The 972,094-nt window shown below is 42.4% G+C and overlaps 8 protein-coding genes and 2 pseudogenes across 13 annotated transcripts; 3 read left to right on the top strand and 7 right to left on the bottom strand.

Annotated features, from left to right (window-relative positions):
* Nucleotides 1–40,265: 40,265 nt before the first annotated feature.
* On the bottom strand, nt 40,266–64,827 carry NYX (nyctalopin). 2 transcript variants are annotated; one of them, XM_032842513.1, is made up of 4 exons: nt 64,427–64,827; nt 59,607–59,697; nt 59,175–59,252; nt 40,266–41,711 (listed from the first exon to the last, which is right to left on the bottom strand). In XM_032842513.1, exons 3-4 carry the CDS (start codon nt 59,209–59,211, stop codon nt 40,303–40,305), a joined length of 1,446 nt encoding a protein of 481 aa, XP_032698404.1. In that variant the 5' UTR covers nt 59,212–59,252; nt 59,607–59,697; nt 64,427–64,827; the 3' UTR covers nt 40,266–40,302. The 2 variants fall into 2 exon arrangements, with proteins under 2 accessions (XP_032698404.1, XP_032698403.1); XM_032842512.1 differs by lacking the exon at nt 64,427–64,827 and having other exon boundaries at nt 59,607–59,871.
* Nucleotides 64,828–123,502: 58,675 nt separating this feature from the next.
* Nucleotides 123,503–152,646, bottom strand: DDX3X (DEAD-box helicase 3 X-linked). 3 transcript variants are annotated; one of them, XR_004380845.1, is made up of 18 exons: nt 151,818–152,646; nt 148,352–148,409; nt 146,757–146,804; nt 144,833–144,965; nt 143,726–143,884; nt 143,546–143,645; nt 143,000–143,135; nt 141,830–141,915; nt 141,255–141,353; nt 140,990–141,150; nt 140,444–140,588; nt 140,215–140,359; nt 139,836–140,017; nt 139,630–139,747; nt 139,260–139,413; nt 138,799–138,938; nt 126,759–126,872; nt 123,503–123,698 (listed from the first exon to the last, which is right to left on the bottom strand). XR_004380845.1 is itself a non-coding variant. In XM_032842511.1 (17 exons), exons 1-17 carry the CDS (start codon nt 151,860–151,862, stop codon nt 138,514–138,516), a joined length of 1,986 nt encoding a protein of 661 aa, XP_032698402.1. In that variant the 5' UTR covers nt 151,863–152,646; the 3' UTR covers nt 135,954–138,513. The 3 variants fall into 3 exon arrangements, 2 of the variants coding, with proteins under 2 accessions (XP_032698402.1, XP_032698401.1); XM_032842511.1 differs by lacking the exons at nt 123,503–123,698; nt 126,759–126,872 and adding an exon at nt 135,954–138,593 and having other exon boundaries at nt 138,799–138,935; XM_032842510.1 differs by lacking the exons at nt 123,503–123,698; nt 126,759–126,872 and adding an exon at nt 135,954–138,593 and having other exon boundaries at nt 151,818–152,645.
* A 54,028-nt stretch (nt 152,647–206,674) lies between these two features.
* On the bottom strand, nt 206,675–207,568 carry LOC116857992 (annotated as a pseudogene).
* A 31,383-nt stretch (nt 207,569–238,951) lies between these two features.
* USP9X (ubiquitin specific peptidase 9 X-linked) lies at nt 238,952–336,589 on the bottom strand. Its single transcript, XM_032842502.1, has 44 exons — nt 336,470–336,589; nt 331,167–331,312; nt 329,014–329,093; nt 327,016–327,128; nt 325,574–325,792; nt 322,917–323,032; nt 322,456–322,707; nt 322,246–322,384; nt 320,004–320,156; nt 318,815–318,919; nt 314,364–314,570; nt 312,993–313,129; nt 311,356–311,489; nt 300,623–300,710; nt 297,530–297,872; nt 295,737–295,832; nt 294,724–294,935; nt 293,401–293,641; nt 292,683–292,832; nt 291,140–291,260; nt 284,199–284,329; nt 283,729–284,007; nt 282,452–282,577; nt 281,438–281,563; nt 279,631–279,797; nt 274,627–274,735; nt 274,258–274,404; nt 273,100–273,246; nt 271,701–271,923; nt 268,908–269,128; nt 265,799–265,989; nt 260,420–260,593; nt 257,879–258,020; nt 255,745–256,498; nt 255,045–255,168; nt 253,880–254,105; nt 253,218–253,347; nt 249,453–249,638; nt 248,551–248,771; nt 248,371–248,459; nt 243,386–243,542; nt 243,016–243,228; nt 242,585–242,680; nt 238,952–240,558 (listed from the first exon to the last, which is right to left on the bottom strand). Exons 1-44 carry the CDS (start codon nt 336,563–336,565, stop codon nt 240,421–240,423), a joined length of 7,665 nt encoding a protein of 2,554 aa, XP_032698393.1. The 5' UTR covers nt 336,566–336,589; the 3' UTR covers nt 238,952–240,420.
* Nucleotides 336,590–336,616: 27 nt separating this feature from the next.
* On the bottom strand, nt 336,617–689,364 carry MED14OS (MED14 opposite strand). The gene is given in 6 exon segments (XM_032842506.1): nt 336,617–336,723; nt 401,878–402,026; nt 584,162–584,247; nt 683,713–683,886; nt 688,663–689,036; nt 689,176–689,364. Coding segments are annotated over 2 exon segments (402 nt in total). The 3' UTR covers nt 336,617–336,723; nt 401,878–402,026; nt 584,162–584,247; nt 683,713–683,886; nt 688,663–688,823.
* LOC116857981 lies at nt 473,672–474,569 on the top strand (annotated as a pseudogene).
* Nucleotides 689,182–756,367, top strand: MED14 (mediator complex subunit 14). 2 transcript variants are annotated; one of them, XM_032842503.1, is made up of 31 exons: nt 689,401–689,615; nt 694,578–694,604; nt 696,899–697,004; nt 702,938–703,111; nt 703,773–703,902; nt 704,355–704,483; nt 704,813–704,920; nt 705,464–705,596; nt 706,674–706,824; nt 707,615–707,726; nt 713,562–713,687; nt 715,580–715,658; nt 719,950–720,109; nt 723,603–723,797; nt 724,180–724,314; nt 726,547–726,623; nt 732,367–732,527; nt 732,618–732,764; nt 733,406–733,497; nt 734,653–734,805; nt 735,126–735,395; nt 738,810–738,950; nt 740,513–740,624; nt 743,199–743,330; nt 745,126–745,308; nt 746,263–746,498; nt 748,453–748,632; nt 749,185–749,292; nt 750,954–751,079; nt 751,481–751,673; nt 754,225–756,367. In XM_032842503.1, the coding sequence occupies exons 1-31, from the start codon at nt 689,401–689,403 to the stop codon at nt 754,296–754,298; spliced, it is 4,365 nt and encodes a 1,454-aa protein (XP_032698394.1). In that variant the 3' UTR covers nt 754,299–756,367. The 2 variants fall into 2 exon arrangements, with proteins under 2 accessions (XP_032698395.1, XP_032698394.1); XM_032842504.1 differs by lacking the exon at nt 743,199–743,330 and having other exon boundaries at nt 689,182–689,615; nt 754,225–754,336.
* A 2,138-nt stretch (nt 756,368–758,505) lies between these two features.
* CUNHXorf38 (chromosome unknown CXorf38 homolog) lies at nt 758,506–775,164 on the top strand. 2 transcript variants are annotated; one of them, XM_032842474.1, is made up of 7 exons: nt 758,506–758,747; nt 758,899–759,033; nt 764,780–764,899; nt 766,893–767,042; nt 767,337–767,516; nt 772,681–772,863; nt 774,350–775,164. In XM_032842474.1, the coding sequence occupies exons 1-6, from the start codon at nt 758,532–758,534 to the stop codon at nt 772,840–772,842; spliced, it is 963 nt and encodes a 320-aa protein (XP_032698365.1). In that variant the 5' UTR covers nt 758,506–758,531; the 3' UTR covers nt 772,843–772,863; nt 774,350–775,164. The 2 variants fall into 2 exon arrangements, with proteins under 2 accessions (XP_032698365.1, XP_032698366.1); XM_032842475.1 differs by lacking the exon at nt 758,899–759,033.
* Nucleotides 775,165–778,904: 3,740 nt separating this feature from the next.
* Nucleotides 778,905–779,462, bottom strand: MPC1L (mitochondrial pyruvate carrier 1 like). The gene is given in 1 exon segment (XM_032842514.1): nt 778,905–779,462. A coding segment is annotated over 1 exon segment (558 nt).
* Nucleotides 779,463–799,500: 20,038 nt separating this feature from the next.
* Nucleotides 799,501–820,836, bottom strand: ATP6AP2 (ATPase H+ transporting accessory protein 2). The gene is made up of 9 exons (XM_032842471.1): nt 820,727–820,836; nt 813,883–814,013; nt 811,950–812,081; nt 806,322–806,417; nt 806,000–806,137; nt 805,083–805,136; nt 803,610–803,759; nt 802,752–802,871; nt 799,501–800,546 (listed from the first exon to the last, which is right to left on the bottom strand). Exons 1-9 carry the CDS (start codon nt 820,764–820,766, stop codon nt 800,352–800,354), a joined length of 1,056 nt encoding a protein of 351 aa, XP_032698362.1. The 5' UTR covers nt 820,767–820,836; the 3' UTR covers nt 799,501–800,351.
* Between the last annotated feature and the right edge of the window lie 151,258 nt (nt 820,837–972,094).

The following is a 972,094-nucleotide window of genomic DNA, read 5'->3' as shown; positions in this document are numbered from 1 at the left end:
GGAAAAAAAATTAAAAAAAAAAATTAGTCAAGGGATTCACAAACTAAAGGGCATAAATATGACATCATCTACACAAAACGTAGCAAGGGAGAGTAAAAATTTAGTGTTTTTATAACAGGTTCAAACTTAAATGATCGTCAACATAAACTGCTACAAGCATAGGATGTTATATACGAACCTAATGGTAATCACAAGTCAAAAATCTCTAATAGACCTGGAAAAAATAAAGAAGGAATCCAAGTATATTACCAAAGAAAGCCATTAAACCAGGGTGCCTGGGTGGCTCAGTTAGTTAAGGGTCTGCCTTCACCTCAGGTCATGATCCCAGGATCCTGGGATCAAGCCCTGTGTCAGGCTCCCTGCTCAGCCGGAAGCCTGCTCCTCCCTCTCCCTCTGTCTGCTGATCCCCCCGCTTGTGCGTACTTGCCCTCTCTGTCAAATAAATAAAATCTTAAAAAAAAAAAAAAGAAAGCTATCAAACCACAAGGGAAGAAAGGAACACAAGAACAGAGAAGAACTGCAAAAACAACCTCAAAACAAGTAAGAAAATGGCAGTAAGTACACACCCAACAATAATTACTCTGAATGTGAATGGACTAAATGCTCCAGTGAAAAGACATAGGGTATCAGAATGGAAAAAAGCTGGACCCGCATATATGCTGCATATAAGAGACTCACTTGAGACCTAAACACATGCAGATTGCAGTGAAGGAGTGAAAAAGCATTTATCCTGCAAATGGAAGAAAAAAGAAAGCTGGGGTAGCAATACTCACATCGGACAAAATAGACTGTAAAATGAAGATTGTAACAAGAGGCAAAGAAGGTCACTACGTAATCATAAAGGGAACAATCCAGCAAGAAGATGTACCAATTGTAAATATGTACGCACCCAACACGGGAGCACCCAAATACATAAAGAGACTACCAGCAGACATAAAGAAAGAACTCGATAATGAGACAAAAATAATAGTAGGGGGCTTTAACACCCCATTCACACCAATGCACAGATCATCCAGACAGAAAAATCAACAAGGAAAGGGTGGCATTGAATGACACATTGGACCAGATGTTCTAAGAGATATATTCAGAATATTCCATCCAAAAACAGCAAAGTACACATTCCTTTCAAGGGCACATGGAACGCGCTCCAGAGTAGATCACATATTAGGCCACAAAACAAGTCTCAAGAAATTCCAGAAGACTGAAGTTATATCATGCTGCTTTTCCAACCGTAACGCTATGAAACCAGAAATCAACCACAAGAAAAAAACCTGGAAAGAATAAAATACGCGAGGTTGAAGAACATGCGACTCAACAAGGCACGGGTGGACCAGGACATCAAAGAGGAAATTAAAAAAAAAAAAATACAAGGAGGCAAAAGAGAATGAAACACAATGGTCAAAAATCCTTGGAATGCAGCAAAAGCTGTTCTGAAAGGGAAGAATAGGGGCGCCTGAGGGCTTCAGTGGGTTAAGCGTCTGCCTTCGGCTCAGGTCGTGATCCCAGTGTCCTGGGATCGAGCCCCCTGTCAGGTTCCCTGCTCAACGGGGAGTCTGCTTTTCCCTCTCCCTCTGCAGCTCCTCCTGCTTGTGCTCTCTTTTGCACACACTCTCTCTCAACTAAATTCTTTTTTAAAAATTGAAAATAAGGGCACCTGGGTGGCTCAGCTGATTAAGCATCTGCCTTTGGCTCAGGTCATGATCTCAGGGTCCTGGGATCGAGCCCCACATCAGGGTCCTTGCTCGGTGGGGAGCCTGCTTCTCCCTCTTCTCCCTGCTCGTGCACTCTCTCTCTGTCATGTTCTCTCTAATAAATAAAATCTTTTCAAAAATAAAATAATAAAAATAAATAAAAGGGAAGATTATAGCAGTACAGGCCCACCTCAAGAAGCAAGAAATCTCAAACAACCTAAACTACACCTAAGGAGCTAGAAAAAAGAACAAACAAAACCCAAAGTCACTAGAAAGAAGGAAATAATGAAGACTGGAGCAGAAATAAATTAAACAGAGACTTAAAATATATATATAATAGAACAGATCAATGAACACAGGAGTGGGTTCTTTGAAAAGATCGATAAAATTGACAAACCTTTAGCCAGACTCATGACAAAGAGAGAGAGAGAGAAAGCACTAAACAAAATCAGAAATGGAGGAGAAATAACCAACACCACAAAAATATAAAAGATAATTAGAATATTATGAAAATTTATATGCCAACAAATGGGACAATCTAGGAGAAGTGGATAAATTCTGAGGAGCATATAACCTACCAAAACTGAATCAGGAACAAATATAAAATTTGAATAGACCAATTACCAGCAACGAAATGGAATCAGTAATAAAAAACTCCCAACAAACAAGTCCAGAATCACATGGCTTCACTGGAGAATTCTACCAAAATTTAAAGAAGAGTTAATACCTATTCTCAAGGTACAAAATCAATCAATAAATAAATGGAAAGCAAAATTCCAAATTCATCCTACAAGGCCAGCATTACCCTGATACCAAAACCAGATAAAGACACTACAGGCCAGTATCTCTGATGAACACAGATGCAAAAATACTCAACAAAATACTAGCAAACCAAATCAAACAATACATTTTAAAAAAATCATTCACCATAGGGCACTGGGTGGCTCAGTTTGTTGGGCGACTGCTTTCAGCTCAGGTCATGATCCCGGAGTCCCAGGATCGAGTCCCATATCAGGCTCCAAGCTCCACAGGGAGTCTGCTTCTCCCTCTGACCTTCTCCCCTCTCATGTTCTCTCTCTCTATCTCTCTCAATAAATAAAGCTTTTTAAAAAAGTCATTCACCATAATCAAATGGGATTCATTCCAGGCTGTGAGGGCGGTTCAATATTTGCAAAAATCAATGAGACACAACACATCAACAAGAGAAAGGATTAAAAAAAATGATCATTTCAACAGATGCAGAAAAAGCCCTTGTCAAAGTACAATATCCACTCATGATAAAAACTCTCAACAAAGTAGGTGTAGAGGGAACACACCTCAACATGATCAAGACCATCTATGAAAAACCCACAGCTAACATTATACTCAATAGTGAAACCCTGAGAGATTTTCCTAAAGGAATGAGACAAGGATGGCCACTCTCACCACTTTATCCAACAGTATTAGAAGCCCAAACCACAGCAGTTGGACAACATACAGAAATAAAAAGCATCCCAGTAAGGAAGGAAGGCGTAAAACTCTATGTGCAAATGACCTGGTACTCTATATAGAAAACCCTAAAGACTCCACCAAAAAGATTACTAGAACAGATCAACAAATTCAGTAAAGTCACAGGATACAAAATCAGTGTACAGAAATCTGTTACATTCCTATACACTAATAATGAAGCAGCAGAAAGTAAAACTAAGGAAACAGTTTCATGTACAATTAATTGTACCAAAAACAATAAGATGTCTAGGACTAAATTTAACCCAAGAGATGAAAGACATATACTCTGGAAATTATAAAACATGGATGAAAGAAATTAAAGGTGACACGAAGAAATGGAAGGATGTTCCACGCCCATGGGTTGGAAGAACATTGTTAAAATGTCTATACTACCCAAAGCAATCTACCTATTTCATGCAAACCCTACCAAAATACCTACAGCAATTTTCACAGAATTAGAATTAACAATCCTAGAATTTGTATGGATTCACCAAAGACCTCGAAGGGCAAAAGCAATCTTGAAAAAGAAAAGCAAGGGGCACCTGGCTGGCTGAGTCAGTAGAGCACATGCCTCTTAATCTTGGCATTGTAAATTCCAGCCCCACATTAGGTATAGAGATCACTTAAAAATAAAATCCTGGGGCACCTGGGTGGCTCCTTCAGTTGGGCATCCAACACTTGGTTTTTGTCTTGGGTCATGAGATCAAGCCCCACATCAGGCTCCACACTGAGGGTGAAGCCTGCCTGAGATTCTCTCTCCCTCTCCCTTTGCCCCTCCCCTGATCATGCATGCATAAAATAAAATCTTATTTTAAAAAAAGAAAAAGAAAAGCAAAAAGCCACTGGGACTCCATCAAGATGAAAAGCTTCAGCACAGCAAAGGAAACAATCAACAAAACTAAAAGGTCACCTACAGAATGGGAGAAGATATTTGCACATGACATACGTGATAAAAAGATAATATCCAAAATATAGAAAGAATTTATACAACTCAACACCCAAAACACAAATAATCCAGTAAAATAAATAATCCAGTAAAATAAAATAAATGGGCGGGGAGGGTGGGTGGCTCAGTGGGTCAAGCCTCTGCCTTCGGCTCAGGTCACGGTCTCGGGGGCCTGAGATCGAGCCCCATGTTGGGATCCCTGCTTGGTGGGGAGCCTGCTTCCCCCTTTCTCTGCCTGCTTTCTTGTGATCTCTCTCTGTCAAATAGATAAATAAAATCTTTAAAAATATTTTTTTTTTAAATGGGCAGGGGTGCCTGCATGGCTCAGTCAGTTAAGCGACTGACTCGATTTTGGCTTGGGTCACAATCTCAAGGTCATGAGATCAAGCCCCACACTGGGCTGCATGCATACTGGTGTGTCTGCTAGAGATTCTCTCTCTCTCTCTCTCTCTCTCTCTCCCCACCCAGCCCATCCCCTCTCACTCTCTTTCTCTAAGATAAATGAATCTTTTTTTTAAATGAGGCAAAAGACATGAACAGATATTTCTCCAAAGAAGACACAAAAATGGCCAACACATGAAAAAAAAAATGCTCCACATCACTCAGCATCAGGGAAATACAAATCAAAACCACAGTGAGATATCACCTCACACCAGTCAGAATGGCTAAAATTAAAAAGGCAGGAAACTACAGATGTTGGAGAGGATGCAAACAAGGGGGAACCCTCTTACACTGTTTGTGGGAATGCAAGCTTGTGCAGCCACTCCAGAAAACAACATGGAGGTTCCTCAAAAAGTTAAAAATAGAGCTACCCTATGGCCCAGCAATGGCACTACTGGGTATTCATCCAAAGGATACAAAAGTAGTGATATGAAGGGACACGTGCACCGCAGGGTTTGTAGCAGCAATGTCCACAATAGCCAACTATGGAAAGAGGACAGATGTCCATCGACAGATGAATGGATAAAGAAGATGTGGTATATATATACAATGGAATACTGGTTGGCCATCAAAAAGAATGAAATCTTGCCATTTGCAGTGCTGTGGATAGAGCTTGAGGGTGTTATGCTAAGTAAAATAAGTCAGTCAGAGAAAGACAAATACTGTATGATTTCACTCATATACGGAATTTAAGAAACGAAACGGATGAACATGAGGGACAGGAAGGAAAAATAAAATAAGATAAAAAACAGACAGGGAGGCAAACCATAAGAGACTCTTAACTATAGGGAACAAACTGAGGGTTGCTGGAGGGGAGGTGGGTGGGGGAAATGGGATTAATTGGGGGATGGGCATTAAGGAGGACACAGGATGGAATGAGCACTGGGTGTTTAATGCAACTGATGAATCACTCAACTCAACCTTTGAAACTAATAATACAGTGTATGCTACCTACATTGAATTTAAATTTAAAAATTTTTTTAAAACAGAGCAAAAAAATTTTTAAATAAAAATTAAAAGTCAGGGGTGCGCCTGGGTGGCTCAGTGGGTCAAGCCTCTGCCTTCGGCTCAGGTCATGATCTCGGGGTCCTGAGATCGAGCCCCGTGTTGGGCTCTCTGCTCAGCGAGGAGCCTGCTTCCCTCTCTCTCGCTCTCTGCCTGCCTCTCTGCCTACTTGTGATCTCTCTCTGTCAAATAAATAAATCTTTAAAAATTAAAAGTCAAGGAAAATACAGAACTACCCTATGATCCAGTAATCATACTGGTTATTTATCCCCAAAATACAAAAACACTAAATCAAGAGGATACATACACCTTCTGCTTCTTGCAGCATTATTTACAATAGCCAAACTACAGAAGTAGCCCAAGTATGCGTCAGCTGATGAACGGATAAAGAAGATGTGGCTTCTACAGACAAAGAAATACTACGCAGCCATCAAAAAGAATGAGATCTTGCCATTTGCACCCATGTGGATAGAGCTGGAGAGTATTATGCTAAGTGAAATAAGCCAGTCAGAGAAAGACAGATACCATAGGATTTCACTCATATGTGGAATTTAAGAAACAAAACAAGCAAAAGGGAAAAAGAGAGAGACAAACCAGAAACAAACTCTTAATTAGAGAGAACAAATCGATGGTTGCCAGGGAAGGGAGGTGGGTGGGGAGACGGGTGAAACAGGTGATGGGGACTGAGGTGTGCACTTGTGATGAGCATTGGGTGTCGAATGAAAGTGTTGAATCAGGGGCACCTGAGTGGCTCAGTCGTTGGGGTCTGCCTTTGGCTCAGGTTATGAGCCTGGGGTCCTAGGATCGAGCCCTGCATCGGGCTCCCTACTCAGCGGGAAGCCTGCTTCTCCCTCCCCCACTACCCCTGCTTGTGTTCCCTCTCTCACTTTGTCTGTCAAATGGATAAATAAAATCTTGGGAAGGAGAGAGGGAGGGAAGAGGGAGGAGGCGAGGAAAAAAAAGAAAAAAGAGTGTTGAATCACTATACAGTACACCTAAAACTAATGTAACACTGTTAACTAACCAGAATTAAAAGAAACAGAAAAATTAATAACTTCCAAGCTAATTGAAAATGGAATAAAAAAATATTAAATCAAGCCAAAAGAAGAGAAAGAATAATATAGAACAGGTAGGACAAACCATTGGCCCTTAGTAAGAAGGCAAATGTAAACCCAAATAAATTTTTTAAATTCCATTAAATGCAAATAGACTAAATGCTCCAATTAAAAGGATGATCAGAGGTGCACCTGGGTGGCTCAGTGGGTTAAAGCCTCTGCCTTCGGCTCAGGTCATGGTCCCAGGGTTCTGGGATTGAGCCCTGCATATGGCTCTCTGCTCAGCGGGGAGCCTGCTTCCTCCTCTCTCTCTGCCTGCCTCTCTGCCTACTTGTGATCTCTGTCTGTCAAATAAATAAATAAAATCTTTAAAAAAAAAAAAGGATTATCAGATACTTTTGAAAATTTTAGTCTCTAGACTTAAAAGACACATCTTAAGCATAGGATAGAGAAGTAAAATAAAAACATCAAAAAGACATGAGAACATTAACCAAAAGAAACCAGTGTAGTTATACTAATTTTAGAGAAAATAAACTAAGTTAAAAGCATTACTAAAGGGGTGCCTGGCCCGCCCAGTGGGTGGAGCACGCAACTCTTTATCTCAGGGTTGTAAGTTCAAGCCCCATGCTGGGTGTAGAGAGGACTTAAAAAATCTTAAAAAAAAAAAAAAAAAAAGCATTACTAGAGGTCATTGCATCATGATTAAAAGGCTCAATTCAGGGGCGCCCGGGGGCTCAGTTGAGCGTGCGACTCTTGGTTTTGGCTTAGGTCATGATCTCAGGGTTGTAAGATTGAGCCCCACTTCCGTGGAGAGTCTGCTTGAGATTGTCTCCGTATCCTGCTCCCCCCACTCTCACACATGCTCCCTCTTGCTCTCCCTCTCCTTCTCTAAAATAAATAAAACTTTAAAAAAAGTTCAAGTCACCAGGAAGATAGAGCAATTCTATATTGATAATCACCTAATAACCTAGCCTCAAAGAAAAAAATTCCTAATTTTGGGAAATTCCCAATTTGCCTAATAGGCAAATCAATATAATAGAGGTCTATTTGAACATACCTCTCTCAGTAATGATAGACAAGAAAACAAAAAGTCAGAAGAAGTATACAAGATTTGAACAACATCAAACACCTAGGAATAAGTCTGACAAAAACACGTGCAGGACTCCTATGTGATTTATAGTTTATAAGATTTTATTGAAAAACTTGAAAGAAGATCTAAATGAAAGGAGAAATATATGATAGCCATGAATGAGATGATACATTATTACAAAGATGTCAATTCTCCCCAAACTGGTCTACAGACTCAACGCAATCAAATTCAACATTCTAACAAGATTTTCTGAGTTTTTTGTAGAACTTTACGAATATATTTTAAAATTTACATGGAAATCCCAAGGGCCTAGAATAGTCAAGGCAATATTGAAAGAGATGAACAAGGTGTAAGAACTTCTTGATCAGCTTTGAAGACTTAGGAAAAGCTACAGTAGGTAAACTCGTGTGGATTGGCACAAAGACAGACACACAAACCAGTGGAATAAAACAGAAATCCCAGAAACAATCCCAGAAACAATCCCAGCGTGTCTGGACACTGGCAGAGCTGTGGGCAGTGGGGAAAAGGGCAGTCTTTTCAATAATATGAGAACAATTATGTAACCACGTAATAAATAAATAAATCTTGATTTCTACATAACCTCATACACACAAATCAACTCTGGTCAGAATATAGATATAAATGTGACAAGGCAAAATAAAAAGCTTCCACCAAACAGCCTCCTAGAATATCTTCATAAGGTAGAGTAGGAAAAGACATCTTAAACAGGACAAAAGGATTACAGACCATAAAGAGACTGATAAATTAGATGATTAAATTTAGGATCTTAAGGATGAATTAAGACTACCTATCAAAAGATAGGATTACAGCTGAAAAGGCAAACCACAGAATGGGAGAAAATATTACAAAATAGATGCGTTGAGGGGCAGTTTCCTATAAACCAGTAAGAGAGACGAGCCAATGGAAAAATGTGCAAGACTCGAACAAGGACTTCACGAAAGTGAGTATCAAACTAGCCAATAAACATAGGAAAATATTCTCAACCTCATTAGTCATCAGAGAAATGTACGTTAAATGTCAGGATACCAAGAGCCACTCAGCTACTGGTGTGAGACCATCGTCAATGCCCATAACGACATGGAAGATTGGGGGACTTCATACACCAACAAAGGGAATGTAGGTTGGCAAATAGCCCAGCATGATCAACTAAAGTTGAAGACATGAACACACCAGGACCCAGTGATTCCACTTCAAGGTGTAGATTCAACTGAAATGCAGGCACTTCCACACCGAGGCATGTACAAGACTATTAATAATAACATTATTCCTAAGACTCCCCAAAGTGGAAATAATCCCAAGGTCCATCAGCAGTAGAATAAATCAATTGTAGTATATTCCTACAATAAACTACCAGATAGCAAGTATGCTGGACAAGCTATAGCCACAGAGAACACAGGTAAAGCTCATAAAAAAAATGCGTCCTAAAAGAAGGCAGACACAAAGGAATGCACACGGTATGCTTCAGTGCCTATAGACTTACAACACAAGCAAGACCGGAGTATTCAAAGCTGCATGCTATGAAGAAAAGCTGGGAAGTAATTACCATAAGAGGCAGGATGGGGCTTACCTATGCAGGGTAGAGGAAGGGGAAGATGGAGAAAGCCCGGGGGAAGCCCTGGGGAGATGGAGGGTTTAGATGTGGGTGGTGGTTACATGAGTACCCACTTTGACATAGATCGTGGAGCTGCCGTCTTTTCTGTGCATTTTTTTCAACAGGAGGAGACCGCTCATCTTTGGGGACGAGGCCAGTTACTCAGTTACTGTCTCCAAACCCACCCTTGTGATCCAGGGCTGGGGGGTCAGCAAACATTTGTTTTGCCAGCGGGTCCTCGGTAAGCTCTGCCAATAGGGGGTGCTAGAGGCACCATTATAAGGAGGAGGACCATGCTCAGGCCTGTTTGTGTCCTGGCTCCTAAGAGCAACGTGCCAGCAACACTTCCTCCCGTGGACCCAGCGGCGGCCCCTCCTGAGAGGTCTAAGTTTCATCCTCGTGGGTCCCTCCTCCAAGTTTCTAAATTTTAATAATTCTGTCATCCTCCCTTTGCTCCTTTAGCAAGGGGGTGGTAGCTGCTTCCTGCAGTTGCTACCAGTTTGATGTCTTAGTATTCACTGCTTGGTTTTTTGTTTGTTTTTCTAAGACTTGTTTTACAGAGAAAGAGAAAACGCATGCATGCGCACACCAGCAGGGGAACAGGCAGAGGAAGAGGAATTGAGAAAATCTCAAGCCGACTCTCCAGTGCGCACAGAGTCAAAGGCCTTGATCCCAGGACCCTGAGATCTTGACCTGAACCCGAGTCAAGAGGCGCTCCTGCCCAACTGACTGAGCCACCCGAGTGCCCCCCGTTCACTTTCTTTTAATTAGAAATTCTACGGAGATGATAGATTCATACGCAGTTGTGAGAAACAACACGGAGATCCCTGGTACGCTTTACCCAGTTTCCCCCAGTGGCAACATCTTGCAAAACTGTGGTGTAATCTCACTTCCAGGATATTGATGTTGATACAATCCAATGATTTTACTCCTATTTCCCATTTACTTGTACTCATTCTTGTGTGTTTGTGTATATAGTTCTATACACCTTTATCACCGATGCAGGGATGTGTATGCACCGCAGTCAATACACAGAACAGCTCTATCCCTACAAGCACCCCTCCTGATGCCAGTCTAGAACCCCAGCAGCCTCTTCTCTCTCATCCCCACCCATACTCTTCTCTAACCCCAGGGCAATCGCTAGTCTCTCTGAATTTCTACAACTTTACCATCTCAAAATTCTAATATAAAATGGAATCATATGGTACATAAACTTGAGGGACTGACTTTTTTCATTTGACATGGCTCCCTAGAGATTTAGCCAAGTTGTTGTATCTCTAGATCATTCCTTTTTTGTTGCCATGTAGTATTCCTTAGTGTGGATGTAGTGGTCTGTTTAACCACTCAACCACTGAACGACAGCAAATGGATTCCAGGTTGGGGATCTTACAAATAAAGCTGCTACAAACATTTGTTCATAAAGGTTTTTGTATGAACATTAGTTTTCTTTTTTTTTTAATTTTTATTTTTGCTTCCAAGTCTAATGTTTTTTTTTTTAAGTAAACTCTATGCCCAGTATGGGGTTTGAACTCAAGAAGCGACCCCAAGATCAAAAGTCATGTGCTCTACGTCGGAGCCAGCCAGGTACCATCCCCCACCAAGTTTAATATTTATTTTCTAAGATTCAGAGTTCCCCATTTCTTTAAGTTTTCATTTCTGTGGGATGAATGGCCAAGAGTTCACTAGCTAGAGCATATGGTGGTTGTAGGACAACTTTAAGAAACCACTCAAGTGTTCTCCAGAGTGTACCATTTTACAGTTCCACCTGCTATGTAGGAGACCTCCAGTTTCCCTGCACCCCCACCGGCTTTTGGTCTTGTCACAATTTTTTTTTATTATTGCCAGTTCTGAGAGTTGGTTAGTACTATCTCATGGTTTTACTTAGCATTTTTCTAATGGCTAATAATGCTAGAAAGTGAAAACTTGTTCAACTTTTCAGGTACCCAGTGAACAACTTTATAACTAGTTTATAATGTCTTAAATGTTTTCTGTGCAAGTCCATACAAGTGAAAATAAATACATAAATAACTCAGTAGGGGAAAGGGAATACTCTTTCCTATGGTAGAATTTCAGTTAACAAAGAAATGGTAGAATTAGAAAAAGCACCATTTGGCAATCACTACAGTCGTAATTGTTGCAAGGAGAAAGCATCAATGATTCTAACTCTAGTGAGTGAAAGTATGATAAGAAATTTGCAGAGACTCAAAGATCTTTAGTACAAAGATACTGATCGATTACAAGGGGAAAATAATTAACTTTATAGTGGAGACACCTGGCATACACTGCCTTACCGTGATCAAAGTTAACACCACCAGTATAAGACATATCCACATCAACGTCACATGTCACATGTCTCCCTAGAAGAAGCAACGAGAAGGGAACAGCCACCACTTCTGATATTCTTGCCTAAAATGCATCATCTCAATATAACCATAAGAAAACATCAGACAAATTGAGAGACATTCTTTTTAAGATTTATTTGAGAGAGAGGGGGAATGTGTGCTCATACGTGCACATGCACACCAGGGGAAGGGGCAGAGGGAAAGGGAAAGAAGCAGGGGTGCCTGGGTGGCTCAGTGGGCTGAGCCTCTGCCTTCACCTCAGGTCATGATCCCGGGGTCCTGAGATCGAGCCCCACATCGGGCTCTCTGCTCAGCAGGGAACCTCCTTCCTCCTCTCTCTCTGCCTGCCTCTCTGCCTACTTGTGATCTCTCTCTGTCAAATAAATAAATAAAATCTTAAAAAAATAAAAGGGAAAGAAGCAGATTTCCCACTGAGTGTGGAGCCCACCTGCCAGGGTCAATCTCAAGACCCTGAGATCATGACACGAGCTGAAAGAAAGAGTCAGACGTTTAACTGACTGAGCTATGCAGATGCCCCAGTTGAAAGATATTCCTGCAAAGTAACAGGACAGTACTCTTCAAAAGTGCCAACGTCATGAAAAACAAAGGAAACTGAGGAAACATGAAAACTAAATGAAATGTGGGATCCTGGTTTGGAGCCTGGACCAGAAAAAGGACATTAGCGGGACAAACAGAGAAATTCCAACCAGTCTGTAGTGTGGTGAGTAGTATTTTATCAGTGTTCATTTCCTGGTTTAGATCATTGTATTGTGGTTATGGTTATGCAGGATGTTAATATTAGAGAAAGCCAGGAGAAGGGTATATGGGAATTCTCTGAATGAATTTTAAAACTTCCTGTAAGTTTAAAATTATTTCAGAATAAGATTAGAAAAAGTAAAATAAAACAAGTTCTCTCCAATGACTGGTGTTGTTTTCTGTCTCCTGACTGGCCCCTGACTGACCCAGGAATAGATAGTACAGCTGAGGTATCTGTGCTCTAAATGCCACATCATCCAAACAGAGCCTCAGGGCCACCCAAACCCAGAGAGTCAAACCCATCCACACATGCTATGCCTGTAGTTTCTTTAAAATAACCAGCTTAGGGGCTCCTGGATGGCTCAGTGGGTTAAAGCCTCTGCCTTTGGCTCACGTCATGATCCTCAGGTCCTGGAATCTAGCCCCATGTCGGGCTCTCTGTTCAGAGGGGAGCCTGCTTACCCCCCCCTCTCTCTCTGCCTGCCTCTCTGCCTACTTGTGATCTCTGTCAAATAAATAAATAAAATATTAAAAAATAAATAAAATAAAAATAAAATAACCAGCTTGAAATAATCCTCATGCCAAAGAGGCATATTTTGAGGTGGTATATTTTGTTCCCCTTCATACTAAACTGGTAATTCAGTAAATAAATGGTCTTCAGGGGGTGCCTGGGTGGCTCAGTTAGTTAAGCATCTGCCTTCAGCTTGGGTCGTGCTGTTGGGGTCCTAGGATCAAGCCCTGCATTGGCGGGGGTGGGGGTGTCCTCTACTCAACGGGGAACCTGCTTCTCCCTCTGCCCTCCCCTGCTCGGGCTTGCTCTCTTTCTTTCTCTCAAATAAATAAATAAAATCTTTTAAAAAACATAATAAGGGTACTAAACAAGGAAAATTATGCAGCCAAGAATACTTTATCCAACTAGGCTATCATTGAAATTGGAATGAGTGATAAAAAACTTCCAGGACAAACAGAAACTAAAAGAGTTTGTGATCACCAAACCGGCCCTACAAGAAATATAGAAAGGGGTCCTTGAAACAAAGAGAAAGGCCAAAAGGAGCAGAGACAACATACAGTAACAGTCACCTTACAGGCAATACAATGGCACTACATTCATATCTTTCAATAGTTACCGTGAATGCCAATGGGCTAAATGCCCCAGTCAAAGACACAGGGTATCAGATTGAATAAAAAAGGCAAGACCTATGGATATGCCGTCTGCAAGAAACTCATTTTAGACCCAAAGACACCTCCAGATTTAAAGTGAGGGGGTTGAAAACCATTTACCATGCTAAAGAACATCAAAGGAAAGCTGGGGTGGCAATCCTTTTATCAGACAAATTATATTTTAAGCCAAAGACTATAATAAGAGATGAGGAAGGACACTATATCATACCTAAAGGGTCTATCCAATGAAAAGATCTAACAATTGTGAATATTTATGCCCCTAACATGGAAGCAGCCAATTATATAAGCCAATTAAAAACAAAATCATAAAAAAGGAAACATATAGACAATAATACCATAATTGTAGGGGACTATAACACTCCCCTCACTGCGATGGACAGATCATCTAAGCAAAAGATCAATAAAGAAATAAGGGCTTTGAGTGACACACTGGACAAGATGGACTTCAGAGATATATTCAGAACATTCCATCCTAAAGCAACAGAATACACATTCTTCGCTAGTGCACATGCAACAGTCTCCAGAATAGGTCACATCCTGGGTTACAAATCAGGTCTCAACCAGTACTAAAGATTGGGATCATTCCCTGCATATTTTCAGACCACAATGCTTTGAAACTAGAACTCAACAATAAGAGGAAAGTTGGAAAGAACTCAAATACATGTAGGTTAAAGAGCATCCTACTAAAGAATGACTGGGTCAACCTGGAAATTAAAGAAGAATTAAAAATTCATGGAAACAAATGAAAATGAAAACACAACTCTTCAAAATCTTTGGGATTCAGCAAAGGCAGTCTTAAGAGAGAAGCATATAGCACTACAAGCCTTTCTCAAGAAACAAGAAAGGTCTCAAATACACAACCTAACCCTAAACCTAAAGGACCTGAAAAAGAACAGCAAATAAAGCCTCAACCTAGCAGGAAAAGACAAATAATAGAGATTAGAGCAGAAATCAATAAATAGAAACCAAAAGAACAGTAGGACAGATCAATGAAACTAGGAGCTGGTTCTTTGAAAGAATTAATAAGATTGATAAACCCCTGGCCAGACTTATCAAAGAGAAAGGACCCAAATAAATAAAATCATGAATGAGAGAGGAAAGATCACAACGAACACCAAAGAAATACAATTATAAGAACATATTATGAGCAACTATATGCCAGCAAATTAGACAATCTGGAAGAAATGAATGCATTCCTAGAGACATAAAAACTACCACAACTGAACAAGGAAGAAACAGAAACGCTGAACAGACCCATAACCAGTAAGGAGATTGAAGCAGTCCTCAAAAATCTCCCAACAAACAAGAGCCCAGGGCCAGACAGCTTCCCAGGGGAATTCTACCAAACATTAAAAGAATTAATACCTATTCTTCTGAAATTGTTCCAAAAAACAGAAAACAAAATGAAGGAAAACTTCCAAACTCATTTTATAAGGCCAGCATTACTTTGATCCCAAAACAGAAAAAGACCCAATCCAAAAGGAGAATTACAGACCAATATCCTTGATGAACACAGTTGTGAAAATTCTCACCAAAATACTAGCCAACAGGATCCAACAGCACATTAAAAGGATTATTCACCATCACCAAGTGGGATTTATTCCTGGGTTACAAGGTTGGTTCAACATCTGCAAATCAATCAATGTGATACACTACATTAATAAAAGAAGGGACAAGAACCATATGATCCTCTCAATTGATGCAAAAAAAATTTGATGAATACATCATCCTTTCTTGATTAAAACTCTTCACAGTATAGGGATAGAGGGTACATACCTTAATATCGTAAAAGCCATATATTAAAAAAAAAAATCCACAGCAACTATCATTCTCATTTGGGAAAAACTGAGAGCTTTTCCCCTAAGGTCAGGAACATGGCAGGATGTCCAGTAACACCAATGCTTTTCAACACAGTACTAGAAGTCCTAGGCTCAGCAATAAGACAACACAAAGAGATAAAACGCATCTGAATTGGCAAGGAAGAAGTCAAACTATCACTCTTTGCAGATGATGATACTTTATGTGGAAAACCCAAAAGAATCCACTCCAAAACTGCTAGAACTTGTACAGGAATTCAGTAAAGTATCAGGATATAAAATCAATGCACAGAAATCAGTTGCATTTCTATACACCAACATCAAGACAGAAGAAAGAGAAATTAAGGAGTCGATCCCATTTACAATTGCACCCAAAACCATTAGATACCTAGGAATAAACCTAACCAAAGAGGCAAAGAATCTGTACCCAGAAAACTATGAAATACTCATGAAAGAAATTGAGGAAGACACAAAGAAATGGAAAAACGTTCCATGCTCATGGATTGGAAGAACAAATAATCCAATCAAGAAATGGGCAGAGGGGTGGGGGGTAGGAGGTTGGGTGAGCCTGGTGGTGGGTATTATGGAGGGCACGTATTGCATGGAGTACTGGGTGTGGTGCACAAACAATGAATTCTGTTACACTGAAAAGAAATTAAAAATAAATAAATAAATAAATAAATTTTTAAAAATGGGCAGAGGACATGAACAGACATTCCTGCAAAGAAGATATCCAGGTGGCCAACAGACACATGAAAAAGTGCTCCACATCACACGGCATCAGGGAAATACAGATCAAAACCACAGTGAGATACCACCTCACACCAGTCAGAATGGCTAAAATTAACCTGTAGGAAATGACAAGTGATGGAGAGGATGTAGAGAAAGGGGAACTCTCCTACACTGTTGGTGGGAATGCAAGCTGGTTCAGCCACTCTGGAAAACAGTAGGGAGGTTCCTCAAGAAGTTGAAATAGAGCTACCCTAAGACCCAGCAATTGCACTACTGAGTATTTACCCCAAAGATATAAATGTAGTGATCTGAAGGGGCACCTGTACCCCAAGGTTTATAGCAGCAATGTCCACAATAGCCAAATTCTGGAAAGAGCCCAGATGTCCATCAACAGATGAATGGATAAAGAAGATGTGGTATATGTATGCAATGGATTACTTCACAGCCATCAAAAAAAGGAAATCTTGCCATTTGCAATGACATGGATGGAACTAGAAGCTATTATGCTAAGTGAAATAAGTCAATCAGAGAAAGATAAGTATCCCATGATCTCACTGGTATGTGGAATTTAAGAAACAAGGTAGAGAATCATAGGGGAAGAGAAGAAAATATGAAACAAGACGAAACCAGAGAGGGAGATAAACCATAAGAGACTCTTAATCTCACAAAACAATCTGAATGTTGCTGGAGGGGAGGAGGGGTGGGAGAGACAGGGTGGCTGGGTGGGTGATGGGCATTGGGGAGGGTATGTGCTATGGTGAGTGCTGGGTGTTGTGTAAGACTGATGAATCACAGACCTGTACCCCTGAAGCAAATATTATATGTTAATTTAAAAGTAAAAATAATAAAAAATTATTTTTTAAACTATCTTCTGGAGCTCTGGGAACTGCTCTAGCAAATTAATCGAACCCAAGGAGGGAGATGTGGGAACTGATCTACAGTCAGTCAGAAGCACAGGTGAGAGCCTAAACTTACACCTGCTGTCTGAAGGGGGTTAGAAGTCTTGTGGGACTGAGCCTTTACCCTTCGGGGTCTGATGTTTTCCCCAGGGAGACAGTGTTAGAATTCAGTTCAACTGTAGGACACCCAGCAGGCATCCGCTAATTGCGGGAAACTTAACCGCACATTTGGTGATCAGAAGTGACACATTAGGTAAAGACGCACACAGGAGTGTATCTTTCCTTGGGGCCAGACGGCGCTCTGGCACCCCTCTTAGATCAGAAGACTGCGATGAGACTAGAAACCTGACACCACGGACCAATAACATGGGGAGATTCTAGATCTTTCAGAGCTCAGTGGAGCAGAGATGCATCAGGGGTGCTCCAGCCTTTGAAAGGGAGCAGAAGCTACCAACCCAAAACAGGCCTCTGTACTGTAATGATTCCTTTGAGAAACAGGAGACACAGAAGCAGCTTTGAAAACAAGCTAACCCTTTTGTGATGACCGTTTTCACGTATAAGGGAACTCTCCATCCGTAAGGGTGTGGCCCGCGCACTACCAGAAGAGAAAGGTTGAGCCACAAGGAACTCTAACCAGTGGAGAAGGTACGGACTTAAATCTGCATAACCACCTGACCCCGGTTTGCCTGTGTTTTTCTGGGTCACCCCTCAGAACTACCCGCCATCCACATCCACACATAGTAACTTTCATTCTTTTGCCTTTAGCTGAAGATAGTATTTAAGCCAGTTAGGTCAGGGGCGCCTGCGTGGCTCAGTAGGTTAAACATGTGCATTTGGCTCAGGTCATGACTGGGGAGGGGCGGGGGGGGTCGGGGACTGGGGGGGTAGTGTCTCAGGATCTAGCCCCGAATCAGGCTCCACACTCAGCAGGGGAGTCTCCCTCTCCCCTTCCCGCCCCGCTTGTGTTATCTCTCTCACACTCTCACCCTCTCTCTCAAATAAAAAAATCTTAAAAAAAAAAAAAAAAAACTGGTTAGGCCACCTCGGAGAGTTGCTCAGTTTCCCTGAGTCTCTCCCACACATACAGGAGACCAACAGGTTAATAAACCACTGCTGGGGGGAGCAGGTTTTCTCCTTGTTAATCTTCTATTGCAGGGCTCTGGGCTCAGAACTCAGAAGGGGAAAAGGAAAATTATTTTTCCTCCCCTACAACTTCCCTTGGACTTAATCATGAGAGAAAAATAAACTTCTACCCTGTTTCAGCCGCTGGGATTGGGGGGCGGGGGAGGGCATGGTTTATGTTACAGCTGAGCCCAGTCCTACTTGAGAGTCCCGGGGTGACTCACATTTACTTGGCGTGTGCAGAGTGCTTCACAGCTAGTTCTATTTTTGTTCCTCACAATAGCTCTTTGAGGTAAAAAGCGTTTTCCTCATGAGCAAAGGGAAGCTTCAGAACCCAGTAATGAGATGAGACGAGGGATGCTGGTTGGTCTTCTCAGAAGGCCGTCCATGCAGTCACTGCATGAATCACGGTGAGTAAGCAGTGTGATGTCAGCCGTGTGCCAGGGAGAGCAGAAGGCACAAGGCGTTCTTGGTCGGCCACAGCCTGAAATTAGTGAGGTGCTGTGCTGGGGAGGCCAGCTCCTAACCAGAAGATGCTAGCCTACCAGGCCAAAAAAACACACCAGGGACCCATGCAATGCCACTTCTCAGCTTGAGAGATAAACATCTCAATCCCCCAGGGAGAGCCTTTGAGGGTATTGTGCATAATGGACAGTGTTCTGTTTTGCTGATGAACAGATGTTAAAACTAGAGAAAGCGAAAAAAAAAATGTCAGCAAAGAAAATTACCAGTGGGGAGGACAGGAAAGCCAAAAAAAAAAAAATCACAACCATGTTTCATCATGAAGGTTGTTTTCCTTCTCAGTAAAATTTGTTTCAAAGATGGAGGGGGGAGATAGGGACGCCAGGTGGCTCAGTGGGTTAAGGGGGGGCTGCCTTCCCCACAGATCATGATTCTGGGAGTCCTGGGATCAAGCCCAGCAATGGGATCCTTGCTCAGGGAGGAGCCTGCTTCTCCTTCTGCCTGCTGCCCCCCTCCCCTGCTTGTGCTGTCTGACAAATAAATAAAATATTAAACAAAAAAAGAAACAAAACAAAGATGAGAGGATCAGAGGACTAGTACCTAAACCATACTGTAGGCGTGGTAACGTTTTTCCTTTTTTCCTTCTAGGTTCTCTGACTAGTCTAATCAATTAATATAAAATGGGTTAACAGGTGCAAAACATAAGTTTAATAACAGGAGACCCAGGAAAACTGAGTAACCCCCCAAAATGGCTCGAGCCATCACCTTAAATACCATCTCCAGCTGTGCGGCCTCCTGTGGCCATTCCAAGGGACCTCAAGGAGAAACCAAACACAAGAACCAGAAAACCAGTAAAGGGGAGGCATGCTGGCAATATTTTTGAACAATAAGGACAGAAACACACTGTATTGAGAGGATCTATGGTCTTTCAGGAGTCCGTGTGAAAATCGACGAACTTAAATGTGTACAACCGAAGAAATTACACCTTGGGAGGCGCAGTTACACCTTGGCGAACCGCTGGCAAGCACGCACACCCTTTCCCCTTTTTTTGCATATAATCCCCTGTAAGCCAACAAGCTTCAGAGCAGATCTTTCCAAGCGATCTGAAATACTGTCTCCCAGGCTACAGTCCTCAGCGAGATAATGAAAAAAGCATTTACTAACCTATTTCGAGGTTGGCTTTTTTTTTTTTTTTTCCAAGTAACAATTTGGCGACCACGAAGGGATGACGACCGGAAGAGATGCCACCTTTCCGCCTGGACTCCACGAGGAACCGGAGCCTTGGTAGCAGAACAGGCCCCTTGCATCCAACCCGTGTCCTCGGAAGAAGGACGGACGCCTGGGTGAGTCTTTCCCCAGATCCGGACCTCCCGGTTTGGTGGGTAGAAAGTCCAGAGGCTTCTTCATGGTTGCTTCTGGTCTTTCTCCTGCCAAGTCAGGAAAGGGCCGTATCCTGGGTGTGACACAGGCTTCAGGTCTTTTCTGTTGTCTCTCTTTTCATTCGTAAGTCCGAAGAGTCGCCGCCATTCCCTAGAGCGCAGGTTACAGGTCTATCGGAGACGAATCCTCATCCCAGGAATTTAAAATCCTTTGCTGTTTTGCCAATTTGAACGCTCAATGCTACAATCATATAGACGAGATTCTGAATGAATCAGAAGACCAGGGACGCTAGCTCCACTCATTAGAGAGTGACAGAGGTTAACCTCACACCGTGCAGGCAGTCCCAGAGGGATTCCCATTCACAATACAAATCATTTAGTTGCTCTGCCGGGGAAGCATATAAGAGTTGGCCACTCAGCTCTCCGAGCACTTTCGATTTAGCTAGGCTAAACCAAGAGAAAACCGAGACACAAAATACGATCAATTGGCTCGGGGGGTAACACCTGCGACAGCGAGACCCCTCGAATCAGCGCACTGGTCTACAATAAAACCCCTTAGGTAGTGCCGAGCCTTCAAAACCACCAAGATGAGAGATCGGCCATCACAACTGGACAAACGGGATGGAGAACCACCTTCCAAGACTCTGGTGGGATTCATGTTTAAAGCACATGGATCCTATTCCTGCAAGTTCCTAAAGAAATCAGAAAATTATACTAAGGAGGATCGTAATGGCTCAGCTGACCTAAATGGGGGTCCTTTGGAATCCTAACTAGTTTATCTGCACACCCAACTCAAGAAAGCTGGCTTCGGAACTAAACCACCTGAGTAGGATACATATTTTAATTGCTATTTAGAAGCTTCTAAAAGAAACTGACCAGATACTATCCACGCAAGAGACTAATAAGAAACTTTCTGAAATTGTGACAACATTAAGTTCAAAATTATCAACTCCTGAAGAACTTCCAACTGCTCCACTTCCTTCTTACCCTTCAAATGAGCTGCCAGGCAACAAGGCATTAAAATCAAAGCCTCCTTCTCCTCACCATACTAACACAGTTATGGCTCTACAGTCAAGAGTTGGCCCGACTGTCACTGATACTCATAGCCTGCTAGGAATTTTTTAAGGCCCTCTCCCCTAAGCTAAAATTAGAACTATGTACCCAGAGGGGAAGAACTAAACCAGATGGACAGATCAACCTAGAATGTCATTTAAGTTGCAACCCAATTCCTTGAAGGATTAAAGGCAGCTGTCCTTACCTTGCAAAGCTTAGCAAAACTAGAAATATGGCCCCCGAAATAATTCAGAGTCTTTCAATCTGTCCTTTTTACCAATCCCCGGACCTCCAAAAGTCTTTTTTTTTTTTTAAGTAAGCTTCACAACCAGTGTAGAGCCCAACACAAGGCTTGAACTCATGACTCTGAGATCGAGTCACGTTTGACCCGCTGAGTCACTCAGATGCCCCAATGTCAAGTCTTATAAACTCTAGGAGAACTCTTATCTAGATAATTTCCTATTTCTAAAACTGAAAAGAAAAAGGAAAGAGAAACCTTTAAAAAAAAATTCAGGGCATCTGGGTGGCTCAGTAGTTAAGCATCTGCCTTTAGCTCGGGTCATGATAGCAGAGTCCTTGGATCAAGCCCCTCCTTGGACTCCCTGCTCAGCGGGAAGCCTGCTTACCCCTCTCCCACTCCCAGAGCCTGTGTTCCCTCTTTCACTGTGTCTCTCTCTGTTAAATAAAATCTTTTTTTTTTTAAATAAATTAAAGGGCACCTGGGTGGCTCAGTGGGTTAATCCTCTGCCTTCGGCTCAGGTCATGATCTCAGGGTCCTGGGATCGAGCCCCACATTGGGCTCTCTGCTCAGCGGGGAGCCTGCTTACCCCTCTCTCTCTGCCTGCCTCTCTGCCTACTTGTGATCTGTCAGATGAATAAATAAAATCTTTTTAAAAAATTAAAGATTAAAAGTTAAAAAAAATAGAAACGGCTCTAGAAACACTTGTCTGAAACCTAGCCCACAGCTTCCATAAGGTTACTTGTCAAGGATAAATACAAATTTTTTTTAAGATTTTATTTATTTATTTGACAGAGAGAGATCACAAGTAGACGGAGAGGCAGGCAGAGAGAGAGAGAGAGAGAAGCAGGCTCCCTGCTGAGCAGAGAGCCCGATGTGGGACTCAATCCCAGGACCCTGAGATCATGACCTAAGCCGAAGGCAATGGCTTAACCCACTGAGCCACCCAGGCGCCCGGATAAATACGAATCTTAAGTGTCCTCTCCACAAATGTTAACAGGAAAAAACCTTTGGCCGTCTGAGCAGGTGACCTTAATTTATTCCATCTGCCAGAAAACCAGTCTGGGTCCAATCGTTCTTTTGTAAACCAGCGAGTTCTGCATTATCATACCCGCCTCGTGGCTGAAATTCTTAAAACAATGATTATAAGGTTTTTGTTTGTGTCTGTATGTATTGTAGATATGTGGCATTTTCTACCTCCACGTGGTATCGCCAAAATTAATTTGTAAAAGGGCTCTATTTGATTGTCTTAAAGAAAATTAGGTGCTTATATAAAATAAATTCTCAGAACTAACCCAAAAAAGTTTTAAGTCCGCATGATCTGGAAAAATATTCAGTATTAAAGGCAGTTTAAGTTTGTTGGTCTAATTAAAATTGGCATGTCTTTGGGAGTTATCAATATTGAACACAATACAGATAATCAACTTTTTAGTCTAACTCAATTTGTTAAATTCGTGTTGTATCTGTTGTAGTTTGTCAGCAAAATGACTACAAATGATGGTTGACTTTGTTTCACGAAGTTTTCATGGGTAATTGTTCAAAACAAATAGGTTAAATAAAAAGTTTGTAGGTAAACTTAAATAGCTTCTAAAATCTTTGGTAACCTAAAATTTCTAACTTTTGCTAAGTTAAATGATATAGTAGATTGAATTCGTTGGGTACCTAAGTCTTTCACAAATAAAATCCTGAAACATTGCTTACTAAACACAGGTTTATCTACTTTTGCCTTATTACAGAGAAAATAAATTTGGGTCTGTTGGTAAACATGTTTTATGCTTTACTGAAAGATTGTACCTACCATTGGCAAAACACATGTTTATAGAAATTATGAGGTGTATTCATAAGTTTGCCAATCTAGAGAATTCTGATGTAACAGATGGTTCACAATTGCTTACTACTTAGTTTTCTCTAGAAAGTAATGTTTCTAAGCATTAAGAATTCTAATAAATGCAATTAAAACCACTGTAAATAATAAAGGAAACAACTCTGTATGCAAGGAAAGTAAGACGTGGGTTTTGGGTAAGAAAGGTATGAGGAATATGAGTACATTTTTTGTTGAGGAAAAAGAAAGTGCTTTTGTCCTAAAATGAGACTGGCTTTTGGGAGAAGGAAAACTTAGGACAAAGTCTAAATAAAAAAAGAAATTTGTATGAGGCTTATGCAAAAGGAATCTTTGGAAAAGAATTTTATGTGTGGTTGAGACTAAGATCAGAATGAATGAGTTTTAATATCTAAAGTACACTGGTACAGGATTGGAATTTGGTTTTTCTGTTAAAAATACCAAAAATTTCTTAGATTATTGGTTTACTCTTTTAATTCCAGTATAGTTAATATACAGTGTTATATTACTCTCAGCTATACAATATAGTGATTCAACCCTCTACCTTTGGTTCAGGTCATGATCTCAGGGTCCTGGGATAGAGCCCTGCATCGCGCTCTCTGCTCAGCAGGGATCCTGCTTCCCTCTCTCTCTCTGCCTGCCTCTCTGCCTACTTGTGATCTCTATCTGTGAAATAAATAAATAAAATCTTAAAAAAAAACAATATAGTGATTCAACAGTTCCATATATTACCCAGCGCTCATCAAGAGAAGGGTATACTGTTGGTCTGTTCTTAGTAGAAAATTGTAAACAAGGTTTTTATCTTTCATGTAATCTGCCTAGAAAAACAAGTTTCTATGTTTAGTCTTTATGAGGTCCTTGCTCACTTAGGAAAACTGAATCTTCTCAATATTAAAAGAACTAAGATTAGCTAACAGCTATGTAAACTTCTGTACTTGCCTTTAGAATTTCTTATTGTCTGTTGCCTTGGTTAAATAGATATTTAAGTATTGGGTTTTGTAATGATCTGTGATCCCATTTAAGCCTGTGCTTCAAAACCTTCTGATATTTTTAACAAACCTCCCAAATTTCAGATTCTAAAAGAAGACTTTTTTGAGTAATCAGGCTTATTTGGTATGTTAAGTTACATGGGAAGCATTCTCAGATAAATGATGATAAACCTTCCTAGGTCATATTATATGGGCTTGTGCTATACCTGTTCCAGAAATTATTTAAAATTCCTAAAGTTTTGATATGTCCTTGTATAATGTCATCACTTGTAATTCTATTATCGAAGTGTTGCTTGCCACAGGATATATATATAACCACATTTCCTTGTCAACTGTATTATAATGAACTCTCATCAGCTCTTTAACCATGGCCATTTTTTAGTCTTTTATTTATTATCTATCTATCTATCTATCAGAGAGAGCACAAGCAGGGGGACCAGGTTCCTTGCTGAGCAAGGAGCCAGATACAGGACCCGATCCCAGGACCCTGGGATCATGACCTGAGCCAAAGGCAGACGCTTCACCGACCGAGCCACTCAGGTGCCCCCATTTTTTAGTCTCGACATTTACAGTTATTGTTTTACTCCGCTGCTTTTACAATATGCTTCAGATTCAAAAAGATTCATGGAAAGGACTTTTGACAGACACAGTTTTCTGATACCCTTACGATCATAAAACAAAACAGAGTAAGAATTTCTGGAGTTAATGGAAAAACTGCATCCAACGGAGCAAGAATTAGTAACATGGGACTGAAAAGAATTAAGGAAACATTGCTGATTCTCTAACATTTGCTCTTCCAGATTTAAGGAAACAATTATCTTTTTCTCCCTACCTGATCCCTCTAGACTTCAGAAACACTCGAGTGTCACTTTCATGGCAATTATAGTTATTTGCATAAGTTTAATAATAATCTGTTCTCCTTGTAACAGGATACCACTGGAAACACTGGTTATACTACCAGGGCTTTGACTGGAATGTCGTACGTGGGAAAGACTTATAGAGACTCAAATACAACCAGACAGCTTTAAGGAACTCAAGGATGGCTTCATGGCAGACGCAGGCGCCCTGCAAAGCAGATTTTTAAAAGAACTTACATGGTCAACCACTATTCTTGCTGCACTTATGTAAAATAATTAGGCCAAGTTGTTGAAATTAGACTTATTTCATCAACAAATTAGTTTTGATTTGGTTACCTTTGGTGGAAATGAGGGTGATTTTAGAGAGAAAATTTATGTTTCAGGAACACATCTCTGTGAATGTTAGACTCTAGGTCTGATGATGTTTGACTGTTTGTTGTTTGCCCACAAAACTGAGCTGAGACTGAAATTCTTTTGATTTCCTTAAATATCTGGCTATGACTCTCCAAACTAAGGATTCCAATTTTCTCTCATTGTTTTGACTTGGAATCGTTGAGAAAGAAACTGCCTTTTTTCTTTTCTTTCTTTTTTTTTTGTCTGAAGCCCCGTGAACTGAAGCTAGACAACTTGAGGTCAACTTAGAGAAACTGCCACAGTGGCCCATGTGGACACAATGTTCAAGTTCATGCCTGTTGCTGTTGGGGCCCCTCAGGAAGATCACCAGAGACTTTCACACTGCAGAGCAGGAAAACCTGTCAGATTGCCATGGTCTGCCCTCATTCCCCCTGAAGATGCTGCGAGCCTGGTCTAGCAATCTTCTCACGAGCAGCACTCAGGACTCAGACACTGGGTTTCAAATTTGCTCCAACCATTAACCTGTATTTTTCTTTTCTTCCCATAAGAAATGCTTATTAATTCCCTGAACTTTGAGAGCCCACCTGCAGGACCAACTAACCTATTCTCAAGACTAAGCCCAGGGGCGCCTGGGTGGCTCAGTGGGTTAAAGCTTCTGCCTTTGGCTCAGGTCATGATCCCAGGGTCCTGAGATGGAGCCTCGCATCCGGCCCAGCCTGCTTCCCCTTCTCTCTCTTTGTCTGCCTCTCTGCCTACTTGTGATCTCCTTCTGTCAAATAAATAAATAAACTCTTAAAAAAAAAAAAAGACTAAGCCTGGTTCATGAGATATAGAGCAGACTTCTTCCCTAAGGTCTAGAACAGAACAGTTAAACTACAGCTACTGGAGAACAATGTTGATCTGTGGTATTTTACTAAAAAAAAAAAAAAGAAAAAAAATCTTGTCGAAAGGGTAGAGTGTTCATTTGTAACCATACCACATGGACTTTTCCATGAAAAGTTATTCCAGATATGGAACAGATTCATGTGAATGACTCCCAGTTCAAGCAGATTAAGTCATGGGGCTCCATTATGCTGGAAACAAGCTAATTACAACACATATCAGCCTTAAGTGACCCAAAACACAGTCTTGAGGAAATATTAGCTAAATGTTTGGCTCCGAAATTCTTGACTTAGATCATTCTTATGTTTCTAGCTCTGATATTACCCTTCTTACCATTAATATGTTCCCTATACAAATTGTTAGCCTCTTGTATGCAGTGATCTAGTCGGACTCACACAAAGCTAATGATGGCAAAACATCTCGATACTATAAATAACATGTACAGTTCTATATAAAGGTTGATGATTTCACTTAGACATGAGGAGAGACTTCAAGCTATAAAAATCCTAAACTTCAGCAAACTCAGAAGCTTAGAGAGGGTTCTCCTTTTGAGGACATGCTTGTCTCATCTATACCAGCACAACTCGGTTGAGCCTTCCTGTTACCGTGGAACAAAGTCATTCTTGTTCACCGTTGTTGCCTATAGTTCACAATTTGCCCCAGAGTGGGGACTGTTCACTAAAACTGCAGTAGGTGACCGATGTCAGCCTCTCGTGACTGTCCCAGGTGACCTCAAGGAGAAACCAAAAACAAGAACAAGAAAACCAGTTAAGTGGAGGCATGTAGTCGATACTTTTGAACAATCAGATGTAGTAGAAACATCATGGGGGTGCCTGGCTGGCACAAAACTCTTGATCTCAGGGTTATAAGTTCGAACCCCATGTCAGGTGTAGAAATTACTTAAAAATAAAATCTTTAAAAGAAAGAGAGAAAAACATAATGTATTAAGATGACCTAAGGGTTTTTCACGTGTCTATGTGGAAATCAAAAAACCTTAATTTTTACAACCACATTATACCTTGTAAGGCACAAATATACCTTGGAGAACCACTTGGAAGCACACATACCCCTTCCCCTGTTTGCATATAATCCCTGGAAACGAACAAGCTTCACAGCAGATCTTTCAGGACAATCTAAAATACTGTCTCCCAGGCTATAGTCCTCAATAAGACAATGATTTAAGCATTTACTAAACTATGTTGAGGTTGGCTTTCTTTTTTTTCAGTTGACAAGTGAAAGACAAATGAAGATGTTGGGGAGTGGGGAGCCGGTTAAGGGAGGTTACCAGGAAAAGCATGGTAAACAAGGGTAAGGTTATTATGCAGATGTAAGCCTTCACCTCCTCCATTGGTAAGAGTTCGTAGAGCCTGAGTCATCCAGTTCCTGGTACAGCAAGGGAGACACCCTGACAAATGGAAGATTTCCATTATACACCTAAATGTGTCTTACAAAAGGGTAATTTATACTTAGTTTTCAGAGCTTCTCCTGTGTTTGCAGTTTCTTGAAAATAATCTTATACCAAGGACACATATCTTGGGGTGGCAAATTCTTCTCCCCATGCCAGAAATGCAAAGAGGTCTTGAAACACCCTTCGCCTTAAAAATCAAGGATCCAGATTTTGACATATCCTTTTTTTTTTTAAGATTTTATTTATTTATTTCACAGAGAGAACACAAGTAGGCAGAGAGGCAGGCAGAGGGAGAGGGAGAAACAGGCTGTCCATTGAGCAGAGTGCCCGATGTGGGGCTCGATCCCGGGACCTTGGGATCGTGACCTGAGCTGAAGGCAGCCACTTAACAGACTGAACCAGCCAGGTGCCCCGGCATTTTTTTTTTTATTTTATTTGTTTATTTCAGAGAAAGAGTGAGCGAGAGAAAGAGAGAGCACGAGTGTGGGGAGAGGCAGAGGGACAATCAGAGACCCCACACAGCTGGGAACCCAATGTGGAACTCCATCCCAAGGCCCTGAGATCACAATCTGAGCCAAAGGCAGACCCTCAACCAACTGAGCCACCCAGATGTCCCAACATCTTTTTGTTTTCAATGGAAGTCTTTTACTGCGATCATTATAGATTCGAATGCAGTTGTAAGAAATAACACAGAGAGATCCCAGTGTGCTTTTCCTAACTACCCCCAGGGGTAACATTTTACAAAAGTACAGTGCAATATCACAGCTAGGATACTGACCTTGACATAGTCCACCCCACCAATCTTATTCAGATTTCTGCACTTTTATTTATATTCCTTTGTGTGTAGTGTGTTTAGTTCTACACAATTTTATCACCTGTGTAAGCTCACGTACACATTACCAGAGAAGATAGTGAACAATTCTATCACCAGGATCCCTATGTGCCCACACCCACATCTCCCCAATCCAGTCCCCAACCCCATGTAACCAGTGATCTGTTCTCCACTTCTTTTTTGGAGGGTGGGGGTCGGGGGCGAGGAGAGAGAGGATCTTAAAGCAGACTCCATGGTGAGGGCAGAGCCCAATGTGGGGCTCAATCTCACAACCCCAAGATCATGACCTGAGTTGAAATCAAGAGTCAGATGCTTAACCAAATGAGCTCCCCAGGTTCCCCATTTTCTCTACTTCTAAAATGTTGTCACTTCAAATATCTTATATAAACGGACTCTAACAGTATGTAAACTTTTGAGATTGGCTTTTTTCACTAAGCATAACTCTCTGGAGCCACATCCAAGTTGTTTTGTGTATCATTAGTTCATTCCTTTTCCCTGCTGAGTAGGATTCCTTGCTATGGATATACCAGTTTGTTTAACCACTCAACCACGGAAGGACATCTGAGCCACTTCCAGTTTTTAGCTGTTATGAATAAAACTACTATGAACATTCTTCTACAGGTTTTTTTTTTGTAAACATAATTTTCATTTGCTGGGGTGAATGACTAGGAGTACAACTGCTGAGTTGTTTGGTAGCAGGATGTTAATTTTGGAAGAAATTGTCTAACTCTTTCCACAATGCCTATACCCTTTTACCTTCCTACCAGCTATACATGAGTGACCCAATTTCTCCCCAACCTTGCCAGCAATTGGTGTTGTCACTATTTTTTATTTTAGTCATTCTCATAGGTGTATGGTGTTATCTCACTATGGTTTTAATTTGTATCTTTCTGATGGCTATTGATGTTAAACATTTTTTCATGTGCTTATTTGCCATCTGCATATCCTCTTCAGCAAAGATGTCTGTTCATGCCTTTTGTCCTCTTTTTTTTTTTTTTTTTGCTTTAAAAAAAAAAATCTCTAGGCCCAGCTTGGGGTTCAAACTCACAACACTGAGATCAAGCATCGTGTAAGCATCGTAAGTTGTACTGACTGAGCCAGCCAGGACACCCCTTTTTTTTAAGATTTTATTTATTTATTTGACAAAGAGAGAGAGAGCACAAGCAAAAGGAGCAGCAGAGGGAGAAGGAGAAGCAGTCCCCCCCACTTAGCAGGGAGCCCGATGCAGGACTCGATCCCAGGACCCTGGAATCACGACCTGAGCTGAAGGTAGACACTTAACCAGGCACTCCCCTGCCTTTTTTTTTAAATTGAGGTATAATTGTAATACATTAGTTTCAGGTGTACAACATAATTTGATATATTGCAAAATGATCACCAAAACATCGATCACCATTATACAGAATTTTTTTCTTGTGATGAGAACTTTTAAGATTTACTCTCTTAGCAATTTCCAAATGTGCAATACAGTATTAATTATAGTCACCATGCTGTGCATTACCTCCCCAGGACTTATTTACTTATTTTTTTAAAAGATTTTATTTATTTATTTGACAGACAGAGATCACAAGTAGGCAGAGAGAGAGGAGGAAGCAGGCTCCCTGCTGAGCAGAGAGCCCAATGCGGGGCTCGATCCCAGGACCCTGAGATCATGACCTGAGCCGAAGGCAGAGGCTTTAACCCACTGAGCCACCCAGGCGCCCCCGCAGGACTTATTTATAATTGGAAATTTGTACCTTTTGATTCTCTTCACCCCTTTTATCCACCCTCCCCCCAACCCCAAGCCTCTGGCAACTACCAGTCTGTTCTCCATATTTATGTGCCTATTTTTTGTTTTTAGAATCCACATAAGTGAGGTCACATGGTATTTGTCTTTATTTCACTTAGCATCATGTCTTCAAGGTCCATTCATATTGCCATGAATGGCAAGATTTCATCTTTTTTTAAAAGATTTTATTTATTTATTTGACAGAGAGAGAGATCACAAGTAGGCAGAGATCACAGAGGCAGGCGGAGAGAGAGGGGGAAGCAGGCTCCCTGCTGAGCAGAGAGCCTGATCTGGGGCTCCATCCCAGGAACCAGGGATCTTGACAGCAGAAGGCAGAGGCTTAACCCACTGAGCCACCTAGGTGCCCCAAGATTTCATCTTTTTTATGGCTGAATAACAACTCTTTGTGTGTGTGTGTATGTATGGACGTATATATATACATACATATATACATTTCTTTTATTCACCCATCAATGAACATTTGGGTTGTTTCCATGTCTTGACTATTGTAAATAATGCTGCAGTGAACATGGAAGTGCAGAGATTTTTTCAAGTTGGTGTTTTTATTTTCTTCAGATAATAAATACCTAGAAGTGGACTTGCTGGATCCTATGATGGCTCTACCTTTAATTTCTTGAGAAACCTCCATACTGTTTTCCATAGTGGCTGCACCAATTTATATTCCCAACAGTGCCCAAGTGTTCCTTTTTCTCCACATCCTCACCAATATTGTTATTTATCTTTTTTATTTCGGCCATCATGACAGGTGTGAGGTCATTGTGGTTTTGATTTGCATTTCCTTGATGATTAGTAACATTGAGCATCTTTTCTTTTAAGATTTTATTTATTTATTTGACAGACAGAGATCACAAGTAGGCAGAGAGGCAGGCAGAGAGAGAGGAAGGGAAGCAGCCTTGATCCCAGGACCCTGAGATCATGACCTGAGCCGAAGGCAGAGGCTTTAACCCACTGAGCCACCCAGATGCCCCAACGTTAGGCACATTTTCATGTGTCTGTTGGCCATCTATATGCCTTCTTTGGAAAAATATCTATTCAGATACTGTTAGCCTATTTTTTTAATCAAATTGGGGTTTTTGTTTTGTTTTGCTGAGTTGTATTACAGCTCTTTGTGTATTTTGGATACTAGCCCCTTATAAGATGATTTGCAAGTATTTTCTCCCATTTAGTAGGTTTCCTTCACATTTCATTGATGATTTTTTTTTGCTATGCAGAGCTTTTCAATTTGATGTAGCCCTACTTGTTTATTTTTGCTTTTGTTGCCTTTGTTTTGGTGTGAAATTCAAAAACTCATTACCAAGACTAATGTCAACGAGCTTACTACCTTCTTTCTTCCAGTTTTATGGTTTCAGGTCTTATGTTCAAGTCTTGAATCCACTTTGAGTTGATTTTAGTGTATGGTGTAAGACAGTGGAAGATGGGGATCCAGTCTCATTCTTTTGCATGTGGCTGTGCAGCTTTCCCAGCACCACTTAGTAAAGAAACTGTCCTTTCCTCGTTGTATATTCTTGCCTCCTTTGTCCTAAATTAATGGACCATATATGAGTGGATTTATTTCTGGGATCTCTATTCTGTTTTGCCATTTTCTAATTACACTGTTCCTATTTTTACCATTGAAATGTGAGATACCTTAATGGGATATGTGGTCTGCAAAGATTATCTCCCAGGCCATAGGTTATCTTTTTATCCTCTTCATATAGGCTTTTGCAGAACAAAACTTTTTAATTCTAATGAGATAGAATTTGTCCATTTTTCCTTCTATGGATTATCCTTTCGTGTCAATACTAAGAACTCTCTGCCTAGTCCTAGATTCCAAAGATTTTCTATTTTTCTCTCAGATTTTTATGATTTTATATTTTACATATAATTCCAAGATTCATTTTGAGTTAACTTTTTTAATAAAGTGTGAGGGTTAGGTCAAAGCTCATTTTTTTGCCTGTGGTTGTCCAATCACTCCAGAACCGCATGCTGAAAAGGTTACCCTTCCACCACTGAAACGCTTTTGCACTTTTATCAAATATCAGCTGAACTAATTTGTGTGGGTTGATTTCCAGGTTCCCTATCTGTTCATTGATCTATGTTTTGACGTTCCTATCTCTGACATTATCACACTGTCTTGATTACTGTAGCTATATAGAAGACTTATTATCACATGGATTCTTCCCACTTTATTCCTCTTTGTCAAGATGGGTTTGGCTATCCTATGGTCTCTTTCTCTCTGTATAAGTTCAAGAATATGCTAGTCTATAACTACAAATAACTGCTGAAATTGTAATAGAAATTACATTACCTCCACAGATCAACTGAGAGAACTGACATCTTTACTACATTGAGTCTTCCCATCCATAAACACAATATGTCTCTCCAATTTATTTAAATGTTCTTTCATCAGCATTTCTTAGAGACTCTGTACATATTTTGTTTTGTTTTGTTTTTGTCTATGCTCAGTGTGGAGCTCAATGCAGGGCTGAACCCATGACCTTGAGATCAAGACCTGAGCTGAGATCAAGAATTGGGTGTTTACTATGGAAAGAACCTAGATGTCCATCAACAGATGAATAGATAAAGAAGATGTGGTATATATATACAATGGAATACTATGCAGCCATCAAAAGAAATGAAATCTTGCCATTTGCAATGATGTGGATGGAACTAGAGGATATTATGTTGAGTGAAATAAGTCAATCAGAGAAAGACAATTATCATATGATCTCTCTGATATGAGGAATTTGAGAGGCAGGGTGGGGGGTTCTGGGGGGAAGGGAAGTAAAAAATGAAACAAGCTGGGGTCAGGAGGGAGACAAACCATAAGAAACTCTTAATCTCACAAAACAAACTAAGGATTGCTTGGGGGGTGAGGGGGTAGGTAGAGGGTGGTTGGGTTATGGACATTGGGGAAGGTATGTGCTATGGTGAGTGCTGTGAATTGTGTAAGACTGATGAACCACAGACCTGTACCCCTGGGGCAAATAATACATTATATGTTAATAAAAATAATTTTAAAATAAAATGGAAGATCTGGGGGGGTACATAAATAAATTGGGTGCTTAACCGACTCAGCCACCCAGATGCCCCCATATTTTATTAAATGTATATGTAAGCATTTCATTTTCTTTGGAGTGATTGTAAATGGTATTGTGTTTTTAATTTTGGTCTCCATGTGTTCATTGTTAGTATATAGAAATATAACTGATCTTTTTTAAAGATTTATTTATTTATCTGATGGGGTTGGGGGGAGAGGCAAAGAGAGGGATAGAGAGAATCTCAAGTAGACTCCCCGCTGAGGGCAGAGCCCAGCACAGGGCTCGATCTTACAACCTTGATATCATGACCTGACCTGAAGTCAAGAGTCAGACACGTAACCAACTGAGCCACTCAGGTGCCCCAAAATATAATTGATTTTTGCATATTAATCCTGGATCCTGTGATCTTGCTGAATATTACTAGTTCTAAGAATTTTTTGTATATTATTTGGAATTTCCTATATAGAAAATTATGTCATTTGCAAATAAGGACAATTTTATTTCTTCCTTTCAAATATGTACGTCTTCTTGACTTACTGCCCTGGCTAGAACTTCCAGTACTACCCTGAATAAAAGTGGTGAGAGTCAACATTCTCACCTCGTTCCTGATTTTAGGGGAAAGCATTTAGTTCTTTACCACTAAGTCTGATATTGCTAGCAGATTTCATATAAATGCTTCTTTATCAAGTTCAGGCCATTGTCCCCTGTTTCTAACTTGCTGAGCATTTTTAATTATGAATAGGTATTCTATTTTGCCAAATGTTTTTTTCTGAACTAATTGGCATGATTTTTTTCTTTAGTTTATTGATACAGTAGATTACATTGATTTTCAAATGTTCAAGCAGACTTGCATACCTGGAATAAATCCTGCTTGGTGGTGGTGATGGTATATAGTTCTTCTGGAATCTTCTTGTACTCATTTCTTCTGAACTTCAACTAATAGCTTCAGAAGAGAAAATTTCCCAGAGCTGAAAGGTATCAATCACTATCTAAAAACAGGGAAGTTTCCTCTGGGTCTAGAGCTTTGAAACCAGGATTCAAATCCCAGTTTTGGCATTTACTAGTCCCAGACCTTTGGCAAGTCACTTGATTCTCAAAACCTCAGTTTCCACATCTGTAAAATGGGGATAACAATGCCCAAGTGAGAGAATTAGGTAATGAGGCACTATCTGGCACCTAACAAGTAGTTAAAAATGGTACCATTTGAATTCCCAGGCAACAAGATTTTAAGAAGAATTAGAAACATTTCTGAAGGGCGGTTATATATAGTGTCATAGGGCACAGAGGTCACATAGCAAAGTTCATGCAAAATGATCATGTCTATAATCATTTACCCTTGGGTTTTCTTTTTTCGTGTTATTAGATGTTTTAGTAATAGATATCACCATGAGACACCAAGAGGATCATTCAAAGATGTCCTCATTATTAGTTATTAACTTATTAAATGCAACAGCCGTTACTGCTCTGCAGGCCTCTACAGAACCTCGCTGCGGGGGCCCCACAGGCATTAGCTGCCTGGTCTGCACACAACACTTCCCCCTGGCTCTTTGGGTGATCAAAGAGCACCTTGATTCTAATTGCTCAGGTGCTCCCCAAAACCGCCAATCTTACTTCTTTTGATCTAACTAGGTTTTTAAATAGGGTATAAATAAGGCAAGCCTACTTTTGGGGGGATGATGCAAGAAAAGAAATTGGCTGGGAGAAGAATAATCAACAAATGAAATGGAGTGCTGCACTTTACTTCCAACCCCACGCTCTTTGAAAACAAGTAAGGAGTCAAAGTGACCTATGACACTGGCTTACAGATATTCACGATTGTGATCCGCAGTGACAGGTACATTTTTGTGTGTGTTTATGTGTATTTTATTGTGTTCTGGTGCACGCCCGCACAAACATACATAACTCAAGTCAAAGTTTAATGAGATAACACTTTTGTTACTATCAGTGATACATGCGGAAGTTTCCCCATCTATATTGTCACTATTTTTTTTAAAGATTTTATTTATTTATTTGACAGAGAGATCACAAGTAGGCAGAGAGGCAGTCAGAGAGAGAGGAGGAAGCAGGCTCCCCGCTTAGCAGAGAGCCCGATGCGGGCCTCGATTCCAGGACCCTGGGACCATGACCTGAGCTGAAGGCAGAGGCTTTAACCCACTGAGCCACCCAGGCGCCCTATATTGTCACTATTATTTAATGCTGGTTGCTACTACCAATCCCATGACCTGCTGAATCGATCCTGAGTTAGCCACGAGTGGGCCTCAGCCGGGAGGTCATATATGCTCAAAAAGAACTCCTGCTGGGCTGCTGGGAACCAGAGAGATAAGCCCTACATAGGTCTCCCAGCAGGTTGGTATCCCAGTCTGGCTGAACAAAAACTCTCCTTTTCTCTTGTCAGGATCACAGATGTAACGGTCAGCAACATGTCAATGGAACTCTCTTGAAAATGGCAAATGTTTATCTAAGTGCTCCTAAATTTTCTATGCTTGGGACACGAACAGAAGGAATGTAAGTAACGTTCATGCAGCAGCTGAAGTTGGCCAGACACACGGTTGGAGGGGTCCATGTTTCACTGCAACCTTGCACCTCAGGCCACAGGGAGACCGATGCCAAAGTGTTCTTTGAGACCAGAGGCTGCTCATGACTCCTTCTCTGATCAATAAAAATACCACCAAACCCCTCGTATACTCCTACCCCCCTCAGCCTTTCCTGACCACACTGGCAGAGATGGAGCTTTCAGACTTCTGGGACCTAGAAAAATTTCATGCCACAAGCAGTTTCTGGGGACTGGAATGGAGGCTTGGGCGGGCCTCCGGGACAGACTGCCCCTCTGCTCTGTGAAGCCATCAGGCCCAGCGCAAACAGAAGGCAGGGTCCACCCCCTCACTCTTGGCGGCCAAACCTGAACAGAATCTCAGAGAGTGAAGTAAGAGTCGTATCCCAGACCAGAAAAAGAGACTATCTTTCAGGATAAACAAAAAAACAAAACACTGGTGTGTGTGTGTGTGTGTGTGTGTGTGTGTGTGTGTGTGTTTATATAACACTTAAAAAGGAGGGGACTTTTGTATCTTTTATCAGAGCTGTGTCTCCCAGTCTCCCAGATGTAGGGACTTTTTGGAGAGAAATGTTACTTTGCTCTGTGCAACTTTAGGTTAATGGCGTCCCCAGAACTGTTGTTTGTTCCTTTGGAGCTCTGAGCCACAGTTTCAAGCCACATGGCACTAGGGTGAAGAAAAAGGACTGGTGGCAGGTGGGGGGTTGGGCTGAAGGTCTGAACTTGACTAGTCCCTACAGCTCTGTTGGACCCCATTGCAGAACTGTGTGTGGTATCTTATGGCGAATGCTGCACAGGGCAAGGCTGGCCACTACCTGTAGAGTGGGGAGGTGGGCCTTACACTGAGGGACAAGGAAAAAAGGGTCCTCCCTGGGAAGGGGGGGCGATTAAGCCAACCCAGTCACATGGGCCCCAGAGGGGTCTGATGTCTGCAGATTACACCATATCCAAGACTGGTCAGAGGGGCTACTTACTTCCATTACACCCAGCCCTCTGGAAAAACCTCCTTCACTTTTGTGCTGTGAGAGATCTGGAGGAGAACCTAAGCTGTCCTTTGGCCAGAGTACTGAAGTGGAGAATAGGGTCCCCTTCCTCCGGGTCAGGGTGAAGCTGGCAGAGGGAGCCAATGGCCAAGGACAGCTGTGCCCAGCCGACAAGTGTCTTCTAGAGGGCAGCATTTGGGTGGCCTGACAGGTGGGTAGATGGGGGCTTTGATCATCCTGAAACCTCGACAGGGAGACGGCTTAGAAATAGCCAGGGAGCTTGGTGAGAGGGAATTTTCCAAAGTTCAAGCTTCCAAATATTTGAATACTGTAAGTTGAGTGTTTGTGTGGAAAACATTATTTAAAGGGGAAAGTATGACTCTTTTGCCTACATTTTCTCTCCCCGTTCTTCAAAGAACCAATGAGGCCACAGGCTTCCTACTGGCTAGAGCAACTATCGTATTCAAAGCCTAGCTGGTGTGCCTGGAGGAGGGAGAGGCGGAGGCTACTGGCTTGCCTGCCAGATCTCTCCCTCGAGTCTCTATTTCTTCTGACAGTTCGGAGAAGTCCAGGCTTGATTGTGTATCAGGTGAACCGCCTGGAGCAGCTCTGAAGCGTTGCTCGTGTTCCTCCACATTCCCAGTCCTCGTCTCTTCCTGGGCACAGAGAAGGACCACACTTCCTGGCTGTGGGGAACTTAAGGTGGATCGTTTGTTACCACAGCATAAAATGGCCCACCCAGACAGGTTCCCGTTGTTTTCCTGAGCAGAATCCGTAGCACCTTAGGATTTCTCAAGGTATGATTAGCCAATGAAGGGGTGGGAAACTTAATGAACTCAGAACTGGGAACTCCACTCCCTGTTCTCTCACGAAAGCTCATAATGGCCACAATTCACTGGAAACCTGTTCCAGGCGACTCTGGATCTGTTTGGCAGTTAAGTAACTCCCACGTTCCCAGAATTCTACTGGGCTGGGTAGTTCTATAAAAATCTGTCTCCCTGGAGGCTATTTCAGTGTTGATACTTGTTCAAAAACATTCAGTCAAACAAACGTTCATTAAAAAGCTGGCCATCTAACCACCAGGCAGAATTGGAGCAGCAGAATTGAGGCTGACTCTCGGGGACCGGCTCCAAATGAAAGGCAGGACATTCCTCCTGAGGCGGCATCTCGTTCCTCAGTAACACGGGCTACATGTCTGCCGTGGGCTTCCATGGCTATCCAAATGCACAGATCTGGTCTCCAGGATTCTCGTGATCCTTACCCAGTTACCATGGACACAACACACAGTTTGAACAAACAACATTTCTGACCTCATCTGGTTCTCACATTTTAAAAGACATTTGGAGAACGAATTCATTTTAAAATATTAAAGTCAACTGGCGGATTTGGAATTTTGAGTACTGTGATTAAACGAACACAGGAACCTTTTTTCCACTCAGAGGCAAAAGAATGACTGCTTCAAAAATCATTTTGACAACCGCTGAAATTTCAAGACAGTATATTTTAAGTAATAGTATTCTATCAATGATAATGTTCCTAATAGGAAATACATGCTGTGGTTTTTTTAGGGGTGAAGGGCTGTGATGTTTACAACTAACTCAGATTATATACGGCAAGTACAGTAAAATGTGAACAATCTGGAAACCAAGGTGAATGGCCAAAGTGTTCACTCTACTATCCTTGCAACTTTCCTGTAGGTTCGACACATTTCAAAATAAAGAGTTTGAGAAAATCATGTAGCCTCCAGATTAGTGACTTTCAAACTTTCTCAACAATAGCCCACAATAAAATATAAATTGTATGCAGTGATCCAGACACAACATACACACATACACATATCATCTGAACAAACGCATACAAATTCAATACAGTTTCACAAAACAATACCTGTTACATGTAAGACTCTGTGACTTTTCTGTTCTATCTTTCTTAAATGCTGGTTGTGACCGGTTGAGGTGAGGTAACTGACCACAAAAGATCACAACCCATTTGAACACTCCGACCCTCAGAGGAGCTTTCTGCAACATTTCTGATACTTAGTATGACCTAGAAACAAAGAAGTACTGTCATCAGGAAGACCTGACAGCTTGGCGCATTATGTGGAATTATGTAGACTTTGAAAAACCAGCTCTTCAAACATAGAGGAATTCAGGACATTAAAACTGGAGATTTCGAGGGCAACCCTGATGGGACTGCTCTCCCTCCTGAGAGCTTTTTCTGTATCCTCACTTAAAAAACCCCTATCACTTTACTCACACAACAACAACAAAGAACAAAAAAACAAAACAAAAAAAAAAACAAAAAAAAAATAAAACCTAGGGATTTCGTGCATGTTGACAAATGCAGTCATCGTTACTCGTGTGTGGACAAGTGCATGAGCAAGTATTTAGCAGCCATACAGAATTTGCTCTGACACTCAGGCCTAGGGGCTTACAGTTGGCCAGCTCCTACCCTGGGAAATCTCTGTGGCCCCCTTCCCAGCTACTGGCTGCCTCCGTGTCTCCTGGCCATTAGTCAGCCCCAAAGTGTGCCACCCATAATAATTTCCACACCTAATGGGATCATCCAAGCTGGAGAGTCCCTACCCCGCTAACAGCATCTCTGTCTTCTACACAACCTAAGAAAGAGGATTTTGTGGCCTCTCTGGAGATTTACAATGCATGTTTGCATATGAAAGACTAAAAAATCTTGCAATAAAGAAACTTGTTTGACTTTTTTTTTTAATCTTAGTATTTTACACACTTAGTTGTATACGGAAAACCCCATTCCCCCGCCTTTTCTCCCCCTCCCCTACCCTGAAGTTGTTTTGTGGCTAAGGCCACCCCTGGGAATAACTGTGAAGTAAGTGAAATGGATCTTTGTTTTCAATGCCTCCTGAGACATTCTAGACCCCAGGAACCAACGCCAACCCCTTGGGTCTAAGTTCCTCTCACATCCCCCTTCTCTCCTGTTCTGTCCATCTTCCTGGACTCTAGTGTCCTGTGCCCCTTGGTGAGGGGGAGGGCAACTGTGGTAGAAAACAAAGGGACTGGGCTTAATGGGCGGTCCCACCAGCAAAACTGGCACAGTTCTTGGTACTTAGCCACTGGATTGACGCTATTTCCGGCACTGGAGTCTCTGTTTCCTGGAAGATGGGGGCAAGTGATGGGGTAGAGCCCTGTAGCCCTAGGAGCTTCCAATTCCTAATCTTCTCACTGGAGGGTCCACGTTCACTCTTGATTCTCTTCTCCAACGGATGCCCATGACATGAACAGAAATCCATTCCTCTCTCCACCTCCACCCCATCCCTGGAGTGGCATTGCCGGGGGTTCTCCTCTTCCTAGAGCCATCTCTGAAAGTTAACTGTCCCTTCCGTCCTGGGCTGGAATTTTCACCACCTGCCCCCACCCTGTTCCCCTCTCCCCGCCACCACAAACAATCTCAAGGCCAGTTAACTACACTTCCCCCCACTGGCCAAGTCAATCTGGGCTACCCCACTGGGGCAAGGTCAGTCCACGTGTAGGACAAACACCGCGTGCTGGGCCACACTGAGCAGGAGACCGGAGCCGAGGAGAAACCGGGCGTTGTGGACCCAGACGACCACCCCGGCGGAGGGAAGGCTGTCGGACAGGGAGATGTTGAGCGGCCCCTCGGTGGTGTTGGCCACCTCCTCCACTGGGGCCCTCGGGGCCAGCAGCTTGGAAAGGAGGCTGCTGAACCTACTCACGGTGGTGGCCTCTGGCTCTGGGGACGGGCCTGAACTGGATGCGGTGAGGTTCAGCTCTTCGGGATCCACACAGAGGCCATCGGAAGAGCGCCCAAAGGCCACCTGGCTGAGGTCCAGGCCAGCCACAGAGCCCGGGGCGGCGCACGGCACGTCGGACACGCGCCCAGAGCTCTCCATCCAGTCCCGCAGCCACTCCAGGTGGCAGTCACAGCGCCACGGATTGCGGAAGAGAAAGAGGCGGCCCAGGAAGAAGCCAGGCTGGAAGGCGGCCCAGGCCAGCACAGTGAGGTGATTGCCATTGAGGTGCAGAGCGAGGAGGCCCGAGAGGTTCTGGAAGGCGCCCTCCTCCACAAAGGCGATGCTGTTGCGGTCCAGGTAGAGCAGCTCAAGCTCCGCCAGGTCCGCGAACCAGGCGCGCGCCACGAGGCCCAGCGCGTTGCCACCCAGGTTGAGCGTGCGCAGGCGGCGCAGGCCTACGAAGGCTTCCGCGGGCAACTCCCCCAGCCGGTTGTCGTTGAGCAGCAGGTGCTCCAGGGCGCCGCAGTCGCGAAAGGCGCCCGCATGCACCGCACGGACGCGGTTGGCCTGCAGGCTGAGCGAGCGCAGGCGCCTCATGCCCTGCAGTGAGCTGGAGGCCACCGCCTCGATGCGGCTGCGCTCCAGGTGCGCATGCGTCAGGTTGGCCAGGCCGCGCAGCGCGCCGGGCACGCGGCGGAAGAGGTTGTCGAAGGCGGCGAGCTCGCGCAGGGCGGGCAGCTCGGCCAGGAGGCGCTCGGGCACCGTGAAGAGGCGGCAGGAGGCCAGGTCGAGCCGGCGGAGGCGGCCGAGGGCGACGAAGGTACGCGCGTGCAGGTAGCGCAGCTCCCCGTTGTGCGCCAGGCGCAGCTCGGCCAACCGCGGCAGGCCCTTGAAGGCGCCGGGCGTGATGAAGGACAGGTTGTTGTGGCGCAGCGACAGGCGGCGCAGCGACGGCAGCGTGCCGAAGGCCCGCTCGCCCAGGAAGCGCAGGCCGTTCCGGTCCAGGTCGATGGAAGCCGCCTCGCACGGGAACTCGGCCGGCACCCGCAGGAGGCCGGCGCGGTCACAGCGCACGGAGCAGCCGCGCTCGGTGCTGCTGCAGGCGCAGGCGGTGGGGCAGGTGCGCGTGCAGGCCTCCTCCGCCCAGACGCTGGCCAGGCTGAGGACCACCGCTGGGAGGTGAGGAGCACGGAGAGAAGACAGAAAAGGAACAACTGTCAAAGGGTCGCGCCAGTGAAGTCCCACCTGTCCACTTAGCAGGATTCTGTCCTCTACCCACCAAGTTCTCACACCTCCTGCATAACTGCGCCCTCCGAATTCCTTCTTTCCAGGTCCCAGACCTTCCCGGCCACGCCACCCACCCCTTTGCTTTCCAGTTATCTTCACCGGCAAATCCCAAGTGGGATTCTGGCATCTGACCCAATTCGAAACACCCTCCCGCCTGTAACATCACTTGATGCTCTCCTAGAACTCGGCCTAGGGGGTTCATTGCATGCGTAGGGGGACCTGGAGGGCATCACCGAGGCCTGTGCGCTAGTCCTGCGCTGCCCAGTACCGTCGTCATCACTAGCCACATGTAGCTACTGAGCATTTGAAATATGCCTAGCCCGAATTGAGATGTGCTGGAAGTGTAAAATATACAGCAGGTCTCAAACACTTAGTACAAAAAAAAAAAAAAGAGTTATCTCATCAATAATTCTTATATTGATTATGTGTTGAAATGACATTTTAGAAATACTGGATTAACTAAAATATTAAAATTAATATCAACTGTTTCTTTTTACATTTTTAAAGGGGCTACTTAGAAAATTTAAACATTTGTGACTTGCATTATATTTTTATTGGTGCTGCTCTAGTCCCTCCCGCTATAAGAATTCAATAACTGAAAACTTACCCCCCCCCCAGGAAATTAAGCCTCATGAATAAGATTTAAGGAACAGGAGGTTGGAAAGAAAATTCTCTCTTTTTTTTTTTGTTTGTTTTTAACAATCACCACATTTAAGCCATAAGGACAGCATTCTAAATTTACAATGACCTGCTTATGCATCTCAAAAAAATAACTGTGGACACGGTGGAGTTAATTATCATTCACCAGCCCTTGCTCTCTAGAGACTTCTATAAATCATCACAGGAGAGAATGGTGTTTATAAGTTAATTTTGTTCTGAGCATATGAATGGAGAATCAGATAAAGGCTTCAAAAGCCCTCCAGGAGGCTTGCCACCTGCAGCAAAACAGAATGGTAGCCAGAGGTCCTAAGCCCCATCTTGAGTTCCAATGGAAAAGGCAGCATGGAAGAAACACAGGTTTTATCTAGCCAGGAGCAGCTCACAGGTGGACTGTGCTCGATCTGAAATTCCTGCAGAGGAACAAAGGTACCCAGAGATAAACCTGACCACTGACACTCATAATTTCTAGCCTCCCTCAGCAGTACTCCCAAATTCCTAGCAAACATCCCTGATTTGCCATTCAGTCCCTCCCACTGTGTACCCATTACCCTGCCTTGGAGCTCTTGTAGGAACCTGAAGGTGTGGCCACACAAGGAGTGTGCAGAATCTGCTTGCTGCTGCCTCTGTGGCTTTGTTCGGCTTCCAGTGCCTTCAGTACATTTGTTGTGGACACTCCATGTTTTTTCAGCTGCTAGGAAGGGGTTCAGCTTTTTCAGACTTGGCTGGAGAACACTCAGCCCTTTGAGCAACCCCTCTGTTGTAAACTGTAGCTAGTTAAGCATTCTGATATTACAGAGGCTTGACTTAGTTCTAACCTCTCCCTATGAACTAGACACCAAGCTTCCAGCAAAGTTCTTGGACCTTGTGCTGAGCTTGACTGTAAACAGGGCAGCAGCTGGGCTAGAGAGAAACCCTTTTAGAGAGACAGAGCCAAGAATATAACCTTAACTCCAGGCGTCAGCTGGGCAGGAATGGGACCTTTTTCTATCACAACTCTTCCAACTGGGTCAAGTAGAAGGCATCAGATTTCCTTACAAATAGTCCTTCATTCTACTCTCTTCTCCTTTTTAATTAAGAGAAGTGCACTCTCAACTGTATGACTCATGTTTCTACTCCACAATAGCTAACATTGTTCCCGACACACTAAATGTTTGCAGAATTAAATGGAATTGATGCCTTCCTCTGTAATGATTCCTCCTGGAGAATGTCATTTATTAAAAACAAAACATAAGGGGCACATGGGTGGCTCAGATGGTTAAGCATCTGCCTTCAGCTCAGCTCGATGTGGGATCGGGCCCCACATCGGGCTCCCTGCTCTGCAGGGAGTCTGCTTCTCCCTCTCCCTCTGCCTCTCCCCCTGCTTGTGCTGTCTCTGTATCTCTGTCAAATGAATAAATTTAAAAATCTATAAAAAAAAAAAAAAAACAGGGCACCTGGGTGGCTCAGTCAGTTATGTGTTTGCCTTCAGCTCAGGTCATGATCCCAGGGTCTTGGGATCAAGTCCGACATTGGGCTCCCCGCTCAGCAGGGAGTCTGCTTCTCCTTCTGATCCTCCCCCCTTCTCATGGTCTCTCTCTCTCTCTCTCTCTCTCTCATTCTCTCATTCTCTCTTTCTCAAATAAATAAATAAAATCTTTTTTTTTTAAGTTTGGTTTAAAAAAAAAACACAAAACCTCTTTGTCAAGGAATTCCTGGGATTATGACAGGGATTAGTTAATAAAATGGAGCTGCCAGTTTTTCTAAAACACATGCAACAGGGGTGGGAGTGAAGCTTTTTATTGTGTGTCCTTCTTTTTTTAAGATTTTATTTATTTATTTGACAGAGATCACAAGTAGGCAGAGAGGCAGGCAGAAGGGTAGGGGGAAGCAGGCCCCCTGCTGAGCAGAGAGCCCGAGATGAGATGCGGGGCTAGATTCCAGGACCCTAGGATCATGACCTGAGCTGAAGGCAGAGACTCAACCCACTGAGCCACCCAGGCACCTCTTATGTTTCGTTTTTATCTTAAATGTTGAACCATGTGGATGTATTCCCTATTTCAGAAAATAGGGAATGTCTATTTCAGACAACATCAAGATGTTGTCACTATTAGACATCTATTTTCAACCTCTGAAACTTTAAAAGCCATTAGGAATTATTAATTTACTGGATTACTTAGTGAAATTCAAATGAAATCAAGTAAATTCTCAGAACAGACAACCAAAATCCAGTATGGGTTTACCCAATATGAAGACTAAGTATACGTCTAATGATTCAGAAAAGCAGGGCACTAAAACAAAATTTAAAAAAATAATAATAACATATTTGGGTGAGTTCTGCTTGCAGTGATGGCACAAGAGCTTGTATCAGACTAAAATTCCTGCTGATAGCTAGTGTAAACTCTGAAAAAATACTTAAACAAAAAAATCTTTGAAGACACGAGAGAGCAACTTAAATAGGCAACCAGAGTAGCTACAACCCTTAAAAGAAGAGAAGCTGGGGCACGGTGGTTCAGGCGGTTAAACCTCCAACTCTTGATTTCTTGGTTTTGGCTCAGGTAATGATCTCAGGATCTTGAGATCAAACCCCCAGGTCAGGCTCCAAGCTGGGCATGGAGTCTGCTTCTCAATCTCCTTCTCTCTCTGCCCCCACCCTCCTTCCCTCTCTAAAAAAAAATTAATTAAAAAAAATGAGAGGCAAACTAGGTGAAGACACATTTATCTGACTTTTCCTCTTATACCTAAATAACACTGTATGTTAACTCTACTGGAATTTTAAAAAATAATAAATTATAAAAATTAAAATGAAAAGAAAACTGCCTTTTCCTCTTAGGGCATTTTCTTTTTTTTTTTTTTTTAGATTTTATTTATTCATTTTACAGACAGAGATCACAAGTAGGCAGAGAAGCAGACAGAGAGAGAGAAGGAAGCAGGCTCCCTGCTGAGCAGAGAGCCCGATGTGGGGCTCCATCCCAGGACCCTGGGATCATGACCTGAGCGGAAGGCAGAGGCTTTAACCCACTGAGCCACCCTGGCGCCCCCTCTTAGGGCATTTTCAAGTCCATGCTGCAGATAGGGAGTAGAGTTCAAGCAGAAAGCAAGAGTCTTATCAGGCTGATGCGTTAGAAGTCAGAGTATTACAGCTGCCACAGTGTCTGGAAATTGAAGAGGGAAAACATGGAAAAGGAGCCACAAAACCGGCATACAGACTCCCCTCAGATCCTTGTTTGAGTCCTAACGTGCCTATATGTGGAGTGACTCCAAGGAGCCAAAAAGTGAAGGCCAAAAGCACTAACCAAAGATTTCGACAATTTCCCAGTAAAGGGAGACAGATTAAAAGTTCAAGGTCTACCAAGTTAGAAGGGCTTATAAAATACCTCAGGCTTTCCATGGAAATCCCAGAGGGCCACACCTTAGCAGTAAAGACCATTTCCCAGGACAAAGGGCAAAACTGCAGTAGGCCTACCCTAACAAAGCCTAAAAGTAAGCCTCCCCAGTATCAAGGTGACCTGCCAGTCAGTACTTTAAGTGAATGCCATACAAAATTCAACACTCCTCAAAGGAAGATATAGAATCTAGAATTCCTTATAACTACTACTTGTATACAAATAATACTAGATATGTGAAGTAGCAAAACATGACACTTGTCAAAAGGAAAAAAAAAAGTAGTTAACAGAGGCAGACCCAAAGATTGCCCAGATGTCGGAATTACCAAACAAGGATTAATTATAAATATGTTAAGAAATTTCCAGGAGAAGATGGATATAATGGGTGAAGACACGGAAAATTTGAATCTTAGAAGAGATAGTGAAACTAAAAATGAGCCCAATGGAAATCTTAGTGCTGAAACAACAATATAATATTTGAAATTTTATTTTTTTTTAAGATTTATTTATTTCAGAGAGCATGGCTGGGGAAGGAGAAAGAGAAAACAGAAAGAATCCTCCAGCAGACTCCCTGCAGAGCATGGAGCCTGATGCGGGGCTCAATCCTAGGACACCGAGATCATGACCTAAGCCAAAGTCGCAAGTTGAACATCCAACCAACTGAGCCACCCAGGCACACCACAATATTTGAAATTTTTAAAAAATGATTGAATAAGAAAAACAGATTGGACACAGCAGAAAAAAAGTTTTCATGAACTTGAAGAGAGGTCAACAGAAATTACAGAAGCACAGAAGAAAAAAAAAAGACTGGAAAAATATGATTGGAACTTCAATGACCTGTGGAATAATATCAAGCAATTAGACTAACATGCATGTATTTGGAGTTTAAAAGTACAGAAGAAAGAGAATACAGCAGAAAAATAATTGACAGTTTCTAAAATTTGATTAAAACCAAGAAGACCAGCAAACCCCAAGTAACATCACATACACACACACACACACACACACACACACACACACACACATACTTCTAGACTCATCATAGTCAAACTGCTGAAAACCAAAGATAGAAAATTCTTTAAAGCATCCAAAGAAAAAAGAAATTACATAGAGTACACAACAATAAGAACTATGACTGACCCACAGAGGCTATAAGACAATAAAATATATCTTTAAAAAATTTTTAAGTAAACTCTATGCCCAATGTGGGGCTTGAACTCATAACCCCAAGATCAAGAGTCCCATGCTCTACCAAGTGAGCAGCCAGGTGCCCCCTGAAATTGCATCTTTTAAAGTGCTGGAAAAAGGGTGCCTGGCTGGCTCAGTCAGTGAAGGGTCCAACTCTTGATTTTGGCTCAGGTCATGATCTCAGGGTCCTGAGATCAAGCCCCGAGTAGGTCTCCATGCTCTGTGTGGAGTCTACTTGTCCCTCACCCTCTGCTCTTTCTTTCTCTCTCTCTTTCTCTCTCAAATAAATAAATAAGTAAATAAATAAAATAGTTTTAAAAAAATAAAGGGGCACCTGGGTGGCTCAGTGGGTTAAAGCCTCTGCCTTCGGCTCAGGTCATGATCCCAGGGTCCTGGCATCAAGCCCCGCATAGGGCTCTCTGCTCAGCGGGGAGCCTGCTTCCTCCTCTCTCTCTGCCTGCCTCTCTGCCTACTTGTGATCTCTGTCTGTCAAATAAATAAATAAAATCTTTTAAAAAAAATAAAATAAAAATAAAAAATAAGGTGCTGGAAAAGGGGCACCTGGCTGGCAAGTTTAAGCCCCACACTTAGGTGTGGCAATTACTTAAATAAAAATAAAAATAATTAAGTCCTGGGGGAAAAAAAAAAGCAAATCTGGCAACCTAGAATTCTATATCCAATAAAATTATCTTCAGAAATGAAGTAAACAATCTGTAAAAAAGTAAACAAAAAGTTTACTGTAAAAAAAAACAAAAAGTTTACTGTAAAAAAGTAAATAATCAACAAAAAATCTGTGAAAATTCATCCCTAGGGACGCCTGGGTGGCTCCGTGGGTTAAGCCTCGGCCTTCAGCTCAGGTCATGATCCCAGGGTCCTGGGATGGAGCCCCACATCAGGCTCTCTGCTCAGCAGGGAGCCTGCTTCCCCCTCTCTCTCTGCCAGCCTCTCTGCCTGCTTGTGATCTCTGTCAAATAAATAAATAAAATCTTAAAAAAAAAAAAAGAAAATTCATCCCTAACGGATCTTCCGCACAAGAAACAAAGATGTTCTTTAGCCTGAAGGGAAATATGGAATGAAGAGTAATGGAAATGGCCAATAATGTCACAAAAAGACTTTTTCCTCACCTTAATTGCTTAATAGGTAAGTGATTGTTTAAAGCCAAAAGAGCAATGAACTGTGGAGTTTATAACATATGTAAATGACAAATATGACTAGAGCATAAAGGATAAAAAGGGAAGTAAAACTGAATTATACTCTTGTAAGGATCTTACATTATAGATGAAGCAGTATAAGATTAATTCAAGGCAGACCACAATAAATTAAAGATGAATATTGCAATCCCTAGAAAATTAAAAAAAAAACCTTGGCCCCCATCTCACACTACACATAAAAACTTATTTTAGGTGGACCACAGACCTAAATGTAAAAGCTAAGACTATAAAGCTTCTTGAAGACAATATAAAAGAATATCTTTTATGACCTAATGGTAAGCTAGGTCTTCTTAGAACCAAAAAGAAAAAAAAACCATAAAAGAAGAAAATAATAACTTGGACTTTATCAAAATAAAAGAAGTCTGCTCTTTTAAAGACACTGTTAAGAGAATGAAAAGAGGGGTTTCTGGGTGATGCAGATGGTTAAGCATCTGACTCTTTATTTCAGCTCAGGTCAGGATCTCAGGGTCCTGGGATCAAGACCCGCGTTGAGCCCTGCATTGAGCCCTGCATTGGGCTCCACACTCAGAGAATCCTGCTTCAGGATTCTCCCTCCCCCTGCCCCTCACTAGGTCGAGCTTGCCCGTGCTCTCTCTCTAAAATCAATCATTTTTTTAAAAAGGAATGAAAAGACGGGCCACAGACTGGGAGAAAATAGCTATATATTTTCTCTGTATATATATCTCATAAGAGACTTGTATCCAAAATATATAAAGAACTCTCAAAACTCAGTGATAAGAAAACAGATAACCCAATTAATAAATGGGCAAAATATGTGAAGAAACACTTGACCAAAAAAAGATACACAAAAGGCAAACATGAAAATATGGTCAACATCCTTAGTTGTTAGGGAAATGCCAATTAGAATTGTATCCTATTAGAATGACTAAAATTATAAAGCTCAACATACCAAGTGTTAAAGAGCATAGCGAATAACTGGGACCCTCTTACAGGGTTGGCGGGAGTGTAAAGTGGTACCACCACATTGGAAACAATGTGGCACTTCCTTTAAAATTAAACATACACAAGGACACCTGGGTGGCAAAGTTGGTTAAGCAGCTGCCTTCGGCTCTGGTCAGGATCCCAGCGTCCTGGGATCGAGTCCCACATCGGGCTCCTTGCTCAGCCTGCTTATCCCTCTGCCTCTGCCTGTGCTCATTCTCTCTGACAAATAAATAAATAAAATATTTTTTAAAAAAATTAAACAGACACCTACCTTATGATTCATCCATTCTACTCCCAGGGAAATAAAAGCATATGTCCATACAAAAGACTTGGGCATGGGGCGCCTGGGTGGCTTAACCCTCTGCCTTCAGCTCAGGTCATGGTCTCAAGGTCCTGGGATCAAGCCCCGCATTGAGCTTTCTGCTTCCCACCCGCCACCGCCTACCTCTCTGCCTACTTGTGATCTCTCTCTCTCTCTCTCTCTCCCTCTCTCTGTCAAATTAATAAATAAATAACTTTAAAAAAAAGACTTGGGCATGACTGTTCACAGCTGCTTTATTCATAGTAATACAGAACTGGAAACAACATTAACACCCACCAAGTCTGAACAGGTAAACAAATTATCATGTAGCCATACAACTGAATGTTACTGGGTGATAAAAAGAAATGGATGAATCTCAAGATAATCCTGCTGAGTAAAAGAAGCCAAACAAAAAAAGGTACATAGTATCTGATTCCATGTACGTGAACATTACTCTGTAGTAACAGAAAGATCAGTGGTTGGCCCAGGATTAGTGGGGAGGCAGAGAGGGACATGGAAGGAGGAACCTTACAGGGGCATAAATCTTGGAGGTAATGGATATGTCATTTATCTTGATTGCACTGATGGTTTCACAAGGGGACACTTCAAATATGTTCAGTTTGTTAAACATCAATTATATTTCAAGAAGTTGGTTCTTTTTAAGATTATTTGAGAGAGAGCACAAGAGAGCATGAGCGAGTGCGTGGGGGAGGGCAGAGGGAGAGAGAAGTTTAAGCAGACTCCAAGCTGAGTGCTGAGTCTGTCACAGAGTCCCATGTGGAGCCCCACACAGAGCCCGACATGGGGCTCGATCTCATGACCCTGAGATCATGACCTGGGCTGAAACTAAGAGCCAGACATTTAATTAACTGCAGCACCCAGGTGCCCCAATAAAGCAGCTTTAAAAAAAAAGATATCAAGGAAAATAATACAGTGTATACATATATATACACATATGTATACCATATACATATATGACTTGTATACAGAATATAAAAACAACTACAAACAAATAATGAAAAGACAACTAAATAAAAATGAGTAAAAGACTTGAGACACTTCATGAAAGAATATATTAAGTAGTCATTAGGGAAGTGCCAATTAAAACAATGAGATTTCCTTATACACCCACTAGAATGGCAACAATTCAAAAGACTGACAACCCCAAATGCTGGCAAAGACGTAGACCAACTGGATTCTCACATGGTTGGCGGGAGTTGAAAATAGTTCGGGAACTCTGCAAAGCTTTGGCAGTGTCTATTAAAGCTAAACATATGCCTACCCTATGACTCAGCAATTCCACTCCTAAGTATTTACCCAAGAGAAATAAAAGAAAGGTCCACATGAATACTGTACAAGAATGCTCACAGTGGCTTATTCAGAACAGATAAAAATTGGAAACTACCCAACAGAAGAGAAAGAAAAAGGAACAAACCATTGATACGAACAACAAAAACATTATGCTGAGCCACAGAAACTTGACACAAAAGGGTACATACTATAAGATTATACTTCTATGCAGTCCCAGAACAGAGCCGTTGGCAGGGAGGCTCTGAGAGCTCAACAGAGTAAGGCCTACAGATGAACTCAGTCCCAAAAGACAGCAAATATCTATAAGACATAGTTTGGGAATGTTATCTGGGTGATAGGAGCATGTATCGTAGAGTTCAAATTAATCAGATTTTGTGGGTTTCTTTTTAATTAGTGTTTGCTCAAAGCTAAGCTTGCTACCTTTTTTTTTTTTCATTTCATATGACAATCTGCAAGGTAAGTATTATTCTCTTCTCATGAAAGAGGAAACTGAGGTTCAAAGTGGTTAAATGACATCAGCCTTTGGTTTTTGTCTTTCCATTATGCTGTACTCTCCCCCACCGGACACACCCAAAGAGCTTCTGTCTCTTTAACTATAAACTGAAGGGCCCGCGCTTCCTGCCCTTTAGGGGCCCTTCTGGCTCTCATTTTCCCGGTTGGTCAGCAGCTGTTGCCAACCGCCACCTCTAAGAAAAAGTACCAGAACCCCGTGGGTCTCTGCTGCCTCCTCCCAGGCACAGCTGTTTGGACTGGGGATAAACATTTGACCTAAGCAGAGCCAATCAGATTCACTCAACAGCCCCTGCCACCACCCCACCAACTGGCTGTGAACATGGAATGGGCAGTGAGATGGTGTGGGCATCAGCCAGTACAATACTCGGACTAGGTTTGTTACCAGAGCCACGTGCTGGTCAGAGTTACAAGGGAGCAGGAGTCCAGGGCAAGGTGAGGAAGCTGGTGTGCGGACAGAGGACAAAACCCAATGTGAGAATCACAGAGATGGAGATGAGGAAGAGCGGGAAGTTGCTAGCCAGCTCGCTAGTTCCCAGAAGGCCCGGCTATAGTTGTTTCTATGACGTTTCCTCGTTTCCATTTTATAAACCTACTCAAACCATCTGTGTGGACAAGTGGATTTCTGTTCCTTGCGACCAAACCATCTCTGATAGTAGAGGATGTTTGATACTTTTTCTGGCTACCCGGCACCTTTTAAGTACTCTTTCTACATTTAGGGAATTTTCTACATTACAAGTCCTTCCTCCTCAAGACAGAAGCCCGAAATTCTCTTTCCCAACGTCCCTTACAGTTAGGGCCCAGGCATGTGACCTAGTTTTGTCGATTGGACACCCAAAGGGACACTTGGATGCAGAAGTAAGTGCAAGGCAGAAACCATTTTCTGGCCAGGATGACGGCAGAGGTATCTGGATTTTGGGTCTCTTGAGATATTACTTCTGGGACCCAGTGCCCAGCATGACACCCATGAGGTGCCAGGTGGGTCCACCAGTGGTGGTGGCCTCAGGGCCTTTGCTGGAGCTGCCCGGCTCCCTGACTCAGGCATTGCCCTGGGCAGTGGGCCCCAACCAGCAAAACCGGGAACACCTCACAATCCTGAATAACCCTTTCTTGGCTTCAACGGTACCTTAAGTAGGTGCTGTGGTTTACATCAAGAATCCAAAACAGCATCAGAGGTAAAACAGGTCCCCTTAATATCTGCACCATCTCCTCCTTCTGGCCCCTTCCTCCCCCACAAAGAACCTCGTGAACATTTCACCTTAAAAGAAAAGCTACTCAAATTCAGGACCAGGCAGTGCCCCTCAACCAAAAGGAAGCTCCTTGCTATTCACTGGCACAATAAATAGAATATAGAATCGAAATTTGTTGAGGCCATCCCTGATTTGTCCAAATGCAAATGAAAAGGGGCCTCTCCTGTCATCAGCAGTGATGGTTCAAAAGCGAATCTCCTGGGCTGTCCAGGGCCAAGTTCCACTGGGATCCCTTGGCCAGAAAAGCATTTACCGAATTAAAATAAAGATCACAGTTTGTGAGAGGGGAAGGTCAAACTCCCTGGCAGTTGCTGAGCAATTTCTGTTCGCACACCAGTATTTTTGAGAAGGATCCGTGTGGAACTCTGAAAAGGTTTCAGTGCTTTTATTCCCAGTCTGAGGTTGGGAGAGGAAGATGGGAAATTCAGCCAACCTGGCCCGGTCTCAGGACTGGCCGCCACTCAGCCAGGCTCTGTCACAGCTCAAGGTTACGAATACAGGGCTTTCCAGAGCATTCAGTCTGGAAGCACTCATCCTGAGGGCACGGCCTCTCTCATTCTCTCATAAACTCTGATGACACTGCCTTTCATCCCTGCCTTCTCATACTGCTCTCTTGAGCGTTTTGTGTTACTTTAACCTCAGCCAAGGTTTCCGAATCTCAGTTCCCTCATCTGTAATAGGCAGACCATTATGAGGAACGGGTGAGTTGTAAAGCTCGAAACAGCTGTGGAAGCATGGGATAAAGCTAACAGCAGGCTCCACGAGGCACTGTTGCCACAGGATTAAATCTCACCAAGAGACTAGTACTTCAAGGACCACGTGGAGATCTGCCCCCAAAGTGGAAAGCAAGACACCAAGTATGAGACCAGTGAAGTTACAACAAGTAGACTGCAAGGAAGAGTCTAGAATGGTTCTCTGCCTGTGCTGCACATTAGAATCACCCAAGGAGCTTTCCAGACACAATGCTCAGGCGGGATACCACATCAAGAGAATCCTGATCTTCAAGGGTGGAACCAGGCACTGTGCTCCACAGATTATCCCAATATACAGCCCAAGTCAAAACCCAAGGGTCCAGGTGGACCAACTTTATTAAAATGGGATTTATCGGGCACCTGGGTGGCTCAGTGGGTTAAAGCCTCTGCCTTCGGCTCAAGTCATGATTCCAGGGTCTTGGGATCGAGCCCTGAGTCGGGCTCTCTGCTCAGGAGGGAGCCTGCTTCTCTGCCTACTTGTGATCTCTGTCAAATAAACAAATAAAAATCTTTAAAAAATAAAAAATTGGATTTATCCACGTGGTATAAAATGTTACAAGGTGTAACCTAGATTTACCATATGCCCCAGCAATTCCACTCCTTAGGTATATACCCAAAGGAATTGAAAGCAGGTGTTCTAATAAATACTTGGGCATGAAAGTTCATAGCAGCGTTATACACAATAGCCCAAAGAGGGAAACAAATGTCCATCAACAGATGAATGGATAAACAAAATGTGGTCTATCCACACCATGAAATATTATTCTGCCATAAAAAGGAATGAAGTAGCAATACACACTAAATGGGGATGAACCTCAGAAACGTTATGTTAGGGACACCTGGGTGGCACGGTCAGTTAAGCGTCCAACTCGGCTCAGGTTGTGATCTCAGGGTCATGAGATCAAGCCCCCCCGTTGCCCTCCGAGCTCAGCATGGAGTATGCTTGATATTCTCTCCCTCTCACTCTGCCCCTCCCCCTGTGCTTGCTCTCTCAAATAAATAAAAAAATCTAACAAACAAACATTAGGCTAGGGGAAAGCAGCTAGACACACAGGCCACATACTGTACGATTCCATTTACATGAAATGCCCAGAAGAGGCAAAGCCGTAGAGACAGAAAGTAGGTTAGTGGCTGCCAGAGGCTGGGAGTAGTAAGACTGCGGAGTGACTGCCTAATAGGTAGAGGGTTTCCTTTCGGGGTGATGCAAATGCCTTGGAAATAGAGGTGATGGTTGCACAACATTGTGAATGTGCTTGATGCTGCCAAACTGTACACTTTAAATGGTTCATGGTTTGGGGCAGCTGGGTGGCTCAGTCAGTTAAGCGTCCAACTCCTGATTTCTTGATTTTGGCTCAGGGTATGATCTGGGGGTCCTGAGATCGAGCCCGCACATTGGGTTCCATGCTGGGCATGGAGTCTGCGTAAGTCTCTCTCTCTCTTTCTGCCTCTCCTCTCCCCTCACCATGCATGCAGGTGCACTTTTTCTCTTTCTCTCTTATAAAGAAAATGGTTCATGGTTAATTTTATGTTGTGTGAATTTTACTTCAATAAAAAAATAATAATAATAGTGAATATTACAAGGTGTTTGGAATCTAGGCAAATACAGAAATGGGTCCCTGCTTTTGTGTTCGGGTCTGATGTGCTGACCACCTCCGCGCTGCAGGGAGGCAGGGAAGGCTGGGTTCAGATGCCCCATAGAATGAGGTCTTAATGTAGACCAGCTGAGGAATTTCTCCTTCAGAGGCCCTCCGCTTTTCGGACGCGTGCTTTTCCCCTTGAGGTCTGCTGAGGAGAACAGTTACTCATGGAGTTTCCAACCACAGACTGAGTTTTAAGTGTTTCTTCATCCTCCTTGTTTTCAAATAACTTGTGCCTCACGAAACCAAAATAGCAAGGGAAAATATGGTCATTTTCTGCTTTCAGCAAAATCTCTTCAGCCACTTTGGCTCTGGAAGTCGTTCTCCTCCCACTCCCTGCAAATGCTGTCCGGGTTGCTCCTCAGGCCAAGACCCAGTGCTGGATTTTCAAAACGAAATGGGTTGGGGGAAACGGAGAGGCAGTGGGGGAGACCATCCCATGGCCTCTGACCTCACGGTAATCCCGGAACTTCCTTCTCGTGCCACAAACATACCTTTTGTGACAGTAAAGACAGAGAGGATCCTGGATTCACCCCTCAGCTTTGCTGACTAATGTGCGTCATGGGGGATGGAGAAACTGGTGTGTCTCAGGATGGGTGTTCTGCTGATAGCCTCACAGGCCCTGCGAATCCTATGGTAGAGAGCTGTCCCATAGGAGGAGTAGAACACAAGGCCCCAGGAAGGCCTCCGAGCCTAAATATTGATAATCGCCCCAAACTGAAACAAGTGTTCTACTTGTTTCAATGGGGGGAATGAATGATGAACAAACTAGTAGCCCCCATACAAGGAGTACTACTCCACAATTAAAGCCAACGAGCTACTTATCCATGCAACGACACCAATGAATGGCGCACACATACTGCCCTTCACTCCACAGCACCTGAGTCTCATTAATAAAGGATGTGTTCTCTTTGGGGTGCAGGCGCTCTCTCCCTAAAGACTTCCTTTTCTCTTTTAAGTCAAGTTGATTGAGGTATAATTTACCTCAATGTAAATGTACCCATTTTAAGTGTATAACAAATGTAACACACCCATGTAAGCTCCACTCTACACAGGATTTAGAACATTCCTACCATTCAGAAAGTTTCCTCGGGTCCCATTGACAGCAGTCCCCTCCCCATCCGCAGCTCCAGAAAACCACTGATCCGCTTTCTGAACTGTAGATTCGTTTTGCCTATTCTAGAACTTCATATAAATGGAATCAAATGGTTTTTTTCAGTCAACATGATGTTTGTGAGATGCATCTGTGTTGTCTGAATGTCACTTGTTCCTTCATTTTTTTAAAGATTTATTTATTTATTTGAGAGAGACAGAGAGATCTCAGGGAGCGGCAGAGGGAGAGGGAAAGAGAAACCTTCACAGACTCCTTGCTGAACGTGCAGCCAGACGCGGGACTCGATCTCATGGCCCTGACATCATGACCTGAGCCCAAACCAAGAGTTGAACGCTCAACCAACTGAGCCACCCCGGGGCCCCGGAGGTTCATTTTTACTGCTGGACAATATTCCACTGTGCGGATGTACCCCATCCGCACAGGTGTTCAGTCACCTGTGGATGGGCATTTGGTTTGTTTTCCAGTTTTCACCTATTTCGACTAAGGCTGACGGAAGGATTTGTGGGTGAGTCTTGCCGCGGACACGTGTTTTCAGTCAGCGTTTACCTAGGAGAGGAATTGCTGGGTCAGATGGTAAGTATCTCAGTTGCTTCACATCCACACCAACACTTGCTATGTCTTTTTAACTCTAGCCATCCTAGTGGGTGTGAAGTGGTATCTCCTTGTGGGTTTCATTTGCATCTCCCTGATGACTAATAAGGTTGAGTATCTTTTCATGTACTTGCTAGTCATCTGTATATCTTCTTTGATGAAAGAGCTATTCAAAACATGCTGCCCATATTTTAAAGATGGGTTGTTTTAGGGGGCACCTGGCTGGCTCAGTTGGGAGAGCATGTGACTCTCGATCTTGGGGTCATGAATTCGAGCCCCACATTGGGCATAGAGGTTACTCACTTAAAAAAAAATTGTAATGGGTTGTCTTATTGAGTTTGAAGAGTTTCTGAACTAGATACAGATTTTTTTAGGTGCAAGGCCTCTATCAGGTACTGTAATGGTTCTCATCTGGGCGGCTTCACCCATTTAACAAATCTTTACAAGCACCTACAATGTCTTAGATTCTAGAGACAGCAAGGTGAATAAAACAGAAACCCGGGCCCTTGTTAGAGACTTGTGGTTTAGAGCAAGCCCTGGGTGAGGAACCCTGTAAAGCAAGAAATTGAGATATTACGCTGTGGACAGCAGGAAGACCCCAAAGGGGCTGCCATAGTGGAGAGGGGAGGGGCGGGAAGGGGAGGGGCGGAGAAGGGAAGGGAAGGGAGGGGAGGGGAGGGGAGGGGAGGTACTTCCAGTGAACCCTCCTGTCCAGAAAATTTCTGTTCCGGTTTTGTCCCAGATTTGCCCTGCCGTGAGCCACTTCTGATTCCCCCACGACCTTGTTTTGTCAGGCTCATTTAATCTTTTTTTTTTTTCTCTAGCTAAGGAGGTACAACCCTATCCCTGCCTGCTTCTCGGGAACATGTCGTTCATAATCCTGTGACTTGTAGTCAGAGTAATACTGTCTGTGCTGCTGAGTGTGTTTTAAATTAAAGCGCCAGGGGATGTGGAGACGGTCATTAATTTTAAGTGCATCTATTGTTAGCAAATGATGTCACTGCTAAGCTCTCCAACTTGTCACAAGAAGTCTGGATGTATTTCGGGTTTCTGCGGCAGCAAGAACAGCTCCCGTTTTGCCATGCGCAGGCTAGGAATACTGTCTGCATTCTGTCAGGGATGGGAGAGCTTTGGGTACACACTGAAAATCATGCTGGCTCAGAGAACCAAACATTCTGTCCCAATGAGTCAATCAAACTTCATGTCCTTTCTAGGTAGAAGATATGGCAAGGAGCTGGCTGTTCGTAATTATATGTCAACCTCTGTCCTTTGGAGGCTCCTCGGTGTAGAAAGTCATGTCCTGCTTATCACAGTGTTCCCTGCACCTTGTTCCAGTTCGGTTTCTCATTTATGTATTGGGTCTTCCATAAAGGAATGCAAGCTTCTCAAGGACAAAAGCTGTCCAATTATACCCCTCATAATATCCCTGGAGTGTACTGTTGACTCACTGAATAGACCAAGCTCTACTTTTTGAAAAAGTGGAATAAAGGGTAAGAAGATTCTATTACTACCATTTTGGAATTATCTGGCAAAATTTTCTCTGCCAGCACTGCACACAGACGTCTATCACTATGGGTACTTATCACCTCAAATAATTACGTTCACCCGAGGGCCAGAAAAACAGATTCTTTGTGTAGAATCCTTTACTGCAGAATTTGCCAAGGGATTTTTTCCCCCCTGGCGATCTCGGATTTGAGCAGGTGGGTCTGCAGAGGTGTGGCAAAAAAAATTCTGTGAGGAGTCTTCTTGTTATATTAAAACCCACGTAACAATAGGACCAAAAACCTTGGGGAAGAATGTTTCAACATCCATAATCACACAATTCCCACCTGATAGTTTCATTTTTTTTCTTCTTCCTTTAGGAAGATGGCTTAAGGGATTTTTTTTTAAACTAAATAAGCTTAAAGTAATATGACCACTGTAGTTTTTGGTGTTTACACCAATGAAGTCGTATCTGAAATTAGAATAAGAAAATGATGGGGCGCCTTGGGTAGCTCAGTCATTAGGCGTCTGCCTTGGGCTCAGGTCATGGTCCCAGGGTCCTGGGATTGAGCCCCGAGTGGGGCTCCCTGCTCAGCAGGAAGCCTGCTTCTCCCTCTCCCACTCATCCTGCTTGTGTTCCCTCTCTTGCTGTCTCTCCCTCTCTCAAACAAATAAAATCTTTTTTAAAATTAAAAAAAAAGAAAAAGAATTCATATCTGAAATTAGAATAAGAAAATTGCCAAAAGGTTATTTCATGTATTTGGCTCAGGAATTCTGTTTTTCAACAAACAAACAAGCAAACTAAACCCCCCACCTATTTTGTTTTATCTCATTCTCCATTCCCTCCCCCCGATCACAGTTCTGTACATGGTGTCCATGTACGGCTTTCATGGAAGCCACTTGAAGACCAAGCTCCTTGGGTAGAAGCCCTGCGGTTTCCATGCATCTTCTAGAATCTTCTATGGGCTCTCCAACCCCTGCCCCCACTGGCAGCTGTCTGCTGGGGGTCAGAAGGAATGGGCCTTGGAACTCACCATGCAGCAGCAGGACCAGCATCCCGTGGCCTTTCATGCACCCGGTGGCTTAGAACCACCCAGCTGTGGACTCCCTACCTGAAGGGAGACAGCACAGGTCACCGAGCGCCCAGGAGGGGTCCCTGGAGAACCGGGACACACAGGCCCCTCCCTCCACCTGCGCACTTCCTCCTGATTGCCCTGCCTTTGCCCTCTTGTTCACACTCACTTCTCCCCATCGATCTTGGTCTTAAGAGAAACCAGTAACAACAGCCCATCAGAAACTCCCCCCGCCCCCAATTGACAGCTTGGCTCTGTTTGGAAACCCTTCATCAGACTAGAACCCTGACAGCAACACAGATGGACTCACTGACAACCCAGCAAGCAAATGGACAGAGAGGAGACCTCTGCTGAGAAGCATTCATGAATAGTCAGTCCCCAAATGTCGCTTACTGTCCTGGGGGTCTGCCTGGTCCTGCTCCTCCTCCAAGGCTCCCTTCGGCTCCCCAAGCCCATCCATCTCCTAAGTCTGGCAGCCACAGACCTAAAAAATGGTCCAGCAGAGAAGTAAAGGGGAGTGGGGGTGGGGAGGGGGAGATGGCAAGCAGGAGTCGAGGAGAAATACTTGCTTGTGCAGGTTCGAGTGCTTATTTTTCTTTCTCCAGATTTAATGGCAGGAAAATCCTGTATCAGATGAGGATTAATAGAGATGAAAGAATTTGTCTGCCTTTCGAATCACCAAAGCCCAGGACAGATTTTGCTGACACACCAATCGGCTTTATCTCCAGGCCTTGGCCTCTCCATCTGCCTGGCCCCTTTCTCTCCTTAAACCAACCCCCACAGACCCCACCTCCCAACCTGACCCCAGCCCCAGCCTCAGCCCCCAAGCAATATGTAGCCAGAAACTGGCTTCCTGCTTCTGCCAAACAGCATTATCAGCATTTTCAACAAGGATGCTGTTATAGAACCTGGAGAGGTGGGAAGGGAGAGAGCTCTCCATTTTCACCTGATTCCCATGGGTGTGGGGGCTGGTTTAGGGGAGCGGAGGGGGCAGTTCGGGTGCCCCCCACATTCTTCTGGCCCCAGCAAGCTTGGATGTAGGATCCGGCCCTCTGCTCTGCTGGGACTGACCTGGCAGGTACCCAGGGCTTAGAACCACCCAAGGGGAGACAGCCACATCCTGGCTGGCCTGACCTTGGTATGCTGGTGCTGCTGGATGGAAGCCTGGAGTTCCCTTCCCACAACCGGGGCTCGGGGTGCAAATCTAGACGTCCGCCGCCGCCATGCCTGGAGAATTTTGGTTTTCTTGCGCTTGGGCCTTGTAAGCCAATATAAGGCTGAACTTGCTATAACCTCTGCTGGGAAGGAAAGCATCCTGGCGATGGGGTAGAAATGTGTGCATGGCCTTACAAACGAAACCTCTGCCCAGGCTGGAAGGCGGCTGGAACAGCCTGTCCACAACTACAGTCCTTGCCCGCGGCTTACTGGACCCACCTCGCCTTCAGTCCTCTCCAGGCTCTTGGGTCTGTCGCTCTGGGCCAAGGACCTCCCTGAGGAAGACCTTCTCTACTTAGGAAATCAGACATTTCTCCCAGATGCAAAGTCAGGAGCGGTCAGAGACCCTCAGCGGGGAAAGGAAAGGACCCAACCGCCAAGCCAGCTAGCACCACGGACTCCAGCTGGAGAACAAGCCACCTTGCGATCAAAAACTTTGATCCCAAGGGCCCTGAGGGGTTAAAAGCAAGAGGGTGGGGGTGGTCACAGGAAGTGAAACCGAGATGGACTGGCATACCCTCAGGGAGAAACTTCAAAGATCCAGGCAGTCTGGCCCCCAGCCTGCAATGCCGTTGGTAGCTGATAAGAAGGAAAAGGGAGGAGGAGTGTGTAAGTAACCCTGTGAAACAGAAGCGGCCCAGGAAGCAACACTCTGCCTTTGCAGGTGGCCTTCTAGAAAAGCTTCCTGTCGGCAGAGGAGGGGTGGGAAGCCCTGGTGTTTCTTTGTAATTCCTGCTGCCGGGGGTGGGGGTCGGGGGGGAAAAGTCAAAATTCCTCCTGTGGATTCGTGGGTCAGGCATTCAGCCACCTCCTGTGCACACTCTTGGAGAAGACTCTGATACGAAACCAGATTGTTTCTATTTCTCTGCCTCCGATCCCTCCTGCTTGCACACACAGACACACACACACCACGTGGAGATAAGACCATTGGGGGGAGGAGGGGGGACGGAGGGCACAGACATGTGAAGCTTGACTCCAAGTGAAACAAAGCAAAGGTGCCCTGTTTCCCTTTTTTTGTGTGTGTTTTAATTTCTGTAATCCCCACACCCAACATGGGGCTTGAACTCATGACTCTGAGATCAAGAGTCGCATGCTCTTCCCGCTGAGCCAGCCAGGTGCTCCGAGGTGCCCTGTTTCATGTCATATGAGGCAAATCAGACACACGCCCAGGAGAGCCCTGGAAGGAATTGGGAATCGCTTCATTCATGCAACACATGTCCTCATGTTTGGTTCGCGTTCCCCCAGAAACAGATCCTGAGACAAAGATATAAATATAAGTACAATCAACCAGCAAGCAACGTGAGTTGGAAACGCACAGGTCCACTTACGTGAGGATTTTTTCCCCAACAAACACACTACAGTACGGGAAATGTATTTTCCTTATGATTTTCTTTTTTTTTTTTTTTTTAAGATCTTATTTATTTATTTGAGAGAGAATGAGTGAGAGAGAGCATGAGAGAGGAGAAGGTCAGAGGGAGAAGCAGACTTCCCAAGGAGCTGGGAGCCCGATGCGGGACTCGATCCTGGAAATCCTGAATCATGACCTGAGCCGAAGGCAGTCGCTCAACCAACTGAGCCACCCAGGCGCCCTTCCTTATGATTTTCTTAACCACGTTTTCTTCTCTCTAGCTTATATGGCAAAAATACAGTACAGAATGCATAGCCTATACAAAATAAGTGTTCGTTGACTGTTTATGTTCTTGGGAAGGCTTCTGGTCAACAGCAGGCTCTTGGTAGTTAAGTTTTGGGGGAGCCAAAAGTTATACGTGGGTTTTCTGAGTGTCCCTAATCCCACCATGTTGTTTAAGGGTCACCCGGGCTTGATTCGGGAGGTGATTCCTGGGAGCACCAGTAGGAGAATGGAGAAGGTGGAAATCAACGGTGTTAACAGGCAAGTCAGCATTGTGGGCAAACAGAGACTAATCTACGAAGACAGTATAGAGCACATATCTCCGAATTATCCCAACTGCAGGGCAGGGAACCGGGCCATCTATCCACCAACACCCACCCTCTGTAGAGGGCTGCTCCAGGAGGAGATGAGGGGGTTCATATCCTCCAGCAATCTCTGGCTACCAGGCAAAATGATAGAGATGTACTGATTCCTAAAGAAAATTCTGAGCATGACTGGCTCAGTCAGCTAAATGTCTGCCTTCAGCTCAAATCATGATCTAGGGGTCCCAGTACGGAGCCCCACATCGGGCTCCCCACTCATCAGGGAGTCTGCTTCTCCCTCTCCCTTTACCCCTCCCCTCACTCATGCTCTGTCACTCTCTCATATAAATAAATAAAATCTAAAAACAAAAACCTCCTTTCCAGGGTCATCGCTTACGATAAATCAAGGGGCAGAATTCCTTATGGAAGGTGGGAGCAGCTAAGCTTCCCCAATTTGGCATTGGTAAAGAAATGCCGATTACCAAGGTGGCCTGGTGCAGGGAGACGTGTTGGGATTTTTGCACAATGCCAAGCTGCCCTGGGATGGGCTACAGGGTCTCCTCCTGTTCTGATGGGCGAGGGTGCCTCTCAGGGGCTCCACAGCCCGGGAGGCCCCCACGCTACATGGTACAGTGATACAGGAGGCTTCGCCTGTTACTCGAAGGGCGCAGACTTCACCTCCAGCCTTTCTGCACGGTGGTCACAATTCACAGACACTCTGACCCTGGATGGCCGGTCCCCCAGCCTTTGCGCCTTTCTCTCCTCACTTCTCCACGTGCTGAAATTCCAGCCTTCCTGGCAGGCTTAGCACAGCGCTACCTCCTCTAAGAAGTGAGCCCCTTCCTGGCGTACTCCCTGGATGCCCACAGGCCTTGCCCTTTGTAGCGTTTGGTCCAGGTTTGTGGCTGATCCAAATCGCCCTCCCACAACGCCAAGATCACCCTCAGACTGGGCAAGATGGAGGGAGACCCAGGGTGAGGAGTCATGGGGCCCCCGGGACCTCAGAACGCAGTGCCCAGACTCTGAACCTGCTTTTCTTAATCACCCCCCTAAGCGTAGACTGTGCCACTACTGTGTATGCTGGAGAAGTGGCCTCTTAAGGGTCAGCTGTTTGCACATGGAGGACATGTGGGGGGAAGGGCCCTCGTGGTCTGGGATGGACCCAGGCAGGTTAAGTGACCTGTTTCCCAGAGTGACAGGTAAACATGAAGCGAGTACCCCGTCCGCCTGCCTCCCAGTCCCTGGGCTTTTCCGGGACCCTAGTAAGACAAGGGAACAAAAGATGCCCCCCCATGGCCACTCCCGCTGCCTGCGTGAGGAGGGGGAGGTACCAGCCCACTTTTTGCTAGGCACGGAAGGCACCCCTAAACTACGTTAACTGAAGCTATTCCACGGCTAAAATACCTAACTCCTTTCTTATCTATTAGCAAATTCCCCTGTCCCCCAGCTCGGTGACCAGCTTGGGCCTCGCTGCTTTACTGGGGGGAGGGGAGAGGCAGAGAAAACCATGCCCTCATTCCGCTGAGCCCCCCCACCCCGGGTGGAGTGACGTCACCCCAACCGCAGACCAGGTGCAGACTCGCGCCCCCTTCCTTCTCCCGGGGCGCAGGGCGCGCCACCGCAGCAATGGAGGGGGCTGCAGGCATTGAGTCACAGGTCTGGACCTTTCGGCCCAGCCGCTCCCTTCCCCCCCTCCCCGGGCGTCGGAGAACTAGTTCAGCTCGCTAGCCCCGGCTGGCAACCACGCGTCACACCGTGGTTTTCACCCCTTAAGGTCACGTCCTTGCGAAACCTTTGCAGCTTCTGCCTGCGTCCTCCCGCCCAGCCCAACCCCAGGGTCAAAGAGGAGGGGCTGCCGGGCGCGGAGCCCCGCCCCCGCCGAGTCCCGCCCCTCCCCGTGTGACCGCCAGAGGGCGCCCTGGCTCCGGAGCCCCGCCGGGCGGCTCCCAGCCCCAGCCCCCACCTGCTCCCCGCCCCCGCAGCGCCATTCTCAGCAGCAAGGCCGGGGAGGCTGGGGCCCGGGAAAGTCCCAGAGCGCGTCGCTGCCGGAAACGTTAGTCACGCACCTGGAGCCGCAGAGTGTCCCGCTGGAAGGGATGCCAGGGCGAGGGCCTGACTTTCCAAAGGTCACACCCTGGGGATGGTCTCCCAGTGCCTTGCCCTTGTGACTCGGCCACGTAGCTCTGATGGTGGCTGATACCCTGTTAGCTCCTTTGTGCATGAAAAGCTGGCCCCAGGGACCCTTCCTGCCATTTCATTCAACAAACACTGCCCGCTGCCCAAAGATACACCTCCGTGGAGCCTCTTTTGAAATCATCACTCTTTACACTGCATCAAAAGTAGGTCTCTCTTCAAAGAAACCAGAGCTCCTCCAAGAAAAGGTTACTTCCATGGCCAGGGGCAGGCAAAGTACAACGCCATTCTGGAACGTCTTATTTTTTCAGAAGACAAGCCATCCAAGATACTTGGGTGGGTAGAAGAAAAGTCAAGTCGTTCCACTGGCCAAAGATGGGACAAGCATCGATAAGAATACTGACCTAAGTAAACTGAAATGCAACAAATAAACTAAACGTTCGTTAGATCCGTGAGTTTATAATGATACTTAAAAACATTCATCAGTAGACTTTGGAGGTTACTAAAGCATTATTTTGAAAGGTGGTAACTAGGGTGCCTGGGTGGCTCAGTGGGTTAAAGCCTCTTCCTTTGGCTCAGGTCATAATCCCAGGGTCCTGGGACCCAACCTTGCATCGGGCTCTCTGCTCAGCGGGGAGCCTGCTTCTTCCTCTTTCTCTGCCTGCCTCTCTGCCTACTTGTGATCTCTGTCTGCCAAATAAATAAATAAAATCTTTAAAACAAAACAAAAAAAAAGGTGGTAACTAAGGGGAAAGAATCAAGCGTTTATGTTGCCTTTCCATATTTATGGACTATAAGGTAACCAAATGCACTAGTTGATGAGGTAAAGTCTCTCTTTATAAAAGAATCACAGCTAGGGGTGCCTGGGTGTCTCAATCATTAAGTGTCTGCCTTTGGCTCAGGTCATGGTCCCAGGATCCTGGGATCAAGCCACACATCCAGCTCCCTCCTTGGCGGGAAGGCTGCTTCTCTGTCTCCCACTCCCCCTGCTTGTGTTCCCACTCTCGGTGTCTCTCTCTCTCTTTCTCTGTCAAATAAATAAATAAATCTTTTTTTAAAAATCACAGAATAAATAATAAATAATAAATCCAGAAGTGACAGAATGAGGAAATGACTATGCTGCAGTGAAATCATGAATCCTACTGATCACCCCTAACATGCCTCCAAAATGGCACAAGCAGACAGTAGGTGCCTCCTGACATGACCTAATAGAAAGTACACAGCACTATCATGGAGGTAATCACAGCCAAAAAAGAAAGAACCTGAAGCTAATCAAGCCTCCAGATCCAGCTACTATTTAAAGAAATATGAAGGATGGAGAAATATGTTAAAAGACACCAAAGATGCAATCAGCTAAATATAGATTGTGGAAAGTTCTACAGGGCAAGTGATCCAATTTTTCCAACAAATTAATGGAATGGGGAGGAGGGGAAAGAAGGGAGATCTGTTAAGTGAAACAAACTTACAAGACGTCAAATAAGGCAATCTTTGGATAATTGTGAAACAGTCAGCAGAAACAAAATACAGACTGATTATTAGGTAATATACAGAGTTAGTTTCCTCCTGGGTGTGATGGTGGTATTATACCCTATTTTTAAAGTTCTTATGCATTAGGAAAAAATATAGAAGTATTTATGGTGAAATTATATGTCTGGGATTTGCTTTAAAATCTTCCCACAAAACAAGTGGCAGGGAAGAATTGAAACAGAAATAGCATAGGGGCGTCTGGATGGCTCAGTCGGTTAAGCATCTGCCTTCGGCTCAGGTCATGCATGGTGCTGGGATTCTGGGATGGAGTCCCACATCAGGCTCTCCATTCAGTGGGGAGTCTGCTTCTCTCTCTCCCCCTACCCCTCCACCCTGCACGTGCTCTCTCTCATTCACTCTCTCAAATAAACAAATCTTTAAAAAAAAAAAAAAGTTGAGGCATCTGGGTGACTCAGTTGGTTAAACATCTGCCTTTGACTCAGGTCGTGGTCCCAGGGTCCTAGCATCAAGCCCCATGTGGGGCTCTCCACTTAGCAGGGAGTCTGGTTCTCTCTCTCCATCTCCCTCTGTCCCTCCCCCTGCTCGTGCTCTCCTTCTCTCAAATAAATAAATAAAATCTTTAAAAAAGAAAGAAAGAAAGAAAGAAAGAAAGAAAAGAAAAGAAAAGAAAAGAAAAGAAAAGAAAAGAAAAGAAAAGAAAAGAAGGGGCCCCTGAGTGGCTCAGTCGTTGAGCATCTGCCCTCAGCTCAGGTCATGATCCCAGGTCCTGGGATCAAGCCCCGCATCAGGCTTCCTGCTCCACAGGGAGCCTGCTTCTCCCGCTCCCATTCCCCCTGCTTGTGCTCCCTCTCTCGCTGTGTCTCTGTCGAGTGAATAAATAAAATCTTTAAAAAAAGAAAGAAAGAAAAAGAAATAGAAAGTTGAGGTGCCTGGGTGGCTCAGTCAGTTAGGTGTCCGACTCTTAATCTGAGCTCGGGTTGTAATCTCAGGGACCTGAGTTCAGGCTGCATTGTTGGGCTCCGCATGGGGAGCCTACTTAAAAAAAAAAAAAATAGCAGAAAGTTGATAACTGCAGAAACTGGTGATGAATACATGAGGTTCCTCTACTTTGGTGTGTGTTTGAAAACTGTTTAGAATAGCTTTAAAAAAGTATGCTCCTCATTTGACCTCTTTCAGATATATAGCTAAATATACTTGGTGGGAAGAAAATTTTCTATTTGTCTCTGAACGTCCTTCCATGCATTCCTCTCAAGTGTCATACATTTCCTTCATTTGAATGAATGAAAATGGGGTGCCTGGGTGGCTTAGCTGGTTAAGCACCTTTCCCTGCTCAGTTAGAGAGCCGCTTCTCCCGCTCCATCTGCCCTACCCCTCCCCCACCCCAACCCGGCCCCCCCACCGCGAGCTCGCTCTTCTCACTCTCGCTCTATCTCAAATAAATAAAATCTTTAAAAAGAAAATGAAAATAACCTATAAAAAGTAGAATAATTAGCAATCATCCCTTCCTTTTTCAATCTAGAACAGTTCCATATATAACCCAGAACTCAAAATGGTGAAGGAGGAAAGAGAATCAGAATCTCTGAATTTTACGGCCCATTCCATCTACTGTTTGGATTTTCTTCGTTGTTTGTTTGTGAGATGGCTTACAACAAGCAATAATTGCTTATGGACCCCACAACGTGCTGTTTTGGCTCAGGTGTCCAGCATGTGATCATGCTGTAAGGTATGATCAAATTTGTGCTCCTCATTCAAAGCCTGTGAATGTCAATTCCTGGTGGAAACAAAGGAGGCTGAGCCCATTGTTTAGCGGTAGGGAGGCAGCTTCATTCTACCAAAGTCCTTCCCCAAACAGGACCTTTCTCTTTGTATTTCACTTTCCTCTTTTGTAAAATAGGGCTGTTTTACTTCTTCCTAGTAGAGTGATAAGGGCTAATTTAAGCTTGCGGAAGCACTTTCAAAGAAGATCCTAAGATGTACCCTGCCAGGGAAGTGAAAACTATCATTAATATATTTTAATCATCAAGTTAAATACATAGATACACCCACCCCTTCTCCATTCAGGCAGATTTCTGCAAAGGGGTAATTAACTGCGATGATGTCATAACCACAGATCCCTGCTTTCATCCTGAAAGCTGCAGTTTCCAAACGCTTACTAAGTCCTCATTAGACTTTTAAAACATATTAACAAAGTACAGATTCTCCCCATCTGAGTGAAAGCACGCTGGAAAGAGAAACCTCTTGCTTTGTAAACAGAGTGAATGAACAGTAAAAGTAGCCATCTTTTCCGTAAGCCTGCCAAAAACCCAGCGGGCAGCAGTAATAAAACAAAACGCTGAGATTACAGGTTTGGAAAATCAACTCGATTGCTTCCAAAATGACCCCCCAGAAACCTGTACTTGCCTTTTAAGTCCTCACCAGGAGGCGAGGAGCTACAAGATTCCTGTCTCCTGACACCTAGCAAGGAATGACTGGCAACTTTTCAGCCATTCAGTGCCAAGCCCACTGCGAAATAGCTGACCAGGGCGTTGCTAATGCAGACACCGGCCGCAGTAATGCAGCTCTTTGAAATGCTAATACAATGGTGTCAAATTTCCTGGCAGTGGGAAACCCTGCGCCGGCTCCCAGGATCTGCGGGGAATCACCGGCTCCTGGGGTGGGGCAGGAGACCCGTGTGTTTCACCTAGTGACTTCCGGGTCTCATTTCCGGCTTGCTCCGAATTCTCTGCCACCCACTTTTTCTCTCCACTCCACGTCAACCCGAATATGAAATAAAGCCCCCTTTCCGCAACCTCCCCCAAACCCTACTCCCCAAGGCGGCTGTGAATGTGTGCAGACTTCTGCTCAGGATTTGGAGGCAGCAATGGCGTGCTACCTCACGGAAGAACAGAGGACAGTTTTTAAGACGGAATGGTTGATACCGCCCCCCACCCAGCCACACACCTTCCCCTCACCCCGCTCCGCCTTTCCTGCCCCGGACCCTTCCGCGTGGTTCCCCTCTCCAGCCACTCTGCGGGCCATCTCCTCCTCCTTTGTTCCTCTCCCCAGCAGACACCCCCAAATCCCCCCAAATTCTTCATTCTTTTGTTATGCTAAAGCAGTCTGGCTCTTTGTCTCTCATTCCCAGGTGGCCCCAGCCCTGATCTCTTTCTACAGTCACGGTGGCCCATCAATCAGTCTGCTTTTCTAAACAAAGACAGTTGAACCCCCAAAGAATTCTGCTCTGTATCACTTAGGACTGCTTTTCAGAAATTTACAATTTGTGCAACAACCAAAAAAAAAAAAAAATCAGTTTAATAATACTTCCTCTCCGCCACTAAGATCGATGACAGTGCAGAAAAGCGTTATAATTTTTCAGCCACTAAGATGAACATTAAATTGAACTCGAAAATCCTTCCTTGTATAGATTCTCCAAAGCCATCTCTAAGGTCATTTTATAAATATATCAGAAATGCGGGGCACCTGGGTGGCTCAGATGGTTAAGTGTCTGCCCTGGGCTCAGGTCCTGATCTCAGGGTCCTGGGACTGTCTCCAAGTTGCCCTCCCTGCTCACTGGGGAGTCTGCTTCTCCCTCTGACCCTCCCCCATCTCATGTTCTCCCTCTCTCTCTCGAATAAATAAAATCTTTAACATATATATATGTTCTGATATATCAGAAATGAGTTCTCCGTGGTTTCCTTGGATTTGAGACTTTTGTGGAAACAAGAGAACTCCATATGAAAGATTTTCATAAAGACTGAAGAGTATTAATTCACTTAAGAAGATTATCAAAGAAAACTATGGCCCCACAAAGTTCGAGCACAGTGGATGTCCCCAGGTGATATGTCACAAATCTGGAGATGCTTAGCCAATCTTTCAGAAAATAGCCATTGAGCATACCTGGAATAAGAACAAATAAGAATATTATAATTTGTTGTCACTGGAAACTTCTCTCATCCCAAAAGGGATTCTAGTAGCATACAACATCAAAAATAGTGACAATAATAATAATAAAATACAATACAATACACTGGGTATCTACAGTAAGAATTTTTCTAACCAAGTTTTTTCTAACCAAAGAAGTGGACAGAAAGGAACACACGGCAGGAAAAACAGGATGAAGCTAAAGTTACTACCTCAAATTCATGATGTAAGGTTACATGTCCAGCAGCCAATCAAAGAAAAAAATGCAATCAATTTCACCATTACTAAGGAAAAATTTCTCCTCCAGGCCTACAGACAGACATATTTAAAAACAACAGGGGCAGCTGGGTGGCTCAGTCAGCCAAGCATCTGCCTTCAGCTTGGGTCATGATCCCAGAGTTCTGGGATTGAGCCTCGCATAGGGCTCCCTGCTCAGGTGACAGTCTGCTTCTCCCTCTCTGCTTGCTGCATGAGCGTGGGTGCACGCGCTCTCTCTTTCTCTCTCAGTGTGTCAAATAAACAACAACAAAACAGCCTTCAAAACCAACTCTTGGTAATCTCTAATAAATACAGTAAAGAATTAAACAGGGGTACTTGTCATTACAGTCTTCAACAAGGATGGAGAGCAGAATGCCAAAGCAAATTTTCCTAAACACCAAGCTACAAATGCCCACCGGGAGGAAAAACAAGTACACAGCTCTTTGTGACTCAAACAGCAAGATGTGAACATGAGCTTAGTACATTCTAACATCAGCAAAGGACAAGTCTGACAAAAAAGGAAAAGTAAAATGAGTCAGTAAATATTTTAAGAAACAACTGGTACAGACTGAATTTTAACAAGAATATCTAGCAACGGGGTGCCTGGGTAGCTTAGTGGGTTAAACCTCTGCCTTCTGCTCAGGTCATGATCTCAGGATCCTGGGATCGAGCCCCACATCAGGCTCTCTGAACCTGCTTCCCCCTCTTTCTCTGCCTGCCTACTTGTGATCTCTCTCTCTCTCAATCTGTGTCAAATAAATAAATAAAACTTAAAAAAAAAAAAAGAATATCTAGCAACTAGGGTGCCTGGGTGGCTCAGTCAGTTAAGCACCTGCCTTCAGCTCAAGTCATGATCCCGGGGTCATGGGATCAAGCCCTGCATCAGGCTCCCTGCTCAGCGGAGACCCTGCCTTTCTCTCTTCCTCTGCTACTCCCACTGCTTGTGTTCTCTCTGTCAAATAAATAAATAAAATATTTTTTAAAAAAGACTATCTAACAACCATACATGATTGGGGGTGGGAGCACAGAGAACAGAGAATAAAGTTTCCAAAACTAGGCTTTTAATATTCCTGTGTGAGAATTCAAAGTATCCCAGGTTAATAATAGAGAAGTAAATGCTAGAACTAGGAAGTTATGTAAAAGCCTAATACATCGAAAACACTAGAATACAGATGAGTTATATCAGTTATCTTCTGATATAATTCAAAAGGGGCCTATGGCGCCCGGCTGGCTTAGTCAGTGGAGCCTGCAACACTTGACCTCGGGGTTTTTTGGTCTGGGCCCCACAATGGGTATAGAGATTACTTAAAAATAAAATATTTTTTTAAAAGGGAGGGGTACCTGGATGGCTCAGTCGATTAAGCATCTGCCTTTGGCTCAGGTCATGAGCTCAGGGTCCTGGGATCAAATCCTGCATCGGGCTCCCTGCTCAGCAGGGAACCTGCTTCTCTCTCACACTCTCCTTCTGTATTCTCTTTCTTTCTCGCTCTCTCTCAAATAAATAAAATCTTCTTTAAAAAATTAAAAAGATAAAGTACCCTACATAAAAGTCCATAAATTAAAAGGGAGAAAACAGATAAAAATTAAAATAAATTTAAAAGGGAAAAAAATAAAAGGAAATAGGATTTGGTAAAATTTCATCAATTAAAGTGTTAAATGTAAACAGGCTGAATTCTCCTGAAAAAGTAAGGCAACTCACTGACTATTAAAAGAACAAGATCTAACCATGTGTTCCTATGAGAGATATACACACCAAAAAAGAAAAATCAACAGAGTAGCAGTGTAAGAGGATAGTCCTATGAGAACAGAAGAAGAGCGGGGAAGCAGGTAAAGCAGATGTCAAGAACAAAAGCAGGACAATAAACAAATAAGGTCATGACCTAATGACTGAACGTACATTAAATCAAGAAATACTGAATGTGTATGTTACAAAGGCTACTGCAACAAAGTCCAGGAAAGACAGGTCAAAAAGGCAAGAAGAAATAAAAACAAATATTATTTTCATTGGAACACTTAACATTCCATTTTGGGAAATAACAAACAATAAACTGGAAAATACTATATGATTGAATAACTCATTTAATAAAAATTGGGAGGGGTGCTCACTAGATCCCAGGGTCTGTGCTAGAAGATTGCTCCTAAACAGTAATGAGGTTAGCAGACATGTGGAGAAACTTAAGGTGGGACAAGGTAATATAGTCCTTTCCAAGTGTAGAAAGATTATACCATCTGCAAACGTGCAAAAAACTATGATCCTATATTAGACCACAAAGACTCATTCTTTCATTAATTTAGCAACATTAAGAGTTTGTTCAACTTATTAGATTTGGAATTCACAGAAAGGCAGAAATACCATCCACCAGATGGTCAAACCACAAAGCATTAATGTTTTTTTAATAACAAAAACAAAATGCCGATCACACAGGAATGTTTTGAAACATTCAAATGTTCTCTTTGGTAGTGCTTGGGTTACATGGGAAATCCAGAATACATGCAGTAGACATCTGTTGTTTTTGCCAGAAGGGTAACAGTTAATCTCTTTCTTTGGAGAACTTCCCCTCCCCGACTCTGCAGGACTTTGGTGGAACTGTCAATCCCCTGGCTCTGTGATGAGGAGGTGACCCAGATGGCCAGAGTAACTCATCCTCCTAAAGAGGGTGAATTCTACTAGATTGGACATGTAATCCAAGCAGGCCAATCATAGCCCTTTTTGAGGAGTGACATGGACACTGGGGAGAGAGTCATGGTGAGTTCTCCAGGATTCTGAAGGTTAAGGACATAAATCTGTTGACTCTGGTGACCATCTTAATTGCCCTGTGGAGAGAGTCTCCTTGGGATTGAAATCCACACAAAGAAAAGAACTAAGATATGGGACTGAATGGGCCAGAATCCTAATACTATTGCTTGGACCCCTGGATCCAGCCATGCCTGAAGGGACAGATCCAATCCAATTGTTAGACCCAAGAAATCCTCCCCACTCTTTTATAAAATTATAGTAAAATACACAGAGCACAAAATTTACCATTTTAATTTGTTTTACAGTACAATTCAGTGGCATTAAGTATACCTACACTACTGTATAGCCATCACCACTATCCTTCTCCAGAATTGGTCCATCATTTCCAACTGAAACCCTGTACCCATTAAATAAGGACTCCCCTTTCTCTCCTCCCACAAAGAAATTCCCTTGAGGCTTAAACAGCTTCAGTTTGATTTCTGTAACTCTTAATCAAGAGAGTCAACTAATATAACTTTGTAAGAATATTTTTTAAACAATGAAAAATTACAAATATATACATTCATCATATATAACAAGAGGTATAAAACTATTCATACTCTTTGGCACAATAATTTCATTCTGAGGAATACAAGCCAAAAATACCACACATATATACACAAAAAAAACCTACTGAATAAAAGCATGCAGACCACTGATAATAGTGAAATATAAAAACAATATGATATATGACAATATGGGTGACAACTAAGCAAAAATTTTAATACACAGACCATCTAAAAACATGAAAATGGGGGCGCCTGGTTGGCTCAGTGGGTTAAAGCCTCTGCGTTTGGCTCAGGTCATGGTCTCCGGGGTCCTGGGATCGAGCCCCACATTGGGCTCTCTACTCAGCAGGGAGACTGCTTCCCTCTCTCTCTGTCCGTCTCTCTGCCTACTTGTGATCTCTGTCTGTCAAATAAATAAATAAATAATCTTTAAAAAAATAAAAATAAAAAATAAAAACATGAAAATGTTCATACAAAATAATATGAAGTAGAACAAGCAAGAGAGATAGTAGGCATGTGCTGGTAAGCATACAGGGATGAAATGTACCAATGCTGGTTCCTTCACTTTTTTTTTTTTTCAAAAGATTTTATTTATTTATTTGACAAAGAGAGAGAGAGAGTGTACAGCGGGGGGCTGAGGGGCAGAGAGAGAAGAAGACTCCGCCCTGAGCGGGGAGCCTGATGCAGGACTTGATCATGACCTGAGGCCCAAGGCAGATGCTTAACCAACTGAGCCACCCAGGTGCCCCTATAAAATCAAAAGCTTAAAAAAAAAAATACAACTATAGAGTGGGGCACCCAGCTGGCTCAAGTTGATAGAGTATACAACTCTTGATCTCGGGGATTTAAGTTCAAGCTCTGTGTTGGGTGTAAAGACTACTTAAAAAAATAAAATATTTGGGGCACCTGGGTGGTTCGGTTGGTGAAGCATCCAATTCTTGATTTCAGCTCAGGGTCAGGAAATAGAGCCCCGAGTCGGGTTCCACACTGAGTGCAGAGCCTGCTTAAGATTCTCTCTCTCCCTCTCTCTCTCCCCCTCCCCTGCTTCTGCTTCCACACCCTCTCTAAAAAATACATGCATACATACATACATACATGCATGCACACATACATATATACATATATATGTACATAAAATCTTAAAAAAAAACCTATAGAGCTAGCAGTGATTCACAAATGTTTTAGTCTCAGAACCCCTTACACTCTTAAAAATTGAGGACCCCAAAGAGCTCTAGTTTATGTGGGTTATAGCAATCAATATTTACTGATCAGAAATTAAAACCGGCGCCTAGGTGGCCCAGTCGGTTGGGCATCTGCTTTCGTTTGGGTCATGATCCCAGGGTCCTGGGATTGGGGCCCTGCATGGGGCTCCCTGCTAAGCAGGGAATTTGCTTCTCCCTCTACCCCTCCCCCCACCCCGGCTCATGTACTCACTCTCTCTCTCTTGCAAAAATAAATAGATAAAATCCTTTTTAAAAAAATAAAACTGAAAAGTTTTTTAAAATATGTATTCATGGAGTCCCTGGGTGGCTCAGTGAGTTAAAGCCTCTGCCTTTAGCTCAGGTCATGATCCCAGGGTCCTGGGATCGAGCCCGGCGTCAGGCTCCCTGCTCGGCAGGGAGCCTGCTTCTCCCTCTCCCACTTCCCTTGCTCGTGTTTCCTCTCTCACTGTCTCTCTCTCTCTGCAAAAAATAAATAAAATCTTTTTTACAAAATATATATTCATTAATTTATTTAAAATGAGACTAAGAAACCCATTACATATTAACCTAAATCACATACTTTTATGGGGAAAAAAACCCCTGCATTTTGCAAAACAAACAAAAGAGCCAGAAGATTGGCACTGTTTCACATTTTTGCAAATCTCTCATGTATGGCTTAATAAAAGACAGCTGGGTTCTCCAAGTGCTTCGCCCTTCCATCCTTGGTGTTAGCAAACGTACAGAGTCCTTGGAAAACCCCACTGTACGATTGAGAGAGAATGACAGGGGAAAAGGCAAACAATGTCTTAGTATTTTATGAAAGTCGTTTTGAACCTGGTGGGAACCCTGAACTGCACCACAGAGGGATGGATTAAACAAGATTGTTTTTCATTCAATTCGATGTTCAATAAAACTGCTTAAATTAGATCATTTTTTATATTAAAAACAAAATCTCCTGCAGGAAGCTAATTAAGCATCACTGCCAAGAGGCCAGCAGCTCCTGCTGGAGCTTGTGTTGCTGCATCTCTCCTGCAACAGAGCAAGACTCATGCCCTGGTTGCCAAGGATGCCCTGTCCCCACTGGAAAGTACTGGTCGCCAAGCCGGCTCCAGCAGATGTCCATGCGGTGTTTTTATTTATTTTATTTTATTTAAAAATTTTATGTATTTATTTGACAGACAGAGATCACAAGTAGGCAGAGAGGCAGGCAGAGAGAGAGGAGGAAGCAGGCTCCCAGGCAGAGAGAGAGGAGGAAGCAGGCTCCCTGCTGAGCTGAGAGCCCGACGCGGGGCTTGATTCCAGGACCCTGGGATCATGACCTGAACCGAAGGCAGAGGCTTTAACCCACTGAGCCATCCAGGTGCCCCCCATGCGGTGTTTTTAAATGCAAGTCTCAGCAGCTGGCGCTGAGGCCATGCAGGGGAAGGGAAGCTAGCCTGCTTGGATTTTATTTGGGGGCTCCCACTAGGACACTGAGTTCTTGGGGCTTTAGTGCACCCACGTGCCCAGGCCTGCCTTTGCGGATCTGCCGCCAACAGGGCACCATGGGCGGGGACAGCCTATCCCAGCACTGCCAAGCGCTGCCTTCTTGCTAGCTGTTTATTCTATTTTCCTTAAGATTTTATTAAGTCATCTCTATGCCCAACATGGGGCTCGAGCTCAGAACACCGAGATTAAGAGACACATGCTCTGGGACGCCTGGGTGGCTCAGTGGGTTAAGCGTCTGCCTTCGGCTCAGGTCATGATCCCAGAGTCCTGGGATCAAGTCCCGCATCTGGCTCCCGGAGCCTGTTTCTCCCCCTGCTTGTGCACTCTTTCTCTCTCTTTCTCTGACAAATAAATAGATAAAATATGAAGGAAAAAAAAAAAGTCGTATGCTCTGAGCCGGCCAGGTGCTCCTATTTGTTTCTTCTTTGTACCAACTAGATTTGGCTTTGACATATAGCCTGTACATGGAGAAGTGTACAAATGATAAGCGAGAGCTCCAAGAATTCCCATAAACTGAGCACATCCTCATAGTCCTTACCCCAGTTGCTCCCCGCATGTAGCCCACTTCTGGTCAAAACCCACTCACTTCCTTAGATGACCACTAACCCGACTACTAACACGATAAATTAGCTCTGCCAGTTTCTATACTTTACATAAACGGAATAAACTACACATTCTTTTGTGTGCGGCAGCTTTTATTCAGTGTCCTATCTGTATGAGTTTCCACGTGGGGAACACTCAGCGCGGTTCATTCATTCGCATTGCTGGACGGTAAGTATTCCATTGTATGAATATACCACAATTTGTTTATCCATCCTCCTATAGATGGACAACTGGGCTATTTCCAGTTTGGGGCTACTATGAATAAAGCTGCCATGAATGTTCTTGCAGAAATCTTTTTGTGGAAACATTGGCTGGTTTTAAATTTAAATTCACATGGTCATGGTGTTTTTTTTTTTAAACTCCAGCTATAATGTGAAATGTTATAATGTGAAAAGCAGAAACAGCCTTCCCCATCTCTGTCTCCTCTCAACACCTTTGTTGTAAACACTATTAAGTTTCTCAGAAATCCTTCCAGAAATTTCTTAAGCATATAAATACACACGCATACAAATGAGATCATTCTTTTTGCACTTAGGTTTTTTTCATGTAACAATTATCTTTGAGATCATATTAGTCAGGATAGGCTAGAATATGCTGAGGTAATGGAAGGCATTCACAATTCTCAGTGGTTTAAATGTTTATTTCCCACTACTACTAACTCAGATAGTTAAGAGAGCCATGCTCATCATAGTCACTCAGAGACCCAGGACCCATCTCAACATTTGTGTCCACAATCACAGGGGCAGGAAGAAGGGAATGTCATCTACCGGCACGTAAGGTGTTCACCCAGAAGGGACATATGTCACTTCTACCCAGATATCTTTGGCCACAAGCCATGTGGCCACACCTATCTTTAAAAAGGTTGGGAAAGGAGCCTGGGTGGTGCAGTTGGTTAAGCGTCCAACTCTTGTTTTTGGCTCACGTTGTGATCTCAGGATCATAAGATCAAGCCCTGCATCAGGCTCCGCACTCGGGAAGAGTCTGCTTCAGAAGCTCTTTCCATCACCCTCTGCCCCTCCCCCACACGCTCTCACACTCTTGCTCTCTCTCTCTCTCTCTCTCTCTTCTCTAAAATACATAAATAAATCTTAAAAAAAAAATAAAGAGGATGGGTCAGTACAACCCTACCCTGTATGGGGAGACAGAAGAGAGGCAGAGACTCTGGGAACATCTTCACTGATTACAACACAGACATCTTCACACATCAGCACCCATAGACCTACCTCATTCTACCCCAGTAAAGATGCATTGCAAAGTACTTAACCAATTTATATCACGGGACTGTACAAGCCATGAGACAATGAACATTCTCTTAGATTTATTTCTACCCACTTGTTTCAGTATATCTGTAGGCTAAATTCTTTGAAGTAGAATTGCTGAGTCAAAGAGCTTGTGCGTTTTTACACTGTGCTAAATGGTGCCAAATTGCTAGGTACTGCTAAATTGTCTCCATGAAGGGGTTGCCAATTTGCACATATACCAATGGAGAATGAGAATTTCTATTTCTACGACATCCTAGTTCTATCAAACTTTTAAATCTTTAACCATTAGGCAGGCTAATATGGTTGTTTTAATTTGCATTTATTTAATTAGAAATTACATTGAGCATCTTATCACATGCTTATTAGCCACTCATATTTCTTTTTTTGTGAACGCTACCTATTCCTGACCCCTGCCCATTTTCTGTTGGATTATTAGTCCTTTCCTCATTGATTAGTACAAGCTCTTTGTATGTTCAGAAAATTAGCATATAGTCTGTTATGTGTATTTCAAAGATTTGGGGGGGGAGTCTGTGTTTAGTTTTTGTCTTTACTTATGGTATTTTGATCCACATACACATTTTTTATATTATATTATCAAAACTACTAGTTTTTTGCTTTGTGGTTTCTGGGTTGTGGACCTGTTTTTAAAGGCTTTTTTCCAGGACATCTGGGTGGTTTAGTTGAGCGTCCAACTCTTGATTGCAACTCAAGTCATGATCTCAGGATCATGAGATCAAGCCCCACATCAGGCTCTGCGCCCAGTGCGGAGTCTGCTTGAGATTCTCTCTCTCCTTCTCCCTCTGCCCCTCACCCTGCTCACTCCCTCTCTAAAACAACAAATAAATAAAATATTTTTTAAAAAAATAATGAAATAAAAGGCTTTTTCCATCCCAAATATTTTTTTTTAATCACCGATGTTTCTCCCTAAAACTTCTATATCCCCTTATTCCTGGAGGAGTTCCCTCTCTTCACAGGACAGGGCTGGTATTACCAAAACTACGTTTCTTATGGAAAGAGGGGTGATACCAAACCAAACTCTTACATTATCTCGCATTTCAGTGCCAACCCCTCCCTCAGACACATGCATGTTGCACTTTAAAACTCTTTTTTTTAAACCACTCAATTCCTTCTCCAGGAAAATATCATTACTGGCCTAATTACAGATATTTCACTTGGAAAAAACTGGTCTAGGTCAGCAGGACCTGTTTCTGCCTCCTTTCCAAGTCTTGTTTCCTGCACACAGACACCATAATTATAGGTAGACTGGGTGGAGCTGATACAACAAGCCAAAGGATGCCACAAAACTGGCAAGATAAAAGGAAAAAATCAAGAAAACTGAGGATGACTACTCTGCACTCCCCTTCTCCTAGCACCAGGAGCTTCAGAAAACCACAAACTAAAAGCCTATGATATCTAAATTTAAGCAAAAAAGCAACAGAAGGTGGAAATATATAGGGTCACATGTATGTAAAAAGGACACTGCTTCAGGGGTACTTGGCTGGCTCAATTGGTAAAGCATGCAATTCTTGACCTTGGGGTCATGAGTTTGAACTCTACATTGGGCAAGGAGCTCACGTTAAAAAAAGAGTCTTTGTATGGGGCACCTGAGTGGCTCACTGGGTTAAGCCTCTGCCTTCGGCTCTGCCCTGCATTGGGCTCCCTGCTTGGTGGAGAGCCTGCTTCCACCCCTCTCTCGCTGCCTGCTTCTCTGCCTACTTGTGATCTCTGAAAATAAATAAATAAAATCCTTTTTAAAAGAACGTCTTTGTAGATGGTCATTCCTTTGCTGTCCTGCCCACTGCTCCCTTGTAATATATTCAATAAACTTCTATCTCCTTTAAAAAACAAAATGACAGTTTTCTGGTTTAAATTGAATTAGGCAAGATGAAATCCAGAATTCTTCAGTTTTATTTTCATTCATGTATTTCTTATTTTTTTAAAGATTTTATTTATTTGACAGAGAGAGAGAGAGATCACAAGTAGGCAGAGCGGCAGGCAGAGGGAGAGGGCAAAGCAGGCTCCCTGCTGAGCAGAGAGCCCGATGCGGGGCTCGATCCCAGGACCCTGGGGTCATGACCTGAGCCGAAGACAGACACTTAACCCACTGAGCCCCCCAGGCGCCCCCACTCATGTATTTCTTAAGCAGAGAATTCTAATATATACAACGAATCCAATTTAGATGTCTACTTAATTTCCATATTTAGGCAATCTAAACCCTCGTGTATTCCTAGCAAAATCCTTGTATATATGAGGATACACGTGGGCCAAGAATCATGCTAGCATTCTTTTTTCTTTTTTTTTAAAGATTCTATTTATTTATTTGTCAGAGAGAGAGAGAGAGCACAGGCAGGCAGAGTGGCAACAGAGGCAGAGAGAGAAGCAGGCTCCCCGCCGAGGAAGGAGCCCAATGTGGGACTCAATCCCAGGACGCCGGGATCACGACCCAAGCCAAAGGCAGCCACCCAACCAACTGAGCCACCCAGGCGTCCCTCATGCTAGCATTCTTTATGAGTACTCTGAACTGGGAACACTCAGTTGTCCCTAAACAGCAGGAAGAATAAATAAATTACATAATGTTCATACCATGGAATGCTATACAGTGGTAAGAGTGGATACACTGGAGCTACACGCCACAACACAGAGAGGTTGGCACCCCCCCCCCCAAATACATAGAGTATAACTGATTTCTCTAAAGTTCAAGCAAAGGCAAAGCTAAACCATAGTGGGATGTCCAGCTGGCTCAGTTGGTAGAGCAGGCAATTCTTGATCTGAAGGTCGTAAGTTCGAGCCCCATGTTGGGCGTAGTGATTACTTACACACACAAAAAAGTGAAACCATATTGTTTTAGCTCTTTTTTAAAAAAAGGTTTTATTTATTTATTCATTTATTTGGGGGGGGGCAGTACATGAGCAGGGGGCAGGAGCAGAGGGGGAGGGAGAGGGAAGGGAAAGAATTCCAAGCAGATTCCACATGCGCAGAGCCCACGGCAGGGTTCAATCTCACATCCTGGAGACCATGACCTGAGCTGATATCAAGAGTTGGACACTTAACTGACCAAGCCAGCCAGGTGTCCCTTATCTCTTTTTTTATTGACGTATAGCTGATATACACGGTTAGATTAGTTTCAGGTGTATAGTATGATTCAACAATTCTATACATTACACAACGTCCTCCATGATAAGTACAGTTACCATCTGTCACCACATAACATTATTCCAACATTACTAACTGCGTTCCCTGTCCTGTACATTTCATCCCCATGACTTATTTATTTTATAACTGGACGTCTCTACCTCGTCACCTTCACTTATTTTGCCCATCCTCCATCTCCTCCTCTCTGGCAACAACCAGTTTTTATTTTCTCTATATTTATGAGTCTGCCTCTTGTTTTGTCATTTGTTTGCTAAACCATACATGAGTAGTCGAAAGGTAAAAAAAAAAAAAGCAATGAAATGATTACTATAAAAGTCAGGAGAGGGATTATTTCTTAAGGACAGATGAAAACTATGATTGGAAGGGATACCTGGGGACCTCAAGAGTGGGAGTGATGTCCTATGTTTTTATCTGGGTGTTGCTGATGTGGGTGTTTGCTTTATAAACATTTGGTAAATCACACATGTAAGTTTCAGGCACTTTTTTGTCTTTTACTTCACAAGGAAAAACTTTTTTAAAAAACACTAGCAGGTCAGGGGCACCTGGGTGGCTCAGTCATTAAGCGTCTGCCTTCCACTCAGGTCATGATTCTAGGGTCCTGGGATCAAGCCCCACATCGGGCTCCCTGCTCAGCACAGAGCCTGCTTCTCCCTCTCCCACTCCCTCTCCTTGTGTTCCTGCTCTTGCTATCTCTCTCTGTCAAGTAAATAAATAAAATGTTAACAACAACAACAACAAACGCTAGCAGGTCAGATAAAGTTGAATTACAGTAAAAATTCACAGCAGGTTAGACTGGGTTGTAGGTAAGTCTCCTCCTTACATTTGAGGAATTCAGCTCAGGGTTGCCAGACAAAGTAGAGAATGACTGCCCATTGCATTTAAATTTCAGATAAACAGCACACAGTTTTTTTAGTATATTTCAAATATACTTCATGGGACAGGCTTATCTTAAAAAATTATTCATTGTTGGGGCGCCTGGGTGTCTCAGTGGGTTAAGACTCTGCCTTCGGCTCAAGTCATGGTCTCAGGGTCCTGGGATCACTCAGGGTCCTGGGATCGAGCCCCGAATCTGGCTCTCTGCTCAGTGGGGAGCCTGCTTCCCCCTCTCTCTATTCCTGCCTCTCTGCCTACTTGTGATCTCTCTCTCTGTCAAATAAATAAAATCTTTAGAAAAAAATTCATTGTTTATTTGAAATTCAAATCTAACTTTGCTTTTGTATTTTTACTTGCTAAATCTGGCAACCCCGAACTGTCCGGGACAAGAGTACAAAGGGAAGTCCCTATACCCTATGTCTAAAGACTAAGAAGTCATACACCAAACTAGCAAATTGTTGAATAAAGTATGTTCTATTCTCCTATCTTGACCAATACACCCACACAATGACAAAATTTTTTATATGACTGAAAGTCAGTAAAATATCAAAAACAACTGGGACACTTGGCTGGCTCAGTTGGTGGAGTGTGGGACTCTTGATCTCACGGCTGTGAGTTCAAGTCCCATTTTGGGTGGAGAGATGACTTAAAAATAAAAGTTTAGGGGTGCCTGGGTGGTTCAGTTGGCTGAGCATACGACTCTTGGTTTCAGCTCGGGTCATGATCTCAGGGTCTTGGGATGGAGTTCTGCATCTGGCTCTGTGCTCAGTGGGGAATCTACTTGAGATTCTCTTTTTCTCCCTCTCTCTCTGCCCCTCACTCGTGAACGCTCTCTTCCTCTTTCTCAAATAAATAAATAATCTAAAAAATTTTTAAAATAAAAATAAACTTTAAAAATCTTTAAAGAAAGGGGTGAGGGTGCCTGGGTGGCTCAGTCAGTGAAGCGTCTGCCTTCAGCTCAGGTCATGATCCTGGGGTCCTGGGATCAAGCCCCGAATCACGCTCCCTATTCAGCAAGGAGTCGGCTTCTCCCTCTCCCTCTGCCCACCCCGTAGCTTGCGCTCTCTCTTGCTCTCTCAAATAAAATCTTTTTTAAAAATCTTAATAAAATACATTAAAGACTACTGAAATCAGTTATGTTTATGCATGTCTGTGTATTATTTGAGTTTGGATGAGTAATACAATAAAGAGGTCTATTTTTATATATTAGCATTGCCTTTATTTTACAAAATCAGAAGTTATGCAGCTATAATAAAAAATATACATAATTCATGTTCTCTTGATAGCAATTATAAAAAGGATTTTTAAAAATATTTTATTTATTTACTTATTTGACAGAGAGAAAGATCACAAGTAGGCAGAGAGGCAGGCAGAGAGAGAGGAAGGGAAGCAGGCTCCCCGCTGAGCAGAGAGCCCGATGTGGGGCTTGATCCCAGGACCCCGAGATCATGACCTGAGCCAAAGGCAGAGGCTTTAACCCACTGAGCCACCCAGGTGCCCCTATCTAAAGGATTTTAACAGAAGATACGTGTTGGGAAAAACTCAGTCTCCTCCTGTATATCTCTTTTACTCTCACATGACTACCACACTCACACTTGTGACACCACATGTGTGGGGCTTTCCCTCACCAACAATCCTCTGTGACACCAGGTGGGTGTACCATAATTTTTTTTTAAAGATTTTATTTATTTATTTATCTGACGGACAGAGATCACAAGTAGGCAGAGAGGCAGGCAGAGAGAGAGGGGGAAGCAGGCTCCCTGTTGAGCAGAGAGCCCGATGCGGGGCTCGATCCCAGCACCCTGGGATCATGACCTGGGCTGAAGGCAGAGGCTTAACCCACTGAGCCAGCCAGGCGCCCCTGGGTGTACCATAATTTAATTAGTTAAATCTAACACTAGTGTCAGATCCCACAGGTCAAGAACTCAGCCCCACAAGACTGCCCCCCACCTCTCTTTCAGATGCCTGTCACAAGTCCAGATTTTCACCTGTTCTGGCCAGATTGGCTATAAATGAGAGGTTGCCATGACCCCCTCCTTCAGTTCAATTAACTTGTTAGAGTGGCTCACAGAACTCAGGAAAAGTTTACTTACTGTTTACCAGTTTACTGTAAAAGGGTATGACAAAGGATACAGATGAATGTCCAAATGAAAAGGTGCATAGGGGGTGCCCGGGTGGCTCAGCTGGTTGAGCATCTGACTCGGTTTTGGCTCAGGTCACAATCTCAGGGTTGTGGGATCGAGCCCCATGTGGGGCTCTACACTCAGCTGAGTTGGTTTGTTCCTCTCCTTCTGTTCCTCCCTGCCCCTGCCCGCTTGAACTCTCTCTCCCTCAAATACATAAATAAATAAAATCTTTTAAAAAGGGGGGGGGGGCACCTGGGTGGCTCAGTTGGTTAAGCGTCTGCCTTCGGCTCAGGTCATGATTCTGGGGTCCTGGGATGGAGTCCTACAATTGGGCTCTGTCTTTTCCGAGGGGAGCCTCCTTCAGGAGCCTGCTTCGCCTGCTCCCTCTGCCTGCTGCTCTCCCTACTTGTGCTCTTTCTCTCTCTCTATTAAATAAATAAAGTCTTTAAAAAAAAGAGAGAGAGAGGTACATAGGGCAAAGTGTGGGAAAGGGGGAGGAGTTTTCACACCCTCTCAGCCTGTGGCACTGCCTGGTACCGCCATGTGTTCACTAACCCGGAAACACAGAAGCTCTCTGAACCCTGTACTTTGGGGTTTTTATGGAGGCTTCCTCACCTGGGCATGATTGATCATTATCTCCATTTCTGGTCCTTCTCCTCCTTCTGGAGAATGGGGAATGAGGCTGAAAATTCCACCTTCTAATCATGGTTTGGTCTTTCCAGTAAGTAGCCCCCATCCAGGAGCCACCAGCAGCGGTTTCACTAAAACAAAAGACATCATGGGGCACCCGGGTGGCTTAGTCGGTTGAGCATCCAACTCTGGGTTTCAGCTCAGGTCACAATCTCATGGGTTCTGGGACTGAACCCTGCATCTCACTGGGCTCCTCGCTCTGCGGGGAGTCTGCTTGAAAGATTCTCTCCCTCTGCCCCCTACCCTGCTCATGCGAGCTTGCTCTCACGCTCTCTCTCTAAAAATAAATAAATAAATCTAAAAAAAAAAAAAAAAGACACTGCTGTCACCCCGGCAAAATATTTAGGAACTCTGCATCATGAACCTGAGTCTAAGGCCAAACAGTAAATTGAAAGATGCAAAAAAGATAAAATAAAAATAAAATAAAACAAAAGATGCTCTATGTGCTCTTATCACTTGGGCACTTACAAAGGATTTTGGGAGCTCTGTGCCAGAAACCAGGGAGAGAAACCAATGTGTGTATATAGATATATTTTTCTATTACCTCAGAAGAGGTAACTGCATTAAAATTATACACATTTCTAATATATTTATGTTAAATTTTAAAATTAAGGTAAAAATATTTAAAATATATTTATGTCAAATTTTTAAATAATGTTTTAAAAATATTTTCCTTCTAGGGGCGCCTGGGTGGCTCAGTGGGTTAAGCCTCTGCCTTCAGCTCAGGTCATGATCTCAGGGTCCTGGGATCGAGCCCCACATTGGGAATCTTTGTTCAGCAGGAAACCTGCTCCCCCCCCGCACCGCCTTCTTGTGATCTCTGTCTGTCAAATAAATAAATAAAATCTTTTTTAAAAAATATTTTCCTTCTAATTTAAAATGTTGGAGCACCTGGGTGGCTCAGTCAGTTAAGCGTCTGCCTTTGTCTTAGGTCATGGATCCCAGGGTCCTGGGATCCAGCCCTACATTAAGCTCCCTGCTCAATGGGGAGTGTGCTTCTCCCTCTCCCTCTGTGTACTCACTCTCTCTCTCTAATAGATAAATAAATAAACCTTCAAAGAACTTAAAAATATATATATATAAATGTCCTTAATACTGCTGAATTATACCCTTAAAAATGGTTAAGATGATATATTTTGTTATATGTATTCTACCACAGCAAAAACATTTTTAATTAAGTGGCAAATATAATCAATGTGTATCAAAATTTTTTTTAAGATTTTGTTTATTTATTTGACAGACAGAGATCACAAGTAGGCAGAGAAGCAGGCAGAGAAAGAGAGGAGGAAGCAGGCTCCCTGCCGAGGAGAGAGCCTGATGTGGGGCTCAATCCCAGGACTCTGGGATCATGACCTGAGCCAAAGGCAGAGGCTTTAACCCACTGAGTCACCCAGGCGCCCCCGTATATCAAATTTTTATCTAGGTTTGTTAAATAAGGTTGACATGTTAAATTTAAGGTTTTGAAAATTTAATTCTTAAGAACCATTTTGTAATGGCAAAACAATATAATAAAAAATGGTATCGGGACGCCTGGGTGGCTCAGTTGCTTCTCCCTCTGCCTGTGCTCATTCTCTCTGACAAATTAAAAAAAAAATGGTATCATGTTGCACACATTAGGTCCAAACTTGCATATATAACAAATTAAGAATAACACAGGGGTTGCCTGAGTGGCTCAGTCAGTTAAGCTTGGGCTCAGGTCATGACCTCTGGGTCCTGGGATCGAGCCCCACGTCAGGCTCCTTGCTGGGTGGGGAGTCTGCTTCTTCTTCTCCCTCTCTCTCTCTCAAATGCATAAATAATATCTTTAAAAAAGAGACTAATATGGGGCTCCTGGGTGGCTCAGTCGGTTAGGTGTCGGCCTTCAGCTCAGGTCGTGACCCCAGGGTCCTGGAATTGAGCCCCTCATCTGGCTCCCTGCTCAGCAGGGGAGCCTGCTTCTCCCTCTCCCTCTGATGCTCCCCCTGTTTGTGCTCTCTCTTTCTCTCTTTCTTTTAAATAAATAATTTTTTTTTAAGTTTTAAAAATAGGGGCGTCTGGGTGGCTCAGTGGGTTAAAGCCTCTGCCTTCAGCTCAGGTCATGGTCGCAGGGTCCTGGGATCGAGCCCCACATTGGGCTCTCTGCTCAGCAGGGAGCCTGCTTCCTCCTCTCTCTCTCTCTCTCTCTGCCTGCCTCTCCCCCTGCTTGAGATCTCTGTCTGTCAAATAAATAAATAAAATCTTTTAAAAAAAAGTTTTAAAAATAAAAAAATTAAAAAGGGACTAATATAAATTGCTTTTTATATTGTTAGCTGTTTTAAAATATTGTTTATATTTTTTTCAATACAGCTCAAAATTGCAAATGTTTCTCAGCTGCCATGCTGTGAAAACGACTTTCATTCATGAGAGCCTCCAGAACCATGAATTGTCCTGAGAGGAAAGAGTTGGTGAGTGTGATGATACTGCCTGTTCTCAAGCACTTGAGCCCATCAAACCCTCCGCTCACACTCCTAAAACCTGTCCACCTCTGGTGTCTGCAGCATAATTTACAGATCTCCATAGTGTGTGGCCATGGTCACCTTTTGTTTGAAGGACACAGGTCTACACCTGTAGACAAGTGTTTCCTGGGGCCTAGACACTGTCAGTAACAGGAGGGACATTTAAGATCTTGCACTGGGCAGGGCCAAGGCGGACTAGCAGATTCTAAGCCAAGAGGTGCCCCTGTGTTGGTTAATAAATGTGTTTTTGTGACCTGTGGGGCTCTCTGAAATGCAGGGTCTGAGGAGGGGGGTCCCTCTTGCCCAGATCTAAGGATGGTACTGGCTAGGGCGCCTGGGTGGCTCAGTGGGTTAAGGCCTCTGCCTTCACTTCAGGTCATGATCCCGGGTTCCTGGGATCCAGCCCCACATCCGGCTCTCTGCTCAGCGGGGAGCCTGCTTCCTTCCTCCTCTCTCTCTGCCTGCCTCTCTGCCTACTTGTGATCTCTGCCTGTCAAATAAATAAATAAATAAAATCTTAAAAAAAAAAAAAAAGGTTGGTACTGGCTATGAGAACCTGATCATACAAAAACCAATTCAAGAAGCAAGGAATCATCCAGAACTTCAGCAAGCGAAAGTTTGACAAGTTTTCCTTCATTCTGACAAACGTGAGGAAACAACAGTGCTAAACAGCTCAAGTCAAATGTCAACCAGGAAACAGCCAGTCCTAGATGGGCCACACCGAAACCCCGCCTCAAGTAAATAACAAGTCCCACTCACTGAGGACTTCCTTGTTTCCTTTGTCCCACCAGGTAGAGACAGAGCGGGCTGCTCTAGCTGCGGTCCGTGACCCCAGCCTGACGAGGGGGTGCATTTTCCACCCTCCCACAGAAGTGACCTTCTTTCTTCAATTTGGGGCCAATTTATAAAATATTAACATTTTAGATACTGAGGCAAGGGGCCTACAGCTGGCCAAGAAGGGGTGTGGGGCCTAGACTGAACTTTGTTCTTCTAGCTAGCTAAGCCATCTCCACCCTGCCTTCCCTTTTCAGCTGCCAGCCAAGTTCCCACCTTCCTCAGGGTGTGCCTCATCACATCCTTACCCTCCCCTGCTCCACCCCCCCAGCTGAGGGGTATTAAAGAACATTCTCGGCTATTTCCTCGAACAAGAAGCAGAAATCATTGATCAGGATAACATCTGCACAGTACTTCTTACCCAGGGAAGTGGCTGCTGCTCTTCTACTGGGCCATTCCATGAAAGAGGCTGATTTCAATTATTATGCATTCTCATTAAGGCCTTTCTAAATGTACTTTTTAAATTTATGTATTTATTTAGTAATCTCTACACCCAATGTGGGACTCAAATTTACAACCTCAAGATCAAGAGTTGTATGCTCTTCTGACTGACCCAGCCAGGCACCCTTTAAATGGATTTATAGACATAAGGGATTAATATGTTATAAAAACCCATCTAAAAATATTCCAGTGGTTCAATATTTGCAAATCAATTGATGTAATACATCACTTCAGGGACGCCTGGCTGGCCCAGCTGAAGGACATTTGACTCTTGATCTTGGGGTTTTGAGTTCAAGCCCCATGTTGACCGTAAAGGTTACTTAAAATAACATCTTTTTTTTTAAAAGATTTTATTTATTTATTTTTAGAGAGAAAGCGAGTGAGAGTGGGGAAGGAAGGGGCAGAAGGAGAGGGAGAGAGAGAATCTCAAGCAGACTTCCTGCTGAGCGTGGAGCCTGATGCAGGGCTCGATCTCACAACCTTGAGATCACACCCTGACCCAAAATCAAGAGTTGGTTGCTCAACCGACTGAGCCACCCAGGCACCCCTCATTAAATTTTTTTTTTTTAGATTTTATTTATTTATTTATTTGATGGGGCACCTGGGTGGCTCAGGTGTTAGGCGTCCACCTTCGACTGCCTGGGGTCGAGGCCTGCATCAGGCTCCCTGCTAGGAGGGAAGCCCGCTTCTCCCTCCCTCTCTCACTCCCCCTGCTTGTGTTCCCTCTCTTGCTGTCTCTCTGTCAAATAAGTAAAATATTTTTTTTTAAAAGATTTTATATATGTGAGAGAGAGAGAGCCAGAGACAGAGCAAGAGCAGAGTCGGAGGGAGAGGGGCAGAAGGAGAGGGAGAAGCAGACACCCTGCTGAGCAGGGAGCCTGACACGGGACTCGATCCCAGGACCCTGAGATCATGACCTGAGCCGAAGGCAGACGCTTCACTGACTGAGCCACCCAGGAGCCCCCCATACTTAAAATCTTAAGAAAAAATGTGATACAACATATCAATAAATAAAGAATAAGAACCATATGATTATTTCAATAGATATAGATAAAGCATTTTGCAAAGTGTAACATGCATTCATGATAAAAACTGAACAAAGTATATTTAGAAAGAACATAGCTCAACATAATAAAGGCGTATGTGAAAAACCCACAGCTGACATCATACTCAATGGTGAAAAACTGACAGCTCTTCCTCTAAGATCAAGAACAAGGGGCGCCTGTGTGGCTCAGTGAGTTAAGCCTCTGCCTTCAGCTCAGGACATGATCTCAGGGTCCTGGGATTGAGCCCCGCATCTGGCTCTCTGCTCAGCGAGGAGCCTGTTTTCCTCTCTCTCTGCCTGCTTCTCTGCCTACTTGTGATTTCTCTCTTTGTCAAATAAATAAATAAAATCTTTTAATAAAAATTAAAAAAAAAAGAACAAGACAAGGATGTCCACTTTCACCCCTTTTATTCAACATAGTACCTAAGTGTTAACCACATCCATCAGACAATAAAAAGAATTAAAAGGCATTCAGATTGCTAAGGAAGAAGTAAAACTCATTATTTGCAGGTGACATGATACTATACATAGAAAACCCTAAAGGTTCCACCAAAAAGAACTACTAGAACTATAATTTATTATTAAAGTCACAGGATACAAAATCAATATACAGAAATCTACTGCATTTCTATACACATAATGAAGGAGCAAAAAGAGAAATGAAAACAATCCCATTTACAAGTGTACCAAAAAGAGGAGCACCTGGCTGGTTCAGTCAGTAGAGCACGAAACTCTTGATCTCAGGGTTGCAACTTCAAGCCCAGTCTTGGCTATAGAGATTACTTAAAAATAAGATCTTTAGGGGCGCCTGGGTGGCTCAGTGGGTTAAAGCCTCTGCCTTTGGCGCAGGTCATGATCCCAAGGTCCTGGGATCGAGCCCCACATCAGGCTCTCTGCTCAACAGGGAGCCTGCTTCCTCCTCTCTCTCTCTCTCTTTGCCTGCCTCTCTGCCTACTTGTGATCTCTGTCTGTCAAATAAATAAGTAAAAATCTTTAGAAAAAAAAATAAGATCTTTAAAAACAAAAAAACGAGTACACCAAAAAGAGTAAAATACCTAGGAATAAACTTAACCAAGGAGGTAAAAGACCTGTGCTCTGAAAACCATAAAAAAATGATGAAAGAAATTGAAGATGACACAAACAAATGGAAAGATATTCCATGTTCATGGACTGGAAGAACTAGTATTGTTAAAATATCCACACTACCCAAAGCAATCTACAGATTTAATGCAATCACTATCAAAATACCAACAGCATTTTTCACAGGACTAGAAAAAATTATCCTAAAACTTTGATGGAACCACAAAGACCCAGAATAGCCAAAGCTGTCTTGAAAAAGAACAAAGTTAGAGGTGTCACAATCCCAGGTTTCAAGATATACTACAAAGCTATAGTAATGAAAACAGTATAGTACTGGCACAAAAATAGACATATGGGGCACCTGGGTGGCTCAGTTGGTTAGGCATCTGACTCTTGATTTCAACTTGAGTCATGATCTCAGGGGCGTGAGATCAAGCCCTATATTAGGCTCTGTGCTTGGCATGGAGTCAGTTTGGAAGTCTCTCTCTCCCTCTCCCCCTCCCCCCACTCTCACTCTCAAGATAGATAGATAGATAGATAAATAAAATCTTTTTTAAAAATAGACACATAGATGAATGAAACAATACCAAAAAAATTCTTTAAAAAAAAGAAACAGAATAGAGTCCAGAAATAAAGTCATGATTATATGGTCAATTAATCTATGACAAAACAGGCAAGAATACACAATGGGAACAAGACAGTCTCTTCAACAAATGGTACTGGAAAAACTGGACAGCTACATGCAAAAGAATGAAACTGGACCACATTCTTACACCATACACAAAATAAAATCAAAATGGATTAAAGACCTAAATATGAGACCTGAAATCATAAAAGTCTTAGAAGAAAACATGGGCAGTAATCTCTTTGGCATTAGCCATAGAATCATTTTTCTAGGTATGTCTCCTTTGGCAAAGGAAACAAAAGCAAAATTAAACTATTAGGACTCCATACAAATAAAAAACTTTCACACAGTGAAGAAAACCATCAACAAACAAAAAGACAACCCATTAAATGGGGAAGATATTTGTAAATGACATATCCAATAAGGAGTTAATATCCAAAATAGATAAAGAACTTATACAACACCAAAAAATAAATCCAATTTTAAAATGGGCAGAGGACAGGAATAGACATTTCTCCAAAGAAGACATACAGATGGCTAACAGCTACATAAAAAGATGCTCAACATCACTCATCATCAGGAAAATACAAATCTAAACCACAGTGAGCTACCATCTCACACCTGTCAGAATGGCTAAAATCAACAAGACAAGAAACAACTGGTGCTGGCAAGAATATGGAGAAAAAGGAACCCTTGTACACTGCTGGTGGGAATACAAGCTGGTAAAACCACTATGAAAAACGGTATGGTGTTTGTTTTTCTCAAAAAAAAATTTTTTTTTAATTAAATTACCATATGACCCAGTAATACCACTAATGGGTATTTACCCAAAGAAAACAAAACCCTAATTTGAAAGGATGTATGCCCTCCTATGTTTACTGCAGCATTATTTACAACAGCTAAGATAAAACAACCTGAGTGTCCATCAATAGATGAATGGATAAGAAAAGTGTGGTATACATATGTACAATGGAATATTACTCAGCCACAAAAAAAAGAGTACAATCTTGCAATCTGCAACAACATGGATGGATCCAGAGGGTATAATGCTAAGTGAAATCGGTCAGTCAGAGAAAGACAAATACTATATGATTCCATTCGTATATGGAATTTTTTTTTTAAGATTTCATTTATCTATTTGACAGACAGAGATCACAAGCAGGCAGAGAGACAGGAAGAAGCAGGCTCCCTGCTGAGCAGAGAGCCCGATGCAGGACCCTGAGATCATGACCCGAGCCAAAGGGAGAAGCCTAACCCACTGAGCCACACAGGTGCCCCTCGTATGTGGAATTTAAGAAACAAAACAATTGAACAAAGAAAAAAAAGAGACAAACCAAAACATAGACTCTTAAGTATAGAGAACCAACTGATGGTTACCAGAGGGAAGGTGGAGGGAGGGGTTTTATAAGTGAAGGGGATTACGAGTACACTTACCGTGGGGCACCAGAGCGGCTCAGTCAGTTAAGCATCCAACTCTTGATATCAGCTCAGGTCTTCATCTCAGGGTCATGAGGTCAAGCCCTGCACTGGGTTCCACACTGGGCATGGAGCTTATTTAAAAATTTAAAAAAATTTTTTTTTAATTTTTAACAAAAGAGTATACTTATAATGACGATCACTAAGTAATGTACAGAACTGTTGAATCACAATATTGTACACCTGAAAGCAACATAACACTGTATGTTAATTATACTGGAAGTTTTTTTTTTAAAGATTTTATTTTTATGGGGCGCCTGGGTGGCTCAGTGTGTTAAAGCCTCTGCCTTCAGCTCAGATCGTGATCCCAGGGTCCTGGGATCGAGCCCCGCATTGGACTCTCTGCTCAGCAGGGAGCCTGCTTCCCTTCCTCTCTCTCTGCCTGCCTCTGCCTATTTGTGATCTCTGTCTATCAAATAAATAAAATCTTTAAAAAAAATAAAATAAAATAAAAACAATAAATAAACATTCCATTTCATTGGAATAATTACTAATTATCCATTTAAAATAGGGTTTGTTGCATAAGCTTGCATACAGAATACCAACATCATTTCACAGGTAGGGAGATTTAGGGGTAGGACAAAATTAATCCTGAAATCAGTTAAGTGTACCTCCTGTTCCTGCCTCTCCTCATTCCCAACCCTCATCCATTTTGCTTCATCCATCCTCTAGTTTGCTGGGTTTTTTTCTTTTTTCATGAGGAACTTTATATGTTTTGTTTCACAGAATGAAAGATTTGCTGTTGTGTCCTCAGCTCCCAGAACGGTGCCCTGATCAACAGCCACTGTACGAATGAATCAAACATCTTAACATTTATTTGGGTTTATACAAGTCGGATTCCTGATCAAGAAGACTTAGACTCCACTCAAGGCCAGAAGTTTATCTTTTCTTTCCTTGTAATTCTTCTCAGGTTATAGAAGTAACTTGGAAAATTTGAAAATTTAGAAATGTAGACAGTTTCCAGGGGCGCCTGGGTGGCTCGGTTGGTTAAGCGGCTTGGCTCTTGATTTCAGCTCAGGTCATGATCTCAGGGTCGTGAAATCAAGCCCCAAACATAGGTCTCTGTGCTCAAAGTGGAGTCTGATTACCCCTCTCCCTCTACCTGCCCCTGGCTCGTAGGTGTACTCTCTCTCTCTCTCTCAAATAAATAAATAAAAATCTTTTAAAAAAGAAATAAAGAGAATTTGGAAACAACAGAATGGTATGAGAGAGGAATTCCTGGCAACTTACTACTCTAGGCTACCACAAACAGTCGCTGGTTTTTATAACCACAATTAATCAATTAGTCCGTGTCCATGATGGAAATATAAGAAACCAGCAAAAAGAAAAAAGGGAAGACATAGTGGCATTTTCAAAGCAGAATGGCTCAGAATTTCAGCTTTAAAGACAGAAGTCTGGGACGCCTGGGTGGCTCAGTTGGTTAAGCGGCTGCCTTCGGCTCGGGTCATGATCCCAAAGTCCTGGGATCGAGTCCCACATCGGGCTCCTTGCTCAGCGGGGAGCCTGCTTCTCGCTCTGCCTCTGCCTGCTGCTCTATCTGCCTGTGCTCACTCTCACGCTCTCTCTCTCTCTCTCTCTCTGACAATAAATAAATAAATAAATAAATAAAGACAGAAGTCTGCAATTAGCAAGGGCTGCTGGGAGGTTACTCTGAGAGGCCTGACAGCTTGAAGTTCAAGAGTATAAGATCTGGCCCAGCTCCCAGATTTGCAAGCTCAAGGGCAAGAGGACAGATGCAGGCCCCCATAGCACATGTATACTCAAAATGTATACATCAGAACTTGAAGTCAAAGTGATTTAAGTCATGCTGGAATTTTAATAATTTGAATTTTTATTTTTTAATTTTAATAAATTTTTTATTAGAATTTTTTATTTTTTAATTTTATCATTTATTTTTTTTAGTAATCTCTACACCTGCTCTGGGACTCAAATGCACGACCCCCAGATCAAGAGTCACATCCTCTTCCTACTGAGCCAGCCAGGCACCCCACTCATTTGAAACTTAATTAAATCTTGTTAAATGGTTTTATAAATATATAACTTTTTACATTATTAGTGTCCAACGTCCACCTAAGCTCCATCCTAGAGAACTAATACCATGTTTCCTGTATGTCAAGAGTCTGTGGGGTGCCTGGGTGGCTCAGTCGGTTAAGTATCTGACTCATGGTTTCAGCTCAGGTCATATCTCAGGGTCCTTGCATCGAGCCCCACATCCGGCTCCCTGCTCAGCATAGAGTCTGCTTCTCTCTCTCTCCCTCTACCCCTACCCCCTGCTTGTGTACGCCCTCACTCTCTTTCTCTCTGTCTCACATAAATAAATAAAATCTTTAAAAGTAAAAAATTTAAAATAATGTATGCTTATAGATATGGATATGTATAGACTTAAGAGTAATATTAATCATTTAATGTTTCGTGGTTTTCCTTAGCCACCACGTGGCACCTCTGTGGGACCACCATTTGAAACACAAAAAGAAACAAGAATAGGGACACGCAGCATTAGTGGGAAATGATAACTTGGTTACCCGTGGATCTCTTGCATTCACACTATCAGAAGGAAGGGTTTGATGCGTTAATTTGTCTTTTTTCCTGCTAAGCCTCTGCTGCTCAAATTCCGCCCTTACTCCAAAGCAATGGCCATCTCTAAGATCACAGAAGGCACAACCCACAAACCTTCATGGCATCCATAAATAGTCGCGTTTTGTTTTGAGGACACAGTGCAAGCGCTGTGCAGAAGTATTTCCTTCCCTAGGGCCTCCACAGTCATTAGTCATGCAAGTGGCTGTTCTAAGAAGGGCACAGTTCACGGCTCAGCACTAGGCCAGCACTGACCAGACCACTGGTTCCCAAGGCGGAGATGCCCATGCAATCTCTACCACGTGTTTGCTGTGTGTTCTTAAGGCAATAGGGACACCTCCAAAGCACGGAGCCCAGGCCAGGGCCCTCTCTGGCCCAGGTCCAAGGGCAATGTTGGATAAGGAGCTCCCTTTGCTGCCTGGAGTAGCCCAGCCTCCAGTGCAGGCCCATCCAGGAGAGTGCAGTAAAAGAATGTGGCCAAGAATGCTTCTGGATGATCCGATGTTTCAGTGGACGCGGGCTCACTTTGGAAGCAACGGGCCAGAGGCATTACCACGGGCAGAGGCAGCCTGACCTGCTACAAAGCTTGTGTGTGGGGAAAACAGGCTCCAGCCCAGGCAGGCTCCACAGGATCTTGCGTGGAGAGCCCTGGCTGCTTTCCTAACCTCACTGAAGCCAGGAAATTGTGACCATCCGCCAGATTCCCTGAACCTGGGATGGGGTTGGGAAGGACTGGGGGGCAGTTCCATGAAGGAAGCTGGGCTTGTGGGAACCCAAAGGACCAGGCTGAGGAAGCAGGTGCCCCCACAGGCATGGAGAGCTAAATAGGCACCAGCCTCATTCTCAAGATTTCTGGGAAAAGACCACAGATGAACGGGTGGTCCATGTTTGCCATTCCTCCTCCTCCTTTTCACAGCTCAAATCTCCTCAGATGGTGGGCAGAGGAAAATGGCAGACAGAGCTGCAAGCAGACATGGGCAAAGTTCAGACTATGGGAAACCGTCCGGGACAAAATGGCTCAGGCCCTCCAAAAGCTAGGTTGTAAGGAAAAGAAAGAAATGGAAGGGGGGTGGGGAATAGGTTAAAAGTGACTTAGAAGACATCTGAAGAGAAGTTTGCAAAAGGCAAACCAAAAAAAATTTCTTTAAAGGCAAGCTAAACTATAGTATAGGAATGTACAGCTGAGTGATAAAACTATTGTTTTCTGTGATCAGCAGAGAAGTCAGGATCATGGTTACATGCTGGTGGGGGGTTGGGTATGGTTTGGATGGGAAACAGGAAGGGGTTTCTTGGGTGCCTGGCAAAGCTCTATTTCTTGACCTGGTTGGTGGTGACGAGGATGTTTGGCTTAAAATAAGTCATCGAGTCATGTATTTATTTTGTTGTGTCTGTGTCTTATTTTACAGCAAAAAGGGTTTTGTTTTAAAAAAAAAAGAAAGAAAGGAAAAGAAAATCTCCCCTGGAAGGGCGCCTGGGTGGATCCATTGGTTAAGCATCCAACTCTTGATTTCGACTCAGGTCATGATCTCAGGGTTGTGAGATCGAGCCCCGTGTAAGTCTCTGTGCTTAATGTGAAGCCTGCTTGAGATTCTCTCTCTCACCCTCTCGCTCTGCCTCTCTCCTATCCCCCCGCTCATGCACTCTCTCTCTCTCCTTAAATAAATAAATAAATATTATTTTTAAATTAAATAAATAAAAAATCTCCCCTGGGATGTTAGTTTGCTATATAATCCATGAGGACTTCGTTTTGGTGTTCTTAGGACCCAGAAGTCCTCAGTATAGTTCTTAAAATTTCCACTTCCTTGATGTCTGTTGTCGTCACACCATTCATGCAGATGTTTTCCAGATGTCGATCATATGTTCTGGCTATTTTGGGTGAGCCCTGATTTTAAATAGTCTATCTGTCATTACAAATCATCATTTCCCCTGAAATTCTAGGATCCTGATGAATTATATCTAAATGAATGAAATCATAAAGCATTTTTTGAGATAGCAGGGTGCGGGGGGACCAGCACCTCACAATTATTCACAAAGTTGAGCTCACAGTGGCCCATATTCTGCTGAGGGAAGACTGTGTGTGCAGCCCATTCTGGTCAGAATGCCTGACTGAGGACAAGGAGCCAGACAGAACAAGAGAATAGTGGCGAATATTTCTAGACTCTTCTCCCTGAGCAACGCCCATCTCCTTGAGGTACAGTGTTAATATCCAAGGGACCAAAGATGGTACACAGATTTCTACTGAAGTAAGAAGAGTTGGAGGGTAGGCCTGGTTCAACAACCATTGGGGCCAAGGGTGGGAAAGTAAGGTCAGTGGGTAAGTCTCCAGGTTAGAAGCAGAGACAGAAACAAGGTCAAGGACAGGGGGGCAGGAGAAGGACAGGACAGGAGCGGGCTTGTGTGTGGAAGTGGTAGCTTTCCTTGCTGGCCATCCATCTTGTGGGAGATGGTAAGATGACCTGGTTTATGGGCAGCCCCCACCCTTCTGCCCTCTCCCACCTAGGCAGCTGGGCAGGGCAAGGCAGAATCAAGCCTGCTCCAAATTTGTCTGAGGAAAGAAATTTGTCTTTTCCTGAGAAGGAAGGCAGTTTCCTCAGGTGCTTCTGGTCCACCTCCTTTTCCCACAGGACATACAAACTAGAGCTGGCCAGGGTCTCTGCCACAACCCAGTACCTCCTCCCCTGTGTCCTCTAGTTCCCCATCTCTAGTGGCTGGGTTGTTGTTGTGGGAAGTATGGAAATCTCTAGAACCCATGAACACATGACCTTACACAGCTACAGGAACTTTGTGGATGCGATCATGGATCTCACGATGGGGAGATCAGCCTGGATTACCCAGCTGGGCCCAATGTGAGCCCAGGGGTCCTTCTAAGAGGGAGGCAAGAGGGTCAAAGCCAGAGAAGATGATGTGGGGATGGAAGCAGAGGTCGCAGACAGAAGGAGAGGGACTGGAAGTGCTCCACTGAGGCCATAAAGATGGAGGGAGAGGCCACAAGCCAAAGAATGTGGGTAGCCTGTAGCTGGAAAAAGCAAGGAAATGCATTCTCCCCTCTAGTCTCCTGAAGGAACACAGCCAACACCTCGATATCCAGACTTGAATTTTCCAAACTGTAAGATGATAAATGGGTGGTGTTTTAAGTCACTGAGATTGTGGAAATCTGTTAGAGCACTGATAGGAAACTAACACAGGAAGGAATGGGCCAGGCTCTCAGTGAGCCAGCAAAGGCAGAAAGCGGTAGAAGATACTGCTGGGTGCTTGGACAGGGTCACCAACAGCAGAATCCCACTGGGGCTGAGCAAACCTGTCAGCCGGCAGGGGGCAAGACGGTGCACTTCAACTTTTCAACAGGGGGAGCTGAAGCCAGGGGGAGGAAGGAGAGTCTTAGGCTGCTTTCTCTGATTGTCTCCCTTGGAGCCAATGCCTGTCAGCCCCATGCCATATATGCCTCTTTCCCACAGTATACAGTACCCCACTAAATCTAACAGGGGATCTGTCCTGCTGGGGCAAGGAGAAGTCCTGCTAGATATGAACAGGCAGCTAACATTATGGTGAGGCCCACAGGCAACAGGGATGAAAGCTCTAATGACCAAGGGATGGAATGTTCTGGGTCTATAGAGGGAGGCATATTTACAGGTTACCCGTTTACCTGGATGGTGAGTTAGCATGGGGCCATGTGAATCATTTAGTCTGTCTGCGGGGGATAAATTGGAAGGCTGGGTGACTGTGGCCCAGGGACAGAAACTCTGGAAGCTTCCATTCCCTCATCTGTGAAATGGGCTGAACACAGTGCCTACTTCATAGGGTTATAATTAGGCTGAAGGCAATAATCTGTGTGAAACCCTTAGTGCAGTGCCTGACGTACGGAAAGTATTCAGAGGCAAAAACTGCAGCCCAGATTGGAAATCAGAGAGAGGGAGGCCTGTGGAGGTGGAAAGGCTCTTTGATAAACAGGGCAAATGGAGGTCTGTCGAGTGCAGGTTCTGAGGTGTGTCTGATCAGGCTGTGATAGCTGGGATCAGGTGGGTCCATCAGGAAGCCCAGCAGGTGGCTCCCCACGGATGCTCAGCAGTCAGGAGTGACTGTCCAAGTCTGCTTTCAGCCAGGGCACATGTGTAGAGTGGGGGTAATGGTGCACACCCCCAAGGGGAGGCCTTGGGACCCAACAAGCCAATGCATCCTTGTTCCTATAACACACGGCATGTTTCTGCCCTGGTGAGAAGTGGCCAGGCAGTCCAGCACTGGGGGGCTCTGATCCTAGGCCCAGGCCAGAGCAGGACACCTAGAGGACACAGGTAGAACAGAGAGAGCTGGGAGCAAAGCCAAACACAGTGAGCCCCATGAGCGCCAGGCCTGAGGTAGCCAAGATCATTTGAGGAGACTGAAGGGTAAAAGCAGGACTGGACCCAAGAGAGAAAACCCAGCACCAGGAGCTGGAATGCAGACGGACAAAGCCCAGTGCAAAGCTGGGAAGGGTTGAGCAACTCAACCACCAGAGGCCAGGGCACCCACGGAATGTTCCATGGTTTTCCATGCTGGGGTGTGCCTGAATCAGATGGGCTAACTCTGTCAACAGTTCCAGGCTGTTTGAAGAGTGAGAGGGAACATTTAAATGCAATTTTTAATTTTGGTGTCAAAATGAGTGCAAAAGACGTGAGAAGAACATGTAATTTTACAAAGTTGACCTCCTATCATATACACTCAGTAGAAAGGTGGCATAAGGGCACCTGGGTGGCTCAGCTGGTTGGGCAACTGCCTTCGGCTCACGTCATGATCCTGGAATCCAGGGATTGAGTCCCACATCAGGCCCCCAGTTCCACGGGGAGTCTGCTTCTCTCTCTGACCTTCTCCCCTCTCATGCTCTCTCTCTCACTCTCTCTCAAATAGATTAATAAAATCCTTTTTTTAATAAGCAGCATAAATGTTCTTTACAGTGGGAAATCAGACTTTACGAACACCACCAAAGAATCATCAGTTCCCCACCTGTTCTACATGTTCTATTATGTTTATTGAGAACATTTTCATAAAATGTTTCCAGTAAAATGCAGAGTCTCTTTAGAGTGAGATAAAACAGTCCTCTTTTAAACGGATCACCCCCTTCCAAAACACGACCATGATTTCAGATCATAGTACGCAGCAATTTTCACAAAGTTAAAACCTACATTTGTCATCAGCACCAACAAAAAGTGGAACAATTGTGGAAAAGGTATGCTCACAACCTCCGAAGAATGAGCCAATGGCACTGGGTGAAACTTCATCTCATAGATTTCTCAGAATTCCAACAAAACTGTTGTCCTCCCCTTACTAAAATATCTCATGATACACTGCAGTTAATGTGAAAGCTCTTGAACTTTACATCCTACCGTGGGAGCTGACTGATTAAGTAAATGTTTTCATTGCTATGAGCCATAAAAAACATGCTACCAAGACTATTGGCATGTTTACTCAAAACCTAAATACTGACTTAGGAGAAGCAAAACTTAAAAAGTTGTAGCAGAGTTTAGAAGAGAGAAAAACTCCTGAAATTTGTAGCTTTTGCAGGAGACAAGTACTAATGATTAATATAGGCAAACCTTGAGAGCATCTATTGATTATTCTAATTTCTTTTTTTTTTACTTTTTTTTAAGTAATCTCTACACCAATGTGGGGCAGGAACTCAGGACCCCAAGATCAAGAGTTGCATACTCTCCCAATTAAGCCAGCGAGGCGCCCTGATTATTCTTATTTCAATGGGGAAGAAGGGAGGGTCCTGAATGGGATAATCTGAAAAAAGCATGGTATCTTTGAAAAATCCCTTCTCCTTCTATATCATAGTGTGGCCTCATCCTCCTACTATCTTTCAATGAAAACAATAGTCAAAAGGAACATTATCTTCAAATCAGGAATGACTGAATGTACCCAAAGGTGCTCATCATAAGAAAATAAAAATATTGATCCTTCCATGTCTAAGGAAGTAAGATTGTTTTTTTGATTATCCAGTCTAAGGAATCTGAAAAGTAACTGACAACTGAAACTATAAAGCCTCTCTTAAGAATTCAAATGAAGGGGCGCCTGGGTGGCTCAGTGGGTTAAGCCTCTGCCTTCGGCTCAGGTCATGTTCTCAGGGTCCTGGGATCAAGCCCCACATCAAGATCTCTGCTCAGCATGGAGCCTGCTTGCCCCTCTCTCTCTGCCTGCCTCTCTGCCTACTTGTGATCTCTCTCTCTCTCTCTCTGTCAAATAAATAAATAAAATCTTTTAAAAAACCACTAAATTTAAAAAAAAAAAAAGAATTCAAATGAATTACTCAGAGACAGGCCAAAAAATGTTTCAAATTTTAAAGAAGAATATAAATAATTGTTGAGCAAGATGCATTCTTCAAACAAGTACATGTAGACCCAAATGAAAATTTCAGGAGACCATTGCCAATGGCAGTTTAAGGAACTACCCATCAGCCAATGTTCCCAACTTGTATGATCTTGTTGTAAAGTCCATAATGCCAAAAACAAAGTTTTTCTTGTTTAAGAAAAATACCCAATACCTGGAATAGTGCCTAGAATTAGGTAGAGTCTCAATACATTTTTTTAAATAGGTGAATAAAAAATTAAGGCAATTATAAACTCCAGGGAAAAATGAAGGTGTGGCAGACATTATTTGCTGCCTCCCCAGCAGCCATCCCTCCTTCTTCTTTGCTAACAGAATTCTGATTTCAGTTAACTATATGTCAGTTTCATCTACTTCAAGAGTGCTGGGACTCCTGTCTTCCCCAGAGAGCAAATCCTGACTAGTCCGATCATGGTAATTTATTCCCTTTGATGATGGCTGTTAACTAATGAACAGGTGACATAATACTGGTCAATGAAACTGAGAATTCTGCTGTTAAGTTTCTAAGAAATGTCTCGCTCTTAAGAAAAGGATAGGAATGGATATAAAACTAATATACAGAAATCTATTGCATGTCTATATACTAATAATGAAGTAGCAGAAAGGGAAATAAAGAAAACAAACCCATTCACAACTGCACTAAAAAAATAAACACACGGCACACCTGGGTGGCTCAGTCCGTTAGGCATTTGCCTTCGTCTTGGGTCATGGCCCTGGAGTCCTGGAATCAAGCCCCGCATCAGGCTCCCTGCTCATCGGGGAGCCTGCTTCTCTCTCTGCCCCTCCCCATCCCTCATGCTCTCTCTCTCAAATAAATACAATCTTTTAAATAAATACATAAACACATAAAATATCTGGGAATAAACTTAATCAAGGAGGTAAAAGACCTGTACTCTGAAAACTATAAAACACTGATGAAAGAAATTGAAGAGAACATAAACAAGTAGAAAGATACCCCACGCTCATAGACTGAAGAACCAACATTGTTAAAATGTCCATACCACCCAAAGCAATCTGCAGATTTAATACAATCCCTACCAAAATACCAATACATTTTTCACAGAACTAGAACAAATCATCCTAAAATTTGCATGGAACCACAGAAGACCCCAAAAGGCCAAAGCAATCTTGCAAAAGAACAAAGCTAGAAGTATCACATTCCCAGGCTTCAAGATATACTACACAAAGCTGTAGTGATCAAAACACAGTAGGGGTAGTAGGGGTACCTGTGTGGCTCAGTCAGTTAAGCATCTAACTTTTGGTTTCAGCTTGGGTCATGATCTCAGGGTTGTGAGATTGAGCCCTGCATCAGGTTCCATGCTCAGTGGGGAATCTGCTTGAGGTTCTCTCTCTTGCTCCCCCTATCCCTCCCCAACTCATACCCTACCCCATTCTCTCTCTCAAATAAATAAATCTTTAAAACACACACACACAGTATGGTACTGGCACAAAAATGGACACAGATCAATGAAACAGAATAGAGCCCAAAAATAAACCCACAGTTATATGGTCAATTAATCTATGACCAAAAAAGCAAGAACAACACAATGGGGAAAAGACTGTCTCTTCAACAAAATGGTGTTGGAAAAACTGGACAGTTACATGCAAAAGAATGAAACTGAACCACTTTCTTACACCATACACAAAATAAACTGAAAATGGATTAAAGACCTAAATGTGAGACCTGAAATTACACAATTCTTTTTTTTTTAAAGATCTTATTATTTATTTGTCAGAGAGAAAGAGAGAGCAAGAGCAGGGGGAATGGCAGGCAGAGGGAGAAGCAGGCTCCCTGCTGAGCAAGGAGCCCAATGTGGGGCTTGATCCCAGGACCCTAGGATCATGACCTGAGACAAAGGCAGACGATTAACTGACTGAGCCACCCAGGTATTTCAAAATCATAAAATTCTTACTAGAAAACATGGGCAGTAATCTCTTTGACATTAGCCATAGAATCATTTTTCTAGATATAACTAAACATATCTAGAAACAAAAGCAAAATTAAACTATTAGGACTCCACACAAATAAAAAGCTTTCACACAGTGAAGGAAACCATCCAAAAAACAAAAAGACAACTCCTTAAATGGGAAAAGATATTGGGAAATGACATATCTGATAATGGGTTAATATCCAAAATATATAAAGAACTTACATGACTCCAACACCAGAAAAGCAAATAATCCAATTTTAAAATGAGCAGAGGACATAAATAGACATTTTTCCAAAGAAGACATACAGATAGCCAACCGACACATGAAAAGATGCTCAACATCACTCTCATCAGGAAAATGCAAACCAAAACCACAGTGAGCTATCGCCTCACACCTGTCAGAATGGCTAAAATTAAACACACACACACACACACACACACACACACACACACACAAGAAACAAGAGTCAGCAAGGGTGTAGAGAAAAAGGAACTGTTGTGTACTGTTGGTGGGAATGCAAACTGGTATGGCCACTGTGGAAAACAGTATGGAGTTTCCTCAAAAAACAAAAAATAGAATCACCATATGATCCAGTAATTGCACTACTTGGTATTTATCCAAAGAATACAAAACACTAGTTCAAAAAGACACACGCACCACTATGTGTACTGCAGCATTATTTACCATAGCCAAGATACAAAAGCAACCCAAGTGTCCATCAATAGATGAATGGATAAGGAAGATGTGCTGTATATATACACAATGGAATATGACTCAGTCATAAAAAGAATAAAATTTGGGGGCGCCTGGGTGCCTCAGTCAGTTGAGCATCTGCCTTCAGCTCAGGTCGTGATCCCAGGGTCCTGGGATCGAGCCCGGCATCAGACTCCCTGCTTCTCCCTCTGCCTCTGTCCCACCCCAGCTTGGTCTCTCTCTCTCTCAAATAAATAAAAAATAAAATCTTTTTTAAAAAAGAAAGAAAATAAAATCTTGTCATTTGCAACATCTAGAAGGCATAAGGCTAAGTGAGATAAGTCCGTCAGAGAAAGACTCTGATATTTCACTCTATAGAGTGAAAGACTCTATTTCACTCATATGTGGAATTTAAGAAACAAAACACATGAATAAAGAAAAAAAAGAGAGGAACAAACAAACCAAAAAAAACAGACTCTTGAATATGGAGAACAAATGTGGTTGTCAGAGCAGAAGGGGGGGGGGGGGGTGGGCGAAACAGGTGAAGGGGATGAAGAGGACACTTAGCTTGATGAGCACTGAATTATGCAGGGAATTGTTGACTCACTATATTGTGCACCTGAAACGAATATAACACTGTATGTCAACTATATTGGAATAAAAAAGAAAGAGAGGGAGAGGGGAAGACAGGACATTCTCTTTTTCTTTCTTTTTAATCATTTTATTTTATTTTTTTAAAGTAATCTTTATATCCAACATAGTGGTCAAACTTACAATCCCAAGACCAAGAGTCGCACACTCTACCAACTGAGCCAGCCAAGTGCCCTCCAAATGTTCTCTCTTTAATCCCATTGGTGCTCTGCGATCCTGGCCACTGCAGCCCTCTTATGACCACGAGGAGAAAGTCAGAGGACCAAAGCCCACAATTAAGGATAACACAGCAGAAAGGCAGGAAGGGCTTGGATCTTTGCTGGTATCATTGAGTTAGTCAATTACCCAACCTGGAATTCTGTAGCTTATATGAGATGACAAACCCCAGTATTGTTTAAGCCATTTTAAATCGAGGCTTCTGTCACTTGCAGAGAAAACACCCTCATGGGCCCATGGGTTGGCAACCCTTTCCCAAACTTCTTTTCCATTATAGAGGGTGAAAATGCCAGACACTTACTTTCCCAGTTTCCCTGACAGCTGGTAGCTCACATGACCTAGTTCTGGCCAGTGAGACACAAAAGGAAGTGCATCTCCAAGACCGCCCCCACGCCCACCACCACCCCAGGCCAAATAAAGAAAGAGCCACAGGAGGAGAATTCTCTCTTTCTTCCTGAATGACGTAGTATGAATATGCCACTCTTTGAGCCATGTCAACCATCTTGTTACTGTTCAGAGCAAAACTAAATATGAAGACCAGGACACAGATGGGCAGAGTGGAAGGAGGGAAGGAACTGGGTTCTGATGATGTTGCCAAACCTGTGAACTAACCCTTGGCCCTCCTATTTCATGCTCCTAGAGAAAGCAGGAAAAGAGGGGCCCCTGGCTGGCTCAGCAGACCATGCAACTCTTGATCCCGAGGAGGTGAGTTCAAGTCCTACGTTGGGCGTGTAGAAGAAAGAAAAGAGAACGAAAGAAAAGAAAAGTAAGAGCCTTATGGTTTAAGCCACTGTTGATAAGATGGATTTTCTGTTGCTTCCGGGTTCCTTACCAATAGACACGCATTTATAAAACTGCTGGTTAAGAAAGGAATTGTGGGGCTGTGGAGCAAGACCTAGCCCAGCAGTAAGCATTTGTGTGGTCATGATAATATAAATAGCGAACTGTTTTAAGCAAAAATTACAAAGCAGCCCTGGTGGGGGAGTAAAAGTGAGGAAAATGGGATCAGGGTATGAGAAAAGGTCCTGTCTTCATCACCATGACAGGAAGTCACCAAGGATATCTAAACTTAAAAAAATCAAACAGAGTGGTTTAAGTGTATTAATTAGGGGTGCCTGGCTGGCTTGGTCAGCAGAACATGAGATTCTTGATCTAGGGGTTTTAAGTTCAAGCCCCACGTTGGGTGTTGAGATTGCTTAAAAAAATTAAAAAAACTTTTTAAAGTGTATTAATTAGAAATATGGAGAAAAATATGAGAAAGAAAAAAGGCTGAAAATATCTCCTTTGGAAGAGAAGTAAAGGAGGTAGGGAAGGCCGGGGCAGGGTGATTCATCATGAAACTCTCAGTTCCACTTAACTCTCTTAAAAAATGAACACATTCGGGTGGCATCTGGGGGGCGCATTCGGTTAAGCGTCTGCCTTTGACTCAGGTCATGATCCCAGAGAGTCCTTCTCCCTCTCCCTCTGCCCCTCTCCCTGCTCATTCTCTCTCTCTCAAATAAATAAAATCTTTTAAAAAAAAAGGAAAGAAAGAAAAAAATGAACACATTCAGGCACCTGCGTGGCTCAGTCGGTTAAGCGTGTGACTCTTGATCTCAGCTCAGGTCTTGATCTCAAGAGTCATGAGTTCAAACTCCACGCTGGGCTCCATACTGCCTCCACACTGGGCATGGAGCCTACTTTAAAAAAAAAAAAAAGAAAGGAAGGAAGAAAGAAAGAAAATGAACACGTTCTTTGATAAACTCTTAAATTAATTTCAAATCAAATCAAATTAAAAAAATATTATGGATTTGGAGACGAATTTCACTAACTGTGCCATTCCAAAGAGAAACAAGCTAACAGAAAAAAATGAGACTACATGACAGATTACCCACTAACATTCTCTAGTATCATTTAATAATTATAAAAATGGGGGCACCGGGCTGGCTTGGTCAGAAGAGCATGCAACTCTTGACCTCAGGGTTGTGAGTCCAAACCCGATGCTGGGCACAGAGATTACATAAAAAAATTAAATAAACTTTAAAAAATTATAAAAAGATGGAAGTTACAAAGACAGGGTTATTTGAGGTATATGCTGACATGTATTTATAATGAACATAGGAAATGGGGAGAGGAAGCCTGAAATTTTTAACTTCCATTTCAAGGCATTTATCAGTTTACAGATACCAGTTTTGTGCAGACTACATGTTCAGTCTCACACTTGAAACTCCTTGGATCCCTGCAGTGAAAAAGCTCAACATCCCAGCTGGGGAGCCAAGATAAACCAACAAACATAAAGCATAGAATGGCACAAGAAAAGAGTCGAGAGGAGTTGCAGAGCATGTGTTAGTACGGCATTAGTAATGTGGGTTTGAATTCTGGGCCATAAAGAATGAATGATGTTTCAGAAGGCTGAAGGAGGGTGGGGTTCCAGGTAAAATAAATAGGACAAACAAAGTCATTAAGGTAGGAGGGAGTTGGTGAAAAAAAAAAAAAAGGTAGGAAATATCCTCAACATATAAAGAGCTCTTCTAAAAAACAAAAAGGGACGCCTGGGTGGCTCAGTTGGTTAAGTGTCTGCCTTCAGCTCAGATCATGATCCCAGGGTCCTGGGATCTAGTCCCACATTGGGCTCATTGCTCATTGGGGAGCCTGCTTCTCCCTCCACCTGCTGCTCTCCCTGCTTGTGCTCTCTCTCTCTGACAAATGAATAAATAAAATTTTAAAAAAGAAAGAAAGAAAAAGACCAAGAACCCAGTAGGAAAAGGGGAAAGAATATAAGCAGATAGCATTCACCAAAAAAAAAAATAGAAGTGAATCTTAAATATATGAAAATATTTGTGGGGCACCTGGGTGGCTCAGTCAAACATCAAATCTTGATTTCAGCTCAGGTCATGATCTCAGGGTCATGAGATCGAGCCCTCTCTGTCCCCTGGTCAGGCTCCATACTGAGCATGGAGCCTACTTAAGATTCTCTCTCTAGGAGATGTCTGGGTGTCTCAGTTAAGCATCTGTCTTCGGCTCAGGTCATGATCCCAGGGTCCTGGGACTGAGTGCCCTATCTGGCTCCTTGCTGGGCAGGGAGCCTGCTTCTCCCTCTGCCTGCCACACCCGCCTGCTTCGGCTTGCTCGATCTCTCTCTCTCTCTCTGAAAAATAAATAAATAAAATCTTAAAAAAAAAAAAAAAGATTCTCTCTCTCCCTCTTCCTCTGCCCTTCCCCCAACTTGCATGTGTGTTCGTGCACATGCGCTCTCTCCCTCTAAAAAAAAAAAAAAGCAAAAAATAACCCAAAACCATAAAAAAATATTCAGCAGCATAGTAAGAGAAATATCCAATAATTCCATTCTCATCACTCACATTGAAGAAGATCAAAAACGTTCATAACACTGTGCGTGGCAGGCAGAATTCTAAGATGATCCCCCAAATTCCCACCCCCTGGTGTACAGACAACTTCTCCGCATTCAATCCTCCAACTGTAAGGAACTGAAATTCACCGAAAACAAGCTTAGAAGCAGGTATCTCCCTAGAGTCTCCAGACAAGAAGTCAGTCAGGCCAACACCTTGACTTTAACCTTGTAATACCCTGAGCAGGGAGAATCCAGCCATGCTGGGCCAGACTTCTAATCTACAGAACTGTGCGCCAATAAATGAGTGTTGTGTTAACCCACTGAGTTTGAGGTAATTTGTTAGGCAGCCATAAAAAATTAATACACTGTGTTTAAAAGGGCTGCGTGCATGTATTTCTGCTTGTCATGTAAATTCGCATAACCTCTATGGAGGGCAAATTGGCAATATCTATGAAAATTAAAATTTGCTCATCCCTTTGACTCAGCAGCTCCTTTAAGAAGTCATCCTACAGAGACACTCACACCTGCGCAAGATGATCTGTAAACAAAGATATGCATTGCAGCGTTGTTTGTAACAGCAGCAGGCTGTCTGCAACCTACATATCTATCAATAGTAGGCGAGCCAAATACAGGATGGTACGGCCCCCCAAATGAGGCCCCTCCAGTTACCCTGGTACTGAAAGACCTCCAGGAATGATTTTCAAGGTAAAAATAGAAGGTTTAGATGGTGTAAAGAATACTACTATTTCTATGTAGCCAAAAAAAGACAGAACTATATATAAAACCATATGTCAACATATATGTTGATAAACGCATAGGGTATTTCTGGAAGGTACACAAGAAACTGGTCACAGGGGTTAGGTTTGGGGAGGTGATCCATTGACTAAAGGACAGAAGGAGGACGACGACTGTGTCCGTGTTACCTTGTTCTCTCTTTACAGAACAAAGGTGTATTACCAGTTCAGAAAAACAGACACAAACAAAAGAACAAGAATTAGCTCTGCCCTTGTGAGTTCTTGAAGAGAATAAAAATACACTGTTTTAAAGGAAGGAAGGAGAAGGAAAGAAGGGAGGGAGAAAACTAGAAAGAGCTAAGGCGAGCCATCCTGCTGCTCGTCTTCTGCTCAACCGATTCTATCTCATGGTATCAATGCTATGGTTCACTTTGAAGGCAAAGGTCCACTGGCAAGTGGGCACAGAGACGTGCTCCGTGACAAGGACGCCCTGCCATTTCCTTGTGTCGACTGGACACCCATCTGGCTCCCAGTAGGTGCCCCATAAACACTTATTTCGGGATTAAGGGAATGCCTGATTGCTGCTTTATCTATGTTCTTTCCTTGGAATGTCAGAGTGCCAATGTGGTTTTGTTCCTACGTTCGGCGACGATTTTTTTTTTTTAAGATTTTATTTATTTATTTGGCAGATGGAGATCACAGAGAAGCAAGCAGAGAGAGAGGAGGAAGCAGGCTCCCCGCTGAGCAGAGAGCACGATGCAGGGCTCGATCCCAGGATCCCAGGATCACGACCTGAGCCGAAGGCAGAGGCCTTAACCCACTGGGCCGCCAAGGCGCCCCTCTTTTTTTTTTTTAATTAAAGATTTTATTTTTAAGTCATCTTTACACCCAACGTGGGGCTCTAGCTCACAGTCCCGAGATCAAGAGCCACAGGGTCTACGGACTGAGGTGACCTGAAGCTCCCCCATCGAAGGCTTCTAAACTCTTGCTAAAATGTTGGCTTTTCAGTAGTAGATGTTGTCTTTTTTTTCTTTTTTCCAGGGGGCGCCAGCGAGGTTAGAAGGCTGGGTAGAGGGTTTGCTCACGGCCAACCCGTGAACCCATTCTGAGGTGGCATTGAGTCTACGGAACCGCAGGAAGCCCACCCCAAGCCCGGCTGCGCGGGAGATCCGGACCCGCCCACCTGGCAACTTGCAACTTGCGCCCCCTGCAGGCTGGAGGTTCTACTTGCAACTCTCCGTGATTTCTCACACCTACAACCCTTCCCACCTGTTGGCCCCTCCGCGTGGAGCCCAGGCCCTTCTCTGTCTTCTTCACCTAATCAACTCAGGCTTCTCATCTGACTCTGTTCAAGGCTTTTTGTCTGTAGAAATTTGTACGGTTTCTGGTTTGGGGGTCCCTCCTCTGGGCTCCCCCAATTCACATCCCTGTTGTCTTAGTTTGCCCTCCCCACAAAGCAAACCCTCAGAGGAGGATTTAGAGACAAGTAGCTTATTTGACAGGTGACCCCAGGAATCAAAACTTATTTCCATCCTTCAAAGAATTGGTTTTAGGGGCGCCTGGGTGGCTCGGTAGGTTAAGCATCCAACTCTTGATTTTGGCTCAGGTCATCTCAGAGTCTTGAGATCAAGCCCCGCCTCAGGGTTCATGCTCAAGGAGGAGTCAGCTTCTCCCCCTCTCTTTCTTCTTTATCCCCGCTCCCCCTCCCCCTCTCCCTGCTTGCTCTCTCCCGAGTGCTCTCTCTCTCTCCGTCTCTGAAATAAATAAATAGATCTTTTCTTAAAAAGAATTATGGTTTTATTCTTTTCAAGTAGGGAAAGTGAGACATAGAGGGAAGCCAATAAAGGTTGTATTTATGGGTTGATTAGCACCCTGGGCACCTGGGACTCAGGCCTGCTAGGGATCATCTGAGAAGTCGGGGACAGGCCTCCAAACTATCACACTGGAGGACCGGGAGGCTGGGACATTTCTCTTCCAACTTCCCATGCCCTTTTGCTAACCCCCACCCACAATTCCTGTTGTACCTACAGTTTCTCAAGCTGAGAGGCTGAGAAGCAGGACTCAAGGTAGAGTGCTCACCTGCCTACCACAGCTACAGGTGAGCTCAGGGGCCCAGGGGAGAAGGGGCAGGCCATCGCAGCACCCTGCAGTCTCAAGCCTAACACTTTCACATGGAATGGTAAACTGTTTTTTATTTTCTCTCTCTTGAACCCTGTAGATTGTATTTTTCATCTCTGCACCTCAAGCTTCAAGCAGCGCATAGCTATGCATTTCATGCTCAAAAACTGTTTCTTGAATGAATGAATGAATGAATACATGGATGGATGAATGAATAAATAAATGAGTGAATAAGCTTGAAGTTGATGTCAGTGAGTACTGAGGGAGAAGACTGATTTTCATCATGCTAGGATCAAAGTACGGCGGCTTTGAATGCCAGAATGTTGTCTACGTTAACAGTTTAAGGGAACAACTTTCACACACAAACTCTGGCAGAAAACATAGGAGGTTCAAATCATTCAAAATTTCAAAACAACTTTGGGCACCTGGGTGGCTCAGTCAGTTAAATGTCAGACTCTTGATTTCGGCTCAGGTCACGATCTCAGGGTTCTGGGATTGATTCCCAAGTCAGGGTCCACCTTCAGCGTAGAGTGTACTTGTCCCTCTCCCTTTGCCCCTCCCCCTGCTTACAAGCACACATGCACTCTCTTTCTCTCTAATAAATAAATCTTTTCAAAAAGTCTCAAAACACTTGGTAAATGAGACTGTGTCTATATCCACCTTTTGTCACAACGATGAATATATCCCATGAAAAAGTTTATCTTTTCCGTAATTTCCCGTAGTGACTGAGAATCTCAGGAAGTGATGTCCCCATTATTCCCTCCTCAACCAGGGCCTTAAAAATCCATCCCCAACATTAAGGAGGGCACATGATGTAATGAGCACTGGGTATTATATAAGACTGATGAATGACTGACCTCTACCTCTGAAACCAATAATACAGTATATGTTAATTAATTGAATTTAAATTTTAAAAATTTTTTAAAAATGTAAATGAATGAATAAATAAATAAATGCCTCTACTGAAAGGAAGGAAGGAAGGAAGGAAGGAAGGAAAGAGGAAAAAAGAAAATCCATCCCGAAACTTCTCTCTGGGTCCAAATGGAGGGGCTATTTTTTTCATCTCCTTTTTCAGACCAAGTGCTACAGAAAGAAAGTAAGAACTGGGGTGCCTGGGTGCCTCAGTCGGTTAAGCGTCCAACTCTTGATTTCAGCTCAGGTCATGATCTCAGGGTCATGAGATCGAGCCCCTCATGGAGCTCCCCGCTCAGTATGGAGTTGACTTGAGATTCTCTCTCCCTCCCTCCCCTGCCCCTCCCCACATCAAATAAATAAATAAATCTTTAAAAGAAAAAAAGAAAGTAACAACCAAGACAAAAACTAAAATTACCCCAGACAGGAAGAACAAGAAGAAGCAAGTCATGTGGAAATCAGGGGTTGTGTGCCCAGCCACGGTCGCCCTAGGTTAATTGCCTGACACACCCTCCTGGCCCAGTTCAGGGATCTGGACCGGGCAGGCCTGACCACGCAAGTGACCTGCCCACCCAAGTGACCTGCCCACCTGCCTTTGGGCACTCCCATGGCCTCTGCCACTCTAGCACTCAGAATTGGCCACCATGCCCAGGGTGCAACCATGGTAGTGGAAGGAAACTGAGTTGCTCCCTTGCCCTCTGGCCAACAGCCAGGACTGAGGCTCCCTGATGACAGGGAGTACTCCCCTGGGCTACTTAAGGCCCTGACTCACCTCTCCCCTGGCAATAGGTGTGGCACCAGCAGGAACTATACCAGTAAGGGCCTGGGTGGCCTCCCAAACGGGGACCTGTTCTCCTGTCAGCCTGGGATCCAACAGGAGTATAGTCCTCTCTGCAAAGAGCACATTCAAGGCCTAGAGAATTCGGCCTCCCCATCCTGAAATGTCAGGCGAGTAGAAAGTCTCAGAGGCACACGAGGGACCCAGCTCTTAACACTCGGATTAGCCCAACTTGGCCGCGCCTGGTCAGTGGGCCTGTACCAAGCACTTCCAGAGCTGAACATCTGTCATTGAAGCCGTGGCCTCCCCCCGATTCCTTGACACAGCACTTTGACAGGTTTCCCGCCACACTTCCGGTCAGGGACGGTCTTTGGAACTTCCCTTGGCTGGGGGTGTGTGCAAGCTTCTGACTGAGTCTTCCCTAATTTATGGGTCTCCTCACCCTGTTCGTAAGTGAGCTCACCAAGCTTGGATTCAAGGATCTTTTCTTGAGAGATCAAACTCTAGGTCACCTTGCGCCACTCTTTCTATATTCCCCAGGGCAGAACTTTCTAGGGGCTCAATTTACGTTGACTGCTACATTTCTGCATATAGCCTGACTCCCTCTTCTTGGCCTAAATCCAACCAGAACAGAAACTTCTTTCCAAGCCATGCAGCGCAGGAAGGAAATCCTGGGCAGCTACACACTCCTCCCGCTGTATCTCTATTTCATGCTGCATTGCCAAGACTGGCCCATGTGGCCCCCAGTGTGTGTTTGGCGGCAGGGGACAGTGCAGGACACGATCTCCTCTCAGGGTCCTAAATGTGACTATGACCAAAGGCCTTCTGCTTCTTCCCGTTCAACTTCTCCCAGCTTTTCACCCTTTCTCTGGCCATATGCCCAGAAAAGCAACCTTGGGACCCACTGCCACGCCTCTCCTGGCCCCGCCTCCACATTTCTTCCCACAATTCCCAGGAACCAGATGGGACCAATGTTGGGCTTTCACTTCCTCTAGGTCATATCTTCCTCCTCAAAAGAAACAGCCTGACCAATATTGATAGAAGGGGCATTGTCTCTCCATTACGGGGGAACTATTGTGATCTGAATTCTCCAGAATCGATTTTTTTGTATCAAGGTATAATTGACATACATTACATTAGTTTCAGGTGTGCAACATAACGATTTGGTATTTGTATATGTTATGAAATGATCACTACAGTAAGTCTCGTTAACATCCATCACCATACAGTTACAAAAAATTTTCTTGTGATAAGAACGTTTAAGATCTACTTTCTTGGCAACTTTCAAATATGCTAGACAGTATTATTAACTATAGTCATTATGCTGTATGTTACATCCCCATGACCTATTTATTTTATAACTGGAAAATTGTACCATTTCAGTCACCCACCCCCACTTCTGGCAAACACCCATCTATTCTCTGCATCTGTGAGCTTGGATTTTTTGTGTGTTTTTTGTTTTGTTTTTTAGATGCCACATATAAGTAAGATAATACGGTATTTGCCTTTCTCTGACTTATTTCACTTAGCATAATGCCCTTGATCCATCCATGTGGTGGTTGACAATGGCAAGATTTCACTCTTATTCCCTTGTATATATGAACATCACATTTTCTTTGTCCCTTCACCCATTGATGGACACTGAGTTGCTTCCACATCTTGGCTGTTATAAATAATGCTGCAATAAACACATAGGTTCATGTATCTTTTCCAATCGGGGTTTTGATTTTCTTCAGATAAATACCCAGAAGTGGAATTGATGGATCCTGTGGCAGCTCTGATTTTCATTTTCTGAGGACCCTCCACACCATTTTCCAGAGTAGCCACACCGATTTACATTCCTAACAAGGCACGAGAGTTCCTTTTTCTCCACACCCTCCCCAACACTTGTTATTTCTTGTCTTTTTTAAAAGATTTTATTTGTTTATTTGAGATAGAGCGAGAGTGAGCAAGAGAAAGAGAGAGCACGAGGTGGGGCAGGGGCAGAGGGAGAGGGGAAAGCAGGCTCCCCGCTGAGCAGGGATTCCCAAGGTGGGGCTCCATCCCAGGACCCTGGGATCATGACCTGAGCCAAAGGCAGATGCTTAACCGACTGAGCCACCCAGGCGCCCCTATTTCTTATCTCTTTGATAATAGTCATCCTATCAGGAGTGAGGTGATATCCCACTGTGGTTTTCATTTGCATTTCCCTGATGATTAATGACATTGAGCACCTTCTCATGTTCCTTTTGGCCATCTATATGCTTTCTTTGGAAAAATGTCTATTCAGATCCCCTGCCCATTTTTTAACTGGATTGCCTGAGGGGGTTGCTATTGAGTTGTATGAATTCTTTGTTTATTTTGGATACTAGCCCCTTATAAGATACATGATTTGCAAATATTTTCCCCATTCAGTAGGGCGCCTTTTCATTTGGTTGACAGTTTCCTTTGTGGTGCGGAAGCTTCTTAGTGCAATATAGTCCCCCTTGTTTATTTTTACAGAGGATTAATTTTTAATTCACTCAAGAAATGCAGAAAAATCCTTTCCTGCTGCCAACCAAATGGTCCTCAGACTGCCCAAGGAGAAGGTGACCTATACAGAAACGCAAGACGGAAAAGCCCACTTGAATTCTCCAAAATGTTCCTCTGTTTCATCTGGATTTTCTCAGTTACTCGTGAGGACAACCTCTGGGGTAGTTACAATGGTTCTTTGACTTTTCCCATTAGAAAAGTAAAACACAGAGAGATCACGTGACTTGCCCCCTGTCCCAGAGCCAATAGTGGGATAGCTGGGATTGAAACCACGTCTGACTGGGGAAGCAGCCATGGTTCCTCCTTTTGTGTGAATGAGCATGTAGGCTTCTCTCTGATTCTACTCTTTCCCTCATTCTCCATCTCATGCCAATTTCCTCTTTGACCCCCGAGTTTGATCTTTCATCTCTAACACCTTGTCAATCCCCTGGTGCAGACCCTCATGATTCTATTTCTTGATTCCTGCCCTAGCTTTTCAATCAGCCTTTGACAGCCAGTCCTTGGCTATAATATGTTTTTTTTAAAGATTTTATTTATTTATTTGACAGACAGAGATCACAGTAGGCAGAGAGGCAGGCAGAGAGAGAGGAGGAAGCAGGCTCCCCGCTGAGCAGGGAGCCCAATGCAGGGCTCGATCCCAGGACCCTGGGATCATGACCTGAGCCAAAGGCAGAAGCTTTAACCCACTGAGCCACCCAGGCGCCCTTCAATATGTTTTTACATAGATGGCAGATTATTCTTCCTAAAACTCTGCTTCTTTTTATCCTTAGATTCCTCTTTGGCTCCACATCTCCCACCCCAGTGCTTCCTGCCTGGCACTCAGGGAGGATCCCAGCCCACTCCTCCAAGGCTGTCTTCCCCAACACCCCCAAGTTCACCCTCAAGTTCAGTTCAAACAGACCCCAAACCACGTCATGCTCATTCCCACCCCGAGATCTGTGCCAGCAGATCCTGTCTGTGTAAATCTGTCCATCCTCCAAGGATCAATCCCCCCTCCCCACCCGCAATCCACCTTGACCCAAACTGCCCTCTATCTCCTGAACTTCTTATGCACTCTCCTCTAGGATCACACGGAATGACACTGAAATTGTCCCTTAAGAGGCTCCCATGTTTCCCCAGCATGATGATGAGCTAGCACTTTGGGGACAGGCGTGATGCCATACACTTTGCCAACCGCTCCCTCCGCAACATTTAGGGCACTTGATAAAAAGGCAGGTGCCCAGGTCCCATCTCAGACTGGCTAAGCCAGAATCTCTGCAGGTGGGCCCAGGCATCTGTATTATTTTTGGTAATAACTTAACCAAGGTGTAATTTACATACCATGAAATTCGCCTTTCTACACTGTACCAGCCAGTGGTTTGTGGCATATTCACAGAGTTTTGCGACCGTCACCACTATCTAATTTTAGAGCGTTTTCATCGCCCCAAAAGGAAATTCCAAACCCTTTAGCAGTCACTCCTCATTCTCCACCCCCCCCCACATTCCTCCAGCCTCTGGCAACCACTAATCTACTTTCTGTCTCTGTGCATTTGCCTGTTCTGGACATCTCTTGTCCATGGAATCGTACAACACGTGGCCTTGTGTGTCTGGCTGCTTTCACTCGGCCTCATGTTTTCAAGGTCCATCCGTGATGTAGCAGGTGTCAAGCCTTCCTTCCTTTCAACGGCCGAATCACATTTCCCTATGCAGGTCAACCCCATTTTGTTTATCCAAGCATCCATTCATGGACATTTGGGTCTTTTCCTCGTTGGAGCTGTTGTGTTTAATGCCGCTGTGAACGTCTGTGTGCAAGTTCTTGTGTGAACGTGCGTTCTCACTTCCCTTGGCGAGGTACGTAGAAGTGGAACTGCTGGGTCATAGGTTAGCTCTCTGCTTAATCCTTTGAGGCTCTGCCAAACTGTTTTCTACAGCAGCCGCACCATGTAACAATCCCGCCTGCAACGGAGGAGGGTTCCGGTTTCCCCATGTCCTTGGCCCGTGGGTCTCTATCACGTTGCACAGGTGCAACTAAGTTTGAGCACCCTGCTCTGAACTCCAGAAGTCCGACTTGTCTACCCCTCTGAGGTGTGGGGTGGCCCGGGGTTGGATCCCCTTGCACAGAGAGCCCCAGGGTTGGGGACAGCAGGGATGGCATGCTGACGAGGGGGAACGCTACTGAGGAAATGATGGCTCTTGGCAGCCCGGGCGCTGAAACTCGAGGCCCAAGAAACTGAGTGCTTAGAGCGATTTAGGAGCAAGTAGCTGGGGTAGAGGGAGGACAGAGACCGAGCTAGGTCCTGACTCAGCCTTTGAATTGCTGTTTGACTGTGATTGGGTCAGTCAGCCTCCCCCAGCCGGGCTGTGATCGGTCAAGAGAATGAGGATGGTGTCTGCTTCTCACCCCCACCCCCCAAAGGGTGCCATGAGGTTAAAATTAGCTCATTGAAAGCATCTGGAGCAAGTTCATGGTAACTCCTATGCATTATCATGGTATTATCTCGGTCTTGTCCTTGGCTGGGAACAGGAGGGAGTGGTTGATGGGACAAGCGACGCCACAGTTTTCCGGACTGATGCAGCAGCTCTGATTCTTTCCAAGCCCAACAGCCCTGGTTTAAATCCCTGCCCCCCTCCCCCCATGGCTCAGATGGACTAAAATAAACAGGAAGTTTCCATTTCACCCAGACCTCACTGAGGCTTGGGTGGCATGTGACTCCTGCTGCCCAGTTCCTTCTCTCTGTGGAAGGATCTTTCAGGCTGGGGTGTGGCTACATTTGTATGCACAACAAAGATATGTTCTTCTTCTTCTTCTTCTTCTTTTTTTTTTGCCTCTATAACTTCCTGTCCCGCACTGATTCTAGTACCTTCCCCCCCACCCCATACACACTTTTACAACATCAAGCGGGCATGTGCCGAAATAAAAGGGCTAGAATTCATATCAAAGTCCCACACCAAGGAGCTTGTTGCAAATCCAGATGAAGCTATCTGTGGGGGCAGAGGCTGACAGTTGTTACTCAGAAGCTCAGTCCCCAGGAACAGGAACAGGAAGAGGGTTGTGTTTGTGGGGTTTTTTTGTTTGTTTGTTTTGTTTGTTTGTTTTGTTTTTTTGAACCAAGTGAAACCTTAGTCCCTTGAGCAACATGAGGCTGTTTGTTTTCTTGCCTTGCCCCTCGCACTTGCTCCCTGTGTTGTAGGGGGGAGGAGAGACCCGGCTTTTCTTGGCCCCTGGGCAGAGGTGGGGGGTCTGTTTCCTTTCTGCCGCGCAAAGAACGGCAAATCCCCAAAATGGGCCTACATGGAAATAGTCACTGAGGATAAGCAGCTGTTCCCATCCGATGGTCCTCACATGACAGCCATGGCAGGCCAGCTTTCTCCTGCTTCCTGGAATTGTGTTCCTAAGCTGGGGGATAAGCAGATGTTATCAGTTCATTTGTGGGTTTGGAATGTTAAGGCGTGTGTGTGTGTGTGTGTGTGTGTGTGTGCGTGTGTTTTCATAGAAAAATAGAAGAGACAAAATTTTGTCAAGCCTTTGTATATTTCTCACGTCACCTTGTCGTCCAGACCTGCAGTCATCTGCCTTCAGACAACCGAGTTCCAACCCCTGGAGCCGGTGGAGGAGCTCTGTTTCTGACTGAAAGAGTCCAGAATATTCTCGTAAGAGGACTGAGAACTTCCCAGAACTCTGAGAAACCATGAGCAAGGGTATCCTCGCCCCTGTGGAGCCTACTGTGCTACCCTCGAAGAACAGAGGTCACGTAGATGTCTGGACTGTGTCCCCAGGGCTGTGACCTGGGGATAGGTTTGAGGGAGGACTTTGAACTGAAGGGCGAAATCCCCAGGAAAGATCACGGGGCACCTGCTCTTTGCTCTAGTGGCCTATGGTCAGCCCTCAAACCTCACCCAGCCCCAGGTGGGGATGGAGGAACAGTGAAAATTGGACTCCAAGAGCATCCAGAAGCTTCGGCCTGAGGCCCGTTCCAGGCCCCGCTCCTTTGAAGCACGAATGGGTTAGAGGTACCTGTCGTCACTAGGCACCCTGCCCACCCAGTTTGACGGGTTGGGGGCCACTCCCTCCCCAGCGGCAGTTTCTAGCCTGGCTCCAGCATCCCTGGCAACCCTCAGACTCCAGGGCATTGTCCAGAATGTTGATGGTTGGAAGATGACTCTGGAAAATAACCGGAGCTGAAAAATAACCAGCTGGTGCCTCCCACTTGGGCCACCCCAACTTCTCTGCCCAGCTGTGTGGAAAGGGGGATGGAGCTTTATTTTCCAGGGAGTCAGCTCATGGGCTAATGATACAAGCTCCAGAGAGGGAGTGCTGAGAAGGCTGCCCAGAGTTCTGTCAGTCATCCTCTGCTACAAAAGGCAGCAGGATCCTGACCCGGGGGAGGCAAGGCCCGGCGCCAGGAGTCCATCTCTGAGGCTGTTTCTCAGTGCTGAGGGGAGCAAATAACAGCTCTGCTATCCTGCGATTGTCATGAAGATAAAAGGAGATGATGTGGGAGAAGCCTCAGGAGTACTGGAATGTTCTGTAGCCTGATCTAGGTGTGGGTTACCCAGGTGTATATATGGGGCAAAATTCATTGAGCTGGTCACTTCAGATTTATGCATTTAGCTGTCTCTAAATAATATCAATAAAGTACCATAGGCAGGAAAAAGAGCGAAGAATGAGGTAACTGATGGGCTCTGGCACTTCATACCTGGTCAACCATTTGTCAGCGCGGATTTAAAAACTTTCAGTGAAGGGACGCCTGGCCGGCTCCATCGGTGGCGTATGCGACTCTTGATCTTGGGGTCATTAGTTAAAGCCCCACATTGGGCATAAAGATTACTTAATAAAAAAATAAATAATAAATAACCTTTAAAAAAATAAAATAAATTTTAAAAATAAATAAAAATAGGGGTGCCTGGGTGGCTCAGTCATTAAGCATTTGCCTCCAGCTCAGGTCGTGATCCCGGGGTCCTGGGATCGAGCCCCGCATTGGGCTCCCTGCTCGGCGGGAAGCCTGCTTCTCCCTCTCCTACTCCCCCTGCTTGTGTTCTCTGTCTCTCTGTCAAATAAATAAAATATTTTAAAAATATTATTAATAATAATAAATATTAAAGACTTTTAGTGGAACATAACCACTCCCCTGATTTCTAATATCATGGGTTCATTTTGCCTTGTTTTTGAACTTCCTATAAATGGAATCATACAGTACAGATGCGGGCTTGTTTGCTTTTTTTTGGTCAACATTAGGAGATGCATGCGCCTTGTCTCAAGAGCTCATTCATTCGCGTGGCTTATGGTATTCCACTGTCTGACGACATCATTTATTTCTCTGTTCCACGTCAGTGGCATTGGGGTAGTTTCCGGTTTAGGGTTATTAAGAGGAATGCTACCATGAACATTTTTGTCCGGTGGCAAATGTATATTTGCATTTCCCTCGGGGATCTACTCAGGAGTGGGAGTGCTGGGTCAGGGAAAGCATCTGTTCACTTTGGGTAGATACATACAAAACTCTAAAGGAGCTCATACATCTTCCCCCCTCCCCAAGATCCCTGAATATAGAGCCTTTACCATGGTTCTCCCGAAGCATACCCCTAGAACTGGGGCAGTGGGGACAGTTGTCACCTCAAGGGAGGCTCTCAGTCAGCAGGGGGCCGCCATTACAAAATACCATGGACCACGTGGCTTCAACACTAGAAATGTTCTCACAGTTCTGGAGGCTGGAAATTGGAGCTCGGGGTGCTGGCTTGGTCAGGTTCTGGTGAGAGTCCCCCTCCTGGCTTGCCACCTTCTCACAGTGTCCTCACATGATGGAGAGAGAGGGAGCTCTCTGCTGTCTCTTCTTCTTTTTTTTTTTTAACTAGAGTGCCTAGTTGTGTTTTTATTTTGTGTTTATCCTTTTTTAAGATTTTATTTATTTATTTAGAGAGCGAGCAAGCGAGCAAGCGAGCGGCAGAGGAAGACAGAGACACTTAAACAGACTCTGCTCTGAGCCCGGGAGCCCGATGCAGGGCTTGATCTCATGATCTTGAGATCATGACCTGAGCTGAAATCAAAAGTATCAGATAAAAATAATATCTTTTTTAAGTAAGCTTCTACACCTGGGTGGCTCCCTCAGTTAAGCATCTACCTTCGGCTCAGGTCATGATCTCAGGGTTCTGGGATGGAGTCCTGCATCAGGCTCCCTGCTCAGCGGGGAGCCTGCTCCCTCCTCCTGCCTGTTGCTCCCCATGCTTGTGCTCTCTTTTTCTGAGGAATAAATAAAATCTTAAAAAAAAAAGTGTCAGAGACTGGAAGACACCAGGTGACCTAATAGCCACATACAATGTGGAATCTTGGGTTGGATCCTGAAACAAATCAGAAACATTTGTGGAAACACTGGTGACACTGGGATTAGGTCCATAGTTTGGTGAATAGCGACATAACTAAATGCAGTTTAGGGGATCCCTGGGATCTCCAGGGATTGAGCTAGAACCCGTGTGTTTAGCAAAGGTGCCCCCAGAGATTCTATTGTTGCATTAAAAAGACTTGCATTGCAGTGCTGATAATAGTTGAAGCTTCTTGTGACTCCACAGGGGTTCATCCTATCACTCCTTCTCTACTTTTGTGTTCTTTCGAAAATGCTAGAACCCCAAAGCTCGCTCAGCAGTTGTTTTCAAGAGCCAAATACTAGAAAATGGCCCGAATGTCCAGCAATGACAGAATTCAGTACATTGTGCTATTCACGAATATTACAGAGCAAAGAAAGCTCAAAACCAGGCAAAACCAATATTTAAGGGGTGCCTGGGTGGTTCAGTTAATTAAGCATCTGCCTTCAGCTCAGGTCATGATCCTGGGGTCCTGGGATCAAGCCTGGTGTTGGGCTCCTTGCTCAGTGGGGAGTCTGCTTCCCCCTCTCCCTCTGCTTGTGTTCTCTGTCAAGTAAATAAATAAATAAAATGTTAGGGAAAAAAAAAAACCAACTCATAAATGAGCCCATCCTCTGACCCCTAACCCCAGTCCTGGGAATTTATCCTAATGGAATATATTTTTTTAAAGATTTTATTTATTTATTTGACAGACAGAGATCACAAGTAGGCAGAGAGGCAGAGTGGGGTGAGGGGAAGCAGGCTCCATCCTGAGCAGAGAGCCCAATGCAGGACTCGATTCCAGGTCCCTGGGATCATGACCTGAGCCAAAGGCAGAGGCTTTAACCCACTGAGCCACCCAGGCGCCCCCTCAGGGAATATTTTTTAAAAGACTTACCCACCATCCAACTTCACGACTGTCAACTGATTGGGTGATCTCGTTTTCTCTGTACCCTGCCCCACTTCTGCCCCTTGGATTATTCGGAAGCAGATGCCAGACATTGTTTCCTTTCACTGATAAACATGTATCTCTGAAAGGTCAGAAGCCCCCTCACAAAAAGTAATTGCACTACCATTATCACACCTCAGGAAAAAAACTCCCACAATTCCTCAACGTCCGGGTGCTTGTGAGAACCGTGAGACCAATGTCTGACTCACAGAGAAAACCTAAAATCAAGAGCAGTGGTGGTTACTGGTGAGTCACTAGTTATCGGTGTTTCTGTGCAACGGGCTCACCTCCATCGTAGTGACACTATAACAACACAGTGTCACTCCAGCCACATGCTCTCCATATTCCTGAGAGAGAGAGAGAGAGAGTGTGTGTGTGTGTGTGTGTGTGTTGTCTTTTTTAACAGTAAAAATAAAATATTCAGTTAAAGTCGTAAAACAAGAAATTTTGTGTTTGCCAAGGGGTCATGCAGATCTCTCATATGATGGAAAATATATGTAAAAATATGTATGTATCATGATTGATTGGAGCTGCCCTTTCCCTCTAGTTTTATAGGTTCATTTGCTTCCCAATATTTTATCTAGAAAAAAATTTAAACCTGCCAAAGAGTTATAAGAATAAACAGCCCAAAGGAAGGAAAGTGAGATGCACAGGGATTTATTTTTCTTATGGAAGGAGAGGCATCGGGGAAGACAGCTCAGGCTGGGGTACTGGCATCACAGGGTCATCCATGATGTAGGTTTGCTCAATCTTTCTACTCCACTATGGTCAGCATATGGTTTTAGTCTTTCTGGTCACAGAACACTTCCTGCACCCCTGGGTGTGAGGCTCCAAGTTCTAGGAGAGAAAAAAAATAGCAGATCTGAAAGGCTTTTTATGAGGTTTCCCTTGGAAATGGCCACCCGTCCATCCCAGAGACTTCTACCTACACCTCATTGACCAGAATTGAAAGACAAGGCTGCCCTAGAGGAAGGGGGATTAAGGAGCCAAGGACTCTTAGAGAAGCATGTCCATCCTGAACCCAAGTGGGGTTCTGTTAGGAACGGAGACGGGAAAGGAGTATCTGTCACAGACAGGGAGAGAATAAAGGCAGAGAGGCAACCACATCGGGGGTCCAGGCGGAAGGCAGCAGGAAGGGAAGGAAGAGCAGACAGGAGCCATGTTCAGAAACAACGAGCCAATCTCAGATCACGGTAGGAGAGATGTTACAATCCTGCCCTGGTGGACAAGTGGAAGGACTGGGAGGCAGGGGCAAGGCGTTATTTTTTGTGCCTGTCGTGACAGTTTACTATTGGTGATATGTCCAGTGAAACTATGGAATCATACAATGGCCCTTTAAATAGACAGCATCTTACTTTCAGGGAGTAAATGTGGTTTGGTGCTACAGATCCTTCCATGGCAGGAAGGCAGTAGGGGAGGACGGCCCTTGGTACAGGAGCATCAAGGGAACCACATCTAGTGGCCGGGAGAGAGGGGAAACCCAGCCCTCTGGAAGCTGACCCTCAGAAGCTGGAAAGGAGGGGGCCGAGGAAGAGTCATCAGCCTCAGCAGCTCCTGTTCTCCCTTTCATAGGCAAGAGACTGGCTCGGGGCCCTGTCAGAAGTGGCATGTCTTTCCCTGCGGGCTTCCCTGGTACTTTAATTAGAGCCCTTAGCTAAGAATGTCAGGGAGGGCCTCTCTGAAGAGGCGACATTTGGGTGAGACCTGAATGAGCAGGAGACTGCTGTGAGGAGAAAGGAAGTTGGAGCAGAAAGGAGGAACTTGGCACGGCTAAGGGAGGGAAAGGAGGTTGGTATGAGGGGGACACGTAGCTGCAGGGAGGAACCAAGTCAGGTGGTCTTATAAGGCATCATGGTGGCAGGAAGGTCAGGCGAGGAGATGGTTAGAGTAGTTCCAGAAAGAAAGGAAGTTAACTTGGACTTTAGCAGTGGGGGTGGTGAAGTGGCCAGGTTTGGAAGCAGAGCATCTGAGATTTGCAGATGAGGGGAAGGAGAAAAAGAGAAAAAAAAGAATGACTTCCAAGCCTTTGAACTGAATGAGTGCGTGAACGATCTAACCATTTAAGGAAGTGGGGAAAGGACCCAGAAGAGGTCAGGGAAAGGGAAGGAGAAGGTACAAGTATCTACTGTTATCCACCACCTTTCAGTTCTTAAGTTCAGATGGTGGCGAGTACCCCATTATTTGAATATTATAAAATCTCTTAAAATTTATGTATATTATAGTAATTTATATTTAAAATAAATTTAGATATATTAATAGAGCTAAGGAGATTAATAAATCTAGAGAGTATGCTTAAGTATATTAATATATTAAGTATATTAATGAATCTAGGGAGAAAAATACATGTAATCGTTTCTGCGGAGGCTGAAAAGGCATGTGACAAGCTCAACACCCATTCTCAATAAAAATTCAAAATTTGAACAGACTGATACCCTTAGCTAATATTATTCTAGCATCATGCTTAATGGCAAACACCCAAAGAATTCACAATTCTTATTTTAACATTCTAGTGGAGACACTAACTTGAGGCAACTGGACAAGAAAAATGGATTAGAGGTCAATAGTATAGTTTTAAGGAACAGATAAAATTACTTTATGTATTATTCGAGTGATTTCAGTATATCTTTAATAGGGGATATCTTTAATATAGTGTATCTTTTTTATAGTATATACTATAGTTTGTCTTTCATAAATAGTACCATTTCTGCAATGAAAAAAAGAAAAGAAAGAAACATCTGGGTAGTGCCACCCTCCCCCAATTTGAGGTCTAATAATTGGAAAGGAGAAAGTAAAACTATTATTATTTGTACATGTATACCTCGAAAAACCAGGAGACTCAACCAAGAAACTACTATAAAAAATGTGAGAATTCAGTAAGGTAGCAGAAAATAAAATATGCAAAAATCAACAGCTTTCCTATATATAATTACCAGCTAGAAAATCTAAAGAAAGAAGATACCTCATTTATAATAGCAACAAATAACATAAAACACATAGGAATAAATTTCACATGAAATGTGCAAAAATTATACAAAGAAAACTCTAAAAACATTACTGAAGTTACAAAAAGACAACCTGACCAGAGTCATCATATATGTCAATTATCCCTAAGTCGCTTTGTAAATCAACACCATTCCAAAAGAACCTGAAAAATTTTTAGAGCTAAACAGATGGACTGTAAATGTTGTTTTTAAGAAATAAAAAAGCCAAGGATGCCTCAGTCAGTGCAGCATATGATTCTTGATCTGAGAGTTGTGAGTTCAACCCCAACACTGGTCGTAGAGGCTACCTAATAAAAAACAATTTTTAAAAACCCTCTGTATTGGGGCACCTGGGTGGCTCAGTCATTAAGTGTCTGCCCTCAGCTCAGGTTATAATCCCAGGTCCCTGGGATCGAACCCTGCATCAGGCTTCCTGCTCAGCCTTCTCCCTCTCACAGTCCAGCTGCTTGTGTTCCCTCTCTCGCTGTCACTCTCTCTGTCAAATAAATTAATAAAAAAAATTTTTAAATCCTCCGTATTGTCAAAAACCAAAACACCATAAGCAACATGAAAACACAAATGGCCAAATGTAAAACAAACAAAAACAAAAACTATTTGGCTACTACTATAACAAAGATCTAATCTCCCTCATATAGAGCTTCTACAAATCAAACACAAGAAATAGACCAATAACGCAAAAGAAAAATCGCCCAAAGATCATTGGGAATGGACAGTTAACAGAAAAAGAAATACAAATAGTCTTTTAAATAATGGGAAGGTGTTTGAGCTCATTCAGAAGAGAACTATAAAACTATCCAGGTTTAAAAAAAAAAAACAGGATCAATTACATTAGCCAACATACAAGTTTGCCAACACACTCAAATATGAAACTATGGAAAAAGAAGCACTCTTGTACCTTGTTGATGGCAGTGCAAATTGATACAACTCCTGTGGGGAACTTGACCATATGTGCCCAAATTTCAAAGAATATACTTATGTGTATGAAGTTAATCATTCATTGCAGTTATTACTGGAAATAACAAATGACAGAAAACATCCGATCAATAGGATAGTTGCATAATTACGGTATAGCCACACAATAAGACCATTCTGAGTACACAACTGTAAAAAGGAATGGACTCTATGTAGTGACATGCAAAATTTTCCATTATATATTGTTGAGTAGAAAAAAGGTATGGAACCACATACTGTGCTATTTTTTCCTAAGCGAGCTCTATGCCCAGCATAGGGCTTGAACTCACAACCCTGAGATCAAGACTCACACGCTCTGCCAACTGAGCCAGCCAGGCGCCTTGTAGCACACTACCTTTTATGAAAAATTAGGAGAAAATATATTCGTACATGCTTCCCTTTGCATAAAGACCCTCTAAAAGGATAAACAAGTAAGTAATACGTGGTTACTGGTTGGGATGGGGGCAAGGTGGGAATAAGACTTCATTGCATAACTTCACATATCGTGTGATTCTAAAATAAGTCAATGTATTCTCTAGGTAAAATATTAATTAAAAGACATGGTACCAGGAAAAAAAAAAAAGACATGGTACCGAAAGCTATGAACACGGATGGAAGCGCAAGCTGGAGAAAGATGTGAGATCAAGCCAGGGCTTCGAGATCGGTGACATTAAGGGAATGATCCAGAAGAGAGGGAAATTCATAGGTGAGAGGCCACCACAGAACTAAGTGGTCGAGAAAAGTAGAGCTAGATGGTCTAAACAAGAGCACGCCATACTTCCTCCATGAGGAGGTAACAGAAGAAAGCATCGAAGGGAACACAAAGTATGAATCTGGCCAGGGGTGATGCCGGTTCCTCTCTTTACTTAGGGTTTTCAACAGAGCTGTTAGCAAATACATCCTGATCTTCTGGAACTAAATGCCTTTAAAAAACACCTTTCCTTTGGCTACTTGATCACTATAACATGTAAGGTATGGCTGTGACCACCTACTGAGACTACCATTCACAACAGAGTTGACTCTGTCCCAGTAGAGAACACAATTATAAGGGCCATCCAGTGTTTTTTAAGCTAGTTTTTGGAAAGCCACAGACGGGAATATAAACCCAACTTCCCTATAGAATTAGATAAAACCTGAGTTGTATCCCACCCAACTCCAAAGCTGGAAATCAATAGGATTACCCACGTTGCTGTGCTGTCAAAATTGAATCATGCCCCCTCTTTTTATTTTTTTAATTATCATGGTTAAAGCTGAATTCCCATCTCCAGATATTCCTTCCTGTGGTAACACACCAAAACAGACTTAAAAAAGAGTGTTAAGTTTCACTTTATGTGTTTATACCTTATCTCCAAAACATATAGGCAAGTTTCAGACGTCTGTGCAAGAAAATGAAAGAAGTCGAGAAAGAGAAATGAGTACGCTGAGATTCAACCAGGGGTGTCGTTAATCAATGCCCCAGACCTCATTCCTAGGAGTGGGCCCAAGTAAAAACACGTCCTTAGAACCAAAGCCTGTCTGTGACACTGATATCCAAAATAAATCTACCCCACAGGTCCTATCACAAGAAATACTGTTAACATTGTAGATCTCTTAGAAATCCATGGAATAAACAGACTCACAAACTGCACACGGCAGTTTCCGTGCCCCTTGTAGAAAAGACGGCTTTGCCTAAGTGTATGCCAATTAAAGAAGCTTCTACAGGAAGTCACCACAGGACAATCCAAGGACACAGTTCCCTGATGAAAACTGACATTAAAATTTTGTTATTAAAATTCTGGGACATTATGGTCATTAAGGTTCAGTGCCTGCTGAGAATTAATATGAAAGTAAGACTCCCAAGTACTCTCCCAATGATGAGTTTTAAGAAGATGAAACTGAAAAGATGTAAGTTTCTTTTCTTTTCTTTTTTTTAGATTTTATTTATGTATTTGACAGAGAGAGAGACAGTGAGACAGGGAACACAATCAGGCAGAGTGGGAGAGGCAGAATCAGGCTCCTCAGCAAAAAGCCTGATGCAGGGCTTGATCCCAGGACTCTGGGATCGTCACCTGAGCCAAAGGCAGACCCTTAACAACTGAGCCACCCAGGCGCCCCAGGGTGTAAGGTTTCTTACAAGTTTCAGATAAACTGAATATTGCACACTTTCTGCACAGGCAGTTCCTAACTTGACTTTCAGGAAGCCTCTCTGTTCCTAACAGGAACCCTTCCAGAAGGTGCTTACTGGATGAGAAGGGGAATGCCTGCATTAAATTTACATCCATTTTTATGGTTGCCTTCAGCAGGAGCGTTGCTCTTAAATGTCTAGACTGACACGAGAACCAGCTGGGCTCCTTCATCTATATACTCCTACGTAAACTTCCTTCACAAAATGTGGCATTTCATGGAGACTCCTGCTCCATGGACATGCTCCAAACCAAGAGCACGATCTTGTGCTCCAGGAGCATGAATAAATAGAAGTACTCCAGATAGGAAGTAGCAGATGATTTTTCCTGTTGGCTGGATATTCTGAGTTCACAGTTTAAAAAGGTGTTTTAGATTTAACATAATAAAGATGTCAATTCTCCTCCAAATTGATCTATAGGTTCAGCACAATTACCATCAAAATCCCAGCAAGATTTTTTTTGTAAGGAAAAGTTTACATTCTAGGGCTGCCCAGCTGGCTCAGTTAGTAGAGCGTACAATTGATCTCGGCATCATGAGTTCAAGCCCCACGTTGGGCATAGAGATTACTTTTAAAAAAAAAAAAAGGAAGGAAGGAAGGAAGGAAGGAAGGGAGGGAGGGAGGGAGAAAGGAAGGAAGGAAACTTTTTCTAAAATGTATGTGGGGGTGCCTGGGTGGTTCAGTGGGTTTAAGGACTCTGCCTTCGGCTCAGGTCATGATCCCAGGGTCCTGGGATCAAGTCCCGCATAGGGCTCTCTGCTCAGCAGGGAGCCTGCTTCCCTCTCCCTCTCTCTCTGCCTGCCTCTCTGCCTACTTGTGATCTCTGTCAAATAAATAAATAAACTTTTTAAAAAAATTTAAAAAAATAAAATAAAATAAAAAAAAATCCATAGATGAATATCCATAGATTAAACCTCACACCTTAAAAATGGGCTCAAAATGAATCATGTACTTAAATGTAAAATTATAAATTAGAAAAAATAGGAAATCTTTAGGACCTAGGGCTAGGTGAAGTGTTCTTAGATGTGATGCCAAAAGCACAATCTGCTAAAGGAAATACTGATAATTGGGCTGCATCAAAATTGGAAATGTTTTTAAAAGACTAAAAATGTTTGCTCTGCAAAAGACCCTGCTAAGAAGAAAAATAAGCAGCCTTCGTGTCCGTTGATGGATGAGAGATCCAAAGACAAATACCATATGATTTCATTCATATGTGGAATTTAAAAAAACAAAACAAACAAATGAAAAAGAGAGAGAGAGACACAAACCAAATAACTTTTTTTTAAGAAGGCCCCGCACCCAGCATGGAGCCCAACATAGGGTTTGAACTCACAACTCTGAGATCAAATCTGAGCTGAGATTAAGATTCAGCCACCCAACTGACTGAGCCACACAGGTGCCCCTCAAATAAGAGACTCTTAACTATGGAGAACAGAGGATTACCAGAGAGGAGGTGGTAGGGGGATGGGTGAAATAGGTGGTGGGGATTAAGAGTACACTTATCAAGGCGCCTGGGTGGCTCAGTGGGTTAAAGCCTCTGCCTTCGGCTCAGGTCATGATCTCAGGGTCCTGGGATCGAGCCCTGCATTGGGCTCTCTGCTCGACAGGGAACCTGCTTCCTCCTCTCTCTGCCTGCTTCTCTGCCTACTTGTGATCTCTGTCTGTCAAATAAATAAATAAATAATCTTAAAAAAAAAAAAAAAAAAGAGTACACTTATCTTGGGGCGCCTGGGTGGCCCAAGCAGTTAAGCATTTGCCTTTGGCCCAGGTCATGGTGGAATTGAGCTCTGCATCAGGCTCCCCACTCAGTGGGGAATCTGCTTCTCCCTCTGCCCTGGCCCTGCTTGTGTTCTCGCATTCTCACTCTGCGCTCTCTCTCAAATAAATAAATTAAAAAAAAAGAAAAAAGAATACACTTATCTTTTTTTTAAGTAATCTCTACATACAACATGGAACTCAAACTCAAAACCCTGAGATCAAGAGTCACAGGACCTTCTTACTGAACCAGCCAGGCTCCCTAAGAGTATACTTCTTACTGAGTACTGGAATTGTTGAATTGCCATATTATACACCTGAAACTAATAGAACACTGTATGTTAACTACACTGGAATTAAAATAATAATAAAAAGACAAGCTATAGACTAGGAAAGGTTATTTGTAAATCATATATCTAACAAAGGACTAGTACCTAGAATATATAAAGAAATCTCAAAACTCAAGAGTACAAAACCAATGAATAAACAGAAATAGACTCACTCATACATACAGAGGACAAACTGGTGGTTTCCAGAGGGGAGGGAGTTCGGTGGTGAGGGGGTGGCAATAGGTGATGGGGCTTAAGAGATACAAATTTACAGCTATGAAATAAATCATGGGGATGAAAAGTATAGCATAGGGAATATAGCCAATAATGTTTCAACAACTTTGTATGGTGACAGATGGTGGCTACACTTATCATGGTAAGCCCCATGTCATGTATAGAATTATCAAATCCCTGAAACTAATGTAACATCATCTGTTAACTATACTTCAATAATTTTTTTTAACCTCAGCATTGCAAAACTATCAACTATTTTAAAATGAGCAAAAGATGCACACATATATTTTACCAGAGACTACAGAGATGGCAACTAAGCACCTGAAAAGATGTTCAACATCACTAGCCATTAGGGAATGCAAATTAAGACCCCGACACCAAACGCTGTGAGGATGCAGAGAAACTGGATCTCTCGTGCATTGCTGATGGGCATCTGGAAAATGGTTTGGCAGGTTCTTAAACTAAACATACACTTACCATATGATCCAACAATTGCATTTCTGCCAGAAAAACAAAAATCCATGTCCACACAAAAGCTGTACACAAGCGTTTAATGTTTGTAGCAACCTTGATCTGTCATCGTCACAAACTGGCAACAAGCCAGATACCCTTCACAGGCTGGATAAACAAATCAGGGAACGTCCATACCACTCAGCAATAAAGAAACCAACTCTTTGCGACAACTTGAATGGCTCTTGAGGACATTGTGCGGAGTGACAGAAAAGCCAATCTCAAAAGGTCACACACTGCACAAATCCATTTATGTTAACAATTCTGAGATGATATTTTAGAGATGGAAAACAAACAAGTGGTTGCCAGGGGTGACAGGGTGGGGAAGCAGGAAGGGAGGCAGGTGTGGCTCTAAAGGGGTAGCACTAGGGAGATCTTGGTGGCAGTTCTGTGGAGGTGGTCATACGAATCAACATGTGATAAAACTGCATAGGACTACACACACGCGCGCGCACATTAAAATGGTGAGAAATGAAGGAGGTCTGTGGACTGTACCAACGTCAATTTCCTGGTTTTGATGTATTAGTTATGCCAGATGTTACCAACAGGGTAAACTGTGAAAAGTACAAATGACCCAAATGACCTCTTTGTACTACTTCACAAATTCCTGTGAATTTATCATTTCAGACTAAAAAACATAAACTTAAGTTTTATTGAAAATATAATTGTATAAAACCTGTTTAGTACAGGGAAAGTGTGAAGCAGCAGAAAATCTTTGTTTCAACCAGAAGCAGGAACTGCCTCTATTTTGGCAGATTTCCTTCTAGTTTTCTACATACTCTCCAAGGAGTTGAGCTCGTTATGCACACTCCAGTTGAAACCTACTTCTTCCTCAACCCTCCCTCAACCCAGAGCAATTATTTTCTCTACATCGCTAATAATTGTAAATAGCGGCTTAATATTCTTAGCACAATATATAAAATTAAACATTCAGCTCAAATTCCACTCAGAAGGAACAGGGTGAACAAAAACTGGCCGAGTACAGGATTGTCCACACAAGAGCATCATATTCAGCTACAATATAAGGCAGGGGGAACTTAAGAGCTACCAAGGGAGACTGGTGCCACACCATTGGACCAACTTAATAGAACACCATTAATTTGGTTGCAGTATCTACTGTAATTTCGAATATAGAGATCTTCTGCCATGAAGTACCTTGAAGTGCCTGAAACATGATCATGGTCATTGAAGTTTTGGAACACATGATAAAGAGTAGAGAACAGCAGACTCCATACCTAAGTTTGCTGCATCAGAATTGCCTGGGGAAATTAAAAGCAGAAGCAAAAAGCAAAAGAGATTATGGAGTGAATCCCCAGGGATAGATTTTATTAGGAGTTGCCATAGAATCATCTCCCAGATTCCCTTGTTGCAACATCAAGTTGGGGAACCACAAAAGAAAAACTAGGTTCTAAGGGGACAAGGACTCCATTTGAAATCAACACTACACATTCCCTAACACTCAAGCAGACCCCAAATCAGCTTTTGAATGAGCCATTTTTGGATTTGGCCATCCAAATGTTTACTAGATAACCCACTAGGATCCTACCAGGTGACTGGGTCAGGAGTGAAGGTTCAGAGACCATTCCGCATCCAACTAACCAACCGATGTCAGGTAAATGAGACAGGCTGTTGAAAATTTAGGTGAGTGTAGAATAGAGTTAAGAATAGAAAAGGGAGAATGAGGATTTCCACTTTCTTCCAAAGATGGGAGGCATTTTTACTTCACTTAGCTCAAAAGGAAAATGTCATGGTGCCACACTTGATCTCAAGATTAGGGTTAGGTAACCCTAACCCTAAGTTCAAGGCCCTACTTAAAAAAAAAGTAAAATGTCATCCTCAGTGTAACAAGGAAAACAGGAACCCTCAAATTATAAACCATGACTAGATCTGCTAACACAATAAAATCAGGACTGAAACCAGACATCCACAGAAAACCTTAAGTCAGAATACAGACATGTGTCACAGTACTAACAGGCCCTCTTAATGATCCTTTGAAGGGAAAGGAAATTAGGGATGTGGTCATGTCCCTAGAGGATAGAGATAGCATCAGTACTTCCTTCTTTTTAAGGCCAAACAGCATTCCATTCCATGTATACACATTTTGTTTGTCCATCCGCCAACTGATTGGCATTTGGGTGGCTTCCACTTTTTGATTATTTTGAATGCTATGAATGTTCGCATGCAAACATAAGCTGTAAGCTTGTTTTCGTTTCTCCTGGGTAGAATTCCCCTGGGAGTAAAATTGCTGAGTCATAATGTAATTCTATGCTTAACACCTGTTTTGAGACTGCCTCTCCTCTTACAGTAAATGTGTTCATCTGTTTTATGGTGTTTTCTCCCATAATAAGCATCTTTGCAGGTCATGAAATATTCTTCCACATTATAATTAAACCTAGTGCCTTGTGTCAAAATATTCCTATTTCAGAATTACCCCAAGACAACCCAGTCAGGTAGAGATAGGAAAAACCTGGGGGTGGGGGTGGGGTGAGGGATGGACAATGAAAATGAAAGTGGAGAAGAGTCATTATAGAGGAAACCATATTACAAACAGACTGGAAAGTGGATCAACTGAAATGAGGACGAGATCTGAAGCAAAGCAGGTTTAAACCTATCTGGAATCGTGTTCAATGAAAACAGAAGAGAAAAAAACCCCGAGATACTCCTAAAATGCAGTGAACGTTTGGAGCCTCTGCATTCCAGTGGGAAGGCACGGTAAGACCTGTGTCAACACCTAGACAGCTTAGTTACTGAGCTTCAAGAACAAGCCTGTGACCATTCAACCAGGTCACTTAGGAGCATTGGGACAAGGGAAACAGCTACCCAGAATAGGAAAAAAACATTTATATAATTTTAAGCAAAGACACTGGAAACATTTTCAAACATGGCCCCTGTAAGTCATTTTCGAAAAAAAGTATCTGGTTTTGAAATTCAGCCGAGATGGTTAGGAAAAAACTCAGGAAAACTGTTAACACTGGGGAGAGGGGGAGAATGACTAGTATTTTATATTTAAACGTTATTTAAATTATAAAAATTAAACTACAAGAATTAACATAGTATGCAAGTAAACCTGAGTTATTATAATCTTAGCCCTGCTAAGACTAGAAATAATTCTCAATTCAGAACTAGTCCCCCCAGATAGCTTGTGTTCACTCACAAAAGCGAACTTGAACCATTCTTAGAATCCAATTTCACTCTATTTGTCACCTTCAGCCACTGTCTTGTCAATGCAGCCATCCTAACATAACCTCTTTCCACACTTTAGACTAAACTCAGGCTCCCCTTCCTTTCCCACCCCTAAAACCAATATGGTATGCTTCAAAATTCTGCCCTAAAAACAGGTTTGCTGCTTTGAGATCATGACGAACTCTAACTATCCAGAGGTAAGTACTTTTTTACAATACTCATGAAAAATTATTCTCAATCATACTGCAAAGAACTCCAAGAGAAACAAGCTGAATTAAAAATTTTCCCTAGGTTTAATCGTTATCTGATTGCCAACACTTCACCACATTTGACCCCCCCAAACAGAATAGTCCTTTTGTACTTCTCAAAATGGGGCTTATCCAGACCATCCTTCCTTGGTAGTGGAGGGGCCTGCAGCTACGTGGAGTAATGGACGCCAGCAAAGAATGCAGAGGAAGGGTGCCCAAGCCATCTCTATCACCCTGACCCCATGGAGCCCACTTCTAAATGTATATTTAGAAGTGGGCTCCATGCCCAACATGGGGCTTGAACTCCTGAGACCGAAACACGTGATCTACTGACTGAACCACCCAGGAGTTCCCCTTGCTCCCCCACCCACCAAATACATTCTTGATCCCTAAGTGTTCACCATCACTTGGATTACTGGTACCTTTGCTTCTAACCCAACTTCTTCCACTGTTTGAATGACCTTCCCATTAAATGCTTCAAAGAACAGAGATTCCCACCCATATTAAGCTGCTCAAAGCACAAACCAATTTGCAATACATACTGTACATCACTAAGGACCTCTTAAGATTCCCATCTAGTCCAACAACTTTTGGGGGCCAACTTCATCATTTATGACAAATACTTGTATCAGAGTAATTCTGTCTCCAAAAGGCATCTCCACATTAGCACTGGACAGCAAACCAAAAAATATTAAAAAAAAAATTACACCTTACAATTCTTCAGGCAAGAGCACAACTTTATTTTCACCTATAATAAACCACAATTGACAACAACAAAGGAGACTGTGCAGTTCAACTTTTTATTTTAATAAAATCAGAATATGCACAGCACATGCAGTGCTAGCATCTAAACTAATACAGTAAGCAATTACTAAAGCTACAGTGACTTGAAGTTCAATCTTTACATTCAGCAAGTTTAAATCCATTCTTATGTGATTTTTGAAACCTTAACTGAAAATATTGCTTGCTGATAAAACTTGCTCAAACGCTACCGCTGAATGTACAAGTCACTGAATATGCCAATACAACAAAGATAACCACATGTTTGAGGATTGCAATGTGCCAGACATTCACTGAAAAAAAAAAAAATACACACAACTAAACAAAACTCACGCAACAAACATCTGAGAATCTGGACACTTCTTATCAGTGTTTTTGAAGTGTATCATTAATATCTTAAGACAAGTGTATCAAAACCTTGGCATGATTTAGTTTCAAGTCGCCAATTTTGTTTTTACTAACATCAGAAAGTTATGGCTACACTGCCAATGCCGGGTCTGCTTAATTTGACTTAAGAGTTTAATATGACTTAACATTAAAAGCTCACACTACCCCGAAATATATAATTTCACGCATACGGTGACATTCAACATTCAAGTGCCAGTGTTTTTGTACTGTCTTTTGGTCAAGTTTCTTTAAACTTTCAAAGAATCACTTTTAGGCTTACAAAAATAAATATTTGTCAAAATGTTCAATAAATATTACATAAAACTAGCAGCAAAAAGTATCTAGAAATCTGTCGTGTGCAAATAGTTTTCTTCCCGACTATTATTCCCGTGGTCCCAAATAAATTTTAGAATCTAGTCCCATCCCCTTCCTAGACAAGCTGCGTTCAACAATCTCCAAGAGACAAAATAAGATTGGAAGTTTAAGGACACGCACACAAGACATATATATAAAATTCTCTGAATGTGCAATAAAAGAAGTACTTTGTAAAAAGTTATGGGCAAAATGTACAAGGGCCTAAACCTAGACTAATTGAAATAGCACCATAACAAATGACCTCAATACTGTCAAGTGCACCTACTTAATAAAAGTTTTAGAACAAGGCACAATACACTTGAAAATCTATTGCACTTTAGGAAATTTTTGCCGTCTTCCTATGCCACTGTAAAAAGATTGAGCGTTTTGATCACCGCATTCTGGCCACAAAATTAGCACAGAATTCAAAGTGGCAGAGGCATTTTAGTGGTGGACAATGCTCATCTTTGGCCAGATTTAGCATAAACAGACTATAAATACAATGGAAACCTATGCAACTAAAACTGACTACAACTGCACTGTAGAGCAGAATCGACACCTTGTGCAGTTATGTACATATTTCCAACCTGTGTGATCTCAAAAGATTTCAGTTTGTTACTCTTCTGGAGCCATTTTTACAAAGTCTATATAGTAAGCCAGTTTAACATCTCAACGCAGCTTGAACAGAGTAATGTGAATCGGCATTTAAAATAAAGCCTGCTGCATTAATTCTTCCTGTTCATACCCTCTTGACCAAAAAACATCAACACTAGCATGCGTTATTAGACCAAAAATCACCCAGGGCCCCAAGGAGGGCTGGTCATTGCTGTGGTCAGCCATTCTACCATTTCAATTTCATTTATGGCAGGCATTTAAAAAGTCTAAGTAGATGAATTCTCCTAAAAACCTATTTCAAGTTATCAGACCTTTAAACTTTCCCTGTAATAATATGCCCACATTTGGCTAGCTCATAGTTAATGATCTGCCTAAACGTTGAAAGAGGAATTGCTGTATTTACTTGCATTAACTTTGAAAACAGTGCTTTGAGTGTACGCATGTATTCATACATCACCTCATCAGGACTGGAATGGCTTGTTTAAAGACTATCAGGTTCTAAATACCTATCCAGGATAGAGTGAGCAAATCAGAACTTTAACTTAATACAGTTTGCCACATTAGAAACTAATTCCATTATTATGCTTCAAGACATTTGTTGTTTTCCCCCAATCTGCAAGTATCAAAAAGCCCTAATGCAGGCTACCGCATAAGTTTTTTCCTTATAATATTTATGGATGAATCGATGATTCCTGTTAAGTTGTATCACACCTGTGTGCCAAGGTTTGATTTTAGCCCAAGTTCAGTAAATTTATTTTGTCAAAACAATTGATATCTTGAGCATTACTGAGCCAACAGGACATCAAAATAAAAAGTTGTCTAAAGTTAAAGGCACAGTACATTAACAAACAAATGATCCTCAGTCACAAAATTATAAATGCAGTTTGGGATGGGGGTTGGCGGGAGGGGAGTTAATCCAAACTACAGCAATGAAGTCTTCGAACCACCTTCTGAACAGGGCTGCTGATTGTTCCTTTCAATTCTTCATGTGACCTTGAGCTCCCTTAAAAAAAAAATTTCAGTGGAGAATCACAGCTGGTAATGTACTGCGAGTTCTTGAAGCTACACAAGGTATAGTCTGGCTAAGTTACATGTGGTTTCCATATTAGCTTGTTTGGCAGGGTGACCTACTGCAAAGCAGGTTCAGTTACCCCACCAGTCAACCCCCTGGGAGTTATAATTTCCTCCATATCCATCACTGTTGTAAAAGCCTCCATAGCCACCTAATGAGAGATTTAAAAAAAGAAAGAGACAAATTAATTAAGTCAGCCACCGTTAAATCTTTCCCTTCTTTAAATACTTTGATGTCACATTACTAAAAGCAATCTACAGGGCAGAACTTCCCCCAGTGTTTTTAATTATGCTCTGAAAAAGAGGACTATAAGGAAGAACCCCTTCCCAAAGACAGGTTAAAAAAGTCACGTTTACCTCCACCAAACCCTCTGCTGCTGCCGTGGCCACCGCCTCCGCTGCGGCTGCTGCTTGCGCGGCTGCTGCTGAAGCTGGAACTGCTGGCACCGCTGCTTTGTCGATAGTCTCGGGCACCAAATCCTCCACTGAATCTGCTACTGCAACGACAAGGTGTGTTGGTGGTTCTCGGGAAGATGCAATTCCACCAAATAATCCAGTTCTTGTTAACGCTTTCCCGTGGTCAATTTCTGACTTTGCAATACCAAAGTTTCCCTACCCAGCCCTCTTTTCCCTAATAGTGATCGTAAACGCTGTAGTGGCGAAGGACTGGCTTTAACTCAGTGTCATCTCTTCTAACACCCCTCACCCGAAGGATCCAGGCAACCTAAGAAACATGAAGCCCACTCAACTGAACACTGGAAGAGTGAACTGTGGACAAGGCACCATCCCTCTCTTTATGCACCACCCATACGCCTTACCTCTTCGATCGTCCGCGACTGCTTCCCTTGTAGTGGTGTTCATAAGCCATGTTTTCTAACCAAGATGGCACTTCTTGTTTAGCTTCAACAAGAAGATCCAACAAATCCTTGGTAATGTTTATATTCCTCTCATTAAAGAACGAGGTGGCAAGGCCTAAACCAGTTCCAAAAAGTACATAAATTAAGGTCATCCACTGAAGCATAGTATTCTTACTTTCCTATACAGCATCTTAAGTAGAATACCATGCAAAGACAGAACAAGTCATTTGTATTGCGGAGACAGATTTTAACCACATTTCCTAGAGAATTCTTGGCCGCACGTATCCCACTGAAAAACCACCAGCAGACCATCAAGTAACTGAACACTTACCAAGGTTCCCTACACGTCCTGTACGGCCAATGCGATGTACGTATTCCTCAATATCACTTGGCAAGTCAAAATTGATAACATGTTTCACATTTGAAATATCCAGTCCTCTTGCTGCTACCTGGAAAATAACTTTTGTTATATATGGCACACTTCAAGCCAAACACTGAACATGCTGAACTTGAAAATAAGAACGGTCTTATACATACTGCTGTAGCCACTAGAATTGGGCTTTTTCCTGAGCGGAACTGGTGAAGGGCCTCTTCTCTATCTCTCTGAGATCGGTCTCCATGGATACTGGTACAAGCATATCCTTCATGGTACAAGAAATCTTCCAGAGAATCTGCACCCTTTTTGGTCTCCACGAACACTAAGGTCAGTGAATCCTTGCCTGATTGTGAAAAATTACCAGGTTTTTGTCACTAACAGTGACTTAGTTCTCTTTACATTTAGTAAACATGCAAAGACAGGCAAATTAAAAACAGACTTTTAACCAATGTTCTGTATGGGGAGGAAAAGCAGTAAAGGCAATCCAAATGGACTCTCATCACCTAAGCCACCAACGTGATGCTAACACTGTCATTTTACCTGTTGCATTTAGGAGATCAAGCAAAAATGACCGTTTGTCGGACTCTTCCACCCAAACGACTTTCTGTGTAATATTCTCAGAGGTAGAGCCAACTCTTCCTACAGCTAAAAAGATATACTCATCCAAGAAATCACGGGCCAGCATCTGAAAGAAAAAAAATGTTTATTATCTACTGAGATTCCCAAGTAGTACAAATTCCCAAGTAGTAAAAGCGACAGCATCAAATACCTGTATTTCCTTAGGGAAAGTAGCACTAAACATCATAGTGTGGCGGACACCCTTTGGTGGCATAGTATCTTGTTCAACTATCCTACGTATCTGAGGTTCAAAACCCATATCCAACATCCTATCAGCTTCATCTAACACCAAGTATCTGCCAAAAAAAAAACATTCAGTTTAGAATTTGAAAAAAGACAGTTTTAGTATAGCTGCTATCAAAATAGAGTTTGATATAAATTCCTCACACTGCATGATCTGACACATGTACATGAGACCAAGCCCAGGATTTGTACCATCATTCACAAGCATACAGCAAAACTAGCTCTTACTACTTTTCACTCTCTCCCAATCTAGTTATTCTCAGCCTCTACTAAAAAAAAGTCCTTGATTTTTCAACATTAAAATTACAAACAGCCAACTTCTTGTAAAAGTTAGAGGACTAAAAACCATTTCTCAATCTTAAAATGTCAACAATTACTACTTATTACTTCTACAAAACAAGTGGCCCATAATTTAAAAAATTATTACATCTTATGCACTTAAAAATCAACATACTTGCAAAAGTCTAATCCAATCTTTCCTCTTTCCATCATATCCACTAGACGACCTGGAGTAGCTACTAACAAGTGGCATCCACGCTCTAAGTCTCGGATCTGTTGACCAATATCAGCACCACCATAAACCACGCAAGGTCGAACTCTGGATCGGTATGAAAACTATAAGCAAAGAAATTCTATCAACTTCAAGGCCAACACTTTTACATGGTCTTAAAACATTAGAATCAACAGGAAAGCCAATAATCCCTCAAATGCATACTTACTTTCCTGGCTTCCTCATATATCTGTACTGCCAATTCTCTAGTTGGTGCTAATACCAAGGAGATTGGGTATTGCTTGCGACGCCCATACCTTCCATTTTCCTAAGAAATAATTTAAGTTAAACTCTTAACATCCTTTCTGAAGACTCTTTACAACCTAATTCCCTTCAGTAATTTATAGATTACACTTGAAAATTCTTTTTCATTCAGTAATTTGGAGTAAATAGGAAGTTTTTTATAAAGAGCTCTCATACAGAAAATTCTCTCAATATCTGCCTATAAAAGTTCTAACAGTAATGTCCCATTGGGGCTGCCTTCTGCTCAGGTCATGATCCTGGGTCCTAGAATCGAGCCCTGTAGGGCTCAGTGGTGAGCCTGCTTCTCCTCCTCCCCAGCTTGTGCTCTCTAGTGGTCTCTCAAATAAATAAAATCTTAAAAAACAGTAACAATGTTGTCCCATTTAGGGGAACCTGGCTGGCTCGGTAGAGCACACAATTCTTGACCTCAGGGTGGTGAGTTTAAGCCCCACACTGGGCAGAGCTTACTTTAAAATAAAGTCCCATTTAATAAATATTTACCTTCATGGCCCTCAAAGCCTCTCCTGGACCATCTGCATAAATCTGACTCAAGATGGGTAAGAGAAATGCTGCAGTTTTTCCAGACCCTGTTTAAGGGAAAGCATATTCTGATTCAACCACAGAAAAACCTGATTATTTTTTAATATTGGTCCCTGAGTTTAACTGCCCTATTACTAGTTAATTAATAGTTTTACTTTATGCCCAAATGAATTTTCTAAAAATTAACACCTAAGTTAAAAATACCAAGAAGTGACTTCTTTGAGCCATCTGTAACAGGAGTCAGCAAAAGACCCAGCCTATCTTTGTAAATAAAGTTTTACTAGAACACAGCCACGCCAAATTTACATACCGTCTGTAAGTGCTTTCGCACTACATAGCAAAAATGAGTTGATTGGCAATGAAGACCATGTGGCCCATAAAACCAAGAATATTTATTCTGTTCCCTTACTGAGGAAGTACACCACAAACATAAATAACAAAGTAGTATTCACTTCTTTGCACTTGTGTGTGTAAAGAGAACAGCAATTTTCACTCAGAAGTGATGTCAATTTCAATTTCTAACACTTCCTTATAGGTACTATAGATATTGATGGTATATAAAGGAGAACATTCTCACTCTTCTATAGCAAAGAAAAAATACCAAATGATTAATATATTTTTAATGGGCGGGGGATTTGCCACCCTCTTTCATACTGGTCAAACTCACCAATATAACTAAGCTTGTACTCAATTCAGAGGCTCTACCCCCATTCCCAAAAGATGGGAGGTGCTCCTTTGCCATGAAGCTACCTTCCCCTTGGCCACATTCCTATGGATCACAGACTATTCTAATCTTATCCTCCTTATTCCACATATAATGTTACAGTGCTCATTTCCCACCAATGCATGGACAATAATCTATTCCTCTTGGAGGAGTACAGGGCTGAGGACTTTCTACAGGCCCTAAGGTGAACACTGGTGATAACAAAATCCAAAAATCTAAAACAAATACACCAGCCGGCTACTGCACACCTGTGTCAAAGTATACTGATGAGTCCCAGTATACATCTGGGACTCAAGCTTCCCCATGAAACTTCTATATCCCATTGTGGTTTTTTGGTACTAGTTTCCTAAGAGCAAACCCAGTTACAGTATTCTTGATAATTTTTTACTTTTATCAAGTAAACTTACCTGTTTGAGCACAAGCCATCAAGTCTCTTTTCTCTTTGATAATAGGAATAGCATGCTTTTGCACTGGAGTTGGGCGAGTATAACGAGTAAGCTCAATGTTTCCCATAATAATTTCTCCCATCTCAACATCACTGAACTGTCAAAGAAATTCAATAGGGTTAAATAGCTAGAAATGCTATCTGGAGCCATTTTTGCTTTACATTAAATCGGGGGTGGGGGGAACCCTAATAGCTAATTTGTACTACACAGCTGCTTTACATGAAAGAACATTACATTTTGAGAAAAATCAACTCCAGGTTTAATATACACTGGAGAAATCTGGGTTCTTCCTATATTTGACCCATTTTCTATTTCCAATTATTAGTAATGGAGACTCTGAACTCAATCTTTCCACAAACCAATGAGGCAGGTTTTTAATGTAACTAAAGACTTCCTGAAGTAGGTACAATAGGCATTTGCTTTTAGGAAGCCCACCTCATTTTGACGTGCTGTGAAAAAGTTTACACTTCCCTCTGTGTCTTAAAAGGTCAAACACAAAATACTTACACTTTCAATATGTGGAGGACAGTTGTTGCCTGTTGCCTCAACTGGAATGTCGTCATATTTCTCAAAGTTAATCCCAGTGTTTCCTCCAGAAAAGAGTTCCCTGAAATCAAAAGATTGGTTAAGTCTGTTATCTTAGCTAATGTGGCTTTATCACAATTAACACACATTTCAAAAACTTACTGTTCCAAGCGTTCACTTGGTGGGAGTGGTTTCGACCAATCATCTTCATCTGATTTGTCACACCAACGACTATTTCCACCCCGTTCAAACTTGCCAAAACCACTTCTGTCACCACGGCTGCCGATGCCATCATAGTCACTCCGTCCACGATCGTCAAACCTGAACAGCATAAGCAACTAATCAGAATCGTATCATTTAACCACTATCAAATTCCTAGAACTACTCTAGAATCATACCTAGAGAGAAACTGAACTCATTATGCTAACTTCAAGGATGCCAATTTTGTTTACTCTTAACTTGACAAATAAGGCCTTTAAACCAACCAGATTGTGTCATTTACATACATTAAGTATGTACCCTTCTTGAGTTCTGTAATATTATACAGCCTACACAGGCCTCATACATGCTGAAATTAAGAAGCGAGTCTTAAATATTTGGTATCAGCACATAACTTATACTTTTATTTAAACTTCTCATCCAAATATATTTTAGTGGTAGGAAAAAGAAAATAGCATACCAAACCTCAATTGTCCCAGTTATATTAGGATGTCACTTATAAGGACAATCAATTCACCTGTGTGACAGACTTTGGATAAAAGGTAGAAAATAATCCTTACCTGAATTAAGATGTTTTTAGTTTTAGGCCTGTTTGCGAAAAATCAGGACACACAGGACTAACCACAGCTATTAGGCGCATGAGGTCAGTTCACCACTTGTGTAATCAAAAATATAAGGTGTTTAAAAATTGTCATATAGAATATCCACAAAAAAATCTCAACCATATTAGGCCATTCACTAGACAAACTTTACTCCTTTACATATAAATAAAACTAAAGAAATATAAAAGTAATTGATTTCAGTATGTCCAGGGGCACATTCTTATTCTCATCCAGTTTCTATACAACAAGTTCAAATTTAGTTAAGACCTCTTACATTTAGAAAAATAAGATTACACAAACTTAATGCTTAACATCCAAATAGGTGATCTATTAGGGGAAAAAAAACATGCTTAATGATCAGAGTACAAGAATGAGTACTTATCAAATTAAAGACCAATTCTTGAATTACATACACGTAAGACAAGAACATCAGTAAAAAATCACTTACCTTCCCCTTGATCCACTTCCACGATCACTAAAGAAACTAGATTTCCCTCTGGAATCACTACGAGATCCAAAACTGCTGTATGCATCCTTATCTTTACTAGAACTCCACCCTGAACTGTCTTTGTCGTAGAATCCTTCAATACAAAAAAAAGAAGCAAACCCATTTTATTTTATTAAATAGAAATTTACAATACCTAGGTCTCTGAATTCAAAGCCCTCTAACTTTATCTCTGTGAACTGGAAGGACAATGGAAATATTCCTATCGTGGTACTAGAAGTGAACCAAGATTCAGAACTGGTTTATAATCGGCACACAAAATTTTTTAATATTTTTAATACTACACAACACTGTGCACTAAATCAAGCAGTTTGACAGTCTAAAAAGTGTTCTAAATGAATAAAATACCACCGCTAAAAAGGTCAATTGAATTGCCTATAAAACAATTGTTGTATGACCGGCACAGGCACAATTTAATTTCCATTTTATACGTGAGAACCCAGTTTACTAGAATTTGTTTCAATGTTTCCTAGAGGTGCTCTTTATTTAAGACGTTCCTAAAGGTGTCAGATTATTTAATACATTATTTCCCAAATTCAATAGTAAAAAGTAGAACAATGCTCTGTTCACATGAAATGCATACTATCGGACAAGAAACAAGAATACCTAGAAAAAAGGAAAATCCTCATCCCTGCACACTGTTGGTGTGGACAAATTCTTAGGTACAACTATAAACATTCAATAACAGGGAATGGGAGAGGTATAAATTAGCCCAACAGGCAGAGGCTTTAAAGACAAGCAGTAGAGGATTTAAACTAGTTTCAGCAGCACTTTATTAAATAGAGATCATTTACAAGTTACTTTCCTTCAGACCGGTGCCTCTACCATTAGAAAGCCAGGTGATCAACAGACTTAACTAGCAATAAAGAATTTTACATTTCTAATATCCCTTCCAGTTTTAAAACCTCTATACTACCTCCTGCCTTTGATCTCTGTCACTGGGATGAAGAGGGAAAAGCACTGAATATACACGAGGCCAATTCCAACCAGAACACTCTTAAGAATGAGAGAACCCACGACAATAAAGACAATGTACAGTAACTAGAACAATGATATGCTAATTAAGAGATTATAATATGGATTTTATATCCATGTATTGCAGGGACAGTGCAGCTAATAAAGACTGCACATGCATATGGAAGAATGACAGTAAACCACAGGTTTCTGTGGACTTCACCCTTCTGATTCCGCCTGCATCATCTTCCTTCTTCTTAACCTTTAGTTTTCCAAACCTTCACTCTTCCTCTGAATCTCAGATCACCTATTTTATGGAATATACAGACCCAGACAGCTGTCCCATAATGAAGTATCAGTCTATCACTGTATTAACAAACACAATCAGAAAAGACCAGGTGTTGTTGACACATCAGACAAAACCTTTCAAACGAAGCAGTTAAGGGCAAGGAGATGAATGAAACCAGAGGATCACTCCCAACTTACTGCAAGCATGCCCAGTGCTATGATCTGTTTATAATCTGTTACCTATTCTGCAATAACCCATCTATCTTTTTTGACAGCTCTGCAAAACAGAAATAACTGGTTTATCACTATGCAATTGGTTTTACATAGTAGGGTGCCTACTCACCCTTTTCAAATTGAAATCATGATGTGAATGATTACAAACACAAATCACAAAGTACAACACTAGTAAGGTTGTACAAAACCATGTCCTTGGCCACAGAAGAATAGGACATAGGAAATAAAGAATTTTCCACTGCATGACTTTAGATGAGTTTTCCCAAAGAGTGTTAAGTCCTAATATCTGAACCAAGCACCATGTTTACGGACTTCCCAAAGTGCCTCATTTTTCCCTAGGCTCTGACCTCTTAAAATCAAGAATTAGGTCTACCCAAGTTGCTCAACTTACCTTTAGTAGCTTCTCTGTTCCTTAAGTGAGGAGGAATATAGCGTCCCTCTAAAAGAAAGAATATAAATTTAAGTACCAAAACTTCAAGTTAAAGCTTTTTATGAAAATTTGTGCAACTAAAAAATGGTCCTGGAACAAATTTTTTTAGTATCCAGCCACCCAGTCTCTTATTTGGAAATTGAGAAGGGAGAAAATGAATCTGCTTTTACTTTAAATGCATACTGCTTTTTAAGAACTTTGCGGGGGGGGGGGGGGGAGTTTGGTAAATAAAAATCTGACTTGCAACCTAATCACTGAAATCCAAAAATAAACATAATTTGTCTCTAGTGGTTAACATAACACAACTTTTTTTAAGGGCCTGCTATTATTTCAGAGAAAGGTCATAAACAGACACAGTTAACAACATGTAAGTATTACAACCTCACAGACTACTATGTAATAAATCATGCAATTAGACCCTAAAATATTATTTCCATCCTGGTTAAATTCCAAAAAATGGACGATATACGTTAAGGAAAAACAGCAAAGGCAAAAAGGATTTCAAGAACTGGAGTTTTAACTTAGGGCTTGCTAAGCCTATAGTCAACTTGTTCTGTCGGCAGGCAAGAGTACAGCCTAGACAATAGATGAGAAGGAAAAGCAAATAATGTATACCTACCAGGTAAAGCAAAATCAACCTGCTTTATTTCTAAAGAACCTGCAACTTCCCTTTCTACTTTTGGGTTGAATTAAATATTAAGTATCTCTATTAGGTAGGATGATCAACTCTCTAAAGATCTTTACCTTGGCAAATAAAGTAGAATGTAAAAAATACCAAGTAACTTTGTCCTCAGCAAGGCCCTTCTTGCCTAAAAATGAGGCCACGTCCTTTACCACCTAACACAGTGCTTGAAAAAAAAAATAATAATGCTTTCACACCCTACAGCCTATACTCCTTTCCCCCCTCCTTTTTGGGGGCAGGGGAGTTAATAGGAAGAGACCTGACCAGAAGGAACCTGAAGCTGTCCGAGTGCCAAATAATAAACCAATAATAAGCCACCTACACCTTAATACTAACCTGTAACAAGTCTCAAAAAAGGAAAAACAAAAACTCTGAAAAAATGAAATAAAGCTTTTACATCTAATTTCTTTTCAAACAAATGATGCAATTTAGCATTTAAAATCCTAACCACCACTCAAGATTCTTGTAGCCTGTTAAGTCTCATGTTCTCCACAGGAAAGGGTTAACTGTAGCTGATGAATGTGAATGTTCCCTTTACTGAATTTAATTCTGGTAAATAGGGATGAACACATTCCCACCACCTCTAAGCTTGGCTCAAGATTCATAATGAACACAAACACTTCCAAGGATAGTGTGTGTTCTACCAAGTTCTTTTTCTAATGACTTTTTACTAAAGAAAATGAGTCCCTTTTATTACCAAAAGGCCACAATGTTATGATTATTAATTACACTACGTAATTCTACGAACACTGACTATATAATTCTTTCCACAGCAAAAAGTGGAGGGGAAATTCTTAAGCTTTAAATAAGTCCAAAGAAACATTAAGTTATTAATGCTCTAATATTCGAGAAATTCTTAAAACGGTTTACTTACTGCTTGCTGTACTTCCTCCACTCTGATTATCGGAAGAGTTCAGGTCTAGGCCAGCAAACTAGGAAAAGAGTGTTAAATGGTTAGCAGCCCATGTGTTAAACTATTACACGAAGAAAAAACTAGTCCTGCCTCCAGCACTAAGCAGCACTAGCTGCCCGCCTGCTTCGTGCGGCTGGTGGGAAGCTCTTAATGAGAATATGAACTAAGAATGTGCTTTGAAGACTGTAAAATTCTAAGCAAACCCAAAATAACACTGTTTATACTACAGAAAGCAGCGCACCAAGAGGCTGGTGTTATCTGGTACAAACTGGGTCCAAACTTAAAAGTTATTCAATTAAAAATGGATTTCTCCCTAACATCTTCCACAGTAAAAGCCCCCAGAAATTATTTTAAATTGCCAAATAGACAATGGATTCATCTTTACTCCAATCATATTTGACAAATGTTTCCAATGCCACCAACTTCCTACTTGAAATTATTTTAAGCCTACAGAGCACACCTGAAAAATAAAATTTTAACTATTTCTTAGTTCTTTTACCCTAAATATTGCACAATTGTTTTTAATTAGGGTAGCACTCCTGGGTGGCTCAGTGGTTCGTCGGGTGTCTGCCTTCTGATCGGGTCATGATTCCGTGGTTCTGCCACAGAGCTCCTCACTGGGCTCCCTGCTGGGCCAGAAGCCTGCTTCTCCCTTTCCCACCCCTCCAGCTTGTGTTCCCTCTCTCACTGTCCCTCTGCACCTCCCCCACCCCGCCCAAAAAATTCTTTAAAAAAAAAAAAAAAAAAAACTGAGGTAGGTTCTACCTATTTATTTTCCCATTTTCAAGATCTAGATTAAGTTCAGAAGACTCTGAACATAAATAGCACAAGTGACATTCAACACCTTTTTTTTTAAGAACACATTTCACTACATTTAATCTCCTCTTCTACTCATCCCCTTACACTGAACGCAAAACCTCAACATTCTACAAAAAGACCTGCTAGGTTTTCTCATTCTTTTACGACTCAACAGAAACTACATGCAAGCAAGGGGGGGGTGGGGACAGGACTACATGTGTCAAAAGGAACAGCTTAATTTAAGAAAGCCACAAAAGACCGAATCACACAATACTGATGCCACCTGTTTGCAAACGTGACGTTAGTGTTCTGTTAAAAGTTCCAGATTGAGGGGCGCCTGGGTGGCTCAGTGGGTTAAAGCCTCTGCCTTCGGCTCAGGTCATGATCCCAGGGTTCTGGAATCGAGCCCCGCATCGGGCTCTCTGCTCTGCAGGGACCTTGCTTCCTCCTCTCTCTCTGCCTGCCTCTCTGCCTACTTGTGATCTCTGTCAAATAAATAAATAAATAAAATCTTTAAAAAAAAAAAAAAAAAGTTCCAGATCGATACTGTCAAATTGCAAGCATTATCAATGGAGTCATTGAAAATTGGAAGCAGATTTTTTAAGATTTATTTGACAGATACAGAGAGATCACGAGTGGGGGGGCTCCCTGATGAGCACAGCGCAAGACCCTGAGATCACAACCTGAGCAAAGGCAGAGGCTTAACCCACTGAACCATCCCAGCAGATGCTGAATCTTAAAAAGAAACTAAGTATGGTAAGACTTTTAGGCACCTGGCTTTCATAGTTTGCATCAGCAAAAACGCTGACATGCTTTCTGTTAACAGATACTTGAAAGTCCAAAAGAAGAGAAAGTCTTTTTGCACTTGTGTTACAAGTTTTAATTTTACACTGAGCAACAGGAACAGAAAGTCCTTTTGCACCTGTGTTACAAGTTTTTGTTCATTTTACACTGGGCAACAGGAACGATAAAGATCACGTTAAAGACTACTACAAACTCTCAGGATTACACTGCTTCATTCCTGCCTCTAATCTTTTTAAAACGGCACCACCGATATAGAAAATGTTAAAATTGGGGATAGCCTGTGCTCTTGACAAGATATTCTATGTGCTTCACTCAACAAAGGACGTTGTCAGCAATTTGGAGAATGTAATTGATTCATTAAAGGGGGAAAAATGCTCCCAAAGAAACAGCATTAAATCTCTAAAAATATTACACAGGACTACATTAAAACCTACTATCAATTTGTATCACTAAACTTCGTTTCAGGATTTCTCTGGCTTCCGTAGGTAAACAGTTTACTTAAAGGATCCAAACATTCCACCTAAAAGCTTATCGGAAACACGGTGCTTCTGTTGCAGAGGGATGGAGACTTCCTGCCACCAAAGCCCATAACCCCTCCTCCTCGCTCAGATCACACGTCCTCCTCTAATCTATCCCCAAAGCCTTAGAAGAGGAGATTCCGGTTAAGATGACAGATCCGGAGATCTGACCTATTTCACAATTTCACTGCACAGGCAGCAACAAGTCAACAACAAAGTGTTTATTTCCCTCAAGATACATTCCGGGTATTTTTCCTCCGGCCGATTCCTGGATCAAACGTCACTAACACAGGAATGGTCATACAACCCGTGGTACCACCCAAAACAATGCCCGGCCCTTGCTAAATTGCCACGCACAGACTATCTGGAGCGAGTAAGAAAAAGGGGCCACTCCAGGTCCCTAACCTCCCTGAGGTCTCCCCGCCGTGTTCAATCTCTATCTAGAGCCCAGCGCCACCGCGCACGCAGGGACCCATTACTCCCTCCCCTTCCCCCCACTCCTCCCCGAATCTTCTGCGTCACAAAACTTTCCACTCCGGAAACGCGGCCTCGGCGGCCGCTGCACCCTCCGTCCGATGGCCCCTGCGGAAACCTGGCTGAAGCGAAAAAGCCTGAGGAAGGAAGCCCGGGAGGAACAAGATGTCCATTCCATCCTCCTTTCCAGGCCCCTCGCCTGCCCGCGGCCCGCTCTCCCGCTAGTGGGCCCCAGCACCGCCCAGCCCCACACAAAGAAGGCCGCCGCCATTACCCCGAGCGAAGGCCACCCCCCGCGCCGCCCCCTCCCACATTCCAGGGCTGCGTCCCTCCCGCTCTCACACTCACACACAAATGCCGCTGCGCGGGTGCGCGCGCACACACACCCCAACGCCGCCGGTCTCTGGGACAGGAATCCAGGCCGCGCGCGCAAAGAGTCAAAAGCCCTGGAGGCCAAAGGGGTCCCCAATCGCACACTGCCGCGCCGCGCACCACCCCCACCCACGGGTCACTAACCAGTCGGGGTTCGCGCGTGCGCGTCCCCGTGAAGGCGCTCGCACCCCCCCTCCCCCTCCTCCCGCCTGCGCACGCACACACACAAAAGCCGCCATTGTGCTCGGCCGGGGGACAATACCGCGGGCCAAGCCGGGGCGCCGGCCCGAGCGACGGCCATAACCAGCATTCCTGCCCGCTCCCCGTTCTTTCACAGCCCCGAAGCACTGACACTGGCCAGCTCGAGGCACCCAGGAAATAGGAACTAAGAGTGCCAGTTAGCGATGCGCCATAAGCCAAGTCAGGTCAGCAACCATCCCGGCAGACTCCTTGCAGCTCACCTGCTGGTCCAGCCCGAGCGCATTTTCCACCGCCACATGACTCATCCCTGAAGAGTACCGAGAACTCGGAGTCTTCCTCTGCTGAGCGACTGTGTTTGATTCACCGCGAAGGCCCTCTCACGGGAGAACTGCGGCTCTGGAGCTCACGGCGCGGCCACGGATCTAATATACTCACTCGAAAGGCTGTACGTCAGCACGTAAGACGTAGGCCCTCCCTCTCACACCCGCACTCCTCCTGCCGCTGTGACTTCTGCCTAGCTACTGCGAGCTCGTTTAGTCCAAACCTCGCGTGATTTTCTAATCAGTCCCGTCCCTCGCTTGGCGTCCTACCTTGGACCTCCGAGCGCCAAATGCTGTCCTAGTTCCCTTGAGCTTCAGTAGCCCTGTTCTCCGCTAATACCCTAGCTTGTCTTTGAGTTTTTGAAATCTCGCGATAACTCGTGTCCCGTTTTCCGCCTCCGAGGAGGTCTTTAAAATTTAACCTAGGCCTCTTCTTTTTCTCCCTATGCTCTCAGTTTTTTGCTATTCTTTTCAGCCGAGCACTCGTTCTTGTTTCTGTCAGTCCTCCGACTTGGGAATGTCGGTAGATTTCTTCGAACTAACCAGCCCTTGTTCTTCCGCGGGCAGCCTCTCCGAAAACGGAGTTAGGCAGAAAGAAGCCCGAAGCCGGGAGGACGGCGGGTCACGTGACCGCAGATGTTTATCGCGGTGGCCATTTTGTGGAGCTGGAAATCTTGGCCTTAATTGAGTGCTCGGAGGGCAGGGGGTTGGGGGAAGAGGGGACAGGAGAGGGAAGAGAGGCAGAGGAGGGAAGAAGGGGAAGAGGAGGAGGGGGGAAAGGAGGAGGAAGGAGGGAGGGATGGTGACCGGGGAGGGGTGGGTAGCGGAGGGGATCTGGGGACAAGTGCTGGTGGCCGGACACTTTAACTGTGCGGTTGCCTAGGCGGCGGGGGTGCAGCCTAGAAACGCAATAACCCCCTTCTGTTTCATCCCGCGACGCGAGCGCACAAATGCGCGCGCCCCCGCCCCCCGCGGTGAGGAAACAATGAGACCATCAGGCTCTGAAGCTGAGCCGGTGTTTGTGGATCCTCCCGGGACCCCGGCCCTCAGTGGAAGCAACCACTACATTAGGCCCTTAGTTTCCTCCCTCGGGGCGCTCAGCGACTCAGGGCTGGTGGCCTCCGGTGGCTCTGCTGCTTCTCTCAAAGCTAGGGAACCCTCGGGCTTGCGAACGGCTCTCCCAGAGAGTCGGCAGTGTTTGCGGCTGGGCGCAGTCCGGGCCTGCCGAAGAGAGTGCTACGGCGTTATCGGCTTGGGGTGGGGGTGACCCTCAGGCCACTGCAGTGGATGAGGAGTGGGAGGAAATGGGTTTCTGCCGTTGGAAGAACCCCTACTTGTGGCCCCCTCCGAAGCAGGCCACCCCTAGGTTCTTGCTTCAGAGCCACAGGCCCTTAAATAGAAGAAAATGTATTGACTGGTAGATGTCTGGTTTTAAGCGAGCAGCCGCGCAAACGTCGTTCTTATAAACGCTTCCCCCCGCCCGTCTAACCTTCAGAGTAACAGAATTAAATAACACACAGGGTTTTCCACCATCCCTCAAAAGGTCTTTTGCAGCCAGAATTCAAACAGCTAGTGTTCACATAAATTACCACGTTGCTTCTCTCCCTATCCGATTCTTAAAATTGAAACCGAAATTCTGACATGGGAGATAATATAACACTTGTGTCCAGGCAAGTTGCTTAACTGCTTTGGTTCTCCATTTCCTCATCTATAGAAGGAGTTGAGTGGACTACATAACCCTGTAAAAAGACTCAGTTCCTTTTTATGACAACCGTTTGCTAACGCCCCCTTTAACCGTGCTGAAATAACAAATCATAGCTAATATAACCTGAATACAACACACAATTTCCAAAAACGTGACTTAACTGTAGGCTAAAAACAAAACGATTATAATAAAACAATGTACTTTAATATGTGAATCCTCCTGCACAAGGACACTAAGTGGTGATAGACACCTGCCCAGTGTAGTCAACAAATGCAACTCAAGTAAGGGGTTCTAACAGCAGTGTGGCATCAGTGACCTTTTCTAAAATGATGAACTCTTGGTAATGTTTGAAACAAAGCACTATTATCTTCTCTCAGCTGTTGCGGTATTACCATTCGTGGAGAATTCAGTGTACATCGAAACTGGGCAAAAGGGGTGCCTGGGTGGCTGAGTCCTAAAGCTCAGATCATGATCCTGGGGTTCTGGGATCAAGCCCCGCATCGAGCCCCACATCAGGCTCCCTGCTCAGTGGGAACCCTGCTTCCCCCTCTTCTACTCCCCCTGCTTGTGTCCCCTCTCTCACTCTTTCCCTCTCTCTGTCAAATAAATAAAATCTTAAAAAAAAAAAAAAACAGGCAAAAATACTCTTGTTTATATGTAGTGTTCCAGGCTTTATACCATGATGAACTAATTTTCCACTTATATGAGTGTCCAGGGGATCAATTCCTAGCAGTATAGGACTGACCAACATTGTAAAACATCTAGCTTGACTGGCTCACTAAAATGCCAGTAGCCATGCTGGTCATTGTGACATCCAAAAATACAGATGACCACAATGCCCCCTTGAGAGCCATTAAGCTTAATGACCATTAAGGTCCCTTTCAGCCCTGAGATTCATGAATTCTCACAGAGCATTGGTGAGGTGTTTCTGCTTCATCTGGCTTCAGTTTCCTTTTATTTATTCTTATTATTTTTTAAGGTTTCGTTTATTTATTTTTGAGAGAGAGAGAGAGAGCGCCCGCAAGAGAGCGCATGAGCTGGGGGAGAGGCAGATGGAGAGGGAGAGGTAGACTCCCAGGACGCTGGGATCATGACCTAAGCCAAAGGCAGACGCTTAACTAATTGAGCCACCCAGGCGCCCCTCAGTTTCCTTTTAATATACAACAGGCTAAACATTCAAAAGTAATGGTTCTGAGAGTTCAAACTGCATGTAGCAACAATAGGATGTACTGATATCCCTGGCTCCGGGCTTTATTTTACTTTCCAGTAGCGCCAAGGTACAGGCTACTACCCTGGGAGTATCTAAAAGAATTAAAATATACAGCACTTTCCTACTTTCAATTAACCCCTGCTCATAGGCATACTCAGTTCAAACCACCAGGGGTTTTTGTTAATCAATATGTTATAATTGGAATATCAAATTGGAAAGGAAGCAGGGAAACATACAAAGCTTTGTCTTCAAACACATTCCCTCTGAAAAAGAATGACGCGCACACTTGGGGTAGCTAAAAGAACCAACTTTCGCAGCATTCCAAAGGACTTTTCCACTAAGCAGTCATTTGCATATCTTCTCCACAGGGGCAGTCATTTGCAAATTTTATCTGAAGTGACCTAAAAAGGGCTAGGAAAAGCTGAAACCAGGGAAACTTTTTGCATTTTCACTTCCTTACATTCCCAGACAATCTTAAACGGATGGCCCCTATTGAAGCAAATACACCTTTTGCACCACCCCATCCCCCAATCCCTGGAGGCAGCCGAGGAGACAAAACCCTAGAACTGCAGCTCCTGGAATCAACAGTTCAGACTGGGGGCAACGTACTTGACAGCTCAGGGCCTCAGTTTCCTTGTCTGTAAGGATAGAATGAAAATAGTTCATATCTCGCGGCACCTGGGTGGCTCAGTCGGGAGAGCGTGCGACTCTTGATCTTGGGCTCATGACTTTGAGCCCCATGTTGGGTGTAGTGATTACTAAATAAATAAATAAATTTAAAACAATAGTTTCTGTCTCAAAAGGTGGTTGGGGGCGCCTGGGTGGCTCAGTGGGTTAAAGCCTCTGCCTGCAGCTCAGGTCATGATCTCAGGGTCCTGGAATCGAGCCCCGCATCCAGCTCTCTGCGCAGCAGGGAGTCTGCTTCCTCCTCCCTCTCTGCCTGACTCTCTGCCTACTTGTGATCTAAATAAATAAATAAAATCTTAAAAAAAAAAAAAAGGTGGTTGGGATTCAAGGGCTGGTACGTGAAAATGCTTTGCAGGGAGGGAGAGATTAGTACATGGTGGATTCGTGTCCACATACACTTGGTTCGCTCCCCATTGTCTCAGCTCCTTGGAGAGTTCCTGTAGCACCTGGCTGCTTAAGCCAGTTACATTCACCACGGTTGCGTCTGAACCCACAGACAAGAGGGAACTCGTCACACCCTAGGACTGCTCCATAGATGTTTGATGATGAGTAATTAGTGCAAATGCCCGCCTTGGGCAAGTTGTAATGTGGGGCACGTTAAGGGGTCTAAATCCATTATTTTGCTTCCACAAATCGTTTTAAGTAAATTTCATCACCATTCTCAAAGACAGAGATAAACTGAAATCATATTTATTGTGGTGCAAAGAAACAATGTGGCCAAGTAACCTAAAACCTTGCAGAAAGATAATCAGACTATTTTGCAGCTTGAAGAAAAGCGGTAAGGAAAGGGGTGCTAAGAGCTAGAAACCTCAGAGCCTTTAGTGAACCTTATAATTCCCAGTAGTTTTTCTGCAAGGTCCAGAGGAAAGGTCTGCCGGGTCCAACTGACCCACACTTCCCTTTAGTGTGGACAGGGAATAAAGTTCGAAGAGGGCGGGACTCCCCTGTAATCAGGATAATTACCAGGTGTGGAGGTAAAAGCAGTGCCCACGGAGTCTCCTTTTATGTTTGAAAGTGTAATAGCCTTTTTGAGTTTCTGTTTGTTTCGGGCTCCCAATAAAGCAGGTTAGCTTCCCCTGCCAGCTAATTTACAGTACAGTTAACCCTTGAACAACAGGGGTTTGAATTGCACGGGCCATTTATTCTTGGGATTTTTACTGTACAGTACCGTAAACGTATTTTCTTTTCCTTATAATTTTTTTTTTAAGTAAGCTCTATGCCCAGCATGGGGCTGGACCTCACGACCCCGAGATCGAGTCACATGCTCTACTGACTGAGCCAGCCAGGCGTCCCTTTCTTGTGATTTTCTTAATAACATTTTCTTTTCTCTAGCTTGCTTTATTGTAAGAATACCATATGTAAAACATAAAACCTGTAACATGTGTTAAGTGTTTATGTTATCGGAAAGGAATCCAGTCAAAAGTAAGCTATTAGTAGTCGTTTTGGGGGAGTCGAAAGTTGCACGCAGATTTTCAGCTGGTCCCGAGTCGGCGTTGCTAATCCCCACATTGTTCCAGGGTCAACTGTGATTAGGAGGATGTTACTATGGAGGCTGATAAAAAGTTCTAGAAGGAAGAGGAGTCTTAGACTTTGGGAAATTGCTGTACACCCTTATTCTCCAAGGGTGAGAGCTGGTACATTCAAAACCAGGTATGTTTTAGGCAATTACTATATTCCCAAATAGCTAACCTGGCCTGGAATCCACTTTCCTCCCACAAAGATGGCAAGACGAAAAACCAAGTTACAGTGGAGGGTATCTTCGCTACCGCTAACATTGCTAAAAATATTTTCAAACAGAAAAACCCAGTGCACTCCTGCCTTCATTCATGCAAGGTGACTAGGCAGTACAAGGGGTAAATAATTGGGAAGCCTTGGGTAGAGGCTCTGAGCCAGAGGGAACGGGATGGGGGTGGGGGGCGGGGCGGGCAACAAGGTGGCCTTGCCTTGGGAGAGAAGAGGAGGACTCGGAAATAAACGAAAGGGGTCACATGCCTTCGAGATTCCACCCCACGACTTAGGTGGTGGCATCTTTAGCAGTCTTGCTCTCTCGGGTGATCCAGAACTTGGCCATACTCTTGCAGTCAGCAGTCCTGTGCTGGAAATACACACTAGGTGCATTGTAAAACACATTAATTCTTTCCCATACCCCTTACTACTTGGAGATTATTGCTGTCATCTTACAGACCTTGGTGGGTTCTGGGTTTAATCATTTTTAAAGTGTTTTAGACCTTTTCAACATTTGAATTTTGATTTCTTTTAAAGACCTCTTGCTAGGGTGATCTATGAGATTGTGATTTAGAATAAGAAATAAATACTTGGTCTGACCTCCATTCCAGGCTCTGAGCTCTTAAAACCCTAGGCATTTCCTGGGAAAGGAGTGTGTGATAAAGGTCTTTTGTTACGTTAATGAGGTGACTTTTAGAAAGTGCCTAAGGATGGGGGCTGGTTGGCGGATTGGACCTATCAGTCCCACCCCGGCGACCTGGGAGGGGGCGGGGAGCTGGAGGTTAAACTCAATCCCAGTGGCCAATGATTTAATCGTGCCTGTGTAACAAGCTTCCGTAAACACCCAGAAAGACTGGTTCAGAGAGCTTCCGGGTTGGTGAGCACGTGGTGATGCAGGGAGAGTGGTGGGGCCTGGAGGGGGTGTGGAAGCTCCCTGCCCTTTCTCCCCTACCTTGTCCTGTGCATCTCTTCCATCTGGCTATTCTGAGTTATGTCCTTTTATAATAAACCGGCGATCTGTTAAGTGAAATCCTTCTCTGACTTCTGTGAGCCGCTACCGCAAATTAATCGAACCAGAGGTGGGGGTTGTTGGAATCTCTGATCTGTAGCCGGTTGATAATCTGGATTTGTGGCATCTGAAGTGGGGGAAGGGGGCAATCTTGTAGGCCTGAGCCCTTACTCTATGGCATCTACCTGGAGACAGCATCAGAAAGGATTTGAATGTAGGGCTCCCAGCTGGTGTCAGAATTGCTTGGTGGTATAGAAGAAGATACACATTGTGAGTGGAATCAAAATCCTACTGTCCAACCCTTTGTACTCTGTGAACGCAGAATTGTGCACTTAGGCAGAACTCCGGACCCTCTTTTGCGGAGTCCTCCCTCATGTTGGCCATCCAAACGTTATGAACCAAAAGGCAGGAAAGCTTCGTCATGGAAATTCAGTTTAATTACAGACCGTTTGTGTGGCCACCCACACAGGGCAGATGAGCCCTCCTGGAATGCAGAGACCAGGGAAAGTGCTTTGGAACTCTTCTTTTACGTCTTCTGGGAAGATGGAGCTGCATTTTCCATGGTCTGGTTCTCTGTGTCTGTTCAGAAGCACTGTTCTAAATGCCTCACAGGCATTATTAGCTCATCTAATCCTCACAGCAGCCCTAGAAGGGAGGAACTGCCCCCACCCCCTGCACCCTACACACACACACACACACACACACACACACACACACACGCTCCAGGGCACAGACTGAAGGCACAAGGACTCGCTGTCATTGGCAGGCCTGGTAATCCATTGGTGGACACCACCAGAGGTCAAACCGCGCCCTTGAAGCCGGGGCCCATTAACCAGGCCCCCCACACACCTCAAACTCAGCAAGGCCTAAACACGATTCCCCGTCGCCTCTCAAACCATTGTGTCTCTGGCCTTTATCTCGCATACTAGCATCATCGTTTCCCACACCCAGACTTAAAACCTCAGCGATTTTTTTTGGACTCCATTTCCCTCCTAGCCTACCTGCCACCCATTAACAAACCCTCCCTCTTCCTTCCCACCTTATGCCTCTCCAACTGGTCTCCTTGTTCCACTGCCTTGTTCAGGCCTTTATTTACCTTCACATCAGTAGTGAGCAATCTCTCTCTCTTGCATGAGTGCCAATTTAAAAGCAATATGCATGTTTACAAGAATTCTACCCCATAGTTCAGGCTTTGCTCAAGCCTGCTGTTGATTATTCCAGAAACTTCCTCACTGCTTTTCCTGCCTCACTCCTTCCCCTCTACCCAACCCTGGACAGGTCTGTCCAAGGTTTTGTTTTTTGTTTTTTTTAAAGATTTTATTTATTTGACAGATCACAAGTAGGCAGAGAGGCAGACAGAGAGAGAGAGGAGGAAGCAGGCTCCCTGCTGAGCAGAGAGCCCAATGTGGGGCTTGATCCCAGGACCCTGGGATCATGACCTGAGCTGAAGGCAGAGGCTTTAACCCACTGAGCCACCCAGGCGCCCCTGTCCAAGGTTTTTAAAGGCTTCATTTCAAGCAGGGGAGCAGGGGCAGAAGCAGAGGGAGAAGCAGACCCCCCACTGAACAGGGAACCCGACACAGGTCTCCATCCGAGGACCCAGAGATCATGACCTGAGTACAAGGTGGCAGGCGCTTAACCAACTGAGCCACCCAGGTGCTTCGTGTCCAAGGTTTTCTTAAAACAGTCCTATGGTGCCACTTTCCTGCTCAAAACACTTCGATGCCTCCCACTGATTGCATCCAAGACCCAATCCCATTTTCTCCTGTCCCCCAACCCTCCTGTCTCTAGCCCCTCTTGGTCCACCTTGCCTCCCATCACACCCCCAGGGCCATCCTCTCACTTAGTCCTCCTCCACTGCACTGCTCGTTGTTCTCTGAATGTACTCAGCACCAACCCCGCCTCTGTTTCTTGGTTCACAACGTTCCCTCCACACAAAATGTTCTCCCCCCCTGTTCCCGCCTCTTAAATTCCTACCTGAACCTTGCACGCGCGCGCATCGCCCCCCACACACACACCCACCCACACATACACACACGCATGCACCCACGCCCTCTGTGAGGGTGAATTTTAATATGCCAGTTTGGCCAGACCATGGTACCCAAATATTTGGCCAAACTCACCCTAGGTGTTGCTGTGAAGGTTTTTTCAGATAAGAATAACATTCAAGTCAGTAGGGCGCCTGGGTGGCTCACTAGGTTAAAGCCTTTGCCTTCGGCTCAGGTCATGATCCCAGGGTCCTGGGATCGAGCCCCAAGTCGGGCTCTCTGCTTCCTCTCTCCCTGCCTGCCTCTCTACCTACCTGTGATCTCTCTGTCTGTCAAATAAATAAATAAAATCTTAAAAAAAATTTCAAGTCAATAGAGTTTGAATAAAGCAGATAGATGACCCACCCTAGTGTTAGGTGAGTCATATCCAAGCAGTTGAAGGCCTTAAGAGGAAAAAGACTGATGCTCCCCAGGGAAGAGGGAATTCTGTTAGCTGATAGACTTTGGACACAAGCTTCCACATCAACTCTTCCCCGGGGCTCTAGCCTATCAGCCTCGCCTGCAGATTTCAGACTTGCCAGCCCCACAGTCACGTGAGCCCATTTCTTAAAACCAGTCTCCGGATGCACTGATGGCTCGATCAGTCCCCTTGGTTCTATTTCTCTGGAGAACCCTGACTAACACAGTTTCTGCCTGCTTTGTGTTCCTACATCCTTTCTCCATTCCCATTGTTGCCTGTCTTATATAATACGCGATCGTACACAGGTCACTAGGACGTACGCGGCTCACGTCCACTGAGGGTTGAGACAGTTTCTTCTCATCTGTGCATCTCCGTGGAGCCTAGTGCCTTTGAAAGGTCCCACACAACCCAGAAAAGAGGTGCCCCGAAGCAGAAGCAGGAGAACTAGGGAAATGGATGTCTTGAACCAGGTCAGAAGAGAGAAAGCCAACCCACAGAGGAAACACACATGCCAGGGGGTGCGAACTCAGATATCTCGGGGCCAGACAGGTCATGGATTGAAGGAAGGTAGCCAGATAGCAGACACAGGGTGGGATGTGCTGAGCCGGAGGGTGACCCAACCCAATATTTCCCTACAGGAATGCAGGCCCCCAGACGCGCCAGGTTTTTCAAGAGATATCCGGGTGTTTACGTGAAATGTCCTGATTTTCTTAATGGTTGGCAGCTCATCCCTATTATTTCTAGGTACTGAGTGTGACTTGAATGCTTCAGGGCTGTTGGTACTGTTCTGGTTGTTAAGCTGGGTTGATGGGTACATGAGGGTTTGTTGCCTCATAGATAGGTGGTAAATATCCTTGTATACTAGTCCAAATCCCAACTGTAAACTTTTTATGTGAATTCCGGTTTGCAGCAGACCATCCGCTTGCATCCTCTACTGTATATCAGTTTTGTAAAACTTGCCGATGAAGGTTTGCAGCTAGCTATACACCTTCACTTGAATAATAATTAGATTAGTTAAGTGTTACTTTCCGCCGAAAATAGAAAAAGGCAGCAATGCTGTTTCTTCTACCAGAATTGTTCTATGAAAAGAAAAATGTTGCCGCTCACCAGCTGCCACCCACTCTTTCCTCTCTGGAATGTCTTGGAATCTATCATATGTTACCTTTCGTACAACTTGATCTTGAATGTAAGAACAGTCATTATTCTGAAAAAATATATATATTCATTATTCTGCACAAACCAAACTCTGACTTCAAGCATACACATGTTCCTCTTTGTGATTTTTGGTGAAGTCTCTGTGCGTGGAATAGGGCACAATTTATACTCAGCGTCTAAGAGAGAAAGCTGCATACGGGTACCATAGAAATAGAGCTGTCTTTGGTTCCAAAATTGTTCAACCTCTATTTTGAATGAAGCAACCATGACTCACTTGCAGTCTGGAGCAGTTAACTTCACCATTCTGTGTTTCAGTTTCCTCATTGATAAAATAAGGGTAATGAGAGCCATCCCCTAAGTACTGCGAATGGGTAATAGGACATTATTTTTCTCTGGGCAAAGCGAGAAAACTACAGAGGAGGAAAATAGCAAGTCAAATCATTATTTCAGTCATTCAGAAGATGTTCATCGAGGGGCACCTGAGTGGCTCAGTCGATTAAGTGTCTGACTCTTGACTTCGGCTCAGGTCATGGTCTCAGGGTTGTGAGATCGAGCACCACATCAGGCTCCATGCTCAACGGGTAGTCTGCTTCTCTCCCTCTCCCCCTTCCTCTGCCCTCCCCCAACTTACACGCACGCATGCTCTCTCTCTCTCTCTCTCAAAATAGATAAATCTTAAAAAAAAAAAAAGATGTTAGTGAACACCATGCTTAGGGCTGGGTATGGGGGGGTAGGAGACAAATAAGTTTAAAACATGGCTTCCACCATCACAGAACTGGGGAGATTAGACATACACACAAAAAGATCATTAATCCAACATGAGGTAATATGTAGTAAATTGGACTATGAGACTATGAGCTCCTCCACTATAGGGCCCACCTTCTGTCCCTCTTAGTAAATCTGGAGTAAATGAATGAGTGCTACCAAAAGTGCAGTAGCTCTTCTAAGGAGGAAGATATGGTGGACTAGAAAGTTCTGGAAGCCTTTACATTTGGAACTTGAGTCAAACCTGGAGACATGGATAGGAGTCCGATAATCAGAGAAGAGGGGGAAAGGCTGCTTTTGGCTGTGGGAATGAGGGAGAAGACACCTAGTATGTGGGTACATAGGGGCTAAGGGGTAGGAATGGCCAAGGAGCTTTTGGAAGCAGTGAATTTAGGAAACAATGGTTGGAGAGGATGGTTCATTTTTTCATTCAGGAAAGCCCACAACGCAGAGATACAATGGTGAATGAGCAAGACACCAGAACTTGATGTCATGGGACTGCCCATCTGTTGACCATGGTGTTTAAATGTGTGTTTAGAAAAGCAGTGGAGGGAGGTCTGGGTGGCTCAGTGGGTTGCGCCTCTGCCTTCAGCTCAGGTCATGATCTCAGGGTCCTGGGATCGAGCCCCGCATCGCATCGGGCTCTCTGCTCAGCAGGGAGCCTGCTTCCTCCTCTCTCTCTGCCTGCCTCTCTGCCTACTTGTGATCTCTCTCTTTGTCAAATAAATAAATAAAATCTTAAAAAAAAAAAAAAGAAAGAAAGAAAAAAGAAAAGTAGAATGGGGCACCTGGGTGGCTCAGTTGGTTAAGCATCTGCCTTCAGCTCAGCTCATGATCTCAGGGTCCTGGGGTCAAGCCCCACATCAGGCTCTCTGCTTAGCAGTAAATCTGCTTCTTCCTCTCCCTCTGTGATTTCTGTCGCTTTCACTCTCTCTCTCAAATAAATAGTCTTTAAAAAGTAAAAAAAAAAAAAAAAAAAGAAAGAAAGAAAGAAAAGTAGTGGACAATAAAAACGGTAGTGGAAAAGGTCTATCGGGACCGATCATGGAGAATGAAACATTTGGACTTTATTTTGTAAGCACTGAGGAGCAACTAAAGATTCCTTAGCAGGGAAGTGACAAGAGGAAAAGCTATATTTGGGATATAAATCTGTCCTTGCTGCTGTCTTAGCTCAGGCTACTATATCAGAATACCATGGACTGGAGAGCTTATAAAAAACAGGCATATATTTCTCACAGTATTGCGAGGCTGGAAATCTAAGATCAAGATGCTGGCCGATTTGGTGTCTGGTGAGAGCCCACTTCCTGGTTCCTAGACGATGGCCTCTTGCTGTGTATTCACATGCGGGAACGGGCTAGATTGTTATTTGGGCCTCTTTTATAAGGGCACTGGCCCAATTCATGAGAGCGCCACCCTTGGGACCTACTTACCTCCTCCAAATACCATCACTTTGGGGATTAGGGTTCAACATGTGAATGGGAGGGGGGCACAAACATTTAATCTATAACAGTTATGTTCCGTTATGCGTTGGGGCACAAAGAAACTGAGGCTGGACAGCTGAATGTCAACGGTCTCTGGGCCAAACTGTAGTAGGACTAGGAAGGAAGGAGAATGGAAGGAGGGGAGGGGCGCATCACCCAGGGAGAGCTGACAAGATGAATATTGGTTAGACATAAACACAAACAACACTCGAGTTTTGAGCCTCCATCATTTGTTATAATTTGTTCAGTTCTGTATAAGCAAGATCAGGCCTTATACTTTAAAAAGAATTCTTGGAGCAGAACCGTGGCCTAAACCAATGGTTCGATTCTCTCTTCTCATGGAAGGATCTCTAGGTTCCTCCTGAATGAGTCACAGGACATACTTTTCCATTTACCTGGGTAGAGAACATCATACTCTATTTGGAATATAGGCCACTGTGTAATAAATCTTGTCTTGCCTTCCTCAAAGAGTCAGTGCAAAATGAGGCAGCTTGTCATGTGAGTCAAGTCCTTTAAGCTTCTCAGATGAACGTTGCTATATTAGGACCAAGGACTGTTATGCAACAAGTCCCGGCTACACCTTTCCTTGATGCTTGTGCTTCATGGCGAAGACCACCCATTGAACTAACAGGTGTCATTTTATTTTTGTAAAATGAACACAGTCAGGGGTGAATTCTCAGCTAATCTCACAGGATCTCAGTTTTGGTATTAGTCATTCGGGGATGTGGAAAGAATGTTCTAGAAAATGAACCAGCAGTGATTTTGATGAAAAGAATGGATGGAAATGTTTTTCCATGATACACTATGACCTATATAGAGCTAGAAAAATGCTAGGATTTCAACTGGTTCCTAACTGACAGTCCCTCAGAAGCTGTGTGAAGGAGAAAAGCAAGGAGCAGCCTTCCCCACCTCCCCAGGCCAGAGCAAATGCTCTGTCCTGTGCTCCCACAGCCTACTTTACATCCCTTACCACACTCTGGTGGAACTCATGCCTTCCCATGAAAATATGAACCCTTGGAGGCAACCATATTTTATTCCTTTTCAGATCACTAGTACCTGAAACATAGTAGGTGCTCAATAGACATTGCCTGGATGGACAGATGGCTGGATGAACTATGTATTTGCCCTTATTTGGCATGGAATACAGGGCAGGCTAGATCAATCTTATTTTTTTTATATTTTATTTATTTATTTGAGAGGTAGAGAGCGACAATGAAAGAGAGAGAGCATGAGAGGAGAGAGGTCAGCGGGAGATGCAGACTTCCTGCTGAGCAGGGAGCCCAATGTGGGACTCGAATCCAGGACTCCAGGATCATGACCTGAGCCACAGGCAGTTGCTTAACCAACTGAGCCACCCAGGCGCCCCTTACTTTTTTTAACTTTAAAGTAAAACCACATCATGAGGCACCTGGGTGGCTCAGTGGGTTAAGCCTCTGCCTTTGGCTCAGGTCATGATCTCAGAGTCCTGAGATCGAGCCCCACATCGAGCTCTCTGCTCAGCGGGGAGCCTGCTTCCCCCTCTCTCTCTCTCTGCCTGACTCTCTGCCTACTTGTGATCTCTGTCTCTGTGTCAAATAAATAAAATCTTTAAAAAAAAAAAACACATCAAAGTTAAAAACTTTGCCCTGCCAAAGACCCTGCGAATGACTGAGAAAAAATATTTGCAAGTCGCACATCTAACAAAGGACTTATATCTAAAATACGTGAAGAACTTTCAAAACTCAATGGTAATGATCCAGTTAGAAAATGGGCAAAAGATATCAACAGATACTTCACTGAAGAAGATATACAGATGGCCAACAAGCACATGAAAGAATTTCAATGTCATCAGTCATTACAGAGATACAAACTGAAGCCACAATGAGAAAACACCACACACCTGTCACAATGGCCAAAGTAAAAAATACCAATAGTACCAAATGCTGGAGAGGATGTAGAGACACTAGATCTGTCATACATTGCTGATGGGAATGTAAAATTATATAGCCATTCTAGCAAACAGTTGGGCAGGTCCTTTTATTTTTATTTCTTATTTTTTTAAAAGATTTTATTTATTTATTTGAGAGAGAGAGAACAAGTGGAAGAGGGGGTACAGAGGAAGTAGCAAACTCCCCACTGAGAGGGGAACCCAACGCAGGGGCTCCATCCCAGGACCCTGAGATCATGACGTGAGCCAAAGGCAGATGCTTAACCGACTGAGCCACCCAGGTGTCCCTGGGCAAGTCCTTTTAAAACTAAAAATGGATTTACTGTATGACTCAGCACTTGCACTCAGGCCATTTATCCCAGAGAAATGAAAATTTATTTTCTCGTGTAAACTTCTACACAAACGTTCATAGCAGCTTTATTTGTAATAGCAAAGATTAAAAGCTATCCAAAATGTCCTTCGGTGGGTAACTGGTTAACCTATGGCACATCCTACCATGGAATAGGACTCAACAATAAAAAGGAATGAGAGGCACCTGGCTGGCTGAGTCAGCAGAGCATGTGACTCTTGATCTCAGAGTTGCTAGTTCAAGCCCCATATTGGGCATAGAGATTACTTAAAACCTTTCTTTTTTAATTAAAAAAGGAATGAACGGGGCGCCTGGGTGGCTCAGTGGGTTAAAGCCTCTGCCTTCAGCTCAGGTCATGATCCCAGGGTCTTGGGATCGAGCCCCGCATCAGGCTCTCTGCTCAGCGGGGAGCCTGCTTCCTCCTTTCTCTCTGCCTACTTCTCTGCCTACTTGTGATCTCCATCTGTCAAATAAATAGAAAAAATAAAATCTTTAAATAAATAAGTAAATTAAAATAAAAAAGGAATGAGCAATTTTTATGCACTGAACATTTGTGACCCCCCCCACCAAGTTCATATGTTGAAGCCTTAACCCCCAATGTGATGGTATTTGGAGATGGGGGGCCCTTGGGAGGTCATTGGGTTCAGAAGAGGTTATGAGGGTGGGCCCTGATAATGGCATTGGTGTCCTTAATAAGAAGAGACACCAGGGGTGCCTGACTGGCTCAGTCAGTATATCATGCAAGTCTTGAGTTCGAGTCCCATGCTCAGTGTAGCGATTACTAAAAAATAAATAAGTAAACTTGTTTTAAAAAGCCAATCTTGGGGGGCGCCTGAGTGGCTCAGTGGGTTAAGCCTCTGCCTTCAGCTCAGGTCATGATCTTAGGGTCCTGGGATCGAGTCCCACATTGGGCTCTCTGCTCAGCAGGGAGCCTGCCCCCCCACCCCCCGCCGGCCTCTCTGTCTACTTGTGATCGATCTCTCTCTCTCTCTGTCAAAGAAATAAATAAAATCTTAAAAAAAAAAAAAAAAAGCTAATCTTGGAGCGCCTGGGTGGCTCAGTTGGTTAAGGGTCCAACTCCTGATTTTGGCTCAGGTCATGATCTCAGGGTCATGAGATCGAGCCCCATGTCGGGCTCCACACTGAGCAGGGAGTCTGCTTGAGATTCTTCCCATCTCCCTCCCCTTCTTCCCCTCCCCACATACTCTTTCTCTCTCAACTAAATAAATAAAATCTTTTTTTAAAAAAACCCTTATTTTAAAAAAGCCGACCTCAACAGTTTATAACACTACATGGTCTCATTTGTATGACATTCACAAAATAACGTGATTCTGGAGGTGGAGAACAGTGTACTATTGCCAGGGGAAGGGGAAAGGAGTGGGTATGGCTATAAAGGGATAATCCAAAGGACCATCGTGGAGGTGGGAGAGCTCAGTGTCTCGGTGCTTACACAAAGCTACAGATGTGATAGCATTACGTGGAGCTACACACAGAGACACACAACTGAGTGCTTGCAACACTGGTAAAATCTGAGTGAGGTCTGTGCATTGCACACTTCCTCGCTTTCATTTTGTACTAGAGTTATGCAACCCCTGTGAATCTATAATATTTCAAAATTAGAAGTGTTTTTTTAAACAGAAACCAGTCAGCACTTCTGACTTGCAGCGTGGTGTTTTTCTATCTGGGAGCCCTCTCTTTGAAGTGCCTGCTTCTTGGGGCGCCTGGGTGGCTCAGTTGTTAGGCCTCTGGCTTCGGGCTCTGCTCAGGTCAGGATCCCAGGCTGTGGTGGGCTCCCTGCTCAGTGGGGGAGGAGGGGAGCCTGCTTCTCCCTCTCCCACTCCCCCTGCTTGTGTTCCCTCTCTTGTTGTGCGTCTCTCTCTCTCTGTCAAATAAATAAGTAAAATCTTTTTTTTTTTTGTTTAAAGACTTTATTTATTTATTTGACAGACAGAGATCACAAGTAGGCAGAGAGTCAGGCAGAGGGAGAGAGAACAAGGGAAGCAGGCTCCCCGCTGAGCAGAGAGCCTGATGCGGGCCTGGATCCCAGGACCCTGGGATCATGACCTGAGCCGAAAGCAGAGGCTTTAACCCACTGAGCCACCCAGGCGCCCAGTAAAATCTTTTTTAAAATAAATAAATAAATCTATACCGGCTTCTTACATCCTGATCTGTGAGAACTTGAGGCCATTAAACCATATCCCTGAGCCTTCAAAGGTGTCTTTAAAGTCACAGTTCTCTTGTTACTGTTTTGTGGTGCTAACAGCAAGGGCAGATTTCGCATAAAGGCCCAGTCTCACTTCCTTTCCTCTCTGTTAGGTCATCTTCTCTCCCTGTCATCGCCTTCTTCTTTGGTAAATTCTTCTGACAAATGTTGAATGAAGTACTTTCGGAGGATCCTGGAAGATTTAGTGTCCAGAAATGTAAACTAGTCAGCAGCGAACACGCTGAACTTTCCTTTTGTCCTTTCCCCCCAAAGGTTTATTGGATAATTATGCTTTTCAATTAACCTAACTTTAATAGCAGGCAGGGATCTTTCCTTGGCAGTTAATTAACCATCACAACCTCCTTGTATTATATCATGACCTCATCACAGGAACAACTGGAGAGCCGTCTTAGTCCATTCAGGCTGCCACAGATGGGTGGTTTATGAATAACATAAATGTATTTCTCATGGTGCTGGAGGCTGGCCGTGCAAGGTCAAGGCTCTGGCAGATTTGGTGTCTGGTGAGGTTCCACTTTCTGGTTCCTAGATGATCATCTTGGTGTGTCCTCACAGAGTGGAAGGGGGCTAGGGACCTCTCTGGAGTCACTTTTATAAGGTCACTAGTCCCGTCATGAGGTCCCAGGGCTCAGTGACCTAACCACCCTCATGACCTAACCACCTTCCAAAGGCCATGCCTCCCAGCGTCACCACACAGGAGCACAGGGTTTCAATATACAGTAAAAACATGTCTCCTACATCCGCCAGTTTGAGGGACCCCAACCCCAGTTGGCTGGGAAAGCAGAACGAAAATAAAGGCAAGTCCCTTTAGCAGAAATGTTTCTGAAGAAAGACCCGAGAGCTGGTAGCTCTGAAAATGGGATCAGGCCCCTTCTCGTTCTGCTCCTGCCTTCCCCATGGTCGCTGTCACCGTTATTGCTTCACCGTTATTGCTTCCGACCAACCATTGGTTCTCCAGTTGGGCACTGCAGGGGAAGGACTGGAGTGAGGCAAACCACTGTTGCCTTCTCCTGCCTTCTCTTACGTCTTCTCGATGCCCTTCCGGAGCCCAAGAGAAACCAGCTGCCACAGCCCAGCTCACAGACACCTTTGTCCCTTCTGACACCCCCTCCCCCGCACGACGCCCCTTGGCAGTGCTGACAACAGGGCTTGTGCCACACAGGGTTCCGACCAAAACCTTCCAAAACAAGAAAGTCTTGTTACATCCTCTGGGATTTAACTGGTAAAAGATCAGAAATGTTTGATGTTAACATACACGGTGTCCATGAAGTCTAGAAACCTAGGTACTCTTTTTTTTTTCCTGCCCCTGAAGATGTCCTTGATGACATTCTATAGTTTGGCCTGTTTCCAGCCTGGACAAAACCTTGTATAGTTAGCAAGGGTGTAACTCAATCACAGCATGAATGGGGCTGTTTTCAGTCTGGCTGTTTACAGCATCCCCTGTGGGCTACCTGACTCCAAGCTACTCCGTTTCAGGACTTCTAAGTCATAGATTCATTCATCGGGCAGACGTTTTCGAGTGCCATCTGTTTCAAAGCAGCATTCCAGGTAGGAGGAGGGAAGCAAGTCCTGTTGATTTTCTGCCTTAGAAGCGGAACTGAGCCCTCGGACCAATTCTCTATGTCGTATCAGCTCCTCCAACATGACCACATACTTTGTCCTTGCGAGGGGAAGGAACTGGTGAAACTGGGATCTCAAAGCCAGCTCGATGACTCTGTCATCCTGATTGCCTTAATCTGTGTAATTCTTCAACGAAGAGTGTACCAGCCTCATCATAAACAACCACCCAGGGAAAACTCACCAAAAAAGTGAGTGCTCTGTTAAAGTCATTTCAACAGCACGAGGAATCTCAAGCAGTGTGTGCAAATGGTCTTCCTTTACTCAATTCCCTAAGCCAGTCTCTGCAAAACACCCGAACTTTTCTGTCTCCAGAAGGACCCAGATCTTTGAGAGCATAGAGAAATCCGTAAGAGATTTAACATATAGCAGTGAAATTGTAGAGATGGGAAGCTGCTTTTCCAGTAAGCTGTGGGACACTGGCCCAGACATACTTCTGGGGTTCCACCAAGGCCGCCCACCAGAATGCTCCAGAGAGCTAATGTTACCTTTATTCATTCAAGAGGTTAATTTCTTTTCCTTAATTGTAGTCACTAGACTTCTAACCTAGCAAAGGGCCCAAGAGTGAGACTGAGGAAGAAATGAATTGAGGTCTAAAAGCTGAGCATGCTGGGAAATAATAATAATAATACCAATTATTATATCAAAGATTTTATTTATTTATTTGACAGAGAGAGAGACAGCAAGAGCAGGAACACAAGGAGGGGAAGTGGGAGAGGGAGAAGCAGGCTTCCCGCCGAGCAGGGAGCCTGATGTGGGGCTCGATCCCAGGACCCCGGGACCATGACCCAAGCCGAAAGCAGACACCTCATAACTGAGCCACCCAGGCGCCCCTCCCTCTGTCCTCCTCATGCTCAAGCTCGCTCTCTCTCTCTCTCTCTCTCTCTCTCTCTCAAAATAAATAAATAAATAAATAAAATTTTAAAGAAAAAAACAACCGTGCATTTATTATTCCTCAGAGTTCTGGGAGATAACCAACTCAGAGGTACAGTTCTTTCTTGAGGTTCTGAGTTTGGTTGCAGTCAGATGGTGGATAAGGCTGCACTTGGCTGAATCTTCCTCACTCACATGTCTGCACCTGGGCTGGAGTGGCTGGAAAGCAGCTGTGGGCCTCCTTAATACGCCCTAGCAGTGGGAGCATGTGGGCTTCTCGAAGCCGGCAGCGCGTCTGGCTTCCCCCAGAGCACATGTTCCGGGAGTCCCAGGTGGTAGCTACCAGACTTATTAGGATCTTGCCCTGGAAGTCACACAGGGTCATTCCACCGTTTTCTATTAGCCAAAAAGCAAGTCTCAGGGTCAGCCAGGATCCAAGGGCGTGAACAGCAGTGCCCTGGTGGGGGGGGGGCATCTTTGGCAACGAGCTCCAAGAGCCTGGCACTACAGAGCAGACCTGTGCTTCGTTTCAAACAGCAGGTATTAAAACAGGTCTCGTAAGTAAATGGCTGGACACACATGGTACCTTCCATCCGTATCCAATACTCCAGATACAGCTCCCAGGCTCTCCAGTGCTGACAGAACCACTCCGCAGGCCCAGGACACTGGTGAATCCAAGTTTTCTCTACCCTCACCATTCTCTTTTTTTTTTTTTTAAGATTTTATTTATTTATTTGACAGACAGAGATCACAAGTAGGCAGAGAGGCAGGCAGAGAGAGAGGAAGGGAAGCAGGCTTCCCACCGAGCAGGGAGCCTGATGTGGGGCTCAATCCCAGGACCCTGGGATCATGACCTGAGCTGAAGGCAGAGGCTTTAACCCACTGAGCCACCCAGGCGCCCCAACCCTCACCATTCTTTTCCCTCACTGCCATCTGTCACCTTGCCGGGCGAAGTTCGGTTCTGTCCTCTTTCACCTTGAACCTTATCTCCTCGAGCCTCTCTCTAGTACACAAGTCACTTCAGTAAAATCTTTCCCCCTTTTAATTCCACTTTCAATCCCAGACACCCTCTCCCCACCAGGCACAGCTGTTGTTAAACTGGAGTGGTTTTAGTGCTATGACTGTATTGAAAGAAAAGAAAAGAAAGAAAGAAAGAAAGAAAGAAAGAAAGAAAGAAAGAAAGAAAGAAAGAAAGAAGAAAGAAAGAGAAAGAAAAGAAAGAAAGAAAGAAAGAAAGAAAGAAAGAAAGAAAGAAAGAAAAGAAAAGCTTTCAGTTGTGAGGTAAAATTACAGATAAGAACTGCGACTTCAAGTCTGAAGCCCTTTGAGAGTTCCCAGAAGAACCTGTTGAAATCTTCTCCAAAGTGAACTGCTGTTTCCCTACTTTCTAGTAAGTCTGTTTTGTTTTGTTTTTTTAAAGGCTAGTGCTTCAGATGAACAAAACCTGTCTTATATTCTGTTTCTGAAATTGTTTTTCCTTCATGTTTTTATTTTTTACTTTTTAAAAAGATTTATTTATTTATTTATTCATTTATTTTAGAAAGAGAAAGAGAGGGCAGGGGGAGGGGCAGAGGGAGAGGGAGAAGCAGGCTCCCCACTGAGCAGGGGGCCCAAAGCAGGGTCGGTCCCAGGAGCCGGAGATAGTGACCTGAGAGGAAGGCAGTAGATGCTTAACCAACTGAGACACCTAGGTGCCCCTACTTTGTGTTGTTATTTATTTATTTATTTATTTATCCATTTACTTATTTTTTAAGATTTTATTTATTTTACAGAGAGGGACACAACAAGAGAGGAAGTACAAGCAGGGGGAGTGGGAGAGGGAGAAGCAGGCTTCCCGCTGAGCAGGGATCCCAATGCAGGGCTGGATCCCAGAACCCTGGGATCATGACCTGAGCCGAAGGCAGACACTTAACGACTGAGCCACACAGGCGCCCCCAATTTGTGTTTTTAAAATATTATTGCAAAATCACATTTTGTTTCCTACTAATTTTTAATGATAAGGAACGGGTATTTCAACCATAGTATGAATTATATAGAATTTTGAGGTCTAGCCTAGGATTCTAATGACCACTTTAAACACTGCTCTAGTTTTCACGGGGAAAAAGCATTCCAAGCTCCAGACCACAAAATACAAAATGGCATTTTGTGGACACGTCTCATTTGCATCTAACTCCTGCTCATTTGCTTCTTTCTTCCATGGAGTTATATCATGAACTTGGAGTTGGTTGCATTGCATTAAGGTATTGAAAAGCAAAGTTGAGGGGCGCCTGGGTGGCTCAGTGGGTTAAAGCCTCTGCCTTCGGCTCAGGTCATGATCTCGGGGTCCTGGGATCGAGCCCCACATCGGGCTCTCTGCTCTGCAGGGAGCCTGCTTCCCCCTCTCTCTCTGCCTGCCTCTCTGCCTACTTGTGATCTCTGTCTGTCAAATAAATAAAATAAATAAATAAATAAAATCTTTAAAAAAAAAAAAAAGGAAAAAAAGCAAAGTTGATGGGGGATTTAAGGAACATTCTGTGTTGGTTCAGGACCAAGTTGCTTGTGTCCATTCCATGCTATCTCTATCTGTCAAAACCTTTAGCCTTACTGTAAACCAGAGAAGGGCAGGAATTTCCCTGGAGGAACAATTTTCAATTTAAACAGAAACTGTTGGGGGCACGTGGGTGGCTCAGTCAGTTAAGCATCTGCCTTCGGCTCAGGTCATGATCCCAGGGTCCTGGGATCAATCCCCAGGGGCAGGCTCCCTGCTCAGCAGGAATTCTGCTTCTCCCTCTCTCTCTGCCGCTCCTCCGCTTGTGCTCTCTCTCACTTTCTCTCTCAAAATAAATAAATACAACCTTAAAAAAATTTTTTTTAAAGATTTTATTTATTTATTTGTCAGAGAGAGAGAGAGAGAGAGAGAGAGCACAAGCAGGCAGAGTGGCAGGCAGAGGCAGAGAGAGAAGCAGGCTCCCGGCTGAGCAAGGAGCCCGATGTGGGACTTGATCCCAGGACCCTGGGATCACGAACTGAGCTGAAGGCAGTTGCTTAACCAACTGAGCCACCCAGGCGTCCCAAACACTTAAAAAATTAAAAAAATAAGTAAAAACAGAAACTGCCAGTTAACATTAGTGGCCAGTTTGGGGACACTACTGTGGGGGTTGGTGATCTCTGGGGTCATTTTCCATATTTATCTGCTTTTCCTCAGCTGTGCCCTTCTAGCTGCTGGTATCCAAAGGCTGAGGAGATAGTGGGAACAGTTGTGACAGCAATGGGGCCCCCAGCAGGAAGGAGGGACAGTAGTAGACCCAGCCTGTCGGGGACTCTGCCACACTCCTCAGTAAAGCCCCGAGGGACAGGACTGAGACCCAAGACTAAAACCCATCCCTCCCACAGCTCTGAGTACAATGTTTGCACATTAGGCTCCCAGGAAGCCAACTAAGTGACTGTCAGTGCTCCAGCTGGACCAAAATGGAGATTTGCAACAGATGTTACTTCCTTTACAAACAGAATCACCTCGGGTTAATCCTAGAGAAATTAGAAATAGGGTTTCAGTTACTCACAACTTTCTGGAATCCCTAACATGTCTGTTACATAAAACCAGAAACACCTTTATGCCGATGTTTGTTAACTACGAATGGTTTTCATTCAGACATGCTCATTTTCTCCTCAAATTATCCAGAAAATTGGGGGATGCTGGGGTGGGGGCAGACTTTGTGATGAGCTACAATTCTTAAACATTCACAGGACATTGAAATTTTGACTTAAGCTGGGGACGAGATGGAATCTTTGGAAAGAGCCACCAAATATTTTATCCTGCTGTCATTCAGCTGCACGGACTCTCATCACTGCCTGGAAATTAAGCTGTCACCATGTGTCAGGCAAAGAGCAGAGTCATCTTCTGTCGAATAGCACCTGTCAGAGGGTTGCCAAAATCTGGAGAAAATTCTCAGGCAATGTTGACTGCAACCCGTAGCTAGAGCACAGACCAGCTTCCGCGTGAGACTCGGGAAAGCCTGAGATGCAGTATTCCATCTAGCAAATCGCAAATATCCCCCTCCTAGTCTCCCCAAAAGATAACACCCAATGAGTACTGATCACAAGAGGCTGCAAGGGAATAAGTGTTCTCACAAGCTGCTGTGGAAGAATAAATTGCGACCAACCTTTATGGAGAATAATGTGTCAATATTCAAAATCCTTATATACAAGTGTTTATGGGTGCCTGAGGTGCTCAGTGGGTTATGCCGCTGCCTTTGGCTCAGGTCATGATCTCAGGGTCCTGGGATCGAGCCCCGCATCGGGGCTCTCTGCTCAGCAGGGAGCCTGCTTCCCTCTTTCTCTCTCTCTGCCTGCCTCTCTGCCTACTTGTGATCTCTGTCTGTCAAATAAGTAATTAAATAAAATCTTTAACAAAATAAAAAATAAAAATTCCACTTCTAAGGGGTGCCTGGATGGCTCAGTCGAAAGAACCTGTGACTCTTGATCTTGGGTCATGAGTTCGAGCCCCACATTGGGTGTAGAGATTACTTAAATAAAAAATTCCACTTCTGCAAAGAAAGACAATTATCATATGATCTCACCCATATGTGGAATTTAAGAAACAAAACAGAAGATCATAGTGGAAGGGGGGAAAACAAAACAAGACAAAATCAGAGAGGGAGACAAGCCATAAGAGACTCTTAATCATAGGGAACAAACTGAGGGTTGGTGGAGGGGAGTTGGGGGGATGGGGAAACTGGGTGATGGATGTCAAGAAGAGCACGTGATGTAATGAGCACTGGGTATTATATAAGACTGATGAATCACTAACCTATACCACCAAAACTAAGAATATGCTATATGTTAATTAATTGAAGTTAAAATTTTTAAAAGATTTTATTTATTTATTTGATAGACAGAGATCACAAGTAGGTAGAGAGGCAGAGAGAGAGGGGGAAGCAGGCTCCCTGCTGAGCAGAGAGCCCGATTCGGGGCTCGATCCCAGGACCCTGAGATCATGACCTGAGCTGAAGGCAGAGGTTTTAACCCACTGAGCCATCCAGGCACCTTGAAGTTAAATTTTTTAAAAAATCAATAAAAGAGGAAAAAAAATTCCACTTCTAGAATTGTATTGAAAGAGAACCAAAAAAATTTTTAAATGTATGTAAGAGGATGCTTATACAACATTATTTATAGCAAAAACAAAAAACCCCGCAAAACCCAGAAAGCAATATAAAATAAACAAGGCACCCAAGTGATCGGATATTATAATGTCGTTTAAGTCCTTAAAGTTCTAGAAGGATTCAGTAAGTTGAGAAAACGTCCTCTTAAGTAGAACAAAGCAGTTTGCGAAGGAGCCTCTTGCCTAGATTTAGTGGGATGATATGCGCTTCTGTTTCCACAGAGAAAGGGCTGGAGGGATACACACCCAAATGCCTACATGGTTATCTCTGGATGCTAGAATCAAGGGTGATTTTAGAATCTTCTTTGTGGCCTTTTTTTTTTTTTTTAAGATTTTATGTATGTACTTGACAGAGAGACACACACAGCGAGAGAAGGAACACAAGCAGGGGGAGGAAGAGGGAGAGGGAGAAGCAGACTTCCTGCTGAGCAGGAAGCCCCATTTGGGGCTCAATCCCAGACCCTGGGATCATGACCTGAGCCGAAGGCGGATGTTTAACCAACTGAGCCGCCCAGGCGCCCCTCTTTCTTTTTTAAATTTTCCAATTTTATGATGAATATGGATTACTACTATAATCAGCAAGAACCATATTCTAACAAAATGCTAGTTCTGTAAGGCCCCCTTGTTCTCCTTTTCTGAACCGCAGTTGTGCCACAAATCCCTTTGGAAATCTGTTGACAATTGTGAACCTTCTTCCCAGAACTACAAATACCCATCATCAGATTTTACAAGAATTTCTGGGGATTCGCCACTTAGAGGTCCATAGGGTCCAGAATTAAGAGCTGTCCATCCATGGGGTGCCTGGCTGGCTCAGTCAGAAGAGTGTGCAACTCTTGATCTGGAGGTCATGAGTTCAAACCCCACACTGGGCACAGAGATTAATTTTTTTAAAGTGGGGGGGGATGGTCCATCCACAGTCTGGGTGACATCCACCTTGTGGACTTGGCCATTATGACTCCAGTGGCACCAAGGTCCCCTCGATCACCCCAGAATAGGCTAGGGCAGTCCATGGGCCTCTGCAGATCCACGGACCCACACAGGCACTTTGAAAAGGCCCCAAGGTTAGTGTCTCAGGATGACATCAACTGAGAAGTGTGGGTGGAGAAGATCGCAGTGTTCCAGAATCCTGCCCTCAACGCCAGGTACTGAGAGTGAAGCGTGGAGGCCACTGTGCAGCCTTGTAAAGGGCCATGGTCCCTTGATGCTCCCAGGGCATCGGGGAGCACGTACTCACATGACTGTAGCCAGCATGATCGTGAGACTTACATAGTCGTCATTGAGCAATCTGACTCACTATGAGAATAAAATGAGGAGAACAGAAAGTGTAACTAACTGGAAAGGACTGGAAAACCTCAGTCACCAGGTCACTGTCAGAGACTGGAATTCAGGGATTCGGTGGCAGAATTAAAGAGGGACCCAGAGGTTCAAACCACGGTCCCACTGGACCCAAGGCTTTGACCTGGGAGGAAAGCCTCAGGCATGGGCTTCATGTGTGGGCATGGACAGAGCCTGAGGAAGGTTATTAAGGCCAGTTTGTGAAGACCTGTACCTCTTGCTCATGAATCTAAAGCTACCGATCGAGGGGTGCCAGGCTGGTTCAGTTTGTGGAGCACATGACTCTTCACCTCAGGGTTATAAGTTTGAGCCCCACGTTGGGTATAGAGATTCGTTAAAAATTTAAAAAAAATTTTTTAAAGATTTTATTTATTTATTTGAGAGAGAGAGAATGAGTGAGGGGCAGGGGGAGAAGCAGACTCCCCGCCGAGCAGGAAGCCCGATGCGGGACTCAATCCCAGGACCCCAGGGATCATGACCCGAGCCAAAGGTAGATGCCTAACCGACTGAGCCATCCAGGTGCCCCGTAAAAATTTTAGTTTTACGGGGCGCCTGGGTAGCTCAGTCAGTTAAGCATCTGACTCTTTTTTTTTTAAGATTTTATTTATTTATTTGACAGAGAGAGAGAGAGATCACAAGTAGGCAGAGAGGCAGGCAGAGAGAGAGGGGGAAGCAGGCTCCCCACTGAGCAAAGAGCCCAACACGGGGCTCAATCCCAGGACCCTGAGATCATGACCTGAGCTGAAGGCAGAGGCTTAACCCACTGAGCCACCCAGGTGCCCCAGCATCTGACTCTTGATTTCGGTTCAGGTCAGGGTCATGAGATTGAGCCCCATATGATCTCTACACCCAGTGCAGAGCCTGCTTCAGACCCTGTCTCCCTCTGCCCTTCCCTGCTCATGCATGCACACAAGTATGCTCTCTATTAAAATAAAAAAAAAAGTCTTAAAAAAAAATGATGATCACATGGCCGCCAAAAAGTCCAGAAGAGTTTCTAACCCAGAAAAGGGATGAGATCTGACTTGACTTAAAGAAAACAAACTAGAGATGGGAGGGAGGTCAGAGAAGGCAGTAGGGCGGAGAGATGTTCAAGCCTTAGAACACAGAGGTTCTGCAGAGGGTCTGGAGACAGGCGGATGGGAAGGGCAGGAGAGGAGAACCCGAAGCCTTAGGAAAGTCTCTGAGGTGACTTGCCCAGGACACTGTTGGATGACTTCATGCCCAAGATCACAAATACGAAACAGCCAGTGGGAGGACATAACCAGCCGCTGCGGATTTGCTCATCTGAGGAGTTTGCAGGCATCCAAGTAGAAATTTCCAGAAGGCATTAAGAGATGGGAATGGGGAGTTACCGCCGAAGTAGCCAGAGGACATGGCTGCTAACACGAACACATCAGGGCTGCATTTATAGCTACATAGTGTGTAGGCCTCGTTGTTGTCACTAGCGGTGGGCAGGGAGTGGGCCTAGTTTCAGATCGATGTGAGTAAGCCAGTCAGAACAGGACCTTGCCTGGGGAGGGGGGGTGCCTAGGTGACTCAGTGTTAAGTGTCTGCCTTCGGCTCAGGTCATGATCTCAGGGTCCTGGGATCAAGCCCCGCATCGGGCTCCTTGCTTGGTAGGAAGCCTGCTTCTCCTTCTCCCACTCCCCCTGCTTGTGTTCGCTCTCTCACTGTGTCTCTCTCTGTCAAATAAATAAATAAAATCTTAAAAAAAAAAAAAAAGAAGAAGAAGAACAGGACCTGGGGATGGGGGAGTGGTGGTTTGCGACCAGGATGGTAGGAGAACTGGAAATCATGTTGCAGACCTGAAAGAAAAAACTAGATGCCATTATTTCCCAGAAAAGGAACGCTGGGCTGAATGTTTGGTGTGTAACAGAATATGAAAATGGAAACTTCTGCACAGCTACTAAGGGACGGGAGATATGAACTCTTGGGGTGAGAGGCCGAATTAGCATATACCTCTACAGATTTACAAAGGAAATGGTCCTCAGACCCGTCCAGCCACTCTGGGAGTCAAGGATAGGAAAGGTCTGAGAGAAGGAAGGGGAAAATAGTTGAAGAGATTTGAGGGAGAGGTAGGTAATACTTGCTGTATCTAAGATCCCATCTACCCCCCAAAATGACAGGTTATGTGAGGAAGGAGATATGTGGGGGAGGTGATGACTTTTAACCCAAAGCTGAATGAGGGGTCCGTCTGAGCCTGTCTCCTCACCTCAAAAGCAAAGCCTAAGAAAGGGGCTTCTTTATAATATATTTTGTGGAGAGGTCCCAGGGAATGGGAGTGACAGGGGTCGGGGGAGGGGGGCGGGCAGGGGTTTGGCAGGAAAGAGTGAACCAAGGAAGGTTCACCAGTGCTGTAGGTTAACTGGGCCCTGATATCACTGGGGACTTTTGGATGATCCACATAATGGGCACCTCAGAATCATCTGCCTAGGAGGGATGGAGAAAAACTGAGTTTATGCACGGACTCCAAGTTCCAAACCGGTCAAGGGTTGGCCCCAGGGCATTTGCACACATGTCAGAATGCCACCGTGAGTTCCCCCAGCACTCATTCCCCACCCAGCCACCAAGAAGCCTAGGGCCAGAGTGAGTAGTGTCAGCTCCACACTCAAGAACACTCTCGTAGGCTCTGGACCAGGGTTTGCTCCCACCCAAACTTATTTTCTTTTTGTTTTGTTTGTTTTTAAGATTTGTTTATTTTGAGAGAAAGAGCCGGAGCAGAGGGAGGAGCAGAGGGAGAGTCTGAGGTGGGGCTCGATCTCACAACCCTGAGATCACACCCTGAACCAAAATCAAGAGTTGGATGCTTGGCCGACTGAGCCACCTGGGTGTCTCTCGGGTACCCAAGACTTCTAAAGGGCAAATGACAGCAAGCTCACTGCCATGGTGGCCAAGAGAAGGAGCACTGTCACACTGCATCAGCCCACCCTTCCAGAGCCTGTTGAGAGAAAGGTTTTCTGGGTGTTTTCTCGGCCCCAAAGGAGACAGCCTCCTTGGGGTTGTCTTAGAGACAGCCCAAGAGGACTTCTGGGGTGGGGGGTGGTGATAGGAGGCGAGAACACAAAGAAGCTGGAGGGTAGTACCCAATGCCCAGGGCTGAGGGAGGCCCACCTCTGTATCCACAACCTTGACAGGAGTGAGAATCTTTGGAAAGCCCACGAAAACTCTCAGGGGAGAAAGAATCAGCCTTAGACACTGGCCAGACTCAGAGAAGAGTGACAAGTCTAGAGAGACACTACTCCTTGCTCCGGCTCAACCTCACCTCTGATAAGCTAGAGGTGGGGGGGAGGGGAAAGGAAGTGTAAGGTGGAGAAACAGTCAGGAAGCCAGGCACGCCTACTTACTGCTAGAAGATTCCAACCAGAAGCAGGCTTGAGCCAGGGGGGATGAGGAGGTATCTTGGACCGGATATTCTAATTATAGAAGAGAGGTCGTACTTGTGACTTGGAGGGACAAAAGTCTGTACATTGCCTCAGGCTGTGCTGAAACATCACAGCGCCCACAGGAGTATTTATCCAGTAATGCGGTTTATTTATTGAGTGTATTTGTCGGGGTTCTCCAGGGAAACAACCAATGGATTGTGTGTATATAAAGAGATTCATTACAAAGAATTGGCTCATGCAATTATAGAGGTTGATAAGTCCCAAGGTCTGCAGTCAACAAGCTGGAGACCCAGAAAGCTGATAGTGTGGTTTCAGTCTGAATGACAGCAGTCCTGAGACCCAGGAAGAGCTGATACTTTAGCTACACTTCCAAAGATTGGGAGAAAAACAATGTCCCAGTTTTAAGGCCGTCAGGCAGGAGGAGTTCCCTCTTTCAGCCTTTTTGTTCTGCTCAGGCTTTCGACTGATTGGATGAGGCCCACCCACACTGGGGTGGGCAATCTCCTTTTCTCAATCTACCAATGTAAGTGTTAATCTCATCCAAAACATTCACAGACATACCCAGAATAATGTTTGACCAGATATCTGGGTACCCTTAGTACTCATCACCCAATTTTAAAAAGTTATCTATTGGGGCACCTGAGTGGCTCAGTGAGTTAAGCCTCTGCCTTCAGCTCAGGTCATGGTCTCAGGGTCCTGGGATCGACCCCCACATTGGGCTCCCTGCTCAGCGGGGAGCCTGCTTCCCCCCTCCTTCTCTGCCTGCCTCTCTGCCTACTTGTGATTTCTCTCTCTGTCAAATAAATAAATAGAATCTTTTTTAAAAAAATAAATAAATAAAAATAAAAGTTATCTATTCGTGGCCAATCTTGTCTCCTCTATTCCTTTACTCCCTTCACCACCCCTAGAATGTTTTGAAACAAATCTCAGCATATCATTTCATGGCCAGATTTTTCAAAATGTATCTCTAAAAGTTAAAGACTTATTTTTTTTGAAAGATTTTATTTATTTATTTGACAGAGAGAGACACAACGAGAGAGGGAACACAAACAGAGGGAGTAGGAGAGGGAGAAGCCAACCTCCCACTGAGAAGGGAGCCCAATGCAGGGCTCGATCCCAGGACCCTACGCTCATGACTCGAGCCAAAGGCAGATGCTCAACAACTGAGCCACCCAGGCGCCCCTAAAAGACTTTTTTTAAAGACTTTATTTTTTTTTTTTTTAAGATTTTACTTATTTATTTGCAGACAGAGATCACAAGTAGGCAGAGAGGCAGGCAGAGAGAGAGGGGGAAGCGAGCTCCCCGCTGAGCAGAGAGCCTGATGCAGGGCTCAATCCCAGGATCCTGAGATCATGACCTGAGATGAAGGCAGAGGCTTAACCCACTGAGCCACCCAAGTGCCCCAAGACTTTGTTTTTTAGTTATCTCTACACCCAACATGGGGCTCAAACTCATAACCCCAAGATCAAGAGTCACATATTCCACCAACTGGGCTAGCCGGTGCCCCTAAGAGTTAAAGACTTTTTAAAAAAGATTTTATTTATTTATTTGTCAGAGACAGAGAGAACAAGCAGGGGGAGCATCAAGCAGAGCAGGCGGTGGGAGAAGCAGACTCCCTACTGAGCAGGAAGCCCCATGTGGAACTTGATCCTAGGACTCTAAGATCATGACCTGAGTCAAAGGCAGACACTCAACTGACTGAGCCACCCAGGTGTCCCAAGAGTTAAAGACTTTTATAAAATAACATAACTACAGGGGCACCTGGGTGGCTCAGTGGGTTAAAGCCTCTGCCTTCGGCTCAGGTCATGATCCCAGGGTCCTGGGATCGAGCCCCGCATCGGGCTCTCTGCTCAGCGGGGAGCCTGCTTCCTCCTGCCTATCTGCCTGCCTCTCTGCCTACTTGTGATCTCTATCTGTCAAATAAATAAATAAAATCTAAAAAAAAAAAAGAACATAACTACAATACCATTATCACCCCCCATAACAATAGTTAGTTCATACCATCAACCATTTACTCAGTGCTCATATTTCCCCAACTGGATTTATACAAAATCAAGAGTTTGTTTGAATCAAGATGTAAACAAGTCCGATTGATGGCATGTTTCTTAAGTCTGTTTGTCCCTACATTTACCCTCCATTTCATTTTTGTCTCATAACTTATTATTATTGTTGTTGTTGAAGAAATTGGATAATTTGCCTGTAAGAATTTTCCATAGTCTGTGGGGCACCTGGGTGGCTTAGTCGGTTAGGCGTCTGCCTTTGGCTTGGGTCATGATTCTGGAGTCCCAGGATCAAGCTCCACATTGGGCTCCCTGCTAGCGGGGAGTCTGCTTCTCCCTCTGCCCCTCCCCCCGCTCATACTCTCTCTTACTCTCTCTTTCTGTCTCTCTCTCAAATAAATAAATAAATAAATCTTTAAAAAAATTTCCCATCATCTGAAAGTTGCTTTAGTTCATCCTCATGGTGTGATTTGACATGTTCCTTTGTCCTCTGTATTCCCTATAGAGCTAAACCAGTGCTATCCAGTAGAACTTTCTATAATGAGAAATGTTTTATATCTATACTGTCCAATATGGCAGCCACTCACCACATGGGAGTACTGAGCACTTGAGATGTGGCTAGCTAGTTTTAAAACATAAAACTGAGGAATTATGGGGCGCCTGGGTGGCTCAGTGGGTTAAGCGTCTGCCTTTGGCTCAGGTCATGATCCCAGGGTCCTGGGATCAAGCCCCTGCTTCCTCCTCTCTCTCTCTCTGCCTGCCTCTCTGCCTACTTGTTATCTCTGTCTGTCAAATAAAAAATAAAATCTTTAAAAAAAAAACAACTGAGGAATTAGATTTTTAATTTTATTTAATTTTAATCCATTTAAATATGAATAGCCATATATGACTGACTACTGTATTTGGATAACACAGATCTAGAGGCTTGATCAGATTCAGGTTTTTGTTTTTGTTTTTTAAGATTTTACTTATTTATTTGACACAGAGTACCAGCAGGGGGAGCAGGCTCACACTGAGCAGAGAGCCCGATGAGGAGCTCGATTCCAGGACCCTGAGATCATGACCTGAGCCAAAGGCTGATGCTCAACAGACTGAGCCAGCCAGACGCCTCTGATTCAGTTTTGTTTTGTTTTGAAAACGAACTTTAGGGACATCTGGCTGGCTCAGTCGGAAGAGCATGTGACTCTTGATATCAGGGTCATGAGTTCGAGCCCCATGCTGGGTGTAGAGATTATTTAAGTAAACAAATAAACTTTAAAAAAAAACCCAACAATTAAAAGGAAAGAAAGAAAACTACTTCAGATGGTAGCACGTACTTCCATCATCCACCACTGTATTTAGTCCAAATTTGCTTCTTCTTGTCTGTAATCAGCTGGCCCCCGAGGTACCTATATCTTTTATGCATTTCCCAACAAGCCACAGGGTGGCACTGTGGGCCTGATCTCCTCCTAGGAGCCCACCAGCACCTTGGACTCAATTGCTCAACCAGTACCCAGCCATGCGGCAATTCTTCCCTTTCTGTTTTGTTGGACTCTATCATGTGCCTTTCATGAAGCTTATACAATGATAGACTATTTCTTCATTTCACAGGTGAATAAAGTGGCACAGGGAGATGAACAGGTGGCTTCTCAAAGCTGTGCTCCCCCTCTCAGTGAAGAGCCCCTCCTGAGAGGTCCATCGGAAGTGGGCCGGAGACAGGTAAAAGGTTGTACAGCCGGTTAGTGGCAGAACAGAGATGGAACTTAACTCTGTCTTTTGATGACCTCAATCTCTTCTTTCTTCTATCAGCAACGAATTCCATAATAGATTTCTGATGTTGAACCATCCTTGCATGCCTGCAATAACTCTGCTTGGCCATGATGTTTTAGTGCCCGGTACACTGCTGCTTTCAACTTGCTAATATTTTATTCAAAAGTTTGGAATTTGTGCTCATAAATGAGTTTAGTCCATTTCTGCCTTATCTTGTTATTGTATTTATCTGGTTTGGAGATTAAGATTCTTTTTTTTTTTAAGATTTTTATTTATTTATTTGACACAGAGAGAAGAGCGAGAGAGGGAACACAAGCAGGGGGAGTGGGAGAGGGAGAAGCAGGCTTCCCACAGAGCAAGGAGCTTGATGTAAGGCTTGATCCCAGGAACCTGGGATCATGACCTGAGCCAAAGGCAGACACTTAACGACTGAGCCACCCAGGTGCCCCGAAGATAAAGATTCTAATAGCCCCATAAAATGAGCTGGGCAGTTTCCCCTCTTATTTGATGTAACAGTTTATATGATTTCCTATTTTCTGAAAATGGTGTAAAACACATCCATGAAAAGTATCTGAAGCTGGTGGTCCCCTCCCTCCCTCCCTTTCTCCTTCTCTTTCTTTCTTTTGTGGAGGGTAGAGTGGGCCCTGGGAGAGAATTTTTACTTTCTCTTTCATCTTTTTAAGAGGCTATTGATTTATTCTGATGTTCCATTTCTTTTTGAATTGATTTTGTTACTTTACATCTACAAGACTGTCTCTTTCACTTAATTTTCCAAATTTATTGGCATGAAATTGTTCATAACAATCGCCAATGATTTTTAAATCTCTTCCAGCACCTCTCCCTCTGCCCTCCTGGCTCCCATCCAAGTCCTGTGCCGCAAGGCCCCTTGTAGAGACTTTTTAGTCCCAATTCTGAATACCAACCCCAGATGTGTGATAAGTGTATATTGTCTGTATATTGATGAGATGGGGGAGTGTTAACCAAATGTGGAAAGAAAATCACAGTTCTTATGGCTTACATCGAAGGACATTTACTTTAGTTTTCTCCCCACCCCCGCCGTGGGAAACACAGATTTGCATAAAATATGTCTTGGTTTTGTCACTGTCATGCTTACCGAAGCCCCTTTAACACTGAGTCTAACTTGTTTGCCAGGTTCTCAGGATCCTCCATAACTCAGTGTGCCCAGTACTGAACTTAGAGTAAGGAGAATGCAGAGACAATATAACCACATCTTCAAGGCGTGCCTACCATCAGTTGGGAAGTCATAATATACAAAAATCAAGTAAATTATGTAAATAAAACACTGTTGTGGAAAAACCAGCAGGAATCACTGGGCAAGGGGAGAGTTGGATTAGTTGGGGAAGGCCAAGAAGGGATTGGCGAAGCAGAGAAGCACAGAAAGAGTTTTAGGCAATAGAAACTGCTAGAAGAAAGGCAAAATGAGTGGGACGAAGGCACAGAGGCAAAAGCACTAAAGGGTTCAGAATATCAGAGGGGTTTGGCGTAGGAGGGCATCCGATTATAGATTATGGACATGCAGGGAGTCCTGGGTGGTTCAGTTGATTAAGTGTCTGCCTTTGGCTCAGGTCATGATCCCGGGGTCCTGGGATTGAGCCCCACATTGGGTTCCCAACTCAGTGGAGAGCCTGCTTCTCCCTATCCCTCTGCCCCTCCCCGTCGCTTATGCACTCGCAAGCGCACGTGCTCTCTCTCTCTCTCTCACATAAAATCTTTTCCAAAAAATTTGAGGGGCGCCTGGGTGACTCAGTGGGTTGAGCCTCTGCCTTAGGCTCAGGTCATGATCCCAGGGTCCTGGGATCAAGCCCTTCATTGGGTTCTCTGCTCGGCGGGAAGCCTGCCTCCTCCTCACTCTCTGCCTGCTTCTCTGCCTACTTGTGATCTCTGTCTGTCAAATAAACAAATAAAATCTTAAAAAAAAAATTTGAAATATGCCAAGTGAAATAAACCAGACATAAAAGGACAAATATGGGGAGCCCAGCTGGCTCAGTCAAAGGAGCTTGCAACTCTTGATCTCAGCATCTTGAGTTCAAGCCCCACACTGGGCAGAGAGATAACTTAAATAAATAAAAACTTTAAAAAAAAAAAAGGACACATATTGTATGATTCTACTTAGATGAACTCCCTGGAGTAGCCAAAGTTGCAGAGACACGAAGTCTCTGGGTGCTAGGGCCTGGGGGAGGGGAGAATGGGGAGTTAGTGTTTAATTGGGACAGAGTTTCAGTTCGGGAAGGTAAGAAAGTTCTGGAGATAGGTGGTGGTGACAGTTCCACAACAATGTGAATGTGCTTAATGCCACTGAACTGTATGCTTAAATATGGCCAAAATGGGGGGCACCTGGGTGGCTCAGTCAGTTAAGCGTCTACCTTGGGCTCAGGTCATGATTCTGGAGTCCTGGGATGGAGTCTCACCCACATCAGGCTCCTGCTCAACAGGGAGCCTGCTTCTCCCTCTCCCTCTGCTGCTCCCCTGCTTGTGCTCACTCTCTCGCTCTGTCAAATAAATAAATAAAATCTTTTTTAAAAAATGGCCAAAATTGGGGCACCTGGGTGGCTCAGTCAGTTAAGCTTCTAACTTCAGTTCGGGTCTTGATCTCAGGGTTCTGGGATCAAGCCCCACGTCCAGCTCCCTGTGCTTGCCCCTCTCCCTCTGCTCCTTCCCCTACTCAAGCTCTCTCTCAAATAAATAAATAAAATCTTGAAGTTCTTTTTAATTTAAAAAATGGTTTAAAGGGTAAATTTCAAATTTTAAATTGTATAAAATTTAAATGTTTACATTTTTACATTCTGAAAACGTCTGGTATTATGTATATTTCAGTACAATAAAAACTAAAATATAAAAAAGAAAATTAATGCATTCTCATAGGTAAGAATACATGCATCCATCCTGAGGAATATAAACCAGAGCGAGCACGGGTTATTTCTGGAAGGTGGAAGCACAGAGAATTATACATTTCCACCTTGTTTGTCTTCCAGAGAGCATGTAATTTTGTCATCACAAGATAATTAAAGATGAAAAAACTCCAGCAGAGCAGGATGTAAGGTAATGGATTACCAGGAAAAGGGCCTGTGCTCCGCTGAAAGTCACCTCCGGGGAGGGTTTCCCTTCTTGGGAGGAGGGAGGAGGTCCGCTCACCCGGAAATCCCTGGAGATGACTGAGAGGTGGGGAGCAGACAGAGACCTAGGTCTCCAGAGGCTCTTCTTCTCCTCCCTGAACAGAGAGGACTGGCAGAGGCAACGCACGCCCGCAGCCTGGGCCTTGGCTGGGGTGGGGGTGGGGGGGATGGGGAGAGAAGGGGACTGGGGGTGAGGGGAAGGGATGGGAGATGGGGAAATGGGGGATGGGGGGGCTGAGGTGGCCAAGTGCCCAGCAGCTGAGAGACACATGAGCAGAGGCCCCAAGAAACAACACCCGGCTGGGGTGGGTGTTGGGGGGTCGGCGGGGGACACAGGCCAGGCCTCAGGGGCTGAGCAGCGGCCCAGGAGGCTAGGAGGGCACTGGCATTTGAAATGCTTCTCCCCCGCATTGCCCCCAGGTTGCTAGGGTAAAATCCATAAACACACCGATGGGCCTCATTACTGATTAATGAGCTCCCGCGTTGTGTCTGACAAGCCTTGGACTAGAACCAGGTGGCTGGCTTCCTGCCTTTCCTAACAGCATGTTCAAAGCTGCCTGCTTCTCCCCTGGCCCCAGGCTCCCACAGCACAGTCCGGTGGAAGGATCACGAACCCTGGCCTCCTCCACCGAGGCCTGGTGAACTCTGCTCAACTCGCGTGTCTTCATCTGCCTATCCGGTGCTGATTCGGAGGCCGGGGGTGTGGGGGGAGGGGGGGTGGGGGTGGCAGTGCCCCTTCCTGAGCCTGATCTAGCACCTGTGCCCTTGAACCCATCCTCGTCAGCCATCTCTGAGGTATTTCATAATTTCCTTCCCTTTTTTTCAAAACTTTTTTTTAAACAATCTCTACACCCGCGGTGGGGTTTGAACTGACAACTACCTGAGATCAAGTGCCACCTGTTTTACCTACTAAGCCAGCCAGGTGCCCCTCTGCATTTTTTTTAAATTTTTCATATTTATTTATTTTAGTGAGCGAGAGAGCAGCCCACCCTTAGGCACCTGTAGGCAGGGGAGGGGCGGATGGAGAGGTTGAGAGAGAGAGAGAATCCCCAGCGACCCCCAGCTGAGTGGGGACCCCCTACATGGGGCTGCATCCCTCAATCCCTGAGGTTATGACCTAGCCAAAATCACTAGTCAGACACTAAACCACTAAACCGACTGAGCCACCCAGGTGCCCCTGTGTTCATTTTTAAAAACTAGTTTTATTAGGGTACCTGGGTGGCTCAGTCTGTTAATGGTCTGCCTTCAGCTCAGGTCATGATTCTGGGGTCCTGGGATCGAACCCCACATCGGGCTCCCTGCTCGGCAGAGAGCCTGCGTCTTTCTCTCCGTCTGCTGCTCCCCCTGCTTGTGCTTGCGCGCGCGCTCTCGCGCTCTCTCTCTGTCAAAGGAATAAATAAAATCTTTTAAAAAATAAAAAAATTTAAAAATTAAAAATAAACTAGTTTTATTAAAGTAGATGCTACATACAATCAAGTGAGCCAGTTTTAAGTGTACCATTTTGATGAGTTTTGACAAATGTATGCAGAAATGTAACCACTATCACAATCAAGGTATAGAAAATTTTATTACTCTAAAAAAGTTCAGTTGTGTCCCTTCCCAATGCCACCCCCATTTCCAGGCAACCACTTATCTGCCTGCTGTCACTGGAGAATAGATCTTTCTATAGTTCCCTATCAATGGAATCCTACAGTGTGGACCCTTTTGTGTCTTGGTTTTTGGTTCAGCATGTATTTTTTTTTAAGATTTTATTTGTTTATTTGACAGAGACAGCCAGAGAGGGAACACAAGCAGGGGGAGTGGGAGAGGGAGAAGCAGGCTTCCCACTGAGCAGGGAGCCTGATGTAGGGGCTCTATCTCAGGACCCTGGGATTATGACCTGAGAAAGACAGACACTTAACGGCTGAGCCACCCAGGTGCCCCGTTCAGTGTGTATTTTGAGATTATCAATGCTGTTGTGTGCCTGAATAGTTCATTTCTTTTTTTATTGATGACTAGTATTCCATTGTATGGATATACCATACCTCCCTTATCCATTCACCTATTAATGGGTATTTCTGCCATTTCCACTTTTTTTTTAAGCTATTAGGAATACAGCTGCGGTGAATGTTTGTGTACGTGTCTTTGTGCGGTCTCCTTTCTCATTTACCCATTGCTTTTGGGTAAATAAGAGCACAGTAGCTGAGCCGTATGGTAATTCTATGTTTACATGGCTAAGGAAGTGCCAGACCATTTTCCAGAGTTGCTAAAACATTTGACATCCCCACCAGTGACGTATGCAAGCGCCAATGGCTCCATATTCTTGCTGGCACATGGCATTGTTGGTCTTTTTCGTTTTGGCCATTCTCATTGGTGTGTAGTAGCATTCTGTTGTCCTTTAGCTTGTTCTCATGAGATATTTTCAGCACGTGAAATATTAAGATCCCGGGACTCCAGGACCATGACCTGAGCTGAAGGCAGACGCTTTACCGACTGAGCCACCCAGGTGCCCTAGACACTTCAAGTAATGTAATGTGACAATCCCGGAAGTCGGAGTCTTCCTCCATCCAGGGTTGGTTGTTGCTGCTCTTTAGCCTCGTTTCTTGTTTCTGAACTGATTCTACAGGGTATGTTCTTTGTCATGGGTGGCCACTGACGTCCCTGCTCACTAGCTTAGTGGTCAGCTTATGAATGGACAGAGATTTCCTCAAGTGTCTGGAAGCAGGAGGTCCCCCAGTCATTGCCAGTGGGTTCTGTGGGTATGTTAAGACACACTTTCAACACCCAACCCGGTAGCTGACAGTTCTGCCCTAGCCTTTGTTTCCTGCTTGCAGAGTCTCAAGGTCAGCCCGAGCTGCGAGATTAGGGCTCCTTCAGGCCTTTCCTGGGCAAGGGCACAGCTCTACGCATACAGATGGCCTTCTAGATTTCTAAGAATATGTCAGATCTTTTCCGACCCCCCATGGACATCTTCGGTAGCCCCTCCTCTTCTTGTTGTCCCTGTCTCTGCTGACAACACCTTCAGCTGAATTGGGACTTTTTAGGTGATAGGAAACAGTTACTCGTCAGCGAAGTCAACTATAGGTCCCACGGGGGGCAATCAGAGAGACAGGCCTTGGGGTCTTGCTGGGCCACGAGAGGCAGAAAGGAGCCCAGGCAGCAAGCTCCTGAGACCCCTCTCGTGGCTTCTCCCTTGCTCCTGGGCAATCTGCTGTCTTTCTTCTTTCCCTGATGACTACATTTCCCTGATGACTACATCTGCTTACTCATTTCATTCATCCTTTCTGTTCCCTCCTAACTTCTGCTTACTCATGGCCTACCCACGTCATGACCTTTTAGCTTCTGCTCCCGTGATTAACTGATGAATCCCCCAGCATGCCCTGGTTTCAATCACTAAGTGTGAGAAAATCTCCTTCTCTGGGGTCATCTACTCTGGGACGCTGCCATTCCACCTGTGGATTTATTTTTCTCAGCTCCGAGGCTGATCACTGCCCAATCAGTTATTGACAAGGGGGTAGGGTGCAGTCGGGTGTTTTCACTGCAAAACACCTTCCAGAAGCTGTGGGTCGGACAGTTTGGTGCAGAGGAACTGGCCAACCTCACGAGTGACACCTCTAGGACCATCACATAGCTGTGGCAGAGTGTAATAATGATTCAGAGCCCAGTGCCTGAAGGTAAACTGCCTCAGTCTGTATCTTTCACTTCCCAGCCATGCGTCCTGGAGCAAACTAACTTCTTGGGACATCATTTCCCTTATCTGTCAAATGGGAATGGTGAAACCAAGAGTCAGGGGGCTTAACTGACGGAGCCACCCAGGCACCCCTCACCCAAATCCTTTTAAAGATCTCGTCTGGACTGCCTGATTGTTTCTCTCTGAGAACCTGGCAGGCACTCCCAACTCGTGTCCTTGCTTTCACATCTCCCCACTCTGGTTCTGTCTCCCCACTGCCCCCAAAATCGTTTTCCTAAAATGCACAGCTGGTCATGTTGCTTCCTTCTGGAAAAAAGTTCCAGTAGCTTCGGATGCCTGCAGGATAAAGGCTAAGCTCCTTAGCATTCCTGGGTCGGCCCCCACATCTCACTTGAGGCAGGAGAATGTACTGGACTATAATTGTATAGCTCTCTCAGTATTTTCCTCTCAGCCCAGGACTCTGTAGGCCCTCGCCTCAGGGCCTTGGCAAGACTAGCAAAAGCTGGGTGGATTAAGTCCTGCTTCAGGTGTTTAAGGAAAGCCTGGGCTGACTGGAGAAGTCATGATGGGTGCCCCGGAGGGAGGGGCATCCTCTAGAGCGGATGGGAGGGGACAGGGACTCCCCAGGGCAGAGGCAGGGACAGAGGTCAGCCACTCTGCAAGCCATGGGGTTGCTCTGCTTCCTGGCAGTGCCCTGGGAAAAGTGGCCTGACCCAAGAGAGCTGGCAAGATAGTGCACCTGAAGGGCTGGGGGACTCCAAGCTCCGGGACTTCCAGCCTGAAAAAGATTCCTAGACCCCGGAATAGCCAAAGGCTCCCAGGCAGATACATTGGCTGGATTCCAGTATATGAACTTTAAGAAGTACAGGTTTGGGGGCTCCTGGGTGGCTCAGTGGGTTAAAGCCTCTGCCTTAGGCTCAGGTCATGATCCTAGGGTCCTGGGATGGAGCCCCGCATCGGGCTCTCTGCTCATCAGGGAGCCTGCTTCCCTCTCTGCCTGCCTCTCTGCCTACTTGTGATCTCTCTCTCTCTGTCAAATAAATTAAAAAAAAAAAAAGAAGAAGTACAGGTTTGTTTACACTGAACATAAATTTTCATGGTCCAGAAATACCCATTTTTCCCATTGAGAGCCATCCCCCCCACTCTGAATAAAGGAAACGAGGAGGCCAAATTATTTTCTGGGAAGTTTGCTTAGCAAAAGTGGTAGGCGTGAAAGAGGACTTCAGCTGCCTCCATTTTATTTTATTTATTTATTTATTTATTTATTTATTTTTATTTATTTACTTTTAAGATTTTATTTATTTATTTGACCGGCAGAGATCACAAGTAGGCAGAGAGGCAGGCAGAGAAAGAGAGGAAGCAGGCTCCCTGCCGAGGAGAGAGCCTGATGCGGGGCTCGATCCCAGGACCCTGGGATCATGACCTGAGCCGAAAGCAGGTGCCTAATGGACTGAGCCACCCAGACGCCCCATATTTATTTATTTTTAGAGAGAGAGAGAGCTCACAAATGCACACAAACACCCCGGGGCGGGTGGGGGGGCGTTGTGCAGAGGAAGAGTGAGAATCTCAAGCAGGCTCAACACTCAGTACAGAGTCTGACCTGTACTGAGATCATGACCTGAGCCAAAATCAAGAGTCAGAAGCTTTAACGGACCCAGCCAGCCAGGAGCCCCAGCTGCCACCATTTTGACCTCAGACTCTCTGGTTGGGTTCTTTCCAGCCTGTCTCTTGGCTTGGGTGGAAGACCCCAGGGCAAAGCATTCCCTGATGGGCAATGAAACTACCCCCTCAAGCAACAAGGACTGCCCTGAGCCAGCAAGATCCGCCCCTGGCTGACTCCAAGACAGTGGTCCGTTTGACCTTCACTGCCCGCAGGCCCATAACCACCCACCTTTGACCTGCATTTTTTTTTTTAAGTTTATTTTTTTAGTAATCTTTACACCCTATGTGGAGATCAAACCTACGACCCTGGAACGAAGAGTCATGAGCTCTTCTGACTGAAACAACCAGGCCCCGCCCCCCCCCCCACCGTTTCCTTAGATAAACCTGGAAGTATGTTTGGCACTTCAGAGACCGTCTTTGAGACACTAGTCTGCCCGGTGGTGGCCTCACTGAAATAAAGTCCTTTCTTGTTTCACCTTCATTCATTTCTCTGCCTTTGGGTTTTGTCAGCGGCCAAGTGGCCAAACCTGGTCTGTCTGGGCCCCCTGGAGCCTTGTGCTCTTGTGCCAGTGAGCCCCGGCTGCAAACATGCCTACCCACTCCCCTTTCTCCTCTTCCCCCTCGCCAACAGCACCCAGAGAAGCCAGATAGAAAATGACATTCCCAGACTCCCTTGCAGCTAGGGATGACCGTTGAGGTGGTTAGCAGGTGGGTGGGGTTTCTAGGAAAGCTCTTCAGTGGTCCTTTGCGGTTCCCCTACTTCCTACCTAGAATGTGGGTGTGGGACTCCCAGCAGCCTCATGACCTGAGGGAGGGAAGCCCTGCGGTGAGGATGACAGTGTAGAAAGAAAGAAAGAACCCGGCTCCCAGAGGCCTGTGGAGCCACCCAGGCGGCCTCGGTTTGCTTATCTCTGGACTGTTTTTAAATGAAAGAGAAACTTCTATCTTGTTTAAAGCACTCGGTGTTCTGTTTAACAGCCACACCTAATCCTAACTGATAAAGCGAGCACAAAATCAGAGTGCGGGAAGGAGGATCGCCCAGAGGAATCCTTCTTGCAGGCCGGCGTTTGTGTGCAGAGCCCTAGTGCACCCCTCAGAGGCCGCCTGTGGCAGGAGCCTCAAAGATGGCCCCAGATGTTGGCCTCGGCGTATCCCTTCTCTCGTATACAACCCTCCCTCAGTGAATAGGGCTGGCAGTGTAGCTAATAGGATGCTGCAGAAGTGACAGTGCGTGACTTCTGATGCATGACTTCTGACGTTAGGCCATAAGAGAAACTGTAGCTTCTACCCTGCTCTCTCTTGGGTCGTTTTTTTCTTTCCTTCCTTTCTTTTTTTTTTTTTCTTTTAAAAATTTTATTTATTTATTTATTTATTTGACAGGCAGAGATTACAAGTAGGCAGAGAGGCAGGCAGAGAGAGAGCGGGAAGCAGGCTCCCTGCAGAGCAGATAGCCCGATGCGGGGCTCGATCCCAGGACCCTGGGATCATGACCTGAGCCGAAGGCAGAGGCTGGCTCAACCTACTGAGCCACCCAGGTGCCCCATGGGTCATTTTTTTTCTGGGGAGAGCCAGCTGCCATGTTGTGAAGACACTCCCACAGCCCTAAAGAGAGGTCCATGTGATGAGGAACTGAAGTCTCCTGCCAACAGCCAGTGTTGACTTGCCAGTCATGTGAGTCAACCATCTTGGAAGTGGATGCTCCGGCCAGTGGAGTCCTCAGAGACAGCAGTTCGGTCTTAACTGCAACCTCATGGGAGACCCCGAGTCAGAACCACCCCGGGAGGCTCTCCCAGCCTCTGGACCCACAGACACTGGCAGATGGTAGAGTGTTCAGTGTTGTTTTAAGCAGCTGAGTTTTGTGACACAGCTGTAAGGAACCCATACCCCACCACGTGAGGACCCCTCGGTCAGCTTGGCTCTTGCCTCTGGCAGGTGGGACACTAGGAGCAGAGCTTCCTGGCGAGGGTGCCGTGGCTCCCTAGGTGCCGAGAATGCGTTGCAAAGTCCCCCCCAGGAACTGAGTTGTACACTTCCTTATTTTTTTTTTATTTTTTTTTTTAAAGATTTTATTTATTTGCAAGTGAGAGAGAAAGAATGGGCCAGGGGGAGGAGCAGAGGGAGAGCAGGCTACCTGCGGAGCAGAGAGCTCAATGTGGGGCTTGATCCCAGGACCCTGGGATCATGACCTGAGCTGAAGGCAGGCGCTTAACCGACTGAGCCACCCAGGCGCCCCACTTCCTTATAGTTTTATTTGCATTTTATACAAATTCTATGTTTTCTATCATCACCAAATCCTTTTTTATTACCACAATTATATATTGTAAAGGAAATGGAATCGTTTATCTTTTTTTTAACCAAGCCTTTTACTGACCCTCTGAAATGAATGATGCAAATGTTATCGTTTTCTGTGTGTGACGAGGTTAGGAAGCCCTGGTCTACACTCCCTGCTGACCATTCTCTTTCACAACATGTTCTGTGCTCGAGCGGGGTCATCACGCCCTGACCTTCTTGGACATGTACTCACATTTCCCTGAAAATACCACTCTGGCAGACTTGGCCATGGCCCACATTGCTCAGCCAAACGCTCAGACTACCACCTCTTGTTTTGGATGGAGGGTTGGTTGCGCTGGTTGCCGAGGTGGCCCGTTGATGTCTCCAAGACTACAGATCCTTGCTTCTCGAGTTTCTCGCATTGTCTATGCAATCAGCTCCACTTCTCAGGGTCACACCATCTGGTTAGAGCACAGTCCGGGCTGAGGTTTGTTTTGTAGCCTGGGGAAGCCCTGGGGGAGGAAAGCTTTGCTAATCAGAAACGGCTGGTAGCTGTTTCTTCCTCCTCTGTAGCATCTGTGGTTCTCAAAGTGAGGTTCCAGGACCACCAGCAACAGCAGCACTTGCGACCTTGTTAGAAATACAAATTCTGAGGCGCCTGGGTGACTCAGTTGTTGAACATCTACCTTCGGCGGGGAGGAGGTCCAGGAATTGAGCCCCGCATCAGGCTCCCTGCTTGGCGGGAAGCCTGCCTCTCCCTCTCCCACTCGCCCTGCTTGTGTTCACTCTCTCACTCTGTGTCTCTCTGTCAAATAAATAAATAAAAATCTTTAATTAAAAAAAAAACAGAAAAAGAAATACAAATTCTCCTGGCCTACCCCTTAGACCAATTGAATCAGAGCTCTAGGGGTGCGGCCCAGCACCTTGGCTTTTAATGAGCCCTCCAAGGGTATTTGGAGGCCGCTCCTGGAAGAACTTGCAAAGCTCTCTTAAGTCTTTCCGGGGATTTGATGAGAATGCATCTTTCCTCTTAACTGTAAAGTCACTCAGCAAGGGTAGCCTTGACCAGAGCAGCCTCTGCGGCCCTCTGGGATCTCAGCACGGCTAGGTAACCCCTAGAGCTCTTCCAGGTTGGAGACGATGTTGGGGTGGGGGGGGTCCCTAATCTCTTAGGAAACTGGGTAGACAAGAGATGGGCTCATAAACACTGCCAAGAAATCAAGTCCCTCTGAACAGTGAGCTCACAAGGCGAGCTTTTTAGGATCTTTTTTTTTTTTTTTTTAACCCCAGGTGCAGGAGGGTGAATTAACAATCTTCTTCTGTTTGTGTCAGATTAACAACACTGATCCCCATAAGGCCTGTTGTGTGCATGTGTGTGTGTGTGCGCGTGTGTATTCATCTTCTCTCTGGTCCTGCCCCCCTCCCTTTCCCCAGAGACAGTCGTTTTAATGTAGATCTTTTCCTTTGTATGGGATCATTTCCATAAACATGTTTTGTTTTGTTTTTTAACATTTTATTTATTTCAGAGAGAGAAAGACAGAGAGCTCTAGAGAGAGCAAGCACGAATGGGGGGGGCAGAGGGAGAGGGAGATGCAGGCTCTCCCTTGAGCTGGGAGCCCAGTGACGTGGGGCTCCATCCCAGGACCCCAGGATCATGACCTGAGCAAAAGACAAGATGCTTAACGGACTGAGCCACCCAGGCCTCCCATAGTGTTTTTTGTTTTAATGTGAATTGTATAGCCATGTAACACATGGAAAAATGCACAAATCCTAAGGGCCCGGCTGGCTCCATTTTCACAAAATGAGCATACCTTTATAACTGGTTCCCAGCTGCAGAGAGAGAGAATCTGACCAGTGCTCTGGGAACGCCTCGTACCCCTTTCTAGTCACTACCTCTCCGAAGGTAATTTGTATCCAAACTTCTAACTTCCCAGGTTACATTTCCTGTTTTTGAAATTTATATGAACTGTGCCTGTATGTATTTTGAATTTACATTAATGGTGTTGGCTTGTATATATCATCTTAGTTCTTACCTTTTTTTTTCCACTAAGGATTAAGTGTTTCAGATCCGTTCCTGTTACTACGTGTACGTGTAATCCATTGCTTCTGATCGCTGTGGGATATGCCAAGATACACCTCCACCCTCCTGAACCATGACCCCTGTCCCAGTGACAAACTCGCAGAGTGCCTGGGCATCCCCGCCCTCATAAATAGGACTGGGACAAACACCTCGTGCATCTCCCTCGTGACTCTCCCTCGTGGACCTGTCTGAGGCGTTCTGTGGGATTCATGTTGTGCAAAAAGGAGTTCACATGGCAGGGCTGACTGCTTCTCCCTAGAAAGGCCAGCTACCCAGGCTGGCCCTTGACTAGTGCCTGGGAATCAGGATTTGGAGAGGGTTCCCACCATTCCCTACCTGATGAGAATGGCTCACTGTGCTTAGACTCTACGTAAACAGTGGGGTTCGTGCTGAACTCTTGCTTTCTTTCTGGGAGGTAAGAATGTTGGTACATGCCAGGCAAAGTGTGCCTACCTGAGCAACCCCCCACCCCCAGCGTGGCCAGTTCATAACGGGATTCCCTGGTAGACACCCTTTTGCACGTCATCACTACACATTGCTGGGGGGAGTTAGGCACGTCCTGTGTGACCCCAAGAGAAAAGGAGTCTTGGAAGCTTATGCCTGGTCTCCCTTGGGCTTGGCCCCATGCACCTTTTCCTTGTGCTGATTGGGCTTCGTGTCCCTTCACTGTGATAAATCTGAGCCACGAAGACAACTATATCCTGTGATCGGTGAGCCTTCCAAGTGAACCAGCCTCTTCTCTCTTCCCGCATCAACTTGGTAAATCATTTGGATTGGGCTTTTCTGTGTCACGGAGTCTCTGACCTTATTCTGCTTTGAATGCCATTCTCTTCATTTGCCTTTCTGATCGCTATTTCAAAACTGGATTCACTGTTCACCTACGGAAATTTCCACCACCTGGAAGAAGTTTCTAGGGAGCCAGGGGGATGCCCGCTCCAAAGTGAAACACCAGTTGGAACCCCTCGTACCACTTAACCGTCAAGAAAAAGGCACGGTGTTTCGGTTGAAACAGTGGAATAAAGTTCCCTTCTTTCCTTCTAGGCTCTCGACTGAGACCCCCTTGTAGTACAGGACAGAGTAACAGGAGAAAAACAAACAGAAGTTTAATAACATGCATGCCTCCCGTATACATGAGACACCCAGGAAAACTGAGTAACTCCCCAAAATGGCAGAAGCCAGCCCCTTAAATACCACCTCCAATGACAGACAAAAGCTGCTGGGCGTGGGGAGTCAGTTACAGGAGCTGATCCGAAAAAGCACGGTCAACAGGGGTAAGGTTGTTACACAGATTAAAGTCACGGCCATCTCTATAGGTGAGCATCTAGGGATTCAGTCATCTCCCTCTTCCTGGTACAGCCAGAGAGACACACTTGCGAACGGAGATGTCTCTGACACCTGTAAACCTCTCTTACAAAAGGGTGGCGGCTCCTGAGTTCCCTGAGCGGCACTTGTTGGCAGTTCCTTGAAAATAATCCGCCTATCAGGATTCCTTATGCCAAAGAGACATATTTTAGGGTGGCAAATGATGCCGCCCAAAGTGTCATTTTGGATTCTAGAAGCAACACGCAGCCCATTCTAGGCGAGACAGCCACTCCGAGCGGACCCAGAACAAGAGACAGCTCAACCGGGGTTAAGGCTCTAGTACCAGCCTCTCCGCTCTGATGTTCTCAAAAGTCCCTCTGGATGGAGATGCTGTACAGAGCACCTGGCAAGCGCAGAGAAGAGACTCACACACAGACCCTCAGGGTTTGAAGCAAGCTTGTGCCCTGATCTGCGGCAGGACGCCTGATCACAGAACATCCTCAAAATTTTGGTTCACTGCTTACTTTTAGGAAACTTCCCATAGACAACCACACTCTGTGGCCTCGAGTTTCTTGCACTGAATCTGTGTTTTCTTCAGCTGGGTTTGGAGCCATTTGCCTTGCTCAGCGATCCACCAGTGTTGACTTTGTCTTCGAACTGGTTGTGTGATATTGAGCAAATGAACTCATCGGTTGAAAAGTGAGAGTAAGGGACGCCTGGGTGACTCAGTTGGTTAAGCGGCTGCCTTCGGCTCGGGTCATGATCCCAGTGTCCCACATCGGGCTCCTTGCTCAGCAGGGAGCCTGCTTCTCCCTCTGCCTCTGCCTCCCACTCTGTCTGCCTGTGCTCACTCTCTCTGACAAATAAATAAATAAAATCTTAAAAAAGAGAGAGAGAAAAAAAGAAAAGTGAGAGTAAAAATAAATAAAAGTTAAAAAAAACGAATAAAAGTAAGAAAAGAAAAGTGAGAGTAATAATACTTCCTCGCGGCACCGGTTTCAGATAATGTGTGTAAAGGATTCAGCACGGGGGCCCCCAAAACAATAGTGTGTATTAGCACGAGGTCGTTAAGAACATAACATAACATAATTGCTTGGTTCCTCAAGCAATTAGACATAAAAAAAAAAGAAGAAGCATAGGCTTACCATATGATCCAATAATTCCATTTCAGGATATGTCCCCAAAAGAATTGCAAGCTGGGACTCAAACAGATTTGCACGCCCATGTTAGTAGCAGCATTGATCACGATGGCCCAAAGGTGGAAACCACCTAAAGGTCCAGTGATGGGATGAATGGATACACAAAATATGGCATACGCATCCAATGGAATATTATTCAGCCTTAGAAAGGAAGGAAATTTAAAAATAAATAAATAAGTAAATAAATAAATAAAAAAGAAAGGAAGGAAATTCTGACACGTTCTACAATATGGATGAACGTTGAAGACTTTAGGCTAAAGTAAGCCAGACACAAAAGGACAAATATTGTAGGAATCCCCTTGTATCAGGAACCCGGAGCTTACCAGACTCATAGAAAGCAGAAAGTAGTTGCCAGGGGTGGGGTGGGAGTGACAAATGGGGAATTATTGTTTAATGGACACAGATTTTTCAATTTGGGATGGTGAGAAAGTTCTGGAGGTGGGTGGCAGTGATGGTCGCTCAACATCGTGAATGTACTTAATGCTACTAAATGGTACATTCGAAAAATGGTTCAAGTGGAAATTTTATGTGATGTATATTTTACCACAAAAGGTATGCAAATAAAATGTAATTAAGATTGCTCTAAATCTAGGTTGTGAACTTCCCAAGGCAGTGAGTGCATCTTTGACTATTTTAGTGTCAATTAAAAATATTCATGGAAGCCTGACAACCTTATGTTGCCTGAGATGGAGAGCCTGACCCCACAGAGCTCATGTTCTAGATGAGTCTACCTCTCTCCATAGTGCCTGGTGAAATGTGTCGGACACAGGGTGAGGGTGTGTTGAGTGGTGACAAACATTTGCACAGTATCACCTCTAAAGCAGGCTTTAGGATTTTCTGAGGGCAAGGTCCTTTTCCTGCTTAGCTGTGGTAGCCAGCCTCCAAGATGGCATCCAGTAATCTCTGCTTCCTGGTATTCGAGCCTTTGTGTAATCCTCTTGTTGGGTGTGGGTTGGGTTAATAAATAGAAGAAGGCAGAAGTGATGATGTGTGATTGGAAGACTAGGTCATATATGGTAGAGTGGCTCATCTATCAGTATCTGTCTCTTTCTCCCCCTCCGTACGTAACACTGGGGAAGCCTTGTCCAGAGCAGCCCTTTGGAGAAGCCAATGTGGCAAGGAACTCGGGCCCCCAGCCACCAGCCACACGAATGAGCTTAGAAGCAGATCCTCTATGTTCACTCAAGTCTTGGGAGGGTATAGTTTGAGAAGAGCCTTCCCCCCAAGACCCTCTGAGCCAGAACACCCAGATCCCTGACCCTCAGGAATTGCGTGCCATGATAACTGCCCAATTATTTTAAGCCACTGAGTTTTGGAGTCATTTATTTTACAGCAACATATAACTAATATCTTCCCCCATCACTGTGCGGTGGTTCACAGTTGAACCCTGCAACTAGACTTTCTGGACTCAAATCCTGGGTAGACCACTTCTAAGCTGTGTGACCTTGAGCATGTAACAATTTTCCTGTGACTCAGCTTCTTCGGTTATAAAATGGGGGATACGACCTCATTAGGTTGGGAGGATTAAATAAATGTGTATGAAGTACTTAGCAAGGCGCCTGGTATATAATTAGCACCCTGTAAATGGCCACTGCTATTGCTGCCATTATTATAGGTGATGGGAGAATGGTACAGAGTCTTGACCTTGCTCTTGACTTCCAGGGAAAGAGGGCAAGGAGTCTTTGCAAGTGCTCCTGAAACAGGCCCTCATGGTTTTGCCTCGAAGCAGAACATGATTGGCTTCTACTTACTGCAGATGGGACCATGCCACCCAGAGTGAGGAGAGGCAGCCCTTAGGGACGGTTCCATGGATGCCAGGTTCGTGGGCATGTCCAGTCCTTGGGTGAAGCAGGCACCATTCAGAACATGTGTTCCCCAGGCTTTAAACATCCCTGCTCTGGAAAATGAAGTCAGAGAACGCTTTAGACCAGTTGGACCATGACTACAACGAGAAATGCTGGGATTTCTAGGTTCCAGGATTTAGTCGCTGTCATTTTCCCTTTTCCCAAAGCAAAAACATTTGATTCCAATTTATTGAGAGGCCCCAAATAAACTTTTTCCCTCAGTTGGAAGGTATGATGTAGCGTGTCCACCAAAGGAGAGAAAGGTGGGAAAATATAAACAGGAAATGTCTACCATTGAAGCGGATTGAGGGAGGGGGGTTGGGGAGGATGGGGTCCCTGGGGGATGGGCATTATTGATGAAATGAGCACTGGCTGGTCTATACAACAGATGAATCACTAAATTCTACCTCTGAAACTAATAAAAAAAAATTGAATTACTAAGTGAAGGAAGCCAGTCTGAGAAGGCTACATTCGGCATGAGTCCAACTCTATGACATTCTGGAAAAGACGAAACTATGGAGACAGTGAAAGGATCGGTGGTTGCCAGAGCTTAGGGGGGAGGGAAAAATAGGCAGAGCGCAGAGGAGGTTTTGGGCACCGCAGTTAGTCCATGTGATACTATAATGTTGGGTACATGCCGTTTTGTCAGGGAGCCCTGTGGCTCAACTATAGACCCCAACAATTAAACCAGAAATAGACAAGCCGCTTAACTCAGGCTCTAGCTAAAACCCATTGTGCTTATTTCTTATCGCACTTTCTTGAGGCATTGACGAAGATGTTTTGCAATGACTGGAACATTCCAAACCACCAGACCAGAAAAGTCCTGATACCAACGGAATGCCTAGAAGGCCACACCCCACACATCCCCTTCCTGGCCCAGGATCATGGGCTGAGCACTGGCCCACCCCCACGCGGGATCACGTGCTCCCTGCCCGCTGTCTCTCGAACTTATCCCCCAGACCTCTCTTTATAAAACGGGGTTTCCATCTTGCAGGTGGGGAGGTCACTTGAGCCTGTCTCCAGCCCCCAGTTGCCAGCAACCGAAATAAATCTCTCCCTTTCTCTCTTCCAAACTACCTCATCTCTGGAGTTACTGACTTCTCTTGTGGCGAGTTTATCCGAGTTTGGCAGTGGTGCTGGCAAACTTAACCAGGAGCTGGGCTTTCGACTTGTCCAGCCCCCAATCTCCCCGGGATCGGATCCCCTGGATCCCCATGTCCGGGTCCCAGCTCAGTGGGGAGCCGGCTTCTCCCTCTCCCTCTGCCTGCTGCTCCTCCTTCTTGTGCTCTCTCTCTCCCTCTGTCAAATAAATAAATAAAATCTTAAAAAATATATATGTTTTTAAAGTAAAATGAGAAAGGAAGCTTTGATTGGAAGGCGTATTATTTAGAAGCCCACTGAGTCCAAGCAACAGAAATTTCGAGCTCACTGAATTTCAGAAGGTTATAATTCACAGGTGCCTGGTGAACCAGAAGACAGGGATTATTGTTACCAAAGACGGTGTGTGTTTGGGGGGTGGGGGGTTGTGCTGCTGCAGTGGGCCTCAGAAGGCAGCAGGGAGCATACGCAGAATTCCTGCAGCCTGCCTCTCTCAGTGCTGGCTGCATTTTATGCTCAGTCTCCACCTTCCTCCCTTGATCTCTCTCCCTCCTTCCCTTGGCCTTTTCTTCTCGAAGGCTGCTCCCTCCCACAGCTCCCCTGTTACACCCATGGCCTCTGGCTCTACATAGACACTTTCTCCCTCCCAATCTTAAACTCCTGGATGAGGGGACATCGGTAGGCTTGTATTCCTGCCCCCCAGCACCCTGGCCACGGTGGATGGGGGTGGGGGCCTGGGAGCCCTGGCACTGTCAGAAAGTGAATGGGGAGGCGGGGGTGGTACTAGGAGGTGGTGCGAAGGACTGGTCGCTTTCAGCTGGGCCTGATTCTGCGACATGTGACAATCGTCCCCTTAGGAGCAGGAGCATTAAGTGAGCTGCCGGCAGAACTCTGCCCCACTTTCCCTGCTTGCTGCTGGTGCCCGCTTTCCCCTTTAAGGCCTTGCAGGGGCTCTGATTTGGAGCGTGGCATTGGAGGAATTCTTTACTGCCAAATAGCCTTAATTCTTCCTTCTTACATAACCAAATGGCAACCAAGAGGATGTTTGGATTCTGCTTGCTTGCATTTTTTTTTCCCCCGGTGCAGGAATTTATTTATTAATTAGTGAGCAAAATAAATAAATAAATTAATTACTTAATTTTAAAAAAGGAAGTAATAAAATAGCCTTGTTTATGTTCTGGTCCGCGTGCTGTGGGCTCATTGGTCTGCAGCCTGGCGTGGGGAAGCGGAGCGCTGGGTCCCAGGGGAGGCTCCCCCCCGCCCCGCCCCACCCCGCCGCGATCATCCGCTGCGGATGCGACCGGCCAATGCAATTCCTCTCCCTCCTTCACCGCTGCCTACCTCCCCTCCACCCCGCACCCCGTTTCTCCCGCCTCCTTCCCTTCCTCCCTCCCCGCTCGCGCCGCGGGGTCTGGGCGCCCTTGCAAGGAAAGAGGACTTCCTGGGATCGTGGTTTCGAGGCCCGAGAGCCCGCATCTGTCAACGTCATTCGGAAGCGGGACGGGATCCAAAAGGCGGTGGAAAGTTGGGTTCCAGACGGCCTCGGGGGGCGCTCACGGCCGGGCCCCACCCGGGCCCTCCACCTCCCCGGCCGCCCCGCGCCTCGCTGGGGACAGCACTGGTCCCGCCCCCGGCCCTCGACGCCGCGCCCAGTCACCCCTTCACTTCGGGGCTGCGCGCGCGTGTACAGCCGTCGAGGGTCGCCCGGAGAGTGTGACTCAGAGATGCAGCGTTTCCCCGCTCCCCAAAGCCGGGGCGTCCCAGGGCGACTGGAAGCCCAGAGCGGCGTGCCCGCCACCCGTCCCCTCGGAAGGATTCGGGAGGGGATGGGAGGACTGCCGCATCGGTCTAAGAAAGGCTTTTGGCTCCTCCCCGGATGGTTTGGAGCGGTTCGTAATTCAGGGTGGCCCGCCTTTTCCGGCCCCTCCCAGCACCCTCACCCCCACCCCGAGGACGGGGCGCGCGCCAACGGGCAAGCGGGCCGGGCACAGTCACTACCCGAGCCAGACCCTGGGCAGGAGGGCGGGCTGGAGAGCTGAGCGGGCGGGCCGAGAGGCGGGCCTCTCATCGGCTCCTCCCACTCGGGGAAGGATGCGGTGGCGGGGGGGGGGGCAGGGGCGCCTGCCCTGTTGGAGCCCCGCCCTGCTGGAGCGCCTGCCTTGTTGGAGCCCTGTTGGGGACGCCAGCTGCCTTCCGCGAGGTTGTTGGATATGGGGTCAGACCAGGCTCCTCATCCTTGTTCACCTCATGAGACACCCAAAAAATCTATATTATATAATATCCCGATGACTTTCAGGGGTGAACTGGAGAGTATTTGGAGAGTCGAAATGGGGCCTGGTGGGGGAAAAAAATGATTTCATTGTGTGATTATGTAATCATGTAAAGAAAATGAAATGTAAACTGTTATAAATGGTGTTAAATGTCCAGTGTGCATATACAGTTTCCTAATACAGTCGTCACAGCCCTCCTCCTCCATTTTCTCCTTTATACTTTGGAAAATTTCACACATATATATAAAAAAAAAGATGAGTCTGTAATAAATCCTCAGCTTCAACAACAGTTATCAAGGTAGGGTCAATTTTGTTTCATTTCTCTCCCTACCCACTTACCCCTTCTGTTCTTATAATTTCTTTTTTTTTTTTTAAGATTTATTTATGTATTTAGGGGCCCCTGGGTGGCTCAGTGGGTTAAAGCCTTTGCTTTCGGCTCAGGTCATGATCCCAGAGTCCTGGGATCGAGCCCCACATTGGGCTCTCTGCTCAGCGGGGAGCCTGCTTCCCCCTCTCTTTCTGCCTGCCTCTCTGCCTACTTGTGATCTCTCTCTGTCAAATAAATAAATAAATAAAAATCTTAAAAAAAAAAAGAAAAGAAAAAGATTTATTTATGTATTTAGAGAGAGAGCAGGGGAAGGGGCCTAAGGAGAGGGAGAGAGGGGAATCCAAGCGGATTCCAGGCTGAATGCGGAGCCGGAGGTGGGGTTCAATTCCACCACCCTGAGATCATGGCCTGAGCCAAAATCAAGAGTCGGAGGTTTAATAGACTAAGCCACCCAGGCACTCCTATCCTTTCATTTTTTTTAACGATGAATTGAGCTTGTGTTTTAGTTAGCTTTTGCCGTGTAACAACGAGCCAACCCAAGTGTGCTGGTGATAGTCCATGCTTTGTCATGATTGTGCTGGTTTGGCCGGACACTTCCTCTGAGGGTCTCGACTGGACTCATTCAAGAGGGAGGGTCAGCTAGGCTAGAAGATCCAAGATGGCTGCGCTTGCATGTCTGGCTGTGGACTAGGACACCTCAGGTCTCCTCTCCTCCATGGCTTCTCATGTTCTAGTAGGCTAAATGGACTCTTACATGGCAACCCAAACCTTCCAAGGGAATCAAGGCAGAAGCCTCAAGCTTCCTGACTTAACTGCGGGCGTCCCGTCACTTCCACCTCTTTCTATTGGCCGAAGCAGGTTACAAGGCCAGCCCAGACTCTCGGGTGGGTGAAGAAACAGCAGGCCCCTGGATGGGAGGAAGATGTGGAGGACCTACTGAGCAGTGCAAAGGAGCATGGGAGGGGCTGGTGGCCTTTAATCAGTCTACTGCAGTTTGCTTTCATCAATGTAACTTTTTATATGAGGTTTAATGCTCGAAGCAGCCACACGTAATCACTGATCTAGACTTTTGGGTGATTAACACTTGAAAGCCTGATGGTCACCATCAAGGAGAAACTTTGTTAGCATAGGTAAGCAATTAACATTTTTTAAAAATCATCCATTCAAAATTGTGCAACAGTTGGAATTCTATTTAGAGAATCTGGCAGCTCTTCCTTTAGTGGACAGATGAAATGTTGACATTTCTTATTATGATGCAAATGGATTTTGAAATCAAATGTTCTTCCTATTAGGCACTTAAAGATGGTCTCATTGGCGGAAGGCACGTGCATAGAGAGCAGCCAACCTGTGGTTGGTGTGGGCACCATGACATGGTACACCAGCCACAGAAGGATGGAGCTATCCGGCACATGGAGAGATGGTGTTTCTGGGCACGCTGAGGGGAGCCCTCTACCAGCCTCATACCGCACTACCAGAATTGTGTCCGTACTCACCTCTGGTGGGGCAAGAAAGGCCATGACCATGAACTTCAAGTGAGAGTCTCCAATTAGTCTTCAAGCAAGCCAAAGGAAGAGCTTTTCAAAGTTTGTGGTTACTTTTAGCAGAAACATCACAGTACTGAAGATTCTTCTTTTGATGGAGGATGATGGATTTTGCTTTAACTTTCCTGTCCTTAACACCCACTTCGATGTTACCGGACGTGATGGGGACGTTTTCACACACTTGTACCAAATCTCTCTGCCAGTGAGGCACATCCTTGGAAGTAACGCTCGATGCTACATCAGACATCACGATGGCGCACAGAATTCATATATAACAGCCATCTCTTGGTCCACCAAATTTCTCCTGACCCCCTGTATTCCCTACATTGAACTTAACAGTCCTCTGCTGGTGTGGAACACAAGGCAATGGGCCTCAACCGCCAACAGTGTCCCATACGTCTCCAATTCACCAGTCAAATGACGTTTCACAAATGTCGTTTTTCCAGCATCATCGTCACCAACCAATACTAGTTTGAACTGAACTTGTGATTCTCCTTGGTCAGCTTCCAGAAGCATCCCAGTGCCCCATCTGACTGAGGGTGTTACGACCATTGTTTTTGTATCTAGTATTAACATGATAGTGTTCTCCATCTTGTAAAACTAGGCAACAGTCTACAAGACCATCCTCACTTCTCACACCAACTGCAGAGTTCAGGGGTCCCCAAGACCACCTTCAGGTTTGATTATTTGCTAGAAAGACTCACAGAACTCACTGAAAGTTGTTATGCTCACAGTTTTAGTATATTACAGCAAGAGGATACGGATTCAAATAAGTTAAGGGAAGAGATATGGGAACAGTCCAGAAAGGTCCAAGCACAGAGCTTCCAATTGTCATCTCCTGGTGACATTATGGACAGCATTAACTCCTCCCAGAAACTATGTATGACAATACATAGGAGTATCACAACCAGGGACGCTCACCTGAGCCTCGGTGTCCAGGGTTTCACATACACATGATTGATTCCCCACCCCCTCACCCCCGGGGACAGAGCTGAGACTGTGTGACCCAAAGCCCCCACCGTAAATCACATCATTACACTCTCTGGTGGGGTCCAAGGCCCCCTTGGAACCAAAGACACTCTTACCAGACAAGACATTCATTCCACAGGCTGAGATCACCTCCCAGGAGCTGAAGGCAAAGGCTACCCCTTTGTCTGAGCAAGGTTCATTCCTCACTCTACACCCATCGTTCTGCTTTTCCTCTCCCTCCCTTTCTCCACATCTCTTTTCCCTTCTACCTCACCTGTCCTATGCTGGGGGTTTTACCCTGTTACCATAGGGGGTTTGAAGGTCAATGAAAAGGAGAGGCGTCTTAGTAGCTCCCTCCCTGGGGATCTCCACCCCTTTGTGCCCAGGGTGCCGGGGCGGCGGAGGCCAGCCACATTGCTGCCCACTAGCTGAGCTCAGGGAGAAGGCACATGGATGTGGAAAGTGCAGGTGTCTGGGCCTCTAGAGGGGCTCTTGATTCCCCCACCACCCAGCCAGCTGGGGTCTGAGGAGTGTGAGGGAACTGACACAAAAGGGACAGACTGGGGAGGCACCTGGGTGGCTCAGTCGGTTAAGTGTCTGCCTTCAGCTCAGGTCATGATCCCAGGGTTCTGGGATCGAGACCCGCATGGGGCTCCCTGCTCAGCTAGGAAGCCTTCTTCTCCCTCTGCCTGCTGCTCCCACTGCTTGTGCTCACTCTCTCTCTCTCTGCCAAATAAATGAATAAAATCTTTTTAAAATGGGGGAGGACAGAGAAAGGGACCGGAGCAAATCTGTGCTAAGTTGCCTGGGGCACTGACCACCATTCCCAAGTCCAAGTTGAAACCTGAGCTTCAGGCAGAATAAGATCTTCCACCACCACAGCCTAGGAGACCAGGCATCTTGGAGATTACATGGACACGTGACTCTGGGAAAGATGGCCTCGCCTGCATGTGCCACGGAAGTAGATGATGGAGAATTTGGAACCTTGTCCATCTTCCCATTCTAAGAGTAGGTGAAAGATTGTTTTCCAAAATGGCCACAATAATAAAAAAAAAAAAAAAGCCACAATTCCAGTTGAAGGAAGTATCTAGAATAGTTGAACTCATAGAAACAGACAGTAGACTAGAGGTACCAGGGGCTGAGGAAGGGGAAAAGGAGCAGTCACTGAGCAGAGTTTGAGTTTGGGATGACTCAAACGACCCCTAAAGCTCGTGAGAATGTGGAGAATGTGGAGCAATAGAAATGCTCATTCATTGCTGGTGGGAATGCAAAATGGTACAGCTACTTTGGAAAGTAGTTTGACAGTTTCTTATGAAACTGAACATAGGCAGGGGGCCTGGCTGGCTCAATGGTGGAGTGTGCGACTCTCCATCCTGGGGTCGTGAGTTCGAGCTGCACATTGGGTATAGAGATTACTTTTAAACCAATGTTTTTCTTTAAGATTTTATTTATTTGACAGAGAGAGAGAGAGTACAAGTAGAGGGAGCAGCAGGCAAGGGAGAGGGAGAAACAGTCTCCCCGAGCAGCAGGGAGCCGGAAGCAGGGCTCGATTCCAAGACCTTAGAATCATGACCTGAGCTAAAGGCAGACACTTAACTGAATAAGCCACCCAGGTGCCCCTACTTTAAAAAAAAAAATGTTAAGAAAAAAAAAAACCCACAAAACATAGACTTACCATATAATCCAGCAAATGTGTTCCTCGGTATTTACCCAAAGGTGTTGAAAGCTTATGTCCACACAAAAACCTGCACACAGATGTTTTATGGCAGTTTGTTCATAATTGCCAAAACTTGGAGGCAAGCGAGATGTTTTCCGTAGGTGAGTGGTTAAACAGTGATACATCCACAACAGTAAAACGTGATTCAGCACTAAAAAGAAACGAGCTGTCAAGCCATGTAAAGACATGGAGGAAACTTAGATGCATGTTCCTGAGTGAAAGAAGCCAATCTGAAAAGGCTACGTACTGTATACTTCCAACTATATGACATTCTGGAAAAAGCAAAACTATGGAGACTGTGAAAAGATGGCGGTTGCAGGAGGCTGGGGGAGAGGGAGGGATTAACAGGCAGAACATAGGATTTTTTTGAGGCAGTGGAAGGAAATGGCCCTACACTAACTGTAAAAATGCTAAATGAATAACAGATAGCATTTTTTTAAAGTCTATTTTTTAAAAGTTCTGGAAATTGATGGTGGTGATGGTTTCACAATGTGAATGTATTTCATGCCACTGAACACATACCTAAAAATGGGTAAAAGGGCAATTTTTTAAAAAAATTGTATTTGTTTATTTGACAGGCAAAGATTGCAAGTAGGCAGAAAGAGAGGAAGGGAAGCAGGAAGCAGGCTCCCCACTGAGCAGAGAGCCCGATGTGGGGCTCGATCCCAGGACCCTGGGATCGTGACCTGAGCCAAAGGCAGAGGCTTTAACCCACTGAGCCACCCAGGCACCCTTGTAAAAGGGCAATTTTGATGTTATGTATATATTACCACAATACCAAAAAAAATTTTTTTAAGTAAGCGCCATGCCCAATGTGGGGCTTGAACTCACAATCCTGAGATGAAGAGTTGCATGCTCTACTGACTGAGCCAGCCAGGCGCCCCGCCATATAAAATATTTAAGGAAAACATATAGTCACAATTATTACCCTCCCTCTACCTGTCCCCTCCTCAATGCAGAGCAGCTGCTCCCATCAAGAAGTATAGTCCTGGAACTTGGTCTTGGGACTTGCTCTGACCAATCCAAATACCAAACATCATACACGGTCCAGATCTCTCCAGAAGCCTTGGGCGTTTTTGCTGTTTCTGTTTGCTCTCCCGCAACCCAGCCAGCTCCCTATGAACAGACCCAGGCTCTCCTGCTGGGGGATGCTGAGACCATGTGGGAGAAAGACGATCTGACCAGCCAAGGCCATCCCACACCAGTCTGCCCCAGCCACCCTGGGGTGGAGACTATTGATGTGGTCATGAACCACAGATATCTGTGAAGCTAAGCCCAGATTGCCAGTCCACAGACTCAAGAGCTAAATCGAGAGCTGGCTGGGGCTCCTGGGTGGCTCAGTCAGTGAGTTATCTGACTCTTGATTTTGGCTCAGGTCGTGATCTCAGAGTCCTGGGATCAAGCCCCCAGCGCCCGGCTCTGTGTTCAGTGAGGAGTCTGCTTAAGATTCTCGTGCTCTCTCTTTCTGCCCCTCCCCACTCACTTGTGCACTCTATCGCTCTCTCTCTTTAAAAAAAAAAAAAATTGTGTCTTAAGTCACTAAGCTTGGTGGTGGATTGTTTTGTAGCAAAAGCTAACTGTCTCAGTGTACAGTGTTGGAGGTAAATAAGGACTTTCCTGGTGAGGAGCCCAATCCTCTCGGATGTTGGTTTCCCTTCAGATGGAGTGTTTGAGGGACATGGCCTGCTAAGGGTTCTGGGAACATTTTTGGAAATAGCTGTTACCTTTGTTGATGCTGAAGAAGCCTAGAACTTCTTGTAGGTCAAGGTTTAAGTCTTGTGGGTTCTTGGATTTCAGAATCCAATATGAAAGAAAGTGGGTGAGTCAGAGAGGACCTAGCTGAGAACTTCCGGCAAGATGGCGGTGGGCGTGAGGATAGGAAGGGGTGGGGGCCCAAGCTGGCCCTCCCAGGAAACAGACCCACCTGCTCTCCTTTGAATCTCCAGCATACCAAGCGGGCAGCCTGGCAGCAAGGCCCCTAGGCAGGCTGGTGGGCCCACTCTGCTTCCCCTGGTGGGAGGCTCAGATGGGCCAAGATTAATGCTAAATGTGGAGATTCTTACTCAGAGCTGGGTTTCACACCTTCTGGCATTCAATACTAGCCTAGTTTTTAATAAAAACAACACTATTTTGGTGCCGTAAACCTATTTTTCACCATCTGGCATACCCTTATGCCTCTTATGTTTTTCCTTCTAGTACCGCCTGACAGGAAAAAACCATCATGGGACGAGAAGCTCCCTACCAAGGAGGATATCACTGGACATTCCAGTGGACGAGGTACTTCTCTGCAGGTTACAGCTACTTTACTCCAAGCAGCAGACTTTTAAGAAACCTCTTTCTACAAATGTCAATAGAACAAAAGAAGTTTGGCTCGTGAAATATTAGATAAAAAATAAGTTTGATTTTCTTTTCATAACAGATGATGACAATCTAAAAATATGCAAGAGGCTAACGAGGAAGGAAAAAAAACCCACTCCTTCTGTTTGAGGGGAATGGCGAAATAATGGCCCAAAGCTGTCCTTGGCAATTCCTTTGGGGGTGACATTAAAGGAATGGAAGGCACTGGTGAAACCAATGGGAACCTTAGCTTTCAAAAAAAAGGGTTTTATTTTTCAACAATCTCTACACCTAGCGTGGGGCTTGAACTCACAACCCCGAAATCAAGAGTTCCATGCTCTACCGACTGAAGCCAGCCAGGCACCCCAGGAAAATTAGCTTTGTTAGTAAATTTAGCTTAATGAGTAAAAATAGTTCTCATCAGCTCTAGCTTTTAACAAACCAATGGGCATTTTATGATTCTACGTATTTTTTGGAGCAGAAGTCTGATGTCAGACTTATGTTCACCAGCGCCCGAATAGTGATAAGAACTCTCCAAAGCACACGAATGTCTCCAGGGAAGGGGTCTTGTGCCTCTCTCTTTTTTTTTTAAGATTTTATTTATTTATTTGACAGACAGAGATCACAAGTAGGCAGAGAGGCAGGCAGAGAGAGAGGAGGAAGCAGGCTCCCCGCTGAGCGGAGAGCCCGATGCGGAGCTCGATCCCAGGACCCTGGGATCATGACCAGAGCCGAAGGCAGAGGCTTTAACCCACTGAGCCACCCAGGCACCCCAACAAATAGCATTTTAAAGCCTGAGAAACACCTCAAATTTCACATGAATCAGAAAACTGACATAAAGTTTTGTTAACTGCCTGACAACCCTCTACAAGCTTTTCTGCTATAATTTTTGGCTGCAGACTCTTTGAGCACCTTTTTGTATGACAATAATTTTGTAATAGCATTTTCTAGCAAGAAGATAGGAAAATAACTTACTCTGTTTTTCTTCTGGCGTAGTTGATGGAAATTTGGTTTTCATTACTGGTAGTTTAGAAAACTTTCGGCTTCTCAATTTGTTATTAGTAATGCTGTATACATTTGGGGGACTGCTGTCAAATATGAGGAAACCTCTATCATGTTTCTTTTATATAAAAGCTGTGCATTTTCAGGGCATATCAAGGATTCAAGTTCAGGGACCAATATTAAATACCCTGAATTGACAATACTCATCAGCCAACTTGACCTCAATGCCTTGTCGAGGTGTTACAAGATTTCTGTTATCTTTGTCAATGTCAGTATTTTGGTCAAATGAGCAAGAAATTTAAATATTTTCCCATTGTGTTCATATATTTCACTTCTTTTCATTAAGTAGATGATTAAACAAACCAAGAACCCGTACATTACCTCTATTCAAAATTTATCCCTTCCTCCTTGGTATGATTTGACATTTTGTTACAGTTTATTTTTCCATGTCAGAATCGTTTCGATTGGTTACATATGGACATACCTGAAAAATAATTTCATTTTCCAGGGAGTTTGGAATTATACTCACTGCATTATTTTTTAAATTTTTTATTTTCCTTTTCTTTCTTTTTTTTTTTAAGATTTTATTTATTTATTTGACCGAGAGAGATCACAAGTGGGGGGGGGGAGCAGGCTCCCTGCTGAGCAGAGAGCCCGATGTGGGCCTCCATTCCAGGACCCTGAGATCATGACCTGAGCCGAAGGCAGAGGCTTAACCCACTGAGCCACCATGGCACCCTATTCACTGCATTATTGATGATATTCTTGGGAGGACAAATTTCTGTTTTGCTCTGCTCACAACTTTAGGCGTTTGGTGATTGGAAGAATTTCCCATAGACCAGCTTCCGGCTCTGCACATTTCAAACCTCATTTCTCCTCCTCCCACGCCCCAGCTGCTGTAGTGCTCTGGTGTCATGATGCCAGGTGGGCAGTGGGATTATTCCCGGAAGTCATTCCTACCCCGGGAGGGCCAGTAATAACTGCATATGTAAACAGTTCTCATTAAAGGCACACTCAGTGTATTCCCAACTCCACTTCCCCTTAGCCAGCCCCCAAGGGCCCTCGGTCCCTCCAGGACCAGAGGGGAAGTTTGACAGAGCGAGAAGAGAGCTACCTTAACCAATCAAGATTCAAATTATTCACTTCTGCAAATTTACCAACACACAGGACCAGGTGAATACATTTCTGGGGCGCCGCCAAGGGTCTTCAACAAATCAGGTGCCCCCTCATTTCAGCTTCATTAGCTCCGGGCGAGTGTGAGTGTGCGAGGGCTTTTGTTTTCTTTCTTTTACGAGCGGCCGCGGAGTACCAAAGGGCCGACTGGGGAAGGCTCGGATCTGCCTCTCCTGTGACCTTGAACAAGCGGCTAGCCACTGCTTCCACCTAGGTCCCGAACCTGCCTGCCTCCGGCGCGCGCAGGAGCCCCCTAGCGTCGACCCGGTCCCCTGCCGTGCGGCCCCGTGCCCTCTAGAGGGCACCACACCCTCATCCCCGAGCACTGGCCGCGTGCGCTTCGTTGCCAAGGGGACCGCGGCGTCCCGCGGCTGGACCCGCTCCCGGGCACTTCCGGTGCTCTGCGCTCAAGTGCTCTGGACCGCGGGTCCACGCCGGCGGAACCCAGGTCAAGGCCTCAGGGCCTGGCGCTGACCCCGGTCGGCTTTGAACGACTGCTCGTGATGGGGCAGGGAGAGGGCCGGCTTCCTCACTGAAGTTCGGGGAACTCTTTCAGGTAAACCAAAGAGTTTTCCTTACCCGTGAGCTCCCTCCCGGGGGCAAAGGGCGGGACCCCTGCTGAGGTCTGCGGGGGGGGGGGGGGGGGGGGGGGAGTAGCTTCCCTAGCACTAGGCCTCCTTTGGGGACTTGGCCACCCGTCAGGCTCCTAAAGCGTACAGAACACCTCTGCTTTTGATTTGGGGTGTCTGGGACTTGGGTGGGGGAGCTTAGTAGGTGATCCCGGGGTGCTTGTGCCAGTGCAAGATCGCGAGCCAGGGTGGCCACACCAGCTAGAGAAGAAGGCCGGGCCTCTGGAGGGCCTGTGTTGGTGGCACCCAATGGGGTCCATACCACCCCTATTTGGAGGCCAGGCTATGCCCTGGGAGGAGGGCCCACCCCGCGGGGCAGCCCTCCACCCCCCCCCCCAACCCTGAGATTGGCTGGCTAGGATCTGGGAGCCTTGGCAGTAGCTCAGGTTTTCAGCAAAGTGTTGTCTTTGACCGCTGGGCCTCAGGGTCCCAGGGGTCCCCAGGAGTTGGCCTGAGCTCCCCTACCAGGTCTGAGTACAGGGTTGGGGTGAGGAGGCAGAAGCTAAGAATTCAGTTGAGAAGAATCACTGTGATGAATATGACGACCATCTGTCCCCACAGCTGACCCCTGGGCTAGCCCCAGTTCGGGTGTGGGTCGCTGTTGCCCCCGCCCCCTTGTGGACGCGGCACATTCACAATAGCTACTGACTGGGGCGTTGGGGGTCTGGGAGAGGTGGCGGGAAGGGTTGGCTAAAGGAGAAGGTACAGGGGGGTATCTGTGGAACCCGTAGGGGAGGGGTGCCAGACTTACTTGTTGACAGATAGGAAAGGCACAAGTGTGTGAGTGTGTTTGTAAATAAGCAAAACACAAAAGTCACTGTTTTAATCACCTTAAAGCGGACAGTTCACTCGGCTTCCTTACAGTCCCGGGGTCGTGCACCCATTCACTTCATCTAGTTCCTGAACATTTTGATCACCGCAAAAGGAAACCGCTACCGTTTGCAGTCACTCCCAAAGGAAACTGGTGCCGTTTGCAGTCAGCCCCACCCCTCTCCCAGCCCCAGGCAACCACTACTCTTTCTGTCGCTATGGATTCACTTATTCTGGATATTTCATACAACTGGAATCCTAGAATGTTTGGTCGTTGGCTTCTGTCCCGTAGCGTGATGTTTCCAAGGTTTATCCGTGTCCTAGTGCGAGCGGGTAACTCATCCCTTTTTGTGGCCGAAGAGTACTCCATCGTGTGGACATGGTGGTGCTTCGTGCGTTCTGTTTATCCGTCCCGCTGTGAATAGGCGCTCGATCCGTTTCCACATTTTGGCGATTTTGAATAGAGAAACATGTACCTTTCCTCTCTGTCTTGCCCCCATCTGGGGGTTCCTCTGTGTCCAGTGCTCCCTGCTGATGCTCGGATGGGAACAGATCTTCCAGCATGGCCCCCCACCCTTCCCTAGGGAACCTCCGGGCTCATCAGGGCTCAGGCCCTGATACAAAGCAAGAAGAGGGGAGACTGGCTGTCTGTGGGGCAGGGGAGGGTGTGGGGAGCCTGGAGAGACCCCGCCTGGAGGAGCAGACCAACGTGGTCCTTTGCCAAGGGAGAGGGGACATGGCAATGGCCAGTTCTAGGAAAGGTAGCCAATCTCCCCTTAATCCACCCAGAAATCTCTAGGTGGGGGGCTCTGTCTCCAAATCCACGTGCAGGGCATCTTCCCAGGGCCTGTGGATCCATGAACAAACCAGGTCAAGGTAAGATTTTACTGGCCCGGGGTCCTTTGACCTGTCAAGTCTTCTAGTTACAGAAAATTAAACCCACCTTCGTCCTCTCTGTTCCACCCTGCTTTTGACTATAAATCGCAACCCCATTCCAACTCAGGTCATTTTGAATCCGTCATTTCCTAACTGACTTAGCATGACGAGCTGCTCTCAGATTTCCGGGTTCCGTTTGAAAAAAAAAAATTAGTTTTATTTTTCAATTCTAGTAGAATTAACATACAGTGTTGTATTAGTTGTTGGTGCACAGGATAGTGATTGAACAATTGGATCCATTACTCAGTGCTCATTACAAGTGCCCTCCTTCATGCCCATCACTGATTTCATCCATCCTCCCCACCCACCTACCCTCTGGTGGCCATCTGTTTGTTCTCTAGAGTTAGGAGTCTGTTTTTTGGTTTGTCTCTCTTTGTTCTTTGTTCATTATTTCTTAAATTCCACATAAGTGAGATCCTATGGTATTTGTCTTTTTCTCACTGACTGATTTCACTTAGCATAATACCCTCTAGATTCATCCCTGTTGTTGCAAATGGCAAGATTTCCTTCTTTGTTATGGCTGAGTTGTAGTCTATCATGTGTACATACAGCGCAACTTTCCTATCCATTCGTCCGCTGATGGACACATAGGTTGCTTTTATATCTTGGCTATGGTAAATAATGCTGCAGTACACATAACGGTGCGTATATCCTGAGGTGCCTGGGTGGCTCAGTGGGTCAAGCGTCTGCCTTCGGCTCGGGTCATGATCTCAGGGTCCTGGGATCGAGCCCCACATCAGGCTCCCTGCTTCTCCCTCTCCCTCTAACCCTTGCCCCTCCACTTGTGCACCCTCTCTCAAATAAATAAATCTTTTTTAAAAATCTGTAAAAAAAAAAATGCATATATCCTTTCAAATTAGTGTTTTGGTTTTCCTTGGGTAAATACCCAGTAGTGGAATTAGTGGATCCTATGGTAATTATTATTTATATATATATATATATATTTTTTTTAAATTTATTTAAAAGATTTTTTTTTATTTATTTGAGAGAGAGATTGAGAGAACAAGTGGGAGGAGAGGCAGAGGGAGAAGCAGAACCCCTACAGGACGGACCCTGGGATCATGACCTGAGCTGAAGGCAGATGCTTAACCCCCTGAGCCATCCAGGTGCCCCGCCTTTTTTTTTTTTTTTAAAGATTTATTTATTTATTTATTTATTTATTTATTTATTTGACAGAGAGAGATCACAAGTAGGTAGAGAGGCAGGCAGAGAGAGAGGAGGAAGCAGGCTCCCCACTGAGCAGAGAGCCCGATGTGGGGCTCTATCCCAGGACCCCAGGATCATGACCTGAGCAGAAAGCAGAGGCTTTAACCCACTGAGCCCCCCAGGCGCCCCAACCTTTTTAAGGTTTAGAGGAGACTCGATGATACTCTTTTCCACAGTGGCTGCACCAGTTTGCATTCCCAGCAACAGTGTACAAATGTTCTTTCTCTCCACAGCCTCGCCAGCACCTGTTGTTTCTTGTGGTGTTGATTTTAGCCATTCTGACAGGTGTGAGGTGATGTAGCTCATTGTAGTTTTGATTCATGTTTCCCTGATGCCACAAGTGATCTTGAGGATCTTTTCATGTGTCTGTCGGCCATCTGGATGTCTTTCTTCGGAGAAATGTCTGTTCATGGCTTCTGGCCATTTTTAAATTGGATTATTTGGATTTCTCTTGATGCTGTATAATTCTGTTATTTTTAATAATTTTATCATCTCAGTGACAGTAATTTGTTTCTAAATCTTATTGTGTTAATGATATAGACATGTTGCAAAAGCTAAAGGTATGAAGGGTTTATACTGAAAAATGTGTTGCTTCTGTTCTTAGTTCATGTGCATACATTTTTTCCCCCTCAGAGGTCACCAATTCTACCAGTTTTTAAAAAAAAATTTTTTTAAAGATTTATTTATTTATTGGCAAAAGAGAGCATGAGCAGAGTTGGGGGAGAGGGAGAGAGAGCATCTCAAGCAGATTCCCCACGCTGTGGGCCCTACTTGGGACTCAATGCCGTGACCCTGAGATCGTGACCTGAGCTGAAACCAAGAGTCAGACATTTAACCAACTGGGCCACCCAGGCACCCCCAGTGTTTTAAAAATTTTTCCAAAGATGTTATAGGAATAAGAAACACATATGTGGGGCGCCTGGGTGGCTCAGTGGGTTAAAGCCTCTGCCTTTGGCTCAGGTCATGGTCTCAGGGTCCTGGGATTGAGCCCCGCATCGGGCTCTCTGCTCAGCGGGGAGCCTGCTTCCCTCTCACTCTCTGCCTGCCTCTCTGCCTGCCTGTGATCTCTGTCTGTCAAATAAATAAATAAAATCTTTTAAAAAAATAAATTATAAAAAAGAAATACATATGTATGTGTGTATGTGCATATGTGTGTATGTGAATGTATAGTTTTCTTACCAAAATGGTGGTTTAGTATAAATAATGGTCTTTTAAGTTGTGGAAGTTCTTTATATATTTTGGATACTAACCCTTTATCAGATATGTCATTTGCAAATATCTTCTCCCATTCAGTAGGTTGCCTTTTTGGTTTTTTGTTTTTGTTTGTTTTGTTTTTGTTTTTTGCCTTTTTGTTGACTGTTTCCTTCGCCCGTGAAGAAGCCTTTTATTTTGATGTAGTTCCAGTCGTTTGTTTTTGCTTTTGCTTTTGTTTCCTTTGCTTGAGGAGACACATGTAGACAAATGTTGCTATAGCCGATGTCAGAGAGACTCCTGCCTGTACTTTCTTCTAGGATTGTTATGGTTTCAGGTCTCACTGTTAAGTGTGTAGTCACTTATGAGTTTATTTTTGTCTGTAGTGTTAGAAACTGGTCCAATTTCATTCTTTTGCATGCTGCAGTCAAGTTTTCCCAACACCATTTGTTGAAGAGACCGTCTTTTTCCCATTGCATATTCTTGCCTCCTTTGTTGTAGATTAATTGACCATGTAATCTTGGGTTTATTTCTGGGCTCTCTGTTCTATTCCTTTGATCTATGTGTCTGTTTCTTTGCCAGTACTGCACTGTTTTGATCACTACATCTTTGTAGTGTATCTTGAAATCTGGGATTGTGATATCTTTAGTTTTGTTCTTTTTCAAGATTGGTTTGGCCCTTCTGGGTCTTTTGTGGTTCCATACAAATATTAGGATGATTAGTTCTCATTCTGTGAAAAATGCTCTTGGTGTTTTGGCAGGGATTGCATTAAGTATGTGGGTGGCTTTGGGTGGTATGGACATTTTAACAGTATTGGCTTTCCCAATCCATGAGCATGGAATTATCTGTTTGTCATGTCCTCTTCATGTCCCTCATGGGGCTCCCTGCTCAGCATGAACCCTGCTTCTCCCTCTCCCAATCCCCTTGCCTGTGTTCCCTCTCTCACTGTGTCTCTCTCTGTCAAATAAATAAAGTCCTTTAAAAAAAAAAGTTTATTTGTAGACATTTTATTCTTTTTGGTGCAATTGTAAATGAGGTTGTTTTCTTCATCTCTCTTTCTGCTTCATCATGAGTGTATAGAAATGCAATAGATTTTTGTATATTGATTTTATATTCTGTGGCTTAACTGAATTCATTGATTAGTTCTGGTAGATTTTTGGTGGAGTCTTTAAGGTTTTCTATATATTGTATCATGTCATCTGCAAATACTGAAAGCTTTATTTTTTCCTTAGCAATTTAGATGCCTTTTATTTCTTTTTGTTGTCTGACTGCTGAGGCTAGGACTTCAGGACTATGTTGAATGAAAGTGTTGAGAGTGGACATCCTTGTCTTGTTCCTGACATTAGCGGAAAAGCTCTCAGTTTTTCACCATTGAGGATGATGTTAGCTGTGGATTTTTCATAGATGGCCTTTATTATTAGGTGTGTTCCTACTACCCCTACTTTGTTGAGAATTTTTTATCATGAATGGCTGTAGTACTTTGTCAAACGTTTTTTCTGCACCTACTGAAATGATCATGTGGCTTTTATCGTTTCTCTTGTTGATGGGATGGATCACGTTGATTGATTTGTGAATATTGAACCACCCTTGTATAAGGAACCCTGGAATAAATCCACTTGATTGTGGAGAAGGATTTTTTAAAATGTACTGTTGGATTTAATTTGCTGATATTCTGTTGAGAATTTTTGCATTTGTGTTCCTCAGCAACATTGGCCTGTTCTCTCTCTCTCTCTCTTCTTTTTTTTTGTGGTGTCTTTTTTTTTCCCCCAAGATTTTATTTATTTGAAAGAGACAGAGCAAAAGAGGGAACACAAGCAGGGGGAGTGGGAGAGGGAGAAGCAGGCTTCCCGCTGAGCAGGGAGCCCCACGCAGGGCTCAATACCAGGACCCTGAGCCAAGGCAGACACTTAAGGACTAACACTTAACGACTTAACGACTAAGCCGTTAAGTTAAGACACTTAACGACTAAGCCACCCAGACACCCCTTTTGTGGTCTTTGTCTGGTTTTGGAGTCAGGGTAATGTTGGCCTCATAGAATGAATTTGGAAGCTCTCCTTCCTCATCTGTTTTTTGGCATTGTTTTTGAAGAATAGGTGTTAACTGTTCTCTACAAGTTTGGTAGAGGGGCGCCTGGGTATCTCAGTCATTAAGTGCCTGCCTTCGGCTCAGGTCATGATCCCAGGGTTCTGGGATTGAGCCCCACATCAGGCTCCCTGCTCAGTGGGGAGTCTGCTTTTCCCTCTTCCTCTGCTGCTCCCCCTGCCTGTGCTCTCCTACTCTCTCTCTCTCTCTCTCTCTCAAATAAGTCAATAAAAATAAAATAAAAATAAAATTTTGGTAGAATTCCCCTGTGAAGCCATCTGGTCCTGGACTTTTGTTTGATGGAAGTTTGTTGATCACTGATTCAGTTTCATGGCTGGTAACCGGTCTGTTCATATTTTCTGTTTCTTCCCGATTCAGTTTTGGGAGGTTATGTTTCTAGGACTTTATCCATTTCTTCTAGGTTGTCCAATTTGTTTGCATATAATTTTTCATAATATACTCTGATAATCCTTTGTATTTCTGTGATGTTGGTTGTCATTTCTCCTGTTCATTTCTGATTTTGAGTCCCCCCTTCTCTTTTTTCTTTTTTTAATCAGCGTGGCTAAAGGTTTGTCAACTTTGTCGATCTTCTCAAAGAACCACCTCCTGGTTTCATTGATCTGTTCCATTGTTTTTTAGTTTATATTTCATTTATTTCTGCTCTAATGTTTATTATTTCCTTTGTCCTACTTGTTTTGGCTTTTGTTCTTTTTTTTTTTTCCTGACTCTTTTTATTGTAAGGTTAGGTCGTTTTCGTGAAATTTTTCTAGCTTCTTGAGGTAGGATTGCTTCAAACAGCTTTTGCTGCATCCCAAGGATTGTGGACCACTGTGTTTCCATTTTTATCCATCTTTATATATTTTTTGATTTCCTCACTGATGTTTTTGTTGACCCATTCATTGTTTAGTAGCATGTTATTTAACCTCCACATATTTGTGTTCTGTCCAGGTTATTTCCCTGTGGTTTCTTTCTGGTTTCATAACATAGTCTTCGGAAAAGATGCATGATTTGATTTATGTCTTTTTTAATTTGTTGAGACTTGTTTTGTGGTTTAATGTGATCATTTCTGGAGAATATTTCATGTGCACTTGAATGTGTTTTCTGCTGTTTTAGGATGGAATGTTCTGAATATATCTGCTAGACCCATCTGGTACAATGTCTCATTCAAAGCCACTCTTTCCTTGTTGATTTTCTGTTTGGATGTTCTATCCATTGGTGTAACTGGGGTATTAAAGTCCCCTATTATTATTGTATTACGATTGGTTTCTTCCTTTATGTTTGTTAATTGCTGCTTTATGGAATTTGGGTGCTTCCATATCAGGTGCATAAATATTTATAATTGTTGTACCTTCTTATAGGTATGCTTATGCTTATGTAGTGTCCTTCTTTGTCTCATTACAGTCTTTATTTATTTTATTTTTTGTTAAGTGGGCTCCATTCTCAGCATGGAACCCAACGTGGAACTTGAACCTGAGATCAAGGACCCTGAGATCAAGACTGGAGCTGAGATAAGAGTCAGTTAACTGACTGAGCCACCCAGGTGCCCCTACAGTCTTTATTTTATTTTATTTTTTAGATTTTATTTATTTATTTGACAGACAGAGATCACAAGTAGGCAGAGAGGCAGGCAGAGAGAGGGGGAGGGGAAGCAGTCTCCCTGCTGAGCAGAGAGCCCGATGTGGGGCTCGATCCCAGGACCCTGGGATCATGACCTGAGCCAAAGGCAGAGGCTTTAACCTTCTGAGCCACCCAGGCACCCCTACATTCTTTATTTTAGAGTCTAGTTTGTCTGGGGCGCCTGGGTGGCTCTGTCCTGAAGCGTCTGCTTTTGGCTCAGGTCATGATCCCGGGGTCCTGGGATGGAGTCTCACGTCCAGCTCCCTGCTCAGTGGGGGAGCCTGCTTCTCCCTCTCCAGCTTCCCTGTGTTTGTGTTCCCTCTCTCACTATCTCTCTCTGTCATAAATAAGTAAAGTCAATTTTGTCTGATATGTAAGTATGGCTACCCCAGCTTTCATTTCACTTCCATTTGCATGATAAATGTTTTTCCATTCCTTCACTTTCAATCTGCTTGTGTGTTTAGATCTGAATCACTTTTTTTCTTTTTTTTTTTTTTAAAGGAGACCAACATTGGTTTGCCAACTTTGTGTTTTGGCAAGTTAGAGAATTAAAAAAAACCACAACAACCCACTAGTATCATCATCATAAAAGAATGGACATTTGAATTTTAAAAGGTCCAAAGATCCTATAATCTCATAGGACTGTCTTTTAAATGGAGCAATTTCAGTTTTATGAGCATCTTACTGTGGTGTTTTGATTTCTCTCATCTGCCTCATGTTGACCAGACAGATCCTCAGAATAGGAGGTTTGGAGAGCGGCCCAGTGTTTAGAAACCCACCCTCCCTGGATCCCTTCCTTAAGACCCCTGGGAGCTTCCCATCTGGTTATTTTGTTTCCTTCTTTACTTATTCTTACCAGTTTGCTTTTTTAAAACTTTATTGATTACTTAAAAAATTAAAAATTAAACATTGGGGAGGGTATGTGCTACGGGGAGTGCTGTGAATTTTGTAAGACTGATGAATCACAGACCTGTACCCTTGAAACAAACAGTACATTATATATCAATAGAAAAAAATGAAAAATTAAAAAAAAGAATCTTTGGGTACACCTGGCTGGCTCAGTTATCCCCTCAGTCGTTTTATTTACTTAAAAATAAATAAACTTTAAAATTTTATTGAGTTAATAAATGACCAATTATAATTGTATATAAAGTGCACAATATCATTTGATATATATATATATATTGTAGAATGATTGCCAAGATCAAAATAGTTGACACATCCATCGCCTCGCATAGTTAAAACATAGTTAAAACATAGTTAAAACATAGTTACATAGTTGGCTCTGTGTGTGTGTGTGTGTGTGTGTGTGTGTGATGAGTATGTTTAAGATCTATTCTCAACAACTTTCAAGTCTACAATAATATATTAATTATAGTTACCATGCCATACATTAGATCCTTCAACCTTCTTTTTTTTTAATTATTATTTTTTTAAGATTTTATTTATTTATTTGACAGAGATCACAAGTAGGCAGAGAGGCAGGCAGAGAGAGAGGGGGAAACAGGCTCCCTGCTGAGTAGAGAGCCCGATGCAGGGCTCCATCCCAGGACCCCGAGATCATGACCTGAGCCAAAGGCAGAGGCTTAACCCACTGAGCCACCCAGGTGCCCCCCACCTTTTTTTTAAATTTATTTTTAAGTAATCTCCACACACAACTAGGGGCTCGAGCTCACAACCCTGAGATCAAGAGTCACATGCTCTACCAACTGAGCCAGCCAGGCCCCCCTGACCTTACTCTTCTTAAAACTGAAGGTTTGTGCCCTTTGATGTACTTCAGCCCATGTAGGTTTTCTTAATCAGGCATTCATGGGGCCTTTGGCTAATCACTGGTCAAATCAGAACCTCTTGTAGCAGAAATCTCTTAGTGGTGAGCAACATTTATCTTCCCCCACAAGAGCCAGTATGGGGGTGAAAATGATGCTTGTGGGTTGCATTTATTTTCAATCCCAGTGAAAACAGCTTTGAGTCCCATGGGGAAAATGTATTTTCTTCCAGGGTAGAATGCAGGGGCAATCAAGGAGATTTATGCTAATGAGAGACGGGTGCTGCTTTCCAGTTACTAATATGGTAATATCTGGCATAGTTGAGAACTGGTTACCTAGAGGCAGCTTTCTAATTCCTTACCCTAAAATTCACTGACAGGGGTACCTGGGTGGCTCAGTCCTTAAGCCTCTGCCATGGGCTCAGGTCCTGTCCTGGGATGGAGCCCCGCATCGGGCTCCGTGCTCAGCGGGGAGTCTGCCTCTCCCTCCCGCTTGCCCTGCTTGTGTTCCCTCTCTCGCTGTGTCTCTGTCAAATGAATAAATAAAACTTAAAAAATAAATCAATAAAGTTCATTGACAGGCTGAGGGTACAGATAAAGAGAAGGGCACAAAACCATCTACTACCAGCAGGAGGCTTCATTGCTTCCCACTTGATCCATCTGACTTGTTTCGATCCCTTACAGGAGACCAGCCTGTGAAGACTTCTGCCTGTCCTTAGTACACTGTAAGCCGTATGCTTCAATCGGAACAGGGGTGCTTTCTAAGGTGGAGTTAACAGCCGCTGCTCGAAACAGCTGCTGTCCACGGGGTGCTCAGGTTTCCCAAGAAGTCCTTAAGGAAGCCTGGAGTGAACCTACTGCAATCACTGTTTCTGAAGACCTTAAAAAAACTACAAAAACAAGGGCTTCTGTGTTACCAGGCAGATTTTACAGCTAGATTGTAAGTCAAATTATTGTGCCGCTGAGACATCTATTTTTACTAAATCATTCCAGTCAGCCCTAGCTGACCACAACCACGACAAAGAATTTGATCGGAGGCATCTTGGTGGCTCTGTGCACATTCTCTCTCTCTCTCTCTTTCTCTCGTGCCCATTCCTACTCTCTCTCTAACAAATAAATGAAATCTTAAAAAAAAAAACTTTAAAGAGAATTTGATCCGATTGACGCTGAGGTGTGGCGTTTATGCCCTGGAGTCCAACTGTGTGGGTTCGATTCCCGGAGGGAGCACTGTGAACTCATGTCATTACCCCTGCGTTGCGGCTCCCGGCTAAGGGACTTCCCAGCAGGGCCAGTGGAGTGGGACGCGGTTAGCAAGACGTCAAAGCTGGGAACTGTTATTAATGAGCCAGCGGAGGAAGAACAGACAGGGTACAGAAAACTTGGAGACGGGCGCCTGGGTGGCTCAGTTTGTTAAGCTGCTGCCTTCGGCTCCCGTCATGATCTCAGGGTCCTGGGATCGAGCCCCGCATCGGGCTCTCTGCTCAGCGGGGCGCCTGCTTCCCTTCCCCCTTCCCAACCCCCGCCTGCCTCTCTGTCTCTACTTGTGGTCTCTCTCTGTCAAATAAATAAATAAAATCTTAAAAAACAAAAAGAAAAACTTGGAGAGATCACATGATCGAGGACATGCTTCCATATTCATTTCCTTCTGCCTGCCCTTTCAGGCAAGAGCGCGCTTTGACCCAGGAGGACTCAACAGAATTGTCTGCCAGGCCGCAATTCTCAAATGGGTTTTCATCGTTAAAAAGATGATTTTAAAAAACCCCAGAGTGGGGTGGGGTGCGCCTGGCTGACTCAGGTGGTAGAGCTTGTGACTGTTGCTCTCCGGGTGGTGAGTTCAAAACTCCACCTTGCGAATGGAGCCTACTTTAAAAAATAATAATAAAGTAAGTTAAAAAAAAAATTAAAACCCGAAAAACTCCTGGAAGTAGGCCCTTCCCTGGAAGCAGCAGCATTGCTGCCCTTGACATTTAGTAAAGGCCCGAAAGCTCCAGAAGCCGCACTTTTCTTATTTAGGGCAGTTTCATTCGATTTTGTGCTTTGGTAGTAAACTAAATGCAGAAGAAAAAAAGATCACCTATTGGGGGGAAAAAAAATCCCACACTTACCAAGAGTTTATTCTATGAATGAATGGCTTTCAAGCCCTTTTTTGTTGTTGTTGAACTCTGTCCCGCACCCCCCACCGTGCAAACGCAAAGCCCAGCCTTGGGTTTTCTCCGACAGAGAGGAACCCGTTTGTGAACAAAAAACATCTTTAATCTCCTTTCTGCCGCTCCCCTGGGGGCGCAGCAGTTGTCCTGGGGAAGGGAGGAGGGTAGGACCGTTTACAAAACAGTCCCCGCGCAGCTGTGACAGGCCGTCGATCTCTTCCGAGACAGAAGACCGTATAGGTTCCTCCCCGGGCGGCGCGGGGCCACCTCCCCCGGTTCCCCGCGGGCCGGTGACAGTGGACCCGCCGCCGGAAGAGCCCCCGCGCGCCGCCCAGTGCTTTTGAACTTCGGGCTCCCGTGGGCCTGACTCGTCTGACCCCCAGCGTAAGACAAAGAAAACAGATTTTGGGGTTCTCTCTCCCTGCCGATCCACCGCGGGAAAGCCTTTTCAAGCTCTCGGAGCAGAGCTTTCGCTCCAGCACGAGGACTTTCTACCTTCTTCGCAGGGTGATGAGGCTTGGAGCCCTCCTGCCCGCGGAGAACTGGATAATCCAGTCTTCGCGTCGTCCTATTCGACAGCAAAGACACCCGACGGACAATGCTATCTCGTGAGAGCGCTGAGCACGTCAACAGAGGAAGATCCGCGCTGGAATTTTCCAAAGCAAACAAAGCACCAGAGCAGACCGCCACGGGTCATCCAGGAAAGTCCCCTCTCAAGCACCACCGGGAACCACCGGGTGAACTAGTTAGGCACAGGTTCCCGAAGATTCTTCCTGCCCATTTCAGCAGCAAAGGCACACGGAGATGTAAGAACACGACCCCAAAGTTGTGACACCCGCACATTTTCTTGGCTCTTCTTCCCAAAGCAGAGGCCAGCAGTACAGAGCATACAGCATTCGTTGCTCTAAAGCAAATCACACGGCCCCAAAACATCCTGGATAAAAATAAATTAAGTCGTGTTTCTGAGTTGGAAATTGCTTCTGGCTGCTCAGCCAGCCATGCTTTTTTGCTAAACTCAGGGCTTTGTTTTTGCTTCTCACTGAAGCAGGTTTATAAACACCAGAGGCAAAACGCATCAACTCGAGCAGATGGCTCGAAGTGCTATTTCATTTGTCATTATTTGTTCGGGGAATATTGCAGAGTTGGGCCGCTGGGACTGCAGGCGGAAAAGCTGGAGGAATCAGAGCTCCCTAGTTGCAGAGCTGGGGCTCAGCGCTTCCTTTTTCAGAAAGGAAAATTCAATAGAAACCAACCTCCTCTTGCTCATGGGACTCGAATCACAGGGGAGACAAACCAGAGGACTAGGACTCTTGTTTTCACGAATGGTGGAGGGTAGTCCTGTCCTACCCCCACATCTGTGCAGGACACTGTTTCTAGGGGCGCCTGGGGGGCTCAGTCGTTAGGCGTCCGCCTTCAGCTCAAGGTCATGATCTCAGGGTCTTGGGATCCAGCCCCACTTGGGGCTCCTTGCTCAGCGGGAAGGGAAGCCTGCTTCTCCCTCTCCCAAACCCCCAGCTTGTGTTCCCTCTCTTGCTGTGTCTCTGTCAAATAAAATCTTAAAAAACAAAACAGACAAACAAAAAACACTGTTTCTAACTCAGACCCCCATCGTCACTCCCGGAGAAACACCACCCATTCCTTTGGCCCCAGACACCTTAGCCAGGAAATTCTACATTCTGGTCATTTTGCTCACACAATCAGTGTTCCCAAATTTACTTTTTGTTTTCTTTTTCCTTAGAATTCTTTAACATCCTCCTGGTCCTTTTCTGGAGAAGTATGGCTTCCAGTTGTCCCAGTGGAACCGCCAGCCTCAGGCTGCTGCCGCCTCAGCTGGCCACCCGTCGGCGCACCTGAGCTCCGCTCCAGGCTGTGTCCCAAGGATACACACTGAGCCGCGACCGGGACGTGGTTATCATACCTGATTGCTTTTGACAGACATGCCAGTTCCAGCTAAGAGGTTCGTGGGTGTCCTATTTGTTGACTCATCTGTAGTTTTAAAGTTTGGCAACCCCACCCTCCATTTTTTAAAGAACAACAGCGTCCTATGGAAATGGTTGTCAAACTCCACTGCATGTCCTAAAAAAAAAAGCTACAGATTCCTGGACACACTGCATCTATGCTCAGTTTCCAGAAGTGGGACCCAGAAATTGATTTTGTTTTGTTTGTAGATTTTTTTAAAAAGATTATTTATTTATTTGAGAGTGAGAGAGGGAGCAGGGCAAGAGAGAACACGAGTGGAGGTGGGCAGAGGGAGAGGGAGGAGCAGACTCCAGGGAGCCTACCGCGGGGCTGGACCCCAGGACCCCAGGACCCCAGGATCACGACCAGGGCTAAAGGCAGAGGCTTAACGGACTGAGCCACCCAGGCGCCCCTGAAAATTGGGTTTTTAAAAAAGTTCCCCAGATGTTCCTCATTCAGCCAGTCCAGCGCCAGCCCCTGGACCAGTTTAGAAGCGCCACCGCCAGGCAAAAGTTATGATTCACCCTATACAGCGCCCAAAACCATGTTAACTCGCTTAAAAAACAAAAAAACTAACAGCGTATCTGTCCATATGGGGATTCAACCCTTCCAGTCTAGCAGAAATCATTACTATAATAAGAACACCAAAAAAGGTCTTTTTTTAAAGTCTCTAGATGTGAAAAGTGGGTCAAAACTCATCTGACAACATATAGACTGTGATCCTCGTGCAGTTTTAAAGCCAAAGTTTGAAACTTTCCTAGTTTAGATTACCACACAGTCTGTGAACGGTTTTTCAATATAAATGCATTTCCTTCGCAGACAATCTGGAGCTCTGATTCTGCCAGCCCGGGGGCAATTCAACTTGACAATAGTATCTTTTTCACGGTAGCATTGGATTTTATAGGTTGTAGGCCAGAGTTTCTTCTGATTGTCCCCATGTTAGCTGGAATTTTCTTCTCTCACAGGCACCCAGAGTGATCCTTTCCGTGTTTTGAAGGGAACCAACTGAAGCCCGCCAGGAGTCCTTACATGTACCAGCACACAGTCACTCCTTGGGACTGCTGACCCAGTCTGCACACTTTGTCCCTTTGTGCTTGCTTCTTATTTAATATTATTGGGGTTTTTAAAAGATTTATTTATTGGGATGCCTGGGTGGCTCGGGGTTAAGCCTCTGCCTTCGGCTCAGGTCATGATCCCAGGGTCCTGGGATCAAGCCCAGCATCTGGGCTCTCTGCTCAGTGGGGAGCCTGCTTCCCCCTCTCTCTCTGTCTGCCTCTCTGTCTACATGTGATCTCTCTGTCAAATAAATAAAGAAAATCTTTTAAAAAAATAAAAGATTTGTTTATTTGAGAGAGAGCGAGAGCGCATGCGTGACTGCAGGCCAGCAGCTGGGACAAAGGAAGAGGGAGAAGTAGATCCCCCGCTAAGCAGGGAGCCAGGAGCCTGATGCTGGCCCGATCCCTGAGGCTACTAAACCACCCAGGATGGGGCACCCCGGTGGCTCAGTGTGTCAAAGCCTCTGCCTTTGGCTCAGGTCATGATCTCAGGGTTCTGGGATCGAGCCCCGCATCGGGCTCTCTGCTCAGCAGGGAGCCTGCTTCCTCCTCTCTCTCTGCCTGCCTCTCTCTGTCAAATAAATAAATAAAATCTTTAAAAAAAACAAAAAACCACCCAGGAGCCCCTCCGTTTTAATTCTAAGCAGAGAGATTTTATTAGTTGCCTTTCTTTAAATGCGAAATTGACACCGACTGTCAAGAAAGTTGGCTTTTTTATAAGAAAAGACATGAGCACATCTGAAAAAGCCCAGCGAAGACATGCCCGACACTAGTATTTCTCCAAACTGAATACAAATGACTTTACACAAGACGAATGGCTCTGCACTTGGCGACCAGCTTCCAGAGCTTTCCAGAGACCAGGTTGGGACCCAATGCCCCATATTCAAATTGAGAGGAACTGTAACAGATCACAGTTGAAGTCATTATCAGAAGAATGTGAGTTTGAGGGCTGCCTGGGTGGCTCAGTTGGTGAAGTGCCTGCCTTTGGCTCAGGACATGATCCTGGGGTCCTGGGATCAAGCCCCGCATCGGGCTCCCTGCTTGGTGCCAAGTCTGCTTCTTCCTCTGCCTCTGTCCCTCACCCTGCTCGTGCTCCCTTGCTCTTTCTCAAATAAATAAACCTTAAAAAAAAAAAAGTGAGAAGTGCACTTCACACATAGAATTTATGCTTTGGTTCTGATACCCACCCTCCCCTCTTTCTTTAGGGCCAGTTTCTTCAGCACCTATAACATGTCTCCCCATTAAGTATTATTCCCGAGTGAGTGTTACAGCAGAACCCATGTCTGATGGAAACTCATCTCTTGTGTGTGTTTTTTTAAAGATTTATTTATTTGACAGATCTCAAGTAGGCAGAGAGGCAGGCAGAGAGAGGGGAAGGGAACAGGCTCCCTGCTGAGCAGAGAGCCCGATGCGGGGCTCAATCCCAGGACCCTGAGATCATGACCTGAGCCGAAGGCAGAGCTTTAACCCACTGACCCACCCAGGCGCCCCTGATGGAAACTCATCTTAGCAGAGGGAAATGCACAGGAGAGTAATTCCTGCTCTGAGGCTAGTGGTGGGCGGTTTAAATTCAGACCCCTTCAGAAAGCTTCACAAGGAGGTGTGTCTTTAATCAGAATGGCCAGGATGGGCGTTAATAGGAATAAACAAGCTTTTTATTTTTTTAATAAGAGAAAACATTCCTAGTGGAGATCAAAGTTAAGAACCAAACACAAAGTAAGACTTAAGTGTTAGCATTGTTTTTCTTCTCATTGCAAGCAGTGTCTCCAAGAAAGCCTCATCTGAGCTACCAGTGTTTAACTTAGTAAGTGTACTCATTCTCAAACCAGAGCTAAGAAAATTTCAGTTTTCAAAATTGTTAATCCCGCATCAGATTCACGGCAAAAGCTGTTCCTTGATGGGAGCGCACATGAGACGCGGGGGGAAGACCTGCTGTAGGTCTTCATTTAAAGATCATTTAAGGGAGCATGGGTGGCTCAGTGGGTTAAGCCTCTGCCTTCAGCTCAGGTCATGATCTCAGGGTCCTGGGATCAAGGCCTGCATCGGGAGCCTGCTTTCTCCTCTCTCTCTATGCCTGCCTCTCTGCATACTTGTGATCTCTCTCTCTGTTTCAAATAAATAAATAAAATCTTTAAAAAAAAAGATCATTTAAAATATGAGACTATATTTAGTGTTTTAGACACCTGTATTTCCTCTTAATCTAGACACAAAATGTAACACTGCATGTCAGACTTAATATATGCGTTGGTGAACAAATTCAGAACACAAAAAACCCCAACCTTACTTGACTTTTTTCCCTGACTCACTAGTCAAATTTATTTATTTATTTATTTTTAAAGATTTTATTTATTTGAAAGAGAGAAAGGGAGCACAAGCAGGGAGAGCAGCAAGCAGAGGGAGGAGGCTTTCCCCTGAGCAGTGAGCCCAATCTGGGGCTCAATCCCAGGGTCCTGGGATCATGACCTGAGCGGAAGGCGGGTGCTTAACTGATGGAGCTACCCAGGTGTCCCTCGTTAGTCAAATTTAGAAGGCCAAGTTTTAACAACTGCATTTAAACTTCAGCATTTAGTTGGAGATACAGGCATGACATTATTTAGTTATATCTTCCTTTGGTCCTAGCTTTTTATTTCCAGTTCATTCCTGACTTAAAAAAAATTTTTTTCAATATAAACATTTTAGAGTTAAACCAGTTTCCCTAGGATATAAATTATTACTCTTCAGCCTCAGGTTGATTTTTGTAATGACTATTGCCTATCATACTTCATAGCAGAACAGCAGTTAAAAGCTTAAATGTAATTTGAATATTGATAAATTATTACTGCTCCAAAGCACTCGAAATTGTTACTCTTGGTTACCTGGCACTGTGCTTTTCTAGAGACAAAAACACAACGAGTAGGGGGACATCCTGTAGCCATTTCTAGTTCATCACGGGTGGTAAGGTGTTTGCAACCCTACATTCTTCTCCAGCCTGCACTTTCTGGAACAGTATATTGGATTCTTTTCCTTGTCCAAATGGAGTATCTGCTAACCTCAGCGTTAGAAGCCTGTTTCAAGAGGCACCTGGGTGGCTCAGTCGTTAAGTGTCTGCCTTTGGCTCAGGTCATGATCCCAGGGTTCTGAGATTGAGTCCCGCATCAGGCTCCTGGCTCAGCGGGAAGCCTTCTTCTCCCTCTCCCACTCCCCTTACTCGTGTTCCCTCTCTCGCTGTCTCTCCCTCTCTGTTAAATAAATAAATAAAATCTTAAACAAAAAAAGAAGCTGTTTCAAGTGTTTAATGCTGTGTCAATATGTGCTAAACAATAACTCAACGTCCAACTTATCCAGTACTTGCTTTTCTAGCAACAACTACTAAACCATGCTTTGGTGGCTATATTAGAAAGGCAAGTCTGTTCACATTTTATTGCAAATCTAAAGTTTTAGATTTTGCTTTTTAATTTTAAAAAGCCCAACCTTGGGGCAAAGGAGAAGGCTAACTGCAACCTAAGAAGTTAGTTGGTATGTATATTTTAAGTCAAAATCTGTCATGAGAGACGGTAAGACCTTGGTATTTAAAAACTGACTCAGGGGGGGACCTGGGTGGCTCAGTGGTTAAGCCTCTGCCTTCGGCTCAGGTCATGGCCTCGGGGTCCTGGGATTGAGCTCTGAATCGGGCTCTCTGCTCAGCAGGGAGCCTGCTTCCCCCTCTCTCTGCCTGCCTCTCTGCCTACTTGAGATCTGTCAAATAAATAAATAATAAATGAATGAATGAATGAATGAATGAATGAATAACTAATAAATAAAATCTTAAAAACAAAAACTGACTGAGGGATGCCCGGGTGGCTCAGTTGGTTAAGCGTCTGTCTTTGGCTGGGGCCGTGATCCCAGGGTCCTGGAATGGAGTCCCACATGAGGCTCCTTGCTCAGCAGGGAGCCTGCTTCTCCCTCTCCCTCTGCCCCTGCTCATGTGTGTGTGCATGCTCTCTCTCTGTCAAATAAATAAAATCTTAAAAACAAACAAACAAACTGACTCAGTGCCTTGGTGGCTCAGTTGGTTGAACGTCTGCCTTTGGCTCAGGTCGAGATCCCAGGGTGGGATCGAGTCCCACATCAGGCTCCCTGCTTAGGGGGGAGTCTGTTTCTCCCTACCAAACCTGACTTGGTAGCTTTAGCTTGCAAATCTTTAGCACATTCATGGTCTTAGTCTTTGACTAAGTCAGAAGTCCTAAGGAAGGTATGTTAGAACAACAGCCTTTTGGGAATCTGTGTAAGGCCTGTTTTGTGGTGAAAAAATTTATGCTAAATGCTTAAGACACTCTGAAAGTAGATGGCTGAAAGAAATAATTAATAGTCCTACTGATGGGACGCCTGGGTGGCTCAGTGGATTAAGCCTCTGCCTTCGGCTCAGGTCATGATCCCATCAGGTCATGATCCCAGGGTCCTGGGATCGAGCCCCTGCGTTGGGCTCTCTGCTCAGCTGGGAGCCTGCCCCCGGCACCTCCCCACCCGCCACCCCCCGCCTCTCTGCCTACTTGTGATCTGTCAAATAAATAAATAAAATCTTTAAAAAAAAGTCCTACTGATGAATATTTTCAGTAAGGAAAGATACTCATCAAATTTGAGCAGTCACCGTCTAGATTTCTGATTTTTTTTTTTTAAGATTTTATTTGACAAGAGATAGAGAGGGAATACAAGCAGGAGGAGAGGGAGAAGCCGGCTTCCTCCTGAGCAGGAAGCCTGACGTAGGACTCAATCCCAGGACCTTGGGATTGTGACCTGAGACGGAGGTAGAAGATTAATGACTGAGCCACTCAGGTGCCCCTAGGTTTCTGATTTTAAACACACAGCTTGAAAAAGCTCTTTTCCTATTCACCCAACAGAACACACTGCTTTACATAAAAAAACTAGGTCAGGGACATATCCTAAACATCTAGAGATCTTAGGAAAATGGATTATCCAAGGGCTTTTCCTCAACACACACTGAGTCCTGAGTGTCCACCTGTTTCCGTGGCGCCCCGCATAAACACTTTCTCCTCCCAATAGCCATGGTGCAAGCAGCAGTTAGGTCCAAAGGTGAGGGGATTCCGAACCTTCATGGTGCAATCCTTCCTTCACTCTGAGACACCAGATTTAAGACCCCCAAGTAATCTTTACTTCTGAATTCCAAAGGTGTACCCCATGTTTTAGTGAGTGGGGAATTACGAGAACTTGACAGATTGGCAGGTCTTGTACAGCCACACCCTCAAGAATACATTTCCAAATCCTTACGCAAGGGAATCCCTCCAAAGGACTCCTGGGAACTCTTCCCATCCAAAGCATCCATTTTGAATATTTTAACATTATACAGTTGAAAACAGAAAATGAATGTGATTCTTGCTATCTTGCAGGTGACCCCCACCAAACTACTTTTGGGGAGGAATAGTGAGCAAGGGTAAGGAAAGCAACGGTTATGCTTGTTCTCACACAGGAAATGCTTGGACAGACACAAAATGAGGCCAGGCAGATGGAGGCTACAGGAGGAGCCAGAAAGTCTGCTTGGCCTTTTAACTATAGTGTGCATGGCAAGAAAACTGGAGGCAAGGACATAGAACTGTGTCAAGAGAATCGCTTATACAGGGCACTCCGTGAATAGTTTGAAGACTCCTCAAAGGTTCAGTTCCATCAGACTTTTTCTTCATAAACTTCTAAGTTGGCCACCTTTATTATTAATTACACATAAAAAACGGGGTTTCTCTATTCTGCTTAGGTTAATGGAAAAATAAGCCACATGAGAAAAGCCCAACACAATTAAAAACTTACACTTTCAGATATTAAAACAAAGGTATTTGCCATGATTTACTACAAAATGGGATTCCCTGCATTTTGATATCCCTAAAATTTCAGTCTGTAGTTTTGCTTACTGGGGTACCATGCAGCAAGATGTCATCTTTGGTTGAAATGTGGTATATTCACTTTAATGTTGATAGAGCACAAGGAGATGACCTCCAGGGGGCAGTTAAAAGCATTCCCACTATACTCTGGAGTCGTGCACATTTAAATATGATTGCCTTTCAAATAAGTCATTTTTATATGGGTCTGACATTTTGTTTTATGGACAAAAGTTTAAGTGTGGTTGAAGAAGTTTCCTTTGAGACTTTGTATCCCTAAAGAAAATGAGCTATGAAAACCTTTTATGTAACTCCAGGCTTTAAAGTTTTCAATTTATAGATAGTAAAGATTTAACTTGTTTACTGACCTGTGAATTGTCAGATTTCAATTCAAACAGTTCAAAATATCGGTGGCTATGCACAGTTTCATTCCACTTGGTGTATTCATGTAGCTAAGAATACTTAAAAGTTCAAATGGTTTAATCTAAGTGGAGTTTTCCAAAATATACAATAGTTAACTATCAGTTTTGTTTTTCAGAAATGTTGAGAATCTGGGCTGCGCAGGTCTTTAGCAGTACCCCAACTCAAAGGACACACCAACAGGCTTTTGTGGAAATCCTATTTCTTTTGAACACTGCAACAAAGAATTGCTTTGCAGATACTAAAAAAGCAGAATAGATGAAATCTGCTGGAGGTAATTTTCACTTCTGTAACTCCCCTCAAAACACGTGACCTGCTGCACTTGATATTTAAATGAACTTTGAAACACCCCAGTGTTTGCCAAATCTCCATTTTAGACTGTTAAGTCAGCAATTAGATCACAACTCAATTTTTGCACTGCTTAGATGTGAATATACTTTGGAGATACAGAGGGCCAAATTCCTCTATTTGTAAACACTTTTTTAAGTTCCCATAAAATCTATTATTACACCTCTAATTTACCTCCATTTAGACATCTTATTTTAATAAATAAAAGGGAAAGCCGAAATTTAATTTATAAAGTTTTATTTTTGTATATGTGCTAAATCTTAGGAACTGTGGACAATCTTCAGTCAGTCTGTTGGCTTGTAAAAGGCTGAGAAGTGTGTGATCTGGGTGGTAAATTTCCTTTGGGGAATCTGGATTAAAAAAAAAAAATCACTCATTTCCAAGTTTAAAACATGGTGCACCTTTCCCCCCTTTTTTCTTACACCTATGAATCTGGAGGAAAAGCGCTACATTTCTGCAAATGTAAAATAACTGTTATAAATAAATACAGTCGGCAGCAAATTCTTAATACATTTAGCACTTTTTGTAGTGATGTATGACACCCAAAACCTTATTTTCAAACACTAAACACTCATGTAGGTGCAGGACCAATTTTGGTTGAGCACTACTATAAAACCAGTACTGAATGTTTTTGTCTTGTTTTTTTGTTTTCTTCAGTAACACAAAAACGGGGTGGGTGGGGCGGGAAGGAGGTTGTTTTCTTTTCTTTGCAGTATGTAGTACCTTCCAGCTAGAGACCAAAGTTGGGCACTTAATAAGGAAAAGGCAATTTTCTTATCCAGTTAGAATTCTAAATAAGGCAGGATATATCCACCAAATTAACCACAAAATTCAGCAAAGTAAGAGTTCATGGGAGAACAGAAGCTGGAAAAATACCAAGAAAAAGTGAAAGGAACCATTTTGTTGTAGTCATCTGAAAATTCACAGACTGTTGCTTTCATTTACAAATGTAATTTCAATAAAAAAGGCTCCTCATCTTTTTAACCACTACTAGGATTAAATACTTATCATTCACTAATAAAAGTTAATCATGAAAAAAATATAAAACATTTTAATAATTCTAAATTTGTATATATAACAGCTAAAAGACACAAGGTTGGGAAATTATCAGAGAGAAAAATCAAGGAAAGGCAAAATACCCCAAGTATGATTTATGTTATTTCTGCCTCTACAATGCTGAGCATGAAAATTTAGTTGGTGGAGGGCTTAAAAACAGCAGCAATATGTTTTTTACCAAGTTGTGCACGGAAATACTTAGATCCAACAGGGCAAAGCCCTTGTTCACAGAGTTAACAACAAAAATAGCTTTAGTCTTTATGTTAACAGTAGAATCTGTCTTCTATGAAGTATTCATGCCATTTAGAATCCTGGGGGTTCTTCTTTGAAAGGAAGACTAGTGATTCTGAAACAAAGGTTTGAAGTAGGAATTATATATATGGCTCAAGAAATCAGTTGAGGGAGAATTAAATTATCTTTAGGCACTTTGAAGACTTGGAAGTTTAAATGTGCCATTGATGTTCAGAAAAAGACCTCGACACCACCATGTTGCTCTTACAGTAACATGCGCCTTAAAATTTCCACTTATATGTTAATGCTTAAGAAGTTAAATAGAGAAAATAACTCACACAAACAAAAATAAATCTCCCTGTTCACTTTCCCTTGATCCTGAGCACAACATAGACAGCTCTTCCTCAAATGGAAGGGAAAAGGATTCGAAAGCTCTCACCTGGCACAAGGGGAATTGTCAATTCAAAGCAACCAAGATGGGATCTCCCTCCAAGGAGAAAAATTCACAGCCTTTTCAAATGTCAAGTTTTTTGTGTCTAGGAAGTCATTAAAAAGTTTTTAAATTAAGTACATCACATATTTTGTTAAGGAGCGGGAAATACAAAAATCACCAAGGATAGCAAATTGTCCAAATACAGTTAACCTATTTTGCTTATTGCTAAGGAAGCCTGGAATTGAGGAACTTTTAATTTAAAACTATCAACTGGAATTGCAAACAGTGTGTAGGATTTTGCTCCAACTTAAACTCAGATGTAACATACTTAAGGTAAAAACAGGATCTGTCTGGTGTCACAATTTCCTAGTATTACAGAAAACCTAGAAGCACAGATGGACTATAGAGTACTGCAAATAAGATACCCAAAGCTTTATCTTAAATACCTGCCCCTTTTAATCACAAAATAAAGCAATTCTCAATTTTGTTTCTGCTTTGTTCAGTTCCAACTATAGCCTTTTTGACAAAACATTTTCCTATTAACTAAATTGTAAAAAATACAACCAAGCTTGTGCTCATTAAATATACATGTATATAAAAAACATACAAAAAGTACAAGATTGATTATGTTAGGAAACTTTTACAGTGTCAACATCCTGTTTTCTCTAAATCTTTAGTCAAGGGCCAAAGGTCAAATCTTTCTGTGCACAAAAACTCGATGTGACTGAACTCCTGAATTCAGTGTCATGCCTAAGCATGCTATGCACAGAATTATGCAGTCCTTCAAAAAAAACCAAAACAAAACAAAAAAAAAAAAAAACAAAAAAAAACCAAAAAAAAAAAACCCCCAAAAAACAAAAAAGAAAAAAAAAAAAAACCCAAAAAAAAAAAAAAAAAAAAAAAGAGGGGGTGACGAACCAACCAAAAAATAGAAAACCAACCCAAAAACAAAAACACACCACAGGACAAAAAGTTCTTCATAAATCAAATTCTATTTGTGAATTCAGCAAAATAATTTCTATAAAATAAAACAGCAAAATACTTAAATAGAATAGGGTGGACTGTATCTGTTTGCAGGGGTATTTGGTTTTTAGACAGGTTCCAAAAATTACACACATTCAAGTTACCAATTCTCTTTTAAATACAGTATTAACTGATCAGTTCCTTATCTTTAATTAAATGTTTATGCTGAAATTATGATACCTCAATTAGATTAACTAACTAGTAGTTTCCTTTTTAATCAAGACCCTGCTTCGAACATTCAAAATTTTGGAATAATGGAAAAGGAGCTAGGACAATTCTTGCTTTCAAGTAAAACTGTGCCTGAGCAGAAACTCAGCCAGACAAACTTGGTGCAGTGGCGCTCCAAGTACTGTGGGATTCTGGTGACTTCCACTTCACTGGGGTCCAGCGGAAGGAAAGTTCTAGAAGATTCATCTAATAAGCTCTACCAAAGAAACAAAACAAGCACACCAAATACAGTCTTCTATTATGCTCCAAGCATCCTGGCATAGCAAATTTTTGCATATTTGTTTTAAATCTTTAAAAATTCCCATTACTGATATTTAAATTTCTTTATCCCACCCAGAGATTGAACTGTCAAACATTAGACATAAGCAACGTATGTGTAACTGAAAACCGCCTGTTTCTCACATTTCTCCCCTTGTTTTATACTTATATTCTAGGTGTAAGAAGGAAAAGCTCTGAGCAATACAGCTGTCACATTGGGACAACTGCTGTCATTAGGGTAATTTTTCCTCATTGGCTACACTAACCTGGTGTGAAGCCATGCTAAATGTTACAGCATAACTATAGCTTCAAAGTGATTAACCTAACATCAGAATTAAAAAGGCAATGAAAAAGATCTAGAAACAATATTACATCACCAATTTTCCACATCAACCAAATAATTTAAAGGTTACCAGCCTTATATCATTGCTCATAGTAAAACTGACTCCCGTGGCAAAGAATTAACATGAAACTATTGGTGTGGTTGACATGGATGGGCTGTTTTGTTGCTGTTGGTTTATTTTTTTGTTTCTGTAAAGGAGCAGATCCAACTGCCACGAGGCAGTCAACACTGGTTGCAGAGTGCAGTGGGAAGAACAAGAAAATTAACTTTTGTAGTTTTTGTAGATCTGAGTCTCCTCAAGAAAAGTTTCTTGCTTAAGAATTAACAGTCAAACATTAATATACTATATACACCTTTGCCATTTACACATCAGCATCAGGCCATTTATTACAAAACACTATACACTTTCCACTGCAGGCGGGTTATATATTGACAGCAAATTTCTGCAGATAAGACAGTGAATAAACTCTCCACTCCATGTTGATTAGGAATAGTTTTTCTAGTTTTAAATTATTAGCCAGACACAGAAAAAGGTTGGACTGTAAGGCCTGGGTGCACAGTCTTGATGGAACTAGTTAATTATGTGCATTTCACTGATCCTTCGTCTGAGGTGGGGATACTTCTTCACTGCCTTCGTAATTTTCTTGTGCTCGTTGGCCAGTTCTCTGAGGGTTGTTCATGTGATGTGCTGCTGGGCCTGTATACGGCTGTCCATGCACATGGTTATTCTGGGAAGGGACAAGAGATCAATGTTAAAAGTTTTCATATAGCATCATGGGCTGAAATGTGTGGACACGTAAACATTTCTTTTATTCCTGGGACATACAAAGAGTAAATATCCTTGGGCTAATGCTGAGAAAGAAAAGAAAAATAATTTCAAAGAGAAAAGCTCCAGATGCCTGGGAGGCTCAATGGGTTAAGTGTCTGCCTTTGGCTCAGGTCATGATCTCAGGGTCCTGGGACTGAGCCCTACATCAAGCTCCCTGCTCAGCAGAAAGCCTGCTATTTCCTCTTCCTCTACTGCGCCCCCTGATTATGCTCTGACAAATAAATAAAATCTAAAAGAAAAAAGCTAACCTAGCCCCAAACCCTAAACAAAACCAGTGTAGAGCTATATAAATCTTCAGCCAAAGTGATTTTTAGTGCCCCAAATTATTTATTTTTATTTTTTTATTTTTATTTATTTGACAGAGAGAGATCACAAGTGGAGTGCCCCAAATTATTTAGGTGTAAGTCCACCAAACAAGGGATTACAGTTTGTTATTGTCTATTGTCAAAAACACTCACAAAATGATCTGTGAACTAGAACCCATCTATTCTGACTCTTCCAAGCACCTGGAAGCTTCTATATGATAATGACAAATATGACTGACCAGTCATATGAGATCTGCATTAGCAACAACCTTGAACACAGAACAGTGTTAATGGAAATGACAACGTTAAAGAAACATGGATGAGCTAGGCATGATTGATACATGAGCTTTCTCAGGGCTGAGGAAAGTAACTTTCTTCCTTATGAATTTGATTTCCTAACCTTTTAAACCTGTGAACCCTCATTTTTCTGTACGTTCCCACCAGTCAAGAAGATTTTAGGCCTTTCTATTATTTGTATTATGAAAATAAATATGCTAAATGGGCATTTTCTAATTATTGAGTATGCTTCTATTTCCATCCCGCCCCTTTCTCACGAAGGCTCCATGCCCAATCTGGGGCCCAACTTGGGGCCTGCACTCACAATCCTGAGATCAAGACCTGTGCTGAGATCAAGAGTAGGACCATTTGGGGCGCCTGGGTGGCTCAGTAGGTTAAAGCCTCTGCCTTCACCTCAGGTCATGATCCCAAGGTCCTGGGATAGAGCCCCGCATTGGGCTCTCTGCTCAGCGGGGAGCCTGCTTCCTCCTCTCTCTCTGCCTACCTATGATCTCTGTCAAATAAATAAATAAAATCTTGTGGGGGGGGAGAAGAAAAGTAGGACCATTAACCAACTGAGCCAGCCAGGCGAGAATGCCTTAAATAATGGTTCTGAAAGTATGGCTTCCAGACTAGCAGCAGCATCAATCACCTGGGAACTTGTCAGAAATGCAGATTTTCTGGCCCCCCCCCCCCCCACCTAAAAGAATCGGAAACTTGGCCTGGGGCCCAGCAATCTGTGTTGGAACAAGCCCACTGGGGAATTCTGATGCTTGTTCAAATTTGAGCACCACTGCCTCAAAAGACCTGAATTGGTCACCTCTGGGTTTTAGAAAGAAAAGTTATTTTAGAAAGTTTCTTTATCTAAATTTTTAAAATTTATTGATCATACAGAACTTTTATGGAAATCTACCAAATCCTTGATATTTTTCAATAATTTTGATTGTTACTGAAGTCTTGGTTAGGTTATGTAACCAAGAACAATTTTCTTCATTGCCACATCTTTAAAATGTCTTTGGAATCCATCTGCAGACTCAGCCTAACAGGAAATGTCCTAATCCTTTGTACTAAATATTATCATTTAATGTTGACATCAATTGCCACATAGTTTTACTGAGTGAGTGTACAAAGACAGGCACCTATTTGACTAGGAAGACACCACAGGGGAAGTTCAAACACATCACACTGTGAAGCTGCCCCAGCTATTCCTCTTTTGTTCATGCTCTAAAGGTAGTCCAGATAATCCCTCTGTTACTTTGCAGTCCCAACAAAAAATTCAACCATTCTTTAAATAAAGCATAAGAATTGTCTAGAGGATAAAAACATAAACCAACCCGATTTTACCTGTTGATATTGAGATCCAGGTGAATGGGGGTATAATGGGGCATCTTCAGGTGGAGGTGACTCATGCTCATCTGGGGCATCTTGGTCATCTGGCTCCTAATTTTAAATAATCAAGGCAAATTCATATTGAAGTTTTTTGTATCTGAAAAACTTAAAAACCTACAAAACTGACTCAAGTTTCCTTTTACTGAGATAAACTGAAACAGATGAAAAAACCTGATTTGGGTCTCTTCAGAAAGATTACATGTCAGGCAATTTCAGAAATTTCTCTATAAAAGAAGGCTCCCTCATTAACTTAAGATTACATATAGTAAATACTAAAGCAAACAAAACCTAGACAAAATTCCTTGATACTATCATTAATAAACACTGGCCTATGAAGTAACAAAGTGCTTTCTTCCATTTTTCTTTTCTTTTTTTTTTTTTTTTACCTCCTCTGGACAGAGTTCACAAGCTTTTGCAAGTGTCATCCTAGCACTATGTGATCTCTCCAAGAAATAACCATTTGATGTTTCATTGCTCTGCACTGGAGGAGACCAGTTGTTGTAAGTGTACTGAGGGTTGCCAGTGTATGGTCGTCTTTCAAGTTCATCTCCAAGCCATTCTACTGCCCAGGTCCACTTTCTTTTAAGATCTCCATTGCCCTTCAAAAGAAAATAAAACCATGTATGGAAAAGGTTTTGGAATATTTCTTAAAGTTAACTTAAAATAACAACTCCAATATCTCATTATATTTGTCTTTAAAACGGAATCCCTAATTCTGATTCAGATTTTTACAAAATTGTAAGAAAAAACCCTCACCTGCAGAATCTGGTAAGCAACAGGACAATTGCTAAAAAGAGCTACCATACATTTTATACATTGGTATGCTCTCTTTTGATAGTGATTCTTAGAGCGCTGGATTGTGTCAAACAGCCCATCTCGGTCATCTGGGATTCCTTTAAGTGCATTATGAATTCTGAAAAAGAACCAAATATATAAAAAACTTGTAAAATCAAATAGAGGCCAACATTTATTGAGTGCCTACTATGTGCCACTCAATAAAAGATCTCTGATGTATCATGTAATCTAATGTTGGACAGCAGGTACTGTTACTGAGCCTCTGAACACATGAGAAGAGGGGTACAGACAGGTTAAACAGCTTGCCCACGGTCATACAGCCACCTAGCAGTCTGTGCTCTAACCAACTTGTTACCAGTCCAAAATGATTTTGCTATGTATGTAATTCAAAGACATTACCAGAAGTGATTTTAGGACAGCAAGAGTAATACAGACTTAAAGTTAAACAACAACTAGTTTCTGACTGCTGTACTTGGGAGTTTCCTTCAAGTCAGTTCCTTTTATAAAACTGCATTTCTGCAAGTAATCAGCGACTATGAAATGGTGATATAATTTGGAAGTACAAAACGAACTTGAATTCTAATAATGAGCCATACGGCAAAGCAATTTTCACCATTACTACAATTCAGTTGATTTGCCAATGATTGATTTCATTTCAGTTCTTGCCAAGCCTAACAATAATATATAATCAATGATTTTTTGTTCTCCCCCAAAAGCAATTTAAAAAAAGGAATGTAGGGACAGATTGCACCTGTTTCCTTTGTGTTAAAAGCATCACCTGCCAGTAGACAATATGTGGTATATACATACAGTGGAATATTATTCGGCCTTGAAAAGGAATGAAATTGAGACACATGCTACAACACGTATGCAGCAAGTGAGCATGGGAAGGCGGGGGCAAAGTGAGAGGGAGAGAACCTCCAGGGAACTCCCTGCTGTGCACAGGGCCCTACATGGGTCTGGATCTCATGACCCCGAGATATCACGACCTAAAACAGAAACTAAGAATTAGACACTTAACCAACTGAGACACCCAGGCACCTTTCCAACCTGTATGAGTCTTAGAAGGCATGAAAATTAGCCAGATGAAAGAGGACAAATACTGTATCATTCAACTTATATGAGTTACTTAAAATAGCAAAATAAAAAAAAAATAGTTACTAGGAGTAGGGGAGCAGAGGAATGGGGAGTTATGGTTTAATGGGTATAGTATTTCAGTTTGGGATAATGAAAAAAGCTCTGGAAATGGATGGTGGTGACAGTAACACAGTATTATGAATATGCTTAATGCTACTGAATTGTACACTTAAAATGGATATAATGGTAAATTATGAATAGTTTATAATTTGACTACAAAAAATAATAAATAAAAAATTTACCTGCCTGTAATTCTACTGAGGTGTATCCAAGAGAACAGAAAACAGATGTTTATTTATTTATTTTTTTAAAAGATTTTATTTGTTCATTTGACAGACAGAGATCACAAGTAGGCAGAGAGGCAGGCAGAGAGAGGAGGAAGCAGGCTCCCTGCTGAGCAGAGAGCCCGATGAGGTGCTCAATCCCAGGACCCTGGGATCATGACCTGAGCTGAAGGCAGAGGCTTAAACCTCTGAGCCACCCAGGCACCCCTCTATGTATACTTTAAATTGATTAAAATGGTGAATTTTGTAAGTGAGTTTTATCTCCACAAAGAAACATTACCTGGGTAGTGTGGAATTAGAAAACAAATTAAAAAACCTTATATACCGTAAATTTTACTTATTAGAATGTTCCAAATCAAAATCCAAGTTTGTTTTTTGGCATTATATACATTCATAAAATCTGTCTGGAAATCACAACTCCAGCAATTTTGCAAGGTTTACTAATTTCAGACTAATCAATCATATAGGCTTCTTGCTGTTTAATCGGAAACACTTTAGTGTATATTGTTTTTGCCTTCAGTTTTGTCAAGTGATAATGAAGTATTAAGCCATTCTTTCTGCCACACCACATTTTCTTCCCATTTGTTTTAACTGCTTTCAAATACCATTTTTATCTATATCATCATCTTTGCCTGCCTTGTTCCCCAATGCCTGGTAGTGCCAGGCACCATGGTAGATACCCCATAAATATTCAAACACTGCTTACCGAATGAAGCAAAAAGCTCACTATGAGAAAGTTTTTTCAAGCTTGGGCGAGTGACTCATAGTAACAATACTTTACTAATCCCTTTACACAAAAGTCAATTGTCCATATTTAATCTAGCACATGTGCCTTTACCATTACAGCTTGCTATGTAATGAATGAAGAGAACTACAATGTAACCAACTGTTTTAATGCTCTAAGTCCTTAAATATTTTTTAAGTGAAAAGAGTAGAAATTAGACTCCATTAAAAACAACTTTTCTTTTTTTGGGGAAGGGAAGGGCCAAGGGAGAGGGAGAGAACTAATCTTAAGCAGGCTCCATTCCTAGCACAGAGCCTGATGCAGGGCTCAATCTCACAACCCTGGGATCATGACCTGAGCCAAAATCAAGAATCAGATGTTTGGGGGCACCTAGATGGCTCAGTGGGTTAAGCCTCTGCCTTTGGCTCCGGTCACAATCTCAGGGTCCTGGGATCGAGCCCTGCATCGGGCTCTCAGCTTGGCGAGGAGCCTGCTTCCCCTCTCTCTCTGCCTGTCTGTCCACTTGTGATCTCTGTCAAATAAGTAAAATCTTAAAAAAAAAAAAAAAAAAAAAATCAGACATTTAACCAACTGATCCACCCAGGTGCCCCCTAAAAACAACTTTTTTTTTTTTCCTTTTGAGGATTTTGTTTATTTGACAGAGAGAGAGAGAGACAGAGAGAGAGACAGAGACAGCAAGAGAGGGAACACAAGCAGGGGGAGTGGAAAAGGGAGAAGCAGGATTCTTGTAAGCAGGGAGCCCAATGTGGGGCTCTATCCCAGGACTCTGAGATCATGACCTGAGCCGAAGGCAGAGGCTTAACCATCTGAGCCACCCAGGCGCCCCCCTAAAAACAATTCTCTTTTTTTTTAAAAAAGATTTTATTTATTTATTTGTCAGAGACAGAGGGAGAGAGAGCGAGCGAGCACAGGCAGACAGAGGCAGAGGGAGAAGCAGGCTCCCCGCTGAGCAAGGAGCCTGATGTGGGACTCGATCCCAGGACCCTGGGATCACGACCTGAGCCGAAGGCAGAGGCCCAACCAACTGAGCCAACCAGGCGTCCCCTAAAAACAGTTCTTAAGAAAAGTGTCAAATCCTATAAATCATACTGAGAAGGGTACTGGAAGGTGCTCAAAATACATGCTTACAGTTTTGGAACTACTACATTTTTTGTCTCATGAAAATTGATTTTTGGCTTGATGCTATTTTTGCAACATTATTGTTAAAATTAATGTTAAATCTATGATGATAACTTTGGAGATAATTTGGAAATATTCATGAATTCTGACATTTGCAATCAAAATTATGTTTTAAGCATTTTGTCACTACAGAACTTGTTCTCAGGTTGCTGTTTTAGTTATACTGACAGACATATATAAATTCTGAACTATTTCTGAAAATCAAGTATTGTACTACCATCCACATGGGGAGGGAAGTTATAAAATCTGGCAGAGTTGTCAATGAATTCTGTATTTCACCATCATCTATAATTCTTGGGATCAGAGATCATTTATTAAACTTTATGGCAAAGAACAAGATGGAGGAATTCTGGAGGAAGCTTGAGTAGGACAGTTATGCTGGATAACCTCAGCTAAAAAAAAAAAAAAAAACCATCGCACTCAAATTCTCATATAATGAAAAACTAAAGTTGATGTTCATTATTCAAAGATTCTGCATTTGTGATTTTGCATACTTACTAAACTTTATTTGTAATGGCAGAAAACCAGCATGCTGCTTTTGGAAAAATCTGGATCAACACGTATGTTCACAGCTGAAGTGGAACAAAATGACACTTTGCCTTTTTTCAGCTTACATTGTTAAGGAGTGTCCTTTTTGCTATTTAGTGAAACCCTTCCTACACGGTTTGTGCTTTTTGTTGACTTCATGGTTTAAAATGGCCCCCAAATGCGTAGTGAAGAGCTACCTAGTATTCTTCAGTGCCAAAAGGCTTTGCAGAGAAAATATTGCATTAAAGAAGCTTTATTCAGGGGCGCCTGGGTGGCTCAGTGGGTTAAGCCGCTGCCTTCGGCTCAGGTCCTGATCTCGGGGTCCTGGGATGGAGCTCCACACATAGGGCTCTCTGCTAAGTGGGAAGCCTGCTTCCCTCTTTCTCTCTCTGCCTGCCTGCCTACTTGTGATCTCTGTCAAATAAATAAATAAAATCTTTAAAAAAAAATAAAGAAGCTTTATTCAGACACAAGTTATTGTGAGTTCACTGTTAAAGAGTCGGCAATGTACATTAAGAAACACACATTTAGAAAAAGGTTATATATAGATTGGCTGACAAAGATGCAACCAGAGGCTTATAGGAACCTAACCCTGTTATTTCCCCAGGAGCAATGGCTTTACATTCCCTCATTCAGTGTTCACAGTGACTTTAGAGAATATAGCTAACATGAATAATGGGAACTGACTGTACTTAGTTACCTAAGGACGATTTTTAGATAACCAAACCAAATGTGACCTCATATGACTCACTCTTAAATGAATGCAATTTAATCCTAAAATAACCCTAGCACATCATTAATGAAATTAAGATATTTACCAAAAGCCTATGCTAGTTTTTCTTAATTAAAAAAAAAATTTGATACCTAGGAGTAAGTATGCAATGTGGGCAATGAAAAAATAAAAAAGTGAAATCAAATGAGGGAAGGGGGAACTTTCTACCAATTCTTAAGCTTTTAAGGTAAAACCTTTATTAGATCTCTGAGAGGTAAAAATGAAAAAAAGGGGGTGGGGGGAGCGCTGGCTGGCAGTATCAGTTAGTTTAAAAGTTGGGCAAGTAAAAAAGAGGATCTACCTGTGAGTCTGCCAGGAGTCCTCAATCAGTAAGATTTGCAAAAGCAGATCCAAATAGGGCCGGAGTTCGTAAGTGTAGGAATATGCAACCTAAAAACAGGAAAAGACACCATGAATAACTTATTTAAAGGAATAATGAATCAAATTAGAGAGACATATGAATGTTTATTGTCCTATTAACCTGCCAGAGAAGTTCACTGAGGACAGTAGATGAGAACTGAGGATTCTCCCAGCAGCAAAAACGAAGCAATTTGACAGTTTCCTCTGAGTTACTGCAGTCCTCAATGATTTTCTTCACATAACTTGTTCTCACAAATAAAATGTCTGCCACATTCTGCTGAATTGGCATTATAGGTTGTGATAAATTAGGATCACCAAAAGGATTGGGAAGAGGAGGATTACCTAGAATACAGATTTGTCATCAATGAAAAACTAATAGGCTTCTCCATAATAAAATAATATAGCTTTCACCATAGAAAACAGTGTATGAAGTTTGTATTTTAGAAAAATAACATTTTAAATCAATATTCCTAAGTACCATGAAGAAAGTAGTTTTAGGCATTACAATGATCAGATAGACTAAGATGATAAAATGCAAACTTTAAATGCCAACACTGGCATATAACCTATATGAAAAGTTAATCTTTTTTTTTTTTTGGTTTGTTTTGGGAATATCTAACCTTATTTATTTTTTATTAACATATAATGTATTATTTGTTTCAGAGGTACAGGTCTGTGAATCATCAGTCTTACACAATTCACAGCACTCAACATAGCACATACCCTCCCCAATGTCCATCACCCAGCCACTCCCTTCCTTCTACCCCTCCTTCCAGCAACCCTCAGTTTGGTGAAAAGTTAGTTTTTAAACTACTTCATAAAGTATCCAGTAAAGTACCCAGGAACAAGCAGACAGAAAAAAATCCCTTTTAAATATGTGAAAAGATGCAGAACCCAAAATATTATAGATTGTCAGACTCTGGGTCTTATATTTAAATATCTTCAGAATCACTTTTAACTGGGTATTATGTATGGCCAGCAATATTTTAAAACCAATATCAAGGATGGAGCATTTGACTTTACCATTGATTGAAGACTGCATTCTTGAAGAGACATTGCAACAGCGGATCAGCTGTGACACAACGGAGTACAATTTGCCTAATTCAGCATACTGATATTTGATTGGAGGACCTGGACCTTCATCTAAAGACACAAGCATAAAGGTGGCAGGTACATTCAATTTCAGAAGTTGTGTCTTCTCTGCCACACCTACAATGAAGAAGGAAGAAGAGGGAAAAGGGGGAGAAGAATTACAAAAGATAAAAGAATTAGGATGGTAAGGACTTCATAATAAAGCCGTTGTCTAAAATATTTTTCTGTAATTTTTATAACCAGAAGACCACTCTTATTTAACACTCAGAGAATGATTTAACCAGAACAAAAATCTCTGTGGTATAATTGGATTTAAGTTTTAAAACGGTCAAAGACTCGATGACATTCCAGTCAAACCAAGTATAAAGAAAATGAACGCTTTGTATGGCCTGAGAGTGTGGGGTACTGGCCTAGACTGCAATCCTCATCATAAGGGAGGATGATGAAAACTCAGTGAGAAATAAAAATTCTTTTATATATTGCCTCTCTACTTTCTTCCATAGCTGAGCTACTTGAAAAACATGCGTAAACTTGGTGTCATCTCTATTTTCTTATTTTCCCCACTCCTCAAGTCATGCCAGTTTGGTTTCTGCCCCCTTTCCCAGGGTAAAGCTAAGGAATAGTTCTAAACCGTAACTGCTTCCTCTCCATCTTGGATTCCTCTCTTTCCTTCCAGCCTCTTCTCCTTGGTCTCATTTCTAAGTCATCCTTTCTCTGTCTCTGAGAAATGGTTGCTTCAAAGTTCCCACACCAGGCCACTGTCTCGTGCTGTATGCTTGCTTTTCCTGCATGATCAAACTCACTCTAATGGCTTCAAGTTCTAGCTCTTTTTGTTCAGATGATACTAAGGTATTTCTAAGACAAGCACCTTAAGTGTTCTACCAGATACTAAACATCACTATTTGGGTATCTGACAGGCTCAAAACTCAGTTTGTCCAAACTTGACTCATCACTTTACTCCCCTATCGATGTTCTTCCTCCTGTGTTCTCCTCTCTCAGTACATGGCACTGCTATCTACTATCTACTAGGCATCACTTCATATCTCTTCTGGGTTTCCCTCCTCTTAATACACAATCACTAAATCCTACTGACTTTACCTCTAATAAAAAGCATCAGAATCTGTCCACTTGTATCCCCCTCATTGCCAGTTCCCCAGTACTGGCCGTAATGGTTTTCTGCTATAAATCATTTTAATAATATCTAGTCTTTTTTCCCTGCAATCCATTCTTCATTGTAGTCCGAGTGATCTTTCTAGAGGTATGTCTATTAAAAACTCTACAGTGGCTCATCGCTGACCTTAGGATAAAGTCTAGAATCCCTCATGAGGCTTGCCAGATAGCATGATCAGAGATCATTTCTAGTCTGAGTAACTTTCACTTCCTCCACACACTGAGTTTACTCCAAGTCTCTGCATCTGCTGTTCACTCTGGATAGCAACCCCAAACAACAAATTCCCACATCAACTTCCCCATTAAGTCCCCTGTATGCCCCAATTCTGGTCTGGTATCCCTACTACATACTACCATGTACCACTTTGTATTTTTCCCTATTATAGCCATTAACATACTTCATGGCAGTTATCTTTTTATTTGCTTCTCTACCTCATTAGACAACAGACTGTCCTTTTTAGTGTCATATTCCAAGAAGTATAATAAATATAGGCCCACAATCCCTTATCTGAAATCCTGAGATTCAAAAAGCTCTTATCATAAATATAAACAGGAATTCTTTTGTAAAGTTGGTATCAAAATGTGTTTGGTGGGAAAAGCTGGCCTGAACTGTTAAGAGGCTATTTATAGTCTTCGTTTATCACCTCTCTGGGTGACTGCTCATGCTTTACTGTAGAAATATTAATGTGTATGATTATAAGGTGTTGTCTTGGACTCTGTTATAGGGATGTTGCACAACACATGGTATATATACTGCCTTACCTTTCTTAAATCCACACAATCCTGAACCCCAAAGCATATGTGGTATTAAGAATTTCATACTAAAGTATATGGCTCTGGGGACACCTGGGTGCCTCAGTCACTGGGTGTCTACCTTCGGCTCAGGTCGTGATCCCAGGGTCCTGGAATCGAACCCCTCATCTGGCTCCCTGCTTGGCAGAGGGCCTGCTTCTCCCTCTCCCACTCCCCCTGCTTCTGTTCCCTCTCTGTGTCTGTCAAATGAATAAAATCTTAAAAAAAAAATTTATTTATAACAGAGACAGCGAGAGAAGGAACACAAGCACAGGGGAGCTGGAGAGGGAGAAGCAGGCTCCCCGTAGAGCAGGGAGCCTGGTATGTGGCTTGATCCCAGGATGCTGGGGATAATGACCTGAGCCAAAGGCAGATGCTTAACGACTGAGCCACCCAGGTGCCCAAGGTGCCCCTCTTTTAAACTTTTAAAGAAGTTATTCAAATCTGGCCAAATACTCATTAGCACTTAAGATTTTATTTTTTTTTATTTTTTTATTTTTTTAAAGATTTTATTTATTTATTTGACAGAGAGATCACAAGCAGGCAGAGAGGCAGGCAGAGAGAGAGGGGGAGGAAGCAGGCTCCCAGCTGAGCAGAGAGCCCGATGCGGGGCTCGATCCCAGGACTCCGAGATCATGACCTGAGCCGAAGGCAGCGGCTTAACCCACTGAGCCACCCAGGCGCCCCAGCACTTAAGATTTTAAATGGAATGCCTCAGTAAATTAATCATTTGGGAACAGTGCACTGATACCTGATTAGTAAGAAATTTTTATAATTTCTTACTAATGCTCAGTTGGAAGAGCATGCGACTTTATCTCAGGGTTATGGGTTCGTAGTCTTACATTGGACACAGAGATTACTTAAATAATACATAAAGAAAAAAAAACAGAAAAAGAAATTTAATAATTGTTATCATAGGAAATTTACCACCCCATACAAAGCCAATGAACAGACACCAAATGACAATGGAAGGATTTTTGATAATACCATCTTTTCATTCAACAAACATTTATTGAGTGTCACTGCAAAAAACGCTGATCTCTGCAATCTCATTGGGTAGCAACACAAAAATGTGAACACAATACAAAACAACAGAAGTAGAAGACAACGCATTTTTAAGTTAAGTATTCTGGGATCACTGATCAGATGATGTTAGAAAGGATAGAGAAGGAACATGTTAAACAGAGGTAATAACAAATAATAGGGTAACTGAATATGTGTATTATCTGTAATTTTAATTTAGTTGACTTCAATAAAAACTTAGTTCAAACCAAGTCCTTAACTCAAACTTGGGTGAGTATCACAACCACCCAGGGACTTTTTGAAAATGTGGATTCCTTGTGGTAGCTCTGAGAATTCTGATTCAGTTGGTGTGGGATGGGGCCTAAGAGTCAGTATTTTCAAATCCAGACAGATTTGGCATTACTGTTTTAGGAGATAAAAAAACATGATTAAGACACAGATTCTGGGGGTGACTGGGAGGCTCAGTCTGTTAAATGTCCAACTCTTTGATTGTGGCTCAGGTTGTGATCTCATGGGTTCTCTCTCTCCCTCTGCCCTTTCCCCTACTTCCTCTCTTCTAGAAGAGACAGATTCTGGCCTCTATGTACTGCAGAGATATGCATAAATAAAAGTACAAGGTGAAAAGTGCAGTAAAAAATGTTTCATCATTTGACTTAGAAGACTTTGCCACTTAATACATTAAAACAGAATTATAGCGATTTAAATTCTTACCTAAATTGGCATACATTACAAACAGATTGAAATACTGCTGCAAATGACGCCCATGCTCTGAAACTTCCCTTCTCAAGAGATTGAGAACTGCCCTTAGTAGGTGATCGCTTAGGCTTAAGTTGTCATATGCCTGTAAAGGATAAAACATTGGCTATTTTCCAGTGACAAGATATAGGTACAGTATAATACATAAAAAAGGCGCCACACACCCACACCCACCACGATAAATATAAGGCAGAAATTTTTAGAAGGACTAATCACACAATGAACAATTAAAAAGGGTTGCTTTTTAGAAAAGGGAATGAAGATCCGAGGTAGATTTCATTTAGAGACTTCATCATGATGTTTTAATTCTTAATAAATGGAAGTCCATTAAAAAAAAAAAAACTTTACAAATAATCTATATAATCATGTGTACAATTAAGCCACTGCTTGTAACTGAATGAACACAGAAAATTCTGTGGTTGTTAAAGAGCTAATAATTGCTATTCATTGCTGCGAAGTACTTTTACCGAACTCCTAGATAACAGATGGTGTTGGTGTGTGTGCACACACATTTGTTCGGTAAACGTATCAAAAAGATGTACATGTATTTGTGACTTCAACTTCCAGGGAAGAGATTTGTAAGCATTTAATCACTAAAAAGAAAACCAGGCAATTACCTGACTAGAAGGTCCGGGAGATGCAAAAGGTGAAGGACATGGCCCATCTTGCAAGGAAAAATGTGCAATAAAAACTATAAGTTTTGCAAATGCACCCCTTACTTCTGCACTGGGGCACTCCAGAAGGTATTCAGAAAAGCGATTTGAAACATTAAAAAGGACATTGTGAGCAAACCAAAAACGGACATTCTTGCTGTGACGAAGGAGAATACACAATGCGTCATACCTAAGACAAAACAAAAAAAATTTTTCAATGTCAATTTACTGTGTTTTGTATGTAATACAAATATGAGTCTCTATGAACCAAATAAAAATCAAAGACCCTCTTTTACTTCTGGAGGGAAAGAATCAGCAATGGTTGCTTCTAGTACCAACATTAAAAGGACAGATGACTACAGCTTGGGGCTCTTCTCAAAGACTGACAATACAGAGATGAAAGCTTGTCTAGTCCTCTACAAACTCATTACAGAACTCTTTCTAGATTCAATGACAAGACAGTCCCTCCCCTAATCTTCCTTGAACATCTAACCACTGGATGAGTACATAAAAATTGTTCAATCAAGGTATTATAATGGCCTCTATACTCTCACAATCTGAAACTTAGGACACTCATTTTATTTGTCACATTTTAAAATCTATGGCAAAATTTAATCTAGGGAAGTTAAAACTACTAATTTCTGGATTAAGTAGCTCAGACTTTTTAAGTATTATCCTATAATCTTTTGTACTGGGACATCAAAGATAGGATACAAGGTAAGAGAAACAGAAGCCAGCTTCAGAACAATGAAAGGTCATGTTTAGCCTAAGTTAATTATTTTAATATGATCTCTCTCACTACTACTATCAAGAGTTTTTGGGGATGCCTGGGTGGCTCAATTGGTTAAGTGACCACCTTCAGCTCAGGTCATGATCCTGGAGTCCCAGGATCAAGTACCACATAAGGATCCCTGCTCAGCAGGGAGTTTGCTTCTCCTGCTGACTTTTCTCTTCTCATGCGCTCTCTCTCTCTCTCTCTCTCTCTCATAAATAAATAAATAAAATCCTTAAAAAAAAAAAAGTTTCTGCTGAAATAAGATGGTCGTTGAGTTGGAAAAAAATAAAACAATATATTAAAGAATCAAATTAAATGCTAGGATACTAGGAATGAAAACCCAAAGTAATGTACCAATCACTGGCAGAGCCACGGACGATTTTCTTGGTGTGAAATCCTGTGGTAAAAAGGAATCTAGCAGCAAGCTGAATACTAATCATAGTGATTTCTTCTGCTTCAGGCAACAGGTGATCTTGCCCTATAAAAAATAGGCAGATACATTAAAAAAAAAATTTCTATGTCTAAGCTCCATTTTCAAACAAGTCTACATTTCCACTGATTTCTAGAAGTCCTACCTTTGCTAACTACCCCCCAACCAGCAACTTATGAAATAATTCTTAGTTCAGTAAAGCATGTTTCAAACTAATGCTTGAGTCGGAAACAAATTGTTGTAATAAACAAAAGCTCCTGTTTCCAAACAGCAAGACAATATATATTGCTCAACATTTTAACATAACAGTTACATGAAATATGGCTTTGAAACAGCCCAAAGTAGGGGCGACTGGGTGGCTCAGTGGGTTAAAGCCTCTGCCCCCAGCTCACATCATGGTCTGGATTGAGCCCCGCATCGGGTTCTCTGCTCGGTGGAAAACCCACTTCTCTCCCCTCCCCTCTCTGCCTACTTGTGATCTCTGTCAAGTAAATAAAATCTTTAAAAAAAAAAAAAAAAAAAAAAGCCCAGAGTAAAAATGCAAATATGTTGATGCTTCTAAGAAATCTCGCAAGTAAACTAAGAGTTACGCTTTTACTAAGAAGCTAAATTCTTGATACTTACCTGGTGGAGGATTTAAGTAAACACCGTTACACGTAAGCAGTTTTTTCATGAACTGAAAATATTCTAGACTGTACTGCATTCGGTTATGCATGAATTGCACATTCTGCTTCCGTACACTTCTCTCGATGGCTGATGGCATAATAATCTGATGGGGTCTTGTGGTGATAGCAAGCTCAGATATGTATCTTATCAACTCATCACCCTGGTCTATAGTATCCAATCGTTCATAAAAAAGTATGTAAGCATTCCACCACCTTTTCTGGCGCCTGTAGGACATGCGCTTCATCATGTGATCAAATACCTCCCCCATATACTCTCCGCCAAAACACTGGTTTTTCATTTCTTCGTCGTCATCCATTTTACACTCTGTTACATCTCCATCGTCAAATTTATACCAGCGATTTCTCTCACCATCTCCACCATTCCTCTGAATGATGTAAGAATAATAATGTCCACCACTTGCTTGGCCACTGTGTACCAGCACGCCCACGAGTCTGTATTTTGTGCTTCCTGCTGTCTCACTTTCAGACTGCTCATTCTGCTGTATCAACTGACTCTCTGGGTTTACATTATCTCCTTCCAGCTTTGCAACACCTGCGACTGTGTAAGGTTCCATGTCCAGCTCTCGAGGAAATTCAAAATAATCATTGAATTTGATTGCACATTCTCTTTCCCAGTCATAATCGAATCTTTTCAGTTGGATAGCAAGAACGGGAGGTAATTTTTTAATTAGCAAGCGCTTTACAGTATCAACCTAAAATAAACAGAGCAAGTTACTAGATGTTCTTCTATAATCCACTGCACAAAACAAACTATAAACCCATATTATTAAATTCTCATGAAGACTAATTGGAGGTCATAAGTGTAAACAAACACACCGCAATGAATATAATCAAGGTAATTCTGTCACAGTAGGCATTTCAAAAAATGCTAACTAAAACTAACAATATGGAAAAAGCGGATGCCATTTGTTACAAATTGCGAATATTAGTGACACTGACATTACTCACTGCCTGGATTCTGTATCGTCATTGCTATCTTACCACTGTTACTTGTTTGACATTTACTGTTAGGCTAATGAAAGTATGCTGTTTGGAGCAAGCTGAAGAAATACAATAGCAGCTAATATTTATTGGGCCATTAGGTGCCAAGTAATATGCTAAGTACTGCCTGAGTAGTAATGAGGAGGAGCAGGAGCAGCAGAGAGACTGAGTCACTTGCCTCAAGTCTCAGAGCTGGTGGTGGGGGAGTGGGGGTGGGGAGGCAGTCCAGCTTTACAGCTCACATCTCAGCCTCTAGACTTTAGTACCTCTTCAGGTGGTGTGTGAATGTCAAAACGATACAGGTGACTTGGAGGTGAGAGAATTTGGGAGCCCAGGAAGACAGACGTTATTTATTGTCTATGTAGACGGTCTCTCCCTAAGAGGTGTTAAGTGCCCAAAGATAAAACTTTATCAAGTGGGCCTAAAAACCTGATCCTGGGGTGCCTGGGTGGCTCAGTGGCTCAGGTCATGATCCCACAGTCCTGGGATCAAGCCCCACATCAGGCTCTCTGCTCAGCAGGGAGCCTGCTTCCCTTCCTCTCTCTCTCTGCCTCTCTTCCTACTTGTAATCTCTGTCAAATAAATAAATAAAATCTCCAAAAACAAAAAACAAAAAACAAAACAAGAAACCTGATCCCATTAGTTTAAAAACACGTTGGTAGAAGAAATCTTATGGCACCAAATCCAGTAATGCAGGTTTCAGTAAACTTCTTGGTCCTTATAAGGAACTGCACGTGACAGGAGAAAACGTTTTCTTGTCAGCGCTACAGCTTTGGGGTTCAACAGCAGTTTGGTTGGGCATGAATGGCAAGTGACTGTGGAGCTCAGACAACAGAAAGTGATAGTGAACTATTAGGACTTCTAAGATGTTTGCTCTTATTTACTGGTTTCCCTAGCCCTGCTGTCACTACTTTCTCTCAATCTTCTTGCCCTGAAAAACCTTTGTACCAAGTTACCTTAACTACCTTCTGCTACCACTGTAACAACGCAGGGTAGGGAATAAAAATAGATAAATACATAAACAAAAGCAATGAACTTTCAAACCCATTAAATGTAACTATAGTTACTTAAATAACCTGGATAATTCATACCTTTTTATTGCATTTTTCACAATGATATGCATTTGCACCTTCTAATAAATCTCCTTTGACATATTGTTCCAAAGAATCAAGAAGATTTTGGTGATTTCTAATGTCTACATTCAAAGTCGTAAAAGATTCTTCACACTCGTATCTAAAGATATTAAGAAATCATCAAAAAGGATTTCTTAGTTTTCTCAACATTTTTATAGACTTAATGAAAGCTATTATCTGCAATATTTATAATATGACATGAAACCTGTAAAGAAACGGAAGGTCACCAATAAATTCTGACACATTTATTTGGCCACTTACCTAGTGCTGGGCACTACATTAGGTTGTTTACGCCCATATATACACAGTTTTTCTGTCTTCATGACAAACCTGCTAGAAAACTACCACCACCTCCACTTCAGAGGATGAGGGAACTGGGACTTGGAAAGGTTAATATGGTCAAGATTACTAGGCAAAATTACATTTTGAAGCCAGGTCTGTCTTGCTTCATGGCTTAAGCTCTTTACCATCTACTGTGCTGCTTCCATTGTCATCTAGTTGGGCTAATTCATGCCAAGGCCAAAGCATGAATTCATCACAACTTCTGAAAACGGTATTTTAAACTATTAATAGGCTGCTTTTTTTAAATGGTCATTCTTTTCTGTAATGGAAACCTCAGTATAGCACAAGTTTGAACAACTGGTCAACAGGAGATAACCAATTTGAGTAGGAGCCAGAATCCCACCTTGTGGCAATTTTCTACCAAGGGAAATTTCAGATTTCTGATGAGACACATGCGTAAACTCAGAACATGGGATGTAGGGAATACACGCTCAACCATCAAATTTATTCATTCAACAAATACATTCGGAGGGACTTCCATGTGTGAAAGTACTCTGGGATAGTCAATGCTGAAGACAAGTTCCTCATATTTGGGGCTTTTCAGTTTAGTTATGGGGGAAAAAAGGTATACAAAGGTATTTGTAAGGGCATGAATGGAATATTAAGTAGGTATTAAGACTATTGCTACTATGATCTGGGAACAACCCATAAAAGAGAAAAAAGAAGTCAGAACTTATGACTCTGCTTAAAAAAAAAAAATAGGACATTCGAAGATAAGAGTAAGCCAGCAAAATTTTTTCTATAAAAAGCCAGGTAGTACCTATTGCAAGCTTTTTTGTGGGCCATGACGTCTCTATGACTCTGCTGTTATAGGGAAAGCAGCCAGAGTATGTTTCAGTAACACTTTTTTAAAAATAAAAACCGATGTGTGGCTGGATTTGACCTGTGGTGCATTGTTTGCGAACTCCTGATCTAGCAAATAATCCTGTAGGACAGACAGACTTGGGACTCTTTATGTAACCTTCTGGCATGTAATGTGTACAGGCCTCGTTTAGTTGTGGAGAAAGTGTTTGAACTTCTGGGATCTTAATTACAATCATGCTTTCCAGACATTGTCACTTATTAGCAAAGAAAAGCAGTAATTTCCAAATGACTTTGAAAATTGTCTAAATAAAACAAACCAAGAAGGACTGATTAGAATAAATGACCAAAAGTTGGCTTATTTTATCAGTAATTAAAATCAAAAGGTTAAAATGACAGTTTAGTTGTCCACCTAATGCAAAAGGTCTTTTAAAACAACCAAAAGTTACTGTACAGGCTACGTGAATAATTTCATGGTCTTGTTCTGAATGAATGGTTTAACCTCATGGTAATTTCTCATTTATATAGCATTACCTCTCTGTCAATCATTTCCCTTTGATCAAAAATGAAGCACTCCCACGAGCCACATACCTCATGACTATGTAATACCGTTTGGGCTTATAGAAAATAGCATCGTACTGTGATATTTTGGCGAAAAGTGATTTCAAACCAACAGTCATCAGTAACATGCAAGAGAAGTTCCAAAGTAAAACTTCCATGTACTAGGCATAAACATGTATCTACTAGTAGTGAAATTTAATAGTCACTTAACTATTTTCAATTAAGAGTTCTTAATTAAACAATTTCTCTTTTAAGTAAAAAACAGTTTGTTCAGTCAACTCTTGCTATGTTTTGTGTTGAAAACACACTTTAAGGATAATGAAAATTAATGCTATTTTAAAAATTAGTATTTCTCTCATATAAGGAAATTGTACTCCATGTCTATCATCTTCTAAGCTTAATGTATTTTTAATATTTTAATTACTTTAGCTCTAGGATAAAGGGCGAATTTATGAGTAACACCTATAAGCTATATATGCAAAATGCCATTTCATTTCCCCAGTAATAATCATACATAAAAGAAAGAGAAGGAGCCAAAGGTTATGGGACCAAATCAAACCCCCCCCCAAACCAGAAAACAAAAACCTCCATGAAAACACTACTAACCATCACCACCACCACCACGCACAAAACCCAAACCCACAACAGTAAGGTACACAGTGTATAATTCATCTAGTCTCAGGTATATAGTTAAATTGGTGGCATACTCCACTTTAGTACATAACTACTAATAAGTATTTTATTTTTTTTTTAGTAAATAAACAGTACAACTTTAAATATATAATCAACACTTACCTATGTGGGCAGCCCTGGCAAATTTTCTGATCAGCAAAGGAACCTCCTAAGACTTTACTTAGCATAGCTGGATGTCCCAAGGCTTTCAAAGCTTCATCTAAACTATCCACCAGTGAATTAAAAAATTCTAAAGCATCATGCTGTTCACGCAGATTAACAGGCTCACCCCAAAGCCTAAGAAATGAATGGGAAAAAATACAGTATTTTCTCAGGAAATAAAGCAATACAACCACAAATGACAATATATAAACTGAGTTTTTTTTTTTTAGTAGGAAAAAAGCAAAAATGCTCTTTATGTGTAGAGCACGGTGAGAGACACAGTGAGGCTCATAGTGCAAGTGGAGCTCCATGCCATGAGTCACTATGAAACTGCTGGTGTGGTTGATGGTTACTATGGCTCCAGCACCTGCGGCTGCTTTATACAGTGGATCTTACTCTTACGTAAATGTTATAATCACTTTTTGTTTCGTGTTGCTTAAATTTCAGGTTACAAATACAGTGCAATGATTTATTTACTCTTAATTAAATCGCTTTTTCCAAGTGAAAGGAAAAAGCTATGACTTGTTTTAGAGTTGATCTCTTTTGAGTAATCTGAGGACTTAAGTTAGATCTCTAGAAAATAAACTTTCGATTGTGTATACCACAAAAGTGAGGACTGACTACTAAAATCCTAGGCACTCCTGGAAACTATCAATGACATCTAATTTTGTATTTACAGTGACATACATCAAATTTTTTTAAACACTTTTTCTATGTAGGAAATAATCTCATTCCAATCATGTAATATCTTTTAACTTGTTTTTAAGTAGGCTCCATAAACAGCGGGGGGACCAATGTGGGGCTTCAACACATGACCCTGGGATCAAGACCTGAGCTGAGATCACAAGTCAGACACTTAACGGACTGAGCCATCCAGGTGCTCCTCTGATTATATTTTAAACTTAACTTGATATAGTGAGTTTAAAATAAAACACATGTCCTTGTTTGTTAAAACCAACTTGGTTCATTACTGGAAATGACACCAATCCATTCTATTAATTTTCAAATTATGGTTGATTCCCCATACTTTCAAACATGGAGTCAACCATTAATTACAAAAGAGAAAAGATGAACAGATCTGTAAGACACCAAGTTAATATCACCAATATCAGACAAACTGATACAGTGTATTTTCCCAACGCAGTGCAACGAAAAGCACGTAACACCACCTACTGTGGGCTTTCTTGCCGAAAACATTTAACCTGAATCTTATCATGAGGAAATAACCACACAAATCAAAATGAGAGACATTCTTCAAGACAACCAACCTAGACTCTTAAAAAATTTCAGTACCATATAAGTCATGACAAGTTAGGGAGATTATTTTAAAGAAAACTAAAGAGGTAAAACAACCCAATTATTTTGATTCCTTTCAGGATACCAGTCTGGGATTGGAAAAAAAAGTCACAGAGAGTATTTTTGGGAAATCAGAATATACACTGATGAGTATTAGACATCATTATTTAAAAAAAATATTCAAAGGTAGGTAATTTATTTTCCACTCCTTTTCTTTTTTAAGTAATCTCTACACCCAATGTGGGGGCTCAAACTCAGGACCCTGAAATCAAGAGTGGCATGCTCTACTGACTGAGGCAGCCAGATGCCCCCATATTAGGCATTATTAAATCACCATTAAATTTCATTGAGTGTGATAATGGTATTATATGTAAGCAGAAAGTGTCTTTATTCTTAGAGGATACATACTAAAGCACATGTAGGTGCGTGGGGGTAAAATACCATGTTTATTTTACAACTTACAATAAACTGGTTTAAAAGAATCAAAACCCAAGTACAGTTGACACTTAAACACAGGTTTGAACTATGTGGATCCACTTACACATGGATATTCCCGCCATACAGTACAGTACCGTAAATGTACTTTCTCTTATGACTTTTTTTCCCCAAGATCTTTATTTATTTGACAGAGATACACCAAGAGAGGGAACACAAGCAGGGGGAGTGGGAGAGGGAGAAGCAGGCTTCCTTCTGAGCAGGGAGCCCAATTCGGGGCTTGATCCCAGGACCCTGGGATCATGACCTGAGCTGAAGGCAAACGCTTAACGACTGAGCCACCCAGGTGCCCTTCTTAAGATTTTTAACATTTTCTTTTCTCCAGTTTACCCGATTTTAAGAACATATTCTTACATATAATATATGCATATAATACATATAACATACAAAATGTTAACTGTTATGTTATCGGTAAGGCTTCCAGTCAAGAGTAGCAGGCTCCTCAGTTTCGAGAGCACCAAAAGTTATACATGGATTTTCAACTGTGAGGGGAATCAATGCTCTTAACCTCCACACTGTTGAAGGGCCAACTGTACACATATAAGCAAGACTGGCACAATGTTAACTGTTGAAACTTTTTAGAGTATAACATAAAAGGTGATCACACTGTACTAATTTGTCACCTTTTCCGCTGGTTTCAAATTTTTCAAAATAAAAAATTGGGCATGCGGTAGGGAATGTGGTCAACTAACCCACACATATCAGGAGTATATTGTGTGTCTAAAGTGAGATTCATCCAGAAGTGCTAGTCTAGATAAACTAGAAGTTCCAGTAGCACAGGAAGTCATTTTGAAATAAAAAATCCAACTGTATCGTAAGAGAGAAACTATTTATAACTGAATGACAAATTTTAAGCTAGAAACACAAAAAGTACGAGAGTAATTTGGAAGACGAAGAACAGAAATGTTATAAAAGCCTTATGGCAGAGATGTGACAAACTGGGGAAAGAAAGAACTGCAACAGAGAAGAGAGTGAGGGGTGTGTCAGGTGATGGGATAGCAAGAGTAAAAGCAGAGCTGGGAAGGAAGGTGGTGCATGCAAGCCAGTAGTATGGATTAAGCAGGGGCCTAGTTAGGGGAATCAGAGGAATTTATATGGTGAGTCACAGGAATGCCATTATACTATAAAACAGTGGATTCAAAAGCAATCTAAATAGTTTCCTTATAGGGAAAAGGAAAGCTGCTCTGACAGAAGCAGGGAAGGTAGCCCCGGGTGGCAGTGTCAGGTGACCCTCTGCTTCCCCGACTCTCAGCTGACAGGATGAGGCCTTGAAATTCCCCGGAGTTTTATTTAAAAACCCACAGCTATGAAGGATTAGAGCCTTTTTCATACACAGTAAAAAGAGTTAAGTGGTTGAACTGTGGTATTTAGTGCATGACACGTAACAGGAAATGATTTAAAAAAGTAAAAGAGAGGCGCCTGGGTGGCTTCGTCATTAAGCATCTGCCTTCGGCTCAAGTCATGATCCTGGGGTCCTGAGATCGAGCCCTGCATCGAGCTCCCTGCTCAGCGGGAAGCCTGCTTCTCCCTCTCCCACTCCCCCTGCTTGTGTTCCCTCTTGCTGTGTCCCTCTCTGTCAAATAAATAAATCTGGAAAAAAAAAAAAAAAAAGTAAAATAAAAGAAAACCCAAGACCAAGATATAATTGAGAATTTTAATTAAAAAAAAAAAGTTATTTATCCCATCTTTCCTAGAAAATTATATATTAGGATAGCAAAGTTGTACGTAAAATCTATTCTGGCTAGTAAATGCAAGAATGATTTAAGGAAAAAAAATTGAGACTACCACCATTCTGTAATCCTGATGAAATACTCTAGCCAGTGATGACCAATGGCTGTGATCATGGGATACAGACATTACATACTTCTCCCCACTGATGTAAACATTACTGTCTATAAAGTAGCTTTGCCTATCATTTCAAAAAAAGAAAAAAGAAAAACACCTCGATCTCATCAAGTCTCTAGATCTCACTCCTTATTTATAGGAAATACAGCAGACTGAGGAAAACAGAAAATACAAAAATACCACAGGGATTCTATCAATAAAATCCAGATGGTTGGAAACTTTACATTGTAAACTACCTACTTTTCCCCAAAAACAGCAAGGATTTTTTTTTTTAAAAGATTTTATTTATTTATTTACTTGTCAGAGAGAGAGCGAGCGAGCGAGCACGCGAGCGAGCACGCGAGCGAGCGCAGGAGAACACAAGTAGGCAGAGCAGCAGGAAGAGGCAGAGAGAGAAGCAGGCTCCCCCTGAGCAAGGAGCCCTATTCGGGACTCGATCCCAGGACCCTGGGATCATGACCTGAGCCGAAGGAAGCGGCTTAACCAACTGAGCCACCCAGGCGTCCCAAGGATGTTGTTTTTAGTGGTAGGCCCCATCAAGAAAAATGATGAGACTACAAGGAGAGTCATAGCAACATTTGAGGTATATGGACTTCATTTGGATCCCAATTTCAAAAAAATACGTAGTAAAAATCAACTGTGAGAAAACTGAGTAAATACGAACACTAATAAGGATATTAAGGATTTTTAAAAGACACTGTAACAGTACCATGGTTAGGTTTAAAAAAAAAAAAAAAGGCACCGAAGATACACACTACAATATTTATAGATGACAATGTGTGAGATTTGATTCAAAACAACTGGAAAGTAGATGGGAATGTAGATTAAACAAGACTGGGCACGAGTCAACAACTGCTGAGGCTGGGGGATGAATATACATGGTTCTCCCTACTTCTTTCAATTTGAGAAATTTTCAAAATAAAAATTATTTTTTAAAAAGTTTTTTTAAAACTTATTTGACAGGCAGTGAGAGAGCACAAGCAGGGGGAATGGGAGTGGGAGAGGGAGAAGTAGACTCCCCTCGGAGCAGGGAGCCCAATGCAGGGCTGGATCCCAGGACCCCGGGATTGTGACCTGAGGTGAAGGCAGATGTTTAACTGACTGAGCCACCGAGGTGCCCCCAAAACAAAAAATTATTAACATCTTATGAAGAATGCTGCCTCTCCAAATTACGACACTTTCTACCTCTGACTCTGAAGACAATAAGAGTAAAACACTAAGAAGTAAAGTTTGATTATTACAGCAGACTCCTGAATAACGTGGGGTGCTGACCCCCATGCGGTAGAAAACCTGCCTATAACTTCTGACGCTCCAAAACTTAACTAGGAACCTACTGTTGGCTGCAGGTTTTACCTATAAAATAAACAAGCAATTAACACATATTTTGTATGTGTTATGTATTATATTCTATATCCTCACAATAAAGTAAGCTGGGGAAAAGGAAATGTTATTAAGAAACCACAGGGGTAAAAAATCCATTTAAAGTATTTTACTGTATTCATTGGGGGAAAAAGAAATTCCGTGTATAAGTGGACTCAAGCAATTCAAACCCATGTTCTTCAGGGTCAACTGTACTACTGTTTTTATATATATTTTTTGTACTACTGTTTAAATATTAAAATAAAGATGAAATTTAATATTAGTGTACAGAGATGTTCGCAAAGGTTTAAGCAGTATCCCTATTACCATCTATTCCCAAATTACCTGAACTGTTTCCAAAATCCTCTGGGCACATAGTACTGTAGACGAGAAGCAGCTAAATGACCAAAGATGACTTGAAGGTGTCTTAGGACACCGATATTATACTCCTTCCTATCTTCTGTTTTACTTAATGCTGGTTTGTCTTCAAATTGTTGAGGATATCCAAATACATCATCTCTGGGATCAACATTGCTCTAGATATGAAAAAGTATTAGTAAGTTAATCCAACTTTAAAGTACAAGAAAGTATTTTGAGACAAACGCCAGTTACTGAACAAATGATTTATCATTTGTACTTCTATTTCTTATTTCCAAAGCACTTAACTTCCAATTTATAAATTTTAATTTATAATATAAGTGTTTATCCCCACCATTTCACAGAAGAGTTGTCATAAAGGAATAACCCTGCCTGTATACTAGAAAGGTAGGTAATTAATGCAACATAGTAGAGTTGAGGTATTTAATACAGACTGAACTGGACCCCAGGGCAGGTGCTGCCACTGAGAAGCTGGCTAACCTTGAGCAGGTCACCTACTTTGTTTCTTTCACTTTCTTTCTTTCTTTCAAGATTTACTTATTTATTTCAATCAGAGAGAGAGTGAGCTAGAGAGAGAGCATGCACACGCACAAGCAGGGGGAGAAACAGACTCCCGGCTGAGCAGGGAGCCTGAAGCGGGACTAGATCCAGGACCTTGGGATCGTGATCTGAGCCAAAGGCAGATGCTTAACCTTTTTAAGGTTTCAGAAGCCCTGTAAGCATTAAACTACCTCAGAGCTGACTGAGCCACCCAGGCTTAACCTTCATGTTTCTAAGCTTCAGTGTTTCCTCATGGGGATGTGTGGCTGTGGGGAGGATTAGGAGGTGCTCAGGTGTGCGAATAGTCAATAAAATATGCATATTAAGAGTAGTACTCTTCAAAAAATGATGCTGGAGAAACTAGATATCCTCATGCAAAAGAATAAAGTTGGACTCCTCCCTAACACCATATACAAAAATTAACTCAATACTGATCAAAGACCTGACAGCAAGAGGTAAAATTATGACATTTTTAGAAGAGAACATAGGGTAAAAATATCACAACATTGAATTAGGTGGTAATTTGTTGGCTAGGACAGCAAAGGCACAGCTAACAAAAGAAAAATGAGACATACTGGACCTCATGAAAATGGAAACTGGAACCCCTGTACACTCTCGGTAAAAATGTGAAACAGTGCAATCATTGTGGATCAGTTCCTTAAAAATTAAAAACCGTATGATCCAGCAATTCCATTTCTGGATATATGCCCAGAGGAAATGAAAGAAAGGTCTTGAAGAGAGGTTTGTACACCCACCTTCATAGGAGTACTATTCACAATCGCCAAAATGTGGCAGCCACCCAAGTGCCCACTGATGATCAATAAACAAAACATGGTTTGTCCACACAGTGGAATATTACTCAGCCTTAAAAAGGAAAAAATTCGGACGTATGCTACAACATGGCTAAACCGCGGACATTATGTTGAGTGGAATAAGCCAGTCACAGAAAGGCAAATATGTGGGGGGGAAGGCAAATATGGGATGATTCCAGTTATATGAGGTACCTAGAAGAGTTAAATTCATAGAGATGGAAAGAGAACTGTGGTACCAGGCGCCTCTGATACAGAAACAGAGAATATCTAGTCCCTGTCCATGAGAAACTTTGTCCAGGGATGGAAACAAGAACACAGGCAAAAGCAAAGAACTAACAAAACCCCACAAGTGCAGTGGTGTGCCAAGACAACACAGAGCAGAAGGTACCATGAAAGCGAAGATGGGATACCTTATTTGAAATTACATCATATTTGATCTGCCTTGTTTACTTGCAGTACAATTAGCTATCTCTCCTTGTGCTTACCCTCAACATCCCAGAGATGGGATGGGCTATAGGACTAGAATTTCAATTTCCACTCTGAAGAGGGATTCTTTTTTTTTTTTTTTTTTAAAGATTTTATTTATTTATTTGAGAGAGAAAGAGAGAGCATGAGAGGAGAGAGGTCAGCAGGAGAAGCAGACTCCCTGCTAAGTGAGGAGCCCGATGTGGGACTCGATCCCAGGACTCCAGGATCATGACCTGAGCCGAAGACAGTCGCTTAACCAACTGAGCCACACAGGCGCCCCTGAAGAGGGATTCTTAACCGGGTATAGGCGCAAAGCATCCCCACTATGAAGCTTTTTATAAAAAGGTATACAATGCTCAGACCCTACCCCCTGCGATGATATGGTTCAGTGGATCTGGGGAAGAACTGGGACAGGTATGTTTCAGAAGCCCTTTAAGTATTAAACTACCTCAGAGCAAATCGCTGTGGTGACTGAAGAGAGGGAAGGAGGAAAGAACCACCAAAGACAATTTACAATTAGAACACATTCTGGCTTCTCTCTGCAGTTCTCACCAACACCATGAACAGGAAAAGATAAAATAAAAACAAAGAAATACAGGATGGATATAAACATGACCATGACTAAGTCTTGCAATATTCTCTTCTTGAAAGAGCTGTGCCATAGTTACGTCAAATCTGGTCCGCCACTACAACCAAACTTTTCCATAGCTTTACTGTGCAATGCATACTCAGTAAGGAGCCTAAATTTTGTCAAAAGACTGCATGACATCTGAGGTAGAGAGAGGTTTGTTGCTTAAGCAAGAAGAGCTATGATCTGAGGCAAATGTAAAAGTAACCTAAAAGCAAGCACAGATAATGAAACTGGCAAAGAGTACAACTTAGCATAAATTAATGGAGATATATTTAAAAATATCAGGTAGGATAGTGAAAATATAATTTAAATTGTTATAAAAATGAAGATCCTTATGATTATGCAAACTCCAAATTATATTAAACACTTAACACAAAAAAACTGAGTATGTGAACTGCTGCTTTAAAACATATGTACCACCATGAAAATGAACTGCAGTGTAAAATCTGGCAGCTAGTGAGCACCAGATTATGTCAAGACATAGCAGTCCATGCTGGGAGACTCCAGCTTTATTTTCAAATATGTATCAACAAGTCCAACAAAAGTATAAGACTCGGTAAGAGAGAATGATAGTATCTGGTAGCAGAATTTCAAACAGAAAACAGAAATGCTAAATAAAATTTACCTCATTGTCCTGCTTCTCATCCCCAGACATATCATCATCTACATCACTACCTGTGCCTTCAATTGCAAGAATACCGTTCCTGATGGACGGAATCATGTAGAGTTGCTGAATCACAGAATTCATGTAGCAAGTAGCACCAGCATTTTTCAGCCCCACAAATCCTTTAGGTGGGCGGGGTCCAACAGGTGGCAGATATTCCCACTCTGTAAGTGCTTCACAAGCTGAGAGAAGGGAAAAGGTTCTTGTAGTACAAACACAACCATTTTGTCCACTTTTAGCTCTAGTAAGCTGGTAAGTGAACATTCCCAACAATTCCACTACTTTCCCAGCCAGATGAAGCAGTACATTGAGTACAAGTTTCCCCCTCAACAAACTGAAGGGATGTAGCAACCTGTATCACTATAAGGTTTCTTACCCCACCATTTGAAACCCCGTGTCTTACCTAGCACTGCTTCTATGGAAATGTCAGAAACAATCTCCTTGCTAATTTCTATGCTAATAATGCTAATTTCTATGCGCTCGCTTTATTTTTTTAATTTTTACTCTTTAAAGATTTTATTAGAGAGCAAGCGAGCGAGCACAAGTCGGGGGGTGGGGGTGATGAGGAGTGAGAAGCAGGGAGGCTGATGGAGGACTCAATCCTGGGACTCTGGGATTCTGACCTGAGCTGAAGGCAGACACTTAACCCACTGAGCCACCCAGACGCCCCTCTATGTGTTCCTTTTACTTTTAGTTTTACTGTTCAGTCATTATGAACTTTAATTTTTTTCGAGTTTTGTAGGTTCTTTAAAGTGTCTTCATATTCATTCTGACATGTAATGTTAATATAAATACACCTATATACTATATAGCTTGCTCAGTTTTAAAGCATCCTAGGACCATGTGGGTTCATATCCAGGTTCTGTTGTTTACCAGCTCTTTTCACCTTAGGTAAGCTTCCGTTTCCTTTGTAATAAATGTAATAACAGTGACACCTGCTTTGCCTATAACTGCAATGTTATTTTGAGGAGCTGATGAAATAGTGAATTTGAGAAGTCTTTTAGAATTGTAAATCACTCTATGTCTCCCTCTACCTGGTAGTATAAACCAGGAAATAGTGTAAAATATTATCACTGTCTATGGGACTGGTTAAATAAATTATAGTATACTCAATTAAAAAGTATATAGCCAAAAAATGGAATTAGGCAGATATGTATGTGTCGATAGGGAACAACTGCAGATATATTAAGGGGAAAACAAAGTGAAGACATTGTGTATACCATATGTCAATCTGTGGTTAAAAACAAAAACTATACCAAAAAAAACTTTGCATGTGGATTTTCCATACAGTAATGCTCAAAGGACAGACACAAACTGACAATAATAGTTACAGCTATCAAAGGGGAGCCGCGGACTAAAATGGGCAGGAAATGTTTTTAGTATGTAGCTTCTTAGGTACTTCAAATTTTTACCATGTTCTACTCAAAAACAAGCAGCCTGTTTCTGCCATCTTCAAGCCTATAAAGGGATACTCAGAATAAGACTTCTGAAACAGCAAATATATCTAGAGGGCTGTGGTCCAAGGCCACTTTTTGCTGGCTAGTAGCAGGGCCCTCCAAAACCAGAGCGAACAACTCATCTTAAAATTGAAGGTGATGACTGCCCAAGATAAAACAATTCTATATAGGCAAGAGATGTGCTCCCATATACAAAGCAAAGGACAACACGGTGCCTCCCAGTGGCAGACTGAACAAAACTGGATGAATCTGGGGAGAGGTTACCCATGTCCATGGAAGCAGTGGCATGGTTCATGCCAAATTTCAAAGCAAGCTTCCTGCAAGGCCAAGGGACACAGAATCTGTGTGATACCATACCCCTTGAAGGTGGTTAAGCTTATTGAAAATTAAATGAATAAATGTGTGGATTTGTTAAAAAACAAAACAAAGAACTCTGAACAAACAAAAGACTCTTTTTAACCTCCACCTTATTATACATAGATTTGGTAGAATAAATAGCTAATGGTAAAACTTTTTTTTTTTAATGGTCTAAACTTTTAAGCAGTTTAATCAGAATCTCCTAAAATGTTATTAAAAATGTCCTTATCTTCTGAAATACAACATATCAAAAAATCTCATGCTTTTAAATGTTTACTGTAATCAATTATATCCTTAAGCTTTGAGGATAAACATGGTTTTCTTTTAAATTATTTCTTAGATTCCTTATTTCTGCTTTTCCAGTCATTTAATACTGTCCCCTCATCCTTTTGGAGCTTCAGTTCCAGATCTCTACGATCTGGAGTCTAATTAAGTCTATCTCAAGGGCTTTTGTGTGAGCATTACCTGAGGACTTAAACTGCATTAGAATGTTATCTTCTCTTATTCTCATCTTTTAAAACCAGATTTTCTTTGGGCTCATATGAAAATAATATTAAAGAGCTTCTAAGTAAGGGCCTGAAAGGTATTTCAAGGAATTTCAAGGAATGCAACTTGAGTTTTAAATTTGAACTCTACCATTTATTTTGACTACTTATTACTGTGGTTTGGGTTTTATTCTAGGTTTGATGGAGAAGAAATTTATTTTGCTAAATACTCAGACCCCTACAGAAGACATTTAAAAAACACATGAAAATTTTTCTGCATCAAAACTCTTTGCTTGTAATTGTGTGAAATTATGTATCTATCTCCTACAAATGTTAAGCTAGTTGCTGAAAGAAAAACACGAGCGGAAGATGTTTACCTAAAAAATAATTAGGAAAATAGAATTTGAACAAATTAGAGAATTATCTGTCAAAACACTGCATTTTAGTATACTTACTAGTTATTGCTGTGCCAATATAATACATTTCAGTCAAAGAATCTACTATCTGTTTGAGATTCCTCACGCAGCCAACAGCTAATGCTACAAGTAACTCAAAACCAGCGTTAATGGTAGCTGGGGAGCTACAGACTGGAATTGCCTGTTCAGCGGGCAGCTCTCCATTTCTCATATATTGCAGGTAAACATTGGATGCAGGGAAGATGAAATCATCAATTAATTCCTACAAAAGTTGAAAAAAAGGATTACGTATTAGCAATTACATATGTCTATGTTATATATAGTTCTATTTCTATAATGTTTATGACAAAGTTGTGTGTATACATTTATCTTTTTTAAGGAAGAAAGAAATGTCTCTTGGAAGGAAATAACGTTAAATTACTTGTCAGAATTAAAGCTATCATTACATCTGAGAAAACTTACTTGGATTCTCTAATAAAAAGATTCTACTTCAAAACACTATTTACTACAACTAACAAATATACCAAGTTTTTCTGATTAAGTAATTAAGAGCAAGTTGACTGTAGCACTTAACATTTTAAATAAGTTTACTCTTTTGTTTTCTTAAGAGATTTTATTTATTTGAGAGAGAGCAGAGCAAGAGAGAAAGTACAAGTGGGGAGGTGGGGCAGAGGGAGAAGGAGAAGCAAGCTCCTGGCTAAGCAGGGAGCCTGATGTGGTGCTTGGCTTGATCCTAGGACCCTGAGATCATGAGCTGAGCTGAAGGCAGATGCTCAGCTGACTAGGCCCCCAGGTGCCCCATGTTTACTCCTTTAATCATATGTGTGCCAACACTAATTTTAAATAAAAATAACATGTACTAAAATGATACTTTTTGTTTGAGTTACCACACATGTGAAGAAAGTCATTAAAGAAATAGGATAAACATGATGTAATCTCACAAATATGTGTTGTTTTAAAAAGACTGAAATGAAAAATTCAGATTTTCTTAAAAAAAAAAAATAAAATTCACGTGTGTATTTACTTTATTAAATACGTAGTTTTATTTACACACAAAATTCAGAAAAAGTGTATTTAAAAAAATCACTGCAACCTCTATAAAGATTTTTTTTTTTAAGGTTTTATTTATTTATTTGACAGAGAGAGAGAGTGATCACAAGTAGGCAGAGAGGCAGGCAGAGAGAGAGGGGGAAGCAGGCTCCCTGCCTAGCAGAGATCCCGATGCAGGGCTCGATGCCAGGACCCTGAGATCATGACCCGAGCTGAAGGCAGAGGCTTAACCCACTGAGCCACCCAGGTGCCCCTCTATAAAGATTCTTAAAAAGAAGGCAGAAAAGGTCAAGATAATACACCAAAGACATGATATTATAAATCAGCCAGACAGATTTGGTAACAAGCATCGAGGAGGTCAAGATATCTAGTTTTGGACAAAACTTACTTTAATGAGATTAGCACCTCCTTTTTCACAACCAATATGATACTTTTTCTCAGGGGTTTGAAAGGCCAGTAATTCTTTTGTTACCCCAAGGTGACCTTCTAAGATTGTCTCTTCAACACCTGTTTCACCTGTTCTTTTAACATCATCCTGCCAAAGAAAAAATAACAAATGTCTAATTTATGGAAGGGAGGTAAGGAGGGAGAGAGAAGTCACAATGAGAGAACTAGAAACACATGAAGTAATTCCCCCAAACCTTTCCATTCTTTAAAATTTATTTTTATTTTTAAAAATCAATCATCCAGTATAGTTAACATACAGTATAGTATTAGTTCCAGGTGTACAATATAGTGATTCACCACTTCCATACATCATGCAGTGCTCATCATGACAAGGGCCCTCTTTACTACCCCCATCACCTATTCCCCCCACTTCCCCTCTGGTAACCATCTGTTTGTTCTCTATCGTTAAGACTCTTTTTCTTGCCAAAGCTCTCCCTTCTAAGCAAGATGAAATTATCTTCAGAACTTTTAGGGATATAGAAGCTACATATCTCTTCAGAAATAAATTCTCATACAATTCTGAGTAAAGAGTATTCGGTGTTAACATCAAGACTTAAGTGCTAGTCTGTACACACTGATTTGTTGTTGTTGTTGTTTAAGATTTTACTTATTTATTTGACAGAGAGAGACCATAAGCAGGCAGAGGCAGGTGGGGCGGGGTGGGGGGAGGGAGGGGAAGCAGGCTCCTCACTGACCAGAGAGACAGATGCCGAACTTGGTCCTAGGACCCTGAGATCATGACCTGAGCCGAAGGCAAAGGCTCAACCCACTGAGCCACCCAGGCGACCCATACACACTGATTTTTGATGAGAACAATTCAAAGGTTTTACAAGATGAAAATTTACAAAAAGGCCCAAGATTCTAAAATGTAAGAGGCTGAAAAATCAGTATTTCAAGCTCCAAGTAAAACAAAGCATTTTGTTTTGCATTCATTCCGTGAATCATGAGTTACTAAGACCCACCATCACAGAGTATATTCTTTGGTCCTTTTTATTACTCTTTGGTGTTTTTCACTTAACCAAAATGCTCAAAACTACAAACTATCAATTAAAAAAACACTCTATTGATACAATAAACATAGTATTCAAAGGTAACTTACCCTAATTCTCTTAAGCCAATCAATTTCATTATTGAGAAGAACTTCAGCATTGGGTATGTTAATATTACTATTGTAAGCGTAATTAAGAAGGTGTCTTAAAAGGGTGAAGTAGTCGCCTGAATGCTTAGCTCTCTCTCTGGCTGTGCTCTGAAACAATAAAGTAAAATAATATGAATTCACATGTCCATGCAAAGAAGCCACTTTTTTAAAAACTAGAGATAACTAGAGCAGAGTAAAATAACATGGGAAGTTAAGAATATTTACTTAATACAGGCTGTTCTAACTTGAATATAAGCTAAAACCATAAATTCCTGAATGCCTTGTTTAAAGAATTAATCACACTGAGAAGCATATTAAAAAATGTCTCACCCCCAACACGGTGAAGAGCAGAGTAATGAAGAAAAGTAGAGGCCTGTGTCCCATGCAACATCTGGTGCACATCAAAAAGAACTGCTCTTGTGCGACCTGGCGAACAGTTCTGAAACAAAAGTGTTTCACATTTAACATATTATTTGCACGAAGTAAAACAAACAAACAAAAAACCCAAAAAGATTCTAACACTGGCCTGTCTTTGGAGGGAGGGATGGGGTGGAATAAAGGTGAATTAAAAGTTAAAAACACAAGGATACAAGGTAACGCCCCCTGAAGCCCACAACCTGGAACACATGTATCGGCTGTATGGCAGGAACCTCAAATTGTCCTAGAAGAGTTTGAGGGATACCCTGTAACATCCCTTTCTTAGAATAGGCTGGAAATGCTCTATTGAATACAAGATGGCTTACAGTGAGCCTTACACATCTTTTGGGCCGTCCACAGAATTTTTACTCATTGCGCTTTGGGGCACACAACTCTGTAGGAATTCTGTTGCAATTATAGGAAGGATGATGCTGCAATTTCCCTTTTATTATTCTGGTGGCTCCCAAAGCATGGTCCCCAGATCAGCAGCACTGGCATCATTTGGGAACTTGTTAAAAATGCAAATTATCAGGCCCCATTCCGGACCTGCTGAATTAGAAATACTGGGGGTGCTACCCACAACCCGTGTTTTAATGAATCCTTCAGGTGACTTGAATGTGCACTAAAGATCGAAAACCACTGTATTATACAATATTCTATGATGACCCATGGGCAGAACTTGTCTCTGGTCCAGTAGTGAGAACTTTACCTGATGACTATGAATCCTTTAAAATATATATATATATATTATATACATGTGACCAGAGCAAATGTCCAAGAGGGTAGAAAGATCACCCATTTACTGCTGTGCCTCAAGAACCTAGAATAGTGACCAACGTATAACAGGTGCTAACAATCAGTTCCATTACCACATGCACAGATGCTGTTTGTTCATAAACAGTGATCTACGACTCCATTAGAAAGTAAACTCTTTCAGGGCAGGGCCTTGGTGACACCAGGGTTTCTGACACCTGGAACAATGCCTGACATATGGGGAGATGCTTAACAAGTACCTGCTAAGCACCTGTGTATCTTACGGACATTGCAAACTACATTTCATGGGAAACTACCATGTTTGTCTGTGCTAGCTGACAGCTTAGAACCAAATTTATAGCTCAGTGTAAAGGACTTGACAGACGGCATTTTGTGTAGTTTTCTGGAAACCTGTACATGGTGTTTAGAAGCCGGTGGGTAAAATCTGATGGAATCCAAGTAAACCAAAGTCAGGAGTACCTAAGTTTTTTGGGGAGAAAATCTATAACTTTAGATTTTCACAGGTATATGTCATTCACATTGTCCTAGTTATTTTTTAAAACCTCAGGTATGCAGCTCAAAGTAGGGATCTATAAAGTAAGTATTTGTGATTTCCTGATGAAATCTCTCTCATACATGTAGATTTCCGTAGTGCTTTCAAAGAAACACATGCCTATCAACAACAAATCGTGTGGCCTCTATCTTTATGACATATTCAAAATCTCACTTCTTACCACTTCTAATACTACCATACTTCCAGCCACTGTCATCTTCTATTTGGATTAACAGTTTTTTCTGACACTCTAGAACTTATTCTCAACAAAACCACCAGAATAAACTCAAAATGTAACTCAGAGCACACCATTCCTCTGCTCAAAACCCTACAACGGAATGCCTATCTCCTGGTAAAAAAAACAATCCATGTTGTTAGAATGATCCATAAAATCCAAGCAGGCTGCCTGTTAACTTTCTGACCTCATCTCCTACAGCTGCCTATCCCTCACTCACTGCTCAAGCCACACTCGTCTCCTTGCTGTTAAGATACAGGCACGTTCATGCCTCAGGACATTTACATCTGTTGTTCCTTCTGCTGAAACATGCTTCCTCCATTATCTACAGGGATTACTACCCTCCTCTTTCAGAGGTTTGTTTAAAGGTCAAAACCAAACTCTACTGACTCCCCACTATTCCTTATCACCTTCATTTCTCTCTATAGCATTTATCACTAACATACTATATATTTTCCCACATGTTTGCTCCTTCATACTCCCATCTCCTTTAGTTTGTAGACTCCAAGAAGGCTGACATTCTGTTTTGATTACTGCTATATCCCTAGTAGCTGGGATAGTGCCTGCTGATACATAATAGGTACTCGCTAAATTATTTACTAAAACTGCCTACCATATTAAAATCGAGTACTTAGGTCTCAGCATCAAAGGCCTTCTGCAAACTGACTCCCACTAATCTCCTTTACAGTATTATCCTGTACTCCTCTTTCACACATCAAACCAGACTACTCAGCTTTTCTCTGAAAGCACTACGCCGGGGTGGCAAACTCAAATGTCTTCATCAATGTCAGGTAACATAAAGGAGTTGAATAAATAGGTAGAGTATAAGGCAAACGGTGCTAGAGGGGCTGGAAAAAAACCATAGCCACCTAACGGAATTTCGATCAAACTGTTAGTGATTATAGTAAGTGTAGTGATACGATATGGAAACAGACCTCACCAAAACAAAGGTCTGGGAGACTTTTCAGAAAACATTGTAGCATTGAAGTTGAAACTCAAGCAGCAGCAAGGGTCAAATTGTGGAGTGTTTATAAACCAAATTTGAATGTTTAGACTTAACTCAAAGGCACTGGGAAGGCATGGAAAGACTTGTTACCAGGAAAACAATGGGATCATGCTTGGCAAAGATCATGCTGTCTGCAGTGTGGTCACAGGATGAGAATAAAATACCTTAGCGGTGAAGCACTGGGGTGGGAAGATTAAGGATATTGCAGTTGTCTGGGCAATGGATGCTGGTTGTTTAGACGAGGGCAGAAGCAGTATGGAGGAGGAAGAACGGAGTCCAACAACACAGAAGTAAAAATACCATAATGGGGACTGAGGTTGAGGGGGTGCATCGCCAATGCCCACCTTCCATTTGTATGCACATATAAATCTTACCCAAACCTGAGCTCACGTTACATTCGGCAAAGTACCTTCACTTCTGCTCTTTCTGGGTAGAAAGTAACTTATTCCTCTTCTAATTCCTAGAGTACTTTGCCTATGACACGGATTTCTCTCCAAGCTCCTTGAGTGCAAGAACTATCTTATTTGACTTTGGACTTTGTCAAGCACATGGTAGACTCTCACATTAATTTGCTCATAGAGTATAATTACATAGAGTATAATCATGTGGCAGAAAGTCAGAACTCAAGAGGCAGGACACTGTCCTGTAACTTCAGCCTTAGTTCAGCCAGCAGCGGTCTAGTGAGCTGCTACAGAATTAAGGGAGAAAGCAAACACGGGATATGCACTGTACACAGGTATACTGGTTAGTAATATTATGCAAGTATAAACTCTACCTGAGGGGCAGCCTCATGTACGCAGGGTCACAATCCTGCACCTGAAACTATTGGGGCTGGATGTGTTTGGGGATTCAGATTTCAGAAAGGTAATGCCAACAAATTATGTTCAAGTCAGGTTTGCTGTCAAATTCTTACAAACGGGAAATAAGGGCCTTTGAACCTGCAGGGCAGGATGAGGGCCAGTCTGAGAGAAGAAAATCAGATACCTAAAGCTCAAAAAGATCTTGCTCTTAGAAGACCCTATCTGTTGTTGACTCTAAGAGAACAGAGGCATACTGAGATAAAGTACTGCCTACAGAACTTTACTTCCTTGTGTGAAGTTTCAGGGGAAGGAGGAGGGAACTGGGTCTAATTTCCTGTAAGGGGGGAATGTTCATAAAGGTCTTTAGAGGGCAGAAAACCCGTAAAACCAAGTGCAGCCAAGAAAGTGAAGAAAGTTCCTAATTTAAGATTTGAGAATCAATATAGAATAAAACATTTGCTACCTCTGGGTTTGACTTCACTAAAACTCTTCAGATAATCCTCTTTCCCCTCCTCCTTCCCCCTGACTTGTTATCAAATAGAACCAGACTCACTCAACCTGTTTTCTTCACATACTGGGTTATCTCATGATGATCACTTCTTTTCAAGGAGGTAACAAGCACAACCTTACTGGGAGCGGGGAATCCTGTCAAAGGACTTTCTGAATTTCAAGGAAATTACCAAGGAACTTCTAAAATAGTAGACATTCCCACTATGTCACTTTACAGCATCCTCTGGAATGAGCAAGTTATATCTATTCCATCAATGTACTTTTTTTAAAAAAAGGCTTTATCACTAGGTTTTATTTCAGCAAACTTTATTTTGACGTTACATTAATTTCATCAGTGATTTCTGTCATTGTTGAATGAATGGCATCTGAAAAAATAACCAAAGTGAACATCTTCTTTCTTTTCACATGATATATGGAAGACAGATTAATTACATGTAACAGTGACACTAATTAGAGCTCCAGTTTAAAGAGTTAGCCCATGAAGGTCAGGATTAGAATGACATGAGGATGGAAACCAACATTTTCTACAAATCTGATCGACTTGCACAAAAAGAAGTCCAAAACAAAGCTTATGCCATTGATTAAATGACCTTGAATTGAAAACAAGAGCTTTAATTATTTGCTCTTTGGTCTCATTATAAAATGCGAAAGTTCTTACCATAACCCTGACTTGTGAATTTCATACTGAATTAACAATTTCTCTTGAAGCAAACAAACCAAAAAACCTGGCATCTACATATCCAAGACAGGAGGCGAATGTCCTGTTTAAGTGAAATCTTACCAACCAAAATTTTAAAATGGGCTAAAATATTTATCTCTTGAGTGAAACTAAGTTCTGAAATTAGGGAAAAAATTAGTTTTACTTTGAGATTTGATGTTGCCATTTTGCAGAGACTAAAACCAAAGTTAGGTCTATGCAAAATGTGGTTAAAAATTTTTTCTTAAACACTATCATGCTATAGAGACAAAAAACACTTGATTTCTGGAACAAATTCTACCAGCATAAATTCATTTCTGTGTAACAAAAGATCAAGTTTCTTACAATTATAAAGATACTTACTTGCTGTGACAGTGCAGTAGTAAGTCAATAATGAATGTTTGCCAAGCCTTTTCTTTACTAAGAGCATCCAAGGCTGTTGGAATCAAGGCAAAACACAACGTCATCACTTCCAATGCTTCACAGCAAACCTGTTCATCTTCCAAGTCTGGCTCATTGCCTGCGTTGGTCTGTAAAATTATGGTCAGAGGCAAGTTACCTAGAGTTGCATTTAAGAAAAATCTCACACAACTTCAAGTTAGTGCTTAAAACTTACAGATTCACTTAAACCATTTGGCCTCAGCCTCTCTACCTGCAACTTGAGACCCATTTAAGAATAGTATGGAAATGATTATAGTACGGAGATAGTATGGAAATGAATAGTGATGTCTAATTCCAGTATTTTGCTATATCCCAAGGAATGATGAAGGAACTCACTGAGAATATCACTTGTTACTCTGTCCTTCAGGCTCCTAGGGATCTTCTTTCTGAAACTATCACTCCTTTCTTAAGGCACACTCTAGCACTGCAAGAGTTAGGCACTTAAGACTAGTTCCACAAGGTAGTGTACCTACAGTGCCACTGTATTCTAAAACAAATTTCTTAGACAATTGTTCAGGAAGGTTTTACAACCTAAAATATGCTAGGATAGGTAGCTAGTAAATTCTAATCCGATTTTATAAAAAAGTGATGATTACAATACATGCCTAAAAAAGAACAAGCATTCAAATACCAGCTGAATGGGGGCACCTGGGTGACTCAGTCAGTTAAGTGTCTGATTTCACCTCAGGTCAAGATTTTCAGCTCCTGGGATTAAGCCCCGTATCAGGCTCTGTGCTTGGTGGGGAGCCTGCTTTTCCCGCTCCCTCTATCCCTCCCCCAACTGATGCTCTCTAATAAATAAAATCTTAAAACAAACAAAAAAACTTAGTTGGATGCCCAGGAACTGTACCAGACAGATGCTACAGGATTCTAAAATATATCCAAGGAAAAACAGGGTTATATTGGCCATAAAATGGAAGGTCTACCAAGCCCTAAATTCCTAAAATTTAATTTCCTCTTCTAAATATTATAAATATTATGAGGGATAAGTATATATAATAAGAAATGAAGGAGTTAAACACAGCCTCACTTCTGTAAATAATTTGCTTCATCTAAGGGAAGGTCAGAGATGATACCTAACTGGCTGACATGGTTTCTACCTTTGACTGCTTTATTTTTTATTTTTTTTTAAGATTTTATTTATTTATTTGACAGACAAAGATCACAAGTAGGCAGAGAGGCGGGCAGAGAGAGAGAGAGAAAAAGAGAGAGAGAGAGGGAGAGAGAGAAGGAAGCAGGTTCTCTGCTGAGCAGAGTCTGAGGTGGGGCTCGACCCCAGGACCCCGAGATCATGACCTGAGCTGCAGGCAGAGGCTTTAACCCACTGAGCCACCCTGGCGCCCCTCCTTTGACTGCTTTCACAGACAAAAATGTTTAAAATGTCAGGACACCACAGCTGACAGTTAACTAAACTAAAATTTACATAGGACAGAAAGATAATGAAAGAAGAAAAATGGGGAGAATAGGAAAAAGCAAATTCAACAGGAGATCATATCTGAGTCTAGTGAGAAGTAGAAAAACATCGTCTCATATTTTAAAAAGCAGCTTTACGGCAGGATTCTGAAGTACTTTATTTCAAAAGTAAAATTTTACTGTATTCTCATCTTACCTATAGCTACCATTTAATTGTCAGCCATGAAGATGCAAATGACTGGTAAAGATAGCAGATGTAATGATTCAGCCTCACACACAATTATTAAAAGGAAAATATTTTTGAGGTAACACTTACCTTCTCATAAATTTTAGTGATTTCTTCATTTGGGCTAAATACTAGCTGTAATGCCCCACATCCTGATGCCCAGATGATTTTCTGAATAGCTCTAATTACACAGATATCAGGCATATATCTTGAAGCCTGCAAGACAATGCACAATAAAAATGGTATGATAGCGTATTAGAGTAAAATAATAACTGGAAAAGAAAAAATGTTTCTCCTTGTAAAACAACTGCTTTTGTCCCTTTTTTTTTCATTTAACAGCAATACCACAAAGCATGCTCTCCAAGTTATTATCTGGCCCTGTATTACTTTCAGAAGCATCTTAAAAAGACTACAAAGATGATCCCACCACCATTCTACTCATTTTTTTACCCATAAAAAATGAAAACCAAGTCCACACAAACACTTGTACAGAAGTCACAGAAGCTTCATTCACAGTCAGAAGAAGAAAACAATCCACATGTCCTTTGCCAAGTGTACGATGTGAAGTATTCACAACAGGATACTACTCGGTAGCAAAAAGGAATGGAATAATGGTTTACAAAACACAGATAATTCTCAACATCGTTATTCAGAGTGGGAGAAACTAGATATATAGGAACACACAAGGTAGAATTCCACCTGTATAAAATTCTAGAAAATGAAAACTATTCTACAGTGGCAAAAGATCACTGGTTACCTGGGGTAGAGGGAAGGGACTGCAAAGGGACATACAGAATGATGGAAATGTTCTGTGTCTTGATTATGATGGTGGTTTCACACATACCTGCATTTGTGAAGACTGAATTATATACTTTCAGAGGATGTTGTTTACTGTACATAGAGGATTCAAACCGGAAAGTACTAACGTTAGTATCAGACAAAATTCGTGTTAAGGGAACTCTAGACTGAGACAGTTATTAGAGTGAGTAGGCCTAGGAAAATTCAGCCTTGAGCTGTGATAAGGGTTATTTCTTAATTAAACGGAGGGTCAAACATAGAAATAGACATGGCAGGATTTGACAGCTTAGAAAGTTTAATACTAACCTCATCAGATATTTGCTGAGCAAGACGAATGGACACATTTCTAAGCATGCATTCAGATGATGGATTAGGAATGCTCTGAAGGGCACTTTGTAGCACCACGGCTTGATCATGAGTAACTTGGTTGACCTGAAAAAACAACCATTTTGCTTGAAGTCAGTAATTTGTACAGAACCAGACCCAACCAACCACATGCTCCCCACCATTGCCACTCCCTCCAAATGACCTCCCTTCCATATATACACATGGTAGAACTGCAGTGACTTAAACAAAAAGCAGTCCGTATTGCCAACAATGTGGGCCTCCACTTTTTCTTACGCAACCAGGTGCTACATGTCCCTCTGCAAATACCCATTCTAGATTAATTCAACTTGTGTCTCTACATGTGGGCACAGTGTAACTTGTGGACATAAGTGATAAACTGAAGTGATGACTCCAACCCCTACCTAAAGACTAATAAATTACTCCACACCTCTTACATGTGTGCTTCTGGGCAGACCCTGCTCCCATTTCCCCTGCTCATCATTTTCCTCTTTGAAAGGGAGAAACGTTAAGGAATTTCAGTCACAGCTACTGACATTTGCTATTATGACAATATATGTGGTATTATTCCATATCACATATTTAATATAACATCACATATCTAATCAACATTCCAATTTCCAGATTAAGACCTAAGCTATTTATAAAAAATAGAATTCCTAGAGCTCTTCTCTTCTATCCGTAAACTTAGTAAACAATCACTTGTGATGAATATAGAAGACCTCAAATTTTAGTCAGAATTAAGTGCATAGTTTGACCTCTCCTAAGTAGACACTGAATTATGGCATGTCTTGAGAACTTTTGGTGAGATGGATCAAGGATGCCACCAAGGCAAAGACAGAGTCCACAGTTGGAATAAGCTCAGAAGTGGAGGTTAAGCCTAGCAAGGTGGGAAGAGAGTGGCAACAGGCTAAGTCAATTACAACTTTCTTATTACCACCTGTATCTTCATATATCTGCCAGGTACAAGTTAGTAAGAGATGCAGAGTTTTTATCAGGTTTAAAGTAATTGAAAGCCAAACAGGGTTTAAAGGCGTAGGGAGGAACTGTCCTCTTAAATTAAGAGTATAGCCAGTAAAAAGCATTTTCACTTTTCATACAAATTTAAGAGACAGAAACCTCTAAAATAAGATACCACTGGAAAGGAACTCAAAACATTCTGAATAAACTCTGAACTCAAACTTTAAAAAATTACCATTTATTAGTATAAATAAGACATTTTTTAAAAAGCATATTACCGATGTCATGGGATTCACGCCTTCTACACCTGGCTGACAAGCTTCTGCCACAGCTCGAACGTGGCCATAGCCAATGGCAGTTAGCAACAGTTTGGCTATTTTAAGAGCATTGAGGTAAGCACCCCTTCGAGTTTCCATATCTGCATTTGGTAGGAAGTTATTTCTGGTTAGCATGCTCAGGACGAGGGGCAGGCCACCACTTTTCAAGAAGTGAAATTGAAAATCAGAGGAATCATCAGCCAGAGGTGCACCAGCAGGCATTAACAAGGCATAGACTACCTGGAAGAAGAAAAGGACTGTATTAAAAGGGTTTAAAAAGATAACTTCCATTTTCCCTATCATCATTGCTAAGAAATTCTTGACCATCTAAAAAGTATTTCATTATAAGTGTTATCCATCTTCTTCAGATTACCACATAAAAAGGTCAAGTTCAAAGAACATGAAATACATTCAAAAGGGAAAAAACCAACCTCTGTTAGGTATAGCACTTGTGAGGCTGAAGGACCAAAGAAAAGCGAGTCAAGAGATGGACTAAGGCTGCTTTCTCCAAGTTTGGCGTGATCTAAACAAATAGCTCTTAACTTTTCTATTGTTGTGCTATCTGTAAGAAAATAGGAGACACAGTCTAAAACACAACATAATCCATGCATTCACAGAATTTCACTTTTGGTATTTTGAAGATTATTTCAGTACGGCATAACTATCAATTCATTTGACTTATAGGCTCATACCTCACAAGAAATAGCTGGATCTAGATTTAAAAAAAAAAAAAAAAAAGAATAACTACGAACTAGGACTTTCTTATCAGTCAACCCAAACATGAAGGAGGCGGTCTTCACCCAGTCAGAGACCTCAAATCAACATGCCTCCACGACCACTGGAAATCTAAAAAATATAGTACACTTCAAAAGGAAGTCATCCTTATCGAGATAACAAAAGATAAAAAATTAGAAGCTCTTCCTTCCAACTTCTCTATTGTTCACCCTCATGACACTATGCATTAACTGCTCTATTTTATTGAAAGGAGCTTAGTGGTACCTTAGAAACTGAATTGTAAAAGGAAAGACACAGAAAGAAAAAAAAGAAGGAATATAGGCACCTCGCCTAACACCACTTCACTGTCATGAAAGACCTATAATAGCACCTGTTTTCCATTAGCCACAAGAAATCCAAAGAGGATTCTTGCTTTTATGAAAAGAGGCAAAAAGCAAAAATAGCATTCAGTGTTTATTTTGCAGAAAGTTGTTCAAGAGGCAGTGTGCACCCCCAAGCAGAGAAAGTGGCCCCGCAAAGCTCCTTCCCTGGGAGTGACATTCAGCATCAAGACACCAGAGTTTTGGGCTGCCTCTGTGAGCTTTTGTGCTTTTTCTTATTTTGTGCATCCATTAGAATAAGATGTGTCCTATGCCCGCACCGGGACGCTCCGTGGCGTGTCCGCGAGCCACCTAGGGTGGATCTTACGAGCTCTCCTCGCAAGAAGGAAACCCCGTCACCGCTGGCGGACGGCACGAGGCTGGCTGGGGTCGTCCTGCGGTGTAGACAAATCCCGGATCCGGGCACTGTGGGCCCGAAACCAGCGCAGTGTAGGGTGTCAGCTGCATCTGAACAATAACTTAAAACGCGGTTAAATCATCAACCCGAGATGTGTTCCCAAATCCCCCGTGTTTTCACAACTTTCAACTCCAGCCTCACTCCCTGGTTCACAGGCACGAGGGACGTGTCCACGGGGTGCCGCTGTACACCCCTTGCTCTCTGTGGGGGCTGGATGCCCCCTGGACTCCGCCACAGTCCTGAACCTGGGAAGGGCAGCGCGGTCAGGTCCAGGCCTCCCACTCTGTCGGATGCAAGGGGAACCGGGCACCTGCGTGTGTGGCCGCCATCTGTGTCCCGAGAATGTGCGGGGAGAAGGGAGCAGGCGCCGGGGTCTGCGGGCAGCATGCTGCCCCGTCCCCGGGGAGTCCTGCTCCCTCATGGGTCTCCAGAACCCAGGGAACTAATTTATGTGAATACAGTTGTGTAATAAAGTATTTAAATGACTATAAAAAAAAAAAAAAAAAAAGAATAAGATGTGTCCTAAGGTATCAGAAAAGCCCAAGAAGTTACTATCTGGGTGTGGGAACACTCTAAAAAAATTTCCATATAAACCAGTGGTAACTGCTTCTTTAAAGGTTTTACACCATTTTGGCTTACAAAAGTTTTCATAGAAACACTCTAGTTTTGAGTAGGAGAAACCTACAGTCATTAATGTTTACCTCAAAGTAAGCACAGGGTTTTCTTTTTATCCTCCGCCCCCCCCCACAGTATTAAAACACCAGTTTCTTTCTTTTTTTTTAAAAAAGATTTTTATTTATTTGACAGAGAGATCACAAGCAGGCAGAGAGGCAGGCAGAGAGAGCCGAGGAAGCAGGCTCCCTGCTGAGCAGAGAGCCCGATGTGGGGCTCGATCCCAGGACCCTGGGATCATGACCTGAGCTGAAGGCAGAGGCTTTATCCCACTGAGCCACCCAGGCGCCCCACCCAGTTTCTTTCTTTAAAGATTTTATTTATATGGAGAGGGGGAGGTAGAGGGAGAATCTCAAGAGGGAGAATCTCAAGCAGACACCATGCTGAATGTAGAGCCCCATGTGCAACTCAGGAACTCAATCTCATGACCAGAGCCAAAACCAAAAGCTGGATGCTTAACCAACTGAGTCACCCAGGCACCCCCACCTTCCTTTTAAATCACAGTGAAAATAAATACTTTGAAAACCACATGATACAATTCAGCGTTACCAAACATTCGAACTTAAGAATAGTCAATCAACTTTAGAAAGTACTTTATTACCATCAAATTATTTCCAAGGTAAATGCACTATGATTAAAATACCACTTGATCAATAAGATGGCTTTAAAAAAAATTAAAAGCTTTTTTTTTGAAGAATAAAGGTAACTGAAAATTACTGTAATTGCCATAATATGGCAAGCTAATTTTATAGGCCTGGAAATAGCCTAGAACTATCTTATCAAAAAATCTTCAGTTTGTGGGCTGTCTGGCTGACTCAGTGGAGCATGTGGCTCTTCACCTTAGGGTTATTAGTTCGAGGAGCAACGCTGAGTATAGAGATTACTTAAAAACAAAATGAAAAAAATCTTAAAAAAAAAAATCTTCAGTTTATATTAAAACTATTGGTTTTCCCTATTCTGAAGGGATAGTGACACCTAACTAAATAAAATATAAATTTCTTATAATCAAACATTTGTGAATAGCTTCTCAGGTCATTAAATATTCATCCCCTGTATTATTTTTGTGATTAAAATAACATTATGTCACTTTATGAGTTTAATCTCTATTATTGGGCATTTAGGTTTTTTCCCAGTTTTTGTTTTGTTTTGTTTTTTTAAACACTGAGGATTCTAGCAGCTAAATCTTCACAATTATTTATTTCATCAGGAAAAAAATCCCACAAGCAGAACCACTAAGGTCCAAGACTTCTAACATATAAACCAAATTAGTCTCTAAAAATAAACGTATTCATAGGCTGTATCTGAGAATGTCTTGCTGGATTTAAAAATATTCTAGGTAGGGACACCTGGGTGGCTTAGTCGGTTGGGCTTTTGACTCAGGTCATGATCCCAGAGTCCTGGGATTAAACCTTCCATGAGGGTCCCTGCTCAGCAGGGAGTCTGCTGCTCCCTCTCCCCTGGTTCTGCTCTTAAATAAATAAAATCTTAAACATATATATATATGTATTACTTCCTCAGTTTAATGAAAAGGCCTGGAAACAAGACACCCCAGTAGTACTAAGTTTCTGGTTTCTAAATACCCTCTCTCACAGAAAGGAGTAATGGCTGATTCCAGGGCTAGGATTAAAGTACTAGATGAGCTTTAAACATCTTGGGCTATATATATATAAAACACATCACAAATAAGGTTGCCAACCAGTAAATGTAGAAAGAATGATCAAGTTAAGTAAAATCACCATTTTGCAACCATTACAGGAAAAACTGATTCAAGCAATAATCACAAGGAATGGTTAAACCAGTAAGTAAAAGTCTGATGAGAAAAGAGTTACAGAGTCTCAAAACATCTCTCCAAAGAAGGAAAAGTAACTTTACAGAGGAGAAACCTGCAGACATCAATTAAGTGATCTGGGATAATGTCACCAATGAAGGACAAATGGACGTATGCCTCCTGGTATAATGCTGAGAAAGAGCATCATGTAAGTGGTATTCTGAGAGAAATGTACAATCTGTATGTAACATCAGGAACAGACAAAACCCAAGGAGACACATTCACACCACAACTCATCTGTGCTTTTCAAAACCATCAAACTCGTAACAGTGAAAGACTGAGGAACTCCAGATTAAAGACACCACATGAATCATGCAATATAAGAAGCTGAACTGGATTCTCAACCAGAAAACATTGTTTTAAGGTTTATTATGGGGAAAATTAGTTATTATGTCTAAGGTCTATAAATTAATCAATGCTATATTTTCCTTTTTAAAAAAATTTTATTTATTTGGGAGAGAGAGAGCATGAGAAGGGAGGTCAGAGGGAGAAGCAGACTGCCCACGGAGCTGGAAGCCCAATGTGGGACTCCATCCCAGGTCTCTGGGGATCATGACCTGAGCTGAAGGCAGTTGCTTAACCAACTGAGCCACCCAGGTGCCCAATGCTGTATTTTCTGATTTTGATTAATACTGTGGCAATTTGAAGAGAATGTCCTTGTTCCTATAAAGCAATAGGTATTTAGGGATAAAAAGGGTATCTACAACTTGTTCTCCAAAGGTCAGAAAAAAATCTTACCACAGAATGACGTAACAAATATAGCAAAATGTTAACAACTATTGAGTCTGGGGAAGGGTAAATGAGATTGTACTGCTCTAAGTTTCAAATTACTTAATAAGAAATTAACTTTTTATTTTATCTATTTTTTAAAAGAGTTTATTTATTTTGACAGAGAAAAAGTGAGAACACAAGCAGGGTAAGTGGGAGGCAGAGGGAGAGGCAGACTGCCCATGGAGCGGGAAGCCTGATGTGGAACTCGATTCCAGGACCCTGGGGATCATGACCCGAGCCAGAGGCAGTCACACAACACTCAGGTGAACTGAAAATAAGTTTTTGTTTTTTTTTTAAAGATTTTACTTATTTATTTGACAGGCAGAGATCACAAGTAGGCAGAGAGGCAGGCAGAGAGAGAAAGGTGGAAGCAGGCTTCCTGCCGAGCAGAGATCCCGATGCGGGACTCGATCCCAGGATCCTGAGATCATGACCTGAGCCGAAGGCAGAGGCTTTAACCCACTGAGCCACCCAGGTGCCCCCCGAAAATTAGTTTTTAACAGGAAAAAAGGTACTCTTCAAAAATAAGAGACAAGCAGGAAACAGAAGAAAATAAAGCACCTATCAGTATCAACCTTCAGGGAAGTAAGTCAAGTCTGTTACCTTGTTACACGTTTCTAAAACCCCAATTAGCTCATATTCAAGTGGCAAATAAGAGAGTGTCAGTATAATGCAGAAGGTGCCAGTACAGCAGCAGAAGTGCAACTTTCGAAAACCAAAACCAACCTAACGAAAACCCCTTGGCCTGGCAGCTGTACAGCAAGAGGCCCTTTTAACTTGTTAGGAAAATGAAAAGTGAGCACCTGCACACAGAGCTCATCCTGACAGGTGCACTCCCAGCCTTTTAGGACTCTTCACGGGTGTTTGTTCTGGGCACACTTTAATGGCAGCCCATCTGTCTCAGAGCTCCACTTCTCCCTGTGTTATCCCAGCACTACCAAGTCAGCACTTTCTATTGGTCTCATGCCTTTTCATTATCTGCTAAGGCAGCCTTCAGCCACAATCAACTACCTGGTGGGCTGTTCAAGCTCTTTCTGAAGAGTCAAATTATTTTTATTAGTGCTGTTTAAACTCTATGTGAAAGGGCTGCCTAGACTAGGGTATTACAGCTCAAGCAGGGTAAGGAGAACATCCTTGTGGGAGGAGGGGAGAAAAAATTTCAAGAAAGGCCCAAGACCTAAGAACCTGAGAACAGGGACTCTGCTATGGAAAAGGTGAACATAGAAGTCCTACAACAGTAGCTGTACAGCAGGAAAAGAACAAACAGATGAGAGGAGGAAGAAGAAAAGCTCCAGAAAACAGTGAAATCTGACAGATTATCTAATACAAATAATAATGGGAAATTATTTTGCGAAGTTATTAGAAGATACATGGGATGAATCTGTTAGGTGTACAGAAAACTAAGAGAACAAAAAGGAGACATTATTATATCCAGTTAAAAAAAAAAGTTGTCAGTAATCCAGGCGAACTACTTTTCACACACTCTTGAAATGTAAATTTACATTTTATTATCAATTTTAGGTAAGAATTTAAGCAAAAATGGGAAGAATTTGAGAATAAGACTTAAGTTTTCATCCCACGATAGGAACTCAGTAGGTATCTAAAATTGACAAAGACATAGTTGGACAAGGTTTATTTATAGATATAATGGTATAGACACATATGAGAAAAAAGCTGAACGTTGAAGTGGTTGTTTCTAAGGAATAAAAGAGGAACAGTGCCACAGATGACACATGGCCCATAATACAGTGCAGAGAGAGGTCAGACAGATTTAAGGCTTTGCGGGCCATAGGGTGTCGGCCACAACCACTGAGCTCTGCTATTTTAAAACAAAACTAGCCACAGTTAGTATGTAAATAAATGAGCAGGACTGCACACTAATAAAAGTTTAGGACACTGGGACGCCTGGGTGGCTCAGTTGGTTAAGCAGCTGCCTTCAGCTCAGGTCATGATCCCAGCGTCCTGGGATCGAGTCTCACATTGGGCTCCTTGCTTAGCAGGGAGCCTGCTTCTCCCTCTTCCTCTGCCTGCCACTCTGCCTGTGCTTGCTCTCGCTCCTCTCTCTCTCTGACAAATAAATAAATAAAATCTTAAAAAAAAAAAAAAAAAAAAAAAAAAAAAAAAAAGTTTAGGACACTAAAATAAAAATTTCAGGGGCACCTGGGTGGCTCAGCAGGTTAAAGCCTCTGCCTTCAGCTCAGGTCATGATCCCAGGGTCCTGGGATCGAGCCCCACATCAGGCTCTCTGCTCAGCAGGGAGCCTGCTTCCCTTCCTCTCTCTCTCTGCCTACTTGTGATCTGTCAAATAAATAAATAAAACCTTAAAAAAATATTCATGTAATTTTCATGAGGCACAAAATATTCTCTTGATTCGCCCCCTCTCCCCATTTAAGAATGTAAAAGCCATCCTTGGCTCTTAGGCTATACAAAATCAGGCAGTGGGCTGAATTTGGCTGGTGAGCTGTCGTTTGCCAACTCCTGATGTGGTCTACATAACAAAGCATATTCCATCTAGACAGAGAATTTGTTAATATACCCTGTTATGGTCCAGCGTGTATTTAATCAACATTACAGATATAAAAACCTTACCTGGTGGCATAAGCTTCATAAGTACTCTTGCTCCATCTCTAAGAGGAGGCATATTTAGGCTGCTGCCTAAGTCTGCAACTTGCCAAAGGAAAGAGATGTATCTGGGATGCAGTGACATTATCTAGAATACAAAATATACAACATACTTAACTGTAAATTACATGCCCCCCCCACCAAAACAGCTAAGTAAGTAATTTCTACACTTCTGCTTCTGTCATTGCTACTCTCTCTAAAATGGCCTCTCTTACCCATCATCCCACCTGTAGAAAGCCTTCAGGATACAGACTGAATATATTACCCAAGCTATCTCCAGTAATTTCTGTGAGGCAGCTCTTTTATTAATTATTTCTCTCATACATATAAGTTATACTCCATATATGCCAAAAGCTATCATGCCTGCTAACAGTTAAATTCCTAATCCAACTGTTTTAAGAAGCCCATTCTTCTGACACTGGAGTGGCTGGTTATTATCATAGCCATTAAAATTCTTTTGGGGAGGGGTGGAAGGAGAGGGTGAGGGAAGGGAGGAATCACGGTTTCCTTAGGTACAAGATATGTTAAGGACAACTTGAAAAAGACTGCACATCCTATAGAAACAGTTGTGAACAAAGGATTCACTTCTGTGGTATGAATCAAGATACAGTGCTATTTTTCTAAGTTTATATAGTGAAGTTTTTTTTAAGATTTTATTATTATTTATTTATTTGACAGAGAGAGAGAGAGAGAGAGAGAGATCACAAGTAGGCAGAGAGGCAGGCAGAGAGAGGAGGAAGCAGGCTCACCGCCGAGCAGAGAGCCCGATGCGTGGCTCGATCCCAGGACCCTGAGACCATGACCCGAGCCAAAGGCAGAGGCTTAACCCACTGAGCCACCCAGGTGCCCCAATAGTGAAGAGTTTTAATTCAGCTGCATAACAGATTCATTTTATATAAACCTAACCATACTGTATTTAGAGGGCAATGTTTTAAATTCCAACCAAAATACGATCACCTTTCAGATCTACTCTGAAGTTGATGGTTAACTATATAGTTATATATTTTGCCATATTAAATGTAAACTTCTCAAGGAAAAACAACAAAAAAACCTATTTTATATATAGCCAGCCCTTCAACAACATGAGTTTGAACTTCACAGATTCACTTACCACATTTTTCCCACAAATACAAGACAGTACTATAAATGTATTTTCTCTTATGATTTTAACATTTTCTGTTCTGTAGCTTTATTATAAAAATACAGTATAATATATATACTATATAATACAGTAAAAATATGAGTATACATATAACATACAAAATACGTGTTCATCAACTGGTTGTGTTATTAGTAAGGCTTCTGGTCAACCCTAAGCTATAAGTAGTTAAGTTTTGGGGGAGTTAAAATATATACATGAATTTTCTACTTCATCCGGGGGCTGGGTGGGAGGAATAAGGGGCAGGTGGTCAATATGAGGCCAAACTCGATTTCTTTATTCTTTATTCTCAAACTGTATCTCTTTAGTCTCTTAATGCCTTGCATATAGTAGCTCAAACCATCTACTTACCACCCCAGGTAAACAGCTTTCCACTTCTGGATTGGGACCATCACTGTAATGATTACCATGGTTTCCAGGAGACCCAGTTGAGGAATCAGAAGAACTATCAGGGCTTGAAGGCATATTGGAACTTATCTGTGTAAGTTTGGCTGTAATTAGCTGAAAATAATATACTAAGTTAGTATCAAAGACAAGAAAAAAATATTCAAAACAGAAGTTAGTAACATACCAAAAAACAAACTAGAGGCAATACTTCCAGAAATACCATTTGTAGGTGCTGCCTAACAACCAAATAGTTGTTTTCACAAAACTTCTACTATATTTTAAGTACCATAATGCCAGCCTTACTGTTACAATCCAAATACCTAATAAAGAGCCTCACAAATAACAAATGCTCAATTAACATTTACTGAATAAAATGTTAACTAGTGAAATGAAAAATAATCTCAGGTTTGACTTTTATTCCTCAAAAAAAAAAAAAACCCCAAAACCAAAACAAACAAACAAAAAACAAAAAAAACAACATTTTATTCATTTATTTGACAGAGATAGAGAGCATAAGCAGGTCAGCAGCAGGGAGAGGGAGGAGAAGCAGACCTTCCAGCAGGCTTCCCATTAAGCAGGGAGTTGATCATGACCTGAGCCAAAGACAGACAGCTTAGCACACTGAGCCACCCAGGTGCCAGCAGGTTTGACCTTGAAAAGTTTAGTAATTACAGATACTTACTGATTTATCTTTCAAGTTTAATTGTCCAATCAATTTTCTGTCGTCTGCAGGATCTATCAGTTCACCGCCCACAAAGAGCTCAATTTTTGTATGAGCTACATTGGCTTTAATACGATTGAGAATATATCGTCTTACTGAACCGATCGTATCATTTGTATGAGACCATACGTCCAAGTCATCAACTTGTCTGCCCTGGTTTGGAAATCGAACTATAAAAGAGAGGTGTTTACCACGGAAAGCTCTGGGGGAAAAAGAAAGAAAAAGGAAATTACATTTTAGTCAGCAGAATTTCTTATCTTCTATGAACTTAATATTGAGTATTTTCTTATTTAACAAGAGAAAAGTGAGCTAAGGATACTTGTTATTTTTAGGATCTTGAAAATACAACAATCATTTTCCACTGTTATTCTTGTACCTGTGCATAAAGAAAATGAGACTTATTTTAGATCACAACCTGAGCCAAAGACAGTCGCTTAACCGAATGAGCCACCCAGGTGTCCCACTATGACTATTTTTAAATGTGAAAAATAAACTAGCTTGAGAATATTAACAAAAATCCAAATATGTAAATTTTTTCTGAAAAATTAATATCAGAGTTCACATACTATATTGATAGTATATATATATTTTTTAAAAAATTATTTATTTGAGATTAGAGTGAGCAAGTGAGCGAGAGAGAGCAAGAGTGAGGGGGTGGGGAGAGGGCCAAAAGGAGAATCAGACTCCCAGTTGAGCAGGGAGCTCAAAATGGGGCTTTATCTCAGGACCCGGAGATCATGACCTGAGCCATAGGCAGATGTTTAAGTGACTGAGCCACCCAGGCGCCCCTGATAACATCTTCTCACAGGTTAAGATACAACAAATAAAAATATATTCAAGAAGCAACTTTATATAATTTCATGGTTAGCAATGAGAACTCTTTTAAAATACTGATTGCATTCATTCTACAAACATATCTAAATTATACTCTTTGAATTACTCAATGGTGAGACCTTAAAAGAAATGTTAGTAGACAATTTTGAAGTATTTCCTGTTCTATCAGCTACCTGTCAAAAGCAGTCCTTAAGAGTTTTTCCAATTATTCTCCAATCTTACTATGCAATTAACTGTATAAATGAATGGCATCAAAATACTTCAACTCCGTATTACCCTTAGCCAACACTTAATAGGTACTGAAGTCATGGCAAGAGCAACAACAAAAAATACAAAGAGGAAACTAGACTTAAATCCCTAACAAAACAACAACAAACAAAAACTAGATCCTGGAAAAAAAGGTCTAGGAAAATACCAAATAGTTAATTAGAAGAACAGTTATTCACAAACCTTGACATAGGTAGAATTGTTCTTTCCTCGTGATAATCACTGTCACATTCATTTATGTACTCCCTTAACACAGTTAATACACGAACCATTCGAACAGCCTCCTGCCTTGCACAATTAATACTGTCTTTGTCACCGTCCAAAACACATAGTGTGTCATAAGAGGCTTTCAAACGATCAAAGCAAGACTGAATGAAGTCTTCATGGATTACCACCTACAAATAATGGGCCAAATAAAGACAGTCAAAAGATACTTTAAAATAAAAACAACAAAAAAATACATGTAAAAACATTAATTCAATTAAAGATGGCAACAACTAATTATTTAAAGACAGCCAAGTTATTTAACCGAAGTCTATACTGATAATAAAACATACTATGTTTTGTCAAAGGAAGCTAGAGTTATGTATGGTAAGTAATATGAACTAGATATTTAAAAAATGGACTTTGGAGTAGGTGGCAGAACCAAGAGAAGAAATTCATGCCACTATTATACTCAAAATAATCACCTCACGTAATTATCAAGACAAGATTAATTTAGCATTTTGTATAATGGGGAGACTAAATATTTTCGACAGATATATATATATTTTTTTAAAGATTTTATTTATTTGACAGGCAGAGATCACAAGTAGGCAGAGAGGGAGGCAGAGAGAGAGAGAGAGAAGCAGGCTCCCTGCTGAGCAGAGAGCCCGATATGATATGGGGCTAGATTCCAGGACCCTGGGATCATGACCTGAGCCGAAGGTAGAGGCTTTAACCCACTGAGCCACCCAGGGGCCCCAACAGATATATTTTTAAAAGTCACAACCCTGAAGTCAAGATCTAACCTGAAATCAAGAGTCAGATGCTCAACTGACTGAGCCACCCAGGCATTCCTCTTTAGGTGTATTTTTAATAGGAGTTGAAACAGAACAATTTAGTTAATTCAGAACTGAAGGAAAAATTCTTATCAGTGAAGAGTTCTTTAATCAGAATTCTAACTTGTGGACGTTTTAGTGAATGTCAATCCTCACCTGATTGACCTGTAGCCTCGGACCAAGGTTTGTATATATTTCTTTAAGAAGATCTATAGCTCTGCTGGCAATATCGTCATTACTTTGAATCACAACCTAGGTTCAAAAGATTCAAATATAAGCAACTTTCATGAAATATTTTAGCTGGACACTTCTACTCAAACCACACCCTTGGTTATTTTCAATGCATTACTCGGTTATAATTTGAGGCTATATTTGATATTCAAGTAAATCAAGTAAAATCAAGTAAAAAATAACCACAGACCATAGAAAGTAGTAAAATATAAAACTCAAGTCTTTGAATAAAGCAATTTAAGAATGGAAGGCACATACTACTAAGAACAAAAATGCTTTGACCAGTATTAACCCTGCAAATCCACACCTTGGAACCAAGTTGTAAGACACTAAAGGAGGAATTCAAATTACTAAAAAGAAACAAAATATGCATGAAATACAGTTTAGGACAAAGAGCTACACTACACTCCCCTCCAGTTCTATAGATCTTTATCACTCATTTAATTATACTGGTGGTCTTCAAACTATGTGCAGAACTCTAGGGGGTTGAGGAAATGTTTTAAGGCTGAACCCTCTGTAGGCCTGGGAAGAGGGAAGGCTGTGAAGCATATGGGGAATGAGCAGAAAAAACAAAAACCCAAAGAAAAAAAACAACAGGCTCTCTCTCCTCCAACTACTTTTACATTTTAGAGTACTTAATGAAAAAGTCCGAATAACTGAATGACACAGTAAACGGTCCATGGTTGGCAGAAAAATATACTAAAAAAATATGAACTGCTGTGAACAGGTCAGACTTTTGAAGACAGAAACAATATACTGATACTATATTGCCACAACATGGACAGGCCCGGAGGGCACTATGCTAAGTGAAATAAATTTAGGGTAAGACAAATACTATACGATTTCATTTATTTGTATGTGGTATCTAAAAAACAAACAAATTAAAAAACTGATCTCATAGGTACAGAGAACAGACTGGTGGTTACCAGAGGCAGGGATGGACAAAATGGGTGAGGGTGATTAAAAGGCACAAGCTTCCATTTATAAAATAAGTACTGAGGATGTAAAGTACACCATGGTGACTATAGTTAATACTACATGCTTGGAAGCTGCCATCGGTTAATCTTCAAAGTTTTCATCACAACAAAAAAGAAATTTGTAATGGCATGTGGTGATGGATGGGGTGATCATTTCACAACAGGTACAAATAATCATTATGTTGTGCACCTGAAACTAATATAATGTGTCAATTTTATCTCAATTAAAAAACATATATATTGAAATTAAAAAGGTGAAAAAATAAACAGATGGTATTTCGCTTCCTCAGGTGTTTAAAAACATCCCAGGTTGAAACACTGCCAATGAAATATACATTTGTAGTTCATTCTAAATAGTCTTCTCCTCTGTTCTGTTTTAGCATTGCATGTGTAACATTAACACCGAAGGAGAATGGATCTACACTAAATGAATAAAGAGAAGAACAGTAACTTCCATGGAGAGGCATGAAAAATGTGTACGGTCAGTGTATTTCTAAACACACCCAGAAGGATATATTCTAAGCCAAGACAAAAGGATCATCAGTGACAGAGGGGGAAGGGAAGGGAGAGAAGAAAAACAAACCCAATGACGAATGACCCAATAAGATGAACTATCACTACCTTCTGGGACAAGCATCAGAGCAGCATACACACGTAATTTAGATGCAAAATTGTCACCCTTTCGCTATTTGAAAAATTTCATCGGAAAGAATGTTTATCAAGTTCCTACTTTTCACTTACCCTCCAAAGATAGTCTAATCCTATTAACTCCAAATCATCCATCATATATGCTCTCCTTTTGGCTACTAGTTTTCCTTCTCGACAATTCACAGCTTTGAAGAATCGCTCAAAACATTTCATTCCATTCTCAGTTAATAGGGATGGATCAAGCTGAAGCACATTACTTTCAAAGAAGTCTTTATTTATATCAGGATCCAAGTCTGGTTCATCCCCCATCAACTTGGAATACCACTTAAAGCAGGCTTCACGATCACAAAGGTAAACTGCATTCTCTGCTAAGCATTTCCATATTTGTTTTGCCTGAGGAGCACATAGCCACAGTTGGCCATCCTTCAATAAAAATCTTGGAAAAACATAAAAAATGAGCAATTAGATCTACCTAATTTTTATGGTGAAAGGTAATCTATCAATATATGTAATAAAAATCCATCTGTCACAATTGTATTTTAACTACAGTTAAAAAGATGTCAGTGCTTATTAATATCTTACCAAATTAATTTTTATGCTATAGTAAAAATTAAAAATAGTAATAATAAGAAAAAAATCAACTAGGTACTAATTCATTCATTTAACAAGCATATATTGGATGCCTACAATGTGACAGGAACTGGGCCTAAACTGAATAAAAGATTTGTTTACTGAACTTAAACAGTTTGGTCTTTGAAACCAGCCACTGCAAAACTAATGTGTAATGGGTTGAGTTTTACCATTCTGCTTCTACGGCATCATTGGAAAATGAGGTAGTTTCCAAGTGACTTTCACACATAAACATTTCATTTACTAATTTAAGTCAAAATTCCTTAAGTTTAATGCTTTCTGATGGTCAAATACGCATCACTCAGTACCTGGACACATTAAACAGAATAACTGCTGTATGACTTAAACTTTTTCTGTTCATATTTAGAAGGATGCTTATCAATTATTCAGTGATGCTCTTTTTGGTTTTGTGAATATTGGTTATTAAGACAATGAAGGTGAATTTCATTACAGCTATCTCTTCTGTTAACTTTGTATTTCTTTTAGCATTCCTCCACCTACCTATCTGTGAATGACAGGAAAAGAGAACACCTCACTTTATTCGGAATTAGCACAGAATTTCTAGCTAACATAATGATGGCTCCACGCCCAGTTACGGAGTAAGGTGCATGTATTTCATGTCAATGGGTTCCCTAATTACTTCCAAGCATTTTGGGATCTCAATCCTAGGGTTTTTGATACTTTAATAGAACTGTGGAGTTATGAGAGGCTTTCTAGCACCTAGTCCCATCTAACCCTGCTACCTCTCATTTACAGATACAATATGAAATGTCCTCTGTGGTGACATACATTTGTTTTTCAAAGTCTGTTGTTGTTTTAAACTTTCTTCAAGCAAAAATTCCATTTGGAAGTCCAATGTATAAAATACAAGTGGGGATGTCCCAGTTGTTGGGAGGAGGAGGAAAGAAAGAAGAAATGAGAAATCAAATCTTCACTGCTTGTTCAAAAATCTCAGAGCAAGTTCCTTAGAAGCCTTAAGGCTCCAAAACAGATTTGCAAAAATCACTGTCTACTATAAAAAGCATAGACCTTGAGTCAGATAGATCTAGTTGAGTGGTACAACTGGTGTCCATATTGGCTGCGAAATTTCAAAGAAACTGGTTTAAGCTATGCTGATCTCCACTTTTTCTTAAGAGTTTGTTTATTTATTTGACAGAGATCACAAGTAGGCAGAGAGGCAGGCAGAGAGTGAGAGGGAAGCAGGCTCCCTGCTGAGCAGAGAGCCCTGATGCGGGGCTCAATCCCAGGACCCTGAGATCATTACCTGAGCCGAAGGCAGAGGCTTTAACGCCGAGCCACCCAGGAGCTCCCTCCACTTACTTTTTAATCAAATGGGGAGAATACCTGCCTTCTGCATGGCTATGAGGATTAAATATAAACCATTTAATACAGGACAAGTAAAGCAGTAAGTCAGGTGTTTTCCCCTTGAGTGTGTTACATGTTGCTCATGTAAACAGGTGTAACAGACCATGGAGTAAAATAGCTCCTGCGACTCCAAACTTAAAGACAGTAGGAATCATAACCATTTTTCTGTTCTATGTAACCTAAGGGATACAACACATACCAATCAATAACAGTGGCTCACTATGGCAGTGATTTTATCTAGACAGGCAAGTCCTTCTACTTGGGTGGTTGAAAATTGAAACACACACACAAAAATAATTTCATTTTCAACAAATGCCAAATTTCTTAAAATCTGGTGGTCAGAGTTTTTCCTAAAGTTAAAATCATGTAACTATTTACATAATGTTTTCCAGTAGATAAACACATAGTTTAGTAATAAACAAGTCCATAATTAACACAGCTCAGGAGAAAAAAATCCCCCAACATGTCAAAATAATAAATGCAATAGATTTCCCAAAGCACTGACAATCTGAGCATTTCCCCTGGCACACTTAACGAACTGAATAAGCATTTCTGCAGTATGTGGTTTCTAAATTTACATGAAACCGCTCATCAAAAATTCTTAACAATTTCAAATCTGTAAGTGTATAAGCATTAAAGGCTAATTATCACTGAGGAAATTCAAATTTAGCCTTGGACTACATTTAGCTATGGCTCAAGGGGATAAACCTCTTTGCCTCATCACCAGCAGAAAATGTTATTGACACATTCAGACCACCTTTGTCAGCCACTGCAAGGATAAACAAGGCAACTCTTTAAGTGTAGAGCCAGCAGCCCCTTGTCTCCATTTCCTTATTAACTAGGATACCATTAAGGTGAGTATAGCTCTCCTGCTGGTTGTATCAAAATATGGGAATTTATTCTTCAAAAATACACTTATTTTTAGCGAAAACAAGTAAGAAAGAAGTCTATCCAAAATCTTAGAATGTGCTCTCTTCAAATACTGCAAAGAAGAAAAAACTCAGCCAATAATTTAAAAGTATTTAATCATAAACAGGGAAATGTCCTTTGAATTTTAGGTAATCATTTCCATGTGGGAATATAAAAGGTGGCAGGCAAAAAGGTCACCTAACATGATCTAACTATACAGCACATTAACTAAGCACTCTTTATCTGTCATAAAGAGAACAACACTGATGATTTAAAACAAACCTAAGGAAGTTAAGCCGTTCCTGGACTTCTTGAACATGACTGTATCTACTTCCCAGCCTCACAGTTTGGGGGTCATAGTCTTCATGATCTGCAAATTAAGAAAAATCATGCATTATACACATGTATATCTGCAACAATGCTGACTTAAACCAAAGGAAATTAAGTCAGTCAAAAAGTCATTAATTCTTTTTTACTAATTATTTATTCACTGTTTACTTAGTTTACTAATTAAAGTTTACTAATTATTTTACTAATTATTTATTTACTATTTGCTAATTTTTAATTTTACTAAGTTTACTAATTATTTATTCTCTACCTATTTCTTATTTTCTCTACGAAAACAGATTTTTCTTCTACTTAAACCAAAAGAAAACAATCTGTTAAATGTGCTGCCAAGAACAATTCTTCAGGGACACCTGGATGGCTCAGTCGGTTGAGTGTCTGCCTTCTGCTTACAGTGATCCCAGGGTCATGAGCCCGCAATGGGCTCCTTGCTCAATGGGGAGTCTGCTTCTCCCTCTGCCTGCCACTACCCCTGCTTGTGCTCTCTCCCTCCGTTTCTGTGTCAAATAAATAAAATCTTAAAAAAACCCCACAAAACTCAATTAGTACGAAAACTGAGATGAGAATAAATTAAATTCAAGTGTCTGTGGCTAAGGCTAACAAACTGGTTCCTGACATTATAGAATGCAAGTTGTTTAGAGTCTATTTTGTAACCCATTATGGGGAAAAAGTTCACATTTGAAAAAGCATCTATCTTGAGACAGGATTCAAATACCCTAAAATTCACACATTTAAAATGTACAATTCAATGGTTTTTAGTATAGGCTAGGCCATGTAAACATTTTTGTCAAATTTTTTTGGTCATCCTTAGGTGTGAAATAGGATCTCAATGTAGTTTTGATTTCCATTAACTTAATAACTAATGATATTGAGCGTCTTCTTGTGTGCCTTAGCCATTTGTTATCTCAGGAGAAATGTTTATACAGATCCTCTGTCCATTTCCTAACTGGGCTGTCTTTTGAGTTGAAAGAGTTCTTATATATTCTGGATTTAAGTCCTTTGTAACAGATATGATTTACAGTTATTTTGTCCTGTTTTTCTGTCATTTTACTTTCTTGGCTGTACCATTTGCGAGTAGTTAAGTCCCAAGATACTACTTTTTCACCTTCTTAGAATGTTATTTTCCCCTCAACCAAAACCACAAAAATTTATTTCTATGTTTTTCCTAACAGTTTCATACTTTTAGGTCTATGATATGTTTTAAGCTTTGTGGATGGTAAGAGGCAGGGAATCAAACTATTCTTTTAGATGTACTTACATAAATTTTTTAGCAACACTTACCAAAAAGACTTCTTTCCACTGAACGCTCCTGACACCCTTTTAAGAAATCAAGCATAAATTTAAGGGCGCCCAGGTGGCTCAGTGGGTTAAGCCTCTACCTTAGGCTCAGGTCATATCTCAGGGTCCTAGGGCCCCACACTGGGCTCTCTACTCAACAGGGAGCCTGTTTCCCCCTCCCCCTCTGCCTGCTTTTGATTTCTCTGTCAAATAAATAAAACCTTAAAAGAAATTTAGGGGCGCCTGTGTGGCTCAGTCGTTAAGCATCTGCCTTCAGCTCAGGTAATGATCCCAAGCATCCTGGGATGGAGTGCCATATCGGGCTCCCTTGCTTCGCCCTCTTCAGCTCCCCTGTGCTTGTTGTATTCCCTCTCTTGCTCTCTGTCATAAATAAAATCTTCAAAAAAAAAAAAAAAAGTCAAGCATAAATTTAACAATTTATTTCTAGATTATTAATTATAGTTCACTGATGCATACATCTATTCTTATGTCAGTACCACACTGTCTTGATTATGGTTATTTTGCATTAAGCTTTGAAATCAGGTCTGTTTTGGCTATTAGGGTCCTAGGGTCCCTTGCATTTCCGTAATTTTTAGGATCAGCTTGTCAATTTCTGTAAAGAGAGAGAAGTTTGGATTTTTATAGGGATTGTGTTTAATCTGTAGATCAACTTGCAGGGTACCTTAACAATATTAAGTGTTCCATTCAGTGGATATGGAATGTCTTTCCCTTTATTTAGATCTTTAACTTCTTTCAACAATATTGTCCTGTAGTTTAAAATGTACAAGTTTTGGCAGTGCCTGGCTGGCTTAGTCAGTGGGGCCTGAGACTCTTGATCTCAGGGTTTTGTGTTTGAGGTCCGCACTGGGTGTAGAGAGTACTCAAAAAAATAAGATCTTTAATAAAGCAAAAAGAAGGGAATGTTTGATATTCCTTTTGTTCAATTCATTCCTAAGTATTTCATTCCTTATAAAGCTACTGTAAATAAAATTATAAAATTTTTAAGGTTGCACACTGCTGAGCATACAGAAATATAACTGACATTGTAATCTTAATTCCTGCAATCTAGTTCAACTCATTTATTAGGTTTAATAGATTTTAGGGACTTCTATATACAGATGTTGTTTTCTGTGCTAAGAGTTTTGCTTCTTTTCCAGTGAGGATTTATTTTTCTTGCCTAGTTGCTCAGGCTAGCACCTACAACGGATTAAATTAGAAGTGACTAGGATGGACATCCTTGTCTTATACCTGTTCCAAAGGGGAAAGCAGCCACTTTCACCATTAAGTATGAGGTTATTAGTTGTGAGATCTTTGAGATGCCCTTTATCAGGCTGATAAAATTACATTCTATTCCTAGTTTGTTGAATGATTTTAAAATGAAAGGTGTTAGATTTTGTCAAATACCTTTCACCTACTGAGAAGATCACACAGTTTTGTTCCTTTACTGGATTAATACGGTGCATCACAATGGACTTTTAGGTGTCAAATCAACTGTGTTCCAGAGATACATTCCAATTAGTAACAATACATAATCCTTTTTTCTAAGGTTTTAAGTAATCTCCACGCCCAATGTGGGGGGTTGAACTCACAACCCCAAGATCAAGAGTTGCATGCTCTTTTAACTGAGCCAGCCAGGTACCCCATAATACTTTTTATGTTGCCCAATTTGATATTTTTGATGATTCTGAATCTATACTCATAAGGGATATTGGTCTACAGTTTTCTTCTGATGTCGTTGTATTATTTTGCTATCAGGGTAGTTAACAACTTCATAGAAGGAGTGTTCCTTAATTTTTTGGAAAGAATTTCTGAAAGACTGGTGATAATTCTTTAAATGTTCAGCAAAATTCACTAATGAAACCACTTGGTCCTGGAACTTCTTTGTGTTAAGTTTCTTGGTTACTAATTCAATCTTTTTACTTGATATAAGTTTATACAACTTTTTTATTGCTTCTTCAATTTCCGTAATTTGGTATTCTCATACGTTTTTGTAAGATCAGTAGTGATGCCCTCTTACTTCTGATTTTCATAATTGAGTCATTTTCTTAGCCTAAAGGTTTGTCAATTTTGCCGATCTTAAAAAAAAAAAAAACAAAGAAAACAAAAAAACCCCTTTTAGTTTCATTGATATTCTTTTTCCTCCCTTAACTTACTTGATTACACTTCCAACATTCATTATTTCCTTCCTCCCTACTTTGCATTTAGTCTGCTCTTTTCTAGTTTCTGAAGGTTACTGATCTGCTAACTTTCTTCTTTACAATAAACATTTGGAGGTATAAATTTCCCTCTGAGCACTGACTTAGCAACTCTCCGTAAGTTTTGGTATTTTGTTTTCACTCATCTCAGTTTACTCTCATTTCACAGTTGTCATTTCTTTGACCCATTGGTTAGCCAGGAGCATATACCTAACATATACTTGTGAAATCCCCAAATTTCCCTTTTGATTTATAATTTAATTCAATTATGGATAAAACCCCTACCTTATAGGATTGCAGTATTTTAGGTTAATGAGGTCTGCTGATGGCCTAGAATATGGTCTGTCCTGCAGAATATTCTATTTACACTTAAGAATGTACACTCTGCTGTTGCTGATTGGACTATTCCATAGAAACCTGTTAGGTAGGTATGCACTATGGGTTTATAGTGTTCAAAACTTCTATAGGGATGAGATATTGCAAGTTTGGGTCCAGGACCCCAAAACAAATCAAGTATTGCAATAAAGTGAGTCAAATGAAGTCTTTGGCTTTATAGTGCACATGAAAGATTTACACTGTATCATATTCTAAGCAGGAAATAGCATTATGTCTTAAAAAACAATGTAATACCTTAATTTAAAAATACTTTATTGCTAAAGAATGCTAATCAGGGCACCTGGGTGGCAGTTAAGCGTCTGCCTTCAGCTCAGGTCATGATCCTAAGGCCCTTGGACTGAATCCCTTATCAGGCTCCCCGCTCAGTGGGGAGTCTGCTTCTTCCTCTATCCCCCTCCCCCAAGCTTATGATCTCTTTCTCTCTCTCAAATAAATAAGATCTTTAAAAAAAAAAATGCCAATCATCTGAGCGTTTGTCAAGTCATAATCACCAATCATACATCACCTTAACAAGTACAACGGAAGAATTTGAAATACTGTGCGCATTACCAAGATGTGACAGAGATGTGAAGTGAGCAAATGTTACTGGAAAAATAGCACTGATAGAATTGTTTGATGCAGACTTGTCACAAACTTTCAATTTGTAAAATATGCAATTATCTTCAGAGAGCAATAAAACAAGGTATGCCTGTAGTTCTTTTATTCCTCCCCTGGAGTTTTGAATTACTACCTCATGTCACTTAATGTCAGCCTAATTATGTTCTTCAGTATGTCTTGCATGGCAAATCTGCTTGCAATAAATTCTCAGTATTTAACTGGGAAGGTCTTTATTTTGCCTTCATTTTTAAAAAATAGTTTTACTGAATATGAGATTCTTAGCTGTTAGGTCCCTCCACTGCCCCAGCACTTTGTGTACATTATCTTAATGCCCTCTGAAGTTCTAAGACACAACTGTTAATTTTACTCATGTTTCCTTGTGAACTTTTTTTTTTTTTTTAACATCCTTAAAAGTTTCTTACAACTATGATATGCCTGCATCTAGGTCTCTCTAACTTTAACTTACTTGGAGTTCTTTAAGCTTCTTGAATAGGTTAATGTCTCTCAATGAAATCTAGAAGTCTTCAGTGATTATGTCTTTTTCTGCTCCCTTCTCTCCCCCACATATCCTTCCAGTACTCCTATTACATGTAAGTTGGTAATCTTAATGGTGTCCTATATTTCCCTAAGATTCTCTCAGTTTTTCTTCATCCTTTCTTCACTGTTCTTCAGGTTACATAATTTCTACTGATCAATCTTCACAGACTGATTCTTCCACCAGCTAAAATCTACTATTCAGCCCCTGTGGCAAATTTTTCATTTTAGGTACTGCATTTTTTCAACTTGAGAATTTCCATTTGATTTTCTTTTTTAGAAAAAACTCTATCTTGTTATTGCCATTATCAACTAAAACTGTCAGGATACTACCCTTTAGTTCTTCAGACAAAATTTCCAACAGGTCCTTGAGCGTATTTGTAGTAACTGCTTTCAAGTTTTTGTCTACAAAGTCTACAATCTGGGCCCTTTCAGAGGCAGTTTCTGTGGTCTCTGTATGTATGGGTGAGACTTTTTTATATTTTTTTGGTTGAAATCTCGATATTTAAATGTATTGTAGCAACCTGAATATTGCTACCACCCACTCACTCCCTGGGTTGGTGTTGTTTGTTAGGTTGTTTAGGGACTAGGCTGAACTAAGTCAAGTCTATTTCACCCCAGTGTTTTTCTTCCTTGTTTTTACCTTTCAGCCTTGCTACCTGTAGATTGTTACTGGTTCAGCATTAGCCCCTTACTGGTCAAAGGCTGTTAATTAAGTCCCCTTGACTAGTTAGATTACCTGTTACCACTCGGTATGAGTGTGGCTTGAAGGCTACCATCACAGTTTAAGTAGTTTTTGTCCCACATTCAGTCAAGGAGTAGTAGTACTGGAGATATTTTTTTCTTCCTCATCACTCACAAGGGTAGTCTTAGCTATGAAACAGTCTTTTTGACTACAAGGGATATATTTTATTCCTTTTACTTTTAAATGGGATAAGAATTTTACTTTTAAGCCTGGCTTCTTAATAGTTGCCCTTGGGTCATGTTGCTTGTAATTCATCCAGTGTTTGGTCAGAAGTTAAATTTAAGTCCTTGAGCCAGTCAAGTTTACAACCTTTGTTGATGGATTGGTGTGTGGACTGAAGAATGTTTTCATCTTGTCCATGTCTTGCTCTGATTGCTTCTGAGTGGGAGCAATCTAATGCATGTACAGAACATTTGTGACCCCTAGGGTTGACTATGTTCCCAGGAGGGCTCACCTTGGCTCTCTTTATCTAGATATCTCTGTTTAACTTTTGGTTGCTCTGCTGTTTCGTGGGTTAATAGGAGTACAGAGAAACTACAAGCTTCCTTTTAATTGCTCTTCACCAAAATTTCCACTGCTTTTAATAATACTCTTAGGAATAGTATGCTCTGGTCCAAATAAGGTCAATCCCTTCAAGCCTAACTGCTGGGCTCTTTGTCCTTACAGCCTGTCTCTCCCTCTGGGCAGAACTTCTATGCCACTGCACAGGACCCAGTAACAACATAGCAAGCAGCTTCTCCCAGCATGATTACCTCTGCCTCTATGAGTGGTACTAGTGTGTGGGAAACAGTAATAGCCCCTGATTTTCTCAATTTGTCCCTCTAGGCACAGAATTTCCATCTTATGACATAGCTAGCTGCAAAGGAAGTAATTGGAGCTTCAGTATTCTCAGCCTACCACGCCTGAAGTAAAGCTTCAGCCCTATGAGCAGACACTTCAGGATAACGGAGTCTCTGTTTTACCATGACTGCCTTAGAAGAGAACTTCTGCAAAACTTAACTGGGCAAGATAAGAAATGCCATATAGTGTAACCACAGCCCTAGACTGGCAGCTGAGGGAAGGGAGTAAAAGTTGTGGCTCCACTGCTACAAACTCCTGCTGCTCTTCTCAAGAGATTTTCTTGAATAATTGTTTCCCTATTTCCTGTATCCTGTAGATTAACTCCCAGGTACTTTCAATGATTATTTAAAATTTCAGTGAAATGGTTTTGTTAAGGAAAAGGTCCAATGAGGGGCACCTGGGTGGCCCAGTCGGACAAGTGTCCAACTCGAATTCGGTTCAGGTCATGATCTTAAGGTTCTGAGATTGAGCCGCATGTTGGGCAGCACACCCAGAGGACAGTCTGCTTGAGATTCTTGCTCTCTCTCCCACCACCCCCTTGGACCCTCTCTCTAAAACAAATAATCTTAAAAAAAAAAAAAAAAAAAGTCTTAAAAAAAAACAAATAAGGTCAACTGAGCATCTTACTCCCACCATTCAAAAAATTAAACCCCTCATCCCATTTTTTTTTTTTATCATCATCACATGTTCTACATGTATTAGTTGGTACACTTCCCTTTCTTTCAGCATGGACTTAGGGGTCTGTATTTTATTCAATGGGTTGTTATTTTTATTTATTTTGACCTAATTTTGGCCAGTGAGAGCCAACTCCTGTTTAGTTTTGACAGGTCAACAAGATTCCTCTTTTTTTTTTTTTTTTTTTTTAAAAAAAACTGGGGGGGGGGAAAGCCCCCCTTTGGGGGGGGGGGGGGGGGGGGGGGTGGCAAAGATAGAGAATGGCAAGCAGACTCCCTGCTGAGTGCAGAGCCTGACTTGGGGCTTTATCTCCTGACCCTTGAGATCTGAGTCAAAATCAGGAGTCTGATACTCATCCGACTAAGCCATCCAGGCACCCTTTAACAAAATTCCTTAAGCCCTTTCTAACTTTCTAAAATAAGATACTGGAGTACCATCTTAAGTACTTTCCTTACACCAAGCCTTAGAAAATAACCGTTACTATAGAGAACTGTAAGCTATTTATAAAATGAATACTCAATTTTTTTTTAATCACAAAGAGCCCACACAGATTTAACTGTTTTTCATGACTGATATGTAGGAATGAGCCAAAGCTGAGAAAGTGTAGACCAGGATTTGCCCTAACACAGACCACACTGTTGGTTAATGATACTCAGGAAGAAATCTTTTATGTGAAAAAATGTTCCTAAAAATGTCCAGTATTGGATCTAAGAGATTGGGAAGAGGTCACTGGAAGTGGTAGTCCTTAGAAAACAGAATGCAAACATATGATATATAATGAAAATGAGTCCTACAACTCTATTCAGAAACCAGGAAAAATGGTAAATAAAACTATCAATAAGCGTTCAAGTCAATAATACAATGACTACCCTACCAATAAGGCAAACGTGAGTGAAAATTAAAAGTGGTCTTCTACTTTGTTATATGCACAAAGAAACTTTTAAAGGATCCCTGTATGCACTAGTATCTGAAAGCACTAGTATGAACACATGAATAAATATTAGAGAGAATTTTAATAAATTCATTACTTTATCTAAGTAATATTAAAAGAGGAGGTAAAATCAACTGACCACACTACTGTAAAAAGTTTTATTCCAAAACTAAAGATGCTGGTGGAGATGAAATATAGGCAGGACAAATATGTAATACTGATAGAATAGTTATCAGAAATTAAGAGTATCGTAAAATTATGGAAGCTTGATGTCATCCTGCAAATGTCTCATACCTAATGAGATCTATGAACTACTTCTATTATACAGAGACAAAAGCTGTAATTTACTTTAGAATTTCAAGTTCAGAAACTGGTGTCTGATGTTACCACAGAAATTACGTAATACTCCAGAAAGTTCATTATAACAGAAGGATTTTAATAGTTTTAAAAAGTACTCAAGCCCCTCTCTCCATATTTAAGGATCTGAGGACTAACCATTTGGTATTAATCTGAAGAGTATTGTATTAAAGGAGGGAAAGTTAGCAAAGTTGGGAGAAACAGAAGGTGTTGTCAACGAATTCAGGGAACCGTCAGTAACAAAAATCCAAGAGCTTACTACTATGTGCCGGGCATTGTCCCAGCATACTTTAACTTGACTTAGTATGTTTGAGGTCATTTTCAAATCTAGACAATCTCACTTGTATGAAGAGTCGTACCTCTCACTTTTTGGAGCTACAGAAAATTTAAGGAGTGAAAACTAGGGCTGCCTGGGTAGCTCAGATTTTTAAGGAGCGAAACCTGAAGACTTCTTTTGACAATAAAATTTAGAGGAAGGAATGACTCATGTAGAATCGGACTAAAACAAAGCTTCTGACCCTAGTGAGGCTGAACTGCACATGCACCATCGACTCCTGACTACCCCAACAGCATAGTACTCAACTTCTGGCAATGAAAAGAATTGAAACATCACATACAAATGAAGTAAATAAAAATCAGCAATGCAGCACATATGATTTATATGGCCCCATTTTGGGGGGAAGGCCTGCAATGGCATTTGTAAGGACTTTGTACCAGCAAGAGAGGAGACCGTAACAAAGAATCTGCATTATGTTAAACTGAGCCCAGATGCTGGAACGACTTGGGTGTATAACACAGAAACCTCCTATACTTCTCTTAAATTTTGGTTGCATTTGGTACAGAACATAAATTACATGATTATGTTCCTCTATTGCTCCATTTGTCTTGTCATGCTGCTCAGAAGGAACTCAGGCCTGAAACAGTACAAGACCACTGCCTGGTGCTTATCAGCCACCTGATGCTTAGACTGCTTACCTAGCTCTACATTCTGGAGGACTCAGCTGGCCCAGAGGTGGTAAATGGAAGAAACAAGGAGTCAATACAATTAGGAGGCATATCTGAAGAGCTGCTTAATTTTTCCATTATGTTTATGTAAATTTTAGATGGGAATATATATATAGAGAGAGATATATCTATATATATATATAGATAGATATTTATCCCTGTGTTAAACAAATCCTATGATTTATAAGCATCTCGGGATTTTATTCGAGAATGCCAAGGGTCTAATCTGCTCTTCAAATAATGAGTGTTAGAAATACTATTTTAAATATATAACTATTGGCTCCTCCAGATTCTTACCTACTATAAAATGTTAAAATCAGTAGTATATGTTCAGGAACCATTATGTTCAATTCTATTTCTAGCAGTGGTAGTAGAAAGTTTTCTCTCTATGGCTATGGCAACAAAGCTGGGCCTACAAAATGGAATCTGCACTGAAAACCCATCCTTACCCTAGGCACAGATAAACTCAACTGCCAGAGGGCAAAAATGAGTATTGAAATAGAGCTCTACATATGGTAGGAACGTAAAAACTTGCTGCTGAAACCTCAGGAAACTCTACCCTAACATGTTTAAACGAATTTACACTTTGAAAACCAACATAAACATATGGATTCTTGTAGTTTCACATCATTGTTCTTGTGAATTTTCTAATTCACAAAGTCTGAAAGACTTACGAAATAAGGATTTAGGATTATAAAGGGACTATAACATAAGCAAGAACAGACTTAGACAACACAAGTTTTCATGAAAAAATGAAGGTGATGGTAGTAAGGAAACAAAGGTTGAGAATAAATCAAGTACATTCCAAAGAAGGTAACAAGCAATGACACAGTACAGGCAGGCAGAACTCCTGGAGAAGAAAGAGAAATCAAATTAATAGGAGAGTGGGGAAGGCAAGCACTAAAGAAAGAGCTGTGAAATGCTGGCTCGGAATTTACGGTGGGTAAAAATTCAGAGTAAAAATGGAACAGAAACTAACAAAGGAACACAGTTAATAAAACCCATTATCGTCCATCTTTCAAATACTTGTGGTGTCCATTTGTGAAGTAACTGATGAAAAAAATGCTGGGAGGTTGGCTGTTATTTCCCTTATTTCATGTGAGCTTATAATACATACCTCTAGCATACAGCCTCATGCTTTCCATATAAGTTGCAAGGTTTTCTGCTACCAAAGTAACTAGGGCATGATTGTGCTGAAGTTGATTGATTAAGTCATGGCGGTAAAATACATGGGGACTTCGCTGAGTTTGACTGAAACGAGAAGAACTTAACAATATAATTAGGCAATTAAACTCCGTTGCATTCAAAAGAGCCTATACAATCTAAATTCTTAGCTACTAGTTAAAAATATTTAAATGGTTTTCCTCATGATAGAATTATACTCTTGGCTGTTACTTTAATAACAGTATCAAGTGATTTAAAAGAAAATAATGCCTCAAAAATCAGACATTTATTCCATTATTATTTACATGGAAACTATACGTTAATATTCCCCAATCTCAACATGGGCATCTACTTCAATGACTAATCTCTACTCCTATACCACAGAAATAGTAAAGCACTTGTGTATGTTAACACGATTATGTCCAGAATTATAAAACAGGAACTTAACTCTCTTACGGGACTAGCATCACAAACATTATGTCATAATAGTGAAGAATTTGATCAAAGAAAATGCTTTCTGTAAACTTTTATTTATTAGCCTTTCAAGGTACATTCTGGGACACTTGGTTTGTACATGTATTTGCCAACAGGTATCACCAGAAAGACATCTAGTTCCTTTCCAACCTGTTCTGCTACCTTCACTGAAAGCAATTAACCTCTCAGAGCCATTACTATTCTAGTGGAGATGAAGCCACTGTACCGTTAAAGAGTATGTAAACTACTCTTTCTACAACAGACAAATTAATTCATTTGAGAAAGGCAAAAAGGCATTATGTACAGTGGCCCAAAAATAAAAATATGTCTCTCAAATAAATGTTACTATTAGTAAGATACATGTCTGGATTTTCTCCACTGTTTATCCCTACAGCTTTTCAAATTTTGTATTTTTTCAAGCCTTTGGAAAAAACTGAGACAAAGTTCAACCACTGAAACCAAAATATATATGGCCTTTTCTGTCTTAGGCATAATCACAATAATCTAGAGCTGCAAAGATCTTTGTCAATCATCTAATTTTACACATAAGAAAAACATGTTTCTTTCAATTAGTAAATCTTTACAAGATACGACTGTTTAGACACAATGGTCATACCCAGGAATCCTGACTGCACTATAAATATGCTTGGTACTACACCTAGCACTCTCTCACTCTCTCTGAACATTATTTTTAACTTTCCACGTTAACTATTCCAACTCTTAGAAAATACCAGGATAAATTATTCTACTAACCAGAATTTGGCTGTTAAGATGATTATATTTAAAGACCACTATTTATAAATATATACATATATACATACATACATACCACTAACAGAAATTTAAAATCAATCAAATATTTTAAACCATATCTCATCATCTTTCATGAGTAATACAGAGTGTTGCTGATTCTGGTATTTATCACTTAATTGTGGCTTACTTTTTCATCAGTAAAATCAAGGATGTGGATATGTCTTTTGTTCTAAATTAACCTTTCTCTTAGCCTATAAACTTCCCACTTTCTTTTGAAAAATCTGCTTTTACCAAGTTACAGTGCTATTTTTTCCAGTAAAATGTAAAAACAGAAATATTCAAACTTTCTGTTAAAAGCCTTACCTCAAATTTTGAGGGGCTTCACCGAACAAACTACAAATTTCTCTAATTTGTTTCAGTGCAGGAATTACCCATTTGTCATTTGTACGAAGTTCTTCTATAAAGCGATCTATCCACTGGATCTTTTGTGTGTCACGGTCCTTAAACAAAAAAAAATTTTAGATAGGTCATACACAGGAAAACTCCATCTCCAATGATAAAATAGGGCTTCTTATAAGATTATCACAAGCATGTAATAATGGCAGAAAAGAGCTTAGCAGTCTTAAAAAGCAGTGAATACATTTTTATTTCACATTTACTATCAAAACGATAAAAAGTAAAACAGCACTATCCAATGTTTCAAAGAATTTTATCATATAATAAAATTTAGCAGTAACACAAAACCCCAACTGTTATTCTACATGGGACTGTTTTAGCATAGTGAGGGATACCAAAAATTTCTATTTAACCAAGAAAATAATGGTATGGCAACTAAGCTAAAAAGAGTTTCACCGAAAATAAAACTAAGGACATATGGACATATACACAAAAAGATGGACACATAAAAGTATTACAAACTCAAAATTACTTCAAATATGATCACTCCTCATACCTTATTTACTCCTTCCCCTAAATCAACAGTAATCAGAAATGCAGGTTTCTGCACTTAAGAAGTTTAAGTTTGGATTACTTTTTGTGTGTGTGTGTATGTCTCCGTTTAATGAAATAATTTAAACTGAAGGTTCTTATTAGTATTTGATATACTAAATATTTAATAAATTGTCACAAGCAAATGTAGTTAAAAAAAAAATCTGAATGGGATCTGAATCACATACACCTACTTGAGCTTATTAGCTCTCACCTAAATTTCAGTTCATCAGTGTAGCAAACAGTTTAAACAAGTGGAAAATTATTTAATCAACAATTTTCATTTTACCATAAGTTAATAGTTAACATGATACAAGTTAGAATGCAGGGAAGCTGTTGTGTGATTTGCTCACAGGCAAGGCTCAAAATGTTTTACCATTTAGAAAATTCTATTAATTTTTCTTAATTTCCCTGTGAGTAAAGAAAACTCAAATCTCTTACCTCTTAAGCCCCTCATCAGCTTTATTATCTTAAGATCTATTTGAAACTGGTAATTTTAGCACCACGCATTTGACAATATTATTACTATATAACCTGGTTTTCTTTTTTTAAATACTGTCTTTCTCCGAAGGAGACTAAAATGCTTTTCAGATGATACACAAAATTTTGACATAGAGACCTAACATGAGGAAGGCAGACTTACACAAAGGAAGTGAGTCAATTCTTGAAGATCATTTCTAAACTAACATCAAAAGATGTAGAACTATTCTAGATTTAAGCCATCCTGAGAATGAAGGTTCACCTTACCTGTGAGCAACTATAATCTAGTATTTTTATGTGGGCACTGAGAGCCAGGTCCATGATGTCTACAGGTACATCATCACTGTGGGCCAGATTCCACAGTAGGTTCAACACTTTGTGCGCCATCACACCATCTTTATCATCTTCTGCAAGGCGACGTATCAGCTCAAGTAGCTTTTCACGCTGCTTTTTACTTGCATTTGTCCAACTGGCCTAGAAAAAAAATTAAAATGACATGAAAACAACAAATTTACCCATCAGTGATTAAATCAGGCATCATGGAATTAACTATATTCATGGGAAAAACACACCTGAGCACAGAATTATTCTAGTGATAATTGAGATAAGATAGGGCAGAATTAAACATGAAGACCAAAAAAAAACCAAACAAAACAAAACCAAAACCACCCTCTGTATTTTATAGTTAAATACTTAACATCAGGGTTTTTCAACCTTGGTACTAACATTTTAAGCTGGAGAAATTTTTGTTGTTGGGGCTGTCCCATGCACAGTAGGATGTTTAGTGGCAGCCCTAGCCCCTACCCAGTAGAAGCTAGTAGCAACTCTTCCTCCCAGCTGTGACAACAGAAACTATGTCCATTTCCTGCCAAATTATCTCTGATAGTGGGGGTGAGAGGTGCGGAATTGACTCGCTGAAAACCACTGCCTGAGATTCAGTCTGTTATTTGTGACTTTAAAATTATACTGAGGGGTGCCTAGGTGGCTCAGTCAGTTAAGCATCTGACTTCTACTCATGATCTGACTTCAGGTCATGATCCCAGGGTCATGGCATTCAGCCCCAGTGTCCCTCTGCCCCTACCCCACCCTGCTCTTGTGATCTTGCTCAAATCAATAAAATCTTAAAAAAAAAAAAAAACAAAGAAAAATTGTATTAAAAGATGGCAATGACAACCTGATATATACAAAGATTTTCATAATAAATTTTAAAAGCTGATGATCTCTCATCAGCTGTGCACACTGTGCACTAATTATATGAAAACAAGATAGTCTAACAAAGTTTGTTCTTAACCAATAAAAACAATTTCTAATATGCAGAAATATGGTGCTATTACATTTCAATTTAGAAGATACAACACTCATTTAAAATCTCCACAATGGGGGGAAAAAACCTCTGAAAATGGTATTTTTACAAATGCCCAGTTTATACAATGCGCCTGGGGTGGGGTGTGTCTGATGGTGGCATGCAACGGGTAAAGGCCAGGGATGTTTTGCTAAACAATATGAGAAATGTAGGTATAAAGCTGCTAATGAGTGTTTATTAGAAAATAAAGTGAAATCAACCTAACAGCAAACAAAAGAAGGATGACTATGTTAATTACAGGAGATTCTTTCAATGGGATTATTACACATTTAAAATTTGATAAATAAGGGCTCTCTTTGAAGACAACTTTAGTACATACTTGTAATTCCTCATAGACCCCTCAAAATTACGAAAAATATAAAAACGTCTAAGGATACATGAAAAAAACTGAAATATTAGATATTACAATTAAGAAGATCTTAAGTGGGGCGCCTGGGTGGCTCAGTGGGTTAAAGGCTCTGCCTTCGGCTCAGGTCATGATCCCAGGGTCCTGAGATCAAGCCCCACATCAGGCGCTCTGCTCAGCGGGGAGCCTGCTTCCTCCTCTCTCTCTCTGCCTACTTGTGATCTTTGTCAGGTAAATAAATAAAATCTTAAAAAAAAAAGATCTTAAGAAAGGTAACTGAAAAGTAACTAGGCATTACATGCTTCCTGAATTAAGAGCACATGACCACCTACGATGTATTCTAGCAAAAGAGAAAAAAAAACCTCCACAAGCCTGTATTTTATACTATTGATATAAAACAACACAACAATCCTTAATTACAGCTTCTTCAACAAACAGATTGCAGGGAGAATGAAAAAGAAAAAGGGGGAAACTGTAGATTCAAAGAGAGTTAAATGACGGATACAACCAATCACAAAGTATGGATCCTGATTCAAACAAGTGTCAAAAATAATGATCTGAAAAAAACTGAAGTTTAACACTATTTGACCGTACTACAGAACTATTAGGTTTTTTTAGGTACGATAATGATAATACAATTTTTTTCTTCATGTACTCATCTCTGAGGGATGTATACTAAAATAATTACACACAAAATCAACTAAGGAAAAAATCAGTTAAGAACACCTATTCATCCAAAGCCACCATATGGAGAGTGAAAAAGGCCAACGACAGACTGGGAGAAATTCTTTGCAACACTTGAACTGATAAGGACTACCACTGAGAATGCCAAGAACTCCTACAAACCACTAAGAAAAAAATAAGCCAATAGGGAAAAATTAGGAACAAAACTTCAATAGGATTTTCACAAAAAAATAAAGAAAAGCAACATATAAAAAGGTGTTCAACCTCATTAGTAATCAAGGATCTAAGAACCAATACCACAATGAGACATTTCCCACCAAGCAGACTGTCACAAATCCAAAATTCTGACAAAAACAACTGCTGGCAAGGATATGAAAACCCTGACGGGACTGTACAATGGTATAACTGCTTTAAGAACAAAAACTTACTTCAAACTAGACTATGCAAATACCTATATAAAAACTAATCAACATGTCTGAAATCATTTGGTTCCAGTCCATAAAGAACTGCAAAGTGATCTGGACTTCATGCTTCCTCTGAATCATCTTTAGGAGAAAGTTTCAGTATTTCAGAAAACAGTGCTTGTTACCAAATAACAAGTGCTCAGTAAACACCAACTTAGCCAAGGGGAGGGAAAAAAAGAATGCAATCCATGTTTGTACTTAGACTGTTATTATATTTAAACTATCCTTAGAAGAGGAGGGTTCGGGGGCTGTAACAGCAATTGACCTCTTTCTTCTTTTCTATCATGGCCATCTTGATCATGTACGTGCCAATTCGGAAGTCATCTCAAGATTAAAACTGAATGGCAATTAATTTTAGAGTACCCATGATAACGGATTCTATTATTTCCTAAGCTGCCTTTGATAGATTTCAAACTGAATTTTTCCATAAGGCAATTATTTACAACTTTAATATACTTAAGATTCATCTGAGAATGTTGCTTAAAATACAGACTCCCAGGCCCCATACCAAGCAATGCAGATTTACCTGGTCTAAGGTATAAGCCAGTAATTCACATTTTTTTCTTCTATTGGGAAATACCCATCAAGAAAGGTATAAATATATACCATTACTACAGTACATAATGTAAACACCTATGTAACAATTACCCAGGTCAAAAAATAACATGGTAAGCAAGAAGCTAGCTGGGGTCTTAATCTGAAGTTTATGTTAATGCAATCAAGGTATATGAATTGTGTGATTTTATTCCTTTCTTCAACTTTATTAGACTCATCCATGTGGTTGAATTGCTCAAATCTGCTCCTTCTCACTGTTGTGAACTCTTTCACTGTAGGAACATTCCACAATTTATCCATTCTACATAGCCATTTTCTTGCTTGCTATTACAAATAATTCTGCTGCAAATGTTAAAGTGTTATCCGGGCACACATATGCATAAGTTTCTCTAGAGGATATATTGAGAAGTCAAACTGATGAGTCACGAAAATTCTATACTTTTCAAGAAATACCAATCTATTTCCAAGATGGTTGTGGCAACTTATGTTCCCGACAGCAGTCAGCATAACTGTTACTTTAAACAAGATACCTTTATCATCCAATGCCAGTTGTTAATACAACACCCCTCAACCCTTGTGAGCACTGCTATTGCCATAAAGTCTTATGTTCTTAATCCACATATTTACCAATCATACGGTTTTTACAAACCCAATACTAGCAACCATAAAGAGACCACAACACAATATGGCCTTAAAATGATACCAATGCAGGTATCGCTATAGGGGCACTCTTGGGCTACCTTATAAATTACACTTCCATTTGCCTGTGCACATCACCCTAGGATACCAAGATATGGGTAATCCCGATATTGACACTTTATTTTTTATTGCAACCAATCGTCCTTCCCTGAAGTCCTACAGAGCACCCGAACCTATTAATAAAAATTCAAACTGCTAGGGGAAAGGAATCCAAACTCACAACCTGAGTTTAAAAAAGATTCTGTATTTATGAGGGCTATTATTATAAAAATGAACATTAAGTTCTCATTGGAGGGAGCCTGGATGCTACGTCATTAGGTGGCTGCCTTTAGTTCGGGTCATGATCCCAGGGTTCTGTGAATGAGCCCCGTATGGAGCCTGCTTCTCTCTCTTTCACTGCCCCCTGCTTGTGTTCCCTCTCTCGCTGTATCTGTCAAATAAATAAAATCTTAAAAAAAAAAACAAAACAAAACCAATTCCTTCACACCAGGAATTGTTCAATAATTTCTACTGAAGTATTTATTGACTAAGAGCAACTCACAGATCTAATAAGGTAACTTTGGTAATTTTATTAAAATGAAGTGGCACTACTTTACTATGCTATTACCTTAAAGCAATCAAAAAGATGATCAAGTTGTTCAGGAGAAAAATCCCATGCTAACTTTGCCAGCAGATCATGCACATTCTTCACAATGGCTTCATGCTTCCCTGCCTATTGAAAAACCAAAGAAAACATAGCATATTAGAATTTGAACAGCAGATAAAGTTGTGTATATTGACTGCTGACAGCTATTAATTAAACTATTCCCACCAGCTTCATCTAAGGGTAGAACATAACAAAATTCATACACTTAAAAAATGCTTTAGAACTGGCCTTTAAAACCTAACAAATTAATTCCTTGATATACATGGTTAATGTGTACTTGGGAATTCATGTGAGCCTTTATCTGAATTTACTGAATTTAAACGGGCCAATTTTAACATTACAATAAGGCACACCAATGGTACTGTTCCAAAACTGGAACCTTAAGCACTCAAAAGGAAAACTGAATGTTTCCTTGCTTTGTAATCTAAAACTCAACAATACTTCCAAGTGATCCCAGTAGAAACCTGTCATTGAGGTAATCAAAGGAATCACCTAGTTTCTAGCTCTGAAACCAAAAACTTAACTTTTCTTTCAGAAAAGCTATAAATCCTTTGTATTATTACAAGTCCACATAAATAAATCTAGTGATTTAACCCTACTGACACCAAAGTTTTTTTTTGAATTAAGTTTATGAAGAAACTAATAGAACACTGTGTGAATAAAATACTTCGGTCAAAATTTTGTAATGAATACTAAAAAGCAAAAAAACAAACCACCTACAAATTGCTAACCTGTACCAAACATATGCAACTGATGAATATATTTAAAATATTATTAGCTGTTTCACGGTGCCTAGTTGGCAGTCAGTTAAGCATCCGACTCCTGGTTTCGGCTCAGGTTGTGAGGTTGAGCCCTGTGTCAGGCTCTGCACTCAGCATGGAGTCTGCTTAAGACTCTCTTTCCCTCTTGCTGTCCCTCCCCATGCTCTCTCTAAAATAACTACATAGATCTTTTTTCTTTCACAAATCTTTAAAAATATGTATTACTGGCTATTTTAAAAAGATTCTTGATAAGATTTCTATAAATCATGAGCCTTTAAATGTACCAGAAGTCAAACAATATAAGCGTTCATCCTGTTTCACAACTACTATATTTAGTTTTTAGTATCTTTCTTGTAAAAAGCAAAGAGTCACCATCTGAAACTTCTTACCTGTGCTGCCCAGATATTATCAAGATCTTGTAATGTCAGAGCTTTTTCTTTAATGACAAAACGAAGAATCTTCTCTAGCTTTTCTACATACTGTGGTTGATGCAGACTATCTCGCAATACTATGGATAAGATATTGTTCTGCTGTATCCATTCCTAAACATAATTCAAAAACTTCTTTTAAAGAAGAAACTGAAACACAGGAGCTTTTTAAAAAATATGTATGAAATATTATTCACACTTTAAACATTAGTAGGAATTAAAAAAAAACAAATAGACTAACGTAATAGGTTTATGTGCTGTTTTAATTCAAACTATGAAAAAAAAACAATAATTACTCAGAACTTAATTTTGCACATACAGAAATGTTTCCATGAATCAGAAATAGTGCAATTATTAAAAAGATTCTACTCCAGGGGTGCCTGGGTGGCTCAGTCATTAAGCATCTGCCTTTGGCTCAGGTTATGATCCCTGGGTCCTGGGACTGAGCCCCACAATGGGTTCCTCGCTCCATGAGAAGCCTGCTTCTCCCTCTCCCACTCTCCTTGAGTTCCTCTCTCTTTGTCAAATAAATAAAGTCTTTAAAAAAAAGATTCTACTCCAGCACTTACACAGAAAAGTGTTATTTAAGTACAGCAAGCACCACAGTTCAGGCAGAGAGGGCAACAAATCTTTGGTTTCCTTACACTGGTTGTGATTTTGGTGAAAACACGCCCTTTTAATTTTTTGCTTTATTTATTAACCAACTAAGCTACTACTGCTTATCCAGTAGCACTTTAATCTTCCAAACAATCCCAATGAGGGAAATATTACCCTATTATAGAAGAGTAAACAGGCTCAGAAGTGTTAGAAGTGGAACTGAAAATAAGGCTACATGCTTCCCAAGCCTGTATTTCTGCAACACTATGCTATGTTGCTGACTGGCATTTATTTTCTATACCAATAGAAGAAAACTGACTCATGATACAAAAAGGTAACAGCCCATATTGTATAATTTTACAGTATTCAACTTAATGAGAATAATAAAGTATTAAGCTCCCAAATGTGCTGGATAAGCACACTTCTCAGGTGGTAAAGGTCCATTTTTATTTCTAATCTGTTACAGGTACGTTTGTAAAACCCAGGAAGTATGGTGCAATGTCAAATTGCTACAGAAGTTTCTAAACACTTGATGCCATTTTCTGTACTCCTCTAGCACTGGCAATGGTTCAAGGACCAGAAGCCAACCATAGACCATACTCTGAGAAGCAGTGTTCAGCCTCCCAACAAACTAGACACACAAATCACATATACAAAATCAGATGTTTTACACCTAACTCCTAACACAGGGCCAATGTCTATGCATCTTCCACATACTCTTTATCACATCCTAATCATTGTTTCCCCTATTAAACTGAGGCTGCCATGAGAGCAATGTCCGTTCTGTTACAGATGTCTGTTCAGTACTGTCAGACACTATGCACTAAGTTATTCCTCCAATACTTTTTAAGTGGCATACTTATGTATTTTAAAACTACAAAACAGAGAAGTATCTATGGTAAGCGGTGCATGGGTGGCTCAGCTGGGTCTTGGCTCAGGTCATGATCTTATGGATTGTGGGACTGATCCCCACGCCAGGCTCTACACTTATTGGGGAGTCTGCTGGAGATATTCTCTCTCTCCCTCGCTCTTTCTCCTTCTGCCCCTACCGCCACTTGTGTAACTCTCTAAAATAAATGACAGCTTCCAAAAAAAAGGGCAGGATCTATGGTAAAGTTTCCTAAACATTCAACATTAGAATAGTATGAACAGAAGTGCTTAAGTGAGGTTCTTAAAATAATAAAATATTAATTCATGTACACCTTATTCCAGTAATTGTATTTCCTGTTTTAAGATCTGTAAGTGGCATCAGTGAAATGAACAATAGGCCACTTCATTCATCAGGTACCAGATACTATCCAATCTATCCCCAAGATCACCTTTATCTACTCCACTTCAACCAAACCCTCCCAACAAGCTTATAATTACTTTGGAATACCTACATTCAGCAATAAGTTTATCAAAGATGTGCGAAGCTACCTATATCACTACCAAATAAGCTATGTTATTACAAAAAGTTCTGAGAATTAAGAGTCATAAATCAGTCCCAACACCTCCCAAACTCAAGGTTTTCTTTAAAATGTTATTATTACTATGTTAAGTAAAGCCATTCTAATTTTTGCCTTAGGCAGATTTTTATTCATGAAAGAAGAACCAAAGGACTTACTGCCATTCGTTCAGCTGTGAGCCACTCTTCCTCCTCAGGGTTACCATGTCGATGAGTGTAGTAAGACACACTAGATATCACCTTATTAACCTCATTCAGTGCATTCATCTTTCCATTGAAAGACGAAATTTGCAGTAATCTAGAAGAGAAATTCAGTGTTAAATAGGATTCTAAATATTCACAGTTTATTTCAAGAGGAAAACATCTTACCTAAGTATCATTTTTAACCTAAATATTTCTAAATTTTTTACAGTTTCTTCTTGTCCTGGAACCCTTGAAGCCAAATTCTTCAAAGATTTAATAATCATTGAAAGGGCATCATTTTTGGCTTCATTCTTTGCTTCTTTTTTCAGCTCTTCATCAGTTAAGTTTTCTAAAAACTGTGGAACCATTTCTATTACTGGAAGAAAGTACTTTTTCACTGTATGAAGAGTGAGAAACTCGTAGCATTGCCCAAATGGTCTGAAAGAAGAAAGAAAAAAAAAAAACTCTTGTAATACTCACTTTCTTACAATCAACTAGGACTAAACTCAGACTTACTTACATTACTTTTAAAAAAATCCAAGTTATCAGTTAAAGAGGAAACCATACTTGTAAAAAGAAAATTTTTACCAAGGAATTAAGTAGCAATTCCTAGAACACACTGAAGATTCATTTGAAAACAAACTTACTTTATAAGGGCTGCAATTATTTGAACATTTAATGCTGATCCATTAATAAAACGATCATGCAAAATCTGGAACCCATTTAAAGTGCCGAACTTGTTGAGAAGATCCACCAGCCAACCCTGTAATAGAGTTAAAGAAAAAGACTGACTTCCTACTTTTAAGGGAAAAAACACCATCTGAAGTAATTTCTTGATTGAAACAAACTAGAAATAGGAAATTCAAAAACAGAAAATTATGTAAAATCATCTTTGAAATAAAATATTACATATTATTCACAGTAATCCTGTCTGTGAGAAAAAAGCATAAGCAGCAGTACAGATCAGATCAGTAGGGCACAGCTGGTTTTACCAAAAGAGCTGGTGAACAGGAATTAGAAGCCATGTTTCTATTTCAGAGATCCCATTATAGAATATCTTATTATCTGAAAGTTATTTTTTAAAGTTTAGGGGGATTAAAAAAAAAAACTCTTTGAAAAATAAGAAAAGGATATTTGGTAACCTAAGATAATGTTTGAATTCATTTTTTTAAAAAAAGATTTTATTTATTCATTTGATGGAGTGATAGAGAGTACAAGTAGGCAGAACAGCAGACAGAGGGAGAGGGAGAAGCAGGTTCTCTGCCAAGCAGGGAGCCCAATGCGGGGCTCCATACCAGGACCCTGGGATCATCACCTGAGCTGAAGGCACACGCTTAACCCACTGAGCCAGCCAGGAGCCCCTTGAATTCATTTTTTACTGTAGTTGTAAATAATTAAATGTTCCCTATTAATACAATAATCTGAAAGCTTGAGAGCACACAATTAAAAGCTAACCACTGGTATTTTATCTGTTGCTCTTAACTAGAACATACTGGTTGATGCTTTTGCTGGCTCACATGAGTGCCCCAGTTCTCAGCTTAGAGGTAAACACAATGCAGTTAAGTATGGATCGTTTTTCAAACTCTTCCCCAAGGGACAGCAGTAATTAATGGTACAATGCAGCTGAAACAGCCAATGGTGTGTGGCATTAAAGCATGCTTACATGTAAAAACTTAAAACAAATGAAGAGATTATATACAGATCTAGAATCAAATGTATCTAAAAATTTATGTACCCAAGACAACCTTTTATACCTTGGTTTCTTCTAAAAGACCCCATTTCAGAGTCCACTGAGGGAAAACCAAGGGGAGAAAAAAGGGTAATTTTGCTACTAAGTCCTTAAGCAAAAATAACTTTTACAGCTACTCAAGAACAAAAACAAAAAAAAAAAACATGTCTAGGACAAAGGGAAAATGGGAAGTATAAGGTAACTGCTTTCAAACAGACAATATGTAAGCTAAAGGTAGTTTTGATAGGATTTTATGTCGAAATCAATTAAATTCTCCACTAAATGAACAACACTTTTCTATGTAAGTTCATTATAGTATTTTCCTACATTTTTCTTTGGTCTTAAGAAGCTAATTCAAAACAATTAAAAATCTGAGCATTTTAATTCCCAGTCCCTTAGGGCATTCAGCAATTCTGTATTTCCATTTCTCAAGTAACCTGAATGAGACTAACAGCCCAATATACTCAATAGTTATGTATACATATATGTGCACAAAATTTTTAAAAAAAGTCTAAAGCTTATCGTCCTATGTTTTTCAGCTATAACGTATCGTTTAACACATTTTGAGGATTTCCACTTTTAACAGAATAAACCTAAAGTTTTATGTATAAATTCAAATTTTCCTGGCTGGGTTTTCCTTTTTATAAGGCCCACAATATTGAAAAGTCTCCCTAAAGGTGCATCTGGGTGGCTCAGTTGGTTAAGCGTATGCCTTCAGCTGAGGTCACAAACCTGGAGTCCCGGGATTGAGCCCTGGGTTGGGCTCTCTACTCAGTGCGGAGTCTGCTTCTCCCTCTTTCTGCTTGTGTGCTCTTGCTCACTCTTCCTCTCAAATAAATAAAAATCTTAAAAAACTGAAATAAAAATCTCCCTAAATTCTAAAAATTAAAAACTATATATTATCTAATATTTATTAAAAGATGAACAGTTTAGGGATAGCTTTTTTATTCTGAATACTATTTATGCCAATATAGATAATTTACATTCGAGAACTTTTACATTGGTGTGTAAAAATTCTAAATGAAAGCAAAATAGTAATGAAATATATACACACACACATATATATATTTCATTACTATTTTGCTTTCATTTAGAATTTTTACACACCAATGTACAAGTTCTCGAATACTATTTTGCTTTCATTTAGAATTTTTATAATTTTACTTTAATGCCACAGTATCAGGCATTTGTAGGATATATACTTGATCCTGAAGTCAAAACATTAGAATGTCAGTGATCATGGCCTTGGATCAAAGTCACCTCCTATTCTATTCTTATTAATGAGGAAAATTATGGCCTGCTTCATAGAACCTAATTTATGACTATTTCCCAAAGGGCTGAGCAGAAGACAATGGGAACTAACTACATGGAGAAAGCCAAAAGAAAAAAAGAAAAAAGAAACAAACAAAAAAACACAACTCAAAACAATTTTGACAGTTATGCTTCAGTAAAGCTGGGGAAGAAAACAGAATCCAAAACACAAAATAATGCAAAATCCCTTCTTCACGTCAGATCTTTTATTGCTCTGTGGCAGAGCAAAACTGTATTAATTATGAAAATAACAAACCAACACACTTTTGGTGAGCGAGGGTCTGGAGAACGCGCAAAGAGTTCATCTTCAGGCAATTGAACACTTGAGGAAACAGATTCACATGGACGTGTACCATTGTAGATATGGAATTTGCAATGAGGATTTAAGGCCATGGAGAGAAGTTCTAGAAGTGGAAACCAGTCTTGGGACAACTTGGCCACACATAGCTCCACCAGACGATGAGTATTGTTGATAATACACCTCTGTTATATGAGGAGGAAAGGGCATTTGTAAGATCAAAACACTGCAACTCCAAATAGAAATATCTTCCATCTTAACTGTATTTTAACTATGTTCTCTCCATATTCTTATACCGATCAAATGTTTAATACTGGGATCAAACTGATATACCAAAATGCCAAATTAACATTTACTATCTTTTATATAGTACTTACTTTAAAAAGCCATTTGCAATGGCTTATGAAATGAAGTAGGCACTGCCCTGTGTCTATAGACCAGATCCAAACTGCTATTTTTTTTTTTCCCTCTTTGGAATTTGTACACAAGAAGCAACAATTCTAAAATCTACACAATATATTAATTATCCAAGATGGAATAGATTTGTTATTGTCTGAGAGCATCTCCAAAGTTTCCATTTCTTCCCTTACAACGTTAGTAAGATGATGGGATTTTTGTGCTATGGTTGTATTTGAAAAATAGTCCACAGAGCACAAAAATATCTGCCTCACAACTTATGACCAGATTTCCAGAGTGGAATAGGGAACAGAGACTTGGAGTACCTACAGCATTTCGTCAATTTAAGATTCATGTTTTACTTTTTCTCTCAAATTTCATTTATCAATGGTAGTTTCTTCAACTGAAGGTGTTGTGTTGTAAAGAAAAACTGTCTGCTTCTGCCAATCACTTGGGCATACCATGAACTTTAGACCATTTAAGGATTTTTTTGTTTCCAAAGTATAATTTGATTTCAAATTACCAAAAACTCTTTGAATAGTGGCCTGTTGTTTAAATTCTCAGGAGACTTTTTATCCCTCTAAGATGCCATGGTTGAGACATACAGGTTTCTTTCGCATCTCTTTCTGTGTGGTTAAGTTTATTTCTCTACACTGACCCTTTGTGTCCCAGATACTAGATTGCCCATCTTGGGTGTTCTCCTTCCTTAGTGGTATATAAAATGAATCGGTGGTGCATCTCACAATTAATGAAACGCAGTAACTTGGCTAAGGTCACAAGGTATTTGAGAATCCGGGAGAGTTCTAACTCTAAACCTCACACTCCAAAAGATCATGCTTCCTTTGATAGAAATTATTATTTATAACAAGTATATTTAAAGTGCCTCAGTATTATACCCTTTAATTCAATTAATTTATCAAATATACAACCAAATATATATTTTACAGATATATGAGAAAACATTCACAGGCATCACTATGAAAATCTGATTAAAGTCAAATGCAAGACTCACATGAATTTCAAACTTCCAGCCACTCACTGCCTCATCTGTAAGGATTTTAGTGAATGATATTGTAAGCCCATCTCGGAAAAATCGCTGACAAGCTTCACTTTTAACATCAAGGCCTAAGAAAAGGGAAGAAAAATTAATGTAAAGAAAGCATTTTTCTGATTGTCTCAAAATGCCCAATTACATGATAAAAATAAACAAACTTTTCACTAATAGCTAAGAAGTTCAGACTAGCTTTGGAAAAAACTTATACCATTATCTATTGTTAAGAGGTCAAAAAGATAAATAGACAAGTATTATCAAAGTTCGTATGTGTCTAAAAGGTAACTGATTCAGAAACAAAATCTTAAATGAATTTTAAAACTACTTAATTGTATAAAAGTACATCAAACCAAATAAGGTGAATTGAAAACATTTCAAATTAGGACACTAGAACGTAAATGTAAAATGGTTACCAGTACCACTGAGAGGGAATCTAAATGCTTCACTGCATTTTACTCTCTGAAAATAAAAACTTAGAAAATGATGTTTCACAACTATTTTTAAAATCTTATTTTGGCTAGACACCAATACCCTTACACTACTCTACCTAAGTGTTTCATTGAGTAAGATAAATTGTTTTGTCTCAGTGTCTTTCAATGCCCCAACATCTATGCTTCTTTATAGCTTTGCTTCATTTCATCTGATTTCAGAAATGCAACTGAGCCACATGCCCTCCCTGGCCAAACACAGAGAAAACTTTTTTTGTAAGTATTATTTTTTGGTGTTAGATAAAGAGTGTGAGTGAGCACGGGGTTGTACAAGGAGTGCAGAGGGAGAAAGAGAATCTTAAGCAGATTCCACACTCAGTGCGGAGCCCAACTCATCAGGGCTTGAGCTCACCACCCTGAGATCATGATCTGAGCGAAAAATCAAAAGTCAGACGCTAAACCAACTGAGCCACCCCGGTGCCCCTTAAAAATCTTTAACGTTTGAGGACAAAGTGAAAAGTTATTCAATTTTATATAAAGTGCTCTGCGATTCTGAACTGTGCAGAAGAGAGGACTTTTAAACTCAGTATTGTATTTAAAAATCTGAACCTTGCCCAAAATAAACCACTGTCCCAGAAAAAAAAGATGGGGGTGGGCGGCTACATGTCCAGCGAATGTCAGTGAATATTAAATGAAATACCATTACGTGTTCTTACATATCATTATACAGTCAGGACCTAGAACATGCCTAGTACAAAAGTCTTCAAAAATTTGCTCAATTAATAAATGTGCAAACAAACAAAAGAAATTTGGTGGTAAGCAACTGCAATCTGGAAATGTATTTTTACAAGATTAAAAAGGTGTGGAGACTTTCTTTAAATGAAGGAAGGTAATTATTCTAAGACAAAGGAAATATCACCCTTGCCAGGGAGTGAGACAGATGTAAGCAGATTAATTTTTATAATAATCAACTTCAACTGTGATAATCCTAATGATAGTTAGAATACATCCATGGCTACCCTATTATAGCAACTGAAATGTTATTGCCATTTATCTTAATCTCCAATGCCTCAAAAACAAAGAGAATATTATAATAGTTGTCCTTTGCCAAGAGAATTCAACTATACCTAGAGCAGACAAAGTATGATCAATTCCAACATCAAGCTTTCACTTCTAGACAAGGTAAAACACTAGACCTCATCTTTCAAGTCTTTTTATCTTTTGGGAAAAAAAAAATCTTTTTTTAATTAAACAAATTAATCAACATGTAAACTAGACAGTTTAGTTTAAAAATGAAGATACACGAATTTTATGTGGAACTTCAGCAAGCTCACGAACATGCCCTGAAGGTTGTCCAAAGGTTCTGAACCCTTGCTCCAGGGATATATGAAAAGCCACAGCAAAACTTAGTGAGGTGGTCTAGTCCAGGAATATCCAGTAAGTGCTTATGACAGAACGAAGTCTTCAGGGATGAAGTGAAACTCTATTAGTACCACATATTATGAAAAGCGTTAAGAACATCTAAACTTACCTTTTTTACTAAGATCAATAGCAGCTTCTAAAAGCACTTCTAATTCCCCTTTCGGCAAAACTGGAACCACCCATCGAGGCCTAAGAGTTTTAATAATATAAAAAGCAGTTTATTGGTTGTACTCTAAAGCACTATAAATGAGTTACTAATTATAATTATCTCAGCATGAAAATATTAAATATTAGTATTAAAAAACATTAAGATATTAAAACAAGGTTGGCAGAATATCTGCTTTGTGAAACTAAGCTCCATCTGTCATCTCTACAATTTTCTTTTAAAGAACAGTCAAAAGATAGCGGGGGGGATTATTTTAATATCACAGAACATAAAACTACAATAATCAAGTCTCAATTAAATAGATACCTATTGTTCAAGTTCATAGAAAAGTGCTGTTTCAGGATTTGTTATAATGAACCTCTCAGCAGTCTTCCATTTCCTCGCAAAGGAGAAAATTTAGGTGGAAAATAACAGAATTCTGCCTCAATTCATAATTTGTCTATTTTTCCTGGAAGTTAAGTGAGATGCGGCTCTCCAGGTCGCTCTGCCTCCACAGGTACCCTTCTCCCTCCAACAAGGATGCAACATGTACCCAAGTGGTGCTTTCTCTGGCCCCAATGGCAGCCCAACCATCTCTGAGGCCGTCCTTCCCTGTATCCCTTCCTCCTCACTGCTCCCAAAACTCTGGTTTTGAGGAAAAAGTGCTCCATGACTATGTAATCTATTAAAAACAAATGCATACCACATTTGTCATTGTTTTTATTCACATTAAAATATAATTTGTATTTTTCTTCCCCTGAGAATTTGCTGATATGTAACTTTGTCCTCAAGTCTGCATAAGAAGTACCCTTTACTAACAACCTCCAGTCACCAGACAGAAAGAAAAAGCAACAGTAAAACCTTTTGCTAGGTCTCTGTATAGAAAAAGAATAGTCAGGGACATTAACTTTACAGGATTTCTGATTTTTTTACTACAATTCATTGTATACCATTATTACAGGTATCTACTGGAATCACAGTTAATATGTTCCTTCAAATATACTACTAAAAACAGTGAGTTAAAAATAACAGGAAAATTTTCACGATAAATGAAGTGAGGAAAGCTAGTTACAAAATGATGTAGTAAAAATCTATCTGTAGAAAAAATCAATACAAATGATAGTAAACATAATGTGAAGAGCATACTTCTTATTGTAGGTAATTTTTTGTTGGGATATGTGTAAAGAAGAAGGATGTTGCAGAAATTTATCAACATAATATTTCCATGTTTAATAGTACATAATTTTATTACTTATGTAATCCGAATTCTTTGGGGAAAAAAAATGTAAGGAGTTTCCCTTCTATTATATACATTAACAGCGTTAACATATTTTTAGAAAGTGAAAAAGAAAAAGAAAATTTAGTAAGACAAATGCTTATATGTGTATTTTCCTACTTTCCTTTTTAGGGTGGGGGAGGGGATTTGTCACACCTCCCTAGCACTCACTTGTTGAGCCCACAGCCTGGTGGAGACCAGAGCCATGTGGGGATTCCCCTACACCACTCTTTCCTTATCTTCTTTAAATCTTAATTTCCCCTGTACACAAGCTTAAACTTTCACTCTCTCTGAGTCTTCCACTGCAAGTACAAAAAATTACACTCTGAACTTGCCCCTGAGGTGAAGATCAAGAAAAACAAAGGGCTGAGATGGTTAAATGCCTTAGAAGATGGTTAAATGCCTTAGACTAGTCAAGGGTTCACAAGAGGCAGGCTCTGAGGAACTCAATGTTCTAATGACCTGGCTTACCTCAGGACCATGAAAAAATTAAGAAAATCATCCAACTACGGTAGCACCAACATACCAAAAAAGGAAAAAAAATCTTCATAAACTCTGAAAGAGGGAAATCACATATATGGTTCTACTTCAGAAACACACCAGCCAGCTTGGGTCATCATCATTAATCTGAAAACTTTTATTGACACTGTTACTTCCTGATTAAGAATCATGGGTTACAAAACACTTGGTAAGCACTAAGATGTTAAGGCTTTAAGGAGGCAATGTGGCTACTGTGGTATTTCTGCCCACTCTCTTTTCTTACTACTAATTAATATGCTGCAGAACTGTTGGATTTCCTGTGTATTACACACTTTAAGAAAACAAAACAAATCAAACTCACCTATTGATCATGTCATCCAACTTTGCCAGGTCAGTATGCGGAAATGCAGGTTCCTCATCTTCAAGCTGCGGTGGGGCATCACCTTGACCTTGTTCATCTGGGGGAGTTGCCGGGGAATTTTCATTGGAAGAATCAGGCGACGAAGTCTTAATTAAAAATTAGATATTACAGATTTAGGTTTCTATAACATATGTACAATATCTAATAATTCAAACACCAACACAGATTAGGGTAAAAGAATAAAATTTTAAAGATAAAATCATTGTAAACTTAAAATGTTTCAGGTATTCTCTGTGCTGTTTTAAAATAATTTTATTTAATCGTTAACACCCTAAGAAGTATTGAACAGCCATTTAAACAAATTCAGTCAGTCAGTAATTAGCCCAAGGTCACACAGTTCCAACTCTATGGTCAGGATTTGAATCCAGGTTTCCCATTATACGAGCCCTGCCACAATAGGAATTATTGTACAAATATGAAACAATGCATTTCACATTTCACAGATGGAAGGTTCTGAATTATAACTTTCATTTTTTAATTTGAAGGGGACAAACAGATTTTATTCTATTCGGCATTTCTCCTTGTCTCAAACTACTACCCAAACAATTATTAAAACTTCATGATTGTGGTTTCTAAGTAAGCCACGTCAATTTTTTTTTTTTTAAAGCTTTTATTTATTTGACAGAGAAAGAGGGAGAGATGAGGGCACAAGCATGGGGAGTGGCAGGAAGATGGAGAAGCAGGCTCTCCAGTGTGCAGGGAGCCCAATGGGGGGCTCAATCCCAGAACTCTGGGATCATGACCTAGCCAAAGGCAGATATTTAACTGACTGAGCTACAGAGGTACCCCTAAGCCACATTATTTTCAATAGGTCTAATTTTACTCACTTTCACTTCATTTTTAGAATATCCTTCTCTTTCCCCCTTTAGATGCACATATTTCTGCAACTAAGTAAATGAACTTTATGACTCTCACAATCTTCTTTCGAGAGCAGATGGTACTGTCTCTTTTAAATTGAAACTGACCTAAATTTTAACCTGATTTTTACTCATGTGTTCTTGAATTTTCTACCCATTGTAGGTTCATGGCCCTTATAGAAGACAAGGGATCCTCTCCTATCATTTCAGCATCAGTAAATGCTTGTACTCAAGACAGCTGGGTATATCACCATTAATATGTTCTACTCACAAATCTTTTTTTTTTTTTAAAGATTTTATTTATTTATTTGAGAGAGAGAGATCACATGTAGGCAGAGAGGCAGGCAGGAAAGAGATGGAGAAGCAGGCTCCCTGTGGAGCAAGAGCCCGATGTAGGGCCCTCACAAAATTTATACATGAACTCACAGAGCTAATTGGCAACCAAATGGTGAACTTTTATTTAAGATAGTGAACATCATCCGGAACAGAGCTAGTCTCAAGAAAAATAATGAGGGGCACCTGGGTGGCTCAGTAGGTTAAAGCCTCTGCCTTCGGCTCAGGTCATGATCCCAGGGTCCGGGGATCAAGCCCCACGTCAGGATCTCTGCTCAGCAGGGAGCCTGCTTCCACCTCTCTATCTGCCTGCCTCTCTCCCTATTTGTGATCTCTGTCTGTCAAATAAATAAATAAAATCTTTAAAAAAAAAAAAAAGAAAAGATAAAAAAAGAAAAATAATGAAATCTATAGCACAGAATTCAAGTGTTAGAAGCCCAACAGAAATATTAGCACTTAAAATATGTAACTCAGGGAGTGCCTGGGTGGCTCAGTGGGTTAAGCCTCTGCCTTCAGGGCAGGTCATGATCTCCGGGTCCTGAGATCGAGTCCCATGTGGGGCTCTCTGCTCAGCGGGGAGCTTGCTTCCTCCTCTATCTGCCTGCCTTTCTACCTGTGATCTATCAAATAAATAAATAAAATCTTTAAAAAAATATGTAAGGTTTTAACAAACCCTTTCCCCTGGTATATATTTAGAAATAATAAAGATACAATAATGAAAACATCTGTAATACCCACAACAACAGACAAGCACTGCTGACACTTTCAATTATTTCCTTGCAACCTTTGTTCTATGAGCCAAAAATTCCATCGAAATTTTAAAACTGGGATTATATCTGCTTAAGTCTATGCCCTTTTCCATTTAACATTTGAGTATTTTCCCACATCATTAAGAATCGTTTTTTAAAAATTGACTAATGGTTACATAGTATTAAATAAGTTAATTAAGAGATATTTAGTATTTTGCCACTTTTATCGCCAACATAAACAGAGCTCTGGGGCACCTGGGTGGCTCAGTGGGTTAAGCCTCTGCCTTTGGCTCAGGTCATGATCTCAGGGTCCTAGGACTGAGCCCTACATCAGGCTCCCTACTCAGCAGGAAGTCTGCTGTTCCCTCTTCCTCTACTGCTTGTGCTCTGACAATAAAATCTTAAAAAAACAAAACATAATAAAACAAAACAAACCCAGAGCTGTAAAGAGGGTTTTGTTTTTTTTTAAGGTTTTCTTTATTTATTTGAGAGAGTGAGAGAGAGCATGAGAGGGGAGAAGGTGGGAGGGAGAAACAGACTCCCCATGGAGTTTGGAGCCTGATGTGGGACTCGATCCTGGGACTCTGGGATCATGACCTGAGCCGAAAGCAGTCGCCCAACCAACTGGGCCACCCAGGCACCCCGAAAAAGGTTTTCCAAAATATATAAATCTTTGTGTTGAACTTCGGTTTTTCTGTAGGATAGGTTCCTGGAAATATAATTACAACAACAATATAAACTCTTTAAGGGGTACTGGCATATATATTGCCAAAATACATTCCAGAAAGTTTGTACCCTCCTAACAACCACACCCAAGAGTTTTCAGCCCACAGTACCTTTGCCAAGGTTGTTTCATTCAAGACCAAGTTCTATTACATACCAGAGGCAAAATTTTCCTCCTGTGGAAATTATATATCCTTTCTCCTTTAAAAATTATACAAGTGAAATTTTATATTGATCTTAGAAATTCCCTTTATGCCAATATGTAAAAAGTATATTCCAAAATGGATCCATAAATTGGATAATGATTAATGTTATGGTTATTACTCCTTGGTTCAAAGGGTCAAATCTTGTGAAGTAACTAAAATCCTAATTTTAAAAAGTAGAGAGTAAGCAGGCAAAAGTGAAGGATTCTACAGATAGCTAAGAATGTAGTTTGTTTTGTTTTAATCATGAGTGTTCTCAAAAAGAAAAAACAAACAAAAAAAACCCGCAACACTCAACCACTATTAGACGGATGAGAATGTAATGCAGATGCATTAACAGGTAGGTATCACAAACCTGAGAGCTCTAAAAATTATCAAGTGTACCTTAAAATAAAACTGAGATTAGAGCAAATGTTTAGTATTTGTTTAAAGCCATGCAAGCAGCAAAACACTGAAAAAGAACTCAGAACTCCATGCACAATACAGGTATAAAACAGAAAATACAATGGAGTATTATTCAGCCATAAAAAGAATGAAATCTTGCTATTTTCAACAACAGGATGTTTTGAGAGGGTGTAATGCTAAGTGAAATAAGTTAGAGAAAGACAAATACCATGATTTCACTATATGGAATTTGAGAAACAAACAAGGACAAATGGAGACAAACAAAAACCACTTTTTTTTTTTTTTATTTGCTAGAGAGAGAGAATATGAGCAGGGGCAGCGCAAGGCAGACAGAGAAGCAGGCTCTCTCCTGAGCAAGAAGCCCAATGTGGAACTCGATCCCAGGACCCTGGAATCATGACCCGAGCCAAAGGCAGATGCTTAACCAACTGAGCCACCCAGGCATCCCCCAAAAAACACTTTTAAAAAAAATTTTAATTTCAGTATAGTTAACATCCAGCAGACTCTCCAATATAGAGAACTGGTAGCTGCCAGAGAGAAGGTAGGTAGGGGATAGGTGAAACAGATGAGCACCAAGTAAGGTACAGAACTGTTTATACTGCACATGTGAAACTAACATAATACTGTATGTTAATTATACTTGAATCTTAAAAGTAAGTAAAATTTAAGACTGATGAATCACTGGCCTCTACCTCTGACACCAATTATTACATTGTATGTTAACTGAATTCAAATTAAAAATATTTAAAAAATAAAAATAAATAAAGAATGAAATATACTGAAACTCTTCTAGCTCCTGGCTTAAAAATAGATTCTCTGGCATCCAACACAAATCTCTCTGTTTAATGAAACCTGAATACTAGGTAACAAATTTATGACACTAAGACTTAATGATTCTGTGTGCTACTTGTGACTACTACTTCAGTATTTTATGGCTTAAACTTGGGAACTGGAGAGGAAAACGAATAAAGGTGACACATTTATTTGGAAAAACAGAATTAAAACCTGACTTGCTCACTTCTTTAAAATGGCAGAAGGAAAAGAGAGGGCAAAGAGGGAGAGAGCACACATGCACATCTCTTTTCTACCATTCCTATAATAGATTGTCTAATCTATAGTAACTGGACAAGAAGAACTTATCCCCAAGTGACAAACTTAAGTACCCTACAATAACAGTATTTTTGCTTAAAACTTATCCATACAGAGTTCCACATAAACATGCGCCAACTGTTAGCAGCATGTCTGTGATTCATGTGCCTGCCCCTCAGCTATAAATTCACCTGTAAATGTTGTTTGAGCTGCACATCACAAATTTAAGTGTGTATGTCTGATTTGGGTATTACCCAATACAAGTGTATATATTAGAAAAAGTAGCTAAGGGGCACCTGGGTGGCTTAGTCAATTGAACGTCTGCCTTTGGCTCGGGACATGATCTCAGGGTTTTAGGAACGAGACCATCTCCCTCTGCTTGTGTGCTCTCCTCCTCTATCTAATGAATAAATAAAATCTTTTTTTAAAAAGTAGGTGAAAGGGGCACCTGGGTGGCTCAGTGGGTTAAGCCTCTGCCTTTGGCTCAGGTCACTATCTCAGGGTTCTGGGATCGAGGCCCACAACGGGCTCTCTGCTCAGCAGGGAGCCTGCTTCCCCCTCCCCTTCTGCCTGCCTCTCTGCCAAATAAATAAATAAAATCTTTAAACAAGTAAGGATTTTATTTGTATGTCAGAGAGAGACAGCACAAGTAGGCAGAGTGGCAGGCAGAAAGAGAGGGAGAAGCAGGCTCCCCTCTGAGCAGGGAATTCAATGATGCAGGATCCCACGGACTCTGTGATCCCATGGACTCTGTGATCATAACCTGAGGCCAAGTAGACACCGAACTGACAGAGCCACCCAGGCACACCCCAGAACATGCTCCATTATTTGATATCATAGTAGACATACCAACGTAGCTTTAACTAGTATCTTAAACATCCTACCTGATTCTGTTGGAGGGGGGGCTGAGACTGTCCATCAGGAGCCTGGCCCTGGCTGTCATTCCCTCCTACCGGAGAGCCACGAGTCGTGGCTGTCATACTCGACACAGGGCAGATCTTTGCAATTTTGTCTGCTTATGTAGTTGTCTTGAGAAAAGAAATTATAGTCCACTTATAGAAGATGAAGTACCAGCATTTGTCAGTCTTAAAAAGCTCCAATTCAAGAATAAACCATCTTGCAGAGACCATTGCATAACCTACAAGAAAAAAAAAGTACATTTGTTTTAGATTTAAATTAAGAAACTGTTCAATCCTAGTAGTACCAGTGAATCTAGTCAAGAGAAGGTCGCTATATAATGAAAGCATAAAGTGAAAAGCTAAAGCCTCATTAATACCATATTCAACTTAAACTGGTAACTATAGATCAGCTTGTACCAAACCACAGCCTTATGTTTCAACTTTCTTTTGGGATTCCAAAGACATTATTATCAAGGTATTTATAGTAGTCATTCTGATTTAATCATGGATTGGAAAAAACTGTCTTGGATTTGCTAACACCTTCAATACACTGTAAAAATATTATATTCAAGACATAAGCCAGGTAACAAAATACTATTTTTTAAAACATTTCAGGAAAGACTGTACAACTAACGTGTATCACTATTGTACAAGGGCATTATAAATGGCTTTTTAACAAGCTTGTAACAGGTTTAAATGAAACTTTAAAACTTTGGGGGAATTTTTCATTGGAAAAAGTTCAAACTATATACTACTATTCTTAAAAGAACCTATTCTGTCAAGTGATCCTGACTCTTCACTTTTGCCAAGGTTTTGGTCACAGGCATTCCCAGAGGCATGACAGGGCTACAGACCACAACTGTTTAACAATGGAATTCTTTGTTACCTGACCAGCAAAGGTATATAGGGGAATGCCAGCAAGCCCTCAATTCTATATATTCATTTTACCAGTGGCTCTCATCCTTAGCTGCATACTAAAATCATCTGAGATGCTTGGAAAAACAGTGATGTGCACACCCCTCTCCAGATTGAACAAATTACTGCATCTGCGCGTGAAGCCTAGGTATCAGTACTTTCCATAAATTCTCCCCTGGTGATTGAGAATTGTGCCATGAGATTGAGAGCCATAGCTGATGAGTTACAGTATTTCATTATAAGGCGAGCATACTTTCCATTTAGTCCATAACAGTCCATGTTTACCTCCTATTTAAACATAATCACTTGGGGCACCTGGGTGGTTCAGTCAGTCAAATGTCTGACTCTTGACTTTGGCTCAGGTAATGATCTCAGGGTCGAGGGGCTCGATGCCACAATTCTAAGATCAGAACCTGAGCTGAAGTCAGACACGTTAACTGAGCCACCCAGGCACCCCTAAAATCAATACATCTTTAAAAATAAATAAACAAATAAAATCGCTTAACCCAGAGATATGTCCCTAACAAGATTTTGTTTCACTTGTTAGATTTGTGTAACAACAACGAAGCTTAAGACTGATAATATCAAGTACTAGTGAGGCTAAAAACACACACAGAAAAATGTTTAATACATAAAATGAAAATACAAAAGGGAACATGATTGAGCAGCCTTTCACTTTTTTTTCCCAGTTTCATACACCCTACATTACAAAAAAAATCCACATGAAGTAAACAATTTTAAAAACCTGGAGAAACTAGCTAATAATTTTCTTTAGTCATTCTGGGTCTGCTGGCAAATTATTTGAGTACCTTTCTTTCCCTGCCACTTAAATTTATCAGCTCATCAATTCAACCTGATTTTCTCCACTTCAAATTTTTTCCATTTCTTCCCTTTGCTTCCCAACCTGGGTTCATGATCCACTTGTATGCTTCCCTCAAAGGATGATCCTCTCGCTCTTTTCCTGGATGCCTTGTTATTTGTCTATAAAAATGCTTTAGTCTGGGACCCGTGGGTGGCTCAGTTGGTTAAGCGGCTGCCTTCGGCTCGGGTCATGATCCCAGCGTCCTGGGATCGAGTCCCGCATCGGGCTCCTTGCTCGGCGGGGAGCCTGCTTCTCCCTCTGCCTCTGCCTGCCTCTCTGTCTGCCTGTGCTTGCTCGCTCTCTCTCCCTCTGTCTCTAACAAATAAATAAATAAAATCTTAAAAAAAAAATGCTTTAGTCTCCCTTACTGAAAAAGCACCAATCTCTATCCTTCCCTTTTCCCAAAAATCTGAAATATCTCTGCCTCCCTTTTCACCTTTTCCATTTTCCCTCATCATCTGGCTGGGTCTAAGCTACCAAAACTGCTTTAAGCCAGTGGGTCTTAACTGAGGACTACGGATGGATTTCAAGAGTAACTCCCCTGAAACTACAGACAAAGCTTTGTGAATATGTACATTTGGCAGGGAGAATGTTTGCTTCATAGATCACTGATGCTCTACTATGGCAAATCGAGTAACTGCTTCTTGCTATTGTGTGCCCTCTTCTCAGCATGAGTTACAAGTGGCACCACTACTTGAACCTCTGAGCTTCCTTGGTTTATACAATCCTGGATGACACCAGGTTTCCTTTCCTTTCTACTTCTTTTCAAAGGGGATGGTGGCAGGTAGTAGTGATGTCAGTGAGGACTAGTTTTGAATACTGAAATAGGTGAAAACATCCACTGAATAGTTCACTCTCCAAGTGTGGAATTGAAGCAAAACTTAGGGATCTTGAACTTAGAGCCAGTTATTCACAAAGAAGACAACGGACATGTACTCAGTAGTATAACCTCAGAGCCTCCCACCCCCCCTTAAACACAACCTCCACCTGGCTACCACCTACTGAGAGGAAGTGAGTCACAATCTTACGGGGCAGTAGAAGTAGTAGCATAATATATTCTCAAGTATGGGGAAAATCTAGGAAAGAAGACAAAACCTGAAGCACACCAAAAAATTAAAGCCAGGGTTTTTTTTTTCTAAGTAAATTTTTACTGTTTACACAAAATGTGGTGTTTTTCTAAAATTAAAAACCCAGCATCTAAAAAGTAACCTGAGGGACACCTGGGTGGCTCGGTCAGTTACGCTGCTTTAAGCCCACATCAGTCTTCCTGGTCAGCAGGGAGCCTGCTTCTCTCTCTGCCTCTGCCTGCCACTCTGCCTGCTTGTGTGCACGCTCTCTCTCTCTGACAAATAAATAATCTAAAGAAAAAATAAAGTAAAAAGTAACGTGACCAAAGCACAAGCAGAAAGTTAACAATTACCTGGTCCACTACACCAATACTATCTCTTTAAAAAGTCTTTCCAGGAAGCAATCCAAGGACGAAAGAATGAATAAACAAAATGTGGTATGCACATACAATGAGATATTCTCTAGTGTTAAAAAGGAAGGAAATTCTAGCACATGCTACAACATGGATAAACCTTGAGGACACTGCGCTAAGTAAAATAAGCCAGTCACAAAAAACAAATATTCTATGATTACACTTAATATGAGGTGCCTATACTAATACAGAAAGTAGAAAGGTGGTTACAGAGGTTACAGGGAGGGAAGAATGGGTTAACAACGGGCACAGTTTCAGCCTGGGAAGATAAAAAAAAGTGCTGAAGATGAATGGTGATGGATGACGATGACGGTGATGGTTGCACAATATGAATGTACTTAACGGCCAATGAACTGTACACTTAAAAATGGCTAAAATGATTAAATTTAAGGTTGTATATATTTTCTCACAATAAAATTGTGTGTATATATACAAGCTCTCTTGCTTTACAGTCCTTTGACATTTGGAGACCATTTCAGTTAAAATATCTTAAAATTATATCCTCATGTTGTTTTATACTCAACATCCTTCTATCTGTATGTATCCCCCTAAACCCTCCATCTATAGGCAAATCAAAACTATCTGGCAAAAGTCTGGAAATAAATTATTCTAAATGAAAGTATTCTGCAGATTACTAAGAACTATCCCTTTAAACAAAGTAACTTTAGGGGCACCTGGGTGGCTCAGTTGGTTGGGCCTCTGCCTTTGGCTCAGGTCATGGTCTCAGGGTAGGGATCAAGCCCTGCATCAGGCTCTCTGCTCAGTGGGGAGCCTGCTTCCCCGCCCCTCTCTCTCTCTGCCTGCCTCTCTGCCTGCTTGTGATCTCTCTCTGCCAAATGAATAAACAAAATCTTTAAAAAAAAATAACTTTAAGGTAAATGGAAAAGCAACCTCTCTGCCAAACAATATACCTTTTACTCTGACCACAGAACTAAATCATCATCTGCTTCTTGCAGAATATCCCATTAACAAGGCCTCAAGCTGCCTGCCATCCCTATCTCCTCTTACTGTGATTCTCACCTTTCTGTCCCTTGGTTTCTAGTTTTCTTCTAACTCTGTCAAGTTCTCCACACTTCAAGATTTCCAGTACTGCTGAGCAGGTATGTCAGGTCTCAGCATAGTACAGTCTCTCTACTGTTTTTTTTTTTGTTTTTTTTTTTTAAGATTTTATTTATTTATTTGACAGACGGAGATCACAAGTAGGCAGAGAAGCAGGCAGAGAGAGAGGAGGAAGCAGGCTCTCCGCTGAGCAGAGAGCACAATGCAGGGCTGGATCCCAGCACTCTGAGATCATGACCTGAGCCGAAGGCAGAGGCTTTAACCCACTGAGCCACCCAGGCACCCCTCTATGTTGTTATTTTTAACAGCCGTCTCTCTCCCACCACATAAGAACGGATACCTTTTCCTTGGTATGCTAGGACTGAAAGATTAAGAGCAAGAAAAAGGTATGGAACAATTAAAAATACTTTCTGGATTTTTAAAACTTAACTTTTATTTCAAAATCCCACATCTGCCATTTAACAAGCTGCCTTTCTTAAAGGTCAGTTAATGGCCACTCTATTTTCACAGGTGTTTAAAACTGAGATAATGCCACCCACAAAAATCCCATGAGGATTATTTTAACAAAGGTGTTTTGCAAATACCAAACACAGTAATTCTCAGAATGTTTTCTTTTCCCTTTCTATAATGTACTATGTAGGGTTCTTGAGTATCTGAGGTCATAATTGGAAAAATAACGTTTTCAAATATAACTTGGAAAGCTTTGAATGGGAAAAAGTTTATCAAAGATATGCTACAACTAAGTTATCCAAGAATAACACTGCTACCTTTCTTAATAAATCCCATTCAAGTGGAGGAAACAGATGGGAATTACACTGTTTTACTTGATTTCAAGAAGCAGTCCCAAGACTCTACATAGCTTGTTTTCCAGGAGACATTTAGGCATACTCAGCAAGGCCAGAACAAGCTTTCTACCCAGTCAAAGCTGCAATATACTCAACTAAAAAATTATTCAAATCATTTAAAATTTAACAAATAACCATTTCCTAAAGGAATGCTCAAATTCAACAAATCCAGTGTGAAAATTTACTGTATGAAGTTTCAAGCTTTGCATAAAAAGCATCAAGTTTTATTTTGGGGGGGGGGGGGGAAGGTACTGCAGGTCACTGCTTCTCCCTTTCTCTCAGGTTTTACCAGAAATTATGTTGGATTTTCTGCAATACAACATATAATCACAATGGCAACATTAGATGGTTTTTTAGAGGACAGCATTTTTTGTACTCAAACTTAGAATCTCAGTATCTTCCAAGATGGGAGACGCATCACCTTTACCTGGTTAAAGGCTGGCATTGTGTTTTGTTTTGTTTAAATAACCTAGTATTCCATTAAGTGTCAACCATTTATATTCACTTTAAAGTCTGCAGAAGTGAATTTCTCCAAAAGTATTTTTTTTAATTAAAGATTTTAGAGTATGAAAATCATTCTTTTTTAGGCCAAGAGTATTTTAGACTTTTCTGAATTTTATTTTTAAAAAAGATTTTACTGGGCGCCTGGGTGGCTCAGTGGGTTAAGCCGCTGCCTTCAGCTCAGGTCATGATCTCAGGGTCCTGGGATCGAGCCCCGCATCGGGCTCTCTGCTCAGCGGAGAGCCTGCTTCCTCCTCTCTCTCTCTGCCTGCCTCTCTGCCTGCTTGTGATCTCTCTGTCAAATAAATAAATAAAATATTAAAAAAAAAAAAGACTTTATTTATTTGACAGAGATAGCACAGCAGGAGGAGTGGCAGGCAGAGGGAGAGGGAGAAGCAGGCTTCCTGCTGAGCAGGAACCTGGGACCACAAGACCCCGGGATCATGACCTGAGCCGAAGGCAGATGCCCAACCAACTGAGCCACACAGGCGCCCCCTGAATTTTATTTCAGTAAGATCTTTCCTTTTTTTTTTTTTTTTTTTTTAAAGATTTATTTGAGAGAGCATGCACGAGGTGGGAAGGGGAAAGAGGGAGACAGGATCCCAAGTGTGGAGCCTGACAAAGAGCTCAACTTCACATCCTTGAGATCATAACCCAAGCAGAGATCAAGAGTCTGGCACTTAACCCACTGAGCCACCCAGGCAACCTGACCTTTTTGAATTTTAAACTGGGATTTCTATCACGATGACAGATTCGATATGCTTAAAGGCAAAATTCTTATGCACTGTTATCTGGAAGAAAAAGTATCCTGTCCTACATAGAAGTTTTCCTACTACAGGAGAAAAGACACATACAGCTATTGCAGGTTTTAGACACTTCCAAGGACACACAGAAACTAGAAAACCCAAAAACTAAAAAAAAAAAAAAAAAAAAAAAAAAAGACACAAGAGAAAAACAAACAGTATGTGGAGTTCATTACCTGCACCAACAGTTGGACTTACAGGATTTTTTTTAATAACCCTTCTAAGAAACACTGAAATGTGAGTAAAAATAGTTACTGGGAATAATCCAGATTCTAATTTTTAGGTAACCTTACTTGTTATCGTTGCTATTTTATTTGCTTTAACTAATTATTTAACTATGTATGATTATTTGTCACACAACCTCAAACCAATTATATTCAGACACTAGACCTAGAACCACTCAAGTGGGTAAAGGCAAAATAGGTTTCAGTAGTCATAAGATCCAAGAAATATTTTCTTTTGTAGACTTGATTCCATTCCATTCAAAGTTTATTCTGTGACTCTACAATTCTACACCCAGTTACAACGTGCGTTTTTTCCCCTCACAAGCAATTCTCATACTCTAGCTGGGTGTCCTGACATTCTGAATTCTGACATTATCTACCTGGAGACACCACCAGATCCCACAGGTTAAGGGCTCAGCCAGTCCTACAAGATCGCCCTCTCCCCCACCTCAGTCACCAATCCAAGCAGTCACCTACGCTTCTCACTAACTGGCTATAGACTGGAGGCTCCAATGACCCCTATGCCTTGGGTTTGATTAATTTGCGAGAGTGGTTCACAGAATTCAGAAAATCATTTACTTATTACATTATGGTTTATTATTAAAGGATGTAACTCAGAAACGGCTAGATGGAGGAGATGCATGAGACAACATATGGGGAAAGGGCAAGAAGTTTCCATGTTCTTTCTGGGCTCACCATTGTCCCCAAATCTCCACGTGTTTACCAATCCAGAAGCCCTCAAAACCTCATCTTTTTGGAGTTTTATGGAGGCTTTATTACATAAGCATGACTGATTAAATTATTGGCTACTGAAGGTTAAAGTCAATCTCTAGTCTCTCCCCACACCCCAAGGAAGGGGGAAGGGAAGGGGCTGAAAATTCCAACACTCTAATCACGATTTCGGTTCCCCCTGGCAACCAGCCTCCATCCTTAGGGGCTTTCCAAAAGTCACCTCATTAACAAAATGTAAAATGTCCCTTTTGGCTCTTACCACTTAGTTAATTCCTAGGGTTTTTGAGCTCTGTGCCAGAAACTGGAAGAAAGACTAAATATGTATTTTAAATCACAATACCACAGGATCCCTTACAGTTCCATCCTAATTTCTACATTACTCTACCAAACTTATGCATCAGGCACAACAGTGGGTGTTTTATTTGTATAACCTCATGCCATCACCATGACACCTATTCCATATGACTATTAATCCAATTTAACAGACATGAACAGAAGCTAAAACATTAAGTAACTTGAGCTTGTCCAACATGGCAGTTACTAACATGTGTTAGACTCTAAAGCCATTGGCTCCTCCATAAAATCATGAAGGTTCTCCAAAGCTTTCAAGATGTTTTCTCTGAAGGGAGAGAATTAAGATTGGGGGAAAAAGGGTTGGGGGGACAAGGATAAGGGATTATGATCTTTCTCCTAAAATCATGGTTATTGTCAAGCCTCCAATTATGTTTTATCTTTTTGGCATTAGAAATGAACACTATGACTCTTATTAAAATGCCAACTACATATCATGGCCCTGCTTAAAAATCTTCAAAGACCAGGGACGCCTGGGTGGCTCAGTTGGTTAAGCGGCTGCCTTCGGCTCAGGTCATGATCCTGGCGTCCTGGGATCGAGTCCCACATCGGGCTCCTTGCTCATCAGGGAGCCTGCTTCTCCCTCTGCCTCTGCCTGCCATTCTGTCTGCCTGTGCTCTCTCTCTCTCTCTCTCTGGCAAATAAATAAATAAAATCTTAAAAAAAAAAAAAAAAATTAAAAAAAAAAATCTTCAAAGACCAGGATGAAGACCAAAATACTAACAAGGTCCATGAATACCCAACTCCAGTCTCATCTTGCAACTGCCCTCCCCACCCCACCCCGTTCTAACTCCAGTTCAATATACCTTCTTGTTCCTTCTAATGTACTCCTCCTCCATGTGGACTCAAGTCTCTGAAAGAGCATTCGGCTTAGTTTTCCCATACTGATTCACCAGCGCTCAACTCACCTGACTCAGAACTCATCAAATAACCCCGAGGCTCTGAGAGCCAGCTGCACTTTTCTTAAAGCATCTGTATGATGATCACTCTCCCTACAAAAACAAAAGTTCCCTAAGGGTAGAAGTTTTATGAACTCTGGTCATCCTTATATCCCAAGGATTCATTGGCACACAACAGGTAGGTACTCAAAACAAAACTGAGGTGGGGGGGGGGCAATAAAAATAACATCAAAGTCAAACCCTCTCCCTTCTTGTCTCCAACAATTCCTCTTTTCTAATGTGTCCCAAATTATCTTTTCCACTCCCACTGCACATTAAGAGACTCCAATTTTAACAGCATACTGCCTGATCTCCACGATACCAATCTGTTTAGTATATCAATGGTAAATTAATCCAACACTTTCATTCTCTGAAATTTTTAGTGGCTTCCTCCTCTCCACATTTTACATAAGCACTATTCAAGGTCATTCTCAATCAGCCCTAATTATTTTTCGTCTCTAATTTCCCAACTTCAACACTACCACAGCCCGGCTGACATACCTCAGATTTTAAATAAAAATTCTCTTATTAATAGCGATAATAATAGTTACCGTTTGAGTGTTTACTTTGTGTCAGGCACTATTCTAAGCAAGTTATACGTATAACTTATTTAATCCTCAGAACAAGCCTATTATTAGCCCCATTTCAGGAGTAAAGAAACTAGGACAGAGTGAATAAATAGGCAGTGAAAATGGGAGAGCCAGGATTCCACCCCAGGTAGCACAAGCTCCACGATTCTACGGTTTTAACCATGCCATGTATTAACATTAGAAAATAAGGAAAAAAATCTACTATTAATCTCACCATATCCCCAACTCCAAGATAAACTCCATCAAAATGTTTTTGATCCAAAAACATTTTATAAAACTGGGTTTTTCGCTTCATTTAAAAATTTCCCATGTCATTCTTCTACAACATTGTTAATAGCTATATACCACAGAATTTACTTCTAAAATGCTATCACTATATTCCTAAGAAATACAGCATAATAAAAAAAACCACATTATAAAGAACTACTGTTCAGTGTGACATGAGATTTCAGGTTTCAGGAGTTTAAAATGCAGTAAGTTATTTCAATAGCTGAGTCTATAGCTACAAACCTAAATATCCCTAGGCAATTTTAAAATGTAGTCCTTGCTCAAGAGCAAAGGACTTTTCTTTTCCTAGCTACACCAGCACTGCCATTATCATTGACACAGGGCTCACTCTTCTCACAATTATATTAGACACAAAACCAATCAAGGCAGCTACATTAAGCACAGGTTCCCCAGACCCCAAATGTGATGCTAGCTCTAGACAGCTTCACAGCCAATCACTAACTCAGGCTAATGCAAATGAAGATGTCTAATTAATCTTTGTTAAACCCAAAACATTACTTTAGCTAAATGCTCATATTCTATTACCAACCACTATTAAACACACACAGGCCTTAATTTTTGTCACTAAAACACCATATACTAATGTAACACTGTGGATCAACTATACTTCAATAAAAATACATTTTGAAAATTTTTAAAATAAAGTCACCATATACACTCGCTACTGCTTCCAATGGATAACTTCCTATTAGGTCATCACAACAGAACTGCATCCTGCATTCTAAGTTTTTTTATTGCAACAAAAATGTATTCATTTAGAAATGCTCCATAATTGGTTAAACATGCTTATTCAAAACTTCTTCATACTAAGTTGTCTGTCAAGTCCTATGTACACAATTAGGGTACTGGAAGCTTGTACACACACATTAAAGCTTCAATAAACTCCAGCATCTTTTCCAAGGCATTCTCAAACATGAGTTTTTAAGTGGCTGTAGGCAACTTAAGTTAAAAGGCAATTTTAAATTAAAAATGACTTCTGGAATGCTGGCATCAGAAGCTCTGTGGATACTCTCTCCAGTGAAACAACAGTAACAAGTGAAAATTACTTAAAAAAATTTTTTGAAGTACCCAGAAATTGTCCTAAGGGTATACAGTAAATCAAGAAACACTCATTGAAGAAAATCTACCAAAGAAAGAAAAAGGAAAAAGAAAATCTGTATCTCAGTAAACAGTCAGCCTGTGGCATTTTGGGCCAGCTCAGCAGGACAGAAGCTCCATTCTGGGTGGGTGCAGCCAAGGACACAGGGCTCTCTCCTCCAACCTCACAGTCAAGGTTATCTCCCCAGGAGAGGGAAAGCAGCTAGCATTTCTCATCATCCCCAACTTTGACTTGCAGGGCTCTCTCACAGGCCCAAGCAGTTGAGATGCCTGGGGCTCCTTTCTTCTATCCAAGCCCTACTTGTGGAGCAGAAGTTTGACCCCAGGTTCTGCAGGCTCCTAACAGCCCTCATTCCATGTCACACATAGGATGGAGGTTCCACACTGGGAGACACAAGGTGAGAGCACCAAAGGCCGCTGCTCCTATCTACATCCTACTCATGAAGGGAGGGCCTCACTGACAGAATTAAGCCATTGCTTCACCCTCCCACACCCACTCCAGCCCCATTCTGAAGCAATGTTGTAAAGATTTGCCCAGGGGGAGAGGCAGGCCATAAGAAAGTTTCAAATTTCTCTAAAAGGGAATTGACTTCATTTGGAAGAGAGTACAGGAAAGTTCAAATCTGAGCGTGCATTAAAAACAATGTAAACCAAGGCAGTAACCAATCAAGAGACTGGCTGCGCACCTGGGTGGCTCAGCTGGTTAAGCATCTGCCTTCAGCTCAGGTCATGATTCCAGAGTCCTGGGATAGAGCACACATCAGGCTCTCTCTGCCCCTCTCCCTGCTCATGCTTGCTCTCTCTCAAATAAATAAAAATAAAATCTTAAAAAAAAAAAAAAAAGAGGCTGGTTTATCTCTTGAGAGCAAGAAGATAAACTTGAAACCAGCTAGCAGTTTACCTAAGAAGAATGAGGTAAAGAGATAGCTAAGGGCCTCCCTTGAGGGAGGTTAAAACAGACCTCAAAGACTGAACTCCAGGATTATCCCCTACAAAGGAGAAAAACTGAATTGGATCAGTCTGTGTGGCAATTAAATCCCAGGGTATCACCTAAAACAATCAAGCCAGCAGCCAACAATTAGGGGAGACTAACATTTGCATGTGATACCAACAGAGGGAGACAGCTTAACAGTTATGCTAAGCCTCTACCCTCTGAAGAGTAAAATCACAGGCTGCACATTGCAAGGAAAATGATTCCATTATAGCCAGCTGCTCGACAGACAAGCAAGTAACAAGTCCCTAGGTATGGATGGTAGTGGGGAATCAGTATCCAAAACTGCTATGGTAGATTAAAGATCCAGTGATCCCCCCCCAAAATTTACAGGATGTGCAATGATGGGAGACTGTGGCCTATACACAGGGGAAGGGGCAGGCTAAAGAAACTGGCTTTGAGAGGGTCGACATGTCAGACTTAGCAAAGGCTTCAAAACAGCCATTACGAGTATGTTCAAAGAACTAAAGAAAAGCGGGCTTAAAAGTAGTAAATGAAGCAAATGGGTATCTGGGTGGCTTAGCTGGTTAAGCATCTGCCTTCAGATCGATTTCCAGGTCCTGGGATCAATCCCCATGTTGGGCTCCCCGCCTCTGCCCCTCTGCTCTATGTATGCACGCACTCTCTCCCGAATAAATAAATAAATAAAATCTTAGAACAAAACAAAACAAAAAAAGTAAAGGAAAAGATGACGTTTAAAAAGAGACTATAAAGAGATGAAAGATAAATTTTTAAAAAGAGAACCAAATGAAAATGAGTCAGAATTTTTAGTCAATAACTGAAATCAAAAAATTAAATGAAGTGGTTCAGCAGAAGATACAAGCTATCAGAAAAAAGAATCCGCAAACTAAAAGATCAATAGACTAATAAGCAAGCTGTAGAACAGAGAGAAAAAAATGAGTTTCAGAGACATGTGGAACATAATTAAGCATACCAACATATGCATAATGCAGGCCGGAAAGAGAAATGAAAAGATATTTGAAGAAATTATGGTCCAAACTCCCCCCAAACTCAGTGAAAAACGTTAATCTATACATCCAAGAATTTCAGCAAAATCCAAGTAGGATAAATTCAGAGAGACCAGATTGAGAAACATAATCAAAATGTCAAAAGCCAAATACAAAAAGAAATGAGAAAGCAGGAAGAAGCAAATCATCACATAGAAAGGTTCCTCAGTAACACTGTTGGCTGATTTCTCATCAGACAATATGGAGGCCAGAAAGCAGTGGGATGACATATCCACAGTAGTGAAAGAAAAAAAAACTTGTTAACCAAAATTGTTTCAAAACTGAAGTCAGAGATCAACTTCCAGCATAAGAGCATAAAGAGGTTGGCAGACCCAATCCCCAATGAAAGAGAACTGATAAATATAAAAACAGTATAAATGCATTTTTCTCCTTTCTGCTCAAGTGATTTTTTAAAAAAGTATTGTATGAAACCAAGTGTACGTAATGCATAATTGGGTCTATTGTATACAGAAATATTTCCCTATAACAGAATGAATTAACACAAAATGAAATGACCTAAACATAAAATCAACATCTTTAAAAACTCTTCAAAGAAACAGGGATAAATCTTCATGACCTAGCATTTTAGCAATGGATTCTTACAGGTATGACAGCAGAAGCAACAAACAGATAAAATGGACTTCACCAAAATTAAAAACTTTTGTGCTCCAAAAGGCATTTAATACAAGACAGTGAAAAGACAACCCAGAGAATGAGAGGGGAGAAAACACCCACTACAAATCATTAATCTAATAAGGGATCTATATTTAGCATACACCAAAAAAACCCCTACAACTCAGTAATAAGAAAGACAACCAATTTAAAAATGAGAAAAGCATCTGAATAGGCATTTCTCCAAAGAAGATGTATAAATAGCCAGTAAGTAAAAGACGCTCAGTACATCATAGCCACCAGGAAAATGCAAATCAAAGCCCCAGTAAGATAGATTCCTCCCATCGACTAGGATGATTATAATTAAAAAAATGGAAGATAGTTTTGGTGAGGATGTGGAGGGCAGAGAATCCTTGTGCACTGCTAGTGGTAGTGTAAAATGGTGCAGGGTCTGTGGAAAATAGTATGGCAGTTTCCCAAAAAACTAAACATAGAATTAGTATATTAGGCAGCAATTCCCCTTTTGCGTATATACCCGAAAGGGTTGAAAGCAGAGGTTCAGTAAGATTATTTGTACATTTTCATAGCAGCACTATTCACAGCAGCCAAAAGGTCGAAGTTATTCAAGTGTCCATCTACAGATGAATAAAATGTGATATATACAATGGAGTATTATTCAGTTTTTAAAAGGAAGTCAAGGAGCACCTGGGTGGCCCAGTCAATTAAGCCCCCAACTTTGGCTCAGGTCATAATCTTGGGCTCTGTACTCAGTGAGGAGCCCACCTGTCCTTCCCTATCTTCACCTGCCCCTCTACACACTTGTGCTCATTCTCCCTTTCATATAAATTTTTAAAAATAATAAAAACAAAAAGGAAGTCGAGACATACTATAACATGCATGAACCCTGAAGACACTACACTGAGTGAAATAAGCCTGTCACAAAAGGGCAAATATTGTAAATATTTTGTAAATATTTTAAGTAAGATGGTGGTTATCAAGGACTTGGGGGAAAGGAATTTGACGAGTTAGTATTTATTGGACAGTTTCAGTTGGGGCAAATGAAATGGAGATGGATGGTGATGACAGCTGCACAGCAACATACATGCATTTATAACCACAGAACTGTACACTTAAAAATGGTTAAAATGGTAAATTTTACATTATAAATGAGAAAAAAAACAGGCCCACACCAAAAACTTGTACACAAATGTTTTTAGCTGCATTAGCCAAAATGTAGGAAACACCCAAATGTCTGTCAACACATAAAGTAACAAAATGTTATACCCATACAACAGATTATCTTCATAAAAAAGAATATAGTTCTGATACATGCTACAATATGGATGAGCCTTGAAAACACTACGCTAAGTGAAATAAGGCAGTTACAAAAGGACAAATAAGCTGATTCCACTAGTCTATTTAGCATAGGTAAATTCACAGTGACAGAAAGCAGAGGTTACCCGGGGTTGAGCAGAAGGAATGGAAGGATAGAGAATTACTGGAAGTTTTGGAAATAGATAGTGGTGATGGTTGTACACCACTGTGACTATAAGTGATGCCACTAAGCTATGCACTTAAAAGGGTTAAAATAGCAAATTTTGTGATGTATTTTAACACAATTTTTTAGAACGATACACCAAAAACACTGAATTGTATACTTTAGATGAACTGTAAGATATGTAAATCTCAATAAATCTACTAAAAGAAAATGTAAAAAAAGTAGTGAAAAAAATCATTAAAAGGAATTAAAATATATTAGGAAATACCCACTTATGGCAAAAGAAATCATAAAAGAAAAACAAGACATGAGATACAGAAAACAAAGTAAAATGGAAGATGTAAATCCAGCTAGATCAATGACATTAAATGTCATAAAACTCAATAGAAATAAAATTCAATCAAATCACAGAGACAGACTGGATTTAAAAAGGAAGATCCAACCACATGTCATCAACAGGAGAATTTTAGTTCCAAGGATACAAATTGGTTAAAAGCAAAAGGATGGAGGAGCACCTGGCTACGCCAGTTGGTAGCGTATGCAACTCTTGATCTTGGCATCATGAGTTTGAGCCCCACGTTGGACAGAGAGGTTACTTTAATAAAAAGTAAAAGAATGGGGGTGCCTGGGTGGCTCAGTGGGTTAAAGCCTCTGCCTTCGGCTCAGGTCATGATCCCAGGGTCCTGGGATCAAGCCCCACATCGGGCCCTCTGCTCAGCGGGGAGCCTGCTTCCTCCTCTCTCTCTCTCTCTTTCTCTGCCTGCCTCTCTGCCTACTTGTGATCTCTGCCAAATAAATAAATAAAATCTTAAAAAAAAAAGGTAAAAGAATGGAAAAATATGCATCACGCAAGACAGCAATTATAAGAAAGGTGAAGTGTCTATATATTTATCACAAAAAAGAGACTTTAAGACAAAAATATTATTACTTAAGATAAAAAGAACATTTTATAATAAAAGGGTCCATTCATCAAGATTTATCAACTATAAATACATATATGCAAACTACAAGCCCCAAAATATATGAAGCAAAAAATGACAAAAGGAGAGGGAAATAGAGAATATAGTTCTCCCCTCCACTTTCAATAATGGATGGAACAACTAAGAAAAGATCAAGGATAGAAAAGATTTTAGTAACACTACAAAACAACTATACAACACAGACATACGTAGAACACACTACCAACAACAGAATACATACTCTTCTTGAGTGCACATGAACATTCTCCAGAATGGACCACATACTAACTAGGCTGTAAATCAAGTCTCAATAAATTTAAAGGAGAACACAGAGAAATAAAACTAGAACTCAACCAAAGTAAATTAATTTATTTGGGGACAGTGATCATATTGAAAGCATTTACTAGTTCCTCAATTGATATTCCTATATAATTGTGTCATCTACAAATACTGAAAATTCTGAATTCTCCTTAAAGACAAAATAAAACAAAGGCACAATCATGTCACTGAAATATACCACAGGGTGTTGGTTTTTTTGTTTTTTTTTCTTAGTATATTTATACACTGTATTTATACATTAATAAATGCAAGAAACTTAGGCACACAAAATGAGACTAAAACAGCACACCCATGTATTCAGATCCATAGCTTGTACCTTGAAAACTGAAACATTACAAATCCTCACACATCCCTAGTTTTTAAAACTGTCCAGCCCTGCATAAACAATAAGCCACCCACACCAAAAACATCTCATGCCTGGGTGGCTCAGTCAGTTAAGCGTCTGCCTTCAGCTCAGGTCATGATCCTAGGGTCCTGGGATCTAGACCCATACCCAGCTCCCTGCTGAGGGGGAAGTCTGCTTTTTCCTCTCTCTCTGCCCCATCCCGAGCTTGTGCTCTCTCTTGCTCACTCTCTCTCATATAAATAAATAAAATCTTTTTTTAAAAAAGTTACAAATATTTCCAAAACATCAATGAAAACTTAGGAAGTGTTAAAAACATCAATATTCAGTTAAACACAATCTATATTTAATCTATTTCAAATCAATGATATGAATAGATGGGGAAGAAGGAGAGAAATAGAATAGTATGGATTAAAAGCAAAAAAGGAACCAGAACATTAGAGAAGCAATGGGGTAGGGGTGATGGACAAGTGAACATTTACTAAGCATTTACCATGAGCCAGGTTATCATTTACTAATTTGAAATAGTTAATAGGGAGAACAAAGTTAGCAAAACTGGATTTCAAATCCAGACAAGTTGGTACCATTGCCTCTGCTCATCCCTTTGCTATGCTCCATCACTATTTGTGCCTATTTCAGTGCTCTAAGACACCAGAGGCGAGGAATAGAAATGACTTCACCAATACCATTAAGTGTGTTGGAAAAACTTGTTAAAGGCCAAAATAAAATTATTTTGCCAGCAGCAATATAGTATACAAAAGCAAATGTATAAGCAGAAACAATGAATTTAAATTTCTACTCTGATACCTACTGTGTGATCTTGAGCAAACTTCCCAAACATCAAGGCTATAGTTGTGGTGATTAAATCAGGTAATGATCATCTTCAAATGCCAGAAGGTATCCAGTGAAGTATTAATTAATTCCTCTTCCTAACAACATTCCATTGGAGGGAAGACATTTTAAAGACAACTATTTACAATGCAGTACTGAAGGTGGAACATGAGTATGGATTTTGAAGTGAAAAAGACCTGTCAAAGTCTACTTTGCTACGAAACATGCAGCTATGTTAATGGGATTTAGCTCACTGGCAAATGCCAGCAAACACACTTGCAAGTCATGTTAATTCAGAAGCAATTTTCCCTTCAATACACTGATGCCTTGCACCAAGTAACAGCAGCAGTATGACTATGGGTCATACCCCATATTCCTCTTGACTCAGGCTGGCTACATGCTCTGCCTTGGAAGTACTTACACTGTTCTCTCTGATCTTTGTGCATTTTATTTCCCCCATGTGCTAACTCCATAACCTCAACAATTCCCTATATGGAAGGGTTCCATTAGGTTACCAGTTTTTAATAAGTCCTATATTTACTATCGCTTGTCAGGAATTCAAGATGTTTTTAACTGTGTTTATTTTATTAGAATTTTTATTGTTTCTATTAGTGCTCTAACTATAAAGTTACATAGCTTTTGAGTGATCCCTTTACTCTTAGCCCTGTTTTTCCCCTATAAATACAGTTTTGGTGCCTGATTTTGCAGACCATGAAGTCTTTCAGCAACTATAATGTAACAGACATGCCTGTAACAGGTAGTGTTTAATCTCAAAGTTATAACCCCCCCCCCCCAAATTAGCTAACACCTTCAGAGATTATTGAGAAGCTTGAATGGGAGAATGTATGTGAAGTACCTTCGAAAGAGGAGGTACCCAATAAATACTAAGTGTTCTAACAAGTGCCAGTCTCTTCTCCCCTAAAATGCCAACTAGTTCATTATGTACCCCTGACAATTCTTATTTTTGAACCTTCCCAGACTCCCGACAAATATGATCTCTAGATCAGTTCGGGGGGGGGAAGCATTCTCCCAACTATAAAATTACCAGGATTCTATGCTCCTGATGTATGTATCACAATTGCTCAGGTTGATTTTTAAAATAAATGGACAGCCTCAACTGTTTTATACAAATACAGCGGCTTTTATTATTCTGTTGCTTCAACACAGAATCCTACCATATTGAAAATTTTGTCCTACTTTTAAAAAAGTTTCCAATCGAAGATTATCTCAATATTTGTAAGACAACTCATAGCACAGTATTCCTATCAGAATTTGTGCTGGCTCTAAAGAAAATTTTACAACAGGAGAGTAAAGAAACCAGTAATAAGACATCAAAATCATGTGGTGCTACACGACTTACAAACTATCTGTTGAATAAAAGAATGAACAAAAGAACCACACATTTAGGGAGAAATATAAGCACATTTTTCATTCAATAAATAACCTAATAAGTATGGATTGGAATCCCAGTTCCAGTCACCTGACTCTAAGCACTGGATTTCTATCAACAATACCAAGCTGCCTAAGTTCGCCAATTTTGGTTCTACCTTAACAGCATTTTTAAAAACTACTTTCTATTTTAGCACTGTTTAAACATAGTAAATATGAAATTAAGAATTAAACTCCTTATGCTTCTTGCCCTCCTACAAAACAAACTACAAACAAAACTATTAATAATAATATAAAGTGACAGATGGCAGCATATTACTGACTGCTAAGGCATGAGTTCTTGTGAATTTTACACAGCTATTTTACCACCATCATATGCCATGTGGGGGACTCAGCCCTCCTACTTAATTACATCACTGTGTATACATGGTGTGCTATGACATCATTTGTCCTTGGCACCAACAAGTCGGCTTCTGTTGTTCTCAGTGTCCCACAAATCAAACGGTACAATTAAGCAACAACGTGTGAAAAATACAAAGCTAACGTAAGTACTGAAATGGTGTGGCAGTTCTTGAGTACCTGGGTGGCTCAGTCAGCTTGGTTAAGTGGTTGCCTTCGGCTCAATTCATGTTCTCAGGGTCCTGGGACTGAGCCCCCAGGATGGGTTCCCTGTTCAGTGGGAAGTCTGCTTGTCCCCCTCCTTCCCTTGCCTCTCCCCCTGGTTCGTGCACACTCTCTCTCAAAAGTAAGTAAAACCTTTTAAAAAATTAAAAAATAAAAAATGGTATGGCAGTTTTCGATTAGGAGGCAGTTCAAAATACATGTACTAATTTTAAAACAAGTCTGCTTTCTTTAACAAGAAAACATCTGTTTTAACTTGAGCACAAAAAGGGCACCAAACATACTTTGAAGGCTAGGACTTTGCAGGGAATAGAGGAGGAGTGGCTTGGAAGACCATTAAGATTCAGAAATTAACTGCTCCAAATGTAGAAAATTCAACCTCTTACCTGCCCTTGAAGATTTCCTGTTACAACACTGTTAAGCCCACTGCTGTCAGCAGGAAGGTCTCTCTTCTATCAGAACTCTTATTTCCCTTGTCACTCATACCTACCTACTGGTTATGGTTCTGTCTACTAAAACAGAAAATTAGTATTACAATCCTTCAAAATACTGAGACTTACAGCGCTATCACCCAGACTGCTTTTCAAGAGAGAGAGATACTTCTACTTACATACTCTTTTATTTACTAAATCCTTACACAAAAGGGTGTGAGGTCCCATTAAATTCTAGTCCCTAAACAAATCAACCTATTACTAAGTGAGCAATGTTGACTTGAAATATTAGACAAAGTCACATACCAAATGTCACAGATGGTATACTACTTATCAGTCTACTCTTTGTTAAATTACAAGATTAACAACTCAAAGTTATCTATTAGTAGCTTTTAACAAATCTTTATCAAAATTAGTTAATACTTGAAAGTCACTAATTCAATCAGGAAATGCTAATCTATCACACCGGAAGTAAGGACCTCTTTTCATTTGGTCAACATTTTAAGAAAGGCAAATAGATTATCAATAATCACCATATTCAATGTGCATCCTGTGGGTATTCTTTTTGTCTGAATCTTGCACAACTAGATTAAGTCACAAATATAAAGAATTTGAAAAGGAAGCAAAGGAATTTGGAATTCCTTTCAATCAGATGATCTTCACTATATTTTAAGTTACACAGAATGGTTTTTTAAAGAACAGCCACAAGATCTAATCCACATACACCATATAAATCACCCATCTAAAGTGTTCCAATTCAATTCTTTTCAGTTTATTCAAAGCTGTATACCTATCACCACAATCAATTTTAGAACACTTTCATCACCCCAGAAAGAAACCCATACCCATTAGTAGCAGTCATTCCCCATTCTCTCCTCACCCCCAGCCCCAAGCTAATCTACTTTTTGTCTTTATAGAACTGACCTATTCTTTTCTTTCTAAGATTTTATTTCATTTATTAGAGAGAAAGAGAGAGAGCACAAGTCAGGTGGAGAGGCAGAGGGAGAAGTAGGCTCCCCACAGAGCAGGGAGCCCGATGCAGAGCTCAACCCCAGGACCCTGGGACCATCACCTGAGCTGAAGGCAGACATTCAACTGACTAAGCCATCCAGGGGTCCCTAGAAGTGACTATTCCTGACATTTCATATAAAAATGGTACCCATACAATATGGAGTCTTTTGTGACTAGCTTTTTTCAGTTATCGTAATTGTTTTTCAAGGTTCAACTAAGTTGTAGCATGTATCTGTACTTCATTTCCTTTTATTGTTGAAAAATATTCCACTGTATAATACACATTTATGCATTCATTAGCTGATGGACACTGGTGTTTTTGTGATAGTTTTATACATGTAGATGCCATTAAAAGATATCTAACAGGAAAAGTAACCTTTCAAGTCTGTATGTACAATCTTAAAGGTTCAAAGCAGCACTGCAGTACACCATGAAGGCCAATACTCAAATCAAAAGAAAGTATTGAAAGTGGAAGCCACAATACCAAGTTACCGAAAATGAGAATTTTAAGTCTATAACATTGAAGCAAAAATGCAAACTCAACATAAATATTTTAAATGTAGTATACAGAATATAAAACATTACAATTCAATTTTGGCCCTCATCCCCCTTACTATATTCAGACACTATTATTAAACAAAGAGGCCAGAGGTCAGCAATTATTTTTTGACATATTACAAATGAAATGAAAAGCAGAAGGGCTACAAGCAAAGGAACCTCATCTTTAAAATGGGAAACCTGCATGCTAAGGTCCCTTCTGGCTATATTTTATGAAAGAACAAATAGTGCCTGGGTGCTGTTGGCAGATGCAAGTCAAAAGGTGGCCAGATTAATAAGGAACAAGTGCTAACAGATAACAGAGCTCATTCACTCAGACATTATATACTGTAGTGGTTAAGAGCACAGACTGAAGATAAACCACCTCAGCTTGAATTCCTGTTCTGCCACTTACCTACACATCCAAGCTGGACAAATTCCTTAGTATCTGTGTCTTCGTTTCCTAATATTCAGACAGTTTTACAAAAAAGAATAGCCATAAAATGAAGCCAGGTGATGGGAGTTTATCTGCATCTTTGTATATTTGATTTTTCCTAAATAAAAAGTTTGGGTGGGGGGATGGGTGAAATAGGTGATGGGAATTAAGCAGTGAATTTCTTATGAAGAACCAGGTGTTATATGGAGGTGCTGAATAACTATACTGTACATCTGAAACTCATATTACGCTGTTATGTTCACCAACTGGAATTTAAATAAAAACCTAAGGGGCACCTGGGTGGTCAGTTAAGCATCCGACTCTTGGTTTCGGCTCAGATCATGATCTCAGGGTTGTGAGATCCAGCCCCACGCTGGACTCCGTGCCTATCTTTGGGGTCCGCATGAAGATTCTATCCCTCTGCCCCTCCCTTTATTCGTGCACCCACTCTCTTTCTCTAAAATAAATAAAATCTTCAAGAAATAAAAATTTAAAAAATAAGTTTGGAAAATGGGGAAGTAAGTTATCCAAGGGCAGAGAAGATCAACAAAAGCTTCTCAGAAGAACAACATTTGAGCTGCATCTTGAAGAGTAACGGGAGTAGCAAGTCAACTAAGTGTATATAGGGACAGAGAAGAAAAGGCAAAAGCAGCAGTATGGAATAGGATAATGCAGCCAATGTTAACAGTTCAGAATAAGTGGATCAAAAGACTAGCACCAATCACCTCAAGTACCACTGAGTGGCAGCCTTCATAACCTCATTTCTCCTTTCTCTGGCATTAGGTGTTACATTTCGACAAAGAAAATCTGGCCTATACAAAAAGCTCACTGATAAGTAAAACATATGCAATCATGTTAAAATAAATCATATACTCTTACAGGTATTCAAGGATTATCTATATCCTTGCCCATTCCTTAAGACATGTTTATACAGGTGAAATCTGGTTAAATTATTAAAACCAGGATGGGGGGAAAAAATCTATGAAAAAGACAATTTTCCCTGGTGACATTACTGATACCAAACTCCCTACCAGACCCTTATGACAGAATCGTAACAACTGTTTTAGCTCCTCCAGAATTTACCAAAGGAGGACAGCAAGTAAATGTTTTAAAATGCATTTCACAAGTGTGAATTTCACACAAAAAAGAACCATAGCTAAGCTTAGATATTTATTGGAATGCACAGAATTCCTGAACAGTGGAACCAATGCAGAATCGAGAAAGCTTCCTGGTTTATTACTTTCTCTCTATGGACATTGAACACATTTGATTTTGTTTTTATTTTACTTATTTTTGGGGGGCTAGGCTCCAGGCCCAACATGGGGTTTGAACTCACACAACCCCAAGATCAGGAGTCACATGCTCTACTGAGCCAGCCAAGGGTCCCCCACTTTTTTCTCTTTGACCCCCATTTCATCCATTAATCTCTTCCCCACCCCCCACTTCTGCCAGCCATCAACCTTTTCTCCATTTCTCTCAGGCTGATTTTTGTTTTTCTGATTCCATATATACGAGATCGCACGGTATTTGTCCTTGACTGATTTCAGTTGGCATAATGCCCTCCAGGTCCATACACATGGTCACCAATGGCAAGATTCATTTTTTTTTTTAAGATTTTATTTATTTGACAGAGATCACAAGTAGGCAGAGAGGCAGGCAGAGAGAGTGGGGGGAAGCAGGCTCCCTGCTGAGCAGAGAGCCCGATAAAGGGCTCGATCCCAAGACCCTGAGATCATGACCTGAGTCGAAGGCAGAGAGGCTTAACCCACTGAGCCACCTAGGCGCCCCAAGATTCATTCTTATGTCTGAGTAACATTCCATTGTATATACACACACAATGTAATACACATTTTCTTTATCCATTTCTTCACTGATGGACACTTTAGAGTCTTTCTATATTTTGGCTATTGTAAATAGTGCTGCAAGAAACATGGAGGTGCATAAATGTATCTGAGTTAGCATTTTCATTTTTCTCAGATTAATACCCAGTACTGGACTTACTGGGTCACATGGCATTTCTATTTTTAATCTTTTGAGGAAACTCCATACTGTTTTCCATAATGGCTGCACCAATTTACATTCCGAACAGTGCATAACAGTTCCCTTTTCTCCACATCCTCACCAACACTTGTTATTTCCTATCTTCTTGGTAATATTTGGCCATATTTTAATCTAAAGTAGTGGCTCTCTTAAAAGCAAACATCTTTCCAGACATACTCTAAAGCCAAACATGCATAACTTTCTTTCAATTAAGGGCAATGCTTAACCTCATTTCCAGTATCAATTAAGTTCATTAAAAAATACCTCATATTTTCAAGAATTCACTTGACTAGTGATTTTGAGCCACAAAGAGGCTTCAAGCTGTCTACTAGCCAAACTTCAGATTTTTACAGGTAAGCAAGAGTTAAAGAGCCGAAATACCAGTACACATATGAAAAGGTTCTAAACATCATTAGATAAAAGCAAATGAGTATTTAGACCACAACTGGAGATTCCTAAACCTCTACTAAACCAGCTAACATTAAAAGGACTGACAATACTAAGTGTTATGAAGTTAGAGCAATAGGAAAAAAAAAAAAAGAAAGAAAGAGCAATAGGAACTACAGTGGTGGGATTTTAAACTGGTATACCAACTTGGGAAATCTGTTTGGCAGTATCTACCAAAAGCAAAGTATATAGTATATGTATCTGCATATACTATAACCTAGCAATACCACTTCTGGGTGTATACCGAAAGACACTTATTGAAAGGATCATGACAACTTTCTTTATAATCAGGGAAAACTTTATAAACAATCTAAATGTCCACAAACAGTAGAATGGATAAGTCAATCATGGTGTCTTTCACACAATGACTACACAGTAATGAAAAACAAATTAATCATGTGGGGCAAAAGAAGCCAAACACAAAAGGCTTTATTATATTATTCCATTTATATGAAGCTCAGAAACAGGTATAATTAATTAACTGAAAGACAGAATAAGAGGGCACCTGGGTGGCTCAGTTGGTTGAGCATGACTCAATCTCAGCTCAGGTCTTGATCACAACATTGTTGAGTTCAAGCCCCACGACATCATGAGTTCACCCCCCCCCCCGAAAATGAAAAATAAAGACAGAGTATTGGGGTTTCTTTTCGGGAGAGGCATAAAGGAGTCTTCTGGGATGCTAGAAATGATAGACTGATCTAAGTGGTTGTTGCACAGATGTGTACATTTGTTAAAAAAAAATCAAGCTACACATTTAAGACTTGTGGTCTTCACTATATGCAACTTATACCTCAATTTAAAAAATATAAATTTAGGACACCTGGGTGGCTCAGTTGTTAGGCGGCTGCCTTCAGCTCAGGTCATGATCTCAGGGTCCTGGGATCAAGGCCAGCACTTGGGCTCCCTGCCCAGCAGGAAGCCTGCTTCTCCCTCTCCCTCTCCAGCTCCCCCTGTTTGTGTTCCCTCTCTCTGTGTCTCTCTGTTAAATAAATAAATAAAATCTTAAAAAAAAAAGAACGAATGAATAAATAAATAAAATTTAAAAAATAAAAATTTATATTATGCAAGCCACTTGAAAAATAATGTCAAACTTCCTTTGGGAGTCTAAGGCACTGGTTCACAAAGTGTGGTCCACTGAGACCCTTTCAGGAGATCTGAAAAGTAAAACTGTTTTCATAATAATAAGATTTCACTTGCTTCTGTTAGAGTCATTCTCTCTTCAGCGTACAGTGGAGTTCTGGCAAAGGCTACATGATGTATGCTACCACAAGAGATTAAAGGTAGAAACTAGCTTCCTTCTATTACACCAAACATGAGATGCTTGCAAAAATATAGGAGAATGCAATGCTGCTTACTGATTTTTGTTTTCTTGGAAAAGCTATTTTTCATGAAAGTATATTTTACATTAACATACAATGGGTTTGGGGCGCCTGGGTGGTCTAGTTGGTCAAGCATCTGCCTTTAGCTCTGGTCCTGGGATGGAGCCCCATGTTGGGCTCCCTGCTCAGTGGAGAGCCTGCTTCTCTCTCTCCCTCTGCAACACACCTCTTGTTCTCACCTGCTTCTCTCAAATAAATAAATTTTTTTTTAAAAAAACCATGCAATTAGTTTTACTTTCAAACACATACACAGGTTTAAAATTTTTTCCCATTTTGGGGGCACCTGGGTGGCTCAGTAGGTTAAAGCCTCTGCCTTCGGCTCAGGTCATGATCCCAGGGTCCTGGGATCGAGCCCTGCATGGAGCCCCATATCGGGCTCTCTGCTTGGCAGGGAGCCTGCTTCCTCCTCCTCTCTCTCGACCTGCCTCTCTGCCTACTTGTGATCTCTATCTGTCAAATAAATAAATAAAATCTTAAAAAAAATTTTTTTTTCCATTTTACCTTCCAAAATAGTAAACATCAAAGGATACTAACTTGACATAAACAAAAGCTCTTTGAGGCCTCAATAATTATAAAGGGGTCCTAAGAGCAGTAAATTTGAGAATGATTGGCCTAATGATATACAATGAAAATAATGAATTAAAAAAAATAATGAATTTCTTTTGCTACTTCTCTTGTAGTGATGAAAAATAAGGTATCAACATTTTCTCTGAAACCATCTGCACCAGACAAACCACTGCTACTATATTTATCTGCATACTTCATTCTCAATTAAAAAAAAACTTCTCCCAAATATTATTTTCCCTGGCTGGCTACATCATTTTTTAACAGCAGTTTGTCCTTAAAGCTTAAGCTAGACTTCAGATGAAAACTTAACCAAACTTTAGGCTGCTCTGCCAGCAAAGAAATTATATCCTGGCTACCAACTCTGTGCTCCCTAAATTCACACTACAAGCTGTTGACCAAGCACAATTAGCCCATAAGAATCTAAGTAAAACAAAGCCCTCCAGAAAAATCCAGACACACAGACACAGAAAGGAAAAACAAGTTAAAGGAAACATTCAAATTATTTTCTTATCTCTTCCTTACTTCTCAACCCAAATCCAACAACTCCTAAATCTATTAACTCTTTTTTTAACCTTTCCCATTTTCCTTTACTTGAAAATCTTTCTTCTCTGGAATCCATACATCTCTATGGATAAAGATAAAATTTATTAACTCAAAAAAAAAAAAAAAAGGTGGTAGCTTAAGTCATCTCTTTTAAAGATAAGAGTAATGAGGACCCAAGAACTAAGTGATTAACAGCAGGATAACTAGAACTAAAACACAGCCCTTTTAATTGAAGTCCAGTACCCTTCCACTGACTACACCATTTTCAGTTCAAATACGAATGCTGTTTTGAAACACAAAAAAAAACACCTCCAAACTAGGAGCGATGGAATTAATGCAATTATTTAAATAGTAAGATTATTATTCTACCTCTGTGTATCAACCTAATTTAAAAGCTGTAAAATAATGCCTATACAAACCATGGCGAGCCAACAGTTAACAGTCTCTGGATACCAGATTCTAGTCCCCCACATTTTAAGGGAGGGAGGAGGTAAGAAAGCCATGTGCTCTGATAATCCAATGTTTAAGTAACAGAGCCACACTGGGAAAACAGTCATTCTATAACCCAGATTCCACTCTATGACCTTTCAAGACATATCAACAGTCAGAAGCTCTCAAGTGGAGAGATGAAACTGGGAATGGGGGAAGAGCTGAAGAAGGGAAAGACAATAAAGGTGCTTTGCTTTCCAGTTCAACACTCCCTTCAATGATGGAAGCCAAAGTCAAATTAGCAGGAACTCCCTCATTCAAGGGGAGTCCCAGGTAGCTCACTTCCTTTACTCCATTCCCTCAACCATTCTCTTACCTTCTCTCAGCCAGTGTTAAAAATACTGCCTCAAATTCTCTCTGCTCCCCAACTCTCCTCTGACATGTCTGCCACAGTGCCATCAAAATTATCTTTCAAAAACACAAACCCAATCATCTCTCACTTATGTCCATCTCATTACCCTAAAAACAAAACAGAAGTGCCCTAATGTGGCACCCAAATTCGTCCCTTGTGATCTAGCCTCACCTCCCACAATCCCTTCCCTCCCAATTATCTCCAATGCTCCTTCTATAGTCTACTACTAACTTTTCTCTAAAACACTGCAGTTTCACTTCCATTCCTCCATTTCAAGTAGTGGTTCTCAAATTTTGTTTCCAGGACACAGCTGGCAATGTCTGGAAATATTTTTAGTTATCAAAATGGGGGGAGGGGAGGAGGTACTACTGGCACCTTGTTGGTAGAGGCCAGAAAGGAATAGGACAGCACCCCATACCACAAAGAATCATCTGGCTCCCAGTGTCAATACTGTTAAGATTAAAAACCCTGATCTTGGGGTGGCTGGGTGGCTCAGTTGGTTAAGCATCTCTCAGTTTCAGCTCAGGTTGTGATCTCAGGGTCTTGAGATCTCCACACTCTGTGGAGCCTGCTTGATACTCTCTCCCCTTCTCTCTGCCCTTCCCCCCAACATCCACTCCCCTGTGTCCCTCCCTGTGTGCGCACATACGCACCCTAAAACAAAACAAAAACCAACAAACCAACCCTGATCTCAAGTTGCTCCCTCTGCCCAGAAGTCCCTGCTCTAATTCACAGGGCCACCAAAAGAGCACACTTCTAAAGATCAGCAAACCTCACTCAACCTCAAATTACAATGATTTCTTCATCTCTTCTACTACTACATTTTTCTCACCTCTATGTAACATAGCACTTACCACATGTATAATTAATTGCCTAACTTGCTAGACAATAAAGCTTGTAAGTAAGAATTAATCACCTTTGTGTCCCTTGCACCAGTATGGTATTAATGAATTCAATTGTTTTAAGAAAGCAATCACCCAATCCAAAGCCTTCACTTTACGATTTCATGGAGGTTAAGTAACTTGCTCACTAGTTGGTAAAGAAATTACAACTGTAATCTACGCCTCTGACTGAGATTAGAGCTCTTTACTACCTACTATACCACTCTCTCAATCAGGCTGAGGGAGGTTTGGACCACCTACAAAAGACAGTTCAGATTTAACAGAGCCTCCGGAACTTCCAGAGCCACCTTCCAGGGGCTTTATCTGAAGAAACACAAAAAAGTAAAGTAAGTTAAGACCAAAAGAAAAGCACAGGAAAAATGCTACCAGAATTCAGAGAAAGTAAAGACCAATTTCCAACTAAAGAAAATACTTCAGGGGTGCCTGGGTGGCTCTTAAGCCTCTGCCTTCAGCTCAGGTCATGATCTCGGGGTCCTGGGTTGGAGCCCCACATGGGGCTCTCTGCTCAGTGGGGAGCCTGCTTCCCCCCTCAACCTGCCTGTTTCTCTACCTACTTGTGATCTCTGTCAAATAAATAAGATCTTAAAAAAAAAAAAAAAAAGAAAATACTTCATGAATATAGCTTGTGAGCTAGACATCGGAGGCTAGCCATAAAGGGGAGAGATGGAGCTCAAAGAAGTAAAGGGAATAGGAAAGGCTTGGCCATCCACAGCAAGTATGGATTGATTAGATGGGAGAACAAGAAATCACCTTGGAAAAGCAGCCTGGAATTATGTCAGAATGACCTCGTTTGGATAGAGCTTCCATGGTATATTATGGGCAGTATTTTTTAATTTTTAAGTAAGTTCTACATGCAACACGGGGCTTGAACTAATGACCCTGAGATCAAGAGGTGCATGTTCCACCAACTGAGCCAGTTAAGTGCCCCAATTCTGAGGAGTATTTGGAGAAAGCAGGAAGAGATGAGGGACACGATTCCTGTAGCTGTGTAGATGAACAGAAGCCAGAGAATCTTGCCATTTCTCCTTTCACTGATGATTCTTCTTCCCATGATGCACTGAGAATAACTCAGGTAATGCCTGAGTAGGAGCAATTTGAGACAGCTGACATTTATATGGCTCAGATAATGACATCCAGTCAGACAAGGAATACACCTGCAGGGAATACATTAGGTTCCTCCTCCCACCCTCAGCCTGGACTTACAATCCCTTTCACCCCAGCTCAACACACTCCAAGTCAACAACTAACAAGAACTTTGGATAACTGATTTGTATCTACAAAGGATATAATAAACAGCTGTAAACATACTGATTAAATATGAGTAAATGAATTTTTCTGCAATCACTTTCACAAGAGCCTAAGCAGTACCTTTCGCTTTCATACAGAACACATCCCTGAAAATGTGATAGAAATTAAATATTCTAAAGCCAAACAATAGATTCACATGTTCCTAGACCTTTCTCCACCTATTATAAAATCCCTAATTACACCTCACCTTTCACATATAAGCTTCACTACACATTTGCCATACTTAATTTCCTGTGTCAGTGTTACTTCATCCACCACTGAACAAAGTCAACCAACATAACAAATGAGCACAACCTACCCAGTAATGTTAAAGACTTATATCCCTAATCAGTTCCCTATCTCAAGGGTATTAAGTTTGGAGCCTCCAGCTGATACAAAGAATAGGAAACTCCTAAAAAGGATATTGAAGAAATAAAATAACAGAAGTGTGAAAGAATAAAGAGTGTATGGAGAATTGGGAGAGTCAAGCAAATGAAAGATGGGGGGATAAAGAAAAAAATGGTGGGAAATTGAGTTACAAAGTTATATGAAAATCAACTTTTTTTTTTAATTTATTTATTTATTTGACAGACAGAGATCACAAGTAGGCAGAGAAGCAGGCAGAAAGAGAGGAGGAAGCAGGCTCCCTGCAGAGCAGAGAGCCGGACGTGGGGCTCGATCCCAGGACCCTGAGGATCATGACCTGAGCCGAAGGCAGAGGCTTTAACCCACTGAGCCACCCAGGCGCCCCTGAAAATCAACTTCTTAATGAAAGTTTGCAGCAGTGTTTACAAATGCAGTAGCTGAAAGGGGAGCAGGCGAGGGAAGAGGGACATGAAAACTGTCTCCTACACAGGATGAACAAATGGCACACACTCAAGGCCTGAGACAGGAGTTAAGTGGAGGCAGAGGACAGCAGACATGAGGATACATGACTTGGTGAATTACGTAACTGATGAGAACTTTTAATTTAACACACATCTAAATAATATGGTTGCTTCTACATGATGGAATTATTGGAGGAGGGGTTTGCATTTTCTTTTTCCTTTTATTCCTACGTGCTACCCAAACATTTTAACAGAATACATTAATTTCATAATCAGATGAAAAATTATAAAGTATATAGCATCTTTAGAAAGCCTTCCATCAAATAACAGATTGGTTTAAGTATTCAAAAGTAGGCTTGGTGGGGGAGGGGTGTCTGGGTGGCTCAGTCAGTGAAGCATCTGCCTTTGGCTTAGGTCATGATCCCAATGGTCGGAGATCAAGCCCCACATCGGGTTCCCTGCTCAGCAAGGTGGCTGCTTTTCCCTCTGCCACTCCCCTGCTCGTGCTCTTTCTCTCTCCCTCTCTCCATCAAATAAATAAATAAAATCTTTAAAAAATAAAAATAAGCTTCAGGGCGCCTGGGTGGCTCAGTGGGTTAAAGCCTCTGCCTTCAGCTCAGGTCATGATCCCAGGGTCCTGGGATTGAGCCCCGCATCAGGCTCTGTGCTCAGCAGGAAGCCGGCTTCCCTTCCTCTCTCTCTCTCTACCTGCCTCTCTGCCTACTTGTGATCTCTGTCAAATAAATAAATAAAATACTTAAAAAACAAATAAGCTTTGGTAATCTGAAAAATTCATTTATACAAAACATTATCCCCTAAAACATCAAATTAATGAATTATTTTGTAATGTTTCCTTCCAATTTAGCTTTCCTTTAATGAGTATCAAATACCACCGTCCTGCTTTCAAAATGGTGCTTTTTGTTTCATAGACTCTAGCTCTAAAGGGTTTGTGGAAACTGATTTTTAAAAAAAGACTTTATTTAGGGGCACCCAGGTTGCTCAGTGGGTTAGAGCCTCTGCCTTCAGCTCAGGTCATGATCCCAGGATCGTGGGATCGAGCCCCATATCGAGCCCCGCATCAGGCTCCCTGCTCTGCAGGGAGCCTGCTTCCCTATTTGTGATCTCTGTCAAATAAACAAATAAAATCTTAAAAAAAAAAAAAAAAGATCTTATTTATTTATTTGAGAGAAAGTATGTGTGTGTGAATGTGAGCAGAGGGAGGGGCAGAGGGACAAGCCAAATCCCCGCTGAGTGGGGAGCCCAACTCAAGGCTCAATTCTAGGCCCCCCAGGATCATGACCTAAGCCAAAATCAGATACTTTTAACCACCTGGGTCACCCAGGTGCCCCAGAAACTGATTTTTGAACTCACTCTAACCAGTATATAGGACAGGAACAATTCTGTTTTGCCCACCTTATATCTCTGTTATCTGGCACAATACCTAGAGTATAATAACCATTTAATATATAAGTGCAGAATTTAAAATCAAGTACGAAATACAAAGGATTCAAGTAAAATTAAGACAAAATGATAAGCCTGAAGAAAGGTAAAATATGCTGGAATTCATCTCTAAGCCAGTAATTCTCCAAAGGTAGTTCCATACTTGGGAACTTGTTAGAAATATACACTCTTGAGCCCCATCCCATACATACTGAATCAAACTCAGGGGGCAGGGTCTAGAAATCTGCTTTAACAAACCCTCCAGGTTTTAGAACCTTGCCCTAAACCAGGGCTGGCAAATTATGTTCACAGACCAAATCCAACCTCCTGTTTTTATACAGCCCACAAGCTGAGAATGCATTTCACACAGGAATATTTACAACCAATTTAATGACAGGGAACACTAACTTTAAATCCTCCATTAGGGGGAAAAAAAAGTATTTATGAGCCCTCCCATTCTATTCTCATTAGACCCAAATTACAAATAATTGCACCATCATATTTTGAATTTCACCCACAGAAAATTGACCCAATATTCTTAATTCCTCCTCTTAGCACACAAAACCTGAAACATTTCTGATCTGGCTTTTTACCGAGAAGTTTGCTGATCCCTGATTTGAATTCGGGAGGTATTATCAAGAAAAACAACCAAATCTTTATACACTACCTTGATCAGGGGCAAAATACTCTGTTAGGTACAACATGGGTCTAATGCCATGTAATAATTTCCATGCTTTCTGCAGTCTAACTGAGTAGACATACTCAGTTCTTAGAAGTAACCAAATGAGAGAAAAGACCACAAGAGAGATCTAACAACCTAAACTCAGAATAAAAACACCAAAGTCAGTAGGAAGGAAATTGGCATAAATAGGATAGGAAAGGGAGTCGTCTTCTCCTACTCCCTTTTTTTTTTTCTTTCCATCTAAATTTTCTTCTCTTCTTACTTCATAGGCTCTGCAACCAAGGATGGGATCCAAGACAACCAGCTCAAACTCGTGCCAAGGAAAACAATTCCTCTAGTAATGGCTGGCCAATCAATATGGGTCTGAAGTGTTCAAAACTTCTATGATTGATCAGTTACAGAAGGATAAACTGAAAGAAGCCCATACGTGATGATACATCAATTTTGTATGCAGTTCTAGGTATTGGGAGTCAGATATTCCTCCAGATTTTGCCATTCAGGCAGTTACTGTAAAGAATATTATTATTCTATATGCTCCGTAATACACGAAGGTAAAGGACAGAACTGCTGACCTTATTACCCATTAACCATCATCAGAGAGAAATTTAAGTGTGAATTTAAGCCAGTGACTACAAAGGTAACAGAAATCAAAGAAGAGTTACTGTGCCTTATTAAATATGAAAAGAGCTTCATGCAGAACGCAGTCTATGTACACTACCTTAGTCAAGTTACTTCAGCAGCTTTTTAAGCCATGTTCTTCATCTGAAAAACAAGGAGTTTGAGGTCAAAGACTCCCTCCAGGACTACTCATCATAAAACAACTATCAGGGCACCTAGGTGGCTCAGTCTCAGTTAAGCTTCTGCCTTCGGATCAGGTCATGATCCTAGAGTCCTGGGATGGAGTCCCACATAAGGGTCCCTGCTCAGTGGGGAGTCTGCTTCTCCCTCACCCTCTCCCCCTCCTCCCTGCTCATGCTCTCTCTCACTCAAATAGATAAAATCTTTTAAAATAAATAAATAAAATGAATAAAAAATAAAAGACATTTATCAGGTCAAGTTAAGTAACTCCAAGTAATAGAGAGAATTAGAAAAAAAGAATAAAATAGAGAAATCATACAAAGAATATGGTGATTTGACTATTCACCCAACAAATAATTACTGAGTACCTATGTGCCAGGCACTTTCTAGGTACTAGATATATATCAGTGACAGGATCTTGAGTCTGATAAGATGAATGCCACAAATCTAAAATTTGGAGGACAAAAACCAAAGCATCTGAACAAAATAAGTGAAACAAACAAACAAAAAACACCAATAGCGTAGAGGTAACTGACAGAGCACCAATACAAAAAAGGAATGGCAGGAGGAAGGGCTGAACAGCACAGTATGTTAATTCCTGGCCAAAAATTAAAAGCATTACAAGTACAGCTATTCTTAAACTCAATATGCAAGAATTTGCATACTGTACTTGACATTTGTACTCACTGGAGAAGACTGGAGATCAGAATGAAATTCTATTTAAAAGAAACTGAAAGGTAAAAGGAAAATTCCATTGGATTATACCATAGTTAGGTATATTTTTATAACAAAATTCAGTCTCCCCATCTATGAGGCACAATAAAGAATGACAAAATCAGAGCTAAGAAAGACTTTAGACAGTCAGTCCAATGCTCTTCACTTCATACAACATAAGCTTCTATACAATAGCAATCTCTAGAAAAGGACCTGGCATATAGCAGATGCCCAATAAATGACTCCCAAGAAGGTGCTCAGTAAGAGATAATGAATTTTGGGGTGTGTGTGTCTGTGTGTATACATGAAACTCTGGAATCCTGGTCTCTCCCAACTATTAATCTAGCTTCTAAACTTTTTGCTACCTTGTGTCTGGAATTTTTTTTTTTAATTTTATTTTTATTTATTTGACAGAGATAGAGAAGCACAAGTAGACAGAGCAGCAGGCAGAGGTTAAGGGAGAAGCAGGCTCTCCACTGAGCAGGGAACCAGATGCGGGGACTGGGATCAGACTCCTGGGATCATGACCTGAGCGGAAAGCAGCCACTTAAACGACTGAGCCACCCAGGCGCCCCTGGAATTTTTGACAGTGTGAGTGGCAAAACTAAACTCAAGTGAGAATATTACTGCCTAATGATAGGACACAAAACTCAAAAAATCTCAGATCTTCCCTTTTCCTCAAGTTATTTCTACCCCAAAATAAATCTCAATCATAATTTCCAGAGCATAAGACCTAGGAAAATACCCCCCCTTTTTTGGGGGAAAAGATTTTTGGAAAAGCTCTACAGGTGATTCTGATACACAGCTGAGGTAGAAAATCACTGTTAGACAGTAGCTAGAAATAGAACTAAAAACCTTGTAGAATACACGTGTAGTGTGTACATGCATACTGAAGCCCACAAGACTAGAATATGCATGTATGAAGAATAAATTTAGGAAAAGTATCTTAACAGTGTACTTTTTCACTTCTTATTCCTTAAAAGTATATTACATTGGTCATTACTTTATATTCAACAGTAATAATTGAATGATTAATTCAAATACCAATAAATATAAGTATCAAAGGTTCCATAAAGTCTTCTTTTCCTTTTCATACTTTATACCATAGAAAATAAGATTACAATGACCATTAATAGAAAGATCTTTGAGATCTTGTGCCGCATTAAGAAATTTCCTAGATTCCGCATTAGCAGGCTCTCCCCAGCCTCAATACAGAATTTAACACAACGGACCAAGAGAATTAAGAGAAATAAACACCAAATAAAGGCGCTTAATGCTATTTCCTTTATCCCATTAAACTGATACTATGAAAACGTAAAATGAGACCTCTAGTTTTGAAAACGTTTTGTAAAAATTACACTGATTTTAAACCAAGCTAAATAAAACTCAGTATTTTCAAATTGAGATAATAGAAGCTCACATGATACTAAACGTTCATTTATGAGACGATTTAAATAAATTACTGGGAGACAAATGCCTGGATTTTACATCTTTTAGGAACGTTATGTTGCCTAACATTATTTTAGTCATAAACACACCCACCAACTAAACTATCAACCAGAACATGTTGGGAGACATATGGAAGAGGAAGAACCTACTTGCTGCAAAGCTTTTAGCACCTCCCTGGCTAACTAACTTATTTCCCAAGTTGCAGATAATTGTCATATTTTTATTAAAATTTTCATCTAAAGCTACTCTAGTTCAGGAAACAGATGAAAGTTCCAAATGTTTTTTAAAAATAGTGATCAGTCTCATTTCTTTAATGTGGCACCGTAGCTGAAACACCACTGGTTGACAGACCTCAATCCCTCACCTATATGATGGAGACATTATTTATGCTGGTAACTGAAAACATTTGAGGAAAAAAAAAATCCATCTTCTTATTTATATGCTTGGAAGTTCAATAAGAACATGCTAAGAGCATTAACAGTGGTATTCAACTCTGAATGTATGAAAATCATCCACAGTGGTTTTAACATAAACCTTTGCCCAGGACCCCTATCAGACCTAATCAGTATCAGAGAGTGAGATCCAGCCATCAGTATTTTTCTTCCCCCCACCTAAACTCCCTTCAGTGATTCTAAAGTGCAGTCAGGTTTGAGGGTCAACGCATTAACCCCTTTCCCAAACATTAACGTTAGACCCTATACTAAGACAAGAACTTAGCAACAAACAGGGCAGCTTTCAAAAATACAACTCAACCCCCCCCCCCCCCAAAAAACCCAAGAACAAAAAAGGAAGGGAAACTAAAATCTCCCCCCTCTCAATTTTTAGGGGGGGGGAAAAAAGTATCAAGATTCAGAAAGCATACCAGCAAGAGAGGATATATATATAATGCAGGCTATTATGAAACCATCACATTATTTTAGAATTCAAACACAAAACAGAACAAAACAAAACAACCCCACGAAAAACCCAACTAACTCAAGAACTACAGAATAAGATCCTTTCCCAAAGTGCCCAAAAGAGTTACAAGAAGACTGATCTGTAACACACCCCCCATATATTTCAAACAACCTCCCTTAACCTAATTTAAACAATGATTGGTTCCAATATTAAAAATTCTAGAAATGAAATATAAAAACTTCATTAAAGTTAACCTTATAAAAGTAAACTGAAAGAATGCTTGCTTGTGTCCAACTAATCAAGAACTTGACTAACAAATTCATGACAAATATCCATTTTCAAAAGCTATAAACAGCATTATTAATACCATCTGAAAAAAAAATTATCTTTGAAGAGACATCGACGAAATCCCTCATCTTCTTGAGATGTCAGAATATTTATTTCAAGATCCTGGAAGAAAAAAAGATCCAGAGTAAATCCTACTTGAGCATTCCATCAATAAAGCAAGAGAAGTATGGAACACCAACAAGGGATTATAATAATTTGGTGAAAGGTAAACTCTGCCCTTCAAAGGAACTTTCTGAAGAATTTAGATTCTCACATGTACTGTTCTTGCCGTTATTCAATCCCTCCAGAAATTTTTCCTCTCAGAAACTACCAAGGTCAGCAAACAAAAGGAAGAAATGGCATGAGAACATTAAAATAACACATTAAAAATTCCAAGTTAAATGTCCATATAAAAAAATACAGGAAAAAGGGTAGGGGGAAAATATCCGTATACTCCAAATGTCTTATTTTTAAAATAAAGAAAACAAAACATAACAAACATTTTTTGAGTTCACATTTGGGAACACCAATTTCAAATACTTCTATTTTTCCCTCTATGCAGACACTGGAACAATAAAGCTTCATCTTTAAGAACTTGAGAGGCATTTGCTGAAACCAAAATGGCAGCCCACTGAATCAGTAGAGCAGGGAGATCTAAAGGAGAGTCTGCAGTCTCTATTTTTAAATTCAAGTGTACGGATTAAGAAAGCCAACGAGTCATTACTATATAATCACTTGGAGTAGATAATGAGCTCCAAGAGAGGGTTAAGTACCTGCTGAAAAGTTTCCTAATCAATAAATACAGCCCAGATTCTTCCTCAGAAGTGAAGGTATACAAACGTTATGTAGATTTAGGAGGCTCATGAGTTTCCAGGTAAAAGACGGCTACAAATATTTCCCTCACCCAAAATAAGGCACGAATATTTAAAACCACAACTCGCTCAGTTCAATTCTAAGACAATCCGAAGAAATTACACACACCTGTAAACTGCACGGTGGAAAATCCAATTAAGGTATAACCATGTAACTTTCAAAAAAAAAAAAAATATATGCATAGTTTAAGCGGGTTCCATTGGAAATCTTAAAAAATTCCCATATAAGTTCTAGTCCCCACAGAAGTCCCTACAAAGATTACAAAACAACGTATACACCTGCTCCGTAACTCTTAGTATTTCACAATGAATGAAAAATAAACAATTTCTGGAACCCGAAGCCTCGTACCACAGGAACCTGGAGGGTTCATTATCACCAAGCTCGCAGAGGCTAATATTTTTGCAGATAAACAGTTAAAAATAGAAAGGTGGTGGGTCCAAGCTAGGTGGGAGGCGATTTCTGCATCAAAACAGCTTTCGCGGCTTTGGCCCTCAGCAAATGAAAGGGGACGACGGAGGTGTGGGGGACCGATAACCCGGCTCAGGCTCTCGGTCCAGAGGGCCGAGAAGAAGCTGACGGTTATCGCGGGAGGGTGGGGGGGAGGCGGACAAGTCGTCGGGCCTGATAGCCAGGCGTAGCCGAGCGGAGGCCTAGCTCTGCTGCTCCAAATCACTCCACCTCAGTAATGGCGTTTGGTGTCAAGTGGAACGAGACTGGGGAGGAGAGCTGCCGAGAGCCCCGTTTCAAGGCCGAGGGCCGGGGGCGACTAGCCCCCCGCCGCCGACCCGGCCCCCGGGCGCCGATGCGGGGGCTGCACGCCGGGCGCCGAGACTCCATCCTCCTACTCGGCCCCAGACAGGACTGGAAGGGGGAGGAGGGGGAGGGACGAAGCCGTCAGCCATTTTCCCTTACAGTCCAAAACACACAGCCACGCTCCCGGGACGCCGGCTCGGCACCGAGCGGAGTCCCGCGCCCCCACTCGCGCCGCGCGCGCTCGCCCACCTCGGGGCGGGTGGTGGGTGGGGAGGGGGGGCCAGGGAGCCCCCGGCCCAGTCAGCGGCCGGCCGAAAGAGGAACTGTGGGTTCGCACACCCCCCTCGCCCTCCTCCCCTCAGATCCAGCTGTTGGCCCCGGAGAAACGCCTCGTCCCGGCGCGGCGGGCTACTCACCGCACGACCCGGGCGTTTTCTCCTCAGAAGCAGGGCACGCGGAAGCAGCAGGCAGCTGCAAGACTCAGTCCCAGGACAAGGCCGACCCTGGGTGCATCCCAGGCCCGGGGGTGACTGGCGACAAAGTGTGTCGAGAGGCTGCGGGCGTCAAGACCAGGAAGCTGCACGGGGGCGCCGGAATTCGCTGCTCACCGCGCCCGCCCTGCAGCAGCGGTGGCCGCGGCCGCCTCCTCCTCCTCAGCCGGCGGCGGCGGCCTCTTCCCTCTTCTCCCCTCGGGCCGGGGCTCTAACTGAGCTCAGACGGGCTCCGGGCGGTGCGTTTCTCCTGCGTCACCTCCTCCCGCTCCTCCTCCTGCAGTGGCGGCTTCACCTTCTCGTGGTCGCCGCCTCTGTCCCCGCTCCGGGCCTGGTCGCTTTGCTGCGGCTCACTCCTCGCTCCCGGCGCCGACCGGAGCACCGAGGGCTGAGGCGGCCGCCTCCCGGGAGAGAGGCGGCAGCGGCGGGCTCCCGCGAGGCCTGTGAGCTGAGCAACGCGGGGAGGGGCTCCGCGCGGCAGAGGCCCGGACGGGCCGGGTGCTATGAGGTTGCGGCTCCGACAACGGCGGAGACTAGCTTCCGCAGCCGCGGACGCCCGTCCTCGCCAATATGGCGGATCCGGCAAACCAAAAAAAAAAAAAAAGAAAAGAAAAAAAAAGAAAAGAAAAAAAAAAAACGCTCGGCCACTGGCAGCGGCGGTAGCGGCGGCGGCAGCAACACTGGTGGCGGCGAAGGCAGCAGCGCGGCGGCGCAGACTCCCACTAACCCCAGCGCCGCCCAAAGCCGTGAGGATCCCCCGCCCCCATCTAGCCCCGCCCCTCACAGGGGCCGCCCCCTGGCCCTCCTCCTTCGTCTCCTCCTCCCCCCTACCCCACCTTCTTGCTCAGCTGCTCCTTCTGCTCCCTTCTCCGACACCCCGGGCCGTCGAGCCAGGGAGAGTTGCGCGTGCTACCTGGGAAGCCCAGGCGCGAGGCGCTTGGAACTCGGAGAACTGGAGTGGGGGAGGGGAACACAATGCGGTACAGATTGTTCACGCAGTACGGTGTCTTTCCGCCGGCCCCTCGGGGGTCGCGCTACGTTCCAAACCCCTCATATCAGGAGCGATGTGAGAACAGAGGTGACACGAGGACAAGGAAAAGTGGGGGAAGGGAGATCCGGAAGGATCTGGCATACCACGGCGGAGAAGGAGCTGGGAGATTTGGCAGTGTGTGGCCAGGCAAGGGTTAATCGCGCAAACCGCAGCTGCGTCGCTCAGAGTTTGACTTGGGCCGCTTGTTTTTGTTCCATTGTGAACCGTGGCCCCGGCGGCGAGTACCCGGATGATGACGTCACCAATCTCCCCCCTTTTCCGGGATTGTGGGGGGAGGGGCAGCGGAAAGACAAGATCTTGAGACCACGCGCTGGGCGGTCTCACCCGCGGTGCGTGGGGGTCCCGGGGGCAGAGCTGACCCGCGTCACTTGGCCCGTGAGCCAGCCAGGCCCGTTGGGCGGGTACCTTGGGGGTGGCAGCAGTGCCAGGTCTCCAGGGCCTGGCCACCTGCTCCTTGCCGATAGAGGGAAGGTGTGGCTATCTCCTACGGGGTTGGCGGGGGGTACGTGGGGGCTTGGGGGAACCCCCCCACTCTGTAAAGCAAGTGCTCTGAGAAAGTCATTCACTTGATCCTGCAGCATCAGTACCTGAAAGCGCCTGGGCTTCCTCACAACCTTACTGTGACCGACCACCCTTTGAGCATAGGAGCCCTTAGAACAGCAAAGAAAGTACTATAAAGTGCCATGGAAGGCACAGCGACAAAACAGTACTGAACAGCAAGATTAGGTTCTTTTGCCAAATCAATACAACTAACGTAACACAATTTTTTTTAAAGATTTTATTTATTTATTTATTTGACAGAGAGAGATCACAAGTAGGCAGAGAGGCAGGCAAAGAGAGAGGAAGGGAAGCAGGCTCCCTGCTGAGCAGAGAGCCCGATGCGAGGCTCGATCCCAGGACCCTGAGATCATGACCTGAGCCGAAGGCAGCGGCTTAACCCACTGAGCCACCCAGGCGCCCCTCATAACACAATTTTTTTAAAAAAGTGTTAGAATCGACAAAGGCCTTAAGAACCCACGACATGCACCATGTATGTCATGGCCTATTTTCTACATGTTTATATTCCAAAGTAAAGGTTATCAGGCTAATTTCAAAGAAATGGTGTGCTTCGATCAATTCTATATAGTCTACTTCTGAGACCAAATGAGGAAAGAAATGCGGTTCCTATTCTACCACGTTTCCTTTTGACTTAAAAAAAAAATGCTTTTGGACACTAAATGCAAAATTGTAGCAGACCCTTATAAAATAAGATTGCTATATTTTGTATGGAAGAGAGTTAGATTTAGTTATGCTATGTTAATCTATAACAGCGTTGTTAAAATGGAATCCAAACTAATTGGGCATGACAGTACATTACTAGTATCTTAAATTTTAAAATCATTGCTCTATGTTACTAAACTCATGTTTTTGCCCCAAATTATCTAACAAGGTATCCAAGAAAAAATTCATAGCCCGAATAATTCATAGCACATCTTACCTTGTTTTTGTAAGTATTTCCATGAATGGCTTTTCTTCTCCATTAGCGTATGAGCCCCTAAATAGCAGACACTACCATCTGTATACTGTAGGTTTGTTAACCGCATGATTTTACTTAATCCTCAGAACCCTGTGAGGTAGCCAAAACTTATATTGCTATCACTAATTTTAGATAAACAGAATAAGTGATTTGCCCATGATCACCAGACAGGATTGGAAAGTGTTGAACAACCGGTCTTTTAACCCTATCAAAAGTGCGCCTTTAATAAGGATGTTGGGGCGCCTGGGTGGCTCAGTGGGTTGAGCCTCTGCCTTTGGCTCAGGTCCTGGTCCCGGGGTCCTGGGATAGAGCCCCACATCCCTGCTTCTCCCTCTCTCTATGCCTACCTCTCTGCCTACCTCTCTGCCTACATCTGCCTATTTGTGATTTCTCTCTCTGTCAAATAAATGAATAAAGAATATTTAAAGAAAAAAAAAATAAGGATGTCCACCCTCACCAATTCTGTTCAACATTGCACTTGTGGTTCAAACCACAGCAAGAAAAAGAAAAGACACACAGGTAAGAAAACAATTAAATCACCTCTACCCTCTATTTGCAGATGACATGATCTTATATATATAAACTCCTGGGAAATCTACTATAGAAAACTATTAGAGCTAATAAATGAGTTTGGCAAAGTTTGCAGGATTTAAGATCAATAATAAAGAAGATTATATTTTTATTTTTTTTAAAGATTTTATTTATTTATTTATTTGACAGAGAAGAGAGATCACAAGTAGGCAGAGAGGCAGACAGAAGCAGACTCCCTGCTGAGCCGAGAGCCTGATGTGGGGCTCAATCCCAGGACCCTGAGACTATGACCTGAGCGGAACGAAGGCAGAGCTTAACCCACTGAGCCACCCAGGTGCCCCCATGTATTTTTATATACTAGCAATAAACAATCTGAAAATAAAGTTAAGAAAACAATTCTATTACATCATGACATTTTCAAAAAGCATAAAACAGTAATGAAAGAATTTAACAAAAGAATTTAACAAAAGAAATCCAAGATTTGTACAATGAAAACTACAAAACAACATTAGAATTAATTAAAGATGACCAAAATAAATTGAAAAACAGCCCATGGTCAAGGATTAGAAGACTTAATTTTGTTAAGATAGCAGCACACCCCCCAAATTGATCCTCAGAATCAACCCAATCCCTATCAAAATCCCAGCAGGCTCTTTTTGCAATAAGCACATGAAAACATGCTCAACATCACCAGTCTTGAGGGAAATGCAAATCAAAACCACAATGAGATACCACTTCACACCCATTAGAATGGCTATAATTAAAAAAAAGAAAAGGGAAAATAGAAAGTGCTGGCAAGGATATGGAGAAATTGGAACACTTGTGTTCTGCTAGTGGGAATGTAAAATGAGGCAGCTGCTATAGAAAAGTTTGGCAGTTCCCCACAACCTAAACATAAAATCACCCTATGGACCAGCAATTCCACTCCTAACTATAGACCCAATATAGAACGAGAATTGAAAGCAGGGACTCAGATTCTTGTTCATCCTCGTTCATGGCAGCACTATTCACAACAGCCATAATGTGGAAACAGTTGAAATGTTCCTTAACAGATGAGTGGAAAAACGAGATGTAGTACACAATGGAATATTATTCAGACTTCAAAAGGAATGAAATTCCAACACAGTCTATAACGTGAATGGACCCTGAAACATTATGCTAAATGAAAGAAGCCAGACACAAAAGGTCACATATTGTATAATTCCACTTCATAACGTACATCAAACAGACAAATTCATGGATAGCCAGCAGAAAAGAGGTTACCAGGGGCTGGGGGAGGAGGGAATGGGGAATCATTATTTACAGGGTAAGGTAAAGTGTTTCTGTTGGGGATGATGAAAATTTAGTTCTGGCAGTGAAAACTGCTGATGGCTGCACGACACTGTGAAATGCACTCAAAGCCAATGACCGGTACCCTTAAGGATGGTTAAAATGATTACTTTTAGATTATATATATATTCTACCATAAAGCTTTAAAGAGTGGGAAAAAATTCACTTTTATATGGTTTAGCCTATAAAGAACACTCCCACGAGCAGTTCTAGGGGGAAACTCATCTATCAGGTCAAACTCACCAGCAACTCACTCTTTTCCTATGCTCTGTGAAGCTACTGTGAGCACTGTGGCTCCCAAGGTGGGTGTGGCCTACAGGACGGCCCACTTTGACACCTTCCACTCAGTTAATGGGCTAGGCACTGAACAGTTTCAAGTTGAAAGAATAGGTTCAATGCCATAGTGCAAGCTCCTTAAAGTCCGTATCGTCCAGGGCTTCCTTCTTACTTCCTTCGTTTTGGTTTCTTACTCTTTTTAAAAAAGATTTATTTATTTGAGAGAGAACTACGCCTGCACAAGGGCAGGGGGAGGGTCTAAGGAAGAGGGAGAGAGAATCCCAAGCAGAGTCCCCACGGAGCGAGGAGCCCCAGGTGGGGTTCAATCTCAAGACCCTGAGGTCAAGACCTGAGCAAACATTAAGAGTCCAACCCTTAACTGACTGAGCTACCCATGAACCCCTTGGTTTCTCGTTTCTAACACCCGTCCTCCTTTAGCTTTAAAACTATAATGTTTTACTTCCTGGTTCTATCTTGGTAGAGCAAAGCCCTATCATATCACATTTCCTCATAAAATTTCCCACTGCATTCTTATTTGTCCAACCAGAAATGCTTAATAAGTATACTCATTGTTTACTAGGACACTTATCTTAAGGAACAGACACAAAGTGAAAATAAGTCAGAGAAAAACAAATGCCATAGGATTTCACTTATATGTTACCTAAAAACCAAAACAAAGCAGAAACAGACCCATAAATATGGAGAACAAACTGGTGGTTGCCAGAGGGGAGGGGGTTGAGGGTGGGGGAAAAAAAGGTGAAAGGGAGTGAGAGGTACAGTCTTCCAGTTATGGAAGGAAAAAGTAGAAAGTACGGGACGAAAGGTACAGCACAGGGAATACAGTCAACGGTATTGTGTTGTATGGTGACGGATTATAGCTACACTTGTAGTGAGCACAGCACATCTATAGAGTTGTCCAATCACTGTGTTGTACACCCGAAAGTAAAAGAACACTGTATACCAACTGTACTTCAATTAGAACAAAAAAGGAACAGAGAACTTCTTGGATAAACTGATAACTAGTTAATACTTTCAGGGCCACACATTCCCAAATTCTAGAGACAAGGGATTGACTATTTCATACTTGTTAAAAGATCTTTGGGGTTAATGGCTAAACTAATATAAAACTGGTAATAGGTCTCCTAGAGAAGGCTTTGTGATTTGAAAGGAATGAGGAAAAGTCCCCAGTGACTTACTATCTTTCATATAAAAATGTGGTAAGGGTCACCTAGGTGGCTTAGTCGTTTAAGAGACTGACTTGTTGGGGTGCCTGGGTGGCTCAGTGGGTTAAAGCCTCTGCCTTCGGCTCAGGTCTCAATCCCAGGGTCCTAGGATCGAGCCCCGCATTGGGCTCTCTGCTCTGCAGGGAGCCTGCTTCCTCCTCTCTCTCTCTCTGCCTGCCTCTCTGCCTACTTGTGATCTCTGTCTGTCAAATAAATAAATAAAATCTTAAAAAAAAAATCTTAAAAAAAAAATAGAGACTGACTTGTTTTCTGGCAGGTCATGATTACAGCAATGTGAAATCCAGCCCCCTCGCTCTTCCTCTGCCCTTTCCCCAACTCATGAAAACTCATGCTCACTCTCTCTCCAAAAAATAAATGGGTAAATACACCTTTAAAAGAAAAAGAAAAGTAGTCTGTCCTGCTGTGGGAGAATCTCTCTGAAACTTACCTATTCCAGGCAAGGACCTGTATGCAGACTCCAGGGGATGTCTCACTGCTTTTATTCTAGGGTTTTAGAATCTCCCAGGTTTTATTTAAAATTTGAAGGGTTGTGTTTTACGTATTTTATATAAACTACCATGGGACATAATAATCTGATCCTTTTATTTTTACTACTAGTCTGACTTATGTCATCTAGGTTTAAGAAATATTCACTTTCTCAGTTGGAGAATGACAACTATGCCTCCTTAGAAGCCTGGGTCATCCTGTTATGTTTATGGCATAAGCAAGTAACATCAGCATGAACTAGGGCTGCTGATTATGCCTCACTCATGGCCCACTGCTAGTTCTCTTGAACTCAGAGCTCCTTAAGAGTGGTATATAGCTCAGCTCTGTGTGTCTGTCCCAAGGAGTCCAAATGTTCCAGGTCTTATCTAGCTAAAATATAAGGCTCATGATTTAAAATGTGAACCTGCAAAGTCCACCAGATTATCTCAACCATTTTTTAAAAAAAAATTTTATTTATTTACTTAACAGAGAGAGAGAGATCACAAGTAGGCAGAGAGACAGGCAGAGAGAGAGGGGGAAGCAGACTCCCTGCTCAGCAGACAGCCCGATGTGGGGCTCGATCCCAGGACCCTGAGATCATGACCTGAGCCGAAAGCAGAGGCTCAACCCACTGAGCCACCCAGGCGTCCCTTCAACCATTTTTATAATCAAAACTGCACTGCAAGGATGCCTGGGTGGCTCAGTGGGTTAAGCTGCGGCCTTCAGCTCAGGTCATGATCTCAGGGTCCTGGAGTCCTGCATCGGGCTCCTTGCTCGGCAGGGAGTCTGCATCTCTCTCTGCCTCTGCCTGCCACTCTGCCTGCCACTCTGCCTGCTTGTGCTCTCTCTTCCTCTCTCTCTCTGACAAATAAATAAGCAAATAAAATCTTAAAAAAAAATTGCACTGCAGTCACCCAGACCAACCATTTGGTAATTCAAACACCAAGTCAAAGTCTTACTACATTCTCTCCACATGGTTGCAGCCTGGTAAAACCTCAGCTCCATCCTGCTTTCTGCCTTAGCACACTCTCCCTATTTTTTCTTGGCCAGCCTGGAAATTTTGTAATAACGCAATTTTTCAACCAATTTTTCCTTTTGTTAGAGTTTCTTCAAAGTCCACTCTAATGTGGAACTATTTACTGCTTATGCCAGAAAAAAAGTAATCACTATTCAGTCCAAGGTTCTGATCACCAATTTCAACATGTTTGTGGGAGGGAGGTGGTTTCCCCATCACCAATTAATGATTCTTTGACACCAGCTGGGTATCCTATAATTCAACTTAATTCTGACACGATCCATCCAGAGATAGCATCACATTCTACAGGTTAAGGGACCAGTCCCACCAAAAGTGCCCTTCACTTCAGATGGCAATCACAATTCCAGGTTGTTACCTGTGCTTCTGACAAACCAGCTATAGACTGGAGGGTCCAATGACCCCCTCCCCAACCTTGGGTTACAGATTAAGGGCTCAGTCCTACAAGACTGTCCCCCCTCACCCCACTTTAGATGTCAACTACAAATCCAGGATGTCACTGGTGCTTCTGTCCAAATGGCTCTAAATCAAAGGTTCCCAGGACACCAGCCATGGGTTCGATTAATTTGCTAGAGCAAGTCGCAGAACTCTGAGAAACATTTTACTTACTAGATTATTGACTCATTATAAAAGGACAAAAAACTCAACAACAGCTAGATGAAGAGATGCATAGGGATCAGTACAAGTAAGAGGCAAGGAGAGTCCACAGCGTATCTAAGTGTGCCATCCTCCCATATCTCCATTTGTTCACCAGCCTGGGAGCTCTCTAAAGCCTCTCCCTTTAGGGTTTTTATGGAGGCTTCACTGTATAGATGGGATTGATTAACTTAATCAATGACCACTGGTGATCTGTTTAATTTCTAGTCCATCTCTACTCCCTGGAGATTAGGGGGTGGGAATAACTGAAAGTTCTAACCCTCCAATCATGTAGTTGGTTCTCCTGGCAACCACCCCCCATCCTTAGGTACTCTCCAGAAGTCACCTCATTAACATATACCCAGTGGTAGCAGAAGAGGAGCTTGTTATGCATAAGAAGACACCCATTCCACTTTATGGCTCTGAGGTCATAAAAAGTTTCAGGAACTGTGGACAAAAGTCCAAATATTATGACAAAAGATGTAAAAGATGTTCCCACTGCTCTACTGCTCAGGAAATTCCAAGGATTTGGGGAGCTAGCTATAAGCCAAGAACCTTAGATGAAGACCAAAGACAGGAGAAATGTAGGCTTGGTCATTTACTGAGCAGGGAGCCCAATACAGGGCTCCACCCCACAATCTATGAGATCATGACCTGAGCGGAAATCTCAAGTGGGATCTTCAACCGACTAAGCCACCCAGGTGCCCCCGTATATGTTCTATACGTATAATATAATCTATACATATAATTACTTTATACATGTAAGATATAATAAAGTGTTATTTCTCTAAATATACTCTGCAATTCAAACTTTTCACAAACACGAAGAGGTTTCTTTCAACCAAATTTGGTAAGGTTTCCAGTTTTTGTTTTCATTTTTATTTGTCTTCTAAGCATTACATTTTTGTCTGCTAGAAACAGCTATTCTTTCTTGGCTCTTAGGTATGCATTTTGCCTCCTTTTTTTTTTTTAAGATAAAATTTACTTTTTTTTAAATAAAAAATGCAAATGACTTGTCAACTATATCGCATCAATTTCTCCCCTCTTTTTATTTTTGGGCTCATTTCAGGACTTCTTGCTTCTTCTTGGGTTGATCTAGGTAATGCAGAGGACATGACTGTTCCTGCTCTGTTTTGGGGTTTGCAGAGTCAAGTAGAGGTTTACAGAATGTGCTGTTTGTGGCTGCATTGTTCACTCGGTTTGCTCAAGGACTTGGAGAAAAAAAAAACTATACTGTTTCCAAATCAGCCACTCTTTTCTGCTTTATCAAGTCCTTCAACAAACATGGGACTATATATCAAAATAGTGATTTATAATAGCTTTTCAATGTGTGCTAGGAATGCTAATGTAACAGGTGGTATAATCAGCCTGTTTCAAGCCTAACATGGACACCAGGTGCTTAAACAAAATAAAATCTGCGTGTGTGTCACAAACAAAAAACCATTATTGCATATGTGATATAACATTACAAAATGTCTGGCAAATGGGAAAAATTTTCCTTACTCCCATTACCAAAACCAATGACCAGTATCATTTTGGTGTATTACCCTCCAGATTTTTTTCACGTGAATACTCCTTTAAAAAATTAGAGAAATAGGGGCACCTGGGTGGCTCAGTGGGTTGAGCATCTGCCTTTGCTCAGGTCATGATCTTGGGGTTCTGGGATCAAGCCCCACATCGGGCTCTCTGCTCAGCTGGGAGCCTGCTTCCCCCTCTCTCTCTGCCTAACTCTCTGCCTACTTGTGATCTCTCTCTTTCTGTCAAATAAATAAATAAAAATCTTTAAAAAAATAATTAGAGAAATAATGTAAACGAATTTAGAAAGTTTGGAAAATTGAGAAACAAAAACAACCCTTATAATGCTAAAATGTGATTGTTGAAATTTTGGTCTATTTTCCACTAATCTTTAAAAATTTTATTTCCTTTACTTATTTTGAAGAATACTGGATATAGATACATATCCTTTTTTAAAAACAAACGTTTAATCACTTCAGAGAACATTCATTCATGCTATTTATTTTCTGTACCTTGCATTCTGTCACTTAAGATATCTTGCAAATGGGGCATGTGGGTGGCTCAGTTAGGTGAGTAGCCAACTCCTGGTTTCAGCTGAGGTCATGATCTCCGAGTCTTGAGATCAAGCCTGCCATCAGGCTCTGCACTTAGTACTGAGTCTGCTTGTCCCTCTCCCTCTGCTCTGCCCCCCAACTCACTCTCTCTTGCTCTCTCTCTCTCCCTCTAAAATAAATAAAATCTTTAAAAAATGTATCTTGCAAATCTTTCTGTATCAGGACATCTTAGAGCTGACATTTTTGAGTACATGGTATTCTGGCGGGTGGATGCAGTGTAATTTAAATAGCCAGTCCTTGGGGCACCTGGGTGGTGCAGTTGGTTAAGCATCCAACTCTTGGTTTCAGCTCAGGTCATGATCTCAGGGTTGTAAGATGGAGCCCCACGTCAGGATCTGTGCTGGGTGTGGAGTCTGCTTGAAATTCTCTTGCCCTCTCCCTGTGTCCTTCCTGCTCATGCCTTTTCTCTCTAAAGTAAATAAATAAATCTTAAAAATAAATAAGTAAACAAATCAACAGCCAGTCCTTTACTGATGCACGATGTGCATTTGCCTTTTTTTTTTTAATCTTTTGTTGTTATAAGAAAATGCTGACTTCCAGTTCTGGTCCAACATGTAAGGATCTTGAAATTCATCAATGCCATCCTTACAAGGGAAGCTGAATAGATTGAAAATCAATAATTCCTATCAGATAATCAGAAATTTGAGGTCACAGAGCTAACTGCTGACCCCCCAAATCAAGAGACAGGTAAATACAGACAGTCACAGTTTATTATAGCAGAAGCCTTAGAATGGAAGCCTAAAACTGAAGAGCCAGTCCTGGGTTAAAAAAACATAAACTGCAATGATGAATCACCAGAGGCTCCATGTGGACAAGCTAGAGTTCAGAACTCTGGGAGTGAATGAATGTGTGTGTGTGTGTGTGTGTGTGTACGCATGCACACACATGTGTTCAGGAAGGTCCAGTTCAATTTTACCTCTAGGAGTTCCACCATGTTTTCAAGAGAAATAGCCCTCTTGTTTGTCAATAGGGGTAGGAGAAAGTAAGCCTAAGGGGGTAGGGGGAGAGCCTCTCTAGCCTTTTTGGGGGGAATACTCAGCTCCAGCCCCAGCCCCCTCTAGCCTTTCTGTCTCACCTAAACTGGAGGGAAAAGAAAGAAACGAGAAGTACTTGTGAAGGTTACAGTTCAGGGGCCCAGGCTCACTGAAGAATGAGACCCAATTATAGGGCTACAGACTGTTTCTCCTCCCCATCACGTGACCATACCACTAAGGGCCATTTATCACAGTTCCTTTCCCCAACACATCATGCCCAACTTTCAACCAAAAATTACAAGACATACCAAAAGAGGAGACAGAGCAAGCATCAGAACCAAACTCAGATATGTAAGAGATGTGGGAATTATAAAACCAGGAATTTTAAAAGTCTATGATTGGGGCGCCTGGGTGGCTCAGTGGGTTAAAGCCTCTGCCTTCGGCTCAGGTCGTGATCCCAGGGTCCTGGGATCGAGCCCCACATTGGGCTCTCTGCTCAGCGGGGAACCTGCTTCCTCCTCTCTCTGACTGCCTCTCTGCCTATTTGTAATCTCCGTCTGTCAAATAAATAAATAAAATCTAAAAAATAATAATAATAAAAAAAATAAAAGTCTATGATTAATATGCTAAGAGCTCTAGTGGGAAAAGTGGACATGTAAGAACAGGTAAGTAATAATAAGCATAGAGCTGGAAACAAAGAATCGGCAGGAAATGCTAGAAACAAAGACATTATAAGAGAAATGAAGAATGCCTTTGATAGGCTTATTGGTAGATCAGACATGGCCAAGGAAAGAATAAATGAACCTGAATATATGTTAACCTAAGCTTCCAAAACGGAAATCCAAAGAGAGAAAAAAGAAGAATGAAAAAGAACAGAATATCCAAGAATTGTGGGGAAATTACAAAAGATGTAACATATGCATAATAGGAATAACAGAAAGGGGGGCGGAGAAAAGGGAACAGAAGGAATATTTGAAGTAATAATGGCTGAGAATTTTCCAATATTAATGACACAAACCACAGATCCAGGAAGCTTAGAGAAAACTGTGCTTGATAAATGTCAATAAGTATAGTCCTAGACATGGCCTACTCAAAGTGTAGAAAACCAAAGATAAAGAAAAAATCTTGAAAGAACCCAGAGGGGAGAAAACACCCTACCTACAGAGGAGCAACAGTTAAGAATGACACTGGATTTCCCTTCAGAAACCAAGCAAACAAGAAGAGAAAAGAGTGAAGAGTGAAATATTTAAAGTGTTGAGAGAAACCACCAACATAGAATTTTATATCCAGCCAATTATCTTACCAAAGAGAAGGACATTCCCAGACAAAAATCAAGGGGATTTGTTGCCAGTAGACTGACTTGCAAGAAATGTTAGAAGAAGTGCCTCAGAGAAAAGGAAAATAATCCAGGTCAGAAACTCAGACTGACACAAAGAAAGGAAGAACACCAGAGAAGAAATAAATGAAGGTCAAATAAAATATTTTATTTTTTATTCTAAATGGATCTAACAGATAAGTTTGTTCAAAATAGCAATAGAGACAATGTTAGCAATAACAACACTTAATAAGCTGTAAGTGATATAAATGACAGCAATGTTATAAGGAACAGAAGGGAGGAACTGGAAATATTCTGTTAAAAGGTATTTGTACTCTCCATGATGTGATAGAGTGTTACTTGAAAGTGGATATGGACTAGTGGCAAAAGTATATTGCACACTCTAGGGCAACCACTAAAAAAAGAAGTGTAACTGATATGCAAAGAGAGGAAAGGGAACAGACTAACACAAAATGTTTGGTTAAAACCAGAGAATACAGCAGTCCCACTTTCCCTGCAGCAAAGATACGGAAACAACCTAAGTGTCCATCAATGGATGAATAAAAGAAAATGTGATACACATACACAGGAGTATTATTCAGCCATAAAAAAGAATGGAATTGGGGCACGTGGGTAGCTCAGTCGGTTAAGTGTCTGCCTTCAGTTCAGGTCATGATCCTAGGGTCCTGGGATCAAGTCTATATCAGGCTCCCTGCTCAGTGGGGAGTCTGTTCCTCCCTCTCTCCCTCTTCCTAGACTCTCTCTCTCAAATAAATAAAATCTTAAGTGAAATCTTGCCATTTTATGACAACATCATTGATGGACCTTGATGGCATAAATGAAACAAGTCAGACAGAAAAAGATAAATACATATGATCTCACTTCTATGTGGAATCTTAAAAAACAAACAAAAAGCCCACAAACCCATAGATATAGAGAATAGATTGGTGACTGTTGGGAGGGTGGGGGCTGGAGGGGCCGGACAAAATAGGTGAAGGGTATCAAAAGGTATAAACTTCCGGGACGCCTGGGTGGCTCAGTGGGTTAAAGCCTCTGCCTTTGGCTCAGGTCATGATCTCAGGGTCCTGGGATAGAGGCCCGCATCGGGCTCTCTGCTCGGCAGGGAGCCTGCTTCTTCCTTCTCTCTCTGCCTGCCTCTCTGCCTACTTGTGATCTCTCTCTATCAAATAAATAAATAAAATATTTTTTTTAAAAAAGGTATAAACTTCCAATTATAAAATAAATGTCATGGGGACATAGCTTACAGCATAGATATTATAGTTAATAATACTATGTTGGATATTTGAAGGTTGCTAGAGTAAATCTTAAAAGTTCTCATCACAAGAAAAAAATTAACTATATATAGTGATGGATGTTGGCTAGATGCATCGTGATCATTTCACAATATACACAAATAGCAAATCATGTTGCACACCTGAGAATAATATAGTATATCAATTATAGCTCATTCCAAAAAGAAAGAAAGAAAGAAAGAAAATGGGTCAAGGCAAAAACCAAAAACCAAAGAATGAGGACAATGAATGGAAAACAGGAATATGGCAAATATTAATCCAACTAGATCGATAAATATCAATGGCTTAAATACACCAAGTAAAAGAAACTGTCAGAGTGGACTAAAAAAACAAGACCCAACTATTTGTAGTCTATAAGAAACCCACCTTGTTCTTTTTTAAAGTAGCTTCCACACCCAGCATGGGGCCCAATGCAGGACTTAGGGACTCACGATCCTGAGATCAAGAACTGAACTAAGATCAAGAGTCGGACACAACTGACTGAGCTACCCAGGTGCCCCAAGAAACCCAATTTAAATAGAAAGACACAAATAAATTAAAAGAAAGGGGACCATAAAAAATGTGCTGTGCTGACAATAATGTAAAGAAAGCTAGAGCAACCATATTAATTTCAGACAAAAATACTTCAATGAATACATGTAACTTTTTTTTCTTATTTAGAAGACAGATGATCTCTTTTTCTTCAAACTTTTCTGTTTTGGTTTGTTTTCTTCTTTTATCGAGGTATACAGTATTCACAGTAATGTGGGCAGAATGCATTAAAGAGGATAGCTTGATGAATTTTTTTTTTTTTTGCTTGAAACATTTTTTTTTTAAAGATTTTATTTATTTACTTGACAGAGAGAGATCACAAGTAGGCAGAGAGGCAGGCAGAGAGAGAGGGGGAAGCAGGCTTCCTGGTGAGCAAAGAGCCCGATATGGGACTCAATCCCAAGACCCTGAGATCATGACCTGAGCCAAAGGCAGCGGCTTAATCCATTGAGCCACCCAGGTGCCCTATTTTCTTTCTTTTTTTTTTTAATTTAAATTCCAGTTACTTAATGTAATGTTATATTACTTTCAGGTATACAATACAGTGATCCCACACTTCCATACAATACCCAGTGCTCATCACATGGGCCCTCCTTAATCCCCATCACCATGTCACCCATCCCCTACACCCCTCCCTTCTGGTATCCATCAGTGTGTTCTCTATAGTTAAGAGTCTATTTCTTGGTTTGCCTCTCTTTTTCCCTTTGCTCGTTTGTTTTGTTTCTTAAATTACACATACGAGTGAAATCATATGGTATTTGTCTTTCTCTGACTTATTCTGCTAAGCATAATACTCTCTAGCTCCAACCATGTCGTTATAAATGGCAAGATTTCGTGATCTGAATTTTTACATACATACATATATTCTTCACAGTTTTAACAAAATGTTAATTTTGTTAATAATGTGAACAATTTAGCAGTTACAGTGTTAAGCACTCTTCTAAGAACTACACGTGTACTAAGTCCTTCAATCCTCATAATAAACCTGTAAGTCAGGTACTATTATCATCCCATTTTAGAGATGAGGAAAGTAGGGCACAGAGTAAGCATTTCACCAAGGTCATATGGTCTATAAACTCGGAGCCAGAATACAGATCTATGCAGTCATGTCCCAGCACCTGAGCGCTTAACATTCCTATACTACATGTAAAGATAATCATGGAAGTGGCTTAGCACAGTGTCTGATGCACAGTAAATATTCAATAGCATCATCATTTTTACTCTTATTATTATGGTTTCATTGAATCTGGGGTGTCATCAGTTGCAAGACATCACTATTTTAAATGATACTAACAAAGAAAACACTATCAATCATAATAATTGAAGACTATATTTAGTGTTGTAAGATGCATTCCAGTTTCAAAGATCTTAAGATGTAAAAAAATGTACTTTGTAGAATCAATGAAATTCAGTATTACTGTATATAGTTTTGTAATTAGTGCAGTTTAATAGCTTTAAATACCATCTATGTACCAAGCCCTCCCCCTCACGTTTATATATTCAGTCCTGGCCACTCCTTTGAACTATAAACCCGCATCTCCAACTGCCTATTTAATGTCTCCATGTGGGTACCTCAAAAATCACATGTCTAAAACGGAGTTCTCGATAGCCTTTCCCATCCTCACATACAGCAACTCTATTCTTCCAACGTTTCAGGCCCAAAACCATGGCATCAACAAATTCTGAGGTGTCTATCTTCTTTTATTTTTAATGTTTTATTTTTATTTATGCGACAGAGAGAGGGCACAAGCAAGGGGAGCGGTAGGCAGGGGGAGAGGGAAGAACAGACTCTCTACTGAGCAGGGAGCCTGACGTGGGGCTCAATCCCAAGACCCTGGGCCCTGACTTGAGCTGAAAGCAGACGCTTAACTGACTGAGCCACCCAGATGCCCCTGAGGTCGCTACATTCTATATAAATCCAGAATTCAGCCACTTCTCACCACCCACACTGCCAGTACAACTATTCCATAGAGACTGCTAGCTGCTCACCTACTCCATGCTCTCCTCTTCTTCCTGGGCACACATTTCCCAGCCTCCCTTGCAGTCAGGTGTGGCCACATGCAAGAATGAGAGCACGAATTTCACATACCATTTCCAGCCTGTCCGTGTAAACCTCGCAAACATACTAATGTATACTTTTCTCCCCTTGCAGCTAGCTGTTAACAGAGACAGCTCCACACCTTAGTCCTAAGGATGACCTTGGTAGCCACGTGTAGAAGCAAGCAAAGCCTCAGTCAGCCCAGGTTTCTGAATGACAGCAGGGAGGGCTGTCCCAGTGACCTGTTCACCCACCCAGTTGGGTTAAGATCAGCAATAACGAAAGTTTTGTTGTTTGCACCAGTGCACAAGGAGGAAAATGATATTGGAGGATAGAATGATGGAGAGTCTTGTCTTGTTAAACAGCAGATGTTACCTGTAATAAAAGAATGTCGCACTAAGTGCCTCCAGAGCCTACAGCTTTCAGAAAGGAGGATGGTATGCGATGTCAGGAGTGTGAATTGATGGTTACTTGCTAAAGTCAGCAAGGTGTTACAAGAAAGACAAAAGCTCAGGCAAGAATGGGCTGCTTAAGTTACAGAAACGAAGTAAGAAATTTGGGGATGCAAGACTAGAAAAGCTGACTGCTAGAGAGCCTGGGTGGCTCTTGAGCCTCTGACTCTTGATTTTGGCTCAGGTTGAGATTTCAGGTTTGTGAGATTGAGCCCCACATCCAGCTCCCTGCTGGGCATGGAGTCTACTTGAGATTCTCTCTTCCCCTCTGTTCTATCTCAGTATCTTGAAAAAAGGAAGGAAGGGAGGAAGAGAGGAAGGAAGGGAGAGCTGACTGCTTCTGTATCCCAAATAATAAGACAAGACTGAAAAGGGCTTTGTGTGACAAAGGTGGAGGGGAACAGCTCCCTCATGACATCTGGTGCCCCTGCATATCCCCACCTAGGCCCCATAAACAATGGATCTGCAGTCCGACCCAACTTATGGCCGAATCCTCTGTGATGCCTCCTGGAATAAAGGGAGTTAAGCACAGGTAGCTGTTATAGTGTTGCTTCTCGCCCCTATCTTATGGGAGATTGCCACAAGGCCATTTCTTATCCATCTCCCTGGTCTGGGGGAGGGCGAACCTTTGTAGCTTCCCCGCTAGGATCCAGCCGCCAGCTTCCATGGCTTTCTCTAAAACTGCTTACCTGTAGTTTAGAAGTGGCTTTTCCACAGCAGTGACCGACCACTCTGGTGGTCTGTCATTTGGTTCCTCACATTCAGTGTTACCCTGTGGGACCGCCTGAGCTCTTGACACAAAGGCTTTTAAAACTCCTTAAACAGGGGCACTCTGCCCTAAAGTGACAATCAGACAGAAGGTGGTGGTGCCCTTCTCATCTAAGCCTGCTGTGTTAAATCTCAAAAGGGAACAGCCCAGGAACAAGGAGACAGATACGTAAGGCAGACGCCACAACCACGTCTAGGAAGAGAACGTGGGCAACGCCTAAAACAAAAAGATCAGAGGACTACTGAGGTTTTGAGGGAACTGAATCACCAAAGAAATCAAGACCTAGCCTGAAAAAGCTATGAGATTTAAAACAACCCTTGGGCAGGAAGCGATCTGGAAAAGCAGAGCGAGTCTCCAGTCCCTATCATTATCTCTCTCACATCCTTTCCTTTTTGCCCCCCTCACACTCTCTGTACCAACCAGCCTCCTTATCGTTCCTTGAACATGATAAAGCACATTCCCACCTCAGATCCTTGGCCTTGCTGACTCCCTCCTATCCCCGAAAAAAGTTTCTTTTCAGATATCTATGAGGTAGTTAATATTTGCAGATTTCACATCTTTAGAAAGCGCATCATGGGATCCCAGCCCTAGATACAGGCGGATGGATAACTGAGAGAGATTCTATGTAGCTTTCTCTCCATAACTCCCACACCCACAGGCACCAGGTCCACTGTTGGTTGCATAAAAGAAAAGCTAGATATAACCTAACTGCCGCCCCACCTTACTCATGCAAGGCCCTCAGAGCCCCCACAAAATGCACTTAATTATTTCCAAGAGTTGCTAGGGGTTGTCACGTGGGCTTGGAAACAAGTCCCATCCAACAGTCTCCATGAGACTCCACTCTCAGCTGGATAGCAGACACTGCAGCCACTCTGAATTCAGACTCCCTGAGGGTATTGGTACCTCCAGCTTGAGGACTGTACTTCCACCTTGGTGGCCCCTTAGGGAGTAGGGTGCAGAAGGTGTCTGCTGCTTTGTGGCATGGTTAGGGTGAACAGCTCTCACTCGTGTTATCTTCTGCTAAAGGAGCACAGAGCAGGGCCAGATGGGAAATGTAGGATAAGGCAGCTATGTTACATCCTGTAGTAAGAGCACTGGCACCCTCCTAGGTCACTTGTCTTCAAGATATTCTGAAACACAATTTCCAATGTGTGGGGGCCAGGGTTCCCCACAATGACGAACAATTCTCAGACACCAATAGGGTACCTGAGAATTCAACTCAATTCTGACACTAACTACACCTGGAATCGAGTATCAGATTCTACAGGTTAAGGATTCAGTCCTACAAGACTGCCACCAGCCCTCCTCCACCCTCAACCCCACACACACCTCTCCTCAGACACCAGTCACAAAAGCCGGTTGTTACTTATGCTTCTGACCAAAGGCTATAGATAGATAGGAGGTTCCAATGATCCCCTTCTTGGTAAGTCAATTCAAACACCAGTTGCAAGTCTATGTTGACCTGTCCTTCGAACTGACCGGCTAGGTTCCAATGACCTACTCCTTGGGTTCAATTCATCTGCTCGAGCAGGTCACAGAATTCAGCGAAACATTTTACTTACTAGATCACTGGTTTATTATAGAACGATATAATTCAGAACAGCCATTCGAATGGAAGAGAGGCACAGGGGGAGGTATGGGAAAAGGATGAGAAGTTTCCATGCCCTCTCCAGGTGCGCCACTCTACCCACATCTCCACCTGCTCACCAACCTCAAAGCTCTCTGAACCCCATCCTTTTAGTTTAAATCAGTGGCCAATGGTGATTGATTCAATAACCCCCCACACACACCCATCAGAGGGGTGGGACTGAAATTTCCAACCTTCTAATCACAAGGTTGGTTCCCAAGGCAACCAGCCCCATTCCTTAGGTGCAGTCCAAAGTCACTCATGAACATAACAAAAGACACCTTCAAGGCTCTCAACACTGAGGAAATTCCAAAGGTTTTAGGAGTTTCCTTACTCCCAAAACGAAGACCCAATATATGTCTTACTATAAACCACAATATCACAGTCCACCCTGGTCTTCGGATATGGATCCCTCATAGCAAAACAATCATAAAAGTCAAAAGAGATATCATCCAGTCATTAATAACTATCCAGTCCAGCATCATACGGAGGACGAGTAGTCCTCCTCGCAGACGGCTGGCCACTCAGGTTTGTAGGCTTCCATGCCATCCTGTCGGGTTCCAAAAACAAGAGTGCACTACACGGCTTCACTCTCTCAGGCATCTGGTATACTCAAGCTAAGAAGGAACAGCACCTGTTCGAAGCCTCTTTGGTGATGTCAATGTAATATTGGATTTCCCTCATTATATATAACCCCCGTATTCATTCCCTTACCCCCCAGCTACTATTTTTCTTCCTCTTCATTTATACCCAAACCTTCCCACTTCTGGAAGGGACTTTAGGTTTGGTCACTGCGCTGGTGCAGACTGCAGGCCGCAAAACTAGTCTAGCAAGTCCCTCCCCCTCAGTGCAGTTCTAGTCAGATAAGGTGAGGTTCCCCACATGCAGAACTGGTGGGCTATCTTTACCACCAGCTGAGTGTTCCCTGTTAGCCCCAATTTCACCAGAAGGGGTGAAGGCCCATCCTGCCCCATTGGGCCCTTAGGAATTCAGACACAAAGGTTAAAAATAAGCAGTTGCAGTTTCTTGCTTAGGAATCGATTCAGCCCCCGTAGTCCTGGGTCCTGTGACCACTGCATCGAGTAGAGGGAAAAAAAAGCTGAGGCGGTGTGGAAAAGAATACTAGCACCTTCCACACCCCCTCTTCCCCAGATCCACCAGAAAAACAGAGGAATCTATCCAGTGGGTTAGCCTCCTCGTGTTCGCGCTGTGTGTGGGAACACACTGGCGCAGGCCTGTAAGCCAGGCCCCTTCATGTGTGTCTCTCCCCCTCGCCCACACTGACCCCCCACTTTTAGACAACCACAGCTTTTTTTTTCTTTAAAGATTTTTAATTTATTTATTTGACATAGAGAGAGAGATCACAAGCAGGCAGAGAGGCAGGCAGAGAGAGAGAGGGAAACAGGCTCCCCGCAGAGCAGAGAGCCCTATGCGGGGCTTAATCCCGGGATCCTGAGATCACAACCCAAGCCGAGGGCAGAGGCTTAACCCACTGAGCCACCCAGGCTCGCCAACAACCACTGTTTAATCGCCCTCTTCATTCTCTGTCTAACTAGTACTTTGAGGAGGATGTCCCTGACAAGTGTTGGTCATTATCAGCTGTAAAATACATTCCCCGGTCTGAAGTCTGAAGAAGTGTGGATGCCCTGTACAAAGTAGCGCCCTATCCTCAGTTCTGGTTCTTTCCCAGCATGGGAGTGTCTGCCTCTCCCACCGGGAAAGCAAAGCCAGTCTAGAGTCAGTGACTCCTGCTGTCAGGACCCATTAGTGGTGCCCCCCACTCCCTGCTGCCAGCCATCAGGCTCACTCGCCAGCTACGTTAAGGTCTCTCCCACCAAAAAATCTGCCACAAGGCCATCTGCAGTCTCTGTCTCCTTTGCCAAAACAGAACAATTCTTACTAACATTCTGTGCCTCAGAAGGTGCCAGAGGAACAGGTCTGGAACCAGCCCATCTCTGCATGGCTGCAGACCCCCAGTGTCCACTCATCTCATGGACCTAGGCGGCCACCTCCAGGGAGCACGTGCGGATGTGTTTGTTCAAACCACCTTCCAAACCCAGAAGGGAGGTCTTCTGATGGGCGTTGACATGTCCTACCTTAATGCACCCCTGAAATTTCCACAGGGCTAGGCCCTGCGTGGGCATCTATTTAATGGGCCACGTTTCTGCCGCCCTCCTCCTGACCAGAAGCCCAGCCTACTGGCCACTGCCCATTAGTCAGTAAAAAGTCAAACATACAGGCTTTTTATCACCGTTCAGTTCTTCCATCACGGCTAGTGAAACAGCATGCAGTTCAGACCACTGAGCTGATGGGTTTTTTACCTTTTTCAATCAGAATGGAGGCCTTCCAAGCAAGATGATGTCCATTCTACCCCCCACCCCCAACCGTGGAACTTCTGTCCACATTTCAAGCAGCTCTTTATCTGTCAGTCGGGAGCTGTTTATAGGTATTGACTAAGTGATGAGAGAACCCAGCAAGCTCCCCATACCATTCCTGAGTCAGTCCCAGGGGAAAAGGGGCTTCCTGCTCCTGAGGAAGCTTCTGCTGGCATTCCCCAGGCACTGCCACCCCCGTTAAGGTGTTTTTCCAACATCATTCTAGACATTGTGGTTATTTCAGGTATCAAGATCATGTATGTCCCTCACCTTCAATTAATACCCCACAGCAAGGTAGCAAATGCCTTTCAAAAAAACTCCCTTCCCCAAAGTCCCAGTAGTGGTCACTGGGAGGCGCTCACAGGCTCTTACCATAAGCTCCAGTCTACACTCTACAAGCACTATTGCCAAGAATTGGTCTCGACCAGCATTCCAGTTTACACCCTCCACTGCGTGGGCTCAGGCATCTTACTGGTTCCCATTTAGCAGGTCTACTTAATATTTATTGCTCGAAGGGCATATATATATATGCCTTCTGTTACTAGGTAGGGGAAGGATTCCCATCAGATACAATGTCCACCCCTTGTAAATCCCTAGTTATTTTGCCTTTTAACCATCAGGTAAAAGAAATGCAACCCTTTCCCATAAAGTCTATTCAAACATACAAATCCTCCTGCAAACTTTGATTCCATCAACTCACGTTCCTAGCTGAAACCTCTTGTCAGGACTTCATCATCAGGTTATATAGGGTAAGGGAAGTGTTCCTCAGCCACATTTAATATCCATCCCCACAGAGCATTCAGGTAAAGTCAACATGATTTCTTTAGAGAGTATTGGCTTCAGCATTCCAACTTTCATAATCCTTTCAATCCTATGTTTTGACATTCTGTCAGTCTAACTGTGGCAGGAGTCAGGGCTTTACCAATGGGTTCTGGTACCATAGTTTATGGGACTCCCAGATCAAGGACTCAGGGAAACTTCTCTGACCACTTTACGCACTCTTGTGCTACAAAGGCTCTGGGTCCCCAGTGAGAGGGTCAAGCCAAGGGACCCTAACCCTTTTGTCAATCTTTATCTTGATTAATCTGCCAAACTGCTCAGCCACACAGTTGATAGTCTGGTACTTCATTGTAATGTTTGCCTTCCGGCTTGTAAACTTTCTCTAAACGGGGGTAAATAATGCAGAATTGTTTGGGGCCCTTTAATGTTGGGGGAGCAACAGGGGTCCATTTGGCCTGACCAACATTAGGTAGTGCTATATTAAAGCCTTTGTCTTTATCCCATCAGTGTTTTATTCATCCCATTTCTTTTTTTAAAAACTTACACAATTTATATGTACTAAACAAAAAACAAAAAAACCCAGTTCACCCATTTCTTACTAATCACCTAAAAATGTCCACCCGGCTGGGACAAGTCCCCTTTATGTTTCCTCATTGTTTCACTCCTATCAATATTCACTTTATTTACCGTATTTCTTAGTAACTTCAAAATTTTCCACCTAGTTCGGCAGTATCCCCTGACTTTGCCCATTGGCTTGTTAATTAACCTACGGTTTCTATTAGCATCGGTAAGGGACCTGAAGAGAAACTGAGACAAGAAATTTGATGAGGCTTCCCGAGCTGTTTTTTGGTTTTGCCACAATGAGGTTACACGGGGCACTCCTCTGAAAGGGACCCCCTCAGCCACAACATTTACCCTGACCTGGGTAATGGGCATACTGGCCGGGTTAATATCTCCGTCATCATAAAGCCAGTCCCAGATGCCTTGCATAGGAAGCCTAGCAGCTGGCTTCATCGGGGTTCCACTTGGCATTGGTGCAGGTTAAGGATAGTCCCCTTTCTAAGGATTAACAAGGTTTAGGGTGGCTTTCATGCAGTCCACCACCTTGGGAATGTCTGGATCACTAACAGACACCTGGGATTGTTCCATAGTGACCAGTGGGTCCCACGGCCACCCAAACACACTCTTCCACCCAGAAGAATTCAGAGCAGAGACACCGCCCCCAATCAGTTTCTCCCCCAAACCCCTTCAGTGAAGCTTCCTCAGGAAGCCGAGGATACTGACAGACAAAATGAAAACAACTCTTTCACACTACAGCCCCCTAGTTTCAAAAGTTTCCTGGTTTTACCCTTCCCCCACAGTGGCTTTTACCTTGGGGGACGGCTTTGAGGCTAATGGCCAAAGATCAGACTCACTGAAATCAGAATCTGGACTAGCATCAAAGTCCAACTGAGCGTTCCCTTTTAGTTTAGCTATTACAGATAACAATGACCAAGGGATTGAATATTTTGCCTTTTTCTCATTAGTATGCACTTCCTTATTCCAACTGCCCAGGAGCTGAGTCCTTGTTTAGTAACTGAACACAGCACAGTTGCTGCTCCGTTCCTTGGGTGACCACATGGACACCCAGGAATCAAGAGCTTCACCACCACCCTTCTTCCTTTTATCCTTTCTTTTCCCAAACCACATGCTTCTGTGAGCCAGGGACAGTCTACAAATCCCAATTCACTGAACACCAACCCTTTTGGGTTCCCGGACCCAAATCCAAAGCTGGGGGGAAGGGCTTTCCACACAATAGCAAGCAATTCCTGACACCAGCAGTTTGAGTCCCAAGAATTCAACTCAATTCCAATACCACCTACCCGGAGATGGCACCAGACTGCCCAGGTTAAAGAGTTCAGTCCTACAAGGCTGTTCCCCTGCCCCCAGCCACCCTACACCAACTTCAGATGCCAGTTGCAAGACAGGCTGTTCCCCTGCTTCTGACTGACCAGCTATAGACTGGAGGTTCCAATGACCATCTCCTGGGGTTCGATTAATTTGCTAGAGCGGCTCACAGAACTCGGAGTAACATCTTACTTACTAGATCACCGGTTTGTTATAAAAGGATATAACCCAGAAACAGCTAGATGGAAGAGATCCACAGGGCAAGGTATGGGGAAAGGACGAGGGGCTTCCATGCCCTCTCCAGGCCTGCCACTGTGCCCAAAACTCCACGTGTTCAACAACCTGAAAGCTCTACGAACCCCGTTCTTTGGGGTTTTATGGAGGCTTCATTACAAAGTCATGATTGATTTAATCATTGGCCATTGGTGATTGATTCAACCTCCAACCCCTCTCCCCTCCGGGGAGGTCAGGGGGTGGGACTGAAAGTTCCAACCCTTTATTCATACTTGGTTCCCCTGGCAACCAGCCCCCATCCTTAGGTGCAGCCCAAATGTCACTCATTAACATAACAAAAGACACCTTTGTTGCTCTCCTCACTTCGGAAATTCCAAGGGTTTTAGGAGCTGTATGCGAGAAACGAAAGGGAGGCCAAATTTATATTTCTTATTACCAATCACAATACCACAGCTTGTAAACTGCAACCACCTTTTGGAGGACATATTTTTAACATCTAATGCAAATTGCAAATACACATTCTGTCTGACCCAACATTTCTTCTACCGTCTCGACTCTAGAAATAAACACTCCTGAACAGGTACAAAGATGCAGGGACATGAACATTAATCATAGAATGTGGGTAAGAGTGAACACAGGGCAAGAGGGAAATAAACAAGGACATATGCACCCTTAATAAGGAATATTACGAAGCAGGTGAAAAGAATGAGATGGGGCGCCTGGGTGGCTCAGACAGTTAACTGCCTGACTTTCGGCTCAGGTCATGATCTCTGGATCCTGGGATGGAGCCTTGCCTCAGACTCCCTGCTCAGAAGGGAGTCGGCTTTTCCCTCTGCCCTTCCCCCTCTCATATAAATAAAAATCTTTTTTTTTTAATAAGAGGGTTTTTTAAGATTTTATGTATTTATTTGACAGAGACAGGTAGAGAGAAGAGAAAACAGGGAGAGGGAGAAGCAGGCTCCTGCTGAGCAGGGAGCCTGATGCAGAGCTCGATCCCAGGACCCTGAGATCATGACCTGGGCTGAAGGAAGCCGTTTAAACAGCTGAGCCACTCAGGTGCCCCAATAAATAAAAATCTTAAAAACAAAAGAAAGAAACGAATAAGGTGGGTCTATACGTCATCATATGGAGTGACATACAAGACAAACTGTTTAGTGAATAAAGCAACTTGCAAAAAGATACGTATTACTATGCAAAAAAAGTTAAACCTACACCTAATGCCATATATGTTTTAATAAGCATATATATGTAGAAAAACACATGTAAATGCTAAGCCGTTAACACTGGCTGCCTCGGGTAGGAGGGAAGAGAAGGGAATCAGAACTGGGGCTGGTGACAGAGAGGACTTCAGTTTTTTCTTCCTAACTGTCCTTCAAGGACAATTAACGCTTCCGTAATTAGAAATTAATGTTTTATAAAGGGCATGTGGCTGTGCAGCAAAATCGCCGAGCCACCCCCACCTTCTTTATCACTTTAGTGCACACTGGCGCAACTTCCAATTCGTAGCGCCTGTATTACTTGCCACTGGAACCTGCTCAGCTGCTGAAGTTGGCTTTGCTACCCATGTGGCAGACCAGGAATGCTGGGGGAGGAGCCCCCCGAACGCAGCCCTCAACCCACGACTGATGGGAGTCCGGGTACCTCTCACCGGGGACCAATCGGGAGGTAGAAAGCGCATTAGTTAATTTGAACAGACGGGATTTACTATTTAAAAAGCAAAACAAACAAAACGTTAACTAGGCATAAAGTTGTTAAGGAGCTAACTCGAGCGGTGAAAAGAGAGGTCTGAGGGATCGTCAAGAAAGTCAGCGCAGGAAGCGGCTACCAGCCCCAGAGCTGAGGTACAAAGGAGAGAGAATGGAATTGTTACAACTTTGAAGCTTGGAGGAAGGGCTCCGTGGAACTGGGACCCAGACCCCTGAGGAGGGGGTGCTACTCACCTCATGCTGGTGTTGCTGATAGGGGTGGGATGAGTCTGGCTCTGTGAATCCTGGCAAACGACAAACCGGATTCGGCTGCAGACAACGAAAGGCGCTGCTGGGGCGGCGGTGAAGAAATGTTCTGGGGGAATGCTGACAGCAGCAGGAAGCTGACAGGAGGGAACAAGGAAGAACAGAAAGGAGTTTAAGTCGCTACGTCCTCCTCCCGCCTCGCAGTCTCCCTCTATCGCCCCCTATAGCCGGAGTCTAGCAGGAAGCCAGGGGCCAAGCTGAAATGAGAACGCTCGCTTCCCACCCCCACCCATCAAAAGGCAGAGTATAGAAGAGTGAGTTTCAAGCTCAATAACTTAATAACATGCGGAAAAATAGAGAATAGTTTAATAAATCCCAGTTCCTCTGTCACTCAGCTGTAAGAGTTACTACTACTTTGGCTTTCTTTTTTTTTTTAAGATTTTATTTATTTATTTGAGAGAGAGAGACAGTGAGAGAGCATGACAGAGAAGGTCAGAGGGAGAACGAGACTCCCCATGGAGCTGAGAGCCCAATGCGGGACTCAGTCCTGGCTCTCCGGGATCATGAACTGAGCCGAAGGCAGTTGCTTAACCAACTGAGCCACCCAGGCGCCCTACTTTGGCTTTCTTGCTTCATTTATTTCCCTCCGTAGTTACCCCCGCCCCCTCCTGGGACTTACTTTAAAGGAAATGACATAATTTCACCCATAAATACTTAAGTGTCTAACAGGATACAGACTTTATGAACACAGTACCATTATCACACCTAATAAAATTAACATTGATTCCTTAATATATTCGAATACCTAGTCTGGGTTCAAGTTTTCCTGGTTGTCTCAAAAACGGCTTTTTACAGGTGGTTTGTCTGAATCAAGACCCAAACAATGGCCAAGTATTGTTTTTGTTAGCATAGCTCTTAATTCTCTCTTCATCTAGAATCCTTTCTTCCCCTTTCCCCATTCCTGTATACCATTTTTATTCACCAGAGGAACAATATCATTTGCCCTGTAGAATGTCCCAGATTCTCAGTTTGTCTGGTTGAATCCTGTTGGTATGATTTAACATGCTCCTTTGTCCCCTTTACTTTCTGGAAGCCCACAGTTACATCTGCAGCCATGGCTAGATTCAGGTTCAATTTTTTTGGCAAGGGTATTTCATAGTGAGCCGTGTACATCTATTACCCTTCATTGGAAGGCACTATGGTCATTTTTTTAAATTGAGGTAAAATTATTAAACTGAGCTGTACTTTACCAACAATAAAACGCACAAAAACTAAGTAAACAGCTTGAGGAATATTTTTATAGTATGCATCCACATAACCACCACTCAGATCAACATATTGAAGCCTTTCCATAACCTGAGCTATTCCTTCATAAATGGTGATTTTCCTTACAGAGCTTGAATTCTTTTTTTCTTTAATTCTTTTTTTAACTTTAACTTTTTTTTTAACTTCTTAAACTTTCTCATCAATTCCGAATGCTCTGAAATACAGGCAGGCAGAATAGGTGTTTAATTTTTTTTTTCCTTTCTCAATTTTATGATTAATAAGTTAGTGTCCTAGCAGCCTCCAAAAAGTGACCAGTGAGGTGGTTTTTTTTTTTTTTTTTAAGATTTTCTTTATTTTTTGAGAAAGAGAGAGAGCACAAGGCGGGAGAGGGGCAGAGGATGAGGGAGAAATAGACTCCTCCCAGAGCAGGGAGCCTGAGCCAGGACTCTGGGATCACGACTGAATCACCCAGGCCGTTCAAGGTTTTATTTTTTAGTATCAGGGTGAACTCATGTAGTTCTAAAATATTTGATGTATAAATACATACACTACTTTGTAGTCATTATGCTTTTTCATGCTTAAAGTGTTCTATCTCGGGCCAGTGAGAACCCCTTAAAAAGTTGGTTCCTTAATCCTTTAATACAACCCTTGTAGTCCTTAATTTCTAGTTAAGATATTCTAGGTTCATCTTTTATATATTTCCAGCCTCAGAACTGAAATTAGCTCTTCCCTAAGAAGCTCTGTGTTTTTTGTTTGTTTGTTTGTTTTAAATTATATTTAGTCACCATAATCTGGACGCTGGGTATTTACTGCTATTATGTTGTCATTTCTTTTAGGCCTTTTCAGTACACCGAGCTAGGAAAGACATATTTCTTAGAAAAAGAAAAATAAACTATACATTCATACTGCTATTTCCAATCCAAATGAAAGATTAAAGGATTTTTACTTAATTTCTTTAATTCTGTGTTTGTATCTCTTTTCTCCCATGTGTAAAATCTTGGTTCTTAATGACATTAACATAATGACTTATTCGCTTGATTCTACCGTATAGAGGAGCGTCAGAGTAACAATATCAATGTTATTGTTGACAATTAGACCACTGAATGCCATTTCAGATTTATTTGCAGTTCTTATTGTCCTTAGAAGCTAGGTCACTAGGGATGTACTGTAAAAATACTGTGTTTGCAATCCCCGTGGAATAATTATTCTCTGTGTAGTTTTGCCACCAACTTGATATATGCTTGGGTTCATTTGCTTCAGTTTATCTTCAATTTGTAAGAATGATACTCAGTTTTTAAATTATTTTAAACAATTTTATGGTTATTTTAAACAATTTTATAGTTGCTGCCTGGCAAATAAAATCGAACTTAAAATAACAAGTATTTATTATCTCACAGATTCTGAGTGTCAGAAATCTGGAATGGCGTTAGCTGGGTGGTTCTAGTTCAGGGTTTCTCATGAAATACAGTCAAGATGTCAGCTAGGGCTGCAGTCATCTCGGGGTTTAACTGGGACTGGACATCTGCTTCCAAGATGGTTCACCCACGTGACTGTTGGCAGAGCTCAGATCCTCACCATGTGGGACTGCTCAACCAGGCAACTGGCTTCCCCCAGAACAAGTGATCCAAGAGAAAAAGAATAAAACAGAAGCCACATTGTCCTTTAGAGTCTAATCTTGGAAGTTACATACTATCACTTCTGCCAAATTCTACTGGTCACACAGACCAACCCTGCTGCAATGGCAAGGGAACTTCACAAGAATGTAAATACTAGGAGGTGGGAATCTTTGGGGGCCATCTTTTACTCAAAACAAAATTATAAAACAAGATCTATTCAGAGAGGTCTAGCTGCCATCTTTGTGCTTTCTACATTTGCTGCCTTCTCCTTTAGGAAACCACCTTCATTTGTCCTTGCTTTATCTTTCCATTGTTTTTCTTTTCAAAACTATGAAAAAATACATACCTATATTTATAGTCCCAAAATATATTCCCTACACTACAACTTTTCTGCAACTTGCTTTCTTTCGGTCAACACCATATTGTACAGATCACCTAAAAGGAACACACAGAGATCTTCCTCACTCCATTTTACAGATTCATTAAACTTCATTATATAGACATACGATAGTTTAAATAATATTTTTAATGGCTTCATTAATTATTAATTCTCCAATTTTTGGATGTCTACATTGTTTATCATCTTCATCATTATAAATAGCACTGCAACAAATATCTTTGTGTATACGGGTTTCTCTTGACGTAGGATTTTTTTTAAAGATTTATTTGTTTGTTTAGTTGAGAGGGAGAGAGAGCACAAGCAGGTGGAGTAGCAGGTAGAGGGAGAAGCAGGCTCCCTGCCGAGCAAAAAGCCAGATGCAGAGCTCGATCCCAAGACCCTGGGATCATGACCTGAGCCAAAGGCAGTCACCTAACCAACTGAGCTACCCAGGTGCCATTGATGTAGGATTTGTTTTTGAAGACTTATTTCTTTATTGTTTTTTAGAGAGAGGGGGGATGGGAGGGGCAGAGGGAGAATGAGACAGAGTCCCAAGCACAGAGACAGAGTCCCAAGCACGGAGCCCGATGCGGGGCTGGATCCCATGACCCGGAGATCATGACCTGAGCCAAAACCCAGAGTCAAGCTCAACAGACTGCACCACCCAGGTGCCCCTGGGTGTAGGATTATTATCTCAGACTACTAGACTCACATATTTATTAAGTCAAAATTATGAATAATTTTTATGCGCTGTTTATGTACTGCTAAATTGGTTCACAAAAGAGCTACACTGCATGATATTTCTACTTAGTAAGTATAGAGTTTTCTCTGTATTCTTATCAGAACTGGGTAGTCTAATTCTTTTTCATCTTTACTATTTTGACAGATGTACTTAAGTATATTCTTGTAGTGGCCATGTATTTTCACATAATGCTTACTAAGTTAGCTTATGTCATTACTCTGTATTTCAAAGACAACTCTTACTAATTTAGAAGTGATAGTAAATATCATTTTTGACTATTTAAATTTATTTTTCTGAATCTTTAACCTGAAGTGCATGTGGACTTATAGGATATTTTTCTGAGCTACTAAATATTTATTACTTACATACAAGAACTATAATGTATGCAAAAATTATAAAGTGCAATAATGATTACACAAGTCATAAAAAAATGCAATAAAAATTATCCCAGAAATTTTTAGTACAATATATTCATATATTTAGAGATAATAAAATATTCAAGTCATTTTGTTGGATCTGTAGCACTCTGGTTTTATTTTTGCTATAAAAATAGCTGTTAACCCTTTTTCACTAAGAAAATATCTACTGGAGTAAGAGATCTATTATTCATGAACTATATATTCAGTAAATGTTTTTAAAACAGCCATGCCATGTTTCTCATTAAGATAGCTATGGCATATGTTTCTAAATTCATATGTCATCATTCTTCATTGGATTAATTAGCAAAATGATTTTTTTCTCCTTTTACCTTTCTGAGTGATATTTTAAAAATACTTTTGGCATTTATACAGAGTACAATTTATAGGTCATAAAAATATTCATGTTACAAAGTACTCATGCGTAGCTCTTCTGCTGCTGCTGTGAATACTAATTATGAATATATATTTAGGTATTCCTAACACGTAGCCATTTTCCTGAAATGTACCCAGACTCAGCAGCAGAGCCCTGGGGCGGGTGGTCCCTAACACCAAGACCACCTGCAAATTATCACTCTCATTGCTATCAATATATAATTCTAACAAACTAGGTTGAAATCCTTCCTCAGCAGCATTAAATGGAAACACTGTTAATCAGTATATTCATGCCTTGACCAGCAAAAAGCTCAGGCATTCTGGAATCAACCCCCACAGCACAAGAGCCAAACACTGATTACATCTCAATACTTTCCAAAAAAACCCAAGAGGCCCAAAGGACAGTTTTTGGACCACAATGCAAAAATTAGCAAATATGGACAATAAAAATCAATAGAAAATGCAAACTAAAATGAGGTACTTTTTAAAAATATAAAACTGATGCAAATTAACGAGAATGTTAATATCCAGTGTCAGTAAGGATAGGCCTCTTCCTTCACTGCTGACGGAAGACAAAATCATAAAGGTACAATGAATGGCCTTCTAAAAGACTTGGAGGCCTTTCAAAGGTACACCTTGGTAATCTGCATCAAGATTCTTTAAAAGCACATTCCCTCCTCTGAACAGTTACGTATGTTGCATTTCATTCCGGAGTGATAATTGAGGATATGGGCAGAGAAAAATTACAAGGATGTTTATTGCAGCACAGTGAATAATAGCAAAAAGCTGAAAACAACCAAACGTGTAGCAAAACAGAGACTTTCAGTAAGTTATATCCATATGCAGTTATTCCAGATAACTCTGTAGAGTTCTGTTTGTGGCAGGCTTTGTTAAGTGCCTGACTAAAATCCTTTCCCTTTTTTCTTGATGCTAACAGAACCCGGAGACTGTTCAGAGCAGCAATGTCCAGGGATCCAAGCACAAACTCGTGACAATCCTGTTCCCACTTTCCCAACTTCCCCTGCACCTAGAGATGTACTTGTGATCCAGCTCTGGCTAATTAATTTGCAGGGAAAGTCTTCTGGGGACTTCTGAGAACGTTTTTGCTTTCCAGATAAAAAGGACAGATGCTGTTGATGGCAACGATTATCTACAGGAGACCTTCTGTTAAGCAAGACAGACTCCTGTTTATTAAGGAAGGTTTGTCCGGGCTTTCTGCTAGTTAGAGTCAGAACTGTCCCTAACTATGGTGGATTCTGTGATGTGCTGCTCTGATACTCCTTCAGGACGGGACCGGCTATGGGGAATACTACCGGTTGGCCGCCTTCATCTGGCAGCCATCTCCAGGAATTGTATTCCGTTGAAGTCAGCTGCCTTAGCCACTGTCCAAACAGCCTCGCTGGAGGCAGCCACATCTAACAACATGGGAGTATAAAAGGCAACCCTCTTCAATTTGGGACTTTCGAGGCCCTCTCAACTATGAAGTTGGAGCCCTTGTTGCCTCTGTACCCTTCCTCTTCCCTCTGATCCCGCTTCGCTCCCTTCCCCCATACATGTTGATCCCAAAAGCCTTACCTAATAAACTTCCTGTACCCAAATCTCTATCTGAGTCCGTTTCCTGGGAAACCCCACCCACAACACTACTGATACATTTATTCACATGAAAGTATGTTGAAAATATATTGCTAAATATCATGAAGCCAGTACCCATGATGTCAGCCTGTTTTCTTACTACACAAATTATATACCTGCAGAGAAAAAAAGGTCTGGAAAACTTTTTAGGACATAATGTAAGAGAACTGTCTTTATGATCTTGTGATAGTGGTAAATTCTTAAGTAAGATGAAAAAAAGTACAAACTGTAAAGAAAAGCTTACACATTTGAATACACTTAAACTAAGACCTAATGTTAATCAAAAGACATACAGGAAAAAGTGAAACCATAAGCCACAAATAAGGAGACAATTCTTTTTTCCTTCAAATTTTTATTTGAATTCTTGTTAGTGAGGCACCTGGGTGGCTCAGCCAGTTAAGTGTCTGCCTTTGGCTCAGGTCATGATCTCAGGGTCCTGGGACTGAGCCCTGCATCAGGCTCCCTGCTCAGTGTGGAGTCTGCTTCTCCCTCTCCCTGCTCAAGCTCTCTTTTTCTCTCTCGCAAATAAATAAATAAAATCTTTTAAAAAGGAACTCAAAAGCAGCCACAGACAAGATGTAAGCAGACGAGTGTGAAGATGTTCCAATAAAACCTTAAAAAATAAATAAATAAAAATAAATAAATAAATTCTAGTTAGTTAACATAGAGATGATATTTTTATATTTTCAACATGATAGCTGACAAAGGATTGTATCCAGAATACACAAAGAATCAATTAGAAAAAGTCAAATCCAATAAAAAAGAAGGCAAAGAGTGAGGGGAAGAAAAAAGGACATATAACACTTCTTTCACTCATGAAAGTTTCCTCATGTTCTTTCTCTGTCATTACCCAACCCTATCTGCCAGAGGCAACCACTGCTCTTACTTTTTCCACTGTAGATTAGTTCTGTTCATTCTAGAATATCACACAGTTTAATTTTTTTTTAAGAGAGGGAGGTGAGAGGAGGGGCAGAGAGAGAGGGAGAAAGAGAATCTTTATTTATTTATTTATTTATTTGTCAGAGAGAGAGAGAGAGAGCACAAGCAGGGGGAGCAGCAGGCGGGGAACTCAAGTCTCCTTGAAAAAAAAAAGAATGCCTGTTCCAACCATCTTCATGTTCATTCCCTGCTAGAAGGTCAAACCACCTCACCTGACAATGGCAAGGTCTCCAGTATCTTGTAGGTCTTCTTTAGCATGGGAAAGTTCTTTTGAAACCCTTCCCTTTCCTTACCTCCCCCACCTTCCAAGGGTGTATCAGTTCCCCCCACAACACTGATGCCACTCTTTCTGTGCACGGATCCTGTCCCGGTGCTTTAATAAAACCACCATTTTGCACTAAAAAAAAAAAAAAAAAAAAGGCAGGCAGAGGGAGAAGCAGACTCCCTGCTGAGCAGGGATTCCCTATGCAGGACTGGATCCCAGGATCATGACCTCAGTTGAAGGTAGACCCTTAACCTACTGAGCCACCCAGGCATCCCCAGAGAGAGAATCTTAATCAGGCTCTACACACAGCACAGAGCCCAATGGTCAGCTCCATCTCACAACGCTGAAATCGTGACCTGAGCTGAAATCAAGAGTTAGATGCTTAACTGAGCCACCCAGGCGCCCCTTAAGTTGTTTTTTGTTTGTTTGTTTGTTTGTTTGTTTTTAGGATATCATACAAATAAAATCATACAGTATGTACTCTTGTGTTAGGCTTCTTTCAGCTTTACGTTTTTGAGATTCTTCATGCTGTTGCATGTATCAGTAGCTCATTCCTTCTGAGTAATATTTCATTGCATGAATATGCAAGATTTTGTTTATCCATTCCCCTATTGATGGGACACCTGGGATCATCAATTGTCCTATTGATATTTCCTCATTCTGGCTATTATAAATAAAGCTGTTATGAAGAGTCATGTAGAAGTCTTTGTGTAAATATGTTTCATTTCTTTGAGGTAAATAGGAATGGAATTGATGGGTTACTGGGCAGTAAATGTGTAGTTTTATAAGAAATTGCCACATCTTTTTTGAAAATTGTTATACAGTTTTACATTCTCACTGACAAGGTTTAAGAATTCTGGTTAGTTACCCCAAAGATACAGATGTAGTGAAAAGAAAGGCCATATGTACCCCAATGTTCATAGCAGCAATGGCCACAGTCACCAAACTGTGGAAAGAGCTCAGATGCCCTTCAACAGATGAATGGATAAAGAAGATGTGGTCCATATATACAATGGAATATTACTCAGCCACCAGAAAGGATGATTACCCAACTTTTCCATCAACATGGATGGGACTGGAGGAGATTATGCTGAGTGAAATAAGTCAAGCAGAGAGAGTCAATTATCATATGGTCTCACTTACTCGTGGAGCATAAGGAATAACATGGAGGACATTAGGAAAAGGAAAGGAAAAGTGAATTGGGGTAAATCAGACAGGGACATGAAGCATGAGAGACTGTGGACTCAGAAACAAACTGAGGGTTTTGGAGAGGAACAGGTGGTGGGAGGATGGGTGGGCCTGGTGGTGGCATGTATTGCATGGAGCACTGGGTATGGTGCATAAACAATGAATCTTGGAACACTGCATCAAAAACTAATGATGTATTTTATGGTGACTAACATAACACAATAAAAAAATAAAAATAAATTAAAAAAAAAAGAATTCCAGTTAGTTATTCTACATCTTCACCAACCTACAGGATGTTGGTCATTTAAATTTAGCCATTCTTTTTTTAAGATTAAAGTTAAGTTTTTTTTTTTTTTAAGCTTTTATTTCTTTGAGAGAGAAAGTAAGTGAGAGAGAGAGAGCGAGAGAGCACCAACAGAGGCAGCAGGAAAAGCAGATTCCCCTGCTGAGCAGGGAGCCCAACGCAGGGCTGGATCCCAGGGCCCTGGGATCACGACCTGAGCAGAAGGCAGAAGGTTAACCAACTGAGCCACCCAGGTGCTCTAATTTTATTTTATTTTTAAAGTAAGCTCTACACCCAATGTGGGGCTCAAACTCACAACTCCAAGATCAAGAGTCCCATTCTCCACCAAATGAGCCAGCCAGGCGCCCTGAATTTAGACATTCTAAAAGATGTATAGTGCTATTGATGAGGAGAACAAAGGCAAGAGAAATGTAGCAAAAATTAAATCTTACAACTTGCAGCCCACTGATAAATCCTTGAGAAGTGCAGAGTGTGACATTTCTCAGGGAACTCATGACTGCTTTAATGTTGATGTTTTATTAGAGACTAAAAGCAATGTTATCTTAACAATTGTTAGCCCTCCAAGGTCTTGGAGACCTTGCTTTTAACATGTGCAAATTCCTTAGAGATTTATATTATCCCTAAGCCCCACTAACTAAAAAGCATATCATCAGTCATTCCTCACAATCCCAGTGCAGCTCTTTCTGCCCAAGGGTCCTGTCCCTGCCCGTGCTATAATAAAGCCCATCCTATAATAAAGGCACCTTTTTGCACAGAAAACGTCTCAAGAATTCGTCCTTGTCCGTTTGCTTGGCGGCCCCTCTTCAGTATTTCATTGTGGATTTAATTTTTATTTCTCTGATGACTAATGATCTTGATCACTTTTTCATGTGATAATTGGCTATTTATTTTCTTTTGAGAAACACCTTTTCAAGCCGTTGCCTGTTTTAAGTTGGGTTCTTTGTCTTTTTACTACTGAGTTATAGAGTTATTTATATTTCTTCCATAGCAGTCCTTTGTCAGATATATGTTTCCTGAATATTTTTTCTCCTAGTATATAGATTGTCTTTGTATATTCTTAGTGGTGTCTTGATGAGCAGAGTTTCTAATTTTGATGAAATCTAAGTGATCAATATTTTCTTTTATGACACTGCTTTCTGTGACCTGCTAAGCAAACTTTACCTATCTCAAATCATGAAAATATTCTTCTAAAGGTTCCTTTAAAAATATACAGTTTAGGGGCGCCTGGGTGGTTCAGATGGTTAGGCATCTGCCTTCGGCTCAGGTCATGATCTCTGATCTCCAAGTCTTAGGTTGGAGCCCCACAATGTGCTCCCGGCTGGCTTGGGGAGTCTGCTTTTCCCTCTCCCTCTGCCTCTCCCCCTGCTTGTGTGCTCTCTCTGTCTCTCTCTCTCAAATGAATAAATAAAATCTTAAAAAAAAATATATATATATATATATGTTAACCACTTAGGTTCAGGTGTATGATCTATCTCAGATTAATTTTTTATGGCGTGAGGTAGAAGTTAACATTTGTATTTTTACATACGGATAGACAGTTACTATGCATCATCTACTGCATAAACTTCTTTTTCCTTATTGGATTGCTTTGGGGCTTCTGTAAAAAATCAAATGACTATATACGTATGGGTCTATTTCTAGCTCTCTCACACCATCGATTTACATACCATACTCTCTTGATTAGTGTGGCTTTACAATTAACCTTGAAGCCAGGTAGTGCAAGTTCTTAAACTTTGTTCTTTTTAAAATACTTTGGGTAGTCTAGGTCTTTATATTTTCATAACTTTAATTTTTTTTGTTTTGACAGAGAGAGAGATCACAAGTAGGCAGAGAGGCAGGCAGAGAGAGAGAGGGAAGCAGGCTCCCTGCTGAGCAGAGAGCCAGATGCGGGGCTCGATCCCAGGACCCTGGGATCATGACCTGAGCTGAAGGCAGAGGCTTTAACCCACTGAGCCACCCAGGCGCCCCTCCATAACTTTAGAACTAGATATTCAATATCTACAAAAATAACTGCTAGTATTTAGATAAAGATTGCATTGAATCTATAGATCTGTGTAGGTAGAATTGACAGATTAACAATATTGAGTCTTCCAATCCAGGGATATGCTCTATTTCCCCCCTCTATTTAGTTTTTCTTTCAAGTTTTTGGAGCACCCAGCTGGCTCAGTCAGTAGAGCATGCAACTCTTGATCTTGGGGTGGTGAATTCAAGTCCCAAGTTGAGCATATAGCTTACTTAAGATAAAAAAAAAATTGTTTTCTAGTGCAGTGGTCTTGCATATGTTAAATTTATTCCCAAGTATTTTCTGTTTTCTGATGCTATTTTACATGAACTTCATATAAAATCTTATTTTGTAATCACTTGCTAATAACATATAAAAATATAATTGAGTTTCAAAAATTAACTTTGTATTCTGTGACATTGAAAAGTTAGGTTGTAGTCGTGTATCTTCTTTAAGGTTTTCTAAGTAAATAATTGTGTCATCTACAAAGAAAATAGTTTTACTGTTTTCTTTCTGGTCTGTAGGCCTTTAATTTTTCTTGCCTTGGCTACACTGAGTCAGGTTTCTAGTACACTGTTAAATAGCAGTGGAGAGAATGGCATTTTTACCTGTTTCTGCTTTTAAGGAGAAAACATTCATTATTTCACCATTAAGTATAATGTTAGCTGTAGGATTTTTTGGTAGGTGCTCTTTACGATTTTGGAGGAAGAAAAAAATTCATTTGAAGACATAGTAATGAAACTATCCAAAATTAAACACATAGAGAACAAAGGACTTTTGAAAAAGTAAAAGAGCACCAGTGAGCTATTTGACAACTTCAAGTGGTCTAGTATATGGTAATTAGAGCCCCTGAAAGGGGAGGCGGGAGGACAAAAAAATATGAAGAAATAATGGACAGAACATTCTAAACTTCATGACAATTATAAACCTACAGGTCCTAGAAACTCAACAAATATAAGTAACAAACATAAAAACACTAGAATTCTATACCTGGGAAAATACCTTTCGTAAGGTAAAGCAATATGAAGTCATTTTCAAACATACAAAAGTTGAAAGAATTCATCACTAGCACACGTGCTGTACAAGAAATGTTAAAGGAGATCCTTCAGGCAGAAGAAAAGTGATACCAGATGGAAGTCTGGATCTACACAAAGAAATGAAGAGCACCAGAAAAGGTTAACTACATGAATAAATATGTAAAATGTTTTAATGATGTAAATCTCATTAAAAGATAATTGACTGGTTAAGCAAAAATAAGCACAATGTATTACGAAGTTCATAACCTATGTAAAAGTTAAGGACATGGCAACAATAGCATAAGGACCAAGAGGAGAGAAATGGAAGTATACTATTGTAAGGCCCTTATACTATAAATGAAGCAGGTATAATATCACTTAAAAGTAAACTGGTGAGTTAAATACGTGCACTATAAACCCTAAGACAATCATTAAAATTTAAAAACAATCTATAGTTATTTTCTATTGCTGCATAATAAGTTACCACAAATTTGACAGCATAGAACAACACCCACTTATTAGCACATAGTCTATAAATCAGAAGTCAGGCACAGCATAGCTAGGTTCTCTGTTCAGGGTGTCACAAGTTGAAATCAAGTTGTTGGCAACACAAAATTCTTGTGTGGTAGTTCTGGGGAAATATCCACTTCCAAGTTAATTCTTGTTGACAGACTTCAGCTCCTTGTGCTTGTTGAACTGAGGTCTACATTTCCTAGCTAACTGACCACTGGGGGCTACTCTCCATTCCTAGAGGCCACTTATGTTCCCTGACACATGGCTTCCTCCATCTTTAAGGCAGCAACAACACAATCAATCCTTCCTGTGCTTTGAATCTTTGACTGTCTCTTCTGCTATTAACCAACAAAGGTGATGAAATGGAATCATACAAAATGTTCAATATGAACAACAACAAAAAAAGGAGAAAAATGGGAAAAAAGAAACAAAGAGCAGATGGGTCAGATAGAAACAAATAAGATGATGGACTCAAACCTAGCCATTTAAAAATTACATTACATGTAAATGACTTAAACACCTTAAGAGACAACTATATGTTTCATTTTTTCCTTCCCTACCCCCCACAACACCTCACTCTGTCTCTCAAAGGGAGGCAAACCATAAGAGACTCTTAATATCACAAAACAAACTCAGGGTTGCTGGGGGGTGGGGGTTAGGGAGAGGGTGGTTGGGTTATGGACATTGGGGAGGGTATGTGCTATGATGAGTGCTGTGAAATGTGTAAGCCTGATGATTCACAGACCTGTACCCCTGAGGCAAATAATACATTATATGTTAATAAAAATAATTAAAAACAAACAAATAAACAAAGGAACAGCAGGAAACAAGTGCTATACTAAAACATAAAACTTTTTCCTTTCAAAATATTTTATTATCGGGCACCTGGGTGGCTCAGTGGGTTAAGCTGCTGCCTTCGGCTCAGGTCATGATCTCAGGGTCCTGGGATCGAGTCCCACATCGGGCTCTCTGCTCATCAGGGAGCCTGCTTCCTTCTCTCTCTCTGCCTGCCTCTCTGTCTACTTGTGATCTCTGTCTGTCAAATAAATAAATAAAATCTTTAAAAAAAAAAAGAAAGAAAATATTTTATTATTGATAAAACACATGGAGGTGATGATACACCAGTACAACATAAACTTACTAATTATAAAAATGTATTTTTGGTCTCATAATTTTATATAAATAATACTTAACTAATGTGGAAAAAAAGAAACAACTATATGCTGCCTATAAGAAATTCAAGTACTCAGGGGGCGCCTGGGTGGCTCAGTGGGTTAAAGCCTCTGCCTTCGGCACAGTTCATGATCTCAGGGTCCTGGGATCGAGCCCCACATCGGGCTCTCTGCTCGGCAGGGAGCCTACTTCCTCCTCTCTCTCCGCCTGCCTCTCTGCCTACTTGTGATCTCTATCTGTCAAATAAATAAATAAAATCTTAAAAAAAAAAATTCAAGTACTCAGGAAGGTCTTGCCTCAGTAATGGGGAATAATTATCCCTAAACTGATCATTACTCCAGACCCACCTAACAAATCATGAGAGCAAGACCCAAAAGGATTAAACTATTTATAAGTAGCTGAGCTGCATCCCAGAACAAAGCTTAAGAATATTTATGGGAACACAGAAATATCCAGCAACCAACAAAGTAAAATTCACAATGTCTGGCATCCAATCAAAGATTACCAGGCATATGAAGAGGCAGGAAAATGACCTCTGGTGGGGCAAAGATGTCTTAGATATAACACTAAAAGTATAATCCTTCCCCAAATGATAAATTGGACTTCATGAAAATTAAAAACCTTGGTCCTTTTAAAGACATTAGAGAAAAAAAAAAAAAGACATTAGAGAATGTCAGGGCACCTGGCTGGCTCAGTTGGAGGAGTGTGCAACTCTCGATCTCAGAGTTATGGGTTCAAGCCCCATGTTGGGTGTAGAGATTGCTTAAATAAATAAAACAAAGAAACAAAAAAGACATGAGACTGACAAAACAAGCCATAGACTCAGAAAAAAATTTATAAAACATACACATTTAGGGGTACCTGGCCGGCTCAGCTGGTAGAGCATGTGACTCTTGATCTTGGGGTTGTGGGTTTGAGACCCACATTTGCTTTAAAAATTTAATTTAAAAAAATACATGGGGTGCCTGGGTGGCTCAGTTTATTAAGCATCTGATTCTTGGTTTCAGCTCAGGTAATGATCTCATGGGTTGTGAGATCAAGCCCTGCACTGGGCTCTATGGTCAATGTGGAGTCTACTTGAGGTTCTCTCTTTCTCTTCCTCTGCCTCTCTCCCCACTTGCATGCACACTCTCTCTCCCTCTAAAATAAATAAATAAATAATCCTTAAAGACATTTAAAAATACACATTTAAATTTTTTAAATTGTGGCAAAATTCATGTAACATAAAGTGTACCATCTAAACCACTTTAAACTTTTTAGTTATATTTCCTTAACTTTTTACATCCTAACCATTTTTAAATGTGTAGTTTATTTATTTTAATTTTTTTAGATTTGATTTGTACAGTGTACAGTTTAATAGTGTTAAGTACATTTATAGTTGTACAACCAACCTCTGGAATTCTTTTCATCTTGCAAAACTGAAACTGTACTCACTAAAAAATTCATTCTCCCCTCCCCATAACCCCTATCAATCACCATTCTACCTTCTGTCTCTGTGAATTTAATCACTCTAGGTACTTCATACAAGTGGAATCATACAGTATATGTCTTTTTGTGACTAGCATATTTCACTCAGCATAATGTCCTCAAGATTCATCCATGTTGTAGCACATGTCAATATTTCCCTCTTTTTGTGGCTGAATAATATTCCATTGTATGGATATACCACATTTTGTGCATCATGTATCCATCAAAAGAGATGCGTTGCTTCCATCTTTTGGTGATTGTGAATACTACTATGAATATGGCTTTATAAATATCTCTTTGAGTTTCTACTTTCAGTTTTTTTTTTTTGAGTCCACACCCAGAAGTAGAATTACTGGGTCATATGATAATTCTATTTTTAATTACAAAGCATATATTTTAAAAGAGATTTGGATCTAAGATATATAAAAAACTCTCAAAACTCAATAATAAGAGAAAAAACAACCTAATAAAACTTGGGAAAATTATTTGAACAGATACTTCACCAAAAAAGATGTGTGGACGGCAAAAAAAAAAAAAAGAAAGAAAAAGAAAAAGCACTTGAAAGTATGCTCAATATCATTACTATCATTAGGGAGATGCAAATTGAAACCATGAGATACCATTATATGGCTATTAGAAATGGAAAAATTAAAAAGACTGACTATACCAAGTATTGGCAAGGATGCAGAGGAATGGAACTCTCATACACTGCTGGTGGAAATGTGAAATGGTACAAGCACTTTGTAGAATATTGGGTGGTTTCATAAAAGTTAAATGTACATCAACCTTATGATCCAGCTACTCTATTCCTATGTGTTTACGCAAGAGAAAAGATAGTGTATATCCACACAAACACCTATAAAGAATGTTCATAACAGCTTTGTTATAGCCAAAAATTGGAAACAACTTAGATGTTCTTCAACATGTGAATAGATAAAAAATTGTGGTATATCCATACAAGGGAATACAACTCAAAACAAAGGGGATAAATTATTGATACATGCAGCAACATGGGTAAATGGTAAACCAATCATGCTGTGTGAAAGAAGTCAGACAATAATGAGTATATACTGTACGATTCCATTTATATAAAATTCTAAAATATATAAAATAACCTATAATGACTGAATGGAGATCAGCAGTTGCCTGGGGCTGGGGTGGTATGGGAAGGGGGCTGGAGGAATTACAAAGGGGCACCAGGAAAATTTGAACATGATAGATATGTTCACCATACTGATTGTGGTAATGATTTCATGGAGAAGATATATATATATATATAAAAAATATAACTATATATTATACTTATATGACTATATATTACATGTAAAACTACGTATATTTTTCAAATTGTACATTTTAAATATATGCAGATTTTTGTATATCAATTATACTTCAATAAAAACATGCAAAGAAATACCCAGACTTGGATGGGTCCTGGGTGGCTCAGATGGTTAAGCATCCAACTCTTGATTTCAGTTCAGGTCATGGACTCAGGGTTGTGGGATCAAGCCCCTTGTGGGGCTCTACACTCAGGGGAGTCTGCTGAGGATTCTTTCTCTCCTTCTCTCTCTCTGTCCACCGCCCCACTCAATCTCTCTCTCTCTCCATCTCTCTCTCAAAATAAATAAATAAATTCTTAAAAAGAAAAGAAACCCCCAGACTTGGGTTCTTCACCTTCTCCTACCCCAAAACAGTGGATCTGTGTTGTCTTACATCATCTTGACAGCAAGCAGACAGAAAAATTTTGGCAGGGTTATCTTTTCAAGAATTTTAAAAATCTAGTAATTCATTTTCTAAGACTGTTCCCCGTTCATACCTGGATTTTCCTACAATAAAAGAAGCCCACCAAACCCAAATATAGAGCAGTGGAGCAATAATTTCCTGGTTGTGGCTAAACATCAAAAAAGGAAACTTTGGGGGGCACCTGGTTGGCTCAGCTCAAGTCATGATCTCATGGTCCCCACATTCAGCAGGGAATCTGCTTATCCCTCTCCCTATGGCCCTCCCTCTGCTCTCTCTCTCTCTCTCTCTCAAGTGAATAAATAAATAAATATTAAAAATCTTCCAAAAAAAAAAAAGAGGGAAACCTCAGGACTTGCACTTTCAGGAAGATGGAGTAAATGTACTTATCCCTAGATTTCCATATGTAAAATAAGCATAAGAAGACTGAAAGGTGGAGAGAAAACATCAGATCAATTAGGGACCTCAGGACCAAGCAACAACATAGTGGTAAATTACCAGAGTTTCCCTTGTGTCTCACATCTCCCCGACCTCGTGCTGGAGAAGTCAGCAACCCAGAAACATCCACCGGCACAGACAACAACAATTAACAACCACAAGAAAACAGACCCAAGAAAAGCCTGCTCTTTCTAGCCAAAAGACCAGGAAAACAACAGCCTAGCAAGACAGAAAACTTTTCATCAATAATGGCTTTACTCTGGCCAAACACCACAGGAGAAAAATGTGGCCCCAGTCGGCCAGCAGAAGCCAAGTGGGAAACCCAGACTTCCACTCTTGCCAGATGATCAGGAGGTGCCCCAAATCGTCCCTTCCCCATCCAGGCTGAGTGGGAAGGAAGGCACTTCACATCCCTGCTAGACAGGAAACAGCCCTCCACCAGCGCGTGCTGGTGGAAAACAACATGGGAACCTGCACTTCCACTCCTCCCCACCAGGCAGGAGCAGAGCAATATGCCCCTCCTCTTCCTTTCTGGGGTGGTGTGGGAGCAGACATAGTGGAGAACCAGGCTTTTCACCACCGCTCAGTGCTTATGGAGCTATCTTCTCACTCCCCACACCACAGCAAAGGCAGCAATGAAGCACTTCCCAGCCAGGGTAGTTCCAGTGGTGGCCTCCCAGGCAGCCTGAACTCCCGCTCCTATCCGACAGTCATAAGGAACAAAACCCCCAAGCAGCAGTCATCAAAGGTTGAGATTACGCAAACTTTCACCCCTATTAGGCAGCAGTGAGAAGACAGTGTACTCACTTAGTGATGGTCTGCTAAATCACAAGATTTCATTAACATTTGGAATCTTATAACATCATGCCCCAAACGTCCTGGTTTTAATCACAAAGGAGTCGTCAAATCAAGAGCCAGGGAGATCTGGGTTTGGAAAAGACAATTAACCAAGGTGACAGAAGTGGTAGAATGAGCTGACAAGGACTTAAAGCAGCCGTCATAAAAATGCTTCAGTGGATAATTGCAAACATGCCTGAAAGAAATGAAAAAAAAAAAAATCTCAGCAAAGAAATCCAAAATATACAGAAGAATTAAATGGAAATTTTACAACTAGAAATTGCAATAAGGGAAATTAAAAAAAAAAAACCTCAATGCATAGACTCAAAAGCAGAATATGGAAGACAGAGGAAAGAATAAGAGAATTTGACACTAGCATAGAGAATCCCCAATCTGAACTACACACAGAAAACAGACTGAAAAATAAAATGAACAAAACTTGAAGGACATGTAAGACTCTAACATAAAATGAATATTTGGATCACAGAGAGGAGTAAGAAGGTGGAGTTGAAATAGTGGCTAAAAATTTCCAAAATTTGGCAAAAGATATAAACGTACAGATTCTAGAATCTGAGCAAACCCCTAGATAGGATAAATTTAAAGAAATCCGTGCCAAGATATATCATAATCAGACTTCTAAACACTAGAACAAAGAAAAAAAATCTTGAGAAAAGCCAGAGAAATGATACTACCTGTAGGGGAAAAACAATTAGAATAGTAGCAGATTTGGGGGGCCGGGGTGCCTGGGTGGCTCAGTTGGTTGAATGTCTGCCTTCATCTCAGGTCATGATCCCAGGGTCCTGAGATCAAGTCTCGCATGCACAGGGGAGTCTGCTCCTTCCTCCTGCTTGTGCTCTCTCTCAAATAAATAAATAAAATCTTCCAAAAAAAAAAAGCAGATTTTTTTCTCATCAGAAACTGGGGAGGCCAGAAAAAAATGGCACAACATTTTTCAAGTGCTGAAAGAAAAGAGCTTTCAATGCAGAATTGTATAGCTAGCAAAAATATCCTTCAGGAATGAAGGGGAAATCAAGACATTTTCTGATGACAAAAACTAAGAGAATTTGTTGCCAGCAGGCCTACCCTTCTGAATGGTTAAAGGAAGTTCTCTAAATATAAAGAAAACTATAAAAGGAGAAATCTTGACCCATCAGAGAGAAAAAAAAAAATGGCAGAGCAAATACATGTTTGATGGTTGAAACAGAATCATAACACTGGCTAATGTAGTTCTCCAAGTAAAGGAAATATTTAAAACAATTATATTATATATGGGGGAGGGTGAAGAGTTGGAAAAAGAAGTATGGTTTCTTTCTTTTTTTTTTTTTGGAAGTAAGGTTTTTACACTTCACTGGAACTGGTAAAATGTTGACAATAGTAGACTGATAAGGTATGTATATATAATGTAATACTTAGAGCAACCACTAAAAAGATATATGAAGAGATACACTCAAGAACACTATACATAAATCTAAATGGGACTTTTTTTCTTAGTAGTCTCTATACCCAGTGTGAGGCTCAAACTCACAACCCTGAGATCAAGAGTCAGATGCTCTACCGACTGAGCCAGCAAGGTGTCCCTCAAGATGGGATCCTAAAAATGTTTAAACAATCCATAGGAAGGCAGGAAAAAAGGTTATTCTTATGGCAAATGAGAGGCTGATGGGGGTGTAGTGGGGGAACAGGAGTGGAGGCATCTCCATTGTTTGTCAGGGTTATTCCTAAGCTAACCTAGACCCTTCTGCCCAAGAAAGCATAGTTCATCCTACTGTTTTGGAGTGCACTGGGGGTGGGGCCAGGGGGAGAAATGGGCCAAACTCTGCCATGGAGCTTTGCTTTGGGAGTTATGGTGGGCTGGTGACTATTTCTATTGCTACTCAAGGAAGGCTGTTTTCCAGGCCAGCAGGCCGATCTGCCATGACAACAGGAAGGGGCTCCTTGCCAAGACTTGGGCTCAGCTAACCTTCTGCACCAGAGGGGCTCCCTCCTATGGCAGGATGGTACCTTTGTGTTCTGATTACAAAAGCCAACAGCACCTTGTGTGTGACCTATACTGCTGGGAAAACAGAATAAAGATGGTTTGAAAAGGGCGTGATGCAATTTTGGCAAGGGGGAGAAGCCAAGTCCATACATTTGGAGCTCTGCCCTAAGTGCTTAAGCTGTATTTGGGTTCCAAATCAGACAACCTTGGCAAACTCTCCATACCAGATATAAAGATCTATTTTAACAGTCATCTTTAGCTTTTGAACAATTAGGAAGAAAATGATACCAGAGTAGTTCAAGTTCCTTTTCATTTATTGGGGACAGGAGTTCTGTAGGGTTGTTGGTAGGTGGTGAGCATCAGAGTCTTGTAGTAGGTCACCTTCTAGGACTTACTGATGCTGTATTTATGGCCCTCCAACCTTGAGTTTCCCAGAAGAATGCCTCTGAAGACTTTCCACGATACTTGTTTATAAATTTTATACTTTTTTAAAAAAGAAAAAAAGGTGTCTGGGAGTTATTTGTGTCATTCATTATTCCAAATATCACTTTAATAATTTCAACATGAAAGCATCTTAATATTCTCAATAATGGCATTAGTAACTTTAAATATTAAAATCCATATTAGGAAGAAAGGATAAACTAGACAATCTGCTCTTATAGATACAATACCATACAGATGCTCAAGTTTAGGTGAGTTGTGGAAAATTGAGATCTTTGCAATATTAAATCTTCCAATCTAGGTTTTCTTGTATTTCTATCAATAATATATATATATATGTATATATAATATACATATACACATATATATGTTTTTAGAGAGGTACAGAGGGAGACAGAGAGAGAGAGAGAGAGAGAGAAAGAAGAGGGGCAGAGGGGCAGAGGGAGAAAGGGAGAGAGAGAATCCTAAGCAGCCCAGTGTGGAGCCCAGCTCAGGGCTTGATCTCACAACCCTGAGATCATGACCTGAGCTGAAATCAAGAGTAAAATGCTTAACCAACTAAGCTACCCAGGCGCCTCTCTAGATCAGTAAATATTAATAGTATTTTATAGCTTTCTTCGTGGAGTTCTGGTATAACTATGGTAGATTTTTTGTATGTATTTAGTGCTCTTTAATGCTAATATAAATGATTCCTCTTAAAGTTTCATTTTCTAATTTTTTTCCCAATTATTTCTTGATGGCATATAAAAATGCGATTGATTTTGTTTTGACATTTTGTGCTGCACTTTGCTGACCTTCCACATACACAACTTTGCACATACAAAATCATGATGCTAACAAGTGGTGACAGTTTTATTTCTTTTTTGCTAGACATGATGTATTCTCATTTATTCTTTCTTGCCCTATTGTACTGGCTATACTACAATGGAGGTTAAACAGTGAGAGTGGACAGCCTCATCTTGTTTCCATTTCCCAGCCTTAAATATTTTATCATTGTGTATGATGGCTGCTGAAAGGTTTTAGTATGTGTCACTCTAAGGAAGCCTATATCTACTTTTTTTTTTTTTAAGGAAAACCTTTTTTTTTTTTTTAAGATTTTATTGATTTATTTGACAGAGAGGAGAGAGAGAGAAGCAGAGGGAGAGGGAGAAGCACGCACCCTGCTAAACAGGCAACCTGATGTGGGACTCGATCCCAGGACCCCTGAATCATGACCTGAGCCAAAGGCAGACACCTAACCGGCTGAGTCACCCAGGCGCCCCTCCTTTTTTAAAGTAGGCTCCACACCCACCATAGAGCCCAACAAGGGTCTTGAACTCAAGTGCCTGAGATCAAGACCCAAGCTAAGATCAAGAGTTGGATGCTTAATCAACTAAGCCACCCAGGGGCCCCAAGGATGCCCATTTCTATTTGGAGTTTTCTAAGAATTTGTATTATGAATGGATGTTATATTAAATGCTTTTAATGCATCTTGAGATACTTATAATTCTGCTCCTTGTTTTATTAATATGGTGACTAGCTTTTATTTTCAAACTGCATACCAATCCTGCATTTCTGAAATAAACATATCCCTTTTCATAAAAATAAAAAGGCAGTCTTTGCCAGTTCTACCCAGACTGCGTCATGATGACTCACAGTGGCAGCCCTCTAGAGCTTTGAATGTTTTTGATGTTTTTTTGTTGGAATTTTCTGGCAAATGCATTCTCTAAGAGGTAATAACCTAAATGGGAAAAATCTTTAAAAAGATTTACTGGTCGTTTCTTGTGTGAGTGAGTTTGTATGTGTGCATGTGTGTGTATGTGCTTGCTTTAAAACTAGATTCATAATTATCCATCCTGTTCTTATTAATGTAGGTATTATCTATTCCGGTTATGCGTTGCTGTATAACGAACCACCCCAAATTTAGTGGTATAAAACAACTGGTATTCTATTACAATTGTATTAGGGAGTCAAGAAGGACACAGTGAGGTTGGCTTGTTTCTGCTATATCATGCCTGGGGCTTTAGCTGCGGGACTGAGATGTCTGGGTATGACTTGAACAGCTGGAGAAAAGAATCACCTGGAGGCTTTTCATTTATATGTCTGGTACCTGGGATAGGATATTTCAAAGTCTAGGCTCAGCTTGGATTATCTACCAGAGTGTCTGCCTTGGGTTCTCCTTTGTAGTTTGGGTTACCCTAGTATAGTAGTTTCAGTAGTTTCAATGGACTTCTTATGTGGCAGCTCAGGGCTCAGAAAGAGTATATTCTAATTAGCAAGGTGGAACTGCATGGCATTTTTTGGCTTAGTCGAGGGGTCAGCACATTTTTTTCTATAAAGGGTCAGATAGTAAACACGTTAGGTCTCAAGACCATACAATGTCTCCTTTAACTACTCAACTACTTCTGCTATTGTAGAGTTTGTTGATGATGGACACTGAAATTCAAATTCCAGGTAATGTTCACGGGTTTCTTTTGAGTTTTTTCAATGATTAAAGACAAATAAAAAAGACATTCTTAGCTCACTGACCATACAGAAATAGACTGTGGGCCAGATCTGGCCCATGGGAGTGTAGTTTGCCAACCTCTGATATAAAACATTTCTATCCCTTCAAAAAGTTTCCTTGTTCATCTTTTTAGCCAATGCCTACCTTCACCCCTGGCCCCATGGTTTTCTGGGGCCTGCTTTTTCTTACTATGGATTAGTTTTGCTCATTCTAGAATTTTGCATGAATGAAATAATCTAGTATGTCTGGCTTTTATTACTCACGATAATGTTTCTAACATTCATCTATGTTGTGTGTATAGTTGGTTCATTTTTATTGCTGAGTAGTATAAGTTCATATGGGTATACCATAATTTGTATATCCATTTTTCTATTGATACCTTTAGTGTTGTTCTAATTTTTGGCTACTACAAAGAAAGTTGGTATTCACATTTGTGCATAAGTCTTTGTTTTCACTTCTTTGGGGTAAAAACTTAAGAGTGGAATTGCTGGGTTGTATGGTAAGTGTATGTTTAACTTTGAATCTTTATTTTCATTTTTCCATGAACTAATGATGTTGAACATGTGATTTTTCATGTATTTATAGGCCACTTGCTTATCTTTTCTGAAGTATCTGCTCAAATATTTTGCCTATATTTTAGGGGATTGTTTACCTGATTCTCTTAAGAGTTTGTACACAGGGGCGCCTGGGTGGCTCAGTCGTTAGGCATCTGCCTTTGGCTCAGGTCATGATCCCAAGGTCCTGGGACTGACCCCCACACTGAGCTCCTGCTGTGGGGGGCAGCCTGCTTCTCCTTCTCCCACTTCCCCTGCTTGTGTTCCCTCTCTTGCTGTCTCTCTCGTTCTGTCAAATAAATAAATAAAACCTTTAAAAAAATAAAGTTTGAAAAAAAATAAAATAAAATAAAAATAAAAAAATAAAGTTTGTATACAAATCTTTTGTCAGATATATGTAATGAGAATAGTTGTTCTCAGTCTTTGGCATGTTTTTTCACTTTCTAATTAGTGATTTTCAATGGACAGTAGTTTTTAATTTTGATTAGGTGCAATTTATTAATTTTTCTTGTATAGTTCACATTTCTTGTACCCTAAGAAATCTCTCCTTAGTTCAAGATCATATAAATTTTCTATGTTTCCTTATAAAAATTTTATATTTTAGGTTTTACATTTAGGTCTATGACCTCTTTTGAGCTAATTTTTTTTTGTATATGGTGAAAACTTAGGTAGAGCTGCATTTTTTCCCATATGAATATCTAAGTGATTACTAAGTACTGAAATCAGGTAACGTAAATCCTCCAACATTATTCTTTTTTTTTTTTTCAAAATTATTTAGGCTATTCTAGTTCCTTTGCATTTCCATGTAAAATTTAGAAACAGTTTGTCACTTTCTTTAAAAAAAGAGAGAGAGAGAGAGAGAGAAACTGGTGGGATTTTTATTTGATGGAATTTGCATTGAATTTGTAGATTAATCTGGGGAGACTTGATACTTTAACATATTGAACATTCCAGTCCATGAACATGGTATCTCTCTCCATTTATTTAGGTCTTCAATTTGTCTATGTAATATTTTGGTTTTTGTTGTATTGAGGTGATCATATGATTTTTTTTTTAGTTTGTTAATATAGCCAATTTTATTGATTGATTTTCAAATGCCAAACCAATCTATAATCCTTAGATGAATAACGGTTGGTCACATGTCACATGTATCATCCTTTTTATATATTGCTGGATTTGCATTATTAATATTTTATTAAGGATTTTTGTGTCTATGTTTATGAAGAATACGAGTTTGTAGTTTTATTTTCTTGTAATGTCTTTACCAGGTCTGATCATCAGGCTAATGCTCTCCTCATAAATTGAGTTAGGAAGTGTTCTTTTCTATGTTTTGAAAGATTTAGTAGAATTGGATTGTATCTTCCTTATGTGTTTGGTAGTATTCAGTGAAGCCATCTGGACACACAGTTTTCTTTTTCGAATGGTTATTATTTGTGGATTCAATTTTTGTAATTGATATAGGGCTTTTCTTCTTTTCTATTTCTTGTTGAGCCCATTCTGATAATTTTTGTCTTTCAAGGAATTTGTCCATTTCATCTAGTTCTTGAACTTGTTGATATGAAGTTATTTTATAATATTATATATATTTATACATATATTATTATATTATATATAATGTATATATTCTCTATGATCTATAATGATTCACCTTCTATTCCTGTTGATACTGAGGATTTGTATCTTCTTTCTTCTTCTTGATCAATCTAGCTAGAGGTTTATCAATTTTATTGACATTTTCAAAGAATCGGCTTTTGGTTTCATGGATTTTTCTTTACTGCTTGCTCATTTTCTGTTTTATTGATTTCTGTTCCTATCTTTACTTTCTCTTCCTTTTGATTACTTTGCCCCTAATATGTTCTTCTTTGAGCTTCTTATGGTGGAAGCTTAGCTCACTGGTTGTAGATATCTTTTCTAATGTAAGTATTTAAAATTATATTATTTCTGTGGCACTTGGGTGGCTCAGTCTGCTAAGCACCTGCCTTCAACTCAGGTCACGAGCCCAGGGTCCTGGGATCGAGTCCCACATCAGGCTCCCTGCTCAGCAGGGAGCCTGCTTCTCCCTCTCCCTCTGCTACTCGCCCTGCTTATGCTCTCTCATTCTCTCTCTCTCTCTCTGTTAAATAAATAAATAAAATCTATTTTTAAAAAGATATAAAATATCCTTGTGATTTCTTCTTTGACTCCTGTGTTATTCAGAAATGTGTTGTTTAATTTCCAACTATTTAGGCACTTTTCAAGTATCTTTCTCAGATTGGTTTGTAATTTAGTTCTATTGTGGGTAAGGAGAATGTTCTGTATGATATAATCCTCTTAAATTTATTAAGACTTGTTTTATAACATAGCATGGTCTATTTTGCTAAATGTTCCATGTGCACTTGAAAAAAAATGTGTATTCTGTAGCTGTATGGAGTATTTTTAAATGTCAGTTAGGTCAAGTTGAACGATTGTGTTGTGTTCTTTACTCCCATTGATTTTCTGTCTGCTTTTCTTTCAATTACTATGGGGAATATGTTGAAATCTCCAATTATAATTTTGGCTTTATCTACTTCTTTCACTTTTCTTGGTTCTTGCTTTTAATTTCTTTAAAGCCTGTCTGATAATTTCTGCTGTTTTTTAAATAAAGTTTTTATTTATTTATTTGACACAGAGAGACACAGCAAGAGAGGGAATACAAGCAGGGTGAGTGGGAGAGGGAGAAGCCAGCTCCCCACTAAGCAGGAGCCCGATGTGGGGCTGGATTCCAGGACCCTGGGATCATGACCTGAGCCAAAGGCAGATGCTTAACAACTGAGCCACCCAGGCACCCCTCTGCTGTTTTTTAATTAAGGTATAATTGACATGCAATATCCTATTAATTTTAGGTGTACATCATTGTGATTTAATATTTTTTACATTACAAAATGATCCCCACAGTAAGTCTAGTTACAATCTGTCATCATACAAAGTTATTACAATAGTATTGACTACCTTCTGTATGTTGTACATTATACCCCCATGACTTCTTTATCTTGTAACTGGAAGATTATACTTCTTAATCCTCTTTACCTATTTTGCCTATCCCCCCAACCTCTCCCCACTTTGTTTCCTGTATCTGTGAGTCTGTTTTTGTTTTGCTTGTCTTGTTTTTTAGATTCTACATATAACTGAAATCATATGGTATTTGTGTTTCTCTGTCTGACCTATTTCACTTAACATAATACTCTCTAGGTCCATCCATGTTGTCACAAATGGCAAGATCTTCTTTTTTATGGCTCAGTAATACTCCATTGTGTGTGTGTGTGTGTGTGTGTGTGTGTGTGTGTGTGTACACCACATCTTTGTTCATTAATCTATTCGTGGTTACTTAGTTTGCTTCTATATCTTGGCTATTGTAAATGCTGCAATGAACACAGGAGACAAGGTATCTCTTCAGACTGGTGGGTTTTTTTGTTTTTGTTTTCAGATAAATACCCATTGTGGAATTGCTAGGTCATATGGTAGCTCTATTTTTAATTTTTTGAGGAACCTCTACAGTTTCCCACAGTGGCTGCACCAATTTACATTCCTACCAACAGTGTATAAGGGTTCTCCTTTTTCCACATCCCCAACAACAGTTGTTAGTTTTTGTCTTTTTGACAATAGCCAGACTGACAGGTGTGTGTAGATACTGCATTTGGTTTTGATTTACATTTTCCTGATGATTAGTGATGTTGAGAGCATCTTTTTGTGTGCCTGTTGTCCATCTGTATGTCTTCTTTGGAAAAAATGTCTATTTAAGTCCTGTGCCCATTTTTTAATCAAGTTAGTTGTGTTTTTTATATTAAGTTGTATAAATTCTTTATATAATTTGGATATTAACCCATTATTGGATGTATGTTGCAAATACGTTCCCCCATTGAGTAGGTTCCCTCTTTGTTTCAGTGATGGTTTTCTTCACTGTGCAAAAAAGGTTTTTAGTTTGAGGTTAATTTCTGCCTTTTTTTTTTTAAAGTAGGCTCCATGCCCAGTGTGGAGCCCAACTCGGGTCTCAAACTCACAACCTTGAGATTGACACCCGAGCTGAGACCAAGAGTTAGACACTTAACCAACTGAGCCACTCAGGCCCCCCTAATTTCTCCTTTTTAATTGGAATATTTAGATGATTTACATTTAATGTATCAGTATGATTGATTAACTTTAAATGTAACATTTGCTCTTTATTTTGATTGTCTATATGTTCTTTGTTCTTCCCCCCCCGCTTTTCCTGTCTTCTTTTGGATTGATTACTTTTGTATTCCATTTCATTTCCACTATTGACTTATTCTCTATACCTCTTTGTTTTGAGGTGGTTGCTCTAGGGTTTACAGAATTTGTCTTCACCTTATCCCAATTTGTCTTCAGATAATGTGATACCTTTTCACATATAGTGTAAGAACCATGCAACAGTGTACTTCCCTTTCTCCCCTCCTGACCTATGTGTTGATTTTCACATATGTTACAAACCCTACAGTACATCATTACTAATCTTCCTCTAAACAATTATCTTGTAAAATAGTAAGAAAATTGGGAAAGTGGGGCACCTGTGTGGCTCAGTGGGTTAAGCCTCTGCCTTCGGCTCAGGTCATGATCCCAGGGTCCTGGGATTGAGCCCCACATCACACTCTCTGCTCAGTGGGGAGCCTGCTTCCTCCTCTCTCTCTGCCTGCTCCTCTGCCTACTTGTGATCTCTGTCTGTCAAATAAATAAATAAAATCTTAAAAAAAAAGAAAGAAAATTGGAAAAAGTGACTTTATTATATTTAACTGCATATATGCCATTTCAGCACTCTTCATTCCTTGTGTAGATCTAAGTTTCTTTCTGGTATCATATCCCTCTGCTGGAAGAACTTCTTTTTCTTTTCTTTCTATCTTTCTTTTTTTTTTTTTTTTTAAAGACTTTATTTATTTGAGAGAGAGAAAGAATGAGCAGGGGGAGGGGCAGAGGGAGAGGGACAAGCATACTCCCTGCTGAGGAGGGAGCCCTACTTCAGGGGTCAATCCCAGGACCCTGAGATCATGACCTGAGCCAAAGGCAGATGCTTAACTGACTGAAAAACCCAGGCGCTCCTGGAAGAGCTTCTTTTAACGTTTCTTGTAGGGCAGATGTGCTGGTGCCTTATAGTTTGCCTGAAAACTCTCTTTTTCACCTTCATTTGTGAAGGATATGTTTTCTGGGTAGAGAATTATAAGTTGACTTTTAAAAAATTCCTTCCAGCTCCGTCGAGACCTGCATGCATGTCTTTTATAGTCTCTGATGAAAAGTCTATCGTGATTTTTTCCCTTGTATATCTGTACATAATGTGTCTTTCTTCTCTAACTGCTTTTAAGGTTTCCTCTCCCTCTTTTTAGGTGATATAATTAAACTTTATTTAATATTTCATGAAGTAGGAAGTTTCCTTTTGGAGAATTGCCACTATTTCTCTTTATCACTCTTTTTTTTTAAAGGTTTAATTTATTTAAGTAATCTCTATATCCCACGTGGGGCTCAAACTCAGGACCCTGAGATTAAGAGTCACATGCTCTTCTGACTGAGCCAGCTAGGTGCCCACTTATCACTCTTTTTTTAACAATTTGATTTTGATGTGTCTTGATGTGGTTTTCTTTGTGTTTATCTTGGTTGAGATTCATTGTGTTATTTGGACCTGTGGGTTTATAGGATTTTTAAAAAGACTTCATTTTTTTTTAAGAGCAGTTTTAGCTTTTCAATAAAATTGAAGGTACAAAGATTTCCCATATACGCAGTTTCTCCCATTATCAATGTCACTTACCAGAATGTATATGTATCTTTTGTAAGAAGATACATATGTATATGTATCTTTTTAATCAAGAATTAACCTACATTGACATATCATAATTACTCAAAGTTTATAGTTTACATTAGAGTCCACTCTTGGTACATTCAATGGGTTTGAACAAATGAATAATGACATCCATTCATCATTATAATATCGTACAAAGTATTTTCACTGCCTTAAAAATCTTCTGTGCTCCTTTCACCCCTTGTGCCTATCTGGCAACCACTGATCTTTTTACTGTCCCCACATTTCCACATTTGTGTCTTTTTTTTTAATCTTTTTCTTTTAAGATTATTTATTCATTTATTTGACAGACAGATCACAAGTAGGCAGAGAGACAGGCAGAGAGAGAGGAGGAAGCAGGTTCCCCCCTGAGCAGAGAGTGTGATGTGGGGCTCAATCCCAGGACCCTGAGATCATGACCTGGGCCAAAGGCAGACGCTTTAACCCAATAAGCCACGCAGGCACCCCCCCCCACATTTGTGTCTTTTCCAGACTGTCATATAGTTGGAATCATGCAGTATATAGCATTCTCAGATTTCACTTAGTAATATGCATTTCAGACACCTTCTTGTCTTTTCCTGGCTTGATAACTACTTTTTTTTTTTTTAAGATTTTATGTATTTATTTAAGAGAGGGAGAGAGAGAGTAAACACAAGCAGGCAGAGAGCAGAGGAAAAGGGAGAAACAGACTCACTACTGAGCAGGGAGCCTGATGTGGGGCTCGATCCCAGGACCATGGAATTGTGACCTGAGCCAAAAGCAGACACTCAACCAACTGAGCCACACAAGTGCCCCTGATAATTAACATTTTATACCACTGAATAAATGGTCCATTGTGTAGATGTACCACAGTTTATTTATCCATTCACCTATTGAGGTTTATCAGGGTTTTTTTAAAAGATTTATTTTTAAGTAATCTCTACACTCAATGTGGGGTTTGAACTCACAACCCTGAGATCAAGACTCACACGTTCTATTGACTGAGCCAGCCAGGTGTCCCTTAGGTTTATCAGATTTTAAAAATCATTTTTGGAAAAATTTTGGTCATTATTTCTTCAAATATTTTTGTGTCTCCCTCCTTTCTCCTCTCCTGGGATTCAAATTTGTACATATGTTAAACCATTTGATATTTTCCTATCGATTATTGAGGCTCTGTGTATTATTTTCCTAGCCATTTTTCTCTGTGCTTCATTTTGGCTAGTTTCTGTTGGTATGTCTTCAAGATCTCTTATCTTTTCTTCTGTGGTGTTTACTCTTCTGTTAAGCCCATCCAGTGAAATTATAAATTCAGGTACTGTGTTTTTCACATCTAGAATTTCCACTTTGCTCTTTTTTCCATATCTTCCCCTTCTATTTTCATTCTCTTCTGTTAGAAGCTTCTTATTTTTACTTTACTATATTGAGACTATTTATAATAGCTGTTTTATCATCCTTGTCTATTATCTCCAGCATTTCATAATTACTGTGTCTGTTTCTATTGTCTATTTTTCTTTCCTTATGGTCATATTTTCTGTTTCCTTGCAGATTAGATAATTTCTGATTGGATGTCAGGTATTATGAATCTTACAAAGGTGTATCTAGAATTTGCGATATTACTTTAAATACTGTTGGACTTTGTCCCGGCAGGCAGTTATGTTATTTGTAGGTCATCTTGATTCCTTCAAGCCTCCTTTTCAAGAATTTTTAGGGCAGGTCTAGAGTAGCTTTCCCTGCAGGGCTAGATTAACCAAAGTCTTAAGGTTTGACATTTCTAGGATCAAGATCTCTCAGGCTGATAAGAACCTGAAGATCGCTGGTCCTGTGTTAACTCTGGGAATCAACTGATACAACTTTCTGGTAGTTCTTTGTGCAGAAGTTCTTTGTTCAGCCATGTGGAGTTTCATTCTATATATAGGGGCCCTCACTGCAGATTTCTGGAACTCCTAGAATTTTGTCTACTATTTTATGGTACTGACCCACAAATTTTATTTGCAAATTTTATTTTGGTGCCCTGAACGACAATGAGGGTGAAATTCCATGAATGTTCTAAATTGTCTAATCTTTATTCCAATGACCTATCCAGTAATAAATCATTCTGTTAGTTTTGCAGTTTCATTTAGGTCTAATGTTCTAAGCATTACTAAACCAAATTATATAGTACGATGAAAATCGGAGCACAAACATGTAATTGGTATTACAATAGATCACTCTATTGGGAAAATTACTTTGAATAGTTCAGAATCATCATCTCACCAAAAAGCATACTTGTTACATGTTATTGCTGCTCCCATTGTTGGAATGGAACAAAGCCAGCACACACAGAAAGCCTCCCTATAGTTAGTTCTCTGGTGTTTCAAGAGCATTTCCCAATGCTTTCCAAGCTTGCTGGTTTTCAGTCCAAAGGATTCTGAAGCCTTTGTTAGAAAGGTAGAGATAAAGTGCTGCAGCAGATGTGGATTAATAATTGGCCATTTCTTAGCTGCAAGTGTGAGGAAGTCAGTTGGAATTACATGTAATAAATCAATAGATAAAGGACAGTCTTAAAACATAAGAGATAATTATTTTTTTTTCATGTTATCTGCATGGATGACTCATTTGCTCACATGTTAGCAAAAGATACTTTAAAAATTTTTTCTCTGCTTATGGTAGTACCATAACTTTGGCAGTTTTTAAGGGGAAGGAATTATAGTTTACTATTTTTAATCATGTAATTGATACAGTAAGTACCCAGCTAGAAACATGATTTCAAGGGTAAGGACAACTGCCGACTTGTTTGCATTTCTTACTCCAAATTTTTCAAATGCATAATGATTCCACTGTGAAAAGTGTAGAAAAGTTACCAAAGAACATTTTTTCAACAGAATCCTTGCCAATGAAACTATAGCTTTGCATTACACTATTAAAAATCCAACTAGGAAAATTTTAAATTATGGGTGCTTCTTCTTAGTGGAGTAAAGGCTTTTCTGAAGTCCATTGTTTATTAATCACAGTTTTGACAATTCCTATTCTTGATTACCATACCAGATGCTCAATAAATATTTTTCTTCTGAAGTGAAAATAATTAAAACACTTGAGGAAACATGTTTAATGGTTAATAGCATTAGCACTTAGTGGAGAATGTCAGGCTGCTGAATAAATAGATGTTGCCCCCCAAAATCAATACATTCAATAATGCTAAATCATAGCAATCCTCTGAAAATGATCCTGTTTTGTATTGGATTTTAAGATTGTTTATATCACTTTTTTTTTTTTACCAAAAAGAATATAAGAATGTACTGATGATTCTGGAGTAAAAACACGTGGGTTGAAAATTCTGGTCCCATTATTTATTAGCTATATGATCTGAAGCAAGTCCCATAATCCTTCTATACCTCAGATTTCCCATCTTAACCACTCTACCTCAACCAGTAGCATCAGCACCGCCTGGGAACTTCCTTAAAGTGCCAATTCTTGGCCCTACTCAAGACATACTGAATTAGAACCTCTAGAGGTGGGGCTCAACACTCTGCTTTAACAAGTCCTCCATCCTAAGCACACAAAAGTTTAGAACCACTGTTCTAAGCCACGATAATGCCTTCCTTGGCTTCTACCAATCTCTTGTGATGGTAAGATTATAGTTAATCTATTTCTTGGCATTGTCTTTAAAAGTTGAGATCTTAAGCCTCTATTAAATGTGTGTGTTACCAATGAGTAACTGATTATAGATATTTAAGTAAAACTACAAGCAGACTAAATTTCCCAGGAGGCACAGAAGACCCTCTAGTAAGAGATGTACATTTTTAAAAAATATTTTATTTATTGATTGATTTGAGGGGAAGAGGGGAGTGGCACAGGGAGAGGGAGAGAGAATCTTGAGCAGACTCAGTGCTGAGCACTGAGCACAGAGCCTAGGCTCAATCCCGCCACCCTGAGATCATGACCTGAGCCAAAACCAAGAGTTGGATGCTTAACTGCTGTAGCCACCCAGGTGCCCCAGAGATGCATGTTTTTAACAGTGGACCTGCTTCCAGTGTCCGGCTTATTTGATTTTGGGCAATAGGATGGCATAGACTGGGATGGGATGGGATGGGCTGCACCTTGAACTTTGTGCCCTAGCTCTAGGCACAAAGACACAATTTATTCCAGCAGGTTTAACACAGTAATAATAGTAACCATATTAACAGTTTGATGGAGAACAGTGCATAAAATGATCAGCATGGGAGGACAAAACATGAAAACAGAGGAATAGGGTTTCTTAACAAGAGGGCAGAACTTGGTGACCAAGATTCCAGGAAAGGCAATGATCAGAGACTGAGGTGAGCAGACTGGTAGGCAGGAAGTCTATTTAAGGGACACCTACCAGCTGATGCAAGAAGGGCAGTCCCTGGGACAGGGACTGATAAAAGCCTAGCAGGACCCAACCTTACAGGGTACAAATTATCAACACTTGAGAGTTGGACAAAGACAAGGAAGGTGACTATAGGCCAGGAACAATGTGGGCATCTCCTCATTGATCCTCACGTAAGAGTCAAATAGCAGTGGGGTCAACTTAGTGCTGGATACCAGCATGGTGCTATGGGTCTCCTATAGCCTTCTTATACAAGGGCAGTATTTGGTCCTACGGCTGGGGTCAGGCTGAGCCTGTGTGGGTCAAAGTGTCTAGAGCTATGGGAAGAGGTAGGCTACTGGCAGGGTCACACATAACCCAGAGCAGTGACTCTGATAGAGAAATTTTCTAGCCAGTAAGGAGCAAAGGGTGGCAACACAGCTGACTGATCAGACTCCTCCAGAACCTACAGGCAGCTGTGCTTTAAAAGGAAATAGAGAAGTACGAATGTATATAGTGACTTTTTAAACATTTAGAATAAGTAATAAACTCACATAGTTGTAAATTCAAAGTATAAACGAGTGTATAATACAAAGTGACCTTCACATCCCCGTCCTAAAAAATATCCCGTTTTCCTCCCCATAGCAATATTGTTCGCTTTTTGTGTATATGTTTTTTCTTTAGGTATATGTATTCTCTCTTTTATATTTTTGCATGTATATGTAATGTTCCCCTTTTACTTGAGTGGTAGCATACTATATTGGTCTGCTCCTTGTTTTTTTTTTCTTGTTAACAAGAGATCTTTGGTATATTTCCATTATCAACATGCAGAGGGCATCTTCATTTTTTTTTTGTAGTTTTATGCTATTCTGTGGATGTCCCATATTTATGTAACTAGTCTCCCATTGATGGGTATTTGAGTTGTTTTTAATCTTTGGTGTTCAAAATAGATTTGTACTTATATTAGTTCACACGTGGAAATATTTCTGTGGTAAAAGTTTCTAGAAGTGGAATTGGTGGGTCAAATGATTTATGTATTTGCAATTTTTTTCCATTACCTATCTCATCCATCGCCCCACCAACTTCTCATCTGGCAACCACCAGTTTGCTCTCTGTATTTGAGTCTGTTTTTTTTCACTTGTTTGTTTGTATCTTTTTTTCCTTAGTATGTTCCTTTGTTTTGCTTTTTAAACTGAACATATGAGTGAAATCATATGGTATTTGCCTTTTGCTGACCAACATATCTCACTTAGCATTAAACCCTCTAGGTCCATCCATGTTGTTGCTAATGACAAGATCTCGTTCTTTTTTACGGCTGAGTAATATTACACACACACACACACACACACACACACACACCGTACATACATAAATACATACATACCACCTCTTATCCATTCATCTACAGACAGACACTCGGGTTGCTTCCATAGTTCAGTTATTATAAATAAACATAGGGGTATATATAGCTTTTGAATTAGTGTTCTCATATTCTTTGGGTTAAATACCCAGTAGTGGAATTACTGGATCATATGGTAGTTCTATTTTTATTTTTTTAAAGATTTTATTTATTCATTTGACAGAGAGAGAGAGAGAGAGGGAACAAACACAACCATGGGGAGTGGGAGAGGGAGAAGCAGCTCTCCACTGAGCAGGGAGCCTGATGTGGGGCTTGATCCCAGGACTCTGGGATCATGACCTGAGCTGAAGGCAGTCGCTTAACAACTGAGCCATCCAGGCACCCCCATTTTTAATTTTTTGAGGAACCTCCATCCTCCATACTGTTTTCCACAGTGGTTGCACCAATTTGCATTCCCACCAACAGTGCACAAGAGTTCCTTTTTCTCCAAGTCCTTGTCAACAATTGTTATTTCTAGTTTTTTTTTTTTTTTTTATTCTAGCCAGGTATGGTGATAACTCATTGTGGTTTTGATTTGCATTTCTCTGATGGTGAGTGATACTGAGCATCTTTTCTTGTGTCTATAGGCCATCCGTAGGTGTTTTTGGGGAAAACGTCTATTCAAGTACTCTACCCATTTTTCAATTGGATTGTTTGGGTTTTTTGGTGTTGGGTTGTATAAGTTCTTTATATACTTTGGATATTAACAATGTATCAGATATACCATTTTCAAATATCTTCTCCCATTCAGTAGGTTGTGTTTTTGTCTTGTTATTGGTTTCCTTTGCAGTGTAAAATTTTTTCATTTCGGTATAGTCCCAATAGTCTATTTTTGCTTTTGTTTCCCTTACCTGAGAGGACATATCCAGAAAAATGTTGTGGGCGCCTGGCTGGCTCAGTTGGAAGAGCATGTGACTCTTAATTTCGGGGTTGTGAGTTCAAGCCCCAAGTCGGGTATATAGATTAACTAAAAAATAAATCTAAAAAAATGCAGCCCATACAAAAATTTTGCTACAGCTGATGTCAAAGACATTATTGCCTATGTTCTCTACAAGCGATTTTACAGTTTTGGGTCTCATATTTATTTATTTATTTATTTACTTTAAAGATTTTATATTTTTTTTTATTTATTTGACAGAGAGAGAGATATCACGAGTAGGCAGAGAGGCAAGCAGAGATAGGGGGAAGCAGGCTCCCTGCTGAGCAGAGAGCCCAATGTGGGGCTTGATCCCAGGACCCTGAGATCATGACCTGAGCTGAAGGCAGAGGCCCAACCCACTGAGCCACTCAGGTGCCCCTCAGGTCTCCTATTTAGATTTTTTTTTTTTTTATATTTTATTTATTTATTTGAGAGAGAGGCAGTGAGAGAGAGCATGAGCGAGGAGAAGGTCAGAGGGAGAAGCGGACTCCCCATGGAGCTGGGAGCCCGATGCGGGACTCGATCCCAGGACTCCGGGATCATGACCTGAGCCGAAGGCAGTCGTCCAACCAACTGAGCCACCCAGGCGTCCCTCCTATTTAGATCTTTAATGCATTTTGAGTTTATTTTGTATATGACATAAGAAAGCAGTCCAGTTTCATTCTTTTGCATGTGGCTGTCCAGTTTTCCCAGCACCATTTGTTGAAGAGACTGTCTTGTTCCCATTTATTGTATGTTCTTGCCTCCTTTTGCAGATTAATTGACCATATAAGCATGGGTTTGTTTCTGGGCTCTTTATTCTCTACATATTAGTAATTTTGATTAATTTTGCAAAATTAACCTCTAGGGTTATACCAGTTTAGGCTCCCACTAGCAATTTATGAGAACAACTAGCAACTGAATATTTTAATTACATATTTCAGCTGTGTGCAGAAGCCGATGCTATGACTACGGAAAAACAGTTCATGGAAACATTTCCTACAAGCATAGGCCACCAGGTAAGGCAAAGCCAGACGTGTCATGTCTTTCATGAGGTTGTGGAAAGCTGCTATTTTATTTAGGGAAGCTCATTGACTAAGAAATCTTTACAATTTGGAATATTACATTCCCTGCCCTTTTTTTTTTTAAGATTTTATTTATTTGACAGAGAGAGAGAGCACAAGTAGGGGGAACAGCAGGCAGAGGGAGAGAGAGAAGGGCAGGCTTCCTGCTGAGCAGGGAGCCCAATGTGAGGGGTAGATCCCAGGACTCTGGGATCATGACCCGAGCTGAAGGCAGATGCCCAACCAAATGAACCACCCAGGCGCCCCTCCCTGCCTTTTATAAATCTGAAAGATGAACCATCATTCCACTACAATAACCAAAATAAAGATGGTATTTTATAGTTTATGAAGTGTTTTGCCACACAGGATTTCTAAACCTACCTTTCTCTGAACCTAAAATCTATGTTTAAAATTATATACTAAAGGGAAAGAGTGGAAGAAAATAGTAAAATAAAATAAAATAAAATGATACACGAAGTTTAAGAACTTTGCTTCAGAAATACTAGAAAAGTCAAAAGAGAACTAGAGCAAGAAATCATTTTTCAAATTTATCTCAGCACGTTCCTCTTGTCGACAGGCCCAGTTCTGTATTTCAAAGCAGTTATTTTTCTCTCTAAGAGTGTTTGGAATTCTCGGTGCCTCTTGAATCCAAGCCCATGTATTAAAAATGAATGACAGCGCCATACTATAGTGGCTGATTCCTCCTTTAATCATTCCTGCAAAACCTTTTCGCATTCCGAGACAATGAAAAATGCAAAAAGCTGTTACAAACAGCTGAGTCAGGATCTAACCCTCCAGTATGTTCATTCTTATTAAGTTCTACATAACCTATTAGCAAAGGAGATTAAATAACATTCTGGCAGAAATGAAAATTACTGACAAACAGCTACGTGGTGCTAGATGCAAAGGCCTGACAAGAATCTTTGTATGGAATCTTCTACCCACCAGTTTATTTAGCACAGTTCATACGACCATCTTTGAAGTTTGTGGCAGAGGAACAGAATTTGCTTGTGCAATGCAGCCAGCCTTAAAGAGGTTTATTTTTTCCTCTGCAAAGTTCACGGTCATGAAAATCACAAAAGGCTTAACAGCAGGAGATAGTGCTATTCATTTGGAAAATAACCAAAGCCCAATTTTCACTAATGTATTGTCGTTCCTAGGTGTGTATAAAATGATGGATCAACAGGTCAGTCAAATAATCCTAGCACTGCAAAAGATAGACTTTAAAAGACCATTTTAATAGATGATTCCCGTGTCTGTATTTAATAAAAATCGGTGGTCCAGAAAGCCTTCAGTGTACATCCTTTGCTGGAGTTGGCCTCATTTTTTTTCCTAGTTTTTTTTCACAGCTGTGGATAAGAGCTCACCAATGGCTTCCAATTAAGAACCATTCATCCACCTCACCAGTTCTAGAAGAAAATGTGGGTGAAATTCCTGAAAACTGTGCTTCTCAGATTTTAGTATGCAAATTAACTAACTAATGTGATCTTGTTAAAATGCAGAGTCTCATTCAATAGGTCTGAGTGAGGCTGGAGATTCTGCATTTCTAAAAGAATACAGGTAATGCCAACATTGCAGATCTGAGGACCATGATTAGGTAGCAAGGCTGCCTGACAATCTGAGAGAGAGTCAAACTTTCACAATGATGACTCAAAATACGAAAGTCAAGGGACACCTGGGTGACTCAGTTAAGTGTCTGCTTTCGGCTCGGGTCATGATTCCAGGGTCCTAGGATTGAGCCAGAGTCGGGCTCCCTGCTTATCAGGGAGCCTGCTTCTCCCTTGCCCTCTGTCCCGCCACCAGCTTGCGCTCTCTCTCTCTCTCTAAATAAAGGGGAAAAAAAAAAAAGATTCTCTCTCTCCCTCTTCCTCTGCCCTCCCCATCCTGCTTGTCCACGCATATGCGTGCTATCTCAAAAAAAAAAAAAAATTTAAGGGGTGCCTGGGTGGCTCAGTGGGTTAAGCCTCTGCCTTCGGCTCAGGTCCTGATCCCAGGGTCCTGGGATCAAGCTCCACATCAGGCTTTCTGCTCAGAAGAGAGCCTGCTTTCCCCTCTCTCTCTGCCTGCCTCTCTGCCTACTTGTGATCTCTCACTGTCAAATAAATAAATAAAATCTTAAAAAAAAATTTTAAATATAGAAAAAAAGACTAAAAAATTCTAGAAAACAGTCTAAAGACATGAACAATCAATTTAAGAGAAATAAATGCAAACGACTCTTGACCATATGGAAAGAGGTTGGTCTTGCTCATAACAGAAATGCAAATTACAATATGTTGAGGTACCTTCTCTCTCCTACCAGATTAACAAAAATCCAAAAGTTTGACACCATTTTCTATTGGTATTTCTACTTTTAGGAATCTATCCTAAGGGTACTAAATAAAAAGATGAAAGAACAAATATTTATTACAGAATTAATTATAGTAGCAAAAGGCTGGAAATAATACAAATGTCTGTTGGGGGCCTCATAGAATAAATTTAGATCTATCTACACAATGAGATACTATTTAAGTGTAAAGTGTAAAGTGTAAACCAAAAAAAAGCAAAGTGGGGGCCATCTGAGTGACTCACTCCGGTAAGCATCTGCCTTCGGCTCAGGTCCTGATCCCAGGGCCCTGGGATTGAGTCCCACATCAGGAATCCTGCTCAGCGGGGAGCCTGCTTCTCTCTCCCCCTCTGCCTCTATCTCATCTTGTGCTCTCTCTCTCTCTCTTCCTGCCCCCCCAAATAAATAAATAAAATCTTTTAAAAAAAAGCAAAATGGAAAAATAAAAGAACATAGCTTATTCCAATTTATCTAAGAAACGGGGAAGGATGCGAATACATATATATTTATATTTTGAAAGGACAATGTAAGGACAGACTATAAAATAAATACATTACCTATGAAGGAGAAGGGAATAGAGTACAGGGACAGAACCTAGATTTTTCTGAAAATACTTTAAATTATAGATTAAACTTTAGAACCATGTCAATATTTACATAATTATAAAGCAAAATTAATTTAAAAAATTTTAAAGCATTATCTAAAAATCAAAAGCAAAATGAAACAAATGGATCTGTGTGTAGAGCTAAAGGTTTAATTATATGACAACAAATTATTTCAAGTTAACTTTAAAAGACAATAATTTGAGGGGTGCCTGGGTGGCTCAGTCAGTTGAGCGACCGACTCTGGATTTTGGCTGAGGTCATGATCTCAAGGTCATGGGATCAAGCCTCCTGTTGGGCTCTGAGCTCAGCTTGGAATCTGCTTGTCCTTCTGCCTCTCCCTGCTTGTGAACTCTCTCCCTATCTCTCTCTAGAATAAATAAATAAAATCTTTAAAACAAATAAATAAAAGACAGTAACTTGACTCTACATTTCTATGGGATATACCCAAAGGATAAAAAGGAAATATAAAATAAAATCTTAAACTGAAAGTAATATATTGTTTTTGTTTTTCTGATACTATATATTTTTCTTAAATATATTTAATTTAAATATATTAATTACATTTTTATTAATAATATATACTAGTTCCATATTATGTTTTTTTTTTAAGTAGGTACCATGCCTAGTGTGGAGCCCAATGTGGGGGTTAAACTCACAACCCTGGGGCACCTGGGTGGCTCAGTGGGTTAAAGCCTCTGCCTTCCGCTTAGGTCATGATCCCAGAGTCCTGAGATCAAGCCCAGTGTTGGGCTCTCTGCTCAGCGGGGAGCCTGCTTCCTCCTCTCTCTCCGCCTGCCTCTCCGCCTACTTGTGATCTCTGTCTGTCAAAAACAAAACAGAACAAAACAAAACTCATAACCCTGAGATCAAGATCTAAGCAAAGATCAAGAGTCAGACACTTAACCAACTGAGCCACTCACTCACCCCAATACTAGTTATTTATTTAAATTAAATATATATTTAGTAGGATAAAGCTTATAATTAATTATGCTAATGTCTTTACAAATGAAGATTTTCAGCATAGACCAGACAAAATACAAAATCAAGTTCTTTAATCCTGTTAATATAAACTACCAGTATGAATTTAGGATGTATTTTCTCTTTAAAATAATACACATTTCCTAGTTATTGCCAATGGAAACACATAGCAAAAATTACCAACTCAGTTAACACTGAGCAGTTGTATTAGTCTGGGTCCAACGAGAGGGAAGTCACCCAGTAACTTGAACAGGGAAAGTTTAATATCAAGAATGATTAATTATAGAAGGAGATTAGAGTAACAAGAGATTGGCTAGTAATAAATAAAGATCACTCTAAATATAGAAATAGCAGACATAAGGTGCAATCACTACCAACAGGGCTGAGATGAAGCACCCAGTGAAGAGTCCCCCTTCCACCCCCAGGCCTGAGATTCGTACTGTGTTGGAAATGTCACCATCACGGCTCACTGAATGGCACACAAGTTGTGGTGCCTGCCCCACTGGTGCTGCAACTCTATCCTCTGGAGATTTCTGGAAAATAGTCCCCTGGAAATTGCTGGAAATCTGCCCTCTGGAACAAGGCAGAAGTCTACCCACTGGGGTGCTCTGGCCATTCATTACTGAGTCCTGCTGGGAACTGCACACAGCAGGAGCTGGGCACTTGATAAGCTGTCCATTTTGCAGAAGCCTGGTGTCACACAGTGCCAGTCATACCACAGGAGCCTGCTGAGAGAGCACAATGGAACCCCGAAGCAAATCCCTTTCCTCCTGCAATGTTTCTCCAGCGCCCTCTGCTGACAAAGATTCAGTGTCTACTGGCAAAGGAAAAAAGACTTAAAGGGCCCAGATTCATTTTCACAGAGCAGTCTAAAAGGGTGAATTTGGATCTGAGAGGTAATATACCAATAACTGGCATAGCCTTCCTCGCACCCAGACTGTGGTCTTTGAATGTCATTTTCTAATGAAAGAAATCAGAGCTCCTTAGAAGAGTGATTCTAGGTCTGAATCAGGAAAAATACAGTATGACCATGGTATATCCTGTCATATAAGAAGTCAAGGAAGTGGGGCGCCTGGGTGGCTCAGTCAGTTAAGTGTCTGCCTTCGGCTCAGGTCATGATCTCAGGGTCCTGGGATCAAAACCCACACTGGGTTCCCTGCTCAGTAGAGAGTGTGCTTCTCCCTCTCCCTCTGCCTCCTCCCCGCTGCTAATGCTCTGTCTCTCTCTCAAATAAAGAAATAAAATCTTAAAAAAAAAAAAAAAAAGAAAAGAAAAATAAAACACTGAAAAAAAAAGGCAAGATAGGTTTCAAAGAATATTTGGGTCACATCAAAAGAACTTAGTAGCCGGGGTGCCTGGGTGGCTCAGTCGGTTAAGTGTCTGCCTTCATTTCAGGTCATGATCCCAGGGTCCAGGAATCAAGCCCTGCATCAGGCTCCCTGCTCAGAGGGAAGCCTGCTTCTCCCTCTCCCACACCCCCTGCTTGTGTTCCCTCTCTCGCTGTCTCTCTCTCTGTCAAATAAATTTAAAAAATCTTAAAAAAAAAAAAAAAACAACTCAGTAGCCAATGTGAAGAGGCTCCCATTAGCAAATGATGGGAATAGTTAAGTATGAATAAAAGTAATAGCTGCAACTGATAGAAACATATATCAAATATATTAAATGTGTAAGTTCATAATGAAATAAACAGATTCTCCCTGATCACCTTTGTAGAATGCTAGAGAACCATTTAAAAAAAAAAACCCCACAAAAACTAGCAAATTGAGGGAAAAAATAAAAATTTAACTTGCCTTTTCTTCTACAAACTGACCTCAGGGTAACCAAATAGTGAGTGAGGGCAAGTTTCCCTCTATGACAGTATTCTAATTTTAAAATGAGGAGGAAATGATAGAATTAGAACTGGCTCTCAGAGTGTGGGCCTCTGGATTCTTTCAGGGGTTCATGAAGTAAAAACTAATTTTATAATAATACAATGATGTTCTTTACCTTTTTCACTAGTTTGACATTTCACTGATGGTGCAAAAGCAGTGGTGGCTAAAACCGCTGGTCCCCCAGCATGAGGTAAGTGGTGCTGACTATGCTAGCACTCACTGCCACATTCACTGTAAAAAATTGCCGGTTCCACTTACGAGTGTCCTTGTTGAAGCAATAAAATTAATAATTTTATAAAATCTCAATCTTTGAGTACATGTCTTTATAAAATTCTGTATGACAGAATGGGAAATATGCATAAAACACTTCTGCACAGCAGTTAAGTATAAGAACTACCTTGAAAAGCAATTATTTTAGTGGAGCGCTGAACCAGCCACTTTTCTTGTGGAATACTATTTTTACCCAGAAGAATCACTGACATTAAAAATAAAACTCCAGGGCGCCTGGGTGGCTCAGTGGGTTAAAGCCTCTGCCTTCGGCTTGGGTCATGATTTCAGGGTCCTGGGATCGAGCCCCGCATCCGGCTCTCTGCTCAGCAGGGAGCCTGCTTCCTCCTCTCTCTCTGCCTGCTTCTCTGCCTACTTGTGATCTCCGTCTGTCAAATAAATAAATAAAATCTTTTTAAAAAATAAAAATAAATAATAAATAAAACTCCAAGGGAAAGGGCGGGGGCTGGCTGGCTCAGTTGGCAGTGCATGCAACTCTTGATCTGGGGATTATGGGTTCAAGCCCCACTTTGGGTGTAGAGCTCACTTAAAAAAAAAAAAAAATAGGACGCCTGGGTGGTTCAGTGGGTTACATTACTGCCTTTAATTCAAGTCATGATCCCGGGGTCCTGGGATGGAATCCTGCATCAGGATCCCTGCTCAGCAGTGAGTCTGCTTCTCCCTCTACCCCTCCCTGTGCTTGTGCTCTCTCTCACGTTCTCTCTCTCACATTTTCTCTCTCTCAAATAGATAAATAAAATCTTAAAAAATTAAATGAATAAAATAAAAGCTAAAATTAACATATGACCTAGCAATTCCACTTCTGGGTATATGTCAAAAGAAATGAAAATGAGAGCTCGAAGAGATATCTGTAGTCCCATGGTCATTGTGGCATTGTTCATAATAATCAACATATGGAAACAACCGAAGAGTCCATCAATGGATGAATGGAAAAAGAAGGTCTGGTATATGTATACAATAGAATACTATTCAGGCATGAAAAAGAAGGAAATCCTACTATTTGACGTAACATGGATGGATAGACAGTAAGTGCAGTAAGCTGAATGAAATAAGGCAGACAGAGAAAGACAAATACTGTATGATCTTACTCATATGTGGATTTTTTTTTTTTAATATGTGGATTTTTAAAAAAAATCTGAATTTGTAGAAACAGAGAGTAGAATGGTGGTTACCAGGGGCTGGGGAATGGGAGAAATGGGGAGATGTTGGTCAAACAGTACAAACTTCCAGTTAGAAGATGAACAAGTTCTGGGGATCTAGTATGCAGCATTGTGAATATAAATAACACTGTAGTATATACTTGAATGTTGCTAAGAGAGTAGAACTTAAATTTTCTCATCACAAGAAAGAAATTTAATTATAGGACATTGTGGAAGTGTTTGCTAAAGCTATAGTGGTAATCAGATTACAATACATAAGTGTGTTCCGGTGCCTGGGTGGCTTATTTGGTTAGGTGTCTGCCTTTAACTCCAGGCATGGTCCCAGGGTCCTGGGATCAAGCCCTACATGGGGCTCCCTTCTCAGTGGGAGCCTGCTTTTCCCTCTGCCTGTCACTCCCCCTGCTTGTGGATAAATAATAAATAAAATATTATTAAAAAAATAAAATCTTTTAAAAAAATATGTAAGTGTGTCAAATAACCCAAACTTATACAATGTTCTATGCCAGTTATATTCCAGTAAAGCTGGGGGGGGAAAAAAAAAGGAAAAGAAAACAAAGCAAAACAAAAGAAAAATGGACTAGAGGAAAAGGAAAAGAACAACTGACAGGCAAAGTGGTTATTCAGCCAGGAGTACTGGGCAGATATTTTCTTGAAAATTAAGACATAAGCCTTGTCACATCAAGGAAAACAACAGTATTTATTGCCAATGATAAAATTCAAGCTTTCAAGTGAAAATTGAAATTCTGGAAAACTTGTATCCACCACTGTGAGTTTAATATCTTCCCAATATTTAAAGATTTTTCTGATGAGATTGGTGGTGATATTAACAAATGGGATTTTTTAAGATATTGTGTAATGGGATGTGTCAACATTTGCAATATTTGCATAACTCAATGAACCAATATTTTTGAAGTGACTAATGCATGATGTTACAAAATCATGGATGGGTAAAAAGATCCATTCAAAGTACGAGACAGATTTTAATGAAACAGACTACAAAAAGTACACTGGTGTGATTTCAGATTCCATATCAGACTATTAATCTTTACGAAACTACCACTTCTTTCCCAAAAAGAATATCTACAATTATTTGTAGAGGTTATTAAAATGCTTTTCCCTTTTCTAACTACATATCTATGTGATACTAGGTATTCTTCATTTACTTCAACCAAAGCAATGTATTACAACAGATTGAATATAGAAGAAAACATGAGAATCCAGCTGTCTTTCATTAAGCCAGACATTAAAGAGATTTATACAAATGTATAGTGCTACTTTTCGCACTAATTGTTTTTGTCTTGGAAAATATGGTTGTTTTACATAAAATATGTTATTTATGCTCTGCTTGTTTTTGTTATTTTAAGGATTTATTTATTTATTTTAGAGAGAGAGTTCGAGCATGCAGTGGCAGTGGAGGGGTAGAGGGAGAAGGAGACAGAGAATCTTAAACAGGCTCTACACCCAGTGCAGAGCCCCATGTGGGGCTCAATCTCATGACCTTAGCAGAAATCAAGTTGGATGCTTAACCAAGTGATCCACTCAGACACCCCTGTTTTTGTTACTTTTAAATGAACTAATATTATAGTTCATATATAATAATATATATTCTATTTAGAATATATGATATATATTCTAAAATATATTCTAAATTTTCTCAGTTTTTTTTAAAGATTTATTTTATTTATTTTAGAAAGAGTGTGTGAGGTGGGGAGGGGGAGAGGGAGAGAGAGGGAGAATCTCTTTTTTTTTTTTTAAAGATTTTATTTATTTATTTTATATATATATATATTTATTTATTTGACAGAAGAGATCACAAGTAGGCAGAGAGGCAGGCAGAAAGAGGGGTGGGGAAGCAGGCTCCCCGCTGAGCAGAGAGCCTGATGCGGGGCTTGATCTCAGGACCCCGAGATCATGATCTGAGCTGAAGGCAGAGGCTTAACCCACTGAGCCACCCAGGCGCCCTGAGAGAGGGAGAATCTTAAGCAGACTTCCAGCTGTACACAGAGCCTGACTGGGGGCTCAATTCCATGACCTGAGCCAACATCAAGAGTCAGACACTTGATCAACTGAGTCACCCAGGTCCCCCACAATTTCTCAGTTTTAATATTGCATATGGTAAATATCAATAGATATAACCTACATAAAGAAAACCTCTTTGGAATCCTCAATAACTATTAAGAATTCTGGGTCTAAAAAGTTAGAGAACTTTTGAATTAGATTATTACTGTTTTCCAAATAGTTAATAAAGTAATGGATCCTGGACTTCAATCATCAATGGTCACTACATACAAAAAAAGGAGATACTATGTACCTCTTGATGGAGATTTATAACATCACACATGGAGTATTCTTGCCCCCAAACCAAACCTAAGTCTGAGAAAGCTTCTAGATTCTACTGCCAGTTTATATGAAATACAGGGGCAAGATAAAGCCCTAACCCCTAATGCAATGGCATTTGGAGATGGGGCCTTTAGGAGGGAATTAGGATTAGATGGTGTCATGCAGGTGGGGCCTTTGCGATGGGATTGGTGCCCTTATAAGAGACATCAGGGAGCTTGTGCACTCTCTCTCTTTGCTATGTGAGGACACAGTGAGAAGGCAGTCATCTATAAGCCAGAAAGAGAGTCCTCACTAGAACCTGACCATGTTGCCATCCTGATTTCAGAATCCCGGCTTCCAGAACTGGGAGAAAATAAATTCTTGTGGTTTCTTTTCCTTCCTTTCCTTCCTTCCTTCCTTCCTTCCTTCCTTCCTTCCTTCCTTCCTCTCTTTCTTTCTTTCATAGGCTACATGCCCAACATGAAGCTTGAACTCAGAGCCCTGAGATCAAGAGTCACATGTTCTACCAACTGAGCCAGCCAGCTGCCCCAAATTTTTGTTGTTTAAGCCACTCGGTCTACGGTATTTAGTTATGACAGTCTAAGTTGCTGAATAAAACTACCTTAGTTCCTTCTACATCTTCAGGTTCTTCACCATTTTCCTTTGTCCAGGAAGCTTGACTTGATACAATGTCTTAAGGTTTTCATCAGGTCTAATCTTGACAGAAGGCAAGTTTATTTGTTTGTATGTTTACTTATTTTTAAGTAGGCTCCACGCCCAGTGTGTTGCTTGAAGTCAGGACCCTGAGACCAAGAGTTGCACACTCCTTCAAGTGAGCCAGCCAGGCACCCCTAGGCAAGTTTAATAATATGCACAAATAGTTATTGAGTGCCCTCCTAATAACAGGCACTGCTGTGGGTGCGGGATGTTCTGAGAGTTAAGAAATCAGGGAACTCCTGTCCTGAGCTTATATCCTACTTGGAAGAGGTCCACTGATCAAGTGAATCCATAAATATAATTCCAGTTTGTTGGAAGGCAAAGGGGACACAATTTGCCACCCCCAAATATTGTCTCTGGCCGTAAGGATTATCTTGAGCTAGTTATTTTTAAGAAACAGCAGACCCAGGAAAAGCTTTGAGTAGAAGCTACCCTTTCAAAAGAGGCATTTACATTTAAAGGCAAAGGGAAATCTCCATTTGTAAGGGTGTCTCCCTCTCTTTGCCAGGCAAAGGAGGATGACTAAATCTCTAGAAACTCTTATCAGTGGAGAAGGCAGTGACTTAAACTGGCATAGCAGTCATACCTCTGCTTTGACTGATAACCTCCCAGAACTGACTCCCACCCTCAACTTCTTTTGTCTTTAGCTGGAGATGTTATTTAAGGTGGACACTTGAGATATTTTGAGGAGTGACTCCATTTTCCTGGGTCTCTTTCACATACACGTATACGAGCAAGTATACAAGTAAACTTCCATTTGTTTTACATCTGTGAGTCTGTCTTTTATCCCACGGGGGTCTCAGCCAAGAACCTAGAAGGGCAGATGGAAAATTATTTTTGCTCCTCTACAAGGACTAAGGAGACTGGAGAGTAGTGAGTGCAGATGAGGGGACTGTGAGCCAAGAGCAGGGGGTACAAAAGCTCTCAGTGTCCTGCAGCCCAGGGATAAGTGCTTTAGGTTTCATTCTGGGAGAAAGGAGAACTCTTCAGAAGTGCTTCAAGCAGGTAAATGATGCAGTCTGATTCATGTTTCTGGCTGGTGTGTGGAGAATGGATTGGAGGATGGGCAAGAATGGAGCAGGGAGCCCAGTTAGGAGGCTCTTACAGGAGTCCAGGCAGGAGATGATGGCAGCAGAGAATGAGAGAAGCAGACCTATTGGAGATAGAGTTGGCGGGTCAACAGAACCTGCTGAAGGATTGGATGGGAGTGGGGTTTCGGTATACCGCAATGTTACTGCATCCTTGCAGCCCAGAGCTCCTAACCGAGAAGCCATGTGTCCCAGGAGATCCAAAAATTCATCTCAGGGAGTCCACAAACGCCGTGGAAACGCACGCACAGTTGTTTGTTGTGTGCTTAGCATTGTCTTGCGGGGGGGTGGCTGTCCATGATGGTCATGAGGTTCTCACAGGTGATAGCAATGGTGAGAAATGTGAAAGGCTATCAGAGCTGGGGAGAGGCACATGGGGGTTTGTTGTGTTCTTTACTTCTGTGTTTATTTGGAAATTTTCATAAAAACCAGTTTCGATTTTTTTTTTTTATTATTTATTTGTCAGAGAGGGAGAGCACAAGCAGGCGGAGTGGCAGGCAGAGGCAGAGGGAGAAGCAGGCTCCCCGCTAAGCAAGAAGCCTGATGTGGGACTTGATCCCAGGACCCTGGGATCATTACCCTAGCCAAAGGTAGCCGCTTAACCAACTGAGCCACCCAGGCATCCCTTCATAATAAACAGTTTTAAAAATGATATGCACATTATACAATAAAATAAAAGAACTCTTGTTGTGGCAGACCTCTTCAAAGCCATGTGGCTACATTTTATGGCTCATGCTCAGTCTGTTTTCAGTTAAGATCTCGAGGTATTGCCAGATTTGCATAGCCCCTGCCCTTCCCTATGTCACGTTGGTGTCCCTTTGCTTCTTCTCCTGGTGGACTACCCTCCATTGAATTTCACTTTCTGAATGTCAGAGTATATTATATTCAGAATATATTAAGTTTGCTTTAAATAAATAGCACAGGTGCTGGCATCTGAGGGCCCCGACTTGGAAACTCAGGTTCCCCACTAACAAGTGTGACTCTGGGAAATAACCTAAGCTGTGAGCCTTGAATTCCTCCATGTACAAGAGAACCTGTATATGCTCACAGGTTGATTGGTACTTAAATAAGCAGACATATGTAAAACACATTTCCCAGGACTATATAAATAAACATGAGCTTGGCACTCCTCCCCTCTTGGAGTTGTGGGAAAAATCATGCAAAATGGGTGAACACGATTTTCTCTTCCGTCACTCAGTAGGTCAAGGTAAAATTCTAATTTGGGTGTAAGGAGAGGACTGACCCCTGTGGAAAGCCAGTTATTACACTGAATGTCTCTTGCCCTTAGCTGGCTGTACCCACCCCCGAGATGGATTCATTCATTGGAGTTGGGCTAAAGCCCTGATTCCCCTCGGGTTTTGCTAAAACACCTGCAGAGTATCTTTGAGGTATGCAGATCTTTTTCAACTTACGGTGGAGTTACATCCTGATAAACTTGAGTGTAAGCTGAAAGTACCTTCAATCAGAAATGCATTTACTACTCCTAACCTACCCTACATCACAGCTTAGCCTAGCGTAGCTTACATGTGCTCAGAACACTTCCATTAGCCTCCAGTTGGGCAAGATCACCTGCCACAAAGGCTTGTTTATAAGGAAGTGCCCAATATCTCATGTAATTAATGGGATACTGTACTGAAAGTGAAAGCTAGAATGGCTGCAAGGGTATAGAACAGTAAGTGTATTAGCTGTTCACCCTCGTGATTGCTCGGCTGACTGGGAGATGAGGCTAACTGCTCAGCATCATGAGAGAGTATTTTACCCCATCTTGCTAGCCTAGGAAAAGATTAAAAAAAAAAAACTTCAAAATTCCAAGGACTGTGTCTACGGACTATGTATCACTTTTGCCCCATTGTGAAGTAAAAATAATTGCATGTTGGGCCATTATAAGTTGGGGACTATCTGTAGTTATGTTTCCAATTAGTTCAGTTCTACTTTTGATGAAACCAGACGGGTTTGCCTGGTGGCCCGTGGCAGCTTGCCCAGAGTCCTCACCTTTGCTGGCCTGGGCACCTCAGCCTTCTGCCCTGTTGTGGCATCATGGGCTGTTCCTAGGGAATTGCCCTGGTTCTCCTCTGCCCCTTGGGGCAGGTAAGCCTCTGGTACCTGGGTCTCTCCTTGTTCTCAGCTTGGTTTCCTTTTCCCCTCTTGTAGTTATTCCCTGCCAAAGCCACTGGCCAGTTTCCTCAATGCCCCTGTTTCTGGAGGTCCCTGAAGACAATCTGTTTTGGTTTCAAGGCTTTCAAAGGCTGACAAGAGCAACACCTCCTGTAATGCAAGAGCATACCCTGGGCCATCCCATGTTATTCTTACCACTGCCTTCATCATGTGAAGGCTTCGTGGTGTGGTGGAGGCAGGAGAGGGTGGTGACTAAGACAGCGAGCTCTGGCATCAGCAAACTTGATTCACATCATGGCCCTCTTACTTATTAATTGAGTGACCTTGGCAAAGTCACTTAATCTCTCTTTGTTACCACTTTTCACCTCTAAAATAGGGAAAGGGGTGGCGTGTCTGTATGGCTCAGTCGGTTGAGCGTCTGACTCTTGGTTTTGGCTCAGGTAGTGATCTCAGGCTCATGAGATTGAGGCTTGTGTTGGGCTCCTGGCGTTAGGCTCACTACGTTGGGCTCCCCGCTCCGCATGGAGTCTGCTTGAGGTTCTCTCTCCCTTTCCCTCTGCCCCTCCTTTTCACATGGGTGTACTCTCTCTTTAAAATGAATAGATAAATCTTTCCCAAAAAAATGAGCTATGAAAAAAAAATAGTAAAATAGGGAAAAGTACCCCTTATTTCCAAGGCTTGTGAGGGTTTTAAACGATAGGATGATGTGGTATAGAACAATGACTATAACGAAAGGGCGCCTGGGTGGCTCAGTCCATTAAACGTCTGACTCTTGATTTCAACTCAGGTGATGATCTCAGTGTTGTGGGACTGAGCCATGTGTTGGGCTCCACACTGGGTGTGGAGTCTGCTTAGGATTCTCTCTCTCTCCCTCTGTCCCTCCCCACTCCCTCTTAAAAAAAAAAAAAAAAAGAAAAGAAAGAAAAGAAAAAGAAAAAAAGAATGAATATAAGGAAGAAAATCATAGATGAAGAAGGGATCAATTAATGGAGAAAATGCTGGTGGCTCAAGTCACGCCAGAGGTTTTTTTTGCCCCTTCAGACCCACTCTCCATTCTCCTCTATTCCAGTTTCTGTTCCTCTGCTTGGGTTTGGCCAATGGGGAACCCCAGCAAGAGATCAAGGGAAGGGGATAGAATTAAGCTAGGGGTCTATTTCCTTAGCTTTCTGTCTACAGGGTCCCCTCAGTTTGGTTGTGCTCCCTGAGAAAAGGTCACAGCTCTTCTCAAGGCAGCCCTTTCTTTCTCTGTATGAGACTTTCCTTTTTGGGTTCCAGTAACCACTCTACCTCCTTGATCTTTGAACCTGGATTGATAACAGCCTCAGGGTACTGCACTGACCTTAGTAGGCAAAGGTGGGAGTTTCCAGAGTGACTTCCTTCTTGCACTCCTTATTTCTCATAGGCTTGGGCCTTTAGGGCATCTGTCCTCACAGGACTTGAGGAAATAATCCAGTGAAATACAACACTAGAGTACTTTGTTCACAATAAAGCACTGTATGAATACAAGGATTTTATTAGTTGACTGAGCCCTAGCAGGTGAAATAAATGTCTACAAGGATCACATAGGAACATGATGTATGATATTTACCTTTTGTCTCACTTTCTACTTAAGGTATTTAGGTTATAATTTCATAACACAATTTATCAAAATGGAGCCCATATGTTAGTGAGAACCCGAGAAAAGAATTTTTGTAGGCATCTGTGTCTTAGGGAATAGACCATTATGGTATCCTCTTGTCTCTTCTACCATGTGACCTAAGGAATTAAAGGTCTATGTCCTCTATAGGCTGCAGCCCCACAGTCTCATTCAGGACTCCACCTGTCTTGTTTTCATCACTGATGCATCTGTCTTACCAAAAGGTGAGGAAGTTTGATCTGTAAGCTATATCTTCTTGGTCTGTGAATTACTGGAGCTTTGCCTAGTCCCCAAATACAGTTTAACACAATTTAATATGCATGTCAGACATTTTCATTTCTGACCTCTTTTCCCCTTAGGCTGTATGACTAGTTCTTAGAGCTGGTGGGTAGAGACATCTCACCCCTTTTGGCACTGACTCTAGGCCAGAATTAAATTTTTTGGCAGCCCTGTCCCTGGAGCTAGCAGTTCTCTGAATTACACACTCAGATATCTCTCCATCAACATTTCTCTCTACCTTTGCTGTGAGATCAGTGTTTCTGCAGTCTCCTCTCTTAACTAAATCATACCCATCCCTTCTTGACTGTCTTGGTCAACTTCCTTCCTATTTGCATTAATAGGAGCTCCTGGGTGGTACAGTCGGTAGAGGGTCTGACTCTTGGTTTCTGCTCAGGTTATGTCTCCTTTGGTTCTGACTTATCTAAGACTCAATGTCCTCCCCTTCTTTTCTTCTCTCAAAAATAATTCTCAAGGACATGTTCCCAACTTGTCCAACAGCCTCTCAGTATATGTCACTGTTACCTTTACATCCCAAACTCATCTAAGTTATAATTGAGCCATAATAACAACTCACATAATGAAGGGAGTATCTTTCATCACATTGTGGGCAAATCAAATTCCCCTGTGCCTGTGTCCACAGAATTCTGGCTGAAATTTAGAAATTTAGAAAATTTAGAAAAAATTTTAGAAAATTTAGAAAAAAAAATTTAGAAAAAAATTCTAAATTGTTATATAGGTGTAGGAGGTATGGACCCTACTTAAGGCCAATTTTTATTATTCGCCCATCTTTCCCTCAAATCATTTCCATTTAACTGCCCACTAGGGACTGCTTCTTGATTTAGGTTGAGTTGTACTGCATAGAAATCTCAACCATTTTCTTTAATTGATAACCAAGGGTGACCCTCTCCTCTGTAAACATAATTACCTTTCATTATAGGTTGTTTCTGTCCTCCTCCAGGCCTGTGATTCCACAGCTATTCTTTCCCTAAAAATAATTTTGTTCCTGTTAAGAGCCAAATTGGACTCAAGATAATGGCGGAAATGAGCTTTAAAGGAAGGTAATAAGCTGAAATTGCCAACATGATCATTGTAAACCCTGGCTGTCCACTTACAGCTGTGGTTTGATTGACAACTGGAATGATCCAGAAATCCAAAGGATATAAGTGAATGGCAGAAAGCTGAAAACAACATCATGATCTGGTAACATCCTACACCCACCCAGGAAGAGTCAGGGATTCAGCTGGATCCCCTAGGGAGCAAAACCATCTGGTCTGACACATTCATTTTGTTAGAGTCAGAACCAGAGATAGGTTTAATAAGCCACCTTTTAAAGGAAATGGAAGCACAGGGGCTTAAAAGATTTTTTTTTACTGATGTGTAACATATATACAGAAAAGAACACCTTTTTTTTTTTTTTTAAGTAAACACTATGCCCAACGTGGGGCTTGAACTTATGACCCCAAGATCAAGATTTGCATGCTCTACCTATGGAGTCAGCCAGGTGCCCCCAGTGCACAAATCTTAAGTCCAAGTTCACTTAATTTTCACTAACTGAGCATGCCCATGTAGCACCTAGATCAAGAAACAGTAGGGGTGGGGCGCCTGGGTGGCTTAGTGGGTTAAAGCCTCTGCCTTTGGCTCAGGTCATGATCCCAGGGTCCTGGGATCCAGCCCCACATCGGGGCTCTCTGTTCAGCGGGGAGCCTTCTTCCCCCCCCCACCCCGCCTGCCTCTCTGCCTACTTGTGATCTCTGTATGTCAAATGAATAAATAAATAAATAAATAAAAATCTATAAAAAGAAACAGTAGGGGTGCCTTTGGCTCAGGTGCTGATCCCAGGGTCCTGGGATAGAGCCCCTCGTCTGGCTCCCTGCTCAGAGTCTGCTTCTCCATCTCCCCCTGCTTGTGCTCTCTCTTTCTCTCTCACTTTCTCTATCTCTGTCAAAAAAAAAAAAAAAAAAAAAAAAAAAGGAAAGAAAGAAAGAAAAAAGAAAAAGAAACAGAAAATGACTAGTCACCCCCAGAAATTTCCTCTTGTGGCACCTTTAAGCCATTGTTCCCTGTTTAGCACTTCTATTTAGCATACTAAATATTTCAGTTGTTTGTCTTATTTATAAGGCCTCCCCCACCAGAACATAAGCTTCATGAAGGCAGAGATTTTTGTTCTGTTTTGTCAAGTACTATATGCCCTGCTCCTTGAACTGTGCCTAGCACATAGTTATCACTCAGTAAATATTTGTGAAACCAATGAATGAAACTCTGCAATAAGGAATGCTAAAAAACAAACCTAACCATCAACAGATGAATGAATAAAGAAGAGTGTGGCATGTCCATATAATGGCATTTTATTTAGCCTTAAAAAGGAATCAAGTATTGATACATGCTACCATATGAATGAACCTTGGAAACTTAATACTAAATGAAAAAGCCAGACACAAAGGACCACACATTGTATGATTCCATTTACATGTAACATCTAGAATAGGCAGCTCTAAACAAACAGAAAGTAGATTAGTAATTGCCTAAGGCTTGGGAGGGAGGATATGGAAATGACTGTTTTAATTTGGGGTAAAGAAAAATGCATCAGAATTAGATATAGGTGATTGGCTACACAGTTGTAAATGTACTAAGTGCCACTGAATTATATATTTAAAGATGGTTCATTTCATATTATGTGACTTTCACCTCATTAAACCAAACTTAAAAAAAAAAAATCCCAAAGAGGACAAAACTTATTGAACACCTTTCCCTTCTCCACCAGAAAGTGGATTATGGTAACTAGAGGGTCCTTTGTTTGAGGAGGGTGATGAAAATTTGGAGTTATCAGACTAGGGCTCACTGTTCTGTATACGAAGGGGAGAGAGGATTTCTAGTCACAGAAACTGCAAGACTGGAGCCAGCAAAGTTGAGTGAAGGTTGGAGTGGATGGAGGAGAAGATGTAGAGATTCCAGGACTGAGAGAAGAAACTTGGGATGAATCCTTTTAATGGGATTCTTGAGCAAAATGCAGCCCTTGGGGCACCTGGGTGGCTCAGTGGGTTAAGCCTCTGCCTTTGGCTCAGGTCATGATCTCAGGGACCTGGGACAGAGCCCCACATCGGGCTATCTGCTCAGCGGGGAGCCTGCTTCCCTCTGTCTCTCTGTCTGCCTCTCTGCCTACTTGTGATATCTCTCTGTGACAAATAAATAAATAAAATCTTTAAAAAAATGCAGCCCTTTGTGCTGTTAAGGATGCTTTCTGAATAAAATAGGGCATGTTCATGAGTATAGCACTGTGGAGACAGGTTTAAAAACTAAAAACCGTCAGGCAAAGAAAGACTTCTGAGTCCAGGGAGATAAGGTCTTGTAGTGGGTTGAATGGTGGCCCCCAAAAGACGTGTCCATGTCCTAAACCCTGGAACCTGTGAATGTGACCTTGTTTGGTAAAAAGATCTTTGCAGATGAAATTAAGGGCCTCAAGATGCAGAGCTCACCCTGGATTTTCTGAGTGGGTGCTAACTTCCAAGGACAAGTATCCTTAGAAAAGAGGCACAGAGAGATTAGAGACAGACAGAAGAGAAGAAGACAGGTAGAAGAGGAGACACGGACATGCCGAGCTGAAGGTGCAACCATGGACGGAAAGATTGGATTGATGTGGCCACAAGCCAAGGGACCCAAGGGAATGTTAGTGCCCACCAGAAGCCAGAAGGTGTATGGCCCTGTGGACACCTTGATTTTGGATTTCTGGCCTCCAGACTAGAAGAGTTTAAATTTCTGTTGTTTGAAGTCACAGGGTTTATGGTAATTGTCACAGTGGGCCCCAGGAATCGATTACAGGCTTGCAGCTATAAACCCATGAAACAACAAGCCCAAAATGGAGTTATTTACCCTCCATGACAGCAAACCAAGACTCAGTTTCAACCTTTCCCAGGAATGTGGTTCTTTTTTTCCCCTAAAGTAATCTCTACGCCCAACGTGGGGCTCAAACTCAGGACCCCTTGGTCAACAGTAGGCAAGCTCTTCGGAATGAGCCAGCCAGGCACCCAGGAATGTAGTCTTTTAACAGTCAATCTGAAATTTCCGGATCAGCACTAGTGAAGGAATTTGCATGAGAAAAACCCTGCCAAGCCCTTCCCCGCAAAAAGAAGTCGTCCTGGCCTGAAACAATCCTCCTTTTCTTTTGCTAATACTTCCTTGCCCCACCACAGCCAGCCTATAAAAACCCTCCATTTTGTGCAATTTTCTATCTCTCCACTTGTTAGATGGGATGTTGCCTGATTTTTGGATCTCAGTAAAACCAAGTAGTCTTCAAATCTACTTGGTTGAGTTTTGTTTTTTTAACACTTCACAAGTTGGAGGTGACACCCCATGTGGAGCCAAGAGTTTGGGTCTCCAGGGCTCTAGGGAGTAGAAAAGACCCCTTCTTTATGTCCTGGAGAGTGAGCTGGTAGTTTTGTGGCTCTTCCAGGGTCAGAGGAGGAATCCATGGGCTGAGGACGACTTGCAACATTTCCTCTCCTCTGGCCACTCGTCAGCATTAGTGCTGCAGGAATAGGTGCACACTTTGGACACGAGAGTGAGAAGATTTTTAAACAGCAGCCAAGGAGAAAGCAATCTATATTTGCTCAGTGGAAATAAAATTTTACTGCTCTGTGAGCCAGGCTTATTAATTCAGAGGAGGGAAAGGAAATTGGCAAAGTCTGCCAACTTTTATTTGATAAAGTGACCAGCCACCTGGGGCGGGCATGTTTTAAAGGACCTGTTTACAGCATGAGGACGGAAGGGGGATGAGCAAGTTGGATTTCTGAAGGAACAATGCCACAGAATGTTTATTCTACCTACCTGCTGTCTCCTATGAAGAGAATGTTGACTTTCAAAATTGTTCTCTATTGGAAACTGTTTTAAAAACTTCCTTTCTGTAATTGTTAGAAAGAGAGGGAGCTAGAATTGGTAGGAGAAGGGAGAGGATCTTTGACATATTTATTTAACATTAAAGCCTTCACTGGATTTCTCAGCACTATTGGGAGGATAGCATCCTGCTGGGATTGTATAATGTTTAAGTATCCTTGGACATTGTCTTTGTTCCTGTTCATATGTAATTTAAAATTTGATGGTTAAAAAAAAAACCACACCCAGATTTACTAGTTAAGACTCACTCCCTTCTCTTTCAATTCACAAAGGATGGTTCTTTAAAGGATAGAGACTGGACTAATTCTTTGACTGCGTCTTACAGAAATATGGTAAAGCTTAACTGAAAATTTTCTGACTACAAAAATAATACCACTTCCAATTTCTTCCCCTCTTCCATCCATTTGTCTTAAAAGAACAAGATAGAGAAAGTAAATCTTCTCAGTTCTTCTTTCTCATTTCCTTTCTCACTTCGGTCTAGATGTAAGGCATACATTATTCATCCTCCACTAGTTCACTTAATAATCTCCCTTCCTTTTTTCCCTTCACACCCACGGTCTATAAATTAGCATCTGTGATATATGGATTCTAAATAGAAGGTGGAATTCTGCCTTACAATCTGGAACATTTCTTATGTTATTTTTCGTTTCAAGGAAAGCAGAATCTGTAAGTATTACATCAGTCGGGATTCAGACAGGGAAGCAGAGCCACCATGAGTATTCTAGGAATAAAACCTCTCACAGATGTGGGAAGTGCTGGGGAAGTGAACGTCTGGAAGGAGGAGATGGAGGATTGGAAAGTCATTAGCTGCCACCGAAAGCGATGGTGCAGTTGGAGTTCTCAGAGCTTTCAGGAAAGTTCAAGAAGCCATGTGCATCTGGCTGTCCAAGGCGGGCAGTGAAGGGGTGGTTCGTGGAGGGGTTTGTGGAAGCGGTGGCCTCTGTGTAACTCCTGCTACAGTGGGTGTGGGACTACAGACAAGTCCCTGGCGGAGGGCCTGAGGCAGCTGTCGGCTGGCAGAGCCAACAGTAGGAAACGGGAGCTGGAGGTGGAGCCGGCGAGAGCCGAGAAGCTGGGATCAGCCGGGCACCTCTGTCTCTGACCGGCGCTGTATCTGACGGGAAATGTGCCACATGTAGTGACTGCTGCTCGCCTTCTGCCCTACAATTCCCACACAGGTTCCTCTTTTGGCGAATTCTAACCCAGAATCATACAAAGGAGGGGCTTCTAGGAAACTGGGGTTCCCTGCCTTAGCCGAGTTGGCATAGTGTAATTCAGCACAGCACCCACTGCCAAGATGGCTGACATGGCATCACACACAGAAGCCATTTTGAAATTACTCTTCCATTTTGATGTCCCTCAACTCAGGATTTAAAATGCATAAGAATGCTGTCTTTTTTACTATGCCTAAGTACTCCCGCTTTGGGTGGTACTGGGCCCGGCAGGATATTGTCCAGTGGAGGGGGTGGCATGGAGGCGCTCAGAGGATTCCTGGTTGTGGCTCTGACTCATATGTAATATGTAACCTATGGCAAGCCCTTCCCCTCTGTGCTTCTCCTTCCCTCACCTTAAAATGAGCAGAATTGTACCCACTTGGCTTTTATAGTCCAAATGAGATAGTGGAAGTGAAAGCACTTTGTACACTGTAAACACCATGATGGTTGTAAATCCCATTATTTCAAGGGCTATTCTTCAGTTTGGCAAATGTTTAGAGCTTACATATAAAACGGATACTCAAAAGTAATGGTGAAATGAATTAATGAACTAACATGACTTCGCATCATGATTAAAAAAAAAATTTAAGTTGTTGATGAGGACATAATTTCAGATGAGGAAGCTAGCAGAGAACATCTTTACTCCCTGAAGTTAGCATACTCCATGCACCCCCAAAAGGGGCATAACTCAGCAGTTTCCCTGCCCCTACAGAGATCTGCTTATTTTCTAGTTAACAAAGTGGGGAGGGGCGCCTGGGTGGCTCAGTTGGTTAAGCATCTGCCTTTGACTCGGGTCATGATCCCAGGGTCCTGGGATCAAGCCCCACGCTGAGCTCCCTGTTGGGGGGCAGGCTGCTTCTCCCTCCCTCTCCTCCCTGCTTGTGCTGTCACTATCTCTGTTGCTGTCTCTGTCTCTCTCAAATAAATAAAATCCTTTAAAAAAAAAAAAGAGTAAGGGGGACATAAATCATCAGCAGCATCATCACCATCGTCATCACCATTTGCCTGGAGGCCCAGAATACGCTGGAATAGAGAGAGTACTGCTGATGGGAGAGTGATTAGTGTTGATCTCTCTAGAGGATAATTTGGAAATCTGGCTCATGACCTAGTAATTCCACTTGTGTGAGTTTATCTGAAGCCAGTGCTCCAATATATAGAAAAGTGTAACTGCATTCCAGAGGTGAGCAAACTTCATGTTAGAGGTGGCTGTGTCTTGTGTTAAAGAAAGCACCTGTAGGAACCTTGATGGTATGTTCTAATTGGGGAAGAACTTGGAACGGCATAATGTAAACTAAGAGACTTAATAAGAATGTGTGGAGCTCCTCCTCTGTGTCAAATTCCTAGTCCAGATTATGGGAATACAGCAATAAACAAAACAGACCCGTTCCTGCCCTCATGGGGGGAAGAGACAATACAAAAATGAACAATGTAATCAAATGTCAGGTAAAGCACCCTGAGGGAAAATATAGCAGTGTCAAGGATTACAGAATGATATGGGTGCTCTTTTTAGATAAGGTGGTCAAGGAAGGCTTCCCTGAGGAGGTGCCATTTGCTCAGCAACATGCATGAACAGAGGCAGGATAGTATTCTGTGATCTGGAGTCAGAACATCTCAGGAAGGGGAATGATGAGTGTACAGGCCCCAGGACAAGAAAGAGTTTCTGTATTTAAGGGACACAAGGGAGACCAGTGTGGCTGTACCACAGTGGGCAAGTCGGGAGGGTGGTAGTAGCTGAAGTTGGAGAGGGAGCCAGGTTACAAACCATAAGGGCTTTTGATTTGGGTGAAGTCATATGGGAAGCCACTGGAAAGTTCTGAACTGGAATGTGACTTTTGCTGGCGTAAGTACTGAAAGGATATTTATGGCAAGTAAATTGTAGATGGACAAGAGTGGAAGCAGAGAGACCAGTTGGGATCAAATGCAGAGGTCCATGAAGGAGGCTATCAGGAGTCTGGGAACGGGATAGGTTAGCAGTAGAGGAGGTGAGGGGCAGTCAGAGCCAGCGTATACTTTGAAGTCAGCGCTGACAGGATTTCCTACCAGGAAAAATATGAGTTGTGAGAGAACAACAAGAGTCAAGGATGATTCCAAGCTTTTGGCCTGAGCAAGTGGAAGAATGGAGCTGGCATGCACTGAGATGGGGACTGCCAGGTGAGGAACAGATTTAGGAGTAATGCAAAATTTAGTTTTGGAAAGATTAACTTCGAGATGCATATTAGGCATCCAAGTGAAGAAGCTGGGTAGGCAATTAGGCATCTGAGGCTAGAGGTCAGAGCAGAAGATATACACTTGAGAATCATTAGTGTATAGACAGTACTTATATTCCCATTTGACTGGATGTGATCATTCAGGAATGAGTAAAGTTAGAAAAGAGGTAAAAAATCTCAGTCCTGGGACACCTTGGTGTTTAGAAGTCAGGAGGAGGGCAATGAACCAGTAAAGGAAGCTGGGGAGTGGTCAGTAAGGAAGGAAGGAAACCAGAAGAATGTAGTGTCTTGGAAGCCAAATGAAGAAAATGTTTTAAGGAGGAAATGGTTTCTTGGGATGTGTGAGGGATTAAATAATACTAAAGTAGGAGGCATTTAGAATTTTGGGGGCTACTAGAGTGAGGAAGTGAACAGTGTAGGTACAGAGGAAAAAGAGAAGACATAACATGGTCAATGGAGAGAGCAGAAGGTCCCAGGAACATGGCAGGGCTCAGGGTCCATGAAGAAACATCACAAATAAAAAGTCCCCATATAGTGGAGAATGACCAGTAACTTTCTAGAGACAGTAATATCTGGTGTGAATTTGAAGTTATTTCTTGCTGTGTTGTGACTGACTTTCATTTCCCCCAAACTTCAGTTAAAGTCAGCCACCCATGACTGCCATGGTCTAGTGGCACTTTGGGCCGATGAAGGAAGAGGGGAGAGAGTCATATTGAAAGAGTGCAGAGGGTAAAGTGCCCAATAAGGTGAAATGTTTGGAGGGATAAACAGGAAAATGGAGTGGGAGGTGACCAGGAGAAATGGAACCCCCTGGAGGCCCTTAGGTGACTTTGAGGGAGGTGCTGGGCTTGCCTTGGCTTCTGGAATGGAGTCCTTAGCATTTTATTTAGATATTAAAGGAAAAGATTAACTCTGTAGGCTGGAGGACCTGGGGTCATCTGAGTAACAAAAATAAACTGAAAAGTGTACAAGGATTAGGGTTCTTAGCAGGATTTTTGATACTAACCAATACTGGGAGGCAGCTGAGATGTCTGGAAGCAAGGATGTGATTAAGTAGGTTGTTAGGTTTCTTTCTTTCTTTCTTTCTTTTTTTTTTTTAATAAATTGTGACATTCACAACTTTTTTTTTTAATTTTATTTATTTATTTGACAGTGAGAGATCACAAGTAGGCAGAGAGGCAGGCAGAGAGAGAGGAGGAAGCAGGCTCCCTGCTGAGCTGAGAGCCCGATGTGGGGTTCTATCCCAGGACCCTGGGATCATGACCTGAGCTGAAGGCAGAGGCTTTAAACCAATGAGCCACCTAAGTGCCCCTGAGGTTTCTTTCTAATGGAGCATAGAAATGATAAGGTGTTGAATGAGAGAGGCAGGTTTCAAAACAGTATGCATCGTGGGATTCCAGTTTTGTAGAGGTAATATGTGCATATCTATATGTGTGCAAGGAGAAACAATTAAAATCATTAACCAATATATTTGAAATAGTGGTCCCTGAGTGGTAGGATTATAGTTGTCTTTTATTTTTTTCTCCTTTGTATTTTTCTGTATTTCATAAGGACTTTTTTTTTAACAGTGAATATTTACTACTTTTATGATTAGAGAAAGCAAACCATGTTTCAAGAAGAATTCACTGATGTATGGCTTGGATTTTTTTTTAAGATTTTATTCATTTACTTGACAGAGAGAGAGATCACAAGTAGACAAAGGAGCAGGCAGGGGGGCGGGGGGTAAGCAGGCTCCCCGCCGAGCAGAGAGCCCAACCCTGGGGCTCGATCCCAGGACCCTGAGATCATGACCTGAGCCGAAGGCAGAGGCTTAACCCACTGAACCACCCAGGTGCCCCATGACTTGGATATTTGTGGGCACTGTCTCTATCTTTTTTGAATAAACTTTATTTGACTAGAAAGATGTTCAAAGAGGTCCAAGGTTCAAAATTCGCCTGTGGGTTAATATAGATGTGTGTAACTAAGATGATTCTGGGGCAGTTAGATGTATTCTCAACTCTTGTGGTAGATGAGCTTTGGGAGGAAAAATGAGTGTCAAGGCAGAGATAATACTGTCTCTAGGCTGCCATTTGTTATTCTCAGGTCTGGCTCTAAAATCAAAAGACTGCAGGAGACTTGCTGGGTTCACTGTAGAGTTTAGAGAAGACAGGTGCATGGCTGTCCTGATGGTAGAATGCATATTTCAGATAGGTAAGCGTGCCAGCTTCCTCCTTGGCCACGTAGCCCAGAAAGTGGACATTCATGCTGCTTTTATCCTCTCTCAAAGCCCATCTGGCAGCTGGTTCCCATTTGGTGCGCGTCATCAATCTTGATGTTTGTGCAAAGCAATACCGACAAGCTAGAACAGAATGGTCCATTGCTCCAGGTGTACATAACAAAATCATCAATCATTAACATAAAAAAACCTTCCAAGGGCCCGCATCTCCAGGTGTTCAGCAAGGCTTCATCATGATTCTAGGTTCCCTAGGAAACATGTGAGGCATGAACAACCAGAAATGCCCGTGTTACTCTTTCCTACCCTCCTATTTTCCAGGTTTTTACCACAGAGGGGTTAGCAACTTAGACTCTCCAATTCCCAAGTTCAATACCCCTGGGGAAAGACTCTCAGGGGTCCATCCTGGGTCAGGTGCCCACATCTGGGCCAGTCAACAAGTGATAATATATGTGCATGGCTCTGTATGTGAGTGTACCAATCTTTGGGGAATTAAAATGGAAGTTGCCTGTGGTAGTTTGGGTTCCCCAGGAAACTGACTCTGAGATAGAGTTTATAGTTACTGCAGGATATTTATTAAGAAGTGTTCTTGTGGGGGGACACCTGGTTGGCTCAGTGGTTTAAAGCCTCTGCCTTCGGCTCAGGTCATGATCCCAGAGTCCTGGGATCGAGCCCCAAATCGGGCTCTCTGCTCAGCAGGGAGCATGTTTCCTCCTCTCTCTCTGCCTGCCTCTCTGCCTACTTGTGATCTCTCTCTGTCAAATAAATAAATAAAATCTTAAAAAAAAAAAAAAAAAGAAGTGTTCTTAGGGGCCCCTGGGTGGCTCAGTTGTTAAGCGTCTGCCTTCGGCTCAGGTCACAATCCTAGAGTCCTGGGATCCAGCCCCACATCGGGCTCCTTGCTCAGCCAGGAAGCCTAGTTCTCCCTCTCCTATTCTCCTTGCTTGTGTTTCCCCTCTTGCTGTGTCTCTCTCTGTCAAATAAATAAAATCTTAAAAAAAAAAAAGTGTTCTTAGTGGGGTCCCTGGGTGGCACAGTCCATTGGGTGTCTGACTCTTCGTTTCTTCTCAGGTGTGGGCTACACTGTCAGTGTGGAGTCTGTTTAAGACTCTCTCTCCTTCTCCCACTGTCCCTCCCCCCATGTGCTCTCTCTAAAGATAAAGAAATAAATCTTAAAAAAAAAGGGGGCACCTGGGTGGCTCAGTGGGTTAAAGCCTCTGCCTTCGGCTCAGGTCATGATCCCAGAGTCCTGGGATCGAGCCCCACATTGGGCTCTCTGCTCATCGTGGAGCCTGCTTCCCTTCCCCTCTCTCTGCCTGCCTCTCTGACTACTTGTGATTTCTGTCCGTCAGATAAATAAATAAAATCTACAAAAAAAAAAAAATCCCCTCTTAGCAATGAGTCAAGAAAAAGAAATAAAAGGCATCCAAAATGGAAAGGAAGAAGTAAAATTGTCTTTGTTTGCAGATGATATGGTCTTATATACAGAAAATCCTAAAGATGCCCCCCAAGACTGCTAGAACTAATCAAAAGATTCAGTAAAGTTGCAGGATACAAAATCAACATACAGAAAACAGTTGTGTTTCTATACACTAACAACAAAGCATCTGAAAGAAATAAAGAAAACAATCCCATTCACAATAGCATCAGAACCAATAAAATACTTGGTAATATATTAAAGCAAGGAGGTGAAAGATCTGTAAACTGGAAACTATAAGACTTTGATAAAAGAAATTGAAGAAGACTCAAGTAAATGTAAAGATACTCTGTGCTCATGAATTAGAAATATTAATATATTGTTAAAATGTTCACACTAGTCAAAGCTATCTACAGATTCAATACAATCCCTATAAAAATTCCAGTGGCATTTTTCACAGGACTAGAACAAACAATCTTAAAATTTGTATGGAACCACAAAAGACCCCTAATAGTTAAGGCAATTCTGAGAAGGAAGAACAAAGCTGGAGGCATCGCATTTCCTGATTTCAAACTATACTATAAAGCTGTAGAAATCAAAACAATGTGGTACTGGCATAAAAACAGACACACTGACCAATGGAACAGCATCAGGAGCCCAGAAATAAACTTGCACACTAATATTTGACAAGGGAGCCAAAAATATTAATTGGGGAAAGGATAGTCTCTTTGATGAATGGTGTGGGGAAAACTGGATAACCATATGCAGAAGAATTATATTGGACCCCTCACAAAAATTAACATGAAATGGATTATAGACTTAAGCATGAGATCTGAAACTGTAAATCTTCTAGAACAAAACATGGGAAAACAACTCCTTGACATTGGTCTATGCAGTGCTTTCCTGGACATGACACCAAAAGCACAAACAAACAAAATAAAAAATAGACATACGGGACTACATCAAATTCAAAAGCTTCTGCATAGCAAAAGAAACAATCAACAAAATGCACAGGTAACCTACAGGATGAGAGGAAATATTTATGAATCATATATCTGATAAGGTGCTAATATCCAAAAGATATAAAGAACTTATATAACTCAATAGCCAAAAAAAAAAAAAAAAAGTTAAACTAAAAATGGGTAAAGAACCAGAATAGAGATGTTTTGAAGGAAATCATACAAATGGCCAACAGATACAGGGGAAGGTGCTTGACAACACTAATCACCAGGGAAATGTGAATCAAAATCACAGTGAGGGGTGCCTGGGTGGTTCAGTCGGTTAAGCGTTTGACACAGGCATATTATTCAGCTTTGATAAAGAAGAAAAGGGGCACCCAAGTGGCTCAGACTTTAAGCATCTACCTTTGGCTCAGGTCATGATCCCAGGTCCTGGGATGGAGCCCTGCATCAGGCTCCCTGCTCAGCAGGAAGCCTGCTTCTCCCTCTTTCACTTCCCCTGCTTGTGTTCCCTCTCTCTCTTTCTGTGTCAAATAAATAAATAAAATATTTTTAAAAAGAAGGAAATCCAGTCATTCGCAACAACTTGGATGAAACTCGTGGTCATGATGCTAAGTGAAATAAGTCAGACAGAGAAAGACAAATATTGAATGATGTCACTTATATACGGATTCTGAAAAAGCTGAACTAAGGGAAACAGAGTGGAGTGGTAGTTACCAGGGGCTGGAGGTGTAGGAAATGGGGAGATATCGGTCAAAGGGTGCAAATATCCAGTTATAATATTAACAGGTTCTGGGGATCCAATGTACAGAAGAGTGATTATAGCTAAAAATACTTTATTATATACTTGAGAGTTGCTAAGACAATAAACCTTAAATGTTTTCGCCATTAAAAAGAGGTAATTAGGGGCACCTGGGTGGCTCAGTGGGTTAAAGCCTCTGCCTTCAGCTCAGGTCATGATCCCAGGGTCCTGGGATCGAGCCCCGCGTCAGGCTCTCTGCTCCGCAGGGAGCCTGCTTTCCTTTCTCTCTCTGCCTGCCTCTCTGCCTACTCGTGATCTCTCTCTGTCAAATAAATAAAATCTTAAAAAAAAAAAAAGAGGTAATTATGTGATGGGATGGAGATGTTAGCTAATGCTATGGTGGTAACCATTTTACAATATATAAATGTATCAGGAGCCTGGCTTGCTCAGTTGGTAGAGCATATGACTCTCGATCTCAGCGTTATGAGTTTGAGCTCCACACTGGGTGCAGAGATTACTTAAAAATATAATCTTAAAAAATATATCAAATCAACACACTGTACACCTTAAATTTATACAATGCTATATGTCAATTATATTTCAATAAAGCTGGAAAAAGTGCCCTTGGAATCAACACCTGCGGGTATTGGGAGGGGAAGAAAGTAGGATTGGGTAGAGGAAGAAGTCAAGTTTCAATGCAGGCCTGATGGCATACTTGGCTGACCCTAAAGGGAGCCCTGCAGTTAGAACAGTCCTGTAGAATCCTCCAAAGATGGGCAGAAATGGCCGCACCTTTATACCCCTGCAATGATCAGTCACCGAGTGTGGGCTGCCCTGGTGATTTTATGCAGCTGAGGTAGACCCTGGAGGGTGGACATCTAAGGACTGTCTGCTGGCCATACTCTTGAAGTTAGACAATAAGAGATAAAATCTGGGTAATGCATCATAGCATTCACCATGATGCCCACTTGGCAGGATAAGCAAAAATAAATAAATTCTAGGGTATTTGAAACATAATGCCATATTGTTTTTCCAAAATGTTGTATGGATTCTCTTAAATTTCAGCCTGGAAGTAAAAACACTTACGACTCAATTTTCAAAAGATAACCCAATTGAAAATGAGCAAAGGACTGGGATAGACATTTCACCAAAGAGGAAGTACAAATGGCTAATAAACACATCAAATGATGTTCAACATCATTGTTCTGAGGGAAATGCAAATCAAAACCATAATGAGATACCACTTCACATCCACTAGGATGGCTAGGACCAAAATGATAGTATGAAATACAGGCAAGAAGGTGGAGAAATGGGAACCGTCATACATGGCCGGAGGGTATGAAAAAAAAAACGATACAACAACCTGTTAAATAGTTTGGCAGTTTCTTAAATAGTTAAACAAAAATTTACCATCCTCAGCAATTCCTCTCTTAGGAAGAAATGGAAGTGTATGTCCTCAAAATACTCTCATGCAGATATTCATAACAGTATTATTCACAATAGCCACCAGTTGAAAACAACCCAAATATCCACCCACTGATGAATGGATAAACAAATTGTGGTATACTCATACAATGGAATATTATTTTGTTATCAAACAGGAACGAAGTCCTGACATAGACTACAACATGCCCAAATCTTAAAAACATCATGTTAAGTGAAAAAAGCCAGACTCAAGAGAATATGCCGTATGATTCCATTTATATAAAAAGTCCAGAAAAGGTAAATCTAGAGAGTCAAAGGTTGCCTGGGCCTAGGATAATACAAATGTTCTAAAACTGTATTATGGTGATGGCTGCACCACTCAATAAATACACTCCACATCGCTGAATTGCCATTTAAAACTGGGTGAATTTTATGGTAGTAAATTATGCCTGAGTAAAGTTGTTTTAAGTATTTTCAAACTGGGGGCGCCTGGGTGGCTCAGTCGGTTAAGCGTCTGCCTTAGGCTCAGGTCATGATCCCAGTGTCCTGGGATCAAGTCCCACAGTGGGCTCCCTGCTCAGCCAGGAGCCTGCTTCTCCCTCTGCCAGCTGCTCCCCCTGCTTACGCTCTTGCTAGCTCTCGAGCTCTCTCTCTAGCAAATAAAATCTTAAAAAAAAAAAATTCAATCTGGTTCTAAAACATTTAACAAATGAAATCCAATAGAACTAAGATCAAAGGGACATCTAAAATTCACTTAACTGAGTTCTAATTTTAAAGCACGGGTTAGACTTTTCTTACTCTAACTCAGAATACTTGCTGGGCACAGGAGAGGCGCAAACAGTAGATCATTTTCTTCCTCTCTTTTAGGGCAACGAAGTAGGATCTAAAATTAATCAGTGTCAGTAGATAAAAATGGCAATCAATTTTTAAAAAACAAGTTCAGTAGGTAATGTGCAGAAAAGATGCTATCGATGTTTACCTTCACCCTCCACTTAATAAATCTTCTGTGAAGAATTAATTTACTGTTACCAACACAAAGTTAATACAATGCATCATTGTGCGGAGTGAGAATTGCTCTGTGAGCCCAGTCACCTTCAGATTTGTGAGCAAAATAAAGTATTTGTTGTAGGTCACCATTTCAGGGTGGTTTGTTACATACTGATAACCTGAACATGCCCTAAGCCCTTCAATCAGAGCAGTCCCCAGGGAGACAGGCATCTTCTCTCCCCCAGTTCCCCCATTTCTCTCCGTGACTTCACCAGCCTCCTAGTTACCTACATTTGAAATCACAGAGTCATTCTGTGCATACTTTCCTTCACCACCCCTCCCCCCAGGACTGGTCAATTGCCAAGTCTTGTAAGATCCGTATTGCTTGCCTCTGTTTCATCCCCTCCAGGCTTGCTGTAATTGTCCTGCCTTCCCTCTTGCCTGGATAGTCTCCTAAATTCTCTCTTTGCCTCCAGGCTTCCTCATTCCAGTCCTCTGGCCTTTAAATCTTTAGAGGTTCTCACAGCCTAAATACTAGCCTAGCATTCAAGGTCTTTCTTCAACCCGCCCTCACGTTCCTGTGATGATTAACTGTATGTGTCAACTTGGCTGGGCCATGGGGTGCCAACATATTTGGTCAAACATTATTCTGAGTGTTTCTCTGAGGGAATTTTTGGATGGGGTTAACATTTGAATTGGTGGACTCTGAGTAAAATACACTGCCCTCTGTAATGTGGGTGGGCCTTACCCAATTACTTGATGGCCTGCATAGAACAATGTCCAGTTTGACCCTGTCCCCTGCCCCCACCCATGCTCCACCCACAGGATCTGGGGCAGCCTGCTGCTCCAATGAGGACCAACCTCTGAACTCTCTGCCATGTTCTGTCTCTATTGTGGTATACTGGAATAGGCACCTCAACAAACTCTCTCGAAAATAGCTAAAGCACTGACCATATTTCATAAACTTGTGGCCCAGCGTGTAAAGTCACTGTTAGGTCAGGATCTGATAAGAGTTTTATCTCAAAGATAGTGCACTGGATATGGAATCCAATTCCAGCTGCTCTCCATGACCAGATTGTAGAGATTTAAGCTTGATCAGCTGTTCTTTTGTATATTTTTAAAAACCAAGAATAATGTTCATTTAGTTTCACATAAACACTAGGGCTCTTTCCTGCATTTTAATCCAATTCGCAGAACTGTCATTAGGCTTTAAATTGAATTCACAAATATAATGTTTAGAGAATTTTTTTTTCTCCCTGAGATTTAGTATAGTATTTGTTCCTGACCCATGTGATTTCTGAGTATCTAAAATACATAAATTATTTATGGTCCAGATGGTGATCTGATACTTTGCCTCTCAAAATGTTTTATGCTTTTGCTGCATGCATAGATGTTCAATTACAAAATTCAGGCTGGTCTTTAGGTACTAGTGTAATAGCCCAAGGCACTTTTTTAAAAAATTACAAATAAACACTCCCTTTTAGGCAACCTTTTCCCCTTCGACTTTCATGGTTTAGAATTAGAAGCTATTCTTCTCAGGACCTACCAAGTTAAGGAAAAGAAAAGGGGGAAAATCCTTTTTTCCTCTTGCTTAGAGGAGGGACTTGATTTTCTTGGCCAAATTAGAAATTTCCACGTTTCAAAACAAGAGGCTGTGAATAGACTTTTAATTGTTCCCCAAAATACCTTTTTTTTTTTTTTTGTGGTAATAGAAACGCTGAACTTAAGAAGGTAAAATAGTTTCCCAGAATAGAGACTACATTACCCAGCTTCTGTTACAGCTAGGTATGGTCATGTGACTGCATTATGGTTAACCATACTTGAGCAGAACTGATATGTGCAAGTTGTGGGTCATGTCCTTGAAAGGGCAGAGTTTGCTGCCCCCACATCTCTTCCTGCTTCCTGTTGGCTGGAAAAGGTATGTGCTAATGAACCATCCTGGACCATATGGACAAAGCTCCACCCAGGCATGGCAGTTCCCTAAGAGAGAGGAGCCTGAGAACCACCATGGTGCTGACAGAGCAGCCCTGGACTACCCATGCTCAGGTATTAACATGAGAGAGAAATGAACTGCTTTCTGTTATGTAAAACATTATTATTATTTTGGCTCTCTGAGACAACAGCTAAAACTATGTTCTAATGAAAATCACCGATACTTAAGCAGAATTATAGAAAATTTTCATTAGGGGCACCTGGGTTGCTCAGTCAGTTAAGTATCTGCTTTCAGCTCAGGTCATGATCCCAGGGTCCTGGGGTGGAGTCCTGCGTCAGGCTCTCTGCTCAGTGGGGAATCAACTCCCTCTCCCTCTGCCTGCTGCCCCCTTGCTTGTGTGTGCTCTCTCTGTCAGATAAATAAATCTTTCTTTAAAAAAAGAACATTTTCATTAAAAGCCTAGAAAAATGACCAATAAAAGTTCCCGTTGTCCATTTGCTGTTGAGGGCTGAAAAAAGCATTGATGGATTTTTCTTGATATATGGTTACCGGCATTTTTTAAAAAAAAATATTTTATTTATTTATTTGACAGAGAGAGATCACAAGTTGGCAAAGAAGCAAGCAGAGAGAGAGAGAGAGAGAGGAGGAAGCGGGCTCCCTGCCAAGCAGAGAGCCCGATGTGGGAGTCGATCCCAGGACTCTGAGATCATGACCTGAGCCGAAGGCAGAGGCTTAACCCACTGAGCCACCCAGGCACCCCTACAGGCATTTTTTTGACTAAGTGCTTGAAGAAAAATCCTTTCAAGTCTGAGGCTAAAGGTCTTTTTGCCTCCTCTTAAGACTGCATCAGGACTGATTCAGCACTTAGAAGTAAATCAGGAAGGGACTCAAATACAACACAATGGGTCTTAAAAAACACCAGAAAGGGTTGCAAACATTTCAGCAAGGGTCTCAAAGAAGTTAGGAAGGGTCTCATTGTTATCAGAAAGAGTCTCAAACAAAACAAAAAGGGTCTCAAAGATGTCAGGAAAAGTCTCAATGTCCTTATATGCGTAAGGATGAGTCTCACATAGATCAGGAAGACACTCATGTCAGGAAGAGGGTCAAATAAGTCAGGAAGACTCTCTGAAATAGGTAGGAAAGGGTCAAAAACACGTCAAGATGGGAAGTCAGAAAGAGTCTCAGAAAAAGAAGGAAGTGTTCCAAGCAGAACCATGGCAGTTGGCAAGATCAAGTGATTTATAAAAGGTAGCAAAAAGGGAGCCAAGAAGAAAGTGATCCAATTTCTAAGAAAGATTGGTATGATGTGAAAGCACCAGCATGTTCAATTAATAATAAATATTGGAAAAACACTCATGACAAGAACTCAAGGAACCAAAACTGCATCTGATGGCCTCAAGGGTAGCGTTTTTGAAGTGAACCTTGCTGACTGAAGAATGGTGAAGTTGCATGTAGAAAATTAAAGCTAACCACTGAAGGTATTCGGGGCAAAGACTGCCTGACTTACTTCCATGGCATGGATCTTATCTGTGACAAAATGTGCTCCATAGTCAAAAAATGGCAGCCCACAATTGAAGCTCATGTTAATGTCAAGACTACTGAAGGTTATTTGCTTCATTTACTCTGTGTTGGTTTTACTAAAAATTGCAACAATCGGATTTGGAACAGCTCTTATACCTAGCACCAACACATTTGCCAAATCCAGAAGATAAAGTAAATCATGACCCTAGAGGAGCAAATGACTTAAAAACAGTGGCCAATAAATTGATTCTAGATAGTATTGGAAAAACAAAGAAAATGTTTGCCAGTGTATTTATCCATTCTATGGCATCTTTGTTAGAAAAGTAAAAATGATGAAGAAGCCCAAGTTTGAACTGGGAAAACTCAAGGAGTTTCATGGTGACAGTAGAGTCTTGAAAAACTACTGAGAATGAGGCAGGTGCTAAAGTTGAACAAGCTGATGGATATGAGCCACCAGTCTGAAAATCTGTTTAAAATTCAGGCTTTTAATGGTGACAAATAAAAAGTCTTATTTGTGACAAAAAAAGAAGGAAGGATCTCAAACATGTCAAAAAGTGTCTCAGTCAGACCAGAAGACTCTCAAATAGTAAGGAGGAGTCTTAGACACCTCAGGAAAGGTCTCAAGCGAGTGAGAAATAGTCTCAAATATGTCAGAAGGAGTCTCAAACAAGTCAAGAAAAATCTCAAGTACTTCTTGAAGAGTCTCAAATAAGTTAAGAAGTGTACTAAATAATAAGGAAGTGTCTAAAACAGAAAGGAATGTTTTGAATAGTCAGAAGAGGGTCAAATACATCAGAAAAAGTCTCAGTCCAGATATGAAGTTTCAGATATGTCACAAAGGGCCCCAAATAATCTGGAAGAATCTCAAAAAATTATGAATGGTCTCAAGGGCATTAGTAAGTCCCTCACACACGTTATAAAAGGTCTCAAATATGTTAGGAAGGGTCTCAAAGTCATCAGGGAGAGTTTTAGATACACCAGGAAGGGACTCATACAAGATGGGTCTCAAATACATCAGGAAGGGTCTCAAATATGTTAAGAAATGTCTTAAGCTGTCAGTAAGAGATACAAATACGTAAGGAAGGGTCACAAACTCATAAGGAAATGTTTTAATGACCTTTGAAAGGATCTCACACTGACAGACACAGTCTTTAATATGTCATAGAGGGTCTCAAAAAAGTCATGGGGGGTAGCAAACAAGTCAGAAATGATTGTGCACATGGCAGAAGGCGACTTAACATCATTAGGAAGTCTCAATCAGGAATGGTCCCAAATAAGTGAGAAAGTGGCTCAAACAGGTCATCAAGTCAAACATGTTAGTCTCAACCATGTCAGAGAGTGTCAAGCAAGTAAATTGTTTTAAATGCAATAAGAAGGCTCTCCAATGGGGTAGAAAGCATCTCCAAGTCACCAGGATTGATTTTAAGCAGCAACAAAGTCTTAAATTCAAGAAGTTTTTGAAACAAGTCAGTAAGAGTTTCAAATAAGCCAAGAAGGAACTGAAACAAAGGGAGAATCTCAAATACACCATAAAAAGTCTCAAACATGTCAGGTATCTCAAACATGTCATGAAGTGTATCACACAAGTCCGAAAAGTTCTCAAAGATGAGAAGAAGGGTCTCAAAGTTATCAGGAAGTCTCACATACCTCAAGGAGGGCTTCAAACACATCATGAAGTATCTTAGACATGTCCAGAGGAGTCAAATATGTCAGGAAACCTATCTAATACCTCTGGAAAGGTCTTAAGAAAGTCAGGAAGGGTATACATGTTAAGAGGAAGAATCTTACTCGGTCAGGACAGGCCTCAAACATTTCAGCAAGAGTATCTTGCAGGTAAGAATGAGTGTCAAACAAGCCAAGCAGGGTGTAAAATATGATAGGAAGGGTCTCAAAGTCATCAGGAAGAGTCTCAAATGGTCAGGAAGGGTGTCAGACAAGTGAGGAAGGGTCTTAAATAATGAGAAGGAAACGTTAACATTTCAGGAAGTATCTCAACCAGGCAGAGAACATCACATATAGTCAGGAAAAGACTTTAACATGTCTGGAAGAATCTTACACTAGTTAGGAACTTTCTCAATCATGTAAGGTGGGATAAAACAAATCCATAAAGATCTCACTCAAGTTCGGAAGGTTCTCAAGCAGAAAGAAGATTCTCATTTACGGCTGGAAGGGTCTGAACATGTCAAGAGTCGTCTCACAGAAGTTGGGAAATGTCTCAAGCAAGTCAGAATGATCTGAAATACATCAGAAGAGTCTGGAATAAATCATGAAATGCTCTAAACAGGTCAGAAAGTCATTTTTTAAAACTATTTTTAAAACAGGTTCATTGAGATATAATACACATACTATACAATCCACCCATTTAAGGTATATAATTAAATGGTTTTTACTATATCCACATATGTGTATAACCATCTTCACAGTCAATTTTAGAACATTTTCATTGCTTCAAGGAGAAATTTTATATGCTTTTCCTATCACTTATTCCCTTATTCCCTGCCCCCTGCCCCAGCCCTAAGCAACCACTAATCTCATTTCCTATTCTGGACTTTCATGTGAACTGAACCATGTATGTAGCGTGTGGTCTTTTTTGACTGGCTTCTTTCGTTTACCTTAATGTTTTCAAGGTTCATCCATGTTGTAGCATTCATCTCTATTGTGCTGCTCAAGTCCTCTATTTCCTTATTGATTATCTGCCAGTTAGATCTTCTCCCTAACTGTTCTATCCATTATTTATTTACTTATTTATTAAAGATTTTATTTATTTGAGAGAGAGAGCATAAGCAGAGAGAGGGGCAGAAGGAGAAGGAGAAGTAGACTCCCCACTGAGCAGGGAGCCCAAGGCAAGGGTGGATCCCAGGACCCTGAGATCTTAATCTGAACTGAAGGCAGATGCTGAACTGACTGAGCCACCCCTAGTGCCCCTGTTTTATCCATTATTTAATGGGAGCTATTGAAGTCTTCAACTATTATTGTTAACTTGAATATTTCCCCCTTAATGTTTGTCAATTTCTTGGACTGTTAGGTACATATATATGTTTATAATTGTTATACTTTCCAGATATATTAACCCTTTATCATTGTAAAATATACATTTTTAGGGCACCTGGGTGGCTCAGTTGGTTAGGCATCTGCCTTTGTCTCACTCAGGTCATGATCCCAGGGTCTTAGCATTGAGCCCCACGTTGGGCATCCTGCTTGGTGGGGAGTCTGCTTCTCCCTCTCCCTCTGCTCCTCCTCCAACTCTTGCTCTCTCTCTGTCTCTCTCTCAGGTAAATAGAATAAAATCTTAAAAAAATTTTAAAGCCCATTTATTTGATATTAATATAGCCACTCCAGCTTTCTTGTGGTTGCTGTTTGCACTAGGTATCTTTTTCCATACTCTTATTTTGAATGTATTTGTCTTTGAATCTAAATTGTGACAGCAGATAATTGGATTTTGTATTTTTTTAAAAGATTTTATTTATTTATTTGATGGATAGAGATCACAAGTAGGCAGAGAGGCAGGCGGCGGGTGGGGTTGGTTGTGGCGGGGGAAGCAGGCTCCCTGCTGAGCAGAGAGCCTGATGCAGGGCTTGATCCCAGGACCCTGAGATCATGACCTGAGCCAAAGGCAGATGCTTAACCCACTGAACCACGCAGTGGATCCCCTGGATCTTGTATTTTTATCCAGCGTGACAATCTGCTTTTTATTGGATTGTTTAACCCATTCACATTCAATGTTATTAATATTATAGCTAGCTAGAATCATGGCTGCCATTATACCTTTTGTTTTCTCCATGTGTCATATCTCTTGTTCATTTATTCCTTGTTACTTCTTTCTTTTGCATTAAGTGAATATTTTCTAATGTAACATCTTAATTATTTTATGATTTTTTTTCACTACAGTTTTTAGTTATTTCCTTAGGATCTGCTCTAGAGATTTCCCTATACATCTTATCAGGATTTATTTCAGCTTTATATTAACTTATGAAAATAAGTTAGTGAGATATAGAAATTTTACTCCTATATAACCCTTTCTCCCTTTTTGTGGTATTTTTATTATATACATTACATCTTATATATGTAATAAACCCAACGATACATTGCTGTAATTATTACTTTTTCTTAAAGATTTTATTTATTTGTTTCACAGAGAGAGACCCAGCAAGAGAGGGAACACAAGCAGGGAAAGTGGGAGAGGGAGAAGCAGGCTTCCCGCTGAGCAGGGAGCCCGATGTGGTGTTGAGCTAAAGGCAGATTTTTTTTTTTAATAATTAAAAAAAAATTTTTATAAACATATAATGTGAAGGCAGATATTTAATGATTGAGCCACCCAGGTGCCCTTAGTTATTACTTTATATAATGTTATGTCTTTTAAAGATGAGAGAAGAAAGGAGACCAATATATATTTATGTCATTATATTATTATAATCACAGTTATATGAGTATATATAGAGATATATATATATAAAAGATTTTATTTATTTTACAGAGAAAGACACAGCAAGAGAGGGAACAGAAGCAGGGGGAGTGGGAGAGGGAGAAGCAGGCCTCTGGCTGAGCAGGGAGCTTGACGTGGGGCTCAATCCCAGGACCTTAGCACCATGACCCGAGCCAAAGGCAGACGCTTAATGTCTGAGCCACCCAGGCGCCCCAATATATGAGTATATTAGCCTTCTTATTTATCATTTCTTTTTTTTTTTAAAGATTTTATTTATTTATTTATTTGACAGAGAGATCACAAGTAGGCAGAGAGAGAGAGTGGGAAGCAGGCTCCCTGCTGAGCAGAGAGCCCAATGCGGGACTCGATCCCAGGACTCTGGGATCATGACCTGAGCCGAAGGCAGTGGCTTAACCCACTGAGCCACCCAGGCACCCCTATTTATCATTTCTAATTCTCTTCATCTGTTCCTATGGATTTTTGTTATCATATTGAGTCATTTCCTTTGTCCAATACACCTTGATGACTACCCACTTCCTTTGTGCTGTTATCAGAAAATATATTTCAGTTTTATATGTTATAGGCCCAATAATATTACTATGTACATATTACTTTATATAATTACTTTTAAAATCAGTTAAGAGAAGAAAGAAAAAGTATGCATTTATCCCATTTTGTATAATTACATAATTACTTTTGCTGGTCTTCCAGTTTTGTTTGTGTGGATGCGAATGGCTGGGGTCACTTACTTTGAACCTGAAGAGTGTCCTTTGACATTTCTTGTAAGGTGGGTGTTCTAGCAATAAATTCTCTTAGCTTCTGCTTATCTGGGAATGTCTTTTTTTTTTTTTTAAGATTTTTATTTATTTGACAGAGAGAGAGAGAGATCACAAACAGGCAGGGCATCAGGCAGAGAGAGAGGGGGAAGCAGGCTCCCCACTGAGCAGAGAGCCCAATGGGGGCTCAATCCCAGGACCCTGAGATCCCAGGACCTGAGCCAAAGGCAGAGGCTTAACCCACTGAGCCACCCAGGTGCCCCTGAGAATGTCTTTATTTCATCATTTTTGCACTATATCCAGCTTTGAACATGCTGAATATTTTGAATTTATCTACCTTTACTAGACATAGGACTCTTAGTAGACAGTTTTTTTTTTCCCCTTTGAGCACTTAGAGAATGTTATCCACTGCTTTTTTGCTTCTATCGTTTCTGCCGAGAAGTTAGCTGTTAATCTTATTGAGGTTTTCCTGTAAATATGAGGTATTTTTCTCATGTTGCTCTCGAGGTTTTATTCTTGTCTTTGGCTTTCAGTACTTTTACTGTGATACTCCTGTTTGTGGATCTTCAAAGAGATCAACATTTATCCTACCTGGAGTTTGCTGAGCTTCCTGAATGTAAAGGATTTCTATCAAACTTAGAAATTTTTCAGACATTATTTTTTTGTTTTTGTTTTTAAAGATTTTATTTATTTATTTGACAGAGAGAGAGCATGCACAAGCAGGGGAGCAGGAGGCAGAGGGAGAAGAAGCAGATTCCCCAATGAACAGGGAGCCTGAACCGGAACTTGATCCCAGGATCCTGGGATCGTGATCTGAGCCAAAGTCAGATGCTTAACCAACTGAGCCACCCAGGAGCCCCCAGACATCATTTTTTTTTTTTTTTTGGAATATTTTTTTTGGTTCTTTTCTCCTCCTGGTGTTCTCATTATATTGATGTTGGTATGCTTAATGGTGGACTATGTTTCTGAAATTTTGTTCCTTTTTCTTCATTTTATTTTCTCTTTGTTCTTCAGATTGCATATCTCCATTGATCTGTCTTTACATTCACTAAACTTCTCCTTGTTCAAAGCTACTACTGAACTCCTGTAGTGAATTTTTTATTTCAGTTATTTTGTATTCTTTTCCAATATATGCATTTAATGCTATAAATTTCCCTCTAAACACTGTTTTTGCTGCATCCACAAATTTTGATAAGTTGTGTTTTCATTTTCATTTAGTTAAAGATGTTTAAAGATTTCTCTTGAGATTTCTTCTTTGATACACATGCTATTTAGAAGAATGTTGGTTAATCTCCACCTATAATTTTACAATTATCTTCCTGTTATTGATTCTAGTTTAACTCCATTGTTGTCTGAGAGCAGACAATGCATGATTTCTATTCTTTAAATTTGTTAAGGTGTGTTTTATAGTCCACAATGTGTCTGCCTTGCTGAATGATCTGTGTGAGTTTGAGGAGAACATGTATTTGGCTGTTGTCGGATATTCTATGGATGTCAATTATATCCAGCTGATTCATGGAATAGTTGAATTCAACTATGTTCTTATTGATTTTCTGCAATCTGAATCTGTCCATTTCTGATACAGTTGAAGGCTTCAACTATGATAGTGGATTCATCTATTTCTCTTTGGAGTTCTATTAGTTTTGGCCTCACATAGTTTGATACTCTCTTGTTAGGCACATATATGTTAAGGATTGTTACATCTTTTTGAAGAATTGGCCCCTTTATCATTGTGTAATGCCCTTCTTTATTCTTAATAATGCTCCTTGCTTTGAAGTATACTCTGTCTGAAATTAATATAACTATTTCCTGCTTTCTTTTTTTAAAAAGTTTATTTATTTAATCTCTACACCCAGCGTGGGGCTTGAACTCATGATCCCCCAGATGGAGAGTGGCAAGCTTTTCTGACTGAGAGAGCCAGGTGCCCTTCCTGCTTTCTTCTGATTACTGTTAATGTGGTACATTCTCCTCCATCCATTTACTTTTAATCTTTATGTGCCTTTGCATTTAAAGTGGGTTTCTTTATTTTTACTTTTTAATCAGTATTATTATTTTTAAGTATTCTCTACACCCAACATGGGGCTCAACCTCAGAACCCTGAGGTCAAGAGTCACACACTCTACTAACTGAGCCAGCCGGGTGCTCCTAAAATGGGTTTTGTATAGACACCATATAGTTGGGTTTTGGTTTTGATCCACTCTGACAATCCATGTCTTTATTTTGTTTTATTTTTTAAAAGATTTTATTTATTTTTTTGACAGAGAGAGAGAGAGAGAGTGAGAGACGGTAACACAAGCTGGGGGAAAGGGAGAGGGAGAAGCAGGCTTCCCACTGAGCAGGGAGCTCAATGCGGGGCTCGATCCCATGACCTGAGCCAAAGGCAGATGCTTAACAACTGAGCCACCCAGGTACCTCACAATCTAGGTCTTTTAATTGGTACATGTAGACCACTGACATTCAAAGTGATTGTTGATATAGTTGGATTAATATCCACCATGTTTGTTACTATTGCCTTTTTCTTTATTCCTATTTTTGGCTTCTACCATTTTTCTGCCTATGATTTTAATTGAGTGTTTTGTATAACTCCATTTTCTTTCCTTTCTTAGCATATAGGTCATACCTTTTTTTAAATACTTTTTTTTTTACTGGTTGCCAGAGTTTGCAATATACATTTACAGCTAATTCAAGTGCACTTTCAAATAACACTATACCACTGCACAGGCAGTGCAACTACCTTGTGTAACAAAATAATCCCAATTCCTTCCTCCCATCCCTTATATCATTGCAGTCATTCATTTCACTTACATGTAAGCTTACATAAGCATATATCTAAATATATGACATATACATAAGCATGCATAATCAAATATGTTGTTGCCATTATTTTGAAGAAACTTATTTGTTAGATCAATTAGGAATAAGAAAAAGAAAAGTTTTTATTTTATCTTCACTTATTCTTTCTTTGACATTTTCCCTTACTTTATGTAGATCGAGTTTCTGACCTATATTATTTTCCTTCTCTTCAAAGAACTTTTTTTAAAAAGATTTTATTTACTTATTTGAGAGACAGAGAGAGACAGAGATAGTGACAGTGCACCAGCAGCGAGGAGAGGGAGAAGAAGGCTCCTTGCTTAGGATCCCAGGACCCTGGGATCATGACCTGAACCAAAGGCAGATGCTTAACCAACTGAGCTACCCAGGTGCCCTCTTCAAAGAACTTTTAACATTTCTCACCAGGCAGGACTACTGGCAACAAATGCTCTCAATTTCTGTTTATCTGAGAAAGTCTTTATTTCTCCTTCACTTTTGCAGGATCATTTTGTAGGGTACATAATTCTAGGCTAGTGTTTTTTCCTCTCAATGCTTTAAATATTTCACTTTACTCTCTTCTTGCTTGCCTGTTCTGAGGAGTAGTCAGATCTAATTCTTATCTTTGTTCTTCCATAGGTAAGGTTTTTTTGTTTGATCTTGTTTATGTCTGACTTCTTTCAGGTTTTTCCTTTATTTTTAATTTTATGTAGTTTGAAAATGATATGTCTAGGTGTAGGTTTTTGGGCATTTATCCTGCTTCACATCTCTGAGCTTGTTGTATTTGTGGTTTGGTGTCTGACATTAACTTTGGGGAAATTCTCAGCCATTATTGTTTCAAATATTTCTTCTGTTCCTTTTTCTCTTTTCCTTATGGCATTCTCATTATGCCTATGTTATAATTTTTGTGGTTGTCCTACAGTCCTTGGATATTCCTTCCTGGTTTTTTTCCCCCGGTCTTTGTTCACTTTGATTTAGAGTTTTTAAGGATTCTACTGATATATCTTCTAGTTCAGATATTCTTTCCTTAGCCATGTCCAGTCTCCTAATAAGCCCAAGAAAGGCATTCTTCATTTCTGTAAGAGTGGGTTTTTTTTTTTTTTAATTGTCTAGCATTTCTTTCCCCCTTAGGATTCCCATCTCTATGCTTTCATTGCTCATCTGTTCTTACATGCTGTCTACCTTATCCATTAGAGCCCTTAGCATTTAATCATAGTTGTTTAAATTCCTTGTCTGATAATTCCAATATCCTTGTCATGTCTGGTTCTAATGTTTATTCTATCAGTTCAAACTGTGGTATTTACCTTTTGGTATGCCTTGTAATTTTTTTTAAATAGCCGGACATGATGTACTAAGTAAAAGGAACTGTGGCAAACAGGCCTTAGTAATTTAGTGGTGAGGTATTGGAGGAGGGGAAGCATTGTATAATCCTACGATTAGATCTCAGTCTTTGAGTGACCTATGTCTCTGGAGTGTGAAGTTCACAGGAGTTTCTTTCTTTCTTTCTTTCTTTCTTTCTTTCTTCCTTCCTTCCTCTCTCTCTCTCTCTCTTTTTTTTTTTTTTTTTTTTTTTACTTCTACCAGAGGTGGAACAGGATGGCTAGAGTGGGCTGGATTTATTTTTTTCCCTTCCCTCTTAGGTCATTGGGCTCTAATAATATCCCAGCAGGTTAGGCTCTAGTTAACTAGTTTTCCCTCAGGGCAGGCCTTGTTAAGAAGTGCAGAGTGTGGTAGTAGATTTCAAAATGCTGGGGCACCTGGGTGGCTCAGTGGGTTAAGGCCTCTGCCTTCAGCTCAGGTCATGATCTCAGGGTCCTGGGATTGAGCCCCGCATCAGGCTCTCTGCTCAGCGGGGAGCCTGCTTCCTCCTCTCTCTCTCTGCCTGCCTCTTTGCCTACTTGTGATCTGTTTGTCAAATAAATAAATAAAATCTTAAAAAAAAATGCTTCCTCTTTCTTTCCCTTTAACAAAAGCACCAGGGAATTTTTCTCCAATATTTACTGTGGGAAACAAGTTGATCTTCTAGAAGTAAATCTCACAATATTGTGGAGATCCCCTTATTCCTGGACCCCCAAAGTTTCTAGCTCTTGGTTGGTTAGGGCTCCTATAAGAAAAATACCACAGACTCAATGGCTTAAACAACAAACATTTATTTCTCACAGTTCTGGAAGCTGAGAAGCCCAAGATCAAAGTAATGGCAGATTGAGTGAGGGCTTGCTTCCTGGTTCATAGACAGCAGTCTTATCATTGCGTCCTCACATTGCAGAATGGGTGATGGAGCTTTCTGGGGTCTTTGTTTAATAAGGGCAGTAATCCCATTCTTGAGAGCTCCAACCTCATGACCTAATCACCTCCCAAATGCCCCACCTCTAAATGCTATCATATTGGGGATTAGATTTCAACCTATGAATATTGGGAGAGGACACATTCAGTCTATTACAGTCATCATAGCTTCTTTAAGCATACTTGTTCTTTGAATATATTTGCAATGGCTTCTTTGAAGTCTTTGTCTATTAAAGCTGACATTTGGTTGCCCTCACAGGCAGTTTGTGTTGCCTTCTTTCTTCCCCTGTTTGAATGATACTTTCGCAGTTCTTTGCATGTCTTGTAATTTTTTGTTGAAAATTGGACATTTTATATAATATATTGTAGTAACTCTGGTACCAGTGCCCTTTCCCCTGGAGCTTGTTATTGTTGTTTGTTTATTTGCTTGGTGATTGCCTGGATTATTTTAGTGGAGTCAATTTCCTCTACAACGTGAAGCCTTCGATATTGCTCCTCAGAGGGCAAAGTCTCGGTCATAAGCAGTCAGCCTGGGATGAAGGTGGTTTTAGTAGGGCTCTTTTCCTCTCATTCCCTGGTCACACCCAGCTGTTAAGCTCCACTAATTGTTGGATGATTGCTCTATTGCTTTTAACAATACCCTGGGGGCATAAATGGTCCCAGAGACTGAATCTTTTAAATTCAGGCTCTTTTGAAGAGAGAGGGTTTGAGGTCAGTGTTTTGAGGTTTTTTCTGACCCTAAGAGGACTATTTCAGCTGTCACTTTCCCTGGTTCTCCCTATAAACAAGCTAGCCTATGGTTTAGCTTATATCTCTAATGAAACTGCCGGTCTCCTGGTTGCTTTCCCCAAAACTTCCATTGTTTTTTAAAGATTTTGGAGGCTTGACTTTCCTCATACTAATGCTTCAAATAAAGTTAGTTTCTTTGGGAAGAACTTCAGAGCTCTCAGAGCCTGCTTATCTTCAGGGAAAAATTTATGAGTCATGGCTCCAGAGCTGGGGGCAGGGACAGTGGAATACTTTCTGAATGATAAGCCTGCTTTAGGAGCTGGGCACTGAGCAGGTGGTAGCCTCTGGTCTTAGTTTCTCTCCCCCTTATGAAAACTCTGCCCTATGAGCAAGCTAGGGCAGAATGATCATGGCCCCGGTATTCTCAGTGCATGACACCTGAAGCAAATCCTTCACCCAAGCCCTTGGGACTATGTGGAATACAGAGGCCCTCAACCTCTCAACTGCACTCATCTGGAACTTAGCCTCTGTAACAGGTACCTGTAGGGTTAAATGATAAATACTGAAGTTCTGCTCCTTTGAGAAAAATTTACAAATATGTGGAAATTAAAGACACTGCTGAAAAGCCAATAGATCAAAGAAAAAATCAAAAGGGAAATTACAAAAATCTTGAAACAAGCGAACATGAAAATACAATACGCCAAACTCATGGAATGAAGCAAAAGGAGTTCTAAGATGGAAGTTTATTGCAATAGACACCTACATTAAGAAAAAAGAACAATCTCAAATAATCAACCTAATTTTACATCTCAAGGAACTAGAGAAAGAAATCAAAGTAGCCCAAAGTTAGCAGAAGGAAGGAAATAAAACCGATCAGAGCAGAAATTGATGAAATAGAGACACACACACAAACACCAATAGAAAATACAAAACTTAAGAATTGTTTTTTTTTTCTTGAAGAGATAAACAAATTTGACAAACCTTTAACTATACTAACCAAAAAGAAAAGAAAACTCAAATAAATAAAATCAGCAATAGGGAAGACATTATAACTGATACCACAAAAATACAATGAATCATCAGAGACTATTTTGAATAATCATATGCCCCAAAGTTAGATAACCTAGAAGAAATGGACAAAGTCCTTAGAAACATAACCTATCAAGACTGGATCATGAAGAGAAAATATGAATAGACCAATAATGAATAAGGGGATTGAATTAGTAATGAAAAACCTCCTAACAAAGAAAATCCTAGGACCAGATGGTTTTACTGGTGAATTCTACCAAATATACAAAGAAAAGTTAACGCCAATACTTATCAAACTCTTCAAAAAAATTGATGAGGAGAGAACACTTCCAAACTCATTTTATGAAGCCACCTTAATACATAAGACAGCTATGGAGCCTACAAAAAAAGAAAGCTATAGGTAACTATCCATGGTGAATTCAGATGCAAAAATTCTCAACAAATTCTAGAAAACTGAATTCAGCAGCACATTAAAGGATAACACACCATGATCACATGGGATTAATCCCTGGGATACAAGGCTGGTTCAATATATGCAATTCAATTAATGTGATATACCACATGTAAGGGCCTATTCAGCCAGAGCGGCCCCACCCCGGTTGAACTGCCATTTTGCTGTAAAGCTTAAATTGACCTTGCCCCCCTCAGGGGAACTTACTTAAAAGCAAGTCCGGAAACCAGTCCCAGGTAACAAAGTCCAAATACAAGGGTGGGTCAGGCCAGGTGGAGGTAGTCAATCAGTGGGGGCGCATACTGTCTCCTAGCTACCAAGGAGTATGGGCCCCCGCCCTTTGGGAGCCTTTTGGCGCCAATCCTAACCAAGGTGTGATAGGCTAAATCAAATGTCTACTAGGGTAAACTGTAATTCAATTGGTCGCCTAGCATCACTGTGGAGTTTCTTGTGTGTGTGTTACAATCTCACTGGCCACCTGTGTGTGGCCAGGCCCAAACACATGGCCTTTGTTCTATAAAAGTTAGTCTGGAAAGCAGGGAGGGGGTCGTCCTCTCTGTAGGGGCGGCCCCGACCGGTCTGTTTGACGGTCGGTCTGATTCCTGATGCTTGGCACGAAATAAAGCTTTGCTTGACCTTCACTTTGTATCAGTCTCGCTCCTTTAATCACGGACCCATTATTGGGGTACCCAATTTTGGGGGGACCCAACACACCTTAATGAATGATAAAAATCACATGGATACCTCAATACATTCAGGAAAAGCATTTGAGGAAAAACTTTACATCCTTTTATGCTAAAAATTTTCAACAAATTACACATAGAAGGAATACACATCAACATAATGAAGGACATACATGACAAACCCATAGCTAACATACTTAAAGGTGAAAGGTTGAAAGCTTTCCCTTCAAGATCAGGAACAAGACAAGGGTGCCCACTTTTGGCACTCCTATTCAACATAGTACTGGAAGTCCTAGCTGGAACAATATGGAAAAAAAAAAAAAGCACCCAAATTGGAAATGGGGGTAAAATTATCTTTGCAGTTGACATCTTATATAAAGACAATCCCAAAGACCACCAAGAAACTGCTAGAACTAATAAACAAATTCAATAAAGTTGCAGGATACAAAATAAACATAAGTAATCAGTTGTGTTTCTGTATGCTAACAACAAAATATCTTAAAAAGAAATAAAGAAAACAATCTCATTTACAGTAGCATTAAAAATAATACAATAGTTAGGAATAAACTTAACCAAGGAGGTGAAAAATCTATAAAATAAAAATTATAAGACTTGGATGAAAGAAATTTAGAAATATGAATAAATAGGAAGATATCCTCTGTTCCTGAATTGGAAGAATTAATATTGTTAAAATGCCCAAAACAATCCGTGGATTCAGTGCAATCCGTAGATTCAGAGCAATCCCTATAAAATTCCAATGGCATTTTTTGCAGAAGTAGAAAAAAACAATCCTAAAATTCATATAGAACCAAAATAGACTTTGAATAACCAACGCAATCTTGAGAAAGAACAAAGCTGGAGGTTTCACACTTGATTTCAAAATATGTTACAAATCTATAGTAATCAAAATAGTATGGTTCTAAGTATTAAAATAGACACACAGACTGATAGAATAGAATCAAGAGCCCAGGAATAAAATCATGCATAGACAGTCAATTATTATTTGAGAAGGGAAACAATAATACTCAATTGGAAGTATTTGATGTTCCTCAAAAAATTAAAAATAGAATGACCATATGATCTAGCAATCTCACTTATGGGTATATATCCAAAGAAAATGAAATCAGGATCTCAAAGAGATGGCTGCATTTCCATGTTTGTTGTTGCATTATTCACATGGAAACAATCTAAATGCCCACTGACAGACAAATGGATAAAGGACATATGATTGACACACACACACACACAGACACACACACACACACAAACTGAATATTATTCAGCCATTAAAAGGGAAGGAAATCCCGTCATTTGTGACAACATGGATGGATCCTGAGGGCATTATGCTCAGTGAAATGAGTCAGAGAAAGTCAAATACTGAATGATCTCACACATGGAATCTAAAAAGCTAAACTGATATAAACAGAGAGGAGAATAGTTATTGCTAGGGGTTGGTAGAGGGGCAATGATGGAAGAAATGGGATATTAGTCAAAGGATATATATAAACTTCCAGTTATAAAATGAGCAATTTCAGGGGATCTAACATGCCTCATGGTGAGTATAGTTAACAATAATTTATTATATATTTGAAAGTTGCTAAGAGAGTAAATCTTAAATGATCTCACCACACACACAGAAAAGGTAATTAGGTCAGGTGGTAGAGGTGTTAACTAACCTTGTAGTGATCATTTCACAACATATATGTGTATTGAGTCATCACAATGTATACCTTAATGTTACACAATGTTATATGTCAATTATATCAATAAAGCTAGAAAAAAATAAAGTCATTTATAATCTTAAAAAGGAAAATACATTTGGAAGAGTCTCCATGTGTTAAACATGTTCTTAAACATCTTAAAAAGTCAGAACAGGTCTTAAATATATCAGGAAATATCTTGAAATTCATTGGAAAGAGTTTATTTTTTGCACACAATATCTTATTGATATATAATTCACATACAGTAAAACTCACCATTTTGAAGTATAAAATTCAGTGGCTTTTAGTATATATACAACGGTTAACCATCACCACTATCTAATTCCAGAATATTTTCATCATCCTAAAAATAAACCCAATACCCATCAGCAGTCACTAGCCATTCCTTCCTATCCCCAGTAGTGGCAATGACTGATCTAATTTTTGTCTCTATGGGTTTGCATATGCTGACATTTCATATAAATAGAGTCATATAGCATATGGCCTTTTTTATCTGGTTTCTTTCCCTTAGCATAATCTTTTCAAGATCCATCCATGCTATAGAATGTGTCAATACATTAGTCCTTTTTATGGCTTAATAATATTCCATTGTATAGTTATGCAACATTTTACTTATCCATTCATCAGTTGATGGACATTTGGGTTGTTTCCACTTTCTGGCTATTATGAATAATGACACTAAGAACATTTGAGTACAAGTTTTGTGTGAATATAAGTTTTCATTTCTCCTGGAGTATATACCTAGGAGCTAAATTACTGGGTCATATAGCAAGGAAGAGTTTTATTTATTTTTTAATTTTTAAAGATTTTATTTGAGAGAGCAAGTGAGCAAGAGAAAGCACAACTGATGGGAGGAGCAGAGGGAGAGGGAAAAGCAGACTTCTCACTGAGCAGGGAGCCCGGAGCGGGGCTCGACCCCGGGACTCTGGGATCATGACCTGAGCCGAAGGCAGATGCTTAACTAACTGAGTGATTCAGGTGCCCCAGCAAGGAAGAGTTTTAATCACCTTTGGAAGGGTCATAGATAAAATAAGAAGCATCTTTATCGTACAGGAAAGGTTCAAATACATCAGGAAGAGTTGCAAATATATTATAAATGCTCTCAAAGAAAGAAGTGTCTGAAATACATCAGAAATCATCTCAAACAAGTTAGTATGTTCTCAGCATAGTCAGGAAAATTTAAAAATATGTCAGTGGGGAGAAATACCATATGACCCAGTAGTTCCACTTCTGGTTATTTATCTCTTCAAATGAAGACACTAATTTGAAAAGATATATGCACCCCTATGTTTATTGCAGCATTATTTATAGTAGCTAAAATATGAAAGGAACCTAAGGATTCATTGACAGATGAATGGATAAAGAAGATGTGGTATATTTAACAATGGAATATTACTCAGCCATAAAAAAGAACTGAAATCTGGCCACTTGTGACAACATGGATAGACCTAGAGGGTATTATGCTAAATGAAATAAGTGAGACAGACAAAGACAAATGTCATATGATTTCACTTACATGTAGAATCTATACAACAAAATAAATGAACAAACAAATAAGAAACTGACACATAAATATAGAGAACAAATTGGTAGTTGCCAGAGGGGAGGGAAGGGAGAGAATAGGAGAAACAGGTCAAGGGGATTATGAGGTACAAATTTCCAGTTATGAAATAAATAAGTCATGGAGATGAAAAGTACAGCATAGGGAATATAGTCAATAGTATTTTAATAGCTTTGTATGGTGACAGAAGGTAACTATACTTATTGTGGTGAACATTTTGTAATGTATTTAATTGTTGAATCACTTTGCTATGCACCTCTAATTAATATAATATTATATGTCAACTATACTTCAATTAAAATTTTTAAAATATCAGTAAGGGCTCCAAACTGAGATAAACATCTTAAATACATTACATTAAATACATTACAAGGGGACTCAAACCTAAAGGAAGCATAAATAAACAGGAAAGATCTTAAATCTGTTAAGAAGGGCCTCAAAAATACAAGAAACAGTTTTATTTTATTTTATTTATTTATTTAAATATTTTATTTATTTATTTGTCAGACAACAAAGACAACAAAGAGGAAAAGTCTCAAAAATGTCATGAATGGTCTCAATCAGTCAGGAGATGTCTCAAAGACATTAAGAAGGTTCTCCAGTATATCAGAAAGAATAGCAAATGGGTCAGGAACAGACTCAAACATACCAGGAAGAGTCTCAAACAAGTCAGGAATCACCTCCAACAAGCCAGGACATGACTCAAACATAGAGGAAGAGTCTCGAATACTGCAGGAAGTGTCACACATATGTCAGGAAGTGTCTCAAATATATCAAGAAGAGTCCTGCATGTCAGAAAGGCTTTCAAACAAATTGTGGGGTTTCGGGGGTGACCTCAACATCATCAGGAAGAGTCTCAAACAAGACATATCTCAAACATGACAGGAAATATTCCCAAAAGAGAAGAAGGATCTGAAATACATCATGAATCTTCTCAAATCAGACTGGAAGGATCTTAAAGTAGTTAGGAAGAGCATTACATTTGTCATTAAAGGTCAGTAAGAGTCTCAAATACATCTGGAAGGGTCTTAAAGCATTCCAGTAAGGGACTCATGTGAGTTGGGAAGCATGTCAAGCAAGTCAGGAAAGTCTCATATATGTAAGAAAGAATCACACACATTATGAAGGGCCTTAAACATGGGCAGAAGAGACTTAAATACGTAAAGAAGTTTCTCAAATCCATCAGGAATGGTCTCAAAGAGACAAGAAGGATCTCCAAAATGTCAAAAAACAGTCTCAAATTCAAGAAAAGTCTCAAATACATCAGGAAGAGTAGTAATATGTCAGGAATGGTCTCAAACATGTCAGAAAAGTTCTCAAACGATCAGGAAGAGTTGCAAGTAAGTTAGGAAAAGCTTTACATATTTCAGGATGTGTCAAAAAATCAGGAAGCATCTCACACAAGTCAAAGTCTCAACCTTTTCAAGAAGGGTCCCAAATTCATCAGGTAGAGTTCAAATGTGTCTCAAAGGGTCTCAGACAGACAAGGTCAGGAAGAGTCTCAAATACATTAGAGGGCTGCCAAAAATATCTGGAAGAGTCTCAAGTCAGAAAGTGTCACAGATAGAGAGGAAATGTCCTTTTTTTTTTTTTTTTAAGATTTCATTTATTTATTTGAGAAAGAGAGAGAGCACAAGCACAAGAGCAGTGGGGGAGGGTCAGAGGGAGAGAGAGGGAGAAGCAGATTCCCCAGTGACCAGGGAGCCTGTCATAGGGCTCAGTCCCAGGACCCTGCGATCATGACCTGAGCTGAAGGCAGATGTTTAACCAAGTGAGCCACCCAGGTGCCCCCCTGAGAGGAAATGTCTTAAACATTTGAGGAATTATCTTAAACAAGTCAGAACCAGTTTCAAAGTAGTCTCACACATGTCAGAAAGTGTCTAACAAGCCATAATGGGTCTGAAACAGACAGGAAGAATCTCAGATACTTCAGGAACAGCCTCACACATGTCAGAAAGGGTCTTAAACAGTTCAAAAGAGTCCTTTGTAGAGACTTTTACTTTGGGTAGGGCCTCAAAATCATCAGGAGGAGTCTCAAAAAACTGGAAGAGTTTCAAACATGTCAGGAAAAGTCATAGTCAGGAAGAGTCTCAAATACCAGGAAGAGTCTCAAAAATGACAGGAAGTGTTGCAAAGAGAGAGGAAGCATCTGAAACACATCATAAATTCTCTCAAACCATATTGGAAGAATCTCAAAGATGTCAGGAAGAGCTTTACAAGGTTTTGTAAAAACCTTTATAAGGTTCTGTTTGAGCAAGGGTCTCAGAAAAGTATCTCAAATAAATCTGGAATGGTCTCAAACATTTCAGTAAGGGACTCAAGTTAAGAAATGTTGAAGCATGTCAAAAAAAGGTCTCATCTATACCACAGGGACTCAGATAAGCCCTGAAAGCTCCCAAATATGTCCCAAACAGTCTTAGATACATGAGGAAGCTCCCTGAATATGGCAGAGAGAGTCTTAAACACAGGAGGAGGAGTCTCAAACATGTCAGGAAGGGTCTTAAACTAGTCAGAAAGTTTCCGGAACGGGGGAAGATTCTTAAATACATGAGGAAACATCTCAAACAAGTCAGGAACATTCTCAACGTAGTTAGAGAGAGTTATGGATAAGTCAGTAAGGGTCCCAAACAGAAAGGAGTATCTCAGATACAACTGAGAGAGTCATACCAGGTCAGGAATGGTCACAATTCGGAATCTAATATAACAGGTAGAGTAGCAAACATATCGAGAAGTGTTGCAAACAGAGGGAAAGAGTATCGAATATATTATGAATCTCAAATCTGAAACGTTCTCAAAGTAGTCAAGAAGAACTTTTTAAACAAATCAGTAAGCATCTCAAACTAAGAAAAAGAGCAGAAAGGTCTCAAACATGTCAAGCAAGATTTCAAATAAATCAAGAAGTCTCTCAAGCAAGTTTGATAACCTGTCTAATATGTCATGGAGAGTCTCATACAAGTCATGAAAGCTTTCAAATATGTCAGGAAGAGTCTTAAATACATGAGCTAGGTACTCACATATGGCAAGAAGGGTTTCAACTACTCCAGAAAGTCTCAAATTTGCCAGGAAGTATCCAGAACAGAGAAGAAGAGTCTAATGTACATCAGGAAGCATCTCAAACAAGTCAAGAAGTTTCTCAAAGTGGTAAGGACAAACTATAAAGAAGTGGTAAGTGACTATAAAGAAGTCAGTAAGGTGTTTCAAAGAGCAGGAAGTGTCTCAAATACATCTCAGATGTTTCAAACATGTCAGGAAGGGTCTCAAACAGGTTGAGAAGGGACACAAAAAAGTCAGAAAAGATCTCCTATACATCTTCAAGAGTTTCAGACAATTCATGAAATCTCTCAAACATGTCAAGAAGAGTGTTAAACGGGTCAGAAGTTTTCCAAATCCAACAAGAATGCTCTCAAAGAGACACAAAGTATCTCAAATATGCCAGGAACAGTCTCAAACAGTCAGGAAATAGCTCAACCAATTAGGAAGATTCACAAATATGTCAATAAGAATAGTAAACATGGCAGGAACAATCTCAGAAAAGTCAGGAAGAGTCTCAAATAGAAGAATTGCAAGTTAGAGAGGGCTTCAAATACATTAGGAAAAGTCTCAAAAAACCAGGAAGCATCTCAAACAAGTCAGGAAGTGTCTCAAATGCATTAGAGTTTACAGTATGTCTTGAAGGTTCTCAGTCAGGAAGAATCTTAATTATACTTTCCCCACCCACCTCCATTCAAGTACACCTGGAACCTTAGGATGAGATCTTATTTGGAAATAGAGTCATTTCAGATGTAATTAGTTAAGATTAGGCCACACTAAATTAGGGTGGGCTTTAAATCCAATGATTGGTGTCCTTATAGGAAGGCTATGTGAAGACATATAGAGAAGTGAATGCCATGTAAAGATGGAGCCAGAGATTGGAGTGATAGGTCCACAAGCCAAGGAATGCCAAAGAGTGCCAGAAATCACAGAAGCTAGGAGACAGACATGGAACATATTCTCCCTCAGAGGCTTCAAAACAAACCAATCTTGCTCACACCTTGATTTCAGACTTCTGGTCTCCTGAACTATGAGAGAATTTCTGTTGTTTTAAGTCATTAGATTTGTGGTTCTTTCAAAAGGCAGCCCTAGGGATCTAAATACAGTAGGGATGCCAAATACACTAGGAATCGTTTCAAAGATGTTAGGATGTGTCTCAAACAAGACAGGAAGTATTTGCAAGAAAGGGGGAAAGTCTGAAATGTATCAACAATTCTCTCAAATTGGACTCTAAGTATTCAAAGTAGTCAGAAAGAGCTTTAATTTTGTCAGTAAGGGTCTCAGACAAAAAGGAAGGGTCTCAAACATTTCAATAAGGTTCTTGAGTTGAGAAGTGTCTCAAGCATGTCAGAGAAGGTTTCAAATACCTAATGAAGAGTCTCAAACTTTTCTTTTCTTTCTTTTTTAAAAGACCTTATTTATTTATTTCACAGAGAGAGAGAGAGAGAGAGAGGACAAAAGCAGGGGGAGTGGCAGGCAGAAGGAGAAGCAGTCTCCCCGCTGAGCAGGGAGCCCAATGTGAGGCTTGATCCCAGGACCCTGGGATTATGACCTGAGCCAAAGGTAGATGCTTAACTGACTGAAATACCCAGGCACCCCAAGTCTCAAACTTTTCAAGGGGAGTCTTAAATACACAAGGAACATTGTAAAATATAGTGTGAAACATGGCCTCAAACACATAAGGAGGAGTCTTAAACTTGTTAGGAAGTGTTTGGAACAGAGAGGAAGAGTCTCAAATACATGAGGAAATATCTCAAACAAGTCAGAAAGTTTATTAATGTAGTTTAAAAAGTTATTAATAAGTTAGTAAGTGTCTCAAATGAAGAAGTTTCTCAGATATGAGAAAGTATCACCAAGTTAGGAATGATACCAAAAGTCAACAAGGACATCAAATACCTCAGGAAGAATCTCAACTACAACAAGAGAAGTTAAAAAAAACATGTTCATAAGGGACTCAAACATGTCAGGAAGTATTACACGAAGAGAAAGAGTCTCAGATACATTAAGAATGTATTTCTGGAATCTCTCAATGTCATTAGGAAGAGCTTTAAAGACACCAGTGAAAGTTTCAACAGAGATAAAAGGTCTCAAAAACATCCATAAGGGGCTCAAACATGTCTGTACATTTCTGAAGCAAGTCATAAAGTGTCTCAGACATTTAGACAAAAATCTTAAGTAGGTCAGGAAGGTTCTTAAATATGTCAGGAATGGTCTCAGAGAGTTTCACATACATCAAGAAGCTCTGACACAACTCAGGAAGGGTATCAAAGATGTTAGGAAGTAAGAATACATTAAAATAAATAAATAAATGAGAGAGAGAGAGAGAGAGAGAGAGAGAGAGATGTTAGGAGGTGTCTTACCCTGACAGGAAGAGTCTCAAATACAAGGAGAATTTCTTCTTTCTCAGAAAGAGTCTCAAACAGGTGAGGAATGGTCTCAAGCATGGCAGGTAGTATCTCAAGAAAGTCACAAGGGAAGAGTCCAGAAGAGTCCTAAATATGTAAGGAATTTTCTAAGGAAATGTCTCAAATATGTCAGAAGGGTCTTAGTAAGTCAGAAATGCTGTGGAGTAAATGAGAAAAATCTCAAAGTCATTAGAAGTGTCTCATCTGGTCAAGAAGGGTCACATAGTAGTAAGACACAGTCTCAAACTTGTGAGGAAGGGATTGTCTTAGACAGAAGAGTCTATCTGAAGGTAGTCAGGAAGAGTTTTACCTTCACTGGGAAGGGTCTCAGACACGGGAAGAGTCTCCAATACTTCAGGAGTGGTATCAAACACGAGGAAGTGTTGTAGACAGAAAGAGTCTCAAGCATGTCAAAATGGGTTTCAAATACATTAGGGAGAGTCTCAAACAATTAAGAAAGGATTTTACAGTTGTCAGAAAGGGTCTCAAATTTGTTAGGAGAAGATTAAAATGCATCTGAAAGAATTTCAGATAGTTTCAAATATGTCAGGAAGGGCCCAAACGAGTCAGGACAAGTTTCAGGTATCTCAGGAAGGGTTTGAAATACACCAGGAAGTCTCTCAGTCCTTGAGGAAGAGTCTCAAATATGTTAGAAAGGGTTTCAAATAAGACTGAGAATGCCTCAGGTACCTCCAGAAGGGTCTCAACCATACAGGAATAGTTCATATACATCATTAAATATCTCAAACACCTCAGAAAAGTTCTAAAACATGACAAAATTACTCAAATATTAAGCAAAAGTTTCAAACCCATTATGAAGGTTCTCAAATATGTAAGTTTCAAACAAGTCTGGACAGTATCAAATAGAGTTTTAAATGTCAGAATGCATTTCAAACTGAGAAGAAGTCTCTAATATGTTAGCAAAGATCTCAAACAAGTTAGTAACAGTGTCAAATATATCAGGAAAATTCTCAAATACCTCAGAAAGGATCTCAACTAGTCAGGAAGGGTCTCAAACACATGTGGAAGGCTTTCTAAGGGTCAAAAAGGCTGTGAAACAAGTGAAGAAGGGTGCTAAAGTCAACAGAGTCTCCAACAGTCAGGAAGTCTCTCAAAATTATCAAGTAGGGCTTCCAACCTGTAAGGGAGTTTCTCAAATATGCAGGCAGGGTCTCAAATGTGTCAGAGTGTCTTCCAAAAAGTCAGTATCTGAATGTAGTCAAGAAGAGCTTAAAATACATCACTAAGGGTCTCAGAGCCAGAAAGAGTCTCGCATACTTCAGGAATGGTCTTAGTTCGGGAAGAGTTTCAAATAAGTCAGAAAGGTTTTCAAATACATATGGAAGAGTCTCAGACTAGTAGGGAATAGTCTTAAACTTGTCAGGAAGAGTCTCAAATTCCTCAGGCAGGGTTTAAAATACATCTGGAAGGGTCTCAAATAGTCTCAAAGATGTCAAGAAGAATTTCAAACAAGTCAGGATGAGTCTCAAATATATTAGGAGGGGTTGCAAACAAATCAAGGAGTCTCTCAACATGTCTGAAAGAGTCTCAAATGGATTAGGAAGCATCTCAAACAAGACTGGAAGTCCCTTAACATGTCATAAAAGGTCTTAACCATGCAGGAATTGTTCAAATACAATAGCAAAAGCTTAAATAACTCTTGAAGTATCTCAAGCATAACAGGATATGGCTCAAAGAGTCAAGAAGAGTTTAAAATACATTAGGAAGAGGCTCAAAATGTAGGGTGTCTTAAAACAAGTCAGGGACAGTCTTAAAGTAGTCAGGAAGGGTCTCCAAAAAAATCAAGAGAAATTGGAAACAAGTCAGGAACAGTCCCAAGTAAGTCCAGAAGGGTCTCAAGCTGAAAGGAAGAGTATCAAATAAAAAAGTTCTCAAGCCAGTTGGGAAGAGTCTCAACAAGTTTGATAGAGTTTCAAACATGTCAGCAATGGTCTCAAATATGTCAAAGGTTCTCAAACCCATCAGGATCTCATATTCAATAGGCATTGACATTAAGTCAGGAAGGGTCTCAGAGAAGAAGAATCAGAAGACTAAAACAATTTAGGAATGATATCAGAGTCAGAAAGGCTGTCAAACAAGTCAGGGAATGTCTCAAAGTCATAAGGAAGAGTCTCACAGGAAGGATCTCAGATATATACTAGGGGGCATCTTGAACAAGTCAAAGTAAGCAGAAAGACTTTTAGATATGTCTCAGACAGGAAGAGTCTCAAATACTTTGGGTACAATCTCAAACGAGCCAGAAAAAGTATCAGTCATCAGCACAAGTCTCAGATATATCAGGAAGGGTCTCAAACATACGGGAAGGCATTAATTACATTAGTATCTCTAACACCTCAAAGAAGTATCTCAAATATGTCAAAAAGAGACTCAAAGAGTTAGAAATGGTTGCAACCAAGTCAGAAAGGGGTTGTATATGTTTGCAAGTGTCTCAAATGTGTCATGAATGTTTTCCAACAAGTCAGGGATAGTCTCAAACACGGGAGGAAGGAACCATCTCAAAGTTGTGAGGAAGCATTTTCACTACCTCAGGAAGGGCCTTGGTCAGGAAGAGTCTCAATAAGTCAAGAAGAGAGAGACTCATAGAAAGAGAATCTCAAATAGTCAACCAAGTTCTCTAACATGTCAAGAAGTCTCCAAAAAGCCAAGAAAGGTCTGAAACATGTCACGAAGAGGCTTGAATACATCATGAAGTTTCTCAAATAAATCAGTCAGGGTCTCAAACAATTTAGGAAGAATCTCAAACATGTTAAGAAGTTTCTCACACAGTCAGAAAGGCTTTCAAACAAGATATGAAGGGTCTCAAACATGTCAAGAAGGGCCTGGTCTATGTCCAGTAGGGTCTCAGACACAGCAGGAATCATCTCAAACAAGTTAGAAAGTGTCTAAAATAGTTCAGAAGAATTTTTAAATACCTAAGTAAGAATCTCAGACAGAAGTAGTCTCAATACATCAGGAATGGTCTTAAACACACGGGGAAAGGTCTTGAACAAGTCTGGAAGAGTCTCAAACAAGTCATACTGGGTCCCTAAGTTGTCAGGCAGAATTTTAAATATGTCTGGAAGGATCTCAGACAGATAGGGAGAATCTTAAATATGTTGGAAATCATCTCAAACATGTCAGGAAGCATGTCAAAGTCCTCAAGACTAGTCTCAGATACATCAGGTTGGGTCTCAAGTACCTCAGGCAGTATCTCAATCGAGTCAGGAGCTATCTCAACTACGTCAGGAAGGATCTCGCACCTGAAAGGATGGGGCTGAAACAAGTTAGGAATTTCAAACACGTCAGGAGGGGTCTCAAACAGGTTAGGAAGGGTTCCAGACAAATCAGGAAGGGTATCTAATTCCTCAGACAGTGTTTGAAAGAAGTCAGAAAGGGCTTAAAAAAGTCAGAAAGAGTCTCAAAGAAGTCAGAAATCTCAAATATGTCAGTAGGGGTCTTCGCTTATACAGGGGCAGTTTATATCTAAGGGAATGCTTTTAACCATTCTTTCTCCACCAAAATGATCCTGAGCCTCTAGCTACAGATAGCTCTGATGTGCTCAGAATTCAGAAAGGGCCAGAAATATGTGGCTGCTCCATCTCCTTCCCACTCGCCCATATTTGCTTTATGGCCAATTGATAGAATGCCAGATTCTTCTGACATAACTTCCAGGTCATGGTCAAAGAGCCAGTGTTTATTTCCTTCTTCATGCATTTATATCACAGCTGTCAGCTGGGATCTTTTCAACAGCAAAATGAATCTAAGCTTAGAAGCACCTAAAGTTTTTTTTAAAGACCACTTTATTTGGATAACCTATGAAAAATTAATAGCACTTAAGAATTGTATACAAAGAGGGGCACCTGGGTGGTTCAGTCAGTTAAGGGTCTGCCTTCAGCTCAGGTCATGATCCTGGGGTCCTGGGATCGAGCCCTGCATGGGGCTCCCTGCTTAGGAGGGAGCTTGCTTCTCCCTCTGCCTCTGCCACTCCCTCTGCTTGTGATCTCTCTCTGTCAGATAAATAAATAAAATCTTTGAAAAAAAAAAAAGAATTCTATACAAAGACTTATTGAGCAAAACTGCCATCATTTTTTTTTTAATAGAAAACCAGGAAGGGGTCTTGTTGTGTAGAAATTAAACTGTGGCATGCCTGTGATTAGTAGTTTACATCCTCTTCCAGTGGAAAATAAACACAGCGTTCAGCATGGCTGGGTTCTTCACTTCCTTATTTATAGAGGCGACTTGGTGTCTTTATCATTCATTTGTTTACTGTAAATGTTCCAATTAAAAGCAAAGCTTTGTCTTCATGTAAAACTCATATTGCATAAGCTTGTCTCTAATTTTGCATTGTTGAGCTCTAGCAGATGTTTCTTACCCAAAAGAGAGGACTCTGTGTTTGTGCAATGCACAGTAAAACAAACAAACAAACAAACAAACAAAAACACCTCTCCTGGACTGTGTTTTCTACAAACGTCTGAGAAGATGTGAAAGCCAGCAACTGTTGGTTAAAAGGTAAGAGAAGGAGCAATGTGGAAAGCTGTTATGCCTTAAGTCTAAAGGATTAAGGATGTAATACCTTAGAAAAGAATACTAATAGTTCCTGAAGTCTCAAAAATTACTGCGTATGAGAACAGTATTGAATTACAATTTGTCAAATTAATAACCACAATAATTAAAAATAGATGACCTAATTTGGTCTCATAAATTATTTTTGAGATTTTGAGATATTGCCAAGGTGTTTCCACGGTGAAGATTTAGTCCTGCCCGGGTGTTTCCTCCCATCCAGCCTCAGGTTAGTGACCACGGCCTTCCCTTCTGAATCCCCGGGCCCTGGCTTCCTCAGCTGAGCAGCAGGAAAAATGTCAGCCAGGGTGGTCCAGGGCGAACATCTTCCAGAGACACATACAGAGTATGTTTTGGTGTGTTTCTTTAAAATCTAGATCTTTATCTGCAGACCATGTAATAGGGAAACAGGGACACTTGGTGTCATGGATTAAAGTTGGCTACAAGTTCTTCGCCCCCTCCCCCAGGAAGAGGTTCAGTTTATTTCCCCTCCCACTGTATCCGGGAAGGCCTTGTGACTCTTCAACCCATAGAATGTAGGGCAAGTGACACTGTGCCAGTTCTAGACCCTTGAAAAATTTGCTGAGCAGCTTTCATTTTGCTCTTGGGACACTTCCTCTCAGAACCATGAAGCGAGAAGCCCAAGTGTCATGGAGAGGCCTTGTGCAGGTGCTGTGGACAATAGCCCTAGCTGGGCTCCTATTCAACACTTAGCTCAACTGCCTGCCCTATGTATGAGCCAGTTTGGTTGTTCCAGCCCAATTCAACCACCAGATGACTATAGTCTCAGCTAACAGCAGACAGAGTGGAAGTTCCCAGTTGAGCCAAGTCAACCCAGAATAGAGAGCCAAAGCAGTTAAGAATCAGCTGCCCCTAATATTTACAGAGCACTGCCAGGTACTGTGCCAGTACCTTTGTGTTCTCTATTTTATTTAATCCTCAAACCACCCCAGGAGAGTGGAGTGATTATTATTATGCCTGTTTAACCAATGAAGAAATTGAGCTTCATAAAGCTTAAGAATCCAACACCATGAGTGCATACTGAGGCCTGAACTCAAACGAAGACTGGATTTCAAAGCATGCCTCTCTGTCCTGCAAATGATCTGCTTTAGTCAGATGAGGCAAAAGGGAATTCCCATATATTTTACTAGGCAAACACATATTGATTTACATGGAAAAACATACTCAGGGCTCAACTCAACGTTCCAAAGAATATTTAAACAACAACAACAACAACAACAAAACCTTTTTAGGGGCCTAGGTGGCTTAGTTGGTTAAGTGCCTGGCTCTTGATCTCAGCTCAGGCCTGATCTTAGGGTTGCGAGTTCAAGCCCTGTGTTGGGCTCCATGCTGAGAGTGGAGCTTAATGAAAAAAAAAAAAAAAAGACAAACCTTTTTACTCTGGAATATTTCCAAGCATATATATACTAAGTAGTACAGTATATGAACCAGCATGTACCTATCCCCTGGTTTCAATAACTAGGGACAGGTGGCCAATCTTGTTTCATCTATATTCCCAGCTACTTCCCTCACCCCACCATGAGACTATCTTAAAGCAAATCCCAGACATTATATCTTTTCACCTGTAAATATTTCAGTATGTATCTCTAAAAGATAAAAACTTTTTTTCAAAATAACCACAATTGCCACTAAAATTTTGATGATATTAAATATTGACAAAATAAAAATACTGACAATAATTTCTTAATATCATTTATATCCAGTGCTCAAGATCTTCCACATTATCTCATAAATTATTTTTTTACAGTTGGTCTCCTCAAACTAGGAACCAAATCAGGTTCCTTGTTACACGTAGTTAATAGGTCTCTTAAGTCTTTTGGATAGATAGCCTCTCCGTCTTATATCCTTGCTATTTGTTTGCCCCAAAAAATGGACACGTGTCCTGGACAATTTCCCAGTCAGTATCTGGCCGATTGCATCCATCTAGTGTCATTTAATATATTCCTTTAAACCCTGTATTTCCTATAAGTTAGATTTAGAGTCTTGATCAAATTCAGGTTTGATTTTATTGGCAAGAATACTTTGTGAGTGGTACTGTGTGCTTTCTATTGCATTGCATCAGGAGGCCTGTAATGTCCGGCTGGCCCATTTTTAGCGATGCTAAGATTAATCACTGGATTTAGATCCTGTTAGCCCCTCTTTCAAAGTTCCCATCAAAGTTTCACTTAATGGAAAACATTGCCTTGATCCATTATTTCACTAGGGCTTGCAAACTGGTGAGATTCTAATTCTGTCCTTTCTTCTACTTTAATTGTAGTGGGGATTTTTCTATAATAAAGAACTTTCTCTTACCAACCGTTTTGATACTCTGACGTACAGTTCATATAGGAAAGGCAGAATAAATGCTTAGTTCCTTACCTTTATTTGCCAACATGGTCTACAAGTGACCAAACAGCTTTAAAAAAATAATTTTGAGCCTGAAAATTTTAGCATATTTGATATATTTTAATCCATTGCCTTCAATAATAATTTTTTAATTTCTCACTTGTAACAGTGTCACGGAGATATAATTATATATATAATTTATATATATATAAATATAATTTATATAAATATATATGTTATAAATATATAAATTATATATATATAATTTATATACATATATATAATTTATATAAATATATAAATATTTAAATATAATTTACATCCAATACAATTCACCTATTTAAAGTGCTCAGTACAATGGCTTTTAGTATATTCACAGAGTTGTGCAACTGTTACCACAATATAACTTTAGAACACTTTCATCATACCAAAAAGAGATCCTATTCTCATTAGCAGTCACTCTCCATTCCCCCTAAGATGCCCACAACCCTAGATAACCACTGATCTACTTTCTGTTTCTATTGATTTGCTTATTCTGGACATTTCATATAAATGTAATTGCACAACACGTGGCCTTTGTCTGGCTTCTTTGCTTTAGTATAATGTTTCAAGTTTCCCCCATGTTGTAGCATGTGTCAGTACTTTTTATCAACAAATAATATTCCATTGCATGGATGAACCATATTTTGTTCATCCATTCATCAGCTGATAGACCTTTGGGTTTGTCGTGGGTTGAATGGTGGCCTCCAAAAAGATGTGTCCATCTCTGTTATAACCCCCAACACCTGTGAATGTGACCTTCTTTGGAAAAAGGTTCTGTGCAGATGTATTTAAGTTAAGGATCTCAAGAGGAGATCATTCTGGTGAGTCCTAAATCCGGTGATAAGTGTCTTTATAAAGAAACACAGAGAGGAGAGAGGAGGAGAATGACCTGTAAAGATTGAGGCAGAGATCGGAGCTTTGCAGCCACAAAAGCCAAGGAACAGAAGCTAGAAGAGGCAAGGAAGGATCCTCTTCTGGAAATTTCAGAGGTAGTGCAGTCCTACATGCACTTTGACCCCAGGCTTTTGGCCTCGAAGAATCTGAGAGAATACATTTCTGTTGTTGGTGGTGTTTTCTTTTGTTTTAAAGATTTTATTTGTTTGAGAGAGAACAAACATGAGTAGGGGGAGGGACAGAGGGAGAAACAGACTCCCCTCTGAGTGGGAAGCCTGATGTGGGGCTCATTCCTGGGACTCCAGGATCGTGACCTGAGCCGAAGGCAGACACTTAACCGACTGAGCCACCCAGGCGCCCCTACATTTCTGTTGTTTTAAGCCACCCAGTTTGTGGTAATTTGTTAGTGCAGTCCTAGGAAGCTAATACAGGGTTGTTTCCACTTTTTGACTATTATGAATAATGTTGCAAAGAACGTTCCTGTACAAGTTTTGTGTGGACATATGTTTTCATTTCTCTTGTGTATATACCTAGGGGTGGAATGTCTGGGTCATATGGTGACAGGTACGTGACATTTTGAGGAACTACTAAACTGTTTTCCAAAGTAGCTGCATAGGATTTCAATTTCTCCACATCCTCATCAATACTTATTATCATGTGTCTTTTTGATTATAATCAACCCAGTGGGTAGAGAGTGGTTTTGATTTGCATTTTCCTAATGACTAATGATCCCGTGCATCTTTTCACATTTTTCCCCTTCCCCAGTTTTACTGAGATATCTTTTCACATTTTTATTGGCATGCAAACATCTTTTAAGAAATGTCTATTCAGATCCTTTGTCCATTTTTAAATTGACTTGTCTTCTTACAGAGTGACGTGTGTGTGTGTGCACGTGTATATTCTGGATATAAGACCCTTTTTAAATATATACTTTTCCAAAATTTTCTCCTATCCTTGTCTTCTCACTTTCTTGATAGAATTGTTTGCAGCATAAAAGATTTTAATTTTGATGTAGTCAAGCTTATCTATTTTTTTTCCTTTTGTTGCTGTGTTTTTGGTGTTGTATCTAAAAATGCCTAACCCAAGGTCTTGAAGATTTACTTCTGTAATTTCTTCTAAAAGTTAAGAATTCAAAATCTAAACCTTTAGATTCAACTTTCACATTTAGATATTTAATACATTTTTCAAAAAAGATTTTTTTTTTTTTAAAGATTTTATTTATTTGACAGACAGCGAGATCACAAGTAGGCAGAGAGGCAGGCAGAGAGAGAGGAGGAAGCAGGCTCCCCGCTGAGCAGAGAGCCCGATGCGGGACTCAATCCCAGGACCCTGGGATCATGACCCGAGCTGAAGGCAGAGGCTTTAACCCACTGAGCCACCCAGGCGCCCCTCAAAAAAGATTTTTTTTATTTGATAGAGAGTCAGCGAGAGAGGGAATACAAGCAGGAGGAGTGGGAGAGGGAGAATCAGGCTCCCCGCTGAGCAGGAGCCCGAAGTGGGGCTCAACCCTAGGAACCTGGGATCATGACCAGAGCTGAAGGTGACTGAGCCACCCAGGTGCCTCATTTAATCCATTTTGAATTAATTCCTCTGTATGGTGTGAGGTAAGGCTCCAACTTCATTCTTTTGCACATGGATATCTGGTTCCAGCACCATTTGTTGAGAAAACTCTTCATTCCCCATTAGTCTTGGCACCTTTGTTGAAAATGATTTGACTGTAAATTAAAGGGTTTACTTCTGGACTGTCAATTCAATTGCATTGACCTATATGTCTATCTTTTTGCCAGTATCACATGGTCTTGATTACGATAATTTTGTAGCAAGTTGTAAAATAAAGTGTGAGTCTTCTAACTTTGTTCTTCTTTTTCAAGAATGTCTTGGCTATTGTGGGTCTCTTGCCTTTCCAAATGAATTCTAGGATTAGCTTGTCGGTTGTTGCAAAAAATCAAGCTGGGATTTTGATATTGCTTTGGATTTGTAGATGACTTTGTGGGGTATTAACTATCTGACCCATAAACATGTGGTAAGTTTCCATTTATTTAGATATTTAATTTTTTTCCCACTATGTTCTGTGATTTTCAGTGTATAAGTTTTGCACTACTTTTATTAAATTTATCCTTAAGTATTTTATTTTTTTGATGCTATTGTAATTGTAATTATTTTTTACTAAAATTTCAGAGTGTTCATTGCTAGTTTATAGAACCAACTGATTTTTGTATATTGATCTTGTATCCTGCAATCCTGCTGAACTTGTTTATTGGTTCTAATAGTTTTTTAATGGATTTTGAATATTTTCTATTTACAAGATCATGGCATTTGCAAATAAAGATAATTTTACTTTTTCCTTTCCCATATGAATAACTTTTTACTTCTTTCATAATTGTCCTGGCTAGACCTCTAGTACAATGTTGAATAGAAGTAGTGAGTGCAGACATCTTTGTCTTATTCCTGATCTTAGGATCATTATTCATTTGTATGGTAAGACTACGTTTAGCTTTATACAAAAATGCCAAATGGTTTTCCAAAGTGGTTGTATCATTTTTGCATTCTCACCAGCAGTGAACGAGAATTTCTGTTGTTTCACATCCTCACCAGCAATTTGAATTGTCAGATTTGAGGATTTTAGGAGTTTCACAGGTGTTTGTTGGTATCACACTGTTAATCCAACCTTTGGTAGAACATATTGTTTTGCCTGCTCTGACATTTTATGCTGCCTTCCCCTTGGGAACTTACATTTGGGCTTTTGGGTATAATCTATGTAATAATAAGCTCCTTACTATCTCCAGATTTCTTTCTTCCTTTTTAAAAAAATTAATTGATTAGGTTTTATCTTATTTTAATTTTATTTTAAAAATATATTTGTTTGTTTGCCTTCTCCAGATTTCTCCGTGGAAAAAGAGCTAGCTGCAGCCTTAAATACAGCTTTAAGTGCATTGCTGATAAGGTTGCTACAGTGGTGGGGCAGGATGGGGGGAAAAGGATGCTATAGCATTTCTGTATAATAAAATGGGGCCTCTAAAGCTAGTACTTCCTCACTTACAGCCCTCAAACTGCACAGTCTTGAAGGTGCAATTCTAAGTGCAATTGGCTGGCCTGAGCTACGATGCCCAGAGAACTAAACTGCTCAAGGAACTGAAATGCAGTTTGCTCAAAACAACTTATGAACCGTTTTCAATCCATTTCTGCCAGGAATTCAAAATGCTGTCTCAGCCCAATCACATAGTATGATTCAGTTGCCACCCACCCACATGGAGCTGGGCAAATGCTTGGCCTTGAGGGGGCCTCTGGGAGCTCACCAGTTCTCTCATCATTTTGTCTCCGACCAGCTGGCCACATCCACATGGCAGTCCTGGGTGACATACTACTAGAGTTCATTCTGGATACCCCCACTTAAGTATATATTTATTACAAAATAAAACACAGAAAAGCACACAGGCATGTAGAATAATTATTTTTTTTTAAGATTTTATTTATTTATTTGAGAGAATGAGAGAAAGCAAGAGAGTGTGAGAGGGGGAGGGTCAGAGGGAGAAGCAGACTCCCCGCCAAGCAGTGAGACGGATGTGGGACTTGACCTGAGCCAAAGGGAGACACTTCACCAAGTGAGCCACCCAGGCGCCCCAGGCATGTAGAATAGTTAATTATTATAAGGTCACATCTTCATAACGACCATCCAGGTGAAGAAGTAGTACTTTGTCACAGCCACTCCAGAAGTCCCTCCATGTCTACAATCCTGATCTTTATAGTAATCATTTCCTCATACATCTTCATGGTTTCCTTATGTAAGGGTGCATCTTCAGACACTCTAGTTGAGGCTTGCTCTTTAAACAATTATTGATTCATCTTTTAAATCTCTTTTCATTTACAATTTCCCTCTTCATCCCTTTCTTTTCCTTATAATTTGCCTGTTGAAGAACATGGGCAATTTGACCTACAGTTTGAATTTTGCTGACGGCACATTTGTGTAACATTTCAACATGCATTCTGTCCTCAGCTTTTCTTGAAAATCGCTAGATCCAGAGGATTGACCAGACTTAGGTCAGATTTCCTTTGCAAGATTACAAGCAGTGCTGAGTTCTTTCATCAGCAGAGACATAGTGTCTGGTTCTGTCTCTTTTTGCAATATTAGCAGCTGTTGATTCTCACTGCCTAAGTCAATTAATTTATTGAGCCTTGCAAATGGTGATAATCTAATTCCATCATTTTATTTCCATTTATTAGTTGCAAGAATTTGACAAAGAGATGCCTCCCTGGTGTACTATTTGGTTATCTAGAGATACAGTTTCTACACGAAAATCAGGATATATGTTTGATTCTTTCCCTTTATTTACCAGTTTTCAGATGATGACTTGGTTCCTGATAACTTTCAAGGTGGCTAGTTTTAAAACATCCAAATGAATTTAGTTTACATAAAGTAAACACACTTTCTGGGTTTTAATCTGTTACATTTTTTACTGTGGTAACATATACATAAAATTTAGCATTTTTACCATTTTGAAATGCACAGTTCTGTGGCATTAAGTATCATTTCCATTTTTTTCTTATTGAAGTTCAGAGTCTCATGTGTTGCATTAGAAAAAACACACAAAACAAATCTTTCAATATTTCTTAGTCCAGAGCCTTTGAATGAAAATTAGGAGAACCTTATTCTCACGTTTGCCTTCCTCTTATATCTCTGCTTTCCAATCACCATAAGGCAAACAGGAGCCAAAGTGAGAAGTGAAACGCCCCACCTCACAGATGCTGTCTGTGCAATGTCACAAGTTATGACTCACGTTTAGTCCAGAAAATGTCACCGGAGTCAATGGAAGGAGACAGGCTCTATGAAGTGTGCTGTGGCTGAAGTTTTAATTGATACAGTTTAAACATGAATGATGTTGAGATCTGAGCTGAATTTCTTCTGCCCTGCATATAGATTTATTAAGATTCATCACTGGATTTTTTAATGTATGAAAATATTTGAGTTTCTAATATTTGAATTTTTTTTTACATTGAAAAATATGTGCATGTAGAGCTTTCCTTTTCGAACTTTTAACCCAGACTTTAGCAGCTGAGTGGACAGCTGCAGAAAACTTGCATAATAACAGTTGAACGGACAAGTTGTCCTAACCTTTATCCATTTCTCTTGCTTTGAGCCAGTCAATTACCTATTTTTATTTTGCCCATCTTCCTTTTGGGCTTACCCACTCAGCTGGGCATGGTTGGGAATCTGGCTAGTAAGTGTACAGGGAAATGTGAGAAAATTTTTTCTAAAGTCTGTAGGTAAAATTTTCATAAAGGAATGAAGTTCATATATAAATGAATTTCAGAAAAGTGGAAACAATATCCCTGAGAGCCCATGGATAACTGTGTTGGACATAAACCCTGCATCAGCCACCATCCCAAAATACTTTTAAAAATTACCATACCTCCTACCCCAGTGCTGTGGTACCACTGTCTTAACAAATACTGGAGGAAAAAGCTTACTTGGAATAACAATGACAGAAGATTGATGACCATGTCAAGTATAATGGTATTTTCAAATCTATTTATTGGGAATAAGGAATAAATAAAAATGATTAATTTATTCATTTGACAAATATTTCTGAAGTTCCAATTAAATAGAAGCCCTCTACCTAGCACTGGGAGCATGGCTATGAAAGGTCCTCATATATCCAATGGTTAAGAGGCAGAAGCGACTGGGGCACCTGGCTGGCTCAGTTGGCTAGGCATCTGGTTCTTGATTTTGGCTCAGGTCATGACCTCAGGGTTGTGAGATTGAGCCCGGCACTGGGCTCCTTGCTGGCTGTGGAGCCTGGTTAGGATTCTCCCTCTCCCTCTGCCCCTCCCCACCTCTCTCTCTCTAAAAAAAAAAAAAATTAAAAGAGAGAGGGAGAAGTGACTGCTGTCAAGAACTGTGAAGTTCTATGTGAAGAGTCTGAGATAGATAAAGAAAATGAGGTATGTATACAACAGAATGCTAGTCAGCAAAAAAAATGAAAGAAATCCTGCCATTTGTGACAACATGAATGGACCTTGAAGGCATTATGCTAAGTGAACTAAGTCAGAGATGAAAGACAAATACTGTATGATTTCATTTATATGTAGAATCTAAAACAACAACAGCAAACAAAAAAATCCAGCTCACAGAAAATGAGATCAGATTTATGGTTATCAAAGGTAGAGGGGTGAGGGTGGGGGAATTGGATGATGGTGGTCAAAAGGTACAAATTTTCAGTTATAAAATGAATAAACACTGGGCATATAATATACAATATGATGACTATTGTTAATGCTACTGTATGGTATATTGGAAAGTTGCTAAGAGAGTAGATCCTAAAAGTTCTCGTGACAAGGAAAAAAAAAGTTTTTTCTTTTAATTTTCATTTTATTTCTTTTAAAGGTTTTATTTGTTTATTTGACAGACAGAGATCATAAGTAGGCAGAGGGGCAGGCAGAGAGAGAGAGGGAGAAGCAGGCTCCCCGCTGAGCAGAGAGCCAGATGCGGGACTCGATCCTAGGACCCTGGGATCATGACCTGAGCCGAAGACAGAAGCCTCAACCCACTGAGCCACCCAGGAGCCCGTTTTTTTTTTTTTTTTTTAATAACCATATGACTAATTAAACTTATTGTGTGGTAATCATTTTGTAATATATGTATGTCAAGTCATTATGCTAGACACTTTAAACTTACACAATGCCATATGTCAATTATATCTCAATAAATCTGAAAAAAATTGAAAAAAAGAGAACTAAACAGTCTGAGATTTTACCTTATTAACTTGCCACAGTTTCTTGGATGCTGGCAAGAGACATGTGACTTCTGGGTCAAAGACAAAGGATTTTGTTATTCATGGCACAGCAAGCCACATTAGCATGAGTGTATTTGCACCAGTTCTCTTTGCCTCTCAAGTCTGACGAGGGTGATGGGTGATGTGGTGATGTGGATGTCTACACTTACAGTGGATGGCATTATGGAAGAAAAACTCTAGGTTAGGGAATTTGAATCTTTTATAAGAGATGGTAAGCGAGCGTTCTTGCCCTTTGCTCTGGAGGGAATACCATCTCTATCTTCCAAGCCTGCTAGCTATACAAACAGCTATGAAAACATCTATGGGCCAAGACAAGGCCAGCCTAAATCAGCCAATAGGCAAACACTCTCAGGCATGTGAATGAGCCTTGCCAAGACTAGCAGGGTTGCCTAGCTGGCCTCCAGCTGACTGCAGACATGTGAGCAATAAGCACTGTTATATATCACTGAGGTTCCATGGTTCTTTGTTACACAGTATTATTGTAGCAACAAACAACTGATACCATCACCAATGTCTTCTTAACCCCCAAATCTAATTTATCTTTCCCACTGTAACCAGAGCTCTCCTGAAATACAGATCTTATCAGGGCACACTCCTGCCAAAAAGCCTTCAACAGACTGCAACCTAGACACGGAATCCAAAGTTTTGCTGGTCTGGTTCCCATTTTCATTTTTTACTTCACCCTTCACCTTGCTTCCCTCCCATCCTCTTTCTTGCTTCTGGCATTCCACTCATATAGACCACACAAATTTCTTTGCACTTAAAGAAATAAAAACATTCTTTAGAATATTTTTTAAGATTATAAATGTTACTCATTTTAGTAAATCTGGGAAATACAGAAAATTACAAAGAGCATCACCCAAGGCAACCTTTCTCCGGGTCTTTTTGAATATATGGTGCATGCTAATATCAGACCCTTTAAAAATTATTATTCTCACTAGGTGTGAAGCTATTTCCTATTTAGAAAATTTGGAGAAATAAAAACCATCACCACCAATAATAGCATTAAGAGACAAAGGAGCACTTAAGAAAAGTAATCACAGTATATATGATAGACAATGGGTTAATATTTTTATCACATAAAGAGTTCATACAAATCAACGAAAAAGTGCACATCCATTAATAAAAAAAGGAAAAACAGGAACAGGCGATTCCTGAATAAAGAGAAGTGGCCAAAACCCAAACCCAAACAAACCAAACACATGTTCAACTTTAAAGGGTGCAACTTTAAAGGGTGTGATGCCTGGGTGGCTCAGACAGTTAAGCATCTGCCTTCGGCTCAGGTCATGATCTCAGGATTCTGAGACCAAGCCCTGTGTCAAGCTCCCTGCTCAGCAGGGACTCTGCTTCTCCCTCTCCCTCTGTCTTTTGTCCCTGCTCAGGTTCATGCTCTGTCTCTGTTTCTCTCTCTCGAATAAATAACTAAAATCTTAAAAAAATAAATAAATAAAAGCTGCAAGTTAAAAGAAAAATGACCCACAATTTTTGGCTTATAAGATTAGCTAAGTTAAAAAAATAATAACTCTGAGTATTAGCAACTATATGACTCTTGCGTTTTGCTGGTATACATGTAAATTGTTATAATCTTTCTAGAGGGCAACATAGCACTGTTTGTCAAAAGACATAAAATTCTGACTCTTTGATCCTACAATTCTATCTCTAGGAATTTATCTTAAAGAAATAATCAGACATGTATGTGTAGAATTATGTTCATTGTAAGGCTGTGTAATAGAAAGCAAGTAGAAATAATATGGCACTGGCATGAAAACAGACACATAGACCAATGGGATAAAGTCAAGAGTCCAGAAATAAACCATAGCATATACAGACAACTAACTTTTGAGAAGGGTATCAAGAATATACAATGGCGGAAGATTAGTCTCTTCAAAAATGGTGTGGGAAAAATCAGATATTCACATGCAAAAGAATGAATTTGGAGGGTGGCACCTGGGTGTCTCAGTTAGTTGAGGATCTGCCTTCAGCTCAGGTCATGATGGGATCCACCCCATAATTGGGATCCCTGCTCAGTGGGGAGCCTGCTTCTCCCTCTCCTGCTCCCCCTGCTTGTGCTCTCTCTCTCTCTCTCTGTCAAATAAATAAATAAAATCTCCAAAAAAAAAAAAGAATGAAATTGGACTCTTACACCATACACAATAATCAACTCAAAATGGATTAAAAACTTAAACATAAGACTTGAAACCTTAAAACTTCTAGAAGAAAATATAGAAAAAAAAGCTCTTTGCTATTGGCTGGCAATAATTTTTTTTGGATATAACATCAAAAGTTCAGACAACAGGGGCGCCTGGGTGGCTCAGTGGGTTAAGCCGCTGCCTTCGGCTCAGGTCATGATCTCGGAGTCCTGGGATCGAGCCCCGCATCGGGCTCTCTGCTCAGCAGGGAGCCTGCTTCCTCCTCTCTCTCTGCCTGCCTCTCTGCCTGCTTGTGATCTCTCTATCAAAAAAAAAAAAAAAAAAAAAAAAAAAGTTCAGACAACAAAAGCAAAAATCTACAAGCGGGACAGCATCAAACTAAAAAGCTTCTCCACAGAAAAGGAAACAACAAAATGAAAAGGCAACCTACAGATGGGGAGAAAATGTTTGTGAACCATCTATCTGATGATGGGTTAATATCTAAAAAATATAAGGGACTCATACAACTCAATAGCAAAAAAACTCCCAACAACCTGATTAAAATGGGCAAAGGACCTACATAGACATTTTCCCAAAGAAGACATACAAACGACTAATGTATTTGAAAAGGTGCTCCCCATTACTAATCATCAGGGAAATGCAAATCAAGAACACAATGAGTTATAACCTCATGCCTATTAGAATGGCAATTATCAAAAAAGATAATTGGGTGGTGTGGATGGGGAGAGAAAGGAACCCTTGTGCACTGTTAGTGGGAATGTAAGCTGGTGCACCCACCATGTAAAACAATATGGAGGCTCCTCAAAAAATTAAAAATAGAGCTATCATATGATCCAGTAATTCCACTACTGGGTATATATATCTAAAGAAAATGAAATGAGTATCTCACAGAGATATCTGTACTCCCATGTTCAATGCAACATTATTCACAATAACCAAGATATGGAAACAGCCTAAGTGTCCATTGAAGGATGGAGAGTAGTATGTATGCACACACACACCCACACCCACACACACACGCACACATGCATACACAATGGAATATCATTCAGCCTTTAAAAAGGAGATCTTGCTATTTGTGACAACAAGGAGAAACCTGGAAAACATGCTAAGTGAAATAGGCCAGACATACTGCATGATCTCACTTGTGTATGGAATCTTAAAAAGTTGAATTAATGGAAGCAGAGAGTAGAATAGTAATCACCAGGGGTGGGACTTGAGGAAAATGAGAAGATGTTGGTCAAAGGGTGCGAAGTTGCAGTTTTGTAGGATCTAACATACAGTATGATGACTATAGCTAGTGATAGTGTATTATATGCTAGAAATTTGCTAAGAGAGTAGATTTCAGGTGCTCTCACCATGCCTGCACACACATACTGCCCCCCCCATGGAAATTATGTGAGGAGATAGATATGTTAATTAGTTTGGCTACAGTAATCATTTCACTATGTATATATGCATCAAAATTTGTTGTACATGTTAAATAGCAGCGGGAGGGTTGTCAATGTCACACTAAAAGGAGAGCGTGTGGATGGGATACATATATTAACGCAGCCTTACCAGGAAAATATAATCTGTTGCACTTCCCAAATTTCTACAGGAACTCTCTTGGATCTATATTTGATCTATAGATCTCTTGGATCTATATTTGTAAAAGAGATCAAATTCTCAGAGGACTTCCTTTTTTTTCTTTTACCCTCCACCTTCCCCTCCCTCCCTCCCTCTTGTCCTTCCTTTCAGTTACAAACAGCACAACTATCAGTGAGTTATTATTTCACGGTGTGAAATCTTGCCAGCAGGATCATTTTGGTGGCTTGCCCGGTGGTCCCTAAAGAATTTGGTTTTGCTCTGCTTACACTTTATTTTCCACATTGCCACAAGAAGGCTGGCTTTTCAAACAATTTTTCATTATATCTTATGCAATTATTTTCATGAAAGATTTTATACCATTAAAACATTAGAATCGGGACCATGTTTTTATTGAACAGGAACTTGAACATGCTCATGATGTACCAGGCACTGTTTCAAGCAGGCCCTTTACAAATAGCAACTTGCTTAACCTTCATAACATTATTCTCAATCTGTCTAAAGGAAACTGAAACACAGAGAAGTAACTCACCCAAGGTCATGAAGCTATCACATGGCAGAGCCAGGCATCAAACCAGGGCATCTGCCACTGGAGCCCATGGTCTTAACTACCATGTTATGCTGCCTCTCTATCACTGCTCTCCTCCACTGACCCTCTGTTTACTTGAGCAATAAGGGATATAGAGCCTCTGGAAAAAAACGGGAACTCTCAGATGTACAAAATAATGTGAAGCTAGGGAAACAGGCCTGGATGTCTGGGCTGGGCCTGGGTGGCAGGGGTTTTTATGAGTCCCAGTCCTGCCCTTGCCCCTCTCAGAGCAAGCTCACCGGGAGCAGTACCTCCCAGCCCTCCCCAAGACTGCCCTCCCGCTAGTTTTACCACTTCTAAACAGCTCTCTGCCCCAGAGTGACAGACTAGGAAGAGGGACAGCCCTTCGGTACATCTACTGTGGTGAAATATACAAGAAGTTCAAAGCATTTTGTTGGTATTTTGTAATGTTTTTCTCACAGAACTTTTGTAATGGGGTATTGTTGCCTCCTTATTGCAGCTGGAGGGATACAAGGAGATTTCAAGTGACTTCCCCACATCACACGGTCAAAGGACTTCTGAGAAGTGAACAAACTTCTGCAGACACGAGGCCTCTGACTTTTACCACTGCGGAGTAATCTCCTCTGAACAGCCTCTCCCTACGATATCAGGTTTCTTCAGCTGAGTACTTAGGAGGCCGCTGGCAAGTCTAATCACCTGGGACATCTTAATAACCGAAGTTACATTTGATGGAAAAACTCATAAAGAAGCTGTGGGTGATGGAGGGTATCTCATCAGAAGCCTGGCTCCAAATATGCGTGATGCCACATTTTTGGAATTCTGCAGTGAGAACGCAGAAATATTTCAATCGAAGTATCAGAGGTTTACCTGTTTCTTTTAATAGAGTGTTCTCAAAGGAGAAACAAATGTTTTCCAAGAAGAAACAAGTTCTCCATTAGCTGAGAAGCACCATGTATTCAAAACAGTAAATGAAGTATTTGTTATTGGTATAAACAAAGACATAAAGCAGATACTCAAGCATACTTTCAGGAAGCCAGGGACAAAGTGGAGAAAGAGAACTAGGAAAGAGAACGTTTAAAAAATGATGCTGTTTTCAGGGCGCCTGGGTGGCTCAGTCGTTAAGCATCTGCCTTCTGCTTGGGTCATGTTCCCAGGGTCCTGGTATTGGGCTCCCCACTCAGCGGGAAGCCTGTTTCTCCTTCTCCCACTCCCCCTGCTTGTGTTCCCTCTCTTGCTGTGCCTCTCTCTGTCAAATAAACAAATAAAATCTTAAAAAAAAAAAAAAGAAAATGATGCTGTTTTTGTCTTGGACATTTGCCAGGGAAAGCCGGGTAATGAAGGATTAAAAACAAAACAAAACAAAAAGGAAACAAGCGTAGGGAAAATCCTGCAAGCAATGAACTGCTGGCTATGCGGTCACTAGAACTGAACCCATCCAGATCTTGTTGTGGGTGGGAGTGGGGGCATAAGGACAGCAGGCCGGGGTCAAAACCAGGGTACAAAACAACAGCAAATAAATGAGGGCAGAGGAAAAGATGAATAAGGAGCAAGAATAGAAAGAGGAAAAGAAGCTCATTTAACCGGAAATCGACCAAAATAGACATGTACAGTGTCATTTGAAGGGAAAGGGGGAGACAGGGCAATTAACGCTATTAGAGCAGACAAATGTGAGGAGATGATTTTGTTTTTATTTTTTATTTTAAGATTTATTTATTTATTTTTTAAAATTTAATTGACAGAGATCACAAGTAGGCAGAGAGGCAGGCAGAGAGAGAGGAGGAAGCAGGCTCCTTGCTGAGCAGAGAGCCAGATGCGGGGCTTGATCCCAGGACACTGGGATCATGACCTGAGCTGAAGGCAGAGGCTTTAACCCACTGAGCCACCCAGGGGCCCTGAGGAGATGATTTTAAATATGAAACAACAGAGGCCTTTCAAATTACCTACAAATTCTGTCTCTGTGAGTTACATAGGACATACGCTCTGGATGTTGTCATAGAAACGATTGGCTTCTATGATTTTCCATCCTAGAAGCTAGCCGCCTTTCAAGACCAGTGGGCATTATCCTGATTGCTATTTTTTAAGTGTTCCAAAGGCTTAGGGTGGTGGTCAGTGGGGCAGGGAGCAGAGAGGATGTGCAAGACCACCAAGAAGGCGTTGGGATGGATGGGTGGCTTGGGTGACAAGAATATGTAACCACCTGGCTGCAAATGTCTGCCTTGCCGGGTCTCAAAGAACTTCATCCCCTACTGCTAGGGCTGCTTGATGTCCATCTGTTGGTGCAGCCTTCCTTAAACTTGGGCACAAATTCTGGCTTTAGGCTGGACTGTCTCGGGAAACTCAGCCCCGTGTGCGGGAACTCAGAAGGTGAAGGCAAGGGCAAAGGCAAAGCATCCTGGCTGTTTATGTCATTTTGATCTTGGGCTTTTTGTCTCTCTTAACTGGAAGCTATAGTTCTGTTGGCCCTCTCCTGGTCTTGGATTTGTCTTCTGTTTTTTTGTGTGTGTGTGTTTTTTTTTAATTTTATTTTTTATAAACATATATTTTTTCCCCCAGGGGTACAGGTCTGTGAATCTCCAGGTTTACACACTTCACAGCACTCACCATAGCACATACCCTACCCAATGTCCATAACCCCACCCCCCCAACCCCCCTCCCCCCAGCAACCCTCAGTTTTTTTTGTGAGATTAAGAGTCACTTATGGTTTGTCTCCCTCCCAATCCCAACTTGTTTCATTTACTCTTCTCCTACCCCATTAACCCCCCATGTTGCATCTCCTCTCCCTCATATCAGGGAGATCATATGATAGTTGTCTTTCTCTGATTGACTTATTTCGCTAAGCATGATACCCTCTAGTTCCATCCACATTGTCGCAAATGGCAAGATTTCATTTCTTTCGATGGCTGCATAGTATTCCATTGTATATATATACCACATCTTCTTTATCCATTCGTCTGTTGATGGACATCTAGGTTCTTTCCATAGTTTGGCTATTGTAGACATTGCTGCTATAAACATTCGGGTGCACGTGCCCCTTCGGATCACTACGTTTGTATCTTTAGGGAAAATACCCAGCAGTGCAATTGCTGGGTCATAGGGTAGTTCTATTTTCAACATTTTGAGGAACCTCCATGCTGTTTTCCAGAGTGGTTGCACCAGCTTACATTCCCACCAACAGTGTAGGAGGGTTCCCCTTTCTCCACATCCTCGCCAGCATCTGTCATTTCCTGACTTGTTCATTTTAGCCATTCTGACTGGTGTGAGGTGGTATCTCATTGTGGTTTTGATTTGTATTTCCCTGATGCCGAGTGATATGGAGCACTTTTTCATGTGTCTGTTGGCCATCTGGATGTCTTCTTTGCAGAAATGCCTGTTCATGTCTTCTGCCCATTTCTTGATTGGATTATTTGTTCTTTGGGTGTTGAGTTTGCTAAGTTCTTTATAGATTCTGGACACTAGCCCTTTATCTGGTATGTCGTTTGCAAATATCTTCTCCCATTCTGTCAGTTGTCTTTTGGTTTTGTTAACTGTTTCCTTTGCTGTGCAAAAGCTTTTGATCTTGATGAAATCCCAACAGTTCATTTTTGCCCTTGCTTCCCTTGCCTTTGGCGATGTTCCTAGGAAGATGTTGCTGCGGCTGAGGTCGAAGAGGTTGCTGCCTGTGTTCTCCTCAAGGATTTTGATGGATTCCTTTCTCACATTGAGGTCCTTCATCCATTTTGAGTCTATTTTTCTGTGTGGTGTAAGGAAATGATCCAATTTCATTTTTCTGCATGTGGCTATCCAATTTTCCCAACACCATTTATTGAAGAGGCTGTCTTTTTTCCATTGGACATTCTTTCCTGCTTTGTCGAAGATTAGTTGACCATAGAGTTGAGGGTCTATTTCTGGGCTCTCTATTCTGTTCCATTGATCGATGTGTCTGTTTTTGTGCCAGTACCATGCTGTCTTGATGATGACAGCTTTGTAATAGAGCTTGAAGTCCGGAATTGTGATGCCACCAACTTTGGCTTTCTTTTTCAATATTCCTTTGGCTATTCGCGGTCTTTTCTGGTTCCATATAAATTTTAGGATTATTTGTTCCATTTCTTTGAAAAAAATGGATGGTACTTTGATAGGAATTGCATTAAATGTGTAGATCGCTTTAGGTAGCATAGACATTTTCACAATATTTATTCTTCCAATCCAGGAGCATGGAACATTTTTCCATTTCTTTGTGTCTTCCTCAATTTCTTTCATGAGTACTTTATAGTTTTCTGTGTATAGATTCTTAGTCTCTTTGGTTAGGTTTATTCCTAGGTATCTTATAGTTTTGGGTGCAATTGTAAATGGGATGGACTCCTTAATTTCTCTTTCTTCTGTCTTGTTGTTGGTGTAGAGAAATGCGACTGATTTCTGTGCATTGATTTTATATCCTGACACTTTACTGAATTCCTGTACAAGTTCTAGCAGTTTTGGAGTGGAGTCTTTTGGGTTTTCCACATATAGTATCATATCATCTGCGAAGAGTGATAGTTTGACTTCTTCTTTGCCGATTTGGATGGCTTTAATTTCTTTTTGTTGTCTGATTGCTGAGGCTAGGACTTCTAGTACTATGTTGAATAGCAGTGGTGATAACGGACAACCCTGCCGTGTTCCTGACCTTAGCGGAAAAGCTTTCAGTTTTTCTCCATTGAGAATGATATTTGCGATGGGTTTTTCATAGATGGCTTTGATAATATTGAGGTATGTGCCCTCTATCCCTACACTTTGAAGAGTTTTGATCAGGAAGGGATGCTGTACTTTGTCAAATGCTTTTTCAGCATCTATTGAGAGTATCATATGGTTCCTGTTCTTTCTTTTATTAATGTGTTTTATCACATTGATTGATTTGCGGATGTTGAACCAACCTTGCAGCCCTGGAATAAATCCCACTTGGTCGTGGTGAATAATCCTTTTAATGTACTGTTGAATCCTATTGGCTAGTATTTTGGTGAGAATTTTTGCATCTGTGTTCATCAAGGATATTGGTCTGTAGTTTTCTTTTTTGATGGGATCCTTGTCTGGTTTTGGGATCAAGGTGATGCTGGCCTCATAAAATGAGTTTGGAAGTTTTCCTTCCATTTCTATTTTTTGGAACAGTCTCAGGAGAATAGGAATTAGTTCTTCTTTAAATGTTTGGTAGAATTCCCCCGGGAAGCCGTCTGTCCCTGGGCTTTTGTTTGTTTGGAGATTTTTGATGACTGTTTCAATCTCCTTACTGGTAAGGGGTCTGTTCAGGCTTTCTATTTCTTCCTGGTTCAGTTGTGGTAGTTTATATGTCTCTAGGAATGCATCCATTTCTTCCAGATTGTCAAATTTGTTGGCATAGGGTTGCTCATAATATGTTCTTATAATTGTCTGTATTTCTTTGGTGTTAGTTGTGATCTCTCCTCTTTCATTCATGATTTTATTTATTTGGGTCTTTCTCTTTTCTTTTTGATAAGTCTGGCCAGGGGTTTATCAATCTTATTAATTCTTTCAAAGAACCAGCTCCTAGTTTCGTTGATTTGTTCTATTGTTTTTTTGGTTTCTATTTCATTGATTTCTGCTCTGATCTTTATGATTTCTCTTCTCCTGCTGGGTTTAGGGTTTCTTTCTTGTTCTTTCTCCAGCTCCTTTAGGTGTAGGGTTAGGTTGTGTACCTGAGACCTTTCTTGTTTCTTGAGAAAGGCTTGTACCGCTATATATTTTCCTCTCAGGACTATCTTTGTTGTGTCCCACAGATTTTGAACCGTTGTATTTTCATTATCATTTGTTTCCATGAATTTTTTCAATTCTTCTTTAATTTCCTGGTTGACCCCTTCATTCTTTAGAAGGATGCTGTTTAGTCTCCATGTATTTGGGTTCTTTCCAAATTTCCTCTTGTGATTGAGTTCTAGCTTCAGAGCATTATGGTCTGAAAATATGCAGGGAATGATCCCAATCTTTTGATACTGGTTGAGACCTGATTTAGGACCGAGGATGTGGTCTATTCTGGAGAATGTTCCATGGGCACTAGAGAAGAATGTGTATTCTGTTGCTTTGGGATGAAATGTTCTGAATATATCTGTGATGTCCATCTGGTCCAGTGTGTCATTTAAGGCCTTTATTTCCTTGTTGATCTTTTGCTTGGATGATCTGTCCATTTCAGTGAGGGGAGTGTTAAAGTCCCCTACTATTATTGTATTATTGTCGATGTGTTTCTTTGATTTTGTTATTGATTGGCTTATATAGTTGGCTGCTCCCACGTTAGGGGCATAGATATTTACAATTGTTAGATCTTCTTGTTGGACAGATCCTTTGAGTATGATATAGTGTCCTTCTTCATCTCTTATTATAGTCTTTGGTTTAAAATCTAATTGATCTGATAGAAGGATTGCCACTCCTGCTTTCTTCTGATGTCCATTAGCATGGTCAATTCTTTTCCACCCCCTCACTTTAAATCTGAAGGTGTCTTCGGGTTTAAAGTGAGTTTCTTGTAGGCAACATATAGATGGGTTTTGTTTTTTTATCCATTCTGATACCCTGTGTCTTTTGATTGGGGCATTTAGCCCATTAACATTCAGGGTAACTATTGAGAGATATGAATTTAGTGCCATTGTATTGCCTGTAAGGTGACTGCTATTGTATATTGTTTCTGTTCCTTTCTGATCTACTACTTTTAGGCTCTCTCTTTGCTTAGAGGACCCCTTTTAATATTTCCTGTAGAGCTGGCTTGGTGTTTGCAAATTCTTTCAGTTTTTGTTTGTCCTGGAAGCTTTTAATCTCTCCTTCTATTTTCAATGATAGCCTAGCTGGATATAGTATTCTTGGCTGCATGTTTTTCTCGTTTAGTACTCTGAATATCTCATGCCAGCTCTTTCTGGCCTGCCAGGTCTCTGTGGATAAGTCTGCTGCCAATCTAATATTTTTACCATTGTATGTTACAGACTTCTTCTCCCGGGCTGCTTTCAGGATTTTCTCTTTGTCACTAAGACTTGTAAATTTTACTATTAGGTGACGGGGTGTGGAACTCTTCTTATTGATTTTGAGGGGGGGTTCTCTGAACCTCCTGGATTTTGATGCTTGTTCCCTTTGCCATATTGGGGAAATTCTCTCCAATAATTCTCTCCAATATACCTTCTGCTCCCCTCTCTCTTTCTTCTTCTTCTGGAATCCCAATTATTCTAATGTTGTTTCGTCTTATGGTGTCACTTATCTCTCGAATTCTGCCCTCGTGGTCCAGTAGCTGTTTGTCCCTCTTTTGCTCAGCTTCTTTATTCTCTGTCATTTGGTCTTCTATATCGCTAATTCTCTCTTCTGCCTCATTTATCCTAGCAGTGAGAGCCTCCATTTTTGATTGCACCTCATTAATAGCTTTTTTTATTTCAACTTGATTAGATTTTAGTTCTTTTATTTCTCCAGAAAGGGCTTTTATATCTCCCAAGAGGGTTTCTCTAATATCTTCCATGCCTTTTTCGAGCCCAGCTAGAACCTTGAGAATCGTCATTCTGAACTCTAGATCTGACATATTACCAATGTCTGTATTGATTAGGTCCCTAGCCTTTGGTACTGCCTCTTGTTCTTTTTTTTGTGGTGAATTTTTCCGCCTTGTCATTTTGTCCAGATAAGAGTATGTGAAGGAACAAGTAAAATACTAAAATGTGGCAACAACCCCAGGAAAATATGCTTTAGCCAAATCAGAAGAGATCCCAAATCGTGAGGGAGGGGGGAAGGGGATAAAAAGAGGTTCAGAAAGAAAAAAAAAAAAAAGAAAAAAGAAACAAATAAAAAAAGAAAACCAATAATGAAAAAATATAAAAAGGAAAAAAATATATATATATTGGATAAACTTGTTAAAAAACGTTAAAAAAGAAAAGGGTAAAAGTTAAAAAAATTTAGCAGAAGAAGAGAAAAAAAAATTGAAAAAGAAAAAAAAAATTAAATTAACTGCAAGGCTAAAGAATCATGGGGAGAAAGCCATGAGTTCCGTGCTTTGCTTTCTCCTCCTCTGGAATTCCGCGGCTCTCCTTGGTATTGAAACCGCACTCCTCGTAAGTGAACTTGGTCCTGGCTGGGTTTCTTGTTGACCTTCTGGGGGAGGGGCCTGTTGTAGTGATTCTCAAGTGTCTTTGCCCCAGGCGGAGTTGCACCGCCCTTACCAGGGGCCAGGCTGAGTAATCCGCTCGGGTTTGCTTTCGGGAGCTTTTGTTCCCTGAGCGCTGTTCGTAGAGTTCCGGAGGATGGGAATAAAGATGGCGGCCTCCCAGTCTCCGGCCCGGAGGAGCTGAGAGCTCGGGGCCCCACTCCTCAGTGTGCCCTCAGAGAACAGCGCCCAATTACTCCCGTCTGCCTGGCCTCCGGCCGCGCTCCGAGCTCACCGAGCCTGCGACCGGTTCAAGGTAACCCTGAGCTGTGGGCTCACTCCTCGGCTCCGTCTCTGTAGCCGGCTCCCCCGTTCTAATACCTGCAAGCTCTGCGACACTCGGACACCCCGATCCTTCTGTGACCCTGCGGGACCTGAGGCCACACTGACCCCGCGTGGGCTTCACCCCAGTTCAGCCTCTGGAGCGATGTCCCTCAGCGGAACAGACTTTTAAAAGTCCTGATTTTGTGCTCCGTTGCTCCGCCGCTTGCCGGGAGCCGGCCCCTCCCCCCGCGGTCTATCTTCCCGTCGCTTTGGATTCACTTCTCCGCCAGTCCTACCTTTCAGAAAGTGGTTGATTTTCTGTTTCTAGAATTGCTGTTCTTCTCTTCGATCTCCTGTTGGATTTGTAGGTGTTTGCAATCTTTAGATAAGCTATCTAGCTGATCTCCCGCAACCTGAAGTAGTCTCAGCCTGCTACTTCTCCGCCATCTTGATTCCTCCTCCCTTGTCTTCTGTTTTTAGGGCCCACCTTGGACAAGTTTTTGGTTCCTAAAACCCTCTAAGGCTGAGGACTCTTAGTCTTGGTAGGCCCCCTCACAGAATCCAGAGTTGTGCTTGAATCCCTTCTCAGTGATTGGCACCAAATACTGGAGACAGATGACTATCATCTTGGCTCTCTAAGAATCATCTAAGCCTAGATTCCCTTCACATGCGCTGAGCACCTTTAGGGACATTTTGTTCCTCCAAGTGTGTCCTTTGTAATGCTGTGTAGATCACATGGTCAGCTATGCTTTGCCATAGCTGTCAGATGCCATACCTGTCTGCTACATTGGACTGTTCTTATCCTAGAAACTGGGTCTGCACCCCAAGTCCCTACAGCTGAGTCTGTCCCATGAGCATCTGTGCCATTCCTGGGAGTGAGGGGACAGTTTGAGCTATCAGGCTAGAGCCTGCCCCGTCTCAATGTAGCCAACCTGGACATTCTCAGGCTTCTTGGACCTTAAAAAAAAATACTATATTTAATCTATTTATATAGCTTGTTTCAGTATCCTTAAAAATATTTTACTAATAAGGTTGTCTATTTACTTACACTGGAGCCAAAAAGAGACAAGGGAAAACACATTTAGAATTCAGAGATGTGGCAAACACTGCCAGTGCTCCACTCATAGCCCCTTGGCATTCACTTTCGACCCAAGACTAAGGCTTCTGACAGCAACCTGTGACTCAGCCTGTGTACTTTCAGCTGTGGGCAGGGCAAGCAGGAAATGCCAGCGAGTCAACGCCCCTGAGAGCAGCTCTCAGCCAAAGATGAATTAGAGTTTAGGATAAACACCCCAGCTTCCTTTTTTTATTGTGAGGGGGTAATTTGACAACCTCAAAGTGTGTTCTGTGCTGTCTCCCAGAGTTCTCCAGTGGGATAGAGCCTCGGTTGCCCATACCTGTAGCCTGGTCAAGAGCTCACATTTTTTTGGCTTCCTTCTCTTCCCCATTTCACTTTCCTACTCTACTACAGATGCTTCCCAAGATCACCTTTCCCTTGCCCCCTATATTTGTGCTCAAATCCGTCTTGGGGTCTTTCTTCTGGGGGAGTCCAAACTAAGATAAGCAGTCTCATATTCAAGTTTGAGGATTTAATTGTATTCCTGAGAGGCCACAGAAGCTTTGAACCCTAACATGATATTATACTTTCTATAATACATTGTGAGAGGAAAAAGTGCCAAGGCTCCTGTGAACAGCACTTCCTAACAGGGTCACATGGGCTCTGCTGGCCTTTGAGACGTTATTTTAAGATTTGGGGGTCAAATATGCTTAGGTTGAACAAAATTGAGCAGGTTTCTTCACTTCAGTACTCCTATAATCTTTAGGAAATTAATGGGCCTTTGTAAGTTTCAGAAGTGTAGGCTACAGGCTTCCCAAATTTGGTTGATCTCAGAATTCCTTTTCCTCCAGCCAGAAGTCCTTTTAACACCTGGCGGGAGGCTGGTATCACAGAGAACACAGTTTAAGAAAGGTCTTTTTGCCTAAGCTATAGAATTGAAACATAATATTGAGAAGTATATGAGGCAAGTTTTTCTGGTGGTGAGAATGCTGCATTTTAGGGTACCTGGATTTTTCTTTCATGTCTTAGCCATCTATGCACTGAGCTCAGATGTTAATATTTCTTCTACACAGAAAACCAGCTATTTACTTCGTATGATGTGAACATTCAATGAGAAGAGAGGCAGAGAAAGTTATTCCTCAAACTGTGGTCCTCTTCCCCCTCCCAGCCAAGATGGTATCAGTGGAGGCCTAATGGGGAGCCTCAACTCCCATCCCTGCTAGAAGTAACAAAGGGCCCCTCCTCACCCCAGAGTCAACATTAACTGAGTGGAGAATGTGGACGTGTAGGCCTACCTGGCAGTAACAAGGTGACATACTCCATTCTCTGACCAAAGTGGTGCCAGAGGAGGCCTGTTAAAACACACAGTTTAAATAAAATCCCAAATCTCATAAAATAGGTTTCAGTAGGATTATCTGGGTGGCTCAGTCAGTTAAGTGTCTGCTTTCAGCTTAGGTCATGATACCAGAGTCCTGGGATCGAGCCCTGCATCAGGCTCCCTGCCCAGTGGGGAGCCTGATTCTCCTTCTCCCTCTGCCGCTCCCCCTGCTTGTGCTCTCTCTCTCTCTGTTAGATAAAAAAATTTTTTAAAAAATTAAAAAACAGGTTTCAATATAAAGTCACTTATACCAAGAACCATGAAGATCTCACTTGAAAAAGATAACAGATGTCACCAAAATGACAAAGATATTAGAATTATCTGGCATGAATTTTAAAGCAGCCATCATGAGAATGCTTCAATTAGTAATTATTAACATGCTTGAAACAAATGAAAAAGTAGAGTCTCATTAAAGAAATGGAAAGTCTTAGCAAAGAATTAAAGATAGAAAGAATAATTAAGTGGAATTTTTAGACCTGAAAAATTATAAACTGAAGTAAAAACTACATTGAAAGGGCTCACAGCAGGATGGAAAGGAGAAAGAAAAAAATCATGACCTTAAAGATATAACATAGAAATTATACAGTTGTTCAACGAGAGGGAAAGAGACTGAACAAAAAAGAATAGAGCTTCAGGGATACATAGGAGTACAACAAAATATCTAATTCTTGTCATCAGAGTCGCAAAAGGAGGGGGAGAAAGTATTCAAAGAAAGAATGGTGACAAATTTTCTCAAGTTAGGCTAAAGACCTACAGATTCAAAAGCTAAATGAATCTCAAACAGGATAAATCTCAAGAAATCTACACCAAGACAGGTCATAGTCGAACTTCTGAAAACTAAAGACAAAAAAAAAAAAAAATTGTTGAAAGCAGCTAGAGATAAATGACACATTATGTATAGGGGAAAAACTAAACTACGGATTTTCATTAGAAACTATGGAGGACAGGAAGTAGCAGAACAGCATTTTTAAGTGCTTAAGGAAAAGAACTGTCACCCCTCAATTCTACATGCACTGCAAATATACTTCAGGAATTAAGGGTAAAAACAAGACATTCTCAGGGGAAGGAAAACCAAAAGAATTTGTTGCCAGCAGACCAACCCTAAAGAATGGCTAAAGGAATATCCCTAAACACAAAGTGAGTGATAAAAGAAGAAATCTTGGAACATCAAGAAGAACGAACGAACAAAGGAAAGGCAAAAATCTGAGTAGATACAATAGACTTTCCTTCTCCTTTTGAGTCTCATACATTATGTTTGATAGGTTTTTTTCCCAAAGATTTTATTTATTTATTTGAGAGAAAAAGAGAGAGGGTAAGAGAGAGCATGAGAGGGGAGGGGGTAAGAGGGAGAAGCAGACTCCCTGCTGTGTAGGCAGCCCGACTCAGGACTTGATCTCAGGACTCTGGGACCATGACCTGAGCCAAAGGTAGTTGACCAAACAACTGAGCCACCCAGGCGCCCTTACATTTGATAGTTGAAGCAAGAATTACAACATTGTCTTATATGGTTCCAAATGTATATAAAGGAGGGGCTGCCTGTGTGGCTCAGTTGGTTAAGTGTCTGATTTTGGCTCAGGTCATGATCTCAGGGTCTTGGGATCAAGCCATGCACTGGGCTCCCAGCTCAGCCAGGAGTTTCAGCTTGTCCTTCTCCTGCTGCCCACCCCCACCCCTGCTCATGCTCTCTCACTCTCTTTCTCAAATAAATAAATATTTGAAAGTGTATGTAAAGGAAATATTTAAGACAATTATAAATTGGGAAGAGTAAAGGGACACAAAAAGTAAGGTTTTTATACTTCACTCAAACTGGTAAAATGATGACACTGGTAGACTGTGATAATAAATATACTTACATATATATTAGCATTACCTAGAAAAACCAATAAGAAAATTATACAAGGAAATAAATTCAAAAACACTACTGAGGGGGCACCTGGGTGGCTCAGTGGGTTAAGGCCTCTGCCTTCGGCTCAGGTCATGATTCCAGGATCCTGGGATCGAGTCCTGCATCGGGCTCTCTGCTCAGCAGGGAGCCTGCTTCCCCCTCTCTCTCTGCCTGTCTCTTTGCCTACTTGTGATCTTTGTCTGTCAAATAAATAAATAAAATCTTAAAAAAAATACCATTGAGAAATCAAAATACAATTCTAAAAATATTCTAGTAACCCAGAGGAAGGCAGGACAAAGAAAACAGAGAAATTAAAAGCAGAAAATAAAGAGAAAAACAAAAAAATTAAATAAAAAGATAGATTTAAGCTTTTTCATATCAATAATTACATTGAATTTAAATGGCCTAAATATACCAATTAAAGACAAAGAGTGACAGAATGGATAAAAAAGACAAGATTCAATTATTTGTTGTCTATAAAAAATACATATCAAGGGGCACCTGGGTGTCTCAGTGGGTTAAGCCGCCGCCTTCGGCTCGGGTCATGATCTCAGGGTCCTGGGATCGAGTCCCACATTGGGCGCTCTGCTCAGCAGGGAGCCCGCTTCTCTCTCTCTCTCTCTCTCTGCCTGCCTCTCTGCCTACTTGTGATCTCTCTCTGTCAAATAAATAAATAAAATCTTTAAAAAAATACATATCAAATATGATATGGGTAGGTTAAAAGTAAAAGAAAAAAATGGGAAAGTTCTATAGTTCAAATATTAATCAAAAGAAAGCAGGAATATTGATATCAGATAAAGTAGACTGTAGAGCAAAGAAAGTTACTAGGCACAGAGTGATATTACATAATGATGAAAGGGTCAATACACCATGAACACATAGCATTCCCAAAGGTGTATGTGCAGATGTATTTGATGAGAATCAAAAACTGATAGAACCTAAAGGAGAAATAGACAAGTCCACAATTATAGTTGGAGACTTCAACACTCCCTTCTCAACAATTAACGAACAACCAGACAGAAGATCAGCAAGGATACAGAAAAATATAATACTACCATCAAATAATAGGATCTAATCACCATTTATAGAACACACCCTCATAAAAGAAGAATACACATGTGCCCATGGAACATATACCAAGATAGAATATGTCCTGGGTCATAAAATGAACCTCAACAAATTTAGAAGAATTGACATCCTGTCTCTGATCACAGTGTAATCAAACTAGGTATCAATATCTGAAAGATGATAGGAAAATTTTCAAATATTCAGACACAAAACACAACACTTCCAAATAATCCATGTGTTGAAACGGAAGACTCAAGTGAATATTTTATTTTATTTTAAATATTTTATTTATTTATTTTAGAGAGAGAGAGAAACAGAGAGAGAAAGAGAGAACAGGGGTGAGGGTCAGACAGAGAAGGAGAGAGAGAGAGAGAGAAAGGATCTCCAGTAGATTCCCTGCTGAACATGGAGCCTGATACAGGGCTCGATCCCATAACCTGTGAGATCAGGACCTGAGCCAAAACTAAGATCGGACACTTAACCGACTGTGCCACCCAGACGCCCCTCAAGTGAAATTTTAAAAAATACCTTGAACTAAATGAAAACAGCAACAAAAATATACTGTCAAAATCTGTGGTATACGTGATGTGATGAGCACTGGGTGTTATATGCAACTAATGAATCATTGAACAGTATATCAAAAACTAATGATGGGGGCACCTGGATGGCTCAGTGGGTTAAGCCTCTGCCTTTGGCTCAGGTCATGATCTCAGGGTCCTGGGATCAAGCCCCACTTCAGGCTCTCTGCTCAGCAGAGAGCCTGCTTCCCCCTCTCTCTCTGCTTACTTGTGATCTCTCTCTCTGTCAAATAAATAAATAAAATCTTTAAAAAACAAAAAACAAAAAAACTAATGATGTACTATTCCGTGGCTAACTGAACATAATAAAAAAATCTGTGGGACACAACTAAACCAGCACTGAGAGGGAAATCTCAGTAGTAGAGGTGCTATAGGCCTACCTTAGAAAAGAGGAAAAGTCTTAAATCAATAATCTAAGCTCCCAGCTCAAGTGGGGAAAAAAGAGCAAAGTAAACCCAGAGCAAGTAGAACAAAGGAAATAATAAAAATAAGGACAGAAACGAAAGAAGTTGAAAACAGAAAGAAACAGGAGAGTACATCAGTGAACCAAAAAGCTCATTCTATGAAAAGACCAATAAAACCCATGGTGATGGTTACACAAATCTACACATGTAACAACATGACAAAGAACTATATAAGCACACTGTACCAATGTTGATTTCCTGAGTTTTGGTATTGTGCTACAGTTATGATAAATGTAATCATCGGGGAAAACTGGGTAAAGGGCTCATGGGACCTCTCTGTACTATCTTTACAACTTCCTGTGAATCTATAATTATCTTAAAATAAAAAGTTAAAGAAATTGGAAAACATCTGTACAACTAAAAAATTATGTTACAGTCTTACATAAATTCCTCACTGGAAAACTACAGGGTGCTAAGATAGCTTATAACAAATGGAGCATATTTCTTTATCTTTTCTTAATATTATACTGTTCTTTGCCTTCCAAATCCTGGTCACCATCTAATTTGTCAGCATCCTTCTTAAATACTGAGGCCCAGAAGGCAACACCTGCTTTAGATGGGATATCACCTCCTGTGTTCTAAACATTACACTTTCATTAGTGTGGCCATGGTCTTTTCTGGTTTTGTAATTAGCCATGGCACATATCCTTTTATCATTTTTGGTCTGGTGGTCACACAAAACTTTCAGAGTCTTGCATATGAAAAATATTTTCATCATTAGCATTTATGTAATGCATTTATATAAATGGAAGATTTTTCATTGATCCTTGTAGGATTTCATCTTCTTGGATTCAATCCAGCAATGTCATAGCCATCAAAATAGTTTTCAAATGCTATTTCGTTGCCTATCATTAAGGCTTTCTTCACATCGTGAGTAAGCTGCAGAAGTCAGTTATCTACGTGCCTTTCTATGGCTTCATGTCAGTCACCTTTACTGAGAATGTTGAGTAGGACAAGGTGCAATGGCCATGGAGGTATGCCACGCTGGTACTCAAGAAGGAACTTATCATTTACTGCATGGAATGCAGTTCACTGGTAGTCTTCACTGTTTATGCCTTCAGGCTCTGCTCAGCCTTCCCTTTTGTGTGTGGTTAAAAAAATAAATGTAACATAAGATTTACTTTCTTAACAAATATTTAAGTATAAAGTACAGCATTGTTAACTGTAAGTACATGTTGTACAGCAGATATCTAGAACTTTTTCACCTTCCATGACTGAAACGTGAATAGCAACCCCCCACTTTTACCTCTCCTCAGCCCTTGGCAATCACCATTCTACTTTCTGCTACAATGAGCCTGACCACTTTAGATACCTCATGTAAGTGGAATCATGCAGTGTTTGTCTTCTGTGACTGGCTTATTTCCGTAGCATAACTTCCTCAAGGTTCACCCATGTTGTAGCATGTGACAGTATTTCCTTCATTTTTGTGGTTGGATAATCTTCCATCCCAAGGGGGAACCATTTTTTTCTTTATCCATTCATCTGTTGAAGGGCTTTTAGGTTGTTCCCACCTCTTGGCTATTGTGGATAATGTTTCAATAAACATGGGAGTGCAGATATTTCTTTGAGATCCTGATTTCAATTTTTAAAAATAAATACCCAGAAGTGGAATTGCTAGATCATATGTAATTCTACTTTTAATTTTTTCAGGAACCGCCATACTGCTTTCCATAGTGGCTACTCTGTTTTACATTCTCACCAACAGTGTGCACAAGAGTTCCAATTACGCCACATCCTCACCAACTCTTGTTATTTTTCATTATTTATTTTTATAATGGCCATTCTGATAGGTGTGAGGTAATATCTCACTGAAGTTTTTATTTACTTTTCCATAATGATTAGTGACGTTGAACATCTTGTCACACACCTGTTAGCCATTTGTTATCTGAGTCCTCCACCTATTTTAAATTCGGATCATTTGTTTTTTTGCTATTGCGTCATATGACTCACTTATATATTTTAGATATTAACTCTTTATCAGAGATATGGTTTGCAAATACTTCCTCGCATTCTGGAGGCTGACTTTTCATTCTGTTCATTGTTTCCTTTGCTGTGCAAAAGATTTTTAGTTTGATGAAGTCCCACTTGTCTATTTTTGTTTGTGTTGCCTGCACTTTTTTTTAAAGATTTAATTTATTTATTAAAGAGAGAGAGAGAGAGCATGAGCAGGGGGAGGAATAGCAGGAGAAGGAGAAGCAGGGTCCCTACTGAGCACAGAGCTTGATGTGGGGCTCAATCCCAGGACCCTGAGATCATGACCTCAGCCAAAGGCAGATGCTTAACTGACTGAGCCACCCAGGCACCCTTTGCCTATACTTTTGATATCATTTCTAAGAAATCATTTCTAAGATCAATGTCATGAAGATTTCCCCTTGTTTTCTTCATAGTTTCAGGTCTTGCGTTCAAATCTTTAATTCATTTTGAGTTGATTAACATGATGTAAGTATCCAGTATCATTCTTTTGCATGTAGATGTCCAATTTTCCTAGCACTCTTTATTGAAGAGACTATCATTTTCTCATTGTATATTCTTTGCTCCCTTATCAAATAAGTTGACCATATATGAGAGAATTTATTTCTGGGCTCTTGATTATATTCCACTGATCTATGTGTCTGTTTTTAATCTCTTAAATAAGAGAGTAAAACAGTTTTGTTTACTGTAGCTTTGTAATATACTTTGAAATTAGGAAGTGTGAGGCCTCCAGATTTATTTTTACTTCCCGAGATTGCTTTGGCTATTTGGGGTCCTTTGTGCTTCCATATGAATTTTAGGCAGTTTTACTTTTGTTTCTGTAAAAATGCCATTGGAATTTTGATAGGAATTGCATTGGCTCTATAAGTGGGTTTGGGTAGTATGACCATTTTAACAATATTAATTCTTCCAATCGACTAACTCCCAATATCTTTTTTTAAAAGATTTTATTTGACAGAGAGAGAGATAGCCAGAGGGGTAACACAAGCAGAGGGTGTGGGAGAGGAAGAAGCAGGCTTCCCGCAGAGCAGGGAGCCTGAGGTGGGGCTTGATCCCAGGACTTCGGGATCATGACTTGAGCTGAAGGCAGATGCTTAACGACTGAGCCACCCAGGTGCCCCCATAATATCTTATTTTTCTTTTTTAAGATTTTATTTTATTTATTTGACACAGAAAGAGAGAGATCACAAGCAGGCAGAGAGGCAAGCAGAGAGAAGGGGGAAGCAGGCTCCCTGCCGAGCAGAGAGCCCGACGTGGGGCTTGATCCCAGGACCCCGAGACCATGACCTGAGCCGAAGGCAGAGGCTCAACCCGCTGAACCACCCAGGTGCCCCCACAATATCTTATTTTTATTAATTTGAAATATCTTTCCATTTTTTAAAAAAGATTTTATTTATTTGACAGACAGATCACAAGTAGGCAGAGAGGCAGGCAGAGAGAGAGAGGGGGAGTCAGGCTCCCTGCTGAGCAGAGAGCCCAACTCGGGGCTCCATACCAGGACCCTGAGATCATGACCTGAGTAGAAGGCAGAAGCTTACCCCACTGAGCCACCCAGGTGCCCTCTTTCCATTTTTATGTTTCTTCTTCAATCTCTTTCATCAGTGTTTTGTAGTTTTCAGTTTTGTTGTCTTTCATCTTGGTTAAATCTATTCCCATGTAGTTTATTCTTTTTGATGCTGTTGTAAATGGGATATTTTTCTTAGAATCTTCTGCAGATAGTTTGTTCAACTGATTTTTCTGTTTATTTTCTTTGAGAAATAACTTCATAGAACTTCATAGAACTCATTTCTTAGTTCTAATAGGGGTGTGTGTGTGTGTGTGTGTGTGTGTGTGTAACCTTTAGGGTTTTCTACATATGAAATTGTGTCATCTGTGAACAGAAGTAATTTTACTCTGTCAAAGACTCCCAGTATTCTATTGAACAGAGGTGGTGAGAGTGGGCATCCTTGCTTTGCTCCCAATCTTGGAGGAAAAACTTGCAGTTTTCCATATTGAGTATGATGTTAATTGTGTGCCTGTCATACATGGTCTTTATTATGTTGAGGTACATTACTTCTCTACCTAATTAGTTGAGTTTTATCAAGAAAGGATATTGAATTTTGTTAAATGTTTTTTTCTGCTTCTGTTGAGATGATCACATGATTTTTATCCTTCATTATGTTAATGTGGCATATCTCATTAATTGATTTGTGTGTGCTGAATCATCCTTGCATCCCAGGGATAAATCCCACTTGATCATGGGTATGGTCTTTTTAGTGTGCTGTTAAATTTTGTTTGCTAGTATTTTGTTGAGGATTTTTGCATGTATGTTCATGAGGGATATTGGCCTACAATTTTCTCATATTGTACTGTTCTTATTTGGCTTTGAAATAGGGTAATGCTGGCCTCATAAAGTAAGTTTGGAAGTGTTCCCTCTACAATTTTTTAGAAGAGTTTGATAAGGATTGATATTAATTCTTTAAATATTTGGTAGAATTTACCAGTGATGCCATGTGGTCCGGGCTTTTCTTTGTTAGGAGGTTTTTGGTTACTGACTCAGTCTTCTTCTTCATTATTGGTCAGTTCAGATTTTCTTTCTTCATGACCCAGTGTTGTTAGCTTGTATGTTTCAGGAATTAATCCATGTTTTCTAGGTTATCCAATTTGTTGGAATATAATTGTTTATAGACGTCTCTTACAATCTTTTTTATTTTATGTAATTAAAAAAAATTTTTTAAAAGGTTTATTTATTTGACACAGAGATAGAGAGTACAAGTAGACAGAGAGAGAAGGAGAAGCAGGCTCTCTGCTGAGCAGGGAGCCCGATGTGGGGCTCTATCCCAGGACTCCCGGATCATGACCTGACCTGAAGGTAGCTGCTTAACCGACTGAGCCACCCAGGTGCCCCTTTATGTAATGTATTTTTTAAAAAAGATTTATTTATTTGAGAGAGAGAGAGAGTGTGAGCATGAGGAGAGGGAGGGGCAGAGGGAGAGAATCTTCAAGCAGACTCCCACTGAGCACGGAGCCAGACAGGGGGCTCCATTTCAAGATCCTGAGATCACCACCTGAGCCAAAACCAAGAGTTGGACACTTAACTGACTGAGCCACCCAGGCACCCCATAATCCATTTATGTTTAAAGTGATTATTGATAGGGAAGGACTTACTATTGCCATTTTTATTATTGTTTACTGTTTGTCTTATAGCTCTTTTGTTCTTTTGTTTTCTTGAGGTCTTTCCTTGTGTTTTATTGATTTCTGGGGGGGTTGTGACATGCTTTGATTCCTTTCTTATTTTCTTTTGTATCTTCTATAGGTATTTTCTTTCTGGTTACCATGGGACTTACATAAAACATCTTACAGTGGCAAGCATCTATTTAAAGCTGCTAACTTCAATCACATATAAAAACTCTACACTCCCACGTTGGGCTCCCTGCTCAGTGGGGAGCCTACTTCTCCCTCTCCCTCTGCTGCTCCCCCCGCTTGTGCTCTGTCTGTCAAATAAACAAACCAAAAAAAAAACTTCCTCACTTCCACTTCTCCCCCCTCCACTTAATGTTATTGATGTCAGAAATTGTATCTTTTATAGTGTGTATCCAATAACATTTTTATGGTTATAGTTATTTATTATACTTTTGTCTTTAAAGTTTTAAACCAGAATTAAAATGATTTATGTACCATAGTTACAGTATTTTAGTATTCTATACTTGTTTATATATTTACTCTTATACTAGTGAGATTTATACTTTCATATGTTTTTGTGTTGTTCTTTAGTGTGTTTTCATTTCAACCTGAAGGACTCTCTTCACAATTTCTTTTAAGGCTGGTTTAGTGCTGATGACCTCCCACAGTTTTAGTTTATGTGGGAGACTCTTTCTTTCTCCTTCATTTCTGATGGACAATTTTGATGGATATAGTATTCATGGCTGGCAGTTTTTTGTAGCACTTCGAATATATCCCTTTTTGGCCTGCAAGGTTCCTGCTGAAAAAAAAAATCTGCTTATGGTCTTATGAGGAGTTTCCTTGGATATGATGAGTTCACTTTTATTTTGCTGCTTTCCAAATTCTCTCTTTGACTTTTGACAATTTGATGATAATGTGTCCATTAGGGTTCTTGAATGTGGATGCCATTTCCTTCCCCAAATTTGGGAAGTTTTCAGCCATCATTTTTTAAAATAAGCTTTCTGTTCCTTTCTCTCTCTTCTCCTCAGTTATTGCATTCTTCATCTCCAAAATTCTGTTTGGTTCTTTTTTATATTTTCTATCTCTTTCTTGTACTCATTTTGTTCATGAATAATTTTCCTGAGTTCATTGTGCATCTTTATGATGGTTATTTTTAATTCTTTGACAGGTAAGTTGTGTATCTCCATTTCTTTAGTGTTGATTTATGGAGGTTTATTTTGTCCCTTTGATTTCCCCCTGTTTATTAATGTCCTTATAACTTTGTGTTGATATCTATTGATATTTGAAAAAACAGTCACCTCTCCCAGTGTTTACAGACTGGATTTGTATAGGGAAAGGCCTTCACCAATCAGCCTGGCTAGAGATCCTGAGGGCCTCTCAAACATTTTTTATGGTGTGCCTTCTCTAGACTTGTACATGTAGATTCCGCCCCCTCCCCAGCTCTTTTTAAGATTTATTTAATTATTTATTTGAGAAGTAGAGAGAGAAAGAGAGCATGCACACAAAAGCAGGGGGAGGAACAGAGCAGAAGGGACAGGCAGACTCCCAGTTGAGCAGGAAGCCTGAGACAGGGCTCGATCCCAGCACCCCGGATCACTACCGGAGCCAAAGTCAGACGCTTAACCAACTGAGTCACCCAGGCTCCTCATGCATGTAGATTTCTAATTAAAGGGATTTGCTTGTTTCTTTCATTCAGAATCTCATAATCTCTTGCTTACTGCGGTGTCTGCTGTACTGTGAGTCCTCTGAGACAGCAGCATGCTGCCTAGCTTTTTATTTCCCAGTGGCCCCCCAGGCATCTAGAGTATGTCAGGCCCTGTCAGTGCCCCAAGTTGTGCTAGACAGAAACCAACTCTTTGGGCAGCTCCCCAATAAGCCAGAATGTTAGACGCATATTCCACTCTTCTCTTTCTCTCCCGAGGAAGAGGGTGCCAACTTGTATCAGTGTCTTTCTCCTGTACCATAGGCCCTCTGGGGCAGCAGCAGGCTGCACTGATCTTTTTTGTTCTTAGCGGTTCTCAGGCGTCTAGAGTATACTAGGTCCCATCTGCGCTCCGAGACAGAAACCAGTCCCTTGAACACCCCCCGAAAAGCTGGAATGTTAGACACATGCTCCACTATTCACTTTCCCCTTGAGGGAGAGGCCACCAAGCTGTATCAGCCTCTGTCTGTTGTACTGCAGGTTCCCAGGAGTAGCAGCATATTGTCTGGCTCTTTTTTGTTCTCAGTGGGCCCCCAGGTATTTCAAGTATGCTGGATCTTGTCAGTGCTCAGAGGCAGGCAAGACAGAAGCCAGTCCCTCAGGTAGTGCCCTTGAAAAGTCAGAACATTGAATGTATAATCTAGCCTTCTCTTTCGCTTCCCAGGAAAGGAGCTGGGAGTTTTCTCACCATCACATGGCACTGTGCCAGGGCAGAAACTATGGGAAGAGGGTCACAGAATTTCCTCGGACCTTTGATGTAGCTGATTTCATGCTTGCCTGGAGGTACAGGAGCCTTTTTTGTGGTTTCTTGATTTCTCATAAATTCATTCTTGCATTGTTTTTGGTGTCTCTGTGGGAGGAAGGATTGTCTGGGTATCCTATTCTGCCATTTTGCTTACATCAGTCTGCCTCAGCTTTCAAGCCAAGGCCATTGTCTTTCTTGGTAGCTCCCAGACAACCGAGTATGGTGGTGTTGCTGGCTCTTATCACGACTGTGCCACGTGGAACTCCTGTAATGGGCAATCTTTGCTTTGGCGCTCCCCATTGTATTGGCTAAGACTGTCAGATCTGTACTGCAGTTTAAAGCTGGCCCTGTCCAGCCTGCATTCTTTCCCTTTTATCTTTCACAGGCATAGCCTACCAGTAAACCTCTTCGCTCCTAACTCTGTCCAAGTATCTGCTTCCTGCAAGACTCAACATATAAACAGGTCTGACCTCAAAGTCCTGTGGCTCTGTCTCACAGTCCTCATTCTTGGCTGACACTGATTACTTAACGAACACCCTTCCAGGAGAGTTGTTCAAGAGGTGTCTCTTCAGTTTGTCCTCTACCAACACCGATTTGCTTGTGGCAAAGACCGGCTGGCTGTTCACGAAACCTCTTAATTCGTTCTCCTGGAAACATTACTAGACTACGTTTCCCAGCCTCCCTTGCAGTTCGGTGGCTATCAAAGAAAATACATTTCTTTTCCTCTCTTTATACTTGCAGCGATCAGGTATATTGGAAAGAGCATATGATGGGTTTTGAGATGTATGATCTGTGTTTTCTTTCTCTTGGTTCTCTCATCTAGAAGGGATTACATTTCAACTAATTTTTTTAAAATGGACTCTGAGAGACTAAATGGAGAGATATGCCCTTGGATCGCAAAGAAAGACAATATCATGTCAGAACTCTTGAACTGGATGAAGAGGGATTAGAGCTACTGTTTAGCACCATCCAGAAGTAATATTAGAGTGTTCATTACCACAGGGCTCCATTAACAGAAGTACCTGAGCTTATAAGGCCCATGATAGGCTCACCCCAGAGAAACTCAAGTCCCTGTGGTGCTGCCCACGAATGCTGAGCCAGTTACTGTTCTGCAGTGACATTTTAGCCATTGGTTGTGAAAACTGAAAATACTATTTATCCTCTCCAGAAATGACTTGTGTCCGACTGTTGTAACCCGTACCAAATTCTCAATGAAGCTGTAAATGGCTTAATTAGTAATGCTATTCCAGAGGCATTGACAACTATAGAAGAGCACTATTTGTGGCATGTCTAATAATCTTCTATTTGCCCCCAGATCCATGACATTTACCATGTAGCCACTGCAGCATTTCCTTGTGCTAGCATAAGCAATATTTTATAGTATAATCTCTATAGTAAAGGCTGACAACATGACAGAGTTTAATAGACCATCTAAACTTTACCTGGAATGGCATCAGCATTCTTGTCTTTGTTTTGCTATTATTACTGCTATTAGCTCAACTTAAAATTTCATTTTCTTTCATGAGCCACTTTAAAAGAAGCTACCCATTGGCAAATGTTTGGCCATTTTGAATTTTAATTATTTTCCTTTTTAAGTTGTCATATGATAAAATAAACATTTTTCTTTGATAATTTAAATTCATATATAGACTTGTGTAACTACCACAACAATCAGGATATCGGATAGTTCCATCAACCCCAAAACTCCCTCATGCTGCCCCATTATAGTCACCCTCTCACTCTAAACACCACTGATTTGTTTTCTGTCTCTATAATTTTGTATTTTTGAGAACGTCATATAAATAGAATCATATTTTGGGACTGACTTCTTTCACTCACCATAATGTCTCTGAGATTCATCTAAATTGTTCCATGTAACAATAGTTTATTCCTTTTTATTGCTAAGTAGAATTTCATTATTATGGTTGTATCACATAGAATTTGTTAATCTATTCACCAATGGAAGGGTGTTTGATTGTTTCCAGTTTGGGGCAAAAGGAATCGAGGAGATTACAAGTTAATGTCCAAGTTTTCGTGTGAGCCTAAGTTTTCATTTCTCTAGGACAGAGGTTGGCAAACATTTTCTGTAAAGTGCCAGATAGTAAATATCTTAGGTTTTGTGGGTCACATATAGTCTCTGTAACATATTCTTTAAAACAAACAAAAAACTGACAAACAACTCTTTGAAAGTATAAAAAGCATTCTTAGCCTGCAGCCATACAAAATCAGATACCTGGCCTGATCTGACCTGCTTGCTTTAGTTTGGTGACCCCTGCTGTAGGGCAAATACTTAGAACTCGGATAGCTGGGATATATGGCAAATATATGTTTAACTTTATAAAAAAAAAAACAAACCTGCTGCACTGTTTTCCAGAGTGGCTGTAATATTTTCCATTCTCACTCTGTGTATAAAAGTTCCAGTTGTTCTACATCTTGGCAACACCCAGTCCTGTCAGTATTTGTTGTTTTATCTTTTTCTATTCTAGTAGATGTGTGGTAGTATCTCACTGGGACTTTGTTTTGCATTTCTCTGATAGCTAATGATGCTGAGTACTTTTCATGTGATTACTTGACATCTATATATCTTCTCTGGTGTAAGTCTGTTTATGCCTTTTGCCTGTTTTCTCACTGACTGTTTTGTTTCTGTTAAGTTTTGAGAGTTCTTTATATATTCTAAATACAAAACCTTTGTCAGATTTGTGGTTTGCAAATACTTCCTCCCAGGCTATAACTTGTCTTTTTATCCTCTTACCAGGGTCTTTCACAGAGAAGAAGTTTTAATTTTGATGAGGTCCAATTTAAATTTTTTTTCTTTTATGGATTGTGCTTTTGGTGTCAAGACAATGAATTCTCTGACTAGCCCTACATCCCAAAGATTTTCTCCTACTTTTTCCTTAATGTTTTATAGTTATGTTTTCCATTTAAGTCCTTGTTCCATTTTGAGTTAGTTTTTGTGTAAGATGTGAGGTTTAGATTGAGACTCTTTTTTTCTCCTTGAGGATGTACAATTGTCTCAGCACTGTGTTGAAAAGGTAACTTTCCAGGGCTCAGTAGGTTAAGCGTCTGCCTTTGGCTCAGGTCATGATTCCAGGGTCCTGGTCTAGAGCCCCCCGTCCATCTCCCTACTCAGCGGAGAGCCTGCTTCTCTCTCTCCCTCTGCCTACTTGTGCTCTCTCTCTCTCTGTCAAATAAAGAAATAAAATCTTAAAAAAAAAAAAAAGGTAACTTTCCCTCTATTGGATTGCTTTTGCATCTTTGTTGGAAATCAGCTGTACATATTTCTGTGAATTTTATTTCTGGATTCTCTATTTTGTTCCACTGATCAATGTGTTTTTTAATCTATGTGTCTATCCCCCTGCAAAATACTACACAGCTTTGATTACTGAAGTTATATAGTAAGTCTTAAAATCAGGTAATGTGGTTCCTACAGTTTATTATTCTTTTTCTTTTAAGACTTTATTTGTTCATTTATTTATTATTTTGGAGAGAGAGCACGAGAGCAGTGGGAGGAGCAGAGGGAGAGGGACAAGCAGACTCTGTGCGGAGCGTAGAGCCTGACATAGGACTCAATCTCACAACCTTGACACTAAAATCAAGAGTTGGATGCTTAACTGACTGAGCCACCCAGGCTCCCCTATTCTTCTTTTTCAAAATTGTCTTAGCTATTCTAGTTTATTTTTCCATATAATTTTTATTTTTTAAAAAAGATTTTATTTATTTATTTGAGAGAGAGAGCAAGAGGACACAAGCTGGAGGAGGGGCAGAAGGAGAGGGAGAAGCAGACTCTCTGCTGAGCAGGGAGCCAGATGTGGGGCTCCATCCCAGGACTCTGGGATCATGACTTGAGCCCAAGTCAGAGGCTTAACCAACTGAGCCCCCCAGGTGTCCCTCCATATGAGTTTTAGAATCAGTTTTTTTTTATATCTAAAAACATTTATGCTGGGATTTTGATTTTGTATTTATAGGTCAATTGGGGGAACTGACATCTTTTCTATATTGAGTCTTCCAATTAATGAAGACAGCCCGTCTCCCATTGTTTACATCTTTGATTTCTTCTAACAGCTTTTTGTAGTTTTTAGTATGCAGATCCTATATGTGATTTGTTAGATTTATACCTAGATATTTCATTTTTTGGAGCTATATAAATGGTATTTAAAAAAGTCTTGATTTCCAAATCACTAGTATATAGAAATATTATTGCCAAATTACTGTGTTGTTGACCTTGTATTCTACAATCTTGCTAAATTCCCTTAGTAGTTTTAGAAAAAATATTTTGTGGATTCTTTTTTTTTTAAAGATTTTATTTATTTATTTGACAGAGATCACAAGTAGGCAGAGAGGCAGGCAGAGAGAGAAGAGGGAAGCAGGCTCCCTGCTGAGCAGAGAGCCCAATGCGGGGCTCAATCCCAGGACCCTGGGATCATGACCTGAGCCAAAGGCAGAGGCTTTAACCCACTGAGCCACCCAGGCACCCCTTGTGGATTCTTTCTAAAAACATTTTAGAAAAAAATTTTGTGAATGAATTCTTTGTGGATTAATTTTCTCTGTATATAACCATGTTGCTTCTAAAAAAGCAATTTTATTTCTTCCTTTTCAATATGTATACTTTCATTTCTATTTCCTACCTTATCATGCTGGCTGGGATTTCCAGTATGAGATTGAATTGGACTGATGAGAGTGTATTTCCTTGTCTTCTTCCCAATCTTAGAAAGAAAGTGTTCAACCTTTCATCATTATCAACAATATTTGCTCTAGGTTTTTTTTGTTGTTGCCTTTTATCAAGTTGAGAAAGTTTCTTTCTAAGTTTTCTGAGAGTTCTTTTTTTTTTAAGATTTTATTTATTTATTTGACAGAGAGAGACACAACGAGAGAGGGAACACAAGCAGGGGGAGTGGGAGAAGGAGAAGCGGGCTTCCTGCCAAGCAGGGAGCCTGATGCGGGGCTAGATCCCAGTACTCTGGGATCATGACCTGAGCTGGAGGCAGAGCCACCCAAGCGACCCAAGTTCTGTCTTTTTTCATGAATGTATGTTGACTTGTCAAATACTTTTTTGTATCATTTGGTATGATCATTTTTCTTCAATAGCCTATTGATATGGATTACATGGATTTCTGCATACTGAATGAGCCTGGCATTCCTGGGATAAACTTAACTTGGCTACAGGTTATTAATCTTATATATTCTTTACATATTGATTTTCTAATGTTTTCTTGATGGTCTCAAGGGATATTAATATGTTTTCTTTTCTTACCTGGTGATGGTATCACAGTTATGCTGCCCTCATAAAATATATTTATAAGTGTTCTATTTTCCAAAAGAGATTGTATAGAAGTGGTGTTATTTTTTGTTTAAATGCATGGTAGAATTTGCTAGTAAAACTATCTGGACCTGGAGCTTTCCTTTTGGAAAGGTATTTAACCATAAATTTGACTTCTTTTTTTTTTTTTTTTTAAAGATTTTACTTATTTATTTGACAAAGAGAGAGACAGCGAGAGAGGGAACATAAGTAGGGGGAGTAGAAGAGGGAGAAGTGGGCTTCCCACTAAGCAAGGAGCCCGATTTGGGGCTCTATCCCAGGAGTCTGAAATCATGACCTGAGCAGAAGGCAGATGCTTAACCAAATGAGCCACCCAGGTGCCCCTGAATTTGATTTCTTTAAGTTATTGGACTATTCAGATTATCTGTTTTATCTTGAGTGATTTTTGGCAGTTTTTGTTTTTTGAGGAATTTGTCCATTTAAAGTTGTGAAATTTTTGTTCATGAAACTATTCATAAAATTCCTTTTTATCCTTTTAATGTCTACAAGATTTGTAGTGATCATCTCTCTTTCATTCTTGATATTGATAAAATTTGTTTCTTCTATTTCCTTGTCAGTCTTAGGAGATCAATTTTATTGATCTTTTCAAAGTACCAGCTTTTTCTTTCATTGATTTCATTCTATTGTTTTTTTGTTTTCAATTTCATTGATTTCTGCTCTTATCTATATTATTTCCTTCCTTCTGCTTGCTTGTGTTTGTTTTGCTCTTTTTTTCTAGGAGCTTTTTGTTTTGTTTTTAGGGTGGAAGATTAGATTATTGATTTCAGTTCTTTCTTTTCTATTATCAACATCTGATACTACAAATATCCATCTAAGTACTTCTTCAGTTGTATCTCACTAATTTTGAAATGTTATAGTTCCATTTTGTTCAGTTCAAAATAACGTCTAATTTCATTTGAGATCCATGAATTATTTAGGAATGTGTTGTTTAATTTCCAAATGGAGACACAGAACATACTTTATGATATTAATTCTTTCCAGTGTATTAAGGTTTGTTTTATGACCTTGGATGTGATCTCTCTGGATGAATGTTCCATGTGCACTTGAACATATTCTGCTCTTGTTTGGGAGGGGATTGTTATATAAATATCAGTTAGATGCAGTTGATTGAGAGTGTTGTTCAGTTTCATATCTTTGCTGATTTTCTACTAGTTCTATTGGTTTCTGGGAGCAGTGTTGAAATCTCCAAATATAATTCTGAAATTTCCCCTTTTTTGTTCTCTCAGTTTTTGCTTATTTTCAAAGTTTGTCTTTTTATTGGTGTGTGTAGACCATTTACATTTAGTGCAGTTGTTAATATGCTTGCATTTAGATTTATTATTTTATTATTTATTATCCATTTGATCATTCTGTTTTTTGTCATTCTGTTTCTATTTCCTACAACTTTTGCATTATTTGAACATTTTTTCATTTCATTTTAATTTAAATTTATCTATTTTTTTAAAAGATTTTATTTATTTATTTGACAGACAGAGATCACAAGTAGACAGAGAGGCAGGCGGGGGCGGGGTGGGGGGGAAGCAAGCTCCCTGCTGAGCAGAGAGCCTGATGTGGGGCTTGATCCCAGGACGCTGGGATCATGATTTGAGCTGAGGGCAGAGGCTTTAAGCCACTGAGCCACCCAGGCACCCCTATCTATTATGTTTCTTTTGTTTTCCTAAAAATATTATTTTTTATTGCTGTGTTAAGTTGTTTATCACCAAAAACAAAACTTACACTTTATATAGCCATACTCAACAGCTATCACCCATACACTTATAAAGTCAATAACTGAGTTAAATTAGCAACTAAATGGCAGCCTTTCTAATGGTGTTATTGTAATGTTGACATAATTCTGATTACCAAGGTTTTCTCTGATCAACCACTTTTTTTTTAACATATAATGTATTATTTGCCTCAGGATTATAGGTCTATGAATCTTCAGGCTTAGACACTTCACAGCACTCACCATAGCACATACCCTCCCCAATGTCCATAACCCAACCACCCTCTCCATACTGCCCACCCCCCCACGCCCCAGCAACCCTCAGTTTGTTTTGTGAGATTAAGAGTCTCTTATGGTTTGTCTCCCTCCTGATCCCATCTTGTTTCATTTTTTCCTTCCCTACCCCCTAAGCCCCCCACTTTGCCTCTCAAATTCCTTGTATCGGAGAGATTATATGATAATTGTCTTTCTCTGATTGATTTATTTCACTCAGCATAATACCCTCTAGTTCCATCCACGTATTTGCAAATGGCAAGATTTCATTTCTTTTGATGGCTGCATAGTATTCCATTGTATATATATACCATATCTTCTTTATCCATTCATCTGTTGATGGACATCTAGATTCTTTACATAGTTTGGCTAATGTGGACTGGACATTGCTGCTATAAACATTCGGGTGCATGTGCCCCTTCAGATCACTACATTTGTATCTTCAGGGTAAATACCCAGTAGTGCAATTGCTGAGTCATAGGGTAGCTCTATTTTCAACTTTTTGAGGAACCTCCATGCTGTTTTCCAGAGTGACTGTACCAGCTTGCATTCCCACCAACAGTGTAGGAGGGTTCCCCTTTCTCTGCATCCTCGCCAGCATCTATTGTTTTCTGACTTGTTAATTTTAGCTATTCTGACTGGTGTGAGGTGGTATCTCATTGTGGTTTTGATTTGTATTTTCCTGATGCCGAGTGATGTGGAGCACTTTTCCATGTGTCTGTTGTCCATTTAAATGTCCTCTTTGCAGAAATGTCTGTTCATGTCCTCTGCCCATTTCTTGACTGGATTATTTGTTTTTTGGGTGTTGAGTTTGGTAAGTTCTTTATAGATTTTGGATACTAGCCCTTTATCTGATACTTGTTTGCAAATATCTTCTCCCATTCTGTCAGTTGTCTTTTGGTTTTGTTGACTGTTTCCTTTGCTGTGCAAAAGCTTTTGATCTTGATGAAGTCCCAATAGTTCATGCTTGCCCTTACTTCCCTTGCCTTTGTCGATGTTTCTAGGAAGAAGTTGCCTCAGCTGAGGTCAAAGAGGTTGCTACCTGTGTTCTCAAGGATTTTGATGGATACCTTTCTCACATTGAGGTCTTTCATACATTTGGAGTCTATTTTTGTGTGTGGTGTAAGGAAATGGTCCAGTTTCATTTTTCTGCATGTGGCTGTCCAATTTTCCCAATACCATTTGTTGAAGAGACTGTCTTTTTTCCATTGGACGTTCTTTCCTGCTTTGTCAAAGTTTAGTTGACCATAGACTTGAGGGTCTATTTCTGGGCTCTCTATTCTGTTCCATTGATCTATGTGTCTGTTTTTGTGCCAGTACCATACTGTCTTGATGATGACAGCTTTGTAATATAGCTTGAAGTCTGGAATCATGATGCCACCAACTTTGGCTTTCTTTTTCAACATTCCTCTGGCTATTCAAGGTCTTTTCTGGTTCCATATAAATTTTAGGATTATTTGTTCCATTTCTTTGAAAAAAATGGATGGGATTTTGATAGGGATTGCATTAAACATGTAGATTGCTTTAGGTAGCATAGACATTTTCACAATATTTGTTCTTCCAATCCATGAACATGAAACATTTTTCCATTTCTTTGTGTCTTCCTCAATTTCTTTCATGGGTACTTTATAGTTTTCTGAGTACAGATTCTTTGCCTCTTTGGTTAGGTTTATTCCTAGGTATCTTATGGTTTTGGGTGCAATTATAAATGAGATCAAGTTCTTAATTTCTCTTTCTTCTGTTTTGTTGTTGGTGTATAGAAATGCAACTGATTTCTGCTCATTTATTTTATATCCTAACACTTTACTGAATTCTTGTATGAGTTCTAGCAGATTTGGAGTGGAGTCTTGGGGGTTTTCCACATGAAGTATCATATCATCTGCAAAGAGTGATAGTTTGACTTCTTCCTTGCCGATTTGGAAGCCTTTAATTTCTTTTTGTTGTCTGATTGCTGAGGCTAGGACTTTTAGTACTATGTTGAATAGTAGTGGTGATAATGGACATCCCTGCCATGTTCCTGACCTTAGTGGAAAAGCTCTTAGTTTTTCTCCATTGAGGATGATATTTGCTGTGGGCTTTTCATAGACGGCTTTGATGATATTGAGGTATGTACTCTCTATTCCTACACTTTGAAGAGTTTTGATCAAGAAAGGATGCTTTACTTTGTCAAATGCTTTTTCAGCACCTACTGAGAATATCATATGGTTCTTGTTCTTTCTTTTATTAATATATTGTATCACATTGATTCTATTATGTTTTTGAACTCTGTATAGTTTTGCTTGTTAAGTGGTTGCTCTTGGAATTACGATATACATACTCAACTCTTTGAGTACTTTGAATTAATACTTCAGGACACCTGGGTGGTTGAGCTGGTTAAGCATCTGCCTTTAGCTCAGGACATGATCCCAGGGTCCTAGGATCAAGCCCCAGCATTGGGCTCCCTGCTCAGTGGGGAGTGTGCTGCTCCCTTTCCCTTTGACCCTTCCCCTCGCTCATGCTCTCTCTCTCAAATAAATAAATAAAATCTTTAAAAAAAAGTATTTTACTACTTCTAGAATGTGTAAATCTTACTATCAGATAGGTCCCTTTACCCTCCTTTTATGTTATACTTGTCTTATATACTACGTCTACATACAGTGAAAACCCCACCAAACAATTATATAATTCTTGCTCTGAATCATTAAACTTAAAGACTTTGAGAGAAGAAGACTGGTCTATTTTATTTTTTATTTACCCAGATATTTACCATTTCTATTGTTCTTCCTTCAGTCCTGATGGTCCAAATTTCCTTCTGTTATTATTCCTCCTCTATCTGAAGAACTTCCTTTAGCAATTCTTTTAGAACAGTTATGCTGGCAATTACTTCTTTTAGTTTGCCTGAGCATGTCATTGTTTCAGCTTGATTCCTGAGGGGTATTTTCACTGGGTGTAAAATCCTTTTTTTTTTTAAGTTTTATTTATTTAAGTAATCTCTACACCCTACATGGGGCTTGAACTCACAACCCCAAGATGGAGAGTCACATGCTCCTCTGACTGAGTCCCCAGGTGCCCTTGGATATAAAATTCTGTGTTGACTTTTTAAAAAGATTTTATTTATTTATTTGAGAGAGAGAGAGAGAGAGAGAGTGCACAAGCAGGGGGGTAGGGAAGGGTTGAGGGAAAGGGAGAAGCAGACTCTCCACTGAGCAGGGAGCCTGACATGGGACTCAATCCCCGGACCCTGAGATCATGACCTGAGCCAAAGGCAGACACTTAACTGACTGAGCCACCCAGGTACCCCTGTGTTGACTTAAAAACAAAAACAAAAACAGAAGCTTTGTGTCACCTTCTTCTTATCTCCATGGTTTCTGATAAGAAATCTGCAGTCATGCAAATAGTTGTTCCCCTGTAGGTAATATACTGTTTTACTTCGCTTTCAAGATTTTTTGTCTTTAGTTTTCAGCAGTTTGATTATGATGTATCTGGGTATAGGGTTTTTTTGGTTTGTTTATTTATCTTTTTTTTTTTCAAGATTTTATTTATTTATTTGACAGACAGAGATTACAAGTAGACGGGGAGGCAGACAGAGAGAGGAAGGGAAGCAGGCTCCCCGCTGAGCAGAGAGCCCTATGCAGGGCTCGATCCCAGGACCCTGGGATCATGACCCGAGCCGAAGGCAGAGGCTTTAACCCACTGAGCCACCCAGGTGCCCCTGTTTATTTATCTTGATTGAGATTCATCAAGCTTCTTGAATCTGGAGGCTTAGGTATTTCACCAAATTGGAGAAGTCTTCAGTCACTATGTCTTCTATTATTGTTTTTTAAGATTTTATGTATTTATTTGACACAGAGAGACAGCAAGAGAGGGAGTACAAGCAGAAGGAGAGGGAGAAGGAGAAGCAGGCTTCCCACCAAGCAGGGACCCTGTTGCGGGGCTTGATCTCAGGACCCTGGGATCATGACTTGAGCTGAAGTCAGACGCCCAACAACTGAGCCACCCAGGTGCCCTGTCTTCTATTATTTTTTTTCAGTACTACACTTTTCTCCTTTCCTTTTAGAGCTCAGATGACATGAATACTAGCCCTTTTATCATTGTTCTACATTTCTTGAAACTCTGTTCATTTTTTTCAATTTTTGTTTTCTGCGTTGTTCAGATTGAGCACATATGATAAACATTTAAATGTAATATTGATATACATTTAAGTTTAATAACACTTTCCTCTGTCATCATTGTTCTACTATTGAACTCATCCTGTGAGGTGTTTTTTTTTTTTTTTTAACCTAGCTTATCTTACACCTTGAGGGGCTCTACACTCTGAAACAAGATGAGGTTTTGTTGTTCAGCCTTGTCCTTTCTGCCTTCCACAACATGGTGGTCTAGGAAAATCAATCAATCGTCACTGAAATATTAGTAATAACAAAAAGGAACCAGTATAGGAACTGTACAAAAATGTCCTCAAGAATAAAGGAGCACAACCAAAAGAAGGCCAAAGGGCAAACACCAGAAATAATTTACCAAGGAAAAAAAAGAAAATCATGACCAAATATTTATACAGGAATGCAAAAAACTTAATAAAAGCATAAAATGTGAATAAGGAACTTAAACACAGATAAAATAGCTCAAGAAAGAATAAGATAAAAAAATAAGAAATGAGCTACCATAATTCAGAAAAGAAATGGAGAAAACATATAAAGGAGAAATGAAGGTCATGTTATAAACATAAAAAGAAAAAGAGATATTTCTTTAAGAAAAAAAAAAAAAGCCATGGGCATGAAAGGAAGATTTGAGAAAAGTGAACAAAATGAATGAGAATATAACAAGTAGTTTTCAGAAGTTTAAAAGGATTAGGGCACCTCCGTGGCTCAGTTGATTAAGAGTCCAGCCCTTGATTTCGGCTCAGGTCTTAGGGTCGTGATATGGAGCTGTGCATCCAGCTCCACACTGAGGGTTGAGCCTGCTTTAGATTCATTCTCTCCCTCTCCCTCTGCTCCTCCCCCCTATTCATGAGTGCTCTTGCTTTCTCTCTAAAAAAAAATTTAAAAGGATTAAAGAGAAAATGACATATATAAGGAACAAAAATCTACCACATGTATGATTGGTGTTTCTGAATAAGAGAATAAATTAAATGGAATAGCAACATCAACAAAAATGTTCAAATATATGATTCAAGAGTGTTTCCGGAAATAAGACTTGAATTTTAGCTTGAAAAACAAACCTATTCCAGGTAAAATTGATATAGAACAACTATTGTCAACACATATCCTGATGAAGCTAATGGATTTCAGAAATAAAAAGGGAATCCCATGAGAATCCCTGCAAATAAACCAAGTTACTTGTGAATGGGAAAAAAATCATTTGGCTTCCAGCCTTTCTATAATAGTATCCAACATTAGAAGATGGAGGAGTAATGCCTACTAGGTCTTCAGAGAAAGAGAATGTGTGGTGAGCAGACTGTCATCCAAGTATAATGGCACAAACAGATGGCTTTATAGTTCTCAAGAGCCTTTCTTTTTTTTTTTTTTTAAGATTTTATTTGTTTATTTGACAGACAGAGATCACAAGTAGGCAGAGAGGCAGGCAGAGAGAGAGGAAGGGAAGCAGGCTCCCTGCTGAGCAGAGAGCCTGATGCGGGACTTGATCCCAGGACCCTGAGATCATGACCTGAGCCGAAGGCAGCGGCTTAACCCACTGAGCCACCCAGGCGCCCATCTCAAGAGCCTTTCTTGAAGATAGAACTGTCTGATAAATTTCTACCAACAGATATAATAATATAAATGACTAGGAGTGATCACTAGGTCCATTAAAGGCTAAAACAACTATAGAAAGAGAACAGCATATAAATGTTATATATATATTATGTTGATATAAATAGAAGTCATAATATAGCCAACCAAATTCTGGATATCCTAGAGGTGAAAAAACATGGAGGTAGTATAAATATGCTATTCGCCTCATCTTTGGAGGACTCTTTAAAGCCAATAATACAAAAGTATTTTTCTTAGATGTTATCAGTTCACTTTAAGAAAATTTGTGTGTAGAGATTAATAACATTTACTGACTTTTAACATTTAGTGTTTTTAAAGTTTTTTTAAAAAAAGATTTTACTTATTTGACACAGAGAGAGAGATCACAAGTAGGCAGAGAGGCAGGCAGAGCGGGACGGGGAAGCAGGCTCCCTGCTGAGCAGGGAGCCCCATGCAGGGCTCGATCCCAGGACCCTGAGATCATGAATTGAGCCGAAGACAGAGGCTTAACCCACTAAGCCACCCACACACCCCTCACATTTAGTTTTTAAATAAATTTAGATTTCCAGAAGAGTTGCAGAGATAGTACAGAATATTCCCGTATGCTCTTCACCCACTTTCTCTAATATTAACATCTTACATAAACATTGCTATGGTACAAATGTTTGTGCCCCTCAAAATTCATATGTTGAAATCCTAATCCCTAAAGTTGGGTGGTATTTGAAGGTGTTTTAGCCATGACGGTGGAGCTCTCATGAATGGGATTAATGCTATATTATACATATATATCTTCAGAAAGATCCCTAGCCCCCTCTGCCATGAGGACACAATGAGAAGAAAACAGCTGTGAACTTGGAGGAGGGCCCTGACCAGGATGGCGCCTTCATCTTGGATTTCCAGCCTCCAGAACTGTAAGAGATAAATTTCTGTTGCTTATAAGCTACTCAGTCTGTGGTATTTTGTTATAGGAGCCTGAATGGGCTAAGATGACATTGGTACATTTATCAAAAATAAGAAATGAACATTGGTATAATACGTTTTTAAAAGATTTATTTATTTGTTGGGGGGGGCATGTGGAAAGAATCTTCAAGCAGACTGCCCACTGTGCATGGAGTCTTACATGGAGCTCGATCCCAAGACCCTGAGATCATGACCTGAGCCAAAACCAAGAGTTGGACACTCAACTAATGGAGCCACCCAGGCATGCCTGGTACAATACTTTTAACTAAACACCAAACATTAATTTGGATTTCCCTTTTTCTTTTACAAAATCTGATTCAGGATACCACACTGCATTTGGTCATGTCTCGTTAGTTTACCATCTGTGACATTTTCTTGGTTTTTCCTTGTCTTTAAGGAATGTTTAGTTGTTTTTTTTTTTTAAGATTTTATTTATTTATTTGACAGAGAGAAAGAGAGATCACAAGTAGGCAGAGCAGCAGGCAGAGAGTGAGACGGGGAAGCAAGCTCCCCATTGAGCAGAGAGCCCGATTCGGGGCTCCATCACAGGACTCTGAGATCATGACCTGAGGTGAAGGCAGAGGCTCTAACCCACTGAGCCACCCAGGCACCCCTAAGGAATATTTACTTTTTAAAGCATTTTATTTTATTTTTTTAAAATAATCTCTATGTCCAGTGTGGGGCTCAAACTTATGACTCTGAGATCAAGAGTCGCATGCACTGTCTAGTGAGCCAGTCAGGTGCCCCTAAAAACTTTGTATTATGGAAAGTTTTAAACATACATAAAAGCAGGTATGATCATATATAGACCCTCCAGGTACTCATCACTCAGCTTCAACAGTTAACAATATTTTGCCAATCTTTTTCTATTTAACCACCACCCCAGTATCTTGTGTTGGAGTATTTTATTTTATTTAAAGATTTTATTTATTTATTTGACAGAGATCATAAGTGGGCAGAGAGAGAGGAAGAGAAGCAGGCTCCCTGCCGAGCAGAGAGCCCGAATGCGGGGCTCGATCCCAGGACCCTGAGATCACGACCTGAGCTGAAGGCAGAGGCTTTAACCCACTGAGCCACCCAGGTCCCCCTGTTGGAGTATTTTAAAGTGAAACCCAGACCATGTAATTTTATCCATAAATGTTCAGTAAGCATCTCTACCTAATGAGGACATTGAAAATAATATTAACATGACACCACTATTACATTTAGAAAATGAACAATAATTCCTTAATACCATCTCATCCCAGGCTATATTCAAAGTCTCTCAGTTCTCACAAAGATAACATTTTCAGGTAGTTTGTTCACATCAGGATCCAAGCTAGGTTCATATATTGTATTGGTTATTATAGATCTTACATTTCTTTTATTCTCTAACAGCTCCACTTCCTTTTCCCCCCACACCATTGATTTTTTGGACCAACTGGATCATTTATCCTGCAGGATGTATTATATTCTGGATTTGGTTGATGGCTTCTGCCAGGTGTCATTTAACTCATTCTCTGTTTCTTGTGTTTCCTGATAATTGGTATTTATATAGAAATGTTTGATTAGATTAATGGTTTTTCATAGGCAAAATATTTAATAGGTGATGGTATGTACCTCCCATTCCATCACATCACATCAAGAGGTAGATAATGTGTTTTGTCTCTCTTGTAGTGATGCTAAAATTGATGAGTAAGATTAGGTGGTGTCAGCCTGATTCATCCATTATAACGTTTCCTACCAATCTTTCCCCTAATGGTTTTAGCAGCCATTGATGATCATCACTAATATTCATCATTTTATTAAGACCTGAAAAATGGTATTATTCTTATTTTATCATTATTCTGCATATTAGTTGGAATTCTTCTAAAAAGAAGATTCTTCATCAACTAGTTGGTTACCTAAACATTCAGTTAACATACAGAAAAGGCAGGATAAATGTTTGATTCTTTCTCTTATTTTATTTTTATTTATTTTTATTATTTTTTTAAGATTTTATTTATTTATTTGACAGACAAAGATCACAAGTAGGCAGAGAGGCAGGCAGAGAGAGAGGAGGAAGCAGGTTCCCTGCTGAGCAGAAAGCCCAATGCAGGACTCGATCCCAGAACCCTGGGATCATGACCTGAGCTGAAGGCAGAGGCTTTAACCCACTGAGCCTCCCAGGCACCCCTATTTTTATTTTTTTAAAAGATTTTATTTATTTATTTGACAGAGAAAGAGATCACAAGTAGGCAGAGAGGCAGGCAGAGAGAAGGAAGCAGGGTCCCTGCTGAGCGGAGAGCCCAACGCAGGGCTTGATCCCAGGACCCTGAGACCATGACCTGAGTCAAAGGCAGAGGCTTAACCCACTGAGCCACCCAGGAGGCCCTCTTAACCTTATTTTAAAAACCACTTTTTCCAAACAATGAATTGGTGCTCTAGCAACCTCCAATGATGACAAATGAGCTTTCTGGGGTTTTGTGTAATTTTTTAGTAGCATTGTGAACTCATAAATTTAAAAAACTGATGTTTATCAATCACTTGCAATACTTATTTTTTTCAATACTCAAATTATCTCATTTAAACCAGTGGGAGTTCCCTCAAGTTGGTTTCTGCGTCCTTCTGATACAACCTCAGTTGTCACTGATAGTTCCTTTGCTTATTTTGTACACCTCCTACCTCTACGTGGAATCAGCCATTTCTCTAAGAAGTCCTGTTTCCTTTAATTTTTTTTAAAGATTTTATTTATTTGACACACAGAGAGATCACAAGTAGGCAGAGAGAGAGGGTAAAGCAGATGCCCCAGAAGCCCTGTTTTCTTCAGGTGAAAATGGTATTTAAAGGCCACCATGCTGGTACTACTAGTACTAGTTTGTGAATGCTACTGCGTCACCACTGTAGCTAAGCCTTTGTCAGTATACAAAGCTAAGATATGTAATTTAAAAAAAAACCTAAATCATGAGTTTATGTTGATATTTCCAATTTGAATTTACAATTAAAGTGTTTATACTTAATTTATTTGATTTCATACTAGCTTCTTTTGTGTTTAGTGAAAAATCTTCATTCTAAGAACATTAGCATAATTATTAATTAGGCTTGTACTGTGTGTGTGGTGTGTGTATGAAAATAGCAATATTAATATCATTAAGACTATTGAAAGTAGTTTAAGAATTTTTAAAAAGATTTTTTTATTTATTTGTCAGAGAGAGAGAGAGACAGAGCACGCACACAAGTGCACAAGCAGGGGGAGAGGCAGAGGGAGAGGGAGAAGCAGACTCCCCACTGAGCAGGGAGCCTGATGGAGGACTCGACCCCGGAACCCCAGGATCATGACCTGAGTGGAAGGCAGACACTTAACCAACTGAGCGACCCAGGTGTTTCAGTTTAAGATTTTTTTAAGAGTGTTTTGTCCTAAGGGTATATTCCACTAGGTCTGTGTCATCAAAACAGTATTTTAAAGCAATCTGAAGAAATTATTTTTCACTGTGAGAGAATGCCACTATCTATCTGATGCATCAACGCTTCTAACTGGTATAACTGAAATCCCATCCAAAACCAGGGCTGCAAAGGAGCCTTTTATCTTTCTAGACTGTACACACTGAAATGTGTGTTTAACAAGTCAGTCTGACACATCTACTCTGTAAGGTTATGGGTAAGAGCTTCAGAGTTGTCTGCTAAAATGTTAGTGGGGTAGAGGATCAGAAAGTGTAGTGATAATTCAGAATTCCTGCTTGGGGGAGGGGAGAAGCAATGGTCTCAAAGACACATAGATTTCTGATCAGTGCTCGGGACCTGCCGAGGAAAGAGTCTGAATTCCTAACGGCATTGTCTACACGATTGCATCTGGCAGCCCAGGTAAGAGGAGAGGAGAGTGGGCTTTGCAATGGTGGGAGTATAAAAGAACAGGGGACTCAGGATGCTAAGGTGCTGGCAGCAGAGGAATTGACGTGATATACCACAAAGCTCTAAGAAAGAAAAGGGAGAAAGTTAACATAGACAGAAAAATAATAAGCATATGCAGTAGACCAGACACTGTCCTAAGCACTTCACATATGTTAACTCACTTAATCCTTACAACATGTTAAGTTACAACATGTTATTATCATCATCCCCATTTTACAGATAAGGAAACTGAGATCCAGAGAAGTTAATTTTTTTTAAAGATTTTATTTATTTATTTGACAGACAGAGATGATAAGCAGGCAGAGAGGCAGGTGGCGGGGTGGGGGGGAAGCAGGCTCCCTGCTGAGCAGAGAGCCCAATGTGCGGCTCAATCCCAGGACCCTGAGGGCATGACCTGAGCGGAAGACAGAGGCTTTAACCCACTGAGCCACCCAGGCGCCCCTAGAGAAGTTAATTTGACCAAGGTAATACATATAGTAAGTGGCTGAATCAGAATATAAACCCAGAAGTCTGGCTCCAGAGAAGGAAGCAACAAGACATTGTTTATACCCATAATCTGGCAAAAATTACAAAAGCGGTTAGTACCTATAGCTGGTGGGGATATAGATTAAAAAGTACTCTTGCACATTGCTGGTGGACATTGAAGTATTACAGCCATTCCAGAAAATAATCTGGTAACAACTGTTAATATTAACAAATTTCATCTCCCCAAGAACTCTGCTCCAAGGAATTTATTCAGTAGGAATAAAAGTACTAGGAAGTAAGAGTATGTGTAAAAGGATGTTTCATTGCAGCATTGCTCATAGTTGCAAAAAAAAAACCAAAAAAACAAAAAAACAAAAAAACCAAAACCGGATGCCAAGCAAAAGCCTGCCAAAAGGAGAATGGTTGAATAAATGATAGTATTTCCACGCCACCAAAGTTATGCAGCCTTTAAAAAGGATGCATTAGGGCAACACAGGTGGCTTGGTGAGTTCCATGAAGTATTATGATCAGAAAAAAAAACCAAACCAAGATGCAAAATTACTAACACAAGAACAGGAATAAGTTTGCATATCATCATTTTGTAATCTCTAATAAATTAATGGATGTAAGCATCAATCATTATGGCTATTAGCATCATAAGAATTGTCAGTGAGAATTTTTGTGTTTCCTGAAGGAAGAATACATCATCATCTGTCTATGAAGTAGTAATAAAAATTGGACCTGAATCTGATTAAGCCTCTGGAGCCAATTATAAGCTTATAGGAAACACAGAGGAGAGGGCATGTTAAATTAGAATATGGGAAAACAAACAGCAAAATCCCGACTGTGGGATATACTACAGGACAAATGTCTCATGTTCTTCAGTAAAAAAGGTACAAGAAAAAGAAAAATGATGGAGGGGGAAGCTATAGATCTAAAAGAGACTCAAAGGACATCAACCAGTTGTAAAGATTACCCCTTACTGGGATCTTGATTCAAGCAAACAAATTGTTTTTTAAAAAGCCATGTATGATATTTACTGGACAACTGGAAGTCTGACACTGACTGGATATTAAGGAATTATTTTACTTATTATTTTTGCTAATGGTTTTGTGGTTTAAGAGAATCCTTATCTTTTAGAGATGCATATGAATTATTGAAAGAAGAAATGATATGATGCCTGGCATTTGCTGAAAAATAATAAGAGGGCAGAGTGAGTGGGGATACAGATAAAATGAGATTGGCTTTACCTTGATAATTGTTAAAATTGGATGATGGGTACATGGTGTTCATTATATTATTATTCTCTCTACTTTTTTTTATATGTTTAAAATTTTTCCGTGATGATTTTTCCAAAATATTATGGGAGAGGTGCTAGACGTATTCCATTTGTCTCTCCAGATCCACTCTCCACCTTTCCCCCCATGCTCTGCCAGGGATGCTGACCTCTATGGATAGAATCATTGGGCTCCTATGCCCTCCGTTGGGTTTGTAAAATGGGATACCTGTAGGAGATGGAAGGAAGGAGACTGAAGCTGGGGTTTTTAATTTCCCAGACTCCCTCCCTGATGAGTCATAGTGAGCTGGCTGCCTCCTTTAATTAACCACAAGTCTCAGCTCCTGCCCGGCCCTCTCCACCCATCCCTCTCTGCTGCTGATCCCTCTTCTTGCCCCTGGGTATTGCCCTATCCCTTGTGGTTTCTCTAGACCCTGCCCACACTTTTTATAAATAATCTCTTATTAAACTCTTCTCAAATTACCCAATTTGAGCATGCCATCTGTTTCTTGATGGCCTCCTGTCTGATATCGGAAGATAATCAGCAGCAACAGGTAGAATCAGGGGAGGAAGCCCAGAATAGTGGGGTGGTGGGGACTGAAGTGAGAGAAGTAGCTGGGGACAGAGATGATAGCCAAACCACATAACAACCGGTAGCCCACAGGCACTAAACAGTCAGAAGGGACTCCAAATGTAAACAAGTAGCGCTGATACATCCCAGTTCATTCTCAGCCCCGCTTAAGTCGGATCCAGATCTGTAGGACAGGACTGGTTGGGTTATTTGAATTCAAGTTTTCCCAGATGGTTAGGGCCTGGTGGTTAGCAGGACCCTCAGATTGTCTTGTCCCAGGGGAATCTCAGCTGCCAGCAGGGGCCCTGGTGCAGCTGGAAAGCCTTAGTGGCCTCTGGGAAAACAGCCCTTAAATTTTCCCCAGGGAGCTGGGGCAGGAAAGGTAAGTGGTGGCTCCAAGAAAGGATAGTTCTCAGGCTACAAAATCTAAACCTGGGTGGGGGGAAGGTGTCCTTCCCATACTGACAGCCTGGTCCCACACAGCAAAGAAAACTGAGCCAGTGGGAAGTGGGCTGGGTAATGTTACAAAGATCATGTGTTTCCCTAACTCTGTTGAGCCTAAGCCTCTCTTAAAATGTTTTAACTTTAAAATGCAGGCATTTAACATTATATATAGCTGGTGGTTCTAAATGGCTCAGAAATAAAAGCTATAACCAGATACATAAATAAAGGTCTCCCTCTAATGCCAGCCCCAGCTGCCCAGTCCCCTTCCTCCCCAATTAAACAGCCACTATAACCTGCCAGAGATGTTTTTAATGTATGTGAAAACACACCCTCACTTTTCTCCTTTTAACATGATGTATGCTCTATTCTGCTTTTTCTTGTAAAAACATCTTGGGAGGGGGGCGCCTGGGTGGCTCAGTGGGTTAAGCCTCTGCCTTCAGCTCAGGTCATGATTTCAGGGTCCTGGGATCAAGCCCCGCATCGGGCTCTCTGCTCAGCGGGAAGCCTGCTTCCCTCTCTCTCTCTGCCTGTTGCTCTGCCTACTTGTGATGTCTCTCTTTCTCTCTGTCAAATAAATAAATACAATCTTTAAAAAATAAATTTTATTTATTTATTTGACAGAGAGAGGGGGAGAGAGCACAAGCAGAGGGAGGGGCAGGCAGAGGGAGAGGGAGAAGCAGGCTCCCCACTGAGCAGGGATCCCTACGTGGGGCTCCATCTCAGGACCCTGGGATCATGACCCAAGCCAAAGGCAGACGCTTAATGACTGAACCACCCAGGTGCCCCTATACATCTCTCACTTTAAATCAAAGGACAGGGGTGCCCAGCTAGCTCAGTCAGTAGAATATGCAACTCTAGATCTCAGAGTCAAGAGTTCATGCCCCACGTTGTGTGTAGAACTTATTTAAAAAAGAGATGTTTTAAAAAGAATAAATCAATCAGGGGCACTTGGGTGGCTCATTTGGTTAAGCATCTGCCTTCGGCTCAGGTCATGATCCCAGAGTCCTGGGATCAAGCCCCACATTGGCATCCCTGCTTGGTGGGGAGCCTGTTTCTTCCGCTCCTCCCAGTTCCTATTCTCTCTAGTATCTCTGTCTCTCTCAAATAAAGAAATAAAATCTTAAAAAAAACACAATAAATCAATCAAAGGCTAGAAATTATTAAGCTCTGGGAGGAAGGTATGTCGAAAGGTGAGATAGGCCAAAAGCTAGGTCTCTTGTGGCAAACAAGTTAGCCATGTTGTGAGTGCAAAGCAAAAGTTCTTGAACAAAATTGTAAGTGCTCGTCCAGTGAACACAAGAATGATACGAAAGCAAAACAACTTCACTGCTGATAAGGAGTAAGCTTTAGTGGTCTGGAAAGATCAAACCAGCCACAACATTCCCTTAAACCAAAGCCTAATCCGGAGTAAGACCCCAAGTCTCTGCAATTCTCTCAAGACTGAGAGAGTGAGGAAGCTGCAGGAGCAAAGTTTGAGGGTAGCAGAGGTTGGTTCATGAGGTTTAGGGAAAGCAGCCATCTTCTTAACATCAAAGTGCTAGGTGAAGCAGCAAGTGCTGATGTAGAAGCTGCAGCTACTTATCCAGAAGATCCAGCTGAGGTAATTAATGGAGGTGGCTACACTAAGCAACAGATTTTCAATGTAGATGAAAGAGGCTTCTACTGGAAGAAAATGCCATCTAGGACTTTCATAGGCAGAGAGAAGTCAGTGCCTGGCTTCAAAGCTTCAAATGTAGCTGGTGACTTTAAATTGAAGTCAGTGCTCACATACCATTCTGAAAATCCTAGGGCCATTAGAATGAGGCTAAATCTACTCTGCCTGTGCTCCACAAATGGAACAACAAAGCCGGGATGACAGCACATCTTTTTACAACACAGTTTACAAATATTCCAAACCCACTGTTGAGACTCACTGCTCAGAAAAAAGTTTCAAAATACTACTGCTCGTTGACAATGCCTCTGGTCACCCAAAAGCTCAGATGGAGACGGACAAGATTAATGTTGTTTTCATGTCTGCTTGAACAGCATCCATATGGCAACCCGCGGATCAAGGAGTCATTTCAACTTTCAAGTCTTATCATTTACGAAAGTGATAGTGATTCCTCTCTGATGAGTCTGAGAAAAGTATATCTGCAAAACTTCTGGAAAGGATTCACCATTCTAGATTCCACTAACAACATTTGTGATTCATGGGAAGAGGCCAAATATCAACACTAATGGGGAGGGGGATGTCTCGAAGAAGTTGATTCCAACCCCCATGATTTTGAGGGGTTTAAGACTTCAGTGGAGAAAGTAATTGCAGATGTGGTGGAAACAGCAAGAGAACCAGAATGAGAAGCAGGGTCTGAAGATGGGGCTGCATTGTCGCAATCTCACAATAAAACTTTAATGAATGAGGTGTTGCTTCTTATGGATGAGCAAAAAAATGGTTTGTTGAAATGGAATCTACTCCTGGTGAAGATGCTATGAAGACCGTTGAAATGACAACAAAGGACTTAGAATATTACATAAACTTAGTTGATAAAGCAGTGGTAGGGTTTGAGAGGACTGATTCCAATTTTGAAAGAAGTTCTCCTATGGGTAAAATACTATCAAACAGCATCACATGCTACAGAGAAATCATTCATAAGAGGAAGAGTCAATTGATGAGGCACATTTCACTGTTCTCTCATTTTAAGAAATTGTCACAGCCACCCCAGCCTTCGGCAACCACCACCCTGATAAGTCAGCAGCCATCACCATCGAAGCAAGACCCTCCATCAGCAAAAAGATTGTGATTGGTTGAAAGGTCAGATGATGGTTAGCATTTTTTAGCCATAAAGTGTTTAACTGATGTACGTACATTGTTTTTTTAGATGATGCTATCATTGCATACTTAATAGAATACAGTATAGTGTAAATAAAACTTCCATATGCACTGGCAAACCAAAAACTTCATTTGATTCACTTTATTGTGATACTGTGACTTACCGCAGTGGTCTGAAACCAAACCCGCAATATCTCCGAGGTACGTCTGTATTAATATCTCTCTATATTTGGTGCCAGGATTGACTTTAACAAAGGTGGCAAAAAGTGCATCTATCCCCCTCTTCTACTGATTTGCCACCAAGCCTGAAATCATACTATTAGACGTCTTTTCTCAGTCCTATAGGTTTGCTACTCTTGGGGGGTCCCTTTGCCTCATTTAAAAACATAAAACATTTTATTTTGAGATCATTATAAATTTAAATGCAGTTGCAAAAAAGTAATACAGAGATTCCATGTATCCTTTACTCACTTTCCCCCAATGGTAACATCTTACAGAACTAGAGTTTAATATCACAACCAAGATACTGACACTGATACAGTCAAGGTATGAAACAGTTCTATTGTCACAAGGATCCCTCATGTTGCCCTTTTATGGCCTTAACCCATTTCCCTCCCATCCCACTCCTCCTTAATCCCTGGCAACTACTAATCTGTTTTCCATTTCTGTGATTTGGTCAAGAAAGTTATATAAATGTAATCATACAGTATGTAGCCCTTTGAGTGAGCTTTATTCACTCAACACCATCCTCTGGCGATCCACCCAGGTTGTCGTGTGTATCGATAGCATATTCCTTTTTATTGCTGAGTGATATTTCATGGTATGGATAAACTACAGTTTAACCATTCACCTTCTGACATCTGAATTGTTCCAGTTTGGGGCTGTTACAAATAAAGCTACTATAAACATTAACATACAGGTTTTTGTAGGAACATAAGTTTTCATTTCTCTCATATAAATGTCCAGAAGTACAAGTGTTAGGTCATAAGGTAGGTGTATATTTAGTTTTTTAGGAAACTGCCAAATTGTTTTCCATGGTGGCTGTATCATTTTACACACCCTCCCCCAAGCAAGAGATGAGTGATCTAGTTTCTCTGCAACTTCGCCAGCATTTGATGTCACTATTTTTAAATTTCAGCTATTCTGATGAGTTTGCACTTCCCTAAAGGTTAACATCTTTTTGTGTGCTTATTTGCCATCTGTATATCCTCTTCAGTAAAATGTCTCTTCATGTTTGTAATCCATTTCCTAAGTGGATTATTGTTTTGTTTTGTTTCTTAAGTATTAACTTTTGAGAGTTCTTTACATATCCCCGAGGCTCTGCTTGTTTATTCAGTGTACTTTCTGTTGTTCAGATTGGGATAATTTCTATCGCTCTACCTTGTAGTTCACAGATTCTTTCTTCTGTCTCTTCTATTCTGCGGGTGAGCCCATCCACTGAGTTATTAAATTTTGTTTATTTTATTTTTCATTCTGAAATTTCCACTTCATTTTTCTTTATGTCTTCCATTTCTTTACTGAGAGTTTTAATTTTTTCATTTGCATAAAGTATATTTGTAATTGCTCATTATTTTTGTGGTGGCTGCTTCAGGTCAGCACTGAAGTCTACTCAGTCTCTTTTGGACTGGGAGGGGAGGTAGAAAGGAGGGGACTCCTTATAACTGCTGGGTGGGATGGAAGCTTAGGCTCCCCCCTAGGTCTACACTGGCACTTCAGGGAGATGGTGTCCTCAATATCATTGAGCAATGGTGAAAGTCCTGACTCTCCAGTAGGCTTCTTCTGATACTACTTCAGTGGAATGGACACAGGGTGGAAGAGAGGTTCCTCATATGGTTTCCTCATTACCATCCAGCAAGGAAGAAAGAACTGGCTTCATATGTAGCCTCCTCTGATACCATCTTAATGGGCAGGTTGAGGTACCTCATTATAGCTTGGCAAGGGTGGAATTCTGAGTTCCCCACTTGGCCTTTGATAGTATGAGTGGGAGTGGGACCACAGCTTTTCCTGCGTGTTTAGCTGGAGTAGAGCAGTTACTGTTGAGAGGTTTTCTCTTCCTATGCTGTTCTTTCCTGATCTTTTGGCTCAGAAAGAACAGGTTTTGTTGGCTTTCTTTTTCTGCACTTGTTTGTATTTCTGGGTGTCAGCTTCTAGAGCTACAAATCTGGAATATATGAGTTGAAAAGAAAATCCAGAGAATTCACAACCATGTTGTTCCTTGAGTACTGAGGTCCTTAGCAGGTCTTACTTCTTCACTCCACTCTGAATCTTTTTATGTTTGATTCATATATAATGTCCAGCGTTTTTAGTTGTACTTATGGGGAGAGTAAAGAAAAGTATGTCTATTCCATCTTGTAAATAGAAGTCCTCAAGTTTTTATAACTTGTTATTTAACATATACACAGAAAAGAGCACATATCTTAAGCCAATGAATTTTCGTGCCAATGAATTTTCACTAACAATACTCCTCTGCAAACAGAACTCAGGTCAAGAAACACAACACAACCAACACCCCTTAGAAGACCCCTTCATGTCCCCTGTGATCACTAGCCTCACTGGCAAGGTTAACCACTATCCTAACTTCTGACAGTATAGATTGTTGTAGCTTGTTTTTGTACTTTATATAATGGGTTCCTTTAAAAATTTATTTATTTATTTATTTGACAGAGAGAACAAGAGTACAAGCAGGGGGAGTGGCAGGGAGAGGGAGAAACAGGCTCCCACTGAGCAGAGAGCCCAACGCGGGGCTCAATCCCAGGACCCTGGGATCACGACCTGAGCCATAGGCAGATGCTTAACCAACTGAGCCACCCAGGTGCCCTTATATAATGGGTTCCTTTAAAAAAAAAAATGGAAACACCCTTGAAAGACTTAATGCCTTCTGACTGACCAACATCTTATAATGGGCTAGTTTGTCCTATAATTTTCTTTATGTTTAATAACAGATTTATTTTCAATAAAATTGAAATTTTCAATAAATTTTATTTCAAAAAATTTGTTTCAAAAATGAAAATAATTAATATTACAATATACTTTAAAGTTTATAACAACCTTTCTCATACCTTATATCATTTGTTCCTCACATGTTCTTATGAGGAAGATTATATTACCATCCTCATTTAATGTGAGAAAATTGAGGTGCAGAGAAGTTAGATGATTTGTCTAAAGTCACCCAAATAATGGGCAGGAAGATTTAACAGCTTCAGGAGGAAAAGACCTTCTTTGCTGCCCAATCCATGTATAAATGTGGGAGAAAGTTCTGATTGGCTCTGCTTTGGCCATGTGACCACCAAATGCCTCTCAAGGAGGAAGCAGGGCACCATGCTAGGTTCATATGGAATCAAGGATAGGATCTTCAAAGCAATACAAAGGAAGAAATGGGAAACCAGGCTGGACAGACAGAATTTCAGTTACCATAGTCTCAATGGGGACAAGATCATTCTACCTATTTCTTGATTTTTATGGAAATGATAAAATAATCAAAATCTCTCTCTGTATCCATATTTTAATGACTCATTTTAACAGTTCAGAGCCACAGTCTGTAAAATTTGGGATGGACTATATAAAACAGTTTATCTCATTATATAGATGAGGAAAAGGAGGCTAAAAAGAAAATACCTTGTCCAATCCGATATAAATACTTGCTTTATGTTTTTTCCTCCCTTTTATTTTAACAATAGTTTTATGAGCTTAACAGTTTTCAAATGAAGAAAATATGCAAAATGTAAGATGAGTAAGTTCTACAAATCTACTATATAATTACTGTATATAATACCTACAATTAAATTTATTAAGAGGATAGATCTCATATTAAGTGTTCGTAAACAAAACAAAACAACCCAAGAACCAAAAAACACCACAAAAGAACACAACGAACAACTACTAAAGAAACTACTACTACTACTACTACTTCTTCTTCTTCTTTCTAAAGAGTAAGAGTGCATGAGTGGGAGTGGGGTCTGCAGATGGAGAGGGAGAGAGAGAATCTCAAGCAGCTCCATGCGGGGCTGATGTGGGGCTCAATCTCATAACCCTGAGATCATGACGTGAGCCAAAATCAAGAGTCAGATGTTTAATCAATTGAGCCACCCAGGAACCCCAGAACATAGGAACATTTTTGAAGGTGATGGATATGTTTAGTATTTCGATTGTGGTGATGGTATCATAGGTGTATGCATATGTACAAACCCAACAAGATGTATACAGTAAATGTATGAAATTTTTGCATATCAATTATAACTCAATAAAGCTTAAAAAGGGAAATTTATTCTATAACCCTAATACAGTAAATATTTTCATGCATCTTCTAGTCTTTATCAAGACAGACAAATGAGAGGGACGGCTGGATGGGTCAGTCAGTTAAGTGTCTACCTTCAGCTCAGGTCATGATCCCAGGGGCCTGGGATGGAGTCCTGCATCAGGCTCCTTGCTCAGCAGGGACCCTGCTTCTCCCTCTGTCTGCTGCTCCCCCTGCTTGTGCCCTCTCTCTGACAAATAAATAAATAAATAAATAAATAAAATCTTTTTAAAAAATAAAAAAAAGAGAGTTGTGATCATGGTGTACACTGGCTTTCAAAAAACGATAAAAGGCTGCATATACATAATCTTCTAACAACTAACAACTTCTAACAACTGTTAGAATATTTCTGTGCTGCAAAGTGAGCAGATGGAAAGCCCTTTGCACAGTGGTGGGAGCTCTTGTTTTTCTTCTGCTTCTCTTAAGCTAGATAGCTCCTCTTCCTCGCCCAGAATTTTGGCCTTGAGCAAAGTTGTGGAATGGGAGAAGAGGTCTCTAGAGCCCTCCATCCCTCCCTATGAGGGCATGTTCTTCCTCTATCGCTGTTGCAGACCCTCAGCCACTCAGCCCCACCCTGGGGCCTGTTCTTCTCTGAGTGTTGGCATCTAATTTCTGCTCAAGAATTCACTGATCGTTTTGATCTTAACAGAAAATCATTCAAAGCGCAAACTCTTAGACATCACCATTAGAGAAGGGGACCCTTCTAAAAAAAAGAGAGAGAGAGAGAAGGGGACCCTTCTAAGATAGAAATGTATTCCTGAACTGAAGAAAGGGAAAAAACCTGTTTTGAGAGATTCCCCTACTAAAAGACGACAGTTCCTGCCCAATACTGGGGCTGAAAAGACAAGAAGACAGAGTCCCTGCCTCCAAAGTATTCAAGTTCCTGGCTTCATTCCAGGTGTCTGTAGTAACCTCTTTCTATCTGCAGCCTGCCCCACCTATGCTTGGAACAATAAGGAGTCCTTGGACTCTCCCTCAATAGGCCCTGTCAGACAAGCCATCTGTATCATTCCAGGTCCTGGCAGGAAACAGATGGCACCCTCAGATTGGGTAAATTGAGATGAGTTTAATAGACTATTTACAAAGGCATATCAGGGTGCAGGGAAACCACAGGACAGAAGGAGCAGAAGGAGGGAGCAGTTACTGGAACCTCATGGGAGAATTCTGTGAAGAGGGCCTCTTGACAGGAGTGATGGCTTTTGGCTCAGGAATGAAACCAGCCAGCCCTCAAGGACCCAGAAAGAAGGCATTTGAGGGAAACAAATACCCTGATCTCTCTCCTCCTAGCCCCCCATCTCTTAGTGGTGGCCAAAGGCTACTGGAAGACAGAGGACACAGGAGCCCATTGATGGAATCCATTGAGATAGGCTTGCTGGGGCACAGAGTGGGTGGAAAAGGGTTGAGTGGATCTGGAAGGGCAAAAGGAAGCCATCAGACACACTGAATTTGGAACTATTCTGCAGCAGTTTTGCCCATGGTGGTTTGCACCAGCACTCCTGATGAAAGTGCAGGGTGAAAGTTAGGGCATTCTGGTGGTCTCCCTCCCTGAGTACTTCTAGCAGGAGGAGGGGGGAGCCTAAATGATTGTTTTCTGCCTGGGGCTCTTGAGGTTTCTCTGTTTATCTCCCAGCATCCACACAAGGCAGAATTGCCCAGTAAGGAGGTGACCTACTCCAAGCCCCAGCCTCTAGGCAGGGGGCTGGCTTCCTGGACCCATCCTGCCAGCCCTGTTTCTTGTCCCCTGTCATGCCCTGAACAACGAGCTGCCTCTGCAAGCGGGCTGCCAGACACCCCTTCCATGGCCAGTGTGCAGGGCCATGCCCCCACCTGATTCCTTCAGGTTTCCCATGGCTGAAATTTAACCAATTTGCAATTTAATAAACCAGGGCATTAATTTATAATGAGAAATCTACGCAGACAGGATTCTTGGTTCATTACAGGAAGTTTCTCTCCATGCAAGTAACAAATGAGAAGAGTTAAGGGGACACTGGGGGGATGGGGTGTGTGAGAATGAGAGACTTTCTATATCCATTTTCTTTTTCTATATCCATTTTTATGCTCTGTGCCCATTTTTACTATTTGAAGGGGTTTTTAATATTTTTATTTATTCATTTATTTGAGAGAGAGAGGGGAAAGGAGGTGCAGAGGGAGGGGGACAAGTAGACTCCGTGCCGAGCGTGGAACCGGAGCGGGCCTTGATCCCATGACCCTGAGATCACGACCAGAGCCAAAAACTAAGTCAGACATTGAACCAACTGAGCCATCCAGGTGCCCCTTGAAGCATTTTTTTAAAAACCAAGTTCATGGATTACTTTTACAATTTTATAATGTTATTGCAAAAAGAATTGAGGCTAATTATCACCAGTGACTTTGAGTGACATGGCTAGTACACACTGCAGACACAGAACACAGAAATGACACCCAGAGCTAGGGCAAGGCCATCAGAGAGGAACTTTTAAGATTTCCGTTCAAGGTAGGCCTCACTTCAGGGGAAGTGGGACCATGTACATTTCTTTAGTTACATCAGGAATTTGTGTGGAGACTGGAGTTAGCCGGCATGGTGTGTTCGATTTATCCGCATGGTGGTCTGGCATCTTGCAGACATAGGCACTCGGGGACAACTGTCGACTGGGCATGCAGCTAACTGGCTTGCAGTGTGCCCTTACCACTTGCTGAGATCCCACTGCCACACTGGAGATTCCACAGGTTTTATTTGATAAGCGATGCTGTTGACTGACAGGAAGAGGACTTGTTATTTCAATTTTGGGGTCATTTAAATATTTGTTAAGAACCAGCCCATTCCTAACTAAAACTCTGAAGTAGGGAGTTTGTTTTTGTTGCCCTTCCAGTGTCCTTTACTACCCCTCTACCTGGGAGATCCATCTTGAGGGCAGTGGGGGACAATTATGAGCAACCTGTAGGTCTATGCTGAGGGCCTCTGGAGAGACTTGCTTCTTCCTCCCCCCACTCCGCTCCATCCTCCTAGCTAATCGTTTGCTGAAGCTTTGGGTACTGGTCTCCGAAGGGGAACTGGAACCCAACTACCTTTGTGAGCTGAGGGAGGTGTTAAGATGTGTAAGTGATTTAGCTGTTGATGAGGGGTATCTGTAGATTTGTGTGAAGAATGATAGCTCAACAACTCTGTGATCGCTGCTAATAAAAACTTTGAAAAATAAGACCAGTAATACCTCACTGGTGTCTTGCCCTAATGGATATTAAAACTCAGTATAAAGAAAATCTTTAAAATATGTATATAACTCAGTATAAAGCTAGTGTAATCAAAAGAGTAGGGAATTGTATAAGAATAGACAAATCAGTGGAATGGAATAGAGAAGAAAGAAATAGATTTTAGGGAAACTTAATACAGGGTACAATAAAAGTGGCATTTCAATTCAGTGATGACTTATTTAATAAATGGTAGAATAATTGGTTATTACATGGAAAATATGACATTAGACCCCTATTTCTTTAATTGCAGATGAATTAAAAATGCAAAGGTGTAATAAATGAACATTCTAGAAATAAATTTAGGAGAATATTTATATGATATTCAGGTAGAGAGACCTTCTTATGATACAAGAAACTCAGAAGGCATAAAAGAAATGAAACAAATTTGGTAATAGAGACAATTAAAATTCTCCAGGGGTAGAAGACACCATAAAGGGGCGCCTGGGTGGCTCAGCAGATTAAGCCTCTGCCTTTGGCTCAGGTCATGATCTCAGGGTCCTGGGATCGAGCCCCGCATCAGGCTCTCTGCTCGGCGGGGAGCCTGCTTCCTCCTCTCTCTCTCTCTCTGCCTGTCTCTCTGCCTACTTGTGATCTCTGTCAAGTAAATAAATAAAATCTTAAAAAAAAAAGAAGACACCATAAAAATTCAAAGGGTAAAGGCTGTGAGAAAATCATTGTAACAAAATTGCAGATAAAGGATTAATATCCATAATATTCAGTTAAACTATATGAAATTGCTGATAATCAACTCTTTATGACCAAAAGAAAATGACAATTTAAGATTTCAACCCAACACACAGGGCTTTTAGAATACATACATTTTAGGGCTTCTATATGTTGACTGGAAAAAGACACATAACAGAAAAAAAGGTGAAGATTATAAATTAGAAAGAGGAAATTCATAGAAAAGAAAATGTAAATAGCAAATATATAAATATAGCATTATAAATATCTAAGTAAATATATGTGTTTATATATTAAAATGAAAGTTAAAATAGGCAAGGGAAATGACCAAAGAAACAGAAAAGAGCAGGTGTTGGGGCGCCTGGATGGCTCAGTTGGTTGAGGATCTGACTCTTGATTTCTGCTCGGGTCATGATCTCAGGGTCCTGGGATTGAGCCCTACCTCGGGCTCCACACTCAGTATAGATTCTGCTTGTCCCTCTCCACCTGCTTCTCTCCCAGTGTGCACACACTCTTTCTCTCATAAATAAATAAATAAAATCTTAAAAAAAAAAAAAAGGCAGAGAAAAGAACGGGTGTTGGCAAGGATGTGGAGAAACTGGAACCCTCATGCACTGTTGGTGGGAATGTAAATTGGTACAGCCACCCGAGGATAGAATGGTGGTTCCTCAAAAAATTAAAAATAGAATTACATATAATCCAGCAATTCCACTTGTGGGGATAGATATACCCAAAAGAATTAAAAGCAGGGTCTTTTTTTTTTTTTAAAGATTTTATTTATTGATTTGACAGACAGAGATCACAAGTAGGCAGAGAGGCAGGCAGAGAGAGAGAGGAGGAAGCAGGCTCCCTGCTGAGCAGAGAGCCCGATGCGGGACTCGATCCCAGGACCCTGAGATCACGACCTGAGCCGAAGGCAGCGGCTTAACCCACTGAGCCACCCAGGCGCCCCTAAAAGCAGGGTCTTAAAGAGATATTTGCACACCTGTGTTCATAGCATCATTATTCAAAATAGCTGAAAGATGGAAACAACCTAAGTGCCTGTTGACAGATGAACAGATAAATGTAGTAGATACCTGCAATGGAATATTATTTGGGAGGGAAATTCTGACTCATTCTACAATATGGGTGAATCTTGAAGACATTATGCTAAGGGAAATAAGCTGGTCACAAAAAAAAAAAAAAAAAAAAAAAGACAAATACTACACATGATTCTATCTACCTAAGGTATCTAGCCAGAGTAGTTAAATTCATAGAGCCAGGTAATAGAATGGTTGCCAGGGGCTGGTGGGAGGGAGTAATGGTGAGTAAATGTTTAATGGGTACAAGAGTTTCAGTTTTGCAGGTGAAAATAGTTCTGGAGTTTGATTGCACAACAATGTACTGAACACCACTGAACTACACACTTAAAAGTGCTTCAGATGGAGGTTCCTGGGTAGCTCAGCTGGTTAAGTACCTGCCTTCAGCTCAGGTCATGATCTCTGGATCCTGGGATGGAGCCCCATGTTGGGCTCCCTGCTCAGCAGCGAGTCTGCTTCTCCCTCTCCCCCAATTCATGCTTGCTTGCTCGCTTTCTCTCTCTGTATCTTGAGTGAACAAATAAAATCTTTAAAAAAAATGCTTCAGATGGTAAATTTTATGATATATATATTATTGTTACATATGCCATGTATATATTGTTACAATATGTGTATTTTACCACTGTTACAAATTTCAAACACACACAATAGCAGGATGCCATTTTCCACCCATCAGGCGAAATGTAGAACTAATTTTGACAATGATGTATGGAAATGTGTACTTGGTTTAATTCCCGGCTAGAGGGAGAATTGCTACAGCATATTTAAAAAGAAATTTGGTAGGATCTATTAAAATCAAAGACATGCATACTTTTTGACACAGCTACCCGATTTGTAGGACTATAGCCTCCAGAAATAAATGTACCAATATGTAAGTATAGATGTATAAAGATGTTTTTTGCATTGGTCATAACTAGAAACAATCCCCTCCAAGGACAAATGGTTGAGTATTATGCAACTTTTTAAAACAATAAGACAGGGCACCTGGGTAGCTCAGTCAGTTAAGCGTCCAATTCTTGATTTTGGCTCAGGTCATGATCTCAGGGTCGTGGGATTGAGCATCACTTCTGGTCTGTGCTCAGCATGGAGTCTGCTTGTCCCTCTCCCTCTACTCCTTACCCCACTCACTCTCTCTATCTCTAAAATCAATAGATAAAATCTTAAAAACAATATAATAATAAGATCTACAAGGATTAACTCAATGAGATAAATATATTATCTTCTTAATAATAACATGGTATACTATTGTAAGATAGCAAGTTGCATAGAAGAGCATATGGTTTGATTCCACTTGGCTGAAAGGCAAACTAAAAAGTCCCTGTAATCTGTTTATATGCTATGATGGTTAATTTTATGGGTCAATTTGGGAGGGCTATGGCGCCCTGTTCAGTCAAACTCATCTAGATCTTACTGTGAAGATATTTTTAAGATGTGGTTAATATTTAAATCAGTAGACACTGAGTAAAGTAGATTATCCTCTATAATGTGGGTGGGCCTCAAATCAGTTGAAGGCCTTAAGGGAAAAGACTAACCTCCTCTGAAGGAGGAGGAATTCTCCTCAAAACTGCAACATAGAAACCCTGCCTGAGTTTCCAGACTGCCTGGCTTCCCTGGGGAATTTGGGCTCAAGACTGCAACATCAACTCTTACTTGAATTTCTAGCCTGGCAGGAGATTGCAAACTTGCCAGCTCCTGCAATTGGGTGAGCCAATTTCTTAAAATAAACCACCTCTGTCTGTGTATATGTATCTGATATAAGTGTATTTATATATATGCAGATATAGATATATCTTATTGGTTCTATTTCTCTCAAGAACCCTAATACCTATGCATTTGTATACTTTTGTGTGAGCATAAAGAATGGTGTGGAAGAATATAAACCAAATTTAATACTGGTGACCTCGGGGCGTGGGATTAGAGTGGGGAAGGAAAGACTTTGTAAACGTCCTATGCTTTGTTTAACTGGTTACCAGGTGCTTGGGGGCATTTTTGCAAATAAACCAAAACAAAGGAGAGAGAAAAAATCCTCACAAGCTATGTTGATGATGTTGCTACATCATGGAAGGCAACACTATATTGGGTTAGGGGTCTTAAATTCTCATTTACTGGCAAAAAATGTAGTAAGCACCCGCTGTGTGTCAAGGACTGAACAAGACTGGAAATACAAATGTCAACAAACCATGACCTCCTTGGACAGCTCTAGAATTTGCAAGAACTGGTACGATCAAAATGTCTGCAATCTCCTGCCAGGCTAGAAATTCAAGTAAGAGTTGATGTTGCAGTCTTGAGGAGAATTCCTCGCAGGTGTTTTCTTTAATAAATTTCTTGTATGTTATAGCCCATCTTTGTGCCTGCTTCTCTGGAGCCTGAAACTATGATGGTCCTTCTCTTTCTTCCTCCCACCCTCTCTTGCTTCCTTCTTTCTGTATTCTAGGGCAGCCACCCTGGAGCTGCATAGGTTAATCGTCTCTAGTCCCTAGTCTCAAGGTTCACACAATCTATTAAAAGAGACAGACCCAAATAAATAATTATGACGTGGTTGAGATAAGGGCGATGATAGGCCTATGTATAAGGCATTAGAAGGGTCCAGAAAAGTGGTATCTAACCCAACATGGAGCTAAAACGGAGAAAACCATTGTGTAAGAGTTGGCAGGAGAAAGAAGCAGAACAGAGGGAGGGGTTGTTGTGCTGCTGGGGTGCATGTTTTCAGGCAAAGAGTGTCAAGACAAGAGGCCAAAGAAGTGAGCAGGGGCTGGATGTTGGAGGGCTTTGGATGCTACCCTGAGCATCTGACCCTTATCCTGGGGCCAGTGTTTCCTGAACGTTAGTCTGGGTGAGGCTACTTGAGAATCATCTGGCCCCTGATAAAGATACCATCCAGAGTGCCCAGCCAGAGGAGAATATATCTTTTTTCCTTCTCTTTTGCATCAAAAGTTGTCCCTTCAAGCTCTAGAGAGGGCCAGAAAATCCCCTAGAGGAGTTTTGTTTTGTTTTGTTTTGTTTTCTTCCTATTTTCGGAAGAATTCCTCAACTAATCTTCCTTTAGTACTGTATAGTGCTACTAGGCCCCACTGCTCTGGGAAAAGTTTTTGTTGTTGTTTGTTTTGTATTGTTTTGATGGCTAAAGAGGTTTTTATTTTTCAGGCCAGGCAAAACAAGAAAGGCCTTGTTCACAGTCTTTCCTGTGACAACTGAGCTGTGGGCCTTCCATTGTCCCTCTAAGGGGGCTGGATTACTTGGGACCATCTTCTTTTCACATGACTGCAACGAAAGGGCTCATTCGAGCATCCAGGGTGGCAGGAGAGTTAGAGGGCTCGGTCCCCCCTACTTCCCTACCTTGCATGTAGAAATTTCAAGGAAAGAGCGTCCCTCTAATGTGCCTGGCCTTCCAGATCCTCCTCACTCCAGAACCCAATCTCTGCCATCCTGATCTTGTGAGGCCTGACCCTAGAACAAGTTCCTCCTACCACACTGGGGGAGGGAGTGGGACTAAGCACCTCATGGGCTTGGTTGGATGAGGGCCATGATAGAGCTTAGACTCAAGGACCCTGGCCTAAGATGAAGAATGGGTAGCCTCTGGAGGTAAAGCCCCAACAGAGGTGGTGGGGATCTGTATCAGCAAGGAATGGAGTTTGGATGAGGCAGAAGGAGCCTGAGGATCTGTATGATTGTGGTAGAGCTCTCAGGTAGGCAGTTGGGTAGAGGAGTCTAGGACCTAGAGGAGTGGCCTGATTTGGATATGTGTATTAGGGAGAAAAGTGACCATGGAGTGACACACTAAAAGATGGCCCAGGAAAAGGATGTGGAGTAAAAAGAGAGGGGAACACCAGCATTTAAAGTACAGGCAGAGATACAAGAGACATGTTTTACACCTAAAAACACATATAGACTGAAAGTGAAGGGACAGAAAAAGATATTTCAGGCAAACGGAAGAAAGAGAAAGCTCAGGTAGCAATACTTGCATCAGACAAAACAGATTTTAAAACAAAGACAGCAATGAAGAGACAAAGAAGGGTATTACATAATGACAAAGGGATCATCCAACAGGAGGACATAACAATGTTAAGTATCTATGCACCCAACAAAGGAGCATCTAAGCATATAAAGCAAATATTAAAAGAACCATAGGGAAAAATTGACAGTAATACAACAGTAGTAGAGGACTTTAACACCCCACCTACACCAGTGGATAGGTCATCCAGACAGAAAATCAATAGGGAAACAGTGGCTTTCAATGACACTTTAGACTAGATGGACATGTAACAAGCCCTTATTTTGTGGACTGACCTGCTGCCCTCCTAATACCTTGCACTACACAGAGCTGGTCTCTGGGGAGAAATGGAAACCAGCTGTCCGAGGGGATAAGGAATGGCACCAGGAACAAAGAGAGAAGAGTGATGCCCTTCTGTTTCAGGTCTGGTTACCAGAAGCAGACCCTGAGATGTTGATTCTCGTACAAGAATTTATTAAGGAAGTGCTCTCAAGAGAAACTGGTAAAGGAGTGGGAGATACCAAAGAGATAATGGGGAGAGGTCAGCCTCAGCCTAAACACACCGGAGAGACTGGAATGCACAGTGGGTTCTCATTCTCTGTATAAAGTCACCACAAACACTGAGCGAATATTGCCGAATCCTTGCTCCTAGGGGAAGTACAAGGTTTAGGTTCCTGTGAGTCTCTGGTCACATTCTGGCAACTGATCAATGCACAACCTTGTTTTTATGTGTTTAAAAACCTTATTTAATGTATAAATTGACTCAGTAACATTGAACTCAAAGCACCATAGTTCATGCCTGAACAAAGCTTCTCTAACACATGTATTTTCTCCATAAAGCATATCACAGCCTTCTTGTGCTTGGGAACAGTAGACAGCGCAGCAGCACTATGCTTAGGGGTCATTTTAAATGGTGAAATCAACAAGAAAAGCACAAAAGTGAGGAAAACATGGCACTAAATAGACTGCCCAGAGGATACTTGTTTATACCATGAGAGCTGAAACAAGAGGCAGGGTGTTGCCTCATTCTGTGCATGTTCACCAATGACTGTGAAAGCACCACACACATGCATTTTGGGGTTACAAATAAATTTCAGTGCATAGGAAAATTTGCAAATATGGGATCTGTGAATAATGAAGATCAACTGTAAATACTGCTCCGAGTTGATCCTTCCTTGGGACTACTATAACTCTGATCCTCATCCATCTAACTGGCTAGGCCTGTGAGGGAGTTGGTGCAGGAGGCAGGAGGAAAGCCCCAGGCACTTCTGGCTCTCTGCACCCGCACCTGGGCAAAGTGGCTCCAGCAGCAAAGACTGCAGATGGGCTCACAGGCTAAGAGGTCCAAAGGCATCTGGGAAGAGCAGACAGTCTCAGCAGCATGCTCTGTTGTTTAAGTCATAGGAACATCACTGATGGGCAGAGGGAAGAGGACACCTGTACTGCTGACTGGGCTGTACACCAGGTCTGGGATAGCAAGTGACCCTGGACCAGGCTGCATCACTGTTGCCATGACTGGCACATTGCTTGTTTCCTTGGCTATAATCTCTGTTATGACAGAAGGGACCTTGTTTTGCTCCCACTGACCTTGCCAGGGCACTGCCAGTACCTGATATTCAAGAAAATATTTGAGGAAGAAATAAAAATAGCAAATGTAACCCATCATTGGACCACCCAAATGGAGCTGTATTCATCCTTGGGGCTTTCCTTTGGATGTGGGTAGGGCAAGAAGCCCTGCCTGAAAACTTCATCTGGCCCAAGGTAAAGGGATCATTTCAAGGGTTGTAAAGAGGCCAGTGACTCCGTAAGGAACCCCATTTCTTATGCACTGGTCACCCCTCTTGTGATCAGGGGACTCTAAGCAGATAACCGGGTAATAAAAAAAAAATTGTTCTTCTTCCTTTAAACATGGATTTACAACTGCTTTTTAAGAGTGACTGTATATGAACAACTTGATCCAGCAGTGTTATACACTGAATTGTGTCCTCCCTCAAATTCATATGTTGAAGTCCTAACCCTTAGTATCTCACAATGTAACTTTATTTGGAAATAGAATCCTTAAAGAAGTAATTACATTAAAATGAGTTCATTAGTGTGGGCTCAAATCCAATACGACTGGTGACTTTATAAAAAATAAAGAAGTTTAGATATAAATATGTACAGAAGGAAGATGATATGAAGAGACACAGGACAAGATGGCCATGTACAAGTCAGAGAGAGAGGCCAGGAAGACATGCTTCCAACTTGGTCCTCAGAAGGACTCTGCCAACACCTTGATCTCAAACTTCCAGCCTCTGAAAACTATGAGAAAATAAATTTCTGTTGTTTAAGCCAAAAATAAAAAATAAAGTGCGGGTAGAGAAACAGAAGCCCTTGGGCAACAAGAAAGAATGGTTCATGACATATTAAAAGAAAAAGAAAAGTAGTAAATGTTATCAAAACAACTGAACTAACATTGAATCCTTACTCTGTGGCAGGCATTATTCTAAATTCTTTATATGCAACAATTCATTTACCTCAGAAATCCTCTGTGGTAACCTGTACCAGATACTCTTGGTACTCAATCCTTATGCCTTCAGGCACTACCATTTCAGTGTGCTCCAACTGCCTGTATCTGCCAAGGATTTGGCCCACAGTATGATGGCCTGGTAGTGCCAAGGAATTTGACAGTCCCATGAGCAACCCTCAACAAAAGACTATGGCTTGTTCGTGTATAAATACCCCAGCTCCCTCACTCCCAATGTGAGAAGACTCTAAGGGTCATGTTCTATACCCTTTCCCAGAGTTCCACAGTGGGACTAGGCCCCAGTGGTCCACAGTTGTCTCTTGCTGGATAACCCAGCCTTTTATGACTTCCCTTCATGGACTAACTTCTCTACTCCCCTACCCATGTTTTCCTTTACTTCCCAAATAAACTACTCACTCTTAAACCCTTGACTCACAGGCAGCTTCTGGAGGAATCCAAACTAAGATATAAAGGAAGGACATAGAATATCTGAGAACTGATGTTTAGAAGAATATAAACATGTAAATGTAACTGAAAACAATCACTAATATATAATGGTTGTTAATCACCAATTCTCCAGGCTTGACAAGAATGTGTATTTTAAACTCATGTTAAATTTTTGAAGAGGCAGAACTCTTCTAGGAACATAAACACCACTCAGAGATTTCTTACCCTTACCAGGCATCAAAGCCTTTTGTCCTCTTTTATTCAAAAAGCGGGGGGGGGGACCCTCCAAATGCCTACCCCAAATTATTAGCTTGAGAAGAGCCCAATTTTGCTTTTTCTAAATCCTCTGTACTTAAAGTAGATACATCTTTTACCTGATTTTAGAGGGATCCTAACTCCTTCTATTCACAAATCTGAGCTCACTAGAAAATAAGATTTTATAAATCATGTTTTAAGAGACCATAATATAGACAAAAATATATTAAAATGGTCTCTTCACACACGGTCTCTCAACTTACTAAGCTGCTTTTCTAAACACTGGAGAGTAAAAATCTTAGGAATATGTTCTATGTTTTGTGTTGATTATGCTAATCAAAGTTTAATGAAGCCTTTGTTATGTTGCAATTTTTTAAATGTGTCAGAAAATGCCACAATCAAAAATAATGTTAAATAAAAGATCTTGTACTGAATTTTAAAAACTGTGACTCTATAATAGGATAAGAATGGGGGGGAATAAATGAAATGACTAATTGAAAACTTGCTTGTAGTCCCTGATTATTTCCATCAGTGGTCATTAATCTGTTCAAAAGGGGTTTTGTGACTCACAGTTATGATAAAATTTCGTAAGTCTTCCATTTTGTACAAAGGAAATTAGTTCAGTCAACATTTTCAATTACCAGCCACATTATGGGCTCTATTAAATAAATAAATACTTTTGAGAATATATAAACAGAAACACAAGTTAAATATTTGCTTATGGACTCCAGTTGATTAGGGTAAAATGTGCAGTCCTGGGATGCCTGTGTGGCTCAGTCAGTAAAGTGTTCGACTCTTGATCTAACCTCAGGTCCTGATCTCAGGTTTGTGATTTCAAGCCCCACATTGGGTTCCGTGCTGGGTGTGGAGTCTACTTTAAAAAAATGTACAGTCCAAGATATTTGGGGTAATTTACTATTTAACTGATAAATGTTATTAATAAAGTTGCTCCTGCTATCCTGCATGAAAATACATATGCTTAAAAAATTATGAAAGAAGCTATCTCTAGCCCAGAAGATAGATTCTACATACTGAGGTCTATAAAAGCCTTTCTTGTGGAGAAAAGTTCTTGCCATTGTGTTTGAATCATTCTTATGACATACAAACAACAACATCACTTAATTTATTTGAGGCTCATTTGATACTATAACTTTGGGCTTTTATTTTCCTTTCATTCAGTTCAACATACTTTTTAAATTTCTACTTTAGTAGATAGTCCCTGGTAAACTCATTTCGTATGGTTTTAAAGGCACTATTTATTTATTTATTATTTTTTATGACCTAGAGATTTATCTATTTTTGAGAGACAGAGAGAGTGAGTACAGTGGGGAGGGGCAGAGAAGAGGGAGAGAGAGAATTTCAAGCAGACACCCTGCTGAGTGTGGAGCCAGATGCAGGGGTTGATCTCATGACCCTGAGATCATGATCTGAGCCAAAATCAAGAGTCAGATGCTCAACCTACTGAGCCACCCAGGTGCCCCGTAAAGGCCCCTTTTATATGATTTGGCTTATAGATACCATATTTTCATAAAAAGATTTAGGTACAATACCATGAAAACTATAACAGCCACAATTACAAAAGCAACAACAAAGGCTAACTTTTGATCGAGGCTTACCGTGTGCCAGATATTCCTCATACATGCTACCTCATTTTAGCCTTATAGCAACTTCATGAGGGAAGTATTATTAATGCCCCGATTTTAGAGACCTGAAAATAGGCACAGAGAGCTGAGGAACTTGCCCAAGGACAAACCACTGGGAGTGGGAGAGTGGGATTCCACCCCAGCAGCCTAGACAGGCCCTTGCTGCTAGCTTGTCATCAGTCATAGCTGAGCCAGCACAAATCAGCTGCTCAAAGTCACTACTGAACAAATATGTGAGATCAAACCTAGGTTTCTGTCTATACTTGTCAAGGGATGTTCTTAACAACCTTTGTTTTACTTTCCAAATTGTCTTACTTATGCTGCCTTTGAAGCCAACGTCATGTCAAAGGGATTAATCACACTAAGAACAAAGTCTAGAGGCAGGGGTCATTTAGTGTTGCCAAATTCTGAGGATGCTAGAGGTTGGCTGAGGGGATTTAGGGAAGGATTTGACTACATAATAATTTTTCAGCTTCTTTAAAAAAAATTTTAACTGAAGTATAGTTGGCATACAATATCATATTAGTTTCAGGTGTACAACATGGCAGTTTGACAATTATATACATTACAGTAAGTCTACTTATCACCTGTTACCATACAAAGTGGATACAATATTATTGATTATATTCCCTATGCTGTACTTTTCATGTCCATGACTTATTTTATAAAGAGAAGTTTGTCTTTTTAGTCCCCTGCACCTATTCTACCAAACCCCCATCTCCTTCCCCTCTGACAACCACCAGTTTGTTCTATTTGAGTTTGTTTCTGTTTTTTTTTGTGTGTGTGTGCTTGTTTGTTTTGTTTTTTAGATTCCTGTATAAGTGAAATCATATGGTATTTGTCTTTCTCTGTCTGACTTACTTCGTTAGCATATTATGGACCCTCTAGGTCCACCCATGTTGTTGCAAATGGTAAGATCTCATCCTTTATCATGGCTGAGTAATACATGTGTGTGTGTATGTGTGTGTGTGCGTGGGCACGTGTGCACGTGCCACATCTTCTAATCCATTCACCTACTGATGGACACTTAGGTTGCTTCCATATCTTGGCATGCTGCAAAAAACATATAAGCATGTATCTTTTCAAATTATTGTTTTCATGTTCTTTGGAAAATGCCCAGAAGTGAAATTTCTGGATGATAGGGTAGCTCTATTTTTAATTTTTTGAAGACCCTCTATAAGGTTTTCCACAGTGGCTGCACTAATTTACATCCCTACCAACAGGGCACACAATAGTTCATTGTCCCCAGTCTTGCCTGATTCTTCTAGTCCCATCTTCTCCTACAGCCCTGAACTACTTCTGGAATAAGCTGAATAATGTTCCCCAAAGATACCAGGTCGTAATCTCTGGAACTTGTGAATGTTACCTTATTTTGAAAAAGGGTCTTTACAGATGTGATTAAGTTAAGGATCTTGAGATGAAGAAATTATCCTAAATTATCCAGGTGGGACCTAAACGCAATCATATTTATCCTTATAAAAGGGAGGGCAGAGGGAGATTATACACACACAAAAGATAATGTGAAGACAGAGGCAGAAATTGTAGTGATGTGGCCACAAGCCAAGGAAGGAATGCTAGTAGCCACAGATGCTGGAAGAGACAAGGAATGAGTTTTCCCCTGGGACCTCTGGAGCGGGCATGGCCCTGCCCACAATCTTGATTTTGGTCCAGTGATACCGATTTCAGAATTCTGGTCTCTAAAACTGTGAGAGAATAAGTGTATATTATTTTAAGCCATCAAATTTGTGGCCATTTTTCTTAAGATTTTATTTAAGAGAGAGAGAGTGAGTGAGGGAGGGAGAGGGGAGAGGAGTAGAAGGAGAGGGACAAACAGACTCTGCGCTGAGCATGGAGCCTAACATTAAAGGACTCAGTCTCACAACCCCGAGATCGTGACCTGAACTGAAATCAAGAGTTGGACACTCAACCGAATGAGCCACACAGGTGCCCCGGCTTGTGGTGCCACAAGAAACTAATACAACCAATAGTTCTCACTGAGACCTTCTGTTTCAGCTTTGAAGAAGACACTGAAGTCCTGTTTTAGTGTGTGGTTTTACCAGGCAAATGAGCATGTGAACTGCGATCCAGCATCTTCCTCAGTGACTGACATCAGCACAGAACATCACTGGTATTGGGTATGTCAAGAGGCACTTCGTAAGCCACGTGTTCCTTTCTGGCTCCTACCTGCTGCTATTGCTGCTGCCTTGGGTTACCCAACCTGCACAACCATCCCATGACCTTGGAAGATCAAGAAAAGAGTCACTGTGCTCTACTGGATGAGAAATGCCTTATTTCAAATGTCACGGAGGCCGTGTGTAGAGAGGTCAACAACGTGGAACTGGAACCCTGTGTATGTTCTGCCTTAGGCTCATGGAACAAATGAACATTTTTCCATGCCTTTTGGCTGCCTGGTGCCTCTGCATAGCCTCCCTATGTTAGGATGATTTTGCAAATTTTGTCTCCCAAGGCAGAAGGCAAAAACTTGCTTTCTCAGACACACTTGCAGCTCTGGTGTGAGTCTGTAATGGGGCTCCCAGGAGAGAGCCTGCTTTGGGAGAGAATGAAAGCAGAGGGATGGCACAGAATCCATTCTAGTGAGGGTGGCAGAGCCTGCAGAAGAGACTTCCGGCCTTCAGGGTAGCAGAGGCAGAGATCCTAGTTGGGAGCACCCCGTGCCTGGCATCGGTCATGGGCTCATGCCCAGGGCTCACGCCCAGCAGTGGGAACAGTCTGACAGCCCAGTTCAGGTGTACAAACCTGATTCTCTCACCACCCCAGAGATTCTGTGAGCCCCTGTTACTATCCCTCAATACATTCCTTTTTGTTTAACCAGTCAGGACTGATGTTGGCGACCAAGAGCCTGCCTGAGGTGTCCACCGCGTGGTTGTGTCTTAACCATCTCGCTGTGTGGTTGCTTCAGGCAGATGACAGGCCTGTGAGACTGTGGGACCTGGTTTTCCCGATACCTGCTTCTTACAACCCAGCCTTCTGCAGTGTTATTGGGGGATAAATGGTGGCTCCAAGAGGACAGGCATTTGTGTTCTGAGATCCTGAGCAGATTAGCTCTTAAGGTTAGTGGGTTGCAGCGACGAGCACAAAAGGGCGTGTCAGCCCTTCCTTTCACTTGGTGTGGCCCATCCACATTGTGGAAAATGAGAGCCTCGGCCTACTGCACAGCCCCCTCTAAGATGGCAGGACTTCTCCCACCATGTTATAGGAGGGCCTCAGGGACATGGATCTCTTCAGCCGAACTGATTTCTCAGTACACACCATTCCTGCCCTTCTTAGATGCTGCCCTACGTCATGCTCGAGTTGTCTCATGGGTACCTAACGAGACTGAAAGCTCCTCAAGAGTGGAACCCCATTTCTTCCTCCTTTTGGCTCTTCGTGGTGCCTGGCTCAGAGGCGAACACACAGGCCTGCTACAGGCCTTAAGCGAGGTGGAGAAGCAGCCTTGTCTCCACTGCTCCCCATTCACCAGCTCCCACTGAAGAAGGAGGTAGTGATGGCACTGGTGAGCACAAGTTTCCAGCTGCTTTTGTATTCTCCAGGAGAGGTGATGTTTTCCTGAGACCAGAGCTGGGGGCAACCCCTCAGACTCCCTTTCACCCTCACACTGCCACAGAGAGCTGACTCTATTGTTGGCTTAAAAAGCTTAGTTATGTAAGGGGGCCAACTTTTAACGGACGATCCATTCACAATGAGTTGTTACAATCAAAAATATACTTAGAGCATTTACCAGGGCTTATCCTCATGATCAACAGTTTTGCACTTGTCATTTGTGCTTAAGATTCTGAAGAGCTCAAACAGATGGATTCACACGAATCATTGGGTTTTCGGGGTCACCTGTGGGTCACCAGTCCCTCACCTTCCTCTCACAATGGAGAATCATGTCACTCCATCGTTTACAGAATAAATATAGTTGGAATTCCATAATTATATAGTGCTTCAACTATGTGCGCTGCAATGGTATCTTCCTGTGGATTTGAAAATTGTGCACTGTTGCAATTTATTTCACCTGGCTGGATCTCATTTTCTACCTCCCTAACAAAAGGAAAGTTAAACGCTTATTCCTATGAGAAGGTGGTTTTGGTTTTACATTCTAGGAATTGGGTTAGCTTAAGCCCTGAATCACCTGGTTTGTAGTGTAAGTGTTGGTTGCAAAGAGGTCTGGGTGTAAATGCCATTTCCTCCTGTATTGGAAGTAATTTTTATTCACCTTGCTGGTCCTATTGTGGTGTTCTACCCCCCAACCCCGCTCCATCCTGAGCAATTCTATTTCTTTGTAGGGAGTGGCTTCCATGATAAAGCAATATATCATCCCACCAGAGAGGCTGTGGATTTATTTCTTTATTAGCTGGTGAGCCAAGAACATTCTAGGGCACAGGGTGAATATAATACGAGCTGCGTGGGGGGCTGTTAACCTGGCAGGGCCTCACACAAATGCAGTGAATTCCTGTCAGCCACATGCAATGTAACTGCATCTTCAGAGAGTAACATGACCCTTTAACTCCATTTGGTCAAGATATTTACTTCTTTGCCCTGTCTTCAGCCACCATTTGATCTTTCAGAATAGTGTCTCTTAAGCTTTTTTGAGCTCAATCCACATTACATTTTATATCACACACAGAAATATAAAACTGAACCATGTAACAAAATCATATTTACTCTCACTACTTGTGATAAATGCTAATAATTTCTACTCTGTTCTAATTAATAAAAGAATGGACTGATATGCCCTAAATTGATCGAGATTTGAATGAATCTTAAACCATGGTCTAAAAAGCACAGTTTTAGAATCTATTCCTCAGAACAAGCTGGGAAGATCTTCATTTCCTTGACTCCCTTTTGCTATTTCTTCTGGGATTTACTTCCATATTTCTAAATAACACGAATACATTCCTATTTCATATTTTCTTATGCCTTTACGTATCATCAATTTTCTTCTTATGGAAAATGAGGACCTAGCTCCCTTTCAATGCACCCTTCTCAAATATTCACATATTTCCTCTCCTCACCTCCCAATATATCATGACTTTTTGATTAAGTCAACATTCATTGTTCATATTATCATGGTTGTATGTATGGGCCAGGGTCCCAGCAAGAAATAGAGGCACACTCAAATGGGGTAATTTGAGAAGAATTTAATAAGGGACCATCTGTAAAAAGCATGGGCAGGGTCCAGGAAAACCACTGGAGACAGCGCTGCTAGAATTGGGGGGGTGGGGCTCCATTACCACTCGTTGGCGCCAAAGAATCTGGAGACCTAAAAATGTATAGTGAGACCCACCTGACAGCAGCCACACTGTTGTCAGGGCATGAGGCCAGCCTGAGATGACCATGATAGGTAGACAGAGAGAGAACCACATACCTTCAACTCAATCTCCTTCCTCCCTTTGATCTCCTGCTGAAGCTTCCCAAGGGAAGAACTCACCTGGAAGCCAGAGGGCACAGGAGCCTGTTGGTGGAGTCCAAAGAAGTATGCCTCCTAGGCACAGGGCAGGTGAAGGGTGGATGAATCTGGAAGGCAAATTATGTAACTAGTATTCACAGCCGAGCACATTTACTTATTTTAAAGATTTATTTATTTGAGAGAGAGAGCATGCACAGTAGGAGGGCCAGAGGGAGAGGGAGTGAATCTTAAGCAGGCTCTATGCCCAGCATGGAGCCAATGAGGGGCTTGATCTCACAACCCTGAGATCATGATCTGAGCTGAAGAGTTATTAACTTTTAATAGCTGTGTACACTTATCCAAGTCACATACCTCCTAGAGCTCCCATTTGCCAATCTATAAAATGGGGATAGGGTTATGTGATTTGCTGGATGTTTATAAAATTCGGAGATTACATGTGTAAAGTCTTTGGTGTTTAATAAATGATAGTTATTTACTTTAGTTGGGTATGATTCCTGCCAGAGTACTTGGGCAGCACAATGAGGTCTCCAAGGAAGATTGCCTGGTGTAACAATTTTTTTTTCCTGCAGCTTATAGGATCTTTTCTTTGTCCCCTGTTCCCAAAATTTCATGGCTATGTGCCTTGGGATAGATGTGGTTTTTTGCTCAACCTTTGTGCTGGATACACAGTGAGACCTTTTGGTCTGGAAACTGATCCCTTCAAGTCAGAGAAACTTTCTTGAATTATTTCTTTGATGATTTCTGCCCTTCCATTTTCCATGTGTTCTTACTCTGAAATTCATTCATATGTTGACCTTATTGAGATGCAGTGCTTTTATTATCTTTTAGCTCCTATTTTCCATCTCTTCATTATTTTGCTCCACATACTAGATTTCCTCAACTTTAGCTTCTAGTTCTCCTGTTGAGTTTTTCATTTCTTCTACCTTATTTTTAATTTCCCAAGGATTCTTTCCTATTCTCTAAATGTTTCCTTTTGGTGACTTTCTTTTTATTTGGTTGCAATATCTTATTTTTCAGAAAATATTAAATATCAAAGATGATATCTCTGAGCATAGTCTTTATTTCTCCAGGTTCTTTTTTCCCCTCAATCTCTGGCCTCTGTCTTGTACCTTAGAGAGTTTCCTGAGAGGTCTGGAAATCCCAGGCTATCTTGCTCACATTTAAGAATATAACGTAAAGCCTAGTTGAAAGAAAGGGGGTTACCGATTATACATTTCACTGTGATCTAGCTAGACCCTTATACTGATACCAAGATATTTAGCTCTTTTGTCTTGGGCTGTCAAATACTCAGAGAAGCTTCCAACCCCTGTCTGGAAAACATATATCTAACTTTCAGTGAAGGTCATTTGAGAGAAGAGGGCTGAGGTCCAGGTGTTCAGGAAGCCTTTACTTAATCCCTATTTTCAATACAGGATCCCACCCCCAGCAATGCTTAATGTCCCCCAGACCGGAGGCCCTCTACCCTCCAGAGAATACACCTCAGTATGTAGCTAGAGTGGGGGGAAGCAACTGCCTTGCTGAGGATGGAGATCTGGGTTTAAACTTGCTTCTACTACCAGCACCGCCTGTTACTATGTCATTATCTCTCAGCTCTAAATCCAACCTTTCCATGCTCAGCTTGGCAACACTGGCGTTGAGACTCTTCAAACCAAGGGGTTCTGCCGCTGTTCCTTCTTAGGCTCTGCCCACTTTAGTCAATAGAGGGAACCCAGAAGGCTGGGGAAAGAAGGATCAAGCTATGTCCAATTGTCTTCCTAGTGCTGTGAGCAGCTCCCCAGCAATGCTTCTTTGCTCCAGCAAAGGTTCCTTCCTGCAGTAAGAGTTTATGTAAGTTGGCCATTTTTCTGACACTCACAGAACCAGTCTCATCGTGGCCCCCCAGTCCCCAGCCCCTGCACCAGGGACACCAGTACTGGCTGAGCAGCAATTGCTCCTCAGGGATCTGGGACCCTGCCTCATGGGCTCCTCCTTCAAGCTTATAGGTTCTGATGATTCCACCCCATCCCCACGCCTGGACTCCCAGCTGCCTGGGAGTGGTAGCTGCTTCCTAGAGTTACTGCCTCCGTGATATCTTAGAGTTCAACTTTATGCCTCGTTAACAACTCTTTATATTAAATTCTATCTGTTCAAATAATTGGTGGGGTTTTTCTGTCTCTTGATCAGATCCTGACGGTTACACCAACTTTCAATGAAACCTCTTGTTTTCCAGCCCCACTTATACCCACTTTCAGAGGTATGGGTTGCCTCCAAATCCTGAGCCATTCTGGAGTTTCACACCAGAAATTATTTTGCTTCTTGGTCTCCCTAACCCTCTTGAGAAACTTAGGGGTCAGGTTCTTCTGGTCTGCTGGATCAGTAATGACTTGTCCATCTGCTTTCTTGCTTCTAAGATTTTGTTGTTTTCTCTCCCAATTTCTTTGTCCCTATAGGGTTTTGCTTTTTTGGACATCTTGTTTATGGTCATAATGGAATTTGGGAAAGGAAATTCATTGTTTTTTTAAAAATAAGAACAAGAGACTGGTTTTTAAAGGGATGACAACAAACTGAGAAAAAATATTCCCCAAGTTAGGATGGTAGTCTGCACTGCGGGGGAGGAGAGTGGAGCAGGATCCAGGAGGAGGTAGATTTGCTCATATTCAAATCCTATATATGAATTTCAACTACTCTGTACATGATAAATTTCACAAATTTTGAAAAGGCAAACTTCGGTGTATAACTATATCAGTTAGCATGTATTTAACTGCATAGAATAGAAACTTAACTGCACAGGTTTAAATAAATAGGAGTATATTTTTCTTCCATAATGAAGAAGTTTAGAGGAAGGCAGTCCAGGGTTAATATAATGTCTCCATAGTGCCGTGGCCAACAAGGCTCCTCCTAGCTTTGGGCACAATCATGCTTGGCTTTTAACTTTATGTTTCTTACATGGCTGCTTTACCTCTGATTATCACATCTATATTCCAGGAAGAATGGCAATGAACAAAGGGCAAAAAGCCAAAGAAATGAGTGAGCTGAGTTGGCCTCCTCTTTAAAGAGTGTTCCTTGTGTACCCAAAATGAATATAATGTTATATGTCAATTTTTAAAAATAGAATTTTTAAAAAAGTGAAACTAGGGGTGCCTGGGTGGCTCAGTGGGTTAAGCCTCTGCCTTCAGCTCAGGTCATGATCTCAGGGTCCTGGGATCGAGCCCCGCATCGGGCTCTCTGCTCAGCGGGGAGGCTGCTTCCCCCTCTCTGTCTGCCTCTCTGCCTAATTGTGATCTCTCTCTGTGTGTCAAATGGATGAATAAAATCTTTAAAAAAAAAAAAAAAGTGAAACCAGGGGGCGCCTGGGTGGCTCAGTGGGTTAGAGCCTCTGCCTTCGGATCAGGTCATGATCCCAGGGTCTTGGGATTGAGCCCAGAATCAGGCTCTCTGCTCAGCAGGGAGCCTGCTTCCCTTCCTCTCTCTCTCTCTGCCTGCCTCCCTGCCTACTTGTGATCTCTGCCTGTCAAATAAATAAAATCTTAAAAAAAAAAAAGTGAAACCAGGCCCTCATACATTTAAATCATGATTAAAATCCATTTATGATAAAATAAAAAGTAAGAACTAGGGGAGCCTGGCTGGCTCCATCGGTAGAACATGTGACTCTTGATCTTGGGGTTGTGAGTTCAAGCCCCATGTTGGGTGTAGAGATTACTTAAAAATCAAATCTTTACGGGCCCCTGATTGGCTCAGATGATAGAGCATGTGACTCTTGATCTTGGGGTCATGAGTTTGAGCCCCACCTTGGGTGTAGAGAATATTTAAAATCTTTAAAAAAAAAAAAACTTAAAAAAAAAAACTCCAAATCTAGGGGAAAGTATATGAAAAAAAGAGACAATGTTGTGCTTAATTAACTAAGTTCACATTTACAGATACCTAAAATGGCATACCAGCCCTCTGGCACTATTTCCAAAATGTTCTTGCTCTCAGGTTATTTACTGTGAGGTGTCCACATTTTAATATGAAATGTGTGTAACTGTTTCACAAAGTATGCTAGGCCCCATGTGCCTTAGCTCTGTGCCGCAAATACAGACCAAAGGCACTGTGTTCACCAATATTAAGTCACCTGTGGGGACAATTTGATCTTATCTATTTATTGCCAGATTTAAAAGTTATGTCATAATCTCTTGCAAAATTTACATATGTGTCTGCATACATGTATGCCCATGAAAACCAGGTAATGGAGTTCCAAGCAGTCCAATTTTTTCTTAGAAACCTAGATCTCTGTAGTGTATACCCTCTGTATAAACGTTACAGGGAAGCAAATACAAGATACATATGTATTTTCATGCTCCTTTGAAGTGTTTAAAAAAAAAAAAAGAGTTTCCTGAACAACCCAAGTGGCAATTTTGCCTACTTCTCACTGTCTAAGACTTTGTCACAGGCTTCCCCAAAGAAGTCTGGAGAGGTGATGTTTTCTCCTGGGAACATTGTCCCCCTGAACAAAACCAGAGCCAAGTGAGGAAGCAGGATATGTGAAAAGAATTCTTTGTAGAAGGCTACTGCCAAGCTGAGTTGCCCCTCCTCTGCCCAGGGGGAGGGAGGGGAGCTGCTTTCTGGCACAAGCATCCTAAGAGGGGCAAGGAAGAATGACAAAATGGATACTACACAGGCAACTGACAGTATCTGCCACGGTTGCCATAAAGTTGCTATAAAGATTAAAACAGACTATACTTACAGAGCCCCTAGCACAATGTCTGATACATTGTGATCATCCAGTATCAACCTCTTAAGAAACTATCTCCAGTTATCTAGCTCATTAGAGACAAAAATGGAAAGAACTAAATAGATAATGCCAGTAATGCTAAACATAAGAAACATTGTTGCTTCTTCTTTAATACTCAGTGTTGCTTTTTTTTCTTTTTTTTTTTTTTTCTCCTAGTTTGAGGCTGCACATCAAGAGAGTGTAACTTCTCCTGTAGGGGAAGTCTAATCCATAAACAGTACAGTCACCTTGGTATGAGGGGAAATGTATCACATGTAGCTTAGCTTTGCTGTAGTCTACTTACGGCTTTCTTTTAGCTTGATCTTCAATCTGGCGAAACAAATTCCCTCCATTCGTTCATCCTTTTTTAGCCATCTATTTACTCTATTTCTAGTACCTCATTTGCCTCTTCTTGTGCTAGAACCCTGTGTTCTTTCCCCTATGATTGGTATCTGTTTTGCTACATCATCTAATAAATGAGTATTAATAATATCATAAAGAACAATATGGTACTAAAATGTTACTGGTTTTGGTTAGAATGCTTTTGATCTCAAGGAGAGAACATTTAGTTAAAACTGGCTTTAATATTTGCAAATGACGCATCAGATAAAGGGCTAGTATCCAAAATCTATAAAGAACTTATCAAACTCAACACCCAAAAAACAAATAATCCAATCAAGAAATGGAAGACACAACAGACATTTCTGCAAAGAAGACATTTAAATGGCCAACAGACACATGAAAAAGTGCTCCACATCACTCAGCATCAGGGAAATACAAATCAAAACCACAGTGAGATCCCACCTCATGCCAGTCAGAATGGCTAAAATTAACCAGTCCGGAAACAACAGGTATTGGCGAGGATGCGGAGAAAGGGGAACCCTCCGACACTGTTGGTGGGAATGCAAGCTGGTGCAGTCACTCTGGAAAACAGCACGGAGGTTCCTCAAAAAGTTGAAAATAGAGCTACCCTACAACTCAGCAATCACACTATGGGCATTTACCCTAAAGATACAAATGTAGTGATCCAAAGGGGCACGTGCACCTGAATGTTTATAGCAGCAATGTCCACAATAGCCAAACCATGGAAAGAGCCTGGATGTCCATCAACAGATGAATGGATAAAGAAGATGTAGTATATATATACAATGGGATATTATGCAGCCATCAAAAAATGAAATTTTGGGGGCGCCTGGGTGGCTCAGCGGGTTAAAGCCTCTGCCTTCGGCTCAGGTCATGATCCCAGGGTCCTGGGATCGAGCCCTGCATTGGGCTCTCTGCTCAGCAGGGAGCCTGCTTCCCCCTCTCTCTCCCAGCCTGCCTCTCTGCCTACTTGTGATCCCTCTCTCTCTGTCAAATAAATAAATAAAATCTTAAAAAAAAAAAAAAAAGAAATTTTGTCATTTGCAATGATGTGGATGGAACTAGAGGGCATTATGCTAAGCAAAATAAGTCAATCAGAGAAAGACAATTATCATATGATCTCACTGATATGAGGAATTTGAGAATCAGGGTGGGGGGTTGTGGGGGGCAGGGAGGGAAAAAAATGAAACAAGACAAAAGCTCAGAAGGAGACAAACCATAAAAGACTTTTAATCTCAGGAAACAAACTGAGGGATGCTGAGGGGTGGGGGGATAGGGTGGCTGGGTGATGGACATTGGGGAGGGTATATGCTATGTTGAGTGCTGTGAATTGTGTAAGACTGATGAATCACAGACCTGTACCCCTGAAACAAATAATACATTATATGTTAATTTAAAAAAAGCCCTGGCTTTAAAATAATGGCATTTATTGGGGCACCTGGGTGGCTCGGTTAAGCATCTGCCTTTAGCTTGAGTCATGATCCCAGGGTCCTGGGACTGAGCCCCATGAGGGGCTCCCTGCTCAGAGGGGAGCCTGTTTTTCCCTCTCCTTCTCCCCCTGCTTGTCTCTCTCTCTCTGTCAAATAAATAAAATCTTTAAAAAATAAATTAAATAATAGCATTTATTAATTCATATAGCATGCCTGGGGATAGGTGGTTCCAGAGTTCTCTAATTTAGTGGCAGAACATTATCAAGGATTTGGTATTTTGTTTTGTTTTTTCTTACTGTTCCACTGTGTTTAGGATGCTGGGGTTTTTAAAAAAAAGTTTTCATTTTAATTCCAGTTAACATACAGCGTTATATTAGTTTCAGGTGTACAATATAAAGATTTAACACTTCCATACATCACCCGGTACTCATCACAGCAAGTGCCCTCCTTAATCCCCATGGCCTATTTCACCCATTCCCGCCCACCTCTCCTAACCATCAGTTTGTTCTCTGTAGTTAAGAGTCTGTTTCCTGGCTTTTCTCTTTTTCCTTTGCTCATTTGTTTCTTAAATTCCACATATGAGTGAAATCATAGGGTATTTGTCTTTCTCTGACTGACTTACTCTGCGTAGCATACCACTCTCTAGTTCCTGCAAACAGCAAGATTTCATTCTTTTTGATGGCTGAATAGTATTCGTGTGTGTGTGTGTGTTTGTGTGTGTGCGCACGCAATCTCTGCCTCTATCTCTATCTCTATATCTGTATCTATATCTATATATACATCTTCTTTATGGGATGCTAGATTTTATCTTCATGTTTGTTGCTAATGATCATAAGATGGCTGCAGCAGCTTCAGATATCACATCCTCACAAAATAACACTGGGAGGGGGAACAAAAAAAGATGATTGGGGGAGGGGAATGTTTCCTGTCTTGTGTTCCTTTCCAAGAGTGAGCAAAACCTTTCTGAATTCCCCCCAGCAGACATACCCTCAGATTTCTCTGGCTAAATTTGGATAAAATCTCCATGCCTAAGCCCATCACAAGACAAAAGGAATGAAGTCACCCTTACTGTCTGGGAGTGGGAGGGAATACTTTCCCTGAGCACATGGTCATAGGAAGAAATGGGTTTGGGTAGGTAAGCAGCAGTGTCAGCTATATTTGGTAATTCTGAACTACTGCAGAATAAATCTGGAATCAGAGCACCTGGCCTGGGGTTCCAGTGTCCTCATATAATACCAGTGTGACTTCAGGCAGGGCAGGTCACTGCAGCAAATTAAGGAAATAGATCTGAATTCTCTTTGTAAACTCTAAGCACTATGTGAATGTAGTAAGTCATTATTGTGGATGGATTTATTTACTTACATAACAAGATATTAAAATGGGATCATCCTGATGCTGTTTTGTACCAACAGAAGAGATACTGTGCTCCAAAATTAGTGTGGACAGGTGCACAGAGGCAGACTTTACAAGAAACTCTAAGACTCTCAAATGCCCTCAACAATTTCGATTATAAAGGTGTCAAGAGAGGGAGAGGGAAGGAGGATTTGTGAAGAGGATTCTTTGGAGAAGTCTATTGTCATTCTATGAATATCCTTCCCCTTGCCCCTGGGATGGGGGTAAGGGGAGAGATGCCCTCTAACCTCCAGCCTTATGAGAGAGGGCATTAAGGGGACCCCTTAAAGAGGTTGCTGCATGTTCCCTATAGTTGGAGAAGCAGGACTGGAGCATGAGTTACGACAGCCTGTGGCAGTGGGAGAGAGGGGCTATGCTGGAATCAGCCAGCACTCCCATGTGTGGGAGCCGGGAGTGGTGGGGGGGGAGTGGATGCCAGAGTGTCTGCCTGGAGCCCTTTTTTATTAACCTTTTTTGAAATATATGATACATATTAAAATATGCCAAAATAGCAGGTTTGCAGATTGATGAATTTTCATTAACTGAACATCCCCATGAAACCAGATCATTAATTACTAGCATCTTATAAGGTCCCTGTGTGCCCTTTCAGTCACCACTACCTCCCAGGGATAACTGTTACCTTAACCTCTGATAGCATAGATTAGTTTTGCCTCTTTTTGTTCTTTTTTTTTTTTTTTCCAGAGAGGGGGAGAAGAGGTAGGGGCGAAGGAGAGGGGGATGGGAGAGGGGGAGAGAGAGAATCTTAAGCAGGCTCCATGCCTAGCTCAGAGCCCGACGTGGGGCTGGATCCCACCACCCTGAGATCTTGACCTGAGCCGAAACCAAGGATCAGATGCTTAACCAACTGAGCCACCCAGGCGCCACCTCTTTTTGTTCTTTATATAAATGAATCATACAGTATGGACCCTTTAGTGCCTGGTTTCATTTGTTCAAGATCACATTTATGAGATTCATCATATTGTTGTATTATTGCATATAGTTATAGATAGTTTATTCTCATTGTTGTACAGCATCCCATTGTGTAAATATTCCACAATTTATTTATCCATTCTACAGCTGATGGGCATTTTAGTAGTTTCCAATTTGGGGCTTTTATGAAAAGCACATTCTAGCACACTTCCTTTAGTAAACATATGTAAACATTTCTCTTGTGGATATACCTAGGAGTGGAGTTCTTGTCAAATCTGGAGCAGTCTGAAGTCTTGCCTAAGAAGACTTCTTGGATAGAGTGTGGATTCAACAACGAGGGTCTGGGTAGAGCAACCCTGCCCCCAGCCTCTCACCTTAGTCCCAGAACCAGGGGCTAAAAGGAGATACCAGTGGGAAAAACAGTGTATGGTGCCCATCATACGGGCTGCAGTGAGAGGAACCCAGCAAAGGAGCCTCCCATGAGCCCCATGGAGGAAGCCGTGTGTCCCAAAACACAGCCCTGCCTCCAGAAACTTTCAAGTCTAGGACTGCATTGGTCTCAACATGGATGTTGTAAGGGGCTAGTATAGAAGAGGCTAGCATCGGGCTCCAGTTTCTGGACACCGGGTTTTCATCTGAACAATTCCATTACATAGCTCTGTAACTTTAGGAAGGTCATTTTCCCCTCTCCAGGTCTCACTTTTCTCATCTTTCTGATGTGTGGCTCCCTTGTGCTCTGAATTTCCAAGAATCACCTGTGCTCTAAATGCCTTGAGAACAGGGACCACATCTTCTCTTTCTTCCACATTCCTAGACACCACGCAAGGCTAGAGCTCTACACATTTCAGTCATTGGACAACAAATGTCTTGCAATTTCATTGTCTAAAGAAAAATCTGCTTTTATGAGTCCAGTGATGCATATAACAAGGATTAAATTGGTGCATTAAAATTAACAACATGGTGTGTATACCTGTCCAAATACAGATGTTACACTGCGTACCGACCTTATGGAAAAATCCATTTCTATTCTTTTCACACAACCAATCTTTTCTAAAAGAACAGAGCAAAGACTGTCTATGCATTGTAAATTTATTGACTTACTATTTTATCCAAGGACATTGGGTAATTAGTAGATTCCAACACAGACCCAATGAATTCTTCTCTTCATCTGGGAACATGTTTTATCACTTGCAACTGCCTTATTTCTAATGCTTAGCATTTAAAGGTTATACTTAAAAAAAAAAAAAAAGCCTCCAGACATTATGTAGTCACTGTCTGGAATGGCATTATATTTCAACAGGATATTATCACTCAGGCGAGGAGGAATCATTTTTACTGGGTAGGAAATTATTCCATTGTGCAGTATTATTAAAGCAATTAGAATTCACATTGTATGGCAAATTGTCAGATCTTCTCACTGGAGTCTGTTAATATACTGTTCATATTTAACAGAAAGAAAAAGGCGTTTTCAGTAGACTCATGGGCAGTAGGCAACTGGTGAGGTGAGCCATGATGTAATATTTTTTTCCCAGGAAATTCTTTTGACGTTACCCTGAAGTTCCCTGTCTTACTTCTTCAATCAGCAAACTTGCTTCCTTGCATTTATCCCCTTTAGCCACGGAAAACTTAGCTTTGCCCCTTAAGGCTTGAGAGGGAAAACTTAGCTCTGCCCCTTAGGGCTTGAGAGGGAACTGACAACTTAGAAATTGGTGCCGTTCCAAAAGTTTGTTGGAAAATCTGTTGTAGAATTCAGAACAGATTTTCCTCAGTTTGTTAGGAATGACTTTGGTTCCCAAGCAGGCCCCTGGGGGCTGCGTCACTCCTAACAAAGTGGGACTCGTATTAATGATGATCAGGAAGCCAGTTGTTGGGTAGAGTGTTATTTCCCAGTGAAAATCCACTCTAAGTCCCAACTTGGGAGAACAGGAACACAGCTTGCCTTCTCTACTCCCTACTCCACTCTGCAGTCAGAAGTTGGGGGTTCCTACAGCTTGGGGGATTGGAGTGCACCAGGCAGGAAAAGGAGTTGGAGGATGTCCAGAAGGCTGTGAGCAGAGGCAGAAGCTTCCCAGCAATGACAGAAAGAAGAAGGGAAAAGGAGCGGGGGTGGGCCCGGCAGTGATGCAGCAGCAGAGGTGGGAGTATTTATAGTTTCAGCGGCAATTGACAGGGAAGTCCTTGGATGCAGGGGTGAATTTGCTCATGGGATACTGGTAACTTGGGTGGTCATAACTGAGAGGCGGTCCCAATCAATGCACAAGTCTGAGGTTTTACCTTCTACTCCAGCCTCCTAAAACCTAACCTTTCTTTCTGCCTTTTTTTTTTCTTTCTGCCTTTAAAAAATCATCATGGAATATCTCAGAAATACAAAAGGTATACAAGAGAATCTAACAAACACCCAGCTTAAGGTATAAAACATTCCAGATATAGTTGGAGCCCTCTTGTGTACCTCTTCTCACTTTCATTCTCTCTGCCCTTGAGACAACCACAAATTGAATGTTATCATTTCTATGTGTATTTTTGTATTTTTATTATGTATATATCACACATATACATACATATCATAAATCCTATGTAAGTTATATCCTATTATAAATCATTAGGGATATATATTTAAACTAAATGATTTATAGTTTTTTTTTAAGATTTTATTTATTTGAGAGAAAAAGAGTGGGAGAAGGGGCAGAGGAAGAGAGAGAATCTCAAGCAGACTCCAGGTTGAGTGTGGAGCCTGGCATGGGGCTCAACCTCACAACCCTGAGATTATGACCTGAGCAGAAATCAAGAGTCTGACACCCAACTGAGCCACCCAGGCACCCCTGATTTATAATATTTTTGCACATTTTAACATTTTGCAGAAGACCTCTACGTATCCTTCTGCAACTTGCTGTTTCCTTCCAACATTATGTTCTTTTTAAATATTTTATGTATTTATTTGAGAGAGAGAGAGAGAACGAGCAGAGGGGAAGGAACAGAGGGAGAGGGAGAAGCAGGCTCTCCACTGAGCAGGGAGACTGATGAAGGGTTTGATCCCAGGACCCTGGGATCATGACCTGACCAAAGGCAGAAGCTTAACTGACTGAGCCACCCAGGTGCCCCACCGTTCTAACATTATGTTCTAAAAATTAGTCCATGTTGATAGGGTGGCTCTGGGTCATCCATTTTAACTGTTGCATAGTATTCCATTTTACAAACAGATGCACCTTTTCCACCAGCCAAACACAAAACCCCGGAATGCACTCACTCCTCTTTCCTGCCCCACACAGGATGTCGGATTCTTAAATCACAACCAGAGGAACACCCCTTTCTAAGGGCCAAATTGTCCAGGTCCTGTCATCCAAGTTTTCCTTGGCCTCAGGGGAAGTTTTGTTGGAAATGGCAGGCTACCTGGACAGTACCGATTCAGAACATCATCTGACCTTGAGAGGAGGAGTTTGCCTTTGCCACGGTATAAGGACTTGAAGAAGTGCCTCTACTTCTGGTGGCAGAATGACTCATATACTTGGAATTCCCTACCTCTTTCCCCTGGATGAAATTCAAGCCATGCTGTCAAAATATAATTAGTTCACTCTTTAAAAGGGAAAAGGAATCCTCAGAATTAAAAATAACAGAATCATACAATGCAAGACCTAGAAGAGTAACTTATTCCTCCCTCCTTCTCCAACACCTCAGTATGGGTCAAGAGATATTTAGGCATCAACCAAGCCAACCATTTAAGGAGGTTTCAGAGCGCAGTTACTTGAGGTCTTTCTAAACGGGACAGGGTGGGTGAACACTTGACAAGAAGCAGCAGAGCGCCAGGATGGATGAGGATCACTCTTGGTCATTAATCAGTGCCATTTAGAGTCATCTCTCTCTCAGCTCAGCAAGTCAGGGAACCTCCCGGCAAAATGCTCTAACCCAGGATTTCTGGCACTTGGTTTTCTGGCACTTGTGTTAAGCATTCCTTGAGAATGGCCTGGCCAATCAAGCCACATTGTTCTTAGCAGTATCTCTGAAGGAGGACAAGGGCTTCTTCAAATTCTAACCAATGTATTCGACTGCATGGAGGCTGCTAATTCACCCCAGTTGGCTGCTTTCCCCGTCACTCCTCTATCCTACCGGCAGAACCTGGAAAGAAAGTCCAGAAGACGAAAGCTGACATGAATGCTAGAGACGTTCCAGCTCGACACCTGACTTACCAAGTTATTAATTTAATAAATAGGTGCCAAGTGTCTAGGATGTGCTAGATTCGTGGTGATACACTGATGACCAAAACCAGATGTAGATTCTGCCCTCTTGATGGTCACATTATAGTGGGTAGGGGCTGCAGGCATGACCAATATCAATCAAGCAAAAAAATATATATATATTAATCAAGCAATCACAGGAATGTAAAACGTGCTATGCTGTGAGTCAGACTTAGAGAGCTGAGAGGACTTCCTTAAAGAGGTGATGCTTGGGCTGAGATGTGAAGCATGAGTAAGTGTTAATAAGGCAAAGACAGGAGAAACAGCTTTGCAGGGAGAGGGTAGCAGCAAGGGGTAAGATGGCACATAGCAAACAAGGAAGGCCATGTGGCCTTTTATAACAGATAAATAGAGCAGAGAGGGGGAGATAAAGCAGGGGAACAGGGGCCACACCACATGGCGCCTTGAGGCCCATGTTAAATATTCTGCCATTTATTATAAAAGCAATGGGAAGCCATTGGGGGGCTTCAAATGGGTCATGGACATAATTGAATTAGAATTTTCATTTATTTGACAGGCAGAGATCGCAAGTAGGCAGAGAGGCAGGCAGAGAGAGAGGGGGAAGCAGACTCCCTGCTGAGCAGAGAGCCTGATGCAGGGCTTGATCCCAGGACCCTGAGATCATGACCTGAGCTGAAGGCAGAGGCTTAACCCACTGAGCCACCCAGGCACCCCTTGAATTAGAATTTTCAGAAAGCTCATTTTGACCATGATATGGAAAACCAACTGGAGAAGGGTCAACTGGGAGATGATTTTAGGTAAGAAATATTGATGGGTTGGGCTGGGGTGGTGCTGGTGGTGGTGGTAAAGGGAAGGGGACAGATTGGAGAAATATTTAGGAGGTTAAATCGATGTGATATGGTGATGGTTTAAATACAGGGATGACAGGGAGGCAGGTGTCAAGGAGAGTGAGGCTACTGAAAGAGGAGCAGTTTTGTGGTAGGTGAGTGAGTGCTGACTTTCAGTTGCCTTTGTGATATCCAAGAAGAGCTATCCAGCAGACCACTGGCTATATGTGGGTCTGGGACTAAGAGGAGAGGTATGAACTGGAGATTTATATATCTTTGAGTCATCTGCAAAAAGGCAGTGACTCAGCCAGGGCTCTAAAAGAAACAGATGGCACAACCAAATCAGGAGAATTCAGTGAGAATTAATAACGGCACTATGTTAGGTTTCTGCTGTATAACAAACAGTACCATAACCTCAGTGGCTTAATAGAGCAAATGTTTTATTTCTGGCTCACAGGTCTGTGGAATGGTTATAGTTCAGCCAATTTAGGCTAGACTCAGCTGGGCTAGGCTGACTCCAGACTTCAGGTCCTATTCATGACTGCTCTACAAGCCTGGACTCCTCAGGGAATGGTGCCATATCAAAGACCCAGAGCTGGCCTCTGCTGTTTGCTGGCCAGGCATCCAGGAGTGGACTTAGTGAGAGAAGTTTGTGTCGTGGATGCCATGACTGTGGGTTCACAAGATCACCAAGGGAGCACCAGAGTAGCTGGAGGAAGAGGCTGGCTGACAACCAGGGAGAGGTTGTCTGGTCCACCTAATTACTGAGACCCTCCTTTGCAATAGATACCCACTGGTGGGCATTTACATGGGCATGATAAAGTTCAAATTTTGGGATTAGCCCCAGAGGTCCATCCACATGGACACCCTCAAGACATCCTGTCACCAATTTTTCAATCTTGTACTTTCCAAATCCCTGATCAGTTGGATAACCCAACGGTCACTGCCCATGAGGCAGTGTGAATCCAGTCCTCTGGCTGTCTCAGTCCCCAAAAAAGTAAACAGCCAAATGTCCTGCCTCTTGGAAGGATTTTTCCTTCAGCAACATTTTCAGGGCCACTTCCGAATGGGGCTATAGTACAATAGTCACCCATTTTAATCTGGTGCCAGCATAGCATGTAAACTCGTTAGGGAAGCAGGTCCAAGCTTTTTCCTTCTCTGATAACGGGTCATTGGGAGTGGAGGCCATAAGGCCACAGGTATAACTGAATGTGAGGCAGAGTAGCAGGAAGAGCAGGTACCGCAAGAGCCTGAGCTACCTATTTCGGTAGTTTTCTCTTGCTTTCCTGACATGCTTGGGCCTGGTTTCATATATTCGACTTCTGTTTTATAAGAGAGAATTGCCATTCATGTCCAAGTTTATGGTTTGGTAGTTCAGGTAACACCCAGATCATAATGGGCATTTAAAAAATAACATTAAGAGTTCATGCAGCGTTTTACTGAATGCTATTACATGACCTACAAAAACAGACAGGCAGGGTTTTTTTGCTCTCCTGATATCATGTATCAAAATAATAAATCCCTGCACACTGAACCACTCTTCCATTCTCAGTACAAACCCCATTTGGTGGCAGTAACTTATTCTTTTAATAGGATGCTGAATTTTGCTTGCCAGTATTTTATTTCAGATTTTTACATTGATATTCATGGACAAGATTGGTCCTCAGTTTTGTTTTGTGTGTTATTTTTGCTAGGGTTGATTTCAGTCTTCTCTTGGCTTAATAGAATTGTATTTCCTTCTTTGTGTATGGTTTGGAACTCTAAAAGCGTTAGCGTTAGAATGATCTGTTCCTTAGAGATTTGCTAGAATTCACTTCTGAAACCATCTGGACCTGCTGCTTTGTGAAACTTTACCATCACCTACCAGTTCTGCTGAGTCTCTTTAAATCAGCCCAACCCACTGGTCAGGAAAGTTTTCTTTAACAGGCCAAACTACTGGCAGACAGACCCTTTAGTTCGTGGTTCTCAGTCTGTGGCCTAGAATCACCTTGGACACCAGTTAAAAGGTCTTTGACCTATTGAATTAGAATTTCTCCAGGGAGGAGAATTTCTCCTCTGCATGTTGAATGAGCTCTCTGGGTAATTCTGTACATTCCAGCTTGAATTCCCCATGTTAGCAGGAAGCTTCCAGTTTCTTCATGTTAAGCTGAAGACCCTTCTCTCTCCAGGGCTCCCTGCCCCACTTTCTGGAGAGATGCCTATGCATCAGGCACACCAGAGCACTTGTTTTCCTGCCCCTACCCCCTATCTATTGCTGGCCTCAGCAATTCCCTTTCCTTTGCCAGGAGCATCTTCTGAGGTCTTGTTCACCCCTGCTTTACTAATGGTGTCTATTTGGTCAGCAAAGCTTCCTAACGGTGGCCAGAACTTCACTGACCTGAGGGTCAGGGTCGGGTAGAGTGACTAATCATTTCGATTTGCCCATGACTTCCTTTTTTTAGCACTAAACAGCTCATGGCCCTGGAAGCCCCTGAGATCCAGGCAAATGTCAGTGGGTCACCCTACTTCCTGCATCAGAACTGGCATTATCATGGAGCGGGCAAACTTTCATCACACATAGCTGTCCACAGATTATTTCTGGGAAATCTGACTGGATGAGTTGAAAAGAACATCCTTCCCACCACCATCACCACTACCCTAAACTAAACTCCCGAAATTCTGGACCCCACTTTAGACTTAAACAAGATTCAGGGGCGCTTGGGTGGCTCAGTCAGTTAAGCATCTGCCTTGGGCTCAGGTCATGATCCTGGAGTCTTGGGATCGAATCCTGCATCAGGTCCCCTGTTCAGCAGAAAGCCTGCTTCTCCCTCTGCCCTTCACCCGCTTGTGCTCTCTCTCTCACTCTCTCAAATACATAAATAAAACAAAAACAAAAACAAAACGAGATTCAAAGACACATTAAAGTTTGAGAAGCACCATTCTAGAGTACTTGTTCTCAAATCTGGCTGCACCGTGGAATCATCTGGGGATACCTGGGCCCCCCCTCCAGTGATTCTGATTTACTTGGTCTGGGTGTGGTCTGGGTATCTGGATTTTTTTTCCAGCTTTATTGAAATTTGATAATAACATTGTATAAGTTTAAGGTGTACAATGTTATGATTTGATGTGTATATATTGTGAAATGATTGCCACATTAAGGTTAGTTAATATACCCATCACCGCATAAGATTTAAGATCTACTCTCTTAGCAAATTTCAAGTACACAATTCAGTATTGTTAACTAGAGTTACCATGCTATACCCCAGAACTTATTCATTTTATAACTAAAAATGTATACCCTTTGACCAACATCTCCCCATTTCCCCCACATCCAAGCCCTGCTTATCACAAATCCACTCTGTTTCTATGAGGATGACTTTTTTAGATTCCACATGTAACTGAGATGATGTAGAATTTGTCTTTTTCCTATCTGACTTATTTCACTTAGAGTAATACCCTCAAGTTTCATCCAGGTTATTACAAATAACAGGATTCCTTTCTTTTTTAGGGCTGAATAATATTCCCTTGTATGTATGGTATCTGGGTTTTTTAAAGCTCCCCAAGTGATTCTAATATGCATCCAAGGTTGAGAACCACGGCTCTAGACAAGGTAATAAATTATGTTCAGCCCAGAAGCCAGGGTAGGCTTGGATGACTGTCCAAAATTAATGGTCTTACACTATATTGATTTTCTCTCCCTCCACTGGCCCTCATAACAACATTCTAAGAGGATAAAGGCTAGTACTGCACTTGGCCCACTCTTCTTCCTTTCTTATCTAATATTCCTGATTTTATACTATATTATACTCTATTATTACTATACTACACTACTATAGTTTACCAGCCACAGACAGTCCTTTCTTGGTGTTTCTTTATCATTACAACAGTGATCATGGCCTGTCCAACTCCCATTATATCTGTTAATCTCTCCCCAGCCTGCTCTTCTGTCCTTCTACTGCATCTGTAATCAGCACCATGAAGTTCAACACTTTAATTATGTGGCTTTTATTATTCTCTAATTATTTGGTCTTTATTTTATTAGTCAATGCTCTCTGGGGACAAGTGACAGAACCCTAACTCAGCCTGGCTTAAATGAAAAGCCAGTACACTGGTTCACGTAAGAGACGAGTGCAGGCCTGCTGACTTCATTCAAGTGTGGCTGGATGCAGGTAACTCAGATGATGTCATCAGAAAGATACTTTCTCTTAACTCTTATTTCTTAACTCTGATTTCTTCTCTCTAGGCTCATTCTCAGGCAGGGTCTCTTCACATGAGAGTTAAAAATGGACATTCTAAGGTGCAGTACATTGAGGACTTTTAATTCTCATAACACCGGAAATCTTCAACAGATCATTTTGTTTCACATTATGCCTGGGACTCTCGTCAGCCTACTCAGACATATTCCACAGAAATTCAGGCCCATGAAGAGCAAATACATACCACAGAACACAGATAGGCCCTGGGAACAAAAAAGATAAGAACTAAAGACCTCAATCTGATTTTTTTTTCACTCTGATCTTTTATTAATTCCAGATACCAGGCCAAGATGGACTGCTGTAAGTCCAAAAGCATTTCACTCATTTGTTACACATTTCCTCACCACCTGTATATCAAGTACAGTGCTGGGAGCTTGGATGAATAAGACTTTATCCCTGTACTGATGTTCTCAGAGGGCAGCAGACAAGACAGACACACTACCGACCATAATGCAACATGGCAAAGGCTACTCTGCAGGTGTGAGTTGGGCATTTGCAGAATACTCTGGAAGCACGCAGTGCCAATTTCTCTGGGGCCCAGGCTCCTCAGATACAATGTTAAGAAATGTTTTCTAAATGTTGAATGTTTTCTAAATTCGCTCTCAGCTTGAATTTCCTGCTCTTTATTTCTGTCTCTCTGAAGTCCTCCTTCCATTATGACATGAGCATTTAGCTTAATGAGGATGTGGGTGGACTCCAGCTACACACATTTGCAAGTCACTTCAGGGGTTCTTTTTCTAATGGTAAATGTAGTTTCCAGGGCCACTGTTTAAAATCATTTATGTACGTTCCAGAGGAAAATCACTTTGAAAGACAGAAGCAAAGGGTCCAGGCTTGAAAGGAAAATGGGGAGTGGGTGTGTTCAATGAAGACGCTAGATCTACAAACATTGGTCAATCTAAGGGAAAAGGTCAAAGAACTACTGGACAAGAATATCTTTTGAATAGCCCAAATCAAAAATTTAGGGTGCAAATAGATGTTAAGACAAAGAAAGGGCTTTAATTTTCTTTTTGGACCTTCAAGTGGAAACCCAAATATGGACTAGAAGTTTTGTGCCAAGCCTCAGGTATTGTTAGACATCAAAATTCAAAGTATTTCTTTTTCTTAATTCTTTGTATGTTACCTTTTCTGTTTTCCTGTTAGCTGCTGGAAAACTGTCAGCCCTTTAGAGAGGATGTCTATGCATAATAATGGCTACCAATTATGGAGTGCTTAACATACGCTATTGTGACTTTCACCCTTCTTACACTTTTTCATAATTCACTCATTTAATCCTCATTCTATGAGTGGGAGGCGGGTACTGTCATTATCCCCATTCTACAGGCATGACATGAAGATCTCAGAGAAGTTGAGATAACTTGCTCAAGGTCGAAGAGCTAATAAGAGAGAGGCACAGAGGCAAGACTCAAATACAGAGATTTCTGACTCCAGAGCTCATCTGATCATGGAGAGATGATACTGACCCAGAAGAAAGTCCCTACTTTTAGCTCAGGGTGTTAATTAGAAACAGACTTTTTTAGGAGGGATTTAGGGAGGCGGTCAAGTTGGTTGGGAATTGAAATCTGGAATTCTCACATAGCTGCCCTGGCTCCCAGGAAACAGATCCACCATGGAGAAGCTCAGGAGTTAGCCTGACCATAGACCATCTTTCAGTCCCTACTTCTCAGGGGAATTTCTAAGCCTCCTAAGGCAACCAACAGTATATGAATCATTCATTCAAAAGGGGCAATTTAAAAAATTGAGTTATATATTGAAATGATAATGTTTTAGATATACTAGATCAAATCAAACACGTTATTAAAATTTCTTTCAACTGTTTCTTAAAAAAATGTGGCTGCTAGAAAATTAAAAATTAGATACATGGCTTGCATTACATTTTATGGATAGAGCTCTTCTAAAGAGTATGCCAACCTAGATGGTCAGTTCTGAAGGGACTAAAAGTTGAAAGAAGAGCTTAGGCAGGAGCTCCGTGTGGCTGCTTTCTCCTCCTTCTCCTTCCCTGTCCCCTTCAATTTCCTCAAAGCAAAAAAGGCAGTTTGGTTTGGGGTGTTTCATAGTACCCAATGATAGGATACAGTGGCTGATGCTAGAGTGTTCTCTGTTCCTTGCGTCTGCCTCTTGCTTTTTCTTTGCATCTGCTCCATTTTCTTTCTCGTAGCAAACCCACCATCCTTGTTTCCTAGTCCACATGGCATAAAGTGGCCAAAATCATGGGTCCCTAATCTTAGATTTCTTTGGTTAAATAGAGCAGCCAAAGTGAGTTTAAGTCTTGAGGTCAAAATTCCCAGAAAAAAGATTGTGATTCGCCCAGCTTGCACCTAGTCCCTTTCCTGGACTAATTCATTATGCCCAAGGTGCCATGTGCACATTGTACTAAGTCAGCAGTTCTGCAGGTAAGAACCTTAGTACCAGAGTGGGAGAGACAGGGATGGTTCCCAGATAATCAGGGAAGTGGGAGGAATAGGAATACACTAAGCAGATAAGCACACAAACTAGATGGCATTCACTCAACAGGACTTTTGAAACCAGACAGTGTTGGTACCTGTGCCCATATATAAATGCTGCCATGGTCCAAAAAACCCAGAACAGGTGGTCCAACACACGAGGCAGGCACTGTGTTTGTTAAAGAATGAATCGTGTCATTTCCCCCAATAGTTCATATGTTGATGCCCTAACTCATAATCTGGTTATACTTGGAGATAGTGCCTTTAGGGAGATAATTAAGTTTAAATGAGGTCATAAGGGTAGGAACCTGAGCCAACAGGACTGGTGTCCTTACAAGAAGAGGAAGTACAAGAGAGCTCTTTCTCCCCACTCTCACAAATAAAGTCCATCTGAAAATACAGCAAAGAAGGAGGCTGTCTACTAGGCAGAAAGAAAGATCTCACCAGAAGCCAACTCTGGCAGCACATTGATCCTGAACTTCCAGACTCCAGAACGGTGAGAGAATTAATTCCTGTTGTCTAAGCCACCAAGTTTGTGGTATTTTATTATGGTAGCCCGAATACACTAATATAGCGCTCTTATTAAATTCTACCTTACCGCTTGTCTTCCATTAAGCTCCAGTGTGATTTCTCTGGAATTAGTAAAAGGCTTTCGTGGAGTACACTTTTAGAAAAGAACACAGGAGAGGTTCTTCGGGATCTAGGGCTAGGCAAAGGATTTTTAGACTTGACATTAAAAGCATGAACTGTAAAAGGGAATACTGATTAATTGAAGCTCATCAAAATTAAAAACTTTTGCTTTGTGAGAATCTACTTGACAAAGATGGAAAGACAATTCACAGCCTGGGAGAAAATACTTGCAAACCATTTATCTGATAAAAGACTACCATCTAGAATGTATCTGAAAAAAACAAACAAACAAAAAAACAAACAAAAAACCCACAAATCTTCTCAAAGCCTAACAGGAGGAAAACAAACAATCCAAATAGAAAATGGGCAAAAGACATGAAGAGACACTTCACTGAAGAGGATAATACAAATGGCAGATAGATACATGAAAAGATGTCGAACATTAAAAAAAAAAACACCTTAAAAAAGAGACAAAAATTAGAAAAGAAAAGCTGTTGAACATCATTAGCCATTAGGGAAATACAAATTGAGACCACAATGAGATATTACTCCACACATTCCTGAATGGCTACAAATTAAAAACTGTGACACCACCAAATGCTGAAGATGATGCAGAGAAACTAGATCACTCACATATTGCTGGTGGGGGTGTAAACTTGTATAGGCACTCTGGAAAAGAGTTTACCAGTTTCTTTTCTTTTTTTCTTCTTCTTTTTTTTCTTAGAGGTGGGGAGGGGCAGAGGTAAAGGGAAGAGAAAGTCTTAAGCAGGCTCCCCGCCCCCAGCTCGGAGCCCAACACAGGCTTGATCTCATGAACCTAAGATCATGACCCAAGCCAAAGCTTAATCGAGTCGCACACTTAACCAACTGAGCCACACAAGTACCCCACATTATTAGTTTCTTAAAAAAAATTAAACATGCAACTACCATAAAACTCAGCAATTACACTCCAGGGCATTTATCACAGGGAAATGAAAATGTATGTCCACATGAAACCTGTAGAGCTTTATTTCTAATAGCCTAAAACTAGAATCACCCTGGTTGTTCTTTGACAGATGAATGGTTAAACAGATTGTGGTATTCCATGGTATGGAATTCCATACCATGTAATATTCCCCAAAAGGAAGGAACTATTAATACATGCAACAACCTGGATGAATTTCTGGGGAATTACTGCCGAGTGAAAAAAGCCAATCCCAAAAGGTTTTATACTGTGTGATTCCATTGATATAACATTTTTTAAATGACAGAGTTTTAGAAATGTAGAACATATTAACGGTGGCAAGGGGTCAGGGACAGATGTGAGAGGGAGGCTGAGTGTGGTTATAAAAGAACTGGAGGGATTCTTATGGTGATGGGACTATTCAGTATTTTGACTATGGATAGGTGGTGGATAGGTGAACTTACACAGGTGATAATATGGTAGAGAACTTAACACACACACACACAAACACACATACAAGTGCAAGTAAAAGTAGGAAATCGGAACAGTATCAGTGGATTGTATTAAAATCAATATCCTAATGGTGATATTATAATCCAGTTTTCCAAAATATTACTATCGGTAGAAACTAGGTAATGTGTGCATGGTATCTCTCTGTGTTATTTCTTACAACTGCATCCACAATTATCTCAATCAAAACTTCAAGTAAAAGTATGTACTATTGGGATGCCTGGGTGGCTCAGTTGGTTAAGCATCGGCCTTTGGGTCAGGTCATGATCCTGGGGCTTTTGGGTCAGGTCATGATCCTGGAGTCCTGCATTGGGCTCCCTGCTCATCAGGAAGTCTGCTTCTCCCTCTGCCTGCCGCTCCCCCTGCTTGTGCTCTGTCTCTCTGATAAATAAATAATTAAAATCTTTTTAAGAGAATGTATTATTGGGGCACCTGGGTGGCTCAGTTGATTGAGTGTCCGACTTTTGATTTCAGCTCAGGTCATGATTTTAGGGTCATGAGATTGAGCCCCTCACTGGGCTCCCTGCCCAGTGCAGAGTCTGCTTGAGGCTCTCTCCCCCTCTCTCTGCCTCTCCCCATTTGTGTGTGTGTGTGCGCGCACACACACACACACACACACACTTTCTCTCTAAATAAGTAAAATCTTTAAAAAATATATATGTATTAGTTACCATGGGATAAGGCAAAGGGTTTGAAAACCACTACAGTGCTCTGTAAAGAACTTAGTTTCATTCTCCACACAAAATTTTCATTATTTCTTCCTCCAAGCTCCCAATATAGTGCTTATCACATTGTTTTATAATAATCTATAGACAGTCTCCCTGACCACACTGAGCTAAAGTAGGGGCCATGATTTATTCTTTGTAACCTTAGTGCCAGCTTCATTTAAGCTTCAATGTACTATGATTGAACTAAATTATTCAGCCTATATATACCATGGAGATTTGCATTTAATAAATTTTGTTGACTTGAACTAAATTACAGTGTAGTGCATGAGATTTTTTTTCCTTTGTTTCTTAGCAGGGATGGGGAGGGCTCCTGCTCCAAGGAGCATTCTTCTCACCAGGACAAAGGTAATGACAAGGACAGCATTTCCACAGCATGTTTTTCCTCCATTCTAATACACCATGAGTCACTAGTTGACCAACAAGTTAATAAGAGCCTTTCAGGGTGGGGGAAAGAATTAGGTAGTATGTTTAACTTCAGAAATCTTAAAGCCTGAGGTCACTGCGCTCTTTTGGCTCAAAGAATGATTGTAAGAAAAGTGATCTTATAGTCTGAAAAAAATGCATTTTTGTCCTGGGAGATGCTTGTTGGTGTCCTGAATTAGATACTGTATTGAAAGAAAGAAAAGAGGGAAAGGGAGAGAAAAAATTTCCCAAGTGTAGGAGGTAACTATTGGATAAAGGGCTATGTCTGAAGTGAGTGAGTTATACCATATGAACATGAAAAATCTGGAGTGTTTTCTTAGTTAATATTACCCACTAAAACCAAAGGGTGGAAGATTATGCGTTCCTGCTGGCTGATGCTGCTGACAGCATGCTGTTTGGACAGAATCCCGGGAACTGCTGGCAGAAGCATATTTTCTCTTTAACTCCTTAACTGCTAGTGTTTTCCCTCAACTTGTCTTTCCAAATTCAAGCCTCTTTAGGGACTTTCGTTCAAGACTTCAGTTTCATTCTTGTTACTAGTTTTGACCAAAATAAAATCACTCCCTTCTATGGGATAATTTAGTAGTTTCTCCCCCAAACAGTTTCTAACCCCCATCAAAAAAGTTCACCCCATTGGCCAGCAACAGATGCTTGGAATTCCTCTTTGGTGAAAGGAATTTTCCTCTTCAGCCTTCACTTTTAAATGCAAATAATCTCAGAGTGGGAATACAAATTGCTGTAATACAAACCAGTTTGTCAGAGATTACCAATGAATTCCTGCTCACACAAATACAATTCAAAATGAAAAATGTATGAATAAAGGACTAGATTAGGGACCACGGGCTCTAGCGCTTAGTGACAAAGAGTAATTTCCTTTGGATGCTCATTTTCTGACATTTGTTGAGCAAAGGTAAAGTGCAAAAAAATTTAAGTTCAACAATTTAAAGTTTAATTCGGTATCTACCGTGTTTCTGATTTTGAACTCTGATGAAAAGAAATAGTTCCTACCCTTGCAGACATCAGGATAAAGTGCAGGGAACAAAATATGTGAAGGGCAATTATAATATAAATCCTAAGTGCTGAAGGGTAGCAGAATATGGCACTCTAAAATATTCCACTGTGCCATAAGAATCATTTCGAGTTGAAGGCAACTGAGAACAGATACAAGAAAAGCCCAACTGCTATTTGCCTACAAGCAGGATATAAATTTGTAAAGGTGTTCCCCCTTCCCTTTCTACCAAGAAGGATAAAAGTTAATCACTAGAGACAACTTCTAGACCCCTATCAGCCCAGAGAAAGGACCAAAGGAATCCATATACACAACTTTACTAACTAGCCATTATCTTCCATTAGTTCCCCCCATTTAATTGCCTTCCTACGATTTGCACCCCCAAAAACCCAAAGTGTTTTTCCTTTGTCTTATTCTTTCTCTAAAAATTTATTGTTCTTGTGTTAAGATGCTATATAAGCCCAAGTTCTAACCACCCCTTTGAGTTATTCATCTCTGTGTGAGTGCTCCCCTATGTGTGATGCACATACTAAACTTCTGCTTGTTTTTCCTTTGTTAATCTGTTTTTTTGTGTGCGTGGGTTTTTTTTTTTGTTTTGTTTTGTTTTTTTTTTGGTTATTCTCATTTACAGGACTCAGCCAATGAACCTAAGATAAGTAGAGGGGAAAGTAGACAGATGGAAAAAGGTGAACCTTGACCTCTAGCTGATATCATACACAAAAATTAACTTGAAATGGCTCCAAGACTTTAACATCAGAGCTAAAGCTATAAAACCTCTAGAACAAGAACTGGAGAAAAATCTCAAGATTTCTTAAATAGGAAATTAAAAAAAAACCACCAACCATAACAGAAAAACGTTTGGTAAAATGGATTTTATCAACATGTCTGCTCTTCAAAGGATGAGGTTAAGAAAATAAAAAGACAAGCCACAGACTGAGAGAAAATATTCACAATACGACAATCTAACAAAGGACTTATATGTTGAATATATGTAAAAAAATTCGTACAACCCAATAGTAAAACAAAAATCCAAGTAATAAATCAGCAAAAGATTGGAAAAAAGACTTCACCTAAAAAGATATATAAAATAGATCTAAATCCAGTAAGAAGATTGAATCAGTAATAAAAAATCTCCCAACAAACGAAAGTCTTGGACCTGATGGCTTTGCTGGTGAATTCTACCAAACACTTGGAGAAGAATTCTGAATTTGAAGAGGAGAGAACACTTCCTAACTCATTCTATGAGGCCAGCATTACTCTGATACCAAAGTCAGACAAAGCACTACTAGAAAACTAAAAATCAATATTCCTTATGAACACTGATAACAAAAATCCTCAACAAAATACTAGCAAACCTAACTCAGCAGTATATTAAGATTATACACCATGACCAAATGGGATTTATTCCTGGAATACAAAGATGGTTCAACATATAAAAATTTATCAATATAATATACCACATTAACACAATGAAGAGAAGTCCACATGATTATCTCAACTGATGCAGAAAAAGCATTTGACTAAATCAACAGCCCTTCATGATAAAAACACTCAGCAAACTAGAAATAGAAGGCAACAGCCTCAACAGTATAAGAGCCATAGATGAAAAAACCCACAGCAAACATCAAACTTAATGGTGAAAGACTGAAAGCTTTTCCTCAAAGACCAGGAACAAGGCAAGGATACCTGCTTTCAACACTTCTAACAACAGTACTGGATGTTGTAGCCAATTAGGCATCCACATAAAAAGGAAGAAGAAATAAAAGGCATCCATATAAAAAGGAAGAAGTAAATGATCTACTTCCAGATGATATGATCGTATGTGGAAAACCCTAAATATTACACAAAAAGATTGTCAGAACTAATAAATGAATTCAGTAAAGTAGCAGGATACAGAGTTAATATACAAAAATCAGTTGCATTTCTATACACTAACAAGTACCAAAGAGGAAATTACAAAACAATTCCATTTATGATAGCATCAAAAGGGTTAAAATACTTGGGAATGAACTTAATAAAGGAGGTGAAAGACTCATATAATGAAAACTACAAAACATTGCTGAAAGAAATTAAATAACATAAATAAATGGAAACACATTCCATGTTCATGGATTGGGAGACTTAACATCATTAAGATGTTACCACTACTCAAAACAGTCTATAAATTCAATGCAATCCCTATCCAAATACCAATGATCTTTTTTTCAGAAATAGAATAACTCATCCTAGAATTTATATGGAATCTCAAGGGACCCCAAGTAGCCAAAACAATCTTAGAAAAGAAGAACAAAGCTGGAGGCATCACACTTCCTGATTTCAGAAAATATTAGAAGGCTATAGTAATAAAAATAGTACCTTTCATGATTAAAACTCTCAACAAAGTAGGTACAGAAGGAATATACTTCAACATAATGAAGGCTATACAGGACAAGCTGACAGTTAACATCATACTCAATAGTGAAAAGTTGAAGGCTTTTTTTCTAAGACCAGGAACTAAAAATCTAAAAATCTTCTGCACAGCAAAAGAAATAATCAAGTAAATGGAAAGGAAACCTATGGGATGGGAGAAAATACTTGCAAAACCACACATGTGATAAGTTAATATCCAAAATGCATAAGGAACTCTTCAAACTCAATAGCAAAAACCAAATAACTCAATTTGAAAATGGACAAAGGATCTGAATATATATTTTTCTAAAGAAAACTTACAAATGGCCAACAGGTACATGAAAAGGTGCTCAACATCATTAATCATTATGGGAATGTAAATAAAAACCACACTGAGCTATCACCTCACACCTGTTAGGATGGTGTTGAGATAAAAAGCACTGATAATGGTGTGGAGAAAAGGGAACACTGTATATTGCTAGTAGGAATATAAACTGGTACAGCCACTATGAAAAACAGTATGGATTTTCCTCAAAAAATTAAAAATAGAATTACCATATGAACTAGCAATCCCACTTTGGGTATATATCCAAAGGAAATGAAATCAGTATCTAGAAAAGATATCTGCATTCCCAGGTTCACTGCAGAATTATTTACAATAGCCAATATGTGGAAACAAATTAAGTGTTCACTGACAGATGAATGGATATAGAAAATATGATACAAACACATTCACACTCAAATATAATTCAGCCAAAATATAGGAAGAATTCTTGTCATTTGATGAACCTGGAGGACATTATGTTAAGTGAATTAAGCTGGACACAGAAAGACAAATGCTGTATGATCTTACTTAGACGTGGAATCTAAGAAAGTCAGACTTATAGAAACAGAGGAGGATAGTGCCTGCCAGGGGCCCAGGGTTTAAGAAATGGGGAGATGTGGGTCAAAGGGTGCAAACTTTCAGTTACAGGATGAATAAATTCTGAGGCTCTAATGTAGAGTATGGTGATGATAGTTCATAATACTGTATTGTATACTGGAAATTTGCTAAGTGGATCTTAAAAGCATTCTCATACAGGCCTCCAGTTATGGAATGAATTCATGAGAATAAAAAGCAGAGCATAAGGAATACAGTTAATGATATTGTAATAGTGATGTAATGGGACAGATGGTAGCTATACTTTTTTTTTTTTTTTTAAAGATTTTATTTATTTATTTGACAGAGAGAGATCACAAGTAGACAGAGAGGCAGGCAGAGAGAGAGAGAAGCAGGCTCCCTACTGAGCAGAGAGCCCGATGCGGGACTTGATCCCAGGACCCTGAGATCATGACCTGAGCCGAAGGCAGCTGCCTAACCCACTGAGCCACCCAGGCGCCCGGTAGCTATACTTTTGAACATAGCATAATGTACAAACTCATCAAATCAGTGAATTGTACATTTGAAACTAATGTAACATTGTGTCAACTATACTAAGAAAAAGTCTTCTCACCACACACAAAAAAGGTAACAATCTGAGGTGATACATGTTTATTAGTTCGATTACAGTAATCCATTCACTATATATATATATATATATATGTATATATATACACACACACACACATATATATAATCATACACCTTAAATATATATAATTTTTATTTGTCAATTATACCTCTATAAAGCTAGGGAAAAAACATACAAATGGCCAATAAACATATGGAAAGATGTTCATTATTAGTCACTAGGGAAATGCGAATCAAAACCGCAATGCAGAATCTGAATAAACAGCCCTCTAAGGCAGTAAAAATAAGACCAAAAGGATAGCAGATTGTTGCCAGTTGATTTCAGTTGCTGTTCCCATAGCCCTGGCTATTCCAGACATTGTGACTAACTGAATCCATCACACAGGCTGATGACACTAGGTATGCTATCGTAGACATTACCAATACCCTCTGTGCCATCTTACTGACACTTGAGGAACAAGATCAGCTTGCATTCATGTAGCAAGGCCTCCCATATATTTTTATAGTATTCCCCTAGGAGTACCTAAGCTCCGCTGCCATTTGCCACCAGTTGGTGAGTCAGGATTTGGCATGAGTTTCTCTACCTTTGCTGTCCCAAGCTTTCACTATATAGATGATACCTTGTTGGCAAGTCAGAAGCCTCAGTCTCAATGACCTTGTTGGTGGTGCTATTACACCATGAAGGTAGACAGGAAGAGGATCTGATAAACTCAGACAAAATTCAGGGGCCTGTTCAACAAGTACAATCTCTTGGAACTATGTGGATGCATAATAACATTCAATTCCTCTGGTGGTCATTGAAAAACTGCTGTCTCTTTGGCCATACAAACCAAACAGGAGGCCCAGCACCTTACTGGACTCTTCAGGTATGGGAGTACGTGGTCCACCCAGGCATGCTACTTGGTCTTTTATATTAGCTAACCTGCTAATCAGCATCCTTTGAGTGGGGCTTACACCAACTGATCATGTTTGAAGCTGCCCTGCAAGCTACAGCATGCTGTCTTTAGGGTCCCATAAACTTAATGATCATGATTTTGCTGATTGAAGTCTGGCAAAAGGAGGCAGCCTCCACCCAGAAATGCCCTTTGGGGTTTTGGACTAGTCGCCTCCCTGACATGGCTACTAGAAACAGCCCTTTTGAAAAGCAGCGGTTAGCTTGCTACTGGGCTCTTGTCAAAACTAAACATCTGGCCCATAGAAGCCTTGAAACTCTCCAGCCCAATATCCCCATTGGGCAGGCTGACTCAAACTTGATGACTACCAAGGTGAAATGAGCCCATTAAGCTTCAGTTGCCAAAAGGAAATGGTACATCCAAGAAAGCAGCTGGCCTGGCACAATGAGCATCTCAACTTTAAAGGAAAAAGTGACAGTTAACATTTGGGGGATAATTTATGCCCTACTCCGTTGCCTGAAGCTGAGTCACTGGTTCAATGAGACCCCTGATTCACAGAAATTCCTCTAATGCCTAGGCCTGTTTCACTGATGGCTAAAACTAAACGAAGTGGTGTCACTGGGTTGCTGCTGCTAATCAACTCCATCATCAGCTATGACAAACCAAAAATGGCTCCATTTAGTGGGCAGAACTCCAGGTCATTTTCATAGCTCTGACCAATGCTCTCTTTGATTAACCTTGTCAGATTTTTACTCACTTATTGGCTCTTGCCAATAGCCTAGTTGCTTGGTCTGCCACCTGGAAAACTATAGATTAAGGACACCCCTCTTGGGGCCCGTTTACAATAGAAACAAATCATGACTTCTGATCAAACCAGCCGGGCTACTCATGTGGATGCCAATGGAAAGGCCAATTATCTGATGAGACCAGTGAAAAACAAGCTACTAATCAAGTCTGCACTGCCCAGATTATCACCATTGCTGCTTAGATCAGACATGGCAACACGTCCACTCTCACACACCAGGCACAAAATAAAGGAGTTTATGTTTCTGATCTGCAGAGGCTAGCACTGCATGCCAGACTTGTGACACCTGCCAAAAGTTGACCCCTTTGTCTCACAATAAGTGAGCTCGTATTACATGGGGTGCTGACTCCACCTGCTCCTGAAAGATTAACCACACTGGACCTTTGACCCTCTCTCAGGCCTATCAGTAGGGCTTCACTGCTGTTGATTTTTTTTTTTTTTAGGCTACTCCTCTGCTGTTCCAGTCTGAGCAGCTGAATCCAAACAAAGTACTGTGGCCCTTGAAGCTAATCTAGGTCATGTGACCAGCTTCCCAGACCATTTGCAGGCTAATAATGCCCCTTTTGTGGCAAAAGCTACACACAATGGGCTGATTGTCAAGGTATTCAATGGTTCTTCGAAGTGCCCTACCATCCACATGCATCTGGTACTGTGGGGTTTGACCAGCTTCCTCAAAAATCGACTTAAAAAGATTTCTATTTTCCCTACCTCCTCCCAGTCTATATACCTTAGTAAGGCAGTTTGGTCATTGAATACAGTTGTTTCCAAAAAGGGATCTTCCTTTCTCAGCTACTTCCTGGGTAATGCTCAAGACAAAAGTGGTGGGGTTTATAGAGATCTATTTTGGAAAATTCAGGATTCCATCCTGCCCAATTCTTAGCATGATGCTTCTCTCTTTTCCTAATGGCAACCCCAAGCCAGCCTGGTTGGTACTCTCTCTAGATGGCAGCTCAGTCCAAAACAAGGCCTGAGGGATTGAAATTTAATTCTGGTTCAGCCATTTGGATTCTCTTGTTAGACTTCCATGGTTTAGATCGTCAAGGTAATGAGCACTTGGTTGAGTACATTGCTCATGGAATCTCCCCATCATGACCCATATGGGCTAAAGTGGGGGATATAATACTGTCTCTGTAATTTTTTTTAAGATTTTATTTATTTATTTGACAGACAGAGATCACAAGTAGGCAGAGAGGCAGGCAGAGAGAGAGGGAGAAGCAGGCTCCCCGCCGAGCAGATAGCCCAATGTGGGGCTCGATCCCAGGACCCTCAGATCATGACCTGAGCCGAAGACAGAGGCTTATTAACCCACTGAGCCACTCAGGCGCTGCATCTGTAAGTTTTATAAAAAACATCCTTGCCCCTCTTGCACTTGACTCTTACGAACAAAAGGTATGGGTATGAAAAATAAATGACTGGAAAAAAGTTAAGTTACAGCTGCCAGAATAGGCCAAAACAATTTTGTGGAGGGGGAGGGGGAGCAACAACACCAGCAGAGGAGGGAGGGACATTAATGACCTTTTCTCTTTTAGAACTGCCCCTGAAGCCTGGCCTTATGAGGGAAAATGCCCCGGTGTAGCTTTCCACAACTGTTCTACTTGTGTACATAATTTAACTGACTATTGGGTCTGCTGTCCTCGCCAGATAGCTCTTATGACAATTTCATCACCATTGTCCTTAATCTTACTGAGAAGCATATCAGCAATAGTAGGGGAGGACCCAAGCTGCTAAATTTTCGTACCAAGCACCTGTCGACACCACCAGATGTCTTCCCCAAGCTCATTCCCATAGCCTCGACTTATTCTAGAGGGTGGACAAATGTCACTTGGCTGGTGGTGTGGACAGAAAGAATAGATTGGATAACTGCCCTCACACTGGCTTTCCAAAACTGAGGACTAAACTCAAGTATTCAAATAGAATCAGGAACTTAAGGTGTACCAGCTGTCTGGGAGGCCACATTGGAGACACTGTTAATCTGCATTCCCCAAGTGATACAGGTCCCACTTGGGAGCTCCAGTAGTTGTCAAGCTTAGATTGACAATTATCCTCCTGATGTCCCCTTGTTGGTAGATAGAATAATGGCCCATCCTTTCACTGAGGAGCTCTTTATTTCTCATCCCCACCATGCTTCTTGTTTGCTGACAACAGTAAAAGATTCCATCCACACAAAACAACAGCACAAGCTTACCACTTTGATTTTGCCTTTCTCTTTGCTTCCCTCTCAGATTTACTTACTTTACCTCAGCTATGCATTTTAGGGGATATTTGTTATATTTCATTCAGAATTTCCATGTGTTTATAGTTTTTAAGATAACTGGGATAACTGGCATGCCATACATGAGACAGAAATGCCCTCCCTCGCTTACTTTTCCCCTCTATTCTATATAGCTCTTTTCTACCTCTTAGCTTTGCCAATTCACAGCTTCTGCTTCTTTGCAACCTGAGTTTGTTCTGTCCTCAATGGTCCCACACTAATTCATGGTCTTTCTTTACACATGTGCTCAATTTCAGCTTCCTCTGCCATCTAATTCATATTTTCTAAAAAAGAGGTAATATGATAGAGCCAATTTGGCTTTTTGGGTCAGGCTATAGCAGAGGTTCCTGACCTGTCTATGGACTGGCTGCTCACTGGACAGGTGCCCATCCTGGCCCAATCAGCTGTGGCCACGAGCAATGATAGAGAAGAGGGGCTTACTGGGTCACATGGAACAAAATATGGGGCAGCTTTCTCATAGGAACTAAAGATAGGGAAAGTTCCCTTAGAAGGAACTATGGGTGGGGAAGGCATTTGGTACATCGAGAGGTTGTACAGTGATTCATGCATCAACCTCTTTGGAATCTGTATACTCTCTTTTTAGAGAGGAAGGGAACAAGAATACAAGAGGTTGCTGAGTGACTAGAAGGTGAAGAAGCAGAAATCATCCAGTATGAACTATACCAGGAGTCTTTAAACTTTGTTGCTTATGAATCCCTTAAAATAAAAGAAAGCAAAACAAAGCAAAAACTACTTACCTTTACACACATTTGGAAGTTATATAATATTTTTCATAATAAATTTAAACAGTTGTTAAGTTATGAGTATTAGTTATGGTTAAAGGCTATGTCCTATAACAAACAGGTTGTCAATATTTAGTAGCTTGAAGAACAGAGGAGTTTCTTTCTTTCTTTTATTCTGGTTCCAAGATTCAGGCTGAGTAAGATGTTCTACCATCTTTGATACATGGCTTCTAAAGTAATTCTAGTTACTATTCTAGCCAACCAAGAGAAAGAACAGGATCCTAGGGCCAAGGACTATTTTTAAGCAAGAGAAGCTGAAGTTATATCAGTTCTGCTCACATTCCATTGGTAAAGTCTTTTGTTACATGGCCATCACTTTGCTACAAAGAAGACCAGGAAATGTGGTCCCAGGCCAGGCAGCCATATCATAGCGATGGCTCTCTTGTTATGAAAGAAGAGAGAAAGGATGGATGGTAACCATAATCTGATTCTTCCCTCCATAATGAATCCATTATTTGTCTTAATGTTTGACATAAAGGTTTTAATGAGTCTTTAAGTAAACTTTGAGAAAGAGACTTCTTAGGTCCAGAAGCAGTTGGATTTTCCAACCTTGTGAGGGTTTTGAGGCTTTTAACATAAAGATTCTCTCCATTCTCTTCCACCTCTGCTTGCCAACTGGCTATTTCTTACCTGAACTCATCCTTTCCTTGTAATACCTTCCTAAGGTGGTAAGAAGAAATCATTACACATAGCATCTGGCTCTTGCCCTAGATCTATTGGCTTGGAAGGTATGTGGTCTGTCTTCCAAGTTAACATAGGTAACAAAGTACCAGTTGTCTAGGATACCTCAGCCTTCTAACTAGCACTATTTATTTCTTCATCATTTGCTGTCTAGGCATCAGACAAATGCTGAAAAATTTAGGTTTTTGTCATAGTAGTGCTCCACTTTCATGGTATTGATTCCTGTATCAGTTAAGGAAGGCCTAGCTGTTGTAACAAAGAGGTCCCTTAAAATTCAGAGGCTTAAAAAACAAAGAAGTTTCTTTCTTTCAAGTCACATTCTGAGCTGAGGGTTCTAGGTCTCTATAATCAGACAGGGACCCAGGCTAATGACAGATCTGCTATCTTCAGTATGAGACTTCCAAGGTCACTGTAAGTCATTTCCATTCCTGCCAGTGGGCAGAAGAAGGAAGGGTCATTGAGGGCCAGGAATTATCTCTTAAGTACTTAAGTAAGGAAGTATCTCTTAAATAATAGACTTGTACTCATTACTTTTGCTCAGATTCCACTGATGATAGTTTGGTCCTATCTAGTCATGTCTAGTTTCAAGGTAGATTAGGAAATTTAGTCCCTAGTTGGGTATCCATATCTCAGTTACAAAAATAAGGAGAATGGATTTTGGTGGAAAGCAAGCAATTTCCACCACAGGATATAATTTCTAATATATTATTAAAATTGACATTTAAAAATAATAGGTATATCATTTTTTCAATGTATCCAATGGACTCTAAATTCTCTAGTTCTTTAACATCCACCATTGCCCATCTTTAAAAAAACTTGAACAAGTTCTTTAACAGCTGGGTATATTGCAGTTTCTTTCTCTCCTAGAAGTCATAATTCCATTTCACTACACCCCCAAATTACACTAATGTAATGTATTTTGAAGTTTGAAAAATCTTTTATTAATCATCCTATCACACTTCCCTGAAACAAAAATATATGTGTATATATATACTTCAATAAAACTGGAATAATATATGTGTATATATGTATATGTATATAGATATATTTAAAATTGAAATAAATTTTCAGTTTTCTGTGACCAAAAGGCTCTAAGTGTTAAATAAGTATTCTTCTAGATTGCTATCATTATAATAAATAGTACCCAATTGATGAAAATAACATAAATATCATTGATTTTTAAAATTAATTATTAAACTTTTACTTAAAACATATCACCTATCAAGCTGGATGGACTTCTTTTCCTCCTTTTTAAAAATAATCTCTACATCCAACATGGGGTTCAAACTTATGACCCCAAGATCAAGAGTCACATGCTTTACTGACTGAGCCAGCCAAGTGCCCCTGAATGGACTTTTTTTAATAGTCCATGTATTCTTGGATGACTAGTACTTACTGTTAAAATGGGACAACTTCAAAATCAGTTACATTCTTATTTTTCACCTTTATAGATGTAAATATTGAGAAAATTTATTTATATAAATAAGGTAGTAGTAATGGAAGGAGTTTTATTACAGTAACATTATTCAATTCTTTGAACTCCTTGTCTCAAAGAATGCAGGGAACAAGAGACTAGGCTCAGGGCACACCCAAAGTGGAAAGATTTAGTAGGAAACCCTTCATCTATAATGCTGGGACCCAACAGGTGTGACCATCATGTTGCCCAACCACACGGAACACCTTCATTTGCACTGTAGTCTACAGCTTGTTCACTGAAATCATAAACGGTGGATTCAGGAGTTAAATAACATGAAGGTCCCACCTTTAATGTAAAGGTGAACTATAAGTACCACTCAATCTCAAGGAGCATTAAAGAAAATAGAATGTTTTGATTTTCTGTGGAAAAAAATATAAAATTTTATTAGGAGATATAAAGATCTAAATGAATTGAGAAATATACTGTGTTCATGGATTAGAAGACTAATATTATAAAGATGCCATTTCTCACCTGAATGATCTATAGATTTGACAAACCCAATCAAAACCCTAAGATATATTTTTGTGGAACCTGAGAATCCAATCCCAAAATTTAAGAAAATGCAAAGGGACAAGAATATCTAAACTACTTCTGAATAACAAGGCAGTGATATTGCCTTTCAAAATAAAAGTTAATATAAAGATACAGTAACTAAGGCAGGATGGTATTATACCACAAAGAGACTAGTGGAACAAAGTAGAAGGCCTACAAATAGGTCTACACAATCATGCACATGATATACAGCAGAGATGATATTCCAGATTTGTAAGAAAGGTGCACTTTTCAACAAATGATCTGAAACAAATGGATACCTGCATGTAAAAAGAAAAATAAACGGAATTCCTATCTTACACCACACACAAAAATTAATTTCAGATAAAGACACTGCCAAACAAATTTATGCATCCTTTTTCTCTCATGACAAACCAGAATGGGACATTTCTGGTTGCGAGGTGGGGCAGCAGAAAGGACAGAAAGGGAAATCCACCTCTGCTTGCAATGCCAGGGCAACCAAATCTGGTTGTTTTCCCTGCCCCAGCACGAAGCTACGTCTATACAAATAGTGTCAAGGGAAGAACTAATCATTATCTAAAGACAGCTTGATGGGGTAATTCTGGTCAATAAATCCGTGAGGGATTAGATCTGGCTTTTTCCACAGCTCAGATTCACTCAGTAGGTGCCAACTTCCTCAGTTTCAGAGATGGTAGAAAGGGAGCAAAGTATACAACCATTATTGTCCAAATTCCTAAGTGGTGTGAACTCTCAATAGGTTGGGGTTGCTGTACCTGCTTAGTTCCCATCTGTCATTTTTCTTTCTGCCTCTTAACTGAAGTGATGAACTTTCGAGGAAGGAGATAACGACTCACCACAGAGTTGTAGGCTCTCATGTAAGGAAGGCACCACTGACTATGGTCTGGATGAGGGAATTCTGCCCTTGAACATGGCTCTGCTATTCCAAGGGAGTCACAGGGCTGACAACTGCCAGACACTTCCTTCCTCAGACCCAAAGGTGGGACTGCTGCAGAGTTCTAGTATGGCACTTCTTATCTTGCAGACTTCTCCCACTGTAGAGGGTGCAGTGAAATCGGCACTGGCCCAATCATCTAACCCAGATGTTGTCTGTTGAACTTCTGCTCCATACTCACCTTCCCTGTTACCACTGGGGCTGGCAGTGTACAAACCACATTTTCCAGACTCCTTTGCTAGTGGGCTCTGGTTAGGTTGTAAAAATAGGAGGCAGTCAAGTCGTATTAGAAGGCAGTAAGAAGGTAGGAGAAATTCTGTTTGTGGAGTAGCCATGGCAGCAGTGGTTGGGGTAATGTCAATAGTAAGTATGGGCTTATGAGTTCCAGTTCCCAGGTGGTAGCAGCTTCCTGATTCTGGCCAATGGCCTCTCTCCCTGGAATAGTAGGAGTTTCCTTGCCTCTGAGTCACGCCAACCCCTTGAACTCCTTTAACCCTTCTTACTGCTTTGTAACCAATCCCCTGCATTAAAGCCCTTTCTGTGGGGAATATCTAAAGTACTTTATATGTTCTTGACCAGAAACTAAGTAATATATTAGCCTTGGGACACTCTCTCAAATTCTCTAAAATCTCATTTGAAAAATATGAATTTGGGGTGCCTGGGTGGCTCAGTTGGTTAAGCATCCAACTCTTGATTTCAACTCAAGTCATGATCTCAGGGTTGTGAGGTGGAGCCCCACGTTGGACTCTGTGCTGGGCATGAAGCCTGCTTGAGATTTTCTTTCCCTTTCCCTCTACCCCTCCCTCACCTCTCTCTCAGAAAGAAAGAAAGAAAGAAAGATGGATGTGAATTCAACTAAATGAATGTGAATTGAGCACTTATTAAGTTTAGAGTAGAGTATTGCCTGGGATATAAAGATTCATAAGACTTGACCTCTGATGGTCTAGAAGACATGATTAGAAATGTCCACAGATAACTAATGCAATTCAGAGAAAGATAAACATCAAAAGAGGAGGACATACTTTTTTAAAGATTTTTAAATCTATTTTAGAGATAATGAGAGAGCGAAAAAGTGAGAGAGAGAGAGAGAGTTAGGAGAGGAGCAGAGGGAGGGATAAGCAAACTCCATGCTGAGTGCAGAACCCAACAAAGGGCTTGATTCCATGACCCTGAGATCATGACCTGAGCCAAAATCCAGAGTTGACCACTTAACCGACTAAGTCAACCACGTGCCCCACATGAGGACATATTTTTGAAACTATCAGACTTTTTCTGAACAATCACAGGGCACATTAACAATAGTAATAATAGCAAGGTGCTAAGTGCCCTAAATAATTATCTCATGGATACGAAAAGGCATTAGAAAATGGAATATACACACACACACACACACACACACACACACACACACACACACACTCATTCATTCATTCATTTTGCCCAGAGGAAGCCTGGAGAAAAGAAGAGTGGAGTGGATGACATTCTGATAGATCTCAGCAAGGAGGGAAAGACACTGAGGTCAGGAATGTGTATCACAGTGTTCATTTTAGACCTGGGGAATAAAGCCCCAGGCAGATCCTTTCATTTCTTAGGCACCTGAGGTTCCTCCCACCCCATGTCATTCCCTGGCCTGGAGGGTTAGCACTGTGATCAGTGCTAACTGATCACAACTTTATAACCTGCATTGAACTGTCTATCCTCTGAGGCAGCTGGCTAGGAATTGTGGGAAATGGGGGCAGGCCTCTTTTTTTTTTTTAAGATTTTATTTATTTCTTTGACAGACAGAGATCACAAGTAGGCAGAGAGGTGGGCAGAGAGAGAGAGAGAGAGAGAGAGAGAGGAGGAAGCAGGCTCCCCACAGAACAGAAAGCCCAATGTGGGGCTCGATCCCAGGACCCTGGGATCAAGACCTGAGCTGAAGGCAGAGGCTTTAACCCACTGAGCCACCCAGGTACCCAGCGGGGGGCAGGCCTCTTACTAGCGAAGGAAGAACAGAGTCCCTGTTCTTTGTTCATGCTGTGACCCATCTATCTGAAACAAGTGAATTTTGTTTTCAGTTCAGTGATCTATCATTTAGGGAGAGGAAGAAGAGGAAAATGGATAAAATGTAAATGCAGAAAGATTTTTGGTCCCTTGTGGATGTTACCAAAAAATCAAAGTGATTTAGTACAGAGCTGCATCAGAGGAAATGGTGGAGGCTCCTGGGATGTTAATAAGGTCCTTTCCCAAGACCTGGGGGGCTGCACTCAGAGCAGGATGCTGACCTTCCCAGGCAACCTGAGGAGCATCCAGGAAATCTCAGCCTTAAAGCATTTTTTTTTTTTTAAGATTTTATTTATTTATTTGTCAGAGAGAGAGAAAGTACAAGCAGGGGAAGCTACAGGCAGAGGGAGAAGCAGACTCCCCACTGAGCAGGGAGCCCAATGTGGGACTCAATCCCAGGACCCTGAGATTGTGACCTGAGCTGAAGGCGGATGCTTAACCAACCTAGCCACCCAAGTATCCCAGGAAATCTCAGCCTTAATTAAGTGGGCATTTTCCTTCCATCCCATAGCTTCCTCCATATGCCATCTGATACCCAAAATCTCTGCAGATAGGCTGTTTATATCTTTAGTTTTAGGCCATCCATCCCAGTTCCAGTGCTAACATGACTGCAGTTGGCCATTTTGTCCCTAATACAAACGGAGAATTTATAAAAGCGGACTGCATTGGGAATAAAAGAAGTGATGGAGACACACAAAAATGTGGACCCATTTCTGGGGAAGATGGAGATAGAATCGCCTTGGGGAAAGACTGGAGAAGAGGAGGTTGCCAGCCAAAGCCAACTCTACATTCCGATTAGGACTGGCTCTGGCAACTGGGTGTGGCGGAACAATCAATAAGTCAGAAGTGCCACCAAGTTAATGGCCCTAGAAGCAGCCCCAGTCAGTAAGAGAGGCTCCATGTATGACATCTACCTAGGCCATTCTCCACCATCCTGTAAGACATAGGGGCTGCCTGCTGGGCCACGAGTGACACATCCCTTTACCTCTAACCCAAGAATCTCCAACTTCAATGAATCTGTGGCAGGCTAATTTGTTAGCTTACAAGGAGGGTAAAACCTCCGAACCTTCACAGTTCTTGACATTTTTATAATATAATATGGGGCGCCTGGCTGGCTCAGTCAGTAGAGCATGTGACTCTTGATCTCAGGGTTGAGTTTGAGCTTCACATTGGATGTAGCTATTACTTAAATAAATAAAAACATATATAATATTATATATGTATATATCTCTCTATATAGATATCTTTTCTGAATTAAGTAAGCATTTATTATTTTTAATATTTTAAATGAACAAATGGCTCTTTATAGTTCACAACAATGACACACCCTTTACTGGTTTCCTTTCCCTTCCTGCCTCATCTCCCCATTCCCCAACTGGCATTTACTAGGTTCACTTCCCAAATAAACAACTGGCACTCAAATTCTTGATTTGGGAGTCTTCTTAGACAATACAACCTAAAACAATCAATATGTCCCATAGGTATTTGTTCAGGCACTCTCCACACTCCCCATGCTAGTCTGGAAGACAGACTGGTGCAAGTTTCCACTACATTTACTAGAGGAAAGAGGTGCAGAAAGGAGAGGTAGAGGAAGGGAAAGTCTGAGGCTTTATGTGTTTCCTTGCAGGGAAAGGAGTGCTCTACATAAGCGGCACCACTGCCCACCTTACCTCTTACCACCTTTGACTGCCTTTTCCCTTTCTTCCCACTGATTTAATTCCCAAATAACATATTCATTTAGTGACTGTGAAATGGTTTAGACCCCATGGATAATGGAGTGTAAGGACTGATGTGGGATATGGTACATTTTTCTGAACAATGAGTTATAGTAATAAACATTCATCAAATGCTGAATAGCAAACACCACAAAATATTTAGTTTAGAAAAGCATTCTGGTAATAGGTGCAAATAAATAAAAGGCAGGGTCAAATTAAAATGCAAAACAGCAACTAGACCAAAAAAAAAACCTATAAAGGATGGAGAAACCAGTGGAGGCCTCAAAGATAGAAAGCATGGGATTTGATTCAAAATGTTTTTCTCATATGCATAATAAAACATGTTATTCATATTCGAGTATTCTGCAAAATGTAATGAGGAAAGCAGATCAAATTTTAAATAACGATGCTTTTAAAAGGCAGTTGGCCAAAAAAGGCAGTTGGACCTCTTTAAAAATACAAATTAGAATCAACTTCTATTTTGGCATGACCTTTTAAATTTTTTTTTTTAAAGATTTTATTCATTTATTTGACACAGAGAGATCACAAGTAGGCAGAGCAGCAGGCAGAGAGAAAGGGGGAAGCGGGCTTCCCACTAAGCAGAGAGCCCGATGCGGGGCTTGATCCCAGGACCCTGAGACCATGATCTGAGCTGAAGGCAGAGGCCTAACCCTCTGAGCCACTCAAGCACCCCGACCTTTTAAATTTTAAAGATCTTTTCCCTCCTACCTGGCAAGTCTCTTTCTTCTTCTACCCTCTGTCTATTCAAACCCTATGCAGCTTTCAAAAAACCAGCTTAAGTACACCCTCCTCCAGAGACCCCTCATAGCATCTATTATCTTTACTACTTATTTTGGCACCTAATGATAATAGCTACCATTTAGTGAACATTTATTATGTGCCAAGTCCTGAGCTAAATCTTCTGGGGCAATTACCTCACTAAACACAACAATCTTTAATGTAGCTACCGTCATTATACCCACTTACATAAAAAGGAATGGAGGCACTGAAAAGCTGAGTAAGTTGTCTAAGATCACAAAGTGAGTTGCAGAGTTAAGGGTCAAACCTGGGTCTTTCACTCAGAGACCTGCTATACTGCATTGCCCCTGCCCCACATCTTAGAGCCTTTGAATGAGTTTGTGATTGGCTCATTCAGTGCCCCTCTCCTTGGATTATAAACTTCTCAGGAGAGATATTCTTGAACCCTTGCCTGTGATGCCACTATGATTATATGTCACATTCTACATTCACAGAATCTGTATTTTTTTTAAGATTTTATTTATTTATTTGACAGAGAGAGAGTGCGCAAGAGAGGGAACACAAGCAGGGGGAGTGGGAGAGGCAGAGGGAGAAGCAGACTCCCCACTGAGCAGGGAGCCTGATGTGGGGCTCGATCCCAGGACCCTGGGATCATGACCTGAGCTGAAGGCAGAGGCTCAACACACTGAGCCACCCAGGTGCCCCTGGATATTTCTTTATGATGATAAAATATATACACATAATTCCAAAGGCCTGCATGTTACTGAATAAGGAAATAACAGAGGCTTTCATGTTAAAGTAAAGACTAAGACAAGGAGGTCCATTCTCTCCACAACTTTCAAACATTGTGTTGGAGGGATTAGCCAATTCACAGTTGGACAGGAAAAATCAAGTAAAGACATAAAAATGGGAAAGGCAGAGGAAAACTTATCTTTTTTTGCAACTGATATTTTTTATCTATCTGAAAAATCCGTTAAGTGTCAGCAAAAAAAAACCTGCCACAAACAAGAAGAAAATGCATTTAAATAGTAGGATATTAAATTAATATTCAAAACCCAAAAGCCTTCATATATACATATGATCAAAAACCAGCTAGAAGAAAAAATGGAAGAGAAGACACCATTTACAAGAGCAAAATAAAAAAAAAATACAGTGCCTAGGCATATGCATGATGAGAAAAGTGAAAAATATTTATGAAGAAACTATGAAACATTCCTAATAGATCTGAATAAGTATAAAGACATTCCATGTTCTTTGATAAGAAAACTTAACAGGATAAAGATATTCTTTGTAAGCTAACGTATAAACTTAACACAATCTCAATAGAATTTCATCAGTCTTTTTTTCTGGAGCCAGAAATGTTGATTATAAATTTTTCTTCAAAGAATAAATAAGCCAGAATAGATATCCCTTAAAAGATAAAAGCAACAGGGAGTGCTAGCTCTAACAAATATGAAAACCTATTATAAAGCTTTTGTAATTAAAACAATATGATATCAGGGCACCTGGGTGGCTCAGCCAGTTAAGCTTCCAACTCTTGATTGTGGCTCAGTAATAATCTCAGGGTAGAGATCTCTCTCTCCTGTTCTCCCACTGCTTATGCATAACACTCTCTCTCTCTTTCTCTCTCTCTCTCTCTCTCTCTCTCACACACACACACACACACACACACACACACACATACTTTAAAACACTATGGTATCAACACATGAATTAGCCAGTGGAACAGAACATAAAAAAGTCAGAAATATACCCACATGCACGTGGAGATAAAGACTATCTCAATCATGGGAAAAGAAACACTTTTTAATAAATGGCATTGGAACAACTGGATAGCCATATGGTAAAAGATAAAATTCAATTTATTCCTTACACTGAATAAATTCCAGCTAGATCAAAATTCTCAATGTAAAAAATGAAACTATAAGCAATAAGAGAAAATATGGGTGAATTCCCTTATTGCCTGGGAGTGGTAAAACTTTCCTATCACTCAAATTACAGAAGCAAAAAAAAAAAAATAGATAAATTTGGTCAAATAAAATTTCAAAAAGTTTTGCAATAGTAGAAAACATCATGAGAAAAGTGAAAAGACAAGTGACAAATTGGAAAAAATATTTGCAACTTATAATCATGGGTAAGCATTTTTAATATACAATGAGCTTCTTAAAATTGAGAAGAAAAGAGCAACAATCCAATGGAAAAAATGGTAAGAGAGATCCACAGATAACTTGGAGAAAAAGAAATGAAAAAGGCCCTCAAAGATACGAAGAGATGTTCAACCTTACTCATAGTAAGACAAATGTAAATTAAAACTATACAGAGATAGCATTTCTCACCTACAAGGTTGGCAAAAATCCCAAAGACTGACAACATGCTGTTGGCTGCCTGACCTCCCAGAGCAATGGTCCATTTCAAGGGTTTAGCATTGCTCTTTGCTCCTGGAAGGTTGGGCATTCAGCAGTGGCAGTAGCTAGATCAGTCATGGTGAAGGGGAATCCCTGTTGTTGGGCCCAAGTAGAGCCTCCATTGCTGCCACGATGACCATTCCGTTCATAGGTGCTAGAGCAGATGAGGAAGTTGGTGACAGACATAGGACAGATCATTTTAGGCACTTGTAGTGGATGCTATGTAGTGGGCATTAATGTGAGACACAAAAATCTACACACTCCGTGCTCTCTCTTATAGGTTCACCCAAATCCTCTCACCCAAACCAATGTGTTTATCTTTAGCAACCTTTTACTAACCTTTTACTTACAATTCTCTCATTCCACGTTCTCAGTTATAGACAACAATTTCATTCTAGCTAGTTTACCCAGAAAGCAGTGGACTACAACTCAGCCAGAAATAATGCAGCCAGGACAATGTAGCCAATAAAGATATACAATCATCCCATGGAAGAATTCTGCCTGAGACACCACCAACATTGGAAACAGTGTTACATGAGCCAACTTACAGTATCTGCCTGACCAATACAGCCGCTATTTCTTTTTCAGTCTCTTTAAAGAACATAATTAACTATATAAAATCTCAATAAAGCTTCTAAATTCAAGTACCGTAATTATCAAGTACCCATAAAACATCTTAATACCTTCAAATCCATATCCAGTGTCTTTAATGTGATATCCTGGCACTTGACAAGTACTTAATGAATACTTGTTGAATGACTGAATACAAGCCTTTCAAGGAAAAAAAAAATTTTTTCCTGAAAACCTGCCTAGAAATTTATTTACTGAAATATGGATGATGGGTGACCCAGGGAGGAGTAATTCCTAGTGAGCTGCCTATAACTCCATACCTAGTCCCTGGGGGAGAAAACAGCATTCTTCATAGGGTGAACTTAAATTTACACTAACTTATAAAGAATGTATAAACAAAATCATTCACAAATTTCAGTATTTTTGACATACTTCCAGGTCTTGGCATCTCAGGGTAAGGGTGAAACACTGGTCTAGGCAGAATCTGTGATTTCTGGCCTTCAGAGATCTAAGTCTCTGCTACATTGTAGATAATCAAGTTTCCATGTGGTTGCCTTCATTTGGGTTCCTCCCCGAGTGGGGCCCGAGACCAAGATCTGAAGACAAGTAGTTGAAAGGTGAGCCCAGGAAGCAGTGTGAGAGACTGAGGACGTGACACAAGGAGAGGAGGAAAGCTGATAAGGGGTGTGTCAGTGAGCAGGCTATCACTTTGGGCATCTGGGGCTCAATCCTCCTGGAGCCCCTGAGACACAGAGTACAGCATACCTTAGAACTGCCCTGCTGAGGGGCCAGAAAGCCAAAGTATGCATTTACTCTCATCCCTCATTAGATAAAGAGCCAAGGATTGCTCCTAGAGTTGATAATTTGTAGACATTTTCAGCATGCTTCCTCCTCCAAAAAGCACAGAGATGCAGGAAACCATTAGCAAGCATAGGGAATGTCCACAGGGACCTCCGGGTTGGAAAAACGGGGTAAGTGTAGAGCCTGCTAACATCTGCTACAATAGTCAAGCTAAAAGGTTAACCAGATGGTGGGAGGCGGGGAAGCTAAGAAGAGTACATTGGAAAAGCACCTCTTCGGGCTTGAGCTGTACTCTGGGACACAAGGCCCTGGGATTTTCTTTCTTGTCTGACTTCAACCCTTGTGGCAAAAGGAAGCAGCTGTCAAGAGGCAGGGAGTTTCAAGGCTCCTGCTCTCCCAGGGATTAGCTACTTACCCAAGAAGAAACCACCACTTGGGACAGAGGAAGGGGAAGTAAGACAGATCTTTGAACAAAATGTTGAAGACAGACTTGTAGAAAGGACTTTTAACTCCACTTTGGAGATTTGGAGTTAGTTAATAAAATAGAGCTTAACACTGGTGACAAAATTGCCATATGCAGGTAGATGCTTAATCTTTCAACATCTTACTTTATTTAGAAAAAAACCTTGAAGTATGTGAATCAACTGCTAATAGCCATCATGGCTAGGGCATGGGGTGTATGGTGTATGTATTGACACATTTAGTAGATGTATACATAATATGCCTATTTGATCTATTTTATAATTCATATATAGTATAGTAGTTACATTATTTATACATAATGCATATTTTAGAGGATGTATATGTATTTAATACACATCTACTTAAATAGTTCAGTGTAAATGTTATTTATAGTGAATATATTTTATAAAGTGTATTAGTCAGGATAGGTTGGTTACAAGGAGTGAGTAACAACCCCAATCTCAATGTCCTAACACACAAAAAGTCTGTTTCTCACAGTCTCCCAGGAAGCTAGGAGTCAGAGCTTCAACATCGTGCAGCCACACTGTCTGCAACACACAGCCTCCCCAGCACCCCTAGGAGGGGAAGGGACTGGAGAAGCATCCTGGACTTCTCACCACCTCGGGCCGGGGCGGGGGTGGGGGGTGGGGGGGGGTGGGTGTGTGTGTGTGTGACTCCTCCCCTCTCAGCTCATTGGCCACAACTGGTCACCTGACTGCCTATCTGCAAAGGGGCTGCAAATATAGGGAGAAAGTGGACTATTTGGTGAACATTAATAGTTGATAAAGCCTGCTTTTTTTATTACCTACTAGATGGCCGGCTGGATGGACAGACATATGAAAGTTCACTGCAGCATTCAGTCCCATTGTAGCTGATCTGCCGAACTGACTTCCTCAGAGGCGAGCTGTAATTTGGAGACTGAATCTACAAAACAAGAGGGGGCAAGAGTAGTATCACTTAGAGCAGGGTTCTATGCGGACTGAATGTGAAGCTGTAAAGAACTAGAATCTTCCCTAAGTAGGCAAAGCATTGTTTTGCCAGGTGAGTTCCTTAGGAAGCAAGTTCTGAGATGAAATTTATTATGCAGGCTATTTATTAAGAGATGCTCTTGGGACTAACACCTGTAGAGCAAGCAGGCACGGGCAGAGAGAAGATGAGCTGTAACAGGCTGTTGACAGCCTCAGTGAACCCAAGGAAAGTTCCAGAGCTAAAAGACTCCTTCTGAAATGTCTCCCTATGAACTGAGATGGTCAGGCCTTCCTATCTCTGCGTCTACTAGTCATCAGATGTGGGCTGCCCTGGGGAGGGTATGACCTTAGCAGATACATTTAAAATGCAGATACATATACACACTCTCCTGGCAACTGGGGCAACATGTCCTTCACTGAAGAGGGATCTCGACAGCACATCAAAGTGACCTCCACAGATTGTACAATCCATCTGGTTATTGCTTCTCTCTCAGTAAGCCTAAGCATTATGTGACTTCAGACTATTTACTATTACTTAAGCTCTTGCTTTTCTTAAGCTGATAATTAAGTGTCTCGTACAGCCCAGTGTTTAAGGGCTACCATGATTTTTTTAATGTGTCAAAAAGATCAAGTTTAAAATATTTTGCCAAATAAAAATCCACGCATAATAGCTCTTGCAGTTGCATCTTCTAAAAGAGCCTAACCAGAGACTGGGCATTGAGAGGCCCCCATCCCGGCACTGACTTCCATCAGCTGACTTACTGAGTTCATGCAGAGTCATGGGAAAAGACTGTGAACGATGTCAGTGATTAGGTTCAGACACAGACCCAGACATCTGAGGATAAAGTGCCAAAAATAAACATGAAGAAGTGACTGTGGGTTCCCTTTGAAGGTTTCTATCCCAAAGGCAGAAAAAGGTCGGCATACCTACAGAGGGTAGTTGGTAGAGGTATAGTGTGATGGCTATTAACTGTGAGGCCTCCACACCCAGGTACACTGGCTGCTCTATCATGGGGAAAAAGGCTGTTCAGATATAAAGCCAAAAGTGCTGGCCACCTCAGGGGCTCAGGGATCCCTGGTATTAGCTTCCTCTAAAAGTCCCTAACACAGAGATTACTGTACAGTCCTTTCAGTAATGCCATATCTTTGCAAAGCTATAGTTTTCTCAATTCTGTGAACTGAGAAAATTTGGAAAGTTCAAGCAGTCCTTGGCCCCCAGCTGGTGTTGCTAATTCATGCAAGGAAGTGGACAAATGGTGGGGAGGAGGTCAGATGAGAGTATGTGAGGTCCACAATTGACCTTTTTCAGGGAATTTCTGGGGCACTCTTTCTAGGATCCAGTGAGACAGAGGGGGTAACTGTGTGAGGTGGTAGATATGCTAATTAGCTTGATTATGGCAGTTATTTCACAATGTGTATATATATCAAAACATCAAGACACATCAGCGTACAAAATCCACAAACAACCTGAAGACCAGCAGAACAGACTCTCCACAGTTAAATGTAGACAAGAAGCCATATCGAGGAGGGTGGGAAGAGTCAAGATGTGTTAAGGAGCTAAACAGACCCGTGGGACTATCCACTGCAGGGACGGATGCCGCAGTTGCAGGAGGGACAAGAAACAGACTCTCACACCAGGGAGCCTTCATGGGGAAGCTGAATCCCCACACACTTGGCTTTGAAAACTACGGGAGCCAAATTTCACAAGCTCTTACAATCAGCAGGGTTTAAAACCTGGAACTTTAAAAATCAGCTGCCTTGTCCAAGAGACAGGAGGGTGAGAGAAAACTGAGTCCCTAGCTTTAAAGAGATAGCACGACAAATAGCCCCATGGAGATACAGCATAGAAGCAGCAGTTTGAAAAAAACCTGGGGTATACATGGGGGAGATTTGTTTACTAATCTCAAAGCGAGTGCCAGAGGAGCAGGGATTGTTGGGAGACTTCTCCAGGAGCAAAGGGGCTGGGAGGTGGCATTTCTGTTCCCTGCTCCCCAGCCTAGATATGAAGACACCTACTGGAACTAATGCTACAAAACTTGCTACCTAACTCGATGATGATGCTGTCCTGCATGCTGTGTTCTCCTGAGGATATATCCCACCAGCCAGGCCTCAGCTCCAGGTCCCCTCCCATAGCAGACCTATGCAAACCTTGCTAACATGGTGCATCCTGCCCCTGCTTGCTTCTGTGAATCTGTCCCCTCCTGCCCAGCCTGTCGTGGTCCTGGGCAGCTGCAGGTTCCCTCCCACCCATGTGCGCCTTACTGGCACTGTGCACCCCACCCCTGGATTCTCCTGCAGTTCAGCGCTACTGTAGCTCTGGCAAATCCCTGGTCTGACTCAACTTAAGCCCAAGGGGGCCCCAGACTGGCCCACTAACAACACAGGGACCAAACCCTCTCAGAACAGTCAGAGAGAGACACTGCAGATGACTAGACTGAAAGCAAAAGCAGCTGAGCCACAAAAGTAGGGCATACACAACACACATAAGGGACACCCCCAAAGTGGCAGGTTCTAGTGAAGAGGGGGCATTACACTGCAGCGTACTACAGGACCTCTTCTTCATAAGGCCACTACCTTAAGAGCAGAAAGTGTAGCTGACTTTCCTAACACACAGAAACAGACACAGTTAGATAAAGCAAGGAAACAGAAGAATATGTCTCAAATGAAAGAACAGGAAAAATCAAAGCCAGAGAGCCAACCAAAATGGAGATAAGTAATATGCCTGATAGAGATTTTAAAGTATTGGTCATAAAGATACTCACTGGAGTTGAGAAAAGACTGTAGGACCCTCAGGAAGACCCTCAACAAAGAGATAGAAAACATAAAAAAGAACCTATCAGAGAGGGACAAAATAGTAGACTAGAAGAAGCAGAAGAATGGATCAGGGAAGGAAAGAATACTGGATAGCAATCAAGTTGAACAGGAATGAGAAAAAAATACAAAATGAAAACAGACTTAGGGAACTTAATGACACCATTGAGTGTAATAATATTCATATTATAGGGATCCCAGAAGGAGAAGAGAGTGAAAAGGGGGCAGAAAATTTATAGGAAGAAATAATAGCAAAAAACTTTCTAAGTCTGGGGAAGGAAACAGAAATCAGGCCAAGGAGGCACAGAGAGCCCCCAACAAAATCAACCCAAGGAGGTCCACACCAAGACACATAATTAAGATGGCACAAAGTAGTGATAAAGAAAGAATTTTAAAAGCAGCAAGAGAAAACAGCTACATACAAGGAAAACTCCATAAGGCTATCAGTCGATTTTTCAGCAGAAACTTTGCAAGCCAAAAGAGAGTGGCATGATATATTCAAAGTGCTGAAAGAAAAAACCTGCAGCCAAGCATACTCTATTCAGCAAGATTACCATTCATAACAGAAGGAGAAATACAGAGTTTCCTAGACAAACAAAAGTTAAAGGAATTCATGACCAAGAAACCAGCCCTACAGGAAATGTTAAAGAGGACTCCAAGTGGAAAGGAAAGACTAAGTGGGAGTAAGAGAAGTAGGAAACAAAAAAGCAGGAAAATTAAGTGTATCTATAAAAACCAGTTCAGGGATTCACAAAAAATAAGGATGTGAAGTATGACATCATGTATCTAAAATGTGGGAGGAAGGGGAGTAAAGAAAGAATGGGTTCAAACTTAATCTACCATCAATATAGGCTGCTATATGTATAAGATGCTATATACAAGGGGCGCCTGGGTGGCTCAGCTGGTTAAGCGTCTGCCTTCAGCTCAGGTCATGATCCCAAGGTCCTGGGATCAAGCCCTGCATTGGGCTCCCTACTCAGTGGAGAGCCTGCTTCTCCCTCTCCCTCTGCCTACTACTCTGCCTACTTGTGCTATCACTCAAATAAATAAGTAAAATCTTTTAAAAACCAGATGCTATACACAAACCTAATGGTAACCACAAATCAAAGCCCAGTAATAGATATGCAAAAAACAAAGGGAAAGGAATTAAGTATATCACTAAAGAAAACCAGCAAACCATGAGAAAAGCAAACAACAGAAGAAAGGAACAGAGAGGAACTACAAAAACAACCATAAAACAAGTAACAAAATGGCAATGTGTACATACTTATCAATAATTACTTTGAAAGTAAATGGACTAAAGCTTGAATCAAAAGATATAGGGTGACAGACTAGATAAAAAAGCAAGACCCATGTCTATGCTGCCTATAAGAGACTCATTTCACAGCTAAAGATACATGCAGATTGAAAGTGTAGGGATGGAAAAGCATTTATCATGGAAATGGAAGCAAAAAGAAAGCCAAGGTAACAATACTTTTATCAGAGAAAAAAAAATTTAAAAGAAAGACTGTTTTACAGAAGGAGACAAAGAAGGCACTATATTATCATAAAGGGAAAAATCCAACAAGAAGATACAACTGTAAATATTCATGCACCCAACATGGAGGCACCCAAATACATAAAGCAGCTAATAAGAAGCATAAAGGAAGTAACCCATAGGAATACAGTAATAGTAAGGGACCTTAGCACCCTGCTTACATTAGTGGATAGATCGTCCAAACAGAAAATCAACAAGGAAAGAGTGGTTTTGAATAACACAACGGACCAGTTGAGTCTAACAGATATATTCAGAATATTCCATCCCAAAACAGCAGAATGCACATTCCTTTCAAGTGCACATGAAACATTCTCCAGAACAGATCACATATTAGGCCACAAAACAAGTCTCAACAAATTCAGAAAGATCAAAATTATATCATGCATTTCCTCTGACGACAATGTTATAAAACTGAAAATCAACCACAAGAAAAAAATCTTGAAAGAACACAAATATATGGCGGTTAAATAACATGCTACTAAACAATGAATGGGTCAACCAAGAAATCAAGGAGGAAATTAAAAAATACATGGAGACTAATGAAAATGAAAACACAGTGGTCCAAAATCTTTGGGAAGTAGCAAAAGGTATTCTAAGATAGAAGTTTATAGCAATACAGGCCTACCTCAAGAAGCAAGAAAAATCTCAGACAAATAACCTAAAGGAGTTAGAAAAAGAACAAACAAAACCCCAAACCAGTAGAAGGAGGGAAATAATAAACATTAGAGCAGAAATAAATAAACTAGAAACTAAAAAAAAAAAAATGGAACAGATTAATGAAACCAGTAGGTGGTTTTTGAGAAGATCAATAAAACTGATAAGCCTTTAGCCAGACTCATCAAAAAGAGAGACAGAGAGAGAGAGAGAGAGAGAGCACTCAAATAAACAAAATTGGAAATGAAAGAGGAGAAATAACTGACAGCACAGAAATACAAAGGATTATGAGAGAGTATTATGAAAAATTATATGCCAACAAACTGGACAAACTAGAAGTAGATAAATTCCCAGAAACATGTAATTTTCCAAAACTAAATCAGTAAGAAATAGAAAATTTGAACAACCAATTACCAGCAATGAAACTGAATCAATAATCAAAAAACTCCCAATAAACAAAAGTCCAGGACCAGATGGCTTCATAGGGGAACTCTATCAAACATTTAAAGAATTAGTACCCATCCTTCTCAAACTTTTCTAAAAAATTGAAGAGGAAGGAAAACTTCCAAATTCATACTAGGAGGTCAGCAATACCCTGATACCAAGATCAGATAAGGACACCACAAAAAAAAGGAACTATAGGCCAATATCTCTGATGAACATAAATCCAAACATCCTCAAGAAAATATAAGCAAACAGAATACAACAGTACATTAGAAAAGCATTCACCACAATCAAGTGGAATTTATTCCTGGGATGCAAGAACGGTTCAATATTCACAAATCGATCAACCTGATAAATCACATCAACAAAGAAAGGAGAAAGATCATATTATCAGGCACCTGGGTGTCTGCCTTCAGCTCAGGTCATGGTCCCAGGGTCCTAGGATAGAGTCCCACATCGGGCTCTCTGCTTAGTGGGGAATCTGCTTCTCCCTCTCCTTGTGCCCCTCCCCTCTAATCATGCTCTGTCTCTCTCACATACTTTCTCTCTCTCCTAAAATAAATGAAGTCTTTAAAAAGACCATATTATCGTTTCAGTAGATGCAGAAAAAGCATTTGACAAAGCACAACATCCATTCATGACAAAAAACCCTCAACAAAGTAGGTTTAGAAGGAACATACCTCAACGTGATAAGGGGCATCTATGAAAAACCCACAGCTAACATCATACTCAATGGTGAAACGCTGAAAGCTTTCCCCCAAGATCAGGAAAAAGACAAGAATGTTCACTCTCACCCCTTTTAGTCAACATAGTACTGGAAGCTCCGGCCACAGCAATCAGATAAGAAAAAGAAATACAAGGCATCTAGATTGGTAAGAAAGAAGTAAGACTTTCAATATTTGCAGATGCCATGATATTATATATATAGAAAACCCTAGGGATTCTACAAAAAAACTACTAGAACTAATAAATGAATTCAGTAAGGTTGCAGGATACAAAATCAATGTATAGAAATTTGTTGTATTTCTATACACTAATAATGTAGCAGCAGAAAGAGAAATTAAGAAAACAATCTTATGTACAAATTCACCAAAACCAATAAAATAGCTAGGATTAAACTTAACCAAGGAGATGAAAGACCTACACTCTGAAAACTATAAAACACTGATGAAAGAAACTGAAGATGACACAAACAAAGGGAAAGATACTGCATCCTCATGGATTAGAAGAACAATATTATAAAAATGTCCAAAACAATCTACAAATTTAATGCAATACCTATCAAAATATCAACAGCATTTTTCACAAAACTAGAATGAATAATCCTAAAATTTGTATGGAACAATAAAAGACCCAGAATAAGGGTGAGGAAGAAATGATGGAAAAGGCGTTTACAGAAGAATGCCAACTCATATATGTGGGATTGTTACAATTAGAAAACCAACATTTTACAATCACCATTTTAATACTTGATTCAGGAAACAATCATCAATGGATGTAAAATCAGTGAGTGAAAAGTTGATAGGGAAGGATATATTCTTCCAGTCTCAAAGTACTCCTAGTTATAATTACAAAGAGAAAAGGAAAAAAGAGAATAAATGAGAAAAAAAGGTACCTTGATAAATGTGGAAGTCTGGTGGAAATCACTTGAACTTAATGATCAAACTTAATGTCACCAAAATGGAAAAACTGACATCATGTTTTCTATGATGTGATGCACTAAGGACATAAATCACACATGAAGTATTCCTGTTTAAAAAAAAAAGATTCTGATCATAAGGTGATAATTGCACAAACTAAATTCAGGGATATTATGCAAAATAGTTGACCTGGACTCTTCAAAAAGTGTCAATGTAATAAAAGATAGAAAAGTGCAGAAATTATCTTTAAAGAAAGTAAAAGAACATGACAACTAAATGCAATGTGCAAACTTTAATTGGATACTGGATTTTTTTTTTAAGTATAAAAGACAATGTCGTTATTGGTCTAACTGAAGAAATATTAGTACAGAATGCATATTAGATAACAGTATCATATCAACATTAAATTTCCAATGTTAAATTTAAATATCATATCCAACATTAAATAAAATGTGGTAATTTTTTGAGTGTGACAAATGTATTACAGTTACTTTTCTTAAAAAAAATATGCTTTAAGTATGTATGGGGAAAACGTCAAGATGTCTGAAACTACACTTAAAGCTCTTGGACCTTTCACAAAAAAGTGTGTACCCACACATACGGGCATAAGCCCTTACACAAAAACACATTTATTTATTATTATTTTTTAAAGATTTTATTTATTTGACAGACAGAGATCACAAGTTGGCAGAGAGGCAGGCAGAGAGAGAGAGAGAAGAGGAAGCAGGCTCCCTGCTAAGCAGAGAAGCCGATGCGGGCCTCGATCCCAGGACCCTGGGATCATGACCTGAGCCGAAGGCAGAGGCTTTAACCCACTGAGCCACCCAGGTGCCCCCACAGAAACACATTTAAATAGAAAACAAATTTGGCAAAATGTTAACAACCAGTGAATCTAGGTAAAGAGTATGTGGGTGCTCATTACACTAGTTTTTTTTTAAAAAGACTTTATTTATTTATTTGAGAGACAGAGATCACAAGTAGGCAGAGAGGCAGGCAGAGAGAGAGGGGAAAGCAGGCTCCCCGCTGAGCAGAGAGCCGGACACGGGGCTCAATCTCAGGACCCTGGGACCATGACCTGAGCTGAAGGCAGAGGCTCTAACCCACTGAGCCACCCAGGCGCCCCCATTATACTAGTTTTATAACTTTTCTGTAGCATTAACAGTTTTTAAACTAAAAAAAAGTTGGGAAATGAAAATAACACACACAAAAAATAAAATTAAGAAAATATGTTGAACCAAAGATAAAATGCAAGAGACAAAGTTGCGATCGGCAAAGTTAGAAGTAGAGTAAGGATAAAAAGTAGAAATCTATAACCCCTCATGGCTCTATTCCCATGAGTCTGCACTGCTGCCTCAGAATATTCTATTGTATGCTACATATTCTTCACATTAGGAACCAAACGCCTATGGAATAACGCTGGGATCATAAGCTTTTGACCTGGTGCCAAAATAAAAAGGTGTATGAGAAATTCAAACGTTCTATAGCTTCAGTGTTTCGTGTCCTCTTTCCTACAGACAGGGTTGCAAGGCCCTTCTTTTTTGGAGGACTGACTGAATTTTATTTTCCTTGGTTATAGGTTTATCAGAGAGATAAAGACCATTAGTTCCCAGAGTCTGGAAGAAGAGCTAGACGCCAGCAATTCCAGTCACTTTTATTTTGTAAAATTTTATTTATTTATTTGAGAGTGAGCATTGGTGGCGGGGAGAGCAGAGGCAGGAGGAGAAGGAGACTCCCCACTGAGCAGGGAGCCCAACGTGGAGCTCCATCCCAAGACCCTGGGATCATGACCTGAGCAGAAGGCAGACCTTTAACTGAGTCACCCAGGCGCCTGCCAGTAATTCTAGTCACTTTGAAATGCATTTCTGAAGGAGAAAAATGTTTATCTGGTTTGTAAGGCTTTTGCCCTCTAATATTTATGTGAGCCCTTTCTGGGCACATTCTGTATCTGACTCCTCTCTCCCCTCATGGTTTTCCCATCCTAGTGATCTCACTGAATGCTACTGTTGATTCTTTATGTGTGTCGCCTATGAACATGTGTGCATATTCACTCCTTTCTCATTCTTTTACTCATTATTTATTTATCCATCACAATTACTTATTTATGTAGGTCACTTTATTTTATATTTTTTAAATTTATTTTTTAGGTCACTTTATTTTAAATGATAGTTTTACAAATGTTGACGCAGGAGCATTTATACTCTAAAGGGAAGGAGAGTTGAACAAGAGAAACAAAATGTACAAGAGATTGGAATTGGAAAAGACTGGATTGGAAAAGAAAGAATAACACAGGCCTGGACTCTCTTCTTGTGTCTCCATCATCATCTACCTTTTTTTCATTTTAGAAACTGTCCTGATTTCCTGTTTTCAATGGCCCTTTACTATTTTAAATACCCTTGTGATTGATTTGGACTCTACTACTTAGAAATGAAGCAAGAGTTGTTTGCTGTTTTCAAGCAGGAACCGTAAGGGCTATAGAACATGGCTAGCCTGACCAAATTGGAGACAGGGACCTGAGAATAACAGGTCGAGACTAAGCCAGGCCTCTCACTGGTCAACCAGTTTTTATTGAGCATCCACTGTTTGTCAGACACTATTTTTGCAAGTGGAGGGCAAAGACTGAGTGAGACATAAGCCCAGCTCAGTGGTTCAAAGTATTCCATGTCAGGTTCACACTAGCCTCATCTGAAGAAGGATACTGGGCAGAAGACCGTGCCCACCACATGGATGCAAGTTCATCATTTCTGAATTTTATTCAGATGCTAATAAGAAACATTCAATAAAGGGTTTAAACAGATTGAGAGGTTGTCCTTTTTGCAGGCTGAAGTAAGTAATTGAGTGGTGGCCTGACAAGTCCATGAACTCATCCAAGTCCCAAGATTCTTCTATCTTGCTGCTTTGCCCTTCTTAGCACACATCTTCTACCCTAAAGTTTGCCTCATGGTTGCAAGGTAGCCACTGCAACTCTGGCCCATTGTGTTTACATTCCAGACTGGAATGTAAAGAGGAAGACAGAAAAGGGGCTGAAGGCTACTTTCCAAGTGAGTCAAGCCCCTTTTTAAAAGAGATTTCTTAAAATTCCACCCAAAACTTCTGCCTCTACCTCATTAGCCAGAACGTAGTCATTTGGCCACCTATATCTGTAAAGAAAGATCTCAACAACAAAAAATCAAGAGTACTGTGAGTACTTACTCATTCGTAAGTACAAGTGTAGATACTTATTATATTGGCTTGTCTTTTCAACTGGGTCCTGGTACTTTTTAAGTTAATTTTTCTGGTTTCTTTTCATCTCCCAATTATCTAAAACAACCATCTTCCACCTAACGTATATAGTTGTTAAAATTCTGACTAAGGAAGAGGGACAGTCCAAATGATGTACTGAATAAAAGGGCTGAATTAGTGGTAAGGCAAAGGAAGGGGACTCTCACATAAGAGGTCCCTAATTCTGCGGCTAGTCACTTCTGCTGCCACCACTCAAGGGTATAAGGATATCTCCTCTTTATGCTGTTAGGAACACAGCATTTTGTAGGCTTAACCTTTAACACTTGCTTGAAGTACTGAATAATGATAATAGGAGTTGGAAAGCCTTAAAAGCAGGGCTGAGGTTTCCCTGAGACAAATAAGAAATTCCACCTGTGGACAACAGGTTGGCCTGTGCCCATGGAGTTCCACTCTGTTTGTGATCATACCTTCCTAACTGAATGCCCTAGGCACAAAGATATTATAGTATATTTATCATCAGAAACAATACAAGGAAGACAACAATGGAATGTCTTTAAATTACTGAAAGAAAAAGTCAACAGAAGATTCTATACCCGGAAAAAACGTATTTCAAAAACAAAGATAAAACAAGACTTTTTCAAACTTGCAAAAGGTAAAAGAATTCATCACCAGCAGACCATCATTATAAGAAATGTTAAAGGAAATTCTTTAGGCCAAAGGAAAATTCTACTAGAAGGAAATACGGATCTACACAAAGGAAGGAAGAGCACTGGAAATAGTAACTACAAGGGTAAATGTCTAATATTTTTCTTGTTCTTTAAGTATATCAAAAAGACATTTGACTATATAAACACAAATAACTAACAAGGTTGTGTGGGGTTTATAATATATATAAAAGCAAAAGGCAGGACAACAATAATACAAAGTCTAGGAGGGGAGAAATGTAAATATACTATTGTAGGGGTCTTAAACTGCATGAAGTGGTATAACAGTACAAGAAAGCTGACTGTGTCAAATCAAAAATGTATACTTAAACCCAAAAGCAACCATTCACACAACACCACAAAGAGTTATAACTAATACAGGGGAAAAGGAGATAAAATGAAATAATAAAAAACACTCAATTTGTTCCCACTTTGTTCAGTGGTAGCTCTTTCAGGCGGGTTCTTCGTCACTTTGATATTCCCTCAGCTTTTGGGGGTTTTTTGAGCACTTTCTTCTTCTTCTTTTTTTTTTTTTAATTTGAGAGAGAGAGTGATTGAGAGAGAGCACAAGCCAGGGGAGGGGCAGAGGGAGAGGGAGGAGCAGGCTCCCCACTGAGCAGAGAGCCTGATGCAGGGCTTGATCCCAGGACACTGGGATCATGACCTGAGCCAAAGGCAGACACTTAACTGACCGAACCACCCAGGTGCCCCTTATTTTCTGATACTACAAGGTGCTCTCTGCCTTGGTCTTAAAATAATTTGTTCCTCTAATGATCCCTAGTTTCTTTTATTGGAGACTGTATTTAGAAACCAAACTCTAGGTCCTGACTGTGCTTGTTGCTGTTGGGTGCCATTGCTTCTAGGCCCTCTTGATGGATAGTGCTAAGAAATATATGTACGGACACTAATCCACATGTACACACATTATCTATAATTCTCTCTCTCTCTCTCTCTTTCTATTAATATTAAGCTAAATGTAAGTTTGTACTTTATGTTTCTGACTCTAATCCAGAATCCAGGGTTTAATGCTTTCTTTTCTTGTTTACCCGTAAATTTCCTCTCACAGTGAGAACCTTGGACATACCATCCACCAAATATTTACCTGTTTAACAACACTATAACGTAAGGCGATGTGAAAAATTATATTCATACAAAATCTTGTACACAAATGTTTATAGCAGCTTTATTCATATTGGCTAACAACTGGAAGCAAGGAAGATGTCTCTCATCAGGGGAAAGAATAAACAACTCATCCATACAATGAAATCCTATGCAAAAATAAAACGAAATGAACAACTGATTCATTGATCAACATGGATGAATCTTAAGTGCATTCTACTTAGTGAAAGAAGGCAGAAAACAAAAGCTACATATTGTAAACATTGTATGAGTCCATTCATATGACACCTGGAAAGGGCAAAACTATAGGGACAGGGACACCTGGGTGGCTCAGTTGGTTAAGAGGCTGCCTTCGGCTCAGGTCATGATCCTGGGGTCCTGGGATGGAGTCCCACATCGGGCTCGTCGCTCAGCGGGGAGCCTGCTTCTACCTCTGCCTGCCACTCTGCTTGCTTGTGCTCTCTATCTCAGACAAAAAAAAATAATAATAAACTATAGGGACAAAACAATTAGTGGTTGCCAGGGGTTGAGAAGACTCAGTTGGTTCACTATAAAGAGGATGCAGAGGAGAACTTTTAGGGTGAATGAATTGTTCTGCATGGCGTTGGGGTAATGGATATATGACTGCCTATGAACTGTATAAAATTCATAGAACAATATATTATAAAGAGTATATTCTAATGTATGCAAATTTTTAAAAAACTGACCTAGCTAACTTGGGAAAATTTCGTTTTGACTGAAAACTATAAGGCTACAGACAAAAGGAACTGTACATAGTCATTGTATTTCTAGGTGGTAAATTTGTTTCTCATAAGGGTATGCGTTTAAAAATGTACTTTAGGGGCACCTGGGTGGCTCAGTCAATTAAGCAACCGCCTCTGGATCAAGTCATCATCCCAGGATCCTGGGATCAAGCCCCACATCTGGCTTTTTGCTCAGCAGCAAGTCTGCTTCTTCCTCTCTGGACCTCTGTGATCTCTCTTGCTTTCACTCTCTCTCAAATAAATAAATAAAACCTTTAATAAATAAATAAGTAAATAAATAAAAATAAAAATGTCTTTTAAATAGTGGCCCTGGGTGGCTCAGTTGGTTAAGCACCTGACTCTCGATTTTGACTCAGGTCATGAGAATCAGGGTCATGAGACTGAGCCCCACATAGGGCTCCATGCTAGGCATGGAGACTGCATAAGATTTTCTCTCCCTCTTCCCCTCCCCACCGCTCCATCCCACTCTCTCTCAAAATAATAATAAATAAAATAAAAATGTAATTTATATATAAAGACATAACTAATTAAAAGGATGGAAAAAGATTACTATTCTAACACTAGTCAAAAAAAAAAAAAAAGCTTGAGCAGCTATGTTAATATCAAAGTAGATTTCAGAGCACAAAATACTACCAGGAATATGAAAGATCATTTTAAACTGATAAGGAAGTCAATCTATCAGGAGGACATAACCCCAAATACTTATACCTCTAATCACAGAGCTTCAAAATATACAAGGCAAAATCTGAAAGAACTGCAGGAAGAAACAGACAAATCCACAATTATAGTTGATTTCAATGCCCCTATCTAAATAATTGAAAGAGCAAGCAGAAAGAAAATCAGTACAGCTATAAAAGACTTGAACAACACAGCCAACCAATTCGATCTAAGTGACATTTATAGAACACACCATGCAACAACAGCAGAATACACATTCTTCTCAATTGAGTATAGAACATTTACCAAGAGAGACCATATTATGAGCCATAAAATGAGTCTCAATAAATTTAAAAGGATATATGTCATATAAAAACTGTTTTTCTAGACTGTATTAAGAAAAAACATTTTTTTTTAATTTATAAAATGTACTTACAAGTTTTCGATCTAAAGAATTCCAGTTTAACAGACAGTTCACAATTGGTTACTACTTAGTTTTCACTGGAGACTAAGGCTTTAAAGAGTTGAAATTCTAAACATAATTAAGACTGATTAAAAAAAGGCTTATGTCAAAATCTGAATATTAAAAGTTATATAGAAGGTTTATGAAAGGAAATCTTCGGAAAACAATTTTATGTGTGGTCAGGACTAAGGTTAAAATGCATGGATAGTAAAAGTACACTGGTATAAGATTAACAATTCTCTCTGTTAAAAAGACAAAGTTTTCTCGGATTGTTGTTCTGCTCTTGATAAGGAAATGTAAACAAAAAGTGTTTTTTTTCCTCTTTTGTCTGCCCAGAAAACCAAAACTTATGTTTTCTCTTTATCAGGTCTTTGGTTATTTTAAATTAAAACTTTTCAATATTAACAGAGCTAAATTTTGCTAACAATTATACAATCCTACACATTTGCCTTCAGAATCTCTTATTTGGCACCTTGGTTAAATGAATAAGTTTTAAGTTTTATAAGGATCCATAATCCTGTTTAGGCATGTGCTTTACAACTTTCTGACGGTTTTTAACAAACTTCCCCAAGATTTGATTTATAAATAAAGTATTTTGACCAATTAAAAAAAAAAGAAACTATTTTCTAAGGACAATGGAATTAAATTGCAAATCAACAACAGAAATACATTTGAAAAATCCATAAACATTTGAAAATTAAGTAACACAAATAACAAAATCAAAAGAATAAAATGAAAGACAAAAAGGAAATCAAAGAAAAAATCAAAAGGAAAATTAGAAAGTATTTTGAATGGAATGAACATGACAACAGAACATATCAAAATTGTGGGATGTCACTAAGACAGTATGTAGGGGAAATTCTAAAGCACTAAACACTTACATTGGAAAAGAAGACCTCGAATCAATTACCTTAGCTTCCACTTCAAGAAACTAGAAAAAGAAGAGCAAATTAAGTCCACACTAAGCAGAAGAAAGGAAATAATAAAGATGGGAGCAGTCAGTGAAATAGATAACAGAAAAATGACAGAGAAAATAAATGAAGCCCAAAGCTGCTACTTTGAGAACAAGAAAATTGATTAACCTTTAACCAAACTGATCCGGAAAAAAAGCCCCTACAAATGACCAATATCAAAACAGAAAACTTGAAATATCCTACATTAAATAACCGGAATCTTTAGTTAAACCTTTCCTACAAAGAAAATATCTGACCTACATGTCTTCACTGATGAATTCTATGAAATACTTAAGGAAGAAATAACACCAATTCCCTGTAACTCTGTTTGTTGTAACAAACAACTGAAAAGGAGGAATTAATTCCCAACTTGTTCTTTAAGAAAAAAAGATTTTATTCATTTATTTGACAGTGCACGCGCAAGTGGGACAGTGAGCACAAGCAGGGGCAGCAGGAGAGAGGCAGACTCCCCATTGAGCAGGTAGCTGGATGGAAGGCTGGATCCCAGGACCCTGGGATCATGACCTGAGCTGAAGGCAGACGCTTAACCAACTGAGACACCCAGGAATCCCCCAACTCATTCTTTAAGGCTGCCATTGCCTTGATACTAAAACCTGGCAAGGACATTACCAGAAAAAAAAATTCAAGGTCAGTATTCCTCATGAACATCAATGCAAAATCTAAACAAACTTTTACCAAACTGAATCCCACAATATATTAAAAAATACTAAAAACTTATTAATAATACATCTAACAACAGAAGATGTGAAAACTCTGTATACTACAAACTACTGCTAAAAGAAATGAAATAATACTGAAATCAATAGAGAAACATACTATATTCATGGGTTATAAGACTTAATATGTCAATTTTCACCTAATCAATCTAGAGATTATATACAATCACCAATTCCAGCAGGCTTTTTGGTAGAAACTGACAAGATGGTTCTAAATTTCATACAGAAGTGCAAAGGACCTAGAATAGTCAAAATCACTTTGAAAAAGAGGAACAAATTAGAAGATAAAATTAACTTCAAAAACTTAGTATAAAGCTACAGTAATCAAGATAGTGTGAGATGGATGTCATGATAGACAATTAGAGCAATGGAATGAATTAAATCTATACATATAGGAACAACTGATTTTTGACGAAGGTGCAGACAATTCAGTGGAGAAAGCCTAGTCTTTTCAACAAATTGTGCTGGAATAACTGGCTATCTATATGCAAAAGAGAATGTATTTGGAATCATACCTTACACCATAAACAAAAATGGATTAAAAATAGATCAATGACCTAAATGTAAAAATTATATAATTTCTAGAACAAAGCACAAGAGAAAAATTGTGGCTTTGAGTTACAAAAAGATTTCCTTGAAATAGCACCAAAAGCTTTATCCATTAAAAAAAATGATAAATAGAATTTCATAAAAATTTAAAACCTCTCCTTTTCAAAAGATACTGGTAAGAAGAGGGGGATAAATAAACTACAGAGAAAAATACATCTGATATACATGTATATCAGGGCATGTATAAAGGGCTTGTATTGAGACTATATAAAGAATTCTCAAAGCTCAATAATATGATAAGATAATAAGATAACAAAGAACCCAATAAATAAAGTGAACAAAAGATTTTTATAGATACTTCACCAAAGAAGATATATGGATAGAAAACAGGCACATGAAAAAATGGTCAAAATCACTAGTTATCTGGGAAATGCAAATTAAAACCACAATGAAATACCATGTCCCACCTTTTTAAATGGCTAAAAGAAGACTCACCATACCAGAAGTTGGTAAGAATGTGAAGAAACTTAAAAAAAAAAAAAAAAAAAAGAATGTGAAGAAACTGTAACTTGCATGACTGCTGACTGGAATTTAAAATGCACAATCACTTCGGAAAACAACTTAGAAGTTGCTTAGAAAGTTGAACACACACACACACCCACACACACACACACATCTACCATATGAGCCACCTATTCCTCTTCTAGGTATTTATCCAGGAGAAATACGAGCATATGTCCATACATTGATTTGTACATGAATTTCCATAGCAGCTTTATGTAATAGCCCAAAACTAGAAACTCACTCAAATATCTTTAAATGGGTAAGTGAATAAGTTAATTTCAATTTATCTATACAATGGAATACTACTCACCATTAAAACAGAATAAACTTGATATATGTACTATAGATGAATCTAAAAATAATTATTCTGAGTGAAATAACCCAGATTAAAAAAAAACATAGTATTGTAATTTCATTTATATCTAATTTTTTAAAATGCAAACTAATCTATAATGACAAAACAGATCAATGGTTGCCTGGTGGGTGCTGGTGGTTGGTGAGGAACAAGAGGAAGGGGGATGAGAAGACTTCTGGGTATGATAAGCTATTAAATTGTATACTGAAGCCATATGCAGTTTCTCATATATCAATTATATCTCAATAAAGGTGTTAGATACAGGATTTTTCAATGACTGCTCAATATTCATTGCATACTTATACTCAGCTATGTTCTTTTTACCTCCAAACTTTTGGTATTATCTTTGTTCACAAATCTTTTATTGCATTTTAAGTTACTTTCTTAGGATAATAAATTCCTCAAAGTGGAATTATTGGGTAAAAGATTCTTAGGGGTTTTTTTAAAAACTTTTTTTTTAAAGATTCCGTTCACTTATTTGACAGAGAGAGACACAGCAAGAGAGGGAACACAAGCAGTAGGAGCAGGAGAGGGAGAAGCAGGCTTCCCACTGGAGCAGGGAGCCCGATGTGGGGCTCGATCCTAGGACCCCGGGATCATGACCTGAGCCGAAGGCAACCGCTCAACAACTGAGCCACCCAGGTGCCCCTAAAAAACTTTAAAAAAAAAATCTACTTATTTATTTTAGAGAGAGAAAGAGAGAGTGCAAGCAGGGTAAGGGGCAGAGGGAAAGGTACAGAGTAAGAGAATCTCAAGTAGATTCCCCACTGAGAATGGAGCCTGACTCGAGGCTCAACCCCACAACCCTTAAATCATGACCTGAGCTGAAATCAAGAGTTGGATGCTCAACCATCTGAGCCATCCAGGCATCCACCAAATTAAAAAAAAAATTTTTTTTAATTTTTATTTTTTGACAGAGAGACACAGCGAGGGAGGGAACATAAGCAAGGGGAGTGGGAGAGGGAGAAGCAGACTTCTCACTGAGCAGGGAGCCTGATGCGGGGCTGAGCCAAAGGCAGATGCTTAACAACTGAGCCACCCAGGTGCCCCATTCCCTAAATTTTTTATAAACATTGACAAATTGCTTTTCATAAATGGTATATCAATTTATGCTCTTACCATCACTGCATGAATTACAGGCTTGGTTCATTTTAAAGAAATTTATGTTCAAAACTCATTGAACACTACATAAATGTACTCCTGATTTCTGACCAACCTTTACTAATACTATTGCCTTGCTCTAATATTATCTTAAGCTACTTACCACTTTCTCAATTATCCTTAATTTTTGCTTGCTGCTATACTGTCATGACTTCATTTCATAAATGTTCCTTCTTTAAAAAATGTTTATGACAGGCTTATTGAAATATAATTCACATGCCATACAATTCATTCATTTGAAGGATACAATTCAATGGTTTTTTACTAAAATTAACAAAGTTCTGCAACTGTCACCAGAATCAATTTTAGAACACCCTTATTACCTCAAAAAGAAACCCTGTACTCATTAGCAGTCACTCATTTCCTTCTGAACTCACTAGCCCTAGGTAACCACTAATGTATTTTCCCTATGAATTTGCCTATTCTGGATATTCCATATAAATGGAATGAATACCATATGTGGTCTTCTGTGACTGGCTTCTTTCACTTAGTATAATGTTTTCAGGGTTCATTCATATTGTAGCTTGTATCAGTATTTCATTTCTTTTTTGTTGCCAAATAACATTCATTGTACAATTATACTACATTTGGCAATTCACTGGACAAAGAAGAGACTATTCAATAAACGGTATTAAAACAACTGAACATCTATTTGCAAAAAAAAAAAAAAAAAAAGATCCTTGGGGCGCCTGGGTGGCTCAGTCGTTAAGCAGCTGCCTTCGGCTCAGGTCATGATCCTAGAGTCCTAGGATCGAGCCCTGCATCAGGCTCCCTGTTCAGCAGGGAGTCTGCTTCTCCCTCTCCCTCTCTTCCTACTCCAGCTTGTACTCTCTCTCTCACTTGCTCACTCTGTCTCTCAAATGAATAAATAAAATTTTTTTAAAAAATGACCCTGGGGGCGCCTGGGTGGCTCAGTGGGTTAAGCCGCTGCCTTTGGCTCTGGTCATGATCCCAGGGTCCTGGGATCGAGTTCCGCATTGGGCTGTCTGCTCATCGGGGAGCCTGCTTCTCCCCACCCCCCTGCCTGCCTCTCTGCCTACTTGTGATCTCTGTCAAATAAATAAATAAAATCTTAAAAAAAAATGACCCTGGATCTATGTCTCATATCTTATCCACAAATTAATTCAAAATTGATTCCCTATCTAAATGTGAAACATAGGAGCACCTGGGTGGCTCACTTGGTTACACATCTGCCTTCAGCTCAGGCTAAGACCCCATGGTCCTGGGATCGAGCCCTGCCTCAGGCTCCCTGCTCAGCAGGGGAATCTGCTTCTCTCTATCCCACTCCCCCTGCTTGTGTTCCCTCTTTTGCTGTGTGTCTCTCTCTGTGTCAAATAAATAAATAAATAAAAATAAATGTCAAACATAAAACTGTAAACCATATATAAAGAACCATATATAAAGAAGAACAGGAGAAAATCATCGTCAGTGGTTAGGCAAAGACTTTTTAAGGAAGATTTTATTTATTTATTTATTTATTTATTTGAGAGGGAAAGAGTACAAATTAGGAGAGGAGCACAGCGAGAGGGAGAGGACTGCCACTGAGCAGGGAGTCCAACATAGAGCTGGATCCTAGGATCCTGTGATCACAACCTGAACCGAAGGCAGATGCTTGGCCAAATGCCCCTAGGCAAATACTTCTTAGACATGACAGCAAAATACGATCCATTAAAAAAAAAGAAGGGACTTTTACCCAGTAAATATCTAGAACTATTAGAACTACATAATTAGAAAATAAACAGCCCAGCAAAAACCTTAAAATACAACCCAGCAATCATACTCCTGGGCATTTATCCCAGAGGTATGAATATTTAAGTCCACACAAATGATCATAGCAATGTCATTTGCGATAGCCAAAAACTTGAAACAACCAAATATCCCTCAATAGTTGAATGGTTACGCATACTGTGGTACATCTATACCACAGAATAGTTACTCAGCAATAAAATTCAACACATTCATTATTGATATATGCAACAACGTGGATAGATCTGAAAGGTAGGCTGAGAGAAAAAAGCCAGTCTCAAACTGATATACCATGTGATTCCACCATTCTCAATGTGTCAAAAGTATAGAGATGGAAAACAAATTGTTGGTTGCCAGGAGTTAGAGTTGGTTGGGGGCAGGTATATGGCCATGAGGATAAAGGGAGCACAAGCAAGATGTTTGTGGTGATGGAACAGTTCTGCATCTTGCCAACTGTGGTGGTTACACAAATCTATACACACGACAATATGGCATAGAACTACACACACACATCATACCGATGTCAATTCCTGGTTTTGTTATCATACTATAATTATGCTAGATGTAACCATTGAGGAAAGCTGGTGAAGGGGACATGTGACATCTCTACAGTATCTTTGCCACTTCTGTGAATGTAAAGTTATTTCACTATAAAAGAGGCTTTTTAATGACAAAAGACCTAGACAAACATTTCACCAAAGAAAACAAATAGATGGCAAATAAACACACAAAAAGATGTTCAACATCATTAGCCATTAGGGAAATGCAAATTATTATCACAAGGAGGGGCTCCTGGGTGGCTCAGTTGGTTAAGCGCCGACTCTTGATTTTGGCTCAGGCCATGACCTCAGGGTTGTGGGATCAAGCCTTGTGTTGGGCTCCATACTGGGCATGGAGCCTGCTTAAGATTCTCTCTCTTAGGGGACCTGGGTGGCTCAGTGGGTTAAGCCTTCGCCTTCGGCTCAGGTCATGATCCCAGGGTCCTGGGATCGAGCCCCACATCAGGCTCTCTGCTCAGCAGGGAGCCTGCTTCCCTTCCTTGCTCTGCCTGCCTCCCTGCCTACTTGTGATCTCTGTCTGTCAAATAAATAAATAAAATCTAAAAAAAAAAAAAAGATTCTCTCTTTCTCCCTCTGCCCCTTCCCCCACTCATGCTCTAAGGAAAAAAGATATTTTTTTAAAGATTTTATTTATTTATTTGAAAGCAAGCAAGAAAGAGAGCACTTAGTGGGGGATGGCGGGGCTGGGGAGGGGAAGGGAGAGACAGAAGCAGATTCCCTGCTGAGCAGGAAGCCAGATGTGGGGCTCAATCCCAGGACCTTGAGATCATGAGCTGAGCCGAAGGCAGATGCTTAACTGACTGAGTCAACCAGGTGCCCCAAGAAAAAAAAATTTTGAAATAAAACCACAAGGAAACACCACTACATATCTACTAGAATGGCAACAATAGAAAATACCGACAAAATCAAGTGCTGACAAGGATGCAGAGCAACTAGATCTCTCAAGAATACACTATTGGTTGGAATGCAAACTGAAACAGCCACTCTGAAAAATTCTTTGCCACGTTACTTTTTATGAAGTTAAACATATGTTTACCATAGGACCCAGCAATCTCACTACTAGGTATTTATCCTAGAGAAATGAAGATTTACATGAACCCAAAAATCATGAATGTTCATAGCAGCTATATTATAAATGCCAAAAAACTAGAAACAACAGAAATGTCCCTCAACAGGTGAATGAATAAACAAGTGGTGGTATGTCCATACAATGGAATTCCTCTTAGCAATAAAATGCAAAGAACTATTGCTAAATGCAACAACATGGATTAATTTCAAAGGCATTATTCTCCAAAGTCTCAAAAGGCTGCATATTGTATGACACCATTTGTATGACATTATCCAAAAGACCAACTATAGTGACGAGAAAGATAAGTGGTTTCCAAGGGGTAGAGGTGGGGCATGGATGTGACCGCAGAGCAGGAGTTTAGCAAATATTTTCTTAATTTTTTTAAAACATCTTTTAAAAGATTTTATTTATTTATTTGAGAGAGAGAAAGACACAGTGAGAGGGGGAACACAAGAAGGGGCAGAGAGAGGGGGAGAAGCAGGCTCCCCACTGAACATTGAGCCCGATGCAGGGCTTGATTCCAGGACCCTGAGATCATGACCCGAGTCAAAGGCAGACCCTTAACAACTGAGCCACCCAGGTGCCCCCCCAGCAAATATTTTCTGCAGAGGGTCAGATAGTAAATATTTTAGGCTTTGTGGGCTGCATATGGTCTGTTGCTTTGTTCTTCTTTGTTGCTTCTGCTCTTCTTATAACACTTGAAAATATAAAAACCATTCTTAGCTTCTGGGTCCTACCAAAATAGTGCATGGGACAGATTTGACTCGGCTGTAGTTTGCCAACCCCTGCTACAATGAGATAGCATGAGAGAGCCCAAGATGTGGTGTGTGATGTAATTGATCTGTAGCCTAACTGTAGTGGTGGTTAAACAAATCTATAGATGTGTTAGAACTCATAGAAGTGTATGCACATAAAAATGTCAGTAATATTGTTTGTTAATTAAGAAAAAAAGACCATAGTAACCTATCAGATCTGTTCATCTCTGTCACAAGAGAGATCACAGATTGCCTTTACTCTAAGGTATAGAGATCAAGAAATCTTTTTAAAGATGGTTTCTACCTATTCTATTTATAAAATTGTTTACTGTAGTAATTCCCTCAGTTAAAATGGCACCCTTGTTTGAATGTGATACTGAATTCAATTGTAACTTATTTGGTTATGATGATGACAACTGTTTCTTTGAGGACAGGAAAGGCACGTGTTGATTATTCTCTATTACAGAGAAATAAATGTATTTAGTACTTACAATAATGTCTAGTTTATTAGCTGATCAATGAACACTGAAGCTCAAAGCAGTATATGAGTTTCAGCCTGCAAATAGCAATTCAAGCTGAATTGTTTTCTAATAAGGTGCCTTTGTAAGTGCCAGAAGTGATAACTTGTGTTATAAAGAATATGCCCTTTCTTAACTTTTCTAAACTAGAGAAGAGAATCTGAGATTTACTTGAATGCTCTGGAGAAGAGGGTCACTGTACCACTGCAGCACTTTTCCACAGGCCTTGGTTACTATCAGAGAGAAGACTCAGCATAGTGTATTTAAAAAATTCCAGAGGACTGACTTCTGTGGTCCGGCCAAATGAATAAATTTTTAACGCTTCCCTAAAAATAGTCTTTAAGAAAATAAAAAATACTTAATCTTTACTAGTGATTCTCATGATGGCAGGTTGTGTACCTCGGAGTCAGTGATACTTTCAGAAATTATATGACCTAATACAGGAATTGCTGGCCTGGTGAGCCCTTTGAAAAATAGTACAAAATCTTTCATCTTGGCAGTCCTTCAAACTGTATTTATCAAGTATATTCTCTGGAAAACAGTATGGAGTATCCTCAAAAAGTTAAATATAGAGCTACCCTATGACCCAGCAATTGCACTACTAGGTATTTATTCAAAGGATACAAACACAGTGATTCGAAGGGGCACATGCACCCCAATGTTTAAAGCAGCAACATCCATAAGAACCAAACTATGGAAAGAGCCCAGCTGTCCATTGACAGATGAATGGATAAAGAAAATGTGAGATATATACATTCCATTATATATTTATAATGGAATATTACTCAGCCATCAAAGAGAATGAAATCTTGCCATTTGCAATGACATGGATGGAACTAGAGTATTATGTTAAGTGAAATAAGTCAGTCAGAAAAAGACAAATACCATATGATCTCATTCATATGTGGAATTTAAGAAACAAGATAGATGAACATAGGGGAAGGGGAAGAAAAAATAAAATAAGAATAGAGAGGGAGGCAATCCATAAGAGACTCTTAACTCTAGGAAACAAATCGGGTTGCTGGAGGGGTGGCGGGTGGTGGGATGGAGTAACTGTGTGGTGGGCGTTAAGGAGGGCACTTGTTTTGATGAGCACTGGGTGTTATATTCAACTGATGAATCACTAAATTCTACCCCTGAAACTAATGATACACCATATGTTAATTAAATTGAATTTAAATAAAAAATTTTAAAAATTAAAAATTAAAAAGAGCCACATCTACCTCTTCCCCCTCACGCCACAAATTCTGACCCCTGGCAACCACTAATCTGTTTTTCATCTCTACAATTTTATCACTAGAGAATGTTATGTGAAGGGTGTCTGGGTGGCTCAGTTGCTTAGGTCATGGTCCCAGGGTCCTGGGATTAAGCCCCTCATTGGGCTCCGTGCTCAGTGGGGAGCCTGCTTCTCCCTCTGCACTCCCCCTGCTTGTGTGCTCTCTCTATCTGATAAATAAAATCTTTTAAATAAAGAAAAAAGAGAATGTTATGTGAACAGAATCACATACATGACCTCTTAAAAACAGCTTTTGTTAAAAAAAAGGGGGGGTGGGGCTTTTGTTCACTCAGTATAGTGCCCTTGGAATTCATTCAAGCTGTTGGGAGCACCAATAGTTACTTCTTTTTATTGCTGAGTTGTATTCCGCGGCACAGATGTACCAGTTGTTTAACCATTCACCCGTGAAAGACATCTGGGCTGTTTCCAATTTTAGGTTACTAAAAATAAAACTGCTAGAACAATCATGTGTTAAGTTTTGATGTGGACATAATTTTTATTCCTCTGGGATGAATGCTTTAGAGTGTGATTGTTGGGCCATATGGTAAGTGTATGTTTAGTTTTTAAAGGAAATGCCAAATTGTTTTCCAGAGTTTGGAGTGTCCAAATTTGATATTCCACCAGCAATGTATATGAGACTCAGTTTCTCCACGTCCTGGCCAGCACTTGGTGTTGTCATTACTTTCTCCCAGTTTGAGATAGAATAGACATGCAAGAGTATATAAGTTTAAGTGTGCAACAAAACGATTTGATAAATGTATATACAGGTTTCCTCTGCTATCCGAAAGTAGGGGTTCCTATGAAACTTCATAAGCTGAAATGGACATAAAGCAAAGCAATTGCTATTAATTCACCTGGAAAAAGTTTTGAGTGTTCTCAGCTCCACCAAAATCATCCCTCTTAGGCTTGTCTGATACTTTAGGGCATATCTTGCTAAAGAGATGCACAAAATACATCAAGATAAAGCACAAATGCTCCTAGATGCTTTTGAAAGCTCTGGTGGCTAGAGGCTGAGATGCCCAATGTACTTCTGGGGGAAGAAGCTTGGCAGGGCTGTTCTCACTGCTCTTTGGGTACATGCTGCCTCTCTCTCTCTCTCTCTTTTTTTTTTAAGGTATTTATTTATTTATTTTACTGAGAGAGAAAGAGAGAGAGAGAATGAGAATAAGCAGGAAGGGCAGAGGAAGAGAGAAACTCTAGCAGACTCTGCTCTGAGTGTGGAGCCTGCCACAGGGCTCAATCCCACAATCCTGACAGATCAGGTCCTGAGAGGAATCCAAGAGTTGCAAACTCAACTGACTCTGCCACGTCGGTGCCACAAGGTGTCCACTGCCTCTTTAATGGCTCTCTGCAAAACAAACACCAAATGCTATTTTTGCTTTTCAGCTTTTTTCATAGAAGCAAAAATCTTCTTCAGGTTTCTTTTGATTAGCAAAAGTAGGTACTGATGTAGGTTTTTTGTAAAAGCGAAGTGGTATAATGTGAACTTTTGAAATGCGGAGGATACCAGTGTTGCTTATTCATTTGGTCATACCACAGAGGTCAGTTCCATGTATACTGTGTGATCTGCCTTACACGTAGACCCTAAAAACCTGAAACTCACAGAAACAGAGATCAGATTTGTGGTTGCCAGAAGCAGGGGTTAGGTGATGAGAGAATTGGGTGATGGTGGTCAAAAGGTACAAACTTCCCATATATGAGATAAATAAGCTCTGGGGATATAATATACAACATGGTGACTATCATTAATAATACAGAATTGCATATTTGAAAACTGCTAAGAGACTATGGGTCACCTGGGTGGCACAGCTGGTTGAGTATCCAGCTTTTGGTTTAGGCTCAGGCGGTGATACCAGGATTATGAGATCGACCCTGCTTAGGACTCTCTCTTCCTCTGTCCTTTCCCACTCACCTCCCTACCCCCGTGCTTGTGCATGCATGCTCTTTCTCCCTGTCATAAATGAATGAATGAAGGAAGGAAGGAAGGAATGAATAAATAAGAAAGCTGCTAAGAGAGTAGATCCAAAAAGTTCTCATAAGGCAAAAAAATTTTTTGTAACTATATGAAGTGACCTCAACTCTTATTTTTCTTCCCTTTACTCTGCTCCAGCCACACTGGCCTTCTTACAATTCACTCAACACATCAGACAAGCTCCTATCTCTAAGTTTTGGCATTTCTTCTTCCCTATACCTAGAATGCTCCTTCCGCAGATAGTCTCACTTTGGATATTATTTAACGTCACCTTCTTATTCATCTCCATACCACCACCACCATCACTCTTGCCCAAGACATTCTATCCAACTTCCTGGCTTTATTTTCTTTTCCATAGTACTTAGCACTATTGGTACAGCTCTTTTTATATCTGTATTCTCTAAGTTTACTTATTTATCCTGTCTTTATTCTGTCTTTCCCACCACAATATAATCTTATGAAGGTATGAATTCTTATCTGTTTTGTTTTCTCTTCAATCTCAGTGTCTAGAACCAACTCTGGCGCATCGTAGGTGCTCAACAAGTCTTTTAAATGAATTATGTTGTCTCTTCTAATTGTGTTGCAACAAAGAACTGTTGGTTGACTTTATGTTTTAAGGACTATAGTGCCAATTACTGGGCAAATATTTTCTATAACCTACTTCTTCCACATCCTTCAATCACATTTTCACTGTATCAATAGGTGTAACTCTAAACAATAATAGATAATTTTGTCTATCAGATCCCTACTCAATGCATATACAGGAACTGTGAATATGGGCTCCTCCTTCTTCTACAGACTACAGATCTTAATGAGCCAGAATTTTTTTAGTTTTTTTCTTAGATATGTATTCTTCTTTCTTCTAGCAATTTCTTTGTGATCTTTTTCCCTTCTTGTGCCATTCATCTTCTTCTCCCACTCCCTGCCCTAAAATATTTAGGAGACTGGTTGATATTCAGGAAAATCTTTCATCTTTACCTTGATCTCTTTTTCAGTATTATCTCAATTTTGAATAGCATTAATTGAAAAAAAAACATTTCTTAGATACATGTATTATTATACATACAGTTTTATTCATCAAACTGTGCTTACTATAAAACTCTCTCCAATGACAACGTGTATAAATTGCATTGGTAGGATGAAGAAGGAAGCAGGAGAGGCTTCTGGAACTAGCATCTGTGTTCCTCAAATATCAAAATTACTTGATGTTTAATGAGGCACTTGCGCATTAATTTTAACTTGTTTTTTAAAATTCTTTGGACATCATCACTCTGCAATGTATTTTTAATTTTCCAGAGTAAAAACCTTTAATTATTCTTCTTATAATTTTAAAGCATAACTAGTCATTATGGCATTTAATGGGAATATACTAGGTAGACGGAAAAATATTTGAAACTAGATTGATTTAAAAATTAAAATTTGCTTTCAAATGTATACACATTAAAAATACTTTGAAAGTATATGTGTTTCCTTCTATGGCTCTTAAATAAAATATAATGACTAGAGAAGTACATCCTCTACTTTTTACTAAGAAGGCTCAATATTCAAGATAAATGCCTTTCGTTAATCTTTCCTTTTTTGATTATTTGTAATTCTTATGCAGTTACTCTCCGCTAATGAACTGGAATTACATTTCCACACTTGGGCATACTAGGAATTTTTTAAGGTTTAAAATACATGATTTTAAGCATCTGGGTAATTTAAGACAAAAGTATACAGTTATTTGTGGAGAAATTTAAAATGTTACACAATGGCTGAAATAAAATTCTTAGGATAAGAATAGTGTGTGTGGAGGTGGGTTTGAAATATCCAAAGTCCAACATTTTACTTTTTAAAAATGGAAATTCCCTGTTTCAGTCACTGAAAATTCTAATCACAGAGCATGCCAGATTTAAAAATATTTATTTTAAAATTTGAATCTATATATTTGTCTCTTTATAAAACATCTTATGGTGCAATTCAAGGCACAGCTATTTGGTTTAAGTGTTTACCTGGAGCCTCTAGATTACTTTTCCTGCTTTCAAATTTGTTAGACTTTAACCTACTGAGTAATCACTTGTACTTAGGTCTGAGTATTTTGTTTATTTTACTTGTCTACTGATGGCACATTGGAGTAAAATCCATTTTCAAGGTCTCCCTCCTTGAAGAAAGAAAATACTATAATAACAAGCCTCACTATTCCACCATTATAAAAAAAAAAAAACCTCTAAAATCTTTGTTTGAGGGATTCAAATAACATCTGTTGCAATACCAAAGCACTAGCTCATTAACTGCCTTTCTTCTCTACTCATAACTACCTGCATAAAATATAACTCCAGGCTCCCTAAGGTAACTTAATTTTCATTAAAATTTTTAAAAAGAAATTAGTAAGTTGAAGCAGTAGAGGTGAAGGCTGTCACTTTTTTTTTTTTTTGGTTGTTTACTCCCTGTCCATTCCCAATTATTTGGGCCACCTGGTGCTCAGAAGATATGGTCCAATAAAAGGGATTATCACACATACACACACACACATCTGTCATAGTCCTGGTCCCAGGAGTTGACATATTTCACTTTTGTTCTTTGGTTTGCCGTTTTCATGTTCAAGTTATTTAGCTGCTAGCTTTCTTTTTAAATAGGAATTATTTGTGTAACAAAACAAGATGATAAATTATCCCCCCACCCGAGAAAACGAAATATGAGCAAGTGGGGACAAACTAGTGACAACTACAATACCTACAGTATTATCTTATATGCAGAAAGAAGCACAGGGAAGCAACAGGGCCTCTCACTGACTTGAGAACAAAAGCAAATAATGAACAGGTACTCACTGAAAGCTCATAGAGCCAACATGAGGATAGGAGCTAAAACTGTAAAGGGTTTAGTATTCCAATGGCAGGTGAATACCATGGGTCTGCAGTAAGGTCTAAGAGGGCTAAAATAGTCTGGCTAACATATGAACTCTCAGAACTAATCAGCTAAAGCATCCTTTAAGGATAAATATCCACACTGAGGAGATCTGCTGGTGATTCTAAATTGAATAGGATAGTGACAATAGAGACAAAGGAAAAAACAGGTCCAAAAAAATTAACTGGGGAACAGAGACTAGAAATCCCAGAAATTAAGCCACCATAGTTTTTGACACTTCATGAAAACAACAGGAGAGAGAGCCCTAGTCACAAATTTACAAAATCCATATCTCCCTTCTGAAAGTTCTAGAAAATTAATCCACTTGAAAATGAACAGAAAAAAAAAGAAAATGAAGAGCAAAATAAAATAAAGAACAGAAGCCACCTAATCATCTTGATAGATACAGAAGAAAGCATTTGACATTCCGAATACAAACTCTCAAGAAACCTAGCATAGAGGGGGGAATCCTCAACCTGATGATGACATGTACAAAAACCCTCAAATTAACGTGATACTTACTATAAAAGACTGGATGTTACCTCTTAAGATTGGGAACAAAGCAAGGATGTCCACTGTTGCCACTTCAATGTTGCTTCTTCAACACTCTACTGAAGATTCTGGCCAGTGCAATCAGGCAAGAAAAATAAAAGCCATCCAGATTGTAAAGGAAGAAGAAAAATTGTTTTTATTTGCAAATGACATGACCCTGTATGTAGAAAACTGTAAGGAATTCACAAACAAAAAGCTATTAGAACTAATAAATAAGTCCCACAAAATCCCAGGATGCAAAACCAGTATATGAAAATCAATTATATTACTATTTATAGGCAATAAACAGTTCAAAATGAGATTAAGAAAATAATTCCATTCATGATAGCATTAAAAAGAACAAAAATACTTAGGAATAAATTTAACAAAGTAAGTACAAAGCCAGTACTAAAAATTTAAAAATACTGATGAAAGAAATTAAAGAAGATTTAAATAAATGGAGAGACATCCCATGACATCCCCAAATTGGTCTATAGGCGAAGATAATCCCTACCAAAATTCAAAAAAAAATTTTTTGATTGTGGAAATTGATAAGCTGGCTGTTGGGAGACAATTCTCTATGGATATTCCACATTTCTGCACAGTTTCGGTCTTCCAAGCAAAGAACATGTTTGAACAGCAAAGACCTTGGAAGCTAGAGATTGACAGATATGACTCCCTAAGAGACATTTGCTTACATTCCAAGATAATAAATCTAGAGACCTTTCCCTCCCCTCCCCAGGAAAGATTTCCTTACATTCCAGAATAAGATGAAGTCATTCTCTCTCCCAAAAGACAAGAATGGGTAGATGCGCCAGCAAACCTTATGTGAGCTTAGAGTCTCATAATTTTGGGGGTCCATTCCTGCAGTGAAACCCACTGCATATGCAGGTAAACATCTGAACCTCATCTGTGTTGCCCTGTGGAGAGCTGCTGCACAGAGAACTGACACAAGATGCTACTCTGGATGCTGTTTTACCACGAGTAATATACCACCTGTGTCCCCGATGCAGGGATCTGATGTCTTCTGTCAGCCCAAGCATGCGAAACTGTGACAAACTTAGTTTGAAAGTAGGGTAAAATCTCAGACCCTTCATGGTTTTTGACTTGATACTGATCCTAAAATTAAATGGAATAGACCTAGAATACAAACACCCTCCAAATTTTGGAAATGAAAAACAAAGTTGGAGGACTTTCACTTCCCAATTTCAAAACTTATTATAAACTGTAGTTATCAATATAGTATGATGCTGGCACAAAGACAGACATATAGATCAAAGGAAAAGATCTGAGAATCTATAAATAAACTTTTATATTTATGGCCAACTGATTTTTGATGAAGATGACAAGGCATTTCAATGAGGGAAAGGACAGCCTTTCAACAAATGGTGCTGCGTATCTACATGCACATTACACTCACACATTAATTCAAAATGAATCAGAGACTTAAGTATAAAAGCTAATATTATAAAACCTGTAACAGAAAACAGGTGAAAATCTTAAGCCTAAGTTAGGAAAAGATTTCTTAGATATGACCCCAAAAATATGACTCATAAAAGAATAAATTAAGAAATACAATGTCATCAAGATTCAAAACTTCTGAACTGCTGAGCTCAAAACATCACTAAGAAACACCAATAAATACCCTAAAAAATGCAAAGAAAAGCCATTGATTGGGAGAAAATATTTGCAAAGCACAAATCCACATCACATTGTACGTCACATCAAGGACTTGCATATCTAGAATATACAAAGAACTTACAACTCATTGATAAGAAAACAAACCAATTTTATAAATGGATATAAAGTTGGACTTTTCCCTACACCCAACCAGTATAGCCTGCTTATAATGATTAAGTGCGATCCAGAGTTTCACAACATAATACCCAAAATATCCATGATACAATCAAGGGTGACTCATTATACCAAAACCCAGGACAATTGCATCAGATGCCAACACAGATGACTCAGATATTGGAATTATCTGACAAGGATTTTAAAGCATCAATCCTAAATATGTTTCAATGAGCAATTACGAACATTCTTGACACAAATGAAATAGAAATTCTCAGCAAAAAAAAAAAAGATGTTTAAAAAGAACCAAAATATATATATATATATATATATATATATATATATATAAATATAAATTTAAATTACTGAAATTAAAAAAAAACTCATTGGACAGGTTCAACAGTTTATTGGAGAAGACAGAGGAAAGAATCAGAGAACTCAAAGATAAATCAATAGAAATTACACAATGTGAAAAACAGGGAGCTCTTACATTTAGATATTACTTTTTTTTGGTATTGTTTAACGAATTTTTATTAAAGCAACAATTTTATGATCCAAATTATGTTTCCTTGCTCAGTTATCAATTCTGTTATTTAAAACAGAAGGGACATTCTGAGCTATTCCACAGTAAAGAATTACAAATTTAAAGAAAGGAATGTTTTAAATTTTTATACTTTCCTGAACTGCTGGGGAGAAGGCAGTCTTTGATACATTTTGAGTTAAGTTTTGTATATGTGTGAGGTGTCAATCCAAATTCATTCTTTTGCACATGGATATCCAGTTTTCCCAGCATCATTTGCTGAAATGGCCAGGTGATTTTTGACAAAGATCTGAAAGCAATTCAATGAAGGTAGGACAGCTTTTTCAACAAATTGTGCTGGAACAACTGGGCCTCCATACAGGGGAAAGAAGAAGAAAAAGTAAGCCCTGACCTAAACATCATACCATACAAAAGTTATACTCTTTTAATACAAGAGTTAAATCTAAATGAATTATGAATTTAAATGTAAAATGTAGAATTGCCAAAACTTGAGTAGAAAATAAGAGAACACCTTTGGAACTCAGAATTAGGTGAAGAGTTCTTTAAAATTACACTAAAAGCACCAATCGTAAAAGAAAACTTATGATTAGACTTCATCAGAATTAAAAGCTTTTATGCTATGAAGTACTCCACTAAGTGGATGAAAAGACAAGCTACAGTGTGGTCAAAATATTTGCAAAACACATTTTCAGCAAAAGCTTTCTTTGCAGAATAAGTAAAGAACTCTCAAAACTTAACAGAAAAGAATCCAATTGTAAAATAAGCGAAAGACATGAACAAACATTTCACCCAGAAAGAGATGTGGATGGCGAATAAGTACCTGGAAAGGTGTTTTAACTTCATTTGTCATTAGAGAAATACAAATCTAAACCACAAGGAGAGATCACTACGAACTTACTGGAACAGCAAAAAGAAAATATATTGACGATACCAAATGCTGGTGAGGAAGTACAGAAGCTGGAGCTCTTCTCATACACCAGTGGTGAAAATGTAAACTGGTGTGGCCACTCTGGAAAATAATTTGGCAGTGTATCAGTTTCCCAGTGTTGCCATAACAGATCACCACACACCTGTCAGCTTAAACAATAAAAAATTTATTCTCTCATAGGCTTGAAGGCCAGAACTTCAAAACCAAGGTGCTGGCAGAGCCATGCTCTCTCTGAAGACCACAGGGAAGGATGAATCCCTCCTTGCCTCTTCCTAGCTTCTAGAGGCTCCCCATGATTCTTAATGTCCTGTGGCTTATTGATGCATGACTTCAATCTCTACCTCCATCGTCACATGACCTTCTTCCCTCTGCATATCTCACTCTATAAATCTCCCCTCCTTTCTCTCATTTTTTGGAAAGATTTTATTTATTTGTTTTAGAGAGAGAGGAAGAGAGATTGTGTGTGTGAGCAAGTGGGAGGGGGAGGGGCAGAGAGAGAGGGAGAGAGAATCTTAAGCAGACTCCACACTGAGCAGAGAGCCTGATGTGAGCTCATTCCACAACCCCAAGATCATGACCTGAGCCAAATGCTTAACCAACTGAGCCTCCCACGTTCCACTCCCCTTCCTTCTTCTTATTCCTCAAATCCAGTCATTGGATTTAGGGTCCACTCTAATCCAGTATGAGCTCATCTTAACTTGATTACATCTTGACAAACGCATGCACCTTAAAATACTCTACTTCTAATTTCCCCTTCCAGTTCTAGATGTCATTGCCAATATTTTAATTCCATCTTGTTTTAAATACACCCAAATTAATCATTATTGTCATCTTTGCTGTTTTTTAGTCAGGGGCTATTTAGATTTATCTGTGTACTTACTAATTTCTTTCCCACATGTTTGCTGATTTATTTGCTCACCATTGCTTCCTACATCCTGCACTGTTGCTCAGGATTCAAAATAGTTCTTTCCGAAGTGAATCTTTCAGGGGTTCCCAGAGTGACACTCTCTGAGAGAGAAGGTCCTTCGGTCTCTGTCGGAAAATGTCTTTATTTCGCCCTTCTTTGAATACAAAAGTGAATCACATGATGTGGTGGGTATGAAAATAGGCCACTCGGATCTCTTGCTACAGGGAGTGTATCTGACAGATGTTCTTAGAGGCTGCACTCTGAATCCGCCACCATGTTAACATGGAGGCCACGAGACGCCACACTTCACACAGGCTGCTCACAGTCAATGACTAGCATGGCAAGGAAAGTAAGGCAGACCCATTCCTGTAAGACATGTGATTCCTTTGACAGGCTACTTTGACTTGAGGATTCCTCATCTGCCTGGCTGAACTTTTCCCACAACTGCACTGCAGTCTTAAAATCTGCCTGTGCAAACCTCCTTCTTTGCCAGGGGTCAGATCTGCATTGTGATCTGAAGACTCTTCCCACCTTCTGGGGTTCCTGCCCCTTTTACACTAAAGGCATTCCTCCCAATCGATCTCTTACATATCCAATCCCATCCTGGCTTCTACTTCTCAGAGGACCTTAACACATAAGGATTGTAAACTAAACCAATATAAGATGTATCCAAGTAATGAAAGTCTCAGTCCTACCCTCACCCACATCTTTTCTTTTCCCTCACCACAACCGCATTCCTGCAGATGTACTTTTTATCCATTTTTTTGCGTGCCCTTTGAGTTTTTTACAGAAATATAATATCAATACATAGTCTTATTTTCTTCTTTCTTATACGTAAGTTACCTTACTGTAACACTGCTCTGGGTCTTATACATTTTATCTTCTAGGCCTCTTTAACTTTTAACAGTATTTTCAATCTTTGTGTCACTCTATACCACAGAATTTGGGGACATTTCCTTAAATCGATTTTACAGGTCATTTATTCTCTTTTTATCTGTGTCTAATTTGCTTTTTAACTCATCCTTTAAATTGCTTTTCAGTGGCTGTGTTTTTTATCTTTATATTTCTATGGTTGTTTTTCCTAATCTGTTTTCTTTTCTTTTTTTAGGATTTTATTTATTTATTTGCCAGAGAGAGAGAGAGAAAGACCATAAGCAGAGGGAGCAGCAGGCAGAGGGAGAAGGAGGCTCTCTGCTGAGCAGGGAGCCTGATGTGAGACTCTATCCCAGGACCTGGGATCATGACCGGAGCTGAAGGCAGACGCCCAACTGCCGGAGCGACCCAGGCATCCCTTGTTCTTTTTTCACAGTGTCTTGCTCTTTCTTACTGTTTTGACTTTTTTTAGGCTTCCAATGATGTAAAACATACGGCTTTTGTATTCTCTTTCAAATTTTTATTCTATTATCTTAGTCTGAGAGGCTCTAATCATTCCATTTATTATGTCTGTTGACTTCTGCTTGTGGTGGGTTGTTTCCTTGTGAAGTTTTATAATTTTTTTATTATAAGTTCAACGTGTATGTCTAGCATGTATTTTTGTATGTGTATCCAATGCAACCTGGGCTCTTAGCATTTACTTTTGCCAGGTGTATCAATTAGAGTCAAGTTAGGAGACAGAAACCATGTCAGTTCTTTCAATAGAATTAATACAGAGAATTACTAATGAGGGGTATCTGGGTGGCACAGTTGGTTAAGCTTCCAACTATTGGTTTCCACTCTGGTCATGATCTCTGGGTCGTGAGATGGAACTCCACATCAGGCTCTGTGCTCAGTGTGAGGTCTGCTTGAACTTCTCCCTCTCCCTCTGCCACCCCCAACTCTCTCTTTCAAAGAAACTAATAAATCTTTAAAAAGAACCCCAAAGAATTATTAATGAGTTAGAGGTGATTACTGAAAGGATAAAAGAGAACTCTGAAGAACACAGGAACAGCATTGCAGAGAGCAGCCTTTAAGTCTAGAGTTGAGGGAGAAGATCTGAGGAATTGAAAGAACACTGCCCCTTCCACCACCCTCAGGCTAGGACTCAGACCTTGGCAGAGAGAGTGGGTTGAGTCCACTGGATGGTGGAGAAGTCCTCTGAGGTATAGCAAGTCAGAGCTGGCCCACAACTGGCAAGCCCAAACTAGCAAACAGGGAGCTGCTCACCAGGGTGCTGGAGAGCTGGGGGGCTAGTCAGCTACGGCTGGCAAGCAGGAAGTTGCCTGTTTGCGTGCCGGGGAACTCCACTGGGCAGGGGGGTGCCACTGGGTTTCCTGTACACTGCTAGCAAGGGGGTTGCCTGCTTGGAATCTGGTGTAAATTGCCAAATGGTAGGCACCACTTGGTCTCTTGCACACCACTGGCAGTTGCATGATAGATTCAGGAAAAGAAAACGCCCCAGACCAAAAGATAAGCTCCTGCTTCTGCTGTGCTCTACACTGTTCTTCCAGCACCCTCACCTGACAAAGCCTAACATTATACTATCTGGCCAAAGAGAAATGTTTACAAGGTCCAGTATCATAAAACAGGGCCAGGAAGGGTAGATTTAAAGTTTAAGAGCAATAAACTGATAAATGGTACAATTGGGTTCTTCGGGAGGTATCACTGGACCAGGACTAATTTTTTACATTAATTGTATAGTTCGGGATTACCAAACCATGTGGGTAGTATAAATTTGGACTTCAAACCCAGAAGAGGCATATTCTAGGAATTTTGATTTTTCAGGGAGACTCCCTCCCTTCAAAACTTCCCATATAGTATTGCCTACTCATAAAGGAGGCCTTAATCCTTTGTGGCAGGTAATTATATAGCCATAATAATATTTATGCAAAAATAATTATGTTTTAGTATTGAAATAATTATGCTACAGATTAATTCAGATATCTGAAACCTATCTGGAACCCCTCACTGCTAACAATGTCAAATTCATTACATGAAACAAAAATCCACTGACAGAATAATAGAGCATCTGAATAAAATACAAGCACAAAACCAAGAACAACCATGAAAGAGTTAGTCAACTTTCCAAATGGAAGAAATAGCTAATACAGTAAACAGATAGTGAGGGGCACCTGGGTGGCTCAGTCAGTTAAGCATCTGACTCTTGATCTTAGCTCAGGTCTTGATCTCAGGGTCATCAAGTTCAAGCCTCGTGTTGGGCTCCAAGCTTGATGTGGAGACTACTTTAAAAAAAGAAAACAACTGAAAACCGCCCCCCAAAACACACAGAGATAGTGAAAGGAAAGGAATACAGAAATAATGAATGAGATATTATCAGAGTTCAAGATGTCAGTCTTTAAGCCACTAAACACTCAAGAACACATATGGATTTTTTACAAAATCCTCCACCTATACACATTATGGTGAAAACTGAAGTCTTATAAAGAAAATCCTAAAAGCATTCAGAGAAAAATTAACTGGTTACCTATACAGAAATGAGAATAAAATTGGTAACCATGGATGCTATAAGACAGTATCTTGAAAGTTCTGACGGAAAACATTTTGATCCTAGAATTTTATACCAAACCTTACTAGCATTCAACCTTGAGAGCTAAATGAAACATTTTTGTTTAGCACCTCTAAATTGTTTTTCCCAGACCCTGACAATAGCAAAATTCCTCAGTGTCTAGACATGTAAACTATTTTTGAAAGAGTTATTTGAAGATGTACTTTGTCAACATAAAAATGAGTCCAAAAATAAGAAAAAACAAATCTAAGCCAATATTGCTGCATACTACAAAAAAAATCAACAGTCCAACTAAATTCCCAGACGATTTCTATATATGAGGAGCACAGTTAGCAGAGGAAACTGAATGCCTATTAAGGTTCTTGTTTTGTTGGGGTCTGGGGTAGGGTTAGAGAACAAGGTATAGGTATTTACTGATGGTTCATGTTTATGAAAAATACATTTAAATAAGGTAACAGGAATGAAACAAACAGAACTACTCAGTAAATTATTTGCAGCTCTACATTTACATTATGGTCTTTAGGTCCATCCGAAAACGGCCCCTCTATTCTTAGCATCTTTAATCTCAGTTTGATAACGGGCTTTTGGAAAAATACACAATAGCTAACATTTATTGGGCAATTACTTTGTGTCAATACTGTTTTTTTTTTTTTTTGCCAATACTGTTTTAAGTACTTTAGATGTATTATCTCATTTAAGCCTAATAAAATAACTCTCTAAGATGGAGAAAGTCGTCATTACTATTTTACTGGTAAGAAAATTGTGGTACAAAGTAGACACATATCTTGCTCAAGTAAGTCAATATTTGAACCCAGGCCATCTGGTTTCAAATCTCCTTCTTATGTACTACTTTGTGGCCATTTTGGCAGAGCCTTCAGCTTTACTTATTTATTTAATAACTTTGTGAGTGCCTCTGAATTCCAAGGCCATGGAATAGGCAGTGAATGAGTAAAGGAGGGAAGCCTAGTTAGAGGTGAATAAGACTCTCTTCCTACCTTAATTTACTCTTTCGCAGCTAGTGGGTAGACAGAGAAAGCAGTATGGCATGGTATTAAAAGAATGGATTTGGGCATCAGATAGAACTGGGGTTGAATCTTCACACTAGCACTTACAAGCTATGTGCCCTTGACCAAATTACTTCATCTTCCTAAGCTCCAGTTTCAACAACCATGGAATGAGAATAATGATAGTATCTACCTCCCTGAGAGGTGGTGACGATTGAAATGGTCTATGTAAAGAACCCAAGCTATTGTTATTTTAGGCAAAAAGAATGTGTTCTTGGAGCACACAGATAATTTCAAGCTGGGGAGATTAGGGAACACTTCATGGAAGAAATAATGTTTTGGTTAGGTTTTGAAGAACAAATAAGATGTTCAATATGTAGAAACAGGAAGAGGTCTGTTCAGGCTGAGCTAACAGTGTGAGCAAATGCATGGAGGCAGGAGAGTAAACTGGGTCAGATCATACAGTACACTAAAGAAAATATTCGTAAATAAAGCTTTAACAGTGGCTTTGATTTGTATTTTGGGAAAATAAATGAAAGAAGATTATGAACTCCAGGCAGACAGAACTTCTTTGATTTCCTCCTTAATTTTGCTGCCCCGTGTCCCCTGGAATAGAACTGAATAGCAGAGAAATTACATGTTTATCACATGTGTTGATAGGGGAATTCCATGTCTGTATCCATCTGCTTTTGCCTTCTCCTTGGGTCCATTCTAAAGGCTACAAAAAATCTTGGTTTCCCAGTCTCCCTCACAGCCAAGAGTGGCCATGCTTCACAGCCTGACTAATGAACTACAAGCAGAAATCAATTGGAGGGCCTCTGGGAGAGTCTCGCTTTATTTAAAAAAAAAAAAAAAGATTTATTTATTTATTTGACACAGTGGGGCAGGGAGAGAAAGAGAGAGAGAACAGGGGGAAAAGCAGAGAGTCCTCAAGCAGAGAGTCCTCAAGCAGTCTCCTCAGTGAGTGCAGAGCCCAAGGTGGGGCTTGATCCCAGGACCCTGAGATCATGATCTGAGCTGAAATCAAGAGTGGCCCTCTTAACAGACTGAGTCACCCAGGCAATCCCAGCGTTTGGCCTTATAATGAAAAGGAGGACAAATATCCTGGGCTCAGTTCTTTTTCTCTACTTCATGCCATGTCTGGAGTTGCAGCAACCATCTTGTGACCATGAACTTACCAAGCAAAGGATCCTGATATAGTTAAGATGTTAAACCAATTCCTGGGGCACCTGGGTGGCCCAGTTGGTTAACCAACTCTTGATTTCAGCTTAGGTTATGATCTCAGGGTCGTGGGATCAAGCCCCATGTTCAGCTCTGCATTCAGCATGGAGTCTGCTTGTCCCTCTCCCTCTGCTCTTCCCTCATCCCACACGCTCTCTAAAATAATAAATAAAATCTTTTTAAAAATTCCCCAGCAGCCACAAATCTCCAGACACCTTGTCATGTGAGGAAAATGAACTCCTGTCCATTGCTGGCCACATTGTTCTTGCAGCCAGAATCATTCCTAGCTGATACAATGGAAGATATTCTGGCTTCGAGAATTTTAAAAATAAAGGAGAACTAGTTTTTACTCAGGCAGAGTTTTACTTATTCTGTTTTTCCCATGTCAATGCCCACAGTCCTAATGATTTTGAAAGCTAATCTAGTATTTGGCTGAAGTCAGACCAGATCTGGGAAAGTCTGTAATGGGCTGTGACAACTACATACCAGAGACAGATGGGTTTACTGTTCAGCAGCACTATTCATCAATGCAGGTTTCTGCATGGACTCTTAAATCTATTTATTATTTTTTCTATCTGCAAAAGTGTTCTGTTGTCAAAGAGAAAATAGTTTGGCACTAAATAATGACCTACAATATCAGAATAATTGAACTCAACATCCATAAAGAGGAAATAATTGACTGGTATGGAAATTCAGCATGACAGAACTGTTACTTTGCTGCACTGGGGTCTCACTTTTCTGCAGTGAAAAAATTGTCATGCGATGATTCCAGGGGATGATAAAAGTTCAACCCAGTATCAGATTTCAAGGTATAGATTTATCCACATGTATTTTTATATCTTGGTGGCCCTCAAAATCAGATAGTTTGTGTTCAATATAGTCTAGGTTATAATTCAACACATACATTTCTGGTTGTTTGAGTCAGCAAAAAGATAAAACTGAAAAATTAAGAAAACACATATAAATGAAATTACTGAAGAACTGAGAAGCTCATAATATTTGGCAATCTTATTTTGTGCCTTTGGTTTAGTGAATATGCTGCTATACCACTACCTACCTCTCGATAGTAACTAATTCAAAAATCTTTTGATAACATTCAGAGGGACGAATTTTCGTGTCCTTTGTAAGTATCAAATAAAAACCAAAGTTATAATTCACATTTTCTTGAGGAGCATTGTTTTCTCTCTAAATTTTGCTTTTGGCTTAGAATTCAGAGTGTCCTCTTTTGGCTCATTCTCTCTTGTTCAAAAATCTCTAGAAATAATGGGCTACAGTTTATTGAAGTAAAAATGAATCCTTTTATAAAAAAGATTTAACTAGGGGTGCCTGGGTGGCTCAGTCATTAAGCATCTGCCTTCGGCTCAGGTCATGATCCTGGGGTCCTGGGATCAAGCCTCGCATCTGACTCCCTGCGTGGTGGGAAACCTGCTTCTTTCTCTTCCCCTCCCCCTGCTTGTGTTCCCTGTATCTCTGCCAAATAAATACATAAAATCTTCTAAAAACAGATTTATTAACTTAAGAGAAAAAGAGAGAGCACGTGAGCTGAGGGAAGTGGAGGGGGAAAGAGAAAATCTTCAAGCAGACTCCCCGGTAAGTGCACAGCCTGAGGTGGGGCTCAATTCCAGTTCCCTGAGAACACGGCCTGAGCCAAAATCAGAAGTCGGACACTTAATCAACTGAGCCACCCAGGCGCCTAGTAAAAATGAATTCTATACAAATATTTCCATCAGTTTATGGGAGAGGTAGTCACCACAGGTCTCAAGCATCCTTACATTGCCTTGCTAAGTGTTCCACACTAAGGCCTTACTATCCCTTGATACTGACTAGTTTCTATAGAGTCACACACACAGGTTAGTCAGGGTAACCAAAAGATGACTACCATGTAATGGTTTGCTCCCTGGGAATGCGGACCTGGCTGGTTTCATGTTTGCTACAAAACATGCTGGGTCTCTCAGTTGTGGCACAAACCACTATGTGTGTAGCTTCTTATGTCACCTCAGAAGACTTGGGGACACAGGAACTGGCACTGCTATGCTGATGCTCCTACTGTTTGCTGTGCTGGACTAAAATGTCTCGTCGTGTTTTATCGAATCTTGTTGCCTACTTTTTTGACATCTTTGGAAGTAGGAGTTTTACTCTGTTAGCCCCATCAGACTACTAAAAAGAAACCTACAGTGCAACAAAATTAGGTTAGTCAACCCACTGCAATGAGGGAGATCATATCAGAGGAACCATGAGACATTGTATCAAATGAAGGATAAGATAGAGACATTAAAGAATTGGGGGGGGTGGAACTTAGGTGAAATTTAAATGAAGCAGTAGGCTCAAAGCAAGGCAAGTAAAGGGACCAACATCAGCTCTAAGAGGCAATGTACACCCCTGGATTCCTTGGAATCTATCAAGTTAGGATATATGTGCAATGTTGAATCCAGAACCCCTCCTTGAAGCTCTGCACCTACAGTGAAAATTGCAGCTGTTTCTCTAGATCAAAGTGACTTAAACTCTCCAGGCAAGAATGGGATGCTTTATTTTTAAAGATATATTTTGAAAAAGCAAAGTTTTTAGAGAATAAAGTTTCTCAGGGGTATGGTGGCAGTAGTCACCCAAAGAAGGTAGTTGTTATGACATTTTATACCTATAGCATGTCCTTGAGAGAAATATTATTTCCTGTTAACTGTGCAATCATAATTTTTAAACCAAAATTTCAGTTCTATATATTTTTAAACCACAGTAATAATTAACAGTGGGGTTTTTTTTTTTTAGGAATTTAAACTTAAAAATAATTAAAAAAAAACTTGTCAAAATTACTTAAGAGTTTGCTAGAAGTACAAAAAGTAAAAAGAATATTTTGGGTCTTTATAAAATACGTTCTATGATTGTTAAATAAGCCATAACAGAAACCCTCTGTTATCTCAGCAGAGAATTAGTTGTTTGTTTTACAAAAAAAAAAAAAAAAAAAAAAAAAAAAAAAGATTTTTTTTTTTCTATTCTTGGTCGATGGACATTTGGATGGTTTTCATCTTTAGGCTATTGGGAATAGTTGGGAATAGTACTGTTGTGGACATTTGTGTATAAGTAATTATATACTCACTTTCAATTCTTTTTGGGTATTTATGTGAGAGTGGAATCACTGGGTCATATGGCAATTGTTAGCTTAGCTTTTTTGAAGACCAAACTGTTTTCCACAGGATTTGCACCATTTTACATTGCCACCATCAACATATGAGGGCCCCAATGTTCCACATCCTCACCAACACTTGCTATTTTCTGTGTTTGTATAACAGCCATCCTACTAAGTGTGAAGAGGTATCTCCTGGTGGTTTTGATTTGCATTTCCCTAAGATTAGTGATGCTGCAGTCTTCTCCTGTGTTTATTGGCCATCTGTATATCTCCTTCAGAGAAATGTCTATTCAAGTCCTTTGCACATTTTAATATTGTATTGTCTGTCTTTTGTTGAGTTGTAAGAGTCCTATATACATTCTGGATACTAGACTCTTATAGATTTATGATTCACAAATTTTCTTCCATTCTGTACGTTGTATTTTCTTTTCTTTTCTTTTTTTTTTTTTTTAATGTTTACAGGGGTGCCTGGGTGGCTCAAATGGTTAAGTGTCTGCTTTCAGCTCAGGTCACAGTCTCCAGGTCCTGGGATCAAGCCCCCTATCTGGCTCTCTGCTTAGTGGGGAGTCTGCTTCTCCCTCTTTCTCTGCCCCTCCCCCTGCTCATGTACTTGCTTGCTCACTCTCTCTCTGAAATGAATAAATAAAATTTTTTAAAAATTAATAAAAATTTTAAAATTTATTTTTGTTTAGAGATAGAGTGCAAGCTTGAGTGGAGGAGGGGCAGAGAGAGAGAGAGAGAGAGAGAGAGAGAGTCTTTAGCAAGCTCCCTGCTCAGCATGGAGCCTGACATGGGGCTCCATCTCACAGCCCTGAGTTCATGACCTGAGCTGAATCAAGAGTTGGATGCTTAACCAACTAAGCCACCCAGGTGCCCCTATATCTTCACTTTCTTGATAGTGTCCTTTTGATGTGGGAAAGTTTCTAATTCTGATGCAGTCCATGGTATCTCCTTTTTCTTTCATTGCTTGTGTTTTGATATCATATTTAAGAGTCTGTTGCCAAATCTAAGGTCATGAAATTTTTACCCCTATGTTTTCCTCTAAGGGTTGTATAGTTTTAGCTTTCACATTTGGGTCTTTGATCCATTTTTGAGCTAACTTTTGTACCTAGTATAAGGGTCCAATTGCATCCTTTTGCATGTGGATATCTAGTTGTCTGGCACCATTTGTTGAAGAGATAATTCCTCCCTCATTGAATGGTCTTGGCACTTTTGTCAAAAACCAGTCAGTCATAAATACACAGGTTTATTTCTGAATTCTCAACTTTAATCCATTATTCTACTGTTGCTTGCTTGTTCAGTGACTTTTTTAAAAGATTTTATTTAACAGAGAGAAAGATCATAAGTAGGCAGAGAGGCAAGCAGAGAGAGGAGGAAGCAGGCTCCCCGCTGAGCAGAGAGCCCGATGCAGGGCTGGATCCCAGGACCCTGAGATCATGACGCAAGCCGAAGGCAGAGGCCCAACCCACTGCGCCATCTAGGCACCCCTGTTCAGTGACTTTTCTAAGCTATTTTTGTAAAGTCTATATTCTTTGTCACATGTGGCTACCTAAGCCTCTGTTCTGTTAGCTTTGTGATCAATTAGTGTTTTAATAGTTTCCTTAAATACCAGAAGAGAAGAAAGAGGAAGAGCAAGGGAAGGAGGAAGAAGAGGAGAACAAGGACAAGGGGAAGAAGGAAGGCAAAAGAAAAAAATAAACTACTCTCTCAGTCTTTGTGGATTGGCTCAATATGGGAGCACTTCTCCAATGATTAGCCAGGCTCATTTTCAACTCTGCCTTAGCCTTCACATCCTGCTTGCTTGGAGCCTGAAGTCCAGCTGGAGGCAAAAGCTTAGATCTTTTGAGCATTCATCTAGTCCTGGCCATATATGTGGCCTTCGTGATTCCCAAGTATATGTGGGAGCTGCCAGGAGTCCTTATTTCCCCATGCATCTTCTTTCTTGATCTCTTCCCAGTTAGGCCTTATGATCTGTTTATTTGTCATCCTGTTGCCCCTTGCCCCCAGGTTGTTACAGCCAATACGAAGGCCTTTAAATACTTTGGGCAAAAGGGCCTTGGGAAGCTGCCGGTGGTCCAGGAATGCTCTGAGTTGACAGAAACAAAGGTAAATGTTGTGCAGGTCCTTTAGAGAGCCACCAGACAAATCTAAACCCACAATTACAATTACTTAAGAGTAAGGTCCATATTGCTCTCTTGGGCACTAGCAACCTGTGCCTAGAGTGTGAGCTGCTGTCCTCCTGGGTGCTGCCAATCTAAGGTATGGAAACTATATGTGGGCAATTTAAAATTTCACCGTGCTCTCTTTCCATAACTCAGCAGCTTTTGTCTTCACCAAGCTTTCCTCTGGTTGTTCTAAGTGTTTGACTAGATTCTAGAGTTTTGCAAAAGTTGATTTTGATAGTTTTTGCCAGCTCATTAGTTGCTTCTGTGGAAGGATGTAGCCCTGGAGTTCTCTAACTCTGCAATGTTCAGTGACACCACTCCTTAATATACCTTCATATGAATGTGTTTGAATGTAAATATACAGCAATGTAAATTGACAAAAAAATTAAAGGCTTTAATTTTAAGAAATAATTAGTGTTAACATATTAAAATGTATTTTTTAAAGATCTTATTTATTTACTTATTTATTTATTTAGAGCTAGTGGGAGGAGAGGCAGAGGGAGAAGGAGAGAGAATTTCAAGCGGACTCCCCGCTGAGCATGGAGGCTGATGTGGGGCTCAATCTCACAACCCTGAGATCATGACCTGAGCTGAAATAAAGAGTTGGACACTTAGCTGACTGAGCCACTCCGGCGCTCCTTAAAATATGTATTACACTGAAATCACTATTTTAATAGACTAGTAATTTCCGTAAGTAACAAACAAATCATATCTATTTTCCTGCATGCATATTCATATTTTATGTAATTATTATATTGTATATAATTATTTTTATTATCTCCTTTAACCTACACAGTCAACTTTTTTCTCCAGACCCAGAGAAAACTAATAGACAGGAAATCAAGAACCTTCTAGCTAATTTTCCCTGAATACACTTTTTAGTTTATATTAATAAATTTTATGGGGCAAAATAAGCACGTGTCAATGATCTAAAGCACTGGAATGTTCCATCAATTTACAACAGTTTTGTAACTTATATGAATGAGAGTAAGTTGAAACTACATTTAGTGACCAAAGTTTTATATATTTTTGTACATGTATCCAAAGATTATTTGTCAATGAATTCAATCTAACATTTAGAATCTAAACAGATGTTAACTCAAGATCTGGATACAAGATGTCTGTTAAACTGTCATCTGGTGAAACACCATTTTTTATTTTGTAATTGTTTAACATTTTGTGCAAACAATGAAAATGTGTTTGTTCCGTAAGACCAATATAGGAAATTTAGGAAGTTTAAATAATGAGAAATTTAGCCTTAGTTGTATAAACTAGAACACTGACTTGCATTAATTCTACAAATTCTACAAATTAAAACCAAGAGAAGACATTCTTCTTACCTGTAACTACAGTAAAAAAAAAAGCACTACTTACTTTTCATATGTTTTTTAAAGTGAAAGAAACAGTTTATATTTTTTCTTTCTTCCTCATAGACATTTATGACTACCTGTACCAGATAAACCTAGAATATGCACCTAATGACATAATAATTTTTCTGATTATCTTTAAAATTTCCCCAGTGAGGCAAAGAGAAAAAAGGAGCCAGTTTCAGAATGAAGTTAGCATTGTAAAAGCTAAACACCCATTTTGACATATGGTTATATACCCTTTCCCACAAGAGTCGTGAGAGGTGTTTTAATGAATAACTTGGGGTCTTGATAATTTTTCAAGTCATACCACTGAAAAGTCAGTACTTGCTAATACTCAATATATGGAAAAATAATGTGATTTCTCTTTTTCAGATAGGACAGTCTCCTTGTGAGTTTGTTTCCTCTTGTTCTAAAGCACCTCTCAGATGAACAATCTTCCTTATGTCAAAGTTACCTAAGGTGGGCACTACAATTCCAAATTATCCTCAGGGAAGTTATACCAGAAGTTAGGAAGTTTGTTAGCAAACAACTCCCTGAGAAATTACCTGACACTCAGTTAAACATAAAAATATCACTCACAAATGACTTCAGCTCTTCAGTTAGTCACCTCAGCTGCTCACTGGAAAAATCAACAGCCTCCTGGAGGGCAGAATATTTACAAAGATCTCTCCCAAGGCCAATTTCTCACAAGTTCTCAGACAACATACAAGATGACAGACACGTAGAACACAGAGGATGGTATCAAAGGACATATTTCAGGGGCATCTGGGTGGTTCAGTCAGTTAGGCATCTGCCTTCAGCTCGGTCATGATCCCGGAGTCCTGGGATGGAGTCCCACATGGGGCTCCCTGCTCATCCTGCTTCTCCCTCTCCCTCCACCCTTCCCCTAGTCCCCCCACTTGTGCTCTCTCTCAAATAAATAAATAATTCTTTTAAAAAAAAGACATATTTTATCAGAGGACACCAAAGTCTGCTCTAGAATCCTAGGATGGGATAACAAATCCGACACCAAAGGGCCAAAGAGATCATCAGAGCCCAGATTCAGTGCAAAACCCATATTATCAGGGAAAGAAATGCCTCAAGTGGAGGAGATGCAAGGGGTTGCAGATGTGCGCGTTATTATCACATAAAGGGTCCTGGTCCAGAGCAGTGATGGTCCTGACCATACCTCTGTAGAAACTCCAAGTTATCCTAGCCTAATCAGCCTAAGATCACCAGGGACAAACCTGTTGTCCAACAAAAATCAGTTTCGTTGAGCCATTGTGGTGAGAGACACCTGGGACCGCTTTGGCTAACGAGCGGAGAGCTGTTAAGAGCTGGCTGGTATGTCAGTGTGCTGAGGGATCAAAGGTGAATGGCAGGGGCGCCTGGGTGGCTCAGTGGGTTAAGCCTCTGCCTTCCGCTCAGGTCATGATCTCAGGGTCCTGGGATCGAGCCCCGCATCGGGCTCTCTGCTCTGCAGGGAGCCTGCCTCCTCCTCTCTCTCTCTCTCTCTGCTTGCCTCTCTGCCTACTTGCGATTTCTTTCTGTCAAAAAAATAAATAAAATCTTAAAAAAAAAGAAGGTGAATGGCAGCAGCTAGGCTGTCTTATGTGCTTCAAGCTACTAGGTAGTTGGGACAGAATTATGCAGTCAACAATGCTCGCTACTTTAAACTTCGGTTTCAATGATTATGGTCAACCCAGATTTCCCTAAAGCTGATAAAAATTCCACGGAATACCAAAGAAGCAGCTTTTTAAAGCCTGAGTGCTGTATGTGTTCCAGAATAACTAAAAAATGGACAGAATGAAATCCCCCATGATGAGCCCCTCACTTCGGAGAATGGCTGAAAGAATGTTGTGGTCTGCCCCACTCCTGCCCCAGGTGGAAGAGTCCACTATCTTTGCTTTTAGTACTTGGAGGACCTCTGTGGTAGGTGGTGGTGACACCGAGCCAACAAATGCCTGGGATAAAGATGGGCAACCCAAACAAGGCAAAGACTCTGCAATGTAAGACAAACCTAAGGAAAGGAATATCAAACTCCCTCCAAAGGGACCCATAAGGCAATGTGGATGTGGCTGTTCAAGCAGGGGCTACCCACAGAGGAGAGCAATAGGGGGAGGACCAAAGAAATGTGGTTCCGATATTGAGCCATGTGGGGAGGAGCAGCAGACAGCTGTCCACTCTGCTGGAACTGAAAGTGCGTCTATGAAACCAGATCCCTTCACAGCAATCATTCTCTCTACTGGAGGAACTAAGAAGCCAAGTGGCTGCCTTACAACAGATTCCTCCTTTGGCACCTTTACTGCTTGACTGTGAACTATGTATTCTGATTTAACGGCCTTTAAGGAGAAAAGGGACTGAGGATGGGGGTTGGGGGTTCTCCACTCCCAGGGCAGACCAGAGGCCTTAATCTCTAATGAGGGCACAATGAGGTGAAGGGAGGGCAAGGAAGCAGCATAACGATTTTTATGACTCACTCGAACACCAGTGCTCGCTCACAGCCATGCACTTGCCTGGCCAGAATCAGAAATGAAGTGATATGAGGAAGGGAATGAACTGTAACCACCTGGGTCTGGCTTTTTGGACCCTTGGGGTACACCTCTGGCGAAGGGAGACTGTTTCTGCTCGGAGGCACCCCAGGGGGTTCTGGCCTTGCTGCCACCCTGACGCCTACCCGCGACATTCCATTTGCAACACAGCAACTGGTCTGCTATTGGACGGGCACTTGGAGAGACTAAGCGTCTCACACAGTACCTCTGGGTTACACTGCACCTAGACAGCCTCCTCTCGGGTTGCCTCTACTCCATGCTGACAGTCAGAAAGCCGCAACCGTCTTTTCTTATTTGATGAAAATGGCAGGCCTAGCCCCACAGGTGTGTCCTCCTCACATGAAGATACTGCGGCCACAGTTTTAGAGGCCACGGTAGCTCCCCCTCCTAGATCACTCATATAGGCAGCCTCCAGCTATGTAGGGACCCCACTTCTGAGTGTCCCTGAGGATGCTCGGGCTTGGCTTACTAACTGCTCAGCCAAACTAAAAGCTGACGATGTGTCCTAGGTGGCAGCAGCTGTCCAGCCCCAACAGCTCTGTTAGAAACACTGCGGTATGGACTGGTTCAGTACAAGGGGCCAAACTGAAAGCCATCACCCTTGCCCTAGGCAGTACTGCTGAGGACCACCCATGTTATATTTTTCCTGACTCTTGGGCTGTGGTTAATGCCTTAGCTCTCAGGTCAGCCACCCAGATGATGACTGACTGGTGTAGTAGACACCCTTCTGTGTGGCTGTGAACTCAGAAAAGCCATTGCTATAGCCCAACAGGGCATCTATGTAGCCCATGTGGACACTTGTAGAAAGGGTCCACACCCAGGAGACTGAATGCAGTCTCCAAGACTCCAAGTTCCAAGGGAACATCTCCTTTGGAACATCTGAGTAGGGAAGGTCAGGACTGAAAGGATGGGAACAACGGGAGACTTGGTACTCCATATTTATGATTCTCTAGTCCCTCCTCTCTTTTTCTCATCTGGTCCTAGTTCCTGGGAAGCCTGACTGGTTTCATCTTAAGGTGGCAGTTAGACCACAGGGGGGAGGTGACTATAATCTTTGCTTCTGCTACCACTTGGTTTCAGTTGTTGGGGTGGAAAAGCACTGACCATGAGGAGAACAATCAGTTGGTGAAATTCATGAGCCCTAGAAAATTCCTACAGTAGCCTGCTTGATGACAGAGGACATCAAAGTTCCACCAAGTTCTACCATGGTGCCCATCTGAAATGGAAGAAGGTCTGGGTGGAGGTGGGAGTTAGCTGAGTGAAGAGAGACATAGTGGCTACTGACTTAGACCAAATGAACTAGATGGCCATGGAAGGGGAACAATAACCCTGATACCTGATGGTGGGACACCTTCATCCCTACAAAGGCGTGTGTGAGGGGTGGGGAGAAGGGGTGGGAACATGTAAAGCTTTCCTTTCCCCTTCACCCAGTACTGCAGTATCACAAAACAGTCACGTGGTTCGTATGAATCAAGCAGCAGCTGCAAGTGACACCATGAGCCTACAGCTGGGTTTGTCATCCCATCCCTGTGCTATGAACTCATGTGGGCTTGGCCACATCGGAACTATTCTGCTGTGCTGGACACCCTCAGGATGGCAGGGCTATTCAGCTCTGCCTGGTACCCTAACAAAGTGCTCGGCCGGGCCTGACATCTCAGCTCTCTCCTCATGCCTGCACGAATGTAATCTTGTTTCAATCTGACTGCTAAGAGTTAAGGCGTTGAACCGTGGGCCCCAGGTTTCTCAGTTTTGATGCAGCTCACTGAGCACAGGGTCTCCATCTGGTCCTATCACATCATGCCAAGGGACTTGGGGGCATGAGAACCAGAGCTGTCATGATGGTACCCCTGCTGTCTGCGGCACTGAGGCTCACTCTGATCGTAAGTTCTACTTTTAGCACCTATGGATGGCAGGTTTACTCCTCGAAGTCAAGAGAGCAGGGTTCTTCCCTAATAAAGATAGAATACGGCAAGATAAGATTTTTATCTCTTAATGAAAAGTATAACTATATTCTAAATGGGTTCCTTCTTCTTTCTATTTATTTTTCCTTTGTTCACCCATTAGAAATTACTCATTTAAAAAATAATGAATTTTACAAAGAGGTATCCATATTCACTGTGACATCGTTCACAACAGTCAAGACATGGAAACAACCTGTCTGTTGATGAATGAACAGATTTTAAAAAACATGGTATCTATTTATCTGTACACACACACAAAGGAATATTATTAGCCATTAAAAGAAGAAGGAAACCCTGTTATTTGGATAAAACTTTGATGGCAATATGCTAAGTAAAGTGAGTCAGACACAGAAAGACAAAGATCATACTGTATGATCACACTTACGTGTGGGAATCCAAAGAAGCCAAATTCACAGAAACAAAGAGTAGATTGGTGGTTGCCAGGGGCGGGGGTAAGGGAAATGCAGAGATATTAGTCAAATGTTATAAACCTCCAGCTATAAAATGAGTAAGTTCAGGAGATCTAGTATACAGCATGGTGACTATAGTTAACATGTGTTGTATATTTGAAGTTGCTAAGAGAGTACATCTTGAATGTTCTCACCATAAAATTTTTTTAAAAAGTAATCGTGAGGTGGAAAAAAGACATTGAATTTTAGCACAGCTAGAAATTTTTAAGATTATATATTTGGATAAGTTTCTTTTTCTTTTCTTTCTTTTTTTTTTTTTTTTTTTTTTAGAGCTCTTTGCAAACATTCTTCTTTCAAGGCCTGAAACCAAAGTTGTTAAAATATTTGAAACTTTCATCTCTTTTACAAGCAAGTACAATTTTAAGTTTCCTGATAGTTTTTTAAATATTAAACACTCTATAAATTACACAAATGTTTTAATAATCTGAAAGATGGGGTGCCTGGGTGGCTTAGTCAGTTAAGTATCTGACTTAGGATCAGGTCATGTTCCCAGGGTCCTGGGATCAAGCCCCACATCTGGCTCCCCTCTCAGCAGGGAGTCTCCTTGTCCCTCTCCCCCTCCCCCTGTTTGTGCTCTCTTTGTCTCTCTCTCAAATAAAGTTTTTTTAAAAATCTGAAAAATTAAATATATATTTACTACATATATCATATATATATAACTTATGACATATGATATATTAAATATATATATAGTTAAAGATTTTAGTTGTTTATTTGAGAGAGAGAGAGAGAGAGAAGTAGCACAAGCAGGTGGCAGGGGCAGAGGGAGAGGGAGAAGCAGATTATCTGCTGAGCAGGGAGCAAGATGTGGGACTTGATCCCAAGACCCTGGGATCATGACCTGAGCCAAAGGCAGATGCTTAACCAACTGATCCACCCATGTGCCCCTCAAATATATATTTAATATATATTTTAGTCTAGCTAGTCAATAGCTTCTAAAATATATCTATATATAATAGACAAATTTTAGAAGCTATTGACTAGGAAAGAAAACGATCTGGACCTTTAGTTGACTACCCGTTTTCAATTTTTCAAAACTTTTCATTATGCATATTCTCACACCTATAGAAGAGAAGGAACAGAGGATGAGGAATTTCCATGTATCCATCATCAACTTTAATAATTCTCAACACGGGCACCTGGGTGGCTCAGTCGGTTAAGTGACTACCTTCGGCTCAGGTCATGAGCCCAGAGTCCTGGGATCAAGTCCCCGCATCAGGATCCCAGCTCTGCGGGGAGTCTGCTTCTCCGTCGGATCTTCTCCCCTCTCATGCTCTCTCTCACTCTCTCTCTCTCAAATAAATAAATACAATCTTTTAAAAAAAAATGACTCTCAACACGTTGCCAATTGTATTTCATCTATATCTGCCCACTTTTTTTCCCTAAAGTGTTTTCACAGAAATCCTAGATGCTTCATTTCACATATAAATATATGTTAAGTCACTCTTAATCCCAGATAAAGGAATGCAATATAAATAGAACTACAATGTATAAATGAAAGACTATACCTGTCCCATTCATTCATTAGGCCAGATAGCTAGGCACACTATGCTTGGTGCTGGGGAAATCAGAGAGAGAGCTAGATGAATATAGAAAAAGACAGTAAGTTCAGAGGTTATTAGGTGAAAAAACAAACGCAAGAATTATTACTCCTATGTGATGATGATGGTAGTAGTTAATACTTATAGATCACTTACTGTTTGCAAATGTTAACTCATTAATTCTTCACAATCATCCTCTGAGGTAAATACTGTTATTACAGATGAGGAATTTGAGACCCAAGAATTGAAATAACTTGCTGGAGAGCATTCAGATAGTAAGTGGTCAAGCTAGGATTTTAACCTAAGTGGTCTGATTCCAGAGGCTGTGCCCTAAGGAAAAAAAAAAGAGAGAAAAGTCTACTTTAATTTTCTGGTAAAAACAATGTTATTTGTTCACCAAACCATTTCCATTTTCTACCTAGGCACACAAGAAGACTGTATTTCTCAGCTCCCTAGCCTTTATTTAAAAAAATAATTTATTATTGGGGCACCTGGGTGGCTCAATTGGTTGAGTGTTTGACTCTTGGTTTCAGCTCAGGTCATGGTCTCAGGGTCATGAGACTGAGCCCCACTCAGGCTCTGCACTCCACGCAGAGCCTGTTTGTACCTCTCCCTCTGCTCCTCTCCCCATTCTCTCTAAAATAAGTAATAAAATCTTAAAAAATGAATTTATTATTGAAGTATAGTTGATATACCATGTTATATTAATTTCAGGGGCACAACACAGCAATGTAACAATTTTATACCTTAAGCTATGCTCACCACAGTAAGTGTAGTCACCATCTGTCTCCATATACATTGTTCTATTATTATCGACTACATTCTCTATGCTGTACTTTTCATCTCTGCAATTTACAACTGGAAATTTGTACCTCTTAATCCCCTTCACCTATTTCACCTGTCCCTCACTCCCTGGCCCTCACGGCAGCATTATATATAATAACCAAGTTATGGAAGTAACCTAAGTGTTTATTAATAGATGAATGGATAAATTAGATGTAATATATATACAAGGGAATATCACCTAGGCATAAGAAAGAAAAAGGTCTTGCCACTTAAGACAACATGGATGGATCCAGCTCCTAGCCTTTAAAAGGGGCATGTGACTAATTCTGACTAATGGAATTTGGGTGGACATAAAAAAATCTCACTGTTAGAATGATGGCTTCCCAAGGTAAAAGGAGCCTGAACTCTGGGTTACTGCTTAGAATAGTATTGGCCTCTCCATCAGGTACATCTTTCCTGAACTTTGTAAGCACAAGAAATAAACTCTTACTTTACTTTGTTAAGTCACTGAGATTTGGGGGGTTGTTATGTCAGCTTGTGTAAATTATACTAACAGAAACATTTTAAACTTTAACAACTTATGAAATCTTTAAAAATACTGAAAAGTACAGAATATATTAACAATCATCTCTCCCTACCCAGATTTAATAGATACTAATATTGTAACATTTCTTTCAGGTATTTCTTCAGTAAACCCATTAAATATAACAAATAGCTAATAGCCATAAAGCACCACCTCACCTCTTACCCCCTCTCTGTAAGTAACTACCATCCTGAAAGTGCTGTCATCATTTACATTGTTTACTTTGACTATAATATATGAAATTATACAGTGTTATTTTGTGTGCTTCAAAAATGGATAGAAATAAGAAACAAAACAAATGAGCAAAGGAAAAAAGAGAGAGAGACAAAGCAAGAAATAGACTCTTAAGTATAGAGAAAAAACTGATGGTTAACAGAGGGGAGGTGGTTGGGGGGGATGGATAAAATAAGTGATGGGGAGTAAGGAGTACACTTGTCACGACGAGCTCGGGGTGATGTATAAAATCGTTGAATCACTATACTGTATGCCTGAAAATAATATAACAGTGTATGTTAACTATACTGGAATTTAAATTTTAAAAAATAAAAAAATAAAAATGGACAGAAATGGTATCAAAAAGATTGCTGTTTTCATTCAGTATTGTTTTTGAAATGTATCCACATTGGTACATATAGTTCTAATTCCTTCATTTTGACAGTTGCATAGAAATACAGTATTTGGGGCACCTGGGTGGCTCAGTAGGTTAAGTGACCAACTCCTTATTTCAGATCTCAGGGTCCTGGCATTGAGTCCTGCATCAGCTCCACATTCAGCTGGGAGTCTGCTTGAGGATACTCTCTCTCCCTCTTCCTCTGCCCCTTCCCCTGCTTAAGGGCGTGCTCACACGTGCACGTGCTCTCCCTTTCTAAAATCAACATATCTTTTTTAAAAAAAGAAATACAGTAATTTATTTAGCCATTCTTCTACTGAGACAGGTAAGATCATTCATACAGTTTGGCTTCTACAATAGGGTAATGAAATTCCTTATATATTCCTAATATCATACAGTCAAGGGAGGCCTCCCTGAGGATTTTCTCATTTATGCTGATACTGGAAGGATGAGAAGCCAGCCATGTGAAGAGCTGTGAAACAAGTGCTTCCCATATCTGAAACAGTGGACAAGCCCTAACACTACAGAAAATAGCACGTACTACAACCAGTGAGGTTACAGGTATAGTAAGTGAAGGAAAGAGTGGTAGGAGATAGTGGTGGAGAGGCAGGCAAGGGTCACTCCGTTAATGGCTTTGGAGACCACAGTAAGATGTTTGGGTTTTCTTTTACAGGCAAAACAATTAAAGTGTTCTCATTTTTTCTAGGTTGGTCAGACCATAGTCACAGTATTGTGAGTTCTTTTCCTCAACTTTACCATGAACGGAGCAACTCTTGAATGAATGCAGTTACTGCTTTTGCTGTTTTGGAGGAACTGGCTGCAGTATCTCAAAAAAAGAAAGAAAAAATTACTTTTCAATTTCTTTCCCATTTGTTTGTGTCTGAGGGGCATCTGTATGCTTCAAAATGAAACTATATTTGTCACAATTTCATTTTTCCATCAAGAGCGCTTACAAGGAAATGTTCTTTTACTTCTCCATATTTTGCAATCAATTTCTTTTATTAAAATCAGACTGACTTCATGAAAGATGTCAAGTGTTTGGACCAACTGAATAGCCAAGGAAATATCATGCTACTAGTTCTGAAACTATCTGAAGTGTGACAGAATCTCGTGATGACCAAATAGAGAAACAATTGAAAAATATGAAAGAATTATGTATATATACTACAGTGCCAAACATTGTAGTGTAGGCTTTAAAATTATAAATTATACGATTTCCAAAAGTGATTTGGATGAGTCATTCCTTTAGTAACTCAGCCAAACATGCTAATATTTTTCTCCTTCCCCATTCATTTCTTCACCAGCACTTCCTATATATGTCCAGTGGCTATACTATCAGGTTGGGAGGTGGGCTATCACCTCTTTAAGGAGCTTTCATTTATATTCCCTCCCTTATTGCCAAGAATTCAAGCATTGCACCTCTCAAGATTCTATTCCTTGATCTTTGCCCTGTTTTCCTTTAGAATATCCTTTTTAACAAGTACTTTTCAATTTTTTTTAAAAGATTTTATTTATTTATTTGACAGAGATCACAAGTAGGCAGAGAAGCAGGCAGAGAGAGAGGAGGAAGCAGGCTCCCCGCTGAGCAGAGAGCCCGACACGCAGGGCTCAATCCCAGGATCCTGAGATCATGACCCGAGCGGAAGGCAGTGGCTCTAACCCACTGCGCCAGCCAGGCTCCCCTCAATTTTTAAAGAGAGCTATTGAAACTCACAGAAATTTCAATAGAATCTAATCTGATGGATGTGGGTGAAATTTTCTCTATTCTAAAAGCACTCCATCCAATTAATTTTTTTCTTTTATTTGCACGTTGGTTGTACTGCTCTAGGTAGAACCTTATTGCCAAATAGAATGTATGACAAAAGACATGGCGTATAACTATGTTTAATATATGCAATAAGGCAGAGCTAAAATTCTATCAACAGCACACAGAATCAGAATCTGAGGATTAGAAAAGATCTTAAAGACCATCTTGTAGGACAACCTATCTTTCCTGAATATGTGACCACCGGCTTTTTTTTTTTTTCTTTTAACTCAAGTCAATAGTTTTCAGAAAGGGGGGCAAACTTCAATAAAACATCAAAACAACTGCAAAAGAAATGGTACCATTCTAGCTAACATAAAAATGTTTGTTCCCTGGAGTGACTTGCATGGGGAGGAATAATAGTCTCTGCCCTCCAGCAACTGCACCTGTAAGGGGTTCTAAGTACTCCTAAGGCATTTTGATGAGTACCATGATGATAGTGCGTGTAAATGTGCTTTAATGCCACAAAAGAGGGAGCAAGCGACTATACTCTAAAGGTTACACCTTCGGAAGACAGGTGAATGGCCTTCAAGAATGACTGAGAATTACACAAGTATTTTAACCTTAAAGAACAACAAGGGCATCTCCTACACCTAAGAGTTACAAAGAGGAAATCTGCGAAAGGATGTTTCAAAAAAAGGTCGCAGCAACTCACGCTTATTAACAGTGGATTTCTACCTTAGCTGCAGGAAGAAAGCTTCTAAAAACCTCGAACCCAGACCTCACGTCAGACCACTTAAAGCTGAATCCACGAGCGTGGCACAAGTATTTTTTAAAGCCCCGCCCCCCCCAAGCCCCGCGATTCCAACGTGCAGAGTTGAATCACCATTTTTCAGCAGGAAGCAAAATACTAAACGTGGATTTTGAAGGGGAAAAGTGGAGGTAGGGCATAGAAAAAGAACCCTGGGAGGGCAGGGCGTCTACTGCAAGAGCAGGAACAAGAACCGAGTGAGAACCAGCGATAGAGGATTTAAGGGCTGTTTCTGTGGTAGAACTCCCAGAATTTCGGGGTCGGTAACGAGAGCGGCGTATGTCCAACTCCATTAAAGTGAAGTTATTCTGCCAGCAGCCCTGCTCTTAACCCCCATCATATTTTCTCACATCTTTTCCCACAGTTAAGAAAAAAAAAAAAATGACGGAAACGTTTTCTATCCCACGAAAGGCGCATGAGCAGACTGTGGGAGGAGCAAAGATCTGAGAAGCCACAAGAGCGGCCACAGCCGCTACAATTTCTTCGCGATTCCAAAACCACAACTCACGAACATCTTGGGAAAGAGCCTCCCCAGCAGTATTTGCATCCCACTGGGGAGCGCTGATAAATACCTCAGAGTAAATTGGAGCCTTTTAAGCACCGAAGGGCGGCGAGGGCAAGGGCGGGGCAACTACTGACGTCCGCGGTGACGTCGCCGGCCCCGCCCTCACACCCGCTTCCGGTGACGCGCGGCCCCCGCTTCCGCTTTCCGGGCCTGCGCGTCGGCCCCGCCTCACTCCCACGCGCCCCCAAGCGTTACGGCGCCGGATAGCCGGAGAAAAAGCACAGGTTGCTGTCGGAAGTCCCCCTGCAGGTTCCCCTTCCGTTTTGCCTAACGACTTCCGCTTTGGGCCGTCAACATGGACGCTGCGGCTGCTTGCCGAAGCGGCCTCTGATCCGTTGTGGAGGCGCAGCTTCTCTGCGGAGGCTGCCCCGCTTCCCCGCCCTCCCCGCCTCCCCCTCCTCTCCCCACCTCCCCCCCGCCTTCCCCCGCCTCCCCCCGCCTCCCCCCGCCTCCCCCCGCCTCCCCCCGCCTCCCCCCGCCTCTCCCCCGCCTCTCCCCGCCTCTCCCCGTCTCTCCCCGCCTTCCCCCGCCTTCCCCCTCCCCTCGCTCCAGTCGCTGGGGCCGGCGGGCTCGTCGCTACATGGGGGCGGGCCTCCGCGGCCGGCGCACGGCTTCCTGTTCGGAGGCGGCCTGGCGGTAGGCGGTGGCGACTCTGCCCGCGCCCACTTAGGCGCGGTGACCGAGCGCCTGGGAGGCTCGAGGGCTTCATCTTGTGCCGCTGCGCCAAGCCCGGCCCTGCGCCGCCATGGCCCCAGTGCAGTTGGAGAACCACCAGCTGGTCCCGCCTGGAGGCGGTGGCGGGGCCAGCGGTGGTCCCGCGTCAGCCCCGGCGCCTCCTCCTCCCGGAGCCGCCGTAGCGGCGGCCGCAGCAGCCGCGGCCAGTCCGGGCTACCGGCTGAGCACCCTCATCGAATTTCTTCTGCACCGGGCCTACTCGGAGCTCATGGTGTTGACGGACCTGTAAGTGCCGCGAAACCCATGCCTGCGCCCCAGAACCCCCCCTCCCCCCGCTTCCCGCCCAACCGGCTTAGAGAGGCTCGCACCTCCCCACGGGGCTGCTGCTTTCTCCTTTCCTCTGGGCTACTTAGTCTAGAATTTTTGAACTCTTGGGGCTCAGAGGAGGTGGAGGAAACGGTTTGCATTTGGGGTCTTTCTGGAGATGAAGCAACGGAGAGTTGTTAGTTTTGTATGTTGTTAGACTCACTGAAAATCTTATCTTTGGGGTTTTTGCTCGAGTTACCAGCAGAACCCTATTGATTTCTTGGTTGGAAGCTTTTTAGCCGAAAGCCCAAGATTAGGGTTTAGGAATACATAATGTTCGAATTCCTAAAGACAGGAAATCTGTTTTACAGCGTTTTAGACGTACATTTTAAATTTAGGTTGTAATTGTTTCTGCCAGAGTTTGAACTCAGGAGATCTGTTGTGTATAAATTAATCCAAAATTTTGGTTTGCTTTTTTTTCCTGAAATGTTTGAGGGTGTTTGAAGTCTTAACGCGTTTAGCGTAAGTGAAAGATTTATGGTAACTGATCTTCTGTTACTGTTTCTTTGAGTATGAAGGGAGTTTATAAATCACCAAGTTACCAGTGAAATGCCTTGGGACATGGTTAGGTTGTTAATCCCTTCAAAATAGGATCAGAATACACTAATTTTAAGTGTGTGAAGAAAAGACACTGTAAAATTTGGGGGGATATATACCTTAAGTACTGTTTTTCATTTTAAAATCCAGGTTCAGAAAAAATAAGAATTTTAAGTTTTTACTTAGTTTTTATCTTTTATCTTGTTACACTGCAGATCAGTGTTTTCAGTCGTATACATTAATACGTAGATATTGGGCTGTAAAGTGGCATAGTAATTTGTTACCAGAGACTTAAAATATTTGTTTGCAGATGACTGAAGGAGTTAGAATAGGTTCCACTTATTCCTGTAAAACATTCTCACATAGTTTTGACATGTGGTACTTCATCGAATGGGACAGAAAGAAGGCTTCCCCGTCTATTTAAGAGAAACAAATAGCTGTTGTGATTAGGTGTCATTTTAGCAATATACTTCTCTGAACCAATTACTATTGGATTTCATAAAAATTTAAGAGTGTTCATGAAAGATTTTCATATATGTGAAGTTCACCTGCCCAATGTATAGCTATGGAAAAATGTTGAGAACTGCTTTCAATGATTATGTAATTTGTATAATTTGTTCTTTCATAGAGGATTTGTAGAAATTTGTGAATTATATTGTGCTCTTTCTATTTTACAACTTAGTTATGAAAAATGTCTATTTTATTGCAGTAGAGTAAGTGTATAGTTTTAATCCTGCACCCTTTATGTGATGATGATTCCCATACTTCTGTCTGCAGCAGAGACCTCTCCACTGAACTCCAGACTCTATATCCAGATGCTTACTTTTATGTCCTAGTAATGTGCCCTAATGGGCATTTCAGTCAATTCTACTTGATATATCTCCCCACCCCCAAACCTCTTCTATGTCACTAAAGAGTATCCCCATTCTTCCTGTTGTGGCTTAGGCCACAAATTTGGAGTAATTCCTCTTCCAATTCCATACCCAGTACATCAGCAAGTCTTGTCATCTCTGACTTCGGAATTTGACCACTTTTCAACATTTCTATCAAGTGTGAATCCTTCACCCATGTTAACTGCAGTAGTCTGCCAGTTGATATCTCTGCTGCTACCCTTGCCCCTTTATAGTTTTTGTCATCCATAAAATAGCCAGGATGATCCTTTTGAAACTTTTCTGCTCTCAACTCTCCAGCGGGTCTCTATCTCACTTATGGTAAAAAGGTTTTATAGTCACCTCTATATGGAGTGACTGTAAAAGGTCCAAATCAGGACACTTTTGAGCACAAAAGGTGGTGCTCTTAATAATAATGTTGGGGGCACCTGGGTGGCATAGTCAGTTAAGCATCGGACTCTTGGTTTTAGCTCAGGCCATGAGATCGAGCTCCATCCTTAGTGGGGAGTCTACCTGAGATTCTTTCTCTCCCTCCGTCCCTCCCGTCCATGCTCTCTCTCTTCTAAAATAAATATTTAAAAAAAAATAATGTCGGAACAACAGGCATGAACCAGTACTATCTTGGGCAAACCAGGACATGTGGTCTATCTATGCCTTCTCCTCCTTTACTCTTTATCCTCATTACCTAATACTCTCCTCTTTGCTTGTTCCCTTTCAGCCACACTACCCTTCTTGATGTTTTTTGATAGTGCCAGACACACTCCCACCTTAGAGCCTTTGCTTTCCCCCCAGAAATCTGTGTGGTTTGCTTTCCTATTTCCTTTAGGTCTTTGTTCAGCTAGAACTTATCAGAAAGACTTTCTCTGACCACCCATGAAAAGCATTCTGCCCCTGCCTTCTATTCTTTACTTACTGCTTTGTTTTTTCTTATCGCTACTGGGTATCCTTAATTTATTATCTGCTCCCTCCCCACTGGAAGCTCCATGAGGATGGGAATTCTTATTTGTTTGGTATGTTCCCTGGGCCTAAAACATAGTTTGGCATATAGTTGAGGATTAACTAAGTATTTATTGATTTAATACATTAACAAATGAATTGTTAGAATTATCATTGTAGACCATGGAGGATTTAATGGGAGAATACCTTCCTGCTCTTGATACTTGGGTATATAAAATAACTCTTTTCTCTTTTGATTTGTGCTAACCAAAATTAGTTTAGGAACTTACCTTGGTGTTCTTAAATCATGTATTTTTCCTTGTTCCAGGTGGGAACTGTCAGAATCAATGTATTGATGTAAAACTAGTGTGCTAGGTCTACTTTTTAAGAGTCTTATTTTTGCTGTATTTGATGCTTGTCTGTGAACTATTGAAAGTAAAAAGGACTGCCTTGACAATTTCAGTGGTTTGTTTGTGGCCACAGATTTCTGGGTGTTTTTTTTTTTTTTCCTTCTGCTTATCTACACCCACCTGCTCCCCAACATACATGCTCTCATCTAAGAGTTTACACTCTGCCTTGACTTCTTACGGAATTAGGTTCTACTCCTTTTTTTTTCTTTAACCTGTTTTAATTAAAATTAGAAAAAGCTAGGATCTCAGTTATGTAAACTTGTCTTATTATACGTCAGTGTAAATAAATGTCTGCTACTTCCAAAAATTTGCATTTTGGGGCTTTTGCCCCAAATCGTGGATTTGTTATCCATAAAGGAATTTTAAATAGATTAGGAGGAATTGGGAGGAAAGGGATGCAAACAACAAAGACTAATCTTTGTCCCGGAAATGATACCGCCTCTACGTGAGATGATCCTTTTAGGGTCTCTGGGGCAGGTGGTAAGAGCTGGAACAATGTTTCCTGTTCTTTCTCCCCCACCCCCAAAGGCTCTCCTCTTTTGTTTCTCTCTGTCTCTTATGCACACATCAGCATCCATAGTTATCATTCTCTCCCTCCCTTGAGGATAAGGGTTGTAGCTTCTCAAAAAGAGTGTTCTCAGGAGCTTTCACGTATAGAGGAACTTGCCAATAGCTGTTTTCCTTGCAGTCTTATAAGGCCTTAATTTCTGCTTCATCTGATCCTGCTGGCCCTTCCACCTTCTACCTAGTTTCCTTTACCATCCGGATCATAATTTCAACTTCTGTCTCACTGTCTACTCTCAGAATTGTTGTTAACTACAAGCCAGAGCTCATTTTGATAGTTTCCCCTCCTTGTACCTTGAACTCTGGTTTTATTTTTTCTGCACCTGTGGCCTGTGGGTGGGAGAAGAGAATCGAAGTGGCTCAGTGTGTTTTCTTCGAGAAGGGATTAGATGTAAAGGAGGCTTTACAATTGCTCAGGCCATTGAATCCTGAGCCATGGGATAGAGGTTTCCAAAATGCGGTGATTCGGGAGGCACATCAGGACCTTTGTAAGCATCAGTGGATGTGAGAGTGTTAAATGGTATAATTTAACAGGGAAAACGGTGACATTGGTTGCTGGCTATTGTACTGGAGAACTAGCAAAAAATCAAAACCTTACTGGAGCTTAGAAGTAATCATGTACCTCTAACCACCATGCAACATCATAATTACTGTAAAACCCTTGGCTGACACTGGTTCTTTTTTGTGCTTAGCTTCCAGTTTTGCCCATCCCGACAAAACATGGAGAGATTATTGCTTGGAAGCAAGGTTCCAAGCTAGCAGCTAGTATTCTGCATCTGTGTCTGTTTTGGTTTTAAAAGAATATTTTCGGGGTGCCTGGGTGGCTCAGTGGGTTAAGCTTCTGCCTTCAGCTCAGATCATGATCTCAGGGTCCTGGGATAGAGCCCCCTATCAGGCTCTCTGCTCAGCAGGGAGCCTGCTTCCCCTACCCTCTCTGCCTGCCTCTCTGCCTACTTGTGTTCTTTCTCTGTGTCAAATAAATAAATAAAATCTTCAAAAAAAAAAATAAAAGAATATATTCGGGGCACCTGCGTGGCTCAGTGGGTTGAGCCTCTGCCTTCAACTAAGGTCATGATCTCAGGGTCCTGGGATTGAGCCCCACATCAGGCTCTCTGCTCAGCAGGGAGCCTGCTTCCCCCACTCTCTCTGCCTGCCTGTCTGCCTACTTGTGATCTCTGTCTGTCAAGTAAATAAATAAAATCTTTTTTTAAAAAGAGTATTTTCTCTGACTCTATGATATAGTAGTGTTTAATGTAAGACGTGAGCTTTTTAAATGTTTGAGGTTCGTGTAGTACCTTTTGGACTATCTTGAATGGAGAGGAATGTTCCTTTGTTGGTTTTTTCCCTTATAGTCCTGTTGCTAGAAACCCATAAAAAAGATCAGGTAGCCATATAAGCCTGTAGTGGCTATTTATCTAGTTTTTCTGAAACACTAAGGTATGTAATAGAGTCAAAATAAAGACCGTTATCATATTTTGATGAAGCTTTGTGTATATTTAGTCAATTTCTTTTTTCTTTTTCTTTTTCTTTTTTTAACCTTATAGACTACCAAGGAAATCTGATGTGGAAAGGTGAGTATGAAAGAAACCTTAAATCTGTGTCTGTGTTGGCATATCTATGAGAGTGTATGTGAGAAAGAGAGAAAAAGAGAGTGAGTGAGTGTTGTGGGGGGGGGTGGTGTTAGGGCTGTGGATCCGAAACCTAGGTCCAGAGAACCTAGGGTGATGTTTCACACCATTTGTTTAGGGAACCCTGGGAAATGTGATTTCCTCATCCTTGACATTCTTGGTGTAGACCAGCTCTGAACCTTGTGTTCTAGAAACCTTTGTTGTCAAGTCCCTGAAGGGGATAGGAAAATGTAGAAGGTATAGAACTTAATAGAAAAAGCTGAGGAACAGACTGAATTAAGAAAGTGGGCTGCGAAGAAGCTATTAGATGTCTTTAGAGAATTGACATTTGCATACTGCTATTGCTGTTTCATAGTTGAGAGAATTTTGATTGAGTTGGAGTTTGGGGCTTAAGACATAACTAAACACCAATGTTTCCATAGGCGAAAGGAACAGGATATTAAGGTTTCAAAGTAATCCTGTGATGGAGAGTTAAGTTGTAGCCATAGAATAGGCTACTTGACTGTATCTCTGGCACTACTTATGCTCCTTGGTTATTTTTTTTTTCTCCTAAATACCAAGTCACTAGGGAAGATTTATTAGTGACTCTGCTCCCCACCCCCACCACCAGCTATCTTTCTGATGGAATTGGATCAAAAAGGTAGAGATGGGAGAGACCATCAAAGCATACCTTTGTTATAGTTTGGCTGGTCAGTTTTTAAAGGAAGGAAATGTAAATCCAGGTTTCTTCTGTCCACTCGGGTTGGAAGGGAAGCTGGGCCTTGAAAAACTGACTCATGCTGCTGATCACTGAGATTGCATGGTGTCAAAAAAAGTCATGTTACAGTAGTTTACAAAGGTGGGTGTTTGCTTTCCAGTACAGGAGATCATTTGGGGAACCAAGTTAATAATATACAGATATGTTTGCTCTAGGAGAAGAGCAGAGAGCTCATGTGCTCTGTAAGTCATTGCTGAGTTGGAGTTTCAGTACCGGGGCTCCCAGCCCTGAGATGGTGCCAGTTCTTAACGTACATTTCCTATTTCTGCTGTGCTCCAATCCTGCCTGTGATGCTGTGCTTGTTTTGTCTGTTAAGATGCTTCATAGACACTGGCAAAGAGTCTTAATTGTATCTGTGCCCTTGCTTCTTCTCTTCATACTACTAATAATCATATTGATGGTTGGATCTTAAGGAAGCCTTTTCAGGGTTTTTTGTGGGCTATGCACACATGCTCTCGCTGGGACTTAGACTCTGTAGTCCTCAGTCAGGATTATACTTCAACAAAAGCTTTTATTTTGGTGCATTGCCTCATGGCGTTGCTATTGGTGAGATACAGAGATGTGGGTTGGATCTGTAGGCCATTGCAACTGTACTGAGATTAATATAGGTCAGAGTCCACTTGGAGGGAGGTTGATGTACTGCTGGGTCTTGTCATCAGGCCTGTGGAATGTTTTTTTCAGTATCTTAAGGTAAATTACAAAAGTGATTTTCAGTTTTATAGCTGACTGGAGATTGAGAGGTCTGGCTAACACTGACTGACAAAGCTTTTAAGGCTTTATGAGATGATAAAAATACTGATGAGTATTGCGAGAAAAGCATCGTAGTGCATATAGCACAAAAATAGATACGGACAGACCATCTAAGCTTTTATTTTTAGTGCTCAGCTTACTTTAACTTTGTTTAGATGATTTAATATCTAAATTTGTTGCTGCAATTAGTTTGGTAAAGAGTTGCATAGTTCTTTGATTATTCAGGTATTTAAATCATGCTCTTGTAAGATGGGAAATGGGCCCTTTTGTAGAAGTGAGACAGTTTCAAGCTTTGGTAAAGATCTGTTTCAGTTCCTTTCTCATACCAAAAAGGTTGCTAATACATAACTCATAGTCTCAATTATGAAATTCCTGACTCTTAATTTGTTCTCCTCTGGGACCTAGTTAACTTATATTATACATTTGTATCTGTGAATTGGGCATAATTCAGTAAACAACTTTTTTGTTATGCAAAAATTTTAAAAATGTGATTGTGATTTATTGCTAAAACATTTTTTTGAACTTATTACTTGGAAGTTGAAAATAAAAAATGCAGGCAGTATACAAAATGTGACAATAATTCATATTTAGGTAAATACCTTACTTAGGTGTTTCATTTCATCGTAATGGTTATAAACAAAGATTGATTCATGTTTTAGCCCAGATGAAGTAAATTGTGAAATACTCTTTTCAAAAATGTTGGTTCATTAAGAAATGTTTTATTTTATAGGAAAATAGAAATAGTGCAGTTTGCTAGCCGGACACGTCAACTCTTTGTTCGACTATTAGCTTTAGTAAAGTGGGCTAATAATGCTGGCAAGGTGGAAAAATGTGCGGTGAGTTAAACTTTTTATTTTATATAAAGTAACTTTTTGGAATGTTAACTTCTTATAGACATAGCTTCTAATTTTAGCTTTAATTTATATCTGTTGATTTCTTTCAAGAGAGAGTACTTAAGTGAGTAATCCTATTTCTGTACTAAAATGTGTAGGGAAGCCTGGGTGGCTCAGTTAGGTAAGCGTATGCCTTCAGCTCAGTTCATGATCCTGGGGTCCTGGGATCAAGCCCCACATAGAGCTCCCTGCTCATCGGGGAGCCTGCTTCTCCCTCTCCCCACCCCACCCCCTGCTGGTGCTTTCTTGCTCTCTTTCTCTCAAATAAATAAATGAAATCTTTTTAAAAATGTGTAATATATTTCTGTAGAAATTTAGTATTTGATCACCTAAGCAGGAAAAAAGAGTCGTATCTGGAGATATCCTTATTCTAGAAGACATTAAATATGAGACTCAAACTATAGGGGGGAATGAGCTTTACATTTGTATGCTTCCTTAGAGTAAGCACAGTATTTCCTTGAATTTTACCTTTTGATTCTTCAAAATCCTCTGAGTATGGCAGAGTTGGTATTTTCTTCTTGTTTTACAGATGTGGGAGTAAGGTACTTAGGAGCTAAATGTCTTCTTCAAGGTCACGGATCTGGTAACAGCATTTATGTGTTTGTTATTCATCTATTGATTCTCCAAACCCTTTAGTGAGCACAGGGCATAGGGTATGGCAGATGAGATTTTTTTTTTTAAAGATTTATTAATTTATTTATTTATTTGACAGAGATCACAAGTAGGCAGAGAGGCAGGCAGAGCGAGAGGGGGGAAGCAGTCTCCCTGCTGAGCAGACAGCCCGATGTAGGGCTCCATCCCAGGACCCCGGGATCATGACCTGAGCCGAAGGCAGAGGCTTTAACCCACTGAGCCACCCAGGGGCCCCAGCAGATGAGATTTAACTAAGGCACAGCCCTGCCCTCAAGAAGGTCATAGTCTTTGTCTGTTAAGTCACCCTTGAATTCAAAGGAGTGACATGTGATGGAGTGTACCAAAGATGCTAAAATCTGCCAACCGCCCCCCCCCAACAAAAAGAAAAGAAACCCAAGTTAGGAGCTCATAACTTGGGGAGGATGGCGCAGTGTTAACAGACAAGACACATGATTACTCCCTTCTTTTTAACTTCAGTCACTTCCCATGAGGAGAAGGAAAGAGAGTAGAGTGCCCTTTCATAGTGGAAAGAGTAGAGTAATTATCATAAAATGAATAAAGTCCTAAAATAATGAGAGCATTTATTCACTTTAATTGAGGTCAGCTCCACAAGGCCAAGTAACCTTCTAACCATTGTCAGTTATATTTGGAAAGTTGGTAGATTGTCTGAGCTTGACATCGATGCTCATATTTTTTTCCCATTCAGTTATGTAATAACATTAAAATGTTTTATCAGTTTTTGTCAGTGAAGGCGAAAAAACAGCTTTACATTGGTTAAATTTTATTTGAGTCCTTTTGAAATTTCTCTTAAAGTTTACTGGACTTCCTCAATAAATTAAAATGAGCAGTCACCTGGTCAGTATGGAGGTACTGTAATAAATTTCTTTTTAGCACCCTGACAAGCTAAGTTGAAAATATTTTTATAGTACTTTTATATTTGCAACTCTTTCAAGGTTTGCCTCTTCCATAAAATCCCACTTCAGAAAGGAATCTAGGACACAGTTTTGTTTCTGCACATGATTTCCTAACCTCTACCCTCCATTGTAACTGCTGCTTTCACTGTCCTCCGTTCTACTGGGTTCCTCATCGTTAGACACAGAGCCTATGTGAAAGTTGCTAAAGTGAAAGGAGAAAGGGGGCTGTGAAACAGTTGAGAATTGTAAATTCTAGAATAACAATTTTTTTTAAGTTAAAAATAAAACCCAGTTTTCATTGAAGTTGATACTCAATTGGAGCTCTACCAACCAAGCTAGTGACAAGACTGGAAGAATTCTACCAAGGTACATTTTAGCCACATACCTTTTGTCTATAGGAGTAGGCTGTCATCCTTCTGAAATAAAATCTCAATCACAGGTTAGAGGGAAAATATTTTGTACCCCATATATTGTTTTTCTCATGGGGGAAAATGTTCTTTGATTCATCTGTTGTCAGTATGATAAGGAAATTAAAGTTTGTATTTGGAAGGTCTTTTGTCTACTGTAAAGCATCATTCGAAGAACAGTTTGATTATAAATGTTAATAAACAGACTTATGCCAAACTTATTTATCAGAAAGTTTTATAATTCATTGTTCTGGAAATTTGGACACCAAATGTAGTAAATTTATTTTGGCTGAAATGAAGAAGCATGGTATAATATTTATGAAAAGCCTAGGGTTTCTTTTCAATAATTACTTAACTTGGGGTAATCTTTGGTTAAAGATGTTCAAACTTGTAATGAAAAGTTAGGAATCACTGAAGTATATCAAATCCAAGTATTCAATTTTTCAAACCTGGTGTTAAATCCCTACTTATATTGTGAGTATTTCCATTACTTGTTTAATACTGCTGAGTTGTGCTTCAGTAACATAATGTCAAGGAAAATCCAAGACTCTTGCTTTTGATACTGAGCTGTATTGTTTTTTTGAATTGGCTGCTCACATAAGTCCCATTCTGAATAAAGTCTCATACTGAACTTATATAAACTTTTGGTATTTTTGTTTTGTGAATGTAGATGCTGCAAATGTGTTTGTTAGGGATAAGGTCCATCAACTGGAGAATTAGAGGATTATTCATGTTTTGACTCTTCTGTTCTCAACCTAGTACCATTTGAGGTTCTTAATAGGTAATGATTTTTAGCCATACCGGACATAGTAAGTGTGTAACAATGTATAAATACACAGTTTATAACTCTAACAGTAGAACAGTCCATGTTTTATTTAAGAAAAAGAAAATATCTCCTATTCCTGGAGCTCTTTAAAAAACAGCTTTATTGAGCTGTAATTCATAGACCATACAATCCACCCATTTAAAGTGTACAGTGGTTTTTAGTATATTCAGATATGTGCAACCATCAGTCAATTTTAGAACACTGTTATTATCATCTCAGAAAGAAAATATGTAGGCTTTTGCTGTCACCTCCAAGTGCCCCCCCCCGCACTAAGCAAGCACTAATCTGCTATCAATAGATTTGCCTATTCTGCACATGTCATATAAATGGAATTGTAGTATGGGGATGGGGGCTTTTGTAACTGACTTATTTCACTTAGCATCTAACATTTTCAAGGTTCATTCATGTTGTAGCATGTAGTAGTACTTTGTTTCTTTTTATAGTTGAATTGTATGGATCTACTGTCTTTTGTTTATCATAAGTTTATGAACGTTTAGGTCGCTTCTAGTTTTTGGCTGTTATGAATAATGTTACTATAAACATTCATGTACAAGTTTCTACATAGACATATGTTTTTATTTCTCTTGGGTATATGCCTAGGAGTGGGATGGTTGGGTCATATGGTGACTGTGTTTAAGTCACTTGAGGAACTGCCAGACTGTCTTCCAAAATGGCTGTCCCATTTTACATTCCCACCATCAATGTATGAGCGTTCCAGTTTTTCCATGGTGATACTTGTTATTGTCTGACGTTTTGATGCTAGCCATCCTGTTAGGTGTGAAGGTGGTATCTCATTGTCGATTTGATTTGCATTTCTCTGCGGACAAGTGATGGTGAATATGTTTTCTGTGCTTTGGGGCATTTATGTAGTTTTCTTAAGAGAAATATCTATAAAGTGCTCAGTTAAATTTGAAAAGAGAATATTAACCATATAAACAGCTTGCATGTGAGTGGTTAAAAAAAAAGAATGTGATGATCACTAGGGACCTGTATAGTTTTGTTAAAAAGTTACTCAAAACTAAAATTTTATGTTTGTTCATTAGATTTCTGAGTCAGAGATAGTATATTTTTCATTAATTGCCCATATTTAAGGTGAAGCAATGTGGTCTAGATGAACTATAGAACTCCACTAGGGTTGATGCTTGTCCTCCCAGAGGGAAGTCTTTGGTATTCTTTGGCCTTGGCTATGATCTGATAAGCATTTTTAAAAATTTTTTTTAAAATTTTTTATAAACACATAATGTATTTTTCTGATAAGCATTTTTAACAGTGTCCTGGTTTGGAGATTTGGGATGATCTAAATCAGTAAAAACCAGCTCAGAAGTTGAGAGAAGTAAGGGTTCAGTCTGTTCAACATCTGACTCCTGATTTCGGCTCAGGGTGGGTAGTGATTTCAGGGTTGGGGGATGGAGCCCACATCAGGCTCCACACTCCATGTGGGGTCTGGTAGAGATTCTCTCTCCTTTCCTCTGCCCCTCCTGCTTGTCCTCTCTCTCTCTCCAAAACAAATAAATAAATCTTAAAAAAAAAAAAAAAAGTTGCAAGAAGTAGGATCCAAATGGTTTTAATGTGTTAGAATCAGATTACAGTTCTCCTTCAGTTTCGGGGTGGAAAAAGGACCTTGCTTGGTAGATTCATGTACAAAATATCAAGGCCTTTTAGTGGAGTCCCAGCTTGCTGTGTGTTAGCACTGTCATTGCTGCTAATAAGTTAATGGTGGCATTGATAGAAATCCATTTTTAGTAGTCATGCAAGGTAGCACTTCTGGGCAATCTAAAAGAAGAAACATTTTTTTTGGTTCTGGTTTCTCTGATTGTTGGCTTTCTTGGGCAGGTGGCTAAGTGTCAATTTTCTCATCTCTGAGGTGATAGTAATTATCTAGTTTTATCTATTTCCTAGAGTTGTGAAGATCATATAATAAAAATGAGTATGGAAATACTGAGAAAATGTAGGGCATTTTGTGCTGGTATTGTGGGTGTGATGTGGTATTAATTCTGGATACCATGTTTTAAGTTGACTACTGATTAATTGGAGCATTTCCAAGGCAGCAGAACAAGGTTGGTGAGTCGGAAATTTGGAGATAACCGACTAAATGAAGTAACTTGGGATGTTTTAGCTTGGAGATGGGGTGGGCTTCCAATGTTTGAAGGACATGAGAGACATTACTGCTCTAGAATAGAAGATAAACATTTCAAGGAAGTAGTTTTCAGCTCCGTGAGAGCTCGGCTAATTCAGGTACCCTTATGAAATGCAGTAGAGAACTGATGGAAAGGATTTCTATTTGGGGCATGAGTTGGCCTAGATATCATACAACAGGCAACATTTATGGAGCGTTTTATGTGTTCTGGTTAGTGTTCTGAAGGTTTTATAATGTATTAGCTCTTAAAAAAAAAAAAGTTATGTATTTGAGAGAGCAAGCATTCGAGAAGGGGGAGGAGCAGAGGGAGAGAATCTCAAGAAGATTCCCTGCTGAGGGCAGAGCCCAGTGTGGGGCTCCATCCTGTGACCCAGCAGATCATGATCTGAGCCAAAACCAAGAGCTGGACGCTTTAAGTGACCGAGCCACCCAGGCAACCCTATACGCATTAGCTCTTAATCCTCATAACAACCTTATGAGGTTGGAAATCATTATCTTCATTTGACAGTTGAAAAAACTGAGGCCCAGAAAGGTTAAGTGACTTGCCTAAGGTTATAGGGAAAGTTAAGTTGCAAAGTTAAAAAGGCTAAGGCAATCTGGATCCAGGAGTCCATCTTTTAACTACTTTGTTACCAGCCAACTCTAGAAGTCTATGAAAGTAAAGAGCCTTTTATTCTATTTATTTTACCTAACTTCTGGTATGTATGTGTAATGTTAAGGATGGGGAAACAAATTGGAAAACCTTTTACTTAAAGTGATAGGAAGTTATTGTTTTTAGTGTCAAATACAAATGTATAAAATATTTCTTCACATCACTGGAAAATTTCTTGAAGAAATGTTTCAAAATGTGGAAAACTATTAATTTCCTCAAAGTTTACTTTGGAATGAATAAATGATATTTGAAGTTCAAAGCAGCTTGTTCTCAATGAAGCTTAATACATTTACCCTTCGCTTTAAAGATGATTTCAAGCTTTTTGGATCAGCAAGCCATTCTGTTTGTGGATACTGCTGATCGCCTGGCCTCGTTAGCTAGAGATGCCCTAGTCCATGCACGCCTGCCTAGCTTTGCCATTCCATATGCAATTGATGTACTGACTACTGGGTCTTACCCACGACTGCCCACCTGCATTAGGGTAAGTGCATTGCTCACCATTCCTATTCTTAAAAGTTGAAGGTTTTTGAATCAGGAAAAAGAAGTTGAAGGTTTTGGTGATGAAGTCTCCTCTGTTAGCCCAATAGAACAGCTATTATCTATTTTTAAAACAATTATTTCATGTAATTCACTTTTTTCTCTATAACTAAAATTGTGGTTTTTTTGAAATAAATTGAGGCCAGAATATGAATACTATCAAAATGGATGACTATGTCTATGTGTGTGTGAGGTTAAGCATGTGCACATTAACTTAGATCTATTTCAGACGTGAAAACACTACATGCTAGTTGCTTTTTGGAAGGTTTTTTTTTTTAAGTACTATTGTGGTAGTTGTTTACTGACTTGGTGCTATTTTATACTTTTAAGAAGTGGTGGAAGTCATCTAGTGACATGAACTTGGTCTCATAAATAGAGCATGAAGAAGATCGTGTTGTATTACCATCTTAGCTGGGTGACTGTTGGAATCATTGGCATTCTAAAGCGTGATAGTAATGGTCATGTTAGTATTACTGGACATAAACTGCAGAAATGAGTTTTGAGATTCTCTTGGACGAAGTACAAAAATACTATGTTAAGACAGGCACAGGTAAAAATTGTGTCTCTTTGTACATTATTTTCAAATCACTTAATGTTTTTCGTAGGATAAAATTATTCCTCCAGACCCAATTACCAAAATTGAGAAACAAGCTACACTTCACCAGCTCAATCAGATTCTTAGACATCGGCTTGTGACTACAGATCTTCCTCCTCAGTTAGCAAATCTTACAGTTGGTATGTACCTGAAGTTTTTGTTTGTTTGTTTGTTTTGTTTTAATAATTAACCTATTAGAATTTTTTTAAACAGCTTTTGGGGTTTCATTCAAAGAAATACTATTTTGAATTTTTGGCCTGCAATTCAGGTAGTGCTCAGATATGTGACTTGTCAACCCGATCATTTCTCTTTAGTACCTGGGGATAAAATACTGGTATGTGAAGCAGGGGGACTGTGGGACCGGAGAAGAGAAGAAGCCCCAGAGTTACACCTCAAGAGAAAATTGTTAGTTGGTGTTAGAAGTGTTAACTGCCTTTGGCTATTGCTTATGCGGGAACTACCTAATTTTTTGGATACTTATAAAAGAACTTTCAAGCTAATTAAAATTTCTTTTAAGTTAGACTGAACGTTCTAAGTTAGTAGGAAGCTGCTTATTTTCTAGCAAGTAGTCATCTTTTTCTTCTTCTAAAAGCAAATGGCCGGGTGAAGTTTCGAGTTGAGGGAGAATTTGAAGCCACCTTGACCGTGATGGGAGATGATCCAGATGTTCCATGGCGTCTTCTCAAGCTAGAAATTCTAGTTGAGGATAAGGAAACAGGAGGTAAATTATAAACACTGACTTTAATCATAAATATTAATTCAGATGTTTGGTGTTTTTATATTACTGAAACATTCTTACAGAATGATAAGTTTAGCAGTTTATCCTATCATTTGAAGCAGATGTTAGGATAATCATACCTACCTCCTGATCCATAGAGGCTTTAGTGTTTCTAAAGTATAATGTTCTCTGGTTTCAATAGATAACTTCAGTTCTTTTTTTCTTTCTTTCTTTTTTTAATTTAGTATTAGTATACTCTTCCTTAGTTGGTACTATAATATGATCTGTACACTTTTCTGATTAACCACCTTCTTTTCTCCTGCCAATGGAAGATGGGCGAGCCTTGGTTCATAGTATGCAAATCAACTTTATCCATCAGCTGGTGCAGTCTAGACTCTTTGCTGATGAAAAACCTCTTCAGGACATGTATAACTGCCTACGTATCCTTTTGAAATTTGAGACATATATTTATAAGGAATTCGTGTGTCTCTCTCTTCCACATATTTCCATTTGTCCCCCCATCCTGAACTGTAGCAGATTAACCCCCGCCTCCTTTTTGGCGGTAGAAACAGGGCTGGGGAACAGGTCAGTGTGAAGAATAATTATACATCTGTAATAAACTAGATTTAAAATTTTACTGTTCACTTTGCAGGTAAAAACAAAAATGAATTAGAAATAGTACTACCTGGAGGAAAAAAATAGTGCAATTTGGTCTATTCATATTTTCTAAACTGTGATGAATTAGTGGGCAACCTGGGTCTTCCAGTTCGTTTATGTTGGTTCAAAATTAAATATAAAACTTCTTGCTAAAATTGTGCCACAAATTATATCACTTTTTAGTATATGTCATTGGAGAAATGTAATTCCAGAAATTTCTTTCATAGCCAGCTTTTGGGGAAATAGAGCTTTCATTAAGTAAAGTTTGCTTGTGCTTCATTGGCTGTTATAGTGATTTATTAAGTTTGCTTAACGAGACCCATCAGATTCTTTCTGCTTATCGCTTCAGTTAGAAGTGCTACATTCCCAAACTCTAATGTTAATCCGAGAGCGGTGGGGAGACCTTGTGCAGGTGGAAAGGTACCATGCTGGAAAGTGCCTCTCCCTCTCAGTTTGGAAGTAAGTGAAGTTGATTCTGGTGAGTTCATCCTATGACTGTTAAAACTCTTTTTCTTTCTTTTTTTCTCTCATGCAACTGATTTACTTTATACCAACAGCTGTGTACCTTTCAGCAACATGATTTTATATAGTAAGGTCCCTGGTATCATATAAACCACATAGGATATCTATAAATGATACCTTTCTTAGAACGTGGCATGTTTTATACACGTAGACCTCTATTTGTACTAAGAATTGTTGTTCTTAAAAAGTTAGATTACTCTGGGCTCATACCAGATTGCTTGAAAGACCATTATAATTGGTGGATATGTTTTTAAAACATGTTTGCTTGTCACAGTTCCGCATTTTGAATTGTGCCTTTTAAAATCTTTTTTGGGGAGGGTTTTGGGAAAAATCAGTATCAGGCTGTTTGCAGTCCTCAATTCCCTGGAACTTTGCTTGATTCCCATTTTCTATAAAGGAATCAGATTAATAGACACCTCTTAGAACATACGTTGTTTTGTTTTGGGATGTGTGTGTGTATGTGTGTGCATGTGTTTTGTTTTTAAATTGTGTTTTTTTTTAAAGAACATAAGTGTTGTGTTGGATTATAGAATAGCTGTCTTCTCAATATTAATTTATTCCCTCCACAAACATTGAGGGCCTCTCATGTTCTAGGCTCTGGCTAAGGTACACAATAGATAGTTTCTGTTTTATTCCAAAAGTTAACAGGCTGTTAAACAGGCTGGAAAAAAATTTTATTCATATTTTTTTATTCTTTTTATTCCAAAAGTTAACAGGCTGTTAACAGGCTGGAAAAAAATTTTATTCATATTTTTTTTCTTGGGGTGCCTGGGTGGCCCTGTCAGTTGAGTGTCCAACTCTTGGTTTTGGCCTAGGTTGTAATTTCAGTGTCATGAGGTCAAGCCCCATGTTGAGCTCAGCACTCAGGGCAAGTCTGTTTGGGATTCATTCTCCCTCTCCTTCTGTTCTCCTGCCTGTGTGTGCTCTCAGTCTCTCTGTCTCTCTGTTGCTCTCTCTCTCTCTCAAATAAATAAATCTTTAAAAACAAGAAACTATTTTTCTTTTTCTCTTTAGTCAACAGGTTCTTGGGAGAAAAACAGGGACGGCATCTGTTCACAAAGTTACAATTAAAATCGATGAAAATGATGTGTCTAAGCCTTTACAGATTTTTCATGATCCTCCTTTGCCAGCTTCTGATTCCAAATTAGTAGAAAGGGCCATGAAGGTAAAAGATCGCAATATATTTTAATATTATTTTGGTTAAATGAATATATGTAACTTAATATTTATACTTAAACTTCTAACACAAATTCTTTAAAATACCCAGTTGTTTCTAAAACCCTTTATGAAATTTGTTTTAAACAAATGTTATGTTTTTGCATTTTTTTAAATAACTAATGTCATATGTGTAATTTTTAAAATGTTCTTTCAAATTTTTTAACTTAGGTCAGATCACCATTTTATTCTGAAGTGCTGCCATTGATAACACTGAATGTTAACATTGAACGTTAACATTGGGAATGTTAACATTGAATGATAACATTGAAGTGCTGTCCACTGATAACCAACACATATACTATCTCGATACATACTTTCTAAAATGTTAACTGTGGTCTTTAAGCTACCAGTACCATATACTATTTATTTCTTTTTAACTTGGAGCTTGCTTTCTTTTACTGGTTAAAAAATCAGTGTGATTCGGGGCTCCTGGGTGGCTCAGTTGTTAGGTGTCTGCCTTCAGCTGGGGTCGTGATCCCAGGGTCCTGGGATCAAGCCCCACACTGGGCTCTCTGCTCAGTGGGAAGCCTGCTTCTCCCTCTCCCACCCCCCCCTGCTCGTATTCCCTCTCCTATCTCTCTCTCTCTCTCTGTGTCAAATAAATAAATGAAATCTTTAAAAACAAAATCAGTGTGATTCTAAAAGGAACTATCTTAAAACACAATTATCTGCTCTCAGACTTATAAAGTCAATATGTTTACATTGCACATATGATTCTGTTATTCTTGTTTATGCAGATTGATCACTTATCAATAGAAAAGCTCCTGATTGACAGTGTCCATGCACGAGCTCATCAGAAGCTCCAGGAACTGAAGGCCATTCTGCGAGGCTTCAATGCCAATGAAAACTGTAGGTTCTTTTAAACTGACGTTTCTGCCTTTCTTTTGTTTATGTTAGTATCCACTTTTATGAAGCATCTTTCTTAATCTGACTTTTTCCCCTGATTTTGTGGATGTTGGACATTTCTGCATTTTAACTTGTGATCTACAAAGCTTGTCCTAATTTTTCTCTTAATTTCTTCTTATTTAGCTTGGCCTTACTTCTGAAATGTGTGCATAATTGAATCTCCTTAAAGTTTTTTTCCCATTGAAATGGAAGTTATTTTAACATCTTACTATGAATCTTATTTCTTGTAGGTCTTCTAAGAATAAGGCAGCTTTGCAGATACTTACAATGTTATTTATAAAATACGCCTCTTTGAGGGAAGCAGAATTTATCCCTGGTCTTTTTAAAGACTTTTTTTTTAAAGTTATTAATACATTAGCAGGATTCAGATAAGAAATATATATATACACACGTAATGCAAAATCTTCTGGTTTACTTACTTAGTAAGTATGTTTAGAGCTTTGGGGGGCAGTCAGTTAGAAAGCCAGTGCTTTCATTCTAGAAATAGGTTCACAGTATCATAATGAGCATATTCACTAGCCCTACCCCAGTTGTTTTTGGTTGTGATTACCTTGTGCCCACAGTGAACAGCCTTTAATTTAGTGAGCTGGTTTAGAGGAAATGCCATAAAAATATGTCTTTAATGGTTCTGGTAGCAAAGGTATTGCCTTTCATCATCACAGAGCAAGCTCAGTCCATTATGCTTAAAAAAGCAGCTTCTTTGGTACCACTTTGCTGAGTTAGGTAAAAATACTGCCTGAAGGAAAGATAGGAAAATAAACTTGTATTTAGAATACAATAGTCATTTCCAAAAAAGCGAAAGAAAAGAGGTGTAAAAGAGGGTCTGAAACAAACTAAAGACTAAGGGGAAGGGCAGCTTAACTTAACAAAACTGCAAGTGTTGGCCTTAGATCTTGTGTGAGGGGGCATGCTCACTAACCCCATTGGGGCTTAACAGTAGAGTTTTTGGGTTTTGGTCATTTTAATTGTAAGATGTAGTGGAAGTCCTCATGCCCCACCCACCCCCATTTTAATCCCTCAAGCAAGGATGTTCAATATAAACCTAAAGTTTTTGATTGGAAAGTATAATCAAAACTTTCTTTGGGGTTAGAAAGCGTACATCCCCCCCATTTTCTTCTTTTTTTATGAGTTTTGAGATGAAATTCATATACAGTTCATTCATTTAGTGGTTTTTAATATACTCAAGAGTTGTACAGCTAGCTCCACAATCCAATTTTAGAACATCTTAATCATTCTCCAAAGAAACTCTGTATCCATTAGCAGTCACTCTCCTGTTCACCCCTCCCTTCGCTGGCAGCCACTAATTTACTTTCTGTCTCTTTAGAATTGCCTGTTCTGGATGTTTCAGATAAATGAAGTCTTATAATGTGTGGTCTTCTGCATATTGTTAGCATAACGTTTTTAAGGTTTGTCCATGGTTAAAGCATGCTTCAGTGCTTCATCTTTATGGTCCAATAATCCATTGTACAGATACACCACATTGTGCTTCTCCATTCGTCATTCATGGGGTTGCATCTCACGTAGGTTTTGGATATTGTTGTGTTTGGTGGGGTCCAGAGCCAACAGTCAAGAAAGAATTCTTGAGACATCTTTGGTGCATAATAACCTGGTAGGGGCCCTTCCATTTGGAGTTAAATCCCCTGCTGTATTAGCCTTCCAATTCTTTAAATAAACCCTGCCTCCAGGATTTGTATGGGGTGGGTTGCTAGTGACTGTCAGATCAGGTTTAGGGAGGACATGGCTTGCATATTCATTTAGAGATTTATGAATTAACCCAGCCTCAAGTGAATAATTTAACAAAGCAGTTATATTCTCCATCTATTGATAGGTTTACAGTGAGGAAAGGTTTTTCATATAGTAACTCAAAAGGGCTTAATCCTATTGGTTGTTTTGGGGCAGTCCTCATTTGGAGAAGCCCTGCTATTAAAAGAGTAATCCAGTTTTCTTGCGTCTCAATGCTTAAAATCTAGTATCTACAAAGATATGTTATTGAAATATTTTTATTTTTAATCAGAGATAGCCAAATCGGGACTAATTTGTTTGTAAAACAAGTCCAGTTTTAACAAACTTATTTGTGACTTATTTATGACTTATATAAGCTCAGCAAGAATAGTGAGTGATCATAGAGATCTTTTACAATTGCTTTACTGGAACTTTTTATAAGGAATCTCTAGGTTTAACTTTTAGTAGCCTCTCTAGGCCAGAAGCCAAGCCAAGTGCTTGCCAGACATGCCTGCCATACTTGTAGTTGGGCAAATTCATCTTCTTGAGATCCCCAAAATATCTGCACCTGCAGGAAGTGATATTCTTTATGCACCTGGTATGGCTGCTGGGAACTCTGTAAGGTTGGTGTCAGGCTAACAGTTCCAAGGGGCTCTATGGGCTCCATGCTTCATAAAGTCAACCTTAGTTCTTAAAGCTGTCTATGCATGTCTCTCCCAAATACGGCAGTCCAGTCAAAGCCTTGGTAAAATAACCAATGTTTCCACTGGTGTCCTGTTATAAGGAGAACAGATTCTAATTGAACTTATGCAAATAACTGTCATTGCCAAGGAAGAGAGAATACTTTCGGAGACCTTTTGAGTTCCAGAGGGTTCAGGTAGAGAGAAAAGTTAAAGGCTTCTGTTTATTCAGAGGAATATTTTATCTTATTTTTCATATCATAAACATCATAAGAGAAAGTTTACTTAGTCTAGAAGTACAACTACTAGAGAACAAGCAAAGTTTTAAAGAAGAGTCATAAACTATAATCATCCTCACTTTAGTTAGTTCTGGAAATTCTTAACCATTTCAGTTTTTATGATCTTAAAGATTTAAAAACCGTGTATTTGTCAAAAGCCCTTTTTATGAATCTCCTTGAAGATGGAACACGTTCTACAAGAGAATAAAAACAATAACTATAAATTTTAAAAAGACTCAAAATGGACATGGTTAAGGTTTGATGAGAGGTTACAACATAGCTGGCAAGGAAATCTGGTTATTTCTGTGACACATACTAGTTCAGTAATCAGAATATTAAGTAATGACCTTATACCAGAACATACTAAAACTTTAGAACTGTCTATCATCTCTAGAATGGTTATAGCATTTACCCAAATGTAACCTAAGGCCTGTTATTATTTAATAGTAATTCCAGAATAACTTAACATGCCAAATAAAAAGGTCTAATGAGTCAAAGAGACTTTATTTCCTATTTAAATGTTGGGAAGGTTGTTTAAAAAAACCTCAAAAGTGGGGTGCCTTGGGTGGTTCATTCGGTTAAGCGTCTGCCTTTGGCTCAGGTCATGATCTCAGGGTCCTGGGATGAGCCCAGAATCAGGGCTCCCTGCTCAGCAGGGAGTCTGCTTCTCTCTCTGCTCCTCTCCCTTGCTTGTGCTCTCTCTGTCTCTCAAATAAATAAAATATTTAAAGAAAAAGTCCCAGGCACCTGGTGGCTTAGTTGGGTAAGCATCTGCCTTTGGCTCAGGTCATGATTTTAGGGTCCTGGGATCAAATCCCACATCAGGCTCCCTGCTCCATGAGAAACCTGCTTCTCCCACTCCCCCTGCTTGTATTCCCTCTCTCACTGTCTTTCTCTCTGTCGAATAAATAACATCTTTAAAAAAAAAATACAAAAGGAAAAAAAAATCCCTTCATTTTAATCTTAGTCTGCCCTGACCGTCTGTAAAATTCTTTTCCAAAGATATCCCTATAACAAACCTGCAACTTTTTCATTCAGAATTACTTCCCTTAGTTGCATCAGTCTTAATTACATTCAGCAGAATTTTAACTCTTAGAAACCTTAGTCTCCAGTGAAAGCTAAGTAGTAACAAACTGTGAACTGTTAAAACAAAACTCTTTAGATTGCAAATTCAGCAATCAGTTAAACACAAAGCATGTTTACTGACAGACCCAAATATCCCTAGTTTCTTTGTACTAAGAAGTCAAAACACAAACTGACATCCAGTAATCAATGCTTTAGCACCTTTTTCCTATTTGGAAAAGATCTAGATGTCCAGTGAATTCAGTCTCACTCACCCAAGCAAAACTTTAAAGTTTCAGGTTACCAAAGACTTGGAAGTGTATGGTCACGTGCTGTGGGGGGCGGGGAATGTCTCAAGGGAGAGCTGGCAGAACTTTGGAGAGGTCAAAAAAGGCAGTGCAAGGTATGTAAGGTCACTTGCTAGGTGGCCCCATTTGCAGCATTCCGTGTCTCTTGAAAGCCAGGGGAGTCTCCCTTGTGTTGCAGTGTGTCAGCGCCAGAATCAGGATATCAAGGGCAGTTCGGAAGCTGTGAACCACGCACAAAAATAAAGCAAAACTGGTTTTTTGCTTTAAAGAATACGTTTCTAATCCATTAGGAATTATAACAGTACAGATATGTGTTAAAAATCAGCAACCCTGCTTCAGATCTATAAGCACTCTTTATTATATTAACAGTAAATTCAGCAAAATGTAATTTGAACTAAGTTCTCACACTGCTCTGAATTACAAAATATTGTAAAAGAAATTTGTACCTTTTTGTTCTTTTATGTTTGTTTTAGGTGACAGCCCTGCTGGCTCTGTGTGTTAAACATTTCTTTACAAATATATAGTAGATCTACTTAAAAGCAATTTATTTTCTGATTTAAATATGTCTCCTGCTAATTTTTGGCTTTATTAACTTGTTTGATAATTTCTTTGTATAGATAGCACCAGTGATAACTTCACCCATTTTAATTATTGTGCAAATTCCTAATAAGAGCTTTTGGTTTGTTGCTTTGCTTCTTAAAGGACTATAGATAATGTACATTGTTGAGCACTTTGTTTTTTAAAGCATCTTCACAAACTTGTCATTTCTTCCTCCTAAGGACCCATGCCATGGACAGGAAGATGTTATTGTTCTTGTTTAACAAAGTAGCACAGAGAAGTCACCTGGTGAAAGGCTGGGCCTACATTACCACTCACCTCACTGCCTGCCTTTTCTTCTGTGCTGTAGCGTTAGAGGAATGTGGTAACTAGAAGAGCATATTCCTTTTATAACTCCTCAGTCTAAGTAGCTCTGTGCTTTCAAAGCTTTGTTCCTTTACTGGATTTTGTTTTGCCAGCTTGTGGGACTAAGGGAAGAGTTAATTGGACCTGGTGGAAATAACTATGAAGCTCTAGAACAAGTATATTGGCAGCTTTGGGAACTGGTGTTTAACAGTTGCTTATGTTCTTATTTCATCTGTGACTTGAAAATGAGGTTACATAAATAACTGGAAAAATTTTTTTTCCTATATAAGCAGTAATGCTTAACAGTTTTCAAGCTCAGGTGTTTTTTTGTTTTTAAACACATGGGCCCTAATTGCCAGAAAACCTCTGTTAATGAAGAATGCATTGAAAATATTGAGGCCATAGATGAAATTTATTCTGTTTACCAATTTTCTTCTCACTGTATCAAAAAAATCCTTAAAAACTAACTACTTAGTAATTACTGAACGAAAGTAAAACTAGAACTCAGCTCACTGATGAAGTTATGTTTTCACTAGCTCTTTTAACCTTTTTTAAGGAACCTTGGGATTTTTTTTTTTTTTTTTTTTTTTTTTTTTTTGCTGTAGTATCTGAAAGGGGTATGTTTATTTCAAGGCACCTCGAGGAATACATTCTTCCCTTTTGAGCTACTAATTGATGTAATAGTACTATTCTAGTTTTGCAAAATCATGTTTTTCCTCTAACATTCAGGATTGTTTGATAGTTCATTGTTTCTACTCACTGAGAAATAATTTTTCCTGGAAAATATTCAGATAGAAATATGATTTTTTCATTCTAACTGTTCAGCTTCCATAGAGACTGCACTTCCAGCTCTTGTTGTTCCCATCCTGGAGCCCTGCGGTAATTCAGAGTGTCTACACATTTTTGTAGACTTGCATTCTGGAATGTTTCAATTGATGCTCTATGGACTTGGTAAGTTACTCAATGATACAGTCACTCAGTGTGAAGAAGAATGTTTTAATAAAAGCAAACTAAAATTTTTTTGCCATTAGGTATTGGAAGGGGTGGTATTAGCAGTGCAGAAAGTAGATATGGAAGGAATAACTGGCTGATGTCTGTTCCTTGAGAGGCCAATTATAAGTCTACTTTGGATTTTCTTGTATCAAAAATTAAACCTCCCAATATGAAGTGCCTTCATGTTGTTTCTCTTTTGTAAAAGTAGTAATGTTGATTGCTGATGTTTTTTAGATTAACAGTATTACCACTAATAGTTGGGTGACATGGAACCAACTACAGGGGATTCTGTTGTCACTCATGGCTGATGAACAAATTTATGACGGTGTAAAACATCTAAATGTTGACCTAGGGTCCAGAATCCTGGAGAAGAGCGTTTTTTTTGTTTGTTTTTGTTTTTTTCTGGCCTAAACACAGTAGACACTAATGTTGGATTTCTAACATCATCTATTACCAAGTTGGTGTTCTGAAATTATAAACCACTTGGCACTTAGTGTTTTTGTATTGCTAATGGAACAATGTTCTTTCACATATTAGCACATTTACCACTTGAAATTAATATTAAGCTAGATTGATAAAAGTAAAAGGTTTTCTCGTTATACTGTATAAAGATAAATTTGTCTATGAATTGTTCATGTAAAGCTGGTCTCATTACTTTGAATCACATTGCATTTATGTTGGCTAAATTATAAGTGGCATACTTAGGAATTACCTTTTTAACTATGGCCTAAAGCACAACGTGATTGTTCATTCTTTAAAAAAATTTTTATTTAACTGTTTTCTTGACTATTGACATAATACATATTCATAAATAAGATGAACATGTAAAAATGAAAGAAACAAAATAGTTATCTCTTAGCAGTCATTCTTGCTTTAGGGGATATATGCTTGGCTCAGTTCAGGCTACCATAACAAAGAACCACAGAGAGGATTGCTGAAACAATAGAAATTTATTTTGTCAGTTTTGGGAGAGTGGGAGTCCAAGATCAGGTTGCCAGCGTGGTTGGGTTCTGGTGAGGGCTCTGTTCCTGGCTTGGAGATGTAGGCCTTCTCTCTGTCATCACATAGCAGAAGGGAGAGCAAGCAAGCTCTCCAGTGTCTCTTCTTCTTAAGATACCAATCACATTATGACCTTGGTCCTACCCTTGTGACCTCGTCTAAACCTAATTATCTCCCAAAGGCCCCACCTCTGAAAACCATCACGTTAGGAGTTTAGGGCTTCAACATAACAAATTTCCATTGTAATGCTTGCTCTTCTTATTTTCTCTATATATTTTTCTTTGGTTAAAATCATTTTATGTTTTGCTTTTTGTGCAACATGTTATTACAACATTTTTTGGTGTCCTTAAAAATTCTAAGTGACATTTAGCAAGCTGACCTTAAGCCAACAGCTCTTGCTTATGCCAGAAATCATTTGTGTTTAATAAGTAAACATGTTAATGTAGTTTTATAGGTTTTGCGTTTTTTAGTTTTTGCATAGTATTACTAAACTATGAAATACTAGGAATTTGAAATACATGTAAATGAAAAATAGTAATTAACTACACGAAGAGTTTTGGGTATTAAAATGTAGGCAAAGAATTAATTCATATGTTTGTTAACTTGTTCTTCCTGCTAGTGTACATTTGCTATTAATTAGTTGTCTTTATCTATATCTCTGTTTAAATGTTAAAGAGGGTTAACAAATTAGGTTAAAATTTATGCCTAATGATGTGCTCAGTTTAGCTTTTCTCTGACTCAAAAATAACATTACTTTTGCCTAAAACAATAATTTTCATGTAAGTTTTGGGCTTCCTAAATATTTTATGCCTCATGTAATCGGTGAATTAATGAAGTGCTTTTTTCTATAGACCAGGCCACGCTGGATGACATGGAAAAGTCTGTGAACGATGATATGAAACGAATTATCCCTTGGATTCAACAACTGAAGTAAGCTTATTTATTTAGCTCAAGACTAAAAATGGAAAGTTATTTTGACATGGTGTATTTTCTTCTCCATCATTACTCTTGATCAGTCACTGTCCTTAATGTTTGTGTCATGAAACTTGAGCACCTTTTGGTACTTGGAATTGAAATTCTCTTGGAATAGGGCCAAGGTGGCAGCGTTTTACATCTAGTTCCCTTCCAGAGCAAATACAGGTATGAAGGGCATGACACTCTACTTTTCATTCTTTGCCACATTTCCTTCTGTAAAAGCACTGTACAAATCACTTACACAGTGAATTTTATTGAATCTAGTGTTCTCTGCAATAGAGTCTTACTTATTCTTACCCAAGATAATCTTCATGGTATGAATCTAGAAGCTGACACTTCGAGAATATTTGTTTCTGCTTCTCTGATACTGTCATTCAATACTGTCTCAAAATCCTTTGAATGCTTCATACTGTTAAACTAAAGAACATTGGAAATGCAGCTAGAGATAATTCTATGAGGTTTCATTACCATCCTGGTACACAGAAGTGCCATTATGGCAACTCTAACAAACTCTCTTTTAAAATTAATAGAACAGAATTCCATGGGATAAAAATAAGTTTCAGAGATCAAAACTGAAACTGGCAAATGGAGAAGGGGGGCAGGGGGCTAGACTATTCAGAGAAATCTGTTGGTTTTGTGATCTAGCCTTACCCCTTCTCCTTTTGCCAGTTTGAGTTGTATAAATATTTAAAGACTTCACTGTAATCAACTAATGATTTTATTAACAAGATATGATTTTTAATGCCAGTAGATAATGTTTTATGAGCCTCCTTTTGAATAGCTGCTTAGTTTAACTGTATATGAAAAATGAATCATTACTCTGGGTAACGCATTCCAAAATTTTTAGTGATTTAGCATATTTTTGTGTATTTGGCTAAACAAATAAGGTTTAAATACTTAAGTGCTTAATAACTCACATCTTATGTAACTCAAGGTTATGTGGCAGCCTAGCTAGCAGAAATATAACATAAAACCAGAAAGCTAAGTCCCTAAAGCCTTAAACTTATCAAATGTGTCTCTGTACTTAAACACATAATTTCTAAGGAAGTTCTCCTAGTTATCACTTAGAGTAGTGCTTCTCAAACGACCTTTAGTTAATGCCCAGTTGCTTGCTGATTTATCATGGGACATTAATGTTTTTGAGATGACTTTATTGAAATATAATTTCTGTACCATAGAATTCACCCATTTTAAGTGTATGATTCAATGACTTGTAAATTTACTGAGTTTTGCAGCCATAATCACAGTCCAGTTTTAGAACATTTGGAACATTTTCATCACCTCAAAAAGGTGTTCATTTATAGTTAACCCCCATTCCCGGCCTGACCCCCAGGCAACTATGAATCTACTTTCTTTTCTTACAGATCTTTTTTCTTCTGGACATTTTGTATAAGTGAAATCATAAAGTATGTGGTCTTTTGTGACTTGCTTCTTTCACTTAATGTTTGAGGTTTATCTATTTTGTAGCAGGTATCAAAGCTTAATTCCTTTATATGGCTGGATAATAATTCCATTATATGGCTTTGTACCACATTTTGTTTATCCATTCATAAATTGATGGACACTTGGGTTGTTTCACTTTTTTTTTAAGATTTATTTATTTATTTTAGAGCTTGCACACAAGCAGGGGGAGGGGCAGAGGGAGAGAGAGAATCTCAAGCATACTCCTCACTGAGCAGGAGCCTGACTTGGGGCTCGATCTCATGATCCTGAGATCGTGACCTGAGCAGAAATCAAGAGTCGCCCACTTAACCAGTTGAGCCACCCAGGCGCCCCTGGGTTATTTCAGTTTTCGGCTGTTATGAATAATGCTCTTCTGAATATTCATATTTCAGTCTATGTGTGGACATAACATTTTCATTCCGCTAGGAATGGAATTGCTGAGTCACACAGTAAATTTATGTTTAACTTTTTAAAGAAACTGCCAAACTAGTTTCCAGAGTAGCTGTGCCTTGTTAAAATCTCATCAGTATTTGAGGGGTTCTGTTACCCTGCATCGTTGCCAACAGTTGTCACTGTTTTTGACCATAAGCATCCCAGTGAGTATAACAAGGTATTGCATTGTTTTCATTTCTATTTTTCCAATGACTGATGATGTTGAGCATCTGTTCATGTGATTACTTTTCTTATAATGTGCAATGAAAACAAATTCTACAAAAAGTAAACGAAAAAAACATGTAAAATATAAGCCCCAATTTTTTATTGTAAGAACCAACAGACAAAATTATATCTCAGTAAACATAATCAGAATGAACGGTATAAAAATAAAGAAATGTATACACATTTTTCACTGGAAGTATATATAGGCAGTTAATACAGAAAATTCACTCTTAACGTTCAGATTTTGTGTTCCCTGAAATCAAAACAAAAACTTAATGGCTATTCTATACGCACTTTGAAAAGATTATCTTGTATTTATAATTTATATAAATGCACACTTATATGTATTTAGAATTTATATTTTATTAATATTATCTTGTATTTAGAATTTTTTAATGTGACAGATGAGCTTGTTTCTTGCTTGTTGTAACTAATCTAGATTGGGTTGATGATGATGCTACTCACAGGAGATAATGTATATCTTAACTGTTTCTGTTTTTCTTTAAAAACATACATAATGGAGATCCCAGTCTCACAAAGTCTCACATGTTAATGGGACTGGAGGTAGAGATTTGAAAGCAGTTTTGGCAAGTTCAGAACATTCATTATCTAAAACATACCAAGTATTGTTGCATTTTCAGAATTTATCTTCATTTCTTCATTTGTAGCCAGTTGTAGCAGTTGATTCTGTGAAGTCGCAGATAAATTTAAGTTGTTCTTCCGTGGGGAAAAAAAAATGCTTTCAGGACTTTATACATTTCTGGGTAATAGTTGACAAACTACCCTTAAAATTTTGTATGTTATGACATGGTTTTTTTTTTTTTTTTAAGATTTTATTTATTTGTTTGTCAGAGAGAGAGAGATCACAAGTAGGCAGAGGCAGGCAGAGACAGAGGGAGAAGCAGGTTCCCTGCCGAGCAAGGAGCCCGATATGGGACTCGATCCCAGGATGCTGGGATCATGACCTGAGCCGAAGGCAGCCGCTTAACCAACTGAGCCACCCAGGCGTCCCAATGACATGGTTTTATTGCACGTGACTAGTATACAGTTTTACCACATGCAGATCACTGCACAGGCACAGCAGCACCCGAAATGGGCTGTGCCTTGTTCAGCAAGGCCAGCCTGCTGATCGTGAGCATGGATGTTGTAATTTTTATGTTGCTCTGGAAAGTTTCTAAATTCATATTCTTACTTTCTGTAGTTATTTCATTGTGAACCAGTGAGGTTTGTGAACCCTTTTATGACATGGTTTTGAGGCATGGGACTAGCACAGTACTTTTTCCATATATTTTTTATACATACACAGTGTCTAGCCTCAAGGATAGCTAATCAAATAAAAGTGAGAGGAATACTATAAAAAGCATCAAACTGAAATCTGGTGGCTTAGCCAAGAGAGAGAGGAGGGAGAAAAGATCATTAATACTGGCACCTGCTAGATACATAACCGTCACTTTACACATACACAGAAGAAGAATGGGGATCGAAGATCTCTAGTGATACTAGAAAAATTAGGTACATTGATTTATTTTTTTTTTAAAGATTTTATTTATTTATTTAACAGAGAGAGAGATCACAAGTAGGCAGAGAGGCAGGCAGAGAGAGAGGGGGAAACAGGTTCCCTGCTGAACAGAGAGCCAGATGCAGGGCTCGATCTCAGGACCCTGAGATCACGACCTGAGCCTAAGGCAGAGGCTTAACCCACTGAGCCACCCAGGCGCCCCAATTAGGTACATGTATACCTATTTATTGTTTGTTCTCTTTTGTTCTATAAATACTACTGGCATTTTATAAAAGATGTTGAGGTTGGTTATTGCTGTCTTAATAAACCATAGGAAATCCGCCATTTTCTTTAATATACTGCTACAGTGTCCCAGGCTTAATACTAGTTTAATTCTACCTTATGACTAATCAGTTATTCACATCAGAGTTTCAACTCCTTAAACTAGAATTAACAGACCAATGCAAAACTTATGCAAACTTATGCAAAATGATTCATCATTATGGTTATGTGTCTTTTTACTAGTTCAGTTAAATTTCAGATTGTTATTTTTTAGTGGTCTTCAGTAATCAATTTACAAATCAGTTGCACCCAGTTAATCAGAAGAATCTATGATTTTATGATGTGAATTATCTCCTTTCAATTAAGGTTTTGGCTTGGACAACAGCGTTGCAAACAATCTATAAAACATCTGCCTACGATAAGCAGTGAGACATTGCAGCTGTCCAATTACTCAACCCATCCTATTGGAAACCTTTCTAAGAATAAGCTGTTCATTAAACTTACCCGGCTTCCGCAGTACTACATTGTAAGTATACAAAGGGGAGATTTGGGTGATCAGGGTCAGTATCTCACATGATTTTTCACTTAATCTAATCTGCAAACATTTTTTATTGGATATTTAACTTTAGTGATTCTCAACCTAGGTGGTAGAGATGAAGGACAGAGGAAAATCATGTCTAAGAAATGCTAAAATGATCAGGCAGGGTTGGGGAATATAAAGTATATCTCTGTCCCTCACCCTCAGGTCTTTTACGTAGTGAGGCCTAGTTTCTGCTTGGGATGAAGCATCTCCCATGTGTGGGAGGAAAGCAACTACTCTGAAGGTGTGGAGATGTTTTGGTGTCAGATAAACTTGCTTGGTTTTAACTGAATGTTAACTTGCATAATGCATCCTTTTACTTTTTTTTTTTTTTTTAAGATTTTTATTTATTTGAGAGAGAGAGATATACAGCAAGAGAGGGGACACGAGTAGAGGGAATGGGAGAGGGAGAAGCAGGCTTCCCACCGAGCAGGGAGCCCGATGTGGGGCTTGATCCCAGGACCCTGGGATGCTGACCTGAGCCAAAGGCAGATGCTTAACAACTGAGCCACCCAGGCGCCCCCATAATGCATCCTTTTACATACAGCTGGCTGAAGTAGCTTTATATTCTCATCCTTAATTGATTGGAGGCATACATATATTGATTTTTACTCATTGCATTTTTATTGATTGCCTGTACCTTTCAGGGCACAGTAAGATCCTTTCTTACTCTTTTTTCACTCTTTCTAGGTGTTTTCTAGTTAGTTTCCTTGAGATCTTTGAATTGGTTAAAAGTTGCAAGAATTTGAAATACGAACTCGCCCTAAATATATTTCCCTGAGTATAGAAATAGTTGTGTATACCACATAGATATTTTTGGCTAAGAATCTGAGATGTTTGAAGAACTTCATTCAGGATTGTTGGCTGAAGGTAGTGGGAGTGAATTTTTTTAAGGTTTTGAGCTGTATTTTTAAAAGATAATATCTTTAAAAAAAAAGGTACCCTGTGTAGCCTGGCACGTTTTAGGTTAGCATTATTTATAGAGAGCAATAGGTTTGTCACTGATACAAACTTCACTTTTTTTCTGAATTTTAAAACCCCAGACGTTGAACCAGATTTGTCTGGTTCTTGGTGAGCCAGAACTTGGTGAGTTCTTTGTCTTCATCCTTGGTGAGCTCCCTGGTCTACATATAAAATGATACTGGGAAATACATGCATGATAATCAAACCTATGAATACCCAAAGATCCTTATACTCAGCCACAGACAAAATGATTTTTATTATTTCTGATGTTATTTAGTATCAACAGAAATCAGACATTAGTTTCAATGACTAATGATTAATTATAAAGCAGTAATTTGTTTCACGTGGCTTAGACCAAAACTGAATCTGTGTTAGTCTTCATCCTTTTTCTCACGGTTGCTACATTCATAAAAGTGGGGAAAACTGCTACTGTGGACATTAACATGAAGAAGAACAGAGGGAAGGCTTGCTGCCTTTGAATGTCTGCCATTTTACTTTTGTCAACTTTATTAAGATACAGTTTACATAGGGGGGATGTTTAGACTGTGTCTGAGTTGTAATAAATGCATATACTATTGTAATCCCCATCTCAGCAGAACACAGAACAGATCCATCACCCCCCAAATGCCCCCATGCCTGCTTCTCTATAATCAGACCCTCCCCCCATTCTCAGTTGGTGACCACTGACCTGTTTTCTGTCTAGATAGGTTTGCCCATCAGTCTAGTTTCTTTCACTTGCATAATGCCTTTGATTTTCCTCCATATTCTGATGTGTACTACAGTTCGTTCCAGTAATTGGAGTAGTAGTCATGGTAAGGATATACTATGGTTTGTTTAACCAGTCTCTGGTGATCGGGCACCTGGGTTATTTCCAGTTTGGGGCAATTATGAATAAAGCTGCTGTAAGCGTTTGCATATAGGTGTTGTTTATTTGTTTGTTTGTTTTCCTAAGTGAACCTAGGTTTTCACTTCTTTCGGGTAAGTAACCAGGAGAAGAATTGTTGGGTTAGTTTATAATATCAGTGTATGTTTAGCTTTATAAAAAATAGCCAAACTTTTTGCCAAAATGGCTGGGCCATTTTGCATTACTGATGGCAATGCAAGAGAGTTCGAGATGTTCTGCATTCTTGTCAGCACTTGGTATTAGAACTTTAAAATTTTAGCCATTCTGGGGGTACCTGGCTGGCTCAGTAGGTGGAGCATGCAACTTTTAATTTCGGGGGTGTAGAGATTACTTAAAGAAAATCTTTAAAAAATAAGTAAATTTTAGCCATTCTGATAGAGGTATAGTGGTATTTTATTGTAGTCTTAATTTATGCTGCCCTAATGACTGATACTGAATATCTTTTCATGTATTTTTTTTGCTATCTCACTATCTTCTCTGGTGAAGCATCCGTTTTTCTTTTAATTCTTCCATTTCCTCAGGTGCGTCAGTGTTATATTAGGTGTTAGCTTAAGAATTTCCTGAAGAGATGGGGTGGGGTGAGGGAGAGAAGGGAGGTAGGAAGAGAGACAGGAAAGCGTATGTTTGTCAGAGCAATAGTCCAATGGCATATTTAGGGGACTTTTCTTAAATTTTAGGTAGAACTTGAAAAGAGTAAGCTGGTATAGTGGGTAAGAGCAAGGTCTCTGGAGCCAACTGGAAGCAAAGCATGACTCCATCACTTCTGAGCTCTTGAGACCTTGGGCAAGTAACCCAAGTATTTCATGCCTCAGTTTCTTCATCAGAAAACTGAAGGCAATAATCCCTTCTTTACAGAGTTATTAGGAGGGCTGAACGTGTTAACGTCTGTTGGGTGCTTGGCACAGTATGCACTGTGTAGTACTCTCTATATCGCCGTCGGCTGTTGGTGGTAGTGGTGTCATTATCCTCACAATGACCTATCTGTCAGGGTTTATTTTTATATGCTTCCAGTTGTGAGAGTTAGTTGTCATTCTTTGCTCTAACAGTGGAATTCTTAGGAGGTTTTATTTTTAAGATTTTATTTTTGAGTAATCTCTATACCCAAAGTGGAGCTTGAACTCATAACCACTAGACCAAGTCACGTGCTCCACCGACTGAGCCAGCCAGGTGCCCCCTAGGATGTTTTAACGGTTAAGGGAAATAGCGCAATTTGAAATAGATACCATTCTAGAAAATCTAGCAGATCTGCTGCACTTAGGCATGCAGTGTTTTAAGCTAAGGTATGAATATCTAGAACACTTAATGCTGTCATAGTCTAAATGTCCAATTTGGTATGGTTTATGGCGGTTTTTGCTTCTATTCATTAGGCTGATCTGTTTTTTAGAGAAAAAAGTATATATTTAACAGGAATGCTTTTTTTGTTGAGACTCATGATTGATTGGTCCTTGTTTAAAGAAGAAAGACCATCTACGTTAGATGTACAAACCTGAACCCTGTGTGCTATAAGGAGGAAAATATGCAACACTCATTAATTAGTTCTCTGAGTCTCATTTCTGACTGGGGCCTTCTTAGGTTGTGGAGATGTTGGAAGTTCCCAATAAACCCACACAGCTGTCGTACAAGTACTACTTCATGTCTGTGAATGCTGCAGAACGTGAGGACACCCCTGTCATGGCGCTCCTGCTGCAGCAGTTCAAGGAAAACATCCAGGAGTTGGTTTTTCGCACCAAACCTGGCAAACAGCCTAGGACCGGTCCCAAGCGCAAGGTAGGATCACATACAGAAGTGAGCACAGGATTTGTGTGTATTAACTCTGTCGTGTTCTTTAACCATTTTTAACCTGAGAAAGAATTAGATCTGGTTTATAAGAGACTGGAGGGCAATAAGGTTTAAGTAACAATTTTCTACATTTTCTTGAAAATGCCTCTCTTTTAATTAATAATTTATTATACACCATTTCCACAAGGTTGCTGAATACAAAATATTTACATAAGTTTCCAGTATTTAGATTGAAATATTTGCTCAATAAATATTTGTTGAATGCATAACATTTGTTTTGGTTAACCTTGAGCTATAGTAGTTTAACTGCCTTAACTAATTGCATCACCTGTACTTTTGTACCCACTTGTGTTCTTTACTTAAATTCTAGTTGTCTGATGATCCATGTCCAGTAGAACCCAAGAAAACCAAACGATCAGGAGAAATGTGTGCCTTCAATAAAGTTCTAGCTCACTTTGTTGCTATGTGTGATACAAATATGCCATTCGTAGGACTTCGGTTGGAGGTAATTTTTTGAAACAGTTTTGACTATTCTGTATAAAAGAGTAATTTATAAAATTCCTTGCTAAAGCTACATGGATTCCATTAGGAGACCCAGAATGGCTATGATCTTGGTTATTTTGGAGGGGTTGGGATTGAAATCATAGCATCTCATGGTATACCTGTAGAACATGACTTAAATCTTTTTTTTTTTTTTAATTTTGTTTATTTATTTGAGAGACAGAGATCACAAGTAGGCAGAGAGGCAGGCAGAGAGAGAGAGAGGAAGAAGCAGGCTCCCTGCTAAGCAGAGAGCCCGATGCAGGGCTCAATCCCAGGACCCTGGGATCATGACCAAAGCTGAAGGCAGAGGCTTTAACCCACTGAGCCTCCCAGGCGCCCCAGAACATGACTTATATTATTTCATCTTTCTGATTCCAAATTGTGAGCATTCTGCTCTTTATGGAAATGGGAAGTAAATTCTTCCCAATTTACAAAAAAGATAATTTTTGAATATTAACATCTTACTAGCATACCTCTTAGTAGGAACATTATCTCTTAGAGGTGGTTAGTTGATAAAGGTGTGTCTTATTTTTGAGTTGGTAAAGCCATACATATTGCTTACACACTAATAAAACCAGGTTCCTTTCTGAGAAACAGGTCAGAAAAAATATTAAACCTGATTTTCACTCTTGTCACATGGACTAAGGAATAGACTTAGAATTAGTGTCTTTCAAGAATACACAGCTGTGGTATCCAGCATGATCCCCAAACTTGAGAGTAAAGGGCATTAACAGAACCTGCATTTTTATATTTCCAAAAAGGACTTTGGCCAAGGATTGGCATCCCTTTAAAGGGATACACCAAAACCTTAATTATTTCCCTCTGTTTTAAAGTTTTACTTTTTGTAAGACTCCTCCCCTTTGTAAATTATTGGGAATGAAGTGGTGACTTTGCCACAATAAAACAAAAAAAACTTTTTTAATGTTTATAAATAAAACTGAGGATAAAAAAAAAGTAAAAGAAGAGACCTGGGACTGTGTGAATTATTTTAGTGAAACTGATGATGATAGTCTTGGGAAGACTTGTTGAATACTTTCATGCATTAGAGCAGAAATCACCAAACTTTTTCTGCAAAGGGCCATACAGTAAATATTTTAGGCATTGTAGGTCATATGGTCTCTTATAGCTACTCAGATCTGCTTTTGTAGTGTGAATCAGCCACAGTTGATGTTTAAACAGATGAGTGCAGCTATGTTTCAGTAACACTTCATTTACAAAAACATCATTGGACCGAATTTGGCCCATGAGCTATTATTGTATGCTGACCCCGGTTTTGTAGGGTTTCAGGGTCTGAAGCCAGAGTAAAACTATGAAGAACAGGAACAGCCCAGATAAATTGAGGCCCAGAAACAGGCATCTCAAATAGATACTCAGGTCCTTGATGTCCTAGCTCCTAGAACTGTGAGCTTGATGAATGTCAGATGCTTAACCCCTGCATTCATCTTTTTAACTCACTTTCTGAATCCTCCAGTTGGGAAAGCTATCTCATTGGGTAAATGCATAAATTGGAAATCTTTTCTTCTTGGGTTTCACACAGGAAGTATTTTAATTGTTAAAAATAAAAATGTATTCCAGAGGAGCATCTAAGTGGCTCAGTCAAAGTGTCTGCCTTCAGCTCAGGTTGTGGTCCCAGGGTTCTGGGATTGAGCCCCATGTTGGGCTCCCCACTCAGCCAGGAACCTCTTCTCCCTCCCCCCTGCTTGTGGGTTCTCTCTCTCACTCTGTCTCTTTTTCTCAAATAAATATATAAAATCTTTTTTAAAAATGTATTCCAGAAAAGTTATACACTAAAAACTATTGTTTGTGATTAAAAGTGGGATGTGACTGTGACTCAGACTTTGTTTTGAACCAGATGTAATGAAGAAAGACATAAGAAAACCAGCCTTATTTTATAGTTGCATCATTCAGAATCACTAGGATTGATTCTCTTAGTCTCCAAAATTCTGAAGATTGGCCCCCCAGAGGTGTTTTGTTTTGTTTTTTTGACTAGAGGCTCTGGGTCATCTTTGGGTTTCACAGCACTTAATATAGTTGCCCAGGAAATCAGGTGAGGGAGGACAGTGTGCCTGATAGGTTCTAACTTTAGAACAGAGTGGCCCTAGAATGGGTGCCACGAAACAGACACTAATACTTAGAAAAGGTAGTTTCCTTTGTAAAGTTGCTGGTCTGATCTACCTGCTTTTTCTCTTACCAGTTGTCCAATCTGGAGATTCCTCATCAAGGAGTGCAAATGGAAGGTGATGGCTTCAGCCACGCAATTCGCTTACTGAAGTAAGTCCCCGTCCTGTGTCTCCCTTGAGGTCGCACATTACAGCCACAGTGCTAGAGCTGTTTCTCTCCCATGAAACAGCATAAAGCAGAGTTTGGCACCTGTGGATGTCACGGATTTCTGCACAGAATTACTATCATCTGGGGGAGGCTTCCTTTTCACCTGCCGAGTGGGGATCCAGCACCACTTGGTATCTTAGGATGTCTTTCCTCTGCATTCGTTTTCATTCATTTAATGGCTCTTTACTCTGTGACTGTGTATCAGGCTTGAATTCTGCTAGGGCCCTTCAGGATGGTCTGGATTCATGTAGTAGGAGGATCTGAGCTAGTTTGGAAGCCAGAAAGGGTATCCCCGAGGAAGTACCAGTTGTATTTGGACTGAAGGAGAGGTGAGAATTAGCCAGAGGAAAGGGAGATTTAGGGGAGGGGCGGGGGTGGAGTGGGCAGTACTGACCAGAAGGGATAACTGCTAAGGTGGTGGCAGTTTTTCTCTTCTTTCTCAGAGAGAGCTCTGTACCCTGGAACTGAAAGGAGGTCAGAGTGGTGCAAGTTGAGAGAGATGACTCTGGAGCTGAGCTGTAAGCTGGAAGGGGTCAGATCCTAGAAGGCTTTGTAAGTGTCCTAAAGGAATGTGGACTTGATCCTAATGGCGGTACGAAGCCATCAGACGATTCGAAGCAGAAACTGACATCATTGGGTAGGTGTTTTTTGAGAGCTCGTCCTGGAAGCCATATTGAGAATCAGTTGGAAGGGACCAAGACTGAGTGGTGAAACCGGTTGCTAAAGTGGTTCACACCAGAGTTGTTGGTAGCTTAGACCTGGGAAAGTTCCACAAGGACTTAGGGGATGGAATATTCAAGGGTTGGTGAGGAGATTGATGATGAAGGAAAGAGGAGAAGATGGCACAGGTGCCTATTGGTTTTATCTTGGGCATGTGATAGGTGATTGTAGTGTTTTCTGAGATAAGGGACACTGAAGATGTGAGTTTGAAGGGGCTTTGCCAGGTTTGAGGTGCTTATACATCCTTTTGGCCAGGCAGGGCTGGATCTCAAGCTCTGGCGACAGGACTGGCCAGGAGGAGTAAATGAGTCATCGCCAAGGTGGTAGAAATTGAGCTGGGATGTTAAATAGATTGCCAGGAAAGAGTATACAGAGGGAGATGGGCAGAGGGCTTGGCTCTAAATGGATCGAGGACCAAGGGCCAAAGGATGCTTAGAAGGAAAGCCAACATGGTGCGTGTGCTATGGAAGGTGACCAGGATGGACTTGGAAAATTAACCTCCCATTTACAAGATCAACCTTTCTGGTGCAGAAAACAGTTCTATGGGGGCGGGGTAGGGTGGGCATTTGTATTGTTTCTTAGATGTTGCTTAATAATATAAATCACAGAAGCAGTTTTTTATGGGATTCCTCTGACTACCAAGACATGGCAGCTCCGCCAGTGGAGCTTTCATTTTTGTTACTTGGGAATCAGTTGGTTTCCGGGGCAGATGGGAAGAGCTAGCGGACAGCACGTACTCCACCCATGTGTCAAGGTGCTCACTTGAGACAGTTGAAGAACTAGGATAACTTCCCTTCCTGGCTGTCTGAACACCATCTCTACAAAAAGTTCTCGGGAGAGAGAGCTGGCCTTGTAATGGAAATCACTAGGCCAATGTGATACTTTTAATGGCTTCTGGTGTTTAATTACTTCTGTGTGAAGAAGTACAGGGGTTTGGGGTTTTTTGTTTTTTTATCTTTTCACTCTTGGCAACTGCAGTTGTAATAGTGTTAACATTTGTGTTCTGTTCTCTTAGTTACATTTTTCATGTTTTGCAGGAATCTTAAAATATCTTGTTCTCAGCATTTTTATGAAGAAATTTCAGTCCCCTTCCTTCCTGAATCCAAGAGAACCCATAATATAGTCCTACCTAGGAAGGAAGCATTTCCTATTTTTTAAGCTTCATTTAATAATAATTTTTGAAGTCTTTATTATATCTTGGCTATTATTTTCTTTATTTAAAACTTAAATGGAAAAAATGTAGAGAAATGGATAAATTAAAGATAATTTGTCTAGTAACCTCCATTATGAGGATTATAGGGATAGGATGTAGAAATGAAGAAGGAAACCATAAACAATAAATGTCTAAACACAATTTTACTAAATAAAAATCTGACATAGGTCTAATATATAATTGCTCTCATACATTTAATGTTTAGAAAGTCTTAAGTCTTGGGGCACCTGGGTGGCTCAGTCATTAAGCATCTGCCTTTGACTCAGGTCATGATCCCAGGGTCCTGGGATCAAGCCCCCCATCAGGTTCCCTGCTCAGCGGGAAGCCTGCTTCTCCCTCTCCCACTCTCCCTGCTTGTGTTCCCTCTCTCACTGTCTCTCTGTCAAATAAATAAATAAAATCTTTTTTAAAAAGTCTTAATTTAAGCCTTTATTCCTAGACATATTAATACTACATGGGAGTATGAGTTGATATATCAAAGCTTTAAAATTGAGTACAGTTTTCTAGTCTGATAAAAATATATTCTGTTCTTATTCAACTTATCTTTTTGAGTCTCTGTTGAGCAGGCCTCCTTGAAGTATCTGTGAAAGTTTCATGGTAAACGCCTTAGACTGGTATATTGTCCATGGGCCTGTTACCTTGTGTAGATTCCCAAGAGCCTTGATCCAGCAGCACAAAGGACTCAGGTCTCAAGAGCAGCATGGTCACAGTGCCTCCATTTGAGCTCTTGAGCAAACTTCCCACCTTCTCCTGAACTAACACTACTGGGCCAGTGGCGCTGGTCTGCTAGCCACACCCACAAGGATTTTTCATCTTGTCCATTGTGTTTCTTTGCCTCTTGTAGTTTATGCAAATAATGCATAGGCACAGTTCATTTTTGCACGGTTTGTGACTCAGCTTCTATCAGTTATGTGACTCAGTCCTTCTGCATTTGCATGTGCAACTTTTATACAACACTTTTCATTTTCCTTGTGGGCACAATTGCATTTATTGAACTAGCGCATTTAGTGATCTCCCCACTCATGCACTGCGGGGCCCTAATGTGGTTACTGACCTTTGTAAAACCCCCCAGGATGAAACCGACATACAGCACAAGGTGGCGGTGCTGACACCCATCCGCCATGGAAGACCAGAGCCCAGTTCCTACATTCTTCCCATACTCAGAATTACAGGAGAAACCTCAGTCAGAAGTAGCTGTTTAGATCAAAAACATTTTTTGGATTGGTAGAAATTTTCAGATAAAGTTAAGCCATTGTCCAGGGAATATCTTCCTCAGTTCTTCATTTTTGGTGACTCTAGTAGTATTTTGCAGTATCTTGAGTTTATAATAATTTTGTTTCAAAGGATTTCCTTTTAGGAACTATCCATTTTCATCCTTGGGTGGGGGAGGATCAAAGTTACAATTATAGTTTATTCTGTTACATTAGTAACCTTTAAAAGCAAGTAAATAGTTTCCAGGTTCCTTGAAGCTGAGCCAATTACTTGCGTATGACAGATGAAGAAGGCAGCATGGATTGCACTCTTGGGTTCTTGCTGTCCCTAGAGCATAAACTGAAAGTCTTACTCTTTTATTTAAAGACATGCTGGCTTTTATGGGTTCATTTTCTAACCAGATGGATTTCACAAAACACCTATTTATATGAAAGGAAGATAATGTACTGCATTATTATATTTTTAAAATCAAGATTTAATAATCGATCTGAATTGGCTGCTTTGTAACTCCAGTGGGTTGGGGTTATGTTTTCAGGGATATGGATAAGGAGAAGTCCTCATTATACCTACAAAATTGACAAGCATATATGCAGTGTATGCAATTTCTGTAATTACCCCAGATAACGTTGGACAAAATCTTTCTGGTAGTGAGTGATAAAAATTATGTAGTGTGAAAGATTAACATTTTTTTTCAGGATTTTATTTATTTATTTGAGAGAGTGAGCACGGGGTGGGGGGTTAGGGGGCAGAGGGAAGACTGGCTGAGCAGGGAGCCTTGACATGAGGCATTGCAGGGCTCGACGCGAGGCTCATCCCAGGACCCCAGGATTGTGACTTGAGCCAAAGGCAGATGTTTAACTGACTGAGCCACCAAGTGCCCCGGAAAGATTAACTTTTGAAATGTTTAAAAAAAAAATACATATATATATACATTTAAGAGGAGCTGTGGTGGAATTTGTAATTGAGAAATTTTAGTACTATGTTAATTCTCTTTTTATGCAAACTATAGCTGTTTTCTCCCCTACAAATTTTTTTTTTAAAGATTTTATTTATTTATTTGTCAGAGAGAGAGGGAGAGAGAGCGAGCACAGGCAGACAGAATGGCAGGCAGAGGCAGAGGGAGAAGCCGGCTCCCTGATGAGCAAGGAGCCCTATGTGGGACTTGATCCCAGGACGCTGGGATCATGACCTGAGCGGAAGGCAGCAGCTTAACCAACTGAGCCACCCAGGCGTCCCCAAATTTTTTTTTTTTTATCATCTGCAATCTCTGTCTCTCTCTTGCCCTCTTGAATTGTTTATTCTAGGCAAGTGGTTCTCAACCCCAGGGCGATTTTGCCCTCCAGGGGACCTTTAGCAATGTTGGGAGATATTTTTGGTAATCATTAACTGAGAAGGAGGGGTGGGAGGTACTACTGGCATCTGGGAGGGAGAGACTAAGGCTACACAATAAAGAATTATCCAGCCTAAAATGTCAATATTGTGGAGGTTGAGAAACCCTATTCTAGGTGTTTCTGAGTAAGAGGCCTGAATCAAGATTCCATGTTTCCAGTTTTTGTTAGACTTAGATAAAAATTATACCAAGTTTGAGAATTAACTCACCTTCCCTAGGAGTTAAAGGATCATGTGTAATTAAAAAATACATTATCTCATTATCTTATCTATTACCGGAAAAAAAAAAGTGAAAATATATTACCTCATAATGTTTTATGACAAGGTAGTTCATAAAGCTGCAAGAGGAAAATGGGTAGGTAGGTATTTTACACCAAAGCTAATACATTCCTCTTCTATATTTGATACATTTAAGGGAAAACATGTTAAAATGAGTTAGTACCTGCAAAGCTTCATCACATTGAGTGTTACCTCTGCTGAAGAGGTGGGGAGAGATAAGGAACTTGGCGTTTTATCTTGGCATCAGTGAGGCTTGGGTTTACCACAGAGGGAGCTAACCTACACTATTACCTACTGTATCAGCTGCCATGAGCACTTTCAATGTGTGCTGTGTCGCGTTTAAAATCAGTGACACGGAAGGGAATTACCTCCATCGTGTTGTTGGGAAACTGAAATTCAGAGAGGTTAAATGTGGCTGGGTCAGAATTAGAATGCAGGTCTCTGACTCCAAAGCCTGTGTTCTTTCCACTGTATCATTGTGTTCTCAAAGAGTGGTTTTACAAGTATTCTTTTCCCCTTAGCTTTTCCGTTAGGATGTTCTAGATAGGTTTCATAGAAAGCCAATATTCTTGATTTTCATGCTGAAGAATCATAGTGTTTCTAATAATAGGAATAAGGATGAAGACAGACATACTTTGTTCAAACACTCAAACACTTCATTAGAGTAAGAGGTCCTAGTCTGTGTTGATTTGAGTAGAAGTGGATCCAGTGCTGTGAATTGCTGCAAATAGCTTCCTTCTTGCGCAGAAGGCGACTAGTAGTAGAGCTTGAACTGAAGCTCTAATGTGATAGTCCAACTGTTGTTGTGTAGATTGTGCTCTTGCTTTTCTGTGATACAAAGTATACTTCATATGTTCTGTCTTTTGTTGCCAGAATTCCTCCCTGTAAGGGTGTGAATGAGGAAACCCAGAAGGCTCTGGACCGCTCTCTTCTCGATTGCACTTTCCGATTGCAAGGTAGAAATAACCGCACATGGGTGGCGGAGTTAGTGTTTGCGAATTGTCCACTTAATGGCACTTCTACTAGGGAGCAAGGTGAGATGCTTCACACACTTTGTCTTTGCATATTTCTGGGGTTTTCTTTTTAGTATTGATACCTGTTAATCCTCTTTTTTAATCTTGTAGGGCCATCGCGGCATGTTTATCTGACATATGAAAACCTTTTGTCTGAACCCGTTGGTGGTAGAAAAGTGGTTGAAATGTTCCTTAATGACTGGAATAGCATTGCACGATTATATGAGTGTGTGTTGGAATTTGCACGTTCTCTACCAGGTACATGTGATAATCTTCCTCACCCCTCCCCCCTTTTTTTAACTAAAGAAGAAAACATCGTGAAAAAAACATTTCAAAAGAATATCTAATGAAAAATAAGTTTTCCTTCTACCTCAGGCTTTCCCCCAGAGACAACCACTGTTAGTTTCTTATGTGTCCAGAAATCTTTACTTCATGCTCTAACCATATTGTAATAACAGGTAGCAATTATTGAGAGTCTACATAAAATGTAACAGTTTGCTTGTGTTAACTCGTTTAAACCTCACAGTCACCCTGTGAGGTGGGTGAGTTATTCCTCAGTTCACAAATGAAGAAAACAAGTCACTGAGACTACAGAATTTACCAAAGGTTGCATGGCTAGGAAAGGGCAGAGCTGGAATTGGAGCCTCTTAACTGCTGTGCTGTACTACTTCAGTATCTGCCCCCTGCCCTAGACCCCTTCTGTAGAAATGGACATAGAAGCCGCTCTCTATGCCATCGCATTCCTTTTTTTTAATTTTTAAATTTTTTTTGAATGAAATGCGTCTAGAGATCTTTCCAGCTAGGCATAGGATACTGCCCAGATGCCTTCTTCTTCAAATATGTGTTTTAAAGTTTTGCATGCATCATTTTAATTTCCTTTTTGCTTCCTTTCTCTTTAGACATACCTGCTCATCTAAATATTTTCTCAGAAGTCCGTGTTTATAATTACCGAAAACTTATCTTGTGTTATGGAACCACCAAGGGAAGCTCAGTAAGTTTGTGAACTAATTAGAACTGAAGTTCCTCTCATAGATCCTTTAAAAATCAATTCAAAAGTTATGAAAACTGCCTTGAACTAATTGAGGACTCAAGTAAAAATTAGGGTTAAAATGGTAAATTTTAAGTACTTTGATGATATATAGTAGACTAGTATACTGTAATGCTTAACTCTTTTTAAAATTGAAAGCAAAAATTAATGCTGTCTTTGATGGGTTATATAATCTTCATGAGTTTTAGACCAGGTAATATACTTTTGGTGTTTGTATTTTTTTCTTTACCGATTTCAAATCTGGTTAGCAACATGATTACTGTCCTGAAGATTGCGAATGGTTTTGAACAATACTGTATGTTTATGCTTTTGATCACATGATTATTAATATTGTTTAATCCCGTCTCAATCTTTTTTTTTTTAAAGATTTTATTTATTTATTTGACAGAGATCACAAGTAGGCAGAGAGGCAGGCAGAGAGAGGGGGAAGCAGGCTCCCTGCCGAGCAGAGAGCCTGATGCGGGGCTCGATCCCAGGACCCTGAGATCATGACCCCAGCCAAAGGCAGAGGCCTAACCCACTGAGCCACCCAGGCGCCCCAATCCCGTCTCAATCTTAAAGGTGTTCCCTGTAATCTCTGTTTCCTCATTTTCTTCCCACTCCATATGTGAAGTCCTAGAAATTTAGTATAAAAATTCAGCCAGCTTGCTTCTTTCTGGACTCTTCCACATCAAGTAATATCAGAAATTAATCAAGTGTTTTAAAATCTATAAACTAAAAGCATCTGTGTTGGAAGTGTCTTCCTTTCCCTTTATGACAGTGCTCACATAGACGGTGACTTTTCTTCAGTCCTAGATAAAAACAAAAAAATAAGAAACACCAATAATAATTTCCAAATAAAGTTTAATCCAAATTTTTTCTTTAGCACCTTCTCTGTTTTATTTGGTGGAGGTGGGCTAATAAATACCTACTCCGCAGTTGCACTGGTCCATAGTAACAACACTTTCAGAGTTTATAGAGTCCAGTCTTCTGACTGGCTTTCCAGAAAGATCTCATGTAGATCTTTGGCATTTTGCCTTACTGTTTAAACATTGTTTTTGCTTCTGCTTGAATCTGTTACTCTCTCAGTTTCTGAAACATGTAATCTCTTTGATTTAGATCAGCATCCAGTGGAATTCCATACATCAGAAATTTCACATTTCTTTGGGCACTGTTGGTCCAAACTCAGGTTGCAGTAACTGTCACAATACCATTCTCCATCAGCTTCAGGAAATGTTCAACAAAACACCAAATGTGGTTCAGTTATTACAGGTAATTAAGTTTATTTTCTTTGTAAAACTGTGACTCCAACAGTGTTAGTGTCTCATGTAAAACCAAAAATCATGTGGACTTAACTTGTCTTCAGTGACAAGGGTGCGTGTTTTTGTCTTTTATATCTTGCACTCTTCTTGGAGAATTTTCTTTGATTCAAAGTGGATGCAGTGATGTAGTTTGCATTGTCTTCAAGGGAAAGATGTACGGAATGTTTCAGGAAGACCCTTGGCTCATTTATGACTGTTAGACATGGAAGATTCTGAGGCTTTAGCATTTGTATGGAAACCGTCTGCCCTCACTGTATGTGTTCCTTTTAGGTACTCTTTGATACTCAGGCTCCATTAAATGCCATCAACAAACTCCCCACTGTGCCAATGTTGGGCTTGACCCAGAGAACCAACACTGCTTACCAGTGCTTCTCCATCCTGCCACAGTCGTCCACCCACATCAGACTGGCCTTTAGGAACATGTACTGCATCGACATTTACTGCCGCAGCCGAGGCGTAGTGGCGATACGGGATGGTGCCTATAGTCTGTTTGATAATAGCAAGTTAGTGGAAGGTTTTTATCCTGCACCCGGACTAAAGGTAACTGACTTTAGTATTACAGCATAAGTAAATGTAAATATCTCTATAACAACTCCTTTAAAAGGGGGAAATAACAGGGGAGAGCAACAGATTCCTGTTTAATAAGCAGCTGTGTTAGTTCATCACCTCTGCAGCGTCCTTCCAAAGGAATGGGAAGTTCTTACAAAGCACTGTGCCTATGTTGTATGAGATGATAAAATTTCCTTTTCTTGTAATGCATAAGGTGGATGATACCGAGGAGAGTCCTATTTGCTAGTTGGAATTTTAAGGAACTTCAACAATGTCTTTCTCATCGATTATTGAGAAAGTTTGATTCATCAATTCAACCATGAAGTTTTTTTTAAAATGTAGGGTCCTGGGCCACAATCCCTGCAGATTCTTGTATAATAGCTCAATTGTATGCGCTTATAGTTTAGAGTCAAATAGTCCCAAAGGCTTGTTTTGAAAATTAGTGGCTTGCAATGCAGTCTTGCCATTTTCCTGCTCTGTTTTCAACTCTTAGATGGTGATTCTCTTGGTATTTACATCCTTATCTCTAAGTAACATGCTTACAGTGCTGTTTGTGGACTTCTTAGTTGAGGGCATTATCTGATCCTCACAATGCAAGATGAGGGTTTAATTCTTTTTTAATTCTTATATGCCTCTTCCTCCTCCCAGGCTACTCGCAGTGTACCTTCTTTTTTCCCTCCTACCCTTGCAGTGTGGTTAGGCAGCAATTTTGGTCCGATGATTTTTCAGTATTTTCGTTATTATAAATATGTAAACAGTATCCACCAAGCTTACTATAATTACTTTTCCTTCCTTCAACATTTTATTTTCCTGGGAGTTATTAATTTACTTTTTTTTGCTTAAGGTTCTGTATACTTATCACTAACTCAACCTTAAAGCCTCTCCCATATATGTAACTCTCCTCTCAGTGCGTTCACATATCAGAAACCTCGCTGGTTTCATCTTGAAGAAGTCTCTTCTACAGCAACCCTCTGACCTCCAATCAGGAATGGTGTGCCCCAGACCCTTTGCACAGTGTTGATTTAGGAATCTACGGAAGGGTGGGGAAGAGGGGAGGGTGGGGAAGAGGGAGAATCCTTGGTTTCTCTCTTGCGTGGCATGCCCTATGGTGTGGACTGCCGGTCTTTTTCTCGGTTTATTCCATTGTTTTGGTAGAATACGGTCTACATAGTTTCCTGGGAGAAGGCACATGGGAGGTTATTTTGAGACTTCTGTGTGCCTAAAAACATCTTTAGTTTACCCTCATCTAATTGAGAGAATGGCTATGTATAGAATTGGAGGCTACAGGCATTTTCTGTTAAGAATTTTGAAGACCTTGCTCCATTGTCTTCTAACTTCCATTGTGACTGTTGGGGTGTTTAATCTTGTTCCAGTTCTCGAACCTTATGTAACTAAGTAGGCTCTTTCACTCTGGAAACTTACATCCTTTTGCTGTGGGAATTTCCTTGTATTATTTCTCAATTCTTTTTTTTTTTCTCTGTTAGCTCTTTCTGGTACCACTACTATTCTGCTGTTTGGTATCCTGGACTTATCCTCTGATTTTCTTATTTATTTATTCATTCATTCATTCATTCATTTATTTATCTATCTATCTATTTATTTATTTATTTTGTTTTTCTCTCTCTCAGTTTCTGGGAGATTTCTTCATTTTTTCCTTTGAGTCTTTCTGGTTTTGGTAACTTGTTTTGCTATCTTTTAAAAAAATTTGCAGGAGCTCTCTTTTGTTGCTAAGTGTTCCTTTTATGACATCTTTGTTGTATATAGCTATCTTATATTTTCTTACCCCTTTTATTCCTATATAATCTCCATTTCATGCACCTTGCTTTTTGTTTTGTTTTGTTTTGATCTCTTTCATATTAGTGATTCTTAACTCACAGCTCTTACTAGAAGGTGAGTCTTGCTGACTGTGGTCTTCATTGTAAGCTTATCTACCTGGGCCATTTCTTTGAGTAACTTCCAGTGTCAGTAGATTTAGGTCTTTTTGTTGGGCTGGTATGAGTACCAAAAGAGGAGTATTCAAGTCTCTGCATAGATGGTGTGCATCTGGCCCCCAATTTTTGGCAAATCAAATAAGAGAAGGAAACTACTATTTTCAACATTCAGTATGTAAACTTTAATCATCTTTTTTTTTTTTTTTAAAGTAATCTCTACACCCAACGTGGGGCTCGAGCTCACAACCCCGAGATCAAGAGTCGCATGCTCTTCTGACTGAACCAGCCAGGTGCCCCATAATCTTCATTTTTAATACAGCATTCCTCTCGATCGATGCTAGAGTCCCCATAGCCAAAGAACCCTCCACCAGAGTGGTAGAAGTCAAACTCACTCAGTGAGAGTGACAGAAGCTCTGGGAGGCTTTCAGTGTCTCTTAAAGAGACTTTTGACCAGTCCTATTTTTAGTCAGTCCCACTTTCATCCCCACTTCCAGGGTTGTCTAGTGCTGCCAGTTCCTACATGTCTTGAGGATCTGGACAGAAATAGCTTTGCTTCTTGGCTTTCCCCAGTGTTAGCTTTAGGATACAACTTCCTCACATTGGATAGTTCACTTACCACTCAGCCATCTGCTCCGCAGCCTCCAGAATTCATTGCTATTTTTTTCTTCTCCCATTCTCTCTGTATTTGTAACTTACTGCTTTAAAAAAATTTTTTTTAGGAGTTTCAGTGGGGTATTGGGAAAAGATAAAATATGTGTTGTAAATCCATCATCTTTTATTAGAAATGAAGCGATGTACTTTTAAAAGCTTCCTAGTGATCCTGGTAAGCTTTTGATCTATGTTTTTGAAGATGGGGAAGGTGAAGAGTATTAAAAGGAAGAGAATGCTTGAGACACAAATTCTGGTAGCCTTGCTTAATTTTTGATGACCTATCCCATAAAACGAGATTGTCCCACTCTTGGTGGTTCAAAATTTCAGTCACGTTAAGATAAAAAGAGGAAAGATGGCTTAGTTTCTGCATTCAGTTCTCCTCTGTCATATTTTCTAGCTTAGTGAGGACTCTCACCAAAAAGGAAATTTCCCAAGTCATTGAAATTACTTAAATGGCCAACATACAACTTTTCTTTTGTCCTGAATTTCTGGTTCAGAAGTTAATAATGAAATACTTATTATTTGTGAGGAGGTGCCAGGGTATACTTCTCTCTTCGACTTTGTGCTTACACAATACTTCTTGACAGGATTTTTAACTTAGATGTTGTTTCTTTTGTTGCAGTTAACCAGTTTCCTCAGTTTCCCCCCATTCAAAATTATCAGTATATCTTCCAGGTTGTCCTCATAGTAGTGGCTGTGTACCAAACTTCTGTTTTAGAGATGGGCGTAGTGTATTTGTTTCTCTTAAAATAGTCTAAATGATTAAAAATATGTTACTAAAGCTAAGTAAGATAATCTGAATTCTACCTGTTTATATCCATAGACATTCCTGAATATGTTTGTTGACAGCAATCAGGATGCTCGAAGAAGGTCTGTAAATGAGGACGATAATCCCCCTTCTCCCATAGGAGGAGATATGATGGATTCTTTAATCTCACAGCTCCAGCCACCACCTCAGCAACAGGTGATGTCTAGCTGAAATTCCAAATGGTATCATATTCGTGTACCTTAATGGGCTCCTCAGGTGTCTGAGCGTCTTTGTTAAAAGGCAAGGAGATCGTTGGTGGGCCCAAGGTGTCCAGGAAGTCCATATGAAAAAATAGTGACAGAGGGAGAGAAGGAGGCTTCTAGTGATGGCAAGTGAACAGTACCAGAAATAGCATTAACCTCAGTCTTGTGCACTTAAAATGATGTGAGGTGATCAGCCATGGATCACAAAAGAGGATGATATCCAAATGGCCAGTAAGCACAGAAAGGTTGTTCAACATCATTTGGAATCACAGAAATACAACTTAGAACCACAATGAGATAATACTCCATACCCACAAAAATTGCTCTAAGAAGAGAATTGATTATTCTTGGCAACATTTTGTATTAGCAGCAACTGAGACTCATTTACTACTGGAGGGTACATGAAATGGTCTAACAACCTTGTGTGGGCGTTTAGGAATATTCCAGAGCACTAAATCTGAACATTAGGCATACCTGTGATTTTATAATTTTACTCTTGGGTATATGTACGACAGAAATGCATCAAAAAACACAAGGGTTCATAGGAACGTTATTTATGTAAAAAGTGGAAACTAACCCGAATACCAAGCAACAGAATGAGTGGATAAACTGGGTCTATTCCTACAGTAGAATGCTTTACAGAAATCAAGAAAACTATTGCCACGTGTGACTGCGTGGTGAATCTTACTGACATAATGTTGAACAAAAGAAGCCAGACACTAAGGAGTACATTCGGTATTTATAGGAAATGTGAAAACAGGCAAAATCAAGCTTGAGTGACAGACGTCAGAACAGTGCTTACCTTTGGGCCAGTGATAAAGCCTTTGAAGGTGTATGAGGGAGGCCTCCAGGGCACTGGTAGTATTCTTCAGTGTCTCGATCTCTGTAGCGGTGACATTCATAAAAATTCATCAGACTGGACATTTTCTAAGATTTGTGTCCTTTGCTATATGTGATTTGTACCTCAGATAAAAAACTAGGAAGGATTACATGTCCTAGGTTTTTCACTGCTGGAGATGAAGGTAAAGGTGAGGAGAGGCCAGGTTAAACTACTGTAGTTCATTGGCTTTCAAAACTCCACCAGATGTAAGATGCACTACTTTTTATGAACTGCCAGAAACAACACTGCCGGGTAAACTGTGCCATGCCGTGAATCAGAAGATAGACCCTGATTTCAGAAATACTAAAGGGGTGGGGGAAGAATCTTGGAATCTGTGAAATGGTAGATAAACAATACAGATAAATCAGTGATATGGTAGATAAAGTAAGCAAAAAACATCTTGCGGGATATAGACAATGGTATTACAAGGTCAGGAGTGAATTCTTGCTGTTTTTCTAAACATTTTGAAAGGGAGTTTTTAAAAATCTGTGGTATTGATGTGTATTTTGCACATTTTCATATCTCGTGCTTCCTGTTTGGTAACCAGTGAACTGTGTGAAGGTTAACTCATTAGCCGTATGTACGATACACTATACGCACGTGACTGACCAACATGTACTTTTTTTTTTTTTCAGCCATTTCCCAAACAGCCAGGATCATCAGGTGCTTATCCCCTTACTTCGCCCCCTGCGTCTTACCACAGCACAGTTAGTCAGTCTCCCTCTATGATGCACACACAGTCTCCAGGTAAGATATTACTTATTCTCTTGTCATGTTCAGCTTTGACATCCAGAACATACATGCGCGCGCACACAAACACAAGCACCACACACTCAGCCTAGACCTTCAGAGACCACTCCTTATCTGTGGCTAGATACCTCCCATTCGTTCCTTACCGCAGGGTTATGAACGCTGCGTTCGTGACTCGGGAACACTTTAAAATATCTGAATTAAGAGGAGATATTGTCACCCAGAGCCAGGCTCACAGCACAGCTCCAAGAAGAGCTGATCACAACACGATCTGTGTCGGACCGACAAATCGAGTCCTGCCCACCACCTACCTGTTTTTGTAGTTTTGGGGGAACCCAGCCACACCCATTCCTGCAGTGTCAGGGCTGCTCTCCTGCTAGGACGACCCCTTACATGACAAGTTTGCTGAGTCCTAGTATGTGTGAAAGGTGCCCTGCCCCACAGAGTGGGCCAGTGCACAGCCTGCTTGTCCCAACAAAATGGCTCTGTTGGCAGCCCCGTGAAGCACACTATAGAACTACTTGAGGATGCCTAATTCTTACTCTTAACTGGACAGTTTGTGGGTGTAGCTTAAGCTCTTGCCCTGGGCCAGATGCTCCACGGCGCTGGGGATTCAGCAGCGAGCCAAATACAGTTCTGCTCTCAAGCGTGTCGTCTGGCAAAGAAGACAGGTATCAGATTTCTTGGGTAGATAACCCCCTTACCTGCTCAGCAGAGATGGCGGAACCACAGATGAAGATTTGGAAGTTACTGTCATGTCGCTGAAGGTCACTGAAGGCTGAGCTGGGTGGGTGAGCTCAGCCCCTGCGGAATACCGGCAGCTGCTTCCCAGGTGTAGGAGCCTGAGAAGGAGCTGCTAGGGAGCAAGAAGCAGAACAGGAGATGTGGGCAGAGAACCCAAAGGGTGTGCATTTCTAGGGTATGAGTGAGGTTTTATGTAGAAGGAAGTAGAAATAATTATTTGGAAATAATTACAGTGCCAGACAGGTATATAGTGCTTGCTGTGTGCTAAGCCATGTTCTGAGCACTTTATCCATTTAATCCCCACAGCAAACCCACAGCTGAATCTCTGAACGACACTGAAAGGTTATCATGTTGGTGAACATACTGCATATAAGGCACTGCGTTAGGTATTAGGTGGAGGATACGAAATTCTCTTAGGCAGGAGTAGAGAGTCGGAAACATGTGAATACCGAGGATAGTGATGGTAATGTAGTGAGTGTCTCCATGTCACATTTATTCATAGTTTGGGGAGCATGGTTCCCCCTTTTCCTGATCCTCAGTAGAAACTAGTCCTGTGGCTAAATCCCATCTTTAAGCTCACTGCTCTCAGTTTTTTAATGTCTGCCATCTAGACCTCTCCCCTGAACTCGAGTCTTGTGTTTTCCAGCTGTCTAGTCAGCATGTCCTTGTAGATGTGTAGACATGGCTGAGACTCAACTCCTAACACCTGCCCGCCCACTCCCGCACCCTGCCCCACCTCCCGGAAACGGCAGCCCCTTCCTGCCTGCCGCTTGGCCAGAGCTGTTTGAGTCATGCTGGACTCTTCTTTTCTCTCACACCCACTTCAGTCAGTCCCAGATTCTGTCCACTCTGAACTGAGAATTTATCCAGATGCTAACCCTCCTCAGCCTCCACCTTCGCCCAAGCCATTAACCATCTCTCATTTGGGTTATTACTCTTGCCTCTAACTGGTTTCCCTGCCCCTGCCCTGTGGTCTGTTTTTTACACTGTGGTTGGGGTGATCCTTCCAGAACAGAAGCTAGTTTATAACACCTTTGTTCCAAACTTTGCAGTGGTTTCCCATCTCGTTCAGGGTAAACCCTAAGTCCTTAGAATTGCCTACAAGTCCCCGTGTGATCTGGGACCCCCACCACCACCACCTCTCTGTCCTCAACTCCTCCCACTTGCCCGTGGCTCGCACTGATCCGGCCACACTGACCTCCTCCCTGTATTTTTGCTACTGCCTTTGGGGCCTTTGGACTAGCTCTGCTTCTTGCCTGGAATATCTTACCCCCCGGGTATCTTCACACCTTACCCTTCACTTACTCACATGCCCCCTTCTTAGAGCAGTCTTCTGGGGTTGCTTTATAGAAAGAACAGCACCCATCTCCACCATTACATGATACTGCCCCACTTCCTTGCCCAGGTTTTCTCCATAGCACTTATCACTGCCTGACATACATTTGATGTCTTCCTCATTCTACTAGAACAGAAACTCCATGAGGGCAGGAATTTTTGTCTTGTCAACTGCTGCATCCCCAGTGCCTACAGCAATGCTTGGCATGAAATTAACATTCATGCCCACTTGCTGAAAGAGTGAATGAGCAAACACAAAAGTACACTGGATATTTTTTTTAAATTCAGTCACTATAAGCTAAAATCTGGGCCCCATTGAATTGATCTCTCTCTCTTTTTCCGTAACACAATCATTCCACATTTTCTTTGTGCTATTTAAGGGAGCTTTACTGCTTACTTCTTTAATCTGTAGAGAGAGTCTTAATTTGAGGTCCTTGGCCAGGACATAGTATGTGTCCTGCAAGATCATCTATAATTATTTTCCTTTATTAGGAAATCTGCATGCTGCCAGCTCCCCCAGTGGGGCTTTGAGAGCCCCTTCACCAGCGTCATTTGTTCCAACTCCTCCCCCATCCTCGCATGGAATCTCAATAGGACCAGGGGCCAGTTTTGCTAGTCCACATGGTGAGTCCATACATGGAAATCGCAATAGCTTAAGAGTTTGACATGAAAGTAGTTTTTTGTTAAATAAATTCTTTTCTTATTGCAAAATTAGCACTTTGTTCGTTGGGGAAATCGTCAAAAGAAAATGAATTTGTCCTGATCCCACCACGCAGAGATCTACCAGTTAGTCTGTCTGCTTTGGACTCTCTCTCCCCCTCGCTTCTGCCTTGCTCCTCCCTTCTAACCCTAACCCCCCGGCTTGCCTGCCTGCTCACCTCTCTGTTGCTCTCCACCTGTCTGCTTGTCTCCTCTCAGACACCTCGCCCCACAACTGGGACTATACCATATGTATTGTTTTGAGACTTGAATTCTTTAATTTTCCAACTAAAAAATTCTATTTTGAATTGGTTCAAATAAAGAATACAAGAGGTAGCCAGGGAAGTGTTTTTATGCCACCAACCACCTAGTTGCAGGGATGTGTGCATACACAGGCAAATGCCTATAACTGTTCTTACCGCTTTTACACATGGGACAGCATCCTTCAGTGCCTTACTTTTTTCATCTATTTTTTTCCTGAATGCCATGCCAAATCACAGCATAAAGGACTTCCTCAGTTTTTACAGCTGTGTAGCATCTGTGGTTTTACTATCTACTATTAATATTTGTGAGATCTACATTGTCCTACTAAATGGCTTCATAGTATTCCCTTTTGTTGACATACCGTGATTTAACTGCCCTCGTGTTGTATGTTTAAAATGTTTCCTTTTTTTTTTTTTTTTTTTTTACAATGACAAATGGTATCATCTCTGTTCACATGATTATTCCCTTAGGTAAGTTCCTAGACATGGAATTGCTGTCTCAAAGGGTTTGAGAAATTTTGAAGCTTTTGAAACATACTGCAAATTGCTCACCCAAAATGCTGTACCAATTTCCTCTAGCATCAGACAAGAATGTCTATTTTCATGCATCATTGCCAACACAGGGTATTAGGACTTTCAGAAATCGTAGTCATTTTGATAGGTAAAGAATGGTATCTTCTTGTTTAATGTGCATTTCTTTGATTATTAATGAAGTTAAACCTTTTTTCTTTCACTAGTCTTAGGTATTTCTTATTTTATGCCTGCCTATGTGTTCTTGTGTTTTTTCCTACCAATTTATAAGACTTTGAAGCTAGGATCATTTACTCTCTGATATATGGTAAAAGTATTTTCTCCATTTATATTTTGATTACAGAGGGGCATAAGTAATATGTTAAAGGTAACTGCGGGATGAAATTTAAATAATCAAATTATTCAGGAAGTTGCTGCTTTCAAGACTTGATTCTTGGTCCATTTCTCAGTCAGCATAGCCTTTACTAAAGAAAGAAAAGGGAAAATTTCCCTCTCCTCAGCTTTGGGTAGAATGAAAAACATAATTTGTCAAGGTTACTTGAAAAATAAAAGATTTCTGCCCTTAAGTGAGCTTTGAGATTTTTTTGCTCAACATTTTCAAAGACGTTTGCAAATAGGTTTTGAAAATAGTAGGTTGTTGCATAGTGTGTAGATTTGTTACACATTGAACATGCTGAAGCTTGTGTGAAGGTACCTTTTATCATTGCTCATTCTATAGTTTTCTAACTTTGTGTCATGTTAAAAAGTACATAAACTACACAAAATAGAGATTCAGGTGTGCCACATGCAAAAGCCGCATACTTTAGTGAAATAGCGGAGGGAAAAAAAATGATTGCCTTGTAAAGTGTCGAGTATGTCAGTGGTGTCAAGTACCTTTCAGTTATTAAAATACAGGTTTTGAAAACCATCTGTTCACTTGTTTACAGGAACCCTGGACCCTAGTTCTCCATACACTATGGTGTCACCAAGTGGACGAGCTGGGAACTGGCCAGGGTCTCCTCAAGTGTCCGGCCCCTCACCAGCAACACGCATGCCTGGAATGTCACCAGCCAACCCATCACTACATTCTCCAGTACCAGATGCTTCTCATTCCCCTCGAGCTGGAACAAGTGAGCAGCATCACCATTTTTGTATCTGTTTTAGTCTAACCTCCACATGATGTCCTGTTTTTTTTTTTTTCCATCCTCACATTTGAAAGCTGTGACCTGCTTGTTAAATGGAGATACTTAATAACTTAAACTTTAATCCACTTAGTAAATTGGTTAACGGTAGTTAATTTGCACAGTTAAAGCAAAATGTAAGAGAGGGAAATGTCTCCTCCAGAAGTCTTATGAGGTGAGCCCCAGTGCTTCTGTTATATCTACTAGCTTAGCTGCAAAACTAGACCTTGAGGGACACCTCAAGTTAACTGACAAGGTTGTACAAATTAACACAGAACAGAATTGTGCACATATGTTAGTTAGCTTTGCCAGGTAACGTTTAATGACTTAGAACAGCAATCTTACATTAGCTCACCATTCCATAGGTTGGTGACTTAGGCTAAGCCAAATTGGGTGATTTTTCCAGGCTCTGCTTTGCTCACTAGTATATTTATCGTCAGCTCCTGCGTGGGCTGAGGCCTGGCTGGTGTAAAATGGCCCCAGGTGGCATGACTTCCTCAGCTCCCTGTGGTCTCTTACTTGATCGAAGGCTTGTTCACCTGATGGCTGGGCAGGGTTCCAAGAACGTGAGTGGAATCCTAGGTTTGCAGCTGGCTCCACGTCACTTCCCCTGCATTCTTTTAAGTCACAGCAAGTCACATGGCCAGCCCAGGTTCCAGGAAGAGAAATGGGCTCCGTCTCTCAAAGGGCTTGCTACAAAGTCACTTTGCAAGGAACCCAGCTATAGGGAGAGGAATCCTGGCCATTTTGCTAACAGGAAGCTAACATAGGATTGTTAGCCACAAGGAATAAGGAAAACAGTATGGATTGCTTTAGAGTAGCAAAGATTTATGATAAAAGCAAAACAGAACAGTGGGACCGTGTGTATTTGTGAATAAAATGACATGTTTTCCTTCCCAAAAGGTTCCCAGACTTTGCCAACAAACATGCCTCCACCTCGTAAACTACCTCAGCGCTCCTGGGCAGCCTCCATACCTACCATCCTCACTCACAGTGCCTTGAACATTTTACTGCTGCCCTCTCCAACACCAGGCCTTGTGCCTGGCCTGGCAGGTAGTTATCTTTGTTCTCCGCTTGAGAGATTCCTTGGATCGGTCATCATGAGACGGCACCTTCAAAGAATTATTCAACAAGAAACGGTATGGGTACCTAGTGAACTCCTCAGTGATGGTTGTCGAAGGATGGTGCTAATAAATTGCCCCCACGGAACAGCATTTGAACTAAAATGATGTTCCCTCACTTCCTTTAGCTAGCTTGTTGGAATTGTGCTTTCCACACTGCTCTAGCATTAAAAATGGACCCCGCTGTTTCCTTTTCCGTTCTTACGTTACATGTTCCTGCATTTTATAGTTTCCTGTGCTATGGCTGACAGGCCCAGAGATAGGTCCTACAGCGTCCCCACAGTGTCATGGGACAAATGCTCCCAGAATCTGCCTTTGCAGAGAGTAGCGTACAAGCAGCTGTTGGCCTTCTGGAATCCTCTTACAGGCAGGCTGACTTTGAATCGGATTCTCCATTAAAATAAAATTATTTATGATCACAAGGTTCATGAACAGCTGAATTGATATAGAAAAAGTCAGAAAAAGACTTATGTCCTGTGGTGATATCCTCAGGAAATAGTTCCGAGTTGATAGCCCTGGTTCTAGAGTCTGACTATCTGGGTTTGTACCCAGTCCATGCCACCAGCTAGTACAAGCTTTGGCAAATCCCTTTACCTTTTTGATAATGGTAGATAATAGTATTTACCTAACTCATAACAATTGTGGGAGTTTGAGGTGTTTCTTATAAAGCCCTTAGCGTAATGTCTTGGTATTATTCAGTACATACTATTTATAACTCTAGATACATGTATGTGTTAATGAGGTAGAATGGCAAATGTTTAAAATATCTGCTCCGTGGATGGCACAAGCTATTCTGCAACCTTTATATTTAGATTTGAAAATAATAGAGTTCTTAACATAAATTGAATGAATTAGCATTTTAAAAAATTATTATGAGACCTGTGATCTACCCTTTTTCTGCCACTTAGAAGCCACATAAGCTTTCAGGCATTAGAACCTCATTTTGCTCATCTGCATAATTAATATGTTATGATCGAGCAGGGGTCAATAAACTACTGGCCCCGGTTGGGAGAGAGGAGCAAGTCCTACCCACCCCCTGTTTGTAAATGAAGTTTTACTGGAATGTAGTCACATATATTAATTTACGTATTGTTGATGGCAGCTTTCAACTCTGATGGCATCATTGAGTAGTTGTGACAGAGACCATGTAGCCTAAAATATTTATTCTCCATTACTTTACAGAAAAATTTCCAGCTATAAGGTCCCAACTCAGATCCAACATTTTGTAATGGTGCTCTTTATTCTTTTCTTCTACTGTGCCATTTTTTAAAAACTTGTGGAAAATTTTAATCATATATGCAAGTTGAGAGTAGAATAGTATAAGAGAATATAATGAACTTCTATGTTCTCATCACCTGCCTTCAACAGTGAATTCCTGTCAGTCTTGTTTCTTCTATAGTTCCTTCTCCCGTATGGTTTGACAGCAAGTCCCAGACCTCATTTCATCCATAAAGACAGTTTCTTTATCATCAGATAGCTAGTTGGTGTCCAGATTTCCCAAGTTATCACGGTGTTTACAGTCTAAAGAAGTAACCAAACAAGTTTATGTCTCTCTGAAACTGGAGACTCCCCCTCCATCTCTTCTCACAGTTTATTTGTTGAAGCAGCCTTATCTGTTGCTGTGTCAAGTTCCTCACAGTCTGGATTTTGCTGATTGCATCCCTTTGGAATTCTTTAACATGTCCTTTTGACCCTCACATTTCTATAATATTGGTCTACCCTACAAATCTAACTCCTGAATTGTAGCTCAAGTTTGTTACTTTACGAGAATATTCCGTAGGTTGTGTTATGTTCTTCCTTCGAGAGACACCTATAGTTCCTTCTTTGGGATGTTAGCAATTGATGGTTCTCGGGGCCTAGATATTTTTGATTGGGAGCAGGTATCAACTTTTAGTTTTCCCTCTGAAACAGTTCTGTTTTCATTTCCTCTTTGTCTTACATACTAACTTGATGCACCCTTCATGTTTTGCAGCTGCAGCTGATAAATTCCAACGAACCTGGAGTGATCATGTTTAAAACTGATGCCCTGAAATGCAGAGTAGCCCTTAGTCCGAAAACCAACCAAACACTTCAGCTAAAAGTAACACCTGAAAATGCAGGACAGTGGAAACCCGATGAACTTCAAGTTTTGGAGAAGTTCTTTGAAACAAGAGTATGTGTTCCTTAATGCATAGTTTTAATACAGGCATACCTCGTTTTATTGCACTTTATCTTATTTTGCTTCACAGATACTGGTTTTTGTTTTTGTTTTTAAAAAATTGAAGGTTTGTGGCAACCCTGCATGAAGCAAGTCCATCAGGGCCATTTTCCTACCAGCATTTGCTCACTTCATGTCTCCTTGTCACATTTTGGTACTTCTCGTAAAATTTCCAACTTTTTCTTTATTATGGTGACCGATGATTGTGATTCACTGACAGCTCAGGTGGTAGTTAGTGTTTTTTAGCAATAAAGAATTTTTTAAGAGGGGTACATTGTTTTAGACATAATACCATTACACACTTAATAGACTACAGTATGATGTGAATAAACACGACTTTTATATGTACTGGGGAAGCTGAAAACTCACTCAACTCACTTTATTGCAATACTTGCTTTATTGGGGTGGGCTGGAACTGAACTCACATCTCCAAGGTATGCCTGTATCATCAACAAAAAGAAGAGTCAAAGTAGAATGTGGAGTAACTTGCTTTATTCATCCCTGTAGGTTGCAGGACCGCCGTTTAAAGCCAATACATTAATAGCCTTCACCAAGCTGTTAGGAGCTCCTACACACATCCTCAGGGACTGTGTGCATATTATGAAGCTAGAGCTGGTAAGTTAGAGTGACGCGCATACTTCTATATATAACAAGGACTGTCTGAAGAGGTTGAAGTTGGTGGGAGCAGTGTTTATTGGTTTTCACCTATTTATGTACTTCTATTTTTCTCTTACACTCTTCTTATTTTTTGAGATTTTATTTATCTTTGAATAGGTAACACAGCCCTTCTGTATCTTTTGAATTGAGATCAAGATGTGATACAGGGGAAATTTCCTATCTATCCCTGTCCAGCTGTCTAGTCTCCCTCCCCACAGGCAACGCAAGTTACCAGTGGCTTACCTCTTAAAAAAGCAAATACATTTAATTCACTCTTCTGCTCCTAGATACTGAAATGATGCTCCTGTGGTTTCTTTTAGTACTGTTATGGATTTGTTTTTTAAAATTCTTTAAATTTTTGATCCATTTAAAATATACCTTGGTGTCAAATGTGAGGGGTGGATCTGGCTTTTTCAGATGCCCCCAATTCCCCTAATGTCATTTATCAAAAAATCTGTCCTCCCTGGGGAGATGAATTTCTCTTCTTTTCTGTGAAAGTATACAGTTATATAGATGGAATCCAGGTGGCAGCTGATTATATTTTTCCAAGCTTACAGGACTTGCATTCAAATGTTTACAGTATTGCTTTGAGTAATTCCAAATACCTCACTCCTTTTTCCAGTTGGTGTTTTACTGTTAATATTGGGGACAGCAGTGTTCCTTTGCTGATAGTCTCAACATTTGGCTTCTGCTCTAGTAGCATGTAGGAACCATTATTTATATCAAAAAGATACCCATTTGAATTTTTGAAGGAATAAGTATTCATGTGGCGAAAACAACAACAACCAAAAAGGCACCAGTGGGGGCGCCTGGGTAGCGCAGTCAGTTAAATGGCTGGCTCTTGATTTTGCCTCAGGTCTCCATCTCAGGACCCTGGCACTGAGCTGTGCCTCAGGCTCTGCACTCAGCAGGGAGTCTGCTTCCAGATTCTCTCTCTCTCTCTGCCCTTCCCCCTGCTCATGAGCATTCTTTCTCCAAACTACATAAATAAATCTTTAAAAAAAGGCAAAAACACCAGTGAACACAGTTTGAAATTATTAACACAATTTGACAAGTGCGTTTTAGAGAAGGAGCTGGGACTGAGGCTGGGACGTCTAGGTGGCATCAGTTAAGAAGGGCCTTGAATACCAGGTCTTGGTCCTGGTAGGGTAAGGGAAAGGAACAACATGTGTCACTGCATGTTGCTAAACATTTGTGACCTCGATTAGAACCATGCTCAAGGACATTCTTCTGGCAGTGGTGGATGGTGGAACTGGGAGAGGCAGCCACCGGAAGGGACCATTAGGGGCCACGAGAGGAAATCACCAGTCCTGGAGCTTGGTTGCATCTGTCAAAGTAGAGAAGTGGGAACGGATGACAGAGACACCAAGGAAGCAGAATCCATAGGCCTTGGGAATTAAAGGAGCGGGAGGGAAGGAAAGGGGAACACGTCACACAGGTCTGGAGTTGACTTTGCATGTAGGAACGTCACATATGCATTATCTTTGAAATAATGCAGGCTGTTATCTTTATGTTCTGTTAATAATAGATTGTATAAAATAAGATCCTAACCTTTCAGACTCCTATACTAGAGTGTAATTTTAAATGTTCATATGACTTTATCATGATTTCAAAAACAGTTTCCTGACCAGGCAACACAGCTAAAATGGAACGTCCAGTTTTGCCTGACGATCCCTCCCAGCGCACCGCCCATTGCACCCCCTGGGACGCCTGCTGTGGTGCTGAAATCCAAAATGCTATTTTTTGTAAGTACTACCCGATTGTGTGTGAGTGTGTGTGTGCACGCACGCACAAGTGCAGAGCCCCTGAGGAAAAAGCCATGCGAGGATAATAGAACAACTCTGGGATTACTTCAGAGTTAACTGTCACTGTGAACACAGGCTCAAATTCCTTAATTGTCAACTTAGACGTGATGTACTCCCGATTCTTCCAATAATAACAGAAACATATTGAGCTAGATAATTGTGTGGCATGGTTGCATCTTAACCATAATATTCAATCGTTTGTCACTTTTCTTGTCATCTCTAGTTTTCTTATGTCCAAGGTATCTTAATTTGATAGAGTAAATAATACCTGATAAATGGAGGCAAATGTTTTATTTTCTTACTACGTTTTTATTCTTTTTGTATGTGTTGTGTGTCTTCAGCTTCAACTAACTCAGAAAACGTCGGTCCCTCCCCAAGAACCTGTTAGTATTATAGTTCCAATCATTTATGACATGGCTTCAGGTACAACCCAACAGGCAGACATTCCCAGACAGCAGAACTCTTCTGTTGCTGCTCCCATGATGGTCAGCAACATTCTGAAGAGGTTTGCAGAGATGAACCCACCACGACAAGGTACATGACCAGTAGATGATATTTTATTGCATATATGTTATAAAAGTTCTTTTGAGAGATTCCTCCTCCTTTCCTCTGCTCCCACCTTACCCCCCCCCCCCCCGCAATCCTAGTAATAGAGCACTGATTGCTGTGGCCCTCTTAATGTCTGCCTGTCGCTTTCTTCCTTTCTCACTGGTTCTTCATTTTTGTCCATGTCTCTGCTGCCTGGACCTCATTTTTGTTAGTGATTTACTATTGGGACTGACCCAGTTGCTAATGCCAGAAGCTTGTATTTCTAGCACACATTGCCACAGAGCCGTAGGTTAGGACGATAGACTTTTTCATGGCTGTGAATTCCTGCCCTACCATCGATACCTGCCACTCTGTACATCACCAGTTAAAATGCATGTTGGTTTCTCATATTTCATGGTTCGATCATGAATAGAATATTATCATTCAAAGTTCTGTATCTTCTAAATGTTTTGTGAAGAATAAAAGCTGATACAAATGGCATCACTGCTTTTTGGGCTTCTTAATAAGTGTCAGGCGGGTGCAAGTGAACCTTTTCACCAAGTGCACAATGAAGCTCTCAGACAACATTTTCGAGGAACCCTGGATGGTTCTGGCAGGTAAACCAGGTCCCTTCCACACTGTGGTAGCTTACACGGAACACACAACTCCTAGCAGTGGTGAATGTTTGGTCACAAAAAGAGCACTTTTCTTCCATTTTGCTTGTTGCTAATTTTAAGGAAATTAAATTTCAATTAAAATTTGCTTATTTCTACTATTAAGGAAGTCCTCTAGCTTTCTGCTTAGGATGTATGATAACAGAATTACATTTTTAAATGAGGGAAAGTTGTTCTCTGAAACATTTTTTAGGTACCACAGTGTTAAAATTTTACTAGAACAGGAATCACGGGAGAAATTGTTTTTTGTTATTTATTTCTCCATATTGTATATACGTAGGTAAGTTTTCACTCACATAGAGTTTACAAGGAATGCACTGGGCAGTAGAGAAGGGTACGCTTCCTTTGCTGTAAGACTTCTTCCACTTCTTACAATTTTCTGCTTTCATCCTTTGACTTATCTCTTCTTTCAGCTACAAATAGGTCCTTCAGAAACAAAGTTTAAAGTTAAAAGAATTTTCAAAGTAGCAGTCCAGTAGAACTTTGATGATAAGACCATTTCTTCACAAGCAGATGATTATCATTACTGTGTCTTGTGGAATTTACAGTTAAAAGGAAAGAATGTTTTGATCCTCTTGGGATCAGACACATTTTTCTACCTATCAATAATGAAAATGTGTTTTTAAAAAAGGAAAAAGAAGGATATAACTTTTCCTTTTATTTGAGAAATTGTTGGGATGTTTTGGGAGTGTTTTTCTTTACCTTTTTTAGTCTTTTTTTTTTTTAATGTCTACCTTAGATTGGGCAAGCCTGGGGTTTCATTTTTTTCTCTGTACCAGTTGGAGGGAAGCTTGCAGTAACTTGCACAGGGTCACTGCATGTCCCGCCCTTTGCCAGAAGGCCATTCTTCCATTGAGGCCTCCCGTTCTCTCACTGTAGCGTTAGGCCATGCGCCAGGAAAGGGACCCAGCTTTTGGTTAATATTATTTACAGCTGGTTTGGGTTTATTATATTTAAGTCTATGTAATGTTCATAAGAAGTACGAGGCAGGGTCTCTGGTTTCTTTGAGCAAAGGGGAAATTGAAAGGATGAGTCATTAGCCTCCCCCCACCTGCCCGCCCTGAACAAGTCTTGTTTTTGGATTGTCGGTGTGCCATATACTTCAGCGTCCCCTCCCCGCCCCCCCTGTACCTGTTACTTCCTCCCCTTCCAGTGAAGTGCTTTTAAGAATCACTCTCTTTTCATTAACTGATATAAATGTTGAACTCCAGAAGTTGATCATTTCCTTTACGTTTAAGAAAAATCCAAAATGTGTCATAGAACTGCACTGCCCAATATAACTGTCACTAGCCAGATGTGGCTATTTAAATTCAAGCTAGCTAAAATTAACTAAAATTTAAAATTCAGTTTCTCAGGCACACTAGCTACATGACAGGTACTCAGGAGCCACGGTGCACATATGGAGTATTTCCATCAGCACAGAAAGTTCTGTTGGACAGTACGATCATAGGCATTTTTACCTGGCCTTTAAAGCAACTTTAGAAGGACATCTTGCTGTTGTAACTGATGCATAAATCTAAACTCGATCTTTTCATTAGATTCAGAATGCATAAACAAACTCTCAGTAGCATTGAAATCCAATTTTAAAGGCTTATCCAATGCTCCAGTGTTTCAGTGGAGAAACTCAAGGCATTTCTCCTTAAATTCAAACCTAACTTGGACTTGCCCAGAATTTCCTAAGAAGAAAAACAAACAAAACCAGAACCAAGTATCATAACACCGAAGCTCAATCCCCTGTAGCCTGTGCAGTTAAAGTTTAGTCTTTTATTTTGACCCTTGAAGTACTTGCTAATTTTAGTTTTAATTATCCCTACCCCCACCAGTGTGTTGACAGCATCTTTCCTGTATTGCGAATAGCTAATGACCATTTTTCTCTGTTGCAGGTGAATGCACAATATTTGCAGCTGTTCGTGATTTAATGGCTAATCTTACACTGCCCCCTGGTGGGCGTCCATAGACACTATTGTTTTTAAACCAGGAAGGCTGACAAATGAGACAAAACAGCAAAAAAAAAAAAAAAAAATTTAGCCTTCAGTTTAAAAAAGGACTTTTTTGACTTTAAGAGCTAAATATTCTAAACTGGCAAAAATTTTCAGGGTGCACTTCTTTCATCAAAAAGACCATCAATCTTTTTTGTATAGTCAACTTGTATAGTGTGTTTAAATGGGACACATTTCAAGCTAGGTAAAACATCGGTGTCCGCTTGCCAGTAATAGATTTAATATTCTGTTTTATACTATAAAGTTATGGAAATGCCAAACTTGTTTATTTAATTGTTTTCTTATGTTTTGGGTGTAATAGTCCTTTTTTTGGTTTTTGTTTTGTTTTTTAAGGCAGGTCTGTCATTTTTGAATACTGTAAAACTGTGATAAACTTTATATTGAAGCTGTATTTTAATATGCCCGCTTTGAGTCCTTACATGAAAATGTTCTAGGAGTTGTTACAAACACATCCCAAGGAAGCAATATTTAATAAAACTAGGTTTAAAAAAAACAAAACAAAACAAACAGTGACACTCACTTGTGTGTATATCAGCTCTGTAGACTTCTCCTGGCCTCCCTTCATCTTTCACCTGGTGGAGTCAATAATTAATTTCTAATGATAATGTCGGAAATTTGACCAAAAACATCTTCTTTGTTTCAAGATTAATTTATTTTCTTCAGACATTCCTAACTTGATTGGTGGTGAATGTTTAGCACTGTAGTTGTCTTTTAGTGTAGGATTCGAGTAAAAAACAAGGTGAACCCGTCTTTGAGAAGAGACAGCGGGTAGTTCGTATTGATCAAGGATCTCAGATACTGCAATCATTCTCATCCATTGAAGATACGGAAACTTTTCTGTTAGGCAAATTTAGTTTACAGGATACTTCTGCATACAGCATGAATTAGGAAACCTAGAACTTGAGTGTTCCACCCTTGCATGAAATTTCTGTGACATTTCTTTATCTTGCTTAACTTCTCCGCCCTTGCCTTCCCCACCACGCTTGGGGTTGTTCTAAACAATCCTAACTTAATTCATTGTCAACAAAATGGTAAAGTGTTTCGCTTGGAAGAAACCTGGTTACAGTGCCCTCACTTTGAAGAATCCAAGATTCGGTGCCCGTCCAGGGTCAAGTGGAGTTTCTGGTACTGACACATCTCAGCAGAGTTTCTTTTTGGAGCACCGTGCTGTCTCTCCCGGGAGTCAGGGACTTTTTTAAGTTTCAAAGAATGTGATTAGAAGAGAAGCAAAGGTCTTCTGGTGACCTAATGTTATTTGGGAAAGTTTTTTATGTGATAATACTGTACTGAGTTATTTGGTCACAGGAATATTGGCTCTCCAGTAAATTGTAGACGCTCTAATTCCACTTTAAGATGATTTGAGCTTCTGTTAACTATCAACTACCAAATTCTAATTTCAGGCATCTCACTGCAGCTATGTTGTATCTGTTCTCAACTTCGCTTGATTCTCCATTCATTTCTGGTCAGAGTACAGGCCTTCTTTGCCTTTCTTCGTTGTCTTATTTCTACCTTTATCCCCTGCTTCTCGCTCAGCTCTACCACTGTTTAGGAACAGGTTACTGGACTTTATCCTTCCTTTAACTTACCTTTTATCCTTCGGTTTTCAGTTCTCCTTAAAATGGGAATCACATCAGTTTGGCAATCTAACATGTCTTTATCAAGGGTCAGCCCTTTTCTGTTGGGAGCTGAGTCCTTTCTTTCATGTAGAAATCTACATGTATATACAAGAAATGTATTTTTATCAGCAGGATAATATTGTCTCAAATTTTATGAAAAGAGCAAACTTTTCAGGTATTCTTTTTAAGTGTGGTTTTGAAACGTTAATTGTATTTTTTAAACACGATGCATTCAGTGGACACTTTTTTCCTGATTATAACTCGTCTCTGAATGCCTCGTGCAAATCAAAATAGGATTCAGTGAGCAGAATTTGCTTTCGATGCGTAAGAATAAACCCATGAATATGAATTTTGATATGTTTGGTACTTGGAATTGAAATATACTTTATTAAAGCTTGAAAACACTAGCATTCAAATCTTAGGTTTCAGCATAAACCATGTCTTTTGCCTCTTTTGTTACCCAGGTTCAATCAAAGGGACTGGATGCCCATAGTAGTTTTTTTTCTGATAGGTAGTTGGGGTCTTAACTTTGAAAGTGTTTTCAATGTAATTTTAGTAATTTCGGTAATAAAATTTATACAAGTTTCAGAGAACTACCAACTCTCTCTAGTTAATTTGCATGGAGACATTTTGGACTGTAGTCTGGCTTAGCATTATTTTGATCTCGAAAGAAGAAATTGGTCCTGATTTGCCAGCTTCTTTTTTTCATTTGCTGAAATGCTGTTTCAGAATGTATAGAAGTACTTTCGGAATTAGGAAGAAAGCAAAAAATTCAACAGAACATAATCAAGTTACTAATAACAGGGGCCAAACCTTATGTATGAAAGTTAAATATGAGCTAGTGCAAGCTGAAACTAAAATACATGTGATTTGAATTTAAATACCAGTAATAACTGTTGCAGTTAATTCAGGAACTCATTCAGCCACAGGATACTAACCGTTTGTTAGTCATTCTGTGGACCATGATTAATTTGATAACTTCAAGAAGTATAATTTTGCTACTTTAACTTCAGAACCCAGTTTCTACATAAAAAAGTTTCTTTCATGATTTTTCCCTCAAAGAACTACCTATTATGTTTTACTTAAATATTTATTAACCCAAGTTCTTGATATAAAAATCAATATACAGAAAATTTTTAAGAGAACTTACCAGGAAACTTAAAGGACAGAAAGGAAAAACGTTAATGCATATTTCATTATTTCTTGGGAAATTTCCTCTTTCATTTGGTTTGATGGGAGTGGACAGTCTTATGTCTAAGGAAATGAATTGAAATTTACCTAGGGTGGATTTAGTATTGAGGTTATTAAGAAAAAAGCAGAGGCCAACGAGCATTATGCTGCACAACCCCAGGAGACCAGATCTCACAATTTCTATATACTGTCTCCACTTCCAAGTGGCCAGTGATGTGTTCAAATACCTTGCCCAGAAATATGACTGATGATGACTCGTTTAGATCCATGTAAAATAATAGCTAATAGTTACTGAGAGCTTTCTATTGCCAGGCACTGTCCTAAGTATTTCAATGTGTATTTAATCCTCACAACAACTCAATGGGGTAGGTATTAATATCCTTTTACAGATGAGTAAACTGAGCCCCAGAGAAATGAAGTAATTTGCTGAGTTCAAAATTAAGGTTACTTAAGATCAAACAGTTGAAAAGGGGCAGTTGAAATTCAGAGCTAGGGCTCCTACACACTGGTGCCACTTTGCTCTTAACCACGAAGTCGGGAGAAAGTTTTAACACTCTTCCAAGCTCAAGAAGCTCACTAAAAAGCAACTAAAACTGAGAGGACTTCTTGTCAAAAGGAGTTCACAGTCCATGCCTTCTGATCCTCATGGCACTTACTTGGAAGTTAACTAAGACTGCCTTATGTAAAAAGCACTAATTATAACCAAGAGTATTAAATAATCATCCAAGCTGGATGCTTCAGGACCATAGTGGAAGAAGCCCTTATCTGGCTCCGGGTGGCGCAGCCCTCCACAGAATCCAGGGGATGCGCATCTTGTTTGCTTCTGCTAGATGGTCCAGGGGCTAATGTTTTTGAGCTTTGTGTCACCTTGACAGTGCAGACGCAGGGTAGATGCGTGATGCAGGTAGCCAGCAGTCACACTGAACTAATGCCCTTACTTGCTACAGCCAATCTGTTGGGCTTAGGAACTAAATAAACTATAGACTTGTATAATGCAAGGAACATATGTAATTCAAAAAGTGTGCCTTGAGCATCTGTATTTCTACAATAAAAGAGCACAGACGTTAGGAGAGGCAGTCGAATCCGGGACTGGCAGGGTCTCGGTTTGGGGGAACAGACAAAAGGGCGTAAGAGTTTCAGGTACAAGCTCTTTAGGCAAGCATCACACATCTCACACATCTGCTGTCACCTAACACCGGGATGGAGCAGGCCTACCCTTTAAGACAGAAGGCTCCGCCCCGGGATCCTGGGCGACTTGCGAGGAGCTCTGGCCCCTCCCTTCGCCCTGCACGTGGGGGCGGGCTCTGGGCGGGGTACCGCCCAGGCTTCCGCGCCTGCGCACTGCCGCCTGCCCCGCCCCTCGCCCCCGGACCCCGACGGGACATGGTGCTGGCTGAACTGGCCGCGCGTCTTAACTGCGCGGAGTACAAGAACTGGGTGAAGGCGGGCCACTGCCTGCTGCTGCTGCGCGGCTGCCTACAGGGCTTCGTCGCCCGCGAGGTGCTTGCCTTCCACCGCGGCCTGCTCGCCGCAGCCCCCAGCCTGGGCCCCCGCGCCGCCTGCCGCAGCGGCTCTCGGTGTAGCCCGCGCGCCCGCCAGGTGAGCCCCTGGCCCCCCTAGCCCCCGTCCCGGTCCCCGAGCGTAGGGTCCCGAGCCCCTCCTGGGGCGGGGCGGACCGCAGCGCCCCGGCTCACTTGCCCAAGACGCCGCCCCTCCCTCATGGGCCCCTTCTCACCGCCGCCCCCTGTAGTTTCAGCCTCAGTGTCAGGTTTGCGCAGAGTGGAAACGGGAGATTTTGAAACACCACACCAACAGGAATGGAGACGTCCACTGGGGAAACTGCCGGCCGGGCCGCTGGCCCGTCGACGCCTGGGAGGTGGCCAAGGTAAGCACCTGCTTGAGAGGGTAGGAGGTGACCCACCAGGTAGCCGGTCACCTAGAGCCCAGAGCCCCATAAACAGATGCAAAGATAGAGGAATGGGTGTTTGATCTAGGATTTAGTGTCCAGGCAGTTCAGAGCTGCTGTACAGGATCCGATTTAGCTTAGCGAAGTAGAAGCTTCCTTCTACCTTTCTGGTAACAAGACATTTAAGTTTGCCACCCCTGCTTGGACAGCTATAGGAAAGATTTCAGCATGAGACGCTGAGGCAAGATGTAGAGCGAGCATCCTGAACACAGGCCCAGAGGGAGAGACAGTAAGGCGTTTTTGAGTGTAGCCTCCCTGAGTAGCTCATTTTGGCTGTAGGGTGCCATCAGGATGGCAGAGGAAGCCAAGGGAAGTTAGGGCTGAAACAGAATGGACTTTAAGTGGCCAGGTAAGGAATAAAACTTCGGGGAGGTCGGGTGGAGTGGGCAGCCAGAGAGAAGACTTAGATCTTGGCTCTGACTTGCCAGTTGGGCCAATTGGGGATTTTTTTGTTTGTTTGTTTTCCAGAAGCCCAGTAAGGAGTGGGGTGGGGCAGGGCAAAGTCAGCCCCTAACACAAATTAACTTTTGTAGTCCCTCTACGTGCTGATTGGCCACAGGCACAGACTTAGTGCCTGGGAAGCAGGGATCAGAGTCTCCACTCTCCTGCTGTTGCATGTCCTTAGGCCAGGCTCTGTTCTCTAACCTCAAAAATGAGGAAGTTGGACTTGATCAGTGGCCACAGACTCATGGCTATTGTGAACCCGTAAACCCACCACATCTACACCCTCTTCCCAATTTTTTTTTGTTGTTGACACCACAGAATTGCCAACTTTCACTTAGAAAAGAGAAACTTAAAATTCTGCTCTTCACTGTGACTGTCCCTCACCTGTTTGGTCTTTGTTGCTGCTTTCATGCCCTTGGAGTCCTCTTGAAGCTCGTGTGACCTGCTCATGCCTCTTTGTGTTGCTGTCACTAACAGACCTTCTAGTCCAACCCCGGTGTTTATATTCTTCGATCACATCCTCCTTTTATTCTCCTTCCTCTGAACTTGCATGGCCCAACAGCAGTCCCGATGACACCGTCATCTGCTGGTGCTCAGGGGAAGAATCTCACAAGGGAGCAGAATGGTTTCACTTTTAGTTCTTGATCATGAACCCCCGTGGTCTGGCCGTGGCTCTGTATAGGGCTCCTGTTCCTGCCGACAGTTGTTGCTGCCTTTCCCTCACCAAGCTCCCATTCCTCCACCCCCACTGCCAGCTGCTGACTTTATGCAATTTTTCTTCAGAGTTGATGGATGGCCCCAGATGGGTGCTTCCTCATCTTTTTACCAGACCTGCAAACCTACCTCCATGTGCACCATCATCTTCCTTCTGGCACAAAGGAGGAAGGGCATCTCTCTTCTTACCACTTTGGCCCTTCACTTGTATGTCGGGCCATATCCCCTCCCACCTGCCCGTGGACTTTCAGACCTCAGGTATCCATTCTGTCTACCTCCCAGCTTATTCCCATCACCCTACAGATAGCTTTAATGTTACCTTTGTTTATTTAATTTTTTTTAAAAACACAGGATTAAACACAGGGTTACTATATGACCTAGCAGTTCCACTTCTAGGTTTGTATGCAATGAGATGAAACTACACATCCACACAAGATCCTGGGCATGAGTGTTCACAGCAGCACTATTCATAACATAACAGCCAAAGGTGGAAACCACACAAATGTCCATCAGTTGATGAATGGATGAGCAAACTGTGGCCTTGTCCATACAATGAAATGTCATTTAGCCATAAAAAGTGATGAACTGGGGTGCCTGGGTGGCTCAGTCGGTTGGGCATCTGACTCTTGATTTTGGCTCAGGTGGTGATCTCAGGGTGCTGGGATCGAGCCCTGCATCGGGCTCAAAGCTTACTGGAGAGTCTGCCTGGGATTCTTTCTCCCTCTCCCTGGAGGAGGGCATCTGGGTGGCTCAGTTGGTAAAACATCTGCCTTCGGCTCAGGTCATGATCCCAGGGTCCTGGGATCAAGTCCCGCATCGGGCTGTCTCCTCGGCCGGGAGCCTGCTTCCTCCTCTCTCTCTGCTTGCTTCTCTGCCTGCTTGTGGTCTCTGTCTGTCAAATAAATAAATACAATCTTTAAAAAACAAAAACAAAAAAAAAACCTGTGTGCTTCAAAGGGGTGAATTATATGGTATGTGGATTATATCTCAATAAAGCTGTTTAGGGGCGCCTGGGTGGCTCAGTGGGTTAAAGCCTCTGCTTTCGGCTCAGGTCTTGATCCCAGGGTCCTGGGATCGAGCCCCGAATCGGGGGGGGGGGGGTCTCTGCTCAGCAGGGAGCCTGCTTCCCCCTCTCTCTCTGCCTGCCTCTCTGCCTACTTGTGATCTCTGTCAAATAAATAAATAAAATCTTAAAAAAAAAGAAAAGTGTCTCTCTCTCAAGGAGGGAGTACTTTGATATTAAAAAAAAAAGCTGTTTAAAAAAACACTTGAATAAATATTTGGAAAACAAAATTTAAAAAGAAAAGCTTCCCTTGAGCCATTCCCTCTAGCTCTCTCCCCGCATTTCTGTATTTGCCTCCCATATGCATACCCAGTGGAGCTTCTTAGAAAGGGCTTTGTGCCTGTGCTCTGTTCCTCAGCTGCCTGTGACTCTTTAAGCCATTCCAGCCTGGCCCCTGGCCCTACCAGCCCTCTGCATCTGCCCTGTCAGGCACGTTTGACCTTCAGCCCTCCAGCCTCATCTTTCTCTCCTCTCAGGCATTTGGCACAACTGGCCCTGCTTCTTGAAGCACTCATCACTTGGTGACGTCACTGTCCCCCACGGGTTTCCTCCTAGTTCCCTGGCTCCTCCTCAGCCTCCTTCCCGTCCCCGGCCCGCCTTTCTCAGGCCTCTTCTGTCCCCTTCTTCTGGTGATACTGCCCCTGCCCATGGAGTTCACCATTCAATACTGTACTCATGCTGATGGCCCCCCGATTTGTCTCCCCAGCCCTGCCCTCTCTTCTGAGCTCCAGGTGTCCCTGTCCAGCTGCATGCTCCACCCCCCGCCATACTCCCTCCTGGGCACTTTGAATTTACTCCTCAAGCAGGATTCATCTCTAACCCCCAAACCCGTGGCCAGGCCCCAGCAGCCACGACCTGCTACCACCCTCCCTCTGTCTGTCCTGGTCACTGCCCCCTTGTCTACACCTGCAAGCTAGTTCCTTTTCTCTCTGCCTCCTGCCTGGCTGCTGGCTGTATCCCCCCACCTGGCTGCCTCTGCTGCTGCTCTCGGCGCTTCTCCCCACAGCAGAATGTGTGGTCCTCAAGAGAGGGAATCAGATCGTTTTCTTCCCTTGCTTAAAACCCCTGGATGGCTTCCCGACGTCCTTAGAATAAACTGCAAACTCCTTTCCAGGGCCAGTGAGGCCCAGCATGATCCAGGCCCTGCTGGATTCTGCAACCTCGTCTCCTACTCACTGAAAAGGCAGGGGAGGGTAGGGGGAGGGAGCTCCACACATTTCCCAGCACTGTGCATTTGACATACGGAACACAGTGGCACGTGATACCATTTTACGAAACTCCTTTCGGTGGCACAGAGACAGCAGAGCCCCCCGGTCAGCTTCTAATTTGGAAGAAAGGGAATAATGATGAGAATGAAAAACATGAATGTGGAAAAGACAGGTCTATGTTGGTGAGAAAATGTCAGGCAGGACATACCGTGTCATGGAGAAGAAAAATTATGACTGGCTTTGAGGCACCTAAGACCCCCTCTAACTTGGGGACCATCCTCCCAGCAGGAGCTGAGGTAAAAAAAAAATTTTTTTCCTTCAATATCATTGCCCTAGTTTGGCTGTGATACTTGAGTTACCTTCTGTGTTAACGTCAGCATCCACGGGCGCCTGGGTGGCTCAGTAGGTTGGGCCTCTGACTCTTGATTTCAGCTTAGGTCATTATCTCCGGTCATGGGCTCAAACCCCGCGTCAGGCTCTGTGCTCAGCGCAGAGTCTGCTTGGGATTCTCTCTCCCTCTGCCCCTCTCCCTGCTGGTATGCTCTCTCTAAATAAATAAAGAGATAAAATCTTAAAAAAAAATAAATCATAGCACACATCATAGACTTTCAGAGGTTCAGCATGTCAGTGGCTGTTAAGATGTGGAAAGAGTGATGTTACTGGCTACTGTACCTTCGGATATGGGTCATAGAGGGCATACAAAGTTTTTTTTTTTTTTTTTTAAGATTTTACTTACTTATTTGAGAGAGCGTTCAAGAGAGCAAGAGGGGGCAGAGGGAGAGGGAGAAGCAGGCTTCGTGCTGAACAGAGAGCCCAATGCGGGGCTTGATCCCAAGGCCCTGAGATCATGACCTGAGCCGAAGGCAGACGCTTAACTGACTGAGCCACCCAGGCGTCCCTACAGAGTTCTTAATTATGGGAGGTTCCATTGGAGGATTCCAGCACCATGAGGAACGTAGCCCTGACTCTCCTTGGCATGTGTGGGCCCCTGACCGCAAGCCCGTGTTGGAATCACATTATAAGCAGTACTGTAGGGAGCAATGCGGTTGCTTGCCTGCTGAGATGGATTTCTTTTCAAGGGAGCAGGTCTCTTTATTTAGAGTTATTACTGCAAGCAGTCTTGCATCTGTCATCTTTTCTAGTCCCTTGGCAGGAATGTATTGGTGAGCTTCTGAGCTTGGCAAAGTGGTTGCACTCAGGTGTAAAGTTGGGACTTTTCAGGAAAGAAACATACCCAAGCCTTGCAGTGACACCACTCTGGGGTCCATGCCCTAAAATCCCGCAAAAGGCAAGATCATGCCAGAACAAGGCCCTTCTGGTATATCGAGCATCTCAAACCCTAGGATTCCATCTGTAACTTCTGGGGAGGTCATGCTCGCCTTGCATCATCAACACGGTAATTGCCAACATTTACAGCCTGTTGGTTTAGCACGTGCCAGGCACCGTGCAAGTGCTTCCCCTGCATTAACTCATTTAATTCTCGCAGTGCCCTTTGAGGCGGCTTCAGATACTTATCCTCTACTTACTGATGAGGAATCTGAGGGTAAGTAACTTGCCCAGGGTCACGCAGTTGGCAAGTGGCAGACCTGGGCTTTGAATCCAGCTCTGTCGCACTGCTAAGCCCAGGCTCTTAAGTTTATGCTACCGTATGAACTTGCTCAAGTCATCTTTATTTTTTTTAAAGATTTTATTTATTTATTTGAGAGAGAGCACGAGCAGGGGGAGGGGCAGTGGGAGAGGGAGAAGCAGACTCCCCACTGAGCAGGGAGCCTGATCTGGGGGACTCGATCCCAGGACTCTGGGAACCTGACCTGAGTCGAAGGCAGACACTTAACCAACTGAGTCACCCAGGTGCCTAAAGTGCCCACTTGGGAGTAACTTATTTTTAAATTTCAGATGTTCTCCACAACTCAGCCACTGAAACTTCAGTGCCTCCTACCCATGTAGCCTACTTATATACCATTAGGAAAGGACAGGAAACCAGTTCTGTCCAGTGTTTAAAGTATTTCCGTATAGCAGAGGGACAGGCAGAGCAGCCCTTTGGCTACCGCCCTTGGCCAAGGCGTAGCTCTGACACTGGTTCCCGAACTTGCGTTTTGGACTCACGAGGCTCAACCTCGAAACCTCAGTAAGAGAATTTCCGTCATCATTTGGGAAGCGGGCAAATAACACCTGTCCCCGCTAGCTCTTAGGGTTGGAGGAGACTCAGGTGTCCCTTGTGCCTCCCCTACTGTAGGCTTTCATGCCCCGAGGACTGGCAGACAAAACCGGCCCCGAGGAATGTGATGCCGTTGCTCTTTTAAGTCTCATCAACTCCTGCGATCACTTCACCGTTGATCGAAAGAAAGTCACTGAGGTAAGAGCCGGCGGATTTAAAACCACACAGTGAGAGTCGGGTGGGTACTGTGAAGACCAGCTGAGAGACGCACCCTGTGGTGCCAAAGCAGCCATGCACACATAGCACACAGGCTCTCCCCGAAACAGCAGTGTGCAAGGAATGTTAGGCTTTGGTTCAAGGTTGGCGTCGCTAAGTGTGCTAGCGGGGCTCACGGCGCATGCGCCTTCTCTATGTCCGAGAAGCCCCATGCAAATGCAGGTAGGAGATGGACCCCTTAGTTCTCCCTCACTGAGGTTTCCCAGGACCTTGATCTTATACTGTTTGCTGCTAAAATAGATAAACCACAGATTTCTCTTCCGTGGTCTGCCATAAACAGAAGCAAAGTAATCCATATTAAAAAAAAAAAAAATAGAAGAGCAGTGCACCACTCTGTCCATCATATGCCAACATTTGAATCCTGCCCTTCTGAATTTCTTTGGCTATAGTTGCAAGACCAAGGCACACGGGACTGAAGGAAGCATAAACACTAATGGACAATGTCAGAAGAGATCACGATGGATTTAGACTTTCTCTGTTAACACCAGAGAATAGCTCTTGCACATTTATTTTTCTGAGGGTCATCAAAAAGCATATATAGCATACCTGGATGATATATAATATGCAGAGAAAATGCATGTATATTTTGCTGGCATGGCAGCAGTGGAAAGGACTGAGAATCTTGCATGCTCTCAGCAGAGGCAAAAACTGTCACAGTACCAAGTTGACCCCTTTGTATCTTTTAACTAAGAACGTGGAAGACTTTGTGTGAATTATATATTAATAAATGAAACATGGGGCGCCTGGGTGGCTCAGTTGGTTAAGCTTCTGACTCTTGCTTTCAGCTCAGCTCTTGATCTTGGGGTTGTGAGTTCAAGCCCCATGATATATATTTAACCCCTTGACCCAGCTTCCTGGAGCTCCAACAATATTTACAAGATTTTCGCATTGTCTGCTTCAGCCTTTGGGTGTACCCAGAGCCAGAAACCAATATTCTTGCTCTTTGGCAGGTGGTTTTAAGTTAAGAGATTTGGGGATTGTGTAAGAGATAACCAGCCAGTCACAAGATTTCAAGAGTTAATAGTAGTTGTAGGCTTCTTTGTATTTCTGATTCCAATGACTCCTAGGTAGCAGGTGGTTGAACATCCCCTCAAGCCCTGGTAGCACCTACAGGCCTCACTTGTGGGTTTTGTAATTAACAAAGCCTTTCTATCATTTTTCTTTTCTTTTCTTTTCTTTTTTATTCCACTTGACATATGTTATGTGACATAGCTTTTTTTTTTTAAGATTTTATTTATTTATTTGACAGACAGAGATCACAAGTAGGCAGAGAGAGAGGGGGAAGCAGGCTCCCTGCTGAGCAGAGAGCCCGATTCGGGGCTCAATCCCAGGACCCTGAGATCATGAGGCAGGGTCTCAAGGCAGAGGCTTTAACTCACTGAGCCACCCAGGCGCCTCCCCCCTTTTTAAAAGAATTTATTTATTGGGCACGTGGGTGGCTCAGTGGTTTGGGCCTCTGCCTTCGGCTCACGTCATGATCTCAGAGTCCTGGGATCAAGCCCCGCATCGGGCTCTCTGCTCAGCGGGGAGCCTGCTTTCCCCTCTCCCTCTGCCTGCCTCTCTGCCTACTAGTGATTTCTCTCTCTGTCAAATAAATAAATCTTTTAAAAAATGATTTAAAAAAATAAAGATTTTATTTATTTATTTGAGAGAGAGAACAAGAGTTGAGCACAAGCAGGGGGAGGGCAGAGGGAGAAGGAGAAGCAGGCTCCCTGCTAAGCAGGGAGCCCAATGTGGCACTTCATCCCTGGACCCTGGGATCATGACCTGAGCCGAACAAAATATTTAACTGAGCTTACCCAGGCATCCCTGTAATTTTACTTCGGAACTACAAAATCTCCATTTACTCTGTCATTTGACTTTGAAACCTTCTATCCTTTTTTTTTTTTTTTTTTTTTTTTTGGCCTTTCGATAGGTGATTAAGTGTCGTAACGAAATCATGCATTCTTCAGAGATGAAAGTGTCTTCTCTTTGGCTTCGAGATTTTCAGATGAAGATCCAAAATTTCCTGAATGAATTCAAGAATATTCCAGAGATTGTGGCAACATACACCAGAATAGAACAGGTAGAAATCAGATTTAATAGTTTTGCCCTAAAGAATTAAGGGGGAAAAGGCAACTGCAGTCTCTCATTTAGAATTTGAAGTTTCTTAGATTTAAATGACATTATAGAATGTGAGCAGGGGGAGAGATGCTGATACGAAATCCAGAATTGTGCTGGGCTTGAGAAGCTTATCTCTGGTCACAGGATATTGCTGAAGTGGATCCAGTCAAAGATGTTTAGTTACAAGTTCTTTGAGCAACCCAGTGGAGTATCTTTTCCATTCCATCATTCACACATCTGTTCGGTAATCCAACAGCTGCTGACATCTGACTGGGCTGTTCACATTCCTGACGAAGATCAGCGAGATGGGTGTGAATACGAAACAGGAGTTTATCTGAGTGAGAGTCAAGTCAACGAAATAGAAATGGAATTACTAAAGGAAAAACTTCAAGAAATCTATCTTCAAGCACAAGAACAAGACGTGTTGCCTGAAGAGGTAAAAAAAAAAGTATCATCCGCTCTGTGTGAGTAAACAAAACAAAGAAAGGCACCAGCGAGGAAAAGTCTCTCCTTTTAGCAGACTTCCAGCTATGTTTCTGATTTAGAAGTCAGATTGCTTCCAGAAATGAGTATGCTTTTGGCACAGACCAATATTACCTCGCCACAAATATTTTCACTCGGTCAGCCAACAGTCGAGTGCCCAGTGTGTGCACAGAGTGGACCAATGTGGTAAGGGATACAGCAGGGTTCTGAACAAAAGGCTCTGGGCGTTCTCAGCAGGTCAGGGGGTGGTTACAAGAAAAAGACTTTGCCGAGAAGGTGCCGTTGAGCTGGAACTAGCAGAATCACACGAGAATGTGGCAGACTGGCAAGAGCAGAAGGGTGCTGCTGGCCAAAGGAGCTGGCAGTACTGGCAGACGTCTACAAGAACAGTGGGGCGTGAGTGGTGACAAGGCAGGCGTAGGAGGGACCGTCCAAAGTGAGGGCAGTCAGGTGAGCTTGGAGCCGTATTTTGAAAGGCTTGCTCAGCTGTTCAAGGGGCTTGGGCTTTGTTCCCAAAAAGCAGCGGGGAGCCAACAGGTGTCTTTAAGCAAGAACGAGTAAATCGGATAGATCTGCTGTGGCTTGTAGAAAGTTAACTCACGGTAATTGGAGGCAGGAGGCTAGCAGGAGGCTGTCACAGCTGTGTGAGAATGGAAAAAAACTAGAGGGGCAGCAGAGGGGCCAGATTCTGGAGGCATTACTTGGGCAGAGCTGATGGCTCTTAGTGGCTGCTTAGATTACTTGGAGTGTGGCATGGGGCTGGAAGAAGATGGGGAAGGAGGGGTTAAAGGATCAGCAAGGTTTCCAGCTTAGGACATGGCAGGCTGATGATGGTCTTAAGTCCTGCTAGGACAAATGAATCCCCTTTGTTAAACGCAAGGTATAAAAATGAACAGTAGTAGAATTGTACTAGGAAAGTTCAGACATATTCTAGTACTTGCTAGATTAGAGTTCTAAATCACCAGGAGATCTTAGACATGTACAGCAATGAAAAAGATGGTTATGTCTACTGTTCTCTAAATCCATGTGTTTTATCTGACTTTATTTTAAAACATGGTTAGAACCAGCCCCAGTTTTGTTTTTGCGGCTTCTGTTAGAAGCCTCGGGGAATAGGAGACAACCTGGTGGGGGAGGGGGGACAATCAGGCTTAGGGCCCCAGAGGCGTCAGTAACTCCATCTTCTCTCTTGAGGGAGCCGTAGTTCTTTTTTTCTGTTTGTGTGACAAACAACAAAATGCATCCGTAGTGGTTCACTCAAGCCAGGAGTCTGTGTAAGTTCAGAGCTGGCAGGGAACCTGGCAGGGCCCACATCCCCCTGCTTTCCACAGGAGGCAGCAACCGCAAGGACAGGCGCTGACAGACACCAGGCCACACGGCTGGCAAGTGAGGGCAGGCCCGGGTCTTGCTGCCTGGTTCTGTGCCTTTCTGCATTGCAGCCCTGCAGCTCCCCTATCACCAAGGAGCTAGCTACTGTAAATTCTGACCCTCATTATCTTTGTTTCACGAACAGGAAATTGGGGTGAGTGGGTTTGTCCTCTGGATCCCCAGAGTCTCTAGATAGCACTGATAAATTCTCATTTCTCGTGCTTTCTGTTCAGTAGACTATGGCATCTCTCTTGTTATTTCAATTGATCAAAATGTAAGTTAGGATTGAGTGGCCTGTTATCTCGAAGAAGTTGAAAGTTGGCTTTCCACAGCGTGTGGAACTGCTCTCTTCTGGAAGGTTCGGTACCATATATAGGCATCCGTGTTCTTTAGGATTAGTCTCCAAAGTCAGAGGATTTGATAAACCAAATTCCATTGAATTGCAAGTGCCATCAACTGTAAGACAGCATGAATCCAGTTACTTCTAAGAAAGAAACAAACGAAAAAAAACCACTGCCAGTTTATTGTAAGACACTATCAGCGGTAAGGTGCCTTCTCATTTGAGATGCTAAAAATGAAAAACCAGGCATCCAGGAATTTAGAAATGCCATGGTTATAGTAGAACCACGGGCTTTTTTGGTGACTGTTTCACAAGACCTGTTTCTGGTGTTCATGAAATCAGCATGGCTAACTTTGGAAAGCCAAGTTGAGAAAAAATGGTTCGTGGTGGTAATTTACTCTGATGGTTTCCAGGCAGGGCATCATGGAGCCTGGGGGTGCCAGGGACTGCCGAGCAGACAGAGCTCATCACCTCCGTCCCATTTGTTGAGTTGACGAGCCTCCGTGATGTCTAGCATTCTAAAAAGGGTTCCCATTAAAATCCACTCTCTGTGCATGCGAGATTCATTCCACTCCAGAGCCAAGTGGGAGCAGCAGCTGCTTAGGCCCCTTGGGACACGTGTGCTGTGTGCCCACCATAAGCCCATCCGCAGCAGCCTCTGGCCACCACCCAAGACCCCTCCATCGTGCCCTGCCAGCCCTCAGGGCTCTGTTAGAGTCCAGCAAGTTTAACCATTCAGCAAAAGCATGGCAAGCGCAGTAGGTGGCTAAGAAACATGTAAGGAATTCTTTAAAATCATTAGTGATTTCTTAAAGCCAGGGGAGGGAACCATCTCCACAGAGATCTCTGGGGAGTCTTGAGCAATGGGGGGCGGGGGGGAGGATGGAAATAACCATTTATGACATTTCAGAAATAGTTACAGACCATGTGCCTCCCATGTGCCAGGCTCTGTTCTGGAAGCTTGGTGTGCGTCAGTGAACAAAACAAAGACCCCGGTAGGGGGAGGCAGTAAACAGTCAACGTCGTATGTATGTGCCGCTTCTAAGCATTAGAAGAAGTACTATGTGGAGCACAGCCTGGGTGATCAGGACTTAGCCCAATCGGCTGGGGCCCCTGGGGCCGAGGGGCAGGTTGCGTTCTGGTTGGGGTGGGGGGCTTGAGGAGGATTAGCCAGGTGCACACTTGGAGGAAGGGCCTTCAGGTAGGGGTAAAGAAGGGAAGGTGGAGGAAGCAAGTGTGGGTGGCCTGTTAGCCATTGAAAGGGCAGAGTCTTTCCCTCTTGAGCCCGAGGTGGGAGGCCAGGAGTGGGGAGAGCTGGGAGGAGGCTGTTGCCCATACTGGCTTCAGAGCCCAGGCTGGCAGCAAAGATGTGGGGTAGTGAGAAAGGGCACAGAGACACGTGCAAGACAAGCCCAAGAGTTTGGAGGAATGGAGGTGCTAAGCATCTTTTGCCTGGAGCAGTGCATAGCACGTAGTAGACTGGATCTAGATAAATATTTGTGGAATGACCATAGAAAGGAAAGGATATACCTGATGCGACACTAAGCACTTGAAGTAGATTATTTCTAGTCCTTTTAAGAATCCTAGGTAGTGTTGGTATCATCATCCTCCATTCGCATACAGGCAAGGAAGCTCGGAGAGATCAGGTGTCTGGCCCAGCGTCACACAGCTGGTTAAGTGGTAAAGCTGGGCTTCACAATCCAAGTCTGTCTGACTATATTTCCGTAATTTTTCCAGTACTTTCTGTTTTTTCACCTCTATTTCCTCTTCTCCCTTTACCTATAAACATGCATAAGCCTTCCCCATTCTTAATTTAAAAAATTTGTTTTGACTGTGTCAGACTGACTTTTTACCTTGTTCCCATGTGTTCATTTTGAATTTTGTACCTGTATATTTATTACTATTAAAACATGTATATTTTATAAATATTTAATAGTAATAAGTATACATAAATGTAATAGTAATAAATGTGCAGGTACAAATTCCAAATGAAAGGGCTTCATTTTATTTTATTTTTTAAAAGATTTTACTTATTTGAGAATAAAAGAGCATGCATGAGTGGGAGGAGGGGCAGAGGGAGAGGAAGTGAAAGAACCTCAAGCGGACCCCACTCTGAGCACAGAGCCTGTCGTGGGGCTCTATCCCACAACCCTGAGATCATGACCGGAGCCAAAGTCAAGAGTTGACTGCCCAACCAAATAAGCCACCCATGCGCCCCTTATTTTATTTTTATATGTACATATGTATGTGTGTGTATATATATATATGCAAACGTGTGTATATACACATATAGAGATGGGGTAGATATATAGGCCTTTCCTACAAATGTAGGAGGTTTTAAAGCAAAAAAGAATTTAAAATTTTTTTTCCATTTTTATTGAGATGTAATTGACATGCAGCATTGCATAAGTTTAAGGTATACAACGTGATGACCCGACCTACATGTTACCACAAATGGCGGAATTTCCTTCTTTTTATGGCTGAATAATATTCCATTGTATATATATACTACATCTTCGTTACCCATTCATCTCTCAGGGGGTACTTAGGTTGTTTCCATGTCTTAGCTATTGTAAATAATGCTGCTTATGAATTCAGGGGTGCACATCATCTCTTCAACATGGTGTTTCCATTTCCTTCAGATATGTTCCCAGAAGTGGAACTGCTGGATCATGGGGTAGCCCTATTTTTAATTTTTTGAGGCGCCTCCATACTGTTTGCCACACTGGCTGCACTAATTTACATTCCACCAATAGTTCACAAGGGTTCCCTTTTCTCTACCTCCGCTCCAATGTTGGTTATCTCTTGTCTTTTCAGTGATGGCCATTCTAACAGGCATGTGGTGAGATCACAATGTGGTTATTTTTCTTTTTTCTTTTTTAAGATTTCATTTATTTATTTGACAGAGAGAGGGAACACAAGCGGAGGAATGAGAGGGAGGAGTAGGCTCCCCACTGAGCAAGGAGCCCAATGCGGGGCTCAATCCCAGGACCCTGGGATCATGACCTGAGCCGAAGGCAGACACTTAACAACTGAGCCTCGCAGGTGTCCCCTCATCATGGTTTTGATTTATGTTTCCCTGATGAGCGGTGTCAAGCATCTTTTCATGTACCTGTTGGCCAATAATACATCTTCTTTGGAAAAATGTCTGTTTAGGTCCTTTGTCTATTTTTAATTGGATTATTTGGAGGTTTTTGGCTATTGGGTTGTACGAGTTCCTCATCTATTTTGGATATTAGCCTTTAAAAAGCAAAAAAATTTGAGGAGACAAACAACCCTTTTGTGGCCCCAGAACCAGCTATTGGCGGACACGTGAAAAGGAGCCAGTCTCGGACCTAGTAAGTTTTCCATCTGAATTACAAGCCTGCTATTAAATGATCTAAGCCATACATCATATGATTTCCTCTTGCAGATCTTAAACCGATTGCAAGTGGTAAAAGAATTTCTGAGAAACAACAAGGATCTTAGAAGTGGTCTTATAGGAGATCTGCAGAAGCTAGACAGCCTCCATCTACAGCACCAAAATCCAGATTCCAAGGAACCTGGGGCCCAGACACCTGAAGGGAAGGCCTGAGGTGATTTCCTGCATGTGACGGTAAGTAAGGACAAAATAACCTCATCACCCTGATGCCTGTTCTCTTATGTAAGGCGGTGATGACTGCACAATTTCGTCTAACCTGAAGTTTCCCCGTGTCCTTATTATTTGAAAGAAAGGACACTGAGCTCTGTGTTCTAATTGGTGGTTCTCACATCTGTGAAGTAATTCAACATAATATCCCTGTCAGCTTTGTTTAGTCCAATATACCTGGAGTCACTGGTTTAGTCTTAAGTAAATCAACTTTCTGACTTAATCAAAAAGCCTGTCAGCTCTAAAACAATGCCAGTGATATCTAGCTTTTAACAACTTGTTCATTTCCATAAGAAAAATTTGTTAAAATGACTGTCTCCAATGTTTCATGGTTTCCTTTCAAATAAAGGAAATTAAATATTTTCTGTTGTTTTAGATTGCCCTCTGACAGAAATCAGGCCTGTTATGTGAATGTCAGCATGGCTTCAATCTCAGCTTTTCTTTTCTGTGCAAAAGGAAACACTTATCAGAGTACCCTGCCCAGACAGAAAAGGAATTTTTGTTGGTTTGTCCTAGACTTCTTTGACTCTTTGGGAATATTTTTTTTAATATTCATAAGCTTGGTGTTGTGTTATCTGTAACCGCCCAAAAAATGTTAGATGCTGCTGTGCCAAAACTTGCTGTCATCCAGAGGTTTTTTTTGTTTTATTTGTTTGTTTTGATTTTGGGGTTTTGGGGTTTGGGGCATTAGGGTTTTGGGGGGAGGGTGGTTTTTTGTTTTTGTTTTCTATTCAGAAGGTAAGATTCTTTTCTGGTCCTAAACTTTCAACTGCTTCACACAGTACAGTCTGTGGTTGGCCAGGCCTGTGCGAAGGGTCACACTGAGTGTTCTGCCCAATGGCACCCAAGCCCTGTCCCCACACCCATTCCTGAAAGTCTCTTTTAGGAGGATGCCCAAGCGGCGGCAGGGGACGGGGAGGCTGTGATACAAATGTTGAGGTATAAATCCTTCCTTTTTGGAAGAAGGCAAGAAAACAAATCTCCGGAAAGGCCATTTCCTAACCTTTTCTGGTTAGTACAGAATTATTGGTCCCCGTTTCTGATAGGCCAGGCCGGTAGGGCGAGGAGGTGGGCCCAGGCTGGTCGCGGGGGACTGGAGAACACGGTAACTTAACTGACCAAAGCGGGCAGAGGGCCCAAGCCAGCATCACAGATGGGGACGTCGGGGAAAGCTCTGCAGTTGCTGGCTTGTGTATGGCACTCCTGGGAAAAGTCACCTCCTGTGGCCATCATGGCCCTTTCTGGTCAGTTCTATATATTCTGAGTGCCAAGCACGGGCCTAGCCCTCGTGTGCTTCACAAATATTTGTTGACTGAAGGATCCACCAACAATTTATTCTTACACATGAATGTGTGTCATACTGTTAACTAAGCCTTGTCCTTTGTTATGAGATTTAAGGATGAAATATCACCATTCTTAACGGAAATTCAGAGGCATCGTTTTCTTTCCACAGATTGACAGATTCATCTGTAACTTCGTCTATTGCTTTACCCCAAGAGTTCTCCACTTCTGACTTTGTCCTATTTGTTTCCTCAACTGCAAAACCACTGTCCAGTCATATGCAGTGGTCCATGGGATCAGCCTCCCTCCCTTCCATCTGCTCCTTTTCAAAGCCAGCAGCACTTAACGGGCCAGGTCACTTCTGGACCTTCAGGGACAGAATTGCCACCTGCCGCATTCCTTGGAGGAAGTGTTTCTACTCCAAGCCCAAAGGAAGCCATCGTTCGCTTGCTCGGCTGCCCATCAAGGATGTGCTCTGTAGACAATGGGCAGAGGGTGGGGGTATATTTGGCATATTTTTACATTAAAATGCATGTATATAATGCTATAAACCCTGCATGAAGGCAGATGTTCCTAACTGACAGGTCTTGAATTGTACATTTTCTTTGTCCGTCCATTTCACACAATTTCTTTAGAAAACTTCCATAGTAAAGTAAGAATCTTCATTGTTCTCGCAACCATGCCCAGACTAAGAAATTTGCTGAAACGTTTCCCAGCTTCTAGATGTAAGGTACATCTGGAAGGTAGGATCCAATTAAATCTTGATTCACTAACCAAGTTAAGACCTGCTTTCTAACTTTAGTAACTTAGGGTTATGAACACTTTCGTCTCATATCCCTTGTGTCCAGTTAGCTTTTCCTTCTCTGTCAAACATTTATCAGTGTCCGCCACAGCTGGGCACTGAAAAGGATGCCAGATGTGAGGATGTATAAGGTATGGACGATGTTATATGTGCCATCGTCTTGGATTTATTGTCTGCTCTGATAAGTGAAAGATACTGTGCAGAAAACATTATACTGGCAACATTTAACTACACTGAAATCGAAGAAAGGAAAGATATGTCCAGAGAGGGCTTTAAAGCAAATGGAGCGTGCACAGGGATATCAGCCTGTGGGCCTCTCCTCTATGAATCTGGGCACCTGGCCCATGATGCCCACACGGGGGTGCTCACAGTGGCACCGGGAGCCTGGCATCAAGAGATGACTGGTGAAATCCCAGCGCATCCAAGCCACAGAGCACTCTATGGTTGTAAAGAAGAATGTCATCATGCTGCAGTGCAGGGAGACAGAACGATCTCTAATACACACATAACAGAAGCAGAACGTTCAGCATTGCGTGGCATGCTGTAAAACTCTGTCTTTTTCAATAAAAGGTCTGGAAAGCTGTATGCCTGTCCCAGGCTCCTTTGCTGTGTTACCACTGGGAGAGGAATCGAGGTCGAGGGGGGTGGTTAGAAGAAATGTGGCTATTCTGTTTGTGGCATTGTCCCATATAAAATTTGTCCAACAAACATGCGCTCCTGGTATTTTGAAAGTTCTTAATTACAGTCTGTTCATTTCAAGATAATCAAGAGACATGAACAATATATAAATTCAAACGATAAGACTTATGTGTCAGATTCCCTGGAACAGGTTGTAGCCTCCCATTTTTGCGGGGGTCAACTCCACCTCTAGGGGCACTGGGGAGGCGGTAGCATCCGGAGAAGCCCAGGAGGTGGTCTCCCTTTCACACAGGGCTGTTTCGTCTCCAAGGGCCTGGTTTCCATCCAGCAATATGATTTACTCTCTCCTCCTCTCCCTGTGACACAGTAGGTGGAAAGAATTAGAGGAGAAAAAGAGTTTTGACATTATGGTTGCAAAGGTAAGGCAATTCTTCGGATTTTAGCCTGTGCTTTTCCAGGGAACTCAGAGGACCTAAGGAGAAGGACATTACTTATTAAGCTCAGTATAAAACCCGAATTCTAGGTAATAACAAAAGTGTGTCAGTAACAAAAACTTCTGGAAAAATAGCTCTGCCATTCAAAATGTTATTGGCTTCATAAAGTAGCAGAAGAGATCTGTAGACAGGTTAAATTGTGAAGTCCAGAAAGGGCTGTATTTGATAGTTTGGGGAGATTATAAGTGATTGTTACCCTAATGATTTGAAAGCCTCATTTTTATTAAAGTATTAATCACTTATATGGCTTTAAACATGAATATCCTAGACAACAAAAGGTTAGACCTCTTGGGTGGGCATACTACAAATTAGATCCTGTAAGTGGAACATTGCCTTAGAGTTGGAGGCATTGGAATCTTTTGGATTTTTTTTCTCTAATCATTTTGCCCTCTAAATTATAAATGTAGAATAATAGGAAATTATCAGTAGGGATTATTACCTACTTTTCCCTTACCAGGTTAATTAGAAACCTACCTGCCTTTGATTGGAATATACTCAAATTACAAAATACATGTTGTAAGACAGATCTAAAAATATATGAATTTCTACTCACATAGTAGTGAAGGGAAAAATTCCTTTCAAGTTTTAATAAAAATTTTGATAAAAGGTTATGACTCATTTCAAAACTTTAAGAACTGGTTTTTATTACTACATTATATAGTCTGAACTATAAAAATATGAAAATACTATCTTCCAGAGACTTCTTTCCCTTTTCTCAAACCCATGCTCCATGATACATGCATGTTACTAATGACCACAAAACTGTAAACTGAGCGTTTTGCGACATCTTTTGGGGGAAGGTGAGTGATGACCTGACATGCTTTATTACTTTCTACTGAGTTTCAGAAAGGCATGAGAAATTTAATTTCAGAACCATATGTGGTAGCCAGCCTCCAAGATGGCCCCCCCGCCAAAGATCCTGCCTCCCGGTATTCCCACCCTTGTATTTTCCTCCCACAGCGTACTGGGGTTCGTTCACGTGGCCAATAGGAAACAGCTGAGTGATGGTATGTCACTTCCCAGATGACGCTATAGAAGACTGTGTGTGAGATGAGGGATTTGATCTCAAGACCCTGAGATCACAGCCTGAGCCCAAACTAAGAGTCAGATGCTTAACCTACTGCACCACCCAGGGGCCCTTCTTTGCATTTGAAATCTTTTTTTTTTTTTTTTAAGACTATTTATTTATTTGACAGAGCACACAAGTAGGCAGGGCTGCAAGCAAAGGGAGAGGGAGAGGCAGGCTCTCCACTGAGCAGGGAGCCCGATGTAGGGCTCAATCCCAGGACCCTGGGATCATGACCTGAGTGGGCCGAAGGCAGCCACTTAACCAACTGAGCCACCCAGGCGCCCCTGCGTTCGAAATCTTTAACAAAAGTAGGGTTTAAGCACTCTTTACCCAGTAAACCCTCCGGAACTTCCTGCATCCTCCAGAGGCCGATTTGGCATCAAATCCTAAAAGACAGCCTCTGCTGCAGAGACAGTGGCCTTACACTCACAGCCCCACCCTTTTCTTTCCCCACCTCCTGTAACCTGGTTTAAGACAAGTCCTTAGCACCCGTAAGATTCCTAAGGGGACACTGTGAGCCAGTGCTGTTTACCTTCATCCCCAACCCTAGCTAGCCACAAGGCAATAGTCTTATCAGTTTTACCGACTGCCATTTCCCCCATTTTTAGGCAAGAAGAGGAAATGATTGTGATTTTGTCGTTTTTATTTTCTATTTACCTGGAATCCAGGGTTGACAGCAACTAAGCTCAGGTTTGTTTATCCTGTTTCCACCGTAGATTCTCCAATTGCTATCCAATCACCAAAAGATTCTAGGTTCTCTCTCTCTTTTTTTTTTTTTTTAAGATTTTATTTATTTATCTGACAGAGAGAGATCACAAGCAGGCAGAGAGGCAGACAGAGAGAGAGGAGGAAGCAGGGTCCCTGCTGAGCAGAGAGCCCGATGCGGGGCTCGATCCCAGGATCCTGAGATCATGACCCGAGCCGAAGGCAGCAGCTTAACCCACTGAGCCACCCAGGCGCCCCAAGATTCTAGGTTCTCTTAATAAGTACTTTTTAAAAGCCTAAATTGGATTTCACTGAATTCATTTAAACCCACTTTGAACTATTTCCCTCAGTAGCAATAGCCCCCGACTTATTTTTGCTGTAAAGAGATTAATGCCTGTATCAAGTTTTTTTTTTTTTTTTTAAGATTGTATTTATTTATTTGACAGAGACAAAGCAAGAGAGGGAACACAAGCAGGGTAGGTGGGAGAGGGAGAAACAGACTTCTCAAGGAGCAGGGAGCCCAATGTGGGGCTCAATCCCTGGACCGTGGGATCATGACCTGAGCTGATGGCAGACGCTTAACGACTTAAGCCACGCAGGCGCCTGTACCAAGTTTTAAAAATCATGTATGCTACCAAGCATTATTTGACCTGGACACCCGAAACAAAAAACAAAACACCATCTCAGGAACGCTCTCATTCATTCTTCCTCCCCTGTAAAAACTAACCCTCAAGGTGCAGGTCCGGTGAAGAGGAAGACCAGCCAATCTACCCCCACCTAAGAACATTGTATTTCCAGATCACGAAATAAACAGCACTCAACACCTTCAGTTCTGCGCTATTTTCTCTTCTTTATTAACCAAACTGCAGGTTTCAGTCAGACTCGCAATTTTATTAGAGTAAAAACCAAACTTCACTGGTCTCTTTAGGGAGAACAGTTCAGTGTTTGCAAGCTGCAAAGTTTTAATCGGGCCCTCTCAGTCACGCTTCTGGGACCATGGGTTGGGGCTGGCGGCTGCCTAGCAGGAGTCGTCATCGTCAAGGTGGCTAACAGGTACAGAACCGCTGGTGGGATCGAGGGTGGTGGCATTGGTGGTACCAACAGCCGCCAACACGCCTCCGCCGTAGTAGTAATTCAGGTAGCGGCTCAGCAGCAGCACACTCTGTGCCACGACATTGGTGCTGTGGCACACGAACAGCAGCAGGTTTCGAGGCTGTACACGGTAGGCGAAACGCATGAAGGCCATCGAGTAGAAGATGAGCGCTACTGTCATACAGCCACTCATGATTTCAGGTGATGCGTTCATGTCCTTAAAGGCAGCCAGCGGAAGGCCATAGTTGGCCACGGGACCCCAGAAGTGAGTGCTGGCCAGGTAGTTCCGGAACTCCTTGGTCTGCATATAGCCCCTCGCACTCCGCCACAGGGCCGCCACCATCACCATGATCTCCAAGGCATGAGAGCACCAACGAAATAACAGCCAACCCACGATGACGTAGGACGCAGAGCCTACTCCGCACAGCGTGGGCCCCTGACCTCACGCCTTTGCGTGGTTGCCATAAAGTGCTCCACACAGCATGTGCGGCTGTCGTGCGTGCCTATGGCGCGGGAGGTATAGCCACGCCCCCGCACCTTCCCGTGACTGCCGTAAAGTGCGTTGGACAGGCACATGCTGCTGTCAGATGCGCCTTTAGGGGCGAGAGGCGTGGCTACACCGCCACGCCTGAGCAGGACGGCCATAAAGGGTGCAGCGCGTGAACCCTGTGGTGTGTGCATGTATTTCTGTTTCTCTGGCAGCCTCTTCCTCCGCTCGCTCTTGTGCTGAGATCATCGTAAAACTCCCAGGGCTCCGTGGGCCACCCAGGGAGGTGAGTGTCCAGCTGTGTGCTTCTCCTCGGTACCAAAGGGAAGCTTTGATTGTTCTGTCCGGTCTGTGGGCAGTGTTGACTAGATGTGATACAATATCGTTCAACCAGGTACACAAATTTAATCCTTACACAATTTTCCTGAGTGTTGCAGCTATAGTGACGTTTCACCCCTAAACATTTCTGCGTCTGGCTCTTAACAAGGACATTTCCCTACTTAATTACAGTACAATAATCCACTCAGATACTTTTATGTACAGTACTATTTAATATGAAGTGCATACTTAAATTTTAGAGTTTTGTGGTTGTTTCTTTTCTTTTTTGTTGGGAGAGGGTGATCCAGTCAAGATTCACATTTAGTTACCTCTTTTAGATTAATCTTCCTTAGTGTAGAGGAGTTCCCAGCATTTTTTCTTTTTATGACATTGATATTTTTGCGAAAAGTACAAGTCAGTGGTTTTTCAGAATATCCTTAATTTGGATTTATATGTTTTCTCATAAATAAACATTTGGGGGCAAGAATACTACACATGTGATGGTGTGTCCTTAGTGCATCACAGTGGAAGGCACATGATGTTACTTTGTTCTATCATTGCTGATATTAAGTTTGATTTTTTGTTGTTGTTTGTTTGATTTTGTTAAGGTTTTGTCTGCCAGGTTTCTCCCCTCTGTAATCAACAAATAATCCAAACTCTCTTAGAGAGTTTATGGAAGTTCTACTCCAACAGTCTTTCACCTAATAGTTAATATCCATTGATTAAAATTCTTTTTTTTTTAAAGATTTTATTTATTTATTTGACAGAGATCACAAGTAGGCAGAGAGGCAGGCAGAGAGAGAGGGGAAAGCAGGCTCCCCGCTGAGCAGAGAGCCCAATGTGGGGCTCAATCCCAGGATCCTGAGATCATGACCTGAGCCGAAGGCAGAGGCTTAAACCACTGGGCCACCCAGGCGCCCCCGTTGATTAAAATTCTTAGTGACAAAACTGATGATTATTTTCCATGTGTTTTCTATTTTTTCTAATTTAAAATAACTTGAAAAGTAATTAAGTATACATTGAGGTAACTAATACTTTAGTGATTTATGAACAAGCCCATGGTATCTTTAAAAATTAGTACGTTCATTATCTTTATTTACATCCCAAATATTTCTCAGCTGTAGCTTAGAATATATGGTATAACCATTGCTCAAAAGGAAAACAGAATAATTTTTAGATAACCTTTTTAAAATGCTGGGCTTCCAAATAGAGATGACTGGTATACTAGTGTAAATTAGTTCAGTGTAAGTTTGAATCAATAAATCAGCAACCGTGAATTGAAAGACATTTTAGACCTATACTGTCAGATGCTCGATCCCCCAGTGTCCTAAAAGAAAGGTAAGTTATCACTCTTATCTGCAAAAAAACTTTCAGTACTTGTAGATCTTCTCACTTGGGTTGCTACTTCACTTTGATTACCTATTGCTGTGTAATAGATCACCCTAGAACTTAGTGGCTGACAACAGTCCTTTATTTTACTCACACATTTGCACATTGGGTGGGACTCAGTAACTGTCGTTATTACCACTTGGAGCAGCTCAGTTTAGGGCTGGAAGATCCACTTTCAAAATGGCTTACTAATATGGCTAACCAGTTAACACTGCTTGTTGGCCAGGTGCTCAGCTGGGACTATTGGCTGGGAGGCCTCTGCTCCTTTCCACAAGCTGCTTATACTTCCTCACAGTATGAAGGCTGAGCTCCAAAAATAAGTATAACAGGAGAATAAAATAGAAGCTATGTGGTAGGCAGAATTTTACCCCCAGTGACCCTTGCCCTGGCATACCTCCCCTTGATTTGGGTGGATCCTATGAATATGATTAGATTTCACTCCCACGATTATATGACACAAGGGATTTTGCAGGTGTAAGTAAGTCCCAAATCAGTTGACCTTAAGATAGGGAGAGTCTGCACGTGGGCCTGATCTAATTGCTTGAGCCATTTCAATCTGAGTCCATTTTAGAAGCCAGGGACTGAGGATGTCAGAGATTTGAAGTGTGAAAGGGATTAGATGTGAGGGAGATTATCTACAGCTGGCTTTGAGGGTGGAGGTGGCTGTGTTAGCAAGGAATTTGGGTAGCCTTTAGGAGCTGAGTGCAGCTCTCACTGACAGCCAGCAAGGACATGCAGACCTCAAGTCCTACAACCACAAAGAACTGAATTCTGCCAACAACGTTGGGAGCTTGTAAGCAGATTGTCCCCTAGACCCTCTGAGAACTCAGTTCAGACAACACCTTTAATTCATCCTTGTGAGACTATGAACAGAGAACCCAGCCATGCTGTGCCTATAATTCTGACCTATGGACCGAGCTAATAAGTGGGTATAAGCCATTAAGTTTGTGGGTAATCTATTGTGCTGCAATAGGAAACCAGTATCAGAGAGATTGGCTTTTGTGATCTAACCTCAGAAGTCATATAACATTGCTTTCTCCAGTCACAAGCCCACCCCAGTTCAGTGAGAGAAGACATAGACCCACCTCTCCAAGTTAGGAGTATCAGAGTCACACTTTAAGAAGATCACGTGGGATGGGAAATATTGTGGCCACCTTTGGAGAATGTAGTTTACCATATTACTTAACTTGAAATCACATAATTCTGTTGGAGTTGAAAGGATCTCATGTATTATCTGTAAAATAGGAAGAGTGGTCCCTACCTCATAGCAGGAGATTTCACTGTATTGATCCTTTTTCAGTGCTTACTGTAGGGCTTGGTATATAAGTGCTCGGTACATTTCTACCCTCTTCATTGTCATCCACTCCAACCCCCTCATGTTACAAATAAGGCATGAAGCCTTAAGACATCGTCATTGCCAGGGTGACAGTGAATTTGCAGTAGACCAGGATTAAGGTTTCTTATTTCTCCCATTAGTCCTCTGTACACCTCACTTTATTTATTTTATTTTATTTTTTATTTTTGGTTTTATTTTATTTTTTAAATTTAATTTTTTGTTTTTATTTTATTTTCTTCTCTTTTCTTTTTTCTTTTTTTAATTTATTTTTTTTTAAGATTTTATTTATTTATTTGACAGAGATCACAAGTAGGCAGAGAGGCAGGCAGAGAGAGAGAGGGAAGCAGGCTCCCCCGCTGAGCAGAGAGCCCGATGCGGGGCTTGATCCCAGGACCCTGGGATCATGACCTGAGCTAAAGGCAGAGGCTTTAACCCACTGAGCCACCCAGGCGCCCCTTAATTTATTTTTTATTGTGTCTCTTTTTCTTTTTTTCCCTTTCTTTGACAGAGACAGCACAAGCAGGAGGAGTGGCAGCAGAGAGGGAGGGAGAAGCAGGCTCCCCGCTGAGCAGGGAGTACTATGCAGGGCTCAGTCCCAGGACGCTGAGATCACAACCTGAGCCCAACCAATGGAGCCACCATGGGCCCCATGCACAAATCACTTTAACATCTGATGTGTTTCTGTCTTTCCAACTAAGTTGTTAAGTTCCCCCAGACCAGGGAAAATATCACCAAAGAAACTTTTCCTTCTCCCCATGAACCTTTTGCATGTGCTGACTAGACATGGTCCAAATTGAACGTGACAAGGTCTGCCTTTCAGTGGGGCATTTTACAGCAAGGGGGATGGAGGTACAGACAATTTGTGACTTTCCTGGTTGGTCTGAGTACAGTCTTCATATAAGGTTTGAGTACAGTCTTCATATAAGGTTTGTGCCTTCTAGATATTTGTTGGTGGTTAGAGTTGCAGTGAACGGCCCCATCGAAGCATACAGCATTGTCATGGAGCTTGGCCAGCACTTGAAGAGAGGAAGCATACAGGGCTGGGAATGAGCAAAACTATCAAGAATCCTACCTGACTGAGGCAAAGATGGTCCCAAAGAGTTTTAGGATTAGAGAACATAAGTAATGTTACCGAACCCAAGCTCGACTGCCCACTGCCTGAAAGGCCAGTACTCAAGAGATGAGTATTGACTGGGAAGGAATATGAACTTTATTCAGGTGGCCGGCCCCCTGGGGAGAAGGCAGAGCCTTGTCCAAAAGCCAACTCTGAGGTTTCTGCCTGGCCCAGAGATTTTTAAAGAGATTTAATCAGTTAAGGGAGTGCAGTGCTCTGTGGCATTTTTTGATTATGTACAGACTCCACGAGGCCAGTTACAGAGTTCTCTCAGTGCTCGGGGGTTGTGCAGGAAGTTCTAGAAGTTCCTTGGTGCCCCTCGGGGTAGGCAAGTGGGGGCGGGGAAGGGATGGTGCAAGAAGGTCTGGTTCCTTGGTACTTTGGCGGTTGTGCAAGAATACTCTGTTCTTTCTGCAGAGGAAGGCAGGGGCTGCAGATGCACAGAGGATGGTTAGTAAAGTCATTTATGTGACCTTAGAAAGAGAAAAACATTTTGCTAAAAGATGTTTTAGCTCATCAGAAAGCTGAGGTAGCCTCCAACAGACTTGTTGGCCTCTGTGGCCTGGGAAAGTTCTGGTCCTACACTCCCCAAGGCCAGTGGTCTGCAAATCTCAAAGTAAATTAGTTCTGTGACATATCAAAGGCCTCAGGTCAGCAAGCCTGGAGTGTGCTAACCTGAAGCAAGTTAACCCATAAGCCTGGCTGGGCGCTACGATGCTAATGCTGGCTCTGTGACTACCCTTCCCTACAGGTAAATTAGCCTCGCTGTGTATTTCACTGCCTTTTAATGGAGGAGACTAAACAACTGAAGGTTTATCATTAAATAATATCTCTTTACCATTAATATTATTGGAGGTGGTGTTTCTTCTACATAAAGCGGTCCGAGTCTGCTGTGTGACTCAGCCTAGAGTCATTAACATGAACATAGTCAGTAAGCTCAGAGGGGAGAAGACACCTAAATAACAAAGATGGATTCAGATCTCTGCCCAGCTCCCACTCCTACCCAAGATCGCAGCACACAGGGTCCTGTGAGATCCTGCCTGACATTAACAGCTCTAGCCCAACAGGACCCTTCAGTGAGTTCCCATGCAGTAGATTGTAGAGAGCATACCTTTTTATTTTAACTGCTCTTCTTAACTTTCCATTGTGAAGTAATTTCGAACTTATAGAAAAGTTAAAACCGTTTCAAACAAGTATAAGAAAGCAAGAAGTGTCAAAAAAAAAAAAAACCCACATATCCTTCACCCAGATTTACCAACTCTCAACATTGTGCAATATTTTCTATAAAGTTTTCTCTTCCTTGAAAGGTATTTCTTAAGAACATCAGTGTGCATTTCCTAAGCACATGGAGGCTCATGACTTTTTTTTTTAAGATTTTATTTATTTATTAGAGTGCGGGATGAGAGAGAGAGTGAGCATGTGTCAGGGGGTAGGGCAGAGGGAGAGGGAGAAGCAGACTCCCCACTGAGCAGGAAGCCTGATGTGGGGGCTCAATCCCCAGGACCCTGGGATCAGGACCTGAGCCAAAGGCAGACACTTAACCAGCTGAGCCACCCAGGTGTCCCTCATGACTGTCTGTTACATTACCACAGTACATCCATCAGAGTCAAGACTTTGTTTTGTTTTGTTTTGTTTTTAAAGATTTTATTTATTTATTTGACAGACCGAGATCACAAGTAGGCAGAGAGGGGGGAAGCAGGCTCCCCGCTGAGCAGAGAGCCCGATGTGGGGCTCAGTCCCAGGATCCTGAGATCATGACCTGAGCCGAAGGCAGAGGCTTAAACCACTGAGCCACCCAGGCGCCCCCAGAATCAAGACATTTAACAGCATAATACCTTAATCTGCAGTCCTACTTCACATTTTGTTCATTGTCCCCATAATGTCCTATATCACAGTTCTCTTTTTCTAGTCCAGGATCCAGATGGGGATAACACACTGCATTTAATCATGATGTCTCTTTTATCTCCTTCCATCTAGAACAGTTCTGCCTTCCTCTGCCTTTGTTTGTGGTTCATGACCTTGACATTTTAGGAGAGTACAGGCCCGCTATTTGATAGAATGTCTCTCATTGGGTTCATTTGATGTTTCTTCGTGACTGTCCTCAGGGTTCATTTTGGGCAGGAACCCCACAAGAGTGTTGTGTCCCCAGTGCAGCAATCACATTAGCAGGCATGTGATGTCTGTGTGTCTGGTGATAGTAAGGCAGTATTTGCTGGGTTTCCCCGCTGTAAACTCTGTTTTCCCCATTGTAATAGGTAGTTTGTGGGGGAGATATTTTGAGACTATGTAAATATCTCTTTTTTTTTTTAAGTTTTTTTTTTTTAAATTTATTTCACAGATCACAAGTAGGCAGAGAGGCAGGCAGAGAGAGACAGGAGGCAGGCTCCCTGCTGAGCAGAGAGCCCGATGCGGGACTCGATCCCAGGACCCGGAGATCATGACCTGAGCCGAAGGCAGAGGCTTTAACCACTGAGCCACCCAGGCGCCCCGTAAATATCTCTTTTCTCATCAAATATTTAACCTAATTTTATCATCATTGTTGATTCTTGCCTAAATTAAGTATTACTTTAATGATAGCAACATTATGCTTTCTAATTTTTTTATTTTTTTATTTTTTAAAGATTTATTAATTTGAGAGAGTGCACGTGCATACATGCAGGCGAATGAGCAGGGTGGTGTGGGGGGTGGAAGCAGAGGGGGAGAGAACCCTGAACCAGACTCCCCGCTGAGCACGGAACCCAACCTGGGGCTTCATCCCAGGATCCCCAGATCATGACCTGACTTGAAACCAAGAGTCTGACACTTGAGGGACTGAACCACCCAGGCACCCTGGCAACATTGTATTTTTTAAATGATTTTATGTCTTCCTTTTTTTTTTTTTTTTTTTTAAGGCTTTATGTATTGGAGTGCCTGGGTGGCTCAGTGGGTTGAAGCCTCTGCCTTCAGCTCAGGTCATGATCCCAGGGTCCTGGGATCGAGCCCGGCATTGGGCTCTCTGCTCAGCGGGGGGCCTGCTTCCTCCTCTCTCTGTGCCTGCCTCTCTGCCTACTTGTGATCTCTGTCAAATAAATAAATAAAATCTTAAAAAAAAGGCTTTATTTATTTATCTGAGAGAGAGAGAGAGAGAGAGAGAGACAAAGATAGTGACAGCACAACCAGGGAGGTGAGGGAGAAGCAGGCTCCCCAGTGAGCAGGGAGCTCGACTTGGGGCTTGATCCCAGGATCCTGAGATCATGTCCTGAGGCAAAGGCAGATGCTTACCTGACTGAGGCACCCAGGCACCTCTTTTTAAAAAAAATTTTTTTAAAGAATTTATTTGAGAGAGAGTGCATGTGAGAGAGAGCACAAGCCGGGGGAGCAGCAGGCAGAAGGAGAAGCAGACTCTTCACTGAACAGGGAGCCCGGTGCGGGGCGCGATCCGAGGACCCGGGGATTATGACCTGAGCTGAAGGCAGACGTTTAACTGACTGAGCCACCCAGGCATCTCCTATCTTCTGGTTTAAAAGAAAAGTAAAAAATGTACTTCATTAAAGTTGCCCTGAAATGCTGGCCAACATTTACAAAACATATGCCTATTTCTGAATTACAGCTGTGAAAACTGAACATTTAGGACTTGGGTATTTAATGAAAAAGATTTTTTTTTTTTTTTTTTTTGGCCACATCTATGCTGATATCCTTGGAGTATTTGCTCTTAAATTCTACCAAAGGGAATAAATAGCAGAGTGCCTCAGGAGAAGCTGGGTGAATAAAACAATAGGCGGATATATTCAGTTACTGCTGAAAGTAATTTTAGAGCCGTCTGTGGCCCAGATTCTCATCTTTTGCCTTTATGTGTGCTCTTTTTCCCTCCTGTGAATACCGTGGCTGAAGGCTGGGCGGGTGCATCTTTCCGTGGCTGGGAGAGTGTCAGTTAAGTGTGTCGATCTCACTTTCTCTACCTATAAAGCATGTCGTAGCTGGTCCGGGTCCAATCAAGAGGCAGGAGGGGTATGTTGGGTCCGGCCCCCAACAAACTGCTGGTTTTGTGGGGTTTCTGCCCTAGTCACATGTCCTCCGATCAGGCCGCTGGTGAGCAGAGCAGGAGGCTACAGAGCCATCTCCTGCCAGGGCCCCACTGGCGGGTCCTGCCATCGGAGCTAGCGCAATGCCGCCTTCTCAGACTTAGTAGTCTTTGCCCCAGAAATGAAATGAACCTCCCCTTTTTTTAACCTTTGAGTGAGTGGATCATCCAGTATTTTAAATTCTACAGAAACAGAACTTTGAATGGTGAAAACTTGTTTGGAAAGTATTTCACGTTTACCAAAAAGTTGTAAGAATACATAGACCTGGAGCGCTTGGGTGGCTCAGTGGGTTAAAGCCTCTGCCTTCGGCTCAGGTCATGATCCCAGGGTCCTGGGATCGAGCCCCGCATCAGGGCTCTCTGCTCAGCGGGGAGCCCGCTTCTCCACCCCGCCCCACCGCCTGCCTCTCTGCCTACTTGTGATCTCTGTCCGTAAAAAAAAAAAAAAAAAAAAAAAAAAAGTCTTTAAAAAAGTAAATAAAACTTTTCTGAGTTTTATCATTTTCTTTTTAGGGGTGTATGTGTGCACACGCGCATGTGTGTGCCCGTGTGTGTTATATATATCTGTGTCCGAACACACATTACTGTGTATTTTATCCAAACCATTTGAGAGAAGAACAAAGAGGTTCTCTCACGTAACCACAATAATCTTTGATGTAACATTGTTTACAATACATTTTGTCGTTTTAGGCCCGATTTCAGTTTTGTCACCTGTCCCAATAATGTCCTTTATAGCATTCTTTCCTTCAGTGCAGGGTTCCATCCAGTATCATGCAGGACATTTCCTCTGGAACAGTTCCCCAGCCTTTCTTTACTTTTTATGACTTGGCCATTTTTGAAGAGCTCAGGCCAGGTAGTGTCTAGAATTGGTCCTCAGTTGGGGCCTGCCTGTTGTTTCCTCACAGATTCAGGTTATACTTTCTCAGCCGCAGCACCGTCAGCGGTCTGCGTCCTCAGAGCATCCCATCCACAAGCGCGGGCCTGTCTGCCCCGAGCCGTCGTGGGCGTTTGGGTACCTGGTCAGAGCCTTGTCTGGTTTCTCCCCTGCAGAGTTCCAGCTTTGCCCCTTGCAGCTAATAAACGGTCCGTGGATGGTTCTTGTCGAAATCAGTATTTACTGTGATGGATGCAAGGTGAGGCTTTTCCAGTGCTACCAGTCCTTGCATATCTACGTCAGCACTGCTGTCGGGAAGAGCCTCCTGTCTCCCCCCATCTGTGTACTTACCTGTTGTTCATACGGTCTTGTGGATTCCCGTTTTATTCTGTGGGTCGGAATCCTTTACTGTCGTCTTAATTTTGATGCTCCAGTTGGTCTGTATTTGGACAGTGGGAGCCCTTTGAAGCTGTCTTCTCTGACCCTGGCATTAAATGACACAAAAAGATACACCTGGCAAAGGCTGTTCCCTCCCAGATGTATTCCATGCCGTCCACCCTGCCACGCGTGCGCATGCCGTGCACGCGCGTGTGCGCGCATGCGCACACATACACACCCACACATTTTAGGTAACTACATTGTTTTGTGGTTCATCCTTCCTATGTTTCCTTTTGCAAAAATAAGGAGATGCATGCATATTTACTTATTTCCCCTTTCTTACACAAATGGGAATAGACTATATTCTTTTTCACTTTATGATGTGTCTTGGAAACTACACCCCTATCGCCCCGTAGGGATCTTCGACCTTCTTTTTATTTGTTTCCTGCTACATAGTACTCCGTCATTGGGTGTGGCATCGTTTATTTAGCCAGTATCCTTCATTTAGACAGTTAGTTTCTGTTTTGCAAATACGAGTAATAATGAGTATCCTTGCGCATGTGTATTTTCTTGCTATAGGTGTATTTTAAGAGTAAGGCCCTAGAGGGGCGTCTCGCTGGCTCAGAAGAGTGTGGGACTCTTGATCACAGGGTTGTGAGTTCAAGCCCCACCTTGGGTATAGAGATTACATACATACATATATACATAAACTTTAAAAATTTTATTTATTTGACAGACTGCAAGCAGGGGGAGCATCAGGGAGAAGGAGAAGCAGGTTCCCTGCCAAGCAGGGAGCCTGATGCGGGCCTCAATCCCAGGGTCCCCCGGGATCATGACTTGAGCCAAAGGCAGACGCTTAACCAACTGAGCCACCCAGGCGCCCCACTTAAAAAAATTTTTTGAACAAAAATAAGACCCTAGAAATGTTACTGCTGTCTCAGAGGGTAAACACAAATACAGTCTTGTCAGATGTTACCAAATTTGCCTTCCATTTTGCATTCGCACAATGCACAGGAGTGTCTCTTACTCCACAGCCTTGTCAACAGAATGTATGGTCAAGCTTCAGAATGTTTGCTGATGTGATAGTTGAGAAGTGGTGTCTCATGGCCGGTTTTTAAAAATACATGTATATGTACATATATATACTTACATGTATACATATAGAAAAATATGTATAGCAGCAGTATTGAGGCATAATCCACATGCTGTGCAATTGATCCATTTGGGGTGCACAGTTCAGTGCTTCTCAGTATATTCACAGAGCTGTGCCTCTATCACCACAGTCGATTCTAGAACATTTCTATCACCCCAACAAGAAACCCTATATCCATTAGTAGTCCCCTCATTCTTCCTTCCCTAAAGCCCTTGGCAACCTCTAAGCTACTTTCGGACTCTAAGGAGTTGCCTGTTGTGGACATTTTAGATGAATGGAAGCAATAATGTGACTTTTATGTCTGGCTTCCTTCACTTAGCTTATTGGCTTCAAGGTTCATCGTGCTGCGGCCTGTAGTACTACTCCGTTCCCATTCCTGCCAGAATACTGGTCCCCTGCATGCGGGGACCGCGTTTCATTTGTCCACTCATCCATGGATGGGCATTTGGGTTGTTTGCACGTTGGGCTGTTGTGAGTAATGCCACTGTGGACATTTGTGTACCAGTTTTTGTGTGGACGTGTGTTTTCATATCTCTTGGCTGGATACCTAGGAGAAGACTTGCTGGGTCGTATGGTAACCCTATTGAATATTTTGAAGAGTTTCTAGACTGTCTTCCAAAGAGCCTGCTGTTCTTTACAGTCCCGCCAGCAGTGCACAAAGGTTCCTTCCTCTACAGCCTTGCCAGCCCTTGTAACTACCTATCTTTTTTTTATAGGCATCCTAGTCGGTGTTCTCAATACAGTTTTAATTTGCATTCTTATTGTGAGTGAATTTCTTTTTGTATGCTTAAGGGTCATCTTAATATCTGTTTTTTTAAGATTTTATGTATTGAGAGACAGAACACAAGCAGGGGGAGGGGCAGAAGAGGAGGGAAAAGCAGACTCCCCACTGTGTGGGGAGCCCAGGGCGGCCTCAGTCCCAGGATCCTGACATTGTGACCTGGGCTGAAGGCAGATGCCTCACTGACTGAGCCACCCAGGCGCCCCCATTTTAATATCTTTTTAGGGGAATTGTCTGTTCATGTCTTTGGCTCATTTCTAAATAGGAATTTGGGGCTTTCCCCCCCAATTTGGAAAGCTCTTTATTAGAGATATTAGTATCTTTATCTGTGATGTAGGTTGCAAATATTTTCTCCTTATCATTTGTCTTTTGACTTTTTTATGGTGTTTTGGCAGCATTATTCATTTTGTTTTAAAGATTTTACTTATTTGAGAGAGAGCACGTCGGGTGGGGCAGAGGGGGAGGGAGAAAGAATCTGAAGCAGACTCTGTACTGAGCGCAGAGGCAGACGTGGGGCTCAGTCCCACCCCTGTTAGATCATGACCTGAGCCGAAACCAAGAGTCACATGCTTCCCTGACTCTGCCACCGAGGCACCCCAGCAGCGTTATTCATGCTAGCCCCAGATCGTGAATAGATAGACGAAGTGTGGTATATCTGCACAAGGAGTATCATTCAACAATAAAAAAGAACAAACTGTGGACACATGCTATGACATAAACAACATATGCCCAGGGCGCCTGGGGGGCTCAGTTGGTTAAGTGACTGCCTTCAGCTCAGGTCATGATCCTGGAGTCCCAGGATCGAGTCCCGCATTGGGCTCCCTGCTCAGCGGGAAGTCTGCTTCTCCCTCTGACCCTCTCCCCTCTCATTCTCTCTCTCTCTCTCTCTCTCTCATTCTCTCTCTCTAATAAATACATAAAATCTTAAAAAAAAAAGTATGCCCAGTGAAGGAAGCCACACACAAGAGACCCTATACCACATGATGCCATTTATATAAAATGTCCAGAAAAGTGGGGGCATCTGGGTGGCTCAGTGGGTTAAATCCTCTGCTTTCGGCTCAGGTCATGATCCCAGGGTCCTGGGATTGAGCCCTGCATCGGGCTCTCTGCTCAGCAGGGAGCCTGCTTCCCTTCTCCACTCTCTGCCTACTTGTGATCTCTGTCTGTCAAATAAATTTAAAAAAAAAAAATGTCCAGAAAAGGCAAATCTGTTGAAACAGAAGGATTAGGGGTTGTAGGGGTGGGGGAGGATAGGATTAACAGGAAATGTACATAAGGGATCTTATTGGGCTAATGAGAATGCTCTAAATTGACTGATGGTGATGTTGTACAACTTGGTAAATTTATAAAAACATCATTATACATTTGAAATAGATACGTAATATCTAAAATATGCCTCAATAAAATTTTTTAAAAGATTTTGTTTGAGAGAAAGAGAGAGCACAAGCTGGGGGAGAGGCAGAAGGAGAGAGAGAAGCAGGCTCCCTGCTGAGCAAGGAACATGATTCGGGGCTTGATCCCAGGACCCAGGGATCATGACCTGAGCCGAAGGCAGATGCTTAACTGGCTGAGCCACCCAGGTGTCCCTCAATGAAAATTTTAAAATTCACATTCTTAGATAGCCAAATTTATCAACATTTTTCTTTATTGGATCTGGGATTTTGATGCAATAGAAACAGAAAAGCTGTTTCCTACTCTTGGGCTATGAAATAATCCTGTTTTCTTCTACTGCTTGTGTGGTCTCTCTCTTTAAAATTTAGATCTTTAATCCATTTGGTGTTTATTCTTGTCTATGCTGGGAGATCTGGGAGTAGTTTTATCTTTTCACAATCGGGTATCCTGTTGCCCCAGCCTCATTTATTAAAAAGTCCACTGATCTGACATGCTACCTTTATCTTCTACAAAATGTCTCTATTTTTAGATCTTCTGTTCTGTTCCATTGGTTTGTCTGTGTACGACCAGTACTATACTGTTTTAATCATAGGGGCTCTAGTTTTCCATATCAGGTAACACTAGTTCAGCCTTCTAACTCTTCCTTTTTAGTGTTTTCTTAGTTTTCCATACATAAACTTTAGGATCTCCTTGTCCAGCTCCATAAAAACATTTTGGTTTTCGATGGGATAGCATTAAATTAATTTAGGGAGAACGGACTTTTTTAGGATGTTATTCTGGGTTGAATTTTGTCCACCAAAATGACATGTTGAAGTCCTAACCCCTGGTACCTCGGGAGTGACCTCATTTAGGAATAGGATCACTGCAGATGGAATGAGTTAAAATGAGATCCTACCAGAGTAGGATGGGCCCTTCACTATAACCATTCTTCTAAGAAGGAATTCTGCCTTAAGACTGTAGCAGGCCTTCGGCTCAGGCCCTGATCCCAGGGTCCTGGGGTCGGGCTCTCTGCTCAGTGGGGAGCCTGCTTCCTCCTCTTACTCTCTCCCTGCCCCTCTGCCTACTTGTGATCTATGTGTCAAATGAATAAATAAAAATCTTAAAAAAATAAAAAAAAAAAAAGACTATAGCAGGAGGGGTGCCTGGGTGGCTCAGTGATGAAGCGTCTGCCTTCAGCTCAGGTCATGATCCCAGGGTCCTGGGATTGAGCCCCACATTGGGCTCCCTGCTCAGGGGGGAGCCTGCTTCTCTCTCTCATTCTGCCCCCTGCTTGTGTTCCCTCTCTCACTGTGTTTCTCTCTGTCAAATAAATAAACAAAAACCTAAAAAAAAAAAAAAAAACTGTAACAGGAATAATACCTGAGTTCCTAGCCTGCTGGCCCCACCCCCACAATCACATGACTGTGGATTTCTTAAAAATACGTCTGTGCACATGTATGGATATATGCATGTGTAGAAACATTTTTTTCATTTATTCTCTGAAGCGCACAAACTGGCATACATGTTTTCCTATTCGGAAGATGTCTTTTCATTTGTCAGGTTTATTTTTGTCTCTTTTTAGGAGTGTTTGAAAATTGAAACTTATTTCCTGTATACATGATTCTTAAAGGGCAACCAGGGTAGATAAACTGTTCTTGGCTTGCTTTTTCTTTCCTTGGCTTTCTTGAAAATGCTGTTCCATTGTTGCAATAAAAACTCTGTGTATTATGTTTGAGAATTCTGATGCCAGGCAAATTTTCTTATTCATGTAAGTAATTTGACCTTTTGCCTGGAAGCCCTGAAGATCTTTTGTGCTAAAAGTCTAAAATTGTATTAAGGTATGCTCAGAGTTGATAGATTCAGGTCAATTTTCCCCGAGTACATGGTGGGCCCTTTCAATATGCAGACTTGTTTTCTCTTATTTCTGGAAAGTTTTCTTGAATTAGAGTTTTAAAAAATTCTCTTCCATTGTTTTCCTTCAAGGACTCAAATTAAGTGTGTGTATGTTGGAGTTTTCTTGAATGTTTTCTATATCGACCACTTTTTTTTCTGAGCCTTTTTACTTCTTTATATGCTTTTCATTTTCTTGGATTCCCCCCCATCTTTATTCAGTAATCTTTATTAGATTTTCATTTGACTCTGTTCTCCCTTGGGTGCCTTGTAATTTTATTCATTTATGAGATGGTTGTCTTTGACTTCAATTTCTTTCCTGAGTTCAATCAGCTCTCTTGGATTTCTACCTGTTTTTTTGTTCATTTCCATTCTTAGTTTTTACATTTCTGATTCTAGGAATTTTTTTTATACTGAAAAACATACTTAAGAGCATTTAACTCAGTTTGGATTTTTGTGTTGGGGTTTTCTTTTGCTTCATGACTGGCTTTTATGGGCAGAATTTTCATCAGCTGATTTTTGTTTTGTTCTTACAGTATTTTGCACTGAGTTTAATTCTTTTTCTACTCCCAGGCATTTTGTGGACAGAGTTCTTAGTTCAGGAGTACCTTCATCTTCCTCTCAAAGAGAAAAAAGGGTTGTTGCCACACCAGGCAGGAGTTGGGTAGAGGGACAGACAGGTTCTCCTGGGGCAGTGGTTCTGTGCTACCTGTGGTAAGGGACCAGTTTTTAATTTTTTTTAATTTTTTAATTTTTTTATTTTTTAGTATATGTGCTGCTGGAGTGAGCACCCAGTTTTTAATTTTCATTTCACTTCTGTTGTGGGGACCAGTATTTTTCGTAAAATACAATGAAAATGAATTACTCTGAAAACGAGTATTTTTAAATGACCCCCAAAATACAAGCCCAGTTGTTTTATTTAACAGATAAAATTGCATTTTAATCAGTATAATCAGAAGAAACAAAGGAAAAAATTACAAAAACTGTACACATTAATTGAAAGTGAACATATAGGCAATTAGTGATCACTATTATATTCATAACTTGATCATTACACAGTTATAACTAAGTAAGTTAATGGTTATGAGACAAAGCAATTCTCCCATATCTGATATCTATATGTACTTTGAGCAAAAACCATGTAGATTATTTTTTAAAGTTTTAAATGTGACCGGTAAGCTTAGTTGCTTGTCAACTTACCTAATTCATGTTGGATGGAGGACAGTGCCACACGTAGGGGTGACACGGAACTGGGTAACTTCTCTGTTTGTGTATGTATTTATAGTAGAGAAACTAGAGTTATGTTGACAGAAAGGAAAGAAGCTATTTTAAATAATTCAGCAAGCTCAGGGTATTTAATTTTCATCCAAACTTAAAGAAAGTGATGACTTAGTTCCAAAATAGGTCTTCACATCTTCAGTTCTAACAATTTGTGATGTAGAAGTTAAATTTTTGTACGTTGGGGTAACAGTTGGCAAACCTAAAAATACCTCCCACAAGGACATGGTTTTGTTTGCGTGACTGGGACGCAGCTCATTCCATGTGGGGCTCACCGTGCAGGCTTTCCGCCCAGACTGCTCTGTGGTCTGTAGCGCGTTCATCTGAGAGGAGTCTGCCGATCGCGTGTTTGGCTATCACGTGACGTCACATTGCAATAAAACTTCAGCGCGGGTCCCCATTTCCGTACCTACTGCCACACAGACTGGAACAGCCCACAGTTTGGCGTCAGTCCGAGGGCCACTCTAAGCAGCCCACTGAGTCTGCTGGCAAGTTTCTGGACGATTCCTTCAAACTTCAGGGATAGAGGGTTTCTGCGATGAGTGAAGGACTAGCTGAGATGTTCGCCCAAGGTAAACGGAACATGAAAGGAGTAGACCAAGAAACGTCCTCTCAAATCCAACTCTGACCTCGTTCCCTTGTGAAGCAACGAGAGCAGCTCCCCCTAATTTCTCATGTTGTTGCGTGTGTATTTACGTATTCCAGCCAATACCACTTGTTCTTTCCTTACTTGTCCCCCTCCCCACCCATCTTCCTCTCCATCGTGTAAGTTTGCTGGTGATTAACTTGAAAATTCAGTCCATAAATATGTGGTGCCAGAAAGTAAAGAAGTGCTCAGAAAATGATAGGGAGATGTCAAGAGGACATAGGAACCAACCAAAGGGTCCCCCAGTGACCAAATCTGGGACAACTGTGCAACAAAAAGGACAGTACTGGATTGTGACACAGAGCCTAAGATATCCATCAGTTCATGCTGGTGTAAATAATGGAAGAAATGGGGAGAAGGGAAAGCTCTTCTTTACAGAATTCCAATTAATAAATATAGAATGAGGGGAGCGCCTGGGTGGCTCAGTGGGTTAAAGCCTCTGCTTTCGGCTCAGGTCGTGGTCCCAGGGTCCTGGGATCAAGCCCCACATCGGGCTTTCTGCTCAGCGGGGAGCCTGCTTCCCTTCCTCTCTCTGCCTGCCTCTCTGCCTACTTGTGATCTCTGTCTGTCAAATAAATAAATAAATCTTTAAAAAAAATATATAGAATGAGGGAAATAAAACATCATTATTTGGCAAACACAATAATTCTTTCAGGCAAGAATATCAGTATATGCTAGAATGGGTGAAAGATAACAAATGAAATATTTTTTTTTAAAGATTAATTTGTTTGTTTGATAGAGACACAGCAAGGGGGAACAGGGGAGTGGGAGAGGGAGATGTATGGAGCCCGATGCGGGGCTCAATCCCAGGACCCTGAGATCATGACCTGACCTGAAGGCAGACACTTAACAACTGAGACACCCAGGTGCCCCTGTCTGTCTTTTTTTTTTTTTTTTTAATTTTATTTATGTATTTTAGGGATAGCACAAGTGAGGAGAGTGGGAGAGGGGAAAGGAGACAGAATCCTCAAGCAGACTTCCCGCTGAGTGCAGAGTCCAACATGGGGCTCGATCTCCCAACCCTGAGACCCTGACCTAAGCCGAAATCAAGTCAGATGCTTAACCTGAGTCATGCAGGCGCCCCACTTCTCCAGTATTCTTTCCAAAAGCATATAACCTGGATTTCATCCTGAGCAGATATCAAACCCAAAGTGAAGGACATTCTGACCCTTACACTTCAAAAATAAACTGTCCCAGATTAAAGAAGCCTAAGGAAACATGAGAACTAAATGCATTGTATGCGTCTGAACTGGATTCTGGGCCAACAAAAGGTCCTTAGTAGGACAGTTGGTATAATTTCACCAAACTATTACTGCTGTTTGCAACCAAGAAAACTAGGTAGGACATGTCCATGGGACGAGACAACCATGGGTCCACGCAGAGCTCCTTGAATTTAGTACTGTTGTTATATTAAGCCTTCACAAACCTTAGAACATGGTAGTGCACTTAAGGCTCATTTCCACAAACCTGGAGTATTACCATCCCCATGATGTCGATTTAAGAACTTTGATTTGGGGGGTCCTGGGATTGGGCCCATGTCAGACTCCCTGCTCAGTGGGGAGTCTGCTTCTCCTTCTGCCCTCCTCCCCCATGCTCTCACTCTCAAATAAATGATATCTTAAAAACTAAAAACTGATTCAGAGAGTGAGGGATTTGCCCGAGACTGTTCAGCTATTAAATGGTGACATGGTGAACTGAATTCATCTGTAGGACTCTTGAGGCATTTTAAACCTAGTGCGTCTTACTAATGGCCTTCTCCAGCAACTGTTGTTCCAAGAAACCATTCCATAGTCTTTCGGTCACAAAAAGGCTACAAAGAAACTGCCTAAGCCCAAGGTTAGGAGGCTTGATGCCACTGCAGGACTCAGTAGGCCTGGCCACTGACCCCAGTTCCTGTGTCCCTTAGAAACTGCTGAACAGGGGCACCTGAGTGGCTCAGTGGGTTAAAGCCTATGCCTTTGGCTCAGGTCATGATCCCAGGGTCCTGGGATTGAGCCATGTATCAGGCGCTCTGCTCAGCGGGGAGCACGCTTTCCCCCCTCTGCCTACTTGTGATCTCTGTCAAATAAATGAATAAAATCTTAAAAAAAAATTGTTGAACATCCATTAAGAAGTGAGTTCATGGCTTCCACTGGTACCAGTGAGAATGTGTTCAGGTGACCATTCCTTCAAAACAGGCATAGCCAAAGAGTATAAGTCAATTCTGTATCATTCCTAATCGAATTAGGCCCTAAGCAGTACTTAACACATGCAGAATCTCAGATTTTTATAAACCGGGAATAGTCTACCAATTAGATATAAAGGGATTGGGTTTTTTCAGCTTGTCGGTGGAAGTCTGTCATGAGTCTAGCTTTCCTGCCTCTCACACAAATCTCGACACTGTGATTTATGTTCCTGAACAAATTAGACTCAAGAGCAAATCATCAGCAACAGGTGTAATAATCTTGGCAGAACATTTGTTTTAATTAATTGCTTTCTGCCTAACAGATAGAAGGGTGCTGATGCCATTTACCCTCTAAGGATAGTGCTGTCATGTAATTCTTTTCTCCCCTAGAACAGTCTCATCAGTTTTAAATTACAAAGACACTGGTTTACCTCATATGTAACCACAACCTTCTACGGCAGTGTTTATATAAGAAACTTGTGAAAGAAACATGGATTTGTAACTACTCTGCAGCCTTATGGATTCCTGATTTCCCAAATATAGGCCCTGTTGAGGGGCCAGGCAGCTAAAACACCCTCACCCCATAAACCTGCCAGGCAGTAGCGGTAGAGAGTAAGTGATTTTGAACAGTGTCTCTCTTCTGGGTGAAGGTGCTTACTGGCTTGACCAGGTGTGTTAGATGAGAGACAAAAAAAAGAGAAACCTTCCTCTCTGGAGCCTTAATACTGTCACTGTTAAAGGCATCGTGCATTAAGTGGTAAAGACGCAACTAGCTTGACGCCCATCTTTTCAAACCTGCTAGCTTCAGTGTTATTTAGGAAGGATTTGGTGATTTTTCCAAAGAGGCACAGAAATGGCTCATACTAAACCCAAGCAGGGCTCCCAGGGGTAGGGCAGCGCAACCCTCAGACTGATTTTGCTACATAACCATGAAATTTAAAATTCTAATAAGTCTTTAAAATTATAATCTTTAAGCCTTTATCTTAGTCCCTTATTTTGACCAATTACTTACTCATCTTTTAAATACTATAGGGAAATTTAAGGTTTCCCTATCTAAAGTCTAGTGTGAATTCACATATTCTGTATAAATTCAATAACAAGATGGTAATGAAAATGTCTTCCTTGTCTTGATACTGAATCTCAGGAGGCAGCGAGAATAAACAAATGTAAAAAAAAAAAAAAAACCAAACATGAAACCGTTCGTGTAACAGCCAATTCTGATTAAATAAAACCCTGTTAGGATTTTATAAATTAAAATAGATTTAGTATTGAAATAACACAAATTTGGAATCATTATTAACTTTATTTGTCACTCTTTATAGACATTGGTCCACTTCCACATGAAAAGTAGAGAGCATCTACTTCCACTTATTATTCTAGAGAATGATGTACAAGCCATTAATAGTAACTTACACAGAGGAAAGTTACTAAAATACATTTTTTATAGTCAAGCCCCAAGATGTCCCCCCAAAATTGGTTTTGGGGTATATAATTACAGATATCTCTAACTCCACAAAGCTGGTTTCTTTTTAGATCAATGTATTTTTAATATCCACCCCACGATGTGGATCATCAAACTTGCAGAAGAGGTTAAAACACAGCCACCCTCTGTCTGTCAGGTGCAGTTCTCAATCTCAGTCACTGGGGAAGTACTCCCACAGTTTAGGGCTACTTGAAGTTAACCACCTTCTGTCTTGTTTCAGAAATATTTACATCAGATTAAGACATTTACAAATGGTTCATGGTATAGAACAGCCCAAATGTCACTTTCACCTAGCCTGTGTAAGGAAGTTAAGCACTCCTAAGTTTGTCTAATAAATTCAGTGCATTTTCCCCAACATAAATACAAGCTATTCTAAATGTTTTACATTTATTTCAGTGTACATTTTCAATGTTAAATGGAATGAAATTGTATTAAATGGTTATATTTGAGCATATTATAGACTCTATAGCACACAAATCAATTCACATCAATACTATAATTCACTCTAAAAGAACATCACAGGCACACGGAGAGCAAAAAAATTTTTTTTATATAAATTTGAAGTATACCATCTACTTTTAAACTACACTAAAAGATTTAATAAAACAGCCAATTTCCAAACCCCTTTTCTAAGTCTGGCTTGAGGCAAGTTCAATCCATTCGAATCTTCTGGTTTGTCATCCTATAAATAATGCTGTCATATCCAGGATCCATGTTCCAGATATTATAAGAGGTGATAATCACAGCCAAGGCCAAGGCAATCATTATCCAAAGTACCATGTTGAAAACCACCGGATATTCAAGGTTATACTTATATGCGAGGTTATAGGGGCTTGATGGGCTCTTCTACAACGAAGAAAAGAGGGAAGAATTTTAAGATCGGAAATTATCCCCATTTGGTAGCTCTGATTTCGTTTATCCAACATTTATTCCTAGGTGGCATTAAGACATGCTTATACCAGAAGCCAAGAAGGGGAGCCTTCCTGGAAAGAGGAAATGCATGGTCAGTGGAAGTATAAGCCAGTCCAACTGCTTGAGAAAATGTGGCAACACCAGTATAGTCAAAGTGTGTGTATCCTGTGATCCAGCAAGTCCATGCCCTAGGGAAACCTTGTGTGTGTGGCAGGTCCACACAACGGGAGCCTATGTGCCTCTGAAACGAGACCGGGCAGCAAACAACACAGAAGACGAGCAAGCAGGATTCAAGTGCCCGTAAAACCAAACAACAGTGTTTAAGGATGAAATCCGTTCCGTGGTCAAGCTGTAAAGAAATCAAGGGCAGGACTCACAACTCGGGACAGCAATTACCGGTGGGGGGCGGGGGGGGGGGGCGCAGGCACAGGGGTAGCACTGGGAGGCTCAGAGGAGAACAGGTATCGATCGTATTCCCTTCCCCACATGTTATACACTTAAGTATGCTCCATTTTAATTTTAAAGAGGAACACAAATGGCTCATTCAAGCCCGTCTTCCTCCTGCCGGGCCAAGGTGGAGTCTATCTACTGCTGGGCAAAGGCACTAGCCTTTGCTAGCCTTTAGTTGTTCGGGAGACTTCTTTCACTCCGGCTGGAAAACAAAGCAAGGAGGAAAAGAGCAGATGTGGCTAGACGCAGGTAAGGCATGGGCAACCTGGCCCTGAGCCTAGGCGCAGGGAGGAAACGTGCAGGAACGAGTGACAGGGTCAGGTTTGTCCTAAAAGGACACAGAAGACAATGACACCCCAAAGCCCCAGCAACTAGCATGCTATAGGCACCCGAATGTTTCCTTCAACCTGGACTCGCTCACTCAGACTGGAGAGAGTGATTTCAGTGGGGGAGAGAGGGTGGGCAGTCACTCGTGTGGGGAGCTTAGGAGACAAATGCAAAAGGATTTCACTCCTGAAGACCACTTTCTTTTGGGGGGCAATCAGGTGCTTTCTCCCTGTGTACAACTCCTTGCACCTTAGTATGTTCCCAGAGCTGCCCAGCCGTCACCACCATCTAGCTGCAGGACGTCCCCGTCACCCTACGCGGACGCTCAAGCTGAGCGCCTCGTTTCCTGGGGGGGCTGGGGAGACCGCACACACAGAGCTGAGGGGCAGAATGGTCTTCCCAGGGATGCTGGGCACCAGCCTCTCATCTCCAAGTGCTTTAGTCTAGTAGAATAAACAAATATGACATTGCAGTTTTCAGATTACACATAAAATGTTAATTCACTTCGAGTTCCTCTTCTTTATTTGATCCCTAAGAATGTCTGTCTTGAGAGCTAAACTGTGCTCTCAGAAGCTCTTTACATTTTGTCAGTATTTCTAGATGCTCTGTACTGGGAAAATTTTCAGGATCGTCTAGCCTGCCATATGGTCTTAAATACAGGTCCTCCTACGCCCATTAGAATGAAACCATCTCTACCCAGGCACATCTAGATTAAGTCCCACACTGAGATCAGTAAATAGGCTCATAAATAAATAAAAGGGGAGTGTCTATCAATGACTGTAGCTACTGGCTCCAAGCTCTGAGGCCAACGATAAGTAAGGTTCTTGGCCACAAATGTTCTGGAGCGTCCTCAGAGCTGCTCTGGTTTACATGCAAGGTACACACAAGCTTTGCTATGGCTGGTGCCCTGGCCTAGGACCCTCTAAATGCTTCCAGTCAAAGCAAGATTCAGGCCAAAAACTTGCAGACGTAAATCAAATCCTTAGGCGTATGCACAGCAGATGCTAGAAAATGAGGGACTGGTCCACACAGACAACACACCTGCAGGAAAAGCAGACTCCAGGTGCGGAATCCTACATCGCACTCCCCCACATTCACTTCTGAGGTCTTCTTGTAAGAGCAATGTTTGAATAATCTTACTGGCTCTGACAGACTTCCCCCCAACTCAGATTCTTATGTCATCTGATTACAAACAACCTGAGCCTCACTGTCAAAATACACATGCCTATGTGGATAAGCAATCTAGGTTTTCACTGAAATTGTTTCCCAGATTTACTGTTCATCCATGTCGCCCACAGATGATTGAGGATTTAGTGGGTTTTTAAATTTTACAGTTTTAAAACAGTCTAAAAATGTACTCACCGCTTGTTTTGCCTCAAGAATAGTCCTTGTCTTCCTGATAAGAGAGGTGTCAAATGATCTGACAGTCACTAATTCCACCACTGCATTCCCGCCATAAAGGTTGTACATGTCATCTGCAAACTGAAGACTTACTGACATTACTATGAACCGTGAACAGGCACTTCATGAAATAGTGTGCAAGCTCTGCGCACCCACGAGAGTATACACTCCCCTACTGGCTAATGAAATACGCGGTCTTAAAGGTTTGACTGTCAAAATACTCAGATAAGTGTTCATCTTCAACATATATTCATTCAAATGCTCGAAATAAAATTGAGACGAGTTGTTGGCGTATAAATTGGGGGAAGGGAAGTAGGAAAGAGAAATGAGATTTTTCCTAAGTGCTCGCTGGTTAATCACAAACACCTATAGAATTTACCTCACTGAAGAGCTGCCGGAGAGCAACTCCAAGGCCAGAGACAAACCAGCAGTTACCACACGTCTACTCAATGGTTCTGTGCTCAGGGTTTTCCTCCCATGATTTCATAGGGTTGATGGGGACAGAGTTTTGGGTAGGAAAGAGAAAAAAATTCTGGCAATGGATGGTGATGACAGTTGCACAATGTAAATGTACTTAATGCTACAAAACTGTACACTTAACATTTTATGTACTTTTCACAAAGTATTATGGTGGAGTTATTGATCCTTTCCTCTGCCATCTCTGCCAGCATTAGAGACATCCCAGCACACACCACTGAACCACTCCAAGCTTCGTCACTAAAATTAGAGGTCCTCCAAAGGGGAGACTTCAGACTTCCATGAAGAAGCAGGAAGTGAAACGCTCATACTCTAACCTCTCCCACCCCATCAAAGATTTACCTTTTGCAGAGCATCGACAAGGATCTTGGAAGCATCTCTGAATTGTTCAGAATCTTCCCCATAATGCTTCCCAATTTCATCCAAACCGGCCAGCTCCAGCGAATATAAATCAGGAGAATGATCCTTGGCTAGGTGTTTATGTCGAGACAACTGACAACGAACAAAAGGAAGTGGATAAAGTGATGTCAGACACAGGGTTTGTATCGAACTCAGCTAGGCTGAACAGGGGCGGGGGGCGGGGCACGGCTCAGTCTTCTGCTCAGGTCACGATCCCAGAACCCCGGGATTGAGCCCATCGGGCTCCCTGCTCAGCGGGAAGCCTGCTTCTCCCTTTCCCACTCCCCCACTTGTGTTCCCTCTCTCGCAGTCTCTAATAAGTGAAATCTTTAAAAATAAATACACAAACTGGGCTGAAGGGAACCCTAGCAGTGTGCCGTAAGATACAAATAGCCTAAAATGGTGGCAAGCAGAACCAGCTGAAATGGGAGTTTCTGATAAGAGCAAGTATGACTCTCTGAATATTTAATAAAAGACCTTAGCCAAAAAACCTCTGATACATGGGGCTCCTGGCTGGCTCAGTGGGTAGAGCATGCGACCCTTCATCTCAGGGTCAGGAGTTCGAGCCTCACACTGGGCCTACATCTGGCTTAAACTAACAAACAAAATGCCCTCAGATTCGGGCAGCGGTATGAAAGAACAGCTGGCTGGACCAGTTGGATCCCAGGAGAGCATGAGCCACCCAGTGCTCAGGGAGCAGATACCTCCCGAGTGCCCGCGTAGAGCACCTGGCTGGCCCCCAGCAACAGACCTCCAGAACCCCCCACACCAACCTGCTGAATACTTTGGCCAACACCTTCAGAAGACAGCATATAGGTACGCTTTATTTTAGTCACAGGAGGATTTTTTTTTTTTTAAGATTTTATTTATTTATTTGACAGAGATCACAAGTAGGCAGAGAGGCAGGCAGAGAGAGAGGAGGAAGCAGGCTCCCCGCGGATCATGACCTGAGCCGAAGGTAGAGGCTTTAACCCACTGAGCCACCCAGGCCCCCCGAGGAGTTTTTTAAAAAAATCACTCACAGGTACAAAATACACTGCAGGTTTTTTTCCTTCCTGACTTGGTTGACAGCATTATTAGCCCAAACTGTTATTTCTATTTTAGACCCAAAGATACAGAAACAGGAATAAGTCTTAATGTCTTTCAAGAAATCGAGAGCCAAGTCAGGTCTCTGGTGAGGGAGGCCTCTCAGGCCTGTGCCCTTGAGGACATACATATACTTACTGTCTCTCCTGGAAGGAAAAATGCAAAATAATCCCACTGTAACAAGAGAGGAGTTCAGAATTCCCATCACCACTAATTTCTCAACTTCCATGGTACTGTAAATATAGGGCACAAACTTCAATTGGTCTATCAGAATTCTCGGGAAATGTCTTTGGAACCAAAATAAATGAAATACTAGAGGAGCCAACTTACCAAACTTGAAATATCATGGAGCACTTGCAATTCAGAAAGAAAGAGCAGGTCAACCTTTAGAGGGCCAAAAGAAATAAGCACTATTTTAAATATGCATCCAAAATCTGTATTTGCCATTTATCAAGCAAGGCACAGGGCAGGATATTACAAATGTCAAGCACAGGAAGTGATTTTATGCAACAACTGTCCTCTATTTGGTAAGTTCATCTCAATTGCAAACGCACAGAAAAACATTTCCTAATAAAAATGTCATTCCCAGCACAGTGACCAGCACTCAATAGCTAGATCTTTGATAATGGTATGATAAAGCACCCTAACTCTCAAGTGGTTTTCCCTCAGGGCATCCCAGTACTCGGACACTGCGGTGAGGCCCTGCCAGCGGCCCGCTCTGCTCACATTCCTTGAACACGTTCCCTATTGGAGAAGAAAAGATGGCGGTGCTGGTCGTCCACGGTACGTCAAGAGAAGAGGCTGCCACAAAGGTGGCATGCCACATGGTGAAGACAGCGGGAAACTGATAGGAGTCGCAAGTAAGAGTGCCTCCCTCCACTAGACTGCTGAGAATGAGCCAGAAAGAGGAAGCAACGCATTAGAGATGGCAGTGAGTAACGGCCTCTACGTGACCAGACCGACACAGCTCCGCCAGCCAGTAGTTTGTGTGACTCCTGGCCTGTCTGCCTTACCTGGTGGCAACCCCTGCACGAGAACGAAATACTATTTATTCAAGTCACCAAAAAAAGGTCTATTTGTTCATGAGATTCATTTAAAAATTCCACTGAACAATCTACTCCAGCACAGTAAACTTGCCAAACTTGTCATTTCCTAAAATTCCACGTCTGCTCTAAAAGGAGGGAGCATAGGACATGGAGAATCAGTAACGACATTCACGAATTCGATTCAATGACAGCGCGTCTTACTTCACTGTTCCTGCTCAGAGAATTGAGCGGAAGTGAATTGAGAACAGAGTTTTCTTGGAACAGGCGACTGCGGAGCTGTCGTAATGTGACGGAGAGATCTTCAAAGACCGAGTTCGCCTTCCCCACCATATACACTCTCTGCAAGGAGAATCCAAAATTTTGTTACAGTCTGCAGAAGAATTCCAATATACAGAATGTATATTAAAAAAATGTACATACACTACAGAGAGAGTATATGCAATTTTTCATACAAGTAGTTTTAATGTTTTCATTAAGGAAAACATTTTTTTAAAGCATCTTAAGTAAAAACTGGATCACTTACCTCCTCACTGGGAGCCAACTGCAAAACTACAGGAGTTTCTTCAGAAAATAAGGAGTGAATGGAATTTGCAACGCTGTCAAGACTGAAAGGAACTGCCTGAAATTTAAGAGTAAGACCTCAATTATCGTTGGAAACCGAGGGGTAAGAAAAACCACTCAAAAACAAAAGAACCTTAAAAGAAAACAAGAACCCCCACAACTTAGGGAAATTCAGAAGACCCAAATCATTTCCAAACACAGCCCTTTTGAGGGCACGCATAAAACAGCCCCTTAGTGGGCCATGAGTCTGTATCTTCTGTATGTCTAGATGGGAAAAAACTTGCCAACATGAAGGACACAACACTCTTGCACAAGCCATCATTTTTTAGTGGCAGTTCATGTACTTTAAGCAATTCATTCAGTTTTAATATTGTGTCACAATGAATGTATATTCTATTTTTTATTTTTTAAATAATTTTTAAAAATATTTATTTGACAGAGAGGGAGAAATCACAAGTAGGCAGAGAGGCAGGCAGAGGGGGAGAGGGAAACAGGCTCCCCGCTGAGCAGAGAGCCTGATGCGATGCGGGGCTCCATCCCAGGACCCTGGGATCATGACCTGAGCCAAAGGCAGAGGTTTAACCCACTGAGCCACCCAGGCACCTCTAAATGTATATTCTCTTATAAAGTATTGACTTGTGGGATGCCTGGGTGGCTCAGTCCGTTGGTCCCGCATTGGGCTCCTTGCTCAGTGGGGAGCCTGCTTCTCCCTCTGCCTGCTTGTGCTCTCTGACAAAATAAAATCTTTAAAAAATAAAAATAAAATAATAAAAAATAAAGTATTAACTTGTAAGAGGAAGTCTGAAGAATTTAAAGAATTAAATTTCACTGAAAGAGTACTAGACCTCATTTTTCATTCCAGAATTTAAAAAATGTTGGACTTAGGGTTTATCTCCAGATAGACTGAAGACTCAGATAAAGCATGTCACAAGAATTTTGAAGCCTCTATCTTGGGACCACATGATATCAAATTGAAATAGCCAATTGTAGTAAAATCTACTTTTTTCTTGAATTTTTTATTAAAGTGTAACATACATACAACATAGTGCATAAATCCTGGGGTAACAGCTAGAGGAGTATTTCCAAATGGATACCTTCATAAAGCCTAACCAGATCAAGACAACATTATCAGCACTCTAAAAGGCTCCTCCAGCCATGCTCTCCACCCCCAAGGGTAACCAAAAATTCTGACTTCCATCCGCATAGATTAGTTTTTACCCATTTTTAAAATAAGTTATGGTCACTCTTCAAAAAATTGTTATTCTCAGTATTACTGTAGTAAAACAAGCAGCATGATAGTGTTTTAATGGAAATTTCTTAGTGATTTTTTTTTTAAAGACTTTGTCAGAGAGCACAAGCAGGGAGAGCAGCAGGCAGCTTCCCCACTCAGTAGGGAGCCCTGATGTGAGACTCAAACCCAGGACCCCAAGATCATGACCTGAGCCAAAGGCAGACACTTAACTAAGCCACCCAGGCATCCTTAATTCCCTTTACTACTGAAAGGTTAATAATTATAAGTAGCAAATTAATGCTAACATGGTACAAGCAGAAATAAGTATGATTAATCTTTGATAAATTTGATTTTGATGCTGGGATTTCATCTAGTTCATGATACTGTGAAATAAAACCAATTTCTTCTTTTTTTTTTAAACCAATTTCTTCTTAATCAAGATGTGTATTAACTTTTTTTTTTTTTTTTTAAGATGTGTATTAACTCTTCACAGAATTCTGTTAAAATAAGTTGTGGAGTAACTGCGGAAGGGGGAAGAGTCCCATTTGCGAAAGGGCCCGGTCACAGCGCCCTCTCCTCCGGCCACCACACAGTTCACCTCCTCAAGCTTCAGAGGGAACACAAGCGCTGGGACACTCTCCCGCCTTTCACCTAGGGAAAATGGCACTTGTATCAGGAAAGTTGAAGATTAAAGGTAACATATCCTTAGCAATCAACCTGGAGAAGCTGCTGAGTCAGAGGAGAACCAAACTGTGAAGGAAAAGAAAAAATAATACAGACCATGAAGCTCAAAAAGGAAAAAGCTCAGCTGCTTAAAATCTCCTGTTTTCTTCCACTGTAGTACAAGGAAGTGTGTGTTTGTCCTGGAGAGAATGAAATTTCTGTATCTACAGAACTTGAAATTCTAATGAAAGGCGCTAATCAAACAGAAGCTTCATTACGGAGAATTAAGACACTCTGGTTTGTTTTAGATTTTGTGGATTTTGCACTCTGAGTCTTGTATTTCATTCACCACCCACTGTCAAGAAAAGTATTAGCAGTCAGTCAGGGTCAAGCAACAACATGAGCTCTTTTCACAGCTTCTACTCACATAAGGTAAGGCCAGTGTGTTAAAAATGCTGAGTTCTGGACTGCATGCAAATTAAAATCTTAATAGCATTTTGGATTTGTATATATTTATTTTAAAGGGATCTTCAACAATGATTTTCACAGAAATTGCATTCTAGGTATTACTAACATTAAATTCTTTTTTAAAACTGCCTTTGGATTTTTATGGTCTCCTTTCTTCCATTTATTCTAAAATTCTGGTTTCTTCAGCTCATTAATTTCCAATCTTTTGAACTAACATGTGCATTTAAGTTATCAATTTTCCCTTCCTTACCACTTTAGCAGCACCCCACCATTTTTAAACATACGGTATTCACTGATACTCAGTTTCAAATAATTTCAAAACTTACACTGTGATTTTTCTCTTCAACTCATGAATTATCTGGGAGTCCATCTATTCCAACTAACTTTTCCTGCTGATTTTTAAAAAAAATTTTTTTAAGAAAGGGGCACCTGGGTAGCTCAGTCGGTTAAGCATCAGACTCTTGATTTCAGCTCAGGTCATGATCTTGGGTTCTAGAGAACTCTGGGGGGTGGGGGGTGGCACAGGGTTCCACACTCTGTGGACAGTCCACTTCTCCCCCTTTACCTCTGCCTCTATCCTTCCCCCCAGCTCACATGCTCTTTATTTTTTTTAAAGATTTTATTTATTTGACACAAGAGATCACAAGTAGGCAGAGAGGCAGGCAGAGAGAGAGGGGAAAGCAGGCTCCCTGCTAAGCAGAGAGCCCAATGTGGGACTCCATCCCAGAACCCTGAGATCATGACCTGAGCTGAAGGCAGAGGCTTAACCTACTGAGCCACCCAAGCGCCCCTCACATACTCTTTAAAATAAATCAGAAATGTTTTCAAGAGTTACATAGGAAAAACGATGATACAGTTTAAAGACACGAACAGGGGCGCCTGGGTGGCTCAGTGGGTTAAAGCCTCTGCTTTCGGCTCAGGTCGTGGTCCCAGGGTCCTGGGATCGAGCCCCGCATCAGGCTCTCTGCTCAGCAGGGAGCCTGCTTCCCACCTCTCTCTGCCTGCCTCTCTGTCTACTTGTGATCTGTCAAATAAATAAATAAAAATCTTAAAAAAAAAAAAAAAAAGACACAAATAGTTCTATGAGACTTTCCCTGAAAAATAAGTTTAAAGAAAAAAGTTTGCCTCCCCATTTCCCATTCCCAAGGCCCCCACTTTCAAATCCTTTGTTTCGGGGCACCTGGGTGGCTCAGTAGTTAAGCCTCTGCCTTTGGCTCAGCTCATGATCCCAGGGTCCTGGGATCAAACATCAGGCTCCCTGCTCAGCAGGAAGCCTGCTTCTCCCTCTTGTCTCCCCTAGCTTATGTTTCTGCTCACTGTCTCTGTTACATACATACATACATGAGAAATCCTTCGTTTCCTTTTGCCACCATCTCTAAATGTGTTTTTAACACTACATCTTGACTTTTTCCATTTGAGAAATGTATTTACTGCGGAGTATAGAAAATGAGGATTTAGCTCTCCCACGTCACCAACCACAGCAACCCCCCCCATAAGCGCACTCCGTTTCTAGGTCTTCACCTTCCTAAGAGTCATAATTTTCATTGGATCCGTATCATTTCACTATGATGACAATGTAAACTGTATTCTCGGCCTGCCCTTATACTGGACAATCATTGCTTTTCGGTTCTTGCTCCTCTAGTCCTTAATGGCAATGAGAAATCTGCTTTCTACTCATTCCTTTGAAAAGACAATGTCTTTTTTCTGATAGCTTTTAAGATTTCCAGTGCGCTTTAAACCTGAGGAACCATCTATTTTGCTCTTACCATTTCCAAATACATTTTTATTTACTTCTTATTTACTGAAGTACAGTTGACATGCAATATTATATTAGTTTGCAGGAGCACAACACCGTGATCTGACATTTATACACATTATTAGACGACTGCCACGGCAGGTCTGGTTACCATCTGTCACCAAAGTGACTACAATATTACGGAGTGTATTCCCCAAGCTGTAACTTTACATCCGTGTGACTTGTTTATAACTGCAAGTCTGTACCTCTTCATACCCTGCCACTATTTACTCCATCCTCCCCACCCTTCCAAATACATTTTTAAGGTTTCGTTTTCAGATTTAACCGTACTGTGGTCAGAGAGGGTGGTTTATTTGATACTAATTACCCATTATTTGTTGCGATTTGCCTTATGGCCCTTTATAACTATGTCATGTGTGCTTAGAAATTATTTAGACCACAGAAAGTCTGAAAAATCCCCCCGAATCATCATACAGACCAGTCTTACAATGCCATGAGATTAGAAGCTGAAAATTTTAAAAAGTTATTTGAAAAGAACCCACACATTAAACACTTCTAAATAACTCATGGGTTAAAGAAATCACCAGATAAATCATGAAATATTTAGATGTGAATATTAATGAATGCACCACATATCAAGGTCTTCGAACTGCCTCACAGTTTCTGTTCCTTTCTTGAACTCCTCCATGATCGTTAACATGTGGGTTTTCTCATCTCCTGGGGACTGGTCTATTACCTGTAGTTCTAAGGGGCTGAATTTGGTTTTTGCACCTGAGGACTCGCTCATGGCATTTTTTCCTCGCAAGTGCTCTGAAAATTACGAATCTTCTTCTTCTTCTTCTTTTTTTTTTTTTTTTAAAAACCAAAGCAGCCCTGGGCGGTGGAGGCGTCCCAACGGGGTGGGTCGTGTGAACTGGGAGCACACAGCCCTGCACAGCTTGAGCCTAGAGTTCCGATTTCCCTTAGGGGACACTCGGGGTCCTCCTGCCAAGAGAAGCCAGCCAGCTCCTCCGTGGCAGTCCTGGGGCAGCTGGGGTTTTACTAGCGCTCCTCCTGAGAACAAGACATTTTATAGCCTCCGGCTTTCTGCAAGAAACTCGGAGCTCTGGTTCACCACTGTGGCTCCTGAGCTTTTTGTTCCTATCTGGCAGCTCTGTGTATCCCTGCCTTGCTCGAAAGTTCAGCTACGTGAGGTCTCAGTGGGATGACTTCTCTGCGCTGGCAGTGGACGGAGGGCATCTCACGACAGCTCGGCCTGCCCTACCGCCTGAAAAGCCAGTGAAGGAGTAAGTGAACCAGCAAAAGAGCCTCCAGTCTCCTACTTACACAAAATCTCAGGTAAAATTTGGATGGGAAGGTGACAAGATAATGGACAAGAAAATGTAGATAAGAGAAGGGTGTTTATAACACAATTCAAAACTGACAGCTGACAAGATTAAAAATGCATGCCTTTAATTTTTTCTAATACTCACATTCTCCAGAGGGTACGAAATGACACGGCCCGGGGGCAGAGCAAGCTTGTCGACTCCCTTCACCATCACCATCACCGTAGCCCGAGGACGATGGAACAGGTTTCCCACTGCAAGTCCTGGCCAAGAAAGGTCCTAAACATTGGAAAGCAGGAGGCGGCACTTAATTATCCACTCCAGGAACCATTTCCCCAACAACGGGCACTGAGCAGAGTTAAGGGGCTCCTGGACAACCCTGGCAATAAAAATTCAAGGGCGGGAGGGAGAGACGGGGGCGGCAAACATTTCATTTAAGGCAGCAGTTGCCATCTCCAAACCAGGGACAGGGATTTCAACCTTCATGTTCTCCTTCATGTTCTCAAACTTCCACAGATTTACAACAAAGTCTACTAGCAAGTCCTCTCAAACTTTTTGTGGAAGAAAGTGGACAAGTAAACAAAATGCAGGTCATTTTCAAATCCCAGATTACAAGCTCGTCTTCTCCCCCCACACCTGTCACTTGCCCTTAAGGACAGCCTGGCAGGAGAACTGCCCTTGAAAGTCTTCTCTTCAGACTAAGCTTGTCATACATCAAATTCCTGCTGAAAGTAGCTCACATTAATTTACTAATAATTATTTCTCAGGGTTACTTTGACAGCCATTCGTAATCAAATTTAAGTCCCTGAAGGAGGTAAAAACTTCATCCTTAAATGTAAGCAACCAGCCACAGCCCTACAGGGAGCTCAGGGGCTCCAGCCCCAGGCCCGGTGGAGGCAGCTCCCCCGCACTGCTTCTGGCTTCAAGGGTACTCAGGACCCAGGAGGAAAGATCCTTTGGCTGACTGGTGGTAACTAGAAACCACAGCAAAAGCACTGAAGTTCCGAAGTGAGAAGACAGCAAGACAGAGCAGACTGCATGCGTCTCCATGCCCTTAGCCTCAGACCTCTCATCCCCCCAGGCTCTACACCCCCTCCACCAAGTCACGCAAGCAGCCAGGTACTCAATGGCTTACGGCTTCACTCCCACAGTTACTGATGTCACTAAATTCTTAGACTCAAGCAGGATGCAGATACATTTTATCATGTATAATACACTGCAACAGACTGAACGTGTGTCCCCCCCGCCAAAGTCACGTTGAAAGCTATTCCCCAATGTGACAGTATTAGCGGCGGGCCTTAGGGAGGTTATTAGGTCATGAGGACAGAGCCCTCACAGTGGGCTTAGTGCCTTAAAAAAAAGGAGCCCAGAGAGCTCTCAACTTATCCCCACTATGTAAGGACACGAAAAGAAGTCAGCAGTCTGCAAACTGGAAGAGGGCCCTCACTAAGAATCCGATGGGCTGGCACCCTCTTAGACTTCTCACCCTCAAAACTGTGAGAAATGAATTTCTATCATTTATAAGCCATCCAGGCTATGGAATTTTCTAACAGCAACCCAAACTGAGACATACATCTATTGTGTACTGAAAAAAAAAAGTAAAATTGGACATCCTATTAATGGGGCAGATAAATTCTCATATATGAAGAACATCAACACTATGAATAATTACATGGTTAATGATTGATGATGATTTGGTTTCATAAGCCAAGCTTGTAGCACGTCTCCAAATCTCCTCGACTACAAATGAGTTTTGCTTTTGTAAATCTGTACCAAATATACCTACGTCTGCTTCTTGCTTTCTTGGGCTATTAGCAGAAAAATCAACAAAAATACTTTCAGAAGTAGCTTCCAATATCTTTTTTAAAATACCCATTACTTCTGGGCACCTGGGTGGCTCAGTGGGTTAAGCCTCTGCCTTCAGCTCAGGTCATGATCTCAGGGTCCTGGGATGGAGCCCCACATCGGGCTCTCTGCTCAGCAGGGAGCCTGCTTCCCCCTCTCTTTCTGCCTGCTTCTCTACTTGTGATCTCTATCAAATAAATAAATAAAATCTTAAAAAAAAAAAAAATACACATACTTCCTTAACAGAGAAGCCCATGGACAATGCAGCCACGTCTGGGATTCGTTCTCCTGGTATAGGCCAATTTCCATCTCGGAAAACAACAGACCCAGGTGATCTTAATATACTAAACTCGTTCCCCAAAACACCTGGAAGAAAACAGATGAATAAATGATCAACATCATACATCTTTTGCACCCATGTAGAAAATTATTAAATATAAAACATGTTTACCCATTCTCCGCCGACTTAAGATACTACGCATTACTGGACAAAATGCTGAATCCCAAACATCAACAAATTCTTTTTCAAGTATTGCTCTACAGAAACAAGGTACCTACATTCTGCAGAGGCACACTGATGAAACAGGATTCTCCCAATAATCAAAATGCCTTCCTACAGGTGTCCCTTAAAACAGGGGCAATCGGCAAATCGGCAAGAATTAGAAATCAATGGCATTTCTCCAGAATTGAAAAAGCAAACGAGGGGCGCCTGGGTGGCGCAGGCGGAAGGGCATGCAACTGCTGATCTTGAGGTCGTGGCGTTGAGGCCCATGTTGGATACAGAGATTAAGTAAATAAATAAAACTTTAAAAAATAAATAGGGGTGCCTGGGTGGGTTAAGCCTCTGCCTTCGGCTCAGGTCATGATCTCAGGGTCCTGGGATGGAGCCCCTCATCGGGCTCTCTGCTCAGTGGGGAGCCTGCTCCTTGCCCCACCCTCCCCATCCCCGCCCCGGCGCTGCCTCTCTGCCTAATTGTGATCTATCTGTCAAATAAATAAATAAAATCTTTTCAAATAAATAAATAAATAAAGGCACCTTGGTGGCTCAGTCAGTTAGGCAGGCATCTGTCTTTGGCTCAGGTCATGATCCCAGTGTCCTGGGATAGAGCCCTGTGTCAGGCTCTCTGCTCAGCAGGGAGTCTGCTTTTCTTCTCCCCCTTCCCCCCCTCCCCGTTCTCTCCCTCTTGCAAATAAATAAATAAAATCTTTTAAATAAAAAGCAAACAAACCCCTGGCACAGACTAAAAAGAAACTTGAAATCTCTAAATTATTTCTGCCATCCACCCTGTCTTCAAAATGCAAATTCATAAAATTCCTAGTATTTCACTCTAGAACTTGAGCAAGTCACCAAATCTTAGGATAGAGATTTTTCTTCACATCCCATAAGCAAATCTAATGAAATGAGGACAAAGGCAGGGGGTCAGAGGGGGCCTGGGCACGTTACTAGTCAGAATAGAAACACTACAGACTTTTTAGAAGCCAAGTGTAAGAAACAGTATTTCCAACGGGTGTTATCAAGAGGCTGAGAACAGGATTTCTGTAATAATAAAGCCAGCAAGTCTTAGGGTAAGGAGCCTGAGATAAACAGATCAAGGATGAGAATAAAGGGCCTGTTTGATAAACCCTCCAGAGATGAGGTATCTAGCCTCTTTAGCCATTCTATGTTAACCCAATGATGTCCAGCTTGCACAAAGACAAGTAACTTATGGAAACTTTCAGATTTCTATGAAAAGATCAGCTCCAAGTCCAAAACAAATCTTGGCCCATGCTTACCTAGCATGGGAAAATCAGACTTCAGTAAAGCATCACGGTTATTCTCTTGACCTAAGGAAAGCACCACTTACAGGGTATGGGAATAAAGTCAGAAGCAACAATAAATGTTTTGGTGTTGCAGTATTGACAGTAAATAAAAGGCCTCAGGATGGTGCTGATACAACATGAAGAGTTAGAAGTTTCAGTTCTGCACAGCTGCCAGAGCAGGAATTTCCAAAATGTTCTAGCCAAAGGCAGGCCAAAAAGAGCAGCGCGGAATGGTTGTCGGTAACTGAGAGACATCCTGGTTCACCACAGCAGTGCTCACTGCCAACGCTAAGGAAAATGGGGCAAGAGACCTACCCTTTCCAAGTACCATACACGAATTTAAAGAACCATATTCGGTTCTGGAGATAGTCCTGTTTGCCCTATTCGCTCAAACCTAGCAAAGAAAGCTCTGCTAAATTACTTTGCCCCAACACCGTAGGTAGACTCCCCACTTCTGTGCCTGCACAACAATCCTTCGGGAACCCTGGGCTTTTTAGAAAACCTTATAGGTGTGGCCTCCTAGACTGAGAACTGCTGCTTAATCCAGGTTTCTCCTGGAGATCTAACAGGAAGTCATCCATTCTCTACTAGAATATACCAGTCAAGGGGAATGCTGCCTCAACTTACAAACCCAATGTTGGCCAGCAGTCATCTCCACTGTCCCAGCTTTCCAATCCCCCCAAAAGTCCCTTGTGGTACTCAACTGAAATGAGCTTCCCAACTTCTTGCAACTTATTTTATCACCCCTGCCTCAGTCTTACCAAATAACCTCACCTCCAGCTTGGAAAGAGAGCAGGAGAATCCGGCCCACTGCCTGCTTCCTCTCCCCACCAACCACAAATTTATCTGCACCAGTGTCTGGCCTTATCTTCTCTCCCTCCAGAGGCTGGCAGGGACGTCCCTCCTCCAGTCTAACATGATCCCCGCATTCAGCCTTCTCAGGGACCTTCATTCACTCACCACTTAGTCATTCAGTGTTTATGGCCGCTATTCTGGGAGGACAAGGGTCAGGAGTTAGGGCGCTATGTGGCTGCAGGGATAAAAAGCTGGCCCGTAGGACAGAAGCTCCACGAGGGAAGGGATTTCCATTTGTCTTGTTCATACAATATCCCCCAGAAGCTGAAAACAGTGCCTGACACACAGTGCTCAAAAAATAGTTGCAGAGTTCATGAAAGGAGCCACGCCTCACACTACCAACTTCCCCCTTTCAACTGGCTCTTTCAGCATAAAAATACACTTTGGGGAGGGAGGGGGCCCTGGGTGGTTCAGTCCTTAGGTGTCTGCCTTCAGCTCAGGTCATGAACCCAGGGTCCTGGGATCCAACCCCACATCGGGCTCCCCACTCAGTGGGAAGTCTGCTTCTCCTTCTCCCACTCCCCCTGCTTGTGTTCCCTCTGTGTCAAATAAACAAAATCCTAAAAAAAAAAAATTCACTTTGGGTGCATCCCTTCTATACGACAATCACAAAACCCCTCGTCTGGTCCTACCAGCCTCAGCCTCAGCCTCCCTTCAGAGGAAGGATCCTGGAAGAGCAGCCAATGACTCTTTGCTTCTCTACTTCTTCATCTCACATTACCATCTAACCCACGGCTCTGGACTCCCCTGTGCCACCGAAACGCCTCACCAAATCCAAAAGACAATTTCAGCCCTTAATTTATTTAACTTCTCACAGCACCTGATCCTGGGCAATTCCCTCCTTAAAAGTCTCCTGCCTTGACCTTCATGAAGCCAGCCCGTGCCCCCCCCAACCCCGTCCCTCTAGCAGTTTTCCGTTTCTTTCCCTTTCATATTTTAAAACAGAGATGGCCAAACTTTTTCGATTTCAACTCTTTCTGTACAAAATTTGAAAGCAGCCCCAACAAATATATATTTATTTATAAAGGACACTCTTGTAGAATAGACTGTACATTCATAATATATTTCAAAGCACACAAAAACAAAATTTTAGAAAGGATGAGATACTTGTGTAATATTTTTCCCAATTTAATCAGAAAAAAACATGAGACAAACCCAAAATTTTTTTTTAAGATTTTATTTATTTATTTGAGAGAGAATGAGTGAGAGAGAGCATGAGAGAGGAGAAGGTCAGAGGGAGAAGCAGGCTCTCCAAGGAGCTGGGAGCCCGAGGCGGGATTTGATCCTGGAAGTCCGGGATCATGACCTGAGCCGAAAGCCGCCGCTCAACCAATTGAGCCACCCAGGCGCTCCCGAGACAAACCCAAATTGACGGACATTCTACAAAATATCTGATCGGGGTGCCTGGGTGGCTCAGTGGGTTGTCTCTGCCTTTGGCTCGATCTCAGGGTCCCGGGTCTCAGGGTCCTGGGATTGAGCCCCGCATCAGCCTCTCTGCTCAGCAGGGAGCCTGCCTCTCTGCCTACTTATGATGTCTCTGTCAAATAAATAAATAAAATCTTTCAAAAATATCCGATCGTTACTATTAAAAAAAAAAAGGAGATAAGAAAAGCTATAAAGTTCTAGTATCTTCTTCTGGAATCCCAAGAGATCACCTAGCATACTCCACTTTTGAGATCTGAGGGCTCCATTCTTGAAACTTGCTGCTTTTCTATCCCATATCCCTTTCCCTGGCCGAGCCTATCTACGACTCAAGCAGCAAACGCCAAAAACACTGATGGCTCCCAGACTTTAACTGCCAGCCCACATTGCTCTTCTGCCTTAGACCTATGTACCCAACAGCCTGCTATGCATTCCTCCACCACCCCTTTTTTTAAAAAGCATTTCCTTCGAAGTTCCATGAGTCCTTCAAACTCAGCAAGTTCCAAACCAAATTGACCTCCTTCCACACACTCCCTTTGTATTCTCTATCTGGAAGGATGACAGCACCTTCCAGACAGCTGCTCCCGCTGGCCATCTTTAAATCATTCCTCAGCACTACAGTCAGTCCACCATTGAATTCCACTGATTTTTTTTTTTTTCTTATCTCAAAAACTTTCCCCTCCAGGTCCAGTGCACACTCCCAGGCCCTTACTGGGCTTGCCAGAACTGGCCGCCTTATGACCTGTCGCACCACTCTGAACCAGCTTTTCCAGCACCTTTTCAAAACACAAGTGTGTTCATTCACCCATCAGCTTAACCAGCTTCACTCGCAGCCCAGAGCTTCTGAGACAAAACCCTAAACATAACACCCAAGGAACCTCACCAACCTTACTTCTGGGGGCTCCGCAACTTAACCCTTATACACTCCAGCGCCACCAAACTATTGGCTCTTTTGCTCTCACACAGGCCTTTCTGTCTAAACTGCCCCCCCACTACCTATTTCACATATTTGCCCATGAGGCATTCCCCGCCCCAGGGGTCGGGGGGAGTTCCCTCCATCTCCCCATCCCGGGCTAGGGGATAAGTATCCTGCCCTTTGGAAACTCCCACCATGCTATGCTGTGATCAATGAACAGTGGATGGAATCAAGAAGTGAAAAAATAAATAGGTCCTACTCTTGACCTCTGGGGCATCACTGATAACATCAAATCCCTCTTCCACATTACACTCCTTCAAGTTCCACGTGTTTGCCCTTGGCCTTTCCTCTCCAGGACAAGCATGTTTTTCAAATACTCCTCATGACATGGTATTCATAACCCTAGTTCCCTTCCTCTAGTCTCTCTCGGGTTTAGTTAACACCATTTTAAAGGACTTATTTGCTTCCTCAAATAGAGAAGTCCAAGCTCTTAGAGAGGTTTTCCACTAAATCACATTTAGTCATTGTGGAAAATAGTAACTTAACCTCAGGTGACAAGACCAAGGAATACAGAAACTGACAAGACCAGATTCTTAGTCTGTATGAACTAGACTATTCTAGTTAGGAAAGCATGCTCAAACGGTGTACAGAAGCAAATACTTTTGCCTCAGGCCAAAACAAACCAAAAAACCCCGAAACTTCACCGAATCAAAATAATATCAGTCAACATTAAAAGATGGCATTTCAGTAGGGGTTGAATATTCAGTTAAATCACACTATGGAAGGAAAGATTTTTAAATTTCGAAAACAGAATTTAAAACAAAAGAAAAACATCCCTCAAAATAACTTACTGGATAGATCAGGATAACCATTCCGGAGCCAGAAGCAGAAACCAAAGGAACAAAACATCCCTAAAACCTTTAGGGATATGAAAGTAAGTATAATTATCATCGACACACAACCCTGAGCACATCTCCAGGAATGGAGCAGACCTGCAGATTTCAAGACCGTCGGTTGCCTAAACCCTCATGCAGAATTAAACCACCATTCCAAAAGTGGGTCGGGTCATCCCAACACCTCACACAGATTTTTAAGCTATAGGTTTTAAACAGAGCCGCATTTCTCCAAGTTCTCAACTTGGCCTCTTGTTCGCCACTGTCTGAGCCCCCAGTCCACGCCCCCATCATTCCCAATCAGGAGCATTTCCATCACCTGTGCCACAATACACATAATGATGGAAAGACCCATGCTCTGGGGCCAGCTGATCCGGGTTCAATTCCATCTTTGCTGCTTACTACCTGCGTGTTGTCGGGTAATTTATTTCAGCTTGACTACCCTGTAAATCGAGGATGATGTCCTCTTCTAAGGACTACTGTAAAATTAAATGACTCAAACGATACACAGTAAGAGGCCGAATACTAGCGGACTTGCTGAACACCAGGGAACCTAGGTTCCACTCCGAAAGCTACCATTTACTTGACATAGGACTTTCAGAACGTGACTCACATCTTAGTTTCCAAATGCTTAAAATGGAGAACCCTGAACAACTACTCAGAGGTACTCTGAATTTGCCTTTAGAAAGAATCCTACAAAAACAATCACCACACCTCCAACTTTTGTATTCTGAAACACGTTAAGGAGAAGACTTCACCAATTACCGATGACAACCGCTAGGAAGGAAAACACCAGAAAAATGCAAGAAAACGCAGCATCTGATGGCAGCTCAGAGGTCGGCTTTCCCTTCCTCGCAGACGACTGCGGTTCCATAGTTAATTGGGAAATGCATCCCCCCGCCTCCGAAGCCGGAAGACAGGCGGCGGGATACGCGGCCGCGCCTTCCTGGAAGAAGCGGAGGGTGGAGGCCGGCTCAGGGGCCCCCACGCAGCCCGGCCCCGCCCTGGCAGCTCGCCAGACCTCGCCGCCACGGGTCGGTCGGACGAGAAGGCCCAGAGGGAGGCGGCTGGGGCGAGGCCGCCGCCGGTTGCCCGCACTGCGGCACCCGCCCCGCTGCTGCCCACCTGCGGCCACCCCGACCCCCCGAGGCTCCCGGCCACTCCTAACGCCCCCCGGCCGCCCCGGTCCTCACCCGCCGCCAACAAGGACAGGAGCACCACGAGCGCAGCCATGGTCCCCCGGTGGCTATAACAGCAAAGGGCGGCACCGACCGGGCCGGCGGAATGCTAACGACCACCGCAACGATAGTGGGTGACGCGCTCTGCCTCGTCCCGATTCCTTGAGACCGCCCCGTCGTCGCCTCCGCTGGGACGCTGCCGCCTTCTCCACCAATCGCCAGCTACGTCGCGGCCTGCGCGACGGGCGCAGGCTGAGGAACGCCAGCCTTATGGGCGGGGCCTAACGTGATAGATGCAAGGCCCTACCAATGGCAGGCAGCAATCGGAGAGCCGGGCAGCTCCGCCCCCCGGCCCGTGACCACCAGTCACGAGGTGGAGCGTAGGGCCGAGGATCGGGGATGTGGGGGCTGACGGAGCCCTTGGAAGGATCCCGAGTGCCCACGGGTTGGGGCTGCCGCCCAGTTGCGGATCCCTTGGCGAATCTCCAGTGATGGTCTCCAACCGGGGTGTCTGCCTTTCCCGGTGACTTGGCTCCTCCCCGCTACGGGTGCAGCTGTGGAATCTGCGGGGTTGGTTTGGATTTCGTTCTAACAATTGCACAGATGCTGAGCACCTGCTGGGTAGAAGCCTGGCGCCTCCGGGAGGACCTGCTCTCCAAGCAGGAGTGCCAGATAAAATACAAGACGCCTAGGTAAATTTGAATTTCAGATGAACCGCGAATGCTTTTTGGTATAAATATGTCGTGAATATTTCATGGGGCATGCTTATACTTAAAAAGTATTCGTGGTTCATCTGAAATTCACATGTGACTGGGCGTCCTATATCTTGATTTGCTAAATCTGGTAACCCTATCTCCTAAGACTCTCCTATCCACCAGGAGTGACAGAACAAGAACATTAATTACTTCCTTCATCCATTTGCTCAGTGATAGGTGAGGACTAGACCTCCTATTTAGATCTTCTCTTCTGACTTTCAAGGGTTTTTTGCCTATAACATTTTCTTAAATTTAAATTTTAGTTAACATACAGTGCAACATTGGTTTCTGGAAATAGGATTCAGTGATTCATCACTTACATATAATAACCAGTGCTCATCATGTGTTTTTGGACTAGCATTGTTGGGGTCCAGAACCGTGGCCGAGAAAGAATTCGTGAGACCTCTTTGGTGCAAAAAGGTGCTTTTATTGAAGCACCAAACAGGACTGGTCGGGAGAAAGAGCAGCTGCCCTGGGATTGTGAGGAGCAACCGATTACATACTATGAAGTTGGGGGAGGTAAAGAGATGGGAAATTCCAAAAAGGATTTTCATATGCAAAAGAAGACTCACAGGATACTGAAGGCCTTTCTATTGTCAAGCTAAGGTAGTTTTCCCCTTTAGCAAGGCATTAACATTAAGACAGTAGGGAGCTTCCTGGAGGAACGTTACACTTGGCCTGCCTCAAGTATTTGTCCATAGGCTGCAGGTTATAAGGACCTTTAATTTTATCTACATTTCCTTCTGCCATTGTCTCCCACATCAGACACAAGTTTTTTGCCTATGATATTAAGCAAGAAGTGACACTGCGTAGCATCTAAGATCAGAAAAGGATGCCCCCGCCCAAGACCTTGAAAGATGTTCATGGTTTCAATATGCAGGTATAAGAGAAGGGGTGGTTCTGGCAGGTAAGCAAAAACTGTAAGGTGCACCATGGAGAAAGCCTGAGGTTGAACAGTAACTGTTAAATTTAACCAAAGAAGAGATCATATGGGGGAGGGGCACATAGGGCTAAAATGTTCAATTAGGGACATGTTTATTGAGAATGTTAAATGTTAAATAAAAGAACTACACATCAACTGACAGGAAATGGGGAGCCAATGAAGGTTTTGAGCTTTGTAAAGTGCACAAATGCCAAGACAGACTTGTTGGGTCGGGGTGGGGGGGGTGCCCTACTGTTTACATAGTTTCTGATCTCCATTTTCTTCTTAGGATGAATTGAAGGAGAAAATAAGAGATGGCTTGAAAGCAGTGATCCCAGGAGTTTCTCAGGTAGCAGTCCTATGCCAGGAAAAACTTGCCCAACTCAAAACAGGAATCAGAATGTTATGCCCCAATAATGGGTCCGTGATTAAAGGAGCGAGACTGATACGAAGCGAAGGTCAAGCAAAGCTTTATTTCCTGCCAAGCATCAAGAATCTAACTGAACGTTCGGGGCCGCACCTCTTACAAGAGAGGGCGACCCTTCTCTGTTTCACAGTCTAGCTTTTAAGGGCAAAGGCCATGCGGTCGGGCCTGGCCACGCACAGGTGGCCAATGAGATTGTAACACACACAGGAAACTCCACAGTGATGCTAGGTGACCAGTTGAGTTACAATTTACCCTAGTAGACATTTGAACCAGCCTATTACACCTTGATTGGGATTGGAGCCCAAAAGGCTCCCAAAGGGCGGGGCCCATACTCCTTGGTAACCAGGGTGACAGTATGCATCCCCCCACTGATCAGATGTCTCCACCTGGCCTGACCCATCTTTGTATCTGGGCTTTGTTACCTAAAGCTGGTTTCCGGGACTTGTCTCCAAGTAAATCCCCTGGGGGAAGGGGAGCAGGGACAGTTTCTAAATAGGTCCTTACAAGAACACTCCCCAAATACTCAGTTTTGAACTTTCTAGAATGCACTATTCTTACCAAAGCCACTCTCAATTTATGGAATGGAATCTGGATCTCCTCATTCAACTTCAGAAAACTCTTGACTCTCAAATTTGCATTCTTTCAAAGGAGAATTTGCACAAATGTGACTTTTTCGTAAGTTTTAATTTAAGTAATCTCTACACCCAATGTGGGGCTCGAACTCACAACCACGAGATCAAGAGTTGCCTGCTCTTCCGACTGAACCAGCCAGGTGTCTCTGTACAAATGTGACTTTAAAGAAATCTGAAAGGGAAATAAATATTTTTAAAAAGGGGGGTGGGGCACCTGGGTGGCTCAGTGCTTAAGCCTCCGGCTCGGGTCATGATCCCAGGATCCTGGGATGGAACCTCGCATTGGGCTCCCCGCTCAGTGGGGAGCCTGCTTCTCCCTCTCCCACTCCCCCTGCTTGTGTTCCCTCCCTTGCTGTGTCTCTCTCTGTCAAATAAAATTCTTTAAAAAAAAAAAAAATCTGAAAGGGGAAGAGATAATTTTCCATTAGGAATGTGAAATTATTAGATTACCAGAAAAGTCTAAAGTAGCCTCAACTCTGAAATGACTGGCTTGGGGGGGGCGGGTCAATAAAAATTTAATAATTTTTTTAGAAATTCATTTTTAAGAAAGATGGAGTCATTTCTCTTTATATCAACTAAAATTTTATTTTTCGTCCATCTTGCTGCATATCCTAAAACAGATTCTAAACCAAAGGCCCTGAGTTTGTCTAAATAAACCTTATTTGGGGCATAATCAGCTAAAAGTGGAGCAGACCTCCCACCATTTCATCCAGCCTAAAGAAACAGGAAATGGAGTGGATTTTTCTATTCTTGAAAGAGTTCTAGAACATTCTTATTTCCTTTAAATTGAAGAAGACCAAAAATACTATAGATGGAACATAAAATCCCTCTTTTTTCCCCTCCCCACAAGAAAACCTCAAAGTCTCTTCTATACTCTGTGTCTTGAGACAGGGCCCTTTTTTGAGCTAGGGGTGATTATCTTAGCCTTTAAATCTAACCCCCCCCCTTTCCTCGGAGGTCTCCAAGGGGCATCACTGCTCCTTATAGCCTTGGAATTCAGCAAGATAAACATTGTAGGAAGCTTTCTCTTTGTTTCATAGATTGAGAGTATTGAAACCTGGGGAAGGGCATGTGTACTCAAGGTCACGTTTTGAATTGTCCTCAATTCTGCTTCTTGTATGTAGCCCTCCTGATTCGGATCTTTAGCGCTCAGCAAACAATCAGTGATGTGAGTGTGGTTAACTTTCTCATGGAAGCATTTAGAGGTGGATATGTGTGTGGCGGGATAATATATGAACTAATGACCCACATTTAGCTTAAAAGAAGCCTCCTTCTCCACCTTCCTCACACCTCTCCTCCCTAACCAAATAGCCAAGACTCCTGTCATTCACTGCCCCGTGGGGAGATTCTCAAAGAAGTAGGAAACAATGTTGTCAAATTCTTGGCTCTTGAGTTTTAAGAGGAGAGGTCCAGAGACAAGATTTGAAAGAATACACAGTTCTGTTTTTTTCCCTAATTTTACCCCCCTCCCCTCACCCCATGAATTCCAGCAGTAAATTCTGAGTAATCCCAGAGGCAGCACTGAGATGGCTTGGTCCCCACCAATCAGCCATCAGGGAGCTCTGTGGAGGTCAAGATCATGCCACGCCCCCAGCCCAGGCAGCAGCCTCTCAATTAAGATTAAGAATTTCTGGGGCACCTGGGTGGCTCAGTGGTTTAAAGCCTCTGCCTTCAACTCAAGTCATGATCCCAGGGTCCTGGGATGGAGCCTTGGGTCCAGCTCTCTGCTCAGCGGGGAGCCTGCTTCTGCCTGCCTCTCTGCCTACTTGTGATCTCTCTCTGTCAAATAAATAAATGAAATGCTTTTAAAAAAAAGATTAAGAATTTCTTTTTAAGGGTGCCTGGCTGTCTCAGTTGGAAGAGGGTGCGATTCTTCATCTTGGAGTCATGAGTTCGAGCCCCACAATGGGTGTAGGGATTGTTTATATTAAAAAAAAAAAAAAACACAACTTACTAAAAGGAGCACCTGGGTGGCTCAATCGGTTAAGCGTCTCACTTTGGCTCAAGGTCGTGATCCTGAGGTCCTGGGATTGAGTCCTGCATCGGGCTTCCTGCTGAGTAGGGAGCCTGCTTCTCCCTCTCCCTCTGCTGCTCCCCTGCTTGTGCTCTTTCTCAAGTAAATAAATAAAATCTTAAAAAAAAAAAAAAACTTAAAAAAAAAAGAATTTCTTTTCAAAAGATGCCATATACAGAATGGAGAAGTTGGGGGGGGGCGGTGAGGGAAGAGTAACTCTACAGTGGAGAAAACTGACAAACACGACCTCAGCCAGATGATCAAGGCCAATGTCACTAGTGACAAACGATGTCAATATTGTGTAGTCTTGATATTATGTGATAAGAACAGCACTTTACTCTATGGCCTACCTCCCCAAACCCATAACCCCAGTCTAATCATGAGAAAAACATCAGACAAATCCCAATCGAGGGACATCCTACAAAATAACCGATGAGAAGTATATAGAGGGAGCTTTTAAGCAAACGGGCTTGAGCAATGGGATGTGGAAAGTGCCCACAGCAACCCCCTTGCCGAATCCAGACAGGCCCATCAGGCGACCCACCTCAAGATACCCATAGGCCCTAACTGACCAGTGGGCTACTTACAACCAGGCACACTTACCAGAAAAGGAAGAATTCCATGCGTTGCTCTACATCCTCACCTTCCTGCTTTAAAAACAGCCCCACCCATTGCCCCATTGCAGACAGTCTCTCCCCAGCTGTCCTGCCCACGGCTCTCTGGCAGTGTGTTCAATAAACTTCTGTTTCCTTTATTCTGCCTCAGGTACATCTTTCCACCGCCCACACCACCGGCTTCCACCCAATCGTCACCCTACATCTAGGGGCCCCCTCCTGATCGGACAGACATCACATTTAGATACTACAAAGCACTCCTCAAAGCTGTCAAGTTCATCAAAAACAAGAACAGTCTGAGAAACTGTCACAGCCAAGAGAGCTCAAGGAGACGTGACAACTAAACATAATTGTGCGTTCCGGGATGGGATCCTGCAACAGAAAAGGGAAATCTGAAGAGAGTATGGACTCTCCTTAGTAATAGATCAACATTGGTTCATTCATTGTGACAAAGGTGCAATACTAATGTAAGATGTTAATAATAGAGAAAACGGCGTGTGAGGTATCTGGGAACTCTCAAATATTTCAATTTTCCTCTAAATCTCAAACTCTTCTAAAAAGTAAAGTCAATTAAAAAAACATAAAGTAAATGAAAATACAAGCCAAAAACTGGAAAGATAAAAGGTAAGTTGTATCCAAACTATATAAATTATTCCTACAAATCAATAAGAAAAAGTCTGCCTGATAGAAAAATGGGCAACAGATGTGAACAGATACTTTACAGAAGAGGAAATACAAAAGTCCGGTAAATAGATAAGACACTCAACCTCATTAGTGTTAGGGAAATGAAAACTTGAAGAAACCATCAGACGCCACAACACACCACCAGAGGGGCAAAAGTTAAAAGGTCTGACCATACCAACTGTAGGCAAGGGTGTGAATTGACTAAAACGCTTGTAACATGCTGGTAGGAGCATAAATTGGTACAATGATTTTTTTTAAACCTTGCCTAATCTATTAAAGTTGAAGATATACAGGCCCTATGACCCAGCAGTTCCATTCCTTGGAATAAATATGATATGAATATGCGCTTACATGTACCCGAATACAAGTATGAAATGTTCATAACATTTGTTTGCTCACTGGGGCACTTGAGTGGCTCAGCTGATTTCAGCTCAGGTGGTGATCTTAGGGTTGTGGGATCAAGTCCCATGTTGGGCTCCAGGCTCAGGGCGGGGGGGGGGGGGGGGGGGGGCAGGGGCAGAGTCTGTTTCTCTCCCAATCTCTCCCTCTCCCTTCCCCCTCCCCCTCATTGTGCTCTCTCTCTAAAATAAATAATCTTCAAAAAATAAAAAGAGAGAACATTCATTTGCTTACTATTCATAATAGCCCGAAACTGGAAGCCATTTAAATGTTCACTAACAACAGAATGGATAGGGACACCTGGGTGACTCAGTTGGTTAAGCCTCTGCCTTCCCCTCAGGTCATGCTCCGAGGGTCCTGGGATCAAGCCCCGAATTGGGCTCCTTGCTCAGTGGGGAGCTTGCTTCTCTCTCTGCCTGCTACTTCCCCTGCTTGTGCTCTTGCTTGCTCTCTCTCTCTAGCAAATAAATAAAAATCTTGAAAAAACAAAAACAATGGGGCACCTGGGTGGCTCAGTCGGTTGAGCCTCTGCCTTCGGCTCAGATCATGATCCCAGGGTCCTGGGATCGAGCCCCAAGTCAGGCTCTCTGCTCGGTGGGGAGCCTGCTTCCCTCTCTCTCTCTGCCTGCCTCTCTGCCTATTTGTGATCTCTCTCTGTCAAATAAATAAAATATTTTAAAAAAAACCCAAAACAAAACAAAACCAAAAAAACAATAGAATGGATAATAAATCGCAGTATATCCCATACAATGGGATACTATACCACAATGAAAATTAAGAAATGTAAATAATATATATTATATGTCACATATATTACAAATAAATATAAATAAGAAATGAGCAATGTGATTCCATTTATATAAAATTTCCAAGGCAGGCAAAAAGAAAGTATACCGTTTTTTTCTTAAAAGATTTTACTTAGGGACGCCTTGGTAGCTCAATCGGCTAAGTGTCTGCCCTTGGCTCAGATCATGATCCCAGGCTCCTGGGATCCAGTCCTGCATTGAGCTCCTTACTCAGTCGGAGCCTGCTTCTCCCTCTCTCTCTGCCTGTTCTGCCTGCAGCTCTCCCTGCTTCTGCTCTCTCTGACAAATAAACAAAATCTAAAAAAAAAAAAAAAAAGATTTTATTTATTTATTTGAGAGAGAATAAAAAAGAGAGAGAGAGCATGAGCTGGAGGAGAGGCAGAGGGAGAGGGAGAAACAGACTCCCCACCGAGCAGGAGCCAGATGTAAGGTTCCATCCCAGGGCCCTGAGATCATGACCTGAGCTAAAGGCAGACGCCCAGCGCACTGAGCCACCCAGGTGCCCCGAAAGTATATTGTTCAGGTATGTAGCACGGGCGTTCAAAGTATACAGAAAAGCAAGGAAGTGATTACCATAAAAATCCAATAGTGCTTACTTGTGTGGTGGTAGAGAAAGGGATGTGTCTAAAAGGGACATACAAGGGGTGCCTGGGTGGCTCAGTCAGATGTCAACTCTTGACTTTGGCTCAGGTCATGATCCCAAGGTCCTGAGATCGTGTCTTGAGTTGGGCTCTGTGCCTAGTATAGAGTCTGCTTGAGATTCTTTCTCTCCCTCTGCCCCTCCCCCGCTTGCATTTTCTAAATAGATGGATAGATAGATAGATAGATAAATTTTTTGTTTAAAGGGGCACGTACAAGGATTTGGTGATGCTGGCCATTTCTTAATGACCTAGAAGGTGGTTGTTACACTAGTGCTCATTTCATAATTATCCATATTCTGAACAGTGACGTTGTAGGTTTGCATGTTATATTTTACAATAAAAAGGCTTTAAAAATCTAGTTTGCTTTTTTGGATCGTAAGAAGTTGTATCTTTCTCTGACTTGGTAAGAATTATTTGTATGTGATGTCAATGTATGTTTGGAGAATCTTGTGTTTATAAAACATGTCTTTGGTGAGTGTGAAAGTTTCCAAAGAAAGGCCAGAGTTAGGTTGGCATGGTAATGACTGTCTTCCAAGACATCTTAGAGGTGGTATCTATCATGGGAATTTACCACAGGACAGAATCTAGGTCTCGGCTGGCCAGCCCGAGAACCCCAGTTCTGTCAATGTCTCAGAGTGAATCTGATTCCACGATGTCGACCTAAAATAATAAACTCAAAAGACCTTACTGTTGAAAATAGCATTTTGTTCATTCGCAATGAGATATAAGTATGTGGCGGTCTTCATAGTCATGAAAACCTGGTCAGTGTAGTCTCCCCAGAAACGGAAGTGACTCGGGAATCCTAGTTACTTAAAATCAACTTGGTGAGCATACAATCAGAGCAAATATTTAATGCATGGCCCTCTGCTGTAGCCATCTCCACAGCTGGAATGGACTCCCCAGGGCAGGCTGGATATTTGTGTCACACTGTCAGAATGTTGTAATAAGCCACCTTTTTTGGTGTAACTGCACAGACCCTACCTCTCCACTCAGGAGAGCTTCTCACCCCCTTCTGTGGTCCCTACCATGTTTGTTTCCCCTGATTAAACCCTGACTGATGGGAATGCCTGGGTGGCTCAGTCGGTTAAATGTCTGCCTTCGGTTCAGGTCATGATCCCAGAGTCCTGGGATCGAGTTCCGCATCAGGCTCCCTGCTCAGTGGGGAGACTGCTTCTGCCTCTGCCTGCTGTTCTCCCTGCTTGTGCTCACTGTCTTGCTCTCTCTCTCTCTCTGACAAATAAATAAATAAAATCTTTAAACCCTGACTGAGACATGGTGATCTCACTTCTGAGCTTTCGTGGGCACTCACCCTCACTGAGCCACTGAATACTGTCTACAATGACTTTGGATAGTTCTCTTCAACTCCCCCCAAAAAACCTAATCAAAAGCTCTGTGTTCTCTGAATCTATGATGATAGAAGTCAGACCATTGGTTATCTCTGAGGGCGAGGGAGGTAGACTGAAAAAGGGTCTAGGGGAACTTTCTGGGGTGATGGAAACGTTCCATATCTTGATCTGGATGGTGTTTACACGGATGAAAATACAACAAGCTGTTCGCTTTCGATTCATGCGTGTTACATGCAAATTACACTTACCGTATTTTTAGCTTATTCTCAGTTTGCACCTTGCGGATGATCGTATTTAAACCAACGTAAATAGGAGCCATTGTTCATTCAGTTTGTTCATTCACTCACTCATTCATTCCTGAATCCAACGTTGTGCCTTTACAATGTGCTCTGTGAATTCGGCTCTGCTAACTTGGAGCTGAATCTTGGGGAAATAAGCTGAGAATTTGTATCCTGTTTGGGGTGGGGGAAGGGGAAAATGCTTCCTTTCATACGGTTCACCTCCCTGTGAGCAGGGACCCAAGTTCACAGAGCACATTGTAAACACAACACCGGATGGATGGATGAATGAATGAATAAGTGAAGAAATTAACAAATTGATGGCTTCTATTTAGCTATGAAGAGTGAAATGGAGGGAATCTTCTGCTAATGAAGAGATCACAGCAAGTTCAACGTCCAGGTAATTTCAAAGGCAAAAACAGGGCAAGACTGGGGCACCTGGTTGACTCAGTCAGTGGAGCATGCGACTCTTGATCTCTAGGTCATGAGTTCAAGCCCCATCCATGCTGGGGGTAGATATTACTTAAACTAAACAAAACAAGGGCACCTGGGTGGCTCAGTTGGTTGGGCAACTGCCTTCGGCTCAGGTCATGATCCCGGGGTTCCAGGATCGAGTCCCACATCGGACTTGCAGCTCCATGGTGAGTCTGCTTCTCCCTCTGACCTTCTCCTGTCTCATGCTCTCTCTCACTCTCTCTCTCTCAAATAAATAAAGAAAATCTTAAAAACAAAACAAAACAAAAGAGAAAAATACCAGCACAGCACAAGACAATGCCTCAGCGACAAGTGTTTTCAAGACACTCTCTGGAGGGGTGCCTGGGTGGCTTAGTCATTAAGCATCTGCCTTCAGCTCAGGTCATGATCCCGGGTTCCTGGGATCAAGCCCTGGGTCAGGCTCCCTGCTCAGCTGGAAGCCTGCTACTCCCTTTCCCTCTCCCCCTGCTTGTGTTCCTGCTCTCACTCTCTGTCAAATAAATAAATGAAAAAAAACATTTTTTTAATTGCAGAGTTCTCTTTGGTGGGTGAGGGAAAAAAGACAGTCTCTGGAGCTCACAGGAGCTGGCTGGGATGCCTGATCACCTGAACAGACCCTTGGTCCTCTACTTCTCCCATCACCTCCCCTTTTGTCTTTTCTACCTTGCTCAGCCCACTTTGAACCCATGTGCCACCCCTCCTTATTCTTTCTCTTAACTACACCCTGATTCCCTTTCCTCTCTGTCTTCTCTTCCACATGTCGGACCAAACCCTGGTCTGGGAACCATGTGGCTGCCTACCTTCTCTTCCCATCCCGGGCTGCTGACTGGTGCTGTGGAAACTCCCCCGCCCCTAGGATCGGCTCTCAGCTGAGCCCTCCAGCCTGCCTGACCATTCTTTCCCCTGACCTGGTCACTGCCTCCTCCCTCCCTCCCCTCCCTCCACAGCTATTTAAAGCTTCCAGCAATGTCTTTAAGCCCCTATCCGCCCTCCAATCCCTTGGGAGACCACACTGCTAGCACAAGCCAGCCGGTGGGCATCCATCGTTCTGACCATAAGGGGAAAGAGTCTAGACTGTGAAGCGTGAATTGGTCATTACCGACCCATTACCAGCATCAGGAAACCAACGGCGCTGTCTCCTCTCATCACTTCTGCCAGCTACTTCCCCTTCTTTATGAATGCGATGACTTATGAATGAAAAGTCTCCAGTCTCCAGATACCCTCCCTCACCCTCGGGAGGGCCCCACCAAGAACACGGCACACAGCAGCCCGCCGAGTGCCTCGTACTGATCCACTTTCGGTCATTAGTGAGATTAGTGAGAGTGGAAAGGGAAGCGCCTGACCTTGGCTCTGCACTGTTGTGTGCTCACGCCTGGCCTGCCTGGATCTTAAGTTTGCCATGCTAGGTGAGGCGCCAGGGTTGGGGAGAGAAGGGTGGGTCAGACCCAGCCTTATGTTCCTAACCCACTCTGTGTTTGAACGTTTGGGTTGACCCTCTTTCATCCGTTGTCAGGCTGTCTCTCGGTACTTGCTTCAGCCACCCAGCTGCAGTTTGTTGGATCTTTTAAGTACGCTTTTAAAAATTTTTTTTAAAGCTGGGGTGCCTGGATGGCTCAGGTCATGATCTCAGGGTCCTGGGATAGAGCCCCGCATCGGGCTCTCTGCTTGGCGGGGAGCCTGCTTCCCCCTCTCTCTCTGCCTGCCTCTCTGCCTACTTGTGATCTCTCTCTCTGTATCAAATAAATAAATAAAATCTGAAAAAAAAAAGTTTTTAAAGCTTTTCTTTTTAAAGTACTCTCTACACCTAACATGGGACTCAAACTCACAACCCGAGATCAGGAGTCACACACTCTACTGACTGAGCCGGCCAGGCGCCCCAGTACATTTCCTACTTTAGAATAGTTTTAGGTTTACAGACATATTGCAAAAATAGTACAGAGAGATCCCCCATGTCCCATATCCAGTTTCCCCTGTTGTTAACATCTTTTCTTCTTGCTGTATATTTGTCAAAACTGATGAACCAATATGAGCACATTATTATTCACTAAAGCCCATACTCCAGATTCCCTCAGTTCTTACATATTCTAGCTGGAGCTTTGATTTCTTTCCTTCCATCCTCATCTCCTGAATTTGCCTTGACCTAGGCCTGGAGTTCTGCACCTGAGGTCCCTCCCCTCCCCCACCCCTGTACATCCATGCTTCTCTCCTCCTCAGCCCTACCCCCAGCAACGAGGGCACCACCAGGTAGGTGAGCCTGAACCCTGAAAGGCCCCAGGGACCAGCGCTTCTGACCAGCGCTCGTCCCTGCAGCTATCACGGTGTTTCCTGCAACCATTGCGCTCTACCTTCTTGAAATCATGTTAAGTCTAGCCGTATCACGTTCTACCAAACTGGAAACTGTATGTACTTGGCTTCTTCAGAAATCATTTGGTTTCAGGTGACTCATTTACTCACCTTAAGATTGGAACAAAAACAGGGGTCCATTATGGGCAAGACCTCAGGGTTTATAACAGTGTTGGATAAAGAGCTCCTAAGAGCACAGACTCTGTTATTCAACTGCTGTTGGGGGTGGGGTGCACCAGGCTGGCTCAGTCAGAAGATTGTGCAACTGTTGATGGGGGGGCGGGGTGTGAGTTTGAGCTCCACATTGGATGTAGAGATCACTCAAATAAATAAACAAACAAACAAACAAAAAAGGCATCTTTCAACTGCCTGTTGGACAAGTTACTTTACCTTTCAGGGCTCAGTTTCCTCATCTGTAAAATCATGATAATGGTGGTATCAATGCCATACATCAGGTGAGGATCAAGGTTAACACACGCCAAGCACTTAGAACAGTGTTGGGTACACTGAGCACTCAGTCATCCTTAGCTATAATGAATATGATGATGATAGTAACAGTATCTCAAGGAAGAACCAAGTGGTAGGACGAGTATCAGAAACAGGACAGAAAAACAGGAAAGAAGGTTCCTCTCATTTTCATTTAAGGCTACGGGATCTCTCTCTCTCCTGCTCCTCTCTGAGTGATTCCTTCTGCTGTCCTCTGCAGGCTGGGACACAGGTAGAAAATAAAACTTAGTGTCCAGTGTCCCCAAGCTAGAAGACTCAGTGTCAGTGTTCACATTCCAAACTTCTGGAAGAGAGAAACTTTCTGGAAGAGAGATCCCGAGCCCCCATCAGGATCAGGCGACCCCCAGGGGTCCCACAAGTGTGGGCATGTGTGGATGCTTGTGTGGAGCCAATAGATTCTAAGGCTTTCTCTCATAGGCTGAGGGGGGTGGCGGGTTCTCTTAAAAGGGGGTGTAGTAGGGGCACCTGGGTGGCTCAGTTGGTTAAAAGCCTCTGCCTTCGGCTCAGGTCGTGATCTCGGGGTCCTGGGATCGAGCCCCACATCAGGCTCCCTGCTCAACGGGGAGCCTGCTTCTCCCTCTGCCCCTTCCCCTGCTCTCTCTCTCTCTCTCTCTAAATAAATAAAATCTTTAAAAATAAAAAGGGGGGTATGGTAATTATCTATTACCCCTGACAAGTAACCCCCAAACTCAGTGGCATCAAACAACAATGCTCATTTATGATCTGTCGGGGTTTCCGTGGGTCCGGTGTTTGGGAGCAGCTCACCTGGGTGGTACTGGCTTAAGATTTCTCATGCCGTTGGGGTCAGATGGTGGCCAGAGGCTGTATCTCATCAAAAGCTTCTACATTCGCCTGTCTGGCACCTGGGCTGGGAAGACTCAAACAGCTGGGGGCTGGGCCAGCTGGAGTATATGGGACATCTTTCTATTTCTGCATGGTCTCCCCACATGGACATTCCAGCATGGCAGCTTCAGGGTAACCAGCTGTCCTATACGGGGACTCAGGACTCCAAGGCTTAAGCATGTGTCCTAAAAAGGAGACAAAGCCAGATGGAAGCCCAATCACCTTCTAGAATCTGGCTTCAGAAGGCCACTGAACATCACCTCTTTGCTTGCTGGCTTGGACAAGGCAATAGAAAGATCTGCCCATGTGTGAGGGGAGGGAACATAGACCCCCCTCCCCCCACAACACACCACCTGTCAGTGGATGCCTGTTGAAGTCACATTGGACGAAGAGCCCGTGGGCTGGGATATTTATTGGCCTGGCCGTCTTTGGAAAATATGACCTGCCACATGGGATTTGCGTACAGATTAGGGCACAATGGTTGTCACATCTAATATAATACCTTCCCATGTCTTCTACCCAAGAATATATTATAAACATTTCTCTACATAATTATTCTTCTACAACATCCTTTTAGAAGAAGTGTGCATTTTAAAAATTCATGTAATCAGCTACATACTCATTGTAAAAAATTCAAAATAGAGAAATGCATAAAGAAAAAAGTAGATGGTTTCCTCTTCTCTTCCCTCTAATTATACTCCCTAGGGGTAACAATAGGTTTTATGCCTTTCTACCCTTTCTTCTCTCTCTCTGTCTCTTTAAGAAAGATTTATTTATTTATTTTAGATAAAGCAAAAGAGAGAGGGGAACAGGGGCAGAGAGAGAGAGAGAGACAGTCTCAAGCAGACTCAGTGCTGAGCGTGGAGCCCAACGGGGGGCTCAATCTCACGACCCTGAGATCATGACCTGACCTGAAACCAAGAGTCAGTCGCTTAACCAGCTGCGCCAAATGGAGGGGGCGTATCTCTCTCTTATCTCTCTTTCTCTCTCTTTCTATCTCTCAACGATTTTATTGTTTTAAGTAATCTGTACACCCAACATGGGGCTCAAGCTGACAACCCTGAGATCAAGAGTTGCGTACCCTACCCACTGGGCCAGCTGGGTGTCGCTGTATCATACTTTACATACAGACAGAGTGTTATGAATGTGTCTGCTGTTTAGTTTAAGCTCTGCTTTTCAAAACGGGCTCTAATTGTTGGATCGAGAAGTGTTCAAGGTACACAGATCGGCTGAACTATATTTTTGAGACATTTCTCATACTTGCACAAATAGGGAAGTTGAACCTAAGCAGGTGTGCGGCCTGGGCTCAGTGGCACCTAAGGCTTGATGTCTAACGGGGCCTTATTCAGCCATGAATTTGGACATTCTGGTTGCTTGAGCCTGCCTCCAAGGCTAACGGAATCCTGCTTCTAGAATATTCCAGCCTTGGCCTCAAATGAACCTGGAACGCAAGGATGGAGCTGGGACTCCTTTACACACATGGAAGAGGTTGTGCTACTATTGCTGGGTGTGCTGGTTAATATATACCTGGCTGCTTTGGGCCTGAGACTCACTCTCCTTAAAAGCTGGTGGCCAGGGGTGCCTGGGGGGCTCAGTCGGCGAAGCATCTGCCTTCGGCTCAGGTCATGGTCCTAGGATCAAGCCCCGTGTAGGGCTCCCTGCTCAGCAGGGGGTCTCCTTCTCCCTCTGCCTCTGGCCCTTCTTCCCTGCCACCAACCTCAAGACTTTCTCTCTCTCGCTCAACAAAAAAATAGAATGTAACAAAACAAAACAAGCTGGTGGCAAGGTGAAGCATAAATAGGTCCCACATGCCTCGGACTGATGACTGCAGCAAGACAGCCTCATGGGAGTGCCTTGACCTGTCTGGCCGTAGTGAGTTCACAACACTATGGATATACCCCAGTTTAATTTTCCAAACCTGTCTCCACAGACGGTTAAAATATTTCCAATGTTTTGCCTTTACATGAAATGCTGTGGGACCATCCATTTAACAGAACTTTTCAATAATTGTTTATTTCCTTGTGTGGATGCACCCTAATTTACCGATCGAATCTCTTATTTTTTTGTATCTCAGGTTTGGGCAGACTCTAGATCCGAATTCAGATCTGGGTAATGGAGAAGCCCAAGTCTTGCCCAATACTGCTCGACAGAATTTTTGAGAACATGGAACCTGGGCGTGAAGGTGCCAGGAACTGATTGTGGATGTTGCTCTTCTTCCAGCTCCTACGTGGGCATTTCAACCCAGACCTCAATTGACTTTTCACCTCTTGGGGTCCACTTGAAATGACTCTACCCTCGTTACAGGTATGATTTTTTTCTGAACAAACACAAGAAATCCTGTCGTTACAAATCTAATTTTCAAAGCCAGGAAGGTGCAAAGCCCAGACTGTCAGTAAATGGAGTTAAATATAACCTCGTGCACGGAGCAATATATTTAACATCCTAATTAATAATTCAGAGCATCAAATGTAGGGTGGAATGATATTATGTCTGCGCTGCCTGTTTGTGGGAAAATTTGCTACCTTAACTGCATTACAATCACCTTTCACCCACCCACCAAAAGGCAAACCAGAGACATGTGCCAAGAAGGGGCAAGCATATATTCATGACAAAGGGAGGGAATAGCATTATTCTAATATACCAGCTATAACGCTACTGAGTAGGGAAGGGACTTCTTTAAATTCCACTTTCCGAGACAATGGAGATTTTGATGTGGATTTTTGCCTTCATTATAGTGTTTTATAGTCTGTGTTCCTAAGAACTGGGTCAGATTTTGCATTATGTCTGTAATTTATTTTGGAGTGCCTGATATGTACATTCTCAGGCGAGCGGTTTATATAATGTGATGTGAATACCAGAGTTTTTAAGTTCGAAGAGGGTTTGTTGTTTTAATTGAAATAACGACTTGGCCCCTCCTGATAGTACATCCTATACATAGTTCAGTGTAACTTAATTTTTTTTTCCCTCCGTGAATTCCTCTGTGATTTCCCCTCCTGGAGATCTGGTCTTCCCCGCCCCACACAACTCTTCTCCATGGCCCCCAGACAGCTAGAAAGTAAGTTCTATCTTTTCTGATCCTCCGGAGTATTTTATCATTCTTTATCTTATACAGCAGGGTGCCTACTTAGTTAGAATTTTAATTTGTTTCGAGGCAAGAGAAGTTGCTTGTTAAAAGCTGTCTGGGTTCTGTTTATAAGTTTATTCTGTGCGGTGTTATTCATAATTGAAAAAGATGGCAAACAACCCGAGAATCCACCCGTTGAAGACTTTGGGTTAAACAACTTCCAGCATGTTCACACCTTGGAATACTGTGCAGCTGTCATAGGAACAGAAAGCCCCCCGGATTGATTATCAAGATTATACTGTTAAGTGAAAAAAAAAAAAAAATCCAGGAGCTACCGTTTCTGTAAAAAGGAGGGGACTATATAGATGCATGTATATTGGCCCCTACAGACAAACTATTTCTGGAGGAAGCACAAGAAACCGGTAAAACTGGTTGTTTTCCGGAAGGATCTGGGTGACTGAGAGCAGGGTGGTGGTGGTGGGGACACTTTCTCTAGGTATCCTTCGATATCTTTTGAATGTTGAAACATGCAAATGTCTGACGCGTTCAAAACATAAATGCGCCAAATGGAAATTATATAACCAAAAGGAAGGCAAAAAAGAGATCCTTAAACCACCTCTCTTGGTTATGTAAATGTGTGGTGACAGGTGGGGGGGGAGGGGTCTAAGAGGACCTTTCCGTGCGGCTGGATGTGGCCAGCCTCTTCCCAGCAGAAATTGTCCCTGGGCAGATCTGTGCAGGGCTTAAGGGGTTCCTGGATGTTAAGATGTCTCCCTTCTCTGATGGGTTGAAAGTGTCCTTGTGTGTGTGTCAGGGTGGGGGGGGGTCCGTTGGCCAGAGAGGGGACATGGAACGTTTGGGGAAATGCACCAAGAAGGAAGAAGCTTTACTAGGATCAATACCTTTGACGTTGGCTGTTGCTGGGGAAGATCGATTCTTGCAGACCAAGCCCCAGGTGTGTTGTGGAAACAGGGGCTGCATGGAGGCAAGTCAAGAGGGCCCCTGCTGGGGGATGGCTCACATTCTCTAGTTCTTTCTCCTCCAGGTGTTTGGAAGAAGGACCGCACTGGAATTGGACTGGCATCTTGGATAATTCACCATTAGAGGAGCTGCAAGAGAGAAACTGGGCTTTTTATTCATCTGGGTATGTGGACCCCCAAGCAGTCAATTTGAATATGTCAGTGACTTGAAGGGGAGTGGAATCTGTCATCCCAAACTATGTCTCTTTGGCAAAAGGATTACATTAGGCTGATTTTTTTTCTTTTTTTAAGAAACAGTGGACAGAAGAAAAACTTTGAAAACCCAGTGAAAGTTACCCTTTTGTAAGAGAAAATTACATGTATAAGGGAGCTTTCCATTTGTAAGGGTGTCTCCCTCTCTGTACCAGGATGACTCAATCTCTAGAAACTCTGATCCGTGGAGAAGACAATGACCTAAATCTGCGGAACACCTTTACCCTTGATTACTGCGCTTTGCCTGATAACTTCCCATAAGTGAGCTTTCTTTTCCTCCCCCAACTTTTATTTTTTAAAGATTTTATTTTTAAGTAATCTGTTCACTGAAGGTGGAGCTCGAACTCATAACCAAGAGATCCAGAACAGCATGCTTTACCAACTGAGCCAGCCGGGCATCCCCGCCCCAACATCTTCTTTTGTCTTTTAGCTGGAGATGGTATGTAAGGTGGGGATCTGGACCATTTTGGGGAATTACTCAGTTTTCCTGGGTCTCTCCCACGCATAAAGGAGGTATACACAGTATCAGACGTGCTTGTTTTTCTCTTGTTGCTCTGTCTTTTATTATGCATTTATTATCAGCCATGAACCTAGAAAGGTAGAGGGAAAATGAGTTTTCCTCCCCTACAGACTGAGTGATTATTAAGGTGTCATTGTTAATTGTTGGGGTGGGGGTGAGATATTGGTATTGTGGTTATGGTTACAAGGATTCCTTGTCTTTAAAAGATACATACTAAGTATCTATGAATAAAAGGATAGGGTGGCTGAGACTTGCTTCAAAAAATCCAGTAAGGGGGTGCCTGGCTGGCTCGGTTGGTAGAGCATGTGACTCTTGATCTTGGGGTCGTGAATTCAAGACCCATACTGAGTGCAGAGACTACTTAAAAATACAATCTTAAAAATGTTTTTTTTTTTTTAAATCCAGTAGGGAGGAGGTGGGGGAAGGAAAAAGTGGGTGGGGTATAGAGGAACCGAGATTGGCGATAAATTGGTAGAACTAGTTACACTGGGTGGTTGGATGATGGGTATGTGGGGGCTTATTACGCTATTCTCTCTTCTTCTGTTTTAGTTTGAAGGTATTAAATTTTAAAAAATATATATATTTTCTTAAAGACCAAGGCCATATGAATTTTTTAAAAAGATTTTTATTTATTTATTTATTTGACAGACAGAGATCACAAGTAGGCAGAGAGGCAGGCAGAGAGAGAGGGGGAAGCAGGCTCCCCGCCGAGCAGAGAGCCCGAGGCAGGGCTCTATCCCAGGACCCTGAGATCATGACCTGAGCCGAAGGCAGAGGCTTAACACCCTGAGCCACCCAGGCGCCCCGCATATGAATTTATTTAACCCCAAACTGGTAAAAACCTGCCCTGTCAATTATGGTCTATACAATTTGTTCCTTGGCTGGGTTGACCTATTTGATTTCTTCACTCTTAGAGTCACCCCCATGGAATGAAGAACTTGTTTTCAACATCTCTCTCCATCTCAGCACCCAAGTTTTTTGCCGGGCACATGGAGGCAGCAGAGGACAGTGGTTAAAAGAAAGAGCACTGGACACACCCGCAGCTCACATCTGGGTGCGGCCACTTAGTAACTGGGCAAGGTAGCTTTTCTCTGCCTCAGTGACCTCATCTGTTCTCATCTGGGCAACAGGAATAAAAAAAAAAACTTACACATGAAAGGCTATGAAAAGGATCAGACAAGATGTTATCTACAGTGTTACATAGTCTCTGATACATAAAAAGACTCACTGTTTGTTACGATTTACCTTGGGCACTCAGAGTAGTTCCTGAATATGAATGCCTGAGTGAATAAAGGTGAGTGAGAGCCAGTATTACTACAACGTCTGTAATTTTGTAATTTGTCTTATTTAAAAATGTATTCAGGGGTGCCTGGGTGGCTCAGTTGGTTAAGTATCTGCCTTCGGCTCAGATCATGATCCCAGGGTCCTGGGATTGAGCCCCTCATCGGGCTCCCCTGCTTCTCCCTCTCCCACTCCCCCTGCTTGTGTTCTCTCTCTCACTGTGTCTCTCTCTGTCAAATAAATAAATAAAATCTTTTAAAAAAATGTATTCAATATTTCCTAATGCCCTTATCTTTAAAGAAAATTGTGAAATTAGTTAAAATGTACCATCTTTTTAAAAAATGACATAACAGGCACCTGGGAGGGACCCGATCCCAGGACCCTGATCATGACTTGAGCAGAAGGCAGAGGCTTAACCCACTGAGCCGAAGGCAGAGGCTTTAACCCACTGAGCCACCCAGGCGCCCTGGTGAACTTATTTTTGAGAAGGTTAGATACTTGTTATACATAACATAGGGATGTATTTTTGGCCTATGCTTTGTTAATTAAAAAATAATTAATTCAAGTAAGTGGCAGCTTCAGAGGGAGGGGGAAATGGAGAGTTAATCATCAATGGGTATAAAGTTTCATTTGCACAAAGTTGTACAGCTATAGCTAATAACACTGTATTGTGCACGTAAAAATTGTTGAAAGGGTAAATCTCATGTTAAGTGTTCTAAATACAAGAATAACAATACTAATAAAGACTCTACTTTAAAGGTTCCAGGTGGAAGTCTGTCCATTCTTTCTTTCTTTTTTTTTAAGTAGGCTCTATGCTCAACGTGGGGCTTGAACTCATGACCCAAAGATCAAGAGTCCCATGTTCCACCTACTGAGCCAGCCAGGTGTCCCAAAGTCTGTCCATTCTTAAGTTTTTCAGGAAGCAGTAAGCACTAAAAGGTATTGAGCTAATGAAAATACTTTCACAAACATAAGCTTTCTTAGTCTTGGCCAAAATGTTGCAGCTAAAGAATGCACAACCTCATAGGGGTCACCCCTCTGGTGAAGTCACTGGAGTGGGTTGGGCCTCAGAACTAGAGCCCCCAAATGTGATGGTTCTCTTTACCCAGGGAGGATGTGGCTGTTGTGGACTGAATCATATTAGGTAAACTTGAAGGAGCCTGATGGATATAACAGCCCCAATACGGCTCTCGGTACGGAAGATAATTGGTGCTTGGCGCCCAGTAGACTGGTTTCAGAGACCAATATTATCTTTCCTAGGACCACCCCCTTCACCCCCTCAACACGCACCCCCCCCCCCACACACACAAGAAGAAGCTTGGGACCTTATCCTTTCTGAATGACCATGATAGCATCCCTACTCTGCCCATGGTGCTAGGAAATTGGCCTTTGAAATAAGGCAGCGGTTTTCAGTGACCTATGGCTGCCTAAGAAATCATCTTACTGATTTAAAATAACAATTGTTTTCTTATTATTCCTCATGGTTCTGGGGTATCACAGGGTTCAGCAAAAGGGGGTGAAGAGGAGGGTTAGAACACAAACATGACTAGCCTATAGCCGGGGAAAATTTCTATGTTGATGTGAACTGTTCAGAATAGACAAATCTATAGACACAGAAAGTAGGTTAGTGCTTGCTGAGGGCAGAAGGGACAGGGAAACAAGAAGTGACTGCCAATGGGTAATGGGTTTTTTTGCAGGGAGGGGGTGGAGATGAAACTGTTATGGAGTCAAATAGTGGTGACGGTTGCGCAACTTTGTAAATCTACGAAAAACCACTTAATTGCATACTTTAAAAGGATGAATTGCATGGTATGTGAAATATATATATATATATTTTAAAAGTATTTGGCTGTCTTCTGGTTTCCACTGTTGTTGTTGGCAACTACGCTGACATTCTAATTGTTCATTCGTTTATAGGTAATTGTGTCCCATTCCATAACCCCCTCTCCTGGCTGCTTTTAGAATCTTCTCTTGGTTTTCTGTGTTCAGAGTTTTTTGTTGTTCTTGGAGTTTTTTTGCGTTTTCTTTCTTTCCTTTTTTTATTCCACAGTTTCATTGTGATATGTTTCAACGTGGATTTCTTTTATCCTATATGAATTTGTTGGGCGCTCTAGACCTGAACCTTTCATTAATTTTGGAAAATTGTCAGCCATTATCCCCTCAAATATTGCCTTTCTTCTATTTTTCCCTTCTGCGACTTCAATTAAACCTTTATTAGACTGTCTCATTCTCTCCTTCATATCCTGTAATCCTTCTTTGATGTTTTTCATCTTTCTTTGTCCCAGTTTGGGTAATAGCGTAGACCTTTATATTAATACACTCAGCTACTTTCTCCACCTTTCCACCTGCCTGCCCAGTAGCATCTCACCCGTAGCACATCCCAAACTAAAACCTATCTCCCCCAACCTCTGCCTCCTCCTCCTCTCAGTAAGTGGTAATTCTGTTCTTCCCATTACTCAAGCCCAAAGCTCGGTGTTATGTTCACCTTTGCTCTTCTCCTCACACCCGACATTCAGTCTATCAGCAAATTCTGTCTCCTCTACTCTTAGATCTTACATATAGAGGAGAAAATGTACCCATTTGTTCCAGAAGGAAGAACATCAGCCAAAATGTGAAAATGGGACCCAATTCCTTAGCAGCAGAACAGGAGTAAAGATTTTATTTATTTATTTGACAGAGAGAGAGAGCACAAGCAGGAGAAGGAGCAGGCAGGCAGAGGGAGAAGAAGCAGGTGCCCTGCTGAGCAGGGAGCCCAATTCGGGGCTCGATTCAGGACCCTGGGATCATGACCTGAGCTGAAGGCAGACACTTCAATGACTAAGCCACCCAGGTGCCCCAGGAGTGTATATTTTGATTAGGTATCCCTCTCTGGGTTCTGAACATGAGTGTTTGATATACAGAGAACATTCTTCCAGTAGATCTCCTCAGTAGACCGAAGTATAGACCAGAAGTAGACCGAAGTATAGACCAGAAGACGTTTAGGAAGCGGAGAATTAGAACAAACAAATTTCTGTCAAGCTTCAGAGACACAATAGACTGATGTTCCTTGCTCAGGTCTCTGTCTAAAGGACTCAGGCCAGTCATCCAGAACTAGTCATCATCAGGATCCCATCCCAACATCTATCCCTTAGACCCCAGAGATTCTGCCTACATCTGGCCTCTTGCCTCAGTGCTCACCCCATGCCTTGGTTTGTGCCTCATTATCCCTTTTCAGGACTCGTGCGGTGGCCCTCTATCTGACCTGTCCCCAGTCTCTCTCCTGCCACTTCAACTTCTGTCCTCTACCCTCCCACTGGAATTACTCTCCTAGGAAGACTTCATTTTATGCTACTTCTCTTTTGGGAAACTGCCTTTGGTTCCCCAGTCTGCAGCATCTAATCAAAATGCCATAACCTGGCGTTTACGCTCCACACACTCTGTGTTCAAGAGATCTGGGCAATGCTTCTACTAGCCAAGGGACGCCAAAGAAGGCAGTAAAACCACCAGAAGCTAGAGGAGAGGCCCGGAACAGATTCCACGTCATGGCCCTTGGAAGGAACCAACCTTGCCGGCTCCTTGATCTTGGACTTCTAGCCTTCAGAACTGTGAGACAGAGCCTTTCTGTTGTTTAAGCCCCCCAGTGTGTGGTTCTTTGCAACAGCAGCCCTAAGAAACCAGTACTCCAGGCTGGACAGAGTAGGATTCTGACAAAGGCTGTTATTGTCCCTCTCTATCTCTGACCCATTTCTGTCTCTTCTCCTGTGTCCTTTGCCCCTTGGCATCTACGTCAATATTATTCCCTAGCCCATTCGTTTCCATCCAATTTCCAGCCGCCAAGACCACTGTTCCCAAGCCACTGCTGTGTGTCTGTGTGTTTAGATCCCAGAATCCTGTTACCTCAAAATGAAAGAGCAGCTCTCTCCGAAGAAGGGGCAGGTGGGGGTGTGGGTATGTCTGGGCCTTACCTGAGTGCGTTGTCCTCTGTGTCACTCACCCTGGAATGGGCTGCAGGGGCTATAGGGCTGAGGGGCTCGCTAACTCCTGCCTGGTGTGGCTGTGCGGCCTGGGCCAAAGTGGTGAGTAAGAACCTGAAAAGAGGTGAAAAGGGGGCGTCTCTGAATCAGAGTTTCAAATTCAGCTTACCAATGCCTGGAAAGTTACTGTAGGATGAGAAAACCATAGTTTCTAAGTGTCACTCATGTGATTGAATGCTTTGTTTCCCTTGTAAATCTCCTTAGGTTTGGGCAAAATTCCTTTGGATCATTACAATCCATTTTTTTAAAAGATTTTATTTGTTTATTTGAGAGAGAGAAAGTACAGGAGCTGGGGGAAGGGCAGAGGGAGAGGGAGAAGCAGACTCCTCGATGAGTGTGGAGCCTGACACAGGGCTCGATTCCAGGACCCTGGAATCATGACCTGAGCCCAAGTCAGACGCTTAACCGCTGGGCCACCCAGGCAACCCTGGATCATTACAATCCATTTTAAAAAATGCTAAAGTGGGGTGCCTGGGTGGCTCGGTCGGTTGAGCATCTGCCTTCAGCTCAGATTGTGATCTCAGGGTCCTGCGGTGATTGGGTCCCATATCGGGATCCCTGCTCGGCGCGATGCCTGCTTCTTCCCCTCCTTCCCACTTGTGCTCTCTCTCACTATCTCTGTCTCTCTGAAATAAATAAATAAAATATTGTTAAAATTGCTAAAGGATGTGTTGGGGCTAAAGGTGGTGGTAGAAGCAAGCCGTGGTGGTGATGGGCAGGGTGGGGGGCTGAATAGCCCACCCGTGGGCTATAGTCACAATGTCTGGCGTGGTTGAGGGAAAAATGAAAGATCCCACAGCCCTCGTCATGGGAATAGCTGGGCAGGGAGCTCCTCTCGCTAGGCTCCGGGAGCACCTGGAAGACCCTGGTAATCCAGATTCGGATAGGGGCTCGATTTTTCCTACATGGTCTAGGAGAGGATCCAGTTTATGGGGCAGCTTAACTTAGTGGCACGGCACACATGTCAGCTATTGGACTGCAAGCTTTCTGTGGTGGCTCTGTCATCCCCTGGATGACCTTGGTGTGGTGGGCACAGCGATGTGAAGAGGCCGAGGTCAAGATGTGTTGCTCTGACCGCTATTGACAGTACTGTTGGTGGACGGCCCTCAGCTCTCGGCCCCTTTCATGGTCTGTTTTGGCTCCAGAGCACACCTTGCCAAGGTCATGGCCTTCTGAGGGCAGGCCCCCTCCATTGACTGTTGGCTGCCGGAGTATCAAAATCCATTCATTTCGGTGCAAAACTTAGAGGACAACTCTGAAGGGCCTTTCTTCTTCCAGAGCTTCCTGCAGGGGGCAGGGGTGACCAAGGCTGTCACCGGGCCTGCGTCACAGCTGACTTTGCCCTCTGCCCACCCTCCCCTGTTCCTTTCTTATTTCCACGGTCCCTAATAAACATCCTGTGTGCTCGCCTCTGCCTCAGAGTCTCCTTCCCTGGGAACCCAACCCGTGACCCTCAGACGACTTGATTCGCCTTCCCCGAGCCTGGCTTCCTTCATCTGTGGAGTAGTTGTGGCGACGCCGTCCCCGAGGCTTGTGATGGAGATTCACGGAGAGACTGCTCGAGCCGTACTGTTCCAGGCTCAGCCGCCAGGACCAGGCAGGGATTCTCATTAGTATGTGCAGAGGCCAGAGCCCGCTGACTGGAAATGACAGCAAGTTGCTGCAAGGGACTGTCTCCTGCTTTCACTCTGCCCCTCACTGAGTGCTGCCAGGCTCTGCGTGTCCCTCGCCAGTGTGTCCCGTGTTGGCCAGTGTCCCTCCCGCTATGCCAAGGCTGGTGGTTCAGTGGTGCTCGTGGGCTACGTGGTGTGACAACCTGCAGGGTGGCCTGAAGGGAAGGGGCAGGCAGGCTGGGGTTCTGGGGTAACCAGCCATCCCTGTAGGAGGCTTTTCTAATTTTTTTGAGCCCCAGGGGGGGTAGTGGCCTGGAGTGGAGGCAGGAGAGCTGTCTAGGGGGAGCTATTGTCCTCAGGGAGCCCCAGCAGGACCTTGGGCTTCTGTAAACACCCTCAATCCCTTTGAATGTAAGGAGAATGTACCCCATGCTAGAAGCATGCCGTTTCCACCCCTCCTTTCAAAAAGATTTTGTTTATTTATTTGAGAGACAGCGTGAGCACAAGCAGGGGGAGGGGCCGAGGGAGAGGGAGAAGCAGACCCCTCGCTGAGCAGGGAGCCCGATGTGGGACTCGATCCCAGGACCCCGGGATCACGACCTGAGCCGAAGGCAGATGCTTCACCAAATGAGCCCCCCAGGTCATACCTTTAACATTCTTTATACACACATGCCAGTAGGCAGCAGCCTCACCTAACCTCCCTTTCAAGTACAGAGCTGTGTTTAATGCCGTGTACTTACGTCACAGAGCAAGAGCGATCAATGTCAATAATAGGGGGCAATTCTGTCCCCCCCAGTTTACTCAAAAACAGCCTGAGGCGAAAGCCACATATCTTGCAGTTCCTTCGCTGCTTTTCATTCAAATGCGTCTTCGGATCTTGCCAAGTTACACCAGTGTGCAGAGCACACGTTTTTTTCACAGAGTATGGCCCCTGCGTGCAAGCAAACCACTGACTGCTTCAGGAGCTCACCCCGAGAAGCAGTGACCTTGCTGGGGAGGATTTAGTGCTGAGCCTCCGTAGGTGGGTTGCTGTCCAAGTTCTTTTCAAGGGCGATTTTGGCTCTCGGTGATTTCCTCTCACTGCCTGTCTTTCGAAGCCACGCCCTCCAGAGGGTGCAGTTTCACTGCACATCTGTTGGCAAACATTTCGGATGGCTTCAGTTTCCCAGGAAGAGATAAGATGCTGGGATAAACATCCTTGTCCATAAGGCACTGGCCCTCTTGTCTAGTCGTTTCTTTATGATGCCATTTCGAGAAGGAGATGTGATGGTTAATTTTATGCGTCAAGATGACAGGTTCCCCCTCCCTCCCCCTCCCAGTGCCCAGATATTTGGTTCAACAATATTTCTGGGTGTATTTGTGAGGGTGTTTCTGAACGAGATTAACATTTGAGTCAGAAGATTGAGTGAAGTGGATTGGTCCCCCCCACCTCCTTGTGGGTGGGCCTCATCCAATTCCTTGAGGTTCCCCCTCACCCTCCAGAGAACAAAAAACCAGAGGAAGGGAGGATTTGCTCTCTGTTTGACTGCTGAGCTGAGACATCGGTTCTCTGCCCTTGGACTGGGACTTACACGACTGGCTCTCCCGGGTCCCCGGCTTGCAGACAGCAGATCGTGGGACTTCTCAGCCTCCAGAATCACGTCAGCTGATTTCTTATAATAAATCTCTTTTATTGGACCATCTGTGTTCATTCTGCCTATCTGTATCTGCTAGCTTTGAAGGCAGACAGAATCGGTTCCAACTCAAGTCCGACCTCTTACTTAGCTGGCCAGCTTCTTAACCTCAGAGCCTTAGTTTCTGTGTCATAAAATAGGGTCCACAGCCCGTTCCACTTGGAGGTTTTCATGAAGATTAAAAGCAATTAGCCTGGTACTGATGTAGTCAAAACACATTGTGTAATTTAGATGAATATTTAAATGAATATTGATTACATAATTTATCTATCTATCTATCTTCCTATTCGTTCTGTTTCTCTGGAGAACCCTGACAAATCCAATAGATTTGTGTCAATCCATACACTGGGTACATAAAGGCAATATGAAAGGGTTTATGGATAAAAGTAAGTTTGCCATCGTCCCTATGCCCCATTCCCTTAGTTCTCCTGAGAGGCAACCCCCGTTGCTCCTCAAGCCCCCTTCTGGAACCACCCTAGGTCTGCGCTGCCTAATATGGCCGCTCTCCACATGGGACTCTTTGAGGGCTTGAAATGTGGTGATTCTGAATTGCAGCGTAAGTACAACCCGCACCCTGAATTTTGAAGACTTAATGCACAAAATAACGTAAAACATCTCGTAAGCCCCTGTTCCTACGGATTACATGCTGAAGTGACTAGATTTTGATATACTGGGTGAAAGAAAATGTCTTATTAAAATTAGTTTCACCTGTTTTCTTCCTACTCTTTACAAAGGTGGTTATTAGAACATTTCGAATTACAACCGCAACTTGCACTGTTTCTGTTGGCCAGAGCTGTTCTGTGAATATTGAAATGCTGGTTTATAGGTCTTCCTCCCCCTTTATTTACCCTCTCAGGCACGTGGCAGGGGAAACACGCAAGCCAGGCTGTGATCTGCACATTTCTGGGTGCTTCTGGAAGCTAAATTGCCATGGGCTTGGTAGCAGGCAGAGGGGCCCTGCTGACCTTAGGGCAGGTCCCCAGGGTCACTTGTCCCCTCCCAGGCTGGAGCCGCAGGACCAGGGAATATCTTGGAATATCTGCAGCATTTAGCAGCCCTAACTCAAGCCTTTCCTTTAAAAACTAAATAAATTTCACATCCACGGTGTCCTCTGGGCCACTAAATTGTCAGCCTGATGCTCAAGATGGGGCAGGAATGGGCCTTCATACTTTCTGTCTCATTCTGAGAGGTTTCGTTAGGACAAGTCTCCTATATCCAGGGAGGCCAAAGTCAGTTTGGTCTGGGACTCTGAGGTGAACTGTATGTCAAGATCAGTGAAATGGAAAAACAAATGATTTTTTTATAATTGCTAGTGCTTTGCTTCGAGGTTACATTTTGTCCTAGAAAATACAGGCTATTGATTTTTCCCCCCTGTATATACAAATCCATTTATAATCCTACTATTTCAGAAAAGTAAAAACTGAAAAAAAAAAGGTAAAGAAAAAGAAAAAGAAAAAGAAAAAACACAATTTGGCTTCCCCAGGAAAAGATATAGGAAGCGAGAGCATATGAGAATTCCATTAAATTCCAGATAGAGACAGGGCAGGTTTGGAGTGTCAGTGCAGGAAAGACTGGCAAGGAAAGATCAATTGAAACCATCTGTTTCTAGAAGAGGGCCAGGTGCCATCCTGACAGATGGGTACGAATGCTAGCTTGGCATGGGGCCCGCCGATGCCCAGCCTAATGGCAGAGAGGCTCTGTCAACATGTGTGGCGACCACCCAAACCTGGTCGAGGCCAGGCCACTGGGGCCTATATCCCCCATCCTGCTTTCTCAAGTGTAATTCTACTCGGTGCCGAGGGCCCTACGTGGAGGTTACCAGAAAGAGATAGGCAGGAGGACACTGTGGTCTACTTGCCTATATGTTGTCTGTGAAGAGGTACACTTGAAAAGATTCCTGCTTCATACTCTGCCAAAATTGCCCATTAGAGCTTAGTCAGACATTTCCCCTGGGGCCCGTGGGTGGCTCAGTTGGCTAAGCGTCCCACTCTTAAGTTCGGCTCAGGTCATGATCTCACGGTCGTGAGATTGAGTCCCGCCTCGGGTTCCACACTGAACGTGGAGCTTGCTTAGGATTCTCTCTTTCCCTCTCTCTCTCTGTCCTACCCTGCCCCCCACCAAAAAATAAATATATCTTTTTCTTTTAAAAGATTTTATTTATTTATTTGACAGAGAGAGAGAGAGAGAGAGAGAGAGATCACAAGGAGGCAGAGAGGCAAGCAGAGAGAGAGGAGGAAGCAGGCTCCTGGCTAAGCAGAGAGCCCGATGCAGGGCTCGATCTCAGGACCCTGGGATCATGACCTGAGCCGAAGGCAGAGGCTTTAACCCACTGAGCCACCCAGGTGCCCCTAAATAAATCTTTTAAAAAAAATTTCGCATGACTTCTGGCCTAGGAGCTGTTCTGAGAGGTGGGTTTGGGAAATGAGTTGGCATAAGCTTGGTGTGGCCAGCTGAGAGTACTTTTCTGCAATCAAAAGGGATGCAAACATCAATGATGTTTATTGTTTTTGCCCTTTCTTTCCTTTTCAAGAAAACCATTCTAATCCATTCTCACCTGTGGTAGCTTACACAGATGGCCACAATTGTCATCCCTCGTTTTGTCGGTGCCCTTGGCCATGTGACTTTGCAAGGCCTTTCCCCAGCGGGTGGGTTGATTTACCACAGCCATGGACTCCGAGCTCAGCCAGATGGACTGTAAGCAAGCACATCGCAGGCTCGAAATGGCTCATCCATTGGGGTTCGCTCTCTCTTGGGCACCTGCCATCTCTGTGTAGATGTGCTCAGGCTAGCCTGCTGGACCATGAGAAACGTGGACTGGAGTAGAGCTGAGGCCAGCGTTGCTCAGCCACCAAGCAGCTGTCGGTGGGTCCAGCTGAGATCATCAGAGACACCCAGCCAACCATCTGAATGCATCCGCCCTTACGGTTATATGCCGCTGAGCTTTGGGTTGGTTGTTAGGCAGCACTGTTGTAGCAGAAGCGAACGAACACATCCAACAGACGGCCTGAATTTGACTTTGGTGTACATGGAAAGAAAAATCCATTTTCCAGCCAACACTGCCCCACCGATAATATTTATAGAGGAATTGGTGCAAATTGGTCTCTAATTGCAGCAGCCCCAACAGCACAATCCAGGGAGATTTCAGTGACCCAGAGCAGTCATAAATTATGCTGTATTAGAACTATGTATGATTTTATAATATGATCACCCATAAAACCTTAAGAGCTCCTTTAGAAAAATGTTCAGAAATTACGTTTGGGCAAAAAGCTCCACGTGTGTAACTAGAGCCAGCTAATGTTTGTTTTAGAAACTTCCGTATTTCCTGACTTGCAAAAGTTCACCCTTGCCGACTCAGCAGAGCAATAACATTGGTATCTGCATTAATGTCCTGTGCCTATAACCAGAATCTCTTGCATCCACGTAGAGGTAATTTCAGATGTTCTCACAGCAGGGTCGTAATTCTTAAATACTTAAAATATTATGTATGTTGTCTTTCCTGATGAATAGAACTATTTTTTCATCTTGCTGTTAACAAACTTAGATTCTCTCAAGTGATTGAAAAGCATTCTGCAAGCCTAAAGTTCTATAAAAACTCTAAGTAATAGCAACAATAAAACCTTATTAGCCATTTCGGGCTCTGAATCAAGATTTTCAATCCTTGGCATCTAATTAAACGTTTTACATTCCAAGGGAACACGTAGCATTCTCTCTCTCTCCAAATGCTTCCTTCCTGATTGGGATTAGAAAATTGGTCAAGACTTTGCACAAGATGCACAAATGCAGCTCGAAATCAGGATGTGTGCAGTATTGCCTTCAAACCTTACGAACCTCGGTCCCAGCTGATGTTCCTAACTGCTGGTAGAATTTGGGGGGCTGGAAGTAAGAAAGCCATGGGTTTCAGATAACCTATGGACGTGCCAGGTGCTTTAGGGATGTTATCTTGTTAAAGTCCCCTACCCATGTTTTCTTCTTTTATTTATTTATTTATTTTTTAAAAAATTTATTTGACAGACAGAGATCACAAGTAGGCAGAGAGGCAGACAGAGAGAGAGGGGGAAGCAGGCTCCCCGCTGAGCAGAGAGCCCAATGCGGGGCTCGATCCCAGGACCCTGGGATCATGACCTGAGCCAAAGGCAGAGGCTTTAACCCACTGAGCCACCCAGGTGCCCCCCCTACCCGTGTTTTGAGGCAGGTACAGCATTATCTCTTATCAATGGAGAAATGAGAGCTGAGGGTCAGCAAGAAACTTTGAGTTCACACTTCAAACTCAGTCGCCCTTGAAGCAAAAGTGGTCGGCTTTGAAGTCCCAGGTTCTTGTATGCCTCCTTCTGCAACTCTCCTCCCTTATAATTCATGCCTGCTCTGTCCAATATGGTCACCACAGTGACTCCCAAATGCTTGCAGTGTGATGGGTCCCAGCCAAGAGGCGCTGTGCCAAACACACGCCAGATTCAGACTGAGTCTGAACAAAGAGAATTTGAAATAACCAAATACCTCGTGAATGATTTTCCTATTGATTATCGAGCTGACAGCACTTTGGGTATATTAGGTCAGGTACATTACTGCAATCAATTTCACCTGGGTCTTTTTACCTTTGGGTGCGGCTACTAGAAAATTTAAGATGGCCTATGTGGCTTGAATTGATTTCCACTGGACAGGGCTGGCCTGTAGGGAGAGAGAATGAAGGGCAATCCTGGACAACCTCTAACGGGAGTGGACAACCTCCCAGGCCTGTCTCTGGAGTTGCAAGGACTGAGTGGGAGAAATGATTCCTCAGAAGGAAGCCACGGATGGGCTTAAAAACAAACCACAATGGCACTCTTAGAATTCGGGATGAGAGCCATGAAGTCTCAGTCCTGGCCTGTGCTCTGTGTGTCAGTCCGCCTCTGTGACCGGACTCTCGGGCTTCTCCAAGTTTGGATTCTTTGCCAAGAGCTGGTGCGATCTTTAGCTGTCAGCTGTGAAAAATGAGCCCAGAGGGGTGGCATTAAACTAGCTCCCCAGCTTTGGCCACAGTTCAGAGGGGTCTTTTTCTTTCCCAAGGTCACTGTCTTGGGCTGTGTGCCCCAGAGGGCAGACTCTGAGATGGGAGTTTTGCATGCAGAAGGTTTATTTGGGAGAACCGTTGGGACCCACCCCCAAAGACGGGAAGGGAAAAAGCAAGAGTGGATCGAGGAACATGTTGAGCTGCTGTCTTCCGGGCAGGCTTCGCTGACTCTATGGGGAATGTGAAAGATGGAATGACTCTTGGAGCCAGTTGGAGTTGGGACAAGAGGGCTGAAACTTAATACCCCCTTGTGAATCAGTCAGCAGAGGTGGGCTACACTGGGAAAAGGTGTGGCCTTGACTGGAGGTCTCTTCTGTCATTTGGGGGAGTCCTTCAGTCCTGATACTACAGCCACACAGCTGCCATCTGAAGCGGGGTTCCCTAGTTCCCTGTCCAGCCCCACTTCTCCTGTTCTGCCCAACCAGAGAACTGGAGGTGCGGTCCAGAACGGGATGCTCATAGAAGACAGAACAAAACAAATCAATGGGAGCTGGACCCAGAAGGCACTTTGCAGGGGAAACAGGTCATGGTGTTTCTGATTCCTCTCCTTGCTTCGAAAAAGCACCCATTGTCCCATGGGATATTGCAATGCTAGAGGAGTCAAGGAGCGAGGGAGATTTACTGAGGGGTCAGCCAAGAGCTGCTGTGAATGTGGGCCAGTGAGCTTTGGTATGTCCCCTTATACAGATGTAATCGCCAACCTCAGTCAGGAGACAAGCTTATGACTCATCAAAGACAAACACTGTAGTTCCCACACCACCGGAGAGGCAGCTCGTGCATCTGTGCACTCAGGATAGCCCCCCTTACCCTCCACCCTGGGGCTGGCACTGGGGTTGTGACCTTTGCCCTCTGGTCAGTATGCTTTTCCAGCAAAAGCCCCCAGCCATGAGCCAAGTACATACCTAAGTCAAGGACCCTCAGCGAAGGCAACGTTCTCAAAAGAAGTCTAGAAGGTGGTCAGCGCTGGTGACCAGCCCATGCTTTCTGCACATGCATTGTGAGCCAATGGCGCCGGCCTACTGGATGGCCACGGTCCCATGGGGGAGCAAGTGATGGTGTCCAGTGAAAAATGGAGGAATGGATCCAGGAAGCCCGACTCTATCATCGTCTTCTGTAGGCAAGGCGCTCCGTTTGTTTATACTCAATGTAGGAATAATTCAACCTTCACAGGGTCCCTGTAAAACTAGATGGAACCATATCTCTCTCAGACAGATGGGAATGCGGCCTGGTGTTCGAGATAGCGTTCTGCACAGAGCCCTGACTGGGGGGTACGGAGCAATGCGAGCAAAATAGAAGCCAGGTAATGAAAGTTCCAAGCACAGCAGCAAATAATCAGGCAATTATTGAGCTAAGACTATAGCTTTAAGTCCTAAAACTTCTGAGTCAGAAAATTCTTCTAATAATAGTTAATAAGAACATAATCCTTAACCATAAGGAGCACGAAAAGTTGTCTAGAAGACGAACTGCGGGTTACAGTTGAGTTAACAAACAAAAACGCAGATTTGTGACGACTTCAACCAAAAAAGAATGGAACAATAGTAAGTGCACTGAGGCTTGGCAAAGGGGAGAAGGCTCGGGCAGGAAACATGAAAAACCCCCCTCCACCTTGATTAGTTCTTAATGAGTTTTCTAACTGAGCCTAGGGACCACTCTTCTACCTCCATCTTGTGGTCAAACGCGGAACTGCAGAGCACTCTGGGTCTTTCCACCCCACTCCTCTTTTTCTATTTGCCAAACATTCCCGGGCCTCAATCCCCCAAGTGGGAGCCGGCTGATTGAATTTGCCCCCACCGGGTCGCCTTTGTGGTTTGCAGGTCCCAGCTCTATTACAGAATAGAACCATCGCCTGTTGTATTCGGGCCCTCTCTTCCCTCTGCCAGGAGACACCTTCCAGCATGGTGGGCTGTGCAGCTGTGCGTGGAGGGCAGCAGGTACCAGACCAGGCACAATAGCAAACACACTCAAATGCCGAGTCACAGGGTGAAACCTGAGGAGGATCCAAGCTTAGTGGGGCCTGAAACGTATACAGTCTTGGGGTCCCTCTTTAAGGAAAAGATTATAAGGGGACAGGTGCAAAATTAGGTATGACAAGGAATCCTGACTTTGAAAGACTTGACAAATACCTACAACTTACAAAATCCAAATGCCGCAATAGAATACTTTCATTAAGTGCCTGACACAACTCGATAGTACTTTTTATCTTACCATTTTATCTTACTCATGTGCTCGATCTTTGGGTTGGTTGATCCATAATTCCCCAAAAATATCAAAAGTGAATCTAAAATTAGGGCATACAAGAGCGATTCAAATGCCTGCTTAAACTGCCACTACACTGTACTGGGCTACACAATTACGTAATTGAATTACACTTATGGGATCAAGATGGACTTGTTGGTAAATATGTTTCTTTAGGGTATTTTACCATGTCAGTGTCAATCGTGCTGGCCGTTTCATCTGGAACTGCCAGCCTTCATCGGAACAAGAGGCATCAGATACTCGAAGATATGGTCCAATTCACTACGGTTCATAAAACATGCAACTTCCCAGACAGGCCTACTCCCTGGCTGTTGTACTGCTCTAGGTCTGGGCCCTGCAAACCAAAAATTTTGATAAGTTCTAGTCCATATACGTTCCATGAGAAAGGACAAAATATATATGTGCATTCATAATTGTATACATTGCATGGCCGAATATATTCCCAGCGGGAGAGAATTTCCTTTGTCTAGGCATCACTAAGAGCTAAGCCTCCGGGGTGCCTGGGTGGCTCAGTCCGCTAAGTGTCTGCCTTCTGCTCAGGTCATGATCTCAGGATCTTGGGACAGAGCTCAGCAGCAGGCTCCCTGCTCAGAGGGGAGCCTGCTTCTCCTTCTGCCCCTCCCCCTGCTCATACTCTTTCACTCTGTCTCTCTCAAATAAATAAAATCTTTTTTTTTTAAAGATTTTATTTATTTGACAGAGATCACAAGTAGGCAGAGAGGCAGGCAGAGAGAGGAGAGGGGGAATGCAGGCTCCCCACTGAGCAGAGAGCCCAATGCGGGGCTCGATCCCAGGACCCTGAGATCATGACCTGAGCCGAAGGCAGAGGCTTAACCCACTGAGCCACCCAGGCACCCCAAATAAGTAAAATCTTAAAAAAAAAAAAAAAGAACTTAATCCCCTCTACAATATTTCATGTTTGATGATTGGAAGAATTTTCCACAGAGTAGAGTATCTTCTGACTCCATACTTCTGAAGCCTTGTTGTCCTTTGCTACTCATGTGCTTCTGGTTTTGAGCACCATAGGACATGTTTACATTGACATATAACCTCTGGGCCTGAATCTCCATATTACATCATCTGTGGAGTCAACCCAATGGGTGGTAGGAGTGTTCTTGGAAGGTATTCCTGCACTGGGATGGCTAGCAATATTTTAAACACACACACAATGTTCCACTAAACCCAAATTAAATATATCCCCAAATCAATTGCCCCTTAGCTGGATGTAAAGAAATCCCCCTAGCTTCTCCCATGCTACCAGATCTTAGGGGAAATACGGCCGACAGGAAGTAGGAGTAGAGACAGTGGTCACAGACAGATAGGTGAATAAGATATGACACTGCCTTCAAGAATTCTGCAGACCAGTGGGGCATTTAAAGATGGCTAGAGTACAAGGAAAGTGATGGGAAGGGTAAAGATAAAGAACAAGAACAAGAATAAAAAAACAAACAAACCGCTGACCACATTGACCACTTACTATTTGCCATATACTTTGCTAACCATTTTACGTGGGCAATACCTTTTAAGCCTCCCAGGAACTCTAAGACAGCAGGTACTGTTATTAACAGCCCACTTTATAGATGCAGAAACTGAGACTTAAGAGAGATTCAATGAGCAATTCTGACAGGTCACATGGCTAGGGGAGGACAGAGCCTGGGAGTGGGCGGTCTTGACCAAGGGTGAGGGGTGGGTTCTCACCAAGATGGGAAAGTGTTATTGGGCCATTGGGAGATGAGTAGGAGGTTGGGTGACTCCCAGAAAGCTGGCTTTGGGGACAAGAGACAGATGCTGTTGGCTGACAGGGGAATGTAGAAGTTGGCTTAGAAAAAGTCAATGAATTCAGTCAGTTCTGCTATATTGCTTTGAAGCCTCCATGGGACGCCTATGTAGAGATGGCCGAGAGGCAGTTGGCAGTTGGGTATCTGAGTCTGGAGTGCAAGAGAAGCGATCCGGGCAGGACACAGACAAAGGTGGGTCATCCGCACATCATGGTACTTGACTCCAGGGGAGTGAGTGAGATCCCCTGGGATATGCTGTGTGTAGAGAAGCCAAGCTGGGAATCCAGGGAGTCGGCAGAGGAAGAAGGTTGGGCAGCCAAGGAGTGGACAGCAAGGGAGCAGGGAACCGCATGAGTGAGGGAGAAAAGCATTTCAAGATGAGCTCGTGGTCACAGTGGTACTCTGTTACAGATAAAGGCTGGGATGCTGGAGTTAACAAAAATAGTCACAGTCATCCTGGTGTCTGCGTTTGGGTTGTCCCCAAGGCAAGGACTTGAGAGAAAGTAGATTTTAGGAGATACAGAGAACATAGGGAGTCGGGAAGTGGGACAAGGGAGAGAAGGCAGCCAATAAAAGGAGTGTTACCAAGTCAGTTCCCACTATGGGCAATTGGTGCTCAGCCCATGAGACCTCTGGGAGTTGGTACGGCTCACCCAGATCAGGGGTATCTTAGGTTCTTTGGAGGCAGAAGCTACAACGTGGGGCATTTGGCATGTGGGGTAGTTATTGGGGATAGCACTTGTAGAGGGAGGGGGAAGAAGCAGGACTGGGTGGAGAGCTGTCTTGAACTGTAAAGCTAGCCTGGCAAAGCCTGGACCAACCCCCTGGGGACCCCCAAGACCTCAGCTGTCCCGTCAGAGTTGTCCCACAGTCAGTGAAATAACCCATTATCAGAAGTGGGCTACCTCAGGGCAAGGGAGTTTTCAGCACTTGGGGGCTGTCTACTGACACTGGGGCAACAAGTCCCTCTGTGAAGGGGACCTGGGGGTGCATCTCTGTGGCCACCGCATTTGCCCTCTCCCACAAGCTGTTCCCTTCATATGCCCCCGGGGTCGTGGCTGAAGGGAGCAGAGGTGAGCTCATCCCTCAGCATCACTGACCTGCCGTATATGCAGGCACAGTGGAGCCCCCTGGTTTTGGGCAGGTGTGGGCAGCTGGAAGGAGCCAGAGCACGTGGAGGGAAGGCCCTAGCCTTGTGGGCGAGGCACCAACGCTTCTAAGCAAGGGTTGTGGGGCAGAAGAAAGTCCCCTGAGGTGCTGGCTCAAGGTCCACCCCCCACCTCTGAGCTTTGGTCTCTGCTCTGTGACTTTGCCCACTGGGGACACCAGCTGGTTGATCCCTGGGAAGATACCTGACCCAGGCCGTACCAATCCGAATCCTTCTCTGGGATTTTCAAACTGGCGCGAAGGGGAGCCTCGGAGGTAGAAGGCTCTGGAACATGTGGGAATCACATGGAGGGGGAAAGAATGACATCACTCCCAAGAGAGCAGCTGGGAGAAAGAGTGTGGGGGCCACGAGAGAGAAGTCCCAGGGGTTCTGGTGGCCCAGCTGCATCCCCTTCCTTCTTTTCTTCCCACACCCTGTGAGATCCTCTGCGTCCTGCCAGTAAAACCCCCATTGTGCTGAGGGAGGCTGGGCTGCTTCCGGTCTGGGAGTTGGGAGTTGAGTGCTGGGTGGGATGTGAAGAAATACCATGAGTGCGGCAACTCCCGGAGAGCTCACGATGAAGATGAGAGAGAGAGAGAGAGAGAGATATGAAGAAAGAGAATGCCAAAACTCAAAGAGAATGCGGGGTCGAGGAAGGGTTTTTTATTTTATTTTTCTAAGCCGTGGAAAACTTAAACGTGTTTATGTGCTGAGGGTAAAGAGCCAGTAAAAGCAGCATAAATCATAACAAGAGAATATACTAAAACGAGGCAGAGATACAAAGCTATAAAAGCTTTAAAGATAAGGAAAATATGCCCTCAATAAAAATAAGGGGAAAAGGCAGAAGGAGAATCAGCCTTGCAGCGGACAGCCGCTGTTGGCACAGGTACCCGCGGGACACGCACAGTCCTGGGCAACCGCTTCCTCTGCGGTCAGAACAGTGCCACACCCTTGACCTCTTCACCTCTGGGGGCTCGCCCAGGGCACTGGGCAGGGACCCTGTAGAAGCGGTGCCCTGGGGATTAGGACAAGATACGGGCACTCAGTCTGGTACACAAGGCCTTGGGTGTTCAGTCAAGACCACAGCTGGGAAGGGACTGTTGGAGAGCAGGAGAGGGAAGATGCAAGACAGAGAGAGAAAAAGAGAGAAAGAGAGAGAGAGAGAGAGAGAGAGAGAGAGAGAATGGCTGGGGAGCTCCCTGCAGAGGGGTGGGCCTGGTGTCCAGAGCCCAAGGGAGAGATTAGTTTGAGATCAGATCAAAGGCTCTTGGCTAGGACATGAGAAGGAAGAGAGAAATCTTGTGGTCAGGGGGTTGCTGGGCAGGAAGTGGAATCCATTTTTCTCTGCAAAGTTTAAAGTGAGGGTGTCTGCTGAGAGTTATCAGGAATGGGCTAAAAGTGGCAGGCTTCTGGCTTTGAGTGGCCCCAAACCCAACTAATAGTGGCTTAAATCTTAAGGACCTTTACTGCTTAGCTAGCAAGAAGTCTGGACGTAGACATTCCAGGGTTTGTCCATGGTTCAGTGACTGCATGGAAAACCCAGCTCTGTCAGCCACTCTGCCCTGCCATCCTTACCTGGTGGTCTTTCCTTCCCATTCTTGACCTACCCCATGGTGTCAAGATGGCTGCTGTGGATCCAGGCATCCAGTGACTGTTTTAGGAGAGAAAGTCCAGGGCAGTCAGACAATGAGAAAACCCCCTCTCACTTTCTCCTCAGGAAGAAAAATTCTCTTCAGAAGCTTCCCAGGAGACTCTTCCTTTTTAGCCAGGGCTGGGTCACAACCCCTTTAACGAACATACTACCTAAAATTAATTTTAAGTAATGTGCCTAATACCCACACAAAACTGGGTTCTGCTCCAGAAGTTTGGAAGCTTGAGTAGATGGGGAAAGTTTTCAAACAACTGTGAGAGGGAAAGGAGAGAAAGAGAGCGCTCCCAGATAGCAGTGGGGGCCCAGCTGCTGCGTGAGGCCCAGCGTAAGAAGATGGGGTGAAAGCAGGGTAGATGGGAAGAATGGCCCCATTTACACAGAAGCCCCCCAGCACAGTTCTGGAAAAAGCCAAAGATGCTGGCCTCTATCAGCAGCCACCAAAGCCTCACAAGACAGAATCATCAAATTCCAAAGCATCTGCTGGCTTGACCATCACGTACAACTAACACTCGGGGTTTAGTTGTAGGAGAAGGAAATCACTCCAGCTATTTTAAGCGGAAAGGAATTCAACTCAGGGTATTCAAGGTCAGGAATGACTCTCAGGATGGCACCACAGAAAGACTGGCCTGCCCTGGGGAGCTACTTTATGTCTCTACCTTAACCAGGAAGGTGGGGAAATAGAAAGTTCTGGAATTAGAAAGGAATTAGAAAGTTCCAGGGTCCTGCTTCAAGAGCATGCTGCTTTAGCTGTATGTGAATCAGGGACAATTGCTCAGTTGCTAGTGGACACTCATGAGGCCAGTGCTAGGCACCGGCAATGTGTCCCAGAAAATCACTGGCCCTACACCCAGCCACACTTGTCAATGGAACGTGGCCTCGGCCTTACTCCCACCCTCTGAATCACCCACAGGCGCATCTGACGGGTAGAACTCAATCCGCACAGAACCCTAGTTTTCCAGGCCTGGCAGGGCGGACAGACACAGGAGGAGGGCGGGGTGGATGCTGAGATCACCAACCCTCCCCATCCCCTGCAACATTCCAGCAACTTCCCCTAATCCCAAAGCTGCTCTGAAGAGCCCTTTCGTACTTCAGATCACAAAAAGCTTTCCTGAGTGATTTTTTTTTCCTCTTTTAATTTACTTCTGACTGTGGTTAAAAAAAAAAAAAAAGCCACATAACCTAAAGTTTATTATCTTAACCATTTTTAAGTGTACACTTAAGTAGTGTTAAGTATATTCATGTTGTTATCCAACCAACCTCCAGAAATTTCACATCTTGCAACACCGAAACGCATCGAACAATCCCTCTCTCCCTCTCCTCTGAGCCCCTGGCAACCGCTGTTCCGCTTTCTGCTTCTGTGAATTTGACTACTCTAGATACTTCAAGTAAGTGGAATCATACAGTATTTGTCTTTTTGTGACTGGTTTATTCCTGGTGAATGATTCTTTTAAGAAATTACAAATCTTCACTGTAATGAACTGAAGCAGACACATTTCACATTCTCAACAGCGTAGCTATAAGGCATCAGCCCAAAGGCATCCCTTTAAGCCAAATGATACGTCTTCTTCTCCTTTTTTTTTTTTTGATAATAACCTGGGATGGGGGGCACCTGGGTGGCTCAGTGGGTTAAAGCCTCCGCCTTCGGCTCAGGTCATGACCTTAGGGTCCTGGGATCGAGTCCCGCATCAGGCTCTCTGCTCCGCGGGGAGCCTGCTTCCTCCTCTCTCTCTGCCTGCCTTTCTGCCTACTTGTGATCTCTGTCAAATAAATAAATAAAATAAAAATCTTAAAAAAAAAACCAACCCTGGGATGGGCATGGAACTCTCAAAATGAGTGGTTAAGGAAGTCCTCTCCACAGTAGGGAAAATGGTATTCCAACATACTTCTTGTGGTAGGTAGAATTCTGAGGCGGCCCCCGAGGTCCAGAGTCTGTAGAATTCCTTCCCCCTGAGTACTGGAGGGACTTCTGAATATGATAGCATTACACTCCCATGGTTGGATGATGCCATATTGCAGTGGGCTTTAAGAGTGGGAGATGGTCCTGGGTGGGTCTGACCTAATCAGGTGAGCCTCTAAAGAGGACTGGGCGCCTCTAAATGAGAAGGCTCCAGTACCTGCGAGACATTTGGCATCAGGGAAAGTCTCCATTCCTGGCTTTGAAGGTGCTGGGGCCACATGGCAAGGACCTGAGAGTGACCTCTAGGAGCTGGCCAAGAGCTATCAAGAAAATGGGTCCCTCAATCCTACAACTACAAGCAAATGAATCCTGCCAACAACTGGAAGGAGCCTGAAAGGGGACCTGAAGCTCCAGGCAAGATCATGGCCCTGGCTGACCTTTCGCTTTAGCCTTGTGAGAACCTGAGTGGAGGATCTGGCCATGCCAGGCCCCAGCTTCTGAACTACAGAGCTAGAGGGTAATAAATGGCTGTTGTTTTGATCTGCTGACTTTGTGGCGCTCTGCTACAGAGCTAGAGAAAACTAGTAAACCTCCATTCTGACATTGGTCCCGCCTCCAGTTTACTGTGTGACCAAGGGCATGCCACTTACCTTCTCTGAGCTTCAGCTGCCCAGACAATGAAGACAGTAACTCCTGTCCTTCCTATAGGATGAATGTGAATGTCCAATTAGTTCATGTATGTAAAAGCTCTTGGAGAGTTAGAAAGCGGCTCTTAAATGGGATGTTTATTATTGTCATATGAAAAATAAACCTCCGGGTGCCTGGGCAGCTTGGTCTGTGAAGTGTCTGCCTTCGGCTCAGGTCATGATCCCAGGGTCCTGGGATGGAGTCCTGCATCTCCTGCTCAGTGGGGAGCCTGCCTCTCTGCTACTTGTGATCTCTCTGTCAAATAAATAAAATCTTAAAAAAAAAAAAAGTTTTTTTTTCCATTTCTCCTCCTGCTCTTTCCACACATGTGTACCCTTCCCTTCTTCTGCTCCCAATATAGTTACAGTGGACTTTTGATTGGACTGCTAGTGAGTGTTTATCTTACTAAATGTTTAAATGTTTTGTAAATGTTTTATAAAACTGAGCCATGCAGTGAATTATGGGTTTTTTTCTTGCACAATTCTTTCCCTGGAGTTAACAGTCGTTTGGCTTTCCGTTTTCTTTGTTTTCTGCATACTTATTAGTAACGACACTGTAAACTTGGCCAGATATTTAAATCTCTGAAGACACTCACACACGTCAGTCATTCAATTGATTTCATCTTGTGGAAACTTTCTCTCCTGCGGTGTCCTGATCTGTCCCCACCTGAACCAGCTGCCCTCCGGGGCTGGTACACCCATGACTCTGTACTGTATATTGAGCGTTTATTCTTTGCCATGAAGGTTATACTTGAGAATCACAACAACCTTATGAGGTACAGATTTCTACTCCTGGGACGCTAAGTCTTAAAGAGACGACATAACCAGGTTAAAAGATGGTTAATCAGTGGCAGAACCAGGATTTTAACCCATGATTGTTTAACTCCAAACCCTGGGTCGGTTGATTCTAAATCGTTTTCTGCACTCAAAACTGGGGGTTTATTTTTCATGCGACAATCATAAACTTCATATTTAAGGGACGTCTTCTATCCAAAAGCTTTTACATACATGAACTAATTGGACATTCACATTCATCCTATAGGAAGGACAGGAGTTACTGTCTTCATTGTCTGGGCAGCTGAAGCTCAGAGAAGGTAAGTGGCATGCCCTTGGTCACACAGTAAACTGGAGGCGGGACCAATGTCAGAATGGAGGTGTACTAGTTTTCTCTAGCTCTGTAGCAGAGTGCCACAACTTCAGCAGCTCAAACAATAGCCTTTTATTTTTATTTTTTTAATAGATTATATTTATTTATTTGACAGAGATCATATGTAGTCAGAGAGGGGGAAGCAGGCTCCCAGCCGAGCAGGGAGCCCGATGTGGGGCTCGATCCCAGGACCCTGGGATCATGATCTGAGCCAAAGGCAGATGCTTCACCAACTGAGCCACCCAGATGTGCCAACAACTGCCATTTATTAGCTCATAGTTGTGTAGGTCAGAAGTGGGGCTTTCCCCCCAGTACTATCCTGATGTACAATTTATATGCAGTAAGGAGTACAGACCTTAAGGGGACAGCTCGATTACTTTATGTGTGTATCTATCTATACACATACACAAAGTGTGTATGACCAGCACTCAGCTCAAGCTACAGGACATTTGCATCCCCCCAGAGAGTTCTCTTGGGTCCCTTCACAGTCAATACTAGCCCCCTCTTCGCCTCCCAGAGGTAACTGCTCTTATGACTTTTACGACCACAGATCACGTTTTGTCTGCTTTTAAGCTTCATAATACACGGAAGTGTGTACTTTTCACTCTTTTAGGTCCGGCTTCTTTCCTTCAGCAGTGTCTGTGCGGTTCATGTGTGTGCTTGTGCACGTCTGTGCCTTGTTCTTTGATATCCCATTGCGTAAATACCCCTTCCACTGCGGATGGACATTTGGGCTGTCTGAAGCCTGTGCTCTTAACCGTAAACTAGGTCTAGGGTAAATACCATTCTCCTGCCGAAGGACTGAGTTTGGATTTTACTTACCAAAGCTGGTGGCTGGAGCAGGCTCATCACTGGGGACTGGGCGCTGACCTCGGAGCTTCGCAAGGAGCCAGGCTCTGGACCATGCGGGCAAGGGCATGAGGCAAACACCTTTGCCTACCGGGACAGCCCGGCTGCATCTGAATGCTGGCTCCCCCTTCCAGGCCAGCAAGAGCTTTTTCCTGGAGGGGAATTGTTTTGAAATCTCCATGGAGACCCAAGAAAGCCCCCCGCTGCCCCCAGCCCCACAACACCTCCTGAAAGTCCCTGGACTTCCACCCATCAAGCTGGCAGGGGTTAGGAGGGGTTCTCTGGCCTCAAAAGCCATTTGTAAAGCTAACAAATCACAAGGCAAACGGAGTCCAGTCTGTTTCTGGCTGAACCCAGAAACAGTTTCATTGTGGGCTTAAGGGTGGGATTGCAAGGGGCAGGCCCGTGGGGTCACCCGCACAAAGCCTGGGCAAGTTTTACGAGCCCTTGGTGGACTGGTGTGCCTGCTGCCATGATCATAGGCAACAAAGGGGTCCTTAAAGGAGAGAAGCTTTCCGGAGCAGCAAGCTGGGGCTCGTTCTCTGGCTTTGGGGAGGAGGCGAGGGGGAGGGTGACTCACGGCAGCTGGGCACCTCCCCTCCTGTGAACTTCTCTGGGTTAAAACCTGCATCTGGTGGTCTCCAGGAGCCTGAAGGCTGGTCTATGGTGAGCAGCTGGGGCTGAGGGCTTAACAGCCACAAAGATGATGAAAAGCCTACAGAACGGGACTGATGGGCACTCTTTAAAAGAATCTGGATTCTTCAGCCTGGAGAAGTAAAGATTAATACCCGCGCTCGAGTATGTAAGGGGCTCTTACGATGAAGTTGGTGGCTAGCTATTCTCTCTCTCGCTCTCATTCTCGGAAAAAAAGAAAAAAAAAATCACAAGATGATGAATGGTTTGAAATTCCAGCAGGAGGGATCAAGGGTTGAGAATGAAAAAGCGAAGGTCTGACAATGAGCATTAAATGGGGGACGGGGTTACCATGGAGGCTGATGGAAGCTTTTCTGCATTGCTGGGCAAACAAACCGGAAGTGCCTATTGGTCAAGAAGAGCCAGGGTGACTCCTCAGGACACTCCTTTCGGCACTGTTATCTTAGTGTGGTTTCTCCAAGGAGCACACCCTGAGGGGAGGATGTGGGCGCAGGCAGTTCGCTTGGGAACAGGTACCCCAGAAGCACAGGGATGGGAGGAAGGTGAGACGGGGTGGGGGAGGGGAGAAGGCTGACGAAGGCTTGAGCTACACAACAGGTGACCTCTGTGGGCAACTGGGGCACGATTGCTCTGGGGACTCTGGGAGACAGCGTGAAGAATTGTTTCTCCCAGAGGAGCGAGGAAGCTAGGGTACTTACTCATGGACTCCCACTGCTAGCTGGTTGAGGCTCATTCTTTTTCCAGAGAGTCCTATGGCCATTTCTTGGGTAAGGGAGCTGCAGGAAAATGAGGCTAAGCAGACTTTTCTAGAATTGTTGGCACAGACATGGATACCAGGGACATAAAACTCTACCAAGGGCCCTCTATGGAATGGCAAGCTCATGCGGGCCAGGTAATAAATAGGGGCCAGGCCCAGATCTGACTAGCGATGGCTCCACTGGGTCCATGAACCTATGCAGTGATTACTTCTTTGCTCCCTGAATGTATAACTGGAATAGGCATACTTAGTGGTTAGCAGAACTCCCATGGGTACTGGGGTTTTTGGCCTAGGCAGTAAGGGCTCCCACAGTACAGGAGATGAGGTAGAAATCCCTGAAATGCACCCCCAACACACACACCAAGCCAAGAGAGTGAATTGTAAATAGTATCACATCCTGAGGGGACAGCAGAGATCAGGGTCACCCTTAATGATGTCAAGAATGCAGAGTTGGTGGTTTCTGACATATCCCCATTTAATTCATAAGTCTGCCACCTAAAAGAACTGGACGGAGCGTGGTGAATGAGAGCGGATCACTCGATCAAGCAGCAACCGCAATTCCATATGTTTTACCCAGTGGGGCATCTTTGCTTCCAGTACATGGTATGTGGCCATGGATCTGGCAAGTGCATTCTTTGCTATCTTGTTGGGGAGTTAAGATGGCAGAGTCATAGGGGACCCTAAATTCATCTGGTCCCTGGAACTCAGCTAGATAATTATCAAAACATGCTTTGCTATGTCTAATGGCTTATATTCTTGTGGGATGGACAACAGTAGACAGGGACGGCCTTGCTTCAGGGCTATGTGAACTTTCCCACCCTCTCTCAAAATATCATCTGAAGAGCTCTGGACCATCTGGACATTCTGCAAGACAGTACACGGATGAATCATGTTGGGGGTGTCTTGTTATTCGGAACAGATGAGTGAAAAGGGCCGCGTATGCTGGAGATCTTGATAAGACACATGAACTGCAGAGAATGGGTGACGAACCCTATGACAATTGGTACCCTATCATATCCATGAAGGTCTGAGGCTCCCAGTGGGCTGGGGCATGCTGGAACATCCTCTACGAAGTGAAAGGCAACTTACTGAATCATGTCTCACCACTCAGAACGGGGCGCCATATTTGGTAAGCCTCCCTGGGGTCTTACAGTGGCATGTTCTGCACGTAGGGGGACCCAGTAACTGGGTGGTACAGAAGGCTGCCAACTCTGAGTAGGGCCCAGAGCAGGAAAGAACTGTGGAGCGAGTCCAGGCAACAGTGCAAACAGCCCTGGAACTTGGGCCATATGACCTTCTCATTGAGGTAAATGTGGTGGGATAAGATGCTGGATGGAGTTGATGGCAAGCCCCAATAGAAGAATCAAAAACCAGGGGCCTGGTTCTGGCTTCTGGAGCAAGACTGAGCTGTGCCATTCAGGAAACAGCTCCCTGCCTGCCACTGAGCCCTGATGGAGACAGAGCACTAAAATATGGGATGGCAGGTGTGATCACCTGTGATCAGAACTGCCCAGCATGAGCTAGGGCTGTTCGACCTACCAAATCATAAGTTTGGGTGGGCCCAGCAGCAATCCATCATATGACAGGAGAGGTATCCTTGGGTTGGGCACAAGCAGGACCAGAGAGCCCAGGTATACTGCACAAACAGGTGGCCAGATGTTCATGTCATCCACCATGGTTGCCCCAGCATCTCTCCTTCAGCTGACCTCAAATGGCCACATCTGAGGGGTCCCTTATGACCCATAAGGGAAAAGGCTGAGGTTGAGTCACAAATGGCTCAACCTGGTATGCTGGTATAAGCCAAAAGTGGATTGTTGCCTCATATGGCCCCACTTGGGGATGGCCCTGAAAGACAGAAGCAAGGAGAAATCCTCTCAGTGGTTGGAGATCTAGATGATATGCCTGATAATTTACCTTGTGCAGAAAGTGGCCTAAAGGAAGAAAACATTGACTCACAGGCAGTAGCAAAAGGCCAGGCTGGTGGGTCAGGTTCCAGGAAGGAGAAAGATTAGAAGATGAGGGACAAACTGGCCTGGGGAAGAGGCATGTGGAGGGATATAAGGGGCTATGCACAAAGTATGATCTTCCTATCACACATAAATAACCACCAGAGACTGTCTGCAACAGAAGAGGCACTAAACAACCAAGTAGCGGTCTATCAGTTGACATCAGCTACCTTCTGTCATTGGCCACCCTAATGCTGGCACAATGGCATCATAGGTGCACGAATGAAGTAATCATGATGGTGACAATGGCAGTTATTCATGGGTCCAACCACACTGGCTCCTTCTCACTAGGCTGATGTAGCTACAGGCACTGTTGGGCATTCGACCTGTCATTAACAGAGACCAATGCTAAACTTCCAATATGGCACCATTCCTCAAGGAGACCGGTTGTCCACTTGGCAGCAGGTTCACTTCCACCCTGGAAAGGGCAATGATTGATCTTGACTGGGACCAACATGCAATATGGATTGGCCTCTCCTGTCCAGTGGGCCTCAATGGACACCACATTTGGGGGGACCCTTGTGACAAGCTGACGGATAAAGGACAAGGCCGAGGTTGAGTTTGTACCAATTCTGAGGGCTTATAGAACCCTTGAATTACTAACGTGGATTCTCATAACATCACGTCAGACAAATGAGCAAATGACATGTGACAGTGGGCACATGGCCACAGGATGCTCTGGTTCTATCTCATGCTGCACTGCCCAGGAGCTGTTGGCATGATAACATGGAAAAATGGCCTGTTTTGGTGCTGCTGATGCACCAGCTTGGAGGACATATTCTGCAAGGATGAGATGCCAGCTTCTGGGACATTGGACATACGTGAAATCAACAACGATTATATGGCACTGTGGCCCCAGTAGTAGGATATGTGGTTCCAGGAACCAAGAGGTAGAAACAGGAGGGCCCAATTAATATCGATCCTGTTGATCCACTCGGGGAATTTGTGCTTCTGGTTCCATGATGTGGATCTACGGTCTCCCTTCTCAGAAGAGGAATGTGTACCTTAGGGGATACAGTAAGACTCGGTGGCCTCCCAGTCTCTTGACCTCCTGCCAAGTGACCAGCAGGCAGAGAAAGAAGTCACCATCCTGGCAGTGGCAGTGGAATCCTGATCATTAGAGATAGAGCAGCTGTCATGTACCTGGAATAGTGAAGGATCCTGAATGACCCACGAAGGAATCTCTTGGCACTCTTCTGCTGACTATTAATGATAAATGGACAAGTATGGCAGTCATAGCCCAAGAAGGTCATGGTGACCCAGGGTGCAGACCTTTCAGGAGTAAGGGTCTTTATCACCTCATCAGGAAAGGTGACTAAATAAAACGGTGCTAGTGGAGGGGACTCTATAGAAGACGGGAGAGTGGGAGGAGGGAAAGGAAGAATGGGAAGTGGACCTATTATGGCTTCAAAACCAACTTCAGCAGCAGCTGGGACTATAATTCTCCCACTAACTCTTCTCTTAATTTTCTCAGAAAACAAGACTCCAGAATCCTGGACAAGCTTTCCCCAAGCAGACTAAACTCATTACAAGCAGCGGTGAATGTGGTGGTGCAAGGGGTGGACTGTAGTAGATACTACTGTCTTCTACCCCGATGCCCCCCTTCAAGGCCAGTCTAGCCGGCCCCCAGCTGCTGATGACTCACCAGCTGTGTTCTTCCTCGGGAATTGTCCTCGGATGTGGTGAACCTCCTTGCCCACAGGAAGCCTGCAGCCAATGGCTGGAAGACAAAGACCCAGTTTGTGAAACAGGGATTAAAGAAGGTCCTGGGCCCAAAAACTCCTTACAATTTCTCTCTCTCTCTCTTTTTTTAAAAGTCATCTCTACCGAGCCTGTGTGCCTTGAATTCACGACTCCAAGATTACGAGTTGCACCGTCCACTGCTGGAGCCCACCAGATGTCCCTACCCGTTACCTCCTGTTCTATTCTATTGCCAACCACGCAAACAGTGATGGAGGGAGGGCTGCTGCAGGATTAAGAAGAAAGTCGGTGTCACATCTGGAGACCAAAGCCTAACCTCCCTGCCCCAGAAAACTTGGTGAGCAAACTCAGCAGGCAGGCTGCCTCCGTAATTTGTGGGGCTCAGTACAAAGTGAAAATGCAGGGCCCCGGCTCAAGAAGCAGGGAAAAAGTGCTGTTACGGTTCCTGAAGTATAGATACCGCTTTCTCCTTTAAAAATGTTTTCTTACCTATAAGACACCATTGGAGTAATAGCGATTTGTGAATAACAACGAAAACTTACAAACTGCGGGACAATATTTTTGGTGTCTTGATTTTATGCAATAAAATCAGTAATACTTTACTCATGTGCCATCGTGGTTGATCCTATTTTCCAGCTTACTTTTCTACAAATTCGTTTATTTAGGTCATCAGAATTTATACTTGTAGCTACTTCATCTTCAGTCAAAAGCAATTGAATGTGACATCGGTCGCCCTTGGCAAATGTGAGGTTGCAGGTAACTTTGGTAATTTTTAATTTTGAAAAGGATCTTTCTGTGGTGCAACTGTTACCAGACCTGTCTAGAGTCTTTTTATGGGCTGTGATGATGTTGGGATACATTTCTGATGAAATTATTTCAAAATACATTATGTTTTGAAACTCAAAATTTTCAGTACGTCTAGAGCTGAGTCTTGCGGAGCACCCCCCCCCCCATCAACGATACAAATCAGTTTTGCCTAAGCCGAAATTAATTTTAAATGTAAATTTATACAAAGGCATTTTAATATTTTCTCTGACGTTTCCTGTAACTCGTGGAGGTCATGGAAGAAATTAAAAGTGGCTTCATGATTTATATATAATTCAAGATGCCTGTTTATGCGTTTTATTGTTGTATCTTCAATTACAAGGAAAAATTAATTTTAAAATGGTCTGTTAATAATTGGTTCATCTGAAGCTTCCTGCGAAAAGAGCGTTCTTTTCCGCTGAATTTGATGATCTTTAAATTTAATTTCTATGTCTCAGCCTGTGGATATTTGTCACGCAGCGTTGCGGTGGTTTTCAAAACCCGAGATTCTAAACTCACTGAAAAACTCTAACTCCCCGCTATGCTTGATTGCAACATCCATGTGTACGCTTTTATTTTTGGAAAACGTATTGACAAAGTTTACTGTCTGGGCTCTGGCAGTTCCTGCTCAGGCGCTCAGGCAGGAGAGCTAATATTTGTGCCAATGCCACAGGGATGGGGTCTGTGCATTGCCCGGCTCGCTGGTTTCCCACCAGGGGTCCTGGCGCCAACTCCACACGGGGCACCCCCTCCCACTCCCCTGCAGCTGCCATCAGCACCCCCACTCTGGGCCTTAGGGCTCTGCTGCTCTAGGGACTGCCCCAGGCTTGCATGTGTGCCCTTGGTTGCTAGGGAATCCCTTGGGTTTTGCTGTCTGCAGAGCCCCAAGTGGCACCCTGCGTTATCTGTGCAACGCATCACGCATGCTCCATTGCCCCATCAGCCGTCACTCGGGAAAGCCAAGTTCAAAGACAAAATGATTACGGATTTCAAGACGGAGCCAGTAGAACCTTGGACAAAGCATCGGGGCCCCTCTGAGAGTGGGCTCTGGGCTCCCGCCCCAGCCGGCCGCTGGCTCCAGGCTCTGCTTCCTGACCAAGTCAGCGGGTGCAAACCCTCCCGTCTTGGTTGGAGCTCCCCCGCAAAGCAGATGGGACCGCGCTGTTGTTTGTGCAGGAAGGGCAGTGATGGTTGGTTGGGGAAGTGAGAAAGGGAAGTGGGGAAAGCCAGTTAAGGTGTGTTCTCGGCTGGATTACCCCATGCGCTGCGGAGGCATTCTGAAGGACCCTGTAGAAGACACTGGAATATCTTGTCCTTCTACGGGGAAGCCAGGCAGCTGGGGTATTTAGCCTTCGGTTCCCATTACTCATTGGCTGAGGGTGGCTCTTGCTCTCCTGGGGCATTTAACACTCAGTCTGTCCCCCTCCCCCTCCCTAAGGTGCCCCCTGGGCCACAGGGTACCTTCTGATGGAGAAACACAGAAAGCCATGGGGCCTGTGGAAACTGTCTGCAGAGGGCCTCCTAGGTGGACCTGGGGAGATGGCCCCAGGGCCTTTTCTCTGGCCTCTCTTGGCCCTGCCCCCTCTGTCCACGCACACAGACCAGGTGGGCCTTTTCATTTATCCTTAACACTGTAATTAGTGCTTAATTTCCTCCTGACATTAGTATTGCAAGTGCCTCCAACAACTTTATTTTCTTGCTTTATTTATACTAGTGAAAAGGCACTTAGAAGCAAATTATGCTTGCCTCCATATATCTCTCTACCTGTTTATCTCTGTGTTTATGGGGTGCCTATCACCATGGTATCTGGGCACTTAGACAGTCCCATTAGATCAAATTCATTACCTGAGAGAGGAAGAAAAACACACTCCTCCGGCCCACGCAGAAGCCTTTTGGTAGCACACTGAGGGCTTGGGCTAGGGGAGACCCAGGCCTTTTTTTTTCCAACTCATGGAGAGGAATCTTTTTGGCAAAGAACCCCTCCTGGAGATAGGCATGGAGAGCTTGCAGTGTAATTTGGAAGATCTATCCGAGGGTGGGTCTCAATATGTTGGGCATTTAAAATTTGAAATGATTTCAATTTCGTTGCTCTCCAAATATCAAATTGAGCCCATTTTTCACAAATGCAGCTTCGCGCTAGGAGCAGCTTCCACTGGAAGTAGGTTCCAGATGTTAACTCCTTCTTTCTCACTCACCCTGGAGTGATGGGGGTGCCCAGCTCAAATAGCACCAAGCAGCTGTCTGTGCCCTGGGCCTGTGCAGCTGCTTTAAAGCCTCAGTTGCCCCCTGTGATTCAGGTACCATGGAGACCTCTGGTCCCCCACTGCTTGAGCCCCCTGTCCTCTCCTGCCATTCCTTTCAGCCCCTGCCCTCTGCACTGGGGCCCCCCTCTGTGTTCATGGCCTAGCCCTGCATCTTGGACCATAGCGACTGCCACGAGTCTCCTTTGCTGCTTCTGGGATCCTGTCCTGCTCTGGGAGGTCGTGACCATACACGCTGTTGGCCCTGTAAGCCCAGGGTCACCCACTGTGGACGTTTCTCCCTGGGGAGCTCATATGGGCCTAGAGAAGAGAATCCAGAAACCACTAGAGGTGAGGAAATGCAGGTAAAGAAACCATTACTTTTTTTTTTTTCCAAGATTTTATTTATTCATTTGAGAGAGAGGGAGAGAGAGTGCACATGAGCCAGGTGTGGGGAAAGGCAGCGGGAAAAGCAGATTCCCCCCTGAGCAGGGAGCCCTACATGGGCCTCGATCCCAGGATCCTGGGATCATGACCTAAGCCGAAGGCAGACGCTTAACCCACTGAGCCACCCAGGCGCCCCAAGAAACCCTTGCCTTTTAAAATGACATAAGTAGGGGGCACCTGGGTGGCTCAGTGTGTTAAGCGTCTGCCTTCAGCTCAGGTCAGGATCCCAGGGTCCTGGGATCGAGCCCCACATCAGGCTCCCTGCTCAGCAGAGAGTCTGCTTCTCACTCTCCCTCTGCCCCTCCCCTGGCTTGTGTTCTCTCTCTAATAAATAAATAAATAAATAAAATCTTTCAAAATAATAAAAAATAAAATGACATAAATAGTACATGTGAACTATATATACATATAGTATTTTAAGTCAATATTATATATATGTGTGTACACACACACACACACACACACACATATGTATATATTTAAGTAAAACCTACATCCAAAGTGGGGCTCAAACTCACGACCCTGAGATCAAGAGTCCTGAGCTCTACCCGCTGAGCCAGCCAGGCGTCCCTATATTTTTTAAACAAACAAATAAATAAAACCTACTATAAACCAACGACATAGACGAGCCACATGATGAAGATGGAAATCACTCCAAGTTCCCCTGGCCTGCGACAGCCACTGTGAATCCGCAGCGGTGTACATCTTATCAAACAGTCACCTCTGCAGACGTCTACGTTTCCACAGATCTAGTTCAACGAACTTAGGAGATGCCACAGGAACTAATTCGAAAACCGCTTTATTCCCTTAACGGTGGATCACGAGTATTTCCCTAGATAAAAATAGATCTACACTGAGTTAATGGCTATGCTGTATGAAAACGTTATCACTTACTAAATGTACCTCCCATGGTTCATTTGAAGTCCTGTGCAAGTTTTCACTATGATAAACTACACTGTGATTGAGCTCACCTGTGTCGCGGATTCCACTTCCTCTTTCTAGAATTGCCAGGTCTTGATCAAGCTTTTGACCCATGACCGAGGTGCCCTCTAGAAAGTTTGTGCCGCAGTGAAGGGAAGCAAGTGCAGACGGCAGACACCCTTCCGGTCCATCAGTCATTGTATCCCCTGCAAGCCAGACCAGCCCCGGCCAAACGGAGATGGCATGGGTGCTCCCGACCTCTTGGCCCCCAGCCCTGCCACTCGCCTGTCTGGGCTGCTGGCCTGCAGAGGGTCCCTGCTGTCATGGTGGAGTGTGGCCTGGGCTTTGGGCCTCTGGGGGCAGGACTGAGGAAGGGCTGAGGGGGCTCCCTCTGGGACCAGACACAGGGGAGGTCACCTGGGACAGCTCCTTACCGGGGCCCTGGAAACTTCTTTCTACCTCTGGCTCTGTTCCTGCCATTCCTTCCCCAAACCACTTGCCCCCATCCCAGCATCTCCCCACGGCAAATGCCACCTCCTCCTCGGAGCCTTCCCTGATTCCAGACAAAATGAATCCCTCTGGCCTGTGGCTTGGGAACTCCTTTTCACAGACATTGGGGAGGCTGTGTTATCTCTGCTTCTAGTCCTAGCTATCTCTTGCGGTAATGCCTACATCTCATTTACCAAAGGTAGGCATCACTGTGACCATGCAGTTTCCAAGCCCCAGTCCTCCACGAGGCCACATGGAAGACGTATGGGGCGGGGAGGAGGTGGGTGTCTGATCAGAGAAGGAAAAAGAAAGAGAAGGAGCCTCTCTGAGGTCCATCTGGAACCTTCTGTATTTCCCCCACACCACACACAGTTCTCACCTCAGATGAAACAGTTTCTAGGACTCGAGAGAGAGCTCAGACTTTGCAGTGACTGTGGCTGCTGTGACACTGATTTATAATAAGAAAGACATATTTGGTCTTCAACCTCAGTCCTGGCAAAGAGTTCCTGGGAACCTTGGAAAATCCCGAGAGGAGAGCCATAAAGGTATCTTTTGTTATGTTAATGAAGTGACTTTTGGAAAACACCTCCAGATGGGGGCTGGTTGCCAGGGGAACCAACCAAGTGACTAGGGGATTGAAACTTTCCTCCTAACCCCCTCCACCCCCCACCCCTGATCCTGGGGAAGGAGAGAGGGGCTGGAGGTCGTAACCATCGCCAAGGCAATGATTTCATCCATCACGCCTGTGTAGTGAAGCCTCCATAAAAACCCAAAAGGACAGGGTTGGGAGAGTTCTGTGTTGATGAACTCAGAGAGATTTGGGGAGAGGGTGTGGAAGCTCCACACCTCTTACCCCAGACCTCGCCCTGTGCATCTCTTCCACCCGGATGTTCCAGAGTTTTATCCTTTTACAAATAAGCTGATCAGGTACGTGAAACATTTGAGTTCTGTGAGCTGCTCTAGCAAATTAATCAAACCCAAGGAAGGAGGGGGTCATGGGAACCTCTGATTTATAGCCTGTGAGTCAGAAGCACAGGCGACAAACAACCTGGCCTTGGACTGGCATGTGAGGGTACGGGGGTGCGATCTTGGAGGACCTGAGCCCTTACCTGCTGGGTCTGGTGCCATCTCTGGGGAGATGGGGTCAGAATTGTCTTGAATGGTAAGACACCCAGCTGGCATCCAGAGCATTGCTTGCTGTTGGCTGTGGGGATCCCCCCTTCACCCGCCGCCTCTACACAATTAGAATCGGGTTCAGGAACCCAGAACACCTGCCATTCTGAGTGACTCTGAGACGATGAGGACTTCTGAGATGGGAGGCTGAGCCTCTATCAGCACACTGGAGTCCAAGGCCTGGGGCGTTGGCGATGTCAGCGCTGGGACGATGGTAATTATTGCTACTAGGACCACTGGTTATCACAGCTGTGACTATTACTACTGAGCCTTTGCATAGGGGGCTGGGAGGGGGCAGGGATGTGGAGGAGCGACAGTTGGGAGGTCCTAACTGCTTTAGCTCAAGGTATCAAGGAGCACCTTTGTTCCATTTGGGGCAGTGGCTTAAGAATCCCCTTTCCACAGGCATTGGTCATCTTCTCCCTGCTTCTAGGCTCTGAGCTGTCTCCGAATCAGAACTGTACTCTGTGTACCCGAGGCCGAGACCATGTCTTTTTGGACCTTGTATTCCAACAGGTGGAGCCCAGCAACTGGCTAACAGGTCCATAATCTGTTCTTTGCTTCTTCTAGCTTCTAGAGGCTGCCGGTTTTCCTCGGCTCAGGGCTGCATCACTCCAACCTCTATGTCTATGGCCACATAACCGCCTTCTTCTCCTCCTCCGACCTCCTGCCTCCCTCTTCAAAGGACCCCTGCGATCACACCGGGCTCACTTGGATAAGCCGGGATGATGTCCCCATTGCAAGATCCTTCAAGTCATTACACCTGCAAAGTCCCTTCTGCCAAATAAGGCATCACTGCAGCTGGGGTTCGATCCTGTTGGGGACCCTCTTCAGAACTGTTCTGAACTCATGTCAGAGTCATCCCACTGAGGGGAGCTGTATCAGGGTCCTAGGGCTGCTGGAATAAAGTAGCACAGACTGGGGGGCTTACAACAGAAATCTGCTGTCTCACAGTTCGGGAGATGGGAAGTCTGAAACCAAGGTGTCAGCAGGGTTGCTCCCTTCTGGAGACTTCGTGGGAGAAACTGTTCCATGGCTCCTTCCTAACTTGTGGAGGCTGCTGGCGATCCTTGGCTTTCCTCGGCTTATAGACGTGTCTCTCCCATTTCTGCCTTCGCCTTCGTGTCACGTTCTCTTCTCCATGTCCTCTCCCCTTCTCTTCTAAGGATGCTTGTCACTGGACGGAGAGTCCACTTGAATAATCCAGAATGACCTTGAGATCCCTAACTCGACTATGTCTACAAAGACCCTTCGTCCAACAAAGTTGCATTCACAGTTTTGGGTTGGACACATCTTGGCAGGGGTCACCATTCGACTCACTACAGACGTGAAGCTGAAGTATTCATCCATAAACTCTCATCCCTCGCTGGCTGGTGTTGACCCTGGTGATCGCAAACCCTAGCGCTGAACCTTGCCTTCTACCAAGCTAACTCCCATGCTTCTCCAGAAAGCCCTAGGAAGGGAGGCAGAGAGGAAGAGGCAGGTACTTGAGGCCGGAAACGGGCAGCAGGCTCAGTCGCTGTGCACCACGGCTGGGGGTGAACCCAGAGATCAGCCCATGGGACAAACAGGAGGCGCCATGTGGGGTGGGGGGGGTTGTACAGAATCTGTCTCAGAGAGATGGATGACACAGAACCTTCCTGCATCCCAGTATTCCTCCCCTCTTCCCACCCCCAACTCCCGCCCCTTAGGCACCCTGGCCTTGCCTCAGCCTCCAGCATAGATGAATCAGCAGGAAAAACTCTTGTCTGCCCAGAAAGTCGGAGAAAGATCGAGGGCCAGAGTGTCTCGCCGCCCCTCCCACACAAACAGGCCTGGGAGTCTGGCTTCAGAGCAGCCTAGCCGACGAGGCTGTACATCTTTCTGAGCAAGCCAAGCGGAAAGAGGGGCGGGGTGGGGGCGAGGGTTGGGGGGGGAGAAGTAATTAGTTTGATGAATCTTCTTTTTAAGTCGTTCTCTACATGGGGCTCTCACGGCCTTATAGGCTCAGTGATGCATTTCCTAAGTTTTATGAATCCTTAAACATGGGCCATTTTTCACGAGACAACTGAAAGTAATCAAGTGTTGGTTCGAACCCCAGGTGTCCCCCGTCTGGAACAAGGACCCCCGATGGGGCTCCCAGGCCACAGAGGGCTTTGGAGAGTCCGGATGAGGTTTAAGTCGCCTTGCTGCCCACCTTGCTGCCAGAAGCAATGTGCATTCAATATCCATCCATGCACTCCAGAAGCTTCTTCTGCCTGGCCGTCCAGTGCTGGGACCTGGGGCTGGGGATTCAAGTCTGCAGCACTGCCATCCCGCAGAAGCCTGTGGCCCATTGTGGGGTGGGGCTTGGGACTGCATCTCCGAGGGAAGGTCTGTGCCCGTATACCCTCCCCGCTAGGCTGCCTGTGGTAGATTGCAAAATATTGGCTCCAGATCCTTCCCTGCCCTTTGGTAGTGCCTTCCCATGCTGACCTTGGACTTGGTCATTGACCTGCTTTGGCAAGTCATAAACGTCAGGTACGCTGACTGTTCTTGGAATCTTGTTCCCTGTGAACAAGCCAGGCCAGCCGCTGGGGGCTGAGAGCCGTGGTCCACTTAGCCCTGTGCTCCAGCTTCCCGCCAGCCCTCAGAAGCCCAACTTCCGGGGTGACCACTGGCTGAGAGTCACAGCCTGGCAAGTACTAGGTTCTTAGTAAACACACATTCTCGCTCATCCCTCGTTCTGCATGAGGGCCCCGGATGAGCCCAGCCCAAATTACCTATTGTAGACACATGAGCAACACAGATGGTGGTGGTGGTTTTCTTTTCTTTCTTCCTTCTTTCCTTCCTTCTTTCTTTCTCTCTTTTTTAAAAATGGACTTTTATTTATTCTGGGGAGGGAGCAAGGGGCAGAGGGAGAGAATCTCCAACTAGACTCCCCGCCAAGCCCAGAGCCTGATGTGGGGCTCGATCCCACCACGCATGACATCACGACCGGAGCCAAAACGAAAAGCCGGATGCAGAAATGGCAGAAGCCAGAGAGCCAGGCCTACTGCCTGACTAGCTCTTGGTCGGGGGGCAGGTTGGGGGTGAGGCCAGAGTAGAAGGGAGGGGACAAAGCTTCACACAGAGGCTACCTTGCCAGGCCTGCCCTTTAGGACCCCTCCTGCCTGATGGGATCATAGACAGCAACGACAAAGGTGAGATGTATGGGTGAATGACTAGGGGTGTGTGCGTGCATACGTGCGTGAGGACATGTTGTGAATGTGGGTAATTTATGTGTTGTATGTTCTCATGTGTCCGTATTTGTGTATATGTGTGCATGCACATGTGAGCCCACCCACACTGTGACACCTCTGGTGCCAAGGAAAGACGAATGCAGAGTCCGGCAAAGTCACTGAGTAATTCCGTTTCCCCCTTGAGTCACAGGTGGGGGCTCCTTCCTTCTGATCCCGTCACCTTTGTCCTCCCCACCCATATCTCGGCCACCACATTGCTCCTGGTGGGGGGTCGGGGTGGCTGGGGTCCCGAGTGCCACCATCTATACTGCCATTGATGGATGTCACATCCCCCAAAGTGTCAGTGTGGGAGTGCAGCCAAACTGCCACATCCTGGGGTTACATGATCTGCCTGCAGAATGAGGGGTGGACAAGAATGATCATTTACTGAGCACTGAGCAAATGCCAGCCTCTGTGACTCTTGGCCTGTGGCCCCCCGTCCTCCTGTTTCCTGGGGTCCACCCCCAAATACCAGCCTTGCACTCACATTCTTATCTCAGGGGCTACGTCTGGGGGGCCCCAGGCAAGGCTAGTGACTTATCTGATGAGTTGGGGCAAATCTAGGCCTGGGGGTCTCAACCCCTTCTGCCCAGAGAAAGCGCATCATCTCCACTTGCCGTGGTCTTCCATTCTGCCTGGAGCTGAGCAGGTCCAAGTGACGATTGTCCTGCCAGATCTGGAGCCGCATCTGCTAAGATGCCCTTTCCTGTAATAAAGGACATTTTGAGCCCCACCTTTTGGACTCTCACGTCCATTTCTCCATCGGTCGGGAGGACAAGAAAAGAGCGTTATTAATGGACCCTCCCAAAACCCCAACATCTATCACCGTATTCCCACAACCAGAAAAGTGCCAGGAACATAATAGGAACTCATTAATATTTGCTGGATGGAAAAAAAGTGACAGAGCAAGATTCAAACCCACGTCTATCTTCCTCCAAGGCCGTGTCACTCTCTCTCCACCCCGTCAGAGAGAGGAGGGCTTGGAGAGAGACTGGGGGTGCCTCGGGAGCAGAAGAATGGCCCTTGATGTCCAGTTCTCCTGTCCTTCTGCAGAGAGAACATTCTCTGTGGGCCACAGCCCAGGGTCGAGGTCAGCAGTTCTGCCCTGGGGAAGCCAGGGCTTGGCCAAGTGCAAAGCCCCGCGCGTCTTACGCTGCCTGCCCCGTCTCATCACAGCCCCGTGTGTTTTGACTGAGAAGTTCTACCTGCCTCTCGGGATTGATGTGAAGATTAATGGCTGTTTAGCAAATTACAGCTTCCCCATCACCTCCTGCTCCTGGGAGAGAAGGAGCCTTAGAAACGGAAAATAAAAACAAACCTCACCGCTCCGTGTCAAGGCTTGGCCGCAGCAGTGACAGCTGGGCCCAAGTCAGCAGAGCGTGGAAGCTTAGCAAAGCCAGGTGAGGTCTGGGGCCCCCCGGAGCGAAGGCTGACGGAATGCCAAGCCCCCCCTCTGGCTCTGGGGCGCAGGGGGGCTGAGGGGAAGTGTGGAATGAGGCAGGGCCGTTCTAGAAAGACAGCCAAGGGCAGCTTGCGGCCAGGGCCTGTCTCCTCTGAAGGCCGTGATGGGGGGAGAGAGGGGAGTCCTGTCCATACCCAGGAGGGAACAGTCTGCCCCTCTCTGGGGCTCTTTCTGCCACTGACCTTCCTTCTCAGAAGCTCAGAGGGAGAATCCAGGGGATGACCATGATCTTGGCTGAGTTCGAGGTGCCCGGGGTGGGGATGTGGGCATCGCGGTGAGTGACAGGGACAGGTCCGAAGGGAGGGAAGCAGCAGCAGGCGCAGGTGTCACCCTGCCCAGATGTCCCTGGCACTCCTAGTCCCTGCGTGTGCGCCAGCTAGGGCGACCTCCGGCCCGAGGGCTGGCTCGAGGCCGCACGCAGGCCAGGCTCTCGGCCAGAGAACACAGGATTGGGAAGATCATTACTCAGCGCCCCGGTCCCCAAGAGGGGACACTCTGAGGCAGGTGCCCTGAACCCGGTGGCCCTTGGAGGGGTAGCTTTCTTGGTGATGCTTCCTTTCCTTCCCCTGCTCACCTCCCCAGCTCCACTCGGTTCCTCCAAATAAACCAGTTCTGCTCACATTTCCAAGTCTGCTTCTGAGGGAGCTCAAAGTAGGTCAGAATGGAAAGGAAGAACGGGGGAGTCTGGAAAACCCCCGAGGGGGAGAGTACACAGACCTGGTGACTACCGTTTACACAGAAGGAAAAAGAAAAAAAGGTGTTCTATTCACGTCCCTCACGTTTTCAAAAAAAAACCTCCCAACTCCACCTTCCCTCCCCTAAGAACAGTCTGTTTTTCCAGAACAGCAACAATGTGCTAACTGAACTTAGCCATCTGCAAGTGAAAAGATTTCCCAACTAACGGAGGTCTCTGGGCCAGCCCACCTGACTTGGCCAGGCCCTGCCCTGCTCTGTCCTACCCTGCCCAGCCCTGCTCTGCTCTGCCCTGCCCTGCCCTGCCCTGCTCTGCCCTGCCTCGCCCTCCCTACCCTGATCTACCTGGCTAGGAAAGTGTCTCTGGGAGCAACTCGCCTGCTGCCTCCCCCTGGGCTGTGCCCCAGGATGGGGGTGGGCACTGCGAGCTAGGGAAGACAGAACCTTCCTGAAGGTTCAGGCTCCCCAGCCCTCCCTTCCTCCCCTCTGCATCCTCTCACAGATATGTCAGGGATCTGGGATCTCCAGATTCCTTATGCAAGAGGGGCCCTCTGGGACACGTGGTCCTTGGGATCTGAAGAGCAGGCTTTAAGGGACTACCACCAGAGTTGGCTGTGGTTGGTTTGGAGGACTTTTGATCGCTTGACTTTATTTCCTGGTCTAGCCCCATCCCACAGCTCTGTTCCAGAGGTGGCCCGGGGGTGGGGGGGAGAAATAGAAAACCTGGGCCATAACACAATCTGCCAATTCTGCTAAGGAGAGGCCTCTACCCCGTGGCCCTCCCTCTGTAAGAGGTTGCTTTGAGGGAACTGGTCTGGGCTAGGGAATGAGCAAGGAGAGGCTAGTGGGCCTCAGGGAGCATGGGGGTGTAGCTGGGCAACTCAGCCCTCTCCCAGGGGGTCTCCCGAGGCATCTTCCTTCCACCTCCCCACCACAGGACGAGGGTGACATCGGGCACCTGAGCCTGTGCTTCTGGGCGGGGCTTCTGAGTGCTGAGGTGGAAAGGGCCCCTGAGGGAGTGATGGGGCAAAGGCCTAGGCGTGCCAAGACTGTGCCATATGCCCTGTCAGGTAACTCTCACGTTAACCTTGTGAATGGGGCTCTGCTGTCCCCATTTCACACAGGAGGAAACAGAGTCGTCCAACCAAGGCCAACAAAACCAAGAGGTGAAGAAGCCAGGTCTTGAACCCAGAGCTTCTTGGCTTTGGAGCCCACGCCTGTGCTTTTGGCACAAAATCTTAACACTGTCTCTCTGGGGTTCTAAGAGCCGGGTACAGGTCCCGCAGTGGACACCAGAGGAGCTGGGAGTCGCCTCACACCGTGAAAACTCAGTGTGCTCATCAGTGAAGGAAGGCGAGAAGGACTCCCCAAAATCTTCCACTCCCAACCTGAATGTGCAGAAGGTTCTGTGGGCTAGCAGGTAAATGGCTCTGTAGTGGGCCAGAGCAGTCAGCCTCAAGTATGGGCTGGGCATCATTTCTAAAGACTCAAGGTAGCTGGTTTCTGATGGATCAGCCCCAGCTCCCCCTGCACCCCCTTCCCCAACCCCAGGAGCATCTGTATCTGCCGGCGGCAAGGCTGACTGGATCAGGCCAGGTTCTAGGCACATGACAATTCCAGTTATCCACTTCTGCATAATAAGTGCCTCCAGTCATGAGTGCCCTAAAGCAACTGTTTTATGATATGCTATAATTTCACGGGTCAGGAATTCGGGTAGGGTTTGATTGTGCAACTCTTGTCCTCCATGCATTGAGGGAGGTCTCGCTGGTATTTAGCTGGCAGATGGATTGTTCTGGAGTCTTCACTCAGATATGTAGAGCCTTGGCAGGGATGGCTGGCAGGCCAGGCTCAGCTCGCCCTGTCCACCAGAATGGCCTTTCCAGCATGGGGTCTCAGGATACCTGGAATTCTCCTATGATGATCTGGGGCTCCTAAAGTGAGTGTTCCAGAGAACTGGGAGGAAGCTGCATGGCCTCTTAGGACTCTAAAGCCTCAGAGGTAACATGGGGGGCCTTAGCCACCATCTCTGGGTTGAAGCGGTCACAAGCCTACCTGCATTCAAGGGGAAAGGCCGTCAATCCCACCTTGCGTTGGCAAGAGTGTCAAAGAATTAAGGCCACGTTTTAGAAGTGTAATAATGGCCTAGCTGTCCAAGTTTGTCCAAGTTTGCCCTCCACATCCCCACTCCTTCCATCCTCCTTCTCCTGTGCCACACTCCAACCAGCCAGGCAGCCAATGCCCACCTCTCTCAGGAATGAGCTGAAACACTCATTCATCATTAATTGTCAGAGTCTTCACATGTTACTCTCTGGAGGGGCATTTTCACTTGAAAACTGTGGCCTGAGAATGGCGTGGCATAACCAAAGGAATGCATTGCTAATGGTGGAATTTCAGGCATTTACCACAGGCCGGTAGGGGATATATTTTTCAACCAAGGGACTTTCCTGGTGCAGACAGCTGGCTGTTCAGTCTACCCTGAGCCCATAAACATTAGACTGTTATCACTGGGGCTCTGAAGGCAGCCTGGACAGTAGCTTCCACACTTCCACACAGTGGTTCCCTGGCCTTTACTGTGAATCAGCACCCACACAAAGGAGAAGGGGAGGAGGTGATGTTTCTTGGCTACTCTGGTGGCCAGCGCAGAACTCCACAGAATCAGTGTCCCACGGCGTAAAGGGCAGAGAAGAAAGAGAGTGGCATGTGTGAAATTCAAGTTTGTTTGAAAGTTCAAATATTTCTGTAGCATTGGCTCCCTTGGAGCCTCCCAAAAACAGGTTCTAGAATAATGACTTGATGTAGAATAAGGCTAACCTCAAGCCCAGAGAGGGGAAGAAGCTTGCACAACTACACACACACACACACACACACACACACACACACTCTCTCTCTCTCTCTCTCTTTCTCTATCACACCAGAACTTTATCTTAAAATTAGTTTTCTTCATTGGGTTTGACCTGATGTCACGATAAAGTAGGTACGGTCAGTGTACTTCAGTTGTTCAGATAAATTTCCAGAAATTTCCACACAGATTTCTTAACATCCCTCCCTTCCTGCAACCAACCTTTTTTTTTTTTTCTTTTAAAGATTGTATTTATTTTAGAGAGAGAGAGTGGGGAGGGGCAGAAGGAGGAGGGAGAGGGAGAGAGAGAATCTCAAGCGGACTCTGTGCTGGGCACAGAGCTGGACATGGGGCTCAAACCTACCACCCTGAGATCATGACCCGAGCCTAAACCAAGAGTCAAAGTCAGACACTTAACTGACTGAGCCACCCAGATGCCCCCTCCCCCAACCTTTTTAAACCTAAGCTCACAGTACTTAGTTTCAGGGGGAGAGGTTCAGAGACATCTGGGAGGTTTTGAAGGGAGGCACCAAAGACATCATGGGTATTCAGCAAGCACTTACTATGTACAGGCACCCTTCCTTTTTCCATGTTTTGACTCCATTTAACTATCACAAGAGCTGGTTTGGTGAGTGTGGTTAAGGGGGCTCTGCCCTTGAAGGGTGAGGGGCTCTGGTCTGCTGGAAAAATAAAACTAAAGCCCCTTGTTGCAAAACTCACGAGAGGACGGGGCGCCTGGGTGGCCCAGTGGGTTGGGCCTCTGCCTTCGGCTCAGGTCATGATCTCAGGGTCCTGGGATCGAGCCCCGCATCGGGCTCCCTGCTCAGCAGGGAGACTGCTGCCCCCCACCCCCGCCTGCCTCTCTGCCTACTTGTGATCTCTGTCTGTCAGATAAATAAATAAAATCTTAAAAAAAAAACAAAACTCACGAGAGGAGTTGGGATGGGGATGGCAGTGCTCAGTGCTCAGGCTTCTTTACCCCTTACCCCCCGTGAACCCTGCAGCCACAAAGGGAGCTCCGTGGTCCTCACTGTGTAGACCAAATGCTTCTAGGAACATTCCTCCCAGGCCACACGAAGGCTGCCTGTGTCATTAACCACGGAAGCGCCAGGTCCCTGGTACAGGCCCTTGCTCTGTGGTTGAGCAGAGCAGAGAGCCTGTGCCTGGACGGCACGGTGTAGACAGCATTGGTGTTGGGTGGAGAGCTAGTTACAGGAACCAGGAGACCTGACATCTGATCCCAGCTTTGCCGTAACTTGCTGCGGAATCTTGGGCCTCTCACTTATCTCTTTCCGAGTTTCTGTTTCTTCATCTAGAAACTTGCATTATTTGACCTCCAAGATCCCACCAGCCCTGAAATCCTATGATTCTGAGATGAATCATAAAAGTGAGTCAACAAAACCTTTCAAACCCCAGGATCAGTTGAAGTCAGGGAGGGTAAGAAAGCAGAGAGAGGGAAGAAGTCGATCTAAGATAGTTTGGGAACAGGACAGGTAGATGAATTCGTGGTATTTTCCACCTGTGGAAGCACTGTACCCACCAAAAATACCTCTCTGCTTTACAGGATTATAGGTCAAAACCCCTTTGATGGGGATGAATTTCTGACTGCGTAACAATTTCCATCCGGAAAGATTTAAATGCAAACCCTCCTGGGAGAGACAATTTTTTCACTGACTTAAATTTATACTAAGGTGTAAATGACTGACCTGAGATTTATTCCAGAGTAGGTTTTGAAGGATGGGAGACTGGATCTTGAGGCTTGAAGACAGAAGAAAGAACACCCTCAAGAGTAGGGCCTATAAAAGAGTGCAATAATGTGATTATTCTACAAGCCAATGTTGCCTTTTCCACCACTATCCCCCACCCCCTCTGCTTGACACAAAGGAGCCACCTTCGTGAGATTTCTGGTTTTGAGAACCAGAGGACAGAGGAGAGGCCGATCAAACTGAGGTGTTGGGGAGGTGCCTGCCAAGCCTGCCTTGCGCCCAGGTAACCAGCCAGAAAGACGACCTTCTTTCCTCAAGGGCTGGGGTGGGAGGCACGGGGCCCAGCTGGCCAGGAGCCCGAGGCAGAGGGGCACACGGATGGAAGCCAGGATGTGCTGAGCTGGCAGGCCGGCCACCGCCCGTGCACGGCTCCACATACATTTTGTGCCTTCGGTGTCCTCACCTTGTAGGAAAGTAGTCGCTTGTGTTCTAACCAGCTGTCCCTGTGTGGGATGTTGCCCATGATTTACTAAAGGGGGAGAACATTTGTTTCTTAACACAGATGTCCAAGGGAGCCTCACTGATGAATGGCAGAGGCTTCAGCTCCGAGGCTGCTGGGAGCGCTGGCCCCGGTGGCGGTCACAATGCTCTGAGCTTGAGAGGGAGGGAAGAAGAGGCTGGAGCCCAGGAGCCCCTGGGGGGACACAGGGCCATGGCCAGAGGGGGGATGGGGCCATCTGTGCTTGTCCCCCTGCTCCGTCAGCCCAGACTCCAGTGGGGGCCCCCTGGCCGCCAGCAGGTCTGAGAGAGAGAGAGAGAGAGAGGTGTGGCAAGCCAGTGGCCGTGGTGGCCTGGGGGCACACATGGGAATCAGGCCGCCTTTCCAAACAGTGGGCCAGTCACTCAAGCTGTGTTTCTCAGTTTCCTGGCTGGACAGGCAGGAATAATTCACGCCATTGTGGGGTCTGGTATGAAGATGCGTATCCGGCCCTTAGCGCACGCCGAGTGCTCGACAACCCAGAGCCACAGCTGCTCGTCCTCCTCTCCCACGGGAGGCGACCACATGCTTCGGGATTGGGTAGGGCGCCCCACCCCGGCCCCTGCTCTTCCAACAGTACTCCTCCCCACTTCCTCAGCCCCTGGCTTCTATTCCTTGCCCTTTGCTCCTCTGCACTCCCGGGGCACCCATGGCTTTGCCGCATCCCCCGGCCGAAACCCCAGGGCACGGTGCTCCCCAGCCCTGGGTGATGCTCAGGGGGCAGGTTGGTCTCGGGGCAACACAGTTCTTGAGGGAGCACCCTGGTGAGCCGGCAGGGGTTTGAAGGGGTCCGGAGGCTGAGGTTCGATACGGCTGGGGAGGATCCCGATGGGACTGTGAGAGTGGCCGGACCCCAAGCTCCAGACCCGTCCAGTCTCTGCAGCAGCACCCAGTGCTGGGAGCAGTACTCGCTGGGCGGGGGTCGGGGACCCGCAAAGCCTGACTGATGGAGGGATGTGCCCCTGGGGATTGTGAAGGGCCCCGGGCCCCAGGAGAGGAACTCCAGAGGGAGGGTTCTGGAAGTACCCAGGAGATGGAGGGAGCAGCAGGAAAACAGGACTCCCTTCAGGAGCCTGTGTCCAGGGCAGGGGCTTGGCTGCAAAGACTCGTTTTCAGAGACCTGGGCTCAAGGAAGGAGGTGACAGAGCTGGCCTGAGTCACCAGCAACTTCATGTCCTTCATGTCCCCTGCTTCGCCCACTATCGATGGCACCACATAAGGACAAAAGCTTTCGGAGGGCCGGGATGGAGACGGACTGCTTGGGAAAGCCAGTCACTGGAACAGCTCCAGGTGCACGATGTGTGCTTAGTAAATAACCAGCGATGCTGTGGGGGGGTGGGTATTTGTGGAGAAGCGCAGCAGTGATGTCACCTTTACCAGCAGACGACTCCATGGTTTTTATTTTGTTCCCCAACCCCAAGGCCATTATGGGCTTTGGATCTCCATGGACAAAGCAGAAAAACCTGGGCTTCCGTGCTGTGCAATGTGCCCACGCTGGATTCTGTGGCTGCCCTTGCAGCATGAAAAAAGGGTTCTTCCCTAGCAACATCATTTCGCCAGCACTGGGGTAGAAGCAGCAAGAGACCATCTCCGGCCTCCTATTTATGAAAACAATAGCTCAAGTTTATGGTATTAACAGTAAGCACCGCCGCTTCACTTCTCCCCGCACCCTCTCTCCACACACATATACACGCACACACACGCGAATACACAAACACGAATACACACATATAGACATACATGTGCATATACATGTACACACATATAAACACACGCTTATAAACACATAAATACACATACGTAAATATGCACACATAATACAATGCATATAAATACACGCATATACACACAGAAACACACACATAAATACAAACATATAAACACACATATAAATACACACACACATAAAAATACAGACACACATTCCAACACCAAACACAAGCACAAATTCACACACAGAAAGGCACACGGAAACACACACAGATTCAGAGGTGCCCATGTACATGTATGACCCGCATCTCTATGAAAATTTGGAGTCTTGGTTTGGAGAAGAAAAGCAGACTAAGAAAACCTACTCTTTAGGAAGTAACTGTGGGGGCGCCTGGGGGGCTCAGCCGGTTAAGGCTCTGCCTTCGGCTCGGGTCATGATTCCAGGGTCCAGGGATGGAGCCCCACATCGGGCTCTCTGCTCAGTGTGGAGTCTGCTTCCCCCCCCCCCGCCTGCTGCTCCCCCTACTTGTGCTCTCTCAATCTCTGTCAAAAAAGTCTTTAAAAAAAAAATTTAAAAAACGTAAAAAAAAAAAAGAGAGAGATAGAGAGAAAAGGAAAGAAGGAAGGAAGGAAGGAAGGAAGGAAGGAAGGAAGGAAGGAAGGAAGGAACTGTTCCAGATATTTTAAGCAGAAAGGGATTTAAGACAGGGGAGTGAGTGCTTAAAGAATCATTGGAAGGAGTGTTCATTTCCTAAAGCCACCCCACCAAATGACCACAGACTGAGTGGCTTCAAATAACAGAAATGGATTCTCTCCACCATTCTGGAGGCCAGAAGTCTGACATCAAGGGGACATCCTTTGCCTCTCCCAGCTTCTGGTGGCTGTCCACATTCTCTGTGGGCTGTATCAGTCCATCCCGCCTCTGTCTCCACATGGCTTTCTCCTCTCCTAAGTTTTCTCCTCTTCCATCTGGATACGGGCTCCCGTCATTGGATTTAGCACCCACCTGGGGAATCCAGGATCATCTGCTCTCAAGATCGCAACTTTATTACATCTATGAAGACCTTTTTGCCAAGTAAGGCCCTGTGCATATGTTCCAGGGGTTAGGACATGGCCCCAGCTTTTGGGAGGGCACCATTCAATCCACAGCAGAGGGCTGTTGTGAAAACTCTAGGCCAGGTCCCCAAGAATGACTCTCAGAAGCCTGAAGGACTGACCCGCTAAGGAGCCGCCATCTTTGCCACATGCAGAAAGGCCAGGAGCCACCGTCAGAGTGGCCGTGTTTAAAACCCCACAGCTGTGAGCCCAGCATCAGGAAATGGCCTCTGCTGCTCCAGCAACGGTCTCTGGACACTGACAAAACTGGTGAGGGGACAAGGAAATGCTTCGGAAAATTCCGTATCTCTTGAGCCCATCATTTGCCAGGCAGAGTTGACTACACAGAGTAGATGGCCGTGGGGATATCCTGTTTGTTGTACATGATCTTTCACTCACGTAATTTCTAGGAAAACCTTCTGACTGTCCTTCGGGGAGCCACCCTGTATAAGCCATTTATGGCTGTGTAACTAGTTATCCCCAAACTTCGTGACTTCAAACAACAGCAACCATTTCTCATGGTTCCATGAGTTGATTCCAACAGCTGGGTGATGTTTTCTGCTCCTTCTGGTGGCTGGAGGCCCCACCGGTTTGGATGGCCGAAGACGAGCCCACCCACACAGCTGGCAGACAGAGCTGGCGCTGGCCGGGAGATCAGCTGGGGATATTGGCCAGAGCTCCTTGACTCTCCCCAACACGGGCCTCTCTACGTGGCTTCTTGGACTCATGTTCCAAGTATGCAAAAGCAGAATCTGCAGACTTCCTAAGACCCAGCCTTGAAATGTATGGTGTTATGTCTACTGTACTTTTTGGGTCCAAACGAGGCACAAGGCTGGCCTAGATGCAAGGAAATGGGAAACCACCCCTCAGTAGCAGGAGTGGCAAAGCATTTGGGACCAGCTATAATTTGCTACTCTCCTCTAACTATTCTCAACTCGTGTGGTCCTGGTGGAGCTAGAGGGGGGCCTGGCCTATCAGAACAGTTCTTCCCCAACATCAGTGTTGGGATAAGGAATGGCCACGTGATATAAGTCCAGCTGAAATGGCAATCAGACTCACTTTGGAGGATTTGTTAAGAGCTCTCGGGAGACTATCCTCCTGACTTTCTATGCCAAACTTGAAGCACCATGAATATGAGACGCTGTTTCCATCTTGCTGGGTCACCAAGTCTAAGAAGGAAGCCAGAGCCAGGAGGAGGGAGAGGGAGAAACTGAGTCCAGATGACACTTCCTGAACAAAGCGAAGCTTCTTCTGACTTGGACAGCTTGTGGGCCTCCCCGAACTGATCCTGCGGCCAGGGAAACGTGCCAGGGAAGCAGGTTGGGGCTCTACCTGTCCTTCCTCAGATGGAGTTCAGCCGGCTGTATGACCATTGATTAGGAAGCAGGTACAAGGACCATGCCATAACCTGTTCCTGCAGGCTTGGTAACGTCCCACTCTGTCCTTGGGCCCTCCAATGGGCACTTTGCATGCCGAGTCCGCTCAGAGGCAGGAGCATGATCTTTTGGCAGGGGTGGCCACACTTCTGGGGGGATCAGGCGCCCAGTCCTCTGAAAATGGAGGCTGCCAGGAAGCTCTGCCACTAGCCTTGCTCCGACCAGGGCTCAGAACCTGGAATCTTAACTGTCTTCGTATTTCTAAGATCTTAGTGTTAAGGGACCCTCTGGAATAGATTTAGACAGGAATATTCGAAGTCCTTGAGTAGCTACTTCTGGAGTGTGGGTCCCAGATTAGGTTTTTCTAGTTGCTATCTAACTGCCCCTAACACACACATGCAGACAGACACACTAACACACACACACACACACACACACAGTACATATAGAAAGATGCTTTCGAATGAATCGTCACCCAAAGAGTATGACACCATTCTGGATTTTATAAGAAGCTCCCTCTCCCCTTGATCGCACTGAGGGGGAAAGTAGATGATGAACAATGGAGTCTTTGAGCCAATCAGGGGAAGCCCTGTGATGTGAGGGACCCTTGTCCTAGGGTCCTTGGAGAGGCGCCAGGTATCCCGAAATCCACCGAATCATAAGGAAAACAAGTTGTATCATGGCATATGTACGTTCGGGGTGTGGGGGTGGGGAGGTGGCAGCTTCTATCAGATTCTCAGATTTTCCTGAGACCCAGAGGTGTTAAGAATCTCTGAACTAGGCACGGCTGGGGGGAGGAGGTGTAAAGAAGCAATCTGTGTGGAGATAGCCCGGGGAAGCTTTAGCAGTTTCCTCGTAGAGTCTGATCTAACGGTCCATGACTGGGGCTCTGCAAAGAACATTTCAAAATAATCACGGGGGGCGGGGTGGTCAGAGAGTGGATTAAACCTTGAGCTTTTCGGAAGCAGTGGCGCTTTGGGAATATGTTTCTTTTTAATTTTTGGAAGCTTCAAATTGTAGTAAAAACCACATGCTGTAAAATTTACCATCTTAACCATTTTTAAGAGCACAATTCAGCAGTGTTAAATATATTCACATCGCTGTGCAACAGATTCCCAGAACTTTTTCATCTCCCCAAATCATCGAACAACTCCCTCTCCACCCCCTCCCCGCAGCCCTTGGCAACCACTCTTCTGCTTGCTGCTCTGTGAATCTGACTACACCACGGACCTCATCTAAGGGGAGTCATGCGGTGTTTGTCCCATTGTAACTGGCTTATTTCACTTAGCGTCACGTTTTTAAGGTGTACTCATGTTGTAGCAGGTGCCGGAACGTGGTTCCTCTCGGAAGCTGAATGATATTCCACTGTACGGCTAAACCACATTGTGTTTATCTATTCATCCGGCTGTGGACATTTGGGTTGCTGTCGCTTCTTGGCTACTGTGAATAACGCCGCTATGTACATGGGTGTGAGAAATATCTCTTCGAGTCTCTGCTTTCAATTCTTTTGGATAAATACCCAGAAGTGGAATTGCTGGATCATATGGCTGTTCTATTTTTAATTTTTTGAGGAACCACCGTACTGTTTCCATAGTGGTAGAAGCAATAGCGTTTTTAGCTGAACCTAGAGCAGGGTCACTCAGAGTAAGGAAAAGAAATTCTGGTGTCTTTTTAAAAACAGCTTTTTCTCGGGGCGCTGTGGTGGCTCAGTGGGTTAAGAGTCTGCCTTCGGCTCAGGTCGTGATCCCAGGGATCGAGTCCCCCATGGGGGTCCCTGCTTAGCAGGGAGCTTGCTTCTCCCTCTCCCACTCCCCCTGCTTGTGTTCCCTCTCTCGCTGTCTCTCTCTCTCTCTGTCAAATAAAATCTTTTAAAAAAATTTAAAACTAGCCTTTTCTTTTCTTTCTATGGTAATGTGAAGGCAGTATGGAATAGTGGCTGGGGGCAGTTAGGGAGAGCCAAGTTCGAATTTCAACTCTTCTACCAACTGGCTCTGTGACGATCTCTTTACTCCATTAGCTACATAGCTATGAAATGGTAATAGCAGTCCTTAGCACGCAGGACTGTCCTAAGGATGAAATAGGATCAAGTATAGCTCGCTAAGGATCTAGAGACCCAAAGTCGCTGGTTTTCTTGTTCAGGAAAACACATCACTGTTTTCATGAAGAAGAATCAGAGCCAGGCAGCATCTGGAACAGAGAGGCTGGGACAAAGGGAGAGGACTTGCTCTGGGAACAAAGTCGTAAGAATTCCACAGGCAGGCTGAGGCTCCCCCAGGATGGGGTAAGAGAATGGATGGAATCACACACCTTTGGCAACAGGGTCAGTATTCAACTTCCCACACTCCTGCTGGGGTGCCTGGAAGTCTCCCTTTGCCACATCTCTCTCCAGACCCCACAACTCACACCTCCAGGAGTGGGAGCATTTCTCCAGGCGGCCAGGAGAAAGTTCCCCAGAGGCCCGGCAGGTCCCGAGACCTCCCCAAGGGCAGGGAGGGCAGACCTCTCCCTAAGTCACCCTGAGCAGTATGGTGGCTGACTGATGGTCCCACCTCGCCTGGCCTGATGCCCGTGGCTGCCTCGGGAGTTAGGCAGGTGGGGTGTGGGCATGAGAGACTCTCACCAGGACTCACATCCCCAAATTGGTGCCTGTGTGTGTGCGTGTGACAGAGAGAGCGAGAGACGGAGAGAAGGTGTGGCACCCCCCGCCTCGTCTCAGCAGAAAGCCAACAAAATACCCCTCCCTCTCTTTTGACAATTCTTCACAGAGCCCTTTCCTTCCCGGAAGGTTTTATTGAAGATGGGAGCGTGTCCCCGAGCATCTCTTCTGCCCGCTCCCCACCTGCAATGACAAGAGGAAACCAAGAAGATGAAAAGGAAAAACAAGAGAAAGAGGAAAAAGGAAGAGACAGGGAAAGAAGAATCCGTTCCCTCCTCTCAGTCAAGGTCAACAACCTTGACTTTCTGGGCGGCTCTGGCCATTGCTGCCTCCAGCCTTGAACTAGCTCTCTGAAGGTTCAAATCCCCAAAGCCAGGTCTGGGGCGCCTCTCTCTGCATCTTTAGGGGTGATTAAGTAGGCAGCCGGTAGGCAGCAAATAACTCAAGAGAGGAACAGGAAGTATTTTGATGAATTTAACATTTGTTTTCAGAACAGACTGATGATCAGGTAAACACTCTAAGTGTTCACGAGTGGGCAGAGCTACCAAATTATAGAAAACACTGCCTGTGCGCTCCGTGGGCCCGTTCTCAGCCTCATCACCGATTCCTTCCACACTCCTCCTAAGCATTAATTTCTTGTCAACAGTCAGCCCAGAGGAGGAGCCTGAAGATCCTAGGAGTGCGTGCTCTCCAAACAAGTTGTTTTTCATCAGAAAATTGGAGACTTTTCCTTGAAAAACAACGGCCTATGGCACCGATTAGGCAGTAGGGTGGGGGTTCTTCTCGAAGGCAGCGACTCTGAGGGAAGGCCCTCTGAGCAGCACACAGAGCACACAGACAAATGTATAGAGAGCCCTGGGTCGACTCTCGGGGACGGGGGACTGGGCCTCTCAGGAGCGCTGGCTCCTCACTATAAACAGTGTCCGGAAGTTGGAGCCACTCTACTCCTTGTCGCCTCCAATCTTGACGTCAGAGCCTGATCAAAACTCTCTCCTTAGCTTTCCACCCAGCAACTGGGGACTTCTAGAAGATGAGCCTTCTGATTTGCCCATTTTCGGAAAGATACATGTACAAGGCTGCTCACTGGTATGTTGTTCTTTACAAAAAGCTGGAAGCGTCCGAAACGGATGTGGAGTGATCTGAAGTCCTTCCATACGTGCCCCTAGAGAAAGATCTGTGAGCCACACTGCCGGCTGGAGAAAGTTTGGTGCAGACCACTGTGTGACTACACCGTCCCAGTGTTAGCTGGGTTTCCCCTCGTAGCAGAGCTAGAGACAAGAATCTGCCTGCAGGTCATTATGTGGGAGGTGACCTGGGAAGCACGGTGAGGGAAGAGAGGACTGAGCCAGGGTGGGGAGGTTAGGTCAATAAAGGGCAGGTCAGCGAGCAGGTTCCCACTGGGGCAATTGGGGCTCAGTCCCATGGGGACCCACTGAGAACGCGTGTGGAACAAGCATCAGGATCCAGCTACCAAGGGGCAAGGAAGCTGGGGTACTTATATACTCCGGCCACTCATTCATGTCTCAGGGCCTCCAGCCAGCCCCAAGGGTCACTGAGCACCTCCTTGGCCAGAAAGTGTGCTCATGCAGAGAGATCCAGAAGGAGGTAGGCTTTGAGCACAATGTCTGTAGGTGCCTCTCGGGGTGGGTAGGGATGATCCGGGGAATGTGAGTGATATGGCGGCATCTACTGCAGTGCTATTTGTGTATTCAAAAAAATCCAAATTTATAGAGGTCATATATATGCTTGGGAAAATTCTAGGGATGTAGGCCTGGAGACCTAGGGCATATACTGCCCAAGGATACGTTGCACCTTGAATCCTTCTGTGCGGGCAGGGGCTGTCTGGGTGGCTCAGTCAGCGAAGCATCTGCTTCCGGTTCAGGTCAAGATCCCAGGGTCCTGGGATCGATCTCCGCATTGAGGTCCTTGCTCAGCGGGGAGCCTGCTTCTCCCTCTCCCTCTGCCCCTCACCCCCCTCATTCTCTCTTTCTCTTTCTCTCAAATAAATAAATAAAATCTTTAAAAAAAAAATAGAACCCTTCTGTTGTATTTGTTTTTGTTAAAAACAAAAACAAAAACAAATAGATCCACATCTGACTGAAATAATTGAAAACCTGATTAATCATTTTAAAACCACTCTGTACAGCAGCTAAAGCCCTGACTTAGTGCTTCTGCTTTCCTTGAGTCTCTTTCAGGATCAAATAATAATTCCTCGCATGTCTTATGTGCTGTCTGTACACCAAGCGCAGTGCAAGCCTTTTCACGTGCCCAGTGACACCCCTGGGAAGTGGGAACTGAAGTTCCAGCTTTTTTTTTTTTTTTAAGATTATATTTATTTGTTTGAGAGAGGAGAGACACAGACAGTCTGACAAAGCACATGTGTGCACAAGCAGGGGAGGGGCAGAGGCAGAGGGAGAAGCAGATCCCCCTGCTGATCAGGGAGCTGAAGAGGGGCTCGATCCCATGACCCTGAGATCCTGACCTGAGCCAAAGGCAGACGCTTCACCAACTGAGCCCCTGAGGCGCCTGTGAAATTCCAACTTTAGAGATGAGTACACGGAGGCTTAAAGAACCTAGCTTTCATTTGCTTGAGGTCATACAACAAGAGTGTACTTCCATGCGTGAAATCAGAATTTGAACCAGACCTGCCCGTCTCCTGAGCCTGTGTCCGCAGGCACCATGAAACTTCCAGAGGTTCTCCTCCTATCTCCTCGAAACTTTCATTCTTCAGGCCAACTGCTTTCCCCTCCCCAGTGTTTTAGGAGCTTCTGGTCCCTGTCAGCCTTTTCCCAGCTGCCATGCCCCAGACACAGTGGAGAGAATGGAGGGTGGGGGTAGGGTGGGGTCAGTGCTTGGAATGGAGCCATTTCCCTCTGGTATGGGCTCAGTCGTGTCCCCCCCCACCCCAAATATATGTTGAAGTCTGAACCCTCCCAGTCCCCAGAATGCTATTTGGAAGGGAGAGTCTCTACCGAGGTCATTGAGTTTAAAATGAGGTCATGCGGGTAGGCCCTAATCCTGTGCGACAAGTGTCATTGTAGAAAGGGGGAAATTTGACCTTGGACTTGTAGCCCCCAGTACAGGGGGACAGTACACTTCTACTGTTTGTTCCGGCAGCCCTGGAAAACAAGTCTGCCCTTTTTCAAAGCTGTCACTCCTTGTCACCCTCCATTCTAGCAAGTATGAGCCTCCCACCCCAATGCAGGAATCTAGGGAAAGAGGGGTGAAGGCACTCTGTATAGCACTGGGAGTCCTCACCCCACCTCTGACTTTTCCCCCCAAGTGGGCTGAAATGTCTTGTTGCTGCTAAGAGAACATCTAGAAACGAATAGCTCTGGCCAAAGGCTTCCAGAATCACATAATACTTCTTCCTGGCTTTGATGGCTGAATGAATGAATGAGTGAATGAATGAAGTCATAAATCTCTAACGCCTTTGGCCTGACTCCGACTAGAAGCATTGTCTGCTTACGAAATTTTGGCCCGAAAACTCTGGTGGAAAGCGAAGCACCAGAAAAAAACGGATATCCTCTCTGTTGCCAAGAACAGGTGAAGCGAGTGATGGTCCCTTTGGATTAGTGAACAAATGGGTTCAAGGACAGTCAGGCTCCAACCTGTTCACAAAGTGAGGCACGTCTGCGTTTCCCTTACTCCTCTTCCCCTCCTTATTGCAAACCTCTTTTAAAGGGTAACATACATAAAATATACACCTCCTGGGTGTAGAAGTGTAACATACATGTAGTAAGTGTACAGCTCAATGAATTTTTACTAAGTAAATTCAGGTGTCAGCCGGCACAGAGATCAAGATCTAGAACATTACCACCCCCTCGGATGCCCCCTTCCCACCTCCCATTCCACAGGTAACCGGGCATCTACCTGGGAGGGGAGTTGCTGGCTCATAGGGTGAGCCCCTATTCAGCTACAGTGGTTACTGTTCAGTTTCCCATAAAGACTGTGCACTTGACTTCTCCTTCCTTTTGGTAATCACCCCATTCCTCCCTCACTCACCTCTGCCTTTCTTAAAGCTCTTCCTTTTCTTATTTCAAAGCCAGTCACCCAAGCATGGGGAGAGGGGCCTCCTTGGAGCTTAGCAAAGGCGACTGCATTCCCCTTTGCCTGTGTCTGTGTTCTGTTATGGTCTCCAAGTGCCACGAATGTCGCATGTCGCTGCCCCAACACAGATGGGCCCCAGCAGGGTAGCTGCGCGTGTGTATAAGGAATGCGGTTTCTGTATGCTGGCCTTGCCTGGTCTGCCTACCTTGCAGAATGATTTTCCATTACATAAGGCTCTGCAAAAGGCCTTGAGTCGCCGAGAGGAAAGGCCCCGCACAAAATGCAAACTAACAAAAGCACTGATATCAAAGAATGGGGGAAATCCATCATGCCCTTGTCACTGGAAGGGGCCCGTTATCTGACAGTTGCTGGCAGATTCGTCTCTACTTTACCTAAAAGGCAAGATCTGCAGGCTAGAAACAGCCTCCTGGCCCTCAGCCTGGCCAAACACTCAATAATTTGCCTATCAATTAAGCCCAAGAAGAGGGGGGGAAAGGGGTGTGAGCTAGAGAGAGGGAGAAAGGCAGACAGTAGAGCAAACAGGGCTGGTTTGTGGCAAAGCCTCTTGGATCAACCTTATTCTAGGCTCTTCCAAATGACTCACTTAGAAGTGTTCAGTTTGGGGGATGGGGCTGGCTGGCTCAGTCCGTAAAGCAGCTGACCCTTGATTTTTGGCTTGGATCATGATCTTGGGGTCCTGGGATGGAGCCCCAGATCTGGCTCCTTGCTCAGCAGGGAATCTGCTTGAGGATTCTCTCTCCCTCTCTCTCCCCCTCTGCCATACCCCCCAACACGCTCTCTCAAATAGATAAATAAATCAATCTTAAAAAAAGATAAAGAATTGTTTGTGCATCCATGAAATGGGCCTAACTGAACCAAAGAGTACTCAGTTTATACTTTATAGAGATTCTTAAATACCAATTGCATAAAAAGCATAAAGCACTTGGCAGTTGCAGAAACAAGCAAGGGGACAAAACCGAGACGCTTAGGACAGATGTCACAGTGGCACCTGTGGCTCAGGGAGGTGGTAATGATGGATACACAAGCGGGTGGAGGAGGGGACTGTGTTGCACAAGCAGGGGGCATTTTTAACATGGAATACGGTGTGACAGGTGCCCCCCAACTGCAGAAGGAAGACTGTCTCATCAGAAACAGTCTCAGCAGCCATCGTCTGGGCCCTGCCCACACCTCCCTGCCCACCCGGAGGCCACCTGCAGATAGCTCCTGGACACAGTGACCGCCCTGGGACGGTCCCTAGTGCAGAGCAGAGCAAAACTGTTGGGAGCTCAACACCTTAGGGTCAACTCCTGATCAACGAGAGAGGGAAGCAGGGGTGTGAACAGCTCAGCTTCACTACCCTTCCGCCGGCAACTCTAGAGCCGGGACCCCCACCCTGAGAGTCTCCCAGGGGCTTCGCACAATCAAGTCCCAGATGTCTACCTGCTCCTTGACACACCCCTTATGGGCTTCCTTCCCCTCCCTGTGTCACTCCCCTGACCCTTGACTGCACTGCCGGGGGTCATCCCCCCAAAAGACCTCCGCCCAAGTCTTCATTGTAGGCTCTGCTTTTAGGGGACACTCAGATTAAGATAATTCCAAGGCCCTCCCTTCCCCTGTGCACCCCTTCCGAGCCCCGGCTGTGTTAGCGGTCGTCTGTTCTCTCCTGCATCCCCCCACCCCGCTGAAGTCACCTCCTGCCCTGCCCGGTTCTCTCCACCCCACCCACCCCCCATTCACCATCATTACAATGAAAGAATTTCTCCGTGACTTAAGGAAACAGGGAAGTCTACCCTCAGATCCCCTCTCCTAGAGAAGAAGGAATCTAGACCTTCCCTTCCCTCAAATTTGGGTGGGCTCTGTGACTTCTTTGACTAGTAGAATATGGGGAAAGGAACACTGGGCCATAAAAGCCTGGAAACTTCCATTCCCTGTCTCTTGGAACCCTCACTCTTACAGCTCCCATGTAAGAAGTCCCACTCTCCTAGACACACCACGTGGAGAGGGCCTGAAGCAGTACAACGAGGGAGAGCAGCCTGGGAAGCCCCACCTTGTGCCCTTTCCCACCAAGGCACCAGATGTGGTCCACTTTGACCCTCCAGACCAGCCAGGCCGCTAGCAAATACCACGGAGTGATCGCGGCAGATACCAAGAGAAGGAAAAGAATCACCCTGTCGAGCCCTGACCAAATTCTGCACCCCAAAGTTGTGAGATATAATAAAATCGTCTTCTAAAGCTACTAGAATTGGGGGGGGGGTCATTGATGAAGCAGCAGTAGACACCAGGAATTGCAGGCATTGAGGAAACTGATAATGAGTGAAAGAGAAGAGGAAGGGGTGCAGAGAGGAGCCGTGGAAGAAAGGCAGTTCATGGTTGTTCCCACGAGGCTATAATGGGGCTGATTAAAGGGGCAGACACCTGCAATGCTCATACCCCCATTCTGAGGACAGCCAGGTCCCTTTTGCATAAGTTACCCCCTATTCTGTGTCATTGAACTACGTAATCCTGTTAGCACTGATTGGCTCTGGAATCCACACCCTGGGAAAGACAGAAGGTACCCTGGCTTGAGAACCCTGTCCAGCCCGAGCAAGGTCGGTGGGTCCAAGCTGGACGGCGAGAAGCCCAGTGGATCACATCGGCCCATCGGATCCAACTGGACACCTTGAGAGGAAGTGGTAGGAAGCAAGAGAAGCTGGGTCTCAAGAAGGAGGTAGCCCGAGAGTCTGGAAGAGCCAACGACATGGCCCGATGACCAGTCTGCCTCTGGCTGCTGACATTTCCAGAACCCAGGCGGGAGCTTTTGCTTTTGCTCAGCCCTCCAGGGGTTTCTAGAAACCCCAGCACCTGTGCTAGCCTCATTGCATCTTTGCGTTTGATAATTTGGAAGAGCCTAAGAGGATGACAAAATCAGGTGAGCAGCGTGTCCGCACGCATATGCCTCAGAAGTGCATTTGTGTGTGCCCGCGGGTTGTGGGTGTGAGCACATGAGTGAGCAGTTCAACTCGGATCTCCGGCCTTGAACCTAGGAAATTAAATACGATGCCCTGTTTCCTCTTAGAAAAGAGATTTTCCTTACAATTTCCCCTGTGGTGGGGTAAAGAGCTGGCCGCTCTTGTTCATTGAAGGGTGAGGGATAAGACAGTGGTTTCAAATATATTTTTAAGCCTCACAGCCTTTGTTTCAAACCGAATGTTAGTGAGAAGCCAAAAAAGCAAGTACTACAAAAGCAACGATGCTCCGGTTTGGGTGGGGGAAGGGAGGCAGACACACAGTGCCTAATCATGGGCACCTTTGGCTTTGAGGGGGTTCCAGGGGGTTCCTAAGACTCAGTAGAGTTCAGAAGCAGGGAAGAGTGCCCTGGATGAAACTGGAATTCCTGGATTCTAGGCCCCTCTCTGTCATAGACTCTATGACCCAAGCTCTCTGAAGCTTAGCTTTCTCAATTTTTTTTTTAAAGATTTTATTTATTTGACAGAGAGAATGAGAGAGAGAGAGAGAGAGAGAGAGAGAGAGAGCATGAGAAGAGGGAGGGTCAGAGGGAGAAGCAGACTCCCCGCCAAGCAGGGAGTCCAATGCGGGCTCGATACTGGACCTCCAGGATCATGACCTGAGCCAAACGCAGTTGCTTAACCAACTGAGCCACCCCGGTGCACCCCCCCCCCCCCCCCCCCCCGGGCCCCCCCCCCCCCCCCCCCGTTTTCTCAACTTTTTAAACGGGGACTGTACCCATTAGGATGCTCTCAGCAGAGTATCCAACAAAAAGTAAGCTAAACAATAAGAGTATATTAATATCTCATATACAAGAAACTCCGAGGCAGGTGGTCTCCAGTTTAGTGGCCAAAGAGGTCATCAAGGACTCAGGCCCTTTCTACCTTTCTGTTCTGTCATCTCCTCATGGTCACAAAATGGCTGCTGCTGCTCCAACACCTCATATCTTTACGGCAGCTTTCAAAGGCAGAAAGAACACGGTGTGTGAGGGTGGCTGCAGTCTCCTGAGTCATTTCTTTCTTTTCAGGAAGAAATATTTCTGAGAAATCCCACAACCAGGACCGTCGTTAGGTTCTATTGGCCAGGGCATGCATGTCCCTAAAATAAGTCATCAGAGAGTGAGGTTTGTCCCATAACCGGCTTAGGGTAATTATGGATCATCTCCTGGGACTGAGCCCACCTTCCATGAACACCCTGCCATCCGACAGCAGAGCAAAACTGGGCTTTTGTCAGCCAACAACAAGGGAACTAGCTATTGGCAAACCCAAGGAGATGCACCTGTCTGTCTGGCATCTCTTACATTTTCTGCAGCTGTAAAGGGCCCACCTTTACAGGGAAAATGGGTCAACTAAAAGGGCTAAAGGACACTCGGAATCAAAGTTGTGCCCTAAGGTATTGGGCACCGGGGCTGCCCTCACACAGGTGAGCATGTCATTACTGCTGGCCGAGAACCTCTGCTTTCCTCAGTGACATGGACTCTGCCCCTCAGGACCAGGCTGCAGGGAGAGAAGATGTGACCCAAGCTGAGAATGTAACTCACAGCCCTGGTTCTCTTCCTCATAGGCAACCTGCTCCCTCCAAACTAGGTCTGTCCTCGTGCCTGGGCACAGCAGCCCTTCATAAATACCTCGTACTCATCAGCAAATGCTTCCTTGCTAAGACGTTGACAAATATTAGAAAAGCTGTGGCCACTTCCGAGCACTGATTTTTTTTACCCCCACTCCCTGGCCCCAAGACATTGGTCTCCAATTTGTGAATCCAACCGGTTTTGGAATGGTTTGAGAAAACAACTCCTATATGGGGTGCTGGGTGGCTTGGCCGATCAAGCATCCGACTCTTGGTTTTGGCTCAGGTCATGATCTCATGGGTGGTAGGATCCAGCCCTGCCTTAGGCTCCGCATTCAACGGGGAGTCTGCTTGGGATTCTCTCCCTATGCCCCCCTTCTCTAAAATAAATAAAATTTTTAAAAAAATGATAAAACCAGTATGTATAGTTCTTATGACAAAGGACCCAAGTGCTAGACCCGAATTTACCAGTAAGAAAACACTGAGGTCCACAGTGGCTATTGATGTGGGGAGGTGGGAATTCACAGCTGATTAAGGTTTTATAGAGGATCTGGGGTGGGATTTTAGGCTGTTGCCAATTGACCTAAGGCAGTTTGGTCTTGCAAAAATGAGAAGGTTCTTTTCCGTAGGTCTCTGTAGCCTTCAGTAATTAGAGGTGGGCCAGGGCCTTGGGCCCCTCCCCCACATGCCACTAGGTGACTCCGAAGTGAAGTCCTCCACCACGTCCTCCCCCACGCTCCATGCTCTGAGCCAGCTGTGTGAAGCAATCTTGTGCGGGAAATTCCGTCAAGCTCCAGCCCTTGGTCTTTTTAAGAGTTCCAACAGCCAGCGCCTTGCAGAAAAGTCTCCTGAGGCAAACACGAGGGGATTCTTGCAGTGGGATCCTCTAACTTTCTGGTCCAACTCCAGGGGCGCAAAATCCACCCAACCAACAGCTGGATGCACGCAGGGTCCCTTAGGAATCACGCCCACGGGGCCATTTGTATGAGAACCACCCACAGGCGTGCCAGACTGTCCACGTCTGCACCTGCCCGCGCTGGAATGCAGCTCCCCTTTCTAGCCAATACACCCTTCTCGAAAGCCACTGCCTTCACTAGTAAGAACCCATTTCTAAGGCTCTCGAGGCTACCAAACAAGACCTCTGGAGCTGACCGAAGCCCAGGTCCTGGGGGGGGCTCCAGGAGCGTGGACTTGTGATAAAATGCTAACTGACCACTTTCTAAATGCGCCTCCCCAGTTAGGTCCACCACCGTGTCCTAAAGTCCGCGAAACCTCAGACTTACCTACGTGCATGCCAAATGACCCCCACGGAACTGACTTTACATTATGCCCCCGTAACCACCATGCGTTTCCGTACGCAAACAAGGCCAAAGCACCTCCGACCACGCAGCGCCCCCTGTGGTGAAGTTTGGAACCTCCCAATTAGAGTGGCAAACGTGCGCCTGGTTCAGCCGGCAGGCTCTTTCCAGATTACAAAGTGTTTTATAGCAAAACAGGGGCCAGAAGGAGGGGCTTCCTGACCTTCCACCTCAATTAGGGCAGTTCCGCTTCCTTGTAAACTCACACTGGCCCACCAGACTGGACGGCCGTTAACACTTTGTAAACCTCTGTGATGGGTGCTGGAGGGAAGCCGAAAGGGAGGGCAGTAAGAACCAGAGGAGGGATGGGGAGGAATGGCGGGAGGAATGGCAGGAGAGCGGGAGGAGGGATGGGAAGGGTGGGAAGAGAGATGGGAGGTGGATGGCAGGAAGAATGGGGGAGGGGAGGCAGGAAGGATAGGAGGAGGGATGGGAGGAGGGGTGGGAAGAGGGGTGGGGGGATGCCGGCAGGAAGGAGAGGAGGAGTTACAGCAGGAAAGGAGGCACCCCCCCACACACCGCTGGTCTTTGTGGGGAGGCAGGAGTCCTGAGGAATGCCCCCTCCGACCCTGCCTCCGCCCCCCCCCACCCTCCCTCCCCTCTTTGTGCTCCTGGGAGGCAGGATGCTGGCCGCTGTGCTCAGGAAGGAAAGACTTAACGCGGTCCACAGCCTGCCCTCAGCTGTCAGCCCTTCCCCGAGGCTGAAGAAACCACCCTGCCCCAGGGTCATGCCAGTTCCTAGAGCAGTCCACGCCCAGTGGGCTCATCCATACCAGGGAAGGGAGGCTCGTTCCTCCAGCCCAAATCCCTCCAGCCCAACTCTCAAGCACATTGAAGAGTCACTGGGGCTCCAGAGCTCTTGATGGGATCCGCTGAGGCTTCTGTCCAGCTAGGGTTGTAGTGGAGTTTTCTCCTCTGCCTGCTCCTGCTTCCAGCTACTCCCTTCTCCGGGTGCCGCTCCTAGGAGTGCTTCCTAAAAACTGTGCCGGGTGCCAGTCTCTCTCGGCATCTACTTCTCTGGAAAACTGACCTGCGGCATCAGGGCGGGTCACTCTGCCTGCCTCAGATCGCGGAGCTGGGACAGAGCATGCCGGCCCTGGAGCCCAGGACCCCTCAAGAGGGGAGTAAAGGGACAACGACCAGGTCTAACGACCAGCCAGTTTGCAGACCCTTCTTGGACCCCCGCTCCACCTGCCTCTCCCTCTTCCCACCCCCGCGGGCCGGCTCTGCGGGCACAAGACCTAGGTTTCTAGCTGTGTGCGTTCTCAAACCTTCCTTTTCCCTGTGAGCACAGCCTCCCACATCCTGTGGGTTTGCTGGTTTAAAACCTGAGGGGGGCAGGGAACAGAGGAGAAGAATGCAGACACAGAGGGGGAGGGCAAGACGAGGAAGAGAGTGTGCCTGTGTCTAATATGTAAAGAATGGTCCTTCTTACATGCAAAATGTGACAATGGACCCCCCAAACAGCTCCCCCCTGCCCAGAAAGTGTTAATCCACCTCCTAGCGGGAAGGCTGGCCTCCCCCCAGGCTATTTCCCTGGGCCTGCCTGGCTGGGGATCAGGCCCATTGTTAATAAGTAATGACAGCCCAGCTTCTCCGTGGATTCCCCTGGGGTTTAGTGTCAGAAACGTCTTCCCTCGCTGCCGCTCGAGCTGACAGGCTCCGGCTCCCGGCAGGCAGCTGTGAACACAGGCTAGCCTCCGCCAGGATGCGCCACGTCATCGGGCCCAGAGCCCCAGGGCGACAGAGAGGGCGATCATCCCCTCCCTGCTCCCCTCTCAGGTGAGCCGACCTCAGTCGTCTGCGGGGACTGCGGGATCCGCCAGGTTGGCGGGGGTGGGGGGTGGGGGCGTGGACCCTGGTGGCCTCCTTCAGCAAGGGCTGGGGCCGTGCCCTGGTGAGTGGAAAATCCCAAAGGCTTCAGCCGGCAGGAGACGGCTGCTTCGCCTCAGTCCCTGCCTCTGCTCCTGGGGGAATCGGCCCACGGCTGCTGTTGACACTGTTTTCAAGATGCTCCAGTAACTTGGAGCATTTCCGGTGGCCTTGCTTACCCCTGGGAAGTTCTTTCTTGTGTCTGACTTAAGTAACAGCACACTTAGCACTTCACATTTGCCCAGGAAGAGTTCACGAACTAAAGCATTCTGGAACCTTCTCTATGGTGAGGCCAGCCGACTGGGAGGGGACCACCAGAGAAAAGATAATTGGTTGTACTTACAAATCCCTAGAGGAAGGGGGCATGCCAGGCAAGAGACTTTAATGTCGTTTCCAAGGGAAGGAACGGGCGAGGCAGGGTATGCTGGTTTGGGGTTGGCTAGTTTGAATAATCCCGTGGGCTCTGGGACACGGGGGTGGTCCCTAGCTGTCTGATCAGGGCAGGTAGACAGTGCCCAGGAGCGTGATAGCCGGATAGAGGAGGTGGTTAGGGGTGGGAGCTCTGGGCTGGTTGGTTTGCATTTGAAAGGTACCCTCCAGAGCCATGTTGTCTGCGAGCTCTAGGAATCAGCTAATCCTGGGATGGACAGTCCCTTAGAGGTCTGCAGGGCCCCAGATATCAAAGCATCGGAACACAGAAAATCAAAGGCACGGTGAACACAGGTTTCTCTTTTAGCCTTTCACTGTGCGTGGTTTATACTGCTTGGAATAACGTTCAGTGTATTTGAAATCCATGTTATCGCACGTTCCTGGCGGCATTATTACGAGTAAAAGAAATGGCCCAAATGTCCATCAGTATGAGAATGGTTAAGCAAACAGTGGGCTCACCATACTATAACGTAGTATACAGCACACAAAAAGGAAGACATGCCTATGCACACCGATTTCTACTGTTTGTGGAGATGTGCTACAATTTTAAGTGGTGGGATGATTCACATACACGATACGACCGCACTCATGTGAAAACAAAAGGAATGATGACAAACCTTTAGGTGGCGTACAGACGTCCACGTACAGAAGTGAGTGGGAAAACCTGTGTGGAAGAACACACATCCCAGAGTTAGCAGTTGTTACGTCTGTGGAGGGCATCATGGGTCAGGTTCTTAGGGAGGCAGGCAGGCAGTGAGATGGAGTCAGGAGTGCCAAGGGTTTCCCGGGAAGGGAGAAGGGCAGAAGCGGGACTGGGCAGGGGGAGCCGGCAGGTGGCAATGCAGCTCTGAAAAGTCTCTGGGAGCCCGGAGCAAAGGGTGTCACCGGGGGAGGGCTGGCGTTGGGGGGAAGTGGCCAGCTCCGAGTGCCACCGCCTTGCCCAGCTATTGGCTGGGGCCACCCGGAGAAGGGCTGGGTGCACTGTGAGGCTGTCAGCTAGGGGAGCGGGCACAGGGATCAGAGAAGCTCAGGCACACATATGCCACAGAGGACATGGAGAGTGGGAAGGAGAAGGTGACAGGGAAACTTTGACTTTCATAGCCCTTGACTTTGTACTTGGAGACTGTATCCCTCTGTGTAAGTTATAAGGTTACAAACAGAGGGGCAGAGGAATATTCTAACTGGCTCGTGTCTGTGACTCCTCCCCCTTCTTAGGGCAAGTCCTCGCCTGCCCTCTACAGCTGCCGTGGCCCAGGGACCCATCCAGCTGCCTGCAGCTTTTACCCCCAGTCTTTTTGGTCTGGCATTAGCTAAGAAGACCACATGCTTGCTTGCACTTTCTCCTTCTTTGCCCCCTAACATTAACATTCCTTTCGAGGAACGGGATTGTGGCACTTTGCACATTCAGTGTGGTCCGCTGACACTAATGCTGGGGACGGAAGAAGCAAAGAGTTTAGGTCCACATGGCGGGAGTTGGAGAATCACATTTTAACCTGATGCTTTTCAGGGCAGCATGTGCTCCCTGCTGAAGGCGAGGTTCAAGAAAGGGGCATTAGTGTCCAGAGGAGGGGGGTATGGTTCTGACCATCTCGAGCATGGCTCACATCAAGGCAAGCTTCTTACACGGGGGGCGTCTGGACTTGGCCTTGAAGGATGGAGAAGGAAGGGAAGAGAATTCCGGCCAAAGGGAACAGCATGAATCAAGGTGGGAATATGCAGTATATTTACAGGGTTCAACATAATTCAAGAGTCCAGAAGTCAGATGGCCTTCAGACAAGTCCCAATCCTATGTCTCCCGTGGCTCCCAGGATATCTTGCCAGATAGCCTCGAATGGTGTTGGCCTTACTGCCAGATTCCAAACAGTGGCTCCCTTACAGCTCCAGACTGCTTACAAAATGGCTGCTGCTGCTCCGGACCTCACATCCTCACACTGGCCAGGGGAAAAAGGAACCACTCCTTCTGGTTGCTACCAAGGAGGGCACTGTTAGCATCACTTTCCCATAAGGTTCCAGCAAATGTTTCCTGACATCTCATTGGCTCTACTTGGGTTAGGTGTCTGCCCCTGGAGAAATCACTGAGGTTGGGGTGGATCTCTAGGCTCTTGGAGGGACTTACCAGTTGGAGAGAGTTTCAGGCTAAAGATGATGCCAATTCCTGTGGTAGCAAACAGGCTACAGAACTTACCCTTTACTCCTAAATCTAGAACAGGAATTGAGATACAAACGTAGCAAAAGCCTTCCAAAGCACCGGGAGAGGAAAAGACAGGACAACATAGAGATCTATAATTTTTTTCCCTGCTACATTTTAATTGCCCTTCTCTGGCATGCACTGCATAAATTAAGAGCTAGTTAATGCTGTAATGCGTAAAACAATTTCATGCATCTTAAATATTGCACTTGTACTTTAATTCCACATTAAGTGGTCCCCTGAAATTTTTAAATTTACAAAGTCACTGCTTGCTACATGAAAAAGGTGCTAATTGAGTGTTAATCAGTAGCCAGATAACCTTCCCTGAACCCTACCCAAGGTCTCCAGAATGACCCATTGCCAGAGAATGTGATGACCACAGAACAGAGAACATAGACACAGACGTGAAATGGTTTCTTAGCCACATCCCAGCCAATTAAGGCAGATTTGCCTATTATGCAGTTCTAATTAAATGACATCTACTATAGTGGACACGAGGCTAATAATAATAATAATATTTAATGCTGGCAGAGCTTTTCATATTCAAAACACTAGCTAATTAACAAGCGGGCATCCCTTTCTGGGCGAGGAGAGGGCTTCTTTCGGGTGATCCTGCTAAAAATCTGAAGGCACGCACAAGGATGGATAAAATAAAAGGAAGTGGTTCCTCCCTATAAGGGACGCACTGCCTTTTGGAGTAGCGCTACTCAAAACGTGGTCTGCAGACCATGCTAGTCCACAGTACGATAAGCCTAAGAGTAACCATTCTAAAACCTTGAAAGCGACCTGACCTTGTAACATCCAAGCCAGCGATCAGTGGACTCTGACTGAACAAGAAGTAGATGAGTTCAGACTTCCGTGGTAGGTGGCACGTGGCACGAGCTCTGTAATTGTCACACACAGTAGGGCCACAGGTCCGTCTGTGATGGACTAGAAATTACACACACGCACACATACACACATGTGCGTCCACGTTCTTCACAGCAAATGGTATGAGAAGCACTGTCATAGACCTGTTGGTGTAGAATGAGGGGATACGGGTTTAGCTGCATTCCTCACAAATAAAAGAGAAGAGGTGTGCTATTTCACAACTCTGTACTGCTCTGCTTGGAATGTTCTGTGTCCCTAGCTCTCCCACTTTCTGTCCAACCTCTCTTTCACACACGGGAAGTCATCTCAGTTCCTGGGAACGGCCACCTGGGACACTACCACCTTCGGGAAGGCTTCGCCCTTCCCCTCCCCCTCCTCCATCAGTTCCATGCAAGTTGCCAGATCGCACTTTGTGCAGGGCCGTAGGTACGATTATCTTGCTTTTGCCCAAAAGGACTGACCTATCCTTGATGGCAGGACTGAAGCTTTATAGCTTTGAATGCTTAGTACAGAGCACATAGTAAATGCTCATTGAAGGTTTACCAATTTAAGTTTTTAAAAATCCGGTAACATATATGAGAACATAAAATGTGCCATTTTGACCATTTTCAAGTGCACAGCTTGGTGGCGTGAAGTACATTCACACTGCTCTGCACCTGTCGCCACCATCCAGCGCCAGAACTTTCTCGTCTTGCAAAACTGAAACTCCGTCCCCATTAAACACGAACTCCCCAGTCTTCCTTCCCCGCCCAGCCCCTGGTGACCCCCGCCATTGTACATTCTGTCTCTATGAACTTGACAACTTTGAATGCCTCATGCGAATGAGATTATATACTATTTATCCTTTTGTGGCTGGCCTATTTCATTGAGCATATCTTCAAGGTTCATCCGCGGTATAGCAAGTGAATTCAGAAATGAGTTCAATTTTTTTTTTAAGTTTATCTATTTATTTAGTAATCTCTACACCCACCGTGGGGCTGGCACCCACAACCCCGAGACCAAGAGTCGCGTGCTCCTCCAACTGAGCCAGGCAGGTGCCTCGCGAACTCTGTTTTCAAATCCTCCAATTATTTTACAGTTTTTCGATGAGTAGGGAGGGCACCCCCCCACACACACACCAGCGCACCCCTCTGCCCTCCGACGCCCCCCATTCTGCTTGTATTTGAGGCAGAGCTGAGTGGAGAGAAGAAAGGGGTCAGGACGATCCAGGAGGTGGCAGCAGAAAACAAAGGGTTCACGTGCTCTGGCAGAGTTCCTGGGCACCCGCTCGGGCCGATTTGCTCAGGGTCCTGGCTCAGCTGTTCAGCCCCTTGAAAGTTGGAACTCCCAAATCTGGACAGCGAGCCTGTCAAGGAATGGGCCTGAGAGGCCTTCCAACAATAGGCAGCAGAATAGACAGCAGAGCACAAATGACGGCAGAAATGGACTCGAAGTCCTAGCTCTGTGACCTTGAGCAAGTCACCTAACCTCTCTGAGCCTGGCTGGTAAAATTGGGCAATACAGTGTACCTGACAGGATTGTTGAGGACATCTGATGAGATAATGCAGAAAAGCCACTTGGTAAACTTGAAAGAGCAGCACTGTTTCAGTTATGGTTGTTATTATCACCCATATAAAGGCCATGGGACCGAAGAGGAGAGTATGGCTTGCTATTCACACTTCTGGGTGAGGCTGTGAACAGGAGCGACAGCATCATTCCAGCTTTGTGTTTGGGGCATTTCTGATTTCATTCCTCCCTCTAAACTTTTGCCTTAAGAGGAGTTTCTGGTCCCATTCAGTTAAATACCGTTAAGACCACTACACTGCCAACGTGAGAAACAGAGGCACCACGAATTTGTTCAGGGTGTCAGTGAACATAGGTCGGGAGCCTGAGCTGTGCACTGGGTTGGGCGCTAGTAACAAAAGGCAAAGGAACGAGTGGCTCGCTTTGGGGAAGGCCAGGGTTTAGAGAGCCACACACATGTAAGCGGGTGTTCCCAGACCCTTCCCTTTGCCCCTTCAGGTCCATACTATACCCTCTTCCTCCCTGCCCTGTACCACAGGAAGCTGCCCCCTGCACTCATCTCAAAGGGCTCCCCACCCTCTGGCTTCCCGTTAGCGGGTTCCAGCCAACAGAGAAGCCCGGCCAAGAGCCCAGGGGACAGGAGGGGTGGGGGGAAGATTTATTTCCCAGTTTCCTCCCTGGGAAGCCTACGTGGGCTGACTGACCCTGCCACTGAAAGTCTCCGCTCCCTTTCAGGTGGCCTCCTCTACTCACCTCTGTCCCCTCTCAGTGGGGGGAACCGTGACCGCCTCCTGTCCCTTTGGGTCCAGGCTGGTAACAACCCCAGCGCTAACAGTTTCTGCTTCTTGGCTCACCCTGTGGTTATGCTACATCCACAGCTTTGCTGACGGGCCCTTTGTACATAAATACTTCTCAAACTATCCCAAATGTTCCCTTTTGAGTCCCTGCCTGCTCCACGTGCCTGTGGTCAGGACCACTCCAAGCAGGGCAGGTGTGGCTCCCCGCTCTCCTGCAGCCCCCTCCAACCTAGCTCTTTTCATTTTGGGCTGCTGTTGAGAGAAAAAACAAAAGAGTCAGGCTACATCCACGAAGACAAGAGTTGAGGGTGGGGGAGTCTCCCGGATGTTGCGAGAAGTCCTGATGAGCTCCATGGGTGGGCTCCCTGGGCCTGGGTGTGTGTTGGGGGGCTGGGGGGGGTGGAGGGAAGCAGGGGAACATCTCATTTTTAGGAATGCTGGTGGTCCGTGGCCACACACCCCTCACACCTCATGGCCTCCATGGAATTGTTTATTGGCCACCATTAAAGTGGGGCTTGACCTCATGAGTCTTTCTCCATTCCAGGCAGATCACAGGCCTTCGGCTTTTCTGGAACATCCAAGTATGAGAGCCACTACATTCTCTTCTTCAGGAACCTGCTTCGGCCGGAGCCTTCCCAAAGATGAGGTTCCTCGGTCCCCTCTAAGGGCCCCGAGGACACAAGACCCACCTCTTGGCCACAACCATGGGCACCTGACCCACACAGACCAATTAGACGCCCTCCCGGAACTTGGCCTTGGTACACCTTGGCGGTCCTAGGCAGTCTTTGTCGGCTACCTGAACGCTGTGTGCCAGGCACAGTTGGGGGGGCTCGGGGGAGACGGAGCACCACCCGAGGCAACCAATCCCCCCCCCCCAACCTTGCACACAGAGCAGCCGCAGAAGCTGAGAGAAGGAAGGAGCATTCTTGGAGGAAAGCGGAGATCAGAGAGCTCGGAGAAGCCAAAACCAAGGAGGAGAGAACAGAACTGCCAAGGTTCCTGCTGGCTCCCCAGTCACTGGTTCCCTTCCCCAGAGGCCGGCTGCACTTCCTGTCCTTGAACATGAGGCTATCTTCCCATAAATTCTCCCTTTGCACTTCGGCTTGCGCAAGTGGGGCTTCTGTTTTGTGCCGCTAGACTGTCCCTGCCCGAGGCACACCACGTGACACAATTAGCTCACAGTCCCTACGGGGCAATTTATCCTTTTTGTAGACTGTCTGCCATAAATTTCGAATCTCCACCTGGCTTCCCCTTGCCAACCAGTGAGTGTCCTTCTGGGGTAACTTTTGTTCTCGTAGGCCGCCAATGAGCTCGTGTCACCAGATCCGATGGCCTTTCCGTGCCCCTTCCCCTCTCGTCCTCTCACTGCCCCACGTGGCCGACCGCTCCTTCCTCCCCTACACTCTGTCCCCAGGGGCTCCTCCACCCACCCCCTCCCCTGCGTCTCCTCCTCTCCTGCTCTTCATTTGTCTCCTTGTCTAGCTTTCTTGGCGTCTCAAGCGCCCCACTTTGTTCCACAAGCCTCTTCTTAACGTTCTTTCTGGCTCTCTTGGCAGTCCCCTCCCTTACTGGGCATTTGACCATCACCTGTCCCCAGACATAAGTCTGCACATCCGCTTGGCCCTCTCGAGTCCCCATTCCCTTCCAACTGCTGGAAGCGTGGCCGTGCCCACCCCCGCACCAGCCCCTCCAACTTTGCGTGCTCCAGAGTGATCTCCAAATTTGCCCTCGCAGCCTGACCCTCTACTTGTGTTCCCTAGTTTGGTTAATGAGGCAGAAAGTTTCTGTGCCCTTCATCCGTGACTCTCCGAGCTGGGAAATTTTGGCAGGGAATATTGGCCAGACTCCTCATCTCTTTGCCAGGAAATACCCACCTTGGGCCTCACTCAAGTCGTGATTCCAATTCCTTTGACTTTCTCCTTGCTGCTCTCACATTCAAATGAGTTAGCTGAGCTCTGTGGAGCTAAGGTGCTCCCCGTCTCTCCCACTGAGGCCTGCGAAGGAAGGAAGCCCCATGTGGTCTGTGTATTATCTGTGTGGAGGCCGAAGACCATCACCTCTTCAGAGAGGACATTCTGTGGGCCTTTGCTCCCCCAGAGGGATCCATTCCCTTGTGGGCATCACCACATCACCTTGTGGGTCATGAATGGAATGACCTTCCATTCAGCGAACTGGGAGAGCAAGGGGAGTTGTGTCTGTCAGCTCTGGGCCCCAGGGAGGGCAGACTGTGTGGAGCTGGAAGGCCCCTGCGGGCATAGCCTATTCTGAGCGCGGCACAGGACCTCAGCATCACTGCCTTCATCTTATGTGCTGAGATCTCCGATCACAATTCACAGGACCGTGCATCTCCCACAGGCATTGCCAGAACAACCCCAATGGCCACTATCCATGACATGAGGACTTGTGTTTGCTGGGGTAGGGGGAGGAGCAGTCAGGGAAATGGTGGCTGCTGCCACAGACACCCCCCACCCCCCAGGGGCAGAGGCTTACTACAGCAGATTACTGATCACTGACATGAAGTCCAAAATTGGGTGTTCCTGAAGGACGAGAGGCTCTCCTCTCTAGAAGTGGTTCAGGGACCCAGGTTCCTTCCATCTTGTAGCTCTGTTGGATGTATCCATACCAAGGTGTGGAAGAGGAAAGAACCCATGGGAGGTTTCTCCAGGCCAGAGCTGGATGTGGCGGCCATCTTTTCTGCTCACATGTCATTCGCCAGAACAAGGTCACGTGGCCACATCTGGGAAATGTAAGCAAAACCAATTAGGAAAGCAGCCCACTCGTTTCTGTCCCAAGGGCTAACACACTGAAAATAGTACGCCACTGGTCTCAAGGCATCATCTTCTGCTGCAAGGAGAGACTCTGAGGGACTAGGGCACAGAATAGGACTACCTTGATGGGAAGGCCTCTGGGGAAAGGGGGTGGAGAGTGGGGGGCCAGCAGGAAGCAGGACTGGATCTCTGTGGAGGCCCCCAAGATCAGAGAGGTATCCCTGAATTTGAGATTATGACGTTCTCCTGCTTCAGCCGGATCACTTGACCTGTCCCTCAAATCTCGCTACACATAGGCCCCTGCGTGGAGGGCCTCTGAGGGCCTACCTGGTCTGCTGTTACAAGGGCACAACTCCTTGACTTTCAGGGAGGGCCAGTCACTCCAGTCCCTGTGCTGCTGTGTCCCATAGCTGGGCAGTGCCTCAAAGAGGCAGCCACTGGGATAAGAAAGAAACGATCCAAGGCTCATGCTCACAAGAGACTCATCTAGAAAAAGAGGTCATGGATCAGATAATCAATTGATTGTGTGGTCCAACTCGGCACCCACTAGTCACGTGTGACTATTTACCTTTAAAATGATTCAAATTAAACAAAGTGCAAAATTTAGCTCCTTAGTCCCACCAGCAACATTTCAAGAGCTTAATACCAACATGCGTCTGGTGGCTGCTGTATTGGACAGTGAAGATGTGGAACACTTCCATCATCGCAGAAAGTTCTATTGGACAGTGCTAATCTGAAAGGTGCCTTACAGCACTGGCGGTCCATGACTTCATGAAAAACAATGCCCAGTAAAAATGTAATGTCTGGTTAGCCAGAGCATGAGAGAGGTAGAGAGGGAGATAAAAAGGCAAGAGGGGAAACACAGGAAGACACAGAGGAAACATCTAGAAAGGAGAAAGGCCCACACAAAAGGCACAGGCCATCAGAGACACTGGGGGCTATTTAAAAGATCAGAAGAGACTTAGCTGTCTTAAGAAAAAGGGGTTTGGTTGCAAGGTAGTGTGAGGTCTGGAATTGGACAGATGGTAGGCTCTGAGGGAGTCCTAGGAATCTCTCTACCTCTCTCTCAGGGCTGTGAGGTGGTTCAGCTTCTCTCCTCTGTTCTCCCTCCACTGGCCATTCTCTGTTGCTCACAACATAACCAGCCATGGGCAGACTGACAGTGCCTTCTGTGACCCAGATTCTCTGAGCAGCTAAGTGAAACATTGCCTGGTAGGGAGAACTGGACTGGCCAATTTGTCTTTCCTCACCAGGTGACAGCTCCCAGAACAGCCTCTGATTGGCTGCTCCTGGGTCAGGGGCCCTTTCTAGCCCAATCAGCTGCAGTCAGTGGAGCGGGATGGACTACGTGGGAAAGAATATGGCTACCCAGATGGCAGGACTTGAAGGGTGGACAGGTCCCCTAAGAGGCGAGCATGGAGGTGCAGACATAACAAGGCTTGGCTGGCCCAGGAGAGAAGGAAACCATACACTCATCAAAGATGAGTAAACAAAGATGCCCCTCCACCGCCTTCCTTCCTCTAACAGATACTGTACACCTACTATGGGAATCCTTCTGTGCTCAGCAGAACAGGAAATGCCAAAATGAAACAGAAATAGACGCAGTGTTTAAAAAAAAAAAAAAAAGAGCAGCAGCAGCAGCAGCAGTGTTGCCTCTCCAATCCAGGCTCCTCTTCTAGTTGGCTGTGTGGCCTGGGGCAAATTACTTAACTTCTCTGTGCCTCAGTGTTATCCACTGAAATGGTGGATAACAACAGAACCTCCTTCACGGGGTTGTTGTGAGCTGCTTGGACTAATGGCGGGCGACCTAGTAGGCATGATGTAAATGTGGCCATGATTGCTCTTAGCCCGCAGGAGTTTATGGTCCTACGTGGACCACAGATGAGTAATCCAATTGTAACGGCACGTGATGAGTGTCATAACCAAGGTGGGTGAGAAGTGTGCATGCTTTCAACAGTCAGGCAGGTGGCTCCTTGGCTCTATCCCAATTTCTGGTACCCACAACGATCCACTTTTGACTTTCTGATCTATTTTTTCCTCTTCATATTTACCTTCATATTTCTAAATAATGTGCTTATGCTGTTATCCCTTGATATATCAACCTGAGACATTATCCATCTGTTAGGGGTTGGATTCTGTCTTTCCAAAAGGCTCTGAAGTCCTAACCCACCCCCCACCCCCACCCCAGACCAATGAATGTGACCTTGTTTGGAAACAGGGTCTTTGCAAGACGATCAAGTCAAGACGAGGTCATTAGAATGGGCCCTCATCCAGTATGAGGGATGTCCTTATGAAAATGGGAAATTCAGACCCAGACACAGACATGCACACGGGGAGAACACCACGGGAAGATTGAAATTATGCTGCCACAAGCCAAGGAAGTACCAGAAGCTGGGAAAGAAGCCTGGAACAGATCCTTCCCTGGTGTCTTCCGAGGGAGCATAGCCTGCCGACACCTCCATCTCAGACTTCTAGCTTCCAGAACTGTGAGACAGAACATTTCTGTTGTTTCTTTCTTTTTTTCTCTTAAGATTTTGTTTGTTTGTTTAGAGCGTGTGAGCAGGGGGTGGGGCAGAGGGAGATGGAGAGAATCTCAAAGCAACTCCATGCTGAGCACGGAGCCCACCACGGGACTTGATCCCACAACCCTGAGATCAAGACCTGAGCTGAAATCAAGAGTCAGATGCTTAACCCAACCGACTGCAGCACCCAGGCGCCCCTACATTTCTGTTGTTTGAACCACCCAGTCTGTGCTTTTTACAGCAGCCTTAGGAAATAAATCCATCATTGATTTTTTTACTTGAAAATCAAATTTAACTCCCCCCCCATACACACCTATACTGCCGCTTGCCTCTATGATCCTAGTAAAATGATGTCACAATTTTTTTCATTAAATCAATACACAGCGTTTATAAGCATGTAAATTTATTCACTGTCATGTCGTGTAGTATGCTTGGAATACATTTGTTCTTTACTGTACAAATTTTTGTTTTCCTTAAAGTTAATATTTATCTCTCACCCCCTTTTGGTTTGCTCAGCTTCTGGATACATTTGGATACCCTCCCCCAGCTTCTTTTCTTTGTTCCCCCCACCCCCGAGACCCTGTCCCCAAATCCTGCGTGCTCTCGCTATGGTCGGCCCAGGTTCTGCTCTGGGCCTGCTGCCCAGGGATCCCCCTGGGATCTCCCCCTCAGCATCCAAGCGAGAATTCTTGCCTCTCTACACTATGTGGGATCTCCAGTTTTCTGAATCCCACACTTTCCATGCCGTTCATTTATTTTCTTTGGCGGCTGTCTACTGCTCCTAATAAATCACCCCAAAAGTTAGCGGCTTAAGATGACAATAATCAGCTAACTCTTTTCCCCGCATGATACCCCCTGTTTTCAGCACGGCACCCTTGCCATCAACTGAGCGTGGTGTCCTGAATCTAGAGCCTAGTGCATTCAAGCTGTGGGAGGTCGGGGGCGGGCGTGAGGTCACCTGGCTGGGAATGCTGGAAGGGTCTAGCAGCCTCCTTAACAGGCGTGCCAACAGCCCTGTTTTCAGCCCATCTGTACCTTTTTTTTTTTTTTAAACATTTTATTTATTCATTTGAGGGGGGGGGGGGAGCGAGCAAGAGCACGAGCAGGGGGAGGGGCAGAGGGAGAGGAAGAAGCAGGCTTCCCGCTGAGCGTGGAGCCCAACAACTCTGGGCTCTATCCCAGGACCCAGGGACCATGACCTGAGCTGAAGGCAGATGTTTGACCGCCTGAGCCCTCCAGGTGTCCCCATGTGTACCTTCCGCAGTACCTGGGGCCCCTGACAACTTGGCCTCTCTCGGGTTCTGACATCTGAATCACATTGCTTCTAGCAGCTTCTTCCCCATCGGCACTGAGCTTCCAGCATTCTCTGGTCTGCTAAGTCAGTTACTGTTTGTCCATTTGCTTTCTGGATTCCAAGTTGTTGATGACACCTCTGGACAGCTGTTTCTTCTTGCTTTCTTTCTGTCCTTGTGGATTTAGATCTGTAAAAAAAAAAAAAAGTGCTATTACTGTCATTTTCCTGGGGGCTTTGGGGGAGACCGTCGAGGTGCGTGGGCGTGCGCCAGTAATTCTCTGGCTGATTGGAAGTCACCTCTCCATGTTTCTCCTTCAGTAAATGTTGAGGGCTCCAGCGGCAGAAACTGTGTCCCATAGATCTTAGGTAATCTGTCCACAATGAATACTTAACAGACTTGTGCTGAATCTCAGACTGATGGGATTGCAGTGGTGAGAAAGTCAACATTTAGGAGACATCTGAAGAGGACTGCCAGTCTCCACCAGCTCTCCCTAGGATCCCTAATATTTGTCACCCTTGCTTGGACAGTGTTCCCTGCTTCCTGCCTCTGTCTTAGCATTCTGGACCCTAGGAGAGTCCTTTGCTGAGTGACTCAGTCACTCATTCATGCCTTTGTTTCTTTGTTTTTCGGTTTGTTTATTTATATTTTAAATTTTTATTATTTTATTTTTTAAAATATTTTGTTTATTTGACAGAGAGAGATCACAAGTAAGCAGAGAGGCAGGCAGAGAGAGAGAGAGGAGGAGGAAGCAGGCTCCCTGAGGAGCAGAGAGCCTGATGCGGGACTCGATCCCAGGACCCTGAGATCATAACCTGAGCCGAAGGCAGAGGCTTAACCCACTGAGCCACACAGGCGCCCCTGTTTTTTACTTTTAAACTAAGCTTTATGCCAATGCGGGGCTTGAACTCAAGACCCTGAGATCAGGCATCGCAGGATCTACCAATAGAGCCAGCCAGGCACTCCTAGTGCCTTTGTTTTTGGTACTTCACTTCCTGTTGACTTCAAGATCTGAAGAAGCAACTAGGAGCTCCCTGAGCTGCGCATGAACAGGTTGGCCGGGAGCCCCTTCAGGAGAGGCGTTTGTGTATGTCTGTGGTGGGCAGGTTACATGGAGGGGGAGGTAAATCAAGTTGAGAGGGAGGGGGTAGGAGGGAGAGGGACAGGCCAGGGAAAGTCAAGAGATTCAATCAAAACAGTAAGTGTGTTCAGGAACCCCAATTAGCAAAATTTAGGAGCTCCTGGGGAAGGCTGCGCTTCAGGAGCTATAGCCAGCTTCTTGCTACAGGGAGGAAGCCGAGGAGAACACAGCAAAGGTGGAGTAAGGTTGCATGAACATGGCCTTGGCATCTGCTGCGGACCACCACCCCACCACTCGCCCACCCTTGGGCCACCAGAAGGAGGATTAGAAATTGGCTCGAAGGGTTTCTGGCTGCTGCGCTCAAGGGCAGCCCCCACCAGAGCTCAGAGGGCAACTGAATGGGGGGACCAGGTGCCAGCAAAAGCCTCCTTTTGAGACTACACCTTGAACTCCTCAGGACAGCTGGAACCTGGCTCCCTAAATTGTTCCTGGGCTCGTGAACACCCAGCACTTACCTCTGACTCGAGCAGCAGGATGTGTGTGTGGGAGGGGTGGTTAATCAGCTTTTCTTCTCCTTCTTTTCTTGGAATGTACAAATCCGAAATGTACAGCTTGATGAATTTATGTGTATATATATTTACACATATGTAACCATCACCCAGAAGCAGCGAGCTATAGAACAATTCCAGCGCCAACTCCAGAAGACTCTGTCGTGCTCCCTCCTAGTCAACACCCCCAGAAGCGACCACTATTCTGACCTCCAGCATTACCAGTGCGGTTTGCCTGTCCGTGAACTTCTCAGGAATGGAACCCAATAGCATTTACTCTTTCATGCCTGGCTTCTTTTACTCGACGTGATGTCTGTAAGCTTCGTTCATGTTACCGAGGATGCAGTAGCATGTTCTTTTACACTGCTGCGTAGTATTCTGTTTTGTGACTGTACCCCGATTGATCTGTCCTTCTCCTGTTGATAGGGATGGGCACGTTTAGCGCTTTCATTCACAACTTCTGGAGAGTCCCGGTAGGAAGACCACCAGTCCCCCAGCAGTGTCTTGGAGAGGCCAGGTCCTTCCCTTGGAACATTAGTGAACTTGCTGTGGGGGCACTGTCCGCAAGAGGAGGTGTCGGGTTCTTTGCCCGAGACTGCAGGGATCTATGATATGGATTGATGAGCTCCGTGGAGCCCGTGGAGCTGGGGATCTGAAAGCCCAGAGATGGCGCACCCCTCCCCTGCATCGCCCGCCCCCATGGCTCACCAGTCCATTGTAACCTTGGCAGAGGCCAGCCTCGCCATCCCCCACCCGAGTTTCTTCAGCCAGTAACGGCAGAGAGGCCCCCCCTTCCATATCAGGCCTATGGCCAGGAACAACAAAAGCAGGAAAAGCCCCAGGGATGAGATTCTGAGCAGCTGACACCGGGCTTTAACCTCCTCACCCTGCCTTTGTGAGGCCAGCCAGGACTGGGTACTTTGGCCAGGCCTGCCCGCCCTTTATGAGATCTGCCCTGGGAGCAGGGGCCCCAGACAAAGGCCAGAGTTCTGCTGAGCTTAGTGAAAGGAGAAAGAGCCCATTGATATGCGTGGGAGTCCCTCTGCCCCTCCACCCTCCTCCCCTCCTTCCCTCCCACTAACTGGGGGGTGGAGGTCAGCTCAGCACAGAGCAGGCTTTGGGCAGGGCTGGACCAACTCTGAGGGAGCTCACGCCTCCAGTCCCTCCCAGGATCCTCTTTCTCGGAGGCACTGAATTTGACCTACGCTCCCGTCCCACCACCACCACATGTTGGCTGTGTAGAAACCAGTAGAAGCTCCTGGCCCTTCATTATTAGTAAATGAAGTTCCCTATCCCCACCACCTGCTGTCTCCCTTCAAAGAGCCCCCATCCTAGTTTGGCCTTGGTTCCAGCCTTGAACTTCTGCCTTCCAGAACTTCTGCCTTCCAGCCATTCCCTTCTGAATGCCTTTCCCTTGCTCTTTGCTTGTCTGCCCCTCCCCATCATTCCCATCTCTACTCAAATGGCACCAGAGTGGCCTCTCCTGACTACCCTGGCCCAATCAGTACTTTGGAACACATCACCTGTTCTATTTTCTCCATAGCTTTGATAGCTTATGGACTTGTTCATTTCTGTGATCAGGAGCTCTTCCCTCCATTAGGTATGTAACGTTGCTAGAATGTCTGTTGCTTGTGCCCTCCTCCAGCCCCCACCAAATTCCTATGTTGAAGCCCTAACCCCCAATGTAGTGATATTTGGAGGCAGGGCCTTGGGGAGGTCATTAGGTTTAGATGAGGTCACGAAGGTGCGGCCCTCATGATGGGATTAGTGCCCTTCTAAGAAGAGGCAGCAGAGAGAGGTGAGGGCACAGTAAGAAGACAACCCTCTGCAAGTCAGGAAGAGAGCTCTCACTAGGACCTGGATTGAGTGGAAACTCGAACTTGGACTTCCTAGGCTCTAGAACCGCAAGGAATAAATGTTTCTTGTTTAAGCCACCGAGTCTGCGGTGTCTTGTTAGAGCCGCCCAAGCTGCCTGATACAAAACTCCTTTAGACCATGTTTATCTCACTCGCCAGTGTACCCCTGGGACCTCCAACAGCACTTGGTGCAGGGACGGACAGCCCAGTTATCTTTTGCTGTGTAACTAATCACCCCTAAACTTAGCGACTTAAAATGGCAAAAGTCTTTTTTCTTAATGCTTCAAAATTTCTGGCATGTATGCGGACAAGGCATGGCAGGGTCAGCTTGTCACCACTCTAGAAGGACTGGGAGTCCAAAGGCTGGTGCTGAAATCACCCAGAGGTCTGTCCGCTGGTGGGTGCTGGCTGTTAACTCTCAGCCCGAACACCTGCAACATGGCTTCTCCAGGGGCTCTGTCCACCCAGAGCTTAGCTTGGGCTGCCTCACAGCATCACTGCGGAGTTCCAAGTGGGATTTGTTCAAGATGGGTAGAAAAATGTGGTATCGGGGTGCCTGGGTGGCTCAGTTGGTGAGGTGTCTGCCTTTAGCTCAGGTCATGGTCCCAGGATCCTGGGATAGAGCCCCGTGTCGGGTTCCCTGCTCAATGGGGAGCCTGCTTCTCCCTCTGCCCCTTGTTCTCTCAATCTCTCTCTCTCTCAAATAAAATCTTAAAAAAAAAAAAAAGGCAGCATCACCTTTTAGGAGTCAGGCTTGGGAATCAAATAGCTATACTTCTATGTAGTCACACACCCACCCATGTTCAAGTGGAGAGAACACAAACCCCACCCCTTGATGGGAGAAGCCTCAAAATCACATTGTAAGACGAGCTTGTAGGTTGGGATATCTTGTGGAGGCCATATTTGGAAAACAGCATCTGCCACATTACCCAGTAAATATTTGTTGACGGATGACTGCTTTATGCTCTCCACCTCTTTCCCCAGCTCCCTGCTTTGCCACTTTACCAATTACATGACTTGGGACAACCTACTGTATCAGTCGGTTCTCCAGAGAAACAGAACTAACAGGATATAAACATCAACATAAACGTGTGTATATATAGATGAAGAGATTTATGTTGAGAAATTGACGCATACAGTTGTGGAGGCTGACAAGTCTGAAACCTGTAGGGCCAGAAACTCAGGCGAGAATTGATGTCACGGTCTGGAGTTTGAAATACACAGGGCAGGCCAACAGACGGAAAATCCCAACAGGAGTTCACATTGTAGTCTTGACGCCGAAATCTGTAGGATGGGCTGGCGGGCTGGAAACTGGGCTAAGATTCCTATGTTGCAGTCTTGAAGTAGAATCCTTTTTTCTCCAGGAAACCTCAGTTTTCCTCTTAAGGCATTCCACTGATTGGATGGCATCCACCCAAATTATGGAGGGTAATCTTGGTTTATTTAAAGTCAGCTGACTGTCGATGTTAATCACATCTACAAAAATACATTTACGGCAACATCTGAAGTAGTCGACCAAACCACTGTGGGCCATAGCCCAGCCAAGTTGACACATAAAATTTAACCACCCTTAGCCCCTCTGAACCAGCTTTTTCCCCTTTGAAATGAAGATAAAAAGTCCCTCACCAGGCTGCCGGCAGGATGAAATGGGAACTGATAGGTGGAAGGCAGCCTTGCCAGTGGCTCACTCCCATGATCTCTGTCTCCTGGTATTCACGTTCTTGCATAATCCCCTCCCCCTGAGTGTAGGCTGGACCTGTTGACTCACTTTTAATGAACAGAAATGGAACATGGAATTAGGCTATACAAAGACTTGGTTCCCATCTTGCCCACCCTCTCTTGCTTTCTCGCTCAATTACTCTGAGGGAAGCCAGCTACCATGTTGTGAGGTGCTCACGGGGAGGCCCACATGGTGAGGGAAAGTCTCTAGCCAATGGCCAGTGAGCGCGGGAACCTGTGACTGGTCAATATCTTCACCACAGCCTCACTTGAGACCCTAACTAGAGGTACCCAATTAAGCTACACCTGGATTCCTGACCTGCAGATACTGTAACAGAGGAAACATGTGCTGTTTTAAGCCTCTGGGTTTGGGGGTAATTTCTTATGCAGCAGTAGATAACTAACACTTTATATGGGTAATAAGTGCCTAGCATGCTCCCTGGCACACAGTAGGTGCTCAATAAATGTGACTGGAATCTGATTCTTTTTTTAATAAAGATTGTTTTCCCCCATTTTTAAGTAATCTCCACACCCAACATGGGGCTTGAACTCACAACCCCGAGATCAAGAGTTACACGCTCTACCGACTGAGCCAGTCAGGAGCCCTCCTGGAATCTGATTCTAACTGAGCTTGGGCTTCATGTGAAAGCTCTCCTAGACAGATTTGCATCTTCACAGAAAACGCCATTTCAAAGACATTTTGTCATGGAATTTTCCAGCAAACTAAGGGGAGGGAGGATAATTTTGAGACCTCTTGAGGTCACACGACACAGGTGGTCATCAGTTTTGATTCCAGGTAAGGTAGTTTTTCTCTTCCTCTTGAGAAAGAAACTACTAGAGGAGGGTGTCTGATGCAGGGGCCCTGGCAACTTCCTCAGGGTAAGCACCTATATTGACATCAACAAACACCTACAAGGAGGGCATGCAAGATACAGCAGGGGAGCAAAAGCCCAGGGTCCCTGATTCCAGAGCATGCACAAGTCAGTGAAGAGGTTAGTGAATAATGACAGCAATGCAAATATAATTATAAGCTGACACCAGTACTCTGCAGGGAAGGATTCTGTAAACTAAGAAACTGACCTAGACTAGAGGGGTCAGAATTTCTTGGTGGGGCGGGAGGGAACATGCAGGTGGAGATATGAGGACAAATGGGCATGAGCCAGATAAGAAGGAAGGGCAAAGCATTGCAGACAGAAGGAGTGGCATGTGCAAACGTCCTGTGATGGGAGGTAATATGGCCTATTTGATAGCTGATAAAATATCGGGGTGTGAGGGGCGCCTGGGTGGTGCAGATGGTTAAGTGTCTGCCTTCAGCTTAGGTCATGATCCTGGGGTCCTGGGATGGAGTCCCAGCATTGAGCTCCCTGCTCAGCAAGGAGGTCTTCTTCTCCCTCTCCCTCTGCCCCTCCCTCCTGCGAGTGCGTACATGTGCATGCTCTCTTTTTCTCTCTCTCTCAAATAAATAAATAAATCTTAAAAAGGGGGGGACGCCTGGGTGGCTCAGTGGGTAAAGACTGCCTTCGGCTCAGGTCATGATCTCAGGGTCCTGGGATCAAGCCCCGCATCGAGCTCTCTGCTCAGTGGGGACCCTGCTTCCCCTTTTCTCTCTCTGCCTGCCTCTCTGCCTACTTGCAATCTCTGTCAAATAAATAAATAAAATCTTAAAAAAAAAAACCAAAAAAACAAGATCTGCTTGTGACTGGAAGACAGATGGTGAGGGGGATGGAGTGGGGAAGGAGAGACTAGGGTGGTCAGCAGGGGCCAGATTATGCTGGCCTTGTAGTAAGTGGTAGCAAGGGTTTGGATCTTTATTTGGAAAATAATAGGAAGCTCAGGTGACAGGTGGGAGGCATCAAGCTGATGTAGAACATCCCCTACTCCCCAGTGGAGACAAAAGGCCAAAAAGCATGAACTCTGAGTTCAAGTTCTGACTACGCTTCTTACCAGCTGTGTGACCTCTGGCAAGTTTCTAAACCTCTCTGTGTTTCAACGCCCTTCCATGTAAAAGAAGCAAAATGAAGCCTGCCTTTCGGGGTGCCATCACATGAGATAAGCTTGGAAAGTGCCTGTGCCTGGTGAGCTCTTGCGAACTTGCGATCGAATTCTGACCAAGGGAGTTTGGTTTTTGCTATGACCGATGACACCGTGTATACTTACTGCTGTGTTTGAGAACATTCAGTTCTACCATCGAAGACAAGAAAGCAGTGGGATAGATGAATTCGTCATTGATAAGGAAGTTGGTAAGCTGGGGAAAGCGTTAGGCAGATAAGGTAGAGCATATGGGCGAACACAGAGAGAAAGAGGTAGAAGGAGCGAGAGATTCCTAATATTCATGAGGTACTAAATATACAAGAGGCACAGAATATTCATGAGGCACTAAATATATTTAAGGCACCTGAGGCACTAAATATTCATAATAAACTAAATATACATGAGGCATATGAGACACTCAATATTCAGCCACCCATTGGTAACACTCATTCTGGCCCCATGTGTCCCATGCCCAAGAAATGCAAATTACCGCCATGGCTGTTCCTCGGGCTAATTGGAGACGCGCAGCCGTGGCCAGACATGCTGTCTCTGCATCTCTCTGATAGAGCATGCGTGCGCCATTGGCCCCGGGCACCTTCCAGACTTCTATGCACCTCAAACCTCAACTACGGTCTCGTACCCACACAATCAGCGGGGGAAGGCTGATGAAGGCAGCAGAGAAAGACAGAGCATTGCCTACCCCAGGATTCAAGCAGTGCAGTCCTTCTGTCTGCTTGTACCCTGTCCTAAGTATGTGATCCTACCCCATCTCTCTCTCCCCACTTCGGTGTGTTCCCAGTTGCTTTGCCACACCGTGTGGATTCGAGCTCTTTGTCTGAGTTTGTGAGCCTTGCTTGCCCGTGATCTCTGGGATAGCTTGCCTGGAGGTGTACTTGGGGGCCACGGTCGGATGGAGGTGAGTTCCTGCCTGGCAAGTGAGTCACGATGGAGGATGAAAGTCTCCTGGCTCCGTGTCAGACAGAACATTGTTCTGAGCAGGTCAGGCGTGGAGGTTAGAAGCACGGGAAAGAGGTGTAGCGCACCATCAAGCCAGCTCTAAGGTAATCCCAGTTATCTGCAGTGGGTGAGAGTTTAGCAATGACAAAAAGGTGTCAAGGGTTGAAGAGTGATAGTTGTGGGGGCCTGGAGGGACCCCCCCCAAACGCCTGTTGCAGGGAATTACTTGTGCTGGCCATAGGCTCGCTTAGTGTCAGGTGAGGTTTCGAATCCCTTCAGGTATCCTAACAAGAATTCCCAGATTGGGAATGGACAGGTTAAGAACCCCTGTGGTGGGCACTAGTCATCAGTGGTCCCCTAAATTCTCAGTGACTTTGGCACAACAAAGATTGATTTCTCACTCGCACACAGTGTGCCCCTTTGGGCTTGGCTGGGGGGTTCTGCTTTCTCTGGCTTTCGCTCCAGGACCCAGGTCGATGGGCTGCTATTTCGAACAGTGCCATCTATTGCGACGGAGGGAAAACGGGCTTACTTCCGGCTCAGAACTCACTGGTTGCCACTGATGGGTCAGGTGGCCCCAGTCATCCCCGGGTGGCGGGGGAAGCAGGCAGGAAGTGTAATTCCTCCCCATGCCTGGCGGGTGGGGGAGCCAGCCTCGTGGAGTGGGCATCTCTGATATGACTTCCAGAGTGCCTTCACTCAGATGTGCAAACACTCAAGGACACAGAAAGGTTTGGAGATGAGGGTATCCAGACTGTAAGACCCATATCCCCGAGGCCGCCTTCAGAAGACCCTCTGAGGTTTTCTGACACCGCAGACATCCCTACAGACTCATTCCAGTGTCCTCTGCCTCCGCCAAAGCATGGATTCCAGGCACCGTGGAACCGTGGAGAAGGCGGCTGATGGTTATCAAAAAAGACGAGTCTCTGTCTTCTGGAGTGACACAGGCAGTGGCCAGGGATGGAAGAAGACTCCGGAAAGAAAGGTGATGAATGGAAGGACATCCGGGCAGCTGTGTAAACTTGGCATGACCCTTCCCATTTAACTCATAATAGGTAAATGCTTTTGGCTTTGTAAATAGCATTTACTTTAAGTAGCCCTGTTAATTAGTATTAATTAGCGGCTCGTAGTTTCTGTTGCTCCTAATTGGTGGTTTGCGAGTCAAGGAGTTGAGGAGGAGAGAGGTAAAGGTAAAGGTGAGAAGAGAGGGGGGCTTCTGGTTTTCTAGAATGAGCAATTAGTAATCATTCATTGGAAAGCAGGGGTGCTTTGAAGGCTGAAAAGTTCCCGTGAGCAGTCATCCATGGCCGAATCCACTCCCCATTAGGCTTAATGCAAACACACACCCAGCTTTCTTTCACAGGTGGCTGCTGTGGCTGGGGGCCAAAAGCACTTTCTCTCTCACCCTCGCCAAGTCCTGGACCAGGGATCATCTCCAAACCCCTCGCAGAGGCATTGCCCACTTGCCCAAGCCTGTCTTGGCGTGTTCTCTTTCATCTACAGCCTTGCTTTGGGAGTGTCCCTGGTTTCTGCCTTCTGGGGAGAGGAAGAGTGCCCGCTTGGCGAGCCAGCTCCGGTCAGATGGAAGGGGACAGACTTGGTTTCTAGAAGGTCACCAAAATGTTAGCCCCTGAACTTCGGAATCTCGGAGACTTGGGTCTGAGTTCTAGCTCCTCCACTGCCATCCGTGGGACCTTGGGCTCATTACACGCCACCCCTCTGAGCCTGCTTTCTCACACAGCTAGTAAGAGGGACTTTTCCACATAGAGTTCTTTCAAGAATAAATGCAATCATGTACGCTAAGTGCTTAGCAAACTTTGCATAGCACATAGGAAGTGCTCCTTAAATGGCATTATTATGAATAAATCTTAGAGTAGGGAACACCTGAGTGGCTCAGTTGGTTAAACGTCTGCCCTTGGCTCAGGTCCTGGGATGGAGTTCCGAGTCAGGCTCATTGCTGGTGGGGGAGTCTGCTTCTCCCTCTGCCTGCCACTCCCTCTGCTTGTGCACGTGCTTGCTCTCTCTCTGACAAAGAAATAAAACCTTTAAATAAATAAATAAATATATATATATGTATGTGTGTGTGTGTATGTATATATATATATATATATATATAAAAATCTTAGAGTACTTAGATAAAAGTTGAACCCTGATGAGGTCTTGGGCACAAACCTCAGTTTGAAGCCAGACCCTCGGCACCTACCACCAGAACTGCTCCCCCAGGGGTACCTAGGGTACTGCTGGCTTTGACCAACATTATCTAAGTCCTCGTGGGAGCCTGGAATGAAGGAGCAGGTAGCCTGTCACCCCATCTTAAACAAACCCTGTGGATTGTGGAAAGAACTTCCAAACAGCCAGCAGGCGTCTCCTGGTAGGTTTCTAGGCCTAGGAGGCTTTTCTGACCTCAGCTTGCTCTAGACACGTGTCGTAGGTGGATCCTGGCAGTTCCCCATCAGCCCTTGGCCCTACGTACCAAATCACCTGGAGATTTTTGCTCACCAGATCTGCTATTTGTACTGGTGAAGGTGACATTCAGGTGCAAGTAACAGTGACCCAAAGTCACAGTGGCCTGAACAAGAGAGTTTATTTGTTTCATACACAAAAGTCCAGAATATTGAAGCCCGGGGTTGGTTTTCCTATTATCTTGTCACTCATGTGTGCCTAGTGTTTGTTCTCCGGGTCTCTTCTTGGTCCAAGATGGCTCCTCCAGCTCCAGCTTTCATGTCCACATTCCCCCCAGCAGAAAAAAGAAAAGGGGGCAAAGGACACATCAGCTGTCTTTGAAGAAAGGCTCCTAGAATTCTGTCCATGGCTTTTCCCATTATGTCTCTGCATAGTCACGTGGCACACCTGGCTGCGAGAATGTGGGGAGGAGAGATGGTTGGTCTGAAGTAGGAGGCGAGAAGCATGTACCTCTGTTCAGAAAGTCTCATCTGGAGCTTCAGTTAGCTAGAGTTGGGTTTGTAAATTGCAACCAAACAACTAAGACAAATCATTATCAAGATTGTTTCCCTAACCCTGTGCTAATGGAGTTGCCCACAGCGATGCCTCAGAATCATGTGCAGGTGGTGGTTTAAAATATTGATTTCCTGGGGGCACCTGTGTGGCTTAGGCAGTGGAACGTCCAACTCTTGATTTCAATTCAGGTCATGATCTCAGGGTCGTGAGACTGAGCCCCATGTCAGGCTCCGTGCTCAGCCTGGAGTCTGCTTGAGATTCTCTCTCCCCCTCTCCCTCTGCTCATGCACGCATGCTCTCTCTCAATAAATAAATAAAAATATTTTTTAAAATATTCGTTTTCTGATCCTATCCCCCAGGAGTTCCGATTCCTTGAATCTGGAGGAGGGTCAGGATGGTATTTTCAGCAAACTTCTCTCCCACCCCCAGCCCCGCCCATCGTGGGAAGTCCAAGGACTACCATTTGAGAAATGCTGACTGACAACTGCTTCAGAGGGTATAAAGCCGCAAAATTCCTGGCTTAAAACAACCACCATTTTATTTTGTTCACAGATTTTTGTGGGTCAGGAATTTGGAGAGGTTCTAACAAGGACAGGTTGTCTCTGCTCCATAATGTCTGAGCCCTCAGAGGGAAAGACTCGAAGCTGGGGCTGTCTCAAGGGCTGGGGGCTGGAACCATCTGGAAGCTCCTTCATACCCACGTTTGGGAGCTGATGCCGGCTGTTGGCTGGTACCTCAGCGGGGTCTATGGAGTGGAACACGAACACATGGGCCTGCCCATTGTGAGCCTCTCGCTTGCTCACAATGTGACTCATGGATTCTGAGAGTGAGAGTCCCAAGAAAGAACCTTGAGGAAACTCGCTGGCCTTTACTGACCAAGCCTCAGATGTCAGATCATGTTACCTCCCCTAGTCAGAGGCCATCAGATTCAAGGGGGTGCAGACATGGACCCCACTCTACTCTGCATTGCAGAAGGGTGTATGGGGTGAATGAGCACTCTTATGACTGCCATCTTTGGAAAATATCTTCTTCCACAGAATGAGCACAGTGCCTCTGTAGAGGGACCTTCCAGAAACAAATCTCCCCTACTCCTCACTGTTTTATGTGATAACCTTTTCCATCAGCCTTTCCACTGTGTCCTGACCTGGAAGAAGCCTGACGCTAGGGGAATGGGGCCAGCCTCGTAGCATAGGGTTCCACCTGCTGCTTGGGCCTCTAAGAGGCACCTGGGGTGTCCTGGTCCTGCGGTCCCCTTGGCCTTGCAGAATCCCATATGGCTCAGGAGCGAGCGAGCTGATCCAGGTGTGGAGAACACTTCCGGCCGGAATTTCATGTGGGCGTTTTCAAGGAACCCCACTCACAATGTAAAAAGTCATCTGTCACGTGGCAGTTTGGTCAGCTGAGAATAGTTGCTCCATCTTCTCTCCCTAGATTGCCCAGAAGGGGCAGAAGAACTCTTTTTTCTGTCTTTTTAATATTAACTTGAACAGTGCCCTGGGATGTGATTCTTCACAAGGGGAACACGAACCATAGTGCCTGATTCCTGGGAACTCGGTGCACTCTGGCTGAGGACGTCCTCGGATATGTGGCATTTCGCCAGTACAGGCCTAGCTTGGCCGGCTTCCCACCCAGGCCCCAGGCTTGGCAAAGCTTGTTGAACTGAAGGATGGCCCCCCTGTACTAGCCCAAGCCCCCATGGCCTACCGGATGCCATTCCTCTCGTTAAAATTGAAGAGTCACCTCAGACTAACTTCAGAGACCCTCCTCTGACCCTCTCATCTTCCAGATGAGGGAACAGAGGCCAGAAAGCCAAAGTGGCCCAGCCAAAGCCATGTAGCTGGTCAAACTTTAAGTCCTAAACAATTTCTTTCTTTCTTTCTTTTCTTCCTTCCTCCCTCCCTCCCTTCTTTCCTTCCTTCCTTCTTTTCCTTCCCTTCTTTCCTTTCTTTTTAGTAATCTCTACACCCAACATGGGGCTCAAACTCACGACCCTGAGATCAAGAGTCACACACTCTTCCAACTGAGCCAGCTAGGTGCCCCCAACAATTTCTGACTCCTCCTAGGGCTCCGTAATGAGAGGGAGGCCTTGAAAGGAGGGCACTTCTCGCATCTTGCTAATTAGTGAAATGCCTCTCTCACCTTTCCTTCTTTCTTTTTTTAAGATTTATTTGAGAGGGAGAGAGAGAGAGAGAGTGCACATGAGCATGAGCGGGGGAAGGAGAAGCAGCTCCCTGCTTGGCAGGGAGCCTGACACAGGGCTCCATCCCAGGACCCCAAGATCATGACCTGAGCAGAAGGCAGACAGACACCCAACCAACTGAGCCAGTCAGGTGCCCACCATTCCCTCCTTCTAAACCCTTCCTTCCTCTCCTGTGTGCACTACCCTCCACATTTGTTGTTCCCACCAACAGATGGAACAAACGTTTATTAAGTTCCCTCTGGAACGAACTTGCTGCTGGTGGCTGTCCTGGTTCAAGCTGTCATTCAAATAATGAGTGACTCTTAGAGCTGGGCTTTCCCCTAATAAACTCACCAGTGGCACTATCAGGAACCCTCAGGTTTCATTCTTAATGTTGTCATCAGAAAGTCTCCAGTGTGGTACAGAGGGAAGGACCAGCTCATCAACATCATCCAGGGCACTTTCAAACATGCCTGCAAATCTTTTGACACGTCTTCCAAAGCGTCTATGTCCTTGCCGCTTGAATATGAAATGGCCTTGTAACTCACTTGTAACCAGTAGAACACAATATAAGTGACAGGGAATGATGTCCCAGGCTAGGCCAGCCAAGGCCATGAAGCTTCCCTGCTAAGCCTTCCTCTTGAGAGCCTCGCTCTCTGGATGCCACCTCCACGGACACTTCCTCTCAGAACCCAGCCACCATGCTGTGAGAACCCAAGCCACATCAGAGGCGTCTGATACATAGCCTGCCCATCACCAATGACCTGAGGCAGAAAGTGAAAGTGGAGCTTGCGCCAAGCTCCTAGGTGAAGTCCCCTGAGGTCCCCCTGTGAGAAAACGGAGAACGCTGGCGCTGGGCTGTGGCTTTGCACATTCTGTTCCCTCTACCTGGAAGGCCCCTCCCTATTCCTTTGCCCGGCCAGCTGCTTGCTGCCCATTGCCCAAGACTTGGTTCAGTTACCAGCTTCTCTGGGGGGGACCTCTCCTGACATCCTGCACTGTACACCCTCATGCACACTCACATTCACACACCCAGAGGCCGGGGAACAAATCCCTTCTCTGAATCCGTGCTGTGTTATACCTGCGCCTATCACAGCACTCACCATAGTGCATTGCAACTGCCTGCCCAGTTAGACCGGAGGTTTCTGGAACTTGGTAATATCTCTTGCCAGTTCTGGCCCACGCACAGTGCTGGTCTTCTTCCTCTCCCTCCTCCCTTCCCCCACCTTCTCTCTCTCTGACTCTCTGGGATGTGTTCTACCCACCTTTCCTGTCGCCCAGCAGGGGCTCTGAGCCCCATTCCTTAATTCTCCTCCACTTTGGCAGATTCAGCCCGGTGTTTGCTTCTCCTGGTCTGGCTTGCACCACTTTTGTGGTTAACAAGGGACGATAGAGCCCTTTCTGGAGAGCCCGAGAGGGTGTTCCCTCCAGGCCCAGAGGCTCTCCCCACCTACCATCCGGGCCAGCAGTAGCAGCAGGAGAGGGGCAGGGTCAAAGAAGGCCATGTGGGGCCTGATCTGTCTAGAAAGTGTCACTGGCCTTTCCCACACTGAGTCGTGTCACAGAAATTGTTGCCGACAGGGGTCAGGTGGCCTAACACTGAATTTGGAGGGCGGGGATCAGCGTGAATGGTGCCTTGCACTGAGGAGGGGCCCCAAAGGCCCCCGGGCTAATGAGGGCGGCCAGGCATTGTGAATGGCCTGCAGATCACTCGGGGGCATGGCGGGGGGCTGGGAGAGGTCTTAGCCCGAGGGGAAGAATGCCCATGTCTTGGAAGGCAGGCCGAGGGGCCCTGCAGTAACCCTGCAAAGGCCGTTGAGTGGGGCCTGTGATTGACAGGTGGGTGCTGTCAATCAGGGGAAGCTGGCAGTGAGAGAGTGGGCCAGCGGATACAAAAGGGGACCTGTTTGATGAACGCTGGGGGCTGGGCTGAAAGAGAGGGAGGCTGAGCCAGAGTCGCTGGGAGCCTGTGATTCACGGGAGACACAGGGGTTTTAACTGGGGACCTTTCAGGCCTAGACATGGGTTTATTGGAAGGTGTCTGTCATGGCAAAATTGTCCAAAGGAAGCTGCCTTGTCAGTGATGTTCTGTGCCAGATCCTTAAGCTTGCCTCAGTCATTCAATGAGGCACTTAGTCCCAAATGCGGTGCTCAGATGATGACATTGTGTGTGCTGGAGAGGCTCTGCTACAGGAGGGGAAGCGGGGGGCAGGGCTGGCAGTGACGGTGTTATTGTGCAAAGGATTCAGGACAGGCGAGGTACTAAATAAATATTTGATCACTTACGCACAGAGCGCCAGGGCTCCACATTGTATTTTTAAAATAAAATCCCAACGTTCTATTTCCTCAGTTTGAAGATTAATTTAAATTAGATGAACGTAGTCAATCTAGAAAATATTTGGAATGTATAGATTAAAGTACAGAGCCACGGTGGCGGGTGGGGGGGGACTCCTCCTCCCACTGAAAGTCGGTCACTGCCAGCCGCCCGGTATATTTAGCTTCCGTCTTTTTACTCTACATCTTTTAAAATATAATTGTGATCAACTGTACACACAATTTGGTAATTTGCTCTTTTCTTGCTCAGCGTAGTGATATAAGCATTTTTCATGTGATTGCAAACTCCTGGTAAACATCATTTTTAATGACTACGTAATATGGATTGTATTTTCAATTTTCATTAAATTTCTGTTTTATCTGCAGTCTGATTGCTTCGAGGGGCCTAATTTCTGCCAGCCCTAATCTACTTATCTGTTTTTCAGGAATCACATTTCCACCATGGCTCTCCCCTTTTCTGAACCAGGGGGCTGTGGGGGGGGAGGGTAACAAGAAAGAGGGTTTCGAATGGGACAAATGCAGCACGTACATGGGATCACCAGCAAGCCAGAGACACTGTCCACACAAGATCACCCCGCGCCCAGAGTGTCCTGCAGTCAGTCTCAATTTTAAACATTTCTGTCCTGTTGTGTCCCTAAGCACACTGGTTCTGAGACTACACGGCCTACTTAGGATGAAAAAGTAGGATCCCTACAGGTACGGGCACGTTGTGATAGCAAAGTAAGGGTTGGGGAAAGTGTAGCAGAAAGGAATTGTGGCATCCAGGTCGAGGGGAGGGGTGGGAGGGTGGTAGGGAAGTTCTGTACCAAATATTTAGCCTCCAGACGTCTAATACCAGTCCATGTGTCCAATCTCCCTTCTGAAAAGAGGAAAGAAATCGTAACTCCTTCAAATAGATAAATGGTACTGGGTGTTTAATTCAGTAAGGGACAACCCCCAAACTGTGTGTTGTGTGTGTGTGTGTGTGTGTGTGTGTGTGTGTGAGTGTATACAGTCTTATGAATCTTGACACATGCAAAGACTCTTGTTAACTATTACCACAATCAGGACACAGAACATCTCCATCACCCCGAATTCCTGCATTTTGCTCCCCATTTCTAGTCAAGCTCTTCCCCACCCCTAATGTTTCGGAACCACCGATCCATTCCCCACCACTGTAGTGTCATCTATTCCAGAACCTCATATAGATGGAACCATGCAGCACATAAGCTCTTCACAATGGCTTCTGTCACTCAACGTAATGTTCTCGAGATCCCTCCACATTGAGTATTTCTATAGTTAATATTTCTTTTCACAGCAGAATAGTCTTCCGCTGGATGGGTATACCACCATTCGTCTAACTAGTCACTCACTGGAGGATGTTTGCGTTGTTTCCACTTTGGGGTAATCATAAACAGAACCGTTAGCAAGTTTCTTGGCAGATTTTTGTAGGAAGATACATTCGCATTTTCTTTGGATAAATAACGGGAGTGGGATTGCCGGGTCATGTGGAGATCGTTGTTTAACTTTATAAGAAATGGCCAAACCGTTTCTCAGGAAGGCTGCAGTATTGGACGTTCCCACTGGCAACGTGTGCTACGTTGTTCCACATCCTGCCTGCACTTGATATGGTAGGCGTTTTTCATTTTAGCCATTCTGATAGGTGTGTAATACGGATCTCAGCATTTCCCTCATGGCTATTGATGCTGAACATCGTTTTCTGTTTATTTGCCATCTGTTATCCTCTCCGGTGAAGTGTCAGAGTGTTTTGACTTTAATCAGGCTGTTAGTTTTCCCACTGCAGAGTTTTGAGAATTCTTGACATATTTTGCAGACAAGTCTTTGGTTGGATTCATGATTGGCGAATATTTTCTCCAGTCTGTAGCTTGCTGCTGCTTCATCCTCTTAAGCGTGTTTCTCACAGAACAAAAGTTTTCAATTTGGGTCAGATTCAGTTCATCAATTTTTCTTTCATAGATTACCCTTTTGGTTTCATGTCGAAGAACTCCGCCTAACCCTGGAAAGAATTCCTGTTTTATATTGTACGTTCAGACCTATGATCCATCTTGGGTTAATTTTTTGGATAAGGTGTGAGGTTTAGGTTGAGATTTATTTTTTTGGTACAGATGTCTAATTATTCCAATGCCGTTTGTTGAAAACACTATCCTTCCTCCTTTGAACTGCCCTGTACCTTCTTCAAAAATCCATTTGCCATATATTGATGGGTCTGTGTTTGGGCTCTCTATTCCACTGATCTATATGTCTATCCCTCCACCACTGTCACGTTGTGCTCGGTCTTAAAATCAAGTAGTGGAATTCTTCCAATTTTCTTCTTCTTTTTCAAAACTGTTCTGGCTATACTAGTTCCTTTGCTTTTCCACACACATTTTAGAATCAGTTTTTCTATACCTATGAGGAATCCTGCTGCAGTTTTAATTGGAATTGTGTTAGATATATAGATGGATTTGGGAGGAAATTGGCATCCTTGCTTTGTGGAGTCTTCTAATCCATGAACCTGGTACGTTTCTTCCCCACCTCGTTTAGTTCATTTTCCCTCCCTTCTGGGCAAAGGCACATCTCAAAATGTTGGGCTTCAAGATGAAAAGATCACCACGATCTTACCACGATTTTTTCCTTTTACCCAGACATACACTCCCTTTCAAATCCATGAGACATGACTTGAATTTCATTGGCAATTTGGCACTTTGGGGGCAGGGTAAGAAGAGGGCCTTAGGAGACTCACTTGTGCATCTGCTAGAGAAGCACATTCTGGTGTGTACCTGGGCATTCTTGTGTATGCTCAAGTGTACACATGTGGGTGTCTGCACGTGTACACACACACACACACACACACAGGTGGATTTCTGCACTACACACACATATGCACACACAGCCCCATACAGGCAGCCTCCGTCCGCCTCTTTAAGGGTCACGTGATGCCAGGTCGAAGAGAAGGAAGGCTGTTTGCCTCACATTTGAGAGCTGGTGGAAATACGACCTTGAAAGAAACAGCACAAATGCACATATACAGAGTTCCTTAGCAACTGCTTGTTGAGAAAAAGAAAGGAATCAGGGAAAAGAGCCAGGAAACAAGAAAAGGGAAGAAAAATGGAGAGAGAAAGCAAGCCTGACCCTTTAAGAGAGTAAGCTGCATCCCACAGTGTCCTTGAGGCTTTATCAGGATCCTGAAAGGGAAGGGGAGAGATACAGGTGACACTTTGAGTCCTCGGGCTGGGACAGTGAGCCATGGTGACATTCACTGAGTCAGGAAGGTAAGGAAACGCCGCAGACCCTGTGGCCTCTTAGATTAGCACCATGCCTGCATTCATGGTCTCAGCAATCCTGGGAGCTGGCATCGTTAGCCCCATTTTACAGAAAGAGGCCGGGAGAGATTGAGGAACTTGCCCAAAGTCTCAGGAAAGGGCAGAGTTTGGCTGCAAACCTGAATGGTCACCCTCCAAGTTCCTTCCTCTGTGGCTGGATACATTCACAGTGAAGCCCTCGGGCTGGGAAAGGGCCCACATGGGTTGTGGTTACTTGGGGCTATTCCCCAAGCCATCTGGAAAGCCACAGCCCTGCAGAATCATAGGATCCCGGGGCCACTGAGCTAATCGAGCCTACACCTGCCTCTCAACAGCGGACAAGACCGAGGTGCCAGGGGATGGCCCCAGGGCATGCCCCCAGCCAGAGAGATCTAGAAGCTGGTTTACTCGCCTCCCACTCTTCCCACATCCACTGGATCGCCTGTCTCCTCATGCCCCCCAGGTCTGAGAACGCTGGATGCCACCTGCCAGCCCTTGGGAATTCTCATTCATCCTTTCATGATGGGGCCTGGCTGGCTTGCATGGGAAGCATGAGCGAGTGGCATGAGCCACAAGCCACGCTTCTCGGCTCATTCTTCTGCACTGAATCTGCTGAGGACCATATTCGAATGTGCAGGAGCTAAGCAGTCAGAGGTCAGGAGCACTCGTGGTATAGGCAAGAGGGCCTGGGAGTCACAGAGCCTTGGCGCAAATCCCAGCTTCCTGAATAAGACCCTGTACAATGAATGGCTTCTCCATGCCTCAGTTTCCTCATCTGTGAAATGGAGATATGCATTAGAGTTCTCCAGAGAAACAGAACATACCCTATATGATATATACGTCCTATTGGTGTGTGTATATACATATTGGTGAGTGTATATTGGTATTAGTACATATATATCCTATTAGTCCGTGTATGTGTATATACACACACACACATATATATATTTGCCATACGTGAGAGCAATTATCTAGAGCAACCTATCAAAAGAATTATGAGAATCCTCCTGCAGAAGTGCATATATAGAGAGAGAGAGAGAGTGAGAGAGGCAGAGAGACAAAGAGAGAGGTATTTACTATAAGGAATTGGCTCACGTGACTAAGGAGGCTGAGAAGTTCCAAGGTCCGCAGTCAGTACGCTAGAGACCCAGGAGAGCGAGTGGTGTAGTTGTAGTCTTAGTCTGAAGGCCCAAGAACCAGGAGAATCGATGCTGTAAGTTCTACTCTAAAGGCAGGAAACCAGTATCCCAGCTCGACAAGCAGGCAGGCCAAGTTTCCGCTAACTCAGCCTTTTGGTGCTATTCACACCTTCAACAGATTGGATGTGGCCCACCCACACTGGGGATGGCAATTTGCTGACTCAGTCTACCAATCCAAATGCTAAACTCATCTGGAAACACCCTCCTAGACACACCCAGAATCACCACTAACTGAATGTCTGGGCACGTTAAGGGTCCCAGTTGGTGCATTCAGTTAACCATCACAGGATACTAATAGCCTTGCCAAAGGATTGTCTTGGGAAGAAATGAGGTACATGAGGCATCCAGAATAACTGCTACCATGTAATATGTATTTCACAAGTGAGGGAAAAATGACATCACCAGTATGAATGCGATGTCAGGCCAGGACCCTCGGACTTCCAATGAGTGACTTAGGGCGTGGCCGGGCATAGGCAGTGTTCCACTGCTGATATCAAGAGCTCATGACAGAAGCCGGAGACTCTCTGTGGAAGATGTATGGATGGAAAGAAGGCACACTGGCGGCCCCTGGACCGCCATGGCCCACCTTTGACTCCTTCAGGAAGCTCAAGTTGGGGCTTCCTTACCCCAGAGGACACCAACACAGCTTCCTTCGCTGAGCTGGTGCAGTAGATATGAGATCCCTCCAGTCCCCAGGATGGACAGCAATGACACAGAGAGGCCTGTCAGAACACGCAGGAGAAGGCAGTGGCCCAGGCACGGCCTCCACACACATTCCCGCCACAGCCGCCACTCCGCGGCCCAGCACCAGGCCCCTTGGCCAAAGGCCTCTGCTCCCATGGCAGTGGCCCAGCAGCTCAGCGGCTCAACCCCTCCCACCTCCCTCGAAGCAACCACCTTCTCATTTGTTTTCCTGAAGCCTCTCACCCCCAGCCGCCCAGGGGGCTAACCTCTAAACTCCTGCCCCCATCTTGGGCTTCCCATGAAGAGATCCCCCCCCGCCCCCCGCCCAGAGCAAGGACAGATTTTCACCCCAGACAAGCATTTCTCCAGGAGAAACAGCAAGAGGGGTGGCTGGGAGAGGCCCCGCCAATGTTTTTGTGTCTCACACACAACCCCATCTGGCGCTATGTACGTGATGTGTGAAGTGTGCGCACACACCCGGAGGACGGGCCCCTCTCCCCATCACTCACCCTCGGCAGGCCCCGCAGAGCTCACGATAAATCACCTCTGCGCAGAGAAAGGCCGGGAATATGCTGAATCATCTAATTGGGCCCGAAAGACAGTGACAGAATGATTACCTTCCCCCCTCAGCCGCACAGGAGCCAGGCTGCCCGAGGACGAGGACGCCCGAATTGTCTTCCGTTTCCACGTTAATCAGGATCTTCCAGCCTTGGCCAAGGTCGGGGCTGAGGCCTGAGACCGGAGACCTGAGGCCCGTCGTAACCCAGCCCTCCTCAGACCCGGCCTTCTAGCCCCTGGGCCTCTGCACACCACTCCCCCTCCTCAGGGGGCCCCCCTCGGTAAAATGAGGCCTCGCCACCACAGGGCACTCTGAGAGTCTCCCGTGAAGGCCACTTTTTAAATAAACCTACGATTAAGTAGAATTACAGGATCCCTGCTCTGTTATGTATTTGTCCCAACTCTGTTCCACAGCAGCCCTTGTCCTACCCCAAAGTCACATTTCTGAGGTTTAGACAGGGGCTGAAGAGCTATTTAGGGGCTTGTGCTCTGTACACAGTGGCTTTTCTCCTGGGCCCTTGGTTGTTGTTTTCCTTGGCAGGGTGTGTTCACTGAGAGCAGGCAAGCAAACTAGCTGGGAAGGCAGGCCAAGAATCCTATGGAGGAAGGCTGCCTCTCTGTGCCTCCAACACTTGCCCCACACCCCCTTTCAGGGGCAGCTGGACCGGGAAGAAGCCACCAGGAGCCCCTCCTTCCTTTGCCCCACTTGCTGCCCCCCCCCCCCCCACCAACACACACAGTGCTATAACCGCCAACAAAGCCTATTTACCTGGAGAAGACTTCAAGTCATCCAGGGCCAGGGCTTGTGCGTAGAAGGGAAGGTCTTTGCAGGGCTTCTGGAAGCAGGATAAATCCAAATCATATAACGAAAATAAGGACCTAGTACAGTGCCTGACCCATGGTCTACACATTTGTCGAAAAAAGGGCAGAAGGGTGGTGGGGGTTTGGGTGGAGATCCTCTCCAACACACTAGGAGCACCTGGGAGAAGGCTTTCTGCTCAGGAAAAGTCTCTGTCCGCTTGCAGCCTCCCGGCTTTACCCGCCCACCCCTCGCCCCCAGCGGGAGAGCTCTGCCGCAGAAGAATCTGGCCCCAGAGCTGAAAACCTCCCCTCTTGCTCACCCTCCATTTTGTAGGAAAACAGAAAACCACCTGGAAGAAGTATCTGGCCTGATAATGATAACGAGGGAATTAATGCTGAGCTGAGGGTACCAGCTTTCTGCTTTGCCTCAGGCCATCAGCTCTTCCGTAGTCATGAATCCTTGGGAAGGATTTAAGGAGACCCGTGAATTAGCTCCTCCCGTCTGGCTGAAGTTGCCACAAAACTAGGACCGTGGGCACTGCGTTGGGCCCGGAGTTGGAGGATGTCCGGACCCCGGGGCCCAGGGGCTGCTGAAGTCCTGCCTGTGTCTGCTCTTGGTTCTGTGGCCATGGGTCTGGGTCTCCCTGAGCCTCTGTCATAGACCCTGCCAACACCGCGGGCCTCTGGATCTGCTGTGGGGAAGCCCAGACACCTGTAGGGAGGGAGGGGAAGGAATTACTAGGAGGAGGGTATTGCTTTTTTTAAAGGGCAGAAGTGAGTTTCAAAGAGCTTTTTAAAAAGCTTTGGGAAGATGATGAAAATTGTCCCATTATAAAATGCCCCAGCCAGAAGAGAGAAGGACACATTTTATCTCTTGAAAAATCAGTTTGGGGTGCCTGGGTGGCTCAGTCGGTTAAATATCTGCCATCGGCTAAAGTCACGATCCCGGAATTCTGGGATCGAGCCCCACATGTTGGGCTCCCTGCTCCATGGGGAGCCTGCTTCTCCCTCTGCCTCTCTCTCTCAGTCTCTCATGAATAAATAAATTTTTTAAATCTTAAAAAAAAAAAAAGAAAAGAAAAGAAAGAAAAATCAGTTTATTGAGAAGTTAGGAATTAGGACACCCTAAGGAGTTAGGTGCCTAGGTCTTATGGGCTAAACTATTTCCTCCAAAAATTCCTATGTCAAAGCCCTGACCCCCAGGACCTTAGAATGTGACTGTATTTGGAGCTAGGGCTTTTAAAGGGGGTGGTTAAGTTAAAATAAGGCTCTTAGTGTGGGCCCCAATCCAAAAGGACTGGTGTCCTTTTAAGAGGAGAATATTTGGACACAGGTGTAGGGGGAAGACCACGTGAAGACCCAGTGGGATGGCAACCATCTACAAGCCAAGGAGAGAGGCTTCAGAAGAAATCCACTTGGCCAACACCTTGATCTTGGACTTCTAGCTTCGAGAACGAGGAGAGAACTTTCTGTTCTCTGAGCCACCCAGTCTGTGGGCTGTGTTGCGGCAGTCCAAGGGGACTAAAACACTAGACTACAGGAGATGAGTCTTTCGGCCTGGTTTATTTTTTGCTTTGTTTTTCCAGCACCTGTCAGATGGTTCTCAGTGAGAAAAAGTTAGCCACAGTTGCCTAGCAAAGACCCCAAAACCTAGTGGGCGAAAACCCCAGCAATTGTTTCTTTTACTCACAATTCTGTAATTCAGGCAAGGGCTCTTCCATGCAGCGTCGGCTGGTCCAACCTGATCTGGGGGAAAAAGAAGATTGTATTAGTTACCCCCTGTTGCCTAACAAATTACCCCAACATTTAGTGGTTTAAGATAACAAATGCTTGGAATCTTGTATGGTTTCTGTGGATCAGAAATCTGCATGCCGTTTAGCGGGGTGCCTCCTTCAGCTCAGGGCCTCACAACATGGTGCTAGCTACCTCCAGGGCAAGAAATGCAAGAGAGAGAGAGTGTGAGGGAGTGCCCAAGACAGAAGCCACCATCTTTTTCTAACCTAATCTTGGAAGAGTCATCCCATGACTTCTGCTATACTCTAGGAGCTGGGTACTCAGTGTGGTCTACACTAAGGGGGAAGAGATTATACAAGAGCAAGAATCCATCATTGGGTACCATCTTTGATGCCGCCACCATGAGGACTGACTTGCAAGAGGACTCTGTCACATGACTGGCAAGCTGGCACTGGGTGTTGGCTAGAAGCTCAGCTGGGGCTGTGGTCTGGGAGCCTTGGTTCCCCTCCATAAGTTGCCTGAACTTCCTCACAGCATGGTAGCTAGGTTCCCAGAGCAAGTGTCCCAAGAGAGCAGGGCAAGAGTACCTTGCATAGAGGTATACCTCGGAGTACCTCGGAAGTCATACAGCATCACTTCTGCCACACTGTGTTGGTCAAGGCAGTAACAAAGGCCCACCCAGGCTCAATGGTAAGGGTCATAGACTCCACCTGTGGAAGCAAGAGTGGGAAGGACCTGGAGAAACACGTGGGACAGGGGCTGTTGTTGTAGCTATTTTTGTAAAATACCTTCTGCACAGTAGAGTTTGGTATTAGTCAGAGAAGGGGTAGAGTCTTGAATTGAAGGAACTAAGCTCAAACATTATATCTATGAAGAGAAGTAAGTTTTCATAATTCAGGACCTGATGCTCCGGGGACCCCCATCCTTGACTCTGACTCTCTGGTGTAGATGATTCTTTATCACGGAACATACTCCTCAGAATACATCAGTATGTAGGGTTTGATCATACGAAGACGCTTGATTGCCAACCAAAGCCCCAGTTGACGGCGGTGGTGGGGGGTGTTGGTCTTAAAGGTGTAAAAGCCTTTCAAACTAACCAGAGGAGTGAATTCCTAATGATGGAGTGTCAGGCATTAGGCCTGAGGAACAATTTGTAAATGAGGACTTCAGAGCCACACCACAGACTCCCAAGGTCCACCCTGCTTATTTGGAATATGTGGATTCCCCAATGTTCACAGTTCTTCAGGTCTGTTTTACCAGGGTCTTGTAGCTCAGAAATCAGGGAGGCTATGGAACCTGAAGAAAGAATTCTCTCCTCCCCATAAAAGAGTCTAGGATCTCAGCAGGGGATTTCTAGAGGTTGCAGGGTTGGCCATCACTAAAACCGAGGCTGTGACAGCCCCAGGGAACTGGGTATCTGTGAAAGGACTAGTGACGCCTCTCATTCATTCACTGATGCAGCAAGCAGTCATTGCAGCTCAGTACTGTACAAATTTCATAGGTTTGGTTGACACTGTCGCTCCCCTTCCTAACAACCCTGAGATCTTCCTCTAAGAACCATCTTCTTCTGTACAGCAACTGTAGTCTGGGTAGGTTTGAACCCAACCCTATCTCAACGGCTTAAGCCAATCACAGTGATACATCTCTCTAGTCACTAGACAGGGATGACAGTATCAAAGAGACACTCGAGACTTTTGAGGGAAGGAAATGCTTTTTTTGTCTTTCCTTGGATGTGACTGAGGTAGCACACAAACCTAGTTTCTTGTCAGCCACCCTCTTGCAAACCATAAGGGAGGTCAACAGGAACATAGAACCAATTCTTAGAGAAGGGGAAAACTGAGAAAAGTACAGAGAAACAGAGCTAGAACCTTGATAGAATTATGCCCGGATCCCACCGGACTTTTAAATTATGTGAACCGATCAATCTCTCTTAGGGTTCAAGCCAGTTCGAATGGGTTTTTATGTAATTTGCAAGTCCTTCAACCAATGCAAATTCAGGAAAGTTGCAGGATATAAGAGCAACACACAAAAATCAGTTGTATTTCTGTATACAAACAATGAACAATCCAAAAGTGAAATTAAGAAAATAATTACATTTACAATAGTATGGAAAAGAATCAAATACTTAAAAATAAGTTTAGGAGTGCCTGGGTTGCTCAGTGGGTTGAGCCTCTGCCTTCAGCTTGGGTCGTGATCTCAGGGTCCTGGGATCGGGTCTCACATCGGGCTCTCTGCTCAGCAGGGAGCCTGCTTTCCCCTCTCTCTCTGGCTGCCTCTCTGCCTACTTAAGATCTCTCTCTCTCTGTCAAAGTAAATAAATAAAATCTTAAAAAAAAAAATAAGTTTAACCAAAGAGGTGCAAAAGTTGTCTACTGGTAACTACAAAATATTATTGAAAGAAATGAAAGAAGGCCTAGACAAATGGAAAGGCATCCCATATTCATGGATCAGAGGACTTAGTATTGTTAAAATGGTAATACTCTCCAAAGCAATCTACAGACTCAATACAATCTTTATCAACAGCCCAGTGTCATTTTTTTTTTTCAAAACTGAAAAAGCAGATCCCAAAATATGTATGGAATTGCAAGGGACCCCAAACAGCCCAAATGATCTTGAAAAAGAAAGAACAAAGTTGGGGGACTCCCACCTCACAATTTCAAAATTTACTGCAAAGCTACAGTAATTAAAACAGTGTAGTACCAGCATAAGGACAGACATGTAGATCAATGGAATAGATTTGGGAGTCCAGAAATAAACCCATGCATCTATGGTCAATTGATTTTTGACAAAGGTGCCAAGGCGACGTAAGAGGAAAAGAGTAGGCCCTTCAACAAATTGTGCTGGGACAGCTGGATAGCCACACACACAAGAAATGCAGCTGAATCCCTACTTCAGACCTACTCAAAAGTTAATTAAAAATGGATCAAAGACTTAAATCCCGAGTATTCTACGCCAACATTTTAAGGCACAGTATGCTTGTCTTTACTCACTCCTTATCCTGACCATTTGCCCTTTAGATTTCCCTGGAAGGAGGGGGTTTGAAAAGCCAGTATTCCACAGGTCTGGCACACCAAAAACTCCTCTCATGTCCTAAGGCACTGGAACATTTTATTTACTGTCATTGTTTAAATTTTCTTTTTAAACCGCAGTCTTTGAAAAGGGATTTTATTAAGAATCTCATTATGATGTCCCCTGCCCTCATCCCACATCAGATTATTAACACAGCCTTTGTGGACCAAGGCTCTGGGCAATGGGCCACCTTCTCAGCAGGGCTGTGCTAATCCTCACTGCTAATCCACACACCTGCTAAACCTCACCAAGTCCAAAGAAAAGATTTCTGCAGAGAGGCACTTAAAGAGAGGTTTGGGCTTCCAGGAACTCCTTCCCGTGGCACAAGTCTCATGATCAGAAGGTGCTAGGTGACACTATCAGTACTTAAAACTAAACTGCCCACATCAGAATAAGTGAACAACAGCACCACGAGTGTGGCCTGGCCTCTGCTCAGGCTCCTCATTTTGTTTGCTGGACATATGTGGGGCTTGCTTGTCCCACGAATTGTGGGCCTCGATGTCTGATCCACACACTGGGCATAAAGTGGGACAAGACATTGGATATATATATGCAAAAGAACGAAGCTGGACTCCTATCTCACACCAGGTACAAAAATTAACTCAAAGTGATACAAGTTACACGAGGCCAAAGAAACCTTCGTAGGAGACCCTCAAAGGAGGGGGTGGTCTATGAAGACCCTCGATGGGCATCACATGCCAGAAGTCCCACCCTTCCACCTCAGGAAGGCCGAGGGGTCTGGGCAAACAGCCTGCTCCTCCCCACCAAATAGGACTCTCCAGTGTGGTCCCCCACCCAGCCACGTGGACCCTCCTACAGACTCTCTATACATCTCCATACCACCTGGACTTTGTTCTTGCTCATTTCTCTGTTTAAAACACAGGCCCCAAATTCCAGACCAAGTTAAAATTTCTACTTCTTCTTCCGTGAATCTGAGTAAGATGTCCTCAACAGAAATCCTTGCTCCGTGGGGTGCCTGGATGGCTCAATCAGTTAAGGATCTGCTTTCGGTTTAGATCATGATCCCAGGATCAAGCCCCACACTGGGCTCCCTGCTCAGTGGAGAGTCTTCTCCCTCTGTCCCTCCTCCTGCTTGGGCTCCCTTTCTCAAAAAAATAAATAAATCTAACAACAACAACAAAAATCCTTGCTCCTTTCTCAGGACTCATCTGGCATTTTCCTTTTGGCTCTGGTATTGGCTATATAGATACCATTTGTCCTCTATTTTCTCGATTAGTCCCACATTGAAAAATATTGTCACACTATTCCAGTATTTCAACATCAAAACTGCATCTCTCGGATTATTTCTCATAATTGTGATCACTGTGATTAGGCCATTTATTTCATTTATTCATTCGATCATAATTATGTACTTCTTTGTTGCCTCACTAGACTGTGGCCTCCTTAGAGAGAGACTACACTGATTAGGATTAAACTTGGCTAAAAGCAACAGAGACTCAAAATTGCAGCAGCTTAAATGCAACAGAGGTTTCTTTCTCATTTGTAAAAGTCCAGAGATAGGCAGCTCATCATGGGAACAGCTACTGCCCTGAGAGAACCTTAGCCACCCAGGCTCCTTCCGGTTTACCATTCCACCATTCCTAAAGTGAAAGCCCGTACTCGTGGTCCATAGTGGAGGCTACAGCTCCAGTCATTACATCTATATTCCAGGCAGCAAGAGATGAAAAATAAAGAGAAATGGTTAAATATCAGCTCTCTGTTAAAAAAGGTTCCTGGAAGCATCCATGTGATACTTCCACTTCTATCCCAATAGCCTGATTTTTTAAATTCCACGGCCGTAACTTCCTGCAAAGGAGTCTGGGAAATGTAGCACCTAGCATAAAATCAGAGTTTGATTTCTGTTGGAGGAAGAGGCAGTATACTGGGGAACAGTCTTTGCCAGAGATGGTCTTTATGCATCTCAATATTCTAAATGATTCCAGCATAATTCCTGACATAGAACATCAAGAAAGGAGAGGTAGGCTAGCATAAGATTGCAGAGCTCATTAAAATATCCAAAGAGTCTTTCAACGACATCATTATCTCACTTGATTTCTACAAGGAGAAAAGGCTTCCCTAACCAAACTAATATTGTAAATATGATCATAGTGGAATGAAGGCTTTTAAAAGTCATAAGCACACTGTATGCAAACGGAATCACTATTAATTATAAATGAGACTTAGCTGGTCAGCAAGACAGACTTCTCAGCTGGTGACTACCCCTGAACATGAAATTCAAAACAAACAAACAAAAGCCCTTATTAAGCATACCTTTTATTCAACCAGCCTCATCCTAAATCCATCAAAATAAGTCCGATTTGCAGGACTGAATATCGCTTATGCATTTCCTCCATTTTCAGAGGATCCACAGTTTTTTGACTATCCATTTCTCACTGAAACGAAGAACTCGGTACTTAGAGCTGGGTTCTTCTTTTTTTAAGATTTTATTTATTTGTCAGAGAGAGAGAAAGAAAGCACAAGTTGGGGGAGGGGCAGAGGGTGAAGCAGACTCCCCGCTGAGCAGGGACCCCCCCCCCCACCCATGCAGGACTCCATCCCAGGACCCTGGGATCATGACCTGAGCCGAAGGCAGATGCTTAACCGACCGAGCCACCCAGGCACCCCTTACAGCTGTCTTTAACAGAGTCCCCAAATTCTTTGATAGCCCTCCCATCGAGATTTGGGGTCAGAGTGGGCTTGTGACTCCTTTAACTAACAGACTATGGTACATGTGAAACTGCGTGACTTCTGGGCTAGGTCAGAAAGGTCCATGTGGCCTTTCCCTGGGTCTCTTGGAACAGTTGCTGGTGGCGGGAGGGCAGTTACCATGCAAGATGTCCAACCACCCCCAAGACTGCTGTGCTGGGATGATGTCCCAGCACCAGACATGTGAGCGAAGGCATGGAGGACCCTCCAGACCCAGCACACCGGGCCACAAGGTGGTCTCAGTATATGCATCACAGAGCGAAAGAATCGCCCAGCTGAGCCCTGCTTGAATAATTCTTGACTGACAGACCCAAGAGCATAATGAAATGTGTCTTGTTTTATGCTGCTAAGTTTGGAGGTGGCCAAGGCAGCAGCAGGGGCTGGAACAGGACCGTATATTAAGTGACCTGTGATGATACCGGAAACTCACTGAGCGGGCCTCAACCTAACAGAGGCCACAAGACGACTTTATGCAAAGCCCCAAGATTTTCTCTTCGCCCTTCCCAGCCCCTCCCAGCCAGGTAAGGGCAGATGGCCTGGTTAAGTGAGCACCCCACACTCGCGTACAGAAAGACGAGTTTAATTCCTTTGCTCTGCCCCGTGCTAGCTGGTGTGACCAGAGCCAAGTTACTGAACCCCTCCAAATCTCAGTCCCCCAGATGGGGCCAATACTGCCTCTTTCCCAGTGTTGGGGCCAGACCAACCACCAGCAAACCCTGCAAAGCACCCAGCACACAGGAGATGCTCTAGACCGTCACTTGCACATAACCTGTCCTGGGTTTCCAGTGAATTCCAGATCCTCGCGCGCCTCCATTTTGCTTGCGAAAACATGCTCTTTGGCTTGCTCCGAGTCAGCCCCATTTGAGTGTTAGAATTCAACTGGAAGGCCACAGCCGCTATTAAAGGAGATTGGATCATCTGATTCATGGCAGCCTCTCACAACCCCCTAATCTGCGCGCTGGCAGGCTGCCCTTGCTGGGCCATGGCGAACGTCAGTGGTGGTAAACCCCGGGGCCGCGTGTGGTTCAGCTCTGATCTCGTAAACACAAGTCTTGCCAAACCTGAAACTCAAGTCATGGGTGAGTGGTGAGCTCGGGGTCACGTTCTGGTTTTCCTTATCCAACAACTATAATCACATAGGTTGTTAAAGGAGATTTTTTTTTTTTTAAGGCAACTTTGGAATTGGCTGAACCAGCGGAATCACTTACTGTAATACACTTCTCCTCCCTCTAATCCCCCCATCCCTTTCCCCACCTCCACCCCTAGAAAAATCCCCACACTGCAGAGGCTACAAAGGACCCTGTTGCCTAGCAACAAGAGTGAAGCTAATCAACACAGCTCTGAATATTAATATTTTTCCCAAACATGACTTATCCTCAAATTGTGCGGCAACTATGAGGCCTTCCTTTCAATATAAACAGTCATTTAAAAAAAAAAATCTATAATTAATTTCGTGATGTGTGCTCATTTCCTTCACTGGCGGATTAGCTTCGTTAAATAATAATAGTAACACCAACAACACTAATACCGTGCAGCCTTGGTCCAGCACACTCATTTGGCAGTTTTGTAATTCTGTCAGCTGCGGAAGCCATGATGGGGTGAAGGGGGATTTAAGCTCCTTCTCGAGCGGGAGGAATGGACATAAAGAGGTTAAGTGATTTGTAGTAGAACCCAAATGAATATACAGACATTCTGAATCCAAACCCGGGGACCCTTGCCCTCAACCACTCGGCTTTCCTCTTATTCTAGGATCCGCCCATAACTCTCAGGGGAGCCTTTGGTGATTGGACCACTGTGAACCTCAGTTTCCTCTTCTGTGAGCTCAGGACAGAGAGGGGGCTGGATTGTATCAGCCCTAATGTCTTTCTGGCTCCAATATTTCTAGTCCAGTCCAGAATAAATCCACACACCCTGTGTGGCTGAGAGAGTCTATGGGTTATATTCTGAAAAGTGAGCATGGAGGGCAAGGCAAGGAAGAGAAGGAACATAAAAGATACCGCTGATAATGAAAAAAAAGGTCTTCGAGAGAAAAGGAGAGCTGGATATGAGGGGAAGGAAGGCAGAAAAAAAAAAAAAAGGGCTCCTCTGCCAGCTGGCAGCAGGGGACGTGGATGTGGCAGAGGTGACACCTCAGAGCCACACACAGGAGTCCCCGGTGTCCATGAGGAACCTGTTGGGACGTTTTGCTGCCCCAGAGCGGAAGAGGCCCTGTTTGCTCAGCGATTGAATGGAGGGAGGGGTCTTAGGAGCAGCCTTCCCTTTGAGTTCAGTCAGGTTTGAGTGTTATAGTTCTCAGGTGACTTAGCTCCCACAGATTTTGCCAGAACAAGTCAGCTGTGAGCGAAGGGTTCCCAATTCAAGCCACTTGCCATTTGAGCTGAAGTTCAGGGGGTGTAGCCGAATCAAGTACTGTCTTCAGGCTTGTTTTCTCCCTCAGCTCTACTTCCTCCTGTGTGACCTGGGTTGTCACACGGGTGCTTCCCTCGGGGAAGTCTCCTCTAGCTGGAGAACTTTCCCCGTTCTGGTCCCGACAGCTTGGGAGCTTCCAGTCCTAGTGCGCATGGGCAGGAAGGGCTCCAACCTTGGGTCACATGCCCCACGCTGAACCAATTACGGTGACCCAGAGCACAGTGGGGTCTTCTGATTGGCCATACACGGGTCCTGAGCCCTCCCTGAGAGGGTTGCGGGATAAAACACAGGACACCCAGTTACATACTAAGTTGTAGCTAAACGGTGAGTAGGGGATTTTTTTTAGTGCAAGTACGTTCCAAGCATTGCATAGGACGTACGTACTTAGGCTATCAAGATTATTCATTGTTTATCTGAAATTCAAATTTAACTAGGTGTCCTATATTCTTTTTAAGATATTTATTTATTATTGGAGAGAGTACGTGAGAAAGTGTGTTTGTGTGTACAAGTAGTGGGGAGGGGCAGAGGGAGAGGGAGAAACAGACTTCCCGTTGAGCAGGGAGCCTCCCAGGACCCTGGTGGGTATCAGGACCTAAGCCGAAGGCAGACCTTTAACCCACTGAGCCACTCAGATGGCCCTAGGTGTCCTATATTTTTATTTGCTACATCAGCTGCCCTCCTCTTATAACGGTCTGGGGAGGGGTGTGGGGCAACAGAGCAGGTCAACCCAGCCTGAACCTCATGCACATCCCTGCTATTAAGAGAATTGTAGTTCCTTAAGGTTTGTAGGTCCCAGAGAGGGCAGTGGGAGGGGAAAGGGAGAGAGAGGGAGAGGGAGGGAGGAAGGGAGGGAAGGTGGGAGGGAAGGAGGAAAGGAGGGAAGAACGTAAGGGGGGTTGGGGGAGAGGGAGGGGAAGGGACGGAGGGAGAGAACCCTTCCTTTTCTTATAAGGCCACCAATCTTATCAGATTAAGACCTCACCCTTCTGACTTTGCTTTGCCTTGATTACCTCCTTACTGGCCCTATCTCCAAAAACGGTCACGTTGGGGGTTAGGGCTTCAAGATACACATTTTGGAGAGACAAAATTCAGTTCATAGCAGTGACAAAGTTCCAATACTGACGATTGGGTGGTTCTTTGAATGAGGAAGATTCAACAGTGTTCCAGGCTGTCCCATAGGCTTGGGCCATGACTGTCCCATCTAGGAGTGCCACTGCAGCCAGGCAGACCCCTTCACAGGGGCCTGAACAGGCCTTGGGATTTTTCCTCCTTGGCACTGCTGCTCTTATCTGTAATACCTTCCATGTCCTCTTATTGTGCAACTCCTACCTATCATTTAAGGCCGAGCTCAAATCACCCTTCCTCCAAGAAGTCTTCCTTGTTATCTCCCAGACCCAGTCAATGTACACCACTCATTCAGTGTTTATAGGCTACTCTGCATTGTAAGTTACCTTTTCATGTCTACAGATCTTACCCCTAGTTAGGCAGTCAGCTCCTCTAAACCAGGGAGCGTGTTTATATTTATAAGAAGTCTCCACAATGCTCTTCACAATGGAGACAATCAATATTTGTTGATTGATTTATTGATCAACTGATGGAAAGTTGGCCGTGCATGTAAATAAACCGTTTCCAGGAAGTTTCCTGCCCCAGATACAAAAAGAAAGCACACATTTCTTGGCGATGGCACAGAGCGGTGGTTCTCAATGAATATGACCCCATCAGCTGTGAGTTGCCTCACACAAATTTGTTGTTAACAATAAAACGTACAAATCTCACATTATTTGCTTAAAGAAATTAGAATACATATAATCACGTCACTCCTGCTCACAGCCCATCATCACAGAGCGCCCTCCCCGTGCTGCCTGCGGTCAGTATGTGCCCTTTGGTCTTTAGGGTCAGGGGATCGGCTGCATTAGCGGGAGAAGAAGAAGAAAGAAGTGAGAGGGAAAATGAATGCATAAATAACTCCCAGGGGAACGCTAATACTATTTCAGCTTGCAAATTGTTCCAGAACAGCTGAGCGGCCAATGAAGGCAGATGAACATCACAGTCGGGGGCAGGGGCCCTCAGGAGCCTCCCCTGCAGCAGTATGACAGATACCCTGCTGTCCAGACATTGTCCCCATCCTGCCCATATTCCCCAGGGCCTTCCACTGTGGCGTACACCCGCCAAACCCACAAATGCCAGAACCTTCATCTCTTTTGCCAGAGGACCTTCTCTTGGGGCTGGGGCCTGCTCTACTCTGCAGGGTAGGCTGAAAGTGACTGTGGCAAGGAATTGACATCCCCACCTCCAGGAGAGCTGGAGTATAAACACCCTAGCGTCCCCGCCCCTCCGATGAGAGAACTGTGAATCATGTAATGCATTGTACCCTCGACGTCCCCAGTGGGGTTAAGCCTGCAATGCCTGCAGAGGTAACTTCTTTGGTTAGTTGCCCTATGTCTTCTGCCATCCCTGCCCTGTCTCCCCCCGCCCCCCCAGTTCTTCCAGAATTTTCTCCATCTTTGCAAATAAACTTTTTTGCACTCAAATGCTTGACTTGGAATCTGCTGCTGGGGGGACCCAAACCAAGACACCTGCCATGAGGCCCTTCTTTGAAGAGGGACTGGCGCCAGCAGTGTGTCCTTTGGAGCAAGGATCTCTAAGCCAGACCAATTAGTAGAGTGGACAGGGGAACATCCTATCCACAGACTCCCACCCTGACCCCCAGAAATGCTGCTGCCCTTATTGAAGGGGGACTTAGGAATCAGTGACTTGTTGTACTTTATTGTAAATTCCCCAGGCAATTGGATATTCATTCCAGAATTCAGCTATTGTGACAACACCAAGGGGACCCAGAGAAAAGCCCATGTTTTGCTGGTCCCTAGGGAGGAGAAGTCGGAGATTTGGCATGACAAGACGTGGATTTGGGTTTCATCTCCACCAATGGCCGGCCATCATGGGATCTTGGGCAAGACATTTTATGGAGCCTTTTCCCTTCACCTGAAAACTGGAGGCCCAGAGAGCATGGATCTCACTGGGTCATCTAGGAGAAAGCAGGACGACGTGGATGGAAATGGCTTGTGATCCGAAAAGGGCGGTCCAGGGACTGGGTTCCCTCCTGCGGGAGCCGGGAGCAAGGTTGCTCTCCGATGCAAACCAAGGACTGTGAGATGCTGGTGCGGAGCCCCGCCCTCGCTCAGTGTCAGAAAGGGGACTAGCCACCGCCCCCACTTGCCTCCTGGGCTGTGCATTTTGGCTTTTCTTCACCTCATTTCACCCCGCCACTCCTCATCACCCTACCTCACCCCCTGGTCTTTTAATTACTGAGCACGTGGCAAATGATCAGTACTCTGGGCCTGTTAGCATGATGAATGAGCAATTAAAACTACATAAGCAATTACACCAGCTCCAAATGGTCCCCGTTCAGCTCCGGCCGGCCGCGCTTCTGTGCTTGGTTCCTCAGCCAGAGCGCCAGGCTCTGCTGCTGGACCCAGGAACCCTCTTGGGACCTCCACTTTCAGGAAAGCCCTGGGGCCCCGGAATCATACCTGTCCTGGGTGCCGGCAGAGAAAGCCTGTTCACAATCGCTAAGTCCCATCAGACAGGCTGTGCTGACTCTTGAGGAAAAAAAAAACCAAAAACACAACACTTTGCATTGATTCCAGCCCATTGGCTGAATTGCCTAGCAGAAATAATCGACTGGGCAGCGAAGGGGGAATAGTTGGTCACAAGAAAGTTTTATAAGAAAGGCTCGTCACAAGAGGGAAGATAGAACATAGAACACATGTTAAGTCCAAGAAATGCTGCCATTTGGGGCGCATATCTGTGTATAATGTCGGAGGGGGGTAAGTCCTATTTTCACGATCTCTGATTTTAGATTCTGGGGACAGGAGGAAATAGATGGGGCCACTTGCCAGGGGGTGGGGGTTATAAAGAGTCCACTGCCTTTTTTTAAACAAGAGACATCAAGGGGTGTCTGGGTGGCTCAGTCATTAAGCGTCTGCCTTCGGCTCAGGTCATGATCCGGGGGCCCTGGGATCGAGCCCCCATCAGGCTCCCTGCTAAGTGGGAAGCCTGCTTCTCCCTCTCTCACTCCCCCTGCTTGTGTTCCCTCTCTCGCTGTGTCTTTCTCTGTCAAATAAATATATAAAATCTTTTAAAAACAAAAATAAGAGATATCGAGAAGGGGAAGCAATGGGCTCGAGCAGAGGAGGAGATGGTGGGACAAAGGAGAGGAGTCTCCCAGCGTTGAAAGTTTCAAACATGTTTGAAATGTTTGCGGCTGAGCCATCCCCCTTGTTTGGGCCACACTGAAAGAAGAGGTTTAACAAAATGCCACTCCAGGCTGAGCACCCTTCACCACAGACGGGATCCATGAGGCTTTGCTCTTGCCCTCTGGAGAGACCTGGCTCCCTCAGCGAGCTTGACTTTGGCATTGAAGATAAACACCCAATCCTGAAACCGAGGCCCTGCCCACACTCGCAGAACTGGAGGGCTCCTGGTGGAGGTAAACGGAGGAGCTCTGCTGGGTCCTGGACGATCCTGGGTGTCCTTCCAGCCTGGGGTCCTCAGGGCAACTGGAGTTGCAGCCAGTAGAGTGAAGACAGTGAGACGTTCGTCACCATCAGGGCAAAGGTGCATATCAGTTCTGTACAGAGGCATAAAGGCAGAAGACAGACCGGTCAGATCATTTTTCCCTGTGTATAGAAGCAAGGGTGTAAAGGTCTTGGGCATTTCTTTCTTTGATTTGAACTTAGCAGACAGCAGGCAGGTCCTGATTTGGGTACCCCAAAACAACCCCACAACAAGTGCAAGTACTTTATTTGGGAGAGAAGGGAAACAGAAGGGTCTATTGCCAATACAAGGTCTTTAATATCAAGTCATTTACCTCTATGGGCAAGTGGGGCTTGGCGCCCCTGGGGAACTCTGGGACTCAGAGGAGCTGTCTCAGAGTTACCCAATCGAGGGGCTCACTTCTCCATTTGTTAGTTGGAGGGAGGCTGCTGGAGCGGGGAGGGGGATGGGGATGGGGGAGGACGGATCTTTAACTTACACCAGGGGCCTGGAGCCAGGACCAAGGCGGGGTGGGGCGGGGTTGGGGGTGGAGTAGGCAGCAGAGCTCCTTTGACTGAAAAAAAGTCCTCAGGCAGAGAGTTGCTGGTGTTCTCGGCAAACAACATTCAGAAGCTCTGTGCTGTCCAGTAGGTAGCCACTAGTCACGTGTGGCTTTTAAAATCTACATTCATTACAATTAAATGAAATATAAAATTCCATTTCTCAGGCACACTGGCCCCATTCCAAGAGCTCAACCTCCACAGGGCAGTGAAGGTAGGAATGTTCTATTATCATTGGAAGCTCTATTGGACAGCGCTGCGTTGAGCGCAGGGATGGGCAGATGAGGGGGTACAGATGGGCAGGGAACCAACAGTAGCGGCCAGACGCAGACGGAAAGGAGCAACAAGTCACAAGTGGGCAATGCTTGGGCTCAACAGAACCCTAAGAGGTCCTAAACCTTAGTCCTCAACTGCCCAGAGAAGGGGATTTAAACCATCCTACCACCCAGGCAGCTTTCCTTCTCCAGCACCGTCTGGCTCTTATGTCCTCATTACAGACACTTAGATGAGGCTGAGTGGCGTTTCCTCTGAGACATCCGTGTCAAGATGAGGAAAAACCAATCAATCCTCATTGCTTTATATACACACTGAAATGGTTGACACCCCCATTTTCCACCCCTGATTTCCCTCCACGTTATAAGTATGATCCCTTTTAGGGGCTCTCACAGCATTTGTTGTCGATCTCTTCAATCTCTTCTCTGAATCCTTCTAGACCTCCTTCCAAAAGCTGCAGCAAAAACTACAGTTCAGACATGACGACGTCGTGGTTAAAAGCATGGGATGAGGAGCCAACATGCCTGGGTTGAAATCCCAGCTCCATCAGTGACTGACGTGTGACTGTGGCAAACTATTACTTAGCCCCACTGTACCTCAGTTACCGCATCTGTAAATGGGAACAATGCTGACCATGCCCAACTACTATGGTCCTTTTTTTTTTTTAAAGATTTTATTTATTTATTTGACAGACAGACAGTAGGCAGAGAGGCAGGCAGAGAGAGAGGAGGAAGCAGGCTCCCTGCTGAGCAAAGAGTCCGATGTGGGGCTCGATCCCAGGACCCTGGGATCATGACCTGAGCCGAAGGCAGAGGCTTTAACCCACTGAGCCACCCAGGCGCCCCCAACTACTATGGTCCTTAACTCCTATAGTAAACACCCGGGGGGCAACCACCATTACTTCAACCTGATCTTCCATTGTTCCTCAGGGTAAATCATGAGTCTCAGCTTATTCCCAAACATGCGTGGGTCATTTTTACTTGGCCTTCAGTCACACAAGTTCTCCTCACTCCAGAGACTGAGATGGTTGACACATGTCATCCAAGGCCCGTATGTGAAACTTGATGCCCACCTCCACAAACAAAGAAACCCAAAACTCTAGAAGACTTGGGGATAACTGGGGAACTTGGAATGTGGATTAGTTATCAGATGATGTATTAGCTATTTGCTATCTAGAGCCAAGTAACAAATTATCCCAGTATTTAATAGCTGGGGAAAAAAAAAAACCCAATAAACATTTATTCTCTTACACCGTTTCTGTGGATCAGGAAACCAGGACCAGCCTGACTGAATGGCTCTGGCTCAGGGCCTCTCATGAGGTTGCATTCCAGATGCTGGCTGGGGCCTCAGTCATCTGAAGGCTTGACTAGGGCTGGGCGATCTGCTTCCAGGTGTCTCCCTCACATGGCTGGCAAGTTGATTCTGGTCATTGGCAAAAGACCTCAGTTCTCTATCTTAAAAGCATTTTTTTGTTTGTTTGTTTGTTTTTAGGATTTTATTTATTTATTTGACAGAGAGAGAGAGAGACAGCAACAGAGGGAACACAAGCACGGGGAGTGGGAGAGGGAGAAGCAGGCCTCCCGCCGAGCAGGGAGCCCGACATGGGGCTCGCTCCCAGGACCCCGGATCATGACCCAAGCCCAAAGCAGACGCCCAAGGACTGAGCCATCCAGGAGCCCCTTAAAAGTGTTTCTTAGGCCTTTAGAGAAACCCAGATTCTTTTTTTTTTTTTTAAGATTATTTATTTATTTGACAGAGAGAGAGAGAGAGAGAGCGCACACAAGCATGAACAAGGGGGTGCCATAGGCGGAGGGAGAAGGAGGAGCAGACTCCCCACTGAGCAGGGAGCCAGACATGGGACTGGATCCCAGAACCCCTGAGATCATGACCGGAGCTGAAGGCAGACACTTAACTGACTGAGCCACCCAGGTGCCCCTTGAGGAACCCAGACTCTTTTTTTTTTTTTTTAATATTTTATTTATTTATTTGACAGGCAGAGATCACAAGTAGGCAGAGAGGCAGGCAGAGAGAGAGGAAGGGAAGCAGGCTCCCTGCTGAGCAGAGAGCCGGATGCGGGGCTTGATCCCAGGAACCTGGGATCATGACCTGAGCCGAAGGCAGAGGCTTTAACCCACTGAGCCACCCAGGCGCCCCGAGGAACCCAGATTCTTAAGAGTAAAGAACTCATCTTGTCCTTCCTGTTATTTGCCACGATCCTGGTTCAGTGCCTCACCTCAATGTGCGTCTCTATGAAATGGACATAAGAATTATGCGTGGAGGGTCCTCATCACATCCAGGATAGACTTCCCACTCCTTTGTATAACATAAGACAACATACAAATAGTTGTTAGTTGTAAAAGCTCAATAAGTCCATGCTGAACATGCTTGAATGATGTTGAACTTCTGTTTTCTCATATGTAAAGCAGGGAGAACAGTATCTACCTATAGGGTCATAATTTAAGCTCAAATATAACCATTTACATAAAATGGCTAGCCAGCCCATTTGGTTATTGGCTAGCGCAATGGTTAGCCCAGGACCTAGCCTTTATAAGCACTCAATAAATATTGGCTCTAGAAGTAGATTTATTGTGAACTGAGTAAAGCTTAAGCTCCAAGGCATGTCACTTAGACTGGCCCCTTCCAAGCTTTGTTCAGGGGAGTAGGGCACTTATGTTTTGTACAGACCACCATCTGTTTCCAATTTGACAGTCGCTTGATCATACCTCCTTTTGGGGCTGGTGGTGTGTATTTGGGATCTGGCTATGGGGAAGTCAGAGTGAGGCACAGTGAGGTTTATTTATTTATTTATTTATTTTTTAAGGGATATGCATGTGTATGTACATAGTGTCTGCGGCCCCTTCCACGGCCAACACACGTGACAGTAGCACTGGCCTTTAGGAACGCCCTTACTGCCCTCCGGGCTGACTTGTCCCGTACTGGGACTTGAGGGCGCATGCCCCACGTTGTCTCACAATACAAGTATGTCTGTCCTTGGCATCTATTGCAACACAGCAAGTCACCCCAGAATTCAGTGGCTTAAAACAACGGCGATCATTTGTTTGGCTCACAAACCTGCAGGGGGCAGGGCTCAGTGTGACAGCCTGTCATTGTTTCACCTGGGCTCCTCTGGGGTGGCTTGGAGGCTGGGGGCTAGACTCACCTGGAGGCTCCTCACTCGCCTATCTGGTGGTTGACCCTGGTCGTTGACTGAGACCGCCGCTGGCCGTGGCTTCTCTGCATAGTCTGGACTTCCTCACAGCATGGCGCCTGAGTTCCTGGGGCAAGGGAACCAAGAGGGCCAGGTAGAAGCTGTATCACTTTCTAGGATCGTTATAACCTTGGAAGTCACATACTGTCACTTCCGCTGTCATCACAGACCCCCTCACACTGAAGGGAGATGGACAGGCCCCGTGCCTCAGTGGGAAGAATGCCAACATCTGCTGCACAAAGAGCACATGGACGGGAGACCTTGTTGGGACCATCATGAATAATCCAATCTGTCCCAGTACCCTATGGCCCCTTGCCCCGCCCCCGCAACAAAGTATATAGATAATGGAGAGAAACAAAGCCTGAAATGTAGGGGGGCAGAAGCTAGTCTGTGGAAAATCTTCCACTCATCAAGATGTGGAAAATTGGAAGTGACGAACCCCACTCTCACTGACTCCTAGTCAGAACGGAAATTCGCTTCTGTCAGGAACATACTCAATAATGCGGTGTGTGCAATTAATAACGCACCATTTGGTTTTATTTCCTTTCTGATGGGAGTTCCACAGAATAGGATTTATCGGGATCCGTGAGTTTGCAGGGCACAAAACTACAGCCATCCTACAAAACCCAAGTCCGTCTGCTTCAAGAGCCGGGAGCTTTACGCATGCAGTATTTGCGCTGTAGCGTATCTGACGTATCTTGTCGCGGTGCCGTCTGATGGATCTAGAAAAAGCCGCACACAAAATTGCTACTGATGTAGCAAGACGGCCTAAAGAAACACGGGCTCCAGTGACAAGCCTCATGTGTTCATCAACACGTCAACGTGTGTAGCCTGAGAGTCATTTTATTTCATTATGCAATTAGGCGGCTAAATATGGACCCCTTAATTTCACATTAATTTCGCTTTTTTTTTTTTTAAGAATTACAAATCATAGCAAAACTCAAAGAGGACAGGAAGATCGAATTATCTCGGCAGTAGTCAAAAACAAACAAAGGAGACATCCGGATGCTTCCAAATGTCACTCCGGGATTACATCACAATGGAAACTAATTCCCAATGACAACCTGTGAACCCGAGAGAAACTTCACAGCACTATCAATAATTTTATAAAAGGGAGCTCAAGCACGCTGCGGGAGAGACGGAATGATCTTTCTATTGTGTCTCTAGAAAACGATATTAAAAAATCGTTAGCGTATGAGAAGCAATCAAAGCCATGCAGCCCAAAAGAGGAGAAAGAAAGAATCAAGGAAGTGTTTCAGACAGTAAATGACTAAATGTATTATATTATTTTTTTCCCTGGATTTTGTGAAGTTTGAGGCCTCTGTGAGCCTTTCAGTGTTGTAATTTGTTATTTCTTTTCTCCTTCAAGCATTCACTTTCAGGGTGCCTGGCTGGTTCAGTGGGTAGAACGTGCCACTTGATCTCAGGGTCACGAGTTCAAGCCCCACACTGGGAGAGGAGGCAACTTAAAAACAACAATAACAACAATATTCATTTTCTTTCTTTCTTTCTTTCTTTCTTTCTTTCTTTCTTTCTTTCTTTCTTTCTTTCTTTTTTAAGATTTTATTCATTTATTTGACAGAGAGAAAACGTGAGAGAGGGAACACAAGCAGGGGGAGTGGGAGAGGGAGAAGCATGCTTCCCGCTGAGCAGAGAGCCTGATGTGTGGCTCGATCCCAGGAGCCCGGACCATGACTTGAGCCGCTCAACAACTGAGCCCCCCAAGTGCCCCAACAATATTCACTTTCACACTAGGTTTTGTATTTGCCATTTTGTGTTCTTTTTTTTAATAATAGAGTCTCCCCCAAATGATTTCATCTTCAGACCTTGCTATTGGCCACAATCAGCTCCTGATGGCAATTATTATTAAAGCTTCCTGTTAATGATAGGGACCGTGCCCTTAGAAGTTTACAGGCCTGAGAAGATGGATGTTAAATCTACTCATGCTGGGATCCTTCTTCTGTTTTTCCTTTTTTCAGGATGAAAGCACAGAACAGGGTTGCAGGGGTCTGTCTTGGTCTCCGCAGGCCGCCATAACAAAGTACCACAGACTCGGGGGCTTAAAGTACAGAAATTTATTTTTTCATACTCTGGAGGCAGGAAGTCTCCAGGCTTGGCTTCTCCTGAGGCCTCACCGTGTGGTTTGCCGCTGGCTGCCTACCCACGGTGGCCCCGCATAGTCTTCCCTCTGGGTGGGTCCGTGTCCTCACCTCCCCTCCTAGAGGGACAGCGGTCAGGCTGGATGAGGGCCTACCCTGTGGGGTCACCTTCTGAGGTAATGAGGGTTCAGGCTTCAGTGTACGAACTGGGGGAGGGACACGATTCTGCTCCTAACAGGCCCCACACTGGAGGTCCTCAGGCAGCGGGGGACAGCAGGACAGCCCTAGCACGTCCTGCCCTAGCTGGTCCATTAGCACTTCCAAGCCTCGTTCAGCTCTGAGTCCTCAGCGTGTCATCGGAGACCCCAAGCCTCCTTCAGAGCAGTCAGTGATGCCAAGTGGTCCTATCAAAGGGGAACCAGAATCAGGGCAGGACAGGGAAAAGCCCTCCACAACATGGTGCTGGCAGCAGGAGTCCTTTCGGCTCTAGTTTAAGAAACTTTCAAGAGCCGGGCATGGGGGTCCGGCAGCAGAGAGGACATCTGGCTGGTCCCAGCCTGGGAGGCCCTTCTAGGGCCGGGGCAGGCTGAGGGTACCACCCTCCACTGTGATCCTAGTGGCAGCGGCGCAGGCGCAGAGCCGGAATTCATTTGCATGGCCTTAGCACCCCGCAGCCCCGATATGTTTCATATCCACCAAGGTGGCCGCCATCCGTGCAGAGCTGCCTCTGTGGGTGGTCCCCATTCTCTCTGCCAGGACTGGTTAGTGGGCAACTTCAGAGGCCCCAGGATGATCCGGAGCCTTAGCAGTCACCATGCGTGACTGTGATGGGTGGGAGGGAGAGAGAGGAGGCAGCTCCTGGCCTCGGAGGAAGCTTGAGCAGGACCCGGGCTCCCCCTTGAAAGCACTGGGACCAGGCTGCCATTTCAGTGAGCCAGCCCTATGCCCATCGCTGTGCTGGGAACAGGAGTCGGGCCCCCACAGCACTCTGGAGAAGTAAATTATCCCCATGTTACCCATGAAGAAATTGGGCTCAGGGATGGTAAGTGACTTCTTCAAGGTCACACAGCTGGTTAAGGCAGAGCGAGGATTCGAACTCCAGATGTTTTGGTGACAAAGCCCTTGAAGTGTTTCTTCCATTAGTTTCATGGAGCCTCTCACCGGCCCATTCCCATGTGACCAGGGGAGAACAGAAGGACCTTCAGAAAGTCCTTCTCCGTGAGGAAATGCTATGGTTCTGGGAATCTCTTACACATAAGAGATACCACATGATACGCAGGAGAAAGAAGGCGGGAAAACTAGATTCAGAAGTTGACTCCTCCCCCTGATGACAAAGTCACTAAAGCAGGAATGACTGGTTCTCCCCCAGTATATGTTCTCCCCCTTTTCATAGGTATTGGATCCCCAATTTTTACCTGGGCACATGATCATCTGGAGCAGAGTACTTTTTCCAGCCTTCTTTGCAGTTGGGTGACTAAATTCTAGAGTGAAAGCAGAAACGGTGAGTGCAACTTTTGTAAAGTGTCCTTAAAGGGAAAGGGCATGCTTTATTTCCCCCCTTTTTATTCTTCACCCATCTTTCCATTCTGCTGCCTGGAATGCACATGTGATGGGTGGAGCTCCAGCTGCCATCTTGGAGCATGAAGGTGAGGACTACATCCCAGGTTTGGCAAAGCAATAGATAGATCTTTGGTCCCTGTGACTTTGTGGAGCAGAATTGCCTATTCCCCGACTCTGATGGCAAAGAAAAGTAAACTTCCATCTGTTTAAGTCACAGCTATTTTGAGTCTCTTTATCTAATCTTGACTGAAACAGGTGCCTAATCTGGGACTTTCTGAGCCTCAGTGGGTAACTTCATCTGTATAATGGGAATCACTTACTCCACAGACCTCACATTAAGCTTAGGCAGAGAAATGATGTTTGTGGAGGTACTGAAAATACTAGGCAGCATTATAAAAATGTGAGACTTTTAAAAATCTGTCAGATTGGGATGCCTGGGTGGCTCAGTCAGATAAGCATCCAACTCTTGCTTTTGGCTCAGGTATGATCTCAGGGTTGTGAGATCAAGCCCTATGTTGGGCACTGCACAGGTCATGGTTCCTGTGTGGGATTCCCTCTCTCCTTCTCCCTCTGCCCCACCTCCTTGCTCACACACACACTCGTGCTCTTTCTCTCTCTCAAAAAAAAAGGGGGGGGGGAGACATTTGTTCCTGGGCACCAGGAAAGGCATGGCAGGGGACGGGTGGGTGGTTGGGGAAGGAAGATTGTATGAAAGAAGATTAACTGGTTTTCCCCTTCCATAATGCTTCCTAAAAATTCTGCATTCTCCTCACTGACCCGAGGCCCCACTCGGGCTAGTGTCGAGCAGTTCACCTGGGTTGGGGCCCACGTTCTGGTGTTCAGAAACTGGGTATGTGCCCAGATGATAAGGGTTCTCTGAGCTCTGGCTCAGACAGGTGAAAAGGCAAAGAAAGATGTCCAGTCAAGAGCGGAGATGCTCAGTCCTGCAGTGGCTCCCACAGTGGCCAGTGTTGCAGGCTCGGCTGGACTTCCTTCTTAGCTCTTCACGCGTACGGTCCTGGACTCGCAGTACGTCCTCCAGCAGCTGTTGAACTGAACCCAATGTCCAGCGAGTCTGGAAGTGGGTGAGAATCCAAGCAGGGTGGGGTAGGAAAGTTAGCGACTTGACATGATGAGCCCGGGGAAGGCTGCCAAGCCCCGATCTTCTAAATGGCCCTCCTCCTGTCTTCAGTTCACTGGCTGGAGGATTGCAGAGGATGGAGATGACTCTAATCTGGGAAGGGAAGGTCTCCTCTCCATTCAGAGCAGGGAGGCTGCAAGGGCAGGATCCAGAGGCCTTTCCCATCAAACAGGTGGCGAGGCCAAGTGGGAAAGCAGAGCTCAGGAGAGAAGGAGCCGGAGTTCGAGAAAGCAGAGGCCAGGCGTCCTTGCCAGTATCCGGGGAAGATTCCCAGCCTAGAATCAGGAGCAGAAGGAGAGGGGGAGGGTGGAGGGGGTTGGTGATGGGAGCTGAGAGCCCTGCAGATATCTCTTGAGGACCAAAGCCCTCGGCTGACAGACCAGGTGTGGCCTTGCGTCAAGACAAGTGAGCAGACTGCTTCTGGCCGGGTGGGCTGGTCTGGTTCTGCTGCCCAGTGAACATTCCTGAAGTCTGTCACCACAGCTAAGCTGTGGCCAGGAGGACCAGCTGCTCCAGTCACACTGCTGGAAGGACCAGCACAGGAGGAAACCTGTGAAGGGAGCCCCCATCCCTAATAGACTCTGAGCTTCTGGAGGGCTCTACTCTGCCCAGCCCACCATCCGCTCCCAGCCCAATTCTGAAGAAAGGAGCTCAGGAAATGGAATGGAATTGACTTGAGGCCAGCATCAGGAACCCTTCCACTTCCCCATGAGACTGTTCTGTCTCCCGGTTGCCCTTCCTCTCCCATGGCCCTCTATTCACGTACTCGAGTGTAAGTAAATGCGGACCAATGGGCTGGGCACCTACCAGGTGAGAGGCACTAAGCAAGTTCCAGCTTCTCCCCTCTGCTTCTTTTAGTTTAGTTTTGTTTTGTTTTTGTTGGGTTTTTCTCCCCGCTCTGCTTCTTGACCTAGCTTTTGGGGAAGCCCACCATTCTTGGTCAAGCGGTGATTCCTGGCATTTTATTTATTTATTTTGGGGAAGAAATGGGGGAGGGCAGAAGAAAGGAGGGACAGAGAATCCTACTGCAGATTCCCACTGAGCACGGAGCCCAATGCTGGGCTTGATCTCACAACCCCGAGATCATGATCTGAGCTGAAATCAAGAGTCAGAGGCTTTACTGACTGAGCCACCCAGGCACCCCGATAGTTCTTTGCATTTTTAAGGAGGCTATGGAAGGGAGAACATTTCTTCAAAGAAATGGCTTTTGGATGATGAGTGGACAATGACAGTTGTGGATATTTTGAAGAAGGACGAAGAGGCCCTGACATCATGCCTCTTAAGTGGAGTCATCTGCTCTGCCCCATGTTCATGGACAGTAGGTCCAGCGTGCAGACCCGAGCCCCAGCCCCAACATACATGTACCCCCGACTCGGGTTTCCATACTGTATCTGCAAACATGTGCACAGACGCCCTTATAATCATATATGCGAAGACACACCCCTGAACATCAGCACTCCCACAAGCCCGCTGTGCCTGCCCAGGAGGCCAGTCTCTTCTCCCTGCCCCAGCCAGCCGGAGACTGGCTCCCACTGAAGGTGCAGCCGCTGTGTGATTGACAGGCCGGGTAGTAGCTTCTTCATTCAGTTGGAATCCAAGATGCCATTACCATGGTGACCATGGTTCCTTGCAGCTCTGTTATCTTCCGTGCTCCTGGGAGTTGAGCGTGATACCTGGGAGACTTTCCTTCTGGAAGCCACTCCTTCCTCCAGGAGTGGCTTTTAATTTTTCCCTGGGGCCTTGCTTCTTTGGAGTAAGTCCATAGTACCCCTCCCCTGGCTCTCCCTCTGCTAATGAGAGGGAGGTTCTAAGAAGAGCTGTGCTTTAATCAAGCTTGTGGTCTCCTGGAACCTTCCAGCTACCCACCTGGGGTAGCTGCCAAAGGGACTAAGAGATCTACTCCTTTCTTCAAGGTCACCCTGGGGTTAAGGCTATGTAGGCTCATGGACTGAGCTGGAAGGGCGCAGCGCTCAATGCGGCGCATTGTTCAGAACCTCCCACCCACCTCTTCAAGCCTGAGGGACTCATTCCTCCAGCTGCCGGGGTGTTGGCTACTGACAGCTCTCCACTGATTCCCTCTCCAGAAAGTGCTCAAGAGAGCTACCTCACTCAAAGTCACACTATTCTCCCTGGAGCAGACCATACTCAATGGCCAAGTGGGGTACAAAGGCTCATGCCCCTTACCTTAATTCAGGACAGCTCTGAAGGGCCATACCCGTTCCAAGGCTCCCAGGGGATCATGGGAGCATCATAGCTCAGGCCCTCATCTGCTCACTCCCGCTTCCCTACCCCTCATACAGGTGTTGACTCTCAAGGCACTCCTCCAGAAACCGTCTGCACACAAGTTTCCATCTCAGAGCCTGTTTCCCAACCCAACCCAAAACAAAGGGTTTAGAGCCCATCTAACACAGCCCTCCCCTTGACAGATGAGGAAACTGAGGCCCAGATAAGGGCTAGATACACTTAAGTTCACTCGGGGAGTTAATGTGAAGTTTAGTTGCTTGATCCAGACTCTCAATGTTGGAATAGACCCCAGAGGTCCCATAATGTAAGCAGAAAGAAATGCAGTCAAGAAGCTGTTGGGTAAAGGGCACCTGGGTGGCTTGGTGGGTTAAGCGTCTGACTCTTGATTTTGGCTCAGGTCATGATCTCGGGGTGGGGGGATGGAGCCCCACATTGGGCTTTATGCTCATCAGGGAGTCTGCTTGGGATTCTCTCTCTCTTTCCCTCTCCCTCTCCTCCATTCACGTTCTCACTCTCTCTCAAAACAAAAAGAAAAAAAAAAAAGGTGGTGTTGGGTAATTCTCACAGCATTGATGAAAGCGATGATGGAATGAAGGAACCAGAACCAACACCATGGTTCATTGCCAAGTTGTCCTGCCACCCTGGGAACTCAGTCTTGCTGCATCTACCACCACCAGTGGGAAGATTTCCTGTGGTCCCTACTTCTATGTGTCGAGTCCCCAGCTGAAAGTTACCATGGGTGTCTAGATTGGGTGCCTCTGCCCCAGCCCAAAGATGGCTAGAGAAGTGGAGACCTAACAGGACTGGTAGAGTCAGCCAGACTACACCGGTGGCTCTTAACCCCACCTGCACATTGTAAGTACCTGAGAGTTTTAAGATCCCGAAGCCCTGGCCACAGGCCACACCAATTAAATCAGAATTTCCAGAGATAGGGTCTGGGCATTGGTATTTCTCTTCAAGCTCTTAGGGTGGTTCTGCTCAAAAGCTGAGACCAGTGCAGTAGGGAAAACCAATCATGAAGATCTGAAGAATCTCTCCTTTTAGTTTCTTGTGGTATCAAGTAAGGTTTGATCAAGGAAGCAGAACCACTCAGAGTGATACAAAATAGGGGTTTGTTGTGGGATTGAGCCCGACACAATTGTGGGGGCTGGTTAAGCTGCCCATATGAGAGCGTTGGCCTGTGTTTGGGTGAAAGCCCGAGGGCCTGTGAGCACCAGGGCCAGCAGCTGAGATGAAAACAATGGACCCCGCAATAGCTATCTATCGCTGTGTAACAAACCACGACAAAATCTGGTGACTTGAAACAATAAACAGTTATGAGCTCACAGTTTCTGAAGGTTGGGAACAGAGCAGTAAAACTGAGTGGTCCCAGCTCAGGGTCTGTCATGGGTCGTGATTCAGGTGTCTGCTGGAGCCAGTGGTCATCTGAAAGCGTAAACAGGGCTGGGACATCTGCTTCCGAGAGGGCTCAATCACATATCTGCTGCTGGAAGGCCTCAAGTGCCTTGCTGGCTGTTGGCCAAAGGCGTCACTTTCTGACTGCATGGGCCTCTCCACAGGGATCCTCCTGACAGGCAGCTGACTTTCCTCAGTTCAAGTGATCTCAGAAAAACAGAGGCAGAGAGACTAAGATGGAAGGTGCCGTGTCTTTTGTTGCTTAAGTCATAAGTGGCATCCCATTGTTTCTGTCATCCTCACTGTGTTATCTATCGAATGGTCTGTCCAGACAACACATAGACTAACTCGGTACAACGCAGAAGGACTCAGGGAGAGGAATACCAGAAGGCAGGATTCACTGGGGCCTGTGGGAGGCTGGTGTGGGGAAGTGCGGAGACAAACTGGAACCCACCAGCGCAGCATTGATGAGTCCACATCAGAGTCCACATTTCACTGCCTCTGACCTCTCTGGGATGGGAGAAGTGGCACTCTCAACCAGAGCTTCAGAGACACCTGCCCCAGGATCTGCAGAAGCCAAAGGAGAAGATCCAGAAAAAGCAGAAATAGCTAGGGGCCTGGCTATACCCTAAGGCCCCAAAGGTGACCTTTCTACTCTTAGGCTCAGCAGTAACAGGAGTGAGGTTGGCTCATAAAAGCTGCTGCGACTTCACCTCCATCTCCTAAATCTTGCAAATTTCTCCTGCCGCCCACCCTCACCTGGATGGGCACAGAGATGGGAATTCTGGGAAATGTAGTTCTAACTAAGTGCTCACACGGTAAAGGCACCACAGGGCTGGAGTATGTGTTGGGGAACGGGTGCAGTCAAAGGAGCTTTCCGTTCCTTCTCCCTGGGCTGGAGCCAGCATGAGCGAAGACAGCCATGGGCGAGCCAGAGTCTGACAGTGAGAACACAAGACACCTCGGTACCCCCAGAACCTCAGGGAAACCCTGCCCACACCTCCCCCAACACCCCCATCCCTCATGAGGCCCATTATAGACCCACTGTGGATTGAGCCTCTTGCATTCTGCAGAGGGGAGGGAGTGGGGGAAGGATGGCAGATGGATGATCAGAAAGCTGATTCCAAATCAGCTGGAGTGGACAGTAATTTCTCCCTACTTCATATCAATAACCTCTCGACAGCCAGATGAAAATCACGCTTTAATGGTCTGGTCACATCTAACAACACTCATGGCCACTCATACTGTTAGCCGGATGTCCCCTGAGTCCAAAATATCTCACACTAATGTTCCCCCGGCATGGCAAAATGGCACACAAAAGATAGTACAGAGGACCTGCCTGGTCTGTCATTTCATAAACCCTAAAAATATTTCTCCTACTAGCCTCCTCATGCCTGAAAATCCCAAATCACAGCATTAACCCTCTAGAAAAAAGCTTAAAATTTGCTTTAATGCACAACTGCCTGTAAGAGGGGTCACATTTTAGGCTATTATCAGCCATTTATGTTCCTTAGTGCAAATGAAATCTGGAAAGGCACAGGACGTAGGGGATAAGTGAGGGAGCATTAGACACCTGACAGGGACAGATAAACAGGAGTGGAAAGCCCCGCAAAGGGAGTGTGAAAGAAATAATCTTTTTTTTTTTATGAAAGATTTTGTTTATTTATTTGAGAGAGAGTGAGTGAGAGAGAAAGCATGAGCAGGGAGAGAGGCAGAGGAACAGGGAGAAGCAGACTCCCCGCTGAGCAAGGAGCCCAATGGGGGACACTGAGACCCTGAGATCGTGACCCCAGCTGAAGGCAGTTGCCTAACCAACTGAGCCACCCAGGCTCCCAGAAATAATCTTAATATATTCGTGGACTACTGCTTCATTTTCTTCTTTTCGGACTCACAGAAAGACTACACTTCCCAATGTCCCTTGAAGTTAGACTGAGATCATGTGATAGGATTCTGGCCAATGGGCTGTAAGTGGAAATAATGTACAGCGCTCCTCCTAGGCTTTGCCATTAAAAATAGCTTGTTCAACCTTCACCTTCAGCAGCGAGTAGAGAGGATGCATATCGAGATGGTAAGATCGAAGCATTTGAGATCCTGGATACTGCCCTGGACAGTGGCCCAACTCATTCGGGACTTCTTCATGGGAGGAGCACAGAAACCTCTGTCTGTCTGAGCCCCTGAGATTGGGGAATTAATTTGTTGAGTGTAATCTATCCTATCCTAATATAGAAATTGGTATTGGAAATGAGGATTTGCCAAGATTAAAACCTCAACCCTAAGGTGAGGTGGCAGAAAGTGAGGAACAAGATATCAGAGGTCATTAAGATAGTGACGCGTGTTACGCAGGACAAAATATTCAGTCAAATTTTCTTTTGCGAATAAGTAAGAGATGGCACTGGAGAAACCTCTGAGTTTCCCAAAATGACTCAAAGCGAAGACCAGACTAAGGGCATGGCCTTTCCACAAATTCCCAGATGCCTTAAGATGGCACCCATTAAATGTAGAGCAAGGTGCAGGGTCGTGAAAGCGGAGAAATTATTATTATTTATTATGCCGAGGGCTGACGGTCCACCCTTGCCAGGAGGAGCCTGCAGTGTGCACCTTTTCCAATTCTACAATTTCTACGGCATAGGAATTTTTCGTCAGCCGAAGTATATGGGGATGTGCATGAATGTCTACGTGTGCACGTGTGTGCTTACACGTAGCTCTTAATTACCTGTGTGTTCCAGCAACTGCTAATCTGGTTGCCCAAGAGGCCATAAAGTCTCAAATGCAAAAGTTAGCTTGCCTCTCCATCCCCAGCTCTCATCAAAAAAGAGGAGTGGTAGATGGCTTGGATTTATTTACACACTGGTTTAAAAAGAAAAAAAAAATAAAAAACAGGAAAAATTGACTCAGTGTAAAGGGAGTCCAGAGGGGATGCAGGAAGTAAAACTCCTCATCCTTCAACTCCTATCATCCTCACATCTGAGGCATGAGCCTAGTAAATAAGCTTCAGAAGTGTGTCTCTTCTTGTGAAGCCAGTTTTCCCATAGATGAAAAAGTTACCAAATACACAGTGGTAAAGAGAGAAGGAGCTTTCCGGAACACCAGGGATGAAAAGAAGCGATGGCTTGATCCGAGCTGGAGATGAAAGAAGGAGCCAAAAATGAGGGGATGGATGACTAGAGAAGTTATCTGTGAAACCAAGAAATGATGTTAGTGGAAAGGGATTCCCTGAAAGAAGTGGGGGGGGGGGGGCTCTCCAGGGATTGGGTCTGTGGAATGTATACTCAGGCCTGTGGTCAGGCTTTGTTAGCCCTAAGCCAAGGGGTGAGCCCAGAGACAGGCTTTTTTGGGTTCCTGGACCCAATTTCCAGTATGTGTGTTGGACGGGGCTTTCCCCATACATCCAGCCAGTTCTCCAGACATCAGCTGGGCGGCGTCCTACAATTCAACTCAGTTCTGATACTGTCTACCCTGAGGCAGCCTCAGGTTCCACAGGGCAAGAGCTCAGTCCTACAAGACTGCCCCGCTCCTACTTCCGATGACTTGGATGGAGGCTGTCACCGGTCCTTCTTACCAACCAGCTACAGATGGGGAGCTCCCATGACTTCCTCCTTCAGAGTGGCCCACAGAACCCAGAAACTTCTTACTCACTAGATCACCAATTACAAAAGAACAGAACTCAGGGAACACCAGAAGGAAGAGATGCACAGGGTGGGCAAGGTAGGGGGAGAGGCCGAGTAGCTTCCCCGCCCTTTCCAGGCCCGCCACTCTGCCCATATCTCCACGTGTTCACCACCCCAGAAGCTCTCAGAACCCTGTCCTTTTGGGGTTTTATGGAGGCTGCGTTACACAGGCACGATTGATCAAATCTCTGGCCATTGGTGATTGAATTTAATCTCCCACCCCTCTCCCCTCCCCGGAGGTCAGGGCTGGGACTGAAATTTCCAACTGTCTCTTCAAGGCTAGTTCCCCTGGCCACCAGCCCCCATCCTTAAGTGGGGGTTCCCAAAGTTGCCTCATGAACATAACAAAAGACTCTCGAAATCCCCAAGGCTTTTAGGAGCTCTGAACCAGAAACTGGGACAAAGGCCAAATAGATATTTCTTCTTATAAATCACTGTATCGCACAGGCAAAAAGGACAGACTCTTATGTCAGGGAGAAGCTCACCGTGCATGGTTAGCTGTAGTCCAACTGAGCCCAGCCCTCGTGGAATTTCCCGTGTCTCCATGGAAGAACGGAAGTCTGTCTGGAGTCAGACAGCCCTATCTAAGTCTAGTTTCATCTCTTTCCCGCTATGCTGTATTAGTAAGTCACTCAACCACTATGAGCCTCACACTGTCAAGTGGAACTGGGAATACCCTCTCAGAAGGCTCTGGAAAAATTAAATGAGATCAGGAGCACATAGCGTGGAGCAGGTGTCCTCCTTCCCATCCTCCCCTCCTCTGATACATACCTGGGTTACTCGGACAGACCGGAAATGCTGCCACAAGAAGCGGCAGTGGGGAGGGGGCAGGGGCAGAGGGACATTACAGAGGCAGAGATTGGAATGATGAAGGCCGCAACTGCCAGGAGCTGGAAGAGGCAAGAGGAGTCTCTCCTAGGGCCTCCAGAGGCTCAGTCCTCAGACCCCCGGATTTCCGCCCAGGGATGCTGCTTGGGGACCTCTGGCCTCCAGAACTGTGAGCTACCAGGTTTGTGGACATTTGTCACAGAGGCCACAGAGGCCACAGAAAACTAATACAGTGGCCTACTGAGTCTGTGACACCCCCCCTCCCGCCCCAAAGAAGGAGTAAAGAAAGGTCTGGGTTCCAAGCCCACACTCCAAAAAAAGAACCCTTGGTCCCTTGGCTGGCAGCTGCAGATACCAAGGTCCCTCTAGCTGGGGTTGCCCTGGATGGTCCTCCTGATGCGCACTCTTCTTTTTAATTCATTTATTTGAGTGAGAGTGAGCACAAGCCAGGGAGAGGAAGAAGCAGATCCCCCCTTGCCAAGCAAGGAGCCCGATGTGGGGCTCGATCCCATGGCCCTGGGATCATGGCCCGAACCGAAGGCAGCCACTCAACCCCCTGAGCCACCCAGGCGCCCCTTGATGCGCATTCCCATCAGTTCCCAGCCTTGCCACCCCACAGGAGGCGTCCAGACAGAGAAGTGGGAGAAAGTAGTATCCTTTCCTTCTCTGTTTCCAGCACCACCTGCCCCTCGCCTGGGCAGCTGGAGAGTGTCTGTATTCGAGCGCCTGGAGTCAGGCACCTGAAGGCAGCCTTCTGTACCTGATCCCCGGCTACATCAAGGGTGCCCAGGGGAGGACAGAACCTGCAAAAGTCAAGCGTGTGGCATCACCCTATAGATGGCAGCTTCCCCTGGCGTGGGGCTGACAGCCAGAACCCACCTCTTTGGGATGCTATGAGAGCTAAGGACTGGAGAGAACACGGCCACAGGGGTGCTCATGCTGAAGACGGGTTCTATTGCTCCGTGTTCAACATGGGTGCAGCCGTGTACTGACTTCGCAGACCGCAAAGGTCTCCATTTGCCGCACAAGCAGACCCTCTCAAGTGGTACCTCCCTGCTCACATCCCGATTACCTTTTAGTGGGTTCCTGCAGCTGCAGGTGTAACCTCCACAATGCCATGACCCCAACCCTCCTAGAATCCCGGAGAGTTCAAGACTGTCCACCAGCAGAGGCCTGGGCCATATAGACACCCCAAATTGAACACCACTGACTATTAGGCAAATGAGACTTAGAGTCACAAAAGGGAGGTACCAGTCCCTCCCAGACACAAGCCAGCTAGGATAAAAGTCCATCTCAATCTGAGGGCCCTGTAGTAGCTCGCCACCAAACCCATTTTCTTCCTGCTACAGGCACACAACTGGACTACATTTCCTAGTCTCCCTTGTAGCCAGGTGTGGTCATGTGACTCTTCTGGCCAATAGGAAGTAGGCAGAAGTGATGACTGGTCTGGCCCAGAAAAGCCAGCCATGCCATCCTCCTCTCCCTCTCTCTCTATTAATCTCTTCCTCCTCTCCCAGGCAGC

This window comes from Lontra canadensis, unplaced genomic scaffold, assembly GCF_010015895.1.
Source record: "Lontra canadensis isolate GAN:19392208 unplaced genomic scaffold, GSC_riverotter_1.0 scaffold131, whole genome shotgun sequence".
Classification (NCBI taxonomy): Eukaryota; Metazoa; Chordata; class Mammalia; order Carnivora; family Mustelidae; genus Lontra; species Lontra canadensis.
Note: the sequence above shows the minus strand (reverse complement) of the source record. Positions and strands in the feature narration are given on the sequence as shown.

Bases quoted from the DNA above. Each gene is read 5' to 3' on its own strand.
- NYX (XM_032842513.1), bottom strand. From the start codon at position 59,211: ATGAAAGGCCACGGGATGCTGGTCCTGCTGCTGCATG. The intron at 41,712-59,174 runs GTGAGTTCCAAG...CTCACCTCCCAG, and splicing joins GCTGGTCCTGCTGCTGCATG to CGGTGGTCCTCAGCCTGGCC.
- DDX3X (XM_032842510.1), bottom strand. From the start codon at position 151,862: ATGAGTCATGTGGCGGTGGAAAATGCGCTCGGGCTGGACCAGCAG. The intron at 148,410-151,817 runs GTGAGCTGCAAG...CTCTTTTCCTAG, and splicing joins CGCTCGGGCTGGACCAGCAG to TTTGCTGGCCTAGACCTGAA. The intron at 143,136-143,545 runs GTAAGTATTTTG...TTTCTTTGACAG, and splicing joins GTCCTCCACATATTGAAAGT to TTCAGTGATGTTGAGATGGG.
- USP9X (XM_032842502.1), bottom strand. From the start codon at position 336,565: ATGACAGCCACGACTCGTGGCTCTCCGGTAGGAGGGAATGACAGCCAG. The intron at 327,129-329,013 runs GTAAGTTTAGAT...CCCTTTTCTTAG, and splicing joins TATTGATCTTAGTAAAAAAG to GCCTTGATGTTAAAAGTGAA. The intron at 243,229-243,385 runs GTGAGGGTTTTT...TTTCTTTTGAAG, and splicing joins TTGCTTACCAGATTCTGCAG to GGCAATGGAGATCTTAAAAG.
- MED14 (XM_032842503.1), top strand. From the start codon at position 689,401: ATGGCCCCAGTGCAGTTGGAGAACCACCAGCTGGTCCCGCCTGGAGGC. The intron at 703,112-703,772 runs GTAAGTGCATTG...TGTTTTTCGTAG, and splicing joins GACTGCCCACCTGCATTAGG to GATAAAATTATTCCTCCAGA. The intron at 732,528-732,617 runs GTGAGATGCTTC...TTAATCTTGTAG, and splicing joins CACTTCTACTAGGGAGCAAG to GGCCATCGCGGCATGTTTAT.
- CUNHXorf38 (XM_032842474.1), top strand. From the start codon at position 758,532: ATGGTGCTGGCTGAACTGGCCGCGCGTCTTAACTGCGCGGAGTACAAG. The intron at 758,748-758,898 runs GTGAGCCCCTGG...CGCCCCCTGTAG, and splicing joins GTAGCCCGCGCGCCCGCCAG to TTTCAGCCTCAGTGTCAGGT. The intron at 764,900-766,892 runs GTAAGAGCCGGC...GCCTTTCGATAG, and splicing joins ATCGAAAGAAAGTCACTGAG to GTGATTAAGTGTCGTAACGA.
- ATP6AP2 (XM_032842471.1), bottom strand. From the start codon at position 820,766: ATGGCTGCGCTCGTGGTGCTCCTGTCCTTGTTGGCGGCGG. The intron at 814,014-820,726 runs GTGAGGACCGGG...GTTTTCTTCCAG, and splicing joins CCTGTCCTTGTTGGCGGCGG to GTGTTTTGGGGAACGAGTTT. The intron at 800,547-802,751 runs GTGAGTACATTT...TCTTCGTTGTAG, and splicing joins TTCTTGAGGCAAAACAAGCG to AAGAGCCCATCAAGCCCCTA.